This window comes from Ovis aries, chromosome X, assembly GCF_016772045.2.
Source record: "Ovis aries strain OAR_USU_Benz2616 breed Rambouillet chromosome X, ARS-UI_Ramb_v3.0, whole genome shotgun sequence".
NCBI classification, from domain to species: domain Eukaryota; kingdom Metazoa; phylum Chordata; class Mammalia; order Artiodactyla; family Bovidae; genus Ovis; species Ovis aries.
Genome location: NC_056080.1, coordinates 8,886,208 through 10,039,640, shown reverse-complemented (window position 1 = coordinate 10,039,640; position 1,153,433 = coordinate 8,886,208). Strand labels below are relative to the sequence as shown.

The following is a 1,153,433-nucleotide window of genomic DNA, read 5'->3' as shown; positions in this document are numbered from 1 at the left end:
CGACACTACTTTCCTGTTATCTATACACTGTCATTTATTTTTCTATTTTCTGTCATTTTCTCTGTAAAACAGTAAGGAAAATACCACACAGCTTGCTGGAATAAGAACAATCTTCTTCAACTTTGAACTTATAGTTAGAAATAATTGACAGAGAATGAGATTTTATCCTTCCTGCATAAAGAAAAGGAAATGTCATTAAAAACATAAATTGATTATAGCCTTTTGAAATTGAAGGGAAATTTTTCTTTCCAAACTCTTTCTCTCAATCTAAATGCTCCCAGTAATATTGTTCAAGGTTCAGATAAGTCGGTTATTAAGCAAATTAGCTTTGAATATACAAGTGGCATTCAAAAACCTGTCTAACCATGAAAGATTTAAGTAAGTTCAATTGTACCTGCAATGAAAAATGAGGAAAAGATTAGAAAAGCTCATTACTTAGAATTCACATAGCAATTCGTGTTTTCTATGCATCCATAATCAGATGCAAGTCATTGCTCAAAAAGGATCTGCATTTTTCGTTGGGCACCCTTCTCCATAAAACTCATAATGGCAGAATTTCCTATTTCCATCCATCTTCCTTCTCATCATTCATTCAATGTCTACTGACTACCAAGGGTGACCTAGGCATTGTTTTAGGCAGTAGGGCTAGAGAAATGAATAATGTCTGGGTAAGTGCAGTGACTTCAGCATTCCCTCCCTGCATTGTTTGAGACTGCTGGCTGTAGTTTTGCTTCCCTTTCTAAGCCCTTCAAATCAATAATTCCTTATCTACAACCCCACATCCATCTGTTGTTTGGTTCCTGACCTGGCTTTGGCAGTGGTGGTCTAGTCGCTAAGTCGTGTCTGACTCTTGCAACCCCATGGGAGCCTGCCAGGCTCCTCTGTCCATGGGATTCTCCAGGGAAGGATACTGGAGTGGATTGCCATTTCCTTTATCCCTGGGCACTACTATGTAAGTGTGCTAAATAGCACTCCTTCCACATGCTGCATCTTGCAAGCCAGTCTCAATCACCCTCCACCTTCTCTCCAGCTCTGAAATTCTGTCTAGCTGTAATGCCCAATGTTCCCAGTGAAAGCTGGGATTCAGGATGACAGATAAAACTTAGGACTCCCATTATATTTGAATTTCAAATAAACAATGAATTTTTTAGTGTAAATATATCCCACACAATACTTCAAATGGGATATACTCATACTAAACAATTATCTGATATTATCTGAAATTCAGCTGTAACTGGAATCCTGTATTTTTTATTTGCTTAATCTGGCAACCCTAGTCACAGCAAATAAACTACATTCCTCAAGAAACTGACCACTGTGAATTAACATGCATGCTACCAGAGGAATCACAGCAGAACTTGCTTGGGATTGGTTCTAGGTTGAGTTCCCCTGGAAGCAGACCCTAAGACAAGAATCTGAGTGCCAGCAGTTTATTTGGGAGGTGACATAAAAGAGGGCAGGGAAGGAATCCAAAACAGTGTGCATTAACCAACAAGTTACTGCTCTGGATAAGTGAGAACCCACTTGAGAGATGTGTCCCCCAGGAGACAGAAATGCTGTGATACTGTTCGTCAGCTCATGTTTGGCATCATTTAAGGATCACTCCTGGGGATTTTAACTCCCCTGCATTTCCAGCCAAGCGTGTCTGGGCAGCCAGCTAAAAGCCTCTGGCAGAGAGTGATAGGTACTTGCAGCAAAGCCAGCAGAGATGGTGAGTGCCAAGCAGAGAGGAATAGGCACTGCCGCGACAGCATCTGCCACAGTGCTATCTCTGGATGGTGAGCCCCGTATAAACTGAGTTAATCTGGGAATCAAACCTAAGTCCAAAAATCGCAGCAAGAATTGGGAAAGACCTCAAAGATAATCTAGTCTAATTTCTTACTTCACAGAGCAGGACGTTGAGTTTCTTATCCAAAGGAAAGAGTTACCTTTTGGCAGGTCCAAGATGCTGTTTCTATTACTGTAGGTCACCATCAAAGAGTGATGAATGAGTTGCAAAGAATTTTCACATTTCCTGACCCAGATCCTACCATTTCACACCCAAAGGAGAAGAAACACTTTGAGCTTGGTCAGGAGTGGGGTGTTGAGCAAGGACCAAAGTGATCTGGGTATTACGTAGACTCAGAGGGTCCCCCTCACTATGAACTGAGAAACCACCCTCCTGCTTGGATCTGGGAAATAGAGTAGGGTGTGCATTAGGAATCAGGCCCCCTGTATGCAGAGGTCACCCTGTCCTAGGGCAAGTCACTACCCTTTTTCTGTTTCCCACCCATCTAATACTTGGCCACCTCGTGCAAAGAGCTGACTCACTGGAAAAGACCCCAAAGCTGGAAAAGACTGAGGGCAGAAGGAGGCAACAGAGGAGAAGACAGCTGGATGGCATCCTCAACTCAATGGACATGAATTTGAGCAAACTTTGGGAGATGGTGAAGGACAGGGAACCCTGGCGTGCTGCAGTCCATGGGGTCGCAGAGTCAGACACGACTTAGCAACTGAACAACAACAACAATGCTCAAGTCAACAAGACGCCTGGTCTTCCCTAAATCACACTAAGATCTCATATAATGAAAGTTGCCTGAGGAAAGATGGGACTTATCCAGGAGTGCCAGCTTAGGCTCACCTCTTTACTCCATCATCTCAGTATTCCTTCAGAGTGGTCACATAGAAACTTTAGGGGTGGACAGAATTCTTGTTCTGATTCCCTCCCAAATTTGGGGTGAAAATCGAGTGGAATCATGGTGTGAAAACTCTAAAGGTCTACAGGCTTGCAATCTACAAAAGATAACATAAAATAGATATTCCAGCTCCTGGCACAGAACAGCCACATAGTAGATGCTCAGTTAATGTTTAATGAATGAATGATAGAGTCCTTGAATTGCAACTTATTGCCTAGTCTCACTGAAAAATAAATATGTTCCACTTGTTGCTCAGTTTGCTAGGAACCCTTGACTATATGATTTGATGGTGATGTTCATATTCCATGGCCTGGGATAGAGGGTGTAACCGATAGTATTATGAGTAGTTAAGGAAGAGGATGGCAAGTATTGGAAGAAATACCCAATGCAAACTTTATGACCTGAAGGAAATTTTGACAGATCTGTCTTTGGAAAGTATCCATGAGGCTTTAAATTATTTAAGCATTTATCATTTAAACCAAAACAAGAAAACCAACCATGATAATGTAATTGATTCTAACTTATAATTTTTCTCCTGCCATATGTAGCAACTAATAAGTTTCTTATCTGGTCCATAAATGACCTCACAGTAGGTCAAGGAAATTTGACTGGGATCTAATGTCATATTTAACATTATTTTTCACTTCCTAACTCAATATGCCAGACCTACACTTAAAGCATTACAGATTGTAAGTGAAGCCACTTATCAGAGTCACTTTCAGTTCAGTTCAGTTCAGTCGCTCAGTCGTGTCCGACTCTTTGCGACCCCATGAATCGCAGCACACCAGGCCTCCCTGTCCATCACCATCTCCCAGAGTTCATTCAGACTCACGTCCATCGAGTCCGTGATGCCATCCAGCCATCTCATCCTCTGTCATCCCCTTCTCCTCCTGCCCCCAATCCCTCCCAACATCAGAGTCTTTTCCAATGAGTCAACTCTTTGCATAAGTTGGGCAAAGTACTGTAGCCTCAGCTTTAGCATCATTCCTTCCAAAGAAATCTCAGGGTTGATCTCCTTCGGAATGGACTGGTTGGATCTCCTTGCAGTCCAAGGGACTCTCAAGAGTCTTCTCCAACACCACAGTTCAAACGCATCAATTGTTCGACGCTCAGCCTTCTTCATAGTCCAACTCTCACATCCATACATGACTACTGGAAAACCATAGCCTTGACTAGACAGACCTTAGTCGGCAAAGTAATGTCTCTGCTTTTGAATATACTATCTAGGTTGGTCACAACTTTTCTTCCAAGGAGTAAGCATCTTTTAATTTCATGGCCACAGTCACCATCTGCAGTGATTTTGGAGCCCAAAAATATAAAGTCTGACACTGTTTCCACTGTTTCTCCATCTATTTCCCATGAAGTGATGGGACCAGATGCCATGATCTTCGTTTTCTGAATGTTGAGCTTTAAGCCAACTTTTTCACTCTCCACTTTCACTTTCATCAAGAGGCTTTTTAGCTCTTCACTTTCTGCCATAAGGGTGATGTCATCTGCATATCTGAGGTTATTGATATTTCTCCCAGCAATCTTGATTCCAGCTTGTGTTTCCTCCAGTCCAGCGTTTCTCATGATGTACTCTGCATATAAGTTAAATAAGCAGGGTGACAATATACAGCCTTGACGTACTCCTTTTCCTATTTGGAACCAGTCTGTTGTTCCATGTCCACTTCTAACTGTTGCTTTCTGGCCTGCATACAGATTTCTCAAGAGGCAGGTTAGGTGGTCTGGTATTCCCATCTCTTTCAGATTTTTTCACAGTTTCTTGTGATCCACACAGTCAAAGGCTTTGGCATAGTCAATAAAGCAGAAATAGATGTGTTCCTGGAACTCTCTTGCTTTTTCATGATCCAGCGGATGTTGGCAATTTGATCTCTGGTTCCTCTGCCTTTTCTAAAACCAGCTTGAACATCAAGGAGTTCACAGTTCACATATTGCTGAAGCCTGGCTTGGAGAATTTTGAGCATTACTTTACTAGCATGTGAGATGAGTGCAATTGTGCAGTAGTTTGAGCATTCTTTGGCATTGCCTTTCTTTGGGATTGGAATGAAAACTGACCTTTTCCAGTCCTGTGGCCACTGCTGAGTTTTCCAAATTTGCTGGCATATTGAGTGTAGCACTTTCCCAGCATCATCTTTCAGGATTTGAAATAGCTCTACTGGAATTCCATCACCTCCACTAGCTTTGTTCGTAGTGATGCTTTCTAAGGCCCACTTGACTTCACTTTCCAAGATGTCTGGCTCTAGATGAGTGATCACATTTCATGATTATCTGGGTCATGAAGATCTTTTTTGTACAGTTCTTCCGTGTATTCTTGCCACCTCTTCTTAATATCTTCTGCTTCTGTTAGGTCCATACCATTTCTGTCCTTTATCGAGCCCATCTTTGCATGAAATGTTCCCTTGGTATCTCTAATTTTCTTCAAGAGATCTCTAGTCTTCCCCATTCTGTTGTTTGCCTCTATTTCTTTGCATTGATCGCTGAAGAAGGCTTTCTTATCTCTTCTTACTATTCTTTGGAACTCTGCATTCAGATGCTTATATCTTTCCTTTTCTCCTTTGCTTCTCACCTCTCTTCTTTTCACAGCTTTTTGTCAGGCCTCCCCAGACAGCCATTTTGCTTTTTTGCATTTCTTTTCCATGGGGATGGTCTTGATTCCTGTCTCCTGTACAATGTCACGAACCTCATTCCATAGTTCATCAGGCACTCTATCTATCAGATCTAGGCCCTTAAAATCTTTATCAGAGTCACGTTACAATGTCTTTACTCTTACTTTAGTAGAGCTGTTGGGGAAAGCAGTGAGATAGTAGCAAGCAAGATGATAACTCTCTTCTCTAAGCACTAAACACCAAACCATAGAAACAAATTCAACCTGCAATGCTCTGTATGTCTTCAAGATATCTGTGGTAAAATCTTTATGTCTATTTAATGAGAACTTTTACTTCTTGAAATCAATTGTTTTCTAAGAAGACAATGAGTATAACCTTAAGTCTCTATCACTCTGAGTTTTCTTTAGGGACATAGTGTCATTTTAATGTTTTTTTTTATTTTTAATTGGAGGATAACTGCTTTACAATATCATACTGGATTCTGCCATACAGCAACATGAATCAACCATAATGGACATAGTGTCTTAAATTCTAGGGGACTCAGACACGAGCTCTGAAAAGGATCTTGCACACCACTGAGTCCACTGAATTCATTTTACAAATGATACAATCAATGCCCAAAGAAGTTAAGTAATGTTCTCCAGCCCAGGGATCAGCAAACTTTTACTGTAAATGACTAGACAGTAAATATTTTAGGCTTTGCGGGTCCTATGGTCTCTGCCATACCTACTCAGCTTTCTCACTGTAGTGTGAAAGGCAACGTGGTTGGCCCTCCATAGTCATGGATTCCACATGCACGGATTCAACCAATCACAGATCTAAAATATTCACAGACAAAAAAATTCCAGAAAGTTCCAAAAAGCAAAACTTGAATTTACTGCACACTGGCAATTATTTACATAGCATTTACAACTATTTACATATCATTTACATTGTATTAGGTATTATAAGTAATCTAGAGATGATTTAAAGTATATGGGAGGATGTGCATATATGATATACAAATATGACACAATTTTACATAAGGGACTTGAACATCTCAGATCTTCATATCCATGGGGGTCTTGGACCTTATCCCCCAAAGATATCAAGGGATGACTGTACTTTGACAAATGAGCATGGCTGTGTTCCAATAAAACTTTATGGAAACTAGTGGGAGCTTGGACTTGGCCTCTAGGCAGCAGTTTGCCAAACCCTGACCTAGACTGCACAGCTGAATAATGTCATAGCCAGGCCAGACTCAGCTTATATAACCATCTATGTTTATTTATTTAGTCATCTAACTAATACCTACTAAGAATATACCAAGTGCAAGACATGAGGCAGAATGGTAGGGCATTCTGGTATAGTTGAATAACCCCAAGTTCAGACTGTAATATTTTGTCTACAGGGATAAAATTTAGCAGTCTCTACTAATTGTGTCTCAAGAAAATATCTTCATTTGGAGATCAAATTTTTGATCATTGAAACTGTCTATGAGAGACAAAAATTTGATCTCCTTTGGAGCTAACATCGTGATACACCTGCAGTTGTAAGTCTCTGTTCTCAAATGCATAGGTGGCCTGATAATTTTAGTCCCAGAAACAAGCCATCAGGATTTCCACGATCAGCACCCCTACCTTCCTGCTGGATCATGAGCATTTCTTCCAGTGAGTTTTCACAGAATTTGGCTCACCCTACAACCAACTCCTCCTTTCTAATATAGAGTCTCTGCCAAAGGATATCATGGGGAGGGAACCAGTTTCATAAACCAATGATCCAAAGGCACTGGTTCAAGTGAAGCAGAGGACAGGAGAAATGTTTCGAATCTTTCCACAAATATTTACAAGTCTCAACAACATTCTGGGCATACGGGGTTGAACTGTAAAGACAAAATCCCTTTCTAGAGGGGCTTAAAGTAGAGTTTGGAGGACATTAAACAGTGAAAAGTCCTGTGAAAATAAATAAATGAGAGTAATTGAATGCAGAGGGATGGGGGCTGTGGAGAGAGAGAAGGGGGCTATATAATATACAGTGATCAGGGAAGGTCTTTTTAAGAGGGTATCATTTGGGATAAATGCTACATGGTGACAAGGAGCCAGCCTCATAAGGATCATGGTAATAAGAACTGATTCTTAATGTACTGAGTTCAAATGTCCTGAGGTAGAAACTTGCTTGGTGTGAGTTCAGTGTGGTTAGACTAGAGAAAGCAGATAAGCACAAGAATAGTGTGAGATGATGTCAGAACGGGGGGCAGTGGTGTGCAATCCCTGGCCACTGTGCCTATGAGTCAGTGTTTACAAAGTAGGGTACATGTTTCACCGGGCAGGACCCCAGACCATCCACTGGGGTGAGGGATAAAGAAATCAGCATTTTTTATTTGAATATATTTCTATCAAAAATAACAGGAAAGGAATTAAGCTTTGCTAATAGGTCATATAAAGACTGCCACTGGTGCTCTCTCTTAGTCAGGATGTCTGAACGTTATGAGCCAGGTATGTTACTGGAAACTTTCTGAATGAAAAGGGTTTTCAAAGGGTCTGCAGGACACCTGCAATGTTTTTGTCCTGTTGCAGTTGATGTGTGCCTTAAGTGAATTTAGATTATATTCTTCAGCTGAAACTAAATGAAATAAATACATGAATGCTTAAAAAGCTCTGTGCAAAGGAATCAAGCACTGAAAATAAGTCAAATAATTAGAAAATGGTACAGTTTACATTGTTACTCCTTTCCCTAGTATAACCTCTTTAATAGCAACAGCTCCTGGGTAAAAACAATAATGATCTAATTCAATACTTTCAAAAGTGTTTGCATGCCACATTTCACATCATGGTTCAGTATTTAGATATGTATATAGAGTCCTGTAACTATACACAGGTACATAGATATAGGTTTATAAGTGAAATAAGAGTGCATCAAAACAATACTTATTAGTAACATATGCTGATATTTTATCTTGTTTTTTTAAATGTTTTATTAATTTTAAGAGATAGTTATTACTAATATTATAATCTACCAATAGGTTGCAATATGCAGTTTGAAAAATACCGACACAATCACATCTGAGGAGAAATCAGCCACACAAAATTGAGTTCAGACTATCTAAATACGGATTGACCTCCATTACTGTTAACCATCAATCTCACCACAAAAGTATATTTTTCCCTTTAGAAGCTGGCTAATGGTAGCAATGAAGTCATCAGAATTCACAAAATATTTTAAAAACAAGCATGCATGCAAACACCCAGGCCACAAAACAAACCACTACCATATTTTTCAGTACTATTAAAACAATGAGACAATACTCATATATCACTTAACAAAATCCTACTAAACTTAAAAGTCTCTTTAAAATCTGTAAACATATATATACATATAAAGACACAGGCATATATAGATAGTCTCACCATTTTTTTTGGGGGGGGGGGGCTGAGGTGATATATAAACATTAAATAAGTTTGGAGATCACCATTATAGCTCACAGAATTTGTCTGCCCTGGACCTTCATTATCCATCTGTGGATCTTCAGGACTCTAGAACTGAAAACTGTGATTTTCCACCTTCTACTACTACTAATAGTTTCTCCTACTATTGCCTAAATTCAATGGTTGCAGTCCTTTATTACCTGAAATACTAGCTTTTGCCTCTCTAAGGGCTGCTACAAAGCAAATGCTGAGCACTGTTTTCACTTTTTGGCTTTTTTTTTTTTTTTTGTAAAAGCAGAAATCTTCATATTTCTTTAAGTTAGTGAAAACAAGTAGTGTAAAACATTGTAGTGCAAAGCAAACTTTTGAAAAGCAGGGGATCAGCAAAGCTTTTGCTCAACATTTGCTTTGTAGTAGCCCTGAGAGAGGCAGTGTGGGGAACGTGTACCCACACTGTGAAATCCTTTCCCCAGTGCAAGTAATTGATAGACATAAGACCTCTAAAGAGTAGGCCACGTAGTAGTTATTCTCATGCCAGACCCTTGTATGATTTGCCTTGTTTTGATTCAACTTCCTCTACAATCTGGATATCTTTTTAGAAAAATCAAATGTGTAAAAGGATTTGGTATATCCCAATCAACACTCAGTTTATCAGTTACATAATTTACTCTAGTTACAACTATATTTGGAGAGAGATAAACAAGTCTTCCCTGGTAGCTCAGATGGTAAAGCGTGTGCCTATAATGTGGGAAACCCAGGTTCAATCCCTGGGTTGGGAAGATCCTCTGGAGAAGGAAATGGCACCCCACTCCAGTACTCTTGCCTGGAAAATCCCATGGATGGAGGAGTGTAGTAGGCTACAGTCCATGGGGTTGCAAAGAGTCGGACATGACTGAGCAACTTCACTTTCTTTTAAACAAGTCTAGTCATATTAGATATATGAGCCTCAGCCAATGTCTTAGCCTTTCTAGACCTGTTTCCATATTCATAACAGGGTGAAAATACGTACCTCTAATTAATCCTACTACAGGGATCCCCTGCTTTTCAAAAGTTTGCTTTACACTACAATGTTTTATACTACTTGTTTTCACTAACTTAAAGAAATATGAAGATTCTGCTTTTACAAAAATAAAAATAAAAAAGCCAAAAAGTGAAAACAGTTCTCAGCATTTGCTTTGTAGCAGCCCTTAGAGAGGCAGCATGAATCCCAAGCAGTGAGAGTGGTACCACCAACCTCCTTCCTGAGGAACTACACTCAGCACCTCAGCATCAAGCCAATACAGCCTTGAACTATGTCTGTGAGCATCTGTGCTTTATCTTATTTTGTGCATGCATCAGCAAAATGCATCCTAAGGTAATTGCCTCTTCACTTTACATCATTTCAGCTTATGAAAAGTTTCACAGGAACACTTGACTTTTGGATAGTGGAAAAAACAGCATAAGGGTTAATTAGAAAATTTATAGAATGTACTTTAGCATGTTGCTCAGTGTAGAATGGGTACACCATAAATTGTGGCTATCATTTTCTTGTGGAGATTCAGTTCTGTGTAGCACATCTTCATCTGGTGTATACAACTGTCATAGATGTGCTTTAAAAAAATAATACTTTTCCTCTAAGATCAGGAACAAGACAAAGATGCCCACTCTTGCCACTTTTATTCAACATAGTATGGGAAGTCCTAGCCAGAGCAATTAGACAAGTGAAAGAAATATAGGGCATCCAAATGGGAAGGGAAAAAATAAAACTATCACTATTTGCAGATGACATATTATATGTAGAAAACCTAAAGACTTAATCAAAAAAATTGTTAGAAATAATAAATGAATTCAGTAAAGCTTCAGGATATAAAATTAATACACAAAATCTATTGTTTTTATACACTAATAACAAAATATCAGAAAGAGAAATTAAGGAAAGAATCCCACTTACAATTGCATCAAAAAGAATAAAATACCTGGGAATAAATTTAACCAAGAAGGTAAAAATCCTGTACATTGAAAATTACAAAACAATAATAAAAGAAATTAAAGAAGACACAAATAAATAGAAAGACAATCCATGCTCATTACTTAGAAAAATTAATATTGTTAAAATGTCCATAACAACCCAAAGCAGTAGGCAAATTTGATGCAATCTCTATCAAAAGTCCAATGGCATTTTCCACAGAAATAAACAATCCTTAAATGTGAATGAAAGCACAAAAGATCCTAATAGCCAAAGTAATCCTGAGAAAGAAAAACAAAACTGAAGGTATCATGCTCTCTGATTTCAAACTATTTTACAAAATTATAGAAATCAAAAAGTATGGTTTTGGCATAAAACAGACACATAGATAAATGAGACAGAAAATAGACCACAAAAGTAAATCCGCACATGATGGTCAATTAATTTATGATAAAGGAGCCAAGAATATACAGTGGGGAAAGGAGAGTCTCTTCAATAAATGGTACTGGGAGAACTGGACAGTCACATGCAAAAGAATGAAACTTGACCACTATCTTACACTGCAAACAAAAATTAACTCAAAATAAGACCTGAACATAAGACCTGAAATCATAAAACTCCTAGAAGAAAACATAAGCAGTAAGTTCCTTAACATAGGTCTCAGCTATGATTTTTTTGACACAAAAAAGTGAAAGCGACAAAAGCAAAAATAAACAAGTGGGACTATATCAAACAGAAAAGCTCTCTACAGCAAAGGAAACCATCAACAAAGTGCAAAGGCAACCTACAGAATGGAGAAAATATATGTAAGGCATATATCTGATAAGGGGCTGATATCCAAAATACATAAAGAAGTCATACAACTCAATAGAAAAACAATCCAATTTAAAAATGGGCAGAAGATCTGAATAGGCATTTTTCCAAAGAAGACATGAAGATGGCCAACAGTTACATGAAAAGATGCTCAAAATCATTAATCATCAGAGAAATGCAACACTAAGCACGGCTGAGAAGAGCTACTCCAGGTCCGAAGTCAGGGGCAGTGGCCTAGAGTGCCAGGCTGCGATGGTGCAGGAACGGCCGAGAGGAGCTACCCCGTGTCCGAGGTCAGTGGCGGCCGGGAGAAGACACACCGCATCCGAGGTCAGGGGGCAGCCGAGAGGAGCTACCCCGCGTCCGAGGTCAGGGGCGGCCGAGAGAAGCCACCTCTCACCTGAGGCCAAGGGCGGTGACCCTGAGGAGCCACCCCGAGCCCAAGGCCAAGGGCAGCAGCTGGGAGGAGACACCTTGCGCCCGAGGCCAGGGGCGGTGACCCTGAGGAGCCACCCCGAGCCCGAGGCCAGGGCCAGCAGCCAGGAGGAGCATCCTGAGGAGCAGTGGCTGCAAAGGCACAGGAGGGCCAGAGGAGCTATCCCACGTTGACGGTCAGGAACAGGGGCAGTAGGAGATACCCCTCATCGAAGGTAAGGAGCAGCAGCTGTGCTTTGCTGGAGCAGCTGTGAAGAGATACCCCACGCCCAAAGTAAGAGAAACCCAAGTGAGATGGGAGGTGTTGCAAGAGGACATCAGAGGGCAGACACACTGAAATCATACTCACAGAAAACTAGTCAATCTAATCACACTAGGACCAAGCCTTGTCTAACTCAATGAAACCAAGCCATGCCCACGGGGCAACCCAAGATGGGCGGGTCATGGTGGAGAGCTCTGACAGATTGTGGTCCACTGGAGAAGGGAATGGCAAACCACTTCAGTATTCTTGCCGTGAGAACCCCATGAACAGTATGAAAAGACAAAATGATAGGATACCAAAAGAGGAACTCCCCGGTCTTAGGTGCCCAATAACTACTGGAGATCAGTGGAGAAATAACTCCAGAAAGAATGAAGGGATGGAGCCAAAGCAAAAATGATACCCAGTTGTGGATGTGACTGGTGATAAAAGCAAGATCCAATGCTGGAAAGAGCAATATTGCATAGGAACCTGGAATGTCAGGTCCATGAATCAAGGCAAATTGGAAGTGGTCAAACAAGAGATGGCAAGGGTGAATGTAGACATTCTAGGAATCAGCAAACTAAAATGGACTGGAATGGGTGAATTTAACTCAGATGACCATTATATCTACTGCTGCGGGCAGGAATCCCTCAGAACAAATGGAGTAGCCATCATGGTCAACAAAAGAGTCTGAAATGCAGTACTTGGATGCAATCTCAAAAATGACAGAATGATCTCTGTTCGTCTCCAAGGCAAACCATTCAAGATCACAGTTATCCAAGTCTATGCCCCAACCAGTAACGCTGAAGAAGCTGAAGTTGAACGGTTTTATGAAAACCTACAAGACCTTTTAGAACTAACACCCCAAAAAGATATCCTTTTCATTCTAGGGGACTGGAATGCAAAAGTAGGAAGTCAAGAAACACCTGGAGTAACAGGCAAATTTGGCCTTGGAACGCGGAATGAAGCAGGGCAAAGACTAATAGAGTTTTGCCAAGGAAATGCACTGGTCATAGCAAACACCCTCTTCCAACAACACAAGAGAAGACTCTACACATGGACATCACCAGATGGTCAACACTGAAATCAGATTGATTATATTCTTTGCAGCCAAAGATGGAGAAGCTCTATACAGTCAACAAAAACAAGATCAGGAGCTGACTGTGGCTCAGATCATGAACTCCTTATTGCCAAATTCAGACTGAAACTGAAGAAAGTAGGGAAAACCGCTAGACCATTCAGGTATGACCTAAACCAAATCCCTTATAATTATACAGTGGAAGTGAGAAATAGATTTAAGGGCCTAGATCTGACAGAGTGCCTGATGAACTATGGAATGAGGTTCGTGACACTGTACAGGAGACAGGAATCAAGACCATCCCCATGGAAAAGAAATGCAAAAAAGCAAAATGGCTGTCTGCGGAGGCCTTACAAAAAGCTGTGAAAAGAAGAGAGGCAAAAAGCAAAGGAGAAAAGGATAGATATAAGCATCCAAATGCAGAGTTCCAAAGAATAGTAAGAAGAGATAAGAAAGCCTTCTTCAGCGATCAATACAAAGAAATAGAGGAAAACAACAGAATGGAAAAGACTAGAGATCTCTTCAAGAAAATTAGAGATATCAAGGGAACATTTCATGCAAAGATGGGCTCCATAAAAGACAGAAATGCTATGGACCTAACAGAAGCAGAAGATATTAAGAACAGGTGGCAAGAATACACCAAAGAACTGTACAAAGAAGATCTTCACGACCCAGATAATCATGATGATGTGATCACTCACCTGGAGCCAGACATCTTGGAAAGTGAAGTCAAGTGGGCCTTAGAAAGCATCACTACGAACAAAAGCTAGTGGAGGTGATAGAATTCCAGTGGAGCTGTTTCAAATCCTGAAAGATGATGCTGTGAAAGTGCTGTACTCAATATGCCAGCAAATTTGGAAAACTCAGCAGTGGCCACAGGACTGGAAAAGGTCAGTTTTCATTCCAATCCTAAAAAAAGGCAATGACAAAGAATGCTCAAACTACCGCACAATTGCACTCATCTCACATGCTAGTAAAGTAATGCTCAAAATTCTCCAAGCCAGGCTTCAGCAATACGTGAACCGTGAACTCCCTGATGTTCAAGCTGGTTTTAGAAAAGGCAGAGGAACCAGAGATCAAATTGCCAACATCCACTGGATCATGGAAAAAGCAAGAGAGTTCCAAAAACACATCTATTTCTGCTTTATTGACTATGCCAAAGCCTTTGACTGTGTGGATCACAATAAAGTGTGGGAAATTCTGAAAGAGATGGGAATACCAGACCACCTGACCTGCCCCTTGAGAAATCTGTACGCAGGCCAGGAAGCAACAGTTAGAACTGGACATGAAACAACAGACTGGTTCCAAATAGGAAAAGGAGTACGTCAAGGCTGTATATTGTCACCCTGCTTATTTAACTTATATGCAGAGTACATCATGAGAAACGCTGGACTGGAGGAAACACAAGCTGGAATCAAGATTGCTGGGAGAAATATCAATAACCTCAGACATGTAGATGACACCACCCTTATGGCAGAAAGTGAAGAGGAGCTAAAAGCCTCTTGATGAAAGTGAAAGAGGAGAGTGAAAAAGTTGGCTTAAAGTTCAACATTCAGAAAACAAAGATCATGGCATCTGGTCCCATCACTTCATGGGAAATAGATGGAGAAACAGTGGAAACAGTGTCAGACTTTATTTTTGGGGGTTCCAAAATCACTGCAGATGGTGACTGTGGCCATGAAATTAAAAGACGCTTACTCCTTGGAAGAAAGGTTATGACCAACCTAGATAGTATATTGAAAAGCAGAGATATTACTTTGCCGACTAAGGTCCGTCTAGTCAAGGCTATGGTTTTTCCTGTGGTCATGTATGGATGTAAGAGTTGGACTGTGAAGAAGGCTGAGCACCAAAGAATTGATGCTCTGGAACTGTGGTGTTGGAGAAGACTCTTGAGAGTCCCTTGGACTGCAAGGAGATCCAACCAGTCCATTCTGAAGGAGATCAACCCTGGGATTTCTTTGGAAGGAGTGATGCTAAAGCTGAAACTCCAGTACTTTGGCCACCTCATGCAAAGAGTTGACTCATTGGAAAAGACTCTGATGCTGGGAAGAATTGGGGGTAGGAGGAGAAGGGGACGACAGAGGATGAGATGGCTGGATGGCATCACGGACTCAGTGGACGTGAGACTGAGTGAACTCTGGGAGATGGTGATGGACAGGGAGGCCTGGCGTGCTGCAATTCAGGGGGTTGCAAAGAGTCGGACATGACTGAGCGGCTGAACTGAGCTGAACTGAACTGAACCATAATGAGGTTTTACCTCACAACTGTTAGAATAGCTGTTATCAAAAAGATAAGAAACAAGTGTTGATAAGGATGTGGAGAAAAGGGAACTCCTGTATGCTGTTGGTGGGAATGTAAACTATTGGTGGTGCAGCCACTATGGGAAGCAATATGGAGGCTCCTTAAATTTAAAAATAGAACTATCATATGATCCAGCAATTCTACTTCTGATATTTACCCAATGAAAAAGAAAACACTAACTCTAAAAGATATCTGCACTCCCATGTTTACTCCAGGATTATTTACAACAGCCAGGATACAGAAACTACCTAAGTGTCCATCAGTGAATGAATGGATGAAGAAACTGGAGTATAAATGCAAAATGGAATATTATTTGGCCATAAAAAAGAATGAAATCTTGCCATTTGTAACAACACAGATGGACCTTGAGGGCAATAAGTTGAAAAAAAAAATGAAGGAGAGAAATAAACAAATATGTCCATCTATATGCACATAAGGTATGAATTTAACTAAATACATATATATGTTATATGCATATGGCTTTGAATATTTTGAGTGTATTATATAATACATATAATATATAATACACATACGCACGAAAAAAATTCTTAAGTCTTTAGTCCTGGTAGTCTGTGCAACTCCCAGCCAGGTGCGTGGGAGAGTTCAGCCTCTGGCACTCTGGCAGAGGGAAAAGCGGCAATGAAGCAGAGCAGGAGCAAGCACAGGGGTTGGGTAGGATGAAAACCAGATGAGGATGACATCCTGGAAGGCCAGATGAAGCAGGGAAGGCGTGGCAGATGACAGGAGAACACTGCTGGGGCATGTGGCTCCCCTCTGCTCGCTACCAGAGGTTCATAGAATGGGAAGCCCAGGAGACTTGGGTGGAGAGAGTCAGATGGGCTGACTGGTCACCTGTGACTCAGGGCTGTAGTCTCATATCTCCCTAGCACGCAGATTTGTACACTGCCAGTGTTCCATCCTGCAGAATAATGCCGCAAACAGCTCTTCTTCCCAACGCCATTACCACAGGAGCGAAGGTGGCATATTTTGCCAACCTAGCATAACACAGTGCTCAGGCCAGGTGGCCCTCAAATGGTCAGACATTCACTGTGGGTAACTGGGAAGAGGCAAGGACTGGGGAGAATGTCCCAGAGGAGTTCAAATACAGGAAGCATTGGTCATTGGTCATATTGCTGGCAAAATCCAGACTAGCCTGGCAGTCAGACCCACCTCCCCACACCCTTGCCATTCTTCTTTGTTGTAAAGAGAAAAAAAATCAAGTCACATACTTTTACATTCACAAATAAGAAAACAATACCATCCTAATGATGTTTGCAAGAAAATGAAAACAATCTTTCCGCCAGATCAGCACTGCCATCTTGGTCACTTTCTGTTTCCATAGACACTAGATCAACTTTGAAAATGATTCATAAACATTCACCTGTATTTTTCAAAGATGAAATGGAAGGGCAGGGATTGGAATCTTGCATTTTATTTTCCACTCTCTGGATAAAGTGAAGTTATGAAGCCACTTATTTTTTTCTCTTGGTCTCATTTCCATCCACCTATAAGACAAATGACATCACGTTTGACTATCTTCTTCGCACAAAACACATTATGCATTTTTAAAGAACAGTGTGATTCACTCAGTTTTACTCACTGGCAAAAATCCTTCTTTTGGGAATGTCACAGATGGATGTTCTTCAGACTTTTCTACCTCTACCACCCTCAATTTAAATAATGATTAACTTTATGAAACTACTGAGGACAATGAATTATAAGGTTTCTTTCACATTTTTCTGCACAAGAGTAAACATTTACCAGAGAAAACCCCATTTTACTATAAGCAGAAGTCAATACTGCCAACAACATCAAAGAGCAGTAAGGTCAATAGGAAGTGTCCATTAAATCCCTTCCAATTTTGGAATGCATTGTTGTGCCAGGGGATTAGCAGATGAGTGTAAGTCTTCGTGGATAAATGAGGTACCAATTTTCTAGAATAATCCCACAGCAACAAAAGAATGACACGACAGTTTTACATATAAAGACAAGAGTCCTGACTGCTGTTGCATTTGCTAAATAACCCCTCAGTCACTCAGAAGAAAGCATGAGTTTTCTCCAAAGAATACTAAAAGCTCTTATTCTCCAATAGTGCAAGCAAATCAAAATCACTGGCCATTTCCCCCTTCCCTTCTACTTACCCTGTTCAAAGTCTTGGCTTACTCTCAGGACTGCTCTAGATCCTCTAGGCAGTTTCCTCTGTGCCTGGCCATCCATTTAGTGCTGCCAATGCAATGCTCTTTAAGTGCCCTCAGTCAGCACCCAGGTTCCTCTTGCTCCCACATCCCTTCACTCCTGTTAACTATCTGATCAGTCTTCATTTATTTATTGCACGTATTCCCAGTATAAATTATTTTCACAGATGCATATAAGTGTGTGATTGCCAAGGCCACAGCGTGTGTGGGAATCCAGTTCTCCCTTCCTCTGCTTCTGCTCGTCAGACTATTATCTCCCCTAGTTAGCACCTGCAGCAAAGTCACAGCCTAAACTTGTGACAGTACCATGATATCCAAGGCAACCAATGGCAAGGTCCTAAACATAGAATTATTTCAATGCAAGACAAAGCATAACACAAAGCTGAGGAACAGGCAAACAAAGTGCATGCTTTAACATATGTCTTTATTAATATTAAATTGAGTTAGTTTCTGGGTGGCAAAGAGTTGTTTCACAAATTATACAAAGAAGGAACACTGTAAATTAAGAAGTTGTATGGCCATGTCATAATGCCTGATAAAATGTATTAAAAGTATACTGAGGAGAAAAAAATTAACAGAGAAACAAATTTTTAAGTTGTTTTTCTCAAACACTTAAGACATCAGTTCTGAGTCTGAAGCACTGAACTAGAGGCAGAAACTATTAATATTATCCATTATTTTGAGTTTACATGGAATTAACTAAAGTTCAAATAATATTTTCTTTAGTCATACATTACATATACAACTTTAATCATACTTTATGACTAAACTATGAAATAAACTGCATCATCATTCTTGTAATAAGTCAAAAACTGTGTGACTCCCCGCCTACAAACATCCAGGGTAACCTAGGGAGTGCTACAGACTTCCATAGTTTTCACCAGTTTCACCAGTCTCCTCAGATATCCATGAAATCAAAACAAAAGCAGTGTGTTCACCATACAAACACCTCTTCAAGACAGTCTCCCTAGCCATACACCTCCAACCAGGTTACTATCCTTAAAAACTTTGAGTTGGTCCCTTGTCTAAGATGTAGAAGTCAAGATGAGACTAAATGTACAAGGATTTTATTAGTGAAAATGCTTGTGCAAAGAGAAATACAGATGATGCCAGGCAAGGCTAAGAGGGCTGATGCACCCACTTTCTTATGGATGGAAGACTTCCTTAATGTATAAGTAAAGGTTCAGCAAAATCATCTGGGAGTTCTTGAGTCAAGGTCAACTGACAAAGGAGTTTGTGTCTCCTGGAAAAGCATGCCTTATTGTCTTCAACCTGCTCAGTCACAGTTGGGGAGCAGCCTCTTGGAAGCAAGATCCACAGTGGATTCAAACTGTAGGAGCGGGGGCCCTGGGACAACTGTTCCACAGTGTAGGAAGGTCTACAAGGTGCATTCCCAGGGCTTAATGTACCACTATTACACAGAAATTCAAGTTCGTACCTATAAAATAAATCTTGAGCCTCAAATTTTCACTGATCACCACCTAAGCCACCTGCAAACAATTTCTAGTATTTTGTTTTAGATACCTTTTTAGTAATTTAAGTACCATTTTCACCTGCCCCACAGGTGACCAAAATGCTTTCCCTCATGTTATTTCCTCCTTCTAATACCTTCTTCATCTCAAACTCTCTTTTCAAGATCCTACCCACTTTATAAGGTCCATATGAAATGTCAATCAACTACTAAGACTGTCCTCAAAATTCTTGCTCCCACCCCATCTGCTCAACCTCCACCCACGTTGACAGGTTCTCTCTCCTATCTAGGAACCTTCATAGGATTTCACCTACTTAGACATGAGCATTTAGAATGTCAAGCGCTGTCCATCGCTTTAGTTGTTATAAATTCTATCACCATCACAAACCCCTGGAAGGACTGCACATACTTCAGATTTGTATTCCTGTAATATTACACAAAAACTAAATTGAATAAGTGAATTAATTTCTTAGTGAAAGACCAATTCTGGCCTGGTGTATATCTTAAACAACCCAGGTCTAAAAGGAAAGCTAAAAGACCTTCTTTATATCTTAAGTTCTATGCTTGTGCTGATTTTTAAAAATTTTATAAGATAAACAGAAACTATTAAACCCAAGGGTAGCTCAGTGGTATAGAATCTGTCTGCCAATGCAGGAGACATGGGTTCAATCCCTGGGTCAGGAAGATTCCCTGGAGAAGGAAATGGTAACCCACTCCAGTACTCTTGCCTGGGAAATTTCATGGACAAAGGAGCCTGATGGGCTACAGTCCACAGGGTTGCAAAAGAGTCAGACACAACTTAGCCACTAAATAAAAACAACAATATTGATTCTAACATTCGAGGCTAAAAATCCCATAGACCTGGGAAAGGACAGCTGCAGTCATAGAGAAATACACAGTAAAATAAGCTGACATAGGAAGTTGACCCAATAAATGACTATTTTGTGAGAGGTTTAAATATAGAATCCTGTTAATTAAACAAGGCCATTAGATGGAGGTGACAATGCCCTTTCAGTATCCTATCGTTTTGCCTTTTCATACTGTTCATGGGGTTCTCAAGGCAAGAATACTGAAGTGGTTTGCCATTCCCTTCTCCAGTGGACCACAATCTGTCAGAGCTCTCCACCACGACCCGCCCGTCTTGGGTTGCCCCACAGCCATGGCTTAGTTTCATTGAGTTGAACAAGGCTGTGGTCCTAGTGTGATTAGATAGACTGGATTTCTGTGAGTATGATTTCAGTGTGTCTGCCCTCTGATGCCCTCTTGCAACACCTACCATTTTACTTGGGTTTCTTACCTTGGGCGTGGGGTATCTCTTCACAGCTGCTCCAGCAAAGCATAGCCGCTGCTCCTTACCTTGGATGAGGGGTATCTCCTCCTGCCGCCCTTCCTGAACTTCAGCATGGGATGGCTCCTCTAGGCCCTCCTGCGCCCTGGCGGCCACCACTCCTTGGACATGGGGTTGCTCCTCCCGGTCGCCACCCTGGCCTTGGGCGTAGGGTTGCTCTTTTTGGCCGACACCCCTGGCCTCGGGCGCTGCCCCTTGCTTCAGACACAGAGCAGCTCCTCTCAGCTGCTGCCCCTGACCTCACCCCTCTTGGCCGCCGCCCCTGACCTCGGAACTGGGGTAGCTCTTGGCCGCTACCACCAAGAGCTAGTGTGCCAGCCGCTGCTGCCGCCGCTGCTGCCACCACCTGCACATCTTGGAATGTGGGGTCAAGTGGGCCTTAGAAAGCATCACTACGAACAAAGCTAATGGAGGTGATGGAATTCCAGTGGAGCTGTTTCAAATCCTGAAAGATGATGCTAGGAAAGTGCTGCACTCAATATGCCAGCAAATTTGGAAAACTCAGCAGTGGCCACAGGACTGGAAAAAGTCAGTTTTCATTCCAATCCCAAAGAAAGGCAATGCCAAAGAATGCTCAAACTACCGCACAATTGCACTCATCTCACACGCTAGTAAAGTAATGCTCAAAATTCTCCAAGCCAGGCTTCAGCAATACGTGAACCGTGAACTCCCTGATGTTCAAGCTGGTTTTAGAAAAGGCAGAGGAACCAGAGATCAAATTGCCAACATCTGCTGGATCATGGAAAAAGCAAGAGAGTTCCAGAAACACATCTATTTCTGCTTTATTGACTATGCCAAAGCCTTTGACTGTGTGGATCACAATAAACTGTGGAAGATTCTGAGAGAGATGGGAAAACCAGACCACCTAACCTGCCCCTTGAGAAATCTGTATGCAGGCCAGGAAGCAACAGTTAGAACTGGACATGAAACAACAGACTGGTTCCAAATAGGAAAAGGAGTACGTCAAGGCTGTATATTGTCACCCTGCTTATTTAACTTATATGCAGAGTACATCATGAGAAATGCTGGACTGAAAGAAACACAAGCTGGAATCAAGATTGCCAGGAGAAATATCGATAACCTCAGATATGCAGATGACACCACCCTTATGGCAGCAAGTGAAGAGGAACTAAAAAGCCTCTTGGTGAAAGTGAAAGAGGAGAGTGAAAAAGTTGGCTTAAAGCTCAACATTTAGAAAGCGAAGATCATAGCACCTGGTCCCATCACTTCATGGGAAATAGATGGAGAAACAGTGGAAACAGTGTCAGACTTTATTTTTGGGGGCTCCAAAATCACTGCAGATGGTGACTGCAGCCATGAAATTAAAAGACGCTTCCTCCTTGGAAGAAAAGTTGTGACCAACCTAGATAGCATATTGAAAGCAGAGACATTACTTTGCTGACTAAGGTCTGTCTAGTCAACTGTCTAGTCAAACCGTCTGCTATGGTTTTTCCAGTGGTCATGTATGGATGTGAGAGTTGGACTGTGAAGAAGGCTGAGCGCCAAAGAATTGATGGTTTTGAACTGTGGTGTTGGAGAAGACTCTTGAGAGTCCCTTGGACTGCAAGGAGATCCAACCAGTCCATTCTGAAGGAGATCAACCTGGGATTTCTTTGGAAGGAATGATGCTAAAGCTGAAATTCCAGTACTTTGGCCACCTCATGCAAAGAGTTGACTCATTGGAAAAGACTTTAATGCTTGGAAGGATTGGGGGCAGGAGAAGAATGGGACAACCGAAGATGAGATGGCTGGATGGCATCACTGACTCGATGGACGTGAGTCTGAGTGATCTCCGGGAGATGGTGATGGACAGGGAGGCCTGGCGTGCTGCGATTCATGGGGTCGCAAAGAGTCGGACATGACTGAGCGACTGAACTGACCTGAACTGACTGACAATGCCCTAGAGGCCCACCTAAGTAAACTGAAATCTAAGTTTTTAAATGCCTCAAGGTTACAAGATCAAAATGCTAAGAGTGACCAATCAGAAACAGCCAGCTAGGCTTGAAGTTACAGCCAATCAATAATTTCCTTACTTTGCTTTTGTTTTCTATGTCTTTCCCCAGGCTCCTGTCAGTGGAATGTCCCTAACCACTTCTGACATGGCCCTGCCCAATTCAAACTGATTTTGCTCAGAGAAATTCTATGAACTTTTAATATGCCTCAGTTTACCTTTTAACAGCTCTGGTATCAGCACAGGGAACCAAAGAAGCCCCGAGAGCCCCCAGGAGCAGAGAGCAAACAGGTACCTGTTAAGTCGCTTGACGGGTGGCCTGCCTGCCGCCTCCTGAGGTGACGGGCGAGTCCCTCTCAGAGCCTGGACCTTCACACTTTGAGCGTTTATTTTCTCACATTGGGTCCAGAAACTGCTCAGAATCAGACTGGATCCGACTTAGAAACCGAACTGAGTCCAGGGACAAACTGTGTCCACCTTAAAAACTGGGCCAGGACAGACCAGGTCCGACTTAGAAACCAAACGAGGTCCGATGGCGAACTGGGTCCGGCAAACAACTGGGTCCGAATTAGAAACTGGACCGGGTCCAGGGACAAACTGGTTCTGACTTAGAAACCGAAATGGCTCTGGGGATGGACTGAGTCCAACTTATTGAAAGAAACCAGAAGCCTGGTCCAGGACGGACTGTTTGTTTGTTTTAATTGTGGTAAAAGTCACATAATATAAAACATACTATTTTAACCATATTTAACTGTAAAGTTTAGTGGCACTACGTACATTCACATTGTTGTGCAACTCACCATCAGGAGGGACTGGGTTTGACCTAGAAACTTGACCAGGTCTGGTATGAGGCCTCAGGTTAATAAAATGTTGTCTTGAAATCAACTTTATTGGACTTCACTGCTGGCCCAGGGGTTAAGATTCCCAGCTTCCAATGTAGTGGGAGGGGGGCAGGGTTTGACCCCTGGTGGGGGAATGAAGATCCTGCAAGCCTTGTGGCATAGCCAAAAAATTTAAAATTAATAAATACAAATTTTTAAAAATGAAGTTAATTTTACCAAAGATAACCTTGACTTACAGTGGCCACAGTGGAGAACTTTTAACCACCTGAGATGACCTTATCCAGTTACAAGGTGTCCTAGAGAAAAGGGTCTCAGCCAGGCACTCACTATGAAGGGTCAAGAGAGAGTTACTTTTCCTCCTCTATGGTTTCTAGTGACCAGGATGAGACCCACTGGGACGCCCCACTTGCTCTGAATCCTGCAGATGGCATTATGGGGAAACTGGCAGAAGCCTGGCAAAGGATAACAATTCTTAGCAAATTGTTGTCAGCTCTCCTGGATCTGTGGAGCGTGGGCGAGAGAGGAAGGGGAAATTTCACCTTGTCCTTTCCTTTCCAAATTCACAAAGGCAGGAAAACACATTGGCTATCGATCCTTTCCTTCCCAGGAATAGCTACTGCCTTCTTGTTTGTCTCATTTTGTGCCCTGAGAACTTAGCTTGGCCAACTATCAGGTTGGGGACCTTAAACATATAGCCAGACAGAAATACTGACTGTTGCCAGCTGTCAGAGGAAGTAAGTCTTTCTTTCTTTTGGTTATTTTGGGGAGTGGCTCTGGATCTCCAAAGGGTAGCCTTATTTACATCCTCTCTGAGAACCTCCCTTGTACCCATGGGGTTGCTCAACGTGCTGAGAATATTTACTCTTCAATCAGTTGAAACCTCCTGACAATATACTCAAGACGTTTCTGTGGGTTTTTTGTTGTTCGTTGTTCGTTTTTTCTAAGTAGCTCTATGGTCAGAAGTTTGCCAAATTGGAAGCTGATATTCAGAGCCTGGTAAGAACATTTTTTAGGCCTTTTGCCCAAGCATTATGCACCAAAAGGGAAAGAAAAACATTCTGAAGCCATGGTGGAAGAGTTTATTAAAACATCTCAAAGACATACAGCTAGAAATCAATGATGTAATCTCTGTTACATAATTTGTCAGCAAGAAAGGTAATTGAAGATGATGGCTGGCAGTTCAATGTCTCATGAAATTTTCACAACTAATCTAAACAGTGCTGTACTCAATATGCCAGCAAATTTGGAAAACTCAGCAGTGGCCACAGGACTAGAAAAGGTCAATTTTCATTCCAATCCCAAAGAAAGGCAATGCCAAAGAATGTTCAAACTACCACACAATTGCACTCATCTCACATGCTAACAAAGTAATGCTCAAAATTCTCCAAGACAGGCTTCAACAGTACATGACCAGAGAACTTCCAGATGTTCAAGCTGGATTTAGAAAAGGCAGAGGAACCAGAGATCAAATTGCCAACATCCGTGGTATCATCAAAAAAGCAAAAGAGTTACAGAAAAAAAGCATCTACTTCTGCTTTACTGACTATGCCAAAGCCTTAGACTGTGTGGATCACAACAACTGTGGAAAATTCTGAAAGAGATGAGAATACCAGACCACCTGACCTGCCTCCTGAGAAACCTGTATGCAGGTCAGGAAGCAACAGTTAGAAGTGGACATGGAACAACAGACTGGTTCCAAATAGGAAAGGAGTACGTCAAGGCTGTATATTGTCACCCTGCTTATTTAACTTATATGCAGAGTACATCATGAGAAACGCTGGGCTGAAGGAAGCACAACCTGGAATCAAGATTGCTGGGAGAAATATCAATAACCTCAGATATGCAGATGACACCACCCTTATGGCAGAAAGGGAAGAGGAACTAAAAGCCTCTTGATGAAAGTGAAAGAGGAGAGTGAAAAAGCTAGCTTAAAACTCAACATTAAGAAAACTACAATCATGACATCTGGTCCCATCACTTCATGGCAAATAGATGGGGAAATAATGGAAACAGTGACAGACTTTATTTTGGGGGGCTCCAAAATCACTGCAGATGGTGACTGCAGCCATGAAATTAAAAGACACTTACTCCTTGGAAGGAAAGTTATGACCAACCTAGAGAGCATATTCAAAAGCAGAGACATTACTTTGCCAACAAAAGTCCATCTAGTCAAAGCTATGGTTTTTCCAGTAGTCATGTATGGATGTGAGAGTTGGACTATAAAGAAAGCTGAGCACCAAAGAATTGATGCTTTTGAACTGTGGTGTTGGATGAGACTCTTGAGAGTCCCTTGGACTGCAAGGAGATCCAGCTAGTCCATCTTAAAGGAGATCAGTCCTGAATATTCATTGGAAGGACTGATGATGAAACTCCAATAATTCAGCTAACTAATGTGAAGAACTGACTCATTTGAAAAGATCCTGATTCTGGGAAAGACTGGAAGTGGGAGGAGAAGGGGACAACAGAGGATGAGACGGTAGGATGGCATCACCGACTCAATGGACATGAGTTTGTGTCAACTCTAGGAGTTGGTGATGGACAGGGAGGCCTAGCGTGCTACAGTCCATGGGGTCACAAAGAGTTGGACATGACTGAGTGACTGAACTAAACTGAATCTAAACAGAATTAAGAACAACTAAATTAAAGAAACAGAAGTAACATAAGTGTTTGTAAATGTACTTTTCAACAATAATCATGCTTTATGGTATGTCTGCTTAAAAATAGCTTTCACAGCCACTATGGAAAACAGCATAGGGATTCCCTAACAAAGTAAAAACAGAGTCACCATATAACCAGCAATTCCACTCCTGGGCATGTAGCTGAAGAAAGCTCTAATGAGAAAAGATACATGCACCCCAATGTTCATAGCAGCACTATTTACAATAGCCAAGACATGAAGGCAACCTGTATGTCCACTGACAGATGAATGGCTAAAGAAAATGTGGTACATTTATACGGTGAAATATCACTCAGTCATAAAAATGAAATAATACCAATTGAAGCAACATGGATGGACCTAGAGGGGATCATATTTAATGAAGTAAGTCAGATAGATGGACAAACATCATATGATATCACTTATATGTGGAATCTAAAACATGATACAAATGAAAAGTGAAAGTGAAAGTGGCTCAGTTGTGTCCAACTCTTTACGACCCCAAGGACTATACAGTCCATGGAATTCTCCAGGCCAGAATACTGGAGTGGGTAACCTTTCCCTTCTCCAGTGGATCTTTGCAACTCAGGGATAGAACCCAAGTCTCCCACATTGCAGGTGGCTTCTTCACCACCTGAGCCACAAGGGAAGCCCAAGAATACTGGAGTGGGTAGCCTATCCCTCCAGATCCACTAGAAGATCCAGTGGATCTTCCCAACCCAGGAATCGAGCTGGGGTCTCCTGTATTGCAGGCAGATTCTTTACCAACTGAGCTATGAGGGAAGCCCTGATACAAATGAACTTCTTTACAAAACAGAAATAGACTCACAGAGATAGAAGACAAACTTATGGTTCACTTCAGTTCAGTTCAGTCACTCAGTCGTGTCAGACTCTTTGCGACCCCATGAATCACAGCACGCCAGGCCTCCCTGTCCATCACCAACTCTTGGAGTTCATTCAGACTCACGTCCATCGAGTCAGTGATGCCATCCAGCCATCTCATCCTCGGTCGTCCCCTTTTCCTCCTGTCCCCAATCCCTCCCAGGATCAGAGTCTTTTCCAATGAGTCAACTCTTTGCATGAGGTGGCCAAAGTACTGGAGTCTCAGCTTTAGCATCATTCCTTCCAAAGAAATCCCAGGGCTGATCTCCTTCAGAATGGACTGGTTGGATCTCCTGGCAGTCCAAGGGACTCTCAAGAGTCTTCTCCAGCACCACAGTTCAAGAGCATCAATTCTTTGGCGCTCAGCTTTCTTCATAATCCAACTCTCACATCTGTACACGACCACTGGAAAAACCATAGCCTTGACTAGATGGACCTTTGTTAGCAAACTAATGTCTCTGCTTTTCAATATGCTTGGTTACCAAAGGGTAAAGGGAGGGGAGAGTTTACTTTGCACCAGAAACTAACACAACATTGTAAACCAACTATACTTCAATAAAAACAGTTTCAAAAATATTTTCGGTAACTTAAAACCCTAAAGTTTCCTGAGATAAGTTAAATGATGGCGATTAATTGAACATCTAGATCATTTTCAAATAAGATAAAATGCTGAAACATTAATTAATGAATGTAAGTTTATTCACTTTTGGTTTTCTTTTGCAGAAAAGAAAGATATTTGGTTCTACTAGTAAATTTGTTTTGTGTCTAAAATTGCTAAGAAGAATATACTTCTAAAAACTGTGAAAGGTATTTATAAATTTGTCAATCCACAGAATGCTAGTATAACAGACATTCCACACTGCTTACTTCAGTTTTCACTAGGAATAAAGGATTCTAAGGGTCAAGAATTTTAATAAATATATGTAATTAAAACCACTTAGAAATAATAAAGGTGAGAAGAAGCAACTGTACCTGTAAGCTGAACTCGATCCTGAATTCTTTTAGTTTCCTCAAATATCTGCTACAACTCTCCAAACTAATGTTTCCAGTTTTCTCCCACTCTTCTGATTTGGAATCACTGAGAACAATGACTACCCTTGAACCTCCTTGGAAGGGATAATACCAAGTCCTTCTCACTACCCAGATGGCAGCCAAACTTCAGGGAACTGAACCTGGGTACATATCTCCCACTTTAAAAGGGTTTTTCCAGACCCTTAGCACTGCACACCAGCTGGAGATGTAAAATTCCCCAGAAGCAGATGGCATCTTGAGGGAGACAGCTCTCCCGAAATCATGGATCAAGATCTTCATCCCCAATATGAAATCTTTATTCCTTTGCCTTCCTGCTACTTTCATTTTCCCTCTGTTAATGCTGGGAAGACAATGCCCCTTAACTCTGAGTGCTATTGATGCATATGGGGCTAAGGCCATAGCGACACAACAAAGTCACAAGACTATCTCGCTAAGGTGGTTTAGATACTGTAATTGCTATAGATTACTTGTTGGCTGAACAAGGAGTCTGTGTCATAGCAAATATCTCCTGCTGTACCTGGATTACACCTCTGGTATTGGAGCAAATGCAATAAATTAATCAAGCCACCTGGCTAAAACTGGCTGATACTCCTTTGGGTACATTCGTTGATGTATTTGATACCAATTGATCTGATTCATGGAGGCCCTGGTTAAAAAGTATACATCAGGCTCTTGGTATTATCCTCCTATAGTCAGCATTGTAGAGCCCCTGATGTGCTATGTTCTCTCAAAGTTCTCAAATGTGTGTTCACAGCCATCAGCAGTACATCAGATGGTCTACTGCACTTAGACAAAACAAGATGATCATAAAAAATAATTCTCCCACAGATCAGACATCATAACCGATGAGTTTCACAGTAAGACAAGAGCAACTTAAGTCTGTTGGCGCCTGAAAGTGGCTCTAATACCAAATTTTAAGTCAAGGTCTCCTGCATGAGAGGATGACCAAAAGGGGGGAATAGTTTCATTAAAAAGAAAACGTTATCAGAACTGAGGTGGCTCGAATGCCTTGGCAGCCTAGTTAAGCAAACAAAATCTAAGCTTGTAAGTTCTTCAAGGTTATGAAATCAAAATGCTATGGACTACCAATCACAAACAGCCAGCTAGGCTTTAACTAATAGCCAATCAATACTTTCTTTACTTTGCTTCCCCCATTTTCTCTATGAAAGTCTCCCCGAGAGTTCCTGTTAGTGGAGTACTCCTAATCACTTCCAGTTTGGGGCTTCCTTCTTCCAACTGACTTTTGCTCAAAAAAGCTCAAAATGTTTAATATGTCTCAATTTATCATTCAACAATCTTAATAATACCTCTTCATCTATCTATCTCCTTTTTCTTGATTTCTTTTTTCAGATATCACTTATCTCAGCTATTGGGCTTCCCTTGTGCCTCAGCTGGTAAAGAAGCTGCCTGCAATGTGGGAGACCTGGGTTCGATCCCTGGGTTGGGAAGATCCCCTGGAGAAGGGAAAGGCTACCCACTCCAGTATTCTGGCCTGGAGAATTCCATGGGCAGTCCGTGGGGTCGCAAAGAGTCAGGCACAACTGAATGACTTTCACTTTCACTCTCTTAGATATCATGGTCAACCTCCTATTTGAACTTGTGACTCTTGTTTCCTTTATACCAAAGACAGCTGACCTTTGAATAATGTGGGGGTTAGGGGACTGCACAGTTGAAAATCCAAGTATGACTTTATAGTTGGCCCTCTGTATCCACAGTTCTTTATCTGCAGAATCAAACAACTGCACATCGTGTAGCACTGTAGCACATATTTATTGAAAAGAAATCCGGTATAAGTGCATCCACACGGTTCAAACTTGTGTTGTCCAAGAGTCAATTGTATATCCATAATTAATACAAGGAAATAAAATCATTAAATGCTTTTAAGTTGCTTAAGAGTCCCATAGCAAAGATTGAACTGTGACTGGAGTCCCTCAGACAGCAAGGAGATCAAATAAGTCAATCTTAAAAGAAATCAACCCTGAATACTCATTGGAAGGACTGATGCTGAAGCTCCAATATTTTGCTCACCTGACACAAACAGCCGACTCATTTGAAAAGACCCTAATGCTGGGAAAAATTGAGGGCAGAAGGAGCAGAGGGCATCACAGGATGAGATGGCTGGATGGCATCACTGATGCAATGGGGATGAACTTGGGCAAACTCCAGGAGATGATGGGGGACAGGGAGGCCTAGCGTGCTGCATTTCATGGGGTTGTGAACAGTGGGACACAACTGGGCAAGTGAACAACAGAATGTTGTGAAGTTTTCAATAAAAAACAACCAGCAGTAAAAGATAATTAATCAACCTTCATATCTGAGAATAACCAGGAATTTGAGCTTTATGGAAGCCCCTAAAACTCATCTCACCTTACCTGCAGCAATGAAGGAACCATCTATTCCTAAGTTGGTGCAGGAAGAATCCAACTGACTTATGAAATTGTTATCTCTTTCATGAGTTCATTTGTAATCAGGTCTCAAGAACCTCGTAAGATGCTTCCAAGGCAGAAACATTTCTCCAAGACAATTTGTCTCTTTTAAATATCATTAAAGCATGATTGGCAAGGAGCCCTTAAGGATCAGACATCCAGAGGGAGAAGAACATATTACTAATAGCTAGTCAGGTGCCAACTGGCTTGAAGTTGCCAACTCTCTTTCCTGGGAAAACCAAGGATATCTAAGCAAAGGGAACTTTGATGATAATCAGGAGACATTCTCTGGCCTCAATAAGCTGCTTGATAGGAGATGAATCAGGATTACAAATGCCACCTGGGTCATGGTATGGCTTCAATTACACAGTCCAGATACATTCTGGAAGAAGCTGAACTTCAGGCCAAGATTTCATAGAAAATTCTCCAGCAAGAAGTTCTCCTTAGACCCAATCTCCAAAACATGATTAACCCAAGAGATAGTGACCATGTTTAGAAGGTTTGCTTAAAATTGACAACCAAGAACCACAGCAATAGAGTCCCTTAGACTGCAAGGAGATCCAACCAGTCCATCCTAAAGGAGATCAGTCCTGGGTGTCCATTGGAAGGACTGATGTTGAAGCTGAAACTCCAATACTTTGGCCACCTGATGCGAAGAGCTGACTCATTTGAAAAGACCCTGATGCTGGGAATGATTGAGGGCAGGAGGAGAAGGGGACGACAGAGGATAAGATGGTTGGAAGGCATCACCGACTTGATGGACATGGGTTTGAGTGGACTCCGGGAGTTGGTGATAGACAGGGAGGTCTGGTGTGCTGCGGTTCACAGGGTCTCAAAGAGTCGGACACGACTGAGCAACTGAACTGAACTGAACTTCTAAAAGATAAAACAATAAACTGAGAAACTCTTCTTTCCAAAATACATGCCCATTGTTGTAGATTGCCAGTGTTCTGGCAAATGTGTTCTTACTTTCATATTGTCCTGAGAAATGTCTCTGTTGCATTTAATTGATAATTTGACTCATCTAAGTCAACAATAATACTCAGTAATTTGCAAGGCAAAAGTTGTTGCTATTTAGTTGCTAAGTCGTGTCCGACTCTTATGCCACCCCATGGATTGCAGCACACCAATCTTCTCTGTCCTTCACCATCTCTCAGAGTTGGCTCAAATTCATGTCCACTGAGTTGATGATGCCATCATCATCTCATTCTCTGTCGTCTCCTTCTCCTTGAAGCGTCCACTCCATCTTAAGAGTCTGTCTCAAAGGATCATCCCAAGTTCAAAAGAGCAGAAGTGAATATATTTTGTAAAATTTGTTCATGTGAAAGCCTGAAATTCCTTTTTAACACTGCAGGAAAAACCTCAAAACACTGCATAATGCTGTACTTTCCTGCTTTATGCTTCCTCTTTTTAGCTATTATCAACTTCATATTGCAGACAATAAAAATTGATGGCCTGGATAATTTTGTCCTTGTCTGAGAGTGTATTTCTTCCCATGTGCCATAAATGAATACTATTTTAATTAAATAAATGTCAAATAGTTCAGTTCAAGCGTAGGAATGGCCTTAATAAGTCTCTATTATGTACACAGTATTGAAGAACATAGTGAAGAAACAAATAATATTTTCACATCTTCAACTTTATTAGAGCCAGGGTAAGAAAAAATAAATTATTTTGACAGCTACATTTTTAAGGATTTCTGCAAGTATATTTGTTTTCTTAATAATCTATATTATAAATATGCATCATTTTGTTAAAGTTATCTTAGGATAGGAAGAAGGCTCATTTACACAGGGGTGTTATAAATGGATTCAAAGTACATTTCACAGAATATTTCTTTTCAGAATCAACTTATTTTTTTCTACAAGAGTCTTCATAGTAAGTATTCTTTTAATGTACACATGGAACATTCTACAGGAGAAACTACAGACAGGGCCAACATACCATCCCCCTAAATTTGAAAAGGCTGAGATCATACAAAATGTGTTCTCACCATAGGCTCTGAAAAAGTACTGAAGTGTAAGCCACTTTACTGATGAAGTCTGCTGCCTCCTCCTCCTGACACATAAGCAATTCCCAAACAGAAAGTGTGATTGTAAGGTCCAGATGGCACAAAATGGCTGAATGGGAATATCCCAGGCCCCAACTCACCTATCATCCATTTTTCTGCCCAATGGGCTGGACTCTTATTTTCAGCTAACACCCAGTAAAGAAACAGGTTTGCCACCAAAACTAGGACTGTCTCCTTAGGCATACCAGACAAAGATGTTTCACTAACTTCCTTGTGATAAAGAATTAGAAGTTGGTAACAAAATCTCACTGTATATCTGTTAGAGGGGGTTTCTGGTATATATTTATACATAAGTTGCTGTGGGTACACGGCATATAATTCACATTCCATGTGGTCAGTTTCAGTTCAGTTCAGCCACTAAGTCGTGTCCGACTCTTTGTGACCCCAAGGACTGCAGCACGCCAGGCCTCCCCATCCATCACTAACTCCTGGAGCTTACTCAAACTCATGTCCATCATTTTAGTGATGCCATTCAAGTGTCTCATCCTCTGTCACCCCCTTCTCCGTCCACCTTCAATCTTCCCCAGCATCAGGGTCATTTCCAATGAGTCAGTACTTCACATCAGGTGGCCAAAGTATTGGAGTTTCAGCTTAAGCATCAGTCCTTCCAATGAATATTCAGGACTGATTTCTTTTAGGATGGATTGGTTGGATCTCCTTGCAGTCCAAGGGACTCTCAAAAGTCTCCTCCAACACCACAGTTCAAAAGCATCAATTCTTCGGCACTGTGCTTTCTTTATAGTACAACTCTCACATCCATACATGACCACTGGAAAAACCATAGCTTTGGCTAGATGGACCTTTGTCAGAAAGTAATGTCTCTGCTTTTTAATATGCTGTCTAGGCTGGTCATAGCTTTTCTTCCAAGGAGCAAGCATCTTTTAATTTCATGGCTGCAGTCACCATCTGTAGTGATTTTGGAGCCCAAGAAAATAAAGTCTGTCATTGTTTCCCCATCTATTTGCCATGAAGTGATGGGACAAGATGCCATGATCTTAGTTTTCTGAATGTTGAGTTTTAGGCTAACTTCTTCACTCTTCTTTAACCTTCATCAAGAGGCTCTTTAGTTCTTCACTTTCTGCCCTAAGGATGGTGTCATCTGCATATCTGAAGTTACTGATATTTCTCCCAGCAATCTTGATTCCAGTTTGTGCTTCATCCAGCCCAGGATTGTGTATGATGTACTCTGCATATAAGTTAAATAAGCAGGGTGGCAAAATATAGCCTTGATGTACTCCTTTCCCTATTTGGAATCAGTCTGTTGTTCCATGTCCAGTTCTAACTGTTGCTTCCTGACCTGCATACAGGTTTCTCAGGAGACAGGTCAGGTGGTCTGGTATTCCCATCTCTTTCAGAATTTTCCACAGTTGTTGTGATCCACAGAGTCTAAGGCTTTGGCATAGTCAATAAAGCAGAAGTAGATGTTTTTTCTCTAACTCTTTTGCTTTTTTGATGATGCAACGGATGTTGGCAATTTGATCTCCGGTTCCTCTGCCTTTTCTAAATCCAGCTTGAACATCTGGAAGTTCTCGGGTCATGTACTGTTGAAGCCTGTCTTGGAGAATTTTGAGCATTACTTTGTTAGCATGTGAGATGAGTGCAATTGTGTGGTAGTTTGAACATTCTTTGGCATTGCCTTTCTTTGGGATTGGAATGAAAACTGATCTTTTCTAGTCCTGTGGTCACTGCTGAGTTTTCTAAATTTGCTGGCATATTGAGTGTAGCACTTTCCCAGCATCATCTTTCAGGATTTGAAACAGCTCAACTGGAATTCCATCACCTCCACTAGTTTTGTTCACAGTGATCACTGCTTCCTAAGGTCCACTTGACTTCACATTCCTGGATGTCTGACTCTAAGTGAATGTTCACACCATCATGGTTATCTGGGTCATGGAGATATTTTTTCTATAGTTGTTCTATAAATTCTTACCACCTCTTCTTAATATCTTCTGCTTCTGTTCGGTCCATACCATTTCTGTCCTTTATTGTACCCCTCTTTGCATGAAATGTTCCCTTGGTATCTCTAATTTTCTTGAAGAGATCTCTAGTCTTTCCCATTCTATTGTTTCCCTCTATTTCTTTGCATGGATCACTGAGGAAGGCTTTCTTGTCTCTCCTTGCTATTCTTTAGAAGTCTGCATTCAAATGGGTATATCTTTCCTGTCTACAAGATGGCTATAAGATAGCAGAGTACAAGGGCATGCACTCATCTTCTCCTGAAAGAACTCCTAAATTACAACTCACTACTGAACAACCATTGACAGGAGAATGTTGGATCCCAGCAAAATAAGACACCCCACATCCAAGGGCAAAGGAGAAGCTCCAGAAAGATAGATGGTAGGAGGGGCAAAATAGCGATTAGAATCAAACCTCATACCCACCAGAGATGCTTGGAGGGCTCAAACAAACTTTGTGCACACCATGACCCAGAAACCCCATAGAGACTGAGCCAGAACTATGTTTGACTATCTTCTGTGGAGGTATGGGTCCGCAGTGCCCTGCTTCAGGGGCAGGGGCTCTGGGTTCAGCAGGCCTGGGTATGGCATATACCCTGTTGTAGGAGGTCACCATTAACCCCACCATAGAGCCACTAGAACTTCCACAGGACTGGGGAAACAGACTCTTGAAGGCACAAACAAAACCTTGTGTGCACCAGGACCCAGGAGAAAAGAGCAGTGATGCCACAAGAGACTGAGCCAGACTTGTGCATGAGTGTCCAGGTGTCTCCGGCAGAGGCATGGGTAGTGGTGGTCTGCTGCAGGATCGGGGGCACTAAGTGCAGCAGTGTGTACACAGGACCTTTTGAAGGAGGTCACCATTATCTTCATTACTTCCACATAGTTTGGCCCCAGGTCAAACAACAGGGAGGGAACACAGCCCCACCCATCAACAGAAAATTGGATTAAGGATTTACTGAGCATGGCCCCACCCATCAGAACAAGACCATTTCCCTCTCAGTCTCTCACATCAGGAAGCTTCCATAAGCCTCTTATCCTTCTCCATCAGAGGGCAGACAGAATGAAAACCACAATCACAGGAAACTAACCAAACTGATCATATGGACTACAGCCTTATCTAACTCAATGAAACTATGAGCCATGCCGTGTAGGGCCACCCAAGACAGATGGATCATGGTGGAGAGTTCTGACAAAATGTGGTCCACTGGAGAAGGGAATGGCAAACCACTTCAGTATTCTTGCCTTGAGAACCCCATGAACAGTATGAAAAGGCAAAAAGATAGGACACTGAAAGAGGAACTCCCCAGGTCGGTAGGTGCCCAATATGCTACTGGAGATCAGTAGAGAAATAACTCCAGAAAGAATGACAAGATGGAGCCAAAGCAAATACAACACTCAGTTGTGGACCTGACTGGTGATGGAAGTAAAGTCTGATACTATAAAGAGCAGTGTTGCATAGGAACCTTGGAATGTCAGGTCCATGAATCAAGGCAAAATGGAAGTGGTCAAAGAGGAGATGGCAAGAGTGAACATCGACATTTGAGGAATCAGTGAACTAAAATGGACTGGAATGGGTAAATTTAACTTGGATGACCATTATATCTACTACTGTGGGCAAGAATCCTTTAGAAGAAATGGAGTAGCCATCATAGTCAACAAAAGAGCCCAAAATGCAGTACTTGGGTACAATCTCAAAAACAACAAAATGATCACTGTTTGTTTCCAAGGCAAACCATTCAGTATCACAGTAATCCAAGTCTATGCCCTGACCAGTAATGCTGAAGAAGCTGAAGTTGAACAGTTCTATGAAGACCTACAAGACCTTCTAGAACTAACACCCAAAAAGGATGTACTCTTCATTATAGGGGACTAGAATGCAAAAGTAGAAAGTTAAGAGATACCTGGAATAACAGGCAAATTTGGCCTTGGAATACAAAACAAAGCAGGGCAAAGGCTAATAGAGTTTTTTTTTTTTTTGAGAGAGAGAGAGAATGCACTGGTCACAGCAAACATCTTCCAACAACACAAGAGAAGACTGCACATGGACATCACCAGATGGTCAATACTGAAATCAGATTGATTATATTCTTTGCAGCCAAAGATGGAGAAGCTCTACACAGTCAGCAAAAACAAGACCAGGAGCTGACTGTGGCTCAGATCATGAACTCCTTATTGCCAAATTCAGACTTAAATTGAAGAAAGTAGGGAAAACCACTAGACCATTCAGGTGTGACCTAAATCAAATCCCTTACAATTATACAGTGGGAGTGACAAATAGATTCAAGGGATTAGATCTGATAGACAGAGTGCCTGAAGAACTATTGACAGAGGTTTATGACACTGTACAGGAGGCAATGATTAAGACCATCCCCAAGAAAAAGCAATGCAAAAAGGCCAAATGGCTGTCTGAGGAGGCCTTTCAAATAGCTGAGAAAAGAAGAGAAGCGAAAGGCAAAGGAGAAAAGGAAAGATTTACCCAAGTTGTCAGTTTACCCATTCTCAAAAATTTCTACTGCTATCATACCCAAGCTAAAGCCAAGTATTTCCCCAAAGCCTATGTTAGCAAAATCCATGTGTATTAGTCGCTCAGTCGTGTCTGACTCTTTGAGATCCCATGGACTGTAGTCCGCCAGGCTCCTCTGTCCATGGGATTCTCCAGGCAAGAATTCTGGAGTGGGTAGAGATTCCCTTCTCCAGGGAACCTTCTCTACCCAGGGACTGAACCCAGGTTGCCTGCATTGCAGATATATTCTTTACTGCCTGAGCCACCAGGGAAGCCCAGCAAAATCTATAAGAAGAGTTTAAAAATTAACAATTTATTTCTTAGTTCTTTACATTGAGAATACATAAAATACTCTTGTAACTCAATAATAAAAAGAGAAACCATTTTTAAAAGACTTAAATAGACACTTCACCAAAAATGATACACAGATAAATAATAAGCATATAAAAGGATATATATCATTAGTCATTTGGAGAAAGGAGAACCTTTATATACTGCTGATGGCAATGTAAAATGGTATAGCCACTTTGTAAAATAATTAGCAGTCTTTTTAAAAAGTGAAACTTCCCATATAAACCAGCACTTCTACTTGCTGGAGTCTACCCAAAAGAAATGAAAACATATATCTACACAAAGACTTGTGTGTGAATGTTCATAACAGCATTATTCATAATAGTCAAAAGCTGAAAACAACCTAAATGTCCATCAACTGGTGACTCCATAAACTCAAGGCACTCTATCCATACAATGGAATGTTGCTCAGCAATAAAAAGAAACAAACTACTGATACATTCTACAACATGAATGAACATCAAAAAACAATTGTGCTAAATAAGAGAAACCAGACACAAGAGATTGTATATCATATGATTCCATGTATTAGAAATCTCAGAAGGGCACATCTACAGCTACAGAAAGCAGATCAGCATTTGCCTGGGCCTGATAAAGGTAGGGGTGAAAATTGAGGCAAAGGGTTAGGAATTAACTAGAAATGGGCTCAAGACAAATTTTGAGGATAACAGGAAAATTTTAAAACAAGATTGAGATGATGGTTACACAAGTCTATGAAACTTACAAAAAATTAAAAAGAAAACCACTGGGTCCATTTAATCTGAAATCTTTATTTTACAAATAAGAAAAGTGCTTTCTTTAGCCCATAAAAACATATGTCTTCCAGCCCCTTTTGCTCTGTCTCATATTTGAACTCTGACATTGATTTCTAATTTTTCATGCTGAGGATCCTATTTCTCATGGAATGAAGAATATGCCTTGGAATATAGGGCAAGAAATTTGTGCTAGATTCTTGATGAGTTACTTTGAACTGAACTGACTTGATTTAAATTTACTGGAATAAGCTTGGTGAGACTGAGCCATTTTCTTGAATCAGATCTAACACTGTGTTTCATCGCTTAGTTGTGTCTGACTCTTTTCGACCCTATGGACTGTAGCCCGCCAGGCTCCTCTGTCCATGGGGATTCTCCAGGCAAGAATACTGGAGAGGGTTGCCATGCCCTCCTCCAGGGCATCGTCCCAACCCAGGGTTTAAACCCAGGTCTCCCGCACTGCAAACAGATTCTTTACCATCTGAGCCACCAGGGAAGCCCAGATCTAACATAGTAGCTTTTTTATTCATTAATTACTCAGCGTGTACTACTGCAAATTCCCCAAACATACACAGAAATACTCATATCCAGGGGTAAACAAAAAATAGCCTCTAGGTTAAAAACAAAAGCCAAATCACAGACTCCTCTCACTGTGAATTAATATTCATTTCTAGTTTTCTACTCAGTCTATGGGATTCTCCAGGCACGAGCACTGGACTGGGTTGCCATGCCTTCCTCCAAGGGCTCTTCCTAACCCAAGGATCAAATCATCGTCTCTTATGTCTCTTGTATTGGCAGATGGGTTCTTTACCACTAGCACCACCTGGGAAGCCCCAGCAATATGGAGAGTCCGTAGTGAGGGGACAGGCTGGGTGAGCTCTAAGTTTCCTTGTGGATCTAACATAAATCTTTCCCTTCTCCAGCAGATCTTCCCAACCCAGGGATCGAACCCAGGTCTCCCACATTGCAGGTGGATTCTTTATCAGCTGAGCCACCAGGGAAGCCCAAGAATACTGGAGTGGGTAGCCTATCCTTTCTCCAGTGGATCTTCCTGACCCAGGAACAGAACAAGGGTCTCCTGCATTGCAGATGGATTCTTTACCAACTGAGCTATCAGAGAAGCCCACATAAATCTCAACTCCGTATTACTCCTGACTACTATTTATCATTTCTACCCACTATTACCTATTTCTGTAGCAGTTGAGCATAAGTCTATTTTTGCCTCACTCTTCTACCACATCCTTAGGAAAGTAAGATTTTTGTCAGATCCAGCACAGAAGAAACAATCTCAGCTTAAAAAAAAAAAAAAAAAAAGCCTGAATCTCGGAATATTTCAAAATAATTTCCTCAAAATCCAATATCAAAATAAATATTTGAGATTGCTAACTTAAAGAATTGACCAGTAGGGGTTTTTTTTAATAAAAAAGAAATGTATTGAAATAAAACTCTTCAGGTTAAAAATGAAGTGAAATATAAACTAAAATATTATTCATAGTAACATAATTTATAGTCAGAAATAGTCTGAAACACAAGTTCAGTCCAACATGGCAATGAGCAGTCAGGATGCCCTAACTCTATCCACAAAAGTTTTGAGGAAAGTGATTTATTATTTTAAGGATTAAATTTGAGCATTGTTGGGCTCATACCTTTTTATTTGATATTTCCCAGTATTACAGAGTGAATGGGACAATGGGAAAATGGAAAAGACAGTCTCTCTGGGGAATACTACAGGAAAGTTGTTGAGATAATTTTCTTTAGATTTGGCCAAAACCTTTTTGCTAAAGAAGTACACAATGCTGGCTTGTGTATTTAGAAAGGGGTGGGTGAAAATACAGCAAGAAAACGCATACAAGCTAATATCTCATTAAGTTGACCACACCCTGAATACCAGTTGATGATTAACTATATTCCTTTTTAATTATCTGGAATGTACAACAGTGGGAACCCAGCCAGGGGTTCTATTGATTGGAAAGATGCATCTTTCTGCATCAAAAAAGTGTCTGATTCTTGGACAAAAAGAAAGCACCCTAAAAAGCTGCTGCAGAGCACAAGGAGTTCAGCCTGGTGCTCTGGGGTGACCTAGAGGGGCGGGATGTGGGGTGGGAGGGAGACTCAAGAGGGAGGGGATATATGTACACCTATAGCTGATTCATTCTGTTGTACAGCAGAAACTAAGACAACATTGTAAAGCAATTACACTCCAATTTTTTTAAAAAGCAAAAAAAAAATGGATGCAGATTTTAACTTTGCACGTTACTTTTTTGAACTGTCAGACTTTTTTTTCATGAAAATATACTTCTTTTACATTTCAAAACCTAATTAAAGTATTCAAGAACAAAATAGGGCTTTTTCATTTTCCTCATATGCATTTCCCCTGAAAGGAATGGGGGTGGTGTTATATCAATAATGGATTTTAAAAAGAAAAACCCTAAATTCTGCCATCAAAAATATTTAGATTCAAATTTCATATCACCGCCCCCCGCCCCATATATTTGTCCTAAGCTTTCACCAGAGCTTAACAATTAGGTTTATCTGTTTGTTTCCTCCTTAAATAGTGAGCAACTCTATAGTTGGGTCTTGGCATCACTGATCATTTTTGCTCTTGTGCCTAGCGCATTGCTTGTTCATTGAACTAAACCACTAATGTCCTGCCTCCTCCAACTTCCATCTTTGTAATCTTTGCTGAGTCAGCTTCCTACATCCACAGTAGCAGTGATAATAAAAACTTCACAGAGTTGTTGATTAAGATGGCACAATGTATATACAGCCCTTGGGTTTCCCAGGTAGCTCAGTGGTAAACAATCTGCCTGCCAATGCAGGAGACGTGGGTTCGATCCCTGGGCTGGGAAGATCCTCTGGAGAAGAAAACGGCAACCTATTCCAGTATTCTTGCCTGGAGAATCCCATGGACAGAGGAGCCTGGCGGGCTACAGTCCACGGGGTCACAAAGAGTCAGACACGACTTAGCAACTGAACAACAACAACAACAAATATAAAGCACTTGGCACAGTGTCTGGTGTGTAATAGTCTCCATTCACCCTCACTTCTTTGAAAATAGGTCTCTTCCCAATGAGAAATAGTAATAGTTTTCACAAGGTAAAAAAACCCAGCAGTTCTTTATCAGACTTTCATTTTTTTAATTATTAAAAATTATATGTTACAAATATTTCTTCCCAGTTTATACATATATATTCATAAAATATATGTGTGTGTGTGTATATATATATATTTTTGTTGTTGTTGTTGTTGTTGTTGTTGTTGTTGTGTCTTTTGGCCACACTGTATAGCATGTGGGATCTAAGTTCCCCAGATTTCAAACCTGTGCCCCCTGCATTGGCAGTTCAGAGTATCAACCACTGGACTACAGGGAAGTCATGATCTGACTTTTGAATGCCACTTTGAAGGAGGCAAAGATGGGCCAGGAAAACCATTAGCCTTGGCATGTGTTTCAGGGTCCCAAGACTGCCCATACATTCTTTGATGTGCGAGAAGAGCTCACAAAATTCAGAAGCCATTGGACCCATGATTACCGGGTATTAGAGTAATCACCGAAGGGAAAAAAACCACAGCAGGAGGAGTCTGAAAACGAGATGCAGCAACAGATGGGCAGTTTTCTGCCCAGTGAGGCCTGCTTGAGACTCTGAGTCCAGAGTTTATATCAGGCCTTGGTCACTTCCCTTGTGGCTCAGCTGGTAAAGAATCTGCCTGCAATGAGGGAGACTTGGGTTCAGTCCCTGGGTTGGGAAGATCCCCTGGAGAAGGGAAAGGCCACCCACTCCAGTATTCTGGCCTGGAGAATTCCATGGAGTGTATAGTCCATGAGGTCACAAAGAGTTGGACATGACTGAGCGACTTTCACTTTCACTTTGGTCACTCAGGCATGATGACCTTCCACCACTACTGAACTTCCAGATTCCCAGAAGGAAACAGGTGTCTAGGAGCCCAGATGGGCCAAACAACCTAATGCCTGGAGAACGCTTCAAAGGCAAAGTTCCCAGGTATCTACCAAGGGCCAACCTTGTAAAGCGAGCCATTTAAAGACAGCCACCTTGAGCCAGCTATGTTAACTCTTCCCTGCACACCTGGCAAGGGATAAACTGGGCAAAGAGGACAGAAGTTACAGGAAAGGAGAGTAATCAGAACTAAGGAAAGCAGAGAAAGGAGACAATTGTTGAAAGGAGGAGAGAAAATGAAGTAGAAGGAAGGCAAGGAAAGAAGATAGGAAAAGGAAGAAGGCAGACAGAAGAGAAAGTCATCACCTGGCTGACCCAAGCTGACCTTTCCTGCAGCCACCAGACCCTCGAGCATCCTGGCTCCATGCTGCCCTCCCAATGCTCCACCTCTTCATCCACTCTGTTTATATACATAACTGTTGGGTTGGACCTGCTGCCTTGGAGTAATCTGGCTGTTCTGATAAGGAGAAAAGGGAAGGGGAGGGAAAGCCCAACAGTGACGAGATGGAAATAGGAAAAGGCATTTGAGCTAAATGGAACAAGATGGCAAGAACAGGCTCCAGGGGCCCCTCTGAACTTTGAAAGAAACACACAGTCCTTCCAGTTTTAAAAGACAATAAACGCTGGGAAAATATCATGGCTAAATAGGCTCTTCTGAGTGTATTTTAAATTACAATGGCCTCCTTGACTTCCGAGAGGTCCTTGCTTACTTCACTCATTTAAATACCTAGAGCAAGTTTTCTTTTCTTTAAGCTGAAACTTTCAACCTTCCCTTTTTTGACTTGCTGAGTTCATGAAAAGGAAAAGAAGAGAAAGAAACTCTTCCTTGCTTTAGTGCCTTTGTAATTGAAAAATATGACAGATCCTTTTCTCCTTTTCTCACATTCCCTCGTTTAAAAAATGCTGTCAGACTAAGGCTTTGCCAAGTTTCAACACCAAGTGAAATCTTACCAAAAAAACTGAAAGATGTATTAAAAGCAGATGGGTTATAGGTATAATCGTACAGTCTACACGTGTTATGGTTTTTTTTTTTAAATAAGCTCATCTCTCTTGTGTTAAAAGTATAATATTAGCTACATTTATGTACTTAACTACATATATATCCTTTTATTGTTCCTTTTCCTTATAATCAGGAAAGTTTCACTTTTGTAAAAGATGTTTATATGCACCTGGATGAAATGAGACACTCTAGATAAGAGAAGAAATTAGGAGGAACATGATAGCTTGCCATCTTCAGTTGCCTAGAAAACTACCACATAGAAGGAGGAGATATTTTCACAACTTCAGATAATGGTAGTTGAACAAATACGAGATAATTTGCATTAGGCACAGCAAGCTCACTTAAGGAAAAACTTGATGTCAGTAAGAGCCTTCTAAAAGTCGAATGGACTGCCTCATTCAGTAATTAAGTGAGGGGCATTGTCACTAAAGGAGCTCATGCCTGGAGCCCATGTGTTGGTGAGACTCAGAGATCAGTGGAGACCCCATGGAAGGACTGGCTGGAAGAGTGAACACAGAGATTCCCACAGAGTTTAAAGCCAAAGAATGAAGTGGGAGCTTGGGAAGCTTTACTGACATGGTGTAGATCTCCAAAGTCTTATTGAGACGGATCAGGGGCCAAAGAAAGCTAACGAGGTTGGAAAGTACAGTTTAGCACAGACATGGATGGGAATTCTGACTGGATGGAGCAACCTTAAAGATCAGCAAACAGAGGTGTACTAGTTAGGTTAGGCTAACCATGTGGAGGTAACAAAGTAACCTGGAATCTCACTGGCTTAATGTGACAAAAGTTTATCCTTGCTCAAAATACATGTCCCAGTGCAGGTGGGTAGAGAGCTCGGTTCCACACAGGTATTCTGGGGTCCAAGCCCACAGAGCTCTGGTGCTTGTAGCTGCTTCATCTGGGTCACAGAGGCTCCAAGTTCTCTGAATATGAGGAACAGAAAGAGGCAGTGGTACACAGACTCTTGAACTACTCACACCTAGAGTTAGGCTTCACCTCTCCTCTTACTCCCACTGGCCAGGGCTCAGTCACAGGCCCCAACTTAACTATGAGAGAGGCCAGGAAAGACAGGGGAAGAGACAGATAGTCAGCGTGGTAGGAGGGTGTACTGCCCAGCCGAGGTGCCACAAACATTCTTTATTCTAGCCTACCACCGAGTAAGGCCTTCCTTGCCTGGCTATTACACATGTTCCGAATTTCTGACATAGTGACTTACCATTGTCTGAGCATTCAAACAGGAGCCAAGGAATGGCCAAAATCCAAAGCACTAAACAGCACATGTGAGCAAGGATGTAGGGCAATCAGAACTCTCTCATTCACTGCTGGTGGAAATACAAAATGGCACAGGCCCTTTGGAAGACAGCTTGGCAGTTTCCTACTAAACCAAACATACTCAAACATATATGAACCAGTAAATGCTACTCCTTCGTATTTATCCAAATATCAAACTTATGTCGACACAAAAACCTGCACATAGATGTTTATAGCAGCTTTATTCATTATTACCAAAACTTGGAATCCATCAAGATGTCCTCCATACAGGACAGCAGTGGAGACACAGACATAGAGAACAAACGTATGGACATGGTGTGGGGGGAGGAAGGAGAGGGAGGGATGTATGCAGAGAGTAAAAGGAAACATACATTCAGTTCAGTTCGGTCACTCAGTTGTGTCTGACTCTTTGTGACCCCATGGACTCCCTGTCCATCACAACTCTCAGAGTTTACTCAAACTCATGTCCATTGAGTCAGAGATACCATCCAATCATCTCATCCTTTGTCATTAACCCCTTCTCCTCCCACCTTCAATCTTTCCCAGAATCAGGTCTGTTCAAATGAGTCAGTTCTTAGCATCAGGTGGCCAAAGGATTGGAGTTTCAGCTTCAGCATCAGTCCTTCCAATGATTCAGGACTGATTTCCTTTAGGATGGACTGCTTGGATCTCCTTGCAATCCAAGGGACTCTCAAAGGTCTCCTCCAACACCATAGTTCAAAAGCATCAATTCTTCTGCACTCAGCTTCTTTTATGGTCCAACTCTCACATCCATACATGACTACTGGAAAAACCATAGCCTTGACTAGACAGACCTTTTTTGGCAAAGTAATGTCTCGGCTTTTTAATATGCTGTTTAGGTAGGTCATAACTTTTCTTCCAAGGAGCAAGCCTCTTTTAATTCCATGGCTGCAGTCACCATCTGCAGTGATTTTGGAGCCTAAAAAGATAAAGTCTGTCACTGTTTCCCCATCTATTTGCCATGAAGTGATAGGACCAGATACCATGATCTCAGTTTTCTAAATGTTGAGTTTTATGCCAATTTTTTCACTCTCCTCTTTCACTTTCATCAAGATGGTCTTTAGTTCTTCTTCTCTTTCTGCCATAAGGGTGGTGTCATCTGCATATCTGAGGTCATTGACATTTCTGCCAGCAATCTTGATTCCAGCTTATGCTTTATCCAGCCCGCGTTTCTCATGATGTACTCTGCATATAAGTTAAATAAGCAGGGTGACAATATACAGCCTTGACGTACTCCTTTCCCTATTTGGAACCAGTCTGTTGTTCCATGTCCAGTTCTAACTGTTGCTTCCTGACCTGCATACAGATTTCTTAAGGGGCAGGTCAGGTGATCTGGTATTCCCATCTCTTAAAGAATTTTCCACAGTTTGTTGTGATCCACACAGTTTAAGGCTTTGGCATAGTCAATAAAGCAGAAGTAGATCTTTTTCTGGAACTCTCTTGCTTTTTCAATGATCCAGCAGATGTTGGCAATTTGATCTCTGTTCCTTTGCCTTTTCTAAAGCCAGCTTGAATATCTCAAAGTTCTCAGTTCACTTAATGTTGAAGCCTCACTTGGAGAATTTTCAGCATTATTTTGCTAGCATGTGAGATGAGTTCAATTGTGTGGTAGTTTGAAAATTCCTTGGCATTGCCTTTCTTTAGGACTGAAATGAAGACTGACCTTTTCCAGTCCTGTGGCCACTGCTGAGTTTTCCAAATCTGCTGGCATATTGAGTGCAGCACTTTAACACCATCATCTTTTAGGATTTGAAATAGCTCAATTGGAATTCCATCACCATATTGGCTAACCGAGTTTTGCCAAGAGAACGCACTGGTCATAGCAAACACCCTCTTCCAACAACACAAGAGACAACTCTACACATAGACATCACCAGATAGTCAATACCAAAGATTATATTCTCTGCAGCCAAAGATGAAGAATCTCTATACAGTCAGCAAAACAAAGACCAGGAGCTGACTGTGGCTCAGATCATGAACTCCTTATTGCCAAATTCAGACTAAAATTGAAGAAAGTAGGGAAAACCACTAGACCATTCAGTTCAGTTCAGTTCAGTTCAGTCGCTCAGTCAAGTCCGACTCCTTGTGACCTCATGAATCGCAGCACGCCAGGCCTCCCTGTTCATCACCATCTCCTGGAGTTCACTCAGACTCACGTCCATCGAGTCAGTGATGCCATCCAGCCATCTCATCCTCGGTCGTCCCCTTCTCCTCCTGCCCCCAATCCCTCCCAGCATCAGAGTCTTTTCCAATGAGTCAACTCTTCTCATGAGGTGGCCAAAGTACTGGAATTTCAGCTTTAGCATCATTCCTTCCAAAGATATCCCAGGGTTGATCTCCTTCAGAATGGACTGGTTGGATCTCCTTGCAGTCCAAGGGACTCTCAAGAGTCTTCTCCGACACCACAGTTCAAAAGCATCAATTCTTCAGCACTCAGCCTTCTTCACAGTCCAACTCTCACATCCATACATGACCACAGGAAAAACCATAGCCTTGACTAGACGGACCTTAGTTGGCAAAGTAATGTCTCTGCTTTTGAATATGCTATCTAGGTTGGTCATAACTTTTCAGGTGTGACCTAAATCAAATCCCTTACAATTAAACAGTGGGAGTGACAAACAGATTCAAGGGATTAAATCTCATAGACAGAATGCCTGAAGAACTATGGACAGAGGTTCGTGACATTGAATAGGAGGCAGGGATCAAGATCATCGCCCCCCAAAAAAGAAATGCAAAAAGGCAAAATGGTTGTCTGAGGAGGCCTTACAAATAGCTGAGAAAAGAAGAGAAGCAAAAGGCAAAGGAGAAAAGGAAAGATATACTCATTTGAATGTAGAGTTCCAAAGAATAGCAAGGAGACAAGAAAGCCTCCCTCAATGATCAATGCAAAGAAATAGAGGAGAAGAATAAAATGGGAAAGGGTAGAAATCTATTCAAGAAAACTAGAGACACCAAAGGATCTTTTCATGAAAAGATGGGCACAATAAAGGACAGAAATGGTCTGGACCTAACAGAAGCAGAAGATATTAAGAAGAGGTGGCAAGAATACACAGAAGAACTATACAAAAAAGATCTTCATGACCAAGATAATCACGATGGTGTGATCACTCACCTAGAGCCAGACATCCTGGAATGCGAAGTCAAGTGGGCCTTAGGAAACATCACCATGAACAAACACACATTATCATATGTAAAATAGACAGCCAATGGGAATTTTCTGTATGACTCAGGGAACTCAAACCGGGGCTCTGTAACAACTTACAGGGGTGGAATGGGGAGGGAGGTGGGAGGAGCTTCAAGAAGGAAGGGACATATGTATACCTATGACTGATTCATGTTCATGTTTGGCAGAAATCAACACAATACTGTAAAGTAATTATCCTTCAATTAAAAATAAATGAATTTTTTTAAAAAAAAGGTGTCCTCCAGTAGGTGAATGGATAAATAAACTATGGAATATCCACATAATGGAATATTATTCAGTGCTAAACATAAATGAGCCATTAAGCCATGAAAAAAACATGGAGAAAATTCATATAACTAAGTGAAAAAAGCCAGTCAGAAAAGGCTACATACTGTATGATTCCACCTAGATGACACTGGAAAAAAAAGAACTATGGCAATAGTAAAACGATCAGTGGCTATCAGGGGTTATGGGGAGGAAGAGATGAATAGGCAGAGCACAGATGACTTTTAGGGCAGCTGCTAACTGAAATGATTACTGGTATTTGACCATCTAGTAGTTTCCCCAACATCTTTATATAGTATGCTTTATGTCACAATATCTTGGTTTATCAAAATCAAAATTCTATTAATCTTTTGCTACTTCAGATGAAGATTTAACCAACTTCCCTCACCCAAATTCCCAGAAGTCCTTCTCCCCAAAATTCTGCACATAGTCACATCTAAGGTAAGAGTTTTTCTCAAAATTATCCCATCAAAAATGAAGTCCTTATTAAGCCTTTCACATGACAGGCAGTCTCTCAATTACTTCATTTTGAATAGCAAAGTTCTATGTGGGGAAGATACATTAACCTGAAATGACCTCAGACAAACTCAGTCTGAAAGCTTACAGAGGTCACTTGACATGATATAGGGAAGGTAAATCAATTTAACACAGATTGAGTCATCATTTGTGAAGAAACAACTTCAGACTGCAGCTCTAGGTGCCACTGCATACAAGCTTTAAAAAAATCAGCTTATTACAATAAATTAAGTGCTTATGTTGTGGAGCTTAATATACATTAGTTCAGTACAGTTCAGTTCAGTTCACTCAGTCATGTCTGATTCTTTGTGACCCCATGAATTGCAGCACGCCAGGCCTCCCTGTCCATCACCAACTCCCAGAGTTCACTCAGACTCACGACCATTGAGTCGGTGATGCCTTCCAACCATCTCATCCTCTGTTGTCCCCTTCTCCTTCTGCCTCCAATCCCTCCCAGCATCAGGGTGTTTCCCAATGAGTCAACTCTTCGCATGAGGTGGCCAAAGTACTGGAGTTTCAGCTTAAGCATCATTCCTTCCAAAGAACACCCAGGACTGATCTCCTTTAGAATGGACTGGTTGGATCTCCTTGCAGTCCAAGGGACTCTCAAGAGTCTTCTCCAACACCACACTTCAAAAGCATCAATTCTTCAGCACTCAGCCTTCTTCAGAGTCCAACTCTCACATCCATACATGACTACTGGAAAAACCATAGCCTTGACTAGACGGACCTTAGTTGGCAAAGTAATGTCTCTGCTTTTGAATATGCTATCTAGGTTGGTCATAACTTTCCTTCCAAGGAGTAAGTGTCTTTTAATTTCATGGCTGCAGTCACCATCTGCAGTGATTTTGGAGCCCCCCAAAAAAAGTCTGCCACTGTTTCCACTGTTTCCCCATCTATTTCCCATTTAGTGACGGGACCGGATGCCATGATCTTCGTTTTCTGAATGTTGAGCTTTAAGCCAACTTTTTCACTCTCCTCTTCCACTTTCATCAGGAAGCTTTTTAGTTCCTCTTCACATTCTTCCATAAAGGTGGTGTCATCTGCATATCTGAGGTTATTGATATTTCTCCCGGCAATCTTGATTCCAGCTTGTGCTTCTTCAAGCCCAGCGTTTCTCATGATGTACTCTGCATATAAATTCAATAAGCAGGGTGACAATATACAGCCTTAACATACTCCTTTTCCTATTTGAAACCAGTCTGTTATTCCATGTCCAGTTCTAACTGTTGCTTCCTGACCTGCATACAGATTTCTTAAGAGGCAGGTCAAGCGGTCTGGTATTCCCATCTCTTAAAGAATTTTCCACACTTTATTGTGATCCACACAGTCAAAGGCTTTGGCATAGTCAATAAAGCGAAATAGATGTGTTTCTGGAACTCTCTTGCTTTTTCCATGATCCAGCAGATGTTGGCAATTTGATCTCTGGTTCCTCTGCCTTATCTAAAACCAGCTTGAACATCAGGAAGTTCATGGTTCATGTATTGCTGAAGCCTGGCTTGGAGAATTTTGAGCATTACTTTACTAGCATGTGAGATGAGTGCAATTGTGTGGTAGTTTGAGCATTCTTTGGCATTGTCTTTCTTTGGGATTGGAATGAAAACTGACCTTTTCCAGTCCTGTGGCCACTGCTGAGTTTTCCAAATTTGCTGGCATATTGAGTGCAGCACTTTCCTAGCATCACCTTTCAGGATTTGAAATAGCTCAACTGGAATTCCATCTCCTCCACTAGCTTTGTTTGTAGTGATGCTTTCTAAGGCTCACTTGACTTCACATTCCAAGATATCTGGCTCTAGGTGACTGATCACACCATCGTGAATATCTTGGTCATGAGGATCTTTTGTTACAGTTCTTCTGTGTATTCTTGCCACCTCTTCTTAATATCTTCTGCTTCTGTTAGGTCCATACCATTTCTGTCCTTTATCGAGCCCATCTTTGCATGAAATGTTCCCTTGGTATCTCTAATTTTCTTGAATAGATCTCTAGTCTTTCCCATTCTGTTGTTTTCCTCTATTTCTTTGCATTGATCACTGAGGAAGGCTTTCTTATCTCTCCTTGCTATTCTCTGGAACTCTGCATTCAGATGCTTATATCTTTCCCTTTCTCCTTTGCTTTTGGCTTTTCTTCTTTTTACAGCTATTTGTAAAGCCTCCTCACACATCCATTTTGCTTTTTTGCATTTCTTTTCCATGGGGATGGTCTTGATTCCTGTCTCCTGTACAATGTCACAAACCTCCATCCATAGTTCATCAGGCACTTTATCTATCAGATCTAGTCCCTTAAATCTTTTTCTCACTTCCACTGTATAATCATAAGGGAATTGATTTAGGTCATACTTGAATGGTCCAGTAGTTTCCCCTGCTTTCTTCAATTTAAGTCTGAATTTGGCAATAAGGAGTTCATGATCTGAGCCACAGTCAGCTCCCAGTCTTGTTTTTGCTGACCGTATAGAGCTTCTCCATCTCTGGCTGCAAAGAATATAATCAATCTGATTTCAGTGTTGACCACTGGTGATGTCCATATGTAGAGTGTTCTCTTGTGTTTTAGGAAGAGGGTGTTTGCTATGACCAGTGCATTCTCTTGGCAAAACTCTATTAGCCTTTGCCCTGCTTCATTCCATATTCCAAGGCAAAATTTGCCTGTTAACCCAGGTGTTTCTTGACTTCCTACTTTTGCATTCCAGTCCCCTAGAATGAAAAGGACATCTTTTGGGGGTGTTAGTTCTAAAAGGTCTTGGAGGTCTTCATAGAAACGTTCAACTTCAGCTTCTTCAGCATTACTGGTTGGGGCATAGACTTGGATTACCATGATATTGAATGGTTTGCCTTGGAAACGAACAGAGATCATTATGTCATTTTTGAGACTGCATCCAAGTACTGCATTTCAGACTCTTTTGTTGACCATGATGGCTACTCCATTTCTTCTGAGGGTTTCCTGCCCGCAGTAGTAGATATAATGGTCATTCGAGTTAAATTCACCCATTCCAGTCCATTTTAGTTTGCTGATTCCTAGAATGTCAACGTTCACTCTTCCCATCTCTTGTTTGACCACTTCCAATTTGCCTTGATTCATGGACCTAACTTTCCAGGTTCCTATGCAATATTGCTCTTTACAGCATTGGACCTTGCTTCTATCACCAGTCACATCCACAGCTGGGTATTGTTTTTACTTTGGCTCCATCCCTTTATTCTTTCTGGAGTTTTCTCCACTCTTCTCCAGTAGCATATTGGGCACCTACCGATCTGGGGAGTTTCTCTTTCAGTATCCTATCATTTTGCCTTTTCATACTATTCATGGGGTTCTCAAGGAAAGAATACTAAAGTGATTTGCCATTCTCTTCTCCAGTGGACCACATTCTGTCAGACCTCTCCACCATGACCCACCTGTCTTGGGTGGGCCCACACGGCATGGCTTAGTTTCAATGAGTTAGACAAGGCTGTGGTCCATGTGATTAGATTGACTAGTTTTCTGTGATTATAGTTTCAGTGTGTCTGCCCTCTGATGCCCTCTTGCAACACCTACCCTCTTACTTGGGTTTCTCTTACCTTGGACGTGAAGTGCGCCGGCTGCAATGGACGGCACAGAAGCACCTCAGCTGTGACGGACCATGCAGAAGCATGGCCGAGAGGATCTACCCCTCGCCCAAGGTCAGGGGCAACAGCCGAAAGGAGCTACCCCACGTCTGAGATCAGGGGAGGCGGCCGAGAAGAGCTACCCCACATCCGTGGTCAGGGGAGGCGGCCGAGAGTGCCTGGTTGCGACGGTGCAGGAGCGGCCAAGAGGAGCTACCCCATGTTTGAGGTCCGGGGCACTGGTGAGGAGATACCCCTCGTCCAAAGTAAGGAGCAGCTGTGCTTTGCTGGAGCAGCCGTGAAGAGATACCCCACATCCAAGGTAATACACATTAATACATGAATTATGATAAAATTTCTATTGGCGGCATCACACTCAGATTCAAAGAGTGCTATGAACAATTGGAAGTGAGCATGGCACTGTTTTCAAGCAGCTCTATCTAGAGAAGTGTACGTCCATGTGCATGTATGGGAGCTTGAAAAAAAATGCATCATCAAATGTGAGAATGAAAAAAGAATCTAGGTGGAATTCCACCCATTTATTTCCCTGGTGGTGTAATGGTTAAGATTTGTCACTGTCACTGTCACAGCCTGAGTTTTATTCCTGGCCCAGGAACTTAGATTTCTCAAGCCACACAGCATAGCCAAAAAAAAAAAAACAGGGGGGGGGGCATTTTGTAAAACAGTGTATTTGATATAATAAAATGTTTAGAATACATGTTTAAAATACGTATTTATATAAAGTTTAACTGAAATATGATAGGTAGACATTTGGCCAAAATACTGGGTATTTTTATATTAGTTTGAACCATTTTACTTGCCAGATTCAACCATTTGTGACCTACAAAATATGAAAACAACATACATTTCAAACTGTGTTAAAAGCATACTGCTCAATAATAAAAAGACAAATAATATAATTTTTTAAATATGTAAAGGATTTAAATAGACATTTCTTCACAGTAGATACAAAATGGCCGATGAGCACACAAAAAGAAGTTCAACATTATTAGTCATTAAAGAAATAAAAATCAAAACCACCAGGAGATACCACTTCATACCACTAACTTATATGCAGAGTACATCATGTCAAATGCCAGGCTGGATGAAGCACAAGCTAGAATCAAGATTGCCGGGAGAAATATCCATAACCTCAAATATGCAGATGACACCACCCTTATGGCAGAAAGTGAAGAGAAACTAAAGAGCCTCTTGATGAAGGTTAAAGAGGAGAGTGAAAAAGCTGACTTAAAACTCAACATTCAAAAAACTAAGATCATGGCATCCAGTCCCAACACTTCATGGCAAATAGATGGGGAACCAATGGGAACAGTGACAGACTTTATTTTCTTGGGCTCCAAAATCACTGCAGACAGTTACTGCAGCCATGAAATTAAAAGACAATTGTGCCTTGGAAGAAAAGCTATGACAAACCTAGACAGAGTATTTAATAGCAGAGACATTATTTTACTGACAAAGGTCCGTCTAGTCAAAGCTATGATTTTTCCAGTAGTCGTGTATGGATGTGAGAGTTGAACCATAAAGAAGACTGAGTGCCAAAGAATTCATGACTTCAAACTGTGGTGTTGGAGAAGACTCTTGAGAGTCCCTTGGATAGCAAGGAGATCAAATCAGTCAATCCTAAAGGACATTAACCCTGAATATTCAGTGGGAGGACTGCAGCTGAACCTGACGCTCCAATACTTTGGCCACCTGATGCAAAGAGCTGATTCATTGGAAAAGACCCTGATGCTGGGAAAGATTGAAGGCAGGAGGCGAAGGGGACAACAAATGACAAGATTGTTGGATGGCATCACCAGCTGAATGGACACAAGTTTGAGCAAACTCCAGGAGATGGTGAAGGACAGGGGGAAGCCTGGTGTGCTGCAGTCCATGGAGTCGCAAAGAGTTGGACATGACTGAGCAACTGAACAACAGCAACCCACTAGAATGGCTAGAATCAAAAGACAGATAATAACAAGAGTTGGTAAGGAGGAGAAACTAACCCTCATACACTGCTAATGACTATGTAAATTGGTGTAGCCACTTTGGGGAAGAGTTTGACAGTTGCTCAAAAAGTCAAAACCAAAGTTCCCATATAACCCAGTAATATCATCCCTAGGTAAATATCTAAGAAAAGTGAAAACATATGTTCATACAAAGAATTGTACACAGATGTTCACAGCAGCATTATCTGTAATAGCCCTAAAGTGGAAATAACCCAAATGTCCATCAACTGACATAAACAAAATGTGGTCTATCAATACAGTAGAATATTATTCAGACATAAAAAGGAATGAAGTATTCATACATGTAACACATGGATAAACCCTAAAAACATTATACCAAGTGAAAGAAACCAAACAAAGAGAGCCATTATATGATTCCATTTATATGAAATGTCTAGAGTAGGCAAATCTGCAGGGACAGAAAGTAGATTAGTAGTTACCAGGGGCTGAGGAAAGGGGAGTGACTCCTAAAGGGTATTATTTTTCTTTTTGAGGTGATAAAATGTTCTGGAGCTAGACAGTACAGTTGTTGCACAACTTTGTGAATATACTAAAAACTACTGAATCGTAAACTTTCAAAGGGTGAATATTATGGCATTTGAATTATACCTTAATGATTTAGAAAAGAAGCAACATTTTCCAAATTTTCAGAGGGGACTAGCATTTACACAGGATTGACTTTTAGGTGTTGGTGTTATTTTCTTGGGTTTTTCTTCTAATCAGCAACAGGGAGGTTGGGAGAGGCCATAATTACAGACTAAAGTATGAAATGAGATTTTGTTTCTTCCTCTCTATATTGTGGTATGAAAAAATTCTGACCCCCATGATATGCATAAAGATCTAGCCTTCCAGTTCTCTTAATTCTTTTTTTAAAATCTGGTAACAGTAGGCTGGCAGTCCTGTATGAAAACTAGCCTCTCAGTTCAATAGCAACAGGAGCAGCCCACCTTATTATTCTATTCTATTTTATTTTTCAAAATTGAACTATAGTTGATTTACAATGTTGTGCCAATCTCTGCTATACAGCAAAGTGACTCAGTTTTACACATATATACATTTTTTTTTCAATATTCTTTTCCATTATGGTTTATCCCAGGAAACTGGATATAGTTCCCTGTGCTATGGAGTAGGACCTTGTTATTTATCCATTCTAAATGTAATAGTTTGCATCTGCTAACCCCAAACTCCCATTTTACCCCCCACCTTGGCAAGCACGAGTCTGATCTCTATTTCTATAACCATGTTTTGTAGATCGGTTTATTTGTGTCATATTTTAGATTCCACATATAAGTGATACTGCATAGTATTTGTCTTTCTGATTTACTTCACTTAGTATGAGAGTCTCTAGTGCATCCATGTTGTTGCAAATGGCATTATTTTGTTCTTTTTTAGGGCTGAGTAGTATTCCCTTGTATATATGTACTACATCTTCTTTATCCATTCCTCTGTGGATGAACACTTAGGTTGATTCCATGTCTTGGCTATTGTGAATAGTGCTGCTATGTATATAGGGGTGCATGTATCTTTTTGAATCATGTTTTTGTCCAGATACATGAGAGGAGTGGAACTACTGTGTCATATGGTAGCTTTATTTTAGTTTTCTGAGGAACCTCCATACTGTTCTCCATAGTAGTGGGGGCCCACTTCAGATGGGATACTCATTCTCCAGTTTGCCATGCCCCCTCCTCAACAATTATCACCCACTCACATCACCTACCTAGTTCTGAATATATTTGAATTTGCGATTCCTGGTCAAATGGTCCATTCTAAAAATTAAATTTCAATAAGCAGTGCTTATATTGGCTTCAGTTAGGAATGTGTTTAGCTGCAAATAACAAACATCTAAACAAGAATACCTTAAACACTTAGGAGTTTATTTCAAGACATCTGGAAGTAGTCATTGAAGCTCGACCAAGAGCTCATTGATACTAAGATCTCCATGTTGTAGAGGCTACTAGCTGTCTATCAAACATTATTTTATCTTTTCTGAGTTACATGAACCTTGAGATTATTTAGAAGGATGATATAACAAGCTAAAAATGAAATTTCCTGTGGCTCAGCTGGTAAAGAATCCACCTGCAATGCGGAAGACCTGGGTTCGATCCCTGGGTTGGGAAGATCCCCTGGAGAAGGGAACAGGTACCCACTCCAGTATTCTGGCCTGGAGAATCCCATGGACTGTATAGTTCATGGGGTTGCAAAGAGTTGGACACAACTGAGCAACTTTCACTTTCACTTTACAATTAGGAGTATTTCAGAAAGCTCCTTATCAGTGAGATGTAAATAAAAGTCACTGAGGGGAACTTCCAGGAAGGCAATTTTAAAGGGTTCACACAGCTGGCATATGCCTTCATTTCTCTTTGCTGTTCTCCTTCTTTATGCCTGAAATGAAACTATGATGGCTGGAGCTCTGGCTGCCATTTTGAGAAGAGAGGGATCAGGAAGACAAAGTACAAAATCAAAAGAGTATCTGTCCCTGGTTAAATCATATAACCACCATAACAGTCTTGGACTCCAGACTTAATAAAAACTGTCATTTAAGCCATCTTTTTATGGGTTTTTATTACTAGCAGTTGAATGTAGTTTCTGATTGATATACTGCCAGTGTATCTATAGCTCCTTTGGCTTTTTCACTAAAATATTTAAATTGCTGCTGCCTTGCTCATGACAAGAATATGGAGAAGGGGGAAAGGATCTGTCACAGGTTCAGCTTTTGTGTTCACTGAAAGCACTGGGCATTATTCAGGCACAAAGGGTATCTTATCTAGTTGTGGTTGAAATTAGGAGCACACAAATTTTTCATTGACTATGTACATACTACTACACTTCCTATTAAGGAAGTTTTGCTAGTTAGGACAAAGATGGCATATATGCAAAACACCCATTGGAGCTCAGAATATACCACTAATGCTCTAGCCCAGGTTCTTTCAATTCCATGTTCCCAACTACTCTGTGCTCTGGAATGACTCAGTTTTCTTGCCTACTTTCAAACTAAAGCAAAACACTCACTGCAACAGTACATAGATGTAAATGCACTGAAACCATGTGGCCATGAGTGTTCAGTAAGATACAGGTTCATCCAATTCACAACAACTTCCATGTGGAAACAGCCTATATATCCAGAGACAATGAATGGATAATGAAAATGTGGCCTATTTATACAATGGAGTATTCAGTTCAGTTGCTCAGTCGTGTTTGACTCTTTGTGACCCCATGGACTGCATTATGCCAGGCCTCCCTGTCCATCACCAACTCCCGCAGTTTACTCAAATTCATGTCCACTGAGTTGGTAATACCATCCAACCATCTCATCCTCTGTTGTCCCCTTCTCCTCCTGCCTTCAATCTTTCCCAGCATCACGGTCTTTTCCAAGGAGTCAGTTCTTTGCATCAAGTGACCAAACTATTGGAGTTTCAGCTTCAGCATCAGTCCTTCCAATGAATATTCAGGACTGATTTTTTTTAATATAGAATTTTTTTACCATTTATCATTTATTTATTAATATTTTTATTTAAAATATTGTATTGGTTTTTTTAATGGAATATTAGTCAGCCTTAAAAAAATAAGGAAATCATGGAAATGGGACCACATGAATGAACATGGCGGACATTATGCTAAGAAAAATAAGCCAGTCACAGAAAGACAAATACTCTATGATTTCATTTATATGAGAAAGTGAGAGCAGTCAAACCCATAGAGGCAGAGAGTTGACTGGTGATTGCCAGGCACTGAGAGGAGGGGGAAACAAGGAGAAGCTACTCAATGGATATAAGGTTTCAAATACAAAAGATGAATAAGTTCCAGAGCTTTGCTGTACAACACAGGACCGGAGTTAACAATAATGTATTGTGCACTTCAAAAAGTGTTAAAAGAGTAGACTGCATGTTAAATGTTCTTACTATAATAAAAATGTTAAGTTAGATTTAGCCAGATAACTGGAAAAATCTGTATGTAAGTGTATATATATAAACATATAATTTCCTCCTATATGAAAACCCAGCAGCTAAAAAGATCCCATAAACCATAATAAAGATCGAAGTTGTCGCAACTAAGATTCAGTGAAGCCAAAGAAATAAATATTTTTTAAAAATAAATGAAAACACAGAAATTTTAAATTCTTATAGTAAACTCAACACAGCCCAGGAATACATCTTTTTTTCAGACCCAGCTTAAGCCATGGTGTCCTGAATAGTTAATGATGTCTCCCTTATATCTTTCTTTGAACCTTATATGTGCCTTTCTCACTGTGCTTGTCATTTTGTGATATACTTCTTTGTTTTCTCATCTTTTCCTACTTGTCTAAGAGCCTTTTGAGGTCAGCAACTGCTCTTCTCTATTTCCTTACAGATAAATCTAATTACTTACCACTGGATAAATGTTCTAAAAATACTGGTTGCTTTGAATGAAGCTCTAGATAAAACTCATCACACTTTGAAGGAGGCCCATCAGTATAATAAATCTGAAATTATCTGTACTTGCATTTGTGCACAGAGAAGGCAATGGCAACCCACTCCAGTACTCTTGCCTGGAAAATCCCATGGACAGAGGAGCCTGGTAGGCTGCAGTCCATGGGGTCGATAGGAGTCAGACACGACTGAGCGACTTCACTTTCACTTTTCACTTTCATGCATTGGAGAAGAAATGGCAACCCACTCCAGTGTTCTTGCCTGGAGGATCCCAGGGACGGGGGAGCCTGGTGGGCTGCCGTCTATGGGGTCGCACAGAGTCAGACAGGACTGAAGCGACTTAGCAGCAGCAGCAGCAGCATTTGTGCAACACACACAAAAAGGAAAACCCACTAAAAAGTACTTGAGCCTCAAGAACTTGACTTTGACGACCTGCAAAGAAAACCAAAGAGGGCATCTTGTTCTCTTTGATGGGTATTTATTATTTATCCTTCTTATCAGAACCCATAGATTTTGTTCATCCTTCCGGTTCCATCAGCACCAAGAGGCATAACGATTGTGAAAGGTCCCCTAATGTCTTTGGCGCCCCCTTCCCAGCCTTCTATTTTAGGACAAAGCCAATGATGTCATTTACAGAGAGGCTTGCCAGGCTCTGCATATGGTTTGTAATATAAATAGATCACATCTTACGCATATCAGCAAGACAGAGGAGGCTTGCCCTCCCCAAAGTCTGCTGAAGTAGAAATTCTCAACAGAAAAGTAGGCAAGCCACCTCTACTTTATACTTCTCAGGGAATTTAAGGATGTGTTGGGCAAAGATTTCAGTCTCTGGCAAATTTAGATGAATCCTGGACTATCCAAAGATAAAATATGCCCAAACTAAAGATAAATGATAATCCTGTTTCACTTCAGACTTCTTCCTTCCATTGGGCTTTGTGACTGCATAGTTAATATCAATTTATGTTCATAGTCTGGATTATAACCTATTGCATTAGCTTCAACATATATTGATTAGATTTTGTTTTGTTGTTTATAAATAAAACCTGATAATTGGGCTTACTCATGAGAGGAGTTGCCATTAAAATAAAAATAAACCACTATGCTTCTGAGCAACAAATTGTCACAAACAGGCAATCTTTCCAATCTATTTCAACACCTAATTATTTTTTTTCTTTTTAACACTTGTTATTTGAAAAAGTTTAACACTCATAAGAAGCTACAAAAATAATATAGACATCTGTGTACCCTCTATCCAGCTTGTCCCAGTGGGAACATCTTTAGTACCTATAGTCCATTGCCAAAACCAGGAAACTGACACTGAGACAATATACTGACATTAACTCAACTAATAATCCTATTTGGATTTCACTCCTTTGTCTCACTTTTTTGGAGGTAAGAGTGCAGTGTCTAGTTCTGTGGCATTTTATTACGTTTAGACATGTATAATCACCACCACAACCAGGATAAACATTATTATTATCATTAAACATCTATGGAAGTCCAGCTATGCACAAAGGACTGTCAGGTGCATTTATTTAACAATTTCATGAGGTAAATTTATTGTCTCCATTTTGGAGAAAGAAGACTTAAATAAAAAGGAAAAAGCAGACATTTCCCCGTTTTTTCATCTTTTAGTATCAGGCGTGTGGCAAAGAGACACTCCTGTCTAATGATGCTAACTTCAATGTGAGGGATTTATTTTTTTTAACTTTTATAATCAATCTTCCTTAAGTCATAGCTCTCCAATTTTCAAATGTATTAAGTTCACAGAATCTATTCACTTCTTAAAAATACCACCATTAGGCACGAAGTAAGGGAAGAGATAAAAAAGAGTTCATTCTACAGTTCAGGATGGCAAAAGCTCCAAGTCTTAAGTCACTTTTGCTTTTCCTCAAAACCACAGCAACTCTATTTCTGTTCTTATTTTTCTCTTGCACCCAGACAATAGTGTTTTTGTCCTCTGAGGATTATTCTAAAAATAAGAGGTGAAAAAAGAAGAAACACATAAAGGTCTCTATCTTTGGTTTCTAAACATTACTTTTAACCTCCTATTTAATTTAACTGCCATTCCCTACCAGAAAACGCTCTGTCCACTGCACTATCTTCAGATTCCACGCAGTTGGAAAATGCACCTGGCCTTAGTGCTTCCTGTGCCCCTGGCCCTTCTACCACCACTGGGGGGCTCACAGAGGAAATATGGCGGAGCTCACCAGGGCTAGGGCACATTACTTCCTGACTAATTTTCACCTCTGCCTTTCAGCAACCATTCAGTCAAGTCCAGCCTAAGCAAGTTGGGACCTCACATAGGAGTTTTCTTCCTACCTCCCTGGCTTCTCCTTCTCAGTCTCTTTTCCCATCTCCTTCTCTTCTTTCTGACCTCCAAAGCCAGAGTCCTTGGAGACCAACCTCAGTCTTTTCCCTAAAATACTGATACTCTACCAAGGGTGATTTTTCACCCCAGGGGCCAATTGGGATTGTCAGTAGATATTTTTAGTTGAGGGACAGGGTGGGAGGGGGCAGGGTGAGAGGTGTGCTAAGGGTATCTAGTGGGTAGAGGCCAGAGACGCTGATGAATACCCTACAATGTATCTTGTGGGACAGAAGAGTCCCTGCAACAAAGAATTCTCCCACTCCAAGTGTCTGTCACTGTGGATTCCCAGGCAGCTCAGTGCTAAAGAATCCACCCTCCAGTGCAAGAGCCACAGGAGAGGCAGGTTTGATCCCTGGGTTGGAAAGATCCCCTGGAGAAGGAAATGGCAGCCCACTCCAGTATTCCTGCTGGGAAAATCCCATGGACAGAGGTGCCTGGTGGGCTACATCCATGGGGAATCAGAGAGCCAGACACAACTGAGCAACTGAGCACAAGCACAGGCACACAGGGTCGTCCCTGCGTTATAAAGTCTTGCCCTAAAGATCTTACTCAGTGCCACACTATACCCAGATTCAGTCTGCATGCTGCTGACTCCCAGGTTTCAATCGCCAGTCCTGTCTTCTCCCCCATCTCCAGGTGCTTATATACAACTGCCTCCACTTAAATCTATCACGTGCTTCAAACTTAACTTGTTCACAACCGAATGTACTGGCATCTACAAACCCGCTTCTCCCCTAGTCCTTCCCATACTGATGATAAAACCATGCAAAGTAGGCATCTTAGACCCAAATTCTGACTGCAGGAACACTCTGATTAGGATCAAAGAACAGTGGAGCTGTGAGGGATTTCATTTGGGAGACGAGGAGAGCAAGATTCAGAAGTTTTGCAATGTCCCTACATCTACACATTTCACTTGATAGAAGAGCTAGAATGAGAAAGACTGTTTCCTTCAGCCAAGTAAGCTGACTTGGCTCCCTTGGGTAAAACACATAGCTCAGTTGCATTCTCTTTTTTCAGAAGTCAATGTTAGACAGCTTCGTACAATGCAGGTTCAGCAAATCACAGCCCAAGGGCCAATCTGGGGCTGCCACCTGTTTTTGTATGGCCCATGGACAGAATGATTTTACCACCTTGAAATATTTGGTGGGGGGGGGGGCGGAATTCAAAGAACAACAATAATGTTTGACATATGAAACTGACATTAAAAACAAATGTTAGTGTATGTGAATCAAGTGCGACTGGGACACAGACACATTCATTAATGTTTTATCTATGGCTGCCTTCATGCTACAGAGCTGAACTGAGAAGCTGCAACAGTCACTGTATGAAGGGCAAAGCTGAAAATACCTGGCCCTTTATAGAACAAGGTTAGTGACCTCAGTACATTAAGAGTCCAAATTAAACAAACAAACATGGATTTCAGTTTCATCTCAACCGGTAGTGTGATTTTTGACTATGTTTCAACGTCTATGAGCCTCACGTTGAATAAGGGTAATGATACTTTGCTTAAAGGATTGTTTAGGAGTATTAGAAGTAATGCTTGTAATGATCTGGAGTACACTAGGAGGAACTCAACAAATACTAGCAATAATAATAATACTTACTAATACTATTATTACCACAAACTTTACCCCTCAAAATGTCTTCTATGGTACACTTTGAGAGATTTTGTGTCAAATGCCTTCTGAAATCCAGGCAAACATGGAACTTAAAAGTCCTAGTCCTTTTCATCCATTAGTTACATGATAACAGAACAAGTACCCAAAACATTATGTTTTTTGGTAACAAGTTGGAGGGTGGTTAATATCTTTACAACTCATATGACATCGTGCCTAATTGTGAATTCCCTGAGTTTCCTGGAAAAATCATCTCCTGAGTAATAAAGGTGACACTCCTGAAAGAGAAAACCATCGAGACCTACTCCATCCTTTTTCCAACCTTCTTATCCTAAGACTGTCAGAAAATAAGTTTAGTTAACAGAAAACAGGGAAACCAACATTAAGTTAGTGAAAAGCATGTAGAAACAGTCCCCAAACCCCCAGGACCCCACTTTTTCAGATTTCCCAGAGGGCACTGCGTGTGGCCGGAGAGGCAGAGCCTGGCTGTGATTTTGGAACTGGCATCCCCCACAAGCTTCCAAAGATAAGAGACGGAAGCATGGTTGACACTCACCTTGCCCATGGCTGCCCTCAGGGCCTTGACCTCAGCCCTGGCCACATCCAGTCCTGAAGGAGACTCTGCCATCCCTGGGGGCTTCTCGGCCTCAGGCTTGCCTCCTGGCTTACATCTCATTCCTGGAGTGGAAAAGAGGTCAAGTCTAACTCTTTTTCTTTGTGTGACCCCATCCTTTCCCCCTCTCACATCCCGCCATTTTCTCCGGCTCTCCAGGTATTTTGGCTAAGCACAGGGTCCTTTCCAGCCTCCTCACACTTCCTCCTTCCACTGGACTGCCCCTTTCTATGGTACCTTCTGGGATGATCCACATTTCTCATGAGTGACAAGACGTCATCTTGCTAATTAACATACGGCCTAATTATGGTGGTGTTACACTTTAGGAGACAGAATTAAAGTCTGAAGTGACCTAAGTAATTAGGAGAGGCAGACAGACAAACGAAAGCAGCAGCAGTACCGTGGGGGTGGCCATGACCTGGCCGCGTCCTGTGAGGCTGAGCACTACAGGCCGAGACTCAGGTGCGTGGACACCTCGGGATCGGCGCCAAGCTGGATGCTGTGGTACCTGCTTGGAGGTAGCATCCCCATGTAGGGCAAGATGGGATTTTCTTTCCTCCTCCTTCTCTTTATCCTTTCCCTGGCACCGAGGTGCCTCTTGATAAGATAGAGTAAATGAATCAGAAAAAATGCACACCCACAAAGATGAATTTTCATCCCATGCTGCAGAAGAGACAGGACTGACAGCTTAATTGCTGTGCTGAAGGTGACGCTGCTAGGAAGTAGTCCCTACTCTGCTAGGAAATCTGGCCAAAAACTAGGACAAATGAGGACAGGAGGTGTGCATTCTGGGTACCCCCAGAAGTTGACCTGGGGTCATGAATGTGAGTACAAGCCGTTTATTTGGGAGGCGCTCTAACAAGCACTGGCAGGGAGTGAGAAAATGAGACCGAGGAGGGAAAGAAGGCAATAGAAGGTATGTTAACAAGCAAGCCCTGCAGCTCAACTTGGCTGGGCAAGTGGGAGAGACAGGAGAACAGAGGTCAGCGAACTTTTCTTATAAAGGGCAGAGAGTAAATATTTCAGGCTTTGGGAGCCATGGAATGTCTGTCACGACGACTCAATTCTGCCATTGTAGCCAGAGACAATATGTAAATGAATGGATATGTCTGTGTCTCAGCAAAACATTATTTGCAAAACCAGGCAGTCAACCCAATGGCTGTAGTTTGTCAACCTGTTGCTATAGAAGTGTTTCTCAAACTCTCGTGGTGAAGGACCCATTTTTTTTTAAATGTCCAATCCATTGAACAAGACTTTTGTAAATACAACAAAAATGAATCACTGGAAAAGCAAAATTTAAAAAACAGGCATACAAAGTATAAGTCTTTTAAAATTAATTAAAATCAAAAGACACAGAATATTTTGGTCTAGTTGCTTTAGGAAGTTTCTAAATGCCCACTCTGAACTTCTGCTAAGTTATCACACAAAGGTGGAGTCCTTGATCTCAGCCAAGGCCCTCACTACAGTTTATAGCCCCACAGTCTCTCTTACTAGGTGAGGAGGCCGGGACTATTATCCACTGATATTTCTATTGTTATCAAGGGCTGCTCCCCAGCACATCAACTCCTGGTCCTTCTAGCCTGTCTGGCAAATGGACCGTGTACATTTCTGCCATCTGAGAAGGAGAGGCACAGGGAGGTGCTCCAGGTAGGAAGTTGAAGGTGAGTATGGGAATGGTGAGGACCAAGAGGTCACTGGCAGGCCACTGTCGGCATCACTACAGTGTGATAGAATAGAAAGATCATGGGCTTGGAATGCAAACAAATTGAGATAAAAGTCCTGGTTCCGCCACTTAACTTTTCTGTTTCTACATTTTCTTGTCTGAAAAATGAGTATAATATGGTGAGGGTTGGACATTGTTATTTTTTTGCTATTGTTGCTGCTGTTAAAGACTGTATTTATTTTTTTAGAGCAGTTTCAGGTTCACAGCAAAATTGAGAATAAGGTATTGATACAAAGAATTCCAATATACTTCCCACCCCATACAAGCATAGTGAAGTCATTCAGTCATGTCTGACTCTTTGCAATCCCATGGAATGTAGCCTACCAGGCTCCTTTGTCCATGGAATTTTCCAGGCAAGAGTACTGGAGTGGGTTTCCATTTCCTTCTCCAGGGGATCTTCCTGACCCAGGGATTGAACCCAGGTCTCCTGCATTGCAGACAGACGTTTTACCTTCTGAGCCACCAGTGAAGCCCACCCATACATGCATAACCTTTCCCATTAGCAACATCCCATCAGAGTGATACATTTGTTACAACTAATGAACCTACACCGACACAGCATAATTACCCAGAGTCCATAGTTTCCATTAGGGTTCAGCTCTTGGTGTGGTACTTATGGTATGTATCTATCATCATAGTATTATACAAAGTATTTTCACTGCCATAAAAATCTTCCTTGCCCTGCCTGTTCATCCTTCCCTCCCCTCAACCCTTGGCACCACTGCTCTTTTCACTGTTTCCATAGTTTTGCCTTTTCAGAATGTCAACTAGTTGGAATAATCTTTTCAGACTGATTTCTAACACTCATGCATGCATTTAAGGTGGAACATGCATTTAAAGTGTCTCCGTGGCTTTTCATGGCTAGATAGCTCACTTTCTTTTTTAGTACTGAATATTCTACTGTCTGAAACTACCACTGTTTATTCACCCATTCACCTATTGAAGGGCATCTAGGTTGCTTCCAAGTTTTGGCACTTATGAATAAAGCTGCTGTAAACATCTGAGTGCAGCCTTTTGTGTAGACATAAGTTTTTAGCTCCTTTGGGTAAATACCAAGGAACACAATTGCTGGATTATATGGTAAGAGTGTATTTACTTTTGTGAGAAACTACCACACTGTCTTCCAAAATGGCTGTTCCCTCCAACCAGTGAATGAGAGTTCCTGTTGCTCCACGACCTTGTCAGCATTTGGTGTTTGTCAGTATCTAAATTTTGGCCATTTTAACAGGTATCTAGCAGTATCTCATTTTTGTTTTAATTGCATTTCCCTGATGATATATGATATGGAACACCTTTTCATATGCTTATTTGCCATCTGTATGTGTTCTTTGGTGAAGTGTCTGTTAAGGTCTTTGGCCTATTTTTTAAAAAGGATTGTTTATATTCTGACTGTTGAGTTTTAAGAGTTCGTTCCATATTTTAGATAACAATCCTTTATCATATATGTCTTTTGCAAATATTTTCTCATTTTGACTTGAGTTTTAAATGGTCTAATAAAAAGCCCTAGCATATGTACAACATTTGGGTCACATTAACAAGAACTCAATAATAACTCCCTTCCCACAAAATATAAAAACTATACAAAAAGTTAGTGGTAGAAATCTAATGGACTGTCTCCCATGAACCTGTATTTTTGTCCCTCGTTCTCCATTTTACATCATTCAGCTGCACTCACCCACCTAGTCTGGGTGTGGTGAAGGTGGTGAGGACGAGTCATAAAGGAGATGGGGCTACAGCAGAAGCCTTAGAGAATGAAAGGGAAAGGAAGGAGGAAATTGAAATAGTAAATGTTTATTAAGCACTTATTATATCCTGGGTTCCATGGGGTATATAAGTAAGAATAATACATGGCCCTTATTCTTAAAGAATTTATGGTTTAACCAGGGTGGATAATAAAACCATGAGATGAATATAAATTGATATTCATTGATAGTCTACTATGTACCAGGGATCTCATGAGATTCTTTGTATATATTAGCTATGATTCAGTTGAGAACACTGCAAAAGAAGACACTGTTAACCTCATTTTAAAAAGGAAACTGATGTGCAAGGAAGGTATGTTACTCATTCCAAGCCACATGGCTAGTAAGTAACAGAGCTGAGATTCAAGCCCAAGGCTGTCTGATTCCAATGCTCACACTCTTCATATACCAAGCTATTGAGAAAAGCTCCTAAGACAAATCACAGATAGTTTCACTGTGAGAAGTGCAACCTGGACTGAAAAAAGAATACACAGAGACTCATAAAAAGAATAACAATCCATAAGGAAGATACAAAAGAAATGGCTCCACTATAATTGAAGTCTGTGAAAAATGGAAATAGGAGAAGTAGGGTCGGGTGTTTGAGGGTTCTGACTGGTTTTAACGGTAAGAATACTCTCAATGAGATTTTTCGAGGAGTTGGAAACAAAAAATCAAAATTCATCTGAAAAAAATTTAAAAATCAAACAAAAGTGTAATAAGGCCTGACACTAATATAATGTTGTATGTCAACTATCAACTATAGAGACTATATGTATACAGGATATATATTTATGTCTATCTGTATCTATCTATAGATATCTATATCTACATATCTATACTACAGCTATATTTGTGTTCAGTCATGTCTGACTCTTTGGGACTCTTTGGGCTACAGCCCATCAGGCTCCTCTGTCCATGAGATTTTTCAGGCAAGAATACTGGAGTAGGCTCCCGACCCAGGGATTGAACCCATGTCTCCTGCATCTCCTATATTGGCAGGTGGATTCTTTACCACTGGCGCCACTTGGGATGTTGATTATAGCTTCCCAGTTGGTTCACTGGAAAACAATCCGCCTGCCAATGAAGGAGACACAGGTTCAATCCCTGGGTCGGGAAGATCCCCTGGAGGAGGGCATGGCAATCCACTCCAGTATTCTTGCCTGGAGAATCCCATGGACAGAGGAGCCTGGCAGCCTTCTGTAGCCCACCAGGTTCCTCTTCAAAGGTCACAAAGAGCTGGACACAACTTAGCATACATGCACACATTTGTCAATTATATCTCAATAAAAAATTTAAAAATAAGTTTTTAAAGTATGCACTATTTAAAAGAAGTGCAATAAAGAAAACTAGGCCTCACAGGAACTTACATGTACTAAAAAGCAGTAAGAATCTGAACAATGCAATACTGGCTCAAGAACAGACAGAAATCAGTCAGCAGAAGAGAATCAGCAGCCCAGAAAATGAGCTTTTTTGTACAAAATTGAATATTTAATAAAGAAAGCATTATAAAACAGAAAGGAAAAAATCATTTACCATATGTTGTTGAAAAAACAAATTAGGAAAAAAGACGCTCTCACCTTATGCTATCTATCAAGTTAAATTTCAAGTGGATTTAAGAGGTTTTTTTAAGTTAAATATGGAAAATATTTAATTTCTGATAAAACATGCTTTGAAAAATAATGAAATTTAAAAAAGGAAAATGCAGAAAGTTATTCTCACATCTAAAGTTCAAATAAGGGTATGGTTAAGGAACAACAGTACTTCAGCTCCATGGAATGATAGATGGCCATTTGAATAATTATAAAACTATAGCAACATTAAAAAATATTTAGGCTGGACATAACTATGAAAGATATGGCACATTATTTTTCTATTGTTGCTGTAACAAATCACCACAAATTTAGCTGGTTAAAAATAACACATATTTATTATCTTACAATTTTGGAGGTTAGAAGTTTGACATAGGTCTTACTGAGCTATAATCAAGGCGTCCTCAAAGTTGCATTCTTTTCTGCAAACTGTGATGGAGAATCCATTTCCTTGCCTTTTACAACCTCTAGAGGGCACCCACACTCCTCGGCAGATGGCCCATTCGTCCATCTTCAAAGTCAGCAAAAGCCAATTGAGTCGTTCTCACATCACCGCACTCTGACTTCTTTCCAGAGTCACATTTCCCTCTGACTCGTCTTCTGCCTCTCTTCCATTTTTTTTCCAATAATAATGGCTTTATTGAGATATAATTCACATGCCATACAATTCACCCATTTAAAATGTACAGCTCATTGGTTTTTAGCATATTCACAGAGTTGTGTAACCATCATTATAATCAATTTTGGAACATTTTTATCACCCCTGCTAAGAAACCTTATAACCATTAGCAGTTACTTCCCCTTGCCCTCAAGCTCTTATTCCTGGATGAATACTCATCTATTTTCTGTCTCTATGAATTTTCCTATTCTAGACATTTCAGATAAAAGGAATCATACAATACACAGTCTTTTGTGACTGGCTTTTTTCACTTAGCATAATGTTTTCAAGGTTTGCCTATGTTGTGGCAGTATTAATACTTTATTCCTTTTTATGGATGAGTAATATTCCAGTATATGTATATAAATATTTTGTTTATCTATTCATCAGTCATAGACATTTGGATTGTTTCAGGGGATATTATGAATAATGCTACTATAAACATTTATGTACAAGACTTTTTGTGGATATGTTTTAATTTCTCTTGGGTTTTTATTCTATCTAGGAACAGAGTGGGGTGGACCAAGCACTGGGGGTCATATCATAACACCATGTTTAACTATTCAAGGGCTTGCCAGACTGTTTTCCACAGCAGCTGCCCTATTATATTGGACTTCCCTGGTGGCTCAGATGGTAAAGCATCTGCATACAATGTGGGAGACCTGGGTTCAATCCCTGGGTCGGGAAGATCCTCTGGAGAAGGAAATGGCAACCCACTCCAGTACCCTTGCCTGGAAAATCCCATGGACGGATGAGTGTGGTACACTACAGTCCATGGGGTCGCAAAGAGTCGAACACAACTGAGCGGCTTTCACTTCACAGCATTGTATGACGATTCTGATTTGTTTGTATCCTCACCAACATGTGTTATTATCTGACTTTTTGATGACAGCTGTCCTAATGGATGTGAAGTGGTTTTCCATTGTGTTTCTTTTCTTTCTTATTTATTTTAATTGGAGGCTAATACTTTCCAATATTGTGGTGTTTTTTTGCCATACATTGACCTGAATCAGCCATGAGTGTAATGTGTTCCCCATCCTGAACCCCCTCCCACCTCCCTCCCCATCCCATCCCTCAGGGTCATCCCAGTGCACCAGCCCTGACCACCCTGTCTCATACGTCGAACCTAGACTGGCGATCTATTTCACATATGGTAATATACATGTTTCAGTGCTATTTTCTCAGATCATCCCACCCTCGCCTTCTCCCACAGAGTCCAAAAGTCTATGTTTACATCTGTGTCTCTTTTACCGTCTTGAATATAGGGTCATCGTTACCATCTTTCTAAATTCCTCATTAGAACTGATTCAAATGCATTCTTTTTAATGGCTGAGTAATATTCCATTGTGGATATGTACCACAGCTTTCTTATCCATTCATCTGCTGATGGACATCTAGGTTGCTTCCACATCCTGGCTATTGTAAACAGTGCTGTAATGAACAGTGGGGGACACATGTCTCTTTCAATTCTGGTTTCCTCGGTGTGTATGCCCAGCAGTGGGATTGTTGGGTCGTATGGCAGTTCTGTTTCCAGGTTTTTAAGGAATCGCCACACTGTTCTCCATAGTGGCTGTACTAGTTGGCATTCCCACCAACAGTGCAAAAGGGTTCCTTTTTCTCTGACCCTCTCCAGCATTTATTGCTTGTAGACTTTTGAATAGCAGCCATTCTGACTGGTGTGAGATGGTACCTCACTGTGGTTTTGATTTGCATTTCTCTGATAATGAGTGATGTTGAGCATCTTTTCATGTGTTTGTTAGCCATCTGTATGTCTTCTTTGGAGAAATGTCTGTTTAGTTCTTTGGCCCATTTTTTGATTGGGTTGCTTATTTCTCTGGAATTGAGCTGCAGGAGTTGCTTGTATATTTTTGAGATTAATTCTTTGTCAGTTGCTTCATTTGCTATTATTTTCTCCCATTCTGAAAGCTATCTTTTCACCTTGCTTATAGTTTCCTTTGTTGTGCAGAAGCTTTTAAGTTTAATTAGGTCCCATTTGTTTATTTTTGCTTTTATTTCCAGTACTCTGGGAGGTGGATCATGGAAGATCCTGCTATGATTTACATCAGAGAGTGTTTTGCCTATGTTTTCCTCTAGGAGTTTTATAGTTTCTGGTCTTATATTTAGATCTTTAATCCATTTTGAGTTTATTTTTGTGTATGGTGTTAGAAAGCATTCTAGTTTCATCCTTTTATAAGTGGTTGACCAGTTTTCCCAGCACCACTTGTTAAAGAGATTGTCTTTTCTCCATTGTATATTCTTGCCTCCTTTGTCAAAGATAAGGTGTCCATAGGTGTGTGGATTTATCTCTGGGCTTTCTATTTTGTTCCATTGATCTACGTTTCTGTCTTTGTGCCAGTACCATACTGTCTTGATGACTGTAGCTTTGCATTACAGCCTGAAGTGAGGCAGGTTGATTCCTCCAGTTCCACTCTTCTCTCTCAAGATTGCTTTGGCTATTCGAGGTTTTTTGTATTTCCATACAAATTGTGAAATTACTTGTTCTAGTTCTCTGAAAAATACCGCTGGTAGCTTGATAGGGATTGCACTGAATCTATAGGTTTCTGTGAATAGCATACTCATTTTCACTATATTCATTCTTGAACATGGTATATTTCTCCATCTATTAGTGTCCTCTTTGATGTCTTTCATCAGTGTTTTACAGTCTTCTATATATAGGTCTATTGTTTCCTTAAGTAGATTTACTCCTAAGTATTTTATTCTTTTCGTTGCAATGGAGAATGGAATTGCTTCCTTAATTTATCTTTCTGTTTTCTCATTGTTAGTGTATAAAAATGCAAGGAATTTCTGTATGTTAATTTTATATCCTGCAGCTTTACTATATTCATTGATTAGCTCTAGTAATTTTCTGGTGGAGTCTTTAGGGTTTTCGATGGAGAGGAATGGGTGAATTTAACTCAGATGACCATTGTATCTACTAATGTGGGCAGGAATCCCATAGAAGAAATGGAATAGCCATCACAGTCAACCAAAGAATCCGAAATGCAGTACTTGGATGCAATCTAAAAAACAACAGAATGATTTCTGTTTGTTTCCAAGGCAAACCATTTAATATCAAAGTAGTCTAAGTCTATGTCGTGACCAGTAACACTTAATAAGCTGAAGTTCAACAATTCTATGAAGACCTACAAGACCTTTTAGAACTAACACCCAAAAAAGATGTCCTTTTCATTATAGGGGACTGGAATGCAAAAGTAGGAAGTCAAGAAACACCTGGGGTAATAGGCAAATTTGGCCTTGGAGTACAGAATGAAGCAGGGCAAAGATTAATAGAGTTTTGCCAAGAGAATGCACTGGTCATAGCAAACACCCTCTTCCTAAAACACAATAGAACATTCTACACATGGACATCACCAGATGGTCAACACTGAAATCAGATTGATTATATTCTTTGCAGCCAAAGATGGAGAAGCTCTATACAGTCAGCAAAAACAAGACCGGGAGCTGACTCTGGCTCAGATCATGAACTCCTTATTGCCAAATTCAGACTTAAATTGAAGAAAGTAGGGGAAACCACTAGACCATTCAGGTATGACCTAAATCAATTCCCTTATGGTTACACAGTGGAAGTGAGAAAAAGATTTAAGGGACTAGATCTGATAGACAGAGTGCCTAATGAACTATGGACGGAGGTTCATGACATTGTACAGGAGACAGGGATCAAGACCATCCCCATGGAAAAGAAATGCAAAAAAGCAAAATGGCTGTCTGAGGAGACCTTACAAAGAGCTGTGAAAAAAGAGAAGCAAAAAGCCAAGGAGAAAAGGAAAGATATAAGCACCTGAATGCATAGTTCCGAAGAATAGCAAGGACAGATAAGAAAGCCTTCTTCAGCGATCAATGCAAAGAAATAGAGGAAAACAACAGAATGGGAAAGACTAGAGATCTCTTCATTTCATGCAAAGATGGGCTGGATAAAGGACAGAAATGGTATGGACCTAACAGAAGCAGAAGATATTAAGAAAAGGTGGCAAGAATACACAGAAGAACTGTACAAAAAAGATCTTCATGACCAAGATAACCATGATGGTGTGATCACTAATCTAGAGCCAGACATCCTGGAATGTGAAGTCAAGTGGGCCTTAGAAAGCATCACTACGAACAAAGCTAATGGAGGAGATGGAATTCCAGTTGAGCTATTTCAAATCCTGAAAGATGATACTGTGAAAGTGCTACCCTCAATATGCCAGCAAATTTGGAAAACTCAGCAGTGGCCACAGGACTGGAAAAGGTCAGTTTTCATTCCAATCCCAAAGAAAGACAATGCCAAAGAATGCTCAAACTACCACACAATTGCACTCATCTCACATGCTAGTAAAGTAATGCTCAAAATTCTCCAAGCCAGGCTTCAGCAACACAAGAACCATGAACTTCCAGATGTTCAAGCTGGTTTTAGAAAAGCTAGAGGAACCACAGATCAAACTGCCAACATCTGCTGGATCATTGAAAAAGAAAGAGAGTTCCAGAAAAACATCTACTTCTGCATTATTGACTATGCCAAAGCCTTTGACTGTGTAGATCACAATAAACTGTGGAAAATTCTGAAAGAGATGGGAATACCAGACCACCTGACCTGCCTCTTGAGAAACCTGTATGCAGGTCAGGAAGCAACAGTTAGAACTGGACATGGAACAACAGACTGGTTCCAAATAGGAAAAGGAGTACATCAAGGCTGTATATTGTCACCCTGCTTATTTAACTTATATGCAGAGTACATTATGAGAAACACTGAGCTGGAAGAAGCACAAGCTGGAATCAAGATTGCCGGGAGAAATATCAATAACCTCAGATATGCAGATGACACCACCTTTATGGTAGAAAGTGCTCTTGATGAAATTTTCAGTTAAAGAGGAAAGTGAAAAAGTTGGCTTAAAGCTCAACATTCAGAAAACAAAGATCATGGCATCCGGTCCCATCACTTCATGGCAAATAGATGGGGAAACAGTGGAAACAGTGGCTGACTCTATTTTGCGGGGCTCCAAAATCACTGCAGATGGTGGTTGCAGCCATGAAATTAAACAACACTTACTCCTTGGAAGGAAAGTTAAGACCTACCTAGACAGCATATTAAAAAGCAGAGACATTACTTTGTCAATAAAGGTCCATCTAGCCAAGGCTATGGTTTTGCCAGTAGTCATGTACGGATGTGAGAGTTGGACTATAAAGAAATCTGAGCGCCAAAGAATTGATGCTTTTGCACTGTGGTGTTAGAGAAGACTCTTGAGAGTCCCTTGGACTGCAAGGAGATCCAACCAGTTCATTCTAAAGGAGATCAGTCCTGGGTATTCATTGAAAGAACTGATGTTGAAGCTGAAACTCCAATACTTTGGCCACCTGATGTGAAGAGGTGACTCATTTGAAAAGACCCTGATGCTGGGAAAGATTGAGGGCAGGAGAAGGGGAAGACAAAGGATGAGATGGTTGGATGGCATCACCGACTCAATGGACATGAGTTTGGGTAAACTCCAGGAGTCTGGTGATGGACAGGGAGGCGTGGCATGCTATTGTTCATGGGGTCACAAAGAGTCGGACACGACTGCGTGACTGAACTGAACTGAACTGAACTGATGTAGAGGATCATGTCATCTGCAAACAGTGAGAGTTTTACTTCTTCTTTTCCAATCTGGATTCCTTTTATTTCTTTTTCTTCTCTGATTGCTGTGGCTAATACTTCCAAAGCTATGTTGAATAGTAGTGGTGGCCTCTCTTCCATTTTTAAGGACCCTCATGATGACACATTGTACCCTCCTGGAAAATCCAAGATAATCTTTCTATTTAAGGCCAGCAATAAGTAACCTTTGTTTCATCTGCAGTGTTAATTTACAGGTTTTCATTTAACCCAACAAATTACCAGGTTCAAGGGATTCAGACATGGGCATCTTTGAGAGGCCATTATTCTATTACATATGGTTTTCAACTGATGAAGAAAATACATAAAAAGATAACTTAAAGTAGGCTGGCAGGATAGTAAATGAATACCATTCAGACAGTCAAAGGGGGCAGTGTGTATGCGTGCTCAGTCGTGTCTGACTCTTTGTGAGAGTATGGACTGTAGCCTGCGAGGCTTCTCAGTCTATGGGATTCTCCAAGCAAGAACACTGCAGTGGGTGGTCATTTCCTCCTCCAGGAGATCTTCCTGACCCAGGGATTGAATCCACATCTCCTGCACTGCAGCCAGATTTTTTTTTACCACTGAGCCACCTGGGGAGCTTTGGGAGTTTCAGCTGAAAAGGGCTGGAAGCCATTGATGGGTAAGCAGTGGTCCTTGAGCAGGGCTGAATGCCCCAGGGCAGATGTTCACACTTTGATGTGCCTGTGTCCTGGGGATCTTGTAGAAGTGCAGATTCTGCTTCAGTAGGTCTGGGCTAAGGCCTGAGATTGTGCCTTGTAAATATGCCCCCAGTGGATACTGATGTGCTGGTCCCTGGATCACATTTGAGTAGCAAGGCACTACAATGCCTCCAATTCTCAGTCTACCTGACTTTTAGAAAGATATGTCACTGGTGACCAACAATTCTGGTTTGATTTGGACTGAGGAGGTTGCCCAGATACAGGACTTTCAGGGCTAAAACCAGGAAAGTTCTAGACAAACCAGGATGAATTAGTCATCCTATTTAGAAATGTGAGGATGGACATTAGAAAAAGCAATGGAGACTTCCCTGGCGGTTCAGTGGTTAAAACTCCACACTTCCATTGCAGGGAGCATGGGTTTGATCCCAGGTCAGGGAACTAAGATCCCCACACACTATATGGCGTGGCCAAGAAGAAAAAGAAAAGACAACAACAAAAATCCTGTCTATTTTACTCCCAACTAATCTCTAATGGATCACAACTGTCTTCTGACCAAACCTAAACTTTGGCCCCAGGATGCTTCCTCACGTTGAGTCCCAGCAATTACTACCAATCCATTGGCACTGGCAAAGGAAATGAAACCTATTTCCAATTGAAGTTGGAACTCACAGTCAAAAAACGTGCTGCATTGCTTCTTGCTCTCTCCACAGAAATGATAGACACGATGATGACAATGAGGGTAATGATTACAACTCAGCAAAAATTTGGTGTGTGTTAGGGAGGTCATTTTTCATATTTTTGTAGCAGTAATTATAGGTGAGAATGACTCACTCAGATCCCAATGATAATTATAAACACAGCTTGATGCGATGGAGAAAAAAAAACATATCTAAGAAAGTGAAGGTTGGGGTCCAACCAAGAGACATAACTGCCAGGAGCCTGTGTCGCCCTTAGAAAAATGGGAAAACCCCTGACCTTACACTTATGACTAATGTTTGGGCCAAATGCTGAGTACATGCTTACAAGCCTGCACTCCATTTCCTTCTTTCTGTTCTCCTTTTACCAGTGGATTCACCTCTCTAGTTACAGACTTCTCAAGAAGAGCATTCATGATAGGAGGAATGAAGCCTGATTGCTGAATGACAGACCCTATGAGGGATCAGATCCTTGAAGTCAACCTCCGGAGGGGTGAACCTTGTTTGAACTCAACTGTTAACATCGCTTTCACTGAGCTCCAAGTCTCAAAAAGGAGCAGCGCCGGCGACTCCTCCAGCCACATTCACCATCAGCACTGTTATTAGTTATCTATTGCTTGCCAACAAATGACCCTAAAACTTCGTGTCTTGAAACACCACACATTTGTTATCCCACAGTTCCTGTTGATGAAGGATCTGGGCGCAGCTTAACTGAGCTCTCTGCTTCAGGGTCTCTCGCATGGCTGCACTCAAGGGTAAGGCTCATCTGAAGGACTGAGGATGGAGCATCCACGTGAGTTCACTCAGGTGCTTGTTGGGAGGAGTCACTTCTTCAAGCGCCGTTAGACTGAGAGCCTCAGGGCCTCACAGGCAGTTGCCTAGAGGCTCTCCTCAGTTCCTTACCATGCTGGCCTCTCCAGCTGGCTTCAAGTCAGCCTGTGAGTGTGGAGAGAAGGGAACCCTCCTACACTGTTGGTGGGAATGTAAATTGGTGCAGCCACTATGGAGAACAGTATGGAGGTTCCTTAAAAGATTAAATACAGAGCTACCATATGATCCAGCAATCCCACTCCTGGGCATGTATCTGGAGAAAACCATAATTTAAAAAGATACATGTACCCCCAATATTCATGGCAGCACTATTCACAATAGCCAAGACATGAAAACAACCTAAATGTCCATTGACAGATGAATGGATACAGATGTGGTAAATATACACAATGGAATACTACTCAGCCATGAAAAAAACAACAAAATAATGCCATTTGTAGTAACATGGATGGACCTAGAGCTTAGCCTACTAAGTGAAGTAAGTCAGAAAGAGAAAGACAAATGCCATGTGATATCACTTACACATGGAATATAAGATACGACACAAATGAACCAATCTACAAAACAGACTCACAGACATACAGAACAGATCAGTGGCTGCCAAGGAGGAGAGAGGTGGAGGAGGAATGGATTGGGACTTTAGAGTTAGCAGATGCAAACTTTTACGTATAGAATGGATCAACAATAAGGTACTACTGTTTAGCTCAGGGAACTATATTTAATGTCCTGTGATAAACCTTAACGGAAAAGAACATGAAAAAGTACATATATATATACATATATATATATATATATATATATATATATATATATATATATATGTTGTGCTTACTTACTCAGTCATGTCCAACTCTTTGGACCCCATGGATTGTCGCCAGCAAGTCCATGCAGATTCTCTGTCCATGCAGATTCCCCAGGCAAGAATATTGGAGTGGGCAGCCATTCCCTCCTCCAGGGCATCTTTCCAGCCTAGAGACTGAATCTAGGTCTCCCGCATTGCAGGCAGTTTTTTTTCACTGTCTGAGCCACCAAGAAAGCCCAAGAACACTGGAGTGGGTAGCCTATCCCTTCTCCAGGGGAACTTCCCAACCCAGAAATCAAACTGGGGTTTCCTGCATTGCAGGTGGATTTTTTACCAGCTGAGCTACCTGAGAAGCCTACACACACACACACACACACACACACACCCCACATACACACACACCACACACACACACACACATACATCCCACATACACACACCACACCCACACACACACACACCCACACACACATAGAGTGATATGCATGCTAAGTTGCTTCAGTTGTGTCCAACTTTGCAACACTATGGACTGTAGCCTGCCAGGATCCTCTGTCCATGGGGATTCTCAAGGCAAGAATAGTCTGAGTCTCTTACATCTTTTGCAAGCATCCCCTACTGAAATCATTGATTCCAAACCAGCAACAAGCATTTTGTGAAGCAACCACAGAATTGTTTCCATTCCTGCTTCTAGAAATGAAAGCACATTTCCTCCATCACATTATTTAAGGAATAAAAATAAAAGATGATGTGTACTTTATTTGTTGTCATGGTGCAGTAGCAAGACAATAAGGTCGTTAGGGGAACAGTCATAAAAGTCACAATGTCTAGTTTTGGAAAAATTGAGTAAGTTGGCCTTTAGTCTATATTCATGGATCAGCCATGAAAATTGGTGTCGGAAGAGCTATGTGTCTTAGTTGTTCCATAGTTCTCCTTGACTTCGTAAACTTTACTAAAAATTTAACTCCTCTGAAGGGGTTCCAGGGTTAACCCTTTCCAGCTCCAACCCTTCTATTTATTGAATAACTTCAAATTATTACTCATGAATAATGTTCCATATATGTCAAGTCAACTATGTAGCTTAAGAACTCCTTTTCCCCATGAGTGTAAAATATTTTAATATTATGGATTATGTCAACCCAAATTACAGACACTAAAAATAAAAACAGAGCTGGGAAGGACATTAGCAATGATCTGTGTACTAGTTCTCAATCCTGACTCAGAGCATCCCTCCAAACACTTGCACTCTGGGGGTGAGACTCGGGAATCAGTGGTTTTAAAGCTCCCCAGCACCAGAGCCAATGTTTAGAACCATTGCTCTACCCTAAGTGATTTTCCTAATACTGTATGGCTAAATAGTATCAAAACCACCAGCACCGTGCTTTCTTTAGAGCTGGGACTGATAGTCTGTATTCTACACTGGGTGGGATCTGAAGGAGTTGTCCCCAACCTTGGCTGCCTAAAACAGACACTGAAGTCTTTTATTAACACATACAGATTCCTGTCCTCATCCCAACATAAATACTGCTTTATATCTTTATGAAGCTCTCCAGGTGATTCTAATATGTAGGCAAGGTTGAGCACTACTGATCTAAAATGTGAGCATATAGCATCCAACGTCTCTGCTCATCTTTCTTAACCACAGACCACAAAGTAGGATGATGAGACTCCAGCATGTCTAAGGGGCTTTATCAAAATGAAGTCATGTCTATTAAGCTCTTAATGTCCAGAAGGAGAATGTAGAATAGACATAATATATTTAAGCTACCCCCAAATTACAGAAATCTTTCTGTGAAGAATGAGGAAGATTTCCAACAACAGGCTTCATTGTTTAAACCTCTAATACCAGGAGAAATATAACACTGATCATATAAAAATCAATCCAAGGCATAATGTAAGAAAGTTTGTGATACAAATATTATCTTAAATATGAGATATTCAAACATGATAGAAAAAAACCAGACATGTTCTTAGGAGCCTTGAGTGAGTCACTGTGAGAAGGAGTTATTTAGGAGTAAGTAAAGATGGCAAAAATGCTGATAGGGATTCAAACAAGGAAAGTATATTAGATATCTGTCACTACATAACAAATTACCCTAAAAATCAGCAGTTTAGGGCAACAAGCAAGTATTAGCTTATAGTTTCTGTGGATACAAATCTTGGAAGCAACTTAGGGGACTGGTTCTGATTCAGTCTCTCATGAGACTGTAGTCATGGTATTGGCTAGGCTACAGTCATCCTAAAGCTTGACTGGGGATGAAGAATCTGCTTCCAAAATGGCTCCGATGATGGACAAGTTGATGCTGGCAGTTGGCAGGAGGCCTCAGTTCCTTGCTATGTAGACCTGTTCATAGGGCTGCATGGGTGCCCTTATAAAATAACAGCTGGCTTTCCCTACAGTGAGTGATCCAAGAGTGAGCAAGGAATAAGTCACAATGCCTTTTATGACATTATCTAGAAGTCATGTATTACTTTCCTATCTTACATGAATTATTAGAAACAAGACATTTAGTCAATGCCACACTTCAGGGAAAAGTAATTAGGTTTTACTTTTTGAAGAACAAGTCAAAGAATTTGTGGACATATTTTAAAATATCACATAAGGCAAGAGAGAAAAGACAAAGACCAGAATGGGCTTGCTAGTAGATCTAAGACAAACTTCATTTCCTATAAATGACAAGCAACCCAAACTATTCCTGTTTTGACAACTGCCAAGAGGTACAGCTATAAGCTTTCAGAATGGGCTAGAGAAGCTTCTGGCAGGAAACAGGATTATCTGAGATTTTTAGTAACACTTTCACTCTACAAGTATCTATCCACCTGTTTCCTGAAGGCTGGAATTGTTTTAGTATTGAGGCGAAAGCCACATCTGGAGAGAAAGGACAACAGATAAAATGACAACTGAAATAAACACTGATATAGCTGAAAATGGAAATGTTTACTAACCCAATCAGTGGGAAGTCTCAGATCACAGACTTAAACTTCTCATGTAGGGAGAGGATGATAGATTCCAAGAGAATTAGGAGAAAGGACTGTGAAATATGAAATAAAATGGAGTCACTATGTCAAGGGATTTTAAAATGGAGCTGGGAGGCCATTAAGGAGGTGGACCATAAGCACATTCTCACGGGGTGGAGCCAAGAACTTTTGAACTGGGTCAAACCACAAATACTCCAAGGACTCTGCAACTTGTCACAGTAAGGAACTTTCACCTCCCTCTAGTAACAGCCTTCATATTCAATCAGGTTTAGCCAAGACTAGCTTCTGTCTCCAACTCCAAAATTACAAAATTCTTTGTAATGCAAACCTTCCTTCTTTGCCTTTAAAAGCTCCTGACTTTTACTTCCTCAGTTCAGTTCAGTTGCTTAGTCGTGTCTGACTCTTTGTGACCCCATGGACTGCAGCATGCCAGGCCTCCCTGTCTATCACTAACTCCTGGAGCTTGCTCAAACTCATGTCCATCAAGTCGGTGATGTCATCCAGCCATCTCATCCTCTGTCGACCCCTTTTCCTCCTGCCTTCAAGCTTTCCCAGCATCAGGGTCTTTTCCAATGAGTCAGTTCTTCTCATCAGGTGGTCAAAGTATTAGAGCTTCAGTTTCAGCATTAGTCCTTCCAATGAATGTTCAGGACTGATATTCTTTAGGATTGATTGGTTGGATCTCCTTGCAGTCCAAGGGACTCACAAGAGTCTTCTCCAACATCACAGTTCAAAAGTATTAATTCTTCAGCACTCAGCTTTCTTTATGGCTCAGCTCTCAACATCCATTTACTCCCTAGTGAGACACTATTTGGGTTGTTACCCAAATCTGTGTGCCCCAAATTGCATTCTTTGATCCCCAAGCAACATTTATGGCTTGATTATTGCCTCCTAGGTTTACTTAGGTTCACAGGACACAAAAGGGTTAGGATGAGAGCTAGGTTGACTGGACTTCAACTTCCCCACAATTTTGCCCAGGTAGGGCTTCCAGTTGTTCAGCAATTGATCAGCTACTTCTGGAATTTTGCTTCATACTCTAGACAATGAGAAATACTAAGGCAGACACTTAAGATCTCATTCTCTGGAGCTCTGAGGGTGAATCTCAAGTTTCATTCTTTGCTTGCTATGTTGTTCAGCAAGTCACATAAATATCCTGCACCTCATTTGTACAACAAGGAGAATAACAAGGCCTACTTTAAAGGTTATTGGGTGAGTTAAACAAGTTATTATTTCCCAGAGATAAATCCACGCACCTATGGACACCTTATCTTTGACAAAGGAGGCAAGAATATACAATGGAGAAAAGACAATCTCTTTAACAAGTAGTGCTGGGAAAACTGGTCAACCACTTGTAACAGAATGAAACTAGAACCCTTTCTAACACCATACACAAAAATAAACTCAAAATGGATTAAAGATCTAAATGTAAGACCAGAAACTATAAAACTCCTGAGAGGAGCACACAGGCAAAACACTCTCTGACATACATCACAGCAGGATCCTCTACGACCCACCCCCCAGAATATTGGAAATAAAAGCAAAAATAAACAAATGGGACCTAATTAAACTTAAAAGCTTCTGCACAACAAAGGAAACTATAAGCAAGGTGAAAAGACAGCCTTCAGAATGGGAAAAAATAATAGCAAATGAAGCAACTGACAAAGAATTAATCTCAAAAATATACAAGCAACTCCTGCAGCTCAATTCCAGAAAAATAAGCGACCCAATCAAAAAATGGGCCAAAGAACTAAACAGACATTTCTCCAAAGAAGATATACAGATGGCTAACAAACACATGAAAAGATGCTCACATCACTCATTATCAGAGAAATGCAAATCAAAACCACAGTGAGGTACCATCTCATGCCTGTCAGAATGGCTGCTATTCAAAAGTCTACAAACAATAAACGCTGAAGAAGGTGCGGAGAAAAAGGAACCCTCTTGCACTGTTGGTGGGAATGCAAACTAGTATAGCCACTATGGAGAACAGTGTGGAGATTCCTTAAAAAACTGAAAATAGAATTGTCATATGACCCAGCAATCCCACTGCTGGGCATATACACCGAGGAAACCACAATGGAAAGAGACATGTGTACCCCAATGTTCATCGCAGCACTGTTTATAATAGCCAGGACATGGAAGCAACCTAGATGTCCATCAGCAGATGAATGGATAAGAAAGCTGTGGTACATATACACAATGGAGTATTACTCGGCCATTAAAAAGAATACATTTGAATCAGTTCTAATGAGGTGGATGAAACTGGAGCCTATTATACAGAGTGAAGTAAGCCAGAAAGAAAAACACCAATACAGTATACTAATGCATATATATGGAATTTAGAAAGATGGTAATGATAATCCTGTATGCGAGAGAGCAAAAGAGACCCAGATGTATAGAACAGTCTTTTGGACTCTGGGAGAGGGCGAGGGTGGGATGATTTGGGAGAATGGCATTGAAACATGTATAATAGCATATGTGAAATGAACTGCCAGTCCAGGTTTGATGCATGATACAGGATGCTCGGGACTGGTGCACTGGGATGACCCAGAGGGATGGTACAGGGAGGGAGGTGGGAGGGGGGTTCAGGATGGGGAACACGTGTACACCCATGGAAGATTCATGTTGATGTATGGCAAAACCAATACAATATTATAAAGTAATTAGCCTCCAATTAAAATAAATAAATTTATATTTTAAAAGTTATTATTTTCACATTATTAGAAAAAACACCTCTTGACAGTATGGCAAGATGCTGCACGACTCAACCTCAATACTTCTGAATATTTGCTGATTAGAAGCAGTACCTAAACTTCTAGAAATGTGCATCTTCAATTGCTGCAGTTATTTGTCCTTCCAATTGACCCTGCTGTCTGAGGGATCATTTAAGTGAGCCTTCTTGTTCACATACCTATGTTAAGGGCAGACCCACAATCATTGGGTAGCTCCTGACTACTTGAAAGTAGTAAAGTTAATTATTAAACATCAATAAATGTCTTTTGCTTATTCTTATATCAGCTTTTGGGCTTCCCTGGTAGCTCAGCTGGTAAAGAATCTGCCTGCAATACAGAAGACCATCGTTCGATTCCTGGGTAGGGAAGATCCCCCTGGAAAAGAGATAGGCTACCCACTGTAGTATTCTTGGGCTTCCCTGGTGGTTCAGACGGTAAGGAATCTGCCTGCAATGCAGGAGACTTGGGTTTGATCCCTGGGTTGGGAATATCCCCTGGAGGTGGGCATAGCAACCCACTCCAGTATTCTTGCCTGGAGAATCTGCATGGACAGAGGAGCCTGGCGGGCTACCATCCATGGGGTCGCAAAGAGTCAGACATGACTGAACGACTAAGCACAGCACAGCATATTAGCTTTTACCCACAAAAATGTCTTAACTTACCTTTGATATTTAAAAACAATTTATTAAAGTTTCCAACTCAAAAATTAATTGTTCTCAGTTTTTCCACTCCATCTACTAATCATATTATTGTACTTATAAATCTACCAAATTCTAATAATCACTCATGGGGATCATTAATTAATGCTTGTTCCCATCACCAATGCAGTTGATTAGACTCTCTTTAGTATATTAAACAGCACCTAAATTTTTAATACATTCTATGTCTTTTTTACATGCTTCAATTGTGTAACAAATCTTCACAAGTACTTGTCATGTTTATAAATCTAATGAATTAAATTTGTAAGTATGCTGATAAACTCAAGCTTTCCTGAATTTTCTAATACTGTTACTGAACACAAGTTGGTGGGCCCAATGCACATTCAGGCCAAAGAAATCAAAATGTGGGAGTTTGGAGCAGAGAAAGGCTTACTGCAAGGCCATGCAAGGAGAAGGGTTGGCTCATCCTCAAAAACCTCGAACTTGCAGATGATTTTCAGGGAGAGGTTTTTATAGGCAAAATTTGGGGTAAGGGCTGCAGGGCATGTGACCATCCTCTGATTGGTTGGTGGTGAGTTAACAGGGCGGTGCTCCAGGAATCTTGAGCTCAGTTAGAAGTTACCATCCTCCACCTGTGTGAGTTCCCACAGAACTCAGAGATATTGCTACATATATTCCTTGAAAAGGATGCTGGACTCTGCCCCAAAGCTGCTCTATTCTTCCTTCCTTTTTCCTTTTCTCTTTCTTTCATAACACCCATTTATTAACTCACAGTTCTTTAAGTCATAGTCTGGGAAAACTTGATTAGGTTCTCTGCTCAAGGTCTCACAAGGCCAGAATCCAGTTCTTGACTGGGTTGGGTCCTTTTCAGGAAGCTCTGGGGAAAATACATGCTTTCAAACTCATTCTTACAGGTAGTAGAATTCAGCTTCTTTGCTGGCTGTCGGAAGGGGGTTGATCTCATCTCCTAGAGGCCACTCTTAGGTCCTTTCCCGTGGCTCCCTCTCTCAAGCCAGCAATGCAGAATTTTTCATGTACTGACCCCCTTGTGCTTCTACTCTGTGATTTCCTCTTCTGCTACACTACTATTTCTTGACTGTTCCTCCTTTGTTTCTGCATTCCCTCCCTTCCCTGATTAGCAACTGTTCCAATCTGCCCTTTGGAACTCAGGAAAGGTCAAGGAGGCTGAAGCCTCTTTCCTGCAAATAAGAAACGGAGGTGGGGAGTAGGGTGGGGGTCAGGACATGGAAAGAATCTGTACCAGGAAGGGCTCTGTAGGGTCCTGCTCTATTTCAGTATTGCTTATAAACTTCATAAGATTTCAAGCTAAAAATCACAAGCTTAAATCAATAACAAATATCCATTTTGAATTGAAATCACAAAGCTGACTGGTTATTTTAATAGGGGAAATTCTCTTAAACATTGAAAACATCTTAGGGACTTCCCCAGGGGTCCAGTGATTAAGATTGCATGCTTTCATTGCAGGAGGCAAGGGTTTGCTACCTAGTCGGGGAGCTACAATCCTACATGTCACATGGCATGCCCCCACCCCGCAAAAAAAGAAAGGAAAAAAACACCTCAAATAGCAAATACATATCAGTTACTCTTAACCACAAAAATATTAATGCTATAGTTTTCATTTTCTTAAAAATTTTTTTCTAAATTCTAATTTTTCCTTGGATTAAAGGGTGTCTATCCACTAAGAAAAACACAACTGTTTCCTTAAGCATTGAGCATCTTAATGTTTTCATTCAAGCATTTATGGCATCCCCCAAGAATGTTGGGTTACCTCTCCAGGTGATATTTAGGCTTGTCTTCGAGTTCCCTGAAAAGAGGCCCTTCCCTCAGTCCTCATGAAGAGATGAGCATACATAACTCTCAACGGACACACTGAAGGCTCTTTGCTGCTGACACACTAATGCTCTCCACATGGGGTGGTCTCACAGCTCAACTCCATGTAATCTGATTTTTGAGTCTGCCAATAAAAGCCTGGAATCCCTTCCCCAAATCTAAATGATGATGTTTTGACTTTATTTGCTTCATGAATATACTGAATACTTTTTCCTCCAGCTCTAGAGGCTTGAGTGAACCCTACAGTCTTTTCGTATCCTTAGTATCTAGTAAAGTCAGAGTCCTATAGTTATTAAAATAATATGCAACTGGAGAGTGGATTGTTAGGGCAAATAGAGAAGCAGGAGGAAGGTAGTTTGATGATCCACAGGAGACACAACAGTGTCCAGGACCAGAGTGATGTAACGAGGACTCTATGAGGCCTTTCTAGGACAGACCTCTCCCCCCCATGTCTTCTGCCTGCCTCTTCTCTGTCAAAAAGATGTAGTCTCCCAGGCCTCCTGAGTCACAAAAGCCTGACTTAAGAATTAATGATTGTATTGCTTTTCAAAAATTGGGCTTTACTATAAAATATTTTGGTTTCAAATGACTTACTAGTCAGAATCTGCTAAATACTATCATGATGGTTAAATCTGATGTGTCAGTATGCTTAGGCTATGGTTGGTTGCTTGATGAGCAGTGAAGGTATTCTGTAGATGTGATTAACATCTATAATCAGTTGTCTTTAAGTAAAGGTAATTATTCTCCATAATGTGAGTCAGTTCAGTCAAGTCACTCAGTTATGTCTGACTCTTTGCGACCCCATGGACTGTAGTACCCCAGGCTTCCCTGTCCATCACCAACTCCTGGAGTTCACTCAAACTCATGTCCATCAGGTCGGCGATGCCATCCAACCATCTCATCCTCTGTCGTCCCCTTCTCCTGCCCTCAATCTTTCCCAGCATCAGGGTCTTTTTCCATTGAGTCCAATAATGTGTTCCAATAATGAGTTCCAATAATGTGGATGGGCCTTATTCAATCAGTTGAAGCTCTTAAAAGCAATAACAGGTTTCCCAGAGGAGGAATTCTGCTTTAAGACTCTAACAGAGAAGTCTTGCCCAAGTTTCTAGCTTGCTGGGCTACCCTACACATTTAGACCTGCCCCTACAGATTTCAGACTTGGCAGCCCCACAATCACATGGGCTAATTCCTTAAAATAAATCTCTTCAATATATGTTATATAGAAATGTATGTATAAGGCACATACACACAGATATATCCTATTGATTCTGTTCCTCTAGTGTTAAAGAGAGACTGATCCAGCTAATTATTCCCATGTTACCTGCAGGCAAAAATTAATAAGCAAACTACATCTAATGATCAAAAAGTAACCTTGGGGCTCCTCTAATTATGTACCCAACCTCATGTACATCTGACGTGTTTCAAATTTTTGATGAATCGAAGAAGGAAGAAGGGAAGGAGGAATTTCCATTTGCAAAGTGAACGTTCCTGGAGTCTCTGCTTGGAAATGGAGGAAGGTTGTAGCAGCTGGTCTTACTGCTGATACAGACTATCCTCAGCACCTCTTGGAGGGCTCACCATGCGACACTCATAAAAGAAAAGGGCTGATGAGTTGTTCTGAACAGAAGCTGAGAAAAGAGATTTCTAGAGACAATATGCCATTGATAAGAAATTATTTCAAATTGTGAAATGCATCTGTGTAAAAGAAAAGTATGGAAAAACCTGCACATTCTTTTGTTAGCAAAACTGAATTCAGCTAGATAATCTTTCCCATATTATTACAAAGCGAGTTTTACGTTAATTAGCAAGCTCTCCCAACAGAATGAAAGGCAGCTGATTTTCTAAATCACTTGCTTACTAATACATGATTGCAATTTAATAGGCTGCTATGAATAACTTATTTTTAGGACATATGTTTTGCATGCCATTATTTTCACAAAGAGATGTTTTGTCACATAAATTGGTTTTCATGTCCCTGACAGATTTGTATATATGCAGGAAATGAGAAATACTGTCACTGGATCATAGGACTAAATGTAAAAGCAAAAACCTTAATATTTCTTGAGGAAATCACAGGAAAATATCTCTTTGACCTTGAAGTAAGCAAGGATATCTTTAAACAGGACTCAAAAGGCATTAACCATAAAAGAAAAAGTGATTAACCACACTTGATCAAAATGAAAATTTCTGCTCACCAGAAGACACCACCAAGAAAATGAAAAGGCACACCACAGACTAGGATAAGATCTGCAATACACAATCCATGACAAAGTACATGAATCCAGATGCTAAAAAGAATTGCTCTGTGTGCGTGTGTGCTCAGTCATGTTTATGACCCCATGGACTATTGCCCGCCAGGCCCCTCTGTTCATGGGACTTCCCAGGCAAGAATACTGGAGTGGGTTGTCATTTCCTTCTCCAGGGGATCTTCCCAACCCAGAGATTCAACCCATGTCTCTTGCATCTCCTGTATTGGCAGGCAGGTTCTTTAACACTGCACCACCTGGGAAGGAATGTATTCCTCTGTAAAAACTCCCTGAACTGTGCTCTGAAGACCTTTGCCTTTTACTGCCTATACATTATTAGAAAGTTCTTCTTCATGGGTAATAGACATTGCTGCTTCCCTGTTTTCCCCATTCATATGAAAATTTCCAGAATCTACATAGGATAGTCACAATTTTAAAGAGTAAGTTAGACTGTTTTTAAAGGCTCCAGATAGAGTAATATCCTAAGATACTACAGCAACTGCTCTATCATGGTTTTGCTAATGTTCAGCTTCTATAAGAGAGGCAGAATGTAGTAAGTGAATCCTCTGCTCTTTGCTAAGGTGGGCCATGGCAGCGTGGCCAGCATCCAGGCATGAGGCCATCTAAGGAAGCGCTAACAGCGTGCCTTCTTTGCAGCTCACCTGTCCCCATCAGTGTAGTTTTGCTGGCTCCGGTATGTCGCGTCATCTTATGTCTGTGTTCTATCATGACAGCTGTGTATCTCAGGAGTCTGCTGTGTGGCTGTGTCCAGGTGGCTGTCATCCTCTCTGAAAATGTTGTTGGCTCTGTGGCCCCCTAAGCCTCTCCAGTGACCCCCCTCCTCAGGCAATCCAAGTAGAACTTGTCTTCCAGCAGCACATGGGTGCTCTCCATTACATAAAAAGGACTCGTATTTCCAGTCCACTCTCCCTACGATTGGGTTTCCCAGGTGGCTCAGTGGTAAAGAATCCACCTGCCAAACAGGAAATGTGGGTTCGATCCCTGGGTCGGAAAGATCCCCTGGAGAAGGGAATGGCTACCCACTCCAGTATTCTTGCCTGGAGAATCCCATGGACAGAGGAGCCTGGTGGGGTGCAGTCTGCAGGGTCACAAAGAGTCAGACATGACTGAAGTGACTAAACAGCAGCAGGAGAAGCTCCCTACAACTACGGTGGATGTCTATGAACTTGGGCTGGGGGACAATTTGAGAGCATGCAAGGGGCTATTTTCACAATGGTTCCTCCATTCTACTTTGTCCCAAACCTCTGATTTAATCCCTACTGGGCTCTGAACTGTGAAGTCTTGACATCTGCCTGGTCCACCTCTAACCTTCTGGCCCTGCCTGCTGTTTGAGGAGTTTGACCCTCAGCTGCTTCCCTATTGGCTTGGACCTTAATAGGCCACCTGCCTCTCAGCGTCCCATGTTATGCCCTGCATATTCCAAACCCTGGCCCAGGTACAGGCCCAACTCCAGATCCAGGTATGGGCCCATCACTCCACTACCACTGATCACTCTGAATGGAAGTTGAAGAATGGTTACAAGTGGTAATATGTTGATGGGAAAGCTATTTGAGAACAATTTAAAGAACTCAAAGACTAGCAAGTTTACACTATCCCCAATTTAGCAATTTTCCTATTTTGTAAATGTAGTTGAAAAAATTCCTACCTTATGTAAAACTTCTTGCCATTTTATACTGTTCACTCCAATACTTTGGCCACCTGAGGCAAAGAACTGAGTCATTGGAAAAGACCCTGATGCTGGGAAAGATTGAAGGCGGGAGGAGAAGGGGACAACAGAGGATAAGATGGTTGGATAGCATCACCGACTCAATGGACATGAGTTTGAGTAAACTCCGGGAGCTGGTGATGGACAGGGAAGCCTGGCATGCTGCAGTCCATGGGGTCGCAAAGAGTTGGACATGACTGAGCAACTGAACTGAACTATGTAAAACTTTGGGCAGGCAGCTCAAACTGGAATTTTGATATATTGAAATCCTTTTCTCAGTTTGGTGTTTTGAGGTATATATTTGAATGGCAATTTTCTTTACAATGCTATAATGTTACATACACATACCCACATTTATGGGATACTAATACTAATACATTTTTATAAATAAAGGGCTGGATTGAGAAAATGATGAGCTTTTCTGTTGAGAAAAGTACTATCTTTCAGATCCATGTATTGACTCTGAGCAAATTTACTGCCTAAAAGAGGTTTTGTTTTGGTTTTCTACCTAGCTGAGTGTAGGAACTAGCCTTAGTTTATAGCAAAACCCAAGAAGCACATCTTTATAGACTGAAATGAAAAGAACAGTTTCTGCAAAATTAAGTATCACACTTGAAAACACTGAGGTCAAAGAAACTTAGACCCTCTCAGGAAACTCTTTTGTCCTAGGCTGAAATTCAAGACTGAAGTTCAATTTAGAAGCCTGGAACTATCATCTATTATTTTTTACCCTGGCCACTGCACTGTTAAAATGGAAGATGTGGCTAATCAATTACAGCAGCTGAGGTGGAATACTGCATAGCTTGTAATCTCTGAAGCTTAAAAGAAAATCCATTTACAAAAAATTCGGAGATACATCAAAATGACAAGGGGAATAAAAGTGCCTTCATTTTCAATTAACACCAGCCAGAGTTTTAGAAAGCTGTAACATCCTCATTCCCCTTTTCTTTACCTCTTCCAATATCTTCCAATTTGATCATCATCACATCGTGGAAACAGAATTGATGGGATGTTTACAAAACAGATGTTTTCAAGGGATGCTAATAATATATTTACACTGAAGAGCTACTTTTCCAAGGGGACATAAATTACAATGACAGTGACAGTGACAGAATACAAGGTACACAAGGATGCATTAAAATGTATACCACAGAGCAGACAATATCACAGGAGATATTGTCTAGTCAGTATTTATTGAACACCTGCTATATGATAGAAAGTTTCCACGTTTCTCCTGAAGAATTAATAACCTTTTACACTGTCAAATTATGGACTACCTGTTTAGAAGATGACTCAAAAAGAAAAGTATAATAATTCACCATACTCAGAACCAACGGGGAAGAAGTAAGGATATTCAAGACACTATCGTCTTATGACTAAGTGAAGGGAGAATCATATATGTGAGTGTGTATATACATCCTGGTGGCTCAGCTGTAAAGAATCCACCTGCAATGGGGAGACGCAGGTTTGATCCCTGGGTCAGGAAGATCCCCTGGAAGAGGAGATGGCAACCCACTACAGTATTCTTGCCTGGGAAATCCCATGGACAGAGGAGCCTGGTGGGGTACAGTCCATGGGGTTGCAAGAGTCAGACATGACTTAGCGACTAAACCACCACCATATATGTATGTATGTATGTGTGTGTATATACACACACACATATATATACACACACACATATATATACACACACACATATATATACACACACACATGCATACCCACATCTTAACGATGAAGCGCTTTTCCTTAACTTCATTACAAATGGAATATGCTTGTGCCTTCCCATGGCAAGTGCCCTCAGAAGGGAACTCTATTAGTGATACAGAGGTCCAATTGTGGTTGGTAATTTGTTCTTCCTACTTATTTCTTTGCTTCTCTGCCTGAACATAACTTTCTCATACCAAATACAGATTTTTTACCTCTAACTTCAGCCAGCACACATCAGCAAGACCATTTTTCTGGTAGCATAGCCTCAGTTTCTCGATCACTACTCTGTAAGTCAGTGGTTCTCCAGCAGGGCTGACTCTGTACCCCTAGGGTCTTGGGCAATGTCTGGAGATATTTTGACACAACTTGGGATGGGATGCTTCTGGCGTCTAGTTGTTGGAGGCCAGGAATGCTGCTCAATGTCCTGCAATGCATAAGCCAGCACCCCCATGACAAAGAATGATCCAGCCCAAAATGTCACTCGTGCTGAGACTGAGAAATTCTGCTCCAGACTTAGGTATAACCAGGCCGACTATGTGACCTGCTAATGGCTTAATGACTAGGTCATTTTATTTTAGCATCTCAGATGCAAAGGGTTGAATCAATCAGAGTTCCTGGTTTATGGCACATTCTCATCACTGGACTCTACAAGGCCTGAATTTTTTTATTTTCTATCCCTATTTCCCCCACTCGACCACTCTAATGTACCTGATGTGTATCTTTTATTTGTATATGACCTTAGCTAGCCCTTAGGAGTGTGTTTGTGAATGTGTTTTTTCTTTTTTTTAGGTAAGAAGTGGATTTATGCAGAGTGAAACACACTCCAAAGACAGAGTGTGGGCCATCACAGAGGGTGAGTGCAGCGGCCTCAAAATGAGATGTGGTTAGCTTGTATGGGATGGTAATGAGTGGGAGGATTATTCCAACTGTTTTGGGGAAGGGGTGCACATTCACAGGAATTGGGAATCTTTTTGGTCTTTTGATGGTGCCTTGGAACTGTCATGGTGCTGTGTACATGTGTTTGATGTTACATGCTTGGCATTGGGCTCTAAACCCACAGCATTCTCTTTCTGATTGCACACAGCACTGTTCTCAAGATCTACCCACATTGCTGTGTGTGAATCCAGTATGCTCTTTCTCTAAGAAAAGAGAGAGGCATGCTAAGAAATATTCCAGAGTATGCTTTCACCACAGTTAACTAATAGCCTCCCCCACTCCCACCAGTGGTGGTGTTTGTAACACTTCACTAGTACAAATGTCATGACGAACACCTTAGGAAATGTTCCTTCTATATCTGTGTGAGAATTTCCCTGAGACATGTATCCAGGAGAGAGACTACTCAGTGCTATTTCAGATATTATCACAAATGGTCTTCCAAGCAATAACGTGAGATATTCAGCATCACTGTTTTTGACTGTAGAGAAGGAACAAAGGAAATGTCCAGGGATTACATACAGCGCCCAGGGTTACTCAGCAGAGCTAGGATTTGAACCTATTTTTTCTGAAGCTCACACCTCACTTTCTCTTGAGAAGCTTCTAGATGTAGAAGCGAACGAAATCCAGAGCAGAAATGGCACTGACAGAACAGTGAGACAGAGGGATCTGTGGAAGTCTGTACAAACATTCTAGAATCTTCTCCCCTTCCTCAGATGAAGTATCTTCCTCTCCAGCCTCTTATTATTCTCAAGGTATCCAGGAGCAAATTTCACAGGGACAACTGAACCCATCACAGGGAGGATGAGAAGGACCTGATGGCCTGAGCTTCAAGCCTAAAGGACACTCTGCCAAAAAACCCCAATCCTCTCCTGGTGTTGGAATGCCTTCCCCATTTGTTCTTTCATTCGTTTTCAGCATTAATCATTCCTTATATTCTCTTGCCTTCTAGCTGAATCATGTTTAGAGAAGTCAAAACTGGATTAGGCTGTGTACCAGGCAGGCTAATGAAATCAGAAGGAGGAAGCTAGTGAAATACCCCAGGCTCATAATCTAGATCCCCAGGCCTGGGTCCAAATGCTATTTTACCGCTGAGAAACCGTGAGCAGCTCACCTTCTCCGAGTCTCACTGAACTCCCCCGGGAAAGAGGTGAGGTTCATCTTGTTTCAAAGCACATTCAGGGTCAGTAAACATCCCTCAAGAGCCCTTCAGAATGGCAGGGCGTTTGGGAATGAGAGTGTCAGCACTTGTCCACTTTGACCAATTTTATATACAGTTGTCTCTCCATATCCACAGGAGGCTGGTTCCAAGACCCTCCTCAGACACCAAAATCCAAGGATGCTCAAGACTCTTATATAAAATTGTGTGGTCTTTGCCTAAGTCTACACACATCCTCCTGTATACCTATTCAAAATCGGCTCTAGACTATGTATAATACCTAACACAATGTAAATGCTAGGTGCTCAGTTGCTCAGTCGTATCTGACTCTTTGCAACCCCATGGACTGTAGCCCACCAGGCTCCTCTGTCCATGGGAGTTCCCAGGCAAGAATACTGGAGTGGGTTGCCATTTCCTTCTCCAGGGGATCTTCCAGACCCAGGGATCAAGTCCAAATCTCCTGCACCTCCTCCATTAGTGGGCGAATTCTTTACCGTTGTGCCACCTAGGAAGCCCCAAATGCTACATAAATAGGTATAAATACAATGTAATGTAAATAGCTACCAGTGCATGGCAAATTCAAGTTTTCCTTTTGGGAACTCTTTAGACATTTTTTTTTTCCAGAATATTTTTGACCCATGGTTGATTGAATCTACGGATGCAGAACCAGAGAAACAGAGGGCTTGCTGTAGCGATGATACATATCATACATATCTTTTTACAACAGAGGGTTCCAGCAAAAATGAAAGATTCTGAAAAATGATGGATCACAGTGACTTTCAAACGCAGCTCAGTGCCAGATACTCTCTCTTTCTGTGACAAATCCCCCTTCTAATAACCCCAGAGCTCTGGCTTCCTTTAACTTCACTTCTCCTAGAAAACAAGGACACTGAAGGAAGAATCGTGGTAGAGGGACCAGGCAACCTTCTCCTCTGGACCCAATAAACCCGGGGTCCAGAGCTCGCAGTATGTCTAGAGGCCCACACACATTATTTGCATTTTCATTTCTTTTCGAATCAGAAGAAAAGAGCAGTATAATAATAATGTACAAAAATGACTGCAGCCTGGATTAGATTGATCTTTAATCCAAAAGAGTGTGTGAGTGTGTGCTAAGTCGCTTCTGTCATGTCCAACTCTGTATGATCCCATGGATCGCAGCCTGACAGGCTCCTCTGTCCATGGGATTCTCCAGGCAAGAATACTGCAGTGGATTGCCATTTCCTTCTCCAGGTGATCTTCCCGACTGAGGAACTGAACCCATATCTCTTACGTCTCCAGTATTGGCAGGCAGGTTCTTTACCACTAGCGGCCTCTGGGAAAACTGTAGTAAAATACAATTTTTACTACACACTGGTGGAAGATGGGGCCCACGAAGGCATCATCCGCCCTGGTCGTGGGAGATACATGGCCTCTGGAAGACAGATCTGGGTTCAGACCCCTGCCTTTGCCTTCTTGGCGGCCTGTTTGTCTCTGTGTCTCAGTCTCTGGTCAGCTCAGCGGGGACTCGGGTCCCCCCAGGCATTGCTGGGAGGCTTAAGTGAGCACAACTGCGTGAGGCTCTGGTCCACAGGAAGCACAACACCAGCCCTCCTCCCCCTCCTGCATCCTTTTGGCACAAGCCTCCAGCCAGATCACACAGGCAGACATTTCACAGGGCACTTAGCCAAGATTTGCTCCTTGACCTTGCCTCTAAATTTCTACAATCTCCTGCCAGATAATTCAGCCCTGCTTTGTTCCCTCTGTGAGGGATTAAACAGAAATCAGAGAATGGTTTTATAATTACCCCCTGTTTTTCTGTGGAAAAACTCCCAGTGTTGACATAAGCTGATGTAAATGCCGGAGCCCCCGCCTGGACCTTACCCTCTCTCATTTTTATGCCCCAGAGCTGAGAAGCAGCCAGACCTGACAAGAAAAGTAGAAATGAGTAGAATGTACGGCTTGATTCACTGGAACGATCTATCCCCGGAAAGGTGCATCTGTCAGAAACACATGAAAACTTTTAAACTTCCAGGTGAGTATTTGCTGTTTTCATTGAAAAAATAAGAATATGACATTAGCAGAACCACTTCAAATCAAGAACCTGCTCAAAATAAAGCAGAACTGATGGGCCCCTTTAAAGCCATGGAGGTAGAATGAAGAGTTCTGTGTATGAAAGTATTCATAGCTAGAGTCCATTTGGGAAGCTGTGCAGAATGTGTGTGTGTGTGAGTATGTGTGTAGAGGGAGAGCGATAATAGACATGTCCATACACACATGTGTGTGTGTGTGCTAAGTCGCTCAGTCATGTCCAACTCTTTGCATCCCCATGGACTGTAGCCCACCAGGCTCCTCTGCACACGGGATTTCCCAGGCAAGAATACTGGAGTGGGTTGCCAGGCCCTCCTCCAGGGGATCTTCCTGACCCTGGGATCGAACCCGCCTCTCTTATGTCTCATGCACTGGCAGGCAGGTTCTTTACCACCAGTGCCACCTGGGAAGTCCTACATACACACACACACAACCAGTTAAAAGGAAGTTAGGATAGAAGAGTGGCCTGGGACCCTACCCCCCCACCCCAGCTGGATCACCTGGACTAAAATCAGGCTGTGCTCATGCTTCATGTAAGAAGCAGCATGCCTCTTACACTCTTTCTCCAGTGAAAGGGGCCTCACCTGAACACAGCTCCCTCTAGGTCCAGTGACTCCCTTCCTGAGACAGAAGGGGCCATAAGTCCCCAGGGACTCTGAAGGCCTTGGGTCTCGTGTAGTTGACATTTCTGGACAAGTCCTGCAAACACTGGATACCCATATCTAGACTTCTGAGTGCCAACCTTTGGATTATTCCACCTTTGACATGGTTGCTCTCAGGCTCTCTTATAAGAAGGGAAGCTCACAAGGGGCAAGGTGATTCTGCTAGGATGTAGACCTCTGATGCATATGCAGCAAAAAGCCAGACTCCTTTCTATTGGGAGGATGGGGTGCTCACACCTCTTGTCAACCCTGGCTTGATAAATCTGCCCTTTCCCTATAGGACGTGCTCCTTATCCCATACTATGTAACATCCAGTTAATCCCACATCTTGATGAATGGCCCAGAGGCAGCCATAGATATAGGCTGAGATATTGCTGGGGATATCTGTCTGAGTGGTGGGGCTATAGGCAATGGATGTTTTCTTCTTTCTACTTCTTGGACTTTGTCAATTTTCTTCCTTTCCCTTAGAATGGAGGAGGGGATAGCTACCATGTAAAATGGACATGGGGACTTCTCTGGCAGTCCAGTAGTTAAGACTTTGCCTTCCAATGAAGGAGGTACCAGTTCGATTCCTGGACGGGGAGCTAAGATCCCCACATACCTTTCTGCCCAAAAACTGGAACAAAAACAACAGAAGCAATACTGTAACAACTTCAATAAAGACTTTTTAAAAAAGATCCTCTACATTTAAAATAAAATAAAATGAGTGGGAAACCAAGCACATGGCAGCCCCTCAAAAGAAACCAGGCTACTTGGTGATGTGGTCTGGAATTAACCACCCATTCCTTCAAAGGTGTAACCTATGAGATACTGGTTTTAAAGGAAAGCTAATCTCTGCTTTCATTTTCTCACCCTAAATGTTGCTGAAAGAGAAAGCAGTTTGTGTCTCTTTAGGTTAGAGGATACTAGTCTCTGTTACGAAAGAGTCTTTCTTAGAAAATGTTTTGTTGCATCTTGACAAGGTTGCTTTCCCTCCAGGACTCTCAGGAAAAGCTATTTTTGTGAGAAATAATAAATCAAGCTAAATAAAAGGTGGCCTAAAAAAGGATTTATACTTTCATTTGTGAGACTGGTACATGGGAGTACATGAATCAAAGTCACCTCGTTTAATTCACTGTCCTAACAAGGGTGGTTATCTGGCTTCACAGCCTAAGGAGAGAAGAGAAGTGGAACAGGGAAAGGATGAAGACAGCAGGGTGAGAGGGAGTGGGTAACGATGACAGTGGTGAGTGGACACAAATAAACCCCTGCCTGGCTCAGAGGGCAAAAATCGAAGTGGCATCGAGACATTTTCATAGCAGATATCAAGAATGTCAAACAAAATATGTGCGGTACTATTGGATCAAAATTAAGAAATTGAGTTTGTGTTCCTTTGTTTGTTTTATGAACGGAGCCTGGTATGTGGCAAGCATTTGCTGTAGGGATACTGAATGGATAAATGACACAGATCCCTGACAGGAACACAGTGAAATGGCCATACAGATTTTGCTGGAGCCAGTAGAAATTCTATTTTCTTTTTGGCAAGTCATTTAGAAAAATGGATCAGATCTTAAAAATGCCATTGGTTTGGGATTCGGCAGTTGTATTTCTAAGAATCTGATCTACCAACATAATCTTAACAAACATATTTTCAATTGATAGGCTATTAGCAGTCACACTGGAAACAAATCAAGTTTCCAATAAAGTGGAATGGTTAAATAAACTCAGTGAACTATTACACCACCAGTATCATAGGATGTTTAGGACAACCTGTAAAAATATAAGAAAATTCTCTAAATTCTTTACATTTATCTATCAATCTATTTATCCATCTATATATATATATATATATACACATATGTGAACATGTATAATTATATGCATGTGTACAAAAGCATATATGTGGTATGACTATACTTTTGAACTAAAAGAATAACTATTATTTCCTATAACAACAGTGGTGGTGGTGGTGGTGTAGTTGCTAAGTTGTGTTCAACTCTTGCAACCCCATGGACTGTAGCCCACTAGGCTCCTCAGTCTGTGGAATTCTCCAGGCAAGAATACTGCAGTGGGTTGCCATTTCCTCCTCCAGGGGATCTTCCAAACTCAGGGGTGAAATCCAAGTCTCCTGCATTGGCAGGCCAGTTCTTTACCACTGAGTCACCTGGAAAGCCCACCAACAATACTGCAGAGTAATTAAATAGTCATTGAAGGAAAGTTTCACTTTACGGAAGTATTCTAGGTAATAAATGAAGATTGAATGAAAGGATTAGATTAGAATAATGCCCAACTAGTTACCTTTGCTGAGTAAAAAATTACCCCAGGACCTAGTGCCTGAAAACAGCATGGGTCAAGAATTCAGGGCTGGGGCTTCCCTGGTGGCTCAGTGGTAAGGAATCCTCCTGCCAATTCAGGAGACACGGGTTCAATTCCTGGTCTGGGAAGATCCCAGATGCTGAGGGGCAGTTAAGGCCGTGTGCCACAACTATGGAACCTGAGCTCTAGAACCTGGGAGCCGCAACTACTGAGCTCACGTGCCATCACCCATGTGCCACAACACGAGAAAACTGTGCACTGCATCTAGAGAATAGAGAAAGCCTGTGCACAGCAGTGAACACCCAGCAGGGCCAAAAAGTAAAAAAGAAAAAGACTCAGGAGCGGCTCAGCCAGAGCTCTGGTCAGGATCTTCCAGGAGCTGCCATCAGGACGCCATGTGAAGACCTGACTTCCAAGCACACTTGTGGGGCTGTGGTCAGGAGGCCTCAGTTCCTTTCCCCCGGTCCTCCTGACGTGGCTACTGGCTTTGCTCAGAGCAAGGGGCCCAAGAACGAGAGGCAGAAGCCACGTTGCCTTTTAAGATCTTGCATCACAAGTGGCATACCATCACTTCTCTCATACTTTAGGGGTCATGTACACCAACCCTGATACAAGCCAGAAGGACATCACAATCATCCATGGCTACTGACATCAGAGGAGAGACAAGACCAGATATGAAGGACCACTGAAGCAACAGCAGCAGCCATGAAGTAGTCTGGTCAAACAATTTGAACTTGGATCCGATAAAGCCTCTGCTCCCATCTACATTAGTAGGAACTAGAGGAGCCTAAGAAACTAGGACTTCCCTGGGGTCCAGTGGGTAAGAACCCACCTGCCAAGGCAGGGTACACAAGTTCAATCCCTGGTCTGGGAAGATTCCACATGCCGCAGAACAGCTAAGCCTGTAAGCCGCAAGTCCTGAGCCCACAGGCCGAAACAACTGAAGCCCACACACCCATGCTCTGCAACAAAAGAAGACACCCCAAGGAGAGGCCTGTGCACCACAATTAGAGAGTAGACCCTGCTCTCCACAACTGAGCAAAGCCAGTGCAAAGCAATGGAGACCAGGGCAGGCAAAAATAAAATTCATTAATTAATTTAAAGATGATTGAGTCAAATAATCTGAAGTTTGACTTGGGTAGAAGACACCAAATAAATGCTCTTATCTTCTTTGTTTTAATTTTTTTTCAGATTTTATTTTTTTGACTTTACAATATTGTATTGGTTTTGTAACAGATGTTGTCAAAAGATATCACCATCTTACCTTCATGATTAATATTCCTGCCCTAACTCTTCAAGCTTTTAGTGTCAAAGTAGATCCATTTACTTTCTTTTGGTGTGATTCAATATTCTTATTTCCACAGCATTATTTAGACTGAGACAGAATTCACATATCATAAAATGCACCCATTTAAAGCACACAATTCTGTGGTTTTTAGTATATTCACAAAGTTATGCAACTATGACCACCATCTAATTCTAGAACAATTCCATCACCTCCATAAAGAAATCCCATATCAATTAGCATTCCCTTCCCAAAGCCCAACCCCTTCATCCATGCCCTCTCCCTTACCCTAGGCAACTATTAAATCTATTTTCTGTCTCTATGGACTTACCTATTCTGGGTATTTCTTATAGATGAAATCATATAATCTATACATTCTTTTGTGACTGGCTTCTTTCACACAGTATGATGTTTTCAAGGTTCAGCCACACTGTAGCATGTATGAGCACTTGGATACTTTTCATGGCTAAATAATACTCCATGGTATGGATAGACCATGTTTGTTCATCTCTTTTCCAGTTGATGGACATTTGCACTGCTTAAACTTTGGGGCTATTATGAATAATGCTGCTACGAACATTTGTGCACAAGTTTTTGTATGGATGTATGCTTTTCTTTTGGGTAGATACCTAGAAGTAGAATTGTTGAGTCCCATGGTACCTCTGTGTTTAAATTTTTGAGTAACTGCCTACACGTACATCTTCCCTGTGTCTACTCCACTCAAGGTCTTACTGGACTGGCTTGCCTGTTCACATGTTCTTCCTCAACCAAGCACCATGATGGCCAAGAGTCTGTGAGGAGCTGACTGGCCAGTCTTTGTCCTTTGCCCAACCTTGGAGCTGAAGAGGAACTCACTCACCTCACATACAAGCCACAAGCCACAGGGGACTGGCAGTGAGGAAGTGGGGTGGCCCTCACAGGAAATGTGAGGAAGGGGGAGCAAAGGAGGGAGCAAAATGCAAAAATGCCTGCCATGCTGGCTTTCTATGAGTACAGATCTAACCGACCCAAAGAAATGACTAATTGAAAACAAGACATAATCTACTATGATCTTTTTGCCTCTATCTGGCACTTTGTACAATAGCTTGCATGTCATCAAAATAATTTTTAATACTTCCACAATTATTCCTGAAGCAATAAATCTCATTCCAAGAAATCCATAAAACAAGAAACACCAAAAAAGCAAATGAAAGTCTCCCTACTCTAAGCAACGACGGTTAAAATTTCATTGATTTACATGTTTTTTCTATATATATGTAAACATGTATACAAACAAAATATTTATTAACCAACTAGAACATTTCAATTTGACTGGCTCTCAAATTACACCTAATTTGTTATTTTGGAAAAGTCTGGTTTTCTGCCATCAGGTTGACATTTAAATGCAGGACCTCACTCCATTTCTTGCTTTATGTTGACATAATAGCTGTTATTACCTAGTACCTGTTTATACTTTATTTTGTCCAATGTTTTAAAATGCTTCCATTTGTCATGGTATTTTTACATGGTGTGATATCTGGAATTTACTTCAAAAAACTTTGACAGTAGTACAAGAAGTAGGTAAAAGTATGGATAAAAAAGACTGGCTATTAACTGATAATGGTTGAAGCTGATGATCATACCTCGGGGCTCAGTACTCTACAGGGTCAACTTTTGTATATGTTCAACATTTCCCATAATAAAACGCTTAAAAATAAATAGTTTATACATGACTTTCCTAGATCTAAGCCAAAGTTTTTAGAAGTACTTATTTTTCAATTTTCATTTGAGCTGAAAAAATCATTACACCATCCTTTTTTGTTATAAAACATAAAATATATATCATTGGACAAATTTTCTCTTCTTTCTTTGTCCAAGAGGTACCATGAAAGCATATATTTATGTTGGAGTCCTATGTGGAAAGATTGTCCTTGTTATACCAATGCAAAATGAGTATTACAGAATCATGTAGCAATGAATGCCCAATTAGACCATTCAATTTAATGTGCTGCAGAGCAGACTCCATGTTGACAAATTAGCTACAGAACAACCAACTATGAAAAATGGTGCCACATCAGAGGGGCCCAGGCATCAGTTCTTTGTCAACCTGTCCATCATGAAGGCCAACAGGAGCCATGCACCCTGAAAGCATGTGATGTTACTCAAGCTGACAGGAGGCCAAGCCACGATTTAGCAAATCTCCAGCAAAACCTATGTGATTGCCACAAATGACTATGTATTATTTCTGTAACGCTGCCTTAAACAATGCTATTCTCTACTGTTTCATTTTTTTAAAAAATAACTCCCTATTTTAAGATGATTAAAATCTGCTCAGATGCTCTTTGGCTGACTTGATCGAAATACACAATTCAGTCATCAACACTGAAAATAGTATGCATCATATCGCTCTTTTTGAATATCCTGATAGCACACTAATTCTGTGGTGTGTCCCTGGAAAAGATTTGATTTGGTTCATTTAGATACAGGAAACGGGGGAAACAGGAAACTATCCTTAGGAAAAGAATATCCTTAAGATTACTGTTTACAATGAGATGCTAAAGATGAAATCATAGTTTGGAAGTATCGAACAGTATACTGGAAGAATAATTTCTCAACAACATATACTGGGAGGTGTGCACAGAATGGCTCTAGATGTGTCTATGAAGGCAATTAGGCTAAAAAGTGGACAGCCAATTGTAGCATGTTCCTCTTCCCCTGTCAAGGTCCACATCCTTATGAGGTGGCAATTTCCACAGTAATCTAGGAAATTGAAATGAAATAACTGTCATTTCTAAGTCTTCCAAAAACTCATTACTGGCTCTTTCAAACTACTCTGCACCTTTTAGAAAATATAGGAAGAGGGCTTTTCTGTTTCATAGTGGATCCTTGATTCCTCTCTCAAGCCTTGAATCGCCAATATCAGCCATCAGCCTCACAAGCATATTTAATGTCTCAATTTCAGTCTCTCTGAAGAAGATACTTCAACAGATGGTTGAAAAGGAAATAGGACAAGAATCAAAGGAGATGGTTTCAAAAGGAAGCTTAGAGAAACTAACCCAATGCATGGTAACTTCATATGGCTAAAAAAAGTGCCAGTCAGCTGGCTGGTGGATGAAATAGAATAAGGTCTGTGCATCACCGTGGACTGATTTTCCTTAAGGAAGTAGAAAAGAGAAACAGCCCCTCGCAGAGATCCAGGCTCTGGGCTGTGTTCTAGAAGCCTGATCTCCGCAATCAGAGGGGTGGAGCCCACCTTTAGGCTGAGTGCTCTAGAATTGAAGGGGAAAAAATCAGGAAACGAAAAGATAACACATAGGAAGCACCAATCCGAAAGAGCCAAAGAGGAAGGCAAAACCCACTTTCAGACAAAAGGTGTGAGGAATGAATTCTATTTATTTTTCTTTCATTTCTGAGACAGTTCCTGGAGAGATTCATGGTGATTTCTGAGACAGTTCCTGGAGAGATTCGTGGTGGCCGCACGAGCTGAGAAGGACCTTTCTGTGGCAGGAGGAGGAGGCAACAACTAACTGCTATCCTGCTGCTGCTAAGTCGCTTCAGTTGTGTCTGACTCTGTGAGACCCCATAGACGGCAGCCCACCAGGCTGCCCCGTCCCTGGGATTCTCCAGGCAAAAACACTGGAGTGGGTTGCCATTGCCTTCTCCAATGCATGAAAGTGAAAAGTGAAAGTGAAGTCACTCAGTCGTGTCCGACTCTTAGCGACCCCATGGGCTGCAGCCTACCAGGCTCCTCCATCCATGGGATTTTCCAGGCAAGAGTACTGGAGTGGGGTGCCATTGCCTTCTCTAAACTGCTATCCGAGCCATGTTGAAATTTTCAACCTATAGCACTTGTGTTGTCTGTGCGAAGCCATAGCATGCCCAATGCTATTCTAATCAAGCAATGAGGGATCTGTGGGAGAAGCTAAAGGAATTCCATCACGCTTACAAAACAGACACTTAGTCACAGCTGCTCTCCAGTGAAGTGTGGGTTTTCTCGACCCCCTTCATGCATACAACAGACATACACCTCCAGGGAAGGGTGTGACAGTCTGATCCAGGGGGCACACTGGAAAACGGTGAGGACAGGACAAGGAAAGGTCGCGTTCCTGCCTGAGCTCTTACAGGCTGAGAAAAGGGAACCCAGAAGGCAGTACGAGCTTTTCTGTTCTGGTGTTTCAGACACAGGTAGAGAATAAACTACTGTGACCTAGAATGAAATGGCTGTAAAGGGCAATACGATCGGCTTGAAAAACAGTTACAATATTTACTTTTTAACAGACTGCATAGTGTTTTGCTTCCCTATTTTAATTTCAAAAGGAAATACTTCCCTTTGGCTTTAATGTAGGTCACATTGTAGCAATGAGAAGAATGGTATATCTGATTTATATAATGCATACACATAAAAACAGATGAAAAGAAGTATCTTTGGTGCTGAGGAAGGAAATTCCTTTCCCTGAAATCCCTTGTACTTTTAAATGGCATGCAAACCTCCCCCAAAACCCCCTTCCAAAAAACAAACCAAAAAAAAAAAAAATGGTGTGCATACTAATGAAAAACTCTCCAAAATTCCTACCCACATATGGGCATGTGTGGATGTGAAAAAACCCAACCATGACCTCATACAGCAGTAATGTATCATGAATGAAATATGAGATATTGAGGGATTACAGAAAAGTGCAGAGGTAAAAAAAAATCAGTCACTACAAAAAAGAGGGTTTTGAAATCATGACTTTCCTTTAGCTTCATTATTTGAAAGCCTAAGAACTCAACTATTTGGAGTCACAGGATAGAAAGCTACTGAATGTATTTTGAAAATTGCAACTATCCCACTGTTTGCCTTCTGCTTACCAAACAGGATTTTACCTTATCAAATACCCTTTCCCTGAAGACATTAAGTGATTTTATAGAATCTAAAAGGCAATGGTAATCAAGTAAGGAAAAAGCATGTATCACTCTCAAGTCATAAACAGATTCTACAAATGGTGCTTGATGCTATTAGCATGGGGGTGATGCTAACGGTATAAAAATAACAAGTACAAACTCACTACTTGTTCATTATTATATTAATTTAGTTAGTTTCAGATAGTTTCTGTGGGTATTATCAGAATCTGAAAACTCCTTCCTAGATAATTAAAGTACTTTAGAAAGCACGAAAAACACTATAGAATTTCTCTAGACCAGGGACAGCAAGACAGCCTGCAAGGCACATCCTACCCACCACCTGGTTTTTGTAAAGATGGTTGTACTCGAACCCAGGGCTATCTAGTCATGTCTATATCGTCTGTGGAGTTTTCATTCTCTAATGCAGCAGAAACTGTATGGCCCAGAAAGTCTACATTATTTACTATCTGGTCCTTCACTGACTGATGTACTAGACATTTCATTATTTATCCTCACTGTCCCCAAGGTGCAAAAAAAAAAAAAAAAACCAGCTAGGTAACATTTCAGTATCTAGGGTGTCGTTTACGTGAACATAATTCATGGGATTTACATTAAGTTTTGATAGAAAGTCTGCAAATGGGGCCGTCAAGCAGCCCTCCCTTGGCTGTGTTGCATTCTGCTTTCTCCACCAAGACATGGAGTTTGTTTTTTCTCCCTCTGAATCTGGAGTGGCCCTGTGACTTGCTTTGACAGCAGAATGTGGTGGAAGATGCCCTGTGCTTTCTGCTTCGTTCTCAGCACCATGAGCCACCATGTCAAAGTGTCTCCCCTGCTGGCGAGGAGCCACCAGTCCCCAGACCGACCAGGCACCCCAGGCTTGAGTGAAGCCATCTGGGAGGCTGCAGCCGCACCTGAGCTCCCAGCTCAAGGCAGTCACAGGTGGAGTGCCAGCCAGCACCATGGGGAACCATGTGACAATCTAGGTAACGGGCAGAGTGGTGAGAAGGAATACTGTTGTTTGAAACCATCAAGCTTTGTCATTACACAGCAATCAGAGCACTCAACTTACTGTTCTGATGTCCCATTTGGTATTTCAAAACTTAAAGCTACTTTGAAAGAATTCTAAAACAAGCCAGCTCCATCATGTTGGTTTTTTTTTTTTTAATATCGTCAAAACAAGAAACATTCTGTTCAGATGGCAGTGTGAGCAGGTTGGATGAAAAATGTCTCTCCTAAACTACCCGTGAGAAATGGAGAATTATCTAAGCAAGAGTGAAATCACCTGGCAACAGCAATAAGACATAAAATATAATCATACCCTAACGTTGCAAAGATTGTTTTTTTTAATCCATCATCTTATGTCAGGGGTTTCAGAATTTCATGTTTGAAGAAAACATTTTTTCCTCCCGTTCTACTTGTCTTATTAAACAGAAAATGGGTCAGGAGAAACAAACTCTTCACAGAAACCAAAACCACAGCTGTTGAATAAGTCAGCTGATGAGAGGTGACTTGTAATTGACTAGTGATAAAAGGATCAAAGTTGATAACTCCTCCCAGAAAAAAAGAGAAAACAATTGAGAAAAGGAAGGCTATGGAGAAGAAACTGATACAGACGTGAGAAGAAAAGTCCACCTGGTGTCACAGAAAGGTAGAGCAGGGGGTTAGATTTCCCAGGGAGTGTGGAAAAGGGCATTTAAACAAATGTAATTTAAATATCATAGAACAGGGGCTTCCCTGGTGGCTTGGCAGTCAAGAATCCACCTGCCAATGTAGGAGACTCTGGTTCCATCCATGGGTCAGGAAGGTACGCTGGAGAAGGAAATAGTAACCCATTCCAGTATTCTTGCCTTGGAAATCCCATGGACAGAGGAGCCTGGGGGGCTACAGTCCATGGGGTCACAAAGAGTCAGGCATGACTTAGAGAACAGAAGGACTTCAACTAACCTTTGAAATACCATTGCCTCAAAGAGGAGCAGAGAAGGCAGTGGCACCCCACTCCAGTACTCTGGCCTGGAGAATCCCATGGATGGAGGACCCTGGTGGGCTGCAGTCCATGGGGTCACTAAGAGTCAGACACGACTGAGCGACTTCACTTTCATGCATTGGAGAAGGAAATGGCAACCCACTCCAGTGTTCTTACCTGGAGAATCCCAGGGACGGGGGAGCCTGGTGGGCTGCCATCTATGGGGTCGCACAGAGTTGAATACGACTGAAGCGACTTAGCAGCAGCAAAGAGGAGGCTGGAAGAAAAAAAATCCAACATGACTGTGGCACCTGCTCTAGTGGTGGGAGGATGGATGATATCTTTCCCCCTACTTTTTAATTATGCTTTGATATGTCTCTGCCTTTCAGTTTTTACCTTGCTTTTATTTGGGGGGCTGAAAAGTGTTATTATCGTGTGATTAAAAAAAATAGGGGTGGGTTGGTTTAGTAATAAAAAATAATAACCTTATATAGATGAACCTGTCTGCAGGGCTATAACAGAGACACAGACTAGAGAACGGACATGTTGACACAGTAGGGGAAGGGTGGGTGGGACAAACAGAGAGTAGTGTTGACACGCATACACTTCCATGTGTAAAACAGATAGCTAGTGAGAAACCGCTCTATAATTAGCACAGGGCACTCAGCTCTGAGCTCTGTGATGACCTAGAGGGCTGGGATGGGGGTGGTGCTGGGAGGGCGGTTTCAAAGGGAGGGGATACATGTGTATGTATATATATATAGGCGATTCACTTTGTTGTACAGCAGAAAAAACACTGTAAAGCAATTTTACTCCAATTTTAAAAATAAAAAAATAATCAGCATTTTTAGAAAATGATTTTCGAGTCTAAGTAGGAGGAATAAAATTAAGCCTAAAAAGAAATATATTGAAAAAGAAATACATAGCCTTATTGATCAATCTAACTGCAAATTTGTGGGAATCCCCCCTCCCCCATAAAAGTGGTCACTTTGACAAATAAAATCAATTTTAAAAAGAGGAAAATGCCTCCGAAATAAATTATGAGTGTTAAAATGAGCCTAACCAAAATAAATAAATAAATAAATAAATAAAAATAACAAAAATAAAATAAAATAAATAAAATGAGTCTAACAGAGGACTTCCCTGGTGGTCCAACGATTGAAACTCCCGTGCCACTGCATCGGGCATACCTTCCATCCTTGGCGGGGGAATTAAGATCCCACATGCCACGAAGTGCCATCAAAATGCAAAAAAAGTAAATAAAAATAAATGGGCTTAACGACAACTACTGAAGAATAACTCTGAAAATGTAAACAAACAGGCAGGCACAATTTGAAAATGTGGATTGGGTTTCGGAAACTATACCTGTAAAGCATTAGGTAATACATATTTAAGTCCTTGCAGGTAAAAGACAAAGATAATTAAGGTAACAAATGCACGGGAGCGGGCTTTCTAGAAACATTTTCACACATAACCAGTGAGTGTAAATCACAAAAATGCGTCTGGAAAGCAATTTGGCAAATGTTTCAAGAACTTTCCAAACGCGTATAACGTGTTGATACCTGTGGAGCAGACAGCGCTGCTATTCGGCTGCTGCTGGGACCTGGGGTTTGAGACGGGGCTTCTGAAGGAGGGTGGCCCTCCAACAAGGATGCTTCTGGAAAGTTCCGAAAGAAGGCGGAGGCTACAACCCGCTGCGGCTGCCAGAGCGAGGTGCCCTCTCCTCCCAGACGGGAAAAGCGAGCGCAGCAGGACGAAGCCCCGCCCCGCTGTGTCTTCTTTCTCCAGTGCCCTCTACTGGCGGAAAAAGGAAGCAAAGCCAGCACAGGGAAAAAGGTGGTTTGCCAAGCCCCATTTTCAGCAAAACAGAGGACAGCAGAAAGCGGTGCATTTGAAACTGCCAGATAATCACTGAAAAACTGGCAACACTTGAAACCTCTTTATAAAAATTTCCTTAAGAGCACAAGATGTGCTGGATATTTCCCAAATCAGAGCCTTGATTCCAAACATCTTCAAGGGCAGAACAAGCTTCCCTGGTGGTGCACAGGGTAAGAATCTGCCTGCAATGTAGGACTACGCGAGTTCAATCCCTGGGTTGGGAAGATCCCCTAGATCCGCACTCTTTTTCCTGGACAGTTTCATGGACAGAGGAGCCTGGGGGTAGAGGGGAACTACAGTCCACGGGGGTCACAGAGTTGGACATGAGTGAGCAAAAATAGACATATAGATGTTTCTTTTAGAGTGATTTCTGGGTGCAAGCAGTTTACTACTTCATTATTATTTTAATCATGATTTTGTGAGCGTTCTGACTTGGAAGTTTTACACTTGAACTTAGCCAAAAGGCCGAGGAGTGATGGCTTGGAAGTTTTAAGGACAAAGATGTAGCTTTCCAGTAGTTTTACTTTTCCTCATTTTTCTATACAAAATGCATGATGGAGTATTACTTCTGTTACTTCTAGTACAAACCAGCAATTCTTATTGCCACTTATAAGAATTTTAAACTAGCAGCTGTATTACAGAGCATCTATAATGTAACCTGGCATAAATCAAGAAAACCTCAGGCAGCTCTCAGATATGGTTACACATTGAAAGTACTACGGTGCTGCTGACATCATCCTGTCATGATCTGCTGGTCTGGACTGAACCCAAAGGACAAAGGGTACACACAATTTGTTGAGAAGAGTATTTATTTGGAGGATAGGCTTCTTGTGGACTGATGGACTTTTGACAGGGGATGTGTAAAATCTAAGAACATTTAGCTACTTACTCCATAAGCAACAAGGAGTATTGTTGATTTTCTCCTGGCTACAGAGAGAATATTGTTTGACTTAACCTTGATTGTACCATGGTTCAGTTCTGTAGCACGCCAGGCCTCCCTGTCCATCACCAACTCCCAGAGTTTACTCAACTCATGTCCATTTAGTCAGTGATGCCATCCAACCATCTCATCCTCTGTCGTCCCCTTCTCCTCCTGCCTTCAATCTTTCCCCAGCATCAGGGTCTTTTCCAGTGAGTCAGTTCTTCTCATCAGGTGGCCACAGTATTGGAGTTTCAGCTTCAGCATCAGTCCTTCCAATGAATATTCAGGACTGATTTCCTTTAGGATGGACTGGTTGGATCTGCTTGCAGTCCAAGGGACTCTCAAGAGTCTTCTCCAACATCACATTTCAAAAGCATCAGTTCTTCAGTACCATGGTATATTTACCATATCATGTCTCAGAATGGTAAAAAAAAAAAAAAAAAAAAAAAAACAGGTTTTAAAATCTGTCCTCCCTCTCAATTGAGAAAACCAAAGGACTGGCTTGCCCTATGGACTAAGGAACCCATAGCCCCTCAGAAACTATCTATTGTGGTGCATTTGCCCAATTAAACACAACATTTGAAATATTTTTCAGGTGACCAATCAACTCCTTTCCATAACACTTGCTCTGGAAACCAATGAGTGAGCAAAGTACCAGACCATCACCTTCTACTCTGCTTTTTACCACTGGGAAGTTAAGTTTTTATTTCTAATTTCTATGAGCCCATCAAAGAACAATCCCCAGTACGACCTAAAAACACTGTTGTGGGGGAGGGCTTGATGTGAAATGAGGTAATGTGGAGAAAGTTTCAATGAGACTTCAAATTTCCATCCATTTTCTTTTCTTTAGCTCCCTCTGTTTTAAATGTCTCACAGGACAGCCTCCCTGAAATTTAACACCCAGGAACTCTAGTAAAGCCAAGTCTTTGTCTAATGGGGTAACTTTAGACTCTAGAAAATGTGAAAAAAAAAAAAACCCACGTGTCTGAGCATCCAACAATTCTGGCTATATGACCTAGAGAAGGACTTGTATTTGAATACAAGAACTCTGTACAAGGGCTAGTTCTTTGCAGCACTGTTAGTTAAAGGGGGGCTTGGAAACAATCTGAATGTCCAACAGTGGTAAAGGAATTAATACAAGATAGCATATCCACATGATAAATTTTTATACAGCAATTAAAAGAACTCAGTGTGTGCCTATCTGAGAATACAAACTATGCAGTTTTGTATAGGTACAAATGTATATTTCTACAGGTATATATATGTATATATGTAAATATGAATCTACATGTTAAAATATGATGAAGAGTATAAGAGCAGGGAGTTTCATGTGCACAATATCTCTCCACACTACACCAAACTCAGAAGGGTCAAGGACTGAGATCCAGGTAATGGTAAAAAAAGAATTTTATCCAAATCCAAAATGTTTTAGTTCTTTTTCAAACAGTGGCTGGAAACAAATCTTACAAAATAAAGTTAATTTTATGGTGAAAGTATATTTTATTATATTCGCCTTTCAAATTTTCTGGAAACTTTAAATTTTTTACAAAATAAAACCCAGGTCGTGCTAGCTACAAGATCTGGGATCTTGGGGTGTGTTGCTCTCTTTGTCCATTGTCTCACTTGGTACCTGGTTAGAAACAAGAGCGGGTATGTGTTCCTTTAGTTAGCTGATGGCTTCTGAACGTGCCAGAATTTCAGCAATTTCAGCCAAGGCAATGGACTTTGAGCTGTTCCATAGTAGTGTGCAAAATGTATAGGCACATTGAGATGTTAGCTATTGCTGGATAACTGACCACCCCCAAGTTCAGTTCAGTTCAGTCGCTCAGTCGTGTCCGACTCTTTGCGACCCCATGAATCGCAGCACACCAGGCCTCCCTGTCCATCACCAACTCCCAGAGTTCACTCAAACTCAAGTGCATTGAGTCGGTGATGCCATCCAGCCAAATCATCCTCTGTCGTCCCCTTCTCTCCCTGCCCCCAATCCCTCCCAGCATCAGGGTCTTTTCCAATGAGTCAACTCTTCCCATGAGGTGGCCAAAGTATTGGAGTTTCAGCTTTAGCATCAGTCCTTCCAAAGAACACCCAGGACTGATCTCCTTTAGGATGGACTGGTTGGACCTCCTTGCACTCCAAGGGACTCTCAAGAGTCTTCTCCAACACCACTGTTCAAAAGCATCAATTCTTCGGCGCTCAGCTTTCTTCACAGTCCAACTCTCACATCCATACATGACCACTGGAAAAACCATGGCCTTGACTAGACGGACCTTTGTTGGCAAAGTAATGTCTCTGCTTTTGAATATGCTATCTAGGTTGGTCATAACTTTCCTTCCAAGAAGGAAGCATCTTTTAATTTCATGGCTGCAGTCACCATCTGCAGTGATTTTGGAGTCCCAAAAAATAAAGTCTGACACTGTTTCCACTGTTTCCCATCTATTTCCCATGAAGTGATGGGACCAGATGCCATGATCTTTGTTTTCTGAATGTTGAGCTTTAAGCCAACTTTTTTACTCTCCTCTTTCACTTTCGACCACCTCCAAATAGTGACTTAAAACAATAAGCATTTATTTTCAGTCCATAATATATGGGTCAACTGGATGGTTCTGTTAACCTAGGATGGGCTTGGCAGATTTTTACTGACTTGTCTATGCATCTGTGGTGGGCGGGTATAGGCTGGGGGTTGGTTGGTTGGTCTACAGTGGTTTCACTCACATGTTGAGCAATTGGCTGGCTGTTGGCTGAATGATGAAAATAACTAGGCAACATGTCTCTTATCATCCAGCAGGTTAGCCCAGACTTGTCCATCGAAGGAAAAGAAGGGACGTGAATCAATTCTGGCACATTTTCGTGGCCAAAGCAAGTCCCCAAGCCAGACTAGTTGGTATTTTCTATGTAGGAAAACAGCTCTCTCATTGAGATCTACTCAAAGTCAGTCTTACACACACACACCCAGACCAAATTCAAGGGGGAAGGAAAATTGATCTTTTTAAAATTGAAGTACAGTTGATTTACAGTATTAAATGTTAGATCCTACCTCATAATAAGAGAAACTGCAAATTGACATTTCAGGGGTTAGGGACACGGAGATGGGGTGTATGTAAAGATTTAGAAACATTCTTCATTCTGTCTACCACACTATGGCTTCTTTTAGACCACCAAATTAAAACAGGGTTTTAATGCTATGATTGGCTAAGTGTTATGAACTACAGAATATAAAAGATAAAATGGATTATCATATAAGAAAAGAAAATCTTACTAGGTTTTCCCGCTAACAGAGCATTTTTGTTTTCAGTTTATGTACTACCCAAACACGTTTAAGCAGCCTTCATCCTCTGACTCTAATAGGTGTGTTTCTATACAGCTCACAAATCATCTCACTCAAAATTATTTTCTGGATAATAATGGGTAACTAATAGAGGCTGACGACCCGAAATTGTCTCAAAAGTCACCTTTACGACAATGAAGATTGAACAGTAAATAGAACCTGCAGGCTGGTGTAATTTACCTTGTGCCAAAGCAGAGCTCCAAAATGACTTTTTAAATCATTCCACTGAAAGTTGTAAATCTGCATGAGAGAAGTACAAATCAATAGAAAAACAGTCAAGCACTTTACCACTTACGCTTTTTTATGACCTTTTAGAAGGATAAAGGTTGATGTTGCAAAGAAATTCCAGAACAGGAAGACTTGTAAAGACGACCTGGCTATGGTTTGCATTATTCTTAATCCACGTTACTTTTGCTGTCACTAAACTGTTAATCTTTTTGGCTCATATCAGAATATCCATATATCATTATTCCTCATGCCCTGCCATGCAGAAGAATTTGGGAGTCAGAGAAGTTTGAAGATCTGCCAACTTCCCATTTTCCTATAAAGGACATTGTATGAAGGCATGGCCCTGGGTCTCCTGACCTTCCGGTGAAGTGTAAAGTCAGTGGAGTGAGGAAAGGAGCCTTGCCTGCCTTGGGCAATGATGCATGAAGGAAGACATGTGAATGATTAGATCAAATGGCCAGCCATTCAGTGCTCAAAAATGGATTTCTGTGGAATATATGCTTGAGTTTTAGGCAGAGCCAATCCCTAGATCTCCACGGTTTAACTGAGATGTAATTCACACGCCATAACACTCACCATTAAAAAAATATAAAATTCTGTGTTTTTTTAGTAAACTCAGAGAGCGGGGCAATAATCATGACTGTCTTAATTCCAGAAATTTCCATCACCCTGAAGAGACCTCAGCCCTATTAGCAGTCAGTTCCAATTCCCTCTTCTCCCCATCCTCTGACAACCACTAATCTACTGTTTCTATAGTTTGCCTCCTCTGGACACGTCACAGATGGAAGTGTATGTGGTCATTTGTGTCTGCCTCCTGCTAGACCCCTTTTGATGAGTGAAAGAACATATCAACTTGGTGTTACCAACTCTTGGGGGATCCCTGCTCTCTCCCTGCCTGACTGGAGGTCAGTCCCAGCCTGGCAATCCACCTCCACAAAAAGGTCAAAAGCATACATCCATCTCCTCAAGCTATAAGTGAATGGTTGACATTTTGGCCACGGTCACTTATGGTAATGAAAGAAAGGATTACACTGTAAGTCCCCCAGTAAACATGCCCCAATCCTCTTTTGCTGAAGCAGACCCTTCATTGCTTTTCGTTTGGTCCTCAGAAATAACCACCATCCCCTGAGACCACAATCAGACTGTTCAACACATGAACTCTTGCTTATTCACTCATTTATTATAATTGTATTTGTTGGCGTGTGAGGACAGATGTAATACGTATGCTTTCGATGCCAGAGGTACATTGGCAACACTTCCAACCAGCAAGGTGATCTGGGCCAGGCCCTTACTGGATGCAAAAGGAGTAGAGCTGGGTAAGCACTTCATCCCACGTGTTGAATAAACTCACTAGGGACATACATTCTGCTTACTGGTCCCAATATTTACACCAATCAGAAGGAAAGTTGAAGCAAAGAAATTGTTATTTACAAATTCACTTTGAGTTTAGAAGATGTATTCCAGGAAAGAGACATAGAAAATAACATTGTTTTTATTGAAACTAAGTAGACACAACACAATTCAATCAGCCTAAAAATGTACTAAGGCTTTGTCCCAAATGAACATCTGGAGGAATCTGGCTTAAGCATAAGAGAAGCAGAAGCTAAAAAAAAGTATCTCTCCAATTATTAACAAAGAAAGAAAGAAAAAAGATTTAACTGGTGTGTTGAAGAGTCTAATTTCATTCGGGTGTAAACATGACTTCCCCAAGTTACTGCTTTTAATCTTAATCTATTGAAACCCCTTTTCTCAATGGATATCAAGTCCCTTAACATCATCTTGCTAGATTTTATGTAATGATGGAAGACAATAAATATGTTGGCCCCAAACCAGCCCAGAGTCAGGCAAAAAGACAGTGATGGGCTGTATCAGCTTCCAGGAACCACCTTTCAGATAGGCAGCCAAGGTAGGAAAATCAAAGAAAGGAAAGGAAAACAAAAGTCCTTAACAAAAAAGGTACAGAGGGAAAGCAAAACAAAATACAAAATTTAGGAATCAAAGTTACCTTACTGTTTTCCTACAACAAATAAAGAGAAAAGAACAAGACCAGAGCAAAAACTCTCTCCTGGTTCTTTCCAATAAGATGGGAAATGATTTATTTGAAATGGCCAAAAATAACATTTTACAGAAAAGGAACCATAATATTACACAACCAAGTGTAGCTATAAAATCTCAAACATTCAGGGAATGCTTTATTTAAATCATCAAAAATAAGGTTTTATAGAAAAGGAACTGTAACAAGCAAATGCATAGCTGCAAATTTTCTTAATATCGATTCCCTCTAAAATATTCAGGGACTACTTTGCAGTTTCCAAGTAAAACTAGAATTTGTGGGACAGAGTTGCTCAGTCTTATCACAAGAATGAAAACAGTTTGCAAAACAATTTTGTTTAATGCTAACAAATAACTAAAAGACGTGGTTACTGCTAACAAGTACCTCCGTCTACTGAAACAGCCCAACCTAATCACATGTTCATTAACAATTCACTGTGAACACAGCTGCTGTTTTCTTGCCATCACAGATCACGTGTATGGTGGCAAGGGTTAGATGTTGGAGGCCATCGAGGCACCGAGGAAGTAATCCTTAACAGAAATAACTACAGTAGGTAAGCAACTCAAACAAATGGGCCCACCTCTGCCAAAGCCCCCCAGGGTGGGTGTCACATTTGCTTTCTGCATAAAGAAGGCCCACTGACTCCCTAGTTCTTTACTGGGAACCGAGAACTAGATAGAAAAGCTGTTCTTCTAGGACCATCGAAACCTTAATAAATCGCCCTGGGATTCTTCGTGCTGTAGTGTGCCTCACAGGCAGCAACATAAGCAGACTCTGGGAAGAAGTCATCATGGTACTCTGCTAAAAACCTGGAAAAAAAAATAGCCCCTATGATCACCACAGTAAAGACTAAATACCGGGAAGCAAAACAGGAATTTCCACAACTGTAACATTTCACTCTTTATATTAGGTAGAAAAAAATAATATAATCTTGATTTCTATATACTGATTATGTTCATTACACACACCCAGCTTCTATGTTAAGGACTGTTTCATTGGAATCCTTTCACTAGCAAGTGTACAAATTTCTATTGCTATAGCTTCTAAACGCCACTAGGTGGCAGTCTTGATTATCTAAACACTTCCATGCAAAAAGGCCTCTGAGTATTTCTCCATTTTCCTGTTTTAAAAAACAAACTATAAAAAATAAATTATTAACTCAATAAATGTCACCTGAGAAGTGCACAGTACTTACACGGGCTAAGTTAAAACAAAACTGAATGGTTAAATCAGTAAAGAGCATTTTGAGTTCTACACTTTGAGTAAAGAGCATTTTGCCGTTGCCAAAAGATGCTGCAAGTTCCAGCTTAGTAGTAAAAATGTAAGACCGCCTTATGCCTGACTATGGATTGATGTTGAAATGCAGCCAGTCACTGAAGAATCTGCAACACAGACACCATCTTGACTCTGAAGCGTCAAATATTTCACCATGAAGGGCTCAAACAGGCTCACATGGGCCAAATTAACTAGGACGCTAAGTAATTAGCTTCCTGTTTGTTTCCCTGGCCTCCTCCCAACTGTCCTAACTCCTAAAAAGGTAAGGATATACCTCTGCAATACCTTCTTCAGTAAAAACCAAGTCAAATTCATTTGAGGTTAACTCTTTCTTCTTTGATTGTACCTTTTTTATAGCAACTCTCAATCCACTGATTCTATAGTTGACACATTTGGATACATTTTCATAACCCATTACAGCTGAACAGTATGGGGGTTGGGGCTCCAACCCTCTACAGAGTTGAAAATCTCTGTATAACAATTTCATTAGTTGGGCCCTCCGTATTCACTATTCCTCCAAATTCGCAGATGCAACCAGCCACATGGATCATGTAGTACTAAGTATTTACTATTAAAGAAAATCCACATACAAGTGGATTTGTGCAGTTCAAACCCATGTTGTTCAAGGGTCAGCTGTACTATTGTATTTGTAAATCTTTGTAAGTAGCCTCCTAAAACCCTAATTTCTACTTTGTTTTGGGCATATCTCAGAATTAGAAGGCTCTCCTGAAAGCAATGGCACCCCACTCCAGTACTCTTGCCTGGAAAATCCCATGGACGGAGGAGCCTGGTAGGCTACAGTCCATGGGGTCACGAAGAGTTGGACATGACTGAGAGACTTCACTTTCACTTTTCCCTTTCATGCATTGGAGAAGGAAATGGCAACCCACTCCAGTGTTCTTGCCTAGAGAATCCCAGGGATGGGGGAGCCTGGTGGGCTGCCGTCTAGGGGGTTGCACAGAGTCTGACACAACTGAAGCGACTTAGCAGCAGCAGCCTATGCTAACCAGTGGCTGTCTCATTTTGGCATTATTTGATTTCAGTGTAACAAAATGTTTATACAAAACAGAGTTGTAGGTTTGTTTGAGGAGAAGGCTGAAGGAGATTAGGGCATTTTTGAAACTTTTTTTCTAATAAAATGTTTTAAAGTTGAATTCCACTTATTTGATACATTATTGGAAATACCCAGATGAAAGCATCTTTTACAAACGCCAAGACTCACTTCTCTGGCTGGAGTGTTAATCCTACTTGACTAGCTCTTACAGGTTGGGATCTAAATACAAGGAAAAAGTATCCTCTTAAGGAGAAAGAAAAAACAAGGTCTGGTACACAGGACACACTGGGTAAGGCAGAGTGACAACCAGTCTGGAACGCCAGGAGAAACCAGTCAATAGACATCTAGGTGGGAGAACTGGGCCACAGGCGTAAAGGAGGCTGGGATCTACAGCCCCAGGTAAGTAGAGGGCACAGCCTCAGAGTGAATGATCCAACCATATAATAAAATGGCTCTGTCAGGTGAAGAAAACACTACCTTTCTCCAAATTCACAAAGTATCAGCACAGACTATTCATCATTTCTCTTAACTCCAAAGTAGACACCAAAATCAGACCTACAAATGTATGTACATGGAACAAAGAAAAGTCACATGCTTAAGGTACTCTTGAATAAAATACATAAAATTAAATAGCTATCAATCTCAATTACTTCTTTAGAAAATTAATTTTCTACTCACATGGCTATCCAACTGGATTCTTCCAGTGACACACAAACAATTTTACCTCCATACCCTTTGCTTAGAAACCAGATAGACTATGAAAAAATGAAGTAGCTCCAACTCCCCATATTACAATTACTATTAGAAGCAACCATACTTACGTAATACTGCTACCATGCAAAATACCAGAGCTAGCTTCTACATCTGCTGAAGACAAGTTCAGAAAAGTCATATATACGGTGGCAGAGTAAGTTTTGACAGAGTAATAACAATACCTCAGAAAGAGATCAAAGTGCTTCAGTAAAGCCTTCAGATTCTTCTCAGAAAAGGACATCTTTCCAAGGATTTCTGGAAGTTTCACTGCATTAAAAAGAAAAGCAAAATCATTTACAATCGGCAGAATCTGGCGATCAGTAGGACACACTCAGGGATCCTCTGGGTCCCTGTGATCCTATTTAAACTGAAACTAACATCTATGCTGGCAAACAAAACCAAAACTCTTACTGAACATAGAGTAGTAAGTACAAATACTACAAACACAATTTGTATGAAGTTTAAGATTCATTGTTTTTAAGAGATCAACATTCAGTGATTTTTCTTAGACCCCCAAATTACCACAAGATGTACCTAAGCCTACAGGTGTTAAACTTAAAGTGGAAAATAAAAACGGTAAGAAGAAAGCAGGGCAAAGGATTTCTTACCAAACAAACGCAGCAAGTGTTGTGCCCCATAAATGTAAGAGGGTGGAGGTGGTTGGTCACCTGGGGGATAACTATCGGGTACAAGTTTCCAGGAGAGGACCTGGGAAAAGCACAGAGAATGCTTTGTTGTTATATCTTCACACTTCATTACCCACAGATCTGTACATTTGGAATTCCAGCAGAAATACACACACTTTGACATTTCCAAGCCGGCAGAAAGACAGAGCTCATCAAGTGTCTCATTTCTACCCTGGAGCTTCCCATCCATTTGGCACCTCTGGAGCTGCCTCACAGCTGGACCAGAAAATGGGAAGAAACCAAACATGGAACAGGATAATGACAACAAACCAATGTGGAGCTTCTAAAGCCATCCCACCTTCCTTGGCAACATGGAGACAGTTCTAATCACCTAAAATTATGACAGGTTGTGTGCAGATGAAAAAAATATGCCACTGTATCAAATAAACACAAACTCATAAAAATAAACAAGGAAGGAGAACTTAAAATTGGGAAAATATTCGATTTTCTAATTTTCAGTAGCTTCTACCTGTAAATTAGCTGTAACTGTTTTGTCATTCTGCCCCTTCTCCTTTATTGGAAATTCTGATGTTTTAGACAATGAAGCAATAAAAGATTTTTTGAGAAAGGTTACCACTGTGTCAAGATTCTCTAAGATTCTGCTATGTTACAGTCACTCTGGAAACTAATTTCACCCACTGAATCAAGTGAAAATAGACTTCAGCCCTGGCAACTGCATGCTTTTTCTTCACTTTGAATTCCAGAAGTGTAGGTGGATTGGGGGCTTTTGTTAAAGTAACAGTTGAATTTCAAAACTCTCTGATGAGCTTTCAGAGAAATATTTCAGCAAATTATAGGTCTATTCTACCTAGCTGCTGCTTTGCCTTTTGGGATCTGCCAAGTTTAATCTGGAAATAGTTGGGTCAAAGGAAGACTTCTATAAGACAAAGCAGAAGGATACCAAAATGAGCCCAGAACGGCTGATGTAGTCAATTTAATCAAATGAAATTTTAGAAATTAACAAGCACCACCATGGTTCCATCTGTCTCCATGCTGAAGGCCCAGGCTTCAGCCCATGCCTCACCAACCCCACGCTTCTGTGGTATACAAGCCTCAGGGCAGGAGTAAGTTTCTGCCCCTTTATACTATCCCTAGCACTGAACTCCACTGTGCACACAGCTACAGCTCAGCAACTGTTTTGACAGTGACACTCAAAGTGAACATGGGGAATCCACCATCACTGGAGGCACGAAGGGCACACTCACGTGCAAAGCCAGATCATGTGGTTAGTTAGCGAGCCTGGCTACTTCCCTCCCTCAATTCTGCAGCTCAATGTAGTGAATCAGCTCTCTCAAAGATGCATTATGGGGGAAAATAACAGGTTTCCAGTGGAGGAAGTCTCAACCAGGGTGTGCACAGTAATCGCCTGTGATCTCAACCAGGACTACGCCAGTCCAAACCCTCCCTGGTGCGGCTGGGCGGCAGATGACATTGGGAGAGTGAGTCTCAGGTGGTCAGGATGCAGGGCCCTGGGGAAAACATGCTGCAATGGAGGCTTTATGCAGATGGAATGCACCAAGGTCTCATCATGAGGGCCTGTCCAACCCCAACCACTTTTTCACTAGACTTTGTAGCTGTACCTACCACCACCAGATGGCGGCGTTGCAACAGTGACCAGAGTGGGAATGGCTGTGCCTCAGTATTCAGATGTTTTCTGGGGGTCCCCAACTTTTTGGCACCAGGGACCAGTTTTGTGGAAGACAATTTTTCCATGGCCCTGGGGCGGGGGACAGTTGGGGATGATTCAAGTGCATTAGATCTATTGTGTGCTGTATTTCTATTATTACATCAGCTCCACCTCAGCTCATCTGGCCTAAGATCATGGAGGTTGGGGACTACTGTAAGAAACAGGATTCTTCTTGAATAAAAACACCTGCAGGGCTTTCTAGTCTGAAAAAAGGAAAATTAGGGACTGCTTGCACTAGGAATTTCCTAACCTTCCCTCAACATCACTGGAACATGAACTGGGTTTTCTAGCAGAGGTCAGTCAACTTATAGCCCGTGAGCCAAAGCAACCCCCTCATGCTAAAAACAACTGTTTTTAAATGTTTTTTTTTAAATTAAATGACTACTACTTCATAACATATAAAAATCATATGAAAAAAAATAAAATAAAAAAATAAAAATCATATGAAATTTGATTACTAGCACACATGAATATTCATGGGAGGGACTGATGCTGAAGCTCCAATACTTTGGCCACCTGGTGTGAAGAACTGACTTATTGGAAAACACCCTGATGCTACGAAAGATTGAAGGCAGGAGGAGAAGGGGACGACAGAGGACGAGATGGTTGGATGGCGTCATCGACTCAATGGACATGAGTTTGAGTAAGCTCCAGGAGTAGGTGATGGACAGGGAGGCCTGGCATGCTGCGGTCCATGGGGTCCAAAGAGTTGGACACGACTGAGCAAGTGCACTGAGACCGAGCACACACGAATGAATTTTGGGGCCACCCAGCACACCCCTTTATGAACTATTCACACCACTTTCACAAGCTGATGCACAACCCTGAAAATATTTACAATCTGACCCTTTATAAGAAAAGTTTGCTAACCCCTGTCACCAACCATTCTGTCTGGTAAAGCCATCCTCCCCTGTGCACAGAAACAAGGAAAGCCCACTTGCTAGGCAAGATTCATACAATACCCCAGTGGACTAAGACATTTCCTGAACTCCTTAAATACTCGCTATGTATCTCAGTTAACTGGCCTTAAAAATAGTTTCAAACTGAAGCTTTCTTGTCTGTAAAAGGGAACTCTGCTGGTAAGGTTATTCTCAAGAACGTGAGGTAATTTAGATCAAGTGCCTGGCACAATGCTAGCATACAGCATGCCCTCAAAGGGATGGCTATTAATATTACTGTTAAAGATGGGTTTTATATTTCTAAATGGTTAAGACCAAAAGTAAAATATCACATAAATAAAAAATTATCTGATATGCAAATGGCAGTGTCCATAAACATGGTTTTATTGCAACACGGCACACTCATTCACTTACACAGTGTCCGGGGCTGCTTTGGAGGTGGGGAGTCTCAACAGTGACTATGTAGCCCACAAGGTTGAAAATATTTACTCTCTGGCTTTTTGCAGAAAAACTGTACTGACAACTGTTCTATAAAATAACAATACTCCTATTTCAATACTTGGACTTATTTGAAATAAAAGAGGAATGGAAGTACAGGGCTATAATCCTAACCACTGTCTCATTTTCAGTTCAGTTGCTCAGTCGTGTCCGACTCTTTGCGACCCCATGAATCGCAGCACACCAGGCCTCCCTGTCCATCACCATCTCCCAGAGTTCACTCAGACTCACGTCCATCGAGTCCGTGACACCATCCAGCCATCTCATCCTGGGTCGTCCCCTTGAGCCTCGGTAGTGTAGCGATTAGGCAGACGGGCAGGTGGACAGGCAATCTGGCTCCGTAGGTCAGGAGTTCGAATCACCTGCTTGACCCTTTAAGCGAGCCGCAGTAGTGTAGCGGTTAGGCAGGCAGGCAGGCAGTCTAGGGTCCAGAGGTCAGGAGTTCGAATCCCCGTGGTAACTGTCTCATTTTAGATACCACAAATACAATGTTGCACATCATACAAAAAATTCTGTTAATATCTATGGCAAGAGTAACAATGTTTCTTCTAAGCAAACATGATTTCATCTTGTAAGACTTTTTAAGAAAACACAAAAGGAAGGGTTCAATGCAGGTGAACAACAGACACTAATGCTTTACCTCATTTATTTCATTAGTTCTTCTGCCTTCAAAGCCAGCAAACACAGCACTCCCTTCCTTGCTAGGGGTCAGAGGAACAGGCGAGGATGATCTGCTATGAACAGGTGTCTCTTTAAAAGGAAAAGACTTTAATTAGTCACCAATTAATTATCCACTAATTAATCATACAGCTACCGAATTAAAGATTGCTGGAAGACCTTTACAAACAGCAGAGAAGTTTTTAATTTTTACCAATAAGACTTCCCTGTCAAGGACAGTACCTGGAATATTATTTGATGGAAAAAAGGAAAGAAAAGGAATCAAGTTCGGAGATATCCCTAGTGGCTCAGACAGAATTCACCTGCAATGCAGGAGACCTGGGTTTGATCCCTGAGTTGGGAAGATCCCTTGGAGAAGTGAATGGCAACCCACTCCAGTATTCTTGCCTGGGAAATCCCATGGACAGGGGAGCCTGGCAGGCTACAGTCCAGGGGGATCACAAAGAGTTGGACACAACTGAGTGACTAACACTTTCATTTTCACACTTCACTGGGATAAACTACGTACAACATGATGAAACTTGAAAACATTGTATGTTAAGTGAAAGAAGCCACGGACAAAAGGCCACGTATTGCATGATTCCACTGATGAAGTCATGCCTAGAAGAGGCAGACCCATACGTACAGGACGTTAACTAGTTCAGGGCTGGAGAGAGGGACTGCAAACAGACGTGAGCCAGAGCGAAACTGGTCAGTACCAGGAATCCTGATTGTAGAGCTGAAGACGTGGGGGGCGGGGGGGGGGGGCTCCCATCTCCCGCTGGACTGGGTTCAGGAGCACGGTGCCTGACCCAGACCAAGCACAGAGTCCACATCAGCTCTCCCCGGTATGGCCCTCCTACGGGCAGTGGACCTACTCTTTTCCAGGTGCAGGAACAGCTTGGGCATGCTGGCAGATGTGTCCTGCTGCCGGCGCTTGGGCTGGGGTGAGGCGCTGCTCTCAGACAGCCTGTCGCAGTTGGCAGAGTGGCGCGTGGACCGCCTCAGAGACTGCAAGGCTTCCGGCTCGCCTTTGCGCCTTTTGGGGGTGGTTGGTTCACCTGACGTTGGCTGACTCTCTGTGGACTGTGGTGTGGATGGATTCAGCAAAGGTGGGCTTGGAGAGAGCTCCTCCTGGTTCCTACAGAAGGAAGGGGAAAGCATCAGATGCACCCAGTCCACAGAATCTCTGCCAAGCCTGGAGGGGTTCCTCAATGTCCTTCTTCAGACAGAAAACACAGCCTCCACTCCACTCCAGGAGGCTTAGAAACTTTCACTTCCAGACGTGCCAAAACAAATACTTTCTTAAAAGGTACCTAAACATTATTATACCATTTTCACCCTTTAACTCTTCAAGGCACCCTGGCATTAAAGGCTGTGATATCCTTTGTCCTTGTTTTGTTTCAGTGGTTCACAACTCAGGGGTGATTCTACTCTGGGGGGAACACAGACACCTTCTGGAGTCAGTTTTGATGGTCACAACTGGGAAAGTGCCATTGGCATCCAGTGGGTGGAGGCCAGGGATGCAGCTTGCCATCCTACAGCGCATAGTTCAGCCTCCGCCACCAATAATGATCCAATTAAAAATATCGGTCGAGCCAAGGCTGAGAAACCATGGTAAGAATACAACATCATTGTGTCACAGTGTAACCACTGATAGGACTAGAATGCCACAAACGTTGGCCACATTTTGTGGAAACACACAGTCCACTCTAGACACTGGGAATCTTGAGGTTTGGAGGAGGGTGTGGGGACATCAACATAGGTCCCCACTGAGTCACACAGGCCTCCCAAATGGGGTGGAACCAACGGGGAAGGAAGGCAGCCAAAGAAGAGATGGTCATAAGGCAGACAGACAATTACCAGACAGGACCTGAGGCAGAAGGGGAGCAAGGGGCTGAAGGGAAAGGAGGGCAATGCTTGGTGCGGCAAGTGGGAAACTGTCAGTGACTTTGGGGAGCAGAGGGAGGCGGGAGACCAAGATAGACGGGAAACAGGCAAGAGGAGATGGAGGGGGTGGAAATCATGAAAACAGACCACTCGCTTGAGAAGATGGGCCTGAGGCAGACATGGAAGTAGCTTCCACAGATAGAGGCATGGACTCAGGTGCAGGGGGGACTTTTGTTGAACCCAAAGAACGGAGATTTGGAAATGCTTGGTCACCGAGGGAAGACAGTGGTGACACAGCAGAGCAGGAAAGAAACTAACCTTTACTTGAAGGCCTAAGGCAGCCAGCCCTTCATGCACTTCCTCATTTAATAACTATCTACAGAAGCAAATGTTCTTTCCATTGTTAGAGGAAAAGCAAGAAACTCAGATGACACCTTGCCAAGTCACAAATTCAAACCCACACAAAACCTTCTCAGGCCATGCTCTCTTCACCCCACTGTCTTTGGAAACAAGGGCATTGGCTACTCTAAAGCCAATTTCTCTACACTGAAATCTTCACTTGGTAAAAACTTCCAGAGACATTTTAAAGTGAATGATGACTCAAGCTTACCCAAGAAAAAAGAAAACCACCAGGACAGATAGTGGTTTGCAATCTACTCCCTCCTCCAAACGTGTTGGCCCCATAGCATCCAACAGAAATCTTGAAAAACAGATCTAGCTATTTGATTTCTGATAGCTGATGGTTGAACTGCAAGCTAACTTACCTATTAGTGTTTGTGGTACTTTCCTTAATCGGAAGAAAAAATTTGGACGAAGTCACCTTTTTATACTGAACTTGTTCATATGGATAGAGCAAAACCAATGGGAGAGTGTAATCAAAGGTTATTCTTAAGCCATCCACCATCTCCTTACAAAGGTCAACGCTGGAAGGATTAAAGAGATTAGAGATGCAATAAAATAACAGGACTTTTCAAAATGTCACAATGAAGGCACACATTTCTAATCAGGAAGAGTTTTAAACACTATATATTACACCTAAGTGTACAAAACACAAAGTCTGTAGGTGCTAACAATAATTAAATGGGAGCACAGGCCTAGAATATAGGGTGCAGTAAGCAAGTAATTGTAACTTACACACTGAACACAAGTGAATATGCTCAGTGCCACACAAGGAGCCCAAGGAGCCTGTGCTATGGAAGTAGACACACCCCAGTCACCCGCAGCTGAAGGGGGTGGTCGTGATGAGCTGACACACCTGTTTCAACTGGAACAATCTACTTGTCTGACTCCACTCCTACTGGGTCACGTTCCCAAGGCAAGCTATGAGGACAATTACTCAGATTAGGGTAAAGACATGTTTGTAAACAGGTTTCAACAAAATTCTCATTCCCCATTCTGGTACTTCTCATAGCCAAAAAAAAAAAAAGAGTTCGCTTCCTAAGTTACATCATTGAAAACTTCTTCTAGTGTTGAGGCAGTACATATCCTCAATGGATTCACATCACACTCCTAAAGAGTTACTGAACATTCTGGGAAAAGAACAGTATTTTGAAACTTAACTGGTTACTGTGTGAATTAAGTGTAACAGTATGTGAATTCATAGTAACTGAAACAGAGACAGTGTTACCTGTTCTAAATGGAAGTTTATTCTCTAATACCCAGAGTGAACCATGAAATGCCAACCCTCCCTCCTCTACTTACTTTTTTTCTGCTGGGATATAATGCACATTCATGTTGGCATGTGGCATAGCATGATGGTGACGAGGCCTCTCATTGGCTGAAAAGGCTGCATTGATAGCAAAATGCTTCACATACGATTCCAAAATAGTTATAATGTTGGTCTGGCATGGAAGTTTCACTAACTGTTAACAAAAACATAAACATTTGATGTATACATTCAATTGGATAAACCATGTATTCCAAGAAACAGTGGTCTTGTGTACGTCATTTTTGAAGCTCAAAAATAAAGTCAATTGTGTATGAAGATAATTTTTTAGGTAAATGTGCTTTGAAACTCTCTGACTTTTCTTCTACTGATCATATCCCCATGTAGATTACAATAACAATTTAAAGTTAATTGATAACTAATTTTAAAAATAAATGCAAGCAATGATTCTCAGCTTAGGGACCTGTTAGAATCATTTGGGGAACCTCTAAGATATCCACAGCTGCCACCCCCAACGTCACAGATCAGTTTTCACCTTAAGCTTGAAGCCCAAGCATCAGGACTCTGCAAAGCTCTCTAGAAGATTCTAACAGGCAGCCAGGGCTGGAAAAAACTGAGCACACTTCCATCAGGAGAACACTACTGCCAGAGAAGTGTAAAACCCAACTCAGCACAGAACCTGAGTTTCATTCCTCCAAGGCTCTCAACTTTCTGTGACTGCAAAATATGGCTCTATTACAAATCCATGTTTTATGTGTCCTCCTTGTTTACCCGTTTCCTCCTGTTGATATAGTAACAATCATCCTCAAGCTTCTTCTTCAGAACGTCAGGGATTTCTATAGTTATTGTTCTTTCTTCCATTTCCTTTTTTGCATGCAGCTCTGGTCCTTCCTTCTGCAATATCACAATCCCATTTTAACTTCCTAAAACAGAGAGTCTACACCCAAAGAAGGACTAACATAAGCACAGCCTACAATGAAACAAACCAGTTAATCCTTGACATTTACACCAGTAATGATGTCACATGTTCTAATGAGAAGTATATCAAAGGCCAAAAGTTAATTTGTTTTAGGGCACTAATGACATTGCAAATGATTATTTCTTTTCTTCCCAATTTAACTTTACCAGTGGGATTCATGTTAACTTTGTATTCAGCAAACAGAAGACACTAAACTCTTGATACACACCATTTAAAAATTAATCAGCATTATAAAAAGTTCACAATTTCATTGGAAAGAAAAAGGTGAAATGATTTGTGGAAACATTTCATGGGTATAAAAAGCCACAGAGAAGTTTTTACAGTAAAAAAGTTTTTTTCCCTTATGTATGAAGTACAATTGTATCACATTTGGTTAAAAAGATGGATTTTTACAAAACATTTCACAACTAGAAAATTTTACCACCAAAATATATGCCAAAGAGTTTTTACAATAAGAACTGTATACCACTTCAGTCTTTTCTTCAATATCACCCTCTTCACTTATTTCTCCATCCTTTTCTTCACTGTCAGAGGAACTGCTTATTGCTAGGCAAAACAAAAAACAGCAGGCAAACCTGCATTACACACTTCCTTAACCCTTACATCTACAATTCCTTAGGATGGCATGGGTGTCCCACTGCTAGTAATAATAAACTACTGTCCAGCATAAAGTTTAAACACTGAACACAAATACTGGACCTTTCAGAATAGAAATTTATTTTTTTTAATATAATACCAACCTCAAGGGGTGCAAAAACTACACAAGTAAATGATCTGCAAGTGTTTAGTCACCTAGGATCTTATTGTTCGCTGTCACATGTACAAGTGGAGCGAGGTACCATGAAGAAAACATGAGAATGGAGCTCTGAGGCGCTACTATAAGACACTGATTGAGAAGGCAGGGGTCATGTGCAAGACCCACCAGGTCTAATTAGGAACTTTCTGACTGCTACTTTAATTATCAAAAACAAATGGGCAAATGTTTTATGAAATGAGCTTACAAAGTTCCCTTGTCTAAAGTTTCAGTGAATCTTTCCCCTCAACCCTGCAGTATAAAAGAACTAGGTAAAACTCCTTTTTACCAGAGACAATAAGTCAAGCCACTCACAGTTTTCATCGTTTTCATCTTTTTCGTCAGCAGGGAGGCTTTTTAAGACAGAGTCCACACCAGGCAATCTGCAGCGCTTCCTCTTTCTTCCTGTGCTTCTCCTGAAATGGATAAATACCACTGAAATGTTGACTTGAGGTAAAAAAAAATGCAGTAACAATAATTCTTAAGTATCGAAGATATAATTACATTTTAAAACATAAGTGGTAACCTCCATTTCAAAATACTACACGATAATCTCTCTGAAAGCACAGCGGTTATTTCAAATACAATAGAAACACTATTTGCTACTATGTTTCAAATATGTTACATGACTTGATAATCCACGTCTATCAGATTTTTAAACTTTTCTCTGACAAAAATTCTAAACCTTAAAAGAAAACACACTGAGCAAAATTCATGTTTCTGGTATTCTTACAGGCGAGCTACAGCTTTTTTGGCCAATTTCCGCTGTAATCTCCGATTTTCATCGGTGTCACGAAGGACATGATCCTCTGCTGCCCATCTATCCCAGCTAAAGAAACAAAAGAGGAAGAGTGTAAAATTCAGTATTTTAGTTTGACATGAAACAAATGTTAAAAGCACCACACAGGAACAGATGTGTCTCAAAATTACTTACCTTTCAGAAAACTATTTAAATATTTTAAATCACAAAAAGAGAAACCACAACTCATTCAGACACAGAAGCAATGGGAGTCTCCAAAACCACCCATAGAGAATCCAAATATAGTCGACTCAGAAGTAATCATTCTTCAGAGTAAGCAAGGTTTAACATAAAAGCAAAAACAGGAAATGAAACTTTCCAAGGAGTGTTTCTAAAACTTAACAAAGAAGTTTGCAATGTTCCTGTGCACAGATGGTCAATTTTCAGTCAGGTTTAACAAGTACACTCACCTTCTGTTCCAACCATTAAAATGGATCAGATATTCTGGGATCTTTCTGCCTTTTTCGTCTTTCCCAACAATAACATCGACGATCTGAAACCAGAAAATACCGTCCACAAACAATAGAACATACAGAATATCAGAAGCTGGATTAGGAAAACTAGATCATGGGCATTTTTGTAAAAGAAAGGAAAGCATTTTCTCCTTTTTTGACGGAGAGCTAGGCTGAAACATTTTCCCTTTCAATTCCATTTTTTCCCCTGAGTGGATGCCTCAAAATAGGAAACATCCCCCCAACCACCCCCTGATTGGTCTCTCAGTGTGTGAACGGGTGTAGCTTCTGAAGCCATTAGTCAGCCGTGTTGTCACTAACTAAGAGAGTCCCGGCCTGACAAGCGAGCCTCTGCCGATAGACCTCTGGGAGTTGTAGTCTCCTGGGCTCCGCAGGATCCTAGGGCCAGTTAGGCTCGCAGATTCTGCCATCCCGCCTAGCGGTGTCCCCAGGGGGAAATTCGGGGGCAAATGAAGGGGCGTGTCACGCTTGGGGAGACTCAAAGCAGGGAGGGAGGAGACACTGCAAACAGAAACCTGAGGCAGGGGCAGCGGGTTGGAGCCCCAAAGTAGAACGGAAAGCCCGGAGGGGCGCTGGGCCAGCCCCCACCCCCGACCTGCGAGACCCACTCCCTCACGCCACCTAGACCGGAGGAGCTGCTGATGTGGCTCCATTTTCTCCCAACCTGCGAAACTTAGGCGGACAGGCAGGGGGGTGACACGGCCGACTGAAAACCTAAATGGTGCAAGGCCCTGGAGGACGAAGACACCCGCTCAACCTGGCTCTCAGAGAGGATCCAGGCCTGCGGGAGGGGCCGAGCCCAGACCACGACGGGCCCAGGGCAACGGCGCCGCCAGTTGACAGCCAGCACTATGGATTAGGACTGGGGCCGCTCGATCAAGGCATCGCGCGGGAGCCCAAGCGGCCCTAGACAGCACAGGACGGGGAGAGTTAACCTCCAGGCAGAGGCCTTGAGCAAGCGGCCTCCTGGACGCGGAGCCCCCGCCGCCCTCAGGTGCACAAACCGACGCCGCGGCTCCTGCAGCGCGACACCGCCAGCGCTACGTTTCCAACGGCGCCGGCGTAGCCCCGGGCCCAGGGCGGAAGCGGAAGCGTCCCAGCCCCGACTCCCCATCGCGGCGCTCCGCGAGCGCCCCCTGCCGCCCGTGCTGCGCCGCGCAGGCCGAGGAGCCGCGAGCAAGGAGCGCCGAGCCCCGCCACTTCCCCCGCGCCGCCGCACCGTCAGCACCCGCATCCGCGTTCGCCTCCCGTCCCGGGGTTCCCGGCCCGCGCCTCCTCCCTGCCCCTCCGCGGCGGCACCTTGGCATCGTACAGCACTCGCGCCTTGGTGGGGTCAGGCTCGAAGCACAGCACTTTCTCCCCTGAATGGAATTTAAATTTCATGCCCTCGCTCGCGCTCATTTGCTCATCGTGGCGGAGGGCGAGGCTCCGGGGCGGGCGGAGCGCGCGCGGTGGGGGAGGGGGGTGGGGGCTGGGAGGTGGCGCGCGGCAGCGGGGTGGCGGGGAGGGAGCGGGGACTGGCGGAGGCTGTGGCCGGCCCGCCCTCGGCCCCGCCTCTGCCCGCCCCGCGCCACCGCTGGACCTCGGAGCGGCCAAGCGCGCGCGCTCCCGATCGAGCGCGTCCCTGTGAGACGCCGCCGGGCTCCCGGGTGGCTGGGAGTCGGGCAGCTCGTGGCCCGTCCAGCCCTCCGGGGAAAGGCGGCCGCAGCGGGCTGCGCCCACGAAGTCAACGCGCCGGACGCGCCGTCTCGGCTCCGAGGACCGGAGAGCCTGGGGTGGGCACTGGCGGCGGGGAAGCTCCCTGGCCGCGCCGACTTGGCCACCTTGGCAGAACGCGGTGGCCACCGCGGGCAGGACGTCGGGCCAGAGTCGGATCTAGAGGGGCAGTGCGCTTGATTCGGGGTGGGGGTGGGGGAGCGAAAAGTGGTGGAAGAGAGATTAAAGCACCGGGGTTATAGGGAGGCCAGGACGAGCAGGTGGCAGCTCTGGAGCATGCCTGTGACAGCGGGCGAGCAGTGAGTCGCGAGGCTGATGGGTCTTTACCAGGGTCGTTAACATCTCTTGTCTCAGCGTCCCCCCGTGGTTTTCCAACACCCGCAACTGGCAGAGATGCTCCCTCGAGGTCTGTCTTCTCCAACACACTGAAACCTCCCTACAGATGAGAGTTGTTCTAAGGCCTATACTAGCAGGTACTGACAGAGAGGGGATGTTCAGGACGAATGACGGATGCTGGGAGGTCCTTTCTTGAAGGGCAAACCTCTACAAACAGGAGAGATGGTGCTGGGTTTCTTTTCTTTTGAGGAGTGGAAAGCCTTTAGGCAGTGTAGAAAACTCATCTGCAAACTGAGTCTGAGGTGGTGGTGAACTGCCGGTCCTCCACACTCTGGTCTCTGTTCTTGCCTCCAGAATGTACACTTGCCTCCTCCTTCACTGGGTCCCTGATGCACATCCTTCACATTTCAGTTTGGACACAGCCAAGAGAAAACCCCTCTGCCTTCCCTAGACGATGATGCACCCTTCTAGGGATTCCCTCTCAGCCCTCTACTTAACCATTTCTTGCATTTACTGCCCTGCAGTAGAAGGGCTGTTTACTTGGTAAATGTCTTTAAGATGCTCCACTCATGAAGTTTGGGGAGGCAGGGCTGCAGGGAATCTCATCCAGCTGATCGTTACATACTCTTTATGCATGTCCAACTGCGACCCCGTGGATTGTAGTCCGCCAGGCTTTTCTGTCCATGGGATTTTCCTGGCAAGAATACTGGAGTAGGTTGCCATTTCCTCCTCCAGGGGATCTTCCTGACCCAGGGATCGAACCTGCATCTCCTACATTGCAGGCAGATGCTTTACCGCTTAGCCATCAGGGAAGCCAGGCCTGCCAATGCATACTCCTGGCACACAATCAATAGTGATGAATTGATTGACTAGATTACAGACTTATGAAATACAGAAGGAAATGGCAACCCACTCCAGTATTCTTGCCTGGAGAATCCCATGGACAGAGGAGCCTGGCTGGCTACAGTTCACGGGGTCGCAAAAAGTCACGGCTTAGCAACTAAACAACAACAACAGTTGTTGGGATAATACAGTGGAGAAAGCAGAACCGGAGCTATGATTCCTCTTCAGGTTGTGGTTTATCTGGGATGAGATCTTGATGATGGTGTTCCCCATAAATGGCAGGGGGACCTCTGGGCACAAATAATTGCATGTCATACTTAAGCCATAATTTAGTATTAATGTTTTTCTTTTTCTTTCTGGTAAATGGAGATTTCCTCTCCAGACTCTTAAGCTTTCAGAGCAAAACTTGGATGCTTTCTTTTATTTCTCTCCATTTCTACCCCTTATGTCCTTGAGCAATGCCTTTTCCCCTGTCTTCCTAAAAAGTCCAAGAATGCACAAGGCTTCAGGATCCTAAAAGTTACAAAACCCACTAATGGGAGCACCCCCTGGCAGCCCTCATCCAGATTAGGACCCCTAGAGAGGTCTTCATGTCTAATGTGGGTGGAGCATCCTCTTGGGTAAAGAACGTGGTGGGCTCTGGGATCTGGTCCTACACTTGTCGGTTCCTAGTTTATGTCTAACCTTGGACAACTGATTAGTCTCTCTGGGATGCAGTTTTCATACATTTAAAGTGACAATAATAGTGGCTTCTACCTCAGGGTTGTTTTAGGAATAAATCAGTCTATTCAGTGTATATGCCTTTGTGCATAAGAAGTGGTGAGTCAATGCTTGCTATTAATATCAGGCACTTCTTGAACACTTCTTGTCCCAATTCATTCAACAAATATTTATTGAGCCTCCTGTGTGCTGGATACTAGACACACAACGTAGGATCCAGATATTACCCCTGGCCTCAAAGAGGATACATTTCAGGAAGGGCAGAGCAGCATGAAAGCAAATACAAGCCTCGTTGGTACTCTGAAAAGCTGCCCTGGAAGAAGACAGATACAAGGGCTTACATCTCTCTAGGAGGAGGGAAGTGTCAGAAAAAGCTCCAGACTGGAAGTGCTCTTGTTAAATGATAAACTAAAGATATACATTTTAAGAGCAGAAATCTATTGCAATCTGGCAGCACCACAGCAGGTGTGGTTAGGAGTGCTACACTGTCAGGAGCTCCGGAGAGGCTTTCAGAGAGAGAAGGCAGAAGTAAGGAAAGTGCTGATTGGCTACAGCATAAAGACCAGTTGGCTGTTTCTGATTGGTTGTCCTTAGCATCTTGATTTCATAACATTGAGGAACTTACAGGCTTAGATTTTGTTTTGCTTACCTAGGCTGCCAAGGCATTAGGGCCACCTCAGTCTAATGGCCTCTGTTTAATTGATTAAACATATTCGCCCTTCTGGTCATCCTCTCATGCAGGAGAGATTGACAATTTGGTGTTAGTGCCACTCTCAGTCACTAACAGTTAAGTTGCTCTTGTCTCATTGTGAAACTCACAGGTTTTGACGTCAGATCCGTGAAAGATCTGTTTTTGATGTTCATCTCGGTTTTCATCTTGTTTCTGTTTCTCTAAGTGCAGTGAGACCACCTGATACACTGCTGATGGCTGTGCACATGCATTTAAGACTATTGAGAGAACACAGCACACCAGGGGCTCTACAGTGCCGACTATAGGAGGATAATACCAAGAACCTGAAGTATACACTTTGTCCAGGGCCCCCATGAATCAAACCAATTGGTATCAAATATATCAAAGAATGTACCAGAAGGAGCATCAACCTGTTTTAGCCAAGTGGTTTGATTAATTTATTGCATTTGCTCTAATACCAAAGGTGCTGATCCAGATACAGCCGGAGATATTTGCTATATCCTAGGAGATAGTTGACTCCTCCTTATTCAGCCAACAAGTAATCTACAGCAATTATAGTATCTAAACCACCTTAGCGAGATAGTCTTGGGACTTTGTTGTGTCACTATGGCCTTAGCAACAGATGCATCGATAGTGCTCAGAGTTAAGTGGCACTGTCTTCCCAGCGTTAACAGAGGGAAAACGAAACTAGCAAGAAGGCAAAAGGAATAAAGATTTCATATTGGGGATGAAGATCTTGATCCATGATCTTGGGAGAGCTGTCTCCCTCAAGATGCCATCTGCTTCTGGGGAGGAACCTCCCTAGTCAATTCTACATCTCCAGCTGGTGTGCAGTTCCAAGGGTCTGGAAGAGCCCGTTTTAAGTGGGGGATGTGTACCCAGGGTCAGTTCCCTGAAGTTTGGCTGCTGTCTGAATAGTGAGAAAGACTTGCTATCGTCCCTTCCAAGGAGGTTCAAGAGTAGTCATTGTTCTCAGTGATCCCAAATCAGAAGAGTGGGAGAAAACTGGAAACACTAGTTTGGAGAGTTGTAGCAGATTTTTGAGGAAACTAAAATAATTCAGGATCCAGTTCAGTTTACAGGTACAGTTGTTTCCTTTCACCTTTATTATTTCTAAGTAGTTTTAATTACATATATTTATTAAAATTCTTGACTTAGAATCCTTTATTTCTAGTGAAAACTAAGAAGTAAGCAGTGTGGAGTATTATACTAGCATTCTGTGGACTGGCATGTTTATAAATACCTTTCACAATTGCTAGAAGTATATTCTTCCTTGTAGTAATTTTTCAGTGTGGCACAAAACATGTTTCCTGGTTAGGATCGAGTATCTTTAGTTCCTCTGCCAAAGAAAGCCAAAAGTGAATAAACCTGTGTTCAGTAATTAATATTTCAGTATTTTATCTTACTTGGAAATGATCTAGATGTTTAATGACTTTCATTTAACTTATCTTATACAACTTTAAGGTTTTAAGTTACCAAGAAGACTTTGGAAACTAATCTTAAGTAAACATATCGTAAGGTATGATTATTGTTGAAAAGTACATTTTAAAACTATTACTTACATCTCCTTAATTTACTTGTTTTCAACAATTATATTTAAATATGATTACTCATGAGAATTTCCATGAGACATTGAACAGCCAGCCATCATCTTAAGTTACCATTCTTGCTGACAAAACAGAGGTTACATAATTTTACTTTACATTTACATAATTTAACTTTAGTTAACTCTGGTAGAATAAAAATGTTCAACTTAATACTGATCAGTCTAAAGAGATACCTGTTTTAATTAAACCAACACACTTAAACTAGCTTTCATTTACCAAAGATTATGCTAGACCACGTGAACTTGAAAAACATTTGGGTTGGTTTCTATATTTTTTAGCACACACTTGATCTATATAAATGTTTGTTTTTTCAGCCTATTAGAATTCTTTACAAATTAATTTTGGCTATACTATCCAAAGGTAGGAAAATATCACACATCTATCACATACATAAACATACAGACAGATGCAGAGATCTTACAGGTTTTGTTTAACATTTTTAGCCATGGGATACATACAATAAGGCTAAACTCACTAGTTTATAAAAGAATGGTTGGATCTAAATTGCATATCAGGCAGACAGAATAAGTTAAGGTTACTTGCTCAGATGGCTAATTTTTTTACTGATATTAGTGGGGAAAAGTTTTAAGATTCTTCATTCACTCACTTTCCAAATACCTGCTGTTGCTGCTGCTTTTTCTTTTTTCCTGATAAGCATGACTTCTCTGAAGTTTGCATTTCATGAGATGCCTCTGGGTTCCTAGAGAAAAAAACATCATTTACATTTCACAGCTATCCCTGGGAGGGAAAGGATGTGTTTTCCTGCTAAAGTGAATTTGGAAAGGAAAGGAAAACGTGAAATAAATTTCCTTCCTCTCACCCACGCTCCACAGATCCCGGAGATCTGACCTTGGTAAGAACTGTTACCCTTTGCCAGGCTTCTGCCAGTTTTCCCATAATGCCATCTGCAGGATTCCAAGCAAGTGGGGCGTCCCAGTGGGTCTCATCCTGGTCACTAGAAACCGTAGAGGATGAAAAGTAACTCTCTCTTGACCCTTCATAGTGAGTGCCTGGCTGAGACCCTTTTCTCTAGGACACCTTGTAACTGGATAAGGTCATCTCAGGTGGTTAAAAGTTCTCCACTGTGGCCACTGTAAGTCAAGATTATCTTTGGTAAAAATTAAGTTCATTTTTAAAAATTTGTATTTATTAATTTTAAAATTTTTGGCTGTGCCACCAGGCATGTGAGATCTTCATTTCCCTGCGAGGGATCAAACCCTCGCCACCCCTGCACTGGAAACTGCGAATCCTAACCCCTGGGCCAGCAGGGAAGTCCGGTAAAATTGATTTCAAGACAACATTTTATTAACCTGAGCCTCATACCAGACCCGGTCAAGTTTCTAGGTCAAACTCAGTCCCTCCTGATGGTGAGTTGCACAACAATGTGAATGTACGTAGCACCACTGAACTTTACAGTTAAATATGGTTAAAATAGTATGTTTTATATTATGTGACTTTTAACCACAATTGAAAACATTAAAACAAAAACAGTCCGTCCTGGACCAGGCTTCCGGTTTCTTTTAATAAAGTTGGACTCAGTCCGTCCCCAGACCCATTTCGGTTTCTAAGTCAGAACCAGTTTGTCCCTGGACCCGGTCCAGTTTCTAATTCGGACCCAGTTGTTTGCCGGACCCAGTTCGCCATCGGACCTCGTTTGGTTTCTAAGTCGGACCTGGTCTGTCCTGGCCCAGTTTTTAAGGTGGACACAGTTTGTCCCTGGACTCAGTTCGGTTTCTAAGTCGGATCCAGTCTGATTCTGAGCAGTTTCTGGACCCAGTGTGAGAAAAGAAACGCTCAAAGTGTGAAGGTCCAGGCTCTGAGAGGGACTCGCCCGTCACCTCAGGAGGCGGCAGGCGGGCAGCCCGTCAAGCGACTTCACAGGTACCTGTTTGCTCTCTGCTCCTGGGGGCTCTCGCGGCTTCTTTGGTTCCCTGTGCTGATACCAGAGCTGTTAAAAGGTAAACTGAGGCATATTAAAAATTCGTAGAGTTTCTAAGCAAAATCAGCTAGAACTGGGCAGCACCAAACCGGAGTGGTAAGGGGTGTGCTGCTGACGGGAAGTGTGGGGGCTGTGGGAGGCTTTAAAAAATTTATTTATTTTAATTTATTCTTTAATTGGAGCGAAATTGCTCTGTAGCGTTGTGTTGGTTTCAGCCATGATTATAGATCTATCACCTCCCTCTTGCGGGAGTGGGTGGGAGGGCTTTTACAGAGAAAAGGCATAATCAAAATAAGGAAATTATTGATGGGATGTAGTTTCAAGCCTAGTTGGCTGCTTGGTATTAGTTGTCCTTAGGTTTCAATTTGGTAACCTTGAGGCATTTACAGGCTTAGATTCTGCTTTTGATTTGCTTATTTCAGCCTCCAAGGGGTTAGAGTCACCTCTCTAATGGCCTCCTTGTTTGATTAATTCAATAAGTTTATAAGGTATTGTCCTCCTTTTCCAGGTTTTGGGTTTCGCCTTTTTTTGTTTGTTTGTTTTGTTTTTGGCAGGGCATTAGAGGATTAAGATAGCCATCAAATCTCTTATAACAGAATTTTAAAAAATTTTTCTTATAAAAGGTCATCTAGATTGAGCTGCAGAGATCCCTTCTCTTGGCTGTAGCAAGTTATGTCCACGTGCCAAATTTATGCGTTGTTCACACTTGGCCTTTGACTGGTCCAGTTTCGTGGCTGCCGGCAGAGCCCCAGTTTTGTGCAGGTCTTTGCCTTCCCAAGTCCTCAGAGAATCGTCCTCCCACCAGAGATGGATCATAGGGCTGGCTTCTGAGTATACATTTGGAGCAGCTGGGGAACTTTTAAAACCTGTGGTTACCTAGGGTAAAAACATGGTTTACAAAGCTCCCAGGTGATTCCAATGTGCAGATTAAGGCGAGAACCATGCCTCTCGCAGTGACTGCTTTTGGGTATGTACAAGGGTTACAGTCCCGCCAATAAGTTTTCATGGTAAGGGGAAAGCACGGGGATGGGCGCATCTAGAAAGGAGGCCTCCTGCCCGCCCCCGAAAAAGATGGATGTGATATAAATTCTCCTTTTACTCACTGGGTTTTATTATCTGGGCGGGAGTCCGTGCTGAGAATGAAGGCAAAACCTTAGGGCGAGATCACTCAACTGGGTCCCTGATAACTTTTTGCATGTGACTCCCTGAAATTATCCAGCCCCGCTGCCTAACTCCAGGCTTCTTGTTATGATGTAGACTGGTGCAGCTGAAACTATCCTGATCACGCCTCTTCTGCAGTTTCAGACAGTTAAGTTTTTGGCACCTAGAGTGATTTTTGTATTCATTTTAATGTTATTGCTGAAATGCTCCCCCCACCCCCAGACTGAGACTGTACAAAAAAAAAAAAAAAAAAAAACAGGGCATAAAGACATAACTGATGGTGAATTCGAAGTAGTCCTTCAGTGTATTCAGGGTTAAATAGGCCTTGTGAATGAAGGGTAACAACCATTTATGATACAGTTGCAATTGGAATTTGCTCTTTTATGTTTGGAGAGAAATTTGAATGCATATCTGGAACGGCCTGTGGCCTTAATAATTTTGATGTTGCAACTTTTTCATTATTTTTGTCTCTAGTGATATGCAGACTTACATTCTAAGAATGTGTTTTGTGGTTAAGGAATATTCTGATACAAAGTTGTAGTGACTTTTTTACAAAAGTGGCAATGCATCTTCATTCTTAATCCTCAGTTGCTGCTACTCAGGTCAAGTGGGGAATGACCTTTGCTTCTTGGCTCCCACCCTTGGTGTTTCGAATGATATAGAGATGTCTTCCAAGGGGAAATCCAGCTCTTTACATGTGATTTCATTATGAAGAGTTCCAGAGTGACACTGTCAATGACTGCCAGCCAAAACCCACCAAGAATACACTTTTTCAGCTTGAGTGGAACCAGTTTATCGCTTTGCTTCAGTCTGGGAGAAGGTGAACTGTGGGGAGCCTTGTTAGAGAACTTGGGCTTATGTTGAGTGATCTGGGGAGTGATTAAGGAAGTACAGCTTCATTCTGGAGTTGGATGCTGTCTGGAAGAGGGGCTCATGGGACTGGGTATTTGAATACATCTTAACTGGGAGGGGGATCCAACTGAGGCTGAAGCTGTAACTGACAAAGACGCAGCCGTTACTTCTTTGCTTGAATAGGGACTGTTTTGTATTTTGAATTTGGACAGTATTTGAGTTTTGTCTGTTCAGGCATGATTACAGAGTGGGTGTCTTAGTGATCAAGGTCCCTAACTGGCCTTTTCTGCTATTCTGTGGCATTGTTTAAGGCCAGTAGGAGAACAACCAGGCCCAGTTGTGAAGTCCTGACCAGTTCCTTGGTGTCAAAAGCTGCTTTTCTTCTTCTTCTTTTTTCCTCAGTGGCTAAGGTTTATTGGGGCTTCCCAGATGGCTCAGTGGTAAAGAATCCACCTGCCAATGCAGGAGACATGGGTTCAATCCATGGGTCGGGAAAATCCCCTGGAGGAGAAAATTGCAACCTGCTCCTGTATGTGGTTGCACAGAATCGGGCACGACTGAAGCAACTTAGCAGCAGCAGCAGCCAGTATTTTTGCCTGGAAAATGCCATGGACAGAGGAGCCTGGTGGTCTACAGTCCATGGGGTCACAAAGAGTCGGTCATGACTGAGTGACTAAGCACACAAGCACAAGATTTATTGAGTGTTTCTGCTGTGGTAGGCATGGTCCTAAGTACTTTACACTTCAGACTGCATCATCCCCACCACCTTATGAGACGGTATTCTGATTATACTTATTGAATCGATATAGAAACTGGGACCTGCATAGGTAACTGACCTGTCTAAGGTTGGGGTGTGAGTTCAGCCAGACGCCAGAGCCCACAGTGCTCTTAACCACTCCTTCCCAGAAAACCATAATACTGTGCTTGGGCAATCAGACTTAAGTCAAGGTCACTTTATAAATAATAAGGCTATTAATATATATGAGGTCCAGCTTGAATTTGAAACAAAGCACAAGTATGAAAAAACAGCATCACATCTGTATTAGGAAGCCTTTTAAAATTATGCTGTATAATTATTAGTGGTATAGTAAAAACAAAAATCATTGCAGAAGGAATTTGGATTTCTGCTCACCCAAGGAGCTTTTTAAACCTGCAGTTTAGACCCTCTGTGACAAAATACTGATGGTGGGCCTCCAGCATCTGTGCACCCAAGAATTCAAACGCTTATTGAACAGGTTAAGCCTAGTGTTTTGAGGGGTTAACTGAGGCAGGTATTTGTCAGGCTTTCCTGTTGTGTGATCAAGAACATTCATGGCCAACACCCAGCTTACATTTGGGTTCTGATGATTTCAGAGCTGTGGAACATGGCTGTTGAACATTCTCTATGGACTTTACCCTTATCTAGGTCCAGTTGGTGCTTTTGAAGATGGCACAGGTGATTATCTATATTAATTGGCAAATTTAAGTAAAGCCACTGTTGGCATTAGATTTGTTGCCAGTAACAAGTCCAGAAATTTTCTTTTGTTTCTCGATCTTCTTAGTCAAGATTGAATGTCTGAAGCTGAGGCTTAATCCTTGTAACAGAACCAGATAATAATAGCAGCCACTTATGAAATGGCTATGTGCCAGGTTCTTTATGTGTCATTTTCTTTAGCCCCATAAACAGTCCTCCAACGTAGGTACAATATTTTTTTTTTCTGGCCACACCACATGTCATGCAGGAATTTAGTTCCCTGACCAGGGATCGAACCTGTTCCCCCTGCAGTGGAAGTGCTGAGTCATAACCTCTGGACTGCCAGAGATGTTCCCTAAGATAGGTACTATTTTCTCCACTTACAAACAATAAAACCAAGGCTCAGTGACCTTTCAGAGAAGGCAATGGTACCCCACTCCAGTACTCTTGCCTGGAAAATCCCATAGACGGAGGAGCCTGGAAGGCTGCAGTCCATGGGGTTGCTGAGGGTCGGACACAACTGAGCGACTTCACTTTCACATTTCATTTTCATGCATTGGAGAAGGAAATGGCAACACACTCCAGTGTTCTTGCCTGGAGAATCCCAGGGATGTGGGAGCCTGGTGGGCTGCCGTCTATGGGGTCGCACAGAGTCGGACACGACTGAAGCGATTAGCAGCAGCAGCTGCAGTGACCTTTAGGGACTTGGCCAAGGTGGCACGTCAGTAAACCTGTCTTCCACTCTGATTGCAGTTCCCATGTCCTGCTACTTTCTCAGTTTACTTGTTAACTTCCCATTGAGTTTTACAGGCTTTGAAAAAGGCATGCAAAAGTCTAAAGAAGTTTTAAATGTCTCTGTCTTTATGCCGCCATGTAATCTCTGCTCTCTGCACCTGTGACATATCAAATTAGGGCTTGCATAGGGAATATCATTTGCATGAAAAAGGACCCTGAGCTTACAGTCATAGAATCATTTCAGTCTTCAGGATATTGAGTCATACCAGCTACAATAGCCAGATTATGAGTCTCCTTACAGTTAGAATTTCAGATAAATTTACAGACAATAGTTTTATACAAGGGCCAAAATATCGTCAGGTTTTCTTAATTTGACCTAATAATGAGAGTCTCCAAATACCAAGGCCTCTGAAATATTAAAACCTAATTGAAGTTTGCATAAGAATTTCAACAGAAGCATTGAATGTTTTATTTATCTCAAATTTGTTTTACTTAAGGCTCATGTGATGTTTCTGAGTAAAATAACTATATTCTTGACTGATTTCAATAAAATGATAGTGTTATAAATAATAAAATCTGCTTCTGTTAATTATATATTGTGAATTGGTGAACCTTGACTGGGGAACAGAATTCATATAAGCTATAAATTTTGCTGTTAACCATATTCTGAAACTTACTAGTTTCTTGACCATTTAAATGTTCACATTCCAATCAGTGGATCTAGAAGAAAAGCAGTGTTCTTTGGTTTTATCATGTTTGAAAAATGACCCTTTAGTCCCTGTAATTAGTTTTTTAGGTGTTTGGAGAGAGCATGGTAAAGAGAATTGAGGTACAGTTAATATTTATTATTAGCTTTAAGTTCTCCCAGGAGTCATGGCTATAGGTTTACTTCCCCTTTCCTCAAATCTATGAGTATTGTTTACAAAATGTCATGTTGATATTGTTTTTAAGACTCTAAGGAAGAGAATACCATATGAGTATATGATGAACAGATCATGAAAAAAGTGACATAATCATCAGATTAAAAATCATTGGCCTAGATTATCCTGCATTATACTAAAAATGGAAACTTTGGGCTCAAAAGTAACTGAGAATTATTTTCATATTTTATTTTTCAGAGATTAATTACTACGAATATGATATTTTAAAGAACATTCAAAATCCTAGGGATGTACGGTGACACATAGGATTCAGCCTCCAAACTCTGTCTATGTACACAATACTCTCCAGTGAGGATTATCATTCACAATGATGATTCTGAGGTATTGTCAGATCTGTTTCCATGCTATCCAAAAGACTGGATTCTTGGCATCACTGTCATGTAGATTGTGTGGCAGTGACTGTATCTGGTTAGCCTCACAGGATTTGCCATATTCCTTATTCTGGGAGAAGGTCTCTCGTTTTGGTCACAGGCTGAGCACATGACTCAGGGTTGACCCAATGTAGTATTATCTCATCTCCCCACTAAGGTATTAGGCAAAAAAAACAGTCTGAACAGTTGTTGTTCAGAGCCAAATAGAATCATTCCCTCTTCTTTCTTACTACTTGGACACAGAGAGAAAGCAACTTAAGTGGAAAGGAAGCAACTAAACTGGGACTGGGGTGACATCTTCCCCACCTGATGGAGAGGCTGATCTCCATAACAGTGTACGAAGCTAACTCATAAAGAGAAGCAGAAACAAGTTGAAATCCTAGTGGGTAAAGTGTCCTTATGATGATGTTTCCTGAATTCTCAGATTCTGCAGTTTTTTCCCATGATAGCTGGGTAGCTCACTCAATCTAAGGCAATGCATTCTTTTTTTTTCTTTAACCTGGGTTTTCAGGTGGGTTTCTGTTACTTGCAACCAAGAGTCCTAATGAACATAACAGTCAATATGCTAAGAACTTGCTGATGTTGCCACTATTTTATATGTAGCAAAGGTGGAAAAGTGAGCCAAGTTATTTAACACACATTTTTAAAAAGAGTTTGAAATCAATATGAAGGATTTATTCCACAAACCTTGTACCAAATTTTATTTTTCATTTTATTAGCATCCACTTAAAGTTTTAATAATGAAAAATAGGTATTAGCTGTAATGAGTATTGTAATCTCATCTTGGGTTTGCAAATGCTTTTCTGAGTGTGGTAACACTCAATCCTGACTTGTGCATGCTATTATGTAATTGTTGGTATGTTGCAGGAGGAAGCTAGAAAGGATGGTGAAAGACCAGTTCTCAAGTAGGAACAGAAAGATGCAAAAGGGGCTGAGATGTGAAACTAATTCTGCTTTTCTTTACTCAATACTTGGTTTCCATTGGAGGAAAACAGTAACTAGTGAATCTGATTCTCAGAAGGGCTGTAACTTACAGCTGGTGAAGTTGCACAGACAAGATATGAATTATTTTGTGGCTATATAAGCATGTGGCTAAAAAGAGATTGGACTCTGATTAATGCATTAGATGGTCAGATCTGCAACCCTAGTTCTTCATGATGGTACTTCCCCAGATGGCCACCTCAGCCCCCCTGACGGGCCAGCTGGTGACCTGCAAAATCATGACTCCAGACATTTTACTCCCGTGTGTCAGCCTCCTGTCTCTAAACTGCCTGCTTGCCCTGTACCTACTGAGTACCCAAAGTATCTCAAATGGAACAAGTTCAAGGGAAACTCCACCTTTCTTCCTAAACTTCTGCTATGAATCTTAGTGGCTAAATCACCATCCACCCTCTTAGTCAAATCATATACCTGAATATCAACTGTTAATTTTTCCCCCTCACCCAGTCATTCAATTCTACTTTCTAAGTAGCTCTTCAAATTTGTAGTTATTCTTGACACCCTCTTCCTCTCTGCTCCCTCAGTAACCATACACCAAGTCCTAGCACTTAAATAGCTATCCAGTGTATATCTTTTATTCCATCTGAGCTGCTGCCACCCTCATTGAGCCACTGTCATTTCTTCCTGTGTAATGGGACCTCCTTGAGAACTCCTCTGTATCTTCAGGGCCTTGCACAATTTCAGGTACACCATCATTTCTCCAAAAATGCTTGTTAAGTGAACTAATCAGTCAGTCAGTTAATTAGTGAATGTTCAGCCTTCAAAGGTCTCAGAACCTAGTGTTTTTCTTGGTACATTCAATTGCTCCAGAATTGCTTGTTGAATAAAAGAAAAAAGAATCTTTAGCCTTCAAAAGTCATCTTGATCTCAATTTAATTTAAATTGAGAATGTGTAATAGAATATTACTCAGCCATTAAAAAAGAATGAGAATTTGCCATTTGCAGAAGCATGAATGGACCTGGAGGGTATTATGCTTAGTGAATTAAGTCAGAGAAAGACGAGTACTATATGTTGTCACTTATATGTAGAATCTAAAGATAAGCAAACAAATATAACAAAACAGAAATATGCTCGTAGATAAAGAGAGCAAACTAGTGGTGACCGGTGGGAAGAGGGGCAAGAAAAAGGTAGGGGATTAAGAGGTATAAGCTACCATGTATATGATAGTCAAGATACAAAGATGTACAGCACAGGGAATATAGCCAATATTTTATAATAACTTTAAATAGAGTATAATCTGCAAAAGTATTGAATTACTATATTGTACACCTGAGACTAATACAATGATGTAAATTAGCTATACTTTAATAAAAATTTTAAAATGTGGATAAATAACATTAATAGCTTTGATAGAAACCCAAGTCTATATATTTTTATTTTCCTTTTATTTCTCAAAATGTAATAAAAAGGCAAGGCCTAAGCAAGAAAATAGAGATAGACAGATTTTAGTAAAAGTTATATTGATACTCAAAATGGAAATCACATCCCAGAAATTTATCAAGTAGTAACTGTTCATTAGGAAAAAAAAAAAATTCAAAGTTACATTTTATTTTCCAAAAAAGAGGAATCGAGTCTTAAATGAAGCAGGCTACCCATGTAATGAATATTACAGATGTGAGGATTAAAAAATCATTGCAGAAAAAAAAGAACATAGAACATTGCTGCTGCTGCTGCTGCTAAGTCGCTTCAGTCGTGTCCGACCCTGTGTGACCCCATAGACGGCACCCTACCAGGCCGCCCCCCCGTCCCTGGGATTCTCCAGGTAAGAACACTGGAGTGGGTTGCCATTTCCTTCTCCCATGCAGGAAAGTGAAACGTGAAAGTGAAGTCGCTCAGTCGTGTCCGACTCTCAGTGACCCCATGGACTACAGTCCACCAGGCTCCTCTGTCCATGGGATTTTCCAGGCAAGAGTACTGGAGTGGGGTGCCATTGCCTTCTCTGGTAGAACATTGCACTTAGCAGTAAATTTGGAAAGCTCTTCCTCTGAGATGGAGAATGAGACAAGAATGCCCATTATACCTCACTCCTATTCACTACTGAGGTACTAGCTAGAGCAATAAGTCAAGTAAAGAAGTGAAAGAAAAAGTTTGAGAAGGAAAAAAATAAAGCTCTCATTATTTTCGAATGACACTTAACTATAAAAAAAACAAAACTAATGCTCCATCTATATTTAAGCTATAAGAATTATTTAATAAATACATGTAATAAGGTTACTGCATACAAAGTCAATTCAATTTCTATGTGCCACCAATAAGCAAAAATGAAATTTAAAATACAATTTACAATAGCATCAAAAATGCCCAATACCTAGAATAAAATCTAATAAAAGGTATAAAAAACACACTGTTGTAGCCACACGTTCCAGGAAACAAACTCACTCAGAAGGACGATGCAGGATGCAGATAGTGAAGCGCAGTTTATTACACCAGAGGGCCCAAGGCAGAGTCTCCTCTTGGCCAAGGACCCCGACCATATAATGTATACCCTAAGTGTACGTGCACAAATCCACCTCCCCAAATTCCCTGCCAATCAAAGTTAACCCATGATTCCTATGCCTTAAGCCTAGGTAGTTAACAGTGGACAATTATCAATAGGCCTGTGGTCATACCCCAATAAGCATAATAAAATGTATGGTTCTATTCAGTTACACAGATAATTAGGGTATTCTTTTAGCAATGGAGAGCCCTGGGGCTCTTTCTTCAGGGGGCCTGGTTTTCCAGTTGGTATGTCGTTTCCATAGATACTGGGCATATAGCTCGAAGTCCATAGTCCAGCCCAAGATGGAGTCCTGCTTTCAAGATAGAGCTTGTTCTGTTTCCTCCTTCAACACCGTTATTGAGATAAACAGACCTAAATAAATGGAGGACTATATCATGTTTATAGATTGAGAGAGTCAATATTATAATTTAGTTCTCCCCAAATTGATCTATAGATTCATAAATGCAGTGTACTCCTAGCAGTGTTCTAAAAAGTTGACAAGTGGATTCTAAAATGTACATGGAAATGAAAAGGGCTAGAAACAGTCAAGAATACTTTTGAAGAAGAAGAAAAAACCTAGAGGAATTAGAAGATATTGGATATCACCACTTATTATAAACCTACAGTATTTAAGAGACTGGAATTATGTAAGAATAGACAAGCAGACAAATAGAGTCCCCTGAGAAACCCCCACATGTCACTTGAATTATGTAAAAGCAGTTGTTTCAGTGTGGTGGAGCAAGGATGGTCTTTCTAATGATGCTGAGTATGTTCATACGAAATAAGTATCTTGATCCCCTAACTCAGCCATCCACAAAACCAGTCTCAGGTGGATTGTAGGCACACATGTAAAAGGTAAAAACAATAAAATAGAAGAAATCTTAAGAAATTTTCTTCATGACTTTAAGGATAGCAAAATGCTTTTAAACATAAAAACCACTAATTAAAAAGAAAAAAGTGTACTACATTGAAATTAAGGACTCTTGTTCATCAAAGGGCAGCATAAAAATAGTGAAAAAAAACGTGGTCACAGTATGGGAGAGGGTATTTGCAAAGTGACTGACTTTAGCAGGGGCATGCAAATTACCAAGATTTTATCATATGCCTGCAAGTTCTTTAAATGGAAATGACCCAAGGCTGATTCTTTGGTTGTTTGGCAACAACCACCCCAATATTGTAAAGTAATTCAGTTCAGCTCAGTTGCTCAGTCGTGTCTGACTCTTTGTGACCCCCATAGACTGCAGCACACCAGGCCTCCCTGTCCATCACCAACTGCCAGAGTCTACCCAAACCCATGTCCATTGAGTTGGTGATGCCATCCAACCATCTCATCCTCTGTTGTACCCTTCTTCTCCTGCCCTCAATCGTTCCCAGCATCAGGGTCTTTTCAAATAAGTCAGCTCATCGCATCAGGTGGCCAAAGTATTGGATTAGCCTCCAATTAAAATAAACAGATTAATTTTTAAAATTAAAAAAATGGAAATGACAGATAATACCATGTTTTGGCAAAGCTATGGAGCAACTGGGACTCTCATACCTTGCAGGTGGGACTATAAATTGAAGCAACTACTTTTGCAAATTGTTTGGAAGGCTTCAGTAAAGTTTAACAGGCAGTACCCTATGACCCAGCTATTATATTCCTGACTCTATGCCCTCCAGAAATGCATACATAAGTTTACCAAAAGACAAGAAAGTTCATAGCTGTTGTTGTTCAGTCACTAAGTCGTGTCCGACTCTGTGACCCCATGAACTGCAGCAGACCAGGCTTCCCTGTCCTTCGCCATCTCCCAGGAGTTTGCTCAAACCCATGTCCATTGAGTTGGTGATGTCATCCAACCATCTCATCCTCTGTCGCCCCCTTCTTCTCTGACCCTCAGTCTTGTAATAGCACCTAGACTATCAGCTATTCAAATATTCAATTGTAGACTGGATACATAAATTGTAATATATTAATAAAATATAGCACAGAGAACAAACAATAAAGGTGAATCTCTCCAGGATATGATAATTTTTCTATTTTTAAAAATTGAATTATAATTAATTTATAATATTGTGTTTTAGGTGTTTGGCAAAGTGATTCAGTTATGTGTATATATATGTATATAATTTTCCATTGTAGGTTATTACAAGAAATTGAATATAATTCCCTGTGCTACATAGTAAATACTTGTTGGTTATGTATTTCATGTATAGTAGTTTATATTGTTAATCCCATACTTCTAATTTTCCCCTCCTCCTTTCCCCTTCAGTAACTGTAGTTTATTTTCTATATTTGTGAGTCTCTTTGTTTTATATATAGACTCATTTGTACTATTCTTCAGATATCAGATGTAAGTGATATCATATAATATTTTTTCTTTGTCTGACTTGACTTGACTTAGTATGATATTCTCCAGGTCCATCCATGTTGCTACACATAGCAATAGTTCATTCTTTTTTATGGCCAAATAGCATTCCATTGAGTGTATACTCACCACATCTTCTTAAACCAGTGAACTGTTTATGGGCACTTGGATTGCTTTCCTGTCTTGGCTATGGTAAATAGTGCTACTATGAACATTGGGATGCATGTATCTTTTTGAATTAGAGTTGTCATCTTTTCTCGATTGGGGGTGGGATTGTTGGATCATATGATAGCTCTATTTCTAGTTTTTTAAGGAAACTCTGAGCTGTTCTCCATAGTGGCTGCATCAATTTACATTCCCACCAACAGTGTAGGAGATTTCCCTTTTCTCCACACACTGTCCAGCATTTATTATTTGTAGACTTTTTGATGATAGCTAGAGTCCCTTGGACTGCAAGGAGATCCAACCAGTCCATTCTGAAGGAGATCAGCCCTGGGATTTCTTTGGAAGGAATGATGCTGAAGCTGAAACTCCAGTACTTTGGCCACCTCATGCGAAGAGTTGACTCATTGGAAAAGACTCTGATGGTGGGAGGGATTGGGGGCAGGAGGAGAAGGGGACGACCGAGGATGAGATGGTTGGATGGCATCACGGACTCGATGGGCGTGAGTCTGAGTGAACTCCGGGAGTTGGTGATGGACAGGGAGGCCTGGCGTGCTGTGATTCATGGGGTTGCAAAGAGTCGGACACGATTGAGCGACTGAACTGAACTGATTCTGACCAGTATGAGGTGATATCTCATTGTAGTTTTTATTTGCATTGTTCTAATAATTAGCGATGCTGAGCATCTTTTCTTGTGTCTGTTGGCCATTGGTATGTATGTCTATTTAGGTCTTCCACTTATTTTTTGATTGGATTTTCTGGCTTTTTTGTTACTGAATTATATGAGCTGTTTGTATATTTTGGATATTAATGCCTTGACAGTCACATCATTAGCAGGTATTTTCTCTCTCAAGGTTATTATTGAATGAAGGAAGCTACATACTAAACAGTACTGGTGGATAATTTCATTTATTTACAGTTCAAACATGGGGAAAAAGTATATAGTGGTTAAGAGTTGAGATAGTGTTTACCCTTGGGAAGAGGGACAAAAGAGGATATTCTAGGTTCTAGGAATATTCTACTTTGTTATGTGGTCACTATTTACTTTTGTGAAAAGTCACTGAACTATGCTGTACTTTAAAAATTTGTGTATGTCAATTTAAACGATTATCTAAAGGGTTTGTTTATCAGGCCTGAAAAATAAGATGTCAGGGAAGAATTTTTAGAGAATGCTTAGAAATCAATAAGTAAAAAAGATTAATGACCTAAAAGAAAAAAGAAAAAAACAGGCAAAGCAATACAGCACTTAACATGGGAGAAATTTGGCAGAAACATTTGAAAATATCGATAACCTCATTAGTGTTTAGGGAAATGTATCTCCAAATAAAAATTTTAGATTTCACATTCTCAAGTTGGCAAAAATGTAAAGTCTAGATAATGCAAAGTTCTGGTAAAGGTACTAGGAGATGAGATTTCTTAAATGCTAGTAGAACTACAAATGGGAAAAACCACTTTGGAGAACAATTTGACCATAGATCATAAAGTTGGAGATGCACTATTTTTGATTCACCAGTTCCATTTTTAGGGAGCCATCTAGAAAAATTCTTAACTTTATGTAGCAGAGACAAGTATAATAAGAATGTTCTTTATAGAATTGTTACTGCAAAAGCTTATGAAAATTATTTAAATATATGATAAATGGAGAGTAGATAAAATATATAGCATATATTAATATAATAGAATACTACACAACAAATAAAATAACTGGAACCATTGTATCAAAACCATCAATTCAGTTCAGTTGCTCAGTCATGTCCGACTCTTTGTGACCCCATGAGTCGCAGCACGCCAGGCCTCCCTGTCCATCACCAACTCCCGGAGTTCACTCAGACTCACGTCCATCGAGTCCATGATGCCATCCAACCATCTCATCCTCGGTCGTCCCCTTCTCCTCCTGCCCCCAATCCCTCCCAGCATCGGAGTCTTTTCCAATGAGTCAACTCTTCGCATGAGGTGGCCAAAGTACTGGAGTTTCAGCTTTAGCATCATTCCTTCCAAAGGACACCCAGGGCTGATCTCCTTCAGAATGGACTGGTTGGATCTCCTTGCAGTCCAAGGGACTCTCAAGAGTCTTCTCCAACACCACAGTTCAAAGGCATCAATTCTTCCGCACTCAGCCTTCTTCACAGTCCGCCATAGTAGTTAGTAAAACATAATTTTAAAAAGCATATAAAATAATATTGTATATGATATTTGTATGCAAATGCACAGAAACAAACTCATAATGATGGTTCTTTTTCCAGGAAAGGAGAGACACAGGATGAGGGGAGGCGCACATTTCAGGGAGGGGCTTTTCCCATTGCATAAATGTGTAACTAATGATTTTTTTACTTAAAAATTACTGAAACAAAAAGTATAGAATATAAAGAATTTATAAAACTGTGTGGTAAGCATGCAACTATTTGTTATGTTATTTTCTCTAACTTTCTGTGTAGCTGTGATAGTTCATAGTAAAGTTTTAGCCAGAAGAAAAGGTGAAACACTGGGCTATTTTCCACAAAAGTAAACCCCTCTGAAAAGAAGAGCTAGTTATACGTGTGTGTTGATGACACTTAACTTGATCGATATCTCATTCCTACATTCAAAAGTACAGCCAAAAGCATTGGGGATTGTTTTCAGATGATAATAGCTGACAGTTATACAATACTTTCTTTGTCAGACTCTTCCTTTTCCTGCTCCCTTCTTGTCATTCTGTTTTCTCCCTCTCTCTTCCATCTTCCTACCCTTCCTTCTTTTGCTCTTTCAGCCTTTAAAAGTGTAAAATAGTGCATTTACTTAAAAAAACTGCATACAGCTTAACAAACTGTTGTGAAACAAAGTCTTTGAAAACCAAGATTGAGGTGCAGAAACATAGCATCGTCAGCCCCCAGAAAGCCCCATTTTGCTAGATTCTGTTCCGAAGGGTACATAGAGGCAGCATGAGGTGGAGCCTGTATTCTACGCTGGGTCATTTGGTTCCATAGTCTGTGTAATGTGTGTGTATACACATACCTTTCAGTTTCCTCCTATGTAGACTGAGTAAGGTATTCATATCCGACTCATAAAATTGTTGGAAAAGGCTAAATAATATATTGTAAAGTACTTATAACAGTGCCTGGTACATATAATTTGTCTCCTGCAAGGAAGTATGGGCCAGCAAACTCACAAAAGAGGTGTGAAACAAAACACATGTAGTTTCCTGATGTAATATTGAAATGAACATGTAAAATATTAGGAGAGGGCACACAGTTAGAGCTTGAGAGTCCTAAAGAGACCTAAACCTTTCCTACCCCCAGTACTTTTACATAAAGGAGAAAAGAATATTTTGCAATGGATTTGTAGTATAAATTCTGCATTTTGAAAGAGATGTGCATCCTAGGAGAAACACAGCAACAGAGAGACAACAGGAATAGGAAAGAAGATTATGCAGTGTGGTCATTGCTGATCACTATCTCATCAAAAAAGAAATTAGTAAGCATCACGTCCTAGAGGAGAGACTAAGGAGATGAAACCATAGAAGCACATTCCTGGCTTCATGAAACTAGAGACTAGTCATATAGATGAATTTACAAACTCAGTGAAAAAATAATGTAATGATAAAGGAAATACAGAGGGCCAGAGGAGCAATTTCATGCCTAAAGGTCACAGAAAGGCCTTCTAAAGGAGAATTTATGCTGAAAGAGAATGATTGTAGAGGAAACATTAGTTGTGGAGCTGAACAGAAAAGCAGAGACAAAAATTGAGAAGATGTGGCCAAAGCTGACTTAGCCTGAAGTCTAGACATCAGAGAACACTTTGGGGGCTACTCAATGCCCAGTGTAGTCTTTTTGACCACAGTGGACAATGGGAAAATGTGCTCAAGTATATCACATTAGCTCGCCATGTTTTCTAAATGCTTATGTTGGATTGTGGCTGATCTAAGTCACTTATCTTATGAACAGCTCTGGGGCTTCTCACTGAGATTGATAGATTAAATGTGATAACGTTATAGTTTACTGTATTGAATCTTTTCTACCATTTTTTCATTGTTTATATCCCAAAGGAAAAAAAATACAAATGATACTGGATTTATTTTATAAACAGAAAGCTCCTAGATTCCCTATAAAGACAGTGTCTCTGACCAAATAGAGTTGTGCTATCAAACTTCCCTTTTTTGGAAATCTTTAACAATTTTCATCCAACAATGTTTAAAAAACAGTTTTTAGTATTATAATAAACTGATGTTGTAAAATAGCACTTGGGACAAGTCATGCATTCTTTACTCATTGTTTAAACTGTGTCATTTCAACTGGACCTAAATATTAATTCACTTTTATTAGTTTTATAACATTTTCCAGGCAACTTTTAAATGGGAGCTGATTATTTTACAGATAAGTCTCTTACAGACTTGAGACCAATGGACCTTCCAAAAGGAGCATGAAAACAGCAAAATGTATAGTGTTCTAATTTTTAGTTCTTTCATAAGTGAGGATGATAAACTTATAGAATGGCCTATATATAGATTAAAACTTACATAATTAAAATTTTATGCACCACTGACTATCCATATCAATGTTATTTATACTAAAATTTTAAGTTTCAAGGGGCAAAAAACTGTGGTTGATAAACTTTGAGTTATGTAATTATTCTGGAAGACAAATGGGGATAGTGGGCTTTAACATGAATTTGCTGGAAGAAATCAAAATAACATAAATCTAAAACCCGCAACATCCCTATTTCTTCCTAATGGCCCTTTCTTTAGCTTTGAGGACACATTAATCCTTTTAATCTCATTTTCCAATGTACAAACTGAAGGTAGTCATGCCTATTATCTTCCAAATTAATAGCAATCATCAACCTTTTAAAGACTTTATAAAGGCAGTAGTAAAGGACTAGGATTAAAATTTGGAGATAATGGTCAGGTTGTACTGTACAAGCAAGCTAGTTCCTAGGAAGCTATGTTGTGTGAATGTGAAAGTTGCTCAGTCGTGTCTGACTCTTTGCGACTGCATGGACTATACAGTCCATGGAATTTTCCAGGCCAGAATACTGGAGTGGGTTGCCTTTCCCTTCTTCAGGGAATCTTCCCAGCCCAGGGATTGAACCCAGGTCTCCTGCATTGCAGACAGATTCTTTACCAGCTGAGCCACAAGGGAGCCTTATGGAACCTATGTTAGGTATGTTCTAAATTTCACTGAATGTGGCTGCTTTGCCTAAGTGACTTTATTTCATTTAGCAAGCAGTATATAGGCATTTTATATATACAGGCTTCCCTGGTATATATGTGGGCTTCCCTGGTAGCTCAGTTGGTAAAGAATCTGCCTGCAATGGAGGAGACTCTGGTTCAATTCCTGGGTTGGGAAGATCCACTGGAGAAGAGATAGGCTACCCACTCCAGTATTCTTGGGCTTCCCATGTGGCTCAGCTGGTAAAGAATCTGCCTGCAGTGTGGGAGACCTGGGTTCAATCCCTGGTTTGGGAAGATCTCTGGAGGAGGGCATGGCAACTGACTCCAGTATTCTTGCCTGGAGAATCCCCTTGGACAAAGGAGGACAGAGGAGCCTGGCAGGCTACAGTACATGGGGTCACAAAGAGTCAGACATGGCTGAGCGACTAAGCATAGCACACATATAGGCACTTTAATCACACCAGTTTATTAGTATGTATGTATTAGCAGTATGTATGGGGCTCCAAAATGGTTTGAATTTTCAGAGTCCATTTGAATTGATCCCATTTCTGACATAAAGAGGTTTATTAAAAGGATTTAGGGGATGATGAAATAATTGAAAGGGATGGGAGAGTGAAAGTCATGCAGTTGCAACTGTACTACTAATTTCAAAGTTACACAACCATAGCCAGGATCTGGAGTTGCAGAAGCTTCGGTTGCCATAGCCACAAGTGTCACTGCTTATTCATACCTGTGAAGCTGGAGAGTAGACCCTACGAGATGGAGGCCAGCAACCACACAGACTCATAGCTGTCTGACTGTTTGCAGCTTGCACAATATCTTTTAAAATTAGTCACAATTGTTGACATATATACATCACTATGGGCTTCCCAGATGGTGCTAGTGGTAAGAACCCACCTGCCAATGCAGGAGACGTAAGAGACTCAGGTTCAATCTCTGGGTCAGAAAGATCCCCTGGGGGAGGAAATGGCTACCTACTCTAGTATTCTTGCCTGGAGAATCCCATGGACAGAGGAGCCTGATGGACTACAGTCCATGAGGTCGCAAAGAGTCAGACACGACTAAAACTACTTAACACGCACACACACGCTCTACTATATGTGAAATAGATAACTAATGACAACCTACTGTATAGCACAGTGAACTCTTCTCAATGCTCTATGGTGACCTAAATGGGAATAAAAGCTAAAAAGGAGGGGAATATGTATAACTAACTTTGCTGTACAGCAGAAACTAACATAACATTGTAAAGCAACTATACTCCAATAAAAAGTAAACAAAAATTGAATTGTTAGTCACAATTGGACTTTTATATAATATAACCCAAGGACTAAGTGATAAAAAAACAACCACTGTTTACACATCTTGATATAAAATAATAATAGAAAGGAGGAGAGAGAAAAAGAAATATGATTAGTATATAAAGATATATACATAAAATGACAAGGAAAAAATATCTGTGGCTACAATATTCCTCAATTTGGCAACTAATCATGGGGTTATATTTGCTGTTTACAAATGTCTTTCCTTTTGCCTTTGAATAGTATTTCAGCTGGTTAGAATTGTGTATATGGTGAGATAATGTCACCCAGTATGGTGATGAACTTACCACTGCCATGAAAACCAAACAGGTTAGAATTCTAATCCCAGTTCTCCATCTTGGTGCCAAATACTGTTTTAGTCAATTACATGCAGAAAGCAACAAAAACAAAACATTAGATATTTCAAGTAGAAAGGAATTTACTATAGAAAATTAGGTGCTAGGAAACTCACTGCAAACAAGGCAAGAGCTGAATTCAGGAGGGCTAATGGTTTAAAGATCACACCATAATGGCTCTGATTAATAAGGCAGGAAGCAGTTACTGTCACCACCGCAACTGAGCTTCTCATTCGTGGAACTAGTAAGTAGACCCTGGAATGTGGGGTACACAGGTACTGCAATTGCTCATGTCCACTTCACTTTGCAGACTCCAAAGCATCGGGAAGATGTCTCTTTTTATTTTAAATTTCATACACACACAGCTTACTGATGAAATCTAAATCATGTCACAAATCCTAGCTGTATGGGAGTCCGGTAAATGTAGTTTTTAGTCCTCTAAACCCCCATGAATACAAGGTAGGAACAAAGAAGGGCATGAGGAAGTTCTGTGCTGCTGTTGCTACTGCTGCTAAGTTGCTTCAGTCGTGTCCAACTCTGTGCAACCCCATAGACGGCAGCCCAACAGGCTCCCCCTTCCCTGGGATTCTCCAGGCAAGAACACTGGAGTGGGTTGCCATTTCCTTCTCCAATGCATGAAAGTGAAAAGTGAAAGTGAAGTTGCTCAGTCGTGTCCAACTCCCAGTGACTCCATGGACTGCAGCCTACCAGGCTCCTCCGTCCATGGGATTTTCCAGGCAAGAGTACTGGAGTGGGGTGCCATTGCCTTCTCCAAGTTCTGTGCTAGCACACTTATTATCACAGACATGTATGTTCCTTCTTGGCTTTTGTTATTACACCCAGTCTTACGAGGAGTATCTTTATGCACACACCATTTCTCACATATCCTAGGAATTGTATTGTTGGCTTAAGAGATAATGCACATTGAAAATTTCTATTAAGCACTGCCACTCACACAGAGTGTGTTCTGTGGCTCAGAAGTATTGGCATCACCTGGGATGTGGTTTGAAATGCAACATCTCAGGCCTCACCTTCAACCCACTGAACCTGAGTCTGCATTTTCACAAGATTCCCAAGGTTTGTATGCACATTTCATTTTGATTAGTACCAGGATAGGGATTGTACATATTGAATTCCCAGTGGCAATATATGTATGGTATTCTCACAGTATCTTCACTAAGACTGTGCTCAGTCTTCTTAATATGTTTCAAATTAATATTTGAAAATAGCATTTCTTTTTTATGAATGAAACTGAGCATCTTTTCAGATTAAATAAAATGATTTTACATCAGTTTCTTTGAACATACATTATATATCTATTGAATTACTGGTCTTATCAACTTAAGAATGTCTTTAACAGGAAGAAAACTAACCCTTCATCTTTGCAAATATTTCCCCCATTTTGTCATTTTCCTTTTTGTTTATAGATTAATTTCCATACAGAATACACACATATTTTTATCTGGTTGATTTTGTTAGTCTTTTGTTTCATAAATTAGAGATTATTGTCCTATGTTTAGAAAAACTTTTATTGCCTTGAAGTTATTTTAAAGACTCGTGTTTTGTTTTGTGAGGATAAAATCTTTGATTGATCAGAATGTATTTTGGTGAGCAGTAAGAAATAAGGATCTAACTGGATATTTAGCATTGAAGACTGTACACCATGAGTTCTTAGCCTGGCATTCATGAATGCATAGAGCACTTAAAGTCCTGAAATTGCATGTGTAGTTGTGCATGGATTTTCATTTTTCTGAAGCAAACATCTGTAGGGTTCATTAGATTCTAAAAAAAAACAAACTTAACCATTTCTCTATGTGTCCATTATTCAATATGGTTTCAGTTACTTTCTGAATATTCATTAGCCCCAAGTGTCCAGTCAGATCCTTCTCTTTACCTTCAGACATGGGCATACCAAAGTTGATGGGGCCCAGGGTAATCATCAGAATCCTTATAAGACAGGCAAGAAGATCAAAGAAGAATGAGATGGAATGACAGAAGTAGAGATTGAAATGATGCACTCTGAAGATAATGGAAGGGGCCAGGAGCCAAGGAATACAGATGGCCTCTAGAAGTTAGAAGAGTCAAGGAAGTAGATTTTCCTCTGGAGTCTACAGAAGGCATCAGCCTTGCTACAGGGACTTTGATTTTAGCCCCTTAAGACTCATATAGGCCTTTTGACCTCTAGATCTATAGCAAAACACATTTGTCTTATTTTAAGCCACTAATTTTTTGGTGATTTATTAGGATAGCAATAGGAAGTTAATACATGTTATACCATTGGGAAGGCAGCAACAAAGTAGCTCAAGAACTTAACAAATTTGCTAGTCTCATAACAGGTGATATCATGGGCCCAGATGATACAGCATCCAAGCCCGTCTTAACAGGATACATTTATGTAAAGTTAAAGGAAAAACACACTGGACTTGCAGATCAGCTCTCTTCTGTTCCCCTAAAATTGCAAACAACTGGGGCGTTACTGAAAAGATGGACGGAACTGAAAGAGATGGAAGTCCGTAGAACTTTGACTCTTTTTTCCCCATCTGGCACTCTTACCTTCTTTGTCTCTTTTAGACTCTTGTGCCATACACCTTTCTGTCAATGTATGAAATGTCTAGTTATGTCCCTGTTTCTCAAATAGGGGGAAAATGTAAGCAAAGATTCTCAAGCAGAAGGGAACATGGCAGTGAGGCATGCCCAAAGGTAAGAACACACTGAGCATTAGAAAACTAGAACTGAGTTTAACTTGGGGGCAGAGGAGAAAAGTGGAGAAACACTAGCCAAGGCAGGTTTGAATCTAGCACATGCAATATAGTCCGAATGTTGGTACCTCCTCAAAATTCATTTGTTGTAAGCCTAATGCCCAAAGTGATATTATTAAGAGGTGGGGACTTTGGGGAGGTGACTAGGTGATGAAAGCAGAGCCCTCGTGAATGGGATTAGTGCCATTATAAAAGAGGCTCCAGACAGCTCCCTCATGCCTTCCACTATGTGAGGACACAGGGAGGAGCCAGCAAACCAGAAGAGGGCTCTCTGCAGAACCTGACCATGCTGGCACCCTGATCCTGGGCTTGCAGTCCCCTACAACTGTAAGAAATACATTTCTGTTATTTATTAGGTCTGTGGTATTGTGTTGTAACAGCCTGAATAGATTAAGACACCACCCACCTCTTGAAAATGGGCACCTCGTGTAGCCTGGTCCCATGCCATCTGAATATCTCACTTCCAAAGCCACAGTAAGATACTGTCACTGTGACAATATGGTCAGACAACCAGAATTTGTAAACCAGGGTCAACTCATAACTCCAGCCTCTTGCTGCCCAGGGGAATCTGTGGAACTGAAATTGACAGACTCCTTTCAAGGCCACAGGGAAGAACCTTTAGTAACACTTGCTTCGGAAGATCTCTTTCCTTAACCCCAGTCCCCTGCTCCTTTAAGCCAGAGTTCTATCATTCTCTAACTATAGTCAAAGACAGCATTTGTTTGTTTTTAGAAGGCATTGACAGACAGACAATGTTAGCCAAGCCAGATGCATTTTCATGTTTGATGAAATCCAAATAGTAACAAAAATTGCTAACGGGATGTTGAAGAGTTCAAAATGACTGAGGATAGTCATCACCACTGTGGAGGGGCCTCAGAGTGGGTATAGGTAGCAAGAATATCTAAGGTGACTTTGAATGGAGCTGTATTTTGATCATTTTACAAATGAAAACGTGCTAATGTAGTCATGATGTAATTAAAAATAAATTTGTAAAGAAAATGCCTGTATTTGAGAAGCTGAATGTTGAGGAACTAAAGATAAAAAAGACCCCCAAACCTCAACAATAAGAAAATAGCACTGAAATCAACCCAGATAAAAGGAAGCAAATGATGCCTTTACATGGATGAGCATAATCCACCTAGAGATGGAATATCAAGGGAAAAAGAGATATTAGATATTAAGATGACTAAAGAAGAGTCTGGAATAGAGTCAGGGCATACCACAAATATACAAGGAGAAGCAACTCTGTTATTCGTCTTCATTCCTCTGGTTCTAGAATAGTTCCTTGTAATTATGCATGCCTACATGAACACACATTGGATCTGTTTTCTCTTATTCTTTTATCATGTAACATGTGATATAGTGACTGCATCATAATATTTAAGTTATAGGATATTAAGAGAAAGAGTAAGCATCACTTAAGGACTTATCTCCTCATCTGGGAAAGGAGTTAGTATGTTTTTGGTTGTACACAGGATCATGTTAGGTAGAATTATGACCTTGTTATTGTGTTTGGAGATTAAGCATGGTTAAAGGAGATACATATTAGTGTCAAGCTGACAAGGTGTGGCCTTGTGATGGGTGATTTTATATATCAACTTGACTGGAATATGAGATACCCAGCTATCTGCTTAAACATTGCTTCTGAGTGTGTCTGTCAGAGTGTTTCCAGAAGAGATTAGTATTTGAATTGGTGGACTGAATAGGCCAGATTGCCCTGTCTGAGGTGGATGGGCATCATCCAACCAGTTAAGGGTCTGAAGAGAACAAAAAGGTGAAGGAAGAGGGAATTCTGTCTCTGCCTGGCTTCTTGAGCTATCAGTCTTCTCCGACTCTTGGCCTGGGACGTACACTGTAGATAGTCTGGCTTCCCAGGCCTTTGGACTCAGGTTGGAATTTATATCGCTAGATTTCTGGGTTTCTAGCTTGCAGATGGCAAATCCTGGGACTTTTCAGTCTCTATAATCTCATGAGCCTTATAATAAATCTCATTTTAGATCTCTCTTTCTTACCTTCTTTCTCTCTCAAGATAGATATCTAGAATGAGATTTATTATAATATTTGCATATATATACCCATCCAGTCCATTCTGAAGGAGATCAACCCTGGGATTTCTTTTGGAAGGAATGATGCTAAAGCTGAGGCTCCAGTACTTTGGCCACCTCATGCAAAGAGTTGACTCATTGGAAAAGACTCTGATGCTGGGGGGGATTGGGGGCAGGAGGAGAAGGGGACGACCGAGTATGAGATGGCTGGATGGCATCATGGACTCGATGGACGTGAGTCTGAGTGAACTCCGGGAGATGGTGATGGACAGGGAGGCCTGGCGAGCTGCGATTCATGGGATCACAAAGAGTCGGACACGACTGAGTGACTGAACTGAACTGAACTGAACTGATACATAGTACCTCTATATTCATTTCCCCTATTGGTTCTATTTCTATGCAAAACCCTGACTGATATAGAAGGAATGTATAAATACTACTTGAGATTTTATAGTCATTGTGGCCCCGTGTGTCTATTGCTATTCCCATACCATTTATTCATTCACTTCTTAGAATTGAATCAAGTTCTCAATGAATCCTTTTGTTAATTTCATAAAAACATACCTTAAATGAGTCACATTCCATTGTCCTGACTTTAAGCCTAATGCACACATATGGAAAATAAAAAATTATGTTGATTAAAAAATAAAGTATAACAAAAGAACTGAGAGAATCAGTAGAGAAAATGGGGAAGTATTTTGGACATGGTAACACTTTGTGCAATTGTGATCTGTAATTACATTATTCAGTCTTGTGTGACAGGCTGAGACTGAGTTCCTGAATTGCTCTCGGTGGTGGGTCCAGTTTCTGTAGCTGAGTTGTTGTCCCTCACAACCTTTTATTTTGTTCCCCTTAAGCAGGGCCTATTTGTTTCTCCTTGGAAGTGTTGATGGATATGAACTGGTCCTTTGTATTCTCTTACAATATGTCCTTCCTCATCAGTGCTGCCAATTTGCAAGAAGATGTGGAAGCTGAGGTGCCTACCAGCATATTGAGACCCTAAGTTTATTGAAATGAAAAATGATAAAAGGCCCAATGTGTCCTAATTTGGCCATTAATTATGCTTTTGTAGCAAATAATTAAAGGGTCTTATGAAAATGCACAGTTATTTGAGAATTATAAATAATTCGTTATCACTGATAAACTTTGAGCTAGAATTGTCTTATCAGATTTTCTGTGCAGTTAACGTGGAACTATGTTGTGACAATGAGGGTAATAAATGCATAAGTATTGATAGAACAAGGAAGGGAATGTCTGGAATAAGAATGGCAAATCTAAGGCATGTGTGTTATCCTCGTTCTCTTTCCAAACCTGTGGCCAACATCAGACTCTTACCACTTTAAGCCAGAAGAACATCAGAATCCTCCTCAACACAAAGCTCTAGGAAAACACTGCATGTTCATTGGTGTTGACCAAAGACTTAAAGCCTCTTGTCATGTCCAGGAAAATGTAAGTGTATCAAAGTGGAGGAACATAGGCAGCGGTGCTAGGAAGAGGCTGAGGAGCTGGTCAACATGTTATTGCAAAGGGATGCAGTACAATAGCCAACTAGGTGATTGCCTTATTCATAGAGCCAAAGAGCGTCACTTCTCAAAATTTAAGTATCAGTACAGGAGAAATATCAATAACCTCAGATATGCAGATGACACCACCCTTATGGCAGAAAGTGAAGAGGAACTAAAAAGCCCCTTGATGAAAGTGAAAGTGGAGAGTGAGAAAGTTGGCTTAAAGCTCAACATTCAGAAAACGAAGATCATGGCATCCGGTCCCATCACTTCATGGGAAATAGATGGGGAAACAGTGGAAACAGTGTCAGACTTTATTTTGGGGGGCTCCAAAATCACCGCAGATGGTGACTGCAGCCATGAAATTAAAAGATGCTTCCTCCTTGGAAGGAAAGTTATGACCAACCTAGATAGCAGGTTGAAAAGCAGAGATATTACTTTGCCAACAAAGGTCCATCTAGTCAAGGCTGTGGTTTTTCCAGTAGTCATGTATGGATGTGAGAGTTGGACTGTGAAGAAGGCTGAGCACCGAAGAATTGATGCTTTTGAACTGTGGTGTGGGAGAAGACTCTTGAGAGTCCCTTGGACTGCAAGGAGATCCAACCAGTCCATTCTAGAGGAGATCAGCCCTGGGTGTTCTTTGGAAGGAAGGATGCTAAAGCTGGAACTCCAGTACTTTGGCCACCTCATGTGAAGAGTTGACTCATTGGAAAAGACTCTGATGGTGGGAGGGATTGGGGGCAGGAGGAAAAGGGGATGACAGAGTATGAGATGGCTGGATGACATCACCAACTCGATGGACGTGAGTTTGAGTGAACTCTGGGAGTTGGTGATGGACAGGGAGGCCTGGTATGCTGCGATTCATGGGGTCACAAAGAGTCGAACACAACTGAGTGACTGAACTGAACTGAACTGAACTGAACTGAACATAGAAATCACCTGGGGATCAGAATCAGCTTCTGATTCGATAGGTCTTTATTGGATCCCATTATTCTGCATTTCTAACAAGCTGATAGATGTTGCTGACATTGCAGGTCCAAGGATTGCATCTTGAGCAGTGATGATGGAAATTTACTTACAGAGAGTTAACTCATCTGTTGGGCACAAGACTCCATACTCTTCCTCTGTGTTGTAGAGGAGAGAGACTAGAGTAGGAGTCAGAATACCCAAGTTCAAGTTTAAGTCCACCACTTATTTTGTGACCTAAGTCTTTAAGGCCAATTTTTCTTATTTGTAATATTGGAACAGAAATACATACCTTATGCACTACTCAAGGGAATCAAATAGATATCTTTGTGTGATATTTAGAAAAGGCTCATTAAGTGTTAGTTAACTCTGAACCTGTCACAATCACTAGTATTCCAAGAAGACTCAGAATTTCTGGCTACACACCACCAAAGTATCTAGAAGAAAAATTTTATCAGCCTTCCAGATGGCTGTCGACACGATGCCAAGCATCCAAATACTTGGACTGCATTCAAAACATATTCGACAAGCATTTTTCTCCCTTTCAGATGGGTGTTTTGGCCTCAAGAAGACAGAGTGAGGGGATTTTACGTAGAAAGATGTTATCTATCTAACTTCACTGGCTCTTTTGTATACTTTGGAGCAGCTTACAGACATCGAAGAATGGTAATGCATGCAACATGGATAATCTCAATTGTCAGAAAGCCTTTGATAGTGTTCCATCTAATGGGCTGCCTAAACCCAAGACAGCGGGGATGCTTGATAGAACCATGGGAAAAGGAAAAATTGGCTAGAGAACAAAACAAAAAGTTTAGAATAAGACAGAATATAAAATAGATAGAAGATGGGGTTGCATTCAAAGAACAGAGGAAGAAGTCCAGATGATTGCATTGTGACTGTGACATAGATTGATGTGCAAACTTCCCAGGTGGCGCTAGTGGTAAAGAACCCATCTGCCAGTGCAGGAGACATAAGAGATGTGGGTTCGATCCCTGGGTTGGAAAGATCCCCTGGAGATGGGCATGGCAACTCACTCCAGTTTTCTTGCCTGGAGAATCCGCTTGGACGGAGGAGCCTGGGGGGCTACAGTCCATGGAGTCGCACAGAGTTGGACATGACTAAAGGAACTTAGCACATGAGCTACAGAAGAGGCAATTAGGACTATGGCTTTACCATACAAGAGCATCAAGCTTGATGGTGATGTGAACTTTAGATGTCACTCAACATTATAAGGCCTACATATTAGACTAGAAAGACAGTTAAGGATACTTGAAATGATGTGAAACCACTTCTGATTTAAGAATTAAAAATAGCCAGCTGCAGCACAAGACTTTTACTAGAAATTTTGTCTTTAATTACTTAATTTTAACCCTGGGTGAATAAGAAAAACATATTCTTTTAAATCAGTGGTTCTCAAGTAGGGGCAATTTTGCTTCCCCTTGACCTCCAGGGGCATTTGCAGATGTGTGGACATTTTTGTTTGTCACATCTGAGGGGGAGGCTGCCATCCAATGGGACAAGGCCAGGGATGCCACTGAACAACCTGCAGTTCACAGCACAGCTTCTTAACGGAGTTCTGCAGCCCAAATGTTAACAGTGACAACATGTGAAACCTTGTACTCTGAAGTGCACAGGAGGGAAGAATTCACAAGAGAAGAATGTTCTGTACAAAGCATCTGTCTGAAAAAACCATTTGTTGAATGAAGTACTCATTATCACTGCAGAAAAGTGATCTAATACTAGAAACAGGAGGAGGGGAGAGACAGAAGAACAGCAGAAATACAAGGAGAAAGATTCCTTCTCAGGCGAAAACCACGAGCAAAGACGTTTAACCTTGCTGTGAACTTTTGTGTCCCCTCAACTGGTGTTCCTCTTGGGTCTTCTGCTTAATTCACTTCATATGAATTGGTCTGGAGTTTGCTACAGAACAGGATCTGTAAAAAACATCTGTTACATTCTGGCGTGCAGATGTTTGAGTCTGTACATGCCAGCCAGTCCCTTACCAACATCATTCTCTTTTAGAGAAAAATGTAGGTTCAATGAGAGAATGAAGAAGGTAGTTGGAACAAAGAAGGAATTCCAGAAGTTTTTAAAATGTATAAAACTGATTATTTTCCTTTATTTTATGTAATATAAGAGAAGAAAGTAATTCTTCTAAATTCTTCTAAATGAACTTCTAGATGTCCCTAGAGGCACATTAAAAATAAAAACAGGCCTGCTTTCGATAACCACATTCTAGGACCAGTGGAACAGGCAGCTACCATATGGTGTACATGGAATGATTTCAGGGATTCTGGAGAGGACTCCGGTCCCTGTTGTCCACCCTAACTCTTGTCATTTCACCCTAATGGCCACTTTAGAAGTTTTGCTTACTGTCATGGCACAAAACATTCTTTTCAAGGTTCCTCAAGCAACTTACTCAGCTAACTCAATTTATTAGTTAACATGGTGTGTGTGCCCTTAGCTGCTCAGTCGTGTCCAACTCTAACCCTATGGACTGCAGCCCACCAGGCTCCTCTGTCCATGGGGATTCTTCAGGCAAGAATATTAGAGTGGATTGCCATGCCCTCCTCCAGGGGCTCTTCCCAACCCAGGGATCAAACCCAGGTCTCTCACATTGCAGGCAGATTCTTTACTGTCTGAGCCACCAGTTAACATGGAGATGAACCACAATAGAATAGAACATAGCTCATAAGTTGAAGAGAAGTGGGAGAAAAGAAATCTGGCTGAAAATAGATAGCAGAAAAGCTGCCTTAATTTGCATTTTATTCAAAATTCAGACTTATTTGTAAGAAGGCAGGGCCCTGAATCATTCAGAATTCCCTCTTTCTTAATTCATTGGAAAGCAAAACAAACCTGTGTCAGGTTCTTGGCTAGCAAAATGATGCTTATTGACCTCTGACTAGTTCTACTTAGGAGCTTGTAACATAGAGCTCCGGAAGTTTGTCTAGTTTCCCAAAACGAGAGGGTTTATCTGGTGGAAGGGGTGAATTATGTTGACTAATGTCATGCCAGAGCTAAGGACCCTTGAAGCAACTTGAGAAGAACTCTACAACTAAGCCCGTTTTTATGCACAGATATTCATAGAAACTGGTAGTGTCTTGAGTTTCAGCATTATTGTCATCTTTCTTGGTTGCATTATTTACAAAGGTTGATAGAGCCCTATAAATTAATTTATTTTTTGAATTGGTTTGTGAGATATGTGTATGCATGGGAACATAGACACTATATATCTTAATAGATAAATGTGAACATTCTTTTCATCCTTTTTTCATGTTCTATTTTAGATTTTATTAAGGTATTAGTGAATTTTAAAAGTTATATTAAATATCAAATAGGGCTAGGTATGGGGCTTCCCTGGTGGCTCAGTGGTAAAGAATCTGCCTGCAATGCAGGAGCCGCAGGAGACACAGGTTTGATCCCTGGGTCAGGAAAATCCCCTTGAGGAGGGTGTGGCAACCCACTCCAGTATCCTTGCCTGGAGAATCCCATGGACAGAGGAGCCTGGTGGGCTACAGTCCACAGGGTCTCAAAGAGTTGGACTCGACTGAAGTGACTGAGGACAGGGCTAGGTATAGGACTTTCCAGGTGGGGCTCAGTGGTAAAGAATCTGCCTGCCAAGCAGGAGACCTGGGTTCTACCCCTGGGTCTGGAAGATGCCCTGGAGGAGGAAATGGCAACCCACTCCAGCATTCTTACTTGGAGAATCCCATGGACAGAGGAGCCTGGCAGTCTACAGTCCATGGGGTTGTAAAGAGTCAGATGCGATAGAGCGACTAAGCAACAACAGGGCTAGCTATGCTTCCCTTTATTACATTTTTGTGGATCCCAGCTTATCATTGCAAAATCCACATTTTTGTTTGCAAATGGGAAGGAGCAAAAAGACAATGGTGAATCGGTGCCACCACTTATCCTCAACTGACCCTTTAGTGAAAGGGGTCATTAAATGCATCTTATATCTGTATCTATATATATATCTACCTTGTGTATGTATCTTATCTTATATACATATCTCACCATATACAAAGGGGGAGGATATCGTTATATATCTTATATGTATATATTTAAAATGATTCTCAAAGGACACAGATGGCCAGTGTGAGTTTCCACCAGCCCCAATGCTAAGCAGCCAAGAATCTATTGAGGTGCTAGTCTGTCTGGCAAATGCTGCCTGTAGTTTTATCAAAGTGGTAGAAGCGTGATACTGGGGTGTCCTGAGTATAGAGAGAGTTCCTCACTGGCTCTCCAAATTCTGGTGGTTGTTTAAAAATCTATTTTGCATATGTGCAAGCTTTGGGGCCATTTTCAATCACTTCTAAGACTCTCTTTTCTCCCACTTATTTCAGAACATTTAAGAGGGTCATGAGTAATATTGATAATGTGGAAACTTTACAAATGGGAGCTGCTCAGTTTGCATTTGTCGATTGTCATATTTCAGTCATAGATCATTGTCACCATAAAGCATCACTTAAGTCTCAGTAAGTGAAGATGACAGTTAACTTTCCGCATGTGAGGGATTGATTCATGACTTTGAGTCGGTCAGTCAGAAGAAATGTAGAAGAATATAGAGAAAGCATGCAAGAGTGAAGAAGACAGGGTTACAGATTTCAAACAGCTTAATAAGGAAGATTAAATATCTATTTTTTGCCTTGTTCTTTCTCTGCAATAGTCATTTTGTAAATGTTCTGTTGGCACTAACCATTATACATATTTTTGAAGTTGATGCATATGTTTTATGGAAGAAACTATCAGGGACTTGGCCCTGGATTATCCTCTAATGTAGTGTACTCATAGACAAACCCACACTGAGGGCATCACTATTACCAAGCATGTGTAAAGTCCTGACCCTGGAGGGTATAAAAGATGCCTAAGAAAGAGTCTACCCTCAAGGAAACTGCACTAATGATGGTGGCAAGAAGACATACTTCAGAAGGTTAGATGGCAATAAAAATGTTTTCCTTCTACACCAAGACATGTCGTTGGTGACGGGTACAGCCAATACTTCCTTACTAGGCAGAAAAATGTAACCCTCACCCTGCAAAGATCTCTGCATCCTCATCCCTGGAAACTGAAATGGTACCCTGCACAACAAATCACACTTGCCAGGTATGATTAAGTTAAGGCTATTGAGATGGAGAGATTGTTTTGGATTATCTGGGTGGACCCGGTGGTATCACAGGGACTTTCTAAGTTGGAGGCAGGAAGGTCAGAGGCAGAGCAGGAGACGTGAGGAGTAAAGGGGATCAGAGTAAGACAGGGCCCTGAACCAAGGAACTCAGACGATCTCTATAATCTGAAAGAAGCAAGGAAACAAATTCTCTCTTAGAGCTTCCAGAAGGAAGCAGTCCTACTGACCCATTTTGCATTTCTTACTTCTACAATCAATTTGTGTCATTTTAAGCCACTGAGTTTGCAGTAAATTGTTACAACTGCCATAGGAAGCTAATGCACTTTCTATAAGAATGCACCTCATTTCAGTGAACCCTGAAGTCCACAGCTGTCAAAGGGAGGTGAGACAAAATCACTATTAAGTACTGACACATCATATTCTTGACTAATTAAATATCTAAATATGCATTCTTTAGAGAATAAAACAGAGCAGAGGAAAAGCAGCCCAAGTGCAGACAGGAGGAGGTGGGAGGCAATGCGTAGTTTCTCTGTCTGAATTTGCAAAGTAAGGAACGAAGGTGGTATGATTTTCAGGACTTCTCCAGTTTCAACTCCATTTGAGGTGAAGTATCAGAGGATTGTGGTCCAAGTCTACCAAAGCCATTAATTGTTGGTTTGATTCTCAATAATGAACAAAAGTGGTTTTTTTTGTTTTGTTTTGTTTTTACTGATGTCAGTTTTACTCAAACTGATGTCGTGTTGCCATTATCAGGTAAAATTGCAATGTTATGACAGAGATTTTTTCTATCAGTCTACAAAACTTTAGTTGATTTTTTTTTTTTTTTTGCAAAAAAATAATCTTGGTTTATAGAAGACCTTGAGGTGGGGTGGAAATGGACATGAAGGATCAAAGCAGAAGTACTAATTTAGGGATGATGGCACAGTGAAGGCAGCCAGTTCCTCATTGTGAGCCAGGCATCTTTTCCTACTGAAATTCACAAGAATAAGATAGAGTAGTAGTATTGCAAGCACCATAAAAAGAAAATAAATAAAGTAAGAAAGTCACTTAAGAATGAGAAACCACTTGGTGTTCAAAGAAATATGTTTTTATTTTTAATTGCTATCCTAGGATCACTAAGGGACATGGACTTCTTATCTTAAAGGTCCTAGGAAGCTCAAACTTCAAGAACAGAGGATAACAAAGAAAAGATCCCTGTACATATAAAATGCCAGATATTGAAGTGGCATTGGAGGATCCAAATGAATACCTCAGTAGTGATGCAGAGACAGTTTTCACCAGGGAATCTGGCCATGATGGGAACTTCAGTGTGAGATGGCAGGGAAAGTAAAAAGGAAACAAAACACACCCCCTCCAAAAGAAGAGAGAGAGAGAAATTAAGGCAAATAAAAATGATTTATGCAGGAACATTGTTGGGAAAGAACAACACTTCAAGAACTGAAGTGAAAAAATCTAAGATGCCACCTTAGTGTGTTAATCTCCCCCTTAGTTCTAAAATCAATTCCACACCCTAGCTGAGCCCTTTCATGTGCTTCTAGGTTACAGTAACAGTGATGGTTAATAAGAGCCAGCCCCTGTGCTAAGTACTACCGCCCCCCGCCCCATACATTATCTTCCTATGGAAGGTAGAGAGACAGATGAGAAAATCAAGGCCTAAGCTACTTGCCTGAGACCTCAACATTTCCAATATGGAACCACTCTCAAATTAAAATCTCTCTGGTTCCAAAGGTCATGTTTTCAAGCCCCCTACTATACTGAAGTTAAATTCACACATGGCTGCAAGAATATTTTCTGGAAATGTCTTGGCCCTTATCCCTTCCATTATTGCTTCTCTCCCCTTCTGTCCATCTTTCCAGCTGTAACTCCTATTAATTGCATGTTGGAGCCCACCATTTCATCTGTCTTGTTTCTTGGCTCCTATTGTGTGTGTTAGTCACTCTGTTGTGTCTGACTCTTTGTGACCCTATGGACTGTAGCCCACCAGGCTCCTCTGTCCATGAAATTTTCCAGGCAAGAATACTGGAGTGGGTACCCATTCCCTTCTCCTGGGGATCTTCCAAACCCAGGGATCGAACCTGGGTCTCCCACATTGCAGGCAAATTCTTTACCATCTGAGTCACCAGGGAAGCCCCTATTGAGAAATTTTCAAATATTTATCCTTCTGCTCTCTGATCTTCTTGTTAGCTCTCTTTTCTAACTCACAGTTATCTATTCAGCTGTATCCACCCTAATGTTCAGCTTATTTACTGAATCCTTTATTATAATCATCAAATTGGATTCATCTATTATCTATCCTTGTTATTTCTATGAAATTTGATTTCCTTACATGCTTTATAAGTTTTATCTGTGAGCTCATTTTTAGAAGAAATGATCTTCTATAGGAGTCCTTTAATCAGCCTATTATTTGCCTATGATGGCCATCTTTGTCAGGACTCTATGAGGTGTCTCATAGCCCTTCATCTCTTCAGCTGTGGAGGCATGAACAAGAGACACCCAGGGCAAGTATGCAGCAGATATCCCTCACAGTCATCCTGAAGGAAATCTAGCAAGTGGTTTGTAGACTAGACTGGGAGTTGGAAAACTATAGCCCATGAGCCAAATCCCCCTCTTGATTATTTTTGCAAATTGAGTGAGCTAAGAATGATTGTGGCATTTTTAAATGGTTGGAAAATACATAATATTTTGTGACGTGAAAATGACATGAAATTCAAATTTCAGTGTCCATAAAGAAAGATTTACTGGAACGCACTGTGCCCTTTTGTGTACATATTGTCTGTGGCTGCGCTCACCCTACAGTGGCATCGTTGAGTATGTGAAACAGAGAACACATGACCCACAAAACCTAAAGTGTTTATTTTCTGGGCCTTCACAGAAAACTTTTGCCAGGCTAAATCATCCCTGTTTGAAAGTGAAAGTACAGTCCACAGATGTACGTCAAAATTCTCTGCTGATATGAAGAAAACTCAGAGCCACAAAATAAAAAAGAAAGGCTGTGATTGCCAGTACCTTCAGATACCAAGGAAATATCTAAAATGCCCCCACTTCGCACCATTATTTCCTCAGGAAAACATGCCATTCCTCACAATGACCACCAGATGGCGACTCCAATGGTGGCATGAAGGTTCATCAACATTTACTTACATGATCCTTGCTTTTCTGTCTTAGAACCACAGTGAGGAACTGGTATGGGTACGCAGCAAATGGCCATGAAAATAAAGAATTAAGTTCAATTTTAAAAGGAACAGACTCCAATATTATTCTTGTCTCCTTGATCCTTCTTTTCACATGGGGAATAGAGGTTTGCATTACTTCACTGCTCACTTCTTGGTCAACGATTCCTGTGTCTTTTTTTCCATAGTATGTTAGTATCTATCCCTATAGCTTGTCCAAAGTTGGGATAACATGTACACTGCTTTCTTTCTATTATTAGCGTAAAATCATTTTGGCATTTAAAGGTATATTTATCAGAATATCAACTTCCATGAGAATATAATGAAAGGAAAAGCTACTTTGAACTGACAAACTTAGTCCAATCTACATATCACTGGTGAGAGCTCATGGCATAGTCACATAAGAAGCAAGGGCAGCCCCCAAAACAGTGCCAGATGTGGTGGTTGCCTTGCAGTGATCACCCCTCATGATGGAAACGGAGCACAATTGTTGGTGGGCAGTTAGCATCCTGCCATAATGAATATACATCTTTAACTCAAAGCACTTTAAAAAAAGAAAACTTAGTAATTGCTGTAGGTTCAGAAGCGTCTCCTCAAAAGACATGAAGTTCTAACACCCAGTACCTCAGAATGTAACCTTTAGAAATAGAGTCATTGCGGGGCTTCCTTCATGGCCCAATGGTAAAGAATTGCCTGCCAATGCAGTTCGGTCCCTGATCTGGGCAGATCCCACATGCTTCAGAGCAACCAAGCCCATGTGCCACAACCATTTGAACTTGTTTTCTAGAGCCCAGGCACCAACTACTGAAGCCCTCGTGCCCTAGCGCCCAGGTTTCACAACAAGAGAAGCCACCACAATGAGAAGCCCACGCATCACAAGCAGAGAGTGGCCCCCACTCACCACAACCAAGAAAGCCCGTGTACACTAACGGAGACCCAGCATAGCCAAAATAAGTTATTTCTTTAAAAAGAAAAATAAAAGAAATAGAGTCATTGCAGATATAGTTTACCCCCAAGTAGAAAGTCTGTATATATTCCAGATATATTAGGTATTTAACTATAATTTAATTGAATTTAAATTAATTGAATTTTAAATAAATTTGAGCAAATTCCAGGAGATAGTGGAGTACAGAGAAGCCTAGCATGCTGAGCAGGGGTCACAAAGAAATGGACATGACTTGCAACTGAAAAATAACAACAAAGTCATTTAAATTTAAAACTAATTTTTATTACTTTTATGCTGCTATTAATAGTGAAGTAAGTCATAGTCATTATACCACACAAATAAGGAGAAGTTTAAGGAGATGGAGAAGGCAGTGTGTTCTTTGTGGATATTTTCTTTTCACTCATCATTCCAACCTCATGTGGTTCTGCCTTGGTTTTTGGATGGAAACAGAAGGATGTTTTCATTTCCAAATGCACAGACTTTCAGCCTTTCAGATATCTTTATCATGTGTCTCTTTGTTCAGTCCTATTGGCTCAGACATCTCTGGTGACTAGTCCTGATACCATCCGCACTTTAGAATGTCATGAACCCGAGGAAGCTTAAGAGACTTCTCAGGAGAAAGGCAATCTCACTCCGTATGGAGATCTTAGAATAAAACACTAATGCCAAAGGCTTGGTAATGGCAGAAGGTCTTTATAAAGGAATATATACGTATATACTTTTTGGTTCAGACATATTACCTGGAGCAGAATTTCTCTGCCTGGTGTGATTCTGCACGCGCCTCCCCTGGGCAGGTTGACAATGTCCAGGCACAGATTTGGCTGTGACAACTGACAGTTAGTAGGTAGAAACCAGGGAAGTTGCTAAACATCCTACAATGTACAGGTCAATCCCCTGGCAGAGAACTAGCCAGTTCCAAATTTCAGTCATGCTGAGGTTGAGAAACCCTGACATAGAGTAACACGTATAAAAATAGTTCATATTTAGGTAATCCTTTTATGGCATTTGCTTTATTCTCAAAGCTGAAGTTTCAAATAGAATAATCTTGAGAATTCTAAGAATAATACTAACTTTCCGTGAAATTTGATCATGTGCCAAGCACTGTGGTAACTGCTTTGTATAAGCAGGAGTGACTTACAAATTCCCAGATCTCAGTTTTGCTTTTGATGTACAAAATTGAGAATCTAGGAAATAGAGAATTTACAATTTTTTACATTCAATTTACTTATGAATAGAACTTAATTTAAAAATCATAGAAACACTAAATAAATCATCAAAGACTCTTAATTCCATGAGTGCTAATGCTTTTAGAAAAAAAACCATAAACACAAATAAGCATAATATTACTCTAAGATGGACATGTTGAGAATGCGTCATCTTTTTGAAGAATATTTATCCCTTTGAGAAAATGTACATGATACAATGTTCAATTAAAAATTCAGCTAGAAAAGTATGATTCCAATTCATAGTGATACTTTTCTTTATAAATGAATGCATTGACAAAAATAGTGGAGAGAAAAATGTAATGAATGAAGTATACTAAAATATTATTGTTTTTTTGAGGTAAGTTTCCTCTTTATTTTGGTTATTTTATAAACTTTCCACACTGAATATGCTTATGCACTACAAAAGACTGAGGGGAGGAAAACAAAGAGGGAGAGACAGAATGTCCTTGGATGGAAACTCTTAACACATTCAGTGAATAGAGACATACTTTTGATTAAACTATTTATGACTGATAATATTGGCTTCATTAATTGTACATAATTGTATGGAAAATTTATTAATTATACAGAATAGGTCTGATGGGATAAATTATCCTTTCCATATTTGAGGAAATTTAAGCAAAATTAATTACTAGCTCACCTAACCAAATGTGCTTTGAAAGTCTTCATTTCCTTCATGATGTGTCTATTTCTGCTCAATTTTGTTTTTGAAGGTGTGCGAAAATGAAACATTTCAAATGTTAGCTATATTTATTTCAAACATTCTTAGGTATTTGGCTAAATAGAGAAAAATTCCTGTATTTGTATTTAAGGTTCCTTTACCTATGAATCTAAAAAGAGATTGTTGAGAGAAATTAATTCCAACTTCCCACTACCTTTTAAAAAAAATTCAGTTTGAGATCTTTCACAACTCAGACTTCTTAGAACTCTGGCTTCTGACCACAGATGCTTAAGATAAATAGTATGAAACAGTCAAAAACCATACCTCAGTATTCTGAGCTTTGTACTTGGGAATGCAGCAAGGTACACTCAGATTCAGGAATCTTCTCTGCTCAGTTACAAGCATAGATGAAAAGACTCTGGCCCAAATGTAGGAATGGTTTCCTCAAAGATGAGAAATCATTTTTTCCAAAATTAAACTGACAGGAATTTGAAAACTAGTTACAAATTTCACATTGAGTTAGCAGACAGGCTGTTCCAATTAGGAATGGTAAAAAGAGGCTCATTTCTCATTTCTCTTTATTATTATCAAAAACACTTGATCGACGTTGTACTCAAGTGGTAGCAGACCAGTGGTTCTCAACCAGGGTGATTTTTCGCCCCCAGGGGCCATTTGACAATGTCTGGAGACAGCTTTTGGTTGTCACAACTTGGTAGTGGGACGCTACTGGCATCTGGTGGGTAGAGGCCAGGGATACTAATTTTGAAATGTGTGTTCAATAGATATGTGTGTTCTTGACATTGATTGTATTTCCAAAATGGATTTAGAATTTTTAAGGTATCTGTTACTGAGAATTGACAGGAGCCTTGAAATCAGGAATCCAGGACATTAACATGCAAGCTATGTAACTTTTAATTTCCTTAACACTGTAAAAACTAGTAGTTTTCAGAATTTAAAGTTGTATTCATTTGTTCCTACATGGGAATTTTTCTTATATTTAAACATGAAGCTAAACATTAAGTAGGAATGTTTAAGTAGGAAATGTGCCGATCATTAAGTTATTTTCTCTCAGCCCAAACTCAGTCTTCTATATTTTCCTCTTGATATTGGAGCTGAGAATCTGAAAACTTCATTTTCCTTTTGCCAGTAGGGTACTGGCAAGGAGGGTACTGCAGGGGAGACTGCAAAGCTGGAGGAGGCAGAAGGGACTTGCCCTTTACTGTTTGCTTCTTGTTCCTGTCAGTATCACCCTGGCAATGACTGTTTAGCTGGCAGTGGCAGTTGTTTCCAAGTTTCTAGATTTTTAACCCCCCCCCCAACCCTCATTGTGCTACCTTAGAGGTACCAGCACAGGCCAATCGGTACCCTCTCTTCAGAGGTCTGGGTACTAGTTCTCTGCTGACCTCCTCTGATCTCCTAGGCTCCAATATCCCCAAACTCTTCTCTTTATTTCCTTAGCCCTCGAGTGGCAACTATTTCTTGCAGTTACTATGTCTGTTTTACCTCAGTGGGTCCTTATGTCCCGTTCAACCAATTCCTTATATCTAATTCTTTCTGTTAAAATACCTGGTATGATTGTCATTTTCCTGACTGGATCCTGATTGAAAAATTAAATCTGTGTTTGTTTGTTTGTTTTTTACAAATGATTGCCACAGTATAGTTCTTTATACTCATCTGCAATATGTAGAAGTATGAGAAACGTAAGTTTCAACACTGCTTGAACTCTATTAAGAAACAAAACTACCAGAAAATTAACCAGAAAACAGATAAAGCTATAGGTATTGTCATTTAGAGTCTGCTATTTTATACCTGGTTTCTTTAGGCTGACTTAAAATAACATCACGTGTATGGGATTACATTCTGTTTCACCGGTGGAAATCTTTTTACGGCGTGTCTTTTGATTGTCCAAATCATTGGACAGTTTTTGGTGGCATCCTTCAGTTCCTTTTCAAACTTATCAAATACTCCCTTAGGTTCATAAGGGATGAGTGATCATAATTACTTTAGCCTACATCACTGGATGCCCAACCATTCTCCCCCTATTATTTAGAGCAACCAGACACAAAATAAAAACTCATTATCCTCAGAGCATAGCCCAACTGTGCTCCCGAATGTCAGTACTTTCAAAGAGAGTACTCAGTACATTCTGTGAGAGTCTTTAATCCATCTAAGAGTTGCATCTGATGGTGGTACATTTTTACTGAAGAAGGCATCAGAGATAAGGTATTATTTGAGTTGGATCTTAGGGGATAGACATAAGTATTCTAGGTGGATGGGAGTGGAGAGGAAGACATGTCTGGGGGAATGCTTTGTGGGGAATTAGTTGTGTGGGCTGCCCTGGAATGCAGATGTGGGGGCAATGTATGTGGTTAACCATGTGAGAAACATGGGCTGTGGCCATGCTAAGAGGAGGGCATGGCAACCCACTCCAGTACTCCTGCCTGGAGAATCCCCACGGGCAGAGGAGCCTGGCGGGCTGCAGTCCATGGGGTTGCAAAGAGTCAGACACGACTGGGTGACTAAGCACACACACATGCCGTGCTCAGGAATAAAATTTGGCCTGCAGCCAAGAGGAAGACATTGAATGATTTTAATCAGGGAACTGGGGTGAATAGGTCTGTGCTTTAGAAAAATACTTCTGGTAGCCATGAAGGGATCAGATTAGAGGAGGAAATTTGAGGCTAAGTGAGACCCAAGTGGGGAGCCTTCTCTTTATCCAGATGGGAGAAGGTAAGGCCATGAACCAAGTTGATGGCTGTAAAGGTGGAGAAAAGGATATGCAAGCTTTCCAAAATTATAGTAATTAAAAAAACACCTTAGGACTTACCTGGTGGTACAGTGGAGAAGAATCTGCCTGCCAACTCAGGGGCTATAAGTTTGATCCGTAGTCTGAGAAGATCCCACGTGCTGTGGAACAACTCAGCCTATGTGCCACAACTACGAGCCAGCGTTCTAAAGTCTAGGAGCCACAACTACTGAAGGCCAAACACCTAGAGCCTGTGCTCCGCAACGAGAAGCCACCACGATGAGAAACCCATGTACCACAATGAAGAGTAGCCTCCACTCACCACAATCAGAGAGCCCTGCACAGCAATGAAGACCCAGCACAATCAAATAAATAAATCAATAAAACAGTAATCTTCAAGGAAAAGAAACTTAGCACCCAAAGCTGGGAGAAGTGGGAAATGGCAACTGAATGCAAGGTCCTTGACAAAATGAGAAATATAGAAATAGTGGATGCGGGCAATTTCACCTTGTCTCTGTCCCCTAGAGGCCCTCTTCCTATCACTTTCTTACCATGCTTTGGATATGTAAGATATCCAATAAGTATTTGTTGCATGATTTCCTTAATTAGGTTAACCTTCTTCAATTGCTATTCTCAGGCCTCTATTTTAGAAAAAAATTTCACTTCAGTTTTATTAATAACATTTGAATTTCTATAGTAGATATAGATAATTATTGTGTCACATATGAAAATATATCGTGAATGGGAGACATACTTTTTATTTTCCTCTTTTTCTTCTATTTCTTCTCTTTTTTGGGGAAATCAACTTTGACATTCTAATTAAAAGATAAAAACCAAAAGCAAATTGACTGCAAAGTTTTTAGGTATTTTTAATACTGAATATGCAAATTCCCAAATATGCCTTTAGCAGAAGATGAGAACTTAGTGGTGAAGACTTGAAGGTGGGAGGTGGGTCTGGCAACACTGTGTGAATGTGAACGCTGTGCTTCTGCAGGGCTCAAATTGGCCTCAGAATGAGGAAGAGGAGGAGGAAAGAGCTGCCACACTGGCAGCGGCAGAGGAGGAGGGACACGAGAAGGGGAGGAGGAATAGGAGTAGAGAAGTAGACGCTGAGTTAACCGAACAGTGGATGTTGAGCTCAGTAGTTGACTCAAACCTGCTAGAAACCATATTGTGAATGTTGGTCACAAGTGCTACTATAAGGAGTGATATTTAAAACCAATTTTGAGTTCTGTTTGGAATTCCTGTTGTGTTTGAATGTTTTCTAATTTAAAAAATAGTGTACTAAGGACTAGATAGTGACTTCTAATGCACAGGTTTCCTTTCTTGGGCAATAGAAAAATTCCAGAGTTAGTATGTATCTTGCACTATTTGTGAATATACTAAAAACCATTCATTTTTACACTTAAAGAAATTTGAATCATAGTTTTAGTTCATGTTTTAATTGTCATCTTAAGTTCTATTAATGAAATTAGTAAACTGTTTCATGTGACTTTTTATTGAAATATGGCTCATGTACAGTATTATATGTTATAGGTGTACAATATAGTGATTCATACTTTTAAAAGTTTATACCCCATTTATAGTTATTATAAAATATTGGCTATATTCCCCATGTGGTAGCTTGAGTTCTGAATTCAGTCTCTCAGTCATGTCCGACTCTTTGCGACCCCGTGAATCGCAGCACGCCAGGCTTCCCTGTCCATCACCAACTCCAGAGTTCACTCAAACTCACGTCCATCGAGTCAGTGATGCCATCCAGCTATCTCATCCTCTGTCGTCCCCTTCTCCTCCTGCCCCCAATCCCTCCCAGCATCAGAGTCTTTTCCAATGAGTCAACTCTTCCCATGAGGTGGCCAAAGTACTGGAGTTTCAGCTTTAGCATCATTCCTTCCAAAGAAATCCCCAGGTTGATCTCCTTCAGAATGGACTGGTTGGATCTCCTTGCAGTCCAAGGGACTCTCAAGAGTCTTTCCCAACACCACAGTTCAAAAGCATCATTTCTTCGGCACTCAGCCTTCTTTACAGTCCAACTCTCACATCCATACATGACCACTGGAAAACCATAGCCTTGACTAGACGGACCTTAGTCGGCAAAGTAATGTCTCTGCTTTTGAATATGCTATCTAGGTTGGTCATAACTTTTCTTCCAAGGAGTAAGCGTCTTTTAATTTCATGTTGTAGCTTATTTTATACCTAATACTTTTTACTTTTTAATCCCCTACCCCTATCTTGTCCCTCCCCATTTCCTCTCCCCACTGGTAACCAGTAGTCTGTTCTCTGTGAGTCTGCTGCTTTTTTGTTGTATTCACTAGTTTGTTCTATTTTTTTAGATTCCACATATAAGTGATAACATACAGTTTTTTTTTGCCTTTGTCTGACTTATTTCACTTAGCATGTACATGCATGCTAAGTCACTTCAGCCATGTCTGACTCTGCGACCCTGTGGACTGTAGCCCACCATGCTCCTCTGTCCATAGGATTCTCCAGGCAAGAATACTGGAGTGGGTTGCCATTTCCTCCTCCAGGAGATCTTCCCAGTGCAGGGATCAAACTCCTGTCTCTTAGGTCTCCTGCATTGGCAGGCAGGTTCTTTACCACTAGCGCCACCTGAGAAGCCCAAGAATACTGGAGTGGTTTACCATTCCCTTCTCCAGGGGATCTTCCAAACCCAGGGATCAAACCTGGTTTCCTGCATTGCAGGCAGATTCTATACCATCTGAGCCACAAGGAAACCCTCACTTAGCACAATACCCTCCAAGTCCATTTATGTTGCTGCAAATGGCAAAATTTCATTCTTTTTATGACAGAGTAGCATTGCTTTGTGTATATGTATACTACTGCTTCTTTATCCATTCATCTGTTGATGGACACTTAGGTTGCTTCCATATCTTAGCTATTTTAAATATTGCAGCTAGGAACATTGGGGTACATGTTTCTTTTCAAATTACTGTTGTTGTTTTCTGATACATAGCCAGGAGTGGAATTGCTGAGTCACATGGTAATTCTGTTTTTAATTTTGTGTGTGTGTGTGTTTTGTTTTTAAGTTTTTGAGAAACATCCATACTGTTATACACAGTGGCTGTACCAATTTACAGTCTCACCGCAGTGTAGGAGATTTCCCTTTTCCCCATATCCTCACAAATATTTGTTATTTGGGTTCTTTTTGATGATAGTCATTCTGACAGGTGTGAAGGGATATTTCATTGTGTTTTTGGTTTGCTTTTCCCTGATGGTTAATGATGTTGAGCATCTTTTCATGTACCTGCATTTCCTCTTTGAAAAAATATCTAATCAGGTCTTCTGCCCATTTTTAAATCAAATTTTTAAAATAATTTTTGTTTCTTTACTTTTGGCCGTGCTGAGTCTCTGTTGCTGTGTGGAATTTTTCTCTAGTTGCGGTGAGTGGGGGCTGCTCCCTAGTTGTGGTGTGCAGGTTTCTCGCTGTGGTGCCTTCTCTTGTGCCGCATGAGCTCTAGGGCACGTGGGCTGCAGTAGTTGCAGCTCCTGGGCTCTAGAGCACAGGCTTATAGTTGCTTCACAGCATATGGGATCTTCCTGGATCAGGGATTGAACCTGTGTCTCTTGCATTGGCAGGCAGATTCTCTACCACTAAACCACCAGGGAAGCCCCAATCAGGTTGTTTTGTTGGTGTTGAGTTGTATGAGCTCTTTATATATTTGGGGTATCAATCCCTTATCAGTCACATTGTTTGCAAATATTTTCTTCCATTTAGTAAGTTGTCTTTTTGTTTTGTTGATGGTTTCCTTTGCTGTGCAAAAGCTTTTAAGTTTAGTTAGGTCCAGTTTGTTTTTTATTTGCTTTTATTTCTTTTGCTTTAGGAGATAGATTCAAAAGAATATTGCTATGATTTATGTAAAAGAGTGTTCTGCCTATACTTTCCTCTAGGAGTTTTATAGTGTTCAGTGGTGGCTCAGATGGTAAAGAATCTGCCTGCAATGTGGGAGACCTGGGTTTGATCCCTGGGTTGGGAAGATCCCCTGGAGAGTATGGCAACCCACTCCAGTATTCTTGCCTGAAGAATCCCCATGGACAGAGAAGCCTGGCGGGCTACAGTCAGTGGGGTCTCAAAGAGCTGGACATGACTGAGCAACTAAGCACAGCACTTAACATTTAAGTCTTTAATCCATTTTGAGTTTGTATATGGTGTTAGAGAATATTCTAATTTCATTCATTTACATGTAACTGTCCAGTTTTCCCAGCACCACTTACTGAAGAGACTGTCTTTTCCCCATTGTGTATTCTTGTCCCCTTTGTCATAGATTAATGGGCTATAAGAGTGTGGGTTATTAAAGAGTATGGGCTTTCTCTTCTGTTCCATTGATCTATGTATCTGTTTTTGTGCCAGTACCACACTGTTTTAGATTACAGGAGCTTTGTAGTATAATCTGAAGTCAGGGTGTTCACTTGATTTTTAATAGATTTTATTTTATTGCTATTTTAAATAGCTCATATATTTACTTGGTTCAAAAGACAAATATATGAAATGCTATTACTTGAGAAGTTTTATTCCTATGAATATTTACTCTTATTTCCCACCTTTTCTTCACAAAAGGTATTATTCTATACACAGTATTATATATGTTACATTATCCACTCAACAGTGTTACCTGAGTATCTTCCCAGACTGGAACATAGGAAACTTTCTGACTCTTGGATTTACAGTTGCACAGTATTCCATTAGTGGAAGCCAGAGAATTTAGTTAATCAGTCCCCTGCTTCATCTGTTTTTTTTTAAAACATAAAGAAACATCTAAATAGAATTTCAAAATGTCAGTGAGTAAAGAAAACACATACACAACTCACACAGATGTACGGCTTCAAATATTTCAGAATGGTTTCAGAATGAACAGAGTAAAGAAACTTCTTATTTGTTAGGTTCTAAAACAACAATTTATAGAAAATATACTATAGAAAACTTATTTGGAATCAAAATACTTATCAGTTACAGAAAAGAAAAATGTCAGTGTCCATAGTGCAATTCTTTTTTTCAATATTTTGAATGAGGATACATTTCTTTTTAAAGTTTATTAGAGGTTCATATAATGGTGCAAATTCTGTAATTTTACATTTAATAGTAAAACAAAGCATTTTATCATAGAAAATTTATTTATTTTTTGAAGTTTTATTGAGTTATACTTAGTCTGTGTCTAAATTTGAAAGCATAAGCAACATGCTTTCATAGATTGCAGCAAAGTAGAAATGTTTAAGTTCAAACATGCAAAAGGAGCTAATTTTTTACTTTTACATTTAATAGGACACAATCAGCCTTTTATGACTGATAATAAATTTAATTTAAAAATCTTATTCAAAGGAATCTTTGATTAATCCTAGATTTAAAAATCCACAGTTTTTAAAAACAAGTGGTCAGTTTTGCATGTGTTCATACTCTGTAACAAAGCTGAGATACAAACGGCAACCTTTGAAAAAAAGCCAAGAGGTTGAAAGTCAGTATATCAGAGTCTTTTCCTATTCATGCTGATAAAAAGCACTGACTTTATATCATTTATACATTCAGCAATTATATCCCGTTGTGTAGGAAATAACGAAAAATGAGGAACAATCAATAAAATAGATGCTGTGCCAGAAAGAAAAATCTGTTCAGACATTTGTTAGCATGAATGATTTGATCATGCTAACACTGGTTTTTGAATAAGTATCATCTATAATAAAATACATTTCCCAGTGAACTAGAGGGTGAGATGATCGCAGGTGAATTTTTTGACAATTTCATTGAGTATCTGTTAGTTGTTTTCCATGTAATATACATTGGCAAGTCTTGAGGGCCAAACGTAGCATGTATGACTTTTAAAATCTTTGTGATAGTCACCAGAATAATCTCATTTAAAATCTAGCTTGATTTTTAAATGCAACTGATTTTGGTACTTTTAGCAAAATGGTATAAGAAGTTGTTTTTTGAGAATTATTTTTCAATGTGGCCTTCGAAAGGAAATTTATTTTCTTTCCCTGGTGTATAGAGCAACACCAATCACAAGTTCCTCTTTTATTGCTCTTGTAACATTCCCATATCACAGGGACTTTTGCTCATTCCCTTATAACTGTGCTTTCTAAGTGTTCATTAACTAATTCAATCTATTATTCAATTTATATATTTTTTAAAGTCTGTTATGTGAAAAGCCATGTACAATTTGCTGTTTGAGAAGCAAAGTGAAAAGTGTATGCCTGCTTAGTATACATGTAGTAAAACAAAATAGAAACACGTGAAATTTTAAATAGTGACATATAAAATGGATAATATGAAGTGTACCAATATAAGAGGAGGAAAATGCAGGTAGGATACATGTGATTGCCCAGTACACGGAGTGAACAGATACCATGTGCGATGCAGAGAAGATCAAGGTGTGTATGGGTGTGAGTTTGGGTGGCTTCACAAAGAAGGAAAGATAGCAATAGGCCATGGACAGAATGGGTGAGCAGAAGGTAAGGAAGGTCAGCAGGCGTGGAGATACTTAGTAAGAAACCTTGGAGAGGAAGAAGTCATTCTGTTTGGGGCCAGTGACAATGCAAGTGTGGCTGGGGTCAAACATAAAAGGAGGAAAATAGCAAGCCTGGGAAACTGAGGTTGGAGTCAACCAATGAAAGGTCTTGAGTTTGGAAATAGGGACAAATTTGCCATTTATTTTCTCCATACTGGGTACTATTTATTCATTCACCAAGAATTTATGGAGTGCTGGGCATGGTCCTGAGGAGCTGGTCATGAAGCAGTGACTAAGATGCTCAGAGTCCCTGCTGCCCTGGAGCCTTTGTTGTAGAAGGGGAAGACAGAAGATAAACCACAAAGCAAATTAACAAGATCATTTTAGTTACTGAAATCATGGTGAAAATAATGAAATAGGATGATGAGAAAGACGATGATTGAGGGCTATGGACGCATTTGAATCACATACATGTGTTTTTTAAAGCAAGGAAATAACACTATCAAAACCATGTCTTAATGAAGTTCCACTTATCTTGACTTGATAAACACACAAATACCAGTGGTAAAGAGGAGTCTCCTGGCCTCCTCACCTCTTATGAGTTTTATAAAACATTTACTGAATGGAGCTTTTCTGGAGACTATTCTTTAATTTTGTTTTGTAAGTTAAGATCTCTAATGATAGAGATTTTGATCCAAGTAGAATAGTGAGTTCAAGGCAAGTTGTCACCTTTCCAATATAGGTCAACAGGAAGTTTCTTTGGGGGGTTTTGGTTAATGATAACATTGGAGAGGGGGCCAAGGCTTTGGAAAAGGAGTGTTCCCTTGACCCATACACTGTCAGTTACTGTGCATGTTCCTTCATGATCATTTCCACTGAATGTTATCATTCTTAAGGAAAAATAAATATTCGTAATGCCTATTGATTTCAGTCTGTATTTGCACAGGTTACATGAATCAACACCATTTTAGGCAAATGAGCCCCTCACCCTGCACCCTGTGACCAGATGGGCAATGTTAAGCCAACAGCATAGTCAGCAAAAACTGCCAGTAAATATGAACAGAAATGAGTGTTTCAGATAAGAAATGATCTCCTGTTCGTGCTGCCAGAAAACAACTGTGTGAGTTTAGCACTCTGGCTGAGGGTTTCTGGAGCAAGTCAATTTCATAATCTCCTGATCTCTGCTTGAAGATGCAGATCCCAGCAGTTCGTTCTATTGGTCTCTCACCATGAAAGCACATCTTCCTTTCCTTCCAAAGTTTTATTCATTTTCCACCTCCTTTCAACTTGTAGCCAGAGAATCATTGCAGTATAGCAGAAAGAAGTGGACTTTGAAGTCTGGAAGACCTAGGTTCATAAAACAGCTCTATCTGGATGGCTCTGGGGATCATTTCACTTTTTAAGCCTCATTTCCTCTTCCATGTAGATCACTGACTAAATGCTTACCATATCTGAACTTTAAATAATGTAATGACTATAAACTATAGTATGTATATGTATGTATGTGTGTATATAAATGAATGGATGAATGAATGGATACCTTGCACATAGAAGAAGATATACAGACAAATGTTGGAAACTAAGCACCCCATTCCTCCCCTTCCCCCTATAATTCCTTGTTTGGAAAAATTGCTATTATTCTGTATGTGTACCCAGGCCATTTTCTTCTCTCCCTGTTTCCATAATGTCTTAAAACTGTGATTTGCAAACTTTAATATGCATACAAATCACTTGGGGATCTTGTTAAAATGCAGATTCTGATTCAAAGAGTCTGAGGTGGGCCTGAGATGCTGCCTTTTCTTTTTTTTATATAAGTTCCCAGGTGACACTGTGGCTGCTGGTTCATGGAACATGGTTTGAGTGGCAAAGTGTTAGAAGGAAAATTGAAAAGATAGTGTTAGGAATGCATTCAGCTACATGTAATACAACATCTAAGAGTGCCTTATCAAATTTTGTTCCCACACATCAAGAAATCGAGAGGTGGCAGATTGCTGCTAGCATTACTTTTGTGATTCCGTGATATCTTAATTTTCCCTCATGTTTATTGGTGAGTGGCCACAAAATGGGTGCTGCAGTTTCATGCTTCATTTTCACATTCAAAACACCAAGAAGGGAGAAGGCCCATGCCAAGCTGTTTTCTTTAGTCGTGAGAACAGAAGCTTTTTCAGAACTCTCTGAAAACTTTATCTTATGTTACAAGTATCATCTTGGTGTCATATGGCCAATGTTGCTCCAAGATAGCATGAGAAAATGAGTCTTCTAGGAAGAAGGAGAGAGTGGGTATTGAGTGGGCAACTAGTAGAGTCTGCCCTGTGTTCATCCTATCTTGGATAAATAACTTCTATATAGCTCTTCTCTGATACCTAACCTCTTAATATACACTTAAAATATTCATAATAACTTCTGTAGGCTGAATGTGTATGTGTTCCCCTGAAATTCATAAGTTGAAACCCAATATCCATTGTGATGGTTTTTGGAGGTGAGGCCTTTGGGAGGTGATTAGGTAATAAGGGCAGAGCTTTTATGAAAGGGATTAGTGCCCCTATGAAAGAGACCCCAGAGAGATCACTTGTTCTTTCCACAGTGTAAGGATACAACAGGAAGATGGCCTTTTATGAACCAGGAAGCTGGCCCTCACCAGACATTGAATTTTTGCTGGCATCTTGATGTAGACTTCTCAGACTCCAAAACTGTGAAAAATAAATTTCTGTTGTTTGTAAGCTACCCAGTCTAGGTATGGTTATAGTAGCCCTAACACATTAAGACAGTAACTCTTTGAAGATTTACTTAGCTGCTCTAATTGGCCAACTGCTTTTTATAGCTCTTATATCACATAAGACTAATATGATCTTCAAGACTACAGAAAATATAATTGTGAGTAAAGTCAGCTTTCAATTATTTAAGAAAATATTCAGATTCTTACTGAACATAGACCACATCACTTAAGTAATCCAGACTCTTAAATACTTTAATTTATATTTAATTAGGTCTCAGTGAAGGAATTAGATGCTAAGAATAATAGGTCAAAGGGAACATGGGAATGTTAATCCCTTAACTATAAATAGAAGACTAGTGATACACAATAAACACAGATCAAAATTAAGTTCAAAAGGCACGCCTGAAATAGGCTTTTGCAAATGGGACTTCTAAGGAGGAATTATTTTAGCAAAAATGGCTTCTATTTTAAGAAATCATGCATGTTATAGTAATATATTTAGTGGCAAATAAATTAGTGGATGTCTAATAAAATTGCATGAAAAAGAATTCTTAATATGAAGAGACAAGCAGATTTATTTTCTAGGAAAATTGAGCCAACTCTTAGGAAATGAGAAATACAAAATTAATATTAAATTAATTTTCATTAATATTAGATACCAATAATAAAATCAGATTTCAATTACTCAAAACTATATTGATATTTCACCCACTTTATTTACTGAATCAGTCAGTCAATACACATGAGATCTTTAAATAGTCTGTTAGGGACCGTAGACTAAGATTTTAAGTAAACGTAATTACCTCTGTGTCCTAGTATGACATGAACCAAAAAAAAAAAAAAAATCTGTTCCCAGAGATGATGTGCAAAGATATGGTTTTGACTTTAGATACAGATTTGGATTTAAAACATTCACCTGCCACCTTCTTCAGCTGACTGATGCTAGACTATTTCCACACTGTATTACTAATGTTGACCACATAGTATTGTTCTGAAAGTTAAATGAGAGGATGGGTAGAGTGTCAAGCACTCAGTAGGCCTTCAAAAGTGTTCTTCTTTCCTTCTCTGTACCTTTCAGAGAATACTCAGTCTTCTTTCTGTTACTTGGTTTTCAGATATTAGATTATCAGAAAGGTGCTTTGAGGGAAAGTATGGGAGGCAAGAGACTGTGAAAGCCTAACAGAGTGACTCTATTATTTTAAAGTATTATAAGCCCCCAGGACATCTGAAATAAATACTAAAATAACATCTAAAAGCAAATGTAAATAATTTTTACAATTCTCTACTCTTTGATTGTTTGAAAGTCTCAAGCTTTAGCAAATTTGGCCATAGTACAGATAATTAAGAGTTGATTAATTCCATTGACTAGATTTAGGCTCAAGGACAGCTGGTTTGGCTTCATACTTTGTTAAATAACATCTTTTTAAGAATCCATGTCAATTAGCGTCTGAACTTAAGAAGTCTTAACGGCAGAGAGAATTTGGGTGATAAAGATCATTTCCAAAGAAAATGGGTATGCTACTACTGCAAAAATGAGGAGCAACTTCCTACTTGACGTTTTGGAACAAACCAGGCACATTCACCATTACAGCAATATCAAAGTGGCTGGTTTCTTTTTCTGTGACACAGTAATCATTGTTACCTATTATGTCTAAGATCATAAAAATGATTGATCATATTTTTGATGCAGGATTAAAGCAGGCAAGGGATAGAAGTAAGGCTAATTTATCCATTATATCCTATGAGCATATGATTAAGGCTTTGGGGCTTTTTAGGGATTTAAAAAATATTTAAGACACAAAATAAAATTTATAGGCTCAAGAATACAAAGTGAAGACTGTAAAATGAATAAATGTTTAATTAAATGTCCACAAAGCCTAACATTATGTCAACTTCAATAATTAATAAACTTAGTATCCATAAACATTTCAGTATATTTGAAAACCATCAGTAAGTTATATTTTCTCACTTTGTGAGAGTTGGTGTGTGTGCCTGATGACTGCTGAGAAATTATAACCAGTTCATAAATCAGAAGTTACTTGTAGCCAAATATCATAAAACATAATTATAAAATTGTTAAATTTTTTGCAGCAGTTGAATTATGCTTCCTTTGAGATGTGGGTTTGTTTTAGTATGTTTTATATAACGTAGAATGGGGACTCCAAAAGTAAGAGAGCATACTTAGACCAGCCCTGGTAGTAAAGACTTGTTCAGTCACTCAGTAGTGTCCGACTCTTTGTGACCCCATGGACTGCATCATGCCAGGCTTCCCTGTCCTTCACTATCTCCTGGAGTTTGCTCAAACTCACATCCATTGAATCGATGATGCCATCCAGCTATCTTATCCTCTGTCCCCCTGTTCTCCTCCTGTGCTCAATCTTTCTAGGTATCAGGGTCTTTTCCAATGTGTCAGCTCTTCACCTCAGCTGGCAAAGTATTGGAGCTTCAGCTTCAACATCAGTTCTTCCAATGAATATTCAGGACTGATTTCCTTTAGTATGGACTGGTTGGATCTCTGTCAAAGGACTCTCAAAAGTTTTCTCCAGCCCCACAGTTTGAAAGCATCAGTTCTTTGGTAGAGACTTGATTGTATATAAAAAAGTATGAGTTAATGAGCACCCATCTTATAGAAATCCTATAATATAGAAAACTCAGTAATGTGATTAATATTTGATATGCAATTATGGCTGTTATTGGCAGAAGAAATCTCTAAGTTTTATACTTTAATGAACAATTCCTCTTTAAAATCTTCTCTCATCACCTTTCTTTTCCTCTGTCCTTACTGATTCCATATTTTAAGATTTCTCAAATATAAAATTCTAGACTTGGTTTTCATGGAGTGTCGTAACTTACTTATAACTGACACAGTTATCTATAGCTGTGAAATTAAGGCTTTGTCTTCCTGGTATCAACATTGCCCTTTCCCATTGCCCTTCGAAATAGTCCTTCACTCCTCCTTAATCTTCATTCGTTTACAAGTTCATTCAGCATTTATTAAGCCTACTATACCAGACAGTGTGATAGGTTTGGGGAATGTGAAGGTGCCTGCCTCAAAGAACCGGTAATCCAACTACCTAGAATTACTGTTACGCAAACATGAGCACTGTCCAAACAGACATACTCCAGTCCTGCTGAAGCACTGTTTATTGGGGGGAAACTGAAGAAAACAGAAGCAGTGGCCAGTGTGCAGGTCTCTAGGGCAACGCACAGAAATCTGGCAGGACTGGACACTAGACCCTAGGAGAGGGGAGAAATAAAATAGAGAGGAAACTTAATACAAAGGACAGCAGAAATAGAGAAAAAGGAAAAACAGAAAAGAAAGGTTGGAACAAAGGAAGAGCATACGATAAGATGGAAAAAGGAACCCAAATAGTTTATAATCATAATAATTATAATTAACTCTCTAGTTAAAAAGCACTGATCAGCAGCCAAAATGAAAAAAAAAATTTTTTTTCTAAGTTGTATTGTTTACAAGAAAGGTCTACAGTAAAAAAGCACAGAAGTGTTGGAATTAAGATAATTAAAAATATTATATCAGATAAATATTAATCTAGAGTTGATATATCCATAAGTCCTCAAAATAGACTTTGAGGCAAAATATGTTACTTAGAGGGCCACTAAATATCAATAAAAGTTTTAATGAGTAAAAAATTTTGACAGTTTAAAACTTGTATTGTTTAATAATAGAGCTTCAAATTCTGTAAAAATAGATATTGATAAATTATAAGGAGAAATAACAAACTTACAATAATTGAAATAGTTTTTACTTTTCCCTGTCAGTAACTCATAGATGAATAAAACCATAATGATATAGAAGTTACAAGGAAACTTGAATATATATGTATATATTTACATATATATATATATAGAGAAAGAAGGGTTGATTATAGTAAACAACTGTGCTATATATTCTTTTCAAGCACATGTGGAACCTTATAAAATTTGAATACACACTGGAGCATAAAATAATCTCAACAAATGTCAAAGAACATTATCATACATCTCATCTTTTCTGATCACAACTACATTAGAAATCAAAGCCAAAACAATAGAAAATAAAAACATACCCTACACTTTTGGAATTTAAGAAAAAAATATATAGTTTAAAGGAGAAATATTGGAAATTTGAAAATACTTATAATTTAAATATATTAAAATACTATTTATAAAATTTGGGGGATGCAACTAATGTGATATTTAATAGGAAGTTTATAGACTCAGATGCTTTATTAGTTCAGTTCAGTTGCTCAGTTGTGTCTGATTCTTTGTGACCCATGGACTGCGGCATGCCAGGCTTCCCTGTCCATCACTGACTCCCAGAGCTTGCTCAAACTCATGTCCGTCAAAGTGGTGATGTCCAACCATCTCATCTTCTGTCATCCCCTTCTCCTCTTGACTTTAATCTTTTGCAGCATCAGGGTCTTTTCCAGTGAGTCAGTTCTTCACATCAGGTGGCCAAAGTATTGGAGTTTCAGCTTCAGCATCAGTTCTTCCAATGAATATTCAGGACTGATTTCCTTTAGGATCGACTGGTTTGATCTCCATGCAGTCCAAGGGACTCTCAAGAATCTTTTCCAACACCACAGTTCAAAAGCATCATCAATTCTTCAGTACTCAGCTTTCTTATATTAGAAGACTAAAAATAAGTGAAACCTCCAAATTAGAAAGCTAGAAAAATCACAGAATAAGCTCAAGGAATGTAGAAAGATGAGAATAATAGATAACATAAATTAAAAGAAAGATAAAATAGTTCAAATAAAAGCCAAGTCATTTATTGTAAAAGATTAACAGTAGTGACAAACAACTGACAAAATTCTTAAAATAGAGAAATCAAAAAGCCAAAAGCCCACAAAACAGTATTAAGAATATAAAAAGGACTGACTACAGATGCCGCAGAGATCCAAAAGCTAATGAGAACGACTGGCTTAGACTGTGTACAAGTTTTATGCAAGGGAGGTTAGAAGAAAGAGTATATAGCATAGGTTGAGTGCTGAGGTAGAAAGGAGGAAGTCTTCTGGTTTTCTCAGAGAACTAAGAAACAGGGATCTCAGTGAGAATGAGAAAAGCAGATAGGGAATTTATAGCTCCTTAAAAGTAGAAAAAAAAGTGTTAAGTGTTAGTCACTCAGTTGTGTCCAAATCTTTGTAACCCCATGGACTGTAGCCTAGCAGGCTCCTCTGTCCATGGAATTCTCCAGGCAAGAATTCCCTTTTCCAGGGGATCTTCCTGACCCAGGGATCTACTGCATTGGAGGTAGATTCTCTACCGTCTAAGCAACTAGGTGTGGTTCCTTGACTATCCTGCAAATCACTGTCATTGATCTTTTTTACACCTTTTCACCAGAATTTACTCCTCTAAAGAAAAGTACAAGTATTTCCTTTGACAAAGACTTGGGAGGCATGTAACTTAGTAGTCATGATGCCTTTGGCCAGAGCATTTGGGCAACCCCTCATGCTTAGCACCATCATGGTGAGTGCTTTGAGAACATATTTAATTTTTCAACTCAGTTTAAAAAGCCACTTGGATCAACCCTGATAAGAAAGATGAGTCAAGGTGAAAAACATATTTTGAACCAAAATAATCTGTAACTTTACAGAAACAAGTGTTATTTGCTTCTTAAATGGCATTAGAAACCCTTTGTATAAAGGATTTCCACATATTCCAAACAATGATAATACACACCATCTCCATGGGTGGTTATGTTGGAGTACTCATTCAGTTGGCAGGTCTTTAAAAAGAAAATTTGAATTACCTTTCTCAGGATAATTACTCATTTAATGTTTATTTTGATTGAGGAAACAGATTAATAAACCCACTTAGTATTTCATAGGTGCTCAAAACTGGAAATTATTTTGTCAATGTTTAATATCTTTACTATAATATATATGTTAAAGAGAACATACAGTCCCTACTCTGAGAAGTATATTTCTCGATGATCCTTTAAACAAAATTAGCAATAGACTGGGGTATGCATTGATTTCTTTAGTTAACTATTTAAGATTTACTATATGAGTGATAATTAAAGAAACTGCACACATCTATAATAATCAAAATGTTTCTCTAATTCCAATTAGATGATTAATCGACTATTCTTTATTAAAGTTTTTTCTGTGTTTGTCCTCCAAGAATTGAGTAATCTTGTCACGAGTTGAATTAAATAAGCTGGGAACTGGGGGTTAATTTTCCTTACACCGATGGTACCAATATCATCAGTGGTACTAGTTCAATTTATGTCACTACTGTTCTTTTCCTGATGCTTTATAATACAAAAATGTTTTTCTGTCATCAAAATGTAACTATAAATTCAGTGGGAAGTAGAAAGTTTATTAATTAATTTGTTTATGTCATCATAAGGCTTGTGTCCAGAAAGAATGAACAGAAGATTACATGAATATATATTCAGTTCAAAAGCTGATTTGTGTGAGTACCATATGCATGTTGGTAGAATAAACGTTTGCACCCCATCTTCCTTTTTATACAGCCAAGAGCTCACAGAGCAGTGTTTTTCCATTTGGATTCCATCATTTATTTTGTTTATCACTTCCTGGCCCTTTCCCACGGGACAGCACCAAACTGATGACTCAGGTTTCAAAAAGCCACTCAATAGGTCAAAGATAAAGTTACTTCTCTTCTCCTGCTAGCCCCCTCCTCCTTGCTTACTTTATCTTCATGTGAACGCTGTTGAACTGCATCACAAGACACATACATGCGTGCGCGCACACACACACACACTAAAAAGAGGAGCAAGCCTTTGCAAAACAGTGAGTACATGCTTAGCCCCCAGTCAGATATTTTTGCGTTAATCTTTTTTGTTCCTGCAGAGACAGAATAATTGGCATCATAAAGCCATCAAGTTCAACCCAGGTTTCTAAGTTCAAGTCAGAGGCTTGAGTTCTAGGCCCAACTCTTGAAATATATCTTGTGAGTAATTTCAACAGTTGATGTTCTATTTGTTTCAAGACTTTTTTCACTAGTCACTCACCTGCCCCCACAGCATGGTAAGTTACATATCCACATAAAATATGGTGTGAAACCAGTGCCAGATTCCCAGGAAGAAAGCTAACGAGAAGCATTATAAGTAATAGCTCTTGAAACGACTTCGGTGTCAGTCTTCTTAAGTGTACTTCTGGAAGAGTTCTTGTCAAACTATTCATGGTTAAACAAATGTATTGCTCTCTTTGAATACAAGTAATTTTAGAATTTTTTAAAAGTTAATTTTCCACATTTTATAAATATTTTCCTTCAGCCTAAATTGTGGAACATGCTAACTATAAATTGTGTCAAAATAGCAATAATATTTCATAAGTCCAGATGTCCTGTTTCACATAAAAGAATGAAGATTTTCCTTGTTTATTTTGGCAGATGAATGAAACAGGTGACCCTTCCATTTGGTCCCACAAAAACAGTTAACAGTTTCTCTTCGGTCAAAACAGGAAGGGAATTTTGGGGGCAACCCTCCAGCTTGGGGACCATATTGCCCTCAGGCCTTTGAAATGTAGATCACAGACTTACATGACCTCCATCTAACCCCATTCTCCAGAGATGAAATAGGGACCAAGGGTGTTCAATAATTGGGAAGGTCCAGGTTATATTAACCATAGATTCACAAGATTGGGTTGATCCCCCAGACACATGGATGGCTAAGGGAGCTTCAACAGATCCAATGACGAGAGTTACGTGGACTCATGGGTTGGCCATTTCTCTTCCTTAGCACTCTCCATCCCTGCCTAAACCCTGCCCAGTGGCTGCAGACTTCTGACAGTAAGTGGCAGGCACCGCTGTCTACCTGGGAGCTGGTATTCCCACTCTTTGTTTAACAGAGTTAATATCTGGAGGGAAGTGAGTTACTTGTAAGATGAAGTCCGTTCTACTTGCTCTCTCACAGCCCTTTGTGGTATCATTATCTGTGACATTCTGATAAGGCTCAGAGTGGAGTGGGCTGTGGGGATCAGCCAGCAAGTCCAAGACAGAGCAGGAACTAGAATCTTTGTTTACCCCTGGCCTGTTCTACATCATTGCCTTCAGAAAGAAGCCAGCAATTGATCATCAGATGCCAGAACATGATATTGCTCCATGAAGACAAACACTCTGTTGCCCTATCCATCTATTGTTTTGTGAGACCAAACTTTGAATGTTCTTTTGCATTTTTTAAGCTTTTAGTTTCAGTATTTAGACCTTAGATCCACAAATGAGTTACTAATATTCCCCAGTATATAATATATGATCCCCTTTATTATCATTTAAAGCATTTATTCTTCCCCTTTATTTTCCTCTCACATTACACTACCCTGACAGGTTGAATATATGTCTTTACATAGGCATGTAGTCTTGAAAAAATTTCTCTCATAGTCCACTGTTATCATCAGTCCAGGTGATATCTCTTTCTGATTTTGTCTGTTTTCTTCTTCATTCTGAACCCTGTATTAGGCATACACCCTAACACGGTTAATACATATCTTTGAATAAGAATGTATTCTAGGAAAATATTCATTGTTGTTTTGCATTTTATATTTAAAATTTTAATTTACATAAATGATGTTGTATTCAAGATCTGATTCTGTTTCTTATGATTTTACTTAACTCTATCATTTTAAGATCTGTCTTTTTTGTGTACTTCCAGTTTACTGCTTCTAATCACTGCTTTGTTTTCTATGGGTGACTTTCATTTTGGTGTTTTTAATTTATTTTGAGGTCACTTGTTCACAATGGTTTTAGATAGTGGTCCAAATTACTTTTCTTTATAAATAGAGCCAATTTTCAAAACATTATCCAAGAAACATTATTGTCATTGGTTTTGAATGAAATTAGTCAGGCTCCTCTCTCTCCCCTTATTTTAAAGAAATTTTAATTGAAATTGATTGAAATGCCTAAATATTTTGCTTTCTTTCTTCATTTGGCTAGGTAAGTCTATTTAATTCAATTAAATGAACATTTCTCAAGCACCTACTCAGAGCTAAATATCATGCTGAGTACTGGGAAAGTGAGATAAATTGAAGCCAGTGTTCCTTTTTGCTTTACAGTCTAGTAGGGGAGACACTTCCACACTAACAACATAATGTAGAAAATGCAGTAATGAAGGCACATACTGAAGGTTATAAGAACCATGAAGAGACTTCATAGAAGCAAAGTTCAACTGGGCCTTGATTCTTGAAGCAGGTGTAAGTGTTAGACATTTTTAAGGAGGTTAGAGGTCACTTTCCAAAAAGAAGAAAAGGCCTCTTTAAGATACCAAGGCGTGACAAGAGGTGGGTTTTAAGAGCAGCCAGGCAATGCCATTAGGAGGAAGGAATGGTGTGAGTATGAAATGCCAAGTTAGATCATGACTGGTTAAGATCACACATGCTTCTGAGAGCTGGTGGTAGTCATTGTGGTGCTCAACTGGGAGAGGATCCTAATAAAGTTTGAATTTTTGGAGTAAAACTTTGGGCCAGATGAATGCAGCTGAAAGAGGAAGAAGCTGATATCAGGGAGACAAATTAGGAGGCAGTTGTCAGAATCAAGGGTGAGACAATGAGGGCTTGCTTCACAGCAATGGTAGTGGGGAGGTGGAGGAGGGGATGGATTGGAGAGGTATCCAGGAGCAAAATCATTTGTAAACCACCAGTGGCTCTGGAAATTGAGCAGAAGGCCTCTGAATTGATTAGTTAGTGCAGTGTGTCTGGTTCTTACTTGTTTAATATGGCCATGGCCTAATAAAACTGTGGTGCTAAGTTTTAAGGCTGCAGTCCTGTATAGAACTTGAACAAATTTCTCTCTGGCTTAGGAAAACACCTGATGGGCCTCTGGGCTCTGTAAAGGTCTGTTGCAGGACCTAGTCACAGATGAGGAGTTTGAGGAAGATAGGGCTGTCTGCTTTGTGCTCTGGAAAAAATAGATTTGAGCTCTCAGAACTGGTGGAAGTGAAGGGGGACTGAGATCTGTGGAAAGAGAATAAGAGGATTCTCTATAACAGCTATGGCTGAGGAAACCCAGGAGTGTTGATGCCCAGTTTCAAATGACTTCTAAGACTGTGTGGTAAATCTCCAGTTTTTTCAATCTTTGATAACCTCTACTATAGAATTCAGCACTTTTTTGAGTTGCCCTTTGACAATGAAGAAGAGGATACTGTGCATCCAGCCTGGGGCAGAGTGGTTTGAGGACAAAGGTAGAAGAAGCCTGGAGAGGTAACTGAGGATGGCAGGGCTCAGGAGTTCAAGGGAGGAGGAATAGGTGTCCAACACTGCAACACAGACACACCCAGAAATCCTTAAAAATACCAAAGTAGCACTCAGGGCTGGTGAAGTGGACAAGAGCCTAGATTTCAGTTACTTTAATTGGAAACTTAAGGGAAGGGCAACTCAGCAGGTCAGAGGCACTCCAGTTACAAGATAACCAAAACATTCATACCAGTCCTAAGCATTTTGTATCTATACAAAGACTCTAAACCCAACTTGGTGTGCTCTGTGTGGCCTGTGTTTCCTCAGTGACTGAGAGAAGATGGGTTATACTGGGTCCAAGATAACTTCTGATTCTAAAATTCTAAACTAACCTGATCGGCTGCTTTAAGTGCTGACTAACATGGTAAGTCTTGCAAGTGGTTTTCAGAGTGTTGTTTTGGTTCACCACATTGTACGCCAGGGTCAAATGTCTTCTCTTGGTGCTTTCCCTCAATCACTCTCTGCTGCCTTTATTTCATTTAATGGGGGAATGTGCCTTATTCACACCCCAAATCTTCAATCAGTTGAAATTTTTTATACAACTACAAAGAAGGAAATACTGCATTTTTAAAACCTCAAAATGACTTGACGTGTTCAGTTCATAGCTAGAGGGGATTTAATCCTCTTTTTACCAGGGCCTTATAAGTTCTAGAATAAAGAGCATACATCCCTGCTTGGTTCCATTTTAAATGAATTGTGCTCCTCCATGACAGTTTTGGAATTCCTAAGCACCTTTTCTCTGCTGACCACTTATTTCACCTCCGACTTTTGGGGCTACTGCTTTTTTCCCTAATTGTGGACTTGAGATTGCTCTCAAAATAATTTTACTGTGAAGCTTATGTCTCTTCTCATTGTGGCAAAAGTGATATGGGCAAAACATATACTACTTTTATTTTCTAAAATTAAAAAAACATAGTTGTGCAACAGCCATAAGTAACTATTAATTATGATATCAATAATAAAAGCATCTTTGGTCTCTACTCTGTAACAGACAAAAGAGTAGTTGCAGAGAAAAGTATTTGCTTTTCAGTCTGTACTTTTCTAGCCTGTGGTAGAAAGAAAATATACTTTATTTAATGTCTGTAATTCCCTTTAGTAGATGTGTTCCGTGGAATGCAATTGTTGCCATATCCACTGATGAGTAATAGTTGGGACACATTGTAGATTATTTAGAAGAGGAATCTATTAATTTTTCCTTTAAATTAACCTGTAAATTAATTTAATTCCTTTAAATTAATCTATTAAAATTATTGTAGGGAAACAATTATTTTGTTCAGTTCCTTTGCTGAAATTTAGTACAATTCCATTCAAAGTACTTTCTTTTGGGGAGAGGAAATTTGCATTAAAATATGTATGAAGAAATAAAATTCATCAAATATAAATCATTTATAGAATATTCAAATTGAAGGTATAAGAATGCCAGTAACTAGATAAAAATGAGGTGGTGTAAGAAACAGTAATTTCAAAGAGTAGTATTAACTTGAAACTATCTTTTCCAAAGCATGAAGAATAATAAAGCAGCTATTTTACTGCCAAAACAATTTTGAATTAACAAGAGAAGTCTGGCTCCAAAAAAGACCACCAGACTTGAAGCTAAAGATAGTGCTAAGAACACACTCAGTTCACCCAGCTCACATTTTTGTGGTGACCCAGTAACAAAGGAAAAGCTTATGGCATCTTTTATGTTGTTGCAGATGGATGTAGGTCTTAGCATTGAGGGCAAAGCTCATTTTCCTATATATCCAAAGATCACTGGTGCACATCTTTTGTGGATAAATATATAAATATTTTGGTTTACTCTCAAAATTTTCTTGTTTTTATCCATGTTGTGTTACTTATATTTTCCACAGAATGAATGTATTCAACTTCAAAACAGCACCATTCATTGGGAAAATTTCTGTAAAATCACAGATGGTTTCTTTGGAAGCCCCAGTGTGAAAAAAAATCAAGGCACTTCACAGAGGAGGAAAAATTTCAGTTCCTATAATGCATTGTGTGTACATGTTATGCAGGAAAGAAATGTTGGGTGGCCATTGTGAAATTAATCAACTCTCTGAAGACCAGTTTCATTTCAGAAAAAAATTTGGGGAGTGGAAATTTCTATTAGAGAACTTTTCTAGGGTTAAAAAATTGTAAAAACTAATGGAAACATTATAACGAGTTGTTCTTTATAAACATAAACACTTGGAAAGAAAGAAATCGAAGTATGAATTATGAGCAATCAAAATACTTCCTGTTTTCTATCAACTAATATACCTACCAAAATACAAAATAAAATGTTAAGTGTAATTGTATTTATTAATTAAAAAAAACACTCATTGAGTGTTAACCATGTGTCAGGCACAGTCCTAAGCATTTTACAAGTATTAACTCATTGAATTCTCATAATAGCCCAGGAACAAAAATGGCTATTGTCCCATTTTTTCAGTGGAGGAAATGGAGACACAGAGCTGGCAAAGAGCAGAACCAGAAGTCAAATGCAGCCCTGATTCCAGCATCTGTGCTCTTCACCCCTTGTTCCATTGCCTCTCAGATATGTCTTTGCTATGTGCATGATTTGCTAGATGATGGTCCATGAAGAAAAAAAAGCAAGGTAAGCTCTCTAACACTGCAATATTCGAGCCAGAGATGCTTGTAATAGGGGAGCTAAGAGAGCTTTCTTGTTTGTCAGTGCTCCCTGCTCCCCTCCACACCCCTCCTGAGAGGGTGCAAACAAACCTCTTTGCAACCTGTCAGTGTGTAATTTCTGACCCACCACCTTTTTATTTCCATTCCTTCCTATGTTTCTATTCCTAAAAGCCCCATTGGGCAGAGAAGAAGCAATCTGGGTTGATGGAATTTCTCCCCCTGCCTCAGCTCTCAGTCTTGATTCTAACCTACGTATTGTCTTTCTAGGAATGATGAAGGTATGAGTCTCATAGATAATCAGGGTAAAGAACCTGGTCCCAGGATGGATCCACTGATATGCATAAACTTTATATGTTACAAGAGCTAGTATCTTTTTTTTATTGGCAGATAATTGCTTTACAATGTTGTGATCTCTGCTGCACATCGACATGAATCAGTCATAATTATTTATACACACACACACACACACACACACACACACACATATACACACACCCCTCTCAGGGGCTTCCCAGGTGGTGCTAGTGGTAAAGAACCTGCTTGCCAGTGCAGGAGACATAAGAGACATGGGTTCGGTCCCTTGGTGGGAAAGATCCCCTGGAGAAGGAAATGGCACCCTACTCCAATATTCTTGCCTGGAGAATCCCATGGACAGAGGATCCTGGCAGGCTATAATCCATGGGGTCGCACAGAGCTGGAGACGACTAAAGTGACTTAGCAGAGCACAGTACTCCCTCTTGTGCCTCCCCCTCCATTCCACCTCTCTAGGTCATCACACAGCACCAAGCTTGAGCTCCCTGTGTTATACAGCGGCTTACTGCTAGTTATCTATTTTACACATGATATAGTGTATATATATCTCTGCTGCTTTTTCAAATTTGTAAGAGCTAGTATCTTAATTAATCTTGCTTAGTTCAGTCCCACTTTTTAAAAGAATTCCTCTATCATCTGTACAGTACTGCAATACTCAAGAAATTCATTAAAAAACTGGTGTTTTTCCATGTGAGTTATTTGTATAACTGCTCAGCTCTCCTAGTTAATTCCCATTGTGGTTTCTGTGGAAATAATGAGGCAACTAGCTTAGAAATTGTGTTCTGCAAAATTTCCTTTAAAGCCTAACAAATAATGAAAGTTACATGTTTAAACTTTGCTTTATAAGACACGTTTATTTTCTTTTAAAAACTGATTTTACTACTATGACATTGTCATTTGGTATTTATGTAGCACTAATTCATTGTGGATGAGTGAGTGAACAAAGATGCCTGACACATGAGTGGATTTTTATCAGCATCTGCATCATAAGACTAGCGAGTTAAAGGACTGCGATTGTTTAGAGATTTGGCCAGAGTAACATAGTTGGAGTTAGGAATAACCCCTTGAATCTTGGAGTCTTGTTTAATTAGTCCATCTACTGCTGATCATTTGCATTGTTTTAGATATTTCTGACCTAGAAATCATGACATTGGGACTGACCTTAATAGCCCAATGTGATATAGGCTCTAGAAAATACCTGATTTGCGCAGCTAAAGAATTCAGGTAACACTCAAGATCTCTATTGTGAATTCCCTCCCAAGTAGATACTCCCCTTGAATGTTTGTTTGTTTTTCTTACCCCAGGTAGAGTGTTTTACTTCCCTGTTGAGTTATTGAGATAACTGTAACTCTGTTGACCTGGCCTCAGAAAACTGGAGAGGACCCTGACTTCATTTCAGCACCAGTTTCTGCATCTTGTCAGGTCTTGTGTTTGTTTAAAAGATGATATATTTTGAGGTCAAATTAGTCTAAGCACCAAATTTAGGATTTTGTGAAAGAGAAAAAGGCAAAAGGGCAAAGGTTTGCAAAACCTAATGTGAAGAGAAATGTTTGTGTAAGGTTTTTTAAGAATTAATGAAAACATGAAAGGTCATTGAAACACTGCCACTTGCAGGGCTATGAACCCAACTAACAGCAGTGTCTGAAAGCATGAGAACTAGAAAGTGCACATGCCCTTAAAGGCAAATGCAATGCAGCGAAGTCAGCCAATGGAATGTGTGCCAAAACTATATTTAGTTTTGGAAACTATAATTTCAGGGTAAGTGAAGTATATTACAAAGATTTTTTTTTTTTTAATCACAGAAGTACCGTCTTTTCAGAGATTATAGATCTGTGCGTTGAATAGGAACTCTTGGTCTCCTGAAGATAAATGCCATTGCCAATCAGGGAAATATTTTTAAAGCCTCTAACAGGTCTCTTAAGAGAAGCCAGACTTTGCTTTTTTCATAAGGACAGTGAAGTGAGCCTTGGGAAAAACTTCAGGTCTATTAAAGCTTACTCTTCAATTTGCCTTTGTTGCTCAGGGCTTTTAAGGTCACCACCATTTGCCTTTTTAAAAAATATATATATATATTTTATTGAAGTATAGTTGACTTATAATATTTCAGGTACACAGCATGGTGATTCAGTTATACAAATACAGATATATTATTTTTAAATTATTTTCCATAATAGGTTATTAACTGTAGTTCCCTGTGCTATATAGTAAGTCTTTGTTGCTTGCTGCATATCTATTTTTTAAATAGAAATATAGCATTCTATTCATACTAAGTCAAACAACTGGAATCTAAATGTCATAATTTTTTTAGTTAGGCAAAAAATCATAACTTTTCTAAAATATATGTTCTACATATTTTTATATATGTATGCTGCTGCTGCTGCTGCTAAGTCGCTTCAAAGCCAGAAAGAAAAACACCAATACAGTATACTAACACATATATATGGAATTTAGGAAGATGGCAATGACGACCCTGTATGCAAGACAGGGAAAGAGACACAGATGTGTATAACGGATTTTTGGACTCAGAGGCAGAAAGTGACTGCAGGATGCAGCATGCTTGGGGCTGGTGCATGGGATGACCCAGAAAGATGTTATGGGAGGGAGGTGGGAGGGGGTTCATGTTTGGGAATATGTATACAAAATTTTAAAATTAAAAAAATAAAAAACTAAAATTAAAAAAAAAAAGAGATGGAAAAATTGGAGAATATAAACTAAATGAAAAGGGAACACTGAATATGAAATAGAAAAAGTGAAACAAACTAGATCAAAGTAAAAGATTATCATATAATCCAGTTGCTTTTAAACATGACTGCTCATGAGAAACATATCTGGAGCTCTGGAGAAAAAAGCAATACCTGAGCATTTGTGTTTTTTTAAAAAATTTCAAGATAATTCTGGTATGCATCTGGATATGGGGAGGGAGGTGGGAGGGGGTTCATGTTTGGGAATGCATGTAAGAATTAAAGATTTTAAAATTTAAAAAATAAAAAACTAAAATTAAAAAAAAAAAGTGATTATAGGTTTTTCTGTTCAGTTCAGTTCAGTCGCTCAGTCGTGTCCGACTCTTTGCGACCCCATGAATCGCACCACGCCAGGCTTCCCTGTCTATCACCAACTCCTGGAGTTGACTCAGATTCACGTCCATTGAGTCAGTGATGCCATCCAGCAATCTCATCCTCTGTTGTCCCCTTCTCCTCCTGCCCCCAAACCTTCCCAGCATCAGAGTCTTTTCCAATGAGTCAACTCTTCGCATGAGGTGGCCAAAGTACTGGAGTTTCAGCTTTAGCATCATTCCTTCCAAAGAAATCCCAGGGCTGATCTTCAGAATGGACTGGTTGGATCTCCTTGCAGTCCAAGGGACTCTCAAGAGTCTTCTCCAACACCACAGTTCAAAAGCATCAATTTTTCGGCGCTCAGCCTTCTTCACAGTCCAACTCTCACATCCATACATGACCACTGGAAAAACTATAGCCTTGACTAGACGGACCTTAGTCGGCAAAGTAATGTCTCTGCTTTTGAATATGCTGTCTAGGTTGGTCATAACTTTTCTTCCAAGAAGTAAGCATCTTTTAATTTCATGGCTGCAGTCACCATCTGCAGTGATTTTGGAGCCCAAAAATATAAAGTCTGACACTGTTTCCACTGTTTCCCCATCTATTTCCCATGAAGTGATGGGACCAGATGCTTCGTTTTCTGAATGTTGAGCTTTAAGCCAACTTTTTCACTCTCCTCTTTCACTTTTATCAAGAGGCTTTTAGTTCCTCTTCACTTTCTGCCATAAGGATGGTGTCATCTGCATATCTGAGGTTATTGATATTTCTCCCGGCAATCTTGATTCCAGCTTGTGTTTCTTCCAGTCCAGCATTTCTCATGATGTACTCTGCATGTAAGTTAAATAAGCAGGGTGACAATATACAGTCTTGACATACTCCTTTTCCTATTTGGAACCAGTCTGTTGTTCCATGTCCAGTTCTAACTGTTGCTTCCTGACCTGCATACAGATTTCTCAAGAGGCAGGTCAGGTGGTTTGTTATTCCTATCTCTTTCAGAATTTTCCACAGTTTCTTGTGATCCACACAGTCAAAGGCTTTGGCATAGTCAATAAAGCAGAAATAAATGTGTTTCTGGAACTCTCTTGCTTTTTCCATGATCCAGCAGATGTTGGCAATTTGATCTCTGGTTCCTCTGCCTTTTCTAAAACCAGCTTGAACATCAGGAAGTTCACGTTTTGCGTATTGCTGAAGCCTGGCTTGGAGAGTTTTGAGCATTACTTTACTAGCATGTGAGATGAGTGCAATTGTGCGGTAGTTTGAGCATTCTTTGGCATTGCCTTTCTTTGGGATTGGAATGAAAACTGACCTTTTCCAATCCTGTGGCCACTGTTGAGTTTTCCAAATTTGCTGGCATATTGAGTGCAGCACTTTCACAGCATCATCTTTCAGGATTTGAAATAGCTCTACTGGAATTCCATCACCTGCACTAGCTTTGTTTGTAGTGATGCTTCCTAAGGCCCACTTGACTTCACATTCCAGGATGTCTGGCTCTAGGTGAGTGATCACACCATCGTGATTATCTGGGTCATGAAGATCTTTTTGTACAGTTCTTCTGTAGGTCCAGACCATTTCTGTCCTTTATCGAGCCCATCTTTGCATGAAATGTTCCCTTGGTATCTCTAATTTTCTTGAAGAGATCTCTAGTCTTTCCCATTCTGTTCTTTCCCTCTATTTCTTTGCATGGATCGCTGAAGAAGGCTTTTTAAAATCTCTTCTTGCTATTCTTTGGAACTCTGCAATCAGATGTTTATATCTTTCCTTTTTTCCTTTGCTTTTCACCTCTCTTCTTTTCACAGCTATTAGTAAGGCCTCCCCAAACAGCCATTTTGCTGTTTTGCATTTCTTTTCCATGGGGATGGTCTTGATCCCTCCCTCCTGTACAATGTCACGAACCTCCATCCATAGTTCATTAGGCACTCTGTCTATCAGATCTAGTCCCTTAAATCTTTTTCTCACTTCCACTGTGTAACCATAAGGGAATTGATTTAGGTCATACCTGAATGGTCTAGTGGTTTTCCCTACATTCTTCAATTTCAGTGTGAATTTGGTAATAAGGAGTTCTTGATCTGAGCCACAGTCAGCTCCTGGTCTTGTTTTTGTTGACTGTATAGAGCTTCTCCATCTTTGGCTGCAAAGAATATAATCAATCTGATTTCGGTGTTGACCATCTGGTGATGTCCATGTGTAGAGTCTTCTCTTGTGTTGTTGGAAGAGGGTGTTTGCTATGACCAGTGCATTTTCTTGGCAAAATTCTGTTAGTCTTTGCCCTGCTTCATTCTGCGTTCCAAGGCCAAATTTGCCTGTTACTCCAGGTGTTTCTTGACTTCCTACTTTTGCATTCCAGTCCCCTAGAATGAAAAGGACATCTTTTTTGGGTGTTAGTTCTAAAAGGTCTTGTAGGTCTTTATAGAACCATTCAACTTAGCTTCTTCAGCATTCCTGGTTGGGGCATAGACTTGGATAACTGTGATATTGAATGGTTTGCCTTGGAGACGAGCAGAGATCATTCTGTAGTTTTTGAGGTTACATCCAAGTACTGCATTTCGGACTCTTTTGTTGACCATGATGGCTACTCGATTTCTTCTGAGGGATTCCTGCCCACAGTAGTAGATATAATGGTCATCTGAGTTAAATTCACCCGTTCCAGTCCATTTTAGTTCGCTGATTCCTAGAATGTCGACATTCACCCTTGCCATCTCTTGTTTGACCACTTCCAATTTGCCTTGATTCATGGACCTGACATTCCAGGTTCCTATGCAATATTGCTCTTCACAGTGTCAGACCTTGCTTCTATCACCAGTCACATCCACAGGGGGGTATTGTTTTTGCTTTGGCTCCATCCCTTCATTCTTTGTAGAGTTGTTTCTCCACTGATCTCCAGTAGCATATTGGGCACCTACTGACCTGGGGAGTTCCTTTTTCAGTATCCTATCATTTTGCCTTTTCATACTGTTCATGGGGTTCTCAAGGCAAGAATACTGAAGTGCTTTGCCATTCCTTTCTCCAGTGGACCACATTCTGTCAGCGCTCTCCACCATGACCCGCCTGTCTTGGGTTGCCCCACGGCGTGGCTTAGTTTCATTGAGTTAGACAGGGCTGTGGTCCTAGTGTGATTAGATTGACTAGTTTTCTGTGAGTATGGTTTCAGTGTGTCTGCCCTCTGATGCCCTCTTGCAACACCTACCATCTTACTTGGGTTTCTCTTACTTTGGGCGTGGGGTATCTCTTCACGGCTGCTCCAGCAAAGCACAGCCGCTGCTCCTTAACTTGGATGAGTGGTATCTCCTCACCGCTGCCCTTCCTGACCTTCAACATGAGATGGCTCCCTCCTGCGTCCGCGCAGCCACTGCTCCTTGGACATGGGGTTGCTCCTCCCGGCCGCCACCCCTGGCCTCGGATGCAGGATAGCTCCTCTCGGCTGTTCCTGCGCCATCGCAGCCTGGCACTCTCGGCCGCTGCTCCTGACCTTGGACGTGGGGTAACTCCTCTTGGCTGCCGCCCTCGGGCATGGGGTCTTCCCAGCTTCTGCCCCTGACCTCAGACGTGGGGTAGTTCTTCTCAGCCGTGCTTAGTGCGCCGGTCGCAGCCGCCTGACTTAGTGCGCTAGTTTTGCTGATATAGAGTTCTATTATTTTTCTCTTGACCAATCATGATACAGTGGTATTGAGTAATAGTTACATAATCACAATAGTAAATGATGTTTATCAATTTTCACAATCAATAGCCAGACAAAAATAAAGAATATAATTGCAAGCTATAATGGGAACATGATTAACTTTACAATATAAAGTAATTACATAAAATTTGGGGGGTTCAAGCAGAGTGATGTGGTAAGTAGAAGTGCATACAGGCACATGTTTTCATCCACCCAGTCAGTCTATGTCTTCTGGTTGGTGCATTTAATCCATTTACATTTAAGCCAATTATCAATATGTATGATCCTATTATTGTTTTCTTAATTGTTTGTGGTTTTATTTCTTTGTAGGTCTTTTCCTTCTCTTGTGTTTCATGCCTAGAGAAGTTCCTTTAGCATTTGTTGTAAAGCTGGTTTGGTGGTGCTGAATTCTCTTAACTTTTGCTTGTCTGGAGAACTTTCAATTTCTTCATCAAATCTGAAGGAGAGTCTTGCTGAGTAGAGTATTCTTGGTTGTAGGTTCTTCCGTTTCATCACTTTAAATATATCATGCCATTCCCTTCTGGCTTGTAGAGTTTCTGTTGAGAAAGCAGCTGATAGCCTTATGGGAATTCCTTTGTAGGTTACTTGTCATTTTCCCCTTGTTGCTTTTACTATTTTATCTCTATCTTTAATTTTTGTCAGTTTGATTACTATGTATCTTGGTGTGTTTCTCCTTGGGTTTATCCTTCCTGGGACTCTGTGCTTCCTGGACTTGGTTGACTATTTCATTTCCCATGTTCAGGAAGTTTTCAGCTATTGTCTCTTCAAATATTTTCTCAGGTCCTTTCTCTCTCTCTTCTCCTTCTGGGACCCTATAAGGCAAATGTTGATGCATTTAATGTTGTCCCAGAGGTCTCCTAGGCTGCATTCATTTCTTTTCTTTCTTTTTTCTATATTTTGTTCTGTGGCAGTGATTTCCACCATTCAGTCCTCCAGGTCATTTATCCATTCTTCTGCCTTAGTTGTTCTGCTATTTATTCCTTCTAGTATTATTCATCTCTGTTTGTTCTTTAATTCTTCTAGGTCTTTGGTGAACATTTCTTGCATCTTCTCAGTCTTTGCCTCCATTCTTTTTCTGAGATCCTGAATCATCTTCACTATCATTCTTCTGATTTCTTTTTCTGTAAAGTTGCCTATCTCCACTTTATTTAGTTGTTTTTCTGGGATTTTACCTTATCCCTTCATTTGGGACATAACTTTCTGGTTTTTCATTGTGATTAACTTTTGTAATATGGTTTTTGTTTTAGCTGCTGTGAGACTGTGTTTCTTCTTGCTTCTTCTGTCTGCCCTCTGATGGATGAGGCTAATGGGCTTGTGTAAGCTTCTTGATGGGAGGGAATGGTGGTGGGAAAAACTGGATCTTGCTCTGGTAGGCAGGACCTTGCTCAGTAAAGCTTTAATCCAATTATCTGCTGATGGGTGGGGTTGTACTGCTTCCCTAGTAGTTGTTTGGCCTGAGGCAACCCAGCCCTGGGGTCTACAGGCTCTATGGTAGGGTTAATGGCAAACTCCAAGAGGGTTTATGCCAAGGGGGACCTTCCAGTGCCCCTGTATCTGTGATGAGCCCCTGCTGACTCATGCCTCTACAGGAGGCCCTTTAACCCTAGCAGGTAGTTTTGGACCAGTCTCCTGTGAGGTCATTGCTTCTCTTCTCTGGGTCTTGGTGCACACAAAACTTTGTTTGTGCCCTCCAAGACTGGAGTCTCTGTTTCCCTCAGTCCTCTGGAAGGCCTATAATCAGATCTCACTAGCCCCCAGTGCCAGATTCCCTGGGAATTCCCAATCCTTTGGTCAATTCCCCAGGCTAGGAAGCCTGATGTAGGGTTCAGAACCTTCACAATAGCACAAGAACTTCTTTGATATTATTGTTCTACAGTTTATGGGTCACCCACGCAGTGGGTATGGGGTTTGATTTTATCGTGATTGCGCCCTCCTACTGTCTCACTGCAGGTTCTTCTTTGTTGTTGGGCGTGGGGTATTTTTTCTTTTTTGGTGGGTTCCAGCATCCTCCTCTTGATGATTGCTCAACAGCTAATTTCAGTTGTGGTGCTGTCACAGGCGGCAATGAGTGCACATCCTTCTACTCTGCCATCTTGAACTAGAAGCCCCCTTTGCCTTTTGATTATTGTCTTAGTCTGAGTTTCCTATAGGCAAACAGAAATCAAATGGGCTACCACCTCAGAAATGTCTTTTTTCATCACTGTAGCTAAGGCAGCCCACAGTCCCTCTGTTTTCCACTCTTTATAGTATATAGTAGTCCTTGAAGTTATATATTAATTTGTTTATGTATTTGCCATGTGCCTGCCTTTATAATTTGATAAGCTCTTTGAAGGCAGAGATGCTTTTTTTTTTTTTTTCTGTTTACTGCTATATATCCAGCACAGAGGAGAATTCCTGGTGCATAAGTTGTTGCTCATATTTGTTTACTGTTTGAATAGATGTATAAAGCCATGATCACCCGTTTTAAGGCAAAACATTTCAAGAGATGCTTTGACTAGAACTTGGAGGTTCAAACACACCTACTGACAACTATTTGTGTATGAAAACTATTTGACTAATTTGAGACAGGTCAGTCAAGAGATTTGTGCCAAAGTTTCTTTCCCTAGAAGGATGATATGTGAAAATCAGCATTTTGAAGGTGTCTTGTGGTTGCCACACAAAAGGGGCTCCATGTTGGAAAAAGTTTCATTTCCATTAGCAATAGAGCCTAAAAGCTGACAAAGGAAAAAAGAGGAGAAAAGGTCTTTCTCACCAGCAGGTTACTTTCATTTGCCTTTTTCAGTGTTACCAAAGGAAAGTGTCATTGAATCCAATGTCTACCTTTAAAAAGTTAATGATGTTCTACATTAGACTGATAATTTGAGCCCTAGAAGAGAAAGAAGCTAGTTGACCATGGGTTAAATCTTTTCAAATAAAGAGAGGCATTAACAAAATATGGCATGAAAAGGCTCTCAGTCATCTTTATCAATTACTCTATTCCTCCAGGGTAGTTTGGGATTATGTTTTATCTGGCCCTTTCATTTCCAGTGTTTTTAATTTGCCTTTTAAACAACAGTAAATGTCAAACCAGGACACTGAAGCAATCTGTGAAAACAAATACTTTATCTTGCTGGAAATCAGTAATAATAAATCCATCTGGCTTATCCTTAGAAGTCTTAGCCTCTGGATCTGGTCAATTATCTGAAAATCCCACGATTCTCCTTTGGAAACTTTTTTTTTTCTAGCAAGATTCTGACTCAAAAAAAGTATATTCTCATCTTTGCAATGATTTCTCCAGTAAGTTAAAAATGTACAAAAAGAAAAAAAACAACAACCCTCTTTTAGTTATAGCCAATATATATTTTGGATCAATAATACTCATTTCTTAGTTGGTGGTTGCAAGGGATGCATTAATGAATAAATCAAGAGATAGATTCCAAAACTAGTTTTAGCTGTATATATTCACTGCATCTCTCAACAAATCTTGAAACAGACTTTAAATACACACACACAAACATATATATATCTCAGAACTATTTGGCTCAGTTGAGTTAAAATGAACTGAGCTGGAAATGGTGAATTTTATGGTATGTGACTCATATTTCAGTAATGATGTTTTAAAAGATGAACTGAGCTAATTAATGTCACAGATGCAATTCAGAATAACAAATAACATTACAGAGGATGACTTCAGTGTGTGAGGTGGCAAGAATTCTAGCTCTAGCAATCTCTCATTCATTTACTGACTTACTCATTTTTTTTCATTTAAATTAGTGCCTACCTTGTATCAAGCATTGTAGAATATTCTGAGGATACATGATGAATAGAATACAGTATCCCATATCATAGGCATATCATTTGTCATTTTTGTGCCACAGATTTCTCTATTTCTTCAGTAAATGGACTGGATACTGTGCTTTTCTTCTTGTATGAGTCTCATTGCTGGTAGAGATAGTAACAACTAAGTCAAAGAAAAGAGGCATAGATTTGAGGACATACTGAATGCATAAAAGATTGCCTTGGCGCTGCTGAGCTGTAAGTGCTTACTGTCAGTAAAGTATACATTTTTTTAAATTCAAGACTTTTTGAATAAAAGGTTTATGCGATCAAATCAAAGTGGATTATTTCCTCAAATCAGGCTCTTGAGGAGTTTAAGCATATTTTTTTCTATTTTCTTAATGATCCACATTTTGTCACATTGTCTGAGCCAAATAAATTCTTTCTTGGCCCTCTCTGCTTTATCAACTCAATCTCCATTTAGAAAGACACCGTTTGGTCCAACATCAATTTGGAAATGCCTCAGGGATCATCTGGCTCAAGTTCACTGACTTTCCATTGACAAGAACTCATCTGGGCAAGAGGAGCCCTTCTGAGTAAGAAAAGGGAATTTAGTAACAGTAACTTCTCATAACCTTAAAACCTAGTTTTTCAGGGTTGGCCTCCTTTCACTTTATAGATAACAAGAATTTGATGAGCTTACCACCACTCTAAGGACATCAAGCAAATCATAAAAGGCAAATAATGGCCTTCCACTCAATTTCTTATGAAGTTATGACAAACCTAGACAGGGTTCATGTTTGGGAACGCATGTACACCCGTGGTGGATTCATGTCAATGTATGGCAAAACCAATACAGTATTGTAAAGTAAAATAAAGTAAAAATAAAAAAAAAATTTTTTTTAAAGCAGAGACATTCCTTTAACTTAAGAGGAACATGTAGTAGGTAAAAAGTGCCCCAAAGAACATGTTTAAAACACTAGATAGTGATACTGGGAAAAACATTTAAAGGTTTATCCTGGAGGGAAAAGGGCTAGAACTCTTTCAATAAGTGAGAATATGCACAAGACACACACCTCTGGCTGCCTGATTCCCATCTGCATTCAGAAATTATGAAGGGAAAGTTCAAATTAAATGTATGACATTCCTGTTCGTGTTTTAGGATGACTGTGATCTTTTGGTCTTCTTAGCCAGATTTCCTTGTGGCTCAGACGGTAAAGAATCTGCCTGCAATGCAGGAGACCTGGGTTCGATCCCTGGGTTGGAAAGATCCCCTGGAGAAGGGAAAGACTACCCACTCTAGTATTCTTGCCTGGAGGATTCCATGGACAGAGGTGCCTGGCAGGCACCATAACATCGCAAAGAGTCAGACATGACTGAGCGACTTTCACTAGCCAGATTCAACATTCATGAAGTGCAAATGGGAAATAGATGGGTTTTGACAATGGACAGGTATGGGTGTGAATCACTAATTTATGAAATGGTAATAAGAATATTCACATCACAGTAATATTGTGTAGAAATTATCTGTGTAAAGTTCTTGGCATGGAATAGGTGCTTTAAAAACATTAAGCCCCCTTTCCTCCTTTCTTCCACACCTGACTCCCATACCCAGACACTCCCAGTCTTGGCTATGTGGTCTAGATTGGGGTCCCTAACCTCTGGGATCTAATACCTGATTATCTGAGGTAGAATTGATATAATAATAATAGAAATAAAGTGCACAATAAATGTCATGCACTTGAATCATCCCCAAACTACCTCTCTGTCCCCCAGTCTGTGGAAAAATTGTCTTCCACAAAACTGGTCCCTGGTGCCAAAAAAGTTGGGGATGACTGGTCTAGATCATGTGAATCAGGAGATTTGTGTGACATTATTTGTCATGCATCTTCCATAGAAAATATATTTTAAAAACCCAGTTCATATTATGTGTTGGGATTAACTTACTGGCTCCATCATTGACCCCTTAACTTGTGTAAATCCTGGCTCTGCCATTTATTAGGTAACTTAGGCAAGTTTTTAACCTGTTAGCAACTTGGTTTCCTCATTTGAACAATGAAGATAATAACTACACAGGATTAAATAACATAACCTATGTAATACACTTGACAAAGTACTTGATGCATATTAGGGGTTGGATTTTATTACTATCACTGTTACATTATTAGGTATTTGATTTGTAATGGTACATAGACAAGCTTAGACAAGCCATACTATGTGCCTTATTTTGTAATCCATGCTAATAAATTTTATTAATAGGTAATAATTATATGTTTGTTATATATCAGTGTGTTATTCACTCAGTCATGTCTGACTGTTTACAACCCCATGGACTGTAGCCTGCCAGGCTCCTCTATCCATGGATTTTCCAGGCAATAATACTGGAGTAGGTTACCATTCCCTTCTCCAGGGGACCTTCCCAACCCAAGGATCAGACCTGGGTTTCCTACATTGCAGGTAGATTCTTTATCCTCTGAGCCACCAAGGAAGCCTATAGACATCTCATAGTTATTAAGTCCATGTATCAGAGAAAGTACTGAGTCTCTCTGAAGAACTAAATAATTTTGTCCAAGGTTGGTTGGTCTCCCTCCTCCCTCGCTCGGTCTGTCTGTCTGTCTCACACACGCCCCTAGGATTCAAACTTGATAATGTCCAACTCAAAGGCCATGCATTTAATGAAATAGCAATAGTTTTGATAAGCAGATACCTGTATCATAATTGCTTTTTTTAGTTCTTCCACAACAAGTCAAATCAACAAAAACACCTTCCTCTGGTTCAGTTCAGTTCAGTCGCTCTGTCGTGTCTGACTCTTTGTGACCCCATGAACCGCAGGACGCCAGGCCTCCCTGTCCATCACCAACTCCCTGAATCTACCCAAACCCATGTCCATTGAGTCAGTGATGCCATCCAACCATCTCATCCTCTGTTGTCCCCTTCTCCTCCTGCCCCCAATCCCTCCCAGCATCAGGGTCTTTTTCAAATGAATCAGCTCTTCGCATCAGGGGGCCAAAGGATTGGAGTTTCAGCTTCAGCATCTGTCCTTCCAATGAACACCCAGGACTGATCTCCTTTAGGATGGACTGGTTGGATCTCCTTGAAGTCCAAGGGACTCTCAAGAGTCTTCTCCACCATCATAGTTCAAAAGCATCAATTCTTTGGTGCTCAGCTTTCTTTATAGTCCAACTCTCACATCCATACATGACTACTGGAAAAACCATAGCCTTGACTAGACGGACCTTTGTTGGCAAAGTAATGTCTCTGCTTTTGAATATGCTATCTAGGTTGGTCATAACTTTCCTTCCAAGGAGTAACCATCTTTTAATTTCATAGCTGTAGTCACCATCTACAGTGATTTTGGAGCCCAGAAAAATAAAGTCAGCCACTGTTTCCACTGTTTCCCCATCTATTTGCCATGAAGGGATGGGACCGGATGCCATGATCTTCGTTTTCTGAATGTTGAGCTTTAAGCCAGCTTTTTCACTCCCCTCTTTCACTTTCATCAAGAGGCTCTTTAGTTCTCACTTTCTGCCATAAGTGTGGTGTCATCTGGATATCTGAGGTTATTGATAATTCTCCCGGCAATCTTGATTCCAGCTTGTGCTTCCTCTGGTGCCTGAGGATAATTCCAATTTTCTGAGATGCACAGGGTGAGAGCCAGCAGGGACCTGAAAAGCCAAAGATAATTAGAATGGGGCTGGGAGGTTGATTTATAATTATCGATTGAGCCCTTAGTCTTATGTGATATGAAATGTTCCAGCACTGGGAATACAAGGGGAAACCAATAAGTCATGGCTCTTGCTGCATGAAACTTTTAATCTTGGCAATGTCAGAGCTTGAACATATATAACTGCATTAATAAATACCATATAACTAGCATTTAGACAAGTGCTATGGTGAAGAAAAGGTCTGAGAGTAAGAGTACGTATAACATCTACCTAATTTAGCCCAGAAAGGAGAAGAAGTCAGGGAGAACTTCTCAGAAGAGTGACATTTGAACTGAGACCTGGAAGGTGAGAAGGGATTTATTTTGCTCAAGCTTAGTTGACTGGGCTAGTTAGTATCCAAACCTGAATTATACGTTAGACCTATGATTCTCATTTCTGGGTTTCTCTCACTGCTCTATAAATCAACAAGTTCTGACAGTTTGCCTTTGCCAACTCCATGACACTGCTTTATAAATCCATTTCTATTTAAAAAGGAGAGGAAATCCCTTAGATTTGGCTCCCTGATTCACAACCTGCTTATTATCTTTGAGTGTCTTATTTCCGTTCCTATATTTTTAAAGACATGATGGGAATTCTTTGGTATGTCTCTAATGTGTGTCATCACAAAGCAGTGAACTGTGAAAAATACCCTAGGAATTCCCAATAAATTGTACAGGAGGCAAATGAAGGGCATCCAGCTATGAACCTGAGCAGTTCTCTTTTTTCAACTAGATCCCTGGAGGTTCTTTCTAGAGCAAACCTTACCAGGATTTGGTTCTACATAACTTTTGAGGAGTTTGATCAGCTCCCACCAAAGGCATTTCTCTTGGGTTTGTTCTGTGAAGTTATTTGTATCTCAGGTATGTGCTCAGCCACTTTAATGCAGAATGAATTAAACACCAAAAAAGGTACCCTAAAGCATCATAGCCCTCCAGATGTTAGTGTCTTTTTCTGGCTTGAGCCTGTGATACACTTCTGTGTTTTGCTCATCAGTTACATAACCAAGTCCCAAGGGCAGAAGTTTCCTGAGGGGCAGAGTGGACTCCATTCTGAAGGAGACCCATGTGGGGGACCCAGCTGTAGCTCAGCTGCTGCTATGACAATGATGGCACCAAGCTTAGCATCTAGGCAGAATGTGCCATGAATCCTTCTCCTTTCTTTTAAAATGAAATACTGAAAAGCATTCTTTAGCCATTCTCTTGCCCTGTTTTTAAAATCTTTGAGATTGCTTTTTTGCTCAATGAATTCTTGGCTCTGGGTTTTATCAAGTTGTAAGAAAGAATGAGAAAGAACCAATGGAAATAGTGAGAGACTTTATTTTTGGGGGCTCCAAAATCACTGCAGATGGTGACTGCAGCCATGAAATTAAAAGATGATTGCTCCTTGGAAGAAAAGCTATGACCAAGCTAGACAGTATATTAAAAAGCAGAGATATTACTTTGCAACAAAGGTCCATCTAGTCAAAGCTATGGTTTTTCCAGTAGTCATGTATGTATTTGAGAGTTGGACTATAAAAAAGCTGAGCACCGAAGAAATGATGCTTTTGATCTGTGGTGTTGGAGAAGACTCTTGAGAGTCCCTTGGACTGCAAGGAGATCCAACCAGTCCATCCTAAAGGAAATCAGTCTTGAATATTCATTGGAAGGACTGATGTTGAAGCTGAAACTCCAATCCTTTAGCCACCTGATGTGAAGAACTGACTCATTTGAAAAGACCCTGATGCTGGGAAAAATTAAAGGCTGGAGGAGAAGGGGACAACGAAGGATGAGGTGGTTGGGTGGCATTTCTGACTCAATGGGCATGAGTTTGAGCAAGCTCTGGGAGTTGGTGATGGACGGGGAAGCCTGGCATGCTGTAGTCCATGGGGTCGCAAAGAGTTGGACATGACTGAGTGACTGAAAACTGATGCTTAAGTAGTATAACAGAGTTCTACAAACTGGGTGGTTTAAAACAACAGAAGTTTCTTCTCTCATGGTTAAGGAGGCCAGAAGTCTGAAAGCCAGGTGTCAAGAGGATGGCTTCTTTCTGGAGGCTCTAAGTAAGTAAGTAAGTGTTAGTTGCTCAGTCATGCCCAACTCTTTGCGACCCCATGGACTGCAGCCCACCAGGCTCCTGTGTCCATGAGATTTTCCAGGCAAGGATACTGGAGTGGGTTTCCATTTCCTTCTCCAGGGGATCTTTCCAACCCAGGGATTGAACCCTGGTCTCCTGTACTGCAGGCAGATTCTTTACCGACTGAGCTACAAGGGAAGCCCTAAGGGAGGATGTATTTCATGCCTTTTTCCTAGTTCTGGTGACTGCTGGTGACCCTTGGTGTTCTGTGATTTGTAGACGCACCATTCCAGTCTCTGCCTCCATTTTCACATGGCCTTTTCTCCTGTGTGTTTATGTGTGTCCAGATTCTCCCCTCCTTTCTCTTATAAAGATGGCAGTCATTGGATTTGGGACTCACCCTCGTTTAGTCTAACCTCATTTTCACCTAATTACATCTTTGAGGACCCTATTTCTAAATAAGGTAACATTCACTGATTATAGCAGTTAGGACTTGGACTTATCTTTTGGGGGAGGATACAATTCAACCCAGCACACGAGGTAAAAAACCCTGCAGTCTGTTTAATTTTCCTTCCCTTTCTATACTGACTGAAGGCACAATTGAACCATTATACAGTGTAAAATCTAGTGGTTAGTGTTTATGGAATTTTAATAAAAGCATATCCAGGAGGTGATGGGCATGTTCTATATTTTAATTATGGTGGTGGTTTGATAGGTACACATAGCTATCAAAGCTCATTGTTACAGTTTGTTGTATGTAGATTATTCCTCAATAAAGCAGGTAAAAAAAAATATATCCCTGAGGCACAATACCAATTGTTTTTCTTTTCTCCTTTCTTTTCTATGCTCCATCCCATCTTGTCAGTAGAAAAACATATAGGATAAATAGGTTCTCCCATTTCCATCCAGATCCTGGGGAAAAAAAATAAAATTTTCAGAGGAAAAAATCTATATTATTTAGTTACTTTCAAAATCAGAAATACTGACAAATGTTTGGACTGTGAACATTTTAATTAACAAAATATTAAAAATTTTTTACATTATTATATAATTCTCCATCTTCAAAAGTAGTTCTAAAACATATGCTATGGAAAGGTTTTAAAAACTACTTTAACCACAGCTGAACCATGTACCATGTTCAGAAAAAATTAACTTACCTTAAGATTCCAAGTGCACCTTCACCCACAAGGACAGAAGAAAGTAAAACAAAGAAGGAAGGCCATTGGCACAAAAATGCATGTTCAAAAAAAAAAAATGCATGTTCAAAAATGTTTATAAACACAAATTAAGTTTAGTTGTCAGTTAACTTTATAATATTAATGTTATTATTAAAAGTGTCTTGCATCATTTCAAAGCCAAAAATGAAACTGATGATGGTCACTCATTTCAGATTTGGTGTTGGAAAATTCTTTCAAATGCTAGTTGCAGGTAAACAACAATTGTTTGTTTTATGCTTTGGTTCCTAGAACTCTGCTAAGCACATCTAAACTGGAACTTAAGATTTTTATATAATCTTGCTTTTTACCTGCCTCCCTAGGGGGTATCCTGAAAACAGAAGAGTTGATATTTAGAAATACTGTATTCATACCAGTTGGAAAAATAAACAAGTAACAGGGTAGAACACTGTGTTTATGCAAACCTGCTTTTTAAAGTTGAGAGGATAAAGATGAAACACTAGAAAACATAGAAGTGAAACTGCTGGTTGCTCAGTCATGTCCAACTCTTTACAACCCCATGGACTGTAGCCCACCAGGCTCCTCTGTTCATGGGATTTTTCCGGCAAGAATACCGGAATGGATAGCCATTCCCTTCTTCAAGAGATCTTCCCCACCCAGGGATTGAACCTGGGTCTCCTGCTTTGCAGGCAGATTCTCTATCATCTGAGCCACCAAGCAGAGAAGACAATGGCAACCCACTCCAGTACTCTTGCCTGGAAAATCCCATGGACAGAGGAGCCTGGTGGGCTACAGTCCATGGGGTCATGAAGAGTCAGACATGACTGAGCGACTTCACTTTCACTTTTCACTTTCATGCGTTGGAGAAGGAAATGGCAACCCACTCCAGTACTCCTGCCTGGAGAATCCCAGGGACAGGGGAGCCTGGTGGGCTACCATCTGTGGGGTCTCACAGAGTCGGACACGACTGAAGCGACTTAGCAGCAACAGCAGAGCCACTAAGGAAGCCCCAGAAAACATAGACGATATTGCTAATATTTGCACAGAAAATGACAGAATGAATGGTGTTAAAAGTGGCTTTTTAACACAGAAATAGGCATTTTCCCCTCTTCATTAATTTTGCTTTTTTTTTAAGGTCATAATTGATAAGAGATGGTGGAATTAGACATACAAAGTTGGGGGAAAGTGAGAAATATGAATAAGAATAGTCATTTAGGTTTCTGTATATACTGTCTGAAGAAATTGTCATAGATCTTGATGTTAACTAGACGAGTATGAAAACTAGGTGCCTGTTTTAAAGGCGACTGGGTGCCTTTTAAAGAGTTTTAAAGGCAACTGGGTGCCTGTTTTAAAGAGAGAGTTCATGGTTCCAGTTCTGGGCAATGTGAAACTGATCCAAAACACTGAGTCAAAAAACTGACCTGTTGGTATATAAATGTAATAGAGGGCAAAGAATTTTCTACACTCTGCTCTGACCCAAACTGTCTTTCATTTAACTTAAAAAGTGCCCTGCCTTGAAAGACCATATTGGTATTATTTAGTTGATATTGACAACATCTCTAAAACTTGGAGAGGGAGGTGAAAATCCCAGCTAGACTCTTCACTGGGTTGACTATGAGTCTTTTTCTAAGAGTTTTAAACAAAGGTTTCATTAGCAAATTAGAAAGGTTTGAGTAGATCCTTTGAGTGTAAGACCAGGTGAACTCACACTAGGGATGGTCCTTCAGTATAGCTGGATTCGTCAAGTAATTAAAAAATATTGATTTTGTATAGATGATAGTACACTCCCATCACTCTGCTTGTTCTCTCCAGGATGCTCTATGCTAGGCACGCTGCATACATTAGGTCCTTTACTCATACTCAGCCTTTTTTTTTTTATTTAAATTTATTTATTTTAATTGGAGGCTATACTCAGCCTTTTGAAGTGAACATGATTTTGTAGACTGGGAAGTGAGGATGAAAATTGTAAAGTGATGTGCTCAAGGTCACATAGCTAGATAAGAAATCAGCAAATTGAAATGCATCCAGAAATGGTCCCAAAGCACTTCCAAATTGAACAGCTTCTTAATCTGCAATTCTAGTCCTGCAAGAGTTAGTAGCTGAGGTTAGATCACATGGATCTGAGTACTAGCTCTGCCACTTAACTAGGGAGTTAGATGCTTCTAGATCTTGTTTCCTTCATCTGTAGAACTGGGGGTTAACTATTATAGCTGTGAGTGCGTGTATCTATTGATCTGGATAGTAAATGCATAATTTCACCCCAGTGCCTGCCACATAGGAAGTTCCAACAACTGTTTTTTGTTCTTATATTGTTATAATAACAATTGATTAAAGGGTTAGGAGCAAGCTGAGTAGATAATCTTGAATATAACATTAAATTTAAGTTATCAGATAATATGGACATGTTTGGTGCTTTGTGCTTTTTCCCTTTAGTGTTTGCATGAATGTTTTTTCTGGATATCTCTTTTGGTATTATAATATTAAATTGTCATTTAAGGTAGAGAGTCAAACTTATATCTTAGTCTTTTCACCTCACAGTACCAGTTAGGACTCAATCTCTCAAATACCGTTTTATCCTGTAAATTATTATATTCACTATCTAGAGAATAACTATGATACCATTTCCATCTTTTGAAAATGATCATTGCTCCTCAGTGCTGGGTTGGTGTTTAACAAAGTGAGTTTTTGCTGATATTACCCATATAAGATTATCCTGCAAAACAAGATTTATTTCCACTGACATCCATCATTTGTAGTTTAAGTTCTTGAATATTATATTCATTCAGGGAGATCCTAGAATATGAATTTTAAAAAACCACTCTTGCTTCAGCTGCAAAAAAGAAAAAAATCCTAGCTTAAAATCAAAAAGAATTTTAGGCATGGGGTAGTATGACTATTTAATTAGAATTCTTAAGGTCTGTAAAAGTTCTTCACCTGTTTCTCATATATTCCATGTCATACAGATTAAAATCATGTCCTCCTTTTCATATTTCAGGAGCTTGGAGTTAGAACCTTTGACTTCTATGGGATAGTCAGATACTGTGAACTGTTTACCCTAGGTACCACTAAGAATGTAGAAATGATATCAGAGGAATCACAGTCAGTTTGAGAGGCACAGGCAGGATGAAACAAAAATCAGTGGTGCTGCTTAAGACTTATTGGAAGCCAATCAGATAGAAGTCTGAAATATTATATGGCAGTAAATCAGGAAGTTCAATGTGATTTGGGACTATATAAGCAATGGGATTATATAACAAACAAGGGTAAAATAGGATGCCCTAACCTGGAATATTGGACCTCAGCATGGAAAAGAAATAAGCAACTGGAGGGTGTCCAGAGGAGATCATCTACAATGATGGTTTTAAAGCAAAATATGAACTTTATAGTGTAGCCAAACCACAAAGTCAGACCCAAGGGGCATGATAGAAATCTACAGATAGCTTGAGGGTCTAGACACCAAGGGGAAAGAGGAATCTTGGCTGGAGATAAGAAAAATGTCAAGGGATAAAGTTAAGAAAAGGGAAATTTAGGTTTAACAGAATATATTCCTTGGTAATAAGATGTATGTTTGTAGAACAGTGTCTCAAGGGAATAGAAAGAACACTGATACATTTTCAAGGATCCTTGATAAGAGGATAGCTTGATGTTCAGAACTTTCATTAGAATATTCTTGTGCCATGACCAGATGGAATAGATATATTTTTTATCATGAATTTCTAGGATAATTATAACATGATAGTGAACACACTGTTCTGCCCTTCAATAAAAGGTATCCTAAGGCTTTGATTAACTTCAACTCTGAGGAAAAAACAAAACCCAAAACAAATAAAGACACTACTTCTCAACATTAAATGCCCTAATAAATGAGCAAAGTTTCAGAGACTTGATTTTTAGAGTTGTTGTTCAGTCGCTCAGTTGTGTCTCATTCTTTGGGACCCCATGGACTACAGCATGCAAGGCTTGTATTCAAAACTATTTCTTTCTAGGCTTTCAGTTATATTGCTTCTGAAGCAGGCTAATGAATTGTAAGAAAGATTCTGGGGATCAATGTAACAAAACCAGTCATTTTTTAAATTGGTAAATGAAACCCAGATCTTCCTTAATCAAGCCTGGCATAAAATGGCAGTCAATCAGAAAGGCCAATGTGAATTGGGTCTGTCTAAGCAAAAGGGATTATATAACAAACAACAGCAAAATAGGATGCCTTAACTGAGAATGAATGAAAAAGCCATGCACCACAGTGACTGCAAAATAAGACTAATAACAGTCAGATTGGAAATCACAATACTTAAAAAAAATACTTAAAAAATCCAAACAATCTTATAAAATCTTTCTTTCCAGAAGTGCCATTACATTTTCCCCATGTGTTTTAAAAACACATATACTTACACCAGGTTTCCAAAAGGGAGCCAGGGCTTAATTTTATGGATATTTAAAACAATTTGTTCATTGTTTCCTTATGCCGGGGCAAGCTCTAGGTTGATGGAGTCAGGACCTGTTGAAAACAAGATGATGAATGAACTGGATGCTTCTGCTCTAAGCCTGAAGTGGCAATAGAAGAGTCTCTCTGCTCATTGGCTCCCCAGCATCCATGACCAAGCCTGTATGACTTTGTGCCTGGCCAGTATTCTTATTAGCCCTACATCATTGTGGCAGGGTTGCATTTTCAACCCCATGGTCATCTTTTGTGGTTAGAGAAATATTTAACATATATGAATTATAAATTACATTTGCCCAACCACCGGAATTGTAAGTAATCCTGTGAAGTGTGACTTTGCTAACCACGTACTCCAAATGCCAAAATCCAACAAAGCATAACCAGTTCCATACATGGGTATCCAAATGGCAGACATTGTTTTCTTTGCTAGTGACAAGTTACATGATATTGTGAACTAAGGAAAGGTCAGGCAAGACCCTCCGTCTTTTCTGTCTTCTGGGATTTGTTTGAGGAGGGAAGAAAGCAAATGACAACAATCCCCCACATGTAATTTGATGTGTGTAGTCAGGCAGGAAAGTCAGCAATTTTAAAGCCTATGGCTCTCCACAGCACACCTAATCAACAGCCACTGGAAAGTGTGCTTATGTTTCAGGGTGAGAAGACCTGGGCGGCAGGGAGGGTGATAGGAAATTAGTTTCTCACTTTGTCTTGTGGTGGCAGATGGATCATAACGCTACAGGAGGGAACTCCCTGAGCACAGTGAGTCCCGCTGCATTTACAAAAGTGGGTACATCAGAGATCCTGGGGTCGGAATGAAGCCCTTTGTGGATGTGTTGAATTCTTCTGTTAATTAGATTTCATGATGTGACCTTTACTAGACAGTCAAATACCTAAGACTGTTTAACACATTTTTTAAGACAGGAAAGACATTAAATTTTCCCCTGAAAATTTTACTGGGCATAAAACAAGCTTTCCAAAATCCATGTCGGACAATTCTGATATGATACACAACAGAAGGCGAGTGTTTGTGTCAAACACTTGCATTTATAAGTTCATAGTAAACTTCTGTTCTTTAATGAAAAGTAACGGTAAAGGAAAGCCACCTTCCCATTTGCCTAAAATCCTCTTCAGCCAGAAGGGGTAAAAGAAGGCACAAGAACACAGTTAAAGTACTCAGGCATTTCCAACGTTTTCTCTGTTCCCCTGCTGAGATGATTGTGAGATGCGTTACGAAACATGTTAGGTAAGAAACATAGAAGCCTCATAGAAGCAGGCGAGACTTTGAACTTTATATTCTAAGGTGCTCCCAGACTTGTTTTCAACAGGGAACATGGACATCGCCAGCGTTTTCCAGCTTCCCAGGAATGTAGCCGCAGCGCTCTGCACCCAGAGGTGTCCCACAACCGAACTCTCTCGGAGACTGCTCGCTTTCTAAGCGCCAATCCCCGCAGCCTGTGGGCTGAAGCTGCGCGGGGCGCCTGCCGCCTGCTCGGCCCCACTAACCCCTCCTCCTCGAGTACAGTTACTGCGCGACCCTTACAAGGCGAGGACCCCTCGCTACCCCCAGTTTTCTTAGTAGGTCCCCATCTCCAGCCCATTCATCGGCAGCCACTGCATTTGAACTGAATCTCTATCCTTCCTTTTTAAAAACAAAAACAGCAAGGCTGGGGCGGGGCGGGGGGGAGAGGAAGGCAGGAGATTTAACTCCAACTTCAGAGCAGCCGTCTTGGGCTGCCCATCTGACACCAGTGGGTGGGGTGCAATCTGACACTTCCTTTCCTTTCCAGAAACGTGAGTGGAGCTGGCGCCCCCTTCGATCTGGGGGAGGGGAGACCGGGGAGAAGGTCCGCACTTCCGTCCTCAGGGCTTTCTCCCCAGGAGACCCGGTATCAGTGGTGAGCAGCGCTCCTCTCTCTGCGCAGCTCCCAGGTTTGGCGCCTGGAAAACTCCACGTTCTGCTTTCTCCTACTTCTGGCTCCGCCCCAGCTCCAGACCTGGCTTCTCTCCCACCCTACCGGTCCGGGCCGCCCTCTTCGCGCTGCCTCTAGCGCGAGCGTGCGGGGACATCCCGAGCCAGCCCTGGGCCCAAGGCTGGGTTGAGAATATTAAGGGTCCCTCTCCGGCGGGTCACGGACATCCGACACTGGGGTTCTTCCCTTAGCTCCCTGAGCGCAGCCAGGAATTCTCTCCCACCGTAGCCACTCAGCCGTTGGAAGGCCCTGGGCGCTGCGCGCTCCGTGTCCCCACTTTGTAGCGAGAAACTAGCACCTCAGGGGAGCCTGGAGCTTGGAGACACTCTTGCGCCTAGCCAGTCAGAGGAGTGGGCGCAGCAGCTAAGTGGTGGCGAGACGCGTAGCTTCAGGGGCCCGGATACGGCGAGGGTGCCCTGGGGCGCAGATCGGGTGCCCAGCTCCAGCGCGGGAGGAAGTCCCTCTCACAGCGAGCGGAGAGCGAGGGACGCGCCCTGGGCGCACGCCCAGGAGGCCTCCTCCTCAGCCCTCGGGACCGTCCTTAGGGCGCGAGGAGGAGCTTGCTGGAGACTTCGAGGCTGTCCAGAGCCAGAGAGCTCGAGCGCGGCATCTCCTGCCTCAGCTGGGAAGGGGGAGTGGCGCTGGCCGCCGGAGCTGGGAACCCAGCGAGCGCCTGACCTTCCTCTTCTTCCTTACCCTCTTCAGGACTTAGGCTCTGCGGGAAGGTTCTCGCCACCGAAGGAGTCCTCCCTCCCCACCCCTTTTCCTAGAAGGCTGGTGATGGATCTCCTGCTTCTGCCCCCACCGGGGCATTTGGAGCGCGCTGGTGGCGCGTGAGCCGGGAACTGCCCTCTACCGCCCTCGGTGAGCCTCGGGCCGACGCCGCCTGGCAGCCTCGCCTGAGCCCCCTTGCTTCCTGGTCCCCAAATCGCTAGCAGTTCCGAGAGCTGGAAGAGGGTGGCCCTCAGGCACAGCCCGCCGAGATGTCCGCGCAGAGCCTGCTCCACAGTGTCTTCTCCTGCTCCTCGCCGGCCTCGGGCAGCGCGGCTTCTGCCAAGGGCTTCTCCAAGAGGAAGCTGCGCCAGACCCGCAGCCTGGACCCGGCTCTGATCGGCGGCTACGGGGGCGAGGCGGGCGCAGAGGGCGGCTCGCGGGGGACCAGCGGGGGCCGCCTCTGCTCCCCGCTGTCCCTGGCTGAGGGTCTTAGCCCTCGCTCGGCGTTCTCTCCCCGGGGCCCACCTCCTCGGGCCAACCGCCTCCCACCCCCTAGACCCCTCTGCTCGTCCTTCTCCACACCCAGCACCCCGCAGGAGAAGTCGCCGTCTGGCAGCTTCCACTTTGACTATGAGGTCCCGCTGGGTCGCGGCGGACTCAAGAAGAGCATGGTGTGGGACCTGCCTTCGGTCCTAGCCGGGCCAGGCAGTGGTCGCAGCGCCATCCTTTGCTCTTCCGGGGGAGGCCCCAACGGCATCTTCGCTTCTCCCAGAAGGTGGCTCCAGCAGAGAAAGTTCCAGTCCCCACCCGACAGCCACGGCCAACCCTATGTCGTGTGGAAGTCCGAGGTAGGGTCCGGTGCCGCGTGTCCTCGTGGCCCAAGGCTGGCCACCTGGGCAGTTCTTTAATTACTTCTCGTTTACACAGCCAGAGCACCTCTGAGGGGCTTTCCTGGTGCGGCTGTTCCTCTGTGGCTGGTGAAATGGTGTCTGGAAATGGGACGTCCCTAGTGGCCACCCGCATGTGTTTGTTAGGACTCCTTGGCTCCGCACGGAGCAGTGGTAGGAGCTGAGGAAGAGATGCTTTCTGTGCGGCAGGTGATTTCAAAGGGTCACTTATCCCTTCAGCCAATATTGATATTTTTTGGAACTCCAAATGGTCTAGTTCTAAGCTGTTTGTCAGGATTGGAGGAAATCATATTTTGAAATATTTCTGCCATGTGGTTATTTTACAGAGAATTTGAAGGTGGTGTCAGTATGTGTGTGTAGGTCTGTGTGTTTGGGGTTGTAGCTACTACTAGAATTCTCTAGTTTTGATTTTTTCTTCTCCATAAAAGTTTAATATCAGAGATCTATGGTATTAAGCACTAGTTTAATCCTGGAGAAAAAAAAAAATCTCTGCTTAAGGCTATCAAAGATCATGGAAATATGCCCCAATTCCACTAAGGGCAACCTGTAGTTATTTCACTAGCTACATGACTCAAGAATCATTAGCAAATAAGGGACTCAGAGGGAGCTACTGGTACCTTTAAAAATGTTTGCTGGTTAAAAAGAATGGAGAACAGAAGTAATAGGAAACTGTGGTTGATGTGTACTTGGAAAGCTGCATGCTTTTAGAGAGTAAATACTAGTTGTTTTAAAAATGAACAACTCTTGTTCAGTTCACAAACTCTATAGATTTGCCTTGGGTCTGTTTCCATAAGGGGAGATTCCATCCATTGTAATGAAATATTTTAAAGTACAGTTAGAATTACAGAAATGGAGTGCAACACCATGTAATTGCTGGAGATTTAGACTAAAGGAAGAAAATACAACCAAGAAAAACAGTTGGAAAGTAGTGTCCAATAGTATATACCTTGCTGTCTTAACATGAGACAACTAACTATGAAATTTTGGCTTTTATCAGACCTCCTTAGAAAAATCGATATTTAGCAGAAATATTTGCATCATTTGTTGGTAAAATATTAGTTACTGTGTCAAAAATAACTGCTGGTGTTGGGTGGGGAGGATGGATTACAAATACTAACAAACACTGTTGACTGTCCTGCCCATTTTCATGAGGAAGGTAGACAGTAGAGAGAAAAGTCAAATAGGAGAGGGAGAGATTCTCTCCAAACCAGAGAACTCAGCATTAGGAAGAGGGTCAAGAATCTAAATGCTGAATTTCTGTTGGTCTTTAGAGGAGCCTGGATTCCTACTGTATATCAGAAGCACACACTCGCAGATTAGCCTGTAGGAGTTGAAAGAGAAAGAAATGCATAAAGCAAGCCAAGTTCTTGGATTGGGTAGTCACTGACATTCACGTTTAAACCAACTGCATCATTAAGAATGTCTCTGCTTTTCTTTGCAACTGTATGTACTTGGAATATAGTATGCAGATGCTGTTTGTCACTATTATGATCAAAAGGCAATCTACTGTGGATGAGCACAACAGAAATTTTCTTCTTATCCATTAAAATCTCATCATCAATGGACAAATATCTGAACTTCAGCAATACTGAGTGGCTTGAAACTGTTCTATGCAGTGTACAGGCAGTCTTCAGGCTCACCTACCATGACTTTCATCTCTTTTGTAGTGGTTAAAACTAAGTACATAGCCATCTAACAAAAGAACAATTTTTTTTTCATAAAATGTTCATGTGTGTGTGTATGTAATCCCTTTAGTCTTGAGGCAAATGTGGAATGATTGGTTAGAATCCTGGCATGAAAGTCCAAGGCTGATTTTGTTTGAGTCCCAGATATCCTAACTTAACCCCAGGGTCTGGAACTTAATGGCCTGGATTACCTTTCAAAGGTTTAATGCCTTGGAACCCTCTCAGAAACCAAGGAAATTCATCCTATTGAGCACTGCTTGTCCTTCTCACTTGTAAGCAAGCTGGGTCCTTTGTCCTAAAAGAGAATCTTTACTAATGATGTCAAAAGTCCAGCATGTGAGCACCTTGCAAGGTTACTCATGGGCCCTGGAAAGGAGATTTGGATCGTACAGACTTGGTTCTTATGCTTCTCCTGGTCGCTCTGGCTTGGGGTTTCTCTGCCTCTGTACTATTGACAGCTGTGGCTGAGTAACTCTTTGCTCTGGACACTGTCCTGTGCATTGTAGGATGTTCAGCAGCATCCTGGGCCTATACCCACTAGATGCCAATAGCACCCTTCCCCACCAGTATGACAGTGAAAAATGTCTGCAGACACTGCTGAATGTCTTCTGGGGGTCAAAATTGCTCCAGTTGAGAATTCCAACACCAGTGAGTTGAATGTAGCCCACAGGATGGCCATCTTGACTGCCCACAGAAGTGCTTTCAGCTGTCAGAAAGTTTCCTTTTGGGGTCTTCTTCCGATTCCAAAACCATGTAGATCCTTCTTGAGTCTTGCCTACAGATTCCATGGATCTCTTATAGTTTATTCAGCTTTCAGTTTCTCTTCCATTGAATCCATGGGCAAACATGAGAATTCACCTTCATTCAGATGTAGCCAGCAATGGATCACATCCATCTCTATTTAGTTCTTCAAACAGATTCTCTGGTTTTAAACTAAATTGTTCAAACAATGGCTCCTGCTCCCCAAACTCTCCTAAATGCCTGTAGCTCTATGCCTTCTGTTCATTCAGAGCTCACAAATGGCAATTTTATGGCTTAAAATGAGGTGTTAGACAAAGTCAGCTACAACTCAGTATTTCCTTACTATGTGTTTTAGGATTACTGTAACAAAATTTGAATCATGGACATGCTGGGTAGAATATCTATTGAGTTGAAAATGGGAGAAGAGAAAGGGATAAATGTACATGGTGATACAGCTGGTGCACATTTCTCAGCTTTGTTCTTAGCAGCCAGGTTTTATCCTTTACTCTGATCACAAACAGGGGAGTAAGGTCTCATTCTAACCCTGGGGTTCTAATTATTTTGGATCAGAGCTGAGCTGACATAGAGTTTGCCAGCCTTTATCCATGAATTCTTTTTTCTTCATTCACACCACAAGAACTTCTTGAGCACAAGCATTTCTCTATGTACCAGGAATGAAGAGAGGCTAAATTATGGCTTCACCCATTAAAGAGCTTACAGTCTAAGGAGGGGCATGGATGACTCAACCAATAGCTGCAGTGCAGAAGGGTCAGCACAGTGAGGGACTGGGGAATGTGATTCACAGTGCTTTGGGGAGTCTTAGAAAACTTCACTGTGCAGAAAACACTTGAACTTGTTCTTCAAGGGTGATTGCCATTTATCAGAAGAAGAAGGGATTCCTTGATGAAACAGAAAGGAATGGACCTGCAAAGGCACAGGGGTGCTGGTGATGCCAGAGTTTCCATCAAAGAGAACTTAGAAGAGCTTAAGTGCAATAGTTTGTTTGGAGGAGGAGGTTAAGTTATCTGAAGTTTAATATATGTAGCAACCACATGGTTTTTAGTATAACAACCTAATGAAACCAGAAGTGAGACACATACTTGGAGGTATGCAGTGCTGTGCTTAGTTGCTCAGTCGTCTCTGTGATCCAGTGGACTGTAGCCCACCAGGCACCTCTGTCCATGGAGATTCTTCAGGTCAGAATACTGAAGTGGGTTGCCATGCCCTCCTCCAGGGCATAATAACTATCTATGGGCTTGGATAAAAATGGCAGAAAGGCCAAAGCACATTGCCCATCTTCCAAGACAGCCTTTGGCATCAAATCTGCAGGGAAGTGAAAGGATGTTTTTGAAGTTAGAAGTTTGGTGTGCCTGGAGCATAGGCTATATCTCACTGTATGTTAGACACTAGCATTCAACAGGTTGGGTAGGAGTTTGGACTCTGCATTTCAAAGAATAGTAGTTCTCAACCTGGAGGCAACTTTGTTCCCAGGGGACATTTAGCAATGTCTGAAGACAGTTTTGGTTGTCATAACTGGGGATGATGAAGTATTAACTTCATTTTGTGGCTATAACAAATTACCCCAAATGTATGGGTTAGAGCAATACGAATTTCTTATCTTATACTTGTAGAGGTCAGACGTCTGAAATAGGTCCCCTTCGATTAAAGGCAAGGTGTTGGCAGGGCCACATTCCTTCTGAAGGCTCTAGGGTCCATTTCCTTTACTTTTCCAGTGTCCTCATTCCCCCATCTTTAATGCCAGCTGTGTTCTAGTTTTTTCTTCCTAAGACACTCTTAAGGATGCTTGCAATTACATAGGGCTCACCTGGATCATCCAAGGTAATCTCATCGCTTTAAAGTTGGTTGATTAGCAACCGTTAATTCTGTCTGCAGCCTTAATTCCCACTTGCCATGTACACTAACATATTCACCCGTTCCAGAGAGTAGGACGTAGAAATCTTTGGTGGGACATTCTTCTGCCTACTAGGAGGGAAGGTGCTAGTTGCATCTAGCTGGGAAGAATCCAGGGCTGCTGCTAAACACTCTACAGTGCACAGGACACCACCCACAACAGAGAATTGTCTCAGTTACCTCAATGTCAAGAGTGCCCAGGCTGAGAAACCCTGTGGTGGAGAGTGGGGTAATTGGTGATTTTTAAGTATGGGTGTGTAAGATGATTCAATATGTGTTTTAGAGAGATCACTCTAGTGTTTGTGGGGGGCATGCATCAATAGGATGAAACAAGCAGGGGGACAGATACTCAAAGGAGATAAGCATGGGGTAACCATGCGAAGCATCCTACAAATAAATGGGAGTTGGCATAGAAACATAGCACTTCTATATTTCTTACTTTTCCACTTTACCAAATTGTTTTTGCACTATTGAGCTACGTTGAATAGTTTGGTCTCAATAAACCAGTGGTTTTCAACCAAAGGGTAGGTTTGCAGCCTGGATGTATCTGGCAGTTGTTCAGTCATATCTGACTCTTTACGATCCCATGGACTGCAGCACACTAGGCTTCCCTGGCCTTCAGTATCTCTCAGAGTTTGCTCAAACTCATGTCCATTGAGTCGATGATGCCATCCAGCCATCTCATCCTTTGTTGTCCCCTTCTCCTCCTCCCTCAATCTCTCCCAGCATCGGGGTCTTTTCAAGTGAGTTGGCTCTTCATGTCAGGTGGCCAAGTAATTGGAGCTTCAGCTTCAGCATCAGTCCTTCCAATGAATATTCAGGGTTAATTTCCTTTAGGATTGACTGGTTGGATCTCCTCACAGTCCAAGGGACTCTCAAGACTCTTCTCCAACCCCACAGTTCAAAAGCATCAATTCTTTGGCACCCAGCCTTCTTTATGATATATGACTACATGGCAATGCCTGTTGACATGTTTGATTGCCAGTGCTGAGGCTGGGAACATGTGTTACCAGCACGATGGGTAGAGACCTGGGATGCTGCTAATCATTCTACGCTACACAGGAGAGACTGCTGCAACAAATCATTCTCCTGCTCCAGTTTTCAATAGCTCCGAGATTGAGAAACCCTATATAATGTACTACTTTATAAAAAAAACTGAATTCTCAGTTTTGCTTTCTGGTACCATTTTCTCTCATATTTCTGGCTTTACTCTGTCATTTCTTCTTCTTTCCTGGTATATGTCAACCAAGGCTTTGAACTGGGAAAAATACCATTTTAAAAGAAAATGAAGATAGGGAAAAAACATGGGGTATCTAAACATATGTGTAAGAAAGAATTGAATTGTAATATGTAATGACGAAAACTGGTATTAAAAGTTAAAACATGGGCAGAGAGGAATATTGTGATTAAAAATAGAGGTTCACCCATGTCGAAAGAGGAAGTAATTAGAGTAAGGCAGCTTCAAACAAGATATTGACAAAGGGCATTTTACAAGGAATTATTTCTGAAATCTGTTGGTCTCTGGATGGGGTGTGTGTGCGAGAAGCCCAATGGCCCCCCTTCACACACCCCAGCCCACCACGATTGCTTCCACACCCACATGCAACCACCACAAGTGGGGAGGGGACATGAGGCATATGCCCCGCCAAAAAGTCAGTTCCCCATGGCAGGTGGTGAGGACAACCACGGACGAGGCAGCACCTGGCCCCCAACAAGAGGGGGGAAACAGGCATACCTCTCTTACCATCTGGACCACCACCCCCCCCCCACCCCCCGCACTTCTAAGAGAGCCACACACGGAACACACATCCCTTGGACTGCAAGGAGATCCAACCAGTCCATCCTAAAGGAAATCAGTCCTGAATATTCATTGGAAGGACTGATGCTGAAGCTGAAGCTCTGATACTTTGGCCACCTGATGGGAAGAACTGACTCATTGGAAAAGACCCTGATGCTGGGTAAGATTGAAGGCAGGAGGAGAAGGGGACAACAGAGGATGAGATGGTTGAATGGCATCACCGACTTAATGGCATGAGTTTGTGATATCTGGGAAGCTCTGGGAGTTTGTGATGGACAGAGAAGCCTGGTGTGCTACAATCTATGGGGTCGCAAAGAGTCGGACATGACTGAGAGACTGAATTGAACTGAACTGATGTCTGAAATCAGCATAATGCCCTAAGAATTTATAACTGGGGAAAATATTCACTTTTCATGTGCTTTCTCTTGGATTATTTCTCTGCTAGAATTCATTTCATTTCTAAGGTAATTTTTAACTTGAATAGAGGATAATATTAAGACAAGTTCTTCTGAGATTGAACTGAACTTTCACCGGGATTTTGGAATTTGACGATTGGCAAGAGCATATTTTAGACCTGAAAGGACCTTAGGTAGCATCTAGTTGCAGCCTCCTTACTTTCTAGTTAAAGACAGATTGAAAGAGTTAAGTTCAAACTCAGACAAGTTGAGGGCAGAACCACCCTGAAATCCTCCTTGACTCAATACGAACTGCAAAACTTCTGGAAAAAGTAAGCAACCATGAAAATCTAGAACTCTGGCAATCTTTTTTTTCTAGCCCCATTACTTAATGAAACAATTTACTCAAAGTTGCCCAAATCCCATGACTTTCTTAGACCTCATTTGGCTGAACTTCTGGGCAGAAGTGACAGCACTGTTCTGCCCACCCCCACTACCTGCCCTCCCCTCCCCACTATGCCCAGAGGAGTCCCGGGTCCCTCCCTGCTGCCTGATTCTCGGTCTGTAGTGTCTCTTCCTGCTCTTCTGTTTCTGTGCTTGTCACCCACACATCCCCACAGTCCTGTATGTTTCCTTCAGATCATTCTGCCTTGATGATCTCATTCACTTTTGTGACTTCAGTCATTATCCCTCTTGGGGACACTCATAGTTCTGTGTGCTTGAGCATCTAACATCTATTCCAGTTTCTTGCAAGACATCTGCTCACGATGCCCACTGGACTCCTCCTGGTCTGAAGTGGAACAAATCAATCCCCTTTTCTTTGAGCACACTTCACTTTCCGTATTTCTTATTCTTGGTTGGTGTCACCATTCTAAGGCCAGTTTAGTTTTACCAGGCCAGAAATGTCTTCAGTTTCCCCCCTCTTTTTTTTTCCTCCTGTCGTCTCCAATAAGTTATCAAATCCTGTTGTGTTTATTTCTCATTTGCTCCATGCTTGAAAGGATTTGAAGAGGAATGTATCCAAGTTCTTACATCTCTCTCCAGCTGTTCCTTCTCATTGCTGCTGCCTAGTTTGGGTCCTCATTTTCTGTGACCTCCTGCTTGGTCACCCTGCCTTCAGTTTTCCCCTCTTCCCATCTGGCTTATGGGCCTTCTATACCAAAGAAACAATTGTAATCACATTAACTGCCTGAGTAAAAACCTTTGCTGGGACTTAGTGTGTACAGAATGAAATCCAAACTGCTTAGCCAGTCATTTCAAAGCCTTTTACACTATAATCTTAGCTGACCTCCTCCCCTTTCCCTAGGAATTTTCATCCAACAAAAGCAAACTAGCCACTCAGCCAGGTCGTCATTAAATTGTTTGTCAAGTGCCGGCTGTGCCCTAAACACTGGAAGTTTGTGGAATAAACAGGCATGGCCCTACAAGATGCTTACCCCTTTGTGAAAGCAATCATTCCCAATAAATAAATTGTTGCACTTCCTCAGAATGCAATGGCATTATGACAGGAGGACTGTGGTGGACACAATAATGCCCGCCCCCAGGATGTCCATGTCCTAATTCCTAGAACCCATGGATATGTTACCTTATATGGCAAAAGAGACTTTGCAGATGTGATTAAGTGTCTTGAGATGGGGGAATGATACTGGATTATCTGGGTGAGTCTAATGTAATCACAAGGATCCTTATAAGAAGGAGACAGGAAGATCAGAGTTAGAGAATAAGATATGAGGATAGAATCAGCCAGAGAGAGACAGACAGACAGATGTAGAAAGATACAGAGACAGACAGACAGACACATACACTGATTTCAAAGATGCTACACTGCTGGCTTTGAAAATGGAGAGGGTAGCCATGACCCAAAGAATGCGGCAGCCTCTAGAAGCTGGAAAAGGCAAGGGAACAGATTGTCCCTAGAGTCTACAGAATGACAGTGGCTTTGCCAACATCCTTCTCCTAGCCCGGTGAGACTTCTGATCTCCAGAACTGTAAGAGAATAAGTGTTGTTTTAAGCCATGACATTTGTAATAATTTGTTACAGCAGCCATAGGAAGCTGACACAAGTACTAAGGAGGTCTGGGATGTCTCACCTGAAACCAGTAGATAAATAAGGAGGCTTTTGCCAAACAAAAAAGAAGGGAAAATATAGAATGGTAGGTAATTAAGAGGGTCATAATATGCTTCAAGAACTTAGAAAAATCCAACTGAAAGCACCTAGAGGAGTAGGAAGATGGAGAAGCATGAGTCTGGCTGGGCCTTGAGCTTCATGATGCAGTTCAGGATTTTATGATTTAATGTAAAGGTCTCTGCAGGGATTTTTTTCTCTCCTCATTCTGCTTTTGATTGCCTCGTCCCATATCTGAGAAAACTTCATCATACTTTATGACTTAACCAGATGTCACCTCCAAAGAAATATGTTTTGACTATCATACATGTCGCGACAAATTCATGATTTACACAAATGTGAGCTCAGCTTTCCATAGCTAGATTGTAATTTTTTTAAGCCTGCATAGGGGACAGTGTTTCATATCAGAATCTATTCAATGACTGAGGGAAGCTGTGTTCTGACAGTGATTCTTCAAATCCTGAGACACACCTTTGAGGCATGGTATCTTAGTCTAAATTTTACTGCATTCTCTTTGGGCCATTGCTTATGATAAAGAAACTGAGATTATAACTGCAACTATGTTCCAATGTGGCAAAAATGGAAAGGAATATGTGGAAATGGAATTAGGTACTGCGTTAGCTAGTAAAGAATGATGTTTTCATTGGCTATTAGGGAAATACACATCAAAACCACAATGATATACTAATTCATATGGCAATATAGTCATATGGCTATAATAGAAAAGATAATATCAAGTGTTGATAAGGATGTGGATAAATTGAAACTCTCATACACTGCTGGTGAGAATGTAAAATGGTGCAGCAGCTTTGAAAATACTTTGGCAGTTTCTCAAAAAATTAAACATTGACCGTATTACTCAGCAATTCTACCTTTAGGTATCTACTCAAGAGAACTGAAAATACGTGTACACAAAGATTGTAAGTGAGTGTTCATAGGAGCATTGTTCATCATGGCAAAAATGGTGGAAACAATCAAATGTCTATCAACAGATGAATGGCAAACAAAACAAGATATATTTATTCCTTGCAAGATTATTCAGCAATAAGAAGGCCTGGAGTGCTAATATTTGCTACAACATAGATACACCTTGAAAACATTACACTAAGTAAAAAAAGCTAGGTAAAGGACCATATATTGTGTGATTCTCTTAATATGAAATGTCTAGATTAGGCAAATCTCTAGAGACAGAGAATAGGTTAATGGTTGCCAGAAGCTGGCAGTAGGTGTGATGAGAAGTGGACTGCTAATGGATACCTGGTTCCTTTTTGGAGGGATGAAAACATTCTGGACCCTGATAAAGGTGATGTTTGCACAGCCTGAGGAATATACCACAAACCTCTGAACTGTACACTTTAAAAGGGTAAATTTTATGGTATGCAAACTTCAATATCAATTCAAAAAAGAATACTGTTGATGACTTTTAGAGAAAATATATCAATATTGTTGCTACATCATCTTTTCAGTAAAACATAAACGTGAATGAAGAGAGTTATGTAGCAGGCCCAAGCCTAATGTGTATTAAATGCTGTCCTTGAGAATGCAACAAGTAGATAGTAACAGCTCTATCAGATTCAATGGAGGAGTCAACAGCCAGCCTGGGATTTTCTGAGACTGGTTACTGTGGAAATTCCGTGTCCTGATTAGTATGCTTTGGGAGCAAGTGCAGAGAAGCTATTAAAAAGATTGTTTTTCAGAATAGGCAGAGACTCTAAAATGTACTTACAATCTTGAAAAATTGCTTGGTCATATCACACTAGAGCTATTGAATAGCCACAGATTTTTAGGAGTCATTAGAACTAAAAGCAAATTGACAAAATACCACACATCTTGTGCCGATGGACAAGAGGAGAAGGCTGGATTGGAAATGAATTGAGTTGGGTGACCCCATGGATCAAGATAAATAACACGGTTTTCCTTCGGTATACCTGGGCACTTGTGGAAACAGGCGAATTAATACTACCCATAGGAGCTGAAGGGCTTCCTAGGTGGCTCAGTGGTAAAAGAATATACCTGCCAATGCAGAAGATGCAGGAGATGCCAGTTTGATCCCTGGGTCAGGAAAATCCTCTAGAGGAGAAAATGGCAACCCATTCCAGTATTCTTGCCTGGAGAATCCCATGGACAGAAGAGCCTGGTGGGCTGCAGTCTGTGGGGTTGCAAAGAGTCAGACACGACTGAGCAACTGAGCATGCATGCACTGAAGCTGAAGTGTGAATAAGCATCAGATCAATTCTCAGCTTGCATTGTCAATAATTTCTTTTCTCCGGGGTTGATAAATAGTTAGGCAAGCTGAGACCCAAAGGTGGATGGGGAATGGGAAAGATAAACCTTAGGTGACAGTAGCCACATTGCCTCTGGGTTTATTCTAACAAGGTTTCTGCTATAGTTAATAATTTGGTTTATGGAAATCCTGAACCAGGCCACCAGGTTTTCTGGCTTTTGAGCAAAGTAGCATTGTGCTCATAATGGAACTTCCAATTGATTCCTTGTCCACTTATTTCAGTTGTTTGCTTCAGATTGTTGGTGTTGTTTAGTTGCTGAGTCATGTCCTACTCTTTTTGTGACCCCATGGATTGTAGCCCTCCAGGCTCTTCTGTTCATGGGATTTCCTGGATAAGAATACTGAGGTGGAAGGGAGGGGGGTTCAGGTTGGGGAACACGTGTATACCTGTGGCGGATTCATGTTAATGTATGGCAAAACCAATACAATATTGTAAAGTAATTAACCTCCAATTAAATAAATTTATACTGAAAAAAAAATAAAAAAATACTGAGGTGGGTTGCCATTTTCTTCTTCGGGGGATCTTCCCAACCCAGGGATTAAACCCACATCTCCTGCATTGGCAGGCAGATTCTTTATCACTGAGCCACCAGCATAGGTGATGATAATAATAAGTGAAATAACAGTTATTAATAGTGTTTGTAGAATGCTCAGTTTTTTTTATTATTATTACAACAACTCTGTGGGGTGATAGAGTCAACCTTCGTTTTGCAGATAAGGACACTGAGATTCCAATTAAGAGGCAGCCAAGCCTTAGTTGGAGAAGAAATGAAGTGAATGGGTTAGAGCTGAACTCTGATCCAGACCACCTGGATTCAAATCTCAGCTGTGCTCTGTGACCTTGAACAAATTACAAAGCATCTTTCTGCCTCAGTTTCATCATCTGTCAAATGAGGTTAATTAAAGTGCCTACCTCAAAGAGTTTTTGTGAGGAACTCATAATCTGATTACTTGGAAAGTGCCCAGCACATAGGAAGTAATAAAAGATGGTTAGTAGAGCAAGGTTACATAAAATGGAAGATGTGTCCAGGTCACACAGCTAGGAAGCAACAAAAGTAGGACTTGAATTAGAGTATTAGTTGAAAATATTTATTCTGCACCTACAGTGTGTTCCAGGAACCTTACTCTTTCCACCAAGGCACTCAAAGAGGGCTTAGGTGATCAAATGAATGAATAGACCTGACTGAGTTGGACAACAGCAAAAGGTAATTGAAAATTTATCTTCAAGTTGTTAAGTAATGTATACTTTTCATGATAGGCATTGGAGGCTGTCACCCCAGGGATTTGGACTAGTGACTTGGAACACAGGAATTTGCTGGACTTGCATTGTGGATTTGGTGTAACACAAGATATGCTAACAAGCCAGGGGGTAACCTTCATTCCCACACACTAGTCCCAGTAACTTCATTGCATTAGATACTTTTTGTTTGGAGAATACTTAGCATGTTGGAAACTGGTTAGCTCCCAGTTCAGTCCTGGTTCTCTAGCTGGCAAATGCCATGTACTTTCTCACTTGAAGCCTGGTGTTCTCACTTCCTCACGCTACCACTATCATGTGAGCTCAAGCTGACTATTGTTCATGGCTAATCTCATCAACATCTTCCCAGGGTAACAAGGCAGCATCACTAAGTTGAAACAATACCATCTACACTCAGATGCTTTTTTTGCTCAAAATCTAACCATAACTCCCATTAACATTTCTAGACTGACTTTGGCATTCTATGAACAAAATAGAATGTTGGGATGGAAGAGCCGTTAAAGGTTTTCTATCCAGTCGAGATATCCCTGTGGTGCTTAAATCCTATCTACGACATCTCCAGGCCCAGCACTGGCCCTGCCCCAACGGAGACCTTCAGAGTTCTGCCTTTAGATTATCATAGACATGGTTAATTCTTCCTGGAATTGTGTTCAAAACAAGCCTCCCTAGGACTTTTATCATGCTACAAATGAATTCTGCCTCTCCCCTCATACAGATTATCACAAATATTGCATTATCATTGTCAGTAAAGAAGTATAGGTTCGCTTATGAAAGCATCTGTTATGAAAGCTTATGAAAGCTTCTGAGCATCAACACAAAGTTTGGTCATATTTTCTCTTTGACAGAGAAAAATCATGGATATATATAAAACCAGAATTGAAGAACTGGTTACATGAAAATTAAACTATTGACCTGAAGGTATCTGGCAAATTGCTTAGAGAAATCCAGGATTAGAACTTTTTGTCTCTAGGTTCTTGCTGCTAACCCAGTGAGTCAGGTTTCTTCCTTTGATGATTTATAAAACAACTCAAAGACAGGTGCACGTTTCATATTGTATCACAGAGGGTGGCTCTGGGTCTTTCAGCATGCTCCCAAAGAGGCATGTTGAATCTGGCTTCTAATGGAAATATATTGTCAAAAAATCGTGTGGTCAGAACGTGTTTGTCAAAACGCCAATAAAATAAAAGTGAAAGGCGATATGGAAATAGTAAGCAGCCTTGAATGTCATGAAGTGTGATGTGAGTCCCAGGCTAACTTCAGAAGCTCAGAGTCATGAACTCAGTCATGAAATGTTGCTGCAATGACAACATTTTAATCCTTTAATTTATGATTAAATTGGAAATAAATTACTTTTTCACTGAGGGTGCCCTTTTGAAGATCAGTAAAAAGTGCTATGCAGATGATCAGATATTTAGGTTCTTGTTCAGGGTTCTTATAACTGAAAAAGGTTATTCAGAGTGACAAGATATTTTTTAGAAAGTGAAATAGTTTATTTCTCTTTCCAGTATTATTCAGAGTTTCATTTTTTCCCAGGGGAGAGGGATGGAAGCTAGATACAGAAGAATCAATATGTCATGATTGTCTAGTCTTTCCTCATCTAGAAATATCCCTTTTGTAGGAAATGTTTAAATAATGCTATGTATTTTACTGATCCCATAAAGTATCATTTCTAATTTATATAAAGATATGGAAGATATAACTTATGTAAATATTCACTGGAATCTAAAATCATTTAAAAAAGTAATTTTTTAAAAGTTCAAAGTAAGAACTTTTACTTTCAGAGTTCAGAGTAAGAAAGTTGAATGGTCAAGAAGAAAATTAACTTACCATACTTACAAAGATTCCTTTTGCGTTATTAATTAAATGTTTCTATGCAATATTTTGGGCTTCATTCATAGCTCAGTCAGTAAAGAATCTGCCTGCAGTGCAGGAGACCCAGGTTCAATTCCTGGATGGGGAAGATCCCCTGGAGAAGGAAATGGCAACCCACTCCAGTATTCTTGGCTGGAGAATCCCATGGACAGAGGAGCCTGCCAGGCTACAGTCCATGGGGTTGCAGAGTCAGACATGACTAAGCACATAAACCACCACCACCATGCAATATTTTTAGGCTTCCCTGGTAACTCAGCTGGTAAAAATCTGCTGGCAATGCAGGAGACCCCAGCTTGATCCCTGGGTTGGGAAGATTCTCTGGAGGAGGGTATGGCAGTATTCTTGCCTGGAGAATCCCCATGGACAGAGGAGCCTGGCTGGCTGCAGTCCATGGGGTCGCAAGGAGTCAGACACAACTGAGCAACTAATCACAGCACAGCACATGCAAACTTTTTACAAGGCAGAAAAATTAATTTTTTTTCTCTTATTTGGAATGACTTCTGCAGAGTTTTAGACCACAGTCTATTAGTGAAATTTTTCTGACTGTATGTCTATTCATACAGCTTTTAAGTTCATGATAACACCTTGCTTTAGAAATAAAAATGTTTGGTTGGATGTTGCCATGTATAATTGGAACATGGATAAATCATTTTGATAAAAATCAAAACTTTTAAAACTTCATGAAAAAAATTGTGGGAAGGGCACAAGTTCTGTGTCTTAGTTTGAGTTCCACCAAAGAAAGGACCTGGGTGAATGATCACCTTCTTTGGGAGGTGATCCCGGGAAGCAGGAATGACGAAGAAAAAATGAAATGCCATTATAAATTTGTGTCATAAAATTCACATCTGTGAACAAAGGAATGACCACGATTCCAGCAGGACCACTGGAAAGCATGCAGAATGCATCTCAGAATCATCTACCTGTGTTTCTGTTATCTATTTCGGTATAACAAACAATCCCCCAACTTAGTGATATGACTCTATGGGTCAGGAATTAAATGATCACAGCTCAGCTGGGCAGTTCTGCTCCACAGGGCATCAGCTGAACTCACTCATTTGGCTGCTTTTAGTTGGTGTCTGGGATGCCTGGAAAGTTCAGGATTTCTACACTTATATGTCTGGTGCATTGGTGATCCTCCATGTGGCCCCTCTCCCCGAGAAGATAGCTGGGGCTACCTCACTGCATGGTAATCTCATGGTATTTGGTCAGCATGAGTCACAGGGCCGGCCCAGATTCAAGGGCTAGGGAAATAGACTCCACCTGTTAATGGGAGAAGCAAAAATCACTTGTGGCCTTCTTGGATCTGTTTCAAGCTAAAATATGGGGAGATGGAGAATGTCTCCATTGGCTTCTTTTCTTTCTTTAAAAAATCTTTACTGAATTTGTTACAATATTACTTCTGTTTTACGTTTTGATTTTTTTGGCTGCAAGGTATGAGGGGACTTAGGTCTCTGACCAGGGATCAAACTCATATCCCTCTGCACTGGAATGCGAAGTATTAACCACTGGACTGCCAGGGAAGTCATTCCATTGGTTTCTATCCTGAATTGGTTGGACCTCGTAACCTCTTGCACGCGACCTAGTGTTCACTAGAGATGAATCACTAGGAGCACAAAGGTCAGTGTGAGCTTGAACAGAACTAACTTCCCAGCACAATCCTAGCCAAATTCAAAAATTTTAGCACAGGCTCATGGGGAGCAGCAAGTAGAATGTCAACCACAATCTTATTTAACTGAAGGACAGTATAATCATAGACTTCAGAGGTGTGTAAACCTGGGGTCAAATCCCAGAGCCACTATTTACAAGGTACAAATTTTAGTTTCTTCACCTTTAAAGGGAATACAACTATTCTCTTTGTAGGAGGTTGTGAAATCAATTGGTGAATGCACTTAGGCCCCATGGGCCATGAGGTGTCATACAGCTATGTCTATTGTTTATTACTCCATCTGCTTCATTCCTAAATGCTGTTATAGGCAGTGAACATGGATCTTATAATACTTTCAAAGGAAAAAAAAGGCAACAATACTATTTTTGGCTTTTTAAACTCTTAAGAAAATATGCAGTACCTGAGGCAACTATGTTACAGTGCAGTTTTTCCTCTACATATTAGGTTTTAAGATTTGTGTACAGTAATTAAAATTGTATCAAAAGACTGCTATTTGTTTCCTGTCAACTTTCATATACATACACCCATGAGTAAATGGCAAAATAAGCCCTTTCTTATGCAGAGTTGGGACAAAGAAGTTAAGACTATACATCCAATCCTGTAGTAGTTGTTCTTTAGGTAAGAGTTATTATATTGATTTCGGAGAAGGCAATGGCACCCCACTCCAGTACTCTTGCCTGGAAAATCCCATGGATGGAGGAGCCTGGAAGGCTGCAGTCCAGGGGGTTGCTGAGGGTCGGACACGACTGAGCGGCTTCACTTTCACTTTTCACTTTCACTTTTCACTTTCATGCACTGGAGAAGGAAATGGCAACCCACTCCAGTGTTCTTGCCTGGAGAATCCCAGGGACAGGGAAGCCTGGTGGGCTGCCGTCTATGGGGTTGCACAAAGTTGGACACGACTGAAATGACTTAGCAATAGCAATTATATTGATTTATCTGCTGCCCTTAGGGAATTTCCACATATTCTTTAGTAGGCAGTAACTGCAGCTGTGATACCCCTTACCTCCAACTGGCTATTAAAGTATCATTGTGCAAAGCTACTTGTTCTTAGAACTTACTCCATTGAGATCCTTCCAACTGACTGAATGTTAATAAAACTATAAGCAAGGTGAAAAGACAGCTTTCACAATGGGAGAAAATAATAGCAAGCGAAGCAACTGACAAAGAATTAATCTCAAAAATAAACAAGCAACTCCTGCAGCTCAATTCCAGAAAAATAAACGACCCAATCAAAAAATGGGCCAAAGAACTAAACAGACTTTTCTCCAAAGAAGACATGCAGATGGCTAACAAACACATGAAAAGATGCTCGATATCACTCATTATTAAAGAAATGCAAATGAAAACCACAATGAGGTACCATTTCACGCCAGTCAGAATGGCTGCGATCCAAAAGTCTACAAGCAGTAAACGCTGGAGAGGGTGTGGAGAAAAGGGAACCCTCTTACACTGTTGGTGGGAATGCAAACTAGTACAGCCACTATGGGGAACAGTGTGGAGATTCCTTAAAAAACTGGAAATAGAACTGCCATACAACCCAGCAATCCTGCTGCTGGGCATACACACTGAGGAAACCAGAATTGAAAGAGACACGTGTACCCCAATGTTCATCGCAGCACTGTTTATAATAGCCAGGACATGGAAGCAACCTAGATATCCATCAGCAGACAAATGGATAAGAAAGCTGTGGTACATATCCACAATGGAATATTACTCAGCCATTAAAAAGAATACATTTGAATCAGTTCTGATGAGGTGGATGAAACTGGAGCCTATTGTACAGAGTGAAGTAAGCCAGAAAGAAAACACCAATATAGTATACTAACGCATATATATGGAATTTAGAAAGATGGTAATGATAACCTTGTATGCGAGACAGCAAAAGAGACACAAGTATATAGAACAGTCTTTTGGACTCTGTGGGAGAGGGTGAAGGTGGGATGATTTGGGAGAATGGCATTGAAACATGTATATTATCATATGTGAAACAAATCACCAGTCCAGGTTCAATGCATGACACAGGATGCTCGGGGCTGGTACACAGGGATGACCCAGAGGGATGGGATAAGGAGGGAGGTGGGAGGGGGATTCAGGATGGGGAACACATGTACAGCCATGGCGGATTCATGTCAGTGTACAGCAAAACCAATACAATATTGTAAAGTAATTAGCCTCCAATTAAAATAAATAAATTTATATTTAAAAAACCACAGAGGAACACAAACAAGTATCTTGGGTTAGAACAGGCTTTCTAAAGCTTAGAGACATGAGGTGGCAAATGAAGAAATTTAATTTTTGTTATCATTAGTTGATAATTGATATCAGCTACTGGAGTATTATCAATCATTCTTACCAATTAACTCATTCACCAAACAATTCAGCACATCTTAAGTGTTGAATTCTGGCTTTATCAAAATGATAATTGTTACAATTAATATTTTTGAATGCTTGCCTTGAGCTCGTTATCCTACTACATGCTTTAAAAAGGAATGGATCGGGCATATAGCCAATAAGCTAAGTGAATGACTTGACTCCGTTTCCCAGAATGCATCAGGCCTACACAGCTCACCGATGAAATCACTGTGATTAAATTTCTGAGGCACACCTAAGGACACATGGTTGTCACAGTGCAGTAGCAGTGGGAAGATGACCACAGTGGTAATCACTCTAGGCCAAGGCCCAGAGTGCTCCCAGGAATTGGCTTACAGAGACATCAAAGTGATTGGCAGTGGCTCATTTGGGGTCGTGTACCAGGCATGGCTGGCAGACACCAGGGAACTGGTGGCCATCAGGAAGTTTCTCCAGGACAAGATGTTCAAGAACTGAGAGCTGCAGATTATGTGTAAGCTAGATCACTGCAATATTGCAAGGCTGAGATGCTTTTTCTATTTCAAAAAGGAGAAGAAAGATGTTATTCAGTTGCTAAGTCATGTCCAACTCTTTGCGACCCCATGGACTGCATGGAAGCATGCCAGGCTTCCCTGGCCTTCACTGTCTCCTGGAGTTTGCTCAAACTCATGTCCATTGATTCAGTGATGCCATCCAACCATCTCATTCTCTATCACCCCCTTCTCCTCCTGCCCTCAGTCTTTCTCAGCTTCAAGATCTTTTCCAGTGAGTTGGCTATTCACCACAGGTGACCAAAGTATTGGAGCTTCAGCATCAGTCCTTCCAATGAATATTCAGAATTGATTTCCTTTAGGATTGACTAGTTTGATCTCCTTGCTGCCCAAGGGACTCTCAAGACTCTTCTCCACTAGCAGTTTGAAAGCATCAATTCTTGGTCACTCAGCCTTCTTTATGGTCCAACTCTCACATCTGTACATGACTACTGGGAAAACCATTGTTGTTCAGTCACTCAGTCATGTCCGATTCTTTGTGACCCCATGGACTACAGCACACCAGGCTTCCCTGTCCTTCACCATCTCCCAGAGTTTGCTCAAACTCATGTCCATTGAATCAGTGATGCCATCCATAGCTTTGACTGTACAGACCTTTGTCGGCAAAGTGATCTCTGCTTTTTAATATGCTATCTAGCTTTGTCATAGCTTTTCTTCCAAGGAGCAAGCATCTTTTAATTTCTTGGCTACAGTCACCATCTTCAGTGATTTTGGAGCCCAAGAAAATTAAGTCTGTCACTGCTTCCCTGGTGGCTCAGATGGTAAAGCATCTGCCTGCAATGCGGGAGACCTGGGTTCAATCCCTGGACTGGGAAGATCTCCTGGAGAAGGAAGGATATGGCAACCCACTCCAGGATGCTTGCCTGGAAAATTCCATGGACGGAGGAGCCTGGTGGGCTACAGTCCATGGGGTCGCAAAGAGTTGGACATGACTGAGCGACTTCACTGTTTCCCCATGTTTTCCATGAAGGAAGATGAGGTTTACCTAAATCTGGTGCTGGAATATGTGCCTGAGACAGTGTACCAGGTGGTCTGCCACTTTACCAAGGCCAAATTGACCATTGCTATCATCTATGTCAAGGTATATATGTACCAGCTCTTCCAGAACTTGGGCTACCTCCGTGCTCAGGGTGTGTGTCACCCGTACATCAAGCCGCAGAACATGCTGGTGGACCCTGTCACCCCTGTCCTCCAGCCCTGTGATTTTGGCACTGCAAAGTGGTTGGTCTGAGGGGAGCCCAATGTCTTGTACATCTGTTCTCAATACTACCGGGCCCCAGAGCTGATCTTCAGAGCCACTGAAAGTGAAAGTCACTCAGTTGTGTCTGACTCTTTGTGACTCCATGGACTATAGAGTCCATGGAATTCTCCAGGCCAGAATACTGGACTGGGTAGCCTTTCCCTTCTCCAGGGGATCTTCCCAACCTAGAGATCGAATCCAGGTCTCCCGCATTGTGGGCAGATTCTTTACCAGATGAGCCACAAGGGAAGCTCATTCATTAATGTGTGTGTGGTTAGCTGGTTGCCTGCTCCCTGAGCTCCTCCTAGGCTAGCCCATCTTCCCTGGGGACAGTGGGGTAGACCAGCTGGTAGAGATCATCAAGGTACTGGGAACACCAACGTGGGAAGAGATTTGAGAGATGAATCCCAACTACACAGAGTTCCAGTTCCCCCAGATTAAAGCTCACCCCTCGACAAAGGTATTCAAATTGAATGGCCCCTGAGGCCATTGCACTCCACTCTAGCCTGCTCACACTGGAAGCCTGTGCCCAAATCTTCTTTGATGATCTTCAGTGTCCTGGAACCCAGCTCCCCAGCAACCGCCCACTTCTCCTTTCTTCAATTTCAGTCCTCTCCTTTCTTCAATTTCAGTCCTGTCCAACTCACTGTCCAACCATCTCTCAACACTGTTCTCATCTCTTCTCACTTGAGGACCCCAACAGGTGCTCCCTTCCTCACCCCATCCTCATAAACTTTAAGTAACGCTCAGACCAGCCTGGACTTGACAGTTGACTGATGCCTCAGCTCTTCTCACCAGCTCTTCCTGAGGGCACCACCAACTACCCCTTCCATCTGGGAACCCTCAGGGGGCTGGGAATGGGGGCCATAGCCCACCAAGCTCTTTCCCTGACTGGGCCTCTGGACTAGAGGGCAGAGGTAATGAGTCCCTCTCCCCACCGATGGGAGGGAATAGAAGGAAGGACAGAGGATGAGGGGTGGGCATGAGGACTTTCTACCCCTCAGCCCCCTCCTCTCCCCCAGGTCTCCACCTCCTTCAACCTCCCTGCCCTCCTGTGTCCCTTGTGAATGGAACCAGAGCAGTGCCTTTCCTCTTCCCTTCCCTGGCCCCTGGGTGTGAATAGATTTTTTTTTTTCCTTAAAATGTCGATTCACACCATCCAACCTGGACTCTTCCCTTCCTACGGCTGTGTTCCCCCTCTTGTCCTCTGCCCCTAAGGCCTCCTCCCTCCTGTCCCCACCCTGGAGGGCAGAGGCAGTGGGGGAGCTACTCATGTCTTAGTTTCCACAGTAAGACTTGCCTGTGTACAGACCTCCATTCGATAAATTTTGGCATTAAAAAAAAAGCAATGGATCACTAAATCCTCAAAATAATCCTAGGAAGTTTGAAGCCAATAAATGGCAAAGGGAGGATTTAAATCCAGCTCTGAGAATTCCACCCAGAAAAGAAAATAACATGTGGTCCTTGTTCCGAATGTTCTCAGTCTAGAGGGACATGTTATAACAATAATAATGGCTAACAATTATTGAGTGCTTACTTGAGTCAAACTCTTTTAGAATTACTTTATTTGCATGACTTCACTGAGTTCTCATATCAACTGCATGAGATGTTTTTATTAGCCCAGTTATCTAGACAAGGAAGTTTAGACACAGAATTAAGTAATTTGCTCTAAGTTACACAGCTGGTAGGAGATTGGGTCAGGATTTGAATCCAGATAGCCTGTTTTTTGGAGAAGGCAGTGGCACCCCACTCCAGTACTCTTGCCTGGAAAATCCCATGGATGGAGGAGCCTGGAAGGCTGCAGTCCATGGGATCGCTGAGGGTCGGACACGACTGAGCGACTTCCCTTTCACTTTCCACTTTCATGCATTGGAGAAGGAAATGGCAACCCATTCCAGAGTTCTTGCCTGGAGAATCCCAGGGACAGGGAAGCCTGGTGGGTTGCCGTCTCTGGGGTTGCACAGAGTCGGACACGACTGAAGCGACTTAGCAGCAGCAGCAGCAGCATATAGGCTATATTCAGAATCTTATCACATGAGATAAAAGAGAGTTTTCTAGATAATGCTCTAAGAATGCATAAGAGAGAAAGTCAAACTCTGCCTGAGGAAGCCAGAGGAGATGATATTTCAGGTCATTCTTCAAATAAGGAACAAGATGATATTTGAGGTCAGTCTTCAAATAAGGAATGTGTCTGGCAACAGGGATGGGGAGGAAGGCAAGTAGAAGAAACAGAATGAGCAAAGGTATGAAAGAATTAGTAAGCAGGGCAGTGTCCAGAAACTAAAAATCATATAATATGTTTCAAAGGTAGGTCATGAATTCTTAAATTGTTTTGCATATGAGTTATTTTTTTACGCAAGCAGCCTTTAAGATTGAAAAAAAAGCAGGACAAACAATAAATACACACTATCTTTTTAACTTTACATTTTGAAAAAATTTTTTGGCCTGACCCCCGCCTCGTGTCTTGTGGGATCTTAGTTCCCCTACTAGGGATCAAACTTGGACCCTGCCAGTGAAAGCATTGAGTCCTAACCACTGGACCACCAAGGAATTCCTGAAATAATTTTAGATTTACAGGAGAGTAGCACAGATAGTCGGAGAAGGTGATGGCACCCCACTCCAGTACTCTTGCCTGGAGAATCCCAGGGACAGGAGAGCCTGGTGGGCTGCCGTCTGTGGGGTTGCACAGAGTCGGACATGACTGAAGCGACTTAGCAGAAGCAGCAGCAGCAGCACAGATAGTACAGAGGGCTCCCGTATACCTTTATCCAGCTTCCCCTAACATTAATTTCTTATATAACCATGGTGCATTTATGAAAACTAAAAAACACACCTTGGTGACAGGCTTGTTACCAAAGTAGTCTTGGAAATGCCAGCTGAGGTACTTTTAAGAGAAATACAGAACTTACTTGGATTTCACCGTTTTCTTTTGTTAACTAAAATTATTTTACATTTGTTTGGTTAAAGAAATGGAGTTACAATATTAATGAGGTCATTTTTATTTTAATAATTTTTAATTGGAGTATAGTTGATTTACAATGTTGTGTTAGTTTCTGCTATACAGCAAAGTGAATCAGTTATACATATATATCCACTCATTTTTAGATTCTTTTCCCATATAGATCATTACAGAGCACTGAATAGAGTTCCCCGTGCTGTACAGTAGATTCTTACTAGTCATCTTTTATACTCATATATAGTAGTATGTATCTGTCAGTCTAATGGGTTCATATTTTTCACCAGTAAAAGTGGCAAAGGTAAAAATGATCAGTTCTCAAAGTTAGCAAGTTGACAAAAAAAGAAAAAAAAAACAACTTATAAAGTGGTATCAGACTTCGTAGTTATTTGGCAATACCTGCTAAAATATTATCAGTGTGTGTACTTATTAAAAAAATTTTTTTATTTAAATTTTTTTACTTTTTAGTGTGTTAGTCACTGAATTGTGTCCAACTCTTTTCAACCCCATGGACTAAAACCCGCCAGGCTTCTCTGTCTGTGAAATTCTCCAGGCAAGAATACTGGAGTGGGTAGCCATTCCCTTCTCCAGGGGATCTCTTTCCAACCCAGGGATTGAACCTGGGTGTCCTGCATTGTAGGCAGATTCTTTACCATCTGAACCACCATTAGAGTATAGTTAATTTACAATGCTGTGTTGTTTTCAGGTGTACAGCATAGTGATTCAGTTATACATATATATATATATATGCATATATATATTCTTTCTTTTTCAGATTCATTCTTTCAGATTCTGCAATAGGTTAATACAGAATATTGAGTAGAGTTCCTTGTGGTATACAGTAGGCCCTCGTTGGTTATCTCTTTTGCATATATTAATAGTAGTGTGGATGTCACTGTTTTTCACATTAATGTTCTTTTTCAGTTCCAATTCCAAGATCCCATTTAGTTAGCACGACTTAGTTTCTTCCAAGCAGTCTTTCATGATCTTTCCACATTAAAAAAGTGCCAGCCAGGTATTTTGGAGAATGTTTCTCAATTTTGGTTTGTCTGATGTTTCCTGATGATTCAAGTGTGGTAATGGCAAGAATACATGCAACATAATTTGAACACCAAGGGTCACTGTTCATCTACATTAGTAAAATATAATGTATCTGTTAACAGTGATTTTTTTTTAACCAATCAGCCACATATTCCTGTCCTGCCTGTATGGTAGCGTGGTCATATGGTTCCAGTACTGAGGGTATAGACTGTGGCTAAGGGGCTAAAGAAAGCCACATCCTGACAGTGACAGCACTAGCAGCCAACGTATGTGATTGGCCCTTCAGCCATATGCTTTCTCTCTAATCTGGATTTTCCCACCCTTCTTCTCCGTCACATCAGAGGCTCTCTCCCAGGGTACTGCTTTGTCTGCCTTTATTGCCTCCCTGGGCCATCAACAGGCATTTCTTTGGGTGCTGTATTTGTTGGCGTGTGAGATTGGGAGAAATCCAAGATCAAAATGCTCTTTGTCATTCCCCTATCAGAGGGGGTTGGAAGAGTTGAGCTTTGAATAAATATTCATTTACATCAGCAGCATTCCTCTGTACTTGTCCAGAGCTTACATCTCTCTTGTTAACAGTGCTAGAATAAACACATAATTCTACCAAAATATTAGCAGTGTGTGCTGTTTTCTTTCACTTGCCAAGATTGTTTTATAATAAATGCCATTAAAAAAACATACCATTGGCCAACGTCCTCAGCAATTACATTAATATCTCCAAAGAGCAAAGTATGGATTTGCGAGGTGCTTTGCAGAGAAAAATGGAATACACCTTTATACTGCATTCCTTGAGTATACTGATCTTGTTACCCTTCAGCTTGATTTTAACTTGAAATATTTCTCTTGGTTAACAAAAGTTGATGTCATTATTTTCTATGATACTAAGTATCTCTTGCAAGGTAAATCTAACATACGGTTTCTTTAAAACTGAGCAATACTAAAACAGACGTTTGTAATGTGCTTTCCTGGTAGAAATTTGTAGATTAAATTGGATATTCATGTTTGTCAAATAAAATTTCACTCAAATGGAAGAAATGGGTTTTCTCATGATTTTGTCCACTTGTTAATATTATGTCTTAGTTTCAGCTCTCGCTTCTGTCCTTTAGAGATGCAAATTATTGTTTCCCTCCTTGGTTGAATACTAGTCCCATATTTCCTTTTGCCTATAGGATAGTTCTCCTTATAGGTTCCATCTCACTTCAAACTCTAAATGTTCAAATAATTAGTGATCTTTTCTCCCTGAAAAGGAACAGTAACTAAATGAATAAACATATCACAACCAGCTTTTTCTCTAAACTTTCCTGTTTTCTTCCATGATAACCATTTTTGTAGCCTTAGAACCTTGAAAATATTTTTGACTGTTCCTTCTCGTTTATATTCTGTATTCATATGGCCCCATATAAGGGAAGACTTATCCCTCTTTCTACACAGTGGCCATATTTATCTTTTCCTCTCTGTCCATCCTGGCACTGACCCTCATCTGTCATCTAGTCCTTCTAACTAGCTTCCTGAATGAGATTTTTCTCATTTCAATTCATACTTTCTTCTTCCTTAAGCACTAATATCATCATTTGATTTCCATGGCACCCCACTCCAGTACTCTGCCTGGAAAATCCCACGGATGGAGGAGCCTGGTAGGCCACAGTCCATGGGGTCGCAAAGAGTCGGACACGACTGAGCGACTTCCCTTTCACTTTTCACTTTCATGCATTGGAGAAGGAAATGGCAGCCCACTCCAGTGTTCTTGCCTGGAGAATCCCAGGGACGGGGGAGCCTGATGGGCTGTTGTCTCTGGAGTCGCATAGAGTTGGACACGACTGAAGTGACTTAGCAGTCCTTATTACACGTAAGACAAAATATCAAAAAAAGGTTTTTAAAAAAACAAAATATGTCATATAGACTTTTCCTATAGTTGTCACCCATTATCAATAGTTTGTACCTTTTGGTTGCCAAGGAGTAAATTTCATGGTATAGATATACCATAGTTTATCTATTAACCTGGAAAATAGTATTTGGCTGGCTTCCAGTTTGGGGTGATTATGACTAGAGCTACTATAAACATCTGTGTAAAGATTTCTGTGTGAACAGGAGTTTTCATTTCTCTAGGATAAATTCCAGGATGGGGATTGCTGAATCATATGGTGAATATGTGTTTAACTTTATGAGAAACTGTCAAACTATCTACCAGGATTGTTGTACCATTTTGTATTCCTACCAGCAGTGTGTGAGAATTCTAGATTTTCTGCATCCTTGTCAGCATTTGGTGGTGTTGGTGGATTCCATTTTTATCCATTCTAATATGGGTACGTGTGGTATCTCACCATGGTTTTGATTTGCATTTCTCTAAGAATGAACAATGTTTAACATCTTTTCATGTGCTTATTGGCCCTTCTTATATCTACTTCAGTGAAGTATCTGTTCAAGTCCTTTGCCTATTTTTAATATTTTTATAAGGTAAAATGCTCCCTAGGTTTCTCTAGGTAAGAGCATAATGAGAGCATCCATTTTCTCACACCAGTGGAAGCAGAAACTTCTAGCTTTGGAAGGCTGCAGTGTCAGAAAGTTTGAGTTTCTGGTGAGAGTGGCATCTGTCTGTGTGGCTGCTGCAAGGTTGAGATTTTGGAGGTAACATAAACTATAGCATCTGGAGTTGGAGGAGGATCAAATGCAGTTTAATTATTAGGTCAGCTCTATGCTGTTCTGAAAACCTTTTGGAAATTGTTCTGGAAAACTTGGTTCTGAGCCTCTCCATGATCCTCAGGTGCCCAATATCTTTTCAACTCCATTTCTGATGAGCTGGAGTCAGCTTCTCAGAACTTAGACAAGAATTATATACTGCACCAGTTAGCTATGGTTAGAATAAACTGTTTAACAAACAACCACAAAACTTAGCTTTGTGTACCATGGAACAATTATTTTTGTACCTTCTTCTGTAGGTTAATGAAGTAGTTCTGTTAATGTGGGCAGAACTTGGTTGATCTCTGCTGTGTTGCTTATGCATATGTGGTTATGTAGCATATTGGCAAAAGACGCTTCATCTCAGGTCCACATTGTCTCTCATTCTCCAGCAGACTCTCACAGCAGAGACAGGGTTGTAAGATAGGGAGAAGATGCTCCAAAGTCTCTTGAGGCATAGCCTGCAAACTGTATACCATCACTTCTGTTGTCTACTATTGTTTGAGCCACAAGGCCAACCCAAATTCAAAGAATAGGGGCATAGATGCTGCCTATTAATGGAAATTTCTGCCACATTGCAAGGCCCAATTCAGAAATCAATACACTCTATATATAATTGACTTGGAATTTTGAAGTGAGTGTGTATAAAAAGATAATTCAGAAGGAAATACATCAAAATATTAAATTATAATCTCTTCAGATGAATTGAAATCTCCTTTTTGCATTTTTGTATTTTCACTCATCTCAAGCATGTATTACTTGTATAAAGTTAAGCAATAATTATAAAAATTTTTATAGAAGCATAGTTGATATATAATGTGTTAGTTTCAGGTATACAGCAAAGTGATTCAGTTATACATATACGTGTATACATAGATATCTTCTTTTTCAATTTCTTTTATAGGTTATTATAAGATATTGAATATAGTTTCCTGTGTTATACAGTATGTTCTTGTTTTTTAAAATCTATTTAAAGTGAAATGAAAGTGAAAGTCACTCAGTCATGTCCGACCCTTTGCGATCCCATGGACTACACAGTCCATTGAATTATCCAGGTCAGAATACTATAGCAGTAAAGGTCCATATAGTCAAAGCTATGGTTTTTCCAGTAGTTATATATGGGTGTGAGAGTTGGACCATAAAGAAGGCTGAGTGCTGAAGAATTGATGCTTTCAAAATGTGGTGCTGGAGAAGACTCTTGGAGTCCCTTGGACTGCAAGGAGATCAAACCAGTCCATCCTAAAGGAAATCAACCTCGAATGTTCATTAAAAGGACTGATGCTGAAACTGAAGTACTTTCTTTGGCCACCTGATGTGAAGAGCTGACTCATTGGGAAAGACCCTAATGCTGGGAAAGATTGATGGCAGAAGGAGAAGAGAGTGACAGAGGACAGGATGATTGGATGGCATCATCGACTCAATGGACATGAGTTTGAGCAAACTCCAGGAGATAGTGAAGGCCAGGGAAGCCTGGTGTGCTGCAATCCATGGGGTTGCAAAGAGCTGGACATGACTTAGCGACTAAAGAGTAACAGCAACCTGTTGTAAAAGTGTGTTGGGCTTCCCAGATGGCCCTAGTGGTAAAGAACCTACCTGCCAATGTTGGAGAAATAAAAGATAAGTTTCTGGGTTGAAAGATCCCCTGGAGGAGGGTGTGGCAACCCACTCCAGTATTCTTGCCTGGAGAATCCTCATGGACAGACGAGCCTGGCAGGCTACAGTTCGTAGGGTTGCAGAGAGTCAAGCATGACTGAAGCAACTTGGCACGCACAGGAGCATAAAAGACGGGGTGGTTACTTCTCTCTCTGATGAAGGTGCTAACATTTCCTCCCAAATATCAAGAACTGTAAATTTTAGCCCTCTGGGGGGTAAACTTGTTTAGATTTTTTTTTTTGGTATAAAATTTTAAATGCACCGTTTTTACGTGGGAACCTCTACTTTTAAACAAAACCTTAAGTGTTTTTGTACTTACATTTCACAATAGCTGTCAAGAAGTAAGAATGTAAAAGGAGAGACATTTACTCTTATCTCTTAAGCTGGGGAGACTGGAGTCATGTGAGAAGGAACTCTGTGCTGTGGACTGTTCTGTTTGACTGTTGTTGGATGGATGGCTGGATGATGGATCTGTGATTGAGGTAATGGATAAGAAAACTGATTTTCTTTCTCAGTGCTTTCTGGAAAGTCTCAAATTGTTCTTCACAAAAAATGTAGGGAGGTTCTACAGGAGTACCCCTTTATTAAGGAGATTTCAGTTATAGCCTTTAGTTTTTTTGAAAAAGCTTTATTGAGATTTAATTCATACATGACACAACTCACTGATTTAAAACATAGAATCCATTTGTTTCTCTTTTAGGCCCAGAATTGTGAAAACATCAATTTTAGAGTATTTCATCACCCCAAGAAGAAATTCTGTATTCATTAAGCAATCACTCCCCATTCCTCCTTGTCCCCAGCCCCTGGAAACCACTAATCTGCTTTCTCTTTCTGTCTCTTTGGATTTGCCTGTTCTGGGCATCTCATGTAAATACAGTCATACAACATGTAGCATTTCATCTCTGTCTTCTTTTACTTAGCATAATTTTTTCAAGGTTCGTGTATCAGGACTTCATTTCGTTTTGTTACTGAATAGTATTCCAACATGCAAATATTCCAATGTGAGAGCACATCTGGTTTATCTGTTCATCAGTTGATGGACATTTGGGTTGTTTCTGCTTTTTGGCTCTTATGGATGATGCTGCGATGGATTCTCTTTTACAAATCTTTGTGTGTGGACATATATTATCAATTCTTTGGGGTGTATACCTAGGAGTGGCATTTTGGAAAACACTAAGGTTTTAAAAAAATTCACTGCTTAGGCTCATTTGGAAAATATGACAATGGATAGTGCTGGAAAGGTAGTGGTTTTTGTTTTTGTTTTGCCTACCCAAGGTGTGATTCAAAGGCATGTTATATGTAAATGTCTGAGGAGAGTTTCCAAAAAAGCAGCTCTACAGATGCTTCTGAGCAACAAGACCAAAGTTGGAATAAGTGCTCGGCATCTTTAGGTGAGTATTTGAAGCAAATTCTGCTGCTTGTTTCCAAGATATACCACATATATAAGAAATTAAATCTTATATTTAATATTGAATGTAAGGTATATTGCACATTGTTGTTATTACCATACATACATGATGAATTGGAAAAGATGCAATGGCTCCATGCCCATGGACTGAAAATGAGTAAAAGAAAGGGTAACGTTATAAACTATCCATTCTGTCAAGAACTATAGGAAAGATATGGATGTTTGTTATTTTTTAAAATGGTATTTTTCTATTGGGAGAAAAGCATAATGAGAAAAAAAGATGAGAAAGCAAGTGATGTTGTCAAGCTTTTGCCAGAATATGATTGATAATTACCTGCAGCTGAGCAGAAACCACGTGGGCATGCTTAGAATTTGCTCAAGCAGTTTCTAGGCTTTCTCCCTGTGGGCTGTTGAAATTCTTCAGCCCTAAGAGCATTTATTTGAACAAGGAGAATATTGCCTTGTTCTGACTATAGAGTCTATTCAAGCATGCAGAATGCATGTTTTGCTGAAATGCTCCAAAGACAGGTTGTGGAAATATTTATAATGTACACATCAGTTTATTCATATAATTTAAATGTATGCTTTTGTAATTTTAATTTTTCTCTAAAGTTCTTCAGTATCTATAAGACCAAATTTATTGCATCATTCATCACATGTGGTGTGACCTTCTTCAGGCTGAAAGTGTCCATTCAGCATATCACAACTAAAAGGTTCTCCTCCTTCTTAAATGCCAAGGCTTTGAGCTACTTACCATAATTGTTGGTGTGCCAAATCCCAGGCTTTGCGCCACTGTTGCTGAAGAATAAGATAAATGACTTTGGAAGAAGTTTTCTCCCAACTGGGTGATCTTCTCAGAACCACAAATGTCCCCTTCTTCCATGCAAGGGAATAGATTGCACTCTCCCCTCTCTCTGTGAGTATAGTTTCAGCAAGTCCTTGTCATTGCTGTTAATTCAGAGGTGCTGTCAACTTGAAGGTGACATGTGAATGGTGAATGGTGGATGTGAAACAAGGGGGCTCCCCACAATTCTTCTTTAGGAATAATATGATTGCTATGCCTTGATCCTTTATGAAACCAGACAGTTAGGTGACTGTTTATCCCAGGGACAAGTCTTTTCCCTATACCCTCTTACATTTACCAGCCAAGAAAAGAATTGATCCCTCAGTCCATCCACCAGCAAGTATTTGTCAAATACCCATGCCTCTGTCATTGTTCAAAGCCTTGTAAAAAAACAAAACTGCTTCAGCCTTCATACAGATTACCATTCTGGTTGGATAGGACACAGGAAAAGTTAGAGAATAGCATAGAGATATTAAACTGGAGTAAAACTGTATTGGAATACCTGCTAATTCCATCTAAATTGAGAGGATGGAGAATTTGGAATGATTAGAAGTGATTAACAAAGACCTCATAGAAAGTGGGCGACCTTGAACTGGCTCTGGAAGAAGATAGACTGTCAATATATGAAGTGGAGGCTCTTCCAGGCTTCTGAGGTTGGGGAAGAAATATGAGCAATGGCTCAGAGAGAGAAGCAGCCTGAACAACAGCTCCAAGGAAGAAGCAGTCCCTGCATGCATGAGATTATGATTGGAATTTCAGTTAGAGGATAAAGCAGCAAAGAAAGCTGGTTTGTAAGCACCTGAGCAAACCGTTTACTTTCTTGATGTTTCCTTGTTGGTCTCATAACATGTTTTCAATAAAAGAGTCTTCAAAGGACAAGGACTGTTGTGGTCCTTTGAAAAACTGAAAAACTATTTTTTCAGGGACAGCTGAAAAACTGTTTTTCACTGTTTGCGTGTATATATTCAATTTGAAAAATGCCATGAAGCAAACAAAAGCAGAGTTAGGATGAAGACCCAATTCCATATACAAGTTTCCATCTTCAATTCAATGAAAAGATTAGTCCTTTTAGGTTTTTGTTTGTTCAGATGGGAAGTAAAATATAGACATGGACCTAGAAGATAATGCAGATAACAGGTTTGTTTTCTTGAGTGATGGATGTGGAATTAACAGCTCGCCTGATGAGAGAGCAGTGAGGGTGAATTAGAATGCATGCTTGGTTTTCCAGGGCATTGCTTTGGTCTCTTTTATATTTTATTGGATTTTTAAATTATGGGATCAGAAGCTTATCAAAAACACTGCTGTAAGAGAACACATTGAATACAATTAACAAAAGGATTCAGTCCTCTGTTAACATCAGCAGTCATCCAAACGTGTACTTTTTTTCTAGCATAAAGTCATAGCTGTAGGGCTGACGTTTTGCTTATTAAAAATCACTTAAAATCTTAATATCAGATCAGGTCAGTTGCTCATTCATGTCCAACTCTTTGTGACCCCATGAATCGCAGCGCACCAGGCCTCCCTGTCCATCACCAACTCCTGGGGTTCACTTAAACTCAAGTCCATTGAGTCAGTGATGCCATCCAGCTGTCTCATCCTCTGTCATCCCCTTTTCCTCCTGCCCCCAATCCCTCCCAGCATGAGTCTTTTCCAATGAGTCAACTCTTCGCATGAGGTGGCCAAGGTACTGGAGTTTCAGCTTTAGCATCAATCCTTCCAAAGAATACCCAGGGCTGATCTCCTTTAGAATGGACTGGTTGGATCTCCTTGCAGTCCAAGGGACTCTCAAGAGTCTTCCCCAACACCAAAGTTCAACAGCATCAATTCTTCGGCACTCAGCTTTCTTCACAGTCCAACTCTCGCATCCGTACATGACCACAGGAAAAACCATAGCCTTGACTAGATGGACCTTAGTTGGCAAAGTAATGTCTCTGCTTTCCAACATGCTATCTAGGTTGGTCATAACTTTCCTGCCAAGGAGTAAGCGTCTTTTAAATTTCATGGCTGCAATCACCATCTGCAGTGATTTTGGAGCACCCCCCCCAAAATAAAGTCTGACACTGTTTCCACTGTTTCCCGTCTATTTCCCATGAAGTGATGGGACCAGATGCCATGATCTTCGTTTTCTGAATGTTGAGCTTTAAGCCAACTTTTTCACTCTCCTCTTTCATTCTCAATAAGAGGCTTTTTAGTTCCTCTTCACCTTCTACCATAAGGGTGGTGTCATCTGCATATCTGAGGTTATTGATATTTCTCCCAGCAATCTTGATTCCAGCTTGTGCTTCTTTCAGCCCAGCATTTCTCATGATGTACTCTGCATAGAAGTTAAATAAGCAGAGTGACAATATACAGCCTTGATGTACTCCTTTTCCTATTTGGAACTAGTCTATTGTTTCAAGTCCAGTTCTAACTGTTGCTTCCTGACCTAAAAGGAAGCTTAAACAATCATAACTCAAGTTCACATCTACTTTTAAAACTCAATGGGATTTGGGAGTTGATGCTGTAGCAGGTTGGTGATGATCTCTGTCAGTATTTCCCTCCTCCCTTTTCTCTGTTGTTCTTACTCTTACTACACACACTCTCTAAAATATATGACAAAAGTAAAATCCTGTGAAAATTTATTTTGAAGCCACAGTATCATACAGGTGTCTAATTCAGAGGGAATATCTTTAAAATAATTTACATTATTTTTGTAATCTGTACCAATGTCCCTTTTTAATTTCAGTCTTATGTTTCTGCCCCCTTCCACTCCTGCTGCCTTGGCAGGCTTTTCCCCTTTCACATTTCTTAGATTCTGGGTTTTCATTCCTGATTTTTGGCATTCAGAAATCCCTTCAGAAGAGACTTTCAATTCATGCTTCCTAAAACCTCTAATTTTCAGGTTAGCTAAATTATAAACTTCCCCATTTACAAGTGTGGCATTCCTCTGCAGCCTAACATTTTTCTAAAAATAGAATTCATTATCCATTAGATCGTATTCATTCTAATATACCAAATTAGTGCTTTAACCTTTTGTTCTTACTAGCTAATAACATTTTCAATTTAAAAATGTAAGTCTTTTAGTCTGGGGTTACATGTGATTTTTCTTTCATCTGTTGGAAGTGATTATTTTCTTCCTTTGGGTTGGAAATTAAAACTTGAATTTAATATTAGGAGAGTAGTAATTTGGCCCTATTTTCTCTGTCTGCCAACTGACTCCTTGTTCAGTGGACAGATACCAGGAAGAGTTATTGTTACAACTGAAAACAAGTGGAGATTTTAATGAAGGGTATAGAGTGAATTTTAGATGACAATTTTCACTAAAAATATCTAAACAGTTTAGCCAAATTAGTTGTGTGGTTGTGCAGACAATTCATTTAAATGTCTGAAATTCGGTTATTTGCACACAGAACCCAAACATTATTTCAGCCTTCAGTTTTGCATGTATGCCAACTGGCCAGCAATTTTTGAAGATTTAGTTCTGTCAGATTTACCTCAGACCACTGATTTTGCATTGCTTCTGTCAGTATTTTTCAGTGTTATGCTTGCTCTTTTTGGACTTTATCATTTTCTTCAGTCCAACAGTAAACATTATTCAGAATTTATTTTATGTTGGAGTAGATAGTCTTAGATACTAATTGCCTAATAAAGGCTCTCTTTCCCACTTTTTGTTTCTTCTCATGGTATTGTTTATATTTTACCTTCAATAGTTGTCCCACTACTGTATGAAAAACTTGCAGTAATTGTTGTCCGTATCTGCGCAATCCTCTGATTTGCTTCCTTATGGGAATTCAGAATAAGTTTTTTCCTGACTTAATTGAAAACTGTCATTCTTGTTGCTCTGGCCATATTGTTTTGTCAGGAACGACAACCTTCTTTGTATTATGAACATTATTTCTCATTTTTCTTTCTCTGTAAGGAGAAATTAATCACTGTTATCTGAATGTTGATGGAACTACTCAAAAACTAACTTCAGAGAGTCTTAAAAGAATCATTTTAACTTAAGCCACCCAACCACTAATAATTAGGAGAATTAAAAATGCCAATAAAAACATTATCAAAATTTTCATTTATTATAGCTAATACTTCAGAGAAAGGAGTAAAAACAATTACAGAAAAGTTTAATTAGGTTTGGGAAGAACTTGGGGGACAGAAACATATTTAAACTTAGTGAAGTGACTTTTTGAGTCTTTCACAGAGAGACATTTGAATGAAAACTCTGCTTATTATCAAAAGTTAGTTTTTCTTTTTCCTCTATTGGTGTAACAGGGTTTTCTCTCAAAGAGGAGCTGAAATAATTAGCCTAGTGATTTTTGCTTCCACACATTATTAGGGGAATAATCGTGATGGAGTGAAAGTGAAAGCAAAATTTAGGATAATTTTTTTTTAAGGTTGAAATTGTTAGGATTTTATTTTGTGGTCCCAGAAGAGTCTTGGATGGTGGCAGGATTTTGTATCAAATATTATCATTGTTCCCTTTTGTTATATTGTAATGAAGTTGCCTGCCCTAAACATCAACTTGACCGTTTCAACTCCTATGTTTGAGGTGTGCTGCTGGCATAATCAGACCACGATAAAACCCATGATGTACTGAGTAATGAATGTTATGCAATAAGGACTTATTATTTTTTAATTTTTTTAACGAGAAATTTTTATTTTATTTTTTCTGCTTGTTTATTTTTATTTATTTATTTAAACATAAATTTATTTCTTCTTCAGAAAAATCTCTATCTTGCTAACTGTTGATTGCATATTGATTAATCAATTATTTTTCCCTCTTGCATCAAATTTTTCTGCTTAAATTTACAGCTTATAAGTGTGTTAATAAGGCACTGCCTTGAAGCAATATTTTAATTATTAAGTAGTTCAGTTTATAGAGCATTTAATGCAGATATTTTTATCAAATTGATCATAGCATAAAATTTTCTATAACATAGAAACTGGAAAAATTCCAGTTTATAATTGACTGAAGTTATTGTTAAATTTGGCCTGATCAAAATTTGGATTTCATATTCCATGGTTACCAGTGAACTCTCTGTAACAAGCTGTGATTTTCTTGTGATGGCAAGAATGCTGAGTGATTGTGATTTTTTCTGGTGTCAGCCATTCACATGATTTAGGGCTTCCAATTTCACATTGTGTACAGAAATGATGATGCTCAACTGGGGTTTGATTTGCTGAGCATGGAGATAGCAGCCTCTTCCCCAAATCTCAGTTTGATTTCAGACCAGCAAGTCTTTTAATTCTGTGAGCCTTAGACTTAGTTTTAAGGATAAACCTGGGGAAAAAAAAAAAACCTTATCTCAATCCCTGTCCTGCAGAATCCTGGAAATTTTCCATAATCTTCTTCCTTAAGCCATTAGGGATCTTTGTTCACTACAAACTCTAGAAGTGCCTGTTACCATGAAGCTTTAGGAATTTTTCTGATATCTCTTCTAGTATCCTGATAACTGTAAAGAAGGGGAAAAAACTATGCAAAAAAAGAAGACTCTCATTTACAGTCCATTCCTCTAGTTGGCTCTCTTTCTGCATTGACAGTAAAAAGTTAAAACAAATTACCATTTTATGTTGAATTCACATCGAATAATAAATGAACAAATAATCTGAATGACCAAATGATCTCTGGCTGGTGCTAGTAAAAATTACTATTTGTTGAGCTGATTGACCAATTTAGTGAACATGAATGCCTACTACTTAGAGTATTTTTGCTTAGGGTGTTCATATAATTTATTGTAAAAATTAGGACACTTTGATGTGCAGTGTTGTACAACTATCACCACTATTTTCAAAACTCTTCATCATCCCCAATGGAAACTCCAAACTCATTAAACACTCATTTCCTCTCCCCTACCAGTCCCTGGTAAAAACAGAGGTATTTTTCCTGTCTTTATGAATTTGTCTATTCTATATTCATATAAATGGAATCATGTGATATTTGTCCTTTTGTGTCTGTATTATAATTTTGTGTCTGTATTATTATTTGTGTTTGTGTTATTTCAAGATTGTACATGTTGTAGCAGGTATCAGAATTTCTTTTTAATGGCTTAATAATATTCTATATATATTTATATATTATTTTATTATATATAATAATGAGACAGGGTGCTCAGGGCTGGTGCACTGGGATGACCCAGAGGGATGGGATGGGGATGGAGGTGGGAGGGGGATTCAGGATGGGGAACACATGTACACCCGTGGTGGATTCATGTCAGTGTATGGCAAAACCACTGCAATATTGTGAAGTAATTAGCCTCCAATTAAAATAAATAAATTTATATTTTAAAAAAAGATTGTACATGTTGTAGCAGGTATCAGAATTTCTTTTTTATGGCTTAATAATATTCCTTATACATTTTATTTTATTATATATAATAATATATATTATTTTTATATGTAATAGAGTAGAATAATATTAATATATGTGGTAATATTCCATTATATATATATATATATATATATATATATTCTTTATCCATTCATCTGTTGATGGACACTTGTGTTGCTTTTTACCTTTTGGCTACTGTGAATGGTGCTGCAATGAACACTGGTATACAAATAAAAAGAATCAGGACACTTTGGAGTGTCAAAAGGTGCACTATCAATAATTATACCAGAGTAACAAGGATAACATAAAACTACTGATCAAACCTCACCTGAAATGTCTTGTTCTTCTCCCTTCCACCTGCATTCAAGTGGTACCCACTTTAGAAGGGCCAGATCAACTCTCTTCCAAGAAGGATCTTTGGAGTATTTTGGCCTTCCTTTTGCTGAATTATCGAGGCATCAGTGGTCCAAGCATGTCAGAAATTAGAATGTTTTATGTGCCTAGGAAAGAATTATGTGCTGTTATTTGATGTGTATTTGCTCTGTCTTACCTTCTTGAGTGCAAAGACTATGTCTTCTTGAAACACTGACAAACACTGCAAGTGCTCAAAGTCAGGAGAGAAGAAATTCTTGTTGAGAAGTTGACTATAAATAATGCTTTGATCAATATCCCCATATATCCATCTCGAACTCCACATCTTATTATTCTAGTAAGAAGCATTGCCAAAAGAGGAATCAGTGATTCAAAGGTTATGAATAATGTTAAGGATTTAGGAATATTGCAGAGTTACTTTCTGGAAAGGTTAGGCCATTAAACATGCCTCTGAGTATTTCACGTGCCAACATTAAATAGTTAAAAAAAATTAGCCACCCTGAGAAATAGTATCATTTTGTTATTTTAATTTCTATTTATCTTATTTTATTTTCACATGGCTATTAGTTGGTTAAAGCTCGCTCAACATTTAAATGAAAATAATTTGCTGTGTATATAGCTTAAACCACCAAATGTAAAAATAAATATATAAATATGAGGAAGTTTGTAAGCGAACATCTATAAAGTGTTCCTTATGTGCTTTGCGAATATTATTTGATCCTCCTGGCAACTCTAAGTATGAAAGTGAAAGTGTTAGTCGCTCAGTCATGTCTGACTCTTTGCGACCCCCTGAATTATAGCCTGCCAGGCTCCTCTGTCCATGGGATTCTCCTGGCCAGAATACTGGAGTGGGTTGCCATTCTCTTCTTCAGGGGATCTTCCCGACCCAGGGATCGAACCTGGGTCTCCTGCACTGCAGGCAGATTCTTTGCCACCTGAGCCATCAGGGATAGGTACTACTATAATCCTCATTTTATTGAAAATAGGCAATGAGCAACTTGCTGAGGGCAGCACAGTTAAAGAAAGCATGTTTTAAACTATTCCTGAAAAGAAAGTGAAGTCACTCAGTGGTGTCCGACTCTTTGTGACCCCGTGGATTGTAGCCTACCAAGCTCCTCTGTCCATGGGATTCTCCAGGCAAGAGTACTAGAGTGGATTGCCATTTCCTTCTCTAGGGGATCTTCCCGACCCAGGGACCAGCGATTCAGTTGTCTTAGTTCAGGCTACTACAACGAAATGCCATAGACGAGGTAGCTGAATGCGTGCACGTGTTTGTGCTCAGTCATATCCGGCTCTTGCGACCTCGTGGATTGTGGCCTGCCAGGTTCCTCTGTCCATGGAATTTTCCAGGCGAGAGTACTGATAGCAGAACAACAGACATTTAATTCTCTCAGTTCTGGAGGTTGGGATTCCAAGATTAAGGTGCAGGCAGATTTGGCTCCTCGTGAGAACTCTCTTCTTGGCTTGCAGATAGCTCCCTCTCCCTTTGTCTTCACATGGTGGAGAAAGAACTCTGGTCTTTTCCTGTTCTTATAAGGATACTAATCCCATTATGGGGGCCCCCATCCTCGTCACCTCACCTAAACCTGATTACTTCCCTAAGGCCTCACTTACAAATACCATCACACTGGGGGTTGTGGTTTCACCATATGAATTTTGAGGAGACACAAGCATTCAGTCCATAGCAACAATATATCAAAAGGATGAATTGAATCCACGTCAATACTGCTTCCATGTATTTGTGAAAACTGGAAGAGTTTTTAATTTGACCGTTGAGCTGCAGTTCCTGCTAAGTCTTAATGTATCAAACAGAATTAGAGAAATTGTATTTAGTTTTTATACTGCGATCATTTATGCAGAATCTGTAGGAGTTAGATTTAGGTCAATTAAAAACAATGTTCTAAGGGAAAATAAAGAAGGAGATAAATAATCTAACTTAGAGGGCTATTGTTCAAACCAAATTGCTTTGCAAGTGATAATAGTTAACCTGTGATTGGGGTGTTTCAATTCTCTGCCTCAAAGGCAGGTTTTAATAAGACACGAAAATAATAATCCCACAGGTTTTATGTCAGTAGGATAGGAAATTGCTATGTGTTTTGTTAGGAAATGAAATATGCCTTTCCAATGGTTATCACCCTAAAACACACTTTTCTCTTACTTTTATTTTCTTAACTTGATGTCTTTGCTAGAAAACATATATGTTAGCTAATCTGTGGCCAGCAGCAAGTGTCTGCATGTTTTAACTATTCCCAAACTTCATTAATTAAGTAGCTTGAAAATAGTGCTTCATTTCTAGTTAAATATTAATAATTTAACCATTAACATTGGATCATCAGGAGAATATCAATGTCATATTTAAAGTAAATACTCTTGATGCATTAAAGGACTCCAGTCAGGTATTAGAAAGTAAAACTGTTTTCTCTAGACCATGGCCATTTCATGGGCCAGATTCAGTCTTGCATGCAATTTTTTTTTTCTCACAACCCAGAAGAATTATTTTGTGACACATGAAAATTACATGAAATTCAAATATCAGTGTCCATAAGTAAAGTTTTATTGGAACAGACACACTCATTTATTTATGTATTGCCTCTGGGTGCTGTTGTGCTATCACACCAGAATCAAGTAGTTATGGCAGAGACTCTATCCCCCAGAAAGCCTAAAATAGTTACTATTTGATCATTTGTAGAAAATATTTGCTGACACCTGCTCTAGACTTCTGTGCATCTCTTCGCCCATACTTTGTGATCTTTTAAAACAACACTAGAACAGACACAACTAGGGGAATCATGCAATGTGAAAAGAAGTTCATTTTACCTTTTTAGGGAAGAGATGATTACAGTTTATCTTGATGAATTTTTTATTTAATGATATAATACTGCAGCACAGACAGCATAAGCTCTTTTATCTATGCATATTTAAAATGATCATAGATTTCCAGGGGCCAGAATTATCTGAAGTGTTATTTCTGTTCCCTCTGTGTGAGTGACATGTCTTTTAGCACAAAGATCAATAACTGTCTTCAATTTATTTGTTTTCAGCATTTTAAAAACACAGTACCAGGTAGTTCAATGGACTCTTTCATTGTTATTTCATTTAATCCTCTCAAGAGCCCAAATAAATTTTGCATATCGATTTTAGTGATGAGGAAATGGGCCCCCCAAAGTGATGTTTTTTGTTTAACGTTGGATAGCTAATCAAAGATTGCTCCAGAATCTATACCTTAATTCACCTAATAGCAAAGCTTCACCCAAAGTATTTTGTCTTATTGCTAAAGGAAGAATGTGATTAACATGGGTCAAAAATCTTTTCCCAACTCATTTTTTTCTACCCCATACTATTCTTCCACTCATCCAAATAGAAAACAATATCTATGCATTCATCTATCTTTCCATCCATCTATCCATCAAATATCAAATGTTTATTGAGTACCTAGTCCATGCCAATCATCATACTAACTGCACTAGGCATTAAGCATACAGTTGTGAGCACAAGAGATGTGGTCCCTGTCCTCATAGAGGTTACAGTCCTTTTTCATCTACCAGAACTACATGGAAGATGAGTTTTATTTGCCCACAGATCTCGGGCTCAGGCACCCCCATCACATATGGAGTTGGATGTATACATAGTTCAGCACCTGCCATTTCAGATGTCACTTGAATTGGACTTCTTGAATATCTTGCTTTTGTGAATAGTCTAAATAGTGGAATGAAGATGTTATAATTTAATTTTAAATGGAGGATGAAAAATGTGTCAGACATTAGCCTTTAAAAAAAAAAAAGCATAACACTTTACTTAAGTATTCGCCTCGGAGCTGCTGAATTCTACTAACCACCATGTATATCTTTGGTTATACATTTTTCTTGATCCTGTTCCAAAAGATACTTACCTATTACTTGTTTTGAGAGAACAGAAACCAGCAGAGGGTAATTAAAAAACTTGACCTCTAGGCTAAACAGACATTAGGCACTGGTTGGGGAAGCCTCAGATTCTCTTCAAAGAACTTTCTGGTGAAACTTGGAAGTGCCGTATGGCTGCTGGGAGAAGTTTTGTTTTGGTAGTAGTTACTGGTTAGGCTCTGTAAATTTTCCTTTCAGAAGTTTGGCTGGTTCTCAAACACTGCCTTTAAGAATTGTATTTTGTAAGTTAAGAGCAGAAGCTATTATTAGCTGTGTGTTTGTGGTTGAAACATGAGGTCAGATTTGGCAGAGAACTCTTGAGGGTGTGTGAAGAGGAACCTCAACCCAGCATCTTGCTGCCACTTGGTGCCTTGAGGAGCAGCTTATTCTTAGGACCAGAAAGAATGACTTTGCCTTCCAATTTGCAGGATTATGTGCTTTAATAATGAAATGCTACCTTTGGCAGTTAAGGAGTGACCTGTTGCATTTTCCCCCGTAATTCAATGTTCTACAGAGGAGAATGTCTTATTAGTTCAGTGACCATGTTGGTCTTATTTATTATTGTACCCCCAGCTCCAAATTCAGTGCTTGGCATAAATAATAAATATTTGTTAAGTGAATGAGTAAATTAAAAATGATGGTAAAGAGAAAGTTTAGATTAAGGACAGAGGTTAAATGAAAGAGTAGATGTTTGTAGTCAGAGCACATTTGTGGGTTAAGCATTTCCAAGAGATGGCAGATACCCCAAGGTGAGGTGACCTTGGAGTAAATCTGGAGTTTTCTGGACCAGAGGAAATTGAGAAACCGTGACATTATGGGTTGCACAGATGCTGAAATCATTAAAGGTAATGACAGGGAAGAAGGTGAAGATAGAGGAAAGTAGCCAAGTGCCCTCCTTTTGTAGTTCTCTTGGGATGAATTGACTAATTTTGTTTAGATGTAGAAATATATGTAACACCTACAAGACCCACTCTCCAACTTGTATGCATTCATGTGCGTGCATACGTGCAAACCCACACACGTGCACACACACGGAGTAGTGTCTGAAGCATCTGAGATGATCACATGACAATAATAATGGTTAAATGCTCATTGTAGGCAAATAACCAAAATTAGCCATGGTTGGGAGCTATGGAATGATTAGTATACATAATTATTTTCCACTGATAGCAAAACAGAAAATATTTATACACATCTGAAATTTTTAAACAGGGAGAAAACAATTCTAGTTTGCCAAACTGTCTTTATATCCATTTTGTTGAAAATGCTCTGTATTAGGGAAGAAGAGTTCATCTGTTCACTGCCTGCTTGCTTTGATTTTTGCTGGTACTTTCAGGGGAGCTTTGGAGGAAGTGGTTATCATTATTCCAGTTCACAGTCATACCTAAAATTGCGTATGACTAGAATTTCTTTATGCTCTGATAATCAGCTTGCTGTAGAGTACCACAGAAGGAAACATAGTCTTGCTGCTGTTTGAAAGTGAAAGTCACTCAGTCGAGTCCGACTCTTTGTGACCCCATGGACTGTAGCCCACCAGTCTCCTCTGTCCACGGGAATTCTTCAGGCAAGAATACTGAAGTGGGTGGCCATGCCCTCCTCCGTGGGATCTGCCCAACCCGGGGATCGAACACAGGTCTCCCACATTGCAGGAAGATTCTTTCCCAGCTGAGACACCAGGGAAGCCATGCTGCTGTTGGCATAGATGCAAAATATACAAGGAATATAGCTATTTTAAAAGGAAGCTTTTGTAAAAATAAACTCATAAGGCTTTCAATAAGGAATCCTTCAAATCCTCAATTGTAGACAATAATGCAATTCTTTTTTTTATAGGTTCGTTTATATCTTTAGTAAATCAGAAGATGATGTTAGAGGACAGTTGTTCTTCCATTGTAACACTCGTAGAATTTCACTGTAGCTTTCAAATAATTGTCTGTGAAATAGTTTTGTGATTTCTCTTTCAGAAGTTTAGCCATGACAGCAAAATCATAAATATTTCCCCCTATGTCAAACATTTTAGGTGGCAGTTGGATCCACCTAGTACATTTTGTTTCCCTCTAAAATCTCAAATATTACACAAGCCAGTTCTTTTCAACAGTTGTGGCTTAATAAACAATTGGATAGCAAAGTGATTTATTGCAAAGAAAATGGTTCATATTTGTCTCATTTTTTTCTCAGATTTAAAGTGACATTCAGCACACTTTTATATCACATTGTTAATGAAAGTTTGATAGCTCAGTTGGTAAAGAATCTGCCTGAGTGCAGGAGACCCTGGTTTGATTCCTAGGGTGGAAAGATCGGCTGGAGAAGGGATAGGCTACCCACTCCAGTATTCTTAGGCTTCCCTTGTGACTCAGCTGGTAAAGAATGCGCCAGCAATGTGGGAGACCTGGGTTCAGTCCCTGGGTTGGGAAGATCCCATGGAGAAGGCAAAGGCTACCCACCCCAATATTCTGGCCTGGAGAATTCCATGGACTGTACAGCAAAGAGTCGGACACAACTGAGCGACTTTCACTTCACTTTAATGAAAGTTTACCTATGGCTCTAAAAATAAGAAAAAGAGAAAGTGAGTTGACTAGAAAAATAATTTTAGAATTTGAATTTTGTGGAAATAGTAGCTTTGTTCTAAATGGGGCATGCTCACCAAAGGCTTGGAGGTTGCAAATGCCAGTCCCTGCACTCCACAGGGAAAATAATTTCTATAATAACAACCATCATTTAATAAGGGATTATTACTTATCAAACTATGTACTGGGTGAATTTGATCAATAATTACATTTAGTCCTCCCATTGTTAATCTTGTGTAAATTCTGTTAAACCTCCCTTTACATATGAGAAAACTGAGGCCCAAAGATTACATAATATACTCAATGTCATGAAATCAGTAAGGGCAGAACCAATGTTTGCAGCCAGGTTTGTGTTCTAATCACTTCGACCTAATTATGCTGTAGCTGCTGCTGCTGCTGCTAAGTCGCTTCAGTCGTGGCCGACTCTGTGCGACCCCATAGACGGCAGCCCACCAGGCTACCCCATCCCTGGGATTCTCTAGGCAAGAACACTGGAGTGGGTTGCCATTTCCTTCTCCAATGCATGAAAGTGAAAAGTGAAAGTGAAGTCACTCAGTCGTGTCCGACTCTTAGCGACCCCATGGACTGCAGCCCACCAGGCTCCTCCGTCCATGGGATTTTCCAGGCAAGAGTACTGGAGTGGGGGGCCATTGCTTTACAGTTGCTACCACTGAGGGAAACATGATAATAAAGACAATTTATTTGTAACATGTATGTTTATGTATTTATGGCTAACCTCAGCATTTTTATATGTTCTAAAAAACTCTATAAGTGGTATGATTTTTAGGTATCATTCTGCAACATATTTTCTTTTCACATCATAATTTTAATTATTCTTGTTAACTCTTATATGGTATTCTACTAAATACTTCATGCATATAATATCAATTCTTTTATCTTTTTCTATTGATGAACAGCATTTTCTTCAAAATTTCGTTGGGTGTTCTTAGACACTTCTTTTATATAAATTTTATGATAAACTTTTGAAGTTCTAAACAATCATATTGAAATTTTGTTTGGAATTTATTTATTAATTTAGGAAAATTGACGTATATGATATTGAATCTTATCATAAAATGGTGTACTTCTTCATTTTTGCGAGTGTGCATGTTCAGTCATGTCCAGCTGTTTGTGATTCCATGGGCTGTAGCCCGCCAGGCTTCTCTGTCCCTGGAATTCTCCAGGCAAGAATACTGGAGTGGGTTGCCATTTCCTTCTCCAGGGGATCCTCCTGACCCAGGGATTGAACCTGAGTCTCCTGGGCAGCAGCATGTGGATTCTTTACCACTGCACCACTTCTTCACTTAGTAAATTGATATTCTCTTTTCTTAGCACTTAAAAATGTTCTAAACACACCTTATGCTAATTTTATTACATGTATTCCTAGGAGCCTTATAGCTATAGCCTTATTGATATTTTGTATGATGTATTTTCTTCCTAATTTGGTTATTACTGGTATATGGTAAGACCATTGATTATTGTGTGTTGAACTTCTCCTATTTGTCCTAATAATTTGTCTATAAATTCTTCAGGCTTTCTATGAAAGATCATCATATCATCACCAGTGTGTGATGTTTTCTTTCTTTCTAATCCTTATACCTCTTTACTTTTGTTTTGTTTTTGTGTATATTGATTATGGCATTCGGAAAAGGCTAGAGTGACAGTGGTGATCTAACATTTTGTTTGAGGGCTTTTTTTTAATGCTTATCAGTTTAAGAAAGTCTCTTTTAATTCTTATTTGCTAAGAGCTTTTAAAATAATGTATAAGTGATGATTTTTATGGACTTTTTTCCTTTAATATGATGTGGTATATTATATTTTTAGCTTTATTTTACTTTGAACCATCCTTGCATTATTGATATATATGCTAGATTTTAAAAATTCTTTCAGACTTTGACATCTATTTTTATTGTCAGGTAGTTCTACAATTTTAATTATTCATACAAACTTATTCATATAAAATTATTCATCCCTATCAAACTGATATAAAAAACATTCTGGCTTCATTCAGAGAATTGGTTAATTTTCCCCATTTTCTGAAGTTGTTTGAACAAACTACAAAACTGTCTGGGCCTGATTGACATTTTCAGGGGCATACTTCTAATTGTCAATTAAATTGCTTTAATGATTATCTATTCTGTTTTGTGTCTTCTTGAGCAATTTTCACAATTTTAAAATTTCTTTTAAATTATCTATTTTATCCACATTTAAAAATTCATTTCATTATGTTCATATTATTCTTTCATGATTTAGAAGCTTTACTGTACTTGTATTATTAATTATTAAGTTCTGCATCATCAATTATTAATATTTGTATTAATTATAAATATTTATATTATTAATATTGTGTATATGTGTATTTTCTCTTAGTATATCTTAAGATTTTCTATTTTATTCTTTTTAGTAAAAAAAAACTTTCAGTTTTACATATCTTTATTATATCTTATTTTCTATTTCATCAGTATCTACTTTTCTCTTATAGTCTATTTTTCTTGTGTTTTATTTATTCTTGAAATGCATTGAGAATATATCATAGGTCAGGCACCACTGATATATTTGGCATACAATTAGTACAAAACTTTAGCAGTTATTAGAAATAACTGTTCCTGATTTAGCCAATCCAGCCTTCTTTTTAGAATTCCTAATAAGAGGTTCTAGATCTCTAATAAATGTCTAAAGTTGGAGACCCTCAAACCATCCACCCTGATTCTTTTTTTTAAATTAATTTATTTTTATTGAAGGATAATTGCTTTATAGAATTCTGCTGTTTTCTGTCAAACCTCAACATGAATCAGCCCTAGGTATGCATATATCCCCTCCCTTTTGAAACTCCCTCCCCTCTCCCTCCTCATCCCACCCTTCTAGGTTGATACAGAGCCCCTGTTTGAGTTTCCTGAGCCATACAGCAAATTCCAAAATTCCCGCTGGCTATCTATTTTACATATGGTTACGTAAGTTTCCATGTTACTCTCTCCTTAAATGGTCTTTCACAAGTCTTAATTTTTTTCTCTTTCCTCTGGTTTCTGGGCAAATTACTTGCTACCAAAATATAATTTACTAATTTACTTTTCAGCTATTTCAGGTTTAAAGATTATCCCATCTTTTGAGTTTTCAGTTTTAAAAACTATATATTTTTCCGATTTTCAATTGATTTCTTTTTACAGTTGCCTTTTCTTCTTCCCTTCTGCTTGATTTTGTGTCATAATTTCTTCTATTTTTGCAGATGTGATTTCATCTGTTATTTTCCTGAACATTTTAAACATACTTATTTTAAAGAGGGTAGGATGATTTGAGAGAATAGCATTGAAACATGTATATTACCATATGTGAAATAGATCACCAATCCAAGTTCAACACATGAAACAGGGCACTCAAAGCTGGTGCACTGAGACAACACTGAGGGATGGGATGGGGAGGGAGGTGGGAGGGGGGTTCAGGATGGGGGACACATGTACACCATGGCTGATTCATGTCAACGTATGGCAAAAATCACTACAATATTGTAAAGTAATTAGCCTCCAATTAAAATAAACTAATTAATTTTTTTAAAAAAGAAAAAAATATTTTTCAAACTATTTTATAAAATTAATTTCGTCAGAGTGAACTAACATTCTGAATATTTATACTATTGGCTGTCTTTTTCAGTGTTATATTTCTTCACATGTTTTATAATTTTGGTTCATAGGCTAATTTTGAGTGGGATGTTTTGTTTGTATTTTTCTGGCTCTCTCTTACTCATTTGTTCTTGTTCTTTCATTCTCTTTCCTCTCTCTCTCTCTCTCTCTCTTTTTTAGTGGGATCTCTCTCTCTCTCTCTTTTTTTAATGGGATCTCATTGTGTCTGGCATTTTTCAGTTGACTTCTACCTGGGTCCCCAGAACACAACCACATTAATATGCTGATTTGGAGTTCCTGTCCCGTAGTGAGATTTGAAATAATACAGAGCCAGTCTCCAGCCAGTAGCATCTTCGTTCAGATCTTGGTCTAAGCAGACTGCGTTGATGCCGCTTGCTTCCATAGGTCTTCAGCTACTTATAATCCAGGATTTCTCAGTAAGAAAACTGTTGACGTTTTGGTCCAGATGGTTCTTTGTTGTGAGGGACTGTCTTGTGCATTATAGGATGTTTACCAATATCCTTGGCCTATACTCAGTAAATCCTCATTAGAAGCACTTCTTTCTCTCTAGTTACATCAACAAAAATGTCTCCACACATTGACAAAAGTTCTTTGGGGAACAAAGTAATATCTTCCTCCTTGATAACCAGTGGTATAATCTGTAAGTCCTGGGATCAATTAGGAATAATTGACTTAACTTCTTTTAACAAGCAGAGTGTTCTAGCTTTACACCTAGAATATGACCCATGTTTAGTGCTTCATATTAAATAGAGGACTTTAAATCCCCCACTCTAAAAGAAATTTCTGCCCCTGCCCCTTTTAGGGCCCAGCATCCAGCAGGCTGTGACTTCATGCTCACTGCTACTGGTTCCTGAGGATGTATATTGTAGTTTGTATTTTGCTGTTGTCTTTTGGTATTTTCCTTTTATATTTTACTCTCACAATTATCTATATGAAACAGAGGGGACACACTACAACCTAAATTTAAAATTCTTTCTTACCCACAAGTCACGTACACCTGGTTAGTCACTTCAGTCGTGTGCGACTCTTTGAGACCCCATGGACCGTAGCCCGCCAGGCTCCTCTGTCCATGGGATTCTCCAGGCAAAAATACTGGAGTGGGTTGCCATGCCCTCCTCCAGGGGATTTTCCCCATTCAGGGTTTGAATCTGAGTCTCCTGCGGCTTTTGCATTGCAGGCAGATTCTTTACCTCTGAGCTACAGGAAAGCCCAACAGTCAGAAGGAAAGTCATAGAAGAAAGTTTTACAGAAAGTGTTTAAAGATTTTTCTTTGAATTTGAGTTTCTTTTTCCTGTTTGTTCAATTCCTTTAGATACTTTTTTATTACCTCCCTGCCTCAGCTTGATTATGATTTTTTTCATCTTTTTAAAAATTTATAACAAAAGCCACTATAAACCTGTTTTGTTTGTAGCCAAATCATGTGTTTAGCGTATTGATCAGACTAAATAAAACCTCTAGATATTTTTTAATGATTTGTGCAGACATGTCTCTGTGGCTTTATATATTATCTCTTTGGGACAGAGAATAGGCATTGCATGTTGCAAATCAAGAAAATGAGATTATCCTACAAAGTAAGGAGTAGAGTAAAGGAAAGTGCTGCCTGTAGTTATAATGCAGAAGGACATTGAAGTATGTGAGAGAGAAGAGGGCAGCAGGAGATTTAGACCTTGCTGGAAAATCTTCAGGAATGAAGCAAAATGTAGCCAAGTTGGAACCTACTCAGGCCCTGTCCCTCCATGTTAAAGTTAGTTAAGTCAAGTCCAGTATCTATTTATAGTTAAGCTTTGGTTTTTATTTAATGATGTTGGACAAGGATAGGAGAGTGGGGGAGGGGACTGCTAGGAGGAAGGGAGGAGGCAAAGCTGCTGATATGCTGATTTGTTGTTTGGACCCAGCCCTTCATCACACACAGATTTCTAGCCAAACATAATGAAAATTAGTTTTATTAGAGGGCAGTAATCCATGTCAACATTTTCACTACAAGCCGAGTGAAGACATCAAGTCCCTAAAGACTGAATAAACTGTAGAACAAATCATGCTGCTCTTTTTCATTGAGTCACCAGACGTGCGTTGTCATGGATCCCACCTAAGGCTTAAATGCCTTTATAAATTATGCTTTTATATGTTAACAAAATGAAGTTAATAAGACAATCCTGCATTAATGTTTAAACATAGATTGTTTTCGAGCTGTAAAGAGCCTTAGAGACAGACAACTAATTCAACATTTCAGTGCTGTAGAGGAGAAAACCAAGATTTGAGAATTCAAGGAACTTGTTTAAAGCTGCAAAGTATCTTGGTTCCAGAACAGGGACTAGATCCTATGTATTCCTCCTAATCCAAGCTGTTGCTACTTCTGCCCCAAAGAGAATTAATTTTAATTTTGGTCGCTAGCCATAAATACTTTTCTGGTTGACTTATGTTCTCTGCTTTTAAAGTTGGAAATAGATTAAAGTTTATAGTTCTCATAAATTAGCTTCAGTTACTAAGGAGATTAGTGTATTATTAATCCCTCCTATTTAAAAAAATTCTTTACTAAAGCCCACCTTCCTTGAAAAGTGATATTATCCAAAGGATTAACTCTCCAGCCATGCACTCAGAGAGGATTGTGAATAGGGATGGTCTGCATTTTGAAAATCTTTGTTTGCCTATTAATTGTCTGGGTTTAAATGTTGTAGAAAAGCAGAGGGGCTTATATTGACAATGCTTGTACTTAAAGGTGTAGATGAAATGTCTTCTATGTATATGTAACCGTTGTTCACTCATGCAATTTGATTTTATGTTGGAATTTCAATAGCATGGATTGGGTAATGGCCATCTAGTTATTTATCCACTGCTGCTGCTGCTGCTAAGTCGCTTCAGTCGTGTCTGACTCTGTGTGACCCCATAGATGGCAGCCTACCAGGTTCCCCCGTCCCTGGGATTCTCCAGGCAAGAACACCGGAGTGGGTTGCCATTTCCTTTTCCAATGCATGAAAGTGGAAAGTGAAAGAGAAGTCTCTCAGTCGTGTCTGACTCTAGCGACCCCATGGACTGCAGCCTACCAGGCTCCTCTGCCCATGGGATTTTCCAGGCAAGAGTGCTGGAGTGGGTTGCCATTGCTTTCTCCTATTTATCCACAAGACGTAATATTATGTATGAAGAAGTATGTTATATAGAGCAATCACTTTTTATTTCTTCACTTCTTCTTTTTGGTGATTTCTACTTATGGCACATGTATGTTGTCCATGTCAATTAGCCATGTATGGGCCCACTACAATTTACAGTAAATCATTGGGTAAAGTGTTTTATAGAATACATGATACTATAAATGTGAAAATGATATAAACCCCTAGAATATATCAGCTATCAATGAATGTGCTTAGTCTTTCAGTTCTGTTCAGTTGCTCAGTCATGTCCAACCTTTATGACCACATGGATTGCAGCACACCAGGCCTCCCTGTCTATTACCAACTCCTGGAGCTTGCTCAAACTCATGTCCATTGAGTCGGTGATGCCATCCAACCATCTCATCCTCTGCTATCCCCTTCTCCTCCCACCTTTAGTCTTTCCCAGCATCAGGGTCTTTTCCAATGACTCAGTTCTTCGCATCAGGTAGCCAAAGGATTGGAGTTTCAGCTTTAGCATCAGTCCTTCCCATTATATATTCAGGACTGATTTCCTTTAGGATTGACTGGTTGGATCTTCTTGCAGTCCAAAGGACTCTTAAGAGTCTTCTCCAACACCACAGTTCAAAAGCATCAATTCTTTGGTGCTCAGCTTTCTTTATAGTCCAACTCTCACATCCATACATGACTACTGGAAAAACCATAGCTTTGACTAAAACAACCTTTGTTGTCAAAGTAATGTCTCTGCTTTTTAATTTGCCGTCTCTGCTTTTTAATATGCTGAGATTTCTACTTCTTAAAATGGAGTCATATACTTTGGTAGAATCTTCCATTTTGAAGGAAAGCTGATGTGCAACATAACCATTTATGTGTGGGTTAAGTCACTTCAGTCGTGTCTGACTCTTTGCAACCCTATGGACTATAACCTGCCAGGCTTCTCTGTCCAAGGGATTGCCAGGCAAGAATACTGGAGTGGGTTGCCATGTTCCCCTCCAGGGGATCTTCCGGACTCAGGGATCGAACCAGTCTCTTATGTCTCCTCCTTTGGCAGGCAGATTTTTTATTACTAATGCCACCTGGGAAGCCCCATTATGTGTATGTGTAATGCTATATTGTTTTCCTGTGGTGCTATAACAAATTACCATAGACTTAGTGGCTTAAGGAGCTTCCCTTGTGGCTCAAACAGTAAAGAATCTGGCTGCAATACAGGAGACCTGGGTTTGATCCCTGGGTTGGAAAGATTCCCTGGAGAAGGGAATGGCAATCCACTCCAGTACTCTTGCCTGGAAAATCCCATGGACAGGGGGAGCCTGGTGGGCTGCGTCCATGGGACTGCAAAGAGTCGGACACGACTTAGCTGCTCACTTTCACTTTTAGTGGCTTAAGTCAGCACACAATTATTAACTTACAGTTCTAGAGGTCAGATATCTGAAATGGGTATCAATAGGCTAAAACTGTGTCAGCAACTCTGTGGCCAAAGCTTTTATAGTTCCCTACCCATTTAAGAGCCAGGTTGTTCACTCAAAGGAATGTATTATGATGGCTAACACATTAGACCAGACCAGTTTTTCAACCTCAGCCCTACTGACATTCTGGGCCAGGCAATTAATTCTTGGTTATGAAGAGCTGTCCTCTAAATAGTAGGATGTTTAGCAACATTCCTGGTCTCTCTCACTAGATGCCAATAGCACCTCTTCTCCAGTCCTGACAACCAGAAAATGTCTCCAGATATTGCCAAAAGTCCCCTACGGGGCAAAACTTCCCTGCTCCTCCTTAAGAACCGCTGGACTAGGTAGGCATAGAAGGCTTGGGTTTGAATTCTGTCCTCCATACATTACTTTGCAACCTGAGGGTGTCACTTGAACCTGTTAAAATATTTCAACCTTTTAAAAATGAGTAAAATGAGCCTCAGAAGGGACAGTATAGATAAAACAAGTCTGTAAACTGTAGTTGTTCTGCAAGAAATCAGCATTGTTTATATTTATCTATGCTTAGCATTTGAATTTAAGTATAGCTATTAACAGTTCAGCACTGATACACTGTCTCATAATATTTGACTTTTTAAAAAATGTTCCATTTATGACAATAGATTATGGCTTGAAAGAGATGTTTTAGGCATTTTTTCTTGGCTGTTGGTGCTTGTGAGAGGGCAAAAATAAGTAGGACTGGGTCTTTTTTAGTGGAGGACCATCTTTGAAATAACTAGGAGTTGCTTTGTGGCCTTCTCAATACTCACAGAGTGCAGCCTGCCCATAGAACTTGCGCAGATGTTCTGTAAATTACTTTGATCCATCTAGCAGTTATTGAACATCTGCTCCTGCTGGGAACAGTGCTAGGTCCTGGAGGTAGAAAGAAAAATGAGTCAAGGTTCTGTCCCTTAGGGTACTTACAGGAGTAGTAGGAGAAAAGGCGTCGACTACTGAAGTGCTTTGAAAAGAGTCAGGGCAATATAAAGAGAAGATTCAGTTTGTAAAACAAGCAGTGAATTGGGGGAAGGGCTGACCAAAGTGCAGAATGAAAAAGCTCATGGATCCACAGAATGGATCATCATTCACAGAAATAGGAGCACAGCATGGAGGAATGAAGTGGAAAAGGAGAAGGTGGGAGCACAGTCTCCCTGAGAAAAGTGGGCCCCCTTCTGGAAAGGGCAGTTCTCAGGAAGAGACAATTGGAGCTAATATGCACAGTGCTGGAAATGGGTCCACCAGGGTGAGGGAGCCTGGAAATGGTACCGCAGCATCCACTACAGGCTCTGATGTCCCTCAACCTTTTTTTCCTAAGGAGGCTTTAAATTTAAAAATATTTTTAATTGAAGTATCATTGATTTGCAATATCATATTAATTTGAGGTGTACAGCATAGTGATTCAGTAGAAGCCATTTTTAGACTTTTTTCCCTAATTGACCCTTCCACATGAAATTTTAATAGTATAGATATGCTGTTTATTTATTTATGTAGTGCATGTATATCTGTACTCTATACATAACAAAGAGTAAATTTTCTTCTCCCTCCAAAATCAATTTTTACCCTCTGGGTGATGATGTCACCCTGCTGAGAATGCATGCACTAAACCCATCATTAATGAATTGTGTTCTTGTTCTTGGTTTCCCTAATGCATAAAGGCCTTACCAATAATTTTGTGTCAGGGGCTGCCCTGAAAACAACTCCCTTATCAGCTCTTGAGGGAAGAGACTAGAAGTGGAGATTCTGAGAAGCACAGACACAATGATTCTGCTTGTGTGCCTTGTGTCTGCCCAATAGGTCCTTGAGGTAGGGCTTGAGGTGGAGTTGACTGTGTGGGCCATGTAGAAATTTCTGTTTGCCAAATTTGACATACAGGGAAGTAGGTGCCGCCAGCAAAGTTTCCTGCCCTCAAATGGACCATGTGGCACATGAACCATGGGTGAGGGACGATGATGGCCTTGAGACTAAAACCCTTCTAGTTTCTTGCCAGGCACTTCTGGCTTGATCTGGGGTTATTAGAAACAGGTCAAACTAAAAATAAAGTACATTCTTATATTCTCTTTTGGTATTTTTATTCATGCATAGAGCTCCCTCAGAAACCTGGGAGTGGGGATTAGAGGTAGACGGCAGGCAGGATTTAATCCAGAGGTATCCTGCCCACCAACCACAGACTCTTCCTAAAAGTGTTATTGTATTTCCCCTTTTCCAAAGAATGGCAGCCTGGCCACAAACTATAGAGCCAGAAGTATGATGGGACTGATGCTCAAAAGTTTTCTGGCTTAATTATAGATAGTAAAATGACAGTTAAGAAGTATAGTGAAGTCACTCAGTCGTGTCCGACTCTTTGTGATCCCATGGACTGTAGTCTACCAGGCTTCACTGTCCATGGGATTTTCCAGGCAAGAGTACTGGAGTGGGGTGCCATTTCCTTCTCTAGGGGATCTTCCTGGCCCAGGGATCAAACCCAGGTCTCCTGCATTGCAGGCAGACGCTTTACCCTCTGAGCCACTAGAAGCTCTGTCAGGGCTTCTAGTAACTTTGTGTGTTAGGTTTTGGTTGCTCTTAATCTAAGCTGACTGAACTAGCTTAAGGATGTTTCATAAAAGTATTATAGGACTACCCATGGATTCTAAGAGCAGGGATATAGCCAGATAGCAGGAAAAGTTTGGAACCTAAAATTAGAATTATACATGTAGTATTCTGTATACTGTCCCTGCTAACATCTGCTTGATTCATCTTTTTCTGTTCACCATCCTCAGCTTCTCGGTGCCCATGGTGACCAAAAGGTAGCCTGCTGTTGGAGGTTATATCAAATGGGCCCTGCTCCCCATCCACAACCTGACAACAACCCTTTAGCCTTGCAGTTCCTGTTTCCAGATGCAAAAATATAATTGAGCTTGCTTAGGTGGAGTGAATACTCCAGTTTCGTCAGCTTAACCAAACAAATAATGGCTTCTGGAGGCCACTTCCTAAAGTGGGAGTAGATTGCGTTAGCAAATAGATAGTAGGTCCCAGAGAAAAGAGCAATGAATTGTTGGCTTGTAAAAGTGTCTGTTTATAGGCAGTGATCACTGATTTTCCCACCTGGGGTAAACCATTCAGTTTCAGGAAATTATGGGCATTTTGAATAATGGAAACTTGAGTGTTTAAACAATATTCTTTCCTTGTTTTAAGCCTACAACTGGTAGGCTTAGTTGATTGGTACATAACCAAGGAATAATAACTTGATTTAAGTTTTAGTTACAGACTCATTCTTAATTCTTGAATCAGAATTCTTATGACTATCTACTATGGATCTAAAGGAGAATGAGCGAGAATGCAGAAGAATTAGAAGCAGAGTTGAGTGGTGGTTACCAGGGACTGGGGTGAGGGAAACGGGGAGATGTTGGTCAAAGGGCACAAATTTCCAGTTATAAGATTAAAAAATTCTGGGAATCAAATATCCATTGACTGCTAAATGGATAAATAAAATGTGGTACTTCCGTGAAATGAAATAAAAACCAATGAAGTACTGATAGATGCTATGACATGGATGAACCTTGAAAACAAGATGCTAAAGTGAAAGAAGCCAGGCATAAAATGTGACATATTGTGTGATTGTGTTTGTATGACATGTCCAGAATAGGCAAATCCATAGAGATAGAAAATAGAGTAGTGATTGCTAGGGGCTGGGGAGAGGTGCATGGGAGAATGCGTGCAGTTGCTAACGGGAATGGAGTTTCTTCCCGGGCTGATGAAATGTTCTTAAATTGAGTGTGGTGAATGTGGCATGACTCTGTGAATATACTAAAGCCCACTGAATTGTATACTTTAAATCCTGAATTATATCACATGTGAATTATACCTCAATAAAGCTGTTACAAAATTAAAGGCATATTTTTGTGTGTGTATCTATGTATGTTTCTGTGTACATATACTTAACACATATTTTTGACCTTTCTGGTTTTGGCAAATGCAGCAAGAATCATTATTCAGTTCAGTTCAGTCGCTCAGTCGTGTCTGACTCTGCAGCCCCATGAATCGCAGCACGCCAGGCCTCCCTGTCCATCACCAACTCCCGGAGTTCACTCAGACTCATGTCCATCGAGTCGGTGATGCCATCCAGCCATCTTATCCTCTGTCGTCCCCTTCTCCTCCTACCCCCAATCCCTCCCAGCATCAGAGTCTTTTCCAATGAGTCAACTCTTTGCATGAAGTGGCCAAAGTACTGGAGTTTCAGCTTTAGCATCATTCCCTCCAAAGAAATCCCAGGGCTGATCTCCTTCAGAATGGACTGGTTGGATCTCCTTGCAGTCCAAGGGACTCTCAAGAGTCTTCTCCAACACCACAGTTCAAAAGCATCAATTCTTCAGTGCTCAGCTTTCTTCACAGTCCAACTCTCACATCCATGCATGACCACTGGAAAAACCATAGCCTTGACTAGATAGACTTTTGTTGGCAAAGTAATGTCTCTGCTTTTGAATACGCTATCTAGGTTGGTCATAACTTTTCTTCCAAGGAGTAAGCGTCTTTGAATTTCATGGCTGCAGTCACCATCATAGTGGGCCTTTATTCCATACGATTGCTGGAGGAATGTGTGTAAGAATCCTGAGCTCTGCCATTGGTTGTGTGAAACTGAGTGGGTCATTTCACCTCTCTCAGCCTCAGGTCCTCATCTGAAAAATGGGGATAAAAAATCCTCTTGGCACTTTTTAAAGAATGAAATGAAATAATATATGTAAGTCAACTGATCCATTAGGCAGAGCAGGCACAGCACTTGGGGCCCATAGTACTTCAGGGACCCACAGAATGGTTTCAATTCTTTTACTCAAAAGAAAAAATATATACTTTTAGGTCCAGGAAAATGTCTTAATAATGTATAATATTAATATGCTCATTTTATACCAATGGCATAGAATATGTACTATATACTTTTTTGTGAAGGAGGGGGCCCATGAAGGCTTGCCTCAGGCCTGGGGAAGGCATCATGTGCAATTGAATGTGGCAACTCAGTGGCACTGGCTGAGTCTATCTTATTGCTCTGCAAACTCAAGGAAAGTGAAAGCATTAGTCACTCAGTTGGGTCTGACTCTTTGTGATCCCATGGACTGCACCCCACCAGGCTCCTCTGTCCATGGGATTCTCCAGGCAAGAACAGTGGAGTGGATTGCCATTCCCTTCTCCAGGGAATCTTTCCAACCCAGGGATCGAACCCAGGTCTCCTGCATTGCAGGCAGATTCTTTACTGTCTGAGGCTCCAAGGAAACAAACTCAAGGAAACCTTCCTCTAAAACCACACCAGCAATTTATCAACAGGGCAGGCAGCCTGTGCAGGGCAGCTCACCTGCACACACCTGGAAGCATCCACCTAGAGGTGAGGAGGGGCTCTGGATTGGCCAGACAAGGTTACTGGTTGGTTTCTCAGTTTGTTAGTGCCTGTCCTCCTCTTGTAGGGCATCTTTGTCACTGTTGCTCCTATTTCCTGAGTCCCTGTTATGAAATAAGCACTTTATGTTCCTGTGGCTGATCCTCATGATGTCCTGGAAAAATAACTTGTGCTGTCCTGAGAATAACAGGTGCAGTCATGCCCTTCCCCGTGTTCTCTGTAACCTTCTAATGTTACCCACAGCTGCAGTTTTGGGCATGCCTATAGCTTCTCACTGCAAGAAGTCTGCCACTGTCATCTTTGTCATCTCTTCTTCCCTTTTTCCTCCTCCTTCTTGACATCTGCTGGGGGAGGGAGCTTCCTTTAGCATCCCACAAGCTTGTTTTGTTGCATTTGGACATGCAACAAAAACCTGAACTTGCTGAGGGGAACAGACACTCCACAGGCCATCCCTCAATTAATGGTGGAAAGAGGTAGGTAGAAAAATGCTACTGTCTTCTCCTTTGTAGTGGGTGATCCTCAGATGTGTTCTTTGTGGTTTCTCTGACAAGAGTGTCTCTGACAAGACTGAGCCCCTCCTGTCTATAGCAGGAACCCGCTCACTGATACACCTCTCATTGGCTTTTCTGCCGTTTCTACCTTACTTCCCCACTCTCCCTCTTGGGCTTCTTGAGATCAACTCCCATGTAAACTACCTGCATATCCATTTTTCTCCAGAGTCTTCTTTTGGTGGATCTCAAATTAATATAACGAATTTGTAAATGCAAAAACACAGGTTTGAGAGAAATTGGGGAACTTGCCCTAGGTTCACTGGCTGTAAACAAGTAGAGCCAGGTTTGCAACCCAGCTGTCTGATCACAGGGCATTCTGTCTCTCAGCCATTACCATGACTACTATTAGAGGCCAGGAGTTTCTTAATTGTGATGAAGTCTGCCATTCATGATGCCACAGAGATATCCAGCTGAGACCTAGGTGGGCAAAAACCACATAGCTGAAAGCACAGGAAATCATCAGTCACACAGCCAGCCTTGTCTAGCTCTGAAGATTAGGTGCCTTCTCCTAAGACCCCATGCTTCTCCTGGGTATTTATGATGGTGATGATGATGATGTTGATGATGGTGGCAGCAGCTTTGGTGGTCATGGCTTACTAACTCATCAGTGTCCTGTGTACCACAGTCATGTTGTCATATTTAATACATCTCACAATTTTGTAGGAAAGAAAAACAGCATCTCTTTATATTTTGAACACTAAGATATATCAGAATCATAACTTTCTCATTTAGATTATTGTTCTGTTACTTAAGTTGATTTATATGTGTAAGAGGAGTGTCGTTTCAGTCATTCTGCTCACACAGTCCTGCCACTTTTGCATGACAATCCATTACTTTCTCTAGAGTTGTAGTTGTGAAATATCACTTCATAAAACTGAAATTTATTTATGAAATGGTAGTAAATGGGAGATTAATGAAAATCAGGCTTATCTATTTTTTCCAGTGAGGAGGACAAAACATCTTTAAATAATAGTCTGTTTTATGTGCAAAGTATAATTTCATACAGATTGTACATTTAATTATTGAATTAGTATTTCTGAAGTAAATATCCTAAAAAGAACCAAAATGTGATTATTTTCTCTGATTTTTTAAATTGTAGCCTGTAGTGTTGGGTGTGCTCTTAAGCTCTTATACTGGTTCACTTAAAACTTTGTTGAGAGAAGCCAGAAGATTACAAGTTATTTATTAGCCCGGCTTTGGGACTACTATTAAACATAAATTTAAACTACAATATAAGGTCATTGTACAAGTATATTTTCATGTCTAATTTAACAGTAACCAAACAGCCAGCAATAAGAACTAGATTACATTCCTTCATTGCTATTTTTAAAATATGTATTTATAAAGGAGGATGGAGATTTTTAAAACCCTGAACATAACCTCAAATTGTCAGTTACTTTGCCTTTAATTCTAATTTGTTAGCTTCATGAATTTTTCCTCTGGGCACCTCAAACATCACCTGACCTGTCTCTGAACACTAGGTAACGGTGGGCATATCTTCCTTAGCTTGCTTTGATTTAAACAGAATCTGGAACCGACTAGTGTGCTGTAGTCAGCACCAGTGACCCTCTTTTTATATCCACTCACTGTTAGAACTGACTTTTTCAGGGAACTCTGGTCAGAAGATAGTGCCTGTGAATAAGTTCTGTAAATTGTGCGTAGTCACTGTCTGCCATCTTTTTAGACTTTTAGACAGATATTATCTCTTGAGAGGGTGGAAACTATGATAACAGAAATAAGTAGAAATTAGATTTTTTTTAAATATAAAGCAGCAATGAATGTAGGAAAAAATGAGAATTATATGTTGTCAAAATGCAAAAAGGCAAAACAAAAACAAAACCCCATGGTCTGCCAAGGAACACATTTATACAGATTATAATCCTACCTGTCTGTAAGTGACAGGTAAGTATTTAAAAATCATAATGAGGACCCTTCTAATGTTCTAAATGTAATACATAAAAATTTTAGGAATTTCATGTATAGCTCATGAATTAGCAACTGTAAGCACTTAATTGAATTAATACTTACTGAGGGGGAAGTATTTGAGCACCTGAAATAAGAAACAGAAGAGAATTAAGCATTAAATGAGGTGATTTCGCATTGTGGCATTTTTAATCACTATATTTTGAGCAACATTTGCGTTTTGCTGAGTGTCTTTCTAACGTATTTATCTTATTAAATTACTATTGATAAAAGAGGTTTCATTCGAGGGTGCAAAAGTGAAAGCAGCACCTAAATTAAAAAATGACTAAACTGACTCAGGCTCAGATGGAGATTATAAGATTTTAAAAAGTAAAACCAAGCCTCAGGAGGTCTAAAAGCAATTCGAGAAATTCGTGGTATCTTTCACATTGAAAATATGCTCCCACTGCACTTTCCCCTAATGTTCTTGGACTTCCTAAGGGAGATCCTGGTTATTGATTTCATTTTCAGTTTAGCTGATGGTATGACCCCATCAGCATCCATCTATTCATTCTCTCTGGTTTCAATCATTAATCCTGTGCTCTCCAAAATCTGCCAATCACCTTGAGTCTCCATGGACAACTCTTGCCCTCAAAGAGATCATAAAGCATGCACATAATTATAAATAAGTGGAAGCTGCAGCGTCTTCTTGGGGTTCTCAAAAGTCAATAACACAGCAAGGAGCTTCATGAAATGTAAGACAACTCTGAAAATCATCACAGGGACACCCGCTAAGTATTGTACCTCCATTCTTGCACAGTTTTATTAGTTCTCTCACTTCATTTATATAATTTAGAAAATCTAAACCACTTCCTATCCTGTCCAACTGGGCATCACATTCAAATAAACAGAAATACAAAAACCCCCCATAATAGGGGGGTGAAAGAAAGTGGAAGTTAAATTCTCCAGACCAGAATACTGGAGTGGGTAGCCTTTCCCTTCTCTAGGGATCTTCCCAACCCAGGGATCAAACCCAGGTCTCCCACATCGAAGGCACATTTTTTACCAGGTGAGCCACAAGGGAAGCCCAAGAATATTGGAGTTGGTAGCCTATCCCTTCTCCAGCGGACCTTCCTAACCCAGGAACTGAACTGGGGTCTCCTGCATTGCAGGCGGATTCTTTACCAACTGAGCTATTAGGGAAGCCTATACCCAAACAGGAAAGCACCTTAAATCTTTGTTACAGTCAAAAAATTAAGTTGTACTTTAAAGAATTTCTTATTCTTTAGACAGTTAAAGTGAAATTAAATTCCATGGCACACAGAAAATCTTCAATGACCTAAAAATCTCTAAATCCTACTCATCACAGCATAATTTTTGTCTCTCATCACTTTCCTCTTTTAACTCCCCTCTCTTCCCTTTCCTCTTCCTACTCAGCTCACTCAAAATCTTGTGTCTTCCACAGCACTGCTCCCCCAGCCCCCCATCTAGTTGCTTTATGACTCTGTTCTTTTCTCCCTGGGCTAGGGTTGCTTTTGACATATAGGTCATTCTGTCTTCTCTGGATTTCATTCACTTCACCTTTCTATCCATTATCTAGATCAATACAAACAAAGGCGAAGCCCTGTACTCTCTAGGCCTGCTGTTGGTTTCCAAGGCAGAAGTAGAGATGAAGGGACAGCTCCCTTGCTCTGCATCAGCAATTATCATTTTAACCTGGCACTCAGAATATGGAATCTCTCATGAAAATTTAAGAGCTTTAACCACAGCACTCAAACCCAATCCTAGGGACCAAATGGAGACTGTTGCCTCCACTCTCCTCCCTTCCCCTCTCCCTCGTGTACAATCACTAACTCTTCTCTCCTTTGTCAGTTACTTAGCATAGATCCCCTAGCAGATTGCTGGATGCCAGCTGTAGTGGATACTCTGGTGCTCTGTCCAGGGATTCAGGGATAACTCACTCAACCCAAGCCACTGGGAATGGTACCTGCTGAAGGCTCACAGCTGTTCCTTTGGCTGGACTTGTTTTCTGCTCCATAGAACTGACTCTCCTAAGGTTACACTCCCTCTGAGAGGGCAGTCCATAGCCACTGACTGGCTGATTTGGAGATACAAAAGCCTGGCCTCCCTGCCTCTTAAGGGCCACCCTGGCTCAACCTCCTTGTCTGGTCACCTGAGATCTCCATTGCAATTACATTGCAGGCCAGCTCTTTCTGCCTGATCCCTCCCTCCTTACTTCCTCATAAGTTTCTCTCTGGGATTCTCTCTCTTTTTTAAATTAATTAATTAATTTATTTTGTATTTTTATTTATTTTTTTTACTTTACAATATTGTATTGGTTTTGCCATACATTTACATGAATCCACCATTCATTGGGATTCTCTAAGAACCTTTCTGCATGAAGCTCCCTGGCTTCATGAGTCTTCTTCTAGGGAACCTAATCCTAAGAGTACCACAAATGGTGCTATTTGTTGAGGATAGAAGCTCCAAATAACCTAGGTTTGAGCCTAATAACACAATAAATAACAACTGTATCTTTCGTGTGTTGTGTAGATTTCATGTGAACACTGGAAATTTCTAGATGTCTGTAGAACATAGCCTTCTAACTCGCGCATGAAACTTGGAGCTGCTTTGTGATTTAAGCAGAAGTTTCCCATTGTTGAACTCGGTGAATAAGTCATTCATTTCTGCCTTCCTCACAATTATTCCTCATCAAAATGTATTTTGAGTGCTTGAGTGTTTTTGTTCTTTTGGATCATACTGATGGGCTCTTTGTACACTGTAATAGCTTGTGTTCTCAGTTCTCCATTTGTTTCATGCAGTGTGATATTGCGGTGTACTAGAGTGGGTAAAGTATATTTTCACATTCCACTGTTGTTGATTTCGGCCATATGACTTGCTTTAGCCAGTGGAAGATTAGCAGATGTGATGCAAGTACAGGCCTTACATATGATTACATGGTTAAGTTTGGCCTTTGGTCTCCTAATAATGCACTGATTAGAATATGCCCTAGGTAGCCATTCCCCTTTTAGCCTGGGCTTCATAGAACAGATCTAGATCCAACCTGAAGTCCAGAGCCAAACCCAGCTGACTCTAGCCAGCAACAGAGTTAACTAAGTCATGTGAGCAAGGAAATGCTTATTTTTGTGAGCTCCAGAGTTTTGGGGGTTGTTAGGTAATATTGCAGCTACAGCTGACTAGTACATACCATTATTTTTCTACTCATGGTTTAGCATTCTTCTGCTTAATTCATCTTAACATCTCTTCCTTTTCCTCTTCTGAACTTTATGGTTTTCTTTGGTTCATGCTCTGAGAGCCTCTAAGCCCCAAAGTCCTGTTTTTCCCTGTTGTACTTTCATGTATTTCAGTGGTGTTATATGTGGCATAAAAGGGATAAAGGACAAAGTCATTTGGGTTGGCATAGACTGAGAAAGCTCTATGCATGAAGTGCTACATAAGCAAGTCAGGGAAGACAAGGCATATTTCAGCTTCTGTGATTCTTTAAGAAACATTGCATTAGCCCCTACTATGTACTAGGCACTGAAGAATGCAGTGATAAGCAAAGCAGCCAGGATCCGTGTTATCATGGAGTTTATAGCTTAGTCTTGGAGGCAGCCGCTAGTCACACAGTGACACAGAAAGATACTGGCATGAATGAAAGGTGGAGACGTTAGGGGTAAATGTTTGGGGATTCACAATTGGAAGCCTGACCAGCATGGTCACCAGTAACTGAGTGTTATTGGTGAGGAAGTAACCTGGTTAATCTGTGTGCCTGGGCAGGGGTTGTAGAAAGGCATCGTTCTTTCTAAGACTTTGGATTAAAATGGTAGGGCTAGTCTCAAAGGACTGATAATGCAGAGGTTTCTGGAGCTTGAATTTCATGTCCATGGCAGCTGTTGGTGTGAGCACTTCAGGGTCCTTACCCCTAGAACTCTGTAGGCCTATTACCCCCATATAGGCATCCCTGAACTTCATCCCTGGATTTAAGGGTCCTTGATACCAGTCCTCCACTGTCCCTTTGTGTGGAGGGAGTGCCAGGTTGGGAGTTTCAGGCATCAAGAGTAGTAGCTGAAAATCCCTGGATCTCTCATTCCTGCTGTCACTCTCTGAAGTTTGGGAAATGATCACACTAATCCCACTTGGTTAGAATTCTTTTAACATAAAATAACTTTGGTTTACAGCCAGAGTAGTTGATCCAAAGGAAGAAGTTGAAAAAGCATTCAAGGAAAACATTTTTTCCTTGATTTTAATCCCATACAGGGGAATAGGGAGATATTACACAACAAAGGAAATGAACATTGTACTCTTTAACAAGTCTCCTCAACCTGTGAGTCTGAGTCAAAAGAGAACAATATTCACATCAAATGTTCCTTGGCACAGATCCTCTTAATCTGAATTGTATCTGCTGTTTCTCGGGATAAAAAAAAAAATTTATCAATGGCTGAAATTGCTTGAGAACTGATTGTGGAATTTCACTTCTGCTCAGGGTTTAAAGGACACTTGACAGCCACTACCAATGGGATATACTAGACAATCTCAGTGCTCATTTCCAGGATAGGAGCCCATCTCATTGACATCCTTATGAAGATTGAATGGGTTGGTCAATGTTGAATATGTAGCTGCAACTCAGTGATTTAGGTTAGTATTTTTAATGGCTTCATCCATTAAAAATTATGAATATTTTTCATTTCCATTTTGACTTATCATATTCTTTCATCTTGATAAATCAAAGGAATATGATAAGGCATATTTACAATGGACTAAATGTTTATGTTTCCCCTACAAATTCATATGTTGAAATTCTAACCCCCAAGGTGGTTGTATTGGTGGGTATAGCCTTTGAGGGTAATTAGGTCATGAGAGCAGATGAATAGGATTAGTGCCCTTATAAAAGAGACCCCAGAAAGATCCATGGTTATAACAAAAAGACAGTCATCTATGACTCAGGAAGCAAACCTTCACAAGACACCAAATCTGCTAGTGCTTTGACCTTGAGCTTCTTAGTCTCCAGAACTGTGAGAAATACATTTGTTATTTATAAGCCACTCAATTCATGCTATTTTTTGTTATAGCAACCTGAGTGGACTAAAACTGTGTGACTAAAAAATATACCTTTAAGAAGATTTTGTTCTTTATGCATAAACCTAAGTCCTCTCTCCATAGTTCTCTTTTCTTCTTTAAGTATAAATTACAGTATTTTTCCTGGTAAATTATATTCAGATATATAATCCCTCTTTCCCCATAACATGAATGAAGAAAAAAATGTCCTGTTAATAAACCAAACATCTTGTATTAGAGTTGCAGAAACCACTGGCCGTTTGATATTTCAAGTCTGAGGTATTTGAAGTATCCCTCAACACAGACACATATACACAAACAAGGTGTATAAACATCACACACATACACACACACACCCCACCTTGTATTTGTAAGTCAAAGTAGCAATTGAGAGTAAGACACACACTGAAGCATTCTTTGGTACCTTTTTTTTGTGAGAAACAAAAAGGCTTTCATATTGAAGTTTGGTCAATTAAAAACAGGACCGGAATTTTCACATCTAAGGTCCTCTTCATTTGAATAGCATTCCCTATTTCCCAGTATAAAAAATTATACTCTTACGGGACTGAATTACCTGAGAACTGATTTAGGAATTTCACAATTTCTGCTTAGGGCCTAAATGCTGCTTGAGAGCCACTACCAGTGGCATGGACTGGAGAACTTTGGTGTTAAATTCTGGGACAGGAACTCCACTCCATATTTTAGACCCAAGATCATATTCTTGGTGATTTCTTGAGCACACAGCCCAAATCAAGTCTACAACGAATGTGCATAATGACAGTCTTTAGTACTTTGGCCACCTCATGAGAAGAGTTGACTCATTGGAAAAAACTCTGATGCTGGGAGGGATTAGGGGCAGAAGGAGAAGGGGACGGCCGAGGATGAGATGGCTGGATGGCATCACGGACTCGATGGACGTGAGTTTGAGTGAACTCCGGGAGATGGTGATGAACAGGGAGGCCTGGCATGCTGCGATTCATGGGGTCGCAAAGAGTCGGACACGACTGAGCGACTGAACTGAACTGAACTGAATGGTCATAAAGTCAGGTGGGCCAGTTCACTGGCTCTTAGTCATTGGGAATTGCTCTTTGTTCTTCTATACATCCTGATTTTCTGGGCAAAGCATGAGTCCATAAATACTCAGGTGAATTGAGTTAACCCTACCCAGTGGGAATTTTTGCAGCTTGATGTTAGAAGACTCAGATTTTAAATGTTAATTTTTATTTTATATAGGAGTATAATTGATTTTTAATATTGTATTAGTTTCAGGTGTACAGCAGAGTGATTCAGTTATATATACATATATCCATTCTTTTTCAGGTTCTTTTCCCATATAGGTTATTACAGAATATTGAGTAGATTTCCCTATGCTATACAGTAGGTCCTTGTTGGTTACCTACTTTATCTATAGTAGTGTATATATGTTAATACCAAACTCCTAATTTATCTCCTTCCCCCACCTTTCCCCTTTGGTAATCATGCATTTGTTCTCAAAGTCTTTGAATCTGCTTCTCTTTTGTAAATAAGTTTGTTTGTATCTTTTTTTTTTTTTAAGATTCCACATATAACTGATATCTCATGATATTTGTTTTTCTCTGTCTGACTTCACTTCCTATGATAATCCCTAGGTCCATCCATGTTGCTGCAAATGGACTTATTTCATTCTTTTCTGCAGCTGAGTAGTATTCCATTGTATATATGTACCACATTTTCTTCATCCATTCATCTGTTGATGGACATTTAAGTTGTTTCCATGTCTTGGTTCTTGTAAATAGTGCTGCAATGAGCATTGGGATGCATTTATCTTTTTGAATCAGTTGTTTCTCTAGATATGTACTCAGGAGTGGGATTGCTGGATAATATGGTAGTTCTGTTTTTAGTTTTTGAAGGAACTTCCATACTGTTTTCCATAGTGACTGTAACCAATGTACATCCCCACCAATAGTATGAGTTCCCTCTTCCCTTTTCTCCACATCCTCCTCAGCATTTTTTTTTTTGTAGACTTTTAGATGATTGCCATGCTGACCAGTGTGAGGTGATACCTCACTAGTTTTGATTTGCATTCTTCTAATAATTAGCAATGCTGAGCATCTTTTCATGTGCTTTTTGGCCATCTGTATGTCATCTTTGAAGACATGCCTATTTAGATCTAGAAGACTCGGATTTGAGTTCTGGTGCTTATGCTTGCACATCACTGCTCTGATTCTCAGTCTCCTCCAATGTTAAATGGGGACAATGATAATTCACCACATAGAAGTTTAGTAAAGCTGAAAGATGTTGAATGTAGGAACTGAGCTTGGAGCTGGCATATAAGCATACCTGGAGATTATAGACAGTGGGCTTTGCCATATCAGCATCCCTTTCCTAGACTTGGGTGATACCCATTAGGTGAGTTGTGATGTCAAGCAGATTCACACCTTCCTCTGTGGAGGCTAAAGGCACAGATCTTTTTTCTCCTGCCCCATCATGAGCATAGCAAGGCCATGTGACCTAGACTCAACTAGTCAGATTCTTCTGCCTGAGCTGTTCCCTTGAGTGAGTGATGGAGAGACACAGGCCTGGAGATGACTAGCAGGCTGAGCAGGCACCAGGTCCCATGGCAGTGACATTGCACAGGCATTGTGGCAGTGGCAGGTATCTAGGATAGTTTTGTTACATAGCTTCCTTTCATTCTTGTGGGTTTTCAAGCTTGACTTGAAAACAGTGATAGTCTTCCAATATATTGCAATATATTCTTTTTATAAAGTCAAAATCAGGTTTCTGTTGCTTGCAACCAAGAATTCTGGCAGATAACCAGACATACATTTTGTTTGATACACTTTAAAGTGCCTTATTAATGTGAGGTATTACTTTTATTATTGTGATGTGTCATTATCTAAGGAAAATCCCATGGACAGAGAAGCCTGATAGGCTGCAGTCCATGGGGTCGCAAAGAGTCAGACACGACTAAGTGACTTCACTTCACTTCAAGGAATAAATTAGAAATATTTTTGAAGGATTCAAAATTAGCCTTTTAAAAAGTATCAATTGCATTTTTAATGTTGTAGCAAAATGTCTAGTAATAGGGAATATTTATGATATAAATATTTCCAGGTTTTTAAAAAATCTTTAATTACCTTTTGGACTCACTACATTTATATCCTTGCTCAGCAACCTCCACCCACCCCAAACAACCCAATATACACAGCCCTACTATGACCAGCAAAACCACATGGTTGTTGTACATTCTTTTCAGTCTTTATCATCTTTGTGTTTTTTCTACTCTGCTGGACATATGTTCTTGGTTTCTTTCAAATGCTTTCATTCTGTGGTGGTTCCTCAGATATTGCTCAGTTGTTCTGTTCTCAGTGTTGGCACTCTCCCTGGACCACTTTATCAGCCGCCATGGTTGACTGTGGTTTCTGTCAACATTTATGGTTGGTAAAACCTTTACTGTACTGAAAACTCCAAAAGGGAAGGGATTCCTTCATATTCACCTCTACATATCTGTAGAGACTAACATAGTACCTGGCACATAGTAGAGATCTTAAAGAATCTTTCTGGAGTTAACTTTGTTTCTTATATTCTGATGGTATCAAGTCTCTACTTTTAGCAAAGATGGCTTCTGAGTTCCTGACCAGTAACATTCACAGCATATCTCTACTTGGATTCTCCAGAGGTCTCAAACTCAACATGTTTTTAAAAATTTAATTACAGTGCTTACTCTGGACCATAAGTGATCTGTCCCTCTGTGTCCCTGGCATCTGGTCTATTGAGGCAGACATTTAAGACTGACCTTCTTTTCAGGAGTCTTTACCCTCACATTATTCATCACGTCCTCTTGATTCTCTCTCCAGCTCTACTTCCTTTTCCTGGCATCAAGCCTGTACCAGTTCTCTTTTGGGTAGGTCCAAAAGCCTCTCACATAATGGGACTCCGTCAGACGGACCCTCCTCCCATCTAGTGCTTTGTCACTCCCACAGCCCTCCCCCAAACCCTACTAACTCCTGCTTGTCCTTCAGAACTTAACCTCCACCAGTTCCACACAGTCTATGGGGTTTGTACCTCTCTGTATCAGATGCTCTGAGTGCCCCTGAGCATTTGCCATGCTTCTTCACTGAGACCTGTTGCCTTCCATCTACCAGCACATGCTGTCTGCCTCTTTGGACACTGCAGTCTGCCTGGCCTCATGATGGTGCCAACTGGAAGTGCCAAGCAGTTCGCATCTGCCAGGATCAAGCCTTAGTCTAATGACAAATGAATATTAGTACATACACACACCAACTTCCTTAGCTTTGTTGGAATAACTCTGAGACATATTCTACACTGTCTCCCAGAAGTCCCAGCGAGATCAAACCCAAGTTGCCAACATTGCTAATTTGCACTACTGAACACCTTCCCTTTGCTGTCTCACTTCATACGCTACTAGTTTCCTGGGAACACCTCCAAAATAAATTATATGCACTCAAATGCTTGCTCACTACCTATAACTCAGATCAATCCTGACAGAAGCCTTTAGGAGACTGTAGAACATCCCTCAGAATCATCCCAACTGGGAGCCCAGGAGATCAATGTATTAGTATTTGCTCCTCAACACCTCATTTGTCATCAGCAATGCCTGCTTCCAGGGGCATTAACTTTCTGGTATTTTCCAGCTTGCCTTCCTCGAGGAAGTCTTGCTCCTTCAGCCAGAAAAAAAGCCCTGAGGCAGAGATTTACAGGTATTCCCGGTGGGTAGCCTTCAACAGGCAGAGTTGAAGGTCGAGGTCAAGGGTGAAGCATCAGCAGTATCTGCTCTATGGATTTAATTTTTGTACAAGATTTTGTTATATTGCCACAACGCAGAGATTTTGCTGTTTGCTTCTAGGTCTAAAGTCTTGAAATAGAATGCAAGACTATTTTGCCCCCATATTAAACACTGAGAACATCTAGTTGCTTGACAACCTCATTGAGCTGGTGTGTTAGCATCCAGATAGGCTCTGGGATTATGTAGTCAAGATTACAACTGTCCTTCTGCATACTATTTTCCTTTGACTTGCCTTAGGTTTTCATGAATTCATGCATGAGCAGCACCCTGGCCTGGGTTCACCAAATGGTTTCTGAGAGTATGGCATATCTTGGTCATCTACCTACAAGAAAATTTACAGAAGAAAAAAGAAAAAAAAGCTGCCCTAAGCCTCAAGACATTTGATCACTGAAAGCCTAGACTTATTACAGATTGGCACCTCTATTCCATTTACTTTCTGCAGTCTTTATTTTTCACAAATGGAAACTTTTGTTTTGAAACTGTGTTCGATTGTGGGGCTGTGTTTCTTAAATGAAAATATCTATTTGGATTATAAACATGGCACTATAAATTGGTCTTCCTTTAAGTGTGTGTCAGTTTAGCGTATAAAGCAGCTGAATCAATCATCTCTGCACTCCCCCAGCCCAACCCTCTTTCAGAGTTCCCTGTGAAGAGCACCAGGCACACTGATTGCTGAAGCCAGACTCCTGAATGTCAGTTTCAGCCATTTTCTCTACCTTGTGCCCATCCCACATCCAATCATTTGCCAAGTGCCATGTCTTCTATTTCTTAAATATCTCTTCATTCTCCCTCTCTACACCCTCACTGCCCTATGTTCAATCACACCATGGCTTGTGACAGCCTCAGGACTGGACTGTTTGCCTTCAACTTGATCCGTCAATGGAACACTGTCTCCTTTTGTTTTTCTTTTTTTTTTATATTTTATGGAAATGTATTTTACCAACTAAGTAAAAAGTGTAGACCATAGAAGGAAAACCCCAAAATATTATTTGGTTTGTTGCATACCAAAACATGAAACATAGAATCTAGAAGTATCAGAATGCATAGAATATTGCTATCAATAAATATGAAAATGACAACCAAAGAGAAAACAGATACGTGTGAATAGGCATTTCCTTTTGTTTTTCAAGTGGTTTGTCGGAAAAATGAAAATCTGACATCCACCTCCCTATTGAAATGCTTTGATATTTCTCCACTGCTCTTCAAATCAAGTCCAAACTCCATGACCTTGTTTGTAAAACCCTTGGGGATCTGAATCCACCTCTTTACTTCTTCATCGCTAGTCTATCACTATCTAGTCTCTACTTGAATTCTGTCTCAAACAAAATAAACTCTTCAGCTCCTTAAATACACTTTGTGTTCTCTTACTTTTAAGTCTTTATGTACGTTTTTCCCTCTGCCTGGAACATTATTGCTTAGCCGTGATTGCTTGCTTTTCTCAAGAGACAAGTTCAAGCCCTGACCTGATGTCAGTTTTTGATTAAAAATGTTGACTTTGGCTTTGTTTTTTATATTAACAGTGATAAACTCCATAATTCCTTACAGTTTTTAGAATGATACTTGCCTCCCCCCAGGGATTCAAAGTAATGTTTAATGTAATATATTTGAAAACAAAAAAAAAAAGGCAAGAGTCAATACCCTGCCATTATCATCAAGATTAAAGTTGGTAGAACAGATGTTAATCAGCTCTATTAATTGGCTATAAACTTCAGTCCTATTGAATGTTTCTTGGTGGTCATAGACAAGCTGTAGACTAAGTTAACATGGATTCCTAGCTCTACCATATTTTTAAAAGCTATCAACATTTTGGCTCCAAACTTCTTTTTCTCTTCATGTCTAGATTGCCAGACCATTTTGTCTAATTATAACAGTACTTGGACCTTATGATGAATTTGCAGAAAATCACTTCTGAAAATGGCTGCTTAAAAAACAGTGATACAAATGCATGCAGTTGAAATTAATCAAAAGTATTTCTGAGTAAACATTACCCTTGAGGCCCCATGTTAAGTCTGTGAAAAGCAAGATAAGCTCATAATTTACATCAAAGTTTACAGGATGACCAGCCATCCCAGTTTGCCCAGTCTTGTGGGAGGAGAGGGAGGACTGTGAGATGTAATTTTTCAGTGGTAAATTCAGAAAGTCCCAGGCAAACCAGGATGGGTTGATCAGAATATGGGTTCATAGCAACTCCATTTCGTAGAAAGCACCTCACAGTTAGTTTTGAGAAAAAAATGATTTATTAAATGCTTGGATCATGTGGGCAAAGAAATATTAAGACATTCATAAGCCAGGAAAATAACCCGATCAAAGACAACATGGTATGAAACCTTAAAGAGGGTCTCAAGAACTAGATTAACTGGGCTTGAAAATAGGTGTAGTAGGTTGGGAGACCAGAATAATAGGCCAAATGTGAACAACCTCCATATTCCAAGCCTGGAGGGGCCAGACCTTATTTATGAAGTGCTTGGGTGATAATTTAGATAATCTGGGACAAGTTTAACCAAAATGACCATATAATAAAAGTGATGTTTTTGGAGGAGTAGTCTAAGCTTTGTTTGGATCTTTCATTTCTAAGAGAATGGAGAAATTAGCAGGAAATTGTATTCATCCAGAAGACATTGTTGCAGGCTTTGTTTTCTACTTTGCAAGCAAAAGCAAGTATTCAGAAACTTGTGCTTCGTCAACAATTCTTAACAAGATATATTGAAAACTACCAGGTTGCCTTATTTTATGTAAAACTGCTTTGTGAAAATATAGATTTACATATGCAAAAAATTGAAAGACTTATTTCTTGTATTAAAAGATAAATTTCTTTCCTAAATTAGTGTTTAAAATAGTATTTTAAAATAGTTTTAAATTTGGGAAATATTATTTGTTATATAATATGAACATTGATTTACTTAGCTATCACTTCTCTGCTTAACTGGGACCTGCAGGATCAATAGCAGTTACTGTGATGAAAAAACAGGGAATTAAAGTCCAGGTAAGGAAAATACATGCAAAGACCTTGAGGCTAAGAAAGTGTGAAAAATTCAGGAAATTAAAGGAAGCTCTCGATGACTAGAACAAGAAAAGTAAGATGGAGCTGTGGGAAATGAAGCTGAAGAGAGGTACATGGAGAAGTGGTTAAGGACTTTGGACATCTTCCTCATTGTTTATAGGGGGCTCTTAAATGTTTTAAGCAGGAGAATGGCAACCATATGCTAAAGCCAGAGCCAACTCATTGGCATGTGATCTGTGCAGTAACACAGGATCCAGTGTTCAGAGGGGTCCGCACTTGGTTTAAGGCTCTGTTGTCACCATCTTGGAATTCTTAACAATTTTTGAATGAGGTGTCCTGTATTTTCATTTCTGGGCCCTGCCAATTATGTACTTGGCTCTGGCCAAGGCTCCAGGTAAATGGAGCATGGTGAATTCATGGCTACTGAATGCTAAGAGGACCATTTTTTTCCTGTTTGCTGTTTAAACAACAACAACAAAAACCAGACTATAAGGGCAGTTTTAGGTTCACAACAAAATTGAGGAGGTACAGAGATTTCCCATATACTCTCTGCCCCCACCTACAGACTACCTTGCTATTGAAATCCTGTACCAGAGTGGTACATTTGTTACAATTATGTTGATACATCATCATCACCCAAAGTTTGTCATTTCCATTATAGTTCACTCTTGGTGTTGTATATTCTGTTGGTTTTGACAAATGTATAACAACATGTATCCACCATGATAGTAATATACAGAGTAGTTTCATTGCTGTAAAAATCCTCTGTGCTCTTTTTGTTCATCCCTCCCTCCCCACCCTTCTTAAACCCTAGTTACAGCTGATCCTTTTACTGTCTCCATAGTTCTGCCTCTTCCAGAATGTCCTATAGTTGGAACCCTATAGTACATAGCCTTTCCAGTTGGTTTCTTCTCAGTAATTTTTTTCCCCTTGTTCAGCTTTGGATAATTCTACAGGCCACCCTATAATAGCCAAAGGTCATATTTTTACTCCTGGAATAATGAGAACAGGAGGTTTTTCAGGGGTAATCAACTTTAGAGGGTTAAAGGACAAATAAACATTCCAATGGCATGATATTCCTGGGTGATAATGTGAAGAAAGCATGGATGGATGCGGCAATTTTTATTCTGATGTTTTCTTCAGGCAGTTTTATGTTTCTAGATTAGTGCAGGGTATTCACAGAGTTGCCAAATCTTATCAACCAACTACTCATTCACTGCAGATCCTAAGGAAATAAACTTCTAGAAAACTACTAGCCAAAGATATCTGTTAAATATAACTCCTTAGATCCCAGACAGTAAAATTACTGTGCATGCCAAACGCTTATGAAAGAAAGTGAAAGTGAAGTCGCTCAGTCGTGTCTGACTCTTTGCAACCCCATGGACTGTAGCCTACCAGGCTCCTCCGTCCATGGGATTTTCCAGGCAAGAGTGCTGGAGTGGATTGACATTTCCTTCTCCAGGGGATCTTCCCGGCCCAGGAATCAAACCCGGGTCTCCCACATTGCAGGCAGACGCTTTACTGTCTGAGCCACCAGGGGAGCCAGTTAATGACATATTTTCTGGGGACTGACAAGGATTACAGGTGCAAATATGTTCTAACAGGATGCTTGTTGCCCTTGAGGATCATCTTCTATCTAACCGCAGATTTACCAGAGAATCTACAAGCCACGCTTTTCCCAAAGTGCAGCCCTCCCCACTAACAGTTTCCATTAAGCTAATGACTCCTTGCTTTCTGTGCTATATTGGACTTTAATTCTCTCTTCTTCAAAGAAACCAAAAACTGCATCTTTTTGGGCTTTTCTATAAATTTTATATTAGAATGTGTCAGAAATACTGTCAAGCTTTTATTATTATGTGTGTGTGGATTGTATCATTCATATACTATGTTTCTGTGTATACTATATACTGTGAATAGTTTTGAGGGGTTTTTCTCCTTGTACAATTAAAACATGCTTGTTGCATTTTGCCAGATCTTCATCTTTTTTTTTTTTTTTTTTTTTTTGCTTTCTTGTTCCAATCAATTATGGCGCACACTGGCTCCTGGGGGCTTTCACACCCAACAGCCAGTACATGTGTCTCTTTTTGGGAGGACCAACCTGTGGGTCCCACTACTTAGTGAGCACACAAATTCCTGGGAATTTACTCCTCCAGCAGATGAGTAGGACATGGTGGGGCAGTCAGTAACTGATTGGTATTGTGGTACTATACATATGTGCATGTGTGTGGTGTTTAAATATTCCAGCTCCCTGATGAGATAAGTAATAAGGAACCCACACTGTCTCCCCAACTTCCCTCAGTCCTGTGGGTTGATTCATAGTTAACCTTCCCAGAATCTTTGCCTGATAACACATCTTTCCTTGGCATCTTTATTTTCCTGGTCTCACTTTCCCATTTTGCTTCTTGTTCATCCTGGGAATACTTCTTATGAATCACTTTTGCACAATTCTTCCCCTCAGGTCTACTTTGAGGAACCTACTCTAAGAATTTGCTCATGCAGAAAATTTGCAGATCATTGAAGATGTTAAGAAAAGAAGAACACGAAATAAATCACACACCATTCTCCTATCCCAAGACACTCACTGTCAGCCTTTTTTCAATGAATAAAAAAATTTTATTGAGGTATATTTTGCATCTCATATAGTTCACCCTTTCAAATATATATTTCAATGAACTTTTAGTAAATTGCTAAGTAGTCTGTCCATCACTGCAAATTAGTATGAGAGCATTTTCATTACCCCAAGAAGACATGTCATACACATTTAAATGACATTAATCCTCATTTTCATCCATCCCAGCCCTTGGCAACCACCATTCTACTTTCAGTCTCTATGAGTTTGCCCATTGTGGGTATTTCATATAAATGGTATCATGAAATATGTGATCTCTTGTGTCTGCCTTAATTTAGCATAATGTTTTTGAGATTCAGTAATCTTATAGCATGTATCGGTTCTTCATTTCTCTTTATTACCAGATAATATTTCATTGTTTGGATATACCTCCTTTTGTTTATCCATTCGTCAGTTGGTGGACATTCCAGTTGTTTCCACTTTTTGGACTATTGAGTAAGGCTGTTATGAATATTCATCTGTGAGTCTTTGGCCATATGTTATCAATTCTTTTGGGTATATACCTAGGAGTGCTGGGTCACATGGTAATTCTTTAAGGTTTTGAGGAACTGTCCAGATGTTTTATAAAGCAACTGAACTATTTTACAATGCATCAGCGTATGGGGATTCTAGTTTCTCCACATTCTTGTAAAGACTTATAGTAATTGACCGCTAAGAGACTCCATCTTTGTAGAGGTGTGATCTAGATTTTTCTCAAACATGAATGGATTTTTAAACCTCCTTATCATTGTAGTGTATTTTTAAAGTATCAGATCCCTATCCAGGGCTATAGAGCCCTCTGAACACAGAAAGTTAGTATAATTTGTGTTTTCTCTTATTCTATTTGTCTTCAGCCTCCTTCTGATTCTCTTTATCAACCCCTCTACTTCTCCAAAATAAGGCTGATAATTAAAAACATGCCCAATTAGTCTTATAATTATTTTTTCTTCTCAACATCAGCTGACTACTTTTTAAAACAGATTTTCGTGGGAGCGTTTTGAGTGTCTCATCACTGAATTTCAGGCTGATGTACTCGGTTCTCATAAGCTAGAGATAAGCTAACAATTCACACATATCAAGGGGGACTTGGGAAGTGAGGGCAAAAGTTTTTGCAATGAGGTAAATTTTCTTCTGCAAGTCTCTCTCTCTTTTTTTTTCTTCAAGTCTCTTAATGAGACATCACCACATGACTGGGCTGGTCTGGATTTTGTCACTCTCATGTATCAACCTTTCCCCTCCAAACCAGCCTATCAGGTTCCTCATTAGATAATTTTGTTCAGACTCAGCATTTCAGCAGATAGTAACTAAATACCTTCTTTCCTTCACCCAGAAAAGCTCCCTGTTTTTTTAGAAAACAAGAAGAGCTTGCTGAAATACTTCTCAGAGGCAGGCTTTCCAAGTGAGTGTATTTTCTCAGGCTTTTGATATTTCAATCTATTCACAAACTCCTAGAAGTACAGTATGCCCCTTTCCATGCAATCTTTTGCCTAATATCCATGCATGAGAAGTTCCAAAAAACAGTTATAAAAGTTCTTAATTATTTAAAACTCTGGTGAGACAAACCAACACGAATTTCAGTGCAGCAGATGAATATATCTTATTACCCTACATATAGCTATTGACAATAGGATTACAGATTAAACAACAGATTACAGATTTATTTTTTAATTACAGCTTTATTGAGAAATTAACATACCAAAAATTCACATTTTAATTCACCAAAAATTCATATACAAATCAGGGATTTTTAGTATATTCCTGGAGTTGTATAAACTGTCATAACTATCTAATTCTGAAACATTTGCATTGCCCCCAAAAGAACCACTGTGTCTTTTGGCAGTCACTCCTCATTCCTCCTTGTCCTTCCCAGTCCTAGGAAACCACTAACCTACTTTCTGTCTGTATGGATTTGCCTTTTATGGACATTGCATATACATGGAATCATGCAATACGTGGTGTTTTGAGGTTGACTTCTTTCATTTAGCCTAATGTTTGCAAGATTCATCTGTGTTGTAGCACATGCCAGTACTTCATTTCCTTTCCATGTTGAATACTCTTCTATTGTATGGATATACCATATTTTGTTGATTGATTCATTTGACAGACAATTGGGTTGTTTCCACTTTTTTTTGGCCGTTAAGAACAATGCTTCTATGAACATTAGTGTATACGTTTTTATGTAGACATTTGCTTTCACTTCTCTTGGGTATATGGGATTCCCTCGTAGCTCAGTCGGTAAATAATCTGCCTCAATGCAGGAGACGGGTTCAGTTCCTGGGTGAGAAAGATCCCCTGGAGAAGGGAATGGCAGCCTACTCAAGTATTCTTGCCTAGAGAATCCATGGACAGAGGAGCCTGGCAGGCTACAAATCCATGGGGTTGCAAGAGTTGGATACAACTGAGTGACTCAACAACCACCACCACCACTCTTCAGTGTATATCTAGGAGTGGAATTTTGGGCTCATATTGTAACTCTTTGTTCACGTTTTTGAGGAACTGACAAACCATTTTTGCAAAGCAGCTGTATTCTTTTAAACTCACAATAATCATGGATAGTGATCTACATTTGTAGATCAGGAAATGGTGACCCAGAGAGCTTAACATTTTTTGTGTAAGCTAATAAGTCAAGCCCATAATATTCAAAATGTTGGCTCATTCCAGAAATGAGGCCCTCTCAGATTCCTCTAAGAATATCTAGCATTCCTTAAGAATGTCCATTACCTGGGGTAATGGGTGTGTCTACCTCAAATTATGAACATCTCAAGATTCAATTCTGTAAATGGAAAAACATCTGTAAAAATCATACTTCTGTTTTTAACAGCAAAAAATGTTAATTCTTTCTACAGTGAACATGCATCACTTTGAAAATCAAGGAGATGGGTTAAACATATAGAAAAATCATGCCACTGAAATCATGTTACTATAAGGATTTATTCTATTAAATGAAATTAACTTTTCTTCATTTGTTCTTTCAGTGGGGGTGAAGAATCCTGTGGCCCAGAGATTTTTCCAGTGTTTTCCATCTTGCAGTATATTAAGGGATTAGTGTTTTCAGGAAATTCATTTCTGCTGAAAGACTCACTTTTCTAGCCCCTCAACAACATCATAGGGCTTCCCAGGTGGCTCACTGGTGAAGAGTTCACCTGCAGTGCAGGAGATGCAAGAGATGTGGGTTCGATCCCTGGGTTGGGAAGATCCCCTGGAGGAGGAAACGGCAACTCACTCCAGTATTCTTGCCTGGGAAATCCCATGGACAGAGGAGCCTGGTGGGCTATAGTCCAGTCACAATGAGTCAGACATGACTGAAGACACGCATATGCACACACATACACACACCAGTATATGTGCTCTACTCTAGTCATTCCCAACAGATCTCTCCTCAGGACTGACCCTATGGAATCTTTTCTTGAAGAGAGCAAATCCCAGATTTGTTTCCTGTTTTAAATTATTGGGAACTGATATCTCAGAACCATGCAATTATTTATGCTTATAACTGCATTCCTCTCTCCAGTCACAGTATTCTTTATTACTGGCTGTAGTTCTTGGAACCCTTTAACCATTCTTGATGCAGGGTCTTCTTTCAGGTTACCCTCTAGGCCTATAATTATCTTCCAAATTCTTTTTTCCCTGTATTTTAAAAAAAGAAGCATAGTTAATTTATAGTTTTTTGTTAGTTTCAAGTGTACAGCAAACTGATTCAGATATGAGCTTCCCAGGTGGCTCAGTGGTAAAGAATCTGTCTGCAATGCAGGAGACACAGGAAATGGTGGTTCTATCGGGAAGCTCCCCTGGAGGAGGGCGTGGCTACCCACTCCAGTATTCTTGCCTGAAAAATCCCGTGGACAGAGGAGCCTGGTGGGTTATAGTCCATGGGGGTCACAAATAGTGGGACATGACTGAGCAACTGAGCATGCATGCATGCATATGCATATATATATTCATTCTTTTTCAGATTCTTTTCCATTATAGGTTATTACCAGATTTTGAGTATAGTTCTCTGTGCTCTACAGTAGATCATTGTTGTTTACCTATTTCATATATATGTTAAGTTGCTTCAGCTGTGTCCGCTATAGACTATAGCTCACCAGGCCCCTCTGTCCTTGGGATTCTACAGGCAAGAATACTGCAGTGGGTTGCCATTTCCTTCTTCAGGGGGTCTTCCTGACTCAGGGATGGAATGTGCATCTCTTATGTCTACTGGATTGGCAGGCAGGTTCTTTACCACTAGCACCACCTGGGAAGCCCATTTTATATATAGTATTTATATTTTATATACAGTAGCTTGTATATGTTAACCCCAATCTCCTAATTTATCTGCCCCCTTCCCCACTATCCCTTTTGGTAACCATAAGTTTGTTTTCTATGTCTGTGAGTCTATTTCTGTCTTGTAAATAAATTCATTTGTGTGTGTGTGTGTATATATATATATATATATATATATATATATATATATATAGTAGATTTCACATGTAAGTGATATCAGATGATATTTGTCTTTCTTTATCTGGCTTACTTCACTTAGTATAATAATCTCTAGGTCCATCCATGTTGCTGAAAATGGCATTAAGTATTCTTTTTTATGCTGAGTAATATTCCATTATATATACGTATTGCATCTTCTTTATCCATTCCTCTGTTGATGGACACTTAGATTGTTTCCGCATCTTGGCTCTTGTGAATAGTGCTTTTGTGAACATTGAGGTACATGTATCTTTTTGAGTTTTAGTTTTGTCTGGATATATGCCCAGTAGTGGGATTGCAGGATCATATGGTAGTTCTATTTTTCGTTTTTTGAGGAAACTCCATACTTTTCTCCATAGTGGCTGTACCAGTTTACATTCCCCCCAACATTGTAGGAGGTTTTTTTCCCCTCCATACTGTTTCCAGCACAAATTCTTATCTAGAATCCCTTTTTCTTTGACAGGCATGTATTCTTCATGTGGATTACCAAACACATTGCTTTAAAATTTATGCAACTTCATACCTTTCTATCTGCAGTCATTATAATCATAACATTTTGGAGCTGTGCACACAAAGGTTCAGTACTGCAAAGCAGTTTTGACAGCAGAATGGTCTGAATGTATAAGAAATCCAGGGAGACTCTTGCTTGATAAATGAAGTTGCTTATATTCCTTGAAACAGTAAGGTAATTCACAACACTCCCTCACACAGCAACCTGTGAACATACCCTCCTCTTTGGGATACTGTATGGGGTATGATCCTGGAGGAGGGCAAGGCAATGAAGGAGGAGGGCAAGGGCAAGGTATTCTTACCTTGAGAATCCTGTGGACAGAGGAGCCTGGCGGGCTAAGTCCATACGGTCACAAAGAGTCAGACACAACTGAAACAACTTGGCATGCATAGAGTATGACAGAATATTGGCCAGGAAGGCGTCACTGGGACCTGCCACTCTCTAAGGGGCTGATAAACACTCCAGAGGATGAGGATTAAATGCCCAAGAAATGGATTCTGCTTTTGGCTCTAAACCTGGTCAGATTGGCAAAATATCAATTACTTGGTAAATTAGACCTGATTAGCCAAAGTGAGTAATTCAGCATCTTTCTCTTATGGGGTTTTAGTGGCTGACATGTTCCCATTCAATGATAATTATCCATCAAAATAATAAACACATTTAGCAGATTTTCATTTTTGTAAAACTCTTATATAGATTTAATAGCACAGTTCTCATTAATTTTATTCCTCAATACTTTATAGATTTAGTTTTGTTTGTTGGTTGTTTTCCTTATTTAGATGAAATCTATTTTTCCATTATGTTTTCAATTTGGTTATTGGTGGCATATAGGAAATCTATTGATCTGTATGTTGTTCTTATAGCCAGTAACCTTATTTCTTTTTTGTACTAATTCTAATAAATTATAAATTCACAGGGTTGTATTTGAAGATAGGAAATTATTTCTTGCCAATAATAACAATTTGACACAGTCCTTTTCCACATTTAAGCTCCGTTTTGTCTTCTCATCTTATGTATTGATGAAGACTTCTGGTACAGTGTTGAATATGGGCATCTTTGCCTGCTCCCTGGTGGCTCAGAGGTTAAAGCGTCTGCCTCCAATGTGGGAGTCCTGGGTTCGATCCCTGGGTGGGGAAGATCCCCTGGAGAAGGAAATGGCAACCCACTCCAATATTCTTGCCTGGAGAATCCCCTGGAAGGAGGAGCCTGGTGGGCCACAGTCCACGGGGTCGCAAAGAGTCGGACACGACTTTACTTTCACTTTCACTTTGCTTGCTCCTAGGAATAATGGGATCACTTCTAACTTTTTACTGTTAACTTAGCATGATTTCTAACAACTTTTGGTAGATATCCTTGACTAATATAAAGCAGTTTCTATCTTGATTTATTAGTATCAATAGTTATGTTTTTCTTTTAATCTGAGAAGTCTTTGAAATTTTGTAAAATATATTTTAGTATCTGTTGAGATGACAATGTTATTTTCTTTGACCTTTAATATAAGAATATAGAGAATTCCATTAATAGCTATCCTAATGTTGAACCTTTTTGAATTCCTGGGATAAAGCCAACTTAATCATGATTTGTTATTATGTACTTTTTTATTTACTTAGCTTTGTAATATTCTTCATAAAAATACTTATTGGCTGAGTATATAAAAATATCTAATGAGCCATGAAGTTGTTTGAAATTATTAGCAGGAAATACAAATAAACTAGTTGGCTATAATATTCACTTTTTTTCTGAATAATTCCATTCCATGCAGACATGAGCAGTAGAATTTGATCGTAAAAGAGAAATGACTTCTTGGCAGTGTAGACCATGTTTTCCCTGGTCTTAACATTGAGTAGCCTGTGTGGCTTATTTTGTATGTTTAAACAACCTGTTCAAGTTCACCAAAGTTGCAACAAGCATCACTTACTGACAAAACTCCTGACATTTACTTGATTTAAATGTGTTGCATAGCTTTTTCTTTTATTATTTGCCAAGAGCAGTTAGGAAGGTATAGCTGTTCAGAATATTAACTCCTGGTTTCACACCCAACCTCTGCCATTAACTGGCTATGAAAACCTTAATTCTTCAATTTCATCATTAAAAAAATGAGACTATTTAAAAGTACCTTATGGGTTATTATGAATATTAAATAAGTAAATATAAAACACTTAAAATAGTACTCAGAGCATGGTGACTGTTATGTTTTAGCTGTGATTTTAAATAATCAAATCAGAGTTGTTCATTTTGTTACAGATGTCAGTATCTTATGATCACACATGAGAAATTTTTTTCTTATATATGACTCATGGAAGCATCCCACGTGGAGTTTGACTAGTCTTTCACTCATTCAAGGCATTTCTGAAAATAGGCAGTTTTGTTTGACTGTTTTTCCAATAAAAAAAGTGCTGGCTGATTTTTCCAAAATATTTTACATTTTGGAAAATTCAGAAAGATGAGGTTGAGGCTGATTATCAGAATAAGACAATCTGTCTACAGATACAAAGAGAAAAATCATCAAACATTGGCAACCTGTAATCAACAAGCAAAGGGACTTGGAGAATATGAGTTCTGAGTGGCAAGGGATAACCATCACCTCTCATTGTTCTCAACAAGGCTCTTCTACGACCTGTGTGTGCACAAGGACAGTTAAGACTTTGCCAAAGTATCTTTTGGGGAATAAGAGAGAGATTGACTGATGAAGAGATTGAGATTGTGTGCAGACTATTCCCAGACTGACTTCCTGGATTCAAATCTGAGCTTCACCATTGCTCACCAGCCAGTTGACCTTGGGTATGTTTCCAACGCCTCAGTTCTCTTTTCTGTAAAATGGTGATGATAATAGTAGTTAATTCTCAGGGCTGTGGGGAGAATTTCAAGGGAAAATCCCTGTGCAGGAACAACATAGAGCCCTGCACACAGGAAGTGCTCAATCCATGGTGTCAGTCATTAACACAATGAGGTCAATTATTTAGCACAAAAACATTTGTTATCAGTTCTTTTTGTTCTACTCAGCAGGTCATCATATCTCCAGTTAGGCAGCATGCTGTATATGGAAGACTGGCAGCAGGGGAATTCACTGTTTGTTTTTTTCTAAGACAATTCATTTCTTTTTTAGTATATTCAGAGTATTCACAGATATATGCAACCATCACCACAATGAATTTTAGAACATTTTGATCACTTCCAAAAGAAACCTCATACCTTTTAGCTCTCAACCTCTCTCTGCACACACTGTATCCACCTAACTAGCCTTAGGTAACCACTAATCTACTAGGTAACCACTAAATTGCTATAGTTTATTCTGGACATTTCATATAAATTGAATCATAGAATATTTGGAGTTTCATGACTGGCTACTTTCATGTGCTTTAATATTTTCATGATTCATCCATGTTATAGCAAGTATCCGTACTTCTTTTTTATGGCTGGATAATATTCCACTGTGTGGGTGTAGCATATTTTATCAGTTCACCCATTAATGGGCATTTGAGTTATTTCTACATTTCGGCTATTAGAAATAATGCTGCAGTGAATATTTGCATACAACTTTTTGTGTGATTATGTGTTTTCAACTCTCTTGGGCATGTACCTAAGCTTCTCTCATAGCTCAGATGGTAAAATGTCCGCCTGTGATGCAGGAGACCCAGGTTTGATCCCTGGGTCAGGAAGATCCTCTGGAGAAGGAAATGGCAATCCTCTCCAGTGTTCTTGCCTGGAGAATTTCATGGACAGAGGAGCCTGGTGGGCTACAGTTTGTGGGGTTGCGAAGAGTTGGACACAACTGAGCGACTAACACGCACACACACACACGTACCTTAGAGTAAAGTTGTTGGTTCATATTCCGTATCAGGAACTGTCAGACTATTTTCCACAGTGACTGTGCCATTATACATTCTCCCTAGCAGTGTATGAAGGTTCCAGTTTTTCCACATCCTCACCAACACTTATTAATATTCTAGTGGCTGTGAAGTAGTATCTCATTGTGGCTTTGACTTGTACTTCCTTAATGATCAATGATGTCAAACATCTTTTCCTATGCTTTTTGGTGATTTGTATATTTTCCTTGGGGAAATGTCTATTTGGATTCCATTTTTAAAAACTGAGTTGTTTTTTCAATTGAGTTGTAACAACTGATTGATTTTATTGAGCTCTTACTCTCTGATAGATCACTGCTGCTCACACATCTCTGTATACATAGGGGCCCTGGTTAAAATGCAGATTCTGCTTCACTAGGTTCTGTGTGGGGCCTGAACATCTACATTTCCCATTAGCTCCCAGGTAGTTCTGCAGCCCATAGAGCCCACTTGAGTATAAAAGAAGGATGTTATTTCCAGGGGCTTAATTTCCTCCACAGTGTGAAAGAACTGTAGGAAACATGAGTTCAGAAAAGAAACTGGAAATGAAAAATGCAATTTAATGAAGTTAATTGTGAACAGTATGGGTTTGTTCAAATGAGTTGCTTTTTTTGATAGTCGTCATCCTCATAGTTTCCTCACTTACCCTATTGAACATATTATTTCACTTCTGAGGGGATGTCTCTGGCATTTAATGAGTCATTGCAGTAGTTAAGGCTAGTTGCAGTGGCTGGTGGTATAATTTGGAGGTGCTTTCTGTTCTGCTGTTGAGACATTAAAATGGAAAATATGAAGCCAGAAATGGTTTCTCTGGGAACGCACATACATTGTTAGAGCTCATAATGAGCCTGTCAACATCTTCTTCTCTGTCCCTCCTAATGGGAGATTTTGTCTCCTGACACAGTTTTCAATGAGACTTTCACAAGTGCTGAGTCTCGTACCTTTTACAGTAAAATATTTGCCCAGATGAAGTAATCTCCTTTGGAATTTGAGATTTCTCTCTGAAAATACAGCTAAACCTGTAAGCTGTGAAGAATTATAATGATTTATCTAGAGATACCTTTTAAGCAGCTGGAAGCACTGGAAATTTTCTGCACTGTAAGTTTAGGGAACTTAGGCCGAAAATCTCTGCCCCCAGATAAGTGGGCCTTAGGGAATCTGCCATATTCTTAGGTGAGAGGGTGATGGATGGTGAGTTCATTTATACAGTCACTTAATCAAGATCTTGTTCCTTTAGTAATTAACATTTAGTATACACATATTGATGAAATTGGAAAATATCTACTCTGAAGTAATGTGACTATAAGTTTTAAATTTAGCTTCAATAATACGGTTTTAATTTATAGTGGTATGCTACAGTAACACTATAGTATTACTACACAGGTAATACTGTGAGGCCAAGGGTTTGTAACCTTCTCTTTATTTCTTAGTTTAGAAGGCAAGTACAGATGCTCTGTAATCAGCCCTTGAAAGTGTTTACTTTTTCCAAGTGGGCCCATGATTGTTCAAATGTTTCTCTAAGGAAAGTCCCCTTGAATAGAGGAGTCATCCTCAGTCATGAAAGCAAAAGAGATCCCACACATGCACCATCAGTACTGAAGTGACAACCCTCCATTTGTGAAGCACAGTCACATTATTTAGATGGTGGAATCTCCACCATGTTATTTGCCAGCTGGTCTTAGGAGACTGGAGTTGAGGGCAATGCCCATGCCTGACTGCTGAGTCCCTAGGGCCTCTTCTGTCCTAAGCACAGCAGTGTTGCCTTTACATCTTTTTCATACTGAGCCTCCACTCCTTTAACTCTTCCTTTAAAAGTGTAAAAATGCTCCTTTCTCCTTCCTTCCTCCCCCTCCCTCCCTCCCTTTCTTTCTTTTTTCCCTTCAAAATTTAGTGAGAATACGCATACATCCTAGAGAGTGTGCCAGATGTTAGAACATAGTACTCCCTTGAGATAATGATCTTGATGTGGTCCTTGAGACAGTCATACACTGTAGACTGAAGAGGAGGAAGTGCAAGTGTGGGCAGAAAGATGATGAGTTCCATTTTGATTTTTAAGAGCTAGGGAGCCATTTAAACAAAGTGCCTCATCAGTTCAGTTCAGTTCAGTTCAGTTCAGTTGCTCAGTCGTGTCCGACTCTTTGTGACCCCATGAATCACAGCATGCCAGGCCTCCCTGTCCATCACCAACTCCCGGAGTTCACTCAGATTCACGTCCATCGAGTCAGTGATGCCATCCAGCCATCTGATCCTCTGTCGTCCCCTTCTCCTCCTGCCCCCAATCCCTCCCAGCATCAGAGTCTTTTCCAATGAGTCAACTCTTCGCATGAGGTGGCCAAAGTACTGGAGTTTCAGCTTTAGCATCCTTCCTTCCAAAGAAATCCCAGGGCTGATCTTCAGAATGGACTGGTTGGGTCTCCTTGCAGTCCAAGGGACTCTCAAGAGTCTTCTCCAACACCACAGTTCAAAAGCATCAATTCTTCGGCACTCAGCCTTCTTCACAGTCCAACTCTCGCATCCATACATGACCACTGGAAAAACCATAGCCTTGACTAGACGGACCTTAGTCGGCAAAGTAATGTCTCTGCTTTCAAATATATTATCTGGGTTGATCATAGCTTTCCTTCCAAGGAGTAAGCGTCTTTTAATTTCATGGCTGCAGTCACCATCTACAGTGATTTTGGAGCCCAAAAAGATAAAGTCTGACACTGTTTCCACTGTTTCCCCATCTATTTGCCATGAAGTAATGGGACCAGATGCCATAATCTTCATTTTCTGAATGTTGAGCTTTAAGCCAACTTTTTCACTCTCCTCTTTCACTTTCATCGAGAGGCTTTTTAGCTCCTCTTCACTTTCTGCCATAAGGGCGGTGTCATCTTCATATCTGAGGTTATTGATATTTCTCCCGGCAATCTTGATTCCAGCTTGTGTTTCCTCCAGTCCAGCATTTCTCATGATGTACTCTGCATATAAATTAAATAAGCAGGATGACAATATACAGTTTTGACGCAATCCTTTTCCTATTTGAAACCAATCTGTTGTTCCATGTCCAGTTCTAACTGTTGCTTCCTGACCTGCATACAGATTTCTCAAGAGGCAGGTCAGGTGGTCTGGTATTCCCATCTCTCTCAGAATTTTCCACAGCCTCATAGGTCTCTGTAAAGCTGAGAAGAGAGGTTGAGAGAGATAAAGATTTAGGTTGCCTTGGTCAATGGGCTAAATCCAACAAAATAAGTTATAACAAGTATAAATAAAAATTCTTTAAAAGAGGTAAATGCAGAAAAACCACCAGGATAGAGGGAATACAACTTAAAAGAATGCTTATGTGTTTCAGCTGAGAATAAGCTGGCAGCAGAAGCAAACTTGCTGAGGCAATTTCCAAAGAATAAAATTTTTCTTGGGTTACATTAACAGAAGTATAGCATCCAGAATTAAGGATGTCGTCGTCCTGCTGAATTTTAGGCTGGTTGAGACTATAATTAGAATAATACATTGAGTTCTTAGCTCATGAGCTATACAAAATAGGGGGAAGCCTAGATTTTGTCTGTGTCCGATAGCATGCCAACTCATGCTCCAGAGATTTCTGTTACATGTAACAGCCACTCATTACATTTAAGTCTACATCTAGGTGTGTGATCTTGGCCAAGGATGTTAGGACAATACTGATACTCTTGTTGGAGAGTTACTATGAAGAATAAATGGGGAAGCACATGTCAAGCCCTGGATACAGCCCTTGATATATAACAACCTGAAAGTGAAGTCGCTCAGTCATGTCTGACTCTTTGTAACCCCATGGACTGCAGCCCACCAGGCTCCTCCATCCAGGGGATTCTCCAGGCAAGGATACTGGAGTGGGTAGCCATTTCCTTCTCCAGGGATCTTCCCGACCCAGGGATAGAACCCAGGTCTCCTGCATTGTAGGCAGGCGCTTTACCATCTGAGCCACAACCCACCACCTGTGCTCTTCTTGGGTCATGTGACCTTGGGTAATCTCTCCACTATTCTGGGCCTCTGCTTTTCTGAAAAGGAATGTGATGGAATTAGATGATTCCAGAGTCACTTCCTCCTGATGGCAAGTCCCTGGGGAGAACATCTCCAGTTCTTTTCCTAGTGTTTTCTTTCTGGTCATGGGATCACACTGCCTTCAAAGGGCAAGCCAGAAGCGTCAGTGACTATGGCAGCAGTCCTCAGAGGGTGATGGATGACCAGTTGGTAGGCAATCACCTGTCTTCTGAGATAAATCTGAAGCATTTCTGCTCTGTATCATAGAGTCTCCCTGCAGGACTGACCTTTGCCTGTCCTTGGTGATGTCTGCCTGGTGAACTCACGTTTTATTGGCTTCTTTCTTTTCCCTGCCTTACTTCTTCACTCCCCTACCATTGTTTTCTGGTGTCACATCCTATGAAGTGAAAGTCACTCATCTGTGTCTGACTCTTTGCTACCTCATGGACTATACAGTCTATGGCATTCTCCAGGCCAGAATCTGGAGTGGGTAGCCTTTCCCTTCTCCAGGGGATCTTCCCAACCCAGGAATCGAACCCAGGTCTCCCACACTGCAGGTGGATTCTTTACCAGCTGAGCCACCAGAGAAGCCCAATTGAGTGAGTGAAAGTCGCTCAGTCATGTCTGACTCTTTGTGACCTCATGGACTGTATAGAATTCTCCAGGCCAGAATACTGGAGTGGGTAGCCTTTCCCTTCTCCAGAGGATCTTCCCAACCCAGGGATCAAGCCCAGGTTTCCCACATTGCAGATGGATTTTTTTTTAACCAGCTGAGCCACAGAGGATGGCCCCTAAGAGATGCCTGTGTCTAATCCTGAAACCTGTGAATATGCTACCTTGCCCAGCAAAGGGACTTTGCATCTGTGGATTAAATTAAGGACTTTGAGCTGAGAAAGTAGCCTGAATTATCCCGGCAGGCCCAGTATAATCAACTAGGGTCTTTATGGGTTAAAAAGGGAGGCAGAGCACTCAGATTCAGAAAAGAAGAGATGATGACAGAAATAGAGTTTTAAAGATGCTATGCTGCTGGCTTTAAAGATGCAGAAAAGAGCCACAAACTGAGAAATGCAGGTGACTTCTAGAAGCTGGAATAGACAAGGAAATGTATTTTCTGTTGGAGCCTCCAGAAGGAATACAGCCGTGCCAAAATCCTGGATTTAGCCCAATGAGATCCATTTTGTACTTTGCCCTCCAGAATTTAAGACAATAAATTTGTCATGTTTTGAACTGCTAAATTTATAGTAATAGGAAACTAATAACCCTCCTAAGTAAACTATTTGCCCAGGATGAATCTTTGCTTTGATCTCTACTTTTGGGGTAACCCCAGTTAAGACACTTCCCAATCACACATTGTATACTTATTTCTATTTACCTTAAAATATCAGTGCTTTTACATTATTCAATAGGCATTAAGTTGTTGTGTAATTCTCTCTGTTTGATGTTGCTCTAAGATTAGTCATAAAGATGAAATGAACTCAGCTCTTCCCTGCAAGGAGCTTACAGTGTAATGGTGGAAATAACCCCCTGTGCCTATTTAGTGCTTTTTTTCTCAGTAGTCACGTAACTGTAAGTATTTAATAAGCATTCACTGTGAACACTGATCAGAGCAATAGCATATATACATATATGCCATAGTCACTGCCAACAAAAAAGCAAATTCTCAGATATAATTTTCAATAAAGCGGCAGTATCCCCCTAAAAGAGGCCAATCTCATTTTGTCGGCGAGAAAACAAAAAGGAGAACAAGGAGTTCTAAGTGAAAACAATGCAGGATCCCATTTTAGGGAAACTAAAGCACTGATTTCACCTTCTAGTTCCCGTAAGAAGCATGGAAAGTTTATTTTGTTCCCAAGGAAATTCACTGTTGTTTAGCTCCTGAACCATCAACACATTTAAGAAATTATAACCTGCTGCAGCATTTTGGCTGTGAAACGTATTGAAAGTTGAAGTCAGATGCACAAGATATGAGTTCAAATTCTGGATCTGTCAGTTCATAAAGTTACGTGATCTCAGGCAAAAGTGTAACTGCTCTCAACTGCATCTGGTAAATGCGGATAGTTCCACAGCTAACTGGCTTATGGAGGGTGGCAAACACTAATGTTCACAGCCCTTCTCTGCTTCATATAGTTGGGCATCTAGGAGAGTAAACTTCTCCAGCCTTTTAGGCTCAGATTCTGGAATCCTGTTCCTTTCATTTCTGTGAGCATAGTTGACATTCTCTCCCAGATCCCCTCCCCTTTCTTTTAACCCTTTGTCCTAAATGCAGTCAAAAGTATCCAATGTGTGTTAGCACTTTAATTCTAAAGGTGTGTGGTCAGCCTTCCAGGTCATCACAGGTGAAAGTTTTAGTAAATGTTTCACTGTTGCATAACATGTCGCTTGTTTTTTCAACCACTGATATTTATTACCTCTCTGCCTGTTACCTGCTGGCTAAGCCAATTCTACTTACTATAGTATCAGGTCTTGGTTACAGCAGTACCTCATGGTAAAATTCATATATCTCTTCTAGGCTGGCTAACTGTTGTAACGAAAAGCTAACTGCTAGGACAATCTGAATGTTTCTGTGGCTTCACACAATAAAAGTTTATTTTTTTGTGCTGGCATTGGAATTGAATCAGGCATTTGAAGGGCAGACTTCCATGCAGGCATTCAAGGACTCAGTCTTCTTCCACCTTGCGGTACCTCCACCTTCAGTCTGTGTGCTCCATGGAATGGCATGACCTGGAGCTCTGTCTCCATTCCATTGACCAGAACTCGATCATATGGCCCCATCTTAGCTGCACGGTAGGGGTGGGTTGGAGAGATGTGCACCCATGGTTTAGCACAGATTCTTAGTCATCAGCTTGCCATTTCTGCCTCTCTATGCTTTCCTCAAAATGTTGCTATGTGGGTTAAAATGCATAATAGATGGAAATTCCTTTTAGAGGAAGAAGTGTGGCATAAATCAGGATTGTTTTCCTCAAAGAAACCTTGTTGTCTATTATGATTTAGTTCTCCTGAACACAGTTAGGTACCCAATAAGTCAGCGGGGTTTAAAGGACCTAACCCCTGATCACCAGTTATTAACACTGTTCTTATGGAAAATGCCTATCCACTTCCAAACCACTGGCCTAAAGTCAGCTACTAAGTTATTAGCTTTCTCTATAAGCTTTATTGAGTTCATTTTGATTTAATTTCTGCCTTATCATAGTTTAATTCAAATTTATACTTGTGGTTTTATGTGATTTCATGTTTTGTCTATGTTAAAGTATGATTGTCCCTTGACCTTGACTTACCGAAGTCATTAGTAACAGTTACTGATTTTCTATTCTATGTCAGGTACGCTCTAGGTATGTTAAGTACATTCTCATTTTAATCCTCCTGGTGACCCTGCAAGGCATGCACAGTTACCTCTATTTGATTATTGAGAAAACAAACTCAGAGGTTTTATATTTTATATTGGTTTTATATTGCTGTGTGACAAATTACTGCAAACTTCTGGTTGTGTTCTGTACTGGAGGCTCTTGGGGGAGAATCACTTCTGAGCCCATTCAGGTTGTTGGTAGAACTCAGTTTCTCATGCTTGTAGGACTGAGGTCTCTGTTGCCCTGCTCACTGTTGTCTGGGGGTCTTTCTCAGTTTTCAGAGGCCATCAGCATTTCCTGGCTTGTGGTCCTTCCATCTTCAAAGCCAGAAATTGCATGCCAAATCTTTCTCAGGTTTTCAGTCTCCCTGTCTTCTGTCTTTTAAAGGAGTCATATGATTAGAATAGGTCCATCCAGATAATCTCCATATCTTGAGGTCAACTTGGGACTTTAATTACATCTACAAAATCCCTTCTTATTAGTATCTAGATTAGTGTTTGATTGTTTAACCAAGGAATGGGAATTTTGAGGGGCCATCTTCAGAATTCTGCCTGCCACAGTAACTAAGTCGCCAATTCACCCAGCAAGAGAGTTGTAAGGCACAGACTTGGAACTCAGTCTATGCAGCATGAAAGTCTATGACTTTTCCATCTACCAGGCTGCCCCTCTACAGAAATGAGTGGTGGGAAATACCCAAAGAGAATTCCTAGAAGGAAAGCCCAAGCCTAATTCCTAACCTAGAAGCATGTAATTTAAATAATTATTACATGAAAAATTGTAGATTCAACGTTTTAAAACTCTGCATCAAAGTAATACTGGCTCTTTCCAAAATGGCACCACCACAGAGGTGATACAAATGTGGGCTACATAGACAGATCTGGATAAATTCCAAGAGCTGCCACTTACTCAGAAACCCTAAGCCTCAGTTTCTGCACAGTAAAATGGGAATAATGATAGTATCTTAGAGTTGCACTGAGAGACTGAAACAATGACACTTACGTGATGTTTTTCATAGTTCCTGAGACGATGTAAGCATTCAGTTGCTAACCATCACTATCATTATCATCATCATGTTGCTATAGCCTACCTTCAGCCCAGATGGTAACTATGTAGTATCATAGTATCAAATATTTATAGTTTCATATCAATAATGTATAAAATATACCATGCTCATTTATCATATGAGCAGAAAAAGTTATTATGCCTATGATCTCACTTTTAGCTTGCATTTTCTTCTGAAATCTCAACTGCAGATTAATAAATGTAAGACAGTAATTTTTTTTGGTCTCTTGGAGACTCAGAAAAGAAGAGGGCATATTTTCTCTGCTATTCTGGTAATTTAGAGTTTGTCCACTCGGTACTGATTCTGCCAATAGCTTAAATGGATATATTTCATGTCAAAACTCATGAGACTTGACTTAGTGTCACTTTCAGAGCCCTTCTCTTACCTTGCCTTTCTCCTGTTCCCTCTTGCTCCAAGACCCATTATTGGAAGGTCTCTCACATATGTTTCATTTTACTTTTACTCCAGACTCAAGCTTGCTGTAAACAAGAAATTTATTTTTGGTTTTTTGCTCTGCATTTTATTCTGAGCTTTTCTTTTCTGCATTTTCGCCACATTCCTAAGCTTCTGTTAAGCCAGCTTTTTAAATGTGAGAGAAATGAATGTCATGGAATGAAGACTTTGTGGCAGCCAACAGAAGTGCCTGTTGAGTCCTCTGTGGGAGGAAGCTTGAGACCCCTGGATTATTTAGGCAGACATTTGCATGAAGTAGTAGGAAGGACAGAGGTCTCAGGAGGAAGCCCCAAGGCTATTTCTAAGCAGCATCTACTAAAGAAAATGTGGGGCTCAGTTAGGATGGGGGATGTGATTGGGCGAGGCTGCTGCAGTGCAGACATCCATCTGAAGTCAGTAATAGCAATGCTCATTGGTACAATAGTGTTACAAATGGTGCCAGAGTCAGAACTTAGAGTTTGATCACCTTATGAGGATTCCATGTGTTATTAAAATGCAAGAGGAGATGAATTTTGAATTAATAAAACTTTGAAATCCTTCTAGCCTTCCTACCTTCTTTCAGTACCTAAGCTAGCCACCTTGGACATCCTTTACAAAGTAACAGGCCTCTTTTGCTTTACAAGTTAACCTTTTAGTATTTTTGTTGTGCAAAACAGGATTTCTCAGTGACACTGTTGATATTTCAAAGTGAAAATGTTAAGTTGCTCGCTCAGTTGTGTCCAACTCTTTGTGACCCTGTGGACTGTAGCCCACCAGGCTCCTCTGTACATGGAATTCTCCAGGCAAGAACACTGGAGTGGGTTGCCATTTCCTTCTCTAGGGGATCTTCCCAACCCATTGCAAGCAGATTCTTTACCATATTTGGGACCAGATGATTCTTTGTTGCCCTTTCAGCATTCACTCTTCATCAGAAGGCTGCTTATTGGAAACACTTGAAACTTTGCATGTGCAGGCTTTTTTTTTTCCTCATGATAGGAAGTTCTGGGAAGTTAATGGCTATGAAAGCACCCCTCAACCAGCTGAGGGAATGATGAATGGGAAGTTGGTGGTTAGTTGCTCCAGCATCCTAGTCCCTCAACCAGAACAGTTCTAAGGAGTGTTCTATACTGTCTCCCAGCATTCCCAGGTGGGATTAAGCTCCAGTTCCCACAGAAATAACTGGTTTGATAACACACCTCTATTGATTTCTTTCCTTTCTCTGACTCACCTCCCAAATAAACTACACTCAAATCCTTGTCTCAGGGTCTACTTACTGGGGAACCCAAACCGAGATTCTATGTTCCAAACATGGCAATTCAATATGTTTAGAGAAATCGTGAGCTAATTCGCAGAGATTTGCCTGTGAAATGCTGTTGATTGGTGTTGTCACCAAGTGCTCTAAGGCCTGCATCCTGGGTGGGCCAGGGTGTGCACCAATGTGTATGTCTCTGATGATTGGACGTTGTTATTTCTCGTGGGTTTGTTCTGAGTGAGCTTTTGGGAATTGTGTTTTCCCACAAGTTCCACAAATGTTTCCACATTTTAGAAATTGTTTGAGCATGCTCTAAGCCATGACTTTGAAAGTCAAATAGTTTGGCTGGTGATATTATTTTTAAAGAAACAAAAACAGTTTTGTTTTTAATTTTGGCTTTTGTTATGCTTTGCAATCTTTTTCTGCTCTAAAGGCCTTAACTTCCTTTGTTTAATGCAGGGCTTTGCATGATGCTCATGGAGGTATTTCATAGACATTTTTTATATGGATGTGATTGCAATGAATTTTTTCTGATAAAATTTGCATTCTAAAGTTCTTATACATATAGTGTTTCATTTGATCCTCAACATACCCTGAATAATAGGATTATCATCACAGTTTAATGAAAGAGGAAACCAAGTTACAGAGAGTTTAAGCAAGTTTCTGTTTAGCACTTCAACTATTCCTGAATTAACAAAAACTTCCCTTAATGTAAACAGCATTCTGCAAAGACACAAAGGGGGAGAATGTAATCTCCAAGGGAAGCGTGACATATATTAGCAAGCTATAGGATGTGGTGAACTTGAGGGTGAAAGGATATAGACCTCAGCCTTGGTCGTGAATCTTGTCTTCTTTTAGATTTTTAACTGACTATATTCTCCTGGCTGGGAGGGAAGCAAGCACTGTTTGCTAGTATGCTTTGATAAAATTAATGCTAGTGAGTCAGAGATTAAAAAGCAGCATTTCCCCAGGTGCTTTTCTCACCTCCACTATTGCCTTCAGTCTCCAGTGGTTTCTTGGCATAATTAAAGTTACCGTCCATCTTTTCTGCATTATCAGGCAGGAGCCCAGAGGCACCACTGTGTTAGTTCACACACTGTCTTGCTTGCACTAAATTTGTACCTGGAGTGAAGAGGAAATGCATCACTATTTAAAATATCGATGGGTCTTGAGGTCAAGTCCAAAGCTAGTAGTCTCTCTTCCTTCCAGTAATTTGACTCTTGCTGCTGATATCCAGCTCTGAGTCAGAGTCCTCACTGACAGTGGCCACTGATGTTGAGCTCAATTAGATTTTTCAAACCTTTGCCTGTTGCTCACTCTTGGTACCCAAGTTGCTTTTATGGTACCCAGTTAACTCACCTTGCCCTTCCCCCAACAGTGAGCCCCAGTTAGGATTAAGCCATTCTGCACTAACCAAGAATCAGATGGGAAAACAGAAAACTCTTAGATGTTTCAAAAAGAAAGTGATTTATTACGTTAGAGGCTTACTAAAGAACTGAGAAGGACTACAACTAGCATTCTAGAATTTAGGAAGATGGTACCTTTAAGAAAGCACCACTGATGATCTCAGCTACCTGCTAAACCTGGAAGCACCTAGCAATTCCTGCATTTGGCATCTGCCAAAGCCTACACACTTACTTTCCACTTTCTTTGTTTAGTGCCGGGCTTTATATAATGCTCGTGGAGGTACTGGGCTTGGTCTTCTGGCTTGTGAGTGTGTCTTGTTTGTGTGACCTCACTGAACTGTGATGGCATAGATTCTAGAAAATGCAGCTCCCAGACTTCTAGCCCTGGGGATATAAGAAACAGCATAAAAGATAGAATATGACATTGAGTAGCTTACTGTTCAGACCATATCCTGTCTCTAGAAATTTTCTGAAGCTGCTCTGTGAGACTGGCGCGTTCAAAAAGAAGATGTTATTTCTCCAAAATTGAAAGCGCTAAGGAAAATATTTATGATCAGGGCAGGTCAATAGAAAAAAAAGGGAGAAATCAACTGGAGAGATAGTGGCCCTTAAAATTAAGATTCTGTAATAGTTGTGATAGTTGTTGATGTGAAATAGGAAGATAATGGGACTTAGGCTTGAGGCAGAGCTACCAGGCAAGTTGGGCAATGTTGTACCCATATGCTACTATACTATGCATAGTTGTACTCTGAGATTTCCTACTTTCTGGTAAAATATGTTGTGCACTTTAATCGACTGGCTGGATGTCTATTCTACTCCTATATGCCAAGGTCAGAGTCTTGAATAAATCTGTTCAGCCAGAGACAGGCCTTGGAAAAAGTCTCCAGAAGGCAATGGGAATTGGGCAGAGGATCATCCCTATATACCTGCTCTATCAAACCAGTCCTACATGGAATGGGACCTGGCCAGGAGGGCTAGAATCACTGTGGTATATTCTACTTGTCATCTGATTCACAACATTTGCTTCCAGAAGCTGTGCTTTTGGCCTGGGTACAAGACTGGCAGGCAGAAGCATCCATGAAATCGACATAATGCTGTTTAAAAATGTTACTGCCTGTTACGAGTGACAGAGTCTAATTTATTCCTCATATATGATTTATTCCTCATAGAATGCTAGTTGTTGGTTTTTTGTAATGTAAAATAGTCTTTGTACATTTATGTTAGGTTTTGTTAGGCAATTTTACTCTACTTAGATTAATTAATAATAAACATCAAGCTATGATGTGTTTTATTTTTTCCTTGAGAGCACCTTATAAAACCAGGCCTCTGTAAAAAGTTTTTTTGTATGAGCCTATGCATCTAGGGACTCCTGATTTAATCCAACTGAACATTAACTTCAAATATTCTTAATACCTTGATATCTAATGCTTCGGTTCCATTTTTTACAGAAAATTTATATTAGAATTATAACAAATATTCTGAAAATTTTAAAAATTCTGATTGCAAAGTACTTTACAGATATATATATAATATTGAAATTTTGTTTCTTTGATAATGATTAGCAGGCAAACAGAAAGGCATAATAACTTAATAGTGAAAGTATTAAAATTTAAAACTATTTTCCAAAGAAGTTAATTAATTGGAAGCTGTATTTTTTTCCCTTTCTATATATTTTAGAGATGTCCCTTAGTTGTACTAAACACTGGTTTATTGTCTCTTCTTGCTATCTCTCATTTTATTTTATTTTTTCTTGGAGTAAAAACACCTTTTAGACTTCATTTGATTTTTCTGTTGACAATGATAAGGTAATATGTAAACAAATTTTTTTATAAGAGAGTAGGTTTAGGGGCTGCATCTGACTCTTTATGACATTTAAAACATGATGTTTTAAACCTTGAAACTAGTGTAAAGTTTGACAAGTCAAAACTAAAAATGCTAAGAGTCATAGTACAGAAAATAAGGCCTGCCGGAAATCATTCTAAGCTGTTAAACAATGACTTATCAAACAGCATTATTTTTCAGTTGTACAAGAAGCCAAGAATACCAATATTTATTCCAGAATTTAACTTTACTTTGATTTACTGTGTAAACATAAATGTGAATTTATGGCAATTCCTTTTAGACTTAAGTTGTGACATGAAATTAGGACCTGTTAACTGTAATCAAGGTTTTAATTATTATAAATGAGAAATATGTGCAAAGTATGTTTCCAGTCTTTGTATAAATGCATTATTGTTCTGGCTCATGGCAGTATCTTTCTGATTAATCAGAGGGTGTGTACTTATTTGTACATGCATGCATGTAAGAAAGAGAGGAATATTTACTTTTTGCTTCTCATTATATATATCTTGTGGGATTTCATAAAACTGAAAATTAGCTAGGAAGAACAATCACACTCAGTTTTCTTTATGAGACATTTCCATATGCCTGCTCTGTGACCCATGTTATTTATATACCTGAACATCTTTATTAATCTGAATTGGTTCTCTTCTGGTTTTTTAAAATAAGAGGATATTCCAACTCTTAGCTTATTTAAATACAGTTGGTAATTAATTTTTCAGGAGTTTTAATATTGAAATTTCTTATTCCAAATAATATATTCATTTCATATCTTTTTGTTTTCATTTCATATCTTTTGAGTTTTCTAATAAAACAGCATTTCCTTTTCTCTTTTCAGCTCAGTCCCTTGAAAAATGATATTAATATGTGGCCATAAGGATGCATTTATCCCAGGTGCTTAATGGTCATTACATTTTTTAAAATAACTTTTACTTGTTGTGGGGTTTCTCCCCCAAGCAGAAATTAGTCAGTACAAACAGATGGCATAGAAATTTCACAACAAGCAATTAAATTAGAAATATGACAGTTGGCATGTGTTCAAAGTAATAAAGTTCCAAAAATAGAAAGTGAATCAAATTAACATAAAGGCATTAACTTCTTCTGGGTGGCGTGAGTTTGCAAACGTCTTGAGTAATTAGATTTGCTTATACTCAAAATAGCCAGTGAACCTTGAGTGACATTGCATTTCAAAGGTGGGAGCCAGAGGGAAGGTCACTGTTGGTATTACAGTGGCAAAAAAAGAATCGATTTCACTTTGTTTTTCTTGGGAACTTATAGGAAATTTGGCTTCACCAAATATAACTATTTCTTTTGGAGTAATAGCCAGCCTTGATTTTATTAAATGTATCATTTTTAAAATATATTATTTCCTTGTTATATACTTATCAATGTTGAACAGATCATATATATTTATGGTTAAAATAACTGAGATGGTCCAAAACAGTATGTGCCCTTTAAAGGTCTCTCTCCCATCTCAATCCTGAATCTAACATTTTACTTATCCGGAGATGACAACTAATACTGGTTTCTTTTAATTAAAATTAAATTGAGGTATGATTGACATATAACATTATGTTAGTTTCAGGTGTAGAGCATGATGATTTAATATTTGTATATACTGTGAAATGATCACCATGATAAATCTGTTTAACATCCATCACCTTCTAGTTTCTTGCAAATATTTACATTCTTCCTGTGATGGTATATACATTTGTAAGCATACATCTCTCTCTCTCTCTCTCACAGACACACACACACACACACACACACACGTACACAAGCACACACAAATTTTAGTACACTATTTGTACACAATTTCTTACACTTGACATTCCTTGGAGATAGATATAGTTTCATATCTCTTCAGGTCCTTTATTGTATTTAACCTGTTTCCTACCGATGTTGTTTGGCGTCCTTTGCTTTGGATCAAGGGTTGACACTTTCTCTAAGGGACAAGTAGTAAACATTTTAGGCTTTGCAGGCCATGCAGTCTCTGTCACAACTACTCAACCGTGTCCTTATATCATGGGAGCAGCCTTAGACTATATGTAAAGGAATGGATGTGGCTGGGTTTCAGTAAAATTTTCTTACAAAAACAGGCAGCAGGTCAGATTTGGCTCCTGCTCTGGATGATCAGACTATTTTAACAAGCACTGTTATAGCACCAAGTACTGTGACTGGCCTTCAGCAAGTGTTTAGTAGATATTTGTTTATTAATTGATAGGTTGTCTGGAAAATTTTTATTAGCAATAAGGAGAATGCTAAACAATGAAAGACTTGAACAGGACATCTTGGTATCAAAAAAAGTTAAAAGGAAAATGCATGACATGAACAACATTCTATATTTGGTGTTAAAAAAATTTAAGGTGGTACTTTGACTTCTTTTTCAGTGCAGTAAACAGTAATGAGAAAATTATATAATGGAGGAAGGACTTAACTGACTCCTCCTAGCACTGCTACTCTCTCTTCCTATGGGCCCTCAGTGTCACCAGAAAACTCAAAATCACCTGCAGAAGCGGGTCCAATGACTCGTGTTGATTTTGGGCAGTGAGTGTATCTTCTTGAAAATGACTGTCATCCCCATTATGTCTTCATCTTCATGTCCTTCATGACTTTCCCCTCATTCTCTTGTGAGGGACCCTAGATATCATGTGATAGCTTCCCTTTTCATTAGACACTAAATTTGATACCTTGGACTCATTTGAAGTTGTAGATCAGGAATCAGCAGGCCAAGTCTTGCAGGCCAAATCCAATCTACTGCTTGTTTTTGGAAATATAAAGTTTTATTGGAACACAGCCACACCCATTTATTTATGTGTTGACTGTCTTCCTTCACATTATAACCTGAGTAGTTGAAACAGAGACTGTAGAACTCACACAGCCAAAAATATTTCTTATCTGGCTCTTTATGGAAAAGGTTTTGCCAAATCCTCTTGTAGATTGTACGATTCTTTTCTCACCTGAGAATTTGGCACTCTCTTCTCTAAAGCTGCAGGGGATTACTTCTAATTTTTTTTTTTTAGACTGAGACCTTGAAATAGGATTGTTTCTTAGTTTTTATAGAACAGGCATCTTTGGTTGATTTGTCTTTTCACACAGTGAACTCCTCTTTTATTGAGCAGACAATTATTGAACACCTACTATGTTCAAGCCTCGGAATACAAAGGCAAATAAGATTGATTTCTTGTTCTAAAAACCTTGGCACCTGATGGTTGACACAGATAAACGACTTAGTGGTTATATTAAGTGATAGAAATGTGAAGGGACTGCTATGGAAGGAGCCATCATATTATCCTGGAAGACTGTGAAGTCTTCCCAATGCAGGAAGATGAAGCTTGAGCTAAGTTTTGCTGGATGAGTAGGAGTAGGTCAAAGAAGGAAGAGGAAGGCATTTAGGCCAGGTGAAGTGTACACTTAGCATGCATGAAAGTGTTGAGGTCTTAACCACTCTAAAAAAAGGAAAGAAGGGATGACAGAGACAGAGAGAAAGATCAAAAGCATGGGTGGTACAAGAGTGGGTGAAAGTATTGCCTCCTCTTCCATACTGCCACTAGCTATCAAGGGATCATGACCTTGAAATTGCTGGAACATGCAAGACTCTAATGTTCTGGATCTGTTGCCATCTCTGAACTCTTCAAAGAGAAGTAAGATAAGGTTTGTTTCTTCAGCTGAAAAGTAGGTATAGCCAGAGCAGACAAGTTGCCAAAGGCAAAATGACAGGTTCCAGTAAATCTCCAAAGTAGTTAACCTGGAGGTAGAGGGAGTTTACTTGATTTTACTCTAGAATTCTCCATGGTTGAGGGGGACATCTTCTTGGAAGTACTGTTTTCTTTTTCAAACTCTAGCTAAAGCTCTTCATCTTAGGAGAGCAAGTAGGATTGATAAAGTCTTCATAACCCTCTGCAGCCCAGTTCAAGTTAAAAGCAAGAGAGAAGAAAACAAAAGCAAATTAAGCCTATTCTTTTGCCAAGAAGAAGTGTTATTTGATTTTTATTTGCATCCTGAATGTTCCTTGGAAAAGAACATGCCATTTGGCAATGTCCAAAGGCCTGTTGACAATCCTCCGACATCATTTTCTGTTTCCATTGCCTCACTCGGCACGAGGGCCCTCATAATCTTTCCAGTCAACGATGAAGCCCAGATGTTGTGGATAAACCACAGCCTTTGGGGGGGGGGGAATAAGCAAACACCAATAATAAATAATGCCTCGAGGTCATGCTGTGGCCCCCTCTAAAGTGTCCTGATGGTCAGGCCTCATTGTTCCCAGCACATTGCTTGGATTTTAATTTTGACAGAAAATAACATGGAGCCTACAGGCTTGGGAATGGTAACTCCATCCCAAAGATTCCTGGTGATGGTCCCATTCCAGCTTTCTTTAACGTGGTGACTTGAGTGCACATCGTGGTGTGTCAACAAGCCATTTCTGTTGAGAGTGATGTAGCGAGTCTGCTCCCAGTCTGGGTCATTTCTCATCCATACAAAATATTGGAGACCATGTTAGCCTTGAGTGTAATTTGGGAATTAAGATATGCTCAAAAGAAAGCCTGGGTTTGATTAACAGGTAAGAGGTTAGATAACTCCTTTCTTATGATTTGATCCCAAATTCCCATTTTATACTGTGGTACTCATGACATTTTTCTAACTAAGGATGACTTGATGTTACCTACCATGGGGATGGGTTTTGGGTGAAGTTTCTCATGCATTCAGGTTTTTCCACGATAATTAACACTGGATTAAATCAAAACCCTCATCTTTAGAAAAAGTCAGTCTTCTTCCCATTTTGAAAGGATTATTCCTGAAAGGATGTTGTTCATGCTTCGGCTCCTGTAATATCTCTATTCATTTTTTTCATGGGATTATTGTTTGTGTCTTTTTTTTTCTGTATACTTTTTGCATTTCAGTAGAAATAAAGAAGAAATTGCTGAAATTCAGGAGACTGTTGTGGCTCTGGGGGTAAAACTTGCAGTCTATTGGTACCGTTTGTGATCCCTGCAGGCTCTTAGCATTTTATTTCTGTTTCAGGATTGGGGCTGCTATCTTTCTCATCATAAGTAATCTAGCATTCGTGCTGCATTCTATTCATAGCTGTCATGCTATCTCTGACAGCATAATTTCAAAGCTTCTGATCTGCTTCCAGAAAAGACTCTTACATGAGTGATAGGATTTATAGAGGAAACTGTCAACTCAATAACAGGTATTAACTTCTTGGAAGGAACAAAACATCTAGCACCATCTCCTCCTCCTCCCTTTGCTCCTCCTTTCCTATTAGTAAATCTTAGTCTGCAATAACTTTGTGTTTCGTTTTAATCACGGTGTCTTTGTTCTTTTCAGTAACAATGCCCTAGGGTAGAAAACGTGATTGTTGTCATAGGGGAGAAGCAAGGAAAAATACTTATTTTGATGAAGATTTGATAAATACCTACTATGTGCCAGACTCTGAACAAGTTATTGGGACACAAACATGGATAAGACATGGTCTCTGTCTTTGGGAATGTGTGGACCTAGTAGTGTGATAGTCATATAAATATAGTATAATATAGGAAGCAATAAGCAGGACATTCTAGAAGCACTAAAGACTCTGAAAGCAGAGCCATTTCTTGGAGAAGAAATTCAGATTCTAATATTAAATTCATGAAAACAAGGGCAACCTTGGAATTACACCATAGCACAATTAGCTACAGTTTGTTATCCTAATAATAACTGGTATCCTATTCTGGAGAAACTCCTTTGTTTTAGTCCTCAAAAAAACCTACTTTTGTGGGAAACACAAAATAAGAAACATTTTGCTTTTTGGGGGTTGGAGGGTGTGAGACTTTTTGAGGAACTCTGTTATTTACAAAGAATGGGTCTATTGCCAGAAGTTGCCCAGTGGAGTGTTGGCCAGTTAAATAGCAGCCTTACCATGGTATGGCATAGGTTGGCCAATTTGCACTGGCAATGTGGCCTAGCCTCTTCCTTGCAACTCAAATCACCTCATGAGCCCTGGGAGCCACTTGAAGGTCAGAGGTACCACTAACTCTGACTCTATGCACCTCGCTTTCCTGGAAAGAAAGGTGTTGGATCTTAACCCATTACTCAGGAAAGTGTACTGAGCATTCATTATGTAATAAATAATAGCATTTGCAGGAGGAAAGAAGAGGAGTGGAAGGATGGTGGTGATAGTGATGTTGATAATGATGATGAGGATGAGGATGATAATGCTAATAGTGTTGATAATGCTGCTGCTGGCCTCTTGATTATAAGGACATATGATAACAATAATAATGGAGCAGGGTCTGTTCCTTACTTATTCTTCCATATCTGTACTTGCATTTGTGCACAGAGAAGGCAATGGCACCCCACTCCAGTACTCTTGCCTGGAAAATCCCATGGACAGAGCAGCCTGGTGGGCTGCAGTCCATGGGGTCGCTAGGAGTCAGACACGACTGAGCGACTTCACTTTCACTCTTCACTTTCCTGCATTGGAGAAGGAAATGGCAACCCACTCCAGTGTTCTTGCCTGGAGAATCCCAGGGATGGCGGAGACTGGTGGGTTGCCATCTATGGGGTCGCACAGAGTCGGACACGACTGAAGCGACTTAGCAGCAGCAGCAGGAATTTCAGAATTGTTGTTGAAGGATGGAATGAACAGTCAGTTTCTCTCTTAAAAGGCAACACAGAGCTTGCTACCCTTCATGTTCAATACCCTCCAATGGACTTCGATTTCATCAGCATTAACACCTATCTTTCTTGCCTTGGTCTATGCATTCTGTTGCTCCTCTGGTATCACCCTGAATTGTATTGTTACTGCTCCCTAGACACACTGGCTTCTTTGCTTTTCTTCAAATATTCATATATGTTCCCATCTTAGGGTCTCTGCACATACTCTCCCATCTGCTGGAATGCCTTTTCACCAACCAGCCTTGTGGCTCCCTCCTTTACTTTCTCAAATTTCTGCTCAAATGTCCCCTTCTCAGAGAGGTTTCTCCTTACCAATATGTGTAAAAAGGCATCACCCCTGCTTCCTTCCCATGTCCCTTTATCTGGAGCTATGAGCTGAATATGTCCCCCTCAAGTTCATATGTGGAAGCCCCAATTTATTCCCACTATGATGATATTTGGAGGTGAGGCCTTTGGGGGTGATCAGATCATGAGGGTGGCACCCTCATGAGTGGGATAGTGTTTTTATAAGAAGAGATGTGAGAAAGATGATCTCCCTTTCCAACATGTGGGGATACAGCAAGAAGACAGCTATTCATACATAAATCAGAAAGAGGGCTCTCACCAGACATAGATCTGGTGGCATCTTGATCTTGACTTTATAGCGTCCAGAACTGTTAGAACTGAATGTTTATTGCTTAAGCCATTTGGTATTTGTTATAGCAGCCCAAACTAAGATTTTGGGCTCTATTTTTCTTTGTAACATTTACATGGCATGCATTGTTTGTGTACTTATTTATTGCCTTCCTTTTCTCTCCCACTGTGTCTCCACTGACTGTAAACTACATGAGGGCAACTACTTCATTTCTTTGGAGTTATTTCCCCAGAACCTAAAACAGTGCATGGTACATAGGCATGCATTTGTAAATGTTGGTAGATGACTTTGAAATGAATTAATGAGTTGTTTGTACCATCAAAAAAACATGTTTTACAACCAGGCTTGTATTCTGAGACATCTTTCTAGGTTTGTCCTTCTCATCACCCTTTTGGTTGTATGAGCCTTTTCAGGACAAATATTCATCAGAAACTTTCGTTGTTCCCAGTGGATCCCAGGGCAGCCTCATTTGCAGAGTAGTTGCTCAGTAAATTCTTATTCATTGAAAGGCTGCCTAAAATGCCTTCCTGCCAGGATTGCCCTTGCTTCTTGCTCTGCTTCACCACATTTTCCAACCTCCTTGTTTTCCTTCGTGTGTTTTTGCCATGTCCTCATACGTCTTTTTCATTGTAGATATTTACGGGAGAGGGAGATTATACAAAAGCATTTGTGCCTCTACTCTCAAATAAATGAGGTGGGCTCAGGTTCATTTTGTATTATTCATACCACCAAAGATCAACTACCAAGAAGGTTATAAAAGTCAGAGAATATATTTTTTTCTATCTTTGATGAAATGCAGATCCTCTCTTTTAAAACCCCAAATCTCTAACTTTTTTTAAAAAAAAAAAACTGCGTAAGATGATTCTTCAAAGGAATTTCTGGGTGATCACATTTAGATTTTTGCCATAGTTTTTTTTTTTTTTTAAGCATTTTTGGCAGCTTTTGAATATAGTACATTTCCACAAACTCAATGCCCTAGAAATGTCTTTCTGAAATAGTTAAACCCATGTTGCTATTCATGCTGAACTCAGTATCACTGCCTCCCTTACCCAAAGGAGCTTGGCCAGTCACTTGCCAGCTGAAGCTGGCCTGGTATTTGCTGACACATTTTTCAAGAACTGGTTGTGCAATACATGTTGATATTCTCTGTTCTTCTTCCTTCCCTTATTCATCCATTTGGCTCCTTCCTCCTTTCCCGACTCCCTCTATTCCCTCCCCTGTTGGCTTTTTGGAATCTATTATCTGCTTTAGTCGGAGAACCTAGTGGTAAACTGCCTCAAGGATAAAAATACTCCGCATTTCAAATCAGAAAGGACTGTTTTTCATATTTCTTGAGAATTTTGTTCTGTCATAAGTCTTATTTTAAAAAGTTTTAAGCAAGTTCTTTTTTGTTTGTTTGAGATTGGATTTTTCTACTCTCAAGCCTGATTTGTCACAAATAAAACTTTGAAAACATACTTTCTTACATCCTTCCTCACAAAACATATCCTCAACGAATGGCTGTCATTTTCATTAGAAGCATTGTCTTAATATTACATCAAATAAACTCCTCCAGGTTTTGCTTCTGTGTGTATCATCTTCTCTTATAGCTCGTTGGATTACCTTGCTGTTGTTACAGCAGGACAAACTGGGTGGCTAAAACAGCAGCAGTTTTTTCTCTCACAGTTCTGGAGGCTAGACGTCTGAGAGCAAGGTGTTAAGAGTGGTTCTTTTCAAGGGCTGTGAGAGGAAATCTGTCCTGCGTGTCTCTCCTATTTCCTGGTGGTTGCCGGGCTGTCTTTGATATTTCTTGGCCTATGTGCATCAGCCGCATCTCTGTCTCCCATCTTTACATGGCGTTCTCCCTACAGACACATCTGTCTCTGTGTCTAAATCTCCCCATTTCACAAGGACGCCAGTTATATTGGGTTAGAACCCACTCTAATTACCTCATTTTAACTGGATTATCTCTGTAAAGACCCTATTTCTTAAAGTTGCATTCTGAGGTCCTGGGGTAAGAACTCAAGCAAATCTTAGAACAACTCTTTAATGCTCATCTTCTGAAAACTGAAACTCTGGGTTTAGTAAATGGAACCCATCTTCTTCTTTATCACGTCTTTAATTTTGACTCTTTAGATACAGTAAAACTTCACCTGATTAGGATGAAAGGCTGTAACAGATGGAATTTTCCTAATTTACTGAGAATTAGCTTGTAAATGACACTGTGAGTTACCAGCTCAGATTCCTCCATTAGAATATACATTACTGAAACTTTGACGACTAACAGACTTTCCATTCAGTTCGTAATTTCCATTCTGACCTTTCATTCTTCATCCAGGCCCACATTCTATTTCACAAACCTACCTGCCCATAATGCACAATCAAGATATCCTAGTATTATCTGTAACTTTTGTATAGGTCCCTTTTTCCCTATTCTAATCACGCCTCCATCTCCTGAATCTTGCATCTCTCTCTTGCATTTGTGTCCGTTCTCTGAATTTCTTCACTCACCGTCCCCTAAAGAATTTGTCTTAGATATACTCTACTGGCTCTCACTGTCTCAAATCAAGTTGTTAGTTGGGCCACCCTGGGCAGCTAGGTCACCACTGCCAACAAGTCCACCCACCAGCACACAGAACAGACCCCCTTAGTTTCTCCATAAAGTGGGGAATTTGACAAAAGAATATATTGTCATCTCGAGATAAGTACTATGATAGCCTCCTAGAGTTTTTCCATGGCTAGTCTCTACCTTGTCTGATTTGATTAAGGTGCAATTATTTGAATAATCTTTATAATGCATTAGAGAAGGAAATGGCATGATTCTGAAAATTCGATTTGCTGCTCAAAACTTTTCAAGGTCCTCCCCTCCCCAGTTGCCTATTCAATGAGTGCAAATTCCTCAGCCTGACATTTCACCTTCATATATCTGCTAGAGCTCCAAACCAGTGGCTCTCAGTCCTGGCTGTGCATTGAAACCACTTGGGGAAATTTACAATTAATTGATGCCTGGATCTCACTCCTAGAAGTTCTGACGTAATTAGTCTGGGGTGCATTGAAAATTTGAAAAGCTCCCTAAGTGATTCTAATGTTCAGTCAAGGTTGAGAACCACCTATTTAGAGCAACAAGGTCTCCAGTGTTAATGTATACGGTAATTGCCTGGTTCAAATGCAGACTCTGAAATTCAGCAGGTCTGAGGGTGATAGAGTCAGCATTCTGAGATCCAGGACCACATTTTGCCCATCATTGTGTCTCCAAAGTGTACTGTAAAGATTCTCAGTGAATATTTAAAAACTGAATTTTTACCTACCCACAGCTTTCCCACATTTTCCTCTGTACAGTGATTTCCATGTAAACTTAGGCCTACCTCCTCTTGGAAACATCCACGACCACAACCAGAAGGCCAGCATTTTCTTCATTCATTCGTTCATCTGTTCGACCAACATTTACCAAGTACCCTTTATGGCCAGATACTGGGCATTGGGTTAATAAGATGACATTCCTGCCCTCAAGTTTACATGTTGGTGGAAGGATTATGCTCTAGGCTGGCATTTTATAGATTTTCTGGTCAAGAACCAGGTGTTTTGTTCCAATCTGTTTTACTTTTGTAAAATAGAAAATTCGGCTCTTTGATGTCTCCGCAATGTTGAATAAAAGTTTCCAAGTGAGTGTTCTCAGGTTCTTCACTAGTCATGGGAATGGCAGTAACTAGTTTTTTCAGGATACAGTAGTGCATGGATCCCGCTCTGAGTACCTCTGCTCTAGCACCTTGCCAGACTAAGTGGAGTCTGTGGACCAGCTGCACCAGCATCTCCAGCAGCTTCTGAGAAATGCAGAAACTCGGGTCCCAGCCCAGGCCTGCTGAGTCAGAATCTGCATGTTAACTCGATCCCTAGAGGAGTTGGATGAGCATACAGATCGAGAAGCACAATTCCAGTGCAGTGGCTCTCGACTTTGGCTGCATATTAGATTTCTCTGGGAGCTTTAAAAAATTTCACTGACCAAGCTGTATGCCAGACAAATTAAGTTAAAATCTCTGGGGTTGGGACCCAAGCATCAATATTTTTTTATAACTCCCCAGGTGACAGTGAGAAACAGCCTATGAGAACCAGTGCTGAATGATTCAGAATCTAGGAGGTCATGGAAAGTGGTTGCTGTTGTTCAGTCACTCAGTTGTGTCTGACTTCTTAGTGACCCCATGGATCATAGCCCGCCAGGCTCCTCTGTCCATGGGATTTCTCAGTCAAGAATACTGGCGTGGGTTGCATTTCCTTCTCCAGGGGATCTTCCTGACCCAGGGATTAAACCTGCATTTCCTGTATTGGCAGGTGGATTCTTTACCACTGAGCCACCAGGGAAGCCCGGAAAGTGGTTAAACCATTGCTCTAACCCTCAAATCAGCTTAGGTTTTCAGAGACCCATTTGTCACTCCCTTCCCTTCTCTTAGGAAACTCAGGACCAAATACAGAGTATTGTGTGGTGGGCAGTTTTAGGAAGACTGCTTGGGTCAATGGTTCTTCACCTTTCTTTGCCTAACAGTTTGTGAAATTGAACAGGTTCATCTTTAAAATGTGGTTTCAAGGGCTGTCTTTTAAACTGGCCTGGATCCCAGAGTGTGCATTGGAGCACACTGAACACATTTCATTGGGGTAAAGACCAGCAGCTATTCTTTTCCCTCTTCTTTTTAAGGGCAGAATCTGCTCCCAGGAAAGTACACCAGATACTGTCTTTTCCAGCCTCCCTTGTGGCTTAACTATGACCCAGTTTTGTCCAGTAAGATGTAAGGGCATGGTGCTGAGAAGCTACCTCCCTGATAAAAGGAGAAGCACAAGGAGAAAGTTTATTAGAGGTCCACGCTGATGCCCACTCACCTCTACTTTTTAGTGTTTCAATTTCTACCCCTGGCAGCTCAGATTGCTCAGTGGGCCAATTGGTTAAAGAAAGAGAAGGGACTGGAAAATAAATCCTGCTTAGAAATACTCCAGTATCTTCCTCCAAATGTGGGCCATGAACCAGTTGCATTCGCTCCACCTAAGCAATCATCAGAAAGCAGCACCTCAGACCTCGACCTGGACCCGCAGAATCAGCAAGATCTCCAGGTGATTCCTATGCACACTAAATTTTGAGAAGTGGTGGTCTGTAAGAGACGGAGTTTTCTTTCTGGAACAGCTTTGTAACATCCCTGATCCTTCTGATGCCGTGTTAGGTGGGCTTGCCACAGAGGGAAGACCACCAAGAGTCTAGGCACATTCTTCACTTGGGAATTCAAACATCCATTTTCACACTGCAGTGTAACTGTTGTTACATGTTCCATTGGAAAGTCACTACCTAGATGCCATCATGTCGAGCCACAAGCTATTTTTAGGCTTTCTGGACAGGCCAAAGATTCTGCTGCCCAAATGACTTCAAAAAATGTGAGGCTGAAACATTTCAGATTTTCCTGTAACTCTTGCTTTTGAAATAATGTCTTGGGTGTTTACTCTTGAGTTCAGCCCCATTGTACTAACTAAAGAAACCCATGTATTACTATGTCCCATTTAATGGATTGTGCTCCTCCCCTCACCCCACATCTTCATTTACAAAGATGTGTCATGTTTCCTGGCACTGTTTTATCTGAGAAATAGAACCAGAAATGGATTTTATATGCATAACGTTTTATATACGGTCATCATCTCCATCTCAGATTTTTCTTGGGGTTTGAGATGGGAAAGAACATTGAATGTAGACCTGGAGAAAAGAGGGGGTGGTGGAGGTTCAAGTTTCCTCAGTTTCTGCTGGAGGAGTGTGGAAGCTGCCAGGAAGTGATTAACAAATAAGTAGGCAGCCACCTGAGACAGTTCACGAAGCCTAGAAGAGCAAGTGTAAAAAAATACAAAACCCAGCAACACATGCTCCTTCAAACAAAAGGAAAATGCCATGGGAGAAGGAAATTACCTAAGTCTAATAGAATTAGTCAAAAGTGGTTTCCAAATGTGCTTCATTACCCCTTGCTTTGTAACCCTCTGAACACTAAGCAACACTCTCATGGAATCTGGGAAAAAAACAGATGTGAGTTTAGGCTTAATACTTTCTTAATCCTTGGGCTATTATAGTTTATAGTGTTTTATAGATACATATTTGAAGAAGTCTTGCTACCATAATTAAATTCTTCTCACCATGATCATTTTAAAGGGCTTAATGGATGGAGAAAGACATTTACGTACAGGGAGTAATCTTTTATTGTAAACCCAATAAATGCTGGGCATTAGGGATATAAATATAAATAAGATAATGTTCCAGCATAAAAGGCAAAACCAATATATAAATCAGGAGTCCCACAGAAGACAATAAAATGATCCTTAAATCATAGTTCATTTCTTAATTCTTCCAGTAGGGGAAGGCTCCTGTTTCATATTTTTCTTTATTATTTTGAAGGCAGAACTTCAAAAGAAATAAAACAGAAGGTTGGCAGCAGGCAAATCACAGTGACTCCATTCCTGCATATCCAGATGGCATCACCCAAGTTTACCTTCTTAAATTGAGAATTCTTTCCTCTTTTCACAAAAACGTAATCCATTATTACTTTATTCTACTTCACTTTTTTAAACTGGAAGGAAATATGCAATTGATGGTAAGATAGTCTTTGAATAATAAACTTATTAAAATTTCCTGACCGCAATTTGAGGTATTACATTGAGCCAACATCAGCTCATGCAGTGTTCAGAGCAACTTTTATTCCTATTTGAGAGATGTTGAGACTAGGTTTAAGGTATAATTTTCAACAAATCTCAGCTAGAAATGAAGGGATTTAGTCAGGGTGTCCATTTGACCCTCAGGCTTAAGTTTCTAAATGTTGGCTTGTACACTGTTTTCTAATCTGGAACTCATAGGTGATGAGCCATCTTGAAACCCAAATCTGTTTTATAAAAAAAGTGTTAATTTTATCTGAGAGAATTAGTTCCTATATGAAAAAGTCTGAAGGAAGGAATCTATACAGCTCCCTGAATTTTTGTATTTTAAGTTTAAGGGGTGTTGAAATTAATAAGGCTATTATTCAATCTGATATTTACAAATAAGCACAATATCTACTTGAAATCAACGATTGTTGAAAGGTGTCATAGTTTGGAGAAAGGAATATTGATTTGTCAAATAGAATGTTTCTTATTCCTGAGAATATATGTAATAGAATCATGAAACATTTGTAGTTGCCAAAAATAACTTCCTATATTATGTAGAGCACTCCCCTCCTCCTTTATTTTATAGATGAGAAAATCAGAGAAGGAAAAGCATTTGCTCTAGGCTACACAGCTTGCTACCAACCTGAGAGGTTGTCTATTCAACACTGTGATGGATCAATCTCCAGCTGAACATTAAGTATAATCATGAGCTATTTACATATTTTTGGTAGGAAGTTTCAGGATGATGAGATCATTTCTTCAAAGATTTTTCTTATTTATTTGTTTAAGGTAATTTTTAATTTCTGCCAAACAGCTTCAGCCCTATTTGAAAACTTGGATTATGTAAATCTAGCATGAAATATTTATCATTTCTTCTATTTGCTGAAATGTTTGATCTTCTTACCACTGTATAGGAACAGGCTGGATTCAGAAAGGCTGATTGTTTATTCACAAGATAGAAATCACACTATGCAAATGACCAACATGTCAGTGTGAAATTAAGTTCCACCAGAGAACTGACAATATGATACTGACCCTTGCTTGAAACAAATAAACAAGATGAATGATGGAGTGAACTCCATTCCAAACAGGATACCAACAAATATAATGAAAACTTAAAAAGACTCTTGTTCTGGGTGCCAGATTTTTCAACCTCAAAATAAAGTGATTATGGAGTCAATTTCTAAATGACAGGAATAACCCAGCCTCTAGGGCTGATTAGAACTTTGGTCATATTCTTAAAGCTACTCAGGTTTTTGGCATGCTTTAAACATTTTCCACTCTGTTCCGCATATAGTAAATCCCTGACTTCTGACTAAAGTTTGGCCTGTGAAATTTTCCCTGTACATGGATTTTAAGCATTCAAACATTTTGTGTTCTCTGAAATAAACATTAATTTGACTTATAGACCCCTGCTGTTGATGTATATCCTGTAGTCATATATTAACTTTTTTATCTTTTAATTTACTCTTTCTCTTCCCCATTACTGAGCATTATCCATCACGTGGCAAGTGCACATTTCAGATGTTTTATGTATCACTTTGTATGCTTCATAATGCCAAATGTCTAAAAGTATTTAAACCAGCCTAGATACAAGGGTTGTTGGCAGCCCTAAGACTGAAAAAAGAAAGAAAGTAAAGTCACTCAGTTGCTTCCAACTCTTTGCGACCCTATGGACTGTAGGCTGCCTGGCTCCTCCATCCATGGGATTTCCCAGGCAAGAATACTGGAGTGGGTTGCCATTTCCCTTGGGATCTTCCTGACCCAGGGTTTGAATTGGGGTCTCCCACACTACGGGCAGACTGTTTACCGTCTGAGCCACCAGGGAAGCCCTAAGGCTGAAGGAACCTTCTGAATCATCAAAGATTGAGTTAAACTGAATATAGTCTTAGCATTAAAGCAATTTTCCTGCATTCTTATTCTTTGAAAATTGGTACCCTATCTATGAGTATATGGCTTGACTGCTTTGCTCAGTTCCTTAGGGAATCTTGATTTCAACAAAGATTGTTAAAATTAAGCAAATTTAAAAATTAGCACTAGAATTTAAAATTTCTCCTTCCCTTTTCTACACACACACACACACACACACACACACACACACACACACACACACACCCCACAATTATTTGTAGGGTTTAGGGACCCTGCATATAGCACACTGTTTAGGGTTACTGTCTTTGGAGTTAGGCTATCTTGACTTAGACTCAGCTTTGTCACCCACTTTTGACATTGGCAGGCTCCCATCCTCATGTGAGCAGCAAAGTGGGGGAGGATAATACTTACCTTTTAGCATTAGGATTTAATGAAATAATTTGACCAAAATACTTTTGCATCTTCCAAACAAGGGTCTCTGAAATTTGGCTCTACTAACATTTGGAGCTGGATCGTTCCTTGTTGTGAGACCATCCTGGACACTTACTAGAGGATGTTGAATAGCATCCCTCGCCTCCACCCATTAGAAGCCAGTAGCGCCCACTCCCCCCTTCATTTCTAGTTGTGACAATTGAAATGTCTCAAAACACTGCCAGATGTCCTCTGTATGTCTTCTTTGGAGAAATGGCTAAGTCTTCCACCCACTGTTTGATTGGGTGGTTTGTTTTTCTGGTATTGTACTACATGAGCTCCTTGTATATTTTAGAGATTAATCCTTGTCAATTGTTTCATTTGCAGCTATTGTCTCCCATTCTGAGGGTTGTCTTTAAATCTTGCTTACAGTTTCCTTTGCTGTGGAAAAGCTTTTAAGTTTAATTAGGTTCCACTTGTTTATTTTGGTTTTTAATTTCCATTACTCTAAGTGGTGGGTCAAAGAGGATATTGCTGTGATTTATGTAAAAGGGTGTTTTGCCTATGTTTTCCTCTAAGAGCTTTATAGTTTCTGGCCTTATATTTAGGTCTTTAATCTATTTTGAGTTTATTTTTGTGTATGGTGTTAGGAAGTGCTCTACTTTCATTTTTTTTACATATAGCTGTCCAGTTTTCCCTGCACCACAATGGCCATCTTTTCTCTATTGTATATTCTTAACTTCTTTGTAAAATATAAGATGCCCATAGGTTTGTGAGTTTATCTCTGGGCTTTCTGTCTTGTTCCATTGGTCTATATTTCTGTTTTTGTGCCAATACCATACTGTCTTTATGACTATAGCTTTGTAGTATAGTCTGAAGTCAGGCAAGTTGACTTCTCCAGCTCCATTTTTCTTTCTCAAGATTACTTTGGCTATTCAAGGTCTTTTGTGTTTATATACAAATTGTGAAAAATTTTTAGTTCCAGTTTTGTGAAAAATGCCATTGGTAGTTTCATAGGGATTGTGCTGAGTCTCTAGATTGCTCTGGGTAGTATAGTCATTTTCACAATGTTGATTCTGCCAATCCAAGAACATGGTATATCTCTTCATCTGTTTGTGTAGTCTTTGATTTCTTTCATCAATGTCTTATAGTTTTCTGTATCAGGCCTTTTGTGTCCTTAGGTATGCTTATTCCTAGGTATTTTATTCTCTTTGTTACAATGTCTACCCCATATTTTAATATGTCTATATGTTGACTTAAATAAGATCATTGCTAAAAAGATTAATATGTGCCAGTTGATCCTTGAATTTGTCTCCAGCAAAAGCCCAAATAATTTTTTACCTTTGCATCTTTGACTCAAAGATTCTTCAACCTCAAAGAGGGTCTTTCCTTGTCAGCCTTAACTACAGGCTCAGGTCTCATAGATAGCATATACTTGAGGTGGAAATGAGAGGGGAGTGGAGAAAGCAAACCCATTTTCGGAAAATGGAGTCTGCTCTCATGCCTTGCCATTATACCTTTCTGAATGTCTAGCCCCAGTCTGAGACTTGAGTTTGGGTAGATTGCTTGAACTGGGAGGTTAGGGGTACATGCATGGAATAAATCGGTCTATAAAATATAGAAGATTTTGTCCACCTCTCTCCTCTTCTCTCTCCCATTGTCCCTCCTCTGATTCCATTGGCATGAGGACTGTCTTCTGGGGAATGATCTGACAGGCATAGAATTTAATAGTGATTTTCCCCACCATTATTTACAGCTCCGCAAACAAACAGTCTAAATCTAAGTAGGAGAAAGTCTCACCACCTTAAAGATAGACATAATTCACAAAAGGCTCAACGTTCCCATTGATATGCCTTTAGTTCAGTTGAATTGACATATTGGAAACCAAACAGTTATATGATATTTACAGAGATTTTTATAAATGTTAACCAATTCAACACTCATATTAAATAGATGTGGTTGGTATTATTATTTATCCTCATTCCACTCATCAGGAAACTCAGGCACAGAGAGGTTAAGTAACTTGCCAAAGGTGGTAAAGCTAGTAAGTGGTGGCACCAGATGTGATAAGCCTTGTATAACAGAGATAAGTAAGAAGCCTGTAGTTTCATGGGGGACCTCTAAATTGTTAAACCTGTGATGGAGTGTGTGTATATGTGTGTAAGTGTGCTCAGTCATGTCCAACTCTTTGTGACCCCAAGGACTGTAGCCTGCCAGGCTCCTCTGTCCATGGGATTTTCCAGGCAAGAATACTAGAGTGGGTTGCCATTCCATTCTTCAGGGGATCTTCCCTACCCAGGGATCAAACCTGCGTTTCCTGTGTCGCTGGTATTGGCAGGCGTATTCTTTACCACTGAGCCATCACGAAAGTGCCCTCTACCCTCCATTCGCCATGATAGAGTGGTGCAGTGCTATTAATTTTGCCTTTTTATTTTCTGTATTTCTGACGGTTTGACCTCTGGAACCTTGCTGTCTCTGGAGGGAAATGCCTCTCCCAGGCCTAGTCAATTCCTAATCACAGTAAATAACTCACCTGCAAGCATGCCTTTCATATGCAAACTAGCCGATGCAGAGCTTGGACCCCAACCATTTCTTTTATAGGGCTCTCATGCTCCAGGTCCCTACTTCCCAGTGCTAATCACCCCAGGGCAGACACCAAACACTAGAGACAGTTCTTGCATCCCTGAACCTATTTAAAGTATTTATACTAGCCAATTCTAAGGCTGCTTACAATGCCTAGCCTATTCATTTCCTTGAAAACCACAATAAAGGCTCTTGTCCACATTTCCCCTTTGCTTTCTCAGCCTCCTGACTGACCCTAGTTTTCCCTGTGTGGCCTTGTGTAGTATGGCATGCACCTAACTCTTGGGACCTGTTAGTCACAAACTGTCTTTTCAGTGGCAATTGTCTCCTGATCTATTGGCCTCACCATCAGTTCAGTTCAGTTCAGTCGCTCAGTTGTGTCTGACTCTTTTGTGACCTCATGAATCGCAGCACGCCAGGCCTCCCTGTCCATCACCAATTCCCGGAGTTCACTCAAATTGACATCCATTGAGTCAGTGATGCCATCCAGCCATCTCATCCTCTGTCGTCCCCTTTTCCTCTTGCCCCCAATCCTTCCCAGCATCAGAGTCTTTTCCAATGAGTCAACTCTTCCCATGAGGTGGCCAAAGTACTGGAGTTTCAGCTTTAGCATCATTCCTTCCAAAGAACACCCAGGACTAATCTCCTTCACAATGGACTGGTTGGATCTCCTTGCAGTCCAAGGGACTCTCAAGAGTCTTCTCCAACACCACAGTTCAAAAGCATCAATTCTTCGGTGCTCAGCTTTCTTCATAGTCCAACTCTTGCATCCATACATGACCACTGGAAAAACCATAGCCTTGACTAAACAGACCTTTGTTGGCAAAGTAATGTCTCTGCTTTTCAATATGCTATCTAGGTTGGTCATAACTTTTCTTCCAAGGAGTAAGTGTCTTTTAATTTCATGGCTGCAGTCACCATCTGCAGTGATTTTGGAGCCCCAGAAGATAAGGTCTGACACTGTTTCCACTGTTTCCCCATCTATTTGCCATGAAGTGATGGGACCAGATGCCATGATCTTTGTTTTCTGAATGTTGAGCTATAAGCCAACTTTTTCACTCTCCTCTTTCACTTTCATCAAGAGGCTTTTTAGTTCCTCTTCACTTTCTGCCATGAGGGTGGTATCATCTACATATCTGAGGTTATTCATATTTCTCCTGGCAATCTTGATTCCAGCTTGTACTTCTTCCTGCCCAACATTTCTCATGATGTACTCTGCATATAAGTTAAATAAGCAGGGTGACAATATATAGCCTTGACATACTCCTTTTCTTATTTGGAAACAGTCTGTTGTTCCATGTCCTGTTCTAACTGTTGCTTCCTGACCTGCATATAGGTTTCTCAAGAGGCAGGTCAGGTAGTCTGGTATTCCCATCTCTAGCAGAATTTTCCACAGTTTCTTGTGATCTACACAGTCAAAGGCTTTGGCATAGTCAATAAAGCAGAAATAGATGTGTTTCTGGAACTCTCTTGCTTTTTCCATGATCCAGCGGATGTTGGCAATTTGATCTCTGGTTCCTCTGCCTTTTCCAAAACCAGCTTGAACATCTGGAAGTTCACGGTTCACGTATTGCTGAAGCCTAGCGTGGAGAATTTTGAGCATTACTTTACTAGCATGTGAGATGAGTGCAATTGTGTGGTAGTTTGAGCATTCTTTGGCATTGCCTTTCTTTGGGATTGGAATGAAAACTGACCTTTTCCAGTCCTCTGGCCATTGCTGAGTTTTCCAAATTTGCTGGCATATTGAGTGTAGCACTTTCACAGCATCATCTTTCAGCATTTGAAATAGCTTAACTGGAATGTCATCACCTCCACTAGCTTTGTTCATAGTGATGCTTTCTAAGGCCCACTTTACTTCACATTCCAGGATGTCTGGCTCTAGGTGAGTGATCATACCATCATGATTATCTGAGTCTTGAAGATCTTTTTTGTATAGTTCTTCTGTGTATTCTTGCCACCTCTTCTTAATATCTTCTGCTTCTGTTAGGTCCATACCATTTCTGTCCTTTATTGAGCCCATCTTTGCATGAAATGTTCCCTTGATATCTCTAAGTTTCTTGAAGAGATCTCTAGTCTTTCCCATTCTGTTGTTTGCCTCTATTTCTTTGCATTGATCACTGAGGAAGGCTTTCTTATCTCTTCTTGCTATTCTTTGGAACTCTGCATTCAGATGCTTATATCTTTCCTTTTCTCCTTTGCTTTTTGCTTCTCTTTTCACAGCTCTTTGTAAGGCCTCCCCAGACAACCATTTTGCTTTTTTGCATTTCTTTTCCATTGGGATGGTCTTGATCCCTGTCTCCTGTACAATGTCACGAACCTCAGTCCATAGTTCATCAGGCATTCTATCTATCAGATCTAGGCCCTTAAATCTATTTCTCACTTCCACTGTATAATCATAAGGGATTTGATTTAAGTCATACCTGAATGGTCTAGTGGTTTTCCCTACTTCTTCAATTTAAGTCTGAATTTGGCAATAAGGAGCTCATGATCTGAGCCACAGTCAGCTCCCAGTCTTATTTTTGCTGACTGTATGGAGCTTCTCCATCTTTGGCTGCAAATATAATCAGTCTGATTTCGGTGTTGACCATCTGGTGATGTCCATGTGTAGAGTCTTCTCTTGTGTTGTTGGAAGAGGGTGTTTGCTATGACCAGAGCATTCTCTTGGCAAAATTCTATTAGCCTTTGCCCTGCTTCATTCCATATTCCAAGGCCGAATTTGCCTTTTACTCCAGTATGGCCTCACCATACTTGAAAAATAATAAAATCTCCTTTTAAAAACAGTTGTGTGCCCATGAAGCTCCATACAGGCACATGGGAGATGAGCACTGCTGGACATTGCTTTCAGGCCACTCAGATGTACCACAGTGTGCTACAAAATGCCATTCTTGTGCCATTGTTCATCCATAACCACAGTTGGCTCCCCACTGCCCTGATTTGTGTAACAGATGACTGTTCATATGTTGCAGTACATAGAACCATCACTTTGCTTACACAGTACCACTTACAAACTGCTTCCAACACCGAGTGATTGCCTTGTCCCTTCCTTATCTGAAGGAGCACTGTGCCTTGTTTAAAGAAACAATCTTTATTGAATTTCCTGCTTATTCTCTTGGGGCCATGTTGGTGGCAATTAGCCATTTCCAATGATGAAAGCCACTGTTAGCCGCTGGTTGGGAACCAATCACATTTAGAGGCCTCTGCGTAGGATCTAAGACTCTCTTGAGCTGGACTAGTCATTTGGTCGAGGAAAGACACTTATCTGTGAAATGGATAATTTAGATTGTGGAACTCTTCCCAACTTCCAAAAGGTGAACATTTACCTTGATTATTGAAAAGAAGATTCTAGAACTGGGTGAAAGAGTAAAAGGAAATGTAAGGTTTCTTGTAGCAGAGAGCTCCTTCCTTTTCCTACCAGCTTTTTCCTAAGGCTATAGTATTGAATCTCATGGTACTTTTTCTAAATTAATTTTAAATATTGCAATTGCTGATTGTTTTGGTCCCTAGATACCCAATAAGCTTAGAGCTAACTGGTCTGCCCTGGCTAGTTATCTCCCTAACACTTATTGATTTTCATCCTACATGAATTGAAAAGGTCTTAGAGACTAAATTAAGGGCTAGTGGCTGGAAACAGAGTGTGGAAAACCATGAAGAGATGTACACTGTGGCCACAGGTCAGTGTGGGCCTTAGTCCTTTCTGTATCCGCAGCACCTAAACAGTCAGTGCTTAGGCACCCTGCTAAAATTAATTGAATGAGGGTGTTTTCCAATGTCAGATCGCTTAGGCTATTTAAGAAGTGTGAATTGTGGTCTGGATCTCTGGGAAACATTTCCTGAGAGAATGGGAAGAAAATGTTTACCCCCAAGTGTCTAAGTTTACGTCCATGTGGGTGGCTAAGGGGTCGTCTGTTCAGTAGGGTTGCAACTAGGCACAATTACAGATAAATTGACTTTCTTGGAATCAATGGAATTGTTCTAAGATTAATTCATAGAAATGAAACAAACCCCTTACATGGATCTTGCCAAGAAAGAGTAATATTCTCAAGCCCTCTACACTTGCTTGTTATGAGTAAGTTAATTGTCTCAGTGTTTCACTTCTCACACAGCACTTGGAGAGTGCTGCTGGCATCTGGTGGGTGGAGGCCAGAGATCTCACTAAATATCCCACAGTGTATAGGATAGCCCCCACAGCAAAGAATTTTCTGGCTTCAAATATCAATAGTGCCAAGTTGGAGAAATCATGATTTTTATTTACACAGAACAACTGGATTAGTTGCCAGGAATCTATGCTGAAAATTGAGTATGCAGAATATTAAGAAATGGAGAAAATGATTGTTTAAAATTACTTTAATATTTAAAAAATTAGAAACATTTTTTGAAAAGCCAAATGGTTTTCATTATTGATGTCTTACCACTGAGATTATATATGTAGCTTCGATCCCTGGGTCAGGAAGATCCCCTGGAGAAGGAAATGGCAGCCCACTCCAGTACTTTTGCCTGGAGAATCCCATGGATGGAGGAGCCTGGTAGGCTACAGTCCATGGGGTCACAAAGAGTTGGACACGACTGAGTGACTTCACTTTCTTTTCCTTCTGCCTTTAAGAAATTCAGTCATTGGTTACTATTGTACATGTTTGATACATTAATTCTTTAACAAGTAGAGAAAAAGTTACAAAAATATTGAGTTCTCCCACAATCTTCATTTAAAAAGCCATTCTGGGTCTCCTCTCTGGGCAGTTGACTTTTTGAGAAGAACAGATTTGTTGCTCTTCTTCTCCTAGAGATAAATTTTATTGGGAGATGCTCAACCACAAAGGGCTAAAACAAAGAGAAATATAGTTCAAGATTTCAGAGTCCCTTTTCATTATCAGATTTAATTCGGTTTGGACTCTTTAAACATGAAAGCCCGATATTCTGATAGTTCCAAATGTCTCAGGTTAGAAGAAATTTAGTATGACTGATTCTTTTTCTCAAGTGATCTGCAAGACCAGTGAGCCAGTTCAATGTACATATTCAGTATTAAAAATATCAAAAGTTACTGTTAATCATGCTACTGCTGCTAAGTCCCTTCAGTCGTGTCCGACTCTGTGGGACCCCATAGACGGCAGCCCACCAGGCTCCCCCGTCCCTGGGATTCTCCAGGCAAAAACACTGGAGTGGGTTGCCATTTCCTTCTCCAATGCAGGAAAGTGAAAAGTGAAAGTGAAGTCCCTCAGTCGTGTCCAACCCTCAGTGACCCCATGGACTGCAGCCTTCCAGGCTCCTCCATCCATGGGATTTTCCAGGCAAGAACACTGGAGTGGGGTGCCATTGCCTTCTCCTGTTAATCATACCATAATTAATTTTTGTCTCTTTTATTTGTATATACCTTGGGCTTTAGAGAGCTATGAGAAAGAACTCTCTATACCTTGTAGAAATGATGAGCATATATTTACAAGGAGAAAGTCCCCTTTCTGTCACAAAAGATATTAGAATTTTTATTTTTATCTATGTCTTTAAAGTGGGTTCTTGAGTCCTATGATTCTCAAAGTAGGGTCTGAGGAACTTTTCAGGGTTTCTGAGTCTCAGGAGTTCCTTGAGGTCAAAATTATTTTCATTATAATGTGAAAATATTATTTGTGTATTTAACTCTTATTCTTTTAGGAGTCTACATTAAAATTTTCATAAGATTACATGGTGTGTGATGATTGATCGTGTCATTACACTGTCAGCTAATGGAGTGTGTGCTTATGTTCTAAAACTTTTTCAGTTTTAATTACTAAATCAATAAATAGTATACATAAAATCCACATAAATGCATGCATTTGGAGCCCTAAGTACTTTGTAGGAGCTTAAAGGGGTCCTGAGGCCAGAAAGTTATGAGAACCACTGCTTTAGTGAATGACAGAGAACACGAATCAGGTTAAACAAAAAATCAGGGCTCAGAATACTTCAAATACCATGGCTAATAGCATGAGCCAGCATCATCTCTTATTACTTTGTAGATATCAGGGTAGCAAGAGGCTCTTGGATTCTGTGAGGAGCTTGAGAAAACCAGAAGCAGTTGTTTCTGAGTTATTGTTTCAAATCTAGTGTCTAATTTGGAGTTTTGATATCTTGGCAGTATTGACATTTTGGGTAGGATCATTGTTGGTGGTGGAGGTTGTCCTGTGCATTATAGGATGTTTAGCAGCTGCCCTTGTCACTGCCCGTTTGATGCCAGTAGCAACCTCCAGTTGTGACAATCAAAAACGTCTCAAGACATTTCTGAATATCCCCTGAATAGCTAACTACCACAGTTGAGGATTATCTATAAAAGCTCTGTTGTCACAATAGGACATTTATGCTTACATCCCATTTTCCAGAGTTTAGTTACATGGCCATTCCTAACTGTAAAGGAGGCTGGGTAACATGACATTTTAGTCTAGCTAGATATATGCCAGCTTAGATTGAATCCTCAGAAGAAAACAAATATCAAGGGGCAGCTCCAAGCCTCCATCATTCATTAAGAGAGAATTCATGTGTGCAATATTTGTGATTATGATGGTGTATTCTATCACCTTAAGACAAAAAATAGTCATTGGATTTTGCTAAAGTATTAGGTCCAGAAATTTGAAGGTTCTTTCAGAGAGACAATTTCTAACTCATAATTGTCTTTTAAGTAAAGATCCTATTATGCTGTTATTTGCAAGATTTAAAATACAGCATTTGTCCTTAGTAGATAAAATTCAAATATCAGAAACAAATATGAAAATAATTGTACAGACTCTTTACTTTCTCCTAGTCATATTTTGGTCAAGGAATATGTTTTCTTCGCTTCTTTTCACACCAATAGCGAAATTATTTTTCAATTTTCATTAAGATTTTATCCTCTCTCTTAATTGTACATAAGAAACAACAACAAAAAATCTATCTCTTAATGAAAGTTAACGTGATTTGCATGAGGTTCTCCAAGAAGCTGGATCTGAGTCTAGGATTCAAGTTCAAGGGGGTTATTTGGGGAATATGATGGGAGGAGTAGAGAAGAAACATGGGAGAGAGAAGGAATAAATCCAATAAAGAGTGTATTATAAAACAAATTTCCACTTTAACCAATGGAATACAGTCCCTTTAAGGAACCTGAGAGTCAGTATAGAACATGTATCAGAGTTATCCAACCCAAGGGCAAGGAAGCTGGCTGTTTATCCTCCAACCCTCATATGCCATTGGCTCTGGGCTGCATCCAGAGACACGAGCTCCCCAGCACGTCTGGCCTGTACTGTCTCTGACTAAGAGAAGGCCCTTAGGCAGGTGGTTGCAGACGTGTGCAGCAGGATGCCATTGATATGTACCGAAACACTGAATGTTTAGAGGATGTGCTGTGTCTGGCCCACCCTATAAGCTGGTCAGTTGGCTCAGCTCACTCACCAGCCTCTGGCCCACCAGCCTTGTTGTATGTTATGCTGTGGGATTATTGAGGTTGGCTAAGCAAAGGAAAACCAACTGATACAGGACCTCAAAAGGATGCTGACAGAATATTTGGATAATGAGTAAACGCACAAATTTCATCAACTTGATGATCACGAAGACACATAATTTAACAGAAACGTGAAGCTAGTTTGCAAGAACCATAGCAATGCAGCTAAACATTCCACCTCAAAGGAGATCTGCAGAACAGCAATGGGAAGTTGAATGTTTTTGCTGTCGTTTAACTTGAACATATCACAGATCCATCCCCTCTAGGACATTAATCAGGGACATCTTTGTACCATACTTACTGTCAGATGATAGCCAGACCTCTGCTAATGAGCGTCTGGAATGCAGCCCCAGAATCAATGTCTGCTCCAACACAGATGGGCATGGAGATGAGACAAGTGGGTGCTTTGGAATGTGGGGAAACAACATGGTGGCCTGAAGAAGTGCACACGCCCTAAAGGCTCTGTTTATAGCACATTAGAGCTGCTGGATCACTGTGGCCTGCTAGTTGCAGCAAGAATGCTCATTATTTGGAGCGTGTGCTGTGCTAAGTCACTTCTGTCATGTCCGACTCTTTGCGACCCTATGGATTATAACCCACCAGGTTCTTCTGTCCATGAATTTCTCCAGGCAAGAATACTGGAGTGGATTACCATTCCCTTCTCCAGGGGATCTTCTCAACCCAGGGATCAAAGCTAGGTCTCTTGTATTGCAGGCAGATTCTTTACCATCTGAGTCACCAGGAAGCCCTGCTTTTGAGCCTAAGTAAACCAAATAGCCTCATGTAAGGGCCCAGTGCTCATCGGCAGATATTGCTTGAGACCACACTATTTGCAGAGTAGCAATTTAAGCAATCTATTGAAGAAGACAGTATGGCTACCTTGAGCCTCACGTAAGTGGGACTGATTCTAGAAAGCAAGTGTTGGTCAGTGAGCCAACGGACATGAGGAAGAGATAGAGACTTCTGTGGGCAGCGGAGAGTGGGGGCAGGGGACCGCACATCAGTGGCACAGTATGTGGTTCAAAATATAAAACTAATAAGATTGAGTGATATGAAGGGGAAATGGCGAGGGTGGGGGGAAATAACAGGATATCAGTATTCAGAAGTATACACTAAAAGATCCTGTACCTGCACTGTCCGATACAGTAGCTCCAAACCACACATAACTATTGAGCACTTAAAAACTGCTGAGTTCGGGGCTTCCCTGGTGGTGCAGTGGTTAAGAATCCACCTTGCAATGCAGGGGATACCGGTTCGTCCTCTGGTCTGGGCAGATCCCAAATGCCTCCGAGGAACTAAGCCCATGTGCCACAACCACTGAGCCTGTGCTTTGAAGCCCAGGAGCCACAACTACTGAGCCCTAACTGCAGCTACACAAGCCTGTGTGCCCTAGAGCCTGTGCTCCGCAACGGGAGAAGCCACTGCAGTGAGAAGCCCTGTGCATTGCAATCAGAAGGTAGTCCCTTCTCGCTGCAGCTGGAGAAAGCCCACCCACAGCAAGGAACACCCAGCACAGCACAAAAATAAAAATAATGTTTTACAAAGTGGTGAGTTCAGATGGAGATGTGCTGTAAGAGTTAAGTAGGCACACTGGATTTCAAAGACTAATATGAAAAAATACATAAAGTATGTCATCAATAATTTCTATGTAGGTTATATGTTGAAATGGTAATATCTTGGCTATATTGGGTTAAGTAGAATATAATTTAAAATCAATTTCATATGTTGCTTTTTACATTTTAATATGGATTTTGAACTGTGGTGTTGGAGAAGACTCTTGAGAGCCCCTTGGACTGCAAGGAGATCCAACCAGTCCATCCTAAAGGAGATCATTCCTGGGTGTTCATTGGAAGGAATGATGCTAAAGCTGCAACTCCAGTACTTTGGCCAACTCATGCGAAGAGTTGAATCATTAGAAAAGACTGATGCTGGGAGGGACTGGGGGCAGGAGGAGAAGGGGATGACAGAGGATGAGATGGCTGGATGGCATCACCGACTCAATGGATGTGAGTCTGAGTGAACTCCGGGAGTTGGTAATGGACAGGGAGGCCTGGTGTGCTGCGATTCATGGGGTCGCAAAGAGTCAGACACGACTGAGCGACTGAACTGACTGACTGACTGACTGACTGATGGCTACTAGAAAATTCTAAGTTACATAGTGGCTCTCAACTACGGGTTGTATTATATTTGTATTGGACAGAACTGTTCCACACCAGTCCAATACATGTTCCGTGTTCTGCACCAGTGATTCTCAACCAGGAGTGATTCTTGCCCTCCATGGGACTTCTGCAATGTCTGGAGACATATTCGATCATCACAACTGGAGGGGAAGGAATATTGCTGATATCTAGTGGATAGAAGCCAGAGATCTGCTAAACTTCCTACTATCAGAGGCAGTCCCACAACAGAAAATTATCCAGTTCTGAATGTCAACAGTGCCGAATTTGAGATACCTTACTTCAGGTGATACAAGGATATTTTGCTTGAATTATCTCACTAAATCCTATGAATTCCAAGATGCACTGGACACCCCATACAACAAAAATGATCCAACATCAAATGTCCTTAGTGTCAAGGCTAAGAAACTCTGCCCTTGCCACCACTATAGGGTGCTGGGAGACCCAACAAGGGGCTACAGTTTCAATTTAAGTGTGAGGGTGTAAGGGTTTTCTCTGGAGTGAAGACAGCGAGACCCATAATAACATCCTCTGCCGTACATCTGTGAATCAACAGGCAGTACATTAAATACCTTCTATTGGTGCTATTTAATACCCAGGAGAGCACTAGTGAGGTGGGGAATATCTCCATTTTACTGATCACATTGCCTGCGGTTCATAGGACTCAAGGAACTTGATTGACCAATTTCACTTAGGGAGGGGGAGGCAGATTGGAATCACAACCATCTAACTCCACTGCATGAGCCTTATCCACCACAGGGACGAGGACTGTAACCGCTTAGATAAAAGTTCAAGTCTCCAGATACAATCTTTTTCTGTCCATCAGGAGGCCCATTCCCCTAGTCAAGTCACCTCACTGGTTTCCTATTGACCACTTCTGTCTTCCAGTTCTCTTCATGCCGCAGTGATCTTTCCCCAAACCCTAAACCTTTCAATATTTTTTAAATTACCCTTCAGGTATATTCTTTGTCATGGGTTAGAAACTATGAATGGATTCAAGGAATTTTTCTTAAGTCTGCACGATGTATTTGGAGCTGTGCTAAGAATTAAAAATAGCTTCACAGCATTATGTTAGTGACTGTCATTAATAGAAATGTATCTCATGGACAGGCTTAATGATGGCACTCTTCCCTGTAAACAAAGATTTGAGGGGCAGTATTTTGCTCATGTAGAGTGGGACCTGTGACCATGTGGGTAAAAACACATTTAAAAGATTTAAATAGTTATCAAACCAGCAACAAGTGTGTTGAAATGAGAACACTTTCATTTGGGGGTTAGGGCAACTTACGTTTTACTTTAAACAGTTTTAACTTTAAATCTACAGGTTTGTTCTACAAACGATCAATACTTGGAGGAAAGAGCTCTGATTTATATCTTTTTCTGTATTTCCAGCAGTAACTGGATTCACAGTGCACTTTGCTAGATACCAGCTATCAATTAAGTCAAAAACCCTGTGATGATCCTGAAATAATTTTGAAAGTATAAAAGCTCTTAAGCGCCCCCTCGTGGGGACAAGGTGATATATTATACTATATATTTTAAAATACGTTACTGAAAATCTCTCTTCACCTTGATAGCCCCAGCATGACTTAAGGCCTGTGAATAAAAAGCAGAAAGTGGTATCTTCTTAAAAATATACATTCTTATATCTTTTTTATTTAGTTTACCTGATGTAGTCTTACTCGTCTGTCTGCCCCCGCCTCTGCCCTTGTTGTTGTTGTTTAGTCGCTCAGTCATGTTGAGCTCTTCTGCGACCCCATGGACTGTAGCCCACCAGGCTCCTCTGTCCATGGGATTTCCCAGGTAAGCATACTGAAGTGGGTTGCCAGTTCCTCCTCCAGGGGATCTTCCCATCCCAGAGACTGAACCCAGGTCTGCTGCTTGGCGGGTGGATTCTTTACCATTGAGCCACCTGGGAAGCCCACCCTCCTCTGCCCTAGGCATTACAAAAAAACCTTTTGTATTAGTTGCAGTACGCCTATGTCCTGAAAAGAATGAACTCTGAAATCTGACCGAATTAATAATATGCAAGTTTCTTTCCCTCTTATATCACCATCCAGTGAAGATATTTGATGAGCAGCCTTCCTTGTGGTGACTCAGAGCTCCTCACATCTTGTAGCTCAGCCCTAAAGGAAGCAATCAGAAGGTATTTTAGGATGTATAGACTACAGGCTCTCTGTCAAAATGCTGCCAGCTCCATGGTTTTGGCATGTGAAAGCAGCAGTAGATGATATGTAAATGAATGAGTATGGCTGTGTGCCAATAAAGCTTTGCTTATCAACACTGAGATTTTAATTTCATATAATTTTTATGAAATATTCTTCCTTTTTAATATTTTTTAACCAGAAAAATGTAAAAATCATTCTTAGCTCATAGGCAGTACAGAACCAGAGGGCAGTTGTAGCTTGTTGACCCTTGCATAGGGGTAAGGAATCTTTTACTTCCGATCAGATATTGGAGAAGGGTCTTAAACGGGAGATTTTTCTGGACCAGTCTGGAAATAGTGCACCATCCCTTCTGCTTCCATCAGTGGTTGGCCAGAACTCAGTCATATGACCACAGCCAGGGAGGAGAGGGAGTAGGTTTTGGTGAACACGTAACAGTATAGCCACAAAACAGTTCACCTCATTAGTTTAAAAATGCGATTTCATTCATTCATTCATTCTTTACTAGTTGATGCCATTCCTTAGCCATATTCTTCATAATCCCTTTGTATGTATTGGGTTTAAAGCCTAAAGGTCTTAAAGCGAGTATGTTCAAGAACATATTTGTGATATTATAAATACCAAATATTTATAATGGCTAAGAAATGGCATCAAAGAATAAAGAATGAATGAAATTGTATTCTTAAAGAAACAGCATGAACTCTTAATAGAGACTGTGGCTACACTGCTAAGTGTTCACCAAATCCTTTTCTAATGCCTGTTCACTTCTGCATGTCAGCTCAAGGCAGGTCAATGTTCTCACAGGATCTGGCAGGGGCAGTGTTTCTCAGTCATGAGTGTGCGTGTGATCACCTGGGTATCGTACCAGCACTGCAGGGTGTCTGCACTTCCACATCTTTAGTATCAGTCATGTTGGTGTTGCTGGTCTGGGGACCACACTTTGAGTAAGACTCAGGTTTTTCATCTCAGTCATCTTGTGTACATTTGGCTTTAATGGCTGGGACCCTATGCAGCTGTCTGGATTTTGGACAAAATGGGGGTAAAAAGAGATAGTGAACTGAAGCCCAAAGCTTGGGCTAGCTCACATTGTGTTTTTTGCTAGGAACAAAAAAACAACAGTCTTTTCTTTGGCATTTTTCATGCTGCCTTACAGAATTTTAAAAGCCTAGCCCAACTTTATATCACTGAAATGATCAGACAGAATTAATGAAATACTCTGCTTTTCCCTTATGTCTACTTTGGGACATTTGAAAAGCAAGAAGTATTGAGTACTGTAGCATTATTATCCCACAGAATGAGCATATTAAATACTTCTCATATTTGCACATTTTCATTGGTTTCTTTCCAATCTCTACTGGCTAGATCTTTTTTGAGAATGAATTTTACTATATCATTGTCACTTTCTTGTTTCTATAATAATTAACTCAGTATATGGGGAAATATTTTAGGATGCTTTTCATGGAAATATAGGCATCTTCAGAAGTGCTAGAAAACCTAACATTGTTAAAATCCTAACAATATTCAGAGTTTGTCATATATTTGTGGGGGGAATCTAAGTTTATTTACCAATGCCTAATAATGTTCCTAGAAAGTAAAAATAATTTCTAACCCAAAGTAGTACATATCAAAGCAGATATACTCTCAACTCTGAAATTAATGAAGAAACGTGATCATAGAGGAAACAACAACATATGAGGTCTTTGTACATTGTAGACTTAAAACTGAAAGGAAATATCAGTATAAGATGTGCTCCATCTAAGTATAGAGTGAAATGAAATCATCTCTCCATGTCTGTGCTCAGTCGCTCAGTTGTGTCTGACTCTTTGTGACCCCATGGACTGTAGTCCACCAGGTTCCTCTGTCCATGGGATTTCCCAGGCAAGAATACTGGAGTGGAGTCCCATTTCCTACTTCAGGAGATCTTCTCCACTCAGGGATCAAACTTGCATCTCTTGCGTCTCCTGCATTGACAAGAGGATTCTTTACCACTAGTGCCACCAATTTGAACAAATTTTAAAGCAAGAACGACAAATGGAAATTAAATATCTGATGCAGTTCAGGTTTTAAAATAAATCTCATAGCACAAAAAAGTAGCCCCTGTCATTAAGTGAACTTGACAAATATGAATCAACAGTATATCCAGAAAAGAAAGGAAATTGAGTGATAGGTGAGTGGTGCAGGGTAGGATGGGATGTTGTGACCTAACTGGAGTGCTTATATTTATTTCATGTTATTTTTCACCTTGCCAGGAGAGGGCAGCCAGTCCCCACACTGAAAATCACCTAGCAAATTAAATTTCAAATTTGCATCCACTATTTTCAGAGATTTTTCTTTTAAGCTTACATCAACTGTCCATTCTACTGACCATAATTGGAAGCTTGATGCATTCAAAGAGCATTAAACAAGCAGATCTGATTTGGAATGTCTTTGCCCTAGTCAGCAATTCTGTGTCTGCAAGTTTATGAACAACCTAGATTTCTTTGTCTGTAAAATAGATGTAATAATACCAGCTGCCTCCTCAAAGTGCAGCAAATAATGTTCATGAAAGCCCTGTGTCCATTTATTCATTCATCTCTTCACTTAGTCAATGCATTTAAGCCTTAATAGTCACAGTTCTGGATGCCAAAATCCAAAGATGAGGATTACACCGACTTTGCTTTCGAACGATCCTTTGCTAATTGAATAGAAACGGGATGGTGGCGCTATAACTGGGCCGCAAATAAAGGGATAGACTGGTGAGGCTTGGTCCTGTCTGCTCTATAGCCCTGCCCTGTTGTCCTCATCTCCCACTACTCTGCCCTTCACTCGCTCCATTCTGATCATTCAGACCTCCCAGCTGTTCTTTGAACTCAACGAATTCCCTGCTTCTTTGAGGATTTGTATTTTCAGTTTCTTGCCTGAGTGCTCTTCCCTTAGTTATCTACAGGACTCACTCTTAGGAGTTGATTGTTAGGTCTTGTCTCACCTGTACAGTCCTTAGAGAGGCCCCTCTGTGCACATTATCTGAAATAGCATCTCCCTCTCTATTTCACTTTCTTTCAGTCTGAGAATTAAGACCTCAGTCCCTAAAGCATCCTTTTGTGTGTAATGAATTAACTTCTCTCCTATGTGTCTAGAATGATAATAGCTATGCATTGTATTTAGAAAACTTGAGAAATAGTTATCACTTTCTGTGCTCTGATGAGACAAGCAAGTTGAATCTGTGGTTTAGTTTCTTAGCTTATGATACTGTATTATGAATATGTTTGTTTATTTGTTTTTCTTTCCTTTGTCTTCACTGAAACATAAGCTACAGGAAGATAGGAATGATGGCATGTTCACTGTGATACCTCCAGCACCTAGAACCATGCCTGGCAATATGTCTTTGTTGGACCAATGAATGAATGGATGACAAATGAATGAATGGATGTTGAGAAAGCACTGGCAAGGTAACTCTTGATCTGAATCTACTAAAATAAGCAGGGACTTCCCTGGTGGCTCAGATGGTAAAGAATCCACCTGCAATGCAGGAGACCTGGGTTCAATCCCTGGGTTTGGAAGATTCCCTGGAGAAGGGAATGGCTACCCAGTCCTGTATTCTTGCCTGGAGAATCTCATAGACAGAGGAGCCTGGCAGGCTACAGTTCATGGGATCTCAAAGAATCAGACACAACTGAGTGACTAACACACACACATACACACACACACACACATACACAAGGTAAGCAGAGTTTTACTTGGGAGTGGGAAAAGTATTCCAAACAGTAACACAACATGGTTTGATGAAATGGACTTGTAAACCTAAGAGTGCCATATTCAGGTAAAATAGTAGCTTTCTGAAGTAATAAATCCATACTCTTCAGCTCTTCTGGGGTTTTTCTCCTTCTTTGAGGAGTATTATATACTATATGTATATTGTGTTATTCACAATATATTTTTAACAAAAATAAGTCATATTCCCTGAACAGATTTCCACCTGTTGACTGTGTGTTCAGGAAAATACAAATTTTAACATTAGCCGAAAAGCTATATATAATTGAAATTTAATCTACCAGGGAAAATACTACTAGATAAAATTTCAAACCTAGCACATTACTTTCAGAGAAGGCGATGGCACCCCACTCCATTACTCTAGCCTGGAAAATCCCATGGACAGAGGAGCCTGGTAGGCTGCAGCCCATGGGGTCACAAAGAGTCAGACACGACTGAGCGACTTCCCTTTCACTTTTCACTTTCATGCATTGGAGAAGGAAATGGCAACCCACTCCAGTGTTCTTGCCTGGAGAATCCCAGGGACGGGGGAGCCTGGTGGGCTGCCATCTATGGGGTCGCATAGAGTCGGACATGACTGAAGTGACATAGCAGCAGCACATTACTTTGGCTTCTCAGAATTATTCTTCTCTTATTAATAAAAAGAACCACACGTCAACCTGTTGATTAAAGCAATAATATTCCCCCAGTGCAAAAATCTCTCTCTCTCTCTCTCTTTGAGCAGTGAAGTGTATATGCAGTGACCACTAGATCTCTGCTACTTAAAGTGTGGCCCTGGACCAGTGCTGGTCCTTGTGTAATCCTTGAAGGTATATAATGAGATAAGCAAACCAAGTGAGAGGATACACATTTAAAATCTTTAATGGAAATTTGACAGCATAATTTTATACGTAATTTATTTTATTTTTATTACATTTTCCCAAAACATCAGTCTACAATGAATTCAAATGGAAAAAAAAAAATCAAACCCTGGTGTTTGAGTACAGGTCGTTTGAGGAACATTGCTATAGATGGTGTCCCACAAAGTCTAAACTATCAGACACACGGAAGATTTAGCTTGGAGTTCATAAGCCTCAAACTTCAGGCAGGTAGCAGTACCTCCTAATAGTGCTGAGAGCTGATTTTTATGAAGCACTTACTACGTTCTAGCTGTGCTTTGTCGCTCAGTCATGTCTGACTCTTTGCAACACCGCCAGGCTCCTCTGTCCATGGGATTCTCCTACATTACTGAAGTGGGTTGCCATGCCCTCCTCCAGGGGATCTTCCTGACTCAGGGATTGAACCCAGGTCTCCTGTATTGCAGGTGGATTCTTTACCATCTGAGCCACCAGGGAAGCCCGCTGTATTCTAGACATAATACTAAAAACTTGAGAGCTATTTTTAGAGTAAGGAATGGAGAAAAATAATAGTAGTAGTTACTGTGGTGGGGAGAGGAGGTACCATGAAAATGACAGGTGTTCTTGGTCTGTGCCAGCCAGGCTTCTTTTAGGAATTATACCTCAGCTGATAAAGAATCTGCCTGCAATGCAGGAGACCTGGGTTCTATCCCTGGGTTGGGAAGATCCCCTGGAAGAGGGCATGGCAACCCACTCCAGCATTCTTGCCTGGAGAATTCCATGGACAGAGGAGCCTGGAGGGCTATAGTCCGTGGGGTCACAAATAGTCTGGGCACGACTGAGTAGGTTTGGCACTCCCTTTCATTCAACATTATAACGAACCTTCTCTGTGTCAAATCCAGCACCCATATATCATTATCTTAAGCCGTCAACAAAATCCTTACTGAGAAGAAATGAGACTCAGAGTGTCGAGGAGGAGAAAACATGGAGTCAGGGGCCTGGGAACAAGGGACTGGAAGCTGGCTTCCGGGGAGCTGGGGCGGGGAAAGGCAAGAATCTTGGGGGTGGAGACTCAGCGTTCATTTGCATAACCAGCATGCACTGCACGCAATATAGATTGAATTTACTATTATAATTCATCATAGATTTCTTTTAAACGTAGTATATCGATGAATGAACCTTTACGCACTTAAGTGAAAAGATCTGCCGCAAACTCTTGACCCAGAGTTACCCTTGATGCTGCTCACCCTAACTGTGTTAGGAGTGCTGTTTCTCAAGGTGGGTCTTTTGTGGTGCACTTAGTATGCGGCTAGGTTTTAGGAAAGATCTAGGCTGCGCGGTCATAATTTTTGGAGGCTTTGTCAGGTGAACAAAGCCAATATGGTTGTATGCAAAAACAGACGTTATCAAATGGCAGCTTTGAAACAGGTGCTTTTTTTTTTTTGTGGGGTTCTTATACATAAGAGTTTTCTTTGTGTTTGTTTACTGTTTTAGATTCTGGCTTGGTCAGTTCATTTTCTCAGTTATGTCCGATTATTTGATAACCCCGTGGACTGTGGCTTTTTGGGTTTTCTTATCTCCCGTTCTCAGAGCTTATTTATACTCATGCCCTTTGAATCTGTGGCGCTATCTAACCACTTTATTTTCTGTTGTTTTCTTTCTTTTTCAACCTTTAGTCCTTCCTAGCATCAGGGTCTTTTCCAGTAAGTCAGTTCTTTGCATCAGGTGGCCAAACGAATTTCATTGTCAGCATCAGTTCTTCCAATGAATATTCAGGACTGATTTTCTTTAGGATGGGCTGGTTGGATCTCCTTGCAATCGAAGGGACTCTCAAGAATCTTCTCCAAGACCACAGTCCAACAGCCTCCATTCTTCCACCTTCAGCTTTCTTTACAGTGCAACTCTCATATCCATACATGAGTACTGGGAAAACCATAGCTTTTATGGGATGGACCTATTTTGGCCAAGTAATATCTCTGCTTTTTAATACGCTGTCTTAGTTGGTCATAGCTTTTCTTCCAAGGAGCAAGTGTCTTTTAATTTTATGGCTGAAGTCACCGTCCTCAGTGATTTTAGAGCCCAAGAAAGTAAAGTCTGTCACTGTTTCTATCGTTTCCCCATCTATTTGCCATGAAAGATCATGGCATCTGGTCCCATCACTTCATGGGGAATAGATGGGGAAACAGTGAAACAGTGTCAGACTATTTTTCTGGGCTCTAAAATCACTACAGATGGTGATTGCAGCCATGAAATTAAAAGACGCTTACTCCTTGGAAGGAAAGTTATGACCAACCTAGACAGCATATTGAAAAGCAGAGACATTACTTTGCCAACAAAGGTCCATCTAGTCAAGGCTATGGTTTTTCCAGTGGTTATGTATGGAAGTGAGAGTTGGACTGTGAAGAAAAGTCAGTGCTGAAGAATTGATGCTTTTGAACTGTGGTGTTGGAGAAGACTCTTGAGAGTCCCTTGGACTGCAAGGAGATCCAACCAGTCCATCCTAAAGGAGATTAGTCCTGGGTGTTCTTTGGAAGGAATGATGCTAAAGCTGACACTCCAGTACTTTGGCCACCTCATGTGAAGAGTTGACTCATTGGAAAAGACTCTGATGCTGGGAGGGATTGGAGGCAGGAGGAAAAGGGGACAACAGAGGATGAGATGGCTGGATGGCATCACCAGCTTGATGGACGTGAGTTTGAGTGAGCTCCAGGAGTTGGTGATGGACAGGGAGGCCTGGCGTGCTGCGATTCATGGGGTCGCAAAGAGTCGGACATGACAGAGTGACTGAACTGAACTGATGAAACCAGATGCCATGATCTTCGTTTTCTGAATTTTCAGTTTTAAGCCAACTTTTCCACTCTCCTCTTTCACTTTCACTTTCACTTTCATCAAGAGGCTCCTTAGTTGTTCTTCACTTTCTGCCATAGGGGTGGTGTCATCTGCATTTCTGAGGTTATTGATGTTTCTCCCAGCAATCTTGATTCTAGCTTGTGCTTCATCCAGCATGGCAGTTAACATGATGTATGCTGCATATAAGTTAAATAAGCAGGGTGACAAAATATAGTGTTGACGTTCTCCTTTTCCAATTTGAAAGCATTCTGTTGTTCCATGTCCAGTTCTAACTGTTGGTTCTTGACCTGCATACAGATTTCTGAAGAGACAAGTCAGGTGGTCTGGTATTCCCATCTTTTGTAGAATTTTCTGCAGTTTGTTGTGATCTATATAGTCAAAGGCTTTAGCACAGTCAATGAAGCAGAAGTAGATGTTTTTCTGCAATTCCTTTGCTTTCTCTATGATCCAACGGATGTTGGCAATTTGGTCTCTGGTTTCTCTGCCTTTTCTAATTCCAGCATGTACATCTGGAAGTTCTCAGCTCACATACTGCTGAAGCCTAGCTTGGTTATGCATATATATGTATATATCTAAATTCTCTTTTTTTCTGATTCGGTTCCATTATAGTTTCTGACAAGATACTGAATATAGTTTCCTGTGCTATGTGACAAATCTTTGTTATTTTTGCATTCTTAATAATACCAACCTCTCTCTCTTTTTTTCATCCAGTTCTAGAGGTCATAGATGATTTTTAGCAATTTGCTATCTTAGGGTTTTCATTTTGCCTTTTCAGCTCTCCAATACATGGGTTAACCATTCTTTATATTAGATTTTGCCTATGAAAATAATTTTATTTCTGCCTTTTGACAGGACATGATTGATACATCAACTACAGTTAGTTATTCGTTGTATTTGCTTTATAGCTTATTGAAATCTTAGCTTAATGAAATCTTTCATTCTAATATTTTTATTTTACTAGAGGAGCCTGGTGGGCTACAGTTCATAGGATCACAAAGAGTTGGACATGACTGAAGCAACTTAGCATGCAAAAAAATAAGGTAGCTAGGAATAAACCTGACAAAGATGTATATGCCATAGAAGGAAATATTAAAGAGCGCCTAAATAAAAGAGAGATATACTATAATAATACATTCATGGATGGGAAGACAAATACCCCTAAATATGCCAATCTTCTCCAAATTAGATCTTAGACGGAGGCCTGGAATCTGCATTTTATCATCCTAGGAAAGTTTGAAACCGTGGTTTTGGACCAACTTTAGAAAACACTGATGAAGAAGGATAGTATTTCAAGTCATAAATATCTTCTCCAGGACATTTTATATCAAGACCTTCAATGGTGCCTAACCTCACAAGTATTCTGTATTTGTCTTTATCATTATACACATTTCCTTGAAAGTCTGTAATTCTGGCTGAGACTTATGGAAATAAATCAGAACAAAATTCATGAAGCCTGTATATGCAACATGTGTATTTGAATTTTTCAAATGCATGTACTCTCTCCCAATATTCCAGACAGGACAAGAGTTTTTATTTGAAGTGTCCTGTTCCTTCTGGAGCTGGCACCCCAGCATGTGCCAATCTAATCGTACCCTCCACAGCCAGCCATCAGTATGCCTGAGCAAGCTGGCTATAATAATCATTTCTAAAACCTTACAGTGTCTGCCAGAAACATGGAAGTGTATAGCAAATGCTGAAATTGGCCAAATTCCTATAAAGACTAAAATCAGGGTGAGCACCCAAGGACAGCATTGGGTAATCGAATCAATCACCTCTTTGTTCTACAGAAAGGCAAATATTCCTTTGCACTACCTGCAACCCCAATAGTGTGTAAGAAACATGAAATTCAACTATTTTGTTGAAATAATACCCTTGGCTATTTTAAAGGTTGGTAGGAGCTTTCCTTTCTCTGAAAATACTCTGAGGTAGACAAGTCAAACTAGCATGGTTACTTTATCACCTGTTGATCCTTCAAGACATGGCACAGATGTTACTTTAAACCTTTCTTAAACTTCCCCTGCACTAGTAGAAAATAACGCTCAAGATCTTACTTTGCAATACCTCTATCTTCTGAGTGATGTTAGTTTTTCTTTTCAATTTTCTTTATTGGAATACAGTTGAGTTACAATGTTGTGTTAGTTTGTGCTGTACATTGAGTCAGTTTACATATACATATATCCACTTTTTTTAAGATTCTATTCCATATAGATTATTCCAGATGAATTATTTTACTGTTTGTTGTCACTCTCCACTGTTGGCCTGAGAGCCCTTATTCTAAATTGTGATATGCCTGGTGTCTAATTAAGGGCTCAGAATGTAGTAGGTGGGCTTCCCAGGTGACTCAGTGGTAAAGAATCCACCTGCCAATGCAGGAGACACAGGAGATGCAAGTTCCATCCCTGAGCTGGGAAGATCCCCTGGAGAAGGAAATGGCAGCCCACTCCAGTATTCTTGCCCAGGAAATCCCATGGACAGAAGAACCTGGCGGGCTACAGTGCATGGGGTTGCAAAGAGTTGGATAAGACTTAGTGACTGAGCATTTACACAATGTAGTAGAATGTAGTAGGCGCTCAGTAAATGTTTAAGTGATGAATGAAAACTTTCTGTTGCCACCAAGTTTACCCTGGGATGATCTTGGTCCTGTGGCTGCCTGAGGTCTTGTCAGTACAGGAAACTCTCTGAGAGGTCGCAAGAAAGGATATCACCTGGGCAATTGGAGGTTTGGCCCTCGTCTGTATAGATTCAGAAAACCGAGTGGTCAGTGCATTTTCACCATTCAGAGGTTCTTTTTCTCAAAAAGTATGTATTGAGGGCTTTCTCTGACCCTGGCATTCTGCTGGGTGCTGAGAATATAGGAGTTTCATGAGCATAGCCCCGGCATTCACTTCATTTACCACTTGGCTGGGGGGAGTCCATTCAACAAGCCCTAAAAAGAAACAACTCAAGGGAGTTCCCTGGTGGTCTAGTGGTTAGTTATGATTCTAGGCTTTCACTGCTGGGGCTCAGGTTCAATTCCTGGCAGGGGAACGGAGATCCCACAAGCCAAAACACAAAACAAGACAAAAACCAAGCCCCGTGTACTGGAAAGTAGGACTGGCCTGGTATGGGAAGTACAGTGTGCTAGAGTTGCAAAACAGGAGCACCCAAAATATTTTGAGTGCTCAGGGGGCTTCCAAACACACTCCCAGAAGGCACTGTCTCCAGAATATGGCTCTCAGGCCTGATTTACAAAATCAAAGTGTCCCTTTATTAATAATGAGCAATGGAAGCATCTCACTGAAGGCAAATGTACGCTGTGGACAGAGAATGTTGCCTGCCATTTCAGTAAACAAAGGATGTTGAGACCTAAAGCTACCAGGCACCACTGTCACCCTGAAGGTGGGCCCTGAGTGGATTCAGGATGGAGAAAAATAGGATACTGCCCCTAGATAGTTAAAGTGTGTATCAAAGGAATGATTTCAATGGGCCCAGACTCTTGCATCTTCCCATACTAAAATCAGTAACTTGAGATGTGTGTTTTTGTGATTAGCAGTGATCTTTTGATGTCTGATGGTTGACTACATATTTTTTCTCAGCAAAGAACTTCCTATATATTCTGGCTCCTCCCTTACCTCTTTTTTTTGCCCCACTGAGTGGCTTGCAGGATCTTAGTTCCCTTAGATCCCTTAGTTCTCCAACCAGGGATTGAACCTATGCCCCCTGCAGTGGAAGCACAGAGTCCCAACCACTGGCCCGCCAGATAACTCCCTTGCCCCGTTACCTTTTTGGAGCAGTCTCTGAGAACTAAGAGACTGCATCCTGGGCTCAAGTCCTCAGTGAGTTTGCCAAATAAAACATAATTTGGGGGAGTTCTCTGGCTGCCTAATGGTTAGGATTCTGCACTTTCACTGACAGGACTGGGGTTTGGTCCCTGGTTGTAGAACTGAGATGCCACAATTAGGTTTGTGTTTGTCTTCTCAGTTGACTACACACATCTCCATTCTGTTTCTCTCTGGAGTCAGATTCACACAGGGAGACAGATTCTAATGGGAAGGTTGTTTGGTGAGCAAGAAATCAAAAAAATTCTCCCTGTTAAGAGGCATTAGATTTGAATGTTGGGGCTTCCCTCCTCACACGAGGGATAGCCTTGAAGATGGAGCCGTTAGTTTTGAACTTCTCTTTTTTGATCGAGATCCTCTCTTTCCCGTTGAATGGGCTTTGCCAACCTGGCCTCACTGACTCCCCTTTTCTAGGTTTCCACTCTTCTGATGAGATACAGTGCTTCTTGAGATTTGTCAGTACCTTTGATCATATTATAGAGTATGATGAGGTCTGCTAATTTACTGCCAGCAAAGACAGTGTAGTAGTAGTAGCTTGTGTGTGTGTGTTGTGTAAAACTAAGAGCTAGCAATGACCCCACTTAGGATGTCACACACCAGGGGTAGTTGGCTATATTAATCAGGGAGTCTGTATCACAGCTTCTAGCTACTCTAAATGTTTCTGTTAGCCATAGCTCAATCAACAGCAGAGACTTTGCTAAGTAGTGAAATTAAGGTTAGAAATGGATTTTCACTGGTGAAATTAGTAACGTGTTAGCCAGTATGATGGGTGTCAGTAATGGGCTAAGAGTCGTGAAATTAATAACACTCAAGACATGTGCATTGCTTAAAATTTGTGAGTCTCTTCAACCTTGCATTTACAGGGTATGAGAACCTAGACATCTGAAGCCTGTTCCCTAAGGAGTAATACTACAGGCCAAACCTCTAAATAACCCTGTGTCCAGCTATGAACTCTGAGGGTTCCAGTTCCCTGATCCTGGCTGCAAGGCCAACAGAATCCTGCAAGTTGATCTCTTAACCAGACACATTGCTGGGAGCATCATTGAGCTTACTACTCCTAATAACTTTGTGCCTCAGGCTCTTGGTTGTTGTTAACATCTGAATAGTGTTATTCTTTCAGTCCTGTCAGACTTTGCAATCTCATGGACTGTAGCCCCACAGGATCCTCTCTGTCCATGGAATTCTCCAGACAAGAATACTGCAGTGGGTAGCCATTCCCTTCTCCAGGAGATTCTTCCCCAGGATTCAACCTGGGTCTCCCACTTTGTAAGCGGACTCTTTACTGTCTAAACCATCAGGGTGACTCTAATCACTATTAAAAAAAAAGTGTCTGCCAAAATAGGAGGGCCCAGTTCCATCCCTGGGTCATGAAAATTGTCCAGTACATTTGCTCAGTTCTGTCTGACTGGCTTTCCTATCCGTCACTACTTCCAGGGCTTGCTCAAACTCATGTCCACCTCGGTGATGCTATCTAAGCATTTTTCCCAATGTCATCCCTTTCTCCTCCCATCTTCAATCTTTCCCGGCACCAGAAAAATCTGGAAAACCCATTCACAATTATGAGAACCTTACTGAGCAAAGACCAAGCAATCTTACTGACTGAGCAACCTGACCTGCCCCATGAGAAATCTCTATGCAGGTCAAGAAGCAACAGTTAGAACTTGACATTGAAAAACAGGCTGGTTCAAAATCTGGAAAGGAGCACATCAAGGCTGCATATGGTCATCCTGCTTATTTAACTTATATGGAGATTACAGCATCTGAAATGCCATGCTGCATGAAGCACAAGCTGGAATCAAGATAGCTGGAAGAAATATCAATAACCTCAGAAATGCAGATGACACCATCCTCATGGCAGACAGCAAAAAAGAACTAAAGAGCCTCTTGATGAAAGTGAAAGAGGAGAGTGAAAAAGTTGGCTTAAAACTGAAAATTCGGAAAACAAAGATCATGGCATCCAGTCCCATCACTTCATGGCAAATAGATGGAAACAATGGAAACAGTGACAGACTTTATTTTCGTGGGCTTTAAAGTCACTGTGGACAGTGACTTCAGCCATGAAATTAAAAGACGCTTACTCCTTGGAAGAAAAGCTATGACCAACCAAGACAGCATATTAAAAAGCAGAGATATTACTTGGCTGAAAAAGGTCTGTCCAGTCAAAGCTATGGTTTTCCAGTACTCATGTATGGATGTGAGAGTTGCACTGTAAAGAAAGCTGAAGGCCAAAGAATGGAGGCTGTTGGACCGTGGTCTTGGAGAAGATGCTTGAGAGTCGCTTGGATTGCAAGGAGATCCAACCAGTCCATCCTAAAGGAGATCAGTCCTGAATATTCATTGGAAGAACTGATGCTGACACTGAAATTCCAATAGTTTGGCCACCTGATGCAAAAAACTGACTTACTGGAAAAGCCCCTTATGCTGGGAACGACTAAAGGTGGGAGGGAGAAAGACGACAGAAAATGAGATGGTTAGATAGCACCATTGATTCGAAGGGCATGAGTGTGAGTAAGCTCTGAGAATGGGTGATAGGGAAACCTGAAGTGCCGCAGTCCACGGGGTTACAAAATAGTCGGACATTGAGAGAGTCAGCCGAGCAGACCAAAGCCTAGCCTCAGAATAATCACCCGATAAACACACAGATAGCTTTCAAATATAACAACCCGAGAAAAAAAAAAAAAAGCCTGCCTCAAAACTTTCACTTCGTAAGGTCTGTTTTTGCATACAATGATGTTTATCTCACAAGGCCTCCAAAAATTGTGTCACTGGGCTTATTTTCCTCCTCAGGCCTAACTAACCGAATCCTAAATACAAGACAAAAGACTCAGCTTGAGCATGAACAAGAATAAGCCTAAGAATGCATCAATGTGCCTGTGCGCATATATATATGAGGGAACACGCACTCCTAACATAGTGAGGCTGAGGGGCGTCAAGTTTAAGTCCGGGTCGAGTTTGCAGCAGATCTTTTCCTTAAGTATGTTAAGGCTCATTCATCGAAATACTATGTTTAAAAGAAATCTATGGTAAATTGAAACTATCGCGAGCAGTGAATTCTGGTTATGCAAATATTCGCTGAGTCCCCACCCCCGAGATTCACGCCTTTCCCCGCCCCAGCTCCCAGGAAGCCAGCTTCCAGTCCCTTGTTCCTAGGCCCAACTCCATGTTTTCTCCTCCTTGACACTCTGAGTCTGATTTCTTTTCAATAAGGATTTTGTTGATGGCTTAAGATGATGATATATGGGTGCTGCATTTGACACAAAGAAGGTTCACTATAATGTCAAATGAAATAGAGTGCCGAACCTCCTCAGTCGTGCTCAGACTATTTGCGACCCCAAGGAATATAGCCCTCCAGGCTCCTCTGTCCATGGACCGCCAGGCAAGAACACTGCAGTGGGTAGCCATTCCCTTCTCCAGGAGAAGCTTCCCCAGGATCGAACCTAGGTCTCCTGCTTTGTGAGCAGACTCTGTCTAAGCCATCAGGGTGACTCTAATCACTATTTTTTAAAAAAAGTGACTGCCAAAATAGGAGGGCCCGGTTTCATCCGTGGGTCATGAAAATTGTCCAGTTCATTTCTTCAGTTCTGTCCGACTGGCTTTCCTATCTGTCACTACTAACACACAGGGAATGTGCAAACTCATGTGCACCGAGTTGGTGATGCTATCTAATGGTTTTCCCCAATGTCGTCCCTTTCTATTCCCATCTTCGACCTTTCCTGGCACAAGAAAAATCTCCTAGAAAGCCCATTCACGATTATGAGACCCTTACTGACCAGAATCAGTCCTGAATATTCCTTGGAAGAACTGATGCAGACGCTGAAACTCCAATAGTTTGGCCACCTGATGCAAAGAACTGATTTACTGGAAACGACCCCGATGCTAGGTAGGACTAAAGGTGGGAGGAGAAAAGAGACGACAGAAAATGAGATGGTTAGATAGCACCATTGATTCGAACGGCATGAGTATGAGTTAAGCTTCAAGAATGTGTGATAGAGAAATCTGAAGTGCCAGAGTCCTTGGGGTACAAAACAGTCAGACATGACTGAGAGAGTCAACTAAGCAGACCAAAGTCTAACCTCGGAATTTCACTAACCACACAGAAAGCTCTAAAATATAAGGACCCCAGAAAAAACACCTGCCTCAAACCTTTTACTATTGCAAGGGCTGTTTTTGCATACATCGATACTGGCCTTGCTTTTTCACAAGACCTCCAAAAATTGAGGGTAACGCAGTGATGTTTTTCCTTAGACCTAACCGTGTACTAAACGTGAGGCAAAAGACCCAGCTTGAGGATGAGCACACATAACACAGTTAGGGTGAGGAGCGTCAAGGGTAAGTCCGGGTCAAGAGTTTGCAACAGATCTTTTCTCTTAAGTGAATGAAGGCTCATTCTTCAAAATACTATGTTTAAAAGAGATTACGATAAATTGAAATAGTAAATTGAAACTATATTGCATGCAGTGCATGCTAGTTATGCAAATATTTGCCGAGTCTCCGCCCCCGAGATTCGCCCCTTTCCCCGCCCCAGTACCCGGGAAGCCAGCTTCCAATCCCTTGTTCCCAGGCCCCTGATTCCATGTTTTCTCCTCCTCAACACTCTGAGTCTGATTTCTTTTGAATAAGGATTTTGTTGACTGCTTACGATAATGATATATGGGCGCTGCATTTGACACAGAGAAGGTTCACTATTGGAGAAGGCAATGGCACCCCACTCCAGTACTCTTGCCTGGAAAATCCCATGGACAGAGGAGCCTGGTAGGCTGCAGTCCATGAGGTCGCTAAGAGTCAGACACGACTGAGCGACTTCACTTTGACTTTTCACTTTCATGCGTTGGAGAAGGAAATGGCAACCCACTCCAGTATTCTTGCCTGGAGAATCCCAGGGACGGGGGAGCCTGGTGGACTGCCGTCAATGGGGTCGCACAGAGTTGGACACGACTGAAGTGACTTAGCAGCAGCAACAGGTTCACTATAATGTCGAATGAAAGAGAGTGCTGAACCTACTCAGTCGTGCCCAGACTATTTGCAAACCCCACGGACTATATAGCCCTCCAGGCTTCTGTATCCATGTAATTCTCCAGGCAAGAATTCTGCAGTGGGTAACCATTCCCTTCTCCAGGAGAAGCTTCCCCAGGATCGAACCTGGGTCTCCCGCTTTGTAAACGGACTCTTCACTGTCTGAGCCATCAGGGTGACTCTAATCACTATTAAAAAAAAAAAAAAGGTGACTGCCAATATAGGAGGGCCTGGTTCCATCCCTGGGTCATGAAAATTGTGCAGTTCATTTGCTGAGTCTTATCCAACCAGCCTTCCTGTCTGTCACCAACACTCGTGCTTGCTCAAACTCATGTCCCTTCAGTTGGTGATACCATCTAATTGCTTTTTGCACTGTGGTCCCTTTCTCCACCTGCTTTCAATCTTTTCCCAGCACCAAAAAATCTCTTGGATATCCCCATTCAGTGTTATGGGAATCTGACCAAAGATTCCCATACAAGATGGAGGAGTAGAAGGTTGTGCCCTCATCTTCTCCTGGGAGAAGTCCAAAATTACAAATCAGTGCTGAACAACCATCAACAGGAGAATGTTGGATCCCACCAAAAAAAGACCCCACATCTAAGGGCAAAGGAGAAGCCCAAACAAGATAGTAGGAGGGGTGAAATTTCATTTAGAATCAAATCCCATACCCGCCAGTGACACTTGGAAGGCTCAAAGAAAACCTTGTGCACAGCAGAGCTCAGAAACCCCACAGAGACTGAGCCAGAACTGTGTGTGAGTGTCTCCTGTGGAGGGATGGTGGGTCAGCAGTGGCCTGCTGCAGGGGCAGGGGCTCTGTGTGCCGCACCCTGTGGCATAAGCTGTCTTGGAGGAGGTCGCCATTAACCCCAACCATAGAGCCCCTGAGCAGACGACGCACAAACTGCAGAACAATCATACCAAAGAAATTGTTGCACTGTTAAGGAAGTTCTAGGACCCACAACAGATTTACCAACCTGGGGCTCTGGCAAGGGAACTGAGAACCCCCAAGGAATTTGACTGTGGAGGCCAGTGGGATTTGCTTACAGAACTTACACAGGACTGGGGAAACAGACTCTTGGAGGGCACAAACAAAAGCTTGTGCACACCAGGACCCAGGAGAAAGGAGCAGGGACCCCACAAGGGACTGACCCAGGCTTGCCCGTGGGTGTCCAGGAGTCCCTGGCAGAGGCGTGGGTTGGCAGTGTACTGCTGCAGGGTTGGGGGCACTGAGTGCAGCAGTGCTTGCCTGGGACCTTTGGAAGGAGGTGGCCATTATCTTCATTACCTCCACCTTAGTTTGGTCTCAGGTCAAACAACAGGGAGGGAAGACAGCCCCACCCATCAACAGAAAATTGGATTAAACATTTACTGAGCATGGTCCCACCCATCAGAACAAGACCCAGTTTCCCCACAGTCAGTCTCTCCCAGTAGGAAGCTTCCATAAGCCTCTTATCCTTATCTGTCAGAGGGCAGACAGAATGAAAACCAGTGTCAAAGAAAACTTATCAAATTGATCACATGGACCACAGCCTTGTCTAACTCAATGAAACTATGAGCCATACCATGTTCAGTTCAGTTTAGTCCCTGAGTTGTGTCAGACTGTTTGCAACCCCAAGGACTGCAGCATGCCAGGGTCCCTGTTCATCACCAACTCCTGGAACTTGCTCAAACTCATGTACATCAAGGTGGTGATGCCATTCAACCATCTCATTCTCTGTTGTTCCCTTCTCCTCAAGCCTTTCATCTTTCCCAGCATCAGAGTCTTTTCTGATGATTCAGTTCCCCTATTTTGACAGTCACTTTTTTTTAAAATAGTGATTAGAGTCACCCTGCTGGCTTATAAAGAGTCTGCTTACAAAGCGGGAGACCCGGATTCGATCCTGGGGAAGCTTCTCCTGGAGAAGGGAATGGCTACCCACTGCAGTATTCTTGCCTGGAGAATTCCATGGACAGAGGAGCCTGGCAGGCTATAGTCCGTGGGGTTTGCAAATAGTCTGGGCACGACTGAGTTTGGTTCGGCACTCTCTTTCATTCGACATTATAACGAACCTTCTCTGTGTCAAATCCAGCACCCATATATCATTATCTTAAGCCGTCAACAAAATCCTTATTGAGAAGAAATCAGATTCAGAGTGTCGAGGAGGAGAAAACATGGAGTCAGGGGCCTGAGAACAAGGGACTGGAAGCTGGCTTCCGGGGAGCTGGGGCGGGGAAAGGCGAGAATCTCGGGGGCGGAGACTCAGCATTCATTTGCATAACCAGCATGCCGTGCACGCAATATAGATTGAATTTACTATTTTAATTCATCGTAATTTATTTTAAATGTAGTATTTCGATGAATTAACCTTCACGCACTTAAATGAAAAGATCTGCCGCAAACTCTTGACCTAGAGTTACCCTTGACGCTGCTCACCCTAACTGTATTAGAAGTGCTTGTTCTCAAGGTGCGTCTTCTGTGTTGCGCTTAGTATGGTTAGGTTTTGGCAGGAATATAGGGCGTGCGGTTCATAATTTTTGGAGGCTTTGTTTACCTGACAAAGCCAATATGGTTGTATGCAAAAACAGACCTTGTGAAGTAGAAGTTTCAAAACAAGTTTTTATTTTCCTATGGTTGTTAAACTGAAGAGTTTTTTGTGTGTTTACTGTGCTGAGTTTTTGTCTGCTCAGTTGACTTTCTTGGTTGTGTCCATCCGATTATTTGGTAACCGCATGGATTGCAGCTTTTAGGGTTTCTTTATCATCTATTTGTGGAGCTTACTCATATCATAACCTTTGAATCCGTGGTGTTGTTTAACCATCTCATTTTCTGTCGTCGTCTTTTTTTCTCCAACTATTAGTCCTTCCTGGCATCAGGGTTTTTTCCAGTAAGTCGGTTCTTTGCATCAGGTGGTCAAACTATTGGAATTTCAGTGTTAGCATCAGTTCTTCCAATGAATATTCAGGACTAATTTCCTTTAGGGTGGTCTGATTGGATCTCCGTGCAGTCCAAGGGATTCTCAAGCATCTTCCCCACGACCACAGTCCAACAGCCTCCATTCTTTGGCCTTCAGCTTGCTTTACAGTGCAACTCTCACATCCATAATGAGTACTGGAAAAACCATAGCTTTGACTAGACAGACCTTTTTCAGCCAAGTAATATCTCTGCTTTTTAATACGCTGTTTTGGTTGGTCATAGTTTTTCTTCCAAGGAGCAAGCGTCTTTTAATTTTATGGCTGAAGTCACCATCCTCTGGTTTTAGAGCCCAAGAAAGTAAAGTCTGTCACTGTTTCCATCGTTTCCCCATCTATTTGCCATGAAGTGATGAGACCAGATGCCATGATCTTCGTTTTCTGAATTTTCAGTTTTAAGCCAACTTTTCCACTCTCCTCTTTCACTTTCACTTTCACTTTCATCAAGAGGCTCCTTAGTTGTTCTTCACTTTCTGCCATAGGGGTGGTGTCATCTGCATTTCTGAGGTTATTGGTGTTTCTGCCAGCAATCTTGATTCTAGCTTGTGCTTTATCCATCGTGGCAGTTAGCATGATGTATGCTGCATGTAAGTTAAATAAGCAGGGTGACAATATATAGCCTTGACGTTTTCCTTTCCCAATTTGAAAGCAGTCGTTGTTCCATGTCCAGTTCTAACTGTTGGTTCTTGACCTGCATACAGATTTCTAAAGAGGCAAGTCAGGTGGTCTGGTATTCCCATCTTTTGTAGAATTTTCCACAGTTTGTTGTGATCTACGTCAAAGGCTTTAAAGCAGAATTATCTTGCCTTTTTTCTGGAACTTGATGTTATTGTTAGTTTTTTCTCTGGCACTCTTTCTTTTTCAGTGATGATCGGATGCTGGCAATCTGGTCTCGGGTTCTTCTGCCTTTTCTAAATTCAGCTTGAACATGTGGAAGTTCCCAGTTCACATAGTGTTGAAGCCTGGCATGGAGAATTTTGAGCATTACTTTGCTAGTGTGTGAGATGAGTGCAGTTGTGTGGTAGTTTGAGCATTCTTTGGCATTGCCTTTCTTTGGGATTGGAATGAAAACTGACCTTTTCCAGTCCTCTGGCCAGTGCAAAGTTTTCCAAATTTGCTGGCATATTGAGTGGAACACTTTCACAGTATCATCTATTAGAATTTAAAATAGCTGTCGGAATTCCATCACCTCCACTAGCTTTGTTCGAAGTGATGCTTCCTAAGGCCCACTTGACGTCCCATTCCAGGATGTTTGGCTCTAGGTGAGTGATCACACCATCATGGTTATCTGGACCTTGAAAATCTTTTTTGTATAGTTCTTCTGTGTATTGTTGCCACCTATTAATATCTTCTTCTCTGTTAGGTTCATATCATTTCTGTCCTTTATTGTGCCCATCTTTGCATGAAATTTTTTTTTCATATCTCTAATTTTCTTGAGGAGATCTCTAGTCTTTCCCATTCTATTGTTATTCTCTTTTTTTTTTGCATTGATCACTGAGGAAGGCTTTCTTTTCTCTCCTTGCTATTCTGTGGAACTCTGCATTCAAATGTGTGTATCTTTCCTTTTCTCCTTTGTCTTTAGCTCCTCTTCTTTTCTCAGCTATTTGTAAGGCCTCCTCAGACAACCATTTTGCCTTTTTCATTTCTTTTTCTTGGCGATGGTCTTGATCACTGCCTCCTGTACAATGTCATGAACCTCCATCCACAGTTCTCCAGGCACCCTATCAGATCTAATGCCTTGAATCTATTTGTCACTTCCACTGTATAATCGTAAGGGATTTGATTTATGTTATACCTGAATGGTCTAATGGTTTTTTCTACTCTCCTCAATTTAAGTCTGAATTTTGGAATAAGGCGTTCATGCTCTGAGCACAGTCAGCTCCCGGTTTTGTTTTTACTGACTGTATAGAGCTTCTCCATCTTTGGCTGCAAAGAATCTAATCAACCAGATTTTGGTATTGATCATCTGGTGATGTCCATGTGTAGAGTCTTCTCTTGTGTTGTTGGAAGAGGGTGTTTGCTACGACCAGTGCATTCTCTTGGTATAACTCTGTTAACCTTTGATGTGCATTATTTTGTATTCCAGGGCCACATTTGCTTGTTAATCCAGGTATCTCTTGACTTCCTAGTTTGCAGTCCAGTCCCCTATAATGAAAAGGACATCTTTTTGGGTGTTTGTTCTAGAAGGTCTTGTAGGTCTTCATAGAACCATTCAACTTCATCTTCTTCAGCATTACTGGTTGGGGCATAGACTTGGATTCCTGTGGTATTGAATGGTTTGCCTTGGAAATGGACATAGATAGATCTTCATTCTTTCTGAAGTTATTTCTCCACTCTTTTCCTGTAGCATATTGGGCACCTACTGACCTGGGGAGTTCATCTTTCAGTATCCTATCTTTTGCCTTTTCATGCTGTTCATGGGGTTCTCAAGGCAAGCATATTGCAATGGGTTGCCATGCCCTTCTCCAGGAGAATCTTCCCCAGGATTGAACCTGGGTCTCCACATTGCAGGCTGACTCTTTACTGTCTAAGCCATCAGGGTGGCTCTAATCAGTAAAATAATAATAATAATAAGCTGTCTGCTATTATAGGAGGACCTGGTTCCACCCCAGGGTTGTGTATATTGTCCAGTTCATTTGCTCAGTCTTATCTGACTGGCCTTACTTCCTGTCAGTCGCCAACACCTGGGCTTGCTCAAACTAACATCCATCTAGTCAGTGATGCCATCTAATCATTTTATTCAATATTGTCCCTTTCTCCTCCTGCCTTCAATCTTTCTGAACAGCAGAAAAACCTCAGGGAAAACCTCATGCAGGCTTATGGGAATCTTACTAACCAAAGGTACAGCAGAAAAACCTCTTGGAAAACCTCGTTCAGAGTTATGGGAGTCTTACTGACCAAAGATAAAACCTGTGATTTCAAATGATCAACCACACAGAAAAACTCTTAGCTGCAGAAGTCCTAGAAAAACTGCCCAAAGTCACCCTCTTTTCAGGATCTACTTTTTCACACAAGAATGTTGGCCTTGTTTATCTCACAAGACCTCAAAAAAGTGTGGGTAGCTCGCCTTTTTTATCCCTTGGGCCTACCTAACCAAATCTCAAGTACAACACAAAAGACTCAGTTCAAGCAGGAGCAAGAACAAAGGTAAGAATCCCATACTATCACCTGTGTACATACTCATGAGGAGAGATACACTCCTAACACAGTGAGGCTGAGGAGCATCAAGGGTCAGTCCCGGTCAAGACTTTGCAGCAGTTCTTTTTAGGTAAGTGGATGAAGGCTCATTCTTCAAAATGCTACGTTTAAAAGAAATCTATGATAAATTGAAGTACTGAATTGAAACTATATTGCGTGCAGTGCATTCTGGTTATGCAAATGAACACTGAGTCCCCACCTCTGAGATTCACACTTTTCCTGCCCCAGTTCCCACGAAGCCAGCTTCCAGTCCCTTGTTCTTTGGCCCCTGACTTCGTATATTCTCCTCCTCGAGGCTCTGAGTCTGATTCCTTTTGAATAAAGGATTCATCACCAGGCTAAATCTCAGAATGGTTTTATGGAGCAAATTTTTTTTTACCACCTGCTCTGCCTTCTCAGTCCGGGCGGGAAAACCTTTGATCCGTCCTGTGACTGTATCTATCATGACTAGTAGGTATTTATTCCCTTTAGAAACTGGCATCTGGGTGAAGTGCATCTTCCAGTCCTCTCCTGGGTAGGTCCCATGCTGTTGGATGGGCTGGGCCAGCTTAGGTCTTCAAGCTCCTTGGGGGTTGTTTAATTGGCAGGTGAGACAAGAGGAGACCACTTGCCTTATAGTCATTTGGAGGCCTGTTCCTCTGAAGGACCTTTCTAGTAATCTTTGGAGGGCCTTCTCCTCTAAATGAGTGGTAGCATGTAAGAAGTTAACCAACTTCCACTAGCGGTTCCCAGACAGAAAAAAGGAGTCCCTCCTTTTGGGACCACCCCATATGATCTTCTTTGAAAGCCCTCACTCTTAGCTTTAAGAGTCTTACCTTCAGTATATGAAGGAGTTTCTAGCAAATTAGTCTGTGGAACTAGGGTGGCAACCCCTATTAGGTCACTGTTCTGTAATGCTGCTGTCTTAGCTGCCTGATCAGCTGCTTGGTTCCTTCATGCCACTTCTGTGCTCCATTTTTGGTGTCCTTTACAGTGGAAGACTGAAACCTCAGTGGGCAGATGGACTGCCTCCAAGAAACTAAGGATTTGATCATCATACTTGATTGAGGACCCTCAGGTCGTCAAGTGGCCTCTTTCTTTCCAAATAGCAAGGCATACTTGGAGCCAGTGTAAATGGCTGCTCTTTTTACTTTTCCCAGCTTTAAAGCTCAAGTCAGCTTTATGAGCTTTATGAGCTCAGCCAACTGGGCTGGAGTATCTGGTGGCAAAGGTTTAGCATCTGTAGTCTCAAAATTGGAGACTACTTCATATCCAGCTCTTCTTTTTCCATCTAAGATAAAGTTGCTTCCATCAGTGTACCAGATTTCCTCAGGATTCATCAGAGGATCTTCTGATGATCCATCTCGGGGTTTTGTCTGATGGCCCAAAGTTTCTAGGCAAGAGTGATTGGGGAGAGAGCCCTCAGGGTAGGCAGGAGAGTAGCTGGGTTAAGAACCTCACAAGGGAATATAGTCAGACCTGGATTTTCCATCAGCACTACTTGGTATCTGACGATCCTTTGATCAGACATCCATAAATGGCCTCTCTCATTCAGGAGTTGTTTCACTTGGTGGCTAATAAAAAATATTTAATTTGCCTCCAAGAGAGAGTTTTAAAACATCTTCTATCAGGACTGCAATAGCTGCAAGATTTCGAAGGTAGGGAGGACAACCTCGGGTGGTTGGGTCTAGCCTCTTGGATATGTAAGCTACTGGCTGGGACTCAGGTCCCAACCTTTGAGTTAAGACTCCCAAGGCTATTTCCTTTTTGTGGACATATAGTTGGAATGCTTTTTCCAGGTCTAGCCATCTCAAGGTGGGTGCTTGAGTTAAGGCTTGTTTTCCTGTAGCCTTTGCCTCCTTTGGAGGAGTTCCCCTTGTCAATGGGATTGAATCAACCTGTCCCTTTAAGCTTTCATATAAGGGCTGGGAGATTAGACCATAGCTGGATATCCAGATTCTACAATACCTGATTAGCTTCAGGAAAACTCACAATTGTTTTCAAGCCATGGGGGAAGGCAACTGCAGGATTCCTTGTACTTGGTTGGAGGATAGCCTCCTAGACCCATGTGTCATCTGAACTCCAGGGTAAGTGACCTTTGTCTTAATCATCTGTGCCTTAGCACAGGAGACTTTATATCCCCTCCCTGCCAAAAGCTTAGAACCTTAATCACATGTTGTTTGACGTTTTCCTCATCTGGGGAGCATACTACTAGGTCATATACATATTGCAATATTTTCCCATTTGGTCCCAGGTCCAGATCTAGAAGATCCAGCAAAGAACCTGTCAAAACAGGTGGGGGCTATCTCTGAACCCCTGGGGTAATACTGTCCAAGTCATTTCAGCTGTAGGGGCTGAAAAGTTTCCCACAAGTTTATCACAAGGGTGGCTCCCAGCTTAGTGAGTATATCTCTTCCCAACAAGGGAGTAGGACACTCAGGGACCACCAGAAACTGGTAGGAAAATATTTGTCCACCCCAGAAACAAAGAATTGCTCAGGTAAATCTTGTTGTAATTGTTTTTCCTGTAGCACCCAAAGTGGTATAGGTTTGGGAGGAAAAGGCTCCGGAGTAGGAGGTCAGGACAAAATAGGTAGCCCCTGTGTCAACCAAGAAATTCTCAGACCTACCTGCCGTATCCAGTTGAACCCTTGGCTCCATCCCCGTGATAGTTATCTGTAACTGGTGGGCTGGCTGGAGTGGGCTGCTTCAGTCCTGTTGAACCATCATAAGGGAAGGCTTGGCACTTGACCTTGAGGCTCTTGGGTCCTGAGGGCAGAGTGCTACCCAGTGTCCCAATTGATAGCATTTATAACAAGCCATTTTAGGAGACTTGTCATGGTTTGGACACTTCTTTGGCCCAATGTCCTGTCTGTCTACAGATTAGACATTTGCCTCATGCCTTGTCCTTCAAGGACTCGGGGTTTGCCATAGGGCTTCCCTGGAGGGCAGCTAGCATCTGGGTGTGCCTTATCTTTTTCCTTCTCTCTCTTTCCGGGGCCTTGGACTCCCTCTCCTATTCTCTGTGATAAAAGGTATTGGTAGCTATCTGGACCGTCTCATCTAAAGAGGCAGCAGGGTCCTGCTGCTATAGCTGTTGTATATTTTTCCTTATGTCTGATGCACACTGGGACAGGAATTTGTCCTTTAAAAATCACCTGTCCCTCATAAGAGTCTAAGTCCAGATTGGTAAACTTTGGAAGGGCCTCTTTTAGACTTTCCAGAAAGGCAATGGGGTTCTTGTTGGACTCCTGAGTTATTGTTGAGACTGGGCACAGTCCCACAACTGTTAGGCTTCCTTCTATTTCCTTGGGTGGACTTACTTAGGGGTGAGTCTTTCTGAAGCTTATCCTACCCAGTACTGTTGCAACCTGAGAGCTGGGCATCCCTGGGTTAGGGTGCAGATCCTCAGGCAGGTTGAGGCATGTCAACCTTCTGGAGATCAAATCCCCAGGCAGGTTGAGGCATGTCAACCTCCTGGGACCCCTGGACTGGCAGATCTGCGAGCAGGCTGAGGCGTGACAGTTTCCAGGGGACCAGATCCCTAGGCAGGTTGGGGCAGGTCAACCTTCTGGGATCCCCAGATTGGAGCTAGGGGTCCCCAAGGTCTCCAGTGTGACTAGTGCTGGGTAGGATTAAGGGGCTGTAAACTTAACTCATTGCCAGTTTGTCCACCTCGGATGGGAAGATACCATGATGTAAAGCAATCCAAGCCTGTGCCTTGAGACTGGGCACCTGGCGAAATAGCTCCAAGCCTAATCCTCTTAAGGTGATATAAGACACTGATTTCTTCCTCTAGTCCTCCATAAGAACAGTTTAAAGTGTCTCCAATGGTAAACATTTCATTGTCATAGACCCATTCTAGGTAATAACAGAAGTAATGACAAAGGAGTGGGTTAACTGGTCCTGTTAGGGGCATTCAGTTCAGTTCACTTCAGTTGCTCAGTCATGTCCGTCTTTGCAACCCCATGAATTGCAGCACTCCAGGCCTCCCTGTCCATCACCAACCCCCGGGGTTCACTCAAACTCATGTCCATCGAGTCAGTGATGCCATCCAGCCATCTCATCCTCTGTCGTTCCCTTCTCCTGCCCTCAATCTCTCCCAGCATCAGAGTCTTTTCCAATGAGTCAACTCTTCGCATGAGATGGCCAAAGTATTGGAGTTTCAGCTTTAGCATCAGTCCTTCCAAAGAACACCCAGGACTGATCTCCTTCAGAATGGACTGATTGGATCTCCTTGCAGTCCAAGGGACTCTCAAGAGTCTTCTCCAACACCACAGTTCAAAAGCATCAATTCTTTGGTGCTCAGCTTTCTTCACAGTCCAATTCTCGCATCCATACATGACCACAGGAAAAACCATAGCCTTGACTAAACAGACCTTTGTTGGCAAAGTAATGTCTCTGCTTTTCAATATGCTGTCTAGGTTTGTCATAACTTTTCTTCCAAGGAGTAAGCATCTTTTAATTTCATGGCTGCAGTCACCATCTGCAGTGATTTTGGAGCCCAAAAAGATAAAGTCTGACACTGTTTTCACTGTTTCCCCATCTATTTGCCATGAAGTGATGGGACTGGATGCCATGATCTTCGTTTTCTGAATGTTGAGCTTTAAGCCAACTTTTTCACTCTCATCTTTCACTTGCATCAAGAGGCTTTTAGTTCCTCTTCACTTTCTTCCATAAGGGTGGTGTCATCTGCATAACTGAGGTTATTGATGTTTCTCCTGGCAATCTTGATTCCAGCTTGTACTTCTTCCAGCCCAGCGTTTCTCATGATGTACTCTGCATATAAGTTAAATAAGCAGGGTGACCATATACAGCCTTAATGTACTCCTTTTCCTATTTGGAACCAGTGTGTTGTTCCATGTCCAGTTCTAACTGTTGCTTCCTGACCTGCATATAGGTTTCTCAAGAGGCAGATCTGGTGGTCTGGTATTCCCATCTCTTTCAGAATTTTCCACAGTTTCTTGTGATCCACACAGTGAAAGGCTTTGGCATAGTCAATAAAGCAGAAATAGATGTTTTCCTGGAACCCTCTTGCTTTTTCCATGATCCAGCAGATGTTGGCAATTTGATCTCTGGTTCCTCTGCCTTTTCTAAAACCAGCTTGAACATCAGGAAGTTCACGTTTTGCGTATTGCTGAAGCCTGGCTTGGAGAGTTTTGAGCATTACTTTACTAGCATGTGAGATGAGTGCAGTTGTGTGGTAGTTTGAGCATTCTTTGGCACTGCCTTCCTTTGGGATTGGGATGAAAACTGACCTTTTCCAGTCCTGTGGCCACTGCTGAGTTTTCCAAATTTGCTGGCATATTGAGTGTAGCACTTTCACAGCATCATCTTTCAGGATTTGAAACAGCTCAACTGGAATTCCATCACCTGCACTAGCTTTGTTCATAGTGATGCTTCCTAAGGCCCACTTGACTTCACATTCCAGGATGTCTGGCTCTAGATGAGTGATCACACCATCGTGATTATCTTAGTTTTTTGAAACTCAAGTTTATCTGTGTTATTGATAAAAATTGTGGGAACAAATAAAATGATCCACCAGAAGAAAGTGGTTAAGCTAAGATAACTATCATGCCTTGAATACTAACTATCTACCATATCCTGAATTGAGAGTTTTATACATATATCTCATTTAAATTTTACAATACTCATAGAAGAAAGACATATCATTTAAAACTTATTTTACAAATGTGGACACTTAGGCTTAGAGAAGTTGTCACTTGTCTAAGATCAAACATCTACTGAGTTGTAGAGCTGACATTCAAGCTCACATTTAACTTTGGCCTGGACTTTTAAATACTTCATTGCAGTCCAGGTGTCAAGTAATATAATACTTAGCAAGCAGATGGACTAAAAGAAACACACATGCACACACACACAGATGCTTGCATGGGCGTCTTTCATATCAGTCAAGTTTCATCTGGAGTATTTCTCCTTTAGTATTCTCCAATCATTAAATCAACGGTTTCCAAACTTTCCAGTTGTGAAGGATTCCCCTCCTTTATTTTAGTCTCTCATGGTTCAGATTACTAACTGTGGTAGTTTTAGTTTTTGCTGTCTAAAAAACTCCCACATAATGGCATAATGATTTTTGTACTTTAAAATGAACTCATATATGATTTCACAGTAGCAGCAAACAACATATGAAAAATGTTAAATTTTACTTCTTGAGATCATTTATTTATTCTACAAATGATGTTTGGTGAGAATAAAGTTTTGAGGATTACTTTGTATGACTTGAGATTCTCCTCACCCCTGCCTCCGAGCATTATGTACCACTGGTTGGGAATCTTTAAACTAGAGCAATTAAACTTAGACCCAGAATGAATGAGCTTCCTTTCCTGAATGCAGAAATGAGCTCCAAGGAAACTACTGAAGATAGGGATAAATGCAAAGGGCAGGGAAGTGGAGGGTCCATGATTTGATTCTAGACCATAGAAGATACTTCTGGTGCCCTACCCACATCCACTGGAGGCTTTAGACTGCAATGACATAAAACTCTTTACTAGAAGCCTTTCTCTGCCACCCCTTCCTACTTCATGTGTTCAGCCAATAGCAGGGGAATCTGGAAATGGCAGGAAGTTCTACCCAGGAAGCAACCCTTAACATGACCTTCCTTGCCTCTTGGGTGGGCAGATTTTAAGTCAAGCCTTCTGCAGTCTCCCATAGGACCCAGCAGGGTTGAGCCCTGGTTGCCCACAGTAGTCACCTGCTCATTAATGTGCTCTGAATTGGCCACTTTTCCTTCCTTGTCTCATTCCTCCCCTTGTGTCCAAATGCTATTTGGGACCAGTTCTCAATTAAACTACTTGCACACTTTCTGATCTCACTATCTGCTTCTGGGAGAACCCAAGGTTAAGGTATGAATTAAGAAATTATTTTTTATATTTTCAAACTCTGCTGTAGGTACCAATAGTTTCAAGATTAGATTCAGTTCTTTCTCTGATATTCAGTGCCTTGAGAATGAGTCTAGCGTTTTTGAGAGCTAGTAGGTTGAAGAGCCTGGTTAATATCAATTCTCAACAGAGGGGATGTGTAGTTACTAACAACATGTGCAAATAGAGCTTGACACCATTATTCTTGTGCAGGTTTTCTTCCTCTGTAAATTTTGGTCATTGTAAATAAATAATTTACAGATTTTAAAAATATAATACATAGCAAATAACTGTTGTCCTTCAGTGCCTCCCTCCTAGCATTTTTTGGGGGACATTTTCCTTGAACTAAACTATGGAAGATAAATTAAATGCTTTTATTTGGTGAAAACATTGTGTAATAATAGAACAATGTATCCACTCAGCCTCATGCCAAGCAATGTGGGATAGTAAAAGTGAAATTAAACTGGGAGTTGGGAGCCTTGATTTCTGCATGACCTTGGGAAGTCCTAAAACATCTCCAGGTCCAATTTCCTTAGAGACTGAATTATTTCTAAGAATCCACACATCAACAAATGTGTATGATCTCTTTCACCACTACAAGTTCTAGTGTAAATTGCAGAATTGAAAGGGATGCAATCATGGACAGACTTCAACATCTCAAGCCTTCCTGCTCAACCACCCTGGAAAGAGGGCATGCTTGCAGTACCTTAAATACCTCTGAAGATAAGTATATGATTAGGATAGGCTAGAATAGTGGTTCTAAGGGTGTCCTAGGGGACATTTTGCAATATTTGGAAACATTTTTGGTTGCCACAACTGAGGAAGAGGAGTACTAGTGGCACCTAATAGTGATGCTTCTAAACATTCTGCAGTGCACGGGACAACCGCCATAACAAAGAGATGTGTGTGTGTGTGTGTGTGTGTGTGTGTGTGTGTGTGTGTGTGTTAGTCACTCAGTTGTGTCTGACTCTTTGTGACCCCATGGGCTATAGCCTGCCAGGCTCCTCTGTCCATGGGATTGTCCAGGCAAGAATATTGGAGTGGGTTGCCATTCTCTTCTCCAGGGCATCTTCCCAACCCAGGGATGGAACCTGGGTCTCCCACATTGCAGGTAGATTCTTTACCATCTGAGCTATCAGGGAAGTCCTAACAAAGAGTTACCCAGTGCCAAATGCCATTGGTGCCAAGGTTGACAAATTCTGGGCCAAAATAAGCTAACAAACAAAACAAAGTGTCTTATGGCTCAAAACAATAGATTTATTTATTTTCACTTCTATAACAGTTTAGGGCACTTCAAGCTAGACTAGGATGGAGTTGAAGAAGTCAAAAGGGATAGACCCAGTTCTTCTCCATGTAAGGATGCCATCTTATGATGTTCTCTCTCTTTTTCAATGTTTTGTTTTCAAGGGACTTAAAGTCCCTCCATTCCAGCTGGCTAGAACAGGGGAATGGTATGGAGGAGCATGTGAGAAGTTTATGTGAGCCAAATTGAATAACACACAGCTCTTCCTCTCATATTCCATTGGCTGGAAATCAGTCAGTGAGTACTCCTAACTCCAGGACAAGTTGAGAAATATGGACTAATCATTTGCCCAGAAAGAAGACGAAAGAGTACTGCTGCCTAGTTAGTATTCTCTGCTCTAATAAGCAATTGTACTACTTCCTTTGTCATAAAAATGAGAGTGAGAATAATACCCTTAGTTGTTACTCATGTGTTTTCTGAATTTGTGTGCATTTTGTGTGTTTACTTATTTAGTTCTTCCAGTTGCCTAATTGGGTACATCTTGTCTCCGTTTTACATTTCAGGAAACCGAGGCATGAGAGGTTAAATAATTTCTCCAAAGTATTCAACTAGTAAGTGTCAGAGCCCAGTGATAAACTCAGGCTGATGCTAAAATCTGAACCCTACTCATTGTACTCCCGTTCTCATTTTCTCCTCGAGTATCCTAGTTATTATTTCTTCTGTCGAACCAAAACCTGCCTTTCTCTAATCCCCACCCCCACACGTTGCTGGTTACACTTTTGTCATTGGGGAGAAATAGGCAAATGTTCTTTAGACTTTCTAACACAGGGGAGTAGAAGCATGGGTAGAAATCACGAGATGCTGGGCCAGGATGATGGCAGATATAAGAGATGTAGCGTCCACAGGGTGGCATCTTGACTAGTGAGTATTAGATCTGAGACACAGTAAGTACTCAGTAGCTGTTTTTGTTAAGTGAAAATATGAGTGCAGAGATAGTTCAGAGTTCCCCCAAAATAGGGTTAGAAATAGCCACATAAGATTTACAGGTAAGCTGGATGGTCCGTGTCTGTCCATAGAAAGTAAAATTTAACAGGAAAATTGGTACATTCCATTGGGAATTTTGTATTTGGGGGTGGTCTGGCAATGCAGAGGCTCGTGGGGACTTTTGACTCCATCTCAATAACTTAGTTTTCATTTGTTGTTTTCAAAATGCCAGTAAAATTTCATGAATCACATAAAATTTTGAGATAAACTCAAATAGAGTTTAGAGAATGTTTTGAGCAAATAAATTGTTTACTGCTCCTGGAAGGGGACAGATTTCTTCTATTACTGATTTGTATGAATCACTTTTTAATAAACAAGATGATTTTGTGCCCACGACAATGGCACATTCTGTTCTTTTAGTACAAAATATGTTTTAAAAGAAAAATAAAAGTGAAACATTTAGCAGGGAGATGTCCAAAAAATATTTTAAGAGGTGTAAATTTCCATGCCCAAAAGTTTTGTTTTTTTTTTTTTTACCTTATTTCAGAAATTTGGCCAAAATTATTGAGAGAGAGCTTTGGTAATCAAAAAAGGAAGAGGTATATTTTTATGCCCTAAAAGGCATATATTATATAGCTGCTACTCAAATTGATAATTTGAAGAAATAAGAAACACAACTCCCTAACATGACAGTGTGATAAACACAGAGCCTAGGGTAATCACTGCATTAGAATGAAACTTTCCTTTCTTGATGAGTGTATTAGTAAAAGGTTTAGGAATGATTATAAAAAAATTCTTTGTGCCCTTACTGACCTATGAACTAATATTTTGTTATCTGAGAACTTGAGACAGTTTTTCCTCCGATGTGAAACATTGGTCCTGCTTTTTAGGAAATGATAATAGATACTCCAGTGCTCATTGCAACATTATTCACAATAGCCAAAATACGGAAACACCCTAAGCATCCATCATGGATGAATGGAATCTAGAACAAAAAATAACTTTGGACAATAAGAGTAGGTCAAATTAGGAATATATCAAAAATGACACAGAGGAGTTTGAGTTTCTGCTGATAAGAATGGAGAACTGATATGCTAGAAGAGAAAAGACTGTGCATGCCAAAGAGATCAGAAATGGGGTGTATTAGGCAGCATAAAACAGCGATTGTCACATGAAGGCAATTTGGTCCCCACAGGGGATATTTGTAATGTCTTGAGACACTGTTGGTTGTCACAGCTAATGAAAGGGTAGTTCTACTGATTTCTAGTGGTAGAGGCCAGGGATGCTGCTAAACTTCCTATGATATTCTAAAAAGTTCTCCACAACAATGAGCTTTCCAGCCCAAAATGTCAATAGGGCTGAAGTTGGTAACCCTGTTACAGGCTAGTTGCTGCAAGAAATAACCCCATATCTCAACAACTTAACAGATATCTATCATGCTCATGAAAAGACCAAAGCAAGTGGTTTAGGTCAGTGGCAGTCCTGGAAGTTCTTCAAGTAACCACTCAGGGACTCAGACGCCTTCCATTGTGTAAAGCCATTGTCTTTTACATGTAGGCATGAAGGTAGTCATGGAAGGAGTATGAGAGTGTGTTTGTAGAGAAGTTCAGTTCAGTTCAGTGAGTCGCTCAGTCGTGTCCAACTCTTTGTGACCCCATGAATCGCAGCACGCCAGGCCTCCCTGTCCATCACCACCTCCCAGAGTTCACTCAGACTCATGTCCATCGAATCAGTGATGCCATCCAGCCATCTCATCCTCTGTCGTCCCCTTCTCCTCCTGCCCCCAATCCCTCCCAGCATCAGAGTCTTTTCCAGTGAGTCAACTCTTCTCATGAGGTGGCCAAAGTACTGGAGTTTCAGCTTTAGCATCATTCCTTTCAATGAACACCCAGGGCTGATCTCCTTCAGAATGGACTGATTGGATCTCCTTGCAGTCCAAGGGACTCTCAAGAATCTTCTCCAACACCACAGTTCAAAAGCATCAATTCTTCAGCACTCAGCCTTCACAGTCCAATTCTCACATCCATACATGACCACTGGAAAAACCATAGCCTTGACTAGACGGACCTTAGTCAGCAAAGTAATGTCTCTGCTTTTGAATATGCTATCTAGGTTGGTCATAACTTTCCTTCTAAGGAGTAAGCATCTTTTAATTTCATGGCTGCAGTCACCATCTGCAGTGATTTTGGAGCCCCCCCAAAATAAAGTCTGACACTGTTTCCACTGTTTCCCCATCTATTTGCCATGAAGTGTTGGGACCAGATGCCATGATCTCAGTTTTCTTAATGTTGAGCTTTAAGCCAACTTTTTCACTCTCCTCTTTCACTTTCATCAAGAGGCTTTTTAGTTCCTCTTCACTTTCTGCATATCTGAGGTTATTGATATTTCTCCCGGCAATCTTGATTCCAGCTTGTGCTTCTTCCAGCCCAGCGTTTCTCATGATATACTCTGCATATAAGTTAAATAAGCAAGGTGACAATATACAGCCTTGATGTACTCCTTTTCCTATTTGGAGCCAGTCTGTTTTTCCATGTCCAGTTCTAACTGTTGCTTCCTGGCCTACATACAGATTTCTCAAGAGGCAGGTCAGGTGGTCTGGTTTTCCCATCTCTTTCAGAATTTTCCACAGTTTCTTGTGATCCACACAGTGAAAGGCTTTGGCATAGTCAATAAAGCAGAAATAGATGTTTTTCTGGAACTCTCTTGCTTTTTCCATGATCCAGCGGATGTTGCACTTGCTCTTATGTACGTAGGACCAGAAGTGACCCATCATTTCCACTGACATCCCTTTGGTAAGACCCCACCTGAATGCAAGATGGCTAAGAAATGTGCTTTAGTTCTGTGCCTAAGAAGAACTATGTCTCTTGGAAGGTGGTCACGAGTCTTACTCCTCTTTGAAATCTCAGCTCACTTGGGCATAGTTCACTGTCCACATTTCATGCATGATTGAACAGATGTGTAGAAATAAAGAAGGTGGGAATAAAGCTTTGTTGTTGTTGGTGGTGGTGGTACTTTGTTTTTTACTGGGGTCTCCTGGAGGAGAGGATGATGATTTAAGATATAGAACATGATGAGTTTACAGTAATGGTAAAATGTTCTAATAGAACCAGACCCTAAAATATTAGATGAGTGCAGTATTGGAGATATAGTTTTGGCACTAATTATCAGTTCAGTGGATTTCACTGCTATATCCTTGGAGCTCAGTTCAGAACCTGATCTTTGTAGATCAGGATCCTTGGGTTGGGAAGATCGTGTGGAGTAGGAAATGGCAGCCCACTCCAGTATTCTTGCCTGGAGATTCCCATGGACAGAGCAGCCTGGTGAGCTATAAAGAGTTAGACACAACTGAGCGTGAGCAGGATGAGCTTAGCTGCTCCACAGCATGTGAGATCTTCCCATCAGTTGAGTGGATTTCACTGCTATGTCCTTGGAGCCCAGTTCACAGCCTGGCAAAGAACAGATGATTAATATATTTAGTTGAATGAAATAGATCATTGGTGTACATTTCAATAAGAGAAATGAGGAAAAGTATAATTTTGCTTTTCATTAGAATAGAAAGAAACCTGATGCTAACGTATCTGCGTATCAGTTAGCTATTGACACATAATAAACCACCCTAAACCTCACTGGTTCCAAAAAGTAAATATCTACCATTGGTCACATACCTATGCTCAGATAAATGATCCTTCTGGTCTTGTCTGGACTGCGTTGTACATATGCGGTCAGCTGTGGGTGGCTCTGATGATCTTGGCTACCTCTCTCATATATTTAGAAGTTGGCTGATTTAGGATAGTCATGGTGTGAAAACTGGGCTCATTTATGTATGATTTCCATCAGACTCTTCTGAGCTTTTCTCATAGTATGGGTAAGGATCCATGAGAGAGTAGATGTACTCAAGATTTCTTAAAGTTTAGGCTGAAAACTGGTCTCATCACTTCTGCCAAAGCCTGTTAGCCAGAACAATGGACAGGACCAGCTCATAGTCAAAAATGGGGAAATAGACCCAACTCTTAATAGTAGTCATTGCAAAGTCACATTTCAAAGCATGTGGATATGGAGAGGCTATTAGCACCATCAAATAAAATCAGTTCATCACAGTGTGGAAGGAGGTTACTATATAGCAAGACCAAGCACTATCCTTGATTTGTTCACTTTTGAGCATCCTGATCTCCAGGATAGTAAATGACATTCTTAGAATAATTTCAAGGTCAGATTTATTACTTGATTTGTGAAGAACTAATTAAAATTCTAGAGTATTCCTCGCCCTTTACAAATAAGTATCTTTCAGACTAAAGCTAATGGCTTTATATGTTAAATCCTGGCTCAGCTTGCCCTGAGTTATTCTAACCATTTTCATGTCATGGTACATAGAAAAAAATAATTTTGTGGCACATGAGAGTAAAAGAACAAGGATGCTTATAGCTGGAAGGACTGGCCTTGGAGGTTCTGACTACCCCAGGTCCCACCTGACTGGACCGAAGGCTTCCCACCTCTACAATCTGTAACCCAGCAGCGGGTGGGCTGACTAGGATCTTCTGTGGTAAACCAAAATAGTAATGAGTCCAATGACTCACCACATATTTGCAAGACCAAGCTGGAAAACAAACCTATTGACTCTCAGTCTCATGCACTTTCCATAAAACCATGTTGTCTTCAAAGATATGTCTCCAATCAACATATGTTTAACAAGTGTCCACTGTTTGTCTTGAAATGTGCAAGGTGCTGAGGGTGATATAGAGGTCATATATGGCCTGGTCCCTATCCTCCCTGGGGTTATAGGGAAGGAACTCTCATCCACCTATTTTGGTCTCTTTTCTGGCCCAGTGTCTAGTCTAATGCAGGTAAGGAGGTTGGTGCCTGTTTCTTCTGGAGTTGCAAGCTTGGCATAGTCTTCCACCTCTGTTTTAGTAACTGCATTTCAACATAAAAGGTAATCCACAGAAACACAGGGAAAACCACTAGTTTACTTAAGAATCCTTGACAATAGGAGGCGGTATGAGGCATGTGTGGATATGAGAGTTGGACTATAAAGAAATCTGAGCACCGAAGAATTGATGCTTTTGAACTGTGGTGTTGGAGAAGACTCTTGAGAGTCCCTTGGACTGCAAGGAGATCCAACCAGTCCATCCTCAATAAAATCAGTCCTGAATATTCATTGGAAGGACTCATGCTGAAGCTGAAACTCCAATACTTTGGCCACCTGATGGGAAGAACTGACTCACTGGAAAAGACCCTGATGCTGGGAAAGATTGAAGGTGGGAGGAGAAGGGGACAACAGAGGATGAGATGGTTAGATGGCATCACCAACTTGATGGACATGAGTTTGAGTCAGCTCTGGGAGTTGGTGATGGACAGGGAAGCCTGGCATACTGCAGTTCATGGGGTCACAAAGAGTCAGACATGACCAAGCGACTGAACTGAACTGAACTGATGAGGCTTGTATAGCTCAATGCAGGAGATCCTCTGGTTCTGCTACTTTTGTGCTATTTTAAATATGTTCATTTCCTGTGATGAAATCACTACTAATTATTTACTAGTTTATTGTTTGGGAAGGGAAATCACTTACATTTTGCTACATAGTAAGCCACTTGAAAACTCAGTGCCTCCAAGAGAGGTGGAAAAATTTTTTCTGGAGAGAGCCAGATTGAGTATTTTCAGCTTTGTGGTCCATATGGTCTGTATCACTAATATCCATGTCTGCCATTATAGTGCTGAAGTGGCCCTCGGCAATACATAAATGAATGGCAGTGGCTGTGTTTCAATCCAACTTTATTTATGAACACAGTGTTTCGAATTTCATATAATTTATAAGTGTCACAAAATCTTCCTATGCTGTTTCCTTCTACCCTTTAAAAATCTAAAATCCATAAATAGCTGGCTGGTGGATGAGTTAGGTGGCAACTGCCCATAGTTGGTCTGCAGGCTAGAGTTCATGATCTCCTGGCCTAAAAGGACCATCATTACTACTTGTTAGTCTTCAGGGTGGGTGGGTGAGGGTGTGGTGGAGCGATATAAGCTTGGGCCCAGTGACTTTATTTCAGGGTCTGGATCCAGTTAGTCTTGGCTTCTCACCAAGTGAAGGCTCATGTTCTCATTTGTGTGTTCATTCTGGGGCTCAGGCTTAGTGGCAGCAGCTCTTGAGTGAGGCTCTGTTCATGGCCATGGCACAAGAGAGCAAGCCTAGTCATCCAGACACTTAAGTTGCCTCATGCAGGCTAACATTCCATTGCTCAGAAGCCACTTGGTGGAATTTGAAATCAGCAGGCAGGAAAATACACTTTTTAGTGAGAGCAACTCCATATAGTGTGATTTCAGGAAATGGGGCTATTAATGTCATCTACCAGTCACATTTCTTTTCCTTTATTGAAAGGTGTAATGTAATGGTCTCCATTTATTTTTCCTCCAACTTTGTTCAAGGTGGAAAAGAAAGGAATCAACAATCCATCTTGGATTCTTTCCAGAGAGAATAGCTTCCTGTGACTATTACTCATTTGCAGGAAAATGTCATTGATAATTTTGCCCTCATTTGATATCTCTTTTACTGGAAAATGCACATTACACATTTTTGGCCATTCCACAATCTAATCTGATATACTAAAGGTCAACCAAATGTTTCTGTGAGAGAATTTCAAACCGCCTACTGCTGTGACTAGCTTTTGCTTAGCATATGAAGGGTCCCTGTTACCCAGGAGTTCCTCTTATTCTGCATACCAGGAGGTGAGAGTTGATTCCTGGAAGTTGGATCTATGAACCCACTGGGCCTTTTCCTGCAATGGTTGTCTTTATATCATTGACTGAGGGCTGTTTCACACAGCTTTTTTTTGCCTTTAGCCACATTCCTTCCACTTCACCATTTGTTGATGCAACTTTTAACACAGGACAAAGTGTCTTATGTTTTTCTAACCTTTCTTATTTTCTGGATTTTTTTTCTGATAACCTTCTGCATTTTAAAATTATGAATTTAAATTCCTGAATAGAACATTTCTCTAAACAACACCTCTTTTTTAAAGCATGTATACTGAATTTTAAAAATAATAAATCAGTGAACAATCATCTTTCTGAAGCAAAACATCAAGAAGACCAAGAATGCACACAGTCCACCTGGCCAGGCTAGGAGGGCCACTTAGCTTTGTAAGACCTCAGTGTTTGCATCTGAAAATAAAAGTCAATCCCAACTTGGAAATTATGTGATTCTGAGGTATCACAAAAAGGACAAAACTAGAATTGTGTATAGCATTGAAATAAAAATTCCAAAAAGTTATTTTTATCATCTGAATATAGACCATATATTGGACCAAAAAACATTATTCTTGATCTCTCAGTTTCTTCCCTTCTTTTCTGCCCCCAACTCTTCCTGATCCTGAAAGTGAAAGTTGCTCACTCATGTCTGACTCTTTGCGACCCCACAGTCCATGGAATTCTCCAGGCCAGAATACTGGAGTAGGTAGCCTTTCCCTTCTCCAGGGGATCTTCCCAACCCAGGGATTGAACCTAGCTCCTCCTTACCAGCTGAGCCACAGGGGAAGCCCAAGAATACTGGAGTGGGTAGCTTACCCCTTCTCCAGGGGAGCTTCCTGACCCAGGAATCGAACTGGGGTCTCCTGCATTGCAGGTGAATTCTTTACCAACTGAGTTATGAGGGAAGCCCTTTCCTGATCCTAGGTACCATAATCTCCAATTTTATTTTCTTTACCTGGTAAGATGACATGAGTCTTTGAGGAGCTTCTTATGGACAAATATGCATCTCCCCCAAATTCGTATGTTGAAGCTCTGACTGAGTGTGACTGTATTTGGAGTAAGGAGTAATTAAGGTTAAATGAGGTCATAAAAGTGGGGCCTGATCCAATAGTATCAGTGTCCTTATAAAAAGAAACATCAGAGAACTTGTTCTTTCTCATTCTTTCTGTGTGCACACAGAGGACAGGAGAGATTCCCCTAACTTTACCTTTTCATAATTAATTACATGAAGGTATTTATGAACACCTGCATGAACATCGTACTGGATATGTCACACACAACAGATCCAAAAGAAAATAAACTTTCCCTTTTGATCTATAATATGTTGTGTACCATAGCTACAACTATGGTAAGACTTCTTGTGATATGTTTAGTAGTAAAACCTTCAAGAAAGCAGCATGGTGGTTGAGAGGGGAAACCCTGGAGCCAAAACATGGAATAGTTAGATCCTCGCTCTCCTTCCCACTGGCTGTGTGAGTTGGCAAGTTGTCTGAACTCTCTACGCTTGGTCTGTAAAAGGGGGGGGGGGGGATAATTATATCTACTTCATAAGGTTGCTATGCATATTAAATGAATTAATATTTGTAAAATGTCTAGATCAAGATATAACACAAAATATACATGATCTCAGTGTTTGATAAAGAGAATAAAAGTAAGCATAGAAAATCATGAAATGTATTCATCCATACAAACAAAATTAGAAAAAAAGGGGGAAACATTTGGAGTTTATGTGATAACTCATATATGTAATTGGGGGATTCTGTGAAAACCTTGCTATTTCTTCCACAAAGGCAGGAATGTTGAGACTGTGACAGGAAAGGGAGGGGTAGGGAGTGGATAGTATAGATGCCTGGATCTCAGCTGTGACTTTGCCACTGGATGTCCTTGAGCTAGCATGTCACCTCCCCTCCCTGGACCTTGCTTCTTCCTGTCTAGAAATAATTGGATTAGATCTATATATTGGCTTATTTGAAGACTAGAAAAAAAAGATCTTTTGTGATCCTAAAAGCACATTGTACAATGCTATTAGGTCACATTGGTTAAAGGTTTTACTTGAGTGAGAGGCAAAGAGTAAACGATCCTAAACATTTTAAGAGGTAAGAAAATTCACTTAAACAACAAGAGAAAATATTGAGATATTGGTACCTAGAAGCTTGAAATATTATATCAAGATTATTTTAGTTCTGAGCATTGGGCACAGGGGTGGGGAAATAATTTGTGAGTCACTGAAATTTGTCCAATGACGCCTTTACAGCTGCTCTTGGTAGAAAAATATTCCTAAACTGACTCTACATATTCAAAGATTTGGAGATTGGGAAAAGGTGGTCACTATCATAGGGTGAAAGATTTTAACCTGAAAACCTTTAAGAGGATTACTGATTAGCATCCCTGTTTATTCTATACTCCCTGCTTCATTTGGTGGCCAGTGTTGGCTGGGGGACCATGCAGCCTCAAGACTTACTCTAGATTTATGGATCTTCCAGGTGATTCTACAGACTATAGTTGCAGTGGTAGAGTGTTTTATGTGCCAGATGGCTTAAATGGTTTAGATGTCAATGCTGCAGCCAGATTATGAGTGTGTGTGTGTGTGTGAGAGAGAGAGAGGTCAGTCAACGTAGACCAAGGTTGCTCAACATCGATGCTATTGACACTCAGAGGCAGATGAGGACTTGTGCACTGCATGCTCTTTCACAGCATCCCTGTCCTCTACCAGCTAGATGACAGAAGCACCTCCCCCACTCCCTGCAAACACACGTCAGTTGTGACTATCGAAACTGTCTCCAGATATTGTCACATGTCCCCTGAAGGATATGGTTGGCCCTGGTTGAGACCCGTTGCCTAGACAATCAGATGGCCTGCTCTGTCATTGGCTGAGTGACTAGGAAGGTACTCAGCCTTTGTGAACCTCGGTTTCTCCCCTACAAGAATGGGGGTTAAAATCAGTAACTCAGGGACACGCTAAAGGATTGAGAATTCATGGAAGTGAAAATGCATATTAGAAATAATTATGCTGTCCTTTTTGAAGACACAAAAGCAAATTTCCATACCACAGAAATGGTAGGAGCCCCAGAGATAAATGCTCCTGTCAACTGAACAGATATCTCTGGTTTGGAAGATGTGTAGAGTGAGATGTAGAATCTTTCCTGCTCGAGTTCACCCTCTAGAAACTGCTTAAAAGCTGTGACCCAGAGAGATGTTATGGGGAGGGAGGTGGGAGGGGGGTTCATGTTTGGGAACGCATGTACACCCGTGGTGGATTCATGTCAATGTATGGCAAAACCAATACACTATTGTAAAGTAAAATAAAGTAAAAATAAAAATTAAAAAATAAAATTAAAAAAAAAAAAAAAAGCTGTGCTCCCTTCACCATCCCTTGTGCCATCCTACGGTCACTTCGTGGAGAGTGTAGGCAAGGAATTCACCCTGTAAAGAGCAGTTGTTAGCTGCCCCTCCCTGATCATAAACATTCGTGTTCCTTTGTACCAGATGACTGAGTCACAGACCGCCAGATAGTTCTCAGGAACTCCTCTCCCCTTTAGGGCGAGGTTTTTTATATTTATACTCAACTTTCACCACTGAGTAACCCGTAGGGATTCAGGAGTGTATTAATAGATGAGGCTCAATTAAACAAGTATCTAGAGTCCTACAAGGCTCTGCGCTTGGTAAACAGTGGTAAAAACAAAGATTATTACCACACATCATGCTAGAGTAGGGAGGAAAAGCTTGTACATAAACAACACTAATAAAAGAGCGAAAGACACAGGCTAAAGAGAAGAACTAGAAACTTCTGACTGAGGGCTGGGGATAAAATCAAGGAATAATTGTGGGAGGATGAGACATGCATTGGGGGTTTGTACGTTGTATAGAATTAAGGTAATCCTCAGTCAAGTTCTTCCTTATTCTCAAGTTCATGTCTCTGTGCCATTTATATGATTGATTTATCCTAGTATAAAATGAAGGTAATGCAACCTAACTTGTCTAGGCTACCTCAGAGAGTAAAACGAGAGCTTGTAGGTGGGATGCACTACACTGGTCTTATTGAGTGGCTTGTCGGCTCCATTAGTCCTTCTCTCATATGTTGCTCTTGGGAAGGAGGAGATTTCAGAGAAGCTTCCATGTTGGTTGAATGAGAGCCATCCAGACAAACCTATCAGTCATTTTCTACTTTAAAAATAAAACCCCACCTTTCTTCTGGATGTCTTAATTTACCATGACTAGGGAGAAGTATTAAAAGGAGCACCTACTAACTTTTGGGTTTGCTCTCCCCATTAGGACTTTCCCATTGTGGCATCTGAAATATCTCTATAACTTTGTCTGTGGCTGTTAACCATTTCCATTCATGTTTTTCAATATGTGTTTACCTCCAGGAAAGCATGAAACCACCATCCTCCACTCACTGTCTTTTCCTGAATCTCTCTTCAGCCTTATGTCTCCTGGCTAAGTAAGCAATGTGTATGTGTTTTCCTCATTTGGCAAAAGACCTACTTGTTTAGCACTTGATGGGGGTGAAAGATATAGTTGGGTTTTAATCAATGCTTTGGATTGCATCTTGTTCAATAGACAAGCAAGTTTAGACAAAAGGACTTAACAGAGTTCTAGGCTTCCCTCTTAGCTCTGTTGGTAAAGAATCTGCCTGCAGTGTAGGAGACCCTAGTTTGATTCCTGGTTCAGGAAGATCCCCTGGAGAAGGAAATGGCAACCCACTCCAGTATTCTTGCCTGGAGAATCCCACGGACAGAGGAGCCTGGCATCTATAATCCATGGGGTCTCAAGAGTCGGACACAACTTAGTGACTAAACAACAACCAGCAGAGTTCTAGAATATTTAATTATAAATTTAAGACACTGGTTCTTAGCTGGGGGAGGAGTGCTATTGTCATCTGGTTGGTAGAAGTCAGGAATTCTGCTTAATGCATTACAATGCACAGGACAACCTTACAACAGTAAATTATCTGTCCCAAAATGTAAATAAGACTGAAATTGAGAAATCCTGATTTAAAATAGATACCTGATTTCCAAGGAGGCATAGAAATTAAACATAATAAATGAAGAGCAATTACCAATAAAAGTATAACTGAAAGAAAAGAAGCAGAAGCATACATGTCACCATGCTCCTGAAGTGACTTTGTCATTTGGGCTAAATATTTTACTAAGTTTGGGATTTCCTGACAAATGAAAAAAAAGGTGGGGAAGGGGAAGAGACAGTTCTTGGGCTTCCAAAACAATCTTTAATAAAAAAGTTAATAAACAAAGACCACCTCCCCACTCTCTCACTGAATTCAAAGAGAAATATATCCTGTAGGGTTTTATGTATGGGACATTGTGTAATAAAATAGACATTTTCAACTGTGGTTTTACCAACGACATGGATTATGTGTGTGTGTGTGTGTGTTTATGTGTGTACACACAAATGGATATTTCTGATCTCAGCTCTTTACCAGAAAATAACAGAGGGTATGACATTGGATCTTGTGAAATTAAAGGCATTTCTTTGAGGAACTGAACAAGTATGATCTGGGTATTGTCTTTGTTTCTGATCTAACAAATCAGGGGTAGAGTCTCTGAAGATCTGAGAGAGATGGCTGACATTTCCATCAGACTATGGGATTCTCTCTTTGGGTTATCAAGTGACTTCAACGAGTTTTTGGCAATGGCTAAAGAGTAATCAGTTCATGGTGGAATTGTCTGATGAGTACCTGAAGTGCTGGCTTGAGCTCATTCAGTGGTATTTATTTCTGGTCTACTTTCTATCATCCAGTGTGTTAGTGTTCAGGCACACAAAGGTGATTAAAATGTGCTTCCTGTCCTCAAGTAGCAAAGACTTGTGTGTGCTTCCCTGGCATGAAGATCTGTAAATAATCATGAATTAATACACATAGTAAAAAAAAAAATACACATAGTAGAGGAATGTGCAATGTGCCGTAAGAACTCACATGACCAAGTGATGACCCTGGGGTGTAGGGGAAGCTTCAGTGAGGAAGTGAGGTTTGAATTGTGTGGGTTATTGAAGAACTCTTTACAGAGTTTATCTGCAAACATTTGATATATAAAATACATGCAGAAAAGTGTATAAATCATAATACATCCCTGGCTCTATTTTCACAAAGTGTACCCACGCATGTAACCAGTGCTTAAGGAAGAAATAGAGCATCACCAGAAACAGAATCCCAAAAAACCCTCACACCCATGTTCCAGTAATTATCTTCCCCCCAAAGTAACTATGGCCCCAACTTATAACCATGTAGTTTAGTTTTGCACATTATATAGGTGTAGTCACATGTTACATGTTATTTTGTGTCTGACTTTAGCATTTTTTGTGAGATTCATCCAGGCTTTCATCTGTCACTATAAATCATTCATTTTCATTACTGTGTAGCATTCCATTGGGTGAATATACCACAATTTATTTATCCATTCTACTATGGATGAACATTTGACTTATTTCTAGTTTTTTACTATTATAAGTTGTACTTCTATGTATGTTCTTGTACATGTTTTTTAGTGACCACGTTTATATGCTGCTATGTGTATACACATAGAAATGGAATTACTGAGGCTTAGTAAATGGCAACCCACTGCAGTATTCTTGTCTGGAGAATCCCATGGACGGAGGAGCCTGGTGGGCTAGAGTCCATAGGGTCACAAAGAGTCAGACATGGCTGAAGCAACTTAGCACGAACACAGTATACACATATATTTTGGGAAAAAAAGTGCTTATTTTTGCTTCCAACTCTTAAGTTGTGGGGCTTAATAAAATGTTTTCAAAACATTCTTAGGAAAAAGATATTTTACTGTCAGCAGGTTACAGTGTAGTAGGCTAGTAAGTTAGGTGGCGATGGGGGGGGAGGCACAGAAACAGAGGAAGCCCCCACAGATGAGGCAGGTAGACCAAAGCAGTGATAATGGAGAGTCTTGGGAAGGACCGTTGAAGGAAAGAAAGGGCCACATGAATATTTATTATCTTAATAAAAAGAAAAAAAGGTGGACCAGGTGACTCTTAATGTTCTTTCAAATTCTCTCATTTTGTAAAATCACCTACAGGGAAGTTGTTACCTTTGATAAGGCAATTTTCTCCCTTCTTCAGATATCCTCCTATGCCAAAGACTTTGTTGGGAAGTACTGTTCCTCTTCTAATAAGAAAATTGTAAGTAAATAAAACAACCCACAACAACCTAGGTCTGAATCAGTCTTTGAGGAGAAAGCTGGTGCACACACACAGAATATAGCTCAGTAAATCTTCCTGCTTCCAGATTGTTTCCAGCTGAAGTCATGCTTGGCAAAACCAGATGCCTCTGAATGTAAAGATGACCTTTGTCCAGGAGCAGACCTCCATGCGGCTCCTTCCTCTTCCCGTTTGCATCCAGCAGTGCCTGAGAGAGGCTGGGATCAGAGTCCCTTCAGGCAGTAAGAGTGAGATGGAGGCAAAACAAGGACATTAATGCTGGGAACCAGAGGTCAGGGAACCTGAAGCTAAGGGTAGCAAGGAGATGTGAGGAAACGGGTCACTTCATAAACAGCCAAAAGGGGAACCTTTGCTCTCAAAAGAATTATTGGTGAAAAACAAAACAAAAAGAGTTAGAGGATCTCTGAATCTTGGAGGGACATTGAGAAGGAAAATAAGGACATGCCATTTTGATTAAGAAGGGAAAATAGTGGAGAAGCCCAGGATTACTATTGTGAAGATAAATGAATTAATAGGAAAAGAATCCTATGATATGTTTAGAAGGAAGGAAAACTCTGCTTGATGAACTTATGAAAACACTTTCATAAATGTAAACTTCACAAATATCTTCAGATCAAACGCGTGACTGACTAAAGATGAATGACCTCAAATTCAACCAAAAACACCAAGGTTATGTCTACACACAAAAGTCGGCTTGACTCAATGCATTAGGGGGAGAGAAGATTAAGTTAATAAAACAACACCAAATCTTAAAGTGCCAAATACCTGCTTTGCCTGAACGTTTTAGTTTTCACTTGTTTTGGCATCCTGTAGACACAGCCAGAATATATTACAACAACAGAAATATCCTGTTCTGAGATGTTATTTTGGTTACAGGGAAAGGGACAAGTGCATTCCTAGATATAACTCAGTCAATGGGTACTGCTAGTTCTTAAAATCTTTTTTCAGAAATTGCTAGAGACCCTGACCAAATACAGTTAAGTATATTCATTTTAAAAAGCTTCCAGAAAATGTTGTTTTACCAAGTGGCTACAAAACATGGCCAGAAATAACTAGGTCACATTTTCTATGTGTGTCGACTTTTATTTCAACAAAACAAAATATTCTTTGAGAATTTGGACAATATATTACCTTTAAAAAATTTTCCTCCCTCCCCCAAAATGCTTTGATATTATCAAACTTTTGTTTACTTTTTATCATTTAGTGTATGGGATGAGTGTTACCACACTATCATTATGATAAAAATAAAGTTCCAAGAAGTGAAATGAGTAGCCTAAAGATGTCTAGGCAGGGAGAGTACTGACAGGTCTTAAAGAGGGTCTAATGATTTTTTTACCTTGATGCCTCCACTGGACTTGGTTCTAATTATGTGCTTTCATTTCAATAACACAAGTGTAGATGTCTGTTTATGTATGAATGTTGTAAAAATGGTATTAATATGTACAATATTTTTGCTAGTTTAAAATAATCAGAATGCACTTAACCAAAGTGAATCATCCTCAAATGTCAGTGCTAGTGAAGAACACATGGTGATTCTGTGAATCTCACTCATTGGTCTGAATATAAAGTTAGCACAGTAGCTTTCTTGTGACTCTTATAATAGCAGATATAGCATAATAAATCTTATAATAGGCAGAGCTTGTTACTATGATAATGAAATATTAAAAGTGCAGAAGGACAGTATCCACATAAGAAATTTCCCTGTGTATCATCCAGGCTGCTTTTGGCTGCATGTTTCAGAATATATAACTGAAAGCTGCTTAAACAGTAAGGAAGATTTGAATTTCACCTAGGCATTATATTAGTTATCTATTACTATATAGCAAATTACCACAAAATTACTAACTTTGTGGCCTGAAACAATACTTATTTATTATCTCACAGTTTCTATGGGTCAGGAGTGCAGACACAGCTTAGCTGAATCCTCTACTTCAGGGTGTTTTACAAGGCTGCAATCAAGGTGGCAGCCTGAGCTGGAGTGTTATCCGAAGGCTCAACCAGAGAAGGATCCCTTTTTAAGCTCATTCTAGTTGTTGGCAGAATTCAGTTAATCAAGGGCTATTTAACTGAGGGCTTCAGTTTCTCAGTGGCAGTTGACCAGAGGCCATCCTCAGTTCTTTGCCACGTGGGCACCTCAGGCCACTCAGTGAGTGAAAGAGGACATTTATACCTTTATTATTGTGAAAGAAAGACTTTTCTAGAAAGTCAGACTTTCCTGGCAGACTTCCCCTGAGGTCTCATTTGTCAGTATTGGGTCATGTGCCCATATTGATATTGTAAAGGAGTCTGGGAAAGTTAAGTGTGAGCATATGACATTTTTACCCTTATTAAGAGACAAGTCTCTGCCAACAAGGAAAGGTATGTGGAGGGCAGGAGCTGGAGACTTGCTGTTGAGGAGACAATAAATATCTATAACCAGCAACAGCTACTAAGGGACAGGCTTTTTCAAGGACATGTGTCAGTAGTCCTGTTTCACATAATGGCTGAATTCTCTGCCTCTTTTCTCTGGTCTTGTTTGAGATGTTTATTCATATAGTGTGCTGCAATGTCATTGAAGTTTTACTTGGATGAAATATTTTTGAAAACCAAATGTAAACATAGGTTCTGAAGCTGCTCAGAGTTCCCTGTTGTTATTGTTTTTATCCCAGTGTTTCCTGAATCAATTAGTAAGCTAGTTATAAAATTCTTATTCTCAGATTTCTTATTTGAAAAATGTTATGTTTCTTATGTTTCTTTTTTATTTCAAACCAAAATGACTAGTTTTAAAATTTAACTTCCACTCATCTAAGTCATTGGTTTAGATAATCATTAAAAGAAAAGCAGGTTGTAGTACAATCATCTGATCTACCCTCCACCCCTACCTCTTCAGCAAAAGGCTCCAGATAAATACCCAAAAGTGGATTCATTGCAAAAATATCCTCTGTAATCAGAGCTGGAGCTTGTGACCATCAACACCTTCCAGCCCTCCTTGTAAGTCCATCAAAGCCTGATGACCACCTCCCATAGGTGAGCCTAATACCAGTCAACTTGACCATCCATCCTAGCTGACTTCCAGGAGTTTGCCTAAAATGACTCTACTCCTGTACCACTCACTCCTTTTGGTAGTCACATTGCAGTTTGCTCTTGCAGAACTTCTTTTCATACTTGAAGAAGCTAAATCATGTCTCTTTCCATCCTATAATTTGCTGTTGGTGGTCTGGACTCAAGTGACTAAGCTCTCTTTATTCCTTTCGAATTGAGTCACATTTATTCGGCCCATTTGCGATGACCTTCTGGAGCCTGCTTCTATAATCTCCCTCAATTACTCTAATGCTCAGTGTTGTGTCAGCCACGGGTTTTTAAAGCATGTCCAGGCATATTAATTGACTGATCCAGTGCTCAGTTATGTCCCAAATGGTCTGACCGTTTTGTGGGATTTTAAAAGAAAACATGCTAGAGGGAAAGCAGAGATTTTTATTAGTTCCCTTAATGCAGTGGTTCTCCTCTCAGCCTGGGTGGGAGGGGAGGATTGAGCCCCCAGAGGACATTTGGCAATGTCAGGAGACATTTTTGGTTGTTACAGTGGGGAGGGAGGATGTACTGCTAGTATCTAGTGGATAGATCCCAGGCTGCCAATAAATACAGCACAAAGAACATCAGCATCTCTTCAGCAAAAGATGACCTGACCCCACAGGTCCATGCTTCCGAGGTTGAGGAATCTTGATTTAAGAAATGGCCTCTGGTTTTGTATGGGAAATTTTATACAGCAATTTGATATGAATTTCTATTAAATATTTTTATGTGCAAATGTAGAGCCCAAGTCTTAACGTATTTCTCCACATCTTTGTCTCATTTCTCTCTTGAGCAATTCTAACTATTACATCTGGACTCCCACAGCTGAACTCCCTGCCAACACCCTTAGCATTCTTAATCTCTTCTCCATATCCCAAACCACTGATAGTTGAGAGCACAGACAGGGTTGTATCAAGGAATAGTCAGGTAAGAAAGCTGCATCTGTGGGCACTTGCCACCACTCCTGCTGGACTCAGTGCTGCTTTTGTTCCATTAATAATCTCTCATTGCCCTGTGATCCTCTGTCACTCTCTACAGATCCAAAGTGCTGGTCAGGAGCATGTTATTGAGTCTGAGCTTTACGGATGGGCTGAAAATCAGGAGATTCATAAGTTTAATCCACCTGGTAATTTCCATCCCCTATCAACATTTCAATTCCCCAGAAATAACTACTGTTAACAATTTGTTGATTATTTTTGCAAGTATTTTCAATGCAGATACAGACATATATTGTATGATATACTTTTTATAATGCACATGCAAGTTTGAGTTGGCTAAGCTGTAATCAGATTCCTGTAATTCAGTGGATTCAAGAACAATGAGATTCATTTTTCCTTCAAGTCAAGGCCTGATATATGGAGTCCAGATTGGTGGGCAGATCTGCTCTAATCATTTGGGGATGTAGGATGACTGTGTCTTTGCCACTTTCAGCACATGATCCTGCAGGTCCCTCTGGGAGTCACCATTCCACCTACTGACAAAGAGTGCAATGCAGCCTGAAGAAGGCACAAGACCTAACTTAAAGGACAGGCTTGGGCAAGAACCTACTTGCATGGCCATGCCTAACTGCAAAGGGGGCCAGGATTGAAGTATAGCTGGGCACTTTGTTTCTCTCTCTCTCTCTCAACATAAATAGGACCACATCATGTAAAAACTCTAGCTCAAATGTTGTCCATATAAAGATGCATCCTTTTAAAAGAACTATTAACTTGAATGAATGGATTGTGTATTTTTGATTCTCATAAGGCACATGTGTAATTTTTCCCCATGAAGGGGCTCTTTTTAGCCCTTCAGTCTGTTTAAACTGTGATCAAAAGCTCAGCACAAATAGGACTTGGCCAATATACAGTAGTGTTTTTTGAGTGACCAGTTAGGTTTTCTTTTCTTTAGCCATTCTTTTTTAGCATAGAGATTTGCATTCTGATATAGAATGTTTATAGACAAGCTATGACAAACCTAGATAGCATATTAAAAAGTGGAGACATTACTTTGCCAACTAAGGTCCGTATAGTCAAAGCTATGGTTTTTCCAGTAGTCATGTCTGGATGTGAGAGTTGGACCAGAAAGAAGCCTGAATGCTGAAGAATTGATGCTTTTGAACTATGGTGTTGGAGAAGACTCTCAAGAGGCCCTTGGACTGCAAGGATATCAAACCAGTCCGTCCTAAAGGAAATCATTAGAAAGACTGATGCTGAAGCTGAAACTCCAATACTTTGGACCTGATGCGAAGAACTGACTCACTGGAAAAGACCCTAATGCTGGGAAAGATTGAAGGCAGGAGGAGAAGGGTATGACAGAGGATAAGATGGTTGGATGGTATCACTGACTCGATGGACATGGGTTTGAGCAAGCTCCAGGAGATGGTGATGCACAGGGAAGCCTGGTGTGCTGCAGTCCATGGGGTTACAAAGAGTGGGACACGACTGAGTGACTGAACATAGACTGTTTGCTTTGTAACTTTCCAACATCACGTATTAAAGAATTGTTCATTTGTTCTGTTTATTATTGCACTGTTTTTTTTTTAATTTTTTCAAATTCATTTTGGTTGGAGGCTAATTACTTTACAATATTGTAGTGGCTTTTGCCATACATCCACATCAATCAGCCATGGGTGTACATCTGTTCCCCATCCTGAACCCCCTTCCCACCTCCGTCCCCATCTCATCCCTCAGGGTCATTCCAGTACACCATCCCTGAGCACCCTGACTCATGTGTTGAACCTGAACTGGTGATTTATTTCACATATGATAATATACATGTTTCAATGCTATTCTCTCAAATCATCCCACCTCGCCTTCTCCCACAGAGTCCAACAGTCTGTTCTTTACATCTGTGTCTCTTTGCTGTCTCACATATAGGGTCATCGTTACCATCTTCCTAAATTCCATATATATGCATTAATATACTGTATTGGTGTTTTTCTTTCTGACTTACTTCGCTCTGTATAATAGGCTCCAGTTTCATCCACCTCATTAGAACTGATTCAAATGTATTCTTTTTAATAGCTGAGTAATATTCCACTGTGTATATGTACCACAGATTTCTTATCCATTTGTCTGCAGATGGACATCTAGGTTGCTTCCATGTCCTGGCTATTGTAAACAGTGCTGCGATGAACATTGGGGTACACGTGTCTCCTTCAATTCTGATTTTCTCAGTGTGTATGCCCAGCAGTGGGAATGCTGGGTCATATGGCAGTTCTATTTCCAGTTTTTTAAGGAATCTCCACACTGTTCTCCATAGTGGCTGTACTAGTTTGCATTCCCACCAACAGTGTAGGAGGGTTCCCTTTTCTCCACACCCTCTCCAGCATTTGTTGTTTGTAGACTTTTGGATAGCAGCCATTCTGACCAGTGTGAGATGGTACCTCATTGTGGTTTTGATTTGCATTTCTCTGATAATGAGTGATGTTGAGCATCTTTTCCTGTGTTTGTTAGCCATCTGTATGTCTTCTTTGGAGAAATGTCTGTTTAGTTCTTTGGCCCATTTTTTGATTGGGTCGTTTATTTTTCTGGAATTGAGCTGCAGGAGTTGCTTGTATATTTTTGAGATTAATTCTTTGTCAGTTGCTTCATTTGCTATTATTTTATCCCATTCTGAAGGCTCTCTTTTCACCTTGCTTATAGTTTCCTTCATTGTGCAAAAGCTTTTAAGTTTAATTAGGTCCCATTTGTTTATTTTTGCTTTATTTCTATTACTCTGGGAAGTGGGTCATAGACGATCCTGCTGTGATTTACGTCAGAGAGTGTTTTGCCTATGTTTTCCTCTAGGAGTTTTATAGTTTCTGGTCTTATGTTTAGATCTTTAGTCCATTTTGAGTTTATTTTTGTGTATGGTGTTAGAAACTGTTCTAGTTTCATTCTTTTACAAGTGGTTGACCAGTTTTCCCAGCATGACTTGTTAAAGAGATTGTCTTTTTTCCATTGTGTATTCTTGACTCCTTTGTCAAATATAAGGTGTCCATAGGTATGTGGATTTATCTCTGGGCTTTCTATTTTGTTCCATTGATCTATATTTCTGTCTTTTTGCCAGCACCATACTGTCCTGATGACTGTTGCTTTGTAGTATAGCCTGAAGTCAGGCAGGTTGATTCTTCTAGTCCCATTCTTCTTTCTCAAGATTGCTTTGGCTATTAGAGATTCTTTTGTATTTCCATACAAAATTTGAAATTATTTGTTCTAGTTCTCTGAAAAATACTGTTGGTAGCTTGATAAGGATTGCATTTTATCTATAGATTGCTTTGGGTAGTATATTCATTTTCACCATATTTACTCTTCCAATCCATGAACATGGTATATTTCTCCATCTATTTGTGTCATCTTTTATTTCTTTCATCAGTGTTTTATAGTTTTCTATATATAGGTCTTTTGTTTCTTTAGGTAGATTTATTCCCAAGTATTTTATTCTTTTTGTTGCAATGGTGAATGGAATTATTTCCTTAATTTCTGTTTCTGTTTTCTCATTGTTGGTGTATAGGAATGCAAGGGATTTCTTTGTGTTAATTTTATATCCTGCAACTTCACTATATTCATTGATTAGCTCTGGTAATTTTCTGGTGGAGTCTTTAGGGTTTTCTATGTAGAGGATCATGTCATCTGCAAACAGTGAGAGTTTTACTTCTGCTTTTCCAATCTGGATTCCTTTTATTTCTTTCTCTTCTCTGATTGCTGTGGCTGAAACTTCCAAAACCATGTTGAATGGTAGTGGTGAGAGTGGGCACCCTTGTCTTGTTCCTGACTTTAGGGGAAATGCTTTCAATTTCACCATTGAGGATAATGTTTGCTGTGGGTTTATCATATATGGCTTTTATTATGTTGAGGTATGTTCTTTCTATGCCAGCTTTCTAGAGGTTTTTTTTTTTTTTTAATCATAAATGGATGTTGAATTTTGTCAAAGGCTTTCTCTGCATCTATTGAGATAATCATATGGTTTTTATCTTTCAGTTTGTTAATGTGGTGTATCACAATGATTGATTTGCAAATATTGAAGAATCCTTGCATCCCTGGGACAAAGCCCACTTGGTCACGATGTATGATCTTTTTAATATGTTGGGTTCTGTTTGCTAGATTTTGTTAAGGGTTTTTGCATTTATGTTCATCAGTGATATTGGCCTGTAGTCTTTTTTTGTGGTGTCTTTGTCAGGTTTTGGTGTTAGGGTGATGGTGGCCTCATAGAATGATTTTGGAAGTTTACCTTTCTCTTCAATTTTCTGGAAGAGTTTGAGTAGGATAGGTGTTAGTTCTTCTCCAAATTTTTGGTAGAATTCAGCTGTGAAGCCGTCTGGTCCTGGGCTTTTGTTTGTTGGAAGATTTCTGATTACAGTTTTGATTTCTGTTATTATTGCACTGTTAAGTAACAAGGGTAATTAAGATGATACACAGTGCATTGTATTCTGTTTTCCAACAACTGGAGACAAGTCTGAATTCCTATAATGTCTGTTGCTGGTTTGCTTTTAAACTGTTGACATACCTCAGAAGAGGCAAGGATGGCTGAAGAATAACATGATGCCCATTTCAGTTCTGACCTTCACTGCTTCAGCCCCCCTTCACTGTTTTTTGGCATTACAGTGTTAACATTAAGTATTCTTCCTGAAAAAATCGACAGGGCTTTTGTCTGATAATCTCAATGTTGACATTCTATGAATGAGTTTTGACCATAAAATCGAATCTATGGTTAAGCACAACAGTTTTAGTATAGTCTCCTTACACCTCTACCAATCACTTGAAAAAGAAAGAAGAAAAGGTGGAGAGCTTGTAATACATGAGGCACCTCTAGGTTTGGGTTTTCCCAAGACTATGAATAGTCATAAACTGTCAAACAGAAGCAGACCTGAACATCAATTGCCATCTTAAACACTGCCACTATCTGGGACAACTCCTTGCAAATCATCTGTATTAGTTTCCTATTGCTGCCTAATGCATTACCATAGATTCAGAGGCTTAAAATAGCACACATTTATTAATTAGTTCAGTCTCGCTGGGTCAGAAGTCCAGGCATGGCTTAACTGGGTCCTCTGCTCAGTATCTCACAAAGCTGCAATCAAGGTGTTGGCCCAGCTGCATTTCTTTCTGGAGCTCAGAGACCTCTCCCAACTCACGTGGCAGAATTTAGTTCCTTGTGGTCATAAGACCAAGTTTCTGGTTTTCTTGGTGGTGGGTGGCAAGGAACTCCACTCAACTCCTGGAGTCTAGTCACATTCCTTGCCACATGGTTCTTTAACAAGGTCTCTCACAGACCTCCTAACATGGCAACTTACTTCAAAGCCGGCAAGGGAGAGTGTATTGCTCTAGTCTGCTAAGATAGAGCTATATGTGTGTGTGTGTGCTACGTCGATTCAGTTGTGTCCGACTCTTTGTGATCCTATGGATTGTAGCCCACCAGGCTCCTCTGTCCATGGGATTCTCCAGGCAGGAATACCAGAGTGGGTTGCCATGGCCTCCTCCAGGGGAATCTTATTGTTCCAGGGATCAAATTGGCAGGCGGGTTCTTTACCACTAGCACCATATATATAGTGGAAAATAATCATGGGAGTAGCATCCTGTCACCTTTGTCATATTCAGTTGGTTCAAAGTTCAGTTCTAAGCTCTGCCCACATACAAGGGGACTGGACTACACAAGGATGTGACTCATTAGGGGTCATCTGAAGGTGTGTATGCCACATTGCTTTTATGATTTAACTCTCTGCCTTCTTTTCATTTAATCTCCAGTGCTCCTCTGATGCCTGGTTTCAAACCTCCACCTGTTTGGTCTGCACATTATTTGATTCACATGTCTGTTACTGTACATGAAGATTTGTTGGGGCACAGTCATGCCTGTTTAAGTATGGTCTCTGGTTGCTTTTACACTTAGTGGCAGAGTTGGGTAGTTGCTACAGAGACTGACTTGTGCTATGTGCTAAGTCTAGCTGATAATATTTGCTATCTGGCTCTTTATAGAAAACATTTGCCCACTTGTGCTATAGAATAAAGAAGACCAAGTTTGTTTCTTTTTCATTTGAAATTTCAGTAGCCCCTATTTGTTCCAACCTGTTCCTTCTGCCAATATTCACCCTAGTTGACTCTCTTGTTACTATATACCTGCATTGACACAGTCATCTCCTAATTGGGACCCAAAAGCTAATTAGATCTTTTCCCCTTTGGAGCCTTTGTTGGGTTGCTATTGATTGAGCATCAAAGGCTCTTCCCTATTTGGTTCCAAATTCTTTTTTCTCTCTCTTTACCTGTGCTCTTTAATAGAAACCCATCTTCCCCAGGCAGGCTGACAGCAAACACAAGCTCAAAGACTTTACTCAGTTTTATCTCTGTTGTGTGATTCATTTAGCACTTCTCATAAATTGTCCGAATTTAATCATTTTCTCTTACCCTATATAAGCCTTGGAGCCTCTGTAGATCATAAGATCATTGCACCCAAGAAGTGTGTCATATACTTTGCATCTGATAAAACGCTTAGCATTAGACTGAGCTGGAAAGGAGGTATAGGAAACATACACCGTTGATAGGTCTGTATGACAAACTGCCTTACTATATAAAAAGGAAAGTTTTGCTCTATTTTATGTTATTTTTAATGGTGGTGATAATTTTTTCAGTTCAGTTCAGTCGTGTCCAACTCTTTGTGACCCCATGGACTATAGCATGCCAGGCTTCCCTGCCCGTTACCAACTCCTGGAGCTTGCTATATTAAAATTTTTCTTTAAATAAATAAAAACTTACAAAAAGGTTGAACTTTTCTCTAACCCATTTGGGAGTAAGTTGCCAACGTGATACCCTTTCACTGCTAGTACTTTAGTATGTAATTCATCTAAGAAATGGCCACAATATAATCAGCAAACTCAGGGAATTTAGATTGATATGTTACTTTCATTTATTCCTGGGGCCCTATGCAAATTTTACCAACTGTCCCAATACTCTCCTTTGTATCAAAAAGATCCTGTCCAAGATCAGGAGTTGGATTTAGTTGTTATGTTGTTTTAGTCTCTTTCAATCTGAAACAGTTCTTCAGTCTTTTTTGACTTGTAGGACCTTGATACTTTTGAAGAGTACAGGCCAATTGCTTTGTAGAATATCCCTAAATTTGTGTATGTCTGATAGCTCCTCATGGTTGTTGTTGTTGTTTAGTCGCTCAGTCATATCCAACTCTTGCAACCTCAGGGACTGTAGCCTGCCAGGTTCCTCTGTCTATGGGATTTTCCAGGAAAGAATACTTGTGTGGGTTGCCATTTCCTTCTCCAGGAAGAGATCTTCCTGACCCAGGGATTGAACCCATGTTTCCTGCATTGTCAAGCAGGTTCTTTACCACTGAGCCACCTGGGAAGCCCTCCTCGTGATTAGGTTTAGGTTTTTTGTTTTTGTCAGAAATACCACACTAAAGGTATAAATATCTTCAGTTCAGTTCAGTTCAGTTGCTCAGTCGTGTCCGACTCTTTGCGACCCCATGTATCACAGCACGCCAGGCCTCCTTGTCCATCACCAATCCCCAGAGTTCACTCAAACTCACGGCCATTGAGTCAATGATGCCATCCAGCCATCTCATCCTCTGTCGTCCCCTTCTCCTCCTGCCCCCAATCCCTCCCAGCATCAGAGTCTTTTCCAATGAGTCAACTCTTCGCATGAGGTGGCCAAGTACTGGAGTTTCAGCTTTAGCATCATTCCTTCCAAAGAAATTCCAGGGCTGATCTCCTTCAGAATGGACTGGTTGGATCTCCTTGCAGTCCAAGGGACTCTCAAGAGTCTTCTCCAACACGACAGTTCAAAAGCATCAATTCTTTGGCGCTCAGCCTTCTTCACAGTCCAACTCTCACATCCATACATGACCACTGGAAAAACCATAGCCTTTAATTTCAGCATCCATTGATGTTTCTTGACTAAATTATTACAGTGATAGTTGCCATATGATAACTTTGTTTCCATCAGTCCTTCTACAAATAGTATTTGGCATTACACCATATGGACAAGCTTTCTACTCTCCCTATTTGCTTATTTATATAACATGAACACCCTATTCACCCCTTTTGTGACTCCAGAAATCCATACCTGGCCAACACTGTTGTTTCCCTGTGTGGGCCTTCCTCATGGCATTTGAGCTCTAACTGCCAGCATCAGACAGCCTGGAGCAAATGCTCTGCTCAACTTACTTGGGCTCTGATTTGCTTTGCTGGGTTGCCACCTCTACCTTACCCTGTGCAGATATGTACCCTGCATGGCCCACCTCATAACTCTTAGATTGGAATATTTAGAAAGAAAGGAAGGGAAAGAGGAATCTCTCACATTCTTCTCATCACATGATATTATAATTGATTTACTTTCTCACTGTCTGTCTTCCCCTCTTCATTTGCTCCATTCTCTGGTAAGTTTGTAAGACCTAGAACATACTTGCCCTGAAATAGGCATTCAAACATACATTGAATGAATAAGTGAGTGAATGAGTGAGCAAAGAAAACATGGAAACTTCAGCTGGTTCGTCCCCTGAAAATAAATCCTAACAAGCTTAACATTTTCTTTCCTTTTATCCCTTAAACTCATTTTAATTTTGATGTAGAATTCACCCATGGTAACCCAGTGGTTGTTTTGGGTTTCCTACTTGACCTACCCTGATGTTGGCGTAAGTTTATTTTCAGGTCACCACAGCTCAGCCTTTTTTTTCCTTGCAAGAGAATGGCTAAAACATCATTTTTCCTTATTAGGAGGCAGCTCCTGTGTTTGTGCTGGCCTCACATTTCATGCCTCCCAGGCTTCTCCTGCTTCTATCCTGTGTGCAGGCTTAATAGTAGGCCTAATGGACATTTCGATACACGGAGAGCAAAATCAATCACAATCAATTGCTGCTTCTGTCTCAGAATCAAAGTGTTATTCAAGAAGACATGTACTCAGGAAAGCTGCTTCTACACATGGAAAGAAAGAATTGAGGACCACTTCTGCAAATGATATGAGTAATGAGTTGGAGAGAGAAGGCAGTAAGGCATCCAGATGCTCCTGGAATCAGGAGGCACATTCTCATCCTTTCACCAGCTTAGTAAATTCCTGTGGGAAAACCTTCCTCTTGAACCTGCCAGCTGGGGAGATGTAACAGCTACTATGCTCACTCCCCCCACCCCAAGTCATCACAAGGAAAACAAGCAATGTATATGAATGAGCACTGCAATTTAAAATTATATTTTCATTTAGCTTTGTGGCTCAGCTGGTAAAGAATTTGCCTGCAATGCAGGAGACCTGGGTTTGATCCCTGGGTTAGGGAAGATCCACTGGAGAAGGGAAAGGCTACCCACTCCAGTATTCTGGCCTGGAAAATTCCATGGACTGTATAGTCTATAGGGTCATAAAGAGTAGGACATGACTGAGCGACTTTCACTTCACTTACCATTTATTATAGGGGGCTTCTCAGGTGGCACTAGTGGTAAGAACCTGCCTGCCAATGCAGGAGATGTAAGAGACTCAGGTTCGATCCCTGGTTTTGGAAGATCCCATGAAGGAGGGCATGGCAACCCACCCCAGTATTCTTGCCTGGAGAAATCCCATGGACAGAGGAGCCTGGTGGGCCCCAGTCAGTGGGGTCGCCAGGAATCAGATACGACTAAAGTGACTTAACACAGCACTTATTATAGCTACTTCCTCCCCCCACCCCCCCCAAAAAAAATCACATATTACAAAATGCTGTGTAATTTCTGAGTTTTTTATATTTATGTGTATGGAAGAGAGAAAAGGTAGATGGACCTTTAAAAAGAATGTTTATTTCTTAACTAAGAACTGCTTCAGAGGCTGAGAAGGCAGACTACATTATGTAGACTCAGAATATTTTTGGAAGTTAAATGGCATTTCCTACAATTTTGCTTCTAATGCATTCAACTGCTCACCTCTCTCAAAACACCTTGTGCCTTGCATGCCCTTTGAAAGATTTATTTCTTTCCTCTCTCTTTTCTTCTAAAACGTTTCCCTGATAAACCCTCATTCATCCTGTAATGAAGAACATTTTCTCTATGAAATTTCTAACAGCTCTCCAGCGAGTTTAGAACAATTATCATGCAATGAAATTATGTATTTACATTCTGTATCCACCATGGGCTGTGAATTTCCAGACGGGGAGATGTTGTATTTCATTTTATTTTCTTTATGTTAAGGGTCTCAAGTGTACAGAATTGAAGTAATTACACTGGCTAGCTCATGACAGTCTTGAGTGATGTGTTATGTGTCTTTTCATTTTTAGTAACTAGCCTTTAATAAAAGAATGGCTAACAGCAAAACAACGAACTTAGGCCCACCTGGGCTGAATTCCTGTGCCACTTAGCTGTGTGACTTTGGGCAATTTACACAGCCTCTCTGATCTTCTGTTTTCTCAATTGTAAAATAGGAATAATAAAAAGGTCCTATTTAATAGTTTTTCTTTTTTTTTTCTTTTTTAGTGTTAAATGTAATACTGAAAATCAAATACTAAAGAGAGTTTCTTGACGATAAACAGTTGGTAAAATTTTAGCTTTTTTTTTTTTTTTATTGGAATGAAGCTGAACACATACTTGATAAATGAAACCTCCATGAAGCTTTTTGGAATTCCAATCTGTTATAAAACTATTTTCCCTTTTCCTTTCTTCTCCCTCCCTCTTCCCCCTCTTCCTTCCTTCCCTCTTCTTCCTACTCCTCTCCCTCCCTCTTCTTCCTTTTCCCTGCCCACACCATCTCTCTCTTTTCCTCTCTCCTTACCCCACCCCACTTTTGCCATCTCCGAGCATAGCTGCAGCACAAACCAAAGCAAAGTTGAATCGGGTACCGAGGTCTTTTTCAAGGGAAGCCAGTTTTCAAGCTCAGGCACACTCGACTTCTAGGATGCAACCCAAACACTATCAAATAACAGCATGAAGCTTCTTTGCAGATAAGGCTGGAATACCTCATTCTCCAAGGTTGTTAAATTTAAGGGAAGTGAAACCAGGCATTTTATAAATATTAGTTCAAATTATTCTCATAGCAGTTCTGCATTTTTGGAATTATTATTCCCAGTTTACAGATAAGGGAATTGGAGCCAGCGTCACTATAAGAATTAGTTTGATTGTAGGTGCAGTCTCAGTTCTTTTTGCTTCCCTGAGGGTTTGTTTTCTCATACTACAGACGTAGTCTATTTCTACCCTTTCTCCCGATAGTCACGGAAGATGATCAACGGCCAACAGAAACATCCATCCTTATAGCTCACGGCCCCAGAGAAAGTGAAACACTGTTGTGGCATCCAGTTTCTTGACCAGTATCATGGGAGGACTATAATTGGGCTTTGTCTTGGGGTATTTTCATTGGCAGGCAAATGCGCAGTCGACAGTGGTTTAAGCAAAAAGAAAATATTTCCTTATCTCACAGATCTAGAAGTCTGAAGGTAGGGTGCTCTTGGGTTGATTCAATGACTTACTATAATCAGGAGCTGGGCAGTGTGTTGTGAATCTTTTGAGTTTATACTCCAAGTTGCAGATGACTGTTGCTGCTCCAAATATCAAGTCTTCATGTCAGAGTCATAGTAGGAAGGAAGTTTAGTAAAGAGGTCCTTCTGTCCACAACAGTCTTATTTTTGGGAGTTGATCTCTACTCTCTAAACTGTCTGGAGATTTCTCTTTATATTCCATTGGCCAAGTGGGTCATATGTCCATCTGAGACCAGTCAGTGGCTTGGGATGATGGAGTTACCATGAATGACTTGGAACAGTCATGACTCAGCCTCTGAGGCTAAGGGAAGGGACAGCTCCCCGGATAGCAACGGTTTTTGACCTTCAACCTGAACACACCACAGGTTCCCTGGGCAGGAGAGAGTGTGTGCTGATGGTCATTGGTAAGGTGATGGCTGGGACTTCCCCAGTGGCTCAGTGGTAAAGAATCCGTCTGCAGTGCAGGAGCCAAAGGAAACATGGGTTCGATTGCTGGGTCGGGAAGATCCCCTGGAGAAAGAAATGGCAACCCACTCCAGTATTCTTGCCTGGAGAATTCCATGGGCAGAGGAGCCTGGTGGGCCACAGTCCATGGGGTCACAAAGAGCTGGACATGACTGAAGCGACTTCAGTTGCATGCACGTGTGCACGCAAGGTGATGGCCAGTGTCAGCCATAGCCCATTTTGGACTCATGTCCATCCCTCAGATCTGTTGAGGATCATGGATGAGTTCTGCCTCTGATTGTGTTCCCCACATATGGACTCTGAAACTGGGATTCATGTGAAAGGGATTGATCAGGACAAAACAGTAAGGGAAGTGGGATAAAGAGTGGAGGGAAGCTCCACAAGGGTTCGGGGTCCATGAAGTCCCCTCCAGAGAGTAGCTTTAGCTCATCCCCACGGAGGAGCACTGGGAACAGTGTGGATCCCACTCAGCACTGCTGTCCCTGTCGGGTTTCTGCCCCCAGCCCTGTGGGGGCACTTTGTGCTCTCCACGTGTGCAGGTGAAGGTGGTTGTGGAAACTCGAGTGTGGGCCTCCAATTAGGAGACACAACACTGGCTGTTGGGAATAACAAGAGTCCAGAGCTACTCAGCACAACACCAGGGAAGGGATTGGAGGGGGTGAGCAGAGCCCTGAGGGCATCTGCCACAGCATCCATGAGAGTCCAGACCTGCATCGTATGTACCCCAGAGCCAGATGGTGGGTGGGCATTGCTCAGTGGTTGCCAAGTGAACTGGAACGCTCTGGGCATGAGAGGATGGCTCCAATGGAAAGGTGAGTGCTGCAAGGTCAGCATCTCAGGGCACCCCTTTGTAAGCCCTTTGCATGTTTCCCTGACTCAGGAGGGCAATGCACGGCTCTTGCACATGCACAGAAATGTTGGCTCTACAGGTACGGTGGAGTCAGCCCGGGTCTCATCTTCAAGCTAGCTGCACATGAACCCAGCTGTCAGTGATGACTTATACCGTGGCTCCTCTTCCTGCTGTAGGTCCCTCTGACTCTCTCTAGTTAAGCGTAGGGTTTCTCAACCCTAAGAACTATTGATATTTGAGGCTTGATCATACTCCACTGTGAGGGTCTGTCCCGTGAACTGTCAACTTTTTAGCAGCATTGCTGGCCTCTACCATCATTCCTCCTCCTCATATGACATATGGCCCCCGACCTTGCAAAATTGCCCTTGGTTGAGGCCTACTGGCTTAAAACACTGGCTCCTGGAACTCTGGCTTGCAGGACTTCACCTGCTCTCCTGGGGTAAATGTCCTCCACCTGGTGGAACTCCATAGGCTTCATGTGAATTTGTCAGATTTAGTGCCACAACTCTTTTCTTTTGTGTTATTTAGTGAGTTGATTTGGTACTTGAGTCTCGTCTCTCCTGTTCTAAGGGAGGAGTACTGTGTCTGGATTCCATCTCCTCTCCCTGCTCACACTCACCCAGCATGGCCAGAGCTGAGGCCTTCTTCCCTTAGAATTTGAGTTGCCAGATTTAGCAAATAAATTTGATTTTCAGTGAAAATCATTTTTTATTTTGTTGAAAATCATTAACAAATGATTTTTCAGTGTAACTCTATCTCATGCAATATCGGGGATATGTTTGTACTATAGAAGTATGTGTTCTTTATCTGAAATCGAACTAAGTGGCTTGTATTTTGTCTGACAGCTGTGCTTGATACATTCCAGCTCCAGGGACCCCAGCACACAAATGTCACCATTACTGACTCCTGATGCACTCGGCTTCTTTCACCACAAAATCCTAGCTCTGCTGCCTAGTTTCTGCTCCATTCACCACAGCCTCACCACTTAGACTGTTTCTGTCACAACACTTAAGCATAGTCCACTTCCATAGTCCCTTGTCCTTTCCTTCTCCTGCTTTTGTGATCTGCCCTCAACTCCTCACAATGGACTTGAGTTTTAAAGGCCTGATGGCCTGATAGATTTGTGTGTGGATGGGCACGTGTGTGAGAAAAAAATAATTACTGTCCCTAAGAGAAGCACATGGGAATAGAATAACCAAACAGTCATGGAAGGGCTTCCCAGGGGGCACTAGTGGTAAAGAACCTGCCTGCCAATGCAGGAGACATAAAAGAGCTGGGTTTGATCCCTGGGTCCTGGGTTTGATCCCTGGATCGGGAAGATCCCCTGGAGGAGGACATGGCAACCCACTCCAGTATTCTTGCCTGGAGAATTCCACGGGCAGAGGAGCCTGGCAGGCTAGAGTCCATGGGTTTGCAAAGAGTCCGACAGGATTGAGGTGACTAAGCATACACACACAGTCAGGGAGGATCCTGGGGAAAGAATTCTCCAGCATTCCACACTAGTCCCTATTCACAAAGCTAGTATACCCATGAAAATAATAGAGTCAGAGGAAAAAATCCTCCATAAATAATAACACTCCAGAGCACATCCTCATAGTTTATTTTTAAAGATCAGATACAAGTAACCTTTGATATATTGCACATACTTTGGATGATTTTTCTAAAAGATTTTGGTTGTTAATACTATTGTGGCCTAACAAAGAAGCTGAATTTTGTGTTGTTTGAACAAAGCAAGTCAAAAAATAAGAAAAAGTGTATGCTTGTCATCTCCCTTAGACTTGCTAATGCTGTTCTGTGTTAGAAAGGCCAGTGATAAACTTTTGGTGGCTTAGAGACCTACAGCTGTGTGCAAAGATGCAGGAGGCAGCCTCGTGGGAATCCCACATCCAAGTGACTCACAGAACTCATGTCTGTTCCTTTAGTAGCCCAGGGGAATTCGGGCGTGGGTTATAGTATATGTATTTCTGTGTTCTTTCTGAGTATTTTGGTTCATTCAACTAAAAAGACTAGAAGAAAAAAAGCAGCTAATGTGCTAACATTTTAACAACTACTAAAACATTACTTAAAAATAAAGCAGCTTTATTGAGACATAATTCACACACCATAAAATTCACCCATTTAAAGTGTACAGTTATATGGCTTTCAGTATATTTACAGAATCATGCAACTTTTACCATAGTCAATTCGATTTTTATCACACCAGAAAGAAACCCCATACCCACTGGCTGTTACTCCTCATTTCCCCCACCCCTACCTCTAATCTACTTTCTGTCTCTCTGGACTTGTTTACTCTGGACATTTTGTGTCAGTGGAATCATGCAAAGTGTGGTCTTTTGTTTTTGGATTCTTTTACTCAGCATAATGTTTTCAAAGTTCGTCCATGTAGTATCATGCATCAGTAACTTTATTCTTTTTATTGCCAAATAATATTCTGTTATATATACCACAATTTACTTATCCACATATCAATTGATGGACATTTGTGTTGTTTTCACTTTTCAGCTATTATGAATATTGCTGCCATGAACATTCATGTATTATACAAGTTTTTGTGTGAATATATGTTTCACTTCTCTTGGATAGATGCCTAGGAGTGGCATTGCTGAATCCTATGATAACTCTATATATAACATTTTGAGGAACTACCAAACTATTTTTCAAAGTGACTGCATCATTTTAATTCCCACTAGCAGTGTGTGAGGATTCCAATTTGCCTTCCTTCTTGCCAACGCTTGGTATTACGTGTCTTTTTGGTTATAGTGCTCCTAGTGGAGGTCGTATGGTTTTGATTTGTGTTTACCTGATGGCTAATGATATTCAGAATCTTTTCACATGCTGAGTGACGATTTGAATATCTTCTTTAAACAAATGTCTATTATATCCTTTCCACTTTTTGAAATTGTGTTTCTCTTTATTATAGCACTACAAGAATTCTTTACATTTTGGACACAAATTCTTTATCAGATATATGATGTACAAATGTTTTTATCCCATTCTTTGGGTTATCTTTTCATTTTCTTTATGTCTTTTGAGAACAAGAGTTTTTAATTTACAGAAGTTCATTTTATCTATTTTTCTTTGGTTCCTTATGCTTTTGGTATTGTATCTAACAAGGCTTTGCCTAACTCAAGATTATGAAGATTTACTTCTATGTTTTCTTCTAAGAACTCTGGTTTTAGCTCTTACATTTAGGTCTGTGATCCATTTTGGAGCTTGATTGCAGTGGGCCAAGTACAAAATAAAAAATGCAAGGCTGCTTTTGAAAAAGTTATTAGAATCTCAAGATGGCAACAGCTGAGCATTCACCCATGTTCAGAGCCTTTCTGAGGATGGAGCCCTGTGCACAGGTTTCACCACCCACCCTCCATGAAGCTGGCCCTGAATAGAGTTCTTCTAAGTTTGAGAATTTGTAGATTACATCTGCCATACGGTACCACACTATAATCAGAATCACATATGTGCAGATGCTTCCTGAGCAATGGAACACCCACCATGACCTGTTGATCTGAAAGCTGCTACTTTGTCTGAAATGAGTATGCAACTAGATGTCTCCAGTATTAAATCTTTTTGGCTAAATCTTTGGAGCTGTGGTGCAAGGAGCTGGACTGTGATGTTGCCCTTGTTTGGGAAGGTCTTTGCTGATCGTACAGTCACGCACAAGCTCCACTCATCCAAAGGCATATGAGCAATCTTCTGACACCCATGGCCCTCAAGCTCAGAACCCTGCAAGTCAGATTAACTGTGACTGCAGAGTGCACGGGTTGTTATGAGTAACTCTGGGAGAAAGCTGCATTTGTTTAAAGTGGGCACTGAAGTTGATTCTGAATGCAATTTAAGATATCTGTGACAACCAGATCATTGTTTCAATAGCCTCATTGCCTGCCTGAAGCTTTAGCATGTATGAGTGTTTTTGCTAGGAAACAGAAAATGTTTGGGTTCCTAATTTAGAGTTTGTTCTTTTGTGAGTTCAAAGATTTGGGGCTTCCACATCTCAGCAGGCTCCTGTTTTTGTTTCCTTGGGACCTCAGAGAACTAGAGCTCTGTGTCACTTTGCCCTAGGAAGAATTTTGTTGTTTATCAAGGATATTCTTGATAAGTGGCATATTTGGAATCTCCAAGAAAATGAGAAAATAAGTACAAGTGAACACAAGTTCTGAAGAATTCCCCACCCCTCAAATCTTCCTGGCTTTAGATTTTATTTTTGTTTTTTTTTTATACCTTGTCAAGGTATGATTTATAGTCATAAAATACACCAGTGTTCAAGTATACAGCTTAATGAATTTTGAGAAGCGTACACACTCATTGTGCAGATTGAAATATAAAACATCTCCATCACCTCAGAAAGTTTCCTTATGTTCTCCTCCAGTTAGTTCCCCTTCCCAGAGACAATCACATGACTTAGGGACTGAGCACGGATCTATCTATCTATCTATAGATATATATGGGTATACATATATATGTGTCTCCACATAACCACCTCAACAATCAAGTATTGATTGTTCAATATTTCAGATATTTCTATCACCACAACAGCCCTTCATGGCCCCTCCCAGCCAATGCCTTCTCCCCTCATACCAGGCAATCATTGATATACTTTCTTTTGCTCAGCATGTTTTAGAGATTCTTGCATATTCTTGTGTATTTGGTAGTTTTTTATTATTGAATTATATTCCATTGTATGAACATATTATAATATGTTATACCTATTCATCTGTTGATGAACATTTGAGTTTTCCCAGTATTTGGCAACTATGACTATAGCTACTTTAAATATTGTGTACAGTTTTGGCAGGGGACACATGTTTTCATTTCTCTTGAGTAAATATCAAGAAGTAAAACGGCCATGTCATATGGTTAGTGTATGTTTAATCTGTAAAAAGCGATCAAACAGTTCTCTAAAGGACTTTCATATTTTACACTCCTATTGGCAATGTATGAGAGTTCCAGCTGTATTATATTCTTGCCAACCTTTGCTGTTCAGTACTGTAATCGTACAATATGTTTCAGTTCCAGTAGGCTTATAGTGATACCCTCATTGTGGTTTAATTTGTATTTCCTGATGACTAATGAAGATAAATATCATGTGCTTATCAGTCATTCATGTATCTTCTTTTGTAAAGTTTCCAAATGCTTTTCCTAGTTTTAAAACTTGCCTAAGTTTTTAAAAATTTATTTGTAAATGGTAAGAACTTTTTATATATTTTGGGAGCAAGTTGTTTGTCAGATATAAGTATTGTGGATATTTTATCCTAATGTGTGTCTTGCCTTTTCATTTCTTCATAATTTCTTTCAAAGAGGAGGAGTATTTAACTTTTATAGAGTTCAGTTGTTAATATTTTCATCTAGGCTTATTGCTTTTTGTATGCTAAGAAATCTGCCTACCACAAGAGTGCAGATTTTCTTCAGTACTTTCTTTAAAATGTTTATATAGTTTTAACATTTACATTTATGTATATGTTCTACCTGTCTATCTATGTATAAATAGATAGTTATATAGCATGAAATGTTTTTTAAAAAAACCTTTTTCCATTACAATCTATTGAAATTCTGTTCTTGACCATTGAATTACTTTTTGACACTTTCGTTGAAAATCAATTGATTGCAGTATGTGTGTCTGTGTTTGAGGATTCTCTATTCTGATGTTTTGTTGTGTATATCTTTATGCAGTATCACCCTGTCTTGATTTTTGTAGCTTTAGAGTAAATCTTTAAATCAGGTAATATAAGTCCTCTAACTCTGTTTTGTTCAACTGTGCTAGCTAATCTTGGCTCTTTGCATTTCTATAACATTTTATAATAAGTTTATTAATTTCTGAAAGAACTGATGCTAGAATTTTAATTGTGATTGCATTGAACTAATCAACTTATTTGTGCCTAAATTATTTTCTCGGTAATATTCTTAAATTTTGAGTTTTTCAATTATGCATATATTTTAGTACATTTATCCCTGAGTGCTTTATGCATTTTGGATACAATTTTTACTAATTATATTTGTAAACTATATTGTTTTCCTAATTTCACTTTCCAGTTCTTGGTTTAGCAAACAGAAATATAGCTGTTTTTGTACATTGACCTTGCATCCTGAGATCTTGCTAAATCTACTTATAAATCAGTGAATTTGGGCATAGATTTCTGGTTTTTCTTCCCACGTAATTAATACATGATTATGTTTTCTGGAAATTAATTTAGCCTATTTTGTTTCCAATGTGTTTCTTTTGTTTGTCTTGTTGCACTATCTATGACCTCTTAATGAATTTCATTATGGTTTTGCTAAGAATTTCCTTGTTTAATGCCTTTTCATATGTTTATTGACCATATGAGTATTTTATTTTGAAAACTTCCTGTTTATATATTTTTCCATTCATTATTGAATTGTTCGTTTGCATTATTTATCTGTAGAACCTTTTGAAAATATATCTGAATACAAGTCTTTTGTTAGATATACGTTTTGTTAACACTTTTCCTAGTCTCTGACACGTCTTTTTCACTTCAGCAATGGTGTCTATTCATGTGCAAAATGTTTTTAATGTGATGAAGTCAAATTTATCAGATTTTCTGTCCTAGGAATTGTTTGCCTATTCCAAATTCATAAAAATATTCCAGGAGCTTCTATTCTTCTAGAAGCTTTTAAGTTTTGGCTTTTACAATTAGCTCTATGATTATTTTGAAAAAGCTATATGTGTATTTTTCTTTAATTTACATAACATTCAAAAGACTTTTCGCCATTTTTCAAATGTAAATTTGAAAAAGATAAAAAATATATAATATATAATGTTGGCATTAGGTAGGGAAACAAATAGTTATGATGCTGGTGATACAAATGCATGCAGTCTTTTGGTATACAAAAGAGCTAATTCTGCAGTAGGAATCAAAAGCATTAAAATTAAAAATGTTAATTCCTGAGAATTAACATTCAGATTCAGAACATTTTCAGATTCAGAAATTTGTTCTGTGAAAATAATCCATTAACATTCAGATTCAGAACATTTTCAGATTCAGAAATTTGTTCTGTGAAAATAATCCTAGATGTCTGCCCAAATTTAGCTTTAGTTCACTTCAGTCACTCAGTCATATCTGACTCTTTGCCACCCCATGGACTGCAGCACTCCAGGCTTCCCTGTCCATCACCAACTGCCAGAGCTTACTCAAACCCATATCCGTTGAGTCAGTGATGCCATCCAACCATCTCATCCTCTGTGTTCCCATTCTCCTCCTGCCTTCAATCTTTCCCAGCATCAGGGTCTTTTCCAATGAGTCAGCTCTTCGCATCAGGTGGCCAAAGGATTGGAGTTTCAGCTTCAGCATCAGTCTTTCCAATGAATATTCAGAACTGATCTCCTTTAGGATGGACTGGTTGGATCTCCTTGCTGTCCAAGGGACTCTCAAGAGTCTTCTCCAACACCACAGTTCAAAAGCATCCATTCTTCAGTGCTTAGCTTTCTTTATAGTCCAGCTCTCACACCCATACATGACTGCTGGAAAAAAACAAAGCTTTGACTAGATGGAACTTTGATGGCAAAGTAATGTCTCTGCTTTTTAATATGCTGTCTAGGTTGGTCATAACTTTTCTTCCAAGGAGTAAGCATCTTTTAATTTCATGGCTGCAGTCACCATCTGCAGTGATTTTGGAGCCCCAAAAAATAAAGTCTGACACTGTTTCCACTGTTTCCCCATCTATTTGCCATGAAGTGATGGGACCAGATGCCATGATCTTAGTTTTTTGAATGTTGAGTTTTAAGCCAATTTTTTCACTCTCCTCTTTTACTTTCATCAAGAGGCTCCTTAGTTCTTCTTCACTTTCTGCCATAAGTGTGGTGTTATCTGCATATCTGAGGTTATTGATATTTTTCCTAGCAGTCTTGATTCCAGCTTGTGCTTCATCTAGTCCAGCATTTCCTATGATGTACTCTGCATATAAGTTAAATAAGCAAGATAACAATATACAGCCTTGATGTACTCCTTTCCCGATTTGGAACCAGTCTACTGTTCCATGTCCGGTTCTAACTGTTGCTTCCTGACCTGCCTACAGATTTCTCAGGAGGCAGGTAAGGTGGTCTGGTATTTTCATCTCTTTCAGAATTTTCCACAGTTTGTTGTGATCCACACAGTCAGAGGCTTTGTCATAGTTGATAAAGCAGAAGTAGCTTCAAGCATGTGTTATCACAACATTTTTTTTTAAGGGCCAAGGAAGAATGAAAACAGTCTCTAATAGTGGATTCTTTAGGTTATCATATACCACTATTATGGAAAACTGCCTAACCATTGAAGATGATGCTGTAGGATATTCAGTGTCATAGATGATGTTCATATACATTTTAAGTGAAAGATGAATTAGAAAACTGAGCTTATGGGTTGATAGTGTTTTGATCTGTGTGCACACACACAGATGCCTACATTCTTACCCCAGGAATTTGTACTTACTCTTGTTTCTAAAGCACATGTTTTTCAGGAAAAAATTGTATATATTTAAAATTTTGTCTCTAGAAGAATAGAGAGTGTGAGGGAAGGGGAAGCATTGAGGTAAGTGATAGCTGGGAGTCAGTGTGTTACAATGAGAACATCTGTTTTATGCTAGAAAATGTTTTTAAGTTACCATCTGCTTTTATACTTTTAATGTGTTCCTTTGATTTCATATCTTTATTCTTCTGTATGTCTAAGAAAAGGGGTAGCTAGTCCCTGCCTATGAATTGAAAGCATGACAGAGAAAAGTGCTCCTATCCAAACCATTTCTCTTACTGCCTAGTATTGCATCATTAGGGCTACAGTGCCTTGGGTGATTTATAATTTGGGGAGATTCATGTCTCCATTTAAATTCCCTTTGAATGGAAACAGAAGTAGATGTCAAGAAGAAACACTTACCTGATCTAGGGAAGGGGGATGTGGATCCGAAGGAGCACCCACAGGTGAAGCTGTAGATGGACTTGGGGATGAAACCGTGCTGGGCTCCCTGGCATTTTGCCAAGGCTAACTCAGGTTTAGTGTGAGGGTAGCACCTCCAGAAGCCTGTGCCCAGGTCTTTCTGGAGTCATATGGGCCTATATCAAGCTTCTGGCCTGTGGGAAAGAGTAATCAAAAGTGCACAAAGTCTTGGGCAACCTTGTTTGAGGCACCTCCATCCATGATACACCAGGTTCAGCACTCTGAGGGTGTGCACTGGACTTTGTGCAGCTAAAGGCAGTTATCAGAAAGGCAGTTTAATCAAGGCACATGTGTGAAATGCCAACTGAACTCAGGTCTAATGCGGGAATTCTCCATCTTATTCATCTTCATCTTTCAAACACTCTGTGTTACAGTTTTTCAGCAGAAGATTCACATGTAGATAAAAGATACCTTTTAGTCCAAATTGTCCAAATGAGCATTTGGAGTATTATATTTGTTTCTTGGGGCTGCCAAACAAATGACCGCAACCAGGGTGGTTTAAAACAACAGAAATTCATTCTTCTCAGCTTGGGAGGTCAGAAGAGCAAAATAAAGGTGTCAGCAGAGCCACATTCCCACTGCATGCTCTAGAGGAGAATCCTTCTTGGCCTCTTCCTAGCTTCTGGTGGCTCCCAGCTTCCTTGCTGTTCCTTGTCGTGTATTAATAACTGCATCACTCTAATCTCTGCCTTTGTTGTCATGTGGCCTTCTTCCCTATGTGTGTCTGTGCCAGTATGTGTCCTCTCCTCTTTTTATAAGGATTTAGTCACTGGATTTAGGGCCCACTCTCATCCACTGTGATTAATTTAACTAATCACATCGACAAAGACCCTATTTACAAATAAGTCACATTCACAGGCACTGGGGGTTAGGACTTAGACATTTCTTCTGGGGGAGCACAGTTCAGCCCACTACAAGCATATACAATAGAAACATCACTCCAAATATCACTCCTTGGCTGCTATGTTGTACCATTAAGCTGAAATTCATTCCTCTTTATTGCATTTCTGACCCCCTACATCTCCCTTGTCTTTGGTTCATAGGATGACTCTGGGAAGGCCCCTAGGCCCTTCTCTGGAATTTGTAATGGAGATCGTTCATGCGTTTCTGTATTCACAGAAACAGAATGTTCAGCTTTAGCTCCCAAGAGAGTTAGAATTCTGGCAGCGTTTGGAGGGAAAGTGGATGTGAGGGAACGGCAGGGATGCTAAGGGAAGATGAGGCCCCTGAACGTGGAGTTGACCTAGACAGAGGTCTGGGGGGTGACATCCTAGAAGATGACAGTCCAGATAGGGATGAAGAACCAAAGACTGAGTCCAAGCAAACAAATGCGCAAGTCTGGCGCAGTGGGAAGCATGGGGTAGATATACAGAATATGGAAACTGGGGCCCACCTTGGCAGACAGGCAAAAGGAATAGAAATTTGTTGTTCACATCCAGTCTCTCAGCTGGGCCTCTCAGCTCTACAGTTCCCTATACAGCTGTCCAGTATCTTCCCATTTCCTCCGCTGAAGCCCTATCCGAGCCTCCATCAGTGCTCTCCTAGACAGCCAATTCCCTCTTCTTCTCCTGCCATCCAAACTGCTCTCCAGAGGGCCACTAAGTTCTCTTTTTACAATGTAAATCATAAGTCACTGTATGATCTTGTCCCTGCCCACCCATCCCATGTCATTATACTTTAGCCACTCTGCTTTCTTTACATTGCTTTAGCATACCAAGCTTCTGGCCCCCTCACAACTTTGCACCTGGAACTCTCTGGTTCTCTGGGGCTCTACACCATCTGGACTGTCCCCCCAAGTTGTTGATGTCTGCTTCTTGGCCTCTACTCCTTGGAGTTACCTTCTGTAATCCTTCTGTCTAAAGTCATGCCTCCCCATCACTCTCCATCCAAAATCCAATTTTATTTGTCACAACCTGAAATTATCAAATTCGTTTATTTCAATGGTTCTTAACCTGGACCAATTTTGCCCCCAGGTACATTGGACAATGTCTGAAGATGTTTTGGGTTGTCATCCCTTGGGAGTGAGGGTAGGGTGCTACCACATCTGGTGACTAGAGGCCAAGGATGCCATTAAACACCCTACAATGCATAGAAGAGCCCCCAAATGAAGATTTATCTGGCCCCAGGTGTCAGTAATGCCAAGGTCATGCCAATGTTGAGAAACTTTGATATATTTGTTGGTTTTCTATTCTCTACCTATGTTTGACCTTCTCTTTCAATGTACATCCCAAGACAGCAAAACCCTGTTCTGGCTTGTGTTTTATTCACTCCTCTATCTCTGATCTCCAGAACAATGCCTGGGCCATGATTGGTGCTCAAAAAATCATTGATTGATAAAAGAATGAATAGCTTCAAGCTGTGCATCTGACTTTTTGAGCCTGGGAACCTTGCCTCCATGCTCCAAGCTTCAGTGGCTTCGTCTGTAAAATAAGAATCATAAAGGTGCCTAATTTATTAGAGTTATTGACTGAATAAATGAGAAAATTGCCTCTAAGACACTGAACAGCATCCGTGGTAAGCAGCAGCCCACGATTCCCAGGAGCACTTACTGTTGTCGTGTGCCCTTTGCCCTAAACTTTTGCTTCCATCTCCTTTTCCCTTTCCCATGTTTAGAAAAGAAAAAGTTCTTTTCCCCCTCACTTTGGCCTGAGTTAGCTGTCTTAGCTCTGCACTCTCGCTTTACTTTACCTCTGTAGCCATGCTCAGATCCTCTCTCCTGCTCAAGTACACGTTTCTTAGAGACGAAGACAGGGAATATTCTTACTGTAGACCGTAACAGCTCTTAGAGCACGCTCACACAAGAGATACTCAACTAAATGTGTTTCTAAGTGTATTAAACTGCTGTTGACCTAGTTCAGCTCCAGTATTAGGCAGGTTCTGGATCCCTGGGCTCAGGGGTTAGACTATGAACTTGCCCTTCCCCTCAGGATCCTTTCCTTCACTCTCACCACTTATGGGGCTAGAGAGAGTTTTCTTTATGTTCTATTTTGCCAATTATTAAGATAATTTATTTTTACATATTAATTTGGGGAAGACTGATATTTTTACAAAATTACATCTTCCTATCCAGAAATGGTTCTTCATATATTCAAGTCTTCTTTAGTATCTTTTCATGAAATTTTATTGTCCATTCACACACATGTATATCATTAATGCAAATTTCTTACAAAATTGAGTCATAGCTTTCTTATAGTTTTTATGACAATTATAAAAGGGATTTTCAGTTTTGCTGTTGTTGCTAGTTCAATAAACTATTGATATTTAAACAGCCCTGGTGGCTCAGATGGTAAAGAATCTGCTTGCAGTGCAGGAGACCTGGGTTCAATCCGTGAGTTAGGAAGATCCTCTGGAGAAGGGAATGGCAACTCACTTCAGTATTCTTGCCTAGAGAATCCTATGGACAGAGGAGTCTGGCGGGCTACAGTCCATGGGGTCTCAAAGAGTCGAACTCGACTGAGTGACTAACACTTTCACTTTTGCTATATCAAAACATTTAAAGTAAATCTTTTAATTGTTCTAAAATGACATTAGCATTATATTGTCAAGTTTATAATTTCCATTGAGATTTTTGATACAGTAATTTTTTAGAAGAATATTTTTCTTTTTTATTTTAATTTTCAGTTGTGAAAGGGTTTTTTTATGATTTTACAACTGTCTTTTTAAAACTATTTATTTTATTTTGTAAATTTGTGATGAGCTGACCTTCTTATTTTGGGATAAAACTTACAGAAAAGTTGCAAAAATTGTGCAGAGAATTCCCTCCTGCCCTGAACCAATTTCCATTCCCTCTGATGTTATCTTTCCACTGTTCTTTGATCCTCTTTTTCAGCCTTCTGGTGAGACAAACCCTTCAAAGAGACCCAACTGCTGAAATGTAAATTTTTAATTTAGTCTGAGCAGAAAATATTGTATATGCAAATGATAAAGAAAAATGTCTAGAAAGGGGGTGGAGGTAAGGCCACACTACTCTTCCCAGGATTGTTACATAATTTGGGAGGCTCAATGCAAAATGGAAGTGCTGAGCTCCTTGTTCAAGACTTATTAGGAATTTCAAGATGGAGACAGCAGAGTATTAAATGAATTGTGGGGCCCTTTGCAGTGCCAAGCCCTGGTGACTGCCTGGGTTGCACACCCATGAAGCCAACCCTGACTATTCCAACTGATATTTCAACTTCCTTCATGGTCTCAATATCTAGCAGGTTAAGGGAAAGTCTTTTGCATAACCAGGCCAGATCTACTCATATGTGAATTTTTCTAGAACCATACTCCAAGTCACAAGCTTTGCAGCTTGCCCACCTTCTAAATTTCAGTTCAGAAGACTCTGAGGTGAGGACAATGGTATTAGGTACCCTGAAATGGCAGCAAAGCTAATTCTAAAATAACATCCGCGTTAGCTCACACAGGGTGATATTTTCTTTGCTGAAGATTGGCAAATGGAGTGTTTGTTTTGAGTGCCTTCCAGTAATACAAGTAGCCAAGATTGCTTGGAAATTGTACCTGATGCTGAGAGGCTCTTGGTGAATATATATTTTTTTAACCAGGTTTACTCATTTAACTTGTCCAAATGGGACAGTTTCACAAAGGAACCTATCAGCCAGTCTTTTCTGATGAAATCACAAAAATACCTATGGGGAAATGAACTATAAAAGTTCTTGGGAAGCTGGGATTTTGAAAGTATCTAGGAAATACACAGCTGGAAATTGATTTAGCTCCATCTTTTATTTATCAACCTTCAGCAGCATTGTATTTTGAAGTCTGAGGGCATGCTGTCTACTTGTAGTATAATAAGTCCCCTACATGTGAACCTTCAAATTGCAAACTTTCAAAGATGCGAATGTGTTCCGACATGCCAGCTGTCATACTGTGCTTTTCAAGGTATTGTAAGATTAAAAATGTTTCCTTTATTTTTGTTTGTTTGTTATGTATCATTTGTGTTAAAAGTATTATAAACCTACTAAAGTACAGTACTATATAGCCAATTGTGTGAGTTGAGTACCTAGGTTAACTTTGTTGGACTTAACGAACAAATTGGACTTAAAAACAGAGTCTTAGAACAGACTTCATTCATATGTAAGGAACTTACTGTACTTTCTTAGCTGACCTAGCCAGGTAGCTGCACACCCAGATCGATCTTCAGTGTGACTACACACCTCTGGCCATGCACACACACCCTTAATTTCTGCACTAGTGTCCTAGTGATATACTGTGCTAAGTCGCTTTAGTCGTGTCTGATGCTGTGCGACCCTATGGACTGTAGCCCACCAGGCTTCTCTGTCCAGGATTCTCCAGGCAGGAATACCGGAGTGGGTTGCCATGCCCTTCTCCAGGGTTCTTTCCAACCCAGGGATCAAACGTGTGTCTCATAAGTCTCCTGCATTGGTAGGTGGGTTCTTTATCCTAGCCACCACGTCAAAGAAGGTATCCTGGATCTGTGGTGGCTTTCTCCTATTTCTACTGCACAGGGACTGGCTTCTCTATGAAACAGCATCCCACTCATTAGGAGAGATGCACCCATCTGTCTCTCCTCTCTCTCTTGATGCACAGGAGTTGTTCCACTGGCTTCTGGGAACTGATTCCCACTGAAAGCAAATGGGCAGATGACCGCTTAGAATCTGCTGTCTTGCTCTTCCTGTGTGTGTGTTTTGTGTGCAGCTGGTGTGCAGACCTAGTACTTTACATCCTGCCACTCTGGGGCCCTAGTTCCTGGAGTGTAAAGAGGTCATTCACTCAGAATTTCTGGCTGTATTTTAGTGGCTTGAAATTTCTAAAAGTCTCTAAGAGACTGTTTAGGAGGCTGTCAGCATTCTATGGAAACGATATAAGCATAAATCAAATATATATAATTATTATATAACTAAACATATAAGTTTGTAATAACTATATATAAATATTAACACATAATTATGTAAATATATAAATAACTTTAAAGCATAAATGATATATGTGCTGTGCTGTGCTTAGTTGCTCAGTCGTGTCCAACTCTTTGTGACCCCATAGACTGTAGCCCACCAGGCTCCTCTGTTCATAGGGATTTCTCCAAGCAAGAATACTAGAGTGGGTTGCCATGTTCTCCTCCAGGGGATCTTCCCAACCCAGGGATCGAACCCAGGTCTCCTACATTGCAGACGGATTCTTTACCAACTGAGCTTCCAGAGAAGCCCAAATGTTATGTATGTACAATTAATATATATTATATATATAAATGAAATTATTAGTCGCTTAGTTGTGTCTAACTCTTTGCAACCCTATGGACTGTACCTGCCAAGCTCTTCTGTCCATGGGATTCTCCAGGTAAGAACACTGGAATAGGTAACCATTCCCTTCTCCAGGGAATCTTCCTGACCCAGGGATCAAACCCTGGTCTCCTGCTTTGCAGGCAGATTCTTTGCTGTCTGACCCACCAATGCTGCTGAAGGTTGATGACTAATCATTTTCTAAACCACCTTCTCCAAGGTAACTCATACTCTGATCTCTGTCACCATAGAATAGCTTTCTCCATTTTTCTACTTTATGTAAGTGGAATCGTGCTTTTTGTACTCTTTTGTGTCTGGTTCTCTTGCATGTCGTTGTATCTGTGAGTTCACTTACAGTGTTGCATTCATCTGTCGTACTTCCTTCCACGTATATGCCACAATGTACCCATTCTCCTGACGATGTGCACTGGAGCTGTTTCCACTGGCCAGGTTTAAGGCAGGAAATTTTCCTGTCTTATGATTGGAGAGAGGGGTGTTTCTCCTTGCCACAAGGTTATATACTGTTGGAGTTCCAGCTTTATGGGAACGAATGTTCTATTCAAATTGCCGCCTTGGGCAGACTCTGGAATTTGCATTTCATCTCCTGAATCCATGAGACCAGAAAACTAGAACTTAGATTCACCAGGTTCAACAAATTGCTTCTAGGCAAACAGTGGCTATTGAGCTACAATGTCCTGTCTAGTTATTTTGAGACCTAGGTGTTTCTTATTTTCTTGTCTACTCATGCATGCAATTTAATGGATTTTAAATATGTCATCCAGCATTTATAGATGTTTTCTGTGGAAGGTCAACTTGATATTTATTCTGCCTTACTGTAAGAAACATAAATAAATAAATATGTATGTCTTAAATGCCCCTTGGTTTTTGAGACCAATGTGTCTGTTCTAAAACTTATAAAAAATGAGGTACACTGATATTCTTTTCATCCATATTCTTTCTCAACTTATATAAGGACACCAAAGAGATTATAATTTTTGCTAAATAAATTTTCTTCTTCTGCTTTTGTGAGGATAACTATAAATATGTTCATTTCAAAAGTTTGGGCTTGTTTCTTTTTAATACTGCCTCCACAAATCACCTTTGGGTGATTCAGGCATAAAATATTTTTAAGGAACTGTTTTTTACACAGTTTTGAGTTAGACCAAAGATGGAAGTATAGAGACAGGAATAAAAGGAAACATCTATTATACAAAGAGAAAAATAATGGTTGCCATTGAGGAGGTCTAGAGAAAGTGCTCTGCAAATTCAGAAGAGAGGTGAATTTTTGGATTCCTTTTGAGTGGATCAGGAAAGTCTCAGTGTAAGAGGACAATCTGAGCTGAGCTCTGGAGCGGGGGCAATGATGAGCTTTTCTTTTGGAGGAAGAGGAGACATACTCACTGCATGAGCTCACATGGGAGCATATAGTTGAGTTGTCTGTAAGGACACATTCCTAGATTAGAACTGTGCTGTCCAACATGGCAGCCACTGACCCCACATGGCTTCTGAGAAATTGACATGTGGGTAGTGCGAGTGGACAAACTGACTGTGAAAGTTAAAAGTGAAAGTGTTAGTTACTCACTCATGTCTAACTCTTTGTGACCCCATGGACTGTAGCCCACCAGGCTCCCCGTCCATGGGATTCTCCAGCCAAGAATACTGGAGTGGGTTGCCATTCCTTTCTCCAGGGGATCTTCCTGATCCAGGGATTGAACCCGGGTCTCCTGCATTGCAGGCAGATTCTTTACCGTCTGAGCCACCAGGGATGTTGGTTGTAATTTTATGTAATTATAATGAAGTTAAATTTAAACTTTAATTTAAAAAAATGATGCTATGTTCAGTTTTTGGAAAATGTTTAAATATGTTTGGTACAACTTGGGTATGTGAGTTAACTTTTTCAACTGTTCATTTTATGAAACCTAAATCCAAATCAAATATTTGTAATGAAAATTTATTGTCCAAATTGAGATATGCTCTAACAATGCAAAATATTTTATTAATCGTTATTTTTACATTAATTGCATGTTGAAATGATACTCTTTGGGATATTTGGGTTATATAAAATATATATCATTATGATCAATTTCACCTGTCTAGTTTTACTTTTTAAAATCTAGCTACTGAAACATTTAAAATTACCTATGTCTCTTGCATCATATTTCTGTTGAACAGTGCTGAAGACAGAGGAAGTTTGGAGCATAAAGTGGGAATGTCCTAGGAACTTTAGAAAGTTAACTTCTCTGGGCTTAAGTTTCCTTATCTCCTATGGTTCTTACCTCATACAAGTATTGAGAGGGCAAAATTAATTTTCATGCAAAGCCCATATAAGCACAGTAACAACTGGCTCAATAACTGGGTGTCAGTGTTTTTTTTTTTTTTTTTTTAAGTTTACATATGAATTTTTATTTTTATTTTTATTTTTTTTTTATTTTTTAGTTTTTTATTTTTTAAATTTTAAAATCTTTAATTCTTACATGCATTCCCAAACATGAACCCCCCTCCCACCTCCCCTCCCCATAACATCTTTCTGGGTCATCCCCATGCACCAGCCCCAAGCATGCTGCATCCTGCGTCAGACATAGACTGGCGATTCAATTCACATGATAGTATACATGTTAGAATGTCATTCTCCCAAATCATCCCACCCTCTCCCTCTCCCTCTGAGTCCAAAAGTCCGTTATACACATCTGTGTCTCTTTCCCTGTCTTGCATACAGGGTCGTCATTGCCATCTTCCTAAATTCCATATATATGTGTTAGTATACTGTATTGGTGTTTTTCTTTCTGGCTTACTTCACTCTGTATAATCGGCTCCAGTTTCATCCATCTCATCAGAACTGATTCAAATGAATTCTTTTTAACGGCTGAGTAATACTCCATTGTGTATATGTACCACAGCTTTCTTATCCATTCATCTGCTGATGGACATCTAGGTTGTTTCCATGTCCTGGCTATTATAAACAGTGCTGCGATGAACATTGGGGTACATGTGTCTCTTTCAATTCTGGTTTCCTCGGTGTGTATGCCCAGAAGTGGGATTGCTGGGTCATAAGGTAGTTCTATTTGCAATTTTTTAAGGAATCTCCACACTGTTCTCCATAGTGGCTGTACTAGTTTGCATTCCCACCAACAGTGTAGGAGGGTTCCCTTTTCTCCACACCCTCTCCAGCATTTATTGCTTGCAGATTTTTGGATCGCAGCCATTCTGACTGGTGTGAAGTGGTACCTCATTGTGGTTTTGATTTGCATTTCTCTAATAATGAGTGATGTTGAGCATCTTTTCATGTGTTTGTTAGCCATCCGTATGTCTTCTTTGGAGAAATGTCTATTTAGTTCTTTGGCCCATTTTTTGATTGGGTCGTTTATTTTTCTGGAGTTGAGCTGCATAAGTTGCTTGTATATTTTTGAGATGAGTTGTTTGTCAGTTGCTTCATTTGCTATTATTTTCTCCCATTCAGAAGGCTGTCTTTTCACCTTGCTTATATTTTCCTTTGTTGTGCAGAAGCTTTTAATTTTAATTAGATCCCATTTGTTTATTTTTGCTTTTATTTCCAGAATTCTGGGAGGTGGATCATAGAGGATCCTGCTGTGATTTATGTCTGAGAGTGTTTTGCCTATGTTCTCCTCTAAGAGTTTTATAGTTTCTGATCTTACATTTAGATCTTTAATCCATTTTGAGTTTATTTTTGTGTGCGGTGTTAGAAAGTGATCTAGTTTCATTCTTTTACAAGTGGTTGACCAGTTTTCCCAGCACCACTTGTTAAAGAGATTGTCTTTACTCCATTGTATATTCTTGCCTCCTTTGTCAAAGATAAGGTGTCCATATGTGTGTGGATTTATCTCTGGGCTTTCTATTTTGTTCCATTGATCTATATGTCTGCCTTTGTGCCAGTACCATACTGTCTTGATGACTGTGGCTTTGTAGTAGAGCCTGAAGTCAGGCAAGTTGATTCCTCCAGTTCCATTCTTCTTTCTCAAGATTGCTTTGGCTATTCGAGGTTTTTTGTATTTCCATACAAATCTTGAAATTATTTGTTCTAGTTCTGTGAAAAATGCGGCTGGTAGCTTGATAGGGATTGCATTGAATTTTGTTTTTTTTTTTTTTTTTTTAATGAGATAAAGAGGAAGTGAGTCACGTTCTGCAGAAAAGGGGGAAACAATAAGGTTGCCTGATTTTATAAAATAGGTGATGGCTTGAATGGTAAGAAGGATCAATGCGTAATAGTGAGGGAGTGTGGTGAATCAGCAAACGCAACTATGGAAGCTGAAAGAAGATGGCAGGTGATGAATGAAAGGTGGAATTGGAGGATTGTTCTAGGCTTGGAAAGCAGTTTTAACTTTACCATGAATAGACAGGGTGTAGGTGGGAAAGCCAGGTCACCTGCTATGACTCTTTTTAGCATCTACAGAATGACACACTCCTTTGAGCCCAGTTGCTTAATTTGATAGGAAAAAAGTGGAAGGAAAATTGTTCATAAATGTTGGTTCTGCTTTGTGTGTGAGGCCTGCTGCAGCTAAATAAAAAGGAGCAATTTATCTAAAGGTAGGTCTAAGGAACTTCTGATGAAATATTGAAGAAAATGAACAGTGTATACAGAGGGAAGTAAACTCATGAAAGAAAGAATTGGCAAATTTTTTAGCTTTGCAGTTGGACTTGCTTGACAATTACTGAAGATAAGGAAAAGAAGGAGGGTTTGACTGAGATTTGTTAATTTTTGTAAACAGGTAGGAACATCCTGTGTCTTTCCCCTCTAATTACAGTTTATGAATAATTGTTTGAGTATTAGGACACCTGTCTCTGTGCCTTTTAATATATTGTTATGTGTACTCCTTGTTTATCTGTGATTTAGTTTCAGTTTTCATGTCTATGTGAGGTAGACATCAGTAAAATTAATCACATCATCTTTAAAATGCTAAACAAAAAAGCTCAGCAAGAAATATTTGAAGTGAATGCACAGTGATTTCTTTCAAAATAAAGAAAAGTAATTAATAACTTTGTAAATATTCCCCATTAGGGGAAAGCTTCACTGTCCTCGACCACAAAGAGGTCATGCTTTTTATATTCTCAAGGTGGAATTAATTTTACATTTTAAACAGTGCATAAATGAATATGAGATTTAGGTGAATATATCAGAAAACTCAAATAACAGTAGCTCATAAAGATAGAAGTATTTTTAATTATTATTTAAAGGAGGCTGGATCTGCATTTACCTGGGGCCAATGTTCCTTTAGTCTCCCTCCTCCATCTTCCCAGGGCCTGTCTTTCTCCTTAAAGGAATTTCTGGTCTAAGATAACTGCTACTGCTACTGTAGTAGCTTTACAAGGACACATCACAGGCTGGGTGAAAGTGGCAGTATTGGTAGATTTCTGGGAAGGTTCTTTAAAGAGCCTAGCCAGGTAGGAAAAGCCAGGCGTTTGAGTACAAATGGAGAACTCTGATCCTAGGCTAAGAGATGCTTTCTCTCTGGTTTGTTCATACTGCCTACTGGTACAAGTATATATTTGTTAGGGGTACAGAGCATGGCTAGGAGGTAGACAGTAGTTTGATAATCAGTTCAGTTCAGTCACTTAGCCATGTCCAACTCTTTGCAACCTGATGGACTGCAGCACACCAGGCTTCCCTGTCCATCACCAACTCCCAGAACTTGCTCAAATTCATGTCCATTGAGTCAGTGATGCCACCCAACCATCTCATCCTCTGTCGTCCCCTTCTCTCCTACCTTCAACTTTCTCAGCATCAGGGTCTCTTCCAATGAGTCAGTTCTTCCCATCAGGTGGCCAAAGTATTGGAGCTTCATCTTCAGCATCAGTCCTTCCAATGAATATTCAGGACTGATTTCCTTTAGGATTGATTGGTTGGATCTCCTTGCTGTCCAAGGGACTCTCAAGAGTCTTCTCCAACACCTCAGTTCAAAAGCATCAATTCTTCAGTGCTCAGCTTTATTTATGGTCCAATTCTCACATCCACACATGGCCACTGGAAAAACCATAGCTTTGAGTAGGTGGACCTTTGTTGGCAAAGTAATATCTCTGCTTTTTAATATATTGTCTAGGTTGGTCATAGCTATTCTTCCAAGCGTTTTTTAATTTCATGGCTGCAGTCACCATCTACAGTGATTTTGGAGCCCAAGAAAATAAAGTCTGTCACGGTTTCCATTGTTTCCCCATCTATTTGCCATGAAGTGATGGGACCAGATGCCACAATCTTTGTATTTCTAATGTTGAGTTTGAAACCAGCTTTTTCACTCTACTCTTTCACTTTCATCAAGAGGTTCTTTAGTTCCTCTTCACTTTCTGCCATAAGGGTGGTGTCTTATGCATATCTGAGGTTATTGATATTTCTCCGGGCAATTTTGATTACAGCTTGTGCTTCATCCTGCCTGGCATTTCCCATGATGTACTCTGCATATAAGTTAAATAAGCAGGGTGACAATATACAGCCTTGATGTACTCCTTCCCCAATTTGGAACCACTCTGTTGTTCCATGTCTGGTTCTAACTGTTGTCTCTTGACCTACATACAGATTTCTCAGGAGGCAGGTCAGGTGGTCTGGTATTCCCATCTCTTTCAGAATTTTCCACAGTTTATTGTGATCCACACAGTCAAAGGCTTTGGCATAGTCAATAAGGCAGGAGTAGATGTTTTTCTGGAACTCTCTTGCTTTTTTGATGATCCAATAGATGTTGATCTCTGGTTCCTTTGCCTTTTCTAAATCCAGCTTGAACATCTGGAAGTTCATGGTTCACATACTGTTGAAGCCTGGCTTGGAGAATTTTGAGCATTACTTTGCTAGTGTGTAAGATGAGTACAATTGTGAGGTAATTTGAACATTCTTTGGCATTGCCTTTCTTTGGGATTGGAATGAAAAACAGACCTTTTCCAGTCCTGTAGCCCTGTTGAGTTTTCCAAATTTGCTGGCATATTGAGTGTAGCACTTTCACAGCATCATCTTTTAGGATTTGAAATAGTCAACTGGAATTCCATCACCTCCACTAGCTTTGTTTGTAGTGATGTTTCATAAGGCCCACTTGACTTCCCATTCCAGGATGTCTGGCTCTAGGTGAGTGGTCACACCATTGTGGTTATCTGGGTCATGAAGATATTTTTTGTACAGTTCTTCTCTGTATTCTTGCCACCTCTTCTTAATATGTTCTGCCTTTGTTAATCCATATAATTTCGGTCCTTTATTGTGCCTATCTTTGCATGAAATGTTCCCATGGTATCTCTAATTTTCTTGTAGAGATCGTAGTCTTTCACATTCTATTGTTTTCCTCTATTTCTTTGCATTGATTGAGGAAGGCTTTCTTATCTCTCCTTGCTATTTTTGGAACTCTGAATTCAGATGGATATATCTTTCCTTTTCTCCTTTGCCTTTCACTCCTCTTCTTTTCTCAGCTATTTGTAAGGCCTCCTCAGACAACCATTTTGCCTTTTTGCATATCTTCTTCTTGGGGATGGTTTTGATCATCACCTCCTGTACAGTGTCACGAACCTCCGTTCATAGTTCTTCAGGCACTCTATCTATCAGATATAATCCCTTGAATCTATTTTTCACTTCCACTTTATAATCATAAGGGATTTGACTTAGGTCATACCTGAATGGTCTAGTGGTTTTCCTTACTTTCTTCAATTTAAGTCTGGTTTTTGCAATAATGAGTTCATGATCTGAGTCACAGTCAGCTCCTAGTCTTGTTTTTGCTGAATGTATAGAGCTTCTCCATCTTCAGCTGCAAAGAATATAGTCAATCTGATTTTGGTGTTGGCATCTGGTAATGTCCATACGTAGAGTCTTCTCTTATGTTGTTTTAAGAGGGTGTTTGCTATGACCAGTGCATTCTCTTGGCAAAGCTCTGTTAGTCTTTGCCCTGCTTCATTTTGTACTCCAAGGCCAAACTTGTCTGTTACTCCAGGTATCTCTTGACTTCCTACTTTTGCATTCCAGTCTCCTATAATGAAAAGGACATCTTTTTTGGTGTTAGTTCTAGAAGATCTTATAGGTCTTCATAGAACCATTCAACTTCAGCTTCTTTGGCATTAATGGTTGAGGCATAGACTTGGATTACTATGATATTGAATGGAAATTGCTTGGAAATGGATATTGCTTGGAAATGAACAGAGATCATTCTGTCATTTTTGAGATTCTACCCAAGTACTGCATTTCGGACTCTCTTGTTGACTATGAGGGCTACCCCATTTATTCTAAGGGAATCTTGCCCACAGTAGTAGATGTAATGGTCATCTGAATTAAATTCACCTATTCCAGTCCATTTTAGTTCACTGATTCCTAAAATGTCGATGTTCACTCTTGCCATCTCCTGTTTGACCACTTCCAATTTACCTTGATTCATGTACCTAACATTCCAAGTTAGGTAATATGCAGTATTTTACAGCATTGGACTTTACTTCCATCACCAGTCACATCCACAGCTGAGCGCTGTTTTTGCTTTGGCTCAGCCTCTTCATTCTTTCTGGAGCTGTTTCTCCACTCTTCTCCAGTAGCATATTGGGCACCTACTGACCTGGGGAGTTCATCTTTCAATGTCCTATCTTTTTGCCTTTTCATACTTTTCATGAGGTTCTCAAGGCAAGAATACTGAAGTGGTTTATCATTCCCTTCTCCAGTGGCCCACACTTTGTCAGAACTCTCCACCATGACCCATCCTTCTTGCGTGGACCTACACGGCATGGCTCATAGTTTCATTGAGATAGACAAGGCTGTGATCCAAGTGTTCAGTTTGGTTAGTTTTCTGATTGTGGTTTCCAATCAGTCTGCCCTCTAATGGGTAGGGATGGGAGGCTTTTGGAAGCTTCCTGATAGGTGGGACTGGTTGTGGGGAAATCTTAGTTTTACTCTGATGGACAGGGCCATGCTCAGTAAATCTGTAATCCAATTTTCTGTTAATAGGTGGGTCTGTGTTCCCTCCCTGTAGTTTGGCCTGAGGTCAAACTCTGGTAGGGGTAATGGAGGTAATGGTGACCTCCTTCAAATGGGCTTATGCCAGGACTGTTGTATTCAGTGCCCTTGGCCCCATGGCAGCCACTGTCGATCCACACCTCTGCCAGAGACTCCTGGACACTCACAGGCAAGTCTGGCTCAGTCTCTTGTGGGGTCACTGCTCCTTTTTCCTGGGTCCTGGTGCACACAAGGTTTTGTTTGTGCCCTCCAAGAGTCTGTTTCCCCAGTCCTGTGGAAGTTCTGTAATCAAATCCCATTGGCCTTCAAAGTCAAATTCCCTGGGGGTTCTCAGTCCCTTTGCCAGATCCCCAGGTTGGGAAATCTGTTTTGGACCCTAGAACTTTCACAATAGTGTAAGAACTTCTTTGTTATAATTGTTGTCCAATTTGTAGGTTGTCTGCTCAGTGACTCTATGGTAGGGTTCACATGCCATGCCTCCCAGGCCTGCTGCAGACAGAGCCCCTGTCTCCAGGCCACTGCTGACCCGTGCCTCTGCAGGAGACACTCAAACACTCAAAGGCAGGTCTGGCTCAGTCTCTTGTGGGGTCCCTAAGTCCCTGAGCCCTCCGAGCATCTCTGGTGGGTATAGGGTTTGATTCTAAATGTGACTCTGCTCCTACTGTCTTGTTGGGGCTTCTCCTTTGCCTTTGGATGTGGGGTACCTTTTTTGGTGGGATCCAACATTCTCCTGTCAATGGTTGTTCAGCAGTTAGTTGCAGTTTTGGAGTTCTCTCAGGAAAAGATGAGCGCATGTCCTTCTATTCCTCCATCTTGTCTGTTAACAATTATAGTTCCTACATGTCAGGCTCTGTTTTAACCCTTTTATATATACACACAGATTTGATCTTTTCAAGAACCTGATGAGATGGGTTACACATAAGAAAATTGGGGTACTGAGGAGTTAAGTAACTTGTCCAAGGTCACCCATATATAAGAAGTAGGAAGCGAGTCAGGGCAGTCTGGCTACAAGTCCATGTCCTTATCATCCTGCTGAACTGCCCTGCACTTCCCTATGCTGACTCCTGGGTGGCTAACAGTCCCTATGAGTGCTTTACCTCAACTCAGGGTTTAGCAGCAATGCTAGGATCAGATAAAACCAACAGAAAAATCAGAATAATCAGGCAAGGATATGAATTGTCAATTCCCGGAGGAGTAAACAAACAAACAAACGAGAAGAGACATGGAGAAGAGAGGGGGTAAGAAGGGGGAGAAAAGGGAAGGGAAGGGAGATTATTATTATTAAATATATGAGGACATCCTCAAGCTCCTTTGTTGTTCAGTTCAGTCGCTCAGTCGTGTCGGACTCTTTGCGACCCCATGAATCGCAGCATGCCAGGCTTTCTGTCCATCACCAACTCCCGGAGTTCACTCAAACTCATGTCCATCGAGTCGGTGATGCCATCCAGCCATCTCATTCTCTGTCTTCCCCTTCTCCTCCTGCCCCCAATCCCTCCCAGCATCAGTCTTTTCCAATGAGTCAACTCTTCACATGAGGTGCCCAAAGTATTGGAGTTTCAGCTTCAGCATCATTCCTTCCAAAGAACACCCAGGACTGATCTCCTTTAGGATGAACTGGTCGGATCTCCTTGCAGTCCAATGGACTCTCAAGAGTCTTCTCCAACACCACAGTTCAAAAGCATCAATTCTTTGGCACTCAGCTTTCTTCACAGTCCAACTCTCACATCCATACATGACTACTTGAAAAACCATAGCCTTGACTAGACAGACCTTTGTTGGCAACGTAATATCTCTGCTTTTGAATATGCTGTCTAGGTTGGTCATAACTTTCCTGCCAAGGAGTAAGCGTCTTTTACTTTCATGGCTGTAGTCACCATCTGCAGTGATTTTGGAGCCCCCAAAATAAAGTCTGACACTGTTTCCCCATCTATTTGCCATGAAGTGATGGGACCACATGCCATGATCTTCATTTTCTGAATATTGAGCTTTAAGCCAACTTTTTCACTCTCCTCTTTCACTTTCATCAAGAGGCTTTTTAGTTCCTCTTCACTTTCTTCCATAAGGGTGGTTTCATCTGCTTATCTGAGGTTATTGACATTTCTCCCCGCAATCTTGATTCCAGCTTGTGCTTCTTCCAGCCCAGCATTTCTCATGATGTACTCTGCATAGAAGTTAAATAAGCAGGGTGACAATATACAGCCTTGATGTACTCCTTTTCCTATTTGGAACCAGTCTGTTGTTGCATGTCCAGTTCTAACTGTTGCTTCCTGACCTGCATATAGGTTTCTCAAGAGGCAGGTCAGGTGGTCTGGTTTTCCCATGTCTTTCAGAATTTTCCACAGTTTATTGTGATCCACACAGATGCAAATGAACACAATAATGAGACATCACTTTAAATTCAACATATTGGCAAAAGTTAGAAAGCTGGAGATGCCAGGCATTGGTGAGGACCTGGGGATCTGGGACTCTTCATGCACTGTCAGGGTGTAGACTGGTACAGCTGTTCAGGGAGGGAATCTTTTTATACTTGGTCAAATTCAAGTACCTTACCCCATGATCCAGCACTTCTGCTCCTGAGTATATATATCCCGGAGAAACTCTTGAACAGGTCCATTAGCGACAACACAGAGATGTTCATCAGAGCATTTTTTGACAGTGGGGAGTTTCAGGCAACCAGTTGTTCATCCCTGGGGGAATGGATAGGTTAGACACGCACTTGGAAACATGACGCAGCAATTCGAAGTGCCAGGCTGAATATATGTGTAGCAACATGAGTAGGTGATTTTTTTTTTTAAGGGTTGAATCTCTGTCCTCTTCTATTAGTCATTAATTGAAGTTGACCATTTGTTCCAAAAGTTTATTCCTTCAGAGAGTCTCTCAATTGCAAAACTTTTAATTCCTATGCTGATCTTGGGGACTGAAGAATTAAGGACCCACTGAAAACATTAAGCTCCCTGGAGTACACCAAAGGTATGCCACTCCTCCTGCTCAAAGTGTCCTTCTTCTTCAACTGGTTAGTGCTTCTTCACCTTCTGTCACCAACTCAAGTGAACCTTCTCTGACTCATGCCTGGGTCCATGTTCTTCTTCTTCTTTGTCTGTACAGCACCAAGTACTCACCCCCATGATATGAAACCCCCATCGTCTTGTACCCTGATTTGCCTTTTTACTTTGTTTACCTTTCCCACTAGACTGTGAGGTGAGGGCCGTGTCTCAGACTTCTTTCCCAGCTCCTTGCTCAGTGACTGGATCACAGTAGGTGATCAATAGATGTTTTCTGAATGAGAAATTAATAAATGAGTAAATGAGACAAGGATGAATGAATGAATGGCCTAGTCAGGAGCCTTCCCATGAATCATCTCATACTGTTGCTCATGTTTCACTGGCCTGCATCTATTGTCTTTGCAATGCTCAAGGTTGAGAGAAGCTGGAAATTAAAAATATTTTGGCTGAACACACTGTCCTCCCCAAAGGACAGAGGGGCTCTCTAACCAAGGACACAGCAAGAGTGAACAACCAACAGTCCCTTCTCTATAAACTAATAATGGTGTCTTACAACTGAACCCCCTGAGAGCACAATCTACCCTGTGGGTCATGTCCTTTCTCTGATCAATGACTGGTCAGCAGTTTGATGCCCAAAGTCTGATCTATTTACAACCAGTCCTGTTCTTCCTGACTTCCATGGAATTTTCTGTCTCTTCTATTTCTGTCTCTTTTGCTGGTTTATTTTCTGCAAGTGGAGCTCATCTCTGGTTTTATGAGTAAGCACTGTCTGAATTAGCTGGCATCCAATTGGGGCCTATGTTATATTTTAAAGTGAGTGACTTTGAACATTAAGTCCATCTCAGCTCTGCAAGCTACTGCCTTCTTGGGAGCCAGGCAAAGACAGACATAGACAGAACAAAGTTTGCCATTCTGACTTTGTTCTAAGTTATTTTTCTAAGTTATGTCCATCCTGGAAGGACACACTCATTGAATGAAAAGTAGTCTGGAATCAATATTTAAGTGAAGAGTATGATTGCTCCTGGCCTCTGTTGCCTCTTTCTCTCTCTCATCCTTTTCCATATGCTGTTTCCCTGTCTTCTCTGGAGCACCCATGGTTGAATGCAAGGCAAATTCTTCTGCATACTGTGTGACTTGCACCTGTCGCTCCACTCACCCAACACCACCTGCCACTCTCCTCAGGTTCTTGTGGGCACTGCAGTCCTGAACTGAGCAGGAAGAGAGAAATCTACCCATGCCACTGACAAGAGACATGTAAACTGCTACCGTCACGTGATAGTGAGCTGAGATTTCAGCCTGGGACAGACTGTGGTGAATTTCCCAACCACTGAGCAGACAACAGGGGAGAGATGGGAGCATTTTCTCACATCCTTCCAAGGGTCTTACCACTCCATTAAAAAAAAAAAAAAGAATTTCAATCAACCACGCAGCTAGTAGAAACACCTACACGAGTTCAGCAAGGTGCCAGCATGAGTCCAACACTTGCTGCTGTTGTTTGTTTGATCTCCTGTTGCGTCACCATAGGATTTAGGTTAGAAAGTTGTGAGAAAATATATCATAGAGTCTTTGCCACAGAAAATTGTGAATTCCAAACTCACCCTGGCACAGCTGATGTGGTTGATTTGGGGAAAGAAAGGGCTGCTTCCTAAGATTTGGGGGGATCCAAATGTCATTCTAAATCTCATAACAATTCAGTGAATCAGTTTGGAGTAAGGACACGGCATGGTGGTGATGTTTTCTTTCTTGACTGAGTCATTAAAATGACAAAATTGCTAGATTCCTATTATGTTCTTCCTTGACCAGGACTACAGTAAAGTTGGGACGTGTTTTCAGAGGGTTGGGAAGGAGGAAACACAAGGACACCATTGTACACCATACAAATAAAGTAAAAGGTCATTTTCCCACATCTTCTCAAGGTTTAATCTTAATCTGGGACAAACACAGTTTAATATTTTTTTTATGTAGAGGACACTGCTATGGGTGGAGCAGAGATGAGGCAGTTCCCTTTGACTCAGCTGTGACTCAGCTCAGGTCACATCTCTTGGCCTTACTTCTCAGAGAGAATTAGATGTGTATGATTTTACAAGTTGGACTTTCTTTTATTAAACATTTTAAAAAGCACTAGAAGGAAATGTGCAGCCCATCTTGTGCTAAAAGGCCAGCAGACACTGTTGCTTTCTGATTGCCCCGGTTCATTTTGTGTCTCATAAATAAAATATTTCTGCCAAAATATGGAAAATATCCTTGCCCTAAATTGGGAAAACAGCTTTGCTTTAATTTCCTTCCCTGCAAGTTGGCAACTGGGTAAAAGAAAATATTTTTACTTCCAGAAATGCTGTTGTCCCTCCTCTAGGCTTCCTCCTAAAGACCTAGGGTATGAGCAGTCTGAGGGGCATCCTCTCTGATCAGTTTCTGGTCAGGTCTGGTCTTTTTCTCCTTGACATTGGCCCCTGGTTTTCAGCCACTAGAGCCTGTGGCAGGGAAGATTTTCTGCCTGCAGGAAGTCTAAACTCCAGTCACATCTTTCAATTCCACCCTTAGCCTCCAAGATAGGAATGAGGCTTTCTTGATAACATTCTGCTGAGCAGTCCTGCATGCAAGAAACTGTTTGTTTCATCATCCCTGAGATATGTTTCCAGAGCCTGGTTGTGATGATTACAAAGAAATCTGTACCTTGGTGAGATCTGGGGAAGAAAATTCAGTGAGGCGCATCTATTAACACTGACACCTTGTTCGTTTATTCATTCAGTAAGTGAAGCTTCTTTGAGTTTCTTCTCTGTGTCCAGCAAACGTGCTAGGCACTTGAGGTATCAAAGTGAAAAATAGAGATACCTGCTGCCTTCATAGCTAATACTCTAGAGGCAACACAGACACAGGCATTTTCTTTCTCTCACTCTTTTTAAAAACAGCTTTATTAGAGTATAACATATATACTGTAAAATTCATTCATTGTAAGTTTACAATTCAGTTATTTTGAGTAAACTTGTGCAGCTATCACAATAATTCAATTGTGGAACATTTCCATCACACCCATAACATCCTTCGTCATTAACAGTCACTCTCCTTTGCTCATCCCAGTCTCTGGCAGTCTCTAATCTACTTTGTCTCTAAAAATTTGTCTATTCTGGACATTCTGTATAAATGGAATCACACAACACATGATATTTTTTGTCTGGCTTCTCTCACTTCCTATACATTTTGAGGTTTATTATGTTGTAGCATGATTCAGTACTTCATTCCCTTTTATTGCTGAGTAGAATTCTATTGTATGAACATGCCACATTTTGTTTATCCAGTACCTAGTTGATGGATGCTTGGCTTGTTTCTGGGTTTTTTGACTGCTGTGAATAATTCTGCTGTGAACGTTTCTGTACCAATATTTGGAAGGATATATGTCTTCATTTATCATAGAGATACCTAGAGATGGAATTTCTGGGTGAAATACAGATGTTTAAACAAGTATTTATAAAAAGTGAGTGATTTAAGGGCAGGAAAATTCAGTCTGGAAGCTGTAGCATAGTTTATTATCTCTAGTCATAGAATACAGGATGAGGAATAATCTGAACATACACGTTCAGATTCTTCTAGCCTACTGACTGGGTAAACTTGGGGAAAATGGCTTCACCTCTCTAGATCTATCGCCTTATCTATATATGGTGATGTTAATACCTATAGTGGATATTATCGTGAGGGCAAATTTAAATAATTTGTTGATTGCCTGACTGATACATGATATTTGAGGATGTCATGTACAGCTTGGTGATTATAGTCAATAGTACCATATTACATATTTAAAAGTTGCCAAGACAGTAGAGTTTAGACAGTCTCATCATAAGAAAAAAACTGTGTAACTCTGTGTGGTAATGTACATTAACTAGACTTATCATGGTGATTATTTGGCAACATATACAAGTATTAAAACATGATGATGTGTACTTGAAACTAATATGTAGTGTTACATGTTAGTATTGTGTTACAATTGACATATGTTAATTACATCTCAGTTAAAAGGATGAAAATAAAACTTACTTGAGAAATAAAAGTACATAAGGCTGTCAGAAATTATTCTAAAAGATATTTAATAATGAAAAATTCATACATGTTACTCAGGAAAGTTAGTTTAAACTAAGCTGATCTTAGGCAGTCTGGCTTTATTTGGGCCACTCTGTTTGAAAGACTCTAAAGGAAGAAAGTTTGGATTTCCAAACACTCAAGGATGTTGCATCGACTTTTTGTTGAGGGAAGGCCTGCCTGAGAATGGATGTGGCTTCCAGCACTACTCATGTCCTCAGCCCCTCTGTACTGGTATGATTAGCTCCCACTGAAAGAGCCAAGTGACACTCACTCCTGTGCAGGCCTGCTCCTTTAACTGGGCTGAAGCACCGTGGTTCTCAGAAGTAGGGTGCAGATGTGTTTCCTGCCATCAGCTCCTAGGAGGGACTAACATTCTCCTATAGGATTGACTCCTATAGGATCTAAATGGAAAATTTATCTTGGAAAGGCCTTTGAGGAAGACAGTGTGTTCCTTCACTGAACTCATCAACTTTGATGTGTAGAAGCAAAGTGAAATTAAACATCCCTCCATTAAGTCATTCAATGAGCATTTATTAAGTCTTTTAGGTTCAGGTACTATACTAAATGTTGATGAGAGAATGAACAAGACAGGAATCTCTACCCTCATTTTGGTCTCTAGTAAGGGGAGTCTGTAGGGGAGCAGTAAGAAATACATGATAGAATTACAGGTACCTACAGTGAAGGCAATCAAAGCAGGGAAAGGAACAGGGGTCATCAGAGAAATGAGGATGCTATTTTAGAGAAAACCAACAAAAACTCTCGGAGATGGAAATTTGTTTCTGAAGAATGAGCTGCTGCCCTTTGAATGGGGCTTCCCAGGTGGCTCAGTGGGAAAGAATCCACCAGCCATGCAGGAGCCACTGGAGGTGCAGGTTCGATCCCTAGGTCAGGAAGATCTCTAGAGTAGGAAGTGGCAACCCGCTCCAGTATTCTTGTCTGGAAAGTCCCATGGACAGAGGAGCCTGGGGACTACAGTCCATGGGGTCGCACAGAGTCGGCCACGACTGAGTGACTAACACACCCTTTGAATCATGATAAGACCCTGTATGATCTCCTCCCTGCTCCCCCACCTCTTCAGTGGTTTCTCATCTTTAATCACCACACAGCTGTCACAGCAGCTTCTTAGTCCTCCTTGAGTAGATCATTCCTTCCTTCCTCAGAGCTCTCTACTGCCTCTTCTCTCTACCTGGGACGATTTCCACATGGCGGGCTTCTCCTGTGTCCAAGTTTCTTCCTGACTAATGAGTTTGGTGAGGCTAGACGATTCATTTGAAAGCATGGGCTGTGAGCAAAAACGAATGTTGTTACTTAATGCCCAAGGTGGTAAATGTCCCTCCAGCTCTCTCTAGGCCGTATGTTAAGATGGTCAGATCACAATTTGGAGGGCCTGCCATCAGCTAGAGTCCCATGAGTAACTAGGAGAAGCAGAGCCCCCTGAAAACCCATATTGAACACCTATCATGAGTAAAAAACGTTTTCATTTCATAAAACACTGAGGTTCCACGGTTAATTTGTTGCCCTGGAATTACCTAGCCCACTCTGACTCATATGGCCCATTTGAATGCAACAGAAACTATTGTCTCCCATTACAAACACAGAAACTGAGATACCAGAAAATAATTTACCTAAGGTCACACAGCTGGTAAGCAGAACTGAGATTTAAACCCAGGTAGTTTGGCTCCTAGGACTGTGCTCTAAGCCCCATCATAAGCTGCACAAGGAACACAGACAGGTGCACTTAAATCTAACTAATAGGTTAAACCAAGAAAAGCATAGTGGAAATTTCCAGCCTGAGGGAGCTGTTCTGGGGCAGTACACACAGCAGGGGATCAATAATTGTTAAGTGAATGAGTACATCTTTTTAAGGAGCAGTGTGTTCTGTTTCTGTGGCTGGGTAACAAAATACCACAAATGTAGTGGCTTAAAATATCACCCATTGATTATCTCACAGTTTCTGTCAGCAGTTTAGATATCTAACTGGATCCTCTACTTAGGATAAGATAAAACTGCAAAGAGGGTATTATCTTGAGCTCAGAATCCTCTTCCACACTCATGTTGGAAGAATCTAGTTCTTCATCATTGCAGAACTAAGGTCCCTCTTGCTGGTCCCATAGACAGCCAGGGATTTCTCTCAGCTCCTAGAAGCCCCCAGATGTGCCTTGCCACATGGCCCTCTCATAGACTTTTTCCTAACAGGGCAGCTGACTGCTTCAAGGCCAGCACGGGAGAGAATTTCTCCACTCAACTACTATGGGGTCTTATATAACATCATGTCATCATGGGAGTAACATCTCCTTTGCCATATAAGGTAACCTAATAAGGTAACCTAATCTACAACCTTACCTTATAGTTCCCATCCCATTCCCAGGTCCTGCCCACACTCAGTGGGAGTGAGGTATACCAGGCATATTGCAGGGAATGTTGCAGGCCATTTTAGACTTCTGCCTACCACAAGCAGTGAACAAACAGAAACTGTTATACTTTTTTTTGGTTAGTCAGATTCATTGGCTACTGTGGAAAAACTCAAATTTCATAGTCTATACAAATTTTTGTTGTTGTTTAGTCGCCAAGTCCTGTCCAACTCTTTTGTGACCCTGTGGACTGTAGCCCACCAGGCTCCTCTGCCCATGAGATTCTCCAGGCAAGAATACAGGAGTGGGTTGCCATTTCCTTCTCCAGGGGATCTTCCTACCCAGGGATCAAACCTGCGTCTCTTATGTCTCCTGCATTGGCAGGCGGATTCTTTACCACTGAGCTACCTGAGAAACCCATAGTTTTACCCATGGAAAAATAAGAGAGTTAAGAGAAAAGACATAAATGACTTTTAGACCACCAAACATGGTTAAACAAAGAGATATGTTCTGTACGATGACTGGGGTGAATGGTGATTTCAAGATACGTGAAACTAATTTTTAATCAATTTCATTGTGGAATAATTTTATACATAATAAACTATGTCTGCTTCAGGTGTACATTTTGATAAATTTTGATAAATTTTGATAATTGTTTTAAAACAACCACCACCGAAAAATAGCAAAACGTTTCGATTACTCCCAAAAGGCCCCTCATACCCCTTTGCCATCTAGAGTTCTATCCACACCTCCAATTCCTACCCCAGGAAACCTGTCCAGTACCCCATATTGTTGTTGTTTAGTTGCTAAATCGTGTCCGACTCTTTGCGACCCCAAGGACAGTAGTCCATCAGGCTCCCCTGTTCATGGGATTTTCTAGGCAAAATGCTGGGGTGGGTTGTCATTTTCTTCTCCAGGTTATCTTCCTGACCCAGGGATAGAACCCACATCTCCTTGTAGGCAGGTTCTCTACTGCTGAGCCACCAGGGAAGCCCCAGTATTAGCTCTTAATTAAAGAAAGGCACTATGATTTAGCAGCTGAGCATTTACTAGTTGATTCCTCCCTCACTTTGATTCCTTCCTTGACCACGTACTTGCTGTGTGACCTTGAACAATTTACTAATTTCTCTCCACCTCAGTTTTATTATCTCAGGACAGTATCTCTCTCAAAGATAGTTGCTATATCAAAGAGCTGCCATGAGAACCAATTTAGTTAATATATGAGAAGCATAAATAGTGTTTAGCATATAATGAGTACTAAATAAGTGTTTACCATGTTTCTTTTATTGTTATTGTCAGCATTGCTTGCTTCAATTACAGAGCCATTTATAAAGATGACTTATGGAAGATATTTAATGTACATTAAAGTCTATTTATGCCTCTGCCTAGAGTCCTCTTTCCCCAAATATCAATTCTCTAATGTCCCCCTCTTCTACCATTTTCTCTAATCTCAGTCTCTCATTGAGAATCCTAAACACCTTATCTGATATTGCAAATTGCCCCACCTTACTCCCTCCCTCTTGATGCTTCCCTATCCTGTTATACTTTTTAAAAATTGAAGTATACTTGATTTATACTGTTGTGTTGGTTTCAGGTGTATCGCAAAATGATTCAATCATACATACACACACATATATACATATATATATATGCATACATACATGTATTCTTCATATTTTCATTATAGGTTCTTACAAGAAGGAAATGGCAACCCACTCCAGTGTTCTTGCCTGGAGAATCCCAGGGACGGGGGAGCCTGGTGGGCTGCCATCTATGGGGTCGCACAGAGTTCGACACGACGGAAGCGACTTAGCAGCAGCACAAGATATTGAGTATAGCTCCCTGTACTGTATAATAGGACCTTGTTTATCTATTTTACATATAGTCATTTGTATCTTATACGTAGCAGTTTATAGTAACTCCTAATTCATTCCTCCCCATCTTTCTGCTTTGATAACTACAAGTTTGTTTTCTATGTCTGTGAGTCTGTTTCTGTGTGGTAAATAAGTTCATTTGTATTACTTTTTAGATTCCACATGTAAGTGATATCATATAATACTTATCTGACTTACTTCACTCAGTGTAATAGTCCCTAGGTCCATTTATGTTTCTACTGATGACAGTATTTCATTCTTTTTATGGCTGAGTAATATTCCATTGTATGTGTATATATACACATATATGTCTAAATAAATACACACACACACACATATATACAAGATATATATATACACACCATGTTTTTTTTTAATGCATTCTGTTAATGGGCCTCTAGGTTGCTTCTGTATCTTGGATATTGTAACATGTATCTTTCTGGATTAGAGTTTTCTCTGGATATATGCCCAGGGGTGGGATTTCTGGATCATTTGCTAACTCTATTTCTAGTTTTTGATGGAATGTCCATACTGTTCCCCATAGTGGCCTCGCCAGTTTACATTTCCCACCGACAGTATAGAAGGGTTCCCTTTTCTCCTCCCACCTTGGCCTGTTATACTTTTAATTTGTCCCTACCATTTATCACTGTCTAATATTCTAAATGCAGCAGTGAAAGTCGCTCAGTCATGTCCGACTCTTTGAGACCCCATGAACTACACAGTTCATGGAATTCTCCAGGCCAGAATACTGGAGTCGGTAGCCTTTCCCTTCTCCAGGGGATCTTCTCAACCCAGAGATCAAACTCCACTCTCCCACATTACAGGTGGATTCTTTACCAGCTGAGCCACAAAGGGAGTCCAAGAATACTGGAGTGGGTAACCTACCCCTTCTCCAGGGGATCTTCCCGACCCAGGAATTGAACCAGGGTCTCCTCCATTGCAGACAGACTCTTTACCAACTGAGCTATCGGGGAAGCCCTAGCTCAGTTGGTAAAGAATCTGCCTGCAGTGCAGGAGACCCGGGTTTGATCCCTGGGTTGGGAAGATCCCCTGGAGAAGGAAATGGCAACCCACTCCAGTATCCTTGCCTGGAAAATCTCATGGACAGAGGAGCCTGGTGGGCTGCAGCCCATGGGGTCGCAAGAGTTGGGCACAACTGAGCGACTAACTAACTAACTAATATTCTAAATAATTGTATATTCTATTTCCTGTTTATTGTCTGTCTCTCCTTGCTAGAATATAAGCTCCACCAGGACAGGAATGTTTGTCTACTTTGTTTGCTGATTTATCCCAGCCTCTTAGAATAATGTTTAGTACATAAACAACACTCAATAAATACTTGCTGAATGAAATGGACACCTGTAGTATGAGCTTGATATATATTATCACATGTAATTCTCACAACAAAACCATGAGATGTAGATGTTATCACCACCATTTAATAAATTAAGAAAGCAAATACTAGAGAGATGTAGTAGCTTGCCAAAAGATACACAATTAGTTGGTGCAACTCCAAAACATACTCTTTTAGCCGTGGTGTGCCTTATGGAGGAGCCTGAGGGCAAAGGTGATGAGTCAGGAATTATTATCTAGCTTTAGGAACCCACAAGCAATTTGTATGTTTACACACATTGGATTTTACACACTTGCTTATGCCAAGCTAATTCCTTATTCCTGCTTTGCCACATTTCAAAATACTGGAATGGCAAGAGGCAGAGGCATATTTCTGAAGAATGAGCTCATTCCCTGGCATGCAGCCTTGCCAAAGTCTTTGTAAATCTATTGCAGAAGGTTGGACTCCATCAAGTTTAGGATTACCTTGCTTTACTACAACTGGGACCTCAAGAGAATCAAGATTTAAGTCATCATAGCAACTCTGTGAATCAAGGACCATCCTATTAGAGGAAAGAATTTATTTTCATACTGAGATATGTAAAGTCTAGACATCACGAAGTAAGGATGTCAGTTACGGACCTGAAAATTCAGCACACATTTGGTTTCTTTGCTCTATCTGCCATGGTATGAGTTTTCCCAAACCAGACGTTGAGACTGGAAATTGAGTGCAGGCAGTTTATTTGGGAGGTGATGCCAGGAGCACAGTGAGGGAGTAGCAACATGATACAGAGAAAAATAGGAAGCCAATAAATAATATGTTAATGAGCTGATAACTATTGTGGGAACTTGGAGCTCTGTTCTGCTGAGAAACTATATAGAACACACCTTGGAAATGTCCCATTGGGGTGTGATGAAGTGGGGGAATGCAGGCCAGCATTGGGAATCTTTTCTGAGCCCTCAGCCTCTCTGCATTTCCAGTCTGCCTGTGCAAGTGATCCAGCACTCCCTCGGCCAGGAGACTATCCTGAGGCAGACACAGGAAGCCGTCTGAATGTAAGAAACTGTCTGCAAGGGTCCACTGTTGAAAGACGAATCTCGCTGTGTCTCTCGTATTTCATATATATTGTGAATAGGGGCAAAACACCTGTGTTTTGGAATATTTAAAAAAATATATTTGTATAGTGAACATCCTTGAGAGATGAAGGCCATGTCTCCCCCTAGAGGGAAGGACAGGTCTGTTTGTGGTCCAGCATAATAAAGATAGTGTCTCCCTCTGGGACTAAGTTCAGGCAGGGTTACTGCCCATTATAAAAATTTATGCTCCCTAAAGCTCAGGGTTCCTCTCCTGCAGTGCAATCCGTTATGTGCACAGGTGTCAGCTGAATCTCTTCAGGTCGCCTTGTGGGACGCAGCGGAAAGAGGAACTGGGGCCAGAGCCGATACTCTGGCTACTACTACTGAGTGCTGGGAGGAATAAACTATCCATGACATCTCCACACTGAGTCTCTGACTTCCATGTCTCTTGTCTTCTGCCAGCACCCATGAAACTGTGGCAGGAAGCCTTGTTCACTTGCTAGTAGGGTCAAATCTCAGACCTTTCACAGTACTGGAGGGTCTCCAAGGTGGATGTAGGGGATATGGACAGTATTCAGACTGTGACTAGTACATGCAGTGTTTCTCTCTCTTGATAGTGGCATTAGCCTTGATAGTATTAATACTAAATCTCTATTTTATTCTCTATGTTTGATTGAGCCTCAGAGCTAAGCACTGTGTTCCTCTAGTACTATTCCCCTTTTAAGGATAACAACAGCAACAAAAATAATATTGGGGAAAAATCTCTGAACATGGAAAAATGTGCTGCCTATTGAATACTCATCACATATTCATTTCTTCAAGGCCAGACACCTCTTCTAGTTTTGTATAGAACAGATTCACTAGTTAGTGAATGTCATAATTCCTTTATTTCTAAATTATGTTGAACATGTTAGAAAATTACCCTGATTGTCTTTTGTAACCAAGGTTTTATGTTGTTCCCCTTTTCAAGGAGTACTTTCATGTTCAGTTATATGCAAAGAAGGTTCATCTTTACCTGGGTTCTAGGGGATATTAATGGGCTTAACCCAACCCCTGCCTCTAGTCATATTGACAAAGAAACTGAAATTCTTTATTCTTAGATACCAGGTCTGCCATACATCAAAATTCCATAAATATGTGAGTCTATAGGTAAATTCTCTTCTATTTCAGTTTTTGTTGTCTATTCTGTCACCCTTGCCACATTCTCTTACTGACATTTGATAGGGCAGGTCACTCTACATGGATTTTTTTTTTTTCTTAAAGAAAATCTCAGCCATTCTTGAGCCTTTTCTTATCAAGTTTCATTTAAAAAATTAGTTGAGATTCTGCTTGGAGTTTTATGAATTTATCTTAAAATTTGGGGTATATTGAAACATTTACTCATTTTGTCTTTATATGGTATTTATCTCCATTTACTTGGACTTCTTTAGTGGCTTTCAATAATTAAAATGTATAATTTTCTTAAAGCTCTTATATAATCTGATAGCTTTTTTCTTGACTACATTATATATTATTTTGCAATTTAAAATGGCAGTATTTAATATTGCAGTTTATAACTGCTGACTTCAAGTTTATCAAAATGTGATTTGTTTTTACATATTGAAATTATTGCAGCCACTTGTTAATTTTAATAATTTATCTGGGGAATTTCTTGACTTACCTATCTAGGCAGTTATATCATCTGCAGATTATGCAACAAGCTAGAGTTTTTAAACATTTTCACATATATTATGCCATCTGATTCTCCCAGAGCAAATATTTATCCCATCCTAGAAATGAGAAAATGTATCCACAGATTTTAAGTGGAATAGTCTCCTGTCCTCTTTTTTCAATATCGTATGAAGCCTCCTGAAATCACTCAGCATGAAAAGATGATGAAAATTACAATTAGAGAGAAGTCACAGATAGTGAAAGTAGGTGAAAAAGAGGAAAATAAGCTCAGTTACCATGTGAACATCAAAATATAATGAATTGGCTAGGTTTTGATTTATTGACCATAGAGACTTAAAAACTCTTTTTCTCCCCCCACCCCGCCCCCAGTTTGCAAGGTTTAATATTATTGCTATGTTTACTTTAAAACTTTAACATTTTTCTTTTGCCCCATTTTTCTTTTGCCTGGGCTAATGGAATCCTTGGCTGCGCTTATACAACCATGGCAAGATCAGGCTGCTCCAGTTTCAGATGGTCACTTCCTAAGTGGTAGCGATGGGTATCATTAACTGTTCTGCCTCTCATAATGCTTTGGAGAATGACAAAGATGTCACCAGCGAGTCTAGCCATGTTTATATCATCCTAACCATTATTTCAGGTGGAAGGTCACAGTTTTCTTGTTTTGTCTTCATGCTGCAGAATCTGCAAAAGTACTTTAGAGTTTGGGTTCTGAAAGAGTATATCCCATTTCTTCCTGTGGTTATTTTCAAAAGAGGCCTGGAAAGCAAATGGAGGAATTTCCATTTGGTAAATATAGGAATTTCTTCCACTACCTTGGAGAATATGTTTCCTCTCCAATGTCAAGAAGATATATTAGAATCTGCCCATTGAATAATGAGGAAATTGAATCCAGGAAAACTCATGAAAGATTAAGTATTGGTTTCCATGTTTACAATAAAGACCTGGCATCTCCCCAAGTTGTGCTTGAAAAAAATGTTATTTGTTATAAAGCCAAATAGCTCCTATTCCAAGGTAGTACAGTATTGGTTCATAGTCTACAGTAATTCCAGTCATGAAGCCAAACTGGACTGAGGTGTATGTACTAAATACAAAATATTTTGCATAATATGTGGCCTGCATCATAAAGTCTCTCCCATGCCAAATGCTACCTAAAGTGCCTAGTGTGGACCAAAGACTTCAGTTCCCCAACTGAACCATCTGTTTCACATGGAAGTAGAAATTGAGAATTTGTAAGCAGGACTTGCAGCTGTGACTCACAATAAAGCAGGAATGGATCGGCAGTACAATCAGTAAACAGAACACAGCATAAGCCTAATCAACTCCAAGACCTGAAAACCACACTCCTTGATTCTTGCCAATGCAGTCCCATATGGAAACTTACTATAGGAAATACTCCAGTGAATTCAAATGCCAGATTGTTGAAAAGCCTTCTCCAGAAAAATAAATCCCTCTTATTCAGGCAGTTGCTTCCTTTTGAAAAAAGATCCCCTTAGTTTTAATTCAGGGGCTACAAATTAGGCCTCCTTTCTCTTTTTCGGTACTCTGAATGCTTCCGGGAAAGTATTTTAGAGATTGTATTTCAGAAGTGTGAGTTTATAACAAAGGAGGTCCATCATGGAAGGTTCCATGAGAGCCCACTCATTTCACGAACCTTCAGTAAACAGTTTGCCTCTGAGACTGACCCTTTTTCCAGACTCTGGCATGACAGAGACGGCATGAGACAAAACCAAGGGAAGACAGTGAACCCCACCTGAAGTGCAAAATCACAGGAGATGGCTCCGGAAGATGTATAATTAAAGCACATGAAAATGGAACAATTATCAAAAATGGGAGCTGACACATGTGCTCTACATGCTGCTGTGCTTACTCTTCTTTTGCAAATACTATTACAAAATAAAAATGTGGATTGACAGGCTTTTTTGAGCCTTGCTAAGCAACAGCATACCTTCAGAGGGCTGGAGATACGTCACGTAACTCATATGTGGCTCAGTTTTGCCAGAGTAAAAAGAATACTCTTGATACAACCAGAAGTAATTTTGAGATAACTCAAGTAATTTACTTAAACTTCTTGGAAATAAACAAACATTCAACCAGAAATACTACTTATTGTCTTTCTCCTTTTCCATCTACCATCCTCAAGGACTATAACCAGATCCATGCCACTTTTCAAGTGCTCAGATCCTCAATAACCACTTTTGTGAGGCTCAATTCCCCTTGGAAGCCAGGGCAGGCACATCCTGAAGCTGGGACAAGTCAGATCTTTAGCATGCTGGAGAAAGAAATATCTAAGAACACTCAAAACTTTGTAAAAAAAAAATATACTTAGCCCTTCTCACATAAAATTGCAGCAAATAAATTTAATACATCCCAAATGAAATTGTAGCTTACCTGTTTCTATGTTCTGAGTGACCCAAGGGTATATAATTATTTCTGGGTTTTTCAAACCCACAGTAGCATCACCTTACTTTGAATAGGGGCTTTTATAAATGCCCATATAAAGATGCTTGTAAGTCAACCTTTCAGAATATAGTGGTGAGGAGTAGTTTTGGAAAACTTGGCTTTGACAACTTTGCAAGGCTAAGAAAAAAATGTAGAATTCATTTAGCTTCTGCGTAGCTTCCTTTGCTATTTGTCTTAAAAACTCAGTGAGCTTCCCACCTTTGGACAAAGCTCAGGGGACTTTGCCACAGAGAGAGATTCTTGTGTTCAAATTGCTGCTTCTGTGACAAGTCTCCTTGGAGTAAAATTCTGATTAACTAGCATGATTGTTGTGTGAACTGCGTGTTGAAATTTTGAAGATTTGAAATTTTAATTATTTGCTTACTGAATTTAAGTCGCTCAGTCATGTCTGACTCTTTGCCACTCCATGGACTATACAGTCCATGGAATTCTCCAGGCCAGAATACTAGAGTGGGTGGCCTTTCCCTTCTCCAGGGTAACTTCCTAACCCAGGGACCAAATCCAGGTCTCCCACATTGCGGGTAGATTCTTTACCAGCAGAGCCACAAGGGAAGTCCAAGAATACTGGAGTGGGTAGCCTATCCCTTCTCCAACGGATCTTCCCAACCCAGGAATCAAACTGGGGTCTCCTGCATTGCAGGCAGATTCTTTACCAACTGAGCTATCAGGGAAGCCTATTTGCTTACTGAAAAGCATACAATTCTTCAGAGGTATTATTCTGAATGTAAACAGCTATAAAAAGAAAACTAAGCATAGCCTTAGTCAGGAGAAGTGGGTCTCTCACTTTGTATGATCTTAGGAAAGAAAATCATTCAAGGAGTTTCTGGATATGCCTTTGATTAGGTTATGTGGATGAAACTATTGCATACACTATAAAACCTTATATAAGTATGCTGCTGCTGTTGCTAAGTTGCTTCAGTTGTGTCTGACTCTGTGCGACCCCATAGATGGCAGCCCACCAGGCTCCCCCGTCCCTGGGATTCTCCAGGCAAGAACACTGAAGTGGGTTGCCATTTCCTTCTCCAGTGTGTGAAACTGAAAAGTGAAAGGGAAGTCGCTCAGTCGTGTCCAACTCTGTGTGACCCCATAGACGGAAGCCCATCAGGCTCTTCCATCCATGGGAGTTTCCAGGCAAGAGTACTGGAGTGGGGTGCCATCGCCTTCTCCGGTATAAAACATTATTATTCTTACTTGTTGGGTGGCCAGGACATCATAGACATGCAAGCAGATATCCCTCAAATGAATGGATAGATAAATGAATAATAGGTACTCTAAATCAGTCAATGGAAAATTTAGAATTTCAGGTTACATCTCAACTGACCAAAATCTCCTGCCAGAAGTCTGAGATGGGAAGTAGAGGTGTGATTCATAATTGTTCTTTTTTGCGCTTTTCTAAATTATTGTGTGAGTTTCTTTTATTATCCTTTGGTTTTCATCTTTTCTTAAATGTGAATCAAAGCAGTCCCTGCACTTCAGCAGACACTTATTAAACCTTTATTAAATATCAGGGAAGATATCATCTCTGCCTTCGAGGAGTTGCCAGTCTACTGGTGAATTCAGACATTTAAAAGAAAGTCCCTACAATGGGGCATTTTACGAACAAGTGCTATTTGGTCATGGAGAAGCGGCATCATCTTCACCTGGGAACTCAAGGATGTGGCCCCTGTGCAAGATGAAGGAGGCCCTGTAGACAGAGGTGCCAAAGGAGAGCTGAGCTGAGAGGACAAACTAGTGGGATTGTTAGTTGCTGGAATTTTGCCCTTCAGAACATTCACTTGGGTTCCTAGATTCTGCCTTCACTCAGAATTTAAGTCCATCTACAAAGAGCCTTGGTGCTTTCCTTGAGCTGATCTCCATATGTAGAGCCCTCATTCACTAGAGGAACCGTGTGTTTTTTAATCAGAGTGTAGTGGCTTTACAATATTGTTTTAGTTTTAGATGGACAGCTTTTGTTGTTCAGTCGCTAAGTTGTGTCCAACTCTTTTGTAACCCTGTGGACTGTAGCGCACCAGGCTCCTCTGCCCATGGGATTCTCCAGGCAAGAATACTGGAGTGGGTTGCCATGTCCTCCTCCAGGGGATCCTCCTGACCCAGGGATCGAACTCATGTCTCATGTCTTCTCCATTGGCAGGTGGGTTCTTCACCACTAGCGCCACCTGGGAAGCCCCATATTTCATTATAGATTTTTTTTACATTTTTTAATATAAGTTTATTTATTTTAATTGGAGGTTAATTACTTTACAATATTGTATTGGTTTTGCCATACATCAACATGAATCTGCCACGGGTATACACGTGTTCCCCATCCTGAACCCCCCTCCCACCTCCCTCCCCTTGCCATCCCTCTGAGTAATCCCAGTGCACCAGCCTTGAGCACCCTGTATTGAACCTGGACTGGCGATTCATTTCATATATGATATTATACAGGTTTCAATGCCATTCTCCCAAATCATCCCACCCTCTCCCTATCCTACAGAGTCCAAAAGACTGTTCTGTACATCTGGGTCTCTTTTATGGTCTCACATACAGGGTGATCATTACCATCTTTCTGAATTCCATATATGTGGGCTAGTATACTGTATTGGGAGTTGGCTCATTGGAAAAGACTCTGATGCTGGGAGGGATTTGGGGCAGGAGGAGAAGGGGATGACAGAGGATGAGATGGCTGGATGGCATCACGGACTCGATGGCCGTGAGTCTGAGTGAACTCCGGGAGTTGGTGATGGACAGGGAGGCCTGGCGTGCTGTGATTCATGGGGTCGCAAAGAGTCGGACATGACTGAGCAACTGAACTAAAATGAACTGAACTGATACTGTATTGGTGTTTTTCTTTCTGACTTACTTCACTCTGTATAATAGGCTCCAGTTTCATCCACCTCGATGATTACAAGACAATAGGTATAATTCCTTGTGCTATACAGTATATCCTTATCTGTTTTATAGACAGCAGTTTGTATCTGCTAGTCCCCACTCCTCATTTCCCCCTCCCACCCCTCTCTCCTTTGGTGACCATAAGCTGACTCTCTGTGAGTCCGTTTCTGCTTCTCACATGCACTCATCCATATTATGTTTCGGGCCTCACAGGTAAATGAGAACATATAACGTTCGTCTAACTTGCGGGCTTCCCAGGTGGTGCTAGTGGTAAAGAACCCACCTTTGCAGAAGATGTAAGAGACACAGGTTCAATCCCTGGGTCAGGAAGATCCTCTGGAGAAGGGAATGGCAACCCGTTCCAGTATTCTTGCTTGGGAAAACCTATGGACAGAGGAGTCTGGCAGGCTACTGTCCATGGGGTCGCAAAGAGTCAGACACGACTGAAGCGTGTAACTTGTCTAACTTGTTTCGCCAAGTATAATATTCTCTAGGTCTGTCCATGTTGGTGCAAATGGCATTATTTCATTCTTTTATACGGCTGTATAACATTCATTCATAAATATATATATGTGTGTACCTCACATCTTAATTCAGATACCTGTTGATGGGCACTTGAGTTGCTTCCATGTCTTGGCTATTGTAAATACTGCCTCTGTCAACATAAGGGTGGGTGTATCTTTTTCAATTAGCATTTTGGGTTTTTTTTGGCTCTATGCCCAGGAGTGGGATTGTGGATCATATGGTAGCTCTATTTTTAGTTTTTTAGGGAACCTCATACTGTTTTCCATAGTGGCTGCACTAATTTACATTCCCACCAACAAAGTACAAGGGTGAGGAACCACATATTTGAATGTTCATATCAGTTTTAACTGAAGTTTTATTTCTTTAATTGTAATGCCTGAGTATACTGATTCCTCTATTAAAGCAATCAAGTCAGATAGCACTGGGAGACTGCACTGTGAACTCAAGGGGGTTACAGGAAATGTGCCTTGGCTCTGCTGCTATGGCAACAAGTGGTTCTCCTGCGTTCTGCTTCCAGCATAGGCCACAGTGATAACATTTTCTTTTGGAGTGATTAAGGAAAAAACTTGAGAAAGCAATAAAGGCGATGACTTGGTGTTTGTCTTTGCATTTAAGAGCTGAATTATATCCCCGCATCTACTAAAGGGATCAGAATGGGCTTTTGGAAGGTGCAAGTATTGTTGGTAACTCTTCCCTGGGGCTCTGTGTGACACTGGCCTCAGGAAAACTGAATGTGCGTAAGGTGCAGGAGGGCTGATCATCGCGTCTGAGCTGTGCTGCACAGCTGGGTCCGTGAGTGAGAATGTTTGAGCCTCTCAGGTGGGAGCTCTACTAACAGCCTCCTTGATTCCCCAGCCAGATACCATCCTTTGGTGCTTCTCAGTGTGGGAGTGGGGCGGGCACGTGGTTTTGCACCACCACCACCCCCCACACACAAACACACATTTGGCAAGGTCTAGGGCTTTCCAGGTGGTGATAGTGGTACAGAACCTGCATGCCAATTCAGGAGACACAAGAGACACAAGTTTGATCCCTCGGTTAGGAAGATGCCCTGAAGGAGGGTGTGGCAACCCACTCCAGTACTCTTGCCTGGAAAATCCCATGGACAGAGGAGCCTGGAAGGCTACAGTCCATGGGGTCGCAAAGAGTCGGACACGACAGCCACTGAGCACACACACGAGAGAACTTTTTGGCTGTCACGCTGGGAGAGGTAGTACACTAATGGCATTTAGTAGGTGGAAGCCAGAGACGCTGAGAAACATCCTACAGTGCACGGGCCAGGCTCCCACCACACAGACTTGTCTAACCACAAGCGTCCATAGTGCCGAGGCTGGGAAATCATACTGTAGACCACAAAGTGCACGATTTTGGAACAGCTAGCTTTCAGGATGCAAGAGTAGTCAGTATGAATAAGAGGCCATGAAATGGATTTGAATCTTCAGGGTGAAGTTTCTGGACTCCTCATGGGGTGGTCAGAGATGGTCCACCATGGAAGAAGGTGCGTTATTAACCGCAGCCTCTTGAGAGCCTCATTCAGCTGGAAGCTTGCGTGACTCAGAAGCCCGAGAGGCTCAGGTGCTCATTTTCAGAAATAAATTCCTTTTGCTTCTCACTGTATGACTTGTTTAGAATTTCACGTAGGTAGCAGAGCACATGGAAATGACACGTTGGTTGTACTTTGTTTGAACACCATGTGTTGAAATGCCTGCAAGAGCAGCAAGCTGTTTTCCAGAGAATTTCATTAATCACCCTTCTCATCAACCTGGGATTATACACACAGGAGATAGCAAAAGAAAACACAGCTAGTGATGATGACTCACAGACATAGAGAACAAGCCAGTGGTTCTTAGTGGGGTGAGGGGAGGGCGTCAGGGATTAAGAGATACAAACTCTTAGGTATAAAATAAGCTACAAGGATATACTGTACAGCACAGGGAGTATAGCCAATATTTTATAGTAACTAGAAATGGAGTACAACCTTAAAAATTGTGATCACTATGTCGTATACCTAAAACTTATTTAATATTGTACAGCAACTATACCTCAATTTAAAAAACCACACTCACACACAAACATGAACACACATGCACCTAAAAACATGTACATGTGTAAAATCTTGGAGATTTTGAACATAAATCACTTATCAGGCTCTGTGTAAGTATCAACTAGATGTCAGCCTAATTCTTAATATTCTGGAAAACCTCCCTTAAAGGGGCAAGAGCACACTGCCTTGTGATCGGTATCTGGGGACCGCTGTGATGATACGTGTGTGTATACAGCTCTGGAATGTGCTTACTCATCCGTCATGGCTGTCAGGGTGAATACCTCACCTGTCACAGGGAAATAATACACCCCTGTGTAAGCGTCTCTAAGTGTTTCCCAGCGGCACTCTGGGGGTTCACGGCCTGTCAGTTTTTTCTGAGCCAAGGCTTTTCAGACATGTCCATCCACCAGTGTCTACTAGCATATCTGCCCAAGGCGTTTGTGGTCACTGATGTCAGTCAGATACAAATTGCCCTGGAATCCTTTTGAATCCTCGGACTTTGTCCTATCAATTCACTAAGCCTTTATGACCACACCTCCTGCGACGTGCCAGACCCCAGGCCCCAGGCTGCAGATCTGGGAATCTGGAAGGTGTGGTCCCTGCTTTCCAGAGAACTCAGTCAGGGGAGGAAAGTGCAAATGGAGAACATCCAGTGGATTTTCATCCCAGAGAAAGCATAAGAGTACAGGGCCAGGAGTAGTGCAGGGAGCGATGGGAATGCGGCATGTGGATGTCAGAGGAGGGCTGACCTGGGAGCTCGGCCATAAAGCCCCAGTGAGAATGTACCTCGGCAGAGAGAAGAACAAGATGCAGACATGGAAAGAGAACAGCGAGGTCTCTTCCAAGGGCTCACATGCAATGTACTGTGGCTGCCCAGATGTTTCAGTCTCATTACTTATGAGATGTGACGGGTCTATCCAGCATTTTAGAAAGACCATTCTGGAAGCAGAGAAGGGCATATGTGGACTGGGACTTAGGAAGGTGACGGAAGGAGGCTGAAGCCAGGGAGACCAATGAAGAGACCCTTCATTGGTGGTGATAACCAAAAGTAATGGGCTTGAGAGAGATCTCTGATGTAGGGCGGACTGCCCTTGTTGCCTTGTTGGGTTGGGAAGTGGGGGTGGTGCCTCAGCTGGCAATGGCACGGAAAGCTTAGTGGGACATCTGGCTTCTCAGAATTTTCAAAAGCATCCTATTCCCAGCCACCTCAGATTAGCCTAGAAACCAAGTCAAAATAGCTTGCTCCCAGTCTCCCACCCCAAACCACAGTTCTGTGTATATAATTCTGGAGGCATCACTGGCCCCTGGGCTTCCCTCATAGCTCAGTCAGTAAATCATCTGCCTGCAATGCAGGAGATGCAGGTTTGACTCCTGGGTCCAAAAGATCCCCTGGAGAATGAAATGGCAACCCACTCCAATATTCTTGCCTGGAGAATCCCATGAACAGAGGAGCCTGGCGGGTTACAGTCCATGAGGTCGCAAGAGTCGGACATGACTTAGCAACTAAAACCACCACCACCACCCATTCCCCCCACTCCCACTCTTACTGCCTACCTCTGGCAATCACCAGTCTGTTTTCTGTATCAGCTTGGTTTTTATTTTTTACATTCCACCTATAAGTGAGATCCAACAATATTTGTCTGACTTATCTTAGCATAATGCAGTTTACACATTAGTGCAATTTTTTCCCAATGTACTTAATATTCACCAGGAAGGAGGAGGTGTGGTCCGTTTGATCAGGAGTGGAATTAGCTGAATCACAGCAAGAAGACAAAGGAAAGGCAAGAAGAATTTCTGCAGCTGACCTAGGTATCCAGGTTAAATAAGGAAGGAGAGTCCTTATCTGAAGTTGACAGGGGGCTGATTATCTGGAAGAAAATCGAGACAAGAGGAAGGATTGGAGGTGGTGCTTAAAGACTGAAATATTTGAGTTTAAGATTCCAAAGTAGTACAGTTAGGGTAGAGGCAGGAGAGAGGGTGACTGGATTTGCTTGGAAGTGAAGGCCATTGCAATTAAGAAAGCATATGTGTGGAGAAATCTGTGTTCACTCCTCTGTACTCCTTTCTTCTAGAAATCTGTTTTGGTTATTGCTAGTTTCATTAACATAAGAGCTATCTCACAGTGACCTTGGAACATTTTAGGACAGTTATATTCTATAAAGTAGATAGGTCTCCATTATTTAAAAACACTCACCACAACAAATTAAAACCCCTCACTCCTGTATTGGGAAATGCATATATCAGTCCAACTCTTTTTTTTGTCAATTACAAATCATTTATGCAAATTGCATGATTTCAAGTGAATACTTTGCAGAGTCAGCATCCTTTAGAAACATCTATCTTGCTAGAACCATGTGTTTTTGACTTGTGATTGCATGTTTTTTTTTTTTTGTTAAGTCTGTAGATAACATCCTTTCTTGAAGATTATTAATTATACGTACAAATACCTTCTGTGAAAGTGTCTACTTCAAAGAAGCCAGAGATCTAAGGCAGAAGTAAGCAAACTGTTTCTGTAAGGGGCCAGAAAATGACTATTATTGGCTTTTCAGGCTGGAAGGTCTCTGTCACAAAAACTTGACCTTGCCTTTTTAGGCCAAAAGCAGATGTAGACAGTATATGAACGAATCGTAGTTGTGTTGCAGTAAAACTTTATTTACAGAAACAGGCTATGCACTCAATTTGGCCCACAGGCTGTAGTTTGTTGACTCTTAATCTAAGTTAGTAAAAGACTCCTGTATGTTGTAGAATTTTGTGAGAAAGTCTCAAGTTCAAATATTAATTGGCTTGACTTTTCAATTTTTCCTTTTTCTTTACATATATATTATAGCTTGCTGTGACTCTATAGAAAGGAAATAACTGGTAAATGAAGATGACACATGGAAAGTTCAAACTATGGATCATTTGCTGTGCTCAGTCGCTCAGTTGTGTCTGCCTCTTTGTGACGCCATGGACTGTAGCCTGCCAGGCTCCTCTGTCCATGGGGAGTCTCCAGGCAAGAGTACTGGACTGGGCTGCCTTGTCCTTCTCCAGGGGTGGATCGTTTATGGAAACCTAGTAGATGATCATGGACTTCCCCGATGGCTCAGTAGTAAAGAATCTGCCTGCGATACAGGAGACCCGGGTTCCATCCCTGGCTTGGGAAGATCCCCTGGAAAGGGAAATGACAACCCACTCCAGTATTTTTGCCAGGAAAATCCATGGACAGAGGAGCCTGGTGGGCTATAGTCCATGGGGTCTCAAAGAGTCACACATGACTTAGTGACTAAATAACAACAAGTAGATCATGATAGTCCATTGTAAACAGTGGTCAGGTTTGTCATCTTAACTTGCTTCCTTGAACACTCAAGCATGTCCTCCCTGGTCTTGAAGAAATGTGGGTGTCTGCCACTGCAGTGCCACTCCCTTCAGTGATGTAATCTATAGACACAAGGCAAACGGTGTAACTCATACTGTACTGATGCCTGTATTCTAAAATATTTCCTCATGGAAATTCAGTATTTTGGACTGAAAATCTGTTCCCAGCTTTTAGAGACTTTTCATTAATAAGCACCTTTTCTTGATAGTAAACTATGAGTGAGTGAGTGAAGTCACTCAGTCGTGTCCAACTCTTTGCAACCCTATGGGTTGTAGCCCGTCAGGCTCCTCCATCCATGGGATTTTCCAGGCAAGAATTCTGGAGTGGGTTGCCATTTCCTTCTCCAGGGGACCTTCCAGACACAGGATCGAACTCAGGTTTCTTATATTGCAGGCAGACTCTTTACCATCTGAGCCACCAGGGAACCCCTAGTAAACTATAGCTTGACCAAAAATATCTCTGACAAGATGTCAAGACTTGATGTTCCTCTTGTGATTTAACAGACATAATGAAATAGAAGGATACTTCTCACAAATAAATATTCCTTAGAATGTCAGTCAGAGTTTTGTGGTTTCCTTGTCCCCTGAATATATTTAAATACTTAGCATTAAGGCTTATTAAGAGGTTGCCACTCTCTGAGGTGGTTTGATGTTTCATTTAGGACCCTGAAGGGCTGTTTTTGATCAGTCATTCTTTGGAGTTAAATGTGTGTACATTGGTAGGACAGGAAAGGAATGGAATGTCAACTTTCTGCCAATGACTCTTCTGGCTGAAAGAAATTTTTTCTTTTCGGTATGAGTCACATGGAGAATCTATCTTAGGAAAGGATAAAAAAAAAAGTGAAAAGCAATTAAGAAGGGAAAAAACTGCTTACATCCATGTTGGTCCTATTCCCATTGAAAAATGGGTAACAAATAGCATTTTTTGGTTACTGCTTTTTCTTTTTAAAGCAAAACTGAACTTAATGAATTGCTCATTTGGCACATGCCCAGATGAAATGGGCTTTATTCGGGACTCACTGTGAAAGAAGATAGGAGAAAGCATCATCTGCCTTTCTCACTCTGAACATGGAGATTCTCATCAGAGTGGTCAGTTGGGACAACTGCAGGGAACAATATCTGAAGGGATCCTTTTATTCCAGATTATGGAGCAAAAACCAAAAGAATTCATTAAGAATGATTAACTTCTGGATGGAATAAATTAGATTTACAATTGATTTCAAACTGTTACTTGAACATATACAGTAACAGGAGTCTGACACTCATTTTATTAATCCTTCTGCATGAAGCAACTGGTAAACCCTTAATGTACTGTGGTGAAAAGTTAACCATGCCAATTTGCGACAGGATCTCCCTTCTACACAGTCATTGGGCATAGCAGGTAGTGCATGTGTTCTAAATCTCATGCCAGTGTGCTTTGGAATGGGCATGACCCATCTTAGGTATTGCTCTAGCTTCTGCTCATACTAAGTCAGGGTTTCTTTTTCCTTTTTTTTTTTTTTTTGCTATTTATTTTTCAATTGAAGGCAAATTGCTTTACGATGTTGTGTTGATTTCTGCCATACAACAATGTGAATCAATCATCATTTTATATGCATATATATACACACATATATACACATATTATATCACTTCAGTCACTCAGTTGTGTCCAACTCTTTGTGACCCCATGGACTGCAGCACATCTTGTCCATTACCAACTCCCAGAGCTTGCTCAAAGTCACGTCCATAGAATCAGTGATGCCATCCAGCCATCTCATCCTCTGTTGTCCCCTTCTCCTCCTGCCTTCAATATATATGTATATCTCCCTTCCCTCTTAAGCCTCCCTCCTCTCCCTCATCCTAGCCCTCTAGGTCATCACGGAGCACCAGGCTGAACTCCCTGTGTTACAGAGCAGCTTCCCACTAGCTATGCATTTTATGCACGGCAGTGTATTGATGTCAATGCTACTCACTCAGTTCATCCTATCCTTTCCTTCCCCCGCTGTGTCCGCAGTCCATTCTCTACATCTGTATATCCATTCCTTCCCTGAAAATAAATCCATCAGTATAATTTTCTAGGTTCCATATATATGTGTTAATATGCGATATTTGTTTTTCTCTTTCTGTAAGTCAGGTGTTCTTAACCTCTGCGACCACTGATACTTGGGGTCAGGTGATTCTTTGTAGTGAGTGCTGTTCTAGGCAATGTGGGATGTTTAGCAGCAGCCCTGGCTTCTACTGACTAGATGCCAGGGGCACCCCTCCACCTCTCCCACTCCACCCCTTCCCCATTATCACAACCGAAATGTCTCCAGACATTACCCAATATCCCCAGGGAGGCAGAATGACCCTGATTGAATAAATCTGCTTTAATTTGATATAGCACAGCCTTGGTTTGGTATCATTTAACTGATATCCTAAAAAGCACCGGCTACAAGCCAGTGCCACCTTGGGCTTCTTTGTGTGAGTGTGATCTTTGCTTTGCAGTGAGTGGTATATAAAGAAGAGGGTATGTGTGTAGGGTGTGCACACATCTAGATTTGTCTGGAATAGCTGAGTTTTTGCCTCTTGCCTGGATGTAATTATTAAGTAGCATCACCCAAAAGAATGTCCAAATGGGGTGAAAATTATCCAGTGCCCTTGCCATCTGGGGCACTTTGACTTTGGAGAATAGGTATGAGTTTTAAAGACTCCTACAATCTCAAGAGGCTCTTTTCCTCTGCAGAAGTCTTTGACTCTTTGCTGTCCTGTTTCGGAATCTGGAAATTTACCTATTTCATGCCTACATGAACTGCATACTCAAGTCTTAACTCCTAACAACTTCAATTTTTAACCAGCTAGGCAATGTGAGCTCAGACAATAGGGAAAAGAATGGTGCTTTTAAAAGAATTTTCTTCTCTCAATAGAGACAGTTTGAAGTTCTAAGTAAAGAAAGAGTTGCAACTGATTTTATAATGGCTTTTATACTGGCTTTTACAATCACACTATTACTGGGATCAGACTTCCTGCTTGGATAAGTGCTTTGCAATACTTCAGACAGAAGAGACTGAGTTTAGAACAGACTGGGCTACAATAGAAGGGAGCTGAAGAAATCAGAGGTGGTTTGAAAAGCAATCATTCCTTTGGTCATAAGAATAAGGAAAAACATTTTTTTATTCCTCAATAAATCCTGTCAAACATAGGACAGACTGCTTGTTAAAGCCTTGAGTGGACGTTTGGATTATGTGGTTCCTGGCATGTACCTTTGCTTAAGAAAGCACACAGAAAATCTCCAGGTAGTTATATGCACTCTAACCTGTAATCAGAATCAGCCTCCTACTTGAAAATATGAAGATAAGATTTTCAGTCCATAGTGAAGGCAAGATAATTATGTGAGAACACTCCATTTCAAAGGTTAGCATTAATTTGGTTATCTGTAATTCAGTGTCAGCTGAGATTTGATTTTTAAAGTAATACAAATTCATGGAATCTGTGAGATGTTGGATGTGCCATCTCCCTTCCTCCCCATACTTTTCTTCCCTTTTCAGCCTCCTAGAACCTTCATTTTCCCTTTAATCCAGACAGAATCCTCTGGGTCTGGAGGGCCAAAGTTACAGTTCCCTGACCGGAAACAAAATAAGGCCAGGTGGCTTCACCTACTAACAAGTCCTTGTCCCAATCTCCTTGACTTCACACTGGGATGATTTTTCTCCCTGGGTACACCTGGCATCAACATTGTAGTGGGTGTTGTCTCTCACACTTTAATGAAAGTTGTGTTTTTCTCTTCAATTGGATTTCAGTAGATTTTTCAGGTATTTCCTGAGTGTTGTTGCTTTTCCGTCTTGACTGTGAAATACAAGTTGGCAACTGTGCTGTATTTGCCTGTGGTTGTCAGTCAGTAGCCTCCCGTTGAAACGATCATCTCCAAAACTGGTCTTTAGCTCAGAATAATTACCCCTTATCAACTAAAGGAAACTTCCTATAGGGAACGTGGTAGAAGTGATTGTTTATAAAATCATTGAATTAGATTATGCTTTGAAAAGTCTATTTCATACTTTCAAGTTATATATTAATAGAAAACTGTCTTGGGATATCGTGTTTAAGGAGAGTATGAGCCTGGCTCTAAATGACTGCAAGTGACAGCAACCAAGTTGTTGCCTTTTAAGGGAACATCCTATATGAGATGAGATTCACCTGAACCTCAGCTTAAATGCACTCAGAATATAAGAAGTCAGTCTCACAGTAGTGTACCAGAAGACTAAACAATGTCCAAAATAGTGTAACTTTGAGTTGCATAAGTTTAGAATATTAGTATTATAGGCCTCAGTGCCTATTAAGAGGCTATGGAGCCCTGCCCTTTGCCTTAAGACCCCCAAATCTCCTTTCTTTGACTGTCTTTCTCACCAAAAATATGCTATCATTTTTTCTGAATGAAGAATGTTCTTTGTCATCAAAGAATATGCTTTGTCAATAGCATAACCATTCTCATTACAAAGAACTGTTTTGGGGAGCATTAACTACATGATGCACATAAGTACTGTGGGCACAGAGAATTATGGAATATTTCTTCTCCATGAACAAGACATGATCAAGGGGAGGACAGGACAGAAGCAGTGAGAAAGTACAAAAAGATAAAAGCATGTACTAAGTGTTCAATGACAATGGATGAAATACCAAACAATAAAACTGAAGGTTAAAATTTCAGTAAAGAGTTAGTAGGAAAAAAAATACAATCAAAGATGGGAGTTTTCTTTTATCCATTAAGAATTACATTGTTAGAAACAGGCTGTCAGAAACAGAACTGAAAGAATGTCTTAGACAAGGTAGGTAGTAAGTTTTCTTACACATAAAACAAGTGAAAGGATTGGGCTAGTATAGCAGTTCTACAATGTCATTAGTGTCTCGAGTTCTCTCTGTTTTGCCATTCCTAGTGCCAGCTTTCCTATTCAAGATTGTCTCATTATCACAAAATGTCTGCTATATGTCCAGTTATCATGCCCATGTCTTGGACAGAAAGCATAAGGAAAAGGGGCGCTCAGAGGGTCATCCTTGCTGAGAGAGCTTCCTTTTAATAATTTCTTAGAAGCCTTCCACCCAATGCTTGGTCTCTGATATCTTTAATGTTTTCAGCCAGGTTAATACCTGCCATAATTGGCACCTCCTCTGTTGTCATGGTACCAATAAATAATAGAAGAATGGATACTGGATAGATAGTAAGTTTTAGTATACAATTCCACTTTTGCTGATATTGAAAAATCAAAACCACGTAGATCTTCTAAGCCAGAGGTGGACAAATGCCTATGGGCTAAATTCAGCCCACTGACTATTTTGGCAAAAAAAAAGTTTCATTGGGACTCAGCCACACCCATTAATTTATGTATAGTCTATGAATGCTTTTGCATTGTCACAGCCAAGTTGAGTTGTGACAGAGACTGTCTGGCCTGCAAGACCAAAAATATTTTCCATCTGTCCCTTTATGTGAAAACATTGCCAACCCCAATTCTAGACAGATAACCGAATGGAAAAATGGGCAAAAGAAGGAATGGACTCTGTAAAAGGGATCGCTGAAGACCAATACACATATGAAAAGTGCTCTAACTCATTAGTCATCAGGGTGATGTTAATTAAAACCACAGTACAGTACCACTTAGTACCCATCAGAATGGCTCTAATTAAGGAAGAGTGAGAACTGATAATATCAGGTATTGCATTAATATGGGACAACTGGAATCCTCGTACATTTCTGGTAGCAGTATAGGTTGGTACCAATACTTTGGGCAACTAGTGAGCAGTACTGCTAAAGCAGAATATATGTCCTCCCTATAATGGAGCCATTCTATTCTCAGGCATATACCCAAAAGAAATGCCTACCTATGTTCACCAAAAACCATGTTCTAGAATGTTCTTATCAGCACTATTCATTAATAACCCTAGACTGGTAACATGCAATAGTGATGAAAGACACCAGATGAAAAAAAAAAATACTGTCCACTGCAGGATTCTATTGATCCAAAGTTCAGAAAAAAGGCAAATAAAATCTACGATGGTGCTGGTCAGGAGAGTGGTTCCTTTTATGGGGTAAAGGTTGGGAGCGGGTTTTTCTTGCTCTAAGTAGTCATTAAACAGGGATGTTCACTTTGCAAAATGCACTGTTATGCACTTATAAATTCAGTACCATTCAGTTTATAAATGTATTATATCTCAATAAGGAGCATCACCCATCCCCCCAGAAAAAAATCCATATCCTTTAAATGATGGAAACCTTGCAGTGAGTAGTTAGTTTTCTATTAAAAATGTTGCCTAGATGATGTGTTCTTCCTCATACAATCTCAGGAGTCTCCACAACAGGGGCAGCCCTTTGTTTGAGACTATGTTTGCATTCTAGTCTCAGTAACAAATGGGACACATTTTCTGTTTCTGGCTTTCTGCGTTAGACTACATTCCCCCCTGACAGTGTGGCCGCCTAGGTGGTCTCAGCTCCAAGCAGCCCCTGCCCAGGATAAGGAGGTTGTATCTCAGCTGCACTGGATTAACCCCCTGAGCAGACCCTGTGCCCCTGGGCTTTCTGGCCAAAGAAGAAAGTGAAGGTTGCAAGGTCAGCTGAATGTGTAATTCATGGATCCCGAGAAGGCCTTTTGGAAAGAGGGTTTCCCCCCGTTTCTGTTTAGTCTTAACATTGTGAAGTTGTAAAGAGGCGCTGGAGACTGAGAGAGCTGTTTGTATGCTGTGTTGTCTGCCTCAACTGCACTCTCGAGTTCTGGCTGGCTGCCCAGTCTTGTGTGGGAAGCTGCCTAAGATGTGTGTACTTCTCCAAAACATCATTTTTAGATTTTAAAAAGGATTAAAGTATTATTCCTCCAAAGCCAGAAACTCAGGCAGCTTTTAAAGGAGAAGTTCAGAAGAAATAGCCAGGTCTTTTTAAAGAATTACCCAAACTTTTGGCTGATTAGTTCAGTTCAGTTCAGTCGCTCTTTGTGACCCCATGGACCGCAGCCCGCCAGGCTCCTCTGTCCATGGGATTCTCCAGGCAAGAATACTGGAGTGGGTTGCCATGCTCTCCTCCAGGGATCTTCCTGACCCAGGAGTCGAACCTGTGTCTCCTGCATTGCAGGCAGATTCTTTACCAACTGAACCACCAGGGAAGTCATACAGACTAAATGAGCTAATATGTGAGGTACTCAGAAGACTTAGAAGTCACAGCCCATTAAAAATTTGATGCAATAAAAATAAATAACAATTCAAGTTTGCTTTCTTGAAATGTCATAAGGCTTTTAAGACAGGACAAAATCGTCAGACTCTAAGGGCCAAATGTAGACATGAGTGTTCTAGAATCTTCTGCGTTTCTCATCTCAGAGCACATGATATGGTGTATAATTGAATCCAGCGTAGACATATGCAAAGTCTATTCAAATTTGGAGTGACTTTGGAGGAACAGCATGTGTCCAAAAGCAGGTTTATACTTGCAAGGTGAGGGCACAGGAAAAGGTTTTCTTTTGATGAAAATTAGAAAACCCCAATCAATGAGAGGGAAATACTTTGACAAATGATTTGAAACTTGTGAATACAAACACAACAAATGTTTGCTTTTGGTTATGATTTATATTGCTCTAGAAAAAATGGGAGTAGGGGGCTGACTTCTGCACACCAAATGAATCCCATATACATTTACCTGAGACTTCTGGAAATAACAAAGGTATGTCTCTGAAAGCTTAGATATGCGGAAAAAGAGAATCCAGTTTGGAAGTATGCCTGCTCTAAACAGGCTGGTTTATCTTAGGCAAGTTGTCTGTCTGCTTCAGGGCTACAAACGAAATAAAATAATTGAAATGTTAATTGAAATATATGAAAGATACATTTTTTAAGTCCAAAGGAAAGACTTATAAAACTCCAGGAGGGAGAAGATGAATACTAAAAGTAGAAAAAAGATCAAATGAAATAAAGCGCTATTTTAGTTTTCTAAGTCAGGGGTCAGCAAAAAATTTCTGTAAGAGAACAGATGTGTTAGGCTGTTGGAAGCAGCCATAGATAAATACATGTATGAATGGATGTGACTGTGCTCCAGAAAGACTTTATTTATGGATGCTGAAGTGTGAATTTCACATAATTTGAATATCATCAAATATTATTCTTTTGATTTTTCTTTCAACCATTTAGAAATGGTAAAAACCATTCTTACTCCTATGCCAGATCTGAGACAAACATCTCCCCTTGCTTGTTCTTTTAGAACAAGCAAAACCAAAAAATGTTGAAGTACAACATGCCTTCCTTTTCAGGTTTTTTTGTAAATTATTTGAGTGATGGTTTTCTACCTTTGGTATTTTCCTGGATTTTTCTCTGATGCTTTATGCCCCTGCTAGAATGCTTTGTGCCCCTGTAGCACTTTTTAACATCACCTGTCATGCATATGTTAAATGCTCATCATGAACTGAAATCCTGGAGACAGACTTCAGAGGAAAAAAGATATTAGCAATAGAAAGTGGTACAGAAGCGCCTCTATTTATGGAATTTCAGCTTGTGTACTTTCATAGATACAAACAAAACCATACTCTGGAATAAAGCCTTCTGGCTCTCTCTCACCATCAAAATATGCACTAAGAGGTTCTGGGAGCTCTCTTTGTTTCTGCTTCCCCCTGCCCCTGACCTTGTTTTTCAATTTACCTAATATTTACAGTACTTCTGTTTGGTGCTGAGTTTTGCCATTAACCCCATCTTGTATGATAACCTCAGGGGAAATGAGAGAAGAAAATGCTAGTAAGAAGTAGCAGAAAGAAAGACAAGATAGAAACAATTTTTCAAAATCCAAATAGGTCAGAAAAATTGTTGCAAGTCCCTTGGCAGGAAGAATAGCTTTGAGGACAAAAAACTTCATCATGGAACCTGAGAGTTCTATACCTATGTGATAATAGCAAATGTTGATACAGAGTTTATATATGCTCAGCACATTTCTAACTAACTGCTAAATACACACACGCACGTATACTAATTTAGTCCCCAGAAAAAGATGGTAATCAACAAATGATGTCATAAAATGATTGATGAAGCAGAGAAAAATTTAAGTGTATGTCTGGGGATCGACATTTTAGACCTATTTTTTTTAATTGATTTACAATTTTGTGTTAATTACTGCTGTACAGCAAAGTGATTCAGTTATATATACGTTCGTTTTCATATTCTTTTCCATTATAGTTTACCGTAGGGTATTGAATGTAGTTCCCTGTGCTCTACAGTAGGACCTTGTTTATCTATTCACTATATGATAGCTTACATCTGCTAACCTCCAAACCTCCCACTCCATCCCTCGCCCCCCACCTTGGCAACCACAAGTCTGGTCTGTTCTCCATGTCTGTGAGTCTGTTTCTTTTTTGGAGATAGGTTCATTTGTGTCATATTTTAAAGTCCACATAAAAGTGATATCATGCGGTATTTTTTTTTGTTCTCTGTCTGGCTTACTTCATTTAGTATGATAATCTCTAGGGCCATCCATGTTGCCGCAAATGGCATTATTTTGTTCTTTTTATGGCTGGTAGTATTCCACTGTATATATGTACCACATCTTCTTTATTCATTTATTTGTTGATGGGTATTTAGGTTGTTTCCATCTTAGACCTATTTATGATAATCCAAGGGAAAGAAATAAATCCAATAAGTAAAATAAACCAGTTGTGAATGGTTCCATGGGTTTGCAGCTTTTGAAATTTATCCAAACTTAAAGTCCATCACTAAATGACAACTGGAGATGCAAAAGCTGCTGGGAAATTCCCCATAGTGCAGAAATTCTCTGTATGAGCAGATTAACCACTTCAGAAGATTTTCAGCATATGAAATGAAATAAGTCTACTGTGGGCAAAGATGCCAGATATAGTATTTATCAGCAAGGAAGGGGGTAAGCTGGAGTATGAAGTCTTAGAAGATCAATTCATACTTCACTGGAAATACATCTGGGGCTGCCAGCTTCTACTCTGCTCAGGATATCTGGACATAGGAACAGTCATAAACAGCTTTTAGAGCTTAAAAAGTTTTCAACCAGAAAGTATAGTGGATGCTTGCTATTGGTAGTCTGCCCAGAATATCTCGGATCTTTTACCATTCTGTGTCTGTTCCATCCCGCCATTTCTGTGTGGTTTGCTTCTAATGACCAACATCTGTGAACTTCTTCTGAGGATTTCCCTTGGGGTTCTTGAGCAGTTTCCCTGTACCCACAAAGAACAGGAAGTGCTTGGGAGTTTACATCACCCTGGGGCATCCCATAGCCCATGATTGGTGGCTGTGAGAATATTTAAGCTCAGCTCCTTTGGCTTGAGGTGGGACAATTCCAAAGCTCCCCTCAGGATCAGACTGAGACTGAGACTCTGCCAGAAATCACACCATTACTTGATTCCCTCCCCTTTCATACCCTGTTATGCTTATCCCTTACCAGTTACTCCTGGGAACATGTCCTTACTAAATCACTTACCCATGAATCTTTATCTTAGTGACTGTTTCTGAGGAACTCTACCTAAGGCAAGAAGCAACTGTATTATTAAGAGAGAGACAGCATAGGGCCTTCATTTGGCATTGAAAGAATAAATGAAAGAATGAACTTAATGAATTAATAGAAGCCGGTCGTTAACCTTGAACCACACATGTTATAGTCAGGGAAACAGGAAAGGGATAAAACATTAACTGACATTTTAGACTTGCAGATCCTATAGTGAAACTGCTTACATGGTGCAGCCCCTTAAGCTGATGGTCATACAGGCTCATTCTAAATGTTACTGGGAAGAGCACATCTCCACCTCCCAGGATAGCTGCCTCCTCTTGCATTAGTCAATTTATTATAAAGACCTTCCATCTTTCTTTCCGTTCCTTTCCTTTCTTCCCTCCCTTCCTTCTCTCTGTGTCTGTCTCTGTCTTTCATAGTTTTATGGAAATAGAAAAGAGTCCACCTGCAATGCAGAGACCTGGGTTCAATCCCTAAGTTGGGAAGATCCCTTGGAGGAGGGCATGGCAACCCACTCCAGTATTCTTCCCTGGAGAATCCCCATGGACAGAGGTGCCTGGGGGGCTACAGTCCATGGGGTCACAAAGAGTTGGACATGACTGAGTGACTAAGCACAGCACACAGCACAGAGTTCACATTTCATACAATTCACCCATTTAAAGTGAATCATTCAGTGGTTTTCATACATTCAGAGCTGTGCAACCATCTCCATAATTAATTTTAGAACATTGTCATCACCCCAAGAAGAATTTGTGGGCCCTCTAGCTATCAACCCTCTCAGCTCCCCAACCCCTTCTGTCCCCAGCCCTACACAGCCATGGATCTACGTTTGGTCTCTGTAGCTTTTCCTGTCCTGAACATTTTGTGTACGTGGAATCATGTAATATGTGGTCCATTGTGACTGGATGCTTTCACTTAGCATAATGTTTTCAGGATTCATCCATGTTTTAGCATATGACAGCATTTCATTCCTTTTTATGACTACATAGTGTTCCAGTGTATGGATAGACCACATTTGATTAACATTTGAGTTGTTTCTATCTTTGGCTATTGTAAATAATACTGCTATAAACATAAGTGTACAAGTTTTTGTATGGACATGTTTTCATTTCTCTTCACTGTATACCTAAAAGTGGAATTGCCAGGTCAAATATAGAAAGTTATTTCTTATGCTGAGCCAAAATCTGTTTCTTCATAATTTCCACTTGTGATCCTGGTCCAGCCTTCTGGAGAAAGCTGACCAAGCTTTCCTTTCTTACACATGACATCTCCTCAAACCGTTCATCATTGTCCTCATGTTCATTTCCAACTTTCCCAGGCTGAATTTTCTTTGTTCTTTAGATCAGACCACTGTAAAAATGGGACTTCACAGAAATGCAAAATGATAGCCTTGAAGCTGTCATACTGTCTGTTATGATGTACAAAACAGCTCTCTTTTGCTCCAAATCTCAGACTGTCCCTTCAACCATAAGGAACTAGTGGCCGACAACTTTGCTTTGCCAAGACAGGAGACAAAGAATTATTTCTAGGTAGGAAGGTTTTTTTTTTTTTTTTTCAATAGTACCTGAAGGAATTTTTCCCTTTGGAATATCTAAAAGGACTAACAATTTGTGTAATTTATACACATTTGTCATTTTTGGACATGTTCATGTGAGAAAGTGAGTTCCATGGTCTTGAAAAATAAAATTTAACAGAAATCAGTTATCCCTAAGAGCTTTGAAACAAATAATGTATAGCATTCTTTTTACTTTTAGTCATGAAGACACTGAAGAGAAAACTTGACAAAACCACAGGAAAAATGTAACAAGTCACTCAGCAGGCTCTGGGTTATGATCAATGAGGTCAAATGTTATGTTTATTTCTTCTTCAGCAATTACAAATGAATCTTGCTTGTTTTTTCAAACATTTAGAGATATTTTCCACCTTCTTTCAACATTAAATCCAGAGCTCTGGGTGGATTCTGACATTGTCTTATGCCAGCTGCTTGACCTTGAACAAGTCACTCAGCCCTTCTAAGCATTACTTTCTGCATCTTACTCCCATGATGGCAGTGGTTCTCAAACTATGTTGTACATGACAGCAATCAAGGGATCTTGCTAAACATATTATTCCTGAGGTGGTGCTCTAAGAAATTCTGATTCAACATGTTTTGGGGAGGTCTACACAGTCTATTTTTTTTTAAAATCCCACCCCAAGTGATTCTGATGCATGTATTCCTAAAGACTGTATTTTCAGAACCACTGATTAGCTATTTCTTCCTGATCCCTTTTCCTTTTGTCCTGTCTTCTGCTGAAAGGGAGAAGGTAATATCTTTCCAGGTAATATCTTTCCATGTATGTTGTGTCTATGAACATGAAGAAAGATGGCAACCAAGCTTGAAATAAGCAAATATCCTAGTCTAACACATAGAATTCTGATATATTAGGATTATTGTGACCAGAAGGACAATTGTATCCATAAAGTAGGGTTTGTCAACCTTGGCAGTATAAACATTTGGGACCAGATCATTATTTGTTTTATGTATGTATGTGTTGGGCGGGGGTCGGTAGGGATTGTCTTGTTCACTGTGGAATTAAGTATGACTAGCCACTACCTTGGAGAAGGCGATGGCACCCTACTCCAGTGTTCTTGCCTGGAGAATCCCAGGGACAGGGGAGCCTGATGGGCTGCCGTCTATGGGGTCGCACAGAGTCGAACACGATTGAAGAGACGCAGCAGCAGCAGCAGCAGCCACTACTTACTGATTACCAATAGGACATCCCCTAGTGTGTCTCCAGATCCTGCCACATGTCCTTTGGCAGACAGTGTTGCCCCTGGTTGAGAACCACTTTCTTAGAGCATGGTCCCAAAGAAAAAGAATCAAGAAATTAAACTTGGCTCCATTGCACAGCAAGGCAAAGAAGGCAATGCCAAACCATTGATGTTCGACCTTTATGTGCCAAGCATTCCTTGGAGATCTGGAGCTCTGGTCCATGCTCTCTATTTGGTGGATTAATAGGATACAGATAGGTTAGGTGACTTGGCAAGCAAAGGACATTCTGTTTCATTCTCCTTGTTTTATTACACTCCTAAGAGCGAACTCTTAACGTTTGCCTTATATGTTCTGCTCACTATAAAAAATTTAAATCACAATCATAAAATAGATTAATTAGGGGAGGGGAACTGATACGTGTGGAATTGCCTGAAATGGGTGTCATCATTCATAATACTGCTGAAACTCCAAAACTGGGGATTTTTGAGGATGTAACAGTGGTTTCCTTGGGTGACTAGTCAAGTGCTCTAAATGACTCTAATAATAGCTGCCAGTTTTGATCATGCAAATGGTCAGTTTTTTGCACCATCTGTTAGCCTTTTGACATGCTATGCTGAGTGGAAACGCACTTGCATGTAAGTTCCAAAACTTAGTCGTACTCTTCCACTCTAGGGAAATGTCTTCTTGTTTTCTTTGTTGGCACAAGACCCACTCCACTAAAAGAAACTGTGTTGTTGGTGTGAGATGTACTGCTAAGTGGAAATTATTAAAGAGTGAATTTCTTATGTCTATGAAGTATTTGTTTCTCAGCCTCTGTACCCTTGATGTTTGGGGCAGGCTAGTTCTCTGTGGTGGGAATGTTGTGCATTATAGGATGTTTAGCAACATCCCTTGCTTCTGCTCACTAGATGTAAGTGGCACCCCCACACAGCTGGGTCAATAAAAAGTATCTCCAGACATTGCTGTGTGTCCTCTTGGGGGAAAATTGTCCCTGCTGAGAACCACTGGCCTAGGAGGTATGGATGGGGCACTGGCAGCATCTGCCTCCCCTCTTCATAAGAAGACACCACAGCGACTTAATGAATGAATCTGACTTATCAAAGAGTCTCTACTTTGAAACATACTGGAATGGCCTGTGAAGAGATTTGGACCCAACTTCAGTTACATCTCAGCCCCACCATTTACCAGATGTACGAAACAAGGGAAGCACTCTCATGAATAAAATGGAGATAATTGTACTCTCCTCACACAGTTATTCTGAGGGTCTAGATTTGCTATTTGTAAAGCCTCTGGTTGAACAAAGGGCCAGCAATGTAGGTGCTCAATAATGAGTGGAATTGCTGTCATCCCAAATTAGCACCTGCAGCATTGGTATTGTCATGAGTGTTCCATAGGCTTTACATGCTTGCCACACCGTGCAGAGGGAAGGAGATTGTAATTGGTTGGGTGGAGATAATAGAATAACATTAAATTATGGATATGATGAAAAGCAGTTTCTTGATTCTCCAACTGTTTCTTGGGAAATCATAACTAGAGGGAATACAGTCTTTGTGTTTTGTTTGTTTGTTTGTTTTTTGCTTAATGAGCCTGAAATAGAAATCTTATTTTATTTTATTTTTTAGAGAAAGAAGATTTTAATTACATTATAATTCAGTTCAGTTCAGTTCAGTTGCTCAGTCGTGCCTGACTCTTTGAGACCCCAAGAATGACAGCATGCAAATTTTATTTTAGAAACATCTCTCTGTGGATACTTTTTGAGGGCACTCTCCTTGGCTCCAAGTCACTGAGTAGCAATTCTTCAGTGAAAATAACAAAATGGAGAGAAAAGGGCAAACCAGTGATGCTAAACTGAGCCAGTGAACAAAAGTAATGGTCACTTTTGTTTTCACCCACACCTCTTTCTCTGCGTCCATAGTTCATCAGATTCGCAGTTCCAGTTGTTGATGCGTAGCTTCGTGATATTCTCTGTAGTAGGGGTCAAGGTTGAGGGCAAGAGTTCTGAGTGAAACTTTCTCCTCTGTCCTGTATCACCACAGCCCCAGGCATCATTCTGGGGACCTCCAGGAATTACTCAGTCCCTGGTCATTGGACCAGGTCTGTCTTTGGCTGGCATTCTGTCTCTGTAATGTACCTGGAGAGAGGAACAGGGCACTTCATTCTTCCTTGGATCTGTCCCATCCCCATATCCCTGTTAAGGTTAAAAGGAAGGGGGGAAGATTATGACTGTGGAACAAAATGATAATTCCTTAAGTGGCACTTATATTTATAGTTTGGTTGCTGAGGTTTGCCCCCACCATACTGTATGCTGAACTTCTGCCTAAAAATATATCCTCCTTCACTGAGAAGATTAACTGGTATATCCATTACTGTTACTCACACATGTGGATGGACTCAGCAATAGTGTTTCCAATGCTATGACTCTAGCACAGCTGGTAGGTCTTTCTTCATTTGCAAGAGACATGTGATTTTGGACAAAAAGGACCTTATGCCTGCTTCCCCATTTCTCCTTCCCAATCCTGGAGTTTAATTTCCTGAATTTTATCTTCATAGCCCCATGAGAAAACCTAGAAGAGAGACAATTTTAAACTGTATTCAGCCTTTATATAAACTATGTTCAGTCTATTTATACTGTAGTGTAAATAAAGATTCTAATTGGTATGATCAGTTTGGAAAACTGTTGGGCATTGTCCAGTAAAGTTGAAGATATGCATGCCTATGAGCCAGCAGTTCTGTTTCCAGGTTTGCACCCTATTCAAGGGCGGGCACATGTGCACAAGGAGATAGGTATACTGATGTTCAAGCTGTGTGTTTTCAGGAGTCCAAAACTGAAAAAGACACTAACGTCCACCAGCAGTAAACGTAGACAATGGACTACTAGACAGCAATGGGAATGAACAAACCATAGCTACATATGACAACATGGAAGAACGTTAGAAACATGATGTTGAGTAAAAGAAGCCAGATGCAGTAAAAATATAATTATGAATCCATTTATATAAAATTAGAAAGAAGGCAACACTAAGCTCTAAAATTTGTGAACACATAGCTTCCTAAAAAGTAGTAGTCCTCAAACAGGGGTGATGATGCCTCCCTGCCTGCAGGGGACATTTTCAGTGTCTAGAGATACTTTGGCTTGTCACAACTGTGGGAAGGAGATAATACTTTTATTGGGTGGGTAGATGCCTGGGATGCTGCTAAACATCCTGTGATGCACAGGATAGCCTCCACAACACAGAATTATTGGTATGACAACAAAATCACAAGCAAAATCAAAGCAAAAATAAACTATTGAGACTTCATGAAGCTAAAAACTTATGAACAGCGAAAGGAACAATCAACAAAACAAAAAGGAAATCTAAAGGATAGGAGAAAATACTTGCAAACCACATATCTGATAAGGGGTTAATATTCAAAATAGAGAAGGAACTCTAAGAACTCAGTAGCAAAACAAAAATTTATCTGATTAAAAAATGTGCAAAGGACCTGAATAGATGTTTTTCCAAAGAAGACATACAGATGGCCAACAGGCACATGAAAAGATGCTCAACGTCACTATAAGGGAAATGCAGATAAAAACCATATAACCACCTTATACCTGTTAAGATAGCTGTTATCAAAAAGACAAGAGATAAAAAGTATTGGCAGGAATGTAGAGAAAAGTACACTGTTAGTGAGAACGGAAATTGGCACAGCCATTATCAAAAACAGTACGAAGGCTCCCCCCAAAATTTAGAATTAAAAATAGAACTACCACATGACCCAGCAATCCCACTTCTGTGTACATATCCAGAAGAATTGAAATCAGGGTCTCTAAGAGACATCTGCATTCCCATGGTCACTGTAGCATTATTCACAATAGCTAAGCTATGAAAACAACCTTAGTGTCCATCTACACGGATGAATGGATAAAGAAAATATGGTGCATATATGTACAAAGGAACATTCTTCAGCCACAAAAATTCCTACCATTTGAGACAACATTAATAGACCTTGAAGGAATTCTGTTAAGTGAAACAAAGCAGAGAAACACAAACACTGTATGATCTCACTCACTTGTGGCGTCTAAAAAACTGAATTCCAAAATAGATGATAGATTGCTAGTTACCAGGGACCGGCAGTGGGGGGATGAGGAGATGTTGGTCAAAGGATTAAAAACTTGCGGTTATGAAATAAATTTTGAGCGATCTAATGTGCAGCATGGTAACTTTAAGTAACAGGACTGTACTGTACACTTGAAAGTTGCTAAGAGGGTAAATCTTAAATTCTCTCATCACACACACAAAATTGTTCACTGTGTGAAGTGATGGAGGTGTTAAGTAATCTTATGATCATCATTTCACAATATGTGTGTGTATCAAGTTACCACACTGTACACCTTAAATTTGCACCATGTCAGGTATAGCTCAGTAAAGCTGGTGGGAGGATTATTGGTCCCCTAGTGTCAGTAGTGCTGAGACTGAGAAACCCTGCTATAAAAGGGAAGCAAATAACTCTGTAAAAGACAAGACAGTGTCTGCCCCTGGTTTGGGGTTGAGGGGAGGGTGTTATAATGCAGCCAAAGGACACTAGCAATATTCTATTCCTTGATCTCAGTGATGGTTAGATGGGTGTATGTTTTGCAATAATTCATTTAGCTGCGCATTGTATGTTATCGATTTTTCTGTTTCAAAAATTTAACAATACTCTTGGAGGTGGGTTGACAGGATAAGCAGGATGGAAGAGTATAGGAGGTGGGTTTGGAGGAAGAGGTTCCCCATCTAAGAGGGCCCCACACCTGCTCTGTCAATGACAGGGCTGGGTGTGCAAGAAGAGCCTCATGCTCTGATCTAAGTGCATTTTAGTTCTCACATGGGCCTTTGGCTCCTCCTACACCCTGAAGCTGAATTTGCTTTCATGGATTTAGATAAAGTTTTCCTTTAAAAAATGTAATCACCCTTGGGTTGGCATGAAATGTGGAAAATATTAACTCAGTTTATAGGCAGGCAGAGTAAATGCAAACAGAGAGTTTAACTTAAATGTCCTGGCCAAGAGGGCAGCTGTCAGTACTGGAAATGCTGTAATATTTGGGGATAGGAAGTCATGAAAATGCCACTGATAGCGTGACATATTTTCTCTTAAAAGTGATGCTAGTAGAGAAACTCCTGAAGATTATTTTTGAGTCCTCTCTGGGGAAAATTGTAAACATCAGAGAAATTTATTTTGAAAAAAGATGACTAACCAAAAGAGAGCATTAGCTCATCAGGCTCTTAACCAGTGAATGTTATGAACTTCAGCCTTTTCTGAAGTGAGGTTTTTATGTGTTCTCTTTATCGCCCTCCATCACCCCAAAAGATCAAACCTGAATTTTGAAACCATCTGCCATTTAATGAATAGGTTAAATGACCTAGAACAATAACTGCAAATTATACACACTTAGAATATTTATTGAATAAGTAACCTAGTGAATAGTTAAATAACGTGGAAAGGATACTTGGAAGTAGAGATGTGCAAAAAAAGAATTTTTTCTTAGAGTGGTGTTTAAAATATACCTTGAAATAGATTCAAATAAAAACAATATGTGGAATTCAAATTGTTTAAGATTTTTATTGAATTATAGTTGATTTACAATGTTTCAGGTGTACAGCAAAGTGATTCAGTTATACATATATATGCATGCACATATATTCTTTTTCAGAATCTTTTATATTATAGGTTATTACAAGGTATTAAATATAGTAATGTGCCTCTGTTAACCCCCGATTCCTAATTTATCCCTCCCCCTTCTCCTTTGATAACCATCTTTGTTTTCTACTCTTTCTGTTTTGTAAATAAGTTCCTTTTTATCATTTTTTAAGACTCCATATATCCGGGAGTTGGTGATGGACAGGGAGGCCTGGCATGCTGCGGTTCATGGGGTCGTAAAGAGTCAGACACGACTGAGCGACTGAACTGAACTGAATATAAGGGATATCATATGATTAAGTTGTTCAGGATTTAGCAGACCTCTTAGAGTTCTGCACAATCTTCTAGATCCTTTGCTAAGTCTTGAAGAAATGGATTGAGAACTGAAGAGGTGTATAACTCACTCAGAGATGAATTGAAGAGTCTTGCAGCATGGACTGATGATTTCTTTTCTTAGATGCTTTGTCCTATCTCCTCAAACCTTTCAAACACAGAAAAAAAAAAACAACCCTGTTGCCCTTGAAAATTTAAGTCCAACTTAGCAATGACAATTTAGCAAGAAATCTGCTAGCAGACAGAAGTCATTCCTAAAGTGTAAGTACACAGTTTGGGGAGTGATGAATTATTTTTGGCTTACAACAATGCTGTTTAGTGACTTAATAAATTTTTCAAAGACAGAATACAAACAAAGATCTAAGATAACCCAATTTTGACCTGGAGGTGACATGTTCAAGGATAATGGTCAAAGCACTATGTTTAAGCTTTTTTTTGTTTTTTTTTTTGTTTTTAATCCAGGGACCTGATTATTATTGTGTGTATGTAGATAGACAGATAATGAAATTTTTTTTTAGGGAAAGGGATTTTTAGCTTTGAGGGCTTAATGGCAGGTGTAAAAGAGGAAGAAGTCATTAGGCTAGAGAGCTCCTTTTTCTAAATAGAGCACCAGGAAGCAGAGGTCGACCTAGGGTATTTGCATATGCATGTCCTCCTTTGGCCGCTCCAGCAGCACTCTTTTAAGGGTGCCAGGTAGTGAAGCTTGTACTGCTTCTCCTCCTTGTTCTGAGGGTCTTTGATGACATAGCTCTAAGGGTTGCTTTCAGCAGAGGAGCAGAGTGAAAGTGAAGAGGGGACTTTAATGTGTTGTCTTTCCAGATCTGCCTGGACGTGTCTGAGAGTAGGGAGGGCCTCTAAGGTGACTGGGTTCATTCTCTTCACCCACTCTGCAGAGGCAAATGTGATCTGAGTAAGGCAGGCTGAAGGGAGGAAGTCGCTCAGTCGTGTCTGACTCTTTGAGACCCCATGGACCGTAGCCTTCCAGACTCTGCTGTCCTTGGGATTTTCTAGGCAAGAATACTAGATTAGGCTGCCATTTCCTTCTCCATGGGATCCCAACCCAGGGATCGAACCCTGGTCTCCTGCATTGCAGACAGACGCTTTACCCTCTGAGCCACTAGGGAAGCCTGCAGGGAGGAGACCTGGGCAAATGGCAAAACTGACTTTCTCTTAAGACTGATAGCACTCTGGCTGGAAGTTCCTGGTTTGGGCCGGGGGTTGAGTTTAAATTTATTTTTGTTTCTTTGCTATTACAGTATAAAATACACATGGTGAAGGGTGTAAATTGCCCAAACCTGAACTGTACCATTCAGTGAATTTTTACACATGGGTGTCTTTGGGTAGCTGTTATACAGAATAGGATACAGAACATTTTCAGAACCCTAAAAGGTTCCCTTGCATCCCCTTCCCAGTGAGTACCACCTCCCCATCTTGCAAATCATGATTCTGGCTGCTGTCACCAGAGATCACATTTCCCTATTTAAGTTCAACATGTAAATTTCAACTTCTGAATAAATAAATGGAATCTTATAGTACGTTCTCTTTTTCAGTCTGATTTCTCTCTCTGGACACAGTGTTTGTGAGAATAATCCATGTTGTCGTGTCCAACAGTAGCATTTTCCTGTCATTGCTGAGCAGTATGTATTCTCTTGTATGGAGGGACCAAGGTAGGTTCCTCACGCACCAGTTGATGGACATTTGGATAGTTTCCATGTTGATGATTCTGTTTAAGGATATTATGAATATTCTTGTACGCGAGAAGGACACTGACATCCATGTCTCTATATATTTTTGAGTTGGGTCAGAGGGTAGGCATATGGTCAGCTCTAGAAGATGTAATCTTACAGTTTTCCAGGCAGATGACCTGTCATGGCATCTAGTAGTAGATTCTCTAGGATACCTGCACCCCTGGCTTCACATTCTCACACCTGTGAAGAACTGACACTTGTGCATGCATGCTCAGTGGTGTCCGACTCTCTGCGACCCCAGGGACTGTAGCCCACCAGGCTCCTCTGTCCATGGGACTGTCCAGGCAAGAACACTGGAGTGGTTTGCCATTTCCTTCTGCACAGGATCTTCCCTATCCAGAGATCGAACCTGTGTCCCCTGCATTGGCAGGCGGATTCTTTACCACTGAGCCACCTGGCAAGCCCGGAATTGACACAAGCCACCCACAAATCCATCCTCTATTTAATAGCCACCCCCTCTTGGGCTTGGAATGAATGATTTCATAGAGTCTGGAGTTTCTCTACTCTGGTCCCAATCCCTACCTTTGTCTGGATGTGGCTTGTGAGAGGCTGCTGGTGAATCACAGAATGTCAGGCCTGGGGAGGGACCTTGGCGCTCAAAGTGTAGGCTTCCACCAGGGGATTGAGAAGTAGAAGTCAGTTTTAGGTGGCGTTGTGAATCTGAAGTGTGTGCTAAAATCATTCAGTTAATCTGGCAGCATTTGCAAATAGTGTGTTTCTTCTCTTTCCAAATCCTCACTGTGTTGTTTTCTGATTTGCTAAGACAAAGAAAGGAGAGTTCCGAGCGCTCCCCCACCCCCAACTCAGCTCCATCCTGGCACCCACGTTAGTCTTCAGTGCCAGCTGAATTCCTGCAGATTTTCCAGGACTCCCCCGTGCCGCCGGGTTCCCTAGACATGCCCAGGTCCTGCACGCCCTCTGGGACTCAGTTGGCCTGAAGTGGCGAGGCCCAGCAAGCCTCCAGCCCGGCCTGCCTCTCCTCAACGGCTCCCCGAGGCAGCTGACTTGGCCCCTCCTGAGGTTCCCGCCACTGAGATTCTCTCAGAGGAAGACTTCCCAAAGACTGAAACTCCACCCTCCCCGGGGGCCGGTTCCGAATCGGCTTTCGGCGTCAGGCCCACACCTCCTTCAAAGTTAGTCAAAGTCTCTTTCTTGGAAACCCAAGCTCTCTCCCTCTCGCTGGTTGGTGAAGGCGTTAGCAGCCCCGGCCCTGGCATCCCGGGGCCGTGGGCTCGGGGAGGGGCGGGGTGGCAGGAGTTCGGAGCGCCGGCCGCCCTGACACCTGTCGTGGGCGCGCTCGGTCGCTGTAGCCCCCAAACAGCTGGCAGCGGCGGTCGAGACTGGGGCTCGGCAAGAGCGGAAGGAATTAAACGCCCGCCCATCGAATCTGACTCGGCCTCTCCCTCCTCCTCCTCCTCCTCCTCTTCCTCCTCCTCCTCCTCCTCCTTCTCCTTCCCCTTCGCCGTCGCCTCCTCCCTGTCCCCACCGGCTCCGCGGCGGGACGCTGGTGCCCCGGACGCTTTGCACCGTGCTCTGGGCGCAGGGGGCAGGGCTCGAGTCTGGGGGCTGCCCGAGGATGGCGGTAAAATAGGGGGACCCCGGAGAGGCGCCACGACCCCAGCCTGAGCCCCAGAGCCCGCTACTGCTCCCCCGGTGGCGACATGGGGGACCCGGTGAACCGCGAGAAACCGCAGCTGCACTATGCGGTGAGTGTCCCGGCGCGCGCAGAGGCGACAGGGGGCGCCACACGGCCGACCTAGGGGGACGGCGCGGAGTTGAAAGGATTCGGGGCTCCGCAGAGGTCCTCGGTGTGTGATTGGGGGGGGAGCGTTGGAGAGTGCCCCGTGCGTCACCCCTAGTGGCACCAGCTCTGAAACTCGGGTGCCCCTTAGAAGGGGAACCCCCACTCCCAGAGCCCGTGGTCCTCTGCCCCGCGCAGTGGTCACTGCGTTTGGGGTCGGGGACTGGACCCTGCCGCCGCCTCTCTGGCCAAAGTTGAGAAATGGGACTCCCGGGGCTGACCCAGGTTCACCCACCCAGTCTTCGGTGAGATACACCACAAGAACCCACAGAGAACTGGACTGGAGGTCGGGCGACTTGGCGATCCCAACGTGTGACCAGTGGACCCTCTGGAGAAGCCCTGCAGGGCGCGTTGGGGTGCCGCCGGTTTGCTCCTTGGAAAGGGGGCGTGCATTTCCCTAGGAGTTTGTAGCGGGACACAAGGTTGCACATTTTCTGATTTAATATAAGAAGGTGGTAGGGTGTTGTGTGTCGGTGGCCTCTCTTCCTGTTGCCTCAGATATTCCACATTTCTTGGGGTCCTACTGTATGCCAGGCACTGTGCGGAGCTGGGGACCTCAGGACACACGAGAGATAAAACTCGTGGAGTTTGCCTCCTTTAATGAAGGAATCAAGATTTCTAGGTGAATGATAGGACCGACCAGATCCAGATTGTCGACTGAGTTTCTTTTTGAGAAAGAGAGAAGACTTAAGAAAAAAAATCCAATGAACATAGAGTTGTTTCTGAGGAATGGATACTACTTGTAAAGATTCTGAGCACCGCCTCCAGGAAGCCGACAGGCATCTATGTTAGTTTACCCCAGTCTTTGGACTTGTCTCTGTGGTAGATGTGTGGCTTTGATGTGGGGCATTGCAGTCGTTCTGGCATCTGCTACTTTACTGAGTTCTCCCTGACATGATTTTCACTATTGAGATGGGACATTCTAGGGGCTGACTTTCAAAACTAGGGAGAATTAAGACGGAAAGTTAGGAATCATCAATATTTATAATAAGACAGAGGCAGTTATCTGCTGGGAATTCGTGTCCTCCACAATGCACTCTCCACATTTAAAAAAGGGAAAGCTTTCAAGGAAGGAGTCGAGGTGAACAGGGGTGGTAGGTGCAGAGGCCCCGGGGAGCTGCTCCAACTGGTTCCCCAGGCCATAGTAGAGTGGCTGGTTGCGGACAGGGCGGGGTTGGGGGGACTCAACAGGTTGGGCTCACCGCGACCTTCTGGGGTTTCACTTTGCTGCGCTGGAAAAAAAAATGAGGGCCTGAGTTAGGAAATCGTTAAGGTTCCTTCTCAGGCACCCATTCTAGGAACCTATGATGGCTCTTTCTCTAGTTTTGCCAGCATTATTTGCCTTGAAATGCTCAGTGAGTAATACTCTTTCTTCAGTGCTTTTTTTCATTTGGCCAAGGGGACACTGTATTTAAGACATCAGTGGCTCACATTTTACTCAAATGTTCATCAAACATTTTTGTAGGCCAGGTATTTATAAGTTACTAATGCCTGTTCTTTCTTTTCTTTTCTTTTTGATACACTAGCGGCTCAGCGATTTGCCTTTTAAAGCGGTATTAAGGGCAACCCGTTTTCAGCATAGGTTTCTTTGCACAGAAAGATCTAGGGTCTGTGCTCATTATGTCTAATCAGCATCTCATCCCACTACCTTCTGATTTTGAACTGTGTGCTGGCGCCCTTTGAATTGTAATCTGAGGTGTCAATATCATTTACAAGGTGAGGGAGGAAAGGTGAGAACTGACTCCTTAAAAAAAATCTATTCATTGTATGAATGATTATTGCCTTAATTATGCAAATACACCCAATGCATCATGAAACAAATTAAAAATTATTTTCAATCAGATGTCTCATTTTCCTAAAAGCAAAAACTTAAGAGTCAAGCAGATGTTAATGCCTCCTCTTGCTCTCTGAAGATATGCTGATGAAATCCCCCTGTATTCTAGCACAGATGACTACATACGTATTTTCTGATTTAAGACTCAGAAGGAAGATTCCAGAGAGAATGTGTTGGCTCTCAGGTCGGAAGAAGTCACCCCGGTCCTCTGAAAGCATGCTTTAGAATGACAAAGCAGCAGTGCTCAGCAGCACTGTATCAGTCACAAGTCAAAAGAATGTTCTTTATTAAGTGTGACCCATTGTTTTTCATATTAACATAACCCTCTATGGCTTAAGATCTATTCCAACGCTGCACTCTTTGTCTGCTTCCCCCACAGTGATTGAGGTAATTCCAAGAGCTTCTTTTGCCTTTTCGCATAAATATTCCACTTGTTTTGCCCAACTTGGTTTTGCCCCATTGTGTATTATCCTGGAGTCCTGGAGGCTGGTTTTTTTTTTTTTTTTTTGTCTGCATCTTCTAGAAAAGAATTATCCTCAGGTGTTCTCAGTATCTCTTGCCTCCTCTGAAATCTAATCCAGGGGCAAGTAATACTCTTTCTTCAGTGCTTTTTTTCATTTGGCCAAGGGGACACTGTATTTAAGACATCCGTGGCTCACATTTTACTCAAATGTTCATCAAACATTTTTGTAGGCCAGGTATTTGGCCATTTTTCCAAAGATGATGAAATAGTGAAAATCTTAAGAATTGCTATGAGTTCTTCACTCATCTTTTCAAATGGTCCTAATAATGACAAAGAGAGAAATAAAAAACACTGAAGCAGAGAAGAGCATCCTGCATTTATAAAATCAGTTAGCACTTTCCTGAAATATAGCACAACTGTCTTGTTTTATCATCAAAACAAAAATGCAGCCAACATTTTCCTCCCAACCTTTCCTCCCACGGTTTTCCCACATGGAGTTTATGGTGACTCCATCCTCCCAGCTGGGTGTCATCCTTTGATGCCTTTTGGTGACTTGGTCAGCTTCGTATTTTGAAAATCCTGCTTTGGTCCCAGGATGGGGTAGAGGGTGAGGAGGCGTCAAATTGTATGCTTCCTGGCATTTGGACCAGGGAGAGATGAAGGAGACGCTGTCTACCTCAACTGAGCTGGAGGTTGAGTGCAGTCAGCATATTTTAGAGATGCTTAGGACACTGAACTAGCCAGACTGCATTTGGAGAGGCTATAGCGGGTTTTTTGGGCTCCAAAATCACTGCAGCCATGAAATTAAAAGATGCTTACTCCTTGGGAGGAAAGTTATGACCAACCTAGATAGCATATTCAAAAGCAGAGACATTCCTTTGCCAACAAAGGTCCATCTAGTCAAGGCTATGGTTTTCCCAGTGGTCATGTATGGATGTGAGAGTTGGACTGTGAAGAAAGCTGAGTGCCAGAGAATTGATGCTTTTGAACTGTGGTGTTGGAGAAGACTCTCGAGAGTCCCTTGGACTGCAAGGAGATCCAAACAGTCCATCCAAAAGGAGATCAGTCCTGGGTGTTCTTTGGAAGGAATGATACTAAAGCTGAAACTCCAATACTTAGGCCACCTCATGCGAAGAGTTGACTCATTGGAAAAGACTCTGATGCTAGGAGGGATTGGGGGCAGGAGGAAAAGGGGACGACAGAGGATAAGATGGCTGGATGGCATCACTGACTCGATGGACATGAGTTTGGGTGAACTCCAGGAGTTGGTGATGGACAGGGAGGCCTGGCGTGCTGCGATTCATGGGGTCACAAAGAGCCGGACACGACTGAGTGACTGGACTGAACTGAACTGATAGAGGGTCAAGGATGACATGCACAAATCAGTGCTTGCCTGACAGCACTCCTAGAGAAACTGCAGCTTCTCACTATTATTGTCTTAAACATGTTGCAAAGTGTTTGGACACTGCGTCAATTTCAGCCTCAAATCCAGCTGGTGGGTTAGGTTTTCTATTTTGTGGTTGAAGAAATCCCAGTTTAGAGCGGTGGAGTTCAGGGTGGCACAGGTGGAGTTGGTGACAGAACGGAGAGTTTTATGCACATGCCCTGATCCCACAGAGTTCATTTGACTCAGAAAATTGAGTTAGAAGAGCCAAATTCTCCTCCCTTCTTCCTCTTTTGTCACCACAATAAACCAACAATCAAATATCCTACTTTCAATGACTTAATGTGACCCTTCATATCGTTGAATTACACAGCCAGATAGCTCTTTAATTGGACTGCTATAGACAAAACCCCAAATTTGCGCATCCATTAAGTTGAATGCCATTTTGTCTTGTGTTTCTCAGCCTCAGCAAAATGAATGTTTTGAGTAGGATTGTTCTTTGTTGTGGGGCCGTCCTGTACCCTGTACAATGTTTAGCAGCATCCCAGATATCTACCTACTAGATACCACAGCCCCACCCACCCCTAGTTGTGATAACCAAATGTATCTCCAGACAGGGCCGAATGTCCCATAGAGGGCAAGATTGCTCCCATAGAGACCCCCTGGTCTATCTAATTTTCATGTATATTTTTAAGAAGATGTAACGTTTACTGTGTAGTGAGACTGAGAAAGAAAAGACAGAGTAAATGTTCTGAATATTCTATATATTCTATTCAAAGAACATGCAGAACTTCAGAGAAAGACCAACACAGAGGTTCAGAGACAGCCTCAAATGCAGCCCAAGTGCTGGGGGTATAATAATGAGTCAGCCTAGTTTCACTGATCGTGGCCTTAGCAGTGTTCTCCCACTTTTGTTGAGCCCCCAAAAGTCAGATCGCTTGGCCTGAGTTAAAGATTACCTTAGTCTGCCTTTCCCAACAGTCCTCATCTGCTTTCTTGCATTAACTCCAAAGAGAATATTGCAAACCTTGATCATCTACCAAGGTCTTGTGACAAATGCCTAATTTCATGACAACCTGTGCAATTAAGTATGGTGACTTCAGTAGAATCACTACAGTGAATATTAATTTTAGAACAAATTATCGGAGGCGTCTTGGAACAACATGGAATACTGTTATCCCCAGCATCTCCCTGGAGGCACTCACTTATTTTCACCCTCGTTTTTTGAAAGAGAAACAATAAGGTTTCATGTTGCTGCCTGTAAAGATAAGTCTACAGGTGGGTTACGTGTGTTCTGTTCACTGAGGTGTGGCAAAAAGCAAGGGACTTAGGCTTTGATTTGGGACATCTGCCCATGGAGTCCAGATGTCAAGATACAGCCATTTTCGTCCCTTGACTGGTCCACTTCTGAGCTTCTCTGTTGCTGACATCACTTCCTGTTTGGTGCAGTCCCCTATCCTCTGTGCTCTTGACCACAGCCTCGTTACTAACCGCTGACTCTTTCCCTGCTCTACTTATGGTTCCTCCTCCCTAAGGAACCCACTGGAAGGGCTAAGCTGCTTACCCTGGCAGGGAGCCTTTCCTCACCCAAATCTGTTGAGGTCTTATTATGAAAGTTTCCAAGTTTGCTTTCTATGAACATTTGATTTTGAAAGACTTTAAAGCCAGTAAGTCTACTTGATAATTCAGTGGTGCTGGTTACAGGATGGGTGTGTGTGTGCTCAGTCGCTTCAGTCGTGTCCGACTCTTTGTGACCCTGTGAACTGCAGCCCACCAGGCTCCTCTGTCGATGGGATTCTCCAGGCAAGAATACTGGAGTGGGGTGACATGCCTTCCTCAGAGGATCTTCCCGACCCAGGGATTAAACCCATCTGTCTGCATTCCCAGTGGATTCTTTACTGCTGAGCTCCCGGGGAAGCCCCTGATTACAGGCTATTCTTTGGTAATTCCAAAAACACCCGGAACTGGGCACCTTTGCAGCACTGAGCTGATATGGATCAATTATCATCCATCAGTTCTGCCAGTGTTGACATCTTAGGAAATTCAGCAGAATTTGTACTGGCCTGCTGCATGGCTCAGAATTCACTTTTATGATACTCTGCTTGCTACTCGTTTGTCTCCTCACAAAAGCCCAGATTTTGCAAGTTACAAATCAGAGGGAGATTATTGAATCACCTTAATTAACACCTCTACTAATCGTGGATACCTTTTCCATTCCCCACCCCCACCTCCTAATGTACTTTCTTTTCTGCTGCCCTGAGATTTTCCTGAATATAACCTCTGGTTTGGAACTCTCATCATCTTAGGAAACCACATCTCCCATCCTTCAAAACACTTCTTTTTTTAAAAAAGTGTTATTTATTTAGTCATTTATGGCTGTGCTGGTCTTCACTGCAGTGTACAGACTCTTTGTTGCTGCATGTGGGCTTGCTCTAGTTGTGGTGAGCAGGGACTCCTCCCTAGTTGCTGGGTGTGGTCTTCTCATTGCGGTGGCTTCTCTTGTGGAGCACAAGCTCTAGGGCTCGCAGGCTCAATAGTTGTGCAAGGTCTCAGTTGCCCCGCGGCATGTGGGAGCCTAGTTCCCAGACCAAGGATCGAACCCATGTCCTCTCATTGAAAGATAGACTCTTAACCATTGGACAACCAGGAAAGTCCCTCAAAACACTTGTTAAGCACCACTGCTAGTTGATAAATAATCGGATTCCTATTGTATGTTGTGTAGCAGAGATATCTGTTAATCATAAGAAAACAGATACTACCCTTGGTCTCAGTCCTTTCTGATCATAAACTTGTGTTATTTACTTTTTCTGTTCCCCACCTGGTGATAACTCTGAACCAAATACACTTGAGTCTCACCTTGGTCATGATATTATTGTTCAGTTGTATGTACTCTTCACTGGGTTTTTGGTTTCTCACCTGTCCTCACCTGTATCTCTCTTGGCCTTTCCTGCCTCTGTAAATGGTCGGTGACTTGGTGACACCAAGCCAGACACCTGGTGTCATCCTGAAGGCCTCCCTTCCCTGCATCCCCCACCTTGCATCTGGCCCTGCCAGGTCTGTTTGCACAGCACTCCAAATTCATCCTCTTCTTTCCAGCTGCACTGCTGTCATCTAAACCCAGACACACAGCATCTGTCATCCTCATGAAGGCAACATGGTAACCCTATAGTCCAGTCGTGGGACCAGTTGAGATCTTTTTTAAAAAATGAGATTGTGACATTTCAGTGCTTAAAGCTCTCTGACTGGTTTCCATTACACATAGACTAATACCTTCATCTATGACCTTGGCCTTCCAAGTCCTCCTACATAAATCTCCCTGCTTCCTAACACCCTCCCTCAGCTTAACACCGCTCAGCCACATCAGTGTACTTTCTGTTCCTCAAATGTGACCAGCTCTTTCCTGCCCTGGACCTTTGTTCCTGTTGTCTCTTCTGCCTTAGATGTTGTATGAGTCTGTCTATATATATGTCCTATAAGTTGCGGGGAAAAAAAACTCACTTCCTCGACTGCTCTCTCCAAAGTGCTTCTGAGTCCATCAATTACCATTGATCATAGCACATAGATGGTGCATTCGTTGTCTGCGCCACTACTTGGTATTATATTATACATGTTAGACTCCCTACGTTCAGGGCAAGGACCTCATCATTCTTTTGCCATGATATTCCCACTGCCTAGAATGGGTCCTGGTACAGGATGGGCACACAATAAACATCTATGAAGAAATGAATTTGGCTACTTGAGTGGCTTCACCTATACATACCACAGTCCACAGTGGATTCAAAATTTCACTCATCACCAGCTGATGATTGCAGAACATACTGGCTTGAAGGCTTCATCCAATTTCCACTAAATGAGAATCTTCAAGGCCTAGGCTTGGCATCAGTGATTCTGACAGCAGCCATGTTTGGAAACCACCAATTGATTGAAATACATGGTAGACCACGTACTGTTCAAGAAGCCTCTACAAAGTCTAGATTCCACGGTAAAGGGGATCCAGAGACTTCAACGTAGGGCTTCTCCTGAGGTGACTCTGAGGTAATGGAGTACCAGTTTTCAGAGAGGTCTTTTGCTTTGTAACCTGGCATTTTCATTTCAGCTGAATGCACCAAGAGTACAGGAGGCACAGGAATGCCTCCTCTCCCATAGTGTGAGGGCAAACATGTCCCTTAGCATCTGTTTTCTAGGTAGTCTAAGCCAGTGGTTCTCAACCAGGGGACACTGAGAAATGTCTGGAGGCATTGGCAGTCGTCACAACTGGCAAAGGATGCTACTGGCATCTAGTAGTTAGAGACCTGAGTTGCCGCTCAACATCGTGCACAGCACAGCCTGACAGGATTGTCCGTTCCCAAAGTCAGTAGTGCTGAAATTAAGAAATCTTGCCTTAGATTTATCTCTGTAGACATCAACATCTTTCCGTTGGTGAGGTTCATTTTGTATTGTGCTCTCTCAAATGAATTGTATGTCTTTCCCTACTGTTTAAGAGTGAGACAAAATGTGACTTACCTCTTCCAGATGTGAGCGAGTCATGGCTATGAGCATCATGTTTCACACTGTGGGGGAAGGGTAATGGTGGACCTTCTAGAAGCCTCACTGCCTTGGGCTTTTTGCTTCTTCACTCCTCAGCTCCTGAGGCCCTTTGTCATCTTGGATCTTGTTTTTAAACATTTCCTGTCTTCTCTCTTCTTCAGGGGACTCCCTGATGCATCAGTGTTTAACGATCTTGTCTCAGTTCACCACCTCTATTCTGAGATAGCTGGAATAGCAGTTTATTAAACATAGTAGTCCTGGCTCTAGAATTCAGTTCAGTTCAGTCACTCAGTTGTGTCCAACTCTTTGTGACTCCATGGACTGCAGCACACCAGGCTTTCCTGTTCATCACCAACTCCCGGAGCCTGCTCAAACTCGTGTCCATCAAGTCGGTGATGCTCTAGAATTAGTGATCATCATATCCCAACCAGGATGTGAGGAATTCTCCAAAAACCTGCATGCTTGGATGTTGGGTCCATGACTGTAGGTGAGTGGGGAGCTAGGGTCTGTCACTCTCCAACAATCACTTGTTGAGGATGTGATACAGACTAGCCTGCTCTGGGGGAAATGCAAAGGCACTGAAAGAAAAACAAAAGTGAGAAGGAGAAAGTTAGCTTCTCCCAGCTCTTCTCTCTCAGTTCCATCCTGGATAAAAATCTCTCAGTCAAGACACACCTCCTCGGTCCAATGTGGGCCCCTCGCCAACACAGGAGGACAGAGTGACAAGATCAGTCAGACTTGAGTCATTGCCCACTGCTATTGCTAAGGAGGCAAACTGATTCAAAAGCATTGGATTTAACATAATAAGTGCTTAATTCCTTTTCAAATTTTAAAAATTATATAATTTTCTATGATCTTCATCATCCTATGATTTGTTCTAGGACTTAAATGGTTTTTAACTGTCCTTGTTTCTCTATATTACTTCTTGGAATGGCAAAGTCTTACATGGAAGCATCTGATTGGCTGGAACAGGTCATATGATTTCATGTTAATTTTAAAGGGGAGAGAAAAGATCTCCCATTAGGAATTTCATAGTCGGAGATGTGGACTATTGGCCAATAATTCTATATGATATATTGCCTTGAAATAGCAGTTTGCATGATGAAGCGTTAATAAATGAACAAATGTCAACTGAAAAAAAAAAAAAAACCCACAAAACTCCCAATCAGCCCAGGGTGGCAGGTGTGTTGACATTCTATCTGCCACTGACAAAGACTGTGGGGCCCCTTCTCAAGCCCTGGCCACATCAGTGAATGTTAATTAGCATGGCCTGTCTTAGATTGTAAGTTCTGAAGTAATAGGGGAGTAAATAGTTTTAAAAGTCTTCAGTTCAGTTCAGTTCAGTTGCTCAGTTTGCGACCCCATGAATCGCAGCACGCCAGGCCTCCCTGTCCATCACCAACTCCAGGAATTCACTCAGACTCACGTCCATTGAGTCAGTGATGCCATCCAGCCATCTCATTCTCTGTCATCCCCTTTTCCTCCTGCCCCCAATCCCTCCCAGCATCAGAGTCTTTTCCAATGAGTCAGCTCTTCCCATGACACCTCCAAAGTACTGGAGTTTCAGCTTTAGCATCATTCCTTCCAAAGAACACCCGGGGCTGATCTCCTTCAGAAAGGACTGGTTGGATATCCTTGCAGTCCAAGGGACTCTCAAGAGTCTTCTCCAACACCATAGTTCAAAAGCATCAATTCTTCGGCACTCAGCTTTCTTCATAGTACAACCCTCACATCCATACATGACCACTGGAAAAACCATAGCCTTGACTAGACAGACCTTTGTTGGCAAAGTAATATCTCTGCCTTTCAATATGCTCTCTAGGTTGGTCACAACTTTCTTTCCAAGAAGTAAGCATCTTTTAATTTCATGGCTGCAGTCACCATCTGCAGTGATTTTGGAGCCCCAAAAAATAAAGTCTGACACTGTTTCCACTGTCTCCCCATCTATTTCTCATGAAGTGATGGGACCAGATGCCATGGTCTTCGTTTTCTGAATGTTGAGCTTTAAGCCAACTTTTTCACTCTCCTCTTTTACTTTCATCAAGAGGCTTTTAGTTCCTCTTCACTTTCTGCCATAAGGGTGGTGTCATCTGCATATCTGAGGTTATTGATATTTCTCCCGGCAATCTTGATTCCAGCTTGTGCTTCTTCCAGCCCAGCGTTTTTCATGATGTACTCTGCATATAAGTTAAACAAGCAGGGTGACAATATACAGCCTTGACATACTCCTTTTCCTATTTGGAACCAGTCTGTTGTTCCATGTCCAGTTCTAACTGTTGCTTCCTGACCTGCATATAGGTTTCTCAAGAGGCAGGTCAGGTGGTCTGTATTCCCATCTCTTTCAGAATTTTCCACAGTTTCTTGTGATCCACACAGTGAAAGGCTTTGGCATAGTCGATGAAGCAGAAATAGATGTTTTTCTGGAACTCTCTTGCTTTTTCAATTGCAAAATTTTGGACTAAGATTGCCAAATGAATGCAGTTATTTAATATCTTTTAATGTACCTTTTCAGATTTTCTGGTTCTAAACTTATTTTCAAAAGACCAACTATTCTGCTTTGTTTTATTAAGTACTTTCTGAATACTTAAAAACTTAAAGATAGATCAAATGAAACAAAAAGGACTACCACCCATCCTTATATGGTACTGCTTTGTCTGTCTTGATGGTGACTGGTTGGATGTGGCTGTGGGATACATCTCAGTTTGGGTAAATTATACACAAAGTACAAGACTACTTTACTCAAGTATGAGCAGTGTTGATGAGGGCTCTTTCCTTGAAAGATGTCATGATCCTTTGAAGTGGAAATAAGAACCGGTCAGGATTTTCTCTCCATTTTTTTTTGTTGTTTGACACATTCTTCCAAGTTAAATTTGTATAGTAAAATTTGAGTGTTTGGAGTGCCAAATACATTAGATTTCTGAGATGAAGTTTTCAGAGGAATTTAGAGTTATGGCTTTGGGGAAAAGTTGCCATGGAAACAGCAAAAGATGTTCAGATGAATCAATTTTAAAAATATTTTTTGAATGACCCCTTTCTATAGCTGACTGAGATCTTGGTAAGAAAGGTGTCCATCCAAGTGAAATAAAGAGGCTAAAAGTATGTCACCAGTGTGTGGAGCACTTCAGTTGTGTATTTGCTGAGCTCCCCTGTGCCAGGGAACACATGAGCTCTGCCCATCGGGACAGGACTCTTGGACATCACTCTGAAGTCCTTACTTAGCAGTGCCTTTTTAATTCAGTGCTGTTTTAATTCAATCCACAGAGTAATAATCATTTAGCAAGGAAATGGGATGTCAGGTTTGCTGAGGGAATTTGAAAATGGTCACACGTAGTATTATTTATGTAAGTATTTATGCACACGACCTGTAACAGTCCCATTATGATGTCAGTTTGATGGTCTGAGCAGCATGTAAACCACAGTCTTAACTTCGATCTCAGAAGATAAGGTGTTCTCCCACCTTAGCTACTGACTCACAGAGAAGGGCATTGTATCCATAAGAATGTGACAGGAAACAGATGGGACACTCAAAAATGCCTAATTTAAGGAAAGGACTATTAACCAGAATCAACAAGGGGTGGTAAGGTACATAGAAATTAGCAGTGGGGAAGCCGTGACCGCAGGGAGACAGAGAGGGTCCAGCATTACCAAAACCCGTTGACTGCCCACCTCACAGGAAGGGACCCTGGAAAGGCACCCAGTGAGGATTGCAGCAAGGGCAAAATATAGAGAAGCAGGGATGGAGTGGGATGAGAGATGAATATTCTGACCTCTTGGTCTTCTGCTCGCTCATCTCCTTCTAGTACTAAACCCAACAAAATCCATTGAGATCAGTTTCAGAGGGCAAAGGCCAACACAGAGAAGGGAGGACATTTTTTGCTTTGTTTTGGCAGACATGGGGGAGAATTGGCAAACAAAAAATTCATCATATGCATGTCAGTCTTGTTTGAGGTGTAATTGCATTATGAAAGACCCTAAATTCCTGAGTATATAGAGGACGCCCAAACTGCTTACAATGGCTCTTTCCTCTCCCCATGGGTTATCTATATTACCATATTTAAGCTAGTAATGTGTCATACCAACTCTGTTTATGATGTGCATGCCTTTAATATTCAAAGCTTGTTAAAGCCCTTACTTATCATGTATTATACAGTGATGTATTTAACCCTTAAAGTTATACATCAACACCAATGGGTTAACCTGTGCTTTATTCTCATTTCTGTCTGTTAGTAAAGGCGTGCTTACAGCTGAAGACTGCAGTTGAACCATCCTGTACTCCAGTAATTTAGCAGAGAGAAAGCTCCCATTTCAACCTTGACTACAGAAAGGGCCTCTCATTCTTAAGTTAGTTCCTCCTCAAGGTCCCTGTGTTTCCACTTTCATAACATCCATCTTACAAGTAAATTGCATCTTTAAAGATCGTATTCATTATAGAACTGAACAATCCAAAGGGCCAGAGACCGGAACCAGGGCCCATGTCTAGACTCCATCTCCTTGGTCACATGAGGCATGTGCCTGGCACTGAGTGTGTTCTTGAATGTCAGCCAAAGTAATCAAGAACTTAATGCTCTTAGAAGTACTTAGACTGATTTACCATCTTAATAATAATAACAGCCAATACTTACTGAATGCTTTCCATGAACTCTGGACATATTACCTGTAGTATCTCATTTAATCCTTTAAAGACCCCTGTTAGTTAGGTCCTATTATCATTCCCACTTACAGGATGAGGAAACCAAGGCACTGAGTTTGGATCTTTTTCAAGGTCACAACAGCTAATAAGCAGTGGAACCGGGACTCAAGTCCTCATTAGTTTGACTGCCAAGTCTCAGTGCTTGAACCACTGCATGGTGGCTGACTGCAAAATGACACTGGGTTGAGATGTTACCTTTGAGATGACAGTTTTAAAAGCTTTTCATTTTGTAAATATTCTAGAGTCATAGGAAGTTGCAAAAGTAGAGTAAAACCAAGAGAGTCCATGTACCCTTTATCCAGCTTCCCTCAATGATAGCATCTTCCATAATTACAGTACAATTTCAAAATCAGGAAATTCACATTGGTATAATGCTGCCAACTCGACTATAGACCTTGTTCATGATTCAACAGTGTTTTACATGCATTCCTTCATATTTTGTGAGGGAGGGAGGGACAGTCAGGAGGGAGAGAGAGACCGAGAGATGTCCGGGCAATTCTATCACATGTCTAGATTGGTGTATCTGCCACCACACTGAAGATACAAGACTGTTCCATAGCCACAGAAGAGCTCTCTCATGCTACCCCTCTGTAGCCACACCCACATCACCTTCTACCTCCTTCTCTAATCCAGGCAACCACTGACCCGTTCTTCATAAAATGCCACCTTTTAGATTACTTCCTCTGTCCTTCTGGCACAGCGGGAACATTCCTATCTCCATCGATCATTTATGTCAGAAAGGTCCAGAGACCTAACAGAAGAAAGCTAAAGTGAATTGACACTGAGATCAGAGAGGATTTTGGTGTTCTTGTTGTTAGTAACATATACAACCACAAATAAAGAACATCCTGTTTGGTATTTTTAGCTGAGCATTGTGGTTATTTTGTAATTCCAACTGTTGTGTTTTCTTTAGCAAAGTGCTTTTTATTGAAACAGCACAGAATTTAGCTCCTGCATGAATGCTCCATGCTCCTTCTCTGCATGACTATTCTAATGGAACATCCATTTCAGGAATGACAACTGCATGGTTGAACTTGCAGCTGCCTGGGAAAGGTACAGGAGAGCAGGCACTGTATCGTCCAAAGGTATTTATGGACAAGGATAAACACAAGTCCCACATGCATTTGCAGTAGCCACGGCCCAGTTGGGCAGCACAAATGTTGTATAAACCCTGATGTTAATGGCACACATGAATTTTTATTCATTCAATTCAAAGGGAGTGGCAGTTCATAGACCTCTCTTGGGGAAACGTTTGAACCTTATCAAGATTAGCTGGTTCAAAAAAAAACTTAATAGCTGTTTTTATTCAGGATGGCTGCAGAGTGAAACCTTATCATTCGGGACACAGTTCTAAAGACTTCCTGAATTTATTTGGTTCCCACTATTTAAAAAAAAAAAAGTAGTAAAAAGGGCTGATGCTGTCTGATTCTTCTAACATAGGCCCACTCTTATTGGATACTTGAATTATTAGTTTTTTACTAATAATCAGTTTTACTATAGGATTTGCCTTGATCTTTATTAGAAAAGGAAAATATTTTTTAAAACCTCAACATTCTTAGACCAGCCTATGGCTTTCAATTCAGTAGGCAGGGAAGGCCCTCATTACCCTGTGGGTCCTTCATATCCCCTTGTAGGGACTGTAGGAAGAACCTGGGTGTGAAGAGCTACGGGGCCTTCCAGGAGATTTCTGCACTAGGTGACACTGTTTTATTTTGGATATTAAAAAGGAATGAAGTAGAGAACTCCTGCCATGCATACACATGTGCACACAGACATACAAAATGGTGCTTTATGCTGTGTTATCGAAAATGTAGAATTGTGTTTCTTTCAGTTAGCTATTGCCACACTAATTTGCTGCATAAAAAAGCTACTTTGAAAATCAGTGGCTTAAAACGACCATCACTTATTTTCACAGATGTGTGGCTTTATCTGGCAGAACTCAACTGATGGGCCCGAGGTCAAGCTGCCAGCCCTACAGGGCTTTACTTCCTGACGATTCCATTCTACATGTGTTTATTCTAGGACCTAGGTTGGTGGGGCAGCATGTATTTGGAGAAGTGTGGATGCACAATATGACAAGTGGAATTGACTAAGGCTTCTTAATGCGCAGGCTGAGCTCAGGCACACTCTCATCTCTACCCATCTACCATTGACCAAGGCAAGTCATGACCAAGCCTAAGGTCATTGAGTAAGGTATACTTCCTCCATGATGGGGCCATGGCAGGGGTGTGAGCACAGTAAGGGGTGAAGAAATAGGGCAAATCATTCACTTTCCCACAGTATGTAATCAAATTTTGAAAATACTGACATGTTTAAGAAGATGCAAATCTATCTCAATTTTTTCCTATTTGCTCAATGCTTCCTTTCTGTTACGTATCAATATGTATTTCCTTATGACCTAATTAAGCAAGAGAGGCAGGATAATGGGACGATCCTTCTGATACCAGTCTCCACAAATCCACATTGATTGGATATATACTGAATAGATGTTAAGGGAATATTATAGAAATAGACTGAATCTATTAACATTTAAACAGAATCATCACAGTCTTCCCCTGTTTCCTTGGGCTTAGCAACACTGGTTCCTCAATATATTAAAAGGAAAACATTCACCTCCCAGGAGATTTTTTAATTCGTTTTAATTTACTAGTGTCACTTTACAAAGATTTATAAATTGGGCTCCGGTTTTTAAAACCATCTTCTGAGATTGTGGATGAGGTCATTTACAATCAGAAGAAACAAATATTAATACCGTAGTTCAAACAAATCAGAGCCAACATTTGGAAATTAGCTGATGAGTTTGATCAACTTTGCCATGTACATGGATAAACTAAATTAACAATAATGCACATGCAGAGAATTTCCTCTCTGAAGTTTAAAACCTTTGCCCTGTCTTCCTCTAGCAAATCAACTGACTGAACAGTTGCCAAATCCCATTTTGTTTTTCAGTTTACTCTGTAGGTGGTCATACCTAGTAGAGCACCCACCATATCACAGTCACTCAGTTGTCTAAATCCGAGGCCAGCAAACTATGGCCCATGGGCCAAATCTGGGCTGCTGCCTGCTTTTTTTTTTTTTTTAACAGCCTGCAAGGTAAAAATAGACAAGTATTGCATTTTGAAATAGTGGGAAAAAATCCAAAGAACACTAGTTCATCACATGTGAACATTATATGCAATAAACATTTTAGTGTCCATGAAAATAGCTGTGCCCTTTCGTTTACATATCAACTCTGACTGCTTTCAGGTTGCACCAGCAGAGCTGAGTAGTTGCGACAGACTCTATGGCATGCAAACGCTAAAATATTTTCTATCTGGCTCTTTACCCAAAAAGTTTTCGGACTTCTGGTCTGAAGTTGCGTCTCAAATGAGATAGATCTACTGTTATATAAGTGTGTTACTGTTAGTGACTCAGCCGTGTCCAACTCTTGGTGACCCCATGGACTAGAGCCTGCCAGGTTCCTCTGTCCATGGATTCTTCAGGCAAAAATGCTGGAGTGGGTAGCCCTTCCCTTCTCCAAGGGATCTTCCTGACCCAGGGATTGAACCCCAGTCTCCTGCATTGCAGGCAGATTCTTTACCATCTGAAGCCACCAGGGAAGCCCACTGTTATATAATAGCGAGGGCAAAAGAAAGGGGACACATATGGTCTGTGTGGAGAAGAAAGTTGAGTGTGTTCAGATAAGGGCAAAATAGCACTGAACATTCATTTATTCACTAGAATGTGTGGAGAACCAGATGTGAGTCCAGTGCTAAAGGAAAATTTCAAAAAAGGATAATATCTAGTTTCTACTCTCAGACTTCTTCTTAATTAAAAAGTAAGATGCATTCACATAGAGCTTATAGTGTCTAAAACCTATCCTCTTCGTCTCCTTCTCTAAGTCACCAGAAAACCCTCTGCAAGTTTTAAGTTAAAAATTGTGTTTTCTCATATTTTCCCTCATAGCTCAGCTGGTAAAGAATCCGCCTGCAATGCAGGAGACTCCAGTTCAATTTCTGGGTCGGGAAGATCCCCTGGAGGAGGGCATGGCAACCCACTCCAGTATTCTTGCTTGGAGAGTCCCATGGACAGAGAAGCCTGGCAGGCTATAGTCCATAGGATTGCAAAGAGCTGGACACGACTGAGAGACTAAGCACATAGCTTATTTTGTAAACATTCTAGGCAGAAATTTTTTCGCAAACTTTGCTATTCTTACCCCTTCAAAATGGAGAGTTGAACTCGGAAAAATGTCATTTACTCCTTGGTTTAAAGTGCTGGCTCTTGTTTTGCATTTGCAATTTTTACATTAATGTGTTCAGAACTCCCTCAGAGCAAAGAATGTAAAGGGCCTCCAAGGGCTGACCCTAAAAACACCAATGTCCTTTTCTTTAAACTCTTTAAACTCTATATAGCTTGCTGACTGCAGCCACAAGAGATGGGCGGTGAGAGAGCTGTTGGTCCTCCAGTGCAGCCTGTGTTTTGCCAAGGGATGTGGCCCCATCTTATGCTTTGGGATGTTTCTTTTGGCTGACTCTTCCACATTCTTGTGACCCTTTGAATGGAGATGTCTTTACAGCTTTAGCCCTACAACCTGGCCTCCCCGCTATCATTTCCTGCAGGTCTTGTCTTAGATCCCAGCAACTTCCTGAGTAAATATCACCTTGGTGTCTCCTAAGAGGAACTTGGGATGCTCACAAAACCTGATTCCCACCATACGTGAAGCATAATGTCCATGAGTGTTCCTGTCATTGGACTCTGCAGAAGGCAAGCCTGGAATTCCCTTCAGTTCCAGAGTGGGGGGCAAGCTATAGAACAGGAGCACTGAACAGAAAACCAGGTGAATGCCCCTGAGGGTGGGGATCCTGGCACCCCAGAGGAGGAAATTCCAGTTGAAAATAGAAAGCAGGTCAGCACCCTTGTGAGAGCCAGTGTACTAGACTCAGAAACTGGCAGCCTGGGGGCCTGTGAAGGCCGCTATCAGAAGTCTGTGAATTGGCCTGAACAAGGCTGTTGTGTTTTAGGGCAGTAAATTGGGTGGTACAAGCTCAAATGAAATGTGATTTATCTACTTTCACAATTGTGCTGGGCTGGAGAGTTATGGGGAAATGACTTAATTTCATACATTTGTCATGTTGACCAATGGTCAATTCTTTAACTTACCATGATAAGAATTTTTTTCATTGGTTGTTAAGGGGCAAAGGGTTATTTTGTAGAACCTATTTAATAACCTCTTGTTAATTTAATTAAAAGATCTCAATTAGTGATTGTTCCTTAAAATAACAAGATCTATAATTAACTTGGAAAGCTCACAATATTACCGGGTTGCTAAGGAAGTTAGTGGCTTTATGACTAGTCTGATGAATTTCCAGAATATCTTTAAAGAGAGTCTAGAAACTTTATCATAGCTCTTAAAAGCTATGGAACAGGATGTCATTTGGGGAAGTTTCATTTGCTTGCTTGAGCTCGTGATCCAAATTTGGAGGAGACTAAATTTCTCCAGGGTTTTGTCTGCAAATGAAGTTAAGAATATGTGCTATAAACTCTTTTAAACCTGTGAAGAGTTTGATTGGGGTTGAGGGGATAAGAATACTGGAAGAGAGTAAAATGGACACTTTTGACTTTAATGAGGAAAACATTGCATGATGGAAAAATGCTGTCTGTTGGTTGGTTGTCATAAGCTTTAAAGTAGTATTTTACAGTGGAAAAACATGTTTTGTAAGACTGTTTTTAAGAGGTTTCTTTGCAACCTTTCATTTATTTGTTACTAAAAAACTTTAAACATTGCAAATAGCAAAATCTTGGTGTATAAGTAGGATTTTGTTAAAGAAGAGATGTATTTTTTATTTATATTCCGTATGTGTGTGTGAAGATATAATACTTTCTACAAATCTCTAGAGATAGAAAGTAGATTAGTGGTTGCCTGAGGCTAGGGATGGAAAAGGGGAATGACTCCTCATGGTCATCAGGAATGTTATTAAGGTGACTGAGATGTGCTCAATCTGGATTGTAGTGGTGGTTACAGATTTTGGTAAACTTATAGGTGAATTTTATGATAGGCAAAGTACATCTCAATAAAGTTGTTTGTAAAGAGTAGGCCTGGATAAGAGAATCAGAAAGTATATATTTGCACATGAAGGACTGAAATCAGTCTTACACAGCCAAACTTGAAATACATTAGTAAAATTATAGTATATCTTTTTCCCTTCTAGACCACCCACTTAGAAAAATAAAAATGTAAGAAATAAGACGAAGCCCCATTTTTTATTCCTTATTCGGGGTTCACAGAAATCTGACCAAGCATACATTTGTGGTTAACACAGAAACATCCTACTGAACTAGACACTCTAGACTTCTAAGAAATTCAACTTTCTAAGTGAAGTGCTATCTTAGTTTTGTTACAATTTCCATTTTAAACAAAGGCACATTAGAAGGTGATTGTTTGCTTTACTACACTATTTTCTGTAGTGCTCTTTTAGCAATCACAAAATCAGTATGTATTTAAAGCAGTGTCCTTAAAAAAATAAAATTCCACTGCATCCCAGCAGTATCCATTACAGAAAGCAAAGTGCATGCCCAAGGGTCCTTCCTCCTCTCCTTGCCTCGGTCTGTGTGTCTCTGTGAGTACGAAAGCCCAGTGTTATGTTTACAGCCTCATGCGAGGATGTGACAGGGGCACTCAAGCTCAACGGCTCTCTAGCCCTAGCTCTTGGTAGCAAGACCCTGGGAAGGCCAGAGGGTGTGTGGCCACAGGTCCCTGCTCATGCTCCTGAGTGAACACTTGACAGGTTTCCAGTGAATGTGAAAGTGACCAAAATGTCGGTCATGTCCGACACTTTTTTGAGCCCATGGACTGTAGCCTGCCAGGCTGTTCTGTCCATGGAATTCTCCAGGCAAGAATACTGGAGTGGGTTACCATTTCCTCCTCCAGGGGATCTTCCCGACCCAGGGATCAAATCTGGGTCTTCTGCATTGCAGGCAGATTCTTTGCCATCTGAGCCACCAGAGAAGCCCCTCCAGTGAATCATGTGGTGCAAGTCAGAGATGCCCACCCTTTCTCTTTTCTGAGGGCTGTGGAACCAGATCGCCCTGGCTGTGGCACATGTATCTTTTATGCCTGGAGAAATGATGTTTATGGCAAGATATCCAGGCTGAAGAGTTATTAGGTTGGCCAGGAGAGGGAGAAAGCCCTCCAGAAAGAAGGAATAGTTTGTGCAAAGACCCTGAACAAAGAGGAACAGCAGGTTCAAATAGCTGAATGAAGAAAGTTCAGAGTGAGTAAGGGGGAGAGAACATAAGAAACATTTGGAGAAGTGGGTGGGCTTGGGCAAAAAGAATGACAGGGTCTTGTAGGCCACAGAATAAGAATATTAGATTATAGCCTAGGACCAAGAAGAAGTTATTGAAAAATTTTAAACAGTGTGATGGTGTATGTGTGTGTGTTGTGATCAATTTTCTCATCCATAAAAAAAAGACATGATGAAGTAGTATTAGAACCTTTGGATACTCAAGATGGGAGGTTCTTTCTTGCCAGGATAGCCACAGAATCTCCAGCCCAGGATATCTTGTCAACCCCAATAGGAAGAATTCATTGATGACTACTGTGGGATTCTGGGCTTCCCTGGTGACTCAGATGGTGAAAAATCCACCTGCAATGCAGGAGACCTGGATTCTATCCCTGGGTTGGGAAGATCCTCTGGAGAAGGGAACAGCTACCCACTCCATTGTTCTGACCTTGAGAATTCCATGGACAGAGGAGCCTAGCAGGCTACATACAGTCCATGGGGGTCACAAAGAGTTGGACACGACTGAGCAACTTTCACTCACTCACTCACTTTGGGATTCTACTACTTTAATGTCTACTTCTGACTGTTCCTGGCTCCTCCTGCTCTGTCACCCACTGAACAGCAATTACTACATCTCTCAGATAACTAGGAACAGAGAGAATCCCATTAGTTAGTTCAGTTTGAGCAGTGGCATCTGTGCGAGCAGAATGATGTCAGCATGCCTCTTCATAAGCCCCTACTGATTCAGTGACTGTTAGTCAGTCAACACCCCTGGACTAATCAGATATGGGTAAGGGTGGGTTTTTATTACCTGGAGGGTAGTTTGTGCTCTAGGAGCCTCCAGCGGCTGCTAACCTCAGCAGAGATGAATGTGGGCATGGGAAGAATTGTGTTGCTCTTCTCAGTAACAGATAAGCAAACTACTGCAAAGAATAGCAATTAAAAAAATCTTACAGAGTTGTGGCAAGGACAACAGATATTGTAGGTGAAACTTATACAGTGCTTGCCTCACTGTTTGCAACAATGCTTGTCAGTTAGTGTGCACTGGGAAGTTGGTTGTTATTTTTGCTATTAATCATCGCATTCCTCCCACCCCCACACACTATGTCACTTCAGTAGATTCTGCTTAACAGGTTACCAGGTTGGGGTCTTAATCTTTGATGCCAGAACCAGTGATAATACCTTTGCCCAATGGATGGATGATGTATAGCTCTATTTTTATAGTATTTTTTAAAAAGTTATGTTATTGAAGTCATTTGTTTTCTTTAGTTATTAATCTCACTGCTTCCTCCAACATTTTGTTGAAAAGCATTTCATCATGTTTTGGTTAAGTCATTTATGGTTAGCTCACAAATTCCGGTCTCAGTACAGTTCCTCACAAATTCCTTAGGACATTCACTGTGTTAGCAGAAATTAAAAAAGAAAAAAAGAACTATGGGATATATTCCTATATCTGATTCCTTCACAATTCTGTTGAATTTCATCATATACCTCCACCCCATTTACCTCCAAATGGCCAGTAAGCATATGTAACATGCATACATATAAGACATGCTCAAAATCATTAGCCATCAGAAAAATGCAAATCAAAACCACAGGGATGAACCATCTTATAACTTCTAGGATGCTAATAGTAAAAATGACAGATAATAACAAGTGTTGGTAAGAAGATGGGAAAATTGGAACCCTCATACCCTGCTGGTGGGAATGTAAAATGGTACTGCCACTTTGGAAAACAGTCTGGCAGTTCCTCAAAAAGTTAAATATAAAATTACCATATGACTCATCAATTCCACATCTAGATATCTACCCAAGAGCAGTGAAATGTGTATCCACATACAAACTTGTATATGAAGGTTCATAGCAACATTATTCATAGCAACATTATGGTCAAAAAGTAGAAGCAATCCAAATGTCCATTAACTAATGAATGAGTAAATAAAAGTTGACATACCCACATAATGTAATATTAGTCTGCAATAAAAGAATGAAGTACTGTTCCATGCCACATCATGGATGAACCTTGAAAATATCATGCTACGTGAGAGAAGCCAGACACAAAAAGTCACGTTGTATGATTTCATTTATTTTGAAATGTCCAGAATAGGCAAATCCAGAAAGTAGATTGATGCTTCCCTAGGACTGTGTGGGAGACAATGGGGAGTGACTACTAATATTTATGAGGTTTCTTTTGGAGGTGACAAAAACACTCTAAAATGGTTGTAGTGATGGTTACAAAACTCCATGAACATATTAAAAACTATTAAATTGAACATTTGAAATGCATGAATTATATAGTATGTGAATTTTTTCTTTATAAGGTAGTTATAAAAATGATAAAGCCAACCAATGCCAGACTTGAATGATGTATTCCACGGTAAGGTAATTGTCTAAGTATATTTACCTCTGGAACAAAAGCTCCTCGGTTATCTCTTGGATTGACCAAAAATTTCATTTGCGTTATGGAAAAACTCGAATGAATTTTTTGCTAGCCCAATATTTATGAGTTGGTTTGCCATACATGTACTTAAGAAACTTCTCAGTTTACTCAAAATATACATGACAGGCAGTTTATTTTATGTTGTGAGAAACAAACAGAATGAGCAAGGCCTGTTGACGAGAGCATAGTGTGGCCTCTCACTGAAAACTTGGGGTACATTTTAGTGCCCCAAACCCACATATCCCACACATTAATCAGGGCCAACATGCTGGGAGCAACCATGACTGCCAACCACAGGAAACTAGGATGCATTTTATGTGGACATTTGTAGGCAAATGTAGCATAATCTATTTAACTGGTGTGGTAGTTGCGGTGATGGGGTGTGTGTGTGTGGGGGGGGTGTGTTTATAGCAAGCTCAGTCAGAACGCCCTAGGCCAAACAGTACCACGGACCTCTAAAGGAAGAGAGACTAATATCTTGGAAAATGCATTCTTGCTTGCTCTCAGTTGTTCAAGGATTGCCCTCCTCTGCTGAGGTCCAGTTTAGTCTTCAGTTGCCAGAGGATCAAACTGAGAAAAAGATGTTTCTCCAGATACCTCCTCTGTATCAAAGATTTTACTCTGTGCCTTTGTGTGTACTTTCTAACCATAAGAACAACTTTCTAGTGGGGGTTCTTTATCCTACTCTATAGATGAGGAAACTGAGGTTTGTGGAGGCTAAATAACTTTCCCAGAGTCACAAGGGTATTAAGTGGTGGCACTAGGTTTTGAATTTCTATTAGCTGACTCCAAAGACCAGATTGACTCCTTCATGTTAAACTGTTTTTCATCTTCCCAAGGGGAAAGTTTTACTCTTTTGCTATTGACTTAATTATCATCATTAATAAAGCAGAAAAATGAAAGCTCTTCCAAGAAGATGGTTAGAGCATAAACTTTGGACTATCCAGGATGTGTGCTTATCTGGAATGACTCATTCCCAGATGATCCAGGGTCGCTGAGGATTTGCTGTACTGGGCCTTAAGAGCTGTGACCTACTCTTTTTAGAAAATATTTTTGGAGACATTTTTCCTTCCTGAGGTTACCCATAGCAGTGTCCTTTGACCACATTTTCTTTGAGATCTAGTTTAGAAAAAAAATCTATAACCACCCACAAATACAAAATTTCTTAAGAAGAGGCTTTCAGGGACATAAAACTTACAAACTGAAAAGAAAATTTGGTTCCTGTTGGCAGGCACTGTTACTTTCATTGAGTTCTAACTTCACAGAATGGTTCTTAGATAAATTGAACAAATGCAAATGAAAAGGATTATTTTATATTTTAATCTGTACATTCCATTAAAAACACTGAAGATGACTTGACTAGATTGGAAGTCTTGATGCTTAATAAGCCTCATGTTCATCTTCGGACTCTTGCTCGGGTGGGATATGTGGAGTTAAACTTTAAGGCTTTGATGCAAGGGTGACCTTGTTGCCAACCTGAAGATTCCTTGTGACTATGGCAGGATCTGGAGCCAAAAGTTAGGGTGGTTTCCATTGGTGGGGTACAATACAGCTGAGCAATGGGAGATGCAAGGGTGGAGAGGCTCATCTGAGAAATGAAGAGAATGGCTTGGCCTCTGACCCCGTGAATCGGCCAGGTGGTGGTGGTGAAGATGGAGAGGAAAGGCCAAAAAGCAAGTAGTACCTGGAAAGCATAGAGTATTTGAACTCAGATATCTGTAACATATTTGCATTCATATATTCAACATTTTCTCTTCTCCTGCCTTGTATAGGCCTGGCCTTTCTCCATCTATGTGTCTTTTTGAAACATTGCAGGATATTTAACATTAGCACCTAATTATAGGTCCGTTTCAATGTTACAGCCTGTTTCATCTCTACTTTAACATGGTTTAAGTATGTCTGCAAAGGAAGAAAATTTACTTACATTGTTAACCATTGCTTTCATGTCTCAAAACAGCAGATTTGTTTATCTGACAGATTTTGCCAAGCAGGCAGTGAATGAAATTTTAGTTTTCAAGGATGTTTGAAGTTAACATTTTGCAGTAGATAGCCAAGCTCAGTCAAGCAACACTTTCTTATGAAAGCATCTCCGAGCTCAACATAAATCATGCCTTAAAGCAACATTCAGCTTTCAGACCAGCACTGTCCAGTAGAAATGTAATTCAAACCACATAGGTAATTTAAAAATTTCACATTTAAATAAGTTTTCTAAAAAAAGATAAAAAGAAACAGTAATATATTTTGTTTCACCTAAGACATCTGAACTGTTACCATTTTGATATGCAGTCAGTAGTAAAATTAGTAAGGAGACATGTATGTAGGTATATTTCATTTCAATCTTTGAAATATGGCATGTATTTTGCACTCCTAGCACGTTTTAATTCTGACTAGCTACATTTCAAACACTGAGTAGCCACAAAGGCCAGTGGCTACTATATTTGACACTAAGGCTTTAGAGGACTGAATTAGAACCTAAAAGGCAACAGATTTGACTCAGTTCTCTGCTGGGGAAGTTTTCATATCAATCAGTGGGCTTCTCCACTCTCTCCCATCCTACAGACCAGCTCTGGGCACCCAGGACTGCGTTTCTGTTCTCCCACTGAAGCACTCAGGATCTAGAGTCTTGGAAGGTACAGTGCGGGTGGAGCCATGTTTCATGTTGCGTGGTAAAGCCAGCTACTTTTCTCTGCTGGTGTCCCACTTGGCTTTGAATTTCAGCCCCCTGGCTTTCCTACACTGGGCAACTACCGCAAACTGTTGTTTGCAGTGATACCTGTTCCTTTCTAAGAAGATGAAGGCAGTAATCAGATTTGCACTTAGCACAAGGTGTTCAAGTGACATTACGTACTTGTTTTGGCCATCCCCCGCTCCCAAATTGCTGGGGTGTATCTTCATCAGGGGTTATATAAATAGGAATTGCCCACCTCCTAAATAGAGTGTGTAATACAGGAGGTAACCTAGGCATCCTCCCACACCCTGCCACAATTGACGCCCACTTATTCCCCAGAACACCTAAGCCTTTATGTAATAGGGCCCTGGGAAGAAGAGAAGTGGCAGGCGAAAGAGGAATAGATAGTTCAAACAGCGCTCATGTGTGAAACATTTAGATCCAGCCCTTAGATGCAAGACTCTCTTCGCTTCCAGTTTCAGGATTTGTTACATTGCAATTGTGGCTTGGTTGCCAGGGCAGCATCTTGGAGCTGATACTCACAGAGTGAGCCAGCGGTTGCTAGACCTCTTGATACAAACACAATTTCAGACAAAGTCATCCTAAGGGAGAGGCGACTCCTGTGTCATAAAGCCTGAGTTGTATGATGTGTTTCCTCCTGTTAATTGGAGAGAGAGCTCATCTATTTTGTTAATTCATTTGCTATATAAAGTTTTGCTTAAATTAGACATGGGCTTGAAGCATGACTCACAGTCTTTGATGTTTGGGAAACATTCAGAGACGTTGGAATCAAAGTGGATGGTAATCTTTTAGCATATAGTTTTAAGATAAATGGTTGATTGAGTTTCTCAAGAACTGGCTGAATTTTTTTTAAATTTTGAAATAGACAGGGTTGCCTGTTTATTGTCACCCTACTCATAATGACTACCCATAGTGTCAATGTTCATGTGTACAGATGAGACAAAACCCGTGATGATACTTCCACCACATGCAGGGAAATATTACTTTGCCATTTTGCAGCCAGAGAAGTTTTTGTTTTTTAGAAACAGTTGCTGGTTGTGGGCTGAGAGGGTATCAGCATTCCACAGTATGCCAGCTTATAGAGAAATACCCTTAAAAATCACTTAAACATGTAAAGTTTCAAAAGAATTCATTGAATATTAATAATAGATGTACCCTGGTAAATCTGCTCACCCAGTGTCATTTACATACTAGACAGTTGGTTCTCATTCAATCAGTTTTGCCCCCTGCCCCACCAGGGGACATTCGGAAATGTCTGGAGACATTTTTGGTTTTCGCTAGCGGAGTAGGGGTGGTATGTTACTGGGGCATATTGGTTCAAGATCAGTGATGCTGGGTAAATATCTACAACGCACAGGACAGCTTCCACCACAAAGAATTATCCAGCCCTAGGTGGTAAGGATGTGAGATTGAGAAACCCACTCTAGACATGTATTTTTCTAGAGTTTATATAGTCTCTTTTCATTCAAGGTTTTGGCTAGGCTATTAGGATCGTCTACGTAAAAACCGTCCAGTTTTTTGTGCTGACTGGACATAAAACTGTGAGTGTTAAAGTCAAGATGATGCCTATCTATAACAACTGTCAGAAGGAATTTGTGTATTGGGTGCGAGCCTGGCTTAGCTTCCCTTAGATGTCCTCCTGGATCCCAGAAATATCATACTTTTTCTCTTTTGCCCCACCGAGCTGTGTTTCAGGAAGAATTCCTCCCAAAGTTTGTGGTCATCATGACCAGTGTGTTCTCAGATCCTGCCATTAGAGCCAAGCAGAGTATTTTTGGAATGTTGATGAATGTGCTGAGATTGGTTTTTTTAAATAGCATTCTGCTATGCAACACCATGATACAGTCTCCTGAACGGAGCTGATTCCAAGTGGAGGCATGACCTCTAATGTCAAATAGTAAACTACTGAAAACTTATCAAAACAAACAGCACAAGGGATTTCCAAATCTCCTAACATGACTAGGATCTGCACTTGCTGTCCCCCCATATACATAGACATCCCCCTTCTTGAAATTCAGACCCTCACATATTGGGAAAGAAATAGAATACTGCACAGTCATAAGACAAGTATCATTATACAGTGAAAGGTCAAGCTAGGTTAGTGTTAAACATTGAGTCTAATGTAGAAATCTAAAAGTTAGTGTCTTAAAATACTAAGCCACAGGAGTGAAAATAGAGGCTTCCATGGTTTGCATTTTGGCTGCCTGTTCTTTAGCTATGAATTCCACCTGAAGTAGAGGCAGATGTACTTTTTAGTGAGGGAGGGCACAAATTCACTGGCAATCATGTCACAGCATGTGTTGGCCTTTCCTTTCATGATTGGAACAATGACTAGCCTCACTTTGCCATCTTCTTCCTTTCATCCAAGATGCCCTCCCTCCTCCCACCTAAATCCAATGCATTCCTGAGTCCTAGCTCAGCTTTCTCATTCTCCTGGAAGTCTCTGTAGGTCTTCTAAACTTGATTTCTCTCTCTGCTGAATTCCTGTACCCATGTCTCTTTAGCATCTTAAAAAAAATGGAATTCACATACCATTACATACACAGTTTTAAAGTGGACGATACAGTGGGTACATTCACAGAGCTGTGCGTCCATAACCACATATTTGAGAACATTTTCTCATCACCTGAAAAAGCAGTGCAGCTTCCATTTGCAGTCAGCTCCCTGCCATTTCCCTTCAACACACCCACTCCCAGTCCCGAGAACCACTAACCTACTTTCTGCCCCTAGATACTTCATATAAATGGAAATATGCAATATGTGTTTGCCTTTTTTTCACTTAGCATAAGGTTGATCCAAGGTTGATCCATGCTGTAACATGTATCAGAACTTCATTTCTTTTTATGGCTGAATTATCCTTCATCATATGGATATACCACATTTGCTTATCCATTCATCAGTTGATGGACATTTGGGTTTTTTCACTCTTTGACTATTATGTATAATACTGCTAAGAGGATTCACATTTGAAATTTTGTGTAGACATATATTTTCATTTCTCTTGAAATGAAATATACCTAAGAGTGGAATTGCTGGGTCATACTCTATGTTTATCCATTTAAGAAACTGCCAGACTGTTTTCCAAAGTGGCTGCACCATTTTACATTCCCACCAGTGGCATATAAAGGTTCTGATTTGTCCACATCTTCTTAGACATTTTGAGCTGCACAAGCCTGTTGATATCACTTTTTGTCTTCAGGATGAACTCCCTCACACACGTTAGTCTCACTTCCCAAATTCGACTACAAGCTTCTTAAGACAGCAATCCATTTGTTCAGTCATCATCTTAGGAGATGTTTCTTAATTTCCTACTGGGTGCCAAGAACTACTAAGTCCTAAGGCTACAAATATGAAAAAGCTCATTTTGTGGAGGAGGCGCATATAATCACAATAGCCCATTTCTGAGCGACAGGTGTGGTAATGACCGCCTATTCAAGGAACAGCCTTTGCTTCTCAGAATTCATATTGATTGTCTCCCTCCCACAATGTGATACTTAAAAACACCACTCAAGCCTATTATTTAATCCATCCTATTTTAGAGAAAGAACAGAACTCTGTGTGTGTCCTCCTTTTGTCCAAATGTAGAAGGTCTGATTTTTCTCTTGGGCTTTTGTGTTTCAGTACCACTTAGCAAATATGCTTAAGAAAATAAATGCCAGCAATATTTCTAGCAGTAACTTTGGAAGTACAATGTGAGTTATTTTGAAACAGTGAATCATCAAGAATGTTAATCTGTTGACTTGTCAGTATAAAAGCTGTTTGAGACTCTAGCTAAAGAGAGACAAGGAACCTTCTAAAAGTTTAAGTCCTCTGGATTCAAAAATAAACTGTCCATATGTTGCTTTCACCTGCAGTCAGTCTGGTTTCATGGTTTTCTTTCTTCAACTACCAGTCAAGAGAAATTAACATATTGGAATCGCTAAATCATGTCAAGAATGAAAAGAATCAAACTACAGACTGTTGAAATAAAAGACTTGTTATTGCCATATGAAAGTACAATTACCCAAATATAAGAATATGATTATTAAAACACATCTTATAGTGTGCCTTTTAGTGACTTAACAGTAGTATCGCATTGTTTTCATTTGATTTCTTAATTACCTAATATAAAAATGTCAAATCAGCAATGCCAGAGCATGTGTGGATGGAACTGGCTTGCATTTAGGAAGATGTTGATACTTGATGTGTTCAAGGAGAGAGATTGGCACTTCTATTCCAGTTTGTAAATCATATCAATTTTAAAACTGACTTAAACATTCTTCTGAGATTTGTTTGGGCTCTGAAAAGAGGTTTGTTTATTCCAAAGAAAAATTAAGAAGCTAAGAGTGAATTGTGTGTTTGTATTAAATATAGATGAGTGAAATTCATATTGACTCTGTGAACATATAAAAACAATAAGATTTTCCCATGGGTTCAAGGTTTTATTAACACTTACAAAACACTTACTATTTACCAAGCACTGGTTTAGGGTTTTTACAACTACTAACCTCTTTAATCTTGATAAAAACCCTAGAGAACACATACAGTTATTATCCCCATTTTATAGATGAGAAAACGGAGAGTTTCAGTAACTTGCTTGAGGTCAGCCAAGTAATTAGTGTAATCCCATGCAATATGTCTCTAGAGTGCTTACTCTAGTCTGTCTCTCAAAGAACACGCTCATCAAGTTGAATAAAGATGAGGATTCTGTTTGGGCATGACATTATTCCAGGTTTCAGAGGGCAGCTGGCTGCAGGAATTTTCATACAGTCTAGGATAGCAATGAAATTAAGTATGTGAGATAAAATATATACATTGTAACATTTCATATTATAGAATATATGTATTACATTTTCATATTGTATGTTATGCACATATGCATGTATATGTATATATTCTACATACACATATATACGTAGCCCCTTGCAGGCTACCCTTTCCTGTGTGTTTCCATGGCCTTGATAATGATGTGAGCTCCCCATCCCCAATCCTCCCTTCTCAAACTTTCAGGAACTTCTATGCTACTAGTATTCTTGGGAGTTATTGTTCTTTCTTCTTGGTATATTGAAAGATCAACAATGTCGCTCTTTCTCTAGAGGCCAAGCATGGATCATGGAAGAGAGGTTCAAAGACCTTGAGCCTGTCTACAGTTGGGCAACCTGACAGTAACTTTTCTGCTCTGGAGGCAGCTCTTCTTGTCATGGTTCTGACATGCAGGGGATATTTCATGGCAGTGGTTTGTATTACCAACTTCTCCCAAGAATGACAAACCTGTATTTATCTATTGGGCAGTGGCTTCCCAAAGATGGGCCCCATTTATGAGCAGTTCCTACTGGCAGTAGTTCCCCCTCAACTAATCATTTAGGGTGTGTGGTATGGTGGTGGTGGCGTGTATGTGTGTGTGTGTGTATTTTAGTGGGCTAAAATAATGAGTGTTATCAAATCTTCTGTGCCTAAAGGATGTAAAATTAAGTAGGACATCACATGTGCTCATGACAGTAAGTTATAAAGGCAGAAAAGACACTGGGTTGAAACTAAAATATCCAGACAATATCTGAGATTTTTTTAATAGAGCTTATGTTAAATAGATGTAATGAGTATAATCACAGCTGTATAGGCTTCTTTAATATGTCAGTGTTTCTCATTTTGGAATTCATTCCAGAACTTATTTTTAAATGGGCTGCTAGGTGCACGGTATATTACCTTGTCTTCCAAGTGCTGTCTCTGAATTTAGATACTGGATCAGTATCTACCAAGAATGACAAAATTATGAGTCCCAGAACAGTCCTGGCTATAATAAGCACTCAATATATACTTTTGAACGAATAAGTGGACTGACTACAGTTTTACACAAGATTTAGGTGGCACTAGTGGTAAAGAAGCTGCCTACCAATGCAATAGACATAAGAGATGCAGGTTCGATCCCTGGGTTGGGAAGATCCTCTGGAAAAAGAAATGGCAACTTGCTCCAGTATTCTTGTTCGGAGAATCCCCATGGACAGAAGAGCCTGGCGGGCTATCATCCATAAGGTCGCAAACAGTCAGACATGACTGAAGTGACTTAACACACACACAGAACAAGATCACTTTAACCTCTGTTCACTTTGGAAGAGCGAGCAGTTACTATAAGAGGGGCAATCAGTCAGGATTGTCTTTTGTCACCTCTAAATAAAAGGACAACTGAGAAAGGGTTGGAGAAATGTGGGGCATTGGGTGAGCAAGATGGTTCCCCTCTTGGACACCATCAAGGAACTGTCTTGTGTGGCGTCATGCTCAGAGCCAGAATTTGGTTGACTTCTTGTCCTTTTTTTTTTTTTTCTTAATGTATGTATTTTTAATTGAAGGATAATTCCAATATTGTGTTGGTTTCTGCCGTACATCAATATGGATCAATATGGATCAGCCATGGGTGTACATATGTCCCCTCTCTCTTGAGCCTCCCTTCCACCTCCCACTCCATCCTACCCCTCTAGGTTATCACAGAGAGCCGGTTTGAGTTCCCTTGACTTTTAAGAGGTTCTAGAGTTCTCCTGAGATGGGAGCTGTAGTGTAGGTTAGTGATTCTCAACATAACCTATTGTGTTTTGAAATGTTTACTTTTCAATATCCCATTTACCCTCTTGTCTGTGTGTGTGTTAGTCTCTCAGTCATGTCCAACTCTTTAAAACCCCATGGATTGGGGCCCACCAGGCTCCTCCGTCCATGGGATTTTCTCAGCAAGAATACTGGAGTGGGTTGCCATGCCCTTCTCCAGGGGATCTTCATGATCCAGGGATTGAACCTGGGTCTCCCTCACTGCAGGCAGACTCTTTACCGTCTGAGTCACTAGGGAAGACAACCCTCTATTCTATTGGAAGCTAAAACTAACCTAACACTAAAACTGATAGTGAAGTCTTATGCTTTTGCTATAAAAAGTATGAGTTCCATGTTTCTGATATGATAATACTCCTACAGGGTGATTCATAGGTTAAACCATTAGAACAGAAAAGAGGAAATATTTTTACTCTTCTTTTTAAAAACAAATACTATTTTTTAAAAAACCATATCACTGGCATAGCATTCAGCTCTTTTCACAATTGATTGTCTTTAAGCATACAATCTTTAACTGTGAAATCATTCAGAGAAAATTATTTTGGAGAGGAAAATGACAAGAGAAATAGTTATGTAGTCAGTTTTTGATTATCCATGATGATTTTGCCACTGGAATTAAAATCCCATTTTAACAAATAGCAACAGTTACCATCTCTTTCTTTGCTAACTCTTAGAACAAAATGTTTTATTAGGAAACAGAACTGAATTTTATTTCTCCTCCTGAGCCTTGGGTCTGTCTTGTATTTTTACTTTCTGTAGCACCTGATGTTTCCCCCATCTCATCAGTGTGCTGGAGCTGGCTTGTACTGGATGGAAAACCAATTGTGTGTATCTCTTTCCAGCTCCATGTTCTGTTTCCCCACCTTGGTACCCTGAAGTCTGCCCCAGTGGGAGTATTTGTACCATGGAAATTGACAAAGGCTGCAAATCAGGGTTTTCCCCCAGAGTTAATTATTAAGCATTTTGCCAGCACACTACTGCCCCACTCAGTCCTCACTTTTGTTTTGGATAAATATCTCTAAAATGTGTTATATGTCAGCCTTTGTACAAACAGAGGATGTGAAGGAAAAAGTCACTCTTCCTTGGCCTCATTTTAATGATTCATATATCTGTGTTTGCTTTTAGTGTCTCTTTCTTCATGTTTCCCATCAGGAGGCTTCTTCCTTTTGAAAGCATTCACTCACTTCTCATTTTTTGACTCTGATTATAGCCTGTGACTTAGAGAAACAAGTTCACTAGGTACGCGTATTGAAGAAAAACAAATGAGAGTTTGTGGAGTTCTGTAATATTAATAGAATAAAGTTTGTGAGTAAAGCCTTGGCCCAGATCTTTTATGACAACTAGTTTGATTGCTAGGACTGGCTTCATGGGCATGAGATCTGAGCAGTCACTCAGGGCCCAATGCCCAGAAGGGCTTCACGCATGGCGAAATGCTCTGCAGTCACCATCTTGAAATTCTGAATACTTTTTGAGCAAGAGATCCTGCATTTTCATTTTGTTCAGGGCTCCATAAATTATGTAAGCAATCCTGATAGTTGTTCAGATTTCTGTTTTACTTCTGATTTTAGAAAGTTGAATTTCTTAGAAGTCTGGTGTCTAGATCAATGGGGTGTTTCTATATCAACCACAGATGAATGCTTGGTCAGATCACTGTAAATCCTAAGTAGCAAAAAAAAAAAAAAAAAAAAAAAAAAAAAATTGGTGGTGTTCTCATTTATTGTATTTTGATTTTTTTAAGGGAATGCCTAGAAAAGAAAAAGATATAATGGTAAATGACTTATCTTAAGTTTGAGTGTATTTTCCTCACTTGCAAGTAAGTACTTTTTGATTCTCTTATTAATGCATACTTTAAAAATAATTTTATTAACATATTAGCTGCATATCACAAAACTCACCCAGTTTAAGTGTACAATTCAATGACTTTTAACAAATGTCCATAGTCGTGCAGACAGCCCTGCAATCTTCTTTACAACGTTTCCATCACCCCAATGTGATTGCTCCTGCCTTCACACCCTCTTCCCACCTTCAGCCCCTGGCAACTGCTAACCTACTTTCTATCTCAATAGATTTGCCTTTTGTGGACATTTCAAATAAGTGGACTAATAAAATATATGACCTTTTTGTGACTCATTTCATTCACACAGTTTCATGTCTTTGAGGTTCATCCATGATATCACACATAAATGTACACTTTAAGGCAAAAATTCATATGAGGTTTGTGCAGGGGAAATAATCTCTACTGTTCTTATCTGTGAGTACACACTCATTTTACCTCAAATTTCCATTTAGAATGGAAAGGTAACCCAAGTGAATTGCAAAGGATCCCCATTTTCAACATCTACCCACATACCATTTGGCACTTTCAGATCAACCATTTACTCCACCTCCTAAGAAAGTTTGCACTCTATTTCTAAAAGTCTACATGAGCTTGATATTTGATTTCCATTACTTTCTGGAATTATCACTCAATTGCAAAGATATTCTGGCAGTTATAGAGAAGCTTTTTTGAGTTAATGTTCATCAGTATTAAAAATACAGATTTCTTAGCTTAAAAACAAAGTAAAAATACCATGAATTAGAATTCAGGCTTAACAACTCTCAGCTGAAATCCTAGGTTTACTACTCAAAGTTGTGACCTTAAATAAGTTACTTAATCTCTCCAAGATTCAATTTTCTATAAAGCTTTATCATTATTTCTGTCCTTATTATTTACACTGGCTTCCTTTTCTTTTCTTTTTAACTTAAGGGAAAATTTTTATTGGAAATGTCTTCTTAATGGGGGTTGGGGAGTGCATGTTTTCCATTAAAGAAAGCTCTGTTGACCAATATTTCAAATTGTCCTTGTTTGGCTTTTTTTTTTTTTTCAGTGAAATCATGAGTTTATTTAAAAAGATTACCTAAGAGGGCAATCATAAACAGTTTCTACATTCTCTTTTTTTCCTCCCAGTATCTTTCTCTTTATTGTTACTTTGAAATGGAAATGAGTCTCTTTATAAGACTTAACATTTGAAACAAACCATTTTAGTATTTTGTATTTTGGTCAAAACAACAAAGAGTATAGAGGTAAACTCATCAATGTTTTTTCAGAAACACCTTGTTTGGCTTTCTAATGATTTTTAAATGCAGATTGATGATGATGGTTTAGTGCAGCCCAGACTCCAGCAACCCCTTGCACTGTAGCCCACCAGGCTCCTCTCTCCAAGGGATTTCCCAGGCAAGAATACTGGAGTGGGTTGCCATTTCCTTCTCCTACACTGACTTTCTTTAGGGAGTGGAACTATAGAGGATTTCCTCTTTTCGCAGTCAATTTCTGGTGTTTTGGTTTTTGCTTTTCTTTACTTCTTTATTTTTTAAAACAAACATTATTATTCTTTAAGTAGGAACAAGTCACGATTTCAAAAGCTTAAATTGTTCTCTGACAGATTTGTAATCATTATATGATCTCTTATAGTGCTATTACTCAGCTTTTATAAATTCTAGAATCCATAAAAATATGAAATTCCATTTCTTTTAAATAAAAATATCAGTGATTGTTTTAAAATCATGAATAACATAAGGGGACTGACTATTTCATGAATTTGGCAGTGTCTTTTTCAGAAAACTCCTAGTACTTTACACTTAGGCAATGGAAATGGCCCCATCAGCAATCACAAGAGAAAGTAAGGAGTGTGATGAACACATTAGTTGGATGAGGCTTGTGGCCCTTACTTTCTCATTCTAGATGGTGTAATTAAGTAAGTGTTAGTCGTTCAGTCGTGCCCGACTCTTTGTGACCCCATGGACTGCAGCCCACCAGGCTCCTGTGTCTATGAGATTTTCCAGGCAAGGATACTGGAATGGGTTGCCATTTCCTTCTGCAGGGGATCTTCCCAACCCAGGGATCGAACCTGAGTCTCCTGAACAGCAGGCAGATTCTTTACCGACTGAGCTACAAGAGAAGCCCATTCTAGATGGTAATGGGATAAAATTTACTTTCTGAATATTCATTTCAAATGTGTATGTATTCTTAGGATTTTATCTTTGGTTCTTCAGAGCATGTTGAACAAATAAAGAAGGCATCTAGGTGAAGCTAAAGGACCCTGGAATCCAGAGGTCTTTGTTTCTATTTCTGTTATTTTTGAGATGCTCTGTGGTATATCAAAACCTCAGTTTTCCCATTGAGAATCAGGGTAATCCCCACTGTACTTCATAAGTTTTTCCTGAGCATTGAATGAGATAATTGATGAGAGGTTATTGTATAAATGTAAAGACTCCCCCAAATATGAGCCAGTATGTTTTCTAAGATCATTTATTACTTGCCGTCCCTTTAATATTTCTCTCCCCCAACACTCCTCTACTGATGAACAGTAAGGATACCTTCATGTTTCATCAAGGCTTGGAATGGCTGTGGGTTTCTTTGAGCTCACCAATCAGTTATTATTATTGATGAGTTAATCAATAATCAATACCTGAAGAAGAAAAACAGGATAAGGAAATGAGAGTGATGGTGTAGGGTTGAGAGTAGTGCCTTGAGAGAAGACTTGAATAATGAGAAGGAGCCTACCATGTAGAACTCTGCTGTAATCAGAGCATTCCAGAACAGAGAACAGCAAATGCTAAGTCTGAGGATTGTTGCCTGTGTTGATATAAAATCAACATGGAATGGCTGCCCCTCCAAAGGAGTAACTGAGTTGTTTTAGCCCACACTGGAAGCTAAGATAAAGGTATGTGGATTGCGTAACAGTGAAAGCTCTGATTTAGGATGGAATAATTCCTTACTTGAGGAATGCTTTTTAAAAACTTTTCTGTTTCATCTCTATGCCCACATAGCGCCTAGCCCAAAGCTAGGGGCTCAACCATTGATGGTTCTCAATGCTGGCTGCAAATTAGAATCCAGGAAACTTTCAGCACTTCTGTATCCAATGTGTGGCCCTTAGACCAGGACTATTAGTATCAAGAAATGCAAAACCTCAGGCACATCCAGACTCACTTAATCAGAATTGACATTGTAGTAAGATCCTTAGATAATCTACATACACATTGAAGTTTGAGATATGCTGTACAATATCATGCCAAAGGCCAGGAGAATCTTCACTTCTGGAGATTCTGATTCATTTGTTCTTGGGAAGAGCCCAGGCATAATTTTAAAAAAAAAGCACCTCCAATCTTCAGTTGGTCAGAGTAGACTGTGGGGCCAAGTTTGACAACCAATGGCTTAGTATTTCCCATTCATAGGCCCTCAATAATGGATAACTGTCAGGTACTCGGGGCTTTCCAGGTAGCACAGTAATAAAGAGTCCTCCTGCCAATGCAGGAGCTGCAGGAGACTTGGGTTTGATATCTGGGTTGGGAAGATCCCCTGGAGGAGGAAATGGCAACCCACTCCAGTATTCTTGCCCGGAATCCCATGGACAGAGGAGCCTGGCTGGCTCCAGTCCACGGGGTCACAAAGAGTTGGACTCGACTGAGCATGAACACATGTACCAAGTACTTGATTTCATCAATTATTTAAATTGCCTGTTTTAGAACACCCAGTCGTGTTTCAGTGTTTTCTGACATACTACAAATAGTCTTAATAATTTGTAAATCTTCCTCTAAAATAGTCTTCGGTTCACATTTTAGAATTATTGTTACCACAGATCAGGGACTGGAGATAACTGATTAGTTTCTGTCATCTTTAAGCCAGGTAAGACTTTTTCTTCACCTTTAGCCACACCCACTTTCCATATTTGGAGTCATATTACTTCTCAATATCTACTTGCTTTGCAGTCCTGAAAATCATCCTACTATCTCACATTCATTTTTATTTCTATAAAATGAGCACATTTACTAAGTGGTTTGGTAGAAATAAATATAATGTATGGCTTTAAAAAGCTTCATTTTTTTCTACAAATATATGATGTGAGGAGTTTTAAATGTAATGTTCAATGTGGATATATTATTTCAGGCACCATTTGTTAAATATTGATCATAAAGTGTGCTCTTTAGAAGTCTTCATTTAAAGGACTTTCAGCTAGTTTGAATGTAAATTCCAACAATCAAATTCAATTTGAAACCAAGTTTTCATTTTGGCATACTGATTCTCTAGTCCTCCATCTTTAACTGTGTGGTAAACCCACAAAATGATTTTATTAGTGGTTTACTGTTCTCTGGGAGGCTTTTTTGTTTGTCTTTATTTTGGCATATAATTTGTGCATGTTGAAAATTGTTTCATTTGTGTTGAGATTGGAAGGCAGTGTATATTAGTTATTATTTGTGGAAACATGAACTTTATTGTTTAGAGCAGGGTTTCTCAGCCTTGGCACCATTGATATTTTGAGCTGAATTGTTCTTTGCTGCCGCCAGCGCTGTCCTGTGCATTTTAAGCTGTTAGCAGCATCCCTGGACTCTACTCACTAGTTGCCAGTAGCATGTCCCAGTTATGACAATAAAAAAAATGTCTTAGACATTGCCCAATGTCCTCTGAGGGGACAAAACTTTCCCTAGTTGAGAACCATGATGTAATGCAGAAATGAAAGAAAAATAATCTAGGTATCTTAAAAAACTAAAAATAAAGTTGCTGTATGATCCATCAATCCCTCTCCTGGGCATATATCTGGAGAGAATCCTAATTCAAAAAGACACATCTACAACCCCAACATTTGTTGTAGCACTATTGACAATAGCCGCAACAAGGAAGCAACCTAAGTGTCCATTGACAGGTGAATGGATAAAGAAGTGGTACATATATGCAACAGAATATTACTCAGCCATAAAAAGAATGAAATAATGCCATTTGCATCATCATGGATGGATCTAGAGATTGTCATACTAGGTGAAGTAAGTCAGAGAGCGAAAGACAAATGCCATATGATATCACTTACGTGTGTATGGGAAATGTAACACAAATGAACTTCTTTACAAAACAGAGACAGACTCACAGGCATAGAAAACAAACGTATGGTTACCAAAGGTGTAGAGGGAAGGGGAGGGATAAATTAGGAGTTTGAGATTAGCAGATGCACACTACTATATACAAAACAGATCAACAACAAAGTCCTACTGCACGGCACAGGGAACTATTCCATTTCATGTAATAAACCGTAATGGAAAAAATGTGTATGTATGTATTACATATATAAAAATCTATAATACATACACACACATATATATATATATATATATATATATATATATATAGGACTTCCCTGGTGGCTCAAATGGTAAAGCGTCTGCCTACAGTGTGGGAGATCTGGGTTCAATCCCTGGGTCGGGAAGATCCTCTGGAGAAGGAAATGGCAACCCACTACAGTACTCTTGCCTAGAAAATCCCATGAATGGAGGAGCCCAGTAAGCTACAGTCTGTGGGGTCACAAACAGTCGGACACGACTGAGCAACTTCACTTTATTATATATATATATATATATATATATATATAATGAAATCACTTTGCTGTACACCAGACACTAAAGCAACATTGTAAATCAACCATGCTTTACTTAAAAAAAAGAATCCACAGATGTTTTATGATCTAAATAAAACACTTCATTTCTCAGTGTTGCTAGTTTTTATTTTGTGGCTTGGTGAATTGATATCAGTGTGAAGAGCACTATTACATTGGATTTCTATTTAGAGATGGTTACAAATATTTATAATAATTAGCTAAGAAAACTTTCTCCATTCTGAATTTTAAAGCTCTTTAAGTCAAATGGAAAATCAAGTAATTTATCTGCCAAGTTAAAATAAGGAAATAACTTTGACCGCAGTTATTGGAGTGCTTCAGGTGCAAGTGCCTGTTTTGGCCTGCTAACCTCAACACAGGGGACCTCACACTTTTACTCTGGATGTGCAAAGCAGTGGGTCTCCGCCCTGGCTGCTCACTGGAGCAGAAGAAATGTTGTGCTTGGGCCCTAACCCCCAGACATGCTAGCTCACTTGTCTCAAGAGGGGCATAGGTATGTTTTCGGACTGCCCAGGTAATTCCAGAGTGCAGCCGGGGTTGACATCTGCTGATGTAAGGAGATATAGCTCCACTGCCTTTATCCTTCATCCATCACTTTCCCACATTTACCTGTGGCCTGCTTTCTTCCTATCTACACAGCGCTGACCAGACTCTTTTGCCTATCCTTGATTATTATTTTTTAACCAAATGATTTTTCCCCAGTGTTTTTCCTTTGCTCAGACCTGGACTTGCAAGGAAACAACTGGCTCAGTCTAGTCCACTTAATTCATGACCTTCTTTTGACTGCTGCCTTCATTTCAACTGTTAACCTCATTCTACCTGAAAAACCTTTATTGTTTTAAAACAGGTATTTCTTCTTTTGCCAGCAGATCACTATCCCCAATCCCCATTTATGTTTCCCATTATTACTTGCCTCTTTTCCCTCCTTACAGCTTAATTTTATTTCTTTCCTTTGTGCTCCCTCTTACTTATTTTTCCATCCTTAAATGACATGCTCACATTTTGTGGATTCTTAAGTGTGTTTTTTTTTTCTTCAGTTTATTTATATATTTATTTATTTTTAATTTTTATTTTTACTTTATTTTACTTTACAGTACTGTATTGGTTTTGCCATACATTGACATGAATCCACCACGGGTGTACATGCGTTCCCAAACATTAACCCCCCTCCCACCTCCCTCCCCATAACATCTCTCTGGGTCATCACCGTGCACCAGCCCCAAGCATGCTGTATCCTGCGTCGGACATAGACTGGCGATTCGATTCTTACATGATAGTATACATGTTACAATGCCATTCTCCCAAATCATCCCACCCTCTCCCTCTCCCTCTGTGTGTTTTAAAATGCTGGGAGAGTATGTTTCACTTGATGCTGATCTCTTTGCCTTTTTGATCCTCACCTGCCTGTTATTTTTAACTTGAGACTCATGTGTTCTGTTTGTGCATTGGTTATTTTAAATCAATGCTCTTATGTCCCTGTTTGCCCCACCTGAGCATTTCAATGTGACACCTCATGTCTGCAGGGCTCCCAGGTTCCTATTATGGCTGGTGGCTCTGGGCCAGGGAAACCAACCCAGGCCTCAGGCATCTCGTCACGTCTGGATTCACCTCTCCCCTTCCCGCAAGACAAGCTCACCTGCCTTATAACCCAGGAGCCAGCCTCTTCTTAAACCCTGTTGTCGCTATTGCACTTCTAAATAATATCTAACAGTCTTTCTCCTTGGCTTGCTTGAGGGTATTTCTGCTAAACCCCACCGGCAACTGTCATCTTGTTCCTTCAGCTAGTTCTTGTGAAATAGTTCATAACTTGCCTCATTGCTAAAATGTATGCCACATGCTCTCAATTCTAGTATCTGAATCACAGAAAAAGACCCCTTGGATTCATCCTAGTGATGGTGCAGTGGAGGCTCCCGCAACACAATATATGGGTGGGCTCCCTTCGGCCTTTTCATTCAAACTTAATTATGGATTCATCGTGCCTGCTATGTCCCTTTCCTTCTTCTAGTTTTACACAAATAGTCTTGCTTTCTTGTCCCCTCTGAGACCACAACACCATACCTGTTCCAGAAATATCACCTGACTTGTGATTTTCAAAGCCTGAGCTTTTGTTTGTGTGTGCCCAGGTACAAGAATATTAACATGACTCCAACTTCATGAGAGACCCAGTATATCCATACCCAGTTGTACTTTTCCAAACACCATTTTAAAGCCTCTAAGTTTAATTTACAAATCTCATTTCACTTGTAAATCTTAACAGGTTTGCATTAATGTAAAAAGAAATACTGCTTTTCTGTTGATCCTTTTAAATACCAGCCAGTGAGATTTCCAAATTTAACCCTTAAAATTTCACTGAGCAAATAAATAGTCCTTATGAGGTCTAAATTTCCAGATTTAATACATTAGATTTTTCTCAAATATTTGAACAGTGATTATAAACTTAAGTCATTAAACCCTAAGTATTTTAATTAAAATCATAAGTTTAATATGTCAGATTCTCCCAAACAATTCAAAGACTGCAAAGCACAAACGAAATATGCATATCCTAATGTATTGACTCCAGAAGTTATCATACTCAGCTCAATAGTATTTAAATGAAAGTTTTATTAATCTCTTTATTAGCCCCATGTATTTTATTAGCACTAGGGCCTATATTAGTATTGATACTAGTATCAATACCAACACTAGCAATAGCAATAATATATAAGTTAAAATAATACTAGCACAAGTATTAGTGCTAATAGGAGTACTGGTATTAGTGCTAGTGTAAGTAGTACTGGTAGTAGTGCTAGTATAAGTACTAGTACCAGCATTAATATTATTTTTGCTAATTATTATTGTTAATGCTAATATTAGTGCTAGCATTGGTACTAGTATTAGCATTATAGTAGTACCAGCACTAACATTAGTATTTGCATTATTATTAGCACTAATACTAGTATTCAGACTAATATTAGTGTTTTTGTATTATACTAGGCTCATGGCATCCCACTCCAGTACTCCTGCCTGGAAAATCCCATGTACGGAGGAGCCTGGAAGGCTGCAGTCCATGGGGTCGCTGAGGGTCGCATACGACTGAGCGACTTCCCTTTCACGTTTCACTTTCATGCATTGGAGAAGGAAATGGCAACCCACTCCAGTGTTCTTGCCTGGAGAATCCCAGGGACGGAGGAGCCTGGTGGGCTGCCGTGTATGGGGGTCGCACAGAGTCGGATACGACTGAAGTGACTTAGCAGTAGCTTAGCAGGCTCAGCACTAGTGTTAGTAGTACTGCTATTAGTAGCATTTCTAGTGATGTTAATACTTAGCATTAATATTAACATTAATATCAGTTTTAACAGCAATACTAGTGCTTGTGTTCGTGTTTGTTCTAGTACCAGCATCAGTGTTAGTATTCACGTTACTGCTACTAATAGAATTACCATTATTAGTTGTACTAGCACCTACATTATCGTTAGCATTAGCCTTAGTCTTAGAATTAGTGATTAGTATACCTTGCAGAGTTTCTGACCCAAGGTTACTGACCCAAATGAGGAAAATAGAGATTGTGGATACAGAGTTATTGGTTGAGAATGTGGCTCCAAAGTTAAAATTCAGCTGTTTTAGTTGGCAATTTCTGGACCAAGGCACCAAGAACTGGAGTTTGCCAACCTGGCGCTACAACCTCAATGACCTTTGTTGAGCTACAGTCATTCATAGAGCAGTAGTATTTTCTGAGCCTCAACCTTCTCCTGCAATCTGGTGAATTGTGGTTACTTATATCCAAGAATTTTACTTCAGATCAGTATTTTCTTATTTGTTTTTCACTGAAAATTTCTGTGACAACTTTTTATTGCCTGATTGGAGAAAATGATCTATTCTCCTTGTTTGCCCAGGACTTTCTGGGACGTAGGACTTTCAGGGCTAAAACTAGGCAAGTCCAGGCTGGCTGGTCATCCTAGATTCTAGACCAGTGATTCTCTAGCCTCTCTAGACTGGGCTGGGAAACTTTCAAACATATCAGAGCCCAAGTCCCACCTCCAAAGATTCTGATTGAATTGGTCTAGAGGTAGTGCCCCAGCACTGATACTTTAAAAAATCTCCCCAAGCGATTTTCATGTGTAGCCAGGGTTGAGAACTACTGTTCTGCACTCCCTATCTAGTTGGAAACACCTTGTGCAACATCTCACCGCTCACCTTCACTGAATGGGATTCAGCAAATCTTGAACTGGATAAGCATGTGTGTGGGTTCATCAGTGGACAGCATTTCCAGTAAATATTCCTGGGGGCAATTAGGGCTTCCCTGGTGGCTCAGCTGGTAAAGAATCCACCTGCAATGCAGGAAACCCAGGTTCAATCCCTGGGTCGGGAAGATCCCCAGGAGAAGGAAATGGTAACCCACTCCAGTATTCGTGCCTGGAAAATCCTGTAGATAGAGGAGCCTGGCGGGCTACAGTCCTTGGGAACACGAGTTGGACATGACTTAGTGACCAAACCACCAGTAATGTACACCTTTCTTGCACATCATGCCATTTGTTTTTGAGTATTAATGTGTTCTCATGAAAGTGCAAGTGTTAGTTGCTCAGTCGTGTCTGACTCTTTGTGACCCCATGGACTGTAGCCCACCAGGCTCCTCTGTCCATGGGATTCTCCAGGCAGGAGTACTGGAGTGGATTGTCATTTCCTTCTCCAGGGAATTTTCCTGACCCAGGGATCAAACCTGGGTCTCCTGAATTGCAGGCAGTTTCTTTACCGTCTGAGTCACCAGAGAAGCCAATAAGGACTCTGGTAGTAGGTGTCTGAGCATCCACAGGTGGCACCTGACTTATGAAAAACCTCACGGTGCTTCCAGCTGGGGTGCAGGGCCTGGCAGTCCAGCCAGTCCTCAGCCACAGGGACCATGGGAAGAGCAGTGGCCAGCTCGGTTCTGGCCAGTACCTTCCACCATTCTAGGTCTGCAGACCGATGGTGAGGATCCTGCCTATGGCTCCTGCCTTCTCCAGCTCCTCTTATTCCTCCTCTGCAGCAGCTTCCTCATGTGTTCTCATGAGAATGTGTTCTCATGGCTTTTCATAAAATTATTATGTTTTTGTTTTGTTGCTTAAATTGTCATACCTTCATCAGTGAGAACGCCTCACAGCTGCCCCATTTGTCCATTTAGCACCATCCTTTTATTTAAATTTATTTATTTTAAAATTATTTTATTTATTATATTTGGAGGCTAATTACTTTAGAATATTGAGGTGGTTTTTGCCATACATTAACATGAATCAGCCACGGGTGTACAAGTGTCCTCCTGTCCCGAACCCCCATCCCACCTCCCTCCCCATCCCATCCCTCTGGGTTGTCCCAGTGCACTAGTTTAGAGTGCCCTGTTTCATGCATTGAACTTGGACTGGTCATCTATTTATCATAGGGTAATATACATGTTTCAACGCCATTCTCCAAATCATCCCACTCTCGCCTTCTCTCACAGAGTCCAAAAGACTGTTCTGTACATCTGTGTCTCTTTTGCTATCTCGCATATAGGGTCATCATTACCACCTTTCTAAATTCCATATATATGAGTTAATATACTGTATTGGTGTTTTTCTTTTTTACTTACTTTACTCTGTATAATCGGCTCCAGTTTCATCCGCCTCTTTATAACTGTCTCAAATGCACTCTTTTTAAAAGCTGAGTAATACTCCATTGTGTATATATATGTACCACAACTTTCTTATCCATTCATCTGCTGATGGACATCTAGGTTGCTTCCATGTCCTAGCTATTGCAAACAGTAGCACCTTCCTTGAAAGCATTCATGTTTCCTGGTGAGAAAAAGGTATAACAGATCCATCCTGATTTTTCTTGCTTCATGTTGTGGATTCAACTGCACTCCAAGGATCCGTGGTTCTTTTGAGTGGGGAAAGTTTTCAAGATAAAATCTTGGCTATAGAGGTGCACATCCTGTTGTTTTGCCAGAGTACTAATAGCAGCTAGATCTTGGATCCATGACCATCTCGGCAAATGAAATCCATTCTACTCAGTACTCTGTGGTGACCGAAATGGAAGGAAATCTTAAAAAGAGGGAAGATATGTATATGTATAACTGATTCACTTTGCTGCACAGCAGAAACTAGCACAACATTGTAAAGCAACTATACCCCAATGAAGATTAATTACAAAGAAGAAATCCTTAATTGTTTCATATGCTTTTTGTGTATCTCATTGGCTATCCTATGAGTTTTTCCCTGATTGTATATTTTTTCCCATCAAACTGATATTGCAATGTTCTTTGCCCTTTTTTTCAAGCATTAAAATTCTTTCACTCCTTTATTTACTATCTTTTCAAGTTTCAACTACGAATCAGAGAAATATGTGAATAGACTTTGGGTATTTTCTAATTTATGCTCAGAGACAGGGGGAAACACCCTGCTCTCTTTTCCAGGCCCAAACTCGATTTCCTTTTATAGTTTTGATAATTTCTCCCTTCTCCAGTCCTCATATTTTCTCAAGTTTCATCACTTCTCTGCCTATTTCTTCATAAGCCATAGCCAACTGAGTTTTATACACGAAGTGGAGAGTGGACCTCTACTTTGTTACTGTTTTAAGAGAGGTGGAGATGAATGAGCAGATTTACCCTCTCAGTCATATCTCAGGCTGATCATTTGTGTCTGAAATTACAGATTCAGGATATGGGTCAGAAATTTGGGATCAGAACAGCACAGCCACTAATGGCAGGGACCACAAACAGGAATCAGTAATAAAACCACATAAATGTTATTTTTCATGAGCTTCATACTCACCTTGTATTGTTTTGTAGAGAAGGTATAGGAAGAAAGAGGTAATATCCAGCAAAGTCCTTTTGTAATCTTCTTGACTTGTTGTTAAAATGAATCTTATTTTAAATTGTAGTATAGTTGATTTACAATACTGTGTTAGTTTCAGGTATACAGCAAAGTGATTCAGTTATACACACAGACACACATACATATATTTTTTTCAGTTCTTTTCCATTATAGTTTATTATAAGATATTGACCATAATTTGCTATGCTATACAGTAAATCTAGAATAAATCTTAGTTTTAGAATTCACTCTGAGAAGACAGTAGGCAAACCCTCACCATCCAAAGGATTTCCCTCATTTGAGATCTTGAGTTTCGTCAAGTCACTTAAGATCAGCGATAAAATCCCCTTGAGAGTTTCCAGATTTTTCTCCACAAGGAACCATGAAGTAGACTGTTTATTTGTGGAACTCCTAGTCCTAGTACTTTAAACTCTTTCCTTCGCTGACCTAAAGATAGCCAGCAAAAAAAAGACTCTTAAAAATACATGCTTTATTGATTTTGGAATGTTCTGGTGAATGCTAATCTGACTCATGTCGTTTACTTAGGGGTGGCTTTGGCTCAAGCCCCAAAGTCATTTTAGACAAGAGGAAATAGAGAATCTAATAAATAATACAGAGTTTACATATCCAGATACAAAATAATAATTATTGTTGCTAATAATATGACTATAGATGCCACACCCACCTCTCCATTTAGGTAAATTCCTAATAGATAAATCCAAGTGAAATTTGATATAAGTATAGGCTTCTTTGGACTTACTATTTTTGACTTTTTTGTTACAGGTGCATTTTCATTAGTATTTTTGTTAGTTTCACCTGTACTTTTACTTGTTTTGGTAAAAACTCGGTGACTCTTTAATGATTTAGGAAACAGTTTAATAAATATGTACATCCATGTTTCAGACTCATAACTACAAGTGATTATTTCTGAGAATATCCTTGGAAGCTACATCTTTTGTTTGTTCTAAGATGACAAAGCTATATTCATTTTGGTATATGCTCATTGTAAAAATGTTACAACTATAGAGAAAGTTGTAAAGACTGCATCATAGTAAGAAAAACTTCTGTGCAGGATCCATATGATATGCATACTCCTGCATCATTTTACATGGACATCAAGGAAAATGGGCCAGTAACTCACCAGAGCAGAGCCAGCCTTCACAAACACAGCTTTATGGAATTTTGTTTGAACATAAAAGCATTCTCTATATAATAATCATTAATTTAGTATTTGTGTGTGTGTGTTTGTGCTAAGTCGATTTAGTTGTGTCTGACTCTTTCTGACCCCATGGACTGTACCTCGCCAGGCTCCTCTGTCCATTGGATTCTCTAGGCAAGAATACTAGAGTGGGTTGCCATTTCCTTCTCCAGGGGGTCTTCCCCACCCAGGGATCAAAGCTGTGTCTCCTGCATTGCAGATGGATTCTTTACCACTAGCACTACCTGGGAAGCCCATTTTAGTATTTAGTTAACAAAAACCTTTATATCTATCTGTTCACTTACTTACTTGTGTTTGAGGGCATTGAAAGGTTTTTGAGAATGATCTGGATACCCTAGCTTTAAAACAAGTAAATGAAAACAGCTCCATACTTTCCTCCTAAGGTTGGGAGAAGTTTTATAAATATTTATTTATTTATCTGGCTGCATCAGCTCTTAGTTTTGGCCTGTGGGTTCTCGGCATGCAAACTATTAGTTGTTTTGTATGTGGGATCTAGTTCCCCAACCAGGGATCAAACTCAGAGCCCCTGCATTGAGAGTGCAGGGTCTCACCACTGGACCATCAGGGAAGTCCCAGATTGAGAAAAATTTTAATTAGTTGTTGATATTAATTGCTTAGCCCAGTACCTGTCCTATGGTGGTAGGCTTTCAGGAAATGGAGCTAAAGTCATTAGCACCTTCATTACCAACATCATCTTCTTTATCATTACCACCATCACAACAACCAACATGATCAGACCATCATCTTCACTATCATCAATCTTACTATTTTACCTTGTATAGATAGAGACATTCAAAGCCACTTCAAATTATTCCATGAACATAGGGATTATCTGAAAACCACTATGGTTCCTCTGCCTAAACGCTTGTTGTTCTATCTTGGAGGATTTCATTATTCATTGAAAAGACATACCAATTACTATACTGGGATATTAAAACACACTATAAAAATAAAAGCCTTAAGAAATTTTGCTCACAGAATTACCAGGATATTGATAACATGTCCGCTACTGGCTAATGGAATAGATAAAAATGGAAAGAACTGGGTTGGGATGTGAATAGCATTGTCTTAATACTTGGTTCAGAGATGCTAAAGGGAGCCAAGTGGCCGTTTCTGCCTACATTCTTTAAGTGCACCTCTTTCTATATTCTTCTTCATAATAAATTGTTGGCCACTGGCCATATACTTTTCTTATCTGTAAACTGCAGAACTTTCTTTTACGTAACATTATTTTTCACTTGTCTTATTCCTAATTCTTCATCTTAAATATCAAGAAAGAAAGAATACCAGGAGACGGTTAACTTTGTCATTTCTTGCCTCCCAGGATCAAAAATAGCTGTTGCTGCAGTGTTTGGAATAGAAAAACTTTAAAGAACCTTATATACAGAACTGGTTTGTACAGCCTTCTCTGCTGATTTCATGCCAGGAGATATTTTTATCCTGTTAGGAAGTAACTAAAAGCTTTACTCAACTCCGCCAGCCTCTGTAATGCATATCTGACACATGCTTGTGACCCTGTGAGAAAGTTCTGTACTCCTCCTGGTGGCGAAAGAGAAAAACTAACAATCGAGTTCCTCATGGGAGAGTGTTGATAGCTTATGAGATGTGTAAATGTTGCCATATGCTTTTAGCCAGTGTCTTGTGAAATTCTTGTCTCAACACCTTTGGTTGTTTTTGCTTTTTGGACAACAACCTTCTTTATCTTCTAAGGTCATTGGATGAAAGAGATTTGACAAACGGGCTTACCATTTTGCTTTAGAGAGAACTTGAGAAACCCAACTATGTCTTAAATCAAGATAATTTCAGGATCACAACACTGTGTTTGGCATATTAGTCACAGTGCTAGCTTCTAGGCCTCATGACTATAGAAATAGATGTTGGGCTTATTGTTTTTGCCTCTGAACACTAATTTCTCTAACTCAGTAGACAGAAATTTACCCTTCTGTGATAAACAGAGTTTGGAGAATGTCAGCTCACACAAACACTGTCTTTAAAAAAAAAAAGACAAAAACCCATCACCCCTTATTGAGCCCTGCTTGGGGGCCAGGCTGTATGCTACATGGTCAGATACATTCTGGGTCAATCAGTCCTTGCAACAACTCTGTGGGGTCGGACAATCCCACTCTTGATTTAACAATCTGGACACTGCTACACTGAGTCACATGGATAGGAAAATGGTCCAGCCAGACTTCAACTCAGATCTTTTTTTATTAATTGAAGTATATAGTAGATTTACAATATTGTGTTAATTTCTGCTGTACAGGACAGTGATTCAGTTATACATATGTGACGTGGCATGCATGTGCTTAGTTGTGTCTGGCTCTTTGCAGCTCCATGGCCTGTAGTCCTCCAGGCTCCTCTGTCTATGGAGTTCTCCAGGCAAGAATACTAGAGTGGGTTGCCATTTCCTTCTCTGGGGGATCTTTGTGACACAGCGATCGGACCCATATCTCTTATGTCTCTTGCACTGACAGGCAGATTCTTTACCACTTGCACCACCTGGGAAGCCCTTTACGTGTGTGAATATATATATATATATATATATTTTTTTTTTTTCACCACTATGGTTTATCACGGGATATTGAATGTAGTTCCCTGTACTTTACAGTAGGACCTTGTCTATCCATCCTATATATAATAGTTTATATCTCCTAATCCCAGACTTGACTCTATCCCTCCTCCACCCCCAACTCAGATGTTTTTTTTTATTTGGAACTCATTCTCTAAGCCAGTGGTTCTCAGTGGGGGCACTTTGACCCCTAAGGACATTTGGCAGTGTCTGGAACAATTTTAGTTGTCACACCTGTGGAGGAGGTACTGGCATCTAGTGGATAGAGACCAGGGATGTTGCTAAGCATCATATAATGCACACAGTGGCCCTCACAACATAGAATTATCTGGCTCCAAAGGTAGATAGTGCTGAGGCAGAGGAAGCTTGCCTTAAACTAATACTACATAAAATGTGGTTCTTGGACCAATGGCTTCTGAATCACTTAGAAGCTTGTTAGAAATGCAGAACCACAGGCCCCATACTAGAACTAGTGAACAGAAAGCTCTGGAACTGGGATCCAGGAATATGTGTTTCAACATGCCTTCTCCGTCATTCTTGCACACTCAAGTGGGACAAGCTCTGCTGTGAAACCCTAGGCCATTGTGTGTTATATTGAGCTGGACACAATTGTATGGTTTCCTCATCACTTTCAGTGTTCCATTGTTGAATAGAAGTTTCTCTTCAGGCATCCAAAAGGGGAAAGTCTGGCATTTACTAGGAACAAGTGTGACTCATGGGGAAATCAGCACAGTTACAAACCCAGGAACCATGCCCAGATGAAAGTCTAGGGGGCTCTTTTTTTTCCTGTTTTCTCAGCCTAAGGAGGGAAGTCTTGGAGACTCAGTCCAAGTTAAAAAAATGTGAGTCTAAGCACTGGTTTGATTTGGGGTTTGATTATCTAAAATTAGGCTTGCAATTGAACTTAGTGAATGACCTATTGAAGAAAATAAAATCCACAAAGTGTTAAATTGAAAATTGCATGAGTTTCTGATTTACTGACAGTTACCAAACAGATCTTCAACTCCGTATGTACACTTTTTTGGACCATAAATTGTTTTTTTGGAGAGCCAGTGGAATAAGTATTTTGATCTGGGTCTCTCTTCAGAAAAATTGCTCATTACTTGGTATTTTATGTGATTTGTGTGGGGAATACATTACAGGCAAGAATGCACTGTACAGAATAAACATTTCAGACAAGACCTACATACACGTTCAGGTAGTTTGTGCTGCAGTGCCACACCATTCTCTGCCTTATTCCTTAAACAACACTGCTGGAACTTAAAAAATAGCATTTATTTAAAATTTGAAAAAAAACCACAGTATCCTCTAATTTAGTCATTATATTGATGGACTCCTTTGATTTCAGAAAGTTAAAATTTTTGTAAAACCTAAAGAAGTTTTTCTAACTCGTCTATTTTTTCCTTCACCATCTATATTAAAGTTAGAAGAAATGAGTATTCTCCTAAAGTAGTCTGTAAAGGTTGGCTGCATTCAGATCACTCAGGGTGGTAGACAGATTCCCTGATCTGCTTCTCCTGGGTCCAGGATTGAGTAGCTGGGATGCTCAGAAACCATATATTTTTAAAAATGTTTTTGAAGTATAGTTGCTTTACAATGTTGTGTTAGTTTCAGGTGTACAGCAAGGTGAAACAGTTATACACATACATATATCTACTCTTTTTTATGGAGAAGGCAAAGGCACCCCACTCCAGTACTCTTTTTTAGAGTCTTTTCCCATACAGGTCATTACAGTGTATTGAGTGAAACTATATTTTTTAAAACAGCCAAGTTTTGGAGCCAACACTAGAGTATGAGTCTTCAGCATCAAATGTTTCCAAATGTGAAGGGATCAAACTGATGCATCTTAGTTATGGTTATATTATTTTGGTGGCAGAATATTTACTGTAAATATTTTATACTGTTGTTAAGTGGTCAAAAGTAAAAATCATTAAACCTATAGGCTAACGTATATATAGAAGTTCAATAAAAAGTGTGTTAGTCACTCAGTCATGTCTGACTCTTTGTAACCCCATGGACTGTAGCCCGCCAGGCTCCTTTGTCCATGGGATTCTCCAGGCAGGAATACTGGAGGGGGTTGCCATTTCCTTCTGCAGGGGATCTTCCCCACCCAGGGATCAAACCACGGTCTCCTGCATTGCAGGTGGGCTCTTTACTGTCTGAGCCACCAGGGAAGCCCAGAAGTTCAAAAAGTTCAATAAGGATAGATGCTTATTGAGTAGAGGATTTGGCAAGTGAATAAAGGATAAAACAATTAATTTACTAAGGCATTTATATGATCTCTGTACAAAGTTGCTGTGACTTTGGTAGGTAGAAAAAGAAAGGCGAAACCACTTGGCAACCTGAGGATTCGGGGACAGCAGCATCACTGATGAACGCACTCTAGAATGATCGTTGATCAGACACTGCTAAGGGAGGTTGGGAAATAGATGCAGAAGTTTTCCAAGTAAGTGAAGTTTTACCGTGTACGTATTGACTTCCATTTTCCTCAATGTTATTCACGTAACAACCAAAAAGTGCGCAAAGTGTCATTTTGAGAAGTAGCATTGAGCATCTACCCTGCCGCCAGAGCCAGGCAAGGACGTGACTAAGCCACTCACTTCCGGCCTTTGAGGGGCCGGTGTTCAGAGCACGAGGCTGGGGCATGAACTGCTCCACCGAGCTGCAGACTGAGGGACAGTTTGCTCTGTGTGAGCACAGAGGACAGGGAACTGCAACAGGCTGTTTCTGAACACAGGAGCCTCTGAAGATGGGTCTCTTTTCCCCATGCTTCTGCTTCTCCACTGTGGCTGTGGCTGAGCGAACTCTGCTGTAATCGGGAGGTCTTCAGAGAGCCCCGAGGTGTTCAGGAATGTCTGCAGAGTCCCAGAGGTCTGGGGACGGTAGAGTTCCCCTCGCTGGTTTTCCTGTCTCCCCTCATCCATCACTGTCCTCACGGCCTCCTCTCACAGGCTCTGAGGGCAGAGTTTAAGGCTGCCACAGGAAACCAGAGAACCGTGCTCATTAAATAACCTTAGTTAGAAACACGATATGAAGCTCATCAACTCTGGCCAGAGGGAGTCTCAGAGCTTCCCCATCTTGAGAGGAAAGTTCACTGGAAAGCTTTGGGTTTCTTTCCATGTTTAAGATCATCTGAATAGTTCAAGCCCCTGCATAACAGACAAGCCAATAAGTGGAGGCATGTCAATCATAATTTTTTCAAGCACCCAAAGGAATAAATATTGCTATTTGTTGTTAAAGGATTTTATTTGTTAAATCTCATGGCACAGATTTTTATTTCTGGTGAGAATTTATAGAATTGTATGCTCTGCAGGAACCTAACTTGTTTGCCGATTCCTCCTTGTCATTTCTGAAGAATTCTTGTAGACTCCAGAGTCTGGGTTACTTTATCTTTTCCTGTGCCAAACTGGTGCTTCCACCAGGGCTCAGCAGGAAAGAATCTGCCTGCAATGCAGGAGATGCAGGTTTGATCCCTAAGTGGAAAGATTCACTGGAGAAGGAAATGGCAACCCACTCCAGTATTGCTGCCTGGGAAATCCCATGGACAGAGCAGCCTTGTGGGCTACAGTCCATGGGGTCGCAATGAGCTGGGGACAACTGAGCAACTAAAACAACAATGCCAAACTGAGCAGTGACTGAGAGACAGTACAGGGGAGCCCGAATGACAGCATGAGAAAAACAGGGAATGTTCCTAGGACCTCTTGTTTGTTTAGGTCTTTCCAGTGACCTCTTGTTTGTTTAGGTCTTTCCAGTGTGAAGACAACACGTTGACTTGGGGGTATCATGGCAACAAAAGAGGACTTCCCCACGAGCTTTTCTGTGTCATACATTCAAAGGCTCTATAACACATAACATGGAGCTTATCATAAACACTGGGTCAGAGGTTACTTGTACTCAGGTGGGACATATTTTAAGAGAGAGAATCTGTGGGAAATTTATGAGAAAAATCGATGGATGTTTTGTTGTTTCACTAACAGGAATTGCTCACTTTTTTTCCAGGACACATTTTCCCCTTAATTCTCAAGTAAGTCACTAGAGATCAGCAGCTCATCTGTGTAGTTTGGCAGGCAGGAAAAAGAAATGCTAAAATGTTATCAATGTTTATTGATCTCTAGGAAAGATACAGTGTCTCAGAATATTATCATGTAAGGCCAGAGGACAGTGAATGATCTAGAATCAATGATTAGTAGCAAGATTTTACTTTTGTACAGGGGTGTAGAGTATATAGACTCTATTATGTAATAGTCATATTAACTATTTCTGCTTTGTGGGGTGGGGAAAACAAGCAAATATTATTAGTTCACTCACTTCAGTCGCTCAGTGGTGTCCGACTTTTTGCAACCCCATGAATCGCAGCACACCAGGCCTCCCTGTTCATCACCATCTCCCGGAGTTCACTCAGACTCAACTGGTTTATAGAAGAAAGTTGAAGATTTAACCAAGATGTTACCATCTAATAAATGACAGAGCCTAGATAAGAAGGGAGGCCTTTGATTCCTTTTATGCACGTTTTTAGGAACCTTAAAAACAAAAAATCATGCTTCAACATACTCTAATTTTCTGATCACCTCTTTGTGTGTGTGTGTTTAAGATTTCTGGTACTCATAATACTTGTTTCCTTCATTTCACTCTTGAATGAAGATAGTCTTCAAGTGTTTTTATTGCTGAGGGTTGGAGCTTCATCTGAGGTGAGGATCGAGGTTGAAGGCCAGGCAGGGAGTGGAAGAAGGTACCGTGAATTGGGGATTCACAGTTAGCAAAGTTGCAGTGTGGCATCTCCTTGTGCCTTTCTTCCATCATCACTTCTCTGTCTCTGACAGAACCAGGCTGGGAAAGGCTCTGGCTTTTCAAGACCCATGGGATTAGATTAGGTCTGCCTGGATAATCCAGGGTAATATCACCGTCTCAGGGTCCATACATTTAATCACAGCTGTGAAGTCCCGTTTACAAGGCTCCAGGGGTTAGTGTGTGGGCCTCTTTAGGGGGCTGTTATTGTGCCCACCACACCATCTTAGTCAATGGATGTGTTTCTGGTACTCTGTTCCCCATCACCCTCCACCAGGTTTGGGAGTGCATGCACATGACCATCTCTTTTTTCTTCTCCTCTCTGTGTGTGTTTGCTTTGGAAATGAACAGAGATCATTCTGTCATTTTGAGACTGCACCCAAGTACTGCATTTCGGACTCTTTTGTTGACTGTGAGGGCTACTCCATTTCTTCTAAGGGATTCCTGCCCTCAGTAGTAGATATAACGGTCATCTGAGTTAAATTCACCCTTTCCAGTCCATTTTAGTTGCTGATTGCTAAAATGTCAATGTTCACTCTTGCCATCTCCTGTTTGACCACTTCCAATTTACCTTGATTCATGGACCTAACATTCCAGGTTCCTATGCAGTGTTGCTCTTTACAGCATTGGACTTTACTTCCGTCACCAGTCACATCCACAGCTGAGCACTGTTTTCACTTTGGCTCTGTCTCTTCATTCTTTCTGGAGTTATTTCTCTACTCTTCTCCAGTAGCATATTGGGCAGCTGCTGACCTGGGGAGTTCATCTTTCAGTGTCATATCTTTTTGCCTTTTCATACTGTTCATGAGGTTCTCAAGGCAAGAATACTGAAGTGGTTTGCCATTCTCTTCTCCAATGGACCATGTTTTTTTTCAGAACTATCCACCATGACCCATCCATCTTGGGTGGCCCTACATGGCATGGCTCATAGTTTCATTGAGTTAGACAAGCTGTGGTCCATGTGATCAGTTTGATTTTATATAAGTCTGTGTGTGTGTGCGTGTGTGTATACACACATACATATATATTTTGTTTTCTCTTTTCATGGTGTATCTCTATTTAGCCCCCTTTTTACATTCTATTTTTCCTTCGCCATCTATTTCTTTTTTCCTTTATGATTATAATTCTTTACCCCTCCTCTTTACCATTTTGTTTGCATTTCTTATATATTTGGCTATTTATGGCTGTTTTGAACTTGTTTTATCTTCCTGTTCTTTTCTCTCTAATTTAATTTTCTTATCACTTTTTTTCAAGCCTCTTTGGTCTCTATTTTTGTACATCCTCAACCCAATATTTTTCTGTCCTTCTTCAACTTCCCCTCCTAACCCTCGCTCTAATCCACAATTCTTATCTCCATGCACACATGTTGTTTCACTTTGGTGGCTCCTTCAGCTCTGACCATGCAGTTTAAATTTGAGTAGACAAGATAGGTGGAGGAGACATAGCAGGGAGAAGCCACTGGTGCTGAGACTCACAACCTAGGCTTGTATCAGTTTGCCTTAGAAGGCCCCAAGTTCTACACCCAAACTCGACCCTCTGGAGCTCCTGCTAAAATCTCTTAGGGAGACCTTGACAGACAAAAAGTACATAGCTGTTGATTACACATATGTAAATATATCTATGTGTTCAGTAGGAAGGGTCAGAATAGAATTTGGAGTGACCTAAAATATTTAGTATGGATTAAATTCTTTTCAGAGTAAATTTTACTACTTTTACAACAACAATGACAAGCTTTAAAAATATAAACATTCTATATCATTGCTTCCTCAATTTATCTTTGTTTATGTTGTAGAATTCTAATAAAGTGAGCATTTGGCCAGCTGCAGAATTTTTTATTTATGGATATTGCTGATAATAATGTTACTGATAATGAAATGGAATTACACATGTGTAACTGAGGTTTTTAGTCTTTTTAGACCACAGACCTAATTCGTACAGAATAAGATCTCAGTTATACATTCTTCTCTCCATAGAAATGCTCATGCACAAAATTCTATATTCATTTTCAGGAGATTCCATTCATAAACTCATTCTATAATTATTTACTGAGCATGTACAAAAAGCAAAACAGGATTACTGTTCTAGGCATGATAGCTATGTCAGTGAATAAAAAGGTTACATCCTTTTTAGAGATTACAGAGAATAGGGAGATTGACAACAAATCAACAAATCGGTAATAAATAAGCAGACAGAATGATGGACCAGAGTTGGTAGGGTGCTAAGGAAAGCTTTCTCAGGAGGTGATATTTCATCGGAGATGTGACATAATGGAAGAGCTGATTTTTAAAGAATGACTCAACTGTTGTAACATCTTGCTATCACTTAGGTTCCTGCGTAGGAAGTCATTTTAGATAGACAGACAAAGCCCTTTTTGTCTGTTAATGTGAAGAGCAGGTTTTAGTTTAAATTCTTACACATAGCCCTGAGTAACTAGAAATTAGCACATTCCAGGGAAGACATACTCTTTCAAAGTTATTTGGTTTTCCAATTTGACTAAACAAACATGTGATTAGCCATTAAAACCATAGCTCCAAAGATGATATTAGATTGCCCACTTCTGGGTAATTGACAGAAAAAATCATTGCAGATCAGTTTTGAAAAGGAAATTTTTAAAAGCTGACACCTTAAATTTTTACAGCATTGTTTGTGATGCTGGAAGTGTTTTATATTTGCTGTGTCCTAGTGAATAATCTTCCTTAGAGGTTTTCCAAGCTCCTGTTGTTTGAAACACTCCAAGGGCTGGAAAGACTGAATCTCTAACCTAGAGACAGGCTTTCTTAATATCTCAGTGGTGGCTCCCAAGTTCCTTGCCAAGTAAGCTGCAGTCCTCCTGAATCCAGTTTTGGATCTTAAAGCTGCCCTGAGTTGACTCACTCTGTGTCTAGTACCACGGAGAGCATGTCTGGACTGTGGTGACTCTGAGAAGAGGGCTTCTCTTGAAACCCCAGCCCTTTGCCTCAGAAGGCCAAGCTGTAGAGATATCTTCTGGGCCCTGTGGTTGTATCTTTGGATAATTTCCATGGGTCATGGCTTTGACTCTGGTGTTTTATGTTACACAGCTGAAAGGCAGATAATTGCTTGGTCTCAATTAATAACAAGAAATTGCCTGGACATTGAAATATTAATCAGAAGGGTGGGTGCTGCTCTTTTAGTCAAATGCTGATTAATTTAATCCCAGTTGTATTTCCTAGAGGAAAGAGAAATTTGGTTACAAACACCATGTCTTATTTTTCATCATTCACAGTCCCATCACAAAGGAAATAAATCACAAATCAAATTTACCTCACCAACACTACCTGTGCCCATGTTACTATAGTGTTCACAGATGTTCAGTCATCCCATTCCAGTGAAGCTCAGTTGGGAAAAACTGGTTAAGCTGTGTCTATGCCTTTCATTTAAATTTCATCCTCAAAGTATGACCTTCAGAATGTCACATCTTGGGGAGTGGTGGTAAATTGCTTTTCATAGTGAAAGCAGAATTCCTTTATGTTATTTATGTGCTAGAAATGCAAACTTCCTATTATCTAAATCCAGAGAGAAGGATTTAATTTTCAAAAGTTAGAAAGTTCTCTGGTCAAATGTTAAACCTTGTGCTTTAGAAATCTGGGCAAACGTTGCTACCATTTTCTTTCTTGCTTTATTCTTTTCTTTTTTGTGTGTGCGTGTCATTATTATGAACTCAAGAAGGCTAGTGATGTGGCGTTTTTTCCCCAAAAGTGGAAAAAACACAATCTCTTGTTTTACATGAATTTGTTGGGCTGATTTCTCTCCTACTAACATTCACGTATTCTGGGATTGAGGATTGGCTACCATAAGCTCTTTACAGGGTCAATACTGACAGGCAGAGATTTAGCATTCTAACTAAAAAATATATATAGAAGTAAAAAGAAAACTAGAACTCATTCATATAAAAATTCAGAATATTAGAACCTTTAGTTTCATGTTTAGGAATTTTTATAAATAATTTTTATTTCAATATCTCCATATGGTAAGTCATTTCTTGAGTCATTTTTTGCACCTGATAAAAGAGAAAGGAACAAAGCAACAATAGTTGTCTTGGCTTTTGTATTTCCAAAGTCATTCCTTAGCTTTTCAGTATAATTAGAATTGTAAATCATTGCTCTAATTAAGTTATTAATAATTTCTTAACTCTTAAGATGCACATGAAATGAGGAATATGAGATTAATACTCTAAACATGGAGATTTTAAAAAATAAAATCACTCTTTATCATTACCCACTTATATAGTTATAGTTAGTGTATAGTTAATCATTGATTCATTAATTGGAAAGTATTTGTAGTAAGAAAAATGTTATCTAGTTGTATATATTGGCATGAGGTAGTAAAAGTGGTAATAAATAAATATAGATATTAATTATGTACTCTATTTACCTAGAAAAATATACTGTTGAATTTCCCATCTGATTTTAATGACACATCTAGATATCATGAAAATAAAGCTGTAGCAGATACTTGAAGGCCTTTGGAAGGAGAGAGAAGGAACATTTCAAAAGCAGTTTGGATGTTAAGTTGCAAAATTATTTACGGCAGATGGTCTTGTTTCCCTTTTTGTTTTATCAAATGTGAGTATTCATATCTTAAAATTGAAAGCAATACACCAAGTTTTTTTTTCATTTAAATTTGGTTTTTCCTTATTGATTCTTGGTCCTCAAATAATTATAGGTTTGCATTATTTAAAAATATATAATGAGATACATTAAATCTAAATTGAGTAGATACAGGGACATTTCTTATGTTACAGAGAAGTCTTTTGGATGTATTTGTCTTTTCCAAATTATTATTTTGATACTTAGGATGTGAGCATAAACTCAAGTACTAGTATTTATGATATACTTGCAGAAATCCAAGATACTGAATATCTATGTTACTACCTGTCTTTTCCCACTCTATGTAAAACTAGACATTATCTTTCTCACAAATAGTATTTGATTCATTTGTCAGTGATTAACTATATACAAAAGGGATATTAATAGAGAAATTTTTAATAAAAACTTCTTTGTACTAGCTTTTACTGTCATGTTAAGGATTATAATTATTTTAAATTATTGAAGATATTTATGAATGCTTCAATTTAAGTCAATTATTTGTCAGGGCAAGTTGAATTTTTTAGTGGAGGACAGAGGAGCCTGGCATGCTGCAGTCCATGGGGTTGCAAAGAGCTGGATATGACTTAGCGACTGAACAACAACATCATCATATTTTAGTTAGTTAGGGCCAGATAGTAAATATTTTAGGTTTTTTTGGCCTTACGGCCTTTGTTGTAACTCTGCCATTTTAGCACAAAAAACAGCCCTAAAAAATACATGAATGAATGTACATTGTGGGTTCCAATTAAACTCTACAATAACAAGAGGGACTGAGTTTGGTTGATAGGTTTGCCAGCTGCTAGCTTAGAGGATAAACAGCTGTATGCCTGTTGAACCAATTTGGTGAGAGAAACACTTGAGTGAAAATCTTTATTTTGATGCTGCCCACGTCCTTGCTGTCCATTCTTTATCCCTCCAATAAGGTAATAGAAATGTGCTGGAGATTTTTCTCCCTGTCTACACAGAGACCTTAAGAAATTTTTGAGATTTATGCACCAAGTGAGATGTCAGTGCCAAGTGCAACCCTGGTGGAAAAAATATGTTAATTTTGCTCATCTTAATAAATGCGTTTCCTATTTCAGTCTTCCTGATAGTTGGGCCAGTCTTTATTATGAACATTTTTCTATTGTAGCTGTCCTTTGAAAATGACCTGGCATCCAGGTCCCAAGATAGTTATCTCAGGATGGAGCACGATTAGCCTGTAGATAGGCTTCAGGAAACATTCCCAGGTAGCTCTTTGAACTCTCAGTGGGAAAGCCATTTTCCTATGTTCTTCATGCCATAGGTACTGTGGTAAAGTCCAGTGTTAAATGAATAAGTCAATGGATGAATCAATAGAAAAGTATAGTCTACAGTGAGCTTTGAATTGTATGAGGTAAAAGCACAGCACATTGTGACTCTGAATTCATCATCCAGTTTTACAATGACCAAATAGTCAGAGATAACTTTTCCAGTGAGAGAATTATCTGAGTTTCTGATCTGGCTTTTTCCCTTCCATTGTTGACTCTACCCAGAGAAAGAACATTAGTCCTACATTAGGACTGACATCAGAGGAAAGAGAAATGTTTATAGCTGGAGATGACCTTAAAGATGAGGAAGAGGATAATAATTTTGATGGCTACAAGAATGATTGTGACCCCATTGATTTAAATAGCAAGTTATTATTTACAAAATTCTATTTCAATCCTATCACTTTATGACAGTTAAAACAAAGATTCCGGTTATGTGACTTTTGAAAGACTAAAGGAAAGAAAGTGAAACTGAAATATTTGGAATTTTGCCTCCTGATACCCAGTTAGGAAAAAAAAGGAGACAAAGTTTAAACCAAGATCTTGTTTGAAGCATCTGTTTGTTCAACCCCCCCTATTTTTCTGATGTTCACTGTTTCTTCTGCTGGTAATACTGGGTTTTAGAAGAGTTTTACAGTCAGATTGCTCATGGCTGCCACTACTGACACTTGACAACTGGGGAAGGCGGCCATGGTGCAGAGAACTGAATCTGCCCAGTGCCGACTGCACATCCATGAACTGGAGTGTGTCACCAGCTTTCAGCTAAATGTTTGTTCCTGCTTTCCTGTGAATCTGTCCAAACATCAGAGTTTGTAACTCCTGCCTATACTGGTAACTTGATAATTTAGTATACCCAAACGTCCATTTTTAAGGAATGATTCATAGTCATCATTACTTTCTGATGTTTATCTTGAATACCTTCTAATGTTAAGGTTTGAGTATAACAGAAGAAATGGAAGGGAAGTGCTGGATAGAGTGGAATGGGGAGGACGGCAAACTGCATTTTAATTATTATGATGACAACAGTTTCAACTGCCACCATTTTTTTAAACATTTTCAAGGGATGAGAACAGGATTGTTTAACATTTATTATCTCATATCATCCTCACACCATTCCCCTAAGATAGACCTTATTCTTTCTATCTTACCTGTAAGAAAACTGAGGCTTAGAGAGATCAAGATCACTTAGGTAATAAGCGATAGAGTCAGGATTTGATTTCAATGCTGTGACATCCACAGCACACGCTCATAAGCTCTAAGTGATACTATATCATAGTGGTTGGTCTCTACGTTGTGGCTAATTAGGAATAATTGCAGACCCTCACCACTCAAAGTGTGACCGTCAAGCCAGCAGTATCAGTATCACCTGGGAGCCAGTTGAAAATGCAAAATTTGTGCCCCTCTCCCAGACTTGCTGAATAGAATCCAAATTTTCACAACAGCTCCAGGTGATACATTACACTTCAAAATTTGAAAAGGGCTGGCTTAGGCTTTTCATCAGAGAAGGCAATGTCACCCCACTCCAGTACTCTTGCCTGGAAAATCCCATGGACGGAGGAGTCTGGTAGGCTGCAGTCCATGGGGCCGCTAAGAGTCGGACACGACTGAGCGACTTCACTTCACTTTATTCTGTAAAAAGTGGGAGCAAAGAGATGGAAAGCTTCAAGTCTACAAATTTTAAAAGGGTGACAAATACTTGTTTATTAAATTATTTTAAACCTTTTCATCCTTTGTCAGGTATTTTTGTAGGCTATGGAGATAAAGAGGTGGATGTAATACTATAGAACATAACAGAATAGATAATACCCTTTAAGCTTGACAATAGCAATATTAGGAAGCATGATTTTAAAATAAGAGTTAACCTTATGGAAGTCATAAATTGAAAGCATCTTTGTTTGTTTTTCAGTCCTATATCTTAAGAAGTGATATAGTCTAACCTTTTTTAATTTAAAAATCTTCAAACAATTTCAAACAGATTACTGGAAGCTGAATCCAAATGTGATCATTAAGACAAGTTAGAAGTTAATATCGGAAGAGGGATAAGAATGCTGTTTTAGATGATAGGAAAATAAACTTGCCCTCTCTAATGTGTCACCTGGATCTTCTGACAGATATGGAACCATTAGCCAAATGGGCCATGATGAAACTTTGAATACATGTAAGCTTTTGAAAGTTCATTATCTTTTGTGGGTTTCAGAATGGAGTATTTATCTTAAGGGTTTATCCACCCTGATCTGTACCTCATAAATGAAAACATAACATGTGCATCCTCCATGCTGAAAAATAAACAACCTCATTTTTTTGTAAACAGCAATGCAATATGCTTAGTGAGATTTACAGATGCATCCGTTTAGATAAACCATAAGAATCCTTTTCTTTCTCCTCTAGAAGCACCACATTTTTTTTAAGTTGAAGTATCGCTAGTTTATAGTGTCATGTTAGTTTCAAGTGTACAGCAAAGTGATTCACACACACACACATATATATATAGATCCTTTTTCAGATTCTGTTCCATTATATGATAGATTATTGCAAGATATTGAGTACAGTTCCCTGTGCTATACAAGAATCGTTATTAATAATCGGTCCATATGCGAGACCCATGGCCTTGGATACTACATTAAAAAATTCATTTTATTAGCAGTGCTCCTTTCCAACCTGGAATAACTCTAGTGCATAGTAGGGAATCAATTAAAATTTGTGGGGTGAGTAAATAAATCAATTGGCTTTTCAGAGATGCTGAAGAAAAAAAAAAAAGCACTATCCATCATTCCTATTTTAGTTCTTCAGAGTGCAGAATTGCTCCAAGACAGCTCACATAGATAGTTCCGGGTCAGTACAGGAAACAAGAAAGGAGAAGGCAAAGGCTGACCTTGAGGCTTTGCCAACTGTCTCTTCTATTCTTGTCTTGTTTCCTTCATTTGGAGAAGCAGATGTGCCTGCCTGATAGGGTGGAAGCCTGAAAGCTTCAAGATCTAGAGGTAATAACATCCTGGTCTCTCAAACTTCCTGGGTGATTCATTGGCCAGCCACAACTGTGAGATTCATCATTTCCAGAAACCCAGCCCCAGCAGTGCTCTTATGAAATGGGCTTATGATCCGGAGCAAGAGACAATAATTGGCAAATTATGGATAGCCATATTGTCTATGCATAATACTTCATAAGCTTAAACCAAGCTAATTTAAAGCTTGACATATTCCTTTGTTATAGATAGTTCCATTTGAAAGCACTGTGTCAATTTATCTTGTGGCAAAAGATCTATCACAAATGAAATTCAAATGAGCTGCCAGGCCCTATTTCTTTCAATCTCAGAGGTAAAGAATTTGTCTTCCTACCCAAATTCCATGCAATCACGCTTCCTCAGGGTCAGCTCTAGATAGCAGCATCTCACTTTCCTCTAGCTTCAGCTTCTCTTCTACACACTTAATTAGCTCCTCATATCAAAACCTTTCCTTGAGCAAACGTCTCCTGAAAGCCATCTTGTTTTTTTTTTTTTTTATAGCTACACCTTGCATAAAGGTAGTTTATATTCAAAACTACTTCACATACTCATCTCTATTCACTTCTCAATCCTCTGCCAGCTGGCTTTCACCCTATCACTCTCTTGATTCTGCTTTTTCCAAGGTTATGGACGACCTCATTCCCAGTTCAGGAAGATGAGTCCTTATTGCACTTAAGCCCTATGGCCTTTGAATTCAGCTCTGTTCTCCCTGGCAACCTCTTTTCCTCCTTTTTTCCATAACTCCTTTATTTCTCTCCCTACATTCCAAGGCAATACATCTTAATCGCTTTTGCAGGCATCTTTTCCTTCATTTGTTCTTAAACACCTTTCCATTTCAGCCTTCTTCACTTAACACTACTCACATTCCCTTCACTGTGTTGTTAATTCCATGGCTTCTGCTACCATTTACTTTGTTTCAGGATCTCTTGTGTTGCAGAGAACAGAGACATTCTTGGTTATTTTAGATAGTCAAAATTCATCTTAAAGTTACAAGTGAAGGAATGGAAGAGGAGAAAAACCTCTTAGTACTTGGGAGCACTGGAACGCCACTCCAGACAGGACCCGAAGGAACTCATCACTGTGCAAAGCTTGAGTCTTTAATGATGGTGGACATTTACCAGGCCATAGACTCAACTTCACCTACCCAGTCACTGTTCCCGTCTCTCGCTTTCTCTCCCTCCCTTTGCCTCTCCCGCATCGATCCCCCCTTCTTCAGCCCTTCCTTCTCTCTAGCCTCTAATAGCTTTACTCTCCTCTTTCCCACAAGGTTTCTCCTCATCTGTGTCATCTGCTGTCTCCTTCTTTCGGCTGTCTTTGACAACCCATAGTTCTCTGAGTTCTTCATTCTCTAAGGTAAAACACTGCTGACATTTTTATATTTGTCTTCTGACTGCTTTCAGTGACTTCTGAAACTCGGTAGAATATATATGTATATACATGCGTGTAAAGAAACGAAAGAAGGAGGGAAAGAAGGAAGGAATGCAACTCTGAATGAGATGGACCCATTTCATCTTTGTGTCCTCAGTGGCTGCCCATGGTATTGAAAGGTTGCTGTTAGGAGCCATGAATAACACCAGGATCCATGGCCTCCGGAGGAGAGGAATTATGTAATAAAGTTTTATTAGAGTATAAAAGGGGCTTCCCTGGTGGCTCAGCTGGTAAAGAATCCACCTGCAGTACAGGAGATCTGGGTTCAATCCCTAAGTTGGGAAGATCCCTTGGGGAAGGGAACAGCTACCCACTCCCATACTCTGGCCTGGAGAATTCCATGGACTGTACACCCGTGGAGTCGCAAAGAGTCGGATATGGCTGAGCGACTTTCACTTTCAAAGTATAAAAGAGAGCGAAAGCTTCTGACACAGACTCAGAAGGGGACTGAAAGAGTGCTCCCTTGTTAGTTTTTAGCAAGGAGTTATATACCTATTTAATTTAGTTCAGTCACTCAGTCGTGACCGACTCTTTGCAACACCATGAATCGCAGCACCCCAGGCCTCCCTGTCCATCACCAACTCCCGGAGTTCACTCAGACTCATGTCCATCGAGTCAGTGATGCCATCCAGCCATCTCATCCTCTGTCGTCCCCCTCTCCTCCTGCCCCCAATCCCTCCCAGCATCAGAGTCTTTTCCAATGAGTCAACTCTTCCCATGAGGTGGCCAAAGTACTGGAGTTTCAGCTTTAGCATCATTCCTCCAAAGAAATCCCAGGGCTGATCTCCTTCAGAATGGACTGGTTGGATCTCCTTGCAGTCCAAGGGAGTCTCAAGAGTCTTCCCCAACACCACAGATCAAAAGCATCAATTCTTCAGTGCTCAGCCTTCTTCACAGTCCAACTCTCACATCCATACATGGCTACTGGAAAAACCATAGCCTTGTTGTCTCTGCTTTTCAATATGCTATCTAGGTTGGTCATAACTTTTTTTCCAAGGAGTAAGCATCTTTTAATTTCTGGCTGCAGTCACCATCTGCAGTGATTTGGGAGCCCCAAAAAATAAAGTCTGACACTGTTTCCACTGTTTCCCCATCTATTTCCCATGAAGTGATGGGACTGGATGCCATGATCTTCGTTTTCTGAATGTTGAGCTTTAAGCCAACTTTTTCACTCTCCACTTTCACTTTCATCAAGAGGCTTTTTAGTTCCTCTTCACTTTCTTCCATAAGGGTGGTGTTATCTGCATATCTAAGGTTATTGATATTTCTCCTGGCAGTCTTGATTCCAGCTTGTGCTTCTTCCAGCCCAGCGTTTCTCATGATATACTCTGCATATAATATACCTATTAGCAAGCTGCTAATTAGAAAAAAGAATACGCCTCAGAACTGAGAGAGTTGCATCAGGCCCCTCACCAGCAACATGCATTTTGAGATAGCGTTGGCACAAGGTGAGTCAATCTGGGCCATAAGACAATTGACATGAATCTTGAAATAAGGCAGATTTCCAAGCAAATGCATAGTTCATTAACATAGCTTAAGAACGATATTTCCATGAGGAAAATGCATTGGTTAGCTCAAGGTTTGAGATAAAGTAAGTTCAGGTGGAAATAGGTGTCACCATGACAACACAGGATTAGATGAGAAAAGAAAAAAAAGCATCTGCCACTTGCAGTTTCATTTCCTCCTGCCGCTTGGGGACCCCCAGCTTCCTGACTGAGGCTGTTAACACTCTCAATATAACAGTTGCCAGTTATTGAGCACCTACTGTATATCTGAGATTATGTCATTTATGTGTATTTCTGACATTCACACACTCCTAAAAAAAGGTGGTATTTTCCTTTCTTTTTAAACATATAAGGAAACTGTGGCTCTCAGAGACTAAATTACTTGCTCCAGATCATTGTGCCAGAAATGGTGAAGCCAAGATTTCAAAACTGTTATGTTTTCAAGGACAAATTTGAGTACCTGAGTAAATGAACACAGTATGGTTTCCTGTATTCATTTTTAAATAAAACAAGGAGTAACCAAAGTATATTTTGATAATAGTGATTAAAAAATAATTTATTGGTTGTTTATATCACTAGAATATTTAGCTTGTGAAGATACATACCAAGAGGAAGAAATAACTGTCTTCAAATTAGGAAGGCCTATGGGCTAGGTTGAATGAATTAGAAGGGATTCAGCTATAAGTACCAGAATACTGTCTCTCCAACATAATGAAATAGCAATGAGATTGCAGTCTAACATAATAAGAATTTCAGAGTGGCATGCGATCCTTGGACAGAATATTAGAGTAGCTGATCTTTCCCCCTGCAGGCTCTGGCATGCTCCGTGTGTTGGCTTTACTCTTGGGCTTGCAGCAAGATGGCTGCCTTAGTCCCAGACATCACATTGCCAGTAACAGTGACTGGAAGAAGAAGTACAGGCCATCTCTTCCTTTCTCCTTCTTAGCCAGAGACTTTCCTAGAAGCTTCTTCATATCTCATTGGCCAAAATTTGGTTGCTTGCTGTGGCAATGACTGCCAGTTGCTGCCCCTTCTCCCCACCCACCTTTCACTGCCTCCCATACAGCTAATTGTGGCCATGTAACTAAGTCCCCACTGATGAGGGCCTCCTGTTGGCTAAAGTACAAATATACCCTCCAGAGTTCAAGCAGCCATGTTGGACCTGATAGTCAAGTAAGCTCATGTAAGCCTCATCCCTGTGCTGTGGCAGTTCCCCAGGTTGCCTAACAGCGACTTCTTTTCCCCTAGAGGGAATTATACTTGCATCTTATTGAGAGCCACAGTTCTTTCTGTGTCTTGCTCTTTTTCTAATTGTTATATAATTTAACTTAACCTGCTATCCATTTCCCTTCTTAAAACAATCCTGGCATATGCAGTGGTATAATTGCAACTTACTAAAAACAATGAGGATCTGTCAGATGGACCCATCTAACAATGAGATGGGTCATCTCCCCTTTGTCATTTGGGGGAAGATTAAATAGCCAAACAGTGTCAGGCCTCTATTTGGAAGGAGTGGAGAAGGGGAAATGACTGTTGGATCAGCAACAGAGGCTGCTAACCAAGTTAAGTAACTTTCCCAAGGTCATGGATAAATATTGGTAGAAGAGAACTTCTAATTCAGGTTGTCTAGAAGCAAGTTCAGTGGACTTTACCAGCTGAGGTTAGTTGACAATTTGTCATTGATACTACAAAGGAACTTCATACACATCTGGGAGAGGACACCGCAACATCTATTACTTTATTCCCTCTTACTAAGATGTAAATGGTTTGCAGTTACCTCTGCATTGGTGAGAATTGGCAGCCCTCTCTGGTGCTCTTGCCTGGAGAATCCTGTGAACATAGCAGCCTGGCAGGCTACAGTCCATGGGTTGCAAGAGTTGGACATGACTTAGCAGCTAAACCACCACCATGTAATTGTTACCTGCACAGAGAAATAGCAGGCAGAGCAGACCACCTCAGAGTTGTGTACTTGGCCAAGTAGTAATTTGCCTTGCTAATGTTGTTTGCCTGAGGTAAATGCTAAAATAGCCTGTATTCCTAGCACGGAAACTGGGCAGAGTGAGGATTGATGTGAACTGGGATTGTTTTGAGTTGTGAAAGGAAGGCAGTTCTAACATGTGTTTGTGGGTTTTTTACAGTTTGGAACCAGTTTGAAAAACAACCCATATTGCACCATGCTTGTGGATTTCCTTGTCAACACTCCTGATGCTGACCCTAGAGATTTCATCTCCCTTAACATGCTTAACATCCATTTGGGGATAAGGCATAACACTTGGATTTTAAGGGTAGTGGCCTTGTTAGTGATTTGTGGAGCGCAGTAGCCATCTCAAAAAGCAAAATCAGTAGGGATGACATTGCTCAAAGATCTTATACCTCAACTTTATTTTCTATGATTTTTTTTCTTTTTTTTTTTTAAGAGGACCTTCAAAGTGAAGGATCAGAGGGAATGTGTTTGTATATTCTCTTCATCAACTAAAGATGTAGAAAAACAGTTTGCATTTGTGAATGGTATTTGTATACAATTCAAAGTCACATTTTATCTGTGTGACTGATTAGTAAATTGCTAATGGTCTTCAATCCCAATGGATTTTTACAAAATTATTTCACTGAAGCATCTTCTTAGAAGACAAGGGAAGGAAACTTGTTTCATGGTGTGAAGCAATGCAGTGCACAATTACAGTGTTTATTAATGCTTATACTAAGGTGGCTTGGAATAGTGAATGTATTGAAATATGGTGTTTGGAAGTTTGCTGCTGATATACGTTTTGAACAAACCTTTTAGTATATGTTACATGAGATTTGGAGGTTATAATTTTTATATTTATGAGCAAGACTGTTTAGTTACCTTTAACTTTCCTTTAAGAGATATTTACAGAATTAATGAATTTGTTAATTATAAATGTTCCTCTTATTTTCTAATTAAGTTTCTTCTTTTATTCTGAGTGATTATATGTATTCCGGAATATTTTCTAAAAAAGTTGCACATAAAAAGTTTTTTATGACATCACTAATTCCGTTTGGTACATTTGTATTACTAATCAATGGAGAATTTACCCACTCTGTTACATACAGATTTTTTCTAAACTAAGATGAATTTATTTTTAGGAAGATAAATACATAGGATTTAATTTTGAATTTCTGCAGGACTTTCTATTAAACTGTTACTAGACATGAATGGATGACCTTTATGATGATAAAACAGAATTAAATAATCTGAACTGATTTTACTCTTATAAAAAAGCAATAGAATTACTAAATTATGGGAGAATTTACAAAAGGACTGAGATCATTTATGGCTCTCTGAGGAAAACAAGATATAATTAAGAAAAGAATTATCATATGACCTAAAAATTCCACTCCTGAATGTATTCCTAAGAGAAATGAAAATCTATGTCCATACAGAAACATGTATATGAATGTACATGGCAGCATTATTTATAATAGCCACAAAATTGAAAGAATCTAAATGTCCATCAAGTGATAAATGGATAAGCAAATGTGATATATGCATTTAATGGAATTCTATTCAGTCACAAAAAGGAATGATGAATGTTACAACATGGATGAGACTTGAAAACATTACACTAAGAACGTAAACACAAAAGGCCCATACTGTTTGACTGCATTTATATGCGATACCCAGAACAGGCAAATCCACAGACAATGAAAGGAATTTCATTGTTGCCAGGGACTGGGGGAGATTGGAATGGGGAGTGCGTGTTATTGAGTATGGGTTTCTTTTGGGGTGATGAAAATATTCTGAAATTGATTGTGGTGATGGTTGCACAAGTCTATGAATATACTAAAACCCATTGAGTTGCATACTTTCAGTTCAGTTCAGTCGCTCAGTCGTGTCCGACTCTTTGTGACCCCATGGATTGCAGCACACCAGGTTTCCCTGTCCATCACCAACTCTTGGAGCTTGCTCAAACTCGTGTCCATAGAGTCGGTGATGCCATCCAACCACCTCATCCTCTGCTGTCCCCTTCTCCTCCTGCCTTCAATCTTGCCCAGCATCAGGATCTTCTCCAATGAGGCAGTTCTTCACATCAGGTGGCCAAAATGTTGGAGTTTCAGCTTCAGCATCTGTCCTTCCAGTGAATGTTTAGGACTGATTTCCTTTAGCATGGACTGGTTTGATTTCCTTTCAGTCCAAGGGACTCTCAAGAGTCTTCTCCAACACCACAGCTCAAAAGCATAAATTCTTCGGCACTCAGCTTTCTTTATGGTCCATCTCTCACATCCATACATGACTACTGGAAAAACCATAGCTTTAACTAGACAGACCTTTGTTGACAGAGTAATGTCTCTGCTTTTTAATATGCTGTCTAGGTTTGTCATAGCTTTTCTTCCAAGGAGCAAGCGTCTTTTAATTTCATGGCTGCAGTCACCATCTGCAGTGATTTTGGGCCCCCCCCCCCAAATAAAGTCTGTCATTGTTTCCATTGTTTCCCTATCAATTTTCCATGAAGTGTTGCACACTTCAAATTGGTTAATTTTATGGTATGTGAATTATGTCTCAATTTAAAAAAAATCATAGTGAAGACCCAAGTTTGAGAAGAAGCATACCTGGTTGATACTTCTAGTTACTTTGTTCATATAGCAGATATTTATTAGGAAAATCACTGTGTCCCTAGGACACTACTGGTCATGACTTATAGATATCCAAGGTACTACTTGGGCTTTAAGTGACTTATTAGCACAGAGGAGAGATGCCTTTTGGCATTCAGACAGTCCTGTGCCACTAGCCAGAGGGACTCCATACCTGAGAATACTGCAAACTTGGGGGAAGAAAGGAGAAAAATTACTATAGCTATTTGAATGCGGTGGATAGAATTAGAAGTGTGATCAACTGACCAAAATACTTATCAGATTTGAAGACCAATAAAGAAAGGAGCCAAATTCTGAGAGTGTAGGGTGCAGATTTCTCTAGCTGTATCCCTCATCTAACTTGAAGAGAATTTCCCACCAACTGAATGAAAGAAAAGTCAAAAATCCCGTGAATCAGAGCCCGTTGGACTTCATCCATCCCCAATGCTCTGGCAGTGATTAAGTCCAATGATGAAATGTGAAGAATGATGCATTGTGTATGTATCTGTTATTTTGATATTAATTATAAAAGGTGACTAAAAGAAAATGACTTCGCAATTCAGTGGAGTTTGGGGTTCGGTTATAAGCATGCTATTGCAATTAAAATCCACAATGAAATACTCAGACACTGCAGGAGAAAATGTGGTAGCATTCTCAGTTGACCTGAACTATCATCTACTGGCAGGTAATATACTATGATGAAATTCCCCAGCAACAAAAGGTGAAAACAAATTAATTAGAGGCACAGTCTCAGTTAGTACTAAGTGTATTACCAACATAGGAATAAAGAGGCAAAGGGAATATTTGAAGAGATCATGCCTTCTAGCAAACATGCCCTGCGATAATGTTCTAAACTTGTTTAACAGTGTAACATCATTTTCCTCATTTCTGGATCAAAGCAAGGTAGATATTTTGTGTTATTTAATTATGTGATAAATTCTCAATTTCTTTTGAAGTAATTTAACTATATAGTGAATAGATGGATGTAAATCTTCTAGAAAGTTTTATTAGATATTAAATGTGTACATAATAAAATATATGCCATGTATCTTAGAATATTATATCAAGTAATTATATTAAATCATTACAGTATTGAATCACAGTCTAGCAAAATTCACTAATGTCCCACCAGATATAAAAAAGTATAACAATGTTTTTTAAAAGTCAAAAAACTTAGCAGTGATGAAAGTATTTAAGGAAAAAACCCCAGGGAATTCCCTGGCAGTCCAGTGGATAGAATTCCATGCTTCCACTGAAGGGGAAACAGTTGGGGAACTAAGATCCCACATGCTGAATGCATGGCATGGCCAAAACAAACAAACAAACATATTGATACTATGATATTTTGCCACAAAACAACCAAAGCAATTTTTATCATTCTGACATCAAAATACTTCCAGTCAGGTTAGAGTCACACACCCTAGTGAAAGCAGTCAAGCAAATAGCCACTTTACCAAACCAGAGTTTCCACTGTTGGCTAATTATTCCTCATTCTTTAACCTGAATCCCCTGAAGAAAAAACGGAAAGTTAACCAAGCAGCAAGTGGTTGGTGAACACCTACCACATGCCTACTACCTGAGATATTGTAGGGAACATGAAAAAGCATAAGACATCATTCCTAGGACCAGCCTTAAAATTCTAAAGTTTGGTTCAGGCCTTTATTATTTAATTAGCATGAATCCACTTATCATGGAGACTACACCACTTGCTACACACCTCAGCCACCCAAAGCCATCAATAAATTTCTTCTCTCTCATTTCTAAGCATCCTCTTCTCCCTTAATGAACCCTTGCCTCTTCTTCATGAAGGGAAGTGAAACTCGCTCAGTCGTGTCTGATTCTATGTGACCCCACGGACTGCATAGTCGATAGAATTCTCCAGGCCAGAATACTGGAGTGGGTAGCCTTTCCCTTCTCCAGGGGATATTCCCAACCCAGGGATCGAACCCAGGTATCCCACATTGAAGGCAGATTCTTTACCAGCTGAGCCACAAGGGAAGCCCTGGGGTTTTTTATGCCTCTTCTTCATATATTTCATCAAAACAGTGTAGGAGAATTGAATCTTGGTGGTGCAACCTCAGAGATCATGTACTTGACCTCTCACTGAAAGTAGAAATCCTTTTTCTCCACATTGGTAATAGATGATCAAATGGTTAGCTACATGAACCTCTGAATTTAAAGAGTTCTCTTCCCCCTAAGCCACTTATCCTTGGGTAAATGTTTTCTTTAGAAAGAATCTCCTCGGAAAGGTCCAGGCCTACTCCCAGGAATTCCCATTCAGTCATTTGAAATCTGCTCTCTTGAAAGATAGGCCAGATGTACTACTGAATTCCCTTGATGGCCACTCAAATATTTTAAGCCAGCATTTTTCATACCCCACAGTCTCTGCCACTCCAGACTGTAATCTGTGAAGGTCTCTCAGTTGTGTCTGACTCTTTGTGACCCCAGGGACTGTAGTCTGCCAGGCTCCTCTGTCCATGGACTTCTTCAGGCAAGAATACTGGAGTGGGTAGCCATTCCCTTCTCCAGAGGATCTTCCCAACCCAGAGATTGAACCCCAGCCTCCTGCATTGCAGGCAGATTGTTTATGTTCTGAGCCACCTGGGAAGTCCCACCACTCCAGACTAAACAAACTCAAATCCATTTGTGAAATTAATAGATTTATTAATGATGATATATCTAGAACTTTCCCTCCTCCATCCACACTGCTCCCTTCAGGGCTTGCTGGATGGGTCCATGTCTTCCAAAGGTGTGGCCTCCAGAATACAGTTTGATACTCCAGGAGTGCCCTGACCTGAATGGAGTACATTGCGTTACTGTTTTTATCAGGTTGGATTCTAAAGTTCTTTTCATGCTGCCCAAGTTTCCGTTACCTGGTTTACCACTTTTGTCAGACTTCATCTGAGCTTTGTGGACAATATAAGAGCTCTACCTCTTCCTCAAACTGCTTCTCTATCCCAGATTAATTTTGTTACAATTTAAATGCAGTTCAGTTCAGTTCAGTCACTCAGTCATGTCCGACTCTTTGCGACCCCATGAATCACAGCATGCCAGGCCTCCTTAAATGCAGACTTCTCTCTAATTTTTTGAATCTTTTTGTCTTAGTCTCATCCTAGACTTTTGATCTAATTAAATTATTTTAAGTTTAAACTATAGTTTAAAACACTAATTCTCTCTCCTATTATCTATTCCTTCTAGTTATTAGTACATGATATTCATAGTTTTTACATCCATTTGAATGTGTAACCATTTCTGCTACATGTTATATCTGGTAAATTTCCAGAAAAAAATTTGTCCAATACTTCACTGAAATGGCTCAGACGGTAAAGCGTCTGCCTGCAATGCGGGAGACCTGGGTTCACTTCCTGGGTCAGGCAGATCCCCTGGAGAAGAAAATGACAATCCACTCCAACACTCTTGCCTGGAAAATCCCTTGGACGGAGGAGCCTGATAGGCTACAGTCCATGGAGTCGCAAAGAGTCAGACATGACTGAGCGACTTCACCTTCACTTTCACTTTCACTGAAATTGGTCATTTACCTAAACCTTTTGGAGTCATCCGTGGGGAAAATATATTGAGGCTGATACACTACTGGGGCACCCCTGTAAATACAAGAACTATATATTATTGTGTTTACCTTTGAGTTTACTCTATCATAGAGAACATTCCTTTCATAACTAAAATCCCATAATTAATAGTCAAAATGATGATGATGGTGATAATAGTGGTGGTAGTAATGATGATTATAATGATAGTAATGATGATGATGGTGATTGTGGTGATGGTGGTTGTGTCTCTTTCTAGAAGCCAGGTTCTGTCTTAAATGCTCGGCAATTATTATCTCATTTAATCATCACACCAATCTTGTAGGGTTAGGTGTTATACACTGACCCTCACCAGTTTGGGCATTCACAACTATTAGATTCTCTTTGATAGATAACGAAAACCACTGAAGAACTGTGAGATGGTAACGGCTACCTGCCCACTCCACCATATCACTATGTGTGTGTGTGTGTGTGTGTGTGTGTGTGTGTGTGTGTGTGTGAACGTGCTAAGTTTCTTCAGTCATGTCTGACTCTCTGTAACCCAGTGGACTGCAGCCGTCCAGGCTTCTCTGTATGGGAATCTCCAGCCAAGAATACTGGAGTGAGTTGCCATGCCCTCTTCCAGCTGTATAAGTACATGTTCATTTCAGTTCAGTCACTAAGTCGTGTCCTACTCTTTGCGACCCCATGGACTGTAGCATGCCAGGCCTCCCAGTCCATCACCAACTTAGAGTTTACTCAAACTCATGCCCATTGAGTTGGTGATACCATCCAACCATCTCATCCTCTGTCGTCCCCTTCTCCTCCTGCCTTCAATCTTTCCCAGCATCAGGGTCTTTTCCAATGAGTCAGTTCTTTGCATCAGGTGGCCCAAGTATTGGAGTTTCAGCTTCAGCATCAGTCCTTCCAATGAATATTCAGGACTGATTTCCTTTAGGGTTGGATTTCCTTGCAGTCCAAGGGACTCTCAAGAGTCTTCTCTAACACCACAGTTCAAAAGCATCCATTCTTCAGCGCTCAGCTTTCTTTATGATCCAACTCTCACATCCATACATGACTACTGGAAAAACCATAGCTTTGACTAGATGGACATTTGTTGGCAAAGTAATGTCTCTGCTTTCTAATATGCTGCCTGGGTTGGTCATGAGCTTTCTTCCAAGGAGTAAGCATCTTTTAATTTCATGGCTGCAATCACCATCTGCAGTGATTTTGGAGCTCAAAAAAATAAATTCTATCACTGTTTCCACTGTGTCCCCATCTATTTGCCATGAGGTGACGGGATTGGATGCCATGATCTCAGTTTTCTGAATGTTGAGTTCTAAGCCAACTTTTTCACTCTCCTCTTTCACTTTCCTCAAGAGGCTCTTTAGTTCTTCTTCACTTTCTGCAATAAGGGTGGTATCGTCTGCATATCTGAGGTTATTGATATTTCTCCCGGCAATCTTGATTCCAGCTTGTGCTTCATCTAACCCAGTGTTTCTCATTATGTACTTTGCATGTAAGTTAAATAAGCAGGGTGCCAATATACAGCCTTGATGTACCCCTTTCCCTGTTTCGAACCAGTCTGTTGTTCCATGTCCAGTTCTAACTGTTGCTTCTTGACCTGCATACAGATTTCTCAATAGGCAGGTCAAGTGGTCTGGTATTCCCATCTCTTTCAGAATTTTCCACAGTTGATTGTGATCCACACAGTCAAAGGCTTTGGCATAGTCAATAAAGCAGAAATAGATGTTTTTCTGGAACTCTCTTGCTTTTTCCATGATCCGGCAGATTTTGGCAGTTTGATCTCTGGTTCCTCTGCCTTTTCTAAAACCAGCTTGAACATCTGATTCACATATTGTTGAAGCCTGGCTTGGAGAACTTTGAGCATTACTTTGCTAGCATGTGAGATGAGTGCAACTGAGCGGTAGTTTGAGCATTCTTTGGCATTGCCTTTCTTTGGGATTGGAATGAAAACTGACCTTTTCCAGTCCTGCAGCCACTGCTGAGTTTTCCAAATTTGCTGGCATATTGAGTGCAGCACTTTCACAGCATCATCTTTCAGGATTTGAAATAGCTCAACTGGAATTCCATCACCTGCACTAGCTTTGTTCATAGTGATGCCTTCTAAGGCCCACTTGACTTCACATTCCAGGATGTCTGGCTCTAGATGAATGATCACACCATCTGGGTCATGAAGATCTTTTTTGTACAATTCTTCTGTGTATTCTTGCCACCTCTTCTCAATATCTTCTGCTTCTGTTAGGTCCATACCATTTCTGTCCTTTATCAAGCCCATCTTTGCATGAAATGTTCCCTTGGTATCTCTAATTTTCTTGAAGAGATCTCTAGTCTTTCCCATTCTGTTGTTTTCCTCTATTTCTTTGCATTGATTGCTGAGGAAGGCTTTCTTATCTCTCCTTGCTATTCTTTGAAACACTGCATTCAGATGCTTATATCTTTCCTTTTCTCCTTTGCTTTTCACTTCTCTTCTTGTCACAGCTATTTGTAAGGCCTCCTCAGACAGCCACTTTGCTTTTTGCATTACTTTTCCATGGGGATGGTCTTGATCCCTGTCTCCTGTACAATGTCACGAACCTCCATCCATAGTTCATCAGGCACTCTATCATATCTAGTCCCTTAAATCTATTTCTCATTTCCCCTGTATAATCATAAGGGATTTGATTTAGGTCATACCTGAATGGCCTAGTGGGTTTCCCTACTTTCTTCAATTTAAGTCTGAATTTGGCAATAAGGAGTTCATGATCTGAGCCACAGTCAGCTCCTGGTCTTATTTTTCCTGACTGTATAGAGCTTCTCCATCTTTGGCTGCAAAGAATATAATCAATCTGATTTCAGTATTGACCATCTGGTGATGTCCATGTGTAGAGTCTTCTCTTGTGTTGTTGGAAGAGGGTATTTGCTATGACCAGTGCATTCCCTCGGCAAAAGTCTGTTAGCCTTTGCCCTGCTTCATTCTGTACTCCAAGGCCAAATTTGCCTGTTACTCCAGGTATTTCTTGACTTCCTACTTTTGCATTCCAATCCCCTATAATGAAAAGGACATAATTTGGGGGTGTTAGTTCTAAAAGGTCTTGTAGGTCCTCATAGAATCGTTCAACATCAGCTTCTTCAGCATTACGGGTCAGGGCACAGAGTTGGATTACTGTGATATTGAATGGCTTGCTTTGGAAACAAACAGAGATCATTCTGTTGTTTTTGAGATTGTATCGAAGTACTGCAATTCAGACTCTTTTGTGGACCATGATGGCTACTCCATTTCTTCTAAGGGATTCTTGCCCACAGTAGTAGATGTAGTGGTCATCTAAGTTAAATTCACTCATTCCAGTCCATTTTAGTTTACTGATTCTTAAAGTGTTGATGTTCACTCTTGCCATCTTGTATGTATGTGTGTGTGTGTGTGTGTGTTTGTGTATAACCATTTATTAGCCAGCTGGCATCCCATATTGAACCTGTTTTGTTAGCTTGACAACAACAATAAAAATGTTAGATGCCCTGTCCTTTCAGGTACTCTGAACATCTCTTTGCATGAAAAGTATACCTGATACAGTCACAAAAGATGACTGTCTCATTAGCAATCCTAGACTCTTTATTGGTGAAGGTGCACCACTGTATGGGCACACCGTCCCCAATGATGAGGTCAAGGAGACTGACCAAAAAGTATGTGGAACAATTAGGAAAGAGGGAATTGAAACAAGGAGTGAGGGAATAAGGGTAAAATTCATTTGGGCCACATGTCAGATATTCAAACTCATCCTAAACTTGATATGATCAACTGTTGAGAAATAGGTGTGGCCCTTAGGACACCTGAGCCCAGGTTGGCATACATGCCACCTATAATTTTTTTTTTCAGTATAGTGGCAGTTTTACTGTTGCCTGAGACAGATTGCTTCTGGTCAAATGAGGACACTCCAGCAAATACATCAGCACTGAAGACTTCTAAGCACTCATCAAGCTGGGTAAATTCCCTGAAAAGAAGGAGCTTAGTTTTCAGGGTGACTTGAAATTAGAACTTTGTTCCCCACTGTTTCTATCTTAAAATACTTTTGCCTGGGAGAAAGCACTGTGTGAAATTAATACCTTCTCCAACTCCACACCACCATACAAATTGACCTAACTTGGATGGGGAAATTCTTTCTTGCTGTCTTTCCAAATGTCTTAAGAGAACCCCTTTGGAGGGTCGGGGCTTACCTTTGTGTATTGATCAGACTGAATATTTCAAGGAGCTCTGTCTACCCCGGAGGGTAGATTTTTTTTGAAACATGTGCAATAGTGCAAACGATAGTGCATTTCACAACTGATGCAGATGTGCATACTTATAATTTACCTTCAGTTTGGAAACATGTTAATTAGGCACTAATTTCTAATTAGCTACCCATGGATGACTGTGGAACTGAATATGGTTGTACTCATTAATCCACTTTGAAGGCATTTTTCAGGTGGGTTAATATTCACATTGTATGGAAAAATAATATGTATTCATATACATATACACAATATATATACATCTACCTGAGTAAACATAGTATGTATACTTAGTACAAAGTATACATATATTGATATTTGGTATGCCAACTTGAAAGATCATTCTCTGGCATTTATTTAAAAAAATAAACTCAAGTCTGCTCTTACTTCACTTTGGATTCTCCATGGTGCTAGAATATTTTATCCTTTGGATGGTTAAGTGAGAAAGATATAACAACAAAGCTGAAGTGTCATTTATGGCTGTGTATTGGAGAATTAAGGGAGTTGATTCAGGTTGCTGAAATCTCTCTTCTGGCCCTCTCCATGGAAGACAAGTCACCATAGTGAGCTTGATCCCTGTCTGTGCCCTTGCCCTTTGCTTAATGACTCTGAGTATGTGACATAAGATAGCACATCTGGAAGACCCTCTGCTCTTTCATACACTACCCTGATCTTCAGTGATTCCTATGCTGTCTTTAAGTAAATAATAAAGGCCTTGGCTTCTTTTGCTGGATCAACTGAGGGTATACTGGATGTACCTGCTTCAGTAAATCCATTGCTTCATTTGGACTGGTTAACAGTGCGTGTTTTTAAGGTGCCTAGGCTGGGAATATCCTTCATTTCCTAGTGTAATTATCCAACATCTCTTCTATTGCCTTATTAGCTGCGTGTGTGAGGGGGGGACTATTTGAAATTGTACTTTATCAGTTTGTACCAAATTCTTCCTGCCATTGATGAGAGCAGTATCTTTTGCACACGTTTCACTAATTTAAGAGGACTATTATGTAATAGTGAGTTTCTCAGTTGATTCAAACATGATGTTATTTAGGTCCGAAGTCTAAATTTGATTCTGGGGCAGGAAATGGCAACCCACTCCAGTATTCTTGCCTGGAAAATTCCATGGACAACAGAGTCTGATGAACTATAGTCCATGGGTTGCAAAGAGTCAGACACGACTGAGAGCACATGCATGCATGCACTAATCTTGATTATGATTCTTTCACTTCCTGTCCCATACTTTGCCTGGTTGTCCCACAGTTGTCTTTTGGACTTGGAAGAGTCAGTTGAGAATGAAGATTAACAAGGGCAAATCAATCCCCACAGTCAAGTACAGGCAAGAGAACAACATTTAGAGTACAGAGCTCAGGCCTGGATTATGGTTCATCTTTTCCTCAAGAAAAGACAGACATTTCTATATAGATGGAAACATATTTGCATGGAGCATTGTATAGTGGAGTGTGTGTATGTGTGCATGCACGTAAGGTGTCTATATGCATGTACATGTGTGCATCAGGGGAGGAGTAGATCCGTTGTCACATTAATGATGACAGCAAAAATACCCACTGGTTACCACGGAGCAGGTCATGTGCCGACTGTTGGTCCTGCTGTATGTTTATTTGTGCAAGGGTTTACTATAATACTCACCCAGGCATTTCCAGAAGGAAAGGGTGAGGATTGATTTGTCAGTGCCTAAGGGTCTCCCAACATGTGGTCTACTACAACTCTGTTTGTCAGTGAGTTGTTTGGGCCTCACAGGAATTTTCCCACAGAAAGGATGTTCTAACTGGCAGGCTCCCAGGACCGCCTACAAATCCATTTAACCATAACAGAGCTGACGAGCACTGTCAGGACTGGAGTTGGCTTCCAAATGGGAAGTCAGCCTGGTATTAATAGCACAGTTCCAGCTGCACTTTGGGTCCAGCAGACTTCTGATGGACCGGCCTGGGAACCCAGGCGCTCTTTGTAACATTTATAGAAAATGGATTCCTTGGTGAGCATGGTGGGAAGGGAGTCCTGTGGTGGCTTGAGAATCATGGCTACCCATTTCCCCCTTCTCTAATCACTGCCATCGTCGGTATCCAGCAGGAAGAGACTAAGGTGAATCCTAGGGGAATTCTTCTCCCAACTTCAAGTCTGGGGAGAGCCTGCCCTGGTCCTGGTCTGCTCGCTTGGGTTGACTGTTCCCATGTACAGGATATTTGTAAGTTGGGCGTTCCTAGGCCACTTATATTTAATTGTTTGATGCAGATGTTTAACATAGTAGCTATTTATCCATGTAAAATTTACATAAAAATTACAGGCTTATTTTTATTTGAGACATGTATTATTCATTTTGACTGATTTCAGCCCTGATGATATTTTTGTGCTTCTTTAATGGGTTAAAGGCATTATATTTATGCAAATTGAAAGGGTGTGTGCTGTTGCAGTAAAACATTCCATTTTCTGGTTGTAGGAGGAAATAAGAGAAGTGGGTGGTACCACGGTGTGTGTGTGTGAGCATAATTTGAATTTGACCCAAAGTTGTGTACTTTGAATATGACCCAAAGGTGTGTTGTTCAAACCAAGATACGCTTTAAGATATTAAAAATTGAGTTTGTACTCAAGAGAGCACTTTCTCAGTAGTGTATTTGGAAATATTTCAGACCAGTTTTTTCTGCAGAAGTTACAGACCTAAAAGATTTTTTTCCCCTGGAGGCTCTTTGAATATATAATTTTTTTAAAAGGATTTTTAAAGGCTAGATGGCAGCAAGGAAATTGTTTTCTGTTCATCTTAAGTAAATATCTCTGTGATATAAGTGCTGTATCAGAGTTATCTTATGGGCTGCATATGACTCAGAGGGAAAATAATTTGTTTAGTAACTTGATTTTCTTCCTTTTTTTATGATTCACAAGTTGTCAAGCTCATCCTGTTTGGGACATTATAAATGTAGTAGTAGTAGTATTCACTTAGTTGTGCCTGACTCTTTGAGACCCCATGGAGTGTAGCCTGTGGGAACTTGTAAATGAATAACAAATTTAAATGTAAATCAACTGAAATGTATATGAAATCCTACTGGATTCTTAGGAGGTCTCTCGGTATTTATGAACCACACTTCTCTTTTCTATTCTGTTTTGGAACACAGTCATAAATGCAAAAGGAAGGTTTCAGTACCTAATGACATTTATCCTTATAATATTGGGCCCCTTCAGCCCAAGCATTGAAAAACTGTCTGGAGTTGGAATTGCTGAGACATGGAAAACTTTTCTCTAGAAGGATTTTTTAAAATAAAAATTATACTTTAAGATTATGAGTATAGAATTATAACATAGACAATTCATCATACTTAATAAGCCTCTCTAGATCAATCTAGATTATCTCTAAAAGGTCTATTTCACCCAGTCCCATAATTACATACTTGGGGAAGTAAAATGAAATGTATAGGGTTTTCAGAGTGACAGATCTATCTGGAATCCTTCTAACCCAGTGGTTTATTGTGTAGGAAGGGGAACTGGAGACCCGAGGAATTAAGGGACTTGAGTAAGGCTGCTGTAGTGAGGGCAGGGCTAGGAGGGCGATGAGCTACAGTGAGAATGTCTGTCACCTGTTAAAGGCCTTCAATTTCTGGGGTTTACTTCCATCTTTTCATTTAACCCTCACAACAGTTTTGCAAGGCATGGATCATATTCCAGTTTTTAAAATGATAAAACTGAAACATGGGAGGTTCTCTAACTGCTTGAAGTCAATAGGCATTAGGAGGCAGAGCAGAAATTCAAACGCACACCCCCTGATTCTGAGGGTCTGGTGTCTCCTGCCTTGAGCTGTTTTCACTGTATCAGGGTGGTTCCCTGGCTTCAGTATATAACCTAAAATCCAAGCAGCATTCTGTTTTTCTACATGTTTACAGGCATCACTCATCTTTTTGAGCTTCACTTTATCACGCTTCATAGATAATGCTTTTTTCACAGATTGAAGTTTGTGGCAACCCTGTGACAAGCAGGTCCTGTCTGCACCATTTCTTTTTTCAACATTATTTGCTTACTTTGTGTCCCTGTGTCACAGTTAGGTACTTCTCACAATAATTCCAACGTTTTCATTATTTTTGTGTTTGTGATGGTGGTCTGTGATCAGTGACCTTTGATGTTACTATTAATACTATAACCTCCTGAAGGCTCGGGTGATAGTATTTTTCAGCAATATTTTAAAATAAAGATATGTGCATTTTTAGACATAATGTTATTGCATACTTAATGTTGTTGTTCAGTTGCTCAGTTGTGTCCAACTCTTTGTGACTCCATGGACTGCAGCATGCCAGGCTTCCCTATCCCTCACCATCTCCTGGAGTTTGCTCAAACTCATGTCCATTGAGTTGATAATGTCATCTAACCATCTCATCCTCTGTTGCTCCATTCTCTTCCGACCCTCATTCTTTCCCAATATCAGGGTCTTTTCCAATAAGTCAGTTATTCGTATCAGGTGGCCAAAGTATTGGAGCTTCAGCTTCAGAATCAGTCCTTCCAATGAATATTCAGGACTGATTTCCTTTAGGATGGACTGGTTTGATCTCTGTGCTGTCCAAAGGACTCTCAAGAGTCTTCTCCAGCACCACAGTTCAGAAGCATCACTTCTTTGGTGCTCAGCCCTCTTTATGGTCTGACTCTCACATCTGTATGTGACTAATGGAAAAATCATAGCTTTGACTATTTGGCAAAGTGATGTCTCTGCTTTTTAATACACTGTTTAGGTTTGCCATAGCTTTGCTTCCAAGGAACTTTTAATTTCATGGTTGCAGTCACTCTCTGCAATCATTTTGGAGCCCAAGAAAATAAAGTCTGTCACTATTTCCATCTTTTCCCCCATCTATTTGCCAGGGGATATCCAATAAATAGCAGAAAATAAAGTAAGTGAGATGGTGGTAAGTGTCGAAGAAAAAAAAAGACAAAGGGAAAAAATCAAGGAAAGGAGACACGAGAAAGATGGGATGAGAGTTATTTAAAAAGGACTTTGCTGTGAGTATGTATTTGGGAAGTGTTTGTTACTGCATTATTGGTTCAGTGAAAGAAGCTGGCAGGTGTCTATTTTTTCAGCAGTTTCCTTTACAAAACCATAATATTCCATTCTCTACCAGTGGTGAAAGGCTTATTCTAACTCCATCTCCATCATCATGATACATCTTCCCATCTGCCCCTTGTGGGAACCATTGTTATCCCCATAGTATCAAAAAGAGAAAACAGGGGTTAAATGAGTTACCCATAATTGGAGAATAAGACAAGCATAGTGCCTGGGCTACTCTTTCCAAATATCTAATTCACAGGGAAGGAGAATCTCAGAAATGCTAAAATGACTAGCCCAGAATTACATGGCAAAGTGCTCAGTATTTTATTTATCCAGCAAGATATGGATGGAGCTTCTACAGTGGGCCAGGCTGCTGAGATGGATCCAGAAAGTAGTATTCACAGGAGATGTTCTCTGACCTAGGGGCACATGCAGGGACCTCTGTACCCTACCCAGTGCTCATTTATGCATACCATGATGGACAGTCTTCTCTTTTTTCCAGAGTCTGAGAAGAATGGTGTTCCCACTTTTATTTCCCACTCTGCATTTCTAGTGTGTTATGGATTAAATGAGACTATCAGCTGGCCTGGGGACCAAAACAACTATGTATACCATTGTTTCCATGGGCAAATGCATTTAGACTTTCACACATCCAGCCATCTTTACAAACTTTCAGACTGGGGGGTGTCTGAGTTGGAGAATACAAGCAGAGATTGTTTAGAGTCCATCAAGGCACTCTGGCTGCCCAACCTCCCAGATATTGACCATTGCCTGGAGTAAACAATATCCTCTTCAGTCCTAAAGCATCAAATGAGATACAAATGAGCAATAATAGCTTCCTCAAAATTTTACGGAAAAGATTTTATTTTCTTTACTTGGAAGGGAAAGTGACGGTCACACTTATTTACCTTTAAGGAAAAGGTCTTCAAATGGTAGTCTGTGGATTGTGCCTACCAGCCATTCTATAGTTTGTCATAGTTCTCTAGGGCTATGGGAATCTACAAGGAGATTGTAGCTCATTTAATCTGTGTTTATTCTGTTATCTATGTATGAGACTCAATTTCCATACACGGCAACAGCCAGTCTAGTACCACAAGTGTGTCTTGAATGGAACAGAATGGAAAGCAATGTTCTCTTGGCCATCACATATGCTAGCAAGTATCATTTTCCCATCTTTCTTCCATAATGCGAATGCCATGGGCATTTCAGTTCCTGTTCTACATGCCTGTCATCATCTGCTTGATTAGAATGATACTGCTGTAGATAATAAGTACTTTGAATTTATATAAGCTTCTTAAGGAATGATGAACTTAGATTGAACTGCAGTGAATGCCTCAGTAAAATTCAAAGGAATTATGATTATGGTTGCCTTGGCAACCATAGTTCTGTATTCTCTTTGTTTTATTACTTACCATTTTCCTATATTGAGGTCATTTTGAGGAGATCATTAAGGTCTCATTTTCAGTTTATGAGGCTTCTGGGAATGATACAATTTCATGTAGCTACAAATGTATCTCCTTTTCTTAAAATTTCCCCAAACATTGGAATGTCTGGGCATGTGGAATGAACTAAAAATAAGCTATTATTTATGTTGACACCTACATGTCATCTTTACTCTCTATTAAGGTAATTATTTATAAGGACTGAAAGACATTGTTACTTTACATTTCTCCTTAGCATGCAAATATGACTTTTCATTGGTTTCAAAAGTGAAGAATTCTTTGTCAATAAATTTCCATAAATGTTTTTACCTATAATGCAGTTATTAAACTGAAAATAACTAAACAAGAAAAATAGTTTTACTTTAGGAAAGGGCCAGTTTGAGAGACAGTCAAACAGTGATATTTTAACAGCATATTAAATAATTAATCATCAACACATCCTCTGTTAAGTTTTTTGGTAGACCACATTAGTTTTTTTAAAGAGAAAATGTGGTAATTAACACTAGAATCTTTATAATTGGTTTATTGGTATTAAAAGGAAAATATAGTATAAATTATATATTACCATATGACTACAATATAAAAATCATTGTAAAACATTTTATTTTGTCCAATTACTTACTATTTTAATCTAAAGGAAAATTCTATATGTTAACATTCTAGGACAGGAGTTAGGAAAGTTTTTTGTAAAGGGTCAGATAGATGGTCAATATTTTAGGTTTTGGGGCCACACAGATTTTTATTGCAACTACTCAACTCTGTAATTGAAAGCATCCAGAGACACCAAGCTGTATTAAATTAATACCATGTTTATAGAAACAGATGGCAAACTGGATTTGGTCCTCAGGCTGAAGTTTGCCAGGGCTTCCCTAGTGAATCAATGGTAAAGAACCCACCTGCAATGTAGGAGATGCAGATTTGATCCCTAGGTTGGGAAGATCCCCTGGAGGAGGGCATGGCAATCCACTCTAGTATTCTTGCCTGGAGAATCCCATGGACAGAGGAGCCTGGAGGGCTACAGTCCTTGGGGTCACAAAGAGCCGGACACAACTGAAGTGACTGAGCACACACGCACAGGAGGGTAGAAGCAGACATTTCATGATAGATTGCTTAGTTTAAAAGCTAGTAGAAGAGTTGACAAAAATAAGCTAATAACATTTCCTTACATGTTGGGCAAGTTCAAAACTGAGCTTCAGTGTCAAAGGTCTGACATCCCCTACCTGAATATAACAGCAATGTAAACTGAGTCAGTGAGATGAAGCCCCTTTGCCTATAGCTGGCTTCTCCATCCTTGTGGAGTTTCCTTGGTCACCTGACACCAAGTGAAACGTACATTTTCATCTTTATTTTCCTTTAGAGTATTCTCTGGTGCTTTGTTCAAACTAATTTTATCATCCTCTTTTAGGCTTAGGGTGTCCCTGGTGGCTCAGCTGGTAAAAATTTGCCTGCAATGCAGGAGACCTGGGTTCGATCCCTGGGTTGGGAAGATCCCGTGGAGAAGGGAAAGGCTACCCACTCCAGTATTCTGGCCTGGAGAATTACTTGGATTGAATAGTCCATGGGGTCACAAAGAGTCAGACAGGACTGAGTGACTTTCACTTTAGGTTTAGTCAAATGTTTCAAACATAAAGAAAAGTACAGAAAAAAAGTTTTAATAAATTTTAATATTTAATAGTTTGATTCAGATATTTTAATCTTTTTTAAAAATAAATAATACATATGAACACAGACAAAGCCTATACCAGACTTTTAATGTGTATGATTTTTCCATATTCTAACAATTTTTAAAGAGGCGGTTTATTTTTAGGTGGATCTGCATTTTTCCTACTTATTAAAGTGAATTTTTCTTGAGATCCAAAAGGATGGAAAGATTAGCGAATTGATTTTAGATGTGCAAATTATCGTTGGTACACAGTAGACCAAGTTGACCTGATTTGATACATTTTAATGTCCATCCAGGACTAAATTAATGCTATGAGTTTACTTCCAAGAGAGACCTTGCAAATTCCCTATATCTCTTCCATGTGGTAAATGAGATGTGTGATTAAGAGACAGTGAGTATAAATCATCCTAATTCATAATCAAGGACTAAAGACAGCTTTTCATTTCTATAGTGACTTATTCAAATGCATTATTTTTCTCTGCTGCCCTTAACACAGTTAATGCTTTGTGGAACAAACGCTTTCACAAACATTCTGTCATTCAATCTTTGGAATGTCCCATGTGGTGGTTAGAACAGATAGTACTGCAATCGTCTCCTAGGTGAGGAAATTAAGGCACAGTGATGTCAGTGCAGTGCTTATAAGTCTTGGCTGAACCTTAGTACCACTGGGTGAGCTTTGATAAAGGACCTGTGGATCCCTGAGCCTACCCACAGAGATTTGATACAACCAGGCTGGAACGGACGGAAAGTGTTAGTATTTTTCATTGATTCTTCTGTGCAGCCAAGGTTGAGAATTTCTGCTGGACTAGGGAACTGATCAAAGGTGTTCAACCCTGTGGTTCTCAAATGGGGGCTATTTATCCACCCCCACCCTGCCAGGGGAACATTTGACAATAAGACACTTGATTGACACATGTTGGTTGAGGACACTACTGGCTTCTAGTGAGTAGAGAAAGCAGAGATGCTGCCAGAACATCCTACAGCCTTACCTCTCAACGTAAAACTCTCCAGCCCCAGGACTTCCCTGGAGGTCCAGCGGTTAAGACTCTGCACTTCCACTGAAGGGAACATGAGTTTGATCCCTGGTGGGAGAACTAAGATCCCACGTGCTGTGCAGTATGGCCAAAAATAAAAGAATGACAGAAAAAGAAAAAACAAAAAAAATCCCTATCCAACCCCAAATGTCACTATGTCAGTTGAGCTGAGGTTTAGAAACTCCTACTTAACCTCTAAGTGTTGGACTGAAGTCCCTCTGAGTCTAAGCCATTGTTATTTCTTCAGTTCTAAATTGCTAAATTATTCAAATTAGTCATCCTCTTATTATTTCTCTAATAATACATTTTTAAAGTGACTTTAAACTTTTTCAGGAACTAGGTGGTCTCGTGTCTTAACCACACTAGGATAGGCAGAAATCCTACTTTTCTCAGAATACCAAAAGTAACACAAAAACAAGCAAATAGCCACAAAGGATACAACATCAAAAAGAAAAGAACTATTTCTTAACTTAAATATATGTATGATCCCAAATAAAAAATGTGAGTTATGTAAAGCAGTGGCTCTCCAAATTGAGCATGCATTGAAATCCCCTGGAGGGTTATTAAAATACAGACTGCTGGGCCCTACCCTCAGAGTGTCTGATTCCCTAGGTCTGGTGTGGTATTCAAGCACTTGAATTTCTAAATTTCTAACAAGAGCTTCCAGCTGAGACAGACTCTTCTGGACCTGAGAACACACTGAGAATTACAGACGTAAAATGTGTAATAGCTTCTCAAATGCATAACCTCAGGACTATCTATTAAAGCATCAAGTTAATATTCCTAAAAATGCAAGCATTATTTCATCATAGTATACACATGATTTTAGAATATAATCCATCAATAAGTACAAGAACCTTCCAGTTCCATGATTACAATCAGGACAGACCTATGAAATCAAACCGTTGTGCCCACTTCTAAGAGCAACAGGAGCTAGCTTCAGTAAGCTTCCTGTCCAGAACAAGTCCAATGTTAAGAATGTACAGCTGACCATCTTATCAGAAATAAAAAAGTGACAATACCCTGAGACATTTTAAAATGTATCTAAGGTACATGATATACATTCTTCAAATTATAAGGAGATGCCTAAATAAAAAATGACTTGAACAGAATTTTCCTACTTTTGGACACATTAACACATGATTGTAGGAGGGTGGATGGATATCTAAAATTTCAGTGAAATGTATTGCCTATATCAAATAACAAATCCTAATTCCTTAACAAATTGGAATATTGACATAGGTGGCTAAATAATCATAGAATTAAACATGGAATCTGAAACCTATTTCAGAAACAAGTCAATTACTTTTCCACTTCATCAGTCCATGACACTCTAAAGGTAGCAGCGATAAAGGTGGTGTGGTTTGTGATTTTCATAAACTAGCCTTAAGTTAGATATTACAGCATATTTTGTAGGTGAAAAACCTAAACCCTGAAGAAGCAAAGTACATGTCCCTTATTTTCCACAGCAAGAGCTCGTAGAAACTAGAATATGCTCTTATCTCTGCCTCTTAGATGTTTTCTGAATCTCTTGATAGTGAAGATTTGATCTCTTTCTAGAACCTGGCACACTTCCTAGTACATACCAAGGGATAATTAGGCTTTTACTGAATTTACTTAAGTGGGTTTGTGAGAAGTTCATGCATTTCTGTATTTCATGAATTTTATATTGCATATTTCAGTCCCATTTAAATTCAGGATCCTTAACCCAAAAATCCCAAATAAGATCCAGTCTATACTGTCCAAAGTACAAACTTTAATTATGAGCTAGGGATTAAGAAAAATAAAGGGAAACTATGGGAGAATTTTCCAACAAGTAAGCACTTCTGTTGTATCGGCATTGATGATATATATGGCAGTCAACAATGATAAGACTTCCAAAGGATAACTAAATAGCCCTGTACTGTAAAATATAAATTTTACACTTCTAAGGGAACAAATAAAATCTAAGAATTGGAAAAAATATACCTAATAGCATCGTTCTGCTCCAGTGTTTAAGAGCAAACCGAGAAGTTGCTATGGCATTGACTTACACGAGCATAGCAACAGAGCGAACTCAGTGATTCAGCTTGATAAAAGAGGAAATTATCTCACCATTTCCCTTTCCCTAAATCAGTCAGATATCCAAGTATTTCATGTTGAAACGGTATATCCATCAACATGTTCTAATGGATAAAAGTCAATAGTGGGGATGGGGAGGAAGGTCAAGACGAAATCTGTATGACATATGCTTACTTTAGAGAATGCAACTCACATCTAAAGAATCTATTAATATCTCTGCATCCTGCTTTCCCCCGATTGAATGGGGTTTGTCAGTGGCTTATACTGAGTGAATATTGGGTGAATATGAGTAATAATTTGGCAAAAGACAACAATTTATCAGTCCGTATAACTTCATTCTAATGAAAGTTGACTGTGGTATATTTTGAGAAAGAAACATTGTTCGGCCGTGAAACTGTAATTCCCTGTGTGCAACAGCCCTCCAGGGAAGGGATAGATTATGCCAGCATAATATGTGAAGTTTAGTCATTATCACTTGTATCAAGCAGAGGTCAGCCGTGGGTGTATATGTGGGAGGCACCACTGTGGTGAGCCAATACAAACAGAGCCAAATGTCACAAATAAATGCTGACATTTTATCACATTATTATTTTAAATATTATTTTACCACTGTGTTTGTTCTTGTATTGTTTAACCTCCACATCTTTATTTCCCATTTCCTTTCTTTAAACTGATAAATGAGAATTTGGCAAGTATGGTTTGAGTCACTACTTGACCATGAACATGGGAAGTTAATTGACCCCACAAAAGAGCCCCAAATCCATGAAACTTGGATTCTTAGATTTATTCTGCTTTTTTTGTTTGCTTTTTGAAAATACAACAATTCTTTATTTATTTATTTTACTTAAAAAATTTATTTATTTAAATCGGAGGCTAATTACTTTACAATATTGTAGTGGTTTTTGCCATACATTGACATGAATCAGCCACGGGTGTACATGTGTTCCCCATCCTGAACCCCCCTCCCACCTCCCTCCCTATCCCATCCCTCAGGGTCATCCCATGCACCAGCCCTGAGCACCCTGTCTCATGCATCGAACCTGGACTGGCAATCTATTTCACATATGATAATATACATGTTTCAATGCTATTCTCTCAGATCATCCCACCCTCGCCTTCTCCAAGAGTCCACGAGACTGATCTGTACATCTGCGTCTCTTTTGCAGTCTCGCATACAGGGTTATCGTTACCATCTTTCTAAATTCCATATATATATGTTAGTATACTGTATTGGTGTTTTTCTTTCTGGCTTACTTCACTCTGTATAATAAGCTCCAGTTTCATCCACCTCATTAGAACTGGATTCAAATGCATTCTTTTTAATGGCTGAGTAATATTCCACTGTGTATATGTATCACAGCTTTCTTATCCATTCATCTGCTGATGGACATCTAGGTTGCTTCCATGTCCTGGCTATTGTAAACAGTGCTGTGATGAACATTGGGGTACACGTGTCTCTTTCAATTCTGGTTTCCTTGGTGTGTATGCCCAGCAGTGGCATTGCTGGCTTGTATGGCAGTTCTAGTTCCAGTTTTTTAAGGAATCTCCACACTGTTCTCCATAGTGGCTGTACTAGTTTGCATTCCCACCAATATACACTATATACAATATACCCTCTTACACAGAGGGTTCCCTTTTCTCCACACCCTCTCCAGCATTTATTGCTTGTAGATTTTTGGATAGCAGCCATCCTGACCAGCGTGAGATGGTACCTCATTGTGGTTTTGATTTGCATTTCTCTGATAATGAGTGATGTTGAGCATCTTTTCCTGTGTTTGTTAGCCATCTGTATGTCTTCTTTGGAGAAATGTCTGTTTAGTTCTTTGGCCCATTTTCTATTTATTCTGGATTGACTTGGGTTTCAGAAACATATAATTTGATTAATTTATTTTAATTTACATATAGTAAAATTCATCTTTTGGAGGGGTACAATTCTGAGTTTTGACAAATACATTAAAACTGTGTAACCACCACTACAATAGGGACCCAGAGGAGCTCTGTCATCCCCCCTACCCCACAGATTCCCTCCTGCTGCCCCTTCATAGTCAACCCCTGCCTGAACCACCCCAGGACCTGTCATCAAAAATCTGTTGGTGCTCTTCTATTTTAACTATTTTTTCCCTTCTCCATTCATTCACAGTACAGTCTATCATGTGCTAGGTTCTGTTTGAAGTTCTGGGGATGAAATAGTGAATAAGATTCACATGGAGCTTTCCATGCAGAAACAAGATAATTAACAAAAGTGAATCTGTAATTCCAATGTGTAGTAAACAGATCCTGCTTGCTCCTATGACATACCTATGAAAAGCTATGACAAACTTAGACAGCATATTAAAAAGAAGAGACACCACTTTGCCAACAAAGGTCTGTATAGCCAAAGCTATGGTTTTCTGGTAGTCATGCACACATGTGAGAGCTGTACCAGAAAGAAGACTGAGCTCTGAAGAATTGATGCTTTTGAAATGTCCTGGAGAAGACTCTTGAGAATTCCTTGGACAGCAAAGTGATCAAACCATTCAATCCTAAAGGAAATCAACCCTGAATATTCACTGGAAGGACTGATGCTGAAGCTGAAGCTCCAATAGTTTGGCCACCTGATGCGAAGAGCCAACTCATTTGAAAAGACCCTGATGCTGGGAAAGATAGAGGGCAGGAGGAGAAGGGGGCAGCAGAGGATGAGATGGTTCGATGGCATCATCGACTCAATGGACATGAATTTGAGCAAACTCCAGGAGATAGTGAAGGACAGGGAAGCCTGCCATACTGCAGTTCATGGGGTCACGAAGAGTCGGACATGACTTAGTGACTGAACAACAACAATAAGCAGATCCCTGTGATAACAAGTATCGGAAGATGAAAGCTCATTTTAGACTGAATGTTAGAAAAGGTGGCTCTGAGAAGCTGGCATTATATCTGAGGACTGAAGTCTAAGAAGGAGCCAGCTATGTGAAATGAGCAAGGGGTGGGGACACATGGGCAATCATTCCATGCAGAAGGAACATTATATGGAAAACAGGGGTCAGCAGTCCCAAGAGTGAGAGAAGAAAGCAATGGCATGAGGTGCTGTGGACAGATAGGCAGGGTCTAGCTAAGGTGTATCAACTTCATTCCCTTGCAGCAGGACACCATCAGGTAAGTCTGTACCTGAAGATGATTTGATTGATGTTTTGAGTTCTGTGTAGAAAGTTGTTTGTTATAGAGTGAGAATGGACTCAGGGCAGTTACTGGGCCATGGCAACCATCCAGTTGACTGCTGACAGGCAGCAACTGTGGAGATGTAGAAGGAATGGATTTGAAATACATTTTAGAGATAGAGGGCTTTCCTGGTGGCTCAGCTGGTAGAGAATCCACCTGCAATATAGGAGACCTGAGTTTGATCCCTGGGTTGGGAAGGTCCCCTGGAGAAAGGAAAGGCTACCTACTCCAGTATTCTGGCCTGGAGAATTCTTTGGACTGTATAAGTCCATGGGGTCTCAAAGAGTTGGACACAACTGAGTGACTTACACTTTTCACTTTCCATCCATGTTACAAATATGAATTCATTCACTTATATTTATTGAGGGCCCATAATGAGTGAGACTCAGATGAAGAAGTAGGGATATAATGTTAAAGAGGAACCTATAAGATTGGAGGCAAACTGGCAGGAGAGATAGGACTTCATTCAACAGTCTCACACATATGTGTAAAATTAGTGTGACAGTAAGTTTCACAGAGGAGAGGGTTCTATGAGAGGGCATAATAAAGAGATTTGACTTAGTCTGAGCAGAGGTTGGGTTCTGCAAAGGTGTCTCAGAGCACTGAAGAATGAGGAGTGGGGAGAGGGTATTGGATAAAAGATCATGTGATAGAAAAGCAGAAATTTGGGTTCTCAAATGCCAGATACACTGTGATTCTGGTTTAGGAGTCCAAGAGTACATACCAGGAACATGCATTTCCACAAGCACTTCAGGCAACCTATTTCCTCCACAAATATTTATTGAACACGGAAGTAGGCCTGAGACTCTTCCAGGTGCTGAGAATTCAGTAATTCATGTTAAAAGTTTGCTTCTTTCATGGAGCTTGTTTCTGATGAATCTGATTCAGGAGATTCACAGACCCTGGGCACATCTTGAGAAGATTTGACTTAAGAGATGTTAGCCTAGAACAGGACCGTGAAGAGTGCCACCATTTAGAGCCTGAAAGAAGGAAGAGCAGCAGCAAAGAAGCTCATGATCAAGTGACTAATGAAGGAAGAAATGAGGAAAGTGGTGCACATAAGCAAAAGTGGGGTCCATGGGGTCACAGAGTCAGACACGACTGAGCGACTTTTACTAATGGCGGTGGAGAAAATGGAAAAAAACAGAGAAGTAAGGGTAGAGAAAGCACTTTAAAGTGACAATAGAAATAGTATAGTGTTTGCAGTAAAATAACGTATATTGGTATCTTATAGAAAAATAAATACACTAAAAACATAAGGAAGTAAATCAAACTGGTTGATTATCGTTTCATGTCTCTATCTATATTTGCCTTTCCATCTATTTATCTCCATCGTGGTGCATTTTTTTTTTCCTCCAAAAAGAAATACTACAATCATCAGAGATTATCAGTAGAAAGATTCTCTGGAGGATCAGACAAGAGGAAGCATTCTCAGGACCCATTAAGGGGCCTGGAGACAGTGGGCTCTAGAACTTGTGTGGAGAACTTGAAAGCTGTCACCTTTTGAAAGAAAGGACTGTAAGAGGTGAAGTAGACTTAATCTGTGCATGTCCCCCTGGGATCTTACTAACTGACCCAGAGGAATTAGATTGAACAAGCATGTGGAGAATGTCTGGGGATCATAGTTTCTGTTATATCCTGTAATGGCAAGAGTGGCCTGCAGAAGCTGTGCATTCTGGGTCACCACTAGAATCAGGGTTAGTGTTTCCTGGGAACTGGAGAAGGGAAATGAAACCAGACCATGTCTAGATTCCTTCCCAGATCTCTTGAGTTGAATAATTTGAAATTGCCATTTTTATAGATCCAAAATGATACAAAAATTAACCATTTCATACAGTTTGACCAAAAAGTATAATTCTGATACTACAGTGCAAAAGTGTAGATGGTGGAAGACCTTCTTGTTGGTTTAAAGATTGATCCGTTGGTGCAAGTATGCGACCGTATATTAAAGCCTCTCAGTTTTGTGAGCCAGACCAAAGGCATTCTTGTTCCTGTACTCTATTTGAACAGTATATTTGATGAAAGAGTGCCAGCATCATCTATTTATTACCCTCCATACTCAGCGATTATGTGACAAGAAAGGAAAAGACCTTTAAAGCTGGGGTGATTGTCTAGACAGTCCTAAAATAGCTCTTCCCAGGTGCAAAGGAAGCAGTAAAATGCAGACAAAGCATGAGGGTCCTTTGCCAAAAATACAGTGCATTTGAACTTTCGTAAGCTCCTTGTAAATTCTAAAGGAGAAAATCGCCAGAAGACTAATCTTGATAATTATGATCACTAGTAAAAATGGTATAGTGTTAGCAGAAAAATAAAATCTGATTGAGGAATATACCACCCCCTCATACAGAGGCATTCTCTACATGCTAAATTACATAGAAATTTTTGGGATAATTATTTGAGTAATTTAGAGCTAAAATAGTCCAGGCTAAAATATTTAGCTGACTGAAACACCTGTGCAAGCTTTCATTTAAAATATACAAAAAATTGGTTTCATTTTTCACTTCACAGTGGAGGTCTTGTAGTAAAAACAAAATAGTTTATGTAAGTCCCCTGTCAAGTCATATTCTGTAGCATTGGTGCAGTTAATAAGATTGCATTGAATCCAAAATGCATTTTTGTTAAATAAACTGTGGTAGTGGCTCATACCCTAGAATATAATTTGACAGTAAAAAAATGAGCTATTGATACATTCAACAACTTGGGTGGATCTCAGGGAACTTACACTGAGTGAATAAAGCCTGTCCCCCCAACAAGCTACATGCTATATTATCTCATTTATGTAACATACTTGAAATGACAAAATTATCCAAATGGAAAACAGATCAGTGGTTGCCAGATTTAAGAAGGTGGTGGATTGAGAGGGAAGTGAGAGTAACATAAAGAGAATAGCAGGAGGGATCCTCGTGACTATGGAATGTTCTGTGTCTCGACTGTTGTGGTAGTCACATAAATCTACACATGTGATAAAATCGCATAGAATGAAATACACAGACACCTTTACATCCACAAATGAGTGCAGGCAAAACTGGTTAAATCTGAATAAAGTCATTGTATGCTATCAGTGTCAGTTTCCTGGTTGTGACATTGTATGCAAGATGTTACTACTGGGGGAGGCTAGGTGAAGGGTACAAAAAGGCTCTGTATTATTTCTTCCATCTGAACATGAATCTACAATCACCTCAAAATAAACCATTTAATTAAAAAATAAACTTTCTCAAAACCATTGGCATTGGTTCAAACTCTGTTTCTTAATGTGGGAAGAAAGGCTCCACCCGATTTGGGGATGGTGGAGCCTTCTGAAATCACCAGGGAACCAAACCACATGTGTATCAGTAGGTAAAGTTTCTGCACTGTGCATAAGGGAATGGGTGTGCTCTTTGGAACATTTTAGTTTGCTTTGTGTGTTTTGCACCCTAAAAATTTACGAGTGAAGGTGAATACATGAATACATACATCTCTAAGATTCATCAGCACTCTAAATACAAGAGTAAAACAGGTGTTGTTGGGAGGTTCTGCGATGGCAAGTGTGGGAAAAAAAAACCCCTGGATAATTGAGTTTATTCAAATTGAGAAGGCCTATTTCTAGGGGACATATCTAAGAGAAGCCTGTTGAAAATAAGGGTAGCAGAAAGACGGTCACTGAGTGTGAGTGATGTCTCTAGTACTTGTGAGAACCCACTTAGTTTAACCCTTTAAAGTCTATTAAAGAAACGGAAATGAATAGATTACATTCAGAAGTAAACAGTTTGGGAAATGTTCTTGTCCTTAGGTACTTTACTCTCATTGACTTAGCAATATACTGAATTTTGTTAGCTGTTTATACGTAGCTTCACAGTTGATTTTAAAGTTGGTTATGGCTAATCACTTTATTTGCCCAGGGAAGTCCAGTCAACCAATAGTTATCAGTTATCTTCCCCATGACAACACTGGGTGAGGTGAAATACCAAGATGAGACCAAAAGTGCTTCCCCATGGTGGCTGCAGACCTCCAAATCTAATCAAGTGAAAAAATAACACATAGTAAATCAACACCACCTATACTGCATTTGAATTCAGGTAGATAGTTTGGTTTGTGGGCCTAACTGCCTTTACTTTGCAGCTCACAGAACCCTGTGTTCGTCCTACCTGTCTTAAGCAGTTTCATTTGCTTACAGTGTTAGCTCATTTATTTTGCTTATTTTATTTAACAAGCTCTCTAAACTACTGACCATATGCCAGGCACTATAAGAACATCATAAATATTAGTTCATTTTAGTACTCAAAGCAAACCTAGATTATTTGCATTTTGCAGATGAGGCAGCTGAGACACAACAAGTTTAAGTCACTTGCCCAAAGTCACATAGCTAGTCAAGTATGCTTTGCTTTGGGGATTTGCCGCCAGATACTAGCCTCTATGATCAAGCCATTAATTCATGTTCAGCTGGAGTCCTAAGTCAGGCAAAAGAGATGCTCACATCTCAGATGTGACTGTATTCATTCCCTCTGGCTTTATTCCCTCATTCAGTCCTTCCTTCATCAAGCATCCTTTAAATGTTCACTATGTTCAAAGCATTATGATCGGCAATGTAAACACAATATGATTTCGGCTCTCATGGAATTTACATGCTATATAAGAGATAAGACTTACACATAAGTCCTTAGGATGAAAAGTCTTTGGGACAAATGTCCTGACAATGGTCCAGATAAAATGTCTAGGGGAACGCAGATCAAGCAGTGATGGTTTCCAGTTGGGGAAAGGAAGGGAGGATTATTGAACTCAGCCTGAAAGAGATGTCATTTGAGTGAGTCTCCAGAATAGGCAGTGTTCATACTTGCAAAGAAACTTCATCCTGCTAGTCTATTTAAGCCATATTCCTGAAAAAGTGTATGTGCTATGATTGGAGACTAGGGTAATGGTATGGAGAGGAGAAGAAGGGGGAAGGAAGAGACAGTCTAAGGAAAATGGAGCATACACTGAGAGGTAGGATGAGACCAGCATGTTGGCCAAAGCCCTGAAGGATTGTCAGTTGTCATTTCACATATTGGGTAACTCTTGAAAGTTTATAAGCCATGGAATGGCATCAATAAACTTCTGCTGGCAATGAGCAGAAGGGATTAGAGAATGGGAGGCTGCAAGTAGGGAGACTATCCTAGCACATGAATCCATTCAAATACCTATGAGGGGCTCATCAAAGACGTAAACCTTAGAGTCACCACATGACTCAGTAATCCCACTCCTAGGGAGATGCTTAAAACATGCAATTCTACTCCAAGGTATATGTTTCAAAAGAATTGAAAGCAGATATTCAAAAATATTCTTGTACGTGAATGTTCATTGCTGCTCTGTTTACAATGCCCAGCCAGGGAAAGCAGCCTGGATGTCCATCAATAGAAGAATGAATAAACAAAATGTGGTCTATGAAGGAAATGAAGCACTGATTCATGGTACAGCATGGGTGACCCTGAAAACATTAGGCCGCATATTATAGTTTCATTTACAGGAAACATCCAGAATAGGTAAATCCATAGAGACAGAAAATGCATGAGTGGTTTCCAGGGGTTGGAGGGAGAGAGGGAGAATGAGGAGAGATTAGTCATACTACTGATTTTCCTTTTGGGATGGTAAAACTGTTTCAGAACTAGATCAAGGTAATGATTGTACTAAATGCCATTGCAGAGTACACTTTAAAAATGGCTAATTGGATTTTGTGTGAATTTCACCTCAATAAAAAACCAAAAGAAAAAAAAGCCTATTTGAACTTGGGCCAAGGTGAGAATGTGAGAATGAAGAGGAATAAGTAAGAGAAGTCACTCGGGAGAATTGGCCAGTTTAGTGGTGGTAATAAGGGAGAACAGGAAGGGGAAAATCCTGAAGGTTCCAGCTAGAGTGCCAAGATGAATGGTGACTACATTCACCAAGTGACTTGAATGATTAACCAGACCTATTGTCTTCATTTTGATGCTGCCACTTGCTAGGTGTGGGTCTGTGGGCAAGTTTGTATACCTTTCTGCCTGGACAGTGGGGACACTGGTGTTGTCATGATGACTGAATGAGTGAGTATATCTGGAGCATCACACATAGGAGGCCCTCAATGACTGGGGAATGCACAAAGGATGACACTTATTTGTTTTTTCCAACATTAGGCTATCCTATTCAGAGATGCCAAAATGGTAGTTACTATACTTTCTGGAATTCTAAGAAACATGTGTATCTTGTTATGTGTGTGCATTCCTGCTTACTTGTGTCCAACTCTTTGCAACCCCATGGACTGTTGCCCACCAGGATCCTATGTCCATGGAATTTTCCAGGCAAGAACACTGGCGTGGATTGCTATTTCCTTTTCCAGGGGATCTTCCTGACCCAGGGATCGAACCCACACCTCCTTGAGAAATTTCCATAGGACTTTTAGCCAGCATGGTGGGGCACCCTGGGCTTAGAATTATGCTTAGAAGAGTAGCTAGCCTGTGTGTGTGTGCTCAGTCCCTCAGTCATGTCTGACTCATTGCAGCCTCCCGACTGTAGCTCATCAGTAGTAAGTGTTAAACAATTGTTAGCTTTAGTTGTTGCTGTTGTTATTGTGGTGGTAGTGGTTGTGGTTACAAAACGATGGCCAGAATCTACTTGAGAATATATTGGGTTGGCCCCCAAAATTCGTTTGGTTCATGAATATGTTGTCCAATAAAGTTCTTCGTGAAAGTGAAAAATCTTTTTGAACTTAAAACCGAGCGAACTTTTTGGCCAGCCCAACATTTTTGACACAGATGCAGTTCTTGAACAACTTGTTGTAAAGAGATGAGATAGAGAGCAAAAGGTTAACTAAGACCATTTAATCACTAAGTTGCAATGTTGAAAAAAAATGACTACTCCAGTGTTGATCCATAAAATCTTTACCAACAGAGACAGAATGAGTAAATCAGTCTCCCACCAGCAGCTCCAGGAACTTCCCCAAATGATCTCATAATCCTGGCATCAACAGTGTCAGCTCTGTCAGCCTTCCTGAAATTTATTATTAAAGTGAGGAACCTGCTCTTGTGTAGGTTTAATGGGATTAGTTGAATTACAAAGATGATAGAGCTGCCATTTAGAGGAAAAGCGCCTTTCTACCACTTGCCTGTTTTAATGAGTCCCCAACATCCCTCTATGATTATCAAGTCAATTTCCTTTCATAGATTAGCTATTTTATAGTCCTGGGATAATTTGTTGAGAACATTCAGTTATTTAGTCTGAAGAACAATCTAGCTGTGGGTTAATATTCTTTGGATTGAATGGGTTGAAAATTAAATGAGAGTAGAATCTTTGAACTCAAAAACCTTTAGATGAATTTTGGCAACTCCAGGGCACCAAACTAACTTTTGACTTTGGAGATAAGTTGTACTAAAAAGATTTTGTACTGCTTTCCACCCAATCTGGTCCACTAAATGCTGGTCCTCTAAATCACTGGGTACATTCCTGTGTCAACAAAGGTCCATCTAGTCAAGGCTATGGTTTTTCCAGTAGTCATGTATGGATGTGAGAGTTGGACTACAAAGAAAGCTGAGCACCAAAGAATTGATAATTTTGAACTATCGTGTTGGAGAAGACTCTTGAGAGTCCCTTGGACTGGCAAGGAGATCTAACCAGTCCGTCCTAAAGGAGACCAGTCCTGGGTGTTCATTGGAAGGACTGATGCTGAAGCTGAAACTCCAATACTTTGGCCACCTCATGTGAAGAGCTGACTCATTTGAAAAGACCCTGATGCTGGGCAAGATTGAGGGCAGGAGGAGAAGGGGATGACAGAGGATGAGATGGTTGGATGGCATCACCAACTCAATGGACATGAGTTTGGGTAAGCTCTGGGAGTTAGTGATAGACAGGGAGGCCTGGTGTGCTGCGGTCCATGGGGTCTCGAGAGTCAGACACGACTGAGTGACTGAGCTGAATGGAACATTTCTGTACCATAGCTATACTGCTGCAAAGTAATACTACTCAGATGTTTGGGGATGAACAGTACAAAGTCTGGAAATGACTTTAGATACCTAATTATTCTTCCTTCAGTAAAATGAGAACATTATCACCAATCTAATACCAAAACAGCAGCATTCACAACACAAGAATGATTTTCTTGTAATGTCAGGGATTCAGTGTAAACTAAATAGTGAATGTTTGAATGGGCACCAAGTTAATGCATGGCCCCTTTCAGTTCAGTTCAGTTGCTCAGTCGTGTCCGACTCTTTGCGACCCCATGAATCGCAGCACGCCAGGCCTCCCTGTCCATCACCAGCTCCGGGAATTCACTCAGACTCACAGCCATCGAGTCAGTGATACCATCCAGCCATCTCATCCTCTGTCATCCCCTTCTCCTCTTGCCCCAAATCCCTCCCAGCATCAGGGTCTTTTCCAATGAGTCAACTCTTCGCACGAGGTGGCCAAAGTATTGGAGTTTCAGCTTCAGCATCAGTCCTTCCAATGAACACCCAGGACTGATCTTCTTTAGGATGGACTGGGTGGAGCTCCTTGCAGTCCAAGGGACTCTCAAGAGTCTTCTCCAACACCACAGTTCAAAAGCATCAATTCTCTGGCGCTCAGCTTTCTTTGTAGTCCAACTCTCACATCCACACATGACTACTGGAAAAACCACAGCCTTGACTAGATGGACCTTTGTTGGCAAAGTAATGTCTCTGCTTTGAATATGCTTTCCAGGTTGGTCATAACTTTCCTTCCAAGGAGTAAGCGTCTGTTAATTGCATGGCTGCAGTCACCATCTGCAATGATTTTGGAGCCCCCCAAAAAATAAAGTCTAACACTGTTTCCACTGTTTCCCCATCTATTTCCCATGAAGTGATGGGACCGGATGCCATGATCTTTGATTTCTGAATGTTGAGCTTTAAGCCAACTTTTTCACTCTCCTCTTTTACTTTCATCAAGAGGCTTTTTAGTTCCTCTTCACTTTCTTCCATAATGGTGGTGTCATCTGCATATCTGAGGTTATTGATATTTCTCCCGGCAGTCTTGATTCCAGCTTGTGCTTCTTCCCGCCCAGCATTTCTCATGATGTACTCTGCATAAAAGTTAAATAAGCAGGGTGACAATATACAGCCTTGATGTACTCCTTTTCCTATTTGGAACCAGTCTGTTGCTCCATATCCAGTTCTAACTGTTGCTTCCTGACCTGCATACAGATTTCTCAGGAGGCAGGTCAGGTGGTCTGGTATTCCCATCTCTTTCAGAATTTTCCACAGTTCATTGTGATCCACACAGTGAAAGGCTTTGGCATAGTCAATAAAGCAGAAATAGATGTTTTTCTGGAACTCTCTTGCTTTTTCGATGATCCAGCGGATGTTGGCAATTTGATCTCTGGTTCCTCTGCCTTTTCTAAAACCAACTTAAACATCTGGAAGTTCATGGTTCATGTATTGTTGAAGCCTGGCTTGGAGAATTTAAGCATTACTAGAATGTGAGATGAGTGCAATTGTGCAGTAATTTGAGCATTCTTTGGCATTGCCTTTCTTTGGGATTGGAATGAAAACTGACCTTTTCTAGTCCTGTGGCCACTGCTGAGTTTTCCAGGTTTGCTGGCATATTGAGTGCAGCACTTTCACAGCATCATCTTTCAGGATTTGAAATAGCTCAACTAGAATTCCATCACCTCCACTAACCTTGTTCATACTGATGCTTTCTTTTTTTAAAAGTATGAATCTATTCATTTTAATTGGAGATTAATTACTTTACAATATTGTATTGGTTTTGCCATACATCAACATGAATCCACCACGGATGTACACGTGTTCCCCAACCTGAACCCCCTCCCACCTCCCTCCCCATACCATCTCTCTGGGTCATCCCAGTGCACCAGCCGCAAGCATCCTGTATCATGTATCGAACTTGAACTGGTAACAATAACCCTGTATGCGAGACAGCAAAAGAGACACAGACGTACTAATGCTTTCTAAGGTCCACTTGACTTCACATTCCAGGATGTCTGGCTCTAGATGAATGATCACACCATTGTGATTATCTGAGTCATGAAGATCTTTTTGTACAGTTCTTCTGTGTATTCTTGCCACCTCTTCTTAATCTCTTCTACTTCTGTTAGGTTCATATCATTTCTGTCCTTTATCGAGCCCATCTTTGCATGAAATGTTCCCTTGGTATCTCTAATTTTCTTGAAGAGATCTCTAGTCTTTCCCATTCTGTTGTTTTCCTCTATTTCTTTGCATTGATTGCTGAGGAAGGCTTTCTTATCTCTCCTTGCTATTCTTTGAAACACTGCATTCAGATGCTTATATCTTTCCTTTTCACTTCTCTTCTTGTCACAGCTATTTGTAAGGCCTCCTCAGACAGCCATTTTGCTTTTTTTGCATTACTTTTCCATGAAGATGGTCTTGATCCCTGTCTCCTGTACAATGTCACAAACCTCCATCCATAGTTCATCAGGCACTCTGTCTATCAGATCTAGTCCCTTAAATCTATTTCTCATTTCCCCTGTATAATCATAAGGGATTTGATTTAGGTCATATCTGAATGGCCTAGTGTTTTTCCCTACTTTCTTCAATTTAAGTCTGAATTTGGCAATAAGTAGTTCATGATCTGAGCCAAAGTCAGCTCCTGGTCTTGTTTTGCTGACTGTATAGAGCTTCTCCATCTTTGGCTGCAAAGAATATAATCAATCTGATTTCGGTGTTGACCATCTGGTGATGTCCATGTGTAGAGTCTTCTCTTGTGTTGTTGGAAGAGGGTGTTTGCTATGACCAGTGCGTTCTGTTGGCAAAACTCTATTAGTCTTTGCCCTGCTTCATTCCATACTCCAAGGCCAAATTTGCCTGTTACTCCAGGTGTTTCTTGACTTCCTACTTTCGCATTCCAGTCCCCTATAATACAGAGGACATCTTTTTTGGGTGTTAGTTCTAAAAGGTCTTGTAGGTCTTCAAAGAACTGTTCAACTTCAGCTTCTTCAGTGTTGCTGGTTGGGGCATAGGCTTGGTTTACCGTGATATTGAATGGTTTGCCTTGGAGACAAACAGAGATTGCATTTTTGAGATTGCATCCAAGTACTGCATTTCAGACTCTTTTGTTGACCATGATGGCTACTCCATTTCTTCTAAGGGATTCCTGTGCACAGTAGTAGATATAATGGTCATCTGAGTTAAATTCACCCATTCCAGTCCATTTTAGTTCGCTGATTCCTAGAATGTCAACATTCACTCTTGCCATCTCCTGTTTGACCACTTCCACTTTGCCTTGATTCATGGACCTGACATTCCAGGTTCCTATGCAATATTGCTCTTTACAGCATTGGACCTTGCTTCTATCACCAGTCACATCCACAGCTGGGTATTGTTTTTGCTTTGGCTCCATCCCTTCATTCTTTCTGGAGTTATTTCTCCAGACTTTGTTTCTTTCTTAGTAGGAATGAATGCCAGATGCCCTTTGCTTACCTCAGCTTCTCACTCCTAACCCATTCTGAAACTTTACACCAGTTTCCTGAAATGGTGGTGACCCATAACCTAAAGACTCATAGACACCCAGGAAAAGTAAACACACAGGAAATTTCTTTTTCCCTTCATAGTATGGTGTTTTCTATTTTTCTTTCCTTTGGGTGGAGTAAAACATGAGAAATTTACACACTGCTAGTCCCTGCTGCTGCTACTGCTGCTAAATCGCTTCAGTCGTGTCCAACTCTGTGTGACCCCATAGATGGCAGCCCACCAGGCTCCACCGTCCCTGGGATTCTCCAGGCAAAAATACTGGAGTGGGTTGCCATTTCCTTCTCCAACTAGTCCCTAGTATAGTAAATTTAAAGTAATTTATATTTAGGAACACAGTTTGTTTTGTTTTAATTTAATGTGCATTTATTATATAATACATGGATTATTTGCATTGTCTATTCATGACTTAATTAAGGATTTCTACCATGACATTATTTAGTGAATTAGTTTAAAAAATGATTTTATTTGGGAAAGAGACTAATAAGCCAGTGAAGAGAAATTTTAGCCAGAGTTTAACAAGTGTTTAGTTCATGATGAGGCATTTGCAGCTGTAAGCAATCATATTACTCTGCCATCACTTAGGTCTGTGGAAAATGAAGATGTTTACCTAGGGCTGTTAAAAGTTCGATTTTTATAGTGAATCCTAAGCAATACAGAATATCACTATGGCTGACATTGGGGTGAGGAAAAAGATAGTTATTCAAACTCATTGCTTAAGCTTTAGCTGTTTTAATTTTTATGATGTTTTTCTTATCATGTCAAACGATTCCTGTTTTGCAGTGAAGCATTGCTTCTCACTCAGTATCAAAGTATTAATACATACTTTCTGCTCAAATAAGATATATTCAGTTAGAGAATAGCAGTGTGAGGATTACTCATTTCAGACTGTTTCTATTGTCCCTTCAATCTTCCATTTTGTTTCTTGTTCCCAAAGATGCCAACAATAACAAGAAGGGTAGTTAAATTTCTGCCTTCCATGGAGGAAGAAAACTGTCTTTGGTAATAACATACTCTCCAATAAGGGATTCTCATCATATTTGAAGTGGGTGATCCTTGCTTTGTTACACTAATTAAACCAAGAAATACTTTAGAGCAAGGTTTCTCAGCCTCAGCACTGTTATCTTTGGGACCAGATTTTTTTTTTTTTTTAAATGAAGGGCTGTCCTATACATTGTGGGATGTTAGCAGCATCCCTGATCTCTACCCTCTAAATGCCAGTGGTACCGTACCTCCCCTTGTTGTGATACCCAGAAATGCCTCTGTGTATCCCCAAATGTCCTCTAAGGTGGAAGGTCACTTTAGTCGAGAATTACTAAGCTAGCAAGAAAAACAGAACTATATTTTTTTTAAAGAAGTTTGATCTGGGATGTTTTCCTTTTTCAAATGAAATCTATTTTAGACTCTTATAATTTCAGTTTTTATAATTTCAATAATAAATGTCAAATAATTGCAAAATAAAAATTTAGGTCTGAGATGATTATTTGCGTGGGAATGTGAATAACAGAGTGACAGTATTTTCTGAACCAATAATTTATTGTACAGACTAACAAAGATTTTATTCTGATATGCATTTAATTATATGAAATGTCTTCTGGTGATATGATAATATGATTATACTTGATAAATGAATCATCTTTATCAGAAAATTATAAAAAGAAATGAGAAAGAAATAAACAATTTAGAAAATAATAAGACCGTTCGTATTTTGTCTTATTATTGAAGTGGGCAGTTTGTCCTCACTTGACTTGCTCAATAATTATTCTTAAAATTTCCTGACATGTCTTGTCAAATTTGAATAATTCTTCTATAATGTCAGTGAATATATCATAATTTTCATAGTTATTGATAAGTATTTTAATCTCTGGATATATTATCATTAAGTAATATAGTCACATATTTTTAAATAAATTTGGCTAAGAAAATTTGCCTATTTTCCTTATTTGGAAGATTAATTCCTCAGATTAAAAATCTAAGTAGAGTCAACCACCTTTGACCTGCATATACTTTTTCTTTGATCATTTTACCAGCAAGTGCTATTAAGACAAATTTTACGGGTAAAATCTCACTTAAATGGTTATTGCAATTGACTATTTCTGAAATAATCTCCCTACAGAGGGTTTTTGCCAGCTGATTCCTGAGTAATTCATACAAATTATCAATATTTATCTATGATATATATGATAACTAATGTAAAAATTTTAGAATTTCAAGGTATACCATCCTCAGTAATATTACTCTGAGACTCTGTCCAAATAGGAAAAAAAGATTGTTTTCCTTCATTTAAAGTATAACATAAGCAACATTATTCCCATGCAGTTTCCAATGATAACACAATCTGTGCTTCCATTCTGGAGAGAGCATTATGCGAAACATTGATAATGTTTCGGTTTAAGCCTCAAATTACAAATGCTGGATGAGAATCTTTAGAATTTTCTTAAGATCATCAGAAGTATTTTAATGGGTTTTAATAATTTCTATGTCTAAGAAGCAGTCACTCCAGATTTGTCAATCTGTTGTGATAAAATACAAAAATATGTATACAACACTGTGGCAAAATTAACAGAACGAGTTCTGTATGAATATAAACTTTTGAACAGTTTTATAATATTTGCTACAATTGATCAAGCAAGTTTATATAAATGTGTGCTGTCAATGCTTTTAACTGGAAAAATTCCCTCACTCCCACCCCAAGACACTTTTGCAGTGTCTGGAGACATTTTTGTTGTCAGAATTGGGAGGTAGTGGTTGGCTTCTGGCATCTAGGTAGTGAAGACCAGGGGTGCTGCTCAACATCCTTCAATGCATAGGACAGCCTCCCATGACAAAGAATGACCTGGCCTCAAACATCAGGAATACCAAGGCTGAGAAACTCTGTACAAGAGATGATTCACTAAAATATTTTCCTTTTTCTCCAACAGTTTTTTGAGATGTTCCTCAGACCTGGGACATTTTGCATCTCTAAAGTTGACATTAGTGTTTCACTGAGGATGCCAGCTGTTTTACTCATATATATCTCATCACAGTACAAAGAAAAGATAATTCCATAGTTGGTCACTTATCTCATTTTCTAGAGCTATCATTTTAACTGCAATTCCTTCATAAAGATTTCTCGCTAAGATACCAGCAGCTTTGATATTTATGGTCAGTTTATATTAACGATGGGAGTAAAAAGTTTCACTCTATTCCTGTGGACAAGTGTTCTTGAATTTCTGAAGCAAACTTGTTTTGATAACTTCTTTGAGTGTTATTGTGCTTTTAAAATCTTAATTTGGGATTCATGTTGATGTATGGCAAAACCAATACAATATTGTAAAGTAAAAAAAAAAATTGGAAATAGCAAAAAAATAAAAATAAAAATAAAATAAAATCTTACTTTGAACAATGTGGAAGCTGCTATAGCCAAACTGTGCATCTTTTGGTGTGATGGGTAGTTATAATTTCTTTTGGCACAATTAAAATAAATAGGATTACATTCAATTTGAAAATGAGTGTGTGTGTGTGTGTGTGTGTGTGTGAGAGAGAGAGAGAGAGAGAGAGAGAGAGAGAGAGAGAGAGATCTGTTGAAGTTCTAGGAGCTAAGATCTGAGAACAAACAGACTTTTTAAAATGTATTCTTCTATTCATGCATGCATTCACTGTATTGGGAAGTTCCCTGTGAGTAGCATTTATCTCACTATTCTTTAAAGATTACACATCTTTAGAAAAGATATTCAGTTTGGAAAATGTTTACTTACTGCATCCTTTGTACTAATTTTTACTTCAAAATAGCATTTTGCCACTAAATTTGTGCCTAATCAAACAAATTAAAACTATAGGCCAACTGTTACCTATGACAACTCTTATAGTCGCCATTTCTACTATTGTACTGCTTCCAGTAAATTATCTTCACAATTTGAAATAAATTATCTTTTTATATTGGGCATGTCTTTAACACAAAAAACAGAACCTAACACATATACAGCTGTAAATGTTAAAATGCAGATATTCATATTATTATAGCTTATGAGTACTTTCTTTTTGACATTTTTTTAGTGGCAATTTTACTTCAGTATTGCTGACTCAGTTTAATTACTCAGTCGTGTCCAACTCTTTGCGACCCCATGGACTGCAGCATACCAGGCTTCCCTGTCCATTACCAACACCCAGAACTTGCTCAAACTTGTGTCTATTGCGTCAGTGATGCCATCCAACCATCTCATTCTCTCTTGTCCCCTTCTCCTCCTGCCTTTCATCTTGCCCAGCAGCAGGATCTTTTCCAATGAGTCCAGTTCTTCACATCAGGTGGCCAAAGTATTGGAGCTTCAGCTTCAGCATCAGTCCTTCCAATGAATAATCAGGACTGATTTCCTTTAGAATTGACTGGTTTGATCTCCTTGCAGCCCAAGGGTCTCTTAAGCATCTTTTCTAACACCACAGTTCATCAGTTTTTCGAAAAGTATCAATTTTTCAGCACTCAGCTTTCTTTATGGTCCAACTCTCACATCCATACATGACTACTGGAAAAACTATAGCTTTGACTAGATGGACCTTTGTTGGCAAAGTAATGTCTCTGCTTTTTAGTATGCTGTCTAGGTTTGTCATAGCTTTTCTTCCAAAGAGCAAGCATCTTTTAATTTCATGGCTGCAGTCACCATCTGCAGTGATTTTGGAGCCCAAGAAAATAAAGTCTCTCACAGTTTCCATTGTTTCCCCATCTATTTGCCATGAAGCAATGGGACCAGATTCCATGATCTTAGTTTTTTGAATGTTGAGTTTAAACAATGATTGCTGACTGTATCATTGTTTCAGTGGCTATTTGCTAAAACATTTTCAATTAGGGGTATTTTGAATGCTTAACGTAAATGAGAGGGTCTTATAGATAAATTGGAATTATTCCACAAAGTTTGATGTGCGTGTGTACATGCACACACATCTGTTGATCTACAGATATATTGAGGTGGAAAGAGAGACTTTCTCTGAACTGCTCAAAGCACACATCTTCCTTTTTCTCCATTAGGGCACAAGTTTTTTTCCCCCCCATTCTTCCATCTATCTTGTTCTCACATGAAAGACATTCGGGATAGGTTGCAGGTGGCCTGTAATTTATAATCATTTCAGTAGTGGCATTCATCATTCTTGGGATTATTTCCTCTCTTGACACGCATTAACTCCTCCTTCAGACAGTCTTTGATTTGACCTCTTCTGTAAAAATTTGCCTCCCTTTTCAATGTCTGCATTTCACTTTCTGGAGAAATAATGTTTGTTTCTCAAGGATTTGAACAAATGGGATATGAGGTTTTCCCCAACTGCACCAGAGCAAAGTGACTTTCTTTTTCTCAATCCTGCAATTGTTTACCCATTAAAGTCACCAATTACATTTCCTTGTGTATACATCTTGTCTCCCACTAATTGGTACCCACCAGGGTCTGAGACAGCACAGCCCATATTCTTTAACTTAACCCTGAAGAAATGCAGGCCTAGCTTTTATTTAGGTTAAAGTTGGCATCTGGGGAACTGTGTTCCCATTGCATGCTGCAAACCTGAGCCAACACAACCCCTAAGTCAAGCGCTGTCAAATGAACATGAGGAAGCAGGCCACAGAACTGTCTGAGAAGCTTTGCTCTTTGAACCACATCTTGAATATGGCTAACATGGTTGACATCCAATGAAGCCAAAATTTACTCAGGGTAATATGGTTGGTTCAGTACTGTAGACCTAAAAAAGAGAGAGAGAGAGAGAAGTTAGGAGAATAACATCTGCTTTTCTGTGTGATATTTTCCCCAACTGTTTAGAGAATTATAAATTGCTCCGTCAAGAGCTTGTTTACAAGAGCTTGGCCAATTTCAAAATGAAGCTGCCTTTGCGTTGTCCCTGTTTCATCTCACTGTTTGGAAAATAAATCTGAATCGTTAAGATGTAAATACATCAAGTTAAAAGCCAAAGGCAGTGAGAACCAAGTAAAAGCAAGAAATGTACCACAATGTAACTTTTCTCCTGGGAGGAAGAAGGTACATGGTGATAATATTTATATCTTATAATTTTTTTATTGAATTAAGTGGAAAGAATTTGAAGCACCAGAATATCTGTTTTGTATAGTATGTAACACTATGGTTTTTATTAACAATTTATGATAATGAAATTCAAGCATGTGGGGATAACCATATGTTCACTAAACTATAGATTGGTAGTGAGAGATAAAGCATAGGCAGGGCTTCTCAAAGTGTAGGCTTCACACCAGCAGCATTGCATCACCTGGGAACTTATAAGAAATGCAGATTCTTAGATTGTGTCAAAGACGTGCTGAATCAGAAGCTGGGGACAGGATAGAGGAACCTTGGTTTTATCAAGAAGCCCTCCAGGGGATTCTGATGCACATTCAAGTCTGAGAACCACTGGTATGTAGATGGGCAGAAGATGGATGGGTGGATGGATATACAGGTACAGTTATAGGTGTGTTTATAGATATAGACATAGGTAATAGGCATCAATACAGATATAAATACATACAAATATAAATAAACATAGACATGTGGATTTATATGCAAATCTAGATATTTGAAATTGCCATCACAGGATTTTTGTAGAGGAGCAAGCTATTTATTTTTCACAATTATATGATTGAATACAGCCTGTTTTTTTTTTTTTTTTTCCTAGGTAATGACTTTATGACTTACAAAGTGAGAAACTCTGCTTGGGACTCATTTGTGGCATGTTTCTCCATTAGGTTCATTTAGTGTTTATCCTACCATGTCTGTCGCAGGGGTAGTTTCCTTTGCTACAAAGCTGGTTTTCTCTTCTTTCTCCTTTGTTCTCTTTGAGGCTGCTTTCTGTGATTGGATGTACAAGTGAATGGTAGCAGAACTCTGATGCCAATGATATTCAGTCCATTTTGTAGAATTTTTTTTGTTTTGTGTTTTACTCTTGCATTTTTATTTTTGAGCATGTATAACTCGTTTTCAACCAGCCATTCATATGAAGCACTGTTTACAATGGGGTCATGTTAGGCAATGGCACCCCACTCCAGTACTCTTGCCTGGAAAATCCCATGGATGGAGGAGCCTGGTGGGCTGCAGTCCTTGGGGTCGAGAAGAGTTGGACACAACTCAGCGACTTCACTTTCACTTTTCACTTTCATGCATTGGAGAAGGAAATAGCAACCCACTCCACTGTTCTTGCCTGGAGAATCCCGGGGACAGGGGAGCCTGGTGGGCTGCCGTCTATGGGGTCGCACAGAGTCGGACATGACTGAAGCGACTTAGTAGTAGCAGTAGCATGTTAGGAACAACTTAAACATCTGATAAAAAGAAAGGTTTAAAATATCTTAAAGTAGATTTCAAAATAATATGATACTATTCGGGAAGAAATATCTCAATATGCAAGAAAAATATTTGGGAGAATATTCACTAAAATATAATCAGTGAATGATTCTTGGATTATGGATTATTAAATATTCCTTTTGCTTATTTTTATATTTATGATTTTATAATTGTAAGCTTGCTTTGCTTTTGTAATAAGCAACAATAATGCAAACTAATAGTACATAAAATAAAAGTTATAAGAGATGGATTATAATTTTTTATCTTCTCCTCCTCCCCACTATACCCCAAATGGAATGGTCTGTTAATTATGCCAGCTCTAGTTTGTGCATCAGTTTTCAGATTTTAAAAAATAGATGGTAAAATTAAATGACAGATCTGAGCACAGAAATGACAGGAAGTTCACTGTAAATAGATAATTGATTTAGTCATTGAAACCATGCAGAATTCCTATTTAAGGAGAAGGAATATTTAAGTGTATGTGGCCATAAGAAAATGTCTCCCTTTGCTTTTTACGCAAGATGTATGGTGAGTCGTCATGCTCAGGAAGTGTTTTGAAGTGGATAATGGCTCTTTTCCTGATATTTGCAGACACATGGCTTAATCCTCTTTGGAAAGCCTTCCTTTGAAGATAAACATAGATGATGGTTTTAGCTTAATTCTCCTTCCCTAAAATCACTTCCTGCTTTGAAATTATACAATTCCATAACAAATGTGGATAAGCAGTAATTAACAAATGGGAAAATGAGCCATTTTATTTCTGTCCTAAACATAAAGCTGAACTCTTGGAATTGTGCCCCAAGCTGGGACTTGGCTCATTTCTCCAAGCTGTAGGATGCCCTGGAATAAAGCAATGTGCTGTGAACTGTGATGGTGGACCCTGGATTAATTTGATGCTCCTCACTCATAATAATAGGAAAACCCACTTAAACCAGTTTAAATAATTAGGAATTGTAGAGGCTTGTGTCACTCAAAATTTCACAAGTATGATGGGTCTTATTCAGTGACTCTGGTCTTTTTCCTGCAATTCTCTTGCCTTTATGTTTCTCTAAGCATCTCTATAGCTCCCCTGGTGGCCCAGACTATAAAGAATCTGCCTGCAATACAGAAGACCTGGGTTTGATCCCTGGGTTGGGAAGGTCCCTTGGAAAAGAGAATGGCTACCCAGTCCAGTCTTCTTGCCTGGAGAATCCCATGGACAGAGGAGCCTGGCGGGCTACAATCCTTAGGGTCACAAAGAGTCAGATGTGACTGAGTGACTGACTGACTGACTAAATATCTCTAAGCTCTTATTGAGAGAACCTGTGGCAGTCTGGGAATAAATCTGACGTTTAGGGCAGTGGTTCCCAACTTGGGGTAATCCACCCACAGGAGACAGTGTTTGGCAATGTCTGGAGATGTTGTTGATTCTAACAATTGAAGAGATGCTACTGGCGTCCAGTTGATAGAGGCTAGTGTTGCTGCTAAGCATTCTTCACATACAGGGCAGTCCCCATGACAGATGACCCCAAATGTCAACAGTGCTCAGGTTGAGAAACCCTGACAGAGAGGAAGAAAAGATTTCCATCTTCCTATGTCTCTTGCTAACAATCAAAGCAAGATTTTGCAGAAGCCTCCAGACACCTTTCCTTCACGTGCTTTCATCTGGGTTCCAGGATCAGGTATGGGCAGGAAGGGTGATATTACCAAGATCAGCTCATTTGGCCCTTAAATAAATGCGAATGCCCACTCTACACATTGTGTCCACATGAAGAATAAACACACTTCGTGGAACAGTACTATTTTGTTCTGAGCAAAAAAGGGCAATTCAGGTCTCGTTAAGAATCCTGTGAACTGCCAAAGAATAACCACTCTGTGTAGCAATCCAAGTCCCCACTGTGGGATTTGGGAGAGCTCTTCTGCACCCCTATTTCTTTTCTGGGTCATCTGCATCAATACCTTTCTAGAGAAAGATAAGACTGGAAGTGACTCACTAACAATCTGAAGACTTTCTCAGGGAAAATTATCTTCAGTGAGGAGGAATGAGAAATGAGTATTTTAGGGAGGGTTTGAAGAACCACTTTCTATGCTGAGTCATTTAGCAATTTTTATTATTAATCGAGATGAGAGATGATTTTAGCTTGGACCAGAGTGGAACAGGGGAAACGATGAGAAAAGGTCAGATTCTACCATGTTTTGAACATAGTGACAGTGAGATTCACTAATGGATTGGCTGTGGGGTAAGATATGGAGTCAGAGGTGATAGGAAGACAAGGTTTTGGCCTGAGTCACTGGAGGGATGAACTTAGATTGACTTAGCTAGGGAAAACCGTAGAGAGGGAAGTTGGGAAGAAGTTGAAGAAGTCAGGGAAATCAGGAAGAAAGGTCCTGCTTGGCTACACAAATTAGGGAGTAATAACAGATGGGATATTTAATGGGAAATATGAGGGTCAAGGGAACCCTGGGGAAGGCAAATGACAAAAGCAAAGACAGGATCTGGAAAGTAGGAGAGTGAACAGTTCTGTTGAGCCAGAGTGCAGGGTTTACTGGGAGGAAGGGCAAGAGAAGGATTCGGAAGACTGGATTAGGGTCAGGTCATGGAAAGCCTAGGGTCTTGTGCCGAAAGATCTCAATTGACTGAAGAACAGTGTAAGGATTTTGAGCAGGGAAGGGCCATGTGAAGAGAGGAAGGTCACGGTGGACCAGGCAGGAACTCATCTCCAGCCTGGGGTCTAGGGGCTCAGCAGCTGTGGCGCACTGGGCTTAGTTGCGCTGCAGCGTGTGGAATCTTCCCAGTCCAGGGACTGAACCCATGCCCCCTGCATTGGCAAGGTGGGCTCTTAACTGCTGGACCACCAGGGAAGCCCTCCTGCTTACAATTTTCATTTTCTTAACACTATCCACTTATAGCCTAAAACATAGCCTGGCCTAATGATTCATCCTTCCCCTCCAGGTGAGAAATGCCAGGCCCTTTCATCTCCTGTGGACCTATAGGCTCACAAAAGATATTTAACAAAGATGATTCATTTTCCTGAAAAAATTATTGATAATCTGCATTTTCGGACCTGTAATGAGCTTAACATTAATTAGTAGCGTATGTTTTTCCTTTATGTGAAACATTATCTTGGATTTCTTAGAGTTAAACCACAGATTTAAAGAGCGGGCACTGTTTTCTGTTGTATATTTTTCTAAAACAATACACATAAGTCTAGACAAAGAGAAAAGAATAGCTTTCAAATTTTATTTGTGTAGGAATTTCCTGAAAATTTTCTTAAAATGCAGATTCCTGGGCAGGAGTCCTGTTGTGGTTGGTTCAGGGCTGACTCCAGCTGGTCCATTTTGTCCATTACACACCATTATCTGATTATGGGGCCTGGAAACCGCAAGCTCTCCAGGAACCCCCACAAATGTCTACAAGCTGAAAAGGAAATTATTGGCTCCCAAGGTAATAATGTAATTTCTTACCTAAAAGCATAGTATGTCAATTTCACTGTCAGTATTTTTAACAATCTTATCACATCTAAAAGCGATTTATAATGTACATTTTTCTCTCCTAGCAAGTATTCCTGAAAACACATTATGATCACTTAAAAATAACAGCCAAACAAGAATTCTATGAGTTACTCATTGCCAAATCATGTCAAAATCAAAATTATAAAAATTCTTTACAAGACTGTGATAGGCCTCAAAAGTAAGTGCTTAAAATAACAGTCCTAAAAAAAAAAAAAAAAAGCATCCCTAGGTGATTCCAGTCACACTTGGAGAACCAGTAGTTTAAGTGGATGTTTCATATTACCAAAGCCTTCTTGTCTTCATCCAATCTTTTATCAAATTTCTCAGCGCTCACTATGTGCAGGGCAATATGCTCAGTGGTGGAAATACAGTCATGAACAATATTATCCTTGTGAAGCCTCCAGACCAATGGGAGAGACAGTCAGTAGACAAATGGACAAGCATATGAAAGCAATTACAAGCTGAGATAAGTGCTGAGAAGAAAATCAACGGAATGTTGAGATCAAGAAACCAGGGAACATTGATTTCAGATTGAGAAGGTCAGAGAAGCCTTTAGCAAGGGAGTGGGATTAAAGAATAAAGAATGAGGAGGCAGGCCTATGAAAATTCCTAGGAAGAACAGTTCAGGCACAGGAACAGCACGAGGAGAAACCCCTGTGCAGTACCCAGCTCGTCTTGTTTATGAGTGTCAGGGCAACGGGAGGAAAGAGAGAGGAACGATGGCGTGGCTGAGGAAGCCAGTCCAGACCATTTTGCTCAGGGCACTCCTTTGCCAGATGGACTGTATTCTAAGTGAAGCGAAATGACAGTCTTTGCTTGTTTGTTTGTTATTTTTTTATTAAAGCTTGGGCATGGAATGGTATTTTATGTAGCATTTGAAAGCCCAGCTCTAGACTCAAACTGATTGAGTGTGAATTGTGGCTTTGCCCTCCTTACTCAATCCCTTACCTGTAAAATGGAAGTAATAATAGTACCTACTTCATAAGGATGTTTAACATATTTTATAAATACATTATAAGCACCGTATGGTGCATGCTAAGTCATTTCAGTCGTGTCCAGCTCTTAGTGACCCCATGGACTATAGCCCGCCAGGCTCTCCTGTCCATGGGATTCTCCAGATGAGAATACTGGAGTGGGTTGCCATGCCCTCCTCCAAGGAATCTTCCAGACCCAAGCACCATATGTGTTTTGGTAATGAAGGTTTGTGTTTAAGAAAAAAAAAAAAAAGAAAGAAAATCATTCTGGGTTCCCCTCTGGGAAGAAAGAACCATGCAAGGGCAAGAGTGGACATGGTTAGGTTGGCTAGAAGGCTGTTCAAGAGAAATATGATAGAGGCTGGAGGTGGGATGATGACAGCAGAGTTGGAGAAGAGGGGTTTGTTTCCTGATTTTTTTTTTTTTGAAGGCAGAGTTGACAGAAACTGGGAATAGATTAAATGTAGGGCATGAAGTGAAGAAAAGAATTAAGAGAAACCATTTGGTTTCTGGCTCAACTAATTGGGTGCATAAAAATCATCTTCATCACTCTCAATCATCATCAATATCATCGTCATCAACCTTTACTGAGCAGATCTGCATGCCAGGCACTGAGATAAATGCTTTACAAACACCTCTTAAGACATGGGAGGCTTAGGCACAAAGACATTTGCCAGAAAGGAAAGTCAAGAGTTCAGCATTGGATAAGTGAAGTTTGAGATGACCCTGAGATACCAGATGGAAGGGTCAAGAAGGCAGTTGGATAGTCGACTCTGTAAAACTCAGAGATGACTGGTTTGGAGATAATATTCACGAGTCATGAACTCTGCAACGGAATTCACCACAGTGTTCTTTTACATAATGATTTGAACTGTTCCAATAATGTTTTATTTCTTTTGGCCTACTCCTTTCTTTTTGAGTTCAGGACCTGCTTCCTAACAACCTTTGTGTCAATTGACTTTTCAGTCAGTTCTCCACAGTGTAAAATAATGCATTGCATGAACATTTCTGATTCTGAATAGAACTCAACTGAGCTCAACTTGTCTACTCTGAAGTTCATGTTCTTCATGAAACATTTCCTAGTTAAAACTCAAAGAAACTTCAGTTCAAGTTATGGTCTGAAATCAACAGAATTATATTCATTGATATGGGTATAGAAAATCATTTATTTACAGTGTTTAAAGTGACATTTAAATTGACATTTGAACAGTTTTTCCAATCCCACACAGTTAGTGGCATAAGGTCTTGAGAAAGCATGAAACATTTTTTTATCAGCTTCATATTTCATCAAGCTTGCCAAACACAGTTCGTTTTCCATAGAAATTCACAAACCTGAGCAGTGGCCAAATTTTCAGAGTCGCTGAATATCAGCCAGTGAATAAAATTGTTAAACCCTTTGATCACCCCCCCACACACTTTTTTTCCTTAAAAAGTAACATAGCATGTGCCTCTGAGTTTTATTATATGACATCTATTACCCACAGCACTCAAACGTGTTTGAGAAAAAGCCTGTATGAACATTTTGGCACAGAATGAACACAGACAGGGTCTATTGTGAACATTCATTTGCAACCTTGCTTATCCTCAGATGGGAAAGCCTTCTCCTCTACCGATGTTCTTCAGAGGTCAGTGGTACCAACTTGTAAAAATGAATAATTTTTTAAAACATTTATTTTGCTGAAGTATAGTTGATTTGCAATGAGTTTAATTTCTGCTTTAGAGCAAAGTGACTCAGTTATACATATATATATATATTCTTTTTCATATTCCTTTCCATTATGATTTATCACATGATATTGAGTATAGTTCCCTGTGCTCTACAGTAGGACCTTGTTGTTATCTTGCATTCACTAATCCCAAACTCCCAATCCATCCCTCCTTGTTGGCAACTACACGTCTGTTCTCTATGTCTGTGAGTCCGTTTCAAAGATAACTTCATTTGTGTCATATTTTAGATTCTACCCGTAACTGATAGCATATGTTATTTATCTTTCTCTTTCTGACTTATTTCACTTAGTATGACAATCTCTAGGTCCATCCATGTTGCTGCAAATGGCATTATTTCATTATTTTTTATGTCTGGTGGTATTCCATTATATATATACACCACAGCTTATTTACCCATTCATCTGTCGATGGACATTTAGCTTGTTTCTGTGTCTTGGATATTGTGAAAAGTACTGCAGTGAACATTGGGGTGTATGCATCTTTTCAAATTATTGTTTTCTCTGGATATATGCCCAAGAGTGAGACTGAAGGATCACACGCAACTCTATTTTTAGTTGTTTGAGGAACCTCCATACTGTTCTCCATAGTGGCTGCACCAATGTACATTCCCACAAGCTGTAGAGGAAGGTTCCCTTTTCTCCACACCCTCTCCAGCATTTAGTGTTTGTACATTTTTTTGATGATGGCCGTTCTGACCCATGTGAGGTGGGACTTCATGGCAGTTTTGATTTAGATAAAAATGAATAGTTTTAAGGACTTTTAAAGGTTGAAAAATTTCCGACAAATCCAAATAGGCAAAAATTACACATTGGTCCAAAATGTGATAAATTCCAAACACTGTGTATGATTGTCAGTTGGGGCCTCTTGTGAACCTTTCTCTTAAGACTTTTGTCCTAATATCAGGATGCTCTGATTCAAACAAAATCTTGAGCAGGGGACAGGGTGTAACTAGTTATCATGAAGAAAATGATGTTCTTGGCCACTGGCATATTGTGCCCAAGAATAGTTTGGAAAGATAAAGGCTATGGAAATAAACTAATAATAATAATAATGAGTATCATTAACTAAAATGTCAGTAACTCTAATGTAGTTCTCTTTGTGAATGATAAAATTATATGAGAATGTTGAATCTCTTTAACCCAGTGAACATTGTGCTTTTCTCTTCACTGAAGTGGTTGCCTCATTGGCATCACCTGATAATTTCATTTTTATTTATAATTGTAAAACTGCACAAGAGCATGTAGAGGCAATACTCTTATTTTTTTAAATGCTCCCCCCCCCAAAAAAAAAAATAAAGCTCCTTTTTCTTCAAGGAAAAAACAAGGTGAAGAGTAACGATTAACTACTGAATTTCGGCTATGAAAAAGTGACTGTGCTGTCAGGGGCCACTGTGCTTAAGTCACGCCTCATGTATTTGGAGAGGGTGGCTCCATGTGATAACGGAGCAAGTGTGAGTTTGGAAGGACTCTCACCAATGGGAACCGTGGGTGTGCTGGGAAGGGAGTCACCGCCAGGGAATGAAGGAGAGGGCGGAGAGGGGCCAAACCCTGAAGCTGGAGCAGAAGTCTTAGCAGCAGTGTCCTAGAAAGGAAGCTGAGGAGAAGGGTCCCGACTTGCCAGGGGCCAGGAGTCACAGCTCATGCTTGACAGAAGCCCTGTCTCACCATGGCCCCTAGCAAGCCACGTAGGTGAACCTGCCAGAGTCATGGTGATCTCAGAGGACCCCAGTGTAATTGGGGAAGTGTTGTGGAATGGGAATAAGCAAGAGCTAACACTCCATTTTTTAATGAAACAGCTTTATTGAGGTTTAATTCACATACCTTACAATTCATTCATTTAACGGGTATAATTTAACAGTATAGTTAGAGTTTTGCAACAACTACTGCCATCAATTTCAAAAGTTTCATCAGCCCCAAAAGAAACCCTGTGCCTCTTAGTCATTGCTGCCCCCAGTCTTCCCATCTGCCTCAGGCTCCCCCGTTCCTGGGGTTCTCCAGGCAAGAACACTGGAGTGGGTCCTGGCAACCACTAATCTTTTGCAACTCTATAGATTTGCCTATTCTGGGCATGTGGGCTACCATCTATGGGGTCGCACAGAGTCAGACACGACTGAAGAGACTTAGCAGCAGCAGCAGCAGCAACATAGAACTGGAATCATACAATATATCATCTTTGTGTCTAGCTTCTTTTTTCAGTGTGATGTTTTCAAGGTTCATCCATACTGCAGCACGTATCAGTTCTTTCCTTTTTATGGCTGAGTAATTCCATCGTATAGGTATGTCACATTTTGTTTACTTATTCATTGGTTGATGGACGTTTGGGTTTTTCCAGTTTTTTGGCTATTGTAAGTAATACTGCCGTGAACCATTTTGTGTACAAGTTTTTGTGTGGATAAATATTTTCATTTTTCTTGGGCATATAGTGAGGAGGGGAATTGTTGGGTCATTTGATAACTTCACATTTAACATTTTGAAATGTTAACTGAAAACTGTTTTCCAAAGAATTTACATTCAGACCAGCATCGTATGAGAGCTCCAATTTCTCCACATCCTTGCCAACAGTTCTTTGTATCCATCTGAGTGGGTGTAATGGAGTATCTCATCGTGATTTTGATTTGTATTGCCCTGATGGCTAATGCTGTCAAGCATCTTTCTTTTCATATCCTTATTGATCATTTGTATATTTCCTTCAGAGAAATGCTTGCCCATTTAAAAGTTGGGTTATCTGTTTATTTATGATTGAGCTGTAAGATTTCTTTGTATATTCTGGGTCCAAGTCCCTTATCAGATATATGAATTAGCATATCATGTAAATGGTGTGCCCCCTCCAGCATTCATATTGCACCTCTACCATTTACGTAACCATTTACCTCGGATTTATAACTTTCAGAACTTTCCCCCTAGTAATTTCTCTGTGCCTTTCCGCCTCGTGTGCCAAAGGAGGCCTTTCAGAGCTGAGAGTTCCCCAGGGTGTCTGACTCAGAGGATCACAGTGACCCCAGGCCTTCTCCCTCCCAGGGCCTCTAGCTACACATTCCAGCTGGGGAGCCTGCCTGCCCGGCTCCTCCAGCTCCCCAAGCAGTATCCCCGTCTCCAGCCTCCTTCTCTGTTCCCACACTGACCAGGGGCTCTGCGTGGGGAGGATGGGAGGTCAGTTCTGCCTGGAGCTGCTGCTGCTGCTGAGGTGTAAGGACCCTGCAGAGGTAAGAAGATACGGTGCGTACATTTCAGGCTGTGTGTTTGCGCCTCCTGCCTGAAGTGCAGCAGGACCCAAGCCAAAAAGATCGTGGATGGCTTCATCAGGTAATAGTCCTGGAGCTGCAACAGGGGAAGGTAGACACAAGCAGGAAAGGGTGAGAGAAGCAGTCACTTTGGAGGGATTAACTCAGTGCTAGCACCTGAGTCTCTTTCAGCTTCAAAGTTCAGATGGTTCAAATGACACTTCAGATGTCTCTGCCTATTGCTTTAGGAGAAGGTTCAGAGCCTTCAAGCCAGGCTGGCTGGGATGCTATATATCATTGCTAAGACATTCATATTTTTATTGAACACGTAAAGCAAATCTCAGTAAGGATCTGCCATTTCTTCAGCACCTTTCCTTTTGGCTGTCTTTTCAGTATTTAAAAATGGATGCAATTTGACTTTAGCAATGCACATTGGCTTATATTGTTAGTGTTGCATGCATCTTGGTGGCCTTTGATTGCAATATTTTTCTGAAACAGAGAAAATGAATGTAGGAGCAGATTTGATGATGGCAGTGTCACCTGGCTAGTCTGTGGTAGAACCTTTGCTTTTGAGCTTCTCTTTGGGTCTGGATCATTGGATGCCATATAATGATGAAAATTCAGGAAAAGGGCAAATCTTGCCCTTCCCCTCAATACAATGGAGGATGAAGATTCTATGACATTTACAAGCAGAATGGGTACTGATGTGAAACCTCAAAATGTGGTCCTACTATTGCATGCGGCAAAGACAGATAACTGATGGAGCAAAGCAGAAAGCCTTGGTTTTGCTGCTTGCGACCTTTGGTACAAACCTTGTTTTGTGTGGTTCCAGCTTTTTATGATTTCATAGAAAGACCTAAAATTTAGAATATTCCAAAGGTGTTCACAGAGCTTAAATACTTGTTGGTTTTATATAGCTACAAGTAAAGGTTTCTTTGAATCCTTCCTAAAGGAACAGAGGGTATCATATTAAACATTAGCTTATTTGATGAATGTTTTTAACACCAAGAAGGTGAAGCCACAGGCTTTCCTACAGATCAGCCATCTCTTACCTTAAACTACGTGACCATCTACTTCAAATCATAGGTGGAGTTCTTCCTCTCTATTGTGCGCACATTGCCACTATCTATATATTGTTAAAAGTAGTGTAAATATATGACAATTATTTAATTTGTTAAAAACCAAATTACTTTTGGAGAAAATTTATTTGTCATAAGTCACCGTCATTTACAATCTGTTGAATGATCCATTTTGAAAGAAGGGCAAAGACTTAAATACTGCAATTCTGGTTATTTACAGTATTAGCAGCTATAACAGAAATCAACTTGGGCTGCAGTGAGTGCAAGTTCCAAGCTACCTAGCACTGTTCATCCAACACAGTTTTCTTCTACCTGTGGGAAAATGAGCCACAAAGGCAGTAAATCCCCTTTTGTTTTCCAACTCTCTTCGAAAATCCTACTGATAGGAATTGTGCATTTAAGCAATGTTCAGTAAATATGGTTAAAAATCCATCACTGTTTTTTCTATTAAAAAAATATTTTGCAGTTGCTCACTTGTGGCTATTTCCAGATTAAAAACAAAATATCTGTGGAAACCAGGTTGAGCCCAAGTTCCTCATGATGGGGAGAACATTGGATTTTGTGAATCTTCCTTCTGAGCCTGAGTTGGTTTCTGCATGTCACTATGCAAGTTCACAAACGTTTCCTTCCCTAGTCAGCACCCCGTGGGGGAGCCAGTTGGGAGTGCCACCTTGATAGCTAGGACTTGTGGAGGCTTCAATGCAGGAGGCTGTTGAGATACTGAACCTTTTCGTGTATTTTAATCTGGACATCAAGTGCCGGGTAGAGAAAGTATGCCAGCCAATTAGTTCTGAGTTAATGTCCTGAGAAGAGTGTGTCAGCAACCCTCCTCTTCTGACCATTCTCAGTGAACTTTAGAATGCCACTTGAGATGGCCTCTCCATGTGTGTTGGATATGAGTTCAGTGCGCCTCCTGGGAAGCAAGATAATGCAGGGTCAAGGCCTGAATTTTCTACATGTCCTTAGTTCCCACTGTAGCTTTCTCTGAACAAATCAATGAAAGACAGCACCTAGCTGTTCCCATAAGGTCTGGACTTGTGTTTGTTTGTTTTCAATCCACCTTTTGGAGCCAAGGAAAGGGTGAGGGCCATTTATGCTCAGGTTCACACTCACAGCTGGGATGGACAATTCTCTCCTGGTTGCCATGGCAATGATGCCCTGGAGTGGGGATACTTGCCCATATTTGCAGAGCTTTCCTCCCCATGTATGGTGGTTCACCACAACTGCAGAGGCGTTATCGGATTGAGAGTTCTGGAGCTTCCTTTACAATGAGCTCTTTATCAAAACCCTGGGAGGTCAAATGGGCAGGAAAAATTAAGTGGCAAGAGGAGACAAGCTTTATGACTCTGATCAGTTGAATTTATATTTGCTGTTAGTCATATAAATTGGTTTAGTTAGGATCCTAGGAGCAGATGACAAATTAGTTAACCTTTTAAATGATACTCATCAAACATGGGACAGGGTTTGTGTTTTAAGAAATACCTCATTTCTTTTTCAAGATGAATGTTTGAACACCTCCTCATCTATAAACTGAGAACAGAGACAAGTTTTCCTCTATAAGGTTGTGAAAATTGAAGGAGCCAATACATGTCATGTGCTTAGAACAGTGCCTAGACTATAACAAGAGCCCAGTAAATGTTTGATGTTATTATTATTAGCTTTACTTTTATAAGACTGTGTGGTAACTTTTTAATGCAAAGGACAGTTCCTTGAGTAGATATTAAGCATACCGATGAGCCTCCAGATATTTTTCTAAATCTCCCTCAAGGAGTTTACCAGTTAGTAGAGAGACCAAAGTAGAAGCAAGTAGTTTCTTGAAATAGAGGCACACCCAACATATTCTGGGAAACCTCGAGGCCTGAGCGCTCCAGCCTGTATGGACCAACAAGAAAAGGTCTCCAGATGAGGAGGCATTGAGCTGAAGCTCGTTTGTGGCCATTCTCCTGATTTTTGGTGTGTGGAGGCCAGGAGGGAGGGGCTTAATCACACTTGGAAGAGTGTCCTGAGTTTGATATTTGGACAGATAAGATGTTCTGTGTCTTGAGTCCCTCAAATATTGTAGGTTCCCCAAGGTCTGCACGCAATCAAAGTAGGTCTCCTTTACTTACATCACACTGCTTTATATTCCCATGGTTGTCAGAGGTTTTTGGTAATAATTTTGTGATCAAAACTTCACTCATCAAATATTGGGAGACTGATGGTTCTGAAAATCATGAGAATTAAGGCATCTTAAATTCCTGCCCACTCTTTGCACACAACTACTTATCTCGTTATTCTGCCAAATTCAAGCAAATTTAAAAACCAGATGTTTCCCAAACAAACTAAATGAGCTCTAATTCAGTGCTTATTCTAATGGCTAATGATCTGATTATTTTTCTCCTCCTTTCTTACTCAGCTAACACAACCACTTTTATGTAACTTCAGAAGAAGCAAGTAACTATTCTAATTTCTGCAGAATTGCCTTGATTTAGAGAACTCAGCTGATTTAATCCTAGAGTGACCATCTCTTCATCTTGCACGTTTTCTTTAACAGCCTGGTCACTCCCCAAGCTGTTTAGAGTTTTCTGATGCAGTTGATACAGGAAGTGAAAATCCTTTAGTATGAGGTCCTATAGCAAGTTCGCTAACTTTGAGATGTGAGTTTTTGGGTTTTCTTTCTAGTCATGTTTTTAAAATGCATACAGACTCAGACATTTGTCCAGAGCCTCATTCTTTCTATACGTTAGGTTTTGAACGCACAGCATGACTCAATGTTGGTGTTCTTTTCCAGAGTAGGGTTTCTCAACACGAGCAGTGCTGACATTCAGGCTGGATCATTCTTTGTCGTGGGGGTCTGTTTTGTGCATTGAGGATGGTCAGCAGCATCCCTGGTCTCTCCCTACTAGACGCTGATAATACCACTTCAGGCCCATCTGCATCTGCGCATTGTGACTCCAGACGTTGCCACACGTGCCCCAGAAAGCACTGCAGCCTGGTTGAGTACCCCTGCTCTAAAGAAACACAGTTTGGTAAAGAAATGCCTAGAGGGGAGTTAGCTGAGCTGAGACCAATGCCAGAGTGACAAGGAAAGGTTCAGAGTTGGACGTTGCTATATACGGGGGCCAGGCCTTACAAAGAAGGTAAAAGGAAGCCATTTGGAGGGAGAAGTTCTAATGCTGCGGCCGCCAGTGAGCCCATACTGCCCTCCTGGTGGATTTACTCTCCTGCTGCCTTTAGAGTGACCTTAGAGGTGGCGAAGAACAGCCTCTGGGGGTGTCAGATAGAAGGCAGGGACCGTGGAACATAGCCGTCGTGAGAGAGGTGTTCAGCTGGCTCTGAGTCAGAGATGGCACATTGACACGAGGCGGTTGTGTTTGACTTTGGAGCCTTTGGCAGAGAAAGCTTTCATATTTTCAAATCTGTTTCAGTCCCTGCTTCCACCTGTGTAGTGGCCCCTTTGTGGGTCTATACAGCCAGGAGAAGGCTCCCCCTTTCTGAATATGAGTGGTAGAACGTGTTGACATAAAAGGACTCAGAGATGGACGTTAGTACCACTTATAGATGAAGAAATTGAGGCACAGAGAGGCAAGAAACTCATCCAAGTTTCCACAGCAGATAGGCCAAGGTCACGATTGTGACCCCAGGACCCCCACATTCCACAGATAAATTGGAAGCATGGAAAATTCTTTGAAGAGGAAAACAAGATCTGGCTGTTCTGAGGGAGATAGTTAACATTGTTGTAAATTTTTTTTGATTAAGAAAAAGAAAATAAATGCTGCACCTTGGACTATTTTTTGTTGACCCTAGGGCCTGTTATTTGTAAGGGGCCTTCACTGATCTTGATTTTTTTTTTTTTTTTTGATGGGTGATTCAGGCATGATTTATTGAGGGAGATATTTGGGGACCTAAATGACCATTTCTTTCCTCTCACTTCAACCTATTCTGTCCTCACCACTCCCAGCCCTATCTTATTCCTCAAGCATTATCTGTTTCTAGAAGAGCCAGGTGTTTCAGATAGACTAGATGGCTAGCTATTCCCTTCTCCAGGGGATCTTCCTGACCCAAGGATTGAACTCGCATCTCCTGCATTATAGGCAGATTCTTTACTGTTCCAGCTACCAGGGAAGCCCATCTTATTTCTCAAGTGTTATTTATTTCTAGAAGAATCAGATGTTTCAGATGAAGACAGGATGAATTCTTCCCAGCAGGGAAGTGTTTTGGAATAAGTAAATTTCAGCCAGTGACTCCCTAGTGATAAGGCTCTAGACCAAATGAGAGCAAAGGGAATTATAAGGCAAATCACAAAACAACAACTAAAAATTCAAATTAACAAGAATTCACAACAAACACAGGCTAATGGCTGTTTTATTAAAGCAATGTGGAACACAGCTAGAGGCCACTATGTTCTGGAAATGTAGGAAATTGGTTGAAATCATTTTTCTCTTGTGATCCCCATGTTAAGCCACAGTCAAATCCCTTTTAAGAAAAATCAATACAGTTCCTTGCTATTTTGTATTCTTTTTAAAGCATTGGCCTTAAACTCAGTCTTTTCCGCAAGTGTTTATTGCTAAGGGGCAAACTTCAGATTTGGGAGAAAAGTCAGTGTTTTTGTGTTGAGTTGTGAGAGGAAGTGGTCAACTTGACTTTGTTTGTAAATAAAATGAGCAACTTGACCTTTTCCCCTTGTATTTTTGTATTGAAAGAAGTATATTATGCCTTGATAATGATAATTAGTACAATAGCCGTAGAGTCTCTAAATGATTGGAATGGAGAAAAGTTTTATTTTAAATTTCAGATTGTTCAAATAGCATATGTCCTTTTACTAGAGGTAAACTTCGTGGACATGTAAGTGTGTCTGTCGGTGTGTGTATTCTCAAGCACGCAGGTACCCATTTATCCTATGTTGTGCTGTCAGTTTGAACCACAAAATAGAAAAGAATGTAAATATTTTGCAACGCTTACAGGCAGTCAGCCACTCTCAGGGATGGACGAAAGTTTGTTATTTTTTTCTTTATCTTTCCATCAGCTTACACTTTGGCCTAATTCCAGTGAAACCCTAGGTCAAGGGCAGCCCCCGCCTTCTACCGCCAGTGTGGATGTGGCTGGTAGAGGACTGAAAATAAATGACCATTTCTTTGGAACTAAAAGTGTCTGTTACAAGCAGAAAAATCAATTTAGTGGAACTCTGGATTTGTCTATTTTAAAAGAACACCAGAAGGGAAACCATTTTGGAGTGTGTGATTCAACCTCAGGAAGAGAAGGGTGTTTCTAGGGTTCTTAGAAAATTCCCATACAAGATTGTATTTCCTGGAGTGCTTGGAAAATGACTTGTAATGGATAGTTGAGATATTCAGTTTTAACCAGCAAGTCTTTTTGTTTCATCTTTTGTTTAAAATCTTCAAATTCCTAGGAGTTGCTTTTCTACCTCAAGAGGCAGTATATAGAGCAGCACTGCCTAGTAAAACTCTGGTTGGTAAACGGAATGTTTTGCATCTCTGCAGCCCAATATGGCAGCCACTAGCCACACATGTCTCATGTGACTGAGGAACTGAATTTTAAATTTAATTTCATTTAAAAAAAATTGAATAACCACATGAGGATCTTTACTGAACAGTGCCAAGTGTAGAACATCATTACCAGTCAGCATATGTCTTTGATTTTAAATATTCCATTATATTATCACCCTAAATTTTGATTTGTAAAATGTGACAACTATTACTCTTTCTAACTAAGTGATGATTACTTCCAGGTAATCTTTCATTTCCCATCCTCTTTGCATGCTAACAATGCATATATTATAATAATGGGTCTTACACTTTTATTCTAATTTTGCTGCTGTGCAGCATTGTTAAAGGACTCTTGCCTTCCAAATAGCTTATTATCCAAGAGCCATATATCTGGCAAGGAGTAATAAGCATTACTCATGAATTTAAGGTGCCAACCTTGGGTTTTCTTTCAAATTGTTTTCAATTTAATGAGACCAAACTTCCCATAAAAAAATAGGGGGTTATGAAAATAGAGCCTAGAATTTAGCATGTTAAATTGCATCTTCTTTTGCCCTTTCTAATAAGTGAACTGTGAGTATTTTCTGGTTAATTAGAATGGGTATTGACTGAGGTTGAACTCTTCAGATGATTCAGACCCGATGTAATTAAGCATAGGAGAGAAAAATATACATTATAACCATTTGAAGCCCCAAAGTAAAATTAGATAATTGGCTAATTTTAAGTCAGTAGTAGTTTAGGTATTATTTGAATCAAAAAGAGAACCAACTCATTTAATTTGAAGTTATCACAAGCCTCCTCTCTTTAAGGGTTTAGGACTTAAGACACTGAGTTTTCTCTTTGACCTGCCTGCTCTTTGAATCCAGCTAATCTTTGATAGAATTTCAGTAGGAGCTGCTTTGGTGATCATTTCTATTTTACTTTATTTTTGTTGTTTCTAAATTCTTTTTCCTTAACTTTATAATGCTCATATCTTCTTTGTTGTTTGATTGTATTATTCATTTTTGTTCCTGCTAAAGCCAGTTGCCCCTTTCCTTTCACCCTTCTTTGGTCCAAATATTTCTCTGAAAAATCAAGTACATATTAACTGATTTCTGCTGGGAATTTACCTGAAGGGGACTCACCAAGATCCAAAACTCACATCAAAGGGAACTGAAGGAAGGAGGTGTGTCTGAATTGAAGCAGAAAGAAGGGAAAACAAACTTTATAAATTAAATTTGTTCTTGATTACAGAATTTATTATATTTTTGTAGAAAAATTTGATCTTCATACAAACAGATGTATCTTCCTTCTAGTTTTTCTCTACACACATTTATATATGTGTGTTCAAATTATCTACACATTATGAAAAGTGAAGTGTTAGTCACTCAGTCGTGTCCAACTCTGCGACCGCAAGGTCTGAGGCTACAGTCCATGGGATTCTCCAGGCATGAATACTGAAGTGGGTTGCCATTCTCTTCTCCAGGGGATCTTCCCCACCCAGGGATCAAACCTGAGTCTCCTACATTGCAGGCGGATTCTTTATGGTCTGAGCCACCAGGGAAGCCCTGTTTACATGTTATGGTTACATGTAATAGTCACATTTGATATACAGTCTTGGTCTTCAATTTTACTTTATCACATTTTTTTCCACTAATAAATTTTCTTCTAGAGATACTTTTTGCCACATAATTCCTTCAGATACATATAGACAAATTTCAGAGAGATGCAGGTTCTCAGTAGAATACATAATCATCTTTGAACATGTCTTACCATACATTTTGATGACTCTCTTTGGGTAATTCCTAGACATATATTTGCACCCTGGAAAAGTTATGGATATTGAAACCCTCACCAACAAGGAGTGAATGAGAGCAGAACAGATTTTTAAATGTATTAGTGACATGGGAGTGGTTATGGTGAGATGAGAATTTCCTTGAGGTTATCTACTCAACTTCATCTGTATTTTTAGCTTAATTTCAAAGACATAGCACACCCTTGACAATAATATACTCTTGTGTTTCTTTTTTTGCTGATTTAAGAAGTTTTTATATATGCTTGTGTTTATTAGTGTATTTATGATCAGTGTTGCTATTTATTTCAGCCTATACTTTGACTCTTAGTCATTATTATCTAGTGATTTTTCTTCCATATTTTATTCAAAAACATACAACACTGGGCAACTAAGCTTGAGTTTGAATGAATTATAAATGCTCCTTTTTATTTAATTTACATCAGCTTTGTCAGTATTATGTGGTGATACTTACAAAGTATGTGGTGTAAGTATTACATGGTGATACTTTGTGTTACACTAGGTAGCCACACATATCTACATGTAGGTTGTCGACTACAGTCATCTGCCACAGATAGGCAATCAGGAAATTAAATAATCTCAAAATGACTGGAACTTCCAGAGTAACAATCCAAAGGTCAGTGTACTTTATAAGAAAATGTATACAAAGTAACCTACACATTAGAAGATGTAAAATACACTAACAAAAAGAAGGAATTGCCTGGAGCAGGAAGGAATGATTAGACTGACTTAGTAATATCAGGCAATTAAAACAGGCATGAAAGCTTTATTGCTTCGGAATTTCCAAGACATCTCGCTTCATTGATGGATGTTCATAAGTCTGATTCTGGACCATCAAACAGATCCTATGTTGTGGTTAACATGCATGTCCATTATAGAAGACTATGATGAAAATGGTTTATTTATTTTTTTTAGTTCTACCAGTTTATTGCTACCAACCCATCACCCTCCACCCTCATGCACACGTGCTCAGTCATGTAACCCCATGGACTGCAGCCCGCCAGGCTCCTCTGTCCATGGACTTTTCCAGGCCAGAATACTGGAGTGGGTTGCCATTTCCTTCTCCAGAAAATGGTTTATTAAAACATATGTTTGGGCATTTAATACAGAAGTTTCAGTTTCTTGTCACTTACGCAGTATACCTCATTCCATAGTGAGCAGTCTTCAGAGTCCAGAGCCTGAACTTTTCCCTGTAATTCAAATATGTGGTTTGAATATATGTATATAATTTGAATTATTATAAGACAAGAATAATTTTGTCAGTGACTTTCCCAAATAGAGAATCCTCTTATATCAGAAAACTTGAAAGCAACTCCTGTCTGGTTTGAAATTTTGTGTTCTTTCCAATATCACACATAGTTTTCAAGTAACATCATTCCTTATATCCTGAAAATGTTTCTCAGTATGAATAAACATAATAGCAATATTTTCATGAGTTGTGGAAGACAAAGTGTGGTGGGGGCATATATTTTGGAGACTATACCAGTATATATATTTCTATCTTTCTACTGGATTTTTTTTTTCAGGAAAGTCATTGACAAAACAATTCTCCTTAGTCCTGGCCATATAAGCATCACATTGTTGGAAGAGAAAGTTTGCTGGCGTGACATAAATGATAGGGCTCTTGATGTCGATGTCATGACCCACTAATCAATTATGACCCACAATTGAAAGACACTAGCATGGAAATAGAGTGCGTCATTCACCTAGAGATAGATGGTTCTAAGGTTGGTTATTTCAGGGGCACTGAAGACCTAGAGAGTTTCTGCCTTTCTACTTGTCCCTCCTGGTTATAAGATGGCAGACACAACTCCAGGCATCACATTCTCAAACAAATAGATCCAAAGACAGAAGAGCATTTTTCCCTAGCGTGTGTATACACAGTTTTCTTTTTTAATGCATTTATTTTTTAATTGAAGGATAATTGCTTTACAGGCTCAGTAACAACTTAGGTACACAGTTTTAATTAGAGGGTAATTCTTTTTCCCAGAAGCTCTGCCTCTCCTATTAGATTTCCCTTTCAGCCTCATTCATTGTTCAGCTCCCAATACAACCAATCCCTAAACCAATCACTAATGAGGGAAACAGATGCCACATTTGGTGTGGATATGGTATTTTATAGTAACTGATGCCATAATTGGAGGAGTGAGCATTTGTTCTATGGGACAGGGGAGGGGGCTCCTCCCTCCTGAATTTGTGGAAAGCCTGATGCTGGGATTAATTCCAGCACCGCCAACAAGGACCGAGTGGTGAGGAAAACTATCTGCCTGGGTCAGGAAGATCCCCTGTAGAGAGAAATGGCAATGCACTCCAGTGTTCTTGCCTGGAGAATCCCATGGACAGAGGAGTATGGCGGGCTACAGTCCATGGGGTCGCAAAGAATTGGACATGACTGAGTGACTAGCACTTTGTTTCATATTTGCCAAGGCATTTTGACTACACTTCTGCCATGGTCTTAACACTATTAGGCTTTCTCTTATCATTATTTGTGAGCTTATTTTAGCCCTTTGGTAGATTCTAGATTGCTTAAGGATGGGGACTTACCATTTTTATTAGGACATGGAATAGTGCTTTACCCTAGAGGGTGATTAATAAATACATACTAAATTGATTAAAATTGGCCTATGTCAGTTGATTAAAAGCTTTCTTTCTGACTTTTTTATTTATTCTAAATTCTTTAAAATCAGGTTATTTGCTTGAATATTGACACCCTCCCAGTAATGTTTATTCATTCCAGAAAATGATTAAGGGGCCTTAATCATTAAAGGTATTAGAATAAAGTTACTGTGGGTATTGTGTAATATAAACACTAAAAAAACTGTTTACAATTCTGTTTGGGTGTAGGAGGAAAAAGGAATTCAAATATAAATATAAATGGGAAAGTAAAGCTGTATTGAGTCCATTTTATGCATCTGTTAACATTTTGAAGACTATACAGTAGAATTTATCATCTTAAAGATTATGAAGTGAAAGAAATGACTTGTATATAAAACCACTGTGATTCCCTATTTGAAGCTCCATTTAATATAAGTTTTCTTAGGAAAATACCTCAAATATTTAAAATTCAGTACATTATTTTATGTATCACATAATTTCATTAAAAAATTGCTTTCAGTAGAATGAGATCAAAAGACCAGATTTTGGTTACTAATGTGGTGTGAAGTATAAAGCCAGTGCTCCAAGTTTTCATTTGTTTTGTAATATAAACATTTCAGAAAAGCTTATCTTTTTAATGTAAAGAATTCTTCATATAAACTTCCCCTCATTTGGTTCTGGCTTCCCAGGTGTTTCAGTGGTAAAGAATTCTCTTGCCAATGCAGGAGATGCACATTAGATCCCTGGGTTGGGAAGATTCCCTGGAGGAGGAAATGGCATCCCACTCTAGCATTCTTGCCTGGGAAATCTCACGAATAGAGGAGTCTGGTGGGCTACCATCCATGGGGTCACAAAGAGCTGGACATGTCTGAGCAGCTGAACAACAACATTTTGTTCTGGCTCAGTGACTATATACTTCTTCATAATTTTTCACACTACCAACTACTACAACTACTATATAAACTCCTATTTTTTTAAAGTTTTGAGATGGTGTAATTTAAATTGTCTCTAAAAAGAAATATAGTCCTCATTTGCCTGCAGAATGGTCAATTTGTAGGTGTAAATGAGCAGTTCTTATCTTATTCAAGAAGATCCATTTATAATATCTTCTTTCCAGTTACATGAAATGTTAAGTTTAATTCAGCACAAAATCAGGAATGATTTTTTAAACTTTTTATTGTTTGCTTATTTTTAGTTACAGAATTTACTAAGTAAGGTGGTGGTAGGAAAAAATCTTTGTGTTCTTGTGTCTTTCTGAAAGCAACTGAAGTATTTACTTCAGGTCTCTTCTCATTTTCTGATCTTTTAATCCTGGAAAAAAATTGCAAAAGAAGCAAGTAGAACAATTTACAAGTATTCTTCGTGAGTACCATTTATAGTAACAAATATGGGTTCAATTTTGCCAAAACAAAATTATAGCCATTGAAGTTGAACTCTGTAATTTTCAAACTTTCTTTGTTGTCTCATAGTCATTAGATATGAGGTGTCAGGATGGAGGCCCCTGCCTTCAGAATACTTAAAACAATTATTGAATAATAAAATAACAATTGCTATCTTTTGTTGAGTACTTTCTGTATGGTCATTTCTGAACTCATCACTTTATTTTCTTAAGACAATTCTAATTTTAGATGGGAATTTTAGAGAGTTCAAACTACCTACCCCAAATCACCTTTCCTTGAATCGCTCTGGCAAGGTTTATAAAGTTCATGACATTAATTATTAATAAAGAGATAAACGCACTTTTTTGAGATAAACACATTTTCTATACAAAGAGGTAACCTGTACCTTAGACTAGAATAATCAACTGTAGGCACCAGATTATTTGGGATACAATCATTTTTCAAATATGCTCCATATTTTGCACAAATATGCCTGTATTCTCCACAAATTTGCCCATAATTTTGAAGCCTTATATAACATAGAATTTTTATAGGGAAACTATGGGATTTGTTCTTAGACAAAGGCTTGAAAGTTATCTGATTTAGTTACTTCCTCTCATTTTAAAGGGAAAACACCCATATAGTTGAAGTGACTTGTTAAACAGCATCTCCTTTTTGGGTGCAGAGTTATAACTGGAACCCAGGTATCCTGGCTCCCCATCCAGGTCATTTCTACCCCACCCCTCACCTTCTCAGTAGAAAATCATTAATAACATTTATAGCTTGGAATTGCATTTGAAGACTTACATACAGAAGAATTACATAATCTCATACACAAAAGTGAGGGTTTATATATATGGATAAGGCTCGCTTATTGACTATTTCCCACTCACTTGGAAGAGTGGGAAAGAGCTTTCTGTAATGAAAGGATATTTTGTCCTTTACTGTGAAGACTTACTGCTAAAAGCTTAATCTACAGAATCCCAGCACTGAAAAGGAATCTAGCAATCTGTCCTCTTTAGCTTCCTCCAAGTTAGATTAAAAACCACTTTAAACAAGTAATTTTCCTTTAGGTTTTTTTTTTTTAATTTATTTTTAATTTTAAAATCTTTAATTCTTACATGCATTCCCAAACATGATCCTTTAGGTTTTTAAAGAGACCTCCCACCTACCTGTTCAAATATCTGCATCCCCTCATTGGCAAAAATTACCCTTTAAAAAGAAATCTCCGGTTCAATTCTAGCCTATTCTTGCTGGTCAAACCTTTGAAAGATAAAAAGAACTAATGTTCCCTTATAGTACTGTCTGTAAAATTAGCAGGTTTCAATAATAGATATTCTGGTAGGAATTCAAAGTAATTACGGAGTTTAAACCCACCATAAAAGCTATTGTGTTAATTCTAAGCCATATAGATGAACTCATTTATAATATAAACTTACAGCACATACTTGGACTAACCGAATCACTGAGCTGGAGCTGGAGCTACTGAAACTGTAGGCCTTGGACTGTGAGAGATTTTCAATCTCTGGGGGGGCCATTTTCACTCGACCATTTTCATAAGTGTTGTAGTGACTTCAAGGTATACTCACCACTTCCTCCCGCTTGGTCTTGTCTGTTGCTGGCCAAGCTTCCAGAGGCAGGTCAGGAAGCATGGGGGGCAGAGGCTGCATGGGGAATATCGGAGGCAGAGGTGGCTGTGGCGGCAAGGGCTGGATGGGGTGCACGGGTGGCTGGGGCTGCAGGGGCTGCAAGGGCTGCAAGGGCTGCATGGGCTGCAGGGGCTGCAGGGGCTGGTGAGGCTGCGGCTGGATGGACTGGGGCTGGAAGGGCTGCTGGGCGGGCAGAGGGAGGTTTGGCTGGTGGTGTTGGGTTGGAGTCATGGAGTGTTGGCCAGGAACTGGCATCATTGGTTGCTGGGGGACCACGGGCTGCTGAGCTGGCACCATGGGGATGTGGTGATGAGGCTGCAGGGCGTGATTCTGGGGAGTCTGCTGGGACACCACGGGAATGATTTGGTGGTGCAGCCATCCACCCATGGGTTCGTAACCATAGGAAGGGTACTGGTGAGAAACAAAGAGTCAGGTTTACCATCAGCTCCATTGACTTCCAACTGGAGAAGCAGCAATGTTTTCTTTGTCAATATGGCAATATTAATATTTACTCAATTTTCTTTTCCTGTGCAAGAATTTCTAACTGTGTATACAGATTTGACCGCTTACCAACTAGAGTTCCCATTAGTGTCTATATGTGGCATAGATATGTTGCCTCACTTAAAAAGGGAATTGAAATGCATGCTTAATATTTTAAGGGAATAAAGAACCAAAAAAATCTACATACCGGGTGTCTTATCATGCTCTGGTACCACTTCAGAGGGGTGAGCACCTTAAGAGAAAGAGAGATTAGAATACATTTGTTTTAATTTAGTTGCATGAAATATAGACTCACTAATGCAGTCTCGTCAATACTGATACCCTGAAAATAGGAGTTCTGAGGAAGAAAGAATAAGGTAGACATTTGTTAGGTGCTTCCTATGTGTGAGGTTCCACCTTACAGCCATCACACACATTTTTCATGTTTTCTTAGATACTCTGAGGCAAGTATCATCACTTTCACTTTTACAGACAAGGTCATGGAGAGTTAGAGGCTCATGAGCTTGACTGAGATTATAAAAACTGTAAGTCTGTTTAATTCCTCAGCTCCTGCTCTTCTTTACAAGAGAAAAAAACAGAAAATTAATGTGATATAATTTTAATTATATCCTTTTTTGATGTGATGTAGCAATGAAAAAAAATAAAAGAGGCAGAAACACTGTCCCTCATACTAGAAACACAGGTTTTCAGGTCACATATGTCATCCTTTTAAGATATAACAGAAAATCTTGCCTCAAATTTTTATTAACACTTTTCCTCAGTTTGTATGAGTAAACAAACACATGAATTGTCATTTGAACCTATGAAGGAAGTAAGATTTTTCCTTCTTTCTAAGCAGTATGTATTTGTTTCACCCCAGGTCCAGCGACTCCTTCAGATAGTAGTACAGTATTTGATATCATTACAATAAACAATTATTAACTTTGCTCAAGTCATACTTAACAAAGCACCTTTGATATTGCATAACTATTTTGCTCCCCAAACAATATTTTGAAGGCAGGGTATTATCATTATTTCCCTTCTCCAGATGAGGAAACCAAAGTTCTAGAGAGAGAAAATGATTGACCTAATGTCTCATGGTAAGTATGGGGGTGAGGAGAGCCTCAAACCCAATTTCCAGAAATCTCATGCTTTCCATTGCTCTCACAGACCACTTGGTCACTAATATTTCAGTAAGGACAAATGAGGGAGATACACAGAGTGTGAATATCTTAGAATTGGGAGTTTTCCAGCTGGAAAGGATCTTAAATAATATCTTACCTGATTCCCCATGTTTTACAGGCTGGGATAGAACAAAGCTGTTCAGCCAGAGTTCATTTCTGCCCTACCGTGCAGTCCCCCTGAATGGTAGTTCATGGGAGATAAACTTTATAGCCATATAAGGAGGAGAAACTGAGTCAGAGAGGCCAGGTAGGAGGGTTCTGGGGCAGTGAAGGCTTGGGATGACCCACCAGGGCTTAAACCAGGAAGCTGGTAGTGAGAACTGAAAAAGTGGGACTGAGAAACATCTCGAATGAAGAATCAACACACTATTCTTTACAGAGCCCAGGGCATCGTTAACTCAAACAATGGTCAAAATTAGTAAAGAGAAAAATTACCTCATAGCTGAAGTTGATATAACCAGGGTGCCCAGGATGAGGTGGTAGCTTTTATAGGAAGGGGGAAAGGAGAAGAAAAAGAATGATAAAGAGGAAGAGAAAAGGGAGGGGGAGAGAAAGAAGGGGAGAGAGAGAGAGAGGGAAAGAGATTAAGTCAATATGCAATTTTCACATTAGGAGAGACTGCAGCTACTTTTAAAAAATCTATATAGTGCAGAATATATTTGAGGTCTACTTTTAGTTTGAACATGTGCCCTGTGTAGGAGAGGAGCCCTCTTATTTTAAAGAGGTCCAGAACAACTAGATGTCCTAAGAACAGAAACCAGCACGCATTTATCCTCCCCTGATCTTCAGACACCTCTCCGTCCATGTAGTCAATCAGTGTTACTCTAGCCCACCCATCATTTTATTTCTTGATGAAGCTGTCTACTGAAAAAATATTCACAGCCTAAAAGTTGAGAGTTATAGTTTCTTCAGCGGGAGTTTTTAGGACTTCAAGACCAGGAGGCAACATCTCAAGTTACCCAGAGAGAACTGCTCCGAGGAGGCGATGGTGGGGAGCCAGGATATATAAGAATTTTGTAACAAAGGGCAGGTAGACTGAATGTCAAAAGAGTATTGTTAATGAAAGAAAACCAGATATCTGTAGTGCTTTCTCTGTATACAGGCAGGGGGAGGAGTATGGGCTCACTGAAATCATTCCTTTGGTCTGCAGCTCAGCTATCTGGGGCCAGCGTCCTGTGTTCGCCTTTCCTGAAAGCTTCCTCAGGGCTCACTTTCGGAAGTGACTGCAATCTGATGGCTTCTAGATGGCAGGTATTCCTTCCTCCCTGAGGTCCCCTAGGGCTCACCAGCTCACCCTGAAGGGGGCTGCAATCACTGATGACTGTGACATCCTTTGTTTACTGATATGGCAGGCAATATTCCTTGTCTCAAAACTCACTCCAAGTTGGGGAGAAGGGTATGTTTTTCTTACACAATTACAAAATGCCAGCAAGAAGAGAATTGTCTCATGAACATTCCCTTATAGATCAGGAGGTGGCTATGTGCTTAAGTAAAAGATATTACTCATAATTGGCATGCTAAGTAAATAACACATGAGCAGCAACAAAAGAAACAACTACGTGTGAATCAATGCATGTGAAAACAAGATGGGTGTGGTACAGTGGAAACAGTATAAATCACATGGGAAATGAGAGTTGATTTATGAAGTTTTGGCTGATCCTTTTTATTATTCTGTCATCTTTGTATGATTCTGTCAATGTTTCTATGGTAGAAAAATTTTGAAGCTCAAAATAAAAAAAAAACAACCTGAATAATTATCGAAACCAAGACTGTCTGTCTTGTCAAAAGTGGAGGCCAAGTGATTGATGCCTGCATTGTGGAATTCTGGTTGGCCCTGAGGGGTGGGGGGAAGGGGGAGAGGAGGACCTTTCAGACCATCCCCCTTAGACTGTGAGCTGATTAAGGCTCTGTTCTTTTAAAATGCTCAAATTTCATAAGAGGGTTTATTCCTCTCATCTGAGTGTGAATTGTTTTCCTTTTAGTTAACTGCCTTTCCTCTATATTCTTGATAGAAGCCCTCAGAGAATAGGGGTGTTAAATTGAAGACGGGAAAAGGGACTGAATTTGCAATGCTGGTCCCCTCAGGGACCTAGGAATTGCCACAATGCAAGATTTCAGGAAGGCAGAGCACAGAATCTTGGTCTTATGGGTGAGAGAGGAAGAGAGGAGGCAGATATTCAAGCTTTGCTGGCTTCTGGTTGTATCAACTGCTCTTTAGGCCACTGAAAAACAGATGGGTACTGCTTTGCCTGCATGTGATCTAACCTCTTGTGTACCTGTATTTAGAGAGAATTGGTCAGACCTCCCAGCCCTTGGTACATCTGAATATAACATGTATCCATATGTATTGAGCATAGATTGGATTCCAGACAACCACACGGACGTCCTTCACTTAACAGGTACACCCAAAAGGATGAGGGCTCTTGGAACAGGGAGATGGTTCAAGAAAGGAATTCCTAAATCTTACCCTCTGAAGGTCCACAGCAGTGGACATGAGGGAGCAGGAAAATATTTGGACACTTGTGAAAAGCTGAATTGTAGAGAAAACTGACATTTTTGTAATATTTGCCTAAGGCTGGTTGAATACTTTCTCTGGAGGCCTTTCAACGGTCCCTTCCAAAAGTTTCCTCCATCTAGAGATGGGTGATGATATTTACAGGCTAATTGTTCCAATAGAATCTCCTGGGGTGCTTGTTAAAATACAGAGTCCTGGGCCCCACCCCAGCTGTACTCAATGAGAATCTTTGACAGAAGCATCTGGGAATTCATTTTTTTATAACAAGCTCTTCAAAATGTTTCTTAAGCACAGAGACATTTGAGGAAATCTGATCATGTACTGTTTTAAACCCTAACGCTTACCCACTGTGGGGCAGACTTTTGTTTCCAAGTTTGTGAAGCTGGACATTTACTTTTGAAGGAGGGGTTTTACTCACAGGCATAGAGAAGGCTGCTCCCAGGAGGCAGGCAAACAAAATCCAGGTCCCCATTTCTTGATAGCCCTGAAATACAAGTCAACACCCATTTTTCTTATCTCTTCTCAAAGAAGGACATAATTAATGCTTCATAAAGCCCACATAAAAATCTATATTAGTCTGTTGCTAATAAAAATGATGGACCATTTCTTGTGAGATTACTTCACTCCTATATGATTCCAGTTCTCAACCCTTTTTATTATTTCTGGAATTATAGTGGTAATAAAGATGTTTTTCATTTAGGTTGAGAGCTGAACAAGCTTTAGGAACATAAATGGCATGAATTTGCAGGCCATTTTCCTATACCTATATAGCCTGTAGAGTCACAGAAGCTAAATGTAGGTTATAATTAAAATGATTAACAATAGAATTAACTCTAAAACTGAGATCATCAAGGTGCATACTATTTGATACTGTTAGAACCAGGAGGCGCAGAAACGTTGGTTTTGGTACCATCCACCTGAGCACTGCTACTGTTAAAGATCAGTCATCCGAGAAAATAGAATAAGGAAGGAATGGAATTTAATTTCAGGTGCTCTGACTGACAGGACTTAAGACCCTCAGGTAACATCCTTAAGCTCCAGATGTGGAGCAAAAGATGTGGTTGAAGAGAGGGGAGAGGATGGTGCTAATATCCTGTTATTCTCTGAATGTCGAATGGCTTTTATTGAAAAGATTCCATATTTAGATGATGACATTTTCCTTTTGTTTGACACTGCACTGTAATTATTCCACAAATAAGACCCTTGGAACATGAAGCAAAACAAGCCATCCTAAAATACATTGCCTTGTGGTGCAAATTACTGGCTAACTTTGAGAACTGTCAGAAGAAAAGCCTTAAATTTGCATCGGAAATGAGTATCGAGTGTAATAATGCAGGCTATGAGAAGTACACTGACATTTTTACCTCCTAAATCTGTTTTGTTTTTTGAAGTTTGCATTAATGAGGAAAACCATTTTGCTGATGGTTCTGTTTGATGGAATTAAATGAAATGTTTTTCAAAGTAATGTATCACAGCCTGTGAAAATTTACTTTTGCCTTAATTGATAAGTAATTAAATATTTCGCTGTGAAATTTGGCCCTGAAAAGTGCTTTGAGATTCTGGACCTAAAATTTAAAGAAATATAGACAAACATTTTGCTGCATGGGAAAGTAACAATTCATTTAAGTAATCAGTTTAATTTAATCATGGTCCAGCTGAAGAAGCAACTGAATATTGACAACATAAGTTATTAGACATATAGAACACATTTGCATCTTTTGAACATGAAATGCAGAAAAAGAAGTAAGTACAATAGAAAGGATACCAAATTATGAATAAAATCCACATACCTTTGAACACACGTACTCAGTAAGTTTCTGTCTGAAACTCAGGGATGCTTGATTCTTTAGATTTCTTCCAACTAAGAGCTCATTTTATACCATTCACAGCATCTAGAGCAACCAATCAGGTTTCTGAAGGAAAAATGTGTTGAGTGTAACTAAAAATCCCTGCATCATGACTTTTAGAAGCTGTGATCAAATATAAGACTGTATGTTGTGATTAGTGCATATAGTCTTTCATTATAGGCAATAATAGGTTTAACAGGCAAACAATTTCATCAGTCTGTTTTTAGGTCAGCAAATGAGTTGACTGCACATGCTGATATATTCAGATTTACTATTAAGAAACAGCCATGTCATTGTCTGTTCCCTGGTTCTAATGAACATAACATTGTTCTTTACCAAAAAAATGTTAGATGGTTGAGTTTCTATAGTCTAATCAATGTGTCCTTTAGGGTTCCCCAGCCCTCAGATCAGGATAAATTGATTGAAATCTCCATTCTGGTAAAATCCCAAAGCTCTTGCCAACAATTCTCTAAGGAATTATAATTTCAGGATCACCACTGCTCTTTTTGCTACTTCCATTGAAGATATTTTCTCTGTTCCCTGTGAAAATTCCTTTATCACCTTCTCCAAACTTTATCAACCTTTGTGGTGATAAAGGTAATTCCTTTATCACCTTTATCACCATTCTGGTGTCCACTGAAAGAGAGGATAAAGACCCTTCTCCTTGGCCTCATTCTGTAACCCATCTGCCATCCAAGCCACCATGAACTCAAGGTTCTCCCAGTAACCAAACTTTTACTCATGATTTGAAGGACAAGGCCAGGGACATACCACATACCACACCACACACTTAAAAACACATTTTAATTCCTGCAAACAAATGTATATCACAGGAAGCATTACCCTGGCTCCCCACCCCACACAGCAGCTCAGCCTCTCTTAGTATGATGGCCCTTCTTAACCTACATCCTTCTGGCCCAATCCCACATTCTCTCATAAGCAAATCCGTTTTACTCTTTTTTTTTTTTTTTTCTTTCAGAGACTCCTAACTGTCCTTTTAGTTATCTTATCCCCATGTTCACAGCAGCCTCCCCTTTGCCTGAACAACCACCAAAGCCCTATTCTGAGAGGACCTCCAGTCTAGCCATTAAATTTTTTTATTCTTCTACCTTAGTAAAGAATATGGACTTTTATTTTGTTCTAAAATGTGATCAGTAAAAAAGCAAAATTTATTGGAGAAGGAAATAGCAACCCACTCTAGTATTCTTGCCAGGAGAACCCCATGGATAGACAAGCTGAGCGAGCTGTCGCAAAGAGTCGGACATGGCTTAGCAACTAAACAGCAACAGCTATATGGCACAGGTAACTATATTCAATATTCTGTGATAAACCATAATGGAAAAGAATATTTAAAAAGATGAATATATTTAAAAAAACAAAATTTGTGACTATTGATTAGAGGTAGCTGATGAGGAGTCTATCATTATTCAATCAATAAAGGAAATTCTCATTATATGCCCAGATACTGCTAGCAGTATAGCTGGATCTTTTTGACTACTTAAGTAATATTTCTAAAGTTTCTTCATGTACATATATCTTTATATTGATACTCCACATTGGCTGAATTAAATTCAAGGAGATAATATCCATGAAAAGCAATATAGTATTAAGAACTGGAGGTTAGACTTACCTGTGGGTCCTGAACCCAGCTTCACCAAGGGTTGAGGGACTTGAGAAGATATGTAGCCTCTCTGAGCCTCAGTTTTCTCATCAGTAAAATGAGGACAATTCTAGAGCCTACCAAGAGGATTTGTGTGAAAACTAAATGAGAGACATCTCTGGGGGGAATGGAAAGTTATCACCTTCTTCCACCCCAGCACTTGGCACACAGTTACTGTTTAAAAATGCTAACAAATAAGATTCTAAGATAATCCTTGGGGATGAATTAGTAGAAAATGAATGACCATTGTGAAGAAAGGTAAGGTAGACCTCTCAACCATAGAGATAGAGAGAAATTACAAAAGAGAAAGTGGAAAGTTATAAGAGGCAAGTATGTGATTGAAAGGGAACATAGAATATGCTTCTAAAAGTCAATTGTGCCCATAGTTTGCATTTATTCATGAGTGTATTTATTATATTTCAAAGGTAAGAAGGATTCCTTTTGAAGGAAGTTGCAAAATGGATTCCTTTTGAAGGAAGTTGCAAAATGGATGGAGAATTGATATCAGCTTACTTGGAGGGAGAGGAGGTGGGAGGTGTGTGGCAAGGAGATAAGGGAGCGTAGGAGGGACAGTACGAGGGAGAGGAAGGAAAATGTAGATCGTATTATATGCTTTTGCAATCTTTCTCCTCATTTTATTTAACTACATATGTTGAAGTGCCTGAAAAGATTAAGGACAAGTCATTTGCGAACTAATAGTGGTTTTGTAGGTTTATAAAATGTGTCTCATTATTTTGCCTCACCTTTCAGCAATGAGAGTCATACATTTGGCCACAAGGATCAGCAAAATGATTCTTTATTATGGCATTAATTTCTCTGGTCCATCAAATAGTGAGTCATTGCCAATCCACCATGGGCACTTGTTCAGTATAATGGCAAATACAATAGAAACAATATGGTTCTTTCTATTAATTTCTCCCTACTGAATATCCCAAGTCACTAAAATATCCCAAGGTACTAAAATATGGATCTCTATGCTTGAAATCTCTTCCACTAATTTAGGTCCCACAGGCAATTTAACAGTTACTCAATGTTTTTCAATTGAAAAATTTTTCCTATAAGCAGTTGTTTCATTTATGAATAAGTTAACTTTATAAAACAGAACTTACTAGACTGAACTTACTAGGCTTATTTTGTTAGGTAGAGGCTATAACATTTCCAAAGTATTTGAGTTATTGTTTTTTTTATTCTCTGACATCAAATATTTTCTTTTTTTTTTTTAAATCACCATTTCAAAAATGCATCACAAAATAAAATATTTTCCTCTATGGAAATATCTATGGAATATCTGTGATAGAACGACCCAGAATTTATCTTTATTCCCTTATGCATTCATTTCAAATATATATGTGGAATACTTATGAACCTATGACCATTTGCATTACTTAGGGGACAAATATTGATATATGAATCATTTTATTCCTGTTTCCAAAATCTTTTCTCCAAAATGGCTAGTGAATAAAATGCCCTTATAGATTCCCATTCTTGCTTAATGGGAACAAGGAAGATCAGAGAAAGGGTTACAGAAACATTACATTCAGACACCTTCTGGCCCAGAAAGAGCTGCTCTAACTCTCTCCTGATTTTTGTGGAATCAAGCAGGGGCTGCAGGACATGCAATTCATGTAGAAGGGCCTCAGACTGGGATTTTGGCACAAATCAAGAACCAAATGGTCCCTGCCTGCCAGTGGTCAGAGATGAGGCAGTTCAGTTCAGTTCAGCTGCTCAGTCGTGTCTGACTCTTTGCAACCCCGTGCACTGCAGCACACCAGGCTTCCCTGTCCATCACCAACTCCCGGAGTATGAAAAGAAATGAGCCAAGCATGGGTTAATCCCAGGCAACTAGAATTTAACCCACTGCCGTCACACTCCTTACTTTGTCCCAATCAACTACTCTTAGTAAAGAGAAGCCATGGAAATCAAGAGGCTTAAGCACCCCTTGAGCTCTGAGTGGAGGCATATCTTAAATGGCTTCACTTCCTGCAATGCCTGGCCTCAGACAAAAAGTTAGATACTCAACAACAACAAATTTCATGCATACAGAAAGTTTTCATGTGGTGCTTTATAGTTTTTTAATAAGTTCTTTTGGCCATTTTTTCATAGTTACTCTTTTTCTTGACTTACAACCCATCACACTTTGCTGTTCTCACATTCCTTATGCTAGCAACTTCTCCCCTTGTAATCTGCTGATTTACAGTACGCTGGAAAATCACATGGCCAAGCATGTTAGGAATATGTGTGCACTGTAAGTAAAGAGATGCTCTAAGCTGAGGTGGCCTGGGAGGCTTACTTATGAGAAAAGCTCAAAACGTTCAGTATTGTGGCCTTGGTTTTTTAATGCTGGGAGGACATTTTGTTTTGTTTTTGCATTTTCCCCCTTTGCTCAACTTCCTGGTTTTCAGCAGTGGTCGAGATATGCAAGTGACATTTGGATAAGTGAGGTGTTATGAGTTCCAGAAGACTTTCCTATCATCTGTAGGAGCCTATTTCTTGAATCTTCCTTTAAAGCAGATCTACAACTCTCTAGTATTCTAGAATACTTTCAGGAGTGGGTTTTCTTATCTGGCTGGAACTAAAGTCAGATTTTAGGTATTTCTTCTGTAGACATTTACTTAAAAGAAAATATCATTCTCCAGGCTGGTTGTTTTGTTTGGGTGCCTTGCTGGAGTAAAATTGTACCCTCTTCAGAACCCAGGGACACCATCACTCATTGATTCCAATAAACACACTGACTTCCCTTTGCAACCTTTAAAAGTCAGGTATTGTGTCATACTTTCTTGGGAGCTCTTTGGTAGCTAGAAAAATCTCTTTTACATGTGTCAATTAATTGATGAAAATGTAGAGAAATTATCCAGGATATAACGAAAATCTTTCAAATGTCCTTAATCTATGCGGAGTCTCCTAAACAAAGAAATCTTGCAGTAATTTAGATAAGCTTTTAAACAACTAAGATGGATACCTCGGTATTGCTGTCAGTGCTCCTACGGACTTTCATGCAAACAGCCTCTGATAAGGACCTAAAAAGGGAGATGCTGTAAAGGATTTAGAATCAGTTATCACAACATCCTCATTATATTTGGCTCTGACCTGTTAGTTTAAAGTGTAATATATTACAAGCAAATATACTATGATAGATAAAATTGATTTTTTTTCCTTATTTGAAACTGAGTTAATTTGCTTGATATAATAAAGTTTTGTTATTATTATCATTAGCTTTCTAGGCTTCAGCTGAAGGTGTAATTTGAAAAGAATAATAGCAAAAAACCTAACCTCTCTCACCCATATTCACGTATTTTAGTGACTGCAAGCCATCAGTACATATTCCAGAATATCCTGGACTCAACTGTTTTATGGCTGGTCATTTGAAGCTATGAGGAAAAACAGGAATCTTCTACTGGCTAACAACATTTAATAAGTGAGTAGACTTGGGATTTAAAAAAAAAAAAGCATCAGAAAAGCAGTAACGGGGTAAAGAATTAGAAAGAAGAAGGGTATATATAAGAAGACAGAAGTGCATGGTGATTGTATTCAAGGTGGTGATCAAAGGTGGTGACTGGCTCAGCAAGCCCCAAGTGTCCTAAAATGAAAAAAAGAAACTTTCTGAAGCAGCAGGAAATACAACAGCACTGTAGTAAAGGGACATAGTCCTAGGACCCTAAACTCTTATGCCTCAAAGGCCAACACTGTGATCTAACTTCAGTAGCCGCTGCTGAGCACTTCCTATATGCCTAGCACGGTCATTGGCGCTGGAGTACAAAGATGAATAGGTCAGTGACCCAATTCTCAAACTGCTCACAGTTTCTAGAAGCATTATTCACTCTGCATTGGGGTGGAGAATGCTAGGAGAGGGTATTGGAACAGATGGTCCTTTCCACCTTCAGGAAGTGAACACGCTCTCGGCCTATGTCTGTGTTTGTGGAGGAGAAAGGGATGAGGAAGGTAGAGAAGGAGCGCAGCGACAACAAAAGACGCGGGGCTGTGGGAAAGGCGGCCACTTAGAGGCTTCCAGGGGCCCTCTGGCTGGACTGGGGCGGGGCATATTAATTTTCCCTGGGATCGCTTCAGTCTTTCAGCCTGAGGCCCTGCAGTGATTGGACATGAACGGATACCCACACGCTGAATCACCAGGGAAAGATTCAGTTATAGGCAGTGCCTGCTGTTTCCAAGGACAATATAAAACAGATAGAAGTGTTTATGAAACAACATCCAGAACAAAATGCCTCCCAATGGGGGACTGGTTCAAATCCACTGTAGCACATATAAAGGTTATCCATCTGTATTTGGTGACATAGAAAGATGCTTGTGATACATCAGTTCAGTTCAGTTGTGTCCAACTCTTCGTGACATAGTTAAGTAGAGAAAAAGATTTGTAAAGTCTTTTGGCTCTGAAATGACCCTCCTTCTCCTCCTCTTTCCTCTTCACCCTCCTTGTCCCTCTCTCCCTTTCTCCAGTTGGGGAGATAGTCACCAAAATGTTAGCAGTAGTTTTCTAAGAGACTTATTCCTGAAAGCTTTTGGGAAACCAAGATTTTATTTCTTTTAAATAATTGGTGAACAGAACAAATGCAGGAGAGATACAAGAAGTTTAGTGTATAATATTGCTCATCCCTGTTCAGAGAGAGTGCTGAGTGATAGGCCTGGATCTTTCACAGGCCCTAGCTTTATTTAATATTCATTCTCAGGGGGAATAAAAGCTGAACATACAAATCAAAGACCAAAGAAATGATTTTTAAAAAGCTATAGGGTCCCTTTTAGATCACTAGTGAAAGCTATCTGAATAATATAAGCACACACAGAACTCATACAGCTTGTAATTTGTCAGGTCTGTAAGCATTTCCTAAGTATCTGGTGGAGCAGTTTTCAGTAAGGGAAATTATATGCAGATGGATAGTATGTTGTTTGGGTTATAATTAACTGGTAACTGTCAGGAGTGAAAATGTTATGTCTGTGTTAACAGAGGTAACACAGTAACATAAGAACAAGCATTTTTATTTCTGCTTATTGAGCAAAATACACCAAAGTAAGTTGCACTTTCCTAAGGGAATTCAATGTACACATACTCAGATTGGTAGTCTCCAAACAAAAGCAATATGCTATGGTGGAGAGAACTTGTCTTTGGTAAAGGACAGCATAGGTTAGAGTTAATGGTTGGGCCATTGAGCCATGATGCTTGACCTGAGCCAGTGTTCTTGACTGTTGTATACTTACCTCACTACCTGGAAAATGGGGAAACATCAGTAACAGGAAGCTGGTAATGTCTTGAGCATACAATTGACTCTTCCTAAACATGATTTCCAATATTTTGACAATTTCACTACTTGCTCAAGGAGACACAGCAAAAGAAACAGTTCACCACCCAAGAGGTTGGAAATGCTCATTCTCACATATTTGATATGCAGAATTTCTTCTATTGTTCTTGGATAGAAAATTCTTACTTTGTTACAATTCAGTAGGATACCTTTCATGTTCATTTCTTAAGGAATTACCCACAAGCACATAAGTGTGAAATGTCAGAATGCTATTTTCATATGATCAGCTAATTCTACAGGGAACAAGAAATAAATGGTGAAACCTAAGTGCAGGCAATGTCTCCAGTTTTGGTTGTGTTGTCATTTCTGGTATCCATTCTCGTTATTGTTTTAGCTCATGGCTCTTTGAACATGGACAGCACTGTGAGCCGCTTTTCAGCTAGTATTTTCTTTATCACATCCCTCAATTATATAAAATTCAGTGATAGTAGTTGAGAGTTATTTCCAAACTTCTATTTAAAAGGCCACATCATGAATGGTATGTCTGGAATATTAACTACATTTGAAGTTGCTCTAACTCTGAGGAAATAAAGTAGCAGGAATGTGAAAAGTTTTTCCCGACCCAGGGATCAAACCTGAGTCTCCTGTGTCTCCTACATTGGCAGGCAGATTCTTTACCACTAGCACCACCAGGAAGTCAATAATTCTACTCACATCCATTTTATCATAGGAAGTTTTACTTGAAATTAAAAAGATGCAGTCACCCATCACAGAATTCAATGGAGTGAGTACAAGTTTCTTCTAATTGTAGATGACATTTGCCCCAGCATAATGCTAACACAGCTTGAAAAATCATAAAATCTATTTTTTTTAATGTTACCTCATGCATCATCTTGATTATTGTGTGCTCTTAGGAGAATCACTGTCCTGTGCTAAGTTTCTTCTCAGTAGCATTCCATATGCTTCCAGAATTTTTAAATCATTGGGATAAAATGTTTATTGAGTATTTGTAATATTCAAAGCCTAGCACACATGTAAACATATGGCATGATATCCATACAACACAATATTATTCCGCCATAAAAAAGAATGAAGTACTGGCAAGTGCTGCAACATGGATGAGCCTTGAAAACATGACGCTAGCTGAAAGAAGCCAGACACAAAAGGCCGTATATTGTATGATTCCCTTTTCGAAATGCCCGGAATAACCAAATCCATAGGGACAGAAATTAAATTCCTGGTTGCCAGGATGTGGGAGAGAGAAGCATGGGGAGGGACTGCTAATGGGTTTGGGGTTTTTATGAAGAGGGTGATGGAAATGTTCTGGAATTGGATGAGTGGTGACAGTTGTACAACCATTTGGCTATACTGAAAGCCACTCAGTTGTAAACTTTCAAGTGGTGAATTTCATGGCAAGTGAATTATATCTCAATCTGAAAAGAAGACATATCAAAAATATACACATGCCATTGGTCTCTACCCTTAAGAAGCTTACCTCATCTTTATACAGTATATAAAGTACAGAACCAGGAAAGGTTAAACACAGTGCAGTGGTATGGAATAAAAGTATGTAAGAGTTGCCCTCGATGATACAGCTGATGGTGATGACAGCAATGATGATGAAACTAAAGTTTATTAAGTGTCATCTGATGTTCTAGCATTTAACATGTTTAAATAATAGTTGATTACCTTCCACATGCCAGGCATGTTCTACATTCATGGAGTGTATCAGTGAACAAAAGGCAGAGATCCCTGTTCACAATCTCGCAGACAACAATATGAGCAACAGATATGATAAATAAAAGATATGTTAAAAGATGAGAAGGGCTAAGGAAAAGGAAATACCGAGCTGGCTAAGGGGCATTAAAATGCTGAGTTGCAAGTTACAGTAGGGTGGCCAGTTTTAAACAAAACCCAAGCATCTCTTGGGGAGAGCCAACACAAAGGCACCAACACGGAGGCAGGCTTGGCATGTTGGGGAACTGGCAGGAGGCCAGTGCTGCTGGCATAGTGTGAGGTAGAGGCTGGAGTATAAGATGAGGTCCAAGAGGTGACATCTTGTTGGGCTTCCGTGCTTAGCAATTAAATGTACAATTCCTTACCTGAAATATGCTGTCATTTACCATGAATCAGAGGCTTTGGAAAAAGGAAGAAGGGTGTCTGGAGTTTGGGAATGCAGAGGATTTGAATAGAGGTAAAGGCTATTCCATCACAGGGCTTTGTCATTGGAAACAGCAGAAATGGAAAAATGCAGAGGGCACTTGGGTATGCAGAAGAAGACCAACTGGGCAGGAGCAGGGATTTTAGATTGGAAAATAGTGATGCAAGTGGCCAGTGGGAAGAGAGAGACCTGGATGCCAGGGCAAGGAATGTGAGTTGTGTACAGCTGGCAGCAGCGAAGCATTCCACGTTTGCTCTCACCATGCTTGCTTTCTTGGGTTTGTAACATGAAAGTTTGTCAGGAACGAGGAAGTTGAAGTGGGAAGTGGTTGGCTGACTTGGCCATCTTTACATCACAATGAGAGCTAGAGTAGACCAGACCCCTGGGAACCCACCCTGTCCCAGGCACTCCTGACCTATTAGCTCACAGATAAATGCAATATCTGCAAGGGCCCCAGACCAAATAATATTATGGAAAAAAATAACTTTCTGGGAACATCTTACTTTAAAAAATGAAAGTCTGTATTCTTTCCTATAAAATACAGAATTGCATTTAATAAGAGCTGCCACAGAATATTCTTGAGCCAAACCTAGAGCTATTCAAAAATGCCCTTGCTTAGTCAGAAATAAAAGCTACTTAATGAAAGATCTATAAAAAGAATTTTAATAACTTTATTGTCCTAGCATTTATATATCATAAAGTTTACCTGTTTAGAGTGTACAGCTGAGTGGGCTTTAGTATATTTTTGTATCTTTACAAAGTTTGTAACCATCCCCACAATCTAGTTTCAAAACATTTTCATCACCTGAAAAGAAATCCCATATTCATTAGCAATTGCTCCCTATTTCCCTTTGCCCAAGCCCTAAACACCTACCAGTCTGCTTTCTGTCTTGATGGGTTTGTCTCTCCTGGACATTTCCTATAACTGGTATCATACAATATGTGGTTGGAAAATGGATCTTGGAGAACCTCTCTAGCAGGGTTTCTCAGTGTCAGCATCCTTGGCATTTGGGCTAGATCATTCTTTGCTGTGGGTCCGTCCTATGCATGTAACATGTTAGCAGGATCCCAGCTTCTATCCTCCAGATGCCAGAACTACCTCCTCTCCCAGTGATAACAACCAAAAATGTCTCTGGACATGGCCATATGTTCCCTGGGGAGGAAGGGGAACAACAGTGCTCCCAGTTGAGAACCACAAATCTATACTTACCTAAGAATTGAGCTGAGTGTAGAGGTGTAAGAAGTGGGGTGGATGTCTGCACTCAGCCTCTGTGGTGGAAAAACCACTGTTTCAGGGTCCTTGACAATCTGAATGATGAACCCCGAGTTTTAAAATTCTGTGATTTCTTTTAGAAAAGTGAAGAGATAAATAGGGGAAATGAGTTATTTAGATAAAAATTACAGTTGAAAAAAATATCTGATGGGAAAAACCACCCACTTTTCAGAGTATTAAAAAAGATTAAAATTGTTATTTAAAAAAAAAAAATAGTATGTCCCAGTGGTCTTCACCTTCAATATGCAGATTTAGAATCATGGTGCCAATAATTTAAAATGTATATCAATTTGGATTTGGCGTGTTCTATGCTACAACTGTAACACTGTATCAGTCGTTCTCAGAGAGTTATGCTTAACTCAGCTTTAAAATTCTACTGCAGATTATAAGTACCCCTTGAGCAGCAAAAAGAAGCATGAGATTTGATTTAAACCGTGGATAATGAAAACAAGCGGGCAATTGCAATTTAATCATATCCTACTAATCTAACAGTCTAAGGAATGAAGAAAGAGGAAACACGTAGGCTTGAGAAATGTGTACACTTCAGAAAGTCAGTTTATAAGCGTGACCTCTTTTCTGTGAGTGGACGAGGCCCTCCTCCTCCCTGTAACCCATTTACAAATGAATGCTAGTTCTCAACATCTGCCCTGGTCAGAGTGGGAATCTTTAAGTTATGGAGATAATAATTGGCCCATTTCCTGCTCTCAATTTTAAAGAAGTGTTTTCTCAAACTGCCTGAGTCTGTGTAACCTTGACTGTCTAGAACTTGATGCCCTGTGTATGGCAGTGCTATCAGACTCTTCCCACTCAGTTCTTTATAGAACTGTTATGAGGATTAAATGAAATAATGCCAATCAAGCACGTGGACTACTGTTTAAGCCTGTTAAGCACTTAACAAACTGCTAGCTCGTATATACACACCAGCTGAAACATCTGAAACCATAACATGGTAGAATACCACCTTGTGATCAACTTTCTAGTAAAACTGCACACATTGAAACCAAGTGTCAACAAAAAATAGTCACAGCCTAGGACTTGAGAGTTATGTTCCATTAGATGGGAATTTTTAGGACTTCGAGACCTGGAGACAGCATCTCAAGTAATCCTGACAGAACTGTTCCCAGGAGGCAGGGAAAGGAGTCAGTCAGGTTATACAGAAGTTTGCAATAGGACCAGATTGTCGTAACATCAAAAGATTATTGTTAATTAAGGAAAACCAGATATCTGAAGTTAAGGAATTTAGCCCTTTTCTATGTGTGGGTAGACGCAAGACTCTGGGTTCCCTGAAGTTATTCCTTTCCTGCGCATCTCAGCCTGGGGCTGATGGCTGCCACTGCCACTTTTTCACTCATCCTACCCCTACCCCGACCCCACTCCTCAGCGCTTTCTGGGCTCAGAAATTCACATTTGGAATGTCAGAATCACCAATGGCTGTGACATCCTTATTTATTGATATGGCAGGAAATACTCCATTTCACATAAGTCACATTGAGTCCCTTTCCAAAATGCTTCTTGAAGGGCCACCTCTGATTCTTTTACAATATAAATTCAGAAGAAATTTGTTTCAGTGCAGACTATAGTTTAGAGCCACTTGGGTAGCTTTTAAATAACACTCTGTGTCCCGTTCCACCTAGCTTCTGATTTAATTGGTCTGAGCAATGGCTCCAATTCATCATGGTTTAGAATCACCTGGGGAGCTTTTACAACTATAGATGGCCAGGTGCCACCTCTAGAAATTCTGTTTCAGTTGAATATAACGTTCAGCCAGAGTTGAACTCCATGGGACACAATCTAGTCTACCTTATGAATTGTTAATATATGTCTTGTAGACATTTACTGTGTATGAAAAGCTGTAGTTCTATCAGCTATACCCAAATCAGTGGTTCTTTCTTTCAAGTGAAGTTCCATTCAGTGCCATAAGTGGAATTAAGTACACTCAGCACAGTGGCATTTGCAGTTGGTTATAAAATAGGAGTGTCAGTACACGTTGCTATATTTAAAATGGATAACCAACAAGGACCAGCTGTACAGCACAGAGAACTTTGCTCAGTGTTATGTGGCAGCCTCGATGAGAGGGGAGTTTGGGGGAGAAGGGATACATGTGTATGTATGGCTGAGTCCCTTTGCTGTCCACCTGAAACTATTACAACTTTGTTTATCAGCTATGCTCCAACACAAAATAAAAAGTTTAAAAAACAATAGGAGTATTGGACCCACTGAGTTTTAGCATGATGGCAAACCCGCAGTGAGCACTCAGAAAACATTTGTTGACGATGGTTCAAGAAAAAAGTTTTCCATGGTCTGTAGGTTTATCTACGAGTGAGTATTTCATTTCAAACAGATTCTCTCACAGAGTCTGCATGAGGCTGCTAAAATGTTGATTCAATGAGTGAGTGAATTTCATGAACCACCCATCTGGGTAGGTTACTTTGGGTGTAGCTGTTTTGATTTTTCCTTCCTCTGAATATACAGTTTTGTTCATGTAATCAAACAAATCCAATTGTTTTGTCATTTTGTAGACACATTCTTTGTGTGGCCAAGAATCCCGTTTGCGGTGGCCACACCACAACTAGGTTTGGATGTGGAGCAGCCCAGCAAACAAGTGTTAATTTGAATCAATTGTTAAGATTGCCAGCAACAAACCAACAGGGACCACCCTCACTGGATTCAATTAGGAACCCTGCAGGCTAGGCAGTAGGTTTATCTTATTAGCATTGCCTTCATCCAGCAAAACCCCTTACTTCCCACGTGATGACATAACAACCCGCTCAAATGTAAGGCGTATCTTGTTCATTTTAATTTTCTCTATGCCCTTCTCCTCTGAATACAAACACAATACATGTTAGTAAATAAACTCAAACAATATTGAAATACATTAGGCAGAATGTTAAAATCCCTAAGAAGCCCCTCCTCAAGCAAAAGTTACTGTTAACCATTTGAGAATATCCTTTCTGCTTTTTCTGTGCTTACACTCACACGTGTTTCCTATAAAATTTATGATAGACATCATGCCATTCTGCAACTTCCTTTTTTGCCTTTATATAGCATGGACATTTTCCCAAGTTTATACAGAGAGTGCTACTTCATTTTTCTTAATGGCTGCATAGAATTCCGTTCACTAGATATCCCATTTTGTAGTTTATGTAGCTAGTTACCCACCGATGGATATTTAGGTTGCTGATGTTTATATATGTATGTGTGTGTGTGTGTGTGTGTGTATATATATATATATATATATATATATATATATATATAGAGAGAGAGAGAGAGAGAGAGAGAGAGAGAGAGAGAATAGAAGCGTGTGTGTGAGTGCTAAGTTGCTTCAGTCGTATCTGACTCTTTGCAACCCCATGGACTCTAGCCCGCCAAGCTCCTCTGTCCATGGGATTCTCCTGACAAGAATACTGGAGGAGATTGCCATGCCTCCTCCAGGGGATCTTCCCAACCCAGGGATCAAACCTGCATCTGCGGCAGTTCCTGCATTGCAGGCAGATTCTTTACTGCCGAGTTTCCGGGGAAGCCCCTGTAAAATAGAACGCACATGTAGCAAAGGGCACCTATCATATATAAGCTTACAACTTCATGTTTCCCCAAAGTGAACACACCTATACCATATGAGGAAACATGACCAGCACCCTGGGCTCCCCTTGAACTCCCTTCTAGTCACTTCTCCCCTACAGTAACTCCTGATTTGTCTTTTTTACAGCACAGATTTGCCTATTATGCTTTGCATTTAGGGTTTTATACAGTATGTTCTCTTTTGTGTCAGACTTCTTTTGCTCAGAATGATGTCTGTGGAATTCATCCATAGTGTTGTAGGTGGTTGAAGTTTGTTTATTCATTCTCATTGCTACACAGCATTCCATTGTGTGGGCATATTTACCACAATTTATCCATTCTACTTTGATGAGTATTTGTGTACTTTACAGACTTTGATTGTTGCAAATAACGCCACTATGAACAGTCTTGCATGCATGTTTTGGTGAACATAGGCAAGTACTTCTACTGTTACGGAGTTTGTTTTTTGCTATCAGAGTTGATGTTGAGGTGAACATCTTTGTAAATGTATCTTGCACATTCTGTATTTCTGCAAAACACATTTTTAGAAATAGAATTGCAGGGTCAAATGGTATGCACAATTGTATTCTGAGTAGATATACAGAAATTGCTTTCCAAAAGTATTTTAACTACACCCCAAGCAGCCCAGTTGTGGCTGCATCCCTTTGCTACGTCCATTGCCTGTGACACAGACACTGCTGTTGCGTCTTCTGGACTATAAGGACAAGGCTAATGAAAAGCCAAAGCTTCATGCCCTGGTGGGCTACTGCTTTTCCCACGTGGCCATTGAAGGACAAAATTAAAATAATGTAGTATTCCAGGATGGCAGGGCAGAGTGTGAAAGCACCAGCTGAAACTATTGAGTAAATCGATGCTATGAGAAGATGCACCAAATGGACCCTGTGATTCTAAGTGGCCCCATCCCTGGTTGAGATAACCTCATTTCCCAGATAGAGATTCTAGCCTAGAAATGAGAAGGCACACGTCCTACCAACAATTAGCACCCTCAGAATACCCTGTCCTGAGGAGGCATTTGGTTTGGGCAATGTTTCCTTGTCTTACTTTGAGCGGAATCGTCCCTTGTTTTGGGAGCTGTCTTGGGTCCTCTAAGATGTCTAGCAGCATCCCTGGCCTCTGCCCACTAGATGCCAGTAGCACTCCACCCCTCAGTTGTGACAACCAACAGTGCCTCTGCATATGGCCAAAGGTCTGAGGAGGCACAACCACCCCCAGTTGAGAACCACTGGGGGTTACAAGGCCCCTGGCTCTAAGTCAGATTACGTGGAGACTGACTCCACCACTTCCTGTCACTTGACCTTGGGCAGAGTACTCAAATTCTCTGTGCCACGGTTGGCTCATCTATAAAAACAGAGATATTAATAGTAATACTTAACTTAATCAGGTGTTGTAAAGATTAAATGAGATTCCTCACATGAAGCATGTAGCACAGACTTTGGCACAAAATAAACATTCTGAGTTGTTAGCTTTATCAGTTGTAATCTTTATTATTATTATTTAAAAACCTAGGTGGTGGAAAAAAGTATTCACTTTCTGGAAAAGGATGTGGATAATGTGAATCTGAAAAACATCAAAGGACAGTGCTCTTGGAACAGGCAGTGGGAAATGTGGAGAAAGCATTATTTAAGTGCTATGAAGGAAAACAGCAGCATTTGGTTGTACCTCTGTTCCTTCTCAAATTAGCCTTTATGGGAACCAGAGTTTGTGGAAAATGGACTCTGGCAGCAGAGTTAGGCATTTTGAGGAACATACTCAGTCACCGTGGAGGAAGTATTTTACTGAGTTTCTCTGGTTAATATGAAATTAGTAAATTTTCAATAGTTTGTTGAACCCTTTTATTTTAAATAATAAAATTAAGTTCAGTGCTAAGGCAGCCATGTTGTTTTTGCCATTATCGAGGAGAGAATTTTATGTTATGAGCTTTGTTGGGGTGAGTCATCATAGTCCGGATTCCAGGGAACATTGTCTTCTGGTCAGTGGGACAGAGTGGCTTTCTGAACAGGGTTCTAGATAAGGGCTGTGAGGCCTGGGCTGAGTCTTTGTGTTGCCAAAGTGCCATCTTGGCGAGTCACTTCTTTCCTTTTGGTCTCAGGTTCTCAGCTGAGCAGGTAGGATTAGCTCAGCATTTCCCAGCTCTGTTCAGAGGAATCTGAGGGGCGTGAAGACATATTCTGAAAAGAAAAAAAGAAGAAGAGGTGAGATTGTAGCAAGTGCATTTAGAAGATACTCTGAGTTACAATGCTCCCTCTTCAGGATTTCTCAAGTTTTCCTTAGCTATGGTAACTGTGACTCTTTAAGATGGGGCTCACATGAACAACTTTCTTACAGTTACTTGATCATGGAACAGTTTGGAAAATCCTGCATTAAATAGTTTGAGTCCCTCGTAAGGCATAGATATTTTCTGACTCCCCCTGGATTACTTTTCTATTGCTGCTGTAACAAATTACCACAAAATCAATGACTTACAATGATACATGCATTATCTTAAAGCTCTAGGTTTTAGAACCTGACACAGGTCACAATGGACTAAAATCAAAATGTCCACAGGGCTGCATTACTTCAGGAGGCTCTAGAGGAGAATTCATTTCTTTGCCTTTTCTAGCTTTTAGGAGCCACCCACATTCCTAGGCTCATGGAACCCTATCTCCAACTTCATAGCCAACAAGATTGAATCTTTGTGACCAATTTTCCAAGGTCATATCTCTCTATCACAGTGAAATTTGCTGGAAAATGTGCTTTTATTTCAAAGGCCTGGGTATTTATATAGGGCCCATTTGGGTACTCCAGGGCCTCTCTACATCTCAAAGTCATTACTTTAATTACATCAGCAAAGTCCCTTTTGCCATGGCAACATAAGTTGAACCTTGAACAGTGCAAGGGTGGGCATCAGGGGCAGTGACCCCCTGCGCAGTTGAACATCCACATCCAACCTACAGCGGCCCTCCGTAAATGCAATTCCTCTGCATCTATGCTTCCATATCAATGAACTTCAGATCATGTAGTACTGTAGTATTTACTTTTGGGGAAAAAACCCTGCATATTAGTGAATCTGCGCAGTTCAAACCTGTGTTGTTCAAGGATCAACTGTATTTCCAGGTTTCAGGGATTAGGGTGTGAACATCTTTGGGGAGGCCATTATTCTGCCAGACACATTATCTGTCTAGTGGCTTCTCCATCTCTCGGCAGTAGAGGCTGTGAGGGACTGTTCTGTAGAGCCAAAAAGAAGCTCAGAGAGTCAGAAAGAAAGCTTGATTATCTTTCTTATTTATTTGCTTCTGGCCCTATTAAATGTTGCAGGATGGAATGACTACCTTGCAAGAGGTACTAAGCTCTTCTGGCTTTTCCTCACCCAAAGAACAATAAAATCAAAGAACACAAGGGTAATTAAAACAAGGCTAATGAACTGTTCTGTGCAGTTATTTTGTTTTTAGCCTCTCTCCTTATATAGACAAGAATATCTCCTTGAAAGGAACTAGACTCTGAACTGTACTTTATTTTTTGAAACACGTAAAATTGCCAGGCTAGATATCAACACTTAGTCATTGGAATTAAAATGTGAGCATAAAGGGATTAAGACTTTACTTGCTCTTTTTGATATAGCCATTACCTGGCTCAGTTTCTAAAAAAAAAAAAAAAAATTAACATTCCAAACGTTTAAATTTTTCAAGCCACTCATGATCATCAGCCTGTGAAAAGAAAATAAATTGAAGAATTGTATTCCTTCTCACTGTTTAAAGTTCCAAAGCTAATCTATATGAAGTGGAAGTACTATATAGGCTTGCTTGTACTTGATGAAGTCTGACACTGTTTCCACTGTTTCCCCATCTGTTTCCCATGAAGTGATGGGACCAGATGCCATGATCTTCCTTTTCTGAATGTTGAGCTTTAAGCCAACTTTTTCACTCTCCTCTTTCACTTTCATCAAGAGGCTTTTTAGTTCCTCTTCACTTTCTTCCATAAGGGTGGTGTCATCTGCATATCTGAGGTTACTGATATGTCTCCTGGCAATCTTGATTCCAGCTTGTGCTTCTTCCCGCCCAGCGTTTCTCATGATGTACTCTGCAGAGAAGTTAAATAAGCAGGGTGACAATATACAGCCTTGACATACTCCTTTTCCTATTTGGAACCAGTCTGTTGTTCCATGTCCAGTTCTAACTGTTGCTTCCTGACCTGCATACAGGTTTCTCAAGAGGCAGGTCAGGTGGTCTGGCATTCCCATCTCTTTCAGAATTTTCCACAGTGTATTGTGATCCACACAGTCAAAGACTTTGGCATAGTCAATAAAGCAGAAATAGATGTTTTTCTGGAACTCTCTTGCTTTTTCCATGATCCAGAGGATGTTGGCAATTTGATCTCTGGTTCCTCTGCCTTTTCTAAAACCAGCTTGAACATCAGGGAGTTCACGGTTCATGTATTGCTGAAGCCTGGCTTGGAGAATTTTGAGCATTACTTTACTAGCGTGTGAGATGAGTGCAACTGTGCGGTAGTTTGAACATTAAAAGGCATTGGAAACAGTGTCAGGCTTTATGTTTTTGGGCTCCAAAATCAGTGCAGATGGTGACTGCAGCCATGAAATTAAAAGACACTTACTCCTTGGAAGAAAACTTATGACCGACCTAGATAGCATATTCAAAAGCAGAGACATTACTTTGCCAACAAAGGTCCGTCTAGTCAAGGCTATGGTTTTTCCAGTGGTCATGTGTGGATGTGAGAGTTGGACTGTGAAGAAAGCTGAGTGCCAAAGAATTGATGCTTTTGAACTGTGGTGTTGGAGAAGACTCTTGAGAGTTCCTTGGACTGCAAGGAGATCCAACCAGTCCATTCTGAAGGAGATCAGCCCTGGGATTTCTTTGGAAGGAATGATACTGAAGCTGAAACTCCAGTACTTTGGCCACCTCATGCGAAGAGTTGACTCATTGGAAAAGACTCTGATGCTGGGAGGGATTGGGGGCAGGAGGAGAAGGGGACGACAGAGGATGAGATGGCTGGATGGCATCACTGACTCGATGGCTGTGAGTCTGAGTGAACTCGGGGAGTTGGTGATGGACAGGGAGGCCTGGCGTGCTGCGATTCATGGGGTCGCAAAGAGTCGGACACGACTGAGCGACTGAACTGAACTGAACTGTACTTGATATTTTATTTCACGTGAAAGGAATGAACTGAAAAATGAGTTTTGCACTAAAAATATTTTAAAGTGTTAGGGTTTGAACTCATGTTGTTTAAGTTTTTGTTGTTGCCTTTGTTTGGCTATTTGTAGTGTTATCATATGATCCAGTAATTCCACTCCTAGGCATGTACTCAAGAGAATTGAAAACATGTTAACATGAGTACTTTTACATGTACAGCTCTATTCAAAATGGCCAAAAAGTGAAAGCAACCCAAATATCCATCAATTGATGAACGGTTAAACAATATTTGGTATATTCATATAGTGAATGTTTTTCAGCCATAAGAAGGAATGAAGTACTAATGCATGCTGCAGTATGGATGAACTCTGGAAACATGCTTCGATAAGGAAACCAGAAACAAAAGGCCACGTTTTGTATAATTCCACTTAAGTTAAAAGTCAAAGATTGGCAAATATATGGAGACATAGAGTAGGTTAGTGGTGGTCAGGACCAGAGATGAAGGGGGAATGGAGAGTGACTGCTAATGGGTATAGAGTTTCTTCTGGGGGTGATTAAAATATTACAGAATTAGATAATGGTAATGGTTGCATGTATCTGTGAATACACTAAAAAAAAACCACTGACTCATATACTGTAAAATGATAATTTCTAAATTTTATGTATGTAAATTTTATCTTTAAAATTGTATAAAAACTTTGGGTATCTGGTCTGACGTGTAAAAAGCTTGGCAGATACCCCTCCACCTAACAAGTACAAGTCTGAACAAACTGAAAAGTCAACAACTCTGCTTAGATCCATTAGAGAAGAAAAGTCAGAGGGCACACTGATGCCTCTAAAAATTGGAGAGATCAACAGGTGAATACTGAGAATCACAACTTTTTGAAGCAGCAGTCTCTAAGGGAACCAGTGCTAGAGTGGGGAAACCTGAACTGCATTGGCAAATTGCTGGCGACTCAGTGTGAATAACTCTGAGAGTTGAGAACCTCAGGGAAACCCAGTCATCAGGAGGCTCCCACACTTTTGTAAGTTTTACCTCCTGGATCTCTACCAAGTTCACAGATGATGTGAACATTGACATATAAAATCTAAAATGATCAACAAATATCCTGAAACTAATAAGTAATTATAGCAAGGTTGTAGGACACAAGGTTAATTTCCTATATACCAGCATTCAACAAGTAGAATTTAAACTTATACCACAATACCATTTATATTAGCACCCCGCAAAATGAAGTACTTAGGTATAAATGTAACCAAATTTGTACACCATCTATTGAGGAAAACTACACAACTTCAATGAATAAAAACAAGGAAGAATTAAATAAATGGAGATATTCTGCATGTTTCTGGATAAGAAGACTCAGCGGTGTCAAGACGTCAGTTCTTCTCAACTTGATCTTCACATTCAAGGGAATTCCAGTCAAAATCCCAGCAAGTCATGTTTGTGGATACTGGCAAACTGATTCTAGCATTTACATGTGGAGACAAGAGACCCAGAACAGCCAACACAATTGAAGGGGAACAAAGTTGGAGGAGCGGCACTATCTGACTTCAAGACTTAGTATAAAATGGCACTCATCAAGACAGTGTGGTATTGGCAGAAGAATAGACAAATAGATCAATGGAACAGAACAAAGCGCCCAGAAGTAGACCCACACAAATACAGTCAATTGATCTCTCCCACAAGAGCAAAGGCCAGACAATGGAGTAAAGTTAGTCTCTTCAACAAATGGTGCTGGAACAATTGAACATCCACAAACAAAACAATGACTCTAGACACAGACCTTACACTGTTCACAAAAATTAGCTTAAGGTGGATCACAGACCTCAATGTAAAATGCAAAACTATAAAACCCCTAGAAGGTAACACAGGAGAAAACCCACATGACCTTGGGTATGGTGATATAACAACAGAGGCATGACTTCATTAAAATAAAAAAATCTCTGCTCAATGAAAGACAATGTCAAGAGAATGAGAAAATAAGTCACAGACTGGGAGAAAATATTTGCAAAAGACACATCTGATAAAAGGTTGGTGTCTAAAATATACAAAGATCTCTTAAGATTCAGCAATAAGAAAACAACCTTGTTAAAAAGCAGCCAAAGACCATAACAGACACTCCACCAAAGCAGATCTATGGATGGCAAATGAGCACATGAAAAGATGCTCCATGTAATGTGTGATCAGGGATATGGAAATTAAAACAGCAATGAAATACTACTATACACTTACTATAGTGGTTCAAATCCACAACAGTAACAACAGCAGGTGCTGGTGAGCAACAAGAACTCTCGTACATTGCTGGTGAGAACGCAAAACAGTACAGCAACTTTGAAAGGTAGTTTGACAGTTTCTACCAAACTAAATACACTCTTCCCATATGATTCAATTATCCTTTTCAAGGTGCTGAAACTTATAGCCACGTGAAAATCTGCACATGGATGTTCATTCATAATCACCAAACCTTGGAAGCAATCAAAGTGTCTTTCAGATGGTGAATGGATAAATAAACTCTGTGACATCCAGACAATAGACAATTAGAGCCAAAAGGAAATGATCTATCAAGCTGTGAAAAGACATGAAGAAACTTGAATGCATAGTAGAAAAGCCCAATCAGAAATGACTATGTACTGCATGATTCCAACTAGATGACATTCTGGAAAAGGCAAAACCATGGAAACAATGAGAAAATCGGTGATTGCCAGAGGTAGGGGAAGAGAGAGATGGATGGATAGGTGGAGCACAGAGGATTTTTAGGGCAATGAAACGACTGTAGGTGATACTATAATTGTGAATACATGTCATTACACATCTGTGCGGACCAGTAGAACATACAACATCACACATGAACCCTAATGTAAACTATGGATTTAGCCTGACGGTGACACGTCAGTGTAGGTTTGTCAATTCTAGCAAATGTGCCCCTCTGGTGGGGATGTTGGGAACGGCGGAGGCTGTGCTTGAGTAGGGGCAGGAGTTGTATGGGAGTCTCTGAACCTTCTACTCGGGTTTGCTAGGAAACTGAAACTGCTCTGAGAAATAAAGTCTATTAAAAATGCATTCATTTGTTTTACCTCTCCAAACCCCAGTAATATTTTACTATAATTTACTTTTTAGACTTCAGTTTCTGTACATTTCATTGCTCAAAGGAAGCATTTGTTCCTTATGTCAAAGCAGAAGTATTTAGATAGGTCTGTGAAACACTTTTTATCATTTTAAACATAGTATATTGAAGAGAAAACATTTCTGGACGAAAAAAAAGCCTGAAACATGGCAACTAAAAAGTCAGCTCTGTGCCAGTAAGTGCAGATGGCTTGTTTTTATGTTATACCTGGCATTTTGTGTTGTTCTGCAAATTAAGTTGCCCATTTTACATGTTTTGACACTTAATAGTAAAAGCCAGAAAGTAAGATTTTTTTCATTTTTATTGGAAGTGATTTTAGCTACTTTAGAACAAGTGTCCTAAATATAAGTATTGCCTGCCAGTCTTGTTTCCTTGCTAATGGACACAAAATAGTTTTCAGTTTAGACTCAGAAGTGTACTTTCCCAAAAGCTTTCTTTCAATCAACAAATATGCAAAAGCACAAAATGTAAGTGCTATTTCTTCAAAATGCCATATCTATGTGCAATCTAGGCAGAGTGAAAAGGCCCAAATATAAAGAGTCAAATAGATTTCCGATGTTTAAATGTCAAGAAATTAGCGAAAATGTGATGGGTGGGGTGGTGTGATAGTTGCAGAAGAGGGAGGCAGCCTATGAAGCTAGAGTTTTCTGGGAGAATATCTGACATTTAGACATTCCCCATCCTCTCTTCCCTCCCTCCACAGTGAGACATCACAAGTTATTCCCTTCGTAGCTCCAGGGTCTAGGTCGTTTGGGGCCTCAAAATACACATAAAAGAAAACTACTCTATTGAGCAATCTATAGATTCATCTGCTCATACATACGTACATGTTGCAATGGGAGCTGTAAAAAGGTGATTCCTTTGCAGCTCTGTCATTTCCTGTGCTGCGTGTCTGGTGATTTCTTTTCAATGAGTCCAGAACAGGACCAACTAACTTTTTCTGTGGAGTTGTAAATATTAGTCATTGGCAGTCATACATCGCTAGTGCAACCACTCAACTCTGCCATTCTATCAGTCATGGCCCTAGATAAGGTGGAAATGAATGGACCTTGACTGGGCTCTAGTTTACAAAAGCTAGTGGGGGCTGGATGTAGCCAGGGCTGTAGTCCATCCACCTGTCCTCTAGGTTGATAGTTGCTACCTCAAGGTCAAGTCATGCCTGAATCGATGCTAGGAGTAATTTATTCTTGATATTGGATAATTTAGAAACTTCAGAATTGTATTTTGTAAGAAAAATAAATGAGAGAGGATTTGAGATCAGCCTAGAGTGCCCTCACACAGTCATTCGGATGTACTTTTGGAGTCATACCGCCCATACTTTGAGAGAAAAGTTTGGTACTCACAGGGAGGTATCATAGTGCGGTGGTTAGGACCCCAAACTCTGGTGTTAAGGCTCATGAATTTGAATCCCAGCTCAGTCACTTACAATCTATTTCCTGGGACAAGTTAATTGCTTAATGCTTGATTTCTTTCTCTGTGAAATGAATACATATTAATATACCTTACCTCATACAATTGTTTAATGATAAAAATAAGGAATACATAATTAGGGCTAGGAATAATGATGGCTATAGGTGGCACTAGTGGTAAGAACTCACCTGCCAATGCAGGAGACATAAGAGATGTGGGTTTGATCCCTGGGGTCAGGAAGATCCCCTGGAGGAGGAAATGGCAGCCTACCCCAGTATTCTTGCCCAGAGAATCCCATGGGCAGTGGTACCTGGTGGGCTATAGTCCACAGGGTTGCAAAGAATCAGACACAACTGAAGCGACTTAGCACACACACACACATATTTACATCCACAAGAAATGTTAGTTATTCCTCACCTATCTAAATTCCCTGAGGATGGTGCATAGCTCCCTGCTTATCTTCTCTGTGCTGTGAGTCACTGGCAGGCAATCCTTACCACTGATAGTTGTGTTGACTACAAACTCTGATGATGCTAAGGGATTGTAATTTTAGGTTTTCTAACATTAAAATTTTTTTTCTACCCATAGACAGATATTTAACAAGGAAGAAGGCAGGAAAACTCAGTGTAGAAAATCAATCAATAGTGTTTGTAATTGAAAATAATATTGGAACATGTTGTTAGACTACATTGAGAAAGCTCAACAAAGGGATAATGTGCCTGGAGATTGTACAGTATGCTTCTGATGTTGATATCACTGAACCCTGGAATTCCTTGTCCCATTAATATTAACCGGTGGCATGGAAGTCAAAGTGAAGACTCATTAGAATAAATAAGTTCAATATTTTTTGAAAATCACAGAATCATATTATTTTTCCTTGTAACCATTTTCCAAATTGTCTTCATATTGCCACATTAATTAATCACTGCTTGGAACATGCTTTTATGAATTCCATGACTTCCTCCCAAAAGTTTGTCCTGCTATTTGCTTTACTCACCACAAAATGGCAGGGCAGGGTGTCAAAATCTAGGGTAGGAGAGAGTGTGTGTAGCACATGTCTCATTCATCATGCATATTACACGCATTGCTCAATCCTCCCCACAGGACTGTTTTTTTAATTAAAGTATAGTGCGCTTCCCTGGTGGCTCAGATGGTAAAGAATCCACCTGCAGTGTGGGAGACCCGGGTTAGATCCCTGGGTTGGGAAGATCTTCTGGAGGAGAGCACAGCAACTCACTCCAGTATTCTTGCCTAGAGAATCCCATGGACAGAGGAGCCTGGTGGGCTACTCTTGGGTCACAAAGAGTCGGACACAACTGAGCAACACTTTCACTTTCACACAGTTGTTGTACAATATTATATAAGTTGCAGGTGTATACAATTTTAAAGTTATTCACAATTTTAAAGGTTATACTCCATTTACAGTTATTACCAAAAACTTGACTATATTCCTTTTGTTGTACAAAATATCCTTGCAGCTTATGTTATACCTAATAGTTTGCTTACTATTACTCCCCTACATCTGTCTGGCTCCTTCCCCATCCCCTCTCCCCACTGGTAACCACTAGTTTGTTCTCTAGGTCTCCCACAGGACTCTGTAACTGAGCCTTAGAGTGGTTAGATACAGACATGGCTAGCTGTGGGCTGAGCTGGGATTCAGAAGGACCACAGAACCCGCCCTGCAACCACTGTGCTGTCATCCACATCCCGTTTGAAGGAAACAGTGGCAAATAAGCAGATGAGACCTGTTTATCACACCTCAAAGACTAGGGCCACTTCACTGTGCTACCGTTAAAAATATTCCTCATCATGTCCATGTCAGTAATCATAGAAAGTGGCATCTGGATCAAGCCTGTGCAAGGGAAAAATTTTTTTTTAATGTATGGGTGTACAAATGTGGGGACTGAATTGTTACTTGGTAGCATTATCAGATTTTATTTCTGCCACCCCTGAGAGAGAAGGAAAGAGATCAGAATCTACCCTTGGTATCAGGGAAATCTGGCAGGGTCAGTAAATAAAGGACTAGACAGTGTACCTTTCACATGGCAGCGTGGCAGGATGTGAGAAGGGAGAAGTGGGGACAGCAGGAAGAGAGGCACCGGTGCATGGAGCACACTTAGTAGAATTTGGAGAAAAGTAACGACCTTAGAGAAAAAGTGCAAGGAATGTGCCACTGATGATTTCCTTAATCGCAGACCTTTGCAATGATTCTCATCCTGTACCACACATTGGAATCCCCTGGAGAATTTTGTAAGCCTGCCAGTACCTACACCCCAACCCTAAAGAGTCTCACTGATTTGACCTCTTCCTTTACTGTCCAATAAGATAGCCACTTGCCACAGTGACATTTATATCAATGAAGATGAAAGAAAATTAAAAGTTCAGTGACTGTCTGCTTAGTCACATCTCAAGAGCTCATTAGCGTGGGTGGCTAGTGGCCAGCATATCAGACAGCAGAAAAATTTCCATAATCACAGAAAAGTCTATTGGACCTCTCTGGTCTGGAGGGGGACGAGGGCATGAGTATTTTTGAAAACTGCACCAAGTAATTCTTTTCTTTTTTTAACTGAGGTATACGCTAAGTAATTCTAACGTGCAGCCAGGTTAGAGAACGGCTGGTCCTTGTAGTGAAAGTCACTCAATTGTGTCTGACTCTTTGTGACCCCATGGACTATACAGTTCATGGAATTCTCTAGGCCAGAATACTGGAGTGGGTAGCCATTTCCTTTTCCGGGGATCTTCCCAACCCAGGGTAGAACCCAGATCTCCCGCATTGCAGGCGGTCCTTGTAGAGTTTGTTCTAAAATTTGTCACCACCTGCATCTGAACTGATTTCGCTTTTGTAGCAAATATTCCAAGAATATTATTAAAACTAGACTTTTTTTCTGCAGTGTAGTAACAGATACATATACTTGAAAATGAGATGCGAACATCTCACTATGCCCCTGAAGGTGTTTCTCCCAGTATATTGGATCTGACTCTCTGGGGAATCCACATTTATTGGACAAACTGAAGGACTGTCATAAAGAAAGCATCTCTAAGCACTGCTTGCTTTATTGGTCCTGTGGGAAATAAAGCCCATGGGCCCAAACCCAAAGAATGGACTTGGAGACACGAGGTGCAGTGGGAAGCGAGGCTTTAATGATGGTCTTGCAAGATCGGGTGGCTGGTGGGCAGGCACACCCAGAGTGGTTACAATGGGTGTTTCATCAGGCACCCTAGCCCCTCCCCCAGTTCCTCACTGGCTGAGTACTATGGGGTTAACAATCTTCCCGATGTCACCTGGATTTATTGTTCTTCTTGCACTCTTCTTCCCATTCTTATGTTTTGAATTCACCAATAGAATGAGCCCGAGTGAAAACTCCTAGGCATTCCACTATCCCTTTGTCTGGATTTTCCCGCACGAGGATCCTAATGGCTATTACATCAGCAGGCTGTCACTCTAGGCTAGTTGTCCTTGAAAGTGGACCACTTTCAGTTTTTATTTCTTACACTGCCTTAGTCCCTTTCTGTCAGTTGATGCCATGCGCAGAGCCTCCCTTTACCACTCACACTGTAGACCTCAGTGTTTACTTCCTCTTGCTCTGCCTTCCTGTCTGTTGTGCACCAGTTTGCGTCATTCATCTTTCCTCAAACACCGCTTTCACTGTGTCACGCCTCTACCCCAAAACTTGGAGTGCGTGTTCCGACTTGTAAAGGATATGACCCAGGAGGCTTTCTAAAATGCCTGTTTCTCCTTCTTTCAGACACCAGCCCCCACTCTTGCTCCCGGAGGTAATCTCCACGTCAGCTTTCTGTTTGTTTCCTCCAGCTGCCCTGCCTCTGTGTGCACGTTTCTGTCCCTCTGTTTCGTAAAGGCTTTGGGAACTCAGCTGCCCTCCATTCATTTACCAGATTTCTCCCAGCTACAGAGGAGCCATCCGGTCCTTGTCGGGTGCTTTGTGCTGTATTCAATTCGTGCATGTGTCTTCCAAGAGACTCATTGAAGAAAATGCCCCTGGCGTGCTGTGATATAGCCTAAGGGTTAAACCCATTGCACTTGGAAACAGGCTGCCTGGGTGTGAATTCAAGCAAGTTACTTTCTTGTCTGCAAAAGGAGAACAATCCTAGTACCTGCCTCCTAGAGTATAGCAAATATTCTGTAAGCCCCAACTAAGTGTTGGGCTTCCCTTGTAGCTCAGTTGGTAAAGAATCTGCCTGCAACGCAGGAGACTTGGGTTCATTTCCTGGGTCAGAAAGATCCCCTGGAGAAGGAAATGGCAACCCACTAGGTGTTCTTGCCTGGAGAATCCCATGGAAAGAGGAACCTGACAGGCTACAGTCCATGGGGTTGCAAGAGTTGAACACGACTGAGCTACTAAACCACCACCACCACCAGGTGTTAGAGAGTCTTTGTTGTGGTTTTTATTGTTTCAGATCTGTGGCCTTTAGTAACTTTCCAGATATCTAGTACTTGGCTTTGATGGTAGGATCTGAAGGATCTGAAAGTTAGTCTGTCTGCAAGTGGGTGACAGTAGGAGCAAGAGGATACTAGAAATCAGACAAAGGTCAAGTGCTGGGAGTGAAGAGGACAGATATGTATTGTTAGGGAAGCAAATGATAGCCACGAGAGAATGCAGAATTGTCCTTCTGTGTTTTTACTTGTTGTTGTTTAGTCGCTCAGTTGTATCCCACTCATTCGCTACCCCATGGACTGCAGCCCACCAGGCTCCTCTGTCCATGGGATTTTCCAGGCAAGAATATTGGAGTGGATTGCCATTTCCTCCTCCAGGGGACCTTCCTGGCCCCGGGATAAAACCCATGCACTGCAGGTGGATTCTTTACCGCTGAGCCACCAGGGAAGCCCAATATAAAGGTAGAGTCTGATAATGCAACTAAAAGATACCACATCTTCACTGTACTCTGTACAGTATCAGAAGGATTGAAATGTCCTTAACAATTTTTCACATTTTTTATGTACCATCACAAAAAATATTAAGACCTCAAGTGCTAGTTCTATGTTACTGGTCAAAAGAGGGTAATTGGACCAGCAAAAGTTTTATTAGTAATAAATATGATCTAGATGAAATTTCGCTATGCCATATCATCATATCAAGTCATAATTCTAAAAGATAGAAGCATCACCGATTTCTAAATATTTGCTATATATTATTTAAAACTATTTATCCTCTTGTTCATAAAAGACTTTCTACATGTTCTGCAAAATGACTTATAAAGAATAGTTTTTATTTTATCATCCAATTGATCAGCTACTTTCTTTCCATGTGAAAATGTTGAAACTGAAGGAATGACCTGCCATGTGGATCAGTGGGGAAAAGTACATGAGAAGTTCCAGGGATAGGACTCCAGATTCAAACTGTTTAGAATTGTGATCTGTGTGCACAAAAGAAGTTTAAAAAGGTTCATGTTGATGCATGGCAAAACCAATAAAATATTGTAAAGTAATTAACCTCAAATTAAAATAAATAAATTTATATTAAATAAACAAACATATGCACATGTAAAAACTAAATAAATAAATAAAAATAAAAAGGTGAGGTTGATTGCCATATCACAAATGTTCCCACATCTCACCATAATGTTTGTTACTCACTCATATTGTTGGGCTTTCCTGGTGGCTGGAGACCTGGGTTCGATCCCTGAGTTGGAAAGATCCCCTGGAGAAGGGAAAAGGCTACCCACTCTAGTATTCTTGCCTGGAGAACAGTCCATGGGGTCACAGAAAGTTGGACACAACTGAGCGCCTTTCTCTTTCACTTTCATATTGTCCTAGTCTCTATGATTGGTAGGATGGCTGTGTCCCAAACAAGGATTCAAGGACCCAAGCTGTTTTTTCCTGTTGCTCCACTGTCTTCAACACAAGAATATATTGATTTGGTTATTCACTGCCTCAAAACAACCCCCACCCTCCTCGCCTCCCAGCTTCGGTGGCCTAAAACAACCACCGCTTTATTCGCTGATGGTCCTGCAATCTGATCTGGGCTCAGCTGAACACTTCTGCTGGCCTTGACAGAGGTCACTCATAAGACTTCACTCAACTGGGAGGTTGTCTGGAAGCTGGGTTGAGCTGAGACATTGGGACAGCTAAGCTCTTCTCACGCTCCATGTGGCCTCTCCAGGTGGTCTCTCCAGTAGAGTAGCCACAGTTATGACATGGTGGTTCAAGGGTCCCAAGAATGCAGAAGTGGAAATTGCCAGGACTTCTTAAGTCTTAGGTCCAGAATTATCTCATTGTCATTTCTGCCACGTTTGATTGGTTAAGGCAGATCACAGAGGTGGTCAGAACTGAAGAGCAGGGGATGCTTGGGCATGAATATTGAGAAGTGTGGTCCATGCTTGGGATGACCTCATGTAGCTTTGAGAGATGTTGTCTCCAGGTTTTTATGAGCCAAGGCTAGAAATGAAGCCTATCGCTTCCTCCTACAGTCCACTGCTTAGAGTTTAGTCATATGACCACTACTCTGTACAAAGGAGACTGGGATGGGTCATCTAGCTGAGAGCCCATGAAGAAGTCTTCATGCAGCCTGTGAGTCTTTTCCTCTGTTTCTATATCTCCATGACCACACCCATAAAATGCAATTGTGGGAGTGAATGAGTACCACATATGTAGTGCATATCACCTAATACATACTCAATATTTTCAATTATTATTATTATTTTCTGTTTTGCAATGAATATTTGATTTTATTCTGTTTAAATCAGCACACATGGGAATGGATGCCATGCAGAGGAATCTGAACTTTATCCATGAGCTAAAGAGGAGACATCAAAGGGTTTTAAGCAAAACAGTGGTATCATCAGAAATGTGTTCACTCCAAAAGTTTGAGAGTGGTTCTATAATATTTTTGCCCTGAAACTGCAAAATGTCCCTAGTGATATAAACAGTAATAATCCAGAATAAGAGTCAGGAGTAAATGCTTAATGGCTTAGATTTTGAGGCTGTAAATTGTTGCTTGGTATCCTTGGCTAATCAAGAGTTAAGTGGGTAAAAGATTACCGTGTTCCTGGCATTTTTTTCTGGGTGGCAAAACTCTTCCAGAGATTAGACCTTATGATTGCTTCCTGATACTTATTTCAAAAGCTGGTTGGGTGACTTTTTGGCTTCTTCTTGGTTCTACTTAAAGAGTATTTGAATCTTAAAGAAGATTCCTTATGTCACCCTTGGTTTTTCTGGCTTGAATGCATTTTCCCAAAAAATGCCAGAGATACTCAGCTTCTCCATTATTTCTGCATATCCTCTCAAGGCTTGACTTGTTTCCACTGTTAAAACAAACCAGGAATTTCACAAGACATTGTCTCTTGAGATTACTTGAGATTAGCCACTTGAAGAAGTGCTTACTTTCACATGAAACGTTCATGGACCTGACAGTGTGTATCTCCATCAAATGAACAGGCCACTCCAGGCTTAGGTAATTGTACTCATTAAATCCCTGTGTCTATTTCTTACTGAACACCATGACGTGGCTCTGACTACGGCTGCTTGTGAACTATGGCTTTGTCTTCCAGCCAATTTCATAGAAAAACTTCAATATAGTAGGGATCACAGCTGCATTACTTATGAGCTGTGAATTTGGTAGTAAGTTACTTAACCTCTTCAGCTTCTGTTTTTCATCTATTATATGAGGATAAAAATGTAAACTACTTTTTATAATTCTTTCATCAGTTAAGTGAGTCAGTGCCCATAAAATGTTTAGAACAATATCTGACACTTAATAAGGGCTCACTGAGGACTACAGGCTGTTTCCATCTATTCATAAACTGAAAGATCACTTGCCTAACAATGACAAATGAATTGCATATTTATCATTTCCATGCAAAGTAGTATATTAAATAACTTTGATTGGTGGGTCTAAATTCCATAAATGAGTATTCAGATTACATGAACCTTATTCACTATCTGCTGAAATGATGACTTTTCAACATCTGAGTTTTGAGGGCAGTGGAGGTGAGGGTATATGCTACAACAGGCAAATTTTTACTCTGAATTTCTCTTTAAGTGTAATTGTTCTAGTAAAGAAAAACATCTGATGTATTTTATTGTTTTTAAATTCTTTTCTCTCACTAAATAAATATCAGGAGCAACAGAAGCTGTGTGTGGCTTATTTCAAGTGATGATTAACCTCACAGAATCCTAGTAAAAAATGTACCGAGTCCCTAAATTTTGAGTCAGTAAGCTCTTCCATGAAATCATTGCTCAGTTTGTCAGTTATAATCACAGTGATTCTTTTGTTGGAACTCACTTGCGACCACAGGAGAACTATAACTTCATATTGACTGGAAAACAAAGATGCCTTTTTGAGTTATTTTTGGTTCCGTACCATGTGGAATACATGGAGATCAAGGTAATTAGTGATCACGGTATGTTTTTATTGTTTCCTTCTCTCTCTGTTCTTCAAGGCTGTCTCCCCGCTGCCCCCACCCCCAACCTGCACCCTCTTAAACGGGGCCACAGTGGTTCCCCCGACTCTGACCTCCACACCCCCTGTGCAGGAAATGAACAACTTCTCAAGGACTATTGTTTTACAAAGAGCGTAAAATTCAGAGCATGTGTTGTGCTTCAGTATAAGGGAGAATGAAACCTTTTTGTTTTTTTAATGTTTCTTTTTTAACTAGTGTTAGAAAAATGAAGAAGTCAGTGTTTTTAAAATGGAATGTAAGAATTGAGACTTTATCCTAAACAAAGAAAGCACCCTATGTGCTTTATCACGCTCTCAGAGGTTTTACCCGAGGCTTCCGTCATTCTTTGGTTGATTCCTAATAAGGACAGTTTGCACAGTTACAATCCAATTACCATTTGTAGATCCCTGTGGAAAAGGGGATTTTTTTTTAGAGGAATCCTTTTCTAACTCCAGAATATCTCTTCAAAATAGTCTTATCAAAATAAAAATCAGGAAATCCAGTTTCAATTTCTCTGCATTCTTTTTGTTCCTCCCCCTTAACACTGCTTTCACACACACACACACACACACACACACAGTCACTCGCACACTCACTCACTCACTCACTCAGTGACACAGCCTGTCTCCATTCTGAAGGGACAGGAACTTCTCAATGGTCCGATGAAAAGATAGCATTTTTTTTTTTTTTGGTCCCGAGACGTATGGTAGCGGAGGTCTCTGGCAACAAAAGGTATCGTGGGAGTCACAGCTATGCCAGCTGGGCCACTTCTCAGACACTCGCTGCAATCTGCCATTTCAGGATGTATTTTTCATCAAAAAAATAATTTTTTTTAAACAGACTCAAGTTCCTACTCCAAGCTTAGCTCAGTGAAATTAGAGAGGACAGCAAAGACACAGCTGAATGTAATTCATGGGTAAGCAATATAAATATCTATACTTCCTCTTTTCCAGATTATTGTGATATAGTGTTGTGATTCTTCCACATTTGTCTTGTGATTTGGGAAGAAAAGTGGATTGATTAGTGTCTGAGATGTGTGACAGCTAAGTCTGTCTGTGCCAATGGAGATTTATGGGAACATTATTTTTAGATTGATTGATGATATTGGAGCAGCTTGAAATGAGCAAATCGGACCAGAAAGGAGCGTGCCGTGATGAAGTGGATCTGGGCTGATTTCTACAAAGATTCAGCACAGGCTGTTTTCAGGTCTGAAAGGGTAAAGTAGCTTATGTCCCCCTCTAGACTTCTTAAACTCAGGGCAAGGTTTTAGTTGCCGTGGCTATGATAAATACGGGCTTTGCAGAACAGCTCAGACATTAGATAAGCCTAATCATAAATCGAATGTGTTCTGCTTTATAAAAGAGTAAAACCTTAAGCTTTTGGATTTTTACATAATTTCTGGTTTATACTATTATAAGGGTATGTCTCAGAATGAAAAGATTCGGTGGTGGAAAAGGCAGAATGTGACTCTTACAATGCAGATCCCACTGCTACTGTAGGGGTCACCTAACTTCTTTGGATTTTTCTTTGCTCCTTTGCAAAGGTAGGGATTGGACTGATTCATCAGGAGAAGTGGTGAAATACATATGGTTGTGAGTGACTAGATTCTGGAATCTCCATCCTGGCTTCAAATTCCAATTCTGCCATTTACTAGGTGCGTGATCTTGACACATTAAAATAATCTCATCTGAAATATGGGAATAATAATGGTAACAAAGTTCTTAGAGTTGTTGTAAGAATTACATGAGTTAATATAAATAAAGGACTTAGAACAGTAGCTAGCAGAGAGTGGACAATGCTAGCCATATCTCCCAGGTCCAATCCATCTCTGGAAGTCTGTCATTCTAAATTCAGTGAACTAAATTTAATTATAGAAAGACAAGCAAAACCATCAGCTGCTGGAGCTGTCATTGAGAAGTTTCTAATTCTTGAAAGGGTCTCCATTTTTCCACACTCTTGGGATCTGTGCGGGCTCTTTTATCTCTTCCCCATCCAAGATTCAAGTGAATCTTAAAACTCAGAATTAAATCGGTGGCTGGTAGACAAGTCCACAATTCAACTCAGGATACTCAGAGATGAAACTGGCCTTTTGTTCTGACGTTTTCGCCTTTGGGAACTTCGAATATGTGGTTGTGTCTCTTCCCTGCCAAAGGTTCTTTCCACTGAAACAAAATGTATGAGTGAAACAAGATGTGACGAGTGACGTTTGGGAGTTTTTTGTTTGTTTGTTTGTTGTTTTTTGAGTGGTGGTAGCACAGCACTGGGTTTCACAGTGTTCATTTCAATTTTGGTTTATCAGTAATCCAGACAAATAGGCCATTTGCAGAGAACCACTTTTATTTCACTCCAGCTTTTACATGCTTTACAATGTCCCCAAGTCTTACTATGTCATGTGATATCTTTATAGGTTCTTTGGGATGTTGCCCAGAGAAACAAAATCTTAGGAGAGGAGAATGATGATCCCAAAGAGAAACCCTAATCATAGGTGTGCCTTTACTTTTAGTTTAGTCCAGGGGCCAGCAAACTTTCTCTATAAAGAGTCATATATTAAATATTTCCACCTTTACAGGCCAGACAGACTCTGTTAGAACCACTCAACTCCGCCATTGTAGTGTGAAAGCAGTTGTAGACAGTTCCGAAAGGAATGACTGTGGCTATGTGCCAATAAAACTTTATTTGCAAAAACAATCAGTAGATGGGATTTGGTTCACAGGCAGTAATTTTCCAGGCCCTGGCTTGTCATCATCCCCATTTCATAGATTAGGAAAACAAAGCATGGGGAGAGAAAATAAGCTTGTGAAAAGCCACATGGCTGGAAAGTGGCAGAACTGGGACTCAAGCCCAGGCAACCAAGCTTGCCAACCTTTGCTTTTAGCCACTGCCCCAAGCTGCCCCTGTGTCAATTCATACTTGTCTGGGATGCTCATCTCCTGAAATCTGCCTGGCTCATTACCTCACCTCCATAAGAGTTAGTTCAAATTATCACCTTCTTAGTAAGGTTGCCCTGGAAACCTTCCCAACACTCCTGATGCCCCTCACTTTCCTCTACCTTCTCTTTTTCTTTGGGGCTTATCACCTTATCACTTGCTGTGTAATAGACTCATTGATTATGTTTATTTCTCATCAGTTTCCTCCACTGGCCTAGACACTCCATGACAGGAGAGCTCTTTGTTTTGTTCCCCAATGAATCCACAGTATCTAGAATGGTGCCTGGCTTTTCTTTTCTTTCTTTTTTTTTTTTTCCGGTGCCTGGCTTTTCAAAGGTACTCATTAATATTTGTTGAATGAGTGAAGTCCATTTTTCCATCATGTTACTCTAACATATTTTGGCACCTCTTGTACTAGCAATCAATAGCTAATATACTAAGGGAAAAAGTAAAAATGCACTGTTATACCAACCAAATTTTCAGAATTTTCTAAAGTGTCTGCTTTTGAAAAAAAAAGCAGAATAGATAAATAATACAAAAAATTAAGCGAGATATAGAAGTATTAAATATTCCTAAAGATCTGTTGAGAAGGAGTGCTTGAAGAATCAAGAGAAGAAGAATTAGCAAAAGTTATTTTGTTGAGTTCATAAAGGAATAACCCCTTTGATGAGCCCAAACAGGAGTGTGACAGCTATGCAAATACCCTCAACTTTGCCCGGAAACTCATAGGGAAGGGATTTCCTTGCCATTGGAGATGTGTTTATTTTGGAGTTCTAAAGAACTAGGCAGCCCTTTTCAGAAATGTTGGTTGTGAGCCTGGTGTTTAAACTTATGCCATGCTTCAGCAAGTATTAATTATTAGTAAATGACAGGTGGCCACAGTAGAAGACAAAAGATATTCAGCCCCTGGCATGGTTTATCTAAATGGCATGCCAGTTTTCCCACCCTTAACTTACTGATCTGGTCTTTTCTTCTGCTTCTCACCTATGTGGAATCACAATCCCGCTGTGCATGCGTGCATGCTAAGTCGCTTCAGTCGTGTCTGACTCTATGCAACACTATGGCTTGTAGCCCACCAGGCTCCTCTGTCCATGGGATTCTTCAGGCAAGAATATGGAGTTGGTTGCCATGTGCTCCTCCATCTTACTCATAGTGGAACCGTTTATTCATGAATTCAACACACATTTCTTAAGAGTTTTTGATATCACTAAAACTGCTAAGTTTTTGAAAGGGAGGCCAATTTAGAGGAATGATGGTTAAAATTAATTGTAACTTTGTGTGTGTGTAAGCATGCTTAGTCACTCAGTCCAATCTGACTCTTTGCGACCCCATGGACTGTACCCCTTCAGGCTTCTCTGTCCATGGAATTCTTCAGGCAAGGATAGTCAAGTGGGTTGCCATTCCCTTCTCCAGGGGACCTTCTTAACCCAGCAACTGAACTCCAGTCTCCTGCATGGCAGGCAGATTCTTTACCATGTAAAGTCCAATTATAACTTTAATTACCATGTATTCAGGGCTTGCTGGGAACTCATACACACTCAGCAAGCAATTCACTTGCATTGTCTCATACCATCACTACAAACCTGGGAGTAAGTATTATTCTTTGCTCCATCTTATTTATGAGAAAACTGAGGCTTAGAGATGTTCTGAATCATGCCAAAGAGCTCATAACCATATGAATCCAATTCTTTACTGCCATCCCAGTGGGTCCCAATCTTTATTGTGCAAAGATGAGAATCTTCTGAGGATTCTGGTTTATGGCGAAGGTACTTGGGCCCTGTTCCTTGTGACCCTAATTCCCAGAATCTGCCTTAGAGCCCCAAAACCTACATGTTGACAAGAATCATCTGCCCAGGTAATTCTACTGCCCCAGGTCTACAGGCCATATTTTGAGCAGCCTTGAATCACTTCTTGTTGGCTCACTGGGCTTTGGGAAGTTTACAGTTGGATGAGGTTAAAGAGATGCTGCAATTAGAGACGAGTCTCAAGGACATAAGAAAACAATGTGGTATAGACCAAAACCAAAATCATTTCAGTCAATTTTATTTCATGGGAAAATCAAGTCTGTTTGTAAAGATGCGATTTAGCTCAGAAGAATGACCTTTCTGAATAAATCACAGATATTAGATGGTTGGTTTTTCAGTTTGCCTTTTGCTTCTTTTTTCTCAATGTGGAGACATATACTTCTGGTGGGAAGGAAATCTCTTTAGTTAATGCTTTCGGTGATTTGTTCTCCAGCTAATGAAGATTTGAGGCTTTTTTTGTTTGTCTCTTTTAAATTGGCTTGTGGCGTTTGTCCTTCTTAATGCTAATTCTAAATAACTTCTAGGATTCTGTTTATTTATATAACATACAGAAAACTACATGTATAATGTACATAATCATGGATAGCATGCATAAGGGTATATATAAGGGTGCATACCTTTGATGATAAACAAAACTGATACTTGAGTGTTAATATCTTCTGACACCATCATTTTAAGGAGATGGTGTGTGATTTGGACCTAAGAGCAGACCTAACTCATGCTAGGCCAGGTTTTCTCCATCTCTGTATTGTGAACATTTGGAGCCAGGTAGTTCTTCATTGTGGGCACAGGGGGCTATCCTGTGTATGGTAGGATGCTGAGCCAATCCCTGATGTCTACTCACTAGTTGCCAGTAGGAAACCCACCTGAGAGTCATGATATCCAAAAATGTTTCCAGAAATTGCCAAATGTCCCCTGAGGGGGCAAAATCACCCCCAAGAACCACTGTGCTATATCCTTTTGTTACCCTTTATTAGTGCTGCCCCATGGTATCCCAGAATGAAAGGATATTTTTTAAAATATCAAGGTCTTTTGTCTATCCAGAAACATTGGGTCACTTTCAATCTCACATTTATGAAATGAAAGCAAATTAGAAATCATCCACTTTCAATCTAAAAGAAAAAATCCTGTGACAACCTCTCAAAAACTGGATCTGAAGAGCCTTAAAATGAGTCATCCACTTATGAGATAAACAGTCACCAAAGAAAAATGCTGGCCTGGAGTGTGTATTTCAGAATTGAGGAACAGCCAGAAACATTCTAGGCTGTGCTGGTGGGCTTTGGCACGCTTCTGGATGCTTGTTTATTGCTTCGTGGCCCATGTAGTGAGTGTCACAGGGCAACACTGACCTTTGTGTTTGTGTCTTCTTGCTCATAAGAGATTTGATGTGTGAGTGTGAGTGTCATAGGTTCATTATTCCTCAGGTCTCATATTCTTACACTTATTTTCTGCCCCCATATACTGGCATTTGGGGGCTCATCTACAAGCTTTGTTTCAAAAGACTGTTTCTTAGCAATTTATTCAAATCCAGAAGATATTCTCCCTCATAGGCACAGTATTACATGAGTTGGTGAGTTTCCAATTTCCTATTGGACTCATGATGTACCTTATCCATGTAGTTCTTAGACTGACAGATATTTATTATTTGTGAATTATTTTTTCTTCAGTGGTAATTAATTCCTAGGTACTATCTTGGGTACTGGGAACACCAGGGTCAGTAAAGCAGATGAGGCTCTTGCTCTCATGAATCTAGCTGATACATGTAGCTCATGATGCAGGGTGCTAGGGACTGGGTCTTGGCCATGTGAGAGTAGATGCCAAATAAATGTGCATAGGGGCTAAGTGACCCCAATCTCTTTATATCAGGGGTTGACAAACTACAGTCAGTGGGCCAAATTGTTTTTGTATGATCTCCATGCCTAGAAAGCTTTTTGCATTTTTAAATGGTTGAAAAAAGTCAGAAGAATAATATTTTGTGACTTGAAAATTATGATATTAGAATTTTAGTGCCTATGACTAAAAGACGCTTACTCCTTGGAGGGAAAGTTATGACCAACCTAGATAGCATATTAAAAAGCACAGACATTACTTTGCCAACAAAGGTCCTTTTAGTCAAGGCTATGGTTTTTCCAGCAGTCACATAAGGATGTGAGAGTTGGACTGTAAAGAAAGCTGAGCACTGAAGAATTGATGCTTTTGAACTGTGGTGTTGGAGAAGACTCTTGAGAGTCCCTTGGACTGCAAGGAGATCCAACCAGTCCATCCTAAAGGAGATCAGTTCTGGGTGTTCATTGGAAGTACTGATGTTGAAGATGAAACTCAGCCACTTGATATTTGGTGGCTCAACTTTGGCCACCTGATGCAAAGAGCTGACTCATTTGAAAAGACCCTGATGCTGGGAGAGATTGAGGGCAGGAGGAGAAGGGGATGACAGAGGATGAGATGGTTGGATGGCATCACCAACTCAATGGGCATGAGTTTGGATAAAATCCAGGAGTTGCTGATGGACAGGGAGGCCTGGCGTGCTATAGTCCATGGGATCTCAAAGAGTCGGGCATGACTGAGCGACTGAACTGAACTGAACTGATGACTAAAATTTTATTGGAACTTTTGTTTACATGTGGTTTATGGCTGCCTTTGTGCTGCATTGGCAGATCTGAGTAGTTGTGACAAAGACTATATGAACCACAAGCCTGAAATATTTACTATGTGTAACTTTCTAAAATTCTAATTAGTGGGGAAAGTGCTTTCAGGATTCTAGTCTTGGAAACTTTCCAGCTTAAATCATTGGCGGGATACCTATAGTGTGAAGCAGCACTTTAGTACCAGGAGATAAAAATCTGACAGGTCGAGATCTACCTTCTACAGTGTTTGGGAGCTTATCGTCATCTGAACTCAGTCCCCTTGACCTCACCAACATTCTCTTCTAATGTTCCCTCCTATTCCTTCTCTGTTAGTTTCCTATTTATCACTGATGTGGCAAATTATCATAAATCAAAAGCATCAGAAATCTAATGTCATACAGTTTTGGATGTCAGTCTCACTCCACTGAGACCAAAGGCTGCATTTCTTTTGGGGGCTCTGGGGGAGAATCTGTGCCTTGCCTTTTCCAGCTTTTAGTAGTTGCCTGCATTTCTTGGGTTATGGCTCTTTCCTCCATCTTTAAAGCTGTCAGCCTAGTATCTTCAAATCAATCTCTCTCTCTCTCTCTCTCTCTCTCTCTCTCACACACACACACACACACACACACACACACACACACACACACACACATACACAGCCACCTCTGCCTCCCTCTGGTAAGGACTCTTTGATGACGTTGCATTCATCTGGATAATCCATAATAACCTCACTATCTCAGGATCCCTTAACTTAATCACAGCTACACAGCCCCTTTTGCCAGGTAAGGTAACATAGTCACAGGAATTAAGAGGTGGCCATCTTTGGGGGCAGAGGCTGTTATTCTGACTGCCACACCTTCTGTCTAGTAACTCCACACTATACTTCTCTCTGCCTCCACAGAACTTGACTCCAGGCTGAAGAGCATCTCTCAAGCTTCATATCCACCAGTCAGGATATTGTAGTGGCTAAGTAGGTTTTCATCTCTGAGTGTCAGGTTCAAGTCATTTGTTGTTGTGGTTGTTGAATGAATGAGGAATGAATGAGGTTATGGCATCACTGCATTTGTTCAATAAAAGAAAGCAGAACATGCTTACTGCTGGGTGCCTTAAAGCTCACGTTTTGTTCAGAAAATCACATCTTGTGGTAAATTTGCATCTTTCTTTGGTGGTAGTTAATGTCTTGAATTATCTAGGAAGAAAAGACTTACTAGAACCCAACCCAAATCTGGTCAACATTTGAGCACAGTGGTTCTCAATCCTGATTGTGTGGGCCAATCAGAAAACCATATATATAGGTGCTCAGCTGCAGAGCAGATACCTGCCCCAAAACTTCTGTTTGGTCATTAGTCTAGTCTCTGTCTTTGCTCATATTTGACAGTTTTCATAATATAAAGACAAATATATTTTACACACATAAACACTGTGATCCTGGGAATTCTAGGAAGAAGCAACCAGGAGATGTGGACAGCTCATGGACTGCCCCCCGCCCCCAACACACACACACTGGTCTTTGTGGTTCCCATGGGCGCCGCATCTGGGGACTCTGTCCTAAGCTGTAGCAACCTGAATGAAGAAATGAGGAGGCAGGAAAAAAAAAAAAAGGTGATTTCAGACTTCAGGGTAAATGCTTCATTGAGAATACTCTGATTTGAACTTTAGGATAACCTGCATAAACCTTGGATGAATGTTTTGAGAAAAAACTCTTTAATTTTAAAAGATGATGTGGATTGAGACAAAGAAGGTGGATGCATTCGACCAAGTATCCTAAGTCCCCTACATATGAAAGAGTTCTGTTCCAAGATTGAGATCATAAGTCCAATTTATTCATTAAGTCCAACAAAGTTAGCCTAGGTGCCCAACTAACACAATTGGCTATATAGTACTGTACTGTAATAAGTTTATAAGACTTTTCACACAAATAATACGTAAAAACCAAACACAAAAAATAGCAAGCTTTTATGTTTGCCTCTGGACATCCTGGGCTTGAAATAAAGATATTATACTACTGTACTCTATACAGTTGTTGCTATTTAGTCGCTCAGTCGAGTCTGACTCTGCGACGCCATGGACCATATCCCACCAGGCTCCTCTGTCCATGGGATTCTCCAGGCAAGAATATTGAAGTGGGTTGTCATTTCCTTGCCCAGGGGATCTTCCTGACCCCAGGGTCACTAAATTATCACACCTTAAAAAGCAATCCAACTGTAATTCTAAGACATGTTTGCAGCTTTCCCAGCCATTGTGTTGTGACATTTCCTTGACTCTATGTGTGCTTGGCTCTGAAATTAGACGTCTTTATTCTCAAAATGTCTCTACTGCATTAAGGATAAAAATAAAAATGAAGAACACTGTTCTAAGTCATTTAGACAGTCACACACCTCCTGACTTTATCTCAAGATACTATGAAAGTAGTTCATAGTATCACAGGGTTAGCCTGTGAGTTGTGTTCATTTTATAATTTCCGCAAAATGAACCTCGTGTTTCCAACTTAAAAAAAAAAGTTAAAATTACATGCACTTAATTTGAAACGAAGTCATTAAAAATTCACAATGGTGGAAATATAAACTGGGAACACTGAAAAAATTGGGACCTAGGGGAAGATGGAGATTATTTGATGTCTTATGACTGCAAAAGACAATGAGATGGTGGAGAGGATGAAGGGTGATGAACTGAAGTAGCCCATACAGACTTTTCCATGTCTGAATGAACTCTTCAGGCTTCAATTATTCAAGTTTCTGGTACATTATGTCTGTGATTATGAAACAACTTGGTCCATTACCCATAATCAAAAATGTAACTGAATGATATTTTTAAGATGCCACACATTTGATAATACATAGCTTTTGAGATGTCTTCGTAGTCCCTCTTCATTTATTATTTGATAACTTTCTCTCCTAGGAACATTGTTTTTTCAGCCACGTCCTAAGGATGGGGTTAAGAACCAATTGACTCTGGGGACAGTTTTGTCTCCTTTGAGAAATGACTTTTCCAAAGCCTGATCAATGCAGCTGCCGTGCTTTCAAGAAAGCGTCCCATTCTTTTCTCTTTCTGGGTTTGTCTGTAGCCTTCTCTGGAACCATCAGCTGCTGCAAGAACTAAAGTCGCAGGAGACAGCAACTCCATACATTCAAGTCTTTACAAATAGACCAAGCCTTTTCTCCCTTTTGGCTAATAATTCCAAATTTTCCAAAGAAGTTACAAATTCTACGAAGTTGAGAGTCATGGGCTATGATGTATAATGGACTCAGAGGAATTTAAAACACCACACTTCATTTTTTATTATGCTAGGTGTAGTCATTTGTGAACAGTTTCCAAAACTATGTATTACTTGATTGCGAAGGAACCATTGTAGTTGAGAGAAGAAGATGAAGGCTCAAGAAAGATGTAACCTAGCCAGATTCTATTTTGCCAGATTTGGGAATGTGTTTTATTTATGTTTTTAGAGATAAAATATCACTTTCAAAATCTGAACATATTTCTTCTCCACATGCCCCCCCCCCACACACACAGACACACACCAGACCTAATTCCCTTCTGCTCGTTCTCATCTTAGTGATTTAGTGTATCAGCCTCCCAGTTGTCCAAACCAGAAATGTTTAAGTCATCCTAGATTACCCCTTCCCAGCCCCCCACTAGATACAGTTTGCCCCCAAGCATCTTTGTGGTTCTAAGTATCTCCCCATCTATTCCAATTTCAATCAGCATCCTACCTAGTCCAGTGTCTCTTCTGATCTCTGCATCTTTGGCTTGCTTTCTTCCTCAATTCCTTTACAACTGTGTTTCTAGTCCTCTTTCCCTTATGCAAATTTGATCATGTTCCTCTCTTAACCAAGGTTCCTTAATGACTAGCCGTCACTGGCTGAGTAAAATCCTACAGAGATAGCCCTCCAGGATCTGGCCCTGATTTCTATGTGGCTTTACCTCCTGCTGTTTCCTTTCTTCTAGCCTTGTAATTTCTCCTAAACAAGCCTGTTCCCTCAAATTCATTTGCCTTGGCACCCACTGAATTTTTTTTCCAATGTTGCAGTTCTACTGAGCAAACCCTTACTCCTCTTATTCAATTTCAAGCCTCCAGTGAAACACTGACTTCTTATAAAGCCTTCCTTCATCCCCAGATTGATATCAAAGTCTTTTATTCTAGGCATCCCATTGCATTTGGCTCTTACTTCTAATATCACAATCTCTATATTTCATGGATTGAGTGTGTTCTTCATAACAAAATTCAACTCCTTAAAGACAAGGACTGTTGTCATTTTGATAATCTCAAGCCTAGTACTATTTTTAGCATGTAATAGGTGTTCATTACATTTTGTTCAAATTAATTATACAGGAGGACATTTGTTGTTGTTTACTCGCTCAGTCGTGTTCGACTCTTTGCGACCCCATGAACCTCATGAACTATAGCCTGCTAGGTTCCTCTGTCCATGAAATTTTCCAGTCAAGAATCTTAGAGTGGGTTGCCAGTTCCTTCTTCAGGAGATCTTCCCAACCCAGGGATTGAACCTATGTTTCCTGCTTTATACGCAGATTCTTTACAACTGAGCCACCAGGGAAGCCCTGGAGGACATAGTAAATTAAAGAAATAAAATGTATCTTGTAGGAATTGGTTTATTTTACTTGAGCCATAAACTATTATACATAGGTTGGCAAATTGTAGCCCACTGTCCAAATCCAGCCTTCCACCTTCTTTTGTAAATGAAGTTTGATTGGCACACAGCCATACCCATTCACTTATCAACTATGGCTGCTTTCATGCCACAAAGGCAGATCTGAGCAGTTTTGACAAAGACCACATGGACCACAAAGCCTGAAATATTTACTTTCTGGCCTTTTACAGAAAACAGATAGCCAACCCCTGCTACAGATAACAAAGCCATTGGAGGGCATATTTTTAAAATGCTTTTAAAGAATAGGTATGTAATTCCATTTTGACACTTCAGGTAGCAGTAGGCTCCATTTGATACCTAAACTTCATATTTAGAAATCACCAGGGACTTCCCTGGCAGCCCGGTGGTAAAGACTCCACGGTTCCAATGCAGGGGACCTGAGTTCAATCCTTGGACAGGGAACTAAGATCCCACATGCCTTGTGGTAAAGCAAAAAAAAAAAAAAAAAAATCACCAGCTCATCTGGATCTTCCCATCTGGGATGCACTTGTGTGTGCATGTTTAGTGAAACATAGCCTTCCCTGTGAGGTCTTTCCCAGCGCCCTGCACCCCTCCCCCCAATCTAACACTAAATCTCTGTCTTCTGCTAACACTTCCAGGCCCTTCCCTGCTTTTTCCCCCATCCTTAGCTGTTATTATTCAACACACTATATTCTTTACTTACCCTGGTTTATTTTCTACTCCTGCCAAAGTGGTGCAGTGGTAAAGAATCCACTAGCCAAGGAAGAGACACGGGTTTGATCCCTGGGTAGAGAAGATCTCCTGGAGGAGGAAATGGCAACCCATTCCAGTATTCTTGCCTGGAAAATCTCATGGACAGAGGAGCCTGGCAGGCTACAGTCCATGGGGTCACAAAGAGTCGGACACAACTGAGCAACTGAGCATGCACACCAGAGTATATCTCCATTTGCTAAAACAATGAATAAATAAATTAGTGAAATCCTAGATAAAGAGGGGGAAAAAATCCAAGCATTAGCATACTTCCATTTACTCTTTCGAATGAATCATCTAGGCAGGAATTTGCTACCAGTATGGAAGAAAGGTGTCTTAATGGTCTCTGGGGCCAGTCTTTCTGTCTCTCTTCTTTCAGGTGAATAATTAATAAGGATGATGAAGTCTTTGGGGATTCCTTAATATTTCCCGCATCCACAGCAAATCCCTGGGAGTGTCTGTGGGGCCCAACACTGTTCCTCCTCCCAGAACTTTTCTTGATTATTGAGGAAACAGTAGCTACCTCATCAAAGCTGTTGTGCCCTGGCTGATATCTGTGATTCCTAGGAATTCCTTCTCTGTGAGGGGACATTAGGTTTCAGAGGACTGTGAAGTATTGTTTCTTATGTCATGACTTTCTCACTGTCTGCCTTAAGAGTAGAGATATTCACTCTCAGTGGAATCAGCGATGTATATGTGTGCACACAAACAAACCCAGGATTGTGGGAATCTCTGCTTTGATTCTTTGATGTGGAGTATTTTCACATCAGATGTCTATATGAATATGTACTTTTTATTGATCTATCTCTATATTTAGTATGATGAAAATAACTCATTAGACTGCTATAAAATAGAAACTAAGTGGTCACAATTTAGCATAGAATTTAAAAGCCTAAGTCTTTTTAGCTCAATTCCTGATTGATTTTAAGTCTTGTAAGTTTTACAATTTGGGGGAAATTACCTAACCTTCCTAAGCCTTAATTAATCTAGATTATATTTGTGTACTGTGTTTGCTCAGTTGCTTCAGTCATGTCCAACTCTTTGTGACCCCAGAGACTGTAGCCCACCAGGCTCTTCTGTCCATGGGGATTCTCCAGGCCAGAACACTGGAGTGGGTTCCCATGCCCTCTTCCAGGAGATCTTCCTGACCCAGTGATCTAACCCACATCTCCTGCATTTCCTGCATTGCAGGTAGACTGTTTACCCAGTGAGCCACCTGGGAAGCCATATTATATTTATACATACTATATATTACTATCAGAGAATGGCAACCCACTCCAGTACTCTTGCCTGGAAAATCCCATGGACAGAGGAGCCTGGAAGGCTGCAGTCCATGTGGTCACTGAGGGTCGGACATGACTGAGCGACTTTACTTTTACTTTCACTTTCACTTTCATGCATTGGAGAAGGAAATGGCAACCCACTCCAGTGTTCTTTGTTGTCCCCTTCTCCTCATGCCTTTCATCTTTCCCAGCATCAGGGTCTTTTCTGATGATTCAGTTCTCCTATTTTGGCAGTCACTTTTTTAAAAATAGTGATTAGAGTCACCCTGATGGCTTATACAGTAAAGAGTCTGCTTACAAAGCAGGAGACCCAGATTTGATCCTGGAGAAGCTTCTCCTGGAGAAGGGAATGGCTACCCACTGCAGTATTCTTACCTGGAGAATTCCATGGACGGAGGAGCCTGGAGGGCTATAGTCCGTGGGGTCGCAAATAGTCTGGGCATGACTGAGGAGGTTCGGCACTCTATTTCATTCGACATTATAGTGAACCTTCTCTGTGTCAAATCCAGCACCCATATATCATTATCTTAAGCTGTCAACAAAATCCTTATTGAGAGAAAATCAGAGTGTCGAGGAGGAGAAAACATGGAGTCACGGGCCTGGGAACAAGGGACCAGAAGCTGGCTTCCCGTGAGCTGGGGCGGGGAAAGGCTTGAATTTCGGGGGTGGAGACTCAGGTTTCATTTGCATAACCAGCATGCACTGCACGCAATATAGATTGAATTTACTATCTTAATTCATTATAGATTTCTTTTAAACGTAATATTTCGATGAATGAACCTTCACGCACTTCAGTGAAAAGATCTGCCACAAACTCTTGACCCAGAGTTACCCTTGACGCTGCTCACCCTAACTGTGTTAGGAGTGCTCATTCTCAAGGTGGGTCTTTTGTGTTGCACTTAGTATGCGTAGAAATATAAGCTGTCTGGTTACTAATTTTTGGAGGCTTTGTCAGGTGGACGAAGCCAATATGGTTGTATACAAAAACAGACCTTGCGAAATGAAAGTTTTGAGACAGGTGTATTTTTCTGGGGTTGTTATACTTAAGAGGTTTCTATTTGTTTCTTGTGTTAGGCTTTGGTCTGCTCAGTTGACTCTCTCAGTCGTGTCGGATTATTTTGTAACTCCGTGGACTGTGGCTTTTCGGGTTTCTCTATCACCCATTCCCAGAGCTTACTCATGCCCTGCGAATCCATGGTGTTATCTAACCATCTCATTTTCTGTTGTTTTCTTTCTTTTCTAACTTTTAGTCCTTCCTAACATCAGGGTCTTTTCCAATGAGTTGGCTCTTCCCATCAAGTGGCCAAAGTATTGGAGCTTCAGCTTCTGCATCAGTTCTTCCAATGAATATTCAGGACTGATTTCCTTTAGGATTGACTGGTTTGATCTCCTTGCACTCCAAGGGACTCTCAAGAGTCTTCTCCAACACCATAGTACAAAAGCATCAATTCTTCCATACTCAGCTTTATTTATAGTCCAACTCTCACATCCATACATGGCTACTGGAAAAACCATATCTTTGACTAGACGGACCTTTGTTGGCAAAGTAATGTCTCTGCTTTTGAATATGCTGTCTAGGTTGGTCATGGCTTTTCTTCCAAAGCTTTAGTAAGCATTTTTTAATTTCATGGCTGCAGTCATCATCTGCAGTGATTTTGGAGCCCCACAAAATAAAGTCTGTCACTGTTTCCATCATTTTCCCATCTATTTGCTATGAAATGATGGGACCAGATGCCAGGATCTTAGTTTTTTGAATGTTGAGTTTTAAGCCAACATTTTCACTTTCCTCAAGAGGCTCTTTAGTTCTTCACTTTCTTCCATAAGGGTAGTGTCATCTGCATCTCCAAGGTTATTGGTATTTCTCCCGGCAATCTTGATTCCACCTCGTGCTTCATCCAGTCTGGCATTTCACATGATGTACTCTGCACAAGCAAATAAGTTAAATAAGCAAGGTGACAATATACAGCCTTGATGTACTCCTTTTCTGATTTCGAACCAGTCTGTTGTTCCATGTCCGGTTCTAATTGTTGCTTCTTGACCTGTGTACAGATTTCTCAGGAGGCAGGTCAGGTGGTCTGGTATTCGCATCTCTTGACTTTGCATTCCAGGATGTCTGGCTCTAGGTGAGTGATCACACCATTGTGATTATCTGGGTCGTGAAGATCTTTTTTGTATAGTTCTTCTGTGTATTCTTGCCACCTCTTCTTAATCTCTTCTCCTTCTGTTAGGTCCATACCTTTTCTGTCCTTTATTGTGTCCATCTTTGCACGAAGTGTTCCCTTGGTATCTCTAATTTTGCTGAAGAGATCTCTAGTCTTTCCCATTCTGTCATTTTCCTCTATTTCTTTGCATTGATCACTGAAGAAGGCTTTCTTATCTCTCCTTGCTATTCTTTGTAACTCTACATTCAAATGGGTATATCTTTCCTTTTCTCCTTTGCCTTTGGCTTCTCTTCTTTTTTCAGCTATTTGTAAGCCCTTCTCAGACAACCATTTTGCATTTCTTTTTCTTGGGAATGGTCTTGATCCCTGTTTCCTGTACAACGTCATGAACCTCCGTCCATAGTTCATCAGGCACTCAGTCTATCAGATCTAATCCCTTGAATCTATTTGTCACTTCTACTGTATAATCATAAGGGATTTGATTTAGGTCATACCTGAATGGTCTAGTGGTTTTCCCTACTTTCTTCAATTTAAGTCTGAATTTTGTAATGAGTTCATGATCTGAGCCAGTCAACTCCTGGTCTTATTTTTGCTGACTATATAGAGCTTTTCCATCTCTGGCTACAAATAATATGATCCATCTGATTTCAGTATTGACCATCTGGTGATGTCCATGTGTAGAGTCGTCTCTTGTGTTGTCGGATGAGGCTTTTTGATATTACCAGTGCATTCTCTTGGCAAAACTCTGTTAGCCTTTGCATGATGGCAATTAGCAGTAGTTTTTTCTGTTACTGAGAAATAAAAATGAATAAGTTTCCATGTGTTCCCATAAAAGAGAGGAAGCAGTATCTTGAAATATCTTTCCACATGGTTTTCTTCATGTCATTTTATGAGATCAGGTGACCTAGAAGATTCTCCAGACTGGGATGTTTGCAATTGACTGAGAAAATCCACAGTTAACTAAGAATGGGTTGGATTTTAGGGACTGAGAGCTGATTTTGGAACACAAAAAATAAAGTTTGCTTGACATTATGACCAATTGAGGCAGAGGCTGAGGTCTGTGAGTCGCAGATCACTGTGTGACCTTTGATGTTTTCTCCCTTGTTCTGCAGGGTGATTTCACCTGGAACAGTATGTCGGGCCGCAGCGTGCGGCTGAGGTCAGTGCCCATCCAGAGCCTCTCAGAGTTGGAGCGAGCCCGCCTACAGGAAGTGGCTTTTTATCAGCTGCAGCAGGACTGTGACCTGAGCTGTCAGATCACCATTCCCAAAGGTAAAGCCCCATTTTGCCATTCCGTGAGGGATGTTGCCAGTCAAACAAATGCTCTGCCAGAGTTACGAGCTGCAGATTCGTCTCAGCCCTACCACTGACTCAGGAAGGAAGCTACAGCTTCTGGGACATTGGCTGGCATGGGCGTCCAGTTTGACAGATGTGTTCAATAGGACAGTTTACATGTCAACTAATATGTTTATTAAAAGGAAGATTGACTTGGGGCATTAAAGGGGAAAGCCACGTGCATCTCAACAGTCTACATGGCTTCAGCACAACCAGTTAAAAAGAAGTTTCAAAAATGTCCACTTAAAAGATTAGAAGAAAAACCATGTCTATTTCAATATGGTTTCAAAATGACCAGTTGAATGTTTTAGCAACCTGTTAAACACGTCCTTTGACCTTATGCAAACCCAGAATCAGTTATTATACCAATGTTAACTTATTTTTATCCACCTCGCATTCTCTGTTAGGGTTCACCACTATAATGCTGAAGCCAGTGCAGGCCTAGTTGTCTGATGTTTTTACAAACACAAATCCTGATTCTACTAGAAATGGGAAACATAAATTTGAAATCCTTTGATCCATAAAGCCACATTTCAGAATGTTTTCTATTTTCTATAAAGGTACTTTTTAATGTGTGTTAGCATATACAGAAAGGTAATTTGAGGTGGAGTGAAAAGTTGTGATGCTACACAAACAGGGTAAACCTGACATGAAAAGAACATTGGATGCTGTGCCTAAAACTTACATATAAAAGCTAGATTGCCTTGACAGATTTCAGTATCTGCAGAACTTCTCCTTTGTTTTCTTTTATTGAGGGGTTGAGGGAATGCTTCATGAATAGATACTCATAAAATAGTTCATATCATGCATATGTGCATACACATAGATATGTAGTTCTCAACCAAGGATGATTCCCCCACCCCCAGGTAGAATTTAGCAAAGTCTGGTTCCCCTTTGAGTTTTCACAGCTTAGAGGAAGGATGCAGCTGACATCTAGGGGTTAGAAGCCAGGGATGCTGAACATCCTATAATACACTGGACAGTTCCCCACAGCAAGCTTTGTCAGGTCCCAAGGGCCCAAGTGTAGAGACTGAGCAACCTGAATATACATATGAACACATGTGCTTACATTTTGTCAACAACAGTGCTGGTGGGGCTATTTTCTGGGCTTATTTGTGGCTAATGGTAACAGTACTAGCGTGGGACTCTGAAGACTAGAATATGAGGACTTGTCTGGTCACTTCCCCTCCACAGGTGAGCTTGTGTAATTCACCTCTCTAGTAGGAGGTTCTTGACTAGAGAGAGCAGCACAAAAACACTGACCACCCAGAATTTTTCACTGGATGATGACTCTCAGGGCCACTTTTATTCTTTTTCTTAAAAAATTCTTAAAAAATTGAAGTATAGTTGATCTACAATGTTATATTAGTTTCAAGTATACAGCACAGTGATTCAGTATTTTTATAGACTATACTCCAAAGGTATTATAAGATAATGGTTATGGTTTCTTATGCTGTACAATATATCCTAGATGCTTATCTATTTTACACATAGTACTTCATACCTCTTAATCCCATATCCCAATCTTGCCCATCTCTCTTCCCATTCCAAACCTGTAATCACTAGTTTGTTTTCTACATCCATGAGTCTGTTTCTGTTGTGCTATATACATTCATTTATTTTTTGCATTCCACATATGAGTGATATCATTCAGTATTTGTCTTTCCTGTCTGACTGATTTCACTAAACATAATATTATCTAAGTCCATCCACATTGCTTCAAATGGCAGAATTTCTTTCTTTTTATGCCTGAATAGTATTCTATTGTGTGTGTGTGTGTGTGTATATATACACCACATCTTCTTTATCCACTCATATGTTATGAATACTTCAGTTGCTTCCATATCTTGGCAATTGTAAATAATTCTGTCATGAAATATTGGGGTACATGTGCCTTGGTTCAGTGGTAAAGAATCTGCCTGCCAATGTAGGAGACGCTTGTTTGATTCCTGGGTCGGGAATATCCCTTGGAGAAGGAAATGGCACCCCACTCCAGTATTCTTGCCTGGGAAATCCCATGGACTGAGGAGCTTGGTGGGCTACAGTCCATGGGGTCACAAAGAGTTGGACATGAGTTAGCAACAAAACAATTTGAATGTGTGTTTTTTTCTAGGTATATACTCAAGTGGAATTGCTGGATAATATGGTAGTTCTATTTTTAGTTTTCTGAGGACCCTCCATATTATTTTCCACAGTGGCTGCACTGGTTTACATTCACACAAACAGTGTTGAAGGATTCCCTTTTCTCCACATCCTTGCCAACATTTGTTGTTTGCAGACTTTGTGATGATATCCATTTAGCAGATGTGAGGTGATATCTCATTGTGATTTTGATTTGCATTTCTCTGATGGTTAGTGACGCTGACCTCTTGACCATCTGCATTTCCCTTTTTGGAAGAATGTCTACTCAGGTCATCTGCCCGTTTTTTAGTTGGGTTATTTGTTTTCTTTAATGCTGAGTTGTATCAGCTGTTTTTGTATGTTGGATACATACAACCCCCTTATTGGTCACATCGCAAAAATTTTCTCCCATTCCATAAGTTGTCTTTTTTTTTTCTTCTTTTTCGGTACTGCATGGCATGTGGGATCTTAGTTCCCTGACCAGGGATCTAACTTGTGCCCCCTGCATTGGAAGCATAGATTCCTAACCACTGAAAGTCCCCATAGGTTATCTTTTTTATTTTTCGAGGGCAAAATATTAAGTTTAATTACACCCTGTTTGTTTATTTTTGCTTTTATTTCTTCTGCCTTAGGAGATAGATCCAATAAAATATTGCTCCGACATGTTGAAGAGTGTTCTGCCTATGAGCTTTATGATTTCAAGTCTTATATTTAGGTCTTTAATCCATTTTGAGTTTGTTTTGGTATATGGCGTGAGGAAGTGTTTTAATCTCATTTTTGGGCATTGGCTCTTTTCAAAAAATTGTATGTTTTATTTATTTTTGCTTGCACTGGGTCTTTGTTGCTGCCCTTGGGCTTTCTCTAGTTGTGGTGACTGGGGGCTACTCTCTAGTTGTGGCGTGCGGGCAGCTCATTGCAGTGGCTTCTCTTGTTGCAGAGCATGGGCTCTAGAGCATGTGGGCTTCAGTAATTGCAGGTTGCAGGCTCCAGAACCCAGACTCGATAGTTGTGGCACATGGGCTTAGTTGCTCTGCGGCATGTAGAGTCTTGAACCCATGTCCTCTGCATTGGCAGGTGGATTCTTTACCACTGAACCACCAAGGAAGTCCTAATCTCATTTTTTGACATGTAGCTGTTGAGTTTTCCAAGCACCATTTTTCCAGGAGACTGTCTTTTCTCCATTGTATGTTCTTGCTTCCTTTGTCATAGAAATAGACTTATTTCTGGGCTCTATGTGTCTAATTTTGTATCTGGGCTCTATGTGTCTAATTTTGTATTAGTACCACACTGCTTGGAGTACTGTAGTCTAAGGATTAGGAAGGTGATATCTCCAACTTTGTTCTTTATTCTCAAGATTGCTTTGGCAATCCCAGGTCTTTTGTGGTTCCATACAAATTTTAGGATTATTTGTTCTAGTTCTGTGGAAAGTGTCGTGGGTATTTTGATAGGGATTGCATTAAATCTATAGATTGCTTTGGGTAGTATGGCCATTTTAATAATATTAATTCTTCCAGTCCAAAAGCATGGGATATCTTTCTATTTTTTGTATAATTTTCAGTTTTCTTCGTCAGTCTTTTATAGTTTTCAGAGTATAGGATTTTCACCTCCTTGGTTAAGTTTATTCCCAAGTATTTTATTCTTTTGATGAGATTTTAAATGGAATTTTTAAAACTTTTTTCTGATAGTTCATTATTACTGTATAGAAAAGCAACCGACATCTGTATGTTATTCTTGCATCCTGTGGCTTTACTGAATTTGTTGTTTAGTTCTAATACTATTTTGGTGAAGACTTTAGGGTTTTCTATACAAAATATCATGTCCTCTGCAAATAATGGTAGTTTCACTTATTCCCATCTAATTTGGATGCCTTTTATTTCTTTTCCTTGTCTGCTGGCTGTGGCTAGGACTTCCAATACTATGTTAAACAGAAGTGGCAAGAGGGGCCACTTTTATTCTTTAAACTGGTATCTTGGACTCTGTTGAAGGTCATGAAAGAGTTCAGGAGAAGGCAGAGGCAGGTTAGGCCAAGGGACTGGTGGGACAGGCACATTTCACTGACTGATGCCTGGCTCCTGCGGCTTTTTCATCGTACTCTACTTGACACCACAACCATAGCCAGTTTCTCCCAGGAGGAAATTCCTAGCCTTGTTATATCTTCTCATGCTAATGTAACAGAGATACTCACCTCAAGTAAGAAGAAAATCCCTTTGGCAGTTGGTGAAAAATGAGTACTAATTGTCATCAGGCTGGGTTGCTGCTTCTTCCTAGGATAACTTCATTCTGCCTCATCTTGTCTTTGTTTGGTTTTAGGTTGGAGACGAAACCTGCCCTTGCTTCCCTATCAATTCACAAGATGGCCAGGTGGGGTCCAAGAGCCCTGTCTCTGTTTTACAAGAACAGATGATCTTTCAGTTCCTAAGAAAAAATTTTAATAGAAATGTTGGCAAGCCCAATTTATAGTGAAGGAAACGATGACTCTAAAAAGTTATATGAAACCCAGATTTGAGACATATCAGATGAGATATCAAGGAACAAATATTCTTTGTAATTTTGTTTTCAAATCCAGTTAATTAGATGTTTCTCTTTGTTCTTCTCTTTAAAGAGTCCATTAAATAAATAACCTTTAACAAACAGAGAATTTTATATAACTTATCTGCTAGAAGCTCTGTCTCCATTGCTTATCTCTGTGGCTATTTGGGTCCTAGTACATTCAGGGAAAGATTTGTTCTATCAAGATGTTCAAAGGTGTTTGGGCCTCAGGAGTTATTTTGACACTTTCTATCAAAATGGGAGCTAATGATTTACAAATCATCTCTTACTTATGAAAGAGAGAAGGAATTGTGTGGTTGGGTGGGAAAAAAAGAGATATCACCCAAGAGTTCTAAAACTACTGTTTGGGTGAGATGATTATAGACACTGAATATTTACCAAGATCAAATGCATGGCTGGTGCTGAGTGCTATGATGGCAGCTTCAGTCTAAGGATGGCTGGTTTTGTTCCATGCAAAAACCTAAATGGAGATTCTAAACAGAGTCAGAGTCACTGTATGAATTTACTCAGGAAAATAAATACAGATGCCACGGTCTAGAACCTAAACTAATGATATAAAGCCTACTGAGATAGTGGGTATAATGAAAATGGAAACATATTCAAGCTCACATTTTTGCTCTTTGTTACCTTAGAATGACTGTGCACGCATGCTCAATCACTCAGTCATGTCCAACTCTTTGCGACCCCATGGACTGTAGCCCACCACACTCCTCTGTCCATGGGGATTTTCCAGGCAAGAATACTAGAGTGGGTTGCCATCTCCTTCTCCAGGGGATCTTCCAGATCCAGGGATCAAGCCCACATCTCCTGCATCTCCTACACTGGCAGGCAGGTTCTTCACTACTGTGCCACCTGGGAAGCCCCTGGAATGTCTATAGAAATTTATTTATGGGTATGTTTGGAGGACTGTCTTCCTCTATGAGACTGGTGCTTCCATAGCTCAGATGAATGATAATATAATGTATTCATCAGCTGCTGGGATTCACCATAGAGAGGGAAGAACTGAAGATTGAGGGTTAGGAAATTACTGGAGTTATTTCCTAGAGTGGACTGCAGTGGTGGGATCCAAAGCCACAGGTAGACAGTTTGAGTTCCTGAAGTTTAGTAGTAGGTGGACATGGGTTATATGGGTACAGGTGCAGGCAAATTAGATGATGGGAAAGCATGTGGAATTTCACTCCAGATTGCCTCTCTTCTCTCAGCAAAATAAGAAACAATTTCATCTGTTAGGAGTGGGGATAAGAAGGAGGTCCTGGAGGTTTGAGGAAGGAGGAAAAGAATGGAAAAGCAGGAAGTGAATGGACCAGCAATGTTGCAGGATTACAGGGCAGCCCAAAAGGTCTATTCGAGGTTAGAAGCTGGGAATTTAAATTGCAGAATAAACATCCGGGCAGCTTTGTTGTTGTTGTTGTTGTTGTTGTTGTTGTTCAGTGGTGTCTGACTCTTTGTGACCCCATGGACTGTAGCAAGCCAGGCTTCCCTGTCCTTCGTTATCTCCTGGAGATTGCTCAAATTCATGTTCATTGAGTCAGTGATTCCATCCAACCATCTTATCCTCTGTTGCCCTCTTCTCCTAACAATGGAGTTAGGATTTTCTAGTTGAGTTCAGTCTTGGTAGGGAGGGACATGGCAGTTTAGAAATCTGTGGTAAGAAGAAATCTAGACCCCTCAAAGATGGCCTGGAATCTTTGGCTATTTCCTTCACATGTCTAAATCAACTTTGCAGATGTGATCAACTTGGGTCTTTGAGACAGCAAGATTATTCTGGATTATCTGAGGATTAAAACTAATCACATGAATACTAAGAAGCAGAGAAACTTTCCTAGCTGTAGTCAAAGAGAGATATGACTTTGGAGGAATAGTCAGAGAGATGCATTGCTGCTGGCTTTGATGATAGAGGAAAGGGCCACAAGTCGAAGAATGCAGGCAGCCTCTAGAAACTAAAGAAAGGCAAGGAAACAGATTCTCACTAGAGCCTCTAGGACAGAATGCAACCCTGCTGACACCTTGCTTTTAGCCCAGTGAGACTCATTTCAGACTTCTGGTCTCCAGAAATGTCAGTAATAAATTTAAGTCATTTTAGCCACTAAGTTTGTGGTTGTTTGTGACAGCAGCTGTACTAATACAGTATACAAGAGAGTGATTATAGCCTCAGACCATGAGATCTAAGCTGAATAAGAAGAGAAGTTAGAAATAAATGTAAAAGACATATTTTTCTTAAGTAAGAAGAATCAATTATATAAAGATATAAATCATGTCCTAAATTATCTATAACTGGGCATGGTTCCAGAAAACATACTGAAAGAATTAATTTTTGTAATATCACTAAATTGATCTAAACATCATCTTGGCAAATAATTATATGAAGGTAAGTAGATGGGGAAAAATCTGAAAAAGAGGTCAAACAGAAATTATCCCTAGCCATTTATTAAATGTTATAAAACTAAAGCAATTAAAAGAATATTGTACTGCTTCACAACAGGCAGATCAATGGAAGATAATAGAGCTCAGAATTGAGCTAAAATAAATATGAGAACTTATGACATAAACATTGCATTTCTTATCGGGGGAAATGATGGGTTATTATTGTATTTCTGACAATGAGACTACCATTGAGAAGAAAAATTGAGATTCTGACCTTACTCCTTATATCAAAATAAATTGATGTGGAAGAAAGATTTGAAGATTTAAAAAATGAAACTATGAATGCACTAAAACAAAACATAGCTAGATATTAATACATTTTTAGATGGAGGAAGTCACTACACAGAAAACATAGAGTGACCTATTTCACTACATTTAAAAAAGAATAGAATCATCTGTGTGGCAAAAAAGTAAATAAACAAATAAATAGAAATGCATAACACATTTGAAAAACTAAAGGCTAACTTCTCTAGGATACAGAGCTTTATTACAAATTAATACAAGAAAGAAAATAATTAAAATGTGGACAAATTATAGGCATCTCACAGGAAAAGATATTCAAATGATTTGTAAATATCTGTAAAGGTGCTCTCACCCTCATATTCATTCATGAAATGCACGCTCAACAACAGGGTGATTATTTTTCCCTCTTAGATTGGAATGACTCTCAAAGTTGGATAGTATATTTTCCCAGAAAACAGACTCTCATATACTGTTGATAGGAATATAATTGTTGCAACAGCTTTCAAGGCAATTTGACAACACTGGGCTTCCCAGGTGACACTAATGGACCCGTCTGCCAATGCAGGAGACCTAAGAGTCGCGGGTTCAATCCCTGGGTCAGGAAGATCCCCTGGAGAAGGGCATGGCAATCCACTCCAGTATTCTTGCCTGGAGAATTCTATGGACAGAGAAGTCTGGTGGGCTAGAGTCCATAGGTCTCATAGAATTAGATATGACTGAAGGGACTTAGCATGCATGCAAATTTGAAATGGCCCAATAAAGCTACTTCTATGAATGTATCTCAGATATATACTTGTCAAGATAGGCTATTTATGTATTAGTCAAGACAGGCCAACCACTTAGTCCCTTAATAGTATAAAAGTGTCTTTCAGGCACCATCTAATGCAGGTTGGCCATAACGATCAGGAGGGTGGACTGTCCTCCACACAGTCATGCAGGAACCTAGGATTCTCCAGTCTTGTGACTCCTCCCTCCTCTATATCTATTTAGCCAGGAGACACACACAATAAAAATGAGCAAGATTTACGTAAACCTTATAAGATGAGTGATGAGTTTAATCTGTTACTCCCATCTAGACTTAAGCCATTTCAATGAGGAAATTTTGAAGATGCTATAGAGAATCTAGTGTAGAAATAAGGATGTCTTTCAGTGGGAGGGATCGTATCTATCAATCGAGTTTTCCTGTGAGCTTGAGATTGCCCCATGGAAGCAACCATGGAATGTTTCTACCTGGTCAAAGGCTGCTCTTGGCATAGGCTCTTGAATCAGACTGTCTAGTCTATAAATGGCTCAATCCTTAACAGCCCGATCCAGGAAACAAATGTGGAGATCATGACTGAGAAATGAAACATCTAATGGCCTTCACGGGCTTCTCTGATGGCTCAGTGCCAAAGAATCTGCCTGCCAATGCAGGAGACTCAGGAGGTGCAGGTTCAATCCCTGGGTCAGGAAGATCCCCTGGAGGAGGAAATGGCTATCCACACCAGTATTCTTGCCTGAGAACTCCCATGGACAGAGGAGCCTGGCAGGCTACGGTCCATGGGGTCGCAAAAGAGTTGGACATGACTGAGCAACTAAAAAACAACAACAGCAACAATGGTTTTCACGAACTTTTCATTTATTCAGAGCACATCAACTGAGTTGTGTTTATGTATCAGGTTCAATTAATATTATTTGGATAGCATTTTAATCCAAATGGTCTAAGACAGGGGTTAGTGAACTGGCACCCACTGGCCAAACTCAGCTCATCATCTGTTTTTGTAAATACAATCTTATTGGCACACAGCTATGCTTATTCATTTACATATTGTCTATGGCTGCTTTTGAGCATCAGTGGCAGAGTTGAATAGTTGCAAGTCCTTATGCCTCACAGAGTCTCAAACATTTACTATCTGGCCTTTTACAGGAAAGAAAAATTGCTGACCTCTGGTCTAAGGTAAAATGAAAGGAAGTGACTAGTTGATGCCTAATATGTAAAGCAGGTTAGTGTAGGTGATATGGCTTAACCTCATTATAGTGGAAACTAAATATTTAAAGCTGAATAGTTTCACAAAAGAGAAATACATATTCAAGTTTTCTTCAGTGCTGTTTTTTTTTTTTTCTTCACTTAATTTCTGGTATCAAAATTGAGAAAGGCTTTGTTTGGAGAAGGAAATGGCAACCCACTCCAGTATTCTTGCCTGGAGAATCCCATGGACAGAGGAGCCTGGTGGGCTACAGTCCACAGGGTCGCAAAGAGTCGGACACGACTGAGTGACTTCACTTCACTTCACTTGTTTACGTATTTTGAAAACAGTATCATGGAATGAAGAATAGCTGATGGTTTAAGAAAATGTGGCAGTAGTCTAATAAAAGAGTACCCTGATGCCTCAAAATTGCTCAGTTATATGGCTTCCTTATAAAGTGGTCCCTCACCATTGTCCCTCAGGCTTTGTAAAACCCAAGTAAACAACTCAATGAAATCAAGAGAATGACATTCTTGGTTGGTTAACACTGCAGCTGTCTTTGGTTTGTGATTTGAATGTTGATTTTAAAAAATAAGGGCAACCTGGTGGACAAGGCAGTTGATCTTGGGTGTTTATGTAACAACCCTAGACAGAAACTATAACTGTCCAATTTCTGCATTATCCTTGCTGCCGTTGTCCACTTGGAGAGGTGAAATGCTAGAACTGTTTATCAGAGCTTTCTGTGTAACTATGGGTTGCCCGAAAAGTTCATTTGCAATTTTTGGCCAACCCAATAAAAATGAAGTTGAAACCTACTTTCAGATCCCCAAACTCCAGTGTAGGTAAAAATGCTGATAGGAAACAGTCACCAAATAGGGTGACCAAAAAAGAATGCAGGCCACTGGGCTCAGAGACCCTCAGCAAATGTCTCCAGTGTGTGAGCTGTAGAGATAGTCCCGTCTTTTATGTGTTCACAGGCACCAATGATATGATCTCCCCAGAGAGTTGTGATTTCCCATGGGGTGAGGCTATTTCTTATTTGTCTCTGAATCTGGAACACTGGTTATACTGCCCAATACCCCAGTGACTCTCAGCAAAATCTTTGAGAAATGTATGCATACCTGCATATTTACCTTTAAAAGTAAGCTCCTGCCTTCACTTTTCCCTATCTCTCTAAAGACCAGCAACCATCTTTCTCTTGTGTTCCCCAGGATCCTCAGTAATGATTTTGAAATGGCAGTGCTTCCCTATTGCTTCACCCCATGCCCAGTTTCCGACTTTGATTGATGGTCCCACAGGGTTGACAAGATATTTGAGCAAAGTAATAACCATGATGAGCTGAAAACATTGCCTAACGTTTTATACTTATCTGTGGCCCTAGGGAAAGTACCCCACTCATCTTCAGTTCAGTTCAGATCAGTCGCTCAGTCATGTCCGACTCTGCGACACCAGAATCGCAGCACGCCAGGCCTCCCTGTCCATCACCAACTCCCAGAGTTCACTCAGACTCATGTGCATCGAGTGACGAATGAAAAGTCATTTGTCATCATCATCATCATCATCATATCATCACCATATCACTTTGTCTTGTATCTACCCTCAATCCTAGGTCACCCCATCATTATGTCTCACTTTAACTATAACCTTAGACTCTGCTTTCCTCAATTCAAGACTTCTCCCCAATTCTGCCCACTGCACCTAAAAAGCAGCAGTGTAATCTTCAACCACAGAATCTATTCCTTTGTTGAAAAACCAACTCCCAAGGCTTGCATTGCCTACTGAGGTTACTATCAAAGCTATTTGCAATACTCTTTCACTTAAAAGAAGGAATCTGTTCGGTTTGTAGCCTGTGCTGAGCATGCCCCACAGATTTAAGTTTGTCTTAGAGGAAAAGGTTTCAAACTTTTTGTCCAAAATCTGTAGTGAGAAATACATTTTATATCTCATCCCATCAAACACACATTGTTATCTGAGATACACCTCTACAATGTTCTCTTCTATTGCCTTCTGCTCAGTCGCTTCAGTCGTGTCCGACTCTATGTGACCCCATAGATGGCAGCCCACCAGGCTCCCCTGTCCCTGGGATTCTCCAGGCAAGAACACTGGAGTGGGTTGCCATTTCCTTCTCCAATGCAGGAAAGTGAAAAGTGAAAGTGAAGTCGCTCAGTTGTGTCCTACTCCTAGTGACCCCATGGACTGCAGCCCACCAGGCTCCTCTGTCCATGGGATTTTCCAGGCAAGAGTACTGGAGTGAGGTGCCATTGCCTTCTCCACTATTGCCTTCTATGAGCCACCAAATTTTCATGATTCATTAATAAGTTATGACCCACACACAGTCTTGGAAAGCAGATGGAATGGAGAAGAGATGATCACAAAGAGCAAAAAAATGTCAGCATAGAAAACTTTCACTTGTTCATTACTGTGGTCCTTAGGGCCTTGGTAAGATGGTGTGAAGAAAGTTGAGCACCAAAGAATTGATGCTTTTGAACTGTGGTGTTGGAGAAGACTCTTGAGAGTCCCTTGGACTGCAAGGAGATCCAACCAGTCCATCCTAAAGGAGACCAGTCCTGGGTGTTCATTGGAAGGACTGATGCTAAGGCTGAAACTCCAATACTTTGGCCACCTCAAGCGAAGAGTTGACTCATTGGAAAAGACCCTGATGCTGGGAAGGATTGGGGGGCAGGAGGAGAAGGGGATGACAGAGGATGAGATGGCTGGATGGCATCACCGACTCGATACACATGAGTTTGAGCGAACTCCGGGAGTTGGTGATGGACAGGGAGGCCTGGCGTGCTGCGATTCTGGGGTCGCAGAGTCAGACACGACTGAGCGACTGAACTGAACTGAACTGAAGATGGGTGGGGCACTTTCCGTAGGGCCACAGAAAAAGGCTAGACCCTTGGCCTAAGCATCTAGTGCCTTCTACTTGGAGCCCAACAGTGGAGTGTCACCCAGGGGCTTCCCGTGCTGCTTCACTGCTCCCTCTCCTGTACCAAGCTGGGCCTACAGCCTGAAGGAGGGCGCCATGTGGAGTATGAGGTTCTGAAGAGGTAGAAACCTCTGATGGAAGCTATAATGTCATGTCAAAAATAATCCACAGGGTCTTCCCTGGTGGTCCAGTGGTTAAGAATCCACCACCCCCAATGCAGGGGACATGAGTTCGATCCCTGGTATGGGAAGATGCCACATGCTGCAGGACAATTAAGCCTGCGCACCACAACTCCTGAAGCCCGAGCACCCTGGAGCCTGAGCTCCACAACAAGAGAAGCCACTGTAGCGAGAAGCCCACGGGCTACAACTAGAGAGTAGGTCCCGAGCACTGCAACTCGAGAAAGCCTGTGTGCAGTGTCAAAGAGCCAGGGCAGCCAAAAGTTAAAAAAAAAAAAAAAAAGTAGTCCATATCCTCCAGGAGTTCTTAGTCAGTTGACAGAGAAAGCACAGATACATCAACTGTATTAAAACACAGAGCAGGGGATATCATCCTATCCAAGTGACCTGTGGTGGCCCTGACATATGGAAGTTGCCTTATCTACCTATTCCAGGAAAGCCAGAAATGACGGCGAGGTTTCGCTGCAGGTTTGTTTTGTTTTGTTTTGAAATTCTCTTCTTGGATGCTCTCCTCTATGCCCCAGGGCTTTTTACCACGTCAAGCTCTCGAGTGTGTGCTGCTGTATGATTCTGTTCTGGTGCCAAGCAGGCAAGTCAGTACAATAGTCAGTGGTTATTTACGCCATATGTTTTGTGCCTTCATATTCACAAATGGCTTCCCTCATGCTCTCAGACAATATAGGTTTCTATCTGAGCTCTTGTCCCTACTGATTACATTTACATATATGGATATATCTTTGTTGGAGTAGCAGCTATTACTGCACAAGGCTTTGGCATCTTGAACAAAACTTTTGTCACTGCATTTTCTGAAATATTCTGGCACCTTTCAAACATTTCAAGACTACACTATTCTCTCTTTTGGGATCATGGCCCAAAAGTAAACTTGATAATTACCCAGAATGTCCTATCCTTGAAATATGAATAGGAGCTTCCATTTTTGCTTTTTTCTTTGTTTCCCTTTGGGCAAAACAAAGGCAAATAAGTATTAATTGAAATTAAATACTGAGTGTGTTTTTTTTTTTTTTAATCCATCAAGCTTTCTAGATAATTTGAAATTGAGCCCTCGAGATATTTAAAAATTCAATCAGTGGGTGTTTCTAACATTTTTATAAGTGGAAAACTGTGGGAAAGTAGTTTAAGGAGGTCTTCATTCAAGATTGGAGAGGGCAAATTACAGCCCACAGGCCAAATTCAGCTCACTGCCTGTTTTTGTAAATAAAGATTTATTAAAATGCAGCATACTCATTTGTCTCTGTATTGTCTAAGGCTACTTTAGTGCTTCAACAGCAAGGTGGAATAGTTTTGGCAAAGGCCATGTGGCCCACAAAGCCAAAAATATTTGCAGTCTGGACCTTTACAGAAAAAACTTGCTGACCTCTGATTTAAGAGATTAACATTAATTAATTTGATATAGTAATTCACAGTTATTATCCATGTGTTGATCAACTATACCATCCCATTAATTTCAATTTCTTCACTATCTTAGTTTTATTTTTCAATAATTGAGTGTTTTTTTTTTTAGTTATCAGAACTTCATAACTCTCAGATGTTTTAGTGTTTATATCATCTGTAATCAAATATTTTTTCTTCAAAGTGAGAAATAAATTTCTTTGGTGAAACTAAACAAGAAAGAAATGTCAGTATTTTAATGAGTTGCTTAAACAGCTGAAGCCAGCATGCAGGTCATAGGAATGTAAGTTATGCATCAGATGAGTGACTTTAATAATAAGTTAATCTCCAATATGGGTTGATTTTTAGCTTTATTACTACTATCTGGTTTGATAATTGAGCATTTAGCTATCTTTGTCTTTAAGGACTTCACTTATTTACAGATTTGCAGTTCTTTGTAATCTGATCTTCCTGTTCCTACCCTCCTTCCTTATCTCAGATGCCACTCAAATCCAAATCTTCCAGGGCTGCCTAGCATTACCCAACAAGGCTAGAACAAATATAAGTAGAAAAACACATCCTGCAACAGTTTTGAATTATCCACTGTTAGGTTAAAGCGTCTGCCTGCAATGCGGGAGACCTGGGTTCGATCCCTGGGTCGGGAAGATCCCCTGGAGAAGGCAATGGCAACCCTCTCCAGTATTCTTGCCTGGAGAATCCCATGGACGAAGGAGCCTGGTAGGCTGCAGTCCATGGGGTCGCAAAGAGTCAGACACGACTGAGCAACTTCACTTCAAAGATGCTTTGGCTGCAAATGACAGAAACCAAAAAAAAAAGTGAACATATAGCAAAGCAATTGATTATATTTCTTTACTAGGAGCCCACAGATAGGCTAATTCCAGGACTCATTAATTCAGTGGCCTTCCACCTTTTTTCTCTGCCACAATCATGGGTCACTTCCTTCTTTGTCTGGCTTCTCTCCTTGTCACAAAATGACTGTGGTAGCATCTGGCATCACTGCTTCTGTGGCAGCATGAAGAGGCAGAGAAGAGAAGTGACTCTTCAGCAAGTATTTTTTTAATAGCAAAAAAAGATTTTCACTGCTGTCTCCTAGCAGGCTCCCCTCCCTTCTCAATCCCTAGAACTGCAACACCTGCCAGTGCCCAAATCAGTATGGCAAGCAGAAAGAACTAGCTTGACTTAAGATTCCTTTCCTGAGCCTGGGGTGAAAACCCATCTCGGGATGCATGACCACACAGAGGGTGAGCACATAACAAAACAGGGAAGGAAAAAATTGGATGGGGTGTAGTAGGATAAAGATGGGTTTAGATTAGAAACTATTGATGTCCATATAGCAATGTCATCTTCTGCCATTGCAAACAAGCAGTAGGGAGGAAACCATTCTTAGATTGATTTGCATTCATGTCTAACAGTGCTTTGCTTTTACTGCTCAGGAAATAATTTTAAGAAATTGAATGGAAAGGATTAAAGATTCAATCATAGCACTGTTATTTGTACAGTATTTCTATAGCATAAGGGGCTTCCCTGGTGGCTCAGCGGTAAAGAATCAGCCTGCAATGCAGGAGACCCAGGTTTGATCCCTGGGTCGGGAAGATCCCCTGGAGAAGGAAATAGCAACCCACTCCAGTACTCTTGCCTGGAGAATCCCATGGATCGAAGAGCCTGGTGGGCTATAGTCCATGGGGTCACACAGAGTTGGACATGACTGAAGTGACTTAGCACACATACATATCATAAAGAATCGCTCAAATGGTTCAAAGAATAATCAAAAACAGGACTAGGAAAGGAAAGGATGAGGAGCTTAATAGTCTTCATCCAACTGTACCATTGAGCCAGTGACTGAATCTATGAGAGCTGTTTTCATGACAACAACTGGCAGAAATTTGGAGGAGTTTCCACGGATTAAAGTCTATGACTTAAAGATAATTGATTCCCTTCTTGCTTATTCATTATAAAATGATATCTATCCAGAGAAGATAGGTAGCATTAGCCCCTTAGAGAGGTCAAAATTCACACCATGTGTCAATGTCCTTGTCTGAGTCTTTTCAACTTGACCTGCAAGCTTTGGCTTTAAAACAAGTAATGCTGAAACTCCTCTAATTTGCAATTTAATATCCTTGAGTTACCAATCTAGGGTATTTCTTTGGGATGAATGCTTTCTGTCTTTTTGTTCTCCTACCTCCTTGCTTTACTTTATGCTCCAGGAAAGAAATATAACTTAAGGAAATGACTTGCCAAAAGCCATTTTTCTTGTCCTGATATTTGGACACTTTTGTTTTTGCAAATACAATACCTCCATAGACTAAGTTAAAAATACTGTTTTCAACTCAATGTATGCACAATAAGAGCTTCACATTCAAGAGCCTGGAAGGGCAGACTAGCTCCTAGTTTGAGAGAAGGTAACAGCAGAGCTGTTCTTTTGGATCATGAGCTTATACCTTTATTATTTGTTTCTTAACTCATAGTACTTGAAAGTGGAAAAAATGACAGCAAGGAAAAGGTCCTTGTAGGGTATAATTTGTTCACGACCAGTTATTACAGTAAGCAGTGATTACACAGAATGCCTGGTTAAGGAAAAAACCATAGTTGAGCTTTTAAGCCCGTGGCATCCAAGCCATGCAGACAGCTTTTCTACCTCACATTTTGGTAGAATAACGAGACATGCTGGACAAATTGAATAGCTCAATGTTTTCTGTCCTAGAACCTTACTTGTTTTGAGGTTCAAGAATCTACAAGATCTTATTTTTTCCCTCTTGAGAAAAAATTTCAGAACTAGAGGTTAAAGTGTCTGCCTGCAATGCAGGAGAGCTGGGTTCAATCCCTGGGTCGGGAAGATCCCCTGGAGAAGGAAATGGCAACCCACTCCAGTATTCTTGCCTGGAGAATCCCATGGACAGAGGAGCCCAGTGGGCTACAGTCCACAGGGTTGCAAAGAGTCAGACATGACTGAGTGACTTCACTCACTCATACTCAATTACCTTGCCAAATAATTTACACGAAAGGAGAAAGGTTTCTTAGTGTTTAGTTTAGCTGGAAAGCATGACCTCCAAGAGCTGTCTTTCTTTACAACAGTGAGACTCACAGAATGTTCTTAGTTTCTGACCATGGCTTTGATAATTTCACTGCCACTTCAACATGTAAACTGTGGGGATTACTACATTTCTCAAGTACTTTGGGGAGCCTTGGCCCTAAGGAGAGGCATCAGCGTTGCTTAAGAATACCATAAATATTTCCTTCCCCGAGAAACACAGACACTTTGGAAATTAGATTTTGAAAACTCTAATCCACAAGGTGATAGCAGGATGAAGAAATAGTGTTGGATAGATTGGAATTTAAACCAAGAAGAATGACTCATTGACCTGGTTTCTACCTGCTTTCTATTTCAATCAAGGTTAATGGAAAAACTGCCAAGGATAAGGTGATACATAAATGGAAACTTTAACCTAGATAGATTTGATTAAATAGCCAAGAGTCCATGGCCTGAAGTATTTCTTGAAAATAGCGTGAGCATCTCTATATACAGTGAGGTTCAAAGTTGACTGAAAGGCAGACAGTTTGGGCTCCAACAGATTGTTTCCCGCTTTTTCTGTATAGATTGTTTTCTTCCAGAATTCTTGTTTTTCACTCTCTAGAGCCCTAGTTTCCACTGAAAAAAACTATCAGTGTCCCCCCTCCCCCGAATTTGAGATTTTCTCATCTTTTTTCACCAGTAGAACACTTGCTTGATAAAAGTTTGGATTACTAGGAATAAAATACTAAGAGGCTTAGGACAAGAATGGATTTCCTAGACTCAGCAGGCGCCATATGATTTATTGGGAGAAATCCCCACCAAAATTCAAAGGCTCCTGAGAAGGGTAACTTCATCCTTTAAGACTGAATTTGAGGGGCTTCCCTGGTGGCTCAGTAGTAAAGAATCTCCCTGCCAATTCAGGAGACACATGTTCAATCCCTGATCCGGGAAGATCCTACATGCCACACAGCAGCTAAGCCCAGGCGCCACAACTCCTGGGCCTGTGCTCTGGAGCCTGGCAATTGCAACTACTGAGGACTGTGCACCCTACATCATCCCTTAACAGAGGTTACTTGTTTTAGAATAGAGGAGAGAGCCCTCCTTTGGCTCCTGTCCTAAATATCTGGGGTCAATCCCAGTTTAACTCTTAGGCCAGAGTATCTCACTGGCTCTGATGGTTCCCCTGTCCTCGGACTGTTGCCACACTTCCAGCCAAGAAGCAGAGGTGGCCACTTTCCTGGTAACTACTACTCTTTCCCGTCCAGGCTGCTCTCCTTTTCTTTTCTTGGATGTACTTTGAATATGAAGCAGGCAATTCAAAGTAGCAGGGGCTCTTTTGAACTCATTCCACTGTGCATGCATGTGGCAATAACTGGCTCCATTCTCCAGCTCGAATTTTCCTGGAATATGATTTTGACTGGTGTTTTGGTTGCCCAGCTCTCATCAGTCCCTATATTGTTTTCCAGTGCTGATTTATTTAGGCAAATTAACTTACATCGGTGAGATTAATTATCCAAAAACACTAGACTTGGAGTGTGGGCCCAACAAATGGCCTTCAGGTGCCAGGGTCCATCAATAATATTATTCCTTCTTTGACAGAGCTCCAAACTGGAAATAAAATATCTGGTATAGACTTTCACTTCCCTTATTTTGGGGAGATCTGTGGCTTGAGAGCCACTGAAAGGGGATGCAGATGAGAATAAAGGATGAATTTTAGTTTTAGTGAAGGATTAAACATAGTTTTAGTAAATGCTTTTATAAGACATCCACAGATTGTAACTGTGGATTGTAACTCACCTAATGTACTTTCACACATCTGATTTAAAACTACATTTTGGTTTATCAGAATAGGCATCAGAACATGAAAAGTAAACAGATTCTGTACTAATCAGTGTTCTTGGATGCACATGACAGGCACCAAGTCTAGATAACTTAAAAAGAAAAACGATTTAGAGAACCTAAGAAATAGGAGGCATCTAAAGATCTTCTAACTAGCCACGTATGAAAACATCACCAGTGCCATGAAAACAGATCTGGTCAAGCCTCTCAACTGTCCACTTCCTTCCCAGAAAACATGCTACACAGAATGGCAGATAAAATGGATTCTTTATATTGGCCTAGACACATGTTTTCTTTCAGATCAGAGGGATGTGATTAGGAAGATTATTTCAATAGTTTCAGCTATGTCAGAAACTGGCTTGTGAGTCACCTTCTTGCCATAAAGTTAAGCTTTATGTGTGTGTTTCAGAAGTACTTAAGTGAGCACTACAAGCCTCCACTTTCTCACATGCTTGACAAATGAGTCTTCAGCCTTTGCTTGAATTTACCTAGTGCCTGGGGGAAAGGGCATTTAAAAAAAAACAAATGCTTAATTTGGGAGTCATTTTAGATTGGCAGAAAAGTTAGCAAAATAATGCAGAGTCCCCTTATGCCCTTCACCGAGTTCCCCCTAATGATAGCATCTTTTATAACCTTGGTACCCTTATCACAACCAAGAAACCAACATTGGTTTGTTATTCTCAACTGAACTACAGACTTTGGGTTTCACCAGTGAAAGTGTTAGTCGCTCAGTCATGTCAGACTCTTTGCAACCCCATGGAATTCTCCAGGAGAGAATACTGGAGTGGGTTGCCATTCCCTTCTCCAGGGAATCTTCCCGACACAGGGATCGAACTTAGGTCTCCCACGTTGCAGGCAGATGCTTTATTGTCTGAGCCTCCAGAGAAACCACACTAGATTTCACCAGTTTCCCTGCTAATAATATCCTTTTTCTGTTCCAGGATCCCATTCAGGATACTACATGCATTTAGCTGAGCATTATGTTTTATTTTAAAAAAAAAAATAACAAATGTTTCTAATGTCATACAGTTTCTGGGAATACCTTACCCTGGTTGTTCCGGTTCAAGTTCTGGTTTATGAGGTTTCCATCCAGGTGACCCAGGACTGCAGTCATCTGAGTGCAGTCATCCTCCGTGACCAGCCTGGAGGATCAGGGTCCAGGCTCACTCACCTGGCTGCTGGCTGGAGACTCCTCTTCCTCACCACAGAGCCCTTTGCAAAGGGCTTCTCATGCCATGGTTTCCCCTGCAGAATGAGGGCTGCAAGACAGAGAGCGTCTGAGAGTGAAGCCACAGGGAACAGTGCTTTTTTCTGAGGCTACACATTTCACTGCTGAGCAGTTCCATTTGCTGACAAAAGTGTCTTCCTACAATTTCCTCCTGAATCCTAGTTCTGGCCAATGAAGGGCTGGCCAGTAGGTCTCTTCACCCCCACCATGTTTAATCCTCTTAAAAAAAGAAGAAACGGTCTCCCTGAGTCTTCCCTGAATGCTAAAGATGCTCCATTCACACAACTGTTCCCCACCAGATGACACCATCTGGTGTCCCCTTCCCTGCCCCCAACCCCATCAGAGGAGAAAAAAAAAAAAAAACTTCATGGAAAGAAATAGAAGGTTGTTGACTCACGGAGTTTGCTCTATCTCCCTACCTGTAATCAGGACTTTGGTATAAAGATAGCTATAAGCAGACTCACATTTCTTTATAAACTGATGGAACTTGTTACTGTGTCCAAAATTCATCATTATATATAAAGGCTCATCGATTCATAAACATTTTTATATTGTTCTTTTAAAAACACATACTGAGATTAAAGTTGAGTATTGTGACCAGTCAGGAAATGGCAATGTTCCTAGTTCAGATGTCGCATGGTTTGAGCCTGTAGCTGTTCTCTAGGTAGAGTTATGCACAGACCAGTGGTGGTCAGCCAGAGTGGTTTTGTCCCTGAGGGACACTTGGCCATGTCCAGAGGCATTATCATTTGTCACAACAGAGAATGGGTGGGTGTTCTGGCATCTGGTAAACTAAAGCCAGAGATGCTGCTAAATACCCCACCGTGCAGAGGACAGACAGCCCCTCAGGACAGAGAGTTATCCAGCCCCACATGTCACTCATGCCAAAGCTGAAAAAGTGTGGCATAAATTATTTGCAGTTTCTAAAAGGCCACTTCCCATTCTGCCACCCAAGTGTGTCTTTTTTATGTCATTTTTTCCTCACTCTGTAACTGTGCTCCCCTTACTGCCTATGAATTCCTTTGGTTTGCATTCTCTAAGAGTCTGTTTTTCTGGTGCAAGTAAATAACAAGGCAGCTGTGGTTGGGGAAAGTGGGAGAGGTGCTGCCAAAAAGCATTCCTTCAACTTTTCTCTGCAGGATTTTTTTTGAAGGTTTGAAACAAGCTAGAACCTCCCTTGTAGGCTAGGATGGAGTTGCAAACTCCAAGGCTGGCCAGGTGTGCCATGGCTCAGGGGCACAGGTGTCTCTGCTGGCCTGGCATGAGTGTGAGGACTGTGGGGCTGGTGCTGCCAGCTCTCACACCTTCCTCAAAAGGTCGGGAATCCAGACACCTATGTGAACTTCCCGAGATTTCGCCTTAGAGCTTAAGGTTTTGCAAATCTCCGTGTTACTTAGAGATGATCATGCTGAGTAAGTAAGCCAGATAGAAAAAGACATATGATATCACTTATATGTGCAGTCTTAAAAAATGGTACAAATGAACTTATGTACAAAATAGAAATAGATACAAGGACATAGAAAACAAACTTATGATTACAAAGGGGAAGGGAAGGGAGAGAGAAATTAGGAGTTTGGGATTAACATATACATACTATTAATATATATAATAAATTATGAACAAGATCCTACTGTATAGGACAAGAACTATACTCAATATTTTGTAATAACCTATAAGGGGAAAGAATCTGAAAAAGAATACATACACACACACATATGTATGTAGAACTGAATCACTTTGCTGTATACTTGAAACTAACACAACATTGTAAATCAATTATACTTCAATTAAATCAATCAATCAATCACTGTGCAGGCTAAACACAGCTGGAGTAGTGGGGTGGGAATGTGGGTATGGTCATGTTGAACCCACCGACTGGTTCTGTGGCAGCAACAGAAGAGGGTTTTGTCCCCAGAATTGCACGTAGTTCTGTTTGACTTCATTTCACATCTCAGGCAATTTGCACAGGCAGTTTCTTCTCCTTTCCAATACTGTGATCTTTATGGAACTCTGCGAGTGAAGGAATTTAAAGGGACTTAAATGTTGATGTCCAGTCCCATATCCAGGTGCATCTCTGAATTTGGCCGTCTACATCCATTCTCTGCTATTGCTTCACTAAGGAATGGGCCTTAGCATGTTCTTGCCCATCACTCAGACTTCTTGTAGGGCAGAGTCTAAATGACCCTCACAGATGAACAGCCTCTGTTTTACAAATACCTTCAGAACCATCTCTCATGATGCAGAGGCCTAGCGACCTTAAACAAAGGATTTTCAGCTTCTCATCACAAGTATCTGAGTTCTCCTAGCCACCCCTCTCAAGACAGAGTCAGGCTTTTTATAAAGAGCTGTATTAGGAGTTTGGGTTTCAGTTCTACCACCTACCAGTCCTGCGATTTGGGGACAGTTTCCTTTAGTTCTCTGATGTTAATTTTCTCAACTGCAAGATGGATAGATAAAAAGGCTACATGAGTGGATTGTATGCTGATATGTGTTAGATAATATCATACATGCAAAAATAATTGATGCCCATCCTGGTGAACATTTAGAACTCAAATATTGTTAGTTTCTCTTTCCTCTGTCACTCTGTATTACTTTGGACATGTTGCTCTCTGTATCTGGTCTTTAATGTCACCTCCCTCAAATAGACACCCTATTTTCCTCACTATAGCACAGTGAGAAATCAGGAGCACCAGTTTGGTGTGGGCTAGTCCTGGGTGCAAGGTTTTAAATTTATCCCTTACCAGTTTCTGCCCTGGACAAGTTACTTAACCTCTCCTAACATCTATAAAAGCACAAAATATAATAGTGTGAGCTTTGTAGAGCTGCTATGAGAATGTAATGAGACCATGGATGCTCAGCTTCTAGTACATACTCCAAAATCACCAGCTCCTCATTGTCCCTGTATGCCTGTGTCACAAGGAAGTCATGGTTGCTGGATGAAATCATGGGCATTCAGATATTTAGAAAAGTTACAGGTACGAGAACTTTCTGGTGGTGCAAGACTTTCTTGCTGAGTTTGCAGCCCCATTCAACTCATGTAATTTTTACACTGGTGCCATTCCATAAAAATGACAAAGTCTTTTGTTATTTTTATTGAGGAATAACATATATATAGTGATGTAAATAAATATGAATGTCCACACGTACAACTCAATGGGTTTTTAATATACATAGCTCATGGATCATATAACCAACAGCCAGATCAAGCTAAGGAACAATCCAAGCACACCAGGAGGCTCCTTCATGCCCCTTTGCAGTCAGTCACCATTCCCCAAAAGTAACCCTTACTCTTCCATCTATCACCAAAAACGAGTCTTTCCTTGGACAGTATTTTTTACCCTTAGTATCTCTGCTGCTGCTGCTAAGTCGCTTCAGTCGTGTCCGACTCTGTGCGACCCCACAGATGGCAGCCCACCAGGCTCCCCCATCCCGGGATTCTCCAGGCAAGAACACTGGAGTGGGTTGCCATTTCCCTCTCCAATGCATGAAAGTGAAGAGCGAAAGTGAAATCGCTCAGTCTTGTCCGACTCTTAGCGACCCCATGGACTGTAGCCCACCAGGCTCCTCCATCCATGGGATTTTCCAGGCAAGAGTACTGGAGTGGGGTGCCATTGCCTTCTCCGTTAGTATCTCTAGAATCAACTTAATATGAAAAATACTGTTTAATAACCCCTACTCTCTGAATCTGATCTTATCTGATTAAAATTAGGAATTGTATACTTCAGTGCTTCTGGGCTCTCCCTGGAACCAACCCAAAACCTCCATCTGACTTCTGGTCATAGACAGTGCTGACAAGTCCTCATGGCATGCTCTGCCCTGTGCTCCTTTCCTGGAGGGAGACAAGGCCTAGGAGATATGGTTCTACTCTCAGAGAGCTTCTCATCTAGCTAGAGAAACCACCACTACCTGACAGCAAGTGAGACCATGAAAAGCCTCTCCTAGAGGGACAAGCTCATGTTTTGTTGTTCTCAACTCTCCAGAGACCCTGTTTGGTACTGGCCTCTCCCAACATGCCTAGATTAACCACACTCCATACCAATGAATCCTTTCCTCTGTGGTCACTTGGATGTGGAAGGCTTGCTGTCTTACCACCTGCTATTGTTTCATGTATGTCTATGGGCTCTCCCATCTAGGATGTGGTCTCCTGCAGGCACATGGAGGGCAATCCTCTAGTGCTTTTTCCAAGATGCCTTTGATCAGGATGTGTGACCCCAATTTTCTTTCCAGGTCACTGTAGCCCATAAGATAGTGCCCACTCTGGGACCAGTTAGTAAGCATATCGTTGTTGTTGTTTGGTTGCTAAGTTGTGTCTGACTCTTTGTGACTCCATGGACTGCAGCATACGAGGCTCCTCTGTCCTCCAGTATCTCCCAGAGTTTGCTCAAATTCATGTCCGTTGAATCAGTGATACTATCTAACCTTCTCATCCTCTGCCACCCCCTTCCCCTTTTGCCTTCAATTTTTCCCAGCACTGGGCTCTTTTCCAATGAGTCAGCTCTTCTCATCAGGTGACCAAAGTATTGAAGTTTCAGCTTTAGCAACAATCCTTCCAATGAATATTCAGAGTTGATTTTCTTTAGGATTGAATGGTTTGAGCTCCTTGCTGTCCAAGTCACTCTCAAGAGTCTTCTCGAGCACCATAATTCAAAAGCATCAATTATTTGGTGCTCAGCCTTCTTTATGATCCAGCTCTCACATCTGTACATGACCACTGGAAAAACCATACCTTTGACTATATGGACCTTTGTTGGCAAGGTGATGTCTTTGCTTCTTAATGCACTGTCTAGGTTTGTCACAGCTTCTTTTAATTTCATGGCTGCACTCACCATCCTCAGTGATTTTGGAACCCAAGAAAATAAAACCTGTCACTGCTTCTACTTTTTTCCCTTCTATTTGCCATAAAGTGATGGGACTAGATGTCATGATCTTTTTTTTTTCTTTTTTAATGTTGGGTTGCAAGCCAGATTTTTCACTCTCCTCTTTCACCCTCATCAAGAGGCTCTTTAGTTCCTCTTCACTTTCTGACTTTAGAGTGGTATCATCTGCATATCCGAAGTTGTTGACATTTCTCCCAGCAATCTTGATTCCAGCTTGTGACTCATCCAGCCTGGCATTTCACATGATGAACTCTGTATATAAGTTAAATAAGCAGGGTGACAATATACAGCCTTGACATACTCCTTTCCCAATTTGGAACCAGTCAGTTGTTCCATGTCTGGTTCTAAGCATATGCTGATCACTATTTGCACTGTAAAAACATTGCTGCTCAGTATGGATAGTCAGGAAGCTTTAATTACTTTAAAAGATAGAGTGGCCCTTATCACACTTTCTGGCATCTGAGGAATGATGGGTTGAACATAAACTGTTCTGTATGGTTGTAAGTACATGATACAGCAGTCTCTTGAGCAGATTCTCTATGCTGTATGGGAACAAAAGACATCCTTCAAAAAATGAAGAGTCAATCAGCAAACTACTGACAGATTGCAAGGAAGAAATGAGCAGTTTTATTGCATAGCTCTGTTTTTCCTGAGGATTTTAAATGCGAAAATGGCTAAAGCCATGCCTCCTTACATGTTATTGCACATCATCCATCATTTTGTCTAGTTGCCTATTAATAACGTTCACCTCTGTCTAATTAGGGCCATTTTTAAAGAATGTGCCTGCAGTGCAGGAGACTGGGTTCAATTCCTGGGGTGGGAAGAGTCCTGGGGAAGAGAATGGCTACCCACTCCAGTATTCTTGCCTGGAGAATTCCATGAACAGAGGAGCCTGGTGGGGTTTGCCAAGACTTGAACACGACTGAGTGACTAACACTTTCACTACCTGCCTCAATAGGGTGAATTTTAGCAAGTATTAATGAATAAAATATGTAATTGAGGCAAGAAAGAATACCTTCAGTATGATTCCCTCTCTGGAGGCTCCTCGGGTACTAGCAATAGTCTACATCTGAATTTGGCTGCTGGTTATGTGAGAATTGACTTCTTCATTATTACTTACTTAAAGTTGTTCTATCTTAAAAGAAAATGTCTCCTATCCTACATGTATTCTGGTTCTTTGACAACTTGCTTGAAATTTAGGATATGTCCACTGGTTATGAAAAATAAATCCCTTAGGATTTAATATATGGTTTAATTATTCTTCTGGCTCAACTATTAAAATGAAGAGATGATAGAATTTTTAAAGGAATATGCTCATAATACAGTCAAATATATTTGGTGATATGAACTAGTGATGAGCAAAGTGTTGCCTGCAAAGGCCCTGCTGTTGTTCAGTCACTAAGTCATGTCTGACTCTTTGTGACCCCATGGACTACAGCACACCAGACTCCTCTCTCCTTTACTATCTCCCAGAGTTTGCTCAAATTCATCTCCATTGTGTCGGTGATACTATCCACCCATCTCATCCTCTGCTGTCCTTTCTCTTTTTGCCTTCAATCTTTCCCAGCATCAGAATCTTTTCCAATGGCTTTTCCAAAGTTGGCTGTTTGCTTCAGCGGGCCACAGCATTACAAAGTAAAAGACCTGTTAGTTCTATTTGAAGAACAGATTAGAATCGTGTGCAATTAGTATGTTTAACGTCTATCTGCTATAACATGTCTATATGATAATGTCTGTGATGTCTATATGATGTAACATATAGAGGTTAATGTTTCTATGGTGTGACAGATCATGGTAGGCCCTGTGGTGAGACCATCTTTTAGATCCTGAAGATAAGAACATACACACGATGGAAGAGATTGATGGCTCTTTGCCACATCACAACTGATTTACATCATTTTCATCTACATATTTCATAACTGCCAAAGTGAAGACTGTCATGAACTATGTCCATTTTATGGGTATATTCCTTTGCTTTCTGAAGAGAAGGAGGGCTTGTGTGTGCCTGTTGATTATATTGTGATGTCTTCTGACTCCAAAAATTCAGAGAGGAGGTGTGGGGAACATCTGCAGCCCCATGAGGATCCCAGGAATGTTCATTTCTGTTGACGAATGCCTAGTCTGTCTTGTCCTGATATCAGTCTTGCCTTTAAGTTGTATTGGACTCAATCTCTTGCTTTACTACACTAATAAGGATATCTTGTGAAAAATAACAATTCTTAATCCCCTTTTAAACCCAAGGTTCCTTGCAGCATGGGCTGCATTTCTACTGATGGGTAGCAGTGCAGAGTCCTCATTTGCACTTCCTACACATGAAGTTGACAGCTGCATTATTCCAAAACACATTCTCACTATGATGACTGCCAGTATTTTATGATGACATACTAGGAATTCATTTGCAGCTGCCTACTGATATAGAAGGTATCTATATTCTTTAGTGAGTTAACCAGTGAAGTACATTTGTTGCAAGTGCATATATATAAGATGCTAAAAGGATCAATGCCTTACTTATTCTAGTAAAAATTAGAAACAACCCAAATGTCTGTCAGTGGGGGTGATGGGGGATGGTTAGTTAAGTTATGGTATGGCCATACTATGGACTACTATGAAACCCACCCCCCTCAAAAGAGAGTAGACCTGAATTTATGGAATGTGTCAGGCTCCCCATTAAGCACTTTATATGCAACATTTTATTTTGTCTTCACAACAACTCCATGAAATTCCCATTTTATAGATGAGGACCCTGAGACTTATCCAAAGTCACAAGATTAGTAAATGGTGTAACAATGATTAGATTTGAGTTCTATGGACCCCAAATTCACTTCCTTATTCAGTTACACTCTATTAGCTAATGGATGTCAAAGCTGTGTGTACTGTTGACTCCCCTCTCATGGAGATTTAATTTGAGATGACATTAGTTCGCATAGATATGAAGAGACTCATGTAATAGTAAAAGCAAACATATGTAAGTGTCAAAACTAAATGGCCTCTGAAGGAAATAAGTTTCCTGTATTTTCCATGGTTGAAATAGAATTAAAGAGCACACACCAAGATTCTGGCTATATGTTCAATTCAAGTTAAGAATTTTCATGTATTTTCAAGCCCATTACTCTGCTTAAAATGCCAAATTATGAGTAAAATGAGAGGTCACACTTCTGCTCAAATGTATTTACTGAAAATGTAAACTGTCATTTATCTGCTCGTTTTTACAACTTTTCATTTTTTAAATATTTACAGATGGACAAAAGAGAAAGAAATCTTTGAGAAAGAAACTGGATTCACTCGGGAAGGAGAAAAACAAAGACAGAGGTAAAAGACAGAATGAACTAAAGCAAATGTGTCTTCCATGGAGCATACTGGTTGAATTTGCTGGGGTTTTAGAATTGCATTGATTTACATGGTTCAACTCTATTATGTAAACTGGATTTCTACAGTGGAATGCCATTAGAGGCTGTTTGGGTCTACTCTTTTGTGTTCGAGTGGCCCTATACTGAATTGATGAGTTCAATTGGTTTGAGCAAAGTATGATTCATGCCAAGTTCATGGTTCCAATTATGAAGCTGCCCAATCAGCAGTGTATAACGAAAACCTGGGTTGAGTAGCCATGGATAGTATCTCTAACGCTAACCAGCTGTCTGGCAAATCTAGATAGTTAGGCAGGGCTAGTTGAGTGACAAAGAGTTTGGATTCGCCTACCATTTCTACTGGAAAGAAATAGTCTCATCCTCATGGTTAGTGAAGATGGGCTGTTGTCAGCATTGTAATGCTAGATCACAGCATACTCATTTTTTTTTTTTTTGCCCTGTGGGTTTTGGGAATGGTTGACTCTCTTCATACTGTCCCCTTCTGTGGATATTTAGGAAACCAATAGTTTAGCCACTCTCTCAGAGGTATTTGGCGGAGAATGCAATGGCACCCCACTCCAGTACTCTTGCCTGAAAAATCCCATGGACGGAGGAGCCTGGTAGGCTGCAGTCCATGGGGTCGCTACGAGTCAGACACGATTGAGCAACTTCACTTTCACTTTCCACTTTCATGCATTGGAGAAGGAAATAGCAACCCACTCCAGTGTTCTTGCTTGGAGAACCCCAGGGACGGGGGAGCCTGGTGGGCTGCTGTCTCTGGGGTCGCACAGAGTCGGACACGACTGAAGCGACTTAGCAGCAGCAGCAGCAGAGGTATTTGTGTTCCTTTTAAACTAATATTCATTGAGCCCGCATAATGGGCACCTGGGCCCCATTAGCCCAGTATATCTTTTTGTGGCTTGTTTCTACGTCTTCATATGAAATGACTGCTGAGTGGTATGGTCATATGAATGTATTTCATTTTATGTGTCATAGTGAATAAGTGTTGAGTAAGGGAGGCCATATGTCTTGCCTTGGCGTTCTTTTATATAATGATCAAATTTCTGCTTGAGAGTAATGAAAGGCAATGAAATCAAAGGTATAAAAATAAATGCATTGTGGTAAGTATTAGACAAGACCTAGATACACCACTGATCCCAGACTCTACACCCATATCTTGAATTGTGCCTAAAGGGTCATGACATCTGGTTCTTGGACTAAAAAGAGATAAAGAATTCTAATAGAAAAAAATGGTATTGATGAACCTATTTGCAGGGAAGGAATGGAAATGCAAATATAGAGAACAGACTTATGGACACAGTGAGGGAAGGAAAGAGTGGGACGAATGGAGAAAGTAGCATAGATATATATACACTACCATGTATAAAACTGATAGCTGGCGAGAGGTTGTAGGCACTCTGTGATGATCTAGATGTGCGGTGGTGGGAGAGGAGGGAGACTCTAGAGGGAGGTGATATATATGATATATATGTATGATATATGTATGATGATGGTTGATTTGCATTGTCATATGGCAGAACCCATCACAATATTGTAAAGCAACTTTCCTCCAATTAAAAAATACATTTTAAAAATAAAATTTAAAAAAGAATTCTAGAGAATAGAAAACTAGTGTTTTACTTCCCTTAGAGCATGATATCTCAATCTTGGGACTGTTGACATTTTCTACAGAACAATTCTTTGCTGTGGGGGCTGTCCTGTACACTGTCTGAGATGTTTAATATAAGCACCCCTGGTCTCTACCACTCGATGCCAGTACCACTGCTCCCAACCAGAGTATCTCCAGACATTTCAAATGTTTACCTCCAGCTGGAGGAAAGGACATGAAAATATCAAGGATCCCTGCCCCTGATTGCATTGTACTGATAGAATAATTTGTGAAACCTTTAAACATTCCAATGCCCCCACCTCAGAAAATCTGAGCCCATTTGTCTCTATAGGTACTGGGCATGAGTCATTTTATAACTTCCAATGTGCACCTCCTACGATGAGAACTCTGGTCCATACTAACCAGTTTACCCATCAGGGCACAGTCTACCGTAGCAGAATCTCATGTTAGCATAATGAATACAATGGATATTTACTCTTCTTCAGCTATCCATCATTGTCTGAAAAATTGTATTCTGTTCAATTAATTCATAAACTGATGCCCTTACATTTTAAATGAATATTAGTAGCCAGGGTAGCTTTTTTAATCTAGAGTTTTTACTCATCCTATTCCTGCCATGGGCCATCTTTATCTCATTAGATTAAAGTAATCCTCGGTGTTATAGAGTTATTAAAGGGATCATCCAGGCTGATATTAGTAATGTGTTATCTTTAAAGTTGTTTATTCTAAGATGATGATATTGGTACTGGGATCTGAACACTCAAAATGTAGCCGTGAGGTGATTCTTCAGAAGTGCCCATTCGTGTTAAATGAAACAGAATGAGCATTTCTGTTTTTTGCAGATGTTTTAATTCCCTCAGCAGAGGGAGATGTATGTGTGCTTCTCCATATAAGAAAACAGCAGGAAGTAAGGGTTGGGCAGGAAGGGCCAGGGGAAGTAATCAGCCAGTATGCACTGGGCTAGTATACCTTTTTCAGACCAAATCGTATTTAGATATTATATAGGCTCACTGAAAATTTGGCAGTGTTCTATGAGGTCGCACGGGGTGCTGGCTGGGAAAAGGAAGGCAGATTCTGGTGATTCCAAGGAAAAGATATATCATGTATCCAATTAAGGAAAGAAATATCAAGATATATGGCATAAGAGGTGGTTGTATTTATTTGTTTTTAGCTTTGATAGTTAAAAAGATGATATCCTAGGCTTCAGTCAAGCTTAATGACATGGCATTTTTTTCTGACTAGAAAGTCCTATGTATGTCCACACATCCATCACATGGATGTCCTGGGAACCAGGGTGTGATGGAGCAGTGTGCAGGGCTCTCACAGTTGTGGCCAGTTCACATTGTTTTCTGCCATTTGAATATTACCATTTGGGTTCATAACAGCTGCACATGTGAAAAATGACAATCATTTGAACTCAAGAGTAAAAGAAGGAAAACAGGAAACTCTAAATGACCTTTTGGGTTAGGTCATCTAAAAATAGATAGGAGCAGCTTTTTAGAATCAAATTGCTCTCCCAATAGAGTGACTCATTAAATGTTTGATTTGCTGCTATATTAATTGATTCAATCAGAGTGAATCATGTCCTGTGTTTTATTAAATTGCCTTAACATAATATACAACAGATCCTGTGACACTTCTGTGTCCCTCCTGCCACTTTAAGCAGTGCCCATATGACTTATGATTTCCATATGGAAACCAGGATTGATGCTGGTTCAGAAAACATATATTTTCATACAGAATACTTCCAAGTCCTTCATTTCTCTTAGTTAAATTACTTGGCATCCCAAAAGTATTTTTTCAACTTTCAGAACTTTAGAAAATTTCTTTCTTCTGTCAAAAAGAATCACTTTGGGGGAAAAAAGGTTTAAAAATAGCTGCTTTGTTCCAGTTAATAATGTTCCTAATCAGAGCACAAGGGGAATAGGTTTTACCATAGCCTAAGTCTGGGAGCTAGGTCCCCACTCTACAGGATATTTTCAGATGATGCCATATGTTTATCGACGTAAACTCTGGTGATAGTCAGGTCTAGCACCTTTCTTTATGCTGAAATGACGTCATGCCATGTTTTATTGTCCCTCCCTCTCTAGATGTGTTATGACATGTGAGCTGTGAAGTAGCCCCTATAGAAGAATAGTTGATACAACTTCATTCTGTGTCATATTAAATAACAGTTGAAACATCAAGTATTTGTTACTATAAATTAAGGAGGGGTGGCTTAATGGTACCTTTGAAAGGACTGTCACACCGCAGTGTAAAACATGATCTGGGTTGGAGGTGTGAGACAACAGTGGAGGGAGGAAGCCTCAATCCAGATGCCAGATCACTTTTTTTTGCATCTATTAAAAATTTTTTTTTTAATTTTGTTTTAATTGGCAGATAATTACTTTATAGTATTGTGATGGTTTTTGCCATACATCAACATGAATCAGCCATAGGCATACATGCATCCCCTCCATCCTGAACCCCAGCCCCCTCCTCCCTACCCCATCCCTCCAGATTGTCCCAGAGTACTGGCTTTGGGTGCCCTGTATCATACATCAAACTCCCACTGGCTATCTATTCTACATATGGTAATATATATGTTTCAGGGCTTTTCTCTCAAATCTTGCCTGCTCCTTCTCCCCCTGAGTTCAAACATCTCTTCTTTACATCTGTGTCTTCTTTGCTGCCCTGCACTTAGTTCTGGTGAAGGGAAGGTCCCGGATTGGGACCAAGGGAGCTGGTGAAAAAGGGGGCATGCAGGAAAACAGAAGAGGAGGAGGAAGTCAAGGAGATGTGAGGACATATCAGATGGGTCATTTAGGTAGACATCCACATCACCTGGGATGATGGTGGCCAAGGGTTCGGACTGCCAGGATAGAAGATAGCGATGAGCAGGGGTGCCAAGGAAGCTTGCAGCCCCAGGTTTCAGCCATGCAGTGGGAGGGAAGGATCTGGAAATTGCTGCAGGGAGCTGAGAGACCAGCACATCACCTCCAGGGACTCAGGACCACGGGGAGGCAACAGAGACAGTCTGAAGTGAGGATGGCAGGGGATGCCGTCTCCTCAGGAAACACAGAAAATAGATCAGAACAGGATACACACTGTCCCTGGCCCCAGAACATTGACTCTTGGTTAATGTCTTTATGGTTTGAAAAACCCATTATCAGTTTTATAAACAGCTATCAGCACAGAGTCCGTAGGTTTCCTTTTCCCTCCAACAGAAGAGGTTCGAGCCCACAGATAAGCCTGTGCCCAGCACTTTATTTACACAAAAAGGAAGGTTTTGCTCAACCTGGTTGGGCTGAATCCTCGATTTTACAATAACCACATTTCGAGAAGCAATTATATGCAAGGAACCCTGCCGAGAACTTTCCAGCGACTAGACACAAGTTCAGGGCATAGAGAGATCTATCTCCTCTCTCAAGCCTGAGAGAGTTCTCCGGAGAAAGCAATGAGAAATTAAAGAGATCAGATCAAAACACTACCACTGAAAGAATACATAAACTCAGCCAGGGAAGAAAGCCTATTAGAGAGAAATGAAAACCTGTTATAGGTGGCTACATCTCTTCAATGGAAAGAAAAGAGAAGTGAAAGAGTCATTTGGGGAGAATGACTTTATGTATTCCATCTGCTTCATTTGTATTCCATGATTCCAATTTACAAGTAGAGCAACAGACTTTTAGATATGAAAAATGACAGATACCGAAGGAAACCATATTACTTCTTTTTTGCCAAGGATAGTAGAAATCTCTAGCCGAAGCTGGTTGGTTCCCTTTATGTGGATAAAATGTCTAAAAAAGAAATCAATACTCCTCATATCATATTAAATCCCTGCAATGAATATGCCTACTTGAGCAGACACAGGTCATTTTATGCATTCATCAATGCCCTTTCTGCTGTCATTACTCTCCAAAAGTTTTTATGGATTCCAAATAGCCATCAGCCTTGCCATACACTTGTTCCTAGACTTGCCCCAACCTTTTTGAAGGAAAACTATTTGATTATTCCCATAGACGAGGTAGCACTGATAGACACAATAAATCCTGAGCTGCCTGTTTGGTTTCTAATTTTGCTAGTAGTGAAAATGACCTTTTACCAGTAGTGGCTATTGGATCTTGCTACCCTGTCCACATTGATTCTCAAAACAAATGCCTAAATTATTTTTTGTATCATCATGTGCCAAGTAATTTGGTGATAGAGGGTGAGAAGCATCTTCTGAAAATCCAGAAATGTGGAAGTTTTGATTTTTCACTTCAACATAAATTGCATGTTTTGACAGAACAAAAGGTGCAGACTTTTCAAGTGCCATTTCTGCTTTTCCTACAGATTTGAGTACTAGCCCAGTGATGTTCAAGCTGTTGCCATGGATCAAAGAGGAAAACCTTTTAGAGCCTCTTTCCACCTGATTTAATGTTCGCCTTTTCAACCTTTTAATTGTTTTCCCTTGATCATTCTGGTTTTATTCACAAGGGTTATAAAAACAAGGGCGAGGCTAGACTCCAGTTTCTGCTGCTAGGAGATGTAATTTTGAGCCTCAAAGAAATAATCCATTTAATTTAATTATTAATGCTTTTCAGCATGAATTTAAAATATTACCAATAAAATGCCTGGCCCTAAGGACTGGTGTGCTTACAATGTGTGTGTATACAAATGGATTTACTCTAGAGATCCAAAATGCAACTGTCTCCATCTCCATGATCCTCCTTCCCCAAAATTGTCCTTCCTGGAGGATGTAACAAATTATATCCTGGGCCCTTCACCAGATGGTCGGTGGTGAGAATCCACTTCTGTGTGTGGCCAGGAGAATGGCTTGAACGTAGATCATGAGAGTGACAGCACAAACCCAGCAATTGGAGGCAGCATGCGGGGGCAAAAAACACAAAGAAAGAACTGAACAAACTCCTTCCCCAGCTGCTCCTCTGCCTCTTGGGTTGTCATTTCGGCTGCGGGTCTTTGACTTGGAACCTCGAAGTATAACCACTTAGTTGAATTTCAGGCTTTCTGCATCTCTCTTAACAGCCCATGTGGTGGTGGTTTAGTCAATCAGTTGTGTCTGACTCTTTTGAGACCTTGTAGACTATAGCCCACCAGGCTCCGCTGTCCATGGGATTCTCCAGGCAAGAATACTGGAGTGAGTTGCGATGCCCTCCTCCAGGGGCTCTTCCTTACGCAGGGGGGATCGAACCCGGGTCTCCTGCATTGGCAGGCGGGTTCTTTATCACTGAGTCACCAAGGAAGCCAGTATGGCACATGATAGACTCAATTATAATGATTTATGTATCTGATTCTCTACTCCCTTACCCTACCCCACATTCTGAAGCCTACATGAGCATACTCCCCACTGCATAGCTTGACATAGTACATATAGGTATTCACTAAGTGCCTGTTTTTTGTTTGTTTGTTTGTTTGTTTTGTTTTTTAATTTTTATTTTTACTTTATTTTACTTTACAATACTGCATTGGTTTTGCCATACATTGACATGAATCCACCACGGGTGTACATGCACACTAAGTGCCTGTTGAATGAATGCATGTGCACAGAGTCTTCTCAGGCCTTGTAAGCTTTGGGGGTTCTTGAGACATCCATCAAAGACTTAAGTCTATAAAATGGTGTACTTATGAGGGGGCTTCCCTGATAGCTCAGTTAGTAAAGAATCTGCGTGCAATGCAGGAGACCCCAGTTCGATTCCTGGGTCAAGAAGATCCACTGGAAAAGGAATAGGCTACCCACTCCAGTATTCTTGGGCTTCCCTTATGGCTCAGCTAGTAAAGAATGTGCCTGATGCTGGAGACCTGGGTTCAATCCCTAGGTTTCAAAGATCCTCTGGAGAAGGGAAAGACTACCCACTCCAGTATTCTGGCCTGGAGAATTCCATGGACTGTATAGACCATGTTCATCCTATCAGAAATGTCACCTTTCTCTATAAAGTTATTTCCTTTAAACATTCTTGAGATACATGGAGAAAAGCTGGAAGCCTAGATTTCTAAAACCCTTGCTCTTTAAACAAACTGACTTTCTTTTACTGAGATAGAAACTTTGGCCTCTCTGACAAACCCAAAAGTCATCTCCGTATTTTTTGGATGGATCAGTTCTTCAGAAAACAGTCATTTGAATATGTCTGCCCTTCGATCTGCAACGTGACTGAGCGTCTTCCCTGGTCTGCTCTTCCTCTGTAAGTGAATGTTTGTTCTTTTGATTCCAGAGTTCATCCCACAAGCGTTTGGAATGCCCTTATCCCAAGTTATCGCAAATGACCGGGCCTATAAACTCAAACAGGACTCGCAGAGGGACGAGCACAAGGATGCCTCCGATTTTGTGGCTTCCCTCCTCCCATTTGGAAATAAAAGACAAAACAAAGAACTCTCAAGCAGTAACTCATCTCTCAGCTCCACCTCGGAAACACCAAATGAGTCAACGTCTCCCAATACCCCGGAGCCGGCTCCTCGGGCCAGGAGGAGGGTGAGTTGGCCACTGTTTTCTCTGACACTGAAGTTAGGACAATGGAAGAGTTCTAAGGTTATTCTCTGAGTCTTGGCTTATGTGAAAACTGGAAATATAGTTTGTGTCCAGGAATCTGTCAACAACCCCATTCAGGGAGAATTTGCACTGGCCCCAAGACACCTGACACACCCTCACAACCTTTCCCTGACCCCTTTCAAAGGCATTGGGTGCCTCTCCTTGGTTACCCATGATATTCAGAACATTCTACAACATCACCGCTGATCCTGCTCTAGTGTGATCTTCTGTTGCTACCAGAATTTCCTGTGAGACTGCGAGGCTTGAGGGCAGGGCCAAGTGTTTTTGTTAATCTCTTCATCTCATCTAAGAACTATGCCTGGCTAAGTACATTTGCACCTGTGGCTCAGATGATAAAGAAGCTGCCTGCAATGCAGGAGACTCAGGTTTGACCTCTGGGTGGGGGAGATCCCCTGGAGAAGGGAATGGCTACCCATTCCAGTATTCTTACCTGGAGAATCCCATGGACAGAGAAGCCTGGCAGGCTGCAGTCCATGGGGTTGCCAAGCATCGAACAGGACTGAGCTACTAACACTTACTTACACTTACTTCATAAACAATGAGATTTTTCTTATCAATAGGGAGTGGGTTTTTTCTCCAACATAACTGTAGAAACACACACACACACACATATCCGCTTTCAAATCAATACTGTAATAACATGGTAGGTGGTGCTAGTGGTAAAGAGCCCGCCTGCCAGTTCAGGAGATATAAGAGACATGGGTTTGATCCCTGGGTCAGGAAGATTGCCCTGGAGGAGGGCATGACAACTCACTCCAGTACTCTTGCCTGGAGAATCCCATGGACAGAGGAACTTGACGGGCTGCAGTTCATGGAATCACAAAGAGTCAGACACAATTGAAGCGACCTAGCACAGCACACAATAATATGGCTCCATTTATTAAGTGAGTACCATGTTCCAGGTACTGTGCTATTATTTAGCACTTCAGATTTCACATTTCATTCCAGGAAAGCTGAGTTTCTAGGCAAATTGGTTGATGATTAGCTGAATCAGGAGATAAATATCTCTGAAACTTCCTGGGTCATTAAGAGATCTCTCCTTTCCCTCTTGCCTGAAAGCCCAAATCTTTGCCATCTCCAGCCATCAACTCCTACCCTAGTTAAAACCCCGGACACTTTCCAGTTAAAATCCACAATGCTCAGTCAGCCTCCAATATTTAGAACCTCTCCAAGATTCAGGGGCACCTGAGCCACCCACCGCTGTTTCCAGCATTTCCCTGTGTTTAAAACTGAAGAAATGACAGCATCCTGGACTATTTGAATTTGCATGATGGAAGTGTTCTTCCAGTCCCATGATAATCTCTCAGACTGTGTGTATAAGTCTACAAGGCAATGACACCAAAATGCCATGTATGAGCTTTCTGAGACTCTAGAGCCCAGTCAATAGGCCTCCCCAGTGCCCTCCCCTCTGTCCAGGCCTTGCTAGGACACCAGCTGCCAACTTCTTCCTCCAGGTTTCATCAATGAGTAGGTGGCCATACAGACATCATTGGTGCCCTGTGCCCTTACCCTCAGCTCTTACCATTCCTAGCGTGCCAGCCCTCTTTCCACCTGTCACTGACTTCATTTCTTGGCTGGAGGCTCTCTCTGATGGCCAGAGACACCCACCCATGCAGATGACAGCCTGCAAGCAGGAAGACATTCATGTTACCTCCCTACCCCCACCAGAATTTGCCCTTAATCAATGACTCTGGAGACTTGTGGTAAGTACTTCAGCCCCCTCACTCCTAAGCGGGAATAGCTCTGAGGTACATGACCTACATGATCGTCCAGGTCCCCAGGGCAGTCGGGCTCCAGCTGCCCACAGGCTTGTCACGGGCTTGGCAGGGCTCCCTCCGCTGGCTGCCTTCACTTCCCTTTCTCATTTCCCCACTCCCTACAGCTATCTCCTGGGACGGTTCCCTAATAAAGCACATTGTGCCACTTCTGGGGAAAACCAAACTAAGACTGTTTATGGAATCCTATTTTAAAATCTACTTTCTAGAGCCATAGTTGAATTGTTGTTGTTTTTTTTAAATTCACAAGCGTTCTCTGACTTTACCTCATTCATCAAGTATGTGATTTTTTTTTTCTTGTTTCAAGGAATGAAGTGGTTGGGTCAAACTATTTTAATTGTATGTTTGCCATCTCTTGTCTTCCATTTGGAAAAAGTTGTCTATTGTTGAAATTGTAACTCTCGGTACCTTACCCTATGTCGTGAAGGTTTCCTAACTTTTTCAAAAGGTGTTTGGTTTTTTCCTTTTAAAATAGAAACAGCACAATTAAACAATATAATTTTAAGTGGGCAAAAGTGTTTATTGGACAGCATTGGGGTAAGCAGTTTTTATTTTCTCCATCTGTACTCTTTGTTCATGTCTGTGTATAATTTGCAGGGTGCAATGTCAGTGGATTCTATCACCGATCTTGATGACAATCAGTCTCGACTGCTGGAAGCATTACAGCTCTCCTTGCCTGCTGAGGCTCAAAATAAAAAAGAAAAAGCCAGAGATAAGAAACTCAGCCTGAATCCTATTTACAGGCAGGTCCCGAGGCTGGTGGACAGCTGCTGTCAACATCTTGAAAAACATGGTAAGCAGACTTGAGTGTCAGCAATCAAGTACTTTCATGTATTCAAGCATCATTCATTTAAACACCCAATTTCAATTCTATATTCATTTGATCAGGCTCTAGGTCGAAACTTCCTTTGTGAAGAAAGTTTACATAGTGTTGGCATAAGCCCAGTAGGGATAAACAAGATATGGTGGGGAGGGGGGGGGGCGGGGGGAGGTGATAAACTTGATGATATTCAAACTCCCTAGAGCCAAAGAGTCCTCAGAAGTGACACTGGAGACAGGAAATTGAAGGGAGGACAAGGTGTGTTGGGCTGGGTTATCCTCAGGGCCTCCTTTAAACAAAGCAGAGCCACTTCTATGTTCTTTACATGTTGAGATTACTCAAGGCTTCCTTTAAAAGAAAGAATCAACTTCTTTAAAAAAAAAAGATTGGGAAACCATTCCTTAAGTGAATAGAAGATATGTAGTTTTGGACAATAGTTTTCTATATTGTTATTTGCATTTTTGTGGAAAGATGTCCACTTAAAATTTCTTCATCGTGCCCCTTTTGGCAACTCAGTTCCACGTTATATGCTGACTTTAAAGCTATGTATGGTTCTTTAAAATCTTTGTTGAACTTTAGACTTTTGGCTCATCAAACTGCCATGTCTACGACCTGAATTTGTTTGCTATAATGTTAGCATGAATTTTATGGAATGAGAAGAGTTTATTAATTGCTTCTTTTTTCCAGTTTTATTGAGAAATAATTAATATACATCACTGTAATTACCTTTTTACTATAAAAATGATGTACTCATCATAATAAAGAAAACAAACAGAAAAAGAAATCCTCAAGATATACAGACATAACTACAGTAACATTCTCATCTATTTCTAGTAAAAGTGGGGCTTTACAAAAATTAATCATCTTGTTATATATGGAAATCACTAGATAACATATGAGTGACTTAATATAATTAATATGTATTAAAACTTTGCTTATGCAAAATTTTAATATGTAGATGTATGTGTGTATGTTCATGTGTTTGTTTATCTGTCTCTTCTCCTTAGAAGATAAGCTAGACATCAAGACAAGTATGTTAGATATTTGGAATTCCCAAAACTTAGTATCATGATAACAATGTAAATGTTCAATCAGTATTACATGAACAGAATTATTTTTCAAAATAGCTTAGCAAGTAAAGAGTTCAGTACCATGAATACAGAAATTCAGCCTATACTTTACTATAAGGTAGAAAAAGCAGCTCATACTTTTATAATTATAATTTTTCCTTGTAAAGAATGTAGAGAGTGAACCGTAAGGTACTTTAAAGAATTCTAAATGAGAAAATTCTACTCCAGTCATGCTCCAATCTACTCCGATCATCCAAAAATGCAGTGACAGGTTGCGTAACTGCTTTTGTGAAAGAAAACTTGGCATGTCTTTATATTTTCTGTTGGAAAATAAATTTTCATGAATTTTAATTTGTGAAATAGCATTTCCTTTAAGATTACTGAAAAACAGGGCAGCTCGTGTTTTCTTGGGGCGGAGGGTGGCATGGGAAATAGTTACAGTGCACTTTAGGGCCAAGGAAAGAAGATACCTGCATGATCTTTCAAGGTCCTGATTCTGTTCTGAGTTTCCATAATGCTTAGACCAAATGGCTCTGGAAAAAATAAGAGACAGGCTCAAATTCAAACAGATATTAATCACAAAAAAAGAGCAAACTTCAAAAGCAATTTTTGTAAGACTTTATTTGCCAGTTTTTGAAATGGATAGCAGAGAGTTTGAGTCACTTTAGCCTTATAGATATTTGTCAAAGATCTTTTCATTCTGTTTCAAATCGGTCTTGGACTTACACACACAATAATAAAATTAAAAAAAATGGAGAGAGAGGAAAAAAAAAACAGTCTTGGGCAGTAGTCTTGACTCCATCTATATGCGTATACACTACCCTTCCCCACTTTTACTTCACCAAATGCTTTCTCTACTATTAGGCCAAACTTCCTTAACCATCCTTGCTTTCTCTGAACTGCACATTTCAAACAGAAACAAACAAACAAAAAACCAGACAACATAACAAAGAGTCAGACTCTCTTCTGTCTCTCGATTTAGGCTGAGTTGAGGTGGGGGGTGGGTGCTGATTTATTATGCCTGCCCTCGTTACTTGAATTCTCTAAGCCTGGGATTCAAGTGCCTGGGGTCTAGTTTCCATTTCAGCTTCTGAGGAAAAGGAGAGAAAAGTGATTGCATCAATTTCTGGGACAGGGTTTAGCAATGTCACATTTCTTTGCCAGATCTAGGACTTTTTTGATGGACACCTGTTTTTTCTCAGTGACTGTCTCAAGTCAAGGTTACTGAATGCCTGGACTGAATCTTCTTGAGGAAAATGACTCTAAAGCTTATATCAGAGAATGGCATTGGCTATCTGAAGGCTGTCATCTGCTCTGCCTAAAAATTAATTAATTAAAAACTTAGATTATAATCAATTGATACATAGAAATTACAGTAATCAATCACTAGCTATTAATAGTTATTTTCAAAATCATGGTCACCTTTACTGAGTGGAAAAGTACTAAAATTGAGGAAATAATGACATAGAAATAGACATTTCTGCCCAGACTGGAGGAATTCAAGCAAAAGAATAGTCTCACGTGGGAAGAAAGTGCCCTTATGTGATATCTCACTTATGTAGAAATTTCAGCTATTTGGAAACCATCGAACCAACAAGAAAATAATGCAGCCAGAATTAAAATTGTGAAGTCATACTATTATAATAAGGGCTTACCAAGTGTCTCAGTGGTAAAGAATCTGCCTGCCAATGCAGGAGACGTGGGTTCGATCCTTGGGTCAGGAAGATGCCTTGGAGAAGGAAATGGCAACCCACTCCAGTGTTCTTGCCTGGAGAATCCCATGGACGGAGGAGCCTGGTGGACTGCAGTCCATGGGGTCACAAAGAGTCAGACACGACTGAACAACTGAGCACAGCACAGCACTATTAAAATAAAGTTTTCTGTTTTGCATGGAAATTCTCATTTACACTAGTCAGGGCCTATATCTCTCTGTAGGTGCCATATACAAATCTATGTATTTTATATGCATTGATTAATTGAATCATTGAACAACTTCTGAGGCAGATACTTATTATGCTCATCTTGTAGGTGAAGAAATATAATTCTGTGTTTGATTCTAATATCTGTATTATGTTGTTTTCAAGTCCCCACAGAGGTTAGAAGCAATAAATTAGGCTGGGGGTTGGCTGGACTCAATTATAAGGCAGACAAATTGATGGCAACAACAAGGAAGGAACAGAAGTCTTTTGAGAACAGATGCAGAGCAAAAATTCCACCCAAGAGCAGAGCACCAAGATGTACTTGTGCAAATCAGCAATGACTAGCCTCTCAGTATGATTCTCTCAAATTATTCTGGAAATTCAGGATAACACGTATAAGATATAAAAGTGATAAAAATAGTCCATTTTTTTGATATTATATTTTTGAATATTTTTGCATATTATGTTTTCTAACTGAGAAACTCTAGAAAACCAACTTTTAAAGTCTTATACCTAATACACAATGTGGCAAGACCATAAAATAAATATACAAAAATATATCCACATCTTATATAAGAGCAATAATATTATGTACTATACCAATAAAAGGGACTTCCCTGGTGGCTTAGACGGTAAAGCATATGTCTACAATGTGAGAGACCTGGGTTCTACCCCTGGGTTGGGATACCAATAAAATAATTCATTTATATTAATATCGAATGTACAGTATAGCTAGAATACCTGAAATAAGAAGTAAGAAACTTCTGTGAAAAAAAACTGCAAGCTTTACCAAGAGACATTAAGGAATTAAGAAACAAAGTAAGATGTCTACTTTGTTTCAGGATGGAAAGAAATAATGTTATAAAGATTTTAAACTTTTTCCAATTTAATTATATACTGGACTAGTCAGAACTCTTTCAGTGGCAAGAGAAGAACCCAGATAAAAATAGATTAAGCAAAGTACACCCCCCCTCCCCCACCAAAATCCTGTTTACATACTGGGAGTCTGAATATTTTATCTAGATTCAGGATCAGGCAGATTCAGGATGCAAATGATGTTTGCTGGCCCGTTTACTGTGTTTTCATGGTCTGTTGACTCTCACACCAGCCCTCTTCATGTGGCAGCAAAACAGACATGGGCAGCTACGATCTGGCATTGCCCTTATCCGAAATGAAGAGAAAGTAAGCCAGCAATGAAACAGTAAATGTAGGTGATGATCAGCAGTGGCAGTGACTGATGGCTTGCATAGGAAAATAAGTCCTTCACACATTCTCTGCCCCCTCGAAAGAAGTGCGTAATAGCTCTTGTGAGGTATTTCTGCCCCCAAATTCTAAGCGGAATAAGAGAAAACTCTGACTCTATCTCTTTAGAGGAAATAAAGGGGAGAAAGGAACGTATAAATGGCACTGCAGATTGTCTTCATCCAAACATTGAGGGAATCTACTGTGGGAAATCAGTGCTATATCTTCATCAAACCAATAATGTCAAGGAAAATGTATAAACAGCGAGGGGGGAAACATATACATTAAGAGACTGCAAGGCGCACCAACCGATCACAGTTGGTGAACTTTATCTGAATGTTGACTGGATACTTAATGATACTGCGGAGCTATTGTTGACCTTTCTAATTTGTGATCAATTGTTTAAGAGACCTAATTTTTTGGAGCAAGGCTTCTCAACCTTGGCGCTACTGACATTTAGGACTAGATAAATCTTCTTGGTGCATTGGCCCCATAATCCCACTTCTAGGACATGCTTTCAAGAGAATCAGAAAGGTAAACTGAGACAGATGTGCAGAGTTGTTCCTAATAGGCAAGTTATGGTATCAGAACAAGTGCATATGTGTTGGTGGAACCTATATTGTCATTCAGAGGAGAATATAAAGTGAATCTTGGCACATTCATGTAATAGGGTATTTTGTATCCATTTTAAGTAACATTTTACACAGAATTTTTACTGGCTTAAAAAATTCTTGTGACATAATATTAAGTAAATGCAGCAGCATTTCCTCTCTCAATATATACTTTTTTCATGGAGAAAGACTGTATAGAAACAAATCAAAATATTAAATCATTACTTCTGCATCAGGTATTTTTAAAGTATATCAGTTTTTACAGTTTTTGCACATTATAGATTTTCTTTCATAAGTACATGCTTTAATTATGATCAGTGAGACAAGAAATATCTATCTTCAAATTGATAAAGGGCTGGAAATTCATAGAAAACTCACGTTTAATTCTTCTGAATAATGAATAAAATGTTACAGTATTTTTTTCATATAGAGGAAGTGTGGAAAATACATAATACCACAAGAACAATGTTTAATCAGAAGATTTAATGTAAAATGACCCTGGTGCTAGCAGGGCTAACTTCTAGGTACCTGGTGAATCTAGCATGGCATAAATAAGCATCAGTGTGTGCTGTCAAGTCACCGTTACCCTGCATGTTGCAGCGTGGTATTGGCATTCTGTTTTATATCTAATTTGACTTGTTCCAGTTTGAAACCATAAAACAGGACTGAAGATTTTGTTTCCTTATTTGCAGGCCTCCAGACAGTGGGGATATTCCGAGTTGGAAGCTCAAAAAAGAGAGTGAGACAAGTAAGTGAAAAGCGGAGATGATATTGTACGTTTCACTTGACTTTTAGGTGAATTACCTTGTGCAAAGTTTGAGCTTATGCAAATTTATTTCTGAATATCTTTTCTACACCATCTCACCGATTATAGTATAATTGAGTCCCAAGAAGTAAAACGTGAGCTCAGAAGCTCAGAAAGATTTAGGATCATACAATTGAAAGCACAACATCTATATGTGCCCCTGGCATGTACAACATAACAAAACTAATTTATAAACATTTTATTGACACTGCAAATGCAGGAGATTCAGAGAGTACCTGATCAGTAAGTGAAAATAAATAGAAAACAATTATATAGTGCCCATTTCTACTAAACTGCAATATGAGTAATCCCGTTAATATCTCCTCTGTGAAAATGCTACATTTATAGCTTTAACTTCTCAAAAATAATTGTATTAATTTTCTATGGAACCATTGATTCCCCGATTCATCTTCTATGTGGGGATTATAACCCCTCAGTTTCCTTCAAAACTTTCCAGATTTCTTGCAAAAGAAGTTTGGTATTAGAGCTTCAGAAGCAGGTTCCTATGATTAGGCAGATATCTGTGTTCATGACAGCTTCATAAAAGACAAACCTTCCTTTGAGAAAAAAATTCATATGTTGGCTAACAGAAAATTAAAATATTATTTTCCCTCTGTTGGTTCCAACAGAAAGAAGTATGGAACCCAGAAATTCAAAAATGAAGCCAAATGAAAATAATTTTTAGTTGGATGAAGCTGAAGAAATGATAGTTGTTCATATTATTGAAACTAAGTGAAATAAATGCCTTCTTGTGTCTTTTTCTGTCCAGACAAAAGGGGTTTTTCAAAAGAAGTATGTTTTCTGTTTGGTTGGTTGGTTTTATTTATAATAGTCACTTAAGAGACTACTGAACAACAGTTAGCATTTCACAATAGGACTAGCAGAAGAAATGGCATGGTAACATTTCTTAGGCCTCCTGTGCAGAACTGCAGAATATTTTCAAAAGCGTTACCTCACTGAATTCGCCCACCAGCTGAGAGACAAGCCCTTTTCACCCACTTCTGAGGCTTAGAGAGATAAAGACATTTAATTCAAGACACACAGTTTAGATCAAGCTCCTTCCACAGTCCTTTCTTCCAGCACGCACACGCACGTGTGTGTGTATTCTCGCTCAGAAAAGAAACACGGTATGTTTGAACGGTCACAAATAGGAGTGGTGCCAATGGAAGCCTTCTTCATTCTGGCTGCCTGGTGCACACTAAGGACAAGTGACCTGGAATTGATGAGCCATTCAGGACAGTAATGGCCATTCTTATCAGGTGGCCAGGTGGCTAGTGACAGACATTATTCCTCAGTTATATCTTTATTCACCCAAGGGAAAACCTTTGCATGGAGATTTAATTATGGACTCTCCAAAAAAAATTATATACATATAATATAATAATAAGTGGTCAGATTTCAAGCATGAAGTATGCTCCACCTCACCATTTGATGTTATTATAACACTTCGATAAGCCCCTACACTTTTTCTTCAGAACAACTGTCACAGTATTAAGAGCTAATTAGTGACTGATGAGATTACCAGTTTATCATCTGACTGAGAGCTGGAGAAGGGGAAGGGCTTTGCCTCTTGACTCCTTACCGCACTTTGAGGACCTTTAACAAGGCCCGGTGCCCAGCAGGTGGGCAGTGCATCTGTCTTGAATGAACGACAGAGCACGTGAACACTTACAGAAGTGTACTGCCTAGAGCAGATTCGTAAACTCACTAACTTATTTTAACATCAGAGAACAATACCTAAGAGAAGTTGAACTGTCCAAGATGAAAGTAGGGTGTAGAGTTATGACTTCCTTCTGGCTATTGTGTTTTCCTACTGTGATAAACACTGAAGGAGTGAGGATAATGATGAAGGCAGGCAATCTTCCTGGAAAATGTTAATAAAGCTACTTTGACAAATCTAAGGCAGATTTTATTTAGTTATTGTCACCCTTCAAGCCTCAGAGAAACAAATGGTTTCTCAGGGTGTTTAATTTCATTGTTTGCAGAAAAATCTCTTTGCTTCCTTGTCTAGTATTTGTGGAAAATGTCAGAATTCCAACGTGGTAAAACTGCTGACATGCAAAACTGCTATACAATGGATTAATTCCTCCCTCCCACAGTCAGAGTTGACCTAACCCCTTAGCTCTTCCTCCCAACCTTCTGGATGTCGTTATCAAGCCCTGCTGCTTGTGTCATTAACAGTAAACCCACTGATACTTTTATTTAATAATGTATTTCCTATGCATGTGTGTGTATATATATATATATATATATATATGTATGTATGTATATATATATATATATATAAAAGTGAAAGTGTTAGTCACTCAGTTGCGTTGACTCTTTGTGACCCCCTGGACTGTAGCCCGTCAGGCTCCTCTGTCCATGGGATTCTCCAGGCAAGAATACTGGAGTGGGTTGCCCTTCCCTTCTCCAGGGGATCTTCCTGACCCAGGGATCGAACCCAGGTCTCCTGCATTGCAAGCAGATTCTTTATAGTCTTAGCCACCAGGTGGCTATAGATATATACACATATATATGGACTTATATGGGTTTCCCTGGTGGCTATATATATATATAGTGAAACTAACACTTTCACTTCATATATTTAGGGCTGGGTTTGCATAGACTCTATAGATCAAGGTCACATGTTGTTTGCTACTCCTTCCTGGGGTCTAGGCGGGGCCTGGGTAAACCTACTCCTCGAGGTTACGTGTCACAGCCCTTCTTTTGCTGGGTGCTGAATGTTGAGGTGTGCTGTTCTGAGACTGCCACTGGAACCATTGTCTTTCCAGCTACGTGAGGAGTTTGACCGTGGGGTTGATGTCTCCCTCGAGGAAGAGCACAGCGTCCATGATGTGGCTGCCTTGTTGAAGGAGTTCCTAAGGGACATGCCAGATCCCCTGCTCACCAGGGAGCTGTACACAGCTTTCATCAACACCCTCTGTATGTAACCCAGCCATCTGCGGGGATGTCTTACTGGGATGTCCCACTCACTCATCAAAACCTTGTGCATATGTTTCCTAATAGCTATTTTGACCTGATTTATCTATCTCTAATGATCGGGCTATTGGGGAAATTTTCTGAGACTTACCCTGGGAAAATTGGCAGGAAGAAAGTTGCCATGAAACAAATGGAAGTAGCCAAGAAACACTGGGCATGCCTTCAGACAACTCTAGGATAGTAGAAAGTGCTACAAACTGATGCTTTGGAGTAACAGAGAGGATTGAGTCCATGCCTAAAAATGAGTTTGCATTTCTGGAACCCAGAGTGAGAAAGGGGGATGGGAAATATTCCAGGCAGAGCCCAGAACCAGGACTTGCAATGTGGCTGGTTCAGGGCTAGAGGCATAGATCCCCAAAGGAGAACAGGAGGGCGACTGGGAAGAGGAAGTGGCTGGAACTGTGTGAGCCTCCGTGCGTTCCTTCCTGCTGCAGGTGAGAGGCTCACAACAGAGAAGACCCTGACTTTGTACTGGGTTTCGCTTATTGCCAACAAAAAGACTACCTCTTGTGTACTGCTCAACAGACCAGGGGCTCCAATCTGTTAGAAACTCAGATTTTAAAACATTCCCACATGGTTCACAAATGGGCTGTGATCCCTAAAGTTTGTGAGGATTTCCACCAAGAGAAGGAATAAGAAGAAAGTAAGGAAAATGAGGTTACCTTTCTCACCTGGATTAGAATGATTTCTGTGCGTGTTACATTTCCCCAGGTCGCGTTGATCTTTCTATCCCTAGCAGAACCTTACTGTTGAATTGCTAAACCAATGGTGGGGGCAGGAATGAAAGGTGACTTGCCTTGCTAATCCCTTTCTGAAGACAGTTGAGCCAGAAGGGCGTGACCTCCATCTTCACTTACTGAGAGCCCCTCTTCTTGCCTTGCTCAGTGCTGGAGCCAGAGGAACAGCTGGGCACCTTGCAGCTCCTCATCTACCTGCTACCTCCCTGCAACTGCGACACACTCCACCGCCTGCTGCAGTTCCTGTCCATCGTGGCCAGGCACGCCGAGGACAATGTCAGCAAGGACGGCCAGGAGGTGCGCCCCCGCTGCCGCCATGCATGCACGCCTCTTCCTTTTTCCTGTTTTGAAAGGGAGAGCTGAAAAACAATAAGGCGGCTTCTCTGGTGGCTCAGCAGTAGAGAATCCGCCCGCCAAGGCAGGAAACGTGGGTTCAGTCCCTGGGTCAGGAAGATCTCCTGGAGGAGGGCGTGGCAAGCCACGCCAGTATTCTTGCCTGGAGAATCCCATGGACAGAGGGGCCTGCCAGGCTACAGTCCATGCAGTCGCACAGAGTTGGACACGACGGAGCGACTAAACAAAAATGCATCTCAGTGCCACCTGGTATAAGCTGCTAGAGACAGGTTCCCCGCAGTCCTCTGGACGCCTCTGGAATGTTCTTGTTGGACTTGGCCCCCAACCTGAGGTCTTAGGCTCTGGTGTTCTTTGGTGCTTCAAGGTATTTTCCACTTTCTCCCTTGAACAAAGGAGAGATGCTGGCCTCAATTTTAAGTGACCTATTCAGTTCAATTCAGCCGCTCAGTCGTGTCTGACTCTTTGCGACCCCATGAACTGCAGCACGCCAGGCCTCCCTGTCCATCACCAAGTCCCAGAGTTTATTAGCGAGCAACTTATTTAATCTTAACCCTAACAGGAGACCTTCTTCCCTTTTTTGAAACCATGCAGTCATACTTGTCCCTGACTTTTTATTTCCCAGGAGAGCTCAGACCCTTTACTATGCTAACATGCATTGTAAATCAACAAGAAGGAGCCAAAGACATTCCAAGGTTACTTACCTCAGAAGCTTTCTATTTTAAATCCTATTAAGCAGAACTCAGCTGTGTCATGGATTCATTTCTGTAATTGTCAGGTTTCTTTCCCTAAGGCCATGCTCATATGTAATTTTTTTCGCTTTGATCCAGAAAAGCAATTCTACCTTTCTTATCCTCATCGTCCCTATCAGTGTGAGAATAGAACTTCCCTGAGTTAGCCGTTTATCTCCATAGCAGTTATTAGTGAAACTCTGCTGGCTTCAGGTTTCATAATATGACACTGACACCTTCCTTCAGCCCACACGGCTCTTCATTGGATATACTGTAATTCGCATAATTGTTAAGTAGTTATATTACCCGACTGGGTGTCAGCCTTTATTGACTATAAGCTATAGAATCATCTGCCTAATCACTGGGTTAAGGCAGAGCCCTGTCTGGGTTCCCAGTTACATGAAACGCCTCTCTGACATTTCTTAAGTACTATGTGTGAAGAAAGTCAGGTTTTAGGTGATTTAAGAAGGCACTGAGGAAAGCAAAATGTCCAGTGGAAATCACTTGTGCCTTTTTAGAATCATTTCCAGACTTTCTTTCAGTCCAAATGCTAAACAAGACTGCATTGCCTATGGCAAAGAAAAGAAAACATCCTTGCATGTGTGCGTGCTAAGTCGCTTCAGTTGTGTCTGACTCTCTGCAACCCCATGGACTAACACACCAGGCTCTTCTGTCCGTGGGATTCTCTAGGCAAGAATACTGGAGTGGATTGCCATGCCCTTCTGCAGGGAATTTTCCCGACCGAGGGAGCAAACCCATGTCTATTACATCTCCTGCATTGGCAGGCGGGTTCTTTACCACTAGTGTTGCCCGGGAAGTCCCTCTTTCCCCGGGGATGATGGGGGTCCCACCCTGGTTGTAAATACTTGGTAGCTTTATAACTCACCGATTCTGTGTTCTTGGACAAATCTGTTAACCTCCTAAACCTGGACTTCCTTACCTAAACTTTGGACACAAAACTCCTTCAACTGGTACTGCACAGTCATTGAGAAAACTAGTTTATTACAAGGCATAGAAAAATATGCTGGTAACAGCAAAGTTGTACGGGAAGCAAGAGATGACAAGGGTTTCTAGACACTCTTAACCTAAACCTTGAGTCAAAATGAAGGACCAGTAACCAAAAATTAGAGAGACAGAGGAAATATGAGGAGAGCATTGCTTCTGTGAAATGTTCAGAAGTTACAGGAAGATGTAGCCCACACAGCCATCTTGGACTAGAGGCTGCAGTGTGGGAAAGTACTGATGAGGTCTGAGAGGAAATTGGGCTAAGTTCCCAGAGTACTGAATGCCTTTGCCAGCGGTAGGTGGTTGATTCTTTTAAGCCATGAATCTTTGGAAGGAGTTGACTAAGGTGATATAATCTATGTTGTAGATTGGTTTGGGACAGGAGCAAAGTGAATTATGAAGGTTTCATAGGAATAGCAATGTGAAAAACAGCACTTCACATTATAAATGTTTCCATATAAGAGTGGCCTTGGTATCTGAATCGTGTATGTTCTGAGCACCTACTCTGTGTTCCTCTAAACCAGTGAGCATCATTCAGGAATTTTCTAATTCATGTTCCCGGAATGCCATGGCATCCTAGAAGGTGGAGAGGGTAAAAACACAAGGCAAATATAGAATTAGAAATCTCAACACAGAGTCACTGCAGAACTCCAGAGATGAAGTGATGAACGTGGACCAGAAAAGTTAAGAATCGCTTTGCGGAGGAGATTGAATTTAAACACCATATTAAAGGGTGTGCAGGGGTTGAGTAAGCAGGCCACATAAGTATGGCCTGGGAATGGGAGTTAGCTTAAAACCCCTTCTGGTAGAAAAGAAGGGTGAGGGAGGAGGAATGAGAGAGAAGTTCTTTATTCATGATGTAAGTTGCTTTGGTACAAACAGGTAGAGAACTCAGAATGGGCACACTGGAGTGAGAGAAAAATTCAACCATGAAATACAGTCAAGAAACCAAGCAGTTTTCAACTTTTGCTCTCACCTGTTTGTTAGTTTGTGCTAGGTGTGTTACCTGTCTCTTGGGCAGTTATTATGCATTGCAAAAGGAAGAAAAATGATGCAGAGGGTCAAGGAGCTTGGAGGCCCACACAGGCTCTGCCAGCACCTTACTATGTGAAATTGTTTTTATAAAACAGAGGAAGAGGAGGGAAAATAGAGTTGGGGTAGGGGGAGACTTGAACTTCCTCTTTTATAAGATGAATATCTTTTCTAATAGGTGCTTAAACTCCCATGCAGCAGCAGCAGCAAGGGGAGACCTGAACTTCCTCTTTTATAAGATAAATTTCTTTTCTAATAGGTGCTTAAACTCCCATGCATCACTGACAGGATCTTAAAGATGTCTAAAAGAAGGGCGTGAGAAAAATTATTGACCAGTAAATGAGTGCTTTAGGGGGAAAAAATAGTGGTATTTTATCAAATGTTTTGCTATCTTGGGTTTGTTTTGCTTTATTCCATTTTCTTCAGTTTGCTATTTGTTTTGCTCCTTAGGGGAAAAGAGAAATTCCCAAATGCAAGAAAGATTTCATCTCCTCTAGAGAGAATATTGCAGGGACATCATGGAAACGTCTAGAGCAGTGGTTTTCAGGTTATCTAAGAACTCCCTGGCATGGCATGGAATATGTGGTGTGAATGTATACTTTTTTTTTTCTTTTTTGGTGAGAGGGTCCATAGCTAGCCTCCAGTTCTTCAGAGAATCTTATGAGGCAAAAAGAAGTTACAGACCACCAGCACAGGGCTGGGATTATGGGCCTTTGATGAGATACAGGCCTCAAGGAAGTGGAAGCTTGGCTTTGGCTCTGTAAGCAGGGTCAGAACCTGACTCTCCTCACCCTGGCCGGGCTTTGGAGCCAGTTTTCCCACGTGCCCGCTGTGCTGGCTCTGTCAGCAAGAGTGAGGGGCAGAGGTTGCCTGGAACCAGGCTCTGTGCATCCCTTTCCTTGTCTGTAAAATAATGATGACCGCAGCAGTGGCTTCATCTTGTGAGGAGTGAGAAGGAATCACAACAGTCTGTGCAAAGCCCCTAGCCCAGTGACTCTACGTGCTAAACTTGAAAAATTTTTCTATTTTACTGACATATAGCTGATTTATAGTGTTGTGTTAATTTCTGCTGTACAACAAAGTAATTTGGTTATATAGGTACATTCTCTTTCATATTCTTTTCCAAGATGGTTTATTATAGAGTAGTGGCTCAAGTAGGGCTTGCCCGGTAGCTCAGATGGTAAGGAATCTGCCTACAGTACAGGAGACCTGGATTCAGTCCCTGAGTCAGGAAGATCCCCTGGAGAAGGAAGTGGCAACCCACTCCAGTATTCTTGCCTGGGAACTCCCACGGACAGAGGAGCCTGGCGGGCTACAGTCCATGGGGCTGGAAGAGAGTCGGACCCAAGTTAGCTGTGAGCACGCATTGTATATATCTCCCTGTGCTCTCCAGTAGGACCTTGTTGTTTATTCCATTCTATGTTTAAGTTTACTTCTGCTAATCCAAAACTCCCAATCCTTCTCTCCCTCACCGACATGCTGAACTTTTAATAAATGTGAGCATTCATATTCGGCTTAGAAATGATCTAGGATGCTTATTTAGAGATAAATGTTTTCCTTGAATTCTCTGATAAATAATGGAGCAAGCCCAAGTGCACATTATATTAGCCAGTCATAGAGAAAGGTAATGGGGGCAAGCAAGAGAGAGATGCTGTAACATGGGGGACAAAGGTGCATGCCATCTGTAAACAAATCTCCTTTCCAGTTTAAAAGACAATTAAGTAAAACCAACCAAAACAAAAAAAGTGTTAACAAACCACAGCATCGTGGTCTGCAGCTGGAATCTTGGTGCATTTTAACAGCGGGCTTGTGTTACATTCCCAAAATAGCACCAGGAGAAGACAAGTGAGCTGAAGCAGGGTTCTGGATTGTCCTTATACTAAACATTCTTTGCAAAGAAAACAAATTCTTCTATTTGATCATGTTGTCATTGTTTTAATTAGAAAACCCCAGTATTACTTTAAGAGGGGAAGGGGAAGCATTCCAATTGTCTCTGAGTTTTAAAGGGATGAATTTGAAAATAGAGCACATTTGGTTTTATCCTCAGCCATGAGTTTCCAGGAAGAGAAATGAAAAAGAATATGAAAACTTGTCAAGTTTTATATCGATAAAATGAAACAAAGGAAAAACGGAATTGAACCATTGTACATAAAGGGCACTTTCTTAAAAGTTCCCAGTGTTTACCACATGAAATCATTCCATTTGGCGGCAAACTTGAAAACGGCCTCGCCTTCTAGAAATAACACACCCCTTTATCTTTACTTTAGTGGTAATGATAAAGAATCCCCCTGCCAATGCAGGAGACCTAGGTTCGATCCCTGGATTGGAAAGATCCCATGGAGCAGTGAATGGCAACCCACTCCAGTATTCTTGCCTGGAGAATCCCATGTACAGAGGAGCCTGATGGGCTACAATCCATGGGGTTGCAAAGAGTTGGACACGACTGAGCTACTGAGCACCCACGCAGGCAAGTGCCATGCTGGGCTTGCAGGGCTGGGTAGCCATCCACTCAGGGCTCCATGGGACAAGGTGGGGACTCCAGAGGCTGAGTCTTAGCTGTGAGTCAGGAATTGATTCTGTGTTTGAATTTTATGCTGTCTCTCGAAGAATTTTATACCTGTCTCTCGAAGGCCGTGCAGACCTTCCCAGGCAAAGGAACCTCCCCAGGCATTCACAGTTCCCATACTTACCTGGGCATTTATAGATTTTCAGCAGATTTCAACAGGAGAAATAACTGGCCTAGATCAGTAGTTCTCAACCTGGAGCAGGTTTGCCCCTCAGGGGACGCGTAGCAGTGACTTTCATCTGGCCCTCACCAGGCCTTCCTGTAGCACCCTCTGCCTTGCTGAGCTTCCTGGGGTGCCTTGGCATATTTTATCTATTTCTGTCTTTGCATACAGTGTTCTCACCACTGTGGAGGTGCCCCCTGCACCAGCTCCTCTGTTTTCAGCCCGGCAAATTCTATTCTCCTTCAAGGTTTTGGGCAAATGTTGCCTCTCTTTGGAGTGTCTTCCCTGGGGCCTCCAGAGTTGATAGTTTCATACTTTATCCTCATGCATGCGTGCTCGGTCAGTTCAGTCGTGTCCAACTCTTTTTGACCCCATGGACTGTAGCCCGCCAGGCTCCTCTGTCCATGGGATTCTCCAGGCAAGAATACTAGAGTGGGTTGCCATTCCCTCCTCCAGGGGATCCTCTCGACTACTTGTAATTGATCAATTGCTTTTCTCCTCTAGAATGTGAACCCTTTAAAATAAGGAGTGGTTTGTGATCTTTGTTGAAAAAAAAATTAGAATAATTAGAATCCATGAAAAATGCCTCTATCTATGGTGGGTACTGAGTGGATGGAGTAATAAAGAGATGATGAATTGATGGATGAAGGGATAGATAGAGGGATGGATAGATGGTCAGTCGAATTGATGAACATCAATATTTTTTGAGAGCAGACAGGATAGAAGTTTTATATAGTACCAATTTCACAAAAACAGCATTCTAAAATTTTACTCAGTATGCTATTAATATGACCACTGAGCTATGAACTTCAAGATGTGAAGCAAAAGGAAAATGTGATGCCCTTCATGGATTCTGACAGAGATGATGTGGTCCTTGCAGAAAAAAAAATGAGAAAGTAAAAAGATTCTATCGATTATTTAACCACTCAGTGTTTTGAAAAGCAAAAATCACAACATCCTTGTATCCTCTGCTTCTATAGGTCACTGGGAACAAAATGACATCTCTAAACTTGGCCACCATATTTGGACCCAACCTGCTGCACAAGCAGAAGTCGTCAGACAAAGAGTTCTCAGTCCAGAGTTCGGCCCGCGCTGAAGAGAGCACAGCCATCATTGCTGTGGTGCAGAAAATGATTGAAAATTATGAAGCCCTGTTCATGGTGAGTGTCCCATGTTTGGCAGGACATCTCAGTAAGCTGCCTGTTGATTGCCTCTTGGTGGCATAACGAAACAGGGACACCACCTTTTGGCTCATAGTACTGGTCATTGACTGAATTCTCTGGAAGCCAGGCAATTTCAGTAGGAATAGAAATGTACCTACCTATGACATCACTGTAAGTTTATGATTCCACGTTTAAACAAACATATCCAAATTATAAATTTCACTTCATTGTCTCCTAAACAATAGTCATGTTTTGGAGTCACTTGATTAATTGTATAGCAGTGTCCTTGCCCCCAAAATTGATAAAAAGACTCCTTTTTGGAATTATATGTGGCCCCCATGAATTCATGTATTTATAACTATCTTCAGCAATGGCCCCTCCTCCAAGGTCAATCCGAAGATTCTGCTTCCTGCATGAAGCTCTACCTATCTTCCCTGTGTCTTTCTCACATCACTTTGCCATGTCACTTCTCTGTCCCTTGAACCCTATTACTGTTCCTATTGATGTTTATCTTAACATTGTGTTGAAGTCATGTATGGCTATTTCCCCTAGTAGATTTAAACATTAGTTAAACAGTTAAACAGTTAAACAGTAGTTTTAATGCATTTAAAACACAGGCTGTGCCCTTGTTATTGCCTCTCTGTATCCTCTGTACAATTTTGGAAGGCTCTCCATCTAGCAGGCACTCAGTAAATATTTTTTTTGATTTATATTGAATTTCTGGTTCCTGTTTTCCTTCAGAAAAACTTCATTGCTTGCTCCCACTTCCCTTGGATCATTAGAACAAATGCCAACTCTCTTCTGTGTCTATTCACCACTCATAGCACATATCAAAATTTGTAGGAACCTTCTTGATGGTTCTTCATACATTTCTTTTTTAATTTGCAGACACTCACTATAAATCTTACCTATTCTACTAGAGCCTTTAGTGGCTTTCTTCAGCTGAGTGTGCTAATTCCCTCTTTTGAATTTCCCTAATATTTTGTCTATGTTTATCAAAGGCCTTGCGTTAGATTTATTTCCATCCTTGTCTTATATCAGTTATTTTTGTAAATTTGAGAGCCAGTGGTTTAGAATATTTGCTTTCTCTGTTGCACCTTTGTGATCATGACCAAGTAATTCAGTATTCAATAAGCATCAATTTCAGTTTTGGGGAAATGGGGAAAAAATTAAAATATGACCTGTTTCCCAGGGTGGTTCCCAGAATCCTTTGATATGTGAAAGCATTCTGCAAACTGTAAAATTCTATGCAAATGTTCATCAATAATTGTATGATTTGGGCAACCCCAATTGGCTCAGATCTCAGCACTTCAGCACAATAGACACAAATATCACAGAAATTTTAATCAGATGTTTAGTGGACAGCCTTCCTGCTGGTGACATAGGGACCCCAGCTCCTTGCATTTTGAGACTCTTCAATCCCCTAGGATTTCATGGGCCAGATCTAAAAGGGACATCCATCTTGCCCACTCCAATCCCATTGGCCAGAACTCAGCCACAAATTGTACTTCACTGCAAGGGAAGTGGAGAAATGAATTCCTTCTGGATGCCCAGGAGGAAGTGAAAATGGATCTACTGCAGTGAAAAGTTCACTGAGGTAGAAATGTGTTTTGCTCCTCTTTGAGTCTCTGAGGCACTGCCTATGTGTTGCATGCAGTAGACTCTCAAAAAAAAAAAAACATGGAAAATTTCATGAACTCTGTATAATAAATTTCAGGGCTTCCTTGGTAGCTCAGTAGCAAAGAATCTACTTGCCAATGCAGGAGATGCGGGTTCAGTCCCTGGGTTGGGAAGATCCTCTGGAGGAGGAAATGACAACCAACTCCAGTATTCTTGCCTGAGAAATCTCATGGACAGATGGAGCCTGGCGGGCTACAGTCCATGGGGTCACAAAAGACTTAACACAACTTAACAACTAAACAGCAACAACAATATAAATTTCACCCTTCAGCTAAAATCCTCGTAATTAATTACATATTTGGGTAAATCAGATGTTTGAATTTTTCAACATTTTCATCAAATTTTAAGTCACATATCATCTTGCCAAGTAGTCTTGGCATTGCTTCATGCTCTGTAGATTAAAAATAATAATAATAATACTGCTTGTCAATCTGAATTCCATTCTCTAAATTCTGTATTCTAAGCAAAGTTCTTTATGTGAAACCACAAACCATCAGACATTTCTTTTCGCCTCAGATACTAGCAAATTGCCTCAGGGCCTCCTTCAAAGTCTAGTTGCTGCCATTTTGATTGTTCCATTCCTCTCCTTCCATTTCCTACTGCCTAGATTAGTAACAGCACCAGAAGAATGTCGATACTCAAGTCTTTCCCAGCGTTTTCCAGATCTCATCTCTGTCTGCCATTCCCTGTAGAGACTGATGTCAGAATTCTCTTGGGTAGTAGCTCATATTTGCGCTCCCCAGTTGTGATCTATACTTCTCAACAAGGCCTTCCGTGGCCACCTTGTCTAACATACAGCCCACAACCATGCACGCACATCCTCACTTCCTATTCCCTCTCCCTGCCTTTTCCTCTTAGCACTCATCATTACTCATAAGGACTTTATTCATTTCTCTTGTTCGTGTTTCCCCACTAGAATATAAGCTTTCTGTCAGAGTGAATTTTTGTTCATTTCCATCTACTTTTTTTTTTTACTGCATTACCCCTACACCTGGTACTTGGTGGAAACACAGGAAATATTGGTTGGATTAATGAATGACTCAGTGGTACCTCTGTGATGTATGATGATTTCCGTATTACCGATCCTTACTCCTTATGAAAAGGTATAGGCATGGAGAAATTAAGGCTACCTTTCTCAGAGTCAGTTCACCATTCACGTAAGCATTCTTGATCTCCTTAGACAACCTTTGAGATTTATATATTGAGAAGAAGGACAATGAAGTAGGAGGACCTGACAAAGATCTCTAGCCTAGGTCAGCAAAAAGAAAACTGACTTTGCTATAGTCCTCTCTTTACTATACATGGCTTCCCTGGTGGCTCAGATGGTAAAGGATCTGCCTGCAATGCAGGAGACCCATGATCAATCCCTGAGTCAGGAAGATCTTCTGGAGGAGGAAATGGCAACTCACTCCAGTATTCTTGCCTGGAGAATCCCATGGACAGAGGAGCCTGGTGGGCTACAATCCATGGGGTCACAAAGAATCAGACATGACTGAGCGACTAACACTTATTATACGTTAGCTCTGAGACCTCATCTTCTTTGATTTCCATTTCTTTAATTAGCAAAGGACTAGGTTAGAATGAATAATAACCAAGATCCCTTCTAGTTCTAAAATCTGCACAGTTCTATGCCCTAGCTTCACCTCTTTATTAATTAATCTCCTCACTTGTAGATGCTTTTTGGAATATTTGGCATTTCAGAATCTAGTTTGTTATTCTGACACTGGTGACTGGTTGGCAAAGCTGTTCTGTGTGAATGGACAAAAATTCATTCCTGTATATAGCTGTTTCATTTTGTTTTGTTTTAAGAAGCTTTCAGAAGTAGCGCAGTAATTCCAAACAAGAAAGGATGAAGCTAGACAGAACCTAATGGTTAAAGGTGGTTAGCTGTTGTACTCTTTCACAGTTCTTGGAAATGTTTATGAGGTCAGAGTGGGAGGCATCACTTCCCATTGGCGTCAGAAAGGAAGACTTGTTAGAAAAGGTGGCTGTGAGTTTGTCCTTCAAGGCAAAATGCACTCTAGAGGCGTGGTTCCATGGAACTGATGAAAGGGGTATAAAAACCCACAGAGGCCTGGCAGGGACCCAAAGCTTGTTCTGAGTGTTATAATGTCCTTCATTTCCACATGTTGACACTGCCTTTCCCAAGTGGCTAGTATCTGACTTAATGGGAAAGGGCCAAAAAGAACCTGACTTTGTCCCAGAATACAGAAGCGATACCCAGCTTTAGAGGCTGACCTGCAATTTGAGAGCGTGGCTAGGACAGTCTTTTTTTTTTTTTTTTTAAACTGGTTGTTTGCTTTTCAGACACTGGGTTAGAAATCATCCAGCTGGAAAGAGGTCATGATAACACCCACCACGATGATCACTCTATCAAAAGACCAAAGCAGCAGATTAAAATCATAGTTCTCAAACTTGAACATGCAGCAGAGTCGTAAGAAAAATCTGTCAGACATTCAGATTCCTGGGCTGCACTCCAGAGATTCAAACTGAGTAGCAATGAGATGGGGCCCAGAATTGTGCACTAATGAATGCCTCCAGGGCTTTCTGCTAGTTTCCTAATCACACCTTGGGAAAACCACATCTTGGGAAACTCCCAAAATGGTGGGAGGACCATGAGCTTTACAAACAGTTCCCAGAATTCAAATCTCTGCTGAGCCAGGTATTTGCTATGTAATCTTGGCCCTATTCTAAGTCTTCATTTTTCTGTTGGAAACAAACAAGCAAAAAAGATGAAGCTTTAAAGGATGATTTTGAGAATTAGAAATGATATCTTAAGGCTTCCCTAGTGGCTCAGACAGTAAAGAATCTGCCTGCAATGCAGGATACCCAGGTTCAATCCCTGGATCATGAAGATCCCGTGGAGAAGGGCATAGCAACCCACTCCAGTATTCTTGCCAAGAAATCCCATGAACAGAGCAGCCTGGCGGGCTACAGTCCATGGGGTTGCAAAGAGTTGGACATGAATGAGGAACTAACACACACACAACACACAACACACACACACACACACACACACACACAGGCACTTCAGAAATAGAGAGAAATCACTGCTATTAGTACATGAAATTGATCAGGTGCCTGCCCTATCAAAGTACCTCCAGAAGTCACCTTGGCAGTGATGCCCATCTGCACCATGCCATGTGACACTGTGACCTGCTCCCACATATATATACTCCTAGCCCTTTATTCTTTTCTTCCTTTTAGCTCTAGCACTTAGCACCTTCAGCTCACTGTGTATTATGCATGCTGAAACCTAATAGAATGCAAACTTCATGAAAGCAGGGATTTTTGCTTGTTTTATTCACTGATATCCACAGCACCTAGAAAATACTTGGCAGAAAGTGGGAGCTCAGTAATTATTTGTTTAAAAAAATACTGTATTGCTAAGAAAAAATGTGTTTTGTTGTTTGTTTTTAATTCAGTACCCATACACCTTAGATTCCTCAACCTTTAAATCATAACCCTCCATCCCTGATATCAGTAACTATGTAAAAATTGAAAACACAAAATCATAACCTCTCTGGGAACACTGAAAATCAAAGCGAAGAATCATTCATATCTAGAAATGATCAGTGGTATCACTGCGAGGCCGAAAGCATTCACCTACTCCATCAGGGACCCGTTAATTGTTCTGAAAGTTGTGGCTTCTGTAGCTGATGTTGGGAATGCCAGAGAAAATTCATCGTGGTGCTTGGAATTAATAAGAGCTTCAGAGCAGAGTGGAGAAAAGAGTCCGCTCCCTTTCAGGGCTGATACTACTAGGGCTTCTTTTTTGGAGAGAGGGAAAGAGGCAAAGGCACCGCCCTTATGGGCTGATGGAAAGTGCCGAGCACAGTGGAGACGTGGGAACGCCAGAGCGTTCCCACCCTTCTGATTGGTCAGCCTTAGCTGGGGATCAGCACAGCACACGTGGGAAATTTCAAATGAGAACTACTGGGAGCAAGGGTCAGAAGCTGTGATGAAGATTCCAAGCTTAGAAGCCAAGCCTTGCTCTGTGTTCTCTTCTTTCCCGGCACAAATTACATTTTCTTAAAATTTCTTTCGCATGCCAAGTCGAAAGGAGTCAAGCAGGAACCCAGATCGTCAAACGAGAGACCACCCCCTATCGACATAGCTAGATAATTATATGTGATTTCCATTTCCCTGTTTATATAACCACTGTTTTTCTTTTTTAAATAACCACTGTTCGTGTGCCAGGAGTTGGGCTAGTTATTATGTACATCATAATAATTTATTCTAAATTGCAGCACGATTTCATGAGAAGTAAGCCAAGAGTGTTTGCCCAAGTGATGCAACAACTATAAGTGAACTATTACTACAGTGTGATACTCCCCCCTACACAAAAGATGAGGTATTTAATATGATGTCTCATATATGGAGTCCATTTGGCCAGGAGTGGGTGGGGGAGAAAATGGGCAGTAAAGGGGACCTTCAACAGCATCGGTCCTTCTGAACTGATCATAACACTGACCCACTTGATGTCCAGGCCAGCAGATGGCTACAAGAGCCAGTGTGTGTTCCTGCTGGAGCCAGCTCACTTTGTCCCTATCTGTAATGACAGAATGCATGCACTGTTGCCACAGGGGGAGAGGAGCCAAAGTTTATTACACCTGATCCTTTTCCACTTCCCGTAACCTGTTGCCATGGAGCAAAGACTGTTCCTTGCTCTTCATCTTCCACGAGTCATCCCCCATCACAGCTCCATGACTGTATTTGTTCATGAATGCTTCCTAATTAGCAAAAACACTGCTTGGGATGGGTTGGCACGTGAGAAAATTTTTTTGAATTTCTTAATGCATTCTGACCCTTCAAATGCACTGAGACCTATTTACATAATATTAAGCCATCCTCCAAACCAGAGCTGCACAAAGGTCCAAGGCTGGGCCTGCCTATGTTTGAGCTTTTGCTCCCATAAATAGCCAAAGTGATTTCTTTGAGTGTGTTTGTTAGCTGAAAAGAAATGTCATCATGACTTTCAGTGACATTGACTTCTGCTGGGGAGTGTTAGGGAGTTTTCAATGCAAAGCATCCCTCTTGGTTCAGTGCCAAGTGGTGGATTGGTGCGAAACACCTGGTGGCAAGATAGAACGGTAGGATTGGGTCCTGGGAACTGCTCTTTCAGATGCCCTTAATGGTTTGTTATGGTGACTTAGTAAATGGAGAAAACTCAAACCATCTTTCCCTCTCTGTGGTTTATGGAATAAAATACATCATAGCAGTTATACCCGAGGCAATCATTCAAGGTTTCATTTTTAATTTGATAGGGTGGATTTTAATTGTGACAGTTTTATTCCTTCATATGTGCAGTGTTTACATTTTTTCTTTCAAGCAGGAGAGTCCAAAGTTCTTTTGATTTTTGAAATAGCATTATCCTTTGAAGGAACCTATGAAAATCTAAGGAGTTGAGTCTCCAAATAAACACAACCGTATATGGTACCCTTAGAAAATATCTAAAGTTGCTAAATACTTGAGTAAAACCCAATGGAGATTTTGCTTTGAAACAATAAATTGTAAAGGAAGAAGCCCTTTGGGATGGGTTTGGTTCCTTCACATAAACGTTCAGAATTGATTGATTTTAAAAAAGTAATACGCTTTTCACGATCCTACTCCTTAGTTTCCATTTCATTAGATGCAAAGTCCCAGAATAAAAAAAAATTTTGATTGAGTCATACATTTCATTTTTAGAGTTTTTGTATTGATGGCAACAGTAGTTTAAGAACTTATTAGAAAAATTCTAGTGATCCTCAGTTGGGAAAAGAAATTTGGTTTCCAACTCTAAAAATGAGTAACAAGGAAATTTTCCTATAGCCTGAGATTGGTACCCTTTCCAAGAAGAGAGAAACAACTAGACCAGTGTACACCGTGAAGACCAATAATCCTGGGTTATTGTTATCAGCATTTGTAGCAATTCCAACAACATTCATTCAGTATCCATTGCAGAGGAAGCACCAGCCTAGCTTGCGTTCTGAAAGAGCATAAAGTTGAGTGTGTGAGCAAATGAGTGAGTGGGTGAATGGTCCTGGATATGCTGGTAGGAGTTCCAGCTGCAACTGCAGTCAGCTATAGGTGGTGGCAAACGTCAGGATTTATTGGGCTGGCCAGAAAATTTGTTCAAAGATGTTATGGAAAAAACCAAATGAACTTTTTGGCCAATTCAGTATTATCTCACACAATAAGAAAACTGGGGGCACAATTTTAGCAGCTCAGTTGCACTTATCCTCTCTCTGGTCCACCATCTTTAGTTGAAGAGACCACAATCGTTTTCAGCATCTCTTGCAGCCATTATCACATCCAGTCACAAAGAGAGATGTTTTCTCTCCTGCATCTCTTGTCAATATGAAGGAGAGCCTTTTCTAGAAGCTTCTACAAGACCCCCCCCTTGGGGTCCCTTGGCCAGGATTGGCCCATATGATCTTGATGTAGCTGTGAAGCAGGCCAGTTGACAGAGAACTGCAACCTCTCGAAGTTCCAGGCAGTCAAATCAGATAACCCCTGTTTTCTGACAATGTGACCAGCCCAAAGACCTGAGGTCTGTCAGAAGAGAAAAAGCTAAAAGGTAGAAGCTACACAGAGTCTAGCTTCAAGAGGTCATACAGTGTAGCTCTAGAAATTCAAGGGGCAGTCAAGAATGAAGACATGTTGAGAGGAAATCCCAGAACTTCATTACCCACCAGAAGTGTTAGGCAGAAGAGAAGAGGCATGTTTCTTTGCAAGCACCCAGGATAAGAGGTGGAAATTGATGGCTGTTAGGCAAGAAAAAAAATCTCAGAACAAATATTCACATCTCCAAGTGATCTGCTTTTAGTTTTTTCTTTTAAGTGTTTGACTTATTTTGTCTATTTCCAATACAGTTTTTATGCTAAAGTTCTTTGCAACTCTTCAGATACTTTCAAATTTGTTAGCCCTTTGATCCACATAGCATCCCCGTAAAGGAGAAGGGGACAGATTTCCAGATTGAGGAACAGAATCCTAAAGAAGAAGGTTGATGTTTCCTAAGTTTATGTTAACTATAAGCAGCAGAGCCAAAACTGGAGCTCAGGAGCTATTGATTCTTGGTCAGATATTCTTTCAACAGCATCCTAATTACTGAAAAGGAATGTGTGTGTGGACAGTCTGCCTGGGCATTTCTTCCTCCTCGCCTTGAGCTGCTATTTCCTGTCAGTTCATTCTCTTCACTTTGGTTTCTCTATTAAGTATCTAAATTAATAGAAAATGAATACTCATCCTATTGAACTGAGCCAGTAATTTGAAATTTTTATTAAATAGTAGGAAATGAAATGTGCAAATGTGGACACAGATAAGAGGAATTATTGGGAAAACAGCATTGGATGCTGTTGTATGAATATTAAAAGTCAGTTCCAGGCATCATTTCAAATTCTCTACTTTCATTTTCCCACTGGCTCCAATTTTCTGAACTATTCCTTTAATTTTTAAACAAATGTGGTTTTATCATGTGAATTCTGAAAGCTGCTTTAAATCATTTTGTGACAAGATGGGCTATGAATAAATTAATTAAAATAATGGATTCTGTATTATACACTGTAGTCAGTCTTGTGTAATACATAGGAAAATAGTACCTACCCTTCCTGCAATACACAGATCCATACATATTTAAGCTATATTTTTTTCAGTCATTTGTAAATAGTGTCTCCAAGGCAAAAAAAGTACCAAAAGTCTTTTAGAAAGGAACTGTAGATAGGGTTATAGCACTGACCCTTTGGTTACCAAGTAAAGGTCACATATGCTACAGAAAAAAAACGTCAATAATTGTAATTTGTTAGAAATGAAGCCTACTTGAATGAGTAAAACTCTGAATTGCAGAATGGTTTTTGAAATTTATGCAAAGTTATTTTCAAATAATGATCCTTCCTGTAAGCTATTTAATAATGAATCTGAATTGATCAGAGAACTGATATTGTGATGTTTGCACCACTCCAAAGGCCATCCACTCCAGTTGTTTATTCTTAGTAAGAATGGATTTGGCTCTTGGAGCAAAATTTTTTATTACATGTCTAAGCATAGGAAATTTTAAATTAAACTAACTGGACAAAAATACACATAGTTTTCCTAATTTGCTCGTGAAAGTTTCTTAAAAAAAAAAATTATTGCATACATTGTTGGCCTATACGATTTTTTGCTTCGCAGTTCATTGTTTTTTAAAAATGAGTCCCCTCTCTTCTCATTTTCACCCTTTGAATTTTACTTTTGGAAAAACTGATGGAATCATGTATGTCTGTTGGGTCATATTGTTTGTAAACATTGTCAGTCTTTTAATTGATTTAATGTATTCAATAAAGTAAGAGAACAGATATTCCCATTCTGGACCTAAAAGTCCTGCTCCTCTCCTCTCCTTCCATTCTCATTCCTAGGCCATTGCACTTCGTCATCGAGCTTTAAGTACTATCTACATGTGTGTCCCCCAAATTTCTATGTTCAACCCAGGACTCTTCCTGAACCCCAGACCCTTATTCCTGATCACTTACTAGAGCTTTCCTTCATTTGGATGTATCACAGGCCTCTCACTCTTACACCAAAGTGAAGTGAAAGTGCTAGTCACTCAGTTGTGTCCAACTCTTCGCAACCCCATGAACTGTAGCCCACCAGGCTCCTCTGTCCATGGGGTGCTCCAGGCAAGAATACTGGAGTGGGTAGCCTATCCCTTCTCCAGGGATAAGCCCGACCCAGGGAGTCAACCTGGGTCTCCTCCGTTGCAGTCAGCTTCTTTACTGTTTGAGCCACTAGGGAAGCCACAGTTCTAGGCTCTACCCCCAGCCTCCTCCTCGTCCTGTAGCTTCTCTGTATCAGTAAACAGCAAGCCCATCCTTCCTGGGAACGTTGACGTCAGCCTCTCTTCTTCATCCCCTGCTCCCTCTCCTCTTCCTTCTCTCTCTCCACCCAGTCGATTAGCTGCTGCTATGGTCTCTACTTTCACTGTCTCCAGGATCCAAATATTTCTTGTCCACTCACCACGCTGGCTCAGCCCTCCCTTATCTCTCTTCTGGATGTATCGACAACAATTCCCCCATCTCTGCTTCCAGCTTCACCCTTTGCTTCTTTGCAATCTCCTAGCAACTCGGTAGCCAGAGTGATGACAAGTCGTGTTCGTCTTCTGCTCAGAACTTCCGGAGGCTCCCTGCCTACTTCGACTGAGCGCGGAAATTATTATCATGGATAAGACTCCACAACATCTGGCCTTGGTTACCTGACCTGCTTCCTGCCACTCGCCTTCTTCCTTTCACTCTGATCCAACTTCCCTGGCCTCCTCGCTGCTCCTGGCTCAACGTCTTGCTGTTTCTTTCTCCCTTCTCCTTGGAATGATTTTCTCCAGTTCCTTCCTCCTTTCCATTCTCTGCTAAAATGTCAGTTTCTCTGACAATCCCATTTAAATGGCACGCTCCCCCCACCCAGGATTCTTTGTTCCCTGTCTTGGCTTTATCTTTCTCCAAGTGATCCTTGCTATGTTTTCTGTTTATTTCTTTAGTGCCAGTCTTCCCATATTCACTGTCAGCTTCAAGGAGACATGAATTCTTGTCTGTTTGGTTTGTCGCTGAATCCCAGAATCCAGTGCCTGGCACTCGGGAAACATTCACCAAATATTTATGTAATGAATTAAAAGGATGAGGTGGGAAAAGGTCAGAGTGAGATGCACAGTGGTACTGAAGTAGAATGCGTGTGGGTATGACTGCTGGGGGTGGAGATGGGAAACAGATTTTGAGGCAAGCAAGTGAGGAGATGGCTTTGATTAAAAAGGGTTTTGGTCAAGTGTCTTGATCAGAGCATCGTGACAAATTTCTTCTTCAGAGAAGAAATTTGACATACGTGTTAAGGGAAACAGAGTACACAAGTTGGAAACTGAAGCTCCAGTATTCTGGCCACCTGATGCGAAGAGCCGACTCATTGGAAAAGACTCTTATGCTGGGCAAGATTGAAGACAGGAAGAGAAGGGATCAACTGGGGATGAGTTGGTTGGATGGCACCACTGACTCGATGGACATGAGTTTGAGCAAGCTCTGGGAGACAGTGAAGGACAGGGAAGCCTGGCATGCTGCAGTGCATGGGGTCACAGAGTCAGACATGACTGAGGGACTGAACAACAACAGGTTAGCAAGCTGTTGTATCAAAGGCCCATCTAAGATGGATCTTTGTTTTCGATTAAAAGCTCAAACCAGCTTGAGGAATTTTGGGGCTCACACAGCTGAACGATCCAAGAGCAAATGTGGCTTAGTCATGGCTTTACCTGGGACTCAAATGATGTCAAGAGACCCCTTTTTCTTTCTCTCCATTTCTTGGAATTGTTTCTTCAGTTGTCAGCACTATCTTCAGGCCCTGTATCCTGTCTCTTCAAAGTCCCCGGGAAGTTCTCACAGCTTTTCACTGCTTCTAATGAAGTCGCATGCTCATCACTCAAGCACCCATGCTTCAGTCTGGGGATGAAAGAATCATTGATTTAGGTGAAGGTACACCTCACCCTCAAGCTGAAGGTTGGGGAGCAGTTAGTTTTCCAGAGGGAACTTGCAATATGACTGTCAGGGAAATGAAAGCTGGTAATGGCTAACAGATGAGAACTACAAAGGGATAATGAGGGCTCAAACTTGGATCATTGCAGCTGGAATGGAAAAGAGAGGGAAGAAGTAACAGGCATCTTGGAGATGAAATCAAGTGGGTTTCCTGGCTCTGAACGTGGAGGGGAAAGGACACAGAGAAGCTTGAATCCAACCCAGCTTTTTAGCCTGTGTGACTAGGGTTTGGCAATGTCATTAATGAAGATTCAGAATGAAGTAGGAAGAACAGGTTTATGAGAGGAGGAAAGCATTTTGAGAAAGCATTGCATTTTTGAGAAAGCATTTTGAGAAAGCATTGCTTTCTCATCCCTGTTCTTCTTAATAAAATTGTTTCCAGCTTCTTAGAGTTCAAGATGAATTGAGTTCTGCAAAAGGCAGGAGGCAAATTCTTCCACCAACCACTTACTCTCAGAAGACTTGTCCCCACAGTTTTTAAGAGTCTTGTCTCCAAGCCCACATGTGAGAGAATCAGAATGAAAATGTATTTTCCCTCAATAGTTGAAATTTCCTTTGGTTGAGCATCTACAGAGTAGTAAACCATTGGAGCCAGGTTCAATCTTGTTTTCTAGAAAAGTCCTACACGAGCGATTTAGGATTGGAAGGCCATTCTCTCATGCCCTGAGGATTAAGCCTAGAGAAACCCATGATGCTCATCTATAACATTCTAGGGCATGCCTCATCCCATTGTGAAGCAAAAGCTCTTGATTGTTGATAGACCATGATGCAAGAAACAAGTGAAGGCAGGCACCGAATGGCCAAGTGACGTCTGCAAATGTAGTAGCGGCATTTTTTGAGTGTCTGCTATCTGCCAGGTGCTGTTCTAAGTTCTCGACAGGTAATGCGTCCTTTACATCACCACATCAATCAGCCTTTTTGGTGAGTCCTCTTACTGTTTCTAGTTTCCAGATGAGAACACTGAGACGTAGAAAGGTTAGATCCATTGCCCAAAGCCCCACAGCCATATACTGGAACTCAGACACAAGCAGCCTCTGGCTGCAGGGTCTGGCCCAATAAACTAATCATATGTTCCAGAACCACCCAAGACAGTCCTCATTTCTGCCTCTTGTCTTGGCATAGTTATAAATATGAACTCTAGAAAGTGTCCCCATTTGGACAAGAAGTTATGAACACCATTCCTCTTAACCACGATATTTTGCTTAAAGTCAAGAAAATCGAGTCCAAGCAACAGAGGGTTCCAAGTGGTTAGGCTCTATCTCCAGTCACGAGTGGAGTGACAGTTCACCCCACTTGAATTGAATTGAGTAGTGAATATGAAAGTGAAGTGAAAGTATTATTTGCTCAGTCATGTACAACTGTTTGTGATCCCCTGTACTATACCTCTATCCATGGAATTGTCCAGGCGAGATTATTGGAGTGGGTTGCCATTCCCTTCTCCACTGGATCTTCCCAACCCTGGGATTTAACCCAGGTCTCCTGCATTGCAGGCACATTCTTTACTGTCTGAGCCACCAGGGAAGCCCAGTGAGTATGACTCTCTGGTAATCATCCAGTTTGTTCTAAGAATGAAACTGGCTGCATGGGTTGGTGTAGATTTGGTTTTAACCAACAAATCCCTCTGTTCTCTTATACCTTTTGTGGTCTGTGTGACCCCATGGACTGTAGATAACTTTTGAGGCATCTGTTTAGACGCTATTGTCAGCCTGCCAGTGCCCACAGTTCACCTCTTGCTGGAGCGGTTTTATTTATGCCTTGACACTTGGTCCATGCAGGTTCCCCCGGATCTGCAGAATGAAGTGCTAATCAGCCTGTTAGAGACTGATCCGGATGTGGTGGACTATCTACTCAGAAGGAAGGCCTCCCAGTCTTCGTGAGTATGCTCGTTTTCCCATCTTCTCAAATCATCTTGGGGATGTCTATTTCCATTTCCAAAGAATTAGAAAAGTTTACATAACTCCACACAGGGTGACTTGAGTGGAATTTTGGTGACTTCCTGGCAAATCTGATCTGTCCCCCTAAAAAGAAAATCCTTGTCTTACCAATTGACTTGTCAAATTAGAAGCTGCCTTTTGGGATTTTTCTGTTTCATTTTTTTGTCTTTTTCCAGCCCCTTGAGACTGTGTTTACCAGAAGAAAAAAAAAAGCCACTAAATCACACTGGCAGGAAGCGCAGGAACTGACAGTGATATGCATCAGTGATTCCATTTCTACAGTCCTTAAAACTGTGCTTAGCAGCCCCCAAGGATGCGCCTGGGTGCATCTTACCTGTGTAACTTACCAGTGGGACAGGTGCATCACCAAACCACAGGACAGGCCTCAGCCAAGGCCTAGGTGGCCATTTGAAATGAGACATGTTCACCCTCTCGACTTGCCCACTCTTTATAGCTAGCATCCTTATGATAGAAACGCACACTGGTCTCCACAGGCCCGCATGTTTGCAATGAAGAAAATACAAGCCTCCCTGTAGGCTATGGTTTGCCACCATTTTTTCCCCCAAAGGAGAAGCACGGAATTTTTCCTGCTGGTTAGATTTTATGATTTCTCTTCACCATTTGCTATAGAGGCAGAGTGTATGGAGGGTGCCGAACATTAAACAAAGCCAGTTAAGGGGACAGTATTGCATCATGAACCAGGAGCGATGTTGCCATCAAGGCACCAAACCCGAAATTTGTGACAGGAAAAGTTGTGATCCTTCATGAAAGTATCATTTATGCTGTGCTTTTTAATCTACTGAATTTCAACAATTCTAAGACACATTTTCCCCTAGGTTTTATAATCTCTGAAATTAAGATTAATCTTTTTTATTAATTTTTATTGGAGTATAGTTGCTTTACAATGTTGTGTTCGTTTCAGGTGTACAGCAAAGTGAATCAGTTACACATATACACATATCCCCTCTTTTTCAGACTCTTTTCCCATAGGGGTCATTACAGAATATTGAGTAGAGTTCTCTGTGCTATTCAGCAGGTTCTCATTTGTTATCTATTTTAGACATAGCAGTGTGTATATGTCAATTCCAATCTCCCAATCCATCCCACCCTTCCCCTCCTTGGTATCCATAAGTTTGAGATTAATCTTATAATCAGTGACATGTCTTCATAGCCTTTTCTCTCTTAGTCATACATAAATACTGTAATGGTCTGTCTTATCCAGTGGTATCTTGGAAAGATGGACATGCATTAAATTTTTCTTTTATACTGCTGTTGAATTTGATGTACTAATTTTCATTTAAAACTATTTCAAATATTTAAAAATTATGTTTTTTTACAGAAATTTGGTGGAAAGAAATTGCACATTGTTCAGGCCTCCTTCTTTCCTGGGTCATTAACCCTGCTCAGTTCAGTTTCACTCTGTCCTGTAGAGCAGGGAAGAATTTTTAAGTGGATCATCCTTTCAAGAGCACTTTTAAAAATCCATTTTTGTGCCAATCATTATCAAGATAATTTCTGCTTCAAGTAAGACATTCTGCCTAGATTCAAGCCCTAAGAGCCAGGAGAGAATAAAAATTAATTCAAATTATATACATGGGCTAGCATTTCATGGTCTTACTTTTCATATCAGAGAATTGGGCTTTCTTAAACTTTCCCGAGATACCTAGCTATCATCAAGGTGTAGATTCTAATTTAAACTAACACAGGGCTTTTCTTCGCAGTAGATCTTGTGCCACCAGAATTTAAAGGAACTTGCTTATTTCCTTCCCCTGGGCAAGAGACCAGACACTATGGCCTTCTCTCTGTGAATCCCCCGTTAAGCTGCCTTAAACCACTTCTCTGTGGGAAAGCTAGAAAACACACACCTTAAAAAAACACTGATTTTGACTTGCCGAATTTCTTGCTTTTACATGGCATTTAAAAGTATATGAATATTATATGTTGAAAAATAGGTGATAGAAGTTATTTCTCTGTGGTTTTCAAGTACACTCTTTGCATATAAACACCAATAAATGGGCCTTTCTTTCTCTAATCTTAGGAAAAGGAGGAATCATATTAAGCCCATCCCAAGCTGTAGAGTGGTTTAGCCTCTTCTGTTGCCTGTCCCCCTAAGAACAAGAATTGCAAGGCCTAGGCAAGCTGACCCTATTCCAAGATGTTAGGTGAGTGACGGGGCTTCAAGGAAAGGGCCGTGAGGTCACAGGAGCATGGAAAATGTCTTTGGGAGAAGACTGGCTAAGTAAGGAGGAGTATTCAGTTTTTCCCTCTGGATACAGGTCAAACAGCAGCTCAGAAGGGTGATAATGCTGCCAGGAAATGAAAATACATACATTAGCAAATAAATATGAATTTTTAATGGCCATTTGAGGCTTGAAAGTCCTGACCCTCACGCTGTAGATGGTCTCTGCAGGCTTTACAGCGTGCTTCTCCACTTTACTGTGCATCTGGATCGCCAGGAGTTCTTGTTAAAAAACTCTCTGAATCAGTATATCTGGGGAGGGAGCCTGAGAAACTGCATTTTTAACAGACCCTCAGATGGTACTGTGCTATGGTCCACACTTTGAGGAGCAAAAGCTTAAAATCTCAAGGCAATTTTTTTTGAAGTATAGTTGATTTACAACGTTGTGTTAATTTCTGCCATACCACAAAGTGATTCTGTTGTGCACGTATGTATATGTATATATGTATATACATATATATACATTCATTTTTTTTAGATTCTTTTCCAACATGGTTTATCACAAAATACTGAGTATAGCTCCCTATGCTCTACAGTAGGACCTTCTTGTTTATCCATCCTATTTATAAAAGGTCACATCTTTAAGAGCTTGCAGGTTTGTTGAAGTAGGCCTCCAAGGGACAAATGGTATGTGCTGGGTCCCTGGTTCTCAGCCTCGTCTCCTCATTCAAATCACCTCGGGAGCCTGAAGAATACCTCCACCTGGGTGCTCCCCCCCCCCCGCCCAAGAGATTTGGATTCACTTATTCTGGGGTGCAGTCTGGACACCAGGATTTTCAAAGCTGCCATGTGATTCTCTCCCAAGTGGCCAGGCTAAGAACTGCTGAGAGCTGCCCCAGTAGACACTACATATTTCCTGTCATCCAGAGAGTTGAGGTTAGGTGATTTGTTACATTCCAAAGGGGGCTCTGTGCTGACAGAGAAGGCAGCCAGTGCTCCAGACCATAAATCCACATGAACTTTGGAGAAGAGAAAGAAATGTTTCCTGTTGTCTCATGGATAGCTTCTGAGAAGAGCAAGGATTTGAAGGGAACTTTGTAGGGCTGGAGAGGTTGTCAATAGGCCTGGATGTTTGGGGAGCTTGAACCAGGGCCTGGTCATAAAAGTAAATATGTCAGCTGGCTGGGGACATAGTAAAAAAAAGCTAGCCAGCACAGAGGGCAGAAGCCCTTAAATGGCAAGCTTAGTGGTGATGCCTAAACCAAGAAGCAGTGGTGAAGAGTTAGAGTGATGAGAGATCGTGGTCATGATAGATTACAGTGCTGACAAATTGCAGTACCCCAATGCTGGCAACACTGGCATGCCAATTACCCATCAATAGCACATGCTTGTATGATACAAAACGCTGGTCATGAGGTTTGAATTCAGAGCCAGATTGCCTGAGTCCAGATCCCATTTCTACTTCTAGTTAGCTGTGCTGTCTTGGGTAAATCAATTTCTCTCTCTGTCTCAGTTTCCTCATCTGTAAACTAGAGATAAAAAGTTATACTGGGATGAGGACTTCCCTGGCAGTCCAGTGGTTAAGACTCAGCACTTACAATACGGGGCGGGGGTGGGGTGGGGTGCAGGTTCGATCCCTGGTCAGGGAACTAAGATCTCACATGCCATGCGGCCAAAAAAATAAAAAGAGGAAAAAGTACTAACTTTATAGTTATTTGGCTATTAGAACAGTATCTGGCTTTAAATAAATGCTTAGTATTCATTAATGATCATTATCGCATTGCTTGGCATTTCATCATTCTGTTCATGTATAACTACTTACCAAAGTAGGATTTGGTAAGTAGATGTAAGTAGTCTTAAGTGGGGCGTCACTAGATTCTGCCTTGCTGTCCATGAGACAGCAACTTATGAAGGCAACGTGGCGCGAGAGAACCCATCCGTGTTAAGTTGTGGCACTCTGGGAAAAGGCAAAGCCCACCTGATCTAACTGGCATTGGGATGGTGGCATGGTTCTGGAGTAGAAAGAGGGGTGAGGACGAAAGGCACCGAAGTTGGGAAGGTGGCCTGATCGCATCAGGCCAGGTAGAGTTTGAAAGGGACAGGAAGTGGTTCCGTTTGCAGGTCATGAGCTGGAGGACCTGGATAAGCTGTGGCGCAATGGAAATGGACAGAACTCTTGTTCTGAAGATTTTATTTAGTGAAAACTCAGCTACAAGGGCTATAAAAGGCAAGAATGGAAAGGATTTTCAGGAAGACCACAGAATGGAAAGCAACAGTAGCTTCTAAAATGAACTCCGTAAGTGCAGTGATATGCACGAGCTCCCTCGTTATTCTCTTCCGACTCTTTGATTTATTTCCTGAAGCTTCTGTTCTGTGCCATCAATTCACATACCTAAATAAGGTTTTAGGTTCCCGTGCCCCACGTGGAAACTGCATAAGGTTTTATTTGGAGTGGACAAGTAAATTTTCAAAAGAGTGTCAAAGCAAGAACAAGAACATACTCATCATAATTTCTGTTTTGAAAGATGAAACATTTAGTAATATTTGGGAATTTCATGTTTCCATCTGAGTTGTTTCCTCTTCTGTCTGTGGCAACTGAACTGGGGGAGTGAATGGAGGATTCATTATTTTTTCTTGTGCTTGTCTACTTACATTTTTGGCTTCAACCAAAATGGAATGCCAAGAGGAGATTAGAAGAGATTTTTATTACTAAAAAGGCAAGACTTCTAGTTTTTTAGTTGCTTGTCTGGTATATATATTGGAATTATAGGCTCTTTTTTTTTTCAAAGATACTTAGAATAGATTCCCCCCCTGCCCCCGACCTCCTTGATTTAGGGATGTAAGGAAATAGGGGATGAGAACTGAATCAAAGAAGACAAGGTGTGATAAACACAGGCATTTGCAACAGAACAGAGCAGGGCTGGGACTAGGGTGAGGAAAGTGAGGTGCAAGTCTTAAGGATGTGCTAAAACAGTCATCAAAATGAACAACAATTAAATGTAGCAATTTTAAAAAACAAATGTTGTCGCCAAAGATCTACAATGAACAAAATAGCAACACAACTTTGGGGAGACCTGGGCAAGTTCTAATGTCTGTCTCCTGGTGGGAGTGTGGATCCATGTCAGCTTCTCTTTGGAGCGGGCTGCCTTTGTCCCTAGGATTCTGCATAAGGGATGTTTTGCAGAAGTGAACATGATGAATGTGAAAATCTTCCATAAATCCAGAGTGACTGTGACAGTGGATTCCTTTCCCATTACAATGAACAGTGTCGATGATGGTTATGTGCTTTGAGTTCCAACAGATGGAGGTTTATCAGTTCACGGCTAAGCCAAGCATGAAACCAAAGCAAGTTTGAAATCCCCAAGGATGTTTCTCACTGAGGTCGCTCAGCCAGGGGCCGGGCCGGCCACTTTCCGGTGATTGAACCGGAGTTTTCCGTCTATCCACAGAACGAGTTCTGTGCCTCCGGCTGCAGTGCAGGCCTGCCCACAGTACCCTGCCAGCGTGTTTACACCCTGACCTGGAAGGACCAGCTAAGGGTGAGAAAGCAATTCGCTCTCTGTGTCCATCTCGTGCTTGTTTGGTTGGCCGAGACTGGCCATGCGTGCTGTGGATGGTCCCGAGGCTTTCAGGGCTCACGGGAAAGCTCTCCAGTTATGGAGGCAAACCCAGTCAACTGGCAGTGTATCCACTCAGCATTCCCCACCTCAACCCATGAAATTCCAACACCTACAGAGACAGAACACCATGAGCCTCTTAACGATTTCTCACTGCTTAGAGTAAATATTTTCTGTAAATAAACACATGAATATTTTAGCCCTTTACTTGGAGCACTGAACTTAAAATTGTCTTCCGAGAGGTGAATCAGCTTAGGAGGCAAATCTTAGAGAAGATATCAGTGACAGCTTGTCTCGTTTTTTTTTTTCAAAGATACTTACAGGGAAGGTCCTGGATTTGTTTCCAGTTGATTTAATGATAAAGCAATGGAGTGACACTAAAATTTTTGAAAACTCTGAACTGCCAATATTATAGTGAAACTTCTGAGGAGTAAATATAATTGTTTCATTTCATTAATTGGTGGGCTTTCGTGTGGAAAGACAAGTCTTCCCAGGTGGCCCAGTGGTAAAGAATCCGCTGGCCAGTGCAGGAGACACAGGTTTGATCCATGGACTGGACAGATCCCCGGGAAGAGGAAGTGGCAACCTACTCCAGTATTCTTGCCTGAAGAATTCCACGGACAGAGGAGCCTGGCGGGCTAGAGACCATGGGTCTCAGAGAGTCAGACACGACCGAGCGCACATACATACATATAGAAAAACAACTCTTGGGTGTGGGTTCCTGGGCAAATTTGGCCACCACCTTACTGACCTCTGCTGAGAAATTAAAATGATAAATAGGAAATACTTTAAACATATAAAAGAGCCACCAACTGTAAGCATAAAACAAGGCATTTTACTATTGATTTTGAATTATTTTAAACTATACAGTCCAGGGAATTCTCCAGGCCAGACTACTGCAGTGGGTAGCCTTTCCCTTCTCCAGGGTAACTTCCCAACCCAGGGATCAAACCCAGGCCTACCACATTGCAGGCAGATCCTTTACCAGCTGAGCCACGAGAGAAGCCCAAGAATACTGGAGTGGGTAGCCTATCCCTTCTCCAGAGGATCTTCCCAACCCAGGAATCGAACCGGGGTCTCCTGCCTTGCAGGCGGATTCTTTACCAGCTAAGCTATCAGGGAAGCCCATGATTTTAAACAGTATTTATCAAATACATTTTCAGAGTCTCGACCCCATGCAATGTCACCATGCCCTCATTTATTTCAGTTCTCTCTCAACGTGTGATCAGAGTTGTTAACAGTAACTTCATCCAGTTGCTGCCACACAATGAGTTCTATATACATGTCAACTTATGTGCTTCTCCCAGGCCAAGGGGTTGCTTCACATAAGAGGCTAACCCAAGCTGTTTGCCATGTGCAGTCAACCTGCATCAGCTTCCATGGCTAAGTACACTGGCTGGGGAAAGAGGGATCCCCCACCTGCCCATGTTCTGGGGATGACCCCAGCCCCACTGAGGAGGTCCATGGGCTGTGTCTGCTGCTTTCGCCTCCACCCCCAGGGATTAGCTCTGACCTCCTTCTCTGGTTTCTCCCTGATGGGGGCTACAGGTGTGGTGACCTTGGTGGCTTGACTTGGAGAATGACACCAAAGAGCAGAGAAAGGCAGCTTGGCCCCTCCTGCCCCCCTCCCCTTATCATGTTCTGATCCATAACCAGATGGCATTCAGCGATCTGGCTCCTGCAGGCTGGAGCTGGCTGCGATGGGCATGCTCTCTCCTCTAATCCACTGTAGCCCTGCCAGCTTGAAGTCAGAACCAGCCCACTGCCCCCACTGCCAGCCGGGGCTGAGGCTGTGGCCAGTAACTCTGATCTCTCTGCTGACTTGCCTCTGAGGAGATCCATAGCCCACGGTCACATCTATAGGGTGAGGGAGGGCAGGTAGGCTTGGTATCTCAGGTTTGGTATCTGACTTCCCCCAAGTATCAAAATTACCTGGAGGGCTTTTAAAGCCCTGCCCCGAGAGGTTCCCTTTCAGTCCTCAGAAGCAGCGCCCATTTGGCTTAATGATCTGCTGTCACCATCTTGAAATTCTAGTCATTATTCTCACTGTGGGGCCCTGCGGGTTCATTTGGCCCTGAGCCCTGCTTGTGGTCGCCAGTCCCATCAGGAGATCCAAAGGGCAGCCTGCGAATTCGCATTTCCAACCAGCAATGCATTTCCCAGATGATGGGGACGCTGCCATGTCAGAAGTACTGTCCCTAGTACTTGAGATGTTCAAGAAATTTCTTTCATGGGGTGTTTTTCCTGATGCACGTTAACTGTTGACTGAATCTGCAACTTATGTTTTGCTCTATATATTCTCTTCTGTATGTTTTGTAAGACAGATGAGCAAGATATGAGACCAAACCATTGTGGTCTCCATGACCTTTCCAAAACTCTCTTCCTGTTGTAAGGGGGCCCCAAAGCATCTGTGGCCCAGATAGTTATTTTAATTTGGCAAGGGAATTGACTAGACTCTCTTTGAAACAGGTCATAAAAGCAGGTTTTATGTGCCCACTCTTATCGAAATAACACTGTGACTTATTCTTGCCGAGTAGACATAAGACACTTTCATTAATGGCTGGAAAAATGTCAACTAAACAGGGAAAAACAACTGAAGTTAGCCCGGCAATTTGATGTCTAGCCCTGGTCATAATGCAGAACCCAGATTCTGAGCTGAGCTCTGTGTGGCGACCAGTTCAGCACACTTATATTTGCTCATTCTCACAGTGGAGTGTCCTCAGTGAGAGTCAAACCCCATGATGACAGACAGGGGTCCGTTTGTTTTGTCCTGTGTTCCTTGCATAGAATCAGAGAGAGTTTCCCCCTTCAATTAAATGATGGCAGTTAAATCATTTTTTTTCTCCACTTTCCAGCAGAAGTAGTAAGTTCCTTTTATTTTTCCTTCATTCATTGGAAGCCTTAAGTTTCTGGAAAACCATCCTCGTGGGTTGTCCTCTGGCTCTTTCCCATAAGATCATCAGTCATTGGTTTAAAGAGGAGGCAAGGAAAGGACTGTTTATTCCATGTGGGTGGGAAATTCCCCACAGGGCAGAAAGTGCTTGGGGCCCTAACTGCCTTGGTGACAGGGAAAGTGTGTCACAGCTGAGTTGCCTTCCCCTGTCAGTAAGCCCTGCCCAAGCCCCCAGTGAAGCTGGACCCCCTGACAGCATCCTTTCTCCTCCTGCATACACAGAACCCTTAGATTAGGAAGGGCTTGCTCAGGCATGGGGTTACCTTCTATAAGATCACCAAGGATTTGTCTTGAAAAATTAATCCAAAAGAAAGTAAAGACCAGAGAAGTGAGGCGGGGCGAGGGGTAGGGGGGGGCAGCAGAAGCAGGTTTGGGAACTTTTAATCAATCTGTGATCATTTCCCTTTAAGATGTTGTCAGGGCCACTGTTTTGAGGAAAGTAGAAAATACAGATGTTCCCAGGTAAGACTTCAAACACTCTTGTCGTGTTCCTGATGTTCTTGTTTTCCTGTTCGGCTCACATTTTCACCATTATTTCTGTTGCTGTGACAACTCATGCTCATATAAAACTTAATGGATATGCTCATTAGTACGCTTTACATCAATTTGTAAAAGCACTCGTGCCTTGTAGAATCCTTTTAGGTGTATTTAAATACCATGGATTCCAGTGACGGTCATATGTTTATCTTTTTAGCCATCATTTTATCCATAAAACAGTCATTCCCACCACCACCACCACCATCATCATTGTCATCTTTGTTGTCAGGAAGGATGGATTGATTTACATTAGTATTTGGGTGAAAGGAGAAAAGGTGTCCATAAACTGCATGTAACATTTTACTCATAGTTTTGTCTGAATTATTTTTAATTCAGGATATTGAGGAAAGTTAAAGAGTTATCTACAGTTTTCCCTATTTAACAGATAGTGAGCATCAGATTTTAATTTTTAAATGGAAACAGGGATTGATCCAACAGGCATTTCAGCAATGCACCTTGAAGAAAAGGTTTCATCACTTCGCCCTGCTGTTTCCTGTGACATCTGTTGGGTTTTGCTGCCATCTGCTGGCCATTTCATAGAAATGCTTTCACCTGATTGACAGAAGTCTTGGAACCTTGCTCAGAAACTCTTTTTTTGTTTCAGCCCGTGTCCACACATTCTCCTGCCGTCATTTGTAAACCTGTCCGCTGGTTTGAATCTGGTCTCTCATTGCTAACACACTCACGTACCTGTAATTGTCTCCTTGTGCCAGAAGCCCTGACATGCTGAGGTCAGAAGTCTCCTTTTCCATGGGAGGAAGGCACTCGTCCACAGACTCCAACAAGGCCTCCAGCGGAGACCTCTCCCCTTATGACAACAACTCCCCTGTGCTGTCTGAGCGTTCCCTGCTGGCTATGCAAGAGGATGTGGTGCCGGGGGGCTCAGAGAAGCTTTACAAAGGGCCGGAGCCGTGTGTGCGCCGGGTGGGCCACTTGCCCTCCTCCAAGTCGAGGGAGAGTTCTCCTGGACCAAGGCTTGGCAAAGGTAATTCATCCAGTCCCTCTGATTGCATGTGGCCTGGGGTAGGCGCTTTGGACCTGGTCTCCAACCCTCCTTGTTTCATGTTTCTCTAATTCAATGAGCATTTACTGAGAACCTGCCGAACACTGATCCTGGGTCCGAGTCCCTGCACACCCAGCTAGGTGGGAAGCAGTCTCCAGCTCGGTGAGCCCCAGACAGTCCCAGCTGTCTCTCCCCTCTAGCATCCGAGGAACTTGCTGGCTCCTGGCCTGTGAGCTTGGGTACATATCTTTTAGTCTAAGATGGCACCCCGCCATTGCTGTTACTTTTATACAGAGAACAAGCTGAACTCACTATATAAGGAGCAGGCATGTTCCAAATAAGTCTCCATGGCAATGATGACTTTTAGGCAAAAGAAGATTTCCATGGTCAAATACATTTGGGAAAGCCTGAGTTAACCAAGCTAACCGTTTCTCTGCTGTACAAGTTCTCAAAAATCTTTACACTGCTAGCAGGCACCATGAATTTCCACGATGGGAGGGAGAGGATGGTTTGCAGCTTTTCTCAAATGTATTTGACCACTGGATGTTCGATTTTGTACTCACCCTCCACAGAACAATTCCTCGGGGTCAGGACTCGCAGGACACTTTTAAACTGATCATTGGAAGACACAGTACAAATTCTTGCTGCTGTATCACAAATATAAAGTTTTCGCTGAAAAGTCACTCCGAAAGGGCTCCCTTTTTTTGGTGTTTTTAATCACAGCAGCTTTATTTTTATTTCAGAAGTATTTGTTTCAAAAATTTCTTTTAATTTACAGTGAAAACAGTAGTTGGTATTTCCATCAAACATAAAATTTCTTTTTAAAATGTGAAAGTACTTGCCTCATCCGTGAAATGGACTCAGGGACATCTCTTCAGGATTAAATGAGAGAATGAATACATATGAACTGCTGAACACAGGGAAGCACCAGTAGACATTTGCTTCTAGAAATAGTCATTATCATCATGTTGCCAAATTTGTTTGTTTAGATGCTAAGTCGTGTCTGACTCTTTGTGACCTCACAGACTGTAACCTGCTAGGCTTCTCTGTCCATGGAATTTTCCAGGCAAGAGTACTGGAGTGGGCTATCATTTCCTTCTCCAGGGACTCTTCCTGACCCAGGGATTGAACCCATGTCTCCTGCATTGGCAGGCGGGTTTTTTTTTACCTCTGAGCCACCTAGGATGCTTTTAGGTTTCAGGATTGTAGTAAGGATTAGATGAGATGGTGGGAACACCTAAGATAGAACCTTAGGCTATAAATATTTACAGACAGATTATGGGGGGTGTATGAATAAACACATGCAGGACTGTGACTCTGCTGATGCCACAGAGGAGTATTCCCTAGGCCAGATAAACAAACTATAACCATTGTTCCTCTGTCTCTATGTTGATGCGGTTGGAGCTGTTGTCACCCATGACAATTCTATTCATTTCCTAGGGCTGCCGTAACAAGTGAACACAAACTTAGTGATTTAAAACAACACAAAAATTTATTATCATAAAGTTTTAGACGTCAGAAATCTAAAATGGGTCCACAGGGCTGTGTTCCTTCTGGACACTCTAGGGAGCAATCTGTTTCCTTGCCTTTTCCAGCTTCTGAGGCTGCCTGCATTCTTTGGTTTGTGGCCCTTTCCTCCATCTTTAAAGCCAGCAACATAGCATCTTCTATCTTGCTTCCCTCTTATAAAGACCTTTGTGATTACACTGGGCTCACACAGATAATCAAGGATCATCTCCTCATTCCAAAATCCAGAACTTAGGCATACCTGCAAGACCCTTTTCACTATACCATCTTCACAGATTCTGGGGATCATGACTTACTCTGTCTACCACAGCCATCACAGAGAAAGAGCCTTTTCGTGAATCCCAAATGGAATAGGCCTCTTAAAAGGCAGGTCTGCATCATATTCTGTCTTGTATCCATTGTAATCTTGAATAAAGTACTTTGAGTAGAAGAGGTGTCATAAAAATATTTATTCATTTATTTTTAATCTTCAGTTTTCATTTTGAGTGACATACTTTTTTTTTCACACTTCTTCCTAGATATGGCAGAGGAGGCTTTCAATATCTGGGGAACTTGGCATTCAACATTAAAAAGTGGATCCAAAGACCCAGGAATGACAGGTAAAGGATTATATTTTCAAACTAATATTGCATTTACTTTTAAAGTTAATTTTCTTTGCTTTTCACCTTACTATCATCATATTACATGCTTCTCAGATATTATTTGAGAAATGCTGTGTCAACTTAGGGAGAATATTCACAACCTAAAAGTTGAGTGTTATATTTTATTTGGGGGGAATTTTTAGGACTTCAAGCCGGGGAGACTTGGAGTAGTGTGAGAGAACTGCTCTGAGGAGGCAAGGGAAGGAGCCAGGTTATATAGACGTTTGCAACAAAGGGCAGGTAGTCTGAGTATCAACAGATTATTGTTAATTAAAGGAAAACCAGATATCTCGAGTTAAGGAATTTAGCACTTTTCCCTGTCCGGGAAGATGCAAGAGCCTGGGCTCTCTGAAATCATTCCTTTGATCTGCACCTCAGCTACCTGGGGCCTGTATCCTGTATTTTCATGTCCTGAGCTTCCTCAGGGCTCACCACAGGGAGTGGCTGCAGGAAGTGGCCACCATCTGATGGCTGCTAGATGACAGGTATTCTTTTTTGTCCTGAGTTTCTTCAGGATGGCTCACATTGGAGGGCTGCAACCGAGGGCTGTGACATCCTTGTTTACTGATATGGCAGGAAATATCCCATTTCTTAGCTGGAAATAGGGGGAAAGGAGATGAAACTATACCTTTCCACAAGAGTACATCAATCTTTGACTTTATTTCATTTGCAAGAGTTTTTAAAGATAATTATAATCATTCTGACTGTGTACCTTTATATGATTTGCTTACCTTTCATTCTCCAGTTATTTTCCATTACTGTCATTAAGGGCTGTGTAGTATTTTGGATGCATATTCATAGTTTATAGCCCAGTGTTGGGACCACTGAGTTGTTTCCATTTTTTAAGTGATGTTGCAATAAGTTAATGTCAGGGACCTCTTTTATGTACTTTTTGGATTTTGTATTTTAAATTATAAAAAAAGTTCACAAAATTTTAGAAAGCCAGTTAAAAATATGAAATAGGAAAGTGGGAAAATAGGGAAATTCCTAGGTGGTCCAGTAGTTACGTCTCCGTGCTTCCACTTCTGGGAGCCTGGGTTCCATCTCCGGTTGGGGATATAAGATCCTACAAGCTGTGTGATGCAGCCAAAAAATAAATAAATAAGAAAGTGGGTCAAAATATAATGAACCTATCCAAGAATTCAGAGATATAGTCACTTCACATTGCATAGAGGATACATTGGCTGTCCATGTCCCTTTAATCTCATTAGTATTGCAAATCACTGGGTTTGCATTTGGGTTTCTTTAAAAAACAAAATTGTATTTATTATCATTTGCCTGTATTTCTCACCAGTATTTTTCAATTTTTCTATTAATCAGCTGAATTTCACACACAGATTATCCTTATGCCATTGGCTATTTATGTATGCTAGTGTTTTAAAAATTGATTCTTACAAACTCTTCTTATAATAAAGACATTAACCCTTTAATCACATTGTTTGCCACTGATATTCCTTGCATTTTCTCCCTTTTTGCATATCTGGATTTTTTAAAAATATTTTACATGAGTAATTCTATCTCTTTTTTATGAAATCTTTCACAAAATGAATCTTAACTTTTACTTAAGCATTGGCGAATTAGTCATCTATATATTTTTCTCCGTCATAATATTTCATTATTTTAACCCTTAATTCATTAATCCATCTGGAATATATGTTAATATATAATATGAGGGCTTCCCTGGTGGCTCAGACGGTAAAGAATCCTCCTGCAATGCGGGAGACCTGGGTTCAATCCCTGGGTTGGGAAGATCCCCTGGAGGAGGGCATATAATATAAGTGTGTGAATTGTTTTATTGTTTCCCTGTGTGTGTGTGTGTGTGTGTGTGTGTGTGTTCCCTTCTTCATTGTTTTGTAATACTTCCCATATTATATTTCTAAAGCATGGTGCATTTTTATTGTAATGGCCTCTACTCCGGTTTGAGCATTTGAGTATTGACCCATTATCTAAGTGCATCTCACCTTATCCCATGAACTGCTTTACTGTCTTTCCCCCAAAGGATAAATTATTCCAAGATATCCTGCTCTGTTTTCCTTCTGCTGGTTCAAGTCTGATCTGTCCCTGTGTACATGTTTATATGCCCCTCTCCTCCCAAAATGATCAACAGGAGACAGGAAGCCTAGGGACACACGCCCCCAGGAACTCCTCATTTGCTTGTGAAACACACTGTTTTGCTCTCCTTTCAATTTCCTGAAGAAAGTTGTATCAGTTAGGGAAGGTTACAGACATCCTCTAAATGTCAGTGGCTTAACCTTTCACAGGTTGATTTATCCTCACTATGCAGTCCAGTGTGGATTGTGCAGGGTAATGAGGGGTGGGAATACTCTGTTCCAGTCATGCAGGGGCTCAGCTCAAGGCCCATCTAGCCAGTGGCTCCCCGGTCCTCAGAGGCCTCAGAGTCTTCCATGGTTGCTCCATTGTGGGCTAGAAGTTGAGGGAAGAGAGCAAGTCCAGACAACTAGGAGTGCATTTGGTGTTTTTCCTACTAGACCAGGCCTAGAAATGGCTTCCATCACACCTCCACATTTACTGCAAGGGAGGCTGGGAAATATCATCCAGGAAGGAAAGGGGATGATGGGTGAATAAGGAGCCAGTCTCCCCCACAGTGGCAGGGGTAGAATATACACAGGGGCTGCTGCCTTCCCCTTCTGCAACTAAATGGGGCATTTTCGATTCAATTCATTTATTCCTACGGCTTTGATTGACACAAGAGAAACATGGAAACACTATAATGTATGTTTCCTCCGGATTGCAAGTTGCACTGAACAGGAAGAGAACGTTCCTTTTACCTTCTAGGTTCAGAAAAGTTTCCATAAGCATGGCAGAGAGGGGCTTTCCGAAGGCAGAAATTTAGGCACAGGACTATTTAGTCTCATTTGACAGTGAAGCTGTTAGATGAACTGTGCTGATAATCAAGAAGCATTGGTCAGGTCTCTTACTAGAAGTTTTCTACTGTAGTCAGCCACAGCTAAACATGTCCTGTGCTTTAAAAAAAAAAATTTTTTTTTTTTTTTTAACTGGCAAGGCACCTCCAGAGAGAGGCTACAAACCAATTGTATTTCTCGTCCTTCTCTCTGGCTCCCAGGTTCCTACGGCGATATTTTTGAAAGCAGCTCCCTCCGCCCGGGACCGTGCTCCCTGTCTCAAGGGAACCTGTCCCCCAATTGGCCCCGCTGGCAGGGGAGCCCCACAGAACTGGACAGCAGTGCGCAGGCTATTCGGAGGACTCAGACCACGAGCCCGGCGGCCGAGGCGAGGGCGCACACCCCGGTGGCCCGCGTCTGCAGCACGCCCCACATCCAGGGCGGCGGGCAGCCCACACCGAGGCCGAGGCCGGAGCCGTGCTGGACTCTGAGCAGCGCCGAGGACCTCGCCGAGAGCGAGCCGGAGGGGGCCTGGCTGCAGAGGAGAGCCAAGCCTCTGCCCCAGAGACCTGCAGAGGGTGCCAGGCACGACAAGCGGCCTCCTCCTCCTTATCCTGGTCCAGGAAAGTCAACCGTAGCATCCCCGGCCCACCAAGCCGCCGAGCCACCGCTGTGGAGGCCGCGGAGGCTGGAAGAAGGCTCCGGAACAGCTTCGCAAGAGGGAAGCCAGGCAGTCGAGCCGCAGCGAGGGCACCAGGCCGCCCAGCAGAAAGCGAGCAGCGCCTACCCCAGTCCCGCCGGCGATCAGAACAGTAAGACCTTGGGGGAACCCAACTGGCTCGACTGGCAGAGGGAGCGATGGCAGATCTGGGAGCTCCTGTCCACCGACAACCCCGATGCCCTCCCGGAAACGCTGGTCTGAGCCCCCCACGCTCGCCCCTCACCTCCCAAACAGCCTTCTTCCACTCAATAGGGGAAAAAGTGGGTGTTGGACAATTGGGCACTTACTTATTTTTCTTCTTTTACACTTAAAAAAAAAAATAACACGAGAAAAGTCAGTACACTTAAAGATAGAGCACCCTAGGACCCTGACCCTTTATAATAAGATTCTATTGCATAGCCAGCCTTTAGAAAAAAACAAAAATGTATGTTAACGTCCGATCTAAAAGCTATTCACATTGGCTCTGTATAAGATAAAATTCTCGCTTTGGTATAGCTTAATTGTATTTATGTGTCTTCAGTTTTGACTCTTGTATATTCTGTAACAGATTATGTATGATAATCCTATATGTTATATTCACAGAAAACAGAAGGAACACATTTTTTAGTCACCTATTCTAAGTAATGAGATTCTATAGACTGTTCTAGAATATGCACAAGCGGGTTTCTGTGCTTTTGCCATAGCTTTTAACTGGGGACAGCCCTTCTTTCAATGCCTAAGAATAACACTAACAAAGCAAAATAGAACAGAATATGAGAAGCCATATTTTTATATAGTAGTGAGATACAAAAAGAATATAGTCACTGAATGCTTTTTCATATTGAATATGTTTTAAGGAAAATATTAAATTTGATACATTATGGAATATATTTTTAGAATCTGTTTAGAAAGAATTCAGTTAATGAAACAAGAGAAAGGCCGTGCCTGACAAAGAAAGAATAATTAAGAACTTGTCCTGCCCATTTTAGGTCAAATTCAACTTTATTATAGACCATATATAATATATATTTATAATGTACGATTTCTATGTATTTTTCAAAACTATAAACTGGAATCCAACTATAAAGTGTTTGAGTGAAAAGAGAGTATTCAAATTACAGAACATGGTTTTTCCTTTTGCCCCATCATCAGTATTAACCAAATTATATGCAGCGCTTTGTGAAGTAAATCATATTTGGAAAAAAAAACGGAGCTCTGTATTTACACTGTGCCAAAGGCTGAGGAAATGTTTTCTTTAGTAATTTTTTGTGTAATGTAAAATGTTCCTACCATACTTCAGTACATTTGAAGTTTTTCAACTGCAAAGCAATTTTTGACCAGCAGGTGGCAATTTGCTTCAGTATTTTATGAGATTTTTTTTTCACTTCATAAGGGAATGTGTATCATAGAAAAAGATTTTTTTTTTTTATAAAACATGCTACTCTGAATTTTCATATTGGCGATGACGTTTTCAGTGGTGTTTCTTCAAGTTCTTGTGCCATAATGAATAAAAAGTTAAAGCAAAGGCTTTGTTCACTGGCATTAAATCTCATGAATGAACCCACACACCATTCCACATACGCACTTCCCTATCTGCAAGTCCAAAGGTAATGAATAGTGGCAGGACTATCCACATACAGCCAAAGTTGTAGGTGGCTTGGAGACATAACCCAGTGAAATTGATATCTGTTGCAAGTGAAGGTTGATTGTCATTCATCTGAAGCTCAATTGTTGTTGAGGAAGTAGATGGGAACTCGGGTGGTTTCCCACGTGCTGGACAGGTGTTTCCCAACACAATCCTTGTATGTCATATCTACACAACAGGCCTTGGATGCTCCTTCTGTTTCAGGGTTGAAATGATGAAGTCTAGAAAAGCTGTCTGACATTTCTTAACCAGGAGCGGGGGCGGTGATGGGGGTCTTCGGGCTCTGCCCATGGGCCCAGCACTTCTGCCACTGGCGGGAATGTGGGAAGGATGTGCCTGCTGGCCTCTGGCTCTTTCTGGCTGCCCCCACACAGCCCAGAGTTGCAAACAAGACCCAGAGCAAATGCTGCCTGATTGTGGCTCACAGGTTGCTTTCCCATGCCACCTCCCCTCGTCCTCCTCCTGTTGACTGTGTTTTCTTGGCTTTGGATTTAACCCCTGTCTGGCTAGTTCTCTCTCCCCTTTCTGGACTCAACTACCTGATATATGGGGCTGCCCCCACTCCCCGCCACCACCGGGTTTTTGCCCTAACAGTCCTATTTTTTTTTCAACTGCCAAATCAGATGGCCCTGAGGTAGATGTCTGTGTCTTAAAAGGTAAAGTATGCCTATATATTAATGGTCAGATCTAGAATAGTCCAGAAAACATGGCTCAGAATATTTTTATGTAATGCAATTGTGTGTGTGTGTGTGTGTGTGTGCTGTGCCAGTGTATGCCCATGTATGTCCATGTAATGAACGATATTCACTCTCCCTTTCTCTTTAGATGGTTTAGGCCAGTGGCCATATTGTTAACTCAGTGAGTGAAGGCTTGTTTCTCAGATGCCTTTATCACATTGAAAATAAGCTGTTTTAAAACACACATGCACAAGACACAAAGACCTGAGTCAAAGTTGGAGTCACTTCTAACACCTTGTAAGTGATAGAATACCTGACAAGAAAAAAATAATGAACTCTTTCAAGTTGGACAAAACCATTTAAAAGGCTATCGAAGTCATTCATTCTTAGGAGCAAAGAGATCCTACAGTCAAGAAGAAAGCTGCCTGCTGACACAAGTCTTGCATCTTTGAGTACTGAGTCACCATCTCTGTGTATCTGGCAGGAGGCACAGTGATAGGACCCAAATGGCCAAACAGGAATTTGTCTTGATCTAAGTGGCTATTAACATACGTGTGTTGTGGGTTTTCATAGAAAAAAAAAAATCTCTTCTACCAATGGAGTTTGTGCAAATTGAAGAAATTTCTAAATAAGTCCAGCTTGCTTCTTTTTCTTATGCACATTTTAATACACATCTGCTTGGCAGATGAACAGCATTGGGATCAAATCAGGTTCCCATCCAGGCCTATGTGTACATCGCTCTGATAAGCAAACTGCAGGAGGCACCAGAACAGAGAAGAAAAGAAATGACTGAAGAAATGACTGAGTAAGAGGCACACTGAGATGAAAACAAGTCAACATCTCGACCCGACAGGATTTTAAAACAAGACTAAATCAGCAGCAAATGTTCTTGAGGGGAAAAAAAAAAATCCAAAACAAAGGAAAATTCCAATAAAGCTTGGAATTCTTCGGCACGGGATGGCTTCGTGAAGGCGTGGAGCTCCAGACACCGGTCTCTAGAAGTGCGGACCCCTGGGCTGGTGTGGCCTGCGGTCCCCCATGGTGCACACAGCAGCAGCCCCAACTGCAGGCCCCCCGAGGTCACAGAAAGGTCAGAAGATTCTCTCAATTCAGTTTGACCAACATCTGTTTGCCAGTGTTTTTTACACAGCATGATGAGCTAACATTTATTAAGGACACCCGCTCCGGTCTAAGTGTTTCACTCCCATTAACTCTTTCACCGCCTCATAAGCAGTAGACAGGAGTCACAACTATCCTCATTTTCCAGAGAGCATGAAAGACCCCGAGTGACATCAAATGAGTTGCCCAAGGTTGCACAGCTGGAAGGTGACAGAACCAGGATTTGGTGGTGGGCCATCCACGTGTGGGGCTTCCCAGGTGGTGCTAGTGGGTAAAGAATCTACTTGCAATGCAGGAGATGCAGAAAATGCAGGTTCGATTCCTGGGTCGGGAAGATCCCCTGGAGGTAGGGCATGGCAATCCATTCCAGTATTCTTGCCTAGAGAATCCCATGGACAGAGGAGCCTGGCGGGCTGTGGTCCATGAGGTCACAAAGATTTGAACACAACTGAAGCAACTGAGCATGCATGCATCCAAGTGTGCAGACCTGCTATTTGAACTGAACCTTCAGGAGCAAAGCTGTTTCTTGTTTCTCTACAAACAAGATGCCCACATTTGCTTAGAGGGTGTGTGTGTGTGTGTGTGCGTGTGTGTGTGAGCCTGTTAAGTCACTTCAGTTGTGTCTGACTCTGTACGACCCTATGGACTGTAGCCTACCAGTCCCCTATGTCCATGGGGTTCTCCAGGCAAGAATACTGGAATAGGTTTGAAGGGAAAAAACTTTCCCATACCCTCTTAATCACCTGGCAAAAAGGATTTATTTCACATGCATACAGGAACCAACAAAGGAAGTATCTGGCTCCTTAAATGGTTAAAGGTTTACGGACCTAACCTAGTAGAGAAAAGGCAATGGAGAGAAACAATTTCTAAGGGAAAACCAAATAGGTTTGTTTGAAAAAACAAACGAGTTTTCAGGAAACCAGACAGGAGATAAGAAAGTTTGTGATAAGGATGGTCTATACAGGTATGAGCAGTCTTTCTGTCTCCATTGGAACCATAAAACTCCCCCCCAGAGAGGGGATTTATAGTAGCTTCATTTCCCACAAGTTGCTTTTAGTCAGATAAGGGAAGCTCTAAAAGGCTTTTTTCTGCATCTGTTGAATCTCAAATGTCTTCAGCTTAAAGCCGTCTTGATGCCAAGTCTGGGGTTCTGAGTGGGTCTTCTCTAGCAGGGGAAAATGACTTAGAGAATGAATCAGAAACACGTTTAGTCATGCAGGAAAGGATCATGGCAAGTCAGCGTTCAGAGTCCTCCTAAATTCAAATCACTTTACTTGGTCAAAGACTCAGGAGCTGGGTCCGGAATCTGCTTGGGAAAGTCTGCCATGAGGGGAGGCTGTGGGCAGGTGAGTCGCCTGCTTCATTTTCCTTCCTGGCACTTTGCAGGAGGTGAGCTGATTGCCTTGCCCTTTCCCTGGCCTCCCACCAAGAGAGTTCCATCAGCCGCTGAGCCCATCTGGAGGGGCAGATGTCACGGTGGCCCTGAGCACAGCCGAGCTTGTCCAAAGGGCAAAGACTTGCTAGGGACCAGGGCCGTGCTGGTTGGCCTGTCACTGCTGAGCAAAGTGTGCAAACAAAGAAGCAGGTCAGCAATGACAGCTCTCAGACGCCAGAGGGACAGGCTGCCTGGCCCTGATGAGAAATTTCACAGCCATTCTGCAAACGAGCAGGTTATGGGTTGAGTTGTGTCCACTGTGGAAAAGCTGTTGAAGTCCTAGCCCTCAGTACCTTATGGCCTTATTTGGTAAGAGGGTCTCTGCAGATGATCAAGTTAAGATGAGGTCATTAGGGTGGGCCCCAATCTTGTATGACTGTTGTTCTAATAAAAAGGGGGGGGGATTTGGACGTTGACACAGACACGTACCCAGAAAGAACAACTTGTGAAGACTGAAGTTCTGGAATCAGCCAAGAACTGCCAGAACTTTGGGAGAGAGGCCTGAAATAGACCTTCTAGCACCTTCTGGCACACCTCTGTCAACATTTTGATCTTACTTGTTGCTTCCAGAACCATTTCTATTGTTAAAACCACTTCGATTGTGGCAGTTCGTTATGCCCTTGCAATTGAATATGATGAACAGAGCTCAAGAAGCGGAGACCACCCAGAACACCTCTGCAGCTGAAGGGAGCAGCCACCAGGAGAGGGTTTGCCTTTTGAGACCTCGACTCCCAAAGAAAGAGCACCCACTAACAGAGGGGTTTTCTGTCCCAGGTGAGAGGTCATTGCCTTCACCCCATTGTCATTGTCCTCTGCCCCCCGCCCCCCGCATCACCTACTGAAGTGATGTGAGAGGGTGAACTTTCCAAGGAAAGGTTTTCATTATGAAAACAAGACAAAGGTGGGATTGTGCAACATTCAGAACTGAGGGGAGCGGGAGGACTTCAAGGAACCCTTGGGAATAAGCCACAAAGGACAAGTGGCATTTACATGTAACCTTCAATTTCCCATTTCCTACTTGGGGCTTGGACCCACGGCTGTGTAAATACGTGGCAATTGTAAATACATGGCAATTTTAAATACATTGCGAAGATGGGGGTACGTGGAAGTGCAGAGGATTTGAAGGCTGCAGAGTCCAGTGAAGCTCAGACCCCGGTCAGCACCATTACCATCTCTTGGGCACACTCTCCTCTTAGGAATGCCAGTTCTCACAAGACTGACTGAATCAGGCCCCCTGGAGGTGGGCCCAGCAATCTGCATTTTAACAAGCCCTCCAGGGGATTCGGTCTCCACAAAATTTTGAGGAGCATCTAGCTGGGGAGACCACAGATGAGGGAGAGGCGGAGAGGGGGTAAGGCAGCAAGATCCAAAATGCTGCTCTAATGCAATACTTTGCCTGAACAGTATGGAATCATATTTTAAGTCAGGTGAAACAGATCATAAAATGTTTTTTGTCTTATGTTTTAACAGCCCATAAACAGACACTGTTTACTAAGCTTCCACTGTGGAGCCGAGGCCATTTCTTTCTCTGGGTGTGGGAGGGCCCACTTTCACATTCTTAATCCATCCACGGCCACTGTCTAACATCCCACTTCCAGTTTCTTTGCAGCAAATCGAAGAAACCACCGTGAAACAATGAACCGAGAGTTACCCTGGATTTTTACAATATTTCTCCAACCCTTTCCGACTTCATGGCCATATTTGTACTGATTCTGCTTTCAGCTCTTCTCAGTCTTTCCTTAGTATGTATGGATTTGGTTTATGCATTTATATCACATCTTCTTTTGTTTGGCTTAAGTTACTGACTCTTGGTAGACTGACTACTCAGTTAATAGAGGGATCAGCCAGCACATTTTTTCCCATTTTTCAAGTAGATTTATTGAGCTAGAATTAGAAACCAGACACTTCACACATTTAAAGTGTACACTTCAGGGGTTTCCAGTAGAGTAACAGAGTTGCACAGCCATCAGTTTTAGAACATTTTCATCACCCCTGAAAGAAAACCCTATACCCATTAGCACTCACTCCCAATTCCTCTCTCACCCCAACTATGGCAACCACTAATCTACTTTCTGCCTTTATACATTTACCTATGCTGGGCATTTCTATAAATAGAATCATACAGTCCCCAGCCCTTTGTATCACTTAGCACGTTGTTTTCAAGGTTCACCCATCTTGTAGCAGGAATCAGTACTTCATTCTTTTTATGGCTGAATAGATTCCATTGTTTGGATGGACGACAATTTTTTTTTTTAATCCAGTCATTACTTGATGGACTTTTGGGTTGTTTTTAAGCCCATTTAATAGAGGAAAAAGAAAGCACTGTTTAACCATGAATGGTGTGAAATTTTAAGAGTGCATCCACTGATGTACTTTATGTAAAAACTAGTCTGAAGTATGGAGAAGACAATGGCAACCCACTCTAGTACTCTTGCCTGGAAAATCCCATGGACAGAGGAGCCTGGAAGGCTGCAGTCCATGAGGTTGCTAAGAGTCAGACATGACTGAGCGACTTCACTTTCACTTCTCACTTTCCTCCATTGGAGAAGGAAATGGCAACCCACTCCAGCATTCTTGCCTGGAGAATCCCAGGGATGGGGAAGCCTGGTGAGATGCTGTCTATGGGGTCGCACAGAGTCGGACACGACTGAAGTGACTTAGCAGCAGCAGCAGCAGCAGTCTGAAGCAGGTTTTCAAAGCACTTATTTTTCCTTAGCTTAAAACATGGCATCACCCAGTCCATCAAATGTGAGAGAAATAGGCCACATAAAACCTAGAATTACGGTCAGAAAGGAAACTTTAGGAGGATCTATGGAAAGACCCAAAAGTCCATCAACTAATGACCTGATTTAAAAAAAAAAAAAAGGTCCTCTATCTTATTCAGCCATAAAAAGAATGAAGTTAGTTAGCCTTATAGACCTAAAGGGATTGTCCAAATCCCATAGCGGGTGCAGAGAGTCAATATGGAAATGAAGATTCCCCAAGCCTGTCTTCTTCTGTTACCTCCAGATTTGAAACACCAACCTACGAGAGTGAAGGGAAAATAATGAAATGACAACTAAGACTGGGGTTTTATCATTGTTTAGTGAAATAATTCTCTAGTGGGCACTGCAGTTTTCTGCAGATGATTTCTCTGGTTAATCTAAGCACCAGGCACTCTCCTGGGAATGTAAAATGGGAGGGGTGTGAGGACACAGGCCTAATGCTGAATTGACTCAAACTGATTAAAGAGAAACCTTATCTTCCATGTGTTGTGGGAGACTTCCCCCTCCCTCTCCACCTCTTATCTACTAGCAATAAGCAAGGATCATAAAGCTCTGACAGCATCTGTTAATAGAAGCCATCTGATGGGATGAAACTTAGCCCATTAAATGTTGGTCACTCAGTCACATCCTTGTCAGTGCAACCCCGTGGTCTGTAGCCTGCCATGCTCCTCTGTCCATGGGATTCTCCAGGCAAGAATACTGGAGTAGGTTGCCATGCCCTCCTCCAGGGGATCTTCCCACCAGGGAAGCCTATGAAGATGAAGTTGAAATTGTGCATGGAAGGCAGAGTCGTCTGGAGAAGTACAGCTGACCACGCACACACCCAGTGTTGCAAGTGTCAGCAGGGTCTGTTACCTGCAGCCAAAAACATCCTGATAATATTCTGCACCCAGCCATTGAAGGACCACAGGAACTCATCCCAGTAAGTCATCCTAAATGTAAAAGGAATAGCAACGTGTTTAAAGGATGATTCTGGGGCTTCCCTGGTGGTCTAAAGGTTAAGAATTTGCCTGCCAATGCAGGGAACACGGGTTCGATCCCTGGTCTGGGAAGATCCCACATGCCAAGCAGCTAAGCCCGTGTGCCACCACTCATGAGCCTGAGAGCTGCAACTCCCTGTCTGCGCTCTAGAACCCATGCTCTGCAGCAAGAGAAGCCTGCAGCTAGAGAGTAGCCCCTGCTCATCGCAACTAAGGCCCGTGCATAGCAACCAAGGCCCAGTGCAGCCATAAACAATCTTTTTAAAAAAGGGTGATTCTGCACAGAGCTCGCTCCAAGATAATATCCTGTAATTGTCCATCAGGACTCCACTCAACTGTTACTGTGAAATTGTTTCTCACAATTCCTGTGTTATACCACTCCATATGAAGTTTCTGCAGCCCTCATCACATGTGACAATGTATACGTTAAAGTGCGAAGTAAAAGCTAATTGTAAACATAAGCCTCATTGCCCCAGTAGATGTAGGCTCCCCCCAAATAAACTTTTCTTAGAAACTTTACTTTTCAATACCTGCTATGATTTCAGAAAAAAAAATTAGAATACTTTCCATGTGATGCATTGCTTTTGAATTGATTTTGCATACCTTTTACTTGCAGTAAACACAACTTTGTAATGTTTTTGATCTGGAGACATATTAAGTTGGATTTCCCAGGTGACTGAGTGGTAAAGAGTCTGCCTGCCAATGCAGGAGACACAAGAGATGTCAGTTGATCCCTGGGTTGGGAAGATCCTCTGGAGGAGAAAATGGCAACCCAGGCCAGTATTCCTGCATGGAAAAAATTCATAAACAGAGGAGCCTAATGGGGGTCCATGGGGTCTCAAATATTCAAATCAGACAGGACTGAGCAGGCACGCACATTTGACGTTTCCACGGAGGGGACACCTTTGTGATCCTGAGGACACAATGAGCTACATCTCAGGTTAGGAAGCACAACGGCCTAATTACAATCTTCAGTTTTGTCAAGCGGATCTGGCATAGTACTAAACCAAATGTCACATGTCACCCTGTCATGTTTATGGTTTTTAAAAGGTCAAAGACTGCTACCCATCTTTTTCCCTTTAGCGATTTTAAAGAACACGGGCTCCTTTAGAGCAAGCTAATTCTTATGAGTAACCAAAATCAAAAGGAGACCCTTCTGCTCCCTCTCTAGACAGACTCGTCTTGGGAGAAGCATGGCAAGGGGTGGGTACTGTTTCTCAGTTCTTCTTTGATTCTAGCCGCGCCTTTTCCGCCTGAATGACTAGGCACAGGTGATGTTCATTAAGCCTTTCCAGGCTATGGGCTCAGAGTGGGTTCAGGTGATTTGGGAGGTGATAAGGTCAAGAGGGTGGAGCCTCAGGAATGGGACTATCGGCCTCTAAGAGACCCCCCCCACCCCACGCTCTCCCCTTTCACAAGAACGAGCCCAAAGACGCCATCTCTGCGGAATCTTCCAGCGCCTTTACTCTGGCACTTTCTGGTCTCCGGAATGGTGAGTGATGAATTTCTGTTGTTTATAAGCTACCCAGTCGATGGTATTTGTAATAGCAGCCCAAACAAACAAAACCACTCAGTTCTTTTGTTCTTTTTATTGCCAAGAAAGCGAGGCCCAGAGATATTAAGCTTACATAGCAAGGGAAGGGCTGCGACAGGGCTCTAAACCAGCTGTCTGCCCCCAGGACACGGGTTTGTCTTCCCTTTTTTAAAAAAATTGAGCTTTAATTGCCATATAATATTGGGCTTCCCTAGTGGCTCAGATGGTAAAGAATCTGCCTGCAATGCAGGAGACCAGGTTTGAACCCTGAGTCACGAAGATTAGCTGAAGAAGGGCATGGCAACCCACTCCAGTATTCTTGCCTGGAGAGTCCCATGGACAGAGAAGTTTGGAGGGCTACAGTCCATAGGGTCACAAAGAGTCGGACATACTTTCGTACTTTCACCATGTTGGGCATTTGTCCTTAATTGCTTTATAACTGGAAATTTGTACCTTTTAATCCCCTTCACAAATTTTGCCTACCGGAACCCCCACACTCTGGAAACCACCAGTCTCACCAACTTGTCTATGAGCTCAGGTTTTTGGGTAGTTGTACTGTTTTTTTAGATTCTGCATATAGGTGAAATCGTATGGTATTTGTGTTTCTGACTTACTCCACTTAGCATAACGCTCTCAAGGTACTGCAATATTTTTGCAAATAGCAAGATTTTATTATCATGGCTGAATAATAGGCATATATGTCACACACTCTCACACACACACACACACACACGGGCTGCCCTGATGGCTCAGTGGTAAAGAATCCGCCAGCAATGCAAGAGACCCAGGTCTGATTCCTGGGTGGGGAAGATCCCCTGGAGGAGGGCATGGCAACCCACTCGTGTTCTTGCCTGGGAAATCCCATGGACAGAAGAGCCTGGCGGGGTGCAGTCCATAGGGTCACAGCTGGGCACAACTGAAGCGACTTAGCATGTATGCATGTACACACACACACGATATATGACATTTTCTTTATCCACTCATCCATGAGCAAACATAGGTTGTTCTGGGCTGTTGTATATAATGCTGCAGTGAACATGGTGGGGTAGGGTGGGGGTATCTTTTCAAGAAAAAGTATTCTTGATCACCACACACAGCCTCAACCCTATGGTGCCAAAAATGATCCATGGCATAACTCCCATAGTTGTTGCAGAGGTGAGGTGTGAAATGTGCAATTCTTCGGTTAAGGAGGAGTAGCTGATGAGGAATAAACCACACTGGTGTCTCATTAAAAAATTGGTAACTGTATATTCAATATATATTAAAAACATACTTAAGTGAATTTGCACTTAACCCATGGATTAACACAACTCTTTTAAAATCAGCATTGAGTTTACAGACTGTCCTCCCTAAGGTTATGAGTCCCCTGCAGGTGGGGGCTGGACCTTTTGCCTTTTTGTGTTCCTGACAGAATGTAGAGTGTCATAAACATTTCATGAGTGGATGGGAGTTAGGGCACGACTAGGAACACTACTACATTTTCATCTGCAGTCCCAGTTGGCACCCCCCCTTATTTGCTAATCCTTAGCTCGGGTGCAGTACGTTGTTCTAATCCTGAATAGCCTATGACGAAAGATGGAGCTTAAAAGCCTGGAGAATATCCAAAATGATTTCAAGTTATAAATGAAACCTCCTATCAGAACAGAGTATTGATCCCTGGATCTGATCAAGTATAATTTAGACACCAAGCAGCTCTTATGTCCAATAGGCTGTAGTCTTCTCTCCCCAAGTGGAGGGTGTATAAATGTGGTCTTGTCATCAGCTTCACAAGACAGTTTACTTTAGAGGTTTTTTTTTTTTTTTTTTTTTCTTCAAGAAATATTAGAATCCTTTAAAAAGGGGTGATTCCCCGTCTGTGGCTCAATTTTCAGTTTCCAGATGCAACACTTGGTTTCTCATAATAACGCCTTAACCTGTACTTCCTCAATGGCATTTAGGAGCAAAAAACATGTGAACAGTAACTCCCTTCCTCAGCGGGTGAGAAATATGTGCTGTGACGAAAATGGCTACCTCCAGCAGAAAGACTACAGCCGTCATTTCTGTAAAGATTATTTCTGTCTGATGAAGTATAAAATTACTTAATAGATTTTCAAAACCTGTTAATTATCAGGTTTATTTTCTTTGAAAATACACAAATATTTTGAAGTGTAGAAGTTTAAGTTTAAAAGTCCGCACAGACACACCAATGAAATTCATACCAAATGAAGCACTCCAGACTGCTAAGTTCATGTACTAACTTAACTCCACGATATTCAAGATAAATGAGTTACTACTATAAACACTTAAAACAAAAACAACCAACAGTCGTATTATGCTGCTGTAAGTTGAACAACCAGTGTGTGGGTGACTGATACAAAGAATTTCAGGGGCAAACTTAGAAATCCCTTAAAAAACAGATGTGAACGGAGAGTGAGTTGATGCAACCATTCTACATCTGGGAAAAATATTCTCCTTGTGAATTCTAGCAATGGATAAAATACCGTGTTTTAGAGCAGGACCATCTCTAACATTGTGACTTCAGCCAGACCTTCAAGGTTCAGGCAAGGGAATGGATGAACTCCAGAATGGGATTAAGTTGTCAAATGCCAGAACAGTGAAGCCTGCTTACATGGAACACAGTTACAGGTCAGAACAATGGGAATTAAAAGGAAAATACTTAAAAAGTTAAGACACATACTCCCAACACATGTGCGCCATCAAGTCATAGGGGAGTTGAAATTATTCTGGATCAAGGTCCAGTCTGGAAAAAAAAAAATCACAACAGCAAGAATCTGGAGAGCAAGACACACACACCTCAGGCTGGCAGAGTACATTGCCAGTGTGTGGCTGTATTTTCTTCAGGAGTCACTACTATATTTGATGGACTTGAGAAATGCTGGTAACTTGTATAAAAAGCCTAATAGAACACTTTTAAATAAAATATTGGACCAGGTCAAAGTTGAGCATCCTGTGGGCTCTCAGGTCTACGCATCAGTATTTAAAACAGGGAGGGAAAAGAGCAGCTCTCTTCATATTTTCAGCAAAGGTCTTTTTCAGAAGTTCAGACTTTTTAGATCAAATACACAGACAATACTGCAGTTAAAGGAGAAACTCAGGGACGGCCTCCCACTTCTCTACATGGGAAGAAAACTTAAAATGATGTGCCGTCAACTGCAAGGTACAAATGGAACTCAGAAGAGCACGCGCTGAGTACCCTTTGCTAAGTGGCATGGAAGGTAGGTGATCCCCTGGACATCCCTGTTACATTAGGAGCACAATTCAGTTTGGGGAAAATAGTTTAATGTACTTCTCAGAAAAAAAAATCATTTCTATTTTCTCATCTCTGACAAAGCAGTGCTTAGGAAGTCCAGCGCCACCAGGCCACCTTCATCCGGTCCCATACGGCTGACAGTGAATCCAACGCGGGCCGCACGTCCAGGATGGTGAACTGGTAGTCTTGGTTGACCTTACCCCCATCGTAGTAGTCAATGACATATCTCACTTCTGTCCCGCAACGGTTGATGATCCAGTCGTGTCTGTCGAAAGGCAGCTCGTACCTGGAATGAAAACATGCTGGCGGAGGTTACCACGCCTGTGGGATGCTGAGCTGGGGTTTAGGCGATGAGGAAGCCAGCAGGGCAGCGCATGGGGAGGCCAGCTCTCAGGGTCCACCTCGGATGAGAGGTGAGGCTCCGATAAGCATGGTCCATAGTGCTGCGGGAAGGTAGGGCTGGAAAGCGGGAGGTGCCCCCATCAGCGGACAGCTACCTGCTACAAGGGAAGAAGGTCAATGGCAGGAAGCACAGCCAGGCTGGGGAGGTCAGCTCAGCACCTGCAGAAATGCAGGTGAAAGCGAAAGTTGCTCAGTCGTGTCTGACTCTTTGCGACCCGTGGACTACACAGTCCATGGAATTCTCCAGGCCAGAATACTAGAGTGGGTAGCGTTTCCCTTCTCCAGGGATCTTCCCAACCCAGGGATCGAACTCAGGCCTCCCGCATTGCAGGCGGATTCTTGACCAGCTGAGCCACCAGGGAAGCAGGTGGGAGCTGTGAATCCATGACAACAGGGAGCATGGAGTGCACAGGTGGACGGCAGGAGTGTGGGAGGAGCGAGGGGGCAGTGCAAGAACACAGAGAAGACGACTCCAGTCAACGCTATGAGCAGTAGACAGGAAGTAACCCCAAGCTGCCTGCAGCGCCACCTTGAGGGAGCACAGGAGGTCTGCAGCTGAAAGTGAAGCATGTTTCGCAAGATGGCACTGCAGTTCTTTGACTGCCTGGTTTTAATGCCAAGAGCAAGCAGACAGTGACCTGAGGAACAGAACATTTCTGCAGGCACTCACCCCATCCAGGAGCGAATTCTTGCCCGTGGCGAATACTCTTTTGCTTTGCCTCCAAACCGGATCAGGGATGGACCACAAGGACACTCGCTAGAAATCCCCAAAGAAGAAATATCTATTAAGACAACTCTCTTTCCCTTGAAAAACAGTGTTGCAGTTTCTCCATGACACACATTTTTCTGTATACATTTTACATAATATTAGAGAAAGGTAACTGAAAAACCTCACAGAAATATCCCTATTTGCTTAAAAAAAATGCTGTGTTTTAACTTCTGGATCAAGTGCGTGCCACTCCCTCCCCTTCCTCTGAGTATCTGTGCTACTCTTGGCAGGAGTCCGGGTCAGGGCCTGTCCACATGGTGTACTCTCAGGAAAAAAAGGGTCAGGTATCAGGCATAAACTCTCCTCTTGCACGAAGAGCAGTTGGGGTTTCTTCCAGATGAATGTAAGAAAATCCTATGCTCCTCTCTCATTTGAAACCAATGAGCAATCTTCATGAAGAAAAAAAAAAAACCAGCTGCTCTCCCTAGGAACTAACGTAATCAGTGTTGGACCATCTCTTTAAATAACTGTACACAAGCTGACAGGTGGGGGGACAAGGTCCTGCTGAGACAATCTACTCACTCTCTGGGCAGACCCTGGGCTTGAACTTTCTAGGTGCCCTGCCAGCCCCCACCCCCAAGCTCACTGGGCCCCTGGGGGTTGCGGGGAGAGTCTCCTGGTCATCTGGCATGAGGCACACAGCACTGTCCCCTGCAGGGGGAGTGGAAAATACAAGAGGCTACTTGTCTTGGCAGCTGCTGTCACTGTAAAGACAGGCTTTGGCCTAAACAGGTCTCTCTAATGAACTGGGATGGAGCAAAGCACCCCACGTGTGATGGGCCCCAGCTAAGGGCTAGCCAAGCTCCTTTCATTCTCAGCTTTAACAACAGCATACTTGCAGCCTAAGTCTCCACATTGAGTGGATTTTGTCCAAGAAGTTAATCACATTTTGCCACGAATTAAAAACATGAGCCCCCAACCATGACGACATCTGGCTCCACGGAGACATGCCCCACCCCCTACCCTTCTCTAGGTGGAGCCCTCAAGCGGGCACCATTCTGGAAATGCTCACCCCAGATCGACTGAATCAGAAATCCTGGGGGTGGGGCCCAGCACTCAGTATTGCAACAAATCCCTAGGTGATGCTGAGGCAGCTCAAGTGTGAGGACCATGGCTCTGAACAGACTGATGGCCCACTGCCACTAACAACTGCATTTAGCTAGCCTCCCAGAGAAAAAGTGTGTAGTTTCTCAGTCGTGTCCAACTTTGCGACCCTGTGGACCGCAACCTACCAGACTCCTCTGACCATGGGATTCTCCAGGCAAGAATACTGGAGTGAGTTGCCATTCCGTTCTCCAGGGGATCTTGTTGACACAGGGATCAAACCTGGGTCTTCTGCATTGCAGGCAGATTTTTTACCACCTAAGTCACCAGGGAAGCCCCATCTCCCCAAGAAAAAATGATCATGTGTAAAGATGCCTCTTGATGTTTACTCCTGATAGGGATTCAATACATACTGCTATGTGAACAAAATCTCCCCCAGCTCCCTGGGGCAGAGAGCATTTTAGAGTTTCTCGGCCCTGTGCTCTGCCTGAAATGGACTGTGATGCGCCTCCTGTTGAGGTCTGCAGCCTATGGCCCCTCCCCTTGCATGTGGGCAGGCTTGTGACACCATGGGACTTCCCAGACTCAGTCATCACAGGAGATGCAGTGTCCCTGGAGCTTTCTGTAACTCTAGCTCTGGGAACCCAGTCACCATGGTGTGAAGAAGCCAAAGCAGCCACATTTAGAGACCATGGGCAGGCGTCCTAGCTGAGAGCTGGCATGGTATCACTTACCAGGGGAGTAAATGGGGCCTTTGAAGGCTTCCAGCCCACGGCTGACCACTAAGTCTCGGTGGCTGGGACCCCACTCATCAGGGAGCAGAGACCAGCCATCCCTGCTCTGTCCTTCCTGCACTTGGGACTCACTGAACCCACAAACATACTTAAATAGTCGTCATTTTACATGGCTGAGCAGGGCAGTCTGTCACGCAAGTCACTGAGACAGGCCTGCTACCGAAAATGTCTTAATAGAATAGCACAGTGTTGGACTAAAACCCTTCTATTTCTTTCATAGAAAGCAGCTATGAAATTAAGAAGATGCTGGAAGAATGGTTTTCTTAAGATCTCGAACATACTTACGCAGCGTGAAGGGCTTCCCATTTCAAAATCTCCTTCCAAGCTTGCTCATTATTCTGGTTGTGAATCCTAATGATATTATACATGTCTTTCTGACTAATATCCTCATCCTTCCATTTCCACCTAGGAAAGAACATTTGGTAAAACTTGACAAACATTACTGCGAATGCCATGTATTCATTTCACTGTGTCACCAAAAATCCGATTTATCCAAATATCCAGGATCCCTCAATTTTTCAAGTGACACTTTTTTAATTAGTATCACAAATTTCCTTTTTCTAAGTATTTTATGTAGGGTACTTAAAAAAAAACTTACTGGCTGTGATGGGTTAGTTTTATGTGTCAGCTTGATTGGGCCATGGGGTACCCAGATATTTGGTCAAACATCATTCTAGATGAGATTAACATTTAAATGGGCAGAGCGGGCCCAACTCTAAAAGCTGAAACAGAACAAAAATGCAGAGCCTCTGCAAGTAAGAGGGAACTCCTTCTGCCTGCCTGCTTTCCAACAGGGACATCGGTTTCTCTTCCTGCCTTTGGACTTGAACTGAAATATAGACTCTCCTGGGTCTCCAGCCTGCCGAGCCGATTGTGGTACGTCTCCACCTTCGTAACCATGAGTCAGTTCCTTACCACAAATCTCTATACGTATATCAAGATATTTACATCTTATTAGTTCTGTTTCTCTGGAGAATCCTAATACCTTGTACTTATATTCTGGTTAAGTCTGAAAAATCAGTTGGTTAGTATAAACATTTACTGTACACCTGGGGGATAAAACCTCTAACATTTAATTCTTAGATTAGATTCATCTAAAAATTAAATGTTAAAAAGGTTAGATTCACAAGCAAATTTATAGCCTCAGGAATATGCTCACTCACTCACCCTTTCCTTAACATCGCATTCCAGAACATCTGTTCAGAAGGATAAACCCACTTTTTATCTGAATCTGCCCTCGGAATAGATGATTCCTCTCTCACAGTAGATAGTGGAAATGGCTGGTTGGGGGCTGGTGTCTGATTAGGAGGTGGCATCTATGTAAAATAAGTGGGTTTAAAAAAAAGGTTGGAAATACAAAGTAGAAACAAGCAACATAATTACTTCCTGGAAAGCAAGGTATCACACACACACACCAGTTTCCTCATTAAACCAGCCACATCAGTTTCAGGCCTCTCGGTTGAGTCAGAGCGCAGAAGCTCTTTTCCTTGTTGACTTCACATAAATGGTAAATACATGCTACAGTCAAACATTTGGTCTCTTTCTCAAGGATTAGAAAGTAAAAACTAATACCATGATGCACTGCTACAAATTTCTGGAAAAGATGAGGCGATAAATGTGTGTGTATTGATATGTATACAAAACAGAATACCACCACTTTCTCGATGGCATTCTGTCACTGGCGGTCACACAAGGCTGGCACCCAGCTGTGCCTTAAGAGGCACCCCAACCTTGCAGTGTGCCTATGGTGTTTCCCCAAACCAGCAACACCTTTCTGGACTCTAGCCGTGCTGCTAATAGATCTCTCGCCCACCTAATACTCTACCCCGAAAGCAACATCCTCTGGCATGGCTGATTCCAGGTCAGCCTGCTCTGGCGCTCGGGGATAGCCCATGGCTTTCCTAGGCACTCTCTGAAACTACACTGAGTGACACAGTCTAGGTTTTCACTATGGGTGGAATATCAGACTTCTCCGTTTTCAAAGGACAGAAGGATCAATCCTAGCAGCCTGTAGTTTGGGAGCCTCTAAGAGCAGCCCTACATTAAAAACTTCTGGGCAGAGGGGCTGGTCGAGGGTTACCAGGTTAGAAGGATCCAGGTTCTCCTTACTCCCGGCCTTGGCGCCGGTGATGGGACACTGCACATACTCGTAGGCGCGCTCCTGGTGTGCAGGCACAGAGTTCGTTTTGCTCCCACAGGTTGAGTCTGATGGCTCAGCACTCACTGGACAGCCTGAAACAGATCAAGGGTGAAAACACTGTCACCACAAAGGCAGGACATCTGGCTCTCAATCCGGGCCCTGAAAAGTTGAACGTCTGGCCAGGGATCACCGGCAGAGACAAAGTCAGGATTCTACTGGTCACAGCTGCCAGGCGATAAGCTGGCTGACAATCTAACAGCCTACAGACCAGGAAGAGGCGCCATAAATTAACCTTCTCCTTGGAAGAGAAATGGGTACCCATTCTCCTATTGTGTTACCCCCCAAGAAAAACAAACCCCCCGAGTCTCAGCACTGGCAAGAGTAGGTACTGCCCATAGCAGGGGTTTAGGAAATGGAGCAGGGAGTTGCTATCAGCTGTTACAGAGGTACCTCTGGGGGCAGGGCCCCGCCCCCATGAATGGGTCTCCCCGACTTCTCTATTCCCCAGTTCCAGACAAGACCCAACGCCCACCAGGGCACAGGAGGCTAGGCTTTCATTATGGATGTCTTCTCTCAGGGACTGGGGACAGGAGGTAAAAATGAGCAGAGGAGCTGTCCAAAAGGCTCGTGGGGAAAATCCAGGATGTGCTGTGCTTGTGCCCTGTTCCAGGACGAAAACAAGACCACTTGGCTGAGGTTCGATTCGCTGTCAGGAGACAGCAAGTTCATCGAGCAAAGGCACCCACTAAAGAAAACGTCCCCCAGTCCACGTGGGATCCAGATGCCACTTCGAGAACAGCAGCGGGCAGGGGAGTCAATGCCTAAGGATCCCGGGTGCCACTGGAAACAAGTGTGTGGGCCGGGAAGGCGGTGCAGACAAAGGAGGCAGGCAGGCAAGGGTAGAACTGTGGCCCAGGAAGACAGCTCGTGGAAAGGAACCCTTATTTTGGGCAGCAGCAGTGAACACCAAGGAGACACTGAACTCTGGGCGCCCTACAAGCAAAAGACAAATTTCCGTTTACTTCCTTTCCTCTGCAAGGACCCTATAGAGCTGTCTACTGAGGGCTAGAGGGAGACTTGCTCCACCCCTCTCCTCGCCAGTCTCTTCTGGCGCACTGGTCCCAATTGGTGTTGGAAAGAAAATCCTGTTTATGTTTTTCATATCAGAGAATCAGTAGCCCCTTCAGTCTCCTACAGATGCCCACCTTCTTTCCTAATGGAAATTCATCTGACTGACAGCTCTCCTAGGAACACAGCAAATGAAATCAGACCCTAGACAGCACTGTGTGACTTTCTGGAGATGCTCAGAACAGACACACACCTGCTTCGCCCATGTCTGCCTCCATTCTGCCTGTAAGGAGAAACCCTAGAAGAGCACCAGACTGGTCCTTATTCAAGGCCCCAGAATTTTCGCTGGTTTTGCCACTTACTAGCTGTGTGAGTTGTAAGTTTCCTTAATTACGAAACAAAGGGGTGGGGGTGGGGGACGTTCCATGCAGGATTTTGAGGATGAGAATGTAAACTCCAGTAGGCAAAGGATTTGTCTGTTTTAGACACTGCTGTTCTCCAGTGGAAAAACAAAACACATAGAACCACTCAGTGCTTAGCACAGGGTGGGCAGGGAGCACATTCTTGTAGGCTGACTGAAGGAATGAACAGCTATAACACAGCAAGCGTCAGCACTAGGTAAGCACGCTAACACTGCTTCCTGCCCTCATGTCTGGAAACAAGAAGTCACACATCTGGTGGGTTCAGACCATACTTTTACAAAGACAATCTAAAGCAGCAGGTGGACCAATGAAAAAGGAAAGCATTTCAAGTCTCTCCTTTGCACCTAAAAAAATGGCAATGACTTATTTTTTACACAGAGAGTAATCTAACAGAGGGAGGAGTAAAGCTGTATGGATAAAGAAAGACAACATGATCTAGACCAAAGCTTCTCAGCCTGGGCAGTCTCGCCATCTGGGGCCAGGTGACTGTCTGTTGCAGGGTCTGCACTGTACATTGTAGGATATTTAGCAGCACTCCTGTCTTCTCAGTAGATGCACCCTCCCCTCTGAGTTACGACGTGCAGAAAGGCCTCCAAGCATTGCCAAGTGTCCTCTGGGCTGAGGGGGCCTTGCCTCCTCAAAAACCCGTTAAAGTAGACAATGGCAAATTGTTGCCCAAGATCTTCAGTCATGACCATGCTGCTGCTGCTAAGTCGCTTCAGTCATGTCTGACTCTGTGCGACCCCATAGACGGCAGCCCACCAGGCTCCCCCGTCCCTGGGATTCTCCAGGCAAGAACACTGGAGTGGGTTGCTATTTCCTTCTCCAATGGAGGAAAGTGAAAAGTGAAAGTGAAGTCGCTCAGTCACCTCCGACTCCTAGCGACCCCATGGACTGCAGCCCACCCTCCTCCATCCATGGGATTTTCCAGGCAAGAGTACTGGAGTCATGACCATAACCCTGGGCAATACTATATCCTCAGCTTACAGGTGATGATGGGTTGAGACTTAGAGAAGTAACTTGTCTACAGTCAGGTACCTTGAAAGTAACAACAAAAGGACCAAACCCAGGTCACCCCACTCCCAGGCCTTAGGAGCCTCACCAGCATGCTATACCACCTCCTCAGAGCTCTTCTGGAGAATTCTCTTTTTATCTTCTAGATAAATGGTCCATTACCTTTCACTTTCCCTTCATGCATTGGGCATCCAGACGTTGGGGCTGCTGTCTGATGATCTGAAGCAGCAGGGGCAGAGGTCTGAACTGTAGAAGCCGCAGGGGTAGATGCAGACAGGCCCATGGTGGGACTCCCAGTGTTGAATCCAAGCAATTCTAAATTCACACGGGCCAAACCAGAGAGATGAATGCTTGATGCCTGGGTTCCCACTATTCCCTTAGTATTCTTAATGTGGCCAACCCTTGTTTTTCCTTCTTGTCACCTTTATAGAAATGTACTGGGCAGGGGCTCCACTTCGCCCTCCACTTTGATGAGGGACAGCTTTAACAGATCACCCCCCTTGGGGACATACTAGTGTGAAATCGACACCTTTGGGGGGACGTTTCTAAGGGTGTGCGGACTTAGGGGGTGAAGTGAGGCAGTCCCTGAGAAACCATGTCATAGCGAGGGGGCTGTAGACCCGGGTTTGAAGGGAAGAGGGTCCCAAGGTGGTGATCCGATCAGAGAGGAAGCCCACCGAGTCCAGCCTAGACCAGGGGCACTAGGGAGAGGTGAGGGGCTGGGGGTCTGGGAAGAGTACGGCGCAGAAAAGAGATGAGAGGAAGGAAGGAAAGGTCAGCGGAGGGCACAGCGCGGCCGCAGTCTTCCCCGCACGGTCCCCGCGCGTGGCACCGTCGAGTCCCGGGATCCCAGACACCGCCCCCGGACTCTGCTTCAGCCAGCCTGCCCCTCCGCACCTGACTCCTGTCCCCGGCTGCCGGTCCCGCCTCTAACCGCCAACTCCGGCGCGGAGTGGCAGCAAACCGCCGCCACCACCTTCCCCTCCCCTCGTTCGGTCACCGCTGTTGCCCGGGTCACCGCCGGCTCTCGCTCACGCTGCTACTTCCTCTTCCGAAGGCAGGACTTCCGGGCGCGTGGGAGGCGGGCGCACCAGCCGAAGGCGGAGGGTTTCTGTCCACCACAATGGAGTAGACCCCGCCCCTCCTGTCCTCCTCGGCCTATAAAGGCAAGGCCCCTCTCTGGTCCCGCCCCTCCTGGCGAAGCCGACGTGAGACCTTCCTGCTTGAACAGACTTGCCCTAGGGCGAGGCACTTTAAGCTGCGGAGGCGTTGCATTGGAAGAGTTTTAAAATTTATACCTTTTGAATTGTATCCTGTCAGTTTTAATTATAGTAATGACTCAAGAAACATCAGTAGGTATGCAGAGCTGTGGCCGAATCTGGAGATCCAGAAATGAACAAAAGTTCTTGGCTCCACAGGTCTTGTTAACAGGGTGTGTGGAGTTCAGATCAGTTCAGTTCAGTCGCTCAGTCGTGTCCGACTCTTTGCGACCCCATGGACTGCAGCACGCCAGGCCTCCCTGTCCATCACCAACTCCCGGAGTTTACCCAAACTCATGTCCATTGAGTCGGTGATGCCATCCAACCATCTGTGTGGATTTGAAGGTCTGTATTTTCGCTTGCCTCTAACAGAAAGTTTTTTTTTTTTTTTTTCCATCAGGAAGGCAGGCGACAAATCCTGGTAGTGTTAGCTATATGTGGCACTGATAGCAATTACAGAGAAATGATGTTACATATGATTGTCATTTCTGTCTCAAAATACTACTATTCATCACTACTTTAAAATTAAAGTAAGTTTATCTTGTTATTTAAAATGTAAATAAAAAGCATGTGTCTTTCTGTATCACCGTAGTGCATCTGTGAAGTCTCTTTTCAGGAATTGCCCAGTGCCTGAAAGAACTGCTTCAGGCAAAATCATATTCCCTCTGTGGGGATAGGCTGCAGTGCACCTGAGCCCAGGCCCCTAGCCTCAAGAGGGACAACTCAGAAGGGCCATCGCAGCTTCAGAGCTGCTTCTAGGATGAGCTGAGGCTCCCACTCTGACTGCATTACAGTTCTATTTTTCCCTTTGCCTTGTCTTTCCGTCACTCCCTAAGTTGTTCATGAGGACATTTGTATGCACAAATTGTGTGGAATCTCAGCCTTTTTAACAAGTGTAATTTTGCTTAGATTTGATGACAGAAAATGACTACCATTTAAAAGATAGTTGATTATACTCACAGATCCCAAGAGTCGGAGTACATATCACACCATGAGGCGTCACACATGGGGCCACTGGGCACACCACTAGGCAGGGATGGAGAGGGGAACTGTGGGCATGAGCCTTTATTATGGTTTCCATAGGAAAGAGGGCTTCCTGGGTGGCACAGTGGGAAAGAATCCACCTGCCAGTGCAGGAAATGCAAGAGATTCAGTTTTGGGGTGGGGAAGATCCCCTGGAGGAGAAAACAGAAATCAGCTCCAGTATTCTTGCCTGGGAAATCACAGGGACAGAGGAGCCAGCAAGGCAGGGCAAGCAGGTTGAGGACTGGCTGATTTGAATAATTTCAGCAGGCTCTGGAGCATAGGAGCTATCCCCAGTTGTTTGGTACCTGGCCCAGGGGTGATGAGGGCAGGTAGATAGTGGCCCAGAATATAAGAGCCCAGTAAGGGAGGTGATTGGGGGCTGTGGGCTTAGATGCTCAAGTCAGGGAACTGACCAGCCTCTAGCCAGTGCCTCAAAACTGGATCAAGCCAGCATTTTAAAAAACTTTATTACTTTGGTGTGTATTTCCTGGGCAACCTAGCCTTTAACCTACACAATCTTTTTTATTTAATATGTTGATAACTAATAACTATATTTCAATATACAGTCGACCTTTGAATAACATGAGCTTGAACTGCACGTGTCTATTTACATGCGGGTTTTTTTCTTTCCAATAAATACTAGAATCTGGGAGTGGTTGAATCATGGATATGGAAGGCTGACTATGGGACTTGAGCTTCTTTGGATTTGGGGATCTGTAGTGGGTTCTGGAACCACTCCCCCATGGATACTGAGGAGCAACTGTAATTGGCTTCTTTTGTAATTTGTTTTATGCATGTAAAAATACTATTTTGAGAAGATAACACACTTCACCAGATTCCAAAGGGGCATGTTTCACAAAGAGGGCAAGAACCTTTGGTAATTGAAGAGACAGGCATGACAAATAACCATATTTGCATCTCAGTATTTGGATGTGCAGATTGTTCCTGGACTTTTGGAAGAAGTGACTATTGTGAGGTTGATGTGCAGCAAGTGGATAGAAAGGAAGGAGTAAGTAAAGAATGCTTTATAGAGAAGGAGCTACTAATACTGATGCTGGGAGTTACAGGAAAACCAATAGGTGGGTGGGAAGACTGTGGCAGGACACCTTTGGCCTCAGTTTCCACTCTGAATTGTTTCTTCTTGTTGGTCCCTCCACATTCTAAGTAACATGCTAACAACCATGCACACACATACACGTGCATCCCTCCCCTCTACCAATAGTTATAAACCATTTTGGATAAATCTTGTTTAGTATTTACATTCAGTTCAGTTTCAGTTGCTCAGTCGTGTCCAACTTTGTGACCCCATGTACTGCAGCACGCCAGGCTTCCCTGTCCATCACCAACTCCCAGGGCTTGTTCAAACTCATGTTCACTGAGTCAGTGATGCCATCCAACCATCTCATCCTCTGTCATCCCCTTCTCTTCCTGCCTTCAATCTTTCCCAGCATCAGGGTCTTTTCCAATGAGTCAGCTCTTTGCATCAGGTGACCGAAATATTGGAGCTTCAGTTTCAGCATCAGTCCTTCCAATGAATATTCAGGACTGATTTCCCTTAGGACTTTAGTATTTATATTATTATGACTATAAAAATATTTGTAATGACTGCTGATGACAGTTTTTCTTGTGCAAAATTTCCATTAGAATTTAATCCTTGTTTTCTTTTTCCCCTTTGTCTAGTTTTAAATGATTACCTGTCAGCATTCAAATATATTAACTACTCTGTATGTGGCTCAGATGAAAAAACGTCTGTCTACAATGCGGGAGACCGGAGTTCGATCCCTGGGTCGGGAAGATCCCCTGGAGAAGGAAATGGCAACCCACTCCAGTACTTGTGCCTGGAGAATCCCACTGATGGAGGATCCTGGTAGGCTACAGTCCATGGGGTTGCAAAGAGTCGGACACAACTGAGCGACTTCACTTTCACTCTATATGTACGCTCAGTCGCTCAGTTGTGTCTGACTCTTTGTGACTCCATGGACTGTAGCCCGCCAGGCTTCTCTGTCCATGGAATTTTCCAGGCAAGAATACTGAAGTGGATTGCCATTTGTTTCTCCAAGTAGCTACTGTATATGTTTTCTTTCCCCCAACCCCTTGAGTCCTCACTCTTGGATAAACACCTGACCTCTGCCACTGCCCAGTTCTAGACTGGAAACAATTTCTGCCTGTTGTCTCCCTGGACCCTGCTGTCAACCTTTTCCTGTCTTGATTTGGATCTCTGGTTCTTGAATGCTGTGTATTCTTCTTTGCATTGTTTTGGGAGCACATCAGTTTTTAAGGTCTTGGAAATCCAAAATGTTTGTGTTTTACCCTCCCACTTGACTGGTAGCTTGGATATATAATTCTAGGTTTAGAAACATATCATTCCAAATTGTGAAGTAATTGCTTCATTATCTTCTAGTTTTCATTGTTGATATTGAGAAATCAGATGTCATTTCTTTCTTTTTTTTCTTCCTCGATATTTTTAGGATCTTCTCTTCTTTACAGTGGTCTGAAAAGATGTGCTCTTTGCTTTCACTGGCTTTGCACTTGATGGGCCCATTCATTCTGAATACTCATATCCTTCATGTTAGAGATCTTGTTACTGAAAGGAGTTTATGGTGGCTTTGGCTGCTTGCTGCTCAAAAGCCAATAAACAGGCCAGATTGGTGGAAAAGAAAGGTTGCTTTATTTTAGATACTGGCAACTGAGGGGGAGGGTGGGGGTCATCTGTCCGAAGGTTGATTCCCTCTGTCTATAAAAGTTGAGAGCTTTTATAGACAGATTTGGTGGAGGGAGGGTTACATGCAGAGACAGCACAGTCATCTCTAATAGTCATCTTCAAATTGATCATCAGTGGTCTGACCAGCATCATCTTGATTGTTTTAGGTACAGTTAATCTTCTGTCCCAGGGTCCACTTGTTCCCATTTTTTTGTGGCCAGTTCTCAGAATTGTTTTGGTATCTATAAGACAGCTCACAGAATATGGCTCAGAATATTATCTATAGCCCTTGAGAAAGAACCAGAGGTCCCTGACTGTGCTTACTCACTACATTATGATTTAGTCTCCTTTGACTGTTTTCCTTTGTTTCAGCATTTCTCACTTCTCTGACTAAACTTATTCTTTGACTAAAGTTTTCCGCAGGCAAAAGGAAGGCAGAGGATATGGTAGGGGAGCAAGGACTATATGGTCCTGCTCTCAGTATTTTCTTATGTTATTAATTTTCTTAATAACTTGCTTCCCTCCTCTATCTTCATTCTCTCTTTTATGGAACTTCTATTACTCATATGTTAGATTCCTAGACTGGCAGTATAATTTTCTTATATTTTCTCTCATTTTCTATCACTTTTCCATTTAGCTTTATTTTTAGGAGGTTTTAAAAAAAATTTCCAGCCATTTTATTAGGTTTATTTCTATTCATGTATGAAATTTCCAAGGCGTGTATTTACTTGTGTATATGTGTGTATATGCATGTGTGCATTTGTGTGTGTTTGTGTGTGAGTGTATGTTTGTGTGTGTGCATGCAGATACACAGGCAGTGTAAACAGGTTTGCCAATCCATGGTAATGTGATATAAACTGCTACTGTCAGACCCAGAGTTTAGCAAAGAGGGAAAACGGAACCTCTCAGAGTTTCAAACAAAATTTATGATGGGTCCTGGTAAAATGAATCTCCTTTCCAAACCTGCAGTTACTTCTGTTTGTTCTCAGAGCTCTCACAGTTCCTCATCTCTTGGACAATTCTTTCCCATACTTCCATTTCTCCTATAATTCCCCATCTCTTCCACAATTATTCATTCTCTCTCACATTTCTTTTCTCTCATTATATTCTGATCTCTCCCACAATTCCCCCATGCCCACATTCCCTCCCCCCACAGTTTTGTTTTTCCCACAAGTCCCTGTATCTCCCACATCTCTGTGTTCTTTCCAGGAATTCCCTATGCTTTCCACAATTCTTTATTCTTTCCTGAATTTCCCTCTCTCTCACAATTCTATTTTTCTCCCACAATTCTCTGCTTCTCCCATAATTCCATCTTTCCCATTACTTTTGTGATGGAGGGGTTGTTTTTTTTTGGGGGGGTTGTTTTTTTAATCGAGATAAAGTTGGTGTATGTTGTACTAGTTTCTGGTGTACAACATAATGTTTTGATATATGTACGTACTGGGAAATGATTACCGCAGTAAGTCCAGTCAACATCCATCACACACTTAGATACAAAATTTTTTCTTGTGATGAAAACTTTGAAGATCTACTCAATTAGCAACTTTCAAATATATAATATAGAACTATTAACTGTAGTTGCCATGCTGTATATTATATCCTGAGAACTTGAAATTTGTATCATTTCACCACTTCACCTATTTCACCCTGCCCCTAACCCCTAGCCTCTGGCACCACAAATTTCTTCTCTGTATCTATGAGTCCTTTTTTAAAGATTCTATAGGTATTTATCTTTCTCTTTCTGACTTATTTCACTTACCATAATGCCCTCAAAGTCTTTCCATGTTGTCTCAAATGGCAGGATTTCATTGTTTTTCTGGCAGAATAATAATCATTGTACACAAATACCACATCTGTATCCATTCATCCATTGATGGGCACTTAGTTTGCTTCCATGTCTTGGCTATTATAAATGATGTTTTAATGAACATGTGGGTGTTATATCTTTGCAAGTTAGTGTTTTCATTTCCTTTGGCTAAATAACCAGAAATGGAATTGCTGGATCATATGGTAGTTCTTTTTTTTTTTTTTAATTTTTTGAGTAACCTTCATGCTTTTTTCTGTAGTGACTGCATCGATTTACATTTCCACTAGCAATGCACAAGAGTTTCCTTTTCTCCACATCCTCATTCTTTTTTCTTGTCTTGACAGGTGTGATGTGATATATCATCTGGATTTATTTGTCTTTACCTGAGGATTAGTGATTTTGAGCGCATTTTATATACCTTTGGCTATCTATATATCTTCTTTGGGAAAATATTCAGTTTTTCTTCCCATTTTTTAGTTGGGTCGTCTTTTTTGCCATTGAATTATATGAGTGTGTATATATATATATATATATATGGCATTAATACCTTATCAGATCTATGATTTATAATTTTTCTCCCATTTGGTACGTTTCCTTTTCATTTTGTTGATGATTTTCCTTGCTCTGCAAAAGCTTTTTAGTTTGATAGACTCCCACTTGTTTATTTTTACTTTTGTTGCCAAATCACCTCCAAGACCAATGTCAAGGAGTTTGCTGCCTTGTAAACTTGTAGGAGTTTTCTAGCAGGAGTTTTCTGGTTTCAGGCCTTACATTCAAGTTGTTAATCTATTTTGAGTTAATATTTGCATAGTGTATGATAGCAGTTCAGTTTCATTCTTTTTGCATGTGGCTGTGCACTTGTCTAACACCATTTACTGAAGAGACTGTTCTTTCCTCACTGTATATTCCTGGCTCCTTTGTTGTAAATAATTTGTCCATATATTCATGGATTTATTTCTGGACTCTATTCTGTTCCATTGATCTATGTGTCTCTTTTTATGCCAGTACCATACCATGTTTTGATTACTGTAGCTTTCAAATCAGCCTTTGTAGTGCCTCCAGCTTTGTTCTTGTTTTTCAAGACTGCTTTGGCTGTCTGGGAGTCTTTTGTGATTCCATATAAATTTTAGGATTCTTTGTTCTGTTTCTGTGAAAAAAAAATGCATTGGAATTTGAATAGGGATTGCATTGAATGTGTAGATTGTTTTTGAGTTTCTATGGTCATTTTAACAATATTAATCATTCCAGTCAATGAACACAGAATATTCTTCCATTTACTTGTGTTTCCTTTGATTTCTTTGATAAATATTTTATAGTTTTCAATGTTCAGATCTTTCAACTTCCTGGTGAATTTATTCCTAGGTATTTTTTTCTTTATGTTGCAATTGTAAATGAGAATGTCAGTTCACTTGACTCCCAAAATTCTGTTCTTTCCCATACTTCCAAGTGTTTCCCCAAATTCTATGTTCTTTCCCATAGTTCTGCTTACTCTCAAAATTCTGTGTTTTCCCCACAGTTCTATGTGTATCCCACAATTCTCTATTCACTCCCACAATTCTGTGTTCTTCCCCAAAGTTCTGCTTGACTCCCAGATTTCTGTATTCTTTCCCATAGTTCCACTTAACTCACAAAATTGTGTTCTTTCCCACAGTTCAAGATATCTCCCACAATACTCTATTCTTGCACACAATTCTATGTTCTTCCCCATAGTTTCATGTGACTCCAAGAATTCTGTTCTTTCCATATTTCCAAGTGTTTCTCAAAATATGATGTTCTTTCCCATAGTTTCGCTTGACTCCCACAATTCTCTGTTCTTTCCCACAGTTCCATGTTTGATGCATAATTCTACGTTTTACCCAAAGTTCTGCTTGATGCCCACAATTCTATGTTCTTTCCCATAGTTCAGCTGGACTCCCACAATTCCATGTTCTTTCCCCTAGTTCCATGTGTTTTTCAAAATTCGATGGTCTTTCCTATAGTTCTGCTTGAATCCCAGAATTTTCTATTTTTTCCCATAGTTCCCTGTGTCTCTCAAAATTCTGTGTTCTTCTGTATAGTTCCACTTAACTCCCAGAATTCTCTTTTCTTTCCCATAGTTCCATGTGTCTCTCAAAATTCTGTGTTCCTTCTCATACTTCCATGTATCTCCCACCATTCTCTGTTCTTTCTCATTGTTCCATGTCTCTCAAAGTCTCATATTCTTTCCCATAGATCTGCTTAACTCCCAGAATTCTCTGTTCTTTCCCCATATCCATGTGTGTAAAAAATTCCATGTTGTTTCTCATAATTCCATACATCTCCCACAATTCTCTGTTCTTTTCCACAAGTCTGTACACTTTTCCATATTTATGCTTTACTCAGAATTCTGTTCTTTTCTAAGATCCATGTGTCTCTCAAAATTCTGTGTTCTTCTCCCTAGTTCTCTATACCACCATAATTCTCAATTCTTTCCTTCCAGTAGATCCATGTGTCTAAAAAATTCTGTGTTCTTTCCCATAGTTCCATGTGTCTCCCGCAGTTCTCTGTTCTTTCCCATGAAAGTGAAAGTGAAGTTGCTCAGCTGTGTCCAACTTGTAGCGACCCCATGGACTGTAGCCTACCAGGCTCCTCTGCCCATGGGGTTTTCCAGGCAAGAGTACTGGAGTGGGTTGCCATTGCCTTCTCTGGTTCTTTCCCATAGTTCCTCTTAACTCCCAGAAATCATTCTTCTTTCACATAGTTCCATGTGTCTACAAAATTCTGTGTTCTTGCAGGAGATCCATATGTCTCCCCCAATTCTCTGATTTTTCTCATTGTTCCATGTCTCTCAAAATCTTATGTTCTTTACCATACTTCTGCTTAACTCCTAGAATTCTTCAGTCTTTCTCAAAGATCTATGTGTCTCTCAAAATTATATATTCTTCACTTTTTTTTCTGCTTAACTCCCCAAATTCTCTGTTCTTTCCCACAGATCCATGTGTCTGAAAATTTATGTTTTTCCCCATAGTTCCATGTTTCCCTCAATTCATTGTTCTTATCTAGATGTCTGAGTTATTTTCCATATTTCTCCTTGACTTGGAATTCTCTGTTCCTTCCCATAGATCCATGTGTCAGTCAATATTCTATGTTCTTTCCCATATTCCAGGTGTCTCCCACAATCCTCTATTCTTTCCTACTATTATGTGCTTTTGCCATAGTTCTGCTTGATACAGAAGTCTCTGTTCTTTCCCATTGATCCTTCTGTCTCTCAAAATTCTGCACTCTTTCCCCTAGTTTTACTTGACTCCCAAAATTCCCTGTTCTTTTCCAAAATTCTTTGTACTTTTTGATAGTTCTACTTGACTTGGAATGCTCTCTTCTTTCCCATAGATCCATGTGTCCCTCAAAATTCTATATCCTTGTTCTGCTAAACACAGAATTCTTTGTTCTTTCCCATAGATCCATGAGTCTACAAAATTCTATGTTCTTTATTATAGATCTATGTCCTTTCCCATAGTTCCATGTATCTCCCACAATTCTGTCTTCTTTTCCATAGTTCCGCTTAACTCCCAGAATTTTCTGTTTTTCTGCATAGTTCCATGTGCCCCTCACAATTCTGTGTTCTTTCCCATAGTTCCCATGTCTCTCCCAGAAGTCTCTGTTTTTCCACCAGTTCCATGTGTGATTCATCATTCTACCTTCTACTCAAATGTTCCACTTGACTCCCCAAATTATCTGTTGTTTCCTATAATTCCACTAGCTTCCCACAATTCTGTTCTTTCCCATAGATCCATGTGTCTTTCTAAATTCTATGTTCTTTTCCATAGTTCCATGTCTCTCAAAAGTCAATGTTCTTTCCCATAATTCTGCTTGACTCCCACAATTCTCTGTTGTTTCCCACAGTTCCATGTGTCTCCCACAATTCTCTGTTCTTTCCCACAGGTGCATATGTCTCCAACAATTTTCTGTTCTTTCTCACATTTCATTGTTTTTCCCCTTGTTCTGCTTAACTCCCACAATTCTCTGTTCTTTCCTGTAGTTCCAGGTGTCTCTCACAATTCTCTATTTTTTCTCACAATTCTATGTTCTTCCTCTAAGTTCCCCTTACCTCCCAGGATTCTGTTTTCTTTCTGTCTCCCCCAATTCTTCCCACAATTCTTTATTCTACCCCAAAGTTCCACATGACTCCCTGAACTCTGTTCCTTTCCACAGTTCCATGTGTGATGCACAGTTCTACATTCTACTCCAAAAAGTTCCACTTGACTCCCAAAATTCTCTGTTCATTCCCATAGTTCCATGCCTCTCAGAATTCTATGTTCTTTCCCATCATTCTGCTTGACTCTGACAATTCTGTGTTCTTCCCCGCTATTCCATATGTCTCCCACCATTTGATGTCCTTTCCCATAGTTCCACTTGACCCCCACAATTATCTATCAGTTCAGTTCAGTCGCTCAGTCGTGTCTGACTCTTTGCGACCCCATCATAGAACGCCAGGCCTCCCTGTCCATCACCAACTCCTGGAGTTCACTCACACTCATGTCCGTCGAGTTGGTGATGCCATCCAGCCATCTCATCCTCTGTCATCCCCTTCTCCTCCTGCCCCCAATCCCTCCCAGCATCAGGGTCTTTTCCAATGAGTCAGCTCTTCACATGAGGTGGCCAAAGTATTGGAGTTTCAGCTTCAGCATCAGTCCTTCCAATGAACACCCAGGACTGATCTCTTTTAGGATGGACTGGTTGGATCTCCTTGCAGTCCAAGGGACTCTCAAGAGTCTTCTCCAACACCACAGTTCAAAAGCATCAATTCTTTGGCACTCAGCCTTCTTCACAGTCCAATTCTCACATCCATACATGACCATTGGAAAAACCATACCCTTTGTTGGCAAAGTAACATCTCTGCTTTTCAATATGCTGTCTAGGTTGGTCATAACTTTCCTTCCAAGGAGTAAGCGTTTTTTAATTTCATGGCTGAAATCACCATCTGCAGTGATTTTGGAGCCCCCAAAAAATAAAGCCTGACACTGTTTCCACTGTTTCCCCATCTGTTTCCCATGAAGTGATGGTTCCAGATGCCATGATCTTCGTTTTCTGAATGTTGAGCTTTAAGCCAACTTTTTCACTCTCCTCTTTCACTTTCATCAAGAGGCTTTTTAGTTCCTCTTCACTTTCTGCCATAAGGGTGGTGTCATCTGCATATCTGAGGTTATTGATATTTCTCCCGGCAATCTTGATTCCAGCTTGTGCTTCTTCCAGCCCAGCATTTCTCATGGTGTACTCTGCATATAAGTTAAATAAGCAGGGTGACAATATACAGCCTTGATGTACTCCTTTGCCTATTTGGAACCAGTCTGTTGTTCCATGTCCAGTTCTAACTGTTGCTTCCTGACCTGCATATAGATTGCTCAAGAGGCAGGTCAGGTGGTCTGGTATTCCCATCTCTTGAAGAATTTTCCACAGTTTATTGTGATCCATACAGTCAAAGGCTTTGGCATAGTCAGTAAAGCAGAAATCAGTGTTTTTCTGGAACTCTCTTGCTTTTTTGATGATCCAGCAGATGTTGGCTATTTGATCTCTGGTTCCTCTGCCTTTTCTAAAACCAGCTTGAACATCTGGAAGTTCATGATTCACATACTGCTAAAGTCTGGCTTGGAGAATTTTGAGCATTACTTTACTAGCGTGTGAGATAAGTGCAATTGTATGGTAGTTTGAGTATTCTTTACCATCTAAGCCACTGGCTATACTGGAAGACCAGAATCCCCAGAGCAGGGAAGCTAAGTTTGAGTCTGGCACCTTAGACCACTCAGCCATCCTGATATCCTGTAATTCCCAATCTATATCACAATTCTCTGTTCTTCTTCAGAGTTCAGCATTTCCATATAATTCTCCGTCTCTTCCACAATTCTCCATTTTTTTCCACAATTCCCTTTGTCTCCCACAATTCTTCTACTCATCCAGAGTTTTCTGTTTTTTTCTAATAATTTCTTGGTTTCCTTCCAATTCTTTTCTTCTTCCCAACTTACCACTTTCTCTCATAATTTTCCATTCTTGCAAAACTTCATTGTCTTTCACAATTCTGTATCTCAGAGAATTCCCCCTTCTGTCCATAATTCTTTCTTCTTTTCTACCATTAATTATTATCTCATCTGTCATTCTCTGTTCTCTGTCAAAATTTATTAGATCCCTTCCATAATTTCTTGGAAGACCTGAGGCCCATCTCCAGAGTTTCCCAGGATTAGGCTTTTGGGAAGAGGGAACACAGAAGGTTTGGCCTATTCATGAATGGCATGGCCAGAGTGTGGGAAGGAAGCATGGGCCAGCAATGAGGACTTGATGCAGAAGCTAGGGTCTCAGCAGGAGAGCACAGCTAGCTTTGCATGGGATATAGGTGTGGCCAAGGAGGAAACAGGGGTGTGGCAGGAGGACTGTGACCCAGATGAGGCATGTAAGGCCACACAGCAAGGAGGGTCACGGTCATGTGGGAGTGGGGAATGGGCATGGAAATGTGCAAGGGTGTGGTGGAAGTGGTGGGAAGACTCCATCCGGGAAACAGTGGGAAAATTCATGGTTATGATGCAGTGCAGGTGACCTCGGAGGGCATAGCTAGGAGGGAAGGACAGGGGGGTCAATTTCTTGTCTCATACAATACTTTATTGCAGTACATGACAAAAATATTTTGTAATTATGTATTTTAAAGGATATTTATTTTACCTACCTATGGTTATGTGCACCTGTGGCTGATTCATGTCGATGTATGGCAAAAACCACCACAATATTGTAATTAGCCTCCAATTAAAATAAACAAATTAATTTTTTAAAAAAGAAATCAGAAAATATATTTTAAGGTTTCTATCCCTTATATTAGTGCCACTCAAAGTGTGTCACCCCAATGGGTCTAGTTTACACACTGTTATTAATCTGTCATGAGATGAGGAGCTTGGATTAGAGGAAAAGTAAGGCATTGCTTCCTTCATCAGGAACCTCTTGCTATGAAAAATACATTATCTCCACTAAAATTTTGCTTAGTGACAGCAGATTTAAATTCTAGTACAAACTTCATATCTCAGCTTGGACCTGGAACTAGCAATTCCTGCCTGGCATTTGAATGGCTTGCACTGTTCTATTACTTTGAGCCTAGATCCTGGTTTGTAAATGAGCCATCACTGAAGCAGCCAGTAAGCAGGCAGGGTGAAAGAGTCAATGAATCTTGAACAACGTCATTCATTCAACAGTATGTATAGAGCATCTATGATGCTTTGTGATGTATGCACATCTGTGATATGCCAGGTCTTGTGTTACGTGCTGAGAATACAAAGGTGAACACAGTGGACAAAGTCCTGACTCTTACAGAATTTACCTTCTAAGTGAATAAATAGATCAACCAGCCAATGAACGATCCAGTACACAAACAGATGATTTCAAAGTGTGAGAGATACCATGAAGAAAATGAAACAGGTGGCGCTAGTGGTAAAGAATCCGCCTGCCAATACAGGAGACGTAAGAGGTGCAGGTTTGATCCCTGGGTCAGAAAAATTCCCTGGAGGAAGGCATGGCAACCCACTCCAGTATTCTTGCCTGGAAAACCCCATGGACAGAGGAGCCTGGCGGGCTACAGTCCATGGGGTCACAAAGAGTCAGACATGACCAAAGTGATTTAGCACAGCACACAGTGTGACAGGAATTGAAGGGTGACGCTGCTACTCAAAGTGTTGTGGTCCATGAAGCAGAGATTTGCATCTCCTGGGAGCTTGTTAGAAATGTAGAATCACAGCTTCAATAGCATCCCCCCAGCACTGAGTCCAAGTCTGCATTGTAGCAGGCTCCCCAGGAGATCGGCTTGCACAGGACAGATTGAGACCCTGAATACAGCTTCAGCTATGGGCGTCAGGAAGACCTCTCTCTAAGTGGTTGGGGCGGGGAGAGGCATTTTAGCTGAGAAGGACCTAGCTCTGTAAAGATCAGGACAAAGAGCGGTCCAGATGGTGGTGATGGCACAGGAGAGGTCCTGTGATTGGAATGAAACAGGATAAGCCAATGGGGCCTGCGTGGGGTGAGTGAAGGCAGAAGGCAGGAGAGGATGCAGGGGCTGGAGCGCTCTGGGCGGGGAGAGGGGTTGGGGGCAGGCGGTGTATTTTCTTCTAAGTGAGATGTGAGCTGGAGGAGGGTTTTACAAAGAAGAGTTACTCACCTGACAACAGGAAGAGTTTGCTTTCTCAACTTCACTCTTCACCGCTCTGCAGTAAGGTCCAGGGACCTTCCCTTGGCAGTGCTGCCCATGACCTTCACAGTCTTTGCTGAGGCCTGAATACACGAGGGCAAGTTGCTAAGACAGAGCTGGTGAGCATCCTTGTAGCTCAGGGCTGCACAGGTCTGCCTGGATTCACCGGGGCTCACCACATCTGTGCTCAGAGGGACCATGTCCACATCATGTCTATCTCAGGGGCCAGGGCTGCCTCGCACTCTCTGAGATCAATGCCCCTTTTCATCAAAGGAATTTGTTGCCAGTAAAATTCAATTACTGGAGGTTATGATTCTACTTAATATTTTTAATACTATTGTAATAACTTCAGAGACTATATTATCGCTAATAAGTTCCAGGCCTTGTGTGTGTGTGTGTGTGTGTGTGTGTGTGTGTGTGTGTGTTTTATTGAGTTTTTATGAGACCAGGATCCCTAACATAAACCTTTAAAAAGTGAATTAATTCACTGATTATAGATAACCACCTTTTATTGTGGGTCACTCCCGACTTATCTGAACTCTACTTCCATGTGTCCATATGTACACAGGGCATCACTGTTTGAAAAAGTTTCTGTCATTTATAGCGGAACTTATTTAAGACTGAACTCTCCTTGATACCTGCCTGGGAGGGCATTGACAGGCCTGCCATAGGACCAGTTCAGAAAACTGAAGGTTGTCCTCTGATGAATGCTGACGGGGAGATGCCCAGCCTTTTACTGTGTTTGGGACTCCATCATGTATGACGTTTGATAGGAGGCAGGGCCTTGCTTCCATTTACAGCAGTGCTTCTCCAGTTCAGTTCAGTTCAGTTCAGTCGCTCAGTCGTGTCCGACTCTTTGCGACCCCATGAATCACAGCACGCCAGGCCTCCCTATCCATCACCATCTCCCGGAGTTCACTCAGATTCACGTCCATCGAGTCTGTGATGCCATCCAGCCATCTCATCCTCAGTCGTCCCCTTCTCCTCCTGCCCCCAATCCCTCCCAGCATCAGAGTCTTTTCCAATGAGTCAACTCTTCGCATAAGGTGGCCAAAGTACTGGAGCTTCAGCTTTAGCATCATTCCTTCCAAAGAAATCCCAGGGTTGATCTCCTTCAGAATGGACTGGTTGGATCTCCTTGCAGTCCAAGGGACTCTCAAGAGTCTTCTCCAACACCACAGTTCAAAAGCATCAATTCTTCAGCACTCAGCTTTCTTTATAGTCCAACTCTCACATCCATACATGACTACTGGAAAAACCAAAGCTTTGACTAGACAGGCCTTTGTTGGCAAAGTAATGTCTCTGCTTTTAAATATGCTATCTAGGTTGGTCATAACTTTTCTTCCAAGGAGCAAGCATCTTTTAATTTCATGGCTGCAGTCACCATCTGCAGTGATTTTGAAGCCCAAAAAAATAAAGTCTGACACTGTTTCCACTGTTTCCCCACCTATTTCCCATGAAGTGATGGGAGTGGATGCCATGATCTTCGTTTTCTGAATGTTGAGCTTTAAGCCAACTTTTTCACTCTCCTCTTTCACATCAAGAGGCTTTTTAGCTCCTCTTCACTTTCTGCCATAAGGGTGGTGTCATCTGCATGTCTGAAGTTATTGATATTTCTCCCGGCAATCTTGATTCCAGCTTGTGCTTCTTCCAGCCCAGCGTTTCTCATGATGTACTCTGCATATAAGTTAAATAAGCAGGGTGACAATATACAGCCTTGACGTACTCCTTTTCCTATTTGGAAGCAGTCTGTTGTTCCATGTCCAGTTCTAACTGTTGCTTCCTGACCTGCATATAGGTTTCTCAAGAGGCAGGTCAGGTGGTCTGGTATTCCCATCTCTTGAAGAATTTTCCACAGTTTATTGTGATCCACACAGTCAAAGGCTTTGGCATAGTCAATCAAGCAGAAATAGATGTTTTTCTGGAATTCTCTTGCTTTTTTGATGATCCAGCAGATGTTGACAATTTGATCTCTGGTTCCTATGCCTTTTCTAAAACCAGCTTGAACATCAGGGAGTTCACGGTTCACGTATTGCTGAAGCCTGGCTTGGAGAATTTTGAGCACTACTTTACTAGCATGTGAGATGAATGCAATTGTGCGGTAGTTTGAGCATTCTTTGGCATTGCCTTTCTTTGGGATTGGAATGAAAACTGACCTTTTCCAGTCCTGTGGCCATTGCTGAGTTTTCCGAATTTGATGGCATATTGAGTGCAGCACTTTCACAGTAACATCTTTCAGGATTTGAAATAGCTCAACTGGAATGCCATCACCTCCACTAGCTTTGTGCATAGTGATGATTTCTGAGGTCCACTTGACTTCACATTCCAGGATGTCTGGCTCTAGATGAGTGATCACATCATCATGATTACCTGGGTCGTGAAGATCTTTTTTGTACAGTTCTTCTGTGTATTCTTGCCACCTCTTCTTAATATCTTCTGCTTCTGTTAGGTCCAGACAATTTCTGTCCTTTATTGAGCCCATCTTTGCATGAAATGTTCCCTTGGTATCTCTAATTTTCTTAAAGAGATCTCTAGTCTTTCCCATTCTATTGTTTTCCTCTATTTCTTTGCATTGATCACTGAAGAAGGCTTTCTTATCTCTTCTTGCTATTCTTTGGAACTCTGCGTTCAGATGCTTATATCTTTCCTTTTCTCCTTTGCTTTTCACCTCTCTTCTTTTCACAGCTCTTTGTAAGGCCTCCCCAGACAGCCATTTTGCTTTTTTGCATTTCTTTTCCATGAGGATGGTCTTGATCCCTGTCTCCTGTACAATGTCACAAACCTCATTCCACAGTTCATCAGGCACTCTATCTATCAGATCTGGGCCCTTAAATCTATTTCTCACTTCCACTATATAATCATAAGGGATTTGATTTAGGTCATACCTGAATGGTCTAGCGGTTTTCCCTACTTTCTTCAATTTGAGTTTGAATTTGGTAATAAGGAGTTCATGATCTGAGCCACAGTCAGCTCCTGGTCTTGTTTTTGTTGACTGTATAGAGCTTCTCCATCTTTGGCTGCAAAGAATATAATCAGTCTGATTTCGGTGTTGACCATCTGGTGATGTCCATGTGTAGTCTTCTCTTGTGTTGTTGGAAGAGGGTGTTTGCTATGACCAGTGCATTTTCTTGGCAAAACTCTATTAGTCTTTGCCCTGCTTCATTCCACATTCCAAGACCAAATTTGGCTGTTACTCCAGGTGTTTCATGACTTCCTACTTTTGCATTCCAGTCCCCTATAATGAAAAGAACATCTTTTTTGGGTGTTCGTTCTAAAAGGTGTTGTAGGTCTTCATAAAACCGTTCAGCTTCAGTTTCTTCAGCGTTACTGGTTGGGACATAGACTTGGATAACTGTGATATTGAATGGTTTGCCTTGGAGACGAACAGAGATCATTCTGTCATTTTTGAGATTGCATCCAAGTACTGCATTTTGGACTCTTTTGTTGACCATGATGGCTACTCCATTTGTTCTGAGGGATTCCTGCCCGCAGTAGTAGATATAATGGTCATCTGAGTTAAATTCACCCATTCCAGTCCATTTTAGTTTGCCGATTCCTAGAATGTCGCTGTTCACCCTAGCCATCTCATTTGACCACTTCCAATTTGCCTTGATTCATGGACCTGACATTCCAGGTTCCTATGGAGATGGGGTTTTACTGCCCTCATCCTATCCAGTTGGCAATGTCTGGAACCGTTTTTGGTTGTCACACTAGAGGTAGAGATTTGAGAGAGTCAGTTCCTAGGCAGATTGATAAGAAGTCTGGGGGTGCCCAAGGAGAGAGGTCTGGGGTTCTTGAGGAGCAGATAGGGGTCTGGAATTCTCAAGGAAGAGGAAAGGACAAACGTTTTTTTTCCCCCTCTACATTCCTTAGTTTTAGTCATATAAAACGTTTTTTTTCTTTAAGCCTCGAACTGATGATTACATAATAAACAACTCAGTTTAAACTCTGTACTAGGGATTATATAACAATGTATCCTGCTTGAGGACAGTTTCTCCTCCTGAAAACCTTCTGGTTAATCCTGATATTTTAGAATGTATATTATGGGAGTGGGTCTGGTAGGATCTTTCTATTTTTAAGTTCTAACCCTGTTATCCTAAAATGTAAATTGTGGGAGTGGGCCTGGTAAAATTTTTACAACCTTGAGACACTCTTTTGATTGTAATAACCAATTAAAAAAAAGTATAACTCCCGTGCTAATACCAGCAAGGGGGGCATTCTGCGGCCCCCTTCTGATGTCTATTTCTGCGGCCCCCTTCTGATGTCTATGTCAGAAGCGTTCTCTGTCCCTTTTCTTACTTTAATAAAACTCTGCTACACAAAAGCTCTTGAGTGATCAAGCCTGGTCCCTAGTCCTGAAGTTAAATCTTCTTCGGAGATCACGAATCCAACACCGTTCACTGTAAGCTATCAGACTGCCATTGGCATCTAGTGGATCAAAGCCAGGGATGCTGCTAAACATCCTTAAGTGTCCAGGACAGCTCTCGCAGCAACGAATTAGCCAGACCCGTGGCAATAGTGACAAGGTTAAGAAACTTTGTTCTTGGCAAACCAAAGGCCAGAAACTTGCTGTCCTTGATACCTGGCAGCTAGAGCGGGGGCTCCTATATCCTCAACTTGGGCAGTATACAATATAGATGTACAGGTACTTGTGCATGTATGTGTGTGTGTGTGTGTACACTCGGTACTATAACTGCATTGGGACAATTTAACTTAATTCCTCATCTTTCTACCCCAGTTATTCTTTTCTTAATTAAAAATGTTTTAAATTTAACTTTTTAATTAAAAATGAAGTACAGTAGATTTACAATGTTGCATTAGTTTCAGGTGTACAGTAAAGTGATTCAGATATATACATAGTTTTCCAGAATATTTTCCATTATATGTTATTATAAGGTATTGAGTATAGTTCCCAGTGCTATACAGTATATCCTTGGTTATCTATTTTTGCCCCAATTATTCTGAAGCTGAAATGGTGGGAAAAGCTAGCATTTAGTGGCAAACTTGTTATTGTGATTAAATTATTAGACCAGTTGTTGTCACATCACAAGTGGGCCATTGCTGGTGAGCAGATGTAACATAGTGGACTGGAAGTGATGGGAGTAGCACTGGGCATGATGGGTGAAATGCACAGTGCTCTGCAGAGGAGCTGTGCAGAGCAGCGTGTTACCACCCGTCTAGGCAGGAAACATCAGGACAGTCTTGCTTGGAGGAGTGGGAGATTTCATCCTTTCTTCCCTGTGGAAATAATTGGTAATGGATCTAGTTTACTAATAATTGTGTGTATGTGTGTGCTCAGTCGCTCAGTCATGTCCAGCTGTGACCCCATTGACTGTAGCCCTTTAGGCTCCTCTGTCTATGGGATTTTCCAAGCAAGTATACTGAAGTGGGTTGCCATTTCCTACTCCAAGTGATCTTCCTAATCTCAGAATCAAACCTGCATTTCATGTGTCTCCGGCATTGACAGGCAGATTCTTTACCACTAGATAATAATTACCACAAAGAAAAATGGAGCAATAATCAGTTCAGTTCAGTTGTTCAGTCATGTCCAACTCTTTGTGACCCCATGAACTGCAGCATGCCAGGGCTCCCTGTCCATCACCTACTCCCAGAGCTTACTCAAATTCACGTCCATTGAGTCAGTGATGCCATGCAACCATCTCATCCTCTGTATTCCCCTTCTCTCCTGCCTTCAACTTTCCCAGCATCAGGGTCTCTTCCAATCAGTCAGTTCTTCACATCAGGTGGCTAAATTACTGGAGCTTCATCTTCAGTATCAGTCCTTCCAAAGAATATTCAGGACCAATTTCCTTTAGGATGGACTAGTTAGATCTCCTTGCAGTCCAAGGGACTCTCAAGAGTCTTCTCCAACACCACAGTTCAAAAGCATCAATTCTTCAGCACTCAGCTTTCTTTATAGTCCAACTCTCACATCCATACATGACTACTGGAAAAACCAAAGCTTTGACTAGACAGGCCTTTGTTGGCAAAGTAATGTCTCTGCTTTTAAATATGCTGTCTAGGTTGGTCATAACTTTTCTTCCAAGGAGCAAGCATCTTTTAATTTCATGGCTGCAGTCACCATCTGCAGTGATTTTGAAGCCCCAAAAGTAAAAACTCTCTGACGGGTTCCATTGTTTCCTCATCTATTTGCCATGAAGTGATGGGACCAGATGCCATGATCTTAGTTTTCTGAATGTTGAGTTTTAAGCCAACTTTTTCACTCTCCTCTTTCACTTTCATCAAGAGGCTCTTTAGTTCTTCAATTTCTGCCATAAGGATGGTGTCATCTGCATATCTGAGGTTATTGATATTTCTCCTGGCAATCTTGATTCCAGCTTATGCTTCATCCAGTCCAGCATTTCTCATGATGTACTCTGCTGCTACTGCTAAGTCGCTTCAGTCGTGTCTGACTCTGTGTGACCCCATAGACGGCAGCCCACCAGGCTTCTCCATCCCTGGGATTCCCCAGGCAAGAACACTGGAGGGGGTTGCCATTTCCTTCTCCAATGCATGCAAGTGAAAAGTGAAAGTGAAGTTGCTCAATTGTGTCCCACTCTTAGCGACCCCATGGACTATAGCCTACCAGGCTCCTCCATCCATGGGCTTTTCCAGGTAAGAGTACTGGAGTGGGTTGCCATTGCCTTCTCTGATGATGTACTCTGCATATAAGTTAAATAAACAGGATGACAATATATAGCCTTGATGTACTCCTTTCCCCATTTGGAACCAGTCTTTGTTCCATGTCCAGTTCTAACTGTTGCTTCTTGACCTGCATATGGACTTTTCAAAAGGCAGGTCAGGTGGTCTGGTATTCCCATCTCTTTCAGAATTTTCCACAGTTTGTTGTGATCCACACAGTCTAAGGTTTTGGAACAGTCATTAAAGCATAAATAGATGTTTTTCTGGAACTCTCTTGCTTTTTCAATGATCCAGTGGATGTTGGCAATTTGATCTCTGGTTCCTGTGCCTTTTCTAAATCCAACTTGAACACCTGGAAGTTCACAGTTCATGAACTGTTGATGCCTGGGTTGGAGAATTTTGAGCATTAATTTGCTAGTGTGTGAGATGAGGGCAATTGTGTGGTAGTTTGAGCATTCTTTGGCATTGCCTTTCTTTGGGATTGGAATGAAAACTGACCTTTTCCAGTCCTGTGGCCACTGCTGAGTTTTCCAAATTTGCTGGCATGTTGAGTGCAGCACTTTCACAGCATCATCTTTCAGGATTTGAAATAGCTCAACTGGAATTCCATCACCTCCACTAGCTTTGTTCATAGTGATGCTTTCTAAGGCCCACTTGACTTCACATCCCAGGAGCAATAATAGGGTTGTTAATGGAATTTCCTGCAGGTGTTGATTTGCTGTCCAATTCTAACATATAAACTATAGCCAAGGACCATCTAACATAATTTTTCTTTTGAAGGGGAGCAACAATATGGTAGGCTATATCTGAAATTACCAATTTACTGTGTAAAGAGAAAGCAAAGTGTAAGAAGGTAAGATGAGAGGGAGTATCAGAAATGGCTGCTGATTTTGAGAAATATGTAGGTTTCAGGGCAAGATGAGTTCAGTGTTGGACACACTGCCATTGTGATGACAATAGTTATGAGCAGTGAAATCCAAGAAGCAATTCAGAGTGTAGAACTGAAACTCAGGAAAAAGTGCTGGTTGCAAATAAAGAACTGTAAGTCATCTTACAGTTATGCGTTGGGTGGTAAAATCACAAATGGCAATGGTGGTAGTCTTCAAGGCTTTTTTCTTTGCTACCATTCCGTATTTACTAAAGAGCCTTCAGACTAGCTGAGCTTCCCTACTCAGAAGGGCATGCTTGGCTCAACCGCCTAGACATATTCCTGCCTCTTCATCAGTTTTATTTGTTATTGTAAGCATTATGAATTAATAAATTGGAGAAAAGTGAAAATGGAAGGAAGTCAAGAAGTGAGTTATAAGTGGCTATAGGAAGTGGTTTGATTTCACTGGAAAGTGGGGATAAAGAATTAAAGCCAGAGAAGACAAGTTGACAAACAATTCTTCCACCACCACCACATCAGGCACAGTTTTCCAAGAAATATGCTTCAGGGGATATTAAAATTCATGTTTTATCTCTTGAATCCTAGATATAGATGTTTGTGATATTATTTTATTGCATGGTCTCCTTATACAATAAAAACCAAAGATATGCAGGCTCTAAGTGCAGAGTTATTGGTACACATATTTGAAAGATATAATCAGAATATAGCAAAGATTTGGATTTTTCTTCTCTTTCTCTTTCTCTCTCTCTGTCTGTCTATCTGTCTTTTCTCTCCAGCGATGGCAATGTAAGGCTTTATAGCCAAGGAAATATACTGTAAATTATAAGGGGCTTCCCATGTGGTTTTAGTGGTAAAGAATCCGCGTGCCAGTGCAGGAGACTCAAGAGACACGGTTTGAATCCCTGAGTCAGAAAGATCCCCTGGAGTAGGAAATGGCAATCTACTCTAGTATTCTTGCCTGGGAAATCCCATGGACAAAGGAGCCTGTTAGACAATAAATTGTCAATGTAAATGCTAAAATATAATACTCTTGCTACTCTTCTCTGGGGCCTCTCTACTAATTTGCTCAAGGTTCCTCTTCAGCTGTACTTTCCTTGATGTTACATCAGAAGTAGAGGCAGCCATGTTAGTAGGAAGCCTAATACGTGAGGTTATCTGAGGAGTTCTCTTTTGCCCCAAATCAGGGTTCTCCAAAGAAACAGAACTAATAAAAGGTATAACTAGCTAGATCCTTAGAAATGTGAGGACTGACAGATCCTAAATTTGCAGGGCAGGCCAGCAGGCTAGACACTCAGCAGAAGTTGACATTGCAGGCTTGAGTCTGAAATCAGCAAAGGAAATATTTCCTGAGCTGCTACCACATGCTGGATATGGGCCAGTCTTGGAGGCCGTGGGATGGGTGGGACACATTCCCTGCCACCTCACCAGTACTCTAGGTGCTGAGACAGACACATCCTTAGGTGATTTCATTCATTGTGGTTACTTTATAAACTTACTGTTGGGAGTATAAAGAAAATGTGTTTAGCCTGGTGGCTCAGACGGTAAAGGATCTACCTATAATGTGGGAGACCCGGATTTGATCCCTGGGTGAGGAAGATCCTCTGGAGAAGGAAATAACCCACTCCAGTACTCTTGCCTGGAAAATCCCATGGACGGACGAGCATGGTAGGCTACAGTCCATGGGGTCACAAAGAGTCGGACATGATTGAGCAACTTCATTTTATGGCCTTTACTCTAGGCCATAAACTCAGTTGTCTTTTTGAAAACCATTTTGGCTATTTTTAAGTAAGTGTACAATTTAGTGGCATTAAATACATTTATAATGTACAAGCATCACCATGAATTGACCTTTAAAGGCTAATTAGGGGTTATTGCAGTGTATCAGACCTGTTCGATGCAATATTACACCTATTCTCTTTTTCCTTCAGTTAAGATATCTTGGAGGTTTTCCATACTGATGTGTAAAGTGTTCCCTTTTGTTTTTATTTAATAGTTGTACACTCTTCCATTATCCCTGGAGAAAGGAAAGGCTACCCGCTCCAGTATTCTGGCCTGGAGAATTCCATGGAATTCGCAAAGAGTCGGACACGACTGAGCAACTTTCACTTCACTTCACACTCTTCCATTGTATAGATTAATATACTTTATGTAACCGGTCTCTTGCTAGTGAACAACAAATTAGATTGTTTCTAATACTTTCCCATTACTAACAATGCTGCATTGAGTAGTATTGTACTTATACATTGTTTCGCACATGTGAGCACATCTGTGGAATAAACACCTAGAATCAAAATGACTGGGTCAAGAGGAAGTTGCTTTTATCTTTGATAGGTATTTCCAAATTATCATCAATAGGTGGTTATACCAGTTGACCTGTCCCTCTTGGAATGCATGTGTTTCCCCACACCTTCATCAGTACAATGTGTTGCTCTTTTTGTTACTGATTTTGTAGAAACTATTTATATAGAAAGAAATTAGCTCTTTCTAAAGTATGAGTGTATTAGTCTGCTTGAGTTGCCATAACAGAATAATACAGACTGAAGGGCTTAAACAACAGAAATTTGTTTTGTTCTGGAGGTTAGAGCTTTAGATCAAGGTGCTATCAGGGTTGGTCTCTGGTTTGCTGGCTTGGAGACAGCTGCTATTTTGGCCTCTTCTCCATGCATGTGCAGAGAGGGAGTTCTCTGGTGTCTCTTCCTGTGAGGACACCAGTCTTTTCAGATTAGGGCTGTGCCCTTATACCTAATTAACTTTGATTACCTCCCGGAAGACTCGAACACCAAATATAGTTATGTTTGGGTTAGAGCTTTGACACATGAATTTGGAGGGGAAATACGTTTAGTTCATAACGATGAGCTAGAAATATTTTCTCAGTTGGTCATTTTTCTTTTGTTTTTGTTTCAGGTGAATTTTGCTTTGTGTAATTTTTATGTCCCTTAATTTCACAGCCTTTTCTTTTATGGTTTCTAGGTGTGGAGCATGGTTAGAAGTACTTTAAGTCCTAAATGAATTCTGTTTTTTTCAAGTTAAAACAATTTCACCTGTTTAAACCCTTAATATGTTTGAAATTTATTCTGGTGTAAGGAATGAAGTACAGCTCTAATCTCCCCTCTATCTTTTTCATTTAGTCAATTGTCTCAGGGCTAGTTTTTCAATAAACCATCCCCCTATATCCCCCTACACACTGTGATTTGAGACATCATCGATCCCTGGGTCGGGAAGAACTTGCAGGAGGAGAAAATGGCAACCTGCTCCAGTATTCTTGCCTGGGAATATCCCATGGACAGAGGAATTTGGCTGGCTATAGTCCATAGCTCAGTTGGTAAAGAATCTGCCTGCAGTGCAGGAGACCCGGGTTTGATCCCTGGGTTGGGAAGATCCCCTGGAGAAGGAAATGGCACCCCACACCAGTATTCTTGCCTGGAGAATCCCATGGATAGAGGAGCCTGGCAGCCTACAGCCCATGGAGTCACAAAGAGTTGGGCACGACTGAGCGACTTCACTTTGGCTTTTCACTTTCATGCATTGGAGAAGGAAATGGCAACCCACTCCCGTGTTCTTGCCTGGAGAATCCCAGGGACAGGGGAGCCTGGGGGGCTGCCGTCTATGGGGTCGCACAGAGTCAGACATGACTGAAGCGACTTAGCAGCAGCAGCAGCAGAGCGACTAACACTAGTCCACAGGGTTGCAAAGAGTTGGACATGACTGAGCGACAGAGCACGCATGCTTGCTCATTATTAAGACACTAAATTCCCACATGTATGTGGATCTATTTTTGGACTTTGTACTCTGAGCCATTATGTCCACAAACATACCAATACCGTATTAGTTAAGTATTGGGACCATCTGGCATCATTCTGCTCTCATTATTCTTTTTCAGGCAGGATTTTTCTTGGTACTTTTGCTTGTTTATATTTCTGAATGAAATTTGGAGTTGGCTGGTCAAGGTTGTTTGTTGTTGTTGAAAGTCTGGATGGTAATTTTACTGGGGTTATGTTAAATTTCTATATTTAGGAAAACTAGAACTCTTTAGAAAAATGTGTCATCCTATACATGAACATGCAGTACCTTTCCAAATGTTCAAGTCTTCTTTTGCGTCCCTCACTACAATTTTAAAGTGTTTCTTAAAACCATTTAAAAATGTTGAGTTTATTACTTGTTATTTAAATGTTGTTTTTGTAATGTCAGGAAGATCTCTTCCCTTTTTATATCTTCAGATTTATTGTTGGTATATTTATGAAAGCTTTTGACTACATTTGCCTTATGTTTTGCAATATTTTGAATTCACAGGTTGTTAGTCTTACTTTTTGTTTATTATCTTTGATTTTCCAGATTTTCCAGGGATTCTGTCATATAATTTTGATTTATAATAATTTTACCTCCTTATTTCTAACTATAATGCCTGTGATTTTTTTCCTGATTATGTGGGTTAGGACTTTGCAGCAAAATAAAAATACTAACTCAGGGAAGTGGCTATGGATATTCCTAATTTTTTTTTGGGTGGGGGACAGTGTGTCTAGTGTTATTTATCCATTAAGCATTGGGTTAACTTTTTAGATTGGCATATAGTTTCTTTTTAAATAATGTTCATGAACTATCCATGTAGCTGTGTTTTATTCTGAGTTTTAACAAAATCAACAAAAGCTTTGGCAAGTGAATTTCTGTACAAGATGATAGAAGGGTTGATTTTTTTCATCTGGGTCAACATGAACTCAGTCAGCCCAGGTAGAAAGAGGAGTCCAGAGGCAGAGGTGACCATAGGAGCATAGATCTCTGAGAAGCACCATGTAACTTAGGGAAGCCTGGTCTTCCCAGGACCTAGAGATTCAGGTGACTCAGATCTTGAGCCCTGCGGGCATAGGAAGGCCAGGCCTAGCTGATGAAGGCTTACACTTTGCTTAAAGGTGATACTATTAAATAAATATTGTACAAAATGTGAGTTGATAATAAAACATTCTATGGTCTTAAAGTTATATGTGTGTGTCTGTGTATCTATACAATTGCTTTTTTAAAAAAATATTTTTAATTGGAGGATAATTGCTTTACAATGTTGTGTTGTGTTGGTTTCTGCCATACGTCAACATGAATCAGCCATCGGGATATACATATCCTCTTCCTCTTGAGCCTTCCTCCCACCTCCCAAACCATCCCACCCCTCTAGGTTGTCACAGGGCACCAGTTTGAGTTCTCTGAGTCATGTACGATTACCTTGGATTTTCTAGTTTACATCAGTGGGTCTCACACTTTACTGGGTGTACATATCCTTCAGAGAGGCTGTTAAAATGCAGATGCTGATTCCATTAGTCTGGATGGGGTTGTGAGAATCTACATTTGTATTTCTCACAAGCACCCAAGTGATGCCAGTGCTCCTGGTCCAAGGAACACACTTTGACAGTCAGTAAGACTTTGGATTCCCCTATGTGTTGTCTTTGGAAAGAAGTACAGAGTTGAGAGCCAGCATTTAGAAAAACTTGGATAGCTATTTAAGAGAATAATTCTATATCTCATGAATCTGATAATAAAGAACTTTGGGGTACATTTTGTATGTTTGCATCTTATTTCATCCCATTAGTACTGTTTTGGCTTTTGTTTTTAATCAAATTGGCAATTGATTAGAAATTTAAAAAAAATTTAAAAAACTAGTCCTTCACTGCAGATAGTTCAAGAAGCATTACTTGAAAGAACCTCCTGGTGAGGGAAAATTGCCTAGGTCTCATCTCATGTGGAAGTAGGACATTTGCCTGAAGTTTTGAGCTGCTGCTGCTGCTGCTGCTGCTAAGTTGCTTCAATCGTGTCCGACTCTGTGCGGCCCCATACACGGCAGCCCACCAGGCTCCCCTGTCCCTGGAATTCTCCAGGCAAGAACACTGGAGTGGGTTGCCATTTCCTTCTCCAGTGCATGAAAGTGGAAAGTGAAAGGGAAGTCGCTCAGCCGTGTCCAACTCTTCCTGACCCCATGGACTGCACCCCACCAGGCTCCTCTTTCCAGGCAAGAGCACTAGAGTGGGGTGCTATTGCCTTCTCCAAAAGTTTTGAGTTACCCCAATTAATTCAGCTTTATAATATATCTAGTGAGTAGATGAGATGAATATGACTAGTCTATCATTAATTGATACAATCATTATATAATTAGCCCCTAGCTTTATCAAAATAAATTCAAAAGTAATTATCTATGAAAATAATGTAGCTGATATATTTTTTAAAATTCCTTTATAATTTCTTACACTGGCCTTATACTCAATTCCATTGCTTTTTGCAGGGTAGTAGCACTGAGCAGTGGGCCCTCTGAGGTGAGAAAGGATTGGGCGACACTCTGGTAGCTTGAGGATCACCTCCAAGGTCTCTCCCATCCAGATATATTTAACTGAGGTGAGTCTGCTATGGTGCTGGAAATTCTAACACCAAAAAGTGACTACTAGAAAAAAAAAATGGGCTACTACTCCTCGGGAAACAACACGAAATATATCTTTTATTGTATCATGCAGATGCCAGAAATGATTGTATGTTATACTAGTGGTTAAATGCTTAAGGGAAATTCCATTTCGGGGAACATCTTTGAATTTTGTGTTGTGCATTCATGTGCTTTGCTCTCTGCGAACGCTTCCACAGTGTAGGTAAGAATTGTGTGGTAGGGAAAGGGCTACATTGAAGAATGTTCTATCTGCTACTTTAAAGATTTCCTGAAAATTGTGTGTGTGTGTGTGTGTTGGGGGGGGGTTGCATTATTTTATTTTAACAGAGAACAGGTCAGTCTACCCCAAAGGACCACAAGAAAATGCTGAAAAGCATCACTTTAAAGTAGTAACTCTAAGACATTACATTTGTGTAAAGTCAAATCACTGAAAAAACTTCAAAAGTTTGCTTAGGACATTCATTAAGAAAAAGTGGGTATTTAATTGGTGGGTGGTGTTTATTAGAGAGATAACTTGTTATTGTTTAGTTGCTAAGTCACATCCAACTCTTTTGCCACCCTGTGGACTGTAGCCCACCAGGCTCCTCTGTCCATGGGATTCTCCAAGCAAGAATACTGGAGTGGGTTGCCATTTCCTTTTCCAGAGGATCTTCCTGAACCAGGGATGGAACCCACATCTCCTGCATTGGAAGGTGGATTCTTTACCACTGAGCCAGCAGGGGAGCCCAGAGAGACAGTAGGTCCTTGTAAAAGAATTCTTTACTCTCCTGTTCCTTTCTTTCTTTATTATTTTCTCTTCTCCCTCAATCTCTCTCTTCCTTCTGTCTTTCCTCCTTCCTTCTGTCTTTCTCCCCTCTGCTGTTCTTCTATGATGGCTCAGATGGTGAAGAATATGTAGTGCAGGAGTGAAAGTGAAAGTCACTCAGTCGTGTCTGACTCTTTGCTACCCCATGGACTGTATAGTCCATGGAATCCTCCAGGCCAGAATACTGGAGTGGGTGGCCATTCCCTTCTCCAGGGGATCTTCCCAATCCACGGATCAAACCCGAGTCTTCCACATTGCAGACGAATTCTTTACCAGCTGAGCCACAGGGAAGCCCAAGAATACTGGAGTGGGTAGCCGATCCCTTCACCAGCGGATCTTCCCGACCCAGGAATCAAACTGTGGTCTCCTGCATTGCAGGCAGATTCTTTACCAACTGAACTATCAGGGAAGCCCAGTGACCTGGGTTCAATCCCTGGGTTGGGAAGATCCCCTGGAAAAGGGAATGGCAACCCACTGCGGTATTCTGGCCTGGAGAATTCCATGGACAGAGGAGCCTGGTGGGCTATAGTCCATGGGGTTGCAAAGAGTTGGACATGGCTGAGCGTAACACACACACAGATGCAAGATATTATGCTAGACATGAAAAAGGAAGAAATGATAGACTTTGGCACTAACAATGAGGCCCTTAGATCACCAGGATTCAGGATACTTGAGCAAAAGAGATTTGATGAAATTAATCCTGCAAAGGTGAGGGGAGCAGGTTGGCAGAGGAGGAGAATGTTCTGGCCGGAAAGAAGTCAGGATCTGAGTAAAGGAAGCTAAAGGGCACACACTTCCACTCCGGATTTAGGAGTGGCAGGAATGCTTGATGTGTAGGGGGTCAGCATAAGGTCAGTATTATTTAAAGGACTATAAACCTAGCTTCTAATTTAAAAGCAGAGTGTGGTGGAGTCTAGCAGGTGGTGAACCCAAAGAATTTACTGTGATCGGAAAAAATATGCAGAAGTAATAACTCCACTGCTAGGGTAGGGAGGCAAGAACCTTCCCTTTTATGAGTTGAAAATAAGCCTCTTCAGTCTGGACTTGCTTTCTGAAATTCCACTTCCCCCTTTGCTCAAACATGAGGTGGAAAAAAAAAAACACAACACTTTATACCAGCCACCAAAAAGCATTGACTATATTTGACATGAGGCTGTGAGCTTATGATGCCATAAAAATATTCTTCAGCTGTTCCATACATATACTTGCTCTCTATCTCAAAATAGTTTGTGTTTTTAGAGTCCCACAGAGCCTACATTTTGTTCTTCAGAGAAAACATTCAGTGGCTATGGAGGGCAGAGTTCTCATGTCTAACCCATGCAGTCAAGGCTGACTAGGTCTCTAGGCTTCTTGATGCTACCTGCTCAAGGTCTTTTCAAAAGGTATTGATTTGGTGCTGGTTATTCCCACCTTCTCTGAGAATGAAGCCTTAGAATAGAGACCATATTGAAAAAAAAAAATCTTAAAAGCCTCATTTGCTTTGAAAACCATGACAGCAGGCAGTACATCTTATCCATCTTCTCACCTTGGTACGTCACAGAACATCTGGCACATACCTAAGGTATAGATGGTTGGATGGAGGTAATCAGGAAAGAAAAACAAAGCCCACAGCACATGACCAAGTGGATGCAAAGTTATTCTTGCAGTGAAGAAAAACTTTTCTCTTGTTTTTCATACAGTATCTTTCTAAATCTGTCTAAATGGATGAGTGGGGGGATGGACTGATGGGTGGGTGGGTAAATGGATAAGGGGATGGGGTCATGGGTGGGTGGATGGGGGGAGATGGATTAAATGTGGTCCATCAGTTCCTACTGACCATGGAGACTCTTCAGGATCACTAAACTTCTCTATGCAATGACCCAGGGCAACTCTATCACCTATCCCTGAGTTTCATCCGGTTGAGGTTTGAAATCACTAAAACTTTTTTTATTCCTTTGATTCTGCTACTTTGTGTCTTAATTCATCTGCTACAGGTCTTGACAACCTGATAGTGATAATTTCTAGTTATTTGTATGGGTTTGAGGTTGGCTTTTACAAAGTTTATATATATATATATATATATTTCCAAAACCTTCATAGTTTTTGGCTTTAAATGTTTTTTCACCTTCTCAATGTTACAAAACATTTTATGGCGGAAAAGTTTACAAAGGGATAGCATGAGTTTAGAAATCATAATCACAGTGATCTAATTGACTCAGAAAAGTGGAAACCCAAATCTGGATCCTCTCAATTAAAAAAAAACTCATTTGGGGTAATCACTTTAATATTGGACTCTACAGCTGTGACAGGTAAGAATTTTTTCCTAAGGGCGTCCTGATTGGTGAGATCTGTCAATTGCATGATTCTTGTCAATTGCATGAATCTATGACCCTGTGAAACAGCAGCTATAAACTCGACATTACTAACACATCTCCACACAAACATTTGAAAATCTGCAGTATGAGATTAAAAAAAAAATTTTTTTTTTAGATGACTTTGGAGGGAAAAGGCATAACCTAAATTCTTTTGAGTAACTAACACAAAGATTTAAGAAATTGCCACTGGGGGGCGATGGAAGTTCAGAAACTGCCTGCTAGTCCCTGGGGCAACCCAGCACTTCAGCTGGTTTATTTATTCAAAGCTGGAATTTGGACCAGCAAACCACCAAACTCAGGGAAATTCCTGGATGAGGAACACAGTCCTGGGAAAAACCTACCAAAGATAGAATTAGCACCTTGGAGGATCGCCTTTAACCTAAAGAGTTTTCCCTTCCTTGTGCATTTTAAAAACTGACTTTAGTTCCTATCAGTTTGAAACAGAGGAAGCCAAAGTAAACTGCAAAGAAATAAGACAACAAAGAAGGATACTTACTTATTTATCATGACCTGCAAACACATGTCAGTGCCCAATATCACTGGCATTAAGGTAACTGCCAGTCCCTTGGATCAGAATTTTGGCTGGTGTGGATGGGCCTCTGTCAGGAACTTTCCTGGGGGAGGAGGGAGGTTGTAGAGTTTATCTCCAGGAACGGAGTCATAGCTAACACTTCAGGTGACAGTTAAAGAATCGAGTGAAGCAGACTTTAGATGGGTTTAGAAACATATCTTCTGGAAAACAAAGGAGAAAAACATGGATCTTCACTGAAGGGGTAATTTTGCAGCCACTTGGTGGTGGACTGTGAGTTTTATTTCTCCTTCCTGGTTACCTCTGTGGTGCTTGGGACCACTGGTAGGATTGGCATCCAACCCTGGCCCCATATGTTAGCCTGACCACTCTGTCAAGCATTATCAATGTTGGGGGTCCAGCCACTCACCTACTTGGTCTTCTCTTCTTTCCCAAGATTGATACCATCAGTGTTACATGCTCATGGATTTTGTCTGGCTTCCACGCCAAGAAGGGCCAAAGGTCAGGGAGAAATGGAATTTAAGAAAGCAAGTCCAGAATGCACTTTTGTGCATAAGAGAAGGCATAAATACTGGGTTGGCTAAAAAGTTCATTCAGGCGTTGTTGTTATTGTTCAGTTGCTCAGTTGTGTCTGCCTCTTTGCGACCCCCATGGACTGCAGCATGCCAGGCTTTCCTGTCCTTTACCATCCTCACGGAGCTTGCTCAAACTCGTCTATCGAGTCAGTGATGCCATCCAACCATCTCATCCTCTGTTATCCCCTTCTCTTCCTGCTCTCAATCTTTCCCAGCATCAGGGTCTTTTCTAATAAGTTGGCTCCTTGCATCAGGTGGCCAAAGTATTGGAGCTTCAGCTTCAGCATCAGTCCTTCCAATGAATATTCAGGGTTAATTTCCTTTAGCATTGACTGGTTTGATCTCCTTGTTACAAAAGCCCAAACAAACTTTTGGCCAACCCAATATACCCAAGAAACTGGGTTGCATCCCATGTCCCATAGGTTCTCCATTTCTAAAGCCCCTGAAGCTGGCAGAGGGAAGGCCGGGGAGTTCTAAGGCTGCAGCTGGGATTAGGACTCATGGATCCCAGTGCTCAGTGCCCTGCACCCTCTGCAAGTTGCTGATGCATATTCCTGAGAATACTTAAAAGTCTGTCTGGAAGTGTGTTATATCAGTGAGGACATTTGGGGCTTTAAGTGAGAAGCCCAACTGGAATTAGTCAAACAGAAAAAAGAATTTATTGGTCCACATCCCTAGGAAGTTCAGGCCTGGGTAAGGCTTCAGGAAGGGCTGGATCTGGGGACTCTGCCTCCCTCTCTCAGCCTGGTGTCCTTTTGTGTGATAGCCTCTCTCAGAGCTTCTTTAACATCCTGGTTAATCAGCTCCTATCAGGTCACATACTTTTGGATCGATGACTATGTCGAGGGGTAGAACAGGGTAATAAGATTTGCGGGCAGCCTGGAGTGTTGCAGTTGATTACAACCACATGCAATGGGAGACAGGATGTCCCTCAGAGCAAGTGATACTGGACCGACTAAAGCAGCAGGAATCTACATGCAAATGATCTGTCTGTATGGACAGGAAGATCAATAAGTCAAATAATAACAAGATCCATTTGCCAACACTGTAATTAATCCCAATTGCAGTTTTGCCTCCTTAAATTCTACCATAGGCCTAATGAGAAGGCTCTGGATTCTTGAGTAGATAATTTGGGGAATGTCTCTACTAATTCAAAGAGGATCTAAGAACTGTTTTATATTGACAAATGTCTCTGTAAAAAAGAACCCGGGTTATAATCAATACAGTAAGGAAAACACCATGACTTCAATATCGGATGCTGAAAAGAAAAGGGAACATACTGTTTAATAATGAAAAGGACCCACAATTGCATCTGGGACTAACAGTCCTGAAATTTTCCCTGGAAACCCCTTAAGGTCTCCATAATTATTTGCAAGGCTCCCTTAATTCAAGTGATCTGCTTTCTATGGAAACCCTAATCATACAAAACATATGCAAAACTGAAACAAAATAAAATTTCAAGAAACTGAACGCCTACAGTAACTCACAGCCAACACTGATAGGGTGTGACTGGAAACAGCTGTGGCATTTGGGGCCTGAGCAGCAAGAGTTTGTAAGGATGAGAGGGTTGTCAGAAGCCACAGTGCTGAGGGCCGATACCAACACACAGTTCCAAGGTCTAAAAGAAAAGCCCTAGGCCCTGCGGTGGGGTGGCCTGGAAGTCTTTTCCAGTCTTGTGAACCTTCTCTTCCCTCGATCAAGTTCTTCTCTTGAGCTCCGTGCCTGCGGGCTGTGACTCTGGAAGTCACTTCTGCTCCCAGTGAAGTGGCAGGATTACCGATCTAAGGAGGCATCTTGCGGATGGCACCGACTATCACAGATTGGTCTAATCCAGGAGTTGGTGCACTTTTTCTTTAAAGGACAGGAAAGTTCATATTTGGGTCTTCAGGAGCCCCTAGTCTTCTCAGCCAGCCTAGCGGGAAAGCAGCCCTGGGCAAAATGCAGATGAATGGGCATGATGGAGCTCCAGTAAAAGCTTCTTGACTTAACAAAGATGACCTTTGAATTTGACCCGATGGCCAGAGCGAGCTGACCTCTAGTCCAATTGGTTGTTCTTCCCATCCTCTAAGAGTTAGCTCATCCCTGTCATCCAATGAATTCTTCTGCCCTTGTCAGAGAGCACCCTTTTATGGATAGAATTGAGTTTGGGGGGGGGGGTGCCATTCCCTACCCGCCGGGCTTCCTTGGTGGCTCAGATGGTAAAGAATCTGCCGGCAGTGCTGGAGACCCGTGTTTGATCCCTGGGTAAGGATGATCCCCTGGAGAAGGACGTGGCAACCCACTCCAGTATTCTTGCCTGGGAAATCCCGTGGACGGAGGAGTCTGATGGGCCACAGTCCATGGGGTCTCAAAGAGTCGGACATGACTGAGCAACTAACACACCGACACACCCGCCCCCTCCCTCCCCCACCCTGGCCAAATTCAGTGGTGACATCCTAGCCTCAGCTGTGACTGCCTTTGGAGAAGGTTTCTTTTCTTTTCTTTTTTTGAGAAGGTAATTAAAGTTAAGTGAGGTCAGCTGAGAGAGGTTCTAATTCGCTAGCCCTGGTGTTCTTGGAAGAAGAAACCCAGCCCCTTCCTTCTCCACTAGAGAGGACGCGGCAAAAGTGGCCATCTGCCGCTAGGAAGAGAGCTTGTACCAGAAACCCACCCTGACGGCCCCTTGCTTTGGGACTTGCAGACTCCAGAACTGTGAGGAAACCAATTTCTGTTGTTTAAGCCCCTTAGCCTGTGATATTTTATAAGGGCAGCCCCAGTAGCTTAATACAGGGACCCACAAACGAACTGTATGAATCGGCTTGTGCCCTGAAATTTCTTTCTTCCCTCCTTCCCTTCCTTCCTTCCTTCCTTTTTCTGGAAAAATTTTTACATCACTCAAATAGGGGTAAAAACATCTGCCCTGCTTATCTAACAGCGTTTTTTTTTTTTTTTTCTGAAGCTTAAATGAAATCGGAAACACAAGGTACAGTATAGTCCAAGCGAATAAGAAAGTATTCGTTTAAGCTCTGTCACCTGTATTTGCAAATATAACCGGACCCTGAGGGTGAGGCCTTCCCCGCCCCCACCAGGCGAGGTTACTTGGTCAGTAGAGTGGTGGTATTTGCATTTATTGGCTTGTGTGCTTTTATTTTTTGAGAGGTAGAGGAGCTGCAAGGAGTCTTGAAAGAGATAACATGGCTGAAAAGGGTTCTGCTTCTGTGAAGTGAAAGTATTAGTCGCTTAGCCATGTCCAACCCCATGGACTGTAGCCTGCCAGGCTCCTCTGTCCATGGGATTTCTCAGGCAACAATACTGGAATGTGTTGCCTTTTCCTTCTCCAGGGGATCTTTTCCCAGGGATCGAACCTGGGTCTCCTGCATTTCAGACAGATTCTTTACCATATGAGGCACCTCTGGCTAGTCCATAGTGGTTTTCCTCTACTCTTTGATGCTGACCCTCTAGCTGGCATGTGTGTGCACAGGCAGAGGGGTACAGGAGTTTGGGCTCAGAACTGGGAACATTTGAGTGAAGAAAGTAATTATAGCCTCTGAGCAATATCAGGGAGAAAAGCAGCAGGGTCATGTGACAGGAGTTACAGGCCGGGAACTGGCTGTAGATGATAGAAACCATCTTTATGGCTTCTGCGTATTCCCTCTCATCTTCTCTCAACCCATCTCTGAGGTTTCAAGCTCATAGTGTCTCATGAAAACGTTGGATCAAGATGCTGGTTTTCCTTTGGTATCATCCATAATAGGGCTTCCCAGGTGGCTCAGTGGTGAAGAACCCGCCTGCCAATGCAGGGGACGTGGGTTTGATCCCTGGGTGGGGAAGATCCCCTGGAGGAGGAAATGGCAACCCACTGCAGTATTCTTGCCTGGAGAATCCCATGGACAGAGGAGCCTGGCCAGCTACAATCCATGGGGCTGCACAGAGTCAGACATGAGCGAGTGACTAACACACACACACACACACACACACACACACACACACACACACATTATCCATCATGTATAGTTCACAATAACAGTGACTATGGTTAACTGTGTAATTCTCACCATGCTAAGCATTTTTTTTATAATAAACCTTTAAAATTCGAGTTGTTTTAGATCTACTGAAAAGTTGTAAAGACATACAGAGCTCCCATAGCGGCACACTCAGTTTGTTCTATTCTTGTCTCCCATGAGCATAGTGCATTTGTCACAAGAAGTAAACCAATTTTGATACATTAATATTAACATTCATTCTTGATTTGAATTTTTTGTTTGTTTTTAAACAAAGCTTTCCTCTTCGTGTTCCTTTTATTTATTTATTTGAATCTTTTGGCGGCACAGCGAGGCATGTGGGATCTTAGTTCCCCAACCAGGGATTGAACCCACCCTCCTGCATTGGAAGGTGAAGTCTTAACCACTGAAACTCCAGGGACGTCCCAGAAGTTCGTTAGTTTTTATCTGATGTCCTTTTTCTGTTCCAGAGTGCCATCCAGGATGTCACATGACAGTAGATCATCCTGTCTCCTGGAGCTTCCCTTGGCTGTGACAGTTGGTCGGGCTTTCCTTGCTTTTCAAGACCTTGACAGTTTGGAGGAGGACTGGTCAGGTATGTTGTAGAATGTCCCTTGACTGGAATATGTCTACCACGCATGATGTTTACTCTCATGGCTAAGCTTCACTATGTATGAATGACTCATTTCATCATCCCAGACGAAAGCAGTCAGGCACAGAGAGGTCAAGGAACTTCACCAAAGTCACACAGCTAGCAAATGACAGAAGCAGTGATCAAACTTCAGGTTGACATGCCTTCATGCCATACACTGACTTGGCCTCCCCAGCTCCTAGCTGCTGAATTCTTGACATTGAAATCATTCCCTTTAAAGCTATCAGGGTGACTTGTTTGGTAACTGCTCTTGCATACAGTTTTACATAATTTACTGATAAATTTCATTAGGTGAGAGCTTTTCTCCAGTAGTTATTTGCTGAACTATTTGTGTCACTTCAATGGCTGCTTTGTAGGGCAGTTGGTTAATCCAGAAAGGATGTCACTAGAAAATATTCAACAACCCATTTCTCAGCATGGTTCTCAAACTGCACACTTGGTGTCTACAGTGGTCACCTGGACCACTTGTTACACACACACTACGCCCGGGTAGGATGTCCTTTTTGGGCTGGTTGGCCCAGGATGTGGTGCTAGAAACCCATGGGACAGTCTGGGCAATCCTGGGTGGTTTGTCATCCTACCACAGAATTCTGGGACTCACTCAGGCCCAGAAATTCTGCTTTTAAACAAACTATGCAAGGAATTATTCTAAGCACAGAGAAGTTGGAGACCCAGTGCATTGGATATGGAAATGAATTGCTGAAATTGCTGGGGACGAATTTCTGGAAATAACTGAGAGGACCTCAATTTTCATATCTTTTGGTTTGTCTGCTTCTGCCTGGAGTTGAGGTAGAATAATCTCATCCAGCCTCTGGCCCTGATAACACCTGGGGATTCTTTTGCCCTCCAGGTAAGAAATAGGCAGTAGAGTACTTCTCCAGTTCCACCTTTGAGTTGAGGGATGATGGAAGCTCTTAAAAGACATAAGGTCCTTAGGAGGTCATTATTTATCAGTTAGGATTAATGAATTTATATTAACTTGTGGTGGTGGTTCTCAATCTTGGCAGCTCAATAGAATCACCAGGGAGCATTTAAAAATTCTAATGCCCAGGTTCACCTCAGACCAATTTCACCAGAATCTCTGGGACTGAAACCCAGGCACCAGTAGTTTTAGAGTTTGAGACCCATGGATCCAAAGCAGTACTGTCCGGTAGAAACAATACCTGAGGCATTATATTCCAGTAGTCATATTTTTAAAAGTAAAAGAGAAGCACTTTTACTTCACTAAAAGTGAACTTTTTAACTCAACATATCTGAAATTGTATTTTAACCTCAAATCATTCTAGAAAATGTGACCCGTGTTGCATACATTTTTTTCATGCCAGGTCTTTTGAAATCTGGTGTGTATTTTACATTTAGAGCACTTTCTCAATTCAGATACTAAGTTTTCATCGGAAATACTTGATCTGTATTTAGATTCATATATCAGAGTTGTTCCCAACATATTTAGAAGTATTCCAGTAATGGAATAAAGTATTACATTTTAGATTTACATTTTGATAATTATAATAAGGCAGTTTCTCAGTCTCACTAATCACATGTCAGTTGAATAGACGAGTGGCTCATTGCCGCTTGTACTGGGTAGCGTGGATCTAGGGCAGTCCTTCTCAGACTTGAATTTCTACACACAGACCACCAGGGAATCTCGTTAAAATCTTGGTATTGATTCACGAGATCTGGGTGGAGTCTGAGACTCTGGATCTCTAACAAGCTCCCAGGTGCTGGTGCTACTGATATAGGGACCACACTTGGAGCAGGCAGGGACTAGAGGCATCGTGCAGGAGGGCTGCCGCAACTGATTTCTTCACTTGCTTAGTGATGGTATTCACCCATTTCAAAGGCTAGGAAATGTGTGTTGGTATGAATAAATCAGTATATGAAACAGACAGGTAGACAACACAACATAACACACATGAGTATGTATCTGAAGTGTGTGTGTGTGTGTGTATAAAATGTCTGATCATGTCTAGACACATGAGTAAGCTCTGCAAATAGAACTGTTGAGTACTACATGTGTTATTTATCTTCTTTACTTTCTTTCAAATTCAACTGGCTCTTCTTTGGTTCACTGGAAGGGAACAACAGCTGAATGTTTACTCTTGATTTAAGTCCCTGTGTTCCCTTGTTTGCTTTTTTAAATGAGTGCAGTAGGTTTCTGCATTGTGTTTCAGTGTTTGAAGGTATTTAAAAAGTATTTGATGACCCAGGCTCTCTGTGGTTTGTGTACAGTTCACAGTAAATTCCAGTTCCTTTTGTTGCCCTTGTACTTCTCTGTGGAAATTGTGTGCCCCAGTACTTGTGTTTATTTTTATAGATGCTTTTTTATTCTTCTCTCGACATCAGTATGGAAAGGTTATGTGTTGCTTCTGAAGTGTTGTTTCAACACTTATAGAATTACTCAATTCAGTTGGTTCCTCTGAGCCAAAGCTGATTTAACTCCTATGCCAAGTTCTAAAAGATGGATAAACAAACAAAAAAAAATTTGAAAAACAGAAACTAAAAATGATCTGAGTTTGCTTTTTGAGGATTTATAATTTGAAAAAGCCATTTGTGTATGAAAGGCAACCAAAGTCATAGTGAAATTAGAGGAACTGGCTTTTTTTGTGTGAGCAAACACCATTATTTTCAGCAGTTACTGAATGAAATCAGACAAAAGAAGATAGGGATGTAGCCATTAAAAACTTATGGGGAAAAAGCCAGAGAAAATAACCCACTAAAATTGAAGGAAATAAAATGAGGAATAATAATTGGGTATATCAAAGGAGGATGGAGAAGAAAAATTATTTTTACTTTAATCCCAACTTTAATTTTATTATCTACTATTGGCCAGGTGAAGTGGGGAAATTCTTTTTCTTTGTGGAACAGATTCTTTATTCTATACACAGTTGTAGAGCCACCCAATTATAAGGGCTGGCATTATCCATGAAAATGGCTATTAGTTCAAAGCTTAATTCACTGGGTTAGATTCTAGAGGATTCAAAAGTCCCAAGGGAGATCAAGGTGGAGCTGAATATTAAATGAATATTTTCTTTATTTTTGTTTTAACTGCATGAGTATCTCTGGGAGAAGTTAGTATGCTACATTTGTTATTTCCTGTGCATCATACTGCATTTAATTACAGCTAATAATAATAGCTAATATTCATTAACTAAATATCAGGGCCTTATTAATTGCTTTTTTGCATTTTATTTAATTCTCATAACAACTTCATGACATAGGTACTGTTGGTGTGTAATTTTTAAAGAGCTAAAAACAGGAGTCTCACACAAATAGAGAATGAATGCTTGTGAAGAATTTATTCAACTCATTAATGATGGGAACCCTAAGAGGGTTAAGATGATGCCATGGGCATTTTGAAGAATTCGATATTTATAGACATTTTGAGGGGAAAATAGCGTGTTAGTATAATATTGCTAGGGTAGATTCAAAACTGGTTAAAATCCTGCAGGGCAATAAAACCATAACCTTTGAGGTTATCTTTACCACTGGATAAAAATCGATGTATTAATATATGACTTCAGAGCGTGTGAGTTCTAATCAAATAAAAGAAAGTCAAACAGACATATGTTCCCTAGATAATTAACTCTTCAGTAGGCAGGTTAGTGCTCCAGTAAGATTTTAAAAGGTCATGCCACAGCCCATTTCACCTCACTCAAAGTTGGTGATAATTTTCTTCAGAAAATTAAAATTATCCACACTTTACTAATGGAGAAAATTGATGCTTACAGATGTTAAATAACATGATAAGGGAATCACAGTAAGGGCAGAGCAAGACTGGAACTCGGGTCCTTCTGACCCTTTCAGTTCAGTCGCTCAGTTGTGTCTGACTCTTTGTGACCCCATGAATTGCAGCATGCCAGGTCTCCCTGTTCATCACCAACTCCCTTTAACCAACCCTTATACTAGTTGCAATCCATTTTGACCTGTCTTCCATAATTCTTTGATTATTGTGTGTGTGCCCACGTGTGGGTGTGTATGTGGGGGTACACACATGTGGGGAGGGAGGGTGGAAAGAATGAGAGAGGATTTGGAAATTAGTATTCTTAACTGGATACTGTGGGGGCTTTTATTGGCAAAGCTTATTCAGATGATATTAACATTTTGACCTTTATTTCCTTTTTTTTTTTTTTTTTAAAGAAAAACCTCATTATCCCTTGCCCATTAAAACACCTGTCATTAAGGAGAAGACGTCTCTATCAGTTTCTTAGGGCTGGGGGTAGTGCTTGCACTGAACCATCACACATATTATCCTTGCTCTTGACCACCAGCACACATTTGAGAGCTGGCTGGCTAGGGGAGTTAGACTTTGAAGTCCTGAAATAGGCTTTTCCTTGGTACAAAGCAAAATGTGTTCATGCTGAATCTAAATCCACGAATCCCAGTCTGTAATCAACTCAGCTACCCAGCTTAGATCAAAGAGAGTTAATCCATGCCCTTTAGGTGTAATTTGAATGAAGATACGCTCTCTAAAATCTAGTAGATTTCAGAAAAAGAGAGGGGGAGAGGAGAAGAAGGAGAGAGAGGAAAAGAGAAAGAAAGAGATGATAGTAACTGAAGGTGAAGTTCAATTTTGTACCCGTCTAGAAGATCAGAGCAGAGAAGGCGATGGTACCCCACTCCAGTACTCTTGCCTGGAAAATCCCATGGATGGAGGAGCCTGGTAGGCTGCAGTCCATGGGGTCGCTGAGGGTCAAACATGACTGAGAGACTTCACTTTCACTTTTCACTTTCATGCATTGGAGAAGGAAATGGCAACCCACTCCAGTGTCCTTGCCTGGAGAATCCCAGGGACGGGGGAGCCTGGTGGGCTGCTGTCTATGGGGTCTCACAGAGTCGGACACGACTGAAGCAAGCAGCAGAAGACCAGAGACGGGATTTAAAGGTTAAAACACGGGGGTGGGAGAAGCATGTGGATTTAGAAACATGGCAGCCTGGATGGGCTTTGTTCCTTTCCTTGGCTCACCCAGTTCTAATCTCTTTGCTTCCCTTAAGCCAGAGAGTTGCCAAGAAGTGGGTCACTAGAGGGAGTGAGACTATGGGCTCTGTCGCGGGGGTGCCCAGGAGCTGGAGAAACCAAGGCTGGACTCATGCACAAGGCAAGGGAGGCACCTGATGATGGCGGGTGGATGGCAGATCCCAGCTAAGAAGAAGAAGAAGTGAAGTCACTCAGTCATGTCTGACTCTTTGCAACCCTATGGACTGTAGCCCACCAGGCTCCTCCCTCCATGGGATTCTCCATGCAAGAGTACTGGAGTGGGTTGTCATTTCCTTCTCCAGGGGATCTTCCTGACCCAGAGATTGAACTCGGTTCTCCCACATTCCAGGCAGACACTTTAACCTCTGAGCCACCAGGGAAGCCCAAGATTCCAGCTGGGTGTTCTTAATCTATGGTGATGCTACTTGAGTGTTATGGGTGTATGCCACTCCCTGTGAGTAATAAAAGAGACAGGTGTAAGAGCTAACAGTGGTCATGTGACCAGTTGTAGAAATGAGGGTTGTATTAAGGCATTTTTCTTCCTGTTTTCATAGGGATATATCTGTATATATCAATGAAATCCATTCTCCTTCCCACTGTTATGGAATAAGGAGTGAGTGAAACCCATATTTCAGTTTTTACATTGCCCAGTGAAGGTGTTAGTCACTCCATCATGTCTGACTCATTGAGACCCCATGGACTGCAGCCCGTCAGGCTCCTCTGTCCATGGGACTTCCCAGGCAAGAATATTGAAGTGGGTTGCCCTTTCCTCCTTCGGGGACCTGCCCGACCCAGAGATTGCACCCAGGGTCTCCTGCATTGCGGGCCAATTCTTAACCATCTGAGCCACCAGGGAAAGAGCTATTGTGATTGAACTAAAGGACAGTCATCAACCATTTGTGGATTAAAATAACAAACAGGACTTGGTGGCTCCACTTGTGGGGGACACTTGAGTGAGTTTGGGGCGGATAGGGAATCCTGCAGCAAGTAGGACAGAGGCACTATGTTGTTTATTTTATTTGAAAGTTAAAAAGGGGTAATGGGAAACGGATGGATACTGCCTTGACCAAGGAGAGGAATGCAGTGGCCTAGCCATTGTCAAGTAGGTATGACTACCTCCTCTCTGAAGATAGCTTCTACATCACTGAAGAGCAGGTGGGCACAGCATCCCTTCCAATTCTCTTCCCTGTATGGTCTGGAGTTAGAGTCTGCCAAAGAGAGTAACGTGAGCTTTGTTCAGATGAAAGAAATAGAAGTTATTATGATCAGGGGTGATTGCAGCTGCATGTCGGACAGGAAGAAGAATCACAGTGGCTTTTTAGGGAGTGTTGGAGACCAAGATGCTTTGCTGGTGTAGACAGAGATAGTGGCTGGGGGGAGGTGGGGGGGTGTTCATAAGTTCTTGGATATTGGAGCAGATTTCTGTAGAGCTTTTGGTAACCACCCATATTACTGGGATGGGCTGGTGGATTCAAGTGTCTGCTTTCCTGCATTTTGGTAGTGACTTTCTTTTCTTTTCTTTTTTTTTTTTTTCCCTTTTTGGTATTGGTCTGCTTGACCTCTAGATATTCCAAACCTGATATAAGCCCTAATACTTCTTTATTGCTGGGATGGTTAGAATGACTTTATTTTCTTGGTCGAATCTAAGCTTATGCAATTAATTTGAGAAGTGCATCTCTGATTTATTTAAGAAACATGCTATTGGAAGACGGTGAAGATGCACTCAAGAAACATAGGTAGTGCTGAGCGTGGTTTAAAAGTACAGGGCATGAAAAGCACTGTAATTTTCAATGGGACCTTAAGTTTGGCATCTTCAGTCTGTTTTGGAGAGACATCCATGTTTTATCCCAGGGGTCAGCAAACTCTGGCTTGTGAGCCTACCTTTATAAAGTTTTACTGAAACACAGCTCTGCCTTTTTTTTTTTTTTTTTTTGGACCATGACTGCTTTCCCCATCTGGAGAAGGAAATGGCAACCCACTCCAGTACTCTTGCCTGGGAAATCCCACGGATGAAGGAGCCTGGTAGGCTGCAGTCCATGGGGTCGCTAAGAGTTGGACATGACTGAGCAACTTCACTTTCACTTTTCACTTTCATACATTGGAGAAGGAAATGGCAATCCACTCCAGTGTTCTTGCCTGGAGAATCCCAGGGACGGGGGAGCCTGGTGGGCTGCTGTCTATGGGGTCACACAGAGTTGGACACGACTGAAGTGACTTAGCAGCAGCAGCTTTCCCCATCATGATAGTTACCTGCAGCAAAGGTCCCGTGGCACACAGAACCAACAACATTTGCTCTTTGGCCCTTTATAGAAATTTTGCTGACCCCTATATTCTTGAAATTCCTACTGTCTTCAAAAGTGGAAGCTTCCTTTCTCTGTCATCAACTTGGTTCCCTTGCTGGGATTAGACTAAATAAAAATATTCAATTTTATTTGACAGAGAGATGGAGAATGCCTATAAGACTCTTTCATCTGGCTCCAAGTACCCACTTACTAACACTTTGAACATGGCATTACAATGGGTTATTTTTTAAAATTAATTTTGATTTTAATTTTTTAAAAAATATTGGCATATAGTTGACAAATAATGTCGTGATAGTTTCAGGTGACCAGTAAAGTGATTGAGTTATATATATACATGTATCTATTCTTTTTCAAGTTCTTTTTTCATTTAGATTGCTATATAATGCTGAGTAGATTTCCCTGTGCTATACAGTAGGTCCTTGTTGATTATCCATTGTAAATACAGCAGCATATACATGTCCATCCCAAACTCCACCCTCTTCCCCCCATAAGTATCCTTCCTCACTTGCCCCCATTCCATTTTGTAAGTAAGTTTATCTGTATAATTTCTTTTTAGATTCACCATATAAGGGATATTGTACAATATTTCTGTCTGACTTCACTTAGTATGATAATCTCTAGGTCCATCTGTGTTGCTACAAATGGCATTATTTCATTCTTTTTTTTATGACTGAGTAATATTCCATTGGAAGAAAAGTTATGACCAACCTAGATAGTATATTCAAAAGCAGAGACATTACTTTGCCAACTAAGGTCCGTTTAGTCAAGACTATGGTTTTTCCTGTGGTCATGTATGGATGTGGGAGTTGGACTGTGAAGAAAGTTGAGTGCCGAAGAATTGATGCTTTTGAACTGTGGTGCTGGAGAAGACTCTTGAGAGTCCTTTGGACTGCAAGGAGATCCAACCAGTCCATTCTGAAGGAGATCAACCCTGGGATTTCTTTGGAAGGACTGATGCTAAAGCTGAAGCTCCAGTACTTTGGCCACCTCATGCGAAGAGTTGACACATTGGAAAAGAGTCTGATGCTGGGAGGGATTGGGGGCAGGAGGAGAAGGGGACGACCGAGGATGAGATGGCTGGATGGCATCACGGACTTGATGGACGTGAGTCTGAGTGAACTCCGGGAGATGGTGATGGACAGGGAGGCCTGGCGTGCTGCGATTCATGGGGTCGCAAAGAGTCGGACACAACTGAGCGACTGAACTGCACTGAACTAACTAATACTCCATTGTATATACATACCTCATGTTCTGTGGTTTCTCTGACAGCTCAGTTGGTAAAGAATCTGCCTGCAATGCAGGAGACGCTGGTTTGATTCCTGGGTCGGGAAGATCTGCTGAAGAAGAGATACGCTACCCACTCCAGTATTCTTGGGCTTCCCTCATTACTCTCCTGGTAAAGAATCTGTCTGCAATGCAAGAGACCTGGGTTTCATCCCTGGGTTGGGAAGATCCATAGGAGAAGGGAATGGCTACTGACTCCAGTATTCTGGCCTGGAGAATTCCATGGCCTGTATAGTCCATGGGGTCGCAAAGAGACACGACTGAGTGACTTTCACTTTCATTTCATCTTCTGTATCCATTCCTTTGTTGATGGACTGCTTCAATGTGTTGGCCACTGTAAACGGTGCTGCAATGAGCATTGAGGTTCATGTGTCCTTTTGAACCATCAATGTGTCATTTTTAGTAAGCTGAATTCCTTAATTATTTTGGCTCCCTTTGCAGTGTGTCTCTTCCTGTGTTGCTTAAGGCAGACAGATAGGCTCTTTCTTGCTGCCTTACTGACTCCCAGAAATCTCATCAGCACAAGGACTTTTCTGAAGGATGCTTCCAGTCTCTAATTGGAATTGTGACTGCCACAAATGAAGGAGGATTGTTCCCTTCTCTCATAATCTTCAAATAATAACAAGAAGGGTTGAGATGTAGAAGTGGAGTATTTCACATCTTAAAATTCAACATGTTAGGAGCGATTGAAAAAGTTTAATGCAGAAGGAAATGGCAACCCACTCCAGTATTCTTGCCTGGATTCTCCCATGGACAGAGGAGCCTGGCAGGGCATGGGGTCACAAGGAGTCAGACATGACTGAAATGACTAAGCATGCACATGATACATTATTGGAAATAGAGAGGAAAAGTGATTAAAATGCTTTAAAAGCAAAACCCTCAGTGAGTCTGTTGAAATTATTCATTTTTTACTGACTGGTCTTGCTGATCCCATCTTTTTATTAAATAACAAAATAGAGTTTCTTTTCTCTTCTTAAAGTGTTGCTATTAAAAAGAAACTTCTAGGGGCTTCCCTGGTGGTCCAGTGGTTAAGCATCCACCTGCCAGTGCAGGGGACATGGGTTCGATCCCTGGTCTGGGAAGATTCCACATGCTGCTGGGCAACTAAGCCTGTGTACCACAGCTACTGAGTCTGAGCACCTAGAGCCTGTACTCTGCAACAAGAGAAGCCACCACAATGAGGAGTGCACACAGCAGCAAAAAACCTATGTGCCACATGAAAGACCTAGCACAGCCAAAAATAAATATATTTTTTAAAAATAAACTCTGGAGAGGTATGGTTCAGTACACGTTACAGCCATGTTTTAACATTCAGAAAAGATTCTTTAACTTTTGTGATACTGCCTCTGCTGTAATCCATTGAGCCTGTAAATATGTAAGATAATTAATCTATTGATAAATATAATCCACGTGCACATGTCTTTCATGAAGTCCAGGCCATGCTCATTTAGTTCATTTAAATGTGTGTGTGTGTGTACATACGTACTTAGTTCCTACTATAGTGCAGGCTTTGCTTTAGTTCTGGGCTTGTGAGGACAGGAATCAAATAATGAGAGGAAGGAAAGTTCTGGAAACTTCTCTTGCACTCATCCTTTTATATTTTAGAGAAATAGCTTGGGGTTATACAAACCCTGTGTTTGAGGCCATGGAACTATCAGCTCTCACATGGCTTAGTCGGGCAGCTCCCTCCGCACTTACCCCTGGCATGTGTCCTCTTCTCTGCCTTAGCTCTGCTCAGGGTAACTGCAAAAGCACAGAGGAAGATCACTTTGAATGGATGTTTTTGTGAAGAGTCAACTCTAAAGTTTGTATTGGACCCAAGTTAAGATGGAGCAGCAGGAAGCCTCTTGCACTTGGCCTTCCAACTCCATAGTCTGATATTTATTCTTCTTGACAGGAAGATAGACTGCCAACTTTGTTTTTAATTATTTGAATAAAATTACATACATCAGTCTCCCTTTTCTCATGCCTTCCTCTGAAATCCCATCTTCTGTGTAGCTGATGCTGATGAAATTGCCGGTTTTGGCATTAGTGCTTCTGTCAGCCAAGGGAGATGAACTGAGTTAATATCCACACCCTGACATGAAGCCAGGAACGTTTACCCCTGCTTATCCCTCGCTCCCCACCTCCTTACCTGCCACCCTATGGATGTACTGCATGTTGAGATCGCATCTAACCTGGCACCTGAATAAACACTTTCCAATATGTTCTAATTCCCTACCTCCCCTTCCCCCATTCATTCTTTTCTTTCTTTCTTTTGTTTTGTTGTTTTTTTTTTTAAACAAAATAGTTGAATCTTCTTTTTGTATTTTAGTGTAAACATGGAACAAATGTGTAACTCATCATAACGGACATCTGTTACATGAATAGTGGCGAGCTCGTATCTTCAAGATTAATCACTGTTTCTATTCATTTGGAGTTAGCAATCTGTGACTTCAAGTAACTCCCTGATGAAACAGAACACACATTCTTTTCACAGATGTATAGAAAGAGGAATAAATCTGCAATTTGGCAAGTGCTCCAGGTGCAGGACACAGTGCATGCTTATAATAAGAAAATATAATAACTGTCTTAGACTAATACAGGGTAAGTCAGACAAAGAGGAATTTATATAGTCGAAACTTCTTGAAAGCGGCCTCACCTGCATAAGTGTTTTCTAAACTGTAGCCCTGGGGGCCTGGAGTTTCCTGACCAAGTTTTCTCCTGTTATTTGTCCTCCTTGGAGACTTGAAATTCCTCATCACTTAGAAGCAAGATAGAAATTTGGAGGCTCTGAGGCATAACGGAATTATCGTCTATAGGAGCCAGGGTCTTACTGGCTACCCTTCTTTGTCAAGGGATGTTTTCAGAAAGAGTGCGTTTCTGTGTGCTAGGACTGTGTATCCAAGACATCTATCATACACGGCCCATTGAGTAATTGAGTCTGCATACGCTAATGATTCACAGTTGTATCCCCCTGCACATTGAGACAGACTCTTGCCCTGTAACCAGAATAAGGAGTTGATGGTGTCAAGTATTTGCTGAGTTCATTTATGCTATGAAATCATGCCAGCATTCATAACGAGGTCATTTGTTCATTCAGTAATCATTTGTTGAGAACCTACTATCCTGATCTTCGCACTGTTCTCATTTGGGGGATAAAGACATAACCTTTTTTCTTAAAAAAAGAATCATGTAATGCAGGAGACAGATATGTCTATACATGAGGCTGAATCTGGCAGATCCTTGAATGGGCATCTGTGCCATGGAATGGCACTCTCTCTTCATTGGCCTGTACACAGTGAGAGTAAATTCAGCAGAAAACCAGAGGGTTGTTTGTCTGGGCCCTTGGTGAGAGTATTGGACATAGAGTAGGGACAGAATGGGAATGTTTCTGTCTTCCATAGGTTCCATTCTGCTTCTTTTCTGCTTCCAGAAGGAAACTTGGTGAGTAGAAGATAGAAGCCAGAAAATTATACAGCAGGGTCAAGGTTTGAGAGCAAGAGATGAGGGACAGCTTAGGCCACTTAACAGTTGTCATGATTGGATGGTGAGAGAAACATCAAATAATTCACCTCTGATTTCCTGCAGTTGACTATGTTGCGGACAAACAGGATCATCTGAAAATGGTATATCGAAAGTTGTCAAAAGTTGGTAGTTTCCTTAGGTTCAGTCTATTAGCTCTAACATTCATGTACATGATACAAAAATCCCCCAAAACAAGAGAATGTTCATTGCAGCACTGTTTATAATAGCCAGGACATAGAAGCAACCTAGATGTCCATCAGGAGATGAATGGATAAGAAAGCTGTGGTACATATACACAATGGAGTATTACTCAGCCATTAAAAAGAACACATTTGAATCAGTTCTAATGAGGGGGATGAAACTGGAGCCAGTTATACAGAGTGAAGTAAGCCAGAAAGAAAAACACCAATACAGTATACTAACACATGTATATGGAGTTTAGAAAGATGGTAATGATAACCCTGTATGTGAAACAGCAAAAGAGACACAGATGTATAGAACAGTCTTTTGGACTCTGTGGGAGAAGGAGAGGGTGGGATGATTTGGGAGAATGGCATTGAAACGTGTATAATATCATATAAGAAACGAATCGCCAGTCTAGGTTCAATGCAGGATACAGGATGCTTGGGGCTGGTGCACTGGGATGACCCAGAGAGATGGTATGGAGAAGGAAGTGGGAGAGGGGGTCCAGGATTGGGAACACGAGTACACCCGTGGCGGATTCATGTTGATGTATGGCAAAACCAATACAGTATTGTAAAGTTAAAAAAAAAAAAAAAAAGAGAGAGAATGAAAAACACGTGTCAGTTCTGGCCTTTGCCCATCCATTTCCCTCAGGGAAGACCACCACTGGAATTCTTTGAAAAGGTAATCTTACATATTCAAGCGTTTCTGTAATGTCCCATGTTGTTAAAATGGGGCCCTTCCAGGGACACTTGTGGCCAAGGGACAAAGACGAGGGACACTGCGTTCCAAGAGCCCGCCAGGCCCATCATTCTGAGTAAGTCAAAGAAACCCGGAACAGAGGAGTCACTGACGTGGAAGATGAGTCAGGAGGATAGAGGAGAAAGATACATTTGTGAGGGAGTGTTTTTTTGGAGGAAGTAGCACTGAGAGTCCTGCCATTACTAACCCCAAGAATGAAGGCATGGGACTTCTCCCCCTAACCCCTGTCACAGCGAGGAGCACATGTCTGGGCCTCTTGCTGAGACCCGTGAGGTCTGTTCCTTGCATCCTAGGACCCCACAGGGCTGGAGCTGGTGCCTAACTCAACTGCAAAAGCCCACATGGCTTATGGCGGATGGAGGGGTCTCCGTCTGGAGCAACTGTTGATTCCTGTAGTCCGTGGAGCTCAGCCCCCGGGGGTACAGAGCCAGGCTCCAACAGTGGAACGTGTGCATCTTCTCTTGTCCAATTGGCTACTGGATGGGGTCCAAAATGTCAGTAGGCAGATGAGGTTAGAAGAAAGGAGAGGGGAGGAGAAGGGAGGGAGGGAGGGAAGGAGGGACACGGCCTGCCCTTCGATCACCTTGCATGTCTCTAAAATACGCCAGCCGGAGGTCATAGTACATAAGTACAACTTCTTAGTTGAGATACATAATGGAGTGAAATTCTCAGATCTGGCAGAATCATAAAATGGATGGGAGGAGGTGAGAGTCATCAGTTCCTTGGCATTTGCTCTGGGGAGGACATGGGTCCCCTGTCTGGATCCTCCCCTCCCTCATATCAAGGCTGCTTTTTGCCTGCTAGGTCATGAGCTTGGGGACAGCTTTTCTTTCTTGGAGACTTCTGAATCTAGATGAAAGACAGGCCCAGAATTTTAACCCTTGGCCTTAATTGAAGAAATTAGTCCTGGGATATTTGAGCCTTGGGAGAAAAAGACATGCTAGTGTTGAAGTTTCTGTGGTTTATTTTGTTGCTGGAGATGGATGGTTGATTCCACTTTGAGGATGATTGCTCTTCAGTTGTGGCAAGAAAAATACCCACAGTAAACTTTTTGGTTATGCCAAAGGGAAGCTGTAACTGTGAGCCATGTGCGTAATAATTCTTCATAGCAGGCTGGAGTTGAACCCTCACAGGAAGGGAACCTGAGGCTGGTAATCAAGGATAAACTAGCGTTTCCTCTCTCTAAGTCCCAGGAGAGTTGGGGTATGGGGGAGACAACAGTCAAAACCCCTCCCAGGATGAGTGAATAATGGGAGGTGGGCTCTACTCTATAACATGGTGGATACCAGGAGCTGCGCTAGTTCCCATCTAACTTCCTATTAGCCTCATGTAGTCAGTAAAATTTGATTAACTTCTAGAGCCTGGTCTTAGCTGTGCTTTGTGAAATTAAAGGAGGGATAGGGTCCCTGCTGGGCTTCCCTGGTGGCTCAGCTGGTCAAGAATCCACTTGCACTGCAGGAGACCTGGGTTCAATCCCTGAGTTGAGGAGATCCCTTGGAGAAGGGAAAGGCTGCCCACTCCAGTATTCTGGCCTGGAAAATTCCACGGACTGTTTAGTCCATGGGATCACAAAGAGTCGGACATGATTGAGCGACTTTACTTTGTTAAAGTGAAAGTTGGGGGCAAAACTGTGAGAAGAGTAACTGTAACCTTCTGGTAAAGACTAGGAGATTATCGGGCACTGAATTCCAGGACTGGCTGTAGGCCCCCAAGGGCACCAGGGTGAATTGAGGGATAGTTAACACACCATTAGGTATCTTGATTCATGGACCTAACATTTGAAGTTCCTATGCAGTATTGTCCTTTAGAATATCAGGTTTTACTTTCACCACCAGACACATACACAACTGGGCCTGCTTTCTGCTTTGGCTCAGCCTCTTCATTCCTTCTGGAACCATTTCTACACTCTTCTCCAGTAGCATATTGGACACCTGCTAACCCAGGGGGGTTTATCTTTCACTGTCTTTTCCTATTTTTTTTTTCCATCTTTTTGTCTTTTCCTACTGTTCATGGGGTTCTCAAAGCAAGAATGCTGAAGTGGTTTGCCATTCCCTTCTCCTAAGATACCTGAGCTCAAGAACATTCTGTCATGAGCGAGCATTTGACCACTATTACAGGAAGGTGGCGCTAGTGGTAAAGAACCTGCCTACCCATGCAGGAGACATAAGAGATGCAGGTTCAATCCCTGGGTCGGGAAGATCCCCTAGAAGAAGGCATGGCAACCTACTCTAATATTCTTGCCTGAAGAATTCCATGGATAGAGGAGCCTGGTGGGCTACAGTCCATGGGGTTGCAGGAGTCGGACATGACTGAGCGACTTAGCACAAGCATCAGTTCAGTTCAGTTCACTCAGTCGTGTCCGACTCTTTGTGACTCCATGAGCTACAGCATGCCAGGCCTCCCTGTCCATCACCAACTCCTGGAGCCTACCCAAACTCATGTCCAAGAACAAGCATACACAGGGACATTAAAGGGAAATGTCACCATGAGGTACATCTGGACATCAGTATTGGAAGGACTTGAGTGGCTTCTCTAATACTCCATCTCACCCAGCCACTGCTTGGGTGTCTGTAGTCATTCTTTGGTAGCTTTGCATGGAGCTGCTTAGTAGAAAATCCTTTCCCAATGAAGAGTGCGTTCAGGCTTCCTTACTTGCCTCTTTCTAGCTGTCTCTTATGCTCCTCACTTCTGCACTTGTCTCTTCAGTTAAGCATTCTTTGGTCAAGGAGCGTGCTATATGGTAGGAGCATCACTCTGAAGTCATGAAAACTGTCAGCATCAACTTCACTTCTTACTGGCTGAATGTTCTTGGACAAAGTATCTCATTTCCCCCAGCCTGTGTTTCTACAGTTAATACTTAGAAAGTGTGGATACTGAACTGTAGTCACTGTTTGATCAGATGTTCATAGATTTGACTAGTAGGAGCCTCTTTAAGGTGGTTCCACTGTCCTTTTGAAATGATTCTATTTGTCTTTGAAATCTTCCTTGATTTCTGGCATTACAAAAATCCTGGATTCATCTTGTATCTTCCCTGCCACTGAACCAGATCTTGAATTGGCCATTTCTCCAAGAAACTCTGATCCATTTCAGAAGCAGGGATAAAATTGAAGGTCAGAACCTAAAGATTTGGACATTTATTTCTGCTGGTCATTTTACTCATCAGAACCAAACAGTACATATTTTTAAAATGTATGACTTCATATTAATAATACATATTTCCAACTCAAATTAACAATACTAGTTTGCTACTTTAATTTTATAATCATAACTGTATTCTCTTAAATGGGAAATCTTTTTGTTTTACTAATAGCATGCTACAAGAAAAATTCAAAATAACAACACAAATATTACCACAAAAATAAATAAACAATACAAAGAAGTACAAATATTACTACAAAAACAAACAAACAAACAAACAGAATGAACAGTAGTACCCAGCACAGGAAGCTACTAATTGAAAAATACCAAAATCATAGGGTTGTGATGAGGATTTAATGATCTATGTCAGTTTCTGAGAATAACACTTTGGACAACAGTCAGTACCCAATAAATATTAGTCTTCTACCCTTGCTCTGCTAATTCCCCATCTCCTTCAAACTTTTTCTTAGGAATCTTTTTTTTTCCCCCAAACTTATTTATTTTTAATTGAAGGAAAATTGCTTCATAATATTGTGTTGCCCTGTGCCATACATCAACATGAGTCAGCCATAGATACACGTGTCCCCTCCCTCTTTAACCTGCCCCCAACCTCCCACCCTTCTAGCTTGTTACAGAGCCCCGGGTTGAGTTCCCTGAGTCATATAACTGTTGGATAAAGCCTAAATATAGCCTGGCATTTTGGCCTCCTGCAAACCTCCTATGTGCTTTTCCTAATCCTCACTACTCTCTTGTATTCCTGCTGGAGTTCATTGAATCCTTTCAACATGCCATATGTACAACTGCATTTCAGTTTCCTTTCAGTGTTCTATTCCCCTTCTTCCTTCCCTTCCTTTCAAATGCATTGCATATTCTAGCCCTTTGTAACTGAAACAATCGCTTGAACAGACATTACATTCTTACATGTTTATTTGAACCTCTTTGTCTTTTCTCATGTTAATGCCATACCCTTTTATGATAGTAACTTTATTACATGTTTTAAAACAAGGTTTTTTAAATTTATTTGTTTTAATTGGAGGCTAAGTACTTTACAATATTGTAGTGGCTTTTGCTATACATTGACATAAATCAGCCACAGGTGTACATGTCTTCCCCATCCTGAACCCCCTTCCCACCTCCATCCCCATCCCATCCCTCAGGGTCATTCCAGTGCACCAGCCCTGAGCACCCTGTCTCATGCATTGAACCTGGACTGGCAATCTATTTCACATATGGTAATATACATGTTTCAATGCTATTCTTTCAGATCATCCCACCGTCGCCTTCTCCCACAGAGTCCAAAAGTCTGTTCTTTATCTCAGTGTCTCTTTGGCTATCTCACATATAGGGTCATCATTACCATCTTTCTAAATTCCATATATATGCATTAGTATACTGTATTGGTGTTTTTCTTTCTGACTTCATTCTGTATAGTAGGCTCTAGTTTCATCTACCTCATTAGAACTGATTCAAATGCATTCTTTTGAATAGTTGAGTAATACTCCATTGTGTGTATGTACCACAGCTTTTTTATCCATTCGTCTGCTGATGGACATCTGGGTTGCTTCCATGTCCTAGCTATTGTAAATAGTGCTGTGATGTTGAGCAAATCTATCTTCATTATTACATTTCAAAAATTTCTTATAATTTTCATAAAACTTTATAACCATTTTCACCTGACTGTTCACCTCCATGCCAAAGAAAATAATCCCACAGTCCAAATGAAGTTCACTTGGATTCTTGGGGAAATAGCATTAAACCGACAGACTGACCTTTTTTATTCAGTCTTCCAGAAAAGGACCCTGGTATTTCCCTACCTTTCAGAAGATCTTATTTTAATAATTTTAATATAACTTTGTATATAAATATAAATAATGGAGTAATACTAATTATTTAGGGATAAGGAATGTGGTTCTAGAACTTTTTTGAAAGCTCTTGTGACTAATATTTTGGAAAAAGGTCTTTTCTCTGATATAGTTTGTTTTATTTATTCTCTAGAAACATTTCACTGCTATGTTAAGATAGTCCCCTTTATGGTGGTATGGCCATCTTCTTTTAGTTGGAGATAGCATGGCAGAGTGAAAACTGCACAGGCTTTGGCATTAGATCTGCATTTAAATGCAGCCCTAGTCAAGTTAGCCAACACCTCAGGGACTTGCTTTCTCATCTATTAAATGCAGATGAAAACATAGTCTCAAGGATAAAATTAGATACTGTGTGAAGTGACTAGTTACCTGTTTAATAAATGATAGTTATTAATATACGTATGCAGCAGTCTTACAGTTCTCAGCTTCTAAAAGAGTGAGCCCATGAAGGGATACAAGGAAATAGTTGCATAAATGAGATTTTAAAACTGCAGAAAGGAAATTCAGACTCTGGCCTTGAATTAAAATGAATTTTTAGTTTATTTTTAATGTTTATACAAGTTTTCAAAGTTGCAGCCCATTTACAGTCATTACAAAATATTGACTATATTGCCTGTGTTGTATAATACATCTTTGTAGCGTATCTTTCACTCAGTAGTTTTTGCCTCCTACTTCTCCACCTCTCTGTTGCCCCTCCCCTTTCCCCCTGGTAACCACTAGTAATATGGATTTTTAGTAAAGAATGCAGCTCCTTGTAATACATTTAATTATTCAGTATTTTAAGTAAGCCCTCAAATTGATTATAGAACTGTATAAACAATTCTTTATAACTCTTTCATACTTTGACCAAAACAGAATAGATCTTCCTCTAACAGATTCAGAGACAACTTATCCTTCTCAACATTAATTGTATTTTCTTCAATTCAATTAAATTATTTGTTACGAATTCACAGGAAATTCTATTTGAAGAAAACACTTAAAATTTGAGGATATTGTTCATTGGAATGCCACAAAAGTAGAGCACAGATTAGAGAAACAGTTTCCAAACCAACGTCTGGGATTTTGTTTGGAATTATCCTCAAAACCCCAATCCTGGAGCTTAGCTGGTAATATCAAATGACTTGCCATGTCAATTATTTCTCCTATCCCCTCCTTGTACCTCTTTTCTGCCAAATAGCTTTTTCCCTCTATGGCATTATTCATTCAACTAAACCTCTGTGAATGTGAAACGAACTGAAAAATCACATGGTGTCAAAAGTGGAAATAGCAGCTCATATTTTTGATTGTGTTATAATGAGATATGGACTATACATTGTCGGCCATTCCTGTTGCTTCCTCGGCCAGCAGTGCCTTCCCAGAGTTGGAAATGTGACATATTTCAAGAAGCAGTTCTTTGTGCTAATATTTGGAAGGCAAGCTCCTTTGTGTGGTGTCCCACCCCACCCCATTACTGGTATGAAGCTACATATTTCAGAAATGTCTTGCTTATGAATACCAGGCAGAAAAAGCAACCATGTCAGCATTTAGAGAAGAAAGAAACAGACTAAACTGGATGAAGAGCAGCATAAATGAAGTTTGGAAACCCCATTTGTTTTTCGAAAGGAGTTTCCTTTGTTCCTTTGCTCTCTTTTCCTTCCTCCTTATGGAGCTGTTCCAGAGGTGGGGGGAGAAAAAGGAAAGAAGAGAAACGCTGGACAAAAAAATTCCATAATGTCACAGTATTCTTTTTCTGTCTTTGTGTTTTTCTTTTCATGTGGAACAGAGACTAGTTTGTTATATTTTGCCTAATTTCCTTTTGAATTTGCATTTGTAGTGCTTGGCCACTGTGAAGACTTCTTTTTTATTATTTATTTATTTATTTTTTAATGTAAATTTATTTATTTTAATTGGAGGCTAATTACTTTACAATATTTTATCGGTTTTGCCATACATTGACATGAATCTAAAAATTAATTAATTTATTTTAATTGTAGGATAATTACTTTACAATATTGTGATGGTTTTTGCCATACATCAGCAATAAATCAGCCACAAGTATACATGTGTCCTCCCCATCCTGAACCCCCCTCCCACCTCTCTCCCCACCCTATCCCTCTGGGTTGTCCCAGAGCACCAGCTGTGGGTGCCCTGCTTCATCCTTCGAACTTGCACAGGTCATCTATTTTACATATGATAATGTACATGTTTCCATGTTATTCTCTCAAATCATCCCACCCTCGCCTTCTCCCACTCAGTCCAAAAGTCTGGTCTTTACATCTGTGTCTCCTTTGCTGGCCTGCATGTAGGATTGTCAGTACCATCTTTCTAAATTCCATATATATAATTAATATATAGCATTTGTCTTTCTCTTTCTGACTTACTTCACTCTGTGTAATAGGCTCCAGTTCATCTACCTCATTAGAACTGACTCAAATGTGTTCCTTTTTATAGCTGAGTAATATTCCATTGTGTATATGTACCACAGCTTCCTTATCCTTTCATGTATCAATGGACATCTAGGTTGCTTCCATGTCCTAGCTATTGTAAACAGTGCTGTGATGAACATTGGGATACACGTGTCTCTTTCAATTCTGGTTTCCTCGGTGTGTATGCCCAACAGTGGGATTGCTGGGTCATATGGCAGCTCTCTTCCCAGATTTTTAAGGAATCTCCACACTGTTCCCCATAGTGGCTGTACCAGTTTGCATTCCCATCAGCAGTGTAAGAGGGTTCCCTTTTCTCCATGTCCTCTCCAGCATTTATTGTTTGTAAACTTCTTAATGATGGCCATTCTGACTGATATGATATGATACCTCATTGTGGTTTTGATTTGCATTTCTCTAATAATGAGTGAAGAAATGCAAGCTCCAGTACTTTGGCCACCTGATGCAAAGAGCCAACTCATAGGAAAATACCTTGATGCTGGGAAAGACTGAAGGCAGGAGGAGAAGGGGACAACAGAGGATTAGATGGTTGGATGGCATCACTGACTGAATGGACATGAGTTTGAGCAAATTCTGGGAGATGGTGAAGGACAGGGAGGCCTGGGGTGCTGCAGTCCATGGGGTCACAAAGAGTTGGGCATAATTGAGTGACTGAACAAATAATGAGTGATGTTGAGCATCTTTTCATGTGTTTATTAGCCATCTGTATGTCTTCTCAAAATGCATTAAAGACCTAAATGTAAGACTAGAAACTACAAAATTCCTAGAGGAAAACATAGGCAGAATACTCTCCGACATAAATCACAGCCAGATCCTCTATGACCCACTCCCGGAGTAGTGGAAATAAAAACAAAAATAAACAAATAGGACCTAATTAAGCTTAAGAGCTTTTGTGCAACAAAGGAAGCTATAAGCAAAGTAAAAAGAGAGCCTTCATATGGGAGATAATAGCAAGTAAAACAACTGACAAAGAATTAATCTCCAAGATATACAAGCAACTCATGAAGCTCAATTGCAGAAAAACTCACAACCCAATGAAAAAGTGGGCAAAAGACCTAAACAGACATTTCTCCAAAGAAGACATACAGATGGCTAGTAAACACAAAGACTTCTAAGGCAATGTAATCTCTTACTGATATTTGGATTTTGCCTATTGCAATCTCTGGGGTCTTCCAGTTTGCACTCAATGTGCTTTCCATTTCCTTACTCCGCACAAGGAAACCTCTTCTTCCTTTCTTGCCTGTCCCGAAGACTATTGCATTTCTTAGATTTTCATCACACTTATTACTGATTTTGGAATCCTCAGTTTTGTTGTTCCCCTCTCCTATTGAAGTCTTTAAATTCTACAATAAATAATACTTTTAATCTTATAGCTTGTCTCTTTGCAAACAGTTTTATTTTCTTTTTTGCTTCAATTAAAGTCATATTAAGAGCAGGATTACAAGCAAGCTAGTCAGGTTTGCCATATGTGAGAAAGGAGGAACTGTTGGATTCAAAGTATAATTGTTCCCATGAATTTAAGGTCTAAAATTACCCATCTCATTTTGCACATATTCCATTATTTTTATCTTGCTATATTTATGTTATCTGTTGGTAAATTTATGTGAAGAAAGAAATGCCAAATTACATTAAGAGATAAACACAAGGAAAGGGGTTCTCTTTCTCCTTCTCCCCTTCTTCTTTGCCACTGAGGATTTGTTAGTTTCCTTACTGAAGAGCAAAATGTGATATCAAGGCAGAATCCTTACTTGTCTTTACAAAAAAGGAGGGATCTCCTGTTTCCTCCAGGAATGGATGGTGACTGAATGGAAGCACTCACTCTCCAGGTCAGAATGATTGCCTAAAATGGGAGAATTATTTTGCCTTCGGATCTTGGATCATTTCTCTTCTGCTTGGTAATAAAGAATCATTTTTGAATGTCCACTTTCTCATTGTGGTGGACACTGTTTTTCCTTTGTATCCTCTTCAGCATGTCACCCAGTTCTCCTTAGCCCATTAACCAGAGGAGAGATGTATCTGGAAAAAATTGGGTTGGGATAGACCTTGTATCAAGCAGTGAAGAGAAATTAAAAGATTGTCATGTTTATTCAAGCTATTACCAGCTCCTCAATAGCCTGCACACAAGCTCAATTAGGATAAGATTGGAATGATTGCCTGTAAACAGCAGAGTTGTTTTTTTAAAGAAAGGTTTAGAACCCAAGTGGATTTGGAGATCAAACATTTTTCCGTTCTGACCATACACTGTTATGCTTGATCTAGGATTATTTCAATTCCCACTGACAGAAAACCAGTTCAAACAAGACAAATAAAAAAATAGAATACACTGATTTATGAAACTAAGGAATAAAATAATTAGGTCTGACTTTAGGCATGGTGGGATCCAGGAAGTCAAACAATGTCATTGGGAGATATATGTGTTTGTCTTTCTGTCTGTATGTCTAATCCTCTTCTTTTTTTTTAAATCTCAATGGTTTTCTGGTTTTTAAAATGTTTTGTGATAAAATACATATAAAATATACTGTCTTCACCATTTTAAAGTGTGTGATTCAGTGGTATTACCTACCTTAACAATGTGTACAAACATCATTACTGTTTGCTCCAAAAGCTTCTCCATCACCTTAAACAAGCTCTGTTATCATGAAGCAGTAACTCCCCTTTCTCCTTACCTGTGGTAACCTCTAATATGCTTTCTGTCTTCATAAAATTACCTATTGTAGATATTTCATATAAATGAATTTATTCAATATTTATCTCTTTGTATCTGGCTTATTTTACATAATGTAATGCTTTTGAGGTTCATCCATTTTATTGCAAGTATCAGTACCTTATTTCTTTTTATGGCTGACTAATATTCCATTGCATGATATACTATAGTTTGTTTATCCACTCATCTATTCGTGGATCAGCATTTCCATCTTTTGGCTATTTTGAATAATGCTAAACAAACATTGGTGTATCAATATCTGTTCCAGCCCCTGTCTTCAGTTCTTGTGGATCTGTACCTAGGAGAGGAATTTCTGTCTAATCTTGATTCCTCTTTCTTCTTTGTTCATTTATCCACAGGCAGACAAAGACAGCTTATTCCTTCTCACATTATTTAAAATCTCAAGTAAGCTTGAGATTTTCTCATTGCCCATGAGAAATTCTGGTTGTTTCTATTTTGGGCTCTATCTGTGATGGGTCATTCTACATAGAGAGAAGCTCCTTTGTGACTGTGACTAACAACTCAGAGTGGGAGGGCAGTTCTCTGTAGAAAAGAGAGATTCTGTTTCTAGAAATAGAGGATGCTGGTGGGCAGACGTAGAGGTAAATCTGTCCACTGTCATCTCATTCTAGCTGTGAGCAGGAAACTCATCTTGGCTGTTGATCAGGGATCCTTGGATGAGTGGAATAACTTAAGAATGACATAGTTGGAGTCTTGCCAAAATGAGGGAAAACAGAAACTGTCAGTGCTTCTGATCAGAATACTAATTGCGATCCCCTCTTGGGAGAGTGTTTTGATGTTATCTAGCAGGGCTGGAAGTGTGCAGACTCTGACATTCTGTCCTTGATGAAGTCCAATACAGCCTCTAGAAACATGAAGGAGACGCATCTTTGCAGCATTGTTTGTAATTGTCTAAAATGGACAACACTCGAAGATTTTATCAGCTGGCTAAATAGAAATTGTAGTGTGTTTATAGAAGGGGGAGGTGATGCTGCCTTTAAAAATGACCTCAGTCTCTATGTATAGACAGGCTCAAAAGTATAACACTGAATGAAAAAAAAAATCAAGTTTCAGTATCTCATGTGCTGTATTGATAGCAGCTATATAGACGTTGGGATTCTCTGGTGGCTCAGACGGTGAAGAATCTGCCTGTAATGCAGGAAACGTGGATCAGGAAGATCCCCTCGAGAAGAGAAAGGCCACCCACTGCAGTATTCTTGCCTGGAGAATCCCATGGACAGAGGAGCCTGGTGGGCGATAATCCATGGGTTTAGGAGTAACAGTTTCTTATAGATATTAGAAAACATATAACACTACATTCAGCATTGTTCTGGAATATATGTATATAAAACAAAAGGACAAAACACTGTATAGGGGAGACTCCCAACAAATTTGATAGTGAGAGGTAAATAGGACAAGGGGAAAAATCAAGGGGATTTCAAGTTTTTTCTGTATTCCTTTTTTTCATCCTAAAATTAGTTCTGTTAGATTGGAATTGACCCACACTGCTATATATAAAATAGATAACTAATAAGAACTTACTGTATAGTGCATGGGACTCTACTCAATACTCTGTAATGACCTATATGAGAAAAGAATCTAAGAAAGAGTGGATATGTGTGTATGCATGCCTGATTCACTGTTCTGCACAGCAGAAACTAACACAACATTGTAAACCAACTATACTCCTATTCTAAAAAAATAGCTCTGTTAAATTGACTAAAAGTCAGTTATTTCAGGCTGGTTGATACTGTATTTTCCCCTCAGTATCCTATATCTATTTTTTCAGGCTTTTCACAACGAAAAAGTAGCACATGGTTAGAGTTCAAATGGAATACAAGTTTTTTCTTTCATGTTAAAATTATGGAATACATATGCAGAGAGAGAAAAGGATACCTGATTACTTAGTAGATGAAATAGTGTATTTTTTTTAACTTAGTGTATTTTCAAGCAACCCTAAGAATAGGCTCTTGGCAGAATCTCCCTGCTGTGCTGTACTTCTTCACACCATTTTCTATCATTTATGCGTTAGAGAGTGTTTTGTCCTTAATCTTCCCTGTGCCGTGGTATTCCCCTAACTAGCAAAATGCCCAGTGTGTTTCCTATTAACCTCAAAATTCCTACCAGGATTTAGTCCTAGAGCCCTGAAATGCCTCCTATCATTTTAGCAAACAATCAGACTGCTCCCTGCATGTCAAAAGCTGGCAGAAATAAACTACCCAAATCGGTATTCCTGGGAGAAGAAAGTCCTGGGAGGTGAAGATAGATTGCAGAAATCCTATTCATACCAGGAGGGAAAAGTCATTAAATAATTGCGCATGAGGCAGTTGATGACAGCCTTGTCTCTTTTGCTTTTGTAAAAACACTAACAGAGATTTGCAACCTCTTGCCCGATTCTGAAGTGGTTAACATTTTATAACAGGAACCTTAACGGCCAGGAAAAGAATCTCAGAAAGAGCGTTGCTCGCTGGGCCCTGACATCACTCTATGGGAATGAGTATTGTCTTACACGATGGAATGTTCTCTATCCGTCCTCTGAGAGGGAATCTGGCTTGGTATGCAAATTAAAATATTGTTTGGAAAAATCTGTTGCCTCAAACGACAGAAAAAATTTTTTTGTCTAATCCAGCTCTTTGGTCCTTTGTTGGCCACACAGTTGACAGCAGGCTTAGCCCGGCAGTTCGTCTGGGCCACGCGCTTGCATTTTGTGACGGAACACAGTCCTGGCTTTTTTGATGGCAAAAAGGCAAAAAGCCCGACATTCTTGAGATCTAAAAGAAAGGAAGAGATCATGGACTTGAAATACTTTACATCCTTAAAAGAGTTTAGAATTTGAGTGTGACTTTGTTCTCTCTTTGTTGGCATGTCGGCGCATGAGGTAGTGAGAAGCTGGCTTATTTGGATAGGTGGCCTTTCTCATCTCCCTTCAAGCAAGCTTGAAGGGGGTCTACCCCCAAATGAAGTCGTCTAGTCTCAAGTTCTGCAGGCTGGAAATAATTTGAAGTTATTCAGAAATGTCATATATTTCGCATGCTCTGCTCTCCGTTGTTTGACTGGGGTTGAGCCTGAGTTCACAGGTGAGGATTCATGGAGAGGCTAATGCTATCACTTGCAGGCATGACTCCTGCATCCCTCAGGCAGTGGTTCTCTGAGAGGAGTCCTGAACACCATCCTGAGCATCACTTGGGAGCTTGTTAGAACTATAGAGTCCACCTTAGATCTACTGGGAGTGAGACCCAGAGATCTGTGATGTAACACACTCAGGGCATGGCAACCCACGTCAGTACTCTTGCCTGGAGAATCACTTGGAACAGAGGAGCCTGGCAGGCTCCATGGGGTCATGAAGATTTGGACCTGACTGAAGCGACTTAGCAGCAGCAGCCAGGTGACTCAGATACACACTCAAGGGTGAGAACTGCTGCTCGAGGTAAATCTGTCTACTTGGATGGAGAGAAGCCCAACTCTGAGCCCTTTAGCTCATCTCCTCCCCACTGTGGCTAAAATCAAACTGCCAAATTTGTCATCAGATTATTTATAGTGGAGTAATTTTAAGCTGCCATCATGTACAAAGGACTTGGGGTGTTACTGCTTTGAAATTGGCAAGAAGATGTCTTTCCTAAGAAAGTAAATGTCTCCTCCTTAGTTGTGAGAGGGAAATGGGAGTCTGGGGTTAGTGCCCTTACAAAAAGGGCCGGGGAGACCTGGCTCCCTCTTCCTTTCTGCCACATGAGGTAATAGTGTCCAGTTAGCACCCAGGTGGTGATCCCTTTGTGCATCAAGAGATAAACTTGAAATTAATATTAGGAAAGTCTTTCCTTGATGGTGTATCTCCTCTAATGACTTCTATTACTTGTTTTGCTTTGTACAGGACTCTTTGAAGTGTAAGTCACTCAGTCATGTCCAACTCTTTGCGACCCATGGAATATATATTCCATGGAATTCTCCAGGCCAGAATACTGGAGTGGGTAGCCTTTCCCTTCTCCAGTGGATCTTCCCGACCCAGGAATTAAACCAAGGTCTCCTACATTGCAGGCGGACAGAAACAGAACTCTTTGCAGAAACCAATTTGGCATTTCAGACAGATAATGACATTTCGGGTTGCAGAATATACATATGTTATGTACATAGGAATATCTAAATGCAAGGAATGGAGAACTATATCTGTGTATTTCAGCTCTTACTTTTCCTGGTTTCTATCTTTTAAAAGGCTCAATATGGAAATAATGCCATAATTATTGACGGAAGTGATTGAGAACAAAAACTGACATTGATCAAGAACTTAGTATAAATGAAGTGCTTACCATATGCTGTCTCATTTAGTGTACCAAGTAGTTTTGAGAATAAGTCATTTGCCCCAATTTACAGTTGACTCACTGGAAAATACTCTGATGCTGGGAGGGATTGGGGGCAGGAGGAAAAGGGGACGACCGAGAATGCGACGGCTGGATGGCCTCACCGACTCGATGGATGTGAGTCTGAGTGAACTCTGGGACATGGAGATGGACAGGGAGACCTGGCGTGCTGCGATTCATGGGATCGCAAAGAGTTGGACACGACTGAACTGAACTGAACTGAACTGAAGCACCATCCTGGTGCGTGCTTTCTCTTACCACTTGCCTTCCTGCCTTTTAACACAAATAAACTTGGTCTGATATTAGCCTACAAAATTTGAATTCCTAGGAAAATGACCAACAATGAGGGTATTTGAAAACATCCTATTAAGTATAGTTTGTTCTAGACTAGATTTTGACAAGTAATACTTTATCAGTATTTTTTCAGGTATCCTGGTAAATTTTAGGTATGCATGTAATAAACACATTCTTCTAGTAAAAATTCAAATATTACACAAAGCCAAAATTGTCCATGGCTTACTCAATTCCATTTTCCTCTCCAGAAGTAATCATCCATCCCTTCTTCATAAGGTAACATCCTGGATTATTTTCTATTTAGTTGGATTTTTTACAGGCTCAGATTGAGATAATTTTTATTATGAGAGTCAAATTGCACTGTACTGCATGTATTGTACCATGATTTGTTTTAACTTCACAACATGTCTCAGAGATTTTTTCCCCACATTAGTTGATTAGGTGTTTTTTATTCTTACTACATGCAGCCCAGTGTTCTGCAGTAGTAACATACCAAGATTGTATTCAGTCATCCCTTTGGCTAAAAATGGTACCTGACACAATAGCCACTTGATAAACGTTTGTTAAGTAAACTTGTCTTTGAAATTATTTAGGGTGTTTCATAATTTTTCCTTGTTTCAAGCAATTTTCCATTGATATGTAAATTTTAGAGTCAATTTGCCTAGAAATATTCCTGTTAGGAGTATGTAATTTTATTTGTAAGAATTGACATTTCTATAGTTTTTTCCATGCTTTTTCTTTTTGGTACCCATGTATTTCCGTCATACAGATACCTTGGAGAGAAATTGATGATTCAAATGGGATATAAATTTGTAAGGTTTAATAGTTACTGCCAAAATTATTTTCAATGAAACTTCTATATTTTCTGTGCTATCACTAGTTCATGGTGACAGTAATGGTGATGATTATAATGATGCCATAATAAGGGTGACAGTGGTGATTGTAGTGAGGGTGACAATGTTTGTGATTATACTTTGCTGAAAAAGAACCCAAGGCTTTTCTGTAATAATTCAGTTTCACTCTGATTATCCTCAGATATCCTATTACCTGCTATTTTATCACTCATTTTGAGTCTGGAGAGAAATCCTGATACTTCAGCTAAAGCAATGTTAGGAAAACTAGGCTTGATTGATAATATACATTTTATAATTGCTAACAAAATATTGGGCCAATGCTCAGTGAATGCTTGAGTTTGCAATGCTAAGTTATACAGAATTGCTTTTTAGGAATAAAGACTCCCACAGCCTTGAACAAGTGTTATAGTATCCTAGGATGGCAGAGGTTTAGACTTTTAGAAGGGAAGGCAAGCAATGAAAATAAAATAGTTGACTGCTTATGGAAGTACTTATATAGTTGTGTTGCTGAGTACCAGAAATCCCAGCTCAACTCCTCCAATCTGTTTCTTAATAAACCCCCAGATTTCTGTATTTAGGTAGATTCCTCAACCTTAGAGGCAGCGCTTAACTGGATGCCTCCATTTACAATTTATTTATATATTTTTAAACTGGTTAAGCAAAATTTAGAACTCCTAAACTTTCTTCACACTATGATGGGTTCATCTTCTTTATTAATTTTTTAAAAATAATTGTGTTTTAGGTCTCCCTTTCCCAGGCTTCAAGGTTGAATTCTTTCTTCCTTTTGGTTTCTGCCCTCCTAAGATTGGTCCAGTGGTTTGTGTAAGCTGTGTATAGGGTGAGATTTGTGCTGAGTTTTTGTTTGTTTGTTTTTCCTCTGATGGGCAAGGCTGAATGAGGTGGTAATTATGTCTGCTGATGATCTGGTTTGTATTTTTGTTGTTTAGGTGATGCATCCTGCACAGGGTGATTCTGGTGGTTGGGGGATGCCAGGTCTTGTATTCAGTTCAGTTCAGTTACTCAGTCGTGTCCGACTCTTTGCGATCCCGTGAATCGCAGCACACCAGGCCTCCCTGTACATCACCAACTCCCAGAGTTTACCAAAACTTATGTCCATTTAGTTGGTGATGCCATCCAACCATCTCAGCCTCTGTCGTCCCCGTCTCCTCCTATCCTCAAGATTTCCCAGCATCAGGGTCTTATCAAATGAGTCAGTTCTTTGCATCAGGTGGCCAAAGTATTGGAGTTTCAGCTTCAACATCAGTCCTTCCAATGCATACTCAGGACTGATCTCCTTGCAGTCCAAAAGACTCTCAAGAGCCTTCTCCTACAACAAAGTTCAGAAGCATCAATTCTTCAGCGCTCACCTTTCTTTATAGTCCAACTCTCACATCCATACATGACTACTGGGAAAACCAAAGTTTTGACTAAACAGACCTTTGTTGGCAAAGTAATGTCTCTGCTTTTTAATATGCTATCTAGGTTGGTCATACCTTTTCTTCCAAGGAGTAAGCGTCTTTTAATTTCATGGCTGCAGTCACCATCTGCAGTGATTTTGGAGCCCCCCAAAATAAATTCTGACACTGTTTCCACTGTTTCCCCATTTGCCATGAAGTGATGGGTCCGGATGCCATGATCATAGTTTTCTGAATGTTGAGCTTTAAGCCAACTTTTTCACTCTCCTCTTTCACTTTCATCAAGAGACTCTTTAGTTCCTCTTCACTTTCTGCCATAAGGGTGGTGTCATCTGCATATCTGAGGTTATTGATATTTCTCCCAGCAATCTTGATTCCAGCTCATGCTTCCTCCAGCCCAGCATTTCTCATGATGTACTCTGCATATAAGTTAAATAAGCAGGGTGACAATATGCATCCTTGACATACTCCTTTCCCCATTTGGAGCCAGTCTGTTGTTCCATGTCCAGTTCTAACTGTTTATTGCTTCCTGACCTGCATACAGATTTCTCAAGAGGCAAGTCAAGTGGTCTGGTATTCCTATCTCTTTCAGAATTTTCCACAGTTTATTGTGATCCACACAGTCAAAGGCTTTGGCATAGTCAATAAAGCAGAAATAGATGGAACTCTTGCTTTTTCAATGATCCAGCAGATGTTGGCAATTTGATCTCTGGTTCCTCTACTTTTTCTAAAACCAGCTTGAACATCAGGGAGTTCACGGTTCATGTATTATTGAAGCCTGGCTTGGAGAACTTTGAGTATTACTTTACTAGCATGTGAGATGAGTGCAATTGTGAGGTAGTTTGAGCATTCTTTTGCATTGCCTTTCTTTGGGATTGGAATGAAAACTGACCTTTTCCAGTCCTGTTTTCACTGCTGAGTTTTCCAAACTTGCTGGCATATTGAGTGCAGCACTTTCACAGCATCATCTTTCAGGATTTGAAACAGCTCAACTGGAATTCCATCACCTCCACTAGCTTTGTGCATAGTGATGCTTCCTAAGACCCACTTGACTTGACATTCCAAGATGTCTGGCTCTAGGTGAGTGATCACACCATCGTGATTATCTGGGTCATGAAGATCTTTTTTGTACAGTTCTTCCGTATATTCTTGCCACCTCTTCTTAATATCTTCTGCTTCTGTTAGGTCCATACCATTTCTGTCCTTTATCGAGCCCAATTTTGCATGAAATGGTCCCTTGATATCTCTAATTTTCTTGAAGAGATCTCTAGCCTTTCCCATTCTGTTGTTTTCCTCTATTTATTTGCACTGGTCACTGAAGAAGGCTTTCTTCTCTCTCCTTGCTATTCCTGAAACTCTGCATTCAAATGGGTATATCTTTCCTTTTCTCCTTTGCTTTTCACTTCTTTTCACAGCTCTTTGTAAGGCCTCCCCAGACAGCCATTTTGCTTTTTTTGCATTTCTTTTTCTTGGGGATGGTCTTGCTCCCTATCTCCTGTACAATGTCACAAACCTCCGTCCATAGTTCATCAGGCACTCTGTCTATCAGATCTAGTCCCTTGAATCTATTTCTCACTTTCACTGTATAATTGTAAGGGATTTCATTAAGGCCATACCTGAATGGTCTAGTGGTTTTCCCCACTTTCTTCAATTTAAGTCTGAATTTGGCAATAAGGAGTTCATGATCTGAGCCACAGTCCGCTCCTGGTCTTGTTTTTGCTGACTGTATAGAGCTTGTCCATCTTTGGCTGCAAAGAATATAATCAATCTGATTTTGGTGTTGACCATCTGGTGATGTCCATGTGTAGAGTGTTCTCTTGTGTTGTTGGAAGAGGGTGTTTGCTATGACCAGTGTGTTCTCTTGGCAAAGCTATTAAACTTTGCCCTGCTTCATTCTGTACTTGAAGGCCAAATTTGCCTGTTACTCCAGGTGTTTCTTGACTTCCTACTTTTGCATTCCAGTCTCCTGTAATGAAAAGGATATCTTTTATGGGTGTTAGTTCTAGAAGGTCTTGTAGGTCTTCATACATCCATTCAACTTCAGCTTCTTCAGCATTACTGGTCAGGGCATAGACTTGGATCACCACTTGTATTCAGATGGTTTCCTTTGTGTGAGTTCTCACTATTTGATACTCCATAGAGTTATATGCAAAGTACATCATGAGAAATGCTGGTTTGGAAGAAGCACAAGCTGGACTCAAGATTACCAGGAGAAATATCAATAACCTCAGATATGCAGATGACACCATCCTTATGGCAGAAAGTGAAGAGGAGCTAAAAAGCCTCTTGATGAAAGTGAAAGAGGAGAGTGAAAAAGTTGGCTTAAAGCTCAGCATTCAGAAAACTAAGATCATGGCATCTGGTCCCATCACTTCACGGGAAATAGATGGGGAAACAGTGGAGACAGTGTCAGACTTTATTTTTTTGGTCTCCAAAATCACTGAGAATGTGATTGCAGCCATGAAATTAAAAGACACTTACTCCTTGGAAGGAAGGTTATGACCAACCTAGATAATATATTAGAAAGCAGACATTACTTTGCCAACAAAGGTCTGTCTAGTCAAGGCTATGGTTTTTCCAGTGGTCATGTATGGATGTGAGAATTGGACTGTGAAGAAAGCTGAGCACTGAAGAATTGATGCTTTTGAAGTGTGGTGTTGGAGAAGACTCTTGAGAGTCCCTTGGACTGCAAGGAGATCCAACCAGTCCATTCTAAAGGAGATCAGTCCTGGGTGTTCTTTAGAAGGACTGATGCTGAAACTGAAACTCCAATATTTTGGCCACCTCACGCGAAGAGTTGACTCACTGGAATAGACTCTGATGCTGGGAGGGATTGGGGGCAGGAGGAGAAGGGGACTACAGAGGATGAGATGGCTGGATGGCATCACCGACTTGATGGATGTGAATCTGAGTGAACTCCTGGAGTTGGTGATGGACAGGGAGGCCTGGCATGCTGCAATTCATGGGACTGCAAAGAGTCAGACACGACTTAGTGACTGAACTGAACTGAGAGTTAGTTCTCTGGTAGTCTAGGGTCTTGGAGTTAGTCCTCCCACTCCAAAGACTCAGAACTTGATCTCTCTCCAAAGACCAGCCTAGGTTCAGTCTACCAAGAGGAATTTCACCTGAAATGAAAGGGCCTTTACTTCAGTTCCAAAAGCCAGTGCACAAGAGTACAGTGGAAATCTCTGATTCAGCAGAAACTGCAGCCCTGCCCCTAGCCTGAGCCACGAGCCCTTAGAAGGTAAAGAGAAATGCTGAGAGCTTGGAGACTTGAAAGAGCTTGGAAACTAAAGCCTATTTTTTAAATTAATTAATTAATTTTAATTGGAGGATAACTACTTTACAATATTGTGATAGTTTTTGCCATACATCGACCCGAATCAGCCACGATACACATGTGCCCCCCATCCTGAATCACCCCTCCCACCTCCCTGCTCACCCCATCTGCTGGATTGTCCCAGAGCACTGGCTGTGTGTGCCCTGCTTCATCCTTCGAACTTGTACAGGTCATCTATTTTACATATGGTAATATACATGTTTCAGTGTTATTCTCTCAAATCATCCCACCCTCGCCCTCTCCCACTGAGTACAAAAGTCTGTTCTTTACATCTGTGTCTCTTTTGCTGACTTGCATATAGGATCATTGTTACTGTCTTTCTAAATTCCATGTATATGCGTTAATATACAGTATTTGTGTTTCTCTTTCTGACTTCACTCTGTATAATAGGCTCCAGTTTCATCTACCTCATTAGAACTGATGCTCCATTGTGTATATGTACTACAGCTTCCTTATCCACTTGTCTGCTGATGGACATTAGGTTGCTTCCATGTCCCAGCTATTGTAAACAGTGCTTCAGTGAACATTGGGGTACATGTGTCTCTTTCACTTCTGCTTTCCTTGGGATGTATGCCCAGCAGTGGGATTGCTGGTTTATATGGCAGTTCTCTTCCCAGTTTTTTAAGGAATCTCGACACTGTTCTCCATAGTGTCTATACCAGTTTGCATCCCCACCAACAGTGTAAAAGGGCTCCCTTTTTTCCATGTCCTCTCCAGCATTTATTGTTTGTAGAATTTTTGCTCATGGTCATTCTGACTTGTGTGAGATGATACCTCATTGTGGTTTTGATTTGCATTTTTCTAATAATGAGTGTTATTGAGCATCTTTTCATGTATTTACTAGCCATCTGTATGTCTTTTTTTGGAGAAATGTATGTTTAGGTCTTTTGCCCACTTTTTGATTGGATTGTTCCTTTTTCTGGTATTGAACTGCATGAGCTGCTTATATATTTTGGAGGTTAATTCTTTGTCAGTTGCTTCATTTGCTATTATTTTCTCCTATTCTGAAGGCTGTCTTTTCACCTTGCTTATAGTTTCCTTCGTTGTGTAAAAGCTTTGAAGTTTAATTAGGTCCCATTTGTTTATTTTTGTTTTTATTTCCATTACTCTAGGAGTGGGTCATGGAGGATCTGGCTGTGATTTATGTCAGAGAGTGTTCTGCCTGTTTTCCTCTAAGAGTTTGATCTAGCAAAACTATGAGCAGATTGAAGACTTCTTTTGCTGCTGTGTTGTGTATGTTGTTGTTGTTCAGCCACTAGGTTGTGTCCGACTCTTTGCAACCCCATGGACTGCACCATGCCAGGCTTCCCTTTCCTTCACTATCTCCTGGAGTTTGCTCATGTCCATTGAGTCAGTGATGCCATCCAACCATCTCATCCTCTGTGGCCCCCTTGTATGCTTTGGTTGTTTGTGGTTTATTTTTTCACAAAATATTCATGTGGTCAAGGACTAATGCCACTTATCCAATTAAACCTGATCAATTGCAATAAGTCTTCTATGTCATTACATTAAGCAGTGGTTATTTTTTGTTTTGCATATAAAGTTTTTCCTAAATAATGAATCAAATGCTTAAATGGTTGGGAATTTATGAATATTCTGAATTATTTAGATTCAATGTCTCAAGTGTATTTTTCTTTAAAAAAGTTTCTGGAATTCTTGGGTAAAGAGCACATCTTAAATATTTTTTGAATGATTCAAGAACTTGGATGCCAAATACCATGCTGTCATTATAATCTTACCATCTCTTAGAATGCTGTTGCCAAAAGGTCACTCTGGGGCAAAGTCTCTTTTCCTTTGTGTCCACCTGAGAAGCATCATTGTACCCAGCAGAGTCAATGGGGAAGGAAGCTGTTTTCCCCACTTGGTTATGGAAGCAGGCTCTGACCCACTCCAGAGAGGAACTTAACTGACCTGCATCCCTATTTCTCTGTCAGTCAGGATGTATCTCCTAACTGATGTGAGCTGAAGTCTTGGTGAAGCTCCTGCCTATGACCCATTGTCTGATCCTAGATGCTTCTGAAAGGTCTGCCTACTCTGTGGAAGCTACTGATCAATGGGAGTCTTACAGATGGATGATGGGAGGATATGAAAAGAGATGGAATAATTTTGAGTTAATTTATGAAAACTAAAATGCCTCTCCAGGTTGTTTATTTTTAATTCCAAAAGCTAACCTTGGTCCACTGCTGGAACCCTAGCTTGCACATTTAAACCTGAAGCAGTCAAAAGCTGAAGCCTGGACTTGAGAATTCACACATGGAGAGAGGCACCTTCCAGAAACTGAAGAGAAAGGAAAACTTTGGCCTTAAAATCAAAGTGTGAACTGTGGACCAGCAACACCCCAGAACCTGGGAACTTGCTAGACATTTAGAACCCTGGACTCCAATCCAGGCCTGCTCAATGAGCATCATAATTTTAACAATATTCCTTGGCATTTCCTATGCACAAACAAGTGTGAGAAGTGCCATTTTAGGCAGTATTAAGACAAGATGCTTGTTTTCTGACCTCCGGTCATCCTACTGCATGATACCACTTTCTATCTCTCTGGGAGGAGTCATTTTGGAGCATGTCAGAGGAGCCTTACGGAAAAGTGTTTGCCTGTGTGGAGAAGTTAAGATCAGAAATGGCAATAACAAAATAATCGAGCAGTAGAGCTCTAGCATGCCATACGTTGATAAGCTCTGTGCAGTTAGAGTGGGAATCCCCAGTGTTTTAAGGGCTGACCCTGAGCAATGAAAGGCTGACACTGAGAGGTTATAGCAGTGACATATCAGCAGGTTTTGGATAACTCAGCATGAGATAACACTGGGTAGAAACAGATGAAAGGATAGAATCACTCATGAGGTGTGGGATTGTGCCCTTTTTCTAGCAGGTCCCATCATGTCTGCACCTGACTGTCAAAAGCTCTGAATAAGAGAAGTGCTGTGATTGTTTTATATTGACCTTGGGTGGCCTACAGGACCTGGCGTTTAACTCTGATATCATGGACTCAGTTTAGAGCTGACTCATTCACGTACTCTGAAAGGACAATATTTAACCTTATACCTTTTAAAAGCGAGGTATAATTAAGCTCTAGTAAATTGCACAAATCTTCATTTCAACTAAATTTTGACAACGACATGTATTAACCATCCAAAGCCAAAAAAAAAAAAAAAAAAAAAAGAACATTACCATTATCCCAAAAAGCTCTCTTGTGCCCCTCACTGGCTAATTCAACTTGGGGTTTATCACCGTGCATTATTTTTCTTGTTTTAGAACTTCATATAAATGGGTAGATACATGTGTACTCTTATGCCTTGCTTCTATCACTCGGCACATTTCTGAGAATCATCTATGTTTTTGATTGTACAAGTAAGTCAGGTTGCTGACTAGTATTGTACTGTGTGAACACACAAAACTTTACCTACATGTTGATGAACCCATAAGTAGTCTCCAATTTTGAGCTCATCAGTTATACTGCTTTGGTCATTTGTAAATAAATCTTTTTTTTGACATACATTTTTATTCATCTTAGATTATAACCCAGGAGCAGAGTGTTGGTTCTTAGGATTGTTGTGTGCTTGACTGTTAGAAATGGGGATAACTCAGAGGGATAGGGTGAGGAGGGAAGTAAGGGGGTTCAAGATGGGAGGGGGACACATGTATACCTGTGGCTGACTCATCCTGATGTATGGCAGAAACCATCGCAATATTGTAAAATAATTATTCTCCAATTAAAATAAAGTAATTAATTTTAAAAAATGGCCAAACAGTTCTCCACAGTGGTTGTCCTGTTTTAAACTCTGACAAGAAATGTACAATAATTCTAGTTGCTCCCTAACCTCACCAGTATTTGATGTCAGTCTTTTCAGTTTGGGCTTAAGGTCACATTTCCTTGGTAATTTGTAGATTCTTATTGTTCTTCTATTGCTGACTTAACAGGAGTGTCATAGTTTAATTTCTTTGAACTGACAAGCCCCAGGCTTTTGGGACCTCAGAGCCCAGAGGATCACAGATACATTTTAATCAGGTCTGCTTTTGGAGATGGGAGATGGCTGCCTTGCACTTGTTGTTCAGTTGCTCAGTGATGTCTGACTCTTTGTGATTCCATGGACTGTAGTCTGCCAGGCTCCTCTGTCCATGGGATTTCTCAGGTAAGAATACTGGAGAGGGTTGCCATTTCCTTGGGAAAGGCCCTATTCCTCCAATGGGGAAATCCGTTTTCTGTCTTGCCCCAACCTTTGGCACAGTGTTCCTGAGAATTTGGTGACACACCGTGGGAATGATTTGATGGCTCAGCATAGACTCGCTCTGTGGCCGAACTTTTGGTGTTGTCCACGTGTCAGCCATACTTGACCACTGAACTTTCACTGCAACTTGGCTACTTTCTCCTTATGCTCGTCTGAATTTCATCTCCACTTGTTATTCTGCTGTGAGTGAGAACACTTACGGCTCTCCTCTCACTTGGGACTAGCTCATTGTTTTCTAGAAATTTGTTCCTTTAGGGTTCTTTGCATCCCCTGCTCTTGAAAGAAGTTTATAAAAGTTTGATTTTTGTAGCTCATCAGGCTTATTTTGGTGGTTGGAGTAATAATGATGCTCTGTTAGGACTTTGTACATTTTAGCCAGAATCAAAAGTCCTGTACTCCCACCCCACCCCCTACTTCATTCTTCTCTGTGATGTGCCAAAAATGTTCTCTGGATTAAAGCCTAAAGACTGACATTGCTTTAGAAATCATGAGCCAGGAGGCTCACAGTAACCCAGTGTGGAAACCCTGGCGCTAATAGAAGAGCCAAACTATGTAACACTTTCATGTTAATATTTTAAAGATTAAAATAGCATCCATTAAACCATGATAGCTGTCACCCCCAAGCACATTACTAAACATCACTGGGTCAAGTTTCCTTGTCTATAAAATGAGAATAAAAAGAGTAGTTGTACCATGGTCTTGCTGTAGACTTATAGAAATTATATATGTAAAGAGCTTAGAGGTGTACTGCAAATGCCTGAGAAATGAAACCTTAGCTGTTATCAATATTAATATATTAGAACTGATGACAGTTAGTAGTTATAGCATTGGAAGTTTTGTTTTTAATCAAGGACTTACTTCTTCTCATCCTTTTGTATTGCAGTGTGTGCATGTGTGCTGTGCTCAGTTGCTAAGTCATGTCCGACTCTTTGTGACCCCATGGACTGTAGCCCTTCAGGCTCCTCTGTCCAGGGGATTTTCCAGGCAAGAATGCTGGAGTGGGTTGCCATGCCCTCCTCCAGGGGATCTTCCCAACTCAGAGATCAAACCCATGTCTCCTGCATTGCAGGCCTTTACCACTGAGCCACCTGGGAAGCTCTAATTAAACCTTCAAGCTTTCTCTAAGGATTACTAAGAGTTAACAGAGCCAACCAACACTATAGTCAATATTCTAGTTCCATAAACAATGAGACCAGAAAATTGTGACTTAAAACTTTGTACCTATGGTAACATTTAACATTATTCAGCAATATCTCTGGTTCTCCTGCCTTTGGGTGCGATTGTACCTTCGTGCCCCCTTGACATGAGGCAGGCAGGGCTGCATGACTTGCATTGACCAAGGAAATATGGCTGCAAATACATTGCTTCTGAATGAGTCTTTAAGAGCTCATTTGTAACACCTCATGCTTTCTTCCTTTAGTTGTGGGGACCAGGGATATTCCAAGTGGTGGAGCCTCTGAGTAAAGGTGTTTTGGAGTAGAGTCATAGCTGGGGCATGATGAACATGTAGGATAAGCTGAACAAACCTCAACTTTAGATGATGGAGAGTTTGGAGCTATTTGTTACACGTACATCACTAAGCCTATATTGACTGATGGATAGGGTACTTTTAGGATATGGTTCAGACTGTTTGCTTTGCTTTTATTAGGTAGGGCTGCATCTGGTGGAAGCACAGGTCAACAAGAGAACTCCTGGATACCAAAGTTTGGATGGGGGGGAAGCCAGAGGCATAGGTGCCAGAGAGTGAGTTGAAACCATATTAAGGCAAGGTGCCAAACATCAGGGTGTCCAAGTCTGTCCACAGATCAGGTGTGGGACTGGTAGGGAGAGGCAGGAAGTAGAGCCAGAAGGTTTGGAGCTGAGAAGAGGCAGTGATGGAGCAGGAACTGAGAAAGAAATCCTGGAACCAGGTAAGAGGGTTTATCCATGGAGTCTCATTACCAGCAAACGGAGAGCCGAGGCAGTCTCCTTGGGGACAGCTGTTGGATGTGTGGTGGGCTACCTGGCTGAAGGTCACAGGGTCATGTCAGCAACTCTTCGGGGTTCTTTCTCTTTGGATGTACCCATCTTCACACCAGTAGGATTCCTGGGTACCCCAAGGTCTGAGGAACAGCAGAGAAGGTCCTTCTGTTCTGGACACGTTTTATGCTCATTCTTTTTCTTATGCTGAGGCTCTCCAGCTCCAGATTTAAAGAGAGATCTTTCTCTGATTAGCTGAAGAATCACACTCCCTTTGCCAGAGAGAACCCCTTCTGGAACATCAAAACACATATTTTGGCTCCCTTTTAGGGCACCTTGTCATTTAAATCATACAGAATGTTACAAATACAGAGCTATCCATGTATGTTTCTAATTGGGTCAGCGATGTTAATGTTGCAGCAGTGTAAGCAGAGCATTTTAAAAAAATTCCTCCAGTCCTTTTGGAATTCAGCTCATGGGCTTAACAGACATGTATTGACATAACTAACTTGTTCAACATGTCTTTCTGTAAGTTATAAGTGAGGGGAAAGTAAAGCTTTGCATTAAGCTAACAGATGAGATTTTTGCATTAGGGATAATATACTTGATACACACTAAGAGGATACATAACCCAAAGTGCAGTTTCATCATTTAAGGCAAAATGACCTCCTCCTGGGAACTAAGGATTATTTTACAGGAAATAGAAATAATAGGAAGACTTTCTGGGCACTGAGTAATAACCTAGGATGTGAAATAACTTGACATGTGCCAATGGCCGTGTGTAGTACCCTTTGGTAGAAGATGATTGTCAAGATTGCATGGCAAATGGGTTACCAGGGCTGGAGAATGGACGATTCCTGTTATGACACACCAGGGACCAAGCTTTTAAAAAGCGTGTTTCATTCTCTTGCCTCTTAATCAGCTAGAAAGGTAGAAAATGGTCTCATAAGTCTGTTTTTATCTGTGGCTATGAAGTGTATGTTTTTTAAACATTATTGCTTATTATTGTTTTTATTTTGACAACTAACTTGCTATGATAATAATATGCATTGACACACCAGCACATCCATCTATACAGAGCAGATGTTTAATAAATTCTTGTTGAAAGTCATTATAGAAATACATTTATAAAGTCAGAAATCTCCTTTGCCAGAAAGCTGAGAACTCTTCTGTAAGAAAAAAATTCAGGGCAATAAGAAACATTTCAGTAGTTTGTAATATATGTGTGTATGATATGTATCATGTATACGTTATTCATACATATATAGGCACACACATACTTTATAGGAAACATTTCTAAAGAAATATTATCAAATAATCTTTAGGTGTTTAGAGGAAGATTTGTACAAGAAAGGTAGATTCAAAAAGAAAAGCTGCCTTAACTTACTTTATTGCTTCTTTGCTAAAGGTATTTATTCAGAACATCAGAAGTAAAGCTTTAAAGTCAAATGTCTGGAGAAATTTAAATATATGTGAATGCATATGTTTAAATTGAAGAAGAATGTTGACAGAAATAAATCACTTTTAGAGAGAATTCCCAGGACCTGGTCCCTTTTAGGAAAGCTCTCCTGGTCCTTGTGCAAATACATGTTCCTTTAAAGTACTTGCCCACATAATTTATGGGTTTATGTCTGTATGCCTCTGTTTATTTTTGGTATAAAAATCCTTGCTTATAAAAAGGGTAGTTAAGTATGGTACTACATAACTGTGAGCCCTTTTGCCTGACTTAAGAGTTTGGACTTAAGGAACATAAACTAAAGTCAGAGGTAATTCAATTAACATTCTGAGCGCACAAAGGTATGCTCGCTTCTCAGCTTTAGGGCACAAAACAGCCCTGTTAAATTATAGCAGTAATTACAACACACATGCACATTCTTTAAAATTTCATGAATCACAAGGCTGAGCTCTAATTTGAGATGTTTGTGTCTGTCTCTGGAGAATCAACTGAAATAGAAATCTTGAAGTCAAAGAGCTCAACTCCATGTCCAGCTTCACAAAACAAAACCCATCACCTTCCCATCTCAAGACACATTCCAGATTCTCCTGGTTTCCTTACCTCATACTAACTCATCACTAAACTCTGTGGATGATAGCTCTGAAATAGTTCTTGAATCTGCCTACTTCGGCCCATCTTCCTTGCCATCGTCCTGGTCCAGGATACCATCTTCTCTCGTTCATATCCACATCAGTGGTCATCTGCCTGTTCTCTCTGCCCCCATTATTGTCTTCTCCAGTCTCCATTCCACTTTGCAAAGACCCACACTTTTAATGAAGTAAGATCACACCTGGAAGGCTGCCACAAGTCTCAGTCTACACATCACTTCTCCAGGCCTTTTCCTGGGTTCAACTCCCTTGCACCACCCTCCTGAAACCCCTTGTAATTCCTATGTCATAACAAGTGTCGCATAGGATTGTAACTCCCCAGGTACTTTTCTTTTTCAGTATATCATAAGTTCTGTGAGGGTAGGGACTCTGCTCGTCTTGTTAATCCCAGAACCCTTGGCTTCCAGCCTGGGGTAAACTCTCAAATTTTGAAGGAATTTACCATAACTCTTTAATATTAGGCCAGTTTAGAACCACAACATGTACCAACACTTTTTAATGTACTAATATACTTCTAATGACTTCCCTGGTGGCTCAGAAGATAAAGCGTCTGCCTGCAATATAGGAGACCTGGGTTCGATCCCTGGGTCAGGAAGATCCCCTGGAGAAGGAAATGACAACCCACTCCAGTACTCTTGCCTGGAAAATTTCATGGACAGAGGAGCCTTGTAGGCTACAGTCCATGGGGTCGCAAAGAGTCGGACACGACTGAGTGACTTCACTCACTCATACTTCTAATACACTATTTTTCTCATGCTAGAACATTTATGACTCTAAAGGAAAGTTCCCCAAGGTGTGGTGTATCCTAACAGCCCTTATTTTAATAAGAATAGTAAAATTTTATAAATTTTTTCTTGCACTGAAGTTACCAACTTAAATTCCTTCTTTTGACTTTGAGTGAAGTGCTAATCATAAGATTTTAAAATATTTTTATTTTAGGTATGCTTTATGATATCTAAAATTTATAACTGTGAAGTTATATAGAACTATGGTATAAAATGTGATAGGGAAATCTGCCCCTGAATGTGTGGAATGGGGTGTGGCATTGATTTCCTTAACCGTGTTAATGTGTTAGATGACCTTTCATGTGTTTTTCTTATTTCTTCCTTTAACACCTTATTTATAGATTTTTTTTCCCCCATGACCAAAAAAATCTGTTTTGGTTTAGGCTTAGAAGAGTGTGATGCAAGAAGAAAAATTACATATGTCTTTCTGTATGTGTGTTTGTATGTATGCATATATGATGATTGATTAATGACTATTATTAACCATAAGAAAAATGGAACATGTGGGAGTTCTTGGAGAAGTTCATTCACAGCTCTATTGTTAAGGAAAGGTCATTGTCAGTTCAAGTGCATTCTTTTTTCCCCTAGCTTTATTGAGATATAATTGACACATAACATTGTGTAAGTTTAAGGTCAAATGAAATTTTGTCTTTATTGCAAATGTTAAAAATGAGTACTATTGAACAGACTCAGTGCATTTTACAAAAATAGTAGGAAATAAAAACAATTCTGGCAGAAGTCAAAACAAATATTTATTTAATTATTGTTGTTATTCAGTTGCTAAGTCATGTCTGACTTTTTGCAACCCCATGGACAGCAGCACACCAGGCTCCACTGTCCTCCGCTATAGCCATTGATAAAACTGTCCTAAAATACTACAAGAAATATAAACCTAAGCATATATGTATATACAGAAATAAGTGTAAGTGGCATGGTAATAACCCAGGGTGAGGAGGAGAGGGACAAGTAGGTAAGGGTATGGAAGAAAATAAGAAAGGTCCTGAGTTGATAGTTCTTGAAACTGAGTGATGAGTACATGGTGAGTTATTATATATTCTTCTGACTTCTGTATATGTTTGAAAGTTTCCATATACAAAGTTTTTACAGAGGAAAGAATTATGTAGAAGTAAAAACATCCTGAAGCTGATAAAGCTTAAGCCTGAGGACCACCACTGGATGGGTCCCTTCTAGAATGCTGGCAGGAGCCTCTATCTTCAAATGGTCATATGTTTGTATAAAATTTGTGAATGTAATATAATTTAACTAGAGTGGGCTAAAACTGCTGTCTCTTCCTATTTCAGAACCCACTCTGTTATACTTCTCTTCATGGTGTTCAAGAGGTCATGGGCTTTGGGAGGACCTGCTAAGGGAAAGTTGAGTTGGGGATACAAATACAAAACTTTTGGTGTGTTTACTTGTGGATGAAAAATGCAGATATAAAATTCCCAGCTGTGACTCTGACACCCCCATGATTATTGAAATATATCTATTATAAGTCTCTTCTGTGTATATTGCCACTAGTTGTGCTAGCGTAGGAATGGCTTCCAGGAAGACTCCAGTCTCTGTCCCTCTGACGACTCATTCTGTGTTATGATTTGAAGCATAGGACCACAGATTGTATTGGGGCATGAGTGTGCTCCATGGAATGTGGCAGAAAAGTGTGTGGATGGTGGGGAAAGAAATAAAGTTTGAAATGTATGAAGCCAGAAATCATTCTGTGGACATTTTTGCTAATCAACAGATATGTAAAATTATATGCATTGGTTTTGGTTCTCATTGATACTTAGTTAAACTGGAAATCCTCTCCAGTCAGAAATATAATCAATGCTACAAACATAAATGCATCCTATTTTTGCATTTTGGTTGAAGTCAAGAGAAATATAATTTATCAAAATGTTGTGTCGATAGTGTATAGACCTCTACTACCAGAAGCATAAATTTGAGTTTCCTGAAGTTTGTTCAGGTTGAGTGTGTGTAGCTGCTGGAATATCCAGTCATTGGATCTTATCTAAAGCATTTTTCCCTGAAGAAGTGTGGGATCCTAAATTTAAAGAAACGGAAAACTGCCTCTGATGCAACAAAATTACTTGTATGCATGCGCGCACACACGCAGTGGATTGAACCAGCAATGAGTATTAGAGGTATTCAGACATTAGTAAGTGGACGAAATGTTGCAGTATAGTGAGTACTCTTGTGAACTGAAAGATTTTTGGATGCCCTCTTCCAGAGTGACTTAAAATACATAATGAACTCCTTGAGGATAAAATTTAAAATAAAATGAAATCAGATGCGTTTCTAGGTTTGAAACCAGTTTCTTACAACTTCAAATTTGAGCCCTTTGTGAAGATGGTTTCAAAGATAACAATCTGTCTTTTTTTTTTTTAATAGTCCCTCCAGAGAACTGAAGCATAGCCAAATCCCTCAACATAGAAAATTCACTTAAAAGAGAAAAGCAAGTCTTCCTGTTTCACTTGGTTATTTTACCTTCCAAATATGGAATATAGGAATCTAGAAAGCAGGGTAACAGTGAGTTAATATTCATCATGTTTTGTTTATCTTGGCTTTTAAAATACACATTTCTTATATTTCTAGCTTATATAATTTCTAAATATACCCAAGCAGCCTTATGGCTTATCCAAGTTTTCACTTAAAAATGAAAATTTTAGTCCATTTTTCTCCAGTTTTCTTTCTCTTTTCCCAAACATTGTTCATCATTCTTTTCTAAGAGTTTGTTTACTCAGAGCATGCCGGCAGGGTAGTTTGTTTTTCAAACAAAATTTAAACACATTAACACACAATCAATGATGTGTATAATATGTATGGGTGAATGCAATTACATGATCCATTTATATCTTCCATAGCTAAATACAGAATGCCAGTTGTTTGTTGGTGTATAAATGGTTATGCTTTTGATTAAATTACCTCCACTAGCTATGCTAATAATGGCATAGAAGTCTTTGCTTTTTCCTGAATTTTCTAGGATATTTTTATGTGTGGGGCTTCTCTGAGACAAGTTTCCTCAAATATCCAGGAAACTTCTCACAAACCTACCTCTTATGACTGCATTCAAATAAAGCTGGAATTAATGTGCTCAAAATTCTCCAAGCTAGGCTTCAGCAATATGTGAATCGTGAACTTCCAGATGTTCAAGCTGGTTTTAGAAAAGGCAGAGGAACCAGAGATCAAATTGCCAACATCCGCTGGACCATCAAAAAAACAAAAGAGTTCCAGAAAAACATCTATTTCTGCTTTATTGACTATGCCAAAGCCTTTGACTGTGTGGATCACAATAAACTGGAAAATTCTGAAAGAGATGGGAATACCAGACCACCTGACCTGCCTCTTGAGAAACCTATATGCAGGTCAGGAAGCAACAGTTAGAACTGGACATGGAACAACAGACTGCTTCCAAATAGGAAAAGGAGTACATCAAGGCTGTATATTGTCACCCTGCTTATTTAACTTATATGCAGAGTACATCATGAGAAACGCTGGGCTGGAGGAAGCACGAGCTGGAATCAAGATTGCCGGGAGAAATATCAATAACCTCAGATATGCAGATGACATCACCCTTATGGCAGAAAGTGAAGAGGAGCTAAAAAGCCTCTTGATGAAAGTGAAAGAGGAGAGTGAAAAAGTTGGCTTAAAGCTCAACATTCAGAAAATGAAGAAATGGCATCCAGTCCCATCACTTCATGGCAAATAGATGGGGAAATAGTGGAAACAGTGTCAGACTTTATTTTTTTTGGCTCCAAAATCACTGCAGATGGTGATTGCAGCCATGAAATTAAAAGATGCTTACTCCTTGGAAGGAAAGTTATGACCAAACTAGACAGCAGATTAAAAAGCAGAGACATTACTTTGCCAGCAAAGGTCTGTCTAGTCAAGGCTATGGTTTTTCCAGTGGTCACGTATGGATGTGAGAGTTGGATTATAAAGAAAGCTGAATGCCGAAGAATTGATGCTTTTGAACTGTGGTGTTGAAGACTCTTGAGAGTCCCTTGGACTGCAAGGAGATCCAACCAGTCCATCCTAAAGGAGATCAGTCCTGGGTGTTAATTGGAAGGACTGATGTTGAAACTGAAACTTGAATACTTTGGCCGCCTGATGCAAAGAGCTGACTCATTTGAAAAGACCCTGATGCTGGGAAGGATTGAGGGCAGGAGGAGAAGGGGATGACAGAAGTTGAGAGATGGTTGGATGGCATCACCGACTCAATGGACATGAGTTTGGGTAAACTCCGGGAGTTGGTGATGGACAGGGAGGTCTGGTGTGCTGCGGTTCATGGCGTTGCAAAGAGTCAGACACGACTGAGCAACTGAACTGAATGTGGTAAGGTAATCAACACTCTCTGTAGTGACAAGTAAGCCATAAATCTCTGTGGCATAACCCAAGCACAGTTGATCTGGTGTTGTGGAAGGCCGTATTACATTCACCCATTCAGGGGCCCAGGTTCCATACATTTTATGGCTCTCCTTTCCTCAGAGGCCTCAGAATTTTACAGGATTATTTTCAACCATATGGTAGAACAAAGAGAGGTTGCCTGGAGAACTGTTTTGGGGTGTGGGTAGTTTAAGGACCTGACCTCATAGCTGATGGACATCACTTCCACCCACTCTGTGTGGGCCAGGATTCATTCATATGGCCTGGGGGCATCACAGAGGAGGCTAGGAAATCAATAACATGGAGCCTAGGTGGATAAGAAAATGGAGTCTGGTGAATTCATGGCATTGTCTCTCCCACCATTCAAGGTGACCTGCTTTGATTTCAATGGTACCAGCAAGGTTCCCCAACTATTCTCCTGTGGCAAACTGAGTCCTTGATTGAGTTTGCATTGAGGCTGAATGGAAAAAATAGATTTCTGTTAGGTGAGACTTGAAAATATTATCAGTCGTTGAAGCTCCCGTGCAGAGGAGGCTTTGAAAGCAGATCTCATTTGAGGGTAGGTAGGAAAAATTCCCAGGGATATGGGATACCAGTTCGATAGTGGGAATGAAATACTGCAGGGTGTGTGAGATGATTGATTCCTTTCCTACTTACAGTGGTCTAACTGCTGACTGCCCAAGAAGGACAGTGTTAAAATCTGCTGGACCCCATCCTTTCTCATTGCCACTACTATTGTTGGTTCATTTCCTCTCCTGTAGTCTTAGTTGGGCGGTCCAGGAAATAAAGTCTGAGATGGAGATTTTCCTGCAAATAACTTATTGGGGAGTGCTGTCAAGGATAGAAGTAGGATAGAGAGAGGGAAGAGTTAAAATGGTCATGGGTTAGGAAGCTTTAGAGCTTTGAAAGTGTGTGAAAGTGTTTGTTGCCTAGTCGTTTCTGACTCTTGGTGACCCCATGGATCATAGCCTGCCAGGCTCCTCTGTTCATGGAATTCTCCAGGCAAGAATACTGGAGTGGTTGCCGTGCGCTTTTCCAGGGGATCTTCCCGACTCAGGGATTGAATCTGAGTCTCTTGCATTGCAGGCAGATTCTTTACCGTCTGAGCCACCAGGGAAGCCCTTAGAAGTTTGACAGTTCTTCAAAATTGTCATACCTTGAGACAAGGGAACCAGGATTTTATAATATACGCCTCTCCATTTGACAGTCATTGAATGCAAGCTGCACTCAGACAGGGAGTGTTAGCTAGGGTGATGTCACTCTCTTTGGTAATGAATCATTCCTAGAGAGGAAATCAGCTGTGAGTCACCAGTATCCCATATGCCGGCAGTTGTGAGTCTGGGTAGCACACTACAGCATCTACTACACTAGTGAAATCTATATCTAAGAAATAGATTTAGACCCAAAGTTCTATTTCAGAAATGATAATGCCTAGGCCTCAAACACTGCTTTTCTGTAAACCACCCTCCCCCCACCAACTCAGAATACTTTATGAGGAGTGTGAAAGAAGAGCCCAAGAATGTGCTTTCAATGGCCGTGGTTCTGATTGGCAAAGTGCTTTTGCTTTGCTCAAGCTGCCTTTCACATCCACCCCCTACCAGCATGGAATGGCCTCCTCATTTTGACTAGCTTACAAAAGATATCCTCATTCTTTCAGGTATATCTCAGTTTTGTGAGGCACTCTCTACTTAGCAGCATTCTAAGGGAGTTCACACCCATCACAAATCTTTTCTAGTAATTGTTATCTGACTTAGACATCTGCTACTCATTAGGTACTGTTTTACATTGCTTGCTATCCTTTCCTGTGTGTATCTTTACCTCAAAAGGGAAGTAGTTGAGGGCAAAGGTTATGTTTTGTATTCCATGAATCATTATCCATGTTTAGCAGAGTGCAAATCTCAAGTTATTTCATTAGCCTGACAAATATTTATTATGCACTTACTATGTTTAAGGCACTATGTTGGCAGCTAGGGGGACTTAGGTAAGAATTGACACTCAAGAAGATGATTCTTGAGAGCAAGAGAGACAGACCTTTAGTTCCAATGCAAGTTATACTGATAAAAATTTAAGGTGATATGGTGGGATCTAAACTGTCTGATGGGAAGAGTTCGTACAGGGGCTAGGGTTGAGGGCACGAATCAAGGAAGGCTTCAAAGTGATTAGCAACAATTAATGTGAGGGTATAAAGAACTCTGAAGCCAAGGTGTTTGATTCAAATGATGATTATTATGGTAGAAGGTTGGGAAGCAAGAACAGACAGAGCCCAAGACTTTATGGTAGTGGGCATTAATTTGTAGAACCATGGGTTTAGCCCAGGGTTTTTCAACTGTGGTGCCATTGATATTTGGGGCTTCACAATTCTTTGTTATGGGGGCTATCCTGTGCTTGATAAGTTTTTAGCAGTATCCCTGGCTTCTACCCACCAGATACCCATAGTTCTCCTCAGATCTGACAATCAAAAAATTCTCCAGATACTGCCAAATTGTCTCCACTAGAAGTCCAAATCATTCCTAGCTGATTCCTAGCTGAACAACTTGACTAGAAACTTTAGCAATAGGCAACATTTGCCATGATAGCAGCTTCTCCGTGAGCAGTGGACATTGCTGTTGTGAGGTAGAGAAGTTAGGAGTGTGTTTAATGCTAATGGAAGTCCAGATGCTAACACTTTCCCTTGGGAATAATGCACTTGTGGTGGGTGTTGTGCTATGTACTCTCGATGATCTTTCCACCTCACAAAATATCTCTAAAGTTGAAATCTGGTATATGGACCTTATTTTCCCCAAAGTTAATAGCTCGGCCTCCTCAAGTGTTTTTTATAGAATACATGGTCATAGAATAAAAAGATCAGAGTTAATAATCATTTGTTTATTATTTTTTGGAAACTTTGACCAGCAGGGAAGTATGAGGATTTTTAGAAATCACCAGGGTACAGTGAAAGTTGCCAATAAAAGTGTAAAATAATACAGATGTTGTTATGAAGCAGAAACATGTTATGTTTTAAATAAATCAGTATTCTTAACTATTAGCAAGAGAACTTGAGTTTTTAAAAAAGAACAATGGTATTATAATTTTATTATCTTTTTCCTACACATCTGGAATTTTGAAAAAAAACTTTTTGAATAAAAAAACCCCATTAGATTATTTAAGTCACTCTTGAGTTTAATTGTACTTTTGAGAATATATGGAAAAGTTCTGCCTCCAATCTCTTCTCCTTTTAGAGAATCTTCCTAGTATTTTGAAAGAATTTACCGATGAGTTACTGCCTGATATATATATATAGGCAAAATTCAGGAATAGTCTACAAGTTTGCTTTTAAAGTCACATATTCGTTTTCTTACATAACTATAAAATTTTCAAAAAGAGGCAAGTATGAAAAAGAAAACAAATATAATTTATAATATTCTTATTTAATTTTTGTAGCCTTTTTCTTGTTGTATTTTAGAGGTTCCTTAACTCTAAAGTGCATAGAAATCATAGTGAGAACTTATTTAAAAAGCATGTTCTACATGTACTACAAAAGAAGGGTAAAGTGTGGGAATTATATTACATCTGGGAAACAGCATTTTACCAGGTACCCCAGTTGATCCTGATTCAGATGGTCTATAAAAGCATTTGGAAAAACTGATATGGGATTCTTATGTTGCCATCATCTCTGTATTATACATTGACTAGTTAGAGGAGGGAAGAAATTATGGATTTTTGCATTTGTTTTGTCTAAAGGAATCCTGGCCCTTGTAAACATTAATTATTTCTGCCACAGTAAACATCTATTTAAAGACACAACAGTCATTTCAGTGTTGCTGCAGCCTTTTGGGTTATTCTCCCTGGATTGGTAATTGTTCAAAATTTTTTTGCCTTTGTTATTTGTAACAGGTACATGACAAATGCATTTTAGGATTAATAATCTTTGGGTGGGAATGTAAATTGATATAGCCACTGTGGAGAGCAGTAGGGAGATTCCTTAAAAAACTCAAAATAAAACTACCATATAACCTAACAATCCCACTGCTGGGTATATACCCCGAGGAAACCATAATTGAAAGAGACATATGTACCCCAATGTTTCTGGCAGCACTTTTTACAATAGCTAGGGCATGGAAGCAACCTAGATGTTCATCAACAGATGAATGGGTACAGAAATTGTGGTACATATACACAATGGAATATTACTCAGCTATATAAAAAAAATGGATTGGGTGAATTTAACTCAGATGACCATTACATCTACTACTGTGGGGAGGAATCCCTCAGAAGAAATGGAGTAGCCATCATGGTCAACAAAAGAGTTCGAAATGTGGTACTTGGATGCAATCTCAAAACGACAGAATGATCTCTGTTCATCTCCAAGGCAAACCATTCAATATCACAGTTATCCAAGTCTATGCCCCAACCAGTAACACTGAAGAAACTGAAGTTGAATGGTTTTATGAAGACCTACAAGATCTTTTAAAACTAATACCCCCAAAAGATGTCCTTTTCATTATAGGGGACTGGAATGCAAAAGTAGGAAGTCAAGAAACACCTGGAGTAACAGGCAAATTTGGCCTTGGAATGTGGAATGAAGCAGGGCAAAGACTAATAGAGTTTTGCCAAGAAAATGCACTGGTCATAGCAAACACCCTCTTCCAACAACACAAGAGAACACTCTACACATGGACATCACCAGATGGTCAACACCAAAATCAGATTGATTATATTCTTTGCAGCCAAAGATGGACAAGCTCTATACAGTCAACAAAAACAAGACCGGGAGCTGACTGTGGCTCAGATCATGAACTCCTTATTGCCAAATTCAGACTTAAATTGAAGAAAGTAGGGAAAACCGCTAGACCATTCAGGTATGACCTAAATCAAATCCCTTATGATTATACAGTGGAAGTGAGAAATAGATTTAAGGGTCTATATCTGATAGATAGAGTGCCTGATGAACTATGGAATGAGGTTCGTGACATTGTACAGGAGACAGGGATCAAGACCATCCCCATGGAAAAGAAATGCAAAAAAGCAAAATGGCTGTCTCAGGAGCCTTTACAAATAGCTTTGAAAAGAAGAGAAGCGAAAAGCAAAGGAGAAAAGCAAAGAGATAAGCATCTGAACGCAGAGTTCCAAAGAATAGCAATAAGAAAGCCTTCTTCAGCGATCAATGCAAAGAAATAGAGGAAAAGAACAGAATGGGAAAGACTAGAGATCTCTTCAAGAAAATTAGAGATACCAAGGGAACATTTCATGCAAAGATGGGCTCAATAAAGGACAGAAATGGTCTGGACCTAACAAGCAGAAGATATTAAGAGGTGGTAAGAATACATGGAAGAACTGTACAAAAAAGATCTTCACGACCCAGATAATCATGATGATGTGATCACTAATCTAGAGCCAGACATCTTGGAATGGGAAGTCAAGTGGGCCTTAGAAAGCATCACTATGCACAAAGCTAATGGAGGTGATGGAATTCCAGTTGAGCTGTTTCAAATCCTGAAAGATGATGCTGTGAAAGTGCTGCCCTCGATATGCCAGCAAGTTTGGAAAACTCAGCAGTGGCCACAGGACTGGAAAAGGTCAGTTTTCATTCCAATTCCAAAGAAAGGCAATGCCAAAGAATGCTCAAACTACCGCACAATTGCACTCATCTCACATGCTAGTAAAGTAATGCTCAAAATTCTCCAAGCCAGACTTCAGCAATACATGAACCGTGAACTCCCTGATGTTCAAGCTGGTTTTAGAAAAGGCAGAGGAACCAGAGATCAAATTGCCAATATCTGCTGGATCATGGAAAAAGCAAGAGAGTTCCAGAAAAACATCTATTTCTGCTTTATTGACTATGCCAAAGCCTTTGACTGTGTGGATCACAATAAACTGTGGAAAATTCTGAAAGAGATGAGAATACCAGACCACCTAACCTGCCTCTTGAGAAACCTATATGCAGGTCAGGAAGCAACAGTTAGAACTGGACATGGAACAACAGACTGCTTCCAAATAGGAAAAGGAGTACATCAAGGCTGTATATTGTCACCCTGCTTATTTAACTTATATGCAGAGTACATCATGAGAAACGCTGGACTGGAAGAAACACAAGCTGGAATCAAGATTGCTGGGAGAAATATCAATAACCTCAGATATGCAGATGACACCACCCTTATGGCAGAAAGTAAAGAGGAGCTAAAAAGCCTCTTGATGAAAGTGAAAGAGGAGGGTGAAAAAGTTGGCTTAAAGCTCAACATTCAGAAAACAAAGATCATGGCATCCGGTCCCATCACTTCATGGGAAATAGATGGGAAACAGTAGAAACAGTGTCAGACTTTATTTTTGGGGGCTCCAAAATCACTGCAGATGGTGATTGCAGCCATGAAATTAAAAGACGCTTCCTCCTTGGAAGAAAAGTGATGACCAACCTAGATAGTATATTCAAAAGCAGAGACATTACTTTGCTGACTAAGGTCTGTCTAGTCAAGGCTATGGTCCTGTGGTGTTGTATGGATGTGAGAGTTGGACTGTGAAGAAGGCTGAGCGCCGAAGAATTGATGCGTTTGAACTGTTGGAGAAGACTCTTGAGAGTCCCTTGGACTGCAAGGAGATCCAACCAGTCCATTCTGAAGGAGATCAACCCTGGGATTTCTTTGGAGGGAATGATGCTAAAGCTGAAACTCCAGTATTTGGCCACCTCATGTGAAGAGTTGACTCATTGGAAAAGACTCTGATGCTGGGAGGGATTGGGGGCAGGAGGAGAAGGGGACGACTGAGGATGAGATGGCTGGATGGCATCATGGACTCGATGGACAGGAGTTTGAGTGAACTCCGGGAGTTGATGATGGACAGGGAGGCCTGGCGTGCTGCAATTCATGGGGTCACAAAGAGTCGGACAAGACTGAGTGTGAACTGAATATAAAAAAAAAAGAACATATTTAAGTCAGTCCTAAACAGGTGGATGAACCTAGAGCCTATTATACAGAGTAAAGTGAGTCAGAAAGAGAAAGACAAATGTCATATATTAACACATATATCTGGTATCTAGAAAGTTGGTACTGATGAACCTATTTGCAGGGCAGCAATGGAGGCTCAGACAGAGAGAACAGATTTGTGGGCATGGGGTAGTTGGGGAAGCAGAGGGTGGGACGAATGTGGAGAGTAGCATGGAAACATATAGATTACCATGTGTAAAATATATAGCCAGTGGGAATTTGCTATGTGACAGAGTGGGCTCAACCCAGTGCTCTGTGTCAACCTACAGAGGTGGGATGGGTTGGGATGGGGTAGGAAGCAGGAGGGAGGTTCAAGGTCGGAGGGACATGTGTATACCTATGGCTGATTCATGTTGATGTATGGCAGGAACTGGCACAACCTTATAAAGCAATTATCCACCAATTAAAAATAGATAAAGAATCTTTAAAAAAGAAATTATTCAAGTTAAGCACTGAACAGTACCTGACCCTCCATAATCATTATTGTCCCAGATATAGGGAGGGTGGGTCGATGGGGAACTCATGTACACCCATGGCTGATTCATGTGAATGTGTGGTAGAAATCACCACAATATTGTAAAGTAATTAGCCTCCAATTAAAATAAAAAATAAATTTTAAAAAAAGAAAAGAAAAGCTTACTAGAAGTTCTCTTTTAAAAGGATTATCCATCTTCCTTTACTCTTTGACATGTGTTTATCTTCCCTTTGGCTGTTAACATTTATTCACCAATGGAAATATAGCACCTCTTACAAAAAAAAATAGAATAATCTTTGAGTAACTTGAAGACTTGTATTTCTCTTGATGTTAACTCTATGCAGGAGGTAATGGGGATGTGAAACAGTGTCAGTGAGGAAGGGGAGGAGTGTTATAGACCTGGATGAATTTGGGAGGCAAAATCTGTAGTAGTTAACATCCGTTAAGCTTCAAGAGTGAATGAAAAAGGGACGTTCTGGTTGACCTCAAGTTCATGAGCCTGGGCAGCTTGAGGAAAGCGGCACAGAGGAGCTATGTTAGGGAATTTGGGGGTTTGGGGGCAGGGAATGTAAGAAGAGAAACATGATGCAAAGTTGCAGGGATCAGAGTCATCTGTTAGCAATGTGTATATGTTAGCGATGCATACATGTTAGAGATGTGTACGTGTTTAGTGATGTGTGTAAGTAACTTAGAAATGTTGAATCATGCTTAAGAAGATGATCAGTCTTAAAGAGAAAAGTAGGAACTAAAGGACTGAATAGACTGACTGAAAGAGAGTAAATATTAAAAGAGGGCCCAAAACTAAGCTATGTGGTGTGTTTTTATTTAGAAACCTGAAGAAGGAAAAAAGGAATAAAGACAGCTAAGAAATGGACAGAGAAGAAATAGGAACAACAGAAAAAAAAAAATCTGTTCTGGAATTAACACCTTGGGAAGAAGATGTGTCCAAAGCCAGAAGAATCAAAAGAAGGAAAAGGTTGAAACAAACCTGTTGAGCCTGGTGGCCAGAATTTCATTGGTGACCTTTGACAAAAGGTCAGTTCCTTAAGTAGATTTAAATGAAGTCAGGAACTTAAGACAATTTAAAATTCTTCATCATTAGACTCCTTGTGTTTGTTGTTGACTTCTGCCTGCAGGGTATGTATTCACCTGCAGTCTTCCCTTGGTAACCCCTTCAGTGTGACCAGTTTAGTATTCTGATGCTCTTCTGTGACCTGTGTTTGAAGCTCTGTGAATTAGGTGGGATGCTTTGGTGAAGTTAAATGGCTCAACTGACAATTCATACCCAAGGCAGTTTATCTTCTCCCCAGTGACCTCTTGATGTGCTAGGAAATGAGAAAATGAGAGGGAAGTTGAACTAATCATCTATAACCCTTTCATCTAATGTCCATAGTGTAATCCCTCTCCCTTTTGCTCACCTAACACTGCCTCAAATATCAAAACCACCCAGTTCAACCTACGGGGTCCCTGAAACAACTTTGTTGTTCAGTCACTCAGTGGTGTCTGACTCTTTGTGACCCCATGGACTACATGCTTCCCTGTCCTTTGCCATCTCCCAGAGTTTGCTCAAATGCATGTCCATTGAGTAGGTGATGCTGTCCAGCCACCTTGTCCTCTGTCATCCCCTTCTGTTTCCCAGAATCAGGGTCTTCTCCAATGAGTTGGCTCTTTGCATCAGGTAGCCAAAGGATTAGAGCTTCAGCTTTAGCATCAGTCCTTCCAATGAATTCCCTGGTGACTCAGACAGAATTCCATGGGGTTCTCTGGTGGCTCAGACAGTAAAGAGCCTTCCTACAGTGTGGCAGACCCAGGTTTGATCCTGGGGTCGGGAAGATCCCCTGGAGAAGGAAATGGTAACCCATCCCAGTATTCTTGCCTGGAAAATTCCATGGACAGGGGAGCCTGGCAGGGTACAGTCCATGGGGTCTCAAAGAGTCGGACATGACTGAGTGACTTCACTTCTTCACTTCTCCAGTGAACATTCAGGGTTGATTTCCTTTAGGATTGACTGGTTTGAAACAGCTAAACAAAATTATATAATTCAGATATTTGGAAAAAGCACATGATGGGATTGATGTGTACCTGCTTCCTTTCCTTTCAGTGAGTCCTGTTGCATTGGCTACTTCTCTACTGGCATGACTTCTAACATGGCATAAGGCCACAAGCCTTTACTTAGATTGAAAAGCTAAGTCATTGGGAAGTTGCAAGTTGAATCTGAGACCTGACTCCATTGCCAATAATATTTCCACCATACCATGCTACCTTGACAGATAATCTTTCAAGTTTTGCTTTAAGAATGGATAGTTAACATTTTCTTCCTGCTGCCTCCTATGGTGCATAAATACAGTTAAGAAATAAAGCCAAGAAAACGCATATTAGCTAATTGATTATGTATGACCCAAATGCTTAGGAATGAAAAATTTAGCCTTATGCCTATTCATACAGCATATGCAGCTAAGAACAAGTCCTAGTTTCTTAATGTACCTCTTGATAAGCTAAAAAAGGACCATAATGAACTTATCTTCTATAACACATCTCTTAATGTTTTAAATATTTTATATAAAGTCAATTTGTGGCATTAAACTTCTACAGCCAGATTATGGGATCTGACAGATCCCTTTTTGTAAGGCGAAAGTTGAAAATGTCTAATTCAGAAGCATCATAAATTACTTATACATAAGTTAAAGTTTTTAAAGTCTCATTTTTGGATTGTCCTCATTTTCAGAGAAGGAAGGAGTTTGGAGAGCAAGTTGTAAGTATAGTTTTATGAGCTATCAACTTATTTCTAGATATGGGGATGTGGAATACCCATAAAGCATGCTGGGGAGCTGTGTGTTCTTTCTGGATTGGAAGGTTGTAAGGCATGGGCTAGGGTCAGGTTGAAGGCACCAAGTCTAGGGAAAAATGAGAGTTGGGTAAGGTATGGGAATGTGTCCAGGTATTGTGATCTGGCTGCTGGGTCAGAGTGGTAGTCACTGAGAGGACAAACGTTCTGGTTGTAAATGAGTCCCCCAGAGAAGGACCTTCAGCAGTAGCTCTTGGTTTATGGGAAATGGCACCCATCAATCACTCAAGGGACAGAGTTAGCGAGAGTTGGGAATGGGTAGGGATGGCAGGGAGAAGGCAATGGCACCCCACTTCAGTACTCTTGCCTGGAAAATCCCATGGGTGGAGGAGCCTGGTAGGCTGCAGTCCATGGGGTCGCTAAGTCGGACATGACTGAGCGACTTCACTTTCACTTTTCACTTCCATGCATTGGAGAAGGAAATGGCAATCCACTCCAGTGTTCTTGCCTGGAGAGTCCCAGGGACGGGGGAGCCTGGTGGGCTGCTGTGTATGGGGTCGCACAGAGTCGGACATGACTGAAGTGACAGCAGTAGCAGCAGCAGGGATGGCAGGATAGTTCCAGGCCATCCCAGTGGAGAAACGAGAGGGTAAAAATGATGACTGTAATGGGAATTATGGGAATTAGGATGGCCAACAATTGGGTTACACTGTCTTCTCCTGGTGGTAGGATTTGGTACTCTATGACTACGTTGTCACAGAAACCCCATGGCATTGAGCCTACAGTGTTAACCCCAGCTACAAAAGGCTGAGAAAAAGAGAAGTGGACAACTTCGAGTCTGTTGGTCTTTGATCCTGTAGTTCCATGGCCACAAATACTTTATTTGCATGTGTTTGTGATTAGGTCTCCCAGAAGTCAGCAAGGCATTGTGAATATGAGCATAGACTGTCTGGGTTCAGTCGTGGGCCCTTAGACAAGTTATTTGGCCTCTTTGTTGTTCAGTTTCCTCAACTGTAAGTTGAGGATGATAGCACCTACATCGTTAGTTGTGAGGACTAATTGTGTTAATACTTGTAAAGTATTTGTAACCATCACACCTAGAGTGCATTCTGTCATTATTGTGTTGTCAGAACTAAAAATAAAACTTAATCTGGGTTAGTTGGTCCATTTGTATCAGCCTCTCTCTCTCCCAACTCATTCCTTCTCTGAAAATGAGGACAATATAGAAATGAGACTTTAAAAACTTTAAAACTTTAAATAGGGGCATTTTTTAAAATGCAGGTTCTGGGATGTTATACTAGACTTAGTCAAATTTTTAAAGGTGATTCTAGGAATCTATTTCTATTTCAATATATTTCTAACAAGTCTGCCAGGAAATTCTATTGATCCAAGTCATATTTGGGAGTCAAATAGGCCATGTCTCTGGTTCACTTTATGTTTAAGGTCATTAGGAAATTATTTTTTGATTCACTTCTTAAGAAGGACCCTCAGTACATGGGACCAAAGCTTGCTTACTTAGTCCAAATCTTATTTCTTTGGTATAAGAAAGAATATAAGCAAACTGAACTTTCTCCCTCATCCTACTCCAGGTGCAAATACATCACTTATGAATTTTAGAATCTAGTCTCAAGCAACATTTTGGCATGTCAGTTACTGAAAGTAACCTGGACTTTGATTTGGATTATAAGTGTTTTTCAGTTCAGTTCAGTTCAGTCTCTCAGTCATGTCCAACTCTTTGCAGCCCCATGGACTGCAGCACACCAGGCTTCCCTGTCCATCACCAACTCCTGGAGCTTGCTTAAACTCATGTCCATCTAGTCGGTGATGCCATTCAACCATCTCATCCTCTGTTGTCCCCTTCTCCTGCCTTCAGTCTTTCCCAGCATCAGGGTCTTTTCCAGTGAGTCACTTCTTTGCATCAAGTGGCCAAAGATAATATAATAATAAAGGCAATGTAGTTATTCTGTATGTTAGAAATCTCTAAGTAGATTGCTTTTTGCAGTGTTGTGCTTTCTTTTAGGAATTAGGCAATTGCTAATTTTTCATGGGTACATTTGTAAAAAGTGTAGTCATGATAGAAAATCAAATGATAGAGCCTCTGCAAAGACTTGGTTAAATGTACCTGCAAGAGAGTAACACTGAATTTTTAGCAATAACATGGCATGTTCTTAGTTAAAAGAAAAACAAAAATCTGATCTGTCCTTCTGTAAATGAGTTCAGTAGAACAGTAATGTATAAGTAATTTACTTGGAAAGAAAACAGAAAATAATTTGCTTCTCCTGTCACTATAAGTATTTGTAGGTCACCTTTATTTAGGCAAAGAAAAAGTCCTGATGCATCTATTTTTTCCCTGATCTTTAATAGATCATGTGCTAGTGGAAATAGAATTACACTGAGCTATTCTTTTTATTGTCTGCTTGCCCTTGTTAGCAGTATCATTTATTTTCAAGGTGACTGGCTCTGGTTAAGGGCCTATTCCATGACCTTGAAGCAAAGCAGAGTTAATTGATGCAGCGAAGGATTTGTTAGCACTTGTAGCTCAACCATGAAACCAAATGGGCAGGGTAACCTAACTGAGAAATTAACTGTATCTTTTCTTGCCCGTGGACTTTACACACACAGATAAAGGAAGCATTTTTTCTTCCTCTTCTTTTTAATGTAGGAAGGCAAGTATGGCAAATTCTGTTTTGTCAAATATAGTCCCACACATGGTCCTCTAGAACCATGCCATAATCCTATCAAGAAGTATAATCAGTTTCTCCTCCTCTGAGCCTGAGTAGAATTTTGGATGGGTCGACAGATAGAATGCAGTGGAAGTGACACTATATGAGTTCTGAGGCTAGGTCATAAGTAGTACTATGACTGTACCTGGCTCTCTTTCATTGGGACAGTGATCCTTGCAACCCAGCCACCATGGTGTGACACTGTGTCAGCCACACGAGGAGACCATGTGCTCATTCCTGACTTGGCAGCACTAGCAGGGACCTCTGCCCCCCACTCTGCCCCAGCAATCACCAGAAACGTTAGTGTCCTAGCCTCCAGATAATTCCATATCCCAGTCCTCAGCCTTTGAGCAGTCCCAAGTCGAGGGGTTCCAGGCAAAATAACAGTTGTTATTGCTTAATATGCAAAGTTTGGGGATAATTTGTGAATCAGGATGACAGCATTCTGGAACCTCAGGACTTCCTCTCTGGAGGTGTGTAGGTTTTTGCTTCAGGGGACAGAGAAGAGGCCCTTGTTTTGGCAAGTCAGGGAGGACAAGATCAGGGCTCAAAGAGTTGAAGAAGTAAGACAGCAGTCCAGCCCTGAAAGAGCAAAGTGCCCAAGCTCTGTGGGCTTCCCAGGTGGTTAAGTGGTAAAGAATCTGCCTGCCAATACAGGAAACTCAGCTTTGATCCCTGGGTCAGGAAGATCCCTTGGAGGAGGAAATGGCAGCCCACTCCAGTATTCTTGCCTGGGAAATCCCATGGACAGAGAAGCCTGGCGGACTACAGTCCATGGGGTTGCAAAAAAGTTGGACATGAATGAGCGACTAAACAACAACAATGTGGATAAGAGCTGGGAATTCTGAGAGCAGTGGATAAGGTGTCCCACTTCCAGCTGGGCCTTAATGGAGTGGCAGAACCTCTGACAGAACTGGCAATGTGGGAGCCTGTGGCCCAAATACCGAGCTCAGTGATCTTGGAAGTGGTGGTAAAGGCTGTCAGGATCTCTTAGGTGTGCATGTATGTGTAGTGGGCAGAGGGTGTCAGAAAAGCCAGCTGCCTTCAGATGTGAGAACCAGAGCAAAGAGAAATGGCAGAGATACACCCAAATACTGAAAGATGTCCTTGGAATTCTTTCCTGATCCTGAGAAGTGATAGGGACTCTCAGAATTCCTTTTTCAATATTTATTTATTTGGCTGCAACAGGTCTTAGTTGAGGCATGCAGAACATTTAGTTGCAGCATGTGGGATCTAGTTCCCTGACCAGGGATCAAACCTGGACCCCCTGCATTGAGAGCATGGAGTCTTAGCCACTGGACCATCTGGGAAGTCCATCAGAATTTATTCTGATGAAGGCTTTTTATGTATTTATATAAAAATTATTAGTTATTTGTTATAACGTCATTTGTCAACTGGCAAATTTGCAGGTTAATCTTCTTCTTATAATTTGAAAGAATGGATTACCATATACCAAATATTTTTATGTATTTGATTTTGCTATTTTCACTCCATTAATTTATCTGTAACCACTAAAATGACTCCATTTTAGTAATTATGTACTTATATATTTTTTTTCCCGAAAGTCTCTTGACTCTCTCATGAGTGTATTCCTCCAGACAGGCTCTCAAATCATTTGGAGAGATTATCCTTGCAAACTCTGATTGTGATGGTCTTCTATGCAAATAGTTAAGAATGGCAGATTGAACACATAAGTACTTTCATGGCTCTTCTTCCCAGAATCCCACTAAATGAGAGGAAAGGAATGTTAAAAAAAAAAAAAAGATACGAATAGACAAGGACAAAGAATGAGGAGACAATAGCAACAAAATTTTAGAGGTCAGTAGGAAGGTAGATGGGAGTTAAATGACTTCCCAGACATGAGAAAGCTGAATCCTAAGCTGGAAGTTGGGAAAGGAGAGAAATGACCTAATGTCCATTGCAGAATCCTCCAAAGGAGCATTATTTGGCAGGTGGAAGAACTGGTTGAAAGACTGTTTAAGAATTTAGCCTCTCATATCTCCATTCCAAATTTCGGCAGCTGAGCAAACATCCCTCTCCTGTTCTGGCCAGAGACTTGAGGTTTATTCTGTAAAGGAGATAAACAGATGATCTTTGAATGAGACAATATGAGGCACATGCTAAAACAGACCAAGTAGAAAGCATGGGGATTAAGATAAACCTTATATATGAGACTTGAGATCTCCAGCCTTCTCCCCTCCCATGGCTCAAGAGTTTTGGCAGCCAGACAGGTACTTTCAATGCAGGAGGTCAGAAGTTTCTTCTCTGGAAATCTAAGTTGCAAAAGAAGTGAACAGAAGATACTCAAATCAGAGATCTTCCAAAGAGCACCATAGAGACAAAAGCACCATTGACAACCATTGTTCCCAAGAGCTCCCACTTATCTTTTTAGTGCCTCTTCCTTAAATATGACCAGATAGTCAAGGACTGCCAGTTACTTTAGTTACTTTTTAAAAACTAACTTGAAATACCAATAACAATGGAAAGAAAAGATGCATAATAACTTTTACTAATATCTTCAGAGAAGATATAAATCTATGAAGCAAGAAGTGGATACTATAAAAAAAATTTAGTGAACAGAAAATCTTAGACATTAAAAATATGATAACACACACTGTTAGAAGACAAAATCAAGGGAACTGTCCAGAAAATAGAATAGAAAATACAGAAGAAAATAAGACAAAAATTTTAAAAAGATAGAGATCCATATAGGGTGTTCTAGAATAATTGCTGTTCTATGACTTGAGGACAGATATCAGAGAAAAGGAAATCATCAATAAAATAATTCAAAAAATTCCCCAGAATTAGAGAACATGAATGTTCCAGTTGAAAGGGATGACTAAATGTACAGAACAAAGGATGAAGCAGACCAAATCCAAGGCACATTATCAACAAGTTTCAGAAACCCAGGGACAGAAAATAGATTCTACAAATTCTCAGGAAGGAAAAAAAATTTTATACTAAGTATTAAGTATTTGAAGACATTGGAGTTACTACTAGCAACAGTAGAAGCAAAAAAGCAGTGTAGTAACACACAGTGAAAATTCTGAAGAAAAGCAACTTCAAACTGAAAATTCCATTGCCAGTGTCTACAAAATAGAACTTAGGTTCCCAAGCAATCCTTTTCAGGAAGCTATTTGAGACATGCTTCTGCAAAATTAGGGAGATAATCAAGAAAGAAGTCAAAGGGCCCAGGAAACAGGGACTCCAAACCAAAAGAAAGTCTAAGGAAATGCCCATGATAGTAATGAAACAGATTCTTAGATGGCTTCCAGTTACTAGGTGTAGTAGTAGACAGAATTCTAAGACACCTCCTGTCCAGGATTTCCAATCCCTGATAGACATGCTCTGAATAGTTCCCTCCCTTGTATCTAGGTATGACCTGTGACCCTAATGTCACTTTCATGATTAAGTTTTATGGTGAAGGTGAAGAGATTTTGCAGATGTAATTAAAGCCCCTAATCAGTTGATTTTAAGCTCCTCAAAATGGAGATTATTTCTGGTGGTCCTGACTTGATCATGTGAGCCCATTCAGAGGGTACAGAGATCATAAAGTGAGGAAGTCAGATTTGAGGTAGCAGATTGACTGTGCTGTTGGCTTTAGAGAAGCAGACAGCCATTTTATGGAGAGGATCACATGTTAGGGATTGGTGGGTGGTCTGTAGAAACTGAGGGTCTGTTTTATAACCTTAAGGAAATGAATTCTGCCAAGAGCCACATGAGCTTGGATGAGAACTCTGCCTCAGATGAGAATGCATCCCTGACCACCATCTTGATTTCAGCCCCCTAAGACTCTGAATAGAGAATCAGTTATGCCACACCTGGACCCCTGACCCAGAAAAACGTTGTGGTAATGAATGAGTATTATTTTAAGCTAGTAAACTTATGTCAGTAGATAACTAATGAGGGTAGAGTTAGAAGTGGATCCAGATTGGAGCAACTCAGAACATTCTGGAGGGATTTATCCAAAGGCGTCAGTATGTCCTAATGTCTGGAAAGGTGTACACAGCTTGAGGATAATTAGATGTGCTGATATTAAGTGCATACAAAACTAAGCAGTCAACCACAAGACCATTAATAACTTAAAAAAAAAAACACAAAATGTTGCATGGGAAAGCAGTCATAGTATATAACATGACTCAGTTATAAATAGGATTTATAGAGACATAATAATGTAAAAAGCACATGACAGTCTAAGCAAAATCACAGGATGAATACTGTTGAGGAGGAAAGTTTTCCTCCATCCTCTTTGGGTCCCTGGCTGGGTCTGAAATTGAACAAAAACAGGTTGACAAGAGAACAGCATACAGATTTATTTAGCATGAGTTTTATATGACACAGGAGCCTTCATAAGGAAATGACCCAAAGAAATGGTTGAATGGTGAGTGTTTTTGTGCCAGGTTTGATGAAGAGTAGACAGTTGTGGAAAGATATGAGAAGACAAAGGGTATGAAATTGGTGTAGTGAAGTGAGGGAAACTGAGCAAGACATTCATTCAGATTCCTGTCTTGGTCCCTTCGACTTTGGAGATGGGGATGCTCTTTTCAGTGGCACTGGGGGTCAAGAGCCCACCTGCCAATGCAGGAGATGCAGGAGATCTGGATCGATCCCTGGGTAGGGAAGATCCCCTGGAGAAGGAAATGCCAACCTGCTCTGGGATTCTTGGCTGGAGAATCCCATGGACAGAGGAGCCTGGCAGGCTACAGTCTATGGGGTCGCAAAGAGTTGGATACAAGTGAGTGACTAAGCACACACGCACGCATGCATAGGGAGGTTACCTCTCACAGGAGTGTTTTCTGACCTGCTCCAGGGCAAGGTCAGAAAATTCTTTGCACACGTGCCTTTTCTCAAATCCCTTCAGCTGGAAAATGCACTGTGATAAGGTGCCATGTTTGGGGGTAGCATGTCCTGAGCCCTGTCAGTATTTTGAAGGGCTGGAGATGGGAGCTGTCTGGGGGTGAGTAGAGGTCGGGAGAGGAGAGGCAGGAACCAAAACCTTCGTCTTCCATAATAGATAATGACTAGAGTGAAAATATTCAGAAGTAGCAATACATATGTCTATAGAAGGGAAAATACTGGAGTTGAGAGACTTTTCAGTGAATCGGAGACCTTGCTAAAAACTTGTGGAGGTACCTGACTCTTTATGTGATTGTACAGATGGGACCAAAATGAAAGTTCATCTGAAAGAATTGAAAGTTCAGTAGATGAATTTTAAGGTACCCAAGATTGGTTCTTGAGATGACATTTTCATATAATTGCATTTTCAAATTCCTCTCCCTTATGGGTTGTTGATAAATGAACAAGATTATAAGCAGTGAAATTCAATTAGCCTCTTCAATGTGTAAACAGATACCGCAAAATAAAAGAATTTTTTTCTCCCAATTACATGCAGTGCCCTTGAAAAATTACCTTCAGGAAGCTAACCTGACAAACAAGAGCTGCCACTTCTCAGTTTTTAGCCCATCATAGAGTGAAGAGGGTTGTATCTGTTTACCCATTTGTTCCTGAGAGTAGTTAAAATACTTGTGATATAGTAACAAGCTCTGGTGAAAGATAGAACACTTCTTCAATGTCTGCCTCTTCAACAATCAGCTTCTTGTTTGAAATGGCAGGAACTCTAAATTCATTTCTTTTCACTTTGTACTCTCCAATGGACATGAATTTGAGCAAACTCTGGGAGCCCTGGTGTGCTGCAGTCCTTGGGGTCATAAAGAGTCAGACACAACTTAGCAACTGAACAACAACAGTAACTATCCAGGAGCTGTGATTCAGCTAGATCAGGAAGGCTATGTGTTGTGGTTGTTCCTGTGTTTTCTAGTGAATAGTATTGACTAGCTGTACATCAGCAGTGTATACCTTTTACTATTATACACAGTTTCTGTGCAAGTTTCTAAACCCTGTTACACAGCTATTGCTGTTTTCATCTGAAGGATATAGTGATGGCATGTAGGATTCTTGACCAGCTTAAATGAGTTGTGAAGGGCTTGTTAGCACAGTGACTCACACAAAGTAAGCTTCACTGGTGGCTCAGACAGTAAAAGATTTGCTTGCAATGAGGGAGACCCAGGTTCAATCCCTGGGTCGGGAAGATCCCCTAGAGAAAGAAATGGCAACCCAATCCAGTATTTTTGCCTGGAGAATTCCATGGACAGAGGAGCTTGGCAGGCTACAGTCCATGGGGTTAAAAAGAGTCAGACATGACTGAGTGACTTTCACTTTCACTTTTCACATAAAGTGAGGTGAGAAATCAACAAGTGTTAGCTGTTGTTATCATTGTCTTTCAGGGGAACAGAATAGTTAGTAATAAGCATTTATATTTGTGTTAAATAAGTTTAAGAATGAAATTCTAACTCTAATCCAATAGAGGCTTTTCAGTTCTGTAGATGGACGTTTTCGCACCCACTCTGGGAGATAAACAGTGAATAGAACCATTTCTACCCTCTTTCTGAAACTAAATTAAACCTACAAGGCATGGTAATTCACATGTTATGGGAAAACTTGAAGGAACTTTTTGGCCAACCCAATACATTCATGAAAGATGGAACTTTTCAGACTTAGAATTTAGTAACAAATTTTGTTTAAAACCCTCATGCTCTTCAGGAAGCTGATAAGGAAATTATGTTTAGATATCTATTGATTTCTAATTCATAGCTGATATAAAATAATTATTTTATCTCATCTAGAAAACCACAGCACTCACTATCTAAGACCACTATTTGCATATGGAAAGCAAGAAGAAAGTGCTAAAGATTTATCCTTGTGAAAAATTTGACTCTTTAGTTGTTAATTAAGGCTTTGTTCAGGAAAAGAGAGAGCAAAAATGGATATGAATGAGTTTCCAAGTTCAGCTTTTCTCATCAATTTTACCCATTTATTTCTTGCTCAAAAACAAAATTTAAAGCACAGATACAAGGGGTTTCATATTTCTGGAAAAAAATAAAAATTCACTTCAGCAGAATGATCATTTCTCCGGAAAGATTCCTAATATGAATGTAAATAGTAAGAACCTATAAAGACAGATTAATTTTTGTTCTGATTTATTATTGTTGTTCCATTGCAATCCCATAAAGACACGTGAATTAAGAACTTTTGAGTTAGGGACTGCTAAGTTAAAGATGTCTCTCGAATAGTTTCTTCCTTTAATAAGCCCATGGAGCCTAAATGCAAATATTGCTACCACAATATCTATGTGCACAGTTCAGTTTTTAGAACAGTTGTCAGGAAATTCCAAAAGTTCTCCAGCCCAATTACGTGGGTGTTGTGGCCTGAATGTAATTTTTCTACTCCTCTCTCCCTTGTAAGCTTATACTTTCAGTGCAGTTCTGTTCATGTGGTAAAAACTGTGTCATAATTTACCCAGACTATATAATATGTCCAAATTCTCATTGTTCCTAGGATCCTTAACTAGGCATTTCCTGACTTTTGATTCTTCACCCTTTAAACACTTTTGCATTAATGCATTCCATACAGAATATCAGCTTGAGAGAATAGGAGGTAGGAGGATAAGTAGATTTATAAACGCATGGCATCCACAAAAAACAGTTCAGTAAGACCACATTTGCTGTTAGAATAACTACACTTTGTGGGGCAGTCACCTGGTCCTTCTGAGCATAAGAAGAGGAAGAGAAGGACATTGTTATTTTGTATTTTGTACAAAAGCTAGACTAGACTTGGCTCATTTATCATTGAGCTACAAAATGGAAACTTTTCCTGTGTTCACTCACACCTCTAATTTTTCAAGAAAATGGTGCAGAGGTTTGAACAACTCCCGCTTCTTCTGAGTGGTCAACATGAAACCCAAAGTTTTTAGATCTTAGAGAAAATAGAAAAGAAAATTTCAACAAGATAAGAAAGAGTTTTATTTGGAGATTCAAACCATTAAATAATGGGGATCTTGAAGGGGATTGGCAATGAAGAGAGATCAGAGCTGTCCAAAAACCACAGTTGAAATAAAGTAGTTCTGATGTGATGTAAAGATAAACTGATGTTACCATAATTAGTATCAAACATGAGTTTGAGCAGACTCTAGCAGAAAGTGAAGGACAAGGAAGCCTGTTACCCAGCCTGGCTTGGTTAGCTGGTTCCCACTCTCTTGGGTGATCCCAGACTCCCAATTTTATTCCCTGAGACTTAGGAGACTGTCAGAATTTTTGCTCAATTTCTCAGCTCCTCATTCCCTTCTCGTGGACTTGACAAATGTTCCAAAGGGAGAAAGAGCAGCCAAAAGGCAAGATTACCTCTTTGCGACTCTCTCTCAGTTCAGTTCAGTTCAGTCGCGTCCAACTCTTTGCGACCTCATGAATGGCAGCACGCCAGGCCTCCCTGTCCATCACCATCTCCTGGAGTTCACTCAGACTAAGGTCCATTGAATCCGTGATGCCATCCAGCCATCTCATCCTCGGTCATCCCCTTCTCCTCCTGCCCCCAATCCCTCCCAGCATCAGAGTCTTTTCCAATGAGTCAACTCTTCCCATGAGGTGGCCAAAGTACTGGAGTTTCAGTTTCAGCATCATTCCCTCCAAAGAAATCCCAGGGCTGATCTCCTTCCGAATGGACTGGTTGGATCTCCTTGCAGTCCAAGGGACTCTCAAGAGTCTTCTCCAACACCACAGTTCAAAAGTATCAATTTTTCGGCGCTCAGCCTTCTTCACAGTCCAACTCTCACATCCATACATGACCACTGGAAAAACCATAGCCTTGACTAGACAGACCTTTGTTGGCAAAGTAATGTCTCTGCTTTTGAATATACTATCTAGGTTGGTCATCACTTTTCTTCCAAGGAGGAAGCATCTTTTAATTTCATGGCTGCAGTCACCATTCTGCAGTGATTTTGGAGCCCCCAAAAATAAAGTCTGACACTGTTTCTACTGTTTCCCCATCTATTTCCCATGAAGTGATGGGACCGGATGCCATGATCTTCGTTTTCTGAATGTTGAGCTTTAAGCCAACTTTTTCGCTCTCCTCATTCACTTTCATCAAGAGGCTTTTTAGTTCCTCTTCACTTTCTGCCATAAGGGTGGTGTCATCTGCATATTTGAGGTTATTGATATTTCTCCCAGCAATCTTGATTCCAGCTTGTGTTTCTTCCAGTCCAGCGTTTCTCATGATGTACTCTGCATATAAGTTAAATAAGCAGGGTGACAATATACAGCCTTGATGTACTCCATTTCCTATTTGAAACCAGTCTGTTGTTCCATGTCCAGTTCTAACTGTTGCTTCCTGACCTGCATACAGATTTCTCAAGAGGCAGGTTAGGTGGTCTGGTATTCCCATCTCTTTCAGAATTTTCCACAGTTTATTGTGATCCACACAGTGAAAGGCATTGGCATAGTCAATCAAGCAGAAATAGATGTGTTTCTGGAACTCTCTTGCTTTTTCCATGATCGAGCAGATGTTGGCTATTTGATCTCTGGTTCTTCTGCCTTTTCTAAAACCAGCTTGAACATCAGGGAGTTCACGGTTTATGTATTGCTGAAGCAGGTCATTAGGTGCCCAATATGTTATTGGAGATCAGTGGAGAAATAACTCCAGAAAGAATGAAGGGATGGAGCCAAAGCAAAAACAATACCCAGCTGTGGATGTGACTGGTGATAGAAGCAAGATCCAATGCTGTAAAGAGCAATATTGCATAGGAACCTGGAATGTCAGGTCCATGAATCAAGGCAAATTGGAAGTGGTCAAACAAGAGATGGCAAGGGTGAACGTCGACATTCTAGGAATCAGCAAACTAAAATGGACTGGAATGGGTGAATTTAACTCAGATGACCATTATATCTACTACTGCGGGCAGGAATCCCTCAGAACAAATGGAGTAGCCATCATGGTCAACAAAAGAGTCCGAAATGCAGTACTTGGATGCAGTTTCAAAAATGACAGAATGATCTCTGTTCATCTCCAAGGCAAACCATTCAATATCACAGTTATCCAAGTCTATGCCCCAACCAGTAATGCTGAAGAAACTGAAGCTGAACGGTTTTATGAAGACCTACAAGACCTTTTAGAACTAACACCCAAAAAAGATGTCCTTTTCATTATAGGGGACTGGAATGCAAAAGTAGGAAGTCAAGAAACACCTGGAGTAACAGGCAAATTTGGCCTTGGAATGTGGAATGAAGCAGGGCAAAGAGTAATAGAGTTTTGCCAAGAAAATGCACTGGTCATAGCAAACACCCTCTTCCAACAACACAAGAGAAGACTCTACACATGGACATGACCAGATGGTCAATACCAAAATCAGATTGATTATATTCTTTGCAGCCAAAGATGGAGAAGCTCTATACAGTCAACAAAAACAAGACCAGGAGCTGACTGTGGCTCAGATCATGAACTCCTTATTGCCAAATTCAGACTTAAATTGAAGAAAGTAGGGAAAACCATTAGGCCATTCAGGTATGACCTAAATCAAATCCCTTATGATTATACAGTGGAAGTGAGAAATAGATTTAAGGGCCTAGATCTGATAGATAGAGTGCCTGATGAACTATGGACAGAGGTTCATGACATTGTACAGGAGACAGGGATCAAGACCATCCCCATGGAAAAGAAATGCAAAAAAGCAAAATGACTCTCTCTCTAGTTCCTTGATTTTAAAATGGTTTTCTCCCTTGTTAGTTGCTGAATGCCATAAATCAGCTCTTTTCAATACTGTCACCACTACTATTCAACATAGTTTTGGAAGTTTTAGCTGCAGCAATCAGAAAAGAAAAAGAAATAAGAGAAATCCAGATTGGAAAAGAAGTAAAACTTTCAGTGTTTGCAGATGACATGATCTTCTACATAGAAAACCCTAAAGACACCACCGAAAAATTACTAGAGCTAATCAATGAATATAGTAAAGTTGCACGATATAAAATTAACACACAGAAATCCCTTGCGTCCTATACACTAACAATGAGAAAACAGAGAAATTAAGGAAACAATTCCATTTACCATTGCAACAAAAACAATAAAATACTTAGGAATAAATCTACCTAAAGAAACAAAAGAACTATATATAGAAAACTATAAAACACCAAAGAAAGAAAGCAAAGATGATACAAATAGATGGAGAAATATACCATGTTCATGGCTTGGAAGAATCAATATAGTGAAAGTGAGTATACTACCTAAAGCAAACTAAAGATTCAATACAATCCGAAACAAGCTACAAATGGTATTTTTCAGAGAACAAGAACAAAAAATTTCACAGTGTGTATGGAAATATAAAAAACCTTGAATAACCAAACGAATCTTGAGAAAGAAGAATGGAACTGAAGGAATCAACCTGCCTGACTTCACACTATACTACAAAGGTACAGTCATCAAGAGAGTATGGTACTGGCACAAAGATGGAAATATAAATCAATGGAACAAAATATAAAGCATAGAGATAAATCCATGCACCTATGGATACCTTATCTTTGACAAAGCAGGCAAAAATATATAAGCAGCTCATGAAGCTCAATACCAGAAAAATAAACGACCCAATCGAAAAATGGGCCAAAGAACTAAATAGGCATTTCCCCGAAGGAGAAATACAGATGGCTAACAAACACATGAAAAGATGCTCACCATCACTCATTCTCAGACAAATGCAAATCAAAACCACAATGAGGCACCATCTCACGCCAGTCAGGATGGCTGCTATCCCTAAATCTACAAGCAATAAATGCTGGAGAGGGTGTGGAAAAAAGGGAACCCTCTTACACTGTTGGTGGGAATGCAAACTAGTACAGCCACTATGGAGAACAGTGTGGAGATTCCTTAAAAAACTGGAACTAGAACAGCCATATGACCCAGCAATCCCACTGCTGGGCATACACACCGAGGAAACCAGAACTGAAAGAGACATGTATACCCAAAAGATCATCACAGCACTGTTTACAATAGCCAGGACATGGAGGCAACCTAGATGTCCATCAGCAGACAAATGGTTTAAGAAAGCAGTGGTACATATATACAATGGAGTATTACTTAGCCATTGAAAAGAATATACTGGAATTTGTTCTAATGAGGTGGATGAAACTGGAACCTATTATACACAGTGAAATAAGTCAGAAAGAAAAATACCAATACAATATACTAACGCATATATATGGAATTTAGAAAGATGGTAATGATAACCCTGTATGCGAGACCGCAAAAGAGACATAGATGTACAGAGCAGTCTTTTGGACTCTGTGGGAGAAGGCGAGGGTGGGATGATCTGAGAGAATAGCATTAAAACATGTGTATTATCATATGTGAAACAGCCAGTCCAGGTTCAATGCATGAGACAGGGTGCTTGGGGCTAGTGCACTGGGATGACCCAGAGGGATGGGATGGGCAGGGAGGTGGGAGGGGGGTTTGGGATGGGGAACACATGTACACCCGTGGTGGCTTCATGTCAAGTATGGCAAAAAACACTACAGCATTGTAAAATAATTAGCCTCCAATTAAAATAAATAAATTTCAAAAAATAAACTAAATTCCTTTGCTGAAAAGGGCCTAATCAATGTGGGTTTGTGCCCTCCAAAAACACCATCATTTTCCTTCCTTTCTTCTCTCCTTCCTCCCCCCTTTTTCTTTCCCTTTCTTTCTTATTATACAATTGTGAACGTTTGCTTTCCCTTTATAGTTCTTACAGAGTACGGGCTGTATTCCCCATGATGTACAGTCCATCCTTGAGCTCATCTTCTACCTAACACGCTGTGCCTCCCGCTCCCACACCTCTGTATTGCCCCTCCCTCTTCCCCTCCCCGCTGGTAACCACTAGAATGTTCTCTATATCTGTGAGACTCCATTTTTGTAATATTCTCTATGCTGTGGTATTTCTAGATTCTATAAGTGACATCTTACAGTATTTGTCTATCTCTCAGTTATTTTACTTAATAGAAGACCTGCCATGTTGCTGCAAATGTCAATATTCCATTCTCTTTATGGGGCACCTTCTTTCTATGCCTTTTTAGCAAACGGCACTGCCATCCCACACATTACATGTCTCCCCAGCTAAGTTTCCATCTCTGCACCCATGCAGAGAAGCACCAATCCACTTCTTCTCTCATGGGAAGTATATGTTTGAAGCTGAGTCTAGAACCACTTCTTCGCCCCCCCCCCCCCACTACTTTATGGCAAACTGGACCTTCTGGTCCCATCCTCAACCCCACAGGACCCATCTCTCTCCCTCTTCACACATTTACGCCTGCACTGCCTTCTCTGCCCCCCCACTCTCACAGAACTCAGAGACAAACACAATTTCACATCACGTTGATTTTATTTTCATTATGAATGTATGCAGTTGGTATAATAGTCAACGTGTGTACTGTTGGCCAGTCCTCAGCGGCAAGAGCCCCGAAGATTTCTGAGGTCTCTAGCCATGCTCTGAGGTCACTGGCTGCCCACTGTTCCTGCTGGAATGACAGGGGTCTACACACTCTCTGGGACCTCTTCTGGTCCGTTCTGATTCAGCTCTTCCTTCACCTTGGAGCACCGGCTACAGAGCTTTGGGCCTCTGAGTTTTTTAAGTTTCCTTGTGGTGGGTGGTTTCTGAGAAGTTTTCTTGGTCAGCTTTGCCTGAAGGTGATTATTCACTCTCACAGGTACCCTGGCCACCTGGAGAAAACAAGAGAGGGGTAGAGAATGGCACTGGTTTGGGGAAGAGGGTGAAGGTGGATGGGAACGACAGCTTCAGGAGAAGAGGTGTGGGCAGAGAAGGGTTATGTGCCAGGCAAGGACAGGGGAGGGAGTCTTATGGGGTGGGGTCAATGGGCAGAGGAGTTTGGGTGAGTTCCGCTCACCTTGACATTTTTCTTGGACCTCAGTTGAGAGGAGGTCTTCATCCTGTTGTCCCGGGTAACAGGAGCCAGGCGTTTCATAACTGCTCTGGAGCCTTGTTGCTTCCCAGTCGCCTTAGTCATTTTGAGGCCTCCCAGTGGTCTGCTCCAGAGCCCTGAGCACCCCTATATATACCGCTCCCCAGGGAGACACACCTCATGCTTTATGAGGTCAGCAAGTCCCTTCCCCAGCCAATGGTGGCCCTGGGTGAGCCTTGACATCACAAAGCCCCATCCTGACACCTCTAGCGGAGGATGGGGAGCAATTCAGATGTTTTGGTGGGAGAAATGAGGCTTTTATAATTCCCCTAAGGAGGCCTCGAAGCTCACCTGCCATCCTCGTCTCTCTAAGTCAACTCTGATGAGTCACATGGCAGGGAGGGTGTGTCTCCTCCGAAGCTTGTCTAAATATACACACTTATGAGTGTGCGTTTATATGTATATACACACGTGTGTGCCTTTGTATATATGTACACTGAATCTTTGTCCCTTGTGAATAACATATAAAATATTAAACCCTGACATATATGACAACAAACATTTAAAACGTAAACTAACAAAATTTGGTTTTGCAGAGGAAAAGTATTTAATTACCGACATTATCTTAGAATACTGGAGTATGGGGATGGTAATCAAAGCAGAACCAGCATTTACTTGGTTTTATTCTTGTAATAAAACTCTTCGTGGTCAATGACCCCAGTATTGCCTGCAGGGGCTGTGGGCTACTCTCCCGCCCCCACTTGGGAGCCCACTGCTCCATTTTAAATTCCTTTCCTCCAAAGAAGACATAGAGATGGCTAACAAACACATGAAAAGATGCTCACCATCACTCATTCTCAGACAAATGCAAACCAAAACCACAATGAGGTACCATCTGACTCTGGTCAGGCTGACTGCTATACAGAAATCTACAAGCAATAAATGCTGGAGAGGGTGTCGAGAAGGGAACTCTCTTGCAGTGTTGGTGGGAATGCAAACTAGTACAGCCACTATGGAGAACCCTGTGGAGATTCCTTAAAACACTGGAACTAGAACTGCCATATGACCCAGCAATCCCACTTCTGGGCATACACACCGAGGAAACCAGACTTGAAAGAGACATGTGTACCCGAAGGATCATCACAGCACTGTTTACAATAGCCAGGACATGGAAGCAACCTAGATGTCCAGGAGCAGACGAATCGATAAGAAAGCAGTGGTACATATACACAATGGAATATTACTCAGCAATTAAAAAGAATATACCTGAATTAGTTCTAAGGAGGTGGATGAAACTGCAGCCTATTATACAGAGTGAAATAAGTCAGAACGAAAAACACCAATAGAGCACACTAACACGTATATATGGAATTTAGAAAGATGGTGGTGATAACCCTGTATGCGAGACACAGATGTACAGAACAGTCTTTTGGACTCTGTGGGAGAAGGCCAGGGTGGGATGATCTGAGAGAATAGCAGTGAAACATGTATATTATCATACGAGAAGTAGATCGCCAGTCCAGGTTCGATGCGTGAGACTGGGTGCTCGGGGCTGGTGCACTGGGATGACCCAGAGGGATGGGATGGGCAGGGAGGTGGGAGGGAGGTTCAGGATGGGGAACACATGTACACCCGAGGCGGATTCCCGACAAGTATGGCAAAACCCACCAAGCACTGTAAAATAATTAGCCTCCCATAAAAAAAATTAAATTTCAAAAAATCATGTCAATGTATGGCAAAACCAATACAGTACGTTAATGCAAAATATACTAAAAAAAAAAATGAAAAAACAAAACTAAATTCCTTTGCTGAAAAGGGCCTAATCAATGTGGGCTTTGTGCCCTCCAGAAACACCGGCATTTTCCTTTGTTTCTTCCCTCGTTCCTCCCCCTCATTCTTTCCCTTTCTTTCTTATTATACAATTGTGAACGTTTGCTTTCCCTTTATAGATCTTACAGAGCACTGGCTCTATTCCCCACGATGTACAGTCCATCCTTGGGCTCATCTTCCACCTAACACGCTGTGCCTCCCGCTCCCCCACCTCTGTATTGCCCCTCCCTCTTCCCCCTCCCCGCTGGTGACCAGTAGATTGTTCTCTATATCTGTGAGCCTCCATTTTTGTGATATTCTCTACCTTGTGGAGTTTTTAGATTCTTAAGTGATACCATACGGTATTTGTCTATCTCTGTCTGAGTTATTCTACTTAATAGTATATCTTCCCTGTTGCTGCAAATGTCAATATTCCATTCTCTTTATGGGGCACCTTCTTTCTATGCCTTTTTAGCCAATGGCACTGCCACTCCACACATGACACGGCTCCCCAGCCACGTTTCCAGTTCTGCACTCACACAGAGAAACACCAAGTCCTCTTCCTCTTCTCCCATGGGAAGTATATCTTTGAAGCTGAGTCTAGAACCAGTTCTCCCCGCCCACCCCCGCCACTACTTTATGGCAAACTGGACCTTCTGGTCCCATCTCCAACCCCACAGGACCCATCTCCCTCCCTCTTCACACATTTACGCCTGCACTGCCTTCTCTGCCCCCCCACTCTCACAGAACTCAGAGACAAACACAATTTCACATCACGTTGATTTTATTTTCATTATGAATGTATGCAGTTGGTATAATAGTCAACGTGTGTACTGTTGGCCAGTCCTCAGCGGCAAGAGCCCCGAAGATTTCTGAGGTCTCTAGCCATGCTCTGAGGTCACTGGCTGCCCACTGTTCCTGCTGGAATGACAGGGGTCTACACACTCTCTGGGACCTCTTCTGGTCCGTTCTGATTCAGCTCTTCCTTCACCTTGGAGCACCGGCTACAGAGCTTTGGGCCTCTGAGTTTTTTAAGTTTCCTTGTGGTGGGTGGTTTCTGAGAAGTTTTCTTGGTCAGCTTTGCCTGAAGGTGATTATTCACTCTCACAGGTACCCTGGCCACCTGGAGAAAACAAGAGAGGGGTAGAGAATGGCACTGGTTTGGGGAAGAGGGTGAAGGTGGATGGGAACGACAGCTTCAGGAGAAGAGGTGTGGGCAGAGAAGGGTTATGTGCCAGGCAAGGACAGGGGAGGGAGTCTTATGGGGTGGGGTCAATGGGCAGAGGAGTTTGGGTGAGTTCCGCTCACCTTGACATTTTTCTTGGACCTCAGTTGAGAGGAGGTCTTCATCCTGTTGTCCCGGGTAACAGGAGCCAGGCGTTTCATAACTGCTCTGGAGCCTTGTTGCTTCCCAGTCGCCTTAGTCATTTTGAGGCCTCCCAGTGGTCTGCTCCAGAGGCCCTGAGCACCCCTATATATACCCCTCCCCAGGGAGACACACCTCATGCTTTATGAGGTCAGCAAGTCCCTTCCCCAGCCAATGGTGGCCCTGGGTGAGCCTTGACATCACAAAGCCCCATCCTGACACCTCTAGCGGAGGATGGGGAGCAATTCAGATGTTTTGGTGGGAGAAATGAGGCTTTATAATTCCCCTAAGGAGGCCTCGAAACTCACCTGCCATCCTCGTCTCTCTAAGTCAACTCTGATGAGTCACATGGCAGGGAGGGTGTGTCTCCTCCGAAGCTTGTCTAAATATACACACTTATGAGTGTGCGTTTATATGTATATACACACGTGTGTGCCTTTGTATATATGTACACTGAATCTTTGTCCCTTGTGAATAACATATAAAATATTAAACCCTGACATATATGACAACAAACATTTAAAACGTAAACTAACAAAATTTGGTTTTGCAGAGGAAAAGTATTTAATTACTGACATTATCTTAGAATACTGGAGTATGGGGATGGTAATCAAAGCAGAACCAGCATTTACTTGGTTTTATTCTTGTAATAAAACTCTTCGTGGTCAATGACCCCAGTATTGCCTGCAGGGGCTGTGGGCTACTCTCCCCGCCCTACTTGGAAGCCCACTGCTCCATTTTAAATTCCTTTCCTCCAAAGAAGACATAGAGGTGGCTAACAAACACATGAAAAGATGCTCACCATCACTCATTCTCAGACAAATGCAAACCAAAACCACAATGAGGTACCATCTGACTCTGGTCAGGCTGACTGCTATACAGAAATCTACAAGCAATAAATGCTGGAGAGGGTGTCGAGAAGGGAACTCTCTTGCAGTGTTGGTGGGAATGCAAACTAGTACAGCCACTATGGAGAACCCTGTGGAGATTCCTTAAAACACTGGAACTAGAACTGCCATATGACCCAGCAATCCCACTTCTGGGCATACACACCGAGGAAACCAGACTTGAAAGAGACATGTGAACCCGAAGGATCATCACAGCACTGTTTACAATAGCCAGGACATGGAAGCAACCTAGATGTCCAGGAGCAGACGAATCGATAAGAAAGCAGTGGTACATATACACAATGGAATATTACTCGGCAATTAAAAAGAATATACCTGAATTAGTTCTAAGGAGGTGGATGAAACTGCAGCCTATTATACAGAGTGAAATAAGTCAGAACGAAAAACACCAATAGAGCACACTAACACATATATATGGAATTTAGAAAGATGGTGGTGATAACCCTGTATGCGAGACACAGATGTACAGAACAGTCTTTTGGACTCTGTGGGAGAAGGCCAGGGTGGGATGATCTGAGAGAATAGCAGTGAAACATGTATATTATCATACGAGAAGTAGATCGCCAGTCCAGGTTCGATGCGTGAGACTGGGTGCTCGGGGCTGGTGCACTGGGATGACCCAGAGGGATGGGATGGGCAGGGAGGTGGGAGGGAGGTTCAGGATGGGGAACACATGTACACCCGAGGCGGATTCCCGACAAGTATGGCAAAACCCACCAAGCACTGTAAAATAATTAGCCTCCCATAAAAAAAATTAAATTTCAAAAAATCATGTCAATGTATGGCAAAACCAATACAGTACGGTAATGCAAAATATACTAAAAAAAAAAATGAGAAAAACAAAAACTAAATTCCTTTGCTGAAAAGGGCCTAATCAATGTGGGCTTTGTGCCCTCCAGAAACACCGTCATTTTCCTTTGTTTCTTCCCTCGTTCCTCCCCCTCATTCTTTCCCTTTCTTTCTTATTATACAATTGTGAACGTTTGCTTTCCCTTTATAGATCTTACAGAGCACTGGCTCTATTCCCCACGATGTACAGTCCATCCTTGGGCTCATCTTCCACCTAACACGCTGTGCCTCCCGCTCCCCCACCTCTGTATTGCCCCTCCTCTTCCCCCTCCCCGCTGGTGACCAGTAGATTGTTCTCTATATCTGTGAGCCTCCATTTTTGTGATATTCTCTACCTTGTGGAGTTTTTAGATTCTTAAGTGATACCATACGGTATTTGTCTATCTCTGTCCGAGTTATTCTACTTAATAGTATATCTTCCCTGTTGCTGCAAATGTCAATATTCCATTCTCTTTATGGGGCACCTTCTTTCTATGCCTTTTTAGCCAATGGCACTGCCACTCCACACATGACACGGCTCCCCAGCCACGTTTCCAGTTCTGCACTCACACAGAGAAACACCAAGTCCTCTTCCTCTTCTCCCATGGGAAGTATATCTTTGAAGCTGAGTCTAGAACCAGTTCTCCCCGCCCACCCCCGCCACTACTTTATGGCAAACTGGACCTTCTGGTCCCATCTCCAACCCCACAGGACCCATCTCCCTCCCTCTTCACACATTTACGCCTGCACTGCCTTCTCTGCCCCCCCATTCTCACAGAACTCAGAGACAAACACAATTTCACATCACGTTGATTTTATTTTCATTATGAATGTATGCAGTTGGTATAATAGTCAACGTGTGTACTGTTGGCCAGTCCTCAGCGGCAAGAGCCCCGAAGATTTCTGAGGTCTCTAGCCATGCTCTGAGGTCACAGGCTGCCCACTGTTCCTGCTGGAATGACAGGGGTCTACACACTCTCTGGGACCTCTTCTGGTCCGTTCTGATTCAGCTCTTCCTTCACCTTGGAGCACCGGCTACAGAGCTTTGGGCCTCTGAGTTTTTTAAGTTTCCTTGTGGTGGGTGGTTTCTGAGAAGTTTTCTTGGTCAGCTTTGCCTGAAGGTGATTATTCACTCTCACAGGTACCCTGGCCACCTGGAGAAAACAAGAGAGGGGTAGAGAATGGCACTGGTTTGGGGAAGAGGGTGAAGGTGGATGGGAACGACAGCTTCAGGAGAAGAGGTGTGGGCAGAGAAGGGTTATGTGCCAGGCAAGGACAGGGAGGGAGTCTTATGGGGTGGGGTCAATGGGCAAGAGGAGTTTGGGTGAGTTCCGCTCACCTTGACATTTTTCTTGGACCTCAGTTGAGAGGAGGTCTTCATCCTGTTGTCCCGGGTAACAGGAGCCAGGCGTTTCATAACTGCTCTGGAGCCTTGTTGCTTCCCAGTCGCCTTAGTCATTTTGAGGCCTCCCAGTGGTCTGCTCCAGAGGCCCTGAGCACCCCTATATATACCCCTCCCCAGGGAGACACACCTCATGCTTTATGAGGTCAGCAAGTCCCTTCCCCAGCCAATGGTGGCCCTGGGTGAGCCTTGACATCACAAAGCCCCATCCTGACACCTCTAGCGGAGGATGGGGAGCAATTCAGATGTTTTGGTGGGAGAAATGAGGCTTTTATAATTCCCCTAAGGAGGCCTCGAAACTCACCTGCCATCCTCGTCTCTCTAAGTCAACTCTGATGAGTCACATGGCAGGGAGGGTGTGTCTCCTCCGAAGCTTGTCTAAATATACACACTTATGAGTGTGCGTTTATATGTATATACACACGTGTGTGCCTTTGTATATATGTACACTGAATCTTTGTCCCTTGTGAATAACATATAAAATATTAAACCCTGACATATATGACAACAAACATTTAAAACGTAAACTAACAAAATTTGGTTTTGCAGAGGAAAAGTATTTAATTACTGACATTATCTTAGAATACTGGAGTATGGGGATGGTAATCAAAGCAGAACCAGCATTTACTTGGTTTTATTCTTGTAATAAAACTCTTCGTGGTCAATGACCCCAGTATTGCCTGCAGGGGCTGTGGGCTACTCTCCCGCCCCCACTTGGGAGCCCACTGCTCCATTTTAAATTCCTTTCCTCCAAAGAAGACATAGAGATGGCTAACAAACACATGAAAAGATGCTCACCATCACTCATTCTCAGACAAATGCAAACCAAAACCACAATGAGGTACCATCTGACTCTGGTCAGGCTGACTGCTATACAGAAATCTACAAGCAATAAATGCTGGAGAGGGTGTCGAGAAGGGAACTCTCTTGCAGTGTTGGTGGGAATGCAAACTAGTACAGCCACTATGGAGAACCCTGTGGAGATTCCTTAAAACACTGGAACTAGAACTGCCATATGACCCAGCAATCCCACTTCTGGGCATACACACCGAGGAAACCAGACTTGAAAGAGACATGTGTACCCGAAGGATCATCACAGCACTGTTTACAATAGCCAGGACATGGAAGCAACCTAGATGTCCAGGAGCAGACGAATCGATAAGAAAGCAGTGGTACATATACACAATGGAATATTACTCAGCAATTAAAAAGAATATACCTGAATTAGTTCTAAGGAGGTGGATGAAACTGCAGCCTATTATACAGAGTGAAATAAGTCAGAACGAAAAACACCAATAGAGCACACTAACACGTATATATGGAATTTAGAAAGATGGTGGTGATAACCCTGTATGCGAGACACAGATGTACAGAACAGTCTTTTGGACTCTGTGGGAGAAGGCCAGGGTGGGATGATCTGAGAGAATAGCAGTGAAACATGTATATTATCATACGAGAAGTAGATCGCCAGTCCAGGTTCGATGCGTGAGACTGGGTGCTCGGGGCTGGTGCACTGGGATGACCCAGAGGGATGGGATGGGCAGGGAGGTGGGAGGGAGGTTCAGGATGGGGAACACATGTACACCCGTGGCGGATTCCCGACAAGTATGGCAAAACCCACCAAGCACTGTAAAATAATTAGCCTCCCATAAAAAAAATTAAATTTCAAAAAATCATGTCAATGTATGGCAAAACCAATACAGTACGGTAATGCAAAATATACTAAAAAAAAAAAATGAAAAAACAAAAACTAAATTCCTTTGCTGAAAAGGGCCTAATCAATGTGGGCTTTGTGCCCTCCAGAAACACCGTCATTTTCCTTTGTTTCTTCCCTCGTTCCTCCCCCTCATTCTTTCCCTTTCTTTCTTATTATACAATTGTGAACGTTTGCTTTCCCTTTATAGATCTTACAGAGCACTGGCTCTATTCCCCACGATGTACAGTCCATCCTTGGGCTCATCTTCCACCTAACACGCTGTGCCTCCCGCTCCCCCACCTCTGTATTGCCCCTCCCTCTTCCCCTCCCCGCTGGTGACCAGTAGATTGTTCTCTATATCTGTGAGCCTCCATTTTTGTGATATTCTCTACCTTGTGGAGTTTTTAGATTCTTAAGTGATACCATACGGTATTTGTCTATCTCTGTCTGAGTTATTCTACTTAATAGTATATCTTCCCTGTTGCTGCAAATGTCAATATTCCATTCTCTTTATGGGGCACCTTCTTTCTATGCCTTTTTAGCCAATGGCACTGCCACTCCACACATGACACGGCTCCCCAGCCACGTTTCCAGTTCTGCACTCACACAGAGAAACACCAAGTCCTCTTCCTCTTCTCCCATGGGAAGTATATCTTTGAAGCTGAGTCTAGAACCAGTTCTCCCCGCCCACCCCCGCCACTACTTTATGGCAAACTGGACCTTCTGGTCCCATCTCCAACCCCACAGGACCCATCTCCCTCCCTCTTCACACATTTACGCCTGCACTGCCTTCTCTGCCCCCCCCACTCTCACAGAACTCAGAGACAAACACAATTTCACATCACGTTGATTTTATTTTCATTATGAATGTATGCAGTTGGTATAATAGTCAACGTGTGTACTGTTGGCCAGTCCTCAGCGGCAAGAGCCCCGAAGATTTCTGAGGTCTCTAGCCATGCTCTGAGGTCACTGGCTGCCCACTGTTCCTGCTGGAATGACAGGGGTCTACACACTCTCTGGGACCTCTTCTGGTCCGTTCTGATTCAGCTCTTCCTTCACCTTGGAGCACCGGCTACAGAGCTTTGGGCCTCTGAGTTTTTTAAGTTTCCTTGTGGTGGGTGGTTTCTGAGAAGTTTTCTTGGTCAGCTTTGCCTGAAGGTGATTATTCACTCTCACAGGTACCCTGGCCACCTGGAGAAAACAAGAGAGGGGTAGAGAATGGCACTGGTTTGGGGAAGAGGGTGAAGGTGGATGGGAACGACAGCTTCAGGAGAAGAGGTGTGGGCAGAGAAGGGTTATGTGCCAGGCAAGGACAGGGGAGGGAGTCTTATGGGGTGGGGTCAATGGGCAAGAGGAGTTTGGGTGAGTTCCGCTCACCTTGACATTTTTCTTGGACCTCAGTTGAGAGGAGGTCTTCATCCTGTTGTCCCGGGTAACAGGAGCCAGGCGTTTCATAACTGCTCTGGAGCCTTGTTGCTTCCCAGTCGCCTTAGTCATTTTGAGGCCTCCCAGTGGTCTGCTCCAGAGGCCCTGAGCACCCCTATATATACCCCTCCCCAGGGAGACACACCTCATGCTTTATGAGGTCAGCAAGTCCCTTCCCCAGCCAATGGTGGCCCTGGGTGAGCCTTGACATCACAAAGCCCCATCCTGACACCTCTAGCGGAGGATGGGGAGCAATTCAGATGTTTTGGTGGGAGAAATGAGGCTTTTATAATTCCCCTAAGGAGGCCTCGAAACTCACCTGCCATCCTCGTCTCTCTAAGTCAACTCTGATGAGTCACATGGCAGGGAGGGTGTGTCTCCTCCGAAGCTTGTCTAAATATACACACTTATGAGTGTGCGTTTATATGTATATACACACGTGTGTGCCTTTGTATATATGTACACTGAATCTTTGTCCCTTGTGAATAACATATAAAATATTAAACCCTGACATATATGACAACAAACATTTAAAACGTAAACTAACAAAATTTGGTTTTGCAGAGGAAAAGTATTTAATTACTGACATTATCTTAGAATACTGGAGTATGGGGATGGTAATCAAAGCAGAACCAGCATTTACTTGGTTTTATTCTTGTAATAAAACTCTTCGTGGTCAATGACCCCAGTATTGCCTGCAGGGGCTGTGGGCTACTCTCCCGCCCCCACTTGGGAGCCCACTGCTCCATTTTAAATTCCTTTCCTCCAAAGAAGACATAGAGATGGCTAACAAACACATGAAAAGATGCTCACCATCACTCATTCTCAGACAAATGCAAACCAAAACCACAATGAGGTACCATCTGACTCTGGTCAGGCTGACTGCTATACAGAAATCTACAAGCAATAAATGCTGGAGAGGGTGTCGAGAAGGGAACTCTCTTGCAGTGTTGGTGGGAATGCAAACTAGTACAGCCACTATGGAGAACCCTGTGGAGATTCCTTAAAACACTGGAACTAGAACTGCCATATGACCCAGCAATCCCACTTCTGGGCATACACACCGAGGAAACCAGACTTGAAAGAGACATGTGTACCCGAAGGATCATCACAGCACTGTTTACAATAGCCAGGACATGGAAGCAACCTAGATGTCCAGGAGCAGACGAATCGATAAGAAAGCAGTGGTACATATACACAATGGAATATTACTCAGCAATTAAAAAGAATATACCTGAATTAGTTCTAAGGAGGTGGATGAAACTGCAGCCTATTATACAGAGTGAAATAAGTCAGAACGAAAAACACCAATAGAGCACACTAACACGTATATATGGAATTTAGAAAGATGGTGGTGATAACCCTGTATGCGAGACACAGATGTACAGAACAGTCTTTTGGACTCTGTGGGAGAAGGCCAGGGTGGGATGATCTGAGAGAATAGCAGTGAAACATGTATATTATCATACGAGAAGTAGATCGCCAGTCCAGGTTCGATGCGTGAGACTGGGTGCTCGGGGCTGGTGCACTGGGATGACCCAGAGGGATGGGATGGGCAGGGAGGTGGGAGGGAGGTTCAGGATGGGGAACACATGTACACCCGTGGCGGATTCCCGACAAGTATGGCAAAACCCACCAAGCACTCTAAAATAATTAGCCTCCCATAAAAAAAATTAAATTTCAAAAAATCATGTCAATGTATGGCAAAACCAATACAGTACGGTAATGCAAAATATACTAAAAAAAAAAATGAAAAAAAAAAACTAAATTCCTTTGCTGAAAAGGGCCTAATCAATGTGGGCTTTGTGCCTCCAGAAACACCGTCATTTTCCTTTGTTTCTTCCCTCGTTCCTCCCCCTCATTCTTTCCCTTTCTTTCTTATTATACAATTGTGAACGTTTGCTTTCCCTTTATAGATCTTACAGAGCACTGGCTCTATTCCCCACGATGTACAGTCCATCCTTGGGCTCATCTTCCACCTAACACGCTGTGCCTCCCGCTCCCCCACCTCTGTATTGCCCCTCCCTCTTCCCCCTCCCCGCTGGTGACCAGTAGATTGTTCTCTATATCTGTGAGCCTCCATTTTTGTGATATTCTCTACCTTGTGGAGTTTTTAGATTCTTAAGTGATACCATACGGTATTTGTCTATCTCTGTCTGAGTTATTCTACTTAATAGTATATCTTCCCTGTTGCTGCAAATGTCAATATTCCATTCTCTTTATGGGGCACCTTCTTTCTATGCCTTTTTAGCCAATGGCACTGCCACTCCACACATGACACGGCTCCCCAGCCACGTTTCCAGTTCTGCACTCACACAGAGAAACACCAAGTCCTCTTCCTCTTCTCCCATGGGAAGTATATCTTTGAAGCTGAGTCTAGAACCAGTTCTCCCCGCCCACCCCCGCCACTACTTTATGGCAAACTGGACCTTCTGGTCCCATCTCCAACCCCACAGGACCCATCTCCCTCCCTCTTCACACATTTACGCCTGCACTGCCTTCTCTGCCCCCCACTCTCACAGAACTCAGAGACAAACACAATTTCACATCACGTTGATTTTATTTTCATTATGAATGTATGCAGTTGGTATAATAGTCAACGTGTGTACTGTTGGCCAGTCCTCAGCGGCAAGAGCCCCGAAGATTTCTGAGGTCTCTAGCCATGCTCTGAGGTCACTGGCTGCCCACTGTTCCTGCTGGAATGACAGGGGTCTACACACTCTCTGGGACCTCTTCTGGTCCGTTCTGATTCAGCTCTTCCTTCACCTTGGAGCACCGGCTACAGAGCTTTGGGCCTCTGAGTTTTTTAAGTTTCCTTGTGGTGGGTGGTTTCTGAGAAGTTTTCTTGGTCAGCTTTGCCTGAAGGTGATTATTCACTCTCACAGGTACCCTGGCCACCTGGAGAAAACAAGAGAGGGGTAGAGAATGGCACTGGTTTGGGGAAGAGGGTGAAGGTGGATGGGAACGACAGCTTCAGGAGAAGAGGTGTGGGCAGAGAAGGGTTATGTGCCAGGCAAGGACAGGGGAGGGAGTCTTATGGGGTGGGGTCAATGGGCAAGAGGAGTTTGGGTGAGTTCCGCTCACCTTGACATTTTCTTGGACCTCAGTTGAGAGGAGGTCTTCATCCTGTTGTCCCGGGTAACAGGAGCCAGGCGTTTTCATAACTGCTCTGGAGCCTTGTTGCTTCCCAGTCGCCTTAGTCATTTTGAGGCCTCCCAGTGGTCTGCTCCAGAGGCCCTGAGCACCCCTATATATACCCCTCCCCAGGGAGACACACCTCATGCTTTATGAGGTCAGCAAGTCCCTTCCCCAGCCAATGGTGGCCCTGGGTGAGCCTTGACATCACAAAGCCCCATCCTGACACCTCTAGCGGAGGATGGGGAGCAATTCAGATGTTTTGGTGGGAGAAATGAGGCTTTTATAATTCCCCTAAGGAGGCCTCGAAACTCACCTGCCATCCTCGTCTCTCTAAGTCAACTCTGATGAGTCACATGGCAGGGAGGGTGTGTCTCCTCCGAAGCTTGTCTAAATATACACACTTATGAGTGTGCGTTTATATGTATATACACACGTGTGTGCCTTTGTATATATGTACACTGAATCTTTGTCCCTTGTGAATAACATATAAAATATTAAACCCTGACATATATGACAACAAACATTTAAAACGTAAACTAACAAAATTTGGTTTTGCAGAGGAAAAGTATTTAATTACTGACATTATCTTAGAATACTGGAGTATGGGGATGGTAATCAAAGCAGAACCAGCATTTACTTGGTTTTATTCTTGTAATAAAACTCTACGTGGTCAATGACCCCAGTATTCCCTGCAGGGGCTGTGGGCTACTCTCCCGCCCCCACTTGGGAGCCCACTGCTCCATTTTAAATTCCTTTCCTCCAAAGAAGACATAGAGATGGCTAACAAACACATGAAAAGATGCTCACCATCACTCATTCTCAGACAAATGCAAACCAAAACCACAATGAGGTACCATCTGACTCTGGTCAGGCTGACTGCTATACAGAAATCTACAAGCAATAAATGCTGGAGAGGGTGTCGAGAAGGGAACTCTCTAGCAGTGTTGGTGGGAATGCAAACTAGTACAGCCACTATGGAGAACCCTGTGGAGATTCCTTAAAACACTGGAACTAGAACTGCCATATGACCCAGCAATCCCACTTCTGGGCATACACACCGAGGAAACCAGACTTGAAAGAGACATGTGTACCCGAAGGATCATCACAGCACTGTTTACAATAGCCAGGACATGGAAGCAACCTAGATGTCCAGGAGCAGACGAATCGATAAGAAAGCAGTGGTACATATACACAATGGAATATTACTCAGCAATTAAAAAGAATATACCTGAATTAGTTCTAAGGAGGTGGATGAAACTGCAGCCTATTATACAGAGTGAAATAAGTCAGAACGAAAAACACCAATAGAGCACACTAACACGTATATATGGAATTTAGAAAGATGGTGGTGATAACCCTGTATGCGAGACACAGATGTACAGAACAGTCTTTTGGACTCTGTGGGAGAAGGCCAGGGTGGGATGATCTGAGAGAATAGCAGTGAAACATGTATATTATCATACGAGAAGTAGATCGCCAGTCCAGGTTCGATGCGTGAGACTGGGTGCTCGGGGCTGGTGCACTGGGATGACCCAGAGGGATGGGATGGGCAGGGAGGTGGGAGGGAGGTTCAGGATGGGAACACATGTACACCCGTGGCGGATTCCCGACAAGTATCGCAAAACCCACCAAGCACTGTAAAATAATTAGCCTCCCATAAAAAAATTAAATTTCAAAAAATCATGTCAATGTATGGCAAAACCAATACAGTACGGTAATGCAAAATATACTAAAAAAAAAAATGAAAAAACAAAAACTAAATTCCTTTGCTGAAAAGGGCCTAATCAATGTGGGCTTTGTGCCTCCAGAAACACCGTCATTTTCCTTTGTTTCTTCCCTCGTTCCTCCCCCTCATTCTTTCCCTTTCTTTCTTATTATACAATTGTGAACGTTTGCTTTCCCTTTATAGATCTTACAGAGCACTGGCTCTATTCCCCACGATGTACAGTCCATCCTTGGGCTCATCTTCCACCTAACACGCTGTGCCTCCCGCTCCCCCACCTCTGTATTGCCCCTCCCTCTTCCCCTCCCCGCTGGTGACCAGTAGATTGTTCTCTATATCTGTGAGCCTCCATTTTTGTGATATTCTCTACCTTGTGGAGTTTTTAGATTCTTAAGTGATACCATACGGTATTTGTCTATCTCTGTCTGAGTTATTCTACTTAATAGTATATCTTCCCTGTTGCTGCAAATGTCAATATTCCATTCTCTTTATGGGGCACCTTCTTTCTATGCCTTTTTAGCCAATGGCACTGCCACTCCACACATGACACGGCTCCCCAGCCACGTTTCCAGTTCTGCACTCACACAGAGAAACACCAAGTCCTCTTCCTCTTCTCCCATGGGAAGTATATCTTTGAAGCTGAGTCTAGAACCAGTTCTCCCCGCCCACCCCCGCCACTACTTTATGGCAAACTGGACCTTCTGGTCCCATCTCCAACCCCACAGGACCCATCTCCCTCCCTCTTCACACATTTACGCCTGCACTGCCTTCTCTGCCCCCCACTCTCACAGAACTCAGAGACAAACACAATTTCACATCACGTTGATTTTATTTTCATTATGAATGTATGCAGTTGGTATAATAGTCAACGTGTGTACTGTTGGCCAGTCCTCAGCGGCAAGAGCCCCGAAGATTTCTGAGGTCTCTAGCCATGCTCTGAGGTCACTGGCTGCCCACTGTTCCTGCTGGAATGACAGGGGTCTACACACTCTCTGGGACCTCTTCTGGTCCGTTCTGATTCAGCTCTTCCTTCACCTTGGAGCACCGGCTACAGAGCTTTGGGCCTCTGAGTTTTTAAGTTTCCTTGTGGTGGGTGGTTTCTGAGAAGTTTTCTTGGTCAGCTTTGCCTGAAGGTGATTATTCACTCTCACAGGTACCCTGGCCACCTGGAGAAAACAAGAGAGGGGTAGAGAATGGCACTGGTTTGGGGAAGAGGGTGAAGGTGGATGGGAACGACAGCTTCAGGAGAAGAGGTGTGGGCAGAGAAGGGTTATGTGCCAGGCAAGGACAGGGGAGGGAGTCTTATGGGGTGGGGTCAATGGGCAAGAGGAGTTTGGGTGAGTTCCGCTCACCTTGACATTTTTCTTGGACCTCAGTTGAGAGGAGGTCTTCATCCTGTTGTCCCGGGTAACAGGGCCAGGCGTTTCATAACTGCTCTGGAGCCTTGTTGCTTCCCAGTCGCCTTAGTCATTTTGAGGCCTCCCAGTGGTCTGCTCCAGAGGCCCTGAGCACCCCTATATATACCCCTCCCCAGGGAGACACACCTCATGCTTTATGAGGTCAGCAAGTCCCTTCCCCAGCCAATGGTGGCCCTGGGTGAGCCTTGACATCACAAAGCCCCATCCTGACACCTCTAGCGGAGGATGGGGAGCAATTCAGATGTTTTGGTGGGAGAAATGAGGCTTTTATAATTCCCCTAAGGAGGCCTCGAAACTCACCTGCCATCCTCGTCTCTCTAAGTCAACTCTGATGAGTCACATGGCAGGGAGGGTGTGTCTCCTCCGAAGCTTGTCTAAATATACACACTTATGAGTGTGCGTTTATATGTATATACACACGTGTGTGCCTTTGTATATATGTACACTGAATCTTTGTCCCTTGTGAATAACATATAAAATATTAAACCCTGACATATATGACAACAAACATTTAAAACGTAAACTAACAAAATTTGGTTTTGCAGAGGAAAAGTATTTAATTACTGACATTATCTTAGAATACTGGAGTATGGGGATGGTAATCAAAGCAGAACCAGCATTTACTTGGTTTTATTCTTGTAATAAAACTCTTCGTGGTCAATGACCCCAGTATTGCCTGCAGGGGCTGTGGGCTACTCTCCCGCCCCCACTTGGGAGCCCACTGCTCCATTTTAAATTCCTTTCCTCCAAAGAAGACATAGAGATGGCTAACAAACACATGAAAAGATGCTCACCATCACTCATTCTCAGACAAATGCAAACCAAAACCACAATGAGGTACCATCTGACTCTGGTCAGGCTGACTGCTATACAGAAATCTACAAGCAATAAATGCTGGAGAGGGTGTCGAGAAGGGAACTCTCTTGCAGTGTTGGTGGGAATGCAAACTAGTACAGCCACTATGGAGAACCCTGTGGAGATTCCTTAAAACACTGGAACTAGAACTGCCATATGACCCAGCAATCCCACTTCTGGGCATACACACCGAGGAAACCAGACTTGAAAGAGACATGTGTACCCGAAGGATCATCACAGCACTGTTTACAATAGCCAGGACATGGAAGCAACCTAGATGTCCAGGAGCAGACGAATCGATAAGAAAGCAGTGGTACATATACACAATGGAATATTACTCAGCAATTAAAAAGAATATACCTGAATTAGTTCTAAGGAGGTGGATGAAACTGCAGCCTATTATACAGAGTGAAATAAGTCAGAACGAAAAACACCAATAGAGCACACTAACACGTATATATGGAATTTAGAAAGATGGTGGTGATAACCCTGTATGCGAGACACAGATGTACAGAACAGTCTTTTGGACTCTGTGGGAGAAGGCCAGGGTGGGATGATCTGAGAGAATAGCAGTGAAACATGTATATTATCATACGAGAAGTAGATCGCCAGTCCAGGTTCGATGCGTGAGACTGGGTGCTCGGGGCTGGTGCACTGGGATGACCCAGAGGGATGGGATGGGCAGGGAGGTGGGAGGGAGGTTCAGGATGGGGAACACATGTACACCCGAGGCGGATTCCCGACAAGTATGGCAAAACCCACCAAGCACTGTAAAATAATTAGCCTCCCATAAAAAAATTAAATTTCAAAAAATCATGTCAATGTATGGCAAAACCAATACAGTACGGTAATGCAAAATATACTAAAAAAAAAAATGAAAAAAACAAAAACTAAATTCCTTTGCTGAAAAGGGCCTAATCAATGTGGGCTTTGTGCCCTCCAGAAACACCGTCATTTTCCTTTGTTTCTTCCCTCGTTCCTCCCCCTCATTCTTTCCCTTTCTTTCTTATTATACAATTGTGAACGTTTGCTTTCCCTTTATAGATCTTACAGAGCACTGGCTCTATTCCCCACGATGTACAGTCCATCCTTGGGCTCATCTTCCACCTAACACGCTGTGCCTCCCGCTCCCCCACCTCTGTATTGCCCCTCCCTCTTCCCCACCCCGCTGGTGACCAGTAGATTGTTCTCTATATCTGTGAGCCTCCATTTTTGTGATATTCTCTACCTTGTGGAGTTTTTAGATTCTTAAGTGATACCATACGGTATTTGTCTATCTCTGTCTGAGTTATTCTACTTAATAGTATATCTTCCCTGTTGCTGCAAATGTCAATATTCCATTCTCTTTATGGGGCACCTTCTTTCTATGCCTTTTTAGCCAATGGCACTGCCACTCCACACATGACACGGCTCCCCAGCCACGTTTCCAGTTCTGCACTCACACAGAGAAACACCAAGTCCTCTTCCTCTTCTCCCATGGGAAGTATATCTTTGAAGCTGAGTCTAGAACCAGTTCTCCCCGCCCACCCCCGCCACTACTTTATGGCAAACTGGACCTTCTGGTCCCATCTCCAACCCCACAGGACCCATCTCCCTCCCTCTTCACACATTTACGCCTGCACTGCCTTCTCTGCCCCCCCCACTCTCACAGAACTCAGAGACAAACACAATTTCACATCACGTTGATTTTATTTTCATTATGAATGTATGCAGTTGGTATAATAGTCAACGTGTGTACTGTTGGCCAGTCCTCAGCGGCAAGAGCCCCGAAGATTTCTGAGGTCTCTAGCCATGCTCTGAGGTCACTGGCTGCCCACTGTTCCTGCTGGAATGACAGGGGTCTACACACTCTCTGGGACCTCTTCTGGTCCGTTCTGATTCAGCTCTTCCTTCACCTTGGAGCACCGGCTACAGAGCTTTGGGCCTCTGAGTTTTTTAAGTTTCCTTGTGGTGGGTGGTTTCTGAGAAGTTTTCTTGGTCAGCTTTGCCTGAAGGTGATTATTCACTCTCACAGGTACCCTGGCCACCTGGAGAAAACAAGAGAGGGGTAGAGAATGGCACTGGTTTGGGGAAGAGGGTGAAGGTGGATGGGAACGACAGCTTCAGGAGAAGAGGTGTGGGCAGAGAAGGGTTATGTGCCAGGCAAGGACAGGGGAGGGAGTCTTATGGGGTGGGGTCAATGGGCAAGAGGAGTTTGGGTGAGTTCCGCTCACCTTGACATTTTTCTTGGACCTCAGTTGAGAGGAGGTCTTCATCCTGTTGTCCCGGGTAACAGGAGCCAGGCGTTTCATAACTGCTCTGGAGCCTTGTTGCTTCCCAGTCGCCTTAGTCATTTTGAGGCCTCCCAGTGGTCTGCTCCAGAGGCCCTGAGCACCCCTATATATACCCCTCCCCAGGGAGACACACCTCATGCTTTATGAGGTCAGCAAGTCCCTTCCCCAGCCAATGGTGGCCCTGGGTGAGCCTTGACATCACAAAGCCCCATCCTGACACCTCTAGCGGAGGATGGGGAGCAATTCAGATGTTTTGGTGGGAGAAATGAGGCTTTTATAATTCCCCTAAGGAGGCCTCGAAACTCACCTGCCATCCTCGTCTCTCTAAGTCAACTCTGATGAGTCACATGGCAGGGAGGGTGTGTCTCCTCCGAAGCTTGTCTAAATATACACACTTATGAGTGTGCGTTTATATGTATATACACACGTGTGTGCCTTTGTATATATGTACACTGAATCTTTGTCCCTTGTGAATAACATATAAAATATTAAACCCTGACATATATGACAACAAACATTTAAAACGTAAACTAACAAAATTTGGTTTTGCAGAGGAAAAGTATTTAATTACTGACATTATCTTAGAATACTGGAGTATGGGGATGGTAATCAAAGCAGAACCAGCATTTACTTGGTTTTATTCTTGTAATAAAACTCTTCGTGGTCAATGACCCCAGTATTGCCTGCAGGGGCTGTGGGCTACTCTCCCGCCCCCACTTGGGAGCCCACTGCTCCATTTTAAATTCCTTTCCTCCAAAGAAGACATAGAGATGGCTAACAAACACATGAAAAGATGCTCACCATCACTCATTCTCAGACAAATGCAAACCAAAACCACAATGAGGTACCATCTGACTCTGGTCAGGCTGACTGCTATACAGAAATCTACAAGCAATAAATGCTGGAGAGGGTGTCGAGAAGGGAACTCTCTTGCAGTGTTGGTGGGAATGCAAACTAGTACAGCCACTATGGAGAACCCTGTGGAGATTCCTTAAAACACTGGAACTAGAACTGCCATATGACCCAGCAATCCCACTTCTGGGCATACACACCGAGGAAACCAGACTTGAAAGAGACATGTGTACCCGAAGGATCATCACAGCACTGTTTACAATAGCCAGGACATGGAAGCAACCTAGATGTCCAGGAGCAGACGAATCGATAAGAAAGCAGTGGTACATATACACAATGGAATATTACTCAGCAATTAAAAAGAATATACCTGAATTAGTTCTAAGGAGGTGGATGAAACTGCAGCCTATTATACAGAGTGAAATAAGTCAGAACGAAAAACACCAATAGAGCACACTAACACGTATATATGGAATTTAGAAAGATGGTGGTGATAACCCTGTATGCGAGACACAGATGTACAGAACAGTCTTTTGGACTCTGTGGGAGAAGGCCAGGGTGGGATGATCTGAGAGAATAGCAGTGAAACATGTATATTATCATACGAGAAGTAGATCGCCAGTCCAGGTTCGATGCGTGAGACTGGGTGCTCGGGGCTGGTGCACTGGGATGACCCAGAGGGATGGGATGGGCAGGGAGGTGGGAGGGAGGTTCAGGATGGGGAACACATGTACACCCGTGGCGGATTCCCGACAAGTATGGCAAAACCCACCAAGCACTGTAAAATAATTAGCCTCCCATAAAAAAATTAAATTTCAAAAATCATGTCAATGTATGGCAAAACCAATACAGTACGGTAATGCAAAATATACTAAAAAAAAATGAAAAAACAAAAACTAAATTCCTTTGCTGAAAGGGCCTAATCAATGTGGGCTTTGTGCCCTCCAGAAACACCGTCATTTTCCTTTGTTTCTTCCCTCGTTCCTCCCCCTCATTCTTTCCCTTTCTTTCTTATTATACAATTGTGAACGTTTGCTTTCCCTTTATAGATCTTACAGAGCACTGGCTCTATTCCCCACGATGTACAGTCCATCCTTGGGCTCATCTTCCACCTAACACGCTGTGCCTCCCGCTCCCCCACCTCTGTATTGCCCCTCCCTCTTCCCCTCCCCGCTGGTGACCAGTAGATTGTTCTCTATATCTGTGAGCCTCCATTTTTGTGATATTCTCTACCTTGTGGAGTTTTTAGATTCTTAAGTGATACCATACGGTATTTGTCTATCTCTGTCTGAGTTATTCTACTTAATAGTATATCTTCCCTGTTGCTGCAAATGTCAATATTCCATTCTCTTTATGGGGCACCTTCTTTCTATGCCTTTTTAGCCAATGGCACTGCCACTCCACACATGACACGGCTCCCCAGCCACGTTTCCAGTTCTGCACTCACACAGAGAAACACCAAGTCCTCTTCCTCTTCTCCCATGGGAAGTATATCTTTGAAGCTGAGTCTAGAACCAGTTCTCCCCGCCCACCCCCGCCACTACTTTATGGCAAACTGGACCTTCTGGTCCCATCTCCAACCCCACAGGACCCATCTCCCTCCCTCTTCACACATTTACGCCTGCACTGCCTTCTCTGCCCCCCACTCTCACAGAACTCAGAGACAAACACAATTTCACATCACGTTGATTTTATTTTCATTATGAATGTATGCAGTTGGTATAATAGTCAACGTGTGTACTGTTGGCCAGTCCTCAGCGGCAAGAGCCCCGAAGATTTCTGAGGTCTCTAGCCATGCTCTGAGGTCACTGGCTGCCCACTGTTCCTGCTGGAATGACAGGGGTCTACACACTCTCTGGGACCTCTTCTGGTCCGTTCTGATTCAGCTCTTCCTTCACCTTGGAGCACCGGCTACAGAGCTTTGGGCCTCTGAGTTTTTAAGTTTCCTTGTGGTGGGTGGTTTCTGAGAAGTTTTCTTGGTCAGCTTTGCCTGAAGGTGATTATTCACTCTCACAGGTACCCTGGCCACCTGGAGAAAACAAGAGAGGGGTAGAGAATGGCACTGGTTTGGGGAAGAGGGTGAAGGTGGATGGGAACGACAGCTTCAGGAGAAGAGGTGTGGGCAGAGAAGGGTTATGTGCCAGGCAAGGACAGGGAGGGAGTCTTATGGGGTGGGGTCAATGGGCAAGAGGAGTTTGGGTGAGTTCCGCTCACCTTGACATTTTTCTTGGACCTCAGTTGAGAGGAGGTCTTCATCCTGTTGTCCCGGGTAACAGGAGCCAGGCGTTTCATAACTGCTCTGGAGCCTTGTTGCTTCCCAGTCGCCTTAGTCATTTTGAGGCCTCCCAGTGGTCTGCTCCAGAGGCCCTGAGCACCCCTATATATACCCCTCCCAGGGAGACACACCTCATGCTTTATGAGGTCAGCAAGTCCCTTCCCCAGCCAATGGTGGCCCTGGGTGAGCCTTGACATCACAAAGCCCCATCCTGACACCTCTAGCGGAGGATGGGGAGCAATTCAGATGTTTTGGTGGGAGAAATGAGGCTTTTATAATTCCCCTAAGGAGGCCTCGAAACTCACCTGCCATCCTCGTCTCTCTAAGTCAACTCTGATGAGTCACATGGCAGGGAGGGTGTGTCTCCTCCGAAGCTTGTCTAAATATACACACTTATGAGTGTGCGTTTATATGTATATACACACGTGTGTGCCTTTGTATATATGTACACTGAATCTTTGTCCCTTGTGAATAACATATAAAATATTAAACCCTGACATATATGACAACAAACATTTAAAACGTAAACTAACAAAATTTGGTTTTGCAGAGGAAAAGTATTTAATTACTGACATTATCTTAGAATACTGGAGTATGGGGATGGTAATCAAAGCAGAACCAGCATTTACTTGGTTTTATTCTTGTAATAAAACTCTTCGTGGTCAATGACCCCAGTATTGCCTGCAGGGGCTGTGGGCTACTCTCCCGCCCCCACTTGGGAGCCCACTGCTCCATTTTAAATTCCTTTCCTCCAAAGAAGACATAGAGATGGCTAACAAACACATGAAAAGATGCTCACCATCACTCATTCTCAGACAAATGCAAACCAAAACCACAATGAGGTACCATCTGACTCTGGTCAGGCTGACTGCTATACAGAAATCTACAAGCAATAAATGCTGGAGAGGGTGTCGAGAAGGGAACTCTCTTGCAGTGTTGGTGGGAATGCAAACTAGTACAGCCACTATGGAGAACCCTGTGGAGATTCCTTAAAACACTGGAACTAGAACTGCCATATGACCCAGCAATCCCACTTCTGGGCATACACACCGAGGAAACCAGACTTGAAAGAGACATGTGTACCCGAAGGATCATCACAGCACTGTTTACAATAGCCAGGACATGGAAGCAACCTAGATGTCCAGGAGCAGACGAATCGATAAGAAAGCAGTGGTACATATACACAATGGAATATTACTCAGCAATTAAAAAGAATATACCTGAATTAGTTCTAAGGAGGTGGATGAAACTGCAGCCTATTATACAGAGTGAAATAAGTCAGAACGAAAAACACCAATAGAGCACACTAACACGTATATATGGAATTTAGAAAGATGGTGGTGATAACCCTGTATGCGAGACACAGATGTACAGAACAGTCTTTTGGACTCTGTGGGAGAAGGCCAGGGTGGGATGATCTGAGAGAATAGCAGTGAAACATGTATATTATCATACGAGAAGTAGATCGCCAGTCCAGGTTCGATGCGTGAGACTGGGTGCTCGGGGCTGGTGCACTGGGATGACCCAGAGGGATGGGATGGGCAGGGAGGTGGGAGGGAGGTTCAGGATGGGGAACACATGTACACCCGTGGCGGATTCCCGACAAGTATGGCAAAACCCACCAAGCACTGTAAAATAATTAGCCTCCCATAAAAAAATTAAATTTCAAAAAATCATGTCAATGTATGGCAAAACCAATACAGTACGGTAATGCAAAATATACTAAAAAAAAATGAAAAAACAAAAACTAAATTCCTTTGCTGAAAAGGGCCTAATCAATGTGGGCTTTGTGCCCTCCAGAAACACCGTCATTTTCCTTTGTTTCTTCCCTCGTTCCTCCCCCTCATTCTTTCCCTTTCTTTCTTATTATACAATTGTGAACGTTTGCTTTCCCTTTATAGATCTTACAGAGCACTGGCTCTATTCCCCACGATGTACAGTCCATCCTTGGGCTCATCTTCCACCTAACACGCTGTGCCTCCCGCTCCCCCACCTCTGTATTGCCCCTCCCTCTTCCCCTCCCCGCTGGTGACCAGTAGATTGTTCTCTATATCTGTGAGCCTCCATTTTTGTGATATTCTCTACCTTGTGGAGTTTTTAGATTCTTAAGTGATACCATACGGTATTTGTCTATCTCTGTCTGAGTTATTCTACTTAATAGTATATCTTCCCTGTTGCTGCAAATGTCAATATTCCATTCTCTTTATGGGGCACCTTCTTTCTATGCCTTTTTAGCCAATGGCACTGCCACTCCACACATGACACGGCTCCCCAGCCACGTTTCCAGTTCTGCACTCACACAGAGAAACACCAAGTCCTCTTCCTCTTCTCCCATGGGAAGTATATCTTTGAAGCTGAGTCTAGAACCAGTTCTCCCCGCCCACCCCCGCCACTACTTTATGGCAAACTGGACCTTCTGGTCCCATCTCCAACCCCACAGGACCCATCTCCCTCCCTCTTCACACATTTACGCCTGCACTGCCTTCTCTGCCCCCCCACTCTCACAGAACTCAGAGACAAACACAATTTCACATCACGTTGATTTTATTTTCATTATGAATGTATGCAGTTGGTATAATAGTCAACGTGTGTACTGTTGGCCAGTCCTCAGCGGCAAGAGCCCCGAAGATTTCTGAGGTCTCTAGCCATGCTCTGAGGTCACTGGCTGCCCACTGTTCCTGCTGGAATGACAGGGGTCTACACACTCTCTGGGACCTCTTCTGGTCCGTTCTGATTCAGCTCTTCCTTCACCTTGGAGCACCGGCTACAGAGCTTTGGGCCTCTGAGTTTTTAAGTTTCCTTGTGGTGGGTGGTTTCTGAGAAGTTTTCTTGGTCAGCTTTGCCTGAAGGTGATTATTCACTCTCACAGGTACCCTGGCCACCTGGAGAAAACAAGAGAGGGGTAGAGAATGGCACTGGTTTGGGGAAGAGGGTGAAGGTGGATGGGAACGACAGCTTCAGGAGAAGAGGTGTGGGCAGAGAAGGGTTATGTGCCAGGCAAGGACAGGGGAGGGAGTCTTATGGGGTGGGGTCAATGGGCAAGAGGAGTTTGGGTGAGTTCCGCTCACCTTGACATTTTTCTTGGACCTCAGTTGAGAGGAGGTCTTCATCCTGTTGTCCCGGGTAACAGGAGCCAGGCGTTTCATAACTGCTCTGGAGCCTTGTTGCTTCCCAGTCGCCTTAGTCATTTTGAGGCCTCCCAGTGGTCTGCTCCAGAGGCCCTGAGCACCCCTATATATACCGCTCCCCAGGGAGACACACCTCATGCTTTATGAGGTCAGCAAGTCCCTTCCCCAGCCAATGGTGGCCCTGGGTGAGCCTTGACATCACAAAGCCCCATCCTGACACCTCTAGCGGAGGATGGGGAGCAATTCAGATGTTTTGGTGGGAGAAATGAGGCTTTTATAATTCCCCTAAGGAGGCCTCGAAACTCACCTGCCATCCTCGTCTCTCTAAGTCAACTCTGATGAGTCACATGGCAGGGAGGGTGTGTCTCCTCCGAAGCTTGTCTAAATATACACACTTATGAGTGTGCGTTTATATGTATATACACACGTGTGTGCCTTTGTATATATGTACACTGAATCTTTGTCCCTTGTGAATAACATATAAAATATTAAACCCTGACATATATGACAACAAACATTTAAAACGTAAACTAACAAAATTTGGTTTTGCAGAGGAAAAGTATTTAATTACTGACATTATCTTAGAATACTGGAGTATGGGGATGGTAATCAAAGCAGAACCAGCATTTACTTGGTTTTATTCTTGTAATAAAACTCTTCGTGGTCAATGACCCCAGGATTGCCTGCAGGGGCTGTGGGCTACTCTCCCCGCCCCCACTTGGGAGCCCACTGCTCCATTTTAAATTCCTTTCCTCCAAAGAAGACATAGAGGTGGCTAACAAACACATGAAAAGATGCTCACCATCACTCATTCTCAGACAAATGCAAACCAAAACCACAATGAGGTACCATCTGACTCTGGTCAGGCTGACTGCTATACAGAAATCTACAAGCAATAAATGCTGGAGAGGGTGTCGAGAAGGGAACTCTCTTGCAGTGTTGGTGGGAATGCAAACTAGTACAGCCACTATGGAGAACCCTGTGGAGATTCCTTAAAACACTGGAACTAGAACTGCCATATGACCCAGCAATCCCACTTCTGGGCATACACACCGAGGAAACCAGACTTGAAAGAGACATGTGTACCCGAAGGATCATCACAGCACTGTTTACAATAGCCAGGACATGGAAGCAACCTAGATGTCCAGGAGCAGACGAATCGATAAGAAAGCAGTGGTACATATACACAATGGAATATTACTCAGCAATTAAAAAGAATATACCTGAATTAGTTCTAAGGAGGTGGATGAAACTGCAGCCTATTATACAGAGTGAAATAAGTCAGAACGAAAAACACCAATAGAGCACACTAACACGTATATATGGAATTTAGAAAGATGGTGGTGATAACCCTGTATGCGAGACACAGATGTACAGAACAGTCTTTTGGACTCTGTGGGAGAAGGCCAGGGTGGGATGATCTGAGAGAATAGCAGTGAAACATGTATATTATCATACGAGAAGTAGATCGCCAGTCCAGGTTCGATGCGTGAGACTGGGTGCTCGGGGCTGGTGCACTGGGATGACCCAGAGGGATGGGATGGGCAGGGAGGTGGGAGGGAGGTTCAGGATGGGGAACACATGTACACCCGTGGCGGATTCCCGACAAGTATGGCAAAACCCACCAAGCACTGTAAAATAATTAGCCTCCCATAAAAAAAATTAAATTTCAAAAATCATGTCAATGTATGGCAAAACCAATACAGTACGGTAATGCAAAATATACTAAAAAAAAAAATGAAAAAAACAAAACTAAATTCCTTTGCTGAAAAGGGCCTAATCAATGTGGGCTTTGTGCCCTCCAGAAACACCGTCATTTTCCTTTGTTTCTTCCCTCGTTCCTCCCCCTCATTCTTTCCCTTTCTTTCTTATTATACAATTGTGAACGTTTGCTTTCCCTTTATAGATCTTACAGAGCACTGGCTCTATTCCCCACGATGTACAGTCCATCCTTGGGCTCATCTTCCACCTAACACGCTGTGCCTCCCGCTCCCCCCACCTCTGTATTGCCCCTCCCTCTTCCCCTCCCCGCTGGTGACCAGTAGATTGTTCTCTATATCTGTGAGCCTCCATTTTTGTGATATTCTCTACCTTGTGGAGTTTTTAGATTCTTAAGTGATACCATACGGTATTTGTCTATCTCTGTCTGAGTTATTCTACTTAATAGTATATCTTCCTGTTGCTGCAAATGTCAATATTCCATTCTCTTTATGGGGCACCTTCTTTCTATGCCTTTTTAGCCAATGGCACTGCCACTCCACACATGACACGGCTCCCCAGCCACGTTTCCAGTTCTGCACTCACACAGAGAAACACCAAGTCCTCTTCCTCTTCTCCCATGGGAAGTATATCTTTGAAGCTGAGTCTAGAACCAGTTCTCCCCGCCCACCCCCGCCACTACTTTATGGCAAACTGGACCTTCTGGTCCCATCTCCAACCCCACAGGACCCATCTCCCTCCCTCTTCACACATTTACGCCTGCACTGCCTTCTCTGCCCCCCACTCTCACAGAACTCAGAGACAAACACAATTTCACATCACGTTGATTTTATTTTCATTATGAATGTATGCAGTTGGTATAATAGTCAACGTGTGTACTGTTGGCCAGTCCTCAGCGGCAAGAGCCCCGAAGATTTCTGAGGTCTCTAGCCATGCTCTGAGGTCACTGGCTGCCCACTGTTCCTGCTGGAATGACAGGGGTCTACACACTCTCTGGGACCTCTTCTGGTCCGTTCTGATTCAGCTCTTCCTTCACCTTGGAGCACCGGCTACAGAGCTTTGGGCCTCTGAGTTTTTAAGTTTCCTTGTGGTGGGTGGTTTCTGAGAAGTTTTCTTGGTCAGCTTTGCCTGAAGGTGATTATTCACTCTCACAGGTACCCTGGCCACCTGGAGAAAACAAGAGAGGGGTAGAGAATGGCACTGGTTTGGGGAAGAGGGTGAAGGTGGATGGGAACGACAGCTTCAGGAGAAGAGGTGTGGGCAGAGAAGGGTTATGTGCCAGGCAAGGACAGGGGAGGGAGTCTTATGGGGTGGGGTCAATGGGCAAGAGGAGTTTGGGTGAGTTCCGCTCACCTTGACATTTTTCTTGGACCTCAGTTGAGAGGAGGTCTTCATCCTGTTGTCCCGGGTAACAGGAGCCAGGCGTTTCATAACTGCTCTGGAGCCTTGTTGCTTCCCAGTCGCCTTAGTCATTTTGAGGCCTCCCAGTGGTCTGCTCCAGAGGCCCTGAGCACCCCTATATATACCCCTCCCCAGGGAGACACACCTCATGCTTTATGAGGTCAGCAAGTCCCTTCCCCAGCCAATGGTGGCCCTGGGTGAGCCTTGACATCACAAAGCCCCATCCTGACACCTCTAGCGGAGGATGGGGAGCAATTCAGATGTTTTGGTGGGAGAAATGAGGCTTTTATAATTCCCCTAAGGAGGCCTCGAAACTCACCTGCCATCCTCGTCTCTCTAAGTCAACTCTGATGAGTCACATGGCAGGGAGGGTGTGTCTCCTCCGAAGCTTGTCTAAATATACACACTTATGAGTGTGCGTTTATATGTATATACACACGTGTGTGCCTTTGTATATATGTACACTGAATCTTTGTCCCTTGTGAATAACATATAAAATATTAAACCCTGACATATATGACAACAAACATTTAAAACGTAAACTAACAAAATTTGGTTTTGCAGAGGAAAAGTATTTAATTACTGACATTATCTTAGAATACTGGAGTATGGGGATGGTAATCAAAGCAGAACCAGCATTTACTTGGTTTTATTCTTGTAATAAAACTCTTCGTGGTCAATGACCCCAGTATTGCCTGCAGGGGCTGTGGGCTACTCTCCCGCCCCCACTTGGGAGCCCACTGCTCCATTTTAAATTCCTTTCCTCCAAAGAAGACATAGAGATGGCTAACAAACACATGAAAAGATGCTCACCATCACTCATTCTCAGACAAATGCAAACCAAAACCACAATGAGGTACCATCTGACTCTGGTCAGGCTGACTGCTATACAGAAATCTACAAGCAATAAATGCTGGAGAGGGTGTCGAGAAGGGAACTCTCTTGCAGTGTTGGTGGGAATGCAAACTAGTACAGCCACTATGGAGAACCCTGTGGAGATTCCTTAAAACACTGGAACTAGAACTGCCATATGACCCAGCAATCCCACTTCTGGGCATACACACCGAGGAAACCAGACTTGAAAGAGACATGTGTACCCGAAGGATCATCACAGCACTGTTTACAATAGCCAGGACATGGAAGCAACCTAGATGTCCAGGAGCAGACGAATCGATAAGAAAGCAGTGGTACATATACACAATGGAATATTACTCAGCAATTAAAAAGAATATACCTGAATTAGTTCTAAGGAGGTGGATGAAACTGCAGCCTATTATACAGAGTGAAATAAGTCAGAACGAAAAACACCAATAGAGCACACTAACACGTATATATGGAATTTAGAAAGATGGTGGTGATAACCCTGTATGCGAGACACAGATGTACAGAACAGTCTTTTGGACTCTGTGGGAGAAGGCCAGGGTGGGATGATCTGAGAGAATAGCAGTGAAACATGTATATTATCATACGAGAAGTAGATCGCCAGTCCAGGTTCGATGCGTGAGACTGGGTGCTCGGGGCTGGTGCACTGGGATGACCCAGAGGGATGGGATGGGCAGGGAGGTGGGAGGGAGGTTCAGGATGGGGAACACATGTACACCCGTGGCGGATTCCCGACAAGTATGGCAAAACCCACCAAGCACTGTAAAATAATTAGCCTCCCATAAAAAAATTAAATTTCAAAAAATCATGTCAATGTATGGCAAAACCAATACAGTACGGTAATGCAAAATATACTAAAAAAAAAAATGAAAAAACAAAAACTAAATTCCTTTGCTGAAAAGGGCCTAATCAATGTGGGCTTTGTGCCCTCCAGAAACACCGTCATTTTCCTTTGTTTCTTCCCTCGTTCCTCCCCCTCATTCTTTCCCTTTCTTTCTTATTATACAATTGTGAACGTTTGCTTTCCCTTTATAGATCTTACAGAGCACTGGCTCTATTCCCCACGATGTACAGTCCATCCTTGGGCTCATCTTCCACCTAACACGCTGTGCCTCCCGCTCCCCCACCTCTGTATTGCCCCTCCTCTTCCCCCTCCCCGCTGGTGACCAGTAGATTGTTCTCTATATCTGTGAGCCTCCATTTTTGTGATATTCTCTACCTTGTGGAGTTTTTAGATTCTTAAGTGATACCATACGGTATTTGTCTATCTCTGTCTGAGTTATTCTACTTAATAGTATATCTTCCCTGTTGCTGCAAATGTCAATATTCCATTCTCTTTATGGGGCACCTTCTTTCTATGCCTTTTTAGCCAATGGCACTGCCACTCCACACATGACACGGCTCCCCAGCCACGTTTCCAGTTCTGCACTCACACAGAGAAACACCAAGTCCTCTTCCTCTTCTCCCATGGGAAGTATATCTTTGAAGCTGAGTCTAGAACCAGTTCTCCCGCCCACCCCCGCCACTACTTTATGGCAAACTGGACCTTCTGGTCCCATCTCCAACCCCACAGGACCCATCTCCCTCCCTCTTCACACATTTACGCCTGCACTGCCTTCTCTGCCCCCCCACTCTCACAGAACTCAGAGACAAACACAATTTCACATCACGTTGATTTTATTTTCATTATGAATGTATGCAGTTGGTATAATAGTCAACGTGTGTACTGTTGGCCAGTCCTCAGCGGCAAGAGCCCCGAAGATTTCTGAGGTCTCTAGCCATGCTCTGAGGTCACTGGCTGCCCACTGTTCCTGCTGGAATGACAGGGTCTACACACTCTCTGGGACCTCTTCTGGTCCGTTCTGATTCAGCTCTTCCTTCACCTTGGAGCACCGGCTACAGAGCTTTGGGCCTCTGAGTTTTTTCAGTTTCCTTGTGGTGGGTGGTTTCTGAGAAGTTTTCTTGGTCAGCTTTGCCTGAAGGTGATTATTCACTCTCACAGGTACCCTGGCCACCTGGAGAAAACAAGAGAGGGGTAGAGAATGGCACTGGTTTGGGGAAGAGGGTGAAGGTGGATGGGAACGACAGCTTCAGGAGAAGAGGTGTGGGCAGAGAAGGGTTATGTGCCAGGCAAGGACAGGGGAGGGAGTCTTATGGGGTGGGGTCAATGGGCAAGAGGAGTTTGGGTGAGTTCCGCTCACCTTGACATTTTTCTTGGACCTCAGTTGAGAGGAGGTCTTCATCCTGTTGTCCCGGGTAACAGGAGCCAGGCGTTTCATAACTGCTCTGGAGCCTTGTTGCTTCCCAGTCGCCTTAGTCATTTTGAGGCCTCCCAGTGGTCTGCTCCAGAGGCCCTGAGCACCCCTATATATACCCCTCCCCAGGGAGACACACCTCATGCTTTATGAGGTCAGCAAGTCCCTTCCCCAGCCAATGGTGGCCCTGGGTGAGCCTTGACATCACAAAGCCCCATCCTGACACCTCTAGCGGAGGATGGGGAGCAATTCAGATGTTTTGGTGGGAGAAATGAGGCTTTATAATTCCCCTAAGGAGGCCTCGAAACTCACCTGCCATCCTCGTCTCTCTAAGTCAACTCTGATGAGTCACATGGCAGGGAGGGTGTGTCTCCTCCGAAGCTTGTCTAAATATACACACTTATGAGTGTGCGTTTATATGTATATACACACGTGTGTGCCTTTGTATATATGTACACTGAATCTTTGTCCCTTGTGAATAACATATAAAATATTAAACCCTGACATATATGACAACAAACATTTAAAACGTAAACTAACAAAATTTGGTTTTGCAGAGGAAAAGTATTTAATTACTGACATTATCTTAGAATACTGGAGTATGGGGATGGTAATCAAAGCAGAACCAGCATTTACTTGGTTTTATTCTTGTAATAAAACTCTTCGTGGTCAATGACCCCAGTATTGCCTGCAGGGGCTGTGGGCTACTCTCCCGCCCCCACTTGGGAGCCCACTGCTCCATTTTAAATTCCTTTCCTCCAAAGAAGACATAGAGATGGCTAACAAACACATGAAAAGATGCTCACCATCACTCATTCTCAGACAAATGCAAACCAAAACCACAATGAGGTACCATCTGACTCTGGTCAGGCTGACTGCTATACAGAAATCTACAAGCAATAAATGCTGGAGAGGGTGTCGAGAAGGGAACTCTCTTGCAGTGTTGGTGGGAATGCAAACTAGTACAGCCACTATGGAGAACCCTGTGGAGATTCCTTAAAACACTGGAACTAGAACTGCCATATGACCCAGCAATCCCACTTCTGGGCATACACACCGAGGAAACCAGACTTGAAAGAGACATGTGTACCCGAAGGATCATCACAGCACTGTTTACAATAGCCAGGACATGGAAGCAACCTAGATGTCCAGGAGCAGACGAATCGATAAGAAAGCAGTGGTACATATACACAATGGAATATTACTCAGCAATTAAAAAGAATATACCTGAATTAGTTCTAAGGAGGTGGATGAAACTGCAGCCTATTATACAGAGTGAAATAAGTCAGAACGAAAAACACCAATAGAGCACACTAACACGTATATATGGAATTTAGAAAGATGGTGGTGATAACCCTGTATGCGAGACACAGATGTACAGAACAGTCTTTTGGACTCTGTGGGAGAAGGCCAGGGTGGGATGATCTGAGAGAATAGCAGTGAAACATGTATATTATCATACGAGAAGTAGATCGCCAGTCCAGGTTCGATGCGTGAGACTGGGTGCTCGGGGCTGGTGCACTGGGATGACCCAGAGGGATGGGATGGGCAGGGAGGTGGGAGGGAGGTTCAGGATGGGGAACACATGTACACCCGTGGCGGATTCCCGACAAGTATGGCAAAACCCACCAAGCACTGTAAAATAATTAGCCTCCCATAAAAAAAATTAAATTTCAAAAAATCATGTCAATGTATGGCAAAACCAATACAGTACGGTAATGCAAAATATACTAAAAAAAAAAAATGAAAAAAACAAAAACTAAATTCCTTTGCTGAAAAGGGCCTAATCAATGTGGGCTTTGTGCCCTCCAGAAACACCGTCATTTTCCTTTGTTTCTTCCCTCGTTCCTCCCCCTCATTCTTTCCCTTTCTTTCTTATTATACAATTGTGAACGTTTGCTTTCCCTTTATAGATCTTACAGAGCACTGGCTCTATTCCCCACGATGTACAGTCCATCCTTGGGCTCATCTTCCACCTAACACGCTGTGCCTCCCGCTCCCCCACCTCTGTATTGCCCCTCCCTCTTCCCCTCCCCGCTGGTGACCAGTAGATTGTTCTCTATATCTGTGAGCCTCCATTTTTGTGATATTCTCTACCTTGTGGAGTTTTTAGATTCTTAAGTGATACCATACGGTATTTGTCTATCTCTGTCTGAGTTATTCTACTTAATAGTATATCTTCCCTGTTGCTGCAAATGTCAATATTCCATTCTCTTTATGGGGCACCTTCTTTCTATGCCTTTTTAGCCAATGGCACTGCCACTCCACACATGACACGGCTCCCCAGCCACGTTTCCAGTTCTGCACTCACACAGAGAAACACCAAGTCCTCTTCCTCTTCTCCCATGGGAAGTATATCTTTGAAGCTGAGTCTAGAACCAGTTCTCCCCGCCCACCCCGCCACTACTTTATGGCAAACTGGACCTTCTGGTCCCATCTCCAACCCCACAGGACCCATCTCCCTCCCTCTTCACACATTTACGCCTGCACTGCCTTCTCTGCCCCCCCACTCTCACAGAACTCAGAGACAAACACAATTTCACATCACGTTGATTTTATTTTCATTATGAATGTATGCAGTTGGTATAATAGTCAACGTGTGTACTGTTGGCCAGTCCTCAGCGGCAAGAGCCCCGAAGATTTCTGAGGTCTCTAGCCATGCTCTGAGGTCACTGGCTGCCCACTGTTCCTGCTGGAATGACAGGGGTCTACACACTCTCTGGGACCTCTTCTGGTCCGTTCTGATTCAGCTCTTCCTTCACCTTGGAGCACCGGCTACAGAGCTTTGGGCCTCTGAGTTTTTAAGTTTCCTTGTGGTGGGTGGTTTCTGAGAAGTTTTCTTGGTCAGCTTTGCCTGAAGGTGATTATTCACTCTCACAGGTACCCTGGCCACCTGGAGAAAACAAGAGAGGGGTAGAGAATGGCACTGGTTTGGGGAAGAGGGTGAAGGTGGATGGGAACGACAGCTTCAGGAGAAGAGGTGTGGGCAGAGAAGGGTTATGTGCCAGGCAAGGACAGGGGAGGGAGTCTTATGGGGTGGGGTCAATGGGCAAGAGGAGTTTGGGTGAGTTCCGCTCACCTTGACATTTTTCTTGGACCTCAGTTGAGAGGAGGTCTTCATCCTGTTGTCCCGGGTAACAGGAGCCAGGCGTTTCATAACTGCTCTGGAGCCTTGTTGCTTCCCAGTCGCCTTAGTCATTTTGAGGCCTCCCAGTGGTCTGCTCCAGAGGCCCTGAGCACCCCTATATATACCCCTCCCCAGGGAGACACACCTCATGCTTTATGAGGTCAGCAAGTCCCTTCCCCAGCCAATGGTGGCCCTGGGTGAGCCTTGACATCACAAAGCCCCATCCTGACACCTCTAGCGGAGGATGGGGAGCAATTCAGATGTTTTGGTGGGAGAAATGAGGCTTTTATAATTCCCCTAAGGAGGCCTCGAAACTCACCTGCCATCCTCGTCTCTCTAAGTCAACTCTGATGAGTCACATGGCAGGGAGGGTGTGTCTCCTCCGAAGCTTGTCTAAATATACACACTTATGAGTGTGCGTTTATATGTATATACACACGTGTGTGCCTTTGTATATATGTACACTGAATCTTTGTCCCTTGTGAATAACATATAAAATATTAAACCCTGACATATATGACAACAAACATTTAAAACGTAAACTAACAAAATTTGGTTTTGCAGAGGAAAAGTATTTAATTACTGACATTATCTTAGAATACTGGAGTATGGGGATGGTAATCAAAGCAGAACCAGCATTTACTTGGTTTTATTCTTGTAATAAAACTCTTCGTGGTCAATGACCCCAGTATTGCCTGCAGGGGCTGTGGGCTACTCTCCCCGCCCCCACTTGGGAGCCCACTGCTCCATTTTAAATTCCTTTCCTCCAAAGAAGACATAGAGATGGCTAACAAACACATGAAAAGATGCTCACCATCACTCATTCTCAGACAAATGCAAACCAAAACCACAATGAGGTACCATCTGACTCTGGTCAGGCTGACTGCTATACAGAAATCTACAAGCAATAAATGCTGGAGAGGGTGTCGAGAAGGGAACTCTCTTGCAGTGTTGGTGGGAATGCAAACTAGTACAGCCACTATGGAGAACCCTGTGGAGATTCCTTAAAACACTGGAACTAGAACTGCCATATGACCCAGCAATCCCACTTCTGGGCATACACACCGAGGAAACCAGACTTGAAAGAGACATGTGTACCCGAAGGATCATCACAGCACTGTTTACAATAGCCAGGACATGGAAGCAACCTAGATGTCCAGGAGCAGACGAATCGATAAGAAAGCAGTGGTACATATACACAATGGAATATTACTCAGCAATTAAAAAGAATATACCTGAATTAGTTCTAAGGAGGTGGATGAAACTGCAGCCTATTATACAGAGTGAAATAAGTCAGAACGAAAAACACCAATAGAGCACACTAACACGTATATATGGAATTTAGAAAGATGGTGGTGATAACCCTGTATGCGAGACACAGATGTACAGAACAGTCTTTTGGACTCTGTGGGAGAAGGCCAGGGTGGGATGATCTGAGAGAATAGCAGTGAAACATGTATATTATCATACGAGAAGTAGATCGCCAGTCCAGGTTCGATGCGTGAGACTGGGTGCTCGGGGCTGGTGCACTGGGATGACCCAGAGGGATGGGATGGGCAGGGAGGTGGGAGGGAGGTTCAGGATGGGGAACACATGTACACCCGTGGCGGATTCCCGACAAGTATGGCAAAACCCACCAAGCACTGTAAAATAATTAGCCTCCCATAAAAAAATTAAATTTCAAAAATCATGTCAATGTATGGCAAAACCAATACAGTACGGTAATGCAAAATATACTAAAAAAAAATGAAAAAAACAAAAACTAAATTCCTTTGCTGAAAGGGCCTAATCAATGTGGGCTTTGTGCCCTCCAGAAACACCGTCATTTTCCTTTGTTTCTTCCCTCGTTCCTCCCCCTCATTCTTTCCCTTTCTTTCTTATTATACAATTGTGAACGTTTGCTTTCCCTTTATAGATCTTACAGAGCACTGGCTCTATTCCCCACGATGTACAGTCCATCCTTGGGCTCATCTTCCACCTAACACGCTGTGCCTCCCGCTCCCCCACCTCTGTATTGCCCCTCCCTCTTCCCCCTCCCCGCTGGTGACCAGTAGATTGTTCTCTATATCTGTGAGCCTCCATTTTTGTGATATTCTCTACCTTGTGGAGTTTTTAGATTCTTAAGTGATACCATACGGTATTTGTCTATCTCTGTCTGAGTTATTCTACTTAATAGTATATCTTCCCTGTTGCTGCAAATGTCAATATTCCATTCTCTTTATGGGGCACCTTCTTTCTATGCCTTTTTAGCCAATGGCACTGCCACTCCACACATGACACGGCTCCCCAGCCACGTTTCCAGTTCTGCACTCACACAGAGAAACACCAAGTCCTCTTCCTCTTCTCCCATGGGAAGTATATCTTTGAAGCTGAGTCTAGAACCAGTTCTCCCCGCCCACCCCCGCCACTACTTTATGGCAAACTGGACCTTCTGGTCCCATCTCCAACCCCACAGGACCCATCTCCCTCCCTCTTCACACATTTACGCCTGCACTGCCTTCTCTGCCCCCCCACTCTCACAGAACTCAGAGACAAACACAATTTCACATCACGTTGATTTTATTTTCATTATGAATGTATGCAGTTGGTATAATAGTCAACGTGTGTACTGTTGGCCAGTCCTCAGCGGCAAGAGCCCCGAAGATTTCTGAGGTCTCTAGCCATGCTCTGAGGTCACTGGCTGCCCACTGTTCCTGCTGGAATGACAGGGGTCTACACACTCTCTGGGACCTCTTCTGGTCCGTTCTGATTCAGCTCTTCCTTCACCTTGGAGCACCGGCTACAGAGCTTTGGGCCTCTGAGTTTTTAAGTTTCCTTGTGGTGGGTGGTTTCTGAGAAGTTTTCTTGGTCAGCTTTGCCTGAAGGTGATTATTCACTCTCACAGGTACCCTGGCCACCTGGAGAAAACAAGAGAGGGGTAGAGAATGGCACTGGTTTGGGGAAGAGGGTGAAGGTGGATGGGAACGACAGCTTCAGGAGAAGAGGTGTGGGCAGAGAAGGGTTATGTGCCAGGCAAGGACAGGGGAGGGAGTCTTATGGGGTGGGGTCAATGGGCAAGAGGAGTTTGGGTGAGTTCCGCTCACCTTGACATTTTTCTTGGACCTCAGTTGAGAGGAGGTCTTCATCCTGTTGTCCCGGGTAACAGGAGCCAGGCGTTTCATAACTGCTCTGGAGCCTTGTTGCTTCCCAGTCGCCTTAGTCATTTTGAGGCCTCCCAGTGGTCTGCTCCAGAGGCCCTGAGCACCCCTATATATACCCCCTCCCCAGGGAGACACACCTCATGCTTTATGAGGTCAGCAAGTCCCTTCCCCAGCCAATGGTGGCCCTGGGTGAGCCTTGACATCACAAAGCCCCATCCTGACACCTCTAGCGGAGGATGGGGAGCAATTCAGATGTTTTGGTGGGAGAAATGAGGCTTTTATAATTCCCCTAAGGAGGCCTCGAAACTCACCTGCCATCCTCGTCTCTCTAAGTCAACTCTGATGAGTCACATGGCAGGGAGGGTGTGTCTCCTCCGAAGCTTGTCTAAATATACACACTTATGAGTGTGCGTTTATATGTATATACACACGTGTGTGCCTTTGTATATATGTACACTGAATCTTTGTCCCTTGTGAATAACATATAAAATATTAAACCCTGACATATATGACAACAAACATTTAAAACGTAAACTAACAAAATTTGGTTTTGCAGAGGAAAAGTATTTAATTACTGACATTATCTTAGAATACTGGAGTATGGGGATGGTAATCAAAGCAGAACCAGCATTTACTTGGTTTTATTCTTGTAATAAAACTCTTCGTGGTCAATGACCCCAGTATTGCCTGCAGGGGCTGTGGGCTACTCTCCCCGCCCCCACTTGGGAGCCCACTGCTCCATTTTAAATTCCTTTCCTCCAAAGAAGACATAGAGATGGCTAACAAACACATGAAAAGATGCTCACCATCACTCATTCTCAGACAAATGCAAACCAAAACCACAATGAGGTACCATCTGACTCTGGTCAGGCTGACTGCTATACAGAAATCTACAAGCAATAAATGCTGGAGAGGGTGTCGAGAAGGGAACTCTCTTGCAGTGTTGGTGGGAATGCAAACTAGTACAGCCACTATGGAGAACCCTGTGGAGATTCCTTAAAACACTGGAACTAGAACTGCCATATGACCCAGCAATCCCACTTCTGGGCATACACACCGAGGAAACCAGACTTGAAAGAGACATGTGTACCCGAAGGATCATCACAGCACTGTTTACAATAGCCAGGACATGGAAGCAACCTAGATGTCCAGGAGCAGACGAATCGATAAGAAAGCAGTGGTACATATACACAATGGAATATTACTCAGCAATTAAAAAGAATATACCTGAATTAGTTCTAAGGAGGTGGATGAAACTGCAGCCTATTATACAGAGTGAAATAAGTCAGAACGAAAAACACCAATAGAGCACACTAACACGTATATATGGAATTTAGAAAGATGGTGGTGATAACCCTGTATGCGAGACACAGATGTACAGAACAGTCTTTTGGACTCTGTGGGAGAAGGCCAGGGTGGGATGATCTGAGAGAATAGCAGTGAAACATGTATATTATCATACGAGAAGTAGATCGCCAGTCCAGGTTCGATGCGTGAGACTGGGTGCTCGGGGCTGGTGCACTGGGATGACCCAGAGGGATGGGATGGGCAGGGAGGTGGGAGGGAGGTTCAGGATGGGGAACACATGTACACCCGTGGCGGATTCCCGACAAGTATGGCAAAACCCACCAAGCACTGTAAAATAATTAGCCTCCCATAAAAAAATTAAATTTCAAAAATCATGTCAATGTATGGCAAAACCAATACAGTACGGTAATGCAAAATATACTAAAAAAAAAAATGAAAAAACAAAAACTAAATTCCTTTGCTGAAAAGGGCCTAATCAATGTGGGCTTTGTGCCCTCCAGAAACACCGTCATTTTCCTTTGTTTCTTCCCTCGTTCCTCCCCCTCATTCTTTCCCTTTCTTTCTTATTATACAATTGTGAACGTTTGCTTTCCCTTTATAGATCTTACAGAGCACTGGCTCTATTCCCCACGATGTACAGTCCATCCTTGGGCTCATCTTCCACCTAACACGCTGTGCCTCCCGCTCCCCCACCTCTGTATTGCCCCTCCCTCTTCCCCTCCCCGCTGGTGACCAGTAGATTGTTCTCTATATCTGTGAGCCTCCATTTTTGTGATATTCTCTACCTTGTGGAGTTTTTAGATTCTTAAGTGATACCATACGGTATTTGTCTATCTCTGTCTGAGTTATTCTACTTAATAGTATATCTTCCCTGTTGCTGCAAATGTCAATATTCCATTCTCTTTATGGGGCACCTTCTTTCTATGCCTTTTTAGCCAATGGCACTGCCACTCCACACATGACACGGCTCCCCAGCCACGTTTCCAGTTCTGCACTCACACAGAGAAACACCAAGTCCTCTTCCTCTTCTCCCATGGGAAGTATATCTTTGAAGCTGAGTCTAGAACCAGTTCTCCCCGCCCACCCCCGCCACTACTTTATGGCAAACTGGACCTTCTGGTCCCATCTCCAACCCCACAGGACCCATCTCCCTCCCTCTTCACACATTTACGCCTGCACTGCCTTCTCTGCCCCCCACTCTCACAGAACTCAGAGACAAACACAATTTCACATCACGTTGATTTTATTTTCATTATGAATGTATGCAGTTGGTATAATAGTCAACGTGTGTACTGTTGGCCAGTCCTCAGCGGCAAGAGCCCCGAAGATTTCTGAGGTCTCTAGCCATGCTCTGAGGTCACTGGCTGCCCACTGTTCCTGCTGGAATGACAGGGGTCTACACACTCTCTGGGACCTCTTCTGGTCCGTTCTGATTCAGCTCTTCCTTCACCTTGGAGCACCGGCTACAGAGCTTTGGGCCTCTGAGTTTTTTAAGTTTCCTTGTGGTGGGTGGTTTCTGAGAAGTTTTCTTGGTCAGCTTTGCCTGAAGGTGATTATTCACTCTCACAGGTACCCTGGCCACCTGGAGAAAACAAGAGAGGGGTAGAGAATGGCACTGGTTTGGGGAAGAGGGTGAAGGTGGATGGGAACGACAGCTTCAGGAGAAGAGGTGTGGGCAGAGAAGGGTTATGTGCCAGGCAAGGACAGGGGAGGGAGTCTTATGGGGTGGGGTCAATGGGCAAGAGGAGTTTGGGTGAGTTCCGCTCACCTTGACATTTTCTTGGACCTCAGTTGAGAGGAGGTCTTCATCCTGTTGTCCCGGGTAACAGGAGCCAGGCGTTTCATAACTGCTCTGGAGCCTTGTTGCTTCCCAGTCGCCTTAGTCATTTTGAGGCCTCCCAGTGGTCTGCTCCAGAGGCCCTGAGCACCCCTATATATACCCCTCCCCAGGGAGACACACCTCATGCTTTATGAGGTCAGCAAGTCCCTTCCCCAGCCAATGGTGGCCCTGGGTGAGCCTTGACATCACAAAGCCCCATCCTGACACCTCTAGCGGAGGATGGGGAGCAATTCAGATGTTTTGGTGGGAGAAATGAGGCTTTTATAATTCCCCTAAGGAGGCCTCGAAACTCACCTGCCATCCTCGTCTCTCTAAGTCAACTCTGATGAGTCACATGGCAGGGAGGGTGTGTCTCCTCCGAAGCTTGTCTAAATATACACACTTATGAGTGTGCGTTTATATGTATATACACACGTGTGTGCCTTTGTATATATGTACACTGAATCTTTGTCCCTTGTGAATAACATATAAAATATTAAACCCTGACATATATGACAACAAACATTTAAAACGTAAACTAACAAAATTTGGTTTTGCAGAGGAAAAGTATTTAATTACTGACATTATCTTAGAATACTGGAGTATGGGGATGGTAATCAAAGCAGAACCAGCATTTACTTGGTTTTATTCTTGTAATAAAACTCTTCGTGGTCAATGACCCCAGTATTGCCTGCAGGGGCTGTGGGCTACTCTCCCGCCCCCACTTGGGAGCCCACTGCTCCATTTTAAATTCCTTTCCTCCAAAGAAGACATAGAGATGGCTAACAAACACATGAAAAGATGCTCACCATCACTCATTCTCAGACAAATGCAAACCAAAACCACAATGAGGTACCATCTGACTCTGGTCAGGCTGACTGCTATACAGAAATCTACAAGCAATAAATGCTGGAGAGGGTGTCGAGAAGGGAACTCTCTTGCAGTGTTGGTGGGAATGCAAACTAGTACAGCCACTATGGAGAACCCTGTGGAGATTCCTTAAAACACTGGAACTAGAACTGCCATATGACCCAGCAATCCCACTTCTGGGCATACACACCGAGGAAACCAGACTTGAAAGAGACATGTGTACCCGAAGGATCATCACAGCACTGTTTACAATAGCCAGGACATGGAAGCAACCTAGATGTCCAGGAGCAGACGAATCGATAAGAAAGCAGTGGTACATATACACAATGGAATATTACTCGGCAATTAAAAAGAATATACCTGAATTAGTTCTAAGGAGGTGGATGAAACTGCAGCCTATTATACAGAGTGAAATAAGTCAGAACGAAAAACACCAATAGAGCACACTAACACATATATATGGAATTTAGAAAGATGGTGGTGATAACCCTGTATGCGAGACACAGATGTACAGAACAGTCTTTTGGACTCTGTGGGAGAAGGCCAGGGTGGGATGATCTGAGAGAATAGCAGTGAAACATGTATATTATCATACGAGAAGTAGATCGCCAGTCCAGGTTCGATGCGTGAGACTGGGTGCTCGGGGCTGGTGCACTGGGATGACCCAGAGGGATGGGATGGGCAGGGAGGTGGGAGGGAGGTTCAGGATGGGGAACACATGTACACCCGTGGCGGATTCCCGACAAGTATGGCAAAACCCACCAAGCACTGTAAAATAATTAGCCTCCCATAAAAAAAATTAAATTTCAAAAAGTCATGTCAATGTATGGCAAAACCAATACAGTACGGTAATGCAAAATATACTAAAAAAAAAAATGAAAAAAACAAAAACTAAATTCCTTTGCTGAAAAGGGCCTAATCAATGTGGGCTTTGTGCCCTCCAGAAACACCGGCATTTTCCTTTGTTTCTTCCCTCGTTCCTCCCCCTCATTCTTTCCCTTTCTTTCTTATTATACAATTGTGAACGTTTGCTTTCCCTTTATAGATCTTACAGAGCACTGGCTCTATTCCCCACGATGTACAGTCCATCCTTGGGCTCATCTTCCACCTAACACGCTGTGCCTCCCGCTCCCCCACCTCTGTATTGCCCCTCCCTCTTCCCCTCCCCGCTGGTGACCAGTAGATTGTTCTCTATATCTGTGAGCCTCCATTTTTGTGATATTCTCTACCTTGTGGAGTTTTTAGATTCTTAAGTGATACCATACGGTATTTGTCTATCTCTGTCTGAGTTATTCTACTTAATAGTATATCTTCCCTGTTGCTGCAAATGTCAATATTCCATTCTCTTTATGGGGCACCTTCTTTCTATGCCTTTTTAGCCAATGGCACTGCCACTCCACACATGACACGGCTCCCCAGCCACGTTTCCAGTTCTGCACTCACACAGAGAAACACCAAGTCCTCTTCCTCTTCTCCCATGGGAAGTATATCTTTGAAGCTGAGTCTAGAACCAGTTCTCCCCGCCCACCCCCGCCACTACTTTATGGCAAACTGGACCTTCTGGTCCCATCTCCAAACCCACAGGACCCATCTCCCTCCCTCTTCACACATTTACGCCTGCACTGCCTTCTCTGCCCCCCCACTCTCACAGAACTCAGAGACAAACACAATTTCACATCACGTTGATTTTATTTTCATTATGAATGTATGCAGTTGGTATAATAGTCAACGTGTGTACTGTTGGCCAGTCCTCAGCGGCAAGAGCCCCGAAGATTTCTGAGGTCTCTAGCCATGCTCTGAGGTCACTGGCTGCCCACTGTTCCTGCTGGAATGACAGGGGTCTACACACTCTCTGGGACCTCTTCTGGTCCGTTCTGATTCAGCTCTTCCTTCACCTTGGAGCACCGGCTACAGAGCTTTGGGCCTCTGAGTTTTTAAGTTTCCTTGTGGTGGGTGGTTTCTGAGAAGTTTTCTTGGTCAGCTTTGCCTGAAGGTGATTATTCACTCTCACAGGTACCCTGGCCACCTGGAGAAAACAAGAGAGGGGTAGAGAATGGCACTGGTTTGGGGAAGAGGGTGAAGGTGGATGGGAACGACAGCTTCAGGAGAAGAGGTGTGGGCAGAGAAGGGTTATGTGCCAGACAAGGACAGGGGAGGGAGTCTTATGGGGTGGGGTCAATGGGCAAGAGGAGTTTGGGTGAGTTCCGCTCACCTTGACATTTTTCTTGGACCTCAGTTGAGAGGAGGTCTTCATCCTGTTGTCCCGGGTAACAGGAGCCAGGCGTTTCATAACTGCTCTGGAGCCTTGTTGCTTCCCAGTCGCCTTAGTCATTTTGAGGCCTCCCAGTGGTCTGCTCCAGAGGCCCTGAGCACCCCTATATATACCCCTCCCAGGGAGACACACCTCATGCTTTATGAGGTCAGCAAGTCCCTTCCCCAGCCAATGGTGGCTCTGGGTGAGCCTTGACATCACAAAGCCCCATCCTGACACCTCTAGCGGAGGATGGGGAGCAATTCAGATGTTTTGGTGGGAGAAATGAGGCTTTTATAATTCCCCTAAGGAGGCCTCGAAACTCACCTGCCATCCTCGTCTCTCTAAGTCAACTCTGATGAGTCACATGGCAGGGAGGGTGTGTCTCCTCCGAAGCTTGTCTAAATATACACACTTATGAGTGTGCGTTTATATGTATATACACACGTGTGTGCCTTTGTATATATGTACACTGAATCTTTGTCCCTTGTGAATAACATATAAAATATTAAACCCTGACATATATGACAACAAACATTTAAAACGTAAACTAACAAAATTTGGTTTTGCAGAGGAAAAGTATTTAATTACTGACATTATCTTAGAATACTGGAGTATGGGGATGGTAATCAAAGCAGAACCAGCATTTACTTGGTTTTATTCTTGTAATAAAACTCTTCGTGGTCAATGACCCCAGTATTGCCTGCAGGGGCTGTGGGCTACTCTCCCCGCCCCCACTTGGGAGCCCACTGCTCCATTTTAAATTCCTTTCCTCCAAAGAAGACATAGAGATGGCTAACAAACACATGAAAAGATGCTCACCATCACTCATTCTCAGACAAATGCAAACCAAAACCACAATGAGGTACCATCTGACTCTGGTCAGGCTGACTGCTATACAGAAATCTACAAGCAATAAATGCTGGAGAGGGTGTCGAGAAGGGAACTCTCTTGCAGTGTTGGTGGGAATGCAAACTAGTACAGCCACTATGGAGAACCCTGTGGAGATTCCTTAAAACACTGGAACTAGAACTGCCATATGACCCAGCAATCCCACTTCTGGGCATACACACCGAGGAAACCAGACTTGAAAGAGACATGTGTACCCGAAGGATCATCACAGCACTGTTTACAATAGCCAGGACATGGAAGCAACCTAGATGTCCAGGAGCAGACGAATCGATAAGAAAGCAGTGGTACATATACACAATGGAATATTACTCAGCAATTAAAAAGAATATACCTGAATTAGTTCTAAGGAGGTGGATGAAACTGCAGCCTATTATACAGAGTGAAATAAGTCAGAACGAAAAACACCAATAGAGCACACTAACACGTATATATGGAATTTAGAAAGATGGTGGTGATAACCCTGTATGCGAGACACAGATGTACAGAACAGTCTTTTGGACTCTGTGGGAGAAGGCCAGGGTGGGATGATCTGAGAGAATAGCAGTGAAACATGTATATTATCATACGAGAAGTAGATCGCCAGTCCAGGTTCGATGCGTGAGACTGGGTGCTCGGGGCTGTGCACTGGGATGACCCAGAGGGATGGGATGGGCAGGGAGGTGGGAGGGAGGTTCAGGATGGGGAACACATGTACACCCGTGGCGGATTCCCCGACAAGTATGGCAAAACCCACCAAGCACTGTAAAATAATTAGCCTCCCATAAAAAAATTAAATTTCAAAAAAATCATGTCAATGTATGGCAAAACCAATACAGTACGGTAATGCAAAATATACTAAAAAAAAAAAAATGAAAAAAACAAAAACTAAATTCCTTTGCTGAAAAGGGCCTAATCAATGTGGGCTTTGTGCCCTCCAGAAACACCGTCATTTTCCTTTGTTTCTTCCCTCGTTCCTCCCCCTCATTCTTTCCCTTTCTTTCTTATTATACAATTGTGAACGTTTGCTTTCCCTTTATAGATCTTACAGAGCACTGGCTCTATTCCCCACGATGTACAGTCCATCCTTGGGCTCATCTTCCACCTAACACGCTGTGCCTCCCGCTCCCCCACCTCTGTATTGCCCCTCCCTCTTCCCCCCCCCGCTGGTGACCAGTAGATTGTTCTCTATATCTGTGAGCCTCCATTTTTGTGATATTCTCTACCTTGTGGAGTTTTTAGATTCTTAAGTGATACCATACGGTATTTGTCTATCTCTGTCTGAGTTATTCTACTTAATAGTATATCTTCCCTGTTGCTGCAAATGTCAATATTCCATTCTCTTTATGGGGCACCTTCTTTCTATGCCTTTTTAGCCAATGGCACTGCCACTCCACACATGACACGGCTCCCCAGCCACGTTTCCAGTTCTGCACTCACACAGAGAAACACCAAGTCCTCTTCCTCTTCTCCCATGGGAAGTATATCTTTGAAGCTGAGTCTAGAACCAGTTCTCCCCGCCCACCCCCGCCACTACTTTATGGCAAACTGGACCTTCTGGTCCCATCTCCAACCCCACAGGACCCATCTCCCTCCCTCTTCACACATTTACGCCTGCACTGCCTTCTCTGCCCCCCACTCTCACAGAACTCAGAGACAAACACAATTTCACATCACGTTGATTTTATTTTCATTATGAATGTATGCAGTTGGTATAATAGTCAACGTGTGTACTGTTGGCCAGTCCTCAGCGGCAAGAGCCCCGAAGATTTCTGAGGTCTCTAGCCATGCTCTGAGGTCACTGGCTGCCCACTGTTCCTGCTGGAATGACAGGGGTCTACACACTCTCTGGGACCTCTTCTGGTCCGTTCTGATTCAGCTCTTCCTTCACCTTGGAGCACCGGCTACAGAGCTTTGGGCCTCTGAGTTTTTAAGTTTCCTTGTGGTGGGTGGTTTCTGAGAAGTTTTCTTGGTCAGCTTTGCCTGAAGGTGATTATTCACTCTCACAGGTACCCTGGCCACCTGGAGAAAACAAGAGAGGGGTAGAGAATGGCACTGGTTTGGGGAAGAGGGTGAAGGTGGATGGGAACGACAGCTTCAGGAGAAGAGGTGTGGGCAGAGAAGGGTTATGTGCCAGGCAAGGACAGGGGAGGGAGTCTTATGGGGTGGGGTCAATGGGCAAGAGGAGTTTGGGTGAGTTCCGCTCACCTTGACATTTTTCTTGGACCTCAGTTGAGAGGAGGTCTTCATCCTGTTGTCCCGGGTAACAGGAGCCAGGCGTTTCATAACTGCTCTGGAGCCTTGTTGCTTCCCAGTCGCCTTAGTCATTTTGAGGCCTCCCAGTGGTCTGCTCCAGAGGCCCTGAGCACCCCTATATATACCCCCTCCCCAGGGAGACACACCTCATGCTTTATGAGGTCAGCAAGTCCCTTCCCCAGCCAATGGTGGCCCTGGGTGAGCCTTGACATCACAAAGCCCCATCCTGACACCTCTAGCGGAGGATGGGGAGCAATTCAGATGTTTTGGTGGGAGAAATGAGGCTTTTATAATTCCCCTAAGGAGGCCTCGAAACTCACCTGCCATCCTCGTCTCTCTAAGTCAACTCTGATGAGTCACATGGCAGGGAGGGTGTGTCTCCTCCGAAGCTTGTCTAAATATACACACTTATGAGTGTGCGTTTATATGTATATACACACGTGTGTGCCTTTGTATATATGTACACTGAATCTTTGTCCCTTGTGAATAACATATAAAATATTAAACCCTGACATATATGACAACAAACATTTAAAACGTAAACTAACAAAATTTGGTTTTGCAGAGGAAAAGTATTTAATTACTGACATTATCTTAGAATACTGGAGTATGGGGATGGTAATCAAAGCAGAACCAGCATTTACTTGGTTTTATTCTTGTAATAAAACTCTTCGTGGTCAATGACCCCAGTATTGCCTGCAGGGGCTGTGGGCTACTCTCCCGCCCCCACTTGGGAGCCCACTGCTCCATTTTAAATTCCTTTCCTCCAAAGAAGACATAGAGATGGCTAACAAACACATGAAAAGATGCTCACCATCACTCATTCTCAGACAAATGCAAACCAAAACCACAATGAGGTACCATCTGACTCTGGTCAGGCTGACTGCTATACAGAAATCTACAAGCAATAAATGCTGGAGAGGGTGTCGAGAAGGGAACTCTCTTGCAGTGTTGGTGGGAATGCAAACTAGTACAGCCACTATGGAGAACCCTGTGGAGATTCCTTAAAACACTGGAACTAGAACTGCCATATGACCCAGCAATCCCACTTCTGGGCATACACACCGAGGAAACCAGACTTGAAAGAGACATGTGTACCCGAAGGATCATCACAGCACTGTTTACAATAGCCAGGACATGGAAGCAACCTAGATGTCCAGGAGCAGACGAATCGATAAGAAAGCAGTGGTACATATACACAATGGAATATTACTCAGCAATTAAAAAGAATATACCTGAATTAGTTCTAAGGAGGTGGATGAAACTGCAGCCTATTATACAGAGTGAAATAAGTCAGAACGAAAAACACCAATAGAGCACACTAACACGTATATATGGAATTTAGAAAGATGGTGGTGATAACCCTGTATGCGAGACACAGATGTACAGAACAGTCTTTTGGACTCTGTGGGAGAAGGCCAGGGTGGGATGATCTGAGAGAATAGCAGTGAAACATGTATATTATCATACGAGAAGTAGATCGCCAGTCCAGGTTCGATGCGTGAGACTGGGTGCTCGGGGCTGGTGCACTGGGATGACCCAGAGGGATGGGATGGGCAGGGAGGTGGGAGGGAGGTTCAGGATGGGGAACACATGTACACCCGTGGCGGATTCCCGACAAGTATGGCAAAACCCACCAAGCACTGTAAAATAATTAGCCTCCCATAAAAAAAATTAAATTTCAAAAATCATGTCAATGTATGGCAAAACCAATACAGTACGGTAATGCAAAATATACTAAAAAAAAATGAAAAAACAAAAACTAAATTCCTTTGCTGAAAAGGGCCTAATCAATGTGGGCTTTGTGCCCTCCAGAAACACCGTCATTTTCCTTTGTTTCTTCCCTCGTTCCTCCCCCTCATTCTTTCCCTTTCTTTCTTATTATACAATTGTGAACGTTTGCTTTCCCTTTATAGATCTTACAGAGCACTGGCTCTATTCCCCACGATGTACAGTCCATCCTTGGGCTCATCTTCCACCTAACACGCTGTGCCTCCCGCTCCCCCACCTCTGTATTGCCCCTCCCTCTTCCCCCTCCCCGCTGGTGACCAGTAGATTGTTCTCTATATCTGTGAGCCTCCATTTTTGTGATATTCTCTACCTTGTGGAGTTTTTAGATTCTTAAGTGATACCATACGGTATTTTGTCTATCTCTGTCTGAGTTATTCTACTTAATAGTATATCTTCCTGTTGCTGCAAATGTCAATATTCCATTCTCTTTATGGGGCACCTTCTTTCTATGCCTTTTTAGCCAATGGCACTGCCACTCCACACATGACACGGCTCCCCAGCCACGTTTCCAGTTCTGCACTCACACAGAGAAACACCAAGTCCTCTTCCTCTTCTCCCATGGGAAGTATATCTTTGAAGCTGAGTCTAGAACCAGTTCTCCCCGCCCACCCCCGCCACTACTTTATGGCAAACTGGACCTTCTGGTCCCATCTCCAACCCCACAGGACCCATCTCCCTCCCTCTTCACACATTTACGCCTGCACTGCCTTCTCTGCCCCCCACTCTCACAGAACTCAGAGACAAACACAATTTCACATCACGTTGATTTTATTTTCATTATGAATGTATGCAGTTGGTATAATAGTCAACGTGTGTACTGTTGGCCAGTCCTCAGCGGCAAGAGCCCCGAAGATTTCTGAGGTCTCTAGCCATGCTCTGAGGTCACTGGCTGCCCACTGTTCCTGCTGGAATGACAGGGGTCTACACACTCTCTGGGACCTCTTCTGGTCCGTTCTGATTCAGCTCTTCCTTCACCTTGGAGCACCGGCTACAGAGCTTTGGGCCTCTGAGTTTTTAAGTTTCCTTGTGGTGGGTGGTTTCTGAGAAGTTTTCTTGGTCAGCTTTGCCTGAAGGTGATTATTCACTCTCACAGGTACCCTGGCCACCTGGAGAAAACAAGAGAGGGGTAGAGAATGGCACTGGTTTGGGGAAGAGGGTGAAGGTGGATGGGAACGACAGCTTCAGGAGAAGAGGTGTGGGCAGAGAAGGGTTATGTGCCAGGCAAGGACAGGGGAGGGAGTCTTATGGGGTGGGGTCAATGGGCAGAGGAGTTTGGGTGAGTTCCGCTCACCTTGACATTTTTCTTGGACCTCAGTTGAGAGGAGGTCTTCATCCTGTTGTCCCGGGTAACAGGAGCCAGGCGTTTCATAACTGCTCTGGAGCCTTGTTGCTTCCCAGTCGCCTTAGTCATTTTGAGGCCTCCCAGTGGTCTGCTCCAGAGGCCCTGAGCACCCCTATATATACCCCTCCCCAGGGAGACACACCTCATGCTTTATGAGGTCAGCAAGTCCCTTCCCCAGCCAATGGTGGCCCTGGGTGAGCCTTGACATCACAAAGCCCCATCCTGACACCTCTAGCGGAGGATGGGGAGCAATTCAGATGTTTTGGTGGGAGAAATGAGGCTTTTATAATTCCCCTAAGGAGGCCTCGAAACTCACCTGCCATCCTCGTCTCTCTAAGTCAACTCTGATGAGTCACATGGCAGGGAGGGTGTGTCTCCTCCGAAGCTTGTCTAAATATACACACTTATGAGTGTGCGTTTATATGTATATACACACGTGTGTGCCTTTGTATATATGTACACTGAATCTTTGTCCCTTGTGAATAACATATAAAATATTAAACCCTGACATATATGACAACAAACATTTAAAACGTAAACTAACAAAATTTGGTTTTGCAGAGGAAAAGTATTTAATTACTGACATTATCTTAGAATACTGGAGTATGGGGATGGTAATCAAAGCAGAACCAGCATTTACTTGGTTTTATTCTTGTAATAAAACTCTTCGTGGTCAATGACCCCAGTATTGCCTGCAGGGGCTGTGGGCTACTCTCCCCGCCCCCCACTTGGGAGCCCACTGCTCCATTTTAAATTCCTTTCCTCCAAAGAAGACATAGAGATGGCTAACAAACACATGAAAAGATGCTCACCATCACTCATTCTCAGACAAATGCAAACCAAAACCACAATGAGGTACCATCTGACTCTGGTCAGGCTGACTGCTATACAGAAATCTACAAGCAATAAATGCTGGAGAGGGTGTCGAGAAGGGAACTCTCTTGCAGTGTTGGTGGGAATGCAAACTAGTACAGCCACTATGGAGAACCCTGTGGAGATTCCTTAAAACACTGGAACTAGAACTGCCATATGACCCAGCAATCCCACTTCTGGGCATACACACCGAGGAAACCAGACTTGAAAGAGACATGTGTACCCGAAGGATCATCACAGCACTGTTTACAATAGCCAGGACATGGAAGCAACCTAGATGTCCAGGAGCAGACGAATCGATAAGAAAGCAGTGGTACATATACACAATGGAATATTACTCAGCAATTAAAAAGAATATACCTGAATTAGTTCTAAGGAGGTGGATGAAACTGCAGCCTATTATACAGAGTGAAATAAGTCAGAACGAAAAACACCAATAGAGCACACTAACACGTATATATGGAATTTAGAAAGATGGTGGTGATAACCCTGTATGCGAGACACAGATGTACAGAACAGTCTTTTGGACTCTGTGGGAGAAGGCCAGGGTGGGATGATCTGAGAGAATAGCAGTGAAACATGTATATTATCATACGAGAAGTAGATCGCCAGTCCAGGTTCGATGCGTGAGACTGGGTGCTCGGGGCTGGTGCACTGGGATGACCCAGAGGGATGGGATGGGCAGGGAGGTGGGAGGGAGGTTCAGGATGGGGAACACATGTACACCCGTGGCGGATTCCCGACAAGTATGGCAAAACCCACCAAGCACTGTAAAATAATTAGCCTCCCATAAAAAAAATTAAATTTCAAAAATCATGTCAATGTATGGCAAAACCAATACAGTACGGTAATGCAAAATATACTAAAAAAAAAAATGAAAAAACAAAAACTAAATTCCTTTGCTGAAAAGGGCCTAATCAATGTGGGCTTTGTGCCTCCAGAAACACCGTCATTTTCCTTTGTTTCTTCCCTCGTTCCTCCCCCTCATTCTTTCCCTTTCTTTCTTATTATACAATTGTGAACGTTTGCTTTCCCTTTATAGATCTTACAGAGCACTGGCTCTATTCCCCACGATGTACAGTCCATCCTTGGGCTCATCTTCCACCTAACACGCTGTGCCTCCCGCTCCCCCACCTCTGTATTGCCCCTCCTCTTCCCCCTCCCCGCTGGTGACCAGTAGATTGTTCTCTATATCTGTGAGCCTCCATTTTTGTGATATTCTCTACCTTGTGGAGTTTTTAGATTCTTAAGTGATACCATACGGTATTTGTCTATCTCTGTCTGAGTTATTCTACTTAATAGTATATCTTCCCTGTTGCTGCAAATGTCAATATTCCATTCTCTTTATGGGGCACCTTCTTTCTATGCCTTTTTAGCCAATGGCACTGCCACTCCACACATGACACGGCTCCCCAGCCACGTTTCCAGTTCTGCACTCACACAGAGAAACACCAAGTCCTCTTCCTCTTCTCCCATGGGAAGTATATCTTTGAAGCTGAGTCTAGAACCAGTTCTCCCGCCCACCCCCGCCACTACTTTATGGCAAACTGGACCTTCTGGTCCCATCTCCAAACCCCACAGGACCCATCTCCCTCCCTCTTCACACATTTACGCCTGCACTGCCTTCTCTGCCCCCCACTCTCACAGAACTCAGAGACAAACACAATTTCACATCACGTTGATTTTATTTTCATTATGAATGTATGCAGTTGGTATAATAGTCAACGTGTGTACTGTTGGCCAGTCCTCAGCGGCAAGAGCCCCGAAGATTTCTGAGGTCTCTAGCCATGCTCTGAGGTCACTGGCTGCCCACTGTTCCTGCTGGAATGACAGGGGTCTACACACTCTCTGGGACCTCTTCTGGTCCGTTCTGATTCAGCTCTTCCTTCACCTTGGAGCACCGGCTACAGAGCTTTGGGCCTCTGAGTTTTTAAGTTTCCTTGTGGTGGGTGGTTTCTGAGAAGTTTTCTTGGTCAGCTTTGCCTGAAGGTGATTATTCACTCTCACAGGTACCCTGGCCACCTGGAGAAAACAAGAGAGGGGTAGAGAATGGCACTGGTTTGGGGAAGAGGGTGAAGGTGGATGGGAACGACAGCTTCAGGAGAAGAGGTGTGGGCAGAGAAGGGTTATGTGCCAGGCAAGGACAGGGGAGGGAGTCTTATGGGGTGGGGTCAATGGGCAAGAGGAGTTTGGGTGAGTTCCGCTCACCTTGACATTTTTCTTGGACCTCAGTTGAGAGGAGGTCTTCATCCTGTTGTCCCGGGTAACAGGAGCCAGGCGTTTCATAACTGCTCTGGAGCCTTGTTGCTTCCCAGTCGCCTTAGTCATTTTGAGGCCTCCCAGTGGTCTGCTCCAGAGGCCCTGAGCACCCCTATATATACCCCTCCCCAGGGAGACACACCTCATGCTTTATGAGGTCAGCAAGTCCCTTCCCCAGCCAATGGTGGCTCTGGGTGAGCCTTGACATCACAAAGCCCCATCCTGACACCTCTAGCGGAGGATGGGGAGCAATTCAGATGTTTTGGTGGGAGAAATGAGGCTTTTATAATTCCCCTAAGGAGGCCTCGAAACTCACCTGCCATCCTCGTCTCTCTAAGTCAACTCTGATGAGTCACATGGCAGGGAGGGTGTGTCTCCTCCGAAGCTTGTCTAAATATACACACTTATGAGTGTGCGTTTATATGTATATACACACGTGTGTGCCTTTGTATATATGTACACTGAATCTTTGTCCCTTGTGAATAACATATAAAATATTAAACCCTGACATATATGACAACAAACATTTAAAACGTAAACTAACAAAATTTGGTTTTGCAGAGGAAAAGTATTTAATTACTGACATTATCTTAGAATACTGGAGTATGGGGATGGTAATCAAAGCAGAACCAGCATTTACTTGGTTTTATTCTTGTAATAAAACTCTTCGTGGTCAATGACCCCAGTATTGCCTGCAGGGGCTGTGGGCTACTCTCCCCGCCCCCACTTGGGAGCCCACTGCTCCATTTTAAATTCCTTTCCTCCAAAGAAGACATAGAGATGGCTAACAAACACATGAAAAGATGCTCACCATCACTCATTCTCAGACAAATGCAAACCAAAACCACAATGAGGTACCATCTGACTCTGGTCAGGCTGACTGCTATACAGAAATCTACAAGCAATAAATGCTGGAGAGGGTGTCGAGAAGGGAACTCTCTTGCAGTGTTGGTGGGAATGCAAACTAGTACAGCCACTATGGAGAACCCTGTGGAGATTCCTTAAAACACTGGAACTAGAACTGCCATATGACCCAGCAATCCCACTTCTGGGCATACACACCGAGGAAACCAGACTTGAAAGAGACATGTGTACCCGAAGGATCATCACAGCACTGTTTACAATAGCCAGGACATGGAAGCAACCTAGATGTCCAGGAGCAGACGAATCGATAAGAAAGCAGTGGTACATATACACAATGGAATATTACTCAGCAATTAAAAAGAATATACCTGAATTAGTTCTAAGGAGGTGGATGAAACTGCAGCCTATTATACAGAGTGAAATAAGTCAGAACGAAAAACACCAATAGAGCACACTAACACGTATATATGGAATTTAGAAAGATGGTGGTGATAACCCTGTATGCGAGACACAGATGTACAGAACAGTCTTTTGGACTCTGTGGGAGAAGGCCAGGGTGGGATGATCTGAGAGAATAGCAGTGAAACATGTATATTATCATACGAGAAGTAGATCGCCAGTCCAGGTTCGATGCGTGAGACTGGGTGCTCGGGGCTGGTGCACTGGGATGACCCAGAGGGATGGGATGGGCAGGGAGGTGGGAGGGAGGTTCAGGATGGGGAACACATGTACTCCCGTGGCGGATGCCCCGACAAGTATGGCAAAACCCACCAAGCACTGTAAAATAATTAGCCTCCCATAAAAAATTAAATTTCAAAAAATCATGTCAATGTATGGCAAAACCAATACAGTACGGTAATGCAAAATATACTAAAAAAAAAAAATGAAAAAACAAAAACTAAATTCCTTTGCTGAAAAGGGCCTAATCAATGTGGGCTTTGTGCCCTCCAGAAACACCGTCATTTTCCTTTGTTTCTTCCCTCGTTCCTCCCCCTCATTCTTTCCCTTTCTTTCTTATTATACAATTGTGAACGTTTGCTTTCCCTTTATAGATCTTACAGAGCACTGGCTCTATTCCCCACGATGTACAGTCCATCCTTGGGCTCATCTTCCACCTAACACGCTGTGCCTCCCGCTCCCCCACCTCTGTATTGCCCTCCCTCTTCCCCTCCCCGCTGGTGACCAGTAGATTGTTCTCTATATCTGTGAGCCTCCATTTTTGTGATATTCTCTACCTTGTGGAGTTTTTAGATTCTTAAGTGATACCATACGGTATTTGTCTATCTCTGTCTGAGTTATTCTACTTAATAGTATATCTTCCCTGTTGCTGCAAATGTCAATATTCCATTCTCTTTATGGGGCACCTTCTTTCTATGCCTTTTTAGCCAATGGCACTGCCACTCCACACATGACACGGCTCCCCAGCCACGTTTCCAGTTCTGCACTCACACAGAGAAACACCAAGTCCTCTTCCTCTTCTCCCATGGGAAGTATATCTTTGAAGCTGAGTCTAGAACCAGTTCTCCCCGCCCACCCCCGCCACTACTTTATGGCAAACTGGACCTTCTGGTCCCATCTCCAACCCACAGGACCCATCTCCCTCCCTCTTCACACATTTACGCCTGCACTGCCTTCTCTGCCCCCCACTCTCACAGAACTCAGAGACAAACACAATTTCACATCACGTTGATTTTATTTTCATTATGAATGTATGCAGTTGGTATAATAGTCAACGTGTGTACTGTTGGCCAGTCCTCAGCGGCAAGAGCCCCGAAGATTTCTGAGGTCTCTAGCCATGCTCTGAGGTCACTGGCTGCCCACTGTTCCTGCTGGAATGACAGGGGTCTACACACTCTCTGGGACCTCTTCTGGTCCGTTCTGATTCAGCTCTTCCTTCACCTTGGAGCACCGGCTACAGAGCTTTGGGCCTCTGAGTTTTTTAAGTTTCCTTGTGGTGGGTGGTTTCTGAGAAGTTTTCTTGGTCAGCTTTGCCTGAAGGTGATTATTCCCTCTCACAGGTACCCTGGCCACCTGGAGAAAACAAGAGAGGGGTAGAGAATGGCACTGGTTTGGGGAAGAGGGTGAAGGTGGATGGGAACGACAGCTTCAGGAGAAGAGGTGTGGGCAGAGAAGGGTTATGTGCCAGGCAAGGACAGGGGAGGGAGTCTTATGGGGTGGGGTCAATGGGCAAGAGGAGTTTGGGTGAGTTCCGCTCACCTTGACATTTTCTTGGACCTCAGTTGAGAGGAGGTCTTCATCCTGTTGTCCCGGGTAACAGGAGCCAGGCGTTTCATAACTGCTCTGGAGCCTTGTTGCTTCCCAGTCGCCTTAGTCATTTGGAGGCCTCCCAGTGGTCTGCTCCAGAGGCCCTGAGCACCCCTATATATACCCCTCCCCAGGGAGACACACCTCATGCTTTATGAGGTCAGCAAGTCCCTTCCCCAGCCAATGGTGGCTCTGGGTGAGCCTTGACATCACAAAGCCCCATCCTGACACCTCTAGCGGAGGATGGGGAGCAATTCAGATGTTTTGGTGGGAGAAATGAGGCTTTTATAATTCCCCTAAGGAGGCCTCGAAACTCACCTGCCATCCTCGTCTCTCTAAGTCAACTCTGATGAGTCACATGGCAGGGAGGGTGTGTCTCCTCCGAAGCTTGTCTAAATATACACACTTATGAGTGTGCGTTTATATGTATATACACACGTGTGTGCCTTTGTATATATGTACACTGAATCTTTGTCCCTTGTGAATAACATATAAAATATTAAACCCTGACATATATGACAACAAACATTTAAAACGTAAACTAACAAAATTTGGTTTTGCAGAGGAAAAGTATTTAATTACTGACATTATCTTAGAATACTGGAGTATGGGGATGGTAATCAAAGCAGAACCAGCATTTACTTGGTTTTATTCTTGTAATAAAACTCTTCGTGGTCAATGACCCCAGTATTGCCTGCAGGGGCTGTGGGCTACTCTCCCCGCCCCCACTTGGGAGCCCACTGCTCCATTTTAAATTCCTTTCCTCCAAAGAAGACATAGAGATGGCTAACAAACACATGAAAAGATGCTCACCATCACTCATTCTCAGACAAATGCAAACCAAAACCACAATGAGGTACCATCTGACTCTGGTCAGGCTGACTGCTATACAGAAATCTACAAGCAATAAATGCTGGAGAGGGTGTCGAGAAGGGAACTCTCTTGCAGTGTTGGTGGGAATGCAAACTAGTACAGCCACTATGGAGAACCCTGTGGAGATTCCTTAAAACACTGGAACTAGAACTGCCATATGACCCAGCAATCCCACTTCTGGGCATACACACCGAGGAAACCAGACTTGAAAGAGGCATGTGTACCCGAAGGATCATCACAGCACTGTTTACAATAGCCAGGACATGGAAGCAACCTAGATGTCCAGGAGCAGACGAATCGATAAGAAAGCAGTGGTACATATACACAATGGAATATTGCTCAGCAATTAAAAAGAATATACCTGAATTAGTTCTAAGGAGGTGGGTGAAACTGCAGCCTATTATACAGAGTGAAATAAGTCAGAACGAAAAACACCAATAGAGCACACTAACACGTATATATGGAATTTAGAAAGATGGTGGTGATAACCCTGTATGCGAGACACAGATGTACAGAACAGTCTTTTGGACTCTGTGGGAGAAGGCCAGGGTGGGATGATCTGAGAGAATAGCAGTGAAACATGTATATTATCATACGAGAAGTAGATCGCCAGTCCAGGTTCGATGCGTGAGACTGGGTGCTCGGGGCTGGTGCACTGGGATGACCCAGAGGGATGGGATGGGCAGGGAGGTGGGAGGGAGGTTCAGGATGGGGAACACATGTACACCCGTGGCGGATGCCCCGACAAGTATGGCAAAACCCACCAAGCACTGTAAAATAATTAGCCTCCCATAAAAAAATTAAATTTCAAAAAATCATGTCAATGTATGGCAAAACCAATACAGTACGGTAATGCAAAATATACTAAAAAAAAAAAATGAAAAAACAAAAACTAAATTCCTTTGCTGAAAAGGGCCTAATCAATGTGGGCTTTGTGCCTCCAGAAACACCGTCATTTTCCTTTGTTTCTTCCCTCGTTCCTCCCCCTCATTCTTTCCCTTTCTTTCTTATTATACAATTGTGAACGTTTGCTTTCCCTTTATAGATCTTACAGAGCACTGGCTCTATTCCCCACGATGTACAGTCCATCCTTGGGCTCATCTTCCACCTAACACGCTGTGCCTCCCGCTCCCCCACCTCTGTATTGCCCCTCCCTCTTCCCCCTCCCCGCTGGTGACCAGTAGATTGTTCTCTATATCTGTGAGCCTCCATTTTTGTGATATTCTCTACCTTGTGGAGTTTTTAGATTCTTAAGTGATACCATACGGTATTTGTCTATCTCTGTCTGAGTTATTCTACTTAATAGTATATCTTCCCTGTTGCTGCAAATGTCAATATTCCATTCTCTTTATGGGGCACCTTCTTTCTATGCCTTTTTAGCCAATGGCACTGCCACTCCACACATGACACGGCTCCCCAGCCACGTTTCCAGTTCTGCACTCACACAGAGAAACACCAAGTCCTCTTCCTCTTCTCCCATGGGAAGTATATCTTTGAAGCTGAGTCTAGAACCAGTTCTCCCCGCCCACCCCCGCCACTACTTTATGGCAAACTGGACCTTCTGGTCCCATCTCCAACCCCACAGGACCCATCTCCCTCCCTCTTCACACATTTACGCCTGCACTGCCTTCTCTGCCCCCCACTCTCACAGAACTCAGAGACAAACACAATTTCACATCACGTTGATTTTATTTTCATTATGAATGTATGCAGTTGGTATAATAGTCAACGTGTGTACTGTTGGCCAGTCCTCAGCGGCAAGAGCCCCGAAGATTTCTGAGGTCTCTAGCCATGCTCTGAGGTCACTGGCTGCCCACTGTTCCTGCTGGAATGACAGGGGTCTACACACTCTCTGGGACCTCTTCTGGTCCGTTCTGATTCAGCTCTTCCTTCACCTTGGAGCACCGGCTACAGAGCTTTGGGCCTCTGAGTTTTTTAAGTTTCCTTGTGGTGGGTGGTTTCTGAGAAGTTTTCTTGGTCAGCTTTGCCTGAAGGTGATTATTCACTCTCACAGGTACCCTGGCCACCTGGAGAAAACAAGAGAGGGGTAGAGAATGGCACTGGTTTGGGGAAGAGGGTGAAGGTGGATGGGAACGACAGCTTCAGGAGAAGAGGTGTGGGCAGAGAAGGGTTATGTGCCAGGCAAGGACAGGGGAGGGAGTCTTATGGGGTGGGGTCAATGGGCAAGAGGAGTTTGGGTGAGTTCCGCTCACCTTGACATTTTTCTTGGACCTCAGTTGAGAGGAGGTCTTCATCCTGTTGTCCCGGGTAACAGGAGCCAGGCGTTTCATAACTGCTCTGGAGCCTTGTTGCTTCCCAGTCGCCTTAGTCATTTTGAGGCCTCCCAGTGGTCTGCTCCAGAGGCCCTGAGCACCCCTATATATACCCCCTCCCAGGGAGACACACCTCATGCTTTATGAGGTCAGCAAGTCCCTTCCCCAGCCAATGGTGGCTCTGGGTGAGCCTTGACATCACAAAGCCCCATCCTGACACCTCTAGCGGAGGATGGGGAGCAATTCAGATGTTTTGGTGGGAGAAATGAGGCTTTTATAATTCCCCTAAGGAGGCCTCGAAACTCACCTGCCATCCTCGTCTCTCTAAGTCAACTCTGATGAGTCACATGGCAGGGAGGGTGTGTCTCCTCCGAAGCTTGTCTAAATATACACACTTATGAGTGTGCGTTTATATGTATATACACACGTGTGTGCCTTTGTATATATGTACACTGAATCTTTGTCCCTTGTGAATAACATATAAAATATTAAACCCTGACATATATGACAACAAACATTTAAAACGTAAACTAACAAAATTTGGTTTTGCAGAGGAAAAGTATTTAATTACTGACATTATCTTAGAATACTGGAGTATGGGGATGGTAATCAAAGCAGAACCAGCATTTACTTGGTTTTATTCTTGTAATAAAACTCTTCGTGGTCAATGACCCCAGTATTGCCTGCAGGGGCTGTGGGCTACTCTCCCCGCCCCCACTTGGGAGCCCACTGCTCCATTTTAAATTCCTTTCCTCCAAAGAAGACATAGAGATGGCTAACAAACACATGAAAAGATGCTCACCATCACTCATTCTCAGACAAATGCAAACCAAAACCACAATGAGGTACCATCTGACTCTGGTCAGGCTGACTGCTATACAGAAATCTACAAGCAATAAATGCTGGAGAGGGTGTCGAGAAGGGAACTCTCTTGCAGTGTTGGTGGGAATGCAAACTAGTACAGCCACTATGGAGAACCCTGTGGAGATTCCTTAAAACACTGGAACTAGAACTGCCATATGACCCAGCAATCCCACTTCTGGGCATACACACCGAGGAAACCAGACTTGAAAGAGACATGTGTACCCGAAGGATCATCACAGCACTGTTTACAATAGCCAGGACATGGAAGCAACCTAGATGTCCAGGAGCAGACGAATCGATAAGAAAGCAGTGGTACATATACACAATGGAATATTACTCAGCAATTAAAAAGAATATACCTGAATTAGTTCTAAGGAGGTGGGTGAAACTGCAGCCTATTATACAGAGTGAAATAAGTCAGAACGAAAAACACCAATAGAGCACACTAACACGTATATATGGAATTTAGAAAGATGGTGGTGATAACCCTGTATGCGAGACACAGATGTACAGAACAGTCTTTTGGACTCTGTGGGAGAAGGCCAGGGTGGGATGATCTGAGAGAACAGCAGTGAAACATGTATATTATCATACGAGAAGTAGATCGCCAGTCCAGGTTCGATGCGTGAGACTGGGTGCTCGGGGCTGGTGCACTGGGATGACCCAGAGGGATGGGATGGGCAGGGAGGTGGGAGGGAGGTTCAGGATGGGGAACACATGTACACCCGTGGCGGATGCCCGACAAGTATGGCAAAACCCACCAAGCACTGTAAAATAATTAGCCTCCCATAAAAAAAATTAAATTTCAAAAAATCATGTCAATGTATGGCAAAACCAATACAGTACGGTAATGCAAAATATACTAAAAAAAAAAAATGAAAAAAACAAAAACTAAATTCCTTTGCTGAAAAGGGCCTAATCAATGTGGGCTTGTGCCCTCCAGAAACACCGTCATTTTCCTCTGTTTCTTCCCTCGTTCCTCCCCCTCATTCTTTCCCTTTCTTTCTTATTATACAATTGTGAACGTTTGCTTTCCCTTTATAGATCTTACAGAGCACTGGCTCTATTCCCCACGATGTACAGTCCATCCTTGGGCTCATCTTCCACCTAACACGCTGTGCCTCCCGCTCCCCCACCTCTGTATTGCCCCTCCCTCTTCCCCTCCCCGCTGGTGACCAGTAGATTGTTCTCTATATCTGTGAGCCTCCATTTTTGTGATATTCTCTACCTTGTGGAGTTTTTAGATTCTTAAGTGATACCATACGGTATTTGTCTATCTCTGTCTGAGTTATTCTACTTAATAGTATATCTTCCCTGTTGCTGCAAATGTCAATATTCCATTCTCTTTATGGGGCACCTTCTTTCTATGCCTTTTTAGCCAATGGCACTGCCACTCCACACATGACACGGCTCCCCAGCCACGTTTCCAGTTCTGCACTCACACAGAGAAACACCAAGTCCTCTTCCTCTTCTCCCATGGGAAGTATATCTTTGAAGCTGAGTCTAGAACCAGTTCTCCCCGCCCCCCCCCGCCACTACTTTATGGCAAACTGGACCTTCTGGTCCCATCTCCAACCCCACAGGACCCATCTCCCTCCCTCTTCACACATTTACGCCTGCACTGCCTTCTCTGCCCCCCCACTCTCACAGAACTCAGAGACAAACACAATTTCACATCACGTTGATTTTATTTTCATTATGAATGTATGCAGTTGGTATAATAGTCAACGTGTGTACTGTTGGCCAGTCCTCAGCGGCAAGAGCCCCGAAGATTTCTGAGGTCTCTAGCCATGCTCTGAGGTCACTGGCTGCCCACTGTTCCTGCTGGAATGACAGGGGTCTACACACTCTCTGGGACCTCTTCTGGTCCGTTCTGATTCAGCTCTTCCTTCACCTTGGAGCACCGGCTACAGAGCTTTGGGCCTCTGAGTTTTTAAGTTTCCTTGTGGTGGGTGGTTTCTGAGAAGTTTTCTTGGTCAGCTTTGCCTGAAGGTGATTATTCCTCTCACAGGTACCCTGGCCACCTGGAGAAAACAAGAGAGGGGTAGAGAATGGCACTGGTTTGGGGAAGAGGGTGAAGGTGGATGGGAACGACAGCTTCAGGAGAAGAGGTGTGGGCAGAGAAGGGTTATGTGCCAGGCAAGGACAGGGGAGGGAGTCTTATGGGGTGGGGTCAATGGGCAAGAGGAGTTTGGGTGAGTTCCGCTCACCTTGACATTTTTCTTGGACCTCAGTTGAGAGGAGGTCTTCATCCTGTTGTCCCGGGTAACAGGAGCCAGGCGTTTCATAACTGCTCTGGAGCCTTGTTGCTTCCCAGTCGCCTTAGTCATTTTGAGGCCTCCCAGTGGTCTGCTCCAGAGTCCCTGAGCACCCCTATATATACCCCTCCCCAGGGAGACACACCTCATGCTTTATGAGGTCAGCAAGTCCCTTCCCCAGCCAATGGTGGCCCTGGGTGAGCCTTGACATCACAAAGCCCCATCCTGACACCTCTAGCGGAGGATGGGGAGCAATTCAGATGTTTTGGTGGGAGAAATGAGGCTTTTATAATTCCCCTAAGGAGGCCTCGAAGCTCACCTGCCATCCTCGTCTCTCTAAGTCAACTCTGATGAGTCACATGGCAGGGAGGGTGTGTCTCCTCCGAAGCTTGTCTAAATATACACACTTATGAGTGTGCGTTTATATGTATATACACACGTGTGTGCCTTTGTATATATGTACACTGAATCTTTGTCCCTTGTGAATAACATATAAAATATTAAACCCTGACATATATGACAACAAACATTTAAAACGTAAACTAACAAAATTTGGTTTTGCAGAGGAAAAGTATTTAATTACTGACATTATCTTAGAATACTGGAGTATGGGGATGGTAATCAAAGCAGAACCAGCATTTACTTGGTTTTATTCTTGTAATAAAACTCTTCGTGGTCAATGACCCCAGTATTGCCTGCAGGGGCTGTGGGCTACTCTCCCCGCCCCCACTTGGGAGCCCACTGCTCCATTTTAAATTCCTTTCCTCCAAAGAAGACATAGAGATGGCTAACAAACACATGAAAAGATGCTCACCATCACTCATTCTCAGACAAATGCAAACCAAAACCACAATGAGGTACCATCTGACTCTGGTCAGGCTGACTGCTATACAGAAATCTACAGGCAATAAATGCTGGAGAGGGTGTCGAGAAGGGAACTCTCTTGCAGTGTTGGTGGGAATGCAAACTAGTACAGCCACTATGGAGAACCCTGTGGAGATTCCTTAAAAAACTGGAACTAGAACTGCCATATGACCCAGCAATCCCACTTCTGGGCATACACACCGAGGCAACCAGACTTGAAAGAGGCATGTGTACCCGAAGGATCATCACAGCACTGTTTACAATAGCCAGGACATGGAAGCAACCTAGATGTCCAGGAGCAGACGAATCGATAAGAAAGCAGTGGTACATATACACAATGGAATATTACTCAGCAATTAAAAAGAATATACCTGAATTAGTTCTAAGGAGGTGGATGAAACTGCAGCCTATTATACAGAGTGAAATAAGTCAGAACGAAAAACACCAATAGAGCACACTAACACGTATATATGGAATTTAGAAAGATGGTGGTGATAACCCTGTATGCGAGACACAGATGTACAGAACAGTCTTTTGGACTCTGTGGGAGAAGGCCAGGGTGGGATGATCTGAGAGAATAGCAGTGAAACATGTATATTATCATACGAGAAGTAGATCGCCAGTCCAGGTTCGATGCGTGAGACTGGGTGCTCGGGGCTGGTGCACTGGGATGACCCAGAGGGATGGGATGGGCAGGGAGGTGGGAGGGAGGTTCAGGATGGGGAACACATGTACACCCGTGGCGGATGCCCGACAAGTATGGCAAAACCCACCAAGCACTGTAAAATAATTAGCCTCCCATAAAAAAATTAAATTTCAAAAATCATGTCAATGTATGGCAAAACCAATACAGTACGGTAATGCAAAATATACTAAAAAAAAAAATGAAAAAAACAAAAACTAAATTCCTTTGCTGAAAGGGCCTAATCAATGTGGGCTTTGTGCCCTCCAGAAACACCGTCATTTTCCTTTGTTTCTTCCCTCGTTCCTCCCCCTCATTCTTTCCCTTTCTTTCTTATTATACAATTGTGAACGTTTGCTTTCCCTTTATAGATCTTACAGAGCACTGGCTCTATTCCCCACGATGTACAGTCCATCCTTGGGCTCATCTTCCACCTAACACGCTGTGCCTCCCGCTCCCCCACCTCTGTATTGCCCCTCCCTCTTCCCCTCCCCGCTGGTGACCAGTAGATTGTTCTCTATATCTGTGAGCCTCCATTTTTGTGATATTCTCTACCTTGTGGAGTTTTTAGATTCTTAAGTGATACCATACGGTATTTGTCTATCTCTGTCTGAGTTATTCTACTTAATAGTATATCTTCCCTGTTGCTGCAAATGTCAATATTCCATTCTCTTTATGGGGCACCTTCTTTCTATGCCTTTTTAGCCAATGGCACTGCCACTCCACACATGACACGGCTCCCCAGCCACGTTTCCAGTTCTGCACTCACACAGAGAAACACCAAGTCCTCTTCCTCTTCTCCCATGGGAAGTATATCTTTGAAGCTGAGTCTAGAACCAGTTCTCCCCGCCCACCCCCGCCACTACTTTATGGCAAACTGGACCTTCTGGTCCCATCTCCAACCCCACACGACCCATCTCCCTCCCTCTTCACACATTTACGCCTGCACTGCCTTCTCTGCCCCCCACTCTCACAGAACTCAGAGCAAACACAATTTCACATCACGTTGATTTTATTTTCATTATGAATGTATGCAGTTGGTATAATAGTCAACGTGTGTACTGTTGGCCAGTCCTCAGCGGCAAGAGCCCCGAAGATTTCTGAGGTCTCTAGCCATGCTCTGAGGTCACTGGCTGCCCACTGTTCCTGCTGGAATGACAGGGGTCTACACACTCTCTGGGACCTCTTCTGGTCCGTTCTGATTCAGCTCTTCCTTCACCTTGGAGCACCGGCTACAGAGCTTTGGGCCTCTGAGTTTTTTAAGTTTCCTTGTGGTGGGTGGTTTCTGAGAAGTTTTCTTGGTCAGCTTTGCCTGAAGGTGATTATTCCCTCTCACAGGTACCCTGGCCACCTGGAGAAAACAAGAGAGGGGTAGAGAATGGCACTGGTTTGGGGAAGAGGGTGAAGGTGGATGGGAACGACAGCTTCAGGAGAAGAGGTGTGGGCAGAGAAGGGTTATGTGCCAGGCAAGGACAGGGGAGGGAGTCTTATGGGGTGGGGTCAATGGGCAAGAGGAGTTTGGGTGAGTTCCGCTCACCTTGACATTTTTCTAGGACCTCAGTTGAGAGGAGGTCTTCATCCTGTTGTCCCGGGTAACAGGAGCCAGGCGTTTCATAACTGCTCTGGAGCCTTGTTGCTTCCCAGTCGCCTTAGTCATTTGGAGGCCTCCCAGTGGTCTGCTCCAGAGGCCCTGAGCACCCCTATATATACCCCTCCCCAGGGAGACACACCTCATGCTTTATGAGGTCAGCAAGTCCCTTCCCCAGCCAATGGTGGCCCTGGGTGAGCCTTGACATCACAAAGCCCCATCCTGACACCTCTAGCGGAGGATGGGGAGCAATTCAGATGTTTTGGTGGGAGAAATGAGGCTTTTATAATTCCCCTAAGGAGGCCTCGAAGCTCACCTGCCATCCTCGTCTCTCTAAGTCAACTCTGATGAGTCACATGGCAGGGAGGGTGTGTCTCCTCCGAAGCTTGTCTAAATATACACACTTATGAGTGTGCGTTTATATGTATATACACACGTGTGTGCGTTTGTATATATGTACACTGAATCTTTGTCCCTTGTGAATAATATATAAAATATTAAACCCTGACATATATGACAACAAACATTTAAAACGTAAACTAACAAAATTTGGTTTTGCAGAGGAAAAGTATTTAATTACTGACATTATCTTAGAATACTGGAGTATGGGGATGGTAATCAAAGCAGAACCAGCATTTACTTGGTTTTATTCTTGTAATAAAACTCTTCGTGGTCAATGACCCCAGTATTGCCTGCAGGGGCTGTGGGCTACTCTCCCCGCCCCCACTTGGGAGCCCACTGCTCCATTTTAAATTCCTTTCCTCCAAAGAAGACATAGAGATGGCTAACAAACACATGAAAAGATGCTCACCATCACTCATTCTCAGACAAATGCAAACCAAAACCACAATGAGGTACCATCTGACTCTGGTCAGGCTGACTGCTATACAGAAATCTACAGGCAATAAATGCTGGAGAGGGTGTCGAGAAGGGAACTCTCTTGCAGTGTTGGTGGGAATGCAAACTAGTACAGCCACTATGGAGAACCCTGTGGAGATTCCTTAAAAACTGGAACTAGAACTGCCATATGACCCAGCAATCCCACTTCTGGGCATACACACCGAGGAAACCAGACTTGAAAGAGGCATGTGTACCCGAAGGATCATCACAGCACTGTTTACAATAGCCAGGACATGGAAGCAACCTAGATGTCCAGGAGCAGACGAATCGATAAGAAAGCAGTGGTACATATACACAATGGAATATTACTCAGCAATTAAAAAGAATATACCTGAATTAGTTCTAAGGAGGTGGGTGAAACTGCAGCCTATTATACAGAGTGAAATAAGTCAGAACGAAAAACACCAATAGAGCACACTAACACGTATATATGGAATTTAGAAAGATGGTGGTGATAACCCTGTATGCGAGACACAGATGTACAGAACAGTCTTTTGGACTCTGTTGGAGAAGGCCAGGGTGGGATGATCTGAGAGAACAGCAGTGAAACATGTATATTATCATACGAGAAGTAGATCGCCAGTCCAGGTTCGATGCGTGAGACTGGGTGCTCGGGGCTGGTGCACTGGGATGACCCAGAGGGATGGGATGGGCAGGGAGGTGGGAGGGAGGTTCAGGATGGGGAACACATGTACACCCGTGGCGGATGCCCGACAAGTATGGCAAAACCCACCAAGCACTGTAAAATAATTAGCCTCCCATAAAAAAAATTAAATTTCAAAAAATCATGTCAATGTATGGCAAAACCAATACAGTACGGTAATGCAAAATATACTAAAAAAAAAAAAGAAAAAACAAAAACTAAATTCCTTTGCTGAAAAGGGCCTAATCAATGTGGGCTTTGTGCCTCCAGAAACACCGTCATTTTCCTCTGTTTCTTCCCTCGTTCCTCCCCCTCATTCTTTCCCTTTCTTTCTTATTATACAATTGTGAACGTTTGCTTTCCCTTTATAGATCTTACAGAGCACTGGCTCTATTCCCCACGATGTACAGTCCATCCTTGGGCTCATCTTCCACCTAACACGCTGTGCCTCCCGCTCCCCCACCTCTGTATTGCCCTCCTCTTCCCCCTCCCCGCTGGTGACCAGTAGATTGTTCTCTATATCTGTGAGCCTCCATTTTGTGATATTCTCTACCTTGTGGAGTTTTTAGATTCTTAAGTGATACCATACGGTATTTGTCTATCTCTGTCTGAGTTATTCTACTTAATAGTATATCTTCCCTGTTGCTGCAAATGTCAATATTCCATTCTCTTTATGGGGCACCTTCTTTCTATGCCTTTTTAGCCAATGGCACTGCCACTCCACACATGACACGGCTCCCCAGCCACGTTTCCAGTTCTGCACTCACACAGAGAAACACCAAGTCCTCTTCCTCTTCTCCCATGGGAAGTATATCTTTGAAGCTGAGTCTAGAACCAGTTCTCCCCGCCCACCCCCGCCACTACTTTATGGCAAACTGGACCTTCTGGTCCCATCTCCAAACCCACAGGACCCATCTCCCTCCCTCTTCACACATTAACGCCTGCACTGCCTTCTCTGCCCCCCACTCTCACAGAACTCAGAGCAAACACAATTTCACATCACGTTGATTTTATTTTCATTATGAATGTATGCAGTTGGTATAATAGTCAACGTGTGTACTGTTGGCCAGTCCTCAGCGGCAAGAGCCCCGAAGATTTCTGAGGTCTCTAGCCATGCTCTGAGGTCACTGGCTGCCCACTGTTCCTGCTGGAATGACAGGGGTCTACACACTCTCTGGGACCTCTTCTGGTCCGTTCTGATTCAGCTCTTCCTTCACCTTGGAGCACCGGCTACAGAGCTTTGGGCCTCTGAGTTTTTTAAGTTTCCTTGTGGTGGGTGGTTTCTGAGAAGTTTTCTTGGTCAGCTTTGCCTGAAGGTGATTATTCACTCTCACAGGTACCCTGGCCACCTGGAGAAAACAAGAGAGGGGTAGAGAATGGCACTGGTTTGGGGAAGAGGGTGAAGGTGGATGGGAACGACAGCTTCAGGAGAAGAGGTGTGGGCAGAGAAGGGTTATGTGCCAGGCAAGGACAGGGGAGGGAGTCTTATGGGGTGGGGTCAATGGGCAAGAGGAGTTTGGGTGAGTTCTGCTGCTCACCTTGACATTTTTCTTGGACCTCAGTTGAGAGGAGGTCTTCATCCTGTTGTCCCGGGTAACAGGAGCCAGGCGTTTCATAACTGCTCTGGAGCCTTGTTGCTTCCCAGTCGCCTTAGTCATTTTGAGGCCTCCCAGTGGTCTGCTCCAGAGGCCCTGAGCACCCCTATATATACCCCTCCCCAGGGAGACACACCTCATGCTTTATGAGGTCAGCAAGTCCCTTCCCCAGCCAATGGTGGCCCTGGGTGAGCCTTGACATCACAAAGCCCCATCCTGACACCTCTAGCGGAGGATGGGGAGCAATTCAGATGTTTTGGTGGGAGAAATGAGGCTTTTATAATTCCCCTAAGGAGGCCTCGAAGCTCACCTGCCATCCTCATCTCTCTATGTCAACTGTGATGAGTCACATGGCAGGGAGGGTGTGTCTCCTCCAAAGCTTGTCTATTATATCTATTTATGACTGTAAAAGTGTAAGGGAATTAAAAAAAAAATCTGCAAAAGATGCAGCATAAGCAGCCCCAGTTAGCGGAGGTTTATTTTCTTTGTTCCATAGTCTCAAAATAACTGACAGTTAAGGATGAATTTTATTTCAAACCTATATTTCAAATTCAGAAAGATATTTTATGTTCAAATATAAGACAATTTTGTTTTCTTAAGCTAAAAATAGTTTGTAGCTTGCAATACCTTTCACTGATTTAGACGTAAATAAAAGTACATTGTGTGTCTTTACCTTGAGAATTTTGTGGTATCACTGTGTATTTAGAATCAACTGTTTGACTGTGGGGTGTGTATTAGTACATTCTCTCGGGGACCTCAGGCTGTGCAGGAAGTGATCTCAAGGCCTTGCAAACCATTCAGGATGCTCTGTGGAATGGAGCAGTGGTAACCATGGCAGCCTGTGTTGGTGACAGTTGTTTAACAAGGTCTTCTCTTAATGAACTCCTCATAGAAGACAATGAATTTTTAAAGATAAGTACTAAAACTGTGGCTGTATGAATTTATATATATATATATATATACATACACATGCCCACACACACAAATGTGTTTTTGTTTGTATATCTGTACACTGAAACTTTGTCCCTTGTGAATAATATATACAATGTTAAAACCTGACATATATGATAGTTCAGTTCAGTTGCTTAGTCGTGTCTGACTCTTTGCGACCCCATGTCAATACACGTTTAAAACTTAAACCAACAAAATTTGGTTTGCAGAGGAAAAGTATTTATTTACTGACATTATTTTAGAATACTGGAGTATGGAGATGGTAATCAAAACAGATCCAGCTTTTACTTGGCTTTATTCTTGTAATAAATGTCTTCGTGGGCAATGCCCCCAGTATTGCCTGCATGGGATGTGGGCCACTCCCCCCACCCCCACTTGGGAGCTCACTGCTCCATTCTAATTTCCTTTGCTCTGAAGAAGACATACAGATGGCTAACAAACACATGAAAAGATGCTCAACATCACTCATTATCAGAGAAATGCAAACCAAAACCACAATGTGGTTCCATCTCACGCCATTCAGGATGGCTGCTATCCCAAAATCTACAAGCAATAAATGCTGGAGAGGGTGTGGAGAAAAGGGAACCCTCTTACACTATTGGTGGGAATGCAAACTAGTACAGCCACTATGGAGAACAGTGTGGAGATTTCTTAAAAAACTGGAACTAGAATAGCCATATGACCCAGCAATCCTACTGCTGGGCATACACAGTGAGGAAACCAGACTTGAAAGAGACATGTGTACCTGAATGATCATCATAGATGTCCATCAGCAGACAAATGGATAAGAAAGCAGTGATACATATACACAATGGAATATTACTCAGATATTTAAAAGAATGCATTGGAATGAGTTCTAATGAGGTGAATGAAACTGGAGCCTGTTATACAGAGTGAAGTAAGTCAGAAAGAAAAACACCAATACAGTATATTAATGCATATATATGCAATTTAGATAGATGGTAACGATGACCCTATATGCAAGTCAGCAAAAGAGATGCAGATGTGTAAAACAGTCTTTTGGACTCTGTGGGAGAAGGCGAGGGTTGGATGATCTGAGAGAATAGCATTGTAACATGTATATTATCATATGTGAAACAGATCGCCAGTCCAGATTCAATGCGTGAGACAGGGCTCTCAGGGCTGGTGCACTGGGATGACTCAGAGGGATGGGATGGGCAGGGAGGTGGGAGGGGGCTTCACGATGGGGAACACATGTATACCTATGACTGATTCATGTCAATGTATGGCAAAAATCACTACAATATTGTAAAGTAATTAGCCTCCTATTAAATAAATAAAAATAACTTGTCCAGTTTTCCTTATTGGAATCCTTCACCTTTTAGATTAATTTATACATCATTCCTTTGTGATGTTATAAAATATCTGTGATACCCCTACCTTCTAGGCACAATTCATCATGTCATCTCCTGTGCCAGCAAACTCCTGGGCATATACTTTTATACCCATATAATTACTTATTTAAGCATCTTTTTTCCTAATAAACAATTCCTGGGTAAATAGCACCAATTATACCCAACCCATCTTTATGTTCTCAGTGCCTAATTTGATGTTTATAGTAGGTGCGCAATAAGTGTTTATTGGTGGAAATGGTTGGTATTTCATCTGAATTTCATGCCTATGTAAATTCATCTCAAAAATCATGTAATAGCTATCCTTCCACCACAGGAAAATAAAATAAAGGACAACATAAGAAAGAGCAGAATTTATTTGTCTTTTTCAGAGTGATTTTGATATGGAAAAATTTTTCTCTTTTTGCTTTATGAAAGTGTGATAACACATTTACAGGAGACTTGGAAAATACAGAACAAAGTTACATAAAGTTCCTCTATGTTACAATTTTTTTAAATAGATAAAGATTTTTAGTTGGAGTTTCAATATCAAACTCACAAAAATTAATAGAATGAATAGAAAAGTAGAAGACTGTAGTAGACCTGAAAAGCACCATGAAACAGTTCAACATAATTAAGATTTATACAATTTTCACACAAGAGCAGGATACAAATTCTATTTAAGTTCCCATAGACTATAAACCAGGAGACACTGGAACGTATCCAGGGACATAAAACAAGGTGCAAAATTTTCATGGTCTAAAGATATTGAAATCATATGGAGTCTGTTCTCATATCACCATGGAATTATGTTAGAAATCAATATCAGAAGATGTTTGAAAATAACCCACCTATTTTCAAGTGTAATGTGACAGTTACCAAGAGAGATCTTTGACTTAGCTGTAGAAAGCCTCAGTAAAGTTAAAAGACTGAAAAACCACAGAGGGTGATTGCAGAGAAGAAAGCATTTAAATGAGAAATTAGTATCAAAGATACTTTTAAAACCACACGTATGTGGAAATTCAGTGTCCACTTTTTAAATGATGGTTGCTGATATGGACATTTTTAAAAGCAAGGGTAGTCTGCTTTTATCAAAGGAAGGATGGCGAAATAGGAAGAGAAGTACAGTAACCATCAAGGTTAAGAGAAAAGGGCAGGAAGAAGTCCTGATCCACAGATTTGAGGGCTGATGTTCCAAATGCTACCCTGTTGGCGTCATTCACCCTCTTCATGTATGCCTCTCTCCCCCAGAAGAAAATCATAAGCTACCAAAATACCTGCCTCCAACAGTTTACATTTACCCAGTGCCTGGTAGACTGAAAGTTCAAAAGTTATTGGGACAATTGTCCTTGGAGGTGTCCATCTCAGTGTTTAAGTTTTATACATGGATATTTGATCACTGAATTTTGTAGATATACATAGGAGGACAGGAAAAAAGTACCCTTTTGGCATAAAGTGTAGATGGGAATGAATATTATAACACATGGCATAAGCAGATAGAATTTGTGGATGTAAATTTATCACAATTGTCTCGATTTATCAAATGGTGTGAAGAAGTTTATACCACAAACAGAATGTTGCCATGAAAAACCATTGCCAGATGTGATATTTTCTTTTTTCACCTATTAGACTATGAAAGCAAGGGAAAAACATGAGTAAGGGTAAAAGAATGAGAATTTGTCTTTAAAATGAGAATTTTAAAGTTTGGAGGATTAATACAAATTGTACTATTCTCTATTATAAAGCATATGAAAGAAGACAGATACTTTATACCCATTTTTACCATTTCCTTCTTGTGTCCTCATTTTTTACTCTATACCTTCCATTATAAAGTCAAAGAAAATAGACATATGAACAGTTTTCTCTATGTGGTTTAAGGATGTCCTGTTCTCAGAACAGGAACACTACTCCACAGTGATGTTTCTAAGTTCAAATTTTACAGTAAAAGCAGCAGAAGCAAAATCTACCACCCAGATAGAATCTGGGACCAGATGTCATGATCATCATTTTAGAATGTTGAGTTTTAAGCCAGCTTTTTCACTCTCCTCTTTCACTTTCATCAAGAGGCTCTTTAGTTTTTCTTCACTTTCTGCCATAAGGGTGGTGTCATCTGAATATCTGAGGTTGTTGATATTTCTCCTGGTAATCTTGATTCTAGCTTGTGATTCATCCAGCCTGATATTTCACATGATGTACTCTGCATATCTATTTCTGCTTTATTGACTATGCCAAAGCCTTAGACTGTGTAGATGACAAACTGTGGAAAATTCTTAAAGAGATAGGAATACCAGACCACCTGACTTGCCTCCTGAGAAATCTGTATGCAAGTCAAGAAGCAACAGTTAGAATTGGACATGGAACAACAAACTGGTTCCAAATGGGGAAAGGAGTACGTCAAGGCTGCATATTGTCACCCTGCTTATTTAACTTATATGCAGAGTACATCATGAGAAACGTTGGGCTGGGTGAAGCATGAGCTGGAATCAAGATTGCCAGGAGAAATATCAATAACCTCAGATATGCAGATGACACCACCCTTATGGCAAAAAGTGAAGAAGAACTAAAGAGCCTCTTGATGAAAGTGAAAGAGGAGAGTGAAAAAATTGGCTTAAAGCTCAACATTCAGAAAACTAAGATCGTGGAATCTGGTCCCATCACTTCATGGCATATAGATGGGGAAACAATGGAAACAGTGAGAGACTTTATTTTGGGGGGCTCCAAAATCAATGCAGGTGGTGACTGCAGCCATTAGATTAAAAGACGCTTGCTCCTTGGAAGAAAAGTTATGACTAACCTAGACAGCATAATAAAAAGCTGAGACATTACTTGCCAACAGAGTTGTGTCTAGTCAAAGCTATGCTTTTGCCAATAGTCATGCATGGATGTGAGAGTTGGACTATAAAGAAAGCTGAGTGCCAAAGAATGGAGGCTGTTGTACTGTCATCTTGGAGAAGGCTCTTGAGAGTCCCTTGGACTGCAAGGAGCTCCAACCAGTCAATCCTAAAGGAAATCAGTCCTGAATATTCATTGGAAGGACTGATACTGAAGCTGAAACTCCAATACTTTGGCCACCTGATGTGAAGAACTGACTCATTGGAAAAGACCCTATTGCTAGAAAAGATTGAAGGCGAGAGGAGAAGGGGATCAAAGAGGATGAGATGATTGGATGGCATCACTGACTCGACTGACATGAGTTTGAGTAAGCTCCAGGAGTTGGTGATGGACAGGGAAGCCTGACGTGCTACGGTCCATGAGGTCTCAAAGAGTTGGACATGAGTGAGCAACTGAACTGATACACAGACACACACACACAAAGGCATATACACGAACAGATAGAAATGTGTATATGTCAATCCCAATCTTATATTTACTTATTTAATTGTCACAGGAACCCAAATGAAGTTAGTGTTATCATCATTTCCATTTAAAGTGAAGACATTATGTAAATAAATGTATATCATAATTCTGTATTCCTATCATAAATAATGGAGCAAAAGAGAGGAAGGGAAAGAGAAATAGAAGGAAAAATAGAACAAAGAAGGAATGGTGGGTGTAAAGGTGAGGAACAGGAATCTAGTAGTGAAGTATTGTAGGGGAAAAAAGTCATAACTGCTAAGACCATAGTGAAAAACACAATTCTGGTATTTGCCAAAGTCACATGCATTAACAGATTAATCATTTTAGAAGCAAAAAGAATATATAAACGATTAGATTAAAAACATGTATAAACACTGTCAAAATTTATTAGAAGTGTTTGAATTTCAGTGCAATATTTGGAAATACAGACATTTCTGAAATGTTCGCTTTTCTTCATTTGATGGAGAAAATCCTTATTCACACAATGTTGAAACAGACAGAAAAAATAGTTTTGTCGAATAAACATCCATCTTCCATTTGGTCTTTTGGATTTTAATTAATGGACCCTCATGGTTCATGCTGTATATTGCTGAAATTAAGCCAAGAGCTATATAGAGACCCCAGATGAATGCTAGTCCATTCTTCCTTGCTGGCCAAGTCTACCATGAAATTGAACCTGATCTGTCATCACCGGGAAGTAAATTATCTCTATTGTACTGAAATGCTCTCAATAGGTTTAAAGTAGCCCTGTATACTACCTGCGATAATAAACATACTACTGTAGTAATTTTAACTGGATTCTTTCTCCTTTTTAACAAAAAATTGAGGAAAACAGTGAATGCATTTAGTGCAGGGAAGTTCACATGATTTCCCTATCAAAGAAAGTTCACTATGCAAAAAGGAGTGGATGACTTAGGCTCAGTGTCACATTTTATTTGTTCATCTTTTAAAATGTGGAATGAAGAGTGGAGTTGAGTATTAAAATAGAATTTGTTGTCCTACCTTTTATTTTCGGTGATCAGAGTAGCCCTTGGATGTCTTTTTTGAGTATTTTCTAGTATATTTGCTATTCATTGAATTAAGCCTCTCCTCCCTCACTCTTATCACTGGCTTAGACTGTCTACAAGATCATGGGCCATGGGACTGAACAATTTGAGGGAGTAGGGTGGGGATCTGCCATTCAGGTACTCTGTCAATCTTCCCATTTACAGAATTTACTGGTTCATAACCATTTCAATTAAATGGCTACCAATGATTGATGTTAAATCCCTTGAATTGGCTCCAAATGACCAGATTCATATACATTTCAAACATAGAAAGGGGACTTGCTCATTGTTTCCATTATGTCCACTTATAAAAATATGTACTCCCTACTTGCCTATTCCTTTCATGGACATAAGATTGTTGTCACAGTCAACTCATGAAGCTGTCAGCAGGCCCGTGGAGACCATTTGATGGTGTCAAAGTAGAGGCAGAGTAACACTGATGCAAATCCCATGGCTATTAATAAAACAAAAAGATCTCATTTTAAATGACTTTTACAGTTGAGATCCCCTCTCTGGCCTCTTCCTCATGACCGTGTTTCCATTTGAAAGTCACATCATTGTTTATAATATTGCAGGATCCTGAATTCAAATTACTTGTGTATTGCTAATCTTGGGAGGACTCAGGCTAGTGTTCTAATTTCCCTTAGGCAGAGTAGAAAACCACAAACTATTTAAATTGTTTTTAGTGTTGGTTAGACAACTTGGTGAATTATAGTGTTATATTATTGAGTCAGAATTTAAAATCTTCCCTTGAACTGGAGGTGTTAAGCCAAAGAGAATTCATCCAATGGTATATCACTGAACTATTGGCAGATAAAGAGTATTTGAATTAATATTTCTTCCATTTTTACTCCTTCTATCAAGAAGAACATTTCTTAAGTGCTTACCATATGCCAGATATTGGTTGCATGTTAAATAAAAATAATAATGCAAAGAAGGATCAAGCACACCCATGACAATGATGGGTTTTATGGAATTTATGAGTTGAGGAAACACAAATGCACAATTCCAAGACAGAGTGTCACAGTATAGGTATGCTTCATGAGATTGAGAGCCCAGTGCCTGAGGGAATCTGCTGTGTCTTGGAAGGAGGATATGAATTCAGTCATCAAGAAGGAAGGATATAGTGGATGATTGTTGCCTAGAATCTTAAGAACACTCTTGTAATAATCGAGAAACTTCTGGCCTCCCAAAATGGAAGGGAAAAAACTCTCCTTCAGTGTCATTTGGAGCCAGCCACTTGCCCATTACCTAGGTTTCTGCAGTCAAAGATGCTCATTGGAGATGTTGACATAGAAGTGAGCAATCTAAATGTGTGGGATTTGACTTCTGAAGAGAAAAGGAGAATTTTGGTGTGAGCTTCACAAGGGTGGGAAAGCTTTGATATTGGCCTCATTTGGAAGAGACTAGAGTGGTTGGGTATTGTTCTTGGCTTCCACGTAAACAAACTGGTCCTTGTTTTTCTTAGAGATTCTATACATTTCCTCATACCATTCAATATGTTGTGTGAGCTACTAATATCCCAGAAGTAGGACAGATTTTTCCCCTGGGAGGTATGTCTATCAGGTACCTGCATATCTTTCTTTCCCAAGTGCAGCTTTGCTCATCATGGGAGTTGATCTAGGATGCAGCAGGGTGATCATCTGCTGGATTCAAGATGGGCCACAGCTCAGAGGAGTTGATACTCCCATGTGGCCTCGCATGAAGAGGAGAGTCAAGCCAGTCAGATTCCTGGAAATTTTCCCTTGGAAATTCAAATTAGGAATTGCAAAATGAAGGGTTGGATTTTTCCTTCCAGCTCTTCTATAGGAATGATCAAAAGCCTAAGGTAAAAAGTAGTGAGGTACAAGGAGGGCCACGAGCAGGACTCCCACAGTGGTGCAGTGCAGAACCTTGGCAATGAAGCAGAGAGGCTGTGGTTAGGAAGATTCACAAGTCATGAGTTAGCTGAAGCTATGAGGTAATGAAAAGATAAATGAAGTAGGGGAAAAAGAATGAACTAATATTCATAGTGGCTGTAGGGAGGCCATCCACCCTGGGTTCAGATAGGAGAAGGTACATCGTATACAGATAATTTTAGGAGACTAATGCATGTGTGTGTGTGTTCGCTCACTCAGCTGTATTCAACTCTTTGTGACCCTGTGGACTGTAGCCCACCAGGCTTCTCTGTCCTTGGGATTTCCCAGACAAGAATACTGGACTGTGTTGCCATTTCCCTCTCTATAGGAGACTAACAAAACTGGCTAAAAGTTGGTCTTTTTTTCGTTATTACCATGCACCTGTGATTGTGTCAGTGATAAAATACCACTGACTCCCCTCCCTGCCATTTTGGTACACCATTGGAGAAATACAGAGTGAGACTTGACAAGAAAAGGACCACATGGGTATGTTTGTGTATGAGAAAGAGAGACAGACATAGAGGAAGAGAGAGACAGATATGGGCATAGTGAACAAATTGAGGGTTCCCAGGAGATCCAAAGAAATGTCTGACGCTGGAATCCAAATTGGGAAGGGCACTTTATGAGTTTGTTTATTCCATTAGCTGATTACCATGTGCCTGATTCTCACCAGGTCCAGTGACTTTTCTGTCCCCAGATTTCTGCTTCTTTAAGGAAGGACTTAAGAAAGGAAGTGACAGCCTTCAAGCCTGACTCCTTGACTCTCTGCTTTCCTAGACTCCCTGTCACTAAAAGACTTCCCTTGTGGCTCAGACAGTAAAGAATCTGCCTGCAATGCAGGTGGGTCAGGAAGATCCCCTGGAGAAGGAAATGGTAATCCACTCCAGTATTCTTGCCTAGAGAATCCCATGGACAGAGGAGCCTGGCAGGCTACAGTCCATGGGGTCACAAAAAGTTGTTCATGACTAAGTGACTACACTTTCACTTTCTATCACTAAAAAGTTCTGCAGCCTCTGGCCTCTGTCAGTCCAGTCTCTGAAATGCATTTGATTTTCCTGAGTATTTTTCTGTCCTTTGTTACACAAAGAGCTGCTGTTGTTCCCATGCCTTAGATTTGGTCTTGGCCTAGGAGAAACACTTCTTCTCAGATTTATGTTATACAAGTGTTCTGTTTGATAAAAAAGAAAAACATCAATTAAGGTTGGTTTGGGAAGGGGAGAAAATGGGGTGGATGAGAGAACAAAAGAAGGAAGAGAAAACGGGGAATGGAAATAGGAACAAAAAGAAAAATTTTGAGAAGCTTAATACAAAAATGGTTAGAGAAGTTCATTATGGCTGAAAGGCTGTGGGGAGAGGTCCTTAGGAAGTCTTTAAGATTAAAAATCAATACAGTATTGTAAAGTAAAATAAAATCCTCAAAATAAATGATAATATCCAATTCTGGAGGGTTGAAAAGGGTACTGTGCATTGCTGAAGGCAGTAAAAGTGTGTATGGCTCTTTTAGCAAGACTCTAGAGTTTGGCAAAAGCCTTAAACATATTGATATTGTTTGGCTCAATATTATACCTCTGTGAATGTAGTCTAAAAATATTTCTAAATTTTGAAAATGTACAAATATTTATGTACAAAATTTTTTCTAAGTAGTGTTTGCATGTATAAGTAATGAGCAAGAATCAATATGACTAACAATAGACACATAATTAAATAGTTTTCACAATGAAATAATTCTTGTCACTTGACTGAATTTTAGGTAGCTAATGAAAATGGTGATTTCGAAGACCATATCACATAAAAAATACTTACATCAAACCGTTACAATAGCAAACTCCCAAAGGCTCTATGATTCCATTATGTTTATAAATGAAGAAAAAAGTATGATACACATTCAGAACACATCTATATATTAGTAGTGGTTGTGCTTGAGTAGTGAGATTGCAGGCTGTGTTTGTTTTTCCTTTTTAACAAAGCACTTTAAAAAAATTAAGGGATTATTTATACATGATAAAATTCACCCATTTTTGGTATAATAAACTGTGATATTCAGTCTATTATCACCATCCCAGTAGAAAAGTTCTCAGTGCCCTTTTATGGTGAATTCCCTCTACCCACCCCTAGCCCCAGACAACTGATCTTTCTATCACTAAAATTTTGCACTTTCTTGTATTTCATTTAAATGGGATCATATAGTATATAAGACAATAGTTTTTCTTTTTTTAATTGGAGGGTAATTGCTTTACAGTATTGTGTTGATTTCTGCCATACATCAGCATGAATCACCCACAGGTAGAAATATGTCCCCTCCCTTCTGAACCCACCTCCCATCTCCCACCGCATACTACCCCTCTAGGTTGTCACAGAGCGCTGGGTGAGCTGGCTGAGCTCCCTGTGTCACACAGCACATTCCCACTTGCTATCTGTTTTACATATGGTAGTGTATATGTTTGCATATTATTCTCCCAGTTCATCCCACCCTCTCCTTCCCCCACTCTGTCCACAAGTCTGTTTTGTATGTCTGCGTCTCCATTGCTGCCCTGCAAATAGGTTCATCAGTACCATTTTTCTAAATTCCATACACATGCATTAATATACAATATTTGTCTTTTTCTTTCTGACTTACTTCACTCTATATAAAAGGCTCTGGGTTCATCCACCTCATTGGGACTCAAATGCGTTCTTTCTTTAGCTGAGTAATATTCCGCTGTATATATGTACCACAATTTCTGTATCCATTCATCTGTCAATGGACATCTAGATTGCTTCCACATCCCAGCTACTGTAAAAAGTGCTGAATGTTGGGGTGCATGTGTCTCTTTCAGTTATGGTTTTCTCAAGGTATATGTGTATGCCCAGTGGTGGGGTTGCTGGGTCATATCATAGTTTTAAAGTTTTGATCTACTATTAGAATGTTTCTTCAATGACCACATTAAAACATAATTTTTTAATCATGAAAAAATGATTTAGAAACCAGAATCAAACATACCGATTTCAACTTTTTCTACTTATGGCAAAGCAGGAAAGAAATGAAGAACTTTGATTACATGGGGTTGCAAAGAGTCGGGCACGACTGAGCAACTTTCACTTAATTACTTAAGAGACAGTTAAAACAGACCTGCATTATCAGGGAGCTTGTGAAATCTCTGACTTAGAGACTATAACAGATTCATACTCACCAAGTACTGGTGGAAAACTGACCTTCCTTCAAGGCTGACTGAGGTGGAGTAGAAGATAACTTTTTTAAACCATTCTTTTTAATTGAAGTTAGTTAATTTTCAAGGCTGTTAGCTTCAGGTGTACACCAAAGTGATTCACCCCAAAACTTTCCTTTTCAGATTACTTTCCATTATAGGGTATTAAAAGATATTGAGTAGAGTTCCCTGTGTTACACAGTAGGTCCTTGTCATTTATATTATATATGATGATGTGTGAACTCAGTGGTATCCAACTCTTTGTGGCCCCATGGACTATAGTGCGCCAGGCTCCTCTGTCCATGGAATTCTCCAGGCAAGAATACTGGAGTGGCTTGCCATTTTCTCCTGTAGGGGATCTTCAACCCAGAGATTGAACCTGTATATCTTTATTTCAAACTCCTAATTTATCTCTTTCCTGTACACCCTGCTTTCTGCTTTGGTAACTATATATTTTTTTCTATGTGAGTTTATTTCTGCTTTGTAAAGAAGTTCATTTGTATCATTTTTTTTAAGATTCTACATATAAGTAATATTGTAGGATGTTTGTCTTTGTCTGTCTGACTTACTTCACTTAATAATCTCTAGGTCCTTCTGTGTTGCTACAGATGGCATTATTTCATTCTTTTTTATGGCTGAATAATATTCCATTGTGTGTATATACCACATCTTTCAATTAAATTGAAGTATAGTTAACTTACAATGTTGTGTAGGTTTTTGGGTTGCCATTTCCTTCTCCAGGGGATCTTCCTGACCCAGGGATTGAACCCAGGTCTCCTGCATGCAGGCAGATGCTTTACCCTCTGAGCCATGCAGGATCAATCCCTTACAGTGTATAGCAAAGTTATTTATATTGCTTCCATGTCTTTCAGTTCAGTTCAGTTCAGTCGCTCAGTCATTTCCCACTCTTTGCGACCCCATGAATCACAGCACGCCAGGCCTCCCTGTCCATCACCAACTCCCGGAGTTTACTCAAACTCATGTCCATCGAGTCAATGATGCCATCCAGCCATCTCATCTTCTGTCTTCCCCTTCTCATCCTGCCCCCAATCCCTCCCAGCATCAGGGTCTTTTCCAATGAGTCAACTCTTCACATGAGGTGGCCAAAGTATTGGAGTTTCAGCTTCAGCATCAGTTCTTCAATGAACACCCAGGATGGAATCCCCTTTAGGATGGACTGGTTGGATCTCCTTGCAGTCCAAGGGACTCTCAAGTCTTCTCCAACACCACAGTTCAAAAGCATCAATTCTTCAGCACTCAGCTTTCTTCACAGTCCAATTCTCACATCCATACATGACCACTGGAAAAACCATAACCTTGACTAGACAGACCTTTGTTGGCAAAGTAATGTCTCTGCTTTTCAATATGCTATCTAGGTTGGTCATAACTTTCCTTCCAAGGAGCTAGTGTCTTTTAATTTCATGGCTGCAGTCACCATCTGCAGTGATTTTGGAGCCCCCCAAAATAAAGTCTGACACTGTTTCCACTGTTTCCCCATCTATTTGCCATGAAGTGATGGGACCGGGTTCTGTGATCTTAGTTTTCTGAATGTTGAGTTTTAAGCCAACTTTTTCACTCTCCTCTTTCACTTTCATCAAGAGGCTCTTTAGTTCTTCTTCACTTTTTGCCATAAGGGTGGTGTCATCTGCATATCTGAGATTATTGATATTTTTCCTGACAATCTTGATTCGAGCTCTTGCTTCATCCAGTCCAGCATTTTTGCATGATATACCGTGCATATAAGTTAAATAAGCAAGGTGACAATACTTTGATGTATTCCTTTCCCAATGTGGAACCAGTCTGTTGTTCCATGTCCAGTTCTAACTGTTGCTTCCTGACCTGCATACAAATTTCTCATGAGGCAGGTCAGGTTGTCTGGTATTCCCATCTCTTTAAGAATTTTCCAGAGTTTGTTGTATCAAATTTGCATACATGTATTGCCGGGGGCCAGCGTGAGGAATTCTGCCCATGGCAAAGGTCATGAGGAAGGAGGCTTGGCATACGCAAAGGCGTGATCAAGCCTCAGGAAACCCCCTGTTCCCGAGCATCTAACCCCAAAACCAGAGTCTGTTTTATGCTCTCACCTACACCTCTGACTTTACAGGGGCTCTCCCCCATAACCGTTTCTCTTGGAGAAGGAGTAAACGTGCAGCTCCAAGGCAATAAAAATTCTTGGGCGTGACAAGAGTGTTTCAGCTTACGGACTCCTCTGAAGGTTATCTAGCCCACCTGTATAGGTTTGTCCGGCCACATGTGATTGTTTACAGCCTCCCAACCTGAGAGGCACGAGATGTTTTAGACTTACTAAAGGCAAATTCTTTTGGGGAGTTAGAAATTACTAGTATAGTGTGTTGGTTAGGAATTATATTGGTGAAGGGTTCTTCATTTGCTGTGTCAATAATTGCTGCTAATTCCCTGCTCTGGGTGGGACAAGGATGTCTCAGGTCAAACCTCTCTGCTGACAGACTAGCTTGTGTGACAGGATTATCCATACTGCTGCCACTAGTCTTAAGATATGATAAAGTTACATTTTTAGATAGCAAGGACACAGTGATTTATAACAAAGTACAGTGATCTATTACAAAAGAGAAAATCCATTAACTCAAAAAGTCTAGTATTGCTAACATCAAAAACTACCATATTTCCTTTGCTATATTCCAAATACATAGATTAATATATTCTCAAGTGCCTAAGGATATGGAGGCCTGGCAGCAGTCATTGACTCAACAAGAAGAAAAAGTCCTATGCTAATTAAGACTCTCAAAATACTCCAAAACTCTCTGTGCTGTTTACAGTTAAGAGGTAAAATAATTTGCCTTTAGTAAGATAGATCTTAAGGGGAGCATTGGTGAAAGGATTTTCATTTGTTGGGCTGATGTTTGCTGCTAAATCTCCATGTTCCCTACCCTTATAATGAATATAACTAACATATAGAAGAAATAAGTATTAACCTTTAAGCATATAGGAGAAATAAGTGTTAACCTTTAAGACTAATCATGTTAACCTTGGGTTAAATAAATTCCTTTCTTGCTTGTAACTCACTACACCCTCACCCTATAGGAATGTAACTTTATTTGGAGGGTGGTGCCTGGTTTAAGAAAAAACACCCTTGGAAGAAATAAGTTTTTTTGGTTATCTGAAAGAAAGGATCATAAAATGTAAGCAGGTCTCACTCATGGCCAGAAGATGATGTAATATCCTAAGACCTTTTTTTATACATTTATGTGAAGCACCTGATTTTGATAAAGGTCAGGACTGCTGACCCCCGCGTGACTCTGTATTCATCCCTATGTGTAACAAAAGGTATATAAGCAAACCCCAAAATAAAGAAATCGGATCAGTTTCCGGAAAGACTGATTCCCCCATGTTGCTTCTTTCTTGCTCCCGTTTTTCTGGCTGAATTCCCATCTGGAGCATGGATGCTATTCCACGTAATCCAAGTTATTCAGCCTCCTTTTCTCCACTAATCTTCCTACTACACTATCCATTTCTAATCTCTCTATATCTGTGATTAAATATGTATTTTTCCAAAGACGCCGACTCCATCCCCCCACCTTCGAATCACCCTGGATCCACCGGGGCTGGACCCCGGCAATGTATGTAATTTAGTATTTGGTAGATCACACTTTCTCACACTTCAATGTTTTTCAGAATTTTATTTTATGTAATATCTATTTAATCTTCTTGATTTGATTTTTAATCAATTTTAAAAGACTTTTCAAATGGACTGATGAAACTGTAATTGGAATTAGATTAATATTACCATTGGGGAAGAATTGACATCCTACTCATTAGTCTTTCCATCCAGGAAAATGGAATGCCTTTTCATGCTTTTGAATCTTGCATCTTATAATAGATTTAACAATTTCATTATATTCCTATTAATCCTAGATTAAATCTAGATTTTTTCTCATGTTATGACTATAATCTTTCATGTCATTATATTATTACTGAAGGTATATAGAACATATTTTATATTTCTGTTTTTTATTTTGAGGTACTTTATTATACTCTGATTTTTGTACCAATACTAGCTTTGTTTTGTTCATTTTCTGCATAGGTAAAATCAGTCACAAAGTAAGAGTCTTCCCTTTCTATGGGAATAGCTATAAATGTTCTTTTGTTTCATGTATTAGTACACTGGCTGCAACTTCTAGGACAATTTAAGGACATGTGATATTGGGCATTCTGAATTGCTCTTGGTTTTCATGAGAATTCATTTGTGCTGACATTCAATTGTGAGACAGACTGTTTTCCTAATGGAGATGTTAATTATTATCTTATGGAAGTACTCATATTTCTGGATTCTACAGTTTTTGAGAATTGGCAACAAGTATTGAATTTAACAAAATATCCCTCTGAGATGTGTTTGAAATAACATTTTTATCCTGTGACATATTTAAGTGATCAATCAAAATAATAAATTTCCTAATAGGAAATCTTAAATAAATCCCATGTTTTAGGTGTGTCATTCTAATAATACACAACAGTTGTTTTAATACGCTGTCTTGATTTGCTTCTGTTTAATGTTGACTTTTGTTTATGAATTTAAGAATGATTTAGGCTCTAATTTTCTCTATAATCTTTTCTTGTTAGGCTTTTAATCAGCCTTTCGTTTACATATTATGTTCTGAAATTTTTCTGAGGCAACAGTATTCTGTCTCTTGAAGATCTGATAGACCTCATCTGTAGGACTCTTTAGACATGGTAGATTTCGGGGGAGATAGTTTTTGATAGCTATAGAAGACATTTTAAAAGTTAGTGTTACAACCAGAAGTTTTCTATTCTCATGTCAGCTTGGTGACTATACTTTGTTAGCAAATAACCCTTTATTAAGATTTTAAGCTGTTAGCATATTATATTTTAACAATATTTTTCTCCTTTTTACATATTTTGTGTTTGATACTTTTCAATATTTTTCACTAAAACTTAATTGAGAGCTTTCCCTTTATTATTTTCTTTATTTTTCAATTTCTCAGACATTTAGTTTCATAATTACTACTTCTATTTTCTAATTCATTAATTTTGCCTTTTATCTTTGTAATTTCCTTTCTCTGAAGTTTACCTTGTTCTGTTCTTGATTGCATTGAGTCATTTATTTCTGTTTCTTCTTTTATCAACATTAATAAACTTTAAGGTGCTGAAGATACCTGTGAGTATAATTTTGACCCAGCCTATATCTTGATATGTTATAATTAGCTTTATTTGTAGAACTTATTTCCATTGTAAACTGATACAAATCTAGAATAGTCCCTTAAAATTTCCAACTTGTTGATTTTTATGTATATTTAACTAAGTTTTTTATGAATTTCTGGTTTGTTGCATTGTAAAATTTCTACTTCAGGGAAATCTAAAAGTAGGGGTGTGTGTGTGTGACCATTTGTAAACAGTCATGAATGTGAATACGTATTCTTTGTAGAGGACACGGTTCTGTATGTAAATATTAAGTAATTTTAATACTTAAATTATTCTGATTTTATTCTTATCTGCTTTGGGTCTATTTAATACTTCAATATTGTTTTACAATCTAACACTAAGACATGCTCCTTCACTTTTAAAAATTTTTATTGGAGTGTAGTTGATTTACAATGTTGTATTTCTGCTGTATAGCAAAGTGAGTTGATTATACATATACCCACTCTTTTAGATTCTTCTCCCATATAGGTCATTAGAGAGTATTAAGTAGAATTCTCTGTGCTGTACATTAGGTCCTTATTAGGACCTACTTAATAGGTTAACCTATTAACCGGGCTTCCCTGGTGGCTCAGAGGTTAAAGTGTCTGCCTGGAATGCGGGAGACCCAGGTTAATAGGTTAACCTTTTCTATATATAGTAGTGTGTATACATCAATCCCAATCTCCCAATGTATCCCTCCCCCTCTTTCCCCTCTGATTACCATAAGTTTGTTGTCTACATCTGTGAGTCTTATTTCTGTTTTGTAAATAAGTTCATTTGTATTATATTTTATATTCCACATATACACAATATCATACGATGTTTGTCTTTCTCTGACTTACTTCACTTAGTATGACAATCTCTAGGTCCATCCATGATGCTACAAATGGCATTATTTCATTCTTTTCTAAACTCTCCTTTTAATTACAGCAGCATTTACTACATATATACTAAGAACTAGACTTGCACTGTTCAGTATTGTAGTCACTCATCACATGTGGCTTCTTAAATTTTTAATTTTAATTTCAGTTAATATGCCACTCTAGCTGTATTTTCCATACTCAGTAGCCACATATGACTAATAGGTACCATGCTGGACAGCACAAGTATAGAATATTTCCATTGTCACAGAAAGTTCTATTACACAACATTGATTTTATAGTGAATTATACTTTTCATCAGTGCAGCATTGCTGGATATATTACTTATACTCTGAGTAGTGCTTTCTAGTTTTGCTTTTAATGGCTTGATACATATTAGCACATCCTTTTTATTTGTAGTTTCTACGTCATTTTGTTCTGTGTAGCAAGTCTCTTGTAAATAATAGATAATTCTATTGCTTAAATATTTTTAAAACAAGTTTAAATTTATGTATATGTTAATATATTTGAGCTTCTAATGTCAATTTACATGAAAAACATTTTTTCTGTTGTCCTTACCTGTTTCCATTTTTTGATGCATGTGTAGCATGTTAAGACCATCAGCTCATGGATCTCATTTCAGCATTTCAAGAATCAGTAGCTCTTAAATGCTTTGTACCTCAATGTCTTCATTTGTACGATTTGTAAAGTGGAGATGAAAACAGTACCCATTTCACAGGTACTATATTTACCCATTTGGAGGACCATATAAATAAATACCTTGAAAGTGCCTGGTATATCATATTCATAACTATATTAGTTAATTCCTGACCTGTTTTCCTCTGGAAACACTGAATGTACTTTAATTATAATAGTTACCATTAAATTAAAAAATGCAGCTTGTATATCTCTAATTGTCAGTCTCACAACGGAAATACAATTATTTGAATCCCATGTAAGATGAGGTCATTAGCTTGCTTTTATTCTTCCTTCCCTGTGTGTATGCAGTCCATGATTTTTGTTGGAGTTATCTGAGATTGTGGATCCCTATTATTTAATATTGAAACTATTTTAACCCATACCTCTTCTTTCAAGAATGATGAATTATTTTGGATTCTCTAATATAAACATATGTATGTGACTCACCTTGGATCTAAATATTTTCACTGCTTACCAACAGACAAAAGGTCTTTCTTAAAAATTCTTTTTCCTTTACATATTTACAGTTGTTGTCCAAATAGTATCAACATTGTATGAATTTTGAGTCTGCCTTTATTTCCTTAACAGTCTTTAAGAAGCAGAATCATCCCAAGAGTAAAAAATAAAGTTCAAATGATAGACAAAAAAATATGAAATATAACTGTCCAGCCTCCTCCATTGAGTCACGTGGCTTGGAGTTATGTATGTTTGGGCGTTTCCCATTTAGCTGTTTCAACATGGGTGTGTTACTCTGTACATGCTTTACTTGGAAGCTGAAATGCATCTCTTCTCTCTGCTAGGGTGAACTGGATCATCGTATATGATTTCAGTTACCACATCTACCTAGGTGACTTCTAAGTCTGCATGTCCATTTCTGTATTCTCTTCCTTTTTCTAGTACAGTAACGCCCGGTTTTAATAGGTTATTTCCAAAGTCTCTTATCCATAAGATATGCATTTCTTTGCCTATAAATAATGGGATTAGATTAAATGATCTCAGAGGCTTATTCCAGGAATAAAAGTCTATGATCTGTAGCTGCCCTTCTTTTATTATTCTACCAACATTGCTCTTTAACATTCTTTTAATCTCCTCCATCTGAATTTGTTCTTTTTTTTTCAATATTGGTCTGGAAGGCAGGCATTATTTCTCTAATAAATTTACTGGAGCATGTTGCCTTTGTGAAACACTGAGAGTCTTTGATTCTCTCAAACCCACCCTGTTACAATTAGTAGCTCCAGGATCCAGATGGAACATAACTCACAATCATGTTCTCAGCATTCAACCTCTCACCAATTTTCTTCTTTCTTGCTTATCCACACAGGCTCTCAGTTCTCCAAGCCACCCGATAACTCACCTTTGGGTGCCACTCAGTAAGAAGAGTCATAAGAGCTGACACCAGTGGGATGAAGGATCATGGCTTGGTGGCTTTCCCTCCATTTCTATTTTCTCTGCCTTTTCAAGATTTTCAGGAGAACCTGACCACCAATCACTGCCACACTTCTTTCTTGGTTGATACTCACTATAGTCCGAGAGTTAGTTCAAACCATACCTCTCACCTCAGAAGAACTGGCCCAGTTTTAGTTCAGTAGGTACAGCACATGTCACAGTACTGAGAACACCCAAGAGAGAAGGGTAAACCTCTCTAGGGGCTGAGAGGGTCACTTCAGTGCAAGGGTGATAACCATTGAGCCATGATCTCCAGAGATGATTTCTGGTTCCAGTGGACTTGTCTGCTCAGAACACCACTTTTTCAATCTCTGCCAATCTCTCTCCCAGCCCACTTTTTTCCTTGCCTCCCTTCCCTTCTCTCCCATTTGACAATAGTTTTTGTCTCTAATCTATACTGGAAACTTCACATCCAAGTTTCTTAAGCTACTAATATTCCTCCTGCTACTACTGCTACCATTACTATTAGACTGTTAGGACTGCTATTACTGGACTTCCCTGGTAGCTCAGATAGTAAAGAATCCACCTGCCATTGCAAGAGACCCATGATCCATGGGTTCGATCCCTTGGCTCAGGAAGATCCCCCAGAGAAGGAAATAGCAACCCACTCCAGTATTCTTGGCTGGGAAATCCCATGGAGAGAGGAGCCTTGTGGGCTACAGTCCATGGGGTCTCAGAGATTCGAACACAGCTGAGCAACTTTCACTTTTCACTGCTATTACTACTGTTAGGGTGACCATTCCTGTCATCACTCCAGTTGTCATTCTTGTCGCTCTTACTCTATGCCATGAAATGGGTGAAACCTTTACATACATCATCTCATTTAATCTTTACAATGGCTCCTTTGGATAATTTTCATTATTGTCTCTTCTTTCAAGTAGGATTAATCATCTTAGGGAGGCCAAGTAAGTTTCCTAGAGTGTCTGAACTTGTAAGTAGTGGAGCTGTGCCTTTGAACTGAGGTCTGGTGGATCACAGAGCCCACTCTCTTAACTGCTACCAGGCTCTGAGCTGGAAAATTCCTTCCTGGGAGCTGATACCCTCTCTTTCTGGGGAACTGTCAGATATTGCTAAGACACTCCAACCTTTTTTCTGCCCAGATATGATCTCAGAATCTTTCAGAAAGGGCCTATGTAGCCAGTAGCAAAAATCCATCAGCTTTGGCATGTGAGCCAAATCTGAACAAATCCTGTTCGTGAACTGTGTACTATGTGACACAAAATGGTGTCCCCCTCCTCTGTTTTCCATTTCATGGTTCTCCTTTGAAACTTAGATGACAAGGAACTGAAAACAAAGCCCAGTCGCTTGGAAGACACAATGATGTAGAGCCAGCAGCAAACACTGAAGCTCTTGTCATGATGTACTCAAGACCCTTCCCTTGAATGACATGTATTGATGACTGCTCCGCATACTTGAACAATGTATCTTTATTCATTGTATAATAAAATAAAACACTTTATTCTCTCTTTTTTATTATATTCTTCTTTAATATTTTTACAGGGCAGGCAGCGCTGTGCTTCCCACACCATTGATCGCACCACCTTTCCTCACTGGAACACATTCTCGTAATTTAGAGAATAGAATTTGCAGTACTTTGAGCTTTCTGTAACCAGAACACTTTGAAATCATGAAATATACATGTATGAGAATCACCAGGAAGTTCAAGTTAGTTATAACTGACACAGTGAAGCAAAGTTAAACTAAAAATGCTTATCTTTATGATTGTACCCTTAGAAAAATGCCCACTTATTCTTTGTGTTGGTATAAGATACGTCAATTCAAGGAGAAGAGATGTCTTCCTGTTATGATGAAGCATTGCCAAAAAGAAAAGATCAATTATTCTCAAGACGCATTTAGTAGAGCCTTCTTCCCACATACTAAATACTTATGTTTATGTGAGTTGTACATCTGTACAATGCAGCGATTGTTTCATCTTTCTCAGACTAATAGAGATGCTAGAAACATCTGGTAGTTGATAGTTAATTCATTTTTTCATTGCACCTTTTCATAGGAAGCAGGGAACGCAATTCAATATATCCCCTGAGAGAATCTTGCATTTATGACAGGTGTGTATTTCTTAACAAGTCGTTGTTTGACACCATTGCTTCTCCTTGGTCCAGCTGGAAGTACATTCATCTGGCAAAAAAAGAGAAGGGAGGAAAAGTGAAATCTGAAAGAAAGTTGGAGTTTCAGGTGGTGGTTTCATAAAGCATCCAGTTCACTCCAGTGATATTTATTCTGCTTATTTTGTGCAATTTCCTGCAACTGCCTTTTACAAGTCTGTCACCTTGATGACTCTCTCTGTTTTGAACGTTCCTTAGGTGCATGCTGCTGCTGCTAAGTCGCTTCAGTCGTGTCCAACCCTGTGTGACCCCATAGACGGCAGCCCACCAGGCTCCCCCATCCCTGGGATTCTCCAGGCAGGAGTACTGGAGTGGGTTGCCATTTCCTTCTCCAATGCAGGAAAGTGAAAAGTGAAAGTGAAGTCGCCTAGTCGTTTCCGACTCTTCGCAACCCCATGGACTGCAGCCCACCAGGCTCCTCCGCCCATGGGATTTTCCAGGCAGGAGTACTGGAGTGGGGTGCCATTGCCTTCTCTGCCTTAGGTACATACTACTCATTTATTTGAGATGGTGAAATGAGGTTTCTTTTCAGCATGGAGCTAGGAATTAATTCAACACTAAGCTTTACCTATGAGACAGATAGCCTCCTCCCAGCCCCATCTGAGGCTTGGAAAGAGCAGGCGGATGTAAGATGAATCATTGTATCCTGAATTTTCTGACCCCTTCTGAGTATAACTCTTTGATCTCTAAAGACTTCTTTTTAGCTCCTTGTGACTTCACCGAAATTATCTTTGTCTTCCACAGGAGTGATGGTTAGTGAGGGTTATTTTTACTGAAAACTTCTCAGGTCTTGAAGTAGGAGGGTCAGGATGCTGCATTCTTGGTGGAGGGCCCAGAGTTTGGAATTCTTCCCTAGATCTGACTAGTGAATGTTAATTGTCCTGCCCTTGGGCCATGGCAACCGCAGAGGGCTGAGCCTGAAGAACTGGTGCTACTTAGGGAGGGTTCGAGGTAGCTCCAAGAAATGCCATTAGTAGGCGGATAGTGAATGTAGGGCCACCTGGATGACCAAAACTATGGCATCACCCCTACTGGCATAGCTACTTCCTCAGTTGAAGACTTGGATTGCCAGATAGCTATAGAATATTTATTATGAAAGCACCAGTGCTTAGTGCCATTTGCGTCACTCTCACTTATCTCAAACTTCTCCGACTCCTAGGAACTGTTGAGAATCCAACCTTTTAGTTGGCTTAAATTACTCTTTCTTATGTGTGCCTGTGTGCATGCGTGCACACTTGTTATTTTCTCTCTCTTTCTCCCTCTCTGAAGAAAAGCTCTGCTGTTAAAAGAAATATTTGATTGATTTCCTTCTAATGGTCAATGTCACGCACAATAGGATGCTTGCCCCCTGGTTCAATAATTTCCCATTCAACTTCATTGAAAGAGACTTGGAATATGGACCACTTTTAATTGGTTCTTCAAGCTCAAAATATCTATGGTGCTCTGCATGTATGGCAAAAACCATCCCAATATTGTAAAGTAATTATTCTCCAATTAAAGTAAACCAATAAATTGAAAAAATAAAAATGCCTTGCAAACTGTAGAATGCCCAGCTCCTTTCATCCATTTCTCTCAGGAGTCATCCCATAATAAGCTGATGGTAATATTCCCACTGGACTTATGGGGTCACTGGAGCAACGAGAGATTTAATCAATTGACCAAGGTCAATGGTAATGAACAAAGTGGTCATGCCTCCAGGTTAAATTACCTGGCCACTGCTGGTCCTATAATTTAACTGATTGCAATAAATTATTTGGATTTCCTTGAAGCATCTCTTGTAAATTGGTAGAGCTAATCCAAATAAACAATCGGATTTAAACAGCAGTGAAAAGTGGTAGGGTAGTTGCTGGAGCTGAGATGAGCTCATTGCCCAGGCATCTGTATCACCTCAAAGCCTTCTCCTGCTGATAAGTTCAGGAAGGCTCTTGCTCAGTCACACTCTCCCATTACCAGGCATGCCCTCCCTTATCCTTACCGCCACTTAATGGCTATAAAGAAATGTGTTTTCGTGAGATACCCACTTAGAAATGGCTTTAATAATTGGTGTTTGTGCTGCCTCCAGTCAGCCGTCTTTTCTTTGTCATTAGGGGTGGTCTGATGGCCTCAAGAATGCCACAAATGTGAAGAATGTGCCGAAGTCTGGGGCTCTGATTTCAAGGCAATTTCACCTGAACCCCCACCCCCCCGCCCACCACCTTCCTTTGTGACTGCAGTAAAGAGAACTTGAGTAATTAGGTTAATCTCTTTAGGAAAAATTTCTTTGGAGAGGTTGTGTGTCAGCAACACTGGGAAAGTCACTACAGACAGGTATTCTGATTCGTCTTGGCCATCTGTCTTAAAAGTTTTCTTTGTCTTAGAAACCAAGGCAGTAGTTTGTGGAATGACCTAATAAGTGTTATATTTCTTTCATAGCAGGAAAGAGAGAAATTTCTTTTCCCAAGTATGGTCTTCTATTCCTCTTTTCTTTAAGTCTCAAGAGTGGTATTTAATCTTTGAGAACATTATGCTTTGCATATGGTAAAGATTGCTAAAACCATTTGGGAAATTTACCAGGAAATTGGTGATTTTTTTTCCTTCTTCCTTTTCTTCGTAGGACTAACAATGATCCTAACACTGTTTTCTGTGATTGAAGATTCCAGGCTTCCAGGATTCCACCAACATCTGTACAGACTGGCTTTGCCCTTATCTGCTTGGCTAGGTGATTGGCAGTGAAGCTTCATCTGAGGGAGATGTACCATAATCACCCAGAGAGTTCCTTAAGACTTAGATAGTTGTCTTCTACCCCCAGAGTTTCAGATTCACTGTGTCTTGGCTGAGTCCCAAGGATTTGCCCATCTAACAAGTTGCCAAGGTGATGCTGATATTGCTGGTCCCTGGACCAGTTTTTGAGAATCCCTGGAGAAGGAAGTAAGAGTATATAACACATGCCACAGAGCTAACATCTGGAAGCTTCTTTTCTTATGCTAGGGTTACCTATGGCCTTGGTATGTTGGAAGTGTCAGGACAACCTATGCTACTACCAGGAAGTACTTAATTCTGTTGTCACCCTGTTTGAAAAATTGGCCAATGATATATTCATAAAATGTGCCTCTAGCTTCTAAAGAGAGATTCAAGATACTATTTTTATTTTTTAAAACTTTTATATTGGGGTATAGCTGATTAACAAATAATGTTGTGATAGTTTCAGGTGGACGGCAAAAGCGCTCAACCATATATACACATGTCTCCATCCTCCCCCAAACAACCCTCCCATCCAGGCTGCCACATATAATCAAGCAGAGTTCCCTGTGCTGTACAGTAGGTCCTTGCTAAAGATATCATCATTTTGTTACTTTTTGTTCCAAATCCTGTCTCTAGAAGTGTTGTGTTGTGAGAAAAATTACTAGAAATCCCACCAGGAAAGGAGGTCTTAGTACCATATTCAGTCTAAGACTTCTTGGAGAAGGACTTTCTTTTTCCCTGTGTCACATGGCTTAAAAGTTTAGTTAACCAAGACAAGCCTCAATGTATCTGGACTGAGCTCACGAGTAGCTGAATAGTTTACCTGTAAGTGCAAAGTAATCCTCATGACTATATGATATAATATGGAAAATAATCAGCAGTTTTAAAAACTGACATCACCCCGCCTATTGTTTTCATTTGACTTAACTGAGAGTTCCTACATGCCTTGAAGGGAAACCTGGGCTAATTATATTTGCAAGCCCAGCCACAGACCTCAGGCACAGCATGCGGCACTGGGGGAGAAAACAGTGCAGTAAGAAGCCAGAGCCCAGCAAGGATGAGAGGTTGAGCGTGCTGCCAAGGGTCATAATGACAATTTCCAGCAATGTCACAGATGCTTTGTGGAAGGAACAACCAGATGATAATAGGCCAGCTGTTGGAAGTGAAGTTAATGACAGTGTCTTCCTCTTTCAGATGGCCTCTTGGGAGAGGGTAATACATATACATCACCCTGACAATTTAGTGATGAATCAGTAGTCTCCAAATGCACAAACGTCAAGCGTTTTACAGCTTTAGGTAAAAACTAGTTTGTGGTATTTCATGGCAGGAAACGGTACAAAGCTATAACCTGGGAACAATAGGCTAACAAATTATTGATGGTGAAACTTAATTTTTTTTTTTCATCTTCCAGCTCAGCGCTCTGTGTTGTTCAGTGAGATCCTTCATGTTGAGTTAAAGCACTGGAGGATGATCATAAAGCTTCTAGGCTCTGGATGCCTCCTACCATGAGGCACTTGCTATGCTCTTCTTTAGAAGACACCTAGAAAGGAAAGCCTGGCCAACATTTGACCAGGGACATGGATGATTTTTGTCTCCTGGCATTTCCAACCTCTCTTTCTCCAGGGCTGGTGTTTTCTCATTCTGTCACCCTCCCCTTGTTAACTGGCATCTCCACCCTGCTTTCTATCTGTTCCCGTGCTGCCATGGCCCACACCAAAATCAGAGAATTTGGAAGATCCCAAGCGATTCTACTGTGACCTCTAAATGACCTCATCTTTTTGGGTTCCCAGACCCAAAGAAATCCTGCCATTTCAGTTTTTAATTGCTCGAACTAGGCTGGAGAACCTGGATGCATTCTGTAACTTATAAACACAACTTTCTCCAAGGCCCCACCCACAAATAGAGAGCTAAAGATAACAAAAATTATATCCAACAAGTATCATTCACTTAGGCAGAATACAATTAAAATAGAAACCAATTTTCACATACTCAAAATATACAACTTTATAGGAGTGTGTTTGAACCTGTATAACACTTTATTTTTAGAAAGAAAAGGTCAAAATAAGAAATCAGGATTCAAGACAACTTTCTTAAGCAGGAGACTACTGAATTTGGCTTATTTTGCTAAATTTAAATGAAAAAGTATACTAGATCTAGAAAAAAATCTTTAAAAATGAGACTTGGTGGTTTCCATTTTTTTTTTAGTAATTTTTTTTTAATTTTTATTTTTACTTTATTTTACTTTACAATACTGTATTGGTTTTGCCATACATTGACATGAATCCACCACATGTGTACATGCGTTCCCAAACATGAGCCCATTTTGAGATCGTCTAACAAATATTTATTGAGCTCCTACTATATTCTTAGTGGTGAAGAAATAGCCCTGAACAAAAGAGATATTTCTCTTCCTGGTGGTGTTTAAAGTCTAGTGGGAAAGACAAACACCAAAATGAAGGTAAAATCTGATGTGATTTATGTTGGTGGAAGATGGAAGAAGTTTTCATTAGGGGACCTAAGCATGGTAGAAGTAAAGGTCTTCTAGAATACTTGGCATCATACTGAGATCTGAACGATTTGGAGGCTCAGCCTCAGCCTTCACTCAGCAATGAGTGAAGGACAAGCATTTCAAGTAGAAGCAACAGGATGTTTGAAAAATCGGAGGTGGGCAAGTGTATAGTGTAATCAAATAACTGAAAGATTGTCTAGTGCTCAATTTCATTTAGCTGATGAGGACATTCCAACCTATGCTTAACTGCTCAGTTGTTTCTGACTCTTTGCAACCCTTTGGACTGTGGCTCACCATGGGATTTTTCAAGCAAGAATACTGGAGTGAGTTACCAATTCCTTGTCCAAGGGATCTTCATGACCTAGGGATCGAACCCATGTCTCCTGTGTCTCTTACACTGCAAGCAGATTCTTTACCCACTTAGACACTGAGAAACATTCTCACCTAGAAGGCTGAAGAAGGTGTCCAGTGGAGCCAGGAGTGGGATGCAGGTCACTTGACTCGAAGAGCTGGCATCTTGCCCAATACCCCATGGCCTTCTGTAGACTGAGTAGACCTTTGGGGAAGGGCTGCTGCAACTCGTATGACACCTTTGCATGAAGGAGAAATAGAATTTCTTTCTAGACCACCATAATATAAAATTTTTGCTAGAAAAAGTCCTCTGTAAAATGGCAATAAATATTCGTATCTACAGTATCTGCCATCTTAATGGTTCCCTCTAGATATACAAGGTGCATTATCACGTTGGCCTCTAAGGATTCAGATCAATCCAACTTAAAAGGAGTCATCTTTGAACCTTCTATGAGGGAAGAGTCCATAACTATCTCACTCCAGTGGCTTTTTAATGGTTTCTGATGGGCTGCTCAGAGTGGAACCACTGACCTTGACCTCCTCTTAGGCATTTGTGTTCTCTTAGCTCCTGATTTATGACCCATTGCCTGGTGTCCTTCCACATTCCTATCTGTTCTCCCGCCTGCTTGCCTTCTGATTTTCTGATTTATTACCTTCCATGATCTGGTTCATTTTCTGCCTGAAATGAACGGAACTATCAAATCATAGAATCAGATATTTAATTTTGAAATTTCCTCCTTATTGGGTTTCTCTCCCTCTCCTATTTAGTCTCTCTCTCTGTTTTTTCTTTTTTCTTTTTTTAATGGATGACCATAAACCCTGTGGCTTTGTTAGGGAAGTTCACTGGAATCTCTTTTATAAAGGACAAGCTGGAGTAAAGAAGAGAAGCTGGACTTGGGTTAGAATAGATTTTCCCAATTGTGGTATGCGTTGTTGTTGTTCAGTCGCTGAGTTGTGTCTGCTCTTTGCAACCCCGTGGACTGCAGCATGCCAGGGTTTCCTGTCCTTCACTATCTCCCAGAGTTTACTCAAACTCATGTCCCTTGAGATACCATCCAACCATCTCATCCTTTGTTGCTCATGCTTGGGAAATACTAACCCTGCATCATGTTCACAGGCGTTCAACAGAGGGAAGAGTCATTAGTCAGATAATCTTGGGTAGCTGCTGGGTGGAAACAGGCAACTGTATTTCTACACTGCAATCTTCAGAGTCATTATTATGCCAGTGTGCTTATGCATATGCAAGAGTATGCAAAATTTGTAAGGTTTATTTATCTGTGTAAGTAATGAGATTCTTGTGTTCCATGAAATAGAGCTTGGAGCTCTAACCAGGCCCTAGAAGGACTTGATTCAGAAGGAAGAGACAGTAGTCCGTTCCTTGATGTTCGTAGTGGCACAGCAAAGTCAGGGCTTATCCTGGGCAGGCTGCACGATCCCAGGCAGTATTTACTGGCAAGAGACAGAGTGGCCAGGGACGGCCAGAGACAGTGTGCCACCCAGGGAGACAGAGATGGTCAAGTCTGATGATCACAGCTTCTCTTAGCTATTCAGAGCAGGGTTCCAGCTGCACTGAGAAACTGGAGTGCCCAGCTGGGAACAGGGGCTGGGGATTATGGATGGGGATAACTGTGGTGCTCTTAACAGCTACCTGAAGGCCTTGGGAGAATGGCCAAAAGCCCTAAATCAAGAGTCACAAAGAGTTTTGTTTTTTTTTTTTCTATCATGGAAACACTGAGATTCAGTGGCCCATGGCCATCTTAAAGCATAGACAATTATATATGTATACATCTTTTTTAAAAAAAAAACACACATGTTAGCATATGTATATAATGTTCTACTGGAGAAGAAAATGGCAACCCTCTCCAGTATTCTTGCCTGGAAAATCCCATGGGCAGAGGAGCCTGGTGGGCTACAGTCCATGGGGTCGCAAAAGAGTCAGACAGGATGTAGGACTGAGCACATGGTGTTCTGCACCTTGTGTTGTTGGTTTTTGTTTTTAAACTTGGCATTCTACCTGTGAAGTCATCCTATATAAAGCTGCTTCAGGTTTTAAACAGCAATACAGAATTCTATTGTATGGGTGTACTGTATTTACTTAGTCTTACATTGATGGGCATGTATGTCATTCCCAATGCCACAATGAATATTGAACATACATAATTTTACACGTGTGATAGTCTTTCTGCAGGATAAACACTTAGGACTGGATAAACACTTAGCTGATGGAGAAAGAATGGCTGCTTTAATTCTGACAGGTATTTCCAAACTGCTTTCCATAGTTGTTGTTCAGTCTCCCAGTCGTCTCCAACTCTTTGCAACCCCGTGGACTACAGCTATGGTTTTTCCAGTAGTCATGTATGGATGTGAGAGTTGGAATATAAAGAAAGCTGAGCACCGAAGAATAGAAGCTCTTGAACTGTGGTGTTGGAGAAGACTCTTGAGAGTCCCTTGGACTGCAAGGAGATCCAACCAGTCCATCCTAAAGGAAATCAACCCTGAATATTCATTGGAAGGACTGATGCTAAAGCCAAAGCTCCAATACTTAGGCCACCTGATGCAAAGAGCTAACTGACTGAAAAAGACCCTGATGCTGGGAAAGACTGAAGGCAGGAGGAGAAGGGGACAACAGAGGATGAGATGGTTGGATGGCATCACCGATGTGACATGAGTTTGAGCAAGCTCTGGGAGTTGGTGAAGGACAGGGAAGCCTGGTGTGCTGCAGTCCATGGGGTCGCAAAGAGTCGGACACAACTGAGCACACGCACACACCTAACATGGAAGCCATACTTTGGTGCCATTTATCATCCTGTATATGTAAAATGTATATATAGAAGAGTTATACATTTATACATAAATATATATAGGAGAGTTAAGAGGAAAGTGAAATATTTCTTGTCTACAGTAAAGACGGAAATGGGTGTCGACTATAGATGTATTAGATAGAGAACTCCAACAGCTCTTTGCCCAGTGTCCCAGCATATAGGAAGCCCTCGATGGAAAGAGGTCTATTACTGGTTGGAGGACAGATTAATTGGGATTGGGCTAGCGTGGGCTCGCCTCTGGGGTCCTTTAGTACCTACAAATGAATGGAGTTGGAGACTCTGAGGCTGACATTCGATACATGTTTATTGAATGAAATTGAAAAATCTAATTTTAAAAATGATTCTTAAAACCTAGGATCCTTTTTGCTAACCAGGCATGTATTTTAAATGGTGTAGTTTTACAATCATGATTTAGGATTAACATCCTGTCGAAAAATAAAGACATAAAGAGCATGGAAAGGAGCTTCAGATAGAAATAGTGGAATGTAGGAGATTGAATGTGAAGGCCTTAGGTCTAATATTTTGCATTCCTCTAATATATCATAGAGAGCTAGGCTTTTATTTCCTCCTTAGCTCTGTATTTACACTGTATGTGTTCCAGGCGTCTGATTCCAGAGGAGACTGTACCATGATTGTCTGGGCGAGGGAGGGCTCCTGGGGCTGCCTTTGTCTCCTAACGTGGTGCCAGGCAAGTCAAACCACCTTGGCTTCACTTTCCCTCCCCATGAAGGGGAAAGCCTTGAACTTAAGAAAACATATTTTCTGAAATGGGGAAGTGAGGGTGCTGTGATCTCTAAGCATTGGTGAGAGAACTGATAAGTTATAAGAAGAGTTACTCCACTTTTCTCACACCTCATGGAGTTGGGTGGGTGGGGGTCATGGGAAGTCCTCCTACAACTTTGACTTCTTAGACCATCCCCATGTGAGCTGGAAAAATGGGTGAGTGTGGACATGGACATCCAGCATGTTCCCAACAATGTAAGAAATACCCACAGAAAAGTACAAGACCAGAGCAACGGCACTGCAACCTCCAGGCAGGTGGTCCTCTCTGAGCAGTGGCGTGATTGACAGTCACCATGTTTCTTTTTTGTTGTTGTTAAAGATTCCAGCCTTGCTAAAAGGTGTGTTACTTTGTGATCAGAAAGTTGTTAAAGTACATGTATTTCTCTGAAAATAAGGAAAGAAGGTGCCAGTGACCACCACCAGTGTTTATCTGACCGCTCTGCCTCCACTGCTTGTGCTGTCCCTCCAGAGTGCTTGGGTTTCCCACGGATGGCCTCCTGTGTTCACAAGGTGCCTTCCTGATGGTGTGCGAGTGCCTGCCGTCTCTCCTCTCCCCTCCTCTGGTCTCAGTGGGGAGGAATTTGCTTGCTTTTAGTGACCCCAGAGGAACTACTTCCACTGCTGATATCTCTCAAGGGCGTGGCTGCTGCAGTTGCCACCAGTGGCCTCTGTCAAGAGTGTGCATACTGGCCACCATGTCACAGTATAGTCATCAGAAGAAAGGAGCCCCTGCCATCAATACCTCCTCCAACACCAGCTCTTCCTCCACCATCACAGATTCTGTGATCCTTTGCCCTTTCGTTAGCTCTCAGGAATCTTGCAGAAACAGTTTTGGATTCTACTGGATATTTATTAGACTTTCGTTGGCCAGAGACTTAGGGTGACTCCACACTGAGCGAACGAGAGAGACATTCTATTCTAGGGCCTCTGGTGTGCTCAGAATGACCCTTGCTTTCAAAGCACACCCGTTGTCTTTGAAGCACACTTCTGTCTTGGACTGTTGGCTCTCTTAGGATGAGGAGTCTTCCGAGGGGCTTCTTGGGCTCTTTTGTGCCTAGAAGCCCTGGTAAGTTCACACTGCTGGATCTTCTTGAGTCACAAGGTTCAAAAAGAGATTGCTCCGGCTACTACTGCCCAGACCTTTGATTGCTGATGGAGGGAGCTCTCCACCCTCAAAAGGAGCTAGAGGAGAAAGAAAACAGAGGAGAAGGGCAATGGCACCAAGGGACCCTGGAAATGTCAGGTTGTGGAAAGAGAATCAGACCGTCCCCCTCCTCCCTCTGCCTCTGTGATTTTCATTCCAGCAATGATCCAGAGCCAGAAAAGGGGAGGGAAGTGCTCTTTGTTGAAAGCCTGTGGAAGGCCTGAGAAGTGCTTTGTGGCCAACCTGTGCTTTAACCCTTGCAGATTCCTGGGCAGATGTTAGGACCCAGGAGCTGGCACTGGAGGAGGCATAAATGGCAGAGGCTACTTTATCCTGATAGCCACACTGACAGGGCAGCCACTCCACACACTGAGACTGAGAAATGTGGAGTCACACACAGCTCTGAAGAGGCAGGCTCTGAACTGTGACTGTGAAGCACCCACCTGGCTCTCTCCACCTGTGCCCTTGGCCATGTATTCCGGCTGCTTCTCCACCCCCAAGCTGACCTTTGGGATGGGCTCTTTTTAGGTCAGGCTTTCTCAGCCTCAGCATGAGTGACATTTGAGGTCCCATAATTCTCGGCTGTTGGAAGGTCTCTTGTGTGTGATAAGATGTTTAGCAGCATCCCTGGCTACTACCCACCAGAAACGAACAGCATCCGTGCCCCCCCCCCAAGTTATGACAACCAAAGTGCCTCTAGATGTCGTCCAGCACTGTCGTGGTGGGTGCAGAACTGCCCATGGTCGAGAACCACTCATTTTTATGGGGTTCCAGTTATAATACGTTTCTTCTTAAGTGACTCCTCTTTTCTGCTCATGTCTTTTTAACACTTCCTCATTACTTGCTTTAGCCACATTTGCCATGCTAATGGATGGCTTATTTCAGACGAGGGGATAGAGCCCTGTGTGCAAAGGAAATTAGGCTGAGCCAATCACCCAGGCTGCAGACAGAGCCTAGGTAAAAGCGGCGGCCCTGAGGGATGAGCCAGGTGGTGAGGGGGCAGGGGCCAGTGGGGCGGGTGAGGGGGGCTCTAGGTAGGACAGTCTGATGCTCCACTGCTCTTCTTGTTACTTCCTCCCTCCTTGAGTGGGCAAGAAAGTGGGTAGGGGTGCAGCTGGGGCCATGGCCTTGCCTATACTGCTCCCATTCCCGTCCTTAATAGATTTTGAATTTGGGCCTCCAATTGCTGGGTCTCTCCTGCCCTGTGTTTCCTGTGCCCTTCACCTTTTTACTGCCCTCTGCCCCTTCCTGGAGAGTTGGGGCATCCCAGGTAAAAGGGGGGAGATGCATCCAAATGAGCTGAGTTTTGTGTCTCAAAGGAAGCACCACATCCTTCACGTTGACTTCATTCCCTCCCAGTGACACCAACTCTCTTCACTCAGCAAATTCCACAGCCGTACTTGCCAGCTGTGATTAGACACATCACCGCACACATGGACACATGTGTGCTTTAGCGCAAACACAGATAACGGTGCTTTTGCTCCCGCTGAAAGAGTGTATTTTTGTTCCTCTACTCTATTGTCTTATCTAGACACCTCTTCATGCAGGACAGCTTCAAAAGTCACCTTACCTTTGATCATGTCTGCACCAAACTACAAATAGCACCCCCCTGTCTGTGTGGCTGTCTTTAAAGAACACTCGAGGAGGATGACTCAGTCCTGATGATTGGCTTTGGTGAAGGACAGATGGAAGGGCATTTGGGTACTCATGTGCGTTTAGTCACTCAGCCATGTCCAACCCTTTGCGACCCCATGGGCTGTAGCACATCAGGCTTCTCTGTCCATGGGATTCTCTAGACAAGAATACTCGAGTGGGTTGCCATTTCCTTCTCCAGAGGATCTTCCCAGACCAGGGATCGAACCTGTTTCTCCTGCACTGGCTGGTCCAAAGAATACAGATGCCCAGTGTTTCCACCTTGGCTTTTGGTGTCTTCTCATGTTGTGATTGTGTCTAGAAGTCCCCAGCATCATGGTGAGCTCTGCAAGCCATAGTGTTACGGTTCTTTGTTAGGGCATCTTCATACTTCCGGTCCATAATTACTGGATGGAGAATTTTGCACACTCTGGAAGATCTAGTCCAGATCTTAATTTTCTGTTCTTGAAAAAATGCCTCTTGCTCACATCTTCTTCCCAGCCATTATGGATTTTGTAGTCTCTTCTTTGTTGGCACTTGGAAGTTGACCTACATCCATGACTTGCCATTTCTTTTGATTTCACCCCTCTCTTGTCCTCCCTTTTTCCTATTGTCCTCAACTCTTCTTTTCCCATACTTTTTGTCCTCTCTGGTCAGCTTCTCCTAGTTAATAGCTTTCCCTCTGTAAAAATATTTTGCATCTATGTTCCAGTTATAGATAACATTTGTTGCCAGTGAATTTGGACAGGATGTCACATTAAGTATTATGAAAAGCCTAAATACAGACATGATTCTTGCCCTACCATTGAGAAAATTCGTAGCTTGAATTATAAGACAAATTATAAAACTATATTTTTTAATCCATTAATTCCACAAAAATTGAATGAGTTCAATATGTTTGAGGTGATGTTGGGGGCATTGGATGCACAGTGGAAAATAAAATAGACCCACCTTGCCTTCACACAGCTTATAATCTCAGATGTCATCAGTGATAAGATGTAGCATCAATCTAATAATAGAGTTTCCAGTAGCAAAATCTGCATTAAATGTTCATTGCAGTTGTAAGATACTCTTTGACTTTAGAAGCATTTTTATGTGAAAAATAGGTTTATATTCAGTTTGGTCTCCAGAAACTCTGAAATGAGACCAGAAACTCTTGAAATGAAACTCCAGAAACTCTTCATGTAAGTGATGAAGAAAATGCTTGCAGGTAATGAGCTTCAGGGGCTGGGTGAGCAGGCAGCCAGGGTAGAAGGCAAGCAGGGATATGATGCTGAGCAAAGTCTCATCCTCCTGATACGCCACAGGGGCTACCACAGGGGCTCAGAGGTTGCCACCTCCTCTGGTGCCAGGAACTGAGCTGGTTTACATGCTCCTCTCTTATTGGTCATGAGCTAAGGGTCAACTACCAGGTGTGTCAGGATGCAGCTAAAGCTGCTCCCCTAGGCCAAGGGCCATGCCATCGGCAGTCCCTGGAGGCCCAATTGTACCCACAGCAGGGGAGGTGGCCCAGAAGGAGTGGAAAGGACTTCAGGGGATCTGGAGGGAACAGTTGTCTACCATCATTTCCTCTCAGATCAAGGACCCATGGCGAGCACGACCATTTGTAGGCATGTATGCCCAGAATCCGCCTGCCACTGCAGGAGACTCAGGAGACATGGGTTCAATACCTGGGTCAGGAAGATCCCATGGAGGAGGAAATGACAACCCACTCCAGTATTCTTGCCTGGAAGATCCCGTGGACAGAGGAGCCTGTGGGGGGCAGCTACAGTCCATGGGGTTGCAAAGAATTGGACATGACTGAGTAAGCAAAAAATATATATATATATATATATATATATATATATATTCTTTTCCAGATTTTTTTGATTATTGGTTATTATAATAATATTGAGTAGAGTTCCTTGTGCTATACAGTAGATATGTATATTTTAAAAATTGATTTTATAAGTAAAATGTGAATGTTGAAAATGTAAGATAATTTGAGAAACAAACTTCCTAATACTTTTAACATCCACTTGCGAGTTGCCTTGAAGATTTAGTAATATACCACTTCAGCCTCTCTTCTTTTCAATTTGTGCCATTCAGGTTATAAGAATTGTACTTTTCAGGGAAGTTTGGCCTCATATTCTTACTTATATTTATGGGCATTTCTAGTATCACTACTTATATTTATGGGCTCTATTCACTACCACCCCACCTTCTGGGCAGCTGTGTGCCATAGAAAGGGAACAGGCACATGGCATCTACTACCTCTTCCTCCAAGAAATTGCCTGGTTTTCTTGTTTCAGATAATCATGACCTCAGGCACCATCTATACTGTTATCACTGATAGTGCAGGTGTTACGATCACAGACTTCCATGCATGGCACATGACTGCTAGGAAAGAGTGAAACATGTCCAGATAGACATGTCCTTTGGTGAGGAATTAAAAGACCATTTCCTTGTTGTGTTATCACAACTTGTCTACAATACTAACATGACTGGGTTCTTTTTTAACGTGACTTGGTGTTTCCTTAGCATAAATAAGTTGATCTGAGGTGTTGGAAATGCATGAAAACTTTTCCCTTTGCTATTAATAGTGAATTTACTTCTTACTTAATAAAATTGACTTTAGGAGGTACTTTTTTCCCTAGAGGTTGTTGTTGTTGTTGTCCACTCGCTCAGTCATGTCCAACTCTGCGACTCCATGGAGCGCAGCACACCAGGCTTCCCTGTCCTTCATCATCTCCTGGAGTTTGCTCAAACTCATGTCCATTGAGTTGGTGATGCCACCCAACCATCTCATCCTCTGTCACCCCCTTCTCCTCCTGCCCTTAATCTTTCCCCATGTCAGAGTCTCTTCCAGTGAGTCAGTTGTTTGCATCAGGTGGCCAAAGGATTGGGTTTCTAGTATTTCTAGAGGTAATGACTCTCAAAAAGTAGGGGGCAAGAACTGCACGCGTGCGCGCGCGCGCGTGTGTGTGTGTGTGTGTGTTCAGATATAAATGTGGCTCTACCTTTTTAACAACAGTTTTTACTTTGAGATAATTAGATTTCCAGGCAGCAACAAAAATAATAGAGACTGCATGTGCCATGTACCCTGTTTCTTCCAGTGGTTATATCTTATGCAAATATACTAGTGTCATAGTTATGAAATTGACATTGGTACAATCTGTGAATGTAGTACTACTCTATCACATATGTAAATTTGTGTCATGATGACCATAGTGCAGATACACAAATGTTCCATGACCACAAAACTCGTTAATGCACTGCCCCTTAGAGTCACGCCCACTCCTCCTTACCGTTTCTAACCTTTGGCAACCACTAAATTCTTCACCATCTCTATAACTTTTCTATTTTTATACCTTTATATAAATGGAATTATAGACTATGTGGCCTTTTGAGATTAACTTTTTCCTCACTTAGAATAATTATCTGAAGTGTGCCAAATTGTTGCATGTATCAAGATTTTGTCCTTTTTGTTACTAAGTGGTATTCCATGGTGTTGACATACCAGTTAATTTGTCTGTTCATCAGTTGATGAATGTTTGGGCTGTTTCCCCTTTTTGACTATTACCAATAAAGCTGCCATAAATATTTGTGTATAGGTTTCTATGTAGATGGATACCCTGGTGGCTCAGTGGTAAAGCATCTGCCTGCAAAGCAGGAGACATGAGTTCAATCCCTGGGTTGGGAAGATCCCTGGAGGAGGACATGGCGACCCACTCCAGTATCCTTGCCTGGAGAATCCATGGACAGAGGAGCCTGGTGGGCTACAGTCCATGGGGTCGCAAAGAGTCAGACATGACTGAGCACACATGCTTCCCGTGTGTGCACACGCATTTCATTTTCCATGTGGACCTGAATCCTCATTTCTCTGGAATAGATGCCCAGGAGTCTGATTACTGGGTTGTGTATTAGTGTAGATGGGGATGTTTTAAAGCCAAAATGTGAGCACATTGGTTAATTTTTAGAAGATATGTTTTGTTTAGTTGAGATGTTGTGTCTGACTCTTTGCGACCCCATGGACTGTATCCTGCCAGGCTCCTTTGTCCATGGGATTTGCCAGGCAACAATAATGGAATGGGGTGCCATTCCCTTCTCCAGGAGGTCTTCCTGACCCAGGGATCAAACCCACATTTATTGCCTTGCAGGGAGATTCTTTACCACTGAGCCACCAGGGAAGCCCCTTGAAAAGGTATAGACTCAGCCAAAAATGTTAGAGAGGATGAATTTAATAGTAAGATAGTGATGATTTTATCAAAGAAGTTTGTTTCCCCACAGGAATTCATGTCCTAAACATTATTTCAGTTTTCTAATCTTGTATTTCTAGTTCTTGTTCTAATGTATAATTTTATAACAGGCTCTGACTCCCAGTAAATTTACCCAGAGTGGCTACTTTTCTGCATAGGAAAGCTGCTGCTGCTGCTGCTGCTAAGCCACTTCAGTTGTGTCCGACTCTGTGCGACCCCAGAGCCCACCAGGCTCCCCCGTCCCTGGGATTCTCCAGGCAAGAACACTGGAGTGGGTTGCCATTTCCTTCTCCAATGCATGAAAGTGAAAAGTGAAACTGAAGTCGCTCAGTTGTGTCCGACTCCTAGCGACTCCCTGGACTGCAGCCTACCAGGCTCCTCCATCCATGGGGTTTGCCAGGCAAGAGTACTGGAGTGGGGTGCCATTGCCTTCTCCAGCATAAGAAAGCACAGTGTCCTTAATATCAGATCATCATATTCCACTAAAATTTACTCTCCTTGTGCAGCTGATCCTTTCAGTATAGCAAATCTGGGAACATGCTAAGTGTAGCCAGTGTATATTATTTTCCTTTCAAGGAGTCCTATTTTAGTTTTCAATTTTCTCTCTTTCTCTCTACTTTTTGACAAACAATTTTCAATGCCTGTAATAACTGGTAGCCCTTCATATTCAAAAGGCATTGCTAAGTTATGGCTATTGTCTTATATAGCTTTCATACTTTTAAATACTATGGAAAGAAAACCTTCTGTCACATAAGCCTAAGAGTATCCGCTTCAATGCGGGCAGCCCTTACCCCCTCCCATCCAGTGTTGAGAATCAGCTTGATGAAACAATTTCATGGTATTTGATTTAGTAAAGATTTCAGGCACTGTCCACTGGGCTTCTGGGATTCTCATCACGGTGGAAGTCCAGTGACTGAAGCATGAAGAAGAAAGATATTGCCAAATGTGTAGCAACTGCTGATGTAATTTGCAGTTCACTTCTTTTCAGTGAAATAACATAGAGCACATGTGGCCAGCCTAAGTTTATTTGGAAGTCAGAATGTATTGAGAACTGAAAGAGAAAATGAAATAGAAGAGAGAACCTCATAAATTAGTTGAGTGGCACTTTAGATGCAGGTATATTCAGGCTCCTGAAAGCGTGTGTCTCAGCTCTGGATGTCTGCATTCTAGTCTTCAGTCCTTCTTAGGCAGCTCTATTGGCTTTGAGATGTATAGTTTATGACTTGCCTCTTATGAAGTATTTATAAAATTTCAATAGAGAAGATTCTGACCAGTGTCATGATTAAAGGACAAGGGTTTAAAGAAGTTGGCCAAGGTCAGAAAGGAACTTGATTCTGAAGTTGACATCAGCTATCTGGCCCTTGCTTTCATCTTTTCAGTCACAATTAGCTTGAGTGATCATGAGACTTAGTTTTCTCAGGGAAGTCCAGGTTACATGGCCCCAGTGCAAATATTAGGGCTGCCCAGGTGGCTCAGTGGTAACGAATCTCCCTGCCAAGCAGGAGATGCAGGTCGGGAAGATTCCCTAGAGAAGGAAATGGCAACTCGCTCCAGTATTCTTGCCTGGAAAATTCCATGGACAGAGGATCTTGGTGGGCTATTGTCCATGGGTTGCAAAGAGTAGGACACAACTTAGCAACGAAACAACAATGCCAGTATTAACAGTGCCCTTTGTACTCTGAAAAGTTCCCCAATTTCAAGACACATTCTATGTCCACCCTACTGTTAGGTATGTTAAGTATGTATTTTCTTGATACATTAATTTAAAAGTTCATCTACTTTTCCTTTATGCAAGAGAAATGAGTAATGAGCATTGTGTCCTTTAAGTCTTTACCATGATTTAAAAACTTCAGTTTAATGACTGACATTTTCTTTTTGTTAATATTAGAATTTGACTTCTAGTTTTACACCCAAAGGAACCAGATGTATACATCCAGACAAGACTTTTACGCATTTTCTTTGCAGCATTATTGTAAGGGTCCCCAAATATTTTTAAACTCCACAAATATCCATTAACAAGGTCTGTGGTTTATTTCCATGATGGAATACTACATAGCAACAACAACAACAACAACAACAAAACTGACACATAAAAGGGGGGTTCAGGATTGGGAACACGTGTACACCCGTGGCAGATTCATGTTGATGTATGGCAAAACCAATACAATATTGTAAAGTAAAAATAATAATGATAATAATAAAATTTTAAAAAAACTATATGCATTAACTTAAGAAATATGTTATATGGGGGAAAAGGTACAAAGAGTACATATTGTACAACTTAATTCTAAAAGAAACAGCTAGTTGGCATTAACAGAAATCAGAATATTGCTTGCCTTGGGAGGTGGCAGGTGGGTTTTAACTGTGTGAAGGTCAAGAAACCTGCTCGGGTAGTGGAAATGTTTTATATCTTGATCTGGGAGGCAGTGACATGAATATTGTTGTTTAGTTGCCAAGTCTTGTCCTACTCTATGTGACCCCATAGACTGCAGCACGCCAGGCCTCCCTGTCCCTCACCACCTCCCAGAGTTTGCCGAAGTTCATGTTTATTGAATCGGTGATGCCATCTAACCATCTCATCCTTTGTCACCCCCTTCTCCTTCTTCCTTCAGTGTTTGCCAGCATCAGGGTCTTTTCCAATGAATCGACTCTTTGCATCAAGTGGCCAAAGATTTGGAGCTTCAGCATCAGTCCTTCCAATGCATATTCAGGGTTGATATCCTTTAGGATTGACCAGTTTGATTTCCTTACTGTCCAAGGGACTCTCAGGAGTCTTCTCCAGCACCACAGGTTAAAAGCATTAGCTCTTCAGCACTCAGCCTTCTTTATGGTCCAACTCTTCCATCCATATGTGGCTTCTGGAAAGACCTTAGCCTTGACTATACAGACCTTTGTTGGCACAGTGATGTCTCTGCTTTTAATATGTGAATGTATACAGATGTAAGGGCTTCCCTGGTAGGTCAGCTGGTAAAGAATCCTCTTTCATGCAGGAGACTCCGGTTCAACTCCTGGGTAGGGAAGATCTCCTGGAGACGGGATAGGCTACCCACTCCAGTATTCATGGGCTTCCCTGGTAGCTCAGGGGCTTCCCTGGTGGCTCAGATGGTAAAGCATCTGCCTACAGTGTGGGAGACCTGGGTTCGATCCCTGGGTTGGGAATTTCCCCTGGAGAAGGAAATGGCACCCCACTCCAGTACTCTTACCTGGAAAATCCCATGGATGGAGGAGCCTGGTAGGCTACAGTCCATGGGGTTGCAAAGAGTCGGACATGACTGAGTGACTTCACTTCACTTCACTTCACTGGTAGCTCAGATGGTAAAGAACCTGCCTGCAATGCAGGAGACCTGGGTTTGATCCCTGGATTGAGAAGATCCCCTTGAGGAGGGCATGGCAACCCACCAGTATTCTGCATGGAGAGTCCCCATGGAGAGAGGAGCCTGGCAGGCTACAGTCCATGGGGTCATCAAGAGTCGAACTGGACTGAGTGACTAAGCACAGCACAGCACATACCTATGTAATCTGAGCATTTTATTATATCACAATCTAGGAAAAGCCAGAAGAAAGGTAGAGGAGAAATTAGGTAAGAATCGCATCTATCAAACATTTCTATCAAATTCCTACAGCATGGCTATCATTGGTATATTCAAAGAAGTAATCTAAGCTATGAATAAAATCTCCTATCTCTTTGTGATTAAACATGGGTGATTTGGCTCTCCCATCCCCTCCTTCATCATATCCCTATGGTTGAGTCCTGACCATCTCACCAACGTTCTGTGGTCTTGAGTGAACATACTGAGCAAATGAGAACCTTGTTGTGGCACAAAGTTGGGGCAGAGGCAAGGTGATGCTTGAAGTGTGGTGAGCAGGTCCAAACTACTGGCTAAGGAAGGGAGGAGAGAGCAACTTGGAGGGTCCATGAGGTCGCAAAGAGTTGGAAGTGCACCAATTGACTCTTACTGAAATTTGCTACAGAATAATATTATAATTAAGGTGAGGTAAGGTGAAGTCGCTCAGTTGTGTCCGACTCTTTGCGACCCCGTGGACTGTAACCTACTAGGCTTCTCCATCCATGGGATTTTCCAGGCAAGAATACTGGAGTGGATTGACATTTCCTTCTCCAGGGGATCTTCCCGACCCAGGGATCGAACCCGGGTCTCCCGCATTGGAGGCAGATGCTTTAACCTCTGAGCCACCAGGAAAGCCTGGTAATATTATAATTACAAACAGGCAATCTCTGTTTTCATGGCAACAAAAATACACTTGAAGGCAGAAGTGTGGTGGGAGTGAGGAAAGGCCTAAAGTTGATTAAAACAAGTTCCCCCCCCTTTTTTTTTTTTTCACCAAAACATTTAAAATGGCTTTGGAGCTAAAGAAGGTTCATAGTTGAAAGTACCAGTGAGTTCCTTTTTATCCCACGTTTCATCCTGGCTTTTGTGCCTCTTGTGTGTCAAGGTTTATATAGATGCTGAGGGATTTAGATCAGTGGTTCTCAATCCGGGGTGATTTTACACCCCCACCCCCCATCAAGGGACATCTGGGACGTTTGAAGACATTTCTGGTTATCACAACTCATGGATAGGGTGCTACTGGCACCCAGTGGGTAGAAGCCAGGGCTGCTGGTAAGCCTTCTGTAATGCACAGGATGGCACTCAACATCAATGACTGATTCAGAGTTCACAGTGCTAGAGCTGAGAACCCCGGGTTTAGACTAAACCCTACATCTAGGCTGAAGGGTGAATGTGAAGTGTGTTAAGATCTAGAATCCCATTAAGGAACTAGTCCCTGAGGGATCTTTTCCTTTTACGATTTCTGTGAGTTAGATGAGAATTGCTTTCAAAGGGCTTGGGTGGATCCCATTCTCACAGCATTGCTCAGTGACTTTGTGGGAGCATTAAGACAAGTAAAACCTCAGGAACCAATTTGTTCATGTTATTTTGATTCAAGATACATTGCAGCAAGTTGAAATGGGGTTATAGTGGAGGAGCAAGTTAATACTAACTACTCAGCAATAAAATATAATGTTCTCATGAAAAGTACAATAATAAATGAAGAGATCATTGAGTTTATCATCACAGAAACAGGATCCTAGTCCTGAACTGTTATGGATCTCTGAGTTTTTACTGTTGGATGGCTTGGAAACTCTTTGTAGCTCTTGCTTTCCTCATTGACAAAAGGAAGAGGCCAAAGTAGATGATTTCAAAATCTCTCTTAACACCAGTACTCAATGATTGAAAAGAAATCAACATATTCTTCACTAAAAAAATTGATACCATTAGTTTTGGAATACCTCAGACAACAAAATGACTAAAGGAATATACAAATTGTTATTCAAGAAACACTTCTTAAAAAAAAATTCTCTCATGCTTGTCACATAGACAAAGTTCCTTTGTCTCTATAACATCAAGATGTGTCTTTCAAACTTGTCATTTTAACTGTTTGGCAAAATGTGTTCTAGGTATAGAAAAATAACTGTGCTGAGCTGTTTAACATTTGTTCCTAATGTTAACTGTTAAACTCTGCTTAGAAAAATAATTCTGCTCAGAAATTTGATCTGTCTGCCTTCCTTTTGTATTGCTTTTGGCTCTTCCAGAACTCAGAAATGTCAATTTGTTATTCATGTTTGCCTTCACTAATCCTTCCAAAAGAATGTGAAAAGTCCCACAGTCTTTTATATTAGGAAATAACTATGATTAAAACGGATTAAGTCTGAGCTCCTTTCTCTTGCTCTGTACTGGTGTAAAGAGTGTTATCACCACATTTATAAAAGCGATGGGGTTTTTCATACTAAACTATAATTTCATTGTATGAGCATTCAGTAGGGGCATTGATACAGTTAGGCCTGGCAACTTCTCACAAGCTCCATGCCAAGATCCTGTGGTGTCCTTCTGAAATGTTGGACAAAGTGGTGGATGGGCAGGGATTAGAGAGACAGAAGTGTGTGTCAAGTCAAAAGTCTTCAAGGGGGGCAGGCAGGGACTGGAGAGACAGACTGAGGGCTCTTGACTTGCAAACTCAGCAGGAGAGCATAGCACAGTGGGAGAATTCAGCTACTTATGAATCGGAAGTAGACTTGTTTATGTGAATATCTTCTATATGGCATCTACTTTTATCACCAGGGATAATAGAATGCATTTGGAAGATGCTACAGGTTTTACATCAGAAGGATGGTGTTTTATTGGTGGCTCAGTGGTAAAGAATCCATCCACCTGTTAATGCAGGAGATACATGTTCGATCCCAGAGGTGGAAAGATCCCCTGGAGAAGGGAATTGCAACCCACTCCAGTATTCTTGCCTGGGAAATTCCGTGAACAGAGGAGCTTGGCGGGCTACCATCCATGAGGTCGCAAAGAGTCAAACATGACTTAGCAACTAAACAACAGCAAAAACAGTTCCGTAGAACATGCAGATCTATCCACACCATTTCTGTAGACCTATTTAGGGTGAGACAGTGTGAGGGAAGGCAAAGCTCAGCAACCTACAGAGGTGGAAACACATGTGACAGTGGACTTCAATTCTAGCCCCCAGGCTGGCATGTCAGTGACTCTAAAGAGAGTGAATGCAGAGTGAATGCATGGTGGTATTTATCAGATCTTTCTCAGCTGGATTCTATAACCCAAAGCCAAGAGAATGCTAGAACTGAATGCTCTCAAGGGTCTGGGCAAAAGTGTTCCCCTTTTATCTATTTATTTTTTTTAACACCAAAAACATTTTTATTGGGGTATAGCTGATTAACAATGTTTTGGCAGTTCAAGGTGAACAGCGAAGGGACTAAGCCATACATATACATGTATGCATTCTCCCCCTGGAAAAGGGAATGGCAACCCACTCCAGTATTCTTGCCTGAGGGATCCCATGGACAGAGGAGCCTAGTGGGCTACAGTCCATGGGGTCGCAAAGAGTCGGACACGACTGAAGTGACTTAGCATGCATTCACGCATGCATTCTCCCCCAAATGCCTCTCCCATCCAGGGTGCCAAATAACATTGAGCAGAGTTCCCTGTGCTATACAATAGGTCTTTGTTAGTTATCTATTTTAAACATAGCAGTATGTACATGACCTTCCCAAAGTCCCTAACTGTCCCTTCCCCCAGCAACAATATGTTCATTTTCTAAGTCTGTGTGTCTGTTTTTGTTTTGTAAGTAAGGTTCATTTGTATCATTTCCTTTTGAATTCCACATATAAGGGGTGTTATATGATATTTCTCCTTCCATATCTGACTTGCTTCACTCAGTATGCCACTCTCTAGGTCCGTCTATGTTGCTGCAAACGGCATTATTTCATTCTTTTAAATGGCTGAGTAATATTCCACTGTATATATGCACCACATCTTCTTTATCCATTCCTCTGTCAATGGACATTTAGGTTGCTTCCATGTCTTGGCTATTGTAAACAGTGCTACAATGAAAATGTTCCCCTTTTAGAGATTGGATGAGCAGGCTTCCTCCCCAAAATCTGAAATCCATAGGTGTTCCTAGTTGTTGTGCTTTCCAAAAGGGAGTGATTCATGTCTGCTACTCAGCAGTGAACTTCTAGCTCTCAGCTCCCTTCCAAGGAGCCACAGAGACACCCCTCAAGGGCTGTGTAGGGTCACAGGAGCAGTTTCTAAACGAAGGGCTTCTGAGGTCCAGAAGGATAATAGGTCCAGGATGAATAGCAGTTGAATATTTTTTTTATGGTTTACTCAAAGAAAGAGTTATGATGTCAATCCAGTTTGAATTCAAATGGGGAAATCAGACTTAAGCTTAGTGTTGCTGCTGTTGTTAAGTTGCTAAGTCGTGTCCAACTCTGCAACCCCATGAACTGTAGCCCATCAGGCTCCTCTGTCCATGGGATTTTCCAGGCAAGAATATTGGAGTGGGTTGCCATTTCCTTCTCCATAAGCTCTCTATACCATTCAGAAAAAGCAGCTGAGAAATGAAAAACAAACAGAAGCAAATCAGTTTACTGATCATATGCCAGATACCAGTGTAACCAAAACCTTCTCCTTTCTGCATTTCCCTCACCCCAGTTGAATGAAGGTTTACACTTAATCACCTTTTTTTTTTAAAGATATTTCATTAACTGGCCTTACAACTGGGTATAGATGAGCCTCACTGTTAGCTCAGATTGTAAACAATCTGCCTACAATGCAGCAGACATGGGTTCAATCCCTGGGTCAGGAAGATCCCCTGGAGAAGGGAATGGCAACCCACTCCAGTATTCTTGCCTGGACAATTTCATGGACAGTAGAGCCTGGCAGGCTACAGTCCAGGGGGTTGCAGAGAGTTGGACATGACTTAGCAACTAACACTTTCACTTTTTCATAAAAGGGACAAGGAAAGAAGAGTATCTTTTTGTGCTAGATTATTTCTTTTTTTTTTTTCAAGAAACAGTTTATACCTCACTTAAAAGGTCATCCATGATAAATGCCTCTTCAGACATGATTGCTTCGGTTGTGAAAATTTTGTGAAATGATTTGCACTTCTAATTATTTCAGAGGAGAATTTTTGGCACAGGAATACTTTTGAGGCAGCTTGGTGGTCATTTTATCAGTATAACCACATTCTCCATTTTTCCTTGTCCTAAAAAGGCAAGAAAACAAACACATGAAATAAACATAAATTAAAAGGAACATCTGTTCCTGCTCTTTCAAAAAAATCTTCCTTGAAATCTTCCATAAAGTTCATCTGTTCCCTGAATGCTTGTAGCTCATGATACACTAGTAAGAAAGTCATGGGCTTTCCTTAGTAATCTCTTGGTGCTCTTGTTTCACAGCAGTCTGCCTTGCTTCCTCAGAACTATCTCCTTGTCTTTGTGACCCTCTGTCCTCCTGGTCTTCTCATTGCTTTTATCACTAGATTTTTGCCTGTCTTTCCCTTTCCTTAATGTGATCCTTTCCCACATCTCTCTCTTCCCGCCTACCTTCCTCCCTCTATTTCCTTCCTCACTGCCCTTCCTCCTTTCTTCCTATATGTTAAATGTTATCTATGTCCCAGGAATGGGGCTTCTCAGGTGGCTCAATGGGTAAAGAATTCACTTGCAATGCTGGAGACACAGGTTCAATCCTTGGGCCGGGAAGATCCCCTGAAGAAGGGCGTGGCAGTCCTCTCCAGTATTCTTGCCTAGAGAACCCCATGGACAGAGAAGCCTGGCAGCTACAGTCCATGGGGTCACAAAGAGTTGGTCATGACTGAAGATACTGAGCATGCATGCACACACGCACGTCCCAGGAATACTGTCTGAATTCATGCCCCCAATCTGCTAGTCACTTGTCATACATGGCTTGCAATGGAGTGCATGTGATTGAGGAACTGAACTTTAAATTTTACTTTCTTTTAATGAATTTAAATTTAATAATGAAACAATTCAGTTATTGGGAAACTTTGAAGAAAGGAACTTCCTTCCCTTCTTTCTTTTTCTCCCTTTTTTGATCTGCCTGTACCAACATGGCTCTCCTTATTTTTCCTCAGTGAGGAACCTCACACCTTTATTCATTCCCGACCCATCCTTCGAGATTCATCTAGACCAGGATTTCTCAACATCAGCACTATTGATATTTGGAAGCCAAATAGTTCTCTGTTGTGGGGTGTCCTGTGCACTATAGGATGTTAAAGAATACCTCTGACCTCTACCCACTATATTCCAGTAGCATCGCCGCCCCCCCCACCCCGCCAACCACAGTTGTGCCAACAAAAATATATCTCCAGATGTGCCCCATGGAGCAAAACTGCCTCTCGTTGAGAATCGCTGGGATAGACATTGACCAGCAGTGGATGGCAAGAAGTAGACACAGGCCTTAGAAGAGGAGAGATAATTTTGAAAATAAGTAGGTTTCCCCTAGCAATGACATTAATTAGTAAGTTTTTCTCAACAGTGAGGTTAATTTAACTTTTCTAACAAATTATAAAGGAAATTGATTTTTGCTTTTCCTCACATAAAGTAGTTAATTTTGGAAGGATTTTGTTTTCATACAAAGTTTTTAGGTATAAAGAACTAAATGATAATAAAGAGAACTGGTGTCCTTGGAACTTTCATCTTAATTCTGTATCAAAGATCACTTATTTGACCATTTTTCCCCCATGTAAGAACAATAAACTCCTTTAACAAAACTCTGGAACATACCCAATACCAAAGGGAAGAAATGTGTAGTTAAAGGTTAGACAAAGTGCAGGCTTAACCTTTAGACATTTCAATTAGAGAAGGCAAACATTCTCCTTTAAGCCAAGTGTCTGTCTCTTCAGTGTCTATCAATTTAATGTTATCGGTTCTAACTAGGAATTAAATAAACTGTGTTTATATGCTGGCATTTTAGTTTTTAGAGAAGACATTAGATTTAGGAGACAGAGGGCCTTGGGAGAACAAGCCTACCATTCAGGTTTTATAAGACTTGCTTCCCAGGGGATTTTTATCAAATTGTGATTTTCAGACTGAAATTATTTAAGTGTGGTCACATAAAACAAAGAAGAGTACCATGAACTTTTGACTTGATAGTTATGCCCCTGAAAAGTTAACCTTATTTTCAGCTACTTTATGAAGTCTATTTGGATTTCCTTTAAATTTAAATCTTTATCATAAAAGATTAGCAGTATAGCATATATATGCATTAGTTTTCTATTGCTGCTGGAATGTATTACCACAAATATGGCAGCCTAAAACACCACAAAATGTCACAGCTCTGTGAGTCAGAAGTCAAAGTTGGCTTGGCTGCTGTCTTTGCTCAGGGGCTCACATGATGGAAAGCAAGGTGTCAGCTACCTGTGCTGTCCTAAAGAGGCTTTGGGAAAGATCTGCTTCCAAGCACATTCAGCTTGTTGGCCAGTTTGATTCCTTGTGGTTGTAGGACTGAAGTCCCTGTTTCCTCGCTGGCTATTAGAGTACTCTCTGCTCCTAGCAGTTGTTTGCATTCTTTATTTTGCTTTCTCTGTGGCCCCCTCCAGAAACAGTGAGTCAAGTCTCACCTCCTTCATCATCTCTCTGACTGACTCCTCTGCCTTCCTCTCCTGCTTTTAAGGGCTTATATTATTACTTTGTGCCCACTCAGATGGAGAAGGCAATGGCACCCCACTCCAGTACTCTTGCCTGGAAAATCCCATGGACGGAGGAGCCTGGTAGGCTGCAGTCCATGGGGTCGCTAAGAGTTGGGCACGACTGAGCAACTTCACTTTTGCTTTTCACTTTCATGCGTTGGAGAAGGAAATGGCAACCCACTCCAGTATTCTTGCCTGGAGAATCCCAGAGACAGAGGAGCCTAGTGGGCTGCTGTCTATGGGGTCGCACAGAGTCGGACACGACTGAAGTGACTTAGCAGCAGCAGCCCACTCAGATATTCTAGGAAAATCTCCTTACTTTAAGATCAGCTGACACAACCTTAATTCCATCTGAAAGGTCCTCTCACAGCATTACCTAGATGAATGTTTGAGGAAGTAGTCAGCAGTTAGGCAGCTTGGACATTTTTGTTAGTAGAATTTTGCCTACCACAGCATGCATGTGTGCAGCCAAAAGTCTCTCAACTTATTCCCCAGTAATAATGTTTTAACCTCTTCCCCCAAACAGGTAAGCACAATTACTAGCTTCTTGTTATCCTTCCAGAGTTTCTTTATGCATATAAGATATAAGTATATGTACTCTACTATACTCCCTTTATTTATTATAAAAATTATCTTTCTTTATGTAGTGTTCTTCTGCTTGTTCTTTCAGGTATGACAGTATCATAGAGAACTTTCCATATTGGTACGTAAGGAACTTTCTCATTCTTTAGAGTATTGGACTGTATGGACATACCACATTTATTTGACCAGTTCAGTAGTACTGTACTTTAAAGCGGCTTCCCTTCTTTTGCTGCAATAGATGGTGTTGAAACAAATGCATCATTTCACATATGTACTGATGTATCTATAGAAGAAATTTCCAGAAAGGGAATCTGTAATTTTAATAGATATTACCCAATTGCCCTCTATAATGAATGGGTCAGTTCATCATTGTTGCCCTAGCAATACTTGAATGCTGCTTTCCTACAGCCTCAGCAGCTCAGAGTATTGTAAGATTTTTAGATGTTGCCCGATCCAATAGTTGAAAAATGGTGTTTCCTTTTTATATCTTCTGCAACATGGTATTTGAACTTTATGACCACAAACACTTTTGTCTCACAGTGTAATGCTTAAAAGTATATATTTTTCTGTCGTGGAATATTATTTACCTGGGAAAAGGAACAAAGTTCAGATACATGCTACCACATGAATGAACCTTGAAAACATTATCCTAAATGAAGGAAGCCAATCACAAAAGACCCTTTTGTATGTTTCAACTTATAAGAAAGGTACAGAAAAGATTTTTTTAAAAAGTATGATAGTGGTTGCCTAGAACTGGAGTGGGGAGGAGAGAAGTGACTACTATTGGGTTTGGGGTTTTAGAGGGATGAAAATGTTTTCTTTCTGTTTTTTTAAATATAAATTTATTTATTTTAATTGGAGGTTAATTACTTTACAATATTGTATTGGTTTTGCCATACATCAACATGAATCCACCACAGGTATACACGTGTTCCCCATCCTGAACCCCCCTCCCTCCTCCCTCCCCGTACCACCCTTCTGGGTCATCTCAGTGCTCCAGCACCAAGCATCGCCAGTCCAGGTTTGTTGCATGACACTGAAAATGTTTTCAAATTAGAAGTGGTGATGGTTGCACATCTTCGCAAGCATACTGCACACCCCTGAACTGTACTTTAAAAGGTTAAATTTGATGGCATATAAACTAGATTTTTTAAAAGAAAGATAATTCTGGTCCTTACTGTTTGTGTGACATGGGCATATGAATTACTGAATCCATTTGAACCCCAAATGCCTCTCACCTGTAAAATGGAGGAGGGCTCCCACTAGTTTTCATAAATTGAATTTTTAACCTATTTTTACACTGTCATTGAAATGGCTTACATATTTCATGTGTATGTAAATTCATTGATTGAAAATGTAATTTTTGAGAATGCTAATATATTTAATGTTTTAAAAATGTAAGTCTGTGGATTTTACATACACATGCAATTAATTTAAGGCAAAAGTAAATAGCTGTATGAAAAAAATCTATATCTTTTCCACAAGGATTATATTTCTGCAAAAGCTTAGTTCTGTATTTATTTGGCTAGAATAATGTTAGACATTTTAAAATAAGCAAGATTTCCCCCCACAAATGTTGACATCTTTAACATCTACATAAAGTCAGTTGTTTTTCTAAAATAGCTTTCTCCTTTTATGCTTCTTTCTCTTCATCCTTGGGCTTCAATTGGCAGCAAAAATTGTTTGAACTATTATGTGAGGTTTTTGAAACCTATAACAAGAATATATTAGTGTCAGCAGTAGAAGGCACATAATTTTGTTTTTAACAAGGGGCAGCCATATGATAAAGGTTATACATTGAAAATAATATTTTGTAGCCAACTTACGGAAACAGAGATGGAGAGATTCTTACCTGAAGGCAGATCCAGCTATTTGGGCTAAGAGTTCTATGCCTGTGATGATCAGCACATGGAATATTTCCATTTCAATGAGCTTCTTTGACCATTTAATTCAATGAACAGTTAGTGCTTATTACATAAAACACAAAGTTCTTTAGGACTCATGGGCAGAGTGGCTCTGTTTTTCAAGACAAAATGAAGCACCATTTTATATTTATGAAGACATTGGTCTAGAATTTTTTAATCTGCATGATCTCAGAGAATTTCTATTAATGTCATTATGTTTACCATTTTTCCTGTGTGTCTCTGAAAGGCTGAACAACTGGATTTTACTTCCCACTTGAGAGCTTCTTTTCTTTCTTCTTTTTTTAAATGTTTGGCTGTGTTGCATCTTCATTGCTATGAGAGCTTTCTCTAGTTGTGGTGAGCGAGGGCTACTCTCTAGTTATGGTGCTTGGGTTTCATTTTGGTGGCTTCTCTTGTTTTGGAGCATGGGCTCTAGCACATGTTGGTTCAGTAGTTGTGACTCATGGTCTTAGTTGCCCTGCAGCATGTGGGATCTTCTTTGACCAGGGATTGAACTCATGTCCCCTTCATTGGCAGGTGGGTTCTTAACCACTGGGCAACCAAGGGAGTCTGAGAACTCCTTGATTTTTAAGGCAAACAAGCAATATCTGTTGTTTAGTTGCTAAGTCATGTCCAACTCTTTGCAACCCTGCAGACTGTAGCCTACCAGGCTCCTCTGTCCATGGGATTCTCCAGGCAAGAATACTGGAGTGGGCTGCCATTTCCTCCTCCAGGGGATCTTCCCGACCCAGGGATCAAACCTGAGTCTCCTGCATTGGCAGGTGGATTTCTTTTTTTTAACTGCTGAGCTACCAGGGAAGCCCAAGCAAGTAATATAAGGGGAAGTAAAATAAGCTATGGATTTCTGGCTCTGGAAATCTTTAGGGAAAAGCTAGGGAGAAGACTCTTGAGAGTCCGTTGGACTGCAAGGAGATCCAACCAGTCCATTCTGAAGGAGATCAACCCTGGGATTTCTTTGGAAGGAATGATGCTAAAGCTGAAATTCCAGTACTTTGGCCACCTCATGAGAAGAGCTGACTCACTGGAAAAGACTCTGATGCTGGGAGGGATTGGGGGCAGGAGGAGAAGGGGACGACAGAGGATGAGATGGCTGGATGGCATCAAGGACTCGATGGACATGAGTCTGAGTGAACTCCGGGAGATGGTGATGAACAAGGAGGCCTGGTGTGCTGTGATTCATGGAGTCGCAAAGAGTCGGACACGACTGAGCAACTGAACTGAACTGAACTGAACTGAATTTATCCCTGGTGGCATAGATGCTGCTTCCCTGCACACAGGAGTGGAGCTAATGACCTTTCTATATGTGTTCCAAGGACAGAAGCTAGAAAGAGGAGTGAAGTTGAGGAATATATGGGATGACATCAGATCGAGAGTGCCTGGAGAGGATGTGGATTGGAGAAGGAGAAAGGGCACTGATTTTGAGGCAGTGGGGAAGGAAAAGGAGTAGAGATAGAAGCAAAGTTGAAAGGTTGTAGATGATCTTAACCTGAGAAACGGTAGGTTCATCTAACAGTGAAATGGGAGGACATGGGTTTTGGGTCCCAGGCAGAGTAGAAATAGTTGTACCAACTGCTACTAAACCACTAATAATATATCTCAAAGGAAAAGAATTCTAAAATCCAGTGATTTATAAATGAACCCAGTTATTAATAACTAGTTTGAGATCTATTCCAACATCATTTAGAAGCTGATTAGCCAAAATGGAAAGTCCATTGTTAGGATAGAAGTAAATCAAGGTCAGGTGTTTGCAAGGCACACATGCAAGAAGGCCCCATATGAGGAATTATAGGGTAAATATTAAGGGCAAAAGTGGAATTATTGATTATTGGCATTCTCCCAACTGGGTTAAGAGGGCATTCAACTGTGTGAGTGGTGTATTAGTTTCCAGTCACTGTTGTAGCAAATCACCATAAAATTAGGGAATTAAATTAAAAATTTACTCTCATAGAGTTCTGGAGGTCAGAAGTCCAAACTGAGTTTCACTGGGCTAAAACTTTGGTGTAGGGCTGGTTCCTTTGGAGGCTCCACGGGAGAGTCTGTTTCTTGCCCTTTCCAGCTTCTAGAGGGCGCTGATATGACTTCACTTGTAGCCACATCACTCCAGTCTCTGATTCTATCCTCACATCACCTTGTCTGGCTTTGTTTCTCCCATCATCTTATATGGACCTTCATGGTTACATTGGGCCCTCTGGGGTTATCCAGTGTTCTCTGTCTCAAGATCCTGAGTTTAATTGCATCTGCAAGTTCCTTTTGCCATATAATGTAGCATATTGACAGATTCTGGATATTAGGTCATGGACACCTCCCAGGACCTGTTTTTGACCACAGATGCTGATCCACTGGGAAAGCAGGGAGGGTCCAGAAGTGGACGTCCTGACAAGAAAGGAGCTGTGGGAGCAGTAAGAATTTGCTAGAGTTGAAAGGCTGGTAACTTGTGGCCTCTTAGAGGACTCTCACAGTTTGAGATTTTGGTAGCAATAAATTGTGAAGTGTAGTGTGATGCTTCCTTAGAGGGGAGGTGCCGAAGAAAAAAGTTCTTAGTACCCTAAAGGACAAGGATCTGTGAGGTGTGGTGTCTGAAAGGGTGTCCATAGGGTTGTTAAAGCCTTAAAGGATGATGAAAGGGAAAATTGGGGTGGATACTCAATGTCTTAAAGGACCTAGGAAAATGTCCCAGGATGTAAAAACATGAATGGCAAAGGGGAGATGCGTGAGCATATAGCAAAAGACTTAAAACTAGAAATATAGTTGCACATTAAAACAGGAATCAAGAAGCTTCAGAGGAGAGCAGGGAGTGTTTCATTACCTCCTAGTCATTCTATCTCGACCCCCAAATCCTGGGAGGTATGACAAGGGGAAGCCCATCTTCCTTTGGTCAGGAAGGGAAGTGGAGCTTTAAGGTTAAGAGGCAGAAGAGGACAAGGGAAGGGGCAGAGAGATGAAAGGAAATGAAGTTGTAGGAAGATGTTACCAGTAGGCAGAGCTCCTCAGATGATAGAGTGGTGTTATCTTCTGGGGTCTGAGACTAGGAGGGTCCTGAATGTTGAGAAGGAGTTTTCTGGAGATTGGAGTGGGAAGACATTTGTCCTTAGAGAGCTGAGTGCTGATACATGAGACAACTGTCAAGCTGTGGTGTTAGAGATGACTCTTGAGAATCCCTTGGATAACATGGAGATGAAAGCAATTAATCCTAAAGGAAATCAACCCTGAATATTCATCAGGAAGACTGATGCTGAAGCTCCAGCACTTCAGCCACCTGATGCAAAGAGCTGACTCATTGGAAAAGATCCTGATGCTGGGAAAGATTGAAGGCAAAAGGAGAAGAGGGAGACAGAGGATGGGATGGTTGGATGGCATCACCAACTCAATGGACATGTGTTTGAGCAAACTCCAGGAAATGGTGAAGGACAGGGAAGCCTGGTGTGCTGCAGTCCATGGGGTCACAAAATGTTGGACAAGACTGAGTGACTGAACAACAACCCTTTCTTCCAAGAGGAAGACACTGAAGTATTCTTTTGCCCAATATTCCTCATCATACAGATGTGTCTGAATAAAAACAATACCTATGTGTGGCATCTGGGCACTTAGAAAGCTTCTTCATAAATTCCCACTTCTTTGAATCCTTTTCTCATGTTGTAGTTATTTATGTTGTTCTTTTACAGATAAACCTAAGGGCTCAGAGGGACTCCAGGATCAGCCACAGTCCACGTGGCTAGCAAATGGCAGAGTTGGGGTGGATCTCGGTTTTCCTAATCCAAGTCCAATTTCTCTTTTTCTTCTTCATCTGGAAAGGATAATGGCCTGACAAATACTGGTTCAGTTGAAGGGAGGGTGAGAAAAATAAGGTAAATTTATCAAACCACCAGATAATTTCACAATTGCTTCTCACCAAAAGAAAGAGTGGATTAAGAGAATTGTTTTAAATTTAGAAGTAAATATGAAAATGATACTGTAAAATCGTAGAGGAAAAATTTATTGCCTCACACACCACCCAGTGTTGCATTGACTTGTTGTTCATTTTGTGGTGAACTTGGAAAAAGTTGGCTTAAAAATTTTCCATGCGATGTGGACATCGTAGTTCTGGCTTCCAAAATGACTGTATCATTTTGGAATTTTAAGCAATAGAAAAGCAAGACAAACTCCTAAGCAAAATGGAGCTGAGGACTGGGACTCACAGGTTTTTGAATGGGCAAAAGTGCAGAGTGATTGAGGGGTGTGTGTGTGTGTGTGTGTGTGTGTGTGTGTGTGTGTGTGTGTGTGTTTCTCCTGAAGGATTTAATTGGGGACTGAGAAATCACTATTCTCCCCTATGTGTCCTGGTTATGAAGTCTTTGAGATAGTTGAGCCTGTTCTTGGGCCAACTAAAAGAAATCAGATGGATAGAATGGAAATATAATACTCCTTTCTAGAATTTTAACCTAGAAGCTGTGAATACTGAGTAAATGCATGATTTCTTTTAGCCAGATCTTGAGAGACTATCATTTAGCTAAGAGTTTAAACATTTTCCTAGTGTTTTTATTTCCAGTTTCTGGTGAAGATGTGAAAAAAGGAAGGCAGGCAAAGAAGAGTTGAAAGAAGAGGGAATTTTACACGCAAGCGAAATTTTTTTCCATAATTATCGTGAAAGAAAATTAAACATTGTCAGAGATTAGGGAAACAAATTCCTTCAGGTGACTTTTTTGGGGGCCTTTCAACAAAATATTTTACCTCAACTCAATTATTCTGCTGATGTTTATGTGAAGTACTCTGGAGGAATTTTAGATTTTATTTCTGCCAGTAATTTAATTATATGTCATAAGAGTTAGTTTATTTTAGCTCAACTAGTGATGAATACTTTCAGCTGAGGAATAAATCAGAGTTAAAAGATTGTGGGGTAGGGGGATTACTCATTTAGAACATTTTTAACTTTTTTCCTGTGTCAGACTTAGAAGATGTACCTCCAAAGGAGACCAAATGTAGTAAGCACCTGTAATGGATTTTAAGCATGGAGAAATACCACTCTGTGTTGTTGAAGGAAATTAGGAACCCACTGGAAGGGTTGCAAATCATACTAATGTTGTATTTTCATGTTCCGATCGAAATTCTGCTTGACAAGCAACCAGAGATCATTACCAAATACTTTAAACCTGCAATTCTTCGTGAATGCATGAGCACTTTCTTTAATGGAAAAATGATGCATCAATTACCAAGAGACTGGCTTCCAGAAATGCATTTCCCAATTGCTAGAGGGATGAAATGGTATATATCATAGCAGACAGGTTGCTAGGAGGCAGAGACGGATATCAGGCTACACATTCCAAAAGGAATATGGAACTATCACATGGGGAATAAGTTTTCAGGCTCAGAAATAAGAGGACTACATAAAACACTGTCAGACACTCAACCCAACCTGAATGATTATGTTATTCCCCAGAAAAAGCAAAGAGCAAAAGGCTTTCTCAGTTCAGTAACTGCAATAACAGAAAAGACTGATGGAAACCAATTGGCTCTCTTTTAATTTTGTGAATACCCAAGCCAATGTCAGCCATCCTTCGGTCTTGCAGCATTGCCTATTCCTCTTTATTCAGTCTGCCTTCCCCTCATCATCACCATTTGAGCTCCACAGCTACTCCACCTTGGAGGTCCAACCTATTGACCTCCACTTCTACTTCCCCACAGCATAGTTATGGTTAGAAAAGCCCAGGTTCTCAGGGCCGCTTTTTTATGTCTTATGTGTAGCAGCTTTGGCATTGTAAATATATGAAACCCTTGAGTGCCAGTTTCTTTTCTGAAGAGGAGGAAAACATTGACCTTAGAGGACTTTTGTGAGGAGAAGATGAGGTAGAGATACATAAACTGCTGATCGAGGCTGGCATGTTTGATTAATAATCTGTTAAAATTTTGAATTCCATCGGTCTTCTACCAGGAAGACTTACATCGTCCTTCCACTCTTTTTTCACTCCCATTTATCTCTACATTCATGTTGAAGTCATTCCCAACCTATTTGTCTGCCTGTTCCTCACCCTCCAGCACTTCATGGACCTCCATCTTCACCTCACCTCTGCTACCTAACTCGGCTACCTCCATCGCTCACAGCTGACCCATCTTCAAGATCTTCAACTCTGAATGACCACTTGCCTTCTTCTCCCTCTTCCCTGTGTTGCATATGCCAGTGGTGTAAACTCAAGCCTCAGCATGGCACATCACAACATTGTTTCCATTGTTATTTTCTAGAGAAGGAAGCTGTGGCACAGGAAGACAGTTTGATGTGTCCAAGGTCTCATGGCCAGGAAGCAGTAGAATCAGGATTCCAAAACAGGTTCAATATTAGCAGAAGCTGTGGTCTTCACCATTGCATTATGCTCCCTCCCAACATATTTTCCACTGTTCATTTGGAATCCCAGACCCAGAGTTCCTTATCCAACTCCATCCCGGGTTTCCCCTTACTCCAGTCTGCTCATGTAATAATCTTCATCAGGGTCTCATGATCCTCTTCAAAGACCTGAAAACCTCTAAGAGCATCAGTTCATCCAGGTGGTTGCTCCCTGCCTAGTCTCTTGTGCCTTATTTCCTTCTCCTTCCCATCTCTCTTACCTGCCTCAGTGATATCTCTGAATTCTGTATCACTGGCCTCCAAAATTACATTTCCCACAATCCACTGCTCCTAAAATCCAACTGAACCCCACCACAGCCCAAGAGAAGCCATCTCTTTCCTCAGCATTGTTTATACAATGACTACACCATTTGTCCAATCACCCACTTTAAAGTCTTGGCTCTCTCTGCCCTCTGGCATTCAGTGGGTTTCCAAACAGATAGTCTATTTGTCATTGTCTCTCCCCTCAGCTTTTTCCATCCATGCTGCTTTGGCCTGAGTTCCTACAGTAATAAACTCTCCTTTTCCTCCTTGTCAGGGCCTCCCTGTTGAGTAGAATCAACAGGGAGCAGTGTCCCTACCCTCATCTGTTGTCTTCATTCTGCACCATTTTAAGTCTTATAAAGTCCACTGTACTTAGAAAGTGAGATATTCCCAGCTTCCCCTCTTGGAAAGAGATGGAATGTTGTGTTTAGGGAATATGGAAGATGTGACAGGACCTACAATCAGTTCACAGAGGTTGGTACTGAGTGTTGATCTAGGGGGCAGGTGGCCCTTGTGGCTTCATAAAGAGCTCAGAAGTCAGAAGGTACTGTCTCAGTGAATAAGGGACAGAAAGAAAAATGAATCTCCACATGCTTAGTGTTTATGTAACTGGAGACATAATTTTGGTAAATACGTATTTTGAATAGTAATTTGAGAACTGATCTTTAAAACAGATGAAAGAGGAAAACACACATACAGTGGGGTCAGAGAAAATTATTTTGGTAGTTTTCACTCAGCAGCAAGTCAGCAGATAACCATTTCAAAGTGGCATGTGGATGTCCTTGTACTATGTATTTAACACAAAAATGTTGATTATGTATCTCTCCGGGTCAAATGCAGAGTGACTGATTTAGGAAAGCTCTAATACATGTACGCAGTGAATCTGCTTCATACAAAGAAATAAGTATGAAGTGAAATGGTAAATGGGAGATGCTAATATAATGGAAAATGCTAATTTATGACAAGGTAGACTATTATAATAATAGATTGGTCAAAAAGTTCATTCACATTTTCCCATGAGCTCTCATAGATGAACAAACATTTTGGCCAACCCACTACAATTGAAAAAAAAAAAAAACAGTAGAGAAGCAGAAAGTGAACTTGGTCCTTTAGAAAGTGCTCTTTGTCCTTTAGAGCTGGATTCAAGACTCTGCTTTCCTTGATGAGTTTTCTTATCTTGCCCAAGGCTGAATTACTTAAGTGCTCGTCCCCTGGAGTCCTGTTTTGTAGGATGATGTGAATCTGTTTTTGTGGTACTGATCATAATACCTTTGGTTTTCTTGTCATCTTTACCATCTCAACTTGTGCTGTACAATATGGTGGTCACTAGGTACACATGGCTATATAGAATTAATTAAAGTAAGTTTAAAATTCTATCCCTAAGTTGCAAGAGCCACATTTCAAGTATTCATTGGCCAGAGTGGCTAATGGCTACTGTATTGGACCATGCAGATAGAGCATTTTCATCATTGTAAAAGGTTCTAATGGGCAGTGCTGATAGCCTCTGATCCCCTTAAGGGACTGATATTGCCCTTTTTATTTCTGTATTCCCTAAACCTAACACCCAGTAGAAACTCAACATGCATTTGTGGAATGAGTAAGTACAGAAAGTTGAAACACTGAGCTGAGAGAATTAATAACTTATGTTATTTTGAAGACATGTATTCAAGTTTCTCTTGTTTGATTGCTCTGGTGAACATTTGATTGTAAATTAGAAATGATGGATTAAAGACAACATTACCTCAATTGTGTGCATTCAGGTAGCCTGAGCTTCAAAAACATTGCTTTCCTCAAGTATAAATGGCTGTCATCTCTAGGTTTATTACCATCCAACTGTGAAGTTTGCTTGCAGAAATTTGTTAATAAAGCACATTTCTCTTCTAAACTCTGGAATGCCAGACTATTTGCTTTCCTTTTGAAGCATCAGATTACCAAATGTAGCCAGACAGCTACTTTGTGCTTTTTTTGTATTTTGGGGAAAAAATGAGTTGAAAACTGATTTTAGAAGAGATGAGGGAGAAACACAATCAGGAAATAGCATCAGATAAATGGTTTCAGCAGCTTGGGTTCAGAATCAAGATACTCTCAATCAAGTTGACTTAAACCATAAGGAGAAGTATGAGGTGACAGAAAGAAACAGAATGGGTTCAGAGTGGTTGATTCTGTGACTTAATGATGTCCACAGGGATCCAGGTTCTGTATCTGTTTGCCAGAGTCATCTTTATGATTGGTTAAACTACACATAAGATGACAGCTCTCCAGGCGGTGCTAGTGGTAAAGAATCCGTTTGCCAGTGCAGGAGATGTAAGAGACTTGGGTTTGATCCTTGGGTCAGGAAGATTCCCTGGAGAAGGGAATGGTAACCCCCTCCAGTATTCTTGCCTGGAGAATCCCATGGACAGAGGAGCCTGGTGGGCTACAGTTGACAGGGTCACAAGGAGTCGAACATGACTAAAGTGACTTAACATGCACACAAGATGACAGCTCAGGTGTCAGGCATTGTCTACAGACACAATGGTTTCTAGAGAAAGAAGAGAGACACTCTGTGCTGCTGCCCTCTCAGGAGAATCAGAAAACTTTCTCAGAAGCCTCTACCTGACTTCTTAGCTCTCATTGGCCAGAATAAAGTCCCATACATGTTCTCTATCCACTCACTGATGAGAAGACTAATATATAACTCCTAGGTAAATCAAGTTCTTGGCTGGAGCTGAAAATAGGTTCAAACTTCCTAGCGTGAAACATACCATGGCACTTGAGTGAGGTATGTTTGAATGAAATAAGAATCCCTTATCAAGGAAGGAAGGAAATGCATGTTGTATCCCTTAGCACAGAACTCAACCAACAATTTATGCTCCTAGACCATCCCAATATTTTATAATATATGTCAGAGAAATCTTCTAACCCTCAGTATACAAATAGGTAGTTTGATGGTCACCCCCAGGATATTTTGAAAAGTAAACTCACTGATGATACTGAGTATAAATCAATCTTATGTCAGCTAAATCCTGATTTCATAATTTAGCTAATAGTGTCTCATGTTCAGTGGAGAATAATGGGTTGTGGAGATTTAGGTTCATATTCAAGTTGCCAAGTTTAGGAGAATGGAGTGAACAAAGCCCCAACCCGTCTTCTGCCTCTGAATGAAAACAAGGAATCATCACACTCTCTTCATCTCCTCTCAGCTTCTGGGATGATGGGAAATTTATCAAAATTTAGGCTAGTGATTCTCAGTTGGTGATGAGACTGGCCAGGACCATGGCCATCACAACCCCTTAGGGGAGCTTCTTTGTATATCCCTTTTACCCTTCTAGCCATCCCTTTTTCATATGTCCTTGTCTCTGACAGTGAGAATAAATTTTGATGAAATGTTTCTCTTTTCCTAATATTCTAGGTTTCTCAAATTTTTGTCCACACAAATTATCCAAAAAACAAACAAACAAACAAAAACCAAATCTGATAGTAGTCAAATTTCTCAGGTTGTGAAATAAGTATTTACTGAGCACATACTATGTGTCATGCATGGCACTGGGTCATGCAGTACTCATGCAATCCGTACAGACGTTTTCCTTTGGAAATCTCATCCCTGGCTTACAATGCAGACACTCTAGCCTCAGATGGTTTGAGGGAACTGCCAGAAGTTCTCCTACTAATAAAGTAGAAGAGCTGGGACTCAAAATCACAGCTTTCTGCCCAAACACAGCCTTCTTCCCAATAAAGAAGTTATTCCAAGAGGGATATTTAAGCTTGTGAAAGATGAAGCATGTTGTTGTTGTTTAGTTGCCAAGTCATGTCCAACTCTTTTGCAACCCCATGGACTGTAGCCCACTGGGCTCCTCTGTCCATGGGATTTCCCAGGTAAGAATACTGGAGTGGATTACCATTTCCTTTTTCAGGGGATCTTCCCAACCCAGGGATTGAACCTGGGTCTCCTGTGTCTCCTGCATTGGCATGAACCACCAGGGAAGCAAAATGAAGCATAGCAGGTTCAAAGTTGTAGTTTGAGAGTCCCAGAGAACTGGTAGAGGAAACACAGCAGCCAGTAAATGAAGAGCAGAGCCCAGCCTTGGGTTTGTTATTGATGCATGATTAGACCTTGGGTAAGATAGTTCACATCTCCAGGCCTCTCTTCCATAGAAAGGTTCTACTACATCAGAGGTTGGTACACCATGGCCCTTGGTCCAAATCTGGCCAATCACTTGTTTGTGTAAATAAAGTTTTATTGGAACACAGCCACGCCCATTTGCTTACATATCATCTATGGCTGCTTTCACCATGCAATAGCAGGGTAGTTGTGACAGAGACCATATGGCCAGCAGAGCCTCAAATATTTCCTGTCTGATCCTTTACACAAAATATTTGCTGACCTCAGTGCTTAATCAGTGATCCTCAACTTTGGTGATGACTTAGAAACATTTAAAAATTACTCATGTGTGAATCCCACTCCCAGAAACTTTTTATTTAATTGCTCTAGGGTGGGGCCCAGGCATTGCTCCACTGAGAAATAATCGTTCCATTCAATCTAATGTATAGCCAGAAATTCTCCAAGTGTAACATTCTTTGAGTCCATGAAGATGTATATGTATGTCTAGAGTAAGTTCTTTGTTAAACTATTAAATGACCAATTCACAATTTGAACACTTTGAATTGAGATCTTCAAAACTGTGGCTTTCTACCACCACTTCCTAGCTAACAAACTAACTTTTCTGAGCCTCTGTTTCTTCATCTACAAAAAGTGGATAATCAATTTTTTCCCACCTGCCTCAGTGATCCAATTGGACTGAGTGTCTATATATATCTGGACAACTGTGAAGTGTTAAATAAATGTAAATACTCATATTCTTGGAAATGTTTTCTGGGATCACTGGAATATACTTTAAAAATCTAGATATTGAGATTTTTTATTCTGAACTCTGGTAGGGAAATTTGGCCTAAATATGTATTTTCCGAATTTCATTCTACAATGTTTCATGTTTTCAAGCCTCCAGATAGATGAACAGCATAGACCTCTTCTGTCTACAGTATTTGCAGTGTTCTTACATGAGCACTTCCGTGTGTCCTCTGTAGTCTTCATTTATCCCCCCTTGTTACAGATCTTGGGGTCTTTTTAATCCCTCTCCATCTATTAGCTTCCTGAGCCTTCTTTCTGGCTGTGTGCCTCTGAATGCATGCCAGTGACTGTTTAAAGCTTTCCAATTTTTTGTCCATTTTTTTCTCCCATTTTCCCTTTAATAAAATGCCTGGACCTGTCTCTATTTTTCCAAGTGTGATCTCATCAACATCTTCTTGAAAGGGAGGGTTATCACTTCACAATTGCAGAGTGAAGCCTGTGAGTGTAGCCTCAACCATGATGTGGCCATTGGCATTGCTGGTACTCAGTCTTTCTTTTACTATTCTTACCTTGGATCCACTTATTACTTGGTATCAGTATTTTTCTAGACATACAGATTTTCACTCTAGTGTTTCTGGAAGTTTTTTGCCATTGAATTTTTGTCTGTTTTTTAGTTTGTTTATTTTGAATTGGAGGATAATTGCTTTATAATATTGTGTTTCTTTCTGCCATACATCACCATGGGTTAGTTATAGGTATGCACATGTCCCCTCCCTCTGAACCTCCCTCCCACCTTCCGTCCCATCCCATCCCACCCCTCTAGGTTGTCACAGCACACCAGGTTTGAGTTCCTGCATCATACAGCAAACTTCCGCTGGCTGGCTGTTTTACATATGGTGATGTATACGTTTCAATGCTACTCTCTCATTTCATCGCACCCTCCCCTTCCCCCACTGTGTCCGTAAGTCTGATTATTTGGTTTTTTTTTTTACTTTTAGCTAGTATTTTCCTCTTACTAATTGTGGTCTGTGTGTGCATGCTAAGTCACTTCAGTCATGTCTGACTCTTTGTGACCCTATGGACTGTAGCCTACCAGGTTCCTCTGTCCATGTTCCCAGGCAAGAATACTGGAGTGGGTTGCTATTTCCTTCTCCAGTGGATCTTCCCAACCCATGGATCCAACCTGTCTCTTACATTTCCTGCATTGGCCAGGTGGGTTCTTTACCACTAGGCCACCTGGGAAGCCCCAGTTGTGATCTACAGTTAGGAAATTACAAGCCAAATCCAACAGATGCCAATTTTTGCATATAAAGTTTTGTTAAAATACAGCCATACCTGTTTGTTCACATACTGTGTGTTTTCACATACTGTGGCTTCCATACTGCTGAGTAGTTGGAGCAAAGACCATGTCCCACAAAGCCTGAAATATTTATACTCTGGCCCTTTACAGAAAAGTTGGCTGAACCCCTGCTTTAGATGAATGACTTGGACTTTTATCCAAAAGGAGGTAAAAGTTAATCACAAAGGGAAGGGAGTTAGCCATGATATATTTATGTATCTGCTCATTTTGTTAATTTTTATAATCAAGTCACCCTAGAGCATATTGTCTTTTATAGGTTGATTGGTTTATCACCAGCGCCTGTCATGCAGGGCTCCTTGCTCCAGGGAAGGAGAGGGAAGCAAGATCCTTTTCTCTTAGGGGTTCATGTGCTAGTGTGAGGACCTCAACAAACAATCCAACCAAGACAAGCACTAAGGTCCCTGCAGATGGTGAGTGTAGGGAAGGAAGTAAGACCTCATAATCAGTTCAAAAGTCGTGCACAGACTGATTCTGTAGTGGTCAGGAAAATGCTTCCTTGAGAATTGAACCTGAAAGCTGAATGAACCTCTATATGAAAATCAGGGGAAAGAGCTTTGCAGACAGAGGGGATAGCAGGACCTTAGACCCCAAGAGTGCTTTAAGCAGAGTTGAGGGAAAGGAAGGGAGGTGCAAGCTGAGGTCTTACAGAGCCAGAGGTGTCAGGGTACAGGAGTCTAGATTTTATGCTAAGTGCAATGGAAACTCTTCGGAGGATGGCCAGCATGTGAGAGACATGCTTTGATTTACAGTCCTGAGGGATCACCCTAACTTTCCTCTGAAGAATAAATTATAGGGAATCATGAGGGAAGGCAGGCATCCCAGTTATAAGCTACTAATACAGTTTGTTGCTGTTGCTCGGTCGCATCCAACTGTTTGTGAAGCCATGGACTGCAGCCTGCCAGGCTTCACTGTCCTTTGCTATTTCCCAGAGTTTGCTCAAATTCATGTCCATCAAGTCAGTGATACCATCCAACCATCTCATCTTCTATCACCCTCTCCTCTTTCTGCCCTCAATCTTTTCCAGCATCAGAGTCTTTTCCAATGAGTCAGCTCTTTGCATCAGGTGGTCAGAGTATTGGAGCTTTAGCTTCAGCATCAGGAAATTTGGTCAAATTTAATGCAGCCCAAACCTCTACTTGGGATGGGAGATCCAGTTTAACAAACTGGAAGGCAGAGGTGAATAAACTACCACCCAATCTCAACTGAGGAGTTCAGCCAAAGAGAAAACACATGTACATGGTCCATTCTGCTGAAAAGAACCTAGTTACTGCTCATTATTCATTTTTTGCCCTGGTCAACAGGAAGCTCAGAGTTAAATCTGTTATTTACTTTCCTCAAATGTATGAGTGTACATCTTCTGTCTACATCCTTTCATGACCTCAGTTTCCTGTTTTTACTTGGAATTTATGTACTTAGTTAAGAACTGTCTCAAATCCTGCTTTGAAGGAATTCACCAAGATCTAAAGTAATGATGAAGTCTCTAATTTCTCAGCTGTACTAGAACTTCTGAAAGCTGTTTTCCCTTTGTTCCCTTAGTTTCTCTTTGTTTTCCTTGATGTATTCGCTTACACTGAGTTTATTATATAAGTGATGGACTGACAATTGTAATTAACACCAAAGCACTCAAACAGTTGTTGCTAATTGTTCAAGGAGGCCATGGAACCTTCTCTTCACTTTTGAACTCAGTACACTTGGCAAAATTAACTCTTTTGTATATAACTCTCAATATGAAAAAGAAGTTCTAATTAGTTCCTTGGTGGAAAAGAAGTTTGACTGCGACAGATTTCTTCATGACCATTAATACTCTGAGCTACACAATGAACTAAGAGAAGAGTTCATGGGGAAATGGCATGTTTAAACAACACTTTCTTTGATTGGTTAATGGAATGCTGGCCTCATGTAAGGGATACTTCTTTCTCAATAGAAGCACCATTCTGTTTGAAGTGCAGTCAGCTATTAGATGCTAAATGCAAGGCTGAAATGCAAGATGTCTTTGTGTTGGATTTACAGTCTCAGGCTACACCAGAGAGGGGAAGAGTAAACACTGCTCTATAAACTGAAGTCTGCCATCAGACGTGCTGGACTGGCCACAGCAACACTATTCATCAATGTATGTGACATAACAAAGATGGCAGGTGCTTGCACAAGATTGCACTCTCAAGGCAGAATTTATTTCTTAAGATTCTCTGTTTCAGAGCTCACAATAGCACTCGGCATGGTAGCATCACTGAAGGGGTATTTGTTGAATCAGTAAAGTGAATGAGTTGTTCTCTAAGGTTGGAGGGCAGGTACCGAGATAGCCAGGGTACAGGCTAGAATCTGATGACTCCCTTACGCGAGTTGAAAGCATCAACCTAAGGTTACAGAGCAGGTGTGCAGAGTGGAGGAAGGGGTGCATGTGAACTGGGACTTAGAGGCTGGGCAGGGTTTGGCAGGTTGGGGATCCCGGAAGGAGGCAGGCTGTGCTGGGCAAAAAGCATAGACAAACATAGTGTATGCCCCACGACGCGCTGTACGTTCTACTTGGCAAGACCCACGAGTCCCAACAATCAGGGAGCATCTCTTTCCTGGTAATATACCACTTCTCACCCACCGTTCATGTGTGTGCGTGCACTCAGTTGTGTCTGACTCTTTGCCACCTCCTGGACTGTAGCCCGCTGGGCCCCTCTGTCCATGGGATTTCCCAGGCAAGAATACTGGACTGGGTTGCCATTTCCTCCTCCAGGGGATCTTCCCGACCCAAGAATCAAACCCACGTCTCCTGAGTCCCCTGCATTGTCAAGTAGATTTTTTACCACCGAGCCATGTAGGAAGCACCACCTGTCCTTAGGTATTAACAAAAAAAGTATCTCGCCATTTTTTGTAGTATAAAGTAGCTGGTTTCAAGTAGAATATATTTAATTGTCATCCATAGTTGCTTATTTTACGATTTTAAGGGCTAGTAACTTTATTAATGATCTATCAAGACAAACTGTCTTTTTCCACTGAATAAGGTCCTATGTAGCAGTCTTCAAAAAAAATTTTAATTGTGTTCGTATAACTATCTAAGGTCCATGGGGGAAAAACAAGGTCGGAGGAAGAGTGATTTGTTGACAAATAAATTATTGACTGTGGGACGCTGAGCTAGTGGTTTACCATCCACAGTGACCTCATCGGCATACATAGGCTGTCACAAGCATTAAATAACATATTGGAAAACAGTTCAACAGTTATAAAGGCCATACACATGCAGTACTGGGTGGGGAGTTTGGAAATATCTCTCTACGAGTTGGGAGCCTACTGCACAGTGTCAGCGAAAGAGAAAGAAGTCCAGAACTAAGGGTGGAAATCTGGAGAGGATCCAGTGAATGTGAGTGTCATTTCAGGAACAGCTTGATCCAATTCAATGGCTATTTAAATGAACAAAGTTCACAGAAGGAGGACGTGAAAATGGCTAAAGTCTTGAACATATGTGATTAGGCAGATGGTTCTAGTACGTGCAAACACACATGTGTAAATGCACACACATGCATACAGACATATTTGTGAGTATACACACACATATATTTTAAGGTGAGAATGGATTCCAGAGAATGTCCTTCATCTAATCATGCAGCAGGAAAAATCTTGTTCTCTGGCAGTTTTGCCGAAGTGTTTAGGGAAGCACTGTGGTTGAACTTGACACCTCAGGGGAGATGGCCACCCTCCCTCAAGTGCCTTTTAGACAGTTGCATGAGATAGAAGGTGTGACTGAGGATGATTTCCTTAGCTGCAAGTGTCCTGCAACTCTGAAGCAGAGTACTAAGCATGCCTTGAAGCCTCTTTTACTGGAGTTTTTAAATAGAGAGCTGATCTCTCACCTTATGTAGGTCACTTTTAGACTGGGGAGAAACAGTTGCCTAGAGGTTGTTTCTGATGGCTATATCTACTGATTCCTATGATCGTCTGTGAAAGTAGGGATTGGCACTCCAGAGAGGAGGGAAGTAACATGAAAACCAAGGAGATTGCCCAAATTTGGTGATCGCTATATCACTGAGTCATTCTGCAGATATTCACTGAGTGTACACATATGCCAGGACAACCTGGCCCCACTCTCAAAGTACTCAACCCAAAGGACAAACAGGATTGCTGCTACTTGTAATTCACAAACCCTAAATTACACTGTTGAATTTCTCTCTACTTTCTGCATTGCCCTTCATGTCTCAGCATCCCTGGAATCATTGCTGTCACCCCTAGGTGGGTGACAATGTGACTGTCACAGAGGAGTACATTATCAGGGCTGAAATAGTCAAGCACTTGTGTGGTGGGTCCTGACATGTGCCAATAGAGCCACTTACTTAAAAATAGCTTCCCAGCAGCTATCTAGGAGGCCTGCCTGTCCTACTTAAGACTCCTGCCCTGGGATATAGTATTAGACCTTGAGAAGTTCCTTTTAGCTGGTGACATTGGTGGTGGTTGTTGTTTAGTCGTTAGGTCACATCCAACTCTTTGTGACCCCATGGACTGTAGCCCACCAAGCTCCTTTGTCCATGGAATTTCCCAGGCAAGAGTACTGCATGGGTTGCCGTTTCCTTCTCCAGAGGATCTTCCTGACCCAGGGACTGAACCCGAGTTTCCTGCATTGACAGGTGGGTTCTCTACCAGTGAGCCACCAGGGAAGCCCAGTAACATTGGCAGTAGTTCTCAAAATGAGCTCTGTGAAACATTCTTCCTGGAGGACACGCAGTAGAAAAGGAAGAATTCCACATTTAAATATACTACAAAACAACCTGTACTCCACAGACCCATCACCATGAACATTCACAAAGAACATTAACATGGAAAGCTCTAGGCATAAAAGCTTTTCAGAAGTTTTGACTCCCCAAACTTTTGCCACAGGACCCTTCTTTTCATAGGACTCTTGTCAGTAGCCATAAGGCTCACACTTTGGGAAATGCTGCTTCTTCTGATTGGGTGGCATCTTCAAAAGTAGATATTTGAGCCTCAAGTAAATGGAACATCAGACAAGCCAGTTAGAATGGAAGAGGGGGAGGAGAAGATTCTGGGCCATGCATTCTCCTGGTAGCCTTCCTCTTGCAGCCTGGGCCTTGTCCGCAGTACTGGGCAGAACATTGACCTGCAGAAATGGAGCAGAGTCCCATTCGGAGCTGCATTCTTGCTCAAGGAATTTTTAAGAGACAAGGGTGAAGGATTCCAACTGCAAACATATATACATGTGGGTGTAAGAAACATAAACAGAAAAGAGCACTTATGGGTAACAGAAGTGCCAGCTGGGACTTGAGAACTGGGTGGTTTGTGTTTGCTCAGTTTTTTTAGCCCAGAGTAGTTCGTAGAGTACATAATCCATATGGTGTGTTTAAAGTAGACCACATAGTTTGAAAATGGAGCTCCTGAGAAATTCACAGATAAAAATCTCCCATTATTTTCATATGTAAAAGCTGGAATCATCTTGTAAAGATAATTCAGGATGAAATATTTCCATTTCCATTTGAACGCAGAATTATTTGGTTTTCATTGCAAAAAGCTCCAGCCAGAGCCTCCTATTAAAGTCACATGCCTGACTCCAGGCATTTTTGAAGTGTCTGTTACAATGCTTCAGTATTTAGCTGGCAGGAAGAGATATAAAGGGAAGATAGGCAAAGAGAAGATCTGGAATGAAATGTTCTAATAATTAGTTCTACTGGGGAACAAGGAAAAGTGACCTGTAGTATTTTAAGTGGGGATGGTGCTTGACTGCTCGGATTTATGATAAGAATCCCAAATCACTTTCAACTCTCTGCTTAACTTTATTCCTGAAAACCATTCAATGGGGGGAAAAAAGCTTTCATAGATTAGATTAAATAGATGCTACATAAATGGAATAGGTAAGTACATAAACAGATTTCATATGTAAGATATAATATTGTGAAGGTTTGTTGTCATTTTCTTGGACCCATTTTTCTTATCAGGTTTGCAATCTTTAAGGCTTATAGTTGCTTTATAAGCAACTTACAAATTAAGTTGGAGCACAGAAAGGTACTTTTAGAGAAGCATTAAGTTAAGTATGATTGTGCTTAAAAATATAACAAATGGTACTTGTAGCCCACAGCCGTCAACTTGTTCATCTCTCTTGCTTGGTGTAAGGACCAAACACCGTTCTTTGCATTTATTCAGACATGGTATACCCGAAATATGTTTCATACTATTGAGTTTTCCAACTAAAAATTGTGTCGGGTAAATTGGTGAGTAGGTAATTTCCTAAATTAATATATTGGCATATCATTTCTTATAGTTTATTTAGTGTGTTTTTTGGGGTTAAAAAGTTCATATTCTGGGAGAAAAGGAATTGTCCACAAATTGCTATAACTCAAAAATCATTATGGCAGAAAAATTATTAATGGCATTTCTTGTGTGTGAATTATATATTATATTTATTGAATCTGTATAATTATAATTTTCAGTTCACTTTAAAGAATTGTGCTGTATGCCTAGTGGAAAGATTTTAATTTTAGATAAAACAATAAGAAGTAACTTATTTAGGGACTTATATCAAGTTTATAGACTGACGGTGAATTAGGTGACACAAATTTATACAGCTGTTCTAGAAAGTTTGAGTCTAAACAAGCAAAGAAAAATTTGTCTATTGGGAAAATCCCAGAATACTCGAAGAGAGGACCAGAGCTTTCGTCCATGATTGGCGACTAACCAGCATTGTTAGTTAGAAAGCCTTCTAACCTCTGGGAGCTTCTCTTTCTTCATTTGTGGTAAGAGAGGTGTGGCTCCACTAGATCAGTAGTCCTTCAAGTATCTACATTCTGGTAACTAACAATGTTGTAGTTAGCCCCTAAAAGTAGAGAATACAATACGTGTGGGATTTCCAATTTAAGATGTCCCCAGTGGTTACACAGTTATACCAAAACCTACACATATGCTTATACTTGAAATAAAGATTGATTTGAGCATTTTGGATTAAAATGTTCCTAAATCATCATATACGACCTTCATTTATAGAAATTTGTGGATTTGAATACTATATCAGGTTGATCAATGTAGGTATCAGGAAACCATCCAGAAACTTGAACTGCGAACACATTCTGAATGAGTTAATAAATCACTGGATATTTATTGTCAGCACCTACTATGTGCAGTGCGCTTTGCTTCTTTCTTTGGTATTCATCTCTGGAGTATCAGTTTGGTGCCAGATCTGTGTTTCAGGAAATTAGTTGCTACTGAGGTTTGCTCTGAGAATTTCCAGAAGCTGGTTTAGTGCTACATGGGTGACTTACATAGGCATGAAATTGTCAAAGCTGTGTCTTCAATGAGATGCACCAGAAGTCTGAAAACCAAAATTCTGCTCATAAAATTTAAATCTATTTTAATTGGATATTTAGTCCCTAGTCCCATGGGATTATAAATGTTTTAAATAGAAATGAGAGTGTTTCAAACTTGACACTCTTGGAATTTGAGGCAAGGTTATTCTTTGTTGTGAGGGTTGTCTTGTGCATTACACGATGTTTAGAAGCATCCTTGGGCTCTATAAATTAGATGCCAGGAGCACACCACCACCCCCCCAACTTCCTCATTGAGACAACCAAAGATGTTTTCCACAGGTTGCCAAATGTACTGGGGAAGGGGCGAGAATTGCCCCCAATTGAAAATCACAGCTTTAGAGCAAGATAAGTTGACAATGGTATTACATTACAAATTTTGTTTTCTTGAAAATAGTGGCACAATTATACATTCAGTTCAGTTCAGTCGCTCAGTCGTGTCCAACTCTTTGCAACCCCATGAATTGCAGCACACCAGGCCTCCCTGTCCATCACCAACTCCCAGAGTTCACTCAGAGTTGTGTCCATCAAGTCAGTGATGCCATCCAGCCATCTCATCCTCAGTCGTCCCCTTCTCCTCCTGCCCCCAATCCCTCCCAGCATCAAAGTCTTCTCCAATGAGTCAACTCTTCGCATGAGATGGCCAAAGTATTGGACAAGTAGAATAGTTTGACACTAATTGTACCTTGCTTGAAGTTTTTTATGCTCTCAGTACTTTCCTAAATTCTTCTATTTGTGAATGGGGTTCAGTGGAGTTACTTTAATGCCCTTTTAAACTCTTAGGCAACATGGAGCTAATTCATACACATGGAATAGAAGCTGGCCAGGGAATCAGGAGTTAGTTCATATATTAAAATGGATGAAGGGAGATGACTCTCAAAATTGCACAAAGAAGGACTTGTTCCTTTCCCTGGGAGTAGACTGAAGAACTTAATTTATATTGATTTTTTTTCCCCAAAGAGTTGGAAGCAAGGAAAATAAAGCCAGAATACAAGAACATTTAAAAATGAATAAATCAAGGCATTTCTTCCATTCTTGTTTCAGTGGAGAATGTTCTCACCAGATGATAATAGATAGACTTATACTTCTCCTGGAAGGTCATAATGCTTTTGCCCACACAAAACAATTTTTTTGAGTGATTATTCTTGCCTGGAGAATCCCATGGACGGAGGAGCTTGGTGGGCTACAGTCCACGGGTCGCAAAGAGTCGGACACGACTGAGCGACTTCACTTTCACTATTGTATATACAGTGCTGCTTTCATTCTTTTTTCCCCCCAATTTTTTATAATCAGATTCAGGTGAACAGTTTGTGCAAGTATCAACAAAGGGAGAATCCCAAGGAGTTGATGTTTATGCATAATACACATAAATATATAAAAATACATATATACATATAAATATATAATATATACTGTATATAATATAGAATATTTTCTATGTTATGTGTGTGTATATATATTTGGGCTTCCCTGGTGGCTCAGATGGTAAAGAATCCGCCTGCAATGTGGGAAACCTGGGTTCAATCTCTGGGTTGGGAAGATCCCCTGGAAGAGCGTATGGCAACCCACTCCAGCATTCTTGCCTGGAGAATCCCCATGGACAGAAGAGCCTGGTGGGCTACAGTCCATGGGATCCTACAGAGTTGAACATGACTGAGTGACACAGCACTGCTGCTGCTGCTGCTGCTGCTGCTAAGTCGCTTCAGTCGTGTCCGACTCTGTGCGACCCCATACACGGCAGCCCACCAGGCTCCGCCCCTGGGATTCTCCAGGCAAGAACCCACTGGAGTGGGTTGCCATTTCCTTCTCCAATGCATGAAAGTGAAAAGTGAAAGTGAAGTCGCTCAGTCGTGTCCGACTCTTCGTGACCCCATGGACTGCAGCCTTCCAGGCTCCTCCATCCATGGGATTTTCCAGGCAAGAGTACTGGAGTGGGGTGCCATTGCCTTCTCCGCACAGCACAGCACAAATATATGTATATATATATATATAATCCATTTTTTCCAGAAGCTGGGAGACCAGCCAGGGGACCACTGACCTAGGTGGTCAGAGTAGAAGTGATGAGAACAGGTGATACAATTTGCTGAAGAATCAAATGTGAATATGGGAGAGTCAAAGGTATCTCTAAGCTCTTTGGCCAAACCATAAAGATGGAGTTGTCATTAACTGAGATTGAAAGACTAGGAGCAGGAATGGCAGCAAATGGCAGGTCAGGGAGAGTATTCAGAGTTCCAATTTGGATATATTACATGTCCAAACACAACGAGCTTGGAAAATGCTACTAATGAGCCCCAAATGAGGAGGACTGAGAATTGAGATTGGGCTTACTAATGTGGAAGTAACTAGTGACCTTTCAGTAGAACAACATTGGTGAGTGGTGGCTGCAAAGCTTAATCAGAAGAAATTCACAAAATGGGAATTCATGCAAGCAGGAAATTGGAAACCAGAAATAGTCATAACACTTGGAAGGACTCCTTATAAGGGGAAATCAGGAAATGGGCAGTATCTGGAGAAGGATTGAGTGATGGGAGAAATAACTGCATGTTTTGAAGGTGATTTTAAAACTTTGACTTACTCCCCATAAGTACTCAAAAGTTACTGGCAGCGTTTACCATTGGAGGGTGAATACACTTGCAAACCAATCCATCACCCTCGTCTCCTATTATCACTTAGGGAAGAAACACATTCAGTGAGCACAATTGTAGAAATGCAACATGACTGAGTGGCATTTGTATACTTCAAGGGTACATAGCACACACATGGACACACACTCTGTTTACTGGCCCTGACTAAGAAGTGTGGAAACACAGTATTTTAATTGTATATCATGTTGCTTTCTGGGGCATTGTATCAGGTTTGGACAGACTTATTGGTACTAGAAAATACTGCTGACTGAATATAGCTGATAATAGATTAGTATTTGCACTGCAGAATGAAGTGGTAGACAGTGTTTTCACTGTAGTTTTATTGGCTGATTGAAGGACCCACCATAGGAGAGTGTAGCTGTGAATGAAAAAGAAATTCTCCTTGAACTGATGCCTAAGCCTAATTAGAACATGGTCCTCAAATGAGAGAGTAGAGGATTGGAAAGAACATGAGATTCAGCCTCGAAGCAGAGCCTACTTGTTGTGTGTCTGGAAGGTTTTTCAAATGGATAGCTTTTGCTGTGAGATAAAGAAATTGAAACCACATAGAATGTGTAGGAAAAGAGAAATCAGGCTCAATGTTCAGTTCTTTAAAGGAGCTGTGTTATCAGTGATAGGAAATAAAGAGCAGAGTAGCTGGACGGGGATTGGAGTGCATTTTTTTTTAAATAAAAGAGATAGTAGGATATTTGTAAGTTCAGTTCAGTTCAGTCACTCAGTCGTATCCGACTCTTTGCAACCCATGAACCGCAGCACACCAGGCCTCCCTGTCCATCACCAACTCCCCAAATCCACCCAAACCCATGTCCATTGATTCGGTGATGCCATCCAACCATCTCATCCTCTGTCATCCCCTTCTCCTCCTGCCCTCAATCTTTCCCAGCATCAGGGTCTTTTCAAGTGAGTCAGCTCTTTGCATCAGGTGGCCAAAGTATAGGAGTTTCCGCTTCAGCATCAGTCCTTCCAATGAATATTCAGGACTGATTTCCTATAGAATGGACTGGTTCAATCTCCTTGCAGTCCAAGGGACTCTCAAAAGTCTTCTCTAACACCACAGTTCAAAAGCATCAATTCTTCTGCACTCAGCTTTCTTTATAGTCCAACTCTCACATCCATACATGACCACTGGAAAAACCATAGCCTTGACTAGATGGACCTTTGTTGACAAAGTAATGTCTCTGCTTTTCAATATGCTCTCTAGGTTGGTCATAACTTTCCTTCCAAGGAGTAAGCATCTTTTAATTTCATGGCTGCAATCACCATCTGCAGTGACTTTGTAAAGATGAATTTTAAAAGTACCTTAAACTTTTATTCCTTTCTCTCAGAAACTACTATTAGGTGAATGAACTAGCAAAACTATCCATCACCCTCACCCAATAGCACCATATTAGGAAGGCAACCATTGCACTCTTGTTGTTGTTGTTGAGTCCCTAAGTCGTGTCTGACTCTTTGCCACTCCGTAGACTGTGGCCTGCCAGGCTCCTCTGTCCATGGGATTTCCCAGGCAAGAATACTCGAGTGGGCTGCTAGTTCCTCCTCCAGGGAATGTTCCACATTCAGGGATTGAACCTGTGTCTTTGGCATTGGTAGGCGGGTTCCTTACCACTGAGCCCCCTGGGAAAACCATTGCTGTTTTTACTTTCATTTGAAAGGTTAAAATCGTTGACAGTTGTTTCTAAAATAAGAACACAGGTTTTCTAAAAAATCCACATTTCACAAATGTGAGTTTTCCCATGCTCATTCCTCAAATAAGAAGGGATACAACTGCTGTGTCCATTTCTAGGACAGTGGCTGGGAGAAGGGCTCAACATTATGGGAGGTGACTGGAGTCACTGGATGATTGATTCATTTCAGAGGTTTGTATCACAGCCAACTGCATGGACATATTGTTGCTGAGTACACAGCGCCAGCATTAGGGACATCCTCAACCCACTCCCATCTCTTTAAGAGGGAAAACACAAAGAGCAGGATGCATGGGGAGGCGACCCGCCAAACATCTGTGTTTAATTTTTCAGCAGCAGTGACCACCCAGGGGGCAGCGGCTTCTTCCCAGGGAAACTCAATTACACCAGCATGAGGTGCCTTAACTTCCTGGAGGAAAAATTATACCTTTGGTCAAGGAGAAAAATCTGTTTGGGAAAGAGCTTTCCCAAAGTGTTGTCCCTGCTTTGGTTCAAGAAGGAGTTTTAGAGGAAAACTTCCTGAACCCAGTAGTTTGCCCTCTCCTGTCACTTTTAAGTTCTGGAGGAGGCAGGGGCGGTGAGAGGGGGGTTCGTGACAGAACAGGTTTGTCCGTTGGAAGTTGCCAAGATGCTACATTTTGTGCCCAGTCTGCGGAAGTTGTTATTGCTTGAGACCAGAGTATTCTAATTGGGCATATTTTCAGAAGAATTCAGAACTCCCTCCTTTAGGTCAGCGTTCCTCTAGGTCAGCCAGAGAGATTTGAAGACTTGCCTGCAGATGCTAATATGTGCTGGCCGCATCCTTAAAGGTTCCGAGAGAAGCCATGATGGATTGGCGTTGAGACCCAAGCCATGTCCATGGTACCTCAAGCGCCACTCACTAGCCTAACAAGCCTCCCCTGTGCTCCGTGTCCCCTTTATAGCAAATTCACTCCCCTTTCCATTGGCATCATGGTCTGTGGACAGTATTCCTTCTCTTTCACGTGTGGTAGTATGTTCTTCACTAATTTTTACCCACTTATACATGATGAGATGTACCTTTACTAGGTCTAACGACACGTGCATGCTCAGTCATGTCCAACTCTTTTCAACCCCATGAAACAGCTACCCACTCCAGTACTCTTGCTTAGAAAATTTCATGAACAGAGGACCCGCTAGGCCCCTCTGTTCATGAAATTTTCTAAGCAAGAGTACTGGAGTGGGTAGCTGTTTCCTACTCCATGGTTATTACATCTGATGCTGAGCCCAAATTTCTGTACATGATTTTGACTGAGGTTATTTGCTGGAGTATGTCCTGTTTCGTAGCATTTCCTCCTGTTAGACTCCAGCACCCAGAAGGCAATACCTTATTCTTACTCTATTTCCATCTTAACGAAATGGCAGCCTGCCCATTGCTCTGCCTTCACTGTTGCTTTAAGGGTAGAATTCAAGGGCCTTGGCCCTTTTGTCCTCAAGCCTATCATCATGCCTGACATATACTGACAACATTCTGGGAGTATGTGTTGAATGAATAATATATGAATGAAGGGGATGAACTGGTCAAGTCATTTAAAATGTGCCACATGGTCTCCATCAGTTCAGTTCAGTCGCTCAGTTGTGTCCAACTCTTTTTGACCCCATGAACTGCAGCACGCCAGCCCTCCCTGTCCATCACCAACTCCCAGAGTTTACTCAAACTCATGTCCATTGAGTCAGTGATGCCATCCAATCATCTCATCCTCTGTCGTCCCCTTCTCCTCCTGCCTTCAATCTTTCCCAGCATCAGGGTCTTTTCCAGTGAGTCAGTTCTTTGCATCAGGTGGCCAAAGTATTGGAGTTTCAGCTTCAGCATCAGTCCTTCCAATGAATATTCAGGACTGATTTCCTTCAGGATTGACTGGCTGGATCTCTTTACAATCCAAGGGACTCTCAAGAGTCTTCTCTAACACCACAGTTCAAAAGCATCAATTCTTCAGTGCTCAGCTTTCTTTATGGTCCAACTCTCACATCCATACATGACTACTGGAAAAACAGCTTTGACTAGATGGACCTTTGTTGGCAGCCTTTAGACTATGGACTCTGACCCAGCCTACCTGGGTTTAAATCATAGTTACATCCCTTATTGGACACTGTGATCACCCTCTGCTGTGAAAGCCACTCAGTCGTGTCTGACTCTTTGTGACCCCATGGAGTATACAGTCCGTGGAATTCTCCAGGCCAGAATACTGGAATGGGTAGCCTTTCCCTTCTCCAGCTGCTATGAAGATTACTAGGAGTTAGTAAGCAGGAAGAACTCTGCCTGGTGTGCATTAAGACTATATAAGGATTCACCATTTTTATGTCTCTTTGCCCTCTGGCCCCAAATCTATGCTTGAATCAATCCACTCTCATGGCAGATGCTTCGGGGATGCCTTCCTGCCTCCTGGAACATGGTCGTCCCACTTATTTACCGTGTTCTACAACCTCCAGGTTTTTTCAACATATTTATTTGTTTGCTTGTTTGGCTACACCAGGTCTTTAGTTGCAGCATGCGGGGTCTTTTTTACTTGTGGCACGTGGATCTTCAGTTGCAGCATGTGAATTCTTGGTTGCCATATGTGGGATCTAGTTCCCTGACCAGAGATCAAACCTGGGCCCCCTGCATTTGGGAGCAAGAAGTCTTAGCCATTGGACCACCTGGGAAGTCCCTACAACCTCCCGTTTTAAAAACTTTCATGGCATCCCCAGTCTGTGAAGCTGCTGCAACCATGGGCTTGGGCACATACCTACCTGCCAGAATGGTTGTATTGTTTTGTGACTGGCTGTTGTCTGTCCTTGCCACAAAAACATGAGCTCCTGATGGATGGGGGCATTCTTTTCCATTGGTGGATCCCTAATGGGACCTATGGACAGACCTTCCCAAATGTCAGACTCTGAAGAGCATCCGGACCACAGTGACATTTCTGGGTAATGATACATCCCTGTGTTTGACTTAGTTTTTTAGGCATTAACCAGATAAAATGGTAAAGCAGCTTTTCTCCAGGAGTAACTTGAAGATTCGAAGAACTGAAAGCTGAAAGATAATATGTGAATTACAAGGATGGAAAAGAATGTGAAAGCTGGCCAGGAACTTATCAAATTCCAAGTGCAGTAAATTAAATCAAACCAGAGGCTACTGAGAAAGAGACAGTTTTGAAACTGATCTGGTTTGGTGGGTGGGAAGAGGCAGCAACCCAGGCTGCACTGTGCTTGTAAATGTGTAGCAAACTTTTCAACCTTTCAAACCTCCTCCCAGGTTCAGGGTGATGTTATCATGGCCAGTTCATTATGAGAGCATCCTCAGAGCAGAAAAGAAACATGAAATAGGTCCATCATTCATTGTTGTTAAGTTGCTATGTCATGTCTGACTCTTTGTGACCTCCATGGACTGCAGCACACCAGGCTTCCGTGTCCTTCACCATCTCCTGGAGTTTGCTCAAACTCACGTCCATTGAATCAGTGATGCCATCCAACCGTTTCATCCTCTGTCACCCCCTTCTCCTCCTGCCTTCAATCTGTCCCAGCATCAGGGTCTTTTCCATTGAGTCGGCTCTTCAAATCAGGTGGCCAAAGTATTGGAGCTTCAGCTTCAGCATCAGTCCTTTCAGTGAATATTCAGAGTTGATTTCCAGGCACAAAAGACCACATAATCAGTTCAGTTCAGTCGCTCAGTCATGTCCGACTCTTTGTGACCCCATCTCCCGGAGTTCACTCAGACTCACGTCCATTGAGTCCGTGATGCCATCCAGCCGTCTCATCCTGGGTCGTCCCCTTCTCCTCCTGCCCCCAATCTCTCCCAGCATCAGAGTCTTTGCCAATGAGTCAACTCTTCTCATGAGGTGGCCAAAGTACTGGAGCTTCAGCTTTAGCATCATTCCTTCCAAAGAAATCCCAGGGTAGATCTCCTTCAGAATGGACTGGTTGGATCTCCTTGCAGTCCAAGGAACTCTCAAGAGTCTTCTCCAACACCACAGTTCAAAAGCATCAATTCTTCGGCGCTCAGCCTTCTTCACAGTCCAACTCTCACATCCATGCATGACCACAGGAAAAACTATAGCCTTGACTAGACGGAACTTAGTCGGCAAAGTAATGTCTCTGCTTTTGAATATACTATCTAGGTTTGTCATCACTTTTCTTCCAAGGAGGAAGCGTCTTTTAATTTCATGGCTGCAATCACCATCTGCAGTGATTTTGGAGCCCCCCCCCCAAAAAAAAAATAAAGTCTGACACTGCTTCTGCTGTTTCCCCATCTATTTCCCATGAAGTGATGGGACCGGATGCCATGATCTTAGCTTTCTGAATGTTGAGCTTAAAGCCAACTTTTTCACTCTCCTCTTTCACTTTCATCAAGAGGCTTTTTAGCTCCTCTTCACTTTCTGCCATAAGGGTGGTGTCATCTGCATATCTGAGGTTATTGATATTTCTCCCGGCAATCTTGATTCCAGCTTGCGTTTCTTCCAGTCCAGTGTTTCTCATGATGTAGTTAAATAAGCAGGGTGACAATATACAGCCTTGACGTACTCCTTTTTCTATTTGGAACCAGCCTGTTGTTCCATGTCTAGTTCTAACTGTTGCTTCCTGACCTGCATACAGATTTCTCAAGAGGCAGGTTAGGTGGTCTGGTATTCCCATCTCTTTCAGAATTTTCCACAGTTTATTGTGATCCATATAATGCATGACTCCATTTCTGTGAAATGTTCAAAGTAGGCATTCCCATAGAGACACAAAGCAGATTAGCAGTTTCCAGGGGCTGAGGGAAGGGAGGAATGAGGAATGACTGCTACTGGGTATGGAATTGTTTTAGGGGATGAGGAAATGTTCTGGAATTTGATAGTAGCGATGGTTGTACAACCTTGTGAATATACTAAAAAACACTGAACTGTACGGTTTAAGGGGTGAATTTTGTAGTGTGTGGTGTATCTTAAAAAACTAGGTCCAGTCCTTACCATTTTTGTGACATGGGCTGTGAATTACTGAAACTGTTTAAACCTCAGATGTCGCTTGTCTGTCAAATAGTGGAGGGCTCCCACTAGGGATGTTGGGAAGATGGAAGTTGATGGTATTTGTGAACCCTTACTTATGGGCTGCCCTCAGTACATGGGAGGGCAGTGCCCTCTTCACTCCCTGCCCAGATCCCAGAGAGGAGGACACTAAGGAACCAGTGTCCACAGGGGAGTAAGGAGCACCAAGGTAAAGGACTGCATGAGAACTGCCCAGTCACCCTTCCAGGATTGGACTCTTCTTTTTTTTTTTTTTAATGATCTGGTGGTGGTCTTGGTCAGCCATGTTGGATGTTATGGACTGAATGCCCCCCCCCAACCCCCACAAATTAATATGTCAAACCCTCACCCCCAGTGTGATTATATTTAAGATGGGAAATGATGAGCATTAGATGAGGTCTTGGGGGTGGGTCTTCATGATGAGAAAGTGCTCTTGAAACGAGAGACACCAGAGAGCTTGCTGTCTGCCATGTGGGTACCCAGCAAGATGAAAGCCAGGAAGAGAGGCTTCCTCAGGAATGGCATTCACAACACCTTGATGTTGCAATTGCCAGCCTCTGAAACTATGTGAAATAGATCTCATAGTTGTTGAAACCCCACCACCCGAGGTTTATGATATTTTGTCATGGCATTCCAAGAAAACCAAGATGCTAAAATAGAATCAGGAATAGCTCTTTAGGGATATGATACACTCACTGAAGATCAAGCACATGAACCCATCTGCAGCAATATCATAGATAAAAGGGTGTGCTTTTCTTTTTCTTAAGTTATCATTTCTCTTTCCATTGTAATTATGTTGTTGCCAAGCTCTCTAGAGGGTGAATAATTTACAAGAAAACTGTATTATATTTTTCTAAAATGGAAAGATTCACAATTGAAGCCTGTGTGTATGTGTGTGTGCTTAGTCATAGTCCAACTCTGTGACTCCATGGACCATAGCCCGCCAGGCTCCTCTGTCCATGAGATTCTCCAGGCAAGAGTCCTGGAGTGGGTTGCCATTTCCTTCTCCAGGAGATCTTTCTGATCCTGGGATCGAACCCACATCTCTTATGTCTCCTGCATTGGCAGGCAAGTTCTTCACCTCTAGTGCCACCTGGGAAGCCCCATTTAAGCCTGTGTGATACAATAATTTTCCTTATTGTGAAGGAGCAGTTAAATTAGTTTCACAGAGCAGTAAGATTAAAATTCTGCTTGGCTAAGAGGGTTGAATTCTGACTGGTGAAGGCTCATTTTAGTCATCATTGTTTCTCTCCTCATTCCTGGAGGATTCCCAAGTTTGCTCTCTTGGTGTTTCCATTCTTTAGAAACGAGAAATTTCTCAAAACAAGAAATAAGAATTCTGAGGACTTTGATAAGTCATTCTCTATTATGCTTTGTTGCTAAAATGGAACTTCCAACATCCTTTATGCTCTTTAGTAATTATTATGGCTGTCAAAAATTGTTTAATAAGGAATTTTTGCTTTAGCATTATCTACAAAGAATTGTGGCATATAAGAAATATTTAAACATTGGGAAATGCTCACAAGTGGTTTGGGGTAGTATCTGAATAAACTTATGTTCAGATGTGCTTATAAAATTAACAACGCTGTCCAGAGTTATGCATGGAAATTGACAATTGAAGAACTTACTTTTGCTTCAAAAACTTATTTGTTTGAACACCAATGATAGGATTTGTATAAAGTATACTATGCATAGAAAGTTACTGACATTTATCTTATCTGCAAAGAAAGTGAAAGGTTAAAGTGAAGTTGCTCATTTGTGTCTGACTCTTTGTGACCCCACAGACTGTAGCCTACCAGGCTCCTCTGTCCATGGGATTTTCCAGGCAATAGTCCTGGAGTGGATTGTCACTTCCGTCTCCAGGGGATCTTCCCAACCCAGGGCTTGAACCCAAGTCTCCTGCATTGTAGACAGACGCTTTACCGTCTGAGCCACCAGGGAAGTCACACATGTATGTCATGGCAACAGGAGCAAGCAAAGCTGACTGACTAGCTGGTGACCTCTTTTCTGGGTTCCTGTCCCAGTTCCAGAAACATCGACCTTGTTCTCTGACTCCATGCATCAGAGTTTCCTGCTCTTTTGACTTGGTGTCAATGACTTCTGTCAAACCAGTTATGTCTCTATATTGGCTATGCTAATTTGCTTCAGTCATGTCTGACTCTTTGCAGCCCTATAGACTATAGCCCGCAAGTCTCCTTTGTCCATGGGATTCTCCAGGCAAGAATTCTGGATTGGGTTGCCATTCCCTTCTCCAGGGGACCTCTGTGGCCCAGGAATCATCGAACCAGCATCTTTGTTCTGTCTTAATTCTTGGAGGAGAGTTATAACACCTTTCCTTATTTTCTTGATGTCTCAACTCTATTATTTTTTAATTTGGATTTGAGAAACACACATAAATTCCCTGAGAAATGCCAGGAGGGAATTGACACATGAAAGTGCTACCTGTGATAAGCTGTGAGCAGGCTGGTAGAGGCTGGGTCCTGGACACTAAACAGAGTGCTGGCCAGAGTGAGGTCAGCTCCTAGGGTACAGACCTGACTTCAAGTATTTGAACAAAGTCCAGTCTGGCAGGTGGTGAAGGCTCTAAGCATGCACCTGGCTGGCCTGTGACAGTGGGGTAGATAACTGACCAAGGGCCTTAGGTGCTGTCCTCTTCTGTCCATCATGGGATGTGCACTGAGGCCCCTTCCCCAAAGACATGGTACCCCTTTGATGGGTGACTTTAGTTGAGGTGCCCTGACAGCTCTTCCTCAGGTTGAAGGGCAGACTAGGGGCTTGTGCTTTCTCTTCTCTCCTTCACTGGAAGTCCCTATGCATCACAGTCTACATGCTCTCCTGTCCTCCACTTCCTCTCACGCAGTTCAGTTCAGTTCAGTCGTTCAGTCACGTCCGACTCTTTGCGACTCCATGGACTGCAGCACGCCAGGCCTCCCTGTCCATCACCAACTCCAGGAGGCTTACCCCCTAATGAAATCCTTGGGCACTTCATCCTGTCTCACAGCACTCGCTTCTCAGAGGATGTGGGCTAACACACAAGTAGATCACACTACCCAGCCATCGTCCCTACAGGAAACAGGGGTTAAGAGAACAAGTGGGGTCTCTGACAAGTAGAAGGGGCACATTAGCAGGCATTTCAGGAGCCAGAGGGGATATTCAGCAATCTCAGGAGCAAGCAGGCAGGAGATTGCAGGAGGGTTCCTCCCAGAGCTGATGGGGAGCAAGAGAATACAGTCTTCCACTGCTGTAAGGTTCCTAGAAGCAATGAAGACAGTAAATTCCTACAGATGCTGAAAGTGAAGTCAAAGTGTTAGTCATTCAGTCATGTCCGACTCTTTGTGACCCTATGCACTGTAGCCCAACAGGCTTCTCTGTCCAAGTTGCAATTACTAAGATACAGACTGAGCCCAAGAGGTGAGTGGGAGGCCACAAGTGAGCCGACCATCCTGGGGACAAAACAGACATTCAGTTATAAGAGCTCCAAGAGAATATGAAGGGATGTTCTGGATATTAAAAAGAGTTCATTAAATCCTTCCAGCGAAGAGAAAGATTGGCTCTAGAAACTAGCACAGGACTGAATGTTCAGTTCTGGAGGAGGATTTCTTTTGATATTTATTTGGCTGAGCCAGGTCTTAGTTGCATCATGTGGGATCTTTTAGTTGTGGCATGTGAGATCTTTATGTGCAGCATGTGATCTCTTGGTTGTGACATGTGGGATCTAGGTCCCTGATTAGGGGTCAAACCTGGGCCCCCTGCATTGGGAGCATGGAGTCTTAGCTACTGGACCACCAGGGAAGTCCCTGGAGAAAGATTTCTGTACAAATCCTGAGAGCTAAGCCCTAGAGAAGGATAGACCTATTCAGGGTCCCACGGAACAAGGTAAACACTCATGTGGCCTGAAGAATGGGGCCACCCATGGAGTTGATGCTGGCATAGTCACTTTACTGGCTATTTTTGGCCTGTGAGAGAACATAGACCAAAGAACCAATGCATTTTGCAATTGGAAGTATGTTGTTTGAACATTATCCAAGTCACATATTTTGGCTGATTGATATGGAGAAATATTTACAGAATTATTCATTCTTTCAAAAAAATTTGCTGGGCAGCTATGTGCAAGCAAATGTGGGAAGATGCTAGTTGTAAAGCTATTTATATATATGCTGTAACATATCAATTATTTGCATCTGAAGAGTGTATTTGCTTAGTTCAAAAGTCCCAAGAAACCATGAAAAATTAAGTGCTGAAATAGCCCAGTGTAATCTGAGATCATTAGAATGTAATGAGGATATACAGTAAATGAGAGGGTTTTATTTTATTTTTACTTTGCAATACTGTATTGGTTTTGCCATACATCGACATGAATCCACCATGGGTGTACATGAGTTCCCAATCCTGAACCCACCTCCCACCTCCCTCCCCATATCATCTCTCTGGGTCATCCCAGTGCACCAGCCCCAAGCATCCTGTATCCTGTATCAAACCTGGACTGGTGATTTGTTTCTTACATGATAGTATACATGTTTCAATGCCATTCTCCCAAATCATCCCACTCTCTCCCTCTCCCACAGAGTCCAAAAGTCTGTTCTATACATCTGTGTCTCTTTTGCTGTGTCACATACAGGGTTATCATTGCCATCTTTCTAAATTCCATATATATGTTAGTATACTGTATTGGTGTTTTTCTTTCTGGCTTGCTTCACTCTGTATAATCGGCTCCAGTTTTATCCACCTCACTAGAACAGATTCAAATGTATTCTTTTTAATGGCTGAGTAATGAGAGGGTTTTAAATGAATAACTTTATTCATTTTTATTGAGTATCCCTACAGATGAAGTCAAAGATTTTAGCATATTTCTCCCAAGAAATATGGGTTTCTGGCAGCATTAAATCTGAATTTGTTCTCCAAAGAAATCTGGAAGAAAATATTTCTATAACTTTTACCACTGTCATGGATGATCAAATTTGACATAGCTATTTTGGAATCAGATCTTGTAAGAAATCAAAGTAGTCCAAAAACCAGGAGAAAATTAGAAGTAAAATCTAATTGAAATGCAAGCTGAAAATACAAGCCACGTTGTGAGAACCCACTTTTTAGATCACTTACCTTCACTGTGATTGAACGTTGTCACTGGCAAGAGAAAGGAACGATGCAATTGAGTTCAGTCAGTGCACATATTTGCAGTCTAATGTGTTTAAAAAAGTGCTAAGCTGCGTGAAATGAATTAGAACTTTCTCTCACTGTTATTGCACCCTTATTAGTGAAGATCTGAAAATATTTTATAAGCTTTCAGAAAAGCTACTCCCCTGGTGTCAAGGCAAAAACTAATCTTGTTAATGGATTTCAGGCTGTCTCTATGGTCTTCTCCATACCAAGTAAAAACCACATGCCATCGTCATGTTCTGGCTTCAGTATAAAGCTACCCTGGAACTGGGGATATATGTGGGTTATGACAATTGCCTTCAGTGTCTCAATGATATTACCAAATGTTATGCCCAAACCAATGGCCCAATGTTGTATTCTGAAAGGCGAGCCTGATTTACTGCTGTGTCTGAAACTTTTATTGGAACAGGATACTGTGTTTTCTTTCCAATGACTGCACAAGAACTATACGCTCCCTTAGAATTAGCCCAGGACACCTATAAAGCTACTTTCAAGTGTTTATAAAATTGGAATCAAAACATGAGATCATGAGTCTTTTGCTACAAATATCATTATTTGTTTAAATGTCCTTTTCTGTCATATTACAATATCAGGAAACTGCTCTTTGTGTGTTGAGTAATGGCACAGCTGAGATCAGGAATACCAGGCTCAAAGACTGCCTGGGGTAGATGTCTGTGTTGGTTTAACTTAATTGAAAGTTTGGGGAAAGGAAAAATAAAGTCCCCCCAGTCCTTATCTCACATTGGTTTACCATAGATTAGATGATGGTTCAGTTTTTTTCTGTCAATATTTATTGGACATTTACCACATGCAGAGATAGAGTTACAGGACATTGAGAGCTAAGGTATTCTGTTCTCAGTGGGCTCCCACAGTTGACTGGGGAATAAAATACTCCAATTACTTTGAAAAAAGCATAAGATTAGAGACAAGTGTCACTAAGCAGGGGATAGTACAGCTGTCCGGCTGATTGCATAGAGATGACATCTTCCCCAAGCAGGTCCCATGGCTCAGCTGAGAGCCATGTACACTCAGCTCCAACAAGAAGGGCAACAGGAAGTAGCTGATGACTCAGTGTCTCACACATCATTCTGTGCTTTTCATGCATAATATTCTTTCTGGAATGTTCTCTCCTCAGCATCTCCTGCTTCTTTCCCAAGCAAACCGTATCTACTCACTTTGTTGTTCAGTCGCTCAGTCACGTCCAGCTCTTTGTGACCCCATGGCCTGCAGCATGCTAGGCTTCCCTATCCTTCACTATCTCCTGGAATTTGCTCAAACTCCATCAAGTCAGTGATGCCATCCAACCATCTTCACCCTCTGTCACCCCCTTCTCCTCCTGCCCTCAATCTTTCCCAGCATCAGGGTCTTTTCCAATGAGTCGGCTCTTCGCATCATGTGGCCAAAGGATTGGACCTTCAGCTTCAGTGTCAATCCTTCCAATGAATATTCAGGGTTGATTTTCTTTAGGATTGACTGGTCCACTCACTTGACCTGTCTAATTCCGCTTCATTCCTAATATTTTGAAATCACCATCAGTTCTTTTAGGAATCTCTCTTGGCCTCTTCCCAAAGGGACTCTATCCTCTGTGCTCCATAGCACCATGTATTATTTCTTCTTGTATCTCAGTATTTAAGCTTTAATCATGAGTGCTTGCTTAATTATTTGACTGTCCTGATACAGGCATACCTCAGAGATATTGCAGGTTCAATTCCAGACCACTGCAGTAAAGCACATATTGCAATAAAACAAATCATGATTTTTTTTGTTTTCATGGTGCATATATGGTCTACATCATACCATAGTCTATTAAGTATGCAATAGCATTATGTCTAAAAAAACAATGTATATACCTTCAAAAAATGCTTTATTGATAAAAAATTCTAACCATCTCCTGAGCCTTTAGTAAGTGGTAATCTTTTCACAATAATAACATCAAAGACCATTGCTACTCAAAGATCACCATAACAAATAAAATAATAATAATAAACTTGAAATATTGCATGAATTTCTAAATGTGACACAGAGACATGAAGTGAGAAAATACTGTTGAAAAAATGGTGCCTATAGACTTGCATGATGCAGGGCTGTCACAAACCTTCAGTTTGTTTATGTAAAAAAATAACCACTATCTGTGAAGTGGAATAAAGCAAAGTGTAATATTAATAAAATGAGATCTGTATGAGGAGGCAGATTTAATCAGTTTTGCTCACCAGGATCTAGTACAGAGCCTACATATGATAAACACCCAGTAAGTACTTAATTAAGTGAACAAATAACTTATGAATTCTTTAGAAAGCTTCCTGTCAAGGCTTTTATGAACAGTTGAGCAGGTTGTACACTGTACAATTCCCAGGGATACTATTCATTGCAAAGACCATGAATGACTCTCCCTGGAGCTGAGTAGTGTACAACCAGTACAGTCTTAGGTGATGGTCTTTCCATCTGCTATGTACTGCACCCCAATTTTTTCTTTGTTGAGTTAGTTGAAACATAGACTTTTAGTGTCTAATAAAAGCCAGAAATTGCATTTTTAACCTGCGTGTCCAATGAAACTCCATAAAAATTCCTTGGAACAACTGCACATGACTTACAAATCTAACATTTGCATGGCCCTTCACAGGGATTAAAGGCTTGGAATCTGGTACAACAGGAAATTGTCATTAAAGAAGGCATTCTGGTGGTGGTGACAGGCTATGTTCAGACAAAGAAAGTTAAGACAGCCTTGAGTGAATCGACATTCTTGCTCTTTACCTGCTTTATCCTGTGAAGAAAGAGCAATCTGCATTATCTCCAACGTTTAAAAAATAAAAAGGGAAGGAAGAAAGATGGGAAGGAGTAAGAAGGAAGAAAGGAAGGAAAAGAAAGAGGGAAAAAGGAATGTATTTGCAATAGTCTGGAATAGAAGAGAAACAGAACCTAGGATGAGATAGAAAAGTTAAAATTTTAATACTTATCTGATTCTAGGCTATGATGCTATCAAAGTCAACTACAATCTTAATGCTGATTTCTCTAGTTTTGCTCAAACACACGGCAAGTGTACATCTCCTGGCCCAAGTCAACCAGCCATTGATGTTAAAGCCATTATTGCCACAGGATGAGTCAGGAGATAGCTATTGATAATATAGGATCACAGAGTTATTCCCCAACTAAGAGGCTCAAGAGTTTTTGTCACCTGATCAGCACAGCATCTTGGGGCATAATTTTTGTCAGCTGCTCTCAGCTTTACATATTGCAGTCCCAGGAATGCTTTCCTATAATCCAAAGTTACTCCCTATGTAAAAAAAAAAAAGTGTGCACTTCCCCCTAAGGATTGCTGATCCCCCTAGATTAATTAATAGCTTGTTAAGTATAATGGGACTTCCCTGGTAGCTCAGATGGTAAAGCGTCTGCCTACAGTGTGGGAGACCAGGGTTCAGTCCCTGGGTCTGGAAGATCCCCTGGAGAAGGAAATGGCAACCCACTCCAGTACTCTTGCCTAGAAAATCCAGTGGAAGGAGGATCCTGGTAGGCTACAGTCCATGGGGTCGCAAAGAGTCTGACACGACTGAGTGTCTTCACTTTCTTTCTGTCTTTCTTTAAGTATAATACATGACTCATCTGTCCTCAAAGGATAGGACATACTGTCTTCTTGGTTGGCTTAAGATCTCTGAATACTGTGGTGACATCAGAACCTTGTTTCCCTGTTAATTTCATTCAGATCTCACCAACTCCTGAGATCAGTTTCCTCCTCAAGGATTCAAATTGTTATTTTTAGCTTTGGAAGATTCAAAAGCAAATCATGATGGGATTTTTTGACAATAGTTCCTTGTTAAGATGCTGAAGTGGTTTGGTCAAAAACACAGACCTTCATGCCAAAGCAAGTTTATAAATCCTCCACCTCTTGGCCTATAGAATGCTTGTTCTCCTATACTGTGTTCTCTCTTGATACTCAAAAGCCATCTTGCATGTGTCTGCTTCCCTGAAGAAGGTACGTTCCTGACACCTTCAAGAGCGAAGTAATATTCCTCTCTTCAGATGAGACTGGAGCATCCATTTATTTTGTTTAGCAAGGCTATTATATGTTTAGCAGTGCTGGAGACCCACAGCTTAGTTTCTACTTCTCCTAATGTACCTATTTTTCTTATCTCCTAGTTGTGTCCTGGTCTTACATTTTCCATCAAGTATGACCCCGGAGAATAAGAACAACATTCTGTGCATCTTGACTCTTTGAGTGGTACCCAAGGCAGTGCCTCGCCCAGAGCAGGCCTTCAAGTTCACATTTGTTGTGTTAAATTGCATCGTGTATATGCTTGAGGGATGTGTAGACAAACAAATTGGGCTATGTTTGCCCTGAATTTTAGGGAGAATTCTAACTTATCAACAGAACAAAATTACTTGTCTCCTTGACCATTTACCTTTGATTTTACATGTTTTCTGAATTTAGGTATCCCTAGAAGTTTAATCTTAGAGCAAGTTCTAGAGCAGCATTGTTCAATAGAACTGTCTAGCGTGATAGGAGTGTTCTAATTTGTGTTGTTCATTATGCTAGCCACATGTGACTACCTCACAGTGGAAATGTGGCTTGTGCGCCTAAGGCACTGAATGTTCAATTTTATTTAATTTCAATTGATTTGAATTTAAATAGCTTCGTGTGGCTACTGGCCTCCTTATTGGGCAAAGACGCTCTGGAGATAAATAGCCTTTGGCACTAGGTGATGAAAAGTTTTATTCTTTCCTCTATTTTCTTCCTCTACATAGTGTCTAACACATTGTTTTTGTCATTCTTTCTGTTAACACGAAGTGAAGAATTTTCACTCTTTTTCCTTCCCTTCCTTTGCTCTCCTTGTTTGTTTGTTTGTTTTGGCTTTTCAATTTTTATTTTTATCCCATTTAAAGACTTATTTTCCTTCCTGTGTCTAAGGTCTGTCCCGTTGCTCTTGTTGGTGGCCACTATGGATAAAATAGAATCTGACCCAAGGTACAAGAATTTCCCCCTCCCTGAACTTGATAGGGTTTTAAGAATATATGACCTCCTTGGGTAAAGGAGTCAGCATATACTCACTGCAGGATCTGGATGATTTCTCTGTGGCTCTTCACTCTTCTCCTCCACCTGGAAGCTTTGATCTCACATCTTGAGGTCACGTATGGATCAGCCAAACATTTCAAGTGTCACTTCCTCTCCCCTTGGCCAAACCTGAGGCTTAACACCCTTGCTAATTCAACTCTCCCACAAAGCGAGTGGTTGCGCCAAGGTAGGTACAGATACAGGCCCATCTGATTAAAAAGCCAGCCAGGCAGTTTAAAATGTCAGACTGTTAAAATGTAGAACTAAATGAAGCAAGTAATCCAGTGATTTCCTAGCCAAGAGTGCCAGATGCACGCACCTGGACCCCGTTTGTAGATGTTGACAGTGCTGCTCACTTGTAATCCTTTCCAGCTGAGTCCTCTGGTAATGGACTGTGTGTGGGGGTCTTTAGTTTAGATGGTTCACTTGAATGGCATCAAGAAGAAGGAGATCATATGGGTCTCGATTTGCAGGGATGTTTAATAGACACCATCTCCTCCTTCCAAATATGACTTAAGCGCTATGCAGGGGAGGGGCATTTAGGGCAGTGGTTCTCAAACTTGAGTGGACCCTGGAGGGCTTGTTAAACACACATGTTGGACCCTTCCCCCAGAGTTTCTGATGAGGGGGAGGTGCTGAGCATTTGCATCTCTAACAAGTTCCTCAGGGATGCTGCTGGTCCAGGGACCACACTTTGAGAAACTCCCTCTTAAGGAATATATAATAGATAGCCACCATAAATCCTGAGTTTTCCAGAGTGATTCCAATATATTGTCGTTTTTCCTCTTTCCTGCTAAGCTGATATTTTTTTAACCCTGTGGCTTAATAAGTGGACATTTGTCAGACGTTTTATGAGCATGCACATGTAAATTAATTCATTTGACAAGCATTTACACTGTATGCCAGACAGTATCCTAGCTTTGGGGGCTGCCAATATGAACCAAACAGATTATCTCTTACAGAAATTGTGGCCGTGGGTGAGGGTAAAGTGCCCTGTAAAGTAAACAGGTAGATAGAGTAGTGATAAGATGCTGGGAGGGATGGGACACCACAAACAAGTTCATTCAGCACCTAGAGGTGCTGATATAAACTTGGGTGTTTGGTTGGTGGGGTGGTGGGGGTGTTCCTGGAGGAGGCAAGATTTAAGTTGAGATCTAGTGAATGATAAGTAATTAAGTGTGTATAAAAGATGAAGTGGGAGAAGGGGAAAGAGAAGGACAATATGGAAGGCTGGAGAGGAACCACATCGTGGTGCTCTGTAGGGAGAGAAAGAATGGCAGTGTGGCTGGAGCACAGAACTTGAGGAAGAGTGTATTACATGAGTAGGAGGAATAATCAGACTCAGGGTCACACAAGCCTTATCAGCAATCATAAGGAATTTGGGTTCATATAGTCTCAAGTCAAACTTTCTGTCTGTCAGATCCTTCATCACCTTTTACATTTGGGGAAATACAGTCACCCAAAAAAGAAAGAAAAGCAAGTTCAGTTCAGTTCAGTCGCTCAGTCGTGTCTGACTCTTTGCGACCCCATGAATCACAGCACGCCAGGCCTCCCTGTCCATCACCATCTCCCGGAGTTCACTCAGACTCATGTCCATTGAGTCTGTGATGCCATCCAACCATCTCATCCTGGGTCATCCCCTTCTCCTCCTGCCCCCAATCCCTCCCAGCATCAGAGTCTTTTCCAATGAGTCAACTCTTCGCATGAGGTGGTCAAAGTACTGGAGCTTCAGCTTTAGCATCATTCCTTCCAAAGAAATCCCAGGGTAGATCTCCTTCAGAATGGACTGGTTGGATCTCCTTGCAGTCCAAGGGACTCGCAAGAGTCTTCTCCAACACCACAGTTCAAACGCATCAATTCTTCGGTGCTCAGCCTTCTTCACAGTCCAACTCTCACATCCATACATGACCACTGGAAAAACCATAGCCTTGACGGACCTTAGTTGGCCAAGTAATGTCTCTGCTTTTGAATATACTATCTAGGTTGGTCATCACTTTTCTTCCAAGGAGGAAGCGTCTTTTAATTTCATGGCTGCAGTCACCATCTGCAGTGATTTTGGAGCCCCCAAAAATAAAGTCTGACACTGTTTCTACTGTTTCCCATGAAGTAATGGGACCAGATGCCATAATCTTCATTTTCTGAATGTTGAGCTTTAAGCCAACTTTTTCACTCTCCTCTTTCACTTTCATCAAGAGGCTTTTTAGCTCCCCTTCACTTTCTGCCATAAGGGTGGTGTCATCTGCATATCTGAGGTTATTGATATTTCTCCTGGCAGTCTTGATTCCAGCTTGTGTTTCTTCCAGTCCAGCGTTTCCCATGATGTACTCTGCATATAAGTTAAATAAGCAGGGTGACAATATAAGATGAATTTTATTTTTTATTTTTTGAAAATACATTTTGATCCAATAAGGACAACTGATGCTGCAATCAAAATGCAATTTTATTGATCTCCCACATCCGCAATGGAACTTGGTTTGGAAGGGTGGGAATGTCCCCTGTTCCAGAATGAAAACTTTTCTTATCTTCCTCAGGTAACACACAACTCTTCTGATTATAGAGAGTTGCAAACAGTCTTGTTTCACAATTCAGTGTCCAATCCAGGATGGTAGTGAACCCCCTGAACTTGATTTTAAGGCAGCATTTCATCACTTCCCTAGGCTTGAAGCCTCCAGTGGAGAAAGGAGGCATTGGATTTCTTTTTCCTCATCTGCAAACCTCCAGCCTGTTGACCGGGATTGCTCAAGGGTCTGGCCATAGGGAGGAGTGGGAAAGGGAAGAGGAAATGAATGGAGTTGGTCCCTTCTGAGCTGGCTTTGTCTTTCCCATGATTGATGGTTGTTTCAAGCAGGTTTTTTGTCAGGTGGGCCTTTTCTTTTTTTTTTTTAAATTGTATTTATTGATTTGGTTGCCCAAGGTCTTAGTTTTGTCATGCAGACTCTTTAGTTGTGGCAGGGGAGATCTAGTTCCCCAATGAGGGATCAAACCCATGCCCCCTGCATTGGGAGCATAGAGTCTTATCCATGGACCACCCGGGAAGTCCCATGTGGGTCTTTTTGAGGGCTCCTTGGAGGATCTCTGCTTGAACCCTCTGACTTTGACTCCCTTGAGCTAGGCAGGTGCTTCTCTCTTTTGTTTGGTTACTTGCATCATCTTCCACCACCCATGCCTGGCAGATCCTCATGGTGTCTCACTATGTGCTCTTAGTCTAACTGATCTCCATGTACCTGAAATGAACATTTCGTGCCTTGTGCCAGCTTATAGCATCACCATTCAGCATCTCTTTTTTGGCTGCTAGGATCTCTGCAAAGCAGGGGGAGACCTGTTAGATCTGTAACAGCCATTGTTCTGAAATGTAAGGAAGATGTTAATGTCCCCAGGGGTGATCCTGATAAGAGGGGCAGGGAGACTCAGTAGACAACTAACTTTATTTCCATTTCATGTGATGTGACATTTCTGAGATCTCTTCTACTGGTTCTTTAGATGGTTTGATGGGACTTGGGTTCCAGTTTCCCACACTCTTTATTAAATCGGTAACTCAGTCTTTTGTGGCTTTTTCTTCTTTCCTGTAATACCCTCCTTGTTCCCTCATTTCTATTGCAAATACCATCTTCCAAATTAATTCCACTCAAGTCATGATTTCAGGCTCTGTTTTTAGGGAAACCCCAAGGTGAGATAGCCTGATAATCCAGGTTATCATCACTGGGATCCTTCTGGAGAAGGCCAGTCACATAAGACCACAAACCATACCCCTTTATTAAGTCCAAGAAACTGGTCCTAATGGATCATGAAGATGAAGAGTACTAAGAAAAATGTGAGAAAGGAGAACATGGTGTAGCGACTGAGAGATTTGATTGCACAGAAATCTGTATTGCTGTATTATTTTACAGGATTGGGAGAATTGTCATTCTTCAGTCACTAAGTCATGTCTGACTCTTGGTGATGATGACCCCCAGGACTACAGAACCCCAGGCTTCCCTGTCCTTTACTCTCTCCCAGCTTGCTTAGACTCATGTCCATTGAGTCAGTGATGCCATCCAACCATTTCATCCTCTGCCACCCCCTTCTCCTCATGCCCTTAATCTTCCCCAGCTTCAGGGCCTTTTCTAATGAGTTGGCTCTTCACATCAAGTGGCCAAAGTATTGGAGCCTCAGCTTCAGCATCAGTCCTTCCAGTGAATATTTAGGGATGATTTCCTTTAGGATTGACGGGTTGAATTAACCACAGGTAAAAAAGACAATGAAGCAAAGAAAAATGAAACAGTTATTAGCACCAGAAAATAAAAGTTTATAAGAAAGTTAGTTTCATCATGGTAAACAGTTGGCTTATATTTACCCAATAATACTGAATAACAAACATAGCAGAAAGTTATCATCTATCCTTATTTGGATGGTAAGTTGAGGTGAAGAGGATGTAAGAGAGAACTGCATAATTATATATCAGAATGGCTAATAAATGATGACACTTTAAATAACTGGTTCAGTTATTAAACTAACTTAAAGATAATTTTGGATTTGGGAGCTCATTATATTATATAAACTAGTTCATCCAGGTGTTTCCAAAACATGTTTATAGAAGTATAGATTTTTTCCATCTAGATGACCCAGTACATTCCTGCTTTGGTGTACAATTTCTGCTCCCAGTACATGACATTGAGATCCCAAAGAGATTTTTTTTTAATTTTACTTTACAATACTGTATTGGTTTTGCCACACATCAACATGAATCTGCCACGGGTGTACATGAGTTCCCAATCCTGAACCCACCTCCCACCTCCCTCCCCATACCATCTCTCTGGGTCATCCCAGTGCACCAGCCCCAAGCATCCTGTATCCTGCATCGAACCTAGACTGGAAATTCATTTCTTACATGATAGTATACATGTTTCAATGCCATTCTCCCAAATCATCCCACCCTCTCCCTCTCCCACAGAGTCCAAAAGTCTGTTCTATACATCTGTGTCTCCCAAAGAGATTTTTTAAAGATCACATAATTTAAAAGTTCTGTGGTCCAGAAATAAAACAGAAAAGCAAAATGATAGGGAGGGAGAAGTGAAGCAAGAGACCATTTGAGTCTGATAGCAGGAATCTGAATCTGATAGCAGGTTGTTGAACTTCTACAAAGTAAGAGCAACTAAAGTACCCTTGGATTCTCCATCTCCACTTGAGATGCACCAGGGTAGGCTTGTTACTGAAAGTTGGGGCTGAGATGGGACTTCCTTTTCCCTCATGAATGAAAGGAGGTTGAAAAACCTGTTGCCACTCAATGTCCAGGACCATGCTCACAGTTTACCTGTGGGCCAGGCCTGTGGGAAACCTCAGGTATAGCTGGTCAACTAAGATCTCAACCAACTCATCAAATGACTTAGAACCCAGGTCTGTGATAACTTTATTCCACAATGCAAGGAGCAGGGGCCCTAAATTGCATTTTAAACCTGGTTCTAGGATATGGGCTTCCCTGGTGACTCAGTGGTAAAGAATCTGCCTGCCAATGCAGGAGATGAAGAAGAGACAGGTTCAGTCCCTGGGTCGGGAAGATACCCTGGAGAAGAAAATGGCAACCCACTACAGTATTCTTGGCTGTAAAATTCCATGGACAGAGGAGACTGGTGGGCTACGTACAGTCTGCTGCTGCTGCTAAGTCACTTTGGTCGTGTCCGACTTTGTGCGACCCCATAGACGGCAGCCCACCAGGCTCCCCTGTCCCTGGGATTCTCCAGGCAAGAACACTGGAGTGGGTTGCTATTTACTTCTCCAATGAATGAAAGTGAAAATTGAAAGTGAAGCCGCTCAGTCATGTCTGACTCTTAGTGACCCCATGGGCTGCAGCGTACCAGGCTCCTCCCATGGGATTTTCCAGGCAAGAGTACTGCAGTGGGTTGCCATTGCCTTCTCCTACATATAGTCTATAGGGTCACAAAAAGTCAGATGCAGCTGAGCACTGGAATTGGTGTCTAGGATTTGGAGAAAGAAACAACAGTATTACTAGAAAGAGATGGATGATAATTGAGAGAGAGAGAGAAAGAGAAATAAAGCAAATCTTTCCTTTTCCAATGAGCTTAAAATCCAACATGCAAAAACAAGTTAAGAAATCTAATGCAAGGAGCATAGCCAAAAATATTGAACTCCCTGATGTTCAAGCTGGTTTTAGAAAAGGCAGAGGAACCAGAGATCAAATTGCCAACATCCGCTGGATCATGGAAAAAGCAAGAGAGTTCCAGAAAAACATCTATTTCTGCTTTATTGACTATGCCAAAGCCTTTGACTGTGTGGATCACAATAAACTGTGGAAAATTCTGAAAGAGATGGGAATTCCAGACCACCTAACCTGCCTCTTGAGAAATCTGTATGCAGGTCAGGAAGCAACAGTTAGAACTGGACATGGAACAACAGACTGGTTCCAAATAGAAAAAGGAGTACGTCAAGGCTGTATATTGTCACCCTGCTTATTTAACTTCTATGCAGAGTACATCATGAGAAACGCTGGACTGGAAGAAACACGAGCTGGAATCAAGATTGCTGGGAGAAATATCAATAACCTCAGATATGCAGATGACACCACCCTTATGGCAGAAAGTGAAGAGGAGCTAAAAAGCCTCTTGATGAAAGTGAAAGAGGAGAGTGAAAAAGTTGGCTTAAAGCTCAACATTCAGAAAACGAAGATCATGGCATCCGGTCCCATCACTTCATGGGAAATAGATGGGGAAACAGTCGAAACAGTGTCAGACTTTATTTTTGGGGGCTCCAAAATCACTGCACATGGTGACTGCAGCCATGAAATTAAAAGACGCTTCCTCCTTGGAAGAAAAGTGATGACCAACCTAGATAGTATATTCAAAAGCAGAGACATTACTTTGCTGACTAAGGTCTGTCTAGTCAAGGCTATGGTCCTGTGGTCTTGTATGGATGTGAGAGTTGGACTGTGAAGAAGGCTGAGCACTGAAGAATTGATGCATTTGAACTGTGGTGTTGGAGAAGACTCTTGCGAGTCCCTTGGACTGCAAGGAGATCCAACCAGTCCATTCTGAAGGAGATCTACCCTGGGATTTCTTTGGAAGGAATGATGCTAAAGCTGAAGCTCCAGTACTTTGGCCACCTCCTGCGAAGAGTTGACTCATTGGAAAAGACTCTGATGCTGGGAGAGATTGGGGGCAGGAGGAGAAGGGGACGACCCAGGATGAGATGGCTGGATGGCATCATGGACTCGATGGACATGAGTCTGAGTGAACTCCGGGAGATGGTGATGGACAGGGAGGCCTGGCGTGCTGTGATTCATGGGGTCACAAAGAGTCGGACACGACTGAGTGACTGAACTGGACTGAACTGAATTATCATTATTTATGTTCTTCCCACTTAAAATTAATTTCCAGAAGAGTCTGACAAAGACTTTAAAATACATAGGTTTTGTTTCCAAGAAGATGCAGTAGATGTTCCCTATTTCTTCACATAGGTAGAACTAAAAACTCCAAAGAAAACACATAAAACAAACAACAATACTTAAAAAGTCAGACAAAAGAAAGCAGACCCACTCAGGATCTTGGAACCTAAGGTTTCCTTTCTATATTATATACTACAGACTGCTTGTGTGCATGCTATCACTTCAGTTGTGTCCAACTCTTTGAGACCCCGCAGACTGTAGCCCATCAGGCTCCTCTGTCCATGGGATTCTCCAGGCAAGAATACTGGAGTGGGTTGTCATGCCCTTCTCCAAGGGATCTTCCCGACCCAGGGATTGAACCCATGTCTCTATGTCTCCTGCATTGGCAGGCAGGTTCTTACCACTAGTGCCACCTGGGAAGCCCATACTCCAGACCAGATACCTGGAAATGCTAAAAGGCACAGACAAAATAAAAACCAAGAAAAGCCATCTCTCTCTAGCTAAAGGACAAGGAAAAGGAGAGACTGACAATATAAAGAACTTTTAGATGCTAACTACTCTAGCCAAACATTACAGAAAAGACTGGAAAGAAAAGACCACCCTCACCAGCAAAGGCCAGATGCAGACCTTAGATGTCCATCCTCTCCAGACTGTAATAGGGTACCTCAACCCTCGCTAACTGATCAAGAAGGTGTGAGAAAAGTGGAGAACTAAGATTAGAGGAAATGACTGGTACAATAGCTTAACTATATGTAAATTGGAGAAAGACAAGGGTCCTCAATTTGAAAGAATGCCCCCAGTACTAAGCAGGTTAAATGAAAATAAATCCACACCTAGACACATAGTAATGAAACTCCAGAACATGGAGGGTAATATACAAAAGGCCTTAAGAGCTGCCGGAGACAGAAGACAGAGAATGGACTATTGTCAGGTAGACTCCAGGACGTTTCTTCATAATTGGAAATAGATGCCAGAAGATAATGGAAGATTAATAACCTCTAAGTGCTGATGGTAAATGTCAACCTAGGGTTTTATACTCAGTTAACTGTCATTCAAGAACAAAAGCAAAATAAAGACGTTTTCAGTTTCACAAAGCCTAAGTGAATTTACCCCCGCCAGAGACCCTCACTAAAGTACCTAGGAGTGAGGGGCTTCTGCATAAAGAAATGTAAACCCAAGAGAAAATATGGGATACAAGAAAAACCTGGGGCATAAAAATCAATAAAATATGTAAATGAACATAACTCTGAAAGGAAATAAGTTTATTTTTTGAAAGAGAAAAAAATTGTGAACAATAATAAGGGAGAGGGTGGAAGTTAGTAAAGTACTTGCTTTGTCCTGAAAAAAGGGTAGGACTACCAAATAATCTTAAAGTTGTAAGAAAAATGTAGAATTGCTATGTATGCTAACATGAAGGGCCACTGAAGTAATATAAATGCAAACGGTATCTTTTTAAAAGAACAGAAAAAATTATTAATCTGACAAAAGTCAAAAAAGGGAAATAAATATAGTAGCAGAGAATAAAAAACAAGTAAAAGATAACATACATTTTAACTTGTCAGTAAGAATAGATGCAAAAAGATTAATATATTAAACATGATAATCAGTTTGGATAAATAATAAAATGTATGCTGCTCACAAGGGAAACATAAAGTGATACAAAGCATTTTAATATAAAGGGATTTAGCAAAACTATATTCAGGGAAATATCAGCTCTTTCCCATACACATGTGTGCACACTAACAAAAAAGACAGAGATAACTAATGCATTTACAAAGTAAAATAGAATTTAAGAAAAATGTATAAAAGGAGAAAAGATATTAAAAATGGAATGAGTAAGGACAAAGTAATTAATCTGGTAAGGGTGTTAAAAGGGTTTGCTCTTGCTAAAATGGAGTTGATCATATCAAGAATCTCAAGGATTTCTGTATAATATAGCTACTTTACTTTTTAATTTTTTACAGGTATACAGCATAACAATTCCCAATTTTTAAAGGTTATACTCCAGTTACAGTTTTTAGAAAATATTAGCAGTATTCCCTGTGTTGTACAATATATCCTTGTAGCATATTTTATACATAATTGTTTATACCTCTTAATTGCCTATCCTAAGTATTTTATTAACAAGTTAAAATAATTTTAAAAAGAAAAGAAACTGATATACAGACTAAGAAGCACAATTTTTTTTTACAGCTTCAGAAGCTTGCTCTGCAAAAAAGAGGTAGTACAATGAGTAATTTACAAAGAGTAAGAGCATGTTTTTGTCTATTTTACAATTTCCTGGTTTTCAAAAGACACGATAATCAGGCTTAATAGTAAGGATTCATTCAGATGTCTTAAGCTCTTATTCTCCATTTTTATTATGTATAGAGAAATATTAACCTCTGAGAACTATTCAGTTTTTTTAAAAGCTCCCAATAAAATATTAGAAGATGTGAATATTAGAAACTGGAAAGATAATTGAAAGGTTGCTTACTATTTAATTAATAAGGAAATAAATATTTTCTATATAAATATTAAAGGTAAAAATTAATTTGGCCTGGGAGTTGAATATAGTATCAAGGATCACATTTTCAAGGATAAAATTTTATTTATTTTTTGAAACTTTTATATTGGGTTATAGTATTGTTAATTGAGTGATTTACAATATTGTGATAGTTTCAGTTGAACAGCAAAAGGACTCAGCCATACATATGCATGTATCCATTCTCCCCCAAACTCCCCTCTCATTTTAGATATGATATGGATATGGCAGGAAATTGACTCTGTGGATATGGGTGATTACATTAGTAACCCTCCTCCCCTTTTCTAAAATGGATGCTGATACTCCAGTCATGTTTATGCTCACATCCCCAATCTATAGCTCTTTGTCTTGAAAATAACCAGAGGGAGTTGTTCTTGTTGAATTATTCGTCACCTAGTTTTTGTATCTGGTTATTTTCATATCTAAACCTCACACATCTTGTGTATTATTAGCCCTTACATTTTGTGCACGAATGGTTGCTTTCCAGAGCTTTTGTCCCTAATACAGCATTAAAAACAGGTTTTATCAATCTAAATGTCCCATAAATAGCAAGATGGTTGGGTAAATTGAGGCAATGTCACCTGAATATCAAACCTAATAATTATAAGACAGAGTTAGCAAATAGAGAACCATGTTGACAGAATAATATGGAGTGAAAGACATTTGGGACAGAATTCTCTACACTCTCTGACTGTCAGTATGCAAAATGCACTGCTTATATTAAAAGAGAATAAAGAGCTACTGCATTTGGGCAGCAAGATTATAACTGATTTTGTCCTCTCTTCCAAAATTGTTCGTATAACTATTACTTTTATAATAATTAAATTGTTACTTTTATAAACCTGATATTGTTATATTTTAAAATAACTTAGAATACTTTGAATAAGAGTGGGAAAAGACAAACTTTGAGAAGCTGAAAGATATATCAAAGAAAGGAGAATGGAAAGACCCTTAAAAAGGAGGTTCACAATGGCACATTCAGCAGTAAAGAGAGTGGGGGGTGGTTAGGCCAAGGAACAAATCAAATACCAGTGCCCAGAAGAAAAACAACACTCGAGAGTTAAGCACTTCAGATTTTTTATTAGCTCTTAGTAAATAAAGCAAGATTAAAGGAAAGCATTGGAGACAGCCAAGAGATCTTCACTCTTCAACCTCCTCTTGTCTTGGCGCTAAGCACGAAGGAATTAAATAGAGACCATATGTTCTATTCTTTTACCTGGTCAGCAGCCTAGAGGGTTTTGAAGAAGAATAAAAGGACAAGTTTCCAGAGCATTCAGGTGCGCAGCTCAGCATGGGGAGCTGAACTTTGCTTTCACTCTAAGTGGGCACTTAAGGCAACCAAGGAAAGCCAGTGCTAGAACAGAAGAATGCACAGCTTGAAATCACACCAGGCATGACATCCTGCCACACTAGCTTGGCCTTTGTCTCTCTTCAAAGCACTTTATGCATTCCTTCCTTGGGCTTAACCAAACCTCCATTTTGCTCCAGAATGTTTCTTTGACAAAAATCAGTCAAATGGATAAGCTTTTGGCCAAGCTGTTGAAGAAAAGAGAGACTCAAATTAACAGTATCTGCTTAAAAGAGGCGACATCCCTTAAGATCCTCAGGACATCCAATGGGAAATAAAGGCATCATTAGGAGCAGCTTGACACTATTTAATAATATATCTGATAACTTGAATGCTATGAAAAGAACTGTTCAAAAGCCATAAACCAAGCACTCAGACTCAACCATGAAGACATGGGTAATGTGAATAATCCTATACTAAATAATGAAATTAAATTTGTAGTGAAACACCTTCCAACAAAGGAAAGTCTGGGTTCTGATGACTTCACTGGCAAATTTTCGAAACAATGAAGGAAGAGATAACACAATTTTATATAAACTCATCCTAAAATAGAGGAAGATGAAACACATTCCTACTCAAATTATGAGTTTAGCATTACCCTGAAACGAAGACCAGACCAAAACATTTAAGGGAGAGCAAATAACAGACAGACCAATTTCCCTCATGAGCATAAACATAGAAATCCCTAATAAAATATTAGCAAATAAAGTACATGAATAAAAAAATAGGTTATGACCAAGTAAGACTTCTCTTAGGAATGCAAGATTGGTTCAGCATTCAAACATCAGTGAAATTCACCATGATCATCTCAATAGATGCAGAAAAATAATTCAACAAAATTCAGCATCTCTTCATAATGGGAAAAAAGTCCTCATTCAATGTCACATGATATTTCTAAGTAATTGTTATGGTCACATCATTTTCATACTCAGAAAAGATTGTCTCCAAATTCTTCAGTTGACTACCAAGGTACTCTAAGTATTGGGGTGTGTAAGGTCCCACGCATTGTCCCTCTTCTGTCCCCTGGTGGCCTCACCCAATACCAAAACTATAAATACCACATATACACCAATGACTCTCTGAAGCAGATATGGCAAATTGACATATTCACCACTTATTGCAAAATCCCCTAGCTTGCCTTCCAATACTAGAGAGCTTGTAAAGGTAAAATTGTATGTTTTTCTTGTAGCTAGAGAGGAAATATATGGCTAAATGTCTGCGACTCAAACACACGGAGGTGCAAGATTGGGGTGTAGTCATGCCTAGGAGAGACAGGATCACCTTTCCTAATGGCTGAGGTGTCGGCTTCATCTGAAACAAGTCAGACAGACTTCCAGTGTCCAGTTCCTAACATCACAATGAGTTAGCAACAGTGATGTTTCCACTAGAACTTTCCCCTGATTTGGTTAGCCATTTGCCCTAGTTGCACTGTTTCTGGCTGTATAACATCCAACTGTTGTTCTATCTCACCCTCAAATTCTTGGAGCTATGTAATATCCCTTTTCTGGGGATATTTAAACTGGCAAGTGTGAATTCTGTTGTCTGCAATTAAGAACTCTGTGCAGTGCCACTCCCATGTTTTTATTTCTAGCCAAGCGCCTAACTTTAGATTCATGATTCCAAATGGCCATTTGAAATCAATGCTTAATGTTACCATGTCAACAACTGAATTTTTTTATATCTCCCCAGACTGGCTACTTCCCTAAGTTCCTCAACTCAGTATTTTGTTTCATAAAACCCATTTTTTTTTAAGTTACTTCTTACACTGAATTCATCTATAGTTCTGTTGGCTCAATTTTCACAATATATCTCTAAAATCACCACTTCTCATGGTCGCCATCCCTAACACCAGGATGTAATGTATGAATTCCTAAATGATTTTCTTCCTTATTCCCTAGATCCGTCATAGTCTGTTCCCTTCACAGCAGTAGAGGGATCCTGTAAGTCCTCTTTTCTCCATATTGTATTGCTATACTCATCGTTGTATTCCATGTGATATCGACATAGTGAATTATATGACTCCCTAATCGAGTTGCTCTTGGATTACTGCTGAATTTAACAGTAGAACATTCATAAGAAATTACTTTCAAAGGAGGAAAACTACATGAAGAATGATGACCTTAGTGTATCAGAACATCCCTGGCTCATCTGAATACCATCTGTATTTAATGGAGAAATCATATTTTCAGACCCCCACACTCTGAAATTCAGAGACCTTTGGTTTCCATTTACTTTTTTTTTAATGTTTTTTATTTATTTATAAATTTATTTATTTTAATTGGAGATTAATTACTTTATAATATTGTATTGGTTTTACCATACATCAACATGAATCTGCCACAGGTATACACGTGTTTCCCATCCTGAACCCCCTCCCTCCTCCCTCCTCATTACCATCCCTCTGGGTCGTCTCAGTGCACCAGCCCCAAGCATCCAGTATCATGCATTGAACCTGGACTGGCAATTTGTTTCATATATGATATTGTACATGTTTCAATGCCATTCTCCCAAATTATCCCATCCTCTCTCTCTCACACAGAGTCCAAAAGACTGTTCTATACATCTGTGTCTCTTTTGCTGTCTCTCACACAGGGTTATCATTACCATCTTTCTGAATTCCATATATATGCATTAGTATACTGTATTGGTGTTTTTCTTTCTGGCTTACTTCACTCTGTATAATCGGCTCCAGTTTCATCCACCTCATTAGAACTGATTCAAATGTTTTCTTTTTAATGGCTGAGTAATATTCCATAGTGGATATGTACCACAGCTTTCTTATCCATTCATCTGCTGATGGACATCTAGGTTGCTTCCATGTCCTGGCTATTATAAACAGTGCTGCAATGAACATTGGGGTACACATGTCTCTTTCACTTCTGGTTTCCTCGGTGTGTATGCCCAGCAGTGGGATTGCTGGGTCATAAGGCAGTTCTATTTCCAGTTTTTTAAGGAATTTCCACACTGTTCTCCATAGTGGCTGTACTAGTTTGCATTCCTATCAACAGTGTAAGAGGGTTCCCTTTTCTCCACACCCTCTCCAGCATTTATTGCTTGTAGACTTTTGGATCACAGCCATTCTGACTGGCGTGAAATGGTACATCATTGTGGTTTTGATTTGCATTTCTCTGATAATGAGTAATGTTGAGCATCTTTTCATGTGTTTGTTAGCCATCTGCATGTCTTCTTTGGAGAAATGTCTATTTAGTTCTTTGGCCCATTTTTTGATTGGGTCATTTATTTTTCTGGAATTGAGCTGCAGGTGTTGCTTGTATACTTTTGAGATTAGTTATTTGTCAGTTGCTTCATTTGCTATTATTTTCTCCCATTCCAAAGGCTGTCTTTTCACCTTGCTTATAGTTTCCTTTGTTGTGCAGAAGCTTTTCATTTTAATTAGGTCCCATTTGTTTATTTTTGCTTTTATTTCCAATATTCTGGGAGGTGGGTCATAGAGGATTCTGCTGTGATGTATGTCAGAGAGTGTTTTGCCTATGTTGTCCTCTAGGAGTTTTATAGTTTCTGGTCTTACATTTAGATCTTTAATCCATTTTGAGTTTATTTCTGTGTATGGTGTTAGAAAGGGTTCTAGTTTCATTCTTTTACCAGTTTTCCCAGCACCGCTTGTTAAAGAGATTGTCTTTAATCCATTGTATATTTTTGCCTCCTTTGTCCATACGGCTTCACAGCTGAATTCTACCAAAAATTTAGAGAAGAGCTAACACTTATACTACTCAAACTCTTCCAGAAAATTGCAGAGGAAGGTAAACTTCCAAACTCATTCTATGAGGCCACCATCACCTTAATACCAAAACCTGACAAAGATGCCACAAATAAAGAAAACTACAGGCCTATATCACTGATGAACATAGATGCAAAAATCCTTATCAAAATTCTAGCAATCAGAATCCAACAACACATTAAAAAGATCATACACAATAACCAAGTGGGCTTTATCCCAGGGATGCAAGGATTCTTCAATATCTGCAAATCAATCAGTGTAATACACCACATTAACAAATTGAAAAATAAAAGCCATATGACTATCTCAATAGATGCAGAGAAAGCCTTTGACAAAATTCAACATCCATTTATGATAAAAACTCTCCAGAAAGCAGGAATAGAAGGAACATACCTCAACATAATAAAAGCTATATATGACAAACCCACAGCAAACATTATCCTCAATGGTGAACAATTGAAAGCATGTCCCCTAAAGTCAGGAACAAGACAAGGGTGCCCACTTTCACCATTATTATTCACCATAGTTTTGGAAGTTTTGTCCACAGCAATCAGAGCAGAAAAAGAAATAAAAGGAATCCAAATTGGAAAAGAAGTAAAACTCTCACTGTTTGCAGATGACATGATCCTCTTCATAGAAAACCCTAATAACTCCACCGGGAAATTACTAGAGCTAATCAATGAATATAGTAAAGTTGCAGGATATAAAATCAACACACAGAAATCCTTTGCATTCCTCTACAGTAATGATGAGAAAATAGAGAAATTAAGGAAACAATTCCATTCACCATTGCAACAAAAAGAATAAAATACTTAGGAATATATCTGCCTAAAGAAACTAAAGACCTATATATAGAAAACTATAAAACACTGGTGAAAGAAATCAAAGAGGACACTAATAGATGGAGAAATATACCATGTTCATAGATTGGAAGAATCAATATAGTGAAAATGAGTATACTACCCAAAGCAATTTATAGATTCAGTGCAATACCTATCAAGCTACCAACATATTTTTCACAGAGCTAGAACAAATAATTTCACAATTTGTATGGAAATACAAAAAACCTCTAATAGCCAAAGCAATCTTGAGAAAGAAGAATGGAACTGGAGGAATCAACCTGCCTGACTTCAGGCTCTAGTAGTACTACTCTTTGTAGTACAAAGCCACAGTCATCAAGACAGTATGGTACTGGCACAAAGACAGAAATATAGATCAATGGAGCAAAATAGAAAGCCCAGAGATAAATCCACACACTTGTGGACATCTTCCATTTACTTTGTAATGATCATTTCATCTTTTAAAACCTTATTTATTTTTTATTTAAAATAGTTCTTTTGTTCCTTTGTTCCCCTTTTTACATTGCCATTATTCTGCTGATGTACTTTATTGAGCCACAGAAAGAATATAAAATCATTTTGTTATTGTCCCCATGGCTTCAGGGTGTTCCTTCTCCAGTCTTTCCAGCTCAGTGTCACGTGATGATATTTCTTTTTGTTTGTTTGTTTTAACTGGAGGCTAATTACTTTACAGTATTGTGGTGGTTTTGCCATACACTCACATGAATCAGCCATGGTTGTACATGTGTTCGCCATCCTGATCTGGCCTCCCCACTCCCTCCCCATCCCATATCTCAGGGTCATCCCAGTGCACCAGCCCTGAGCACCCTGCCTCATGCAACATGGTGATATTTCTAGTAAATATGCTGGTCATATCATTTTCATACTCAAATAAGACTGTCTCCAAACTCTTTCGTTTGACTACCAAGGTGCTCTACAATAATTGACCTGACCGTCCATCCAGGCAACCAATTAGGCACCTAAGGGAGGTGCTATATGGCTGATTCATGTGAATGTATGGCAAAAGCCACTACAATACTGTAAAGTAATTAGCCTCCAATTAAAATTAATTAATTTTAAAAATAAAAAGAATAAAGTGATAAATTGGGTATAGTATCTGTAAACTGGGTGGTAGGAAATGAATGATACAAACCAAATGCCATGAAAGAGCTCAAAAGAGAGTAGAACCATCCTTTGGAGTGGCCACTGAGACCATACAGGTGCTATGGTTTGGGGATTTGGAGGCAAATAGGAAGGTCATGAGCCAGGACTGGATGTGAGTTCACAGAATGGGTCCTCACCTATATTGACTGTGGTTCAGGGCTCTTGCTAGGGAGATATTAGGAACAAGGTTACCCTGTGAGCTTCCTTAGCTAATCCAAAAACTCTGTGAAGCTGAGCATCATGCAAAGATCGTGTTGAGTACCACCCTGTGTCTGGCACCACTTTTTATATAGTAGTTAACTGTGAAATGTGTCCACGAGTGAAAAATTCAAATGACGGAAGATAGATACTTGTCTTGCTGGTTATAAAATGGTGATTCTCAACAGGGGATGGTTTTTGTCTCCCAAAGGACATTTTGCAGTTTCTGGAGTTATCTGTGGTTGTCATGACTCTGGAGATGGGGTGATACTGACATCTATGAGTAGAGGTCAGGGCTGCTGCCAACATCCTATGATGTACAGGACAGCCCCCACCACAAAGAATGGCCTCAAATGTTCATAGTGCCAAGGAGATTGAAAACCTTGGTTATAAAGCATTACTACCTTTGTCTCTTTCATCTGGTAGTAAAAAAAAAATGGGGGAGGAGGGGGACCACAATTCTAATAGGTAGAGTCAAGTAATGACTTTGCCAACATGTTTACTCTAAGGAATTTGATCAGTAACATCATATTCCACTGGCTTTGGCAAATAGTTCCATTACACTAATGAAAAACCTGGTGTTGTTCTTCCACTGGTGAAGGTCTAAAACGACATTCTAAGTTCCAAAAAGAGAACTTAACAGAAACCAAATGTAATCATGACAAAGCACAATGCCCTGGGGGAAACTTGCCCTGAGCAGAAACTTAGATCTTCAGGTTCTAATGGTGACTAATTGAATGCATGAGAGGCTGTGTGTGTATGAGTCTTGAATCCCCTAGTGCTTAAAATGCTGTATCTTCTAGAGTTGCCTTGAAAATGAAACTAGACTTTTTTGAAGCTGGAAGTAATGCAACGGGCTAACTTTATGAAATTGAAAAGTGAACAAAAATGCAAATGTATACTTTAAAGCTACCATGAAAGGCAATATATGGACTGTTAACTGTACCATGTTTCAGTGAAAGGGTGTATTCTCCATGAGGAAAACTTACCTTTGTCCTCACGAAGGGGACATTCCCCATGATGATGACAGTGTTCTTAAATATTCCGGCAATTGATGGAATACATTTCAGTGGAATATACCTCCTTTCAGGACTCTTCTGCATTTTCCAAGTTATATCAACTTTGCCACCAGAAAAGAAACCCTCATACCTTGGCTCAGATCACCCAACCAAGGGCAAACAAAAAAATAAGAAACAAACCCAAACCCCCAGAACACTTTAAAAGGTTTGTTTTGGATACCAAAATCAAGAGTTACAGAGTGGATAGGAATCTTCAAAACCTACACATTTTTCAGACACAGATTTAGAAGTCTACCTTTGTTCCTGCCACATAAAAGAAAAGCAAACCTTTGTTTAATGGTTAACAATTCTTGGCAGCTACTACCTTTTAAACTCCTCCAGGGCCAAGATGACTATCTACAGAGGTGAATTACAGATCACTTAGACAGGAGATTATGCCATGTTGACCCGCTCTGAAGTTTGATTTTAAGCAGCGATTATATTCTTATTGTGCAGGCTACATTTACTTGAGCCTTGTTATCTGAACCAAATGGTAATAGAGCTAGAAAATACATTTGTGCAAACGTTGAAAAGGGCTCAGGAGATGTAGGGAGCAATATAACACAGCATGACAGTTTGCAGTGAAGAAAAGTCTCATTCCCACCAGGAATTTAAACTGAGATATTAATTTAAAAATCAGAACATAACACACAAAGTTGCTTATCTTCAAATCTCCATATTAATATCTGGATTTTTTTATGACTCAACTGTGAACTAAAGTGGAACTAATTCAAAATAAAGTCTTGTCTGTTTACTAACTGAAGTGAAAGTTGAAACTGACATGACTTAAAATGTTCTTATTCGGGTTTTATTCCAAAACAAAACCAAAATTTCATTTGCCTGAAGCCCCTGATGCAAAATACACACATCTTTTGGTAGGATTTTTAGTTAATTTTCCAGTTATTTTTGAGGACCTACTGTGACTAAGCTTGTATGGAACAATGCCAGGTGAGAGAAGCAAGTCTTCCTATCTGGTGACCAAATAAAGAACCCTTTCCTGTGTCCCCATCGCTGTATTTGTCCTTTGTACCCTACTCTGGACTGGTAATGCCAACCCATGTATTCGCTGCCAACAGAATCAACTGGCTGCACTGTTTAATAGTAACAGTCATCTTTTAAAGTATTTTAATCTGTGAGATAAATGATCCACCAATTCTGTTTTCTTAATATCTGTCTCATAACCCCCAATTCCTGCTGTGTAATAAAAATATAATTTGGAATACCAAACTATAACTTGGGTAAAATCTGAACTAACTTCAAAATATTTCTGAAAATTGAGGGGAACCTCAATCATTTGGAGAAATAGGACCTCAGATTTTTTTTTAGCTTCCTCTGAATGCTTTAAGGAAATTAAATTTAAACAAAAGAATCTTTAAGAAGAATTCTGAGGCATTGGGAATATTTGAACATAAACTAAATATTAGAAAATGTTAAGGAATTGTTAAATTTTGTTTTGATTGTACTTTATTTGTAAAGGCATTCCAGGGATTCATATTGAAATGTTTAATAGTTACATGAAATAAAGTATGCAATTTTTAAAAGAACCACAGGAAAAAACAAAAATAATTGGTTGTAATACTTGATGAAACAAATTGGCAAAATGTTGATAATCATTGATACTTGGGTAATCAGTTTATGAAGATTTATTATACTATTCTCTCTACATCTGTACAAGTGTTTTTTTAATGCTAGAGAAAAAAAAAAACAGTAACAAGAAAACAAGTTACTTTCCAAATAAAAAACCCACCTAGGATGATTCAGAGTATCAGAACACTACTAAACACTTATTAGAATGGTTCAAAACAAATTAAACAAAAAATCTGACAATATCAAATGTTGTCAAGGATATGGGGCAACTAGAATTCATACTTTGCTGGTAGAAATGCAAAATGGTTGGGTTTCCTTGAAAAGATTTTAGCCATTCCTTTTAAAGTTAAATATAGAATTACATGATGCAGTAATCCACTCCTAGATTCTTACCCAAGATAAATTAGGATTTATAGTCACACAAAAACCTATGTTATTGTGGTTTTAGTCATAATTACCCCAAACTAGAAACAATCCAAATATCTTGCACCTGGTAAATAAGTAAATAGTGATATCTTCATACAATGAAATACTATTCAGCAACAAAAGTAACAGACTACTGATAAATTTGCTGTCATTGGCACAGTCCTGGGTACCTTTCTGACTTGCTTTTCTTTGTTTCTAAGCTGACCATATGAAAGGAACATGGTCACACAAAAACTTGTATCAGTGCATGAATGTTCACCACAGAATTACTCATAATCACCTGAACATGAGAACAACCTAAATGCCCATCCCATCAACTGATGAATAAATGGACAAAATGTGGTCTATCCATACCATGGGATATTCAGTTCAGTTCAGTCTCTGTCGTGTCTGACTCTTTGCAACCCCATGGACTGCAGCATGCCAGGCCTCCCTTTCCATCACCAACTCCCAGAGTTTACTCAAACTCATGTCCATTGAGTCAGTGATGCCATCCAACCATCTCATCCTCTGCTGTCCCCTTCCCCTCCTGCCTTCAATCTTTCCTAGCATCAGGGTCTTTTCAAATGAGTCAGTTCTTCACATCAGGTGCCCAAAGTATTGGAGTTTTAACTTCAACATCAGTCCTTCCAATGAATAGTCAGGACTGATTTCCTTTAGCATGGACTGGTTGGATCTCCTTGCAGTCCAAAGGACTCTCAAGAGTCTTCTCCAGCACCACAGTTCAGAAGCATCAATTCTTCGGCACTCATCATGCGGTATTATTCATCTTTAAAGAGAAATGAAATGATTCATTCTACAATGTGGATGAATCTCAAAAACATAATGCTAAGTAGAAGGAGTTAATCACAAAAGACCACATGTTATATGATCCCATTTACTTGAAATCTCCGGAACTGGCAAACCCATAGGTACAGAAAGTAAATGAGTGATTGCCAGTGCTGGGAGAAGGAGGGAAGAGTGAATGACTGCTTAAAGAGTATAGAGTTTCTAATTGCAGTGATGAAAATGTTCCACAATTAGATAGTGGTGATGCATTGTGTTTTTTTTTTTTATATTATTATTTATTTGGCCGCACCGGGTCTTAGTTGCAGCATGCAGGATCTTTATTTTTAATTGCTGCATGCAGAACTTTTAGTTACAGCATGCAAACTCTTTGTTCTGCCATGTGGGATCTAGTTCCCTGACCAGGGATTGAATCTGAGCCCCCTGCAGTGGGAGCACAGAGTCTTAGCCACTAGCCCACCAGGGAGGTTCCTTGATAGTGGTGATGATTGCACAACTCTGAATATACTAAGAACTACTGAATTGTTCACATTGAAATGATGAATTTTATGGTATGTGATTTATATCTCAATTTAAATTAAAAGACTAGAGCTTCACCAATGGAAAAGAAGAAATAGTTTCTTTTGATGTATATATTCTGTAGATCAACTACCAATCGAGTTTTGGTCTTAAAGGTGACTTGTATTTGCAGCTGATCTCAGCCTTATGTATTGATTTTATTGTTCTACTTGTTAGAGTTCTGAGTGTAATTTGCTCTCACTTCAATGTACTGCCTTTAGCAGTCGCATACCACTTTTCATAAAACATAAAATTATTAGTTATCTTTTATGAATACAAATCAGTCTTAACGAACTTAGTATCCTGATGGATGGCATGTAACAAGGATTTTATGTTCATTAGTATTTCCTGTGGAGAAGGCAGTGGCAACCCACTCCAGGACTCTTGCCTGGAGAATCCCATGGATGGAGGAGCCTGGTGGGCTGTGGTCGATGGTGTCGCTCACAGTCAGACACGACTGCACAACTTCACTTTAACTTTTTACTTTCATGCATTGGAGAAGGAAATGGCAACCCACTCCAGTGTTCTTGCCTGGAGAATCCCAGGGACGGGGGAGCCTGGTGGGCTGCCATCTCTGGGGTCGCACAGAGTTGGACACGACTGAAGCGACTTAGCAGCAGCAGCAGCAGCAGTATTTCCTGAGGGCTTCCCTTGTGGCTCAGCTGGTAAAGAATCTGCCTGCAATGCAGGAGACCTGGATTCGATCCCTGGTTTGGGAAGATCCCCTGGAGAAGGGAAAGGATACCCACTCCAGTATTCTGGCCTGGAGAATTCCATGGACTCCTGAATGAATGATTCTGTTGGATGAGAACAAGCTCTGTTTAGTTTTAAGAAGTTACCAACTTCCTTTTCTGTTACTCAATTCTTTCATTAAAAGAATTTTACCTGAATGTTGCTCCAATTTGGACTAAGGAGCCTCCATTAGAACTGAAAACTTGTTCTTAAAACTCTGCCAGTTGCATGCAGATCTCTGAGAATTCCTTCCAGCTACATATTCCATCACTCTTTTGTTCATTAAAAGAAATGAATTCCAGCAAGTCAGCTTTGTAAACAACTTTGCAGTAAAAAAAACAAAACAAAACAAAACAAAAACACAAGTGTTCACATTCGATGAATGAAAACCATTTTAGACAGGAAATGGGCTTCAGGTTCTAAATTCAGTGCCTGTGTTCCAACCAGGAACGTGATTAGGCAAATATTGGAGTGGGGATTGGGAAGGGTTTTCTCTAAATAATAACTGATGACTTTTTGGTTCCTTAACAATTCAAAATACTTCCTTTTCTGTGGTTAAGGAGGGATTCCTATATCAGATATTCAAATAAAAATGAGAAGAATCCAACATTATCCTTTATTTGCTGGGATGAGGAAAGATTTTGCAATTGCTTTATCCACTGAATACCATTTTAGGCAGCTGATGTGGAATTATTAAAGTTGGAATAAGAAATTTACGATCTGATCCTAAATATATTTGCTTTCCTGCTATGTGATCTTGGGACTTTATAAAATGAGGATAGTGTTACCTAACTAGAAAAGTCATTGTGAAGTGTAATTGGCAATAAGTAAATACATTGCACAGGGTCTGATAACCTCAGAGCTAATCAATTAAACTGAAATATTTATTGAAATGCTCTGTTATGCACAAACCACATAGTAGTGCCTGAAAGACAAATGCTTAATATCCCTACCCTCACAGAGCTTACAGTCTAATGAGAAAACACTGCCAACTTCTTAGGCAATGGAAACATGACTTTTCTTTTTCTTGGTCTTCACTCATTTGTATGAATGTGCAATGAAGTTTTGTATGGTCAATTTCAAGGGCACTATAAGTAAACAGGAATGTTTTATTTTTTTAATTTAAGTATATTTATTTTAATTGGAGGCTAATTACTTTACAATATTGTATTGGTTTTGCCAAATAAATATTGTTGGGATTGGGAAAGCAAAGAGTCCTGACTAACAAAACCAGTAAGTGCTACTCTGAATATTCCATGGAAAGGTAAGCAAGGAACTGGAATAAATCACAGAGATTCTGTGCACCTAGTAGGAATGATGCCCCAGATTGGGAACCAACCCCCCCCCCCTTCAGGAAAGTATACAGCAGTCCTGCCTTATCTTAGAAGTTTCCTTTGTAACTTTTGGACATGTTAATTTCATCAGCCCCCTCCTGCTTTTTATAAATGTTGAATTGTAACTTACTGAGTTTCCTAAACATAACCACAAGTTCTGAAACCATTAAAGAAGTCTGTCAGCATCTTTCTTTCTTTTTTTTTTTTCCTTTACGAAGAGAAATCTGGAAATTTACTTTCCTCTCATAGCCAGGGAATTAGAGTGGAAATTTTGATCTAGATCAAAGTATTACTGGTCTGACTCAATTTTTATTAACCCAAACCTTGGAAGCTTAAGGTTGACATTAGGTTGTTTCTGAGTTCCTTTGTCCTTATTCTCCTGCATGTCTAGGTAACCTACTCGATTCCTGTGCATTTCATGATTTTATGGAATTTCTCAATGTGTATTATAAATGATAGTGTTCAGCTCTACAGCCAAGGAAATGATTGTGGCTGTGATATTTCCTCTAAAATCTTGGAACATTTCAATAATTCTACACCTACATGAGAATATACATATTATTTTCCAAATCAAAGAATATACTGTTCAAACAATCTACTCAAATATTGAGCTGACCTTTTAAAGCAAATGATTCCCATGAAGACTTCTGATATATATACCATGAAAAGCCCCTGGGTAGCTGGAAGTCAACAAAAAGAAACTGCAAAAGGGTCATTACTTGTGCTGGAAACCTTTCTCATCTCATGACTTACAGATTTGTAGAAATATTGCAATTTGAAATGCTCTATTGGTTCACATTATTGCTTACTTGAGGCAACTAAATATTTCTGTATCCCAAGACCAATATGATATAATCCCACTCCTTTCTATTGAAAATTCCAAGTTTTTAAATCAAAACCTCAGAATGTAGTCCTAAAATTGCTTAGTGGTGAATATTTTTCAGTGAAGCCATATCTTACAACCACATCTGCTGAACCATAAGGTTTGTCAAGCTGTGGTCACCCTCCAACTGCCCTGTGGCCTAAGCTAATTTATGCCCAAAGGAATGCATGGATTTAATGATGAGAATATTCACAGCCCTAAGACTCAGATGATTCTGTAATCTGTTTACTGTTTTTGGAAGTAAAACTTTTTTTTTTTTTCCACAAAGTAATAGCTAATTGCTGACAAGTTGCCTACAGTCTTCCCTGATAGCTCAGTTGGTAAAGAGTCTGCCCTCCATGCGGGAGACCTGGGTTCGATCCCTAGGTTGGGAAGATCCCCTGGAGAAGGGAAAGGCTACCCACTCCAGTATTCTAGCCTGGATCGCAAAGAGTCAGACATGACTGAGCAACTTTCACTTCACTTCACTTTACTTCACTTCCTAGATGAAAAACAACTTGCTTAATATTTCAACTCCTGTGTTACAACGAAGTAGCTGAAGACATGGATCCAAGTATATTTTACACCAATATACAGTATAATAAAATGTAAAACGAGCAAACATCTTGATATTTTGCTAAAATTGGCTCTTTTATTTCAAATCAAATCTGCAAAGTACAATTGTTTTTGTTTGTTTAGTCACTAAGTCATGTCCAAGACTTTTGCGACCCCATGGACTGTAGCCCTCCAGGCTCCTCTGTCTGTGGGATTTTTCAGGCAAGAATACTGGAGTGGGTTAAGATTTCCTTCTCCAGGGGATCTTCCCAACCCAGGGATTGAATGCACATCTCCTGCATTGCAGGCAGATTCTTTACCACTGAGCCATCAGGGAAGTGCAAAGTATGATACAGGCTCGAAGTTAAATTTCCAGAGAACTACTAAGACATTATGGAAACTGAAAATACTGAAAGGTATCTTTCTCTGTTCATCTCGCAGATGAGCAGCTTTGCATTTTTCCTGTCTTGCCTTAGCATCCAAATAACTTTCAAAGCTGCTAAAATTATAAAGCAATATAAAATTAAGTTAGCAAAGAATTCTAAAATGTTTTTGATGCTACTTGAGAATAAATACACAGAAATATCTTCACAGGAATTCCAGTTATAGAGAAGGGATTTCAAAGATTCAAGAAAAGCCCAGAGGGTACAAGGAAAATAGAACTGATATCTCACTCCTAAAGGGGCTAGTTTAATGTTTTCTCTATATTCTAACTCTCCTAGAGCAAAATGATTTGAAGTTCTCGGGTTCATCCTCCTCTATTTAGCCACCATTATGTTCTAAAAGCTTGTATTTCAAAGGTATAATGTTTAAGGAGAAGGTTAAACAAAACATCAGGCCAGAGATGAATCAAAGGATGGAGAGAATGTTAGTGTTTCCTTTATTTCAACTTACTGAAATAATTTAAGGCAAGAACTTGGTTCAAATTACTCATATAGTAAAATTTCAAGTTAAAAGGCAATTTAATAATAATAGTGGCTTATATTCAATTTTGGTTCAAAATATCTTAAGAAACCTCAACATAAAGCATTTCTAAAATTTGACTTCCAAATAAAAGTATATAATGTATCTAATTTGGGTGGGAATGTATTATAAACGTAAGTAATTTGGTTACATTTCAAGGTAATGCTCACCCCTTTATCTAGAAACAGAGCAATAACTAGAGTAACCCCAAGACCCCTTATTATTGAGAATTTGCAAATTGCTTTGCCTTGTTTGAGGTGACTATAGTCATTTTGTTAGCTCTCTGCCACTTGAGGTTTTTAAGTAACGACAAGACCAGCTAAGAGGTACTTTGTATACAGCCTAAAGGACATTTTGACTCCAGTTATGCTATTGGCTTTATTTGCTTCATAATTGGCAAACTAATATACACAGGCCAAATTGACCCACTGCAGGACCAAGCCTACAGTGCCCATTTCTTTCCATACTGTTCGTAGCTGCATTCACACTGCAGCTGCAAAACTGAGTTGTGGGACTGAGCCTTTTACAGCCTACAAACCCAAAATATTTATTCTCCTGCCCTTCACAGAGAACAATTCTGATGATACCAGGTTTTCCGTTTTCCCGTTCCACCACACTTGCCTGGCTTCCTTGCTCTCACCCAGATTCCTCAGTTTCCAGTCCTAAGCCTTATGAGATCTTAGCCTCTGTTCTTTCTAGAATTTCTTCACTGGTCCTGTCACCTTTTCTCTGGACTCTTTTAGTAACAACTTGTTTTTTTTACCAAGCATCCAATTGCCATCAGCCTTTTTAACCTTTTCTGCATATATTCTCTGAACCCCAGAAATTCTCTTATTCCTGACTAGCATTAAAACAGGCTTCCCAAGTGGCTCAGTGGTAAAGAATCTACCTGCCAATGCAAGAGACGCAGGTTCGATCCCTGGGTTGGGAAGATTCCCCTGGAGAAGGAAATTGCAACCCACTCCAGTATTCTTGCCTGGAGAATCCCATGGACAGAGGAGCCTGGCGGGCTACCATCCATGGGGTTACAAAAAAGGTCAGATATGACTTAGTGACTAAAAAACAACAAGCATTAACACTTTTTTCAGGTGGATACCTCCAGAAACACTCCTCCTCGCATCATCACCACTATGCTGCCATCTCTACTGTAGCTCTGCATTTAGGGTTAAACTCTAGGTTGTTCCATATCTAGTATGTGTTTTGCTAGTCTTTAGGGTAGAATCTCCCCAGGGAATGCTCCCCAGGGGATGCAGGTGTAGCATCATGTTCTGAAGACCCAATCTGCTATGCATGCGGTCCTACTGGTCTACCTAAAATTGTGTAGCTTGTGTTTGCCCTTTAGTCTCTTGTCTTAAATGGGTGTGGGGAGAAAGGAAGTTATACTCTTCCTTATGGAAGAATTCTGGCTCAGATGGTAAAGAATCTGCCTGCAAATCAGCAGACACAGGTTCGATCCCTGGGTTGGGAAAATCCCCTGGAGAATGGCATGGCAACCCACTCCAGTATTCTTGCCTGAAGGATTCCATGGACAGAGGAGCCTGGTGGGCTACAGTCCATAGGGTTACAAAGAGACAGACACACAACTTAATAGTATCTCTCCTAAGACATTTGGTAATCACAAAGGAAAGAATAGTTACAGTGGAGAATTCTGGGAGACACCATCTTAGCCAGGTGATCAAAGTTAACATCCCTAGTAATACCTGTGAACATCAGGTACCCCCAGATATGATACCCTGAGAAGTGCCCATTACTTCAATAGTATTCTTGCCACAAATGCATAACCTCACAGAAAACATCACACAGACCCATACTGAGGGGCATTCTAACAAAATAAGCAACCACTGTTCTTCAAAAGTGTCAAGATCTGGAAAGAAACTTTCACGTATCAGAAGAGACTAAGGAAAAGTGACAGTTGAATGTAATGTGGAATCTTGGGTGGGATCCTAGAACAAAAAAAGGACATTAGTGGGAAAACGGGTGAAATCTGAATAAGTTCTATACTTTTACTAGTGTGTGTGCGCTTAGTCACTTCAGTCATGTTCCACTCTTTGCAATCCCCTAAACTATAGGCTGCCCATGGGATTCTCCAGGCAAGAATACTGGAGTGAGTTGCCACTTCATTTTCCAAGGGATCTTCCTGACCCAGAGATCGAACCAGCATCTCCTGCATTTGCAGGCTGATTCGTTACCACTGAGCCACCAGGGAAGCCCAGAGGGTGGGGGACCAAACAAATGGAACTATATTGGGCAACCACATCACCAATCAGAAAACTGCATGGTGAAGTTTGAGAAGGTATTTCACATCACAGACTAAAAATCTAAGGAGCTATTTTACATGACAGAAAATACTGGAAGGTAAAGTAGAATGAGCACATGAAAATGAGCACAAGAACCTCTTCATTAAACCCTATTGGGGCACTTTGGACAAATTTCCCTGCTCCCACCTCTGACTATTTTCCAAAGATACTGTTTGTTTAGTTTTAGATATTACTCTTGACATTCCTTCCTTCCTCATTCAGTGGATATTCAAGCTTTCCCTGTGTACAGCATGCCTCGGTGGTCAGAACTTTGTGGCCAGTAGTAATAGATCCCATGGAAGAAACCTGGGACTTTATGTTGGAGAAGCTGCCTTGCAATTCCATCTCTGGCTTTGTCAGTGGATGAGCCAGAAGTGTAAAGCCACAGTTCCCCTTAGAGAGCTGATTCTATTTCTTAGACATTTAAAAATACAGATACCCAGCCCACCTTTGCAAATTCTGATTCAGTAGGGTTTCTTTTAGGATTCTGGTGTTTTCAGAAAAATAAAGGTTTGTAATGTGCAGTCAAGGTTGAGTTTCCCAGAGGTGCTTGATCATACACCTCACCAGGGAAATATTTCAAAAACACATGAGCTGATAGAACCCAAAATTGCTATTTATCCCAAGTTCCATGGGTGATCATTATCCTAAAGCTCAGGAAATACTGATCAAGAGAGAGAATTGGAATGTAGGCTTAAATAACTGTGAAAAGTATGATACACGTGTAGACTATCTTTCATTGTATTCTCTGATGACATGGTTAGCATGATGCAATTCCAGAATCAGTGATGACCTTGACTGAAAATGGTACTAATATTCACTTGGATTTCCTGAGCTTATATAGGCAGGAGGAGCCTTCCCAATAAGCAGATTTTATTACAATCACTTACTTGAATTTAACAAAAGGAAAAGAAAGGGACAGTCTGCTGAAAAATAATTTTTCATCCAGAGGATTAGCTCCCTTAGTTCAGAAGAGAGATGAAAACCTCTGCTCATCTTGGAGCAAAAATGGGTTGAATGAGCTGTAACAATGTATTTAATAAACAATTAAACTCTGAAAACAATGATTAAATATCACCGTCAACCCTGGGCATAGATCACTGACATTTTATAACTACCACTGCTTCTATGCAGATGATCTGAGGAGAAAAGTAACTGTGTTCTCAGGAAATTTTGACCCCACTTTTCAGGGTAAAATCCACAGAGTTAAGGGATTCTCTCTAAAATAGTATGTCCCAAAGTACCTATCACAGAGCATTAGTTCTGTCTAGGGATCATAGTTCTATGCAAGAGGTAATGCCATAAAAAAAGGAGTTGTATGGACAAGTAATTTGGGGAAATGTGCAATTTTATATTCATCTCTTGGAGATCCATAGCACACATTAGCATATTTAAGGCTCTGTTAAATCCTACATATCTGATTAACATTATTTAATCCAACATTTTAAATTAACTTTAATAGAGTCCTTTTTTTTTTAGTAGAGATACCTATTTACATCTGGAGAATCTGCTGTTTGAAGAAATCTTGAGGAACATTATTCTAAGGTACTAATATTGTGTTGACATCTAGAGATTTGTTTATAGGATTTAATACTGATGACAAGGAACAGACATTTTCTTTATTGTTAGAAGATAAAATTAAAAAATAGGTACAGTGAAAAATGCATTTGTTTAATAACTGATGGAAATGACCACATAGAAAAAATGAAATGTTCTGTTCTATATGTCTGTTTATATTGTAAGACTTAGGGAATCAAATAAGTTGTGGGTCATCTAAGTTCTAAATCAAATAACAGACATGTACTAAATACTACTGATTGCTGTTTGTTAGTTGCTGTGGGCATGATAAAGTGATATGTGGCACAGATTATCTCTGTTATAGATTTATAATAGATTTATTATATCATTAGTGAATGTTTATTGAGTCTCTAATATGTTCCGGGGTTCAGTTTAGTGGTTTACATGTATTATCTCAGTCTCCACAATAGCCATATAAGGTAAGTACTGATATTATGCTCATGTTTCCTGAGGTCTGGATCTTTTCTCAGTCATACTGATACTTAGTAACAAGGCTGGTGTCTAACACTTGAAGGTTTCACTCAGGAAACTCCAAGTTTGACTGGTACATGGCCTCCAAACCACACCAGCCTGTGTGTGTCCTTGCTAGCTAGGCATGTGTAAGAAAGGATTGCTTGAGCTTGGAGTCTCATCTTAAAATTTCCCACTTGTTGTGGCCTTACTTTAAAATCTTAGCTTTGTTTGATTTAAAATATGTTTTAAAATTTACATTTATATTTTATTTTAAGACACATATGATACATATGTACGTAGACAGTGTGTATGGTTTGAGTGAATCAACATACAGTACGTACAATCAATATACATCCCATGTGTCCCAAAATATTCGCCTTAATGTTCCTATCTCTTCAAGAAAACTCCTATCCCTTGCTTTTGTAGGAACTAGTGTTTTGAGGAAAAGCATGACCAAGTTCATTTTTGCCATCCTCTTTCAGTGACAGGCCACATGTGAAATTTCAGCTTTGTTTGGGCTCTGTGCACAGGCAGATTTCATAGTCTGTCATTATTTCCCAGTGACATGGAATCAAAGGTCTTTCTTTGTGTGTGTTGGCAGCTTTTGGTTCCCTGATCGTAATGAGGTACCGTAAGCATGAATAACCCTGCTGGGTTACCAGGAGTTTTTAGTCTAGCCTGCCAGATATTATTTCAGGTAAACCCTATCTGTTCATTTTCTCATGGCTGAATTTGGTTCTCTCCCATCCTTTTGGGCTTCTATCTTTGGATATTTATTTATGCTTCTGTTGTTTTAGAACTTGACTTTCTTGTTCCATGGGATCCTTTAAAAATATTAAGTCGACCATGTCAATGACAAAACACTGTCAATGAATTCTCTTCTCTCGTTCGCCTTATTCCCTGCAGTTTCTCGGTGGGGGCCTAGGGCAAGGCTTGCTACTGACTGGGTGCCAAGCTGTTCACTGCATCATGTCTGTTGAATGTGCACATGGCAACAGCTCATGTACAGGGCCAGAGGTGTCCTTGGATGAGTGTCTTCCCTTCCAAATCCCTTCTAGGATGACTTTCCCATTTCCTGTCCTGCTGATCTCACCCTTGGAAGGGATTTGAAGTCTGGAGTGTCTTTGATGTTTTCTTCTGTCCATGCCAAAGCCTCCCCAGGAGATGATTGACTCTCTGAAGCCTGTGCAAATGGGGTTTTAAGTCAGAGTGGCTGCCAAGCTGTTGTGTTTCTTTGCTGTCTCTTTGATGTTTATCTAGCATGGTGCCTTGTATGCCTCACCCAGTGCCTAGCATGTGACAAGTCTTCATTACCATTGGCTTGGTGTGGAAACTTACATGGAAGATATTTGTGGAACTCCCCCTTACCCATCACAAGAGTATTTCCTTTTTCCCGTTCCACCTCTTTCCATCTCCCCTCTACCACACAGACACATTTGCTAGACATGAGGAAATTTCCTTACACCGAAGTTAAAAAAAAAAGACAAACCAAGAAGAGATAAGAACATGTTTCTTTAAATAACAGACTGCAGAACTGGAATAAATTTGTGTCATTTGACTCATACACTGAGAACCAAGGCTTTCAAGAGTTCAGAGCTTCTGACAAGGCTTTGGGCACATCCAGTTAGCCCAGTTTAAAAATATTCCTTTCTTGATCTTTCTGAGGTGTGAAAAGTGTATTTATGGAGGGGCTGACCCAAAAGTGACATACTAAAAAAAATGAGACAATCTGTTTCACCATTGACACATACATAAAAGTCTACTGACAACTTTCACCATATTCATTTTATTTTGTGCTTACTGGTTGGTTTCCAAATGAAATTTTTCATTCTGAAGAAACTACTGAAATAAAGCACAAGGGGTACATTTAAAGGATGCCATGTTACCTTTCAAATTTGGATAAGACTTTGATATCATTAAAAATATATTCAAATATATTTCTGTTTCCAGACTTTCACTTATCAGAGTGTGCCAGTGTGACTCCCTGGAAAGGAGTGTAAAGGAGGATGTTGAGACGTGGAGAGGCTAAGGGACTTGAGTCCAAGATACTCATTGAGTCATGTTTTCTCTCAAGATTTCCTTGAAGCATTCTCTTCTCTTTCCTCCTGACTGATGATTCCAGTTCTGCTCCTTCTGGAAATGTCTGACATTCATCTTCCTTTTACATATGCATTTTAATTAGAGGATAATTATTTTTTTACAATATTGTGATGGTTTTTGCCATACATCAACATGAATCAGCCACAGGTATACATGTGTCTTCCTTTCCAACTTGAATTGTTCTACCTGGTTCGCATCATTCTTTTGTATTTGGTGCTTTCCCTCCAACAGTTCCAGCAGATGCTGCTCTTCTTTCCTTTCCACTTCTTTGAGTTTGATGTTGCCTATAGTAATATTGTCTATTACTTTTGTTGGCTCTTTATTAACTCTGGAATGGAGAGGAACAGAGACACAGGTAATCCAGATACCTAAACATGATATTGCATGTGACTTCGTAGCACTCCTTTTGCAATGAAACTTGAATGTGAGCTTTTGGACCTTCCAAACATGCAAACTTTACACACCAGGGTATTTAACCACTGAACTGAGGCATTGGGCACTTGGTCCAGGTTATGTCTCCTGAAATCTTCCCCCAAACCTAATTTTCTGAAGATGAGCTGCTTTGCATTCTCTGTTGCTTCTTGTAGCCCAAACTGTTCCAGTTGAAGATATGTGTTTTCACAGTTCAACTTGCCTTCCCAATTCAAGAGAGATTATCATTAGAAGTGTCAGCTTAGCATATCTGCCACTCTGTGCTTTCTCCTTCCAGGGAGGTCAGAGCTCAGAAAGTCCTGCCAAAATACTCTTCAGCACACAGAATGTGGTCTCTGGAAATAGCCTATTTTCATAATTATGCCCAATTGTGTTTTCAGAAGGAAAGAAATACACCGATACATAAATACGAAGATATAAAATATATAATACTTAAATTTATAAATTTTTATGTATTTTTTAAAAAGAATATCCACATCCCATTAGCGTGAAAGAAGAATTTGTGATAAAAATCATGGATAACAAAGAGTTAAGGAAACCACTGGAGTAAATATCCAAACAACAAAAAGCATTACCCTAAATACACAATTTTTCAAATTCTTTGTAAGTATTTACAGAAGTTTTATAATGTGACATGCATTGTCTTAGATATTTTGGTATCTAAGAAATAAATATGAGAGATGATCTTTGCTCACCAAAGCTTTACTGTTTCAAAATCTGAAACTTTGCATTGGACACCCACATAGTGTTCCCAGAAAAGTTGAATGAAAGCATATGCGTGCCAACTAAGTTGGTCATAAGACATGGAGATTTTAAAAAGCTTCATTTTTTACTGAATGCCTAAATTTAGAAATATGTGTTCATGAGAAATTGCTCAGAGCTTTCTTAGCAATATCTCCCAGTAAGCAAGACTTCTACTAATTTATCATCCTTTTGCCTAGGATATAATAATGGCAAATAGAGAGGAAGAGAATGGAAAAAGATTAGGTAAACAGTAGGGCTATGATTCATTTTAGAAATATACTTCCATTCAACCGTGCCTAAAGCTGATTACAAAATATGAGATTAAGTTATAGTAGCCACTCTTGAACTCCAAAAGGGATCATTCAGAAGATGGTCAGAATATAAACTGGAAGCCCCACCCAGCCTGCTTTACAGGTATTTGAGACCACAGGATTAAATTGCTCCCACATCCTGAAGGCTTCTTCCTAGTATGTAATGTAACTGTAAACAATCAAGTTTCTTAGGCACAAATATGCTAAGCTTATAAACATTGTTTTCTATACATTGCTTTTAGATTGTATTTCATTGTATGTTATAGCCGCAATGGACAGCCCCATCTACACCCACCTACATTTGCTAATTCTTCTGCTATGTTCCTTCTCCCAGGCCTCCTAAAACTCAGCTGTGTACCCAGAGTTGGAGGTCTGTTTCCATCTAGCTGTTGTGTAAACAGTCCATGGGTAGTAAGAAAAAGAACAACTTTTCCTTTGACTGGGCATGTTGAATGGCTGAGTTACATAGCCCATGACACTAACTCAAGAAATGTTGGAAGATGATGACACAGAAAACTCAGTCTGAAGACAGTGGTTCTGCCCTTGCACATGGTTGTCCTTGTTTTTCCTTGACGTGTAAGAATGGGGTAGAAGATGACAAGCATTGGAATTCAGGCAGTTTGCCTAATAGCCTTGTGTATATAGAATGTGAATTGTACATAATGTGTGAGCCGGAGTGAGTGGATTTCAAGTGTGAGACTTAACAGAATGTAATGTATTTGGATGGCTTCCCCAGTTCTCTCTGCTGGAAGCCTGACCCTGCTGTCCTGTGTGGTTGTAAAGATACCCCATTAGCCATGGTTTCAAAAGGTAGGCTTTTCTGCTGCTTGGATAAGTCTGAAACTGAACATAGAAAGCCAGGAAGAAATTTGAGATTGCAAGTAAACCCTCAACTCGAGAAGCCCTTTGTTACAGACAGGAAGGGACATGTGCTCATTATTTTCATGAAGCTGAGAAATAGAAGTTCAACTTAGGTTTACGTGTACTTTAACCTAAATTCCTATGACAACTCTGAACAAGTTAATTAAATTTGCCCAGGTGCTTCCAGGTAGGTGTATTTTTTTGTAGTTTTGTTTATCAGACTCCAGAAAAACAGCAACACTAGAAGGGGTATGTGCATTTGAGCTGATGGGTCGTTAACATTTTTTGAATACTTACTATGTGCTAGACCAGTGCTTCTCAAAAAAAATTCTAGATAAAATTTTAACAAGTCAAATCCAACAATACATAAGAAGATTAATACATCATGACCTTGTGATGTTAATCCCAGGAATGTAGGTTGGCATAAAATGTGAAAATCAGCCAATATAATTCACTATATTTATAAACTAAAAATAAAGAAAAAAAAACTATGTGATAATATACATAGAAATAACATTTGTCAAAATCCAACATCCACTCCTGACAAAACCTCTCAGCAAATAGGAACAGAAGGGAACTTCCACAATCTGATAAAGGACATCTATGAGAAAGCCATAGCTAATGTCATTCTTATGGTGAAAGACTGAAAGCCGCCTCTCTAAAATAAAAAATAAGATCAGGATGTTCATTTTCATCACCTCTATTTAACATTGCACTGGAAAGTTTAGCCAGAGAAATTAGTTAAGGAAAAGAACTAAAGAGTAGACAGGAAAAAGTTAAACTGTCTTATTTACAGATGATAGATCTATAAAAAAGCTGCTGGAGCTAGTGAGTTGGGAAAAATTACAAGATATAAGATCAATATACAAAAATAATTGTACTCCTCTATACTGGCATGGAAGGGCTTCCCTGGTGGCTCAGAGGTTAAAGCATCTGCCTGCAATGCAGGAGACCTGGGTTCTATTCCTGGTTCGGGAAGATCCCCTGGAGAAGGAAATGGCAACCCACTCCAGTATTCTTGCCTGGAGAATCCTGTGGATGGAGGAGCCTGGTGGGCTACAGTCCACGGGTTTGCAAAGAGTCGGACACAACTGAGCAACTTCACTCATACTGGCATGGAACAGTAGGAAATTAAAGTAAAAATATCATTTACAATACCATAATTGTGAGATGCTTTAGGGATAGATTGGACAAAATATGTAAAAGACATGTGCAGGTAAAACATTTTTGAGAGAAAACAGCTATAAAACATTTTTGAGAGAAAATAAATGATTACCTACATAGTCAGATATGGTTTATTCAAAGGCCAAAAGACTCAATATTGTTAAAATTTCACATCTCCCAAAATTACTCAATAGATTTGATGCAATCCTAGTCAAAATCCCAGTAGGATTTTTTTTAGCAGATATTAACAAACTGATTCTAAAATTCATATGGAAATACAAAGAAGCTAGGATACAACTAGCTTTAAAAAGTAGAAAAAAGGGATAACACTACCCAGTTTTGAGAATTATTATTAAGCTCCTGTAATCAAGCCAGTATGGTATTGATATAAATATAAATAAGTATAGCATTGGAATAGATTGGAGAAACTATTAATAGATGCACATATATGTGCACAGCTGAATTCTAACAAGTGAAAAAACAATCCAATAAAACAAGTGTGTGTGTGTGTGTGTGTGTGTGTGTGAGTGTGTGTGAGAGAGAGAGAGAGAGAGAGAGAGAGAGAGAGAGAGAGAGCATTCAGCCATGTCCAACTGTTTGTGACCCCATGGACTATAGCCCACCAGGCTCCTCTGTCCGGAATTTCCCAGGCATGAATAATAGACAGGGTTGCCAATTCCTACTCCAGGGGATCTTCCCCACCCATATCTCTGGTGTCTCCTGCATTGGCACATGGATTCTATGACACTAGCACCACCTGGGAAGCATCATGCATTATATGCATAGTAAGGTTTGGGGAAAAAAAAATGTCATTTTTTTGCCCTGGCCTGACAGTCACTTTTAGGAAGAGAGATAACAAACCGATTGAACTGTGGCAGGTGATATCCCGATAACATAGCTTGTAACGAGGGAAGTTAACAAGCATTTAGGGGGCATAGCAAATACTGGGTGCCACGTGGCAATCAAAGAAACAAGGCAAGACTAGGAATGTGAAAGATGTGGCAACAGATTGAAGCCTATGGAAGAAGAATTGATAGGAAATAATAAGATGGGGTGTAAAGAAAAGATTTTGAGGACAAGAGTGCTAAAATGCACTTATACATCATTTGATGTGTTACAGGGTAAGTGCTGTCCTTGGCCTCCAACCTTCAGGAAAAAAAACAAAACACAAAAACCTGCTAAACACAGAACCCTGTGTCATTGCTACTTTGAGTGGCCTCTAGCATCAAGCAATAAGAAAAACTGTGTCAGTTCAGGTCATCTGAAGCCGCTACACAGATGGAGAAAATACCAATGAAAGATATGGGAGAGAGAGAGCAGGGATGGCTTCCAGGTGCCTCAGTGGTAAAGAATCTGCCTGCCAAGCAGGAGACGAGGGTCCGATCCCTGGGTCAGGAAGATCCCCTGGAGAAGGAATGGCAACCCCTTTAGTACTCTTGCATGGGAAAATCCCAGAGAAGCCTGGGAACCATTCGTGGGGTCTCAAGGAGTCAGACATGACTGACAGATGAAACAGCAGCAGCAGAGCAGGAATAAGTAGGGAGAGCCTTTGATCGATGATGCATGTCTAATACCTGTGAGGAGAAGGAAGGAAGGAAGAAACATTGGGACAGGAACCCTGTGGTCTGTAGCACAGCTCTGAGACCATCATGGCCTAGATGCTGGGCAGTCCTTGAGCAAAGCTTTCCAATTAGAGAATCCACATCGGACAGGGACTTGAACATAGCCTCATTTTTTTGGCCGGAAGTGGTCTCGAGGCAGTGTAGTCTTGGCAGAAATATCATCACAGATCTGTAGGTACAGCTGCTGTCGGCTATCTGCTCACCATACACTTGGCCACAAATTGTCCTGAAGGGAGATCTGACTGGTGCGACCCCATAACCTCAGAAGGGTCAGTGAGGTGGCCCAAACACAACTAATTCATGAGAAGAAGGAATTAGCATAAAAAACACGTAAGAGAGGTCCAAGCTCCACCTGCCCCTGTGAATCCCTGAAGGATCTCTACTACAATTGGTTGGGGGTAGCAATAGATTTAGTGAGAATCAAAAGGGAAAGTCTGGCTGGGCTGACATTACATCCTGGCTCTTCTTAGAGAATAAAAAAAATCCAGCCAGGTCTCCTCTTTGTCTGTGCATTTTGTCTAGCTCTCAACTCCAAAGTAGATGAAAAGTTTTGAACCCAAATCTTTCCTACAAAATGGCCAGTGGAGAAGGGCGGATAAAGAGAGGTGTCTAGTTGTTTGTAAAGTACTGAACATATACGTGGTGACTGTAAATAAAATACCTCCCTTTCAGAGGTCTGTGCTTCACATCAGAGGCATTTAGATATGGTCTTCAATCCTGTGCCTAGCTGAATGTGGATGTCAGTGGTAGACTCAGATATAGCTTTTTAAAAAGTTGCCACCCAAATGTCAGCCACTGGTGGCTTTTTCCCAGAAAATGGGCATTCCATTATCTTGGTCTTGTTTTTGTCCTGTTGCTCAGTCATGTCTGCCTCTTTGCGACCCCCTGGACTGCAGCACACCAGGCTTCCCTGTCCCTCACTATCTCCCGGAGTTTGCTCAAACTCCTGTCCATTGAGTTGATGATGCCATCCAACCATCTCATCCTCCGTCGTCCCCTTCTCCTCCTGCCCTCAATCTTTCCCAGCATCAGGGTTTTTTCCAATGAGTCAGGTCTATTCCAATGAGTTGGTTCTTCGCATCAGGTGGCCAAAATATTGGAATTTCAGCTTCATCATCAGTCCTTCCAATGAGAGAGAGTCCAGTGCTAATAACAATAAAAGAAGCTGCTTTCACAGTGGCTTTCTGAGCATAATATTGCCCTTCCACCCATACTGTAAATATCCCTCTTCCCCTCATAGCAAAACACCAAGTTAATGTACATCTTAGACTAGACGTTTATCTTAGGGAAGGTAGTTTTTCTCTAATTCAACTTGCTTCAGAATATAATGTGTTTATAACAATATCCTGATTACTGGAGATATTAAACTACAAAACACACTCCTTTTAAACTTATAAAACCTTTAATATTGTGGCTTCAGAATTTTTTCTTCCATTTAGACACTGTGAGCATGTCCAGGCATGGTGTCTGGGCACAGGAAGGAGAGGTATATATTCCAATATCAAACCCAGAAGGGTACAAGTTTTACCACTCAAGACAGGTTGACCAACCTGCTCTAGCCTGACCAACATCACAGTTTCCTAGGACTTTCTCAGGCACTGAAAGTTCTGTATTTCAGGAATCTCCCCTATTCTGGGTAAATGGTTTTAACACAATTGGTCACCTGCTCTTAACCTGAAACAAACAAAAAAGAAAGTGCTATCAGCAGAGCAGCTGTCTTTGGTTGGTAAATGACACCCCTATTTACTTTCAAAAATGGGGGAAAAGCAGGACCAGTTGGTGATGGACAGGGAAGCCTGGCATGCTGCAGTCCATGGGGTCGCAAAGAGTTGGACACGACTGAGTGACTGAACTGAACTATTGACATCTTTGATTGCTGTCACATTTCAAACATTTTAGAGTTACATTGGTTTAGAGTATCTAATGGATTTACCTATAGTTACTGATTTATCAGAATGTATTCTTCTTAAATACTGAACACATAAAAAATACTACTTATTTTCCAAAAGCAGTGAAGTGATGGAAGTAATTGTATTTTAGCAGTCTGCATATATATTTTTTGTTTGTCCTCTCTCTTGAGTTCACTTTTTTCAGTTTCTAACTCCTTGGAGCTGCCCTAAATGAAGAAATCAAATTAGTAGTAAGCTGAACCATGCATGCAATGCTTTTCTTTTTCAACTTCAGTCTCTGTGTGTGAACACACACACACACACACACACATATATACAAGTATGTATATTTCATAGCACATCTTGCAAATCAATAAATCATAAGGGAGAAAAATGTAAAAAGTGGTTTATTCCTCAAAGCAAATTCAGTGCAACTGAAGTACTATTTCAGTTCACATCATGACAAAGTCAACTGGGAATTTCCAGATGCAGAAGAGGTAAAAATGCCAACTTTATTAAAATATAAGCCAAAGCAAAATCACAGTTTAAAATTGAAACAGGATTGAGGAAAAGGCTGATTTTGTTTGGCATGTACTGTAAAATTCTAATTTCATGTAGGTTAAAGAAAACAAAATGCCCACCCTTATATACCCATGGAGGGAAAGAAAAGCCCACACTAAGCTGGTTGTTCATTTTTGTTAATAATAATTTAAATTGTTGATAACATTTTGACACTTGACTGATCATGGCATTGGGAGATTTCATGAACTACAACAAATAATTTTAGTAGAGATGATCAAAAGGGAGATACAGTTTGATCTTGGGAGACCAACTTGGACCTACCACGTAATCTATGTGTATCATATAGATGAAGTCACAGAGGACCCACGTGTTTTTAAAAGGTTGGAAGTATGAGGACAACCTTCCTATAAGCCAGAGAAAGTAAAATTTTTTAAGTGCTTTAAGTAGGACTTCTCTTAGAGGACCCATTTATCTGTTTATGACCTTCAGATGAAAGCAGAAGGTAGCCTCTTGTTCACAAAGATTAGAAGTATGCACACTTAAGAAAGCCAGTCTCCCCTGCAACTTCAGGTGTGATTTCCCTTAGAATGATGTCCTAATATTTGAATGCAGCACATCTCACTTCAGAAAAATGTTATATTAAAACTAAAAATGTCTGACCAGTAAAAAAAAAATCTCCCATTCATAAAATTGAAAGATAAATGGCAAATATGACAGATGAAGAGTTGATTTAATTAAGATACAGAGTTTTTACAAATAGGTACCCAAAAGATATATAGGTGAGTCGCAGCAGGAAAAAAAAAAGCTTTTAAACAACAGAGGTTGTTTTAAACTTCAGCCACAATTAGTGAATGTCTTTTAAAACCTCAAAAGAGTAAATATTAAAACCATGCCATGTATTAGGAGAAATGCGGAGAAACAGACGCTTGTATTCCCTAGGTATGTCAGCTGGCAATCCCCTTTGGTACTGCGTAAATGAATAATAAAGAATGTGAGGAATGTCCGTCTGATATCCTAGAAATAAGATAATATGTGGGGCACCATGGCTTCAGTAAGTCTAGGTTCCCTTTTCTCATAATTTGAAGTTTAGACTGCTGGTTTAGAGGGCTCTGGGTTGCCACTATCTGCTGGAATTCTCTTGCCCTTCCCCTCATGGTGGCAAGCATTGGAACCATGTCTGTAGTCAGGCCAGTAAGGGTGAAGAGGAGGAAGAAAGGGAGGGGTGCTGGCACATCTGTCCCTTTATTGGGTAAATAAGACTGTGCCCAGGTAGGTCCTGGCAGACTTTGATTTATACCCTCCTGGCTAGGACTTTGATACACTGAAGAAGGAAAGTTGGGAAAGTCTTAACTTAATGATAGTAGGAAGAAGATGGGAGGGGACAGTTGTTGGTTCAGACAACTAGCAGTGTCTGCTACACATTTGGAGAACAATATTCATCAAAATACACATGTCAACTAACTATATCGAGTGTTGGCAAGGATCTGAAGCAACTGGAACTCTCATACGCCTCTATGAGTATAAAACAGCACGATCACTTTGCAAAACCATTTGGCACTTTCTTATAAAGGTAAATGTACACCTTGACCCATTCTACCTCTGGGTGTTTCTCCAACAGAAATGTGTACCTGTGCCCACAAAAGACATTTGAAAGACATTTCAAAGCAGCAGTATTCATAATAACTCCAAACTGGAAACAATGCTAATGTCTATCAGAGATGAATGAACGAACAAATTATAATATATCCATGCAATGAAATGCTGCTCAGCAAAGAAAACAAAGAGCTGTTAATATACAAAACAACATGAATAAATTTCAAAAACAGTATCCTGAGCAACAGAAGGCAGGCACAAAAGGTTGCATGTTGTTTGATCCCATTTATATAAAGTTTTAGAACTGGCAAAACTGTGGAGATAGAAAGCAGGTAAGTGCATGTCTGGAAGCAGAGGTTAAGGAAGGATTTTCTGCAAAGGGTTGTAAGGGAACTTTGGCAGTAATGGAAATTGTATTAGCCACATATTTAGACTCTGTAAACTTGATCCTTTAACATCTGTCTTGTATGGAGATACCAGACACACCTTGTTCTGAAAGCCCAATTTGAGTCATCTGAAGTCCAAACCAACCAATCCAGTGTTTCCAGTCCCCTTTCTAATAACTGATGAAAGTCATTGTTCCTGCCACTTACTTCCCGAGGAAACCACAATGAAGGCTTAGGTCCACAGCATCTCTGTCTCTTGCACACTGACTTAGCTATGTCACTCTTGCTGATGCCCCAGGTAGCTCACCCAGGACACAGTGTGTACTCTCACTCTCAGGAACTGTGAGTGTCATAAACTATTCTTCTAATGGCAGTCATCTCTTGATCTGTTGGCCTTATCATTCCTCAATAATGCAAAAGCTTCCTGAAACAGAACAGTTTTTTTTTCTTTTTCTTGCCAATAGTTTATTTATTTTTTAATATAAATTTATTTATTTTCATTGGAGGTTAATTACTTGGTGTAACATTTTATTTTACTTTTATTTTTTAAATTTTTATTTTTACTTTACAATACTGTATTGGTTTTGCCATACATTGACATGAATCCACCATGGGTATACATGAGTTCCCAAACATGAGCCCCCCTCCCACCTCCCACCCCATATCATCTCTCTGGATCATCCCCGTGCACCAGCCCCAAGCATCCTGTATCCTGCATCGAACATAGACTGGTAATTCGTTTCTTACATTATAGTATACATGTTTCAGTGCCATTAAACAAAAGAAAATGTACATACCCTTTATGTCAGTGACTCTGCTTCTGGGAGTGTATCCTTCGTATCTACCTGCACATGTGGACAAAGGTCAAACAAGATCTTCATGGCATTGTCTTCAGTAGCCTTAGTCTGACATAAATGTCCCATCATCTGGGAATTGTCCACACAGCATAACCTGTGCTACCAGAGCTTATATTCTACTGCATCTCAGGATTTTTAAATTAGACCTAACTACAGACCTCCTGCTTGGCCATCTGCAGCAAGTCAAGTCCTAAATGTACAATGAAAGATTTCTCCATTAGAAAAAAATGGGTCAGTCTATATGGATGAAAGAGAAACAGTGACCAAGATACAATTGATAAAAAGAAAAAAAAAGCCAAGCTAAGAACAGTGTACACACTCTGCTCCCATTTTGTTGATAAATGTGAGGAAGGCCAGGTTTTGTACATTGTTCCATTCAGTTTAGTTCAGTCACTCAGTTGTGTCCGACTCTTTGTGACCCTGTGAACACCAGGCCTCCCTGTCCATCACCAACTCCCGGAGTTTACCCAAACTCATGTCCTTTGAGTTGATGGTGCTATCCAACCATCTCATCCTCTGTCGTCCCCATCTCCTCCCACCTTCAATTTTTCCCAGCATCAAGGTCTTTTCCAATGAGTCAGTTCTTTGCGCCAGGTGGCCAAAGTATTGGAGCTTCAGCTTCAGCATCAGTCCTTCCAATGAACACTCAAGACTGATCTCCTTTAGGATGGACTGGTTGTACATTGTATGTATGATATGTTTGTAATGCATAGAATGTGTAATAGTAGCAAGAGTTGCTTCTAGAGAGGATGGACTTCCCTTGTGTCTCAGCTGGTAAAGAATCCGCCTGCAATGTGGGAGACGTGAGTTTGATTCCTGGGTTGGGAAGATCCCCTAGAGAACGGAAAGGCTGCCTACTCCAGTATTCTGGCGTGGAGAATTCCATAGACTATACAGTACATGGGGTTGCAAAGAGTTGGAAACGAAGATGGTGGAGGAATAGGATGGGGAGACCACTTTCTCCTCCAAAAATTCATCAAAAGAACATTTCAACGCTGAGTAAATTCTATAAAACAACTTCTGAATGCTGGCAGAGGACATCACACACCAAGAAAAGCAGATCATTGTCTTCAAAAACAGGTAGGAAAAATATAAAAGATGAAAAAAGAGACAAAGGAGGTAGGGAGGGAGCTCTGTCCCGGGAAGGGAGTCCTGGCCCAGGAAGGGAGTCTTAAAAAGAGAGAAGTTTCAAAAAAAAAAAAAAAGAGAGAGAGAGAGAGAAGTTTCCAAACATCAGGAAACACTCTCGCTGCTGAGTCTGTGGAGAGCCTCGGAAGCACAGAGGGCAACATAACAGGGAAGAAAAATAAATAAATAATTAAAACCAACAGATTACGAGCCCAATGGTAACTCCCCCAGTGGAGAAGCAGCGCAGATGCCTGCATCTGCCACTATCAAGTGGGGGCTGGGCAGGGAGGTGTGGGCTGCAGTGCTTTTTAAGAATTGGGCTGGAATGCCACGAGTGTAACCAGACTGTGGGATAGCTACCACGCGAAAAGCTCTAACATAAGACATCACCAGGACTGCACACAGAACAAAGGACAGAACAGAAATAGCTGGCTGCAGACCATCCCCCTCCGGTGACAGGCAGCCAGAGCCATAAGGGCTGGAAGGGGGCAATTGCAGCCCCAGAGAGACTTTACCTACCAAACTGCAAGCAGGCTTCCTTGCTAAGACTTCTTGGGGTCCTGGGCAGTCACCATCCGCCTCACAAGGGGCGCCAGCGGTACACCCAGAAAACTGAGCAGCAGGGACAGGAAAGGCGATAAGTCGCAGCGACTGCACTTGCCAAATGCCTGAGCTACTCAGTCCTGGGAAGGGCACAAATCTCAGGCCCAAACGAATCTGCGCCTCTGAGGGCTACCTGAGAGCCGAGCCTGAGTGGCTTAGACTGGGGAGGTGCATGCAGTCTAGGGCCAGCCTCAGACGGTTCCCGGCGGAGCAACGTAGAGCCTGAGCGGTGTGCGCTGTGTGCAGGGGCATGCCCAGCGTGGCTGAGACACTGCGAGCACACACCAGTGTTATTTGTTTGCAGCATCCCTTCCTCCCCACAGCGTGACTGAACAAGTGAGCCTAAAAAAAAAAAGTGTCCACCACCGCCCCCCCTTGTGTCAGGGCAGAAATCAGACACTGAAGAGACCAGCAAACAGAAGAAGCTAAACAAAGGGAACTGCCTTGGAAGTGACCCCACACTGCCCACTCCAGAGAAAGTCACAGAAATATCTTTACTATTTTTACGACCATTCTCTTTCTTTTATTTTTTTTGTTGATGTTGTTGTCTGATTGTTTTTTCTTCTTTTCTTTTTCTTCTTTTTTTTGTAAACTTTTTTAAATTTTTAAGTCCTCTATTTCTCCTTTAATTTTAATTTTTATAACCTACTATTACTTTTCAAAAAAAAAAGACCCTATTTTTGAAGCAAACTCCGTATATATATTTTTTTGTGGTGGTTGTTGTTATTTTTTAATAATTCCTGTGCCTTTTGTTTCTTTTTCTTCTTCTTTTCTTTACTATTGTATTTTTGAAAATCCAACCTCTACTCTAGATTTTTAATCTTTGCTTTTTGGTATTTGTTGTCAATTTTGTACATTTAAAAACCCAATCTTCAGTACCCAATTTTACCTGAGAGTGAGATTACTGGCTTGACCACTGTCTCCTTTGGACTCTCCTTTTTCTCCACCAGGTTGTCTCTGCCTCCTCCCTCCCCCTTCTCTTCTCTACCCAACTCTGTGAATCTCTGTGTGTTCCAGACGGTGGAGAACACTTAGGGAACTGGTTACTGGCTGGATCTGTCTCTCTCCTTTTCATTTCCCTCTTTTATCCTCCTGGCCACCTCTGTCTACTTCCTCCCTCTCCTCTTCCCTGTATAATTCCGTGAACATCTCTGAGCGGTCCAGACTGTGGAGCACACATAAGGAAGTAATTACTGGCTAGCTTGCTTTCTCCTCTTTTGATCCCACCTCATCTCATTCCAGTCACCTCTAACTACCCCTTCCCTCTTCTCTTCTCCATGTAACTCAGTGAACCTCTCTGGGTGTCCCTCAATGTGGAGAAACTTTTCATCTTTAACCTAGATGTTTTATCATCGGTGCTGTATAGATGGAGAAGTCTTGAGGCTACTGTAAAAAATAAAACTGAAAACCAGAAGCAGGAGGCTTAAGTTCAAATCCTGAGAACATCAAAGAACTCCTGAATCCAGGGAACATTAATCGATAGGAGCTCATCAAACACCTCCATACCTACACTGAAACCAAGCACCACCCAAGGGCCAACAAGTTCCAGAGCAAGACATACCACGCAAATTCTCCAGCAACACAGGAACACACCCCTGAGCTTCAATATACAGGCAGCTCAAAGTTACTCCAAAACCATAGACATCTCATAACTCATTACTGGACACTTCATTGCACTCCAGAGACAAGAAATCCAGCTCCACCCACCAGAACTCCGACACAAGCTTCCCTAACCAAGAAACCTTGACAAGCCACTGGTACAACCCCACCCATGGCAAGGAAACTCCATAATAAAGAGAAATCCACAAATTCCAAGAATACAGAAAGGCCACCCCAAACGCAGCAATGTCACCAAGATGATGAGACAGAGGAATACCCAGCAGGTAAAGGAACAGGAGAAATGCCCACCAAACCAAACAAAAGAGGAAGAGATAGGGAATCTACCTGAGAAAGAATACCAGATAATGATAGTGAAAATGATCCAAAAATCTTGAAATCAAAATGGAATCACAGATAAATAGCCTGGAGAAGATGCAAGAAAAGTTTAACAAGGACCTAGAAGAAATAAAAAAGAGTCAACATATAATGAATAATGCAATAAATGAGATCAGAAACACTCTGGAGGCAACAAATAGTAGAATATCGGAGGCAGAAGATAGGATTAGTGAAATAGAAGATAGAATGGTAGAAATAAGTGGATCAGAGAGGAAAAAAGAAAAATGAATTAAAAGAAATGAGGACAATCTCAGAGGCCTCCAGGACAATATGAAACGCTCCAACATTCGAAGTATAGGAGTCCCAGAAGAAGAAGACAAAAAGAAAGACCATGAGAAAATACTTGAGGAGATAATAGTTGAAAACTTCCCTAAAATGGGGAAGGAAATAGTCATCCAAGTCCAAGAAACCCAGAGAGTTCCAAACAGGATAAACCCAAGGTGAAACACCCCAAGACACATATTAATCAAATTAACAAAGATCAGACACAAAGAACAAATATTAAAAGCAGCAAGGGGAAAACAACAAATAACACACAAGGGGATTCCCATAAGGATAACTGCAGATCCTTCAATAGAAACGCTTCAGGCCAGGAGGGAATGGCAAGACATACTTAAAGTGATGAAAGAAAATAACCTACAGCCCAGATTACTGTATCCAGCAAGGATCTCATTCAAATATGAAGGAGAAATCAAAAGCTTTACAGACAAGCAAAAGGTGAGAGAATTCAGCACCACCAAACCAGCTCTCCAACAAATGCTAAAGGATCTTCTCTAGACAGGAAACACGAAAAGGGTGTATAAACCCAAACCCCAAACAATAAAGTAAATGGCAACAGGATCATACTTATCAATAATTACCTTAAACGTAAATGAGTTGAATGCCCCAACCAAAAGGCAAAGACTGGCTGAATGGATACAAAACAAGACCCCTCTATATGCTGCCTACAAGAGACCCACCTCAAAACAAGGGACACATACAGACTGAAAGTGAAGGGCTGGAAAAGATATTCCACACAAATAGAGACCAAAAGAAAGCAGGAGTGGCAATACTCATATCCGATAAAATAGACTTTAAAACAAAGGCTGTGAAAAGAGACAAAGAAGGCCACTACATAATGATTAAAGGAGCAATCCAAGAAGAAGATATAACAATTATAAATATATATGCACCCAACATAGGAGCACTGCAATATGTAAGACAAATGCTAACAAATATGAAAGGGGAAATTAACAATAACACAATAATAGTGGGAGACTTTAATACCCCACTCACACCTATGGACAGATCAACTAAACAGAAAATTAACAAAGAAATGCAAACTTTAAATGATACAATAGACCAGTTAGACCTAATTGATATCTATAGGACATTTCACCCCAAAACAATGAATTTCACCTTTTTCTCAAGTGCTCACAGAACCTTCTCCAGGATAGATCACATCCTGGGCCATAAATCTAACCTTGATAAATTCAAAAAAAATTGAAATCATTCTAAGCATCTTTTCTGACCACAATGCAGTAAGATTAGATCTCAATTACAGGAGAAAAACTATTAAAAATTCCAACATATGTAGGCTGAACAACACACTTCTGAATAACCAACAAATCACAGAAGAAATCAAAAAAGACATCAAAATATGCATAGAAACGAATGAAAATGAAAACACAACAACCCAAAACCTGTGGGACACTATAAAAGCAGTGCTAAGAGGAAAGTTCATAGCAATACAGGCATACCTCAAGAAACAAGAAAGAAGGCAAATAAATAACCCAACACTACACCTACAGCAACTAGAAAAGGAAGAAATGGAGAACCCCAGAGTTAGTAGAAGGAAAGAAATCTTAAAAATTAGGGCAGAAATAAATGCAAAAGAAACAAAAGAGACCGTAGCAAAAATCAACAAAGCCAAAAGCTGGTTCTTTGAAAGGATAAATAAAATTGACAAACCATTAGCCAGACTCATCAAGAAACAAAGGGAGAAAAATCAAATCAATAAAATTAGAAATGAAAATGGAGAGATCACAACAGACAACACAGAAATACAAAGGATCATAAGAGACTATTATCAGCAATTGTATGCCAATAAAATGGACAACGTGGGAGAAATGGACAAATTCTTAGAAAAGTACAACTTTCCAAAACTGAACCAGGAAGAAATAGAAAATCTTAACAGACCCATCACAAGCACGGAAATTGAAACTGTAATCAGAAATCTTCCAGCAAACAAAAGCCCAGGTCCAGACGGTTTCATAGCTGAATTCTACCAAAAATTTAGAGAAGAGCTAACACCTATCCTACTTAAACTCTTCCAGAAAATTGCAGAGGAAGGTAAACTTCCAAACTCATTCTATGAGGCCACCATCACCCTAATACCAAAGCCTGACAAAGATGCCACAAAAAAAGAAAACTACAGGCCTATATCACTGATGAACATAGATGCAAAAATCCTTAACAAAATCCTAGCAATCAGAATCCAACAACACATTAAAAGATCATACACCATGACCAAGTGGGCTTTATCCCAGGGATGAAAGGATTCTTCAGTATCTGCAAATCAATCAATGTAATACACCACATTAACAAATTGAAAAATAAAAGCCATATGATTATCTCAGTAGATGCAGAGAAGGCCTTTGACAAAATTCAACATCCATTTATGATAAAAACTCTCCAGAAAGCAGGAATAGAAGGAACATACCTCAACATAATAAAAGCTATATATGACAAACCCACAGCAAACATTATACTCAATGGTGAACAATTGAAAGCATGTCCCCTAAAGTCAGGAACAAGAGAAGGGTGTCCACTTTCAACATGGTTCTGGAAGTTTTGGCCACAGCAATCAGAGCAGAAAAAAAATAAAAGGAATCCAAATTGGAAAAGAAGAAGTAAAACTCTCACTGTTTGCAGATGACATGATCCTCTACATAGAAAACCCTAATAACTCCACCGGAAAATTACTAGAGCTAATCAATGAATATAGTAAAGTTGCAGGATGTAAAATCAACACACAGAAATCCCTTGCATTCCTATACACTAATAATGAGAAAGTAGAAAAAGAAATTAAGGAAACAATTCCATTCACCATTGCAACGAGAAGAATAAAATACTTAGGAATATATCTACCTAAAGAAACTAAAGACCTATATATAGAAAATTATAAAACACTGATGAAAGAAATTAAAGATGGTACTAATAGATGGAGAAATATACAATGTTCATGGATCAGAAGAATCAATATAGTGCAAATGAGGATACTACCCAAAGCAATCTACAGGTTCAATGCAATCCCTATCAAGCTACCAGTGGTATTTTTCACAGAGCTAGAACAAATAATTTCACAATTTGTATGGAAATACAAAAACTTCGAATAGTCAAAGCAATCTTGAGAAAGAAGAATGGAACTGGAGGAATCAACCTGCCTGACTTCAGGCTCCACTACAAAGCCACAGTCATCAAGACAGTATGGTACTGGCACAAAGACAGAAATATAGATCAATGGAGCAAAATAGAAAGCCCAGAGATAAATCCACACACCTATGGACACCTTATCTTCGACAAAGGAGGCAAGAATATACAATGGATTAAAGACAATTTCTTTAACAAGTGGTGCTGGGAAAACTGGTCAACCACTTGTAAAAGAATGAAACTAGATCACTTTCTAACACCATACACAAAAATAAACTCAAAATGGATTAAAGATCTAAATGTAAGACCAGAAACTATAAAACTCCTAGAGGAGAACATAGGCAAAACACTCTCTGATATAAATCACAGCAGGATCCTCTATGACCCACCTCCCAGAGTACTGGAAATAAAAGCAAAAAAAAAAAAAAAAAAAACAAATGAGATCTAATTAAAATGAAAAGCTTTTGCACAACAAAGGAAACTATACGCAAGGTGAAAAGACAACCTTCTGAATGGGAGAAAATAATAGCAAATGAAGCAACTGACAAACAACTAATCTCAAAAATATATAAGCGACACCTGCAGCTCAATTCCAGAAAATAAACGACCCAATCAAAAAATGGGCCAAAGAACTAAATAGACATTTCTCCAAAGAAGACATATGGATGGCTAACAAACACATGAAAAGATGCTCAACATCACTCATTATCAGAGAAATGCAAACCAAAACCATAATAAGGTACCATCTGACTCTGGTCAGGGTGACTGCTATCCAAAAATCTACAAGCAATAAATGCTGGAGAGGGTGTGGAGAAGGGAACCCTCTTACACTGTTGGTGGGAATGCAAACTAGTACAGCCACTATGGAGAACAGTGTGGAGATTCCTTTAAAAATTGCGAATAGAACTGCCTCAGGACCCAGCAATCCCACTGCTGGGCATACACACCGAGGAAACCAGAATTGAAAGAGACACGTGTACCGCAATGTTCATTGCAGCACTGTTTGTAATAGCCAGAACATGGAAACAACCTAGATGCCCATCAGCAGATGAATGGATAAGAAAGCTGTGGTACATATACACGATGGAGTATTACTCAGCTATTAAAAAGAATACATTTGAATCAGTTCTGAAGAGATGAATGAAACTGGAGCCGATTATACAGAGTGAAGTAAGCCAGAAAGAAAAACACCAATACAGTATACTAACGCATATATATGGACTTTAGAAAGATGGTAATGATAACCCTCTATGCCAGACAGCAAAAGAGACACAGATGTTTAGAACATACTTTTGGACTCTGTGGGAGAGGGAGAGGGTGAGATGATTTGGGAGAATGGCATTGAAACATGTATACTATCATGTAAGAAACAAATCGCCAGTCTATGTTTGATACAGGATACAGGATGCTTGGGGCTGGTGCATGGGGATGATCCAGAGAGATGATGTGGGGAGGGAGGTGGGAGGAGGGTTCAGGATTGGGAACTCATGTACACCCGTGGCTGATTCATGTCAATGTATGGCAAAACCAATACAGTATTGTAAAGCAAAATAAAGTAAAAATAAAAAATTTTAAAATAAAAAAATAAAAGGAAAGAAAAACGGGGGAGAAAGGAGGGAAGAAAGGAAGGAAAATAATGGTGTTTTTGGAAGGCACAAAGCCAACATTGATTAGGCCCTTTTTAGCAAAGGAATTTAGTGGGGGTTTTTTGAAATTTATTTATTTTAATTGGAGGCTAATTACTTTACAATGCTGTAGTGGTTTTTGCCATACTTGACATGAATCTGCCACAGGTGTACATGTGTTCCCCATCCTGAACCCCCCTCCCACCTTCCTCCCCATCCCATCCCTCTGGGTCATCCCAGTGCACCAGCCCCGAGCACCCTGTCTCATGCATCGTACCTGGACTGGCTATCTGTTTCACATATGATAATATACATGTTACAGTGCTATTCTCTCAGATCATCCCACTCTCGCCTTCTCCCACAGAGTCCAAAAGACTGTTCTGTACATCTTTGTCTCTTTTGCGGTCTCGCATAGAGGGTTATCATTACCATCTTTCTAAATTCCATATATATGCGTTAGTATATTGTATTGGTGTTTTTCTTTCTGACTTATTTCACCCTGTATAATAGGCTCCAGTTTCATCCACCTCATTAGAACAAATTCCAGTGTATTCTTTTTAATGGCTGAGTAATACTCCATTGTGTATATGTACCACTGCTTTCTTATCTGTTCATCTGCTGATGGACATCTAGGTTGCTTCCATGTCCTGGCTATTGTAAACAGTGCTGTGATGATCCTTCGGGTACACATGTCTCTTTCAGTTCTGGTTTCCTCGGTGTGTATGCCCAGCAGTGGGATTGCTGGTTCATATGGCTGTTCCAGTTCCAGTTTTTTAAGGAATCTCCACACTGTTCTCCATAGTGGCTGTACTAGTTTGCATTCCCACCAACAGTGTAAGAGGGTTCCCTTTCTCCACACCCTCTCCAGCATTTATTGCTTGTAGATTTCTGGATAGCAGTCAGCCTGACCAGAGTCAGATGGTACCTCATTGTGGTTTTGGTTTGCATTTGTCTGAGAATGAGTGATGGTGAGCATCTTTTCATGTGTGTGTTAGCCATCTGTATGTCTTCTTTAGAGCAAAGGAAATTAGAATGGAACAGTGGGCTCCCAAGTGAGGGCGGGGATAGTAGCCCACATCCCGTGCAGGCAATACCAGGGGGCATTGCCCACGAAGAGTTTTATTACAAGAATAAAGCCAAGTAAACGCTGGTTCTGTATTGATTACCATCTCCATACTCCAGTATTCTAAGATAATGTCAGTAATTAAATACTTTTCCTCTACAAAACCAAATTTTGTTGGTTTAAGTTTTAAATGTGTGTTGTCATATATGTCAGGATTTAACATTTTATATATTATTCACAAGGGACAAAGTTTCAGTGTACATATATACAAATGCCCACACATACGTTTGTATATATATGTACAAATGCACACACATATGTGTGTGTATGTGTGTGTCTGTGTATATATATATATGTGTATATATATATATATATATATATATATATATAAATTCATAGGGCCACAGTTTTAGTACTTATCCTTAAACATTCATTGTCTTCTATGAGGGACTTCATTAAGAGAAGACCCTGTTAACTGTCACCAACACAGGCTGCCATGGTTACCACTGCTCCATTCCACAGAGCATCCTTAATGGTTTGCAAGGCCTTGAGATCACTTCCTGCCTGAGGTCCCCAAGGGAATGTACTAATACACAACCCACATTCAAACAGTTGATTCTAAATACACAGTGATACCACAAAAGTTGTCAAAGTAAAGACATACAATGTGCTTTTATTTACGTCTAAATCAGTGAAAGGTCCTGCAAGGTACAAACTTTTTTTAGCTTCAAAAGAACAAAATCATCTTATATTTGAACATAAAATATCTTTCTGAATTTGAAATATAGGTTTTAAATGAAATTCATCCTTAATTGTCAGTTATTTTGAGACTGTGGAACAAAGAAAATAAACCTCCGTTAATTGGGGCTGCTTAAGCTGTATCTTTTGCAGGTTTTTTTTTTTAATTCCCTTACACTTTTGCAGTCATAAATAGATATAATAGACAAGGTTTGGAGGAGACACACTCTCCCTGCCATGTAACCCATCAGAGTTGACTTAGAGAGATGAGGATGGCAGGTGAGTTTCAAGGCCTCTTTAGGGGAATTATAAATGCCTCACTTCTCCTACGAAAACATCTGAATTGCTCCCCATCCTCCGCTAGAGGTGTCAGGCTGGGGCTTTGTGATGTCAAGGCTCACCCAGGGCCACCATTGGCTGGGGAAGAGACTTGCTGACCTCATAAAGCATGAGGGTGTGTCTCCCTGGGGAGGGGTATATATAGGGGTGCTCAGGGCCTCTGGAGCAGACCACTGGGAGGCCTCAAAATGACTAAGGTGACTGGGAAGCCACAAGGCTCCAGAGTAGTTATGAAACACGTGGCTCCTGGTAGCCGGGACAACAGGATGAAGACTTCCAATCAGCTGAGGTCCAAGAAAAATGTCAAGGTGAGCTGAACCCACCCAAACACCTCTGGCCCATTGACCCCACCCCATAAGTCCCCTCCCCTGTCCTTGCCTGGCACATAACCCTTCGCTGCCCACACCCCTTCTCCTGAAGCTGTCGTTCCCATCCACCTTCACCCTCTCCCCCAAACCAGTGCCATTCTCTACCCCTCTCTTGTTTTCTCCAGGTGGCCAGGGTACCTGTGAGAGTGAATAATCACCTTCAGGCAAAGCTGACCAAGAAAACTTCTCAGAAACCACCCACCACAAGGAAACTTAAAAAACTCAGAGGCCCAAAGCTCTGTAGCCGGTGCTCCAAGGTGAATGAAGAGCTGAATCAGAACAGACCAGAGGAGGTCCCAGAGAGTGTGTAGACCCCTGTCATTCCAGCAGGAACAGTGGGCAGCCAGTGACCTCAGAGCATGGCTAGAGACCTCAGAAATCTTTGGGGGTCTTGCCACTGAGGACTGGCCAACAGTACACATGTTGACTATTATACCAACTGCATACATTCATAATGAAAATAAAATCAACCTGATGTGAAATTATGTTTGTCTCTGAGTTCTGTGAGAGTTGGGGGGCAGAGAGGGCAGGGCAGGCATAAATGTGTGAAGAGGGAGGGAGATGGGTCCTGTGGGGTTGGAGATGGGACCAGAAGGTCCAGTTTGCCAGAAAGTAGTAGGGTAGGGGGAGAACTGGTTCCAGACTCAGCTTCACAGATATACTTCCCATGGGAGAAGAAGAGGACTTGGTGTTTCTCTGCATTCGTGCAGAGATGGAAACTTAGCTGGGGAGCCATGTCATGTGTGGGGTGGCAGTGCCATTCGCTAAATAGGCATAGAAAGAAGGTGCCCCATAAACAGAATGGAATATTGACATTTCCAGCAACATAGAAGGTCTTCTATTAAGTAAAATAACTCAGACAGAGATAGACAAATACTGTATGATATCACTTAAGAATCTAAAAACACCACAAAGTAGAGAATATCACAAAAATGGAGGCTCACAGATATAGAGAACAATCTACTGGTTACCAGCAGGGAGGGGAAGAGGGAGGGGCAATACAGAGGTGGGGGAGCGGGAGGCACAGCGTGTTAGGTGGAAGATGAGCCCAAGGATGGACTGTACATCATGGGGAATAGAGCCAGTGCTCTGTAAGAACTATAAAGGGAAAGCAAACGTTCACAATTGTATAATAAGAAAGAAAGGGAAAGAAAGAGGGGGGAGGAAGGAGGGAAGAAAGGAAGGAAAATGATGGTGTTTTTGGAGGGCACAAAGCCCACATTGATTAGGCCCTTTTTAGCAAAGGAATTTAGTTTATTTTTTGAAATTTATTTATTTTAATTGAAGGCTAATTACTTTACAATGCTGTAGTGGTTTTTGCCATACTTGACATGAATCCAGCATGGGTGTACATGTGTTCCCCATCCTGAGCCCCCCTTCCACCTCCCTGCCCATCCCATCCCTCTGGGTCATCCCAGTGCACCAGCCCCGAGCACCCTGTCTCATGCATCGTACCTGGACTGGCGATCTGTTTCACATATGATAATATACATGTTACAATGCTATTCTCTCAGATCATCCCACCCTCACCTTCTCCCACAGATTCCAAAAGACTGTTCTGTACATCTGTGTGTGTGTCTCTCTCTCTTTTTTTTAATCTTTTACTTTATTTTACTTTACAATACTATATTGGTTTTGCCATACATTGACATTAATCCACCACGGGTGTACATGCGTTCCCAAACTTGAACCCCCCTCCCACCTCCCTCCCCATAACATCTCTCTGAGTCATCCCCGTGCACCAGCCCCAAGCACCCTGTATCCTGCATCGGACATAAATTGGTGATTCGTTTCTTACATGACAGTATACATGTTTCAATGCCATTCTCCCAGATCATCCCACCCTCTCCCTCTCCCTCAGAGTCCAAAAGTCTGCTCTACTCATGTGTGTCTCTTTTGCGGTCTCGCATAGAGGGTCATGATTACCATCTTTCTAAATTCCATATATATGCGTTAGTATATTGTATTGGTGTTTTTCCTTCTGATTTATTTCACTCTGTATAATAGGCTCGTTTCATCCACCTCATTAGAACAAATTCCAGTGTATTCTTTTCAATGGCTGAGTAATACTCCATTGTGTATATGTACCACTGCTTTCTTATCCATTCGTCTGCTGATGGACATCTAGGTTGCTTCCATGTCCTGGCTATTGTAAACAGTGCTGTGATGATCCTTCGAGTAAACATGTCTCTTTCAATTTTGGTTCCTCGGTGTGTATGCCCAGCAGTGGGATTGCTGGTTCATATGGCTGTTCCAGTTCTAGTTTTTTAAGGAATCTCCACACTGTTCTCCATAGTGGCTGTACTAGTTTGCATTCCCACCAACAGTGTAAGAGGGTTCCCTTTTCTCCACACCCTCTCCAGCATTTATTGCTTGTAGATTTTGGGATAGCAGCCATCCTGACTGGCATGAGATGATACCTCATTGTGGTTTTGATTTGCATTTCTCTGATAATGAGTGATGTTGAGCATCTTTTCATGTGTTTGTTAGCCATCTGTAAATCTTCTTCAGAGCAAAGGAAATTAGAATGGAACAGTGGGCTCCCAAGTTGGGGTGGGGGTAGTAGCCCACATCCCATGCAGGCAATACTGGGGGCATTGCCCATGAAGAGCTTTATTAGAAGAATAAAGCCAAGTAAATGCTGATTCTGTTTTGATTACCATCTCCATACTCCAGTATTCTAAGATAATGTCAGTAATTAAATACTTTTCCTCTGCAAAACAAATTTTGTTGGTTTAAGTTTTAAATGTGTGTTGTCATATATGTCAGGATTTAATATTTTATATATTATTCACAAGGGACAAAGTTTCAGTGTACATATATGCAAATGCCCACCCATATTTGTGTGTATATATATAGAAACACACACACATATATGTGTATGTGTGTGTGTGTATATATATGTGTATATATATATACATATACATATATATATATATATATATATAAATTCATATGGCCACAGTTTTAGTAGTTACCTTTAAGAATTCATTGTTTTCTGTGAGGGAGTTCATTAAGAGAAGACCCTGTTAAACAACTGTCACCAACACAGGCTGCCATGGTTACCACTGCTCCATTCCACAGAGCATCCTTAATGGTTTGCAAGGCCTTGAGATCACTTCCTGCCTGAGGTCCCCAAGGGGATGTACTAATACACACCCCACATTCAAGCAGTTGATTCTAAATACACAGTGATACCACAAAAATTGTCAATGTAAAGAGACACAGATGTTTAGAACGGACTTTTAGACTCTGTGGGAGAGGGAGAGGGTTGGATGATTTGGGAGAATGGCATTGAAACATATATACTATCATGTAAGAAATGAATCACCAGTCTATGTTCGATACAGGATACAGGATGCTTGGGGCTGGTGCATGGGGATGATCCAGAGAGATGATATGGGGTAGGAGATGGGAGGGTGGTTCAGGATTAGGAACTCAGGTACACCCGTGGCTGATTTATGTCAATGTATGGCAAACCAATACAGTACTGTAAAGCAAAATAAAGTAAAAATAAAAATTAAAAAAAAAAGAGTTGGAAAGGACTGAGCAGCTTTCACTTTCACTTTCTAACGAGGACTGGAACCTGGGAACCTGGTCTGAAAATGAAATATAGTTGACCTTGCACATCCTTTTATAAGGCTTAATATTTCAACATTATGTAAGCATATTAATCTTTTAATGAAAAGTGGCTGGTTCTTTTATAATCAAAATAAGAAAAAGTTAAAAATGAAAGCATTTAGAATTTAAAAAGCACATTTTTTTTTTACTCTCCCCAAAGACTGATACAAGAATGATTCTTCTTCCTATTGGATTGGCTACTATTCTTAACTCAGTAAAGAGTGTAGCAATACCATGTTTCAATATTTCAATGGGGAATGGGGACCCAAACAATTTAGCATGAAACAAACGTGGGAAAATAGAAACCAGATTCCAACATGCTCCAGAGGTCCATAGTTCTCTCGACTGCTCCCTTAGAATAGAGTGCCTATTTCAATTATAGCTCACTTTATGCAAAATACACCACATTTCCCCTAACACTCCCACCCCACACACCCACACATACTCATTCTCATAACCACCTTGGGAAATATCACTCTTGTCCTTGTTTTAGAGAGCAGCAAGAGGAAACCCAAGACGATAGTGGTTTGTTAAAGTCATAATGAGGCATTGGAACTCTGAGTATGTTGTAGTCTCATCAGTTAATTTTAGGCAGTTGACTTCCATGTCAAGTCTATCTTTCAGAGAAAGAGTGGGAGAGAGAGAGATAAATGTTAAATATAGAACAGACTGGTTTGTTATGGTTTGTGTCATAACTTCACATGTTAGTGGGAGCCTCAGAGGAAAATTTTAAAAAATGTAAGTCCAATTCCTCCCTTCATTGTCTCAAATAAGCATAAGGAAACTGCTGAATATGGTACATGTGGTGAAAATGGTACTAGGGGCCAAACCAAAGGACTATAGGTGGGTCAAGTTTAAAATCCTGAAATGAAGTAGCATACCAGTTGGGATAGCACAGATTATGCTACATTAACAACAACAACAACAACAACAACAACAACAAAACCCTCCAAAATCTTATGAAACACAATGAGGTTTATTTTGTTTTTACAGAAATAAAATTTTTTCTTCCAGTGCTCAGTTCAGTTCAGTCGCTCAGTCGCGTCCGACTCTTTGCAACCCCATGAATTGCAGCACGCCAGGCCTCCCTGTCCATCACCGTCTCCCGGAGTTCACTCAGACTCACGTCCATCGAGTCAGTGATGCCATCCAGCCATCTCATCCTCTGTCGTCCCCTTCTCCTCCTGCCCCCAATCCCTCCCAGCATCAGAGTCTTTTCCAATGAGTCAACTCTTCTCATGAGGTGGCCAAAGTACTGGAGTTTCAGCTGCAGCATCATTCCTTCCAAAGAACACCCAGGACTGATCTCCTTTAGAATGGACTGGTTGGATCTCCTTGCAGTCCAAGGGACTCTCAAGAGTCTTCTCCAACACCACAGTTCAAAACCATTAATTCTTCAGCACTCAGCTTTCTTCACAGTCCAACTCTCACATCCGTACATGACCACTGGAAAAACCATAGCCTTGACTAGACAGACCTTTGTTGGCAAAGTAATGTCTCTGCTTTTGAATATACTATCTAGGTTGGTCATAACTTTCCTTCCAAGGAGTAAGCATCTTTTAATTTCATGGCTGCAGTCACCATCTGCAGTGATTTTGGAGCCCAGAAAAATACAGTCTGACACTGTTTCCACTGTTTCCCCATCTATTTCCCATGAAGTGATGGGACCAGATGCCATGATCTTAGTTTTCTGAATGTTGAGCTTTAAGCCAACTTTTTCACTCTCCTCTTTCACTTTCATCAAGAGGCTTTTTAGTTCCTTTTCACTTTCTGCCATAAGGGTGGTGTCATCTGCATATCTGAGGTTATTGATATTTCTCCCAGCAATCTTGATTCCAGCTTGTGCTTCTTCTAGCCCAGCATTTCTCATGATATACTCTGCATATGAGTTAAATAAGCAGGGTGACAATATATAGCCTTGATGTACTCTTCCAGTGTTATTAACATATAATTGCCATACAGCACTATATAAGTTTTAAGGTATACAGCCTCATGATCTGACCTGCATACATGATAAAATGATAACCATGATAAGTTTAGTGAACATCCATCTTCTCATGTGGATACAAAATTAAAGAAATAGAAAAAAAATTTTCTTATGAGAACTCTTCAGATTTTCCCTCTAAATAACTTCTCTCTCTAAACATAAATACATATATAATGTATAGCAGTGTTAATTATATTTATTATGTTGTACATTATATCCCTATTTCTTATTTATCTTTTTTCATTGATGTATACATTTTCATTACAATATTAGCTTCAGGTATATAACATATTGATTTAAAATTTTATAAGTTATATTCCATTTACAGTTATTTTAAAACATTGACCTTATTTCCCTGTACTGTACAATATATCCTTGTAGCTTACTTATTTGACACATGGTAGTCTGTGCTTCTTAGTCCCCTGCCCCTATCATTCCCCCATCCACTTTCCTCTCCCCACTGATGACACCAGTTTGATCTCTGTATATGTGAGTCTATGTTTTGTTATATTCATTTTATTTGTTTTATTTTTTAGATTCTATATAGAAGCGATAACACAGTATTTGTCTTCCTGTGACTCACTTCACTGAGTTTGATCATCTCTAAGACCATCCTTGTTGCTGCAAATGGCATTATTTTCTTCTGTCTCATGGCTGAGTAATATTCCATTGTATATATGTACCACATCTTCTTTTTCCATTCCTCTCTCGATGGACATTTAGGTTGCTTCCATGTCCTGGCTATTGGAAACAGTGATGCAATGAACTTTAGAGTGCATGTACCCTTTTGAATTACAGTTTTCTCCATATATATGCTCAGGAGTGGGATTGCTGGATCCTATGGTATAGCTCTATGTTTAGTTTCTGAAGGAAGCTCCATACTGTTCTCCATAGTGGCTGTACCAATTTACATTCCCACGACCAGTGTAAGAGGGTTCTCTTTTCTCCACACACTCTCCAGCATTTACTGTTTGTAGTCTTTTTGATGGTGGCCATTCTGACTGTGTGAGGTGACATCCCACTGTAGTTTTGATCTGCATTTCTCATTGATCTGTGATGTTGAGCATCTTTGTATGTAACTCTTGGCCATCTGTAGGTCCTCTTTGGAGAAATATCTGTGTAGGTCTTCTACCCATCTTTTGTTTGGGTTGCTTTTTTTTTTGTATTGAGCTGCATGAGCTGTTTGTAAACTTTGGAGATTAATCCCTTGTCAATCACATCTTTTGCAAATACTGTCTCCCATTCTGTGTGTTGTCTGTTCGTTTTGTTTATGGTCTCCTTTGCTGTGTAAAAGCTTTTGAGTTTAATTAGGTCCCATTTCTTAATATGGGACCACCCAAGATGGGTGGGTCATGGTGGAGAGTTCTGAGAAGACGTGGTCCACTGGAGAAAGAAATTGCAAACCACTTCAGTATTCTTGCCTTGAGAACCCCATGAACAGTATGAAAAGGCAAAAAGATATGACACTGAAAGATGAACTCCACAGGTCAGTAGGTGCCCAATATGCTACTGGAGAACAGTGGAGAAATAACTCCAGAAAGAATAAGGAGACAGAGCCAAAGCAAAAACAACACCCAGTTGTGGATGTGACTGGTGATGGAAGTAAAGTCCAATGCTGTAAAGAACAATTGCATAGGAACCTGGAATGTTAGGTCCATGAATCAAGGTAAATTGGAAGTGGTCAAACAGGAGATGGCAAGAGTGAACATCAACATTTTAGGAATCAGTGAAGTAAAATGGACTGGAATGGATGAATTTAACTCAGATGACCATTATATCTACTACTGTGGGCAAGAATCCCTTAGAAGAAGTGGAGTAGCCATCATAGTCAACAAAAGAGTCTGAAATACAGTACTTGGATGCAATCTCAAAAACAACAGAATGATCTCTGTTTGTTTCCAAGGCAAACCATTCAATATCACAGTAATCCAAGTCTATGACCTAACCAGTAATGCTGAAGAAGGTGAAGTTGAACAGTTCTATAAAGACATACAAGACCTTCTAGAACTAACACACCAAAAACATGTCCTTTTCTTCATAGGGGACTGGAATGCAAAAGTAGGAAGTCAAGAGATACCTGGAATAACAGGCAAATTTAGCGTTAGAGTACAAAATGAAGCAGGGCAAAGGCTAACAGTTTTGCCAAGAGAATGCATTTTTCAGAGCAAACACCCTCTTCCAATAACACAAGACAAGACTCTACACATGGACATCACCAGATGGTCAATACAGAATCAAATTGATTATATTCTTTGCAGCCAAAGATGGAGAAGCTCTATACAGTCAGCAAAAACAAGACCAGGAGCTGACTGTGGCTCAGATCATGAACTCCTTACTTCAAAATTCAGACTTAAATCGAAGAAAGTAGGGAAAACCACTAGACCATGAAGATATGACCTAAATCAAATCCCTTGTGATTATACAGTGGAAGTGACAAATAGAGTCAAGGGATTAGATCTGATAGACCGAGTGCCTGAAGAACTATGGACAGAGGTTCGTGACACTGTACAGGAGGCAGTGATCAAGACTGTCCCCATGAAGAAGGAAAATGGTTGTCTGAGGATGCCTTACAAATAGCTGAGAGAAGAAGAGGAAAAAAAGGCAAAGGAGAAAAGGAAAGATGTACCCATCTGAATGCAGAGTTCCAAAGAATAGCAAGGAGGGATAAGAAAGCCTTCCTCAGTGATCAATGCAAAGAAATAGAGGAAAACAATAGAATGGGAAAGACTAGAGATCTCTTTAAGAAAATTAGAGATACCAAGGGAACATTTCATGCAAAGATGGGCTCAATAAAGGACAGAAATGGTGTGGACCTAACAGAAGCAGAAGATATTAAGAAAATGTAGCAAGAATATGCAGATGAACTATACAAAAAAGATCTTCACTACACAGATAATCAGGATGGTATGATCACTCACCTAGAGCCAGACATCCTGGAATGTCAAGTCAAGCGGGCCTTAGGAAGCATCACTATGAACAAAGCTAGTGGAGGTGATGGAATTCCAGTTGAGCTATTTCAAATCCTGGAAGACGATGCTGTGAAAGTGCTTCACTCAATATGCCATCAAATTTGGAAAACTCAGCAGTGGCCACAGGACTGGAAAAGGTCAGTTTTCATTCCAATCCCAAAGAAAGGCAATGCCAAAGAATGCTCAAACTACCGCACAATTGCACTCATCTCACACACTAGCAAAGTAATGCTCAAAATTCTCTAAGCCAGGCTTCAACAGTACGTGAACCATGAACTTCCAGACGTTCAAGCTGGTTTTAGAAAAGGCAGAGGAACCAGAGATCAAATTGCCAACATCCGTTGGATTATCAAAAAGGCAAGAGAGTTCCAAAAAAAACATCTACTTCTGCTTGATTGACTATGCCAAAGCCTTTGACTGTGTGGATCACAACAAACTGTGGAAAATTCTGAAAGAGATGGGAATACCAGACCACCTTACCTGCCTCCTAAGAAATCTGTATGTAGGTCAGGAAGCAACAGTTAGAACTGGACATGGAACAACAGACTGGTTCCAAATCGGGAAAGGAGTACGTCAAGGCTGTATATTGTCACCTGGCTTATTTAACTTATATGCAGAGTACATCATGAGAAATGCTGGGCTGGATGAAGCACAAGGTGGAATCAAGATTGCTGGGAGAAATATCAATAACCTCAGATATACAGATGAAACCACCCTTATGGCAGAAAGTGAAGAGGAACTAAAAAGCCTCTTGATGAAAGTGAAAGAGGAGAGTGAAAACATTTGGCTTAAAGCTCAACATTCAGAAAACTAAGATCATGGCATCTGCTCCCATCACTTCATGGGAAATAGATGGGAAAACAGTGGAAACAGTGAGAGACTTTATTTTGGGGCTCCAAAATCACTGCAGAGGGTGACTGCAGCCATGAAATTAAAAGATGCTTACTCCTTGGAAGAAAAGGTATGACCAACCTAGACAGCATATTAAAAAGCAGAAACATTACTTTGCCAACAAGTCTGTCTAGTCAAGGCTATGGTTTTTCCAGTGGTCATGTACGGATGTGAGAGTTGGACTGTGAAGAAAGCTGAGTGCTGAAGAATTAATGGTTTTGAACTGTGGTGTTGGAGAAGACTCTTGAGACTCCCTTGGACTGCAAGGAGATCCAACCAGATAATCCTAAAGTAAATGAGTCCTGAATATTCATTGGAAGGACTGATGCTGAAACTCCAATACTTTGGCCATCTCATGCAAAGAATTGACTCCTTGGAAAAGACTCAGATGCTGGGAAAGATTGAAGGCAGGAGGAGAAGGGGACAACAGAGGATGAGATGGTTGGATGGAATCACCGACTTAATGGATATGAGCTTGAGTAAGCTCCAGAAGCTGGTGACGGTCAGGATAGCCTGGCGTGCTGCAGTCCATGGGGTTGCAGAGAGTCGGACACAACTGAGACTGAACTGAACTGATTTCTTAATATTTGTTTTAATTTCCATTACTCCAGGAATTGGATTGAAAAGGATATTGATTAATGTCAGAGAGTGTTCTGCCTTGGTTTTCCTCTAAGGGTTTTATAGTATCCAGTCTTATATTTTTATCTTTAATCCATTTTCAGTTCATTTTTGTGTATAATGTTAAAGAATGTTCTAATTTCATTTTTTTTCACATGTAGATGTCCAGTTTCCAAGTACCATGTACTGAAGAGACTGTCTTTTCTCCATTTTATAGTCTTGCCCCCTTTGTTGTAGATTAAATGATTGTAGGTGCATGGATTTATTGTTGGGCCTTCTATCTTATTCCATTGATCTATGTTTCTGTTTTGTGCCAAAACTGTAGTCATTTGATGACTGTAGCTTCATAGTATAGTCTGAAGTCTAGAAACCTGATTACTCTAGGTCCACTTTTCTTTCTCAAGTTTGCTTTGACTGTTCAGGGTCTTTTGTGTCTCTACACATATTAAAAACAATTTTTTTTGTTCTAGTTCTGTGAAACAAATGACATTGGTAATTTGATAGGGATTGTATTGAATCTGTAGATTGCCTCGGGTAGTATAGTTATTTTGACAATATTGATTCTTCCAATCCAAGAACATGGTATGTCTTTACGTCTGTTTGTGTCATCCCTGATTTCTTTCATCAGCATCTTGTAGTTTTCAGAGTAAAGGGCTTTTGCCTCCATAGGTGGGTTTATTCCTAGGTATTTTAGTCTTTTTGATGTGATGGTAAATAGAATTGTTTCTTTAACTTCCCTTTCTGGCCTTTCATTATCAGTGTATAGAAATGCAACAGGTGTCTTTTAATTTTGTGTGCTGCAACTTTATCAAATTCATTTGTTGAGCTCTAGTAGTTTCCAGTAGAATCTTTAGGATTTTCTATGTATAGTATCTATGCATAGTATAGTTTGAGCAAACTCTGGAAGATAATGAAGGCCAGGGAAGCCTGGCATGCTGCAGTCCTTGGGATCACAAAGACGCTGACACAACTTAGTGACTAAACAACAAACAACAACAATGTATAGTATCATGTCATCTTGAATGTCAGTTTTACTTCTTCTTTTCCAATATGGATTTCCTTTCTTTTGTTTTTTTCTCTGATTGCCATGGCTAGGACTTCCAAAACTATGTTGAATAAAACTGGGAAGAGTAGACATCCTTATCTTGTTCCTGATCTTAGGGGAAATGCTTTCTGCTTTTCACTACTGAGTTAGATGTGAGCTATAGGTTTGTCATATATGGCCTTTATTAGGTTGAGGTAGGTTTCTCTCTATGCCCACTTTCTGGAGAGTTTTTTTAAATTTATTTTTTAATTGAAGGATAATTGCTTTACAGAATTTTGTTGTTTTCTGTCAAACTGCAACATGAATCATCCATAGGTATACACAGAGTGGAGGACTGTAGTGGAGAGGTTTTTGGTTTTTTTTTTTTTTTTTTTTAAATCATGAGTGAATTTTGAATTTTGTCAAAAGCTTTTCTGCATCTATTGTGATGATCATATGGTTTTTATTCTTTGATTTTTTTTTGATGTGGTGTATCACACTGCTTTCAGATATTGAAAAATCCTTGCATCCCTGAGATAAATCCCAAGTGACCATGGTGGTGTGTGATCTTCTTAATGTATTGTTGGATTCAGATTGCTAATATTTTGTTGAAGATCTTTGTATCTATGCTCACCAATGATAATGGACTGTAATTTTTCTTTTTTGTGTGATATCTTGTTCTGGTTTTGGCTTCAGGGTGATGGTGGCCTCGTAGAATAAGTTTGGGGGTGTTCTTTCCTCTGCAGTTTTTTGGAATAGTTTTAGAAGGATAGGTATTAACTCTTCTCTAAATGTTTGATAGAATTCGCATGTGAAGCCATCTGGTCCTGGACTTTTGTTTGTTGGGAGCTTTTTAATCACAGTCTCAAATTTCAGTACTTGTGATTGGTCTGAGGTTTAATTTTTAATCACATATGATAAATAGCAGCTGGCTTTGAAGGGTGCTTCTCTATGTCATCTGACCTCTGGAAACCAGACTAATAGACTTACCAACATGTGGAACATCACCAGTCATGACAGCACTGGGAAGAGAATGTTGCAAGGTCTCCCAATGGCAATAAAATTCCCCAGCTGGGAAATGACACAGGTCACTTCTTCCCCCAGCATATTGGTTATTACTAGTCACTTGACTTTGAACAACTGGACATAGCTCCAGGGGAGAGGGGGTGCAGATACATGTGAACCAGAATGAAAGCAAAGGCAGGCAAGAACAGTGAGCTGGGATCTGATGAAATGACAGCCCTTGTGATCACTCCACCTTCATCCTCCAGAACTTAAGAAAAAAAGTGGGTCTTGGACTAAGTTTCTGATTAACAGGACAGTCCTTATTGGTGAACTTTGAGATTCCTAGAACATTCATACCAGACCCACAGGTTGACATAGTAGGCAAATATGTTAATTAGTATTGCATTTATGCTTCATCCAACCACTGTAATAGTTTTGAAATGTTTTTTCCCCCACTATATTAAACTTGTCACTCTTGGAAATGGCATCACCCTACATTCCCAGTACATGTCTAGACTTTGTCAAAAGTTTCTTCTCTATCTGCCCAAAGAAGTCACTGGCTCCTAATGATGATTGATGAGATCATGGTCCTGGTATGGCATTTCTTAAATTACTGTTGCCATATACTCCTTCTTGAATATCCTCATCTTTCAGTCTAAAGGCTATAGCTATAGATATATAGGCATGCACAGATATATCACTGGGTGTAGTTCTCTTACTAATATTTCTTTGCCTGGATGACTCATCTCTCTTGTGGCTTGACAGAGTATGAGAAAAGTGAGCTAATCAAGTAGAGAGTTTAGTGGTCATGAATGACAAAGAATATAGACAACACAGTCAGTTCAGGAAAGTTGCTTTTTAAAAAAGGCACAAGAACCAAAAACCAAATATAGCAACAAAAAATAACAGTAACAACATATCGTAGGAAAAGGGGAGAATCTGATTTCCAAGATGGCTACCTTATACTACTTTAAATGTCTCATTTTCAACCAAAAATTATGAGACATGGAAATAAATAACAAAATATGGACCATCCACTAGGGAGAAAATATAGGTGACAGAAGCTGTCCCTGTGAAAGCCAGATTTTGGCATTACTAGACAATGACTTTAAGTCAGGAATTTAAAATATGCTCAAAGAACTGAAAGAAACCATATCTAGAGTGCTAAAGAAGAGTATGAGAATATCTCACCAAATAGAAAATATTAACAAAGAGGTAGAAATTAGTTTTTTGGAGCTATATGGAAAATCTAGATTTGAAAAGTAAAATAACTGAATGAAGAATTCACTAGAGGGGCTTAACAGCAAATCTGAACAGATAAAAGACACTAGGATGAAAATAATAGGCACCAAACATTCCCATGTTCAATTCACAAATTCCTTGCCACTTAATGAGACTTGAGAGGCCCCAATTGACTGCAGTGTCCTCACCACTTCCCTCAAGCTTTATAAGTAGAAGGCTGGGAATACATTGGAGAATTATCAGAAGACAGCTCTAAGTTTTAAATCAGGTGATGGAGAAGGTTCTAAAGAATCATTATTAGTGATGAAGGGATGTCATTTAATTCCAGAGTTGGCTGTTTGCCTGTGTAATGAACTTGCTGATTCCTTCTCTGGGACTTAGGAGCAGAGCAATCAGTGGAGAGAGAGAACATGATAGAGACGAAGGAACGCTTGCTCTGGGTGAAGCCAAGATATTTGGGTTTGCCATGAGTCAACAGACACAGAGAGAAGTACTTGGGCTTGAGCCATCATCTCATCCATGATGGCTGCCTATTTGACCAGGGCCCCTGGCTGCAAGAGACTACATGGCACACCACCAAACAGTGTTCGTAGTGAGTTCGAACTAAAGTACATGTTTCCTACATGAGAACTGTGTGGTGGGAAGATCCATCCTAAGAGGCTTCTGGAAAAATATATCCACGAGCCTCATGTCAGAGGGAACATTTGTTTTCATGCATACACGAGGCTTCTGGGAAGAAGCAGGAAGAGTCAACGGAGAAGACTGCAGGGGCACCTCCTCTGGCAAAGACGTCTGCTCCAGGTACCACCACCCCTGTACCTTCTCCGTCGTCTCCAACACAGAACAGGAAGAAAGAACACAGAAGAGCACAGGATGAAAGAAGTGACCAAAGCTCCCTCCTGTCCTCAAGCCTGTCCTTCAGGCTAAGGCCTTTCTCTGGATCCCCAGCATGATAAATTGAATATGAGACTGAAGTTTAAACTGGACTGGCCTGGGCATTTTCAAATATCAGAATGGGCAGGCAACTGAAGGGTCTGCTGGGGATATCTTTGAGGAAGAAAAAGAGAACTGGAACAGAGAATGTTTGAAAGGAATGGTTGGGACAGAAATGTTCTTCTCATGTTCTCTAAACTGGTTCCATGAAGGTATCATGGAAATTTTTACAGCAAGTGGATACACAAGCCAACACAATTGTTGGTGTTATTCTTTTGGATCTTGAAAACATCCACATGGGAAAACATGTTTTCCCATGTGGATGTTTTCCATCACCTGATTTAAACCATGACAAACTTTGAGTTTCTTCTCTTCTCTGTGCCTCAGATCACTTATCTAGAAAGTGAACTGGTCTTACCAAATAATCTCTCAAGAAGTCCCTCTTTGCTCTCATTTTCTTTAGCACAAAAACCAATCATTGGATACCAATAAATAACTCACATGTGACACTTCACAAATAATCCAATTCATAGAAACACACCACAAGTTGATAAGAGAGATATTCTTGGTCTCTTTTTAAGATGAGGAGGATCATGAGGCTTCGAGAGGCCTAGTGACTTGCTCGAATTCCCCCAGCTGGTGAATGGCAGAGTGAGTACTGTGAATCCAGGCTATTATCTGAAGAGTATATCTTCTCTCTGGTAATTCACACCATTTCATGCTTAGTCCAGTTCCTGCGTATGTCAACCACTGTGTCTTCCAAAATGCTATGTTTATCTCTTAATATCTCATGTATTTTGAGAGGATTATACTTGGGGCTTCCCAGGTGCCACTAGTGCTAAAGAACTGGCCTGCCAATGCAGGAGACGTACATGGCACAGGCTCGATCCCTGGGCTGGGAAGATCCCCTGGAGGAGACCATGGCAACCTATTCCAGTATTCTTGCCTGAAAAATCGCATGGACAGAGTAGCCTAGCAGGCTACAGTCCATGGGGTTGCAAAGAGTTAGACATGACTGAAGCAACTAAGCATACATACTTGTGAGCAAGAAAGAACATTCTGTAAAAGTTGCTCAAGTACCAGAGCAGGTTACTGTTGGCAATGCAGGAGGCAATGCTCAAGTTGTCCCTCCTTGAGGGTCTGAAGACATGTATCTGGACTGGCCAGAAGAGGCAGTGGGTTATAGGGAAAGTGCATGTTTCTTTGGATTTTTAAAGCCGCAAGCATCTACCATTATGTGAGACCAGCTCTTATTTATACAAAGGATCGCATTCCAACCTTCTGTTCACTTAGAATTCTTGAAGCACTGCCTTACATTGTTTTATCGTGTGGTCATGTGTTTTGGGTTACCCTCGTCATAAACTGCAGCCGCAGGAAAGAACTGCGTACCCAGTCTACTTGAAACTTAATAAAATCTTCCACATGGAAAGTAAATTAAACCATCCTATTGTTGCACATGTTTATTGTGATGACAAGAGAGGGGGGTGTTTGGTTTTCTGTATTTTTGGCTTAGGACATCAGGCTTTTGAAAGCCCCTGGGAAGCTGTTGTCTGTAGAGGAAATCCATTAGGACCTCAGTATTCAAAGAGGTCTGAAGAGACTGAGTAGGTCTCTATGGAGAAGACAGTCAAGGTCAACATGACTGAGAGGTCCTGGGCCCACTCCTTTCCTTTTCAGAGCTGATCATATCTAGGAGGTCTCCCTCTGAAGTGGCCACTTGACCCAGATAAGGGCTAGTTTGTCAATGACCCCTGCATTGCTTAGAACTAGAAATAGTTTTCTTAAAATCAATCTGGAACTCGTAGATTCCCTGAACCTGAAATCCAGGATCTACCTTCAGGGTAGATGTGGTAAGAAAGGGATAGAAGAGATTTTCCAAGGAACAAATAATCAGGTCCAAATGTAGAGTTTTCATGGATCATGCCAGCCACTTTCATAAGTTTCCAGTGCCTGGGATGAGCTCTCAAGTGGTATTTGTTCAGTAATTCAAGAGGCTTTGGCTCTATCTTCTTTCCCACAGTATGAGTGAGGGTCTTCTATGCAAGTCTGTTCCCTCACCCTCTGCCAGTGTGTGTGCATGCATGCATACCCACCACCACCAGCACCATCAAAGCTCAAATGCCTTGAGCATTGACCTCCTAGGAATCCTTCCATGAAGTTATCTATCTCCTCAGAGACAGTGGACCCTGTGTCCAAAGCATAAACACTCACACACACCATTACATGCCTAAGAAGCTTTTATGAATGGTCTTTCTGTAGTCTTACCCTTCAGAACATAGAATGGTAGAGAAATAGATGAAAAGAAAGAATGAAATACACCATCACTGGCTCAGTCTTAGGTAACTCTACCCTGCTCATATTTCTGGGAGGAGTTCGTCTATGTTCCAGAAGTGGGTGCACGTGCATTACTGCAGAAGGGACAAAGGGGATAGGAAAAGGGAATGAGAGAAAATTCCTCTGATAAGACATTTAGTAGTCTGATGCATGTGAGCTGTAGGACATGGTAGGCCTGGCAGACCTTTGAATTTCTGCTATCCTTTTTCTCCTGGGAATGCATTCTGTTGTACATGTTGAAGCCCCTGTAGTCTAATCATGAAGGAATCCTTAAAAACTAACACTCGCTTTTTATCACAGGCCACCATTAGCACATTATGGTTTTTATTCATGGCCAAAGAGGGCTCAGTTACATGAGGTATTTAGTGCCTATACTTAAGGAAAAACAAAACTTCAGATTATTTCACCAATGCCATTAGAGAAAAATGCACACATAACTTAAAAATACATTTAATTCTTTTATTCATTGTTCATACATCCTTAATTGCAGTTTTTATTTTCATATTAGAATACAGGTGATTTATAATGTTGCATTAGTTTCAGGTGTACAGCAAAGTGATTCATGTATACATATATCTATTCTTCTTCCGATTCTTTTCCCATGTAGGTTATTAGAGTATTGAGTGGAGTTTCCTGTGCTATACAGTAGGTCCTTGTTGATTATCTATTTTGTATATAGTAGTGTATATATGTTAATTCCAAGCTCCCATTTTATCCCTCCTCCATCTTTCCCCTTTGGTAACCAGAAGTTTCTTTTTTAAGCCTGTGAGTCTATTTCTGCTTTGTAAATAAGTTCAATTGTATCCGTTGTTTGCAGATTCCACATATAAGAAGTATAATGTGATATTTGTCTTTCTCTGTCTGACTTATTTCACTTAGTATGATAAGCCAGTGGCATTATTTCATTCTTCTTATGGCTCAGTAATATTCCATTGTATATATGTACCACAACTTCTCTATCCCTTCCTTTGTTGATGGACATTAGGTTGTATCCATGTCTTGGCTATTGTAAATAGTGCTGCAATTAATGTTGGGGGTGCATGTATCTTTTCAAAATAGGGTTTTCTCTGGTGTCTGTAAAAATAATGAACAGAAATCTCAGTTAAATAGAGCTGGGAGGCCAGAAGGGGGCGCGCTCATGCCCTGTCACTATAGCAGAGCTCAACAAGAAGAAGAAAGACTCCTCTTCTTTCCTGGCAAGGGATGAGCCAAAGAGAAGCCATGGACTCTTTGTTTACTCTGTCCCTCCCAACTTCCTTTTCCGCTCTATAGAAGCATTCTTCTTCCTTTGTCATGTGGGAACGTGCAGGTGGCTCACCATGGTTGCAGTCCCAGAACTGCAATTCTCTGCTGATTCCAAATAAACCCATCTTTGCTAGAGAAATATCTGGCACTCTATTTGTTTTAGGTCACCATGCCTTTAGCTATATTTTGGATTTTATTGGCTTCTGACCAAAGAAAGTAACAACCTCTTTTATGAAGTACTTTATCCAATGTTAAAATAAAGCAAGCATCAAAATGGGTCAAAGGTGTTTAACAAAATCACAGAGAGTAGAAGGAAACCCTGGTTGGTGTCACTTTGGTGCATGTGTGTGCGAAGGCACACACTCACATAAATCTTGTCACTGATCAGACCCTGTATAGACTCATGAAACTCTATTTTCGAGAAAGAGAGTTGCAGATGAATCTTGGCCAATTTCCTTTATGAACCAAAGGCACAGGAATTAGAGCAGGGCCTCGGGGATCAGCTCAGATTCCCTGCAGCTTCTAGCTGGAACTGGAATGTTCTTTCCGAAGCACTCGGGAATTGTTGCTCCACCCTGATTCTGCTGGATTATGTGATTCTTGGCACTTTGATTACACTCAAAACTTCACACCATCTTGAAAATTCGTTTCAGAGTTCAGAGCTGGGTTGTCCCATATATGGTTGCTGACAGTTGCTGACAAGGGCCATAAACTATCAAATAGTTTAGAACAATGATCAGAAAGCACATTTGACTATGCAAGTCTAGAAGTAAAAAGAAATGCACACAAAACCAAAATATATGTATATTAATTCATGTTGTATACGTGAATTAGGAATATTTTGAGGAACCACTGTGATGGTTCCATCCTATGAAGAGTCTGGTTAAGAGTTGTCTACAATGGGAGTGGTTGTCAATATATGTTTTATGTTAATTTCTTGACAACGTAAAATATTTTTGGCTGAGTTCTTTTTGGCTCTGAATAAAGAGTCATAATGTGGCTGGTGATGGCCTACTTGGAGGAGAAAAAGAGTTGTTTCTGACATTTTCTTATTATTAACTTGAAATTGCACTCATAGTTTTACTTCTCTCCATGGTTTCCTTAGAGAAAACTTTGAAAACCATTGATCCATCATGTGGGGTTTATTTTAGGTGTTGTTGTTCAGTCACTCAGTTGTGTCCAACTCTGCGACCCTGTGAACTACAGCATGCCAAACTTCCCTGTCCATCACTATCTCCCAGAGTTTGCTCAAACTCGTGTCCATTGAGATAGTGATAGCATCCAATTATCTTATCCTCTGTCACCCCCTTCTCCTCCTCACTTCAATCTTTCCCAGCATCAGAGTCTTTTCCAAAGAGTTGGCTCTTTGCATCAGGTAGCCAGAGTTTTGGAGCTTCAGCTTCATCATCAGTCCTTCCAATGAATATTCAGGGTTGATTTCCTTTAGGATGGACTGGTTGGAACTCCTTGCTGTCCAAGGGACTCTCAAGAGTCTTCTCCAGCACCACAGTTCAAAAGCACCAATTCTTCAGCGCTTGACCTTTATGGTGCAACTCTCACATCTGTATGTGGCTACTGGAAATTATTTATTCTAGTTAAAATTAAACAATAGCATTTCCAAATTCACTTAACTGGTTCTTTCAAAATGCAATACTTTGAACTACTCCAGAGTGAGAGTGACTATATATCTTAGGGACCAAGTGTAGGGTGCCATAGTAAAAATTTAAATATTTTCAAATTTTAATTTCTTTCTTATTTTCTGGTTTAAAATAAATATGAGTAGATGTTTTAATCTTTCCACCCTGTACTCCAGTTGGTTAACTTGCTCACTCTCAGTAGTATATATACCTCACTTTGGAGATGAAGAGGGGTGTCCTAGAGATCTGGACGCTTGAGAACCTACAGTGTGAATTGCTTCTCATCAAATAACAGCTCAAATGTCCCCTCTCCAGAGATATCTTCCCTTAGAATTCCCTTCCCTCTGCCACAAACACAGCCCAGCCCATCACTGTCACCATAGCATTTACCCTTCTTAGAATTACATTGTTCCTGTATTGGCTCACTTAACTGTTTGTATATTACTTCCCTGTCATCCTCCACTCAAATGTAGGCACCACAAAAGAAGGTGCCCTTTCTGCTTACACCACCCTTTTGTCCCTTAACCTGGCAATCAGTTAACCTTTGGATCAATACAAATTTTGTCAGGTAGCCATTTACTGCACTGTTTTCCCTGGTATGCTGCTATGATACCTCCTCAGTGCTAAGTACAACCTGGCCTTCTTCACATCTGGCAATCACCTTCTCAGTTGCTCAAATGGATAATCACGTATGATGGTTGGCTTCTTCTTTGGGGGAAGAATTCCAAGCTGCTGCCACAGAAACCTAAAAATGTTTCTAGTTCCTATCTTGTAGAAAGCCAAACCCCAAACTACATATAAGTAAAAATTATATGTAGACTCAAAAATTGTGTTTCTCCTGTATTAATTTTGAAGATGAGAGGATACCAAGTATGAAATTGTTTCGTGGAGCTTTCCAAATCACAAAATAATATCTGAAACCTAAACAGTTATCATTATCACTACTGAAATCTTTATGTTTCCTAACTCAGGGAAAATGGTTTGTGATGACTAGGGAACGATTTCAAGCACTTTCTCTATAACAGTAATTTTACCTACATTATTAATTTCAAATTCAAAAATTAAAACCCTTTGAAGTGGTTATTTTTATACTCTTTTAAGATGTAAAGACATCAGGCAACAGAATGTGTCTAGGGAATTTTTGTGGCTATAGAGAAAAACTAAAAACACTCATAAAATAGCTTTCATTTCCACTACTTTTCATTATTTATAACTGCAAAAGGGAAGGTTCCAAAATTTTTAAATAATTATTTAATAGGAGCTGTAGTGGACAGAATAAAGGCCTCCAAGGATGTCCCCATCCTAACTTCTGGAGCCTATAGCTATGTTACCTTATGTGACAAAAGGGATTTACCAGATGTCATTTAATTATAATCTTGAGATGGGGCGCTTATCCTGGATTATCCAGGTGAGTTCAGTGTAACTAGAAGGATCCTATAAGTGAAAAAGGGAAACAGGAAAGGCAGAGAAGAAGATGTGAAAACGAGGCAGTATGAAAGAGAAAGGTTTGGCCAGCCATTGCTGGCTTTGAAGATGGAAAGGGGGGCCATGAGCCAAAGGAATCAGGCAGCCTCTCAAAGCTGGAAGAGACAAAGAAATGGATTCCCCCCAGAGCCTGCAGAAAGAACACAGCCCCACTGACACCTTGAATTTCATCTAGTGAGACCCATTTTGGACTTCTGACATCCAGAACTGTAAAACAATAAGTTGGCTTTGTTTCAGGTCACATAAATTAGTGAAAATTTTTTACAGCAGCCATAGGAAAGTAGCACAGTGATGTTTTTAGAAGACATGATTTTATAAATTCACCAATTCCTCGTGTAGCCTCTCACATTTAGTACGTGACACATTTTGATGGCTTCAACAAAATAGTTCAGTTAGAGCTTTTGAAATCTGAGCTTTGATCATATTAGAGAAACACTGTAAATGGTGAAAATGGGGTAATAATGCCAAGTCCTTGTGGGTGATTATTTATAACTCAAAGTTCATATGCAAAAAGACACTGACTTGACACAAAGCAATGGTTATATCATAAACTATTTGAATAGTCAGTCCAAGCTTCCTATTTCTATGAAACTGAGCAAGTAAGGCCGTGCTCTGTAAGGAATGTGTGCTCAACAGACACTAACAGATCAACACAAGACACACAGGTGTCTGGGAGGTGGTCTTTGGACCTATAGATCTTCCCTGGTTTCAGTCTGATACATGTCTGTCTAGAGCCTATTCTTATAATGGAACTTATGTTATCACATATCAGCTTTGTTTTTCAAGTGGAACTAGAAATAACTGCCTGGGGAATGTACCATTAGCTGGAACTGAAAAAAAAAAATCATGATACTTGAAGAGTTTTAGCACTCGGGATGGACTATGATTTTCCATTAAGCAAGTCAAGTGCTACTACCCAGTCTTCACGAGGAAAGTGCACTATAGCATGATCCATAGGTCAAATGCTTTAAGAACATTCCATATGGAAACCATTGGCAATAACACATGCTGGCATATGGCAAATGACATGTATACATATAAAAATAAAAACTATAAACAGTGCAGGCTATTTTAATAATGAAATCATATTCTACCCCACCATCAATTCTCCCACAAAATACAGCCAAGAGACACCCCCTGACCCCTCTGCCACCCGAACCCCCAGCAGGAATGTGAATTGGACAGTAATGGCTGTGCTCCATCATTGTACCAGTTATGGTCCCAATAGGATTCAGATGACACACTCAATCTTGCCAAAGCCTCCTTTTGGCCAAAGTCAAGCAAACTGCAGCTGGTTAGCAGTCCAGATGCTGCAGTCCATGGAGCTCTCTCTGGCAGAGAGAACTGGACAAGAAAGGTGTGAGAATGGAATGGAGGCGAGAGAATGTCTAACACAGTTTTTTAGTTCAGCAAATATTTTAATGAGCACTTACTGTGAGTTCTTCTCTGGGAGATACATGTGATAGAAGTGATCAAAGTAGTTCAATTTGCCTTAAAAACTCAGAGAGTGCCAGGGGACAAGCCAGTAAATGGCAATATGATGGCAATGATAACATGATACAACAGAAACAGAGTATTATGGACACATTTATTTAAAGGAATAAGTTCATACATATGGGATCAGAGACAGCTTCTAAAAGGAAGCCAAATCTAAGCCAAAACATGAAGAATTCATTGGTCATCACTAACTTTCAATAAGGACTGTCCTAAGGGCTTCACACATTGTAATACACTTAATCCTTCCAAGGACTCTCTGAGTGGGAACAGGAATTAACCGTCAATAGTAAAGAGGGATATCTTTGGGGTGATGGAAATGTTCTAAAACTGGATGACAAGGATAGTTGTACCACTTGGTGAACTTACTAAAAGTCACTGAAATGTACACCAGAATGGGAGTGAGTTTTATAATATGGAAATTCTACTTCAGTAACTTTTACAAAAACCAAACCAAAACAGGCTGGTGTGATTATGCAAGGAAGACAGGATGGCTTGAACTGAAGTAAGGGTAGTGGGGATAAAAAGTAGACAAGTGATTGCGACTGGGAATAGCCACTTGTGATTGGGAGAGATGACTGGCAAATTTGGCACCTTGACCTAGAGGTTTTCAGAAAGGAACTGTGGTTCTTTGCCTTCCTGGTGTTGGCTCTTAACTCTATTGGAAGAGAGTGATCTTCAGCTTTGGAAGGAAAATTACCTAGCAGGCCTCACCTTTAGATTGAGCAGTAGCTCCTTGCTGATAATAATGCATAGATTTCTAGCGAGTTTTCTGACATCAGAGGTGAGGCTTTAAGAATGAGCTCCATATTTTGGACTGAACTCTAAGGAGGCACTGAGAACAAGTGTACCAGGAGGTCTTTTTAGATGACTGCCCTCATCTATGTCAATCAACTTGCCAAAACAAAGAGGAGGATATCTGGGTTCTTGAGGTAATACCCCTTTCCACATCAATCATAGTGACATTTGGTATCCCTTGAGGAATTTTGGGGTTGTGAAGTCCCCTCCTGTAGCTCAAGAGCCAAGAAAATGTCAGTGATCCTGCTTTCCCCTCGAGCCACAATAAAATCCAGGCTCTGATTAGTTGTTTGGGCGACACCTAGTCTTGTTTTGATGGAGTTTGGTTAAACAAGTAAGAAGATCCATTTTTCCCAGGCCCGTGAAATGCATGTAGTGGTGGAAAAAAAAAATTGGGTTAGACTGTGTTTCCCCTGCCAGGACATAGAGTTCTCCGTGTAGTTCGATACTCCCTGAGGGATGGTTGAACCTTTCAGCATATGGGTAGTTAATCTCTCTTATGCTGGGTTATCAGTGGGTCAGCTGAAAGGTCAGAAGCCATGACAAGAACATGAGAAGTCTGAGCTTCAAGTTCTGAATCGTAGGATGACTTTTACAAACTCGGGATGGGGGTGAGGGATGTCTCGGTAGGGTAAGAAGAGGAATTTGCTGTTCTGTTTTGGCAACTTTTCTCTGTGTTGCCGTTTCTCTTCCAACAGATCGAAATTACCTGAATCTCTGAGAGAAAATTTGCTCAATGTATGTACATTTCTGGCAGCTGGTTGGCAGATGTAGCCAAGTCCTACCCTGCAGAATGCTCTCGGAGAGGCACTGATTTTAAGCCGAGATCTGGGACTCTTGATTTAAAGCAAAATATTTCTTCTGTTTAAAATATCTTGAGGGAGATTATCTGAACCAACAATATAAGCTAAGAACTGTGTGTGCATGTCTGCATGCTCAGTTGTGTCTGATTCTTTTGAGATTCCATGGACTGTAGCCCACCAGGCCCCTCTGTCCATGGGATTTCCCAGGCAAGAGTAGTCCTCAACCCAGGGATCAAACCCGAGTCTCCTGCATTGGCAGGCAGATTCTTTACCACTGAGCCACCTGGGAAGCCTCAAGAATTACGCACAGAGGGAGATAAATATATCCTGGCATATTCATGTAGTCTTAGTTGTGAGGCTTAACATGGGCAAGTTGGGGTGATGAGAAAGAAGCCTTTGCATCAACTATTGATCAGTAATATATCCTCTTGGTATTAACACATGCTCTTCCTGTACTCTTGAGAATCATCCATGGGGCAACCAAGAAAATCCCTTATTTACAAAAGTTTTTCTTTTTACGGTCTCCTTTGTATTGAAAACAAAGTCAAGTCCTGCTTCCCTCTGAATAATAAAAACTGAGAGATCACATATTGAAGAACTAGGGCCTTGTTTTCTTTCTTATCCTTTTAATGCCTGATAAGTCTTCCAGTTATGTTGTTTGCTTTGAGAATAACAAGACTTCTTTCAGCCTGGGTTCTTGGGAAGCTACTGAGCAAACTGAATTCTCTGCTGCCCAATGCAGTCCCGAGTAAAATGCGAAAGCTCAAATTGGATTACTGGACTATTATTAAGAGAAAAGATTGAAGGGGCAGATGGAAGAAAAGCTAGATTTCTCTTGCTATGTTGAGGACCTTTCAAGTTGGAATAACATGCCTTGGTTCTAAATAAATTTATTAGAGAATCACCAAGAGAGAATAAGCATAAAATGCTATATTCTGGTTTTGAGAGGACTCTTGTCAACAATAGCATGGGCAAATCTGGACACAAAAACTTGAAAGAAATTCAAGTCACAGAGAAGAAACACTTAAGAGTGATGTGGCAAACTTTTAATGTAAAGGCATAATAGTTTATATTTCTTTGTTTAAACTACACTTGCCCACTTACTTCATAATGCTTTTGTTTTGGGAAACTTCATATTGACTTAGCTCACAGGGAACATCCTTGAAAATATATTTTTGGTAGCAAATTCAGGAGTTAACTCCATTTGCTTCTTTGGATGAGAGAGGTTCTTCAGTTTATCTCTGGTCTGAAATAGGAAATGTTAGCATTTGTATCTGTTTCCCTTAAACAATGAGGTATTTTTGGAAGCCCTAGTTCCCCTGAGGAAAAACAGTTCATTCCTCTAACACCGAAACTAAAATATAAATGTTGCTACAAGTCTGATGGAGATCTTAATGAAACATTAGTAAAATCTCATCTAAGTGTCAGCAAAGGAGATTATTTGCTTTGGAGATTCTGTTTTAAAAAGAAAATACATGTACACTTATGCTCATCACATTTTCTTAATAGCTGTCAGTGTCAAGACAGTGAAATGTATCATCATGTTTCGTATCTGTTCTAAGTAATTGAAAAAGTAGCTGGTATAATAGTACATTTTTTTAAAGTAACTCTACCAGGTCCCAGGAGAGTTAGGTGAGAATTAAAGTTTAAACTTTAGGTATCCTGATGAGGAAAAAGAAAGTTCCATCCATATGGCCAGAATTTAAACTGGATGGATTGGATTGTAAATTGGTACAGTCACTATGGAAAACAATAAGGAGATTCCTCAAAAAATTAAAAATAGAACTACCATATGATCCAGCAACCACACTTCTGGCTATATATCTAAAGGAAATGAAAACAGGTTATTGAAAAGATATCTCTACTCCCATGTTTATTCAATATTATTCACAATAACCAAGATACAAAAATAACCCAAGTGTCTGACAACAGATAAATGGATAAAGAAGGTGTTTGTAATACACACACACATACACACACACACACACAATGGAATACTACTCAGCCATGAGAAAGAAGGAAATTATGGCAATTTCAGCAAAATAGATGGACTTTGAAAGCATTATGCTTCGTGGGATAAGCCAGACAAAGAAAGAATAGTTGAGTTCCCCCAGGTGACGTGTGATAATGAATGGAAACAATCTTGGTTCTCACAACTAGAGGAAAGGCTACTGGCATCCAGTGGGTAGAGACCAGCCATGTTGTCAAATATCCTCCAAGGCCTAGGACAGCCCCCCCCCCACCCATAAACAGTCCAGCCCCAAAAGTTACTAGTGGTGAAATTGAAAACCTCATTATACAACCATGATTGTGAGAGGCTTGTGACATGAGGTCAGTATAATAGAATTTTAGAAATATAACCAAATGCTGGTTAGAAAAATAAAAATTACATCAAGACTTAATTACTCTATGCTATGGAATGAATTGGACTTCCCTGGTGGCTCAGATGGTCCAATGTCTGTCTACAATGCGGGAGACCCGGGTTCGATCCCTGGGTTGGGAAGATCCCCTGGAGAAGGAAATGGCAATCTACTCCAGTACTATTGCCTGGAAAATCCCATGGACAGAGGAGCCTGGTAGGCTACAGTCCATGGGGTCGCAAAGAGTTGGACACGACTGAGTGACTTCATTTTGATTCCACTTTTGATGGAATGAATTAATGCATGTGTCCTCAGTTGCTCAGTTGTGTTTGACTTTTTGTAGCACACCAGGCTCCTCTGTCCATGGGATTTCGCAGGCAAGAATACTGGAGTGGATTGCCATTCCCTTGCCAGGGGACCTTCCCAACCCGGGGAACAAACCCCTGTCTCCTGCATTGCAGGTGGATTCTTTACCATATGAGCCACCAGGGAAACCCCATGGACTGAATTCTGTCCCCTCAAAATTCATATGCTGAAACCCTAACCCCTAATGTGATGACATTTGAAGGTGGGGCCTTTAGGAGGTAATTAGATTTAGATGAGGTCATAAAGATGGGGTTCACTTGATCGGGTTAGTGCCCTAATAAGAAACATCAGAGAACATGGTCTCTCTCCACCATGTGAGCACACACTGATAAGGCAGCTACCTGAAAACCAGAAGAGAGCCCTCACCCAAACCCAACCATGTTGATATGCTGATCTTGGACTTCTAGCCTCTAGAACTGTGAGGAAATAAATTTTGTTAAGTCATGCAGTCTATGGTACTTTGCTATGGCATCTTGTGTTGGCATAAAACACTCCTCAAATTGAAACATATGCAACAAGGACCCAACACATAATAGAATTGAATTCATACTTTCAGCCAAACCGCCATATCATCAGTTAACACTGTTTAAAAAATTTTTATTGGAATACAGTCGATTTATAATGTTGTAATGTTGTATTAGTTTCAGGTGTACAGCAAAGTGATTTAGTTATAGATATGCATATATCCACTCTTTTTTGAATTCTCTTCCCATATAGGTCATTACAGAGCATTGAGTAGAGTTCCCTGTGCTGTATCAGTTCAGTTCAGTTCAGTTCAGTTCAGTCACTCAGTCGCGTCCGACTCTTTGCGACCCCATGGACTATATAGACCATGGAATTCTCCAGGCCAGAATACGGGAGTGGGTAGCCATTCCCTTCTCCAGGGGATCTTCCCAACCCAGGTCTCCCACATTGCAGGTGGATTCTTTACCAGCTGAGCCACAAGGGAGGCCAAGGGAATGCTTACTCGCCTCGTGGTACAGAAGCAGGAAACTTAAAGATTTGTCCCTCAAGAGCCACTGACTTGCCATGGGCAGCCTCTGATCAAGGGTGGGTATTGTCTGAGTACCATGACGATAGCAGTGAAACAGGCCAGTGGCTTTGTAAGATGCACAAAGTCTACGAATGACAGATGATTCTTGCACCAAACTGGCAGCTGCCTTCCAGGAGCCTGAGGATTTACCATGTGTGGACATCACAACGGACTGTCACAAGCCGAGCTCAGGACAGGACAGAGAGTGGTGAAAAAGGAGGGCTGCCTCCTGGAGCTGTCTTCTGGTCCCAGAACTGGGGACAGGGACCCCCCACCCCAGTTCTAGTGCCCCAAACACCGAGGACACTGAGAGATCTCGCCTCATCTCTCTAGACTGAGACCTGGAAACGTGCAGGGCAGTCTCCGGAAGGCTTCAGGGCGTGCTGCCTGAAGGTGGGGGTGGGGGTGGCAAGCCCCGTGTCCCTGGTAAAGAGTCACTGAGCAGGTCTTGGAATGTGGGTTCACCCAGTGCGCTCCTTGTCCCTGCCCAGAGCTCTAGGGACGCAAGTTCTCCAAGTGAGCATGCTCAGTCCTAGGGGGCCGGAGGGAGGGAGGTAAGTGGGGGACTTTGACTGAAGCAGTGAGTTTTATTAATGGTGAATGGTAAGGATGGTGCGTTTGCATATCTTCTTAAAAAGTTCTGGTACGATTTTAAAATGATTGGTTGGTTAGCCCCTGAGCAGAATAATAATTCAGTAGAGATGATGAGGAGGTGGCTGGGGTCCATCAGCAGTATCCGGCCTTGATGAGCATGGTGGCCAGGACGCCCAGGAGAGTGAATAGCAGGAGGCCGAGTCTCCCTTTGTTGAACCGCTTCAATAAGAAAAGTTTCGCCCAGCCCACCTTCGACTGGCTGTTGGGAGGGTACTGGAGTTGGTTTGCGCCTTCCTGCTTGAGAGTTTTTAATAAACAGGGATGTTGATAGGGAAAAGTATCGAAACTGTGTTTTCCGTGATATGCTCCCATCCCGCTGGACCCCACGCCTCTGAAGGGCAGAGAGCTGAGCATGAAGTACATGATGACTTCATTGCCTGTGACACCACCACTGGTGTCACATCCCATCGATCATCTGCTTGATGAGCTTACTGTTGTGAGAAAACATGTAGAAAGCCAGGGGCTTTTCACGCTCATTTATGAACTGTATGGCTTCATCTGCATTCTTCACAGGCACTATTGGAAGAATTGGTCCAAAAATTTCTTCCTGCATCACCTTGGTGTCAGGATCCACATCAGTGAGTATTGTTGGGGCTATGTAGCGTGTGGCCTCATCCATCTCCCCACTAAAAGCTATCTTCTATCCTTCCAGCAGACTCTTTATCCTCTTAAAATGACGAAGATTGACGATCCTCTTGTAGTCGGGAGATTCTTTTACATTTTCTCCATAAAATTCCTTCACAGCCTCCTGCACCTTCGGTACAATCAGGTCCTGGAGGGACGACTCACAGAGCACGTAGTGGGAGGCGATGCAGGTCTGACCGCAGTTCATGAACTTGCCCCAGGTGATGAGTCGGCAGGCGACGTCCAAGTCACAGTCTCGGTCCACATAGCATGGACTGTTCCCTCCCAGTTCAAGGGTCACAGGGGTCAGATGCTTAGCAGCAACCTGCATAACGATTTTTCCAACAGCTGTGTTTCCCGTGTAGAGAATGTGGTCAAATTGCTGCTTCAGAAGCTCCGTGGTCTCCTCGACACCACCATTGACGACAGCGTATAGGTCCTGGTCCAAGTACTGAGGGAGGAGTTTAGCCAAGAGCTTGGTTGTATTCTCACTTACTTCGAAAGGCTTGATAATTACAGCATTTCCTGCAGCGATGGCTATCAGGGGCTGGATGGTGAGGACAAAGGGGTAGTTCCAAGCTCCGATAATCAGTATGACCCCCAGGGGCCCTGGCTGGATGTAGGCCTCGTCCAGCATGGTGAGCAGGTTCCTCTGAGCTGGTTTAGCAGCAGCCCAATCCGGAAGCTTCTCCAGCATGAGATCAATTTCTCCAAGCACAGAAATGACTTCTTGACTGTATGCGATGAATTCGCTCTTGCTCAGGTCTGCACCAATGGCCGCCAGGATGTCCTTCTCACGCTCCTGCACCATGGCGCGCAGGGCCTTGAGCTGCCGCTGCCGGAACGTCAAGGGGTGAGAGCGGCTGGAGCTGAAAGCCGCGCGAACCCGCTGGACCTCGTGCTCCATAGCCGGTCCTCAGCCCCTGACACGCCGACTCAGCCGACGCCAACTGCCTGGCCGACGCCCAGCCAGCAGGTTTAAATTCTATTAAGTACATATATGTATACACACATACATATAAATATGGTTTAAAGTCTATTCATTACACATATACACATAAATACATATGTGTTTGAAATATTCACTGCATATCTGTATGTGTGTATGTACATAGTCTATTCATTGTAAAATCTATTCATTATACATGCACACACAGAGTTAATAATGTCACCTTTGAAATTAGATTTGCCTCCTCCTACATATTAGCTGTGTGGTAACTTCTCTGAAAGTCACTTTTCTTATCAGCACATGGCAATATAATACCAATACTTTATTTCAGAAGTTTAAATAAAACTGTACAAAACATGATATGCTGAGCACAAAGACCTTACACAAATGACATTATCATAGGAGTTGCTATGACCACGATCATGATTATCACTGTCTAAAAACCTCAGTGGAAAGTAAAGTATTTTCCAATAGTTGCTTCCTCCAAGTACTGCATGATTGCAAATCAAGATCTTTGCAACTTAATGACGTCAGCATTCTTTTTCTTTTTTAAAAAAGAAATGCAAGTTGTAGATCTTGACACAAGACAGGCTAGTACCTTAATGGCACAAGTTAGTATGTTAATGTAGAGATGACAGTGGGCCTGAGCCATCACTGAACCTTCAGGTGGAAGCAAGCTTTCTACTTCATGGTGTACAAAGGGTGTAGCCAACCTCTGCTTGGACCAAACTGGCATTATTTGCATTGTTGGTGGGAATGAAAATTGATACAGCCACCACGGAGAACAGTATGGAGATTCCTTGAAAAAAAACTAGGAATGAAACTACCACATGACCCAACAATCCCACTACTGGGCATATACCCAGAGGAAACTGTGATTGAAAAAGACGTATGTACCCCAGTGTTCACTGCAGCACTGTTTACAATAGCTAGGACATGGAACCAACCAAGAAGCCCATCGACGAATGAATAAGAAAGTTGTGGTACATATATACAATGGAATATTACTCAGCTATAAAAAGAAATGCATTTTAGTTAGTTCTAATGAGGTGGATGAGCCTAGAGCCTATTGTATGGAGTGAAGTAAATCAGAAAGAGAAAAACAAATATCGTGTATGAACACATATATATGGAATCTAGAAAGATGGCACTGATGAACCTATTTCCAGGGCAGCAGTGGAGGCTCAGACAGAGAGAACAGACTTGTGGACACAGTGAGAGGTGGAGAGAGTGGGACAAATTGAGAGAGGAGTATGCAAACATATACATTACCATAATTAAAATAGATAGCTAGTGGGAATTTGCTGTATGATGCATGGAGCTCATACAACCCAGTACTCTGTGACAACCAGAGATGGGGTGGCAGATAGAAGGGAGGTTCATTACAGAGGGGACATTTGTATACCTATGGCTGATTCATGTTGATATATGGCAGAAACCAACACAGTATTGTCAAACAATTATCCTCCAATTGGAAATAAATAAATTTAAAAATTAATAAAAGAAGGTTGAGAAGAAATATCCTCAGAATAAAGAACAGTTCTTTATATTTAAAAAATAAACTCTCTCTGGGGAGAGACAGAACTCCATCTGGGAATCCAGGTTGATGGCAGGAGCTTCTAGCCATGTCATTTTAAGTTGGATGGGTGGAAGTATGTCAGTTCCAGGCAATCAGCCCCCTTAGAATCAGTGTCTGAGTCATAATTGGAGGCCCCACTGTTGTCATACAGACTTCTTGAGAAAGGACTTCAAGATCCACAGAGAGAGAACCAGTGTGTAGCATGATCCAGCCTAACATGTAGTTTAGCAGGGAAGAACAGAGAGGGTGTGTGCCCCCATCACCACCCTTGTGACGTATTCTGTTACACATGTCCCTCTATACTCAGCATGTCACATTTGTCCTACTACAGCTGTTTCAGTCAGGTAAGTAATTCAGCTGATGAAATGAACCAAGGACTTCCCACAACGGTTGATGACTCACTTGCATTTGACTCCAGCACAGGTGGCCAATGACAGTAGAAAGGAAGTAGTTGTCTGAGGATCCGCATTCCTTCATTCTAGTGGCTCCATCACTATTAGGGTCTCAGAGGCCTTTGCTGTGTTCTCAGCATCTGCCCAGGAGGTGAGTGCAGAGAGAGGTTCGAGACCAATCAGGAGGCCTGAGGAGCCAGGCTGCTTGGCACAGGCCAGCTCCATTCCCTTGCTTCACTTCACTGCAAGAGGCTGGGAAATGTTTAGTTTTGTGCCCAGGAGGGCCTGGCAAGCACATGCCAGTGTTTCTGCCAGACTCTCATTTCTATATTTGAGGAAATGTGATGGAGCCTGAAATAGGATTAATTAGTATTTAAAATCAGTCACATACATTGTGAAAAGGATTCTCTTATATTGTAACAGGGCAGATTTTACATTTTTTTGACAAGAAAGGGAAAATAATCAAAACTCATGAATTTCAGTGACCACTCCCACTTACCATGTCAGTTTATCCGCCTTTGTTCTTTCATCTCTTTGCCTCCCACTTAGGTAGTTACCCTGAAATGTTGAGGTCAGCTCAGGGACAGCAAATAACTGAGCTGGCAACAGAGAGAGGCCTGGGAGTATGATAATGATTGTTTTCCAGTGCCCAAACACTGTGCTAACCCATACCATTGGTTATGGAAAGGATACTACTGAGCCCGCAGTCTTGAATTGTTTCATGTCCGCTTCCTGCCAAAGGCCCAAATGAAATCATTGTTTCCTTCTCCTCTTTTATTCTCCTTGGCTAGTGTTTTTCCTCATTTGGTTGTACACACGAATCATTGGAATGCTATGGTGGAAAGACTCTAAGGAGAGGCCCCCACCACCACCCATTCACTGATCCCCTTCTGGTTTTCTCACTGTTGTGTGATCCCCTCCCTTGAATGGATGCAGGACCTGTGACATGCTTCTAACTAATAGAATATGGGCAAGGTGATGGGCTGTCACTTCCACAATAACATTACTAAGATTGTAACCCCTGTTTTGCTAGCAAACTCTCTCTTTGGCTGGCTTTGAGAAGGCAAACTGTCAGGTTGGACAGGTCTATCCAAAAAGGAACTGAGGGTAGCCTCCGACCAGTGGCCAGCATGGAATCCAGACCCTTAGTCAAACAGCTGTTAAATAACTGCACTTGGCCAAGAATCTGGGTGAGCTTGGAAGCAGATCCTTCCACAGTCTAACTTTCAGATGAGGCTCTATCCCCAGCTGGTGAATCCATTACAGCCTTAGGAGAACCTGAAGTAGTGAAATCAGCTCAGGCATGACAAGATTTCTAACCCACCAAAACTGGGAATTAATAAACTTGTGTTGTTTTGAGCTGCTAAATGCATAGTAATTTGTTGGCAAAGAAGACAACTAATATAGATACTTGTTTAAAAAAAATACAGAGTCCCAAGGCCTAGCCACAAAGTCCACTTAGCGGAACTGGAGAAGGACTTGGAAATCTGAATTTTTCATCATCATCTCAGATTGTGATGTACCTGGTTTAAAAACCACTCCAAATTCTCTAGTCTTGATACTTATATATAGTATATACTTATATACTTATACTTTTATATAGTCAGCCTCACCAGAAAGTTATATATCTCAGCCTCATTATTTTTAAGTCCAACAGAAGTGAGTAAAAAGTTATATTCTAATGATTTTTCTCTTAGCCCATTATAAAAACTATCTATTCATTTTCTATTCCTGCTCTAACAAATTACCATAAGTTTAGTGGTTTGAAAAAAACCATAAATTTGTTATCTTACAGTTTTGTGGTTAGAAGTCTGAAAATGGATCTCACAAGCCTAAAATCAAGGTTTCAGCAGGGCTAATTCGTTCTGGAATTTTCTGAGGAGAATGTTTCCTTTGCTTTTCCAGCTTTTAGAGGCTGCCTGCATTCTTTGGGTCCTGGTTTCTTTCCAGCAATGTTGCCACTGAGACCTCTGCTGCCATCGCCACATCTCCTTCTCTGACTATGCCCCTTCTACTTCTTTCTTTCCCATATAAGGACTCTTGGATTACACTGGCTCTACCACAGTAATTTGAGAGAATTTCTCCATTGCAAGACCCGTAACTTGATAATGTCTACAAAGTCCCTTTTGGCATGTAAGGTAACTTTCACAAGTCTAGGGATTAAATTATGAACATCTTTGGGGGGTGTTATTCTGTCTACCATAAGATCCATTGACTAAAATATCTATGTCTTGATGCTGGTGAAATGGTTGTCTCTTTCTATCACATGATCTATGTAATTTGTCTTGGTCCCCTTTCTTCCTTGGCTCCCAGGGTCTTAGAGCTAGTAATTGTGTTCAGTTGTAATAACTCTGCTGACTTGCTTTCTAATCCAGCTGCTTCCTTTTGTTCATTATTTTCTTCTGACTCTTTTATCCTTATTTTAACAGTTCTGTTTTGTCTTTGTCATTTATTATAAGTTGATTTTGAAACATTACTCAAATATACAAATCCCCATATTTAGGCTTAACCCCTGGATCTCCTGATTGTTAATCTCTTATCCTCTAAGGCCATCAGCCACTGAAACATTTTCTCACTTGGTAGCTGGACTTTCTCTTATATTTTACTCCACCTCTTCTGTGTCCTTCCCACAGCCACCCCTGGCTCATGAAACCACTTACCAATCTAATTATCAATTTCCCCCAAGGGACTGTGGATAAATAGTTCACCTTCTACCCATTAGGTGGATTCTGCTAAGGCCTGTTAGGCTGTGATGAATGAACTAGTTCCTGAACCCTTGGTCAGTCTGCCCATGGAAGAAAGATATCCTGAACTGATCTCAAATACACTGGGCTCATTAAAGTACTTGAACAAATTGCCCTAGTAACTCCCATAATAGCCACACACCTCAGGGGGGCCAATAACCTTATCCATATGTTACAAGAGGAAATGTTGAGTCAAGGAAGGTGAAGCAATCTATAGATACTATTTCTTTGGGAAAATTATCTTGGTTTGAGGGTTTTAGGTGACTTAGATGGATGAATCCCATTCCTGGTTTTCCATTTAATCAGTACACCCCAATTATTGTTAGAAATAGTTTGACAAAATAATTTTGTTAGCCTAATTAAAATATAGATTTCAGATACCATAGTGTGGAATGGTTAGAAGAGCAGAGAATGTAGTGCAAACTTTAGAAACATGATGATTAAAAAGTCTGCCGAAATGTTTTAAAGTTAAGCGTATATGTTCAGCCTAACAAATTTCTATAAAATGAACGCCTATATAGCCACTCTCTCCTTAAGCCCCAAATCTGTCCACGCCTCAAAGACCAGATTAGACACCCTTCAACAAAGACTTGCATATGCCTCTATGTGTAATCTTTTTCTCATTGAATTTTAGAAACATATTATTAATAGTTGGACTCTTCTTATGTCACATACACGTGTATTATTTGTGTATGTATGTGTGAATTCATATTATTCACACAGTGAATTCCTGAACCATCCTTTGATTTTCTGCAGCACTGAGTGTCACTGTTTAACTGACACTTGAATAGAGTTCATCAGAGAAGGAACAAGTGAATGAATGAGGAAGTGAGTGAATGAGACCATGGAGGTCATTACCTCAGGGGTCGAGTTAATGGTGGTCACCTATCCCAGAATGGAATAGTCAAATTCACCATGTTTTGGAAAGTAGACAAGGGTCAGTAAGCTGGGTCACCCAGGGCAGCCCTTGACGAACAGTTCAGTCTTGACTGAACCTGGTCTCCACTCTATCCACCTCCTAGGATTATGTGGCCTGGGGGCCCTTAAACAATGCTCAGGGTTAAAAGGGAGTCATATATTTCAAATACATCTTATTTCTCTTTAAAGAGGGACAGGATGTCAGCCCTGGGATTTCTTCGGAAGGAATGATGCTAAAGCTGAAACTGCAGTACTTTGACTCCCTCATGCAAAGAGTTGACTCATTGGAAAAGACTCTGATGCTGGGAGGGATTGGGGGTAGGAGGAGAAGGGGACAACAGAGGATGAGATGGCTGGATGGCATCACCGACTCGATGGACGTGAGTCTGAGTGAACTCCGGGAGTTGATGATGGACAGGGAGGCCTGGCATGCTGCGATTCATGGGGTCGCAAAGAGTCGGACATGACTGAGTGACTGAACTGAACTGAACTGAGGATGGAAGAATTACCTTGAAGAGTAAGGCATACACTGCTGCCACTTTACTTACATTTATATCATGTATAAATATATTTTACTCTTCTCATCAGGATTCACATATACATTCTTGATTCAAGCACAGGAGAAATATTAATTTGGGTACTGCCTTCAAAGCTGTTGGCCATGGAAACCAGTCTCCAGGGGCATTGAGCAAATGATTAGATGTTGATAATAAGGCACTTCCTCTTATTGATCTCATTTCATCCTCAGAGAAACCCTAAAAGGTGGAAATTGTTATCTCTCCCTTTTTACAGATGATGGGAACAAAGAGTCTCAAAGAGTTTTAATGGCATATCCAAGGTCATCTGTCTACTGCCTAGTTCAATGTCTGTGTTCTACTCAGCTGTGGTGTAAAGGAGTCTGGCACATAATGGAAATGCAGAATGTGGGCTTTTTATTCAAAGAAAGTAATCCAGGTTATTCTAATTATGGTCTTGTTTATGATTAAAGTTTAGAATGAAGTGGTGATATACCAGTTGTGTATTCTTTAAAAATGTGTCGCAATTTATTTTAGATGATAATGATTGAGTACCTACTGTGTGCAGGCCACTGGGTTAACAGTACCTGGTACCCCGTAAACCTGTCTGTTCCTCATCTTTTACACGGGAAATAGGATATTACTCTCTTTGCCTTCAGAAACCAAATCTCCTTCTTTGTAAAATTTATTTCCTCTGAATCACTTGGAGCTCTGGCTCTTGATATTAAAGAAAAACTTTAAAAATAAAAAGTACTATTTTCCCCCTCAAAAGCCTACTTTTATATGTCAAATGAGCTTTGTTCTTCAGATTATTATGATCTGCTGTGAATTTACTAACTTGATTCAGCAAAACAATTGACTTCTGTGTTCTAAGCTATATCTGAATATTGTGGGCACAGAAAAAGTGTATTGCCATCTGGTATGCAGAAGAGTAGTAGGTAGAAGGCATAGGGTATGGAATCATTGGGGAATACCAAAATATTATCTTTCATTCGTTACATAGTCTTCTAGTTTATTATAATAGGATTTCCCACGTGGCACAGTGGTAAAGAATCCACCTGCAATGCATGAGACCCAGGTTTCATCCCTGGAATAGGAAGATCTCCTGGAGAAGGAAATGGCAACCCACTCCAGTATTCTTGCCTAGAGAATCCTATGGACAGAGGAGCCTGGCAGGCTTCAGTCCATGGGGTTGCAAGGTTGGACACAACGTAAAGAAATAGAGGAAAACAACAGAATGGGAAAGACTAGAGATCTCGTCAAGAAAATTAGAGATACAAAGGTAAAATTTAATGCAAAGATGGGCTAGATAAAGGGCAGAAATGGTATGGACTTAACAGAAGCAGAAGATATTAAGAAGAGGTGGCAAGAATACACAGACAAACTGTACAAAAAAGAGCTTCATAACCAAGATAATCATGATGATGTGATCACTCACCTAGAGCCAGACATCCTGGGATGTGAAGTCAAGTGGGCCTTAGGAAACATCACTATGAACAAAGCTAGTGGAGGTGATGGAATTCCAGTTGAGCTATCTCAAATCCTGGAAGACGATGCTGTGAAAGTGCTTCACTCAATATGCCAGCAAATTTGGAAAACTCAGCAGTGGCCACAGGACTGGAAAAGGTCAGTTTTCATTCCAATCCCAAAGAAAGGCAATGCTAAAGAATACTCAAACTACCACACAATTGTACTCATCTCACATGCTATTAAAGTAATGCTCAAAATTCTCCAAGCCAGGCTTCAGCAATAGGTGAACCATGAACTTCCAGATGTTCAAGCTGGTTTTAGAAAAGGCAGAAGAACCAGAGATCAGATTGCCAACATCTGCTGGATCATGGAAAAAGCAAGAGAGTTCCAGAAAAACATCTATCTCTGCTTGATTGACTATGCCAAAGCCTTTGACTTTGTGGATCACAGTACACTGTGGAAAATTCTGAAAGAGATGGGAATACAGACCACCTGACCTGCCTCTTGAGAAACCTATATGCAGGTCAGGAAGCAACAGTTAGAACTGGACATGGAACACCAGACTAGTTCCAAATAGGGAAAGGAGTACATCAAGGCTGTATATTGTCACCCTGCTTATTTAACTGATATGCAGAGTACGTCATGAGAAATGCTGGGCTAGAAGAAGCACAAGCTGGAATCAAGATTGCCGGGAGACATATCAATAATCTCAGATATGCAGATGACACCACCCTTATGGCAGAAAGTGAAGAGGAGCTAAAAAGCCTCTTGAGGAGAGTGAAAGAGGAGAGTGAAAAAGCTGGCTTAAAGCTCAACATTCAGAAAACTAAGATCATGGCATCCAGTCACATCACTTCATGGCAAATAGATGGGGAAACAGTGGAAACAGTTTTTCTGGGCTCCAAAATCACTGCACATGGTGACTGCAGCCATGAAATTAAAAGACACTTACTCCTTGGAAGGAAAGTTACGACCAACCTAGATAGTATATTCAAAAGCAGAGACATTACTTTGCCAACAAAGGTCTGTCTAGTCAAGGCTATGGTTTTTCCAGTGGTCATGTATGGATGTGAGAGTTGGATTGTGAAGAAAGCTGAGCACCGAAGAATTGATGCTTTTGAACTGTGGTGTTGGAGAAGACTCTTGAGAGTCCCTTGGACTGCAAGGAGATCCAACCAGTCCATTCTAAAGGAGATCAGTCCTGGGTGTTCATTGGAAGGACTGATGCTAAAGCTGAAACTCCAGTACTTTGGCCACCTCATGCAAAGTGTTGACTCATTGGAAAATGACTCTGATGCTGGAAGGGATTGGGGGCAGAAGGAGAAGGGGATGACAGAGCATGAGGTTGCTGGATGGCATCACCAACTCGATGGACATGAGTTTGAGTGAACTCCAGGAGTTGGTGATGGACAGGGAAGCCTGGCATGCTGTGATTCATGGGGTCACAAAGAGTCGGACATGACTGAGCGACTGAACTGAACTGAACTGAACACACATTCACTATAATAGGTATATACTATGTATGATATGTGATAAATCCTACTAATCTTTCTCACCTTCTGTTGATCATGTCAGGTTGAAGCCTGTATGTTTTACTATAAAATTTGTTCATTCATTTCTTTTATAGGTATGTAGATACATAGAGATAGGGATACTTAGTGAGAGAGATTCTGTCCCGACCATCTGAGAATATTTGGCAATATCCGAACACATACTTGGCTGTCACAATGCATAGGACAGCCCCCTACATATACATGCACACAGAATTGTCTGATTAAAATGTCAGTAGTGCTGAGGAGCCTATAGTCCATGGAGTCACAAAGAGCTGGACACAACTGAGCAACTAAGCACACACACACAGTGCTGAGAAACTTTGAGATAGATTCATACAAAGATAGCTAGCTAGATAGGTGGATACGTAAGAAGAAAGCTAGATATATACTAAGTACCACATGCTAGGCTCAGCAGAGAAAAACCAGAGCATCCCTTATTGACAGCAAATTTAATGTACAGCCATCATGTGTCTTCATCCTCAAAATCCAGCCCTGTTTTCATTATCGGGAAAAATGAAGTTTGGCCTCTCCCAGGATTTATTGCCTTTCTAATCAGCATTTTTTAGGAGTAAAACTACCAAAACATGCATTTCTAAGTGAAGTTAATTTTCTGTACAGAATACATAGTTCCTAGCACTGATAACAAATTCAGCAAACTTAATCAGATTCAGATTTGGTATGCTGTTTCAGGGGAAAAAGAAAACAAATATAAATGGGTACTTTAGAGCTTTGGCTCTTGCTAAAGAGTTTATGTAATTTGCCGAATTAAATTTTAAATCCAAGCTTACAAGAACTTCACATTTATGATATAAAATTAATTCAAGATGAAATATGCAGTCCCCTGAGATGTCTTCCCAGCTCTATCTCCCTCTTCTCCCACTTTCAGCATGGCTCCCCTTACCAAAATCTCAATCAGTTTCGAGATAGAGATTTCTTTCAAGCAGTATGTATGTGGATTCTCCAGTCAATCTCAGTAAAAGATTTGGAGAGCTAGATGTGAGTATCCCATCCATGAAATACATATTTGGACCTGGTTTCCAGGTGGCACAGTGGTAATGAATCCGCTTGCCAATGCAGGAATCACAAGAGATGCAAGTTCAATCCCTAGGTTGGGAAAATTCCCTGGAGTAGGAAATGACCATGTGCTCTTGTATTCTTGCCTGGAAAATTCTGTAGACAGGGGAGCCTGGCGGGCTACAGTCCATGGGGTTGCAAAGAGTTGGACACGACTGAGCATACACACACAGAGAAAACATACTAATCAAATGCTTTTGATTGGCTGTTAATAGCTCACATTTTAACCTAGTCAAGACTATCCTCACTTATAGTTGCTACTGTTTCAAGTCATTTTAGAAAATACCATGCAAAGTGTAAGCAAGTGCACAATGGTCTGCAGAAATTCTTACTGTGCGTTAGTTCAGATGATCTGTGGGGTTAGATGGTCCAGGAAACCACTGTGAAACACTGGGGTGACTCTTCTAAAGAACCCTAAAGAGTTCATGTGTGCAACTGTGAAGCCCAAGGGTCTTCCCTTGTAGCTCAGTCAATAAAGAATATGCCTGCAATGCTGGAGACCCGAGTTTGATTCCTGGGTCAGAAAGATACTCTGGAGAAGGAAATGGCTACCCACTCCAGTATTCTTGCCTGGAGAATCCCATGGACAGAGAAGCCTGGCAGGATACAATCCATGGGGTCACAAGAGTCGGACATGAGTGAGCAACTAAACCACCACCAGTCTTCAAGGTTCCTGAAAAACTTGGTAAACCAAAGTTATCTTGACACACCTGCAGATTCTTGAGAATCTCATAGAAAAAAAGACCTAATATTTGAAAATAAAGGCAGAGAAGTTTCTCCGTATGCTAACATGTTTCAAAACTGCGTCAAATCTCTCAGTTCTTTAAAGGAATTATCCTTTTCTCTGTTCCCTATAGCTTAAGAGAATAACGGGGAGCCACATAAGAAGAAACTGCAACTCTTAACACACTCCTGGAGCCCACCTGTCTATTTCTTTGTCTGTTGCTCCTCACATGTCCCTGCCCCTGGTTTCTGTCCTTCTTGGATGGGTATTTTCTCCATCTTATTTTTCCTTCTCTGGTCGCAGTGTAAAATGAATGTGCTCTGATTTATTGTTCTTGTTTGGGTTTTGTTTGTTTTCTAATTTATTTATTGTATTTTTGCCTGTGCTGGGTCCTCATTGCTGTGGCAGCCTTTCTCTAGTTTCAGTGAGTGGGGGCTACTATCTAATCTTGGAGTGGGGACTCTTCATTTTCTATGGCTTCTCTTGTTTTGTCTCAAGGGTAATTGTGGCACACGGGCCTACTTGCCCCTCAGCATGTGAAATCTTTCTGGACAAGGGATCGAACCTATGTCCCTTGCATTGGCAGGCAGATTTTGAACCACTGGACCACCAGGGAAGTCCATGTTTTGGGGTTTTTTTAATAACTGAGGGGAATCATTTTAGATTAACAAGTTTCAAAATAAGTACAGAGTGATCCTCTACACCCTTTACCTGGTTTCCTCTAATGTCGATGTCTTACATTGCCATGGCACTTCTGTCAAAGTAAGAAAGCAACATCAGTACATTACTATTAACTAAACTACAGGCTTTATTTGGATTGCTCTAGCTTTTTTCACAAATGCCTTCTTTCTGTTCCAGGATCCCGTCCAAAGTACTGCATTGTATTTAGTCATCAGGTCTCTTTCGGCTCCCCTGGGCCGTGAGTTTCTTTGTCTTCGCTTTCCTCTCCAAAATATTCCCTGTTTTGAGGAGTACTGATCAGGTGTTTACAGAATGTCACTCATTTTAGCTGCCACAGTCTGAATGTTTTTGTCTTCCTAGCATGCATATCCTAATCTCCAATGCGGTGGTATAATTCTCATGATTGGATTAGTGTCCTTATTGAAGAGGCCCCCACAGAGTTCCCTAGCCCCTTCCACCAGGTAAGGATACAAGAAGTCTCCAGCTCAAAAGAGGGTGGTCACACCTGGCCATGGTGGGAGCCTGATCTGGGACTTCTAGCCCATAGACCTGTGAAGAATAAATGTCTGTTGTTTATAACCCACCCAGTCTGTGGTATGTTATTAGAGCTGCCCAAATGGACTAAGACATTAGGTTTATCTCTTGTTTTTTCACGATTAGATTGGGATGATGGGTTTGGGGGAAGATACCAAGGAGGTGAAGTGCCCTTTTCATCACATTGTAACATGCTATCAGCATCACTTATCACTGCTAATGCGGTCTAGTTGATTTCTAATGTCACAGAATGCCCATTGCTCTTAATGTAAAAACAAGAAAATGCAATATTTTATATTTGCACTATAGCCTAACTTTTGAAACTCTTCCAGTCTTTAATTAGGTTGCTGTTCTCTACCCCAGAATAGTAATGTGTATGTGACACATAGTATGTAATCCGTATTACTTGGTGACTGAATGAATATCTCTCTGTCTCCACCCTCATCTATATAGGTCAGGGTCCCTGGGTGGGAAAAAGAGACATCTTAGGCAACCTAGATACTAACCAGTCCACAGTCCAACCACTCCTATTGATTGGGTTTTAAAGAATGAATTAAAAATAACTTTGGAAAACTGGATACGTTTGGATACTTTGGATACGTTTTCATCCTCCTAAAAGGATGTTGGAAGTTTTCTTATGATTTATATATGTGACTGTAGTGTTGTAAGCAGTGCTAATGAAGTGGGAGGTAAGCATGTAGGAGTTCAGTGATGCAGACCTTGGGAAATAGGGA

At 41.0% G+C, this 1,153,433-nt stretch overlaps 4 protein-coding genes, 2 long non-coding RNA genes and 2 pseudogenes across 14 annotated transcripts; 3 read left to right on the top strand and 5 right to left on the bottom strand.

The window, feature by feature from the left end:
* Positions 1 to 113,745: 113,745 nt before the first annotated feature.
* MSL3 (MSL complex subunit 3) lies at positions 113,746 to 130,178 on the bottom strand. Of its 4 annotated transcripts, none has more exons than XM_015104793.3 (13): positions 130,048 to 130,178; positions 128,686 to 128,768; positions 128,210 to 128,305; positions 127,792 to 127,892; positions 127,150 to 127,229; positions 126,476 to 126,598; positions 125,740 to 125,900; positions 124,803 to 124,961; positions 123,027 to 123,289; positions 122,132 to 122,241; positions 118,330 to 118,429; positions 117,904 to 117,988; positions 113,746 to 115,448 (listed from the first exon to the last, which is right to left on the bottom strand). In XM_015104793.3, exons 1-13 carry the CDS (start codon positions 130,147 to 130,149, stop codon positions 115,349 to 115,351), a joined length of 1,563 nt encoding a protein of 520 aa, XP_014960279.2. In that variant the 5' UTR covers positions 130,150 to 130,178; the 3' UTR covers positions 113,746 to 115,348. The 4 variants fall into 4 exon arrangements, with proteins under 4 accessions (XP_014960279.2, XP_027818667.1, XP_060263559.1 ...); XM_027962866.3 differs by lacking the exon at positions 130,048 to 130,178 and adding an exon at positions 129,684 to 129,824; XM_060407576.1 differs by having other exon boundaries at positions 113,746 to 117,988.
* A 3,946-nt stretch (positions 130,179 to 134,124) lies between these two features.
* LOC114111348 (uncharacterized) lies at positions 134,125 to 135,709 on the bottom strand. The gene is made up of 2 exons (XR_006058424.2): positions 135,269 to 135,709; positions 134,125 to 134,393 (listed from the first exon to the last, which is right to left on the bottom strand). It is a non-coding gene; the product is annotated as an uncharacterized LOC114111348 (long non-coding RNA).
* Positions 135,710 to 222,750: 87,041 nt separating this feature from the next.
* ARHGAP6 (Rho GTPase activating protein 6) lies at positions 222,751 to 765,052 on the top strand. Of its 6 annotated transcripts, none has more exons than XM_027963555.3 (13): positions 222,751 to 223,750; positions 677,925 to 678,084; positions 706,141 to 706,212; positions 714,066 to 714,322; positions 716,773 to 716,968; positions 722,530 to 722,585; positions 725,417 to 725,567; positions 726,510 to 726,658; positions 733,190 to 733,369; positions 747,348 to 747,445; positions 757,509 to 757,777; positions 759,841 to 759,921; positions 763,049 to 765,052. In XM_027963555.3, the coding sequence occupies exons 1-13, from the start codon at positions 223,172 to 223,174 to the stop codon at positions 763,747 to 763,749; spliced, it is 2,949 nt and encodes a 982-aa protein (XP_027819356.2). In that variant the 5' UTR covers positions 222,751 to 223,171; the 3' UTR covers positions 763,750 to 765,052. The 6 variants fall into 6 exon arrangements, with proteins under 6 accessions (XP_027819356.2, XP_004021951.3, XP_027819357.1 ...); XM_004021902.6 differs by having other exon boundaries at positions 757,506 to 757,777; XM_027963556.3 differs by lacking the exon at positions 222,751 to 223,750 and adding an exon at positions 443,338 to 487,108 and having other exon boundaries at positions 757,506 to 757,777.
* LOC132658764 (glycogen synthase kinase-3 alpha-like) lies at positions 223,689 to 258,299 on the top strand (annotated as a pseudogene).
* Positions 622,556 to 627,281, bottom strand: AMELX (amelogenin X-linked). The gene is made up of 4 exons (XM_012106213.4): positions 627,228 to 627,281; positions 624,730 to 624,777; positions 623,319 to 623,363; positions 622,556 to 623,041 (listed from the first exon to the last, which is right to left on the bottom strand). The coding sequence occupies exons 1-4, from the start codon at positions 627,279 to 627,281 to the stop codon at positions 622,556 to 622,558; spliced, it is 633 nt and encodes a 210-aa protein (XP_011961603.1).
* Positions 765,053 to 775,768: 10,716 nt separating the features above from the next.
* LOC101118248 (holocytochrome c-type synthase) lies at positions 775,769 to 785,635 on the bottom strand. The gene is made up of 7 exons (XM_004021901.6): positions 785,483 to 785,635; positions 784,748 to 784,900; positions 782,022 to 782,173; positions 781,109 to 781,257; positions 780,227 to 780,346; positions 778,005 to 778,091; positions 775,769 to 777,218 (listed from the first exon to the last, which is right to left on the bottom strand). The coding sequence occupies exons 2-7, from the start codon at positions 784,866 to 784,868 to the stop codon at positions 777,020 to 777,022; spliced, it is 828 nt and encodes a 275-aa protein (XP_004021950.3). The 5' UTR covers positions 784,869 to 784,900; positions 785,483 to 785,635; the 3' UTR covers positions 775,769 to 777,019.
* Positions 785,636 to 785,814: 179 nt separating this feature from the next.
* LOC132658765 (uncharacterized) lies at positions 785,815 to 838,770 on the top strand. Its single transcript, XR_009598770.1, has 3 exons — positions 785,815 to 786,189; positions 813,342 to 813,451; positions 822,208 to 838,770. It is a non-coding gene; the product is annotated as an uncharacterized LOC132658765 (long non-coding RNA).
* A 300,244-nt stretch (positions 838,771 to 1,139,014) lies between these two features.
* LOC101121403 (aldehyde dehydrogenase family 3 member A2-like) lies at positions 1,139,015 to 1,140,523 on the bottom strand (annotated as a pseudogene).
* Between the last annotated feature and the right edge of the window lie 12,910 nt (positions 1,140,524 to 1,153,433).

Coding starts and splice junctions, on each gene's coding strand:
- LOC101118248 (XM_004021901.6), bottom strand. CDS start 784,868: ATGGGCCTGTCTGCATCTACCCCTGCGGCTTCTACAGTTCAGACCTCT. Junction 782,174..784,747: donor GCATGAAGGGAAAGTGAAAG/GTAATGGACCAT, acceptor GATCTGTTTCAG/GCTGTCCAGTGAGTGCTGAG. Junction 778,092..780,226: donor TGGGAAGCCCTTCACGCTGC/GTAAGTATGTTC, acceptor GGGGATTTCTAG/CGAGTGTCCTTGTGGTCCAT.
- AMELX (XM_012106213.4), bottom strand. CDS start 627,281: ATGGGGACCTGGATTTTGTTTGCCTGCCTCCTGGGAGCAGCCTTCTCT. Junction 623,364..624,729: donor ATATCAACTTCAGCTATGAG/GTAATTTTTCTC, acceptor CTTTCTCTTAAG/GTGCTCACCCCTCTGAAGTG. Junction 623,042..623,318: donor AGAGCATGATAAGACACCCG/GTATGTAGATTT, acceptor GTTTCTCACCAG/TACCCTTCCTATGGTTACGA.
- MSL3 (XM_060407576.1), bottom strand. CDS start 130,149: ATGAGCGCGAGCGAGGGCATGAAATTTAAATTCCATTCAGGGGAGAAA. Junction 128,306..128,685: donor TTTAATGGTTGGAACAGAAG/GTGAGTGTACTT, acceptor TTGTTTCTTTAG/CTGGGATAGATGGGCAGCAG. Junction 126,599..127,149: donor TTGAAGAAAAGACTGAAGTG/GTATACAGTTCT, acceptor GTGATATTGCAG/AAGGAAGGACCAGAGCTGCA.
- ARHGAP6 (XM_004021902.6), top strand. CDS start 223,172: ATGTCCGCGCAGAGCCTGCTCCACAGTGTCTTCTCCTGCTCCTCGCCG. Junction 722,586..725,416: donor CAAAAAAGAGAGTGAGACAA/GTAAGTGAAAAG, acceptor TTGTCTTTCCAG/CTACGTGAGGAGTTTGACCG. Junction 759,922..763,048: donor CAAAGACCCAGGAATGACAG/GTAAAGGATTAT, acceptor TCTGGCTCCCAG/GTTCCTACGGCGATATTTTT.